Genomic DNA, 1153433 nt, shown 5'->3' with positions numbered 1-1153433 from the left:
ACAGGACACTTATTGCTGATAAATTTTAAATGAAAATGTTTTTAAACTCTTGGAAACACTATATGTATTAATTTCATTATATTGATTTTTATCTGAGGCAGCCAACCTAGAAACAAATTTTTCAGCAGGAACAGACTCAAGTGAATTCATTACTACTACAATGAAAACTGGCATTGATCTGTGAGCAGTACGTGGTAGAGAATAGAGTACATATCACAGCCCCCTAAAGCACTCAGCTCTGCCATCATTCTGGTCTGTGTCTTAAAACTGTAGCACAAAATAATGAGGTGGAAAAAAATATTTTCTTTTAACTTTACGATAGATGTGCTCCCAAAACTATCCCGAACTATTGCATCTTTCTGATCTATTCACACAAGAGATGTTCAGTCGTGATGAGTAAACGTACTTGCTACTGTTTGATACTCGATCCAGCATTGGGGTGCTCGAGCATGGTTGTTACTCGATCGAGTATCGCGGATGCTTGAGCACCATGCTCGAGTCCCCACTCCGCATCTGTTAGCAAATAAACATGCGGGGATTACCTGACATACATGGTAATGGTGAAGCCATGTTGGCTATTGGCATAACTGTGATTGGCTTTTTCCTATTTTGTTACATTAGAACCTGTTTTTAAATATTTTTGATATTACCTGCGTTTATTTGTGAAAAAAACGGAAATTTGGCAAAAATTTGGAAAATTTCGCAATTTTCCAACTTTGAATTTTTATGCCTTTAAATCACAGAGATATGTCACACAAAATACTTAATAAGTAACATTTCCCACATATCTGCTTTACATCAGCACAATTTTGTAAACAAAATTTTTTTTTTTAGGGAGTTATAAGGGTTAAAATTTGACCAGCAATTTCTCATTTTTAAAACGCCATTTTATTTTAGGGACCACGTCACATTTGAAGTCATTTTGAGGGGTCTATATGATAGAAAATACCCAAGTGTGACACCATTCTAAAAACTGCACCCCTCAAGGTGCTCAAAATCACATTCAAGAAGTTTATTAACCCTTCAGGTGTTTCACAGGAATTTTTGGAATGCTTAAAAAAAAAAAAAAGAACATTTAATTTTTTTTCACAAAAAATTATCTTCAGCTCCAATTTGTTTTATTTTACCAACGGCAACAGGAGAAAATGGACCCCAGAAGTTGTTGTACAATTTGTCCTGAGTATCTGGATACCCCATATGTGGGGGGTAAACCACAGTTTGGGCGCATGGCAGAGCTCGGAAGGGAAGGAGCGCCGTTTGACTTTTCAATGCAAAATTGACTGGAATTGAGATGGGACGCCATGTTGCGTTTGGAGAGCCACTAATGTGCCTAAACATTGAAACCCCCCATAAGTGACAACATTTTGGAAAATAGACCCCCTAAGGATCTTATCTAGTTGTGTTATGAGAGCTTTGAACCCCCAAGTGTTTCATTACAGTTTATAATGCAGAGCCGTGAAAATAAAAATTATTTTTTTTTCCACAAAAACTATCTTTTAGCCTCCAGTTTTGTATTTTCCCAAAGGTAACAGGAGAAATTGGACCCCAAAAGTTGTTGTGCAATTTGTCCTGAGTACGCTAATACACCACATGCAGGGGGTAACCACCGTTTGGGCGCATGGCAGAGCTCGGAAGGGAAGGAGCTCCATTTGGAATGCAGACTTAGATGGATTGGTCTGCAGGCATCATGTTGCATTTGCAGAGCCCCTGATGTACCTAAACAGTAGAAACCCCCCACAAGTGACCCCATATTGGAATCTAGACCCCCAAGGAACTTATCTAGATGTGTTGTGAGAACTTTGAACCCCCAAGTATTTCACTACAGTTTATAACACAGAGCCGTGAAAATAAAAAATCATTTTTGTCCCACAAAAATGATTTTTTTAGCCCCCAAAATTTTTATTTTCCCAAGGGTAACAAGAGAAATTGGACCCCAAAAGTTTTTGTCCAATTTGTCCTGAGTATTTTGGGGTAAACCCCTGTTTGGGCGCACGGGAGAGCTCGGAAAGGAAAGAGCACTGTTTTACTTTTTCAACGCAGAATTGGCGGGAATTGAGATCAGACACAATATCGCGTTTGGAGAGCCCCTGATGTGCCTAAACAGTGGAAACCCCCAATTCTAACTGAAATCCTAACCCAAACACACCCCTAATCCCAACCACACCCCTAACCCCAACCCTAACCACACCCCTAACTCCAACACACCCCTAACCCTAATCCCAACCATAACCCTAACCACACCCCTTACCCTGACACACCCCTAACCTTAATCCCGACCTGTAATCCAAACCATAACCCTAGCCCCAACCCTAACCCTAGCCTCAACCCTAACCCTAGCCCCAACCCTAGCCCCAATCCTAACCCTAACCCTAGCCCTAACCCTAATGGGAAAATGGAAATAAATACATTTTTTTTTATTTTTCCCTAACTAAGGGGGTGATGAAGGGGGGTTTGATTTACTTTTATAGCAGGGTTTTAGCGGATTTTTATGATTGGCAGCTGTCACAGACTAAAATACGCATTTTATTGCAAAAAATATTTTTTTGCGATACCACATTTTGAGAGCTATAATTTTTCCATATTTTTGTGAGTTCTTCTTTTTTGCGGGTCGAGTTGACGTATTTATTGGTAACATTTTCGGGTACGTAACATTTTTTGATCGCTTTTTATTCCGATTTTTGTGAGGCAGTATCACCAAAAACCAGCTATTCATGAATTTCTTTGGGGTGGGGGGGCATTTGTAACATTTTCGGGCACGTGACTTTTTTGATCGCTTTCTATTCCGATTTTTGTGAGGCAGTATGACCAAAAACCAGCTATTAATGAATTTCTTTGGGGGGGGGGGGGATGTATACAGTTCTGCGTTTGGTAAAATGGATAAAGCAGTTTTATTCTTCGGGTCAGTACGATTACAGCGATACCTCATTTAGATTTTTTGTGTTTTGGCGCTTTTATACGATAAAAACTATTTTATAGAAAAATGTGGAATAGCACGCGATCAAAAAGACAGATATAAATAACCATGGTACTGCTGAAAACATCATCTTGTCCTGCAAAAAACGAGCCGCAATACAGCATCATCAGTGAAAAAATAAAAAAGTTATAGTCCTCAGAATAAAGCGATGCAAAAATAATTCTTTTTGTTCGGCGGTATGATAATAAAGGGTTGTTTTTTGCCGCGTTTTTTTTTATTTTATTTTTTTACCGTGTTCACTGAAGGGGTTAACTAGTGGGACAGTTTTATAGGTCGGGTCGTTACGGACGCGGAGCTACTAAATATGTGTACATTTATTGTTTTTTTTATTTAGATAAAGGAATGTATTTATTGGAACAATATCTTTATTTTACTTTTTTATTTAGGAATTTTTTTTTTTTTTTTACACATCTGAATATTTTTTTTTTTACTTTTTTCTTTGCCCCGGGGGGGACATCACAGTAAAGTGACAGATCGCTGATCTAACACTTTGCTGTGCACTGTGTCAGATCAGCGATCTGACGTGCACAGCAGGGAGGCTTCCCAGCGCTTCCTCTGAGTGCTTGGAAGCCACCTCCCTGCAGGACCCGGATGCAGCCCTGTGGCCATTTTGGATCTGGGGCCTGCAGGGAGAGGAAGGTAGGAGACCCTCGAAGCAACATGATCACATCGCGTTGCTTCGAGGGTCTCAGGGAAGCCCGCAGGGAGCCCCCTCCCTGCGCGATGCTTCCCTATACCGCCGGAACACTGCGATCATGTTTGATCGCAGTGTGCCGGGGGTTAATGTGTTGGGGCGGTCCGTGACCGCTGCTGGCACATAGTGCCGGATGTCAGCTGCGATAGTCAGCTGACACCTGGCCGCAATCGGCCACGCTCCCCCCCGTGAGCGCGGCCGATCGCTATGACGTACTATCCTGTCCCTGGAATTAAGTCCCAGGTCACCTTGACCGGATAGTATGTCAAATGGGATAAAGGGGTTAACCCCTTCATGACTTTCGCCTTACTAGTACTGCTCTGCGAGAAACTGCATTTCTGCCCAGAGCAGTCCTAGTACGGCGGACGGTATTTTTGGTCATCGAGTGTCATCGCTGCACATCGTTACAGGAAGCTGCACCGCCCCGCCCTGCATCGGCACTCTCTGTGATTGGCCAATCACAGCAATGTGACAATAAAGTTAATTAAAAAAAAGTGACATGCTGTCATCAGTGCTGTGTGACACAGCACCAATCACAGCCATCACAATGGGTGGAGTGATCGCGACGTCACCTCATATGATTAACCCCTTTGGCGCTGATTGGCTGAACAATAGTTTCTGGACAATCAGTGCCAAAGGGGTTAACCTAAAATAGCTATCACCACCCTGCATGCCATCTTTGTCTCAGATTTGGCATGCAGAGCGGTTTTCTAGCCCGTGTCACTTGAGTAAAGAATTCATTGGTGGCCAGTGCGATCCTCCCTGTGATCTGCTGCCTCTGGCTCCAGCGTCATGCTGTGCTGTGTGCTGTGATCTGACTGCTGTGTGCTGTGATCTGCCTGCTGTGTGACTCATTTGTGATCACAGCATCAGCACCTCCCCCATCCCTGTCCCAGCCCCGTCCTTGTTCCTGTACCCTCTCCACTTCCCCTCCTCTTCCAATTGAAATTTTAGCGCAATTTTTTTTGTGTGCGCGGCGTCCTGCGCAGACCATTCTTGCTCTTCCTGTGTCCGCCTCGCTCTGATCAGTATCGATTCTGATCAGAGACTGCGCCATGGGACTCTTTCTTTTTTTTTACCTAGTTAGCGTAGCAGACATTGCAGTCTAAGAGACGTCCAATTTTTTTAGAAAAAAATAATAATAGTAGTTAGCACAGCATAGTTTTAGAGGTAGCAAGGTAGTGTATCCAGCATCACAGTGTTAGTGACAACCGACTGTTTTTTTTAGTAAAAAAAAATAATAGTAGTTAGTACAGCGTAGTTTTAGAAGTAGCGCAGCTGGCGTCAGTGTTAGTGATGAGTCGACTGATCTTCTTTAAGAGAAAAAAACATCGTACAGAGTTTATAGGTAGCATATTAGTATAGCCAGAGTCAGTATTTGGTGATGTCCGATCTTGTTTTAGAGAAAAAAATGTATAGAATGGTTTTATAGGTAGAGAGGTAGCGTCTTTTTTTTTTGCAGAAAAAATACTGCTATCTCCGGGTAATTTCTAGTGCATTAGGAGAGGGTGCGTCACATTATTGGTGATCAGGGCCGGACTGGCCATCTGGCAATTCTGGCAATTGCCAGAAGGTCCTGTCTGTACAAAAGCTGACTTGTCTGATACGCTGTTAACAGCATCGGTGTTCTCAAGACTCCCATACTGTTAAGAGTTGTGACGGAGCACAAAGTCGCTGACTCCATCACTTACCCCAGCAGGCCACCAGGTATCATTAGAAACATTGGTCTTGTAAAAAATCTTCCTTTCCTCCATCCAGGGTAATATTAGTAATATATCCCATCTGGTCCATGGGGACGGGACAGCATGGGCCTGTGTGATTTCAAATGCCAGGGCTGAATTTAAGCCCCAGTCCGTACCTGTTGGTGATGTTCGATTTTCTTTTGTAAAAAAAATAATTAGTTGCATCGAGTAAATTTTCATCAAGTGCATTAGGGGAGCGTATGTCACATTGTTGGTGACGTTCGTTTTTCTTTTGTAAAAAAATAATTAGTTGTGTCGAGTAAATTTTTTAGCAAGTGCATTAGGGGAGCGTATGTCACATTGTTGGTGACGTCCTTTTTTTGTAAATAAGAATTATTTGCGTCAGGTAAATTTATAGGGAGGGCATTAGTGTAGTGAACATCTAATTTTTTTATACAAACTTTTTTTTTTACATCTGATTTTTCTTTTCATTTTTTTCTTTCCTACATTTTATCTCTCTACTTTTTTTCTCTGTTTTAATAAATTGTACCCTATATACAAGCCCCACACATTCCACATGTAAATGCACCACTTACACACATACCCCCGGGATTTGGGAAAAATAAATAAAAATGGCCCATTCGTCAAGAAGATACTATTCACCAGAGGGAGTTTATGCCTCCCTTGTGTCCGACATGGATTCAGGCAGTGATGAAGATTCCACATTCCTCTATTCCTCCTCCACCTCCTGCTCCTCCTCATCTAGTGAAGAAGGACACCCAGCAAGGTGCCCTAGGACCCAGGCATCTCCTGCAGCAATCGATCCTATATGGATTGCACCCCCTGAAAATTATCAGCTCGTCATTCCGGATTTCATCGGCAGCTCGGGAATCCAGTTTGACACCACTGGCCTCACTGAAATTGACATCTTCAAATTATTTTTCAGCAAGGAAATAGCAAATCTTATGGCCGCCCAGACTAACCTGTATGCCCATAAATTTTTCACCCAAAATCCCACATCATCATACGCCAGATGGACCCCTGTAAATGCAGCAGAGATGATGACATTTTGGGGAATTTTGCTACATATGGGCATAATCCGAAAACCAGAGCTTCAGCAATACTGGAGTACTCTACAGTACACCAGTATTCTGCATGGCCACGGCAAGCAAACGATTTGAAGTGATCCATACATTTTTGCATTATAGTGATAATGTGCAATGTCCACCCCGAGACGATCCAAACTTTGATCGTCCATATAAAATTCGGCTACTGCTTGAACACCTCAGCAAAAAATTTGTTGAGGCGTACATGTAACACCCCTGGTTCCTGGTTGTTACAGTGGCATTGCTTTCCTTATGGCAAGAGTAATGTCACGCTTGGAAGCGAGGAAGGATCTCTTTTAGCAGGTAATCACAAGCTTGCAACATGTTCATACTCCAGGCCAGAAGGGGAAGCTCTAATCCAGCTTGTGGGTGGCTCCCCTATATATATTCTGGTCTGGAGTGGAAGTGAGTGGAGTTCAGTGAGTGAGTGCCAGACAGCAGACTGGAGTAGTCTGAGGCAGAGAGGAAAGAGAGGAGCCTTGAAGCCACGAGAGGTGCTGCAGCTCCTGGAAAGAGAGAAAGGAAAGCAGAACAGATTGTAGTGAGTGTGAAGGGGAAGTGAAGCAAAGGAGAGTGAAGAGCTGGGGGGTTAGCTGTGACTGAGCTACCTCCCTACTGAGCGCAGATACCGGTAGCTGGAAGACCGGGGTTGTGAAGTACACTACGTCTCACAGAAGAAACCGGCAGGACAGCTGGATTGCAACTCACCTGTCCACCATTGACACAGTAGCGCATAGAGCCTGGGTCGTGATAGAGACCTTGTAAAAAGGCTCAAGCTCCCTGTCGTATGGGTAGTGTCCTACCAACCTGCAGGACAGAGAGAACGTGAGGACCTTGTGAGAGGCTTAAGGCAGCAAGCAACTACACCACAGCGCTAGAGGGAAGGCTTCTAACCACACCTGGTAAGGGGGAATACAAACTTACTTCCAAGCTGGCCGGACCACACCTGCATCTGTGGTCTGGTTTACTGGACAGTGGCTGCCTGAATTCAACAGTAAAAAGCTAAAGAAACTGCAACCCTGTGTCCTCCACTTATTGCTACATCATTCACCATCTCTATCTATACACCGGGAGCCCTGGGGACCCAGCTTTCACCTGTGGGAAGCCATACCATCCCTGCTGCCACAATATCACACCAGAGGACCCCTTTAAGCAGCGTCGGTCATCTCTGACTGAATACCACAGGTGGCGTCATGAACACAAACTTTATTCAAACCTCTTTAAAGACCTTTCCCTTTTACTTGGGCGCCCAGGGCCACGGACCGGGTCGCCGTCACCGTGACACATTCCCTTTAAGTACCGGACCCGGTACCGAGTACTCCACGGCCCTGGCAGGCATTCCATACACACCCCAAAGAGACATCGCTATTGATAAATCTGTGATTCATTTCAAGGGGAGGCTAAAATTCCGACAACACCTGCCCAGTAAGAGGGCCAGGTACGGAATAAGACTACAAACTGTACAACAGTCCCTGAGGGTACACCCACAGATTTAGGGTCTATGAGGGGAATGACACCCAGATTAATCCCCTTATATGCCCCCCGTCCTGCTTGTGAGTGGAAAAATTGTGTCGGAATTGCTGCACCCACTGCTGGATAAGGGTTATCACCTCTATATTGATAACTTTTACATCAGCATCCTGCTCAAGACCCTCACTGCCAGAGGCACAGCTGCATGTGACACCGTGTAAAAAAATCAGAGAGGCCTCCCAAGGCCGCTAATTGGGCAAACCCTGAGAAAAGTCAAAAGCAGGACTTAATGCAGCGACAACATGATGGTGGTCAAGTATAAGGACAAAGGAATGCCCTTATCTTGACCTCTATACACCGTGACAACAGCTCCCTTGTTACTGTTCGTGGGATCACAACACAAGACTCAAAGCCAGATTGTGCCATGCGAAAAGCCAAAGTATGGTACAAAAAAATGGCCGAGCACTTTCTACAGATGGCACTGTACAATGCTTTTGTGCTGTTCCGATCTGCAGGCAATACGCGAACCTTCCTTCAGTTTCAGGAGGAAGTCATTAAGGCCCTAATGTTTGGCAGTCAGGGAGGTGAGGTTCCCAGTACTTCTGAAACAGATATTGTCGATATTGTCCCAGGTCAACATTTCCCAGGACGAGTTCCCGAAACAGCGAGGACAGGACAATCACAAAAAGGGTGCAGACTATGTTCCAAGAGGGGAATCTGAAAGGACACAACTTACCTGTTACAACTCTGCCGGCATCACTGCATGGCCTCCCATCCCTCACACACCATCTTACTCACTGCTCCATGTCATGTTGTGATCTCTGTCTGCTGCTTGCTCCATGTTCTGTGTCTCTTGCTTTCTGTCTGCTCTTTACATGCTTCCTGGCTGTGTGCATAGGGGGCGGTGCCAGAACTCTCTGGTTCTTATGGAATCAGGGTGCACCTGTCTAATGTGTCCCCGACCAAATATCAAGCGGCCTCTAGTATTTAGGGCAGCTCTACCCTGTGGAACTGGTCTGTGCAATGTCTTAACTCAGTAGTGTCTTGCTACCGGGCTCAAAGGTTTTGGTCTGTGTTCCTCCTTCTCTGGAGGCTCTACTCGTAGCTTTGCTTGGTGATTCTCTGTCTGTATCGGCATACTCAGGAGAAACTGCTGAAATTTAGTGGACCATTTTCTCCTTTTACACTTGTGAAAATAAAAAAAAATGTTGCTAAAAGATTATTTTTGGGTAAAAAATTTGATTTTTTTTTTCACGACTCAACGTTATAATTTTCTGTGAGGCATTTGGAGGTTCACTGTGCTCACTATATATCTAAATAAATTTGTTGGGAGGTCTATTCAAAATGGGGTCACTTGAGGAGATTTGCACTGTTTAGGTATATCAGGGGCACTGCAAACGCAACATGATGCCCACCAGCCATTCCATCAAAGTGGGCAATCCAAAACATGCCTCGTTCCATTCTGAACCCTACCGTGCACCCAAACAGTGGTTTTCCCCACATATGGGGTACCGGCGTACTCAGGAAAAATTGCACAACAACTTTAGTGGTCCATTTTCTCCTTTTTCCTGTGAAAAAAGATCATCTTTGGGGAAAAAAATTGATTTTTTTATTTTCACGGCTCTACGTTTATAAATTTCTGTGAAACACCTGGGGGTTAAAGTGCTCACCACACAGCTACATAAGTTTCTTGAAGGGTCTAGTTTCCAAAATGGGGTTTTCCAATGTTTAGGCACATCAGGGGCTCTTCAAATGCGACATGGCGTACGATCTCAATTCCAGCCAATTTTGCGTTCAAAAAGTCAAAAGGTGCTCCTTCGATTCCGAGCCCTGCCGTGCGCCCAAACAGTGGTTTTCCCTCACATATGGGGTATTGGCATACTTAGGAGATATCGCACAACAACCTTTGCAGACCATTTTCTTTTTTTACCCTTGTGAAAATAAAAATTTGTTGCTAAAAGATCTTTTTTTTTATTAAAAAGTTGCTGTGAAGCACCTGAAGGGTTAATAAACTTCTAGAATGTGGTTTTGAGCACCTTGCGGGGTGCAGTTTTTAGAAAGGTGTCGCTTTGGGTATTTTCTTTCATATAGACCCCTCAAAGTGACTTCAAATGTGATGTGGTCCCTAAAAATAATGGTTTTATAAAATTTGTTGAAAAAATGAAATATCGCTGGTCAACTTTTAACCCTTATAACTTCCTAACAAAAAAACAAATGTTGGTTCCCAAATTGTGCTGATGTAAGGTAGACATATGGAAAATGTTATTTTTTAACTATTTTGTGCGATATGACTCTCTGATTTAACCCCTTTACCCCTATGTATGGTTTGCACGTTAATGACCAGGCCAATTTTTACAATTCTGACCACTGTCCCTTTATGAGGTTATAACTCTAGAACGCTTCAACGGATCCTGGTGATTCTGACATTGTTTTCTCATGACATATTGTACTTCATGTTAGTGGTAAAATGTCCTTGATATTACTTGCGTTTATTTGTGGAAAAAAATGAAATTTGGCGAAAATTTTGAAAATTTCGCAATTTTCAAACTTTGAATTTTCATGCCCATAAATCACAGAGATATGCCACACAAAATACTTAATAAATAATATTTCCCACATATTTTCTTTACATCAGCACAATTTTGGAACAAAAATTTTTTTTGTTAGGAAGTTATAAGGGTTAAAAGTTGACCGGCAATTTCTCATGTTTACAACACCATTTTTTTGGGGACCACATCACATTTGAAGTCACTTTGAGGGGTCTATATGATAGAAAATGTCCAAAAGTGACACCATTCTAAATACTGCACCCCTCAAGGTGCTCAAAACCACATTCAAGAAGTTTATTAACCCTTCAGATGCTTCACAGGAATTTTTGGAATGTTTAAAAAAAATGAACATTTAACTTATTTTCCAAAAAATTTACTTCAGATCCAGTTTACTTTACCAAGGGTAACAGGAGAAATTGGACCCCAAATGTTGTTGTACAATTTGTCCTGAGTATGTAGATACCCTATATGTTGGAGTGAACCACTGTTTGGGCGCGTGGCAAAGCTTGGAAGGGAAGGAGCGCTGTTTGACTTTTCAATGCAAAATTGGCTGGAATTGAGATAGGACGCCATGTCGCGATTGGAGAGCCCCTCATGTGCCTAAACAGTGGAAACTCCCCACAAATGACACCATTTTGGAAATTAGACTCCATAAGGAACTTATCTAGATGTGTGGTGAGCACTTTAAGCCCCCAAGTGCTTCATAGAAGTTAATAATGTAGAGCCATAAAAATAAAAAATCATATTTTTTCACAAAAATGATCTTTTCGCCCCTAATTTTTTATTTTCCCAAGGGTAACAGGAGAAATTGGACCACAAAAGTTGTTGTGCAATTTGTCCTGAGTACGCCGATACCCCATATGTGGGGATAAACCACTGTTTGGGCGCATGGCAGAGCTCGGAAAGGAGCGCCGTTTGGAATGCAGACTTAGATGGAATGGTCTGCAGGAAGGAGCGCCATTTGACTTTTCAATGCAAAATTGGCTGGAATTGAGATAGGGCGACATGTCGCGTTTGGAGAGCCCCTGATGTGCCTAAACAGTGTAAACCCCCCATAAGTGACCCCATATTGGAAACTAGACCCCCCAGGAACTTATCTAGATGTGTTGTAAGAACATTGAACCCCCAAGTGTTTCACTACAGTTTATAATGCAGAGCGGTGAAAATAAAAAATCTTTTTTTTTTCCACAAAAATGATTTTTAGCCTCCAGTTTTGTATTTTCCCAAGGGTAACAGCAGAAATTGGACCCCAAAAGTTGTTGTCCAATTTATCCTGAGTACGCTGATACCCCATATGTGGGGGGAACCACCGTTTGGGCGCATGGCAGAGCTCGGAAGGGAAGGAGCGCCGTTTGGAATGCAGACTTAGATGAAATGGTCTGCGGGCATCACATTACGTTTGCAGAGCTTCTGATATACCTAAACAGTAGAAACACCCCATAGGTGACTCCATATTGGAAACTAGACCCCCAAGGAACTTATCTAGATGTTTTGTAAGGACTTTGAACCCCCAAGTGTTACACTACAGTTTATAATGCAGACCCGTGAAAATAAAAATAATTTTTTTCCACAAAAATGATTTTTTAGCCCCAAAGGGTAAAAGGATAAATTGGACCCCAAAAGTTGTTGTCCAATTTGTCTTGAGTACGCTGATACCTCATATGTGGGGGTAAACTACTGTTTGGGCGCATGGCAGATCTCAGAAGGGAAGGAGCACTGTTTTACTTTTTCAAAGCAGAATTGTCTGGAATTGAGATCGGATGCCATGTTGCGTTTGGAGAGCCCCTGATGTGCCTAAACAGTGGAAATCCCCCAATTCTAACTCAAACCTGAACACACCCCTAACCCCAATCCCAACACCTAACCATAACCCTAACCACACCCTTAATGTGAACACGTCCCTAACCTGAACACACCCCTAAACCTAATCCCAACCATAACCACACCTCTAACCCCAACACACCTCTAACCCCAGCACACCTCTAACCCCAACATGCCCCTAACCCTAATCCCAACCCTAACCACACCCCTAACCCTAATCCCAACCGTAATCCCTACTGTAAACGTAATCCAAACCCTAACCCTATCTCTAGCCCCAGCCCTAACCTTAGCCCCAACCCTAACTTTAGCCCCAACCCTAACTTTAGACCTAACCCTAAACCTAGTCCTAATCCTAGCCCTAACCCTAATGGGAAAATAGAAATAAATACATTTTTTTAATTTTATTATTTTTCCCTAACTAAGTGGGTGATGAAAGGGGGTTTGATTTACTATTTATAGCGGGTTTTTTAGCGGTTTTTGTTTGGCAGCTGTCACACGCTAAAAGACACGTTTTATTGCAAAAAATAGTTTTTGCATCACCACATTTTAAGAGTTATAATTTTCCATATTTTGGTCCACAGAGTCATGTGAGGTCTTGTTTTTTTGTGGGACGAGTTGACGTTTTATTGGTACCATTTTCGGGCACATGACATTTTTTGATCGCTTTTTATTCCGATGTTTGGGAGGCAGAATGAACAAAAACCAGCAATTCATTAATTTCCTTTGGGTGGGGCATTTATACCATTCTGTGTTTGGTAAAATTGATAAAGCAGTTTTATTCTTTGGGTTAGTACGATTACAGCGATATCTCATTTATATAATTTTTTTATGTTTTGGCGCTTTTATACAATAAAAATTATTTGATATAAAAAATAATTGTTTTTGCATCGCTTTATTCTGAGGGCTATAACTTTTTTAATTTTTTGCTGATGACGCTGTATGGCAGCTTGTTTTTTGCGACACAAGATGACGTTTTCAGCGGTACCATGTTTATTTATATCAGTCTTTTTGATCACGTATTATTCCACTTTTTGTTCGGCAGTATGTTAGGAGTCGAGTTTCCTCTGCTGCACAGGGGGAATCTCGATTCGTGTCTGCTGCAGTCTCCTATTCTGCATCGGCCGCAGTGGAGCCTGCTCAGCGGAGACGACGGTCCCAGCGTCTCGCTGGGACTGATACTGTGCAAAGGGTTACTGCTGCCTCTCCAGGCTCTGCTATTGTACCCTGCACTGATCTGAGGCGAGCATGCTTTTCTGGGACTAAATCCTGCTTTGCACACACTGAGCATGCCCAGGGCAAGATCTCTCAGTGGAGATCAAGGGGCACATGCTTAGGTACTGCAGCAACTTCCATTGGTCCTTCTTGGAAGGTCTTGTAGGTGCTAGGACTAAATCCTGCTTTGCACACACTGAGCATGCCCTGGGCAAGATCTCAGTGGAGATCTAGGGTCACATGCTCAGTACTGCAGCAACTTCCATTGGTCCTTCTAGGAAGGTCCTGTACGTGCTGCAACTATTTAAGGCTCACATGGCCGCACGGTCGTGCACTAGTATCTTCCTACGTTATGTGCTTTGCACCAGTGTGGTCATGTGTTTGTATGTGTTCAGGGACCCGGCTGAAATAAGCCCCTAGAATGCTGGCACCTCCGGCGAGGAGATTGTGTTTGTGTGTATTCAGGGACCTGGCTGAAATAAGCCCCTAGAATGCTGGCATCTCGGGCGAGGAGTTTTGTGTGCATGCATGACCACTGACTGCTCTCGTTTGGGTAGTTAGCCTGTGCCTCTGTGAAAGTCTAACAGGGCACAGAGCTTTGTTTTCTTGGCTGCTCTGTGAAGCTAACAGAGCTGGTTCTTACCGCCATATAGTGCCGACATTTACTTAGCAGTAGGTTCTTTCCTGCACGGTGGATCCCGGGTTGTGAACGCACCAATCCCATCTAATAAATATATTCAGTGCGTTCCGCCAACCCTAACACAGTATGATGATAAAGCATTGTTTTCTGCCTTTTTTTTTACGGTGTTCACTGAAGGGGTTAACTAGTGGGACAGTTTTATAGAACGGGTCGTTACAGACGCGGCAATACTAAATATGTGTACTTTTATTGTTATTTTCTTTTTTTTTACTCAAATAAATTTATTTTATTAGAACAATATTTTTTTTCTTTATTTAGGAATTTTTTAAAAATATTTTTACACATGATTTTTTCTTTCTTTTTTTTTTTTACATTTTTACTTAGTCCCAGGGTGAGGCATCACTATATACTGTCAGATCACTGATCTGACACTGTGCACAGCACTGTGTCAGATCAGCGATCTGACAGACAGTACTACAGGCTTACCGGAAGCCACTTCCCTGCAGGACCCGGAAGGACCCCCGTGGCCATCTTGGATCCGGGGCCTGCAGGGAGGAGGAGACAGGAGACCATCTTAACAACGCGATCACATCACATTGTTCTGAGGGTCTCAAGGAAGCACACAGGGAGCCTCCTCCCTGCGCGATGCTTCCCTATGCCGCCAGAACACTGCGATCTTGTTTGATCGCAGTGTTTCGGGGGTTAATGTGCCGGGAGTGGTCCTTGACCAATCCTGGCACATAGTGCTGGATGTCAGCTGTGATAATCAGGTGACACCCGGCTGCAATCGGCCGCGCTCCCCCCGTGAGCGCAACTGATCGCGTATGATACTATTTCGTCCATGGGAATTAGAGCCCGCGTCACATGGACGTAATAGTAGGTCTGATGGCAGAAAGGGGTTAAGGACATAAAAATTAAAAGTTTGAAAATTGCGAAATTTCAGGGGGTTTTTTTACAAATAAATACAAGTCTTATTGCAGAAATTTTACCGCTATTATATAGTACAATATGTCATGAGAAAACAAACTCAGAATCACCAGGATCTGTTGAAGCATTCTAGAGTTATTACCTCATAAAGTGAGAGTGGTCAGAATTGTAAAATTTGGCCTGGTCATTAAGGTGAAAACAGGCTAGGTCTCAAAGGGGTTAACAGTACAAGTCAGGGTTGGGTTATAAAAAGAAATATTTTAATCTCTGATGCTTCCCATCACCATCAAATCCAATATCACCAGTTGGAAGGAACATGGTACCACAACAATCCTGCCAAGAGAGGGCCACCAACCAAAAGTCTCAGCCTGGACAAGAAGGGCATTAATCAAAGAGGCAGCACAGAGACCAAAGGAAATTCTAAAGGAGATGCAGAGTCCGAAGTAGAGGCTGGAGAATCTGTCCATCCATACGAACATAATAAGCCGTATACTCTATAGCGGCGGCCTTTATGGAAAAGTGGACAGAAAAAAGCCTTTAGTTACACACAAAAATGAAGGCTCGTTTTGAATTTGCCAAAAGACATGTCGGAGATTCCCCAAATGTATGGAGGAAGTTGCTGTGGTCAGGTGGGACCAAAGTTGAACTTTTTGGCTGCCAAGGTAAACGCTATGTCTGGTGCCAAACCAACACAGCTCATACCCCAAGAACACCTTCGCTGCAGTGAAACATGGCGGTGGCAGCATCATGCTTTGTGGATGTTTTTCAGCAGCAGGGGAGTCAAGGGGAAGATGGATGGTGTGAAATACAGAGATATTACTGAGCAAAACCTGTTTTAGTCTGTCAGTGATTTGAGACTGGGATGGAGGTTCATCTTTCAACAATGACCCAAAGCATACTGCTAATGCAACACTCAAGCATTTAAGGTGAAATGTGTAAATGTTTTGGAGGAGCCTAGTCAAAGTCGAGGCCTAAATCCAATTGTGAATCTGTGGTCAGACTTGAAGATGTTCACCAGAGGAAACCATCTAACTTGAAGGAGCTGGAACAGTTTTGCGTTGTGGAATGGGCAAAATTCCCAGTGACAAGATGTGGAAAGCTCATTCAGATTTATCCAAAGTGACATGCAGCTGTAATTACCACAAGAACGAAATTTAGGGGATTGAGTAGTTATATACACTGAAGTTTACAGTTATGTTGTCCTATTTGTTGTTTGCTTCGCCATAAAAACAAATGTTCACAGTTCTAGGCATATTCATTACATGAACTAATGCAAACCCTCAAAAAAAGTGAGTCTCGGTTGTGAGGAAGCAAAAAAATGAAAAAAATTCCAAGGGGTGTGAAAACTTTCGCAAGCTACTGTATAAGACCCGTTGATGCTATGCTCGGCACACTGTTCTCTGGGAGCAGTTCAGGGAGAGCTGATCTAGGAGTGAGAGCTTAGATTAGAGCAGGCATAAAGGCAGTGTTTAATTGCAACTGCAATCAGGGTTGTGCTGAAGCACCACGACACCGGACAATTCTCCAGTGGACCCGGGGCCTCAGCGAATCTCAGAGCAGGACGTGGAAGGGGACCCCCTGGTTTCAACTGAATATGCATCTGAGGACTCACATTCAGTTGAAATGTAATGCGGTGCAGAAAATGTGCAACACCACTGTTAACATGGCCGCTGTTGCAGGCAGAGCATGAAAGTGACCTCGGCGAGCGCACTAACCGCTGGCCTGATAGGTTGGTGGCTGTTTTAATGTGACAATGCCGGAAGTGAAGAGAGAGGACACCACACAACGCTAGGAAGGCAGGTAAGAATGATTTTTTTTTCCTTTCTTCTTCACAAGGAACATGGGGCCACTACAAGGGACAAAGAGGCCAACACAAGAGACAATGGGCCAGCACAAGGGCCAGCAAAAGAGATATGGGGCCAGCACAAGGGACATGCAGCCAGCACAAGAGACACTGGGCCAAAACAAGGTACATGGAGCCAGCACAAGGGACACTAGGCCAAAACAAAGGACACGGTGCCAACACATTGGCCAGCACAAGGGACATAGGGGCCAGAACAAGGGACATTAACCCTATCCTCCACTAGTGACGGAGCCACATTTTTAAAATCTGACCAGTGTCACTTTATGTGGTAATAACTCTGGAATGCTTCAACACATTCCAGTGATTCTGTGTTTGTTATTTCGTGACACATTATACTTTATGATAATGGTAAATTTAGGTCGGTATGCTTTGTGTTTATTTATAAAAATATCAGAAATTTGAGAAAAATGTTAAAAAATTTGCAAATGTTAAACTTATTTAAATGATTACGGTATCTCTTTAATCCAGAGTCATACCACAGCAAAACATTAATAAATAACATTTCCCATATGCCTGCTTTACATCAGCACCATTTGTAAACTGTTGTTTTATTTTGTTAGCATGTTAGGAGCTTTTAAAATGTAGCAGTAATTTTTCATTTTTTCAAGGAAATTTACAAAATGTATTTTTTTCAGGGACCTATCCATGTTATAAGTGCCTTTAGGGGTCTCATAAATTGGGAAACCCCCAAAAGTTATACCATTTTAAAAACAGCACTGCCTGGCATATTGAAAACTGCAGTCAGGTAGTTTATTAACCCTCCAGGTGACTTTCAGGAATTAATGCAAAGTGGCATGACAGAAATTAAAATGTGTATTTTTACCACCTAAATGCCTCTAACTTCTGAACAGATTACTATAGCCGGCAGACTCTAAGGCCGCTATTTGGCCGTGACTTGCCATGGCAAACATCAAGACCACACAGTCATGATCTGAGGGCACCAATTGGGATAAATAGGAAGTCCCCACACTCTGTTAACCATTTATACGATGTAGTCACTATTGACAGCAGCATGTAATAAATAATAATAATCTTTATTTTTATATAGCGCTAACATATTCCGCAGAGCATTACAGTTTGCACACATTATCATCACTGTCCCTGACGGGGCTCACAATCTAAATTCCCTATCAGTATGTCTTTGGAATGTGGGAGGAAACCGGAGTACCCAGAGGAAACCCACGCAAACACGGAGAGAACATACAAACTTTTTTCAGATGTTGTCCTTGGTGGGTTTTGAACCCAGGACTCCAGCGCTGCAAGGCTGCAGCGCCACCGTGCTGCCCACGTCCCACCGTCTAAACAGATATGGACGATGCAAACACTGATCGTGGCTGATGCAGCAAGTTGTCAGTTATAGAGTGCAGCCGACAGCTGCTGGATTGTCACCTGTATGGGGATGTCATTCTCTTATATCTCAGGTCAGTTAAAAGATGTATTGGCTGTCATTAAGGGGTTAAGTGTGTATTTTTGTACGATTGGTATTTCCTTTATCTCTCTCGTATTACCTTGTTAGTCTGGTTGGTATATTATGGTACACTACTACACCCATCTTCCCTGTGTGGGGGAAGGGTATAGACTGAGAGTGGATTCAGGCAAGGTACATGGCGCTGGCATCTTCACCATCAGATGTAATACGAGGAACAGGGCGAGCAAGGGCGCCCCTAGCGTTAGGGACAGGGAAGGAGCCCATGGCCCTGGGACACCCGACAACAGAGTCGTGACAACTGCTGTAATATGTAATATCATTTACTTTTTAAAATACTGTTTTCCATGAGGAGAATTGAAGGTCCTGTTACTGTGCAGGACTGCACTATGTCGCCTTTTTTTTGTCATCTGGCGTAGTGTGTAAGTAGGGGAATAAGTGGATAATGTGTTCTTGAAGCAATCAGCCATTGATTTATTTTCTGCCGAGATTGAGTCCTGGCTGGAAGAAGTGATGGTGGTCTGAGCTAGATGAAGAAGAAATGCTAAGATGAGGGACTTCAAATAGAGAAGTCACTGGTAAGTCAGTGTGTTACATGTAAACTTAGACTTACACTATAGACAAAGCTCCTGTGTATAATGTCATTTGTGATCACTGTAATACCTGTACACTATATACAAAGCTCCTGTGTACGTAATTTGTGATCACTGTAATACCTGTACACTATATAGAGAGCTTCTGCATATATTGTCATTGGTAAGTCTGTTGTGAATTCTGTTGCCGGGCTCCCTCCTGTGGTCATGAATGGTACTACGGCTGGTTCTGTCCATGGACTTCCTTTGGTGGGTGTTTCTGAGTTTCACAGGTGACGAGGTTAATTCGTTAGCTGCTGCTCTATTTAACTCCACTTAGATCTTTGCTCCATGCCACCTGTCAATGTTCCAGTATTGGTCTGTTCACTCCTGGATCGTTCTTGTGACCTGTCTTCCCATCAGAAGCTAAGTTCCAGCTTGTATTTCTTTGGTTTGCTATTTTTCTGTCCAGCTTGCTATTTAATTTGTTGTCTTGCTTGCTGGAAGCTCTGGGACGCAGAGGGAGCGCCTCCACACCGTGAGTTGGTGCGGAGGGTCTTTTTGCGCCCTCTGTGTGGTCTTTTTGTAGGTTTTTGTGCTGACCGCAAAGTAACCTTTCCTATCCTCGGTCTGTTCAGTAAGTCGGGCCTCACTTTGCTAAATCTATTTCATCTCTGTGTTTGTATTTTCATCTTTACTCACAGTCATTATATGTGGGGGGCTGCCTTTTCCTTTGGGGAATTTCTCTGAGGCAAGGTAGGCTTTATTTTTCTATCTTCAGGGCTAGCTAGTTTCTTAGGCTGTGCCGAGTTGCATAGGGAGCGTTAGGCGCAATCCACGGCTATTTCTAGTGTGCTTGATAGGTTTAGGGATTGCGGTCAGCAGAGTTCCCACGTCCCAGAGCTCGTCCTTATTATCAGTAACTATCAGGTCATTCCGTGTGCTCTTAACCACCAGGTCCATTATTGTCCTGACCACCAGGTCATAACAGTACATGTGGCCCAAAGTACTAATGCATCTCAATAGAGGGATAAGAGAAGTTCTGAGACCATTTTTTTTTCTTTGCAGTATGTTTTGTCTCTATTTTCCCCTTTACCTCTGGGTGGTTCAGGACACTGGTGTAAACATGGACATTCAAGGTCTGTCCTCTTGGATGGATAATCTCACTACAAGGATACAAAACATTCAAGATTTTGTGGTTCAGAATCCGATGTCAGAGCCTAGGATTCCAATTCCTGATTTGTTTTTTGGTGATAGATCTAAGTTCTTGAATTTCAAAAATAATTGTAAATTGTTTCTTGCCTTGAAACCTCGCTCCTCAGGTGACCCTGTTCAACAAGTAAAGATCATTATTTCTTTGTTACGTGGTGACCCTCAAGACTGGGCATTTTCCCTTGCACCAGGAGATCCGGCATTGCGTGATGTTGATGCGTTTTTTCTGGCGCTTGGATTGCTTTATGACGAACCTAATTCAGTGGATCAGGCAGAGAAAATCTTGCTGGCTCTGTGTCAGGGTCAGGATGAAGCGGAGATATATTGTCAGAAGTTTAGAAAGTGGTCTGTGCTCACTCAGTGGAATGAATGTGCCCTGGCAGCAATCTTCAGAAAGGGTCTCTCTGAAGCCCTTAAGGATGTCATGGTGGGGTTTCCCATGCCTGCTGGTCTGAATGAGTTTATGTCCTTGGCCATTCAGATCGATCGACGCTTGCGTGAGCGTAAAGCTGTGCACCATTTGGCGGTACTATCTGAGCATGGGCCTGAGCCTATGCAATGTGATAGGACTTTGACCAGAGCTGAACGGCAAGAACACAGACGTCGGAATGGGCTATGTTTTTACTGTGGTGATTCCACTCATGCTATCTCCGATTGTCCTAAGCGCACTAAGCGGTTCGCTAGGTCTGCCACCATTGGTACGGTACAGTCTAAATTTCTATTGTCTGTTACTCTGATTTGCTCTTTGTCATCCTATTCTGTTATGGCATTTGTGGATTCAGGCGCTGCCCTCAATTTGATGGACTTGGAGTATGCTAGGCGCTGTGGTTTTTTCTTGGAGCCCTTGCAGTATCCTATTCCATTGAGAGGAATTGATGCTACGCCTTTGGCCAAGAATATGTAAAGAAGCTGCGGAGACACCATCACGTGTTTCTCGACGCAAGGAGTGAATAGCCAGGCCTTTCCCCGGGAAGGAACAACCACGGGAAGGGCAGCATCCTATGAAGGAAAGCCACCTATGCCAAGCATGGTATCCATCCACACACAGCTGTTTCGGGGTTTTTGCCCCTCATCAGTGTGGAGTAGGAATCTGGCTATTAGGAGCAGTGCCTAGTAAAAAGGTTATAAAGGCACAGATGATTGGCCTCGGGGAGACCAAAACATCCAACACCACGGAGACACCATCACGTGTTTCTCAACGCAGTGATTCTAGAACACTGCCCCCATCCCTTATGGGAAATATGCAGATGCATGTAAAGAAGCTGCGGAGACACCATCACGTGTTTCTCGACGGAAGCAGTGAATAGCCAGGCCTTTCCCCGGGAAGGAACAACCACGGGAAGGGCAGCATCCTATGAAGGAAAGCCACCTATGTCAAGCATGGTATCCATCCACAGACAGCTGTTTCGGGGTTTTTGCCCCTCATCAGTGTGGAGTAGGAATCTGGCTATTAGGAGCAGTGCCTAGTGAAAAGGTTATAAAGGCACAGATTATTGGCCTCGGGGAGACCAAAACATCCAACACCGCGGAGACACCATCACGTGTTTCTCAACGCAGTGATTCCAGAACACTGCCCCCATCCCTTATGGGAAATATGCAGATGCATGTAAAGAAGCTGCGAAGACACCATCACGTGTTTCTCGACGCAAGCAGTGAATAGCCAGGCCTTTCCCCGGGAAGGAACAACCACGGGAAGGGCAGCATCCTATGAAGGAAAGCCACCTATGCCAAGCATGGTATCCATCCACAGACAGCTGTTTCGGGGTTTTTGCCCCTCATCAGTGTGGAGTAGGAATCTGGCTATTAGGAGCAGTGCCTAGTGAAAAGCTGTCTGTGGATGGATACCATGCTTGGCATAGGTGGCTTTCCTTCATAGGATGCTGCCCTTCCCGTGGTTGTTCCTTCCCGGGGAAAGGCCTGGCTATTCACTGCTTGCGTCGAGAAACACGTGATGGTGTCTGCGCAGCTTCTTTACATGCATCTGCATATTTCCCATAAGGGATGGGGGCAGTGTTCTGGAATCACTGCGTTGAGAAACACGTGATGTTGTCTCCGCGGTGTTGGATGTTTTGGTCTCCCCGAGGCCAATCATCTGTGCCTTTATAACCTTTTCACTAGGCACTGCTCCTAATAGCCAGATTCCTACTCCACACTGATGAGGGGCAAAAACCCCGAAACAGCTGTCTGTGGATGGATACCATGCTTGGCATAGGTTGTTTTCCTTCATAGGATGCTGCCCTTCCTGTGGTTGTTCCTTCCCGGGGAAAGGCCTGGATATTCACTGCTTGCGTCGAGAAACACGTGATGGTGTCTTCGCAGCTTCTTTACATGCATCTGCATATTTCCCATAAGGGATGGGGGCAGTGTTCTGGAATCACTGCGTTGAGAAACACGTGATGGTGTCTCCGCGGTGTTGGATGTTTTGGTCTCCCCGAGGCCAATCATCTGTGCCTTTATAACCTTTTCACTAGGCACTGCTCCTAATAGCCAGATTCCTACTCCACACTGATGAGGGGCAAAAACCCCGAAACAGCTGTCTGTGGATGGATACCATGCTTGGCATAGGTGGCTTTCCTTCATAGGATGCTGCCCTTCCCATGGTTGTTCCTTCCCGGGGAAAGGCCTGGCTATTCACTGCTTGCGTCGAGAAACACGTGATGGTGTCTCTGCAGCTTCTTTACATGCATCTGCATATTTCCCATAAGGGATGGGGGCAGTGTTCTGGAATCACTGCGTTGAGAAACACGTGATGGTGTCTCCGCGGTGTTGGATGTTTTGGTCTCCCCGAGGCCAATCATCTGTGCCTTTATAACCTTTTCACTAGGCACTGCTCCTAATAGCCAGATTCCTACTCCACACTGATGAGGGGCAAAAACCCCGAAACAGCTGTCTGGAGTGAGGTTTTCTGGAGCAATCCAGACCCTTTTGCAGAGAATTCTGTTTTTTTCTGTGGTCGTTTGTACCGACAGCTTTGAAGATGAGTTATGTGAAGAACACCATCCGAGTGACGTTGGAGCCATCTATCCGGGCAAGGAACAGCGTGGTCTTTATTGTACGTGACCTTATTGAGGAAAAGGCTGGAGGAAAGCGGGAGAACATCTATAGCATCAATGAGTTCCCTAATCAAGGTAACTACGATGTTACTTTTATGTCGGAGCATTATTGCCTGAATGTCTATGAGTGGTTTCGGAATCATGCCGGAGATCCCTGTTTGAAGGGAGTCAAATGTGAACCACTGTTTGGTCTTCAGGAAAGGCAGGTGACTATCACTGTCTATAACCCCTTTACTGAACTTGCATTGTTGGAGAGCTTCCTCTCACAGTATTGTGACTTTGTTTCAAAGGGAGAGAAGCAAGTGAACTGTTTAGGAATCTTCAATTGTCGATACAAATATCGTGTAAAGTTCAGAAGAGATCCTGGCAGTGTGGGTGGGTTCAGACACCCTCCGGCGAACTTCTCTGTGGCAGGGCATAGGGGTTTCCTCACGTACCCTGGGCAGCCTCTGTTTTGCAGGAGATGTTTCTCTTTTGGACATGTCCAGGCAGACTGCCAGAAGGGGCAGTGTTGCCGAAACTGCAAGAAGGAGGGGCATATGGCTGGTGATTGCCCGATGGCTAAGACCTGTGACGTGTGTGGTAGTAGTGACCACATGTATAAGGATTGTCCGTGGAGGGCGCCTAGACGCTCAGAGAGTGAATGGAGAGAGGAGGAGGAGAGAAGGAGGAGGTTGGCGACTATCAGGAAGGAAACTGAAAGAATGGAGAGAGAGGAAAGGAGGGAGAGGGAAAGACGCTCTGTGACTCCAGATGACATTGTGCTAGCACCCCGTGGTACTATGAGTGATGCACAGAAGGAAGATAAGGAGTTTTGGTTGGCGGCAAAAAAAGTAGAGAAGGGGTTTAAGAAGAAGGAAGAAGATCAGGAAGAAGATGAGGAAGAAGATGATGACTCTACTGTGCCTGAAATGTTTTCTCTTGAGGAAGCAATGGATGCAACGGAGGAAGACGTGCGTATTTCTGAAGCTGAGAGCCCTGTGCACCCCTCAGATCCTCAGAATATTAGAGGGCTTTCTTCAGATCAGGACAGGGGTGCGAATAAGTGTCAGAGGGAGGAGGATGGGGAAAGTGATGAGGCATGCAGTAGTATGCCTAAGAGGAAAATTGGGCCAGCTAAAAAAAAATGGAGTGAACACGAAGGGGCTAGTGGTTCAGAGACTTGCTGTTCAGTCCGAATGGCAGAGGAGGACAATGGTGATACTGGGTAAAATGAAAGCTCAGTGGATCTGTTGTTTTTTTTTTTCTCTCCTTTCTGTGAGTCTTGACCTTTGTCAAGGGCTTTTTGTGTAATGTGTGTAGTTTTGTGGTAATTTTTGCATTGTTTTTTGTTTTTATAGTATGGGTTTTTCTATAGTTTCTCAAAATGTGAGAGTTTTTAAGAAAGCGAGGAGGAGAGCAGCAATTTTGGATTTTTTAGCTATGCAGAGTGCATCTATTTTTTGTTTGCAAGAATGTGGGATTGTGGATGGTGTGAAAGGGGATGAGTGGTCTTATGGTGCGTCTGTGTGGTCTGGTAGTGCAAATAATAGAAATGATGGTGTGGGTATTTTAGTTAAGGGGCAGGAGGTGGTTTTGAATAATTATTTGGTGGTGGAGGTGGGGAGGTGTATCTTAGCAAATTTTGAATATAAAAATGCTAAGTTTTGTGTTATCAATATTTATGCGCCAGTAGAAAAAAATGAGCGTAAGTTATTATTTGAAAAAGTGAAGCTTTTTGTTCCAGGAAGAGTGCCTGTGGTGATTGTGGGTGATATGAATTGTGATGTGGGGGGAGTGAATGTGGATGTGTCTGGAAAAGTTTTGCTGGAGTTAGGGTACCGTCACACAGTGCAATTTTGATCGCTACGACGGCACGATTTGTGACGTTCGAGCGATATAGGTACGATATCGCAGCGTGTGACACGCTCCTGCGATCAGGGACCCCGCTGTGAATCGTACGTCGTAGCACATCGTTTGAAACTTTCTTTCGTCGTCTAGTGTCCCGCTGTGGCGGCATGATCGCATGGTGTGACAAAGGTGTGCACGATATTGTATACGATGTAAAGGGCGGAGGAGCTGGCTACGTAGGAGCGCTGAATTCTCCACCTCCCGTGTGCTGATTGGGCGGTACAATACTGTGCGCTCATTCGACAAAGGACTATTGTTCCCAGCGGATAAAACCGGAGCTCTCGAGCGCGCTATTCATTTCTCTCTAGCACGTGCTGTAAACAGAACTAAATTCGCTGGATTCCCTAGACTTTTAACTACTAGACTTTTACCGCTAAAGGTATGTATAACGCTACAGCGTAGCATATGTTGCGCTTCAACGGGGATAAACGTTGGAGTGTGGTTGATTGTTCCTTTGAGTAGGCCTGAGAACCTCAGGTACACAGCTGTAGCGTGGCCCAATTAATTAATCCTTTTACAGATCGAGATGGTTGACTGCCCCATTTAATACCAGTAGTAACATATATAGTTATTAGATCAATGGTCAGAAAATTGTTTTGTAAGCACGTGTATTTATTGTACGTTTGTTTTCTTTTTAGGAACTATGCTCACTTCCGATGAGAGTTCTGTTGTTGCTGCTGCCCTGGTGTTTGAGGCAGCACGTCTCCAAGAGGAGAGACGTCCTAAACGAAAACGTCGCATGTGGACCCGGAGCTGGCTGCAGAAAAGATCCACATTGTCACACATGGGTCTCATAAGAGAGTTACGTGACAATAACCCTCAAGATTTCCGAAACTACCTTCGGATGTCCGAGGAATCCTTCAAAATAATACTGTCTGCTGTTACGCCACTCATACAAAGGTGTGATACGCCGATGCGTGCAGCCGTGCCCATGGAGGAAAGGTTGGCGGTGACACTGCGCTTCCTGGCAACAGGAAGGTCTCTTCAGGATTTGCAGTTTTCCGCAGCTGTTTCCAGACCTTTCCTGAGCGTTGTGATTCCGGAGACATGCGAGGCCATTGTGCAGAGCTTAAGGCATTATATGGAGGTACTACTATATTTTTTTGGCTGCTGTGTTATGTCGATATATTATACTAGCTATTGAACCAGTTCTACGCCCTGATGGCGAGCATTTCTATAGGTATATGTTCTACATCCTATCATGTGCTGCTCCCATCCTGCACCCCCATTCAGACATGTGCTGCTGTGATCCTGCGCCTCCATTCTGACATGTGCTGCTACCATTTTGCGGCTCCATTCTGATATGTGCTGCTCCAACCCTGCGCCACCCTTTTTTATTTGCTGCTCACAACGTAATTTTATTGATTCTATTATTTAGATATATTGTTTAGCACCCCCTCTGAGTCACCGAAGCCATCTGTAAAAAAATGGCTGCCTGCATACTCTGTGTTGTTGACTTTGTTATACTAATCCATACTGCGCCTCAATCACTGTAGGATGTCCACATGAGAGTGTATGTGCATAATATATTTGACCTAATTTGTACATGTTTCCTTCTCATCTTGCAGTTTCCCAAGACGGCGGATGACTGGAAGAGGATTGGTTCCGATTTTGATGAGCTGTGGCAGTTTCCAAACTGCGGTGGTGCATTAGATGGAAAGCATGTGCGCATCACGCAACCAGCCAACTCTGGATCATTTTTTTTCAACTACAAAGGATATTTCAGTGTGATCCTCATGGCCCTTGTCAATGCAAACTATGAGTTTGTCGATGTGGATGTTGGCATGAATGGTCGAGTCTCCGACGGTGGTGTTTTTGAACACACTTCATTTGGGGAAAGCTTGAGGAACAATGAACTGCTGTTGCCACTAAATGAAGACACAAAAGCAAACCTAAATTTTGTCTTCATCGCTGATGAAGCTTTCCCTCTTCATCCACATTTGCTGAAGCCATTTGCACAGAGAACACTCACACCGGAGCGCAGAATCTTTAATTACCGGTTGTCGAGGGCCCGTCGTGTGGTTGAAAATGCCTTTGGGATAATGGCAAATCGGTTTAGAGTGTTCCACACAGCTATCAACTTGAAGCTGCCGTCTATAGACATTGTGGTTTTGGCATGCTGTGTGCTCCATAATTTCCTGAGACGTCATGATACGAACTCCTATTCTCCTCCTTCGTTTATTGATGCAGTGGACGCAAGAACCGGAGATATTGTGCCCGGGGAATGGCGTACACAACCTGAAAATTTTACAGCTCTTCAAGCTCTTGGATCTGGCAGACAGGCAGACGATGCAAGGGACTGTCGCGAAAAATACTGTCAGTACTTTAATGGTTCTGGAGCTGTACCGTGGCAGGATCGCGCCGTATAACATAAAAATTTGTTTTTTTGCTTTGCTGTCATATAAACCTCTCTAAATAACTTTAAATGTGATGCCTATACAATGGTGCTGTTAACCCTTATAGCTTGGTAAACATTAAAGAAAGAATGCGAAGATTTTTGGTTTTTTTTGTACCACTTTCTTGGTTTTAAATTATTTTACAACAAAATATAACATAACCCCCCCACCAAAAAAAATATTATCTCCTGCCCAAGAGGTGTCGCAGCGTCACGCCCTGCTGCTCCACTTGACTCTGGAGGAGCGCTGCTGTCTGCTGCAGGAGCGCTGCTGTCCGCTCCAGTCGCAATTGTCTCGCCAGGAGCTCTCTTACGGTGGCCGTTTCTGTGGATAGAAGAGGTTGGAGAACCAACGTTGATTCCTCTGAAAATACATCTCGACCTCTGGGGCAGGACCTAATTTTCTGTGTTGTAAATTTCTATTTGGTCTGGCACCACAGGGCGATGTAAATTTTATTAAATTTTACAGTTTTGGTTGTCTATGGTGACATCCAGCAGAAAACCACTCGCATTAGCTTGATACTTACGGAGAAGGGACGCCGGTTCCTCATTGCCAGAACCAGAGCTGCTAATGTCCCATCCCAGCGATCTGGCCACTGCTGCAGCACCTAAAAGCAAATAATAACAGATCTGGTTAACTATGGAACACGCCGTTGGGAAGCGCTCGCAGTTTTGGTCACTTACGTATGTTAGCTTCGGGGGAGAATGCCGCGGACCCGGGGGAGGAAGAGGAGTGTCGAAAGGGAGGTGTTGAGGGTGGTGTAGGGGTGCGAGGCCGTCTGCTCTCTGGTGGTGGCGTGGTAGGCCGCTGTGTCATTACTGCGTCTGTAATGTATTCAAATATTTCCGCTACCCTCTTATGTCCCGTATGCAGTTGAAAAACTGTAATCTATGATTGTTAACTTACGTGACGTCACGGACTGTGGGCTCCCGCTGGTGGTGGATGCTGTGGTGCTGCTGGCAATGGCAGGTACCTGTTGCCGCCGCTGTCTCTCTACACAGAAAGTTTACAAACGCAATCTTTAAAAACACATGTAGAGTGCTGCAGATCAAAGCTAACAATATACTGAAACATAAAATTTATATCACACTTCACAGGGGTGCGAGGGTGCATGGTCGCAACAGATGGTGGAGGTGTGGTAGGCCGCTGGGTCATTACTGCGCCGGTAATGTCTTCAAATATTTCAGGTACCCTGTTATGTCCCGTGTGATGTTAAAAAAAATGCAATAAATGATTGTGAACTTACGTGATGTCCCGGACTGTGGGCTCCCACTGGTGCCTGAAGATGGGGTACTGGTGGCAATGGTGTGTCTGACTTGCCGCCGCTGTCTCTCTACACCTAAAGTAAAGAATCACAATGTTTACACACAAATGTTGAGTGCTGCAGAGCAAAGCTTACAATATACTCAAACATAAAATAGAGATCACACTTTACAGGGGTGCGATACTCTGACATGTCTGTGGGCTCTGGGGTTCAATGGTCTTCCTGTCTTTGGAAAACGTATTATTTCATCTGTAGGCCAACCTCCTCCGTTAATATTTATGGGAAATTGAGAAAGTAAAAATTATGGACATCTTAATAATTTCAAGATGGAGGTTGAGATTAGGGAACCCGACAAGTTTTCTCACGGACAACGCATATTCTGCTTGGAGAATAACTAAATTGTACAAAAACGGGGCATGTGTTTTAATGCATTTGAGGTCACGTTGGCAACCATGAGCGCAAGACTCCCTCCCAAACCCCCCCCCCCTCCTGACAGCATGCATCTCCCAATCCCCCCATACTAGTACTTGCCTCGCCTTGCCTCCGCACGCAACTCCGCAAACATTTGTGGCGTTTTATAGCGGAGGTCAGCCCATTTTTTACGCAGCTGAAGCTGACTGCGGCAGACACCAAACCTCCTCTCCATCATTCTTGTTATTTGTCCAAGCACTTCTCGCTTGTGGATGTGTGGGTGGGCAGGGCGGCTCTCCAGACCCTCGTAATCCATGGCATCCATCTGAGAAATAAAAAAAAGGAGTTCTGGCTGCCCCAGAGGAGCAGAACGCATTCTCGCCGCCATTTTAGATGGAATGACCCTGAAGAGCAACGCCCAGAGGAGGAGCTGCGCTCCGCCATCCTGCCGCGCCATTGGCATCGCAATAGCGTTGCCGTTTATGAACAGCGTCACATTTGTGACGACTGAGCGTTAAGAAAGGAACGCACATAGTAAATGCCGTTCGAAGTATCGTTATATAACGCCGGAGCGGCACGTAATGTACGCTCGTGGTCTATGACGGCGTGATGACGTTACAGCGTTCCTGCGTGCCTGCCCTAGCTTGTTTTTGTCCCCTGACATCGTGATAATGGCTGCCAGTCGCCGTGGTCCACCTATGGGCATCCCAGAGCTCAAGTTCCTTATTGGAACAATGGATAGGATGCAGTATGAAACCACAGGGATGGTGCTGCACCGCAACCAGCACAAGGAGGAAGTTGTCCGTGTGGTGTCTGAGGGCCTCAGGAAGCGGTTTGGGATAACTCGGACCAAGGCCCAGATTGTTAAAAAATGGGGCGATCTCAAGTCGAAAAGGCCAGAGCGCCTGCAGGAGCTTCGCCAGGAGATTAGCAGAGGTTAGTACTCAGGTACCCAAAAGTATGTTGGACAGCTATGGGACAGTTTGAACGTTGCAGAGCCACTATGTGCCACAGCTATGGGACAGTTTCTACGTTGCAGAGCCACTATGTGCCACTGCTATGTGACAGTTTGAACGTTGCAGTGCCACAGCTATGGGACAGTTTGAACGTTGCAGAGCCACTATGTGCCACAGCTATGGGACAGTTTGAACGTTGCAGAGCCACTATGTGCCACAGCTATGGGACAGTTTCAATGTTGCAGAGCCACTATGTGCCACAGCTATGGGACAGTTTCTACGTTGCAGAGCCACTATGTGCCACTGCTATGGGACAGTTTGAATGTTGCAGAGCCACTATGTGCCACAGCTATGGGACAGTTTGAACGTTGCAGAGCCACTATGTGCCACAGCTATGGGACAGTTTCAACGTTGCAGTGCCACAGCTATGGGACAGTTTGAACGTTGCAGAGCCACTATGTGCCACAGCTATGGGACAGTTTCAACGTTGCAGAGCCACTATGTGCCACAGCTATGGGACAGTTTCTACGTTGCAGAGCCACTATGTGCCACTGCTATGGGACAGTTTGAACGTTGCAGAGCCACTATGTGCCACAGCTATGGGACAGTTTCAACGTTGCAGTGCCACAGCTATGGGACAGTCTGAACGGTGAAAAGTACTATGTGGCACAGCGAACTGCTGACCTAACTTTTTTTTTTCCTTCACAGAGGCAAAGAGACAGCGCCGCCGCCACGAGGCATCCCGCCCAGCCTCTTCTGGCTCTGTGCCCTCAGGGTCAAATGTCCCGGTGCCCTCCGGGTCAACTCCTCCAGATCCTAGTAGGTTCCCACAATAATGTGATTTGGATTTTGTTTCAGGTCCCCTTCCCCCCCCCGGCAGCCAGTGTTGCCATATATGCTAACAGACCTTTTTTAAAAAAAATTTTTTTTTTTTGTCTTCACAGAGGCAAAGACACAGCACCGCCGCCGCCACGAGGCATCCCGCCCAGCCTCTTCTGGCTCTGTGCCCTCAGGGTCAAATGTCCCGGAGCCCTCCGGGTCAACTCCTCCAGATCCTAGTAGGTTCCCACAATAATGTGATTTGGATTTTGTTTCAGGTCCCCTTCCCCCCCCGGCAGCCAGTGTTGCCATATATGCTAACAGACCTTTTTTAAAAATTTTGTTTTTTTTTTTTTTCTTCACAGAGGCAAAGACACAGCACCGCCGCCGCCACGAGGCATCCCGCCCAGCCTCTTCTGGCTCTGTGCCCTCAGGGTCCAATGTCCCGGAGCCCTCCGGGTCAACTCCTCCAGATCCTAGTAGGTTCCCACAATAATGTGATTTGGATTTTGTTTCAGGTCCCCTTCCCCCCCCGGCAGCCAGTGTTGCCATATATGCTAACAGACCTTTTTAAAAAAATTTTTTTTTTTTTTTTTCTTCACAGAGGCAAAGACACAGCACCGCCGCCGCCACGAGGCATCCCGCCCAGCCTCTTCTGGCTCTGTGCCCTCAGGGTCAAATGTCCCGGAGCCCTCCGGGTCAACTCCTCCAGATCCTAGTAGGTTCCCACAATAATGTGATTTGGATTTTGTTTCAGGTCCCCTTCCCGCCCCGGCAGCCAGTGTTGCCATATATGCTTACCAACCTTTTTTTTTTTTTAATTTTTTTTTTTTTTTTTTTTTCCTTCACAGAGGCAAAGACACAGCACCGCCGCCGCCACGAGGCATCCCGCCCAGCCTCTTCTGGCTCTGTGCCCTCAGGGTCAAATGTCCCGGAGCCCTCCGGGTCAACTCCTCCAGATCCTAGTAGGTTCCCACAATAATGTGATTTGGATTTTGTTTCAGGTCCCCTTCCCCCCCGGCAGCCAGTGTTGCCATATATGCTAACAGACCTTTTTTAAAAATTTTTTTTTTTTTTTTTCTTCACAGAGGCAAAGACACAGCACCGCCGCCGCCACGAGGCATCCCGCCCAGCCTCTTCTGGCTCTGTGCCCTCAGGGTCCAATGTCCCGGAGCCCTCCGGGTCAACTCCTCCAGATCCTAGTAGGTTCCCACAATAATGTGATTTGGATTTTGTTTCAGGTCCCCTTCCCCCCCCCGGCAGCCAGTGTTGCCATATATGCTAACAGACCTTTTTTAAAAAAATTTTATTTTTTTTTTTCTTCACAGAGTCAAAGACACAGCACCACCGCCGCCACGAGGCATCCCGCCCAGCCTCTCCTGGATCTGTGCCCTCCGGGTCAACTCCTCCAGATACTAGTAGGTTCCCACAATTATGTGATTTGGATTAAGTTGCAGGTCCCCTCTTAACACCCCCCCCCCTCCCCCGGCAGCCACTGTTGGCATATATGCTGACAGACCTTTTTTTTTTTTTTTCCTTCACAGAGGCAAAGAGACAGCGCCGCCGCCGACAGCACGAGGCATTCAACAGCGACTCAGATCCCGAAGTGCCCTCCGTGCCTCAACATCCTAGTAGGTTCCCACAATTAAGTTATTTTGATTTTGTTGCAGGCCCACTCTTTCACCCCCAACCCAAATCCCCACCCCCCCCCCTCTTCCCCCCCAAGTCAGTTTTGCTTACTTTTTTTTTTTTTTTCATTCACAGAAGCAAAGACACATCGGGAGACTACTGTGTTATTAATGTTATGTTTTTTGACCCACAGCTGTCGTCACTGTCAACAAGGAGGATATTGAAGCCGGCATAGACAAGTTACTCCACACTATGGCACATATTCAGGAGCAGCACAATGTGGCAATGGAGGAGCTGCAGAAGCTGCGGGACATGTGCCAGCAGTTGTAGGCGGGCCAATAATCCATTTTTTGTTGTTCCAATTAAAAGATTTTGTTAAACTTTCATTCGATTTTTTTTTTTAGTTAACTGTACATGAATTTGTTACGTTAATTTGTTCCCTCATACAGTGCTGTGATTGAGACACACCAATCAAAAAGTAGTGATAGAATTTATAATAAAAGCTTTTATTTGAAACATTATTTTAACAAGACAATAAAAAAAATGGAATGTAAAAGTATTTAGGAAATCACAAATTATGATACGACGATTGTTCCGGCTGAAAATTTTGGTGCCTGATGGGCGAAGCCATATGTAAAGGTATTGGCGTGTAGGAGTTATTAGGGGGTGGCTGGCCGAAGTGGGAAACGTGAGGATTGTGTCGCATCGATGTCTGACCCTGTGACCAACCATTGAAATTTGATGGCTCTGTCCGCTGTATTGGCCGGGAAGAGACCAAACAAGTGTTCTTGTCCAAATCGCCATCAGTACCCTTGTTTACTGCTTCCAGAATCAGACGCTCTGCTAGTATTCTTTGGTTGTCGTCCATTTTGGCCAGTTTGTCAACCACATAGTGTCCAAACCCCTCTAACGCAGGGCTAACATTTCTTGTCAAGACCTTCTTTGCCAGGCTCAATAGTTCATTTGAGGCGTCTGAGGTGGCTTTCCGTTTTCTTGGACCTTGCCTCGATTGAGTCCTGGCAGGTGCAGCCTCCACTAAATCTGTTGTTGTGCAGTCCTGTGAACAGTCTAGTGTACTCTCCTGCGCACTGTCATCCTGGGGGGGGGGAAAAAAAAACAAGTTATGAACCCGGCAACAAAAAGTAGTACCATCATAACCGCATCCAAACTATATATTCGTAGTAGGTAACAAAAAGATTATAATATATTTGATGCTTAGTAATATTCTTTAACCCTCCCTTTTATTGAATACTTTGAACTACACTGTTCTGACTGCTATGGGAACCTGACCAATATTTTATAGTCTAAATAGTCTCAACAAGAGTACATCGGCAGCTTGAAGCGATACTATTTTCTATATTGCTTAGATGGTATGGTTTACATATATCTCCATTTCATACATATTAAGTTCCCCATATAATACTTGACTGCGACAGGGTTACTTATGTGTACATGTTTTTGTAACAACTTCAAACTGATGTGATAATCAGAAGTATAAAACCTAAAATACAGAGAAAAATTATGTAATTATAGGACACATTGGTGAACTTTCGTCCAAAGAGCTACTTACTTGTTGCCCTTGTGACTCCTGCTCGGCGTGGTTCTCCGAAACTATTGGTTCCACAGGTGCCAACAATCGAAGACACGTTGAAGTCCGTGGCACCTCTTGGTCCCTCAGAAAATTAAGATGCTCAAAATACCACAGTTTTGGCACATAAACTTCTTCAGTGGAAGCTCCGGACCTTGTTGTCTGAAGAACCTTGTTCAGCTCCTTCCTCCACACCGTGCGGAGCGCCTGGATTTTCTTTTTAATAACTGCTTCGTTAGCTGCCTCATCTGGTGCCTGACGATTGTAAAGCTCAATGAGCTGTAAGTAACCCTCCCTCCTCTTTTCCCTGTTACAATACTCAGGAGATTTTATTTTCCAGAGGCAGGGAAAAGACTGATAAATCTCGATGAAATCCCTGATGAACTCCACACGATTTGACATCTAAAAAGTAATTATAAAAAAAAATTACATGGTTGACAAAGAGTCCTATTAACAATACTTTTGCCAGTGTGCCAAACGCTTAACAACAGCAGCCACACAAAGCGCTCATGCCTACCATCGCTTCTTCCATCTGCCACGCCATAGGCCACCATAACCCAAAACAGTGTACCGCCCGCTTCCCTACAGCAGCCACACATAGCGCTCATGGTGACCATACATTGTACCATCTGCCACGCTCTAGCTCAACAGACACAACCGGTCATAAGCAGTCACAACAGCGTACCATCCGCATCGTTTCAGCGGCGGAACGAAGCGGTCATGCCGAACAAACTGAGTTCCATCTACCACGCTGTAGCCCACCAGTCACGACCAGTCACGACCAGTCACAACAGCGTACCATCCGCATCGCTTCTTCCATCTGCCGCGCCATAGGCCACCATAACCCAAAACAGTGTACCGCCCGCTTCCCTACAGCAGCCACACAAAGCGCTCATGGTGACCATACATTGTGCCATCTGCCACGCTCTAGCTCAACACACACAACCGGTCAGAAGCAGTCACACCAGCGTACCATCCGCATCGCTTCAGCGGTGGAACGAAGCGGTCATGCCGAACAAACTGAGTTCCATCTACCACGCTGTAGCCCACCAGTCACAACCAAGCACAACAGCGTACCATCTGCCACATTGTAGCCCTCCAGTCACAACAGTGTACCATCCACTTCGCTTCAGCGGTGGAACGAAGCACTCATGCCGTCCATACAGCGTTCCATCCACCACGCCCAAGCGGTTTACATACCTCGAAGCAGCGGTGCAAAGCGTGGTATATTCAGCGAGGTACAAAATTCCGATGTCCAGGTCCACCAAGTGTCCAAGTACGAAGTGAAGAAAGGAAATTTTGAAAGCAGTGAAGTGGCATTGGGAACAATAGCGCTCAGGTGACAAATTTTCCAACCAATTGTGTGCACAGAACCTTTGGCCTATCACCACACTAACTAGTGGCACAACACGCCCCTTGTGAACAACGTCACGCACAGATTATGCAAAATTTGCTCTGAATCGTCGTGTGTGACACGACCGTACGACTGTCCCATACGACTTCTACATCGCAAATACGTCATGAATTTATCGCTTCAGCGTCGTGCATCGTGTAGTGTGACCGCAGTCTACGATGTTTGAAACGATAATTAAGCGACGATGCAACGTCACAAATCGTGCCGTCGTAGCGATCTAAATTGCACTGTGTGACGGTACCATTAGTTACTGACTTTGATTTGAGTGATATGCAGCGTTTGTGTAAGGTTAACCCTTTGTTAGATACCTTTTTTTCTGATAGTGGAAGAGCACAGTCCAGGTTGGATTATTGTTTTATTTCTAAAAATATTATTCCTGTTGGATATAAGCAGGATAGGGTCGTTTTTTCGGACCATGTTTGTGTGTTGTGCGAGTTAGATATTAATGTTAGTGGTGTGTTTGGAAAGGGTTTGTGGAAATTAAATGTGAAATTGTTGGAAAATGAAGCTGTGAGGAAGGAGTATGTGAGAAAGTATGAACAGTGGTGTAAAAGTAAGGAAAGTTTTGGGAATGTTTGTGAGTGGTGGGATTGGGTTAAGAGGCAGACAAAAAAGTTTTTTAAAAGTGTGGGGTATGAATTTGCGGCAATTAAGAGGGAAAAGTTTGTTAAGTTGAATGCCCGTTTATGTTTATTGTATAAATTGAGGGAAGGAGGAATGGAGGTGGAGGAGGGGATAAAAAAGGTTAAAAAAGAAATTAAAGAGTTTTTGGAAGAGAAAGGGAAGAGTATTATTTTTAGGGCAAAAATTGATAGAATGGAGCAAGATGAAAGGTGTTCGAGGTTTTTCTTTAAAAAGGTTTTTGGGAAAAAGCAGAGTATGGGTGTTTTGAATGCAGAGGATGGAAGAGAGGTAAGTGGGGAGGATATGTGTGAACATGTGGCTAAGTTTTATGAGGAGCTGTATGCAGTGAAGTGGAGGGATGAGGCTTTGGAGGAGGATGTACTAAGTGTATTAGGAAATAAATTGAGTGAGATGGAGAGAGAGAGAGTGATGGGTGAGGTGACAGGTGATGAGGTATGGAAGGTAATGAATAGCATGGCGTTAAATAAGACTCCAGGAGAGGATGGTCTTCCTATAGAGTTTTATAGGGTGATGTGGCATGTGATTGGTAAGGATTTTGTGGATGTGTGTAAGTATATGTGGTCTAGTATGGAGGTGGCTGAGAGTATGCGTGCAGGGATGGTTGTGTTAATACCTAAAAAAGGAGATTTGAAGAGTTTAAAAAATTGGAGACCGATAACGTTGTTGAATTGCGATTATAAGATCTATGCGAAAGTAATGGCGAATAGGATGCGTGATGTGATAGAGAGTGTGATTGGGGATGAACAGTGTTGTGCGGTGCCTGGGAGACGTATACATGAGTGTGTGTGTATGTTGAGAGATTGTTTGTGGGACTGTATGAGTCGGAAGAAGAGTGTATTTGTTTTGAGTTTGGACTTTGAAAAGGCGTATGATCAGTTATCACATAGTTTTTTGTTACGGGTATTATTGAGAATGGGGTTTCCGTCTGATTTTGTTTGGAGGGTGAGGAGCTTATATAAAGACATTTATAGTTGTGTTTTGATGAATGGTTCTGTGGGTAGAAGAGTGAATGTTTTTTCAGGTGTGCGACAAGGTTGTCCTTTGTCTCCTGTGGTTTTTATTTGTGCGATTGAACCGTTGCTTTGTATGTTGAGGAAAGATAAAGTGATTAGAGGAGTACAAGTGCCAGGAGGTGGAGGGAGGGAATGGAAGGTTAGTGCTTATATGGATGACGTGTGTGTGTTGTGTGATTCAGAGTATTCTGTGAGGCGGGTGAAGTTATTAGCGTCTATTTTTTGTGGTGCGTCAGCATTTAAGGTGAATTGGGAGAAGATTGAGTGTAAGGTTTTTGGGGGAGGGGTTTTAAGTAAGGATGTAGGAGTGAATGAGGTGACTGGGTCTATTAAGGTTTTGGGGGTGAAATTTTCAGAGAGTTTGGATGGGAAAGAAAGTTGGGATGATGCAAAAGGAAAGGTTGAGCGGAAGTTATGTTTTTGGAAGATGAGAAGTCTTTCGTTTTTTGGAAAAATCTTAGTTATTAAAAGTGTGATTTTGCCTATTTTCTTATATATTGCAGTGGTCTTTCCGCCGGGGTATATGTGTATGAGAGGGTTAAATAGGATTCTGTTTGTGTTTTTGTGGAATTCTAGAATGGAGAGGGCTGGGAGGGAGGTTTTGGTGAAACGTTTAGAAAAAGGTGGGTTGGGTTTTCCAAACCTTGAGGTGTTTCTTGGTGTAAATATTGTGGTTTTTGTGTTGAGGGTGATTAGGATGGATGGCAAGTTTTCTTGTCTGTGTAGGTTTTTGTTTGGGGCGTATTTATTTCGTTTGAAGTGGCGAGAGAGGGATCTGAGGTATCCGGTTGCTTTTGACGTGCCTAGATGGTATGTGTGGGTTTATAAATTTTTGGTGAAGTATGAGTTATGTGATGTGGATGTTAGGTTGTTGAGTAATAAGAAGGCTGTATATAGGATGATTGAATGTAGAGAGACAGAGTGTGGAATAAACATGGTAAGAGGGAATGATATAGAAAAAGTATGGAAGAAAGTGCGGTTAGACGGTATGACGAATAGGCAGAGTGAGATTGTGTGGCAGTCTTTGCATGGAGTGTTACAAGTTAGAGAATTTCAGAAGAATCGTGGGTGGGGAGAAATGATATGTGTCCGAGAGGTGGGTGTGGTGGAAGGGAAAGTGTAATACATGTGTTTTGGAATTGTCATTATGCTAGGGAGGTGATTGGAAGAATGGGACCGTTGTGTAAAGAATTGTGTGGTGTGAGCTTGTTATCATTCGAGTTGTTCATGTTTGGCTTGGGAATGTGTGATGGAGTGAAGGAGAGAGTGTTGTGGTTAATAGTTGCATGTATAAAAGAAGTATTATGGGATGTGAGGAATGTGTATGTTTTTAAGAGAAAGGAAATTGTAGTAAAGAATAGTCTAAAAGTGATTTTGGGGAAGATGTATGTGTGTTTTCTATGGGATAAAAGAATAAGGGGGGAGGTGGATGCCGAAGGGATTTGGAAGGTGAAGAAGTGGAGATACCTTGTAAATATGTCTTGACTTGCTTTTTCTGATGTTGTATTAAACTGAAATTTTCCGATGATGATGGGAACAGCTTTTGTGTTTTGGATTTGACGCAGCTGTTTGGGATTTTTCTTTGGTCTTGGATTTCTGGACCGTGGATTTTCCCATCTGAGGGAAAAAAAAAAAAAAAAAAGAAACAGCTGTCTGTGGATGGATACCATGCTTGGCATAGGTGGCTTTCCTTCATAGGATGCTGCCCTTCCCGTGGTTGTTCCTTCCCGGGGAAAGGCCTGGCTATTCACTGCTTGCATCGAGAAACACGTGATGGTGTCTCCGCAGCTTCTTTACATGCATCTGCATATTTCCCATAAGGGATGGGGGCAGTGTTCTGGAATCACTGCGTTGAGAAACACGTGATGGTGTCTCCGCGGTGTTGGATGTTTTGGTCTCCCCGAGGCCAATCATCTGTGCCTTTATAACCTTTTCACTAGGCACTGCTCCTAATAGCCAGATTCCTACTCCACACTGATGAGGGGCAAAAACCCCGAAACAGCTGTCTGTGGATGGATACCATGCTTGGCATAGGTGGCTTTCCTTCATAGGATGCTGCCCTTCCCGTGGTTGTTCATTCCCGGGGAAAGGCCTGGCTATTCACTGCTTGCATCGAGAAACACGTGATGGTGTCTCCGCAGCTTCTTTACATGCATCTGCATATTTCCCATAAGTGATGGGGGCAGTGTTCTGGAATCACTGCGTTGAGAAACACGTGATGGTGTCTCCGCGGTGTTGGATGTTTTGGTCTCCCCGAGGCCAATCATCTGTGCCTTTATAACCTTTTCACTAGGCACTGCTCCTAATAGCCAGATTCCTACTCCACACTGATGAGGGGCAAAAACCCCGAAACAGCTGTCTGTGGATGGATACCATGCTTGGCATAGGTGGCTTTCCTTCATAGGATGCTGCCCTTCCCGTGGTTGTTCCTTCCCGGGGAAAGGCCTGGCTATTCACTGCTTGCGTCGAGAAACACGTGATGGTGTCTTCGCAGCTTCTTTACATGCATCTGCATATTTCCCATAAGGGATGGGGGCAGTGTTCTGGAATCACTGCGTTGAGAAACACGTGATGGTGTCTCCGCGGTGTTGGATGTTTTGGTCTCCCCGAGGCCAATCATCTGTGCCTTTATAACCTTTTTGGCCAAGAATAAGCCTCAGTATTGGACCCAATTGACCATGTGCATGGCTCCTGCACATCAGGAGGATATCCGCTTTCTGGTGTTGCATAATCTGCATGATGTGGTCGTTTTGGGGTTGCCATGGCTACAGGTTCATAATCCAGTATTGGACTGGAAATCTATGTCTGTGTCCAGCTGGGGTTGCCAGGGGTACATGGTGATGTTCCATTTTTGTCTATTTCGTCTTCCACTCCTTCTGAAGTTCCAGAGTTTTTGTCGGATTATCGGGATGTATTTGATGAACCCAAAGCCAGTGCCCTACCTCCTCATAGGGATTGCGATTATGCAATTAATTTGATTCCTGGTAGTAAGTTTCCTAAGGGCCGATTGTTCAATTTATCTGTGCCAGAACACGCCGCTCTGCGGAGTTATATAAAGGAATCCTTGGAGAAAGGCCATATTCGCCCGTCGTCATCACCGTTAGGAGCAGGGTTCTTTTTTGTGGCCAAGAAGGATGGTTCTTTGAGACCTTGTATTGATTACCGCCTTCTTAATAAAATTACAGTCAAATTTCAGTATCCTTTGCCGTTGCTGTCTGATTTGTTTGCTCGTATTAAAGGGGCTAGTTGGTTCACCAAGATAGATCTTCGAGGGGCGTATAATCTTGTGCGTATTAAACAAGGCGATGAATGGAAAACAGCATTTAATACGCCCGAGGGCCATTTTGAGTACCTGGTTATGCCATTCGGGCTTTCCAATGCTGCATCAGTATTTCAGTCCTTTATGCATGACATCTTCCGAGAGTACCTGGATAAATTCCTGATTGTGTATTTGGATGATATTTTGGTCTTTTCGGATGATTGGGAGTCTCATGTGAAGCAGGTCAGAATGGTGTTCCAGGTCCTTCGTGTGAATTCCTTGTTTGTGAAGGGGTCAAAGTGTCTCTTTGGAGTTCAGAAGGTTTCATTTTTGGGTTTCATTTTTTCCCCTTCTACTATCGAGATGGACCCTGTTAAAGTCCAGGTCATTTACGATTGGACTCAGCCGACATCTGTGAAGAGCCTGCAAAAGTTCCTGGGCTTTGCTAATTTTTATCGGCGATTCATCGCTAATTTTTCTACTGTTGCTAAACCGTTGACTGATTTGACCAAGAAGGGTGCTGATGTGGTCAATTGGTCTTCTGCGGCTGTAGAGGCTTTTCAGGAGTTGAAGCGTCGTTTTTCTTCTGCCCCTGTGTTGTGCCAGGCAGATGTTTTGCTTCCGTTTCAGGTTGAGGTTGATGCTTCTGAGATTGGAGCAGGGGCTGTTTTGTCGCAAAGAAGTTCTGAGGTGATGAAGAAGTTCTGAGGTGATGAAGCCATGTGCTTTCTTTTCTAGAAAGTTTTCGCCAGCTGAGCGTAACTATGATGTTGGTAATCGTGAATTGTTGGCCATGAAGTGGGCATTCGAGGAGTGGCGTCATTGGCTGGAAGGAGCCAAGCATCGCGTGGTGGTCTTGACAGATCACAAGAATTTGACTTATCTTGAGTCTGCCAAACGGTTGAATCCGAGACAGGCTCGATGGTCATTATTTTTCTCCCGTTTTGATTTTGTGGTTTCGTACCTTCCGGGCTCTAAGAATGTGAAGGCTGATGCACTGTCAAGGAGTTTTGTGCCTGACTCTCCGGGTGTTCCTGAGCCGGCGGGTATTCTCAAAGAGGGGGTAATTTTGTCTGCCATCTCCCCTGATTTGCGGCGGGTGCTGCAAAAATTTCAGGCTGATAGACCTGACCGTTGCCCAGCGGAGAAACTGTTTGTCCCTGATAGATGGACTAGTAGAGTTATCTCTGAGATTCATTGTTCAGTGTTGGCTGGGCATCCTGGAATCTTTTGGTACCAGAGATTTGGTGGCTAGATCCTTCTGGTGGCCATCTTTGTCGCGGGATGTGCGTTCTTTTGTGCAGTCCTGTGGGACTTGTGCTCGGGCTAAGCCCTGCTGTTCTCGTGCCAGTGGGTTGCTTTTGCCCTTGCCGGTCCCGAAGAGGCCCTGGACGCATATTTCTATGGATTTTATTTCGGATCTCCCCGTCTCTCAAAAGATGTCGGTCATTTGGGTGGTTTGTGATCGCTTTTCTAAGATGGTCCATTTGGTACCTTTGTCTAAATTGCCTTCCTCCTCTGATTTGGTGCCATTGTTTTTCCAGCATGTGGTTCGTTTACATGGTATCCCGGAGAACATCGTTTCTGACAGAGGTTCCCAGTTTGTTTCAAGGTTTTGGCGATCCTTTTGTGCTAGGATGGGCATTGATTTGTCTTTTTCCTCGGCTTTCCATCCTCAGACAAATGGCCAAACCGAACGAACTAATCAAACTTTGGAAACATATCTGAGATGCTTTGTTTCTGCTGATCAGGATGATTGGGTGTCCTTTTTGCCGTTGGCTGAGTTCGCCCTTAATAATCGGGCCAGCTCGGCTACTTTGGTTTCGCCGTTTTTCTGCAATTCTGGTTTCCATCCTCGTTTCTCTTCAGGGCAGGTTGAGCCTTCAGACTGTCCTGGTGTAGATACTGTGGTGGATAGGTTGCAGCAGATTTGGACTCATGTGGTGGACAATTTGACATTGTCCCAGGAGAAGGCTCAACGTTTCGCTAACCGCCGGCGCTGTGTGGGTCCCCGACTTCGTGTTGGGGATTTAGTTTGGTTGTCGTCTCGTTATGTTCCTTTGAAGGTTTCCTCTCCTAAGTTAAAGCCTCGTTTCATTAGTCCGTATAAGATTTCTGAGGTTATCAATCCTGTGTCATTTCGTTTGGCCCTTCCTGCTTCTTTTGCCATCCATAATGTGTTCCATAGGTCGTTATTGCGGAGATACGTGGTGCCTGTGGTTCCATCCGTTGATCCTCCTGCCCCGGTGTTAGTTGAGGGGGAGTTGCAGTATGTGGTGGAGAAGATTTTGGATTCTCGTGTTTCGAGACGGAAACTCCAGTACCTGGTCAAGTGGAAGGGTTATGGTCAGGAAGATAATTCCTGGGTTTTTGCCTCTGATGTTCATGCTGCCGATCTGGTTCGTGCCTTTCATTTGGCTCATCCTGGTCGGCCTGGGGGCTCTGGTGAGGGTTCGGTGACCCCTCCTCAAGGGGGGGGGGTACTGTTGTGAATTCTGTTGTCGGGCTCCCTCCTGTGGTCATGAATGGTACTTCGGCTGGTTCTGTCCATGGACTTCCTCTGGTGGGTGTTTCTGAGTTTCACAGGTGACGAGGTTAATTCGTTAGCTGCTGCTCTATTTAACTCCACTTAGATCTTTGCTCCATGCCACCTGTCAATGTTCCAGTATTGGTCTGTTCACTCCTGGATCGTTCTTGTGACCTGTCTTCCCATCAGAAGCTAAGTTCCAGCTTGTATTTCTTTGGTTTGCTATTATTCTGTCCAGCTTGCTATTTAATTTGTTGTCTTGCTTGCTGGAAGCTCTGGGACGCAGAGGCAGCGCCTCCGCACCATGAGTCTTTTTGTAGGTTTTTGTGCTGACCGCAAAGTAACCTTTCCTATCCTCAGTCTGTTCAGTAAGTCGGGCCTCACTTTGCTAAATCTATTTCATCTCTGTGTTTGTATTTTCATCTTTACTCACAGTCATTATATGTGGGGGGCTGCCTTTTCCTTTGGGGAATTTCTCTGAGGCAAGGTAGGCTTTATTTTTCTATCTTCAGGGCTAGCTAGTTTCTTAGGCTGTGCCGAGTTGCATAGGGAGCATTAGGCGCAATCCACGGCTATTTCTAGTGTGTTTGATAGGTTTAGGGATTGCGGTCAACAGAGTTCCCACGTCCCAGAGCTCGTCCTTATTATCAGTAACTATCAGGTCATTCCGTGTGCTCTTAACCACCAGGTCCATTATTGTCCTGACCACCAGGTCATAACATAAGTCATTATGTTGCAGTATACGAAAACGTGGAAACTCCAGCTCCAATAAAATGGCGAAAATCTTTATTAGTCCAACTTCATAAAACGGACAATCCTTACAGAGGTAAAAGGACGCGGGTGATTACATGAATATAGGCAACGCGTTTCGATCACACAGGATCTTATTCATGCCCATTCATTCATGATGGGCATGAATAAGATCCTGTGTGATCGAAACGCGTTTTATGAAGTTGGACTAATAAAGATTTTCGCCATTTTATTGGAGCTGGAGTTTCCACGTTTTCGTATACTGCAATTGCTTGGCGTCCAGGTCAGGACGAATCTCCGTGCTCAATTTCCTATGGTCTCGTTGGTGAGCTGGCTGCGGCTTTTAGCCGATTTTCTTCTATTGCAAGTCATTATGTTACCTGTACACTTACACTATACACAGAGCTCCTGTGTATAATGTAATTGATGGTAATAACAGTGTTGTTAGTATTGTGGTTTTTATTAATCATCGGTATTGTAATATTTTGTTACTATGTCATAATATGTGGTCCGGTCATGATGTGGCAGTATTTATCCCTGTATGTGGAATTATTCGATCGCTTTATGCTGGTAATATGCGGTTTGGTCACTGTGTAGTGGTATTTCTCCCTTGTAGTTTGTGGTATTAATCTGTCACTATGTGGTGGTAATATGTAATCTGGTCACGGTGTGGTGGTAGTTCTTTGTGTGTGAAAACATTTGGTCACATTATGCTGATAATATGTGGTATGGTCACCGTGTGGCGGTATTTCTGCCTTGTACGTGGTATTATTGATCTTGGAATAGTGGATTGTGTTGTGCTCTAGGAGCACAACAAAAATGCTCATCCATGAGACCTAGCTTCCTATCTCACTCGGCAGGGGGGCACGGGACACCACTTTTGAAGCCAGAACAGTGCAAACAGGTGGTCAGTTGTATGACAGATAATGCTTTCAGCATGTTTCCCCGCACCACCCTGTCTTTTACATTGTCCAGTATCACTAACCAAGAGTCTGGATCACCTCACCCTGATACTCTTTCCTCCCACCATGGTGAGTTACAGGAGACCATTGAACTTGCACTTGGACACTCTGAGGAGCTCTTTAGGGTATGTGCACACGTTGCAGATTTGCCTGCGGAATTTTCTGCACTGAATCTGCATCTCTTGGCAGAAAATGCAGGTGTGTTTTTGATAGCTAAATAAAGATGCATTATTGAACAAAAAAAAAAGATTTATGTCATTTCTTGTCCAACCTGCTCTCTGTGCTTCAAACAGAACCCTAAGGCTATGCGCACACATTTTTTTGAGGTTTGCGTATTTTTCTGCAGTGTATTTGAGAAATCCGCAGGTAAAAAGCACTGCGTTTTACCTGCGGATTTACCGTGGATTCCTATTATGGAGCAGGTGTAAACCGCTGCGGAATCAGCACAAAGAATAGACATACTGCGGAATGTAAACTGCTGCGTTTCCACACGTTTTTTCCACAGCATGGGCACAGCGGTTTCTGTTTTCCATAGGTTTACAAGGTACTGTAAACCCATGGAAAACTGCTGCGGATCTGCAGCAAAATCCGCAACATGTGCACATATCCTGAGACTATCACAGAGCAGGTGCATTTATACAGAGACTTGATTACACACAGGTGGATTATATTTATCATCATTAGGTATTCAGGACAACATTGGATCATTCAGAGATCCACAATGAACTTCTGGAGTGAGTTTGCTGCACTGAAAGTAAAGGAGCCGAATAATATTGCACGCCCCACTTTTCAGTTTTTGAATTTCCACAAAAATTTTAAATAACCAATTTCGTTCAACTTCACTTCAATTGTGTTCCACTTGTTGTTGATTCTTCACCAAACATTTACATTTGGTATCTTTATGTTTGAAGCATTATATGTGGGAAAAGGTTGACAAGTTCCAAGGGGCAGAATACTTTCGCAAGGCACTGCATATATGATAGATATATCTATAGATATATATCTATCTATAAATATATCTATAGAAAGGGACCCGCAACTGCTGGAGTATCGAAACACGCTTTTATCCAATCTTGAGAGCTTTTCCTCAAGACATCAGTGAAGCACACAGTTTGCATCGCAGATGTAGACTTCCAACCTCCGACCCGTCAATGCCAAAATATTAGTAGCAGCAGGGCTGGCAGTGGAAGAAGAAATTTCTGAGTCCTTTGACACTTTTTTTTTTTTTATAGACAAACTCGTGCACCAGCACAAGAGTCCAAGTCTTACACGTGGTGAACCAATGGAGAGGATGGTGTAGGAGTGTCTGGAACGAAATATCAATAGCATCAGGGAGGGTTTGGACCCTTTCACATTTTGGTCTTCCAAAATGGAGGAGTGGCCTGAGCTCACTTCACATGACATGGAGGTTTTATCGTGCCCAGCATTCTCTCAGAACATGTCTTCAGCGCTGCTGGTGGTGTCCTGATGAATAAGCGCATCTGGCTGAAAGTGTAGACTGCCTAACTTTCATCAAAATGAACAAGTCATGGATCTCCACGGACTTTTGCACGCCAATCGCAGACTGTACAGACTAGGTGATATTGCATTTTTCAGTGTGATGCATTAACCCCTTTCTGCCATTAGACGTACTATTGCGTCCATGTGGGGTGGGCTTTACTTCCCAAGGACGCAATAGTACGTCATATGCGATCGGCAGCGCTCACGGGGGGAGCGCCGCCGATCGCGGCCGGGTGTCAGCTGTTTATCGCAGCTGACATCCGGCACTATGTGCCAGGAGCGGTCACGGACCGCCCCCGGCACATTAACCCCCGGCACACCGCGATCAAAGATGATCGCGATGTGCCGGCGGTACAGGGAAGCACCGCGCAGGGAGGGGGCTCCCTGCGGGCTTCCCTGAGCCCCCCGCAGCAACGCGATGTGATCGCGTTGCTGCGAGGGTCTCACCTCCCTCCCTGCTCCCTCCAGCCCCGGATCCAAGATGGCCGCGGATCCGGGTCCTGCAGGGAGGGAGGTGGCTTCACAGAGCCTGCTCAGAGCAGGCACTGTGAAGGCTGCAGCGCTGCATGTCAGATCAGTGATCTGACAGAGTGCTGTGCAAACTGTCAGATCACTGATCTGTGATGTCCCCCCCCTGGGACAAAGTAAAAAAGTAAAAAAAAAAAATTTCAAATGTGTAAAAAAAATAAAAAAAAATATTCCAAAATAATGAAAAAAAAAAAAAATATTATTCCCATAAATACATTTCTTTATCTAAATAAAAAAAAAAAACAATAAAAGTACACATATTTAGTATCGCCGCGTCCGTAACAGCCCGACCTATAAAACTGGCCCACTAGTTAACCCCTTCAGTAAACACCGTAAGAAAAAAAAAAAAAACGAGGCAAAAAACAACGCTTTATTATCATACCGCCGAACAAAAAGTGGAATAACACGCGATCAAAAAGACAGATATAAATAACCATGGTACTGCTGAAAGCGTCATATTGTCCCGCAAAAAACGAGCCGCCATACAGCATCATCAGCAAAAAAATAAAAAAGTTATAGTCCTGAGAATAAAGTGATGCAAAAATAATTATTTTTTCTATAAAATAGTTTTTATCGTATAAAAGCGCCAAAACATAAAAAAATAATATAAATGAGGTATCGCTGTAATCGTACTGACCCGAAGAATAAAACTGCTTCATCAATTTTACCAAACGCGGAACGGTATAAACGCCTCCCCCAAAAGAAATTCATGAATAGCTGGTTTTTGGTCATTCTGCCTCACGAAAATCGGAATAAAAAGCGATCAAAAAATGTCACGTGCCCGAAAATGTTACCAATAAAAACATCAACTCGTCCCGCAAAAAACAAGACCTCACATGACTCTGTGGACCAAAATATAGAAAAATTATAGCTCTCAAAATGTGGTAACGCAAAAAATATTTTTTGCAATAAAAAGCGTCTTTCAGTGTGTGACGGCTGCCAATCATAAAAATCCGCTAAAAAACCCGCTATAAAAGTAAATCTAACCCCCCTTCATCACCCCCTTAGTTAGGGAAAAATTTTAAAAATGTATTTATTTCCATTTTCCCATTAGGGCTAGGGTTAGAGTTAGGGCTAGGGTTAGGGCTAGGGCTAGGGTTAGGGCTAGGGTTAGGGCTAGGGTTAGGGTTAGGGCTAGGGTTAGGGTTAGGGCTAGGGTTAGGGTTAGGGCTAGGGTTAGGGCTAGGGCTAGGGTTAGGGTTAGGGTTAGGGCTATGGTTAGGGCTAGGGTTAGGATTAGGGTTAGGGCTAGGGTTAGGGCTAGGGCTACAGTTTGGGTTGGGGCTAAAGTTACAGTTAGGGTTTAGATTACATTTACGGTTGGGAATAGGGTTGGGATTAGGGTTAGGGGTGTGTCAGGGTTAGAGGTGTGGTTAGGGTTACTGTTGGGATTAGGGTTAGGGATGTGTTTGGATTAGGGTTTCAGTTATAATTGGGGGGTTTCCACTGTTTAGGCACATCAGGGGCTCTCCAAACGCGACATGGCGTCCGATCTCAATTCCAGCCAATTCTGCGTTGAAAAAGTAAAACAGTGCTTCTTCCCTTCCGAGCTCTCCCGTGTGCCCAAACAGGGGTTTACCCCAACATATGGGGTATCAGCGTACTCAGGACAAATAGGACAACAACTTTTGGGGTCCAATTTCTCCTGTTACCCTTGGGAAAATACAAAACTTGGGGCTAAAACATATTTTTTGTGGGAAAAAAAAAGATTTTTTATTTTCACGGCTCTGCGTTATAAACTGTAGTGAAACACTTGGGGGTTCAAAGTTCTCACAACACATCTAGATTAGTTCCCTGGGGGGTCTAGTTTCCAATATGGGGTCACTTGTGGGGGGTTTCTACTGTTTAGGTACATTAGGGGTTCTGCAAACGCAATGTGACGTCTGCAGACCATTCCATCTAAGTCTGCATTCCAAATGGCGCTCCTTCCCTTCCGAGCTCTGCCATGCGCTCAAACGGTGATTTCCCCCAACATACGGGGTATCAGCGTACTCAGGACAAATTGGACAACAACATTTGGGGTCGAATTTCTCCTCTTACCCTCGGGAAAATACAAAACTGGGGGCTAAAAAATAATTTTGGGGGGAAAGATTTTTTTTTTTAATTTTCACGGCTCTGCGTTACAAACTGTAGTGAAACACTTGGGGGTTCAAAGCTATCACAACACATCTAGATGAGTTCCTTAGGGGGTCTAGTTTCCAAAATGGTGTCACTTGTGGGAGGTTTCTACTGTTTAGGTACATTAGGGGCTCTGCAAATGCAATGTGACACCTGCAGACCATTCCATCTAAGTCCTCATTCCAAATGGAGCTCCTTCCCTTCCGAGCCCTCCCATGCGCCCAAACAGTGGTTCCCCCCCACATATGGGGTATCAGCGCACTCAGGACAAATTGGACAACAAATTGTGGGGTCGAATTTCTCCTGTTACCCTCGGGAAAATACAAAACTGGGGGCTAAAAAATAATTTTTGTGGGAAAAAATTTTTGTTTTATTTTTACGGCTCTCCATTATAAACTTCTGTGAAGCCCTTGGTGGGTCAAAGCGCTCAGCACACATCTAGATAAGTTCCTAAGGGGGTCTACTTTCCAAAATGGTGTCACTTGTGGGGGGTTTCTACTGTTTAGGTACATTAGGGGCTCTGCAAACGCAATGTGACACCTGCAGACCATTCCATCTAAGTCTGCATTCAAATGGCACTCCTTCCCTTCTGAGCCCTCCCATGTGCCCAAACAGTGGTTCCCCCCACATATGGCGTATCATCGCACTCAGGACAAATTGGGCAACAAATTTTGGGGTCCAATTTCTCCTGTTACCCTCAGGAAAATACAAAACTGGGGGCTAAAAAAATAATTTTTGTGGGAAAAAAATTTTGTTTTATTTTTACGGCTCTGCATTATAAACTTCTGTGAAGCACTTGGTGGGTCAAAGTGCTCACCACACCTCTAGATAAGTTCCTTAGGGGGTCTACTTTCCAAAATGGTGTCATTTGTGGGGGGTTTCAATGTTTAGGCACATCAGTGGCTCTTCAAACGCAACATGGCGTCCCATCTCAATTCCTGTCAATTTTGCTTTGAAAAGTCAAACGGCGCTCCTTCCCTTCCGAGCTCTCCCATCCACCCAAACAGTGGTTTACCCCCACATATGGGGTATCAGCGTACTCAGGACAAATTGTACAACAACTTTTGGGGTCCAATTTCTTCTCTTACCCTTGGAAAAATAAAAAATTGGGGGCAAAAAGATAATTTTTGTGAAAAAATATGATTTTTTATTTTTACGGTTCTACATTATAAACTTCTGTGAAGCACTTGGTGGGTCAAAGTGCTCACCACACCTCTAGATAAGTTCCTTAGGGGGTCTACTTTCCAAAATGGTGTCACTTGTGGGGGGTTTCAATGTTTAGGCACATCAGTGGCTCTTCAAACGCAACATGAGGTCCCATCTCAATTCCTGTCAATTTTGCATTGAAAAGTCAAACGGCGCTCCTTCCCTTCCGAGCTCTCCCATCCGCCCAAACAGTGGTTTACCCCCACATATGGGCTATCAGCGTACTCAGGACAAATTGTACAACAACTTTTGGGGTCCAATTTCTTCTCTTACCCTTGGGAAAATAAAAAATTGGGGGCGAAAAGATAATTTTTGTGAAAAAATATGATTTTTTATTTTTACGGTTCTACATTATAAACTTCTGTGAAGCACTTGTTGGGTCAAAGTGCTCACCACACCTCTAGATAAGTTCCTTTAGGGGGTCTACTTTCCAAAATGGTGTCACTTGTGGGGGGTTTCAATGTTTAGCCACATCAGGGGCTCTCCAAACGAAACATGGCGTCCCATCTCAATTCCAGTCAATTTTGCATTGAAAGTCAAATGGCACTCCTTCGCTTCCGAGCTCTGCCATGCGCCCAAACAGTGGTTTACCCCCACATGTGGGGTATTGGCATACTCAGGACAAATTGTACAACAATGTTTGGGGTCCATTTTCTCCTGTTACCCTTGGTAAAATAAAACAAATTGGAGCTGAATTAAATTTTTTGTGAAAAAAAGTTAAATGTTCATTTTTATTTAAACATTCAAAAAATTCCTGTGAAGCACTAGAAGGGTTAATAAACTTCTTGAATATGGTTTTGAGCACCTTGAGGGGTATAGTTTTTAGAATGGTGTCACACTTGGGTATTTTCTATCATATAGACCCCTCAAAATGACTTCAAATGAGATGTGGTCCCTAAAATAAAATGGTGTTGTAGAAATGAGAAATTGCTGGTCAACTTTTAACCCTTATAACTCCCTAACAAAAAAAAATTTTGGTTCCAAAATTGTGCTGATGTAAAGTGGACATGTGGGAAATGTTATTTATTAAGTATTTTGTGTGACATATCTCTGTGATTTAATTGCATAAAAATTCAAAGTTGGAAAATTGCGAAATTTTCATAATTTTCGCCAAATTTCCGTTTTTTTCACAAATAAACGCAGGTACTATCAAATAATTTTTACCATTGTCATGAAGTACAATATGTCACGATAAAACAATGTCAGAATCACCAGGATCCATTGAAGCGTTCCAGAGTTATAACCTCATAAAGGGACAGTGGTCAGAATTGTAAAAATTGGCCCGGTCATTAACGTGCAAACCACCCTTGGGGGTAAAGGGGTTAATGTCACGTAACTGCACTGATATCTTCAGTGTCGCTTCTGTGGCTGCTGTTAACACAAATTTGTGGAAAGGTGAACAGTCATGGTTGGTCTACATCTGCTGGGTAAGCTGTGGTGGAAGACATGTCGGTGCCATTTATACTATTTCTATTCTCATGACAATTATTCCACTTCGGTGGTGTCAGGCCCTCATTTTTTAAAATGTGAATACTCCTGGTTGGGTGTCCATCTGCTGGAGTGGGTGTAGTGAAAGATCTGTCAGCCCCTATTCTACTATTTCTACTGTGGTGAAATTGATGCCACTTTGGTGGTGTCTGCCAATCATTCTTGGAAATGTGAAAACTCCTGGTTGGGTCACTTTCATGCATGTTGCCTGTAGCAGTAGGCCTCCGAGACGGTTTTTCAGACAATGGTAATCTACAAAAATGATTTGAGCCACCTGAGTGTGGCTCAGCATGAAAGCAGGTACAGGTGTTACATGTGGTATCAGGGATCCCAGCAAAGCGGCCTACACCGATCCCTCACCCACCTAGTCTTACTGTGACATTCAATTGAAAGCTGTAAATGCTGTCCCAGACCCAGATACCTCATGCCTGGCTGATTGCTGTAGTGCCATGCTCCAATTTGTACTGTGAGTGAATTGAGGCCACTTTCCTGGTATCTGTCATCATTTGATGTGTTTTGGCAGCATTTGGGGCCATTCTAAGGTGTTGTGCATGCGTTTGTTTTGCCTCCCATTGAGGCGAATGGCGTTCAGTAATGTTCGGCGAATATTCAACGACTTAATCAGCGAATATTGCAAATTTGGCAAATGCAATCCAAACCCAACATTGAAATATTCGCTCATTTCTAGTCCTGATAGGAAAGGGACAAACAATGGAATGGTGGATGAAGGGAATAGGGGCTTTAACCATTTGTCCTGGCATTTTTAGGTCAGTAGTACAATCTTTAATGGGTTGTAGTTATGTAAAACACATTTTCATATCTGAGTGTTCAATACAGTTGCAGTTGTGTATTGGCTAATATCCTACAACTACTCATTACCTAAGGGATTTTTTTTATATATATCACAACTGTTTCCAACATCATTGTAAAGAATTTAAAACTTTATTAGCACAAGAGAAATCACAAACTGCTGCCAAAAGCCTAAAATATGCAAATATAAACCCAGGGCAATGTAGTCATATCAAAGGTGCAACAATAGCAAAATAATCATATCACAGTAAATATAACAATGAACTAGTAAGAATACCAGTCTATACAGATTAATACAGCAGTTAATGCACATTTCCATGCCACACATCCAGCAATAAAGGAGTCAATATATCAACGCAACGTGTGTAGACTACAAGTCCTAAGTACTAAATATCAGCCAGGTCTGTATTAAATGGCCCACCTCTGACATGACAGCATCCATGAGTTTAAGGATTAGCTGACCTAATGTGACTTCATGCCAGGCTGGCTAATCAAAAGCAGAACAGACACCGACATGGTCACAATGGAACATAAACAATCGATTTTTAGCAACTCAACATTAGATACAATTGCCATCACATGCCATTGAAGTAAGCCATATGACAAGTGGTTCACTGACATCGCACAGCAGGTATCGCACTTACTGCCTTTAGGATAAGATTGCTAACACAAATTGCATTGTTATAGGGGATATCTTTATTGTTGATCTATGGCACTGTAATACCCCTCATCTTAAAAGTAATTTTAGAATAGTGTATATTTTGGGGTATGCTTCAGTGGTACATTATTTGTGTTAGTCTGTAGTGGGTTTAGTGGTTTAGTATAGTGTACAGGATGTATCAAAGGCTCAAAAGTAGTTGACCAGTGGCAGAAAAACCTTAGGCGTGAGTATAAGAATTTATCATAAAACTTCATGTACTGTTCAGTCTTTAACCCCTTCACGACCTTGCCCTTTTCCGTTTTTGCGTTCTCGTTTTTCGCTCCCCTCCTTCCCAGAGCCATAGTTTTTATTTTTCCGTCAATATGGCCATGTGAGGGCTTGTTTTTTTGCGGGACAAGTTGCAACTTTTTAATGACATCATTGGTTTTAGCATGTCGTGTACCAGAAAATGGGGAAGAAAAAAAAATTCCAAGTGCAGTGAAATTGCAAAAAAGTGCAATCCCACACTTGTTTATTGTTTGGCTTTTTTGCTAGGTTCACTAAATGGTAAAACTGACCTGCCATTATGATTCTCCAGGTCATTATGAGTTCATAGACACCAAACATGTCTAGATTATGTTTTATTTAAGTGGTAAAAAAAAATTCTAAACTTTGCTAGAAAAAAAAAAAAAAAAGAGCAATTTTCCGTTACCCATAGCGTCTCCATTTTTCGTGATCTGGGGTCAGGTGAGGGCTTATTTTTTGAGTGCTGAGCTGGCATTTTTAATGATACTATATTGGTGCAGATACGTTCTTTTGATCGCCCATTATTACATTTTAATGCAATGTCACGGTGACCAAAAAAAGTAATTCTGGCGTTTTAAATTTTTTTCTCGCTACGCCATTTAGCGATCCTGTTAATCCTTTTTTTTTTTTATTGATAGACCGGGAGATTCTGAACGCAGTGATACCAAATGTGTAGGTTTGATATTTTTTTTTGTTTTATTTTGAATGGGGTGAAAGGGGGTGATTTAAACTTATTTTTTTTATTTTTCTCATTTTTTAAAACAATTATTTCACTTTTGCCATTCTTCAATAGCCTACATGGGAGGTTAGAAGCTGGCACAACTGGATCGGCTCTGCTACATAGCAGCGATTATCAGATTGCTGCTATGTAGCTGAATTGCAGGCTTGCTATGAGCGCCGACCACAGGGTGGCGCTCTCAGCAGGCCGCATCAACAACCATAGAGGTCTCCTTTGGGTGGGGCATTTATACCATTCTGCGTTTGGTAAAATTGATAAAGCAGTTTTATTCTTTGGGTTAGTACGATTACAGCGATATCTCATTTATATAATTTTTTTATGTTTTGGCGCTTTATACAATAAAAATTATTTGATATAAAAAATAATTGTTTTTGCATCGCTTTATTCTGAGGGCTATAACTTTTTTAATTTTTTGCCGATGACGCTGTATGGCGGCTTGTTTTTTGCGGTACCATGTTTATTTATATCAGTCTTTTTGATCACGTATTATTCCACTTTTTGTTCGGCAGTATGTTAGGAGTCAAGTTTCCTCTGCTGCACAGGGGGAATCTCGATCCGTGTCTGCTGCGGTCTCCCATTCTGCATCGGCCGCAGTGGAGCCTGCTCAGCGGAGACGACGGTCCCAGCGTTTCACTGGGACTGATACTGTGCAAAGGGTTACTGCTGCCTCTCCAGGCTCTGCTATTGTACCCTGCACTGATCTGCGGCGAGCAGGCTTTTCTGGGACTAAATCCTGCTTTGCACACACTGAGCATGCCCAGGGCAAGATCTCTCAGTGGAGATCAAGGGGCACATGCTCAGGTACTGCAGCAACTTCCATTGGTCCTTCTTGGAAGGTCCTGTAGGTGCTAGGACTAAGTCCTGCTTTGCACACACTGAGCATGCCCAGGGCAAGATCTCAGTGGAGATCTAGGGTCACATGCTCAGTACTGCAGCAACTTCCATTGGTCCTTTTAGGAAGGTCCTGTACGTGCTGCAACTATTTAAGGCTCACATGGCCGCACGGCCGTGCACTAGTATCTTCCTACGTTATGTGCTTTGCACCAGTTTGGTCATGTGTTTGTATGTGTTCAGGGACCCGGCTGAAATAAGCCCCTAGAATGCTGGCACCTCCGGCGAGGAGATTGTGTTTGTGTGTATTCAGGGACCTGGCTGAAATAAGGCCCTAGAATGCTGGCATCTCCGGCGAGGAGTTTTGTGTGCATGCATGACCACTGACTGCTCTCGTTTGGGTAATTAGCCTGTGCCTCTGTGAAAGTCTAACAGGGCACAGAGCTTTGCTTTCTTGGCTGCTCTATGAAGCTAACAGAGCTTGTTCTTACCGCCATATAGTGCCATTTACTTAGCAGTAGGTTCTTTCCTGCACGGTGGATCCCGGGTTGTGAACGCACCAATCCCATCTAATAAATATATTCGGTGCGTTCTGCCAACCCTAACACAGTATGATGATAAAGCATTGTTTTTTGCCTTTTTTTTTTACGGTGTTCACTGAAGGGGTTAACTAGTGGGACAGTTTTATAGAACGGGTCGTTACAGACGCGGCAATACTAAATATGTGTACTTTTATTGTTATTTTCTTTTTTTTTACTCAAATAAATTTATTTTATTAGAACAATATTTTTTTTCTTTATTTAGGAATTTTTTAAAAATATGTTTACACATGATTTTTTCTTTCTTTTTTTTTTTACATTTTTACTTAGTCCCAGGGTGAAGCATCACTATATACTGTCAGATCACTGATCTGACACTGTGCACAGCACTGTGTCAGATCAGCGATCTGACAGACAGTACTACAGGCTTTCCGGAAGCCACCTCCCTGCAGGACCCGGAAGGACCCCCGTGGCCATCTTGGATCCGGGGCCTGCAGGGAGGAGGAGATAGGAGACCATCTGAACAACGCGATCACATCACATTGTTCTGAGGGTCTCAAGGAAGCACACAGGGAGCCCCCTCCCTGCGCGATGCTTCCCTATGCCGCCAGAACACTGCGATCTTGTTTAATCGCAGTGTTTCGGGGGTTAATGTGCCGGGAGCGGTCCTTGACCAATCCTGGCACATAGTGCTGGATGTCAGCTGTGATAATCAGGTGACACCCGGCTGTGAACGGCCGCGCTCCCCCCGTGAGCGCAACTGATCGCGTATGATACTATTTTGTCCATGGGAATTAGAGCCCGCGTCACATAGACGTAATAGTAAGTCTGATGGCAGAAAGGGGTTAAGGACATAAAAATTAAAAGTTTGAAAATTGCAAAATTTCAGGTTGTTTTTTTTACAAATATTTATTGAAGAAATTTTACCGCTATTATAAAGTACAATATGTCATGAGAAAACAAACTCAGAATCACCAGGATCTGTTGAAGCATTCTAGAGTTATTACCTCATAAAGTGAGAGTGGTCAGAATTGTAAAATTTGGCCTGGTCATTAAGGTGAAAACAGGCTAGGTCTCAAAGGGGTTAACAGTACAAGTCAGGGTTGGGTTATAAAAAGAAATATTTTAATCTCTGATGCTTCCCATCACCATCAAATCCAATATCACCAGTTGGAAGGAACATGGTACCACAACAATCCTGCCAAGAGAGTGCCACCAACCAAAAGTCTCAGCCTGGACAAGAAGGGCATTAATCAAAGAGGCAGCACAGAGACCAAAGGAAATTCTAAAGGAGATGCAGAGTCCGAAGTAGAGGCTGGAGAATCTGTCCATCCATACGAACATAATAAGCCGTATACTCTATAGCGGCGGCCTTTATGGAAAAGTGGACAGAAAAAAGCCTTTAGTTACATACAAAAATGAAGGCTCGTTTTGAATTTGCCAAAAGACATGTCGGAGATTCCCCAAATGTATGGAGGAAGTTGCTGTGGTCAGGTGGGACCAAAGTTGAACTTTTTGGCTGCCAAGGTAAACGCTATGTCTGGTGCCAAACCAACACAGCTCATACCCCAAGAACACCTTCGCTGCAGTGAAACATGGCGGTGGCAGCATCATGCTTTGTGGATGTTTTTCAGCAGCAGGGGAGTCAAGAGGAAGATGGATGGTGTGAAATACAGAGATATTACTGAGCAAAACCTGTTTTAGTCTGTCAGTGATTTGAGACTGGGATGGAGGTTCATCTTTCAACAATGACCCAAAGCATACTGCTAATGCAACACTCAAGCGGTTTAAGGTGACGTGTGTAAATGTTTTGGAGGAGCCTAGTCAAAGCCGAGGCCTAAATCCAATTGTGAATCTGTGGTCAGACTTGAAGATGTTCACCAGAGGAAACCATCTAACTTGAAGGAGCTGGAACTGTTTTGCGTTGTGGAATGGGCAAAATTCCCAGTGACAAGATGTGGAAAGCTCATTCAGATTTATCCAAAGTGACATGCAGCTGTAATTACCACAAGAACGAAATTTAGGGGATTGAGTAGTTATATACACTGAAGTTTACAGTTATGTTGTCCTATTTGTTGTTTGCTTCGCCATAAAAACAAATGTTCACAGTTCTAGGCATATTCATTACATGAACTAATGCAAACCCTCAAAAAAAGTGAAAGTCTAGGTTGTGAGGAAGCAAAACATTGAAAAATATTCCAAGGGGTGTGAAAACTTTCGCAAGCTACTGTATAAGACCCGTTGATGCTATGCTCGGCACACTGTTCTCTGGGAGCAGTTCAGGGAGAGCTGATCTAGGAGTGAGAGCTTAGATTAGAGCAGGCATAAAGGCAGTGTTTAATTGCAACTGCAATCAGGGTTGTGCTGAAGCACCACGACACCGGACAATTCTCCAGTGGACCCGGGGCCTCAGCGAATCTCAGAGCAGGATGTAGAAGGGGACCCCCTGGTTTCAACTGAATATGCATCTGAGGACTCGCATTCAGTTGAAATGTAATGTGGTGCAGAAAATGTGCAACACCACAGTTAACATGGCCGTTGACCTATCAGAGGCCGGCGGCTGAAGTCGGTACGCCTGTTGCAGGCAGAGCATGAAAGTGACCTCGGCGAGCGCACTAACCGCTGGCCTGATAGGTTGGTGGCTGTTTTAATGTGACAATGCTGGAAGTGAAGAGAGAGGACATAGTAACATAGTAACATAGTAACATAGTTAGTAAGGCCGAAAAAAGACATTTGTCCATCCAGTTCAGCCTATATTCCATCATAATAAATCACCAGATCTACGTCCTTCTACAGAACCTAATTGTATGATACAATATTGTTCTGCTCCAGGAAGACATCCAGGCCTCCACACAACGCTAGGAAGGCAGGTAAGAAGAATGATTTTTTTTTCCCTTTCTTCTTCACAAGGAACATGGGGCCACTACAAGGGACATAGAGGCCAACACAAGAGACAATGGGCCAGCACAAGGGCCAGCAAAAGAGATGTGGGGCCAGCACAAGGAACATGCAGCCAGCACAAGAGACACTGGGCCAAAACAAGGTACATGGAGCCAGCACAAGAGACACTGGGCCAAAACAAAGGACACGGTGCCAACACATTGGCCAGCACAAGGGACATAGGGGCCAGAACAAGGGACATTAACCCTATCCTCCACTAGTGACGGAGCCACATTTTTAAAATCTGACCAGTGTCACTTTATGTGGTAATAACTCTGGAATGCTTCAACACATTCCAGTGATTCTGTGTTTGTTATTTCGTGACACATTATACTTTATGATAATGGTAAATTTAGGTCGATATGCTTTGTGTTTATTTATAAAAATATCAGAAATTTTAGAAAAATGTTAAAAAATTTGCAAATTTTAAACTTTGAATGATTATCCCTTTAATCCAGATAGTCATACCACAGCAAAACATTAATAAATAACATTTCCCATATGCCTGCTTTACATCAGCACCATTTGTAAAATGTTGTTTTACTTTGTTAGCATGTTAGGAGGTTTTAAAATGTAGCAGTAATTTTTCATTTTTTCAAGGAAATTTACAAAATGTATTTTTTTTAGGGACCTATCCATGTTATAAGTGCCTTTAGGGGTCCCATATATTGGGAAACCCCAAAAAGTTCTAACATTTTAAAAACAGCACTGCCTGACATATTGAAAACTGCAGTCAGGTAGTTTATTAACCCTTCAGGTGATTTTCAGGAATTAATGCAAAGTGGCATGACAAAAATGAAAATGTGTATTTTTACCACCTAAATGCCTCTAACTTCTGAACAGATTACTATAGCCGGCAGACTCTAAGGCGGCTATTTGGCCGTGACTTGCCATGGCAAACATCAAGACCACACAGTCATGATCTGAGGGCACCAATTGGGATAAAAAGGAAGTCCCCACACTCTGTTAACCATTTATATGATGTAGTCACTATTGACAGCAGCATGTAAGGGGTTAAACAGATATGGACGATGCAAACACTAATAGTGGCTGATGCAGCAAGTTGTCAGCTATAGTGTGCAGCTGACAGCTGCTGGATTGTCACCTGTATGGGGATGCCATTCTCTTATAGGTCAGTTAAAGGACGTATTGGCTGTCATTAAGGGGTTAAGTGTGTATTTTTGTACGATTGGTATTTTCCTTTATCTCTCTCGTATTACCTTGTTAGTCTGGTTGGTATATTATGATACACTACTACACCCCTCTTCCCTGTGTGGGGGAAGGGTACAGAGTGGATTCAGGCAAGGTACATGGCACTGGCATCTTCACCATCAGCTGTAATACGAGGAACAGGGCGAGCAAGGGCGCCCCTAGCGTTAGGGACAGGGAAGGAGCCCCCCCTCATGCGACCCGACAACAGAGTCGTGACAACTGCTGTAATATCATTTACTTTTTAAAATACTGTTTTCCATGAGGAGAATTGAAGGTCCTGTTGCTGTGCAGGACTGCACTATGTCGCCTTTTTTTTGTCATCTGGCGTAGTGTGTAGTGTGTAAGTAGGGGAATAAGTGGATAATGTGTTCTAGAAGCAATCAGCCATTAATTACTGTGTTATTTTCTGCCGAGATTGAGTCCTGGCTGGAAGAAGTGATGGTGGTCTGAGCCAGATGAAGAAGAAAAGCTAAGATGAAGGACTTCAAATAGAGAAGTCACTGGTAAGTCAGTGTGTTACCTGTAAACTTAGACTTACACTGTAGACAAAGCTCCTGTGTATAATGTCATTTGTGATCACTGTAATACCTGTACACTATATAGAGAGCTTCTGCATATATTGTCATTGGTAAGTCATTGTGTTACCTGTACACTTACACTATATACACAGCTCCTGTGTATAATGTAATTGATGGTAATAACAGTGTTGCTTGGCTACTTTCACACTGGCGTTTTTTTTAATACGTTGCAATGCGTCGTTTAGGGGAAAAAACGCATCCTGCAAAGTTGTTTGCAGGATGCGTTTTTGCCCCATAGAGTTACATTACCGACGCATTGCGACGTATTGACACACGTCGCAACCGTCTTGCGACGGTTGTGCCGTGTTGTGGTGGACCGCCGGGAGCAAAAAACGTTAAATGTAACGTTTTTTTGCAGCAGGCGGACCGCTTTTTCCAACCGCACATGTGCGGCCGGAACTCCGCCCCCACCTCCCCACACCTCACAATGGGGCAGCGGATGCGCCGGAGAAATGCATCCGCTGCCCCCGTTGTGCAGCGCATCAAACGCTAGCGTCGGAATCTCGGCCTGACGCAATGCGACGGGGAGATTCCAACGCTAGTGTGAAAGTAGCCTAATACACATCTGTGTTTGATACAACTTAGGCTACATTCCCACGTTGAGCTTTTGGAGCGTTTGACGCTGCATCAAAAACTCTGAATCTTACAGTTCTAGCATAATGGATGTGATTTATAGAAATCATGTCCCCTGTGCTTTTTATGCTGCGTAAACTCACCGGTGGTGCGTTTTTCAAATCCGCGGCATGGCGATTTCTCTTGTGGATACTCAGTTTTCTGTGTGGAATTTCCCAATAGACATGCACTAGGTGTGGAAAATCCACACGCAAAAAAAAAACACATGCGTTTTTAGTGCGTTCCTGAGTAGAAACGTCAGGTAAAACGTAAAAACGCAGAAACGTAAAAAGCATGTAATCCGCACCCAGGTATGTCAAAGTAAATCAGGAAGTATCAAAAACAAAGCAGCTTTATTTACAGCATGACACACAAAACCAACGTTAAAAACATGATAAAAAACTAGTTTGAACGAAAGCAAACATCTGAAGTAAAAAAAAAAAAAAAGTAATCCAATTTAAAATAGTAGGTACAGAAATTCTGCAACATCAAAAACACACCGAAAGCTCGTCGTGGGACCTTAGGCTATGTTCACATTTGCGTTGTGCGCTGTTGCGTCAGCGACGCAACGCACAACGCAAACAAGGACGCACGCTAAAACGCATAGTTTTGCGACGTATGCGTCCTTTTTTGCCGGATTTTGGACACACAAAAAATGCATCTTGCTGCGCCCTAACGCTGCGGCAAAAAAGACGCATGCATCGCAAAACGCATGCAAACGCATGTCCATGCGCCCCCATGTTAAATATAGGGGCGATTGGCGCATGCATCGCCGCGGCTGCTCCCGACGCAGCCCGGCAGAACGCAAATGTGAACGTAGCCTTAGTATTGTTTTTTATTAATCATCGGTATTGTAATATTTTGCTACTATGTCATATGTGGTCCGGTCATGATGTGGCAGTATTTATCCCTGTATGTGAAATTATTTGATCGCTATATGCTGGTAATATGTGGTTTGGTCACTGTGTAGTGGTATTTCTCCCTTGCAGTTTGTGGTATTATTCTGTCACTATGTGGTGGTAATATGTAATCTGGTCACGGTGTGGTGGTAGTTCTTTGTGTGCGGAAACATTTGGTCACATTATGCTGGTAATATGTGGTCTGGTCACCGTGTGGTGGTATTTCTGCCTTGTACGTGGTATTATTGATCTTGGAATAGTGGATTGTGTTGTGCTCTAGGAGCACAACAAAAATGTTCATCCATGAGACCTAGCTTCCTATCTCACTCGGCAGGGGGGCGCGGGACACCACTTTTGAAGCCAGAACAGTGAAAGCAGGTGGTCGGGTGTATGACAATGCTTTCAGCATGATTCCTGGCACCACCCTGTCTTTCACATTGTCCAGTCTCACTAACCAAGAATCTGGATCACCTCACCCTGATACTCTTTCCTCCCACCATGGTGAGTTACAGGAGACCAGTGAACTTGCCCTCGGACACTCTGAGGAGCTCTTTAGGGTATGTGCACACGTTGCAGATTTGCTTGCGGATTTTTCTGCCCTGAATCTGCATCTCTTGGCAGAAAACGCAGGTGTGTTTTTGATGCGTTTTTTGCGCGTTTTTGAAAGCTAAATAAAGATGCATTATTGAACAACAAAAAAAAAAAGATTTGTTATGTAATTTCTTGTCCAACCTGCTCTTTGTGCTTCAAACAGAACCCTAAGGCTATGCGCACATTTTTTTGAGGTTTGCGTATTTTTCCGCAGCGGATTTGAGAAATCCGCAGGTAAAGGGCACTGCTTTTTACCTGCAGATTTACCGTGGATTCCTATTATGGAGCAGGTGTAAACCACTGCGGAATCAGCACAAAGAATTGACATGCTGCGGAATGTAAACTGCTGCGTTTCCATGCGTTTTTTCTGCAGCATGGGCACAGCGGTTTCTGTTTTCCATAAGTTTACAAGGAACTGTAAACCCATGGAAAACTGCTGCGGATCTGCAGCAAAATCCGCAACATGTGCACACAGACTATCACATAGCAGGTGCATTTATACGGAGACTTGATTACACACCAGCGAATTATATTTATCATCATTAGGCATTTAGGACAACATTGGATCATTCAGAGATCCGCAATGAACTTCTGGAGTGAGTTTGCTGCACTGAAAGTAAAGGGGCCGAATAATATTGCACGCCCCACTTTTCAGTTTTTAAATTTCCACAAAAATTTTAAATAACCAATAAATTTCGTTCAACTTCACAATTGTGTTCCACTTGTTGATTCTTCACCAAAAATTTACATTTGGTATTTTTATGTTTGAAGCATTATATGTGGGAAAAGATTGACAAGTTCCAAGGGGCCGAATACTTTCGCAAGGCACTGCATATATGGTAGATAGATACATAGATATATCTATCCATATATCTGTAGATAGATATCTATCTGTAAATATATCTATAGAAAGGGACCCGCAACTGCTGGAGTATCGGAACACGCTTTATGCAATCTTGAGAGCTTTTCCCCAAGACATCAGTGAAGCACACAGTTTGCATCGCAGATGTAGACTTCCAACCTCCGACCCGTCAATGCCAAAATATTAGCAGCAGGGATGGCAGTGGAAGAAGACATTTCTGAGTCCTTTGGCACCCTTTTTTTTTTTTCCTATTTTAGACAAACTCATGCACCAGCACAACAGAGTCAAAGTCTTACACGTGGTGAACCAATGGAGAGGATGGTGTAGGAGTGTCTGGAACGAAATATCAATAGCATCAGGGAGGGTTTGGACCCTTTCACATTTTGGTCTTCCAAAATGGAGGAGTGGCCTGAGCTCACTTCATATGACATGGAGGTTTTATCATGCCCAGCATTCTCTCAGAACATGTCTTCAGCGCTGCTGGTGGTGTCCTGATGAAGGATATAATGGAACTAGAGAGAGTACAAAGGAGGGCAACAAAATTAATAAAGGGGATGGGAGAACTACAATACCCAGATTAGCGAAATTAGGATTATTTAGTCTAGAAAAAAAGACGACCGAGGGGCGATCTAATAACCATGTATAAGTATATAAGGGGACAATACAAATATCTCGCTGAGAATCTGTTTATACCAAGGAAGGTGACGGGCACAAGGGGGCATTATTTGCGTCTGGAGGAGAGAAGGTTTTTCCACCAACATAGAAGAGGATTCTTTACTGTTAGGGCAGTGAGAATCTGGAATTGCTTGCCTGAGGAGGTGGTGATGGCGAACTCAGTCGAGGGGTTCAAGAGAGGCCTGGATGTCTTCCTGGAGCAGAACAATATTGTATCATACAATTATTAGGTTCTGTAGGAGGACGTAGATCTGGGGATTTATTATGATGGAATATAGGCTGAACTGGATGAACAAATGTCTTTTTTCGGCCTTACTAACTATGTTACTATGTAATAAGCGCATCTGGCTGAAAGTGTAGACTGCCTAACTTTCATCAAAATGAACAATTTGCACGCCAATCGCAGACTGTACAGACTAGGTGATATTGCATTTTTCAGTGTGATGCATTAATGTCACGTAACTGCACTGATATCTTCAGTGTTGCTTCTGTGGCTGCTGTTAACACAAAATTGTGGAAATGTGAACAGTCATGGTTGGTCTACATCTGCTGGGTAAGCTGTAGTGGAAGACATGTCGGTGCCAATTATACTATTTCTATTCTCTTGACAATTAGTCCACTTCAGTGGTGTCAGGCCCTCATTTTTTTTTAAAATGTAAACACTCCTGGTTGGGTGTCCATCTGCTGGATTGAATGTACTGAAAGACCTGTCAGCCCCTATTCTACTGTGGTGAAATTGATGCCACTTTGGTGGTGTCTGCCAATCATTTTTGGAAATATGAAAACTCCTGGTTGGGTCTCTTTCATGCATGTTGCCTGTAGCAGTAGGCCTCCGAGATGGTTTTTCAGACAATGGTAATCTACAAAAATGATTTGTTCCACCTGAGTGTGGCTCAGCATGAAAGCAGGTAGAGGTGTTACATGTGGTATCAGGGCTCCCAGCAAAGCGGCCTACACCGATCCCTCACCCACCTCGTCTTACTGTGACATTCAATTGAAAGCTGTAAATGCTGTCCCAGACCCAGATTCCTCATGCCTGGCTGATTGCTGTAGTGCCATGCTCCAATTTGTACTGTGAGTGAATTGAGGCCACTTTCCTGGTATCTGTCATCATTTGATGTGTTTTGGCAGCATTTGGGGCCGTTCTAAGGTGTTGTGCATGCGTTTGTTTTGCCTCCCATTGAGACGTATGGCGTTAAGTAATGTTCGGCGAATATTCAACAAATTAATCAGCGAATATTGCAAATTTGGCAAATGCAATCCAAACCCAACATTGAAATATTCGCTCATTTCTAGTCCTGATAGGAAAGGGACAAACAATGGAATGGTGGATGAAGGGAATAGGGGCTTTAACCATTTGTCCTGGCATTTTTAGGTCAGTAGTACAATCTTTAATGGGTTGTAGTTATGTAAAACACATTTTCATATCTGAGTGTTCAATACAGTTGCAGTTGTGTATTGGCTAATATCCTACAACTACTCATTACCTAAGGGATTTTTTTTATATATATCACAACTGTTTCCAACATCATTGTAAAGAATTTAAAACTTTATTAGCACAAGAGAAATCACAAACTGCTGCCAAAAGCCTAAAATATGCAAATATAAACCCAGGGCAGTGTAGTAATATCAAAGGTGCAATAGCAAAATAATCATATCACAGTAAATATAACAATGAACTAGTAAGAATACCAGTCTATACAGATTAATACAGCAGTTAATGCACATTTCCATGCCACACATCCAGCAATAAAGGAGTCAATATATCAACGCAACGTGTGTAGACTACAAGTCCTAAGTACTAAATATCAGCCAGGTCTGTATTAAATGGCCCACCTCTGACATGACAGCATCCATGAGTTTAAGGATTAGCTGACCTAATGTGACTTCATGCCAGGCTGGCTAATCAAAAGCAGAACAGACACCGACATGGTCACAATGGAACATAAACAATCGATTTTTAGCAACTCAACATTAGATACAATTGCCATCACATGCCATTGAAGTAAGCCATATGACAAGTGGTTCACTGACATCGCATAGCAGGTATCGCACTTACTGCCTTTAGGATAAGATTGCTAACACAAATTGCATTGTTATAGGGGATATCTTTATTGTTGATCTATGGCACTGTAATACCCCTCATCTTAAAAGTAATTTTAGAATAGTGTATATTTTGGGGTATGCTTCAGTGGTACATTATTTGTGTTAGTCTGTAGTGGGTTTAGTGGTTTAGTATAGCGTACAGGATGGATCAAAGGCTCAAAAGTAGTTGACCAGTGGCAGAAAAACCTTAGGCGTGAGTATAAGAATTTATCATAAAACTTCATGTACTGTCCAGTCTTTAACCCCTTCACGACCTTGCCCTTTTCCGTTTTTACGTTCTCATTTTTCACTCCCCTCCTTCCCAGAGCCATAGTTTTTATTTTTCTGTCAATATGGCCATGTGAGGGCTTGTTTTTTGCGGGACAAGTTGCACTTTAACGACATCATTGGTTTTACCATGTCGTGTACTAGAAAATGGGAAAAAAAATTCAAGTGCAGTGAAATTGCAAAAAAAAGTGCAATCGCACACTTGTTTTTTTGTTTGGCTTTTTTGCTAGGTTCACTAAATGCTAATACTGACCTGCCATTATAATTCTCCAGGTCATTACGAGTTCATAGACACCAAACATATCTAGGTTATGTTATATCTAAGTGGTAAAAAAAAATTCCAAACTTTGTTAAAAAAAAACAAATGCGCAATTTTCTGTTACCCGTAGCGTCTCCATTTTTCGTGATCTGGGGTCAGGTGAGGGCTTATTTTTTGCAAGCTGAGCTGGCATTTTTAATGATACCACAATTGTGCAGATACGTTCTTTTGATCGCCCGTTATTACATTTTAATGCAATGTCGCGGCGACCAAAAAAGGTAATTCTGGCGTTTCAAATTTCTTTCTCGCTACACCATTTAGCGATCCGGTTAATCCTTTTTTTTTTTTATTGATAGATCAGGAGATTCTGAACGCGGCGATATTAAATATGTGTAGATTTTTTTTTGTTTTATTTTGAATGGGGTGAAATGTGGCGATTTAAACTATTTTTTATTTTTCTCCTTTTTTTAAAACTTTTTTTTTTACTTTTGCCATGCTTCAATAGCCTACATGGGAGGTTAGAAGCTGGCACAACTGGATCGGTTCAGCTACATAGCAGCGATCATCAGATTGCTGCTATGTAGCTGAATTGCAGGCTTGCTATGAGCGCCGACCACAGAGTGGCGCTCACAGCTACCGGGGATCAGTAACCATAGAGGTCTCAAGGACCTCTATGGTTACAATCGTGACACATCGTCGACCCCCGATCATGTGACGGGGGTTAGCGATGCGATCATTTCAGACCGCACGTCCGGAAGCGCAGGTTAAATGCTGCTGTCAGCGGCATTTAACTGGTTAATAGCGGCGGGTGAAATTGCTATTGCGGGAACATATCAGCTGTTCAAAACAGCTGACATGTCCTGGCTTTGAGGTTGGCTCAGCGCCGGAGCCCACCTCAAAGCAGGGGACCCGACCTCCGCAGTAATAGTACGGCACATGTCAGGAAGGGGTTTTAAAGAGGAGGATGGACAATTTACATTAAAAAAATAGTTCAATAATTAGGGATCAGACCGCTGCCATCCCAACAGATCAGCCATTTTCTACAATACCTGGGAACAGAGCCGTTCTGCTCTGCTGAAAGCCGATCTGGAAGAGTGCCATGTCTATGATCCACATCATCTGATATGAAGGACCGATCCTGAAAATAGGTCATCTGTACACTAAGCCTGGACAACCTCTAAATCGGCTTTTGGTCTACTTAAATTTTTCAGATCACATTTAATATATGCGTGTGGGCAAAGTATGAAGGCATTTACTAGCAATGAAAAACAGAACAGCTTTTGGAGCAATCATAGAAACTAGAGCACAGTGTGCAGATTAGAAAACAAGCAATTACCAATAGAAGACTTTATTAACTTGATACCATTTCAGAGTGACCGTACACATTAAAACAAGGGAATTATAGTACACAAAGCACCTAGCAGTTACATTAAGTTTACTACATCCACTCCTCATATTAATATGTGACATGATTCCATTCAAAATATTATCTCCATAAAGGGGGAAATATAAATTATAAAATAACTATGACTAGACATTTACATATGAGCCAACCCATGATTTGGTTATGAATGGTTTTGTCTATGGATCCATTGATTGCAGCTATTTTTGTGACGTGCGAAAAAAATGAATGAATACTGTGCACAAATCTTAGAAAGTAACAGTACAAAGTGGAGCAAATGTAAGGAGCGCTGTACATGGGAAATGCAGATCTAAAAAAGATTTACTTATGGTTTTTTTTAACACAGATAAATACTACAAACCCAAGTGATATACATCAAACACTGAAATGAAAAATGGCATTTTTCAGCTGACGACATCACCATGAGCCAACTCGCTCTGAGGAACAGTTTTCATTTGCTGACTTCACATTTCAAGGTTGGATCCCATCCTGAATATTTAGAAGAACTCCCCCACATCTGCTCTCTTGTCACGCAGTTTGCTTCTAGCCTTTGTACGAGCTTTGAATGCTGCAGAGTTGTTCATGTGCTTAAATGAAAAATAACTTCAGTCAAAGACAAATTTCACAGTGCACTTATTATCCAAGAAATACAGATGTATATCTTGTGCTCATATGCAAAGGAGGATTCCTTTTAGTGATTACTACTTAAAGGGTTAATGTCATTTTTAATGTTCTGAAGGTCTCAGACCCCTAGTCTGCAGAAGTTCAGATCAGTGGGATGTTGACACCGGAGACAAAATTCAACACCTTTGATATTGTCTAATGGGTCTCATACATAGTGGTTCTGTATACACACTGCTAATATGGCTCCTACGGAATATAGGCCTATACTACAGCTGTGCACACCAGATTTTATTCCTTACAGATAAAAATCAGAGAAACTTCAATTAAATGAGATTAACATTTCACCGTACTATATAAATATACTGCATCTTGAATATGTGTCTTAAACCGTAAAGGTACCGTCACACATAGCGACGCTGCAGCGATACCGACAACGATCGGGATCGCTGCAGCGTCGCTGTTTGGTCGCTGGAGAGCTGTCACACAGACAGCTCTCCAGCGACCAACGATCCCGAGGTCCCCGGTAACCAGGGTAAACATCGGGTAACTAAGCGCAGGGCCGCGCTTAGTAACCCGATGTTTACCCTGGTTACCATCCTAAAAAGTAAAAAAACAAACGCTACATACTTACCTACCGCTGTCTGTCCTCGGCGCTCTGCTTCTCTGGTCTGGCTGTGAGCGCCGGGCAGCCAGAAAGCAGAGCGGTGACGTCACCGCTCTGCTTTCCGGCTTACCGACGCTCACAGCCAGAGCAGGAGGAGAGCAGAGCACAGCGCTGGAGGACAGACGGCTGTAGGCAAGTATGTAGTGTTTGTTTTTTTACTTTTAGGATGGTAACCAGGGTAAACATCGGGTTACTAAGCGCGGCCCTGCGCTTAGTTACCCGATGTTTACCCTGGTTACCAGCAAAGACATCGCTGAATCGGTGTCACACACGCCGATTCAGCGATGTCTACGGGGAGTCCAGCGACGAAACAAAGTTCTGGACTTTCTTCCCCGACCAGCGATCTCCCAGCAGGGGCCTGATCGCTGCTGCCTGTCACACTGGACGATATCGCTAGCGAGGACGCTGCAACGTCACGGATCGCTAGCGATATCGTCTAGTGTGACAGTACCTTAAGTGTTAATGTGCAATCCTGTGATCACTAAACAAACCATGTCACTTCCAAGAATAAACAGGCCACACTTACGACACTCTACTCTTCCAAATAAACTGCTGACCACATAGCCCGTACACATTCCCAATCACACCTTAGACACCTTATGATGGAGTGAATGTTGGAAAGGAACACGAGCCCCGATTAAAAGCTTTTAAGCCAGATAACTGGGGTAGAAAATTAAGTCACAAAACTTTTGAGCAATATGCAAACATCCTGCAACTTTTAGCTTTTTCACATCATAATGGCCCAGCTAAAAAGTAGTATGTGGAGCTAGGGCAGGACAGGCATGGCAACCAACGCTCAAATTGTTGACTTGTAGTTGCATTCTTTAAGCCACAAATATTACTCCTTTCCATAACTGAAGGGTTAGGGCGAGGCGCACACTATTTAGTGCCTCACCAAATTCATTAAGATGTCTCTTAATAAATCAGATGCCTTAAACACTACTCCTCCCTCAAAGAGTGAAAACCACATGATGAATTTGAGCTATAGTTTCCCTTGTGTAAACCAACAATTAGCAAAAGCTGGAAACAAGAAAAATGTACCACATAAAATGGCTTCGACAACTTACCCTTTCATCACGAGAAACCTTCATTGCTTTAAGAGTAGCTGCATCTAAGAGCAAAGGGGGACCAAGCTCAAAAATACTACGGAGAAATCCGTTTGTCTAGGTGATGGGGGGGGAAAAAAAGGTTTATTTTAGAGACCATAATTACAACAGTGATTTTAGAAGGGAAAAAATAAACAGTTCGATTATGGATGCCTTTAAGAAGTATCCTACAACTAATTTTTGAAATGCAGGGATTGCTTGAATAGCAACATAGTCCCAGTCTTCAGTAACACCTGAGACTTTACATCAGATTTCAATCAATACCAAGTAAGACTTCACATCAGTAAAGGCCAATGCGCACTTATAATGCGGTGAACCCAGTGATCATCGCAGATTATAGGAAGATCTTAAAGGGAACCTGTCACCCCCAAAATCGATGGTGAGGTAAGCTCACCGTCATCAGGGGCTTATCTACAGCATTCTAAGATTATACTCACCCAGGGGCAGTCCTGCTCCGATGGGTGTCTGGTCCAGAACAGCGCCTCCCATCTTCATTCCATGATATCCTCTTCTGGTCTTCACGCTGCCGCTCCGGTGCAGGTGTACTTTGTCTGCCCTATTTAGGGCAGAGCAAAGTACTGCAGTGCGCAGGCGCCGGAAAGGTCAGAGGCCCAGCACCTGCGCACTGCAGTACTTTGCTCTGCTCTCAACAGGGCAGACAAAGTACACCTGCGCCAGAGCCACGGCGTGAAGACCAGAAGAGGAAGTCATGGAATGAAGATATGAGGCACCGGAGCAGACCTGAGACACCCATTTGACCGGGCCGCAGTGGGATCGCCCCTGGGTAAGTATAATCTAACCTCTTTCAGGTTACATCAGGGGCTTATCTACAGCATTACAGAATGATGGTGAGCTTACCTCACCATAGATTTTGGGGGTGACAGGTTCCCTTTAAAAAAGGGATGGCCCAAGTTTGGAGTTCAAGTCTGCAGTCACTCACTGCAGACTTGTGAGTCATTACAGATCACACAATGCACTCAGGATTCGCTGGTCCCGGGCGGTCATGTGACTGCAAGTATGCAATTTGCATATTTACAGCCATATTCTATCTTCCATTCACATCCGACCAATCGCCATTCACTTATATTGAGAGGCCGCGTACATTTAGAAAGAACTCTTGCAGTTTTGCACCTGGTCCATTCTCAAGAATCTTGACTGCACACTGAGGATTCACAAACCTGCAGCCAGACATTCAAAACCTCCAAGAAATATTCTAAAGTGACATTTAATTTGAAGTGTTCATTTCCCTTTCCCTGTATGTAGAAGAAGATAGGTGCTTGGAAGCCTCAGACAAGTGGGCATTCACTTTGAAGGAACTAGGATCTAAAACTGCTCATCTCCTAAACTCACCATAAGATGAAACTGCATGCCAGAGCCAAAAAGTTCCTTGAAGACCCCATACGTGAGCCTCTTCACCCAGCAGTCAATGTGCATGCGTTCTCTCCCAAAGCGAATCATCTCGGACTGGAATTCTCCATCCTATGCACAATAAATTAACTGCTGACAATGGAACAGAAGTGGGAAGTCCTTGTGTGATGATCATGGCCATTACTTACCTCTACTGCACTAAGGACATCTCGGAAAACTGATCGCTGTTTCCTCCTATCTACTTTGGCTCTGTGTTTGTTGCAGTCGGTGGCCAAAGCTTTCAATGTTTCAGTTAAAGGTTCAAGTTCTTCATAATAAAAGTCCTACAGTTAAAAGTGGAAGTTAAATTACATATATGTTTTAACACTGAATACTACAGCTTTAAGAACATGTACACTTCTACAATCTTGTTGGCATCTAATATAATTGATAAATGTATGCATACTTTGTAAAAATGCTTAAGTACAAACATACTCCTGCTCACCCAGACTGTAGTTGCCAGCAATCCTTAGCACAGAAATACCACTGCTGCTTAAAATAGTAAGAAGCAGCATATGAGAAGGAGAAATGCAGCAGTTTCCAGATAAATAGGCAAAAACCTTTATCCCAAAATAGTTTTGTAACACTGGGATTTCCGATTTACTCTAAGAACAAACCCTACACGTTTCAGACGGAATTCTAGTCCTTACTCATGGATTCTTCATCAATGTGTAATCCACACGTTTTAGTCTGAACCAAGTAGGATTTCATTTTAACAATTTTGTACTAGCGGGATTGCCTATATTAAAATAAAGTTTTTTGCATATTTTATATGGATGCACCTATTTAAAAATAAGACCCTTGTTACTAGCAACCACGTCTTTCAAAAGTGCTACTACCATTCATGGACACCTGAGTGGAGAAAAAAAAAAAAAAGTTGGGCACAGGGGATAAAGTCTGCTCAACACTCAGCTCCCCTTTAGCTTCTCCCCTCCCAGCTCAGCTGGCTTAACAGGGCTCTTCCTATACAATCATTTCATTAACCCCTTCACGACATATGACGTATATTTACATCATGTGTCGTTTCTTTGACTTTAAATCAGCCGGTGTATTGGAAAAGATGCAATCAGCCATCATGTGCCCTTAACAGCCATGGGTGCCGTGGTGCTCTGCCCATGGCTGGTAACCAGTTAGATCATGTTGTTGATCTTTGACAGTGGGATTTAAAGGGACACTGTCACCTGAATTTGGAGGGAACAATCTTCAGCCATGGAGGCGGGGTTTTTGTGTTTTTGATTCACCCTTTCCTTACCCGCTGGCTGCATGCTGGCTGCAATATTGGATTGAAGTTCATTCTCTGTCCTCCGTAGTACATGCCTGCACAAAGCAATCTTGCCTTGTGCAGGCGTGTCCATTTCATCACGTCTAGCTTAGTAACCGAGAACCGTAGTACATGAATGACTATCTAAAGCAGTGGTCCCCAACTCCAGGCCTCGAGGGCCGCCAACAGTGCAGGTTTTCAGGATTTCCTTAGTATTGCACAGGGGTTGGAATCATCACCTGTGCAGATGATCACATTACCACCGATGCAATACTAAAGAAATCCTGAAAACCTGCACTGTTGGCGCCCCTCGAGGCCTGGAGTTGGGGACCCCTGATCTAAAGGCACGATCAGGGCAAGAGTAGAAATATGTGACCATTACGCACTTACCGCATTGGCTTCTCGTGCAAATTCAAACAAGAGAGCGAGCGTCTCCCCTGCTGCAATCCTCATGTTCACATCATCACATGACAACAGGCGCGGAAGTTTACACAGATGTCTATAAAAGGGGATAAAATATAGATGTAGAATCTGGTATACCAAAATTACACGGTCTCAAAACATTAACTACTAGGCTTATATCCATGCAAAACAAGTGTCAGACTGGATGGGAGGACTGGCAGCTGCACAATGTACACCCCACTGGTGCCAGTAATAACCACTAACTGGTCCAGAAGTGGGCATGGGCTAGTGTGAGCAGCAGCTTGCATCAATGACAAGGAGATCCTCCCTCTGCGCAAGTTAATTATGTAGGGGAATCCAACTAGAAATTATTTAGTGACATGTCTGAGGAAGTAAGATACATTGCCAGGCTTGTTCATCAGTCCACACTCCTGTCCTGGCAAATAGGATCAGTCCCAGACAGCAGGAACAGACATGGGCACTGATGGTTATAGGTTGGCAACTTAGTTGGCTGCTCATGCAAAAAAGATCAGTGCAGAACTAAAGTCAAGAAATGGGTTATCCTATAGAGACAACATTTTGAAAAATTGTGTCACTTCCTGACCACTTTAGGATATTGCTATAAGTAGCTATGGTGGTGAGGCCAGGACGTAACCAATTACATAAGAATCAGTGGATGGTGTAAATAGCTTGCTTACATGTCAATTTTTTTCTTCACCTCGCTGCTATGACATATGGTCAGCAGGAGAGCCCACGAAAGCAGCGCCTGGATGTGGAGTGCCGAGGCATTGTCAGATCCCCCTTCTGAGTGGTACTGCTTGGTAAACAGATTCTCCATACACTCCATTGTCAGGTACAAATCCTGAAAGATTTTTTTTTTTATTAATTAGGACTTCGTTTGGCTTGCACATATTAAATAGAAAGGATAGTAACAGCAAGATTAAAGTCAGAAAATTCAGTCTTACCTCAATGTCATCCGTGGCAATGAAGCAGCAGAGACCCAAATAACCGGCACACTAAAATAACAAAAATGTACATTTACCAACAAATCAAACGTTTTGCCTTGACTTGTGCTTTTAATCTTCTCACTTACAAATATCACCCAAAACCTATAACCTTTATGCAAACCCATGCACAGACCTCTGCTTTAGTGCCAACATTGACACCATCAGGTGTGAACTCCCCTAGAAACCATTAGGGTAGGTGCACAAGTTCATTTGGCGCAGAAATTTCTGCATCTATTGCAGTTTTGGTGCAGATTTTTCCCCACTTAGTATGAGTGAAATCAGCAGAAAAAAAACAAAAAAAAACAAAGAATGGACATGCTGGGAGATATAAATCTGCAAGTCACAAATAAGCAACGTGTGCGTAACACTGCAGGATTCTCATTCACGTCACTGGCACCTGGAAAACTTCTGACCTTTAATAGCTGTTTGTTATCAGGTTTACCTTCCTAATCCAAACATTTCTGCCTGACAAGGTTTCCAGTTGCCTGTGCAGATATCAAATCTGAGTCTATTCTGTTCATTCATTTACCTGTCATAATCTATCACTTATGGCAGCGGAGACGGAGCCTTGCAGAAGACCAGCAGTGAGGTGACAGTACTTGGCTGTCCTGCACCTATACATGTCCATATGACGCAATACTCACAGCCTGGCGAGCCGGCATGCTGGCACTCCGGTCACAGATGATGCTTTTTAAGACAGGAGCTAAGGTTTTGAAGACTTCTTCGCTTTCCATTCCGGAGCCAAGCTGGCAGCACAGGAGACAGGCGAGGGCTGCAGCCACACGCTGCTCTTCACCTTTACCTAGATAAATGTTCGCAGTCATTTAAGGACTGAAAAACGGCATCTCCTGGGAAATCACTCAGAGCATAAGCCTTGACTGGATTACGTACCCTTCTTCAGGCAACGTCCAATACTATCTGTGAGCGTTATCCTTCTTTCTAGGATGAAGTCGGAGAGGATCTTCGATGACAGCCCACTCTTCAGTCCTTCAAGGGCAGCTTGTCTGGTCTTCGCACTGCAGGCCAGAAAAAATTGCCATATGGTTACAGAAATTATTATTGTTTTTACTTAAAAGGTTTCAGTCAAAAATCCAACAAGGGAATGAAATTAAAAGGTTCGTCAGAACAAAAAACCTCCTATCTAACCTTTTCGTGTACAGCAGCTTCATAGATCGGGTCCTTCCTCTTTCCCCTAGAGGTTTTACCTTTATGTATTTTGGATTACAAAGCCTTTCTACAGTTGGGGTTCATTACAAATACTGCAGTTTGGCTTTTACAGGCTTTGCTTCTCTGCATATTCTACTTAATGTGGTCTGTGCATGAAAGCCGAGAGGAGCTCAGAAAAAGAAGGGTTACAAACTTTCTCTGTAGACTGTTATAGGGAACCTGTCACTCCCCCCAGGCATTTGTAACTAAAAGAGCCACCTTGTGCAGCACTAATGCTGCATTCTGACAAGGTGGCTCTTTCTTGTTCCTGCCACTGCTGAAAGAATCATTTATTATATTTGTCCCTCATACCTTGAATTAGTCCAGGGGGCAGGTCTTTCCCCCCCTAACACAGACGCACCACAGCCGTCAGTTACTTCCTCATGTTTACAGGGCGCCGCCTCCTCAGCACTATTGCATTTTCCCAGCGCCTGCGCTGTGATCTTAGGCCTTGGACATGTGCAGTTAGCGCTGCCCGTCCAGTGACATCACTTGAGGTCTTTCTTATTGCGCCTGCATGGACACGTGGCCCGAGATCCCGCTCCGCAGTCTCTTCTGATTTATTCACACTGCGGGGCAGGATCTCGGGCCTTGCGCCCACGGAGGCGCAATAAGACAGGCATCAAGTAATGATCTCACACTTAGTACTGACGACGGGCTGTGTCCTGAGACTGTCTGAAAATTGAGATTTGGGTTTTGGCTTTTATCCAAAGTCAGGTAAGTCAGGCTTGGTTAAAGGTCAATTGACTTAGGATTGCTACTTCCTATAGGTGGCGCTAGAGTTCCAGTCCTCCTCCTCTCTGATAACAGTTTGCATCGGTGCTGAAAATGCCATTTGCTGGCAGGATCACAGGGATTTTTAATCTATGAAATCCTTTAAGTCCACAGACGCTTTTGCACTTTCATTTATTTCTTCCCTAAAGGTACCGTCATACTAGACGATATCGCTAGCGATCCGTGACGTTGCAGCGTCCTCGCTAGCGATATCGTCCAGTGTGACAGGCAGCAGCGATCAGGCCCCTGCTGTGCTGTCGCTGGTCGGGGAAGAAAGTCCAGAACTTTATTTGGTCGCTGGACTCCCCGCAGACATCGCTGAATCGGCGTGTGTGACACCGATTCAGCGATGTCTTCACTGGTAACCAGGGTAAACATCGGGTAACTAAGCGCAGGGCCGCGCTTAGTAACCCGATGTTTACCCTGGTTACCATCCTAAAAGTAAAAAAAACAAACACTACATACTTACCTACAGCCGTCTGTCCTCCGGCGCTCTGCTCTGCAGGACAGACGGCTGTAGGTAAGTATGTAGTGTTTGCTTTTTTTACTTTTAGGATGGTAACCAGGGTAAACATCGGGTTACTAAGCGCAGCCCTGCGCTTAGTTACCCGATGTTTACCCTGGTTACCGGCATCGTTGGTCGCTGGAGAGCGGTCTGTGTGACAGCTCTCCAGCGACCAAACAGCGACGCTGCAGCGATCCGGATCGTTGTCGGTATCGCTGCAGCGTCGCTAAGTGTGACGGTACCTTTACTTTAAGAGCCATAACTTTCCATCGATCTAGCCACTTTTTTGTAGTACAAAGCAGTTCTGAATGTAATCATGCATTGTAACAATGTACTGAAAAGAGAAAAATCCGATTCAAAGTGATGTGAAGTGGTGGGAAAAAATAAGGCCAAGTCCATTGAGTGGTTAAGGAAAGTTTAGAATTTTACATTTAAAAATTTAAAAGATTGCAACGCAATTTTCTGAAACCTGGACCTTTATTTTTCCATACATGGAGGGCTTATTTTTTCGAGTACTGATATATTTCTAACAATATTTTTTTTTTTAGTACATATGACGTAGATTGTTTTTAATTTTATTTTTTGGAGGAAATGTTGCAACTGAAAAACAGCAATTCTAGAGTTCATTTTTTTATTGTTTAGAGGAAAGTTTAAATATTTTTTTTTTACTTTGATGCTACAATGTTAATTTTTATAAACTTTATGCCTTTATTTCTGAAGAGTGAAAGGGCGATTTAAACTTGATTTTTCCAGGGAATTTGAACCTGCCAGCCCTTTGATCACTTATACTAGAATGCCACAGTCTTGAGCATCACAACTACAATGCCAGTTAGGCTACGTTCACATTTGCGTTGTGCGCCGCTGCGTCAGCGACGCAAAACGCAAATAAAACCGCACGTTAAAATGCTGCGTTTTGCGACGCATGCGTCCTTTTTTGTTGAAATTTGGACGCAAAAAAATGCAACTTGTTGCGTTTTCTTTGCCCAACGCTTGCAGCAAAAAAAACGCATGCGTCGCACAACGCATGTCCATGCGCCCCCCCCATGTTAAATATAGGGGCGCATGACGCATGCGGCGCCCAACGCAAACACGCAAAACGCTAATGTGAACGTACACTTATAGGGGGCCTTAAGCATGGCAACACATTGGCTTGCCACGAGTGCCGCTGTCCATTTTTAAATTATTTAAAGACCATGCAAATGGTTAAACTGCATTAAGTGGAGCAAGCGCCAGTTGCTGCAGTTCTGGACGGATGTTGGCTGTCAGAATCTTCCTGGTATGGAAGAGGTTCAGCTCCCGAGCCCGCTTCATACAGCTCTTAGCGACCCATGACAAATGTACAGTAAGTTGTTTGGATGTTAAAATCTACATTGAGCACCTACCTTTTATCCATTGTAAGCTCTATTAATCCCTTCAATTTGAACTCAAAGTCTTCCTGAGCAGCTTCTTCATCAACCTCAGCTCCTTCAAGAAGAAAACACACTTACAGTACACTCCTAAATAAAGAGCACAGCGGAGATGGGCAAGACACAAACACTTACCATCCTCGGCAAAGCTGGCAACATCACTATAGCTACTGCAGTGACTCATGGTTTCAACGGAGGAATCGTCGTCACTAAACGGTTGGATGTTTTTCTGACGGCCACCTAAAAAGCAGTGATCATAAGTGAGACTTCTTCAAATAAAATGCTAAATTACTTATTTTAACCAAATATAATGCTCTGCTCATTTAACACTCAGAGCTCTGTATCAGGAAACAAAGCAGTACCAGATCAATGACATCTACAGATAGCTGCTGTATGTGTGCATGATAGGTAGGCAGTGCCAGACTGGGATGCCAAGGGCCCACAGTAAGGGTATGTGCACACGTACTAGGGTCCACTGCGGATTTTTCTGCAGCAGATTTGATAAATCTGCAGTGGAAAACAGCTGCGGATTTACCGCGGTTTTACAACTACGGATTTCTATTGGAGCAGTTGTAAAACCGCTGTGGAATCTGCAGAAAGAAGTGACATGCTGTGGAATGTAAACCACTGCGTTTCGTGCGTTTTTTTCCCGCAGCATGTGCACAGCGTTTTTGGTTTCCCATGGGTTTACATTGTACTGTAAACTCATGGGAAACTGCTGCAGACCTGCAAATGCGGAAACTCTGCGGATCCGCAGCAAAATCCGCAGCGTGTGCACATTCCCCAAGTCTGGTGGCCCACTGTTCAGCTACATGCAAATATATTGTCCTCACTGACAAATTTGACTATATTTTTATGTAATAAGCGAGGTAGTTCGATAAATGAGTGTTTAGATTATGCCCTTGTCTATACTTGGTGAAACATGTATTATGCCAACTACTTCTCATAAGAGACATGGAGAGCCCATCACTGCATGGGGCCCACCGGAGGACCCTCCTGTAGGCCTGTCCGAGCCTTTGGGTAGGTATTATGTCCCGGTCCTATTCTAAACATCAATTCCTGTGCCACTCACCACTGCATCGGTAGGAGAGTCGACAAGAGCAAGTTAAAAAAAAAAGTGTATAATTTATTTTATTTAGGGTAATATTTACTTATTTTTACACAGGTAAGCCAGTATATTTTTTTTTGGAAAACAAAGCCTTCACATTTTCTTCACCACTTAAACAGTATGCAAATCAAGTTGCCATGTAATTTTTACTGCACACTGAACAGTAAAAAATAACCAAAAATATAATTGTGAAATCGCATTCATTTTTCCCACACTATTTTACGCACTCAGAATTATTTCCAGTTTTTCGCCAAATTTGGTAACTGGATGGCAAAACAAGAATAAGTAAAGCATACATATGAACCCCAGCAGGCTCCTTCACGTGTTACTCCTACTTCTGGCAGGGAGGAGACATTTTCTAGAGCCAGGACAAACAAGGCTGGGTCACAGAACAGGCTGACATGGCTTAGCTTACTGGAGCCGATAACGCATTTATCAGGTATTTACACAGCACGTTAGAATGGAAAGTTAAATATCCACAGATGTGCAAGTGTCAAGTAATTTCAGAAAAGGAGAATGGAGCGGCTGTACAAGGGGTGGGCCGAATTAACTTCATTCCCATCCTATACCCCCATTCAATTCCCTAATCTAAACTATTTAATATTCTTCCTTAACTACACTAACTTTTCATAATGCTTTGTTTGAGAATCCCAGGGCATGCCCCGATATTCAAAGAATCATTAGGGGCAGAGGTTGTGGTCACTGCACAGTGCGCTCTCGCCAGCTCAGATCCGTAGCAACAGAGTGCACTGTCAGTGTGTTGTAAGACGCATAGCATACCTGGCTCGCAGAGATAAATGACCCCTTTCTAGCAATTGACAGCATATGGCACTAGTCTGAGACAGCACTGGTCTCTGCATGTTGGGTTTAGTCTTACAAAAAAGTAGAACAAAAATTTTGAAGAGACAGTAAAGAAAAATTTTTGAAAAAATATATAAGAAAAATCAGAAGAAAAACAAATCTCTATAAAAAGGTAGGGCATTGATGTAGTAAATATCTATCTATATTTTTATTTTTTTTATTTTATTTTTTTAACAAAAGACCCAGAGCTGAGCCCACACCTTTCTTGACACATGACAGCCAACATGTGCCCACAACAGCCGTGTGTGGAATCGTGATCCACCAATGGCTGTTAACTAGTTAAATGCCACTGTCAATCTCTGACAGCGGCATTTAACTGGCGCTTACAGGAAGCGCACTGCTAATCCTGCCCAACGGTGACCCCGTCACATGATCGTGGGTCACCGATGGGTCGGTATGACAACCAGATGTCTGTAGCAGACCTCTATTGTAATTGCCAAATTGCTATGAGCGCCACCCTGTGAGCATTTCTGCTGCACACAAGTGATCTGAACATCGCCTGTATGTAGGAGAAGCGAGCAAAGTACTGCAGCTTCTAATCTCCTATGGAGAATATTGAAGCATGCAAAAAGTTTAAACAAAAAATTTAAAATATTTACATAAAAATCTAAAAGTTCAAATCACACCCCTTTCGCCCCATTGAAAACAAATTAAAAAAAAATAAAAATCAAATATACACATTTGGTATCACCGTATTTAGAGTAGCCTGAACAATATAAAAAAGATAATTAACCTGATCGCTAAATGGAATAACGAGAAAAAAAAAAAAAATTAAAAACACCAGAAATACATTTTTTAGTCGCTGCCACTTTGCAATAAAATGTAATAATGGGCGATCAAAAGAACGTATCTGCACCAAAATGGCGCTTGGCCCTCACCAAACCCAAGAGCACGAAAAATGGAGACGCTACATACAGGTCTCAGAAAATGTTGCACTTTTTTTTTTAAACCAAATTTTGGATTTATTTCACCACTTAAAAAAAGAACCTAGACATGTTTGGTGTCTAAACTCTTAAAGGCCTGGAGAATCATATTGGCAGGTCAGTTTTAGCATTTAGTGAACCTAGTATAATTTACAAAAAAAAAAACGCTGGAATTGCACTTTTTTTGCAATTTCACCGCACTTGGAATTTTTTTCCCCATTTTCGAGTACATGATATGTTGAAACCAATGGTGTCCTTCAGAAGCAGAACTCGTCCCGAAAAAAACAAGCCTTCACAGCCATATCGACGGAAAAATAAAATAAGTTATGGCTGTGGGAAGGAGGGGACTGGAAAAAGGAAATTCAAAAACTGAAATACGCCTGGTCGTTTAGGGACCTCTCCAACATAAACCTCAGCTTCCATCTTGAGCAGGGAGGCAAGACCTTTTCTGGTCAGAGGGCCAATGTCGGAATGAACAAATTCCAGAAGTGACTGACTGCTGTGTAACAGTGTCTGCCCTTTGCAACATACATCGTTACGGTACATGGCTTTGTGTGGTTAAAAACGGTTTGCTATTCATATGAATGAGACCTCTGAGGATACATGTAGAAATGTTAGGTGTTTTTAGTGGCATAATGAGAGATTAAATATTTTTTTTGTATTCCATTTTTTGGGCAAAGTCTTTCAATAATGGTAGGAGAGCTGAAACCCTACAACCTTCCCAAGTGTCCGATTTACGCACGTGACAAATTTGGTGCAGTTAAGCCCAGCCGTTTGGCTGTGAACAAAACAGACAACAGAAATATAAGTCATCATGGTACTCTTACAGTCATTTTATATCAATATACATCCCCCCTTCTGAGCCAACTTCTACAGGACATAAGGGAGGAAGGGTACTTCGGCTCCACACTAAATAGAGCAAGCCTCACCCCCCAATATACACTCCCTTGATGGAGCAGGTTAATGTAAAAAGAGCTTCCCCAAATAGCCAAACTCTATTACCTCATGCCTTCAGACAAGTCATACTGCTGTTATCCACCATTTGCACAGCGATCAGCTGGTGCCTCCTCACCAGCGGCGTTCTGCCTACAACATGCAAGTCACCCATCAGCTGTTTATCTTGCACGCTTCTACAAGAAAGACTTCACAAATAGACTGGTGATTTGCAAAATTCCAGTGCACCGTCACCTTGGGTGAACCCCAACCATTATATCGGGGAAGTGAGAAGTGGAAACTCCCTAATACATATACCCCATCATACATATTCCTTTTTACTGACAAAAAAAAGCAGCCATTCATTTATAGGACTGTGCAAGATAAACCACTCCAGATGGTTTTATTTTACTCCTGGAGTGGCGCCTCTAATCTACTCTTAAGGTACCTTCACACTCAGCGACGCTGCAGCGATACCGACAACAATGTCGATCGCTGCAGCGTCGCTGTTTGGTCGCTGGAGAGCTGTCACACACACAGCTCTCCAGCGACCAACGATGCCGGTAACCAGGGTAAACATCGGGTAACTAAGCGCAGGGCCGCGCTTAGTAACCCGATGTTTACCCTGGTTACCATCGTAAAAGTAAAAAAAAAAAAAACACTACATACTTAGCTTCCGCTGTCTGTCCCCGGCACTGTGCTTTCCTGCACAGACTGAGCACAGCGGCCGGAAAGCAGAGCGGTGACGTCACCGCTGTGCTTTCCGGCTGGCCGGCGCTCACAGCCAGTGCAGAGAAGCAGAGCGCCGGGGACAGACAGTGGAAGGCAAGTATGAAGTGTTTGGTTTTTTACTTTTACGCTGGTAACCAGGGTAAACATCGGGTTACTAAGCGCGGCCCTGCGCTTAGTAACCCGATGTTTACCCTGGTTACCAGTGAAGACATCGCTGAATCTGTGTCACACACGCCGATTCAGCGATGTCTGCAGGGAGTCCAGCGACGAAATAAAGTTCTGGACTTTCTGCAGCGACCAACGACATCACAGCAGGATCCTGATCGCTGCTGCCTGTCAAACTGAACGATATCGCTAGCCAGGACGCTGCAACGTCACGGATCGCTAGCGATATCGTTCAGTGTGACGGTACCTTTACACTCACCAGCCGCTGTCTTCACCGTTCATTACCACTTCAGTCAATCTCCAGCAGTTTGTGACCTGTCCGATCACACCAGTCTCATGGAGCAAGTCAGAGGTCATAACTCAATACAAGTCTATGCTCTCAGACAGACATTGAGAGCTTGTGATGTAATTTCTGACTTCCAGCCAGTCAAAAATCGCAGTCACAACATGGCACCACAGGACCACAGCAGCACCAAAATAAGGTGAAGATGTTAGAGGGTGAGGGAGACTAGTGGCAGGGACTATGGATTAAAGCACCACTGCAGGCTGAGAAACTAAAGATGCTGGAGTGGTGCTTTAATATTACCAAAAGGACACACATGGGAAAAAAAAAAACATTTAATAACAAGCCTACTGGTGCAATGACACTGGACAATCACCGTGAATGAACAGTTCTTCAGGTAACTTGGCAGTGTAAACAGGCGGCAGATGAGCAAAACACAATAAATTAGGCCATTTACCCCCGCTCCTGACCAGGTCCATTTTGTGTCAGATATTTTTTGTTGTTCAGTAGTGATGAGCAAACGTTCTGTGATAACGTTTATCTGGCCGCACTCGGGTGTCCGTATCTTGTAGTGCTCGTATAATATGTTAAGAGTCACTTCGGCTACATGATTTGCAGCTGTTCGACAACCTCAACACACGTGGTGAGCACCTAACAAACAGGCAATCCCCACGTGTTCAGACTAATACACCAGAGCATACTCAGATGAGACTTTATCCGAGCACGGACACTAAAGGTACCGTCACACAACGATTTCTTTAACAAAATCGTTGCTTTTTGTGACGTAGCAACGATATCGTTAACGAAATCGTTATGTGTGACAGCGACCAATGATCAGGCCCCTGCTGGGAGATCGTTGGTCGCTGGGAATGATCAGGACCTTTTTTTGGTTGCTGATCACCCGCTGTCATCGCTGAATCGGCGTGTGTGACGCCGATCCAGCGAGGTGTTCACTGGTAACCAGGGTAAATATCGGGTTACTAAGCGCAGGGCCGCGCTTAGTAACCCGATATTTACCCTGGTTACCATTGTAAATGTAAAAAAAAAAAAAAAAAAACAGTACATACTTACATTCCGGTGTCTGTCACGTCCCTCGCCGTCAGCTTCCCGCACTGACTCAGCGCCGGCCGTAAAGCACAGCGGTGACGTCACCGCTGTACTCTGCTTTACGGCCGGCCCTCAGTGTCAGTGCGGGAAGCTGACGGCGAGGGACGTGACAGACATCAGAATGTAAGTATGTACTGTTTTGTTTGTTTTTTTAAACTGAAGACAGTTTCAACGATGCCGAAGTCTTTCCCCTGATCGTTGGAGAGAGCGGTCTGTGTGACAGCTCTCCAGCGACCACACAACGACTTACCAATGATCACGGCCAGGTCGTATCGCTGGTCGTGATCATTGGTAAGTCGTTTAGTGTAAAGGTACCTGGGAAAGTTATGAAAAGTCCTATAAATGTCTGTTCTGTTACTTATCTAAGGATGTAGGATTTTAGTGGAGATGAATCTGTGCTGCACTTTATGCACATGCTCAGTAGTGAAACTCCTCTACAGATCAGAGGGAAAAAAGGTCACTGGGAAGGAATGTCTGCACAAATCTAAGAAATGCTAGCGTTAACAAGAAATCATTTGATTATTGTATCATAATGGTGATGAAAAGCCTGATGTTACCATTTAAATACAGTAAATTTATCACGTAGGGTATGTTCCCATGGCCAGTAAATGCTGCAGGTTGGACGCTGCATACATCCACAGCATCCAGATGTTACAGCATAGCTGATGGGATTTCAAGAAATCCCATATTAACTATGCGTGCACTGACGCCCACGGCTTACCTGCAGAGACACATGCGGCACATCTTTCCAGACCGCAAAATGTCTATCTTGTGGAGACGCGAGTCTCTACAAGATAACTTTCACCCGTCCAATGTATTGTGCACGGTGATTCTGCACAGTGATTCTGCACGGTTTAATGAACACAGTTCAAAGAAGCTGGCAGTGCTTTGGACGCAGCAGACGTGCTGCTTCCAAAGCGCTGCCCAATACTGAACGTCTGCACATACCCTTAAACGGGAGCCATGTATGAGGGAGACTGGAGTCTCATTGAAGCCACGGAAATTGAAGAGTGAGTGGGAGGTTTGGCTTACATACTCCACAGTCCTAGCAAACAATGTCACATCTGCAGAGCCCCTGAGGGGCCAGGACAGCAGAAACCACCCATAATTTTGAAAACTACACCCTTTACAACCTTGGACCTATAGTTATGTGCAAAGTTGCCTCCCTGTTTAATGCAGGATTTGGTGATGAGCCTGCAGCCTTTCAGGCACATGTGAGACGATTTCATCAGTCGACATGTGCCCACAACAGCCACGGGTGGAATCGTGATCCACCCACAGCTGTTAACATCTTAAATGCCACCGTCAATCTGGCAGCATAATTTAACATGATCGAGCTGGAAGCACGTGACAAACCCCGCCTATAGTCTCAAGCGAAAACAGTCACACTCAAGAGTATCTTTAGAATTTTTGCCAAACAGGTGGTTTTTTATTTTCAAAACACCAACAAAGTATATAGAACAATTCACCGCAGTGTTATAAGGTAACATTTCGACCCGCTGGGTCTTTTTCAAACCTTACTTACAGTGGAGGGAGTAAGAAGAGGGCATAATCCCAGAAGAGGAGCAGGAGTCCCGTTAGGGGCTATATGTATGTAGCGTCAGGCATCTGCGGTGGTGGTGTCACATGACTGCAGTCGCCTGTGGGTTGACATGTCTACCCAGGGAATTAAGGAGACCCCTGTGGTTGTCATCGCCAAACTGCTATGAGCGTCGTCACCCAGTGGTCAGCACTCATAGCAGGTTTGAAGCCCTGATGTGTAGTGTATACATATTTTGTATTACAGTGTTCAGAATTCCCCGATAAATATATAAAAATTAATCCGATCAGTTAACGGAGTAACAAGAAGAAAAAAATCAATACGCCAGAATTATTTTTTGGGATGCTTCAACATTGCATTAGAATGCAGTAACTGGCAATCAAGATCATATCTACACCAAAATGGCATCGATAAAAACGGCACAAAAAAAAAAAAAAGCCCTCACTCAGCCTCTGATCACGAAAAAAATGGAGACGCTACGGATCTCAGAAAAGAGTTTATTTTTAAAACTTTGGCATTTTTCACTATTTACTGTATTTTTCGGACTATAAAACGCACTTTTTTCCTCACAAATTTTGGAGGATAATGGGGGAGGGGTGCATCTTATAGTCCCAACATACCTGCTGTGGATAGGTGGGTGGGAGAGAGCAGCGGCGGACGAGCAGGTCACAGGAGGCAGGAACTGCTGCAGCTAACACTGTCCGCTGTTAAAGAAAATAAATATTCACTGCTCCCTCCACCTATAATCCCACACACTTTGCACTTAAGCTGGCGCCGAGAGGTAGGAGGGATTGGGGCGTGTGGAACAGTGAATATTTCTCTTTAATTGTAGGCACACTCTTAGCCGCAGCCACTGGCTTCCTGCAGCAGATGGGCGATCACATATGCCTGCTATTAAAGAGAATGAATATTCACTGCTCTCCGTTCCCATGGGTGTGGAGAGCAGTAAATATTCATTCTCGAATAGCAAGCACATGATCACCTGGCAGCTGTGGCCAACACCGAATCCACTATGAAACATTATGAATACAGTATTAACTGCTCCACGCGCCAATAGTCACAGGCGTGCAGAGCAGAGAGTATTGCGGCAGCTGATGTTGGCTTGTAAGCAGCGCATGAAGTGACTGCCACGCACGGCTTACAAGCTGAAATCATATGATGGCATCAGGACAAAATGCTACGTGGGAGCGAAGGGTAGGTAAGTAGGATGTTTATGTTTTTATGTGTGCAGCGTGATGGGAGCTGAATGTACACCAGGATGGGGGGGGGGGGGGGGGGGCATATATGTATACTAGTGATGAGCGAATATACTCGTTACTCGAGCATGCTCGGGTGTCCTCCAAGTATTTAGGACTGCTCAGAGATTTAGTTTTCCTTGCAGCAGCTGAATGATTTACAGCTATTAGCCAGCTTGATTACATGTGGGGATTCCCTAGCATCCAGGCAAGCCCCACATGTACTTATTTGGGTCTCTTGGTCGTTTTTCTGGGTCTGTATTGACCCATATTTCTCTTATGCTGGCTAGTAGCTGTAAATCATTCAGCGGAGGCGATGAAAACTAAATATCTGAGCACTTACAAATACTCGAGACGACACCCGAGCGTGCTCGGGAAATCTCAAGTAACGAGTATATTCGCTCAACAAAATTGTATACCAAAATAGGAATGAAAGGGTAATGTCCCCCAATTCTGTACTAATATCCCTCATCCTGGCATATATGATAAGGGGGCTATGTATGTATACCTGGATTGGAGAAATTATAAAATTATAATATTCCCCAATCAAGGTATACACACAGTACATAGCACCCTCATGAATATGCCAGAATGGGGGATATTAGTACAGAATTGGGGGACCATTACCCCTATAAGTGGCAGCAGCAGATCTCTCCACCCCCCTCCTCCATTAAAGGGAACCTGTCACCCCGAAAATCCGGGGTGAGGTAAGCCCACTGGCATCAGGGGCTTATCTACAGCATTCTGTAATGCTGTAGATAAGCCCCCGATGTAACCTGAAAAGGGAGAAAAAGACGTTATATTAAACTCACCCAGGGGCGGTCCCGCTGCTGGTCAGGTCGGATGGGCGTCTCCGGTCCGCTGCGGCGCCTCCTATCTTCTTTCCATGACGTCCTCTTCTGATCTTCAGCCACGGCTCCACAGTACTATTATTGCAAAGGGGTCGGATCCCCTGCTTTGATGTGGGCTCGGGGGTGAGCCCGCATCAAAGCCAGGACATGTCGGCTGTTTTGAACAGCTGACATGTGCCCGCAATAGCGGCGGGTGGAATCGCGATTCACCTGCCACTATTAACTAGTTAAATGCCGCTGTCAAACGCTGACAGCGGCATTTAACTAGCGCTTCCGGCCATCGGGCCAGAAATTAGCACATCGCCGACCCCGTCACATGATCGGGGGTCAGCAATGTGTCAGCATAACAACCAGAGGTCTCCTTGAGACCTCTATGGTTGTTGATGCCGCATTGCTGTGAGCGCCACCCTGTGGTTGGCGCTCATAGCAATGCAGTAAATCTACAACATAGGGAGATCTGACGATCGCTCCTATGTAGCAGAGCCGATCGAGTTGTGCCAGCTTCTAGCCTCCCATGGAGCCTATTGAAGCATGGCAAAAGTAAAAAAAAAAAGTTTTAAAAAATATGAAAAAAATATATAAAAGTTTAAAAAAACCCCCTTTCGCCCCATTCAAAAAAAAAAAAAAAAAAAAAATCAAACCTACACATTTTTGGTATCACCGATAGCGCGATCAATAAAAAAAAAAAAAAAGGATTAACCTGATCGCTAAACGGCGTAGAGAAAAAAAATTCGAAATGCCAGAATTACATTTTTTGGGTCACCACGACATTGCATTAAAATGTCATAACGGGCGATCAAAAGAACGTATCTGCACCAAAATAATTTCCTTAAAAACGTCAGCTCAGCACGCAAAAAATAAGCCCTCACCTGACCCCAGATCACGAAAAGTGGAGACGCTATGGGTATTGGAAATTTGAGCAATTTTTTTTTTCTCTAGCAGAGTTTGGAATTTTTTTTACCACTTATATAAAACGTAACCTAGACATGTTTGGTGTCTATGAACTCGTAATGACCTGGAGAATCATAATGGCAGGGCAGTTTTAGCATTTAGTGAACCTAGCAAAAAAGCCAAACAAAAAAACAAGTGTGGGATTGCACTTTTTTTGCAATTTCATTGCACTTTGAATTTTTTTTCCGGTTTCTAGTACACGACATGGTAAAACCAATGGTGTCGTTTAAAGTACAACTTACCCCGAAAAAAACAAGCCCTCACATGGCCATATTGACGGAAAAATAAAAATGTTATGGCTCTGGGAAGGAGGGGGAAGGGGGGGGGGCCTGCACTTAGTTACCCGATGTTTACCCTGGTTACCGGCATCGTTGGTCGCTGGAGAGCTGTCTGTGTGACAGCTCTCCAGCGACCAAACAGCGACGCTGCAGCGATCCGGATTGTTGTCGGTATCGCTGCAGCGTCGCTTAATGTGAAGGGGCCTTTACTGAGATCTTTGGGAAGCAGAATGAACACATCAACAGCAGGTCAGTTAACTCTTTAAATAGGTTATACACTACTAGGACAACACCTTCTTGATCAAAGTGTTTGCCCCCATAAAATAATAAAGCCTATCCTCCCTGCCCCTCCCATGCCAGCGCTGTCCGCACTATCTCCGATGCAGTTGTTGTGACACATGACGCCAGCACCCAGTCAGCACTGGCATCACTGCTCCCACCGCTGGACATGAATTGCAGGCTGCAGTTGATCTCAGACTTCCTCTTCCTCCTCAATTTCGACAAGGGGCATGGAGTGACACCAGCATCACGTTACAACAAAGCCCCAGGGAGACAGTGCCGACAAAGCAGGACAGCGCCAGCACAGGAGGAGAGTATAAGCTTTATTATTTTATCAGACTCCATCATCTATATTTGTATATATAGATGGCCACGTCCTGAGACCAAGCAGGGAAGCACTACCACTGTCAAGTGACTGAAAGGTTTCAGACAGGTTTCTTTTCACAAGACTGCTTCCTTTGGGCGAGATTAGGGAAACCCCATTTATAGGCGCTTTTACACAAAAAAGGGTTGGCCATTTTAGCAGTTTGTATGGCCGAGTGAGTGAGTTTGTATGGCTGACCATGTCCTCAATTGCTTATGTGAATAATCAGAGTTTGTGGAGCTGGAGTCTACATTTTGCATTTCCCACACCTTGACAAGGCGCTTCCGGGCACCAAACACCCTCAAGATGCAATCGGTGAGCTGGATTTTAGGTTCTTTTTTTATAGTGTTCACTGCAGGGTCTAAATGGCATGACAGGTTGTCAGAACTGGCAATACAATATATGGACTTTAGTTTTGTCTCCCATAAATTCAGATTTCAGGTTTTCCTTCTGTACTTTGATTTTTTCACATCTAACATTTCTTTTTAAACGTTTTAGTCCCCATACAGAACTTGTTTTGTCTTATCACTGGCCTAGTGCATTGTAATACTTAAGCAGTGCACTGCATGAGACTTGTCATTGTCACAGAAGCAGAATGCCTGTTAGACCCTTGCTATGGCAGGGTGCAACAGGCCGCTATAGAGGGTTGACTACGGAGGTCATTATTTGACCTCTGGCTGTCTTAAATGGCGTGAATGCTGTTGATCACAGCGGCCCTGGCTGTCATAGCTCCTGCTGAGCACGGGGCGCTGATTGTGTGGGGGCAAGCTCCTGTGCCTGCAGGATCAACACGATGCACCCACTTGTGGGATCTACCTGCAGAACAGGACGTACTGGTATGTTTAATGTCAGGAAAGCGATATAGGGGTCCTCCATTGAAGTAACAGATTGGTGGGGGTCCGATCAGCAGAAAAGGGCACTATACCCCAAGTAGAACGGAGCAGTAGCGGGCATGTCCAGCCTCTACCATTCATTCTCTATGGGGCTGCCATACAGGGCACAGCAGAGGGTCCTGCTGATCAGTGGGGGTCTACAAGTAACCACCGGTCAGGACAGATGACGTCCCTCCGGATACAGGCAAGTGTGCTAGCTGACTGGATACATATGGCAGCCCCGGGCATAAAGGGGACCAGCACCCAGGAAACAAGCAGTGAGGAGGGGGCAGCAGCTGCCCCAGCGGAGCAGGCCTCACTACTGCCCTGCGGTATCTGCAGCCGCCATACAGTACTGCGGCCGCCACTGTGTACACGTAACCTCGGACGGTCTGACGTCACTCGGTCTTTGGCCGGACACCAGTGACGCAGGCAGGACACGTGACACTTCTGAGCCTTATCGGGCAGCACCCAGCAACCCGGCGAATACCGGCTGCACACGCGCCTGGTAATCTGGGAACTGTAGTCCACGCCCTCTCAATACAGCGTGCAGCCCAGCTTCCCGTACTACAACACCCGGCGTGCACTGCGCCCCTCTCCGCCAGCACTAGGCCTGCAGCCACCCGGCTTACCCGCGGCCCGGTTGCTCCTCTTCTTAGATTTCGGCATATCTGTGGCGCGGTCCCCGGCCCTCGCTTTAGCTCACCGCGTCCGGCTGACTTCTGGTGCCTCGGTGCGATGTGTGGCTTTCAGTAAAAATCAGCCGATGGAAGAGCACTTTTTACTAAAACGTCTCTCAGGAATAAGGTTCGAATCTTCTATCGGCAGATGTGAGAAATGCTTGTAAGAAGAACTGAATGAAACTCCGGTGAAAGCCTGTGAATGAAGACGATACATTTTACCTCTGAACACCTCGGGATAAAGCTCTGCGCGCCGCTGCTCGGCCTTTTATCAGTGCGGCTCTTGACGTCAGAGGGGCTGCCCTTCACTACCGACCAATCGGACGGCAGGAGAGAGCCTCTACGCTGGCAGCTGCCGCCATATTGTGTACTGGCAAACCGCCCTATAGCTGTGCGTGCGGACCAATGAGCTGCTGTGTCACACTCATTAACCCTGCTGTTGTCTTCGGTCAAAAACGACCGACCTTGAACTTCAATATTCTTTAAAATATTCAAGATGCGGCTCTGAAACCCGTGGCCGACCGGCCCATCCTCATTTAAGTCAATCAACCACAAGTTTCAGAACCGCATCTTGAACACCCCAAAAAATACCAACGTTCAAAATAGGTCTCCCCAGACCGAAGACAACAGCAGGGTTAATAAACTGAGGGGAGATCTATAGCAATAGAGCAGAGGTGAAGGCTATCCATAGCGACCAATCAGGGAGCAGCTGTGATTTCCCAATGTCCATACTGTTGACAGACGAAGCACCCCATAATGTCTATAATCAGATAGTGTACAATTCGGGGGGAGTTACCTCACAACATTAGACTGAGGGCAAAAATGGCTACATTATCGGACAGGCCTCTCGGCGTAGCTTTAGCTCCAGAGAACGCAATGAGACGCAGTCTATGGGACAACATATTCAAAGCCCCATGTGTATACTTCCCAAAGGGCCCCCATATGAAGTAAGAACGCCCCGAAGGCAAACACCATCTAAAGCCATAATGGTCCCAGTGCCCCTGATGCCCCACATATTGTACGAATGCCACGAGTGTCCCCATATAAAATAGGAATGTCCCGAGTGCCGCTATCACAAGGAATCACGCCGATGAGTGCCCGCCGTAAAAATTAATGGCAGGAGTGTTCCTTGTACAGTAATAATGCCCCAAGTGCCCCCTTATGTAGTGATTATTCCTCTACATAATAAGTAATAATGTGCCAAATACCCCTGAATAAAGCAATAATGCCCTGATTGTCCTCTTATTTAGTGCTTATCCCTCCACATATAAAGTAATGATGTGCCGAACACCCCTGTCTAAAGTAATATTGCCCCAAGTACCCCCCTATAAAGTAATAACAGCTGGAGTGTCCCTTATAAAGTAATATTGCCCCAAGTGTCCCCTATAAAGTAATAACAGCTGGAGTTCCCCTTATAAAGTAATATTGCCCCAAGTGTCCCCTATAAAGTAATATTCCCTGGAGTGCCCCTTATAAAGTAATATTGCCCCAAGTGCCCCCCTATAAAGTAGTAACAGCTGGAGTGCCCCTTATAAAGTAATATTGCCCCAAGTGTCCCCTATAAAGTAATAACAGCTGGAGTTCCCCTTATAACGTAATATTGCCCCAAGTGTCTCCTATAAAGTAATAACAGCTGGAGTTCCCCTTATAAAATAATATTGCCCCAAGTGCCCCCCTATAAAGTAATAACAGCTGGAGTGTCCCTTATAAGGTATTATTTCCCCAAGTGTCCCCTATAAAGTAATAATGCCTGGAGTGCCCCTTATAAACATTGCCCCAAGTTTCCCCTATAAAGTAATAATCCCTGGAGTGCCCCTTATAAAGTAATATTGCCCCAAGTGCCCCCCTATAAAGTAATAACAGCTGGAGTGCCCCATATAAAGTAATATTGCCCCAAGTGTCTCCTATAAAGTAATAACGGCTAGAGTTCCCCTTATAAAGTAATATAGCCCCAAGTGTCCCCTATAAAGTAATAACAGCTGGAGTGCCTCTTATAAAGTAATATTGCCCCAAGTGTCCCCTATAAAGTCATAACAGCTGGAGTGCCCCTTATAAAGTAATATTGCCCCAAGTGTCCCCTATAAAGTAATAATGCCTGGAGTGCCCCTTATAAAGTAATATTGCCCCAAGTGTTCCCTATAAAGTAATAATGCCTTGAGTGTCCCTTATAAGGTAATATTGCCCCAATGTAATAGGACACCCCTATGCGGTCTCTACTGTACGTCTCTGATTTCTTATGATTTAGTAGCTGTGTAGTGATAATATCTCTGTACATCAGCTGAACATTCTGGTCTGCGGGTCTATACTTAGGAGCCAAATCTGCCTGAGATAGCTGCATATTCATCCTATGCTGTGACGCCTCTTAATTGGCTCTTAAAGCACAGTTTCCCAATCGGGCTCACAGCCCCACAAGGGTGGCTCACTGCAGTCTTTTTAGGCAGGAGCCACTCTCATCTGCATTGGCATCCACATAGGGCATTATCACTTGTTCAGGAAGGCAGTCAGGGTCAATGTTACCTTATAAGGGGACTCCAGGCATTATTACTTTATAGAGAACACTTGGGGCAATGTTACTTTATAAGGGGCACTCCAGGCATTATTCCTTTTTAGGGGACACTTGGGGCAATATTACCTTATAAGGGACACTCCAGGCATTATTACTTAATAGGGGACACTTGGGGCAATGTTCCTTTATAAGGGGCACTCTAGCTTTTATTACTTTATAGGGGACACTTGGGGCAATATTATCTTATAAGGGACACTCCAGGGATTATTACTTTATAGGGGACACTTGGGGAAATATTACCTTATGAGGGACACGCCAGGCATTATTACTTTATAGAGGACACTTGGGGCAACGTTTATAAGGGGCACTCCAGGCATTATTACTTTATAGGGGACACTTGGGGAAATAATACTTTATAAGGGACACTCCAGGCATTATTTCTTTATAGGGGACACTTGGGGCAATATTACCTTGTAAGTGACACTCCAGCTGTTATTACTTTTTAGGGGACACTTGAAGCAATATTACTTTATAAGGGGCACTCCAGGCATTATCACTTTATAGAGGACACTTGGGGCAATATTACCTTGTAAGTGACACTCCAGCTGTTATTACTTTTTAGGGGACACTTGAGGCAATATTACTTTATAAGGGGCACTCCAGCTGTTATTACTTTACGGGAGACACTTGGGACAATATTACTTTATAAGGAGCTCTCCAGCTGTTATTACTTTATAGGGGACAGTTGGGGCAATATTACCTTATAAGGGACACTCCAGGCATTATTACTTTATAGGGGACACTTGAGGCAATATTACCTTATAAGGGACACTCCAGGCATTATTACTTTATAGGGGACACTCGGGGCAATATTACTTTATAAGGGGCACTCCAGTGATTATTACTTTATAGGGGACACTTGGGGAAATAATACCTTATAAGGGACACTCCAGGCATTATTGCTGGAGTGTCCCTTACAAGGTAATATTGCCCCAAGTGTCCCCTACAAAGTAATAATGCCTGGAGTGTCCCTTATAAAGTATTATTTCCCCAAGTGTCCCCTATAAAGTAATAATCCCTGGAGTGGCCCTTATAAAGTAACGTTGCCCCAAGTGTCCCCTATTAAGTAATAATGCCTGGAGTGTCCCTTATAAGGTAATATTGCCCCAAGTGTCCCCTATAAAGTAATAATGCCTGGAGTTCCCCTTACAAAGTAACTGCCCCAAGTGTCCCCTATAAAGAAATAATGCCTGGAGTGTCCCTTATAAGGTATTATTTCCCCAAGTGTCCCCTATAAAGTAATAATGCCTGGAGTGCCCCTTATAAACATTGCCCCAAGTGTCCTCTATAAAGTAATAATGCCTGGCGTGTCCCTCATAAGGTAATATTTCCCCAAGTGTCCCCTAAAAAGTAATAATCCCTGGAGTGTCCCTTATAAGATAATATTGCCCCAAGTGTCCCCTATAAAGTAATAAAAGCTAGAGTGCCCCTTATAAAGGAACATTGCCCCAAGTGTCCCCTATTAAGTAATAATGCCTGGAGTGTCCCTTATAAGGTAATATTGCCACAAGTGTCCCCTAAAAAGTAATAATGCCTGGAGTGCCCCTTATAAAGTAACATTGCCCCAAGTGTTCTCTATAAAGTAATAATGCCTGGAGTGCCCCTTATAAAGTAACATTGCCCCAAGTGTTCTCTATAAAGTAATAATGCCTGGAGTCCCCTTATAAGGTAACATTGACCCTGACTGCCTTCCTGAACAAGTGATAATGCCCTATGTGGATGCCAATGCAGATGAGAGTGGCTCCTGCCTAAAAAGACTGCAGTGAGCCACCCTTGTGGGGCTGTGAGCCCGATTGGGAAACTGTGCTTTAAGAGCCAATTAAGAGGCGTCACAGCATAGGATGAATATGCAGCTATCTCAGGCAGATTTGGCTCCTAAGTATAGACCCGCAGACCAGAATGTTCAGCTGATGTACAGAGATATTATCACTACACAGCTACTAAATCATAAGAAATCAGAGACGTACAGTAGAGACCGCATAGGGGTGTCCTATTACATTCACCTGTGTGTAACCCCAAAGTAATCAGGAGCAGATGCCTTAGATAAGGTCAAATGGAGTGATCACAATGTTTGCTAAATTTTTAACCCCATCCCAACATGTGGCGTGCATACTGTATATTATAATGAACACAGTATATTATATCTGCAGCCGCTTCAGTTATAATACACCATTTGTCAATAAGAGGTTAAGGGATTTCCTGGTAAAATTGCAGAAGTCAGGTAGCCAATGATGCACTAAACGAAAGGCTGGGGCCACAGGGTCAAAGGTTACTATGTGTAGCTGTAACATTGCAGAAAAAGTTTGCAGTGTAGCTCCATTCACTTGTAGTGCTCTGTGCTGCAATATAGTGATCTTTGGCCACACAACCTGCATCACGGACAATGTAGCCCCAGCCTAAGGCCAAGCAGAGCCAGAAGGTCAAGTGATCACAGGTTCAAATCCCTGTATGTGCACACGTTCAGGATTTAACGCGATAAAAACGCATACATATGCATCCTATCATTTAGAATGCATTCCGCAATTTTTGTGCACATGATGAGTTTTTTTCCGCGAAAAAACGCATCGCAGTAAAAAAAGCAGCATGTTCATTAATTTTGCGGATTTTTCGTGTTTTTCCCGCTATTTAATGCATTGGGAAACCTCCGGAAAAAAACGCATGCGGATTTCTGGCAGAAATGTCCGATTTTTGTCAGGAAATTTCTGCAAGAAATCCTGAACGTGTGCACATACCCTAAGGCCATGTTCACACGTTCCTGATTTCCATCCTTTTTTTTCTGCACTAAAAACCGCAGCTCTTGGCAGAAAACGCAGGTCCTTTTTTTGGTGCGTTTTTTGATGCATTTTTTAATGCGTTTTTTAGTGCGTTTTTTTATGCAGTTTTCTATGCAGAGTCTGTGTGTTTTCTAGGGATTTTTTTAGGGTTAAAATGGCTGAAAATACCCTAACCCTACCCCTAACCCTACCCCTAACCCTAACCCTAACCCTATTCTAACCTTAGTGGAAAAAAAAAAAATTCTTTATTTTTTTATTGTCCCTACCTATGGGGGTGACAAAGGGGGGGGGGGTCATTTACTATTTTTTTTATTTTGATCACTGAGATAGGTTATATCTCAGTGATCAAAATGCACTTTGGAACGAATCTGCCGGCCGGCAGATTCGGCGGGAGCACTGCGCACGCGCCCGCCATTTTGGAAGATGGCGGCGCCCAGGGAGAAGACGGACGGACGGACACCGGGAGGCCGGGTAAGTATAAGGGGGGAGATGAGGGCACGGGGGGAGGGGGGGGCGACGGAGCACGGGGGGGTGGCATCGGAGCATGGGGGGGTGGGATTGGGGCACGGGGGGCAGCCACACTGCAGCGGTTCTGCACCACAAACCGCAGTAAAACCCGCAGATATATTTTTCATCTGCGGGTTTTACTGCGGGTTTGACCTCACAATGGAGGTCAATGGGTGCAGAACCGCTGCAGTTTTGCAAAAAGAAGTGACATGGTACTTCTTTTTTACCGCAGCTATTCAGCGCGGCTTTTTTTCCCGATTCCCGCATCATGTGCACAGTGGTTCCTGTTTTCCATAGGGTACAGTGTACTGTACCCTGCATGGAAAACAGCTGCGGAGCCGCAGCGGCAAAATCGCGGCGGTTCCGCAGTAAAAAACGCACTGTGTGAACATGGCCTTAGAGTACTAAACAAAGTTGAAAGGCAGAGTTTAAAGACATTTGTCCATTTTTTCATTAAATAACTCCTTTTTTCCCAGTAATTGCAGTGGTCATGTGTGCTGTCCACCTGATATAATAATAATAATAATAATTTTATTTATATAGCACCAACAAATTCCGCAGCGCTTTACAAATTATAGAGGCGACTTGTACAGACAATAGACATTACAGCATAACAGAAATCACATTTCAAAATAGATACCAAGAGGAATGAGGGTCCTGCTCGCAAGCTTACAAACTATGAGGAAAAGGGGAGACACTAGAGGTGGATGGTAACAATTGCTTTAGTTATTCGGACCAGCCATAGTGTAAGGCTCGGGTGTTCATGCAAAGCTGCATGAACCAGTTAACTGCCTAAGTATGTACCAGTACAGACACAGAGGGCTATTAACTGCATAAAGTGTATGAGAACATGTTGCGAGGAACCTGATTATGTTTTTGCTTTTTTTGAATGGGCCACACAGGGATAGTTAGGTTAATGCGTTGAGGCGGTAGGCCAATCTGAACAAATGAGTTTTTAGGGCACGCTTAAAACTGTGGGGATTGGGGATTAATCTTATTAACCTAGGTAGTGCATTCCAAAGAATCGGCGCAGCACGTGTAAAGTCTTGGAGACGGGAGTAGGAGGTTCTGATTATTGAGGATGCTAACCTGAGGTCATTAGCGGAGCGGAGGGCACGGGTAGGGTGGTAGACTGAGACCAGAGAGGAGATGTAGGGTGGTGTTGAGCCATGGAGTGCTTTGTGGAGGAGGGTAGTAGTTTTGTACTGGATTCTTGAGTGGATGGGTAATCAGTGTAATGACTGGCACAAGGTAGAGGCATCGGTGTAACGGTTGGTGAGGAATATGATCCTGGCTGCAGCATTCAGGACAGATTGGAGAGGGGAAAGTTTGGTAAGAGGGAGGCCAATTAGTAGAGAGTTACAATAGTCCAGACGAGAATGAATAAGTGAAACAGTAAGAGTTTTTGCAGAGTTGAAAGTAAGAAAATGGCGATTTCTAGAAATGTTTTTGAGATGCAGATAAGAAGAGCGAGCCAGTGATCGGATGTGGGGGGTGAATGAAAGCTCGGAATCAAGTATGACCCCAAGGCAGCGGGCATGTTGCTTTGGAGTAATGGTGGAACCACACACGGAGATGGCAATGTCAGGCAAAGGTAGGTTAATAGAGGGAGAAAACACGAGGAGTTAAGTTTTTGACAGGTTCAGTTTCAGATAGAGGGAGGACATGATGTTAGAGACAGCGGTAAGACAATCACTGGTGTTTACTAAAAAGGTCGGCGTGATAACAGGAGAAGAAGTGTATAATTGGGTGTCATCAGCATAGAGATGGTACTGGAAACCAAATCTACTGATTGTTTGTCCAATAGGGGCAGTATACAAAGAAAAAAGGAGGGGGCCTAGGACTGATCCTTGAGGAACCCCAACAGTAAGGGGAAGATGAGAAGAAGAGGAACCAGCAAAAGATACAGTGAAGGAGCGGTTAGAGAGATAAGAGGAGAACCAGGAGAGAACGGTGTCCTTGAGGCCGATGGAGCGGAGCATAGTGAGGAGGAGCTGATGATCCACAGTGTCGAATGCTGCAGAGAGATCCAAGAGAATTAGCATGGAGTAGTGACCATTAGATTTAGCTGTTAGTAGGTCATTAGAGACTTTAGTGAGGGCAGTTTCAGTAGAATGTAAAGAGCGGAAGCCAGATTGAAGAGGGTCGAGAAGACAGTTATCTGAGAGATAGCGGGTAAAACGGGAGTGGACCAGGCGTTCGAGGAGTTTAGAGATGAAGGGAAGATTAAAGGCAGGTCTATAATTAGTGGCACAGTTTTGATCAAGGGATGGTTTTTTAAGTAATGGATGTATGATGGCATGCTTAAATGAGAAAGGAAAAATACCGGAAGTGAGAGAAAGGTTGAATATTTTTGTTAGGTGAGAGGTGACAGCCGAGGAAAGGGACTGGAGGAGATGTGACGGAATGGGGTCACTGGTGCAAGTGGTTGGGCGAGAAGATGCAAGGAGCCTGATTACTTCTTCTGTAACTCCCAGGCTCTTTTAGTTACAAATGCCTGGGGGAAGGGGGGGTGACAGGTTCCCTTTAACCCGTTCATGACCCGAAGTATTTTCTTGTTTTCGTATTTTGGTCCCCTCCTTCCCAGAGCAATAACTTTTTCATTTTTCCATCAATGTGGCCATGTGAGGGCTTATTTTTTTCGGAATGCGCTGTAATTTTGAACGACATCATTGGTTTTATCATGTCGTGTACTAGAAAATGGGAAAAAAATTCCAAGTGTGGTGAAATTGCAAAATAAGTGCAATCCCACACTTGTTTTTTGTTTAGCTTTTTTGCTTCATTAAATGCTAAAACTGATCTGCCATTTTGATTCTCCAGGTCATTACAAGTACATAGACACCAAACATGTCTAGGTTATTTTTTATCTACGGTAAGTGGTGAAAAAAAATTCCAAACTTTAAAATTTGTGCCATTTTCTGATACCCGTAACGTCTCCATTTTTCGTGATCTTGGGTCGGATGACGGCTTATTTTTTGCGCACTGAGCTGACGTTATTAGTGATACCATTTTGGTGCAGATACATTCTTTTGATCGCCTGTTATTGCATTTTAATGAAATGTTGCGGCGACCAAAAAAACGTAATTCTGGCGTTTCAATTTTTTTTTCTCGCTACACCATTTAGCGATCAGGTTAATCCTTTTTTTTATTGATAGATCGGGCAATTCTGAACGTGGCAATACCAAATATGTGTATGTTTGATTTTTTTTTATTGTTTTATTTTGAATGGGGCGAAAGGGCGGTGATTTAAACTTTATTTATTTTTATTTTTTTTTTCAGATTTTTTTAAAACAATTTTTTTTTACTTTTGCCATGCTTCAATAGCCTCCATGGGAGGCTAGAAGCTGGCATAGCCTGATCGGCTCTGTTACATAGGATCGAAGCTCCGATCGCTCCTATGTAGTAGAATTGTTGCATTGCTATGAGCGCCGACCACAGGGCGGCACTCACAGCAATCCGGCATCAACAACCATAGAGGTCTCAAGGAGACCTTTGGTTATCATGCCGATGCATTGCTGACCCCCGATCACGTGACGGGGGTCAGCGATGAGCGCATTTCCAGCCAGATGGCCTGAAGCGCTAGTTAAATCCCGCTGTCAGCGTTTGACAGTGACATTTAACTAGTTATTAGCGGTGGGTGAATCGCGATTCCACTCGCCGCTATTGCAGGCACATGTCAGCTGTTCAAAACAGCTGACATGTCCCGGCTTTGATGCGAGCTCACCATTGGAGCCCGCATCAAAGCAGGGGATCTGACCTTGGACGTACTATCCTGTCCAAGGTCAGAAAGGGGTTAAGCAGAGCACCACATAAAGCCTGAAAACTGAAAATAAAGATTAAACAACAACCATAAGATGGATTTCATCAACCAAGGTATCATTTTAATCAGTATAACGGCGCCGACCTGACATTGTCTGTAGGTTACTCAGCACAGTCCTGCTGATAGATTCCCTGTAACTTTAGGCCTTTTAGGGTACGTACCCAAGTTCAGGAATTGCTGCAAGTTTGATGCTGTATACAGTATTTATGCAGCGTCAAACCTGCAGTGGCTAGATGTTACAGTATAGTGGATGGGATTTCTAGAAATCCCATGTCAACTATGCGACTCTGTGCACCTGCGGATCACTGCGGAAACTGACATAGAATGTATTGAATGCGGTAAATCTGCATGGTTCAGTGTTTTGGATGCAGCGAAAATATGCTGCGTCCAAAGCGCTGCTACATCCGGAACATGAGCACATAATTTCATCTTCAACTTGCTGAACAGTTCACAACAGCAATACCGTACTTTTTACCAGGGTTGCTCAAACTTTTACATTCCACTCTGTGTGTGTATATTATATATATATACATACATACATACATACTGAGGGGTTGACATGCTTAGCTGCTTCTTCAGGTAGACACAGGGACACTTGAATAGTGAAACACCTGCTGGTTTATTAAGGTCAGCATAGACCAAGGCAGGTTCCACGAAAACAAAAGCCAAGCCTTCCTGGCTTAACGGAAAAAGAAAACAAATAAAAGTGTAACAGAGTCCTTTCTCTGCAGGTTCCACCTGCGACACATGGCAATGTACCTGGAGCCACATGGGAGTGTTCCCTCTCCCTAAACATACACACTGTGTCTCATATCCAGATATTTAACCAGGACCATGTGATGATCGTCACATCACCGCAGGTCCTGCTAGTACACATGCCCTCCAACCCTTTGGGTGCTCACATAAAACCAGCCCATTGCAACTTTAAGATTAACCCTCTCAGCACTTAGCATGCTGGAGGCAAAAATAATCTGGTTCTATGCCACTGACTGTAGTATATACAGTGACACGTATCTCCTTTCACACATCGTGCCAGTGACCCTGTCACAATATATTATACATATATGTATACACTGCTCAAAAAAATTAAAGGGAACACTTAAGCAACAGAATATAACTCCAAGTAAATCAAACTTCTGTGAAATCAAACTGTCCACTTAGGAAGCAACACTGTTTGACAATCAATTTCACATGCTGTTGTGCAAATGGAATAGACAACAGATGGAAATTATTGGCAATTATTAAGTCTAAGGGGTAAGGGTTCTCCTTGTGGAGAGTGATATACCAGATCTGGCTTGTCAAGGTAAGGAGGCTTATTCGCAGTGCAATGCTCCTCTGGGAAATTTAATATGCAAATTGCCTCTTCAGAGAAAAAGAGGACTTGAACTCTATAGCGGCACCTGTTGGAAGTAGCGATCCTACAAGTCACAATCAACCCTTTAACGAGTTTTGCAATATGACTTAGGATAAAAGCCAAATCAGTATCTTAATTGGCAGACACGGTGTTTCGGGCTGTTGGCCTTCGTCAGTGCGAAGCGCTATAGCGTTCAAGTCCTCTTTTTCTCTGAAGAGGCAGTTTGCATATGGCAATTATCAAGACACACTCAATAAAGGAGTGGTTCTGCAGGTGGGGACCACAGAACACATCTCAGTACCAATGCTTTCTGGCTGATGTTTTGGTCACTTTTGAATGTTTGTTGTGCTTTCACACTCGTGGTAGCATGAGACGGACTCTACAACCCACACAGTTGTCTCAGGTAGTGAAGCTCATCCAGGATGGCACATCAATGTGAGCTGTGGCAAGAAGGTTTGCTGTGTCTGTCAGCGTAGTGTCCAGAGGCTGGAGGGAAGAGACAGGCCAGTACACCAGGAGATGTGGAGGGGGCCATAGGAGGGCAACAACCCAGCAGCAGGACTGCTACCTTAACCTTTCTGCAAGGAGGAACAGGAGGAGCACTGCCAGAGCCCTGCAAAATTACCTCCAGCAGGCCACAAATGTGCATATGTCTGTACAAACAGTTAGAAACCGACTCCATGAGGATGGTCTGAGTGCCCAATGTCCACAGATGGGGGTTGTGCTCACAGCCCAACACCGTGCAGGACACTTGGCATTTGCCACAGAACAACAGGATTGGTAAATTCGCCACTGGCGCCCTGTGCTCTGCACAGATGAAAGCAGGTTCACACTGAGCACATGTGACAGAGTCTGGAGATGCCATGGAGAGCGATCTGCTGCCTGCAACATCCTTCAGCATGACCGGTTTGGCAGTGGGTCAGTAATGGTGTAGAGTGGCATTTCTTTGGAGGGCTGCACAGCCCTCCATGTGCTCGCCAGAGGTAGCCTGACTGCCTTTGGGTACAGACCCCTTGTGAGACCATATGCTGGTGCGGTTGGCCCTGGGTTCCTCCTAATGCAGGACAATGCCAGACCTCACGTGGCTGGAGGGTGTCAGCAGTTCCTGCAAGATGAAGGCATTGAAGCTATGGACTGGCCCGCCCCTTCCCATACCTGAATCCAATTGAACACATCTGGGACATCATGTCTCGTACCATCCACCAACGTCACACTGCACCACAGACTGTCCAGGAGTTGGCGGATGCTTTAGTCCAGGCCTGGGAGGAGATCCTTCAGGAGAACATCCGCCGCCACATCAGGAGCATGCCCAGGCGTTGTAGGGAGGTTATACAGGCACATGGAGGCACACACACTACTGAGCATCATTTCCTTGTCTTGAGGCATTTCCACTGAAGTTGGATCAGCCTGTAACTTCATTTTCCACCTTTATTTTCAGCATCATTCCAACTCAATACCTTCGTGGGATATTATTTGTGATTTATGTTGATCATCATTAGGTTTTATTGTTCTCAATACATTCCACTATGTAATGAATAAAGATGTACAATTGAAATATTTCATTCTGTGATATCTAGGATGTGGGATTTTAATGTTCCCATTATTTTTCTGAGCAGGGTATGTGTGTGTGTATATATATATATATATATATATATATATATATATATATATATACATACAGTATTGCAATTCTTTTGCTTGCCACAGGGGCTATTTTGGACTTAGGGTACCGTCACACAGTGACATTTTGATCGCTACGACGGCACGATCCGTGATGCTCCAGCGTCGTAACAATATCGCTCCAGCGTCGTAGACTGCTGTCACACTTTGCAATGTATGACGCTGGAGCGATAATTTCATGACGTATGTGCGATGTAGAAGCCGTTGGTTACTATGCGCACATCGTATACAATATCGTGCACACCTTTGTTACACCATGCGATCATGCCGCCACAGCGGGACACTAGACGACGAAAGAAAGTTTCAAACGATCTGCTACGACGTACGATTCTCAGCGGGGTCCCTGATCGCAGGAGCGTGTCAGACACAGCGAGATCGCTGGAACGTCACGGATATATCGCTGGAACGTCACAAATCGTGCCGTCGTAGCGATCAAAATGCCACTGTGTGACGGTACCCTTAGAGCAGAAAGTATTTCACGTAGACTTTTCATCAGGATCATTATCATCGCAGCAGAGATTACAATGACAGGTAGCACATCTATACACAGCTGATAGGAGATGCATCATTCACACCAGGTGAGGTCACAGTTACCTTTGCCCATGTTCATTTGATGCTTCACTAAAATAAAAATAACACTCTGAGTCTGTCTATTGTACATTATTGCTGCTAATGTAAATGTGAATTTCCTGAAAGACCAAGGAGTACCGGTATGTGTAGAATAGCCCAAGTGGCCAGTGTGAAAAATGTATTTTTTTTAAATAAAGATTGTGATATAAGAAATGCTTAACAAAATATTTAACACAAAAACAAACTGTTTTAACCACTTCTCAACATGATGATTTTACAATATTTGCTTTTTTTGTGTTACTCCCTTTTTGCAAGAGTTTTATATTTTTCCATCAGTATATCTGTATGAGGATTTTTTTGTTGTTGGACGAGTTGTACTTTTGAACTAAACCATCCACTTTGCTGTGTGATGTATTGAAAAACATGAAATTGCGAAAAAACCACAACTGTGCAATAGTTTTTAATTTTTGTTTTTACGGCAAAAAGACAAGGCAATATCATTCTCCAGGTCAGTACGATTATGCCAATAACAAATATGCATACTTTTTTTAAGTGGTGAAAAAAAAATCATGAAAACATGTAATCGTGTCGCCATTTCCTGAGACCCATAACGTTTTCTGTTTTTAATCAATGGATCTTTTTTGCACGCTGAGCTGACATTTTTATTGATGGGATTTTTGAATGGATGCAGTGCTTTAGTCGTCCCTTATTGAAGTATTTTGGAGTGTTGCAGCGGCCAAAAAAACACAACTCTGACCTTTTTGATTTGTTTCTCGTTACACCATTTACCAATCTGGTTAAAGGGAACCTGTCACCCCGTTTTTTGAGATTGAGCTATAAGTACTGTTAAATAGGGCCTGCGCTGTGTGTTCCTATAGTGTATGTAGTGTACCCCGATTCCCCATGTATGCTGAGAAATAACTTACCAAAGTCGCCGTTTTCGCCTGTCAATCAGGCTGGTCAGGTCGGGAGGGCGTGGTGACATCGCTGGTTCTTCCTCAGCTTTACGTTGGTGGCGTAGTGGCGTAGTGGTGAACAAGCAGCGCGCGATCTGCGCTGTAATCCCTTGCATCGGTGGGGGCGGCCATCTTCCTGGGGCCGCGCGTGCGCAGATCGAGTGCTCTGCTGCACGGGGCTTCAGGAAAATGGCCGCGGGATGCCGCGCGTGCGCATTAGAGATCGCGGCGGCCATTTTCCCAAAGCCGAGATGCAAACAGCGCAGGCCCTATTTAACAGTATTTATAGCTCAATCTCAAAAAACGAGGTGACAGGTTCCCTTTAATTAATTTTATATTTTGATAATTCAGATTTTTACGGATGTACTGATACCAAATATGTGTATTTTTAATTTTTATGGGGAAGCAAAGTGGGGTGAATTTAACTTTTATATATTTTTTTCATGTTTTTAAAAACTTTTTTTGTTCTACTTTTAACTTTTAATCCTCATCATCAACAAGTTTATACTGTGGTTAGTGCACATAGAAGTCTAATATGTCCAAGAACAATCTATCCATAATTTTTTCAGTGGGCAGTTTCTTGTCATCAGCATTCTGCAAGCATTATAGGCTCTGGAACTTTCTTACCCTTTACCTCACTGTGTCCATTGCACCTGCTTTCATTCAATGACTTGCCTACCCCATCTGAAAGTCACCTCTCTGTTATTCCTGTATATAATTTGAGAGAGAGGAGAACAAAAAGACAAAGGCACATCCATTCCCTACTTCTTGTAGTGTGTCCTGGTGTCTCCACTGCTACAACATAAAAGTCAAGTAGTCTGAGCTTCTTGGTGTGGTATGGTACAACTAGGGAAGATAAAACAAATTGCAGTTTGAAACTGCTCACTTTGCAGGGTTGTCCCGTAAGCTCAACACCAATTATGCACCTCTCTGGATTATCATTAATGCATCCCCACTGCTTGGTCCCAGGGTACAGATCATTCACGATGATGGAAAACACAAACACAGAGGAAAAAAAGCCTTCTTTTGGGTATGCACCAATTTTTTTTATTTCTGACAAGTGTCAGTTTATGTGATAATAACTCAAGAATGCTTTAACATATCCCAGTGATTCTGAAAATGTATTTTCATGAATTGTTGTACTTCATGCAGGGCCGGCTCCAGGTTTTCGAGGGCCCCGGGCGAAAGAGTCTCAGTGGGCCCCCCCCCCCCCCTTTAACACATACCCCGATTTATGATGCACAGATACGGCAGAGAAATGTATAGTAGAATGCCAGATTTCACTTCTTACATGAGTGACAGCTATTGTAAATTCTGCAGTGTATATATACAGGAGGAAAGGTGCTGTGCAGTGTATATATACAGGAGAGGTGCTTTTCTGTTTTGAGTTTTTCTATGAAACGACTTTTCTACATAAACAACGTTTTTTGGTTTTGTGGCCCCAACAGATCTGTGCTACAAAGTAACAGGTGCCTCGGGCATTAATGAGGGACCTGATGCTGAATCCTTTCCACAAACCCTAATGACCCAATTAGTGCCCTGTCATTAGAAGCTCATTAAACGCCTCCCTGTCCCGAGCAGTCATGTACAGTATGGGGGGATCCTGCAGCCCACCCCCTGACTGCTCCATACCATACACTGCCCTCTGTCGCTCTCACTATTATCCTGTGCATTTCTCTGTCATCGTTACCCCATGTTACACTTGTCACCCCCCACTACAGAGTAGCAGGGCAGCCAATGTAACCCCCTCCCGGACCCTAATGGCAGCAGGAAATGTCTGCTCCTCTATTGGGTTGGAACCTGATTTAATCAAGGAACAATGTGGATTTGTTGCCGGTGGCTGCAGGGGAAGGGTTAAGTGATGCCATGTCCTTGGTGGGAGCAGTGGTAGCTGCTGGGACCTGGACAGACACAACCAATGTTGCTGTGACTGCACAGTGTGATGTGGAGGAGAGAAGCTGAGACTCCGGAGCAGAAATCACCCACATGCCAGCACTGGGCAGAGTCCCTCCAGTCACCAGCCTGGGGCCACGGGGCCCCAACGTACAGCCCACAGCCCCGTTTTATCCATGGCAGCAGCTCCCCTTCCTCCTGGCATCTGGTTAACCCCATTTATGCGGGTCGGATTGTTATCTTTAAGGTTCAGCAATAACCTTCATACAGATGGGAAGGGGTTAAGCTTCTTCCTACCCCACTGGTGCAGGTTTGGTGCAGCATGCATGTATTCTGTGTGAGCTGGGCGGCTACAGGCTGCACCCCACCTGCTGCTCCTCCAGACATCACCCACATTTTTAGGCAGCGGAGACAGACAGCAGCAGACTGAGTCACAACTGCAACCACTGCTGGATACCTTTGCACTCACTCAGGCACTGGTAGGACATAGCTCCTCCGGAATCTGCCTGATAAACTTCAGCACTGTCTGCAGCCACCCAGGGGGGAGAGCAGAGAACGTGCTCTCTCCGCCCACAATGTCACACTGGCTGCCTTCTGTTAACCCCTATGTGTGCCTGCCTGGCTGCACTGACTGAGTGAGAAGATGCTTGTGTCAGAGCTGGCACATAGGGGTTAAGAGAACGCAGCCAGCAGTGACATTGTGGGCGGAGAGAGCATGTTATCTCCTGCTCTGCTCTCCCAGCTGTATCTATGACAGCGTGAGTGGGCCCCCCCCTCTCCCCAGGGCCCCGGCATTTGCCCGCTGTGCCGGGTGCTGACGCCGGCCCTGACTTCATGACAATAGTAAATTAAAGTTAATATGATTTGCTTTAATTTATGAGAATATCTAAAGTTTGACAAATTTAGACAGATTCACAATGTTTTTTAATTTTGTATGCCCTCAATACAATAGTCATACAGCACAAATTAATTATAATATTTACCGCTTGTCTCCTTTATGTCATCATCATTTTTTCAACATATTTTCTTTGTTAGGAAGTTAGAAGGGTTAAAAGCTTAGCAGCAAGTTTTTTAAATTTTTCCGATAAAATTGACAAATCCTATTTTTTTTTATCAGGATCATTATTATTAAACAACCTTTTGGTCATTTATAACACAAACAGACATATAAATAACAAGAAAGATGAGTAAAATGCAAAACATATGACTGCCTATAACATATATCAACTATCATCATACCGTATTAATAAAAGGTTACACTACTACAAATTGCCAGTGCCTTTTGTACCTTGAATTAACACTATTAACTATTATCTGATCTTAGAATTATATTTGACTGGGGACAACCGAGGAATAGGGATGAACAGTTGCTCCTAACTGAAGGTTGAAGAAATTAACTTATGAGAATTAAGAACTGATCCATCGCTATATCTTGTTCATTCTATTCTTGAGTTCTCCAATAGTTTGGGGGGGGGGGGCAGCATCCAGCCAGTGATAAGCTAAATATTTCCTTGCTTTGTATATTATAAGTGAGATACCCAGGGCTATTGGATAATTTGGATCCGTCCCTTCTTCCTGAAGACCCAGCACACGTTAATGGATTTGGTTGTATTTGGATGTTATATACTTTCCTCACAAGGTCTAAAATATCCTTCCAATAATTTTCGATGTTCCCAGACTCCCACATCACATGCATAAGATGTGCATCTCTCTGACCGTACCTACGACAGGATGCATCCTGTCTAACCCCTATTTTCGACAACACACTGGCTGTTCTATAGACCTTATGTAGGAGAAAACGCTAAGATAACCTCTTCCCCTCAGAAACAGCGAGCATAGGGGTTTGATGCAGAACATCAACCCATTGGACATCTCTCGGGGCCTAGATCCCTTTCCCATTTAGACCTAACATGCATAGGGAAATTTATCAAGGTATGTTGGAAAAAGTTTCTTATATAACATGGATATGATACTCCTGGAAAATTCAGACGTAAGCAGATTATTGAGGCAATAGTTTCTCTCCATATTAATACTAACCAAATTTGCCTGTTTTCCAAAAGCATGCCTCAATTGGAAGTATTGGTAGCAGGCTGTTAGGGGTCGAGTTCCTGCCTCTGCACAGGGGGAATCTCGATCCGTCTCCGCTGCGGTCTCCCATTCTTCTCCAGCCGCAGTGGAGTCTGCTCAGCAGGGACGTCGATCCCAGCGTCTCGCTCAGTCTGACTCTGTGCGAAGAGTTACTGCTGCTTTTCCTGTTTCTACCATTGAAGCCAGTGCTGGGCAGCGGCGAGTGGGCATTTCTGGATCTAAGTCCTGCTTTTCTCTGTCTGAGCATGCCCAGGGCAGGATCTCCCGTTGGAGATCGAGGGTCACATGCTCAGGTATTGCAGCACATCCCATTGGTCCTCCAGGAAGGTCCTGAAAGGGCAAAACTTCGGTAGCAGCTTCCTGTGCTGCAACTATATAAGCTGCGCATGACCGCACGGCCATGCGCTAGTATTGTCTTTGATATTAGGTGTGTGTGTAGATGGATGTATGTCAAAGGATGAAAGCTCCTAAATATCCCTCCCTAGTGTTGTTGACTGTTTGCGGATGATGGTAGCTATCTAGCGCCCGACTAGCCATCAGCACGAAACACACATAACAGCGTCTAGTTGCTGTGACCGCCTGTACGGCGCCCTGCGCTTACCTGACCCAAGCCTGGGTGGTTAGTGGCGTCCGTCAGTGCGGCACCGCACGCACTCTTGTGCCTTTATATATTATTATTTATCTTTCTCTGACACCCCAGTTGCGGTGTTGAGCGCATGAGGTCTTCTGAACTCAAATCCTCAGTCTCGGGTTTGAGATTAGAGACTTCTAGCTTGCGCTCTATGTGCGGTACCGCGGTCCTGTGACGCAACAGGGTCGCTTCCTTCACACAGGGTGAAGTTAACCCATGTGTGTATTCTTATAGTACCGCCATATAGTCCATCTTTACTAGCAGCAGGGTTTTTACCTGCACGGTGGACCTCGGACTGCGAACGCACCTAGTTTCATATCATCTTATACTTGGTGCGTTCCGCCAGTCCTTAACATAATACTAGCGCCAAGGTCTGGCTAGTAAATGATGGACGATCAGCGTTCACAGCGGTACATCCAGCAGCTGGAGGGAAGGTTGGCGGCTCTTGAGCGTTCAACCTCAGCTGTGGATGTCACTGCTGTCTCTGTTCAGGCTGCTAGTGTTGCTGCAGCCACCTTGTCCACTGCCGCTCCTGTTCCGACTCTAACCCGCCTCCCGCTACCAGAGAAATTCTCTGGTGACAGTAAGTCTTGTAGGGGTTTCGTGAGTCAGTGCTCTATCCATCTCGAGCTTCTGGCCTCTCGTTTCCCTACAGAGCGGGCTAAGGTGGGGTTTATTGTGTCTCTTCTATCGGACAGAGCGTTGCAGTGGGCTACGCCGCTATGGGAGCATGGCGATCATGTGGTGCAGAGTGCTCCGTTGTTTCTGAGCACTCTGAAACAGGTCTTTTTGGAACCTCGTGTCACCCATGATACGGCGCTCCAACTGTTGGCATTGACTCAGGGCTCGTCCTTGGTCAGCCATTTTGCCGTCCGCTTCCGCACCTTAGCTTCTGAGCTGGAGTGGTCGGATAAAGCTCTCATTCCTATATTTTGGAGGGGGCTGGCTGACCACGTTAAGGACGCCCTGGCCACTAGGGAGATTCCCGCCACACTGGAGGAATTAATAACTCTATCCAATCGTATTGATCTCCGTTTTCACGAGCGGAGGTTAGAGCGAGCCCAGTGTAGGCAGAGGTTTTGGCTGGCTCCCACCTTCGCCAGACCTTTGGAATCTCCAGACCAGGCTCCTGAGTCCCATGAGCCTGTGGTAGTGTCACGAGCGGGATCTAAGTCCCGGACCGCTCGTGCACTCCAGATTTGTCATCATTGCCAACAGTCAGGACATCTTGCCTCCAGATGTCCCCAGCGGTCGAGGAAACGTCAGCGTCTAGTGGTAGTTGGTGGAGGTGCACTAGACACAGCGACGTTTGCCTCCAAATTGTCCTTTAAGGGGACAATAACATTAGGCCCGTCCTCCCACTCGGTAGAACTCTGCGTGGATTCTGGGGCGGAGGGCAATTTTATGTCTTCTGCCTTTGCCCAACGTCACGCAATTCCCCTGGTCATGCTACCTCGACCAGTAACGGTACGAGTGGTGAATGGGTCGACACTGCCCGCACAGATTACACATCAGACTATCCCTTTTACTCTGTCCATGTCACCATCTCATCAGGAGATTATATCCCTACTCATCATTCCTGAGGGAATTGATGAGGTTCTCTTGGGGATACCTTGGTTACGGTACCACTCTCCTCACATCGAGTGGTCCTCAGGCAGAATTCTGGGATGGGGTGAATCTTGTGGGAACAGGTGTCATCGAGAGTGCGTTCAGGTTGCTACTACAGAGGTACCCGCAGATCTTTCCTCTCTCCCCAAGCAATATTGGTCTTATGCAGACGTGTTCTCCAAAAAGGCGGCGGAGACCCTTCCGCCCCATTGCCCCTATGACTGTCCTATTGATCTCTTGCCTGGTGCTGAGCCTCCCCGGGGTCGAGTTTATCCACTATCTCTCCCGGAGACGGAGGCAATGTCTCAGTACATTCAAGAGAATCTGGCAAGAGGGTTCATCAGGAAGTCAGTGTCACCTGCTGGGGCAGGGTTCTTTTTCGTGCAGAAGAAGAATGGAGAACTACGTCCATGCATAGACTACAGGGGTCTTAATGCTATCACAGTTAAGAACAAGTACCCTTTGCCTTTGATATCTGAGCTTTTCGATAGGTTTTGGGGAGCTAGAGTGTTTACTAAACTAGATCTGCGGGGTGCTTACAACTTGATTCGCATCCGTGAGGGGGACGAATGGAAAACGGCGTTTAACACCAGAGATGGGCACTATGAGTATCTGGTGATGCCCTTCGGGCTCTGTAATGCCCCAGCCGTTTTCCAAGACTTTGTCAACGACATCTTCCGGGATATGCTTTCCACCTCAGTTGTAGTCTATCTGGATGATATTCTCATCTTTTCTCCAGATATTGACTCCCACCGGAGAGATGTTGGCAGAGTCTTCGACCTCCTACGGACAATCTCTCTTTATGCGAAGTTGGAGAAGTGTATGTTTGAGCAGGAGTCCTTACCTTTCCTGGACTATATCATCTCCGCCCAGGGATTGGCTATGGATCCTGCCAAACTACAGGCTGTGATGGACTGGCAAGAGCCCCATTCTCTTAAAGCGGTGCAGCGCTTTATGGGGTTCATTAACTATTACCGCCAGTTCATTCCCCACTTCTCAACTCTGGTAGCTCCCTTGGTAGCCCCCACCAAGAAGGGAGCGAATCCCAAATTGTGGTCGGAAGAGGTCTCCAAGGCCTTCACTTCTATTAAGTCCCACTTTGCTAGCGCTCCCATCTTACATCGTCCCGATGTGGATAAGCCATTCCTAATGGAGGTGGATGCCTCATCCGTTGGTGCTGGAGCAGTCCTCTATCAAAAGGATGCTCAAGGTCGGAAGCATCCATGCTTCTTCTTCTCTAAGACCTTTACGCCAGCGGAGAGAAACTACTCCATCGAGGATAGGGAGTTGCTAGCCATGAAGTTGGCCTTTTCGGAGTGGAGACACCTTCTGGAGGGTGCGTGGTTTCCCTTCCAAGTTTACACGGACCACAAAAATTTGGTCTATTTGCAAACAGCCCAGCGGCTAAATTCTCGCCAGGCCAGATGGTCCTTGTTCTTCTCCCGGTTCCACTTTTCCCTTCATTTTCTCGCCGGGGAGAAGAATATTCGTGCTGACGCTCTCTCTCGCTCCCTTATTAATTTGCGACTGGAGGTTCTCTCTTGGGCTCATTCGTCCAGGGTGGGTGGACACTTTGGGACAAAGAGGACATCTGAGCTACTGGCGAGGACGTACTGGTGGCCGCATATGGTCCGGGATGTCAGGGATTGTATTCTGGCGTGTGTCTCCTGCGCCAAAAATAAATCTCCGCGTCAAAGACCAGCTGGGTTGCTCTATCCCTTGCCGGTGGCAGATAGGCCCTGGGAGATGGTCGGGATGGACTTTGTCGTGGGTTTACCCAAGTCTCGCGGCTGTACCATCATTTGGGTCATCACCGATCATTTCTCAAAAATGGTGCATTTGGTGCCGCTACCACGGTTACCTTCTGCACGGGCCTTGGCAGCGTTGTTCATTAAACACATCTTCCGCCTACATGGTATGCCTGACAAAATTGTCAGTGACCGGGGTTCCCAGTTTGCGTCTCGGTTCTGGAGAGAGCTTTGTCGTCTTCTCAGTATTGAGTTGAATCTCTCTTCCGCTTATCATCCCGAGACGAATGGGTTGGTAGAGAGGGCCAACCAGACCTTGGTCACATACCTGCGACATTTTGTTTCAGCCAGGCAGGATGACTGGGCATCCTTGCTATCATGGGCAGAGTTTGCGCTGAACAACGCCGTAGCCGACTCCACTGGACAAACCCCATTCCTCCTCAACTATGGTCAGCATCCACGGGTACCTGTGCCTATGCCCGTGTCTTCCGCAGACTCCAGGGTGGCAGACTGGGCTGTGGAGGCACGGGATATTTGGGACCGCACTCAGGATGCCATTCGGGCCTCTAAGGAGAGAATGAGGTCCTCCGCCGATGCTCATTGGCGCCCCGCTCCGACCTTTGCTCCTGGCGACTTGGTGTGGCTCTCCGCCCGTAACATCAGGCTGCGAGTTGAGTCCACTAAATTTGCTCCTCGCTACTTGGGTCCCTTCAAGGTCCTCGAACAGGTTAATCCTGTGGTCTATCGTTTGGCTCTTCCGCCACGCCTGGGTATCACGACACCTTTCATGTGTCCCTCTTGAAACCCGTGTATATGTCCCGGTTTTCCGAGTCATCTGCTGGGACATCGGGTTCGTCTACGGACGATTATGAGGTGAACGCTATTTTGGAGTGCAAGGTGGTACGTGGCAAAAAATTTTATTTGGTGGACTGGAAGGGTTATGGCCCCGAGGACAGGTCCTGGGAGCCTGTTGAGCACATTCGGGCCCCGCAGCTCATTGCTGCCTTCGAACGTAGAGAGGCGGGGGGGCCCTAGGAGGGGGGGTAATGTTAGAGGTCGAGTTCCTGCCTCTGCACAGGGGGAATCTCGATCCGTCTCGGCTGCAGTCTCCCATTCTTCTCCAGCCGCAGTGGAGTCTGCTCAGCAGGGACGTCGATCCCAGCGTTTCGCTCAGTCTGACTCTGTGCGAAGAGTTACTGCTGCTTTTCCTGCTTCTACCATTGAAGCCAGTGCTGGGCAGCGGCGAGTGGGCGTTTCTGGATCTAAGTCCTGCTTTTCTCTGTCTGAGCATGCCCAGGGCAGGATCTCCCGTTGGAGATCGAGGGTCACATGCTCAGGTATTGCAGCACATCCCATTGGTCCTCCAGGAAGGTCCTGAAAGGGCAAAACTTCGGTAGCAGCTTCCTGTGCTGCAACTATATAAGCTGCGCATGACCGCACGGCCATGCGCTAGTATTGTCTTTGATATTATGTGTGTGTGTAGATGGATGTATGTCGAAGGATGAAAGCTCCTAAATATCCCTCCCTAGTGTTGTTGACTGTTTGCGGATGATGGTAGCTATCTAGCGCCCGACTAGCCATCAGCACTAAACACACATAACAGCGTCTAGTTGCTGTGACCGCCTGTACGGCGCCCTGCGCTTACCTGACCCAAGCCTGGGTGGTTAGTGGCGTCCGTCAGTGCGGCACCGCACGCACTCTTGTGCCTTTATATATTATTATTTATCTTTCTCTGACACCCCAGTTGCGGTGTTGAGCGCATGAGGTCTTCTGAACTCAAATCCTCAGTCTCGGGTTTGAGATTAGAGACTTCTTGCTTGTGCTCTATGTGCGGTACCGCGGTCCTGTGACGCAACAGGGTCGCTTCCTTCACACAGGGTGAAGTTAACCCATGTGTGTATTCTTATAGTACCGCCATATAGTCCGTCTTTACTAGCAGCAGGGTTTTTACCTGCACGGTGGACCTCGGACTGCGAACGCACCTAGTTTCATATCATCTTATACTTGTTGCGTTCTGCCAGTCCTTAACACAGGCTATACGTGGGATTCCAAATTCGGGTTGCATTTGATCAAAACTTTTAAATAATTGAGACATCAATTGTATTACCTTATCTTTCCATGTTTTGAAGCCTGTAAGATTCTGTATCTCCATCAACCCTGGATTATGCCAAGGGGGTAGTATTCTGTATACCCTGATAAAAGCAGTAGTTTTTTTTACCTCTATCCCATACCTTGAAGATCATAGCATGCGTTGGATGCTTCACTCTGTTCATTTGCAGACCTTTTACTTCCAGAGATCTCACACGGTTTCTCCATCTTGTGCCGTCTTTTACCAACTGTCCCACTGCATCATATGCCTCATCCACCCTCTACCTTCTAATATGTTGCATTTGGGATGCAATATAGTACACCCACAGATTTGGTATGGACAGACCACTATCTCCCTTTCCCTTTGAAGTATCTCTAATTTAATCCTAGCATTTGGCTTCCTTCAAATAAGTTCCCTAAATAGAGTATTAATCTTATTGAAAATTTGTCTATGTATCCAGACTGGAGCAATATTTAAAAAAGGTAAAGGAGTTGTGGCATCAATACCATTTTAATCAGGTTGTTCTGCCAATGACAGACAGAGGAAGGCAACATCAAGTGTTAACTTAGTTCTTAATTGGGTTAGCAGGGCGTCTAAATTAAGAGACTGGTAATCCATTGGCCTCACACTTACAGTTATCCCCAGATATCAGAACTTATTCACAACTGGGGTCTGTAATTATAAAATAAAAAACTCTGGTGGGAGAAGATCCACTGGCATCAAAGCTGACTTTGACAAGTTTATGAAAAGCCCGTACCACATCCCATACTCCTTAATTATATTCATGGCCGTTATTATAGAGGTTCCAATCTCTCCTAAATATAGAAGTAGGTCATTGGCATTGAGGGATACTCTTTGCTCAATAAGTCCACATTTAAAACCATTAACTTCCCTTGAGGATCGAAACAAAGCTGCTAATGGCTCTATAGCTATAGCAAATAACTGGGAGAGAGGACACCCCTGCCGGATACCTCTTCCCAGGTTAAAGGGCTCAGGGATGCATTCTTGCTCTTGGAAAGGCTTAAAATAGTTTAACCCAACTTATGAATCTAGATCCAAATCCCATTTTAGCCAAGACACTCCATGAATAGTTCCATGCCATGCTGTCAAAATCCTTGGCAGCGTCCAATGACAAAACTGCCCAACTCCTGATCCCCCCAAACTAAGCTGGAGACCCAAAAACAGGAGCTAATATTTATGGATGTAGGTTTATGTGGGATAAATCCAGTTGTTCTTCATGTACTACTGATGTTATCACCCAGGGCAGTCTATAGGCCACTACTTTTGCAAACAATTTGACATCAACTGAGAGGAAGAAATAGGACGATATGACTCTGGTAAAGAATAGTCCTTCCCGGGTTTTAAAATCAGTACTATTATGGCCTCTCTCATGGACATAGAAAGCGAACCCTGCCTCTCTGCATCCTCAATGACACTCAACAAGCGGGGCATCACCAGGGAAGCATAAATCTTAATGAACTCTCCCGGCATTCCATCCACCCTGGGAGCCTTTTCTGTTTGCATTTGACTTAATGCCTCCTCTAGATCTTCCAATAATATATCTATATTTAAAATTTCTCTACCATCATCAGTCTGTCTAGAGTGGGGCATATTTGCAAGATTTTGAGGTATATAGCTTAGCATAATTACATAAAGCCTTTAGGATGTCTTCATTTTCCTTAATCACTTCGTCGCTATCCAACGTCAAACTAGCGATCAGAGAGGTGCCCTCCTGGGCCTTAACAATTGTGACCAAGAGGTGTCCCACAATCTCCCCTCCATGAAGAATCTCTGTTTAATGGAAAAGTGTTTATTAGAAACTAGAGACATCAATTTTAATAATCTTTTAATGACGTCTGTGTCCTCTCAAGGGCCACCTTTGCCTCTTCAGAAGGGTCTGCCACCAGTCTACTTTCTGCCTCGGTAAGGCCCTGTATTAAATTGTTAGTATGCTCTCTGGTCTTAGTTTTCCTAGTGTAGATTTGTCCAATGTATAGCCTTCTTGGCTTCCCATACTATGTGCTTTGGGGATGTATCTTCGCTTATATTAAAACATTCTAGTATGGTCGTATGAAGAGAGCCTCCTATTAGCTGGATCCAGAAGGGGTTTAAGCACCAAGGAGTTCTAATGAATTGGTCTGGATTACCCAGTAAAAGGCGAGGCGATACGAAGAGGTAAGTCATCTGACACACCCCTGTATAAGTAGGTAGTTACGTGTATGTATGGTAGCACTCGTGAGTTGCCAGGAGCCAAATCAATCACTTTTACAGGGAACATCCTGCTGATATAAGATCTTATTCCTTTTTTCTTTTTTACCATGGTGGTAGTTATATGTGTTGTTCGTCTGTTTCTGGGACAGCCTTCAGGTCTCTAAATAGATACGTAAATAAGTGCTTATTCCTGCACTTTTACCATCTTTTTCGCTTTAATTCCCAGTATATCGTCGAATGCTGAAGATCTCTAATGGTGCTGCATTCTCTCTTGCTTTAGTCAGCGCTGGCTTGTCTTGCACACGTGCATAATACTGATATTTCTGACTATGTGACGTTATCTTGTTCAGTCCAACGCCTCTTTTGTGCATGCGCCAGACATTACCGTTCGGCCATCTTGCTCCTCCCGGCAATGATGTACACCCTTTTCCTGCCTATGCCGCATTGCATTCTGGCACTAATGGATTTCCGGGTCCGGGACGCCAGCCCGCACAGCTGCTTGTGGTTCAAGCTACTTAGGTATGCCATTTATATGTGCTGTATCGGCCCACAGCATCACACTCGCCCCTGACGAAGCCACTCTTTTAGTGGCGATACGTGTTGGGCTCCATTGCCCCCGGACTCTTTACCCACACTTCATCTGATCATGCACTTTCAATAAAGGCGGCGTGTTTCTACAACTGATCTGGATCCTACTAATGTGTAAGTGTATATAAGATATGAGCATCTGTGAGTAGGCACACTTGCCCCTGATGAAGCCACCTTGCGTGGTGATACACGTTGGGCTGCATAGCCCCATGGACTCCTTGGTACCTTTATTGATGGGATTGACTGGTGGCCTGACTAGAGACAACTCTACCATATCTGGGGATCCTTTACCCGACTGACATACATGAGTATGGTGTCCTTTGCCTTATATAGGTCCTGGCTGGGACAAACTTGTTGAGCATTTGGTGGTCTATTATGGGCCCTTATGCAACCTCTTGAAGCTCTATATATTAAGGGGTAACTGTATCTTATATTGCTTATACATTGGGTACTATTCCTCTACGTTATAGAGGATTTGGTTATGGTGGTTTCCCCTTATTGGTATGATTATCTTGTTGTATGAATATTACTCAATCATTTAGCTTATTGTAGCTTGATGTGAATGAGGTAACAACAGGGGGATTATGCCTTTGCATGTATGCTAATTGAACTTTTTGTATAATCTGCCCAGCAATAAACTGTGTGCATTATAGGGTAAGGTTCCTTGTTTCTTCATCGGGGTACCTTCTTTTTTCCCCCTTCTCAGGTGCCAAAAACACACGATAGTCTGTGGGGTGTGCAATTTTCCCTTTGTCATTGTGGGCGTTTTGTTCTGCTTTTTAATTGTTTTTAATATTTATGCTTGCTCATTGCTCTCTAATAAAAATCTATATTTGATATTTTTTGTCTTTATCCCGTTGATCTCCATTACAACATGCCTTTTCTATTATTTGGTTTGTGGTCCTTTTTCATGCTGTGGTAGATTCGGGATGTATTACTGAGCGTATTTGATTGATTAGTGGTGGTGCCCTCCATTTGTTCTAGACGACGTGCCCTTTTTCTTGGGTGGTGGGAGGATTTGGATGTGTATAAACATCATTTGTTCATGTCTAAAGTACTCATCTGGTAACGCTATATAGACGACATCCTGTTTGTATGGACTGGAACTTCGGATGAGTGTAAATCTTTTATTGAAGACCTGAATCATAATGCGCTTAACATCAAACTCACATCTATCTTTTTCAGAATCCTCCATTGACTTTTTGGATCTTAGGCTAACCATAGAGGACTCAAGGATTTCCTGCAGTCTCTTTCGTAAAGTCACAGCGACTAACAGTCTCCTCCATTTTACAAGTTTGCATCCGTATCATCTGAAGAAGGGAATCCCAAAGGGACAGTTCCTTCGGCTAAGGAGAAATTGCAGCTCAGAAATAGAATTCCGCAAACAGGCAAGAGATCTCTCTGATCAATTCAAAAAGAGGGGCTACCCACAAAGGACCATTTCTGAAGCTTTCCAATATGCCCTTCAGCAGGATAGAAAAAGTCTTCTCATGAAGAAGGTACATGAATCATCTCGTCCCCTGTCACTTATCACCACATTCAATAACGTGTCATAACCACTATTTACGGCCCAACATCAGACTAAATAGAGGTATCAGGATTTTTGGGTCATACCCATGTGGCATTTGCAACATTTGTCAATTTATGATTGCACAGGATGGTTATTCTATCTCTACGTTATCCTTTCAGATTCGGCCCAAAGAGTTTTTCAATTGTAGATCACGGAACGTGGTATACGGCATCTTTTGCGGCTGTCCGAAAATATACAATGGGCAGACTACGCAGGAAATCAGGAGGAGAATGCAGCAACATTTATCAAATATCTCAACAGCATGTAAAGATTGGGAAAAGAACAAGACTGTATCCTCTGTGGTGGCACACTTCCTGGACTGTCATGATGGTTGACCCACGGGTTTCAAAGGTATGGGACTTGAAAGGGTTTAGATGAATATTAGAGGTGGCAACATTGTGAACTGTCTACTCCGTTGTGAAACCAAGTGGATCTACAACCTAAAATGTTTGGCTCCAAAAGGCCTGAACAAAGAGTATTTTTTACGGGGTACTACAAACAGCTTTAATTGCTCATGGCTAATTTTGGCCACTGTACTTTTGAGTACTATTTTGCCTCAAGGTCTCTTTGATAAAAGCCTGATTGTGGCTTTCTTCTCTCTCCCCAATTCCTCCTAGAGGCTTCAGCATTTATGCCTACTCCGCGGGTTTTTGTTTTTGGGGGGCTCTTGTCCCTCTTTACCTATTGGGACGCATTATAGACATATTATTATTATTATAAAAATACCTCTGCTTATGTACAGAATGTATTATTGTCCCTCTACCTATATTGAGGACCAGAGCTTGCGTGTCTTAACCTCTAAGATGCATTATGGACACTTTAATCTGTGCTTTTTTATAATCTAAGTCCCTAGCACCTGGCCCGTATTTATCCGTATCCTACGCATTGTGCTGCTTTCCTTTGCGGCAAATTTACTCCCCTTCAGACACATGATTCTTCAATCTTTATCATTTGACTAGTTCACTAATATGAGATGGATGAAAAGTGAATTTTGTGGTCTATATAACCTGAATAAACAATAAAGCTTGCTTATGTGTTTGTAATCTATACTCTGTGCCTACATCGTTATTCCTCATGTGGCATACTGCAATATATCTTATGGAACTCTTCTATCACTCATTATATTTAGATATGTATACTTTTTTACTGAGGGTGCTTTTCTTTGGTCTTGGTTTACTTTTCACTTCTTATTCTTTATTTATAAATTTTATCTTTATTTCCATGTTATGACTGCCATTTTCTTCATTATTTTTTCAGCTTTTTCTTTAATAATAATAATAATAATAATCTTTATTTTTATATAGCACTAACATATTCCGCAGCGCTTTACAGTTTGCACAGTTTTCTTTCTTCTTAGATTATTTTTCTTTATTCATATTTTTTATTTTTATTTTTTATCATTGTTATTATTGTTGTGTTTTTTCATATTTTTTCTGCATTATATGCATCATTATTCTTTACATTTTTTTCTTTTCCTATTAATTATTATTATTTTTTATGCTGCCCCTTTTTTTCAGCATGCATACTATATATATATATATATATATATATATATATACATATATATATATATATATATATATATATATATATACTGTATATAAAAAACCTTATGCAGGGAACATCCTGCTGATATAAGATCTTATTCCTTTTTTCTTTTTTACCATGGTGCGCAAGCGTAGTTATATGTGTTGTTCGTCTGTTTGTGGGACAGCCTTCAGGTCTCTAAATACAGTGGGGCAAAAAAGTATTTACCGTATTTTTTGGACTATAAGACGCACCGGACCATAAGACGCACCCCAAATTTGGGGTGAAAATTGCAGAAAAAAAGATTTTTTATAACATGGGGGTCCGTCTTATTGTCCGAATTTACAGTATCTTATGGCGGTGGCAGAGCAGGGTCACAGGAGGCAAGGTGGGGTGATGCTGGGATGAGGAGGTGCTGGGATGAGGAGGTGCTGGGATGAGAAGGTGCTGGGATGAGAAGGTGCTGGGATCAGGAGGTGCTGGGATCAGGAGGTGCTGGGATCAGGAGGTGCTGGGATCAGGAGGTGCTGGGATCAGGAGGTGCTGGGATGAGAAGGTGCTGGGATCAGGAGGTGCTGGGATCAGGAGGTGCTGGGATCAGGAGGTGCTGGGATCAGGAGGTGCAGTGAGAGGTATGGCGTGAGAGGGGTCCCTGGCGTACCATGCAGGCTTACCTAGGTGGCAGAGGTGCGGTGGCAGAGGTCCGGTGGCAGAGGTGCGGTGGCGGGGGTGTGGCAGCAGAGGAGGCGCAGGAAGCGGGGTCCCTTTCCCCGGTATGGTGATGCAGCAGGCCCGGTATGCAGCAGAGCCGGGTGAATCCTCTTGTTATCGGTGGGCGCGGCCATCTTCCTGAGGCCGCGCGTGTGCAGATGAAGCGCTCTGCTCCCGGGGCTTCAGGAAAATGGCCGCGGGAGGCCGCGCGTGCGCAGATGGAGATCGCGGCGGCCATTTTCCTGAAGCCCCGGGAAGCAGAGCGCTCCATCTGCGCACGCGCGGCCTCCGGAAAATGGCCGCCACCACCGATAACAAGAGGATTCACCCGGCTCTGCTGCATACCGGGCCTGCTGCATCACCATACCGGGGAAAGGGACCCCGCTTACTGCGCCTCCTCTGCCGCCACACCCCCGCAACCGCACCTCTGCCACCGGACCTCTGCCACCGCACCTCTGCCACCTAGGTAAGCCTGCATTGCGACTATTAGACGCACCCCCTATTTTCCCCCCTTTTTTGGGGGGGAAAAAGTGCGTCTTTTAGTCCGAAAAATACGGTAGTCAGTCAGCAATAGTGCAAGTTCCACCACTTAAAAAGATGAGAGGCGTCTGTAATTTACATCATAGGTAGACCTCAACTATGGGAGACAAACTGAGAAAAAAAAATCCAGAAAATCACATTGTCTGTTTTTTTAACATTTTATTTGCATATTATGGTGGAAAATAAGTATTTGGTCAGAAACAAAATTTCATCTCAATACTTTGTAATATATCCTTTGTTGGCAATGACAGAGGTCAAACGTTTTCTGTAAGTCTTCACAAGGTTGCCACACACTGTTGTTGGTATGTTGGCCCATTCCTCCATGCAGATCTCCTCTAGAGCAGTGATGTTTTTGGCTTTTCGCTTGGCAACATGGACTTTCAATTCCCTCCAAAGGTTTTCTATAGGGTTGAGATCTGGAGACTGGCTAGGCCACTCCAGGACCTTGAAATGCTTCTTACGAAGCCACTCCTTCGTTGCCCTGGCGGTGTGCTTTGGATCATTGTCATGTTGAAAGACCCAGCCACGTTTAATCTTCAATGCCCTTGCTGATGGAAGGAGGTTTGCACTCAAAATCTCACGATACATGGCCCCATTCATTCTTTCATGTACCCGGATCAGTCGTCCTGGCCCCTTTGCAGAGAAACAGCCCCAAAGCATGATGTTTCCACCACCATGCTTTACAGTAGGTATGGTGTTTGATGGATGCAACTCAGTATTCTTTTTCCTCCAAACACGACAAGTTGTGTTTCTACCAAACAGTTCCAGTTTGGTTTCATCAGACCATAGGACATTCTCCCAAAACTCCTCTGGATCATCCAAATGCTCCCTAGCAAACTTCAGACGGGCCCGGATATGTACTGGCTTAAGCAGTGGGACACGTCTGGCACTGCAGGATCTGAGTCCATGGTGGCGTAGTGTGTTACTTATGGTAGGCCTTGTTACATTGGTCCCAGCTCTCTGCAGTTCATTCACTAGGTCCCCCCGCGTGGTTCTGGGATATTTGCTCACCGTTCTTGTGATCATTCTGACCCCACGGGGTGGGATTTTGCGTGGAGCCCCAGATCGAGAGAGATTATCAGTGGTCTTGTATGTCTTCCATTTTCTAATTATTGCTCCCACTGTTGATTTCTTCACTCCAAGCTGGTTGGCTATTGCAGATTCAGTCTTCCCAGCCTGGTGCAGGGCTACAATTTTGTTTCTGGTGTCCTTTGACAGCTCTTTGGTCTTCACCATAGTGGAGTTTGGAGTCAGACTGTTTGAGGGTGTGCACAGGTGTCTTTTTATACTGATAACAAGTTTAAACAGGTGCCATTACTACAGGTAATGAGTGGAGAAAAGAGGAGACTCTTAAAGAAGAAGTTACAGGTCTGTGAGAGCCAGAAATCTTGATTGTTTGTTTCTGACCAAATACTTATTTTCCACCATAATATGCAAATAAAATGTTAAAAAAAACAGACAATGTGATTTTCTGGATTTTTTTTCTCAGTTTGTCTCCCATAGTTGAGGTCTACCTATGATGTAAATTACAGACGCCTCTCATCTTTTTAAGTGGTGGAACTTGCACTATTGCTGACTGACTAAATACTTTTTTGCCCCACTGTAGATACGTAAATAATTGCTTATTCCTGCGCTTTTACCATCCTTTTTCGCTTTAATTCCCAGTATATCGTTGGATGCTGAAGATCTCTAATGGTGCTGCATATTTCTGACTATGTCACGTTATCTTGTTCAGTCCGACGCCTCTTTTGCGCATGCGCCGGACATTACCGTTCGGCCATCTTGCTCCTCCCGGCAATGATGTACACTCTTTTCCTGCCTATGCCGCATTGCATTCTGGCACTAGTGGATTTCTGGGTCTGGGACGCCGGCCCGCACAGCTGCTCGTGGGTCAAGCTACTTAGGTATGCCATTTATATGTGCTGTATTGGCCCACAGCATCACACTTGCCCCTGACAAAGCCACTCTTTTAGTGGCGATGCGCGTTGGGCTCCATTGCCCCCGGACTCTTTACCCACACTTCATCTGGTCATGCACTTTAAGCATTATTCTCCATCCTTGATGGTAAGCATGTTTTTCAGCCATATTTTAAGCTGTAGACAATCTTTATGGCACTATAAGTTTTACCCTGCAATGTCACATATAAACATGTGAATTGGTTTCAGCCATATCTACCTCCTCTTCAGTGCACGTGACACTTTATATTTTCTGCACCTTAAGCATGAATTTTCCATCCTTTGGGGTAAGCATGTTTTTCAGCCCTATTTAAGGCGGTAGGCAATCCTTTTGGCGCTGTAAAGCCTCCATTCTCTACCTTCCTGTCAGGTCGCTGTTTAACACCACCGCGGCTCCTGCTGTCTGCTGATACTTACGGTTCCTCGGCGTCCCGGCGCGCTCCTGTCCTTCCTCCAGCGCCGTCTCCTCTGATCTCTCCCTCGGTCCCTGCTTCCTGTCGGGCGCGCGCGCACTAGCGTCTCCTGCGCACGCGCACTCTGCCCTTTTCTTTGGACGCTCTTGCCCCTGCTCTCTGTGGTCCTGGAGGACCGTGACCCGGAAGGTACGCTGCCACTCTATATTTAAGGCCGCCTCTTCCTTTTGGCTGTGCCTGTCTGTCATTTGTTTCTTTTGCAAATGCCTCTGGCTCTCTCGCTTCCTAGCATTCTCTGCGTTCTCTCTGCCGCTTGTCTCTGGTCTCTGAGTTTTCGTTTCAGTGTATATTCATAGTCTGTCTCCGTATTTCCCTTGCAGCTCCAGTGCTCCTGTGCCTCCGTCTCCCCGGTGTTCCTGATCCTCTGCCTTGTCCATCCGTCCTCGCCTCCTGCGCTTCCGTGGTCTCGTGCCCTCATACTGTCTTTCGGTTTGTCTTTCATTTTCTGTCTGTCTTGTCTGTTTCCCGTTTACCGTTCCTCCTACTTTGGTACCGGCTGCCGTACAGTAGTCTCCCCTGGGCCTGCTCCTAACGCCCCCTGTATAGGGAGCGGTCCACCTGGTCTACTCGTCCTGGGGAGGTTCGCTGTTTCGGTCCAGTGGGTCCACTTATCTCGCTTTCCTGATCCCTAAGCGTTACACTTCCAAATATCACACACAGACATGTGAACTGTCTTTAGTCATATTTGCTTTTTTCTAGTGTATGTGATACCTTATATTGTCTGCAGTTGATCATCTGTATTTGGCATTTATTTAATTACTAGATGGTGGCCCGATTCTAACGCATCGGGTATTCTAGAATATATATGTATGTGTATATATACAGTTAGGGCCAGAAATATTTGGACAGTGACACAAGTTTTGTTATTTTAGCTGTTTACAAAAACATGTTCAGAAATACAATTATATATATAATATGGGCTGAAAGTGCACACTCCCAGCTGCAATATGATAGTTTCCACATCCAAATCGGAGAAAGGGTTTAGGAATCATAGCTCTGTAATGCATAGCGTCCTCTTTTTCAAGGGACCAAAAGTAATTGGACAATGGACTCTAAGGGCTGCAATTAACTCTGAAGGCGTCTCCCTCGTTAACCTGTAATCAATGAAGTAGTTAAAAGGTCAGGGGTGGATTCCAGGTGTGTGGTTTTGCATTTGGAAGCTGTTGCTGTGAGCAGACAACATGCGGTCAAAGGAACTCAATTGAGGTGAAGCAGAACATCCTGAGGCTGAAAAAAAAGAAAAAATCCATCAGAGAGATAGCAGACATGCTTGGAGTAGCAAAATCAACAGTTGGGTACATTCTGAGAAAAAAGGAATTGACTGGTGAGCTTGGGAACTCAAAAAGGCCTGGGCGTCCACGGATGACAACAGTGGTGGATCATCGCCACATACTTAATTTGGTGAAGAAGAACCCGTTCACAACATCAACTGAAGTCCAGAACACTCTCAGTGAAGTAGGTGTATCTGTCTCTAAGTCAACAATAAAGAGAAGACTCCATGACAGTAAATACAAAGGGTTCACATCTAGATGCAAACCATTCATCAATACCAAAAATAGACAGGCCAGAGTTAAATTTGCAGAAAAACACCTCAAGAAGCCAGCTCAGTTCTGGAAAAGTATTCTATGGACAGATGAGACAAAGATCAACCTGTACCAGAATGATGGGAAGAAAAAAGTTTGGAGAAGAAAGGGAACGGCACATGATCCAAGGCACACCACATCCTCTGTAAAACATGGTGGAGGCAACGTGATGGCATGGGCATGCATGGCTTTCAATGGCACTGGGTCACTTGTGTTTATTGATGACATAAGAGCAGACAAGAGTAGCCGGATGAATTCTGAAGTGTACCGGGATATACTTTCAGCCCAGATTCAGCCAAATGCTGCAAAGTTGATTGGATGGCGCTTCATAGTACAGATGGACAATGACCCCAAGCATACAGCCAAAGCTACCCAGGAGTTCATGAGTGCCAAAAAGTGGAACATTCTGCAATGGCCAAGTCAATCTCCAGATCTAAACCCAATTGAGCATGCATTTCACTTGCTCAAATCCAGACTTAAGACGGAAAGACCCACAAACAAGCAAGACCTGAAGGCTGCGGCTGTAAAGGCCTGGCAAAGCATTAAGAAGGAGGAAACCCAGCGTTTGGTGATGTCCATGGGTTCCAGACTTAAGGCAGTGATTGCCTCCAAAGGATTTGCAACAAAATATTGAAAATAAAAATATTTTGTTTGGGTTATGTTTATTTGTCCAATTACTTTTGACCTCCTAAAATGTGGAGTGTTTGTAAAGAAATGTGTACAATTCCTACATTTTCTATCAGATATTTTTGTTCAACCCTTCAAATTAAACGTTACAATCTGCACTTGAATTCTGTTGTAGAGGTTTCATTTCAAATCCAATGTGGTGGCATGCAGAGCCCAACTCGCGAAAATTGTGTCACTGTCCAAATATTTCTGGCCCTAACTGTATATAGCAGCCACATAGTATATAGCACAGGCCACGTACCAAACAGTATATAACACAGCCCGCGCAGTTTATAACATTGCCCATGTAGTATATAACACTGCCCATGTAGTATATAGCAGCCACGTAGTATTTAGCACAGCTCATGCAGTATATAGCACAGCCCACGCAGTATATAGCACAGACCACGCAGTATATAACACAGGCCACGCAGTATATAACACTGCCTACGTAATATATAACACAGCCCACGCAGTATCTAACACTGGCCACGTAGTATAAAGCAGTGTGGGCACCATATCCCTGTTAAAAAAAATAAAAAAAATAAAGAATAGCTATATACTCACCCTCCGACGTCCAGCGAAGCTGTGTCGATGCGCGCGCGGCTGCCGCCAGCTTCCGTTCCCAGGATGCATTGCGAAATTACCCAGATGACTTAGCGGTCTCGCGAGACCGCTAAGTCTTGTGGGTAATTTCGCAATGCATCTCTGGGAACGGAAGCTGGCGGCAGCCGCGTGCGCCTCGGCCGGCGACGGAAGATGAGAATAGCAGGTTTGGGTTTTTTTTTATTATTTTTAGCATTAGATCTTTTTACTATTGATGCTGCATGGAGGGGAGTATGGAGCAGGCGCCGGGCACTGACAGGAGTAGGAAGGGACTAATTCTCGGCCGGGCTGTGGCCGTCGCTGATTGGTCGCGGCAGCCAGGACAGGCAGCTGGCGAGACCAATTAGCAATGCAGGATTTCCGTGACGGAAGTTGCAGACAGACGGAAGTACCCCTTAGACAATTATATATATAGATAATGTTTTTTTTCTACGTGCTTGGGCTAGCAATGAAATGTGATTATTGAAGATATATTGTTTATGCTATGTATTGATGTCATTTGGGTCTCTGTCCAGTGGTTTTGACCCTATTATGGGGATGTACTGTATCTCAGTTTTTAAATGTTTTTAAAATTTTGGGTGTTTTGTGGCTTTCAATAAACTTTATGTTTTGTGTATTTGAGTGGTCCCGGTTTATAGCATGTCCTCTTTTTTTCTTGTTTATCGCATTACTGTTCTTGTCATGCTTCAGGTAGACCCGTATAACTTATTGTATTTGATAGTGCCCTCCGCATTCTGTTTTCTAGGAGTAGGGGCAAGACTCAATCCTCACCACAAGTAAGAGGAAGAGGAGTCAGGAAAGGGTGGTGGTTCCCTGTGTGTGTAGTGGGGGTATGAGTTTGGTGACACAGGGGGACGCCTCTGTTGTCGGTTGCTCAAAGAGTTCACCATCTTGTGGCAAATGCATGGGTGGAAATAAATATTCAGGTCCTGTGTGTGAATGGGTACGTGTGGATGTCCACCAAAAACATCAGGTGGAAGTATGCTTCTGGGACCTGGAGTTCTAGAGTGATCAGGCCGTATAGAGTGTTGGCCGTTCTGAGCCCAAGGAACTTTCCAGCTGGAGTTACCTCTAGTAATGCATGTACACAACATATTCCACAGGTTGGCGCTCTGGAGATTTGTGGCGCCACCAGAGTCTACCTTATTGCCATCTCCATCAGGCTGTGTTTGTCGTAAGCCTGAGGATCAGGTGACTGCAAAGGTGAACTCTGGTGGATTGAGGCATCCTCAACATACACCATTTCTGGTGTGGTCCAGTGTTGAGGGTCCAGAGACCCCTCATTGCAAGGGGGGTACAGTCATCATCCATTTTTGGATTCGTGGCAGCTCTAGTTCTACTCTGTTTTAAAAGTAGCTTTTTTCCTTTCAGGACCATCGGGGGTTAATGGCAGTTTTTCCCCCCACTGGCAATCTGTTGTAACTGCAGTGCTGCTGGGTCAGCTGATGTGGGTGGTGACCACTCCCACCATCCTTTAAATGGTTACATGATGCATCAGCAGACTTTTGGTGATAGAGTTTCTCTATGTAGACCAGACTTTCAGGAGTAGCTCTCTGGTGTCAGCCACTTCTGGTGATTTGGAGTCCTGTTGCTATGCTATCTGCAGTGTTGAGCTTTTCTTGGATACAGAATACAGCATTTTACCTGTGTGCATGCGCAGTTGTGAGCACTTGCATTTTCATTCAGGACCTTGTGATATCCGGTGGATGTTTGCGGTCCGAAAACTGGACGTATTAGTAACCACAAACCGGAAGTACTACTCCTCCTGAAAGGAAGGCACAATTATAAGGACGGACAGTGTCAAATTGCCTACATATGACGGCAACTTATCTAGTGACATTTGCCCCAAATCACTCCCCTGATGAGCATTGACGAAACGCGTCGGGAGAATGGGGGAGAGTGTCCACTGTTGAACTTAGAAAGAGGAATACAGTAACCACCATGCAACCTCCTTTGAATTGTGTGAGAGCTCTCCTGTTTACATTATTTGCCAAAATGTCGCATTGACCCCTAAGCCTATGGCAGGAAGGAGATTTAATAGGAGGGCCGATCACGGTGTGTTAATGGGAGTGATTGTGAGCAGGTTGCGGGATGCATGGATGGACAGGAGGCAGAGCAAGGGTTAACAATTTTACTTGAACAGGGGGATACTGTACCCAGGGAGGCAAACAGTTTAAACAAGGAAATAAACAGTTAAATGGGAGAATGAACGGTTCAATGGCAAAAGGATATGCAGGGTTGAAAAAACAGATTCAGTAAGGGCAGTTCCTTTATACACTTATCGTGTCAGAAGTTTCACCGACTCTAGTTGCTGCTTGAAAGTCAGTATCGCCCATAAACTGCTGGTGCGGTGTGTTAGGGCTGACGGAATGCACTGAATAAATATAAAGATAGTAATAAGGTGCGTTCGCAGCCCGGGGTCCACCGTACAGAGATGGAACCTGCTGCTATGTAATGGCTGCACTATATGGCGGTACTACACCAGAATAAACATGGGTTCCGTCACCCGGTATGAACTGATGCGAACTCTGTTGCTTCACAGAGTCGCAGGGAAACAAAGGAAACACTGTGCCCTGTTAGCAGGAAAGCGCACTGATTGCGCACGGTGCCGCATTGGCGGTCACTGCTGTTTTGACGCAGTAAGGATCATGCTCTTGTGCTTGGATAGCACTGTCAGGCGCTAGATAGCTCCATCATTCATGAAGATTCAACAACACTAGGAATGGGAATTATTTAGGAGCTTTCCTCAGAAACGCATGCACACGCGCACACACACACACAATTACAGATTTATACTAGTGCATGGCCAAGCGGCCCTGCAAACCTTTTATAGCTGTAGCCTTCCGGGACCTTCCTAGTGATCCAATCAGAGATGCTACAGGACCTGAGCATGTGACCCCCGACCTCCAATGAGAGGTCGTCCCGTGGGCATGCTCAGTAGAAGAAAAGCAGGACTTAGTCCTGGAACGTCTGCTCACCGCTGATCAATGCTGGTTACAAAGGCTGAGCCTGGAAAGGCAGCTGTAACCAAACGCACAGTATCTGCTTGAGCCAGACGCTGGGATCCACTGCGGCTGGAGGAGAATGGGAGACCGCCGCGGACACGGCTCGAGATTCTCCCTGTGAAGTGGCGAGAACTCGACACCTAGCATGGTGCTTATACAAGAAGGTCCTGCTGGTAACGGTTGTCTGTCTTCTGGCCGCAGTGGTCATTGTCCGATACCTTCCATTGGGCTCTTAGTCCATAAAAGGCTGCAGGAAAGGCAGCCTCAGTGGTGTACTGGCTCTTGGGGCACCCCAGCCGTTTGATCTGTCACTTCCATGCCTGTGGACTGCATCCTGCTGGGTACGCCAAGTGTAAGCACGTTGCGGGATGTGGTGACGGACAGGAGGCAGAGAAAGGGTTAGCAATTTTACTTGAACAGGGGGATACTCCACGCAGGGAGGCAAACAGTTTAAGCGGGGAAATAAACAGTTAAATGGCAGAATGCATGGTTCAATGGCAAAAGGATCTGCAGGGTTGAAAAACAGTAGATTCAGTAACGGCAGCTCCTTTTGTACACTTATCGTGTCAGAAGTTTCACCGACTCTAGTTGCTGCTTGAAAGTCAGTATCACACAATATAAAGATCATAGCTTAAATGCACTCAAAATATAACCAGACTAGCTGAAGAGCCCGGCGTTGCCTGGGCATAGTAAATATCTGTGGTTAGTTATAGCACGTCACTTCTCTTATTTTCCCATCACGCCTCTCATTTTCCCCCTCACATCTCTCATTTTCTCCCTCACACCTCTCATTTTCTCCCTCACTCCTCTTATTCCCCCCTAACACTTGTCATTTCGACCTCACATCTGTCATTTTCCGATCACTACACTATTTTCCCTCACTCCTCTCATTTTGCACTCACACCTTTTCATTTTCACCTCACACCTCTCATTTTCACCTCAGTATATACATATTTGTCATCTCCCTTATATATAGTATACACCTGTATGTCATCTCCTGTATATAGTATATACCTGTATGTAATCTCCCCTGTATATAGTATATACCTGCTGTGTGTCATCTCCCCTGTATATAGTATATACCTGTATGTCATCTCCTCCTATATATAGTATATACCTGTATGTCATCTCCTCCTATATATAGTATATACCTGTATGTCATCTCCTTCTATATATAGTATATACCTGTATGTCATCTCCTCCTGTATATAGTATATACCTGTGTGTCATCTCCCCTGTATATAGTATATATCTGTGTGTCATCTCCTCCTGTATATAGTATATACCTGTATGTCATCTTCTATATATAGCATATACCTGTATGTCATCTCCTCCTGTATATAGTATATACCTGTAGGTAATCTGCTCCTGTATATAGTATATACCTGTGTGTCATCTCCTCCTGTATTTAGTATATACCTGTATGTCATCTCTTCCTCTATATAGTATATACCTGTGTGTTATCTCTCCTGTATATAGTATATATCTGTGTGTCATCTCCCCTGTATATAGTATATACCTGTGTGATCTCCTGTATTAGACCTCGTTAACACGTTATTTGCTCAGTATTTTTACCTCAGTATTTGTAAGATAAATTGGCAGCCTGATAAATCCCCAGCCAACAGGAAGCCCTCCCCCTGGCAGTATATATTAGCTCACACATACACATAATAGACAGGTCATGTGACTGACAGCTGCCGTATTTCCTATATGGTACATTTGTTGCTCTTGTAGTTTGTCTGCTTATTAATCAGATTTTTATTTTTGAAGGCTAATACCAGACTTGTGTGTGTTTTAGGGCGAGTTTCGTTTGTCAAGTTGTGTGTGTTGAGTTGTGTGTGGCGACATGCATGTAGCGACTTTTGTGAGATGAGTTTTGTGTGGCAACATGCGTGTAGCAACTTTTTGTGTGTCGAGTTGCATGTAACAGGTTAGTGTAGCAAGTTGTGTGCAGCAAGTTTTGCGCATGGCGAGTTTTGTGCGTGGTGAGTTTTATGTCTGGTGCCTTTTGAGTATGTGCAAGTTTTGTGTGAAGCAACTTTTGCATGTGTTGCAAATTTTGTGCATGTGGCAATTTTTCCGCATGTGCAAGTTTTGCATGTGGCGAGTTTTCCATGAGGTGAGTTTTGCACTTGTGGCGAGTTTTGCGTGAGCCTAGTTTTTGCATGTGGCGAGTTTTGCGCGGCGACTTTTGTGTTTCGACTTTTATGTGGCGAGGTTGGTGTATGTGTGGTGAAATGTGTGCTGAGGGTGGTATATGTGTTCAAGCACGTGGAAGTGTGTGGCGCATTTTGTGTGTGTGTTCATATCCCCATGTGTGGTGAGTATCTCATGTCGGGGCCCCACCTTAGCAACTGATCGGTATATACTCTTTTGCGCCATCGCTCTCACTCTTTAAGTCCCCCTTGTTCATATCTGGCAGCTGTCAATTTGCCTCCAACACTTTTCCTTTCACTTTTCCCCATTATGTAGATAGGGGAAAAATAGTTTGGTGAATTGGAAAGCGCGGAGTTAAAATTTCACCTCACAAGATAGCCTATGACGCTCTCAGGGTCCAGACGTGTGACTGTGCAAAATTTTGTTTCTGTAGCTGCGACGCCTCCAACACTTTTCCTTTCACTTTTTTCCCCATTATGTAGATAGGGGCAAAATTGTTTGGTGAATTGGAAAGCGCGGGTTAAAATTTCACCTCACAACGTAGCCTATGACGCTCTCAGGGTCCAGACGTGTGACTGTGCAAAATTTTGTTGCTGTAGCTGCGACGCTTCCAACACTTTTCCTTTCACTTTTTTCCCCATTATGTAGATAGGGGCAAAATTGTTTGGTGAATTGGAACGCGCGGGGTTAAAATTTCGCCTCACAATATAGCCTATGACGCTCTCGGGGTCCAGACGTGTGACTGTGCAAAATTTTGTGGCTGTAGCTGCGACGGTGCAGATGCCAATCCCGGACATACACACACACATACACACACACACACATTCAGCTTTATATAGTAGATTGGTGCTCTTAAAGGGAACCTGTCACCCCGAAAATCGTGGGTGTGGTAAGCCCACCGGCATCAGGGGCTTATCTGCAGCATTCTGTAATGCTGTAGATAAGCCCCCGATTTAACCTGAAAGAGGAGAAAAAGAGGTTATATTATACTCACCCAGGGGCGGTCCCGCTGCTGGTCAGGTCGGATGGGCGTCTCTGGTCCGCTGCGGCGCCTCCCATCTTCATTACAAGGCGTCCTCTTCTGATCTTCAACCACGGCTCCGACGCAGGCATACTTTGCTCTGCCCTCTTGAGGGCAGAGGATAGTACTGCAGTGCGCAGGTGCCGGAAAGGTCAGAGGCCCGGCGGCTGCGCACTGCAATACTTTGTCTGCCCTCAACAGGGCAGAGCAAAGTACGCCTGCGCAGGAGCCGTGGCTGAAGATCAGAAGAGGACGTCATGGAAAGAAGATAAGAGGCGCCGCAGCGGACCAGAGACGCCCATCCGACCAGACCAGCAGCGGGACCGCCCCTGGGTGAGTATAATCTAACGTCTTTTTCTCCTCTTTCAGGATACATCGGGGGCTTATCTACAGCATTACAGAATGCTGCAGATAAGCCCCTGATGCCGGTGGGCTTACCTCACCCGCGATTTTCGGGGTGACAGGTTCCCTTTAAGGAAAAATAAAGTCACTATAGTTGAGATAACCTTAAGCACTCAAAGTATATCCAAAACGACTAAGTACATGTGATGAAAAAAAAATTTAGTTCATTGTGGTTCACAGCCGAACATTGAATGAAACAAAAATAATATCCTTAACGTTTCGACCTTTATGGCCTTTTTCAAGGTTTTGTTTTTTTTAAATAAAACACAAAGAACTTACCATACAATCAGTATGACAGATGTAGCAAATATATATATATATATATATATATATATATATATATATATATATATATATATACAGTTAGGTCCATATATATTTGGACAGAGACAACATTTTTCTAATTTTGGTTATAGACATTACCACAATGAATTTTAAACAAAACAATTCAGATGCAGTTGAAGTTCAGACTTTCAGCTTTCATTTGAGGGTATCCACATTAAAATTGGATGAAGGGTTTAGGAGTTACAGCTCCTTAACATGTGCCACCCTGTTTTTAAAGGGACCAAAAGTAATTGGACGGATTAAATAATTGTAAATAAAATGTTCATTTCTAGTACTTGGTTGAAAACCCTTTGTTGGCAATGACTGCCTGAAGTCTTGAACTCACGGACATCACCAGACGCTGTGTTTCCTCCTTTTTGATGCTCTGCCAGGCCTTCACTGCGGTGGTTTTCAGTGGCTTTTTGTTTGTGGGACTTTCTGTCTGAAGTTTAGTCTTTAACAAGTGAAATGCATGCTCAATTGGGTTGAGATCAGGTGACTGACTTGGCCATTCAAGAATATTCCACTTCTTTGCTTTAATAAACTCCTGTGTTGCTTTGGCTTTATGTTTTCGGTCATTGTCCATCTGTAGTATGAAACGACGACCAATCAGTTTGGCTGCATTCGGCTGGATCTGAGCACACAGTATGGCTCTGAATACCTCAGAATTCATTTGGCTGCTTCTGTCCTGTGTCACATCAGCAATAAACACTAGCGACCCAGTGCCACTGGCAACCATGCATGCCTAAGCCATCACACTGCCACCGCCGTGTTTTACAGATGATGTGGTATGCTTTGGATCATGAGCCGTACCACGCCTTCGCCATACTTTTCTCTTTCCATCATTCTGGTAGAGGTTGATCTTGGTTTCATCTGTCCAAAAAATGTTCTTCCAGAACTGTGTTGGCCTTTTTAGATGTTTTTTTTAGCAAAGTCCAGTCTAGCCTTTTTATTCTTGATGCTTATGAGTGGCTTGGACCGTGCAGTGAACCCTCTGTATTTACTTTAATGCAGTCTTCTCTTCATGGTAGATTTGGATATTGATACGCCGACCTCCTGGAGAGTGTTGGTCACTTGGTTGGCTGTTGTGAAGGGGTTTCTCTTCACCATAGAGATTGTTCTGCGATCATCCACCATTGTTGTCTTACGTGGGCGCCCAGGTCTTTTTGCATTGATGAGTTCACCAGTGCTTTCTTTCTTTCTCAGGATGTACCAAACTGTAGATTTTGCCACTCCGAATATTGTAGCAATTTCTTGGATGGGTTTTTTCTGTTTTCGCAGCTTAAGGATGGCTTGTTTCCCCTGCATGGAGCGCACCTTTGTCCGCATGTTTATTTCACAGCAAAACCTTCCAAATGCAAGCACCACACCTCAAATCAACTCCAGGCCTTTTATCTGCTTAATTGAGAATGACATAACGAAGGGATTGCCCACACCTGTCCATGAAATAGTCTTGGAGTCAATTGTCCAATTACTTTTGGTCCCTTTAAAAACAGGGTGGCACATGTTAAGGAGCTGAAACTCCTAAACCCTTCATCCAATTTTAATGTGGATACCCTCAAATGAAAGCTGAAAGTCTGAACTTCAACAGCATCTGAATTGTTTTGTTTAAAATTCATTGTGGCAATGTATATAACCAAAATTAGAAAAATGTTGTCTCTGTCCAAATATATGGACCTAACTGTATATGTATACAGTGGGGCAAAAAAGTATTTAGTCAGTCAGCAATAGTGCAAGTTCCACCACTTAAAAAGATGAGAGGCGTCTGTAATTTACATCATAGGTAGACCTCAACTATGGGAGACAAACTGAGAAAAAAAAATCCAGAAAATCACATTGTCTGTTTTTTTATCATTTTATTTGCATATTATGGTGGAAAATAAGTATTTGGTCAGAAACAAACAATCAAGATTTCTGGCTCTCACAGACCTGTAACTTCTTCTTTAAGAGTCTCCTCTTTCCTCCACTCATTACCTGTAGTAATGGCACCTGTTTAAACTTGTTATCAGTATAAAAAGACACCTGTGCACACCCTCAAACAGTCTGACTCCAAACTCCACTATGGTGAAGACCAAAGAGCTGTCAAAGGACACCAGAAACAAAATTGTAGCCCTGCACCAGGCTGGGAAGACTGAATCTGCAATAGCCAACCAGCTTGGAGTGAAGAAATCAACAGTGGGAGCAATAATTAGAAAATGGAAGACATACAAGACCACTGATAATCTCCCTCGATCTGGGGCTCCAGGCAAAATCCCACCCCGTGGGGTCAGAATGATCACAAGAACGGTGAGCAAAAATCCCAGAACCACGCGGGGGGACCTAGTGAATGAACTGCAGAGAGCTGGGACCAATGTAACAAGGCCTACCATAAGTAACACACTACGCCACCATGGACTCAGATCCTGCAGTGCCAGACGTGTCCCACTGCTTAAGCCAGTACATGTCCGGGCCCGTCTGAAGTTTGCTAGAGAGCATTTGGATGATCCAGAGGAGTTTTGGGAGAATGTCCTATGGTCTGATGAAACCAAACTGGAACTGTTTGGTAGAAACACAACTTGTCGTGTTTGGAGGAAAAAGAATACTGAGTTGCATCCATTAAACACCATACCTATTGTAAAGCATGGTGGTGGAAACATCATGCTTTGGGGCTGTTTCTCTGCAAAGGGGCCAGGACGACTGATCCGGGTACATGAAAGAATGAATGGGGCCATGTATCGTGAGATTTTGAGTGCAAACCTCCTTCCATCAGCAAGGGCATTGAAGATGAAACGTGGCTGGGTCTTTCAACATGACAATGATCCAAAGCACACCGCCAGGGCAACGAAGGAGTGGCTTCGTAAGAAGCATTTCAAGGTCCTGGAGTAGCCTAGCCAGTCTCCAGATCTCAACCCTATAGAAAACCTTTGGAGGGAGTTGAAAGTCCATGTTGCCAAGCGAAAAGCCAAAAACATCACTGCTCTAGAGGAGATCTGCATGGAGGAATGGGCCAACATACCAACAACAGTGTGTGGCAACCTTGTGAAGACTTACAGAAAACGTTTGACCTCTGTCATTGCCAACAAAGGATATATTACAAAGTATTGAGATGAAATTTTGTTTCTGACCAAATACTTATTTTCCACCATAATATGCAAATAAAATGATAAAAAACAGACAATGTGATTTTCTGGATTTTTTTTTCTCAGTTTGTCTCCCATAGTTGAGGTCTACCTATGATGTAAATTACAGACGCCTCTCATCTTTTTAAGTGGTGGAACTTGCACTATTGCTGACTGACTAAATACTTTTTTGCCCCACTGTATATATATTTATATATATATATATATATATATATATATATATATTCAAATTTTCATATAAATTATAGACAAATAAATAATTGCCACATATGGTCATAATTTATACATCCTGCAATATACAACGTCATGGTCGATCATACTGAAATCAGAAAATGAGTGAAAGATTTGAATCCACATATAAAAGAAAATAAAGGGAGAGGAAAACACAGGTTCATAAATATGAAGCCAGAATGTGTCCAACGAGATATAATTGTCCCTAGCAACAGCTCAGAGATAGGAATAAAAAATAAAAGAGAAAATATAATCTAATAATATTTCAATACTTTAATATATCTCTCTATTGCTGATGATGTTCTATTGACGCTTACTAATCTCCACGTGTCTCTTCCAAACCTCAATGAGGGCTTTGAGGAGATACGGGGACCTATCTGGATATAAAATCAATTCCAGCAAAACGGAGGCTATGCCGCTGAACATCCCCCCTGAGGTATGGGACCATCTATGCCTGAATTTTAAATTCAGGTGGAAACAGGATGCTGTGAAATATTTGGGAGTGAATATTACGTCCTCATACGAGACCCTCTACAAACTAAATTTCCCCTCCCTCTTTAAAGAATCAAAAGCCCGCCTGACTAAATGGCAATCACTTCCTCTCTCGTGGATGGGTCGGATAGCGGTGGTAAAAATGAGTCTTTTACCCAGATTGATCTACGCCTTTGAGACCCTCCCGGTTGGAGTTCCGGTCTCGGAATTGAAGTCCCTTCAGGTAGCTATTATTAGGTTCATATGGCAACAAAAGCGCCATACAGTGGCTAAGGAGGTTCTCACAGCTCATAAGACCAGGGGAGGGCTTTCTGTGCCAAATATTCTTAAATACTACTGGGCTACACACCTGAGAATCCCCTGCTGGACGTCCCTATGGGCCTACAGCAGGTGGAATGAAATAGAGAAATTATGGCTTGCCCCAATACACCCTAACTCTCTTTTATGGTCGCCAGCACAATGTAAGTCCTTTCCACCCCTTCTGGGCCCCATGCAGTCCACTTGTGACATTTGGAACACCTGCACACGGAGATTCGCTCTCATGTCACCTTGCTCCCCCCTGGTGTCCTTCATCTATCATCCACAGCTCCCAAGCAGTTTAGAATCTCCTATGGTTCACCCTTGGCTTAAAGCGGGCCTATTTAGATTTGCGGACATTATAGATGGGGAGACCATGGAGATTCACTCCTTTGATTATCTTAAGCAACATTTCTCAATTTCCAACAGGGAATTCTTTCAATACCTACAAATTAGAGATTTTGCTAACTCGCTATATGGTAAAGCGGGAGCTTCGATCCCCACGGATTTCGAGAAAAATTTGCAGGAGAGGCGTGAACACCAGGGGTCTGATTTCAGAAATTTACAACATTTTATCGGATCCACAGGATGGGTCTGGTGAATCTTTTCTATATATGCGCAAGTGGGAGGCCGCCTTGGCGTATTTCTCCCCGAGAGTGGTCTGTCATTTGGAGGAATGCCGCAAAATCATCAGTGTGTACTCTCAGTGTGTATCTATAAGATACTAATGCACTGGTTTCACACTCCAGAGTTTCTGCATGGACTGAATCCCTCTATCCCTCCCTCCTGTTGGAGATGTGGGGGAAGCACTGGGTCTCTTGTCCACATATTTTGGTCATGCCCAAAAATTGTGCCCTTTTGGGGTCAGGTTAAGTCCCTCATTGATAAGGTATTGCATGCAGACATAGAACTAAACCCGCTAGTGCTTCTCCTGGGTCACGGGGCGCCGGGTATGGGCAAACTTTCCAATAGATTATTGCAACATATCCTTACGGCGGCCAGATGCCTGATTGCGCGTCTTTGGAGACAGCCAAGTCCTCCTTCGCTTCAGATCCTCCTTGGACGGATCATGGATGTCAGAAGGATGGAACACCTTACAGCCTTACTAAATGACTCGGTGGTGCGCTTCCAGGCTATATGGTCCCCGTGGGATTATTATGCAGTGGGATCCGACCTGTAGTGCGACTGAGTTCGGATTTGATTAATCGATTTAACTGAGGTTTTTCCCTTTTTTTTTTTTCTTCTCTCTTTCCTCCCTTCCCTCTACTCCTTACTGTCTTGTCTTGTCTTTGTCATTTACGTCTTTGTAGAATTAAGGTCATTGATAGCCTTATATCGTCTATATCGTTTATATCGTTTATTGTTCATACATTCTATACAGAAACTAAATACTAAGACCCTGTTTTGTTCTACAATGTTTAATAAAATAAAAAATTTTATGGTTAAAAAAAATATATATATATATATATATATTTATCTAATAGAGAGGTATATGCTAGGTCATGAGAGCGTGAACCAGAGGTATGGAAAGTAAATGGAAAAAATAGAAATAAATGAGAAACATGTGTACATAGACATAAAGGGACAGGTATCACAAGCACAGAAAAAGAAAAGAACCCAATAAAAACCAGTGTACACTAAATGAAGAGTGCATACACACATGCAGAGACAGATGTCAGGGGCACAAAAGAAGGATACCAAATATAAATAATAAATGATTGCAAAGGAATCCAGTAAACCACAGTGCACACTAAATAGAGAGTATAGAGAGTTACACACTTAACAAGCAATGTAAAGCAACTGAGAACAGTAAATATCTCATATAGATGTATGCTGGAGTATATTGCAAAGCTTGCTGAGGAAAGCATGGCAGACCATTCGGCAATAGAAGAATAACAGAGGAGAAAACACACCGAACTAAGAGGTCAAATCAATAACACAAATGTATAGTACAAAAAAATTGTTTATTAATTAAATGAATAAACAAAGTAAAAGAAATTGGCAATGCGGTACTGGTCACACACAGTGTGTATCCGCCTAAAACCCACAAACCAATATACAAAAAATGAACAACTAGACACAATAGTGTATGAACAAATCTATGCAAAAGATGGAAAAAACTTGTCACAGAAAATGTATTAAGTACAACGATGTATGAGCAAATCTATGCAAAGCATGAAGAAAACTTGTCACAAAAAATGCACAATATAGCGGGTGTCAAAATAACTATGTGCTATGTATAAAATAATAAATAACTAAATAAATGTGCACTATGTACCAAAGAGACGAATGTCTTGTGCATAAAAAATATATCCGACACCCATCAATAGATAACATGCAACACTGACACAAAGCACCAAAAATAAAGGTATAGAGCACCAAAAATATAAGTACCAATCTACTGATGATATCAGGTGCACCGTAGGGCAAGTTTAGATAGATATACAGAAAAACAAGTTTGCACAGTAAAATGATAGTACCTAGAATAAGAAGGTATATATATGTATCATGTGTGACAGTTTGTTCAGTAAAAAAGCATGTGCTTAATAGTTACAAACAGGCAACCAATAAGGTCATAGTAACAACTGGGAAAACAAGTGGATGATATAATAATGTAACAAAAATATTAAAGGTGGTGGTTTAAGTAACTGGGGGAAGAAAATAGTATGATAATGTAGCAAGAATGTTAAAAGTAGTTGCTTAAACGTGTAATAAATGGCGCTATATTCAATCTCAGAGATGTCCTAAACACTGCCTGAAGCAGCTCAAGTGTCAGGCAGGAATATCATGCCTATGTGGCCGCTACATTGCAAAGAAACATAAGTACAAAAAAATCTACTATATAATTGTCTAAGGGTCACTTCCGTCTGTCCTTCTGTCTGTCTGTCTGTCTTTCTGTCACGGTTATTCATTCGCTGATTGGTCTCGGCAGCTGCCTGTCATGGCTGCCGCGACCAATCAGCGACGGGCACAGTCCGGAAAAAAATGGCTGCTCCTTAATCCCCGCAGTCAGTGCCTGTCACCCGCATACTCCCCTCCGGTCACCGCTAACACAGGGTTAATGCCGGTGGTAACGGACCGCGTTATGCCGCGGGTAACGCACTCTGTTACCGCCGCTATTAACCCTGTGTGTCCCCAACTTTTTACTATTGATGCTGCCTATGCGGCATCAATATTAAAAAATGTAATGTTAAAAATAATGAAAAAAACAAAAAAAACTGCTATACTCACCCTCCATTGCAGCTCGCGCCGGCCGCCATCTTCCGTTGCAGGTTCCGGTGGCAGAAGGACCTGCCATGACGTCACGGTCATGTGACTGCGACGTCATCACAGGCCATGCGCGCCTGCGCGACAAGGACCTGCCATGACATCACGGTCATGTGACCGCGACGTCATCACAGGCCCTGCGCGCCTGCGCTACAAGGACCTGCCATGACGTCACGGTCATGTGACCGCGACGTCATCACAGGTTCTGCGCTCATACCAACTCTGTGACTGGAAGCTTCCTTGGACTACAACGGGCCCTCGGAAAGTTGAGTATATGTTGTTGTTTTTTTGTTTTTTTTTAAATCTGTGACAAACGTGGCTGGGCAATATACTATGTACCTGAGCAATATACTACGTGACTGGCCAATATACTACGTGGCTGTGTGCTGTATACTACGTCACTGGGCAATATACTATGTAACTGGGCAATATACTACGTGACTGGGCAATATACTACGTGGCTGGGCAATATGCTCTGTGCTGTATACTACGTCGCTGTGCAATATACTACGTGGCTCTGTGCGGTATACTACATCACTGGGCAATATTCTACGAGGCTGCGCAATATTCTACGTCACTGCGCAATATACTACGTAACTAGGCAATATACTACGTGGCTGCGCAATATACTACGTCACTGGGCATTATACTACGTGTCTGGGCAATATACTACGTGTCTGGGCAATATACTACGTGGCTGGGCAATATACTACGTTGCTGGCCAATATACTACGTCACTAGGCAATGTACTACATCACTGGGCAATATACTACGTGGCTGGACAATATAGTACGTGACTGGGCAATATACTACGTGGCTGGGCAATATACTACGTGGACATGCATATTCTAGAATACCCGATGCGTTAGAATCGGGCTACCATCTAGTATATAATAAATAGCCCAGTGACCTAGTGCATGGTCACCTGTGTGGCTCAGTGGATGTAGGCAGACACCCACCCCGACGCGCGTTTCGGAACAAAGTCCTTCATCAAAGAAGAAACGAGATGTGCAGCATCTGAAACAATGGATATTGGAAGCCTGTGCTAGCATTTCTTCTCTGTTGTTGCTATCAGTGTGTCAAGAGTGGGAGAAGAGGGTTGCATTGACAATCCAACACAATGAGCAGCACTTTGAACACATTTTATAAGTGGTCATAAGCTTGTAAATAACTCATGAAAGAATAAAGTTACGTTAAAACCAAGCACACCATTGTTTATCTTGTGAAATTCTCAATAAGTTTGATGTAGTTGGATCCAAAATGGCTGACTTCAAAATGGTCACCACCCATCTTAAAAAGTTTTCCCCCTCCCATATACTAATGTGCCACAAATAGGAAGTTGATAACACCAACCATTCCCATTTTATTTAGGTGTATCCATATATATGGCCCACCCTGTAGTATTGGTCAGCAAAAAGAAAAAGTTTTTGTGCAAAATGAACAGAAGTGAATCCACACAAAATTGAATTTGAGATTGAGTAAAATCAGAATATGTTGTCAAAAATTGATGTACTGCTGCAATGCCCCGAGAATGTTCAATACAAGTATACAAACTATTTACGTCTAAGCTAACAAGTAAACAAGGGGAGGGAATGTTATTCAAAGCTTTCAATTTAGTCAAAAAATCTGTGGTGTCTTTAATGTATGAAGAAATGTGGGTGGAGCAAGGGAGTTAGAATCCGATCCAAAGTCCTGGCCAGTGGTGAAAAAATAGAATTAGTTGATGCCACTATGGGCCTACCTGGGGGGTTCATAAGATCTTTATGAACTTTGGGGAGGATATAAAAAAATGGTGTCACAGGATATAAATTAATCAAAAATTTCCCTAATTTGTTGTCTATCGTCCCCAATTTAGTTTAACGTTCCACCAGATGGCGTATATCTCTTGCTAATTCAAAAGTTGGATCTCTCTCAGTTTTTTCATATGTTGCTCTATCGTCTAGCTGTGATGAAATAATAGAGACATACTGAGACTTATCCATAATTACAATTGCGCCAGTTTTATCGGCAGGTTTCACTATAACCTGTTTGTTTTCTTTCAGTATCGCCAACAACAGCTGGTGTGGTTCTTGACCAAGAAGGTCCTGCTGGTAACAGTGGTCTGTCTTCTGGTGGCAGTGGTCGGTGTCCGGTACCTTCCACTGGGCCCCTAGTCAATAAGCAGCTGCAGCCAATGCAGGCAAGGCTGCAATACTGTCAGGGTCCTGGTCGAATGGTGTGGCAAGTGCGCCACACCATGGTGTGGCAACGACCGGCAGTGTGGTCAGCAACAAACAGTCCTGCACACTGCCCTGGCTCTTAAGATTATGTTCAGTGCTCAGCTGAACAGGGCTCCCGGTTCTCTCCCTATCACTGCGGCAAGCTCCGACAGCATCCTGGCATATAACCAGCCCCGTTTCATCTTGGACCGCCTGTGCACTTCGCGGAGCACACTGCACACACACCTTGCTCCTCTCATGGCTAGCGGGAAAGGTCGAGCGCGGATCCGAGCTATATTGATGCTCGAGGGCTGGAACACTCACGTCCCCCTGCTACACGCTCTGTTCTCTCCAAGTCTATCTCTAGGCCACCTGGTCTGTCTGCTGCAGTCTGTTGTAGCGCCAGAGGGTCAGGTGCAGAGTGCGTTGCCTGCCATGCTGCTCACACGCTGATATCAGGGGCCTCTCTGCAGCTTTGCACGCTTTCTACCTCAGCTTCCGGCTGGATTTTCTCTCTAAACACGCCCCCTCTTCCCGGGTCATGGGGCTTGTCCAGTCCCCTATTCCTTTCCCCAGGAAACAGGGAATGAAGTCTCAGCAGTTCCAGACCTGGCTCAATACAGGTACTTGCAGCCTGGTCTTCCTCCTTACCTGATCAGTGTGTAGTATAAAACGCTTCCCAATACAAGTGAGACCTCCTCGGATTTGCCTGTCTCATATTGCAGCCCTTATACACAATTATAGTGTATGAAGATCCATGAGATATACAGTGGTACCCCTTTTCACTCTTTGTTTCATTGCAGCCATTTGATAAATTCAAAAAAGTTCATTTTTTTCACGTTAATCTATACTCTTCACCCCATCTTGACTGAAACAAACAGAAATGTTGAAATTTTTGCAAATTTAATAAAAAAGAAAAACTGAAATATCACATGGTCATAAGTATTCAGACCCTTTGCTCAGACACTCATATTTAAGTCATATGCTGTCCATTTCCTTGTGATCCTCCTTGAGATGGTTCTACTCCTTCATTGGAGTCCAGCCGTGTTTAATTAAACTGATAGAACTTGATTTGGAAAGGCACACACCTGCCTATAAAAGACCTCACAGCTCACAGTGCATGTCAGACCAAATGAGAATCATAAGGTCAAAGCAACTGGCCAAGGAGCTCAGAGACAGAATTGTGACAAGGCATAGATCTGGCAAAAGTTACAAGAGAATTTCTGCAGTACTCATGGTTCGTGAGAACACAGTGGCCTCCATAAACCTTAAATGGAAGAAGTTTGGGACCACCAGAAGTCTTCCTAGACCTAGCTGTCCAGCCAAACTGAGCAATCGTTGGAGAAGAGCCTTGGTGAGAGAGGTAAAGAAGAACCCCAAGAGCACTGTGGTTGATCTCCACAGATGCAATAGGGAGATGGGAGAAAGTTCCACAAAGTCAACTATCACTACAGCCCTCCACCAGTCAGGCCTTTATGGCAGAGTGGCCCAATGGAAGCCTCTCCTTAGTGCAAGACATATGAAAGCCCGCATAGAGTTTGATAAAAAATACATGAAGGACTCCCAGACTATGAGAAATAAGATTCTCTGGTCTGATGAGACGAAGATAGACCTTTCTGGTGATTATTCTAAGCAGTATTTGTGGAGAAAACCAGGCACTGCTCATCACCTGTCCAATACAATCCCAACAGTGAAACATGGTGGTGGCAGCCAGGGCCACCATCAGGGCATTACTATAGTATGGGGCCCGGTGATGAGGAGCAAAAAGGGGGGCCCGAGCACGCTGGCAGCCCGGTCCATGCTCCGCTTGGGCCCCCTGACATTTTATTCAGGCTGCTGAACGCCAACAACAATGTGGTGTAACAGAGACACACACTGTGCTGTAAATGCAGCGGAAATGAGCACTGAAGCTTTTAGCCACAGCCTGCGGCCCGGGCCCGGTGCATCATGGTCCAGTTCGTGATGTCACACGCTGCCCTGCTCCACTTCCTCATTCCGGAGCAGAGCAGCTTGAGGTGTGCCACGTGGCTGCAGATGGCGGAGCAGAAGAGGCAGCGGGGGATCACCCGGGGGAGGAAGAATGCTGGAGACACGGAGGGGGAGTTGTTATGAACAGGTAATTCAGAACCACAATGGACCTTGAAGTTCAGAGCATACAAAGTGACCTGACATTTACCAAAAACATATGACGAGCTCTGAGACGTGGAAACTCTGCTGACCGCAATCCCTAATCCTATCACACCACACTAGAGGTAGCCGTGGATTGCGCCTAACGCTCCCTATGCAACTCGGCACAGCCTGAGAAACTAACTAGCCCTGAAGATAGAAAAATCTGCCTACCTTGCCTCAGAGAAATTCCCCAAAGGAAAAGGCAGCCCCCCACATATAATGACTGTGAGTAAAGATGAGATACAAACACAGAGATGAAATAGATTTAGCAAAGTGAGACCCGACTTACTGAATAGACCGAGGATAGGAAAGATAGCTTTGCGGTCAACACAAAAACCTACAAACAACCACGCAGAGGGGCAAAAAGACCCTCCGCACCGACTAACGGTATGGAGGTGCTCCCTCTGCGTCTCAGAGCTTCCAGCAAGCAATAAAAACCAATATAGCAAACTGGACAGAAAATATAGCAAACAAAAATAACATAAGCAGAACTTAGCTTATGCAGGATAGACAGGCCACAGGAACGATCCAGGAGGAAGCAAGACCAATACTAGAACATTGACTGGAGGCCAGGATCAAAGCACCAGGTGGAGTTAAATAGAGCAGCACCTAACGACTTAACCTCATCACCTGAGGAAGGAAACTCAGAAGCCGCAGTACCACTCTCATCCACCAAAGGAAGCTTATAGACAGAACCAGCCGCAGTACCACTCACGACCACAGGAGGGAGCTTGGCCACAGAATTCACAACAGTACCCCACCCTTGAGGAGGGGTCACCGAACCCTCACCAGAGCCCCCAGGCCGACCAGGATGAGCCACATGAAAGGCACGAACCAGATCGGCAGCATGGACATCAGAGGCAAAGACCCAGGAATTATCTTCCTGACCATAACCCTTCCACTTAACCAAATACTGTTTCCGTCTCGAAACACGAGCATCCAAAATCTTCTCCACAACATACTCCAATTCCCCTTCAACCAAAACCGGAGCAGGAGGATCAATAGATGGAACCACAGGTGCCACGTATCTCCGCAACAATGACCTATGGAACACGTTATGGATGGAAAAAGAAGCTGGAAGAGTCAAACGAAAAGACACAGGATTGAGAACCTCAGAAATCCTATATGGACCAATGAAACAAGGTTTAAATTTAGGAGAGGAAACCTTCATAGGAATATAACGAGATGACAACCAAACCAAATCCCCAACACAAAGTCGGGGACCCACACAGCGCCTGCGGTTAGCGAAACGTTGAGCCTTCTCCTGGGACAAAGTCAGATTGTCCACTACATGAGTCCAAATCTGCTGCAACCTATCCACCACAGTATCCACACCAGGACAGTCCGAAGACTCAACCTGCCCTGAAGAGAAACGAGGGTGGAACCCAGAATTGCAGAAAAACGGCGAAACCAAAGTAGCCGAGCTGGCCCGATTATTAAGGGCGAACTCAGCCAAAGGCAAAATGGACACCCAATCATCCTGATCAGCAGAAACAAAACATCTCAGATATGTTTCCAAGGTCTGATTGGTTCGTTCAGTCTGGCCATTTGTCTGAGGATGGAAAGCCGAGGAAAAAGACAAATCAATGCCCATCCTAGCACAAAAAGCTCGCCAAAACCTCGAAACAAACTGGGAACCTCTGTCAGAAACGATGTTCTCTGGAATGCCATGTAAACGAACCACATGCTGGAAAAACAACGGCACCAAATCAGAGGAGGAAGGTAATTTAGACAAGGGCACCAAATGGACCATCTTAGAGAAGCGATTACAAACCACCCAAATGACCGACATTCTTTGAGAGACGGGGGGATCCGAAATAAAATCCATAGAGATATGTGTCCAAGGCCTCTTCGGGACCGGCAAGGGCAAAAGCAACCCACTGGCACGAGAACAGCAGGGCTTAGCCCGAGCACAAATCCCACAGGACTGCACAAAATAACGCACATCCCGCGACAGACACGGCCACCAAAAGGATCTAGCCACCAAATCTCTGGTACCAAAGATTCAAGGATGACCAGCCAACACCGAACAATGAACCTCAGAGATAACTTTATTCGTCCACCTATCAGGGACAAACAGTTTCTCCGCTGGGCAACGGTCAGGTCTATTAGCCTGAAATTTTTGCAGCACCCGCCGCAAATCAGGGGAGATGGCAGACAAAATTACCCCCTCTTTGAGAATACCCGCCGGCTCAGACAAACCTGGAGAATCGGGCACAAAACTCCTAGACAGGGCATCCGCCTTCACATTTTTAGAGCCCGGAAGGTACGAAACCACAAAGTTAAAACGGGAGAAAAACAGCAACCAACGAGCCTGTCTAGGATTCAACCGTTTGGCAAACTCGAGATAAGTCAAGTTTTTGTGATCAGTCAAGACCACCACGCGATGCTTAGCTCCTTCAAGCCAATGACGCCACTCCTCGAATGCCCACTTCATGGCTAGCAACTCTCGATTGCCAACATCATAATTTCGCTCAGCAGGTGAAAATTTCCTGGAAAAGAAGGCGCATGGTTTCATCACCGAGCAATCAGAACTTCTCTGCGACAAAACAGCCCCTGCTCCAATTTCGGAAGCATCAACCTCGACCTGGAACGGAAGCGAAACATCTGGTTGGCACAACACAGGGGCAGAAGAAAAACAACGCTTCAACTCCTGAAAAGCTTCCACAGCAGCAGAAGACCAATTGACCACATCAGCACCCTTCTTGGTTAAATCAGTCAACGGTTTAGCAATGCTAGAAAAATTAGCGATGAAGCGACGATAAAAATTAACAAAGCCCAGGAACTTCTGCAGACTCTTCAGAGATGTAGGCTGAGTCCAATCATAAATGGCCTGAACTTTAACAGGGTCCATCTCGATAGTAGAAGGAGAAAAAATGAACCCCAAAAATGAAATCTTCTGAACACCAAAGAGACACTTTGACCCCTTCACAAACAAAGAATTAGCACGCAGGACCTGGAACACCATTCTGACCTGCTTCACATGAGACTCCCAATCATCCGAGAAGACCAAAATATCATCCAAGTATACAATCAGGAATTTATCCAGGTACTCTCGGAAGATGTCATGCATAAAGGACTGAAACACTGATGGAGCATTAGAAAGTCCGAATGGCATAACCAGGTACTCAAAATGGCCTTCGGGCATATTAAATGCTGTTTTCCATTCATCGCCCCGTTTAATACGCACAAGATTATACGCACCACGAAGATCTATCTTGGTGAACCAACTAGCCCCCTTAATCTGAGCAAACAAATCAGACAGCAGCGGCAAGGGGTACTGAAATTTGACCGTAATTTTATTTAGAAGGCGGTAATCAATACAAGGTCTCAGTGAACAATCCTTCTTGGCCACAAAAAAGAACCCCGCTCCCAATGGCGACGATGACGGGCGAATATGACCCTTCTCCAAAGACTCCTTCACGTAACTCCGCATAGCGGCGTGCTCAGGTACAGATAAATTAAACAGTCGACCCTTAGGAAACTTACTACCAGGAATCAAATCGATAGCACAATCACAATCCCTATGTGGAGGTAGGGCATTGGACTTGGGCTCATCGAATACATCCCGGTAATCAGACAAGAACTCTGGGACCTCAGGAGGGGTGGATGATGAGATAGACAGAAATGGAACATCACCATGTACCCCCTGACAACCCCAGCTGTACACAGACATTGATTTCCAATCTAATACTGGGTTATGGACTTGTAGCCATGGCAACCCCAACACGACCACATCATGCAGATTATGCAACACCAGAAAGCGAATATCCTCCTGGTGCGCAGGAGCCATGCACATGGTCAGCTGGGTCCAATACTGAGGCTTATTCTTGGCCAAAGGCGTAGCATCAATTCCTCTCAATGGAATAGGACACTGCAAGGGCTCCAAGACAAACCCACAGCGCCTAGCAAACTCCAAGTCCATCAAATTCAGGGCAGCGCCTGAATCCACAAATGCCATAACAGAATAGGAAGACAAAGAGCAGATCAAAGTAACGGACAAAAGAAATTTCGACTGTACCGTACCAATGGTGGCAGACCTAGCGAACCGCTTAGTGCGCTTAGGACAATCGGAGATAGCATGAGTGGAATCACCACAGTAGAAACACAGCCCATTCTGACGTCTGTGTTCTTGCCTTTCAGCTCTGGTTAAAGTCCTATCGTACTGCATAGGCTCAGGTTTATGCTCAGATAATACCGCCAAATGGTGCACAGATTTACGCTCGCGCAAGCGTCGACCGATCTGAATGGCCAAAGACATAGACTCATTCAGACCAGCAGGCATAGGAAATCCCACCATGACATCCTTAAGGGCTTCAGAGAGACCCTTTCTGAAAATAGCTGCCAGCGCACATTCATTCCATTGAGTGAGCACGGACCACTTTCTAAACTTCTGACAATAAATCTCTATCTCATCCTGACCCTGACACAGAGCCAGCAAATTTTTCTCTGCCTGATCCACTGAATTAGGTTCGTCGTACAGCAATCAGAGCGCCAGAAAAAACGCATCAATATTACATAATGCAGGATCTCCTGGCGCAAGGGAAAATGCCCAGTCTTGAGGGTCGCCACGTAATAAAGAAATAATTATTTTAACTTGTTGAACTGGGTCACCAGAGGAGCGGGGTTTCAAAGCCAGAAATAGTTTACAATTATTTTTAAAATTCAAAAACTTAGCTCTATCTCCAAAAAATAACTCAGGAATAGGAATTTTAGGTTCTAACATAGGATTCTGAACCACTAAATCTTGAATGTTCTGTACTCTTATAGTGAGATTATCCATCAAAGAGGACACACCCTGAATGTCCATGTCCACACCTGTGTTCTGAACCACCCTGATGTATAGGGGAAAAGAAAGACAGAACACAGTGCAAAGAAAAAAAAATGGTCTCAGAACTTTTCTTTTCCCTCTATTGAGAAGCATTAGTACTTTGGGCCTCCAGTACTGTTATGAACAGGTAATTCAGAACCACAATGGACCTTGACGTTCAGAGCATACAAAGTGACCTGACATTTACCAAAAACATATGACGAGCTCTGAGACGTGGAAACTCTGCTGACCGCAATCCCTAATCCTATCACACCACACTAGAGGTAGCCGTGGATTGCGCCTAACGCTCCCTATGCAACTCGGCACAGCCTGAGAAACTAACTAGCCCTGAAGATAGAAAAATCAGCCTACCTTGCCTCAGAGAAATTCCCCAAAGGAAAAGGCAGCCCCCCACATATAATGACTGTGAGTAAAGATGAGATACAAACACAGAGATGAAATAGATTTAGCAAAGTGAGACCCGACTTACTGAATAGACCGAGGATAGGAAAGATAGCTTTGCGGTCAACACAAAAACCTACAAACAACCACGCAGAGGGGCAAAAAGACCCTCCGCACCGACTAACGGTATGGAGGTGCTCCCTCTGCGTCTCAGAGCTTCCAGCAAGCAATAAAAACCAATATAGCAAGCTGGACAGAAAATATAGCAAACAAAAATAACATAAGCAGAACTTAGCTTATGCAGGATAGACAGGCCACAGGAACGATCCAGGAGGAAGCAAGACCAATACTAGAACATTGACTGGAGGCCAGGATCAAAGCACCAGGTGGAGTTAAATAGAGCAGCACCTAACGACTTAACCTCATCACCTGAGGAAGGAAACTCAGAAGCCGCAGTACCACTCTCATCCACCAAAGGAAGCTTATAGACAGAACCAGCCGCAGTACCACTCACGACCACAGGAGGGAGCTTGACCACAGAATTCACTACAGGGAGTATGAGGAAGAATGCTGGAGACACGGAGGGGGGGGGAAGAATGCTGGAGATGCTGGGGGAAGAATCCTGGAGACACTGGGGGAAGAATCCTGGAGACACTGGGGGCAGAATGCTGGAGACACTGGGGACAGAATGCTGGAGACACTGGGGACAGAATGCTGGAGACACTGGGGACAGAATGCTGGAGACACTGGGGGCAGAATCCTGGAGACACTGGGGGCAGAATCCTGGAGACACTGGGGGCAGAATCCTGGAGACACTGTGGGCAGAATCCTGGAGACACTGGGGGCAGAATGCTGGAGACACTGGGGGCAGAATGCTGGGGGCAGAATACTGGAGACGCTGGGGGCAGAATGCTGGAGACACTGGGGGCAGAATGGAGATACGGGCATGATTGGAGATACAGGGCAGAATGGAGATATGGGGCAGGATGAAAGACATGGGGGCATGATTGGAGACACTGGGGGCAGGATTGGAGACAGATCATGCAGGATCATAGGGCAGGATGGATATTATGGAGACAGATGGGGCAGGATGTATACTCATGAGGGCAAGATATGAGAACATATGGCTGGAGCCAGAAATGAGACACACAGGGGCCAGAATGGGGAATATTGTTACCATAGGGGCTAATTAAAGGGATATAATTACTGCAGGGACGTATTTATTTTATTTTTTGAGGATACTGTTTTAACTGGGGGGGGGGCGGTCCTGTTACTGTGTAGAGTGATACTATGTTGCCTTTTTTCCTTCATGTGTAATGTAGAAGTTGGGAAAAATTAAGTAATGTGTTCTGCGGAGCTCGAGATAACTGTGTTATTTTCTGCAGAGACGAGCCCTGGCTGGAAGAAGTGACCGCGGTCTGTGCTGGATGAAAGTTGAAAGATGAAGGACTTCACCTAGAGACGTCACTGGTGAGTCAGTGTGTTACCTATACACTGACACTATACACTGTATACTATATACAGAGTTCCTGTGTATAATGTCACCAGTGATCACTGTATTACCTATACATTATATACAGAGCTCCTGTGTATAATACCACCACCACCAGTGATCACTATTATCTGTACACAGACATTGCATACTAAGTACAGATCTCCTGTGTATAATGGCACTTATGGTGATAGTATTGTGTTGTTGTTTTTTTGTTTTTTATTACTGATCAGTATTGTAGTATTCAGTCACTATGTGGTGGTAATATGTGGTCTGGACATGGTGTTGAGGTATTTGTCCCTTGTATGTAGCACCCTGAATGGTATGCAGTGAATATCCCCAGCTCTCCCTGGATCCTGAATGCTCTGCATTTTGCAATGATTTTCTGTGTGTCAGCTAGCACCCTGAATGATATGCAGTGAATATCCCCAGCTCTCCCTGGATCCTGAATGCTCTGTATTTTGCAATGATTTTCTGTGTGTCAGCTAGCACCCTGAATGGTATGTAGTGAATATCCCCAGCTCTCCCTGGATCCTGAATGCTCTGTATTTTGCAATGATTTTCTGTGTGTCAGCTAGCACCCTGAATGGTATGCAGTGAATATACCCAGCTCTCCCTGGATCCCGAATGCTCTGTATTTTGCAATGATTTTCTGTGTGTCAGCTAGCACCCTGAATGGTAATTTCATGTCATTCAACTCCTGTGCTAGAATTCATCGTCAGTTACATGGTTTTCAGTGCTCACTGTTGTAGCTCCAGGGGGGGTCTCTGTAGATTCTTATCACAGGAGAGGTGTTAAGGTACCGTCACACATAACGATATCGTTAACGATATCGTTGCTTTTTGTGACATAGCAACGATATCGTTAAGGAAATCGTTATGTGTGACAGCGACCAACGATCAGGCCCCTGCTGGGAGATCGTTGGTCGCTGAGGAAAGTCCAGAACTTTATTTCGTCACTGGACTTCCCGCTGACATCGCTGGATCGGAGTGTGTGACACCGATCTAGTGATGTCTTCACTGGTAACCAGGGTAAACATCGGGTTACTAAGCGCAGGGCCGCGCTTAGTAACCCGATGTTTACCCTGGTTACCAGCATAAACGTTAAAAAAACAAACACTACATACTTACCTTCAGCTGTCTGTCCCCGGCGCTCTGCTTCTCTGCACTCCTCCTGCATCCTGTGTCAGCGCCAGCCAGCCGGAAAGCACAGCGGTGACGTTACCGCTCTGCTTTCCGGCTGACCGGCGCTGACAGTGCAGAGGAAAGCAGAGCGCCGGGGGACAGACAGCGGAAGGTAAGTATGTAGTGTTTGTTTTTTTAACGTTTACGCTGGTAACCAGGGTAAACATCGGGTTACTAAGCGCGTCCCTGCGCTTAGGGTGGTTTCACACTTGCGTTTTTGTCTGCAGCGTTTTTTGCAAAAAAAACGCATGCGTTTTTTTTCCTATATTTAACATTGAAAACACATGCGTTTTTTGGTGTACGCGTTTGCATGCATTTTTGAACGCATGTGTTTTTTTACTGCATGCGTTCATTTTCAGAAATGCAACTTGTAGTATTTTTGAGAGGTGTTTTTTGGACCAAAAAAAACGCATGCGTTTTCATGCGTTTTTTTGGGGTCAAAAAATACATTGGAGTCAATGGGGACGCATGCGTTTTTTTGTGCATGCGTTTTTTTGCGTTAAAAACGCATGCGTTTTCTATTAAAAAAACAGAAAACACACTGATATGCCACCCACCAACATAAAGGTGATAAAGGGATCCTAACCCTAACCCTACCCCTAACCCTAACCCTACCCCTAACCTTACCCCTAACCCTAAACCCTAAGGGATCCTAACCCTACCCCTAACCCTACCCCTAACCCTAAGGGATCCTAACCCTACCCCTAACCCTACCCCTAACCCTAACCCTACCCCTAACCCTAATCCTAAGGGATCCTAACCATAACCATAACCCTACCCCTAACCCTAACCCTACCCCTAAGGGATCCTAACCCTACCCCTACCCCTAACCCTAATCCCTTTAGGGTTAGGATTAGGGGTAGGGTTAGGGGTAGGGTTAGGGGTAGGGTTAGGGGTAGGGTTAGGGTTAGGATCCCTTAGGGTTAGAGGTAGGGTTAGGGGTAGGGTTAGGGTTAGGATCCCTTAGGGTTAGAGGTAGGGTTAGGGTTAGGGGTAGGGTTAGGGTTAGGATCCCTTAGGGTTAGGGTTATGATCCCTACCCCTAACCCTACTTCTAACCCTAACCCTATTTCTGTTTATAGTGGGTTTTTTACTTTATTTTGATGATTGGCAGCTGTCACACATTTCTCAGCATGCATTTAAAAAACGCAAACGCATGAAAAAACGCATGTAAACGGGTCAAAACGCCGCTTTTTTTCACCACATGCAAAAACGCATGCGTCAAAAAAACGCAGCGCTTGCATGCGTTTACATGCGTTTTTTCACCATGCGTTTTTGCGTTTTTTACCGCAAAAACGCACCCAAAAAAAACGCAAATGTGAAACCAGCCTTAGTAACCCGATGTTTACCCTGGTTACCGGGGACCTCGGGATCGTTGGTCGCTGGAGAGCTGTCTGTGTGACAGCTCTCCAGCGACCAAACAGCGACGCTGCAGCGATCGACATCGTTGTCGGTATCGCTGCAGCGTCGCTTAGTGTGACGGTACCTTTAGTATAGAGATGTTATCAGGACTGCATCTTTGATCAACTATCCACACCAGGATGTGTTGAGCAGCTGTCCCTAATTTATAACTAACCAGCTCCCATAATCCCGCTGTCCTCTCCCTGCACTGGGGGCCTATAAATTTAGATTTATTCTTAGGGGTGCACGCATGTGTGGGGTTGCATGCATTCAGCAAAGCATCGCATTAGCTAAGCATCAAGTTATAGCAGTTATTCCATGGCAGTTAGTCAAGGCAGGAGTCAGGTAACCCACGCTCTTCTCTCCCTTCTATCCATGTGCTTTATTCCTATCCTCCTATGTTCCCTTGCAATCCACATCCACCGCCCAATCCCCCCTCCATCACAACTCATATACATCAGCCCCTCTATACTTCCCTCTCCCATGTACAGCTCCCATGCACTTCTCACCTTTCTGAAAAACCTCAGTCCATCTTGCCAAAACACACTGCACCAAAAAACTTCTTACAATTCCAAAAACTTCTTGCTTTTTATCTTCCTACTCCTACTGATTGCGGGAGACATCTCCCCCAACCCTGGTCCACCAACCCTCAACCTCAACTGCTAACCTACCTCATATCAAAACCATTCTAACCTTATTAATATTACTTACACTCCCTCATCTCCTTCTTTTAATTGTGCCCTTTGGAATCCACGGTCTGTAAGTAACAAGCTTCCTTTCCTGCACAATTATTTTCTGAACAACTCTCTAAATCTATTGGCCCTCACTGAAACCTGGATCCAGGATTCTGACACGGTCTCCCCTGCTGCCATTTCCCATGGTGGCCTATAATTCTCCCATTCCCCGAGACCCACAAACAGACCTGGTGGTGGAGTCGGCATACTCCTCTCCCCACAATGCACCTTCCAGGTCATCCCACCAACTCCATCACTCTCATTCCCTTCTTTTGAGGTCCACACCATCAGGCTCTTCCGTCCCCTCTCCCTCAGAGTAGCGGTCATATACCGGCCCCCAGGCTCACCCACCCACTTCCTGGACCATTTCTCTGCCTGGCTGCCGCACTTCATGTCCTCAGAACTCCCAACCCTTATCCTGGGAGACTACAACATCCCCATAAACAACCCCACTTCTACATCTGCATCCCAGCTTCTATCACTAACACACTTCGCTCGGCCCCTCACAGCTATCAACCTCTGAGACACATAAGGACGGTAACACCCTTGACCTGGTCATTGTCTGGCTGTGTTCAATCTCCTACCTAAATAACTCACCTCTCTGACCACAACATTCTCTCCTTCATGCTCACAAATCCTCGCTCACCCCAGCACCCTCCTACCTACCATTCAGTCAGAAATCTACAAGCCATTAACCCTCATACACTTTCAGACTCTTTACACTCATCACTGTCCCCAATCTCCTCTTTTTCCTGTCCTGATCTGGCCGTACATCACTACAATGACAATCTTAGAAGCACCCTGGACCAAGTAGCTCCCCTCACCCTCAGAACCTCCAAACACAGAGTAAAACAGCCCTGGCTCACATCACAAACCCGATTTCTCCAGCGATGCTCTAGGAGTGCTGAACGCTTATGGAGGAAAACTCGCACACCAGAAGACTTCATACACTTCAAATTTATGCTAAAAACCTATAACTCTGCACTTCACATCGCCAAACAGACCTACTTCACCTCTCTGATCTCCTCACTATCCAACAACCCCAAGAAAATTTTTGACACCTTTCACTCCCTCCTCAGGCCAAAAGCTCAAGCCCCTATCACAGACATTTGTGCTGATGACCTGGCCTCCCACTTTATAGAGAAAATAGACAATATCCGTCAGGAAATCCGCTCCCAGACACCAAGTTCAGTGACTCCCATTCCTCCATGCATCTCCCCTGGCTCACTCTCCGCATTTGATCCCATCACAGAAGAATAAGTCTCCAGGCTCCTCTCTTCTTCTTGTCCGTGTGGGCGTCAATTATGACACCTATCCATTATTAATCCAATAGTATGAAATGGTTAATAAAACACACACACATTATTACAAAGTATTTTAATGAAATAAATACACAGTTTGTTGTAATATTTTATTATACTGGTAACCCACCTGAAGACCCTTGTCACCTGTAACAAATGTAAAAACACCAAACAACAATATTCCATACCTTCCGATGATCAGTCTCGTCCCACGCTGTAAATCCATCTGAAAGGGTTAACTAATTTTACAAGCAGAAGCCTGCTAATGCAGCCGCCCCTGCCTGTAATAACCCGGTGAATGAATGGAAAGTAGGTGAATGACCTGTAGTTACCTCGAGTTGCGGTGATGCGCCCTCTGCTGGATGTCCTCATATGAACTCGAGCCTGGGAAAATATTCTGAAAAGTTTTTCTCAGTTTGTCTCCCATAGTTGAGGTCTACCTATGATGTAAATTACAGACGCCTCTCATCTTTTTAAGTGGTGGAACTTGCACTATTGCTGACTGACTAAATACTTTTTTGCCCCACTGTATATTTATATGTGTCTCACTGATATATATATATGTATATATATATATATATATATATATCCCTATACTATGTGTAGACATTTATCTTAGCTATTCTATTCTAACCTGTCAGTGTGATTTTACTGTACACCGCACTGAATTACTGGCTTTTCGCTAGAACACCGCTGCGTATTTCTCACAAGTCACACTGTTGGTTCGTGTGTAATCCGTCATTTTCTCGCCCCCATAGATTTATATTGGCGATTTTTTTTTTGCGCAATACGGTGACAAACGCAGCATGCTGCGATTTTCTATGACCGTAGAAGACCGTATAATACGGATCAGTAAAATACAGCAGATAGGAGCTGGGCCATAGAGAATCATTGTACCGTATTTTCTGCACCTCTCATACGTCCGTAAAACTCGCTAGTGTGAGGCCGGCCTTAGACCAGTGATTCGAGCAGGGAAAGCTGATGTCCATACTGATACTAAGTTAAAAAAAAAGTCAAATAAGGTGTGCAAAAATGTGAAAACAAGAGAAAGTAGGAAAAAAAATTGAAAAATGTTTTAAAAGTAAAAACACTATTTTTCTGTAACAACAAAAATAAAGCTAAATTGTATATATATTTAGTATCACCACGTCCGGAACAAACCAATCTATGAAATTGTCATATTACAGTATTTAACCTATTTGGTGAACACTCTAAATAATATATATACAGTGGGGCAAAAAAGTATTTAGTCAGTCAGCAATAGTGCAAGTTCCACCACTTAAAAAGATGAGAGGCGTCTGTAATTTACATCATAGGTAGACCTCAACTATGGGAGACAAACTGAGAAAAAAAAATCCAGAAAATCACATTGTCTGTTTTTTTAACATTTTATTTGCATATTATGGTGGAAAATAAGTATTTGGTCAGAACCAAAATTTCATCTCAATACTTTGTAATATATCCTTTGTTGGCAATGACAGAGGTCAAACGTTTTCTGTAAGTCTTCACAAGGTTGCCACACACTGTTGTTGGTATGTTGGCCCATTCCTCCATGCAGATCTCCTCTAGAGCAGTGATGTTTTTGGCTTTTCGCTTGGCAACACGGACTTTCAACTCCCTCCAAAGGTTTTCTATAGGGTTGAGATCTGGAGACTGGCTAGGCCACTCCAGGACCTTGAAATGCTTCTTACGAAGCCACTCCTTCGTTGCCCTGGCGGTGTGCTTTGGATCATTGTCATGTTGAAAGACCCAGCCACGTTTCATCTTCAATGCCCTTGCTGATGGAAGGAGGTTTGCACTCAAAATCTCACGATACATGGCCCCATTCATTCTTTCATGTACCCGGATCAGTCGTCCTGGCCCCTTTGCAGAGAAACAGCCCCAAAGCATGATGTTTCCACCACCATGCTTTACAGTAGGTATGGTGTTTGATGGATGCAACTCAGTATTCTTTTTCCTCCAAACACGACAAGTTGTGTTTCTACCAAACAGTTCCAGTTTGGTTTCATCAGACCATAGGACATTCTCCCAAAACTCCTCTGGATCATCCAAATGCTCTCTAGCAAACTTCAGACGGGCCCGGACATGTACTGGCTTAAGCAGTGGGACACGTCTGGCACTGCAGGATCTGAGTCCATGGTGGCGTAGTGTGTTACTTATGGTAGGCCTTGTTACATTGGTCCCAGCTCTCTGCAGTTCATTCACTAGGTCCCCCCGCGTGGTTCTGGGATTTTTGCTCACCATTCTTGTGATCATTCTGACCCCACGGGGTGGGATTTTGCGTGGAGCCCCAGATCGAGGGAGATTATCAGTGGTCTTGTATGTCTTCCATTTTCTAATTATTGCTCTCACTGTCGATTTCTTCACTCCAAGCTGGTTGGCTATTGCAGATTCAGTCTTCCCAGCCTGGTGCAGGGCTACAATTTTGTTTCTGGTGTCCTTTGACAGCTCTTTGGTCTTCACCATAGTGGAGTTTGGAGTCAGACTGTTTGAGGGTGTGCACAGGTGTCTTTTTATACTGATAACAAGTTTAAACAGGAGCCATTACTACAGGTAATGAGTGGAGGAAAGAGGAGACTCTTAAAGAAGAAGTTACAGGTCTGTGAGAGCCAGAAATCTTGATTGTTTGTTTCTGACCAAATACTTATTTTCCACCATAATATGCAAATAAAATGATAAAAAAACCGACAATGTGATTTTCTGGATTTTTTTTTCTCAGTTTGTCTCCCATAGTTGAGGTCTACCTATGATGTAAATTACAGACGCTTCTCATCTTTTTAAGTGGTGGAACTTGCACTATTGCTGACTGACTAAATACTTTTTTGCCCCACTGTAAAAACATGCCAAAAATATACAGTAGTTTTTTTTAATTAAAATGACACACAAAACATAGAATAAAAAGTAATTTAAAAAATTACATACAAAAACAATGGTATCAATAAAAATGTAATCTCGTCCAGCAAATAACAAGATCTTATATAACTCTGTCGACGAAAAAAAATAAAAAGTGACAGCTATCAGAATATGACAATGGAAAAAATAAATATATTGTTTGTAAAAAAAAAAAAAACGATTTTAGTGTGCAAAAAAATCAAAGCATAAAAAACCTATATAAATGTGGTATCTCTGTGATCGTACTGACCTGAAGAATAAAGCTGCCTCATCGCTTTTACTGCATGGTAAATGTCGTAAAAAAAAAATAATACAAAGTAATTATGAATTTCTGGTTTTTGTTCACTCAGCTACCCAAAACTCAAAAAAAAAAAAATCGATCAAAAAATCTTATATAGTTCAAAATGGTACCAATAAATACTTCAACTCATCCCCACAAAGCAAGTCCCATACAGTTTATCTCTTGGGCCCCTGTGTGGCTGCACCAATGATTTGTCCACCCTTGCCTGTGTCACAGGTGGGCACCATAGGTTAGTGCAATCTTCTCTATATTTTACTGTCCTGTCCCCCTGAAGGTATAACCTTGAAGTATACAGCCACTATTTTATTTTGGTGATTAGAGAATGAAACATAATATAGCTGTAGGTTGCAAGTGTCTGTTGTCAGCTACACAGCATTTGGGTGGAGCAATAGCTCTACAGCAACCAAGTGGCCCCAGAGACAGTCCAAACATAGCCAGCCTGATAAACAGCAAGATAACAAATCTCACATACCTGTAGTCTCAGTCATTATCATACAATGGAGCATAAAACAACTGAAGTCAGTGGCTGCTGTCCTTATCACATGGATATCTGCATGCAACAACTGCAGGAGACTTCTTGAGTAAGAGATTACTAAGGTAATGTTGTAATGTTTTACGTGTAGCTGATTGTCTTGAATGATGTAATATAATAATACATTCTATTTCTACATCCATATTATCAGTTTAAAACTTATGAGACTGTTAAATATATTGTGTATAGGCTGACTTAGGGTGCTTTCACATTGTGTTCTGTTTCCCCATCAAGGCATACTTCTGAAATCCCTCGCAAAATGGGGTCTGGACGCATGCGCCGACAGGGTCATAGATGGTGACAACAGAACTAACGTAACCTCTGACGTGCACTTTTTTCAGGAGCGTATGCCTACAGGAAGTGGACACTGAGATGGAGTCTACTATTTCTGAGTGCCCACCTCCTGTAGGCGGACACTCACGAAAATGATGTACAGCAGAGCGCATGTTCACTCTGCCATCACCATTACAGTCTATGGCCCCTTTGGCTCATATCTCCAGACCCCTTTTTGCAGGGGATTTCAGACGTATGCCCCGACAGGGACACAGAACGCAATGTAAAAGCACCTTTAAAGATGACCTATTGACTCTCTGTGTCCCTCTGTCTTTTTTAATTAAAAAAAAGGTGGGCATCCACAGACCCGGATTGCCAGCTGTCCAGAAATTCCAAAACAGTCCGTAAAAATAGGTCACTTTTTTAACCTGTCTGTAAAAATTTTTTTAAGGCGTTTGTTATTGTTTTGAAGCTGAAGGAACTTATACAGTTTATTTTCAGTATAATGATTATCAGTTTACAGTGAATACAGCACGTCTTCATATCCAAATTATGGGCTGTAGACTTGAATCACTTAAAATTATAATGGTTTATTTAGGTTTCCAATGTGTCTGTAAAAAAATATAGATTTTTTGATAAGCTGTCCAGAAACAATAAAAAGTCAAGTTGACAACCCTGCCACAGACATAGTATCTCACTATATAACACTACTTAGTAAAATTTCCCAGAACATTCCACAATGTCAGGCTTAATTTTCTTTCAAAAGCCGGGTCCAAACTTCTTGGTTGTGGAATCCCAGCCTGCAGAGTAGGCTCCGTAATTCGCTTCGGCTCTTCGGTATATGCACTTTGAACTTAAACAGCTTCAGCGCATCACTTACTAACTAGTTTAGTTGCATTACTGATCAGTAGCAGCTTAGAAAACGTTGCAGCATTACTGGTTAAGCTTGGTCTTGATCTCACAATAACACGTGAAATCTCATCACAGTGAGAGGGACCATGAAAGATTGTGGAATCCTGCTCTTAAATAAAAAAAGGCTAGCCACTTTGAAGGGATTGTCCAGTACTTTTATATTGATAAACTATCCTTTTATATTGATGCTCTTTGTTGTTCCACCATCATTCTGATACTGATGACTAAGGACGGATGATAAATCTAAAAGTACTGGAAAATCCTTTTAAGCACTTTGATAGGGACTGTATATTTAACACTATAAGTACAATAAATACAATGCAAAAAACAAGCCCATTAAAGGGAATCTGTTACCCCCTGGGATGTGTATAATCTACTATATAATTGTCTAAGGGTCACTTCAGTCTTTCTGTCTTTCCTTCTTTCTGTCACAGATATTCATTGGTCGCGGCCTCTGTCTGTCATGGAAATCCAAGTCGCTGATTGGTCGTGGCAAAACGCCCACGACCACTGCCACGACCAATCAGCGATGGGCGCAGTCCGGCGGCAACATGGCCGCTCCTTCCTCCCTGTAGTCAGTGCCCGCTCCGTACTCCCCTCCAGTCAGCATTCACACAGGGTTAATGGCAGCGCTAATGGACCGCGTTATGCCGTGGTGTAACGCACTCCATTAACGCAGCTATTAACCCTGTGTGACCAACTTTTTTACTATTGAAGCTGCCTATGCAGCCTCAATAGTAAAAGATCTAATGTTAAAAAATAATTTAAAAAAATAAAAAATCATCATATACTCACATTCCGGCGCCTTTCCCACTCCTCGCGACGCTCCGGTGACTGCTCCATGCAAGCGGCAGGTTCCGGTGACAAGGATGGTATGCGACAAGGACCTGCCGTGACGTCACGGTCATGTGACCACGACATCATCACAGGTCCTGCGAGAAAGACCTGCCATGATGTCATGGTCATGTGACCGCGACGTCATCACAGGTCCTGCGCCCATACCAACCCTGGGACCGGAAGCTGCCGCGTGCACCGCACACAGGGCCAGGACTTCAACGGAGGGTGAGTATATGTTTATTTTTTATTTTAAGTCTGTATACTACATGGCTCTGTGCTTTATACTCCGTCACTGTGCAATATACTACGTGGCTGGGCAATATACTACATGGCTGGCAATATACTACGTGACTGGGCAATATACTACGTGGCTGGGCAATATACTACGTGACTGGGCAATATACTACGTGGCTGGGCAATATACTACGTAGCTGGGCAATATACTATGTGGCTGGGCAATATACTACGTGGACATGCATATTCTAGAGTACCCGATGCGTTAGAATCGGGCCACCATCTAGTCTATTAATATGGACATACAGGTGATAGAAATGTTAAGCTAGTCCTACCTATATGCCTCATATTAGTGGTCTTGTTGTTGAAAAAACGTATTGACCCAATATCAACATGGGTTTACGAGGGACCGTAATTAATACAGAGGAGGAAAATTTAATATTACAGGAAGATTTATGTAAACTAGAAGCTTGGGCTGATAAATGGCAAATGAGCTTTAATGGGGATAAATGTAAGGTCATGCACTTGGGCAGAAGAAATAAGATGTATAATTATATGCTTAATTGTAAAACACTGGGCAAAACTGTCACTGAAAAAGACCTGGGTGTATGGGTGGATGACAAACTCACATTTAGTGGCCAGTGTCAGGCAGCTGCTGGAAAGGCAAATAAAATAATGGGATGCATTAAAAGAGGCATAGATGCTCATGATGAGAACATAATTTTACCTCTATACAAGTCACAAGTTCGACCACACTTAGAATACTGTGCACAATTCTGGTCTCCGGTGTATAAGAAATACATAGCTGAACTAAAGCTGGTGCAGCGAAGAGCGACCAAGGTTATTAGAGGACTGGGGGGTCTGCAATACCAAGACAGGTTATTACACTTGGGGTTATGTAGTTTGGAAAAACGAAGGTTAAGGGGTGATCTTATTACAATGTATAAATATATGAGGGGACAGTACAAAGACCTTTCTAATGATCTTTTTACTCTTAGACCTGAGAAGGGGACAAGGGGGCATCCTCTACGTTTGGAGAAAAGAAGGTTTACTTATAATCACAGATGCGGATTCTTTACTGTAAGAGCAGTGAGACTATGGAACACTCTGCTATATGATGTTGTAATGAGTGATTCACTACTAAAATTTAAGAGGGGACTGGATGCCTTTCTTGAAAAGTATAATGCTACAGGTAATAGATATTAGATTCCTTGATAGGGCATTGATCCAGGGAACTAGTCTGATTGTCGTATGTGGAGTCGGGAAGGAATTTTTTTCCCAAATGTGGAGCTTAGTGTTTGCCGCATGGTTTTTTTTTGCCTTCCTCTGGATCATCATTTTCGGCTATGGGTTGATCTGGGGAATATCACAAAGGATGAGATTATATACAGTGGTCTGATCTACATATTGAGATCATATAGATGACTCGGAGCACATGGTCGCGCCTGTATACTGATACATATGTATATTGCCTTTAAAAATAACTTGTACACATGTGGTCAAAATTGTTGATAACCCTCGTTTAATAACAGAAAATCCCACAATGGTCAGAGAAATAACTTGAATCTGACAAAAGTAATAATAAAAGATCTATGAAAATGAATAAATGAAAGTCAAACATTGCTTTTCAACCATGCTTCCACAGAATTTAAAAAAATAAAACTCATGAAATGGGACTGGACAGAAATGATGTTACCCTGAAAATAATGTGACAAAAGTGACAAGTTAAATCAAGGTGTGTCCACTAACTAGCATCACATGTGTCTACAATCTTGGAATCAGTGAGTGGCCTGTATATAGGGCCACAGATACTCACTGTGCTGTTTGGTGACATGGTGTGTATCACACTCAACATGGACCAGAGGAAGCGAAGGAATGAGTCATGTCAGGAGATCAGAAAGAAAATTTTAGACAATCATGTTAAAGGTAAAAGTTATAAGACCATCTCCAAGCAGCTTGATGTTCCTGTGACTACAGTTGCACCTATTATTCAAAAATTTAAGAGCCATGGGATTATAGCCAACCCCCCTGGACGTGGCCACAGGAGGAAAATTGATGACAAATCAGAGACGGTTAATACGAATGGTAACAAAAGAACCCATAAAAACTTCTGAACAGATTAAAGGTGAACTTCAAGCTCAAGGAACATCTGTGTCAGATCGCACCATCCGTCGTTGTTGGAGCCAAAGTGGACTTCATGGGAGACAGCCAAGAAGGACAAAATCATAAAAAAGCCACACTGGAATTTTCTAAACTACATGTTGATAAGCCACAAAGCTTCTGGAAGAAAGTCCTATGGACAGATGAGACAAAAATTGAACTTTTTGGCAAGACACATCAGCTCTATGTTCACAGATGGAAAAATGAAGCATATCAAGAAAAGAATACTGTCCCTACTGTGAAACATGGAGGAGGCTCTGTTATGTTCTGGGGCTGCTTTGCTGCATCTGGCACAGGGTGTCTAGAATCTTTGCAGGGTACAATGAAATCTCAAGACTGTTAAGGAATTCTAGAGAGAAATGTGCTGCCCAATGTCAGAAAGCTTGGTCTCAGTCGCAAGTCATGGGTCTTGCAAAAGGATAATGACCCACGGGTCCCATGGAAACGGGTTAAACGTGAAACTGCCATAGTCCTGTTCTTTTGCCTGCATACCTGCATTTGTCCTGCCCTCAAAAACCTTGTCCATGAAACGTTTTCTTAAATAAAGGACTTTGGTTTTTATGACACGGTAAACAGAGTGTTGCTGCTTTTTTCTCTATTTTGGATTGATACAGCTAAAAACACCCAAGAATGGCTAAGTGGAAAACATTGGACTATTCTGAAGTGGCCTTCCATGAGCCCTGACCTCAATCCTATTGAGCATCTTTGGAAAGAACTGAAACATGCAGTCTGGAAAAGGCAACCTTCAAACCCGAGACAACTGGAGCAGTTTGCTGTTGAAGAGTGGGCTAAAATACCTGTCGAGAGGTGCAGAAGTCTCATTGACAGGTACAGGAATTGTTTGATTGCAGTGATTGCCTCAAAAGGTTGTGCGACAAAATATTATGTTAAGGGTACTATCATTTTTGTCCAGGCCTATTTCTTTAGTTTTATTTTTTTACATTCTGTGGATGCATGGTTGAAAGGTAATGTCTGACTTTCATTTGTTCATTTTCATAGATTTTTAATTTATTATTACTTTTGTCAGATTCAAGTTATTTATGTGACCATTGTGGGTTTTTCTATCATTAAATGAGGGGCACCAACAATTTTGACCGTGTGTGTATTTTAAAAGATATTGACAACAATAGGGACTTTTTATTTCATTCTCGTACTGTGATCCCCTACACAGCCCTCTATACAGTATAATGGGGCTACATAAAGTATAATGGCCTCCACAGTTCCCCACACTATATAATGGCCCCTGTTATGAAAGGAATTCAGTACTACAATGGACATAGCAGTCGGAGCACATACAGTTATCTGACAATAACCCAAAATCATAGAACGAGCTCTGAGACGTGGGAACTCTGCAGACCGCAATCCCTAACCCTCTCCAAACAACACTAGAGGCAGCCGTGGATTGCGCCTAACTCTGCCTATGCAACTCGGCACAGCCTGAGAAACTAACTAGCCTGAAGATAGAAAATAAGCCTACCTTGCCTCAGAGAAATACCCCAAAGGAAAAGGCAGCCCCCCCACATATAATGACTGTGAGTTAAGATGAAAAGACAAACGTAGAGATGAAATAGATTCAGCAAAGTGAGGCCCGACTTTCTTAACAGATCGAGGATAGAAAAGGTAACTTTGCGGTCTACACAAAACCCTAAAGAAAACCACGCAAAGGGGGCAAAAAGACCCTCCGTACCGAACTAACGGCACGGAGGTACACCCTTTGCGTCCCAGAGCTTCCAGCAAAAAATTAGACAAGCTGGACAGAAAAAATAGCAAACAAATAGCAAAGAAGAACTTAGCTATGCAGAGCAGCAGGCCACAGGAATGATCCAGGGAAAAGCAAGTCCAACACTGGAACATTGACAGGAAGCCAGGATCAAAGCATTAGGTGGAGTTAAGTAGAGAAGCACCTAACGACCTCACCAGATCACCTGAGGGAGGAAACTCAGAAGCCGCAGTACCACTTCCCTCCACCAACAGAAGCTCACAGAGAGAATCAGCCGAAGTACCACTTGTGACCACAGGAGGGAGCTCTGCCACAGAATTCACAACAGGCCCCCACTAGCCCTCCAAACAGTATAATGCAAACCCAGTAGTCATCCATATAACATAATGCACACTCTATAGTGCAGCCCACAGTCATCCATATAGTATAATGTATCCCATAGTCATCCATTATAGTATAATGCACCACATAGTCCTCCATACACTATAATGCCCTTGTCATAGTCATCCATATAGTATAATGCACCCAATAGTTATCCATATAGTATAATGCACCCCAGTCATCCATATAGTATAATGCACCCCAAAATCATCCATATAGTATAACGCACTCCATAGTCATCCATATAACATAATGCACCCCATAATTAGTCATATAACATCCCCCATAGTCATCCATATAGTATAATGCACCCCATAGTCATCCATATAGTAAAATGCACCCCATAATCATTCATATAGTATAACGCCCCCCCATAGTTATCCATATAGTATAATGCACCCCATAGTCATCCAAATAATATAATAATCCACATTGTCATCTATATAGTATAATGCACTCCCCATAGTCATCCATACAGTAGAATGCACCCAATAGTCATCCAGATAGTATAATGCACACCCCAAAATCCTCCATTGCTTTGGGCGTATCATGGCATTAATTCTTGTATTTCATACTGTGTCCACCAAACCAGCCCTCCATGTAGTATAATGGGGCTATATACAGTATAAGTCTCCCACAGCGCTCCACACTGTAAAATAACCCCCACTAGCCCTCCAAACAGTATAATGCACACCCCATAGTCATCTATATAGTTTAATGCACTCCCCTATAGTCCTCCACTGTGACCGCAGTGTTCAGATCACAGCAGAGTAATTATCACCCTGCTGTGCCCTGATCAGAAGGAGGCATACACTGCCGTAGCAAAGATGTGTATGTAATGCCATCATATGTGATACGCCCCTCCTAGGCAGCTGCTGTCACTGCACGCACTGAGCAGTGTGGGCAGTGACAGGGGCAAACTGAAGCTCACAGCATAGCTGTGGGTTTCAACAAAATGTCTGCAACAGCTTCCCACAGTTGTGACCTGGACAGCCCAGGTGGAATGCCCAGGTCACAGCTTGAGGACTCCTATGTCCAGAGGCTGCCGTATTTGAGGTGTGTAACTGTAGCTACACACCAGCAAATGCAAATGGCAGCCCCCAGTGGTTGGAAAAAAAATATGAATTTAATATTGCATTAAAATATTTGATTATATATTCAAAAATAAAAATTGCAGCCCCTTTCCTTTAACCCTCAAAAGTACAACTTGTCCTGCAAATAACAAGCTCTATGTCGACAAACGGCAACCCTGAGGAAGAAGGCCGAGTACCTTCGAAACGCGTTGGTTAGTCATTCTCTTTTGGCCCCAACGCCGTTCCGTACCTTCAGTGACGTCACAGTACAGGCACGTGTGAGCCGGCGCTAGCAGCCATCTTTTCCCCTCGCAGTTACCAGGGACGCCTTCGGCCGAGGCTCCCAGGTATCGCGTAGCTGCTATTCATCCCACCGCTCCCTTATCTTCCCCACTCGCCGCACCAGCCTTCAGCGGCGGCCGGACCGGACACCATCCGGATTCCTGCAGTGGGAGTACGCACGTCTCCACAAGTACAGCCATAGCGGGACCATCTATGCACCCACAAGCGCATCTATACATCGTATACTATTACATAGTATTCAGGTGTGTACACACAAGCGCATTTGTTTTCAGTTAGAGCATAGGTCACATCCGCTCCCCAACGAGGGTATATCTGTTGTGAATTCCGCTCTTGGGCTCCCTCTGGTGGTTGTAAGTGGCACTTTTGTGAGTTCTGCTCTTGGGCTCCCTCCGGTGGTTTTAAGTGGAATGGCTGCTCCTTGGATTTAGCAGTCAGCAGCTGCTTCCACTGATTGTCTATTCTGCTCGGCTATTTAGCCTGGCTCTTTCCTTCAGCTTGTGCCACTTGTCAATGGTTCCTGGTTGGATTCACATCTCTTTGGATTTCCCTGTTATCCTGACCAGTTCAGCAAAGTTAAGTCCTTGCTTGCTCTTTTCTGTCCACAGGTTGTGGACTTATCCGTTCTGTGCTTTCTATGTTTGTCCAGCTTGTCAGTATGAATTAATTCAGTGTAGCTGGAAGCTCTGGGAAGCAGATTTACCCTCCACACCTTTAGTCAGGTGTGGAGATTTTTGTAAACTCTGAGTGGATTTTTTGTAGTGTTTTATACTGACCGCACAGTATTCCATCCTGTCCTATCTATCTAGCTAGACTGGCCTCCTGTGCTCATCCTGGTTTCATTCTGCGTATGTCTTTTCCCTCTCCACTCACAGTCATTACTTGTGGGGGGCTATCTATCCTTTGGGGATTTTCTCTGAGGCAAGATAGTTTTCCTGTTTCTATCTTTAGGGGTAGTTAGATCTTAGGCTGTGACGAGGTGCCTAGGGAGTGTCAGGAGCATCCCACGGCTACTTCTAGTGTTGTGTTGAGCTTAGGGACTGCGGTCAGTACAGGTACCACTTCCTTTAGAGCTCGTCCCATGTTGCTCCTAAACCACCAGATCATAACATATATCTGTGGCTACTATCAGGCACCCACCAGTACCCCCTTTTTTTAGGGGCCATACTACGCTGCATCCACCCCTGAGCGCGGCATCACTTTGTTTTGCTTGTGATATATTTTTATTGTTTTCAAGATAGGCACAGATCCTGTTTTGTGATCCCAAGCAGCTAGGGGTGTACAACTTCACTTTCTATTCTCCCTGTCACCTATTTCTTGTCCTCGAGTGTGGTGAGCGCCAGTGTGTGCGTTTTCGCATTTATCCAGTAAAGATGTGTATGTAATGCCATCATATGTGATACGCCCCTCCTAGGCAGCTGCTGTCACTGCACGCACTGAGCAGTGTGGGCAGTGACAGGGGCAAACTGGAGCTCACAGCATAGCTGTGGGTTTCAACAAAATGTCTGCAACAGCTTCCCACAGTTGTGACCTGGACAGCCCAGGTGGAATGCCCAGGTCACAGCTTGAGGACTCCTATGTCCAGGGGCTGCCGTATTTGAGGTGTGTAACTGTAGCTACACACCAGCAAATGCAAATGGCAGCCCCCAGTGGTTGGAAAAAAATATGAATTTAATATTGTATTAAAATATTTGATTATATAATCAAAAATAAAAATTGCAGCCCCTTTCCTTTAACCCTCAAAAGTACAACTTGTCCTGCAAATAACAAGCTCTATGTCGACAAACGATGAGCAAAAACAAAAAATTATGGCTCTTTGAAGAAGAGCTGGAAAAAATGGAAGTGCAAAAAAACAAACAAAAAAAAGAACGTTTTTTATTTCCACAAATACTGGGTTTGCAACGGCGTACAACTGCAATCATTTATTGTGCATAGATTCAGCCATGGTCAATTAATTTCCTGGATATATTACACAATCACTAGCATACATATTACTCACAATTATTGTAGTTTATCGTGTCTATATGTAAGAAATATCATGATTACAAATAATATTGAGATTAGGCGATAAAAATACTGAACAATACAATATCTCCATGTAGACTCTAGGGAACGGTCGATGATGTTAAACAATATTTGTTTGAGGGAGCACCAGGGCCGTAGTCATGGCTGAGAATATCGGATCTTGCGTGCCCCGGTCTCCCTTCACATACAAAGATTGTCCTTTAGTCGGTGTACTTGCCTCTCTGCTCTCTGTACCTTCAGGATCTCCTCTGATTTGCTGAAGGCTTTCTCCATACATTTGTGTGAGTGTGATACAAACAGAGACACAGTCCAAGTGTAATATAAAACTTAGAACTTTACTTTTTCCTCTTCCTTATTAGATACAACATCAGCATAGGGTTCCAAACAGTCCACATTCTCCACTTTCCCTGCACTTCTTCCTACGGCCTTCAGTATGTGCCAGGGTCGTACCGTCTCTTGCGGTACCACAGCGTCCTCCCTGTTCAGACTCACTATGCTCAGGAGTTCCCTCGTCCGTTTCACTATGGACCTGTTGGCAACTGCCCATGCAGTAAGCTCCACATTATAGAGCCACCTGCATCCCCGTACTGTTGTGACCTCCGCTGTAGCCTCTGTTCCACCAATGCTGTCACACTGCTACTAAGGCTGTACTTCAGGCACACTGGGCCCTGGATGGCTGGGTTCCTAGCTTTGAATGTTATGGAGCTACGGTATGGTAGTGCGAGCTCTACAGCCCACCCAAGCTGTCCGGGCTCTCTAGCCCCTCTCCCTCTAACCAGGAAACTGTTCCAGCCTTACCCCAGTTAACTCCTCCTATAATCAACTATGTACGCTATTTATTATACTAAGGTGCCATGCACCCATCTAGTGGCCCAACTAAGGTACTACAATGTCGCTAGACAACCATGGAAAAACTATGCACAGTATTATAAAACATTTATATAGCAGCAAACAGTTGGAAAACACTATATACATAGCAGATTGAAATCACATTTACATAGTGCGGTCACACTTTCACTGCATTAAGAATCGGGACATGCTTAAAGGGGTAGGTGTGTGTACCAGTCTTTGTAACCCCTTACAATTGCACCATAAAAAATAATTACAACATTACATCCAAATAACAAAGATTGCGCCAATTACCACAAATTTGCAGTTATTTCAATATCATAATTATGGAATAGGAGAACTTCATGCACTCAAGTCTATTGTTCTAGACAGCGTCTGATCTTTCAGTTCCCTGATCTTCCAGGTTTCTCCCCTGCAAATGTCCCCTCTGAACCATACTTGGGTCTCTTCTACCCCTAGTGGCTACAGTTGTCTGTTCTCACACAGTCTGATCATCCTGATAAAAGAAATGTCAACATTCAAGTCATACTTTCAGGGTATGTGCACACATTCAGTTTTTTTTTGCGTTTTTTTCGCATTTTTTTGCGCTAAAAACGCTATAAAACTCATTAAAAATGCATACATTATGCATCCTATCATTTAGAATGCATTCTGCATGTTTTGTGCACATGATGTGTTTTTTTCCGCGCAAAAAATGCATCGCGGTAAAAAAAAGCAGCATGTTCATTAATTTTGCAGATTTTCTGCATTTTTCCCGCTATTCTATGCATTTGGAAAAAAAACGCACAAAAAACATGTCAAAAACACATGAAAAAACGAAAAAAAACGCATGCGGATTTCTGGCAGAAATGTCCAGTTTTTGTCAGGAAAATTTCTGCAAGAAATCCTGACGTGTGCACATACCCTCAAGCTCATACAATATCCACAGAAACATGGTTTGTTAATCATTGTGAACAATGGGAATTTGACATACTGTACACTTGCACACAAAGCCATGACTTCCAATCATTAATCATATTGTATGGTTTTCATTATTTAGAAACCTGTATTTCTTACATCTATACAGTACTCTGTGAAATATCTACTAGTTCTATAAATATGCACTGTTCCTTATTCTTCACTCATACAGTAATGTATACAATGATTTTCATACTAGTTTAAATATAGGGATCGACATATTCCAGAAAAGTACCTTTTATACGTTTAAGGGGGGGGGGCTTTTGTTGAAATAGTGTAAAGGGCAATTGTGCATTTCAATACGCGGAGAACCAGAAAAAAAATAACATAGCTGTCAAAATACAGTTAAGGTACCTTCACACTGAGCGACTTAACAACGATATCGCTAGCGATCCGTGACGTTGCAGCGTCCTGGATAGCGATATCGTTGTGTTTGACACGCAGCAGCGATCTGGATCCTGCTGTGACATCTTTGGTCGGAGCAGAAAGGCCAGAACTTTATTTCGTCGCTGGATCTCCCGCAGACATCACTGAATCGGCGTGTGTGACGCCGATTCAGCGATGGCTTCACTGGTAACCAAGGTAAACATCGGGTTACTAAGCGCAGGGCCGCGCTTAGTAACCCGATGTTTACCCTGGTTACCAGTGTAAATGTAAAAAAAAAAAAAAACAGTACATACTTACATTCTGGTGTCTGTCCCCTCGCCGTCAACTTCCCGCACTGACTGTGAGCACCGGCCGGCCGTAAAGCACAGCGGTGACGTCACCGCTGTGCTTTATGGCCGGCCAGCGCTGAGTCAGTGCAGGGAAGCTGAGGCCGGGGGACAGACACCGGAATGTAAGTATGTAGTGTTTGGTTTTTTTTACATTTACAATGGTAACCAGGGTAAACATCGGGTTACTAAGCGCGGCCCTGCGCTTAGTAACCCGATGTTTACCCTGGTTACCAGGGGACTTCGGCATCGTTGGTCGCTGGAGAGCTGTCTGTGTGACAGCTCTCCAGCGACCACACAGAGACGAAACAGCGACGCTGCAGCGATCGGCATCGTTGCCTATATCGCTGCAGCGTCGCTTAATGTGACGGTACCTTTATCAAGTATGCCAGGACTCAGGCTATCCCTGCAGAGAACATTGCCCAAAGCATTGCCCTGCCGTCTGTTGGCTGCCTTTCTCCCATACTGTATCCTCACGATAAGCATCCAGTCATTCACATGATGTAAAAGAGAACTTGAATCATCAGTCTGTTCCAACGTTTCCATTGATCTATGGTTGAGTTCTAATGCTCCCATGCCATTGTAGTCAGATTAATCAGTGGACCAGGATCAACATCTATTCTGCACCTTTATCTGTGTCTATGTAGACCTACACACAGCCAGCTGGGACACACTATGTGTAATCACAGCTTTTTATCATAGCAAATATTAACTTTGCCCTTAATTAATTTCTGTTCTTTTGAATTATTGGAGGACACAGGCTATTCTTTACTCCCTATTCCCATCAATGAGATTTGGCCAACCCATGACCTTGTTGCTGGTTTTCTGGCTGAGTTTCATGTATTATCTTGTGTATGTATTAAACAATTCACATCGCAGAAGAGACCAGAGCTTTACACTAGTACTTCCTTCCAACACATTAACTATAAAAAAGATCTATTATTTACTTCCTTAACTTTTAACCTTTTTTACTTTTCCATTGACGTAGCCATGTGTCGCACACCCGTCCTCATAGGGTGGCATGAGCGAGGGGACTGTGGCCCCACTGTGCCACAAACCAGACTACCCTGGAAGGGACGTGACTAAGCAGCTATCTTGGTGTTCACTGGAACCTCAGATGTTGAGGTCAGGCTTGTACGGCAGGTAGCTGCCAGGTACCACTCCAGGGCGGTGTCTGGCTGTGGCAGCTTAACCCACTGAAGGACAAAACACAAGTCACAGGTGCGAGCAAGTATAGATATGCACGACTGGAACTCTGGCGGGCATGGCTGGCACTCTGACAGGCAGGCTTGCACACTTGGCAGGCAGGCAAGGCTGGCACACTTGGCAGGCATGGCTGTCACTCTAGGAAGGCAGGCGGGCACGGCTGGCACTCTAGGCAGGCGAGTGGGCACTCTAGGCAGGCGGGCATGGCTGGCACTTTAGGCAGGCGGGCATGGCTAGCAGGATGGGAACTGGTTTGGGTAGGACAGGAACATAGGCAGGTACGAGTAGGGAACAGATAGGAACCAGTTCAGACTGGAGGGACAAGGACACACAGGGTGCGGAGCTGGAGCAGAGCAAAGCTGCATGATGCGGAGAGCAGGACAGAGCTGCAGGAGGCAAGACAGAAGTAGAGCAGAACCACAGGAGGCAGAGCAAAGAGCAGAACCACAGGAGGTGGAGCAAAGAGCAGAACCGCAGGAGGCAAAGCAAAGAGCAGAACCACAGTGTTACGGATCTGCAGCTCAGGACTAGGGGGAACAGCTGACCCTGTACTAGGACTAGGCTGAAACAGTACGATGGAGTGGGTGACCTATTCCTTGTAAATAGACCCACCGATGCTTCCTAGGCTAAACTCAAATGAAGACCTACAGGTAAGGGGAAAGGGTGTCCCTGATCGATCTAGGGACTGGGAACAAAAACAGGTAACCTCCTAGTAGGAAAATAGAGGGAGCTACAGAAAAAAATGGAAAACCAAAAACAAAACTGGCAGAATTAGAGATCCCAGAACTGGACAATATCAAACACAGAAAGCTAACAAGACACCAAGCCAAAACACTAGCGGATTAACACTGTTGTCCAGCAAGGACTGGGAGGCAGGTGCTGGGTAATAAAGGGTGATGCAATCACCTGACCTAGGACAAACCCAGCACCAGAGGAAAAAGACCAGCAGCCAGAAAAAGACAACAAGATGGCGGATGGTCAAAATGAAATGGATTGTAAAACACAGAAGGCGGAGCAAAGATCAGAACCATAGGAGGCGGAGCGAAGAGCAGAACCGCAGGAGGCAGAGCGAAGAGCAGAACCTCAGGAGGCAGTGCAAACAGCAGAAGGAGTTCAGACAGGATCAGGAATGGGACAAGGCACAGAAACAAGGATTCAGACCAGGGTATGAAGCCCTCCTAGTTGGCTGAAACAAGAGACACAGAACACAGGTACAGGCCAGGGTACGAAGCCCCCCTAGGTGGCTGACAGGTTAGATAAAGCAAGACAGGACCTGGCAACTCAGCAGCAAGATACTGAGAAAATACATTGCTCAGACATCACCCTAGGGGTGGGAATGCCTTAAGTACCTGATGCCTCTTGGCAATTGGTAGGGGACACCTTAGGAAGGTGCACACAGACTCAATAAGAATCAGGAAGTCCTAGGGCCGCCGCCCTAAGCACACAGCCAGGAAGTATGCAAAGAGCAGGCAGGAGACATGAGGTTCACAACATGGAGCAGACAGAGAGCAGAACTCACAGCATGGCCTGGAGGAGTAAGTAAGATGGTGTGTCTGCCTGCATGGAGATGGAAAGCCATGCAATGATGCCAACAGGGTTGTTACTCCATGTCAGGGCTTGTTTTACCTGGGACAAGTTGTGCTTTTGCCGAAGGCGGCGTGACGAAATGCGCGTTGGGGTGGAAGCCATCCAGGAGCCAGAGAACTGCACTATCACTGTGAGTTACTTCCCATTTTGGATTAACTTGTTTACATTTCCACATGGTTCTCTGCCCCTGTCACCACACATGTACTTTGTGCTGCTACCTGGTGCTTTGACACTAATGTGGCATACACTTTATTCATGGATTATGCTTTTATGGTAACACTCATTTTTGTTAAACTGCACTGGCACTTTAATTATTAGCAATATAAATATTCTGTACGACTTTACCTATTGATCTTTGTTAATGTATATGATATTTCTCGTACTGCATATACCATCGTGACACTCTTTTCACCTAGCTCTATCAGCATTATTATTGCCCTGGGTGCGCTTCCTTTTTTGTCTAATTTTTTTGTCTAATTTTATATTTTACCTTATTCATTGCGGCTTGTCCTGTTATGTTTTTTTTGTAAATTCTTTATTTTTGGTAGTTAAAAGATTACAACCATGTCAAAGTTATAGACATAACCAAAAACAAATATCAATGTAATTGACATGTAAAATGGTGAAATGGAAAAAATGGGGAAAGGAGGGGGAGGAGGAAGGGAAGAGGAGGAAGGAGGACCAGGATTAGAAAAGGATGAGTGGGGGGGAGGAAATAACATCAAATTAAACAATATACAGCACAGGCACACACATTAAAGCCACAATAGTTTGGATAACAAAACAACAGGAACTATATAAACTACAGTATATGTAAGGGCAATTGCATTCAGAGAGACTTATTAATCATTGTCAACCTGTAGGCTCTTCCAGGGCATCCAAGTTTTCAAATAGGAATCATGGTTGTGAATTTCCCAGCTTGAGAGCTCCTCAAGATGAGAAATTTGGTTTATCTTAGAAGTCCATTCACTTAAAGTAGGAGGAGACTCATTTTTCCACCGTAAAGTTATTAAGTGTTTCGCAGCACTGAGCAATAAAGGAAGAAGTCCATGTTTTACTGGTTTGACGTTTTTTGACAGGCATGAAAGAATAGCTTCAGAGGCCTGTAAATCAACCTTAATTAACTTCAGTTTTTTCAAAGCGAGATTAACTTCATTCCAAAAATCTCTTATTATTGGGCATTCCCAAAATATATGTGTATGATGACCTGTTTGGTTATGGCATCTCCAACAAACATTATCATCTGATAACCCCATATGATGTAGTTTTACTGGGGTCATATGCCATCTAGTTAAGATTTTATACGAATTTTCTTGAAGTAAAATACAGCGTGAAAAATCTCTGGCATAAAGCAAAATTTTGCCAATCTGTTCCATAGAGAAATTAACTTTTAATTCTGATTCCCAAGAGTATATGAATGAAGGTTTAAATTTTGGGGGAGGGGCAAAAAAGCGAGAATATAAGCGTGATATGAGTCCTGTTCTAGGAGATGGTAATTTGGTCATGATGTCCAACCAAGACCAAGTAGTTTTAGTTGGGTATTGTTGCCTAAATTTTAATAGAATACGTTCAATATGTTGCTCTTGAAGAAAATTTTTTGGTTGAGACAGTGCATTTCCAGGCCAAACATTATTCTTAAAAATTTTGTTATTATAGAAATTGTTTAACCCCTTAGCGACCGCCGATACGCCTTTTAACGGCGGCCGCTAAGGGTACTTAAACCACAGCGCCGTTAATTAACGGCGCTTTGGAAAAAGTGTATAGCGCCCCCCACAGGCCGATTTTCTCCGGGGTCTCGGCTGCCGAGGGTAGCCGAGACCCCAGAGAACATGATTCGGGGGGTTTTTAACCCTCCCCGCATTTGCGATCGCCGGTAATTAACCGTTTACCGGCGATCGCAAAAAAAAAAAAAAAAAAAAAAAAAAAGCGATCTCTTTTTAATTTCTCTGTCCTCCGATGTGATCGCACATCGGAGGACAGAGAAAAGGGGTCCCAGGTGGCCCCCCAATACTCACCTAGCTCCCCCGATGCTCCTCGTGTCTCCCGGTGGGCGCCGCCATCTTCAAAATGGCGGGCGCATGCGCAGTGCGCCCGCCGGCCGGCACCGGGAGAATCTTTGGGGTCTCGGCTGCCTGGGGTAGCCGAGACCCCAAAGAGCATGATCGGGGGTCGGTTTTAGCGACCCCTGTTTTGCGATCGCCGGTAATTAACTGTTTACCGGCGACCGCAAAAAAAAAAAAAAAAAAAAAAAAAAGTAAAGTGTAATTCTCTGTTCTCTGATGTGATCGCACATCAGAGGACAGAGAAATAGGGGGATTCGGGGACCCTAGCATACTCACCTAGGTCCCTGGATCCTCTTGCTGCTCCTCCTGGCCGCCGGCAGAAGAACATGGCGGACGCATGCCCAGTGCGCCCGCCATCTGTCTCCATCTGCCGGCCGGCAGGAGAACAGCGGTTAGGGCTAAAATTAGGGTTAGGGGTAGGGTTAGGGTTAGGGGTAGGGTTAGGGTTAGGGGTAGGGTTAGGGGTAGGGTTAGGGTTAGGGGTAGGGTTAGGGGTAGGGTTAGGGGTAGGGTTAGGGGTAGGGGTAGGGTAGGGGTAGGGTTAGGGCTAGGGTTAGGTTAGGGTTAGGGGTAGGGTTAGGGGTAGGGGTAGGGTTAGGGCTAGGGTTAGGTTAGGGGTAGGGTTACGGCTAGGGTTAGGTTAGGGGTAGGGTTAGGTTAGGGTTAGGGGTAGGGTTACGGCTAGGGTTAGGTTAGGGGTAGGGTTAGGTTAGGGTTAGGTTAGGGTTAGGGGTAGGGTTAGGGGTAGGGTTAGGTTAGGGGTAGGGTTAGGTTAGGGGTAGGGGTAGGGCTAGGGGTAGGGTTAGGGCTAGGGTTGGGGCTAAATTTAGGGTTAGGGTTGGGGCTAAATTTAGGGTTAGGGTTGGGGCTAAATTTAGGGTTAGGCTTCTTTCACACTTACGTCGGTACGGGGCCGTCGCAATGCGTCGGCCCGACATACCGACGCACGTTGTGAAAATTGTGCACAACGTGGGCAGCAGCTGTAGTTTTTCAACGCATCCGCTGCCCAATCTATGTCCTGGGGAGGAGGGGGCGGAGTTACGGCCACGCATGCGCGGTCAGAAATGGCGGATGCGACGTACAAAAAAACGTTTCATTGAACGTTTTTTTGTGCCGACGCTCCGCCAAAACACAACTGATCCAGTGCACGACGGACGCGACGTGTGGCCATCCGTCACGATCCGTCGGCAATACTATGGGCAAAAAACGCATCTTGCGGGCACATTTGCAGGATCCGTTTCTTGTCCAAAACGACGGATTGCGACGGAATGCCAAACAACGCAAGTGTGAAAGTAGCCTTAGGGCTAGGGTTAGGGTTGGGGCTAAAGTTAGGGCTAGGGTTGGGGCTAAAGTTAGGGTTAGAGCTGGGATTAGGTTTAGGGTTTGGATTAGGGTTGGTATTAGGGTTAGGGTTGGCATTAGGATTACGCTTGGGATTAGGGTTAGGTTTGGGATTAGGGTTAAGGTTAGGGTTGTGATTAGGGGTGTATTGGGATTAGGGTTAGGTTTGAGGTTAGGGTTGAGATTAGGATTAGGGGTGTGTTGGATTTAGGGTTTTGATTAGGGTTATGGTTAGGGTTGACATTAGGGTTGTTTTGGGGTAAGGGTTGTGATTATGGTTAGGGTTAGTGATTAGGATTATGGATCAGGTTGGGATTAGGGTTAGGGGTTGGAGCTAGAATTGGGGGGTTTCCACTGTTTAGGTACATCAGGGGGTCTCCAAACACGACAGCCAATTTTGCGCTCAAAAAGTCAAATGGTGCTCCCTCCCTTCTGAGCTCTGCCGTGCGCCCAAACAGTGGGTTACCCCCACATATGGGGCATCAGCGTACTCGGGATAAATTGGACAACAACTTCTGGGGTCCAATTTCTCTTGTTACCCTTGTGAAAATAAAAACTTGGGGGCTACAAAATCTTTTTTGTGAAAAAAAAAATATTTTTTATTTTCACGACTCTGCATTCTAAACTTCTGTGAAGCACTTGGGCATTCAAAGTTCTCACCACACATCTAGATAAGTTCCTTGGGGGGTCTAGTTTCCAAAATGGGGTCACTTGTGGGGGGTTACTACAGTTTAGGTATATCAGGGGCTCTGCAATCGCAACATAATGCCCACAGACCATTCTATCAAAGTCTGCATTCCAAAAAGGCGCTCCTTCCCTTCCGAGCTCTGCCGTGCGCCCAAACAGTGGTTTACCCCCACATATGGCACATTAGCGTACTCGGGATAAATTGGACAACAACTATTGCAGTCCAATTTCTCCTGTTACCCTTGTGAAAATAAAAACTTGGGGGCTACAAAATCTTTTTTGTGAAAAAAAAAATATTTTTTATTTTCACGACTCTGCATTCTAAACTTCTGTGAAGCACTTGGGCATTCAAAGTTCTCACCACACATCTAGATAAGTTCCTTGGGGGTCTAGTTTCCAAAATGGGGTCACTTGTGGAGGGTTTCTACTGGTTAGGTACATCAGGGGCTCTGCAAATGCAACATAATACCCGCAGACCATTCTATCAAAGTCTGCATTCCAAAACGGCGCTCCTTCCTTCCGAGCTCTGCCGTGCGCCCAAACAGTGGTTTACCCCCACATATGGGGTACCAGCATACTCAAGACAAATTGGACAACAACTTTTGGGGTCCAATTTCTCTTGTTACCCTTGTAAAAATAAAAACTTGGGGGCTACAATATCTTTTTTGTGGAAAAAAAAAATATTTTTTATTTTCACGGATCTGCATTATAAACTTCTGTGAATCACTTGGGCATTCAAGGTTCTCACCACACATCTAGATAAGTTCCATGGGGGGTCTAGTTTCCAAAATGGGGTCACTTGTGGGGGATTTCTACTGTTTAGGCACATCAGGGGCTCTCCAAACGCGACATGGCGTCCGATCTCAATTCCAGCCAATTCTACATTGAAAAAGTAAAACGGCACTCCTTCTCTTCCAAGCTCTGCGGTGCGCCCTAACAGTGGTTTACCCCCACATATTGGGTATCAGCGTACTCAGGAGAAATTGCACAACAACTTTTGTGGTCTAATTTCTCCTGTTACCCTTGTGAAAATAAAAATTTGTGGGCAAAAAGATCATTTTTGTAGAAAAAATGCGATTTTTTTTTTTCACGGCTCTACGTTATAAACTTCTGTGAAGCACATGGGGGTTCAAAGTGCTCGCCACACATCTAGATAAGTTCCTTAAGGGGTCTAGTTTCCAAAATGGTGTCACTTGTGGGGGGTTTCCACTGTTTAGGCACATCAGGGGCTCTCCAAACGCGACATGGCGTCCAATCTCAATTCCAGCCAATTCTACATTGAAAAAGTAAAACGGCGCTCCTTCACTTCCAAGCTCTTCGGTGCGCCCAAACAGTGGTTTACCCTCACATATGGGGTATCGACGTATTCAGGAGAAATCGCACAACAACTTTTGTGGTCTAATTTCTCCTGTTACCCTTGTGAAAATAAGAATTTGTGGGCAAAAAGATCATTTTTGTGTAAACAAAAGCGATTTTTTTATTTTCACGGCTCTACGTTATAAACTTCTGTGAAGCACTTGGGGGTTCAAAGTGCTCACCACACATCTAGATAAGTTCCTTAAGGGGTCTAGTTTCCAAAATGGTGTCACTTGTGGGGGGTTTCCACTGTTTAGGCACATCAGGGGCTCTCCAAACGCGACATGGCATCCAATCTCAATTCCAGCCAATTCAACATTGAAAAAGTAAAACGGCGCTCCTTCACTTCTAAGTTCTGCGGTGCGCCCTAACAGTGGTTTACCCCCACATATGGGGTATTGGAGTATTCAGGAGAAATTGCATAACAAAATTTATGGTTACATTTCTGTTTTTACACTTGTGAAAATAAAAAAAATGGTTCTGAATTAAGATGTTTGCAAAAAAAAGTTAAATGTTCATTTTTTCCTTCCACATTGTTTCAGTTCCTGTGAAGCACGTAAAGGGTTAATAAACTTCTTGAATGTGGTTTTGAGAACCTTGAGGGGTGTAGTTTTTAGAATGGTGTCACACTTCATTATTTTATATCATATAGACCCCTCAAAATGACTTCAAATGTGATGTGGTCCCTAAAAAAAAATGGTGTTGTAAAAATGAGAAATTGCTGGTCAACTTTTAACCCTTATAACTCCCTAACAAAAAAAAATTTTGTTTCCAAAATTGTGCTGATGTAAAGTAGACATGTGGGAAATGTTATTTATTAACTATTTTTCGTGACATATCTCTCTGATTTAAGGGCATAAAAATACAAAGTTTGAAAATTGCAAAATTTTAAAAATTTTCGCCATATTTCCGTTTTTTTCATAAATAATCGCAAGTAATATCGAAGAAATGTTACCACTAACATGAAGTACAATATGTCACGAAAAAACAGTCTCAGAATCAGCGGGATCCGTTGAAGCGTTCCAGAGTTATAACCTCATAAAGTGACAGTGGTCAGAATTGCAAAAATTGGCTCGGTCATTAAGTACCAAATTGGCTCTGTCACTAAGGGGTTAATGTTTCTTTGGGTAGCATTGACCAAAGATTATATGGATCATTGAAACAAGGATCCAGGAGAAACGGCATGGCAGCAACAGGTGTCAATGTGGATGGAAAGGAGTCTGGTGGGGGGTCATTGAGAATTAAACATTTAATTCTTAGGGTGGTCAAAATTACTACATCTAGTCTAAGCGAATCTGGTGGTTTCGTTCGGGACCACAAAAAAGGTATTCCCTTAGGACCTAATAGAGATAAATCTATATTATCTCGATCTACTTTCTCATAACTATACACAATTTTCAGCCATCTACTCAAATGTGTAGCCTTATAATAAATGTATGGGTCAGGAACTCCCAAACCCCCTGAAGAATTAGAATGCGAGAAAAGTTTATTTGGTGACCTTGCTGTTTTCTGTTTGAATATAAATCTAGATATTAAAAATTTTAGATTTTTGAAGAAAGTGAGGGGAAGATTAATGGGGATCATATTCATGCGATATAAAATTACTGGCATTATATAAATTTTCAAAACATTAATGCGACTCATCCAAGATAGAGTGGGTAAATCATATGTCTTCATCAACGATTCAACTTTTTTTTAATAAAGGAGAATAATTAGTCTGAAATAAATCGATAGGGTCTCTAGTGATGCATATACCCAAGTATTTTAGAGATGTTGTAGACCAGGGGAAAGGGGTTAATTTACGTAGGGCGGTAATTTGAGTATTTGACAAGGTTATATTCAGAGCTTCTGATTTTGTGGCGTTGATTTTGAAGTTAGATAATATACTAAATTGATGGAGTATAGCAAGAATGTTGGAAAATGCTCTAAAGGGATTAGTAATGATGAAAAGTAAATCATCTGCAAATGCTAATGTTTTTAGTTCCATCCCTCCTATTTTCAATCTCTCAATGTATTCATCTTGTCTTACCCTTTGATTCAATGTCTCTATGGTTAATATAAAAAGCGACGGGGAAAGTGGGCAACCCTGTCTAGTACTGTTGTTAATGATGAAGCTCTCAAACAGAGTGCCATTGACCCTGACCCTAGCCGTAGGAAGCGAATAAAGAGATAAAATTGCGGAGATAAACTGTGAGGGGAAACCAAATTTAATCAATACTTTTTCCATATATCTCCAACTTACCCTATCAAAGGCTTTCTCAGCATCTGTAGATAGGAGAGTTAGAGGAATGCCTCGAGTCTCAGTGTACATTATGGATTGGATAATTTTTGCTGAATTATCCCTACCCTCTCGCCCCCTCACAAATCCGGCCTGGTCTGTATGAATTAATTTAGGGAGAATATTATTCAGTCTAGCTGCTAAAACTTTAGCCCATAACTTAGTATCCGAATTAAGCAAAGATATCGGCCTATAACTTGCACTGAAATTAGATTCTTTCCCCTCTTTCGGAAGGATTGTAATAAAGGCTTCCAGAGCTTGTTTTGGTAAGGAGTTGCCTTCAAAGTAAGAATTATATAGAGCTACTAGGTGGGGTAACAGTGGTTTAATTAATTTTTTATAGATGATAGGGAGACTATCAGGGCCCGAGGCCTTCCCATTGGGAATAGACGATAGAATATCCATCACCTCTTTGGGGGTAACAGGAGATGTCAGTGACATGTGATCATTCTTAAGTAGCTTAGGAAGCTTTATAGGAGATACAAAATTGTCTATTTTTTCTGCAGCTACTACAGGATCCTTGATGTCTACTGGTGTATCTAAATTATAAAGGCGTTCGTAGAAGCTCTTAAATTCCTTGGCAATATCAGCAGTATCAGATTTATTTAAGCCATCCATGGCTTTTATTTGTGTTTTTTGTTGTGTTTCTTCAGAAGAGAAGTCTTGAGATTACTGCCTCTATTGCCATGAAGATAAAATTTCTGTTTGCTTCTCATGTAGATCTTGGCTGATTGGACATTTAAAAGATCTTTGAAGGTACCGTCACATTAAGCGACGCTGCAGCGATATAGACAACGATGCCGATCGCTGCAGCGTCACTGTTTAGTCGTTGTGTGGTCGCTGGAGAGCTGTCACACAGACAGCTCTCCAGCGACCAACGATGCCGAAGTCCCCGGGTTACCAGGGTAAACATCGGGTTACTAAGCGCAGGGCCGCGCTTAGTAACCCAATGTTTACCCTGGTTACCATTGTAAATGTAAAAAAAAACACTACATACTTACATTCTGGTGTCTGTCGCATCCCCCGACGTCAGCTTCCCTGCACTGTGTAAGCGTCACCGCTGTGCTCTGCTTTACGGCCAGCCGGTGCTGACACAGTGCAGGGAAGCTGACGCCGGGGGACGTGACAGACACCGGAATGTAAGTATGTAGTGTTTTTTGGTTTTTTTACAATTACAATGGTAACCAGGGTAAATATCGGGTTACTAAGCGCGGCCCTGCGCTTAGTAACCCGATGTTTACCCTGGTTACAAGTAAACACATCGCTGGATCGGCGTCAGACACGCCGATTCAGCGATGTCAGCGGGTGATCCAGCGACGAAATAAAGTTCTGGCCTTCTAGCTCCGAACAGCGATGTGACAGCAGGATTCTGATTGCTGCTGCGTGTCAAACACAACGATATCGCTATCCAGGACGCTGCAACGTCACGGATCGCTATCGTTATCGTTCTAAAGTTGCTCAATGTGAAGGTACCTTGAGAGTCTGTCTAAGTGTCACTAACTCTCCCTGAATTTTTTGTGCTTGAGATTGTTTATGTAGTTTTTCACAGGAATTGATCTGGTGTAAAATGGAGATTATCTCTCTTGATCTTTCTTTCTTTAAATATAAGCCTAGAGTTATAAATTCACCTCTCATAACAGCTTTGTGTGTCTCCCAAACCATGGGTGTCGATGGGCCTGAGAGAGAATTTTCTTTGAAGAAAAGATCAAGAGTCCGAAAACTTAGATATAAGTGAACTAGAATCTAATAGCGTTTCATTTAGAGTCCAGGTGCGAGAAGGTAAAGGTAATGATGAGATATTCATTTCTAGAAAAATCGGAGCATGATCTGAGAGGGAGATAACATCTATTGTTGCGAATTTTATAAGATGGAGATGCGAAGCTTGCGTTAAGAGATCTATTCTAAGAGATAGTCTATTCTAAGAGATAATTATTATGGGGGATGAGAAAAATGTATAATTTTTAATTGAGGGGTATAGTGTTCTCCACGGGTCTATTAAATTTAGGGAGTGTAGATTGAGATGTAATTTTCTCAGAGCTTTTTGTGAGATAGAAGATTTGCCTGATGAAGTGTCTATTAGCGGATTGAGTGGGACATTAAAATCCCCTTAAACAAGCGTAGAGTGTGCAAAATTTTACTTAGCCAGCCAATCTGATTATTATTTGGGGCATATAGGTTGCAAAACGTAATTTTTGTGTTGGCTAACAGACCTTTTATCGTAATGTATCTCCCATCTGGGTCAGACAAAGTGTCTTTTAGTGTAAAGGGTACATTTTTTTAATTGCTATACTCACTCCTCTTGAGGCTGTGGTGCCCGTGCTGTGATACCAGATCAGGAAACGTGTCCTGGTCACATCAGGGACCCGGCCTTTCTTAAAATGAGTCTCCTGTAAAAATACAATGCTAGAATTTTTAGAATGCAACAATTTCATCACTTGACCTCGCTTTCTAGGTGAGTGCATGCCCTTCACATTATATGAGGCCACTATTAAAGTGGCTGACTTGGCATCGTTACTAATCATGTCCCCAAAAAAATATAAAAGAGGTGCCATCACGTGTGTACCAAACTAAAAACACATTTGTAACAATAGGAAAAACTAGATAACAATTATAAACAACGTAAATCCCATCCGCGGCTGAGGCAGGGGCTTCCAACATCCTCCCAAGATAGATAGGACAGTCTATCACAGGTGCACAAGTGGCAATCCAAAATTACTAAGAAGTACAACATTCTAAATCAAGAAGAGGAAGAGAAGAAGAAAAAATATATATTTATTCCTTCTCCCTTCTCCTCTCCCTCTCCCATCACCAATCCAAGAAGTAAGCGATAAAAGTGTCATACCCAGAATTTTTACAAATCACAGTCAAACCAGACTACAAATGCCAAGCGCAACTAAGAGCCTCGTGTATGAAGGCCTAATGTCTTGACATGACCGGCCTTCAAGGAGGTGGTTTCTTCTTTGTGCCGGATTTTCCTGGTTTCGGCGATGAGTGCCTCTTTACCGACGACCATTCTCCTTGTCCTGACAGGGAATGTAGAGCAGGAGGGGCACGCAGATCCATGTCTAAAGCCCCCATCACACATAGCGAGATCGCTAGCGAGATCGCTGCTGAGTCACAAGTTTTGTGACGCAACAGCGACCTCAGTAGCGATCTCGCTATGTGTGACACGTACCAGCGACCAGGCCCCTGCTGTGAGATCGCTGGTCTTGTCAGAATGGCCTGGACCATTTTTTGATCGTTGAGGTCCCGCTGGGTAGCACACATCGCTGTGTTTGACACCTTACCAACGACCTCGTTGACAGGACGTCCCATTGAATCATCATGAAATAGCATCGTTGTACAGGTCGCTACAGGTCGCCGCATCGCTGCTGCGTCGTTGGGGAGATCGCACTGTGTGACATCTCACCAGCGACCACTTAGCGACGCAGCAACGATCCCTGACAGGTCGTATCGTTGTCGGGATCGCTTAAGCGTCGCTATGTGTGACGGGGCCTTAAGGGTAGCCAAGAAGAGACCTCTACTGCAGCAATATTAAAAGTTTCCCACACCTTGATAAGGTCTTCTGGGTGTCAAACAATAACTTGTTTTCCTCCGCCATGTATTGCCAGACCGAATGGGAATAGCTATTTGTATAATATTTTGTTTGAGTACATCTAGCAGTGGTTTTAGAATTCTGCACTTTGCTAGAGTTGATGAAGCTAAATCTTGGTATGTTTGTATTGATGATCCTTCATAGGAAATGTTGTTATTGTCTCAAGATGCACTCAAGACGGCCGAAGTGTCAAGGTAGTTCAACATCATGTTGAATGTAAGCCCGCAACAGGGTCCTCGCCCCTCTGTATCAGTCCGTCATTGTTAGTTTGTTTACTGTATGTGATATTTGTAACATGTATGTAACCCCTTCTCATGTACAGCACCATGGAATCAATGGTGCTATATAAATAAATAATAATAATAATAATAACAAGCCACAAATTACATCTCTCGGAGGATCCGTGGATATTGGTCTAGGTCGAAGTGAACGATGTACTCTTTTAATCACAATTTGATCGCATCTCTCCTGTGGTAATATTAACACAAATATCTCTTTAGTTTTTTCAAGTATTTCAGATGAGACACTTTCCGGCATGCCTTTATTTCTGATGTTTTTCCAACGGCTTCGATTTTCTTGGTCTTCTATAGCTAGAGATGGGTTATTCAACTGAGTTCTCTGAAAATCTATATGCTCTTTCATATTATTTGAATAATTTATGAGTGAAGACTGTGTTGTCTCCAAGGATTCCACCCTATTGCCGATTTGTTGTATATCTGCTCTCATACCAGAGACCTCGGCTATCAAGGGCTTCATCTCCTGAACCAGAGCTTTCTTATGAAAAGATTTTGAGATCCCCCCCCGGATTCCAATTGAGGAAGATCGCTACCGGAGGCCTCATCACTTGAGTCAGAATCATCAATATGGTTGTCCGTAGCAGTATTTGAATGAGTATTTTTAAGGGTAGCTCGAGTTGACAAGGATTTGCACTTTAAGTACTTTTCCATTTCACTTTGTTTGTCTTGGTGGAGAACAGTAGAAGAGATTTTTCCGCGCTCCTTATACGATACGATACGATACGATACGATACACTTTATTGATCCCGTGGGAAATTATGGTATCACAGCAGCACAACTTAAATCATAAAAATCATAAAGGAATTACATAGTTGACATGACAGTGGAGGTGACAGAAGAACATTATACATTAGAATAGGACATACACAACAAGTGAACTGAAATGTAGAGAAATAAGTAGACATTCACCTTGGTGGTTTAACCCTAATGTTATTATTGTACATTCCCATGGCAGTTGGCACAAACGATTTCCTATATTTTTCCTTCTTACACCTCAGAAGTATTAGCCGGTTACTGAAGGTGCTCTTCTGTCTCATGAATAGCTCATATAATGGATGTGCATTATTGTTCATAATTGCCATACACTTTTTCAGAGTTCTTCTCTCCACTACACTACAAATATCTCGCTGAGGATCTGTTTATACCAAGGAAGGTGACGGGCACAAGGGGGCATTCTTTGCGTCTGGAGGAGAGAAGGTTTTTCCACCAACATAGAAGAGGATTCTTTACTGTTAGGGCAGTGAGAATCTGGAATTGCTTGCCTGAGGAGGTGGTGATGGCGAACTCAGTCGAGGGGTTCAAGAGAGGCCTGGATGTCTTCCTGGAGCAGAACAATATTGTGTCATACAATTATTAGGTTCTGTAGAAGGACGTAGATCTGGGTATTTATTATGATGGAATATAGGCTGAACTGGATGGACAAATGTCTTTTTTCGGCCTTACTAACTATGTTACTATGTTACTATGTTACCTCCCCAAAAGAGTCCAGCTTGCAGCCCACAGCAGAACTTGCCTTCTTAATAATCTTATTCAGCTTATTAGCATCACAGGCCCGCACACTACTACCCCAGCACGTTTTTGCAAAAAACATGGCACTTGCCACTACAGATTGGTAGAACATTTCTAACATTTTGCTACACACATTAAAAGACCTCAGTTTCCTTAGGAAATACAATCTGCTCATCCCCTTCTTGTAGACAAACTCTGAGTGGCATCTCCAGTCCAGTTTGCTATCCAAATGGACCCCCAAATATTTGTAACTCTCCACCTGCTCTACCTCCTGACCAGCAATAGTGATCGGTAAGCATTCTAACTTAATCCTGCTATAGTTGGCCACCAACTCCTTAGTTTTCTTAACATTTAGTTGTAGATAGTTACCATTGCACCAATCCACGAAATTCGACACCACCCTTCTGTATTCCTCATCCCCCTGATCTCCCCTAATGCATCCCACAACCACAGAGTCATCCGAAAATTTTTGAAGGTGGCAAAGTTCAGATTTATACTGAAAGTCTGAAGTATACAGTGTGAATAGAAAGGGCGCAAGCACCGTTCCCTGGGGGGCACCTACACTGCTCAGTAATCTGCTTGACACCACTGCTACCATCTGTACAAACTGTGGCCGATCTGATAGGTAGTCAGTTATCCAATTTCTCATCCCCTCCTCAACCTTCATATCAGTCATCTTTTTGTGTAGTAAAAGTGGCTGCAGGGAGTTAAATGCACTCGAGTAATCGAAGAACATCGCTCGCACCGTGGTACCATCAGTCTCCAGAAATGAATGTACCCTATGTAACAGAGAAAGAATAGCATCATCCACCCCCAATCTATGTCGGTAGGCAAACTGAAGGGGATCGATAAAAGCATTGACCCTTGGTCTTAAGTGAGCAAGCACTAATCTTTCCAAGGCCTTCATAGCGTGAGATGTTAAGGCTACAGGACGATAGTCATTTAGGGTTGCAGGAGAAGAAGTCTTGGGTACCGGCACCAGACAGGAAGTTTTCCATAACACAGGTACCCTCTGTGTTTGTATACTTCCATTAAATAGGCGTGTAAAGACAGTACACAGCTGGAGTGCACAAACTTTAAGGACACGTGAGCTGAATCCATCAGGTCCTGCAGCTTTACCAATGTTAAGTGACTTAAACTGCCTCCTCACATAATTTTCGGATACTCTAAAATTAGTCTGCTCATCCTCCAATATCGATGTTGCAGAATTTGCACCAAATTCCCATCCACTATCAGTTGGCGGTACACATGTACTGCTAAACCTGTTGAAATACTCATTCATCTCATTAGCCTTGTCTAGATTTCCACCATGATTTTCAGGCCTCAGCTTAAGCCCAGTCAGTAATTTAATTCCTGACCAAACCTCCCTGGTATTATTGTGGGACAGTTTCTTTTCAAGTTTAATTCTGAAGGCTTCCTGGGCCTCCTTTATTTTATGCTTCAATTCATGCTGTATCATTTTAATTTCCTCTTTGTCACCTAGTTTAAATGCCTTTTTTTTTCCTGTTGAGCAAATGCTTCAATTCCTTTGTTATCCATGGCTTGTTGTTTGCAAAACACCTAATCTTTTTAGTCGGCACCAACATATCAGTGCAGAAGTTAATGTAGTCAGTCACTCTACCAACCACTTCATTAACATTTGTATACTCGTCCATTGTCCCAAGCAACACATCCCAGTCTGTAAGATGAAAGCAATCCTGCAAAGCCTGTTCATTTGCTGGACTCCACATTATGAGGTTTGACTATTATATCTATATATAGCGCGTGCTTTAAGGATCACCACTTGTGCTTTAACAGTAAGATTAGATCCACATATTCATTGCTGAAACTCTCCTTCTATTAGCACAGATTGAGCTAAAGAGAGTGTTTCTGATAAAATGTCTAATACAACTGCGTATAAGTGCGGTTGAATAATGTTGCACAATATATCAAATGAGAATTCACTGCTCATAGATACTAAGTCCAATAATTGAGACCCCAAAGGGGTTAAGACAGGCGGGAGAGAAAGTGTAAACCTGCAGCCATTCTCTAAAGTTTCTTCTATTGCACCCTCTGCTTCTAAGATGGCTCCTGCCGCCTGTTAGGACAAGGGGGCGGAGTTAAATCAAAGTCCGGTCTCACCAGTAATGTTCTATCCTGGGACTCTTCTGAGTCACCCCTGGCTTCCAGGCCTGTGTCCTCTTCTCTTTGCCCTGGCCTCTTCCTCTTTTCCTCTCACCGGCGGGACCACATACCTCACACACCGTTCCACGATCAACTGTGCAGTCGCTTTCCGGTAAATATTGCTGAGGAGTTTTCAGGAACCTGGTGAGCTCGTCCTCCTCTTCCGTGTGTGACAAGCCGCTGCACCAAGCCACATGCACCGCAGCTAGGGATATCATGGCAGACCGCATGCGTGGCAAGATGGCACCTGGGACCTCGTCCTCTTCACCTCCACCACTCACCCGACCTCCACCAGTCTCTTGATTGTTTCCAATGCTATCGCACTGTCTTCTAAGGACCCGGTGGCTATTAGCAAACTAAATCTTCTTTCTTTTAGGCACTCAATATGTGAATTAATTGGCCTGAGAGCGGGAGCTGCAATGACTTGCGTCTTCCCTGTTTGAGATTCAGGCCACGCCCCCTTGTCCTGTTATTTTTACCTGATTAATTTAATAAACTGATTGTTCTCTTTACAATATTTTGGACTTTATGGTCAGCTTTTTTTGCTCGTTTTCTTCTTGTAATTTTTCCGACTGTCCACATATCATCACTCATGCCCAGCTTCTTGGTTGCAGAGATTTTTACTTTCATTCGAATCCACACTGTAATTTCACTTACGTACCACAGATACCTACCACTACCACTGAGCATTCCTTTGTTACCTTTATTTGTTATCAAATATGTGTATTTTTTAAATTTTGAATGGGTGAAAAGAGAGATGAATTGAATGTTTATTTTTATTTATTTTTTTCATATTTTTAAAACATTTTACTGTATTTGTTAGTCCCCTTAGGGGACTTGAACCTACAAACATCCAATCCATCCAGTAGGGGGGGAGCAGAGGAGACAGTTGCCCCGGGTTCCTCGCTCTGAGGATGCCCACCTGGAGCTACGTTACTGTAACTGTATCAATGTACACAGCACGCCCATACAGTTACACTCTGTGGCAGAGCAGGGAGACACTATCTCCTTGCACTGCCACCTGGCCGCTATGGAGCCCCTGAGCAGACGGGGAGACCTGGTGGCAGCAGTGGGCCCCCGCTCATCATCACAAGTTTGATTGTATTTGCTAGATACAGCTGACCGCATTGATGAGATTAGTAGCGTTACACTCCCTCTCCCATCATTTCCCCTGCCATCGTCTAATGTGTCTGACACAGACACTGACAGGGGTCACGATTATGTCTCTACTCGGCGCCCGCTCTCCAGGCTCTTAGAGAAGTGGAGGAATGAGGAGGAAAGGTGAGTATTTATTGTTTTTATGGGGGTACATTATACTATAGAGTCTTCCTGTGAGGGAGGCATTTTTACTCTAGAGTCTGCCCATGGGGGTGAATTATACTATATAGAGTCTGCCTGTGGGGGGGAAATTATACAATAGAGTCTGCCTATGGGAGGTGCATTATACTATAGAGTCTGCCTATGTGGGGTTGCATTATACTATAAAGTCTGCCTGTGGGGGGAGGGAATTATACTATACAGTCAGCCTATGTGGAGTACAGTATACTATAGAGTATACCTATGGGGGTACTGTCATGATGCAGACCAGGTTTTGAGTCCTGTCTTCCATTTCCCGGTCTGATCATGTCAGGTATTAACTTTTCTCAGCCTCAGTCTGGTCTCAGGTTTGCTATTTATCTCCGCTGCATCCTGCAGGTGGTGTCAGTTATAGCTTCTGCCTATGGCGTGAGTAGCTGACACTGATTATATCCTTATTTGTCCTGCTGCGATTCCTGACTGTTCCCGTGTCTGTTCATTCCCCTTCCCCCATTCCGACTCAGTGTTTTCCCTTTATGTTTGGACTCTCTGGTAATTGACTCTGCTTTGCCTCTGACCTGGTATTGTGCCTCTACCTTGTCTCTGACTCTGAGTTGATTTTCCCCTTTGTACTATGTTACTCTCCTGGTTTTGAGGCGGCTTATTTGACTACCCTGTTGCCACCTGGTGGTGGCCTCACTGCAGGTCTGCTCTGGCAAGTGTTGCAGTCTTCCCTCCACTCTACTGCCGTCTAGTGGAGCGTGCATCTACCTGCATAGCTGTGGTGTGACAAGTGCATCATACTGTAGAGTCTGCCTATGGGGGGGTGCATTATACTATAAAGTCTGCCTATGGAGAGTGCATTATACTATACAGAGTCTGCCTATGGGTAGTGCATTATGCTAAATAGAGTCTGCCTATGGGGAATGCATTATACTATATAGAGTCTGCCTATTGGGGGTGCATTATACAATATAGTGTTTGCCTATGTGGGGCTGCATTATACAATATAGTGTTTGCCTATGGGGGTGCATTATACAATATAGAGTCTGGCTATGGGGGTGCATTATACTATATAGAGTATACCTATGGGGGTGCATTATACAATATAGAGTCTGGCTATGAGGGGTGCATTATACTATTTAGTATCTGCTTATGGGGGTGCATTATACAATATAGATTCTGCCTATGAGGGTGCATTATACTATATAAAGTGTGCCTATGGGGCATGCAGAATGCTATAGAGTTTGCCTATGAAGGGGTGCATTATACTATACAGAGTCTGCCCATGGGGGTGCATTATACAATATAGATTCTGCCTATGGGGGTGCATTATACTATAGAGTCTGCCTATAGGGGGTGTATTATACTATATAGTCTGCCTATAGGGGGTGTATTATACTATAGAGCCTGAATATGGGGAGTGCAGTATGCTATAGAATTTGCCTATGGAGGGGTGCATTATACTATAGAGTCTGCCTATGAGGGGCGCATTATACTGTAGAATCTGCCTATGGGGAGTGCATTATACTATAGCCTCTGCTTATGGGAGTGCATTATACAATATAGGCTCTGCCTATGGGAAGTGCATTATACTATAGAGTCTGTCTATGGTGGGGTGCATTATACAAAATAAAGTCTGCCTATGGAGAGTGCATTATACTATACAGAGTCTGCCTATGGGTAGTGCATTATGCTAAATAGAGTCTGCCTATGGGGAATGCATTATACTATATAGAGTCTGCCTATTGGGGGTGCATTATACAATATAGTGTTTGCCTATGTGGGGCTGCATTATACAATATCGTGTTTGCCTATGGGGGTGCATTATACAATATAGAGTCTGGCTATGGGGGTGCATTATACTATATAGAGTATACCTATGGGGGTGCATTATACAATATAGAGTCTGGCTATGAGGGGTGCATTATACTATTTAGTATCTGCTTATGGGGGTGCATTATACAATATAGATTCTGCCTATGAGGGTGCATTATACTATATAAAGTGTGCCTATGGGGCATGCAGAATGCTATAGAGTTTGCCTATGAAGGGGTGCATTATACTATACAGAGTCTGCCCATGGGGGTGCATTATACAATATAGATTCTGCCTATGGGGGTGCATTATACTATAGAGTCTGCCTATAGGGGGTGTATTATACTATATAGTCTGCCTATAGGGGGTGTATTATACTATAGAGCCTGAATATGGGGAGTGCAGTATGCTATAGAATTTGCCTATGGAGGGGTGCATTATACCATAGAGTCTGCCTATGAGGGGCGCATTATACTGTAGAGTCTGCCTATGGGGAGTGCATTATACTATAGCCTCTGCTTATGGGAGTGCATTATACAATATAGGCTCTGCCTATGGGAAGTGCATTATACTATAGAGTCTGTCTATGGTGGGGTGCATTATACAAAATAAAGTCTGCCTATGGAGAGTGCATTATCCTATATAGAGTCTGACTATGGGTAGTGTATTATACTAAATAGAGTCTGCCTATGGGGAATGCATTATACTATATAGAGTCTACCTATTGGGAGTGCATTATACAATATAGTACTTGCCTATGGGGGGCTGCATTATACAATATAGAGTCTGGCTATGGGGGTGCATTATACTATATAGAGTCTACTTATGTGGGTGCATTATACAATATAGAGTCTGGCTATGGGGGTGCATTATACAGTATAGATTCTGCCTATGAGGGTGCATTATACTATATAGAGTCTGCCCATGGGGGTGCATTGCACAATATGGAGTCTGCCTATGGGGAGCATTATACTGGGGTCCTGGGTTCAAATCCCACCAAGGACAACATCTGCAAGGAGTTTGTATGTTCTTCCCGTGGGTTTCCCCTGGGTACAATTTAGATTGTGAGCCCCATTGAAGACAGTGATGATGATGTATGTAAAATGCTGCAGGATAAGATAGTGCTATATGAGCAAAGCATAATAATAATAATACTACTATAGAGTGCCTATGGGGGGGTGCTGTTGTGAATTCTGTGGCCAAGCTCCCTCCTGTGGTCGTGAGTGGTACTGTGGCTGGTTCTGTCTATAAGCTTCCTTTGGTGGATGAGAGTGGTACTGCGGCTTCTGAGTTTCCTTCCTCAGGTAATGAGGTTAAGTCGTTAGGTGCTGCTCTATTTAACTCCACCTGGTGCTTTGATCCTGGCCTCCAGTCAATGTTCTAGTATTGGTCTTGCTTCCTCCTGGATCGTTCCTGTGGCCTGTCTATCCTGCATAGCTAAGTTCTGCTTATGTTATTTTTGTTTGCTATATTTTCTGTCCAGCTTGCTATATTGGTTTTTCTTGCTTGCTGGAAGCTCTGAGACGCAGAGGGAGCACCTCCGTACCGTTAGTCGGTGCGGAGGGTCTTTTTGCCCCTCTGCGTGGTTGTTTGTAGGTTTTTGTGTTGACCGCAAAGCTATCTTTCCTATCCTCGGTCTATTCAGCTAGTCGGGCCTCACTTTGCTAAATCTATTTCATCTCTGTGTTTGTATTTCATCTTTACTCACAGTCATTATATGTGGGGGGCTGCCTTTTCCTTTGGGGAATTTCTCTGAGGCAAGGTAGGCTTATTTTTCTATCTTCAGGGCTAGCTAGTTTCTCAGGCTGTGCCGAGTTGCATAGGGAGCGTTAGGCGCAATCCACGGCTACCTCTAGTGTGGTGTGATAGGATTAGGGATTGCGGTCAGCAGAGTTTCCACGTCTCAGAGCTCGTCATATGTTTTTGGTAAATGTCAGGTCACTTTGTATGCTCTGAACTTCAAGGTCCATTGTGGTTCTGAATTACCTGTTCATAACAGGGTGCATTATACAGTTATCTGAAAAAGTTTGGGCACCTCTATTAATCTTAAGCTTAATGTTTTATAAAAATTGTTTTTTTTTAAACAGCTATTTCAGTTTCATATATCTATTTACTGTTGGACACAACTTTTTCATATGACTGTATCTAGAGGGCCATCATATATTGTGGAGATTACAGTGAGGGGACATCATACAGTATTGGAGCCATTAAACAGTTTGGGGGCTATTAAGTGGTTAGTATAATGTGTGGGTGGTACTATACAGCAAGGGGTCATTATACTGTGTATAGGATAGCTGTATAGGGGAGAAACTTGGTACATTATTAAATCTAAAGTGGCCACTTATTGTTTTAAAGGAACTCAGGTTACTATGATTGTCAAAGGGGCACAGAGGGCTAATATTTTTTGCATTTGTGTGTGAAAATATTAAAATATTTAGAATTGAGAGTCCTCAGTGGTTGATACCTTTTAATGGCTAACTGAAAAGATGGTAACAAATTGCAAGCTTTCGAGACTACACAGGTCTCTTCATCAGGCATGAAGAGACCTGTGCAGTCTCGAAAGCGTGCAATTTGTTACCATCTTTTTAGTTAGCCATTAAAAGGTATCAACCACTGAGGACTCTCAATTCTAAATATTTTTCTATCTACTGGCTAACGCGGTACCAAGATATATATCTTTCCTGTGTGAAAATATTGCAATTTTAGTGAAAATTTTGAAAATTGCAATCAGTCTTTATATCCTAAAACCAGTTAGTCATGCCATACAAAATAATTAATAAATAACTGTTCCCATATGCTTTACATCTGCATTATTTTTCAAATGTAATTTTAATTTGTCAGCATGTTAGAGGGGTTAAAAGTTTAGCAGCAATTTCTCATTTTTTCAATAAATTTACAAAACCTTTTTCTTTAGCAAGCAATTAAGATTTAAATGAACTTTGAGGGGCCTATAGATTGGAAACTCCCCAAAAGTGATACCATTTTAAGAACTGCACTCTTCAAATACTTCAAAATGGTTGTCCAGACATTTTTGAACTGTACAGGTACTACACTGAAATTAATACAAAGCGGAATGAAAAAAAAAAAATCTTGCCTCTAAAATGTTGCAATATCATCATTTTTTTCATTTTTATAATAGGTAACACATAAAAATGGACTTCACAGTTTGTTACTGGCTTTCTTATGAGCACAGTGATACCACATACAGTACAGACCAAAAGTTTGGACACACCTCATTTAAAGATTTTTCTCTATTTTCATGACTATGAAAATTGTAAATTCACACTGAATGCATCAAAACTATGAATTATATACTTAACAAAAAAGTGTGAAACAACTGAAAATATGTCTTATATTCTAGCGTCTTCAAACTAGCCACCTTTTGCTTTGATGACTGCTTTGCACACTCTTGGCATTCTTTTGATGAGCTTTAAGAGGTAGTCTCCGGGAATGGTTTTCACTTCACAGGTGTGCCCTGTTAGGTTTAATAAGTGGGATTTCATGCCTTATAAATGGGGTTGGGACCATCAGTTGTGTTGAGCAGAAGTCTGGTGGATACACAGCTGATAGTCCTACTGAATAGACTGTTAGAATTTGTATAATGGCAAGAAAAAAGCAGCTAAGTAAAGAAAAACGAGTGGCCATCATTACGTTAAGAAATGAAGGTCAGTCAGTCCGAAAAATTGGGAAAACTTTGAAAGTGTCCCAAGTGCAGTGGCAAAAACCATCAAGCGCTACAAAGAAACAGGCTCACATGAGGACCGCCCCAGAAAAGGAAGACCAAGAGTCACCTCTGCTTCTGAGGATAAGTTTATCCGAGTCACCAGCCTCAGAAATCGCAGGTTAACAGCAGCTCAGATTAGAGACCAGGCCAATGCCACACAGAGTTCTAGCAGCAGACACATCTCTACAACAACTGTTAAGAGGAGACTTTGTGCAGCAGGCCTTCATGGTAAAATAGCTGCTAGGAAACCACTGCTAAGGACAGGCAACAAGCAGAAGAGACTTGTTTAGGCTAAAGAACACAAGGAATGGACATTAGACCAGTGGAAATCTGTGCTTTGGTCTGATGAGTCCAAATTTGAGATCTTTGGTTCCAACCACCGTGTCTTTGTGCGACACAGAAAAAGTGAACGGATGGACTCTACATGCCTGGTTCCCACCGTGAAGCATGGAGGAGGAGGTGTGGGGGTGTGGGGGTGCTTTGCTGGTGACACTGTTGGGGATTTATTCAAAATTCAAGGCATATTGAACCAGCATGGCTACCACAGCATCTTGCAGTGGCATGCTATTCCATCAGGTTTGCGTTTAGTTGGACCATCGCTTATTTTTCAACAGGACCATGACCCCAAACACACCTCCAGGCTGTGTAAGGGCTATTTGACCTAGAAGGAGACCTGAACCCAATCGAGATGGTTTGGGATGAGCTGGACTGCAGAGTGAAGGCAAAAGGCCCACCAAATGCTAAGCATTTCTGGGAACTCCTTCAAGATTGTTGGAAGACCATTTCCGGTGACTACCTCTTGAAGCTCATCAAGAGAATGAGTGTGCAAAGCAGTCATCAAAGCAAAAGGTGGCTACTTTGAAGAACCTAGAATATAAGACATATTTTCAGTTGTTTCACACTTTTTGCTAAGTATATAATTCCACATGTGTTAATTCATAGTTTTGATGCCTTCAGTGTGAATTTACAATTTTCATAGTCATGAAAATACAGAAAAATCTTTAAATGAGAAGGTGTGTCCAAACTTTTGGTCTGTACTGTATATAGTCAAAAATCTCTGTTTGCATAAACGGCAGGGTCCAGACCGGAAGGAACAGTATTTGAATTTTGGAACACAAATTTACAAGACAGGGATGGCGGGCACCATGTCCCATTTTCAGGGCTCCTAATGTGCCTAAACAGCAGAAACCCCCCACAACTGACCCCATTTTGGAAATTCTACCCCTCAAGAATTTTATTAAGTGGGTAAAGTGAGCATTTAGAACTCACAGGTACTACGGAGAATTTGATAACATTAAGTTGTCATATTGAAAATGCTTATTTTTGTAACAAAAAGCTTGCTTTTGCCCCAAATTTCTCCCTTTTGCGAGAAGTTTTGGAGCGCCCTCGGTAGGGCAGTGGGGGTACTTGGAGCCGGGCCCTTCGGTTCTCAAGGGAGATGTCACGGTGGCTGACCCTGTCCGTGGCCCTAGGGACGTCCGTTGATAAATGGGGGAAAGGTCTTTAAGGGGAAATGTTCGTGACGCCACCTGAGGTATTCGGTCAGGGTGACCGATGCTGCTTAGGGGTCCGCTGGGGTGATGTTATGGCAGCTAGATGGTGTACCTTCCCACTGGTGAAGTATGTCCCCAGGACTTCCCAGAGTGTAGATGGTGATGGTGTGAGGCGCAGTGAAGAACGAGGACAAAAGGTTGCAGTCTCTTTACCTTTTTACTGAAGGTTCAGCATCCACATTCCAGAGCACCAGATCACAGGGCAGGCAGAGTCCCCTTATCCAGGTGGAAATCAGTAGCCTTCCTCTAGCGCCTGGATGTTGTAGTACCTTACTGCTAAGCTTCTCATAAGATCCTCACAACTGTTGTAGATGTTCTAGATGTTATATCTTTCTCTCTGTCCCCTAGATGGATAGGAACAACCCGTATGACTGATGGCCTGAGGCTTTTTACAGGGATTCTAGCACGCCTAAGCCCCCGCAAGTTGCCACCGTGCCTCCTGGGTATAGGTGCAGATAGGTAACTTGGAATTATCTGTCCTGCCAGTCTCTGAAGTAAAGCATAGAGATCCTTACTCCCTCGGTATTCTGGCTACCGGATTCCTGCGCCTCAGAAGGAAGCAGTCTGCTCCTGGCTGGTCTCCCTCTGATATTCCTCTCCTGTGCTCTGCTTTCCTGCACACTCTGTGCAATATGTTCACTTTAGTGTTTTCTTCCAGGAGCTGCAGCACTTCAGGCTCCAGGACTCCTTCCTCTCCCTCTGTTTTCCTGACAGGAACTGAGCTCTGAACTCCTTTTCCCTCCAGATCAGGATGTTTTATAGAGTTCACCTTAAACCGGCTTAGAGTTCCCCCTTCTGGTCTGGAGTGTGAACATGTGGCATGCATTATGTCACCTGATAAAGAGATCTCCTTTATTGCCTTCAGACGTAACATCACTCCCCCTGGTGGAAGAATGAAATTACTGCAACGACCTGGACCCTGGGGTGCTGCACTCACCCTTCTGGTCTGGAGTGTGAACATGTGGCATGCATTATGTCACCTGATAAAGAGATCTCCTTTATTGCCTTCAGACATAACATCACTCCCCCTGGTGGAAGAATGAAATTACTGCAACAACCTGGACCCTGGGGCGCTGCAATCCCCCCCCCCCCCTCCGTTAAATGCAGTCCTGGCCTGGGACACTTGAACGTTGCAAACAATAGCATATTTACATTACTGATAAAGACAATACAGTTGCGCCAACCAACTATGAAAGACTATTACCTGTACAGGTATACTATCTATTACGTGCAAAAGCAAACATTTTTATTTTTATTCAAGTGCAAACAGTTATTCTTTTCTAAGTGCAAACTTTATTAGCTAACTAACTAAGTAACTCACTGTTTAACCCCTCTGGGTTCACTTTATTGAAATGCAGAACAGTTTATCACCGCTTCCTTCCCTTACGGGCTCACTGTATCTTCTTCCAATTTTATTCACAGTTCATCATCTCAGACTATCTAACTTTAATTCTACCATAACGGCTACATACTATCAACTATGTAAACATCATCACTATCTAAACCTACATTTTCAACTTTATTGGCCATATTACTCTATAATATATTAACTCTTTAGCAAAGTGCAACAAATATACATTCCCTTTAAGGGCAAAGTCAAGTCTTTTTGAGGTAGTGCAGACAATCACATCATCAATATTCAAGTCAATTTAAAGGTGACGTGAAGCGAGGGACCCGTGACGAACCCCCAACGTTGGACTTGGGTGGGCTACAAGACGTGTATCATGACCCAGAATTCTGCCACACCAACGGGTTTTTCTTCAGGTCTGAAAAGCAAAGTAATTTCTACAGCAAGATTAACAGCAGTTTCTGTTAGAGGCAGTCTCTGTAAAAGCCTCCTTTGTAAAACTAGTAGGAAGCACCTTTAAGAAGGTGCAAACTATTTACAATGGACAGTTTCTGATCATGCACAGTTCATGATTCTGCAGTTATTGGAAATAAACAACTTGTGCAAAACAGGATCCCTTTAAGCAGGGTACCCATTTAAGAGTTAACCCTAGACGGATTTAAAGTATTTGTAAAGCAAAGAGGACCAGTTAACTATTAACATTCTTTTCAGTTTTTCGAGGCTTATTGCAGTTCTGGAGGTAGCACTGGTGGAGGTAGCCCTTTTGGATACTGACGTGTTATGATCTGGTGGTTTAGGAGCAACATGGAACGAGCTCTGAAGGAAGTGGTATCTGTACTGACCGCAGTCCCTAAGCTCAACACAACACTAGAAGTAGCCGTGGGATGCTCCTAACACTCCCTAGGCACCTCGTCACAGCCTGAGAACTAACTACCCCAAAAGATAGAAACAGGAAAACTATCTTGCCTCAGAGAAAATCCCCAAAGGATAGATAGCCCCCCACAAGTAATGACTGTAAGAGGAGAGGGAAAAGACATACATAGAATGAAACTAGGATGAGCATAGGAGGCCAGTCTAGCTAGATAGATAGGACAGGATGGAATACTGTGCGGTCAGTATAAAACACTACAAAAAATCCACACAGAGTTTACAAAAATCTCCACACCTGACTAAAGGTATGGAGGGTAAATCTGCTTCCCAGAGCTTCCAGCATCACAGAATTAATTCATACTGACAAGCTGGACAAACATAGAAAGCACAGAACGGATAAGTCCACAACCTGTGGACAGAAAAGAGCAAGCAAGGACTTAGCTTTGCTGAACTGGTCAGGATAACAGGGAAATCCAAAGAGATGTGAATCCAACCAGGAACCATTGACAAGTGGCACAAGCTGAAGGAAAGAGCCAGGCTAAATAGCCGAGCAGAAAAGACAATCAGTGGAAGCAGCTGCTGACAGCTAAATCCAAGGAGCAGCCATTCCACTTAAAAACCACCTGAGGGAGCCCAAGAGCAGAACTCACAAAAGTGCCACTTACAACCACCGGAGGGAGCCCAAGAGCGGAATTCACAACAGTACCCCCCCCCCTTGAGGAGGGGTCACCGAACCCTCACCAGAGCCCCCAGGCCGATCAGGACGAGCCAAGTGAAAAGCACGAACCAAATCGGTGGCATGGACATCGGAGGCAACAACCCAAGAATTATCCTCCTGGCCATAACCCTTCCACTTGACAAGATACTGAAGCCTCCGCCTCGAAAAACGAGAATCCAAAATTTTCTCAACCTTATATTCCAACTCTCCCTCAACCAACAGGAGGATCAACTGAGGGAACAACGGGCACCACATATCTCCGCAACAAAGATCTATGGAAAACATTATGAATGGCAAAAGAGGCTGGAAGAGCCAAATGAAAAGACACCGGATTAATAATTTCAGAAATTTTAGGACCAATAAACCGAGGCTTAAACTTAGGGGAAGAAACCTTCATAGGAACATGACGAGAAGACAACCAAACCAAATCCCCCACACAAAGCCGGGGACCAACACACCGACGGCGGTTAGAAAAACGTTGAGCCCTTTCCTGAGATAACGTCAAATTGTCCACCACATGAGTCCAAATCTGCTGCAGCCTGTCCACCACAGCATCCACACCAGGACAATGAGAAGGCTCAACCTGCCCAGAAGAAAAACGAGGATGAAAACCAAAATTACAAAAGAAAGGTGAAACCAAAGTAGCCGAACTAGCCCGATTATTAAGGGCAAACTCGGCCAACGGCAAGAAAGCCACCCAATCATCCTGATCAGCAGACACAAAGCATCTCGAATAGGTCTCCAAGGTCTGATTAGTTCGCTCAGTTTGGCCATTAGTCTGAGGATGAAACGCCGAAGAAAAAGACAAATCAATGCCCATCCTAGCACAAAAGGCCCGCCAAAACCTAGAGACAAACTGAGAACCTCTGTCAGACACAATATTCTCCGGAATGCCATGCAAACGAACCACATGCTGAAAAAACAATGGAACCAAATCTGAGGAGGAAGGCAACTTAGTCAAAGGTACCAGATGGACCATTTTAGAGAACCGGTCACAAACAACCCAGATAACAGACATCTTCTGGGAAACAGGAAGATCCGAAATAAAATCCATGGAAATATGCGTCCAGGGCCTCTCAGGGTCCCGGCAATGGCAAAAGCAACCCACTAGCGCGGGAACAGCAAGGCTTGGCTTGGGCGCAAGTCCCACAGGACTGCGCAAAAGCACGCACATCACGTGACAAGGAAGGCCACCAAAAGGACCTAGCAACCAAATCTCTGGTGCCAAAAATCTCAGGATGACCAGACAACACTGAACAATGAACCTCAGAAATCACCTTACTTGTCCATCCATCAGGAACAAACAGCTTCCCCACTGGACAGCAGTCAGGCCTATCAGCCTGAACTTCCCGAAGCACCCTCCGCAAATCAGGGGAGATGGCAGAAAGAATCACCCCTTCCTTAAGAATGCCAACCGGCTCAAGAACTCCAGGAGAATTATTATTATTATTATTATACATTTTTATAGCGTCATTTATTCCATGGCGCTTTACATGTGAATACGGGCAAATATAGACAAATACATTAAATATGAGCAGATAACAGGCACACGGGTACATAAGGAGGGAGGACCCTGCCCGCGAGGGCTCACAGTCTGCAGGGGGTGGGTGAGGATACACTAGGAGAGGCGAAAAACTCCTAGAGAGGGCATCAGCCTTAACATTCTTAGATCCCGGAAGATACAAGACCACAAAATCAAAACGGGAGAAAAACAGGGACCATCGAGCCTGTCTAGGATTCAGCCGCTTGGCCGACTCGAGGTAAATCAGATTCTTATGATCAGTCAAGACCACAACGCGGTGCTTAGCTCTCTCAAGCCAATGTCACCACTCCTCAAACGCCCACTTCATAGCCAACAACTCCCGATTGCCGACATCATAATTGCGTTCCGCAGGTGAAAACTTTCTGGAAAAAAAAGCACACGGTTTCATCAAAGAACCATCAGAATCCCTCTGAGACAAAACGGCCCCTGCCCCAATCTCAGAAGCGTCAACCTCAACCTGAAAAGGAAGAGAAACATCCGGCTGACGCAACACAGGGGCAGAAGTAAATCGGCGTTTAAGCTCCCGAAAGGCCTCAACAGCCGCAGAGGACCAATTCGTCACATCAGCAACTTTCTTCGTCAAATCAGTAAGGGGCTTAACCACACTGGAAAAGATGGCAATGAAACGGCGATAGAAATTAGCAAAGCCCAAAAATTTTTGAAGGCTCTTCACAGATGTGGGTTGAATCCAGTCATGAATAGCTTGGACCTTAACAGGATCCATTTCCATAGACGAGGGAGAAAAAATAAAACCCAAAAAAGAGACCTTCTGAACTCCGAATAGGCACTTAGACCCCTTCACAAATAAAGCATTATCACGAAGGATCTGGAACACTATCCTGACCTGCTTCACATGAGACTCCCAATCATCGGAAAAAATCAAAATATCATCCAAATATACAACCATGAATTTATCAAGATAATTGCGGAAAATATCATGCATGAAGGATTGGAACACAGATGGAGCATTAGAGAGCCCGAATGGCATCACAAGGTACTCAAAATGGCCTTCGGGCGTATTAAATGCAGTTTTCCATTCGTCACCCTGTTTAATACGAACAAGATTATATGCCCCTCGGAGGTCAATCTTAGTAAACCAACTAGCCCCCTTAATTTGAGCAAACAAATCAGTAAGCAAAGGCAAGGGGTATTGGAATTTGACCGTGATCTTATTAAGAAGACGATAATCTATACAGGGTCTCAAGGAGCCATCCTCCTTAGCAACAAAAAAGAAACCCGCTCCCAATAGTGACGAAGACAGCCGAATATGCCCTCTCTCCAAAGATTCCTTAACATAGCTCCGCATGGCGGCATGCTCTGGCACAGACAGATTGAAAAGTCGGCCCTTAGGGAACTTACAAACAGGAATCAAGTTAATAGCACAATCACAGTCCCTATGTGGAGGAAGGGAACTGGACTTGGGTTCATCAAATACATCCTGGAAATCTGACAAAAACTCAGGGACCTCAGAAGAGGGGGAAGAGGAAATTGACATCAAAGGAACGTCACTATGTACCCCTTGACAACCCCAACTAGTCACAGACATAGTTTTCCAATCCAGCACCGGATTATGTTCCTGTAACCATGGAAAACCCAGTACAACAACATCATGCAGGTTATGCAACACCAGAAAACGGCAATTTTCCTGATGTGCAGGAGCCATGTACATGGTCATCTGCGTCCAGTACTGAGGTTTATCCTTGGCCAATGGAGTAGCATCAATGCCCCTCAAAGGAATAGGGCTCTGCAAAGGCTGCAAGGAAAAACCACAGCGCCTGGCGAATTCTAAGTCCATTAAGTTCAGGGCAGCGCCTGAATCCACAAATGCCATGACAGAAAAGGACGACAATGAGCAAATCAGGGTCACAGATAAAAGAAATTTAGGCTGTACAGTACTAATGGTAACAGACCTAGCGACCCTCCTAGTCCGTTTAGGGCAATCAGAAATAACATGAGCAGAATCACCACAGTAAAAACACAGCCTATTCTGACGTCTGAATTCCTGCCGTTCTGTTCTAGTCAAAATCCTATCACATTGCATAGGTTCAGGACTCTGCTCAGAGGACACTGCCATATGGTGCATAGCTTTGCGCTCGCGCAAACGCCGATCAATCTGAATGGCTAGAGACATAGATTCGCTCAAACCAGTAGGGGTAGGGAAGCCCACCATAACATCTTTAAGGGCTTCAGAAAGACCTTTTCTGAAAATAGCAGCCAGAGCATCCTCATTCCATTTAGTGAGCACAGACCATTTCCTAAATTTCTGGCAGTATAATTCTGCCGCTTCCTGACCTTGACACAAGGCCAACAGGGTTTTTTCTGCATGATCCACAGAATTAGGTTCGTCATACAATAATCCGAGCGCTTGAAAAAATGCGTCTACATTCAGCAATGCCGGATCCCCTGATTCAAGGGAGAATGCCCTGTCCTGAGGGTCACCACGCAGCAAGGATATGATGATTTTAACTTGCTGGATGGGATCACCAGAAGAACGGGGTTTCAAAGCAAAAAACAATTTGCAGTTATTTTTAAAGTTCAAAAACTTGGATCTGTCTCCAAAAAACAAATCAGGAGTAGGAATTCTAGGCTCCAAAGCCAGAGTCTGGACAACATAATCTTGGATACTCTGTACTCTTGCAGCAAGTTGATCCACACGAGAAAACAAAACCTGAACATCCATGCCAGAGCATAAATCCTGAACCACCCAGAGATCAAGAGGAAAAAAAAGACAAAAGAGAGCACAGAAAAAAAATGGCTCAGAATTTTTTCCTTCTTTTGAGATGCATTTAATTCATTTTTGGCCACTTGTACTGTTATGATCTGGTGGTTTAGGAGCAACATGGAACGAGCTCTGAAGGAAGTGGTATCTGTACTGACTGCAGTCCCTAAGCTCAACACAACACTAGAAGTAGCCGTGGGATGCTCCTAACACTCCCTAGGCACCTCGTCACAGCCTGAGAACTAACTACCCCTAAAGATAGAAACAGGAAAACTATCTTGCTTCAGAGAAAATCCCCAAAGGATAGATAGCCCCCCACAAGTAATGACTGTGAGTGGAGAGGGAAAAGGCATACACAGAATGAAACTAGGATGAGCATAGGAGGCCAGTCTAGCTAGATAGATAGGACAGGATGGAATACTGTGCGGTCAGTATAAAACACTACAAAAAAATCCCCACAGAGTTTACAAAAATCTCCACACCTGACTAAAGGTATGGAAGGTAAATCTGCTTCCCAGAGCTTCCAGCATCACAGAATTAATTCATACTGACAAGCTGGACAAACATAGAAAGCACAGAACGGATAAGTCCACAACCTGTGGACAGAAAAGAGCAAGCAAGGACTTAGCTTTGCTGAACTGGTCAGGATAACAGGGAAATCCAAAGAGATGTGAATCCAACCAGGAACCATTGACAAGTGGCACAAGCTGAAGGAAAGAGCCAGGCTAAATAGCCGAGCAGAAAAGACAATCGGTGGAAGCAGCTGCTGACAGCTAAATCCAAGGAGCAGCCATTCCACTTAAAACCATCGGAGGGAGCCCAAGAGCAGAACTCACAAAAGTGCCACTTACAACCACCGGAGGGAGCCCAAGAGCGGAATTCACAACACTGACGGCTACCAGGTGCTACATAGGGGGCTCCCTCACTCCAAATGGGGGTCTAAGTACCCACTGAGTTTTGTTCAGGGGTAGCCTTAGCACAGGCTACCATTGTAGTTGGCTCAGTAGCCACGACAGTTTTGGTAGTTGTTACAGTACATGTAGTGGTCCTAATAACGGTGCATGACGGCGTAATGGTGGTAGTAGTGATAGTTGCAGTGGTCCTAATGCATGGTGGCACTGTTGTTACAGGAGACGGCATAGTTGGGGTTCTGGCATGGTGTGTCATAGTGTCTCTTTGCTTGTGCACATTTAGGGCAAACCAGCCTTTTTCGCCAAAATGCCTGGTGTAGGTGACATTGTCTCCCGGGTATAAGTCTCTGTCTGGATGTCCCTCCCAGAGGTGAGATTCTACATCCCTGCAGTTGACAATTATCTCGGCGTATAGTCCTTTTTCTTTAATAAAGCCCCATCCTCCCTGGAGTTTAAAGGCTACTACTGTGCCCTGCTTATGCCTGGTTAGTGGTGCGGTCCTGGGCTTTGACTGCTGGATCACGCTTATCAAAAGCTTTGCGGTTGGCCTGATGCCTCTCGTCAGTTTCTTCCCACTTGCGGGCAAGCTGGGTCTGGTAGTCCTCCCAACTCAAAACTTCCACAGTCTCGCCTTTCTGTTTGTCTACCCTGGGGAACCTCATAAAGTCTGATCCGGGATTCACCCAGCGGTACACAGTCTGCTCCGAATATACCTCACCCGGCAGGGTGGTGGGCGCGATTGGGGCCTGCATGAACTGCTCCATCCCTGTGGCCCGGTCCCAAGGTTCGAGACGCTGCAGGCGGTGGGTACCGTGAGGAGGTGGTGCTGCTACAGGGCCTATTAGTAGTCCCTCTGTCACTGGGGCAGGGTCGGTGTGCTTACCGGCCGCAGTGGTGTCCTCAATGTTGGCTGGCTCTGGTGGTGATGTCGTCCGCAGTGGTTCTGGCCACGGCCCCGGGAGCGGTGTAGGGAGCGGTGGCGGTGGCGGTGCCGGTGGGTCCTCCGCAGGCATTGTCCGGTATGCGGTCTTGGTGTTCGCCCGGAACTGCAGGAGCTGGTCAATCAGCTATTCCATCCCAGCTTGCAGGAAGTCAGCACTAACTGTGGATGCCTGCTCTCGGTGCCTCTCCAGGTAGCTGGGGGAGTCCTCTGCTCCGACCCCAAGCTCCGGTTCCAGGCGGCTGGCCATGGCGTCCTCCATGTGGCTGGCTCTTTCCTCATCCTTATCCCGCTCTCTTCTCCGGGGGTGGTTTCTTGTTCTCGATCTCCACCCGCCATTGAGGATCAGGAGGCGGATCTCAGCTGCTGACGGACACGTCCTCAAGGTACAGAGATATTTGGACTGGGCGGCCATTATTTTTCACGCTTCTCAGTTCGTTTACGCCCACAACGCCATGCCCTTCTTATTCTCTTGCACTCCTCATGGTGCTGTAATGGCAGCAGTTTTGGCGGGAATTTTGGCAGTAAATGGCAATACACAGTTCTTTCAATAAATCACAGTTCAAATACAATTCTGGCACAGTTCTTAGGCACACATGACCCGATTTTCAGGCTTAAGTAGATCCTGTTCATGACGCCAAGAGATTTGGAGCTCCCCCGGTAGGGCAATGGGGGTACTTGGAGCCGGGCCCTTCGGTTCTCAAGGGGGACGCTGCTTAGGGGTCCGCTGGGGTGATGTTATGGCAGCTAGATGGTGTACCTTCCCACTGGTGAAGTATGTCCCCAGGGCTTCCCAGAGTGTAGATGGTGATGGTGTGAGGCGCAGTGAAGAACGAGGACACAAGGTTGCAGTCTCTTTACCTTTTTACTGAAAGGGAACTGGTCACCCCGAAAATCGCGGGTGAGGTAAGCCCACCGGCATCAGGGGCTTATCTACAGCATTCTGTAATGCTGTAGATAACCCCCCGATGTTACCTGAAAGAGGAGAAAAAGACGTTAGATTATACTCACCCAGGGGCGGTCCCGCTGCTGGTCCGGCCGGATGGGTGTCTCTGGTCCGCTGCGGCGCCTCCCATCTTCATTCCAAGACGTCCTCTTCTGATCTTCAGCCATGGCTCCGGCGCAGGCGTACTTTGTCTGCCCTGTTGAGGGCAGAGCAAACTACTGCAGTGCGCAGGCGCCGGACCTCTCTGACCTTTCCGGTGCCTGCGCACTGCAGTACTTTGTTCTGCCCTCAACAGGGCAGACAAAGTATGCCTGCGCCGGAGCCATGGCTGAAGATCAGAAGAGGACGTCTTGGAATGAAGATGGGAGGCACCGCAGCGGACCAGAGACACCCATCCGACCGGAACAGCAGCGGGACTGCCCCGGGTGAGTATAATCTAACGTCTTTTTCTCCTCTTTCAGGTAACATCGGGGGCTTATCTACAGCATTAAAGAATGCTGTAGATAAGCCCCTGATGCCGGTGGGCTTACCTTACCCGCGATTTTCGGGGTGACAGTTTCCCTTTAAGGTTCAGCATCCACATTCCAGAGCACCAGATCACAGGGCAGGCAGAGTCCGGCAGGTCTGAAGGCAAATCCAGAGTCCCCTTATCCAGGTGGAAATCAGTAGCCTTCCTCTAGCGCCTGGATGTTGTAGTACCTTACTGCTAAGCTTCTCATAAGATCCTCACAACTGTTGTAGATGTTCTAGATGTTACGTCTTTATTTCTGTCCCCCAGACGGATAGGAAAAACCCATATGACTGATGGCCTGAGGCTTTTTACAGGGACTCTAGCACGCCCCAGCCCCCACAAGTTGCCACCGTGCCTCCTGGGTATAGGTGCGGATAGGTAACGTGGAATTATCTGTCCTGCCAGTCTCTGAAGTAAAGCATAGAGATCCTTTCTCCCTCGGTATTCTGGCTACCGGATTCCTGCGTCTCAGAAGGAAGCAGTCTGCTCCTGGCTGGTCTCCCTCTGATATTCCTCTCCTGTGCTCTGCTTTCCTGCACACTCTCTGCAATATGTTCACTTTAGTGTTTTCTTCCAGGAGCTGCAGCACTTCAGGCTCCAGGACTCCTTCCTCTGCCTCTGTCTTCCTGACAGGAACTGAACTCTGAACTCTTTTTCCCTCCAGATCAGGATGTTTTATAGAGTTCACCTTAAACCAGCTTAGAGCTCCCCCTTCTGGTCTGGAGTGTGAACATGTGGCATGCATTATGTTACCTGATAAAGAGATCTCCTTTATTGCCTTCAGATGTAACATCACTCCCCCTGGTGGAAGAATGACATTACTGCAACGACCAGGACCCTGGGGCGCTGCAGTAACACCAAAAAGTGGATGGCACAGTTCGTTACTCACTTTTTACGAGTGTGGCGATAACCCACATGTAGTCAAAAACTTCTGTTTGGACACATGGCATGGCAAGGAAGGGGAAGAGCACCATTTGAATTTTGGAGCACAAATTTGGCTGAAATAGATTGAAGGCACCATGTCGCAGTTGCACTGTCCCTAAGGCACCAAAATAGCAGAAAACCTCAACAAGTGACCCCATTTTGGAAACTACACCCCTCAAGGATTTTGTCCTGAGGTATAATGAGCATTTTGAACTCAAAGGGGCATCACAGAATTTTATGATATTAGGATTTAGAAATATTACATTTTAGTGGTAAAAATAAAATGTTTGTATTTGCTGCAAATTTGTTAGTTACACAAGGGTTAATAGGTGAAACTGGACCCAACAATTTCTCCAGAATGTGGTGATGTGGAGATTTTGTTAGAATAGGTTGCAGGTGACATTAGCGGAGCCCCTAATGTGCTCTCAATGAATTCATCTACGGCTGCAGTGACTATTTTTAACATCCATGCCGTTCTTTATTCTAGAGAATTGCAAATATGCCATTTTAGTGCCCTTGCTTTGTGCATTCCTAACAGTGTAGAGCCCCCATATATTGTAGCGCCCTCACATATTGTGCCCAGCTTGTGCTTCTGGTGACACACACGCCTTGCTTTTCCTGTGGCACTAAAGAGTGTTAGCCTTGTTTTAGCCTAATAAAAATATAATTAAAAAAAACGATATTGATATCCAACAAAGGTAAAGCACATAGCTGTGGGCTGATATTATTGGGCTGGGAAGGTCTCTTAGTTATTGTGCACTACCCAGACTAAAAATACCAGCCCTCAGTCAATTCTGGCGTTTTGTCCAGTTCTTACGAATTGCTCTGATTTGGTGGAAATGGGGGTAATCATACTTGGGGTTGATGTCAGGTATGATTTATCAAAAATTACAGCTGGCATCAAGCCTTGGGGTTTGGTTAGGTCAGTACAATTGCAGCGATACCAAATGTACGGTATATCTTTTTGTTATACTTTGCTTCATTTACAGACTAAAAATGATATTTTACACAAAGGAATTTGTTTTTGCATTGTTATATTCTGAGAGCTGTAACTTTTTAATTGTTTTCCCGAATGAGCCATATTAGAGTTTGTTTTTTGTGAGGCGATTTGGTGGGGATTTTTTACATACAACTTTTTGATTGTCAGTATGATGAAAAAGTGACATTTTTGGTTTGTTTTATACATTTTCTTTTTACAATATACGCTGTATGGAATAAATAACTTGCCAGTTTTATAGAACATGTCGTTCCAGACATGGCAATACCATTTATGTGTACTTTTTTTTTGTTTTTCTTGGATTTATCACAAACACTGAGTTTTGAGTGGCGAAACGACTTTTCGTGATTTTCGTCTGCTTTTTTTTTTTTTTACTTTATTATATATTTTCTCTAACTTTATTCTTACTTTTTCACTGAATCCCACTGTGGGACATGTATATTTTTCACTTTGATTACTTGTCTTATGCATGGAAGTACTCGTGAAACCTGTCTGTGACTAACTGATAGTGTCTGTGAGACCGTGCTTATAGCAGGATCTTACAGGCCACCGGACTGCCATCAGATGACGTCAGGATACCATGATACCGATTGTCACCCACGATTACGATTGTGAGGGGTCGATCCTACCATAGGGGGTCTTTTAAGCCCCGGTTAGTCACTTAGATGCCACGTTCGGAATTGACAGTGGTATTTAAGGGGTTTATTGGCCCTAATCAGCTGTTATCCACTGTAATTTAGGCCACTGGGTGGTTCTATTCTCTTATTCCCGATCACCATTTTAAAAAGGAGATGAGGGAATAAGGCCCATTAACAGTTGCTGTTATTATGCGTATCGGCGGTCATTAAGGGGTTAAGCAAAACTTATGTTTATTTGCGTATGAACAGGATATTTGATGAGAAGGAAAAACTTCCGCAATTGTAGATATTTAAAAAAAAAAATACTAAGGTTGGCCCATGACTTGTCCAAGTTTTTAATTCTGGCCCAAGGTGTACTTCAGTTTGACCTATGCACTTGCACATTAGATGCCTCATTGCAAAATGCAGAGACTGAGTCAGTCTATTACTGCTAATGTACAGATATGGACAATATAGTTGTTATCCTTCTGGTTGTGATTCTGAGTTACTTCTCACTGACAAGCCATGAGGTGGGGAAGTCAATGAGTCCGAGATCAAATGCCAGGAGAGTATGTCAAAGACAAATGGACAAGACAAAGAAATAGTGAAATCCAAAGTCCAGAGTCAGGCATTAAGGTCAGAGTGCGTAAAAGGCTGCATGGACTTCAGTCTGCAGTGTGATCCCTTAGAAGTGTGTCCTTAAAAGTGTGGATTACAGTAGAATTAAAACCTGAATTGAACCTGAAGGTAACTGGCCACAGTCTTTGAAAAGAATGTTTCTGTTTGTTTTCACTTTCACCCCTATAATCCTTCACTTTCTGCTACCTCCCCTAACCCCTACTCCTAGTAAGGAACTGTTCATCTCCTCTTCAATCCTCCCCATCCACCTCACCTCCTCCACAGAACTGTTCCTTAACATACAATCCTCTGTCTCCAAGCACAGACAGCCCCCTCATGCCCTCTCCTGCTCCCACTTGCTAACACTTTCTCTGCTCCTTCTTACTGCTGGTGATATCTCTCCAAATCCTGGTCCTCCTCACCATATTCCCACAATCATTTCTACCTCCCATCCACGCTCTATCACAAACTTCCGTAACCTCTCTAACCTTATACCCATTCGCCCAGCCCCCGCCTCCCCAGTCCCACTAACAGGAGCTCTGTGGAATGCTCGCTCGGTCTGCAACAAGCTCTCCTACATCCAGGATCTCTTTGTTACTACCAAACTTTCCTTCCTCGCCATCACCGAAACCTGGCTCACCCCTTCTGACACAGTCTCCCCTGCTGCACTCTCTTACGGTGGCTTCCACCTTTCCCACACACCCCGCCCCAGCAGCAAGCATGGCGGAGGAGTTGGTTTTCTCCTGTCAGATAACTGCTCCTTCACCCCAATCCCACTGCCACCCTCTGTTACCCTCCCTTCCTTTGAGGTGCACTCTATGCGCATCTACTCCCCCACCAACCTCCAACTGGCTGTCATTTACCACCCCCCAGGGCCAGCCACCACTTTCTTTGACCACTTCACCACCTGGCTACTTCATTTCCTTTCTGCGGACATTCCCACTATCATCATGGGCGACTTCAACATCCCCATTGACACTTCCCTCTCAGCTGCCACTAAACTTCTAACTCTCACTTCCTCCTTCGGCCTCACTCAATGGTCCTCTGCAGCCACTCACAAAGACGGTCACACACTGGACCTCATCTTCACCCGCCTCTGCTCTCTATCTAACCTCTCTAACTCACCTCTTCCACTCTCTGACCACAACTTTCTCACATTCTCATCTCTCTCCACTCCATGTCTACAATCCCCACCCCACAAACTTTCACACCCTCGCAGAAATATTAAACATCTTGACCTACATTCATTCTCTGAATCCCTCCTCCCCCTCACAGGCATAAGTTCCTTACACAATGCGGATGACGCTGCTGCTCTATATTACACCACAATAGCTGCAGCTTTGGAATCTGCTGCCCCACTTACACATACCAAAGCTCGCAAAATCAACAGACAGCCCTGGCACACCAGCCTGACCAAAGAACTGAGGCGAGCTTCCAGGGCTGCTGAGCGCAGATGGAAAAGATCCCATTCCAACGAGCACTTCATCGCATTCAAACAGTCCCTCACTACTTTCAAGACCACACTCGCCACAACTAAACAAACGTACTTCTCATCTCTCATATCCTCTCTCTCTCACAACCCTAAACAGTTATTCAACACCTTCAATTCTCTCCTCCGTCCCCCAGCACCTCCTCCCTCCCCACTTATCTCCGCTGAAGACTTTGCCTCATTTTTCAAGCAGAAGATTGATAGCATTAGAGACAGTTTTGGTCAACAACCCCCAGAGCCCTTCCTCCCGATTTCCCAGCCCTCCACCTCCAAAACCAACTTCTCCACCATTACAGAAGATCGACTCTCCACTCTACTCTCAAGATCGCATCTCACCACCTGTGCACTTGACCCACTCCCATCCCACCTCATCCCAAACCTCACCACAGTCTTCATCCCAACCCTAACCCATCTCTTCAACCTATCACTAACAACTGGTGTTTTCCCCTCAAGCTTTAAACATGCCTCCATCACACCTATCCTCAAAAAGCCCTCTCTTGACCCATCCCCTGTATCTAGCTATCGCCCTATATCACTTCTCCCCTATGCCTCCAAACTACTGGAACAACACATTTACCTTGAACTGTCTTCCCATCTCTCTTCTTGCTCCCTCTTTGACCGCCTACAATCTGGCTTCCGGTCACACCATTCCACCGAAACTGCCCTAACTAAAGTCACCAATGACCTCTTAACCGCCAAGAGCAAGCGACACTACTCTGTCCTCCTCCTCCTCGACCTGTCGGCTGCCTTTGACACAGTGGACCATTCCCTATTATTACAAACCCTCTCATCCCTTGGCATCGCAGACTTGGCCCTATCCTGGATCTCATCATACCTAACAGACAGGACATTCAGCGTCTCCCACTCACACACCACCTCCTCACCTCGCCCCTTATCTGTCGGAGTCCCACAAGGTTCAGTTCTTGGGCCCTTGCTCTTCTCCATTTACACCTTTGGCCTGGGACAGCTCATAGAATCTCATGGCTTTCAGTATCACCTCTACGCTGACGACACACAGATCTACATCTCTGGACCAGATATCATCTCCCTTCTAACCAGAATCCCTCAATGTCTGTCTGCTATTTCATCCTTCTTCTCCACTAGATTTTTAAAACTTAACATGGATAAAACAGAATTCATCATCTTTCCCCCATCTCACGCGACCCCCCCAACGAACCTATCCATTACAGTAAATGGCTGCCTACTCTCCCCAGTCCCACAAGCTCGCTGCCTCGGGGTAATCCTTGACGCTGATCTCTCCTTCAAACCACATATCCAAGCCCTTTCCACTTCCTGCCGCTTTCAACTCAAAAATATTTCACGAATCCGTTCATTCCTCAACCATGAATCTGCAAAAACCCTAGTCCATGCCCTCATCATCTCTCGCCTTGACTACTGCAACCTCCTGCTCTGTGGCCTCCCCTCTAACACTCTCGCACCCCTCCAATCTATTCTAAACTCTGCTGCCCGACTAATCCACCTGTCCCCCCGCTATTTCCCGGCCTCTCCCCTCTGTCAATCCCTTCACTGGCTCCCCATTGTCCAGAGACTCCACTACAAAACCCTTACCATGACGTACAAAGCCATCCACAACCTGTGTCCTCCATACATCTGTGACCTCGTCTCCCGGTACTTACCTACCCGCAACCTCCGATCCTCACAAGATCTCGTTCTCTACTCCCCTCTTATCTCCTCTTCTCACAATCGTATACAAGATTTCTCTCGCGTATCACCCCTACTCTGGAACCCTCTGCCACAACACATCAGACTCTCGCCTACCATCGAAACCTTCAAAAAGAACCTGAAGACCCACCTCTTCAGACAAGCCTACAACCTGCAGTAACCACCGATCGACCAAACCGCTGCATGACCAGCTCTACCCTCACCTACTGTATTCTCACCCATCCCTTGTAGATTGTGAGCCTTCGCGGGCAGGGTCCTCATTCCTCCTGTACCAGTTATGACTTGTATTGTTTAAAATTATTGTACTTGTTTTTATTATGTATACCCCTCCTCACATGTAAAGCGCCATGGAATAAATGGCGCTATAACAATAAATAATAATAATAATAATAAAAGGCAAAAGAAGTAATACAAATGAGTAGTCAAAAGGCAAAATCTGGGATGTGGCAATAAATATAAGAATACTGAGCACAAAGCACACACACTACTGAGTAACAGCTTCAACTGGCAATAGTCTGACCATTGTCAGCCACCTATATAGACAGGTACATCATAGAAATAGATTAGTGGAACTCACGATATGAAGTAAAAACAGTGTTCCTTTACTCAAGTCCTGTGAAAACACATCATAGCATCAGAGAGAGTGGGGAGAGATAAGGTGCAGAGGTGCAGTAAACAGATAATGGCCGTTTCACATCTCGCTGTGCTTCAACAAGTCTGAGAATATAGAACTACAATCACAAGTTTCCATTTGCATTACATTGATAGTGCCCAGCCTATGCTAGATGAACGTGAGACATATAATCCAATACATGTGGTCAATCCTGAGGAAGAAGCAATTTTGTGCCTCGAAACGTACCAAATAAACCACTACCTTCACTTATTTCACTGGATTACATGTCTCAAGTTCATCTAGCACCGCTGCAATCGGACACTGAGGTACCTTGACCTTTGAGTTCACCTCTGATCTTTTTCGAAGTTTTCTGAACTCTTTGAAGAGACGGAAAATCTGAATTGTAACCAGTTTGTCATCAATTTTTACTCTTGCAGCCATGTCCGGGTGGTTGGCTGCAGTCCCATAGACCTTAAACTTCTGAGTAATATGTGCAACTGTTGTAACAGGAACATCAAGCTATTTGGAGGTGGCTTTATAGCCTTTTCCTCTTACATGTTTCTAATCTCCTGAGACAACTCTCTCCTTAGCTTTCTTTTCCATATTCAGTATGGTACACATTATGATACCAACAGCACAGTGACTACTGTTCCCCTGCTAAATGGGCAGACCGGCTGATTACAAGTTTGTAGCCTCCTATTATGCAAGTTAAAAGGCACACCTTAGTTTAACATGTCTGAATGGTACCATTTTTTTCAATCTTTTCTAAGGGTACCATCATTTTTGTCCAAGCCATCTTCATTAATTTTTTTCTGTTGAACCACAATTCAGAAACAATATCTGGTTTTCATTAGCTGATATTAAGTACATGTAAACTGACAATTACACTTGTCAGTTTCAAGTTATTTCAGAGACCATTGTGGGGTCTTATTAATTTGACAGAAGGGTACCAACAGTTTTGTGACTTCCTGAAACTTTTGGAAGTATGTGCCTAGAATTGCCCCACTGATTGTTTACTTGCTGCCTAATATATCCTTCTATTTTGCAGAGGAAATTGGAAATGGAGTTTTATTGACATTGGATATTTTGATAGATTATTTATTTTAAGTTTATTAATTAAAAAATTGTTTTCTTTAATGTATATAGATTTTCATACACCAAAATCAAAGAAAACCTTTATTTGGAAAAATAAATCCGTAATGGGCACTGGAGCATCCACAACCCGTTCGGCAAAGAAAGAAAATGCAGCAGATAATGAGGAAAGAACAATTATGATTCAGAATGCTTCAGCGTCCACTCTGCCAGATAATACTTCCATCAGACAGCAAATGGTACGGGCAAATCCAGAGGATGAAGAAATTTCTGAAGACATTGAGCAAATGGTGCAAATTATGCAGGGACATCAAGAAAGTGAACAGGTATGTTATTCTCTTTTAGCCTTTTAGTACACACCTAGTTACTGTGACACTAATCCCTACTCACGGACAAGCCATAAGACAAAGTAGTCAACTCAAACTTCGATCAGTTACGCCTCTGGTAAGTGAACAGATTCAAGGGGAATGACCAAAACCCCCTGTTGCTCATCACACCTCTCCCGAATCCTACAATACAACCAAATGGCCTGAGTCATGGAGTCACCAAAGGAACAGGGTAGCGTATGTAGAGCCAGAGTGTCTGTAAGTATATCCAAAAGGCCTTGGGAAAACTGACACCTGAGAGCTGCATCATTCCGCAGGACTTCAGTGGACCATTATCTGTACTCTAGTCATCAGCAGTGCGGCCCCTCTGGTTCAGGAAGGGCCATTACTGGTTCAGGAGAAACCAACTGCACATCAGAAGACAAAGGCACTAAGGCTATTGCTGGAAGCGGAGGGCTTTGGAAATCACCCACCACGCTAGAAAACTGACCATGCAATTGGCCTTTTCTATTTTCTGATGTTTCCTGGTCAGATTCTGAAGAAAAAAGTTAAGGCCAGTTGTAATGTGATGCTATGTTGTGCCAGCATCCCTGCATGCTTCCCTCCTCATCCGGCAGATAGACAGACTCACTCACTTCTGCGGCCCCCGACCCGCACTTCCTCCTCCTGCTTCTGCCTGGGATCGGTGCACAGCTTGCAGATCTCTGGGCACTGTGCTTAGGGCTTGCTCCCTCCTTCTCAAAGGGACAGCGCCCTGTCCTAAAGTGTCCCCAGCCAATGACTTGGAGGCCTGAGCAACGTGTTCACTTATTTAGTTTCATGCTTGCTAGTTCTCAGGTCCCATTTTTCTAGTTTATCTTGCAGTACCTACATGTGCCTGCCTGTATATCAGCCGTACTTGCTTAACCTGCCTGTACTTGCCGCGCCCAACTGTATACCAGCTACACCTGCCTGCACCTGCCAGTGCCCACCTGTATACCAGTAGCACTTGCCGTACCTGCCAGTGCCTGCCTGTATATCAGCCTTACCTGGCTGCAGCTGCTGTATCCACCTATATACAAGACGTACCTGCCTGCACCTGTCAGTGCCTGCCCGTATAACAGTTGTTCTTGTCTGCACCTGCTTGTGCATGACTGTATTCCAGCACCTGCTGCTCCTGTTTCCCTGCATGCCTGCCTGTACCAGCTGAACTTTCCCTCCTAGACTGTTTCAACTTCCTGCTCCTTGTAGATCAGCTGACATGCTTCCAAGGTCCGTCCTGGTGTAGCACATGGTGTCCATCTGGAGCGAAGTTTAACCTCATCATCAGGGGCTCTATTGAAGAGTAACGGTGTTCACCTAGTTACACCCCTCCAGTCTCTCTTCTGACCATAGCACAGTGGTTCCACCACCGCGCCCATTACACGTTAGTCACTATTCACGGACAAGCCGTGAGGCAGGGTAATCAAGAGGTCCAGTGTCAGATACCAAGATGTCTCATAATAAAAAAAAGGGGTAAGGCAAAGATGTAGTCAAGTCACAGGCCGAGGTCAGAATTCCAGGAAGGTAGCAGATCAAGACAAAGGGGCAAAGAAAACGGATGTTTAAAGGCAAGGTCAAAGCTTGGGCAACAAAGATCAAATACAGGAACAAACAGTGCAGACCAAATGAACACTACTTGATCTGAGCTACAACTGGCAGTAATTGGAGGCAAAGAGCCAGCTAAATAGCCAGATAATTACTCTAAACAAGAGACACATGGAAGAAGCCCAGCAACACCCCAGGCCTGTTTGGACAGTTGAATTGTCACCCAATACACTAACAGCTCAGCAGAACCCACTTCCGATTAGAAGGCTGACCTGTCCATCACCATACTGACAGCTCAACATGCCCCTGCCCTACATTGGACAGCTGAGCTGTCACTCATTGCGTCCAGAAACACAATAGGTAGAATCATGACAGTGACCTCCAGGGCAAATTACAAAGTTGTCAAATAAAGAGATAGTACTGCAACAATTTCTAGCTAGAAGATAGAATTTTGCAATTAATATAATGTTAAAATAAAAATGTATAAATCATCTATATACATAATTGTCTAAGGGGTACTTCCGCCCGTCTGTCTGTCCTTCTGTCACGGTTATTCGTTCGCTGATTGGTCTCGGCAGCTGCCTGTCATGGCTGCTGCGACCAATCAGCGACGGGCACAGTCCAATTAGTCCCTCCCCTGCTCCCCTGCACTCACTGCCCAGCGGCCGCTCCGTAATCCCCTCCACCCACCGCTCACACAGGGTTAATGGCAGCGGTAACGGCCCGCGGTGTAACGCACTCCGTTACCGCTGCTATTAACCCTGTGTGTCCCCAACTATTTACTATTGATGCTGCCTATGCGGCATCAATAGTAAAAATATGTCATGTTAAAAATAATTAAAAAAAACAAAAAACCTGCTATACTCACCCTCCGCCGCCTTTCCCGCTCCTCGCCACGCTCCCAGGACCGCTCCATTGCAAGCGGCAGCTTCCGGTGAGGTCCCGTCCCAGGACTGGTGTGCGACAAGGACCTGCCGTGACATCACGGTCATGTGACTGCGACGTCATCATAGGTCCTGCTCACACCAGCCCTGGCACCGAAAGCTGCCGCTTGCAATGGAGCGGTCAGGGGAGTGTGGCGAGGAGCGGCAAAGGCGGCGGATGGTAAGTATAGCAGGACTTCAACGGGCTATAGGTGAGTATATGTTTATTTATTTTTTTAAGTCTCTATACTACGTGGCTCTGTGCTGGGCAATACACTACGTGACTGGGCAATATACTACGTGGCTCTGCTATATACTATGTGGCTGGGCAATATACTACGTGACTGGGCAATATACTGTACTACGTGGGCTGTGCTATATACTATGTGGCTGGGCAATACGTGACTGGGCAATATACTACGTGGTTGGGCAATATACTACGTCGCTGCGCAATATACTATGTCGCTGGGCAATATACTACGTCGCTGGACAATATACTACGTGACTGGGCAATATACTACGTGGCTGGGCAATATACTACGTGGCTGGGCAATATACTACGTGACTGGGCAATATACTACGTGGCTGGGCAATATACTACATCGCTGGGCAATATATTACGTGGCTGGGCAATATACTACGTGGCTGGGCAATATTCTACGTGGCTGGGCAATATACTACGTGACTGGGCAATGTACTACATCGCTGGGCAATATACTACGTGGACATGCATATTCTAGAATACCCGATGCGTTAGAATTGGGCCACCATCTAGTTTATTATAATTTTACATTGTATTTGTAAAGGGTTGAAAAAATAATATCAACTATCTTGAACAGACAAATCTCTCTGCTGGAACGCAGAATGCTCTGGAAACAGAAGATGTATCAGTGACGTTTGAAAGCTTCCAGCACCACAGTGGGACTCTCTATACATGTTTCACTCAGAATGGTATCAGAATGTATTTTGACGATGAAAAGGTAAGCAAGCGACATGCTGACAAACAGATCCTTTTGATTTGTACTCTGCTTATGATTATTTGTATTTTCTTCAGGGATGTGTGCCATTCCCACAAGAGCTTTACAGCCAAGGAAAGTTCCTTGATACTTCTGAAAAGGTATTCATTCCATATCGCTATATTTACATTCTGCTACAGCTGACATCTGCATATCATTATATGCGCTGCATTTTGACTTCCAGCATGACCATTTAGTTCTGTAAAACTGTACACAGAGTTCAGCAATAGGCATTTGCTTTAAAGACATTAATTATCAATTGGGATGAGGAAAGCTTGGATGTATTAGTCCACATTCACACATTCTTCATTCATATTTCATGAATGTGAAAATTCTTTGTGTTTTCAAATGTTTTATAAAAAATTATTACATTCATATTTGGGGTGAATTTTCAATGCTATATAATAGGAACCGTAAGCAAGACTGGCTGATTGCATTGATGTGACTTCTCTTCACGCCCAACGTCAGATCTGGTGGGAGATTATGCCTGGACGGCCTCCTAGAAGTAACATGTGGACACAGCGTCCCACGATTCTGTCAGTTTCGACAGGACCCTGGTTATGTATTACAATTTTTAGTGATCTGCTGATCACGCAGGTATAGTGTAGTAGGTCTTTTAAGCACTACTCCAGCATTATTTTATATTTTTATATTTCAGCACTAGAGTGGTTCCCCTAATGTACGTTCCCCACCACTAGTACTATATTCACCAGCTGCTCTTCTTTGAGATGCCCTGGTCCCGATCTGCCATCTCGAGACTGGAACTTTGACCATAAGTCTGAGGTAAGTCCCAAGCTCTCAATGTGAGTCTTATGAAAGCCTCATTCTGGCTCTCATAGATTTACATTGAGTAGTGACTTCTGGATCACCCAGCAAATACTGGAGAGATCTTTAAGATCACAAACTGCAGAATACGCCGCCGATAACAGATGAAGACAGTGGCTGGTAACTATAAGACTATGGGCAGGGAACTTATATTAATGACACCACTCCAGCAGTGCATAAAAAAACAACACTAAAACAGTGGAGTGGTGCTTTAAAGAAACACTGGAATTTTTTGTCTTTGCATTTGTTTGTACAGTAAGTTAAATATTCTGCAGATAGTTCTTTTGATGTATGCTTTAGTCATGTTGTGTCACGTATCCCACATTCTTGATTATTCAGATACTAAACCATATGACGTGTGGACTGAAAGACAGTCTGTCTACAACACAATGATAGCCGTTATATAGAATTAACGGGTTTGAGTAGAAGTTGTCAAAAACATGTCCCACTTTTCTCATCAGCTTTCTGAGGCCTCAGGAACATTATCTCTCCCAACAGAGGTGGACACAGACAGAAGAAACTCCCAGTGCAGTTCAATAGCTTATCACAATGTACCTCTTTACGTGTCTGTGACATAAGCTTGCTGCTTTGGAGGTGGAAGTGGCCCCCTTATATATGTATACGAGGCTTCACAGGTTGCACCAGTGGTTTGTCCATCTCTGCCTCCAAGAGAAGGACAATGACTTCCTACTGTATGGACAGTAATATAAAGCTAATCACGCCACATTTACTAATACTTTTAAATGATTAACTTCTTCACAGTTCCTACGTCAACTTGTTTCTGGGCAAATCGCCACATTGACAAATTGAATCAATTCCAAAGGCTCAACAAAATGTAAAGCGGTATCATGATCTGGCCCATTTTTAAAATTGTAATTTAATGCCATATATGTCAACTATAGTGCATGTAAGTTAGGGTTCGCTCACACTAGCGTATAAAAAATCAGTCATAATCTCATTCAGAAAAGTGTGACCTTTTTTTTCTCACTTGTCATCTGTATGCTGTCCGTATACAATCCATTTTTACTCAGCAGCTATTAATCTTTTACAGCACCATTTACAGTTTCCCATCTTACAGAACTGTAATGTATCCATAACAATCGGATACCGTTCTGATGGTCCATATGGTATCCGATTTTTTTTCTCATACACATCAGATTTCGGAGTGAAATGACAGCATGCAGCAATTTTTTTCACGTGTCATACAGCTAAGAAAAAATACCCAGATCTGCACTGCCTCATTGAATAACATTTGTCAGAGTGCAGTCTGATTTTTTCAACAGATTGCACTCGTCCAATGTACATGCTAGTGTGAGCGAGCCCTTATAATTCTCCCAGCTATCATGAACATGCAGAGTCATTTCTAAATTGTTTGCATCCTAGAAAGAAAGAGACCATGCATGCTGCTCCCTCTACTGTGCCTCCAGTAGAGCCTCATTTGGGATGTCATTAGTTGGGTACTGCAAAGGGAGCTGCCAGCAGCGGATCTTGATGATTTGCATGCTCAAATGCGTTCAGCGGGGTAGAACATTCCTCAGACAATAGTTAATAACCTCATTGACAGCATGCCAGTAGGTGTAGACGTGTGTATTTATGGCTTTGAACTCGTATCTGGTACTGAATAAATTGAGATGTTTTTAAAACATTTTTGCAATTTCAATGTTAAGGAGCGTAGGTTTTAGCATATTTCTTCTTGCTCATGGTGCATCAGTGATAACTAAATACCATTAGACATCCTTTATATTTCTTAAGTGTTTATTTGTTTTTAATTTAAAAATTCGCCATGAACTTTATGCATTTTTACATGCATTTTCTTTTTCTTGTTTGCCAATTTTTACATGCTTTTTTGGGCATTTTTCCCCAAGAGAAGTTTAAGAAAAGAGCTTGGCCTGCTGTGCTTTTGACGGAAAAAAAAATGCCAAAAAAATGAACGAAAAACTAAAACCTGCAATAAAACAAAAAAAAAGCAAACAATGAGATGCAATATTTGTTTGTGTCTTGGAATTCATTAGCTTCTAAAATTTGCCAGCAACATTTAGGTTTAATCCATCTGAAGGTAACATGATAATTTGGATGCAGTGCAATTTATTTGAAAGCAGTTTTCGTGTAAGGCAAGCAATTATGTGCTGTGTTATGTAATATTTAAATGACTCATCACAAGAAGCCATATAAAACGGTTTACATCTATTTTGTGATTGCTAAGATTATGAACGAGCTAAACTTGGTGATTAACTTCTATTTCTCGCCTACTGTACATTTCCAGTCACCAATAAAACATGATGACAGCAGACATAGTAATGGCAATCCAAGCTACTTGGAAAATGATCGCACAAATTCTATTGACATACCTGGAAAAGGAATGGTCATGACATACATATTTGAGGTAATGCTTATCATTAGGAGCTTGACTTGTTTGTGCTTATTGTGTAATATGTCAAAGGTCATGGCAACACAAAACCCATAATTTTAATAAAAGAAAACACAGACACAAATTGTGGATAAATAATGGCCATGGTGCTTTATTCAGGGTAACCATAAACGACTTTGCAATAATTAAATAAACTCATATCAATTTAGCAATAAATTAACCATACGAAACCAATCCACCAAGATAACTTGGCGATTTTCCCTCGAATATAACATCACAACATAAAAAATAAAATTAGGGAGGGAAGGCGGGATCTTCTTTCTTCAAAAGGTGAATGGAGAAAACTAGAGAAATGCAGGGTATTTATAAATAACATTTTCCCGGTCTTTTATGAACGGACCAATCAGATCATTTAAAAAAGCGCAATAAAAAATGGAAAATACTAGAATAAACCAGCTCGTGACCCCACAGCTTTACCAAGGAAGACCTACGACCATATAAGGCCATAACAGGAAGCCATATTAAATTGCATATGACCGATTAATGACTGACAGAAAAATTAGAAAAAAAACAGGGTCTGTGTTCCCATGAGACCTCCCCTACATTAAATTCGGGGAAGAGCTGCCCTTAGTATATTTAACTAATTAAGGTAAAAACATGAAAATTGCAAGGCCACCAATATCTGAATAGTAGTGGGCTGACACCTGGATTAACTAAATCAATGGTATTCCGGTGCTCAATTGACCGTCATGTACCCTTCATTAGCTACCAAGGGACAGTGCTATACATTGTTGTGGCTATGCCTAGAACTGCAAGGTCACTTCCATCACAAAAAGGGAATCTGTCATGAGATTTTTGTTATGTACTCTGAGAGCACTATTATGTAGAATTAGAGTCCCTTATTACAGTGATGTGTCACTAGGCTGTGTTTTGCTATTTCATTACAATCAGTGTTTTATCACCAGAAGATTATCACTACAGGACAACTGGCCTCATGCATCCTACTCCAACCATAACTGATTATCAGCTTTCTGTGACTATACAATGTATACAAAAAGCTGTGGTGTGGGCAAAGTTATACACAGTTCAACATCTCTGATGTCCTAGATCTGCAGCAGGGAAAGCTGTGTCTCTATCATAACTGCTGCACCCAGTAAAGTTAGTGATCACTGGAATCAGGGTCTCTTTCCCTACATCATGGTGCTGTAAGATTACATAGCAAAAACCTGCTAAAAGATTTATTTTAAGATAAACTGAGCTGCCGTGAGCTACAATTCATAGCCATAATCTGATGTACTGTGTCTGGGTAACAAGGAAGGAGACATTTCAGTCACTCTGGCACCATAGCCTCTTCAGTCAGCAAAAACAAAATCTTTTAGTGTGTGATAGTAGCCAAACATAAAAACAATGTAAATGTCACAGTAGGACTGGCGAGTAAACTGGGACCAGGGGCACCTTTCCTGGCCCTAGCACTAGGGGGTGCCCTAGCTCACCCTGTTCCCTGGAATACCTCAGATGGCGAGGATGCCAGAGCCTCCGCCCTTGCCCTGTCTCCTAGATGCAGCCCTGCATCTGTCCCCCTCCCCCACCCAGGGATGAGAGTTGCTACCGTGTACCGCAGTACACCAACCCAACAGACAGGGGAACAAAGACAATGGTAAAAGAAAATTCCACTCACACAAATAATACTCTCTCAAATAACAGAGGTATTCACCAGGGTGTGAAGGACGGGGGAAGAAAATAAGGCAGGTAAAGATGAGGAATTTCCAAAAGTACAAACCAAGTAACAGTAACACAATAGACTCCTCCAGCTCTCCAAACACCAGCTCCTCACTCTACAGATCTATGTAGCAAGTGCTAACTCAGACAATAAGACCTAGCTTTTATAGGAGAGAGGAGTGGCTAACCGATCACAGCTGAAAGAAGGGATTTCCACATGGCTGATTAACCCCTGTCCTGCTGAAAGAAAACAAAACACATTTAATACACCGGAGAAGTGCTTCTTCTCAGCGGCGAAGCAGGAGCCATCAGAAGCTGCGGTCTTCTAGCACTGCTCTGTTGCAGTAACTCCGTGAAAGTAAATCTGGTATTGCTGCTCTGGAACCTCAGGAGTTTTTCCGGGTGGTCATGGAACACGCAAACCATAACAGCAAATTCTGCACTATAATATGGTGCTCCTTTTCTTCTGAACTTTCTACTATGCCTCAAAAGTAGTTCCCGATTACATGTAGGATTGGCGCACTCTGGAGAAATTGCACAACAAACTGTGAAGTCCATTTTTTCCTATTAGCTTTATAAAAATTAAAAATATTACCTCAACAACATTTTAGTCGTAAAAATGTAATTATTCTTTATTCACGGCCCAATGGTATTAAAATTCTGTGACACAATATGATGACTGCACCCGTAGATTAATTTATTAAGAGGTGTAGTTTGTAAAACATGGTCACTTATGGGGGGTTCTGCTGTTCTGGCATCTCATGGAATCTACCAGTGGGTCATGTCACCTGCAAACCATAACGGTGCGTGTCCACGTTCAGGATTACATCCAGATTGGCTGCGGATTGAATGCTGTGTACAACCAGAGCGTTAAACCCGCAGCATCCAGATGTTACAGCATAGTGGAAGGGATTTTATGAAATCCCGTCTCCACTATGTGTGCGAACACGCATCCAGCAGCCCTGCGTTAACGGACATGCGGCACGTCTTTTTAGATCGCAGCATGTCTGTTTACCTTACGGCGATGCTCTGTCGCCGCAAGGTAAAACACAGGGCCCTATGTATGGGGTGCGATGATTCCGGATGTGTTCAGTGAACACATCCGGAATCACCGCGTGCACAGAAGGGGGCGGCGCTTTGGGCGGAGCGGGTTTTCCACTCCGTCCAAAGCGCCGTGATTACGGACCGTGGACACCTACCCTAACAGTAAAGTTTGGCGCTCCTTGCCATCTGAGCTTTGCACTGTGCCTGAAAAATATTTCCCGATTACATGTAGGGTAAAAAATGGACCTCAGTTTGTTGTTAAAAAAAATCCTATTGGCCCTTAGAAAAATTAAAAACTTGGGGCTAAAACAATATTTTAGCTGGAAAATGTAATTTATTCTTTCTTCACCACTCAATGGTATAAAATTCTGTGAGTTACATGTGGTGTCAATATGATCACTGTAGCCATAGATGAATTAATTCGGGAGTGTAGTTTGTACTATTCACATATAGGGGTTTCTGTTGTTCTGGCACCTTAGGAGCTCTGCCAATGTTACATGGCACCCTCAAACCATTCCAGCAAAATCCGAACTTCAATATGGCGCCTCTTCCCTTCTGAGCTTTGCACTATACCTCAAAAGTAGTATTCCCTCACAAATGGGGTGTCATACTCAGGAAAAATTGCACTACAAATTCGATGGTGCAACTTCTCCTGTTACCCCTTATAAAATGCAAAATTTGGGGCTAAAATAACATTTTTGTGTGGAAAATGTGATTTTATTATTTTCATGGCTCAACGTTATAAACATCTGTGAAGCATCTGGAGGTTCAAGGTGCTCACCCCACATCTAAATGCATTCCTTGTGGGGTCTAGTTTCCAAAATAGCGTCACTGGTGGGGATTTTCCACTGTTTAAACACCTTAGGGGCTCTCCAAATGGGACATGACATATGCTATTGATTCCAGGACATTTTATATTCAAAAAGTTAAATGACGCTCCTCTTCCGATCTCTGCCATGCGCCCACACAGTAGTTTTCTCCCTTGTATTGGGTATTGCGTACTAACTGCACAGTGCATTTTCTCCTGTTAGGCTGCAGTCACACTATTAGTATTTGGTCAGTATTTTACATCAGTATTTGGAAGCCAAAACCAGGTGAGGAACAATCAGAGGAAAAGTATCATAGAAACACGTCACCACTTCTGGATTTATCACCCACTCCTGGTTTTGGCTTACAGATACTGATGAGAAATACTGACCAAATACCGATAGTGTGACGGCAGCCTTACCCTTATCAAAATGCAACATTTGGGGATAAAACATATTTGTGGAGAAAATTATAATTTTTTTTATTTTCACAGCTCAATGTTATAAATGTCTGTGAAGCACCTGTGGGTTCAATGTGCTCACCACACATTTAGATCAGTTTCCTGAGGGGTCTAGTTTCCAAAATGGTGTCACTTGTGGAGGATTTTCATTATTTAGGCACATCTGAGGCTCTCCAAGCGCGATATGGCATCCGTCAATTGTTCCAGCAAATTTTACATTAAAAAAGTCAAATGGTTCCTTCCCTTCTCAGCTCTCCTGTGCGCCAAAACAGTGGTTTTCTCCCTCATATGGGGTATCGGCATGGAGAAATTGCACAACAAATTTTGGAGTTAATTTTTTCCTGTTAGGGTATGTGCACACGTTGCTGATTTGCCTGTGGATTTTTCTGCGCAGATTCTGCATCTCTTGGCAAAAAACGCAGGTAAAAATCCGTGCGGATTTGATGCGCTTTTGATGAGTATTTTCATGCGGATTTGTTTGCGTTTTTGTAGGATAAATAAAAATCTATTATTTGACATAAAAAAAGAATTGTGATGTCATTTCCTTGTCCAACCTCTTCTTTTACATACTCCATTGAAGAATAATGTTTACACACACTAGATAGAAAGATAGACATGTAGATAGATAGACCTCTTGATAGATCTATAGATCTATCTATCTATAGATAGATAGATATATCTATCCATAGATCTTTCGATCTATCTATCTATAGATATATCTATCTACAGATAGATATATAGATATACAGTCATTGCCAAAAGTATTGACACCCCTGCAATTCTGTCAGATAATACTCATTGTCTTCCTGAAAATGATTGCAAACACAAATTCTTTGGTATTATTATCTTCATTTAATTTGTCTTAAATGAAAAAACACAAAAGAGAATGAAGCAAAAAGCAAAACATTGATCATTTCACACAAAACTCTAAAAATGGGCCAGACAAAAGTATTGGCACCCTCAGCCTAATACTTGGTTGCACAACCTTTAAGCAAAATAACCAACCGCTTCCGGTAACCATCAATGAGTTTGTTATAATGCTCTGCTGGAATTTTAGACCATTCTTCTTTGGCAAACTGCTCCAGGTCCCTGATATTTGAAGGGTGCCTTCTCCAAACTGCCATTTTTAGATCTCTCCACAGGTGTTCTATAGGATTCAGGTCTGGACTCATTGCTAGCCACCTTAAAAGTCTCCAGTGCTTTCTCTCAAACCATTTTCTAGTGCTTTTTGAAGTGTGTTTTGGGTCATTGTCCTGCTGGAAGACCCATGACCTCTGAGGGAGACCCAGCTTTCTCACACTGGATCCTACATTATGCTGCAAAATTTGTTGGTAGGCTTCAGACTTCATAATGCCATGCATACGGTCAAGCAGTCCAGTGCCAGAGGCAGCAAAGCAACCCCAAAACATCAGGGAACCTCCAGCATGTTTGACTGTAGGGACCGTGTTCTTTTCTTTGAATGCCTCTTTTTTCTCCTGTAAACTCTGTTGATGCCTTTGCCCAAAAAGCTCTACTTTTGTCTCATCTGACCAGAGAACATTCTTCCAAAACGTTTTAGGCTTTTTCAGGTAAGTTTTGGCAAACTCCAGCCTGGCTTTTTTATGTCTCGGGGTAAGAAGTAGGGTCTTCCTGGGTCTCCTACCATACAGTCCCTTTCCATTCAGACGCCGACGGATAGTACGGGTTGACACTGTAGTACCCTCGGACTGCAGGGCAGCTTGAACTTGTTTGGATGTTAGTCGAGGTTCCTTATCCAACATCCGCACAATCTTGCGTTGAAATCTCTTGTCAATTTTTCTTTTCCGTCCATATCTAGGGAGGTAAGCCACAGTGCCATGGGCTTTAAACTTCTTGATGACACTGCGCACGGTAGACACAGGAACATTCAGGTCTCTGGAGATGGACTTGTAGCCTTGAGTTTGCTCACGCTTCCTCACAATTTGGTTTCTCAAGTCCTCAGACAGTTCTTTGGTCTTCTTTATTTCTCCATGCTCAATGTGGTACACACAAGGACACAGGACAGAGGTTGAGTCAACTTTAATCCATGTCAACTGGCTGCAAGTGTGATTTAGTTATTGCCAACACCTGTTAGGTGCCACAGGTAAGTTACAGGTGCTGTTAATTACACAAATTAGAGAAGCATCACATGATTTTTCGAACAGTGCCAATACTTTTGTCCACCCCCTTTTTTATGTTTGGTGTGTAATTATATCCAATTTGGCTTTAGGACAATTCTTTTTGTGTTTTTTCATTTAAGACAAATTAAATGAAGATAATAATACCAAATAATTTGTGTTTGCAATCATTTTCAGGAAGAAAATGAGTATTATTTGACAGAATTGCAGGGGTGTCAATACTTTTGGCCATGACTATCTATAGATAGTAGTATAAAAATGGAACAGCACAAATCCTTTACTGGTTGCTTTCAGTCCATATACTTCACAAAACAGGCAGCACTCCATATTCTTTAAGATAAATAGATATATCTATAGATAGATAAATATGTCTATAGATAGGTAAATCTATAAAGAGATGGATAGCTATATCTATAGATAGATGGATCGATAAATCTATAGATAGATACCGTAGATAGATAATACCAAGCCCGATGTTTGGTAATAAACATAATAAAATGGTACATAAAGAGTTAAAGACGCACAAAATCTGCGTTAGGCCGGGGTAACACTTGCGAGAAACTCGCACGAGTCTCTCGCATCAATACTCGGCACTGCCACCGGCACTTGGGACCGTAGCGTTCAGATGCATAGAAATACATGCAGCCGCACACTCCAGTCCCGAGTGCCAGCGTCAGTGCTGGGTATTGAGGTGCGAGACTCGTGCGTGTTTCTCGCAAGAGTGACCCCAGCTTTAAACGCAGTATCTGTTTAATTTAAAAAAAAGTTTGAAAAAAATGGTGTGGGCTCCTGCGCAATTTTCTGCACCAGAGAGGGAAAGCCAGTGATTGGGGGCGATGTTTATAGCCTAGGAAGGTGTTAATACCCATGGATCTTCCCAGGCTATGAATATCAGCTCGCAGCTGTATGTTTAGCCTTTACTGGCTATTAAAATAGGGGGACCCCCCCGAAAAAGTAATGTGGGGTCCCCCTATAATTAATAGTTAGAAAAGGATATGCAGACAGCTGCAGGCTGATATTCATAGCCTAGGAAGGGGCCATGGATATTGTCCCCCCTGGCTACAAACACCAGCTCACAGCCACCCCAGAAATGGCACATCTCTAAGATGCGCCAATTCCAGCACTTAGCCTCTCTCTTCCCAATGCCCTGTAGCGGTGGCATATGGGATAATATTTGTGGGGTCGATGTCACCTTTGAATTGTAAGGTGACATTAAGCCGGCTTAGTAATGGAGAGTTGTCAATAAGACACCTATCCATTACTAATTTTATAGATGTTAAAGGGTAAAAAAAGAAACAGCCAGAAAAAGTATTTTTAATGAAATAAAACACTAAACACAGTTTCCCATACTTATTGTACTGTTAATCCAAGTGACGCCCTCGATCTCCTGCAAAAAAATAAAATAATAAACCAACACAAATACTTCCTGTTCCGATGTAATCCACTTAATAACGAGTGTCCCAAGACGATCTCCCCTATAGAGCAGTCACATCAGGAGATGTGACTGCTCTATAGGCCTCCCGCGATGCACTGACAGGAGGTAATGGCTCCGCAGTGCATCACTGAAGAGGTTACCTGAGTTCAGGCTCTCACTTTACGGCAATGCTGCTTGAGATTTTCCCACACAGCGATGCAGCAAGTGACAGCGACCTCTGACGGCGGAGTGATACAGTGCATGAGGATACCTGTACACGGGAGATCGTCGTGGGACACTCTTTATTAATTGTATTATGTCAGAACAGGGAGTATACTGTTGGTTTATTATTTTATTTTTTTACAGGTGATCAAGGGCGTCGGGGATTAGCTGCATGGTGAGTATGTACTGTATATGTAAGTACTGTATGTCTATATGTATGTTCTGTATATGTGTGTATGTGTTTTGTTTATTTTTTTTTTACACTTGAACACAGTAGCCGGATGATGGGACTATACTGTCCAGGGCCGTATTTAGAGTTTCTGCTGCCCTAGGCACTCTTAGTGCTGCCTCCCCCATTGGTGAGTATGACACTATCCGCAGTGACTTTGGCAAAAATCGCTGATGTGAAAGTCGCCTTTTGCAGCAGATCGGGCAGTTTTTCTGCATCTGCCACATAACGGATCACTTACGGCAACATTGCGTTTGGTTTCATTCATTCCCTAAGGGATTTGCGGTAATGGCTATGATCTGGGAAATGCGGTACCATACCTCCCAACTTTTGAAGAAGGGAAAAAGGTGCGCCGCAGCAAATTTTAGGCCACGCCTCTGACCACACCCATTTCACAACTAATCACACCCATATCCAAGTCCCAACCACACCCATTTAGCACTGCTGATCACACTGTTTCATATACAATAATTAAAACCAAGAAAATATGGCCACGCAGTGCTCCATACTGTATAATGGCCCCACATGATGCTCAATACTGTATAATGACCTCACATGATGCTCCATAGTGTATAATGACCTCACATGATGCTCCATACTGTATAATGACCACACATGATACTCCATACTGTATAATGACCTCACATGATGCTCAATACTGTATAATGACCGCACATGATGCTCAATACTGTATAATGACCGCACATGATGCTCAATACTGTATAATGGCCATACATGATGCTCCATACTTTATAATGGCCCCACATGATGCTCAATACTGTATAATGACCGCACATGATGCTCCATACTGTATAATGACCTCACATGATGCTCCATACTGTATAATGACTGCACATGATGCTCCATACTGTATAATGACCTCACATGATGCTCAATACTGTATAATGACCGCACATGATGCTCCATACTGTATAATGACCGCACATGATGCTCCATACCGTATAATGACCGCACATGATGCTCAATACTGTATAATGACCGCACATGATGCTCCATACTGTATAATGACTGCACATAATGCTCAATACTGTATAATGACCGCACATGATGCTCAATACTGTATAATGACCTCACATGATGCTCCATACTTTATAATGGCCACACATGATGCTCCATATTGTATAATGGCCATGGCTCATATCCCCCCCCTCCTCCTGTATGCATGGCTTATAATTCCCCCCCCCTGTATGCATGGCTGATGGCTCATAATTCCCCCCCCCCCCCCGGTATGCATGGCTGATGGCTCATAATTCCCCCCCCCTGTATGCATGGCTGATGGCTCATAATTCCCCCCCTGTATGCATGGCTGATGGCTCATAATTCCCCCCCTCTGTATGCATGGCTGATGGCTCACAATTCCCCCCCCCCCCCTTGTATGCATGGCTGATGGCTCATAATTCCCCCCCCCTGTATGCATGGCTGATGGCTCATAATCCCCCCCCTCTATGCATGGCTGATGGCTCATAATCCCCCCCCACCCGTATGCATGGCTGATGGCTCATAATCCCCCCTGTATGCATGGCAGATGGCTCATAATCCCCCCCCTGTATGCATGGCTGATGGCTCATAATTCTCTCCCCTCCCTCCCTCCCTATGCATGGCTGATGGCTCATAATTCCCCCCCCCTCCCTCCCTATGCATGGCTGATGGCTCATAATTCCCCCCCCCCCTCCCTCCCTATGCATGGCTGATGGCTCATAATTCCCCCCCCCTGTATGCATGGCTGATGGCTCATAATTCCCCCCCCCCCTGTATGCATGGCTGATGGCTCATAATTCCCTCCCCCCCCTGTATGCATGGCTGATGGCTCATAATTCCCCCCCCTCCCTCCCTATGCATGGCTGATGGCTCATAATTCCCCCCCCTCCCTATGCATGGCTGATGGCTCATAATTCCCCCCCTCCCTCCCTATGCATGGCTGATGGCTCATAATTCCCCCCCCTCCCTCCCTATGCATGGCTGATGGCTCATAATTCCCCCCCCTCCCTCCCTATGCATGGCTGATGGCTCATAATTCCCCCCTCCCTCCCTATGCATGGCTGATGGCTCATAATTCCCCCCCTCCCTCCCTATGCATGGCTGATGGCTCATAATTCCCCCCCTCCCTCCCTATGCATGGCTGATGGCTCATAATTCCCCCCCTCCCTCCCTATGCATGGCTGATGGCTCATAATTCCCCCCTCCCTCCCTATGCATGGCTGATGGCTCATAATTCCCCCCCTCCCTATGCATGGCTGATGGCTCATAATTCCCCCCCCCCTCCCTCCCTATGCATGGCTGATGGCTCATAATTCCCCCCCTCCCTCCCTATGCATGGCTGATGGCTCATAATTCCCCCCCCCCCTGTATGCATGGCTGATGGCTCATAATTCCCCCCCTCCCTCCCTCCCTATGCATGGCTGATGGCTCTTAATTCCCCCCCCCTCCCTATGCATGGCTGATGGCTCATAATTCCCCCCCCTCCCTCCCTCCCTATGCATGGCTGATGGCTCATAATTCCCCCCCCTCCCTCCCTATGCATGGCTGATGGCTCATAATTCCCCCCCTCCCTATCCCTCCCTCTGCATGGCTCATCTCTCCACCCCCTCCCCCGCTCCTTCTCCCGGGCCATCTTGCATGGCGTGGGTGGCTTACCATCCTCCCCCCGCCCATCATACTCACCTGTCAGCTGCCTGTCCCACACGCCGCGCCGACATCCCTCCGGCTCCGGCTCTGTCCCGCCGCAGCGCCTTCTTCCTGAGTGAGCGGTCATGTGGTACCGCTAATTAAGGTCATGAATATGCGCATATTCATTACCTTAATTAGCGGTACCACCAGACTGCTCACTCAGGATGCGCTACAGACGCTGAGACCAGGCATCGCTGGAGCAGGTGAGTATCGTCTTCAAGGAGGGTGGGTGGGACTCAGAGGCGGGGGGACTCGGAGACTTTGAGGTGGGGGGACTCGGAGGTGGGGGGGACTCGGAGGTGGGGGGGCGGGGCCGTCGGTCGCATTTTTGACCCGGGACTTATTAAAAAAAAAAAAAAAACACCTTGCTCAGGTGCCGCCCCCCGCAATGTCGCCGCCCTAGGCACGTGCCCTCGTGTGCCTAGTAGCAAATATGGCCCTGATACTGTCCCATCATCAGCTAGCTGTCACTGTAGCAGGCATAGCCGGATAGGACTAGTAGTCCCATTGGACGATGTCGGCCTACTACAGACCAGCACACGCGCACACACAGCCCCGCACACACCTGCAGAACCCCGCACACACACAGATACACACAAACATCTGCACACAGACACGCACATCTTCTCCGCACACACAGTCTCCACTCACACATATAGTCTCCGCCCACACACCAGCCACACACTCTTCCTCCTCCCGATCTGCAGCGTTTCTCGCTCCCAACTCCGCAGCAAGACTGCAGATTTTTTAAAACCTGCGTTTATTCTGCGGATTTGACTGAATCAATGGAAGTCAATGGGTGCAGAAACGCTGCAGATATGCAAAAAGAATTGACATGCTGCAGAAAATAAAACGCTGCAAATCCGTGCGTTTTTTTCGGCAGCATGCGCACACCAATTGTCAGTTTTCCGTTGACTAACATTGCTTGTGCACCACACTGCAGATTTGATGCAATTCGGAGCGCCAAAAATGCTGTGGAAACGCATCAAAATCCGCAACGTGTGCACATAGCCTTAGCCTTGTCAAAATAAAAAAAGTTTGGATCTGGCATAATTTTTTTTTTTTTAAAGAAAAAGCTAAATATTAATTTTTTTACACATTCCAAAAATTCCAGTGAAGAATGGTGTCAAGTTTGGGTATTTTCTGTCTTATAAACCCCTCAAAGTGACTTCAAATGTGATGTGGTCCCTAAAAAATGATTTTGGAAATTTTGTTGGAAAATGAAAAAATTGCTGGTCAACTCTTAACCCTTATAACTTCCTAACAAAAAAAATTTGGTTCCAAAATTGTGCTGATGCAAAGTAGACATGTGGAAAATATTATTTATTAACTACTTTGTGTGATTTAAGGGCAGGAAAATAAAAAATTTGAAAATTGCGAAATTTTCAAAATTTGGGGGCAAATTTCCCTTTTTTTCACAAATAAACAAGAGTCATATAGAAAACATTTCACCACTATCACGAAGTACAATATGTTACGAAAAAATAATCTAAAAAAACTCGAAGAAAAATTGGACATCACTTATACTACGACAACCGTTACTCTAACAAGCTAAAAAAGAAGTCCCTTGGCGCAGACTCTGATCAGCATTGATACTGATCAGAGTGCTACGGCCACGGGAAGGGCACATATGCTCAGCGCAAAACGCCATGCAAAAAAATGCCCCAAAAACACAATTGGCAGTGGGAGGGGATTGGGGAGGTAATGGGGGAGAATTGGAACAGGGATTGAGGAACTGCTGCTGTTGTGATCACAGATCTGTCACACAGCAGACAGCACAGATTGCAGGAGACCCAAAAGTAGACAGATCGCATGAAGATCGCATTGGCTACCAATGATTTTTCTCTCTCTCAGGTACACAGAGGGGGTATACAACCACTTTGCATGCCAACTCAGAGGTAAAGATGCAGAGCAGTGATAGTTATTTTAGATTAACCCCTTTGGCGCTGATTGGCTGAACAATAGTTACTGACCAATCAGCACCAAAGGGGTTAATCAGGAGAGTTGACAAGGCGATCACCCCATCCATTGTGACAGCACCAATGACAGCGTTTCACATGGATTTTTTAAATTTTTTTTTTTATTTTATTGTGATATCGCTGTGAATGGCTGGTCAGAATTGATCAGCCCATCACAACAATTGCCAACACAGGAGGGTCGTACAGCCCTCTGTGGTGACGAGTAGGGATGGCCTGCTGTCGGATACAGCAGCCATCTTAACACCGACTCCGTATATATACTTCGCTTTGTGGGAACGCAGCTCTTGCAGAGCAGTATGTATACGGCTCTTGTTGGGAAGGGATTAATGTCTGTAAAGTCTGTGGAATTAATGGCACTATATAAGTGAGTAAAATAAATCAAATAGATTCTCTGTAATCAGGAAACTCTTACAGTTATCTTTCTTTTTTACGTTCATTTTTAAAACATAAACTAAAGAACTGTATGAAAACTTCTGAATACTTAAGTAGTAGTTATCCAGCGAACCTCATAAGCAGAAAAGTCTCATTTTACCCCAGTATTGAAACCTATAACACGAAAGCTAAGTAGTGAATCTTTTGAGGTCCTCATTGCTGACATCCATCTTGTGAACTGTTTTGTCCTTCTCAAGGAAAGAATAAATGTCTGCAAATATTACGACAATGACGCTGATGCATGGCTTATTTTACCATTGCTTTGGGAAATGAATTTGGACTTTATCGTTCATCGTGTGAAGCAAGTAAAGGTAAGTCACAATGACATTTTATGGAACAGGCCTCCAGTAATATAGTTTATGCTGCTAGTATGTTATTATTTCAGGAAGCTCTACCTGCCATCACCGACTTCAAAGAAATCCTGGCTGCTCTTCGGCTATGTAACTATGATCCGGATGAAGTCATTTCAATGTTCTTTGCCATGTTTGGGGACAACCTTCAAAGTAATATAAATGGGCAGCAAAATTTAGAACCAATGGCTCTACAACGGTAAGTGTAATTATAGACAAGTATCTACATCTGTCTTGTGTTAGATATTGAAAACCTGCATATTGTGGTTGTGGACACATTCATCGCTAATAAACAGATCTCCTTGTAAGCAGAATGACAATAAGGCTGGGTTCAGACAAGCATAGGAAAAATCGCTCAGTTTTCAACCAGAAATAACGATTTTCATCTGTATTGTCATCACTGTGTCATCCATAAGTCTGTTTTTCGTATTCGTGTCACCTGTTTTTTTTTATATATTAACGCTCTATAATATTGCTGTGGTAAGTATTGCAATGTATCTCTATAGGATCCGATTTTCTGTAAGATCCCATAGACTTGCATAGGCGATTCTCACTCAATATACAGAAGAGAACAGTGCATGCTGTGACTTTTTTTTTTTTTTTTTTTTACAAACACTCTGTGTGAAAAAAATGCTACATGAACAGCCCAAATTTAAAAAAATGGGATATATGGTATTAATGCATTTTCTTCTAAGAATGGCAAAACCTTGCTTTTATTTTCCTAAATGTTTAGATTTCAGGATTATTAACCTTTTGAATTGACCACCAGCACTGTAGTTCAATAAAATTAATAATCAAAAATACAAATTGCCTAATAATTGTACACACTATGTATATTGTCTTGGCTGAAAAGATTCAGTATATCCTGTGTTTAGTTCATTGAAATTTCTGCACATTCTGGCTTTTCCAGTCAAGTGAGTGGTCCTAATCAGTGACTGAAAGCCTTTCCAGTGTAAGTGTGCTCACAGAAATAGCTGCCAGTCACTGAGAAGGACCAAGAATATATAGCCAAAATATATAAATTCATTAAAACAAGTTATATTTATTTTTCTAACATACGGTAACTATATATCAGTCTTGTCGGCTTTGAATTAATTGCAGATTGGACAACATTTTCAATGTGACAGGTTTATTTTAAACAAGTTGTCCAGGAAATATAAATATATATATAGTCAATCACTGATGAAACTATTTGAAATAAACGGTTTTATTTGGTGGGAAAAATTGATATGTTTCTCAATATTGTTTTTTTTTTTTGTTCACAGTGACATTTCTAAAAAGGATAAAAAAATTGAAGTCTTAAACAAGAAATTACAGGAAAGGGAGAATGAACTAGAAACCATGCGCTTGAAATGCAAATATTTAGAAGAAGAGAAGCGTCACCTTGTTCAACAAGCTGAAAGCTTATATGACAAAGTGGCCGAGTTACAAAGCGAACAGGCAAAATATCTCAATGAAATTTCGGAAATTAAGTGTAAAAATACTCAAATTACTGATAAACTGCAAAAATACTCACCTTTGAAAAAAGACTTACTGATAAAAATGTTACGAGAAGCCCAAGAGCTTAGCATCAGTAATGACAAGTTAAAAGTCCTGGCAACAAGTGGCCTGTCAGAGGTTGGCCTGAGCATGGAGCATATACGGGGCATGGTCGTGAAGCTACACAGCTCCACCAAAGAAATAGAAGAGATTCGTTCTCTCTACCAACGAGAATCCATGGAAAGGAAGTTACTGTATAACCAGCTACAAGAACTAAGAGGAAATATCAGGGTATTTTGTCGATGCCGACTAGATAACTTAAAGGGCGGACATTTAGAATTTCCATCTGATGAAGAGCTTGTTGTGAACTGCAACGGTTCTAAGAAGCGGTTCCGATATGATCAGATGTTTCTGCCACAGTGCACTCAGGTACAGTGCATATGCTCTTTCCTCCTTTTTTTCCTATCAGATCAATGCCAATTCAGTCTTCGTAAAGCCACTTGAGTTGTTGAAAATACACAGCTCAAAAGTTTCTGCCTTTTTGGGTGGGTCTTGCAGCATATCCCTAAAGGTACCTTCACACTGACCAACTTCACAACGATATCGCTAGCGATCCGTGACATTGCAGCGTCCTGGATAGCGATATCGTTGTGTTTGACATGCAGCAGCGATCTGGATCCTGATGTGACATCGTTGGTCAGAGCAGAAAGGCCAGAACTTTATTTTGTCGCTGGATCTCCCGCTGACATCGCTGAATCGGCGTGTGTGACGCCGATTCAGCGATGTCTTCACTGGTAACCAGGGTAAACATCGGGTTACTAAGCGCAGGGCCGCGCTTAGTAACCCGATGTTTACCCTGGTTACCAGTGTAAATGTAAAAAAAAAAAACATTTCATACTTACTTTCCGGTGTCTGTCATGTCCCTCGGCGTTCTGCTTCCCTGCACTATCAGCGCCGGCCAGCCGTAAAGCAGATTACAGCAGTGACGTCAGTCAGTGCAGGAAAGCACAGCGACGGGGGACAGACACCGGAATGTAAGTATGTATTGTTTGTTTTTTTTTTACATTAGCACTGGTAACCAGGGTAAACATCGGGTTACTAAGCGTTGCCCTGCGCTTAGTAACCCGATGTTTACCCTGGTTACCAGGGGACTTCGCATAGTTGGTCGCTGGAGAGCTGTCTGTGTGACAGCTCTCTAGCGACCACACAGCGATCGGGATCGTTGTCTAGATCGCTGCAGCGTTGCTAAATGTGACGGTACCTTACAAGCAATCTTTCTCAGATTGCTTAGGTCTGTAGCTCAGGGATTCCTTGGCAACAGCTTGTATTATATCATGACTAATGATCAAACAAAAAATACATGTAAATTTATAAATAACAGAAAATAACACAGAAAAGGAAAAATATACTGGATAGCTAAATTAATTAGAAATCACTTAGTTGCTCTATTGAATTAGATTGTTGGTCTAAACCAAGACTTCTCATACTTTTCCTTCTGGCGCCTGACCTTCACCAGAGGTCCACAACATGCCAAAAGGTAGACATGTAGATAGTCAGCCGCACAGCTCCCGGTCAGCAAAGTACCAACTCCCTGCTTCTGTCTTCTTTACCGCAAGATGAAAGTTAATGTGAACCTCATCAATCACTCCTTCAGATACGATCAGTCAGGAGGTATTTAGGGAATATAGTGGATGTATGGAAAACTATCCATGCTCAATCATTTGTACAACTCCTAGATAGAAAAACACCATGATAAGAACACCCCAAGTGGGAATATGGTGCTGTAAGTCTCCTGAAGTGACACCAAGTGCTATTGTCTGCAGGTAAGGATCCATCTGAATTTACTGAGCAATAGAGAAACTATGATGCATAAACTTATCCCTGATAAATGGCAGATTACTAGCGCAATTGGGGTTGTCCAGGCAAAAAACAAAAGTTCCCCATGAATTTAGAGCTGCAAAAAAACAAAACTAAGTGATACTTATTACTGACACCCACCTGGATCCAGTCCGCTCCAGGGTCTGTGCTGACACAGGAAGAGGAGATGTTACAGTTTCGATAGCAGGAGGACCACTGTGGTCTGTGATTGGCTGCAGCAATCAGGAGACTTCTGCAGTGCCCTGTAAGGGAATTTGAAAGGCCGAGGTGTCTGTGCTCAGTAGAAGTCGAGCTAGTGATCAGCCTGGATATCATTCATGCGGTTATTATTCACAATCTCTGAAACAGTTTTTATAATATACAGGTCCTTCTCAAAAAATTAGCATATAGTGTTAAATTTCATTATTTACCATAATGTAATGATTACAATTAAACTTTCATATATTATAGATTCATTATCCACCAACTGAAATTTGTCAGGTCTTTTATTGTTTTAATACTGATGATTTTGGCATACAACTCCTGATAACCCAAAAAACCTGTCTCAATAAATTAGCATATCAAGAAAAGGTTCTCTAAACGACCTATTACCCTAATCTTCTGAATCAACTAATTAACTCTAAACACATGCAAAAGATACCTGAGGCTTTAATAAACTCCCTGCCTGGTTCATTACTCAAAACCCCCATCATGGGTAAGACTAGCGACCTGACAGATGTCAAGAAGGCCATCATTGACACCCTCAAGCAAGAGGGTAAGACCCAGAAAGAAATTTCTCAACAAATAGGCTGTTCCCAGAGTGCTGTATCAAGGCACCTCAATGGTTCGTCTGTTGGAAGGAAACAATGTGGCAGAAAACGCTGTACAACGAGAAGAGGAGACCGGACCCTGAGGAAGATTGTGGAGAAGGACCGATTCCAGACCTTGGGGAACCTGAGGAAGCAGTGGACTGAGTCTGGTGTGGAAACATCCAGAGCCACCGTGCACAGGCGTGTGCAGGAAATGGGCTACAGGTGCCGCATTCCCCAGGTAAAGCCACTTTTGAACCATAAACAGAGGCAGAGGCGCCTGACCTGGGCTACAGAGAAGCAGCACTGGACTGTTGCTAAGTGGTCCCAAGTACTTTTTTCTGATGAAAGCAAATTTTGCATGTCATTCGTAAATCAAGGTGCCAGAGTCTGGAGGAAGACTGGGGAGAAGGAAATGCCAAAATGCCTGAAGTCCAGTGTCAAGTACCCACAGTCAGTGATGGTGTGGGGTGCCATGTCAGCTGCTGGTGTTGGTCCACTGTGTTTCATCAAGGGCAGGGTCAATGCAGCTAGCTATCAGGAGATTTTGGAGCACTTCATGCTTCCATCGGCTGAAATGCTTTATGGAGATGAAGATTTCATTTTTCAGCACGACCTGGCACCTGCTCACAGTGCCAAAACCACTGGTAAATGGTTTACTGACCATGGTATTACTGTGCTCAATTGGCCTGCCAACTCTCCTGACCTGAACCCCATAGAGAATCTGTGGGATATTGTGAAGAGAAAGTTGAGAGACGCAAGACCCAACACTCTGGATGAGATTAAGGCCGCTATTGAAGCATCCTGGGCCTCCATAACATCTCAGCAGTGTCACAGGCTGATTGCCTCCATGCCACGCCGCATTGAAGCAGTCATTTCTGCCAAAGGATTCCCGACCAAGTATTGAGTGCATAACTGAACATTATTATTTGTTGGTTTTTTTGTTTGTTATTAAAAAACACTTTTATTTGATTGGATGGGTGAAATATGCTAATTTATTGAGACAGGTTTTTTGGGTTATCAGGTAATCATCAGTATTAAAACAATAAAAGACCTGACAAATTTCAGTTGGTGGATAATGAATCTATAATATATGAAAGTTTAATTGTAATCATTACATTATGGTAAATAATGAAATTTAACACTATATGCAAATTTTTTGAGAAGGACCTGTAATTCTCTCCGATTTGTTTTTATATGTACACCATATTTTTATGATAAATTCTATACTCATATTTCCCTTAACATGTTTTGTAGGAAGATGTTTTTGAAGGAACTTTGCCTATTATCAAGTCTTGTGTGGATGGATACAATGTGTGCATTCTGGCGTATGGACAGACAGGCTCAGGAAAGACCTATACCATGATGGGAACTGAGCAAAAACCAGGCGTAAACATAAGGTGACAATCATTACTGCACATATTTTATACATATACATGTAAGCTTTGCAAGTATCACCAATTGTCACCTCCGAATAAAAGCCGCATTAATCACATGACCATAAATCTAAATGCTATGTAGAAACATGGAGGATCACAGCCTATTCCTGAGTCTCTTCTGTTTGTGTTTCTATAACTGATTAATCTCACAGATGTTAGAATATACAGCTCATGTCATACTATGTTTTTGGCTGCCAGGTTTAAAATCAGATGTGTCGGGAACCTGATTTTGCGGCACTTACTGTTGAATAGGTATGACAGGTTCTTCTCCTGCTCTTGATAGTGCAGCTTTCTTCAAAGACTGCATGGACCGGTCTGGTCACATCCTCGTCCACCAGCAGCCAATTTATGGACTGTAGAGCTGTTCTGGAGGAGAACTCGTCATACCTATATAGTAATAAGTGCCACAGAATCATGCTCCCAACACATCAGATAAAATAAGGATACTATGGCCAATCCTGTTAACTTATTCTGCAGCCAGCCGTAGACAGTGTAATTCAGTGGCTATAGGAGGCAAACAGTGCAAACATATTAATGAAACTCAATTGCAAAAATGATTTTTATCCCTAATTACATATATATAACAAATATATCTCTTAGACCTGATAAAACCTTTTTACTTACCTTAAAAATCTGTCAGAATGGCTGTTTAAAACTTCTGAAAGTTTGAATTCAATCTTCGTCCAACTAACCATGACAGACAGTGTCCCGCCTCTCTGCAGCAGCTGAGATCTCACACTGCTCAGTACAAGCTGCAGCTGTCGGTCAGGCTGGGTGGGCAGAGACTGAATACACTCATGAGCTTTCTTACTTTTTAGCAGGGTAAAATGCTCAGGATTATACACAAATTGTCTCTTCAGAGAGGAAGAGAACTAGAACTCTAGTGCCACCAATTGGAAGTAGCAATCCTAACAGTCAATGCCGACCCTTTACCGAGCCTTGTCACATGACTTAGGATAATAGCCAAACCAGAATCTCAATTTGCAGACACTGTGTTTCGGGGTACTGCCCCTCATCAGTGCAAAGTGGAGATCTGGTTTGGCTGATTGAGAGGCGTCTGACCGGGACCCAAGAAGTATCGTTTCTCTTTGCGGACATGATAAGCATGTCGAGGTGAGGAGACTTAAAGTCGCAATGCTCCTCTGGGAAATATGCAAATTGTCTCTTCAGAGAGGAAGAGAACTAGAACTCTAGTGCCACCTATTGGAAGTAGCAATCCTAACAGTCAATGTCGACCCTTTATACAGTCACTTTATCATGAATTTTCAAAATCGGTACGGTACGGTCATGACTCTGATCGGGATGGTTTCGCCTCCATCCTGGTCAGGTCAGGGTTAATTCAGTCCGCTTCTTTTTGGTTTTGGGGCGGCTATTTAATGTTGGCAGTACCTGCATTTAGGGTCGGTGATAATGTAATGACACCAAAGGTGTCACTGGCGCTGTCGAGGGGGCGCTATCAGGGGGCGCGTGAAATGAGTGCAAGGAGTGCAGACAGAAGGAATGCAATGCACAAGGACCTTAGACTAGTGTAGTGAGCATAGGACCTGGCACTGAGAGATCACCTGACCAGGGGGGCGGAGCCATCGCCCATGAGTGCAGGGAAGGACACTGAGCATGCAGAGCACAGGGCAAAGATAGTAAACGTGGTCAAGGAGAGCCAAGAGTCAGAAGCCAGATGAATGCGCAGTACCTAGGGACAAGAAAAAGAGTAAACGGGGACAACCCAAGGGGGTCAGATAACCAGGAGAGACAAAGCAGTGCAAAAGCAGGATACAGAGGCAAATTTTTTTTCTCTAGCAAGATGGCGCCGCCAGCACCTGAGCAGTAGCATCTAGCGGATCGCCGATAGCTGCTACTGTGCATTCTTAGATGGCGCCATTTTGAGACAGATTTTTTTTCAGAATTTATTTATACCAGTAAATAAAATAATTAAATGCACATTATACGTTAATCAGTTAAATCCCACTTTCATTCACTGACTGGAAGTGCATCATTAATGCCACCCATCAGCGCCTCTGTCATGTGATCACAGAACGCTGATACCTGTCATCATAATCCTCCTGTGTACGCCAGCTCATGAAGCACTGCTATGTATGGCACTGGCGATAAGACAATCGCAGCTCCTAGTTTCTTGGACTATGAAATAAAGAAAAAAAAGTTTTTTTAAATCTGGAAAAAAAAACCCACAAGTTCAAATCACCCCCCTTTTGCCCCATTGAAAAGAAAAATACACATAATTGCTAAGTATAAGGCAAAAATAAACAAAAACACCAGAATAAACTTTTTTTTGGCAACGGAAACATTGCAATAAAATGCAAAACATTGTATCTATCGCAAAATGGTATCAGTAACAGCATGATCTCAAGGTGCAAAAAATCAGCCATGAGCCAGCCCCATGTGCCAAAAAAAATGGAAACCCTACATGCCTCAAAAGTGACAAGAAAAGCAAAAAATGATTTTTACGCATATTTCCCAAAAAAATGTCACCACGTAACTAAAAAATATATATACATGTTTGTTATCTGCGTACTTGCACAGATCTGGAGAATCATATTGCAGGTCAGTTTTACAGTATAGCGAACATGGTAAATAAAAACTCAAAATACAATTGTGGAATTGCAGTTTTTTTGCATTTTCAAAGCACTTGGATTTTATTTTCCTGTTTTCCAGTATGCTATATGGTAAAATCAATGGTTTTATTCAAAAGTACAACTCGTCCCTCAAAAACAGAAGCCCTCACATGGCCATATTAACAGAAAAATAAAAAAGTTATGGCTCTGGGAAATGGGGAGGAAAAAATGGAAAATTGCCCGAGGGTGAAAGGGTTAAGGGACCAGGAAACCTGCCAGGTAGTGAAGCATAGTCATGAGCTCTGTATAACCCCAACTCTACCATGGATTGTCAGCTTTCTTCCTATGTGCAGTAGGTACACAGAAAGCTACCAATCAGTCATGTGGGCGGGCCTATACAGAGCTCAGCATTCAGAGAACTGCAAGATCTGCAGCAGACAAAAAAAAGGTGATTCAAAAAAAAAAAAATATATATATATATATATCTATATATATATATATATAGATATATATATATATATATATATATATATATATATATATATACATATATAAGTTTGGACACACCTTCTCATTTAAAGATTTTTCTGTATTTTCATGACTATGAAAATTGTAAATTCACACTGAAGGCATCAAAACTATGAATTAACACATGTGGAATTATATAGTTAACAAAAAAGTGTGAAACAACTGAAAATGTCTTATATTGTAGGTTCTTCAAAGTAACCGCCTTTTGCTTTGATGACTGCTTTGCACACTCTTGGCATTCTCTTGATGAGCTTCAAGAGGTAGTCACCAGAAATGGTCCTTCAACAATCTTGAAGGAGTTCCCAGAGATGCTTAGCACTTGTTGGCCCTTTTGATTTCACTCTGTGGTCCAGTTCACCCCAAACCATCTCGATTGGGTTCAGGTCATCTGGCGTAGCACCCCATCACTCTCCTTCTTGGTCAAATAGCCCTTACACAGCCTAGAGGTGTGTTTGAGGTCATTGTCCCGTTGAAAAATAAATAATGGTCCAACTAAATGCAAACTGGATGGAATAGCATGCTCTATGTCCATGATTCCCATTTAATCGCTCAGTTTTGTATTGGGTGTGTCAGTTTTTGTTTTGCAAGCTGCAGAGCAGGAGGCTCTGTGCAACGCAGGCCTGTGTGAAGCTAACATAGAGCCAGGGAATTCAAAGCATCTGACTCCCCCAAGAGATAAGGCGGTGTCATTGCCCATGGCAGAGGGTTGGAACACGGACTGTTTTTGAGGACCCAGATGCGAACCAGAGGATTTTGTTTACCTGCATGTGTGAAGTTTCTGGAATAAAGACATTTTATGTTGAAGTTTATGTGATCCCTGCCTATTTGTCACACTGTCTAAACCCCGCTGCACTACAATATATATATATATATATATATATATATATATATATATTGTGTTTCAGGGTCTCTGCCCTTACATGATACTGTTCTCAGATTGGGTAGGGACAAACTGATGACATTTTCCATTTATACGATTGCCCAGAGTTAGAAAAAAATTGCTATCTTCTGGCCCCTATTGACCTCAGATAATATGTGGTATTGCATACAAGTTTTATACCCTTAGCTCCAACTCAAGGACAGCTGTTGTGTTATTTTTGGAAGAAGGCAGCTTTATTTGTCCAGTGCTGGATAGGTATAGGACAGAAATTTCCACTGTACAGTCCCAAGAGCTAGACTTCTCAGTTTCTATGCATAGTGGCCCTTGTATGCAGATATTCCTGACAAATCCTCAGAAGAATGCTGTAAGTCCCTTATTCATGACTCAGCCCAGCACCGCAGATCACATGTAGTTAGATACATCATTTAGACACTCAATAACAATTTAGGCCCCTACTATAGAGAACCAGTATATTAAAAGTGCCATAGGATTCATTATCGCTGCTGTTGCCAAGAACGCCATCTGCTAATTTATTCCCAGTAGTGTGTTTTGTGAGGTCTCACAAGCTCCTTATACTGCAATTGTTATTCAGGGATACGGCTACACACAGAACAGAATAGAAACAAAAGCTTTAACATGCTAATGCACACCGATATGGTTTATGGAGTGACATTAATTACTCATTTAGAGGAAAACTAATCCACACTTCACAGCAGAAGGCATTTTATTGAAGGTCAATGCTGGTTTCCTCAATATTGATTATATGCTGGGAAAAAATGTCACAAAGTACATTAGCGCGTGTTGTCGTAGCGTGTTTAAACAGTCACAATTCATTTCATTGTAGCAATTTGTAACCATCTTCAAAGGAAACTATAGCGATATAGGTAGGAGAGTGGTTGGGGAGAGCGGAAGTTATCCCCTATCCCAAATTTACCAAAACTATAGATTGCTAGTGATAGCCAGATTTTCTTGGTTTCCTTATACCTCACCCAACTTTTCTTGAATGACATATACCTTTCTGGAAACTAGTACTCATATGACTTAATGATCTCCTATCCACAATCGCTCGAGTTCTGTCAGCTGTGGCCCCTGCTGACCCTGAGAACTGGGGCTCTTAATGGGAGCAATGGCCGTTGTCGAGCGCAGCCCTCGGCTGATCTTTGGCGCTACTATTAGAATGAATGGAGAGGCAGTGCGCATGAACAACATCTGCTCCATTCAGCCCCAGTTATTAGCATGGGTGGGGGCCACAGTAGTTGGATCCCCAGCACCTTATCCCATATCCTTTGGATAGGAGATAACTTTCAAACTTGAAAATACCCTTTTAAAGCTGTTCTCGAATGAGTACTAGGCTCCAGGAAGGTATACGTCATCCCTGAACAGTTGAGTGAGGTTTTCTAAGGCTTTTGGCAATTCCTGTTTTCTGGCCTGGACTTTTATGGAATGAAGGGCAGGTTTGGTAGCGCGCCTGTCATTCCTTTCTGTCCTAGTTTTCTCTGTAGCTATCAGTCGGTCAAGGAGTTGGGCTGATTCATTCATGTTTTTTGGCCCGATTTTCTGAAAATCATCACAAAATTACCACAATTTTGGAAAATCAAGGCAAATACTGCATTGCAGTGAGCACATCCTTAATCTCAAGATGTTAGTGTGATGTAATATGTTTTGCTTCTTTTCTGGGTGGGTAGTAGTAGGCCCCCCCATACAGTCAGGGAAGCTGAGCAGGGTGCATTTGTGTTTCGCGCCTGGGTGTAAGGATTTTACATATATTTTGTTCACCAGCAATAAAGAAGAGGAGAAGCGCTGTTTAAACAGAACTCCTGTGCTGCTGTCTCTGACTGCTTTCATACTATTTTTGCCAAGCTTCCATACTACATGAAGAGGTAACAGTAATGGATTGCAAAGAATTGTATGAGAAATCTATAAATTGGCCAAGTACCCCATTGTTAAATGGTAATAGTGATGGCTAAATAAAAATGTCCTGGTTGCCTCACTAACTGAATCAGATAAAAACCCAGGTACCTCATAATATACTCTATTTAATAGAGTATAGTTTCCCCTAGTTAAAAGATAGTAATAGAATAGATTCCCCTAGTTCATGAGGAAAAAAGGCCAATGTAATGGACATTTTACCTATACAACCTCCTCTCCTGTAAAGTTTATTAAACTTTGTTGGTCCAGGTGCTAAAGGTGACCATACACATGAGATAACTGTCTTCTGTCGACAGCTATGTCTGCTGCCTACCTCGTGTACATGAATGCTCAGCTTGTCTGAGCGGCCATGTGTTGTCAACAACTAAAGGGGAGAAAGCAGCAGTCTGATACCTTGGCAGCTTATGTCCCATGAGAATGAAATAACTGGGCCATTTAAATGTACTCTGCCTGATCCTACTTTCGAGAGTCAGGAAACCCCATACGCATGCACAACTGCATTTTCCTGTAGATCTTCACTCATGATGGGCAGGTTCCCTTATACAAAATATAGCAAAGATTGACCAAATAGGGAAGGTCCTTTAAATATAAAATGTTCTTCTCTAGGCTGTATTCATTGATCAGTATAACGTTAAGGGCTGGGACCAGAGCTTTGCTGGTAGTTGATAGAAGTTGAAATTCTCTATAACAAAAATTTTTGAGGCTTTTTGTCTATGGTGATGTTCATATGACTGATGTTCTTAGGTATCTGTAACCATGGATATCTAAAGTCCTGCAATAACTGCACATGAGGAAAGAGACATAGCAAATAAAAAAATTATACTACATTTCTAATTGGGGGCATTTGGTGATATTATTATTATTACACTTACTGCATATTGGGATAGGATCTTGGAGATAGGAATACCCCTTTAAGGCTCTCAGCTGTTCAGAGCTGGCCACTCCCCTCTCGTATTCAAACTGGCCTCTAGCAATCAGAAAATGCTAGCTTTAGCTTCATTGCTGCATGGTTCAGGAGTTTGGAGGAGATTGGTTGTTTGAGGAGTCGTTTGGTAGATTTATCTAGTTACTGTTGCTTGGGTTAGGTTTTCTGCACATCAATTTCTTCTCTTTCTTTGGCTTTTCCCTTCCTTCACTAATGGCGAACCACGAAGCTCAGCAAGGTACGTGGCCCAAGCATCTTCACCATCAGAAGTAAACTAGGTAATAGGGATAGATAGGGCGCCCCTAGCGTTAGGGACAGGATAGGAGCCGCTGACCCCGGGATACCCAACAGAGTCATAACAGTCTTTGTTAAAACCCTGACTGCAATAGAAACCCACTGATACACTGTGATCTCGTCACAAAGATACTGAGAGGATTATAAAGGAGCACTCTTTTTCCCTAAAACCAGTCTGGCTATCTAAAGGATTACATGGCTGCGACCAGAGTTAAATGCCACTACCTGCATCAGCACAACTCCTACAATGAACTGAAAATCTATCACAGAAAAATTTTCTTTAGTGTAAAGATGATCCTCTCACAGAAGTTGTCTTTTGGGAAAATACTGAATTTAACCTCTCGGCACATATAAACATAACTGTGCATCCAAGTGTGCGGAAATCAGCGTACTTTACACATAATCAGCACCTCCCTGTAAGAGAAGAGCAACCCTCCAATCGCTGCTGTTTAACAATTTCGATTCTGCTGTCAGTCACTGGCTGCTGTTGTCACCTAAAAAAATTTGATTACTCTTATGTGCACGGAGCAATTGCGGAACACTGATGGGTTACCATGGTTGTGATCTTTGTACTCTTGTGAAGCCCAGCGATGAGCTGGACTTCATAGAAGATGCTCTTTTATACCATATTTTGCAATAGTTTACTATTACAGCATATACAAGGCTCAACATAAATGACTATGCCCCTTTGAAAAGTTAGATTTTAGTCAATATCTTATCGAACCCAAGAACAATTTCCAAAATTTTGACAAGACTAAGCTTCAAATAATATTTTATAACCAATAACAAAAAAGTAAAGTTATTAACTTTCATTACAAAATCTTCAGTTTTACTCACTTAGTTGATGCAAAAATTAACACACCCCACATCATAAACTGCTACATCTAGTATTTTGTATGGCCTCCATGATTTTTAAGGACAGAGCCAGGTTGGTGACATATTGCAACATCTATCTTTTTTCATTCTCCAAGAACAACCTCTATTAGAGCCTGGATGTTGGATGGAGAGTGATGCTCAACCTGTTCTTTTCAGAATTCCTCATAGATGTACAATTTAATTCTGATTAGGAGACATACTTGGCCACTGAATCATTTTCACACTGTTCTTCAGAAATGCGACAGATGTTGGTAGCATCTTCTCTTTCAATATAGGGCTGTACATCTGTGATTTCATGATGCCATCAATGAAATGTAGCTTTACAACACCGGTAGCACTCATGCAACCCCACATAATGACACAGCCACCACCATGTTTCACTGTAGGTACCATGCATTTTACTTTGTACTCCTCACTATTGTGACACCATATAGTTTTGAAGCCATCAGATCCAAAAACATTTATCTTGGTGTCATCACTCCAGAGTATAGAATCCAGTAGTCTTCATATTTTTCAGCATGGGCCCTGCTAAATTGTTGGGAAGACTTAGGAGACGGTCAAAAATACACCATGTTCCAAATTATTATGCAAATTATATTTTTCTCGGATTTTCCTAAATGATCGGTGCAAATGACAGTCAGTCTAATAAAAGTCATCACCCGTTAGAGTATACATCAAATTTTATTGAAGAAACCTCCAAATGATAACAGTATAATCTCCAAAATGAATAAAAACTCAAAATGCACTGTTCCAAATTATTAGGCACAGTAGAATTTCTAAACATTTGATATGTTTTAAAGAACTGAAAATGCTCATTTGTGGAATTTGCAGCATTAGGAGGACACATTCACTGAACAAAAAAGCTATTTAACTCCAAAACATCCTGAGGCTATGTGCACATGTTGCGGATTAGGCTTAGGAATTTCTACTGCGGATTCTGCCTCTCCTGGCAGAAAATACACCTACGGATTTGTCGCGTTTTTTGTGCGGTACCGCAGCGTTTTGTGGGCGATTTTGCTGCGGTTTTCTTGCGGATTTGATGCATTTTTTTACCCCTGCGGTTTTCTATAATGGAATGGGTACAAAAACGCTGCAGATTCACAAAAAAGAAGTGACATGCTACTTCTTTTAAACCGCAGCGGATTTTCCGCAAAGTGTGCACAGCATTTTTTTTTCTCATTGATTTACATTGTACTGTAAATCAATTGCGGATCTGCAGCGTATCTGCACCACTAAAAACGCTGCGGATCCGCAGAGAATCTGCAAAGTGTGCACATAGCCTAACAGGCCAAGTTAGATGTTAATATAGCAACCCTTCTTTGATATCACCTTCACAATTCTTGCATCCATTGAACTTGTGGGTTTTTGGAGAGTTTCTGCTTGTATTTCTTTGCATGAAGTCAGAGCTGCTGTTTTGATGTGAACTGCCTCCCACCGTCATAGATATTTTGCTTGATGATACTCCAAAGGTTCTCTATAGGGTTGAGGTCAGGGGACGATGGTGGCCACACCATGAGTTTATCTCCTTTTAAGCCCATAGCAGCCAATGACTCAGAGGTATTCTTTGCAGCATGAGATGGTTCATTGTCATGCATGAAGATGATTTTGCTCCTGAAGGCACGTTTCTGCTTTTTATAAAATGGAAGAAAGTTGTCATTCAGAAACTCTATATACTTTGCAGAGGTCATTTTCACACCATCAGGAACCTTAAAGGGTCCTACCAGCTGTTTCCCCATGATTCTGGCCCAAAACATGACTCCTCCACCTCCGTGCTGACGTCGCAGCCTTGTTGGGTCATGGTGGCCATCCACCAACCATCCACTACTCCATCCATCTGGACCATCCAGGGTTGCTCGACCATCATCAGTAAACAAGACTGTTTGAAAATAAGTCTTCATGTATGTCTGGGTCCACTGCAGCCGTTTCTGCTTGTGAACACTCTTTAGGGGTGGCCAAATAGTAGGTTTAGAAACCAAAGCAAGCCTTTGAAGGATCCTACACCTTGAGGTTTGAGGGACTCCAGAGGCACCAGCAGCTTCAAATATCTGTTTGCTGGTTTGTAATGGCTTTTTAGCAGCTGCTCTCTTAATCCGATGAACTTGCCTGGCAGAAACCTTCCTCATTATGCCTTTATCAGCACGAACACATGTGTGCTCAGATTCAGCAACAAATCTCTTAACAGTACGATGATCACGCTTACGTTTTTGTGAAATATCTAATTTTTTCATACCTGGACCAAGGCATTACACTGTTTGATGCTTTTCAGCAGCAGAGAGATCCTTTTTCTTTCCCATGTTACTTGAAAACTGTGGCCTGCTTAATAATGTGGAACATCATTTTTAAGTAGTTTTCCTTTAATTAGAATCACCTAGAAAACTAATTATCACGTGTTTAAGATTGATTTCAGTGATCCATTGATCCCTGAGACACAATACCGTCCATGAATTTATATGAAAAACAAAACAATTAAATCTTTATGACACTTAAATCCAAGTTGCATAATAATTTGGAACATGGTGTAAAAGCTGCAATTCTGTGTTATCGATATTTTACTGGCTACCATTAGATAGGAGCAAAAGCACTGTAATGAGACTGTGACATATTGGGAAATGTAGTTTGCATTTTGGGGAACCAGAGATGAAGAAGGAATCAAGATAACAGACCTATAAATGGCACTTTAAAATAGGTAGACACATTATTCTTTAACCCCTTCACGCCGCAGCCCTTTTTCATTTTTTGCGTTTCTGTTTTTCGTTCCCCTTCTTCCCAGAGTCATAACTTTTTTATTTTTCCGTCAATATGGCCATGTGAGGGCTTGTTTTTTGCAGGACGTGTTGTACTTTTGACCAACACCATTGGTTTTGCTATGTTGTGTACTCAAAAACGAGAACAAAATTCCATGTGTGGTGAAATTGCAAAAAAGTGCATTTCCACAACTGTTTTTTGGATTTTATTTTACAATGTTTACCAAATGCTAAAACCGACCTGTCATTATGATTCTCCAGGTCATTACTTCATAGATACCAAACATGTATAGATTGTTTTTTTTTATTTAAATGGTGAAAAAAATCCAAAGTTTGTTAAAAAAAAAAAAAAAAATTGTGTCACTTTCCGAGACTAGTAGCGTCTCCAATTTTTTCTGATCTGTGAGGGTGACGGCTTATTTTTGCGTACCGACCTGACGTTTTTAATGATACCATTTTGGTGCAGATACGTTCTTCTGATTGTCCTTTATTGCATTTTAATGTAATGTTGGGCATCCAAAAAATATATAAATTTGGCGTTTTGACTTTTTTTTTTTGCTACGCTGTTTACCGATCTGATTAATTCTTTTTATAGCTTGATAGATCGGGCGATTCTAAACACGGTGATCGCAAATATGTGTATATATATATATATATATATATATATATATATATATATATATATATATATATATATATATATATATATTTATTTATTTATTTTTTTTTTTTTTTTTTTAAATGATTTATTTTGAATGGGGTGAATGGCAGTGATTTGAACTTTTATATTTTATTTTTTTTATATTTTTAAAAACATTTTTTACTTTTTGCATGCTTCAATAGTCTCTATGGGAGACTAGAAGCTGCAGTTGTCAGATCGCCTCTGCTACACACAGGCGATGATCAGATTGCCTGTGTGTAACAGAAATGCTCACTTGCTATGAACGCCAACCATAGCAATCTGGCTAGAACAACCATAGAAATCTGCTGGAGACCTCTGGTTTTCATGCCGACCCATCGGTGACCCGCATTCATGTGAAGGGGTCACCAATGGGCGGGATTAGTGATGTGATTCCAGCGCGATCACATTAAATGCCGCTGTCAGATTTAACTGTTGTGTGCACATGTCAGCTGGACATGTGCCGGGAAAGATGTGGGCTTCGGCACTGACAGACAGTGACAGGGACAGACATGACATGCGCTGTACATGTACAGCACATGTCGTGAAAGGGTTAAAGAGGTCCTCTGGGCTACAGTGATTGCAGTCACTCTGTATTTCTCGTGTGGGTGGGCTGTCACGTGACAACATGTATGCCATGTGGTCACCTGCCAACTAGACTCTGGGGCTTCAGCCAATTATCTTCTATTCAGAAAGTCCGGGAGAGACTAGCCTAAGTGCCCACCCACATGGAAAATACAAGGTGACTGCAGACTTTTCATTTCAGCCCAGGCAACCTCTTTAATAATAGTCTGTTTTGCACTATATGAGCAAACAAATATGTTGATGCAATGCTTCTTTAAAAAAAATTTCATAAGATTTTCTATAAACTACTAATCCCCATCTTGTTTCATCCCATGTTAAATAAAGCTCAAAGCAATTATTAGTATAAAAAATATCATATTCTAGTATTTCTTTTCTCACACCAAATCTGCAGGTAAATATGGCATCTGTCTTCATAGAGTGTAGAACTTATAAGGAATAATATCAAGACAATCACAAAAAAACTAAAGTATGAAATGAAATACTTGATGTGAAATTCAATTCTCAATAGAAAATATTTGCCCTCTAAATCTGAGCTGTGTTTTAAGTGTCATTGTATAGAAGATTCTCACTTAGGATATGGAGAATAGTGGGAGCATTCTGTCAGTTACTGACTGCCGTGGCAGATGCCATTATACAGTGTACTGCGCAATAAAACTGACGGATAATGTTATTGTGATGTACGCTGCAGACGTCTGAATTCTCCTTTTAGTCATGTTCAAATTTGACGTTTGTGACGTTCACTAATGCTGATTCTTCACAGACACTCTTAAAGGGATTCTGCCAGCAGGTTTTGCTATGTAATCTGAAGACAGCAGGAGATAGAGGCTGGAACACAGAATTCAGGGATGTGTCACTTGTCAAAAGGTACCGTCACACAGTGGCACTTTGATCGCTAGGACGGCACGATCCATGACGTTCCAGCAATATCGTTACGATCTCGACACGCTACTGCTATCAGGGACCCCGCTGAGAATCGTACGTCGTAGCAGATCGTCTGAAACTTTATTTCGTCGCTGGATCTCCCACTGACATCGCTGAATCGGCGTGTGTGACGCCGATTCAGCGATGTCTTCACTGGTAACCAGGGTAAACATCGGGTTACTAAGCGCAGGGCCGCGCTTAGTAATCCGATGTTTACCCGGGTTACCAGCGTAAACGTAAAAAAACAAACATTACATACTTACCTTCCGTGTCTGTTCTTCGGCGCTGTGCTTCTCTGCACTGGCTGTGAGCGCCGGCCAGCCAGAAAGCACAGCGGTGACGTCACCGCTCTGCTTTACGGCTGACCGGCGCTGACAGTGCAGAGGAAAGCACAGCGCTGGAGGACAGACACGGAAGGTAAGTATGTAATGTTTGTTTTTTTTACGTTTACGCTGGTAACCAGGGTAAACATCGGGTTACTAAGCGCGGCCCTGCGCTTAGTAACCCGATGTTTACCCTGGTTACCAGGGGACTTCGGGATCGTTGGTCGCTGGAGAGCTGTCTGTGTGACAGCTCTCCAGCGACCAAACAGTGACGCTGCAGCGATCGACATCGTTGTCGTATCGCTGCAGCGTCGTTTCAGTGTGACGGTACCCAAAGTCCGGCAACTAATGACAACATGGACATTGTACATACAGAGCCTGGTGTGGGCGGAGTTAGCTTTCTCAGCTCTGCTTCAATCTACATCTAAGAGCTCTGATTGAGTCAGAATGGCTGCACCTAGTAATCTAACTGATACATCATTGGATTCAGAGTCTCTTTGCCTACATCATGCTGCTCTCTAATGAGGTAGCAAAATCCGGCTGACAGATTCCCTTTAACACAAACCAACAGAATATATTATCAAAAAATTACTTTATTTAGAACATAATTAAAAATTACATGTAAGCACATCCAAAGCATGCTATTGCTATATAGTATGTATGTACAGGGAAATTCTATTCCATATAGTGGACACCATTCATATGTATAGATTCCCATACAGTCCCATAGTAAAGTGTGAAAGTCAGCATTAGAGTGCGCTTCTTTCCATTTATATATCAGGGATACTGAATCCTCAACATAGCCCCGAAACACATTTTGTGTAATGTTTCCTCCTGGGAAAGTGAGATAGACTTCTCTGGCTTACCCTTATAAAATGCCACTAAGTGGTGCCAACTAGTAAATATTTAATTTATTGAACAATATTTCAACTAAAGAAAAACTTTATTATAATTATAATAATTAGTATTATTTTACCATTGTGTTTTTTTTGTAAATATATGTACAACATTTGATATAATGTGTGGGGGCTTATTTTTTTGCGGGATGAGAAGTAATTTTTATTGATACCATTTTTGTCATGATTGAGAGCATTTAAAGGGTTACACTGTTGTGATTTGAGCTAGCTCCGATTGCAGCAGTTACTCTTGGGTGCTGGCAATATATAGTGGGCTAAATACCTGGGCCCACTCTATGCAGTGATGGTGTGCTTCTGTTGTACATGTATGGCGGACGTTACTAAGGGGTTAAGGTACTTACCAGAGAAAAATGGCCTAAACAGAAGAAGCACTTGCCCAGGTTTATTCTAGATTCAGTGCTGAACATCATGATGAAATTTCAGCTGGCAAATGGTCCTATTGCTACGTAAATGAGAGCGTGTGTAAACCTGCCATGGCAGGGTGGTGGGCATCCCACGTTATATCGCATGTTACCTGTCTAAAAGACGCTGTGAGCCAGCTATGAGGCGTTCCTGTAGTTACACCATGCATAATTAAGATGGTATTGCACTTTTAAGTAAAACCATGGGTCATATCGGACGATCTTTTCCCATTGTGGATTTTTCTATTGTATAATGCTTTTTACTCTAAAGCACAATTAGAAAAAGTATAATACATTATTGATCGCAAATGGAATTGAAGTTGATATTTTTTGTTCATATCTACAGGTCAATTCGAGAACTCCTGCGCATATGTAGTCAAAAAGAAAGGGTTAAATACATCATAAGGGTAAGTACTTCTGCTATTCTTTAATGTACATTTAGCACAGCCCCAGATATAGTGGAGGTTTACTTTGACAGCAACGAAAAATATAAAAGCAATCTATTGGTTTCCTCCCGGGGCTGGCTATAAACATGTCTGCCAAACAGCCAACATCTTCACCATAAATGTATATTGTGGGGTCAGAAAAACAAGAACGTTATTTCTGTAGTGAGAGCAGAGAAAGTCAGCTGCCACATATATTGGAAGGAAAAAAAGGGTCTGACGGGACAGACAACCAAATGCTACAGACACGACTCTCATGTTTGTCAATTAAGACAAAAACGGCATGGAAAACCACAGTGCTGAAGAGGATTGACCCAGACTAGAATACAAAATCTGAGTGATTCAGATTACAAGTGGTATGTGACTTAAACAGATTTCTGTTATAAAAGTACAGACTACACAGCCTAACTGTCACAGCTCCCGGGTATTAATGCTACAGGGAGAGCTGCACACAGCAGCAAAGGAGCTGAGCTAAACGCCGGATACTAACCTGGTAACCAACAGGACCTTAAACATGTGACAGAGTGAGAGGAGGTCAGGGGGCGGAGCCAGGCGCCTGGGAACAGAGAAGGGATAAATACTAGAGAGTTACCAAACAAGCAAAAATCGGAGCCAGGAGATCACAAGGTACCAAAGGGAGAGACAGGTGATTGTCAGAAGCAAAGCCAGAGATCAGTAATCCAGAAGAACAAACAGAGTAATGCACAGAGAGCAAGATAAACACAATGCAAACCGGGCACACTCTCCAAGGGTCAAGCACACAGACTAAAGCAAAATGTATAGCTGACAGAGAAACCCAATTAGGAGTGAGTATAAATACCCCTCCCATCTTGAAAGAGAGGCCAACAATATTAACCCTGAGAGAACAGGACATTAACCATGTCCTAACCATGACACTGACTACTGTTCTAGAAAAAGGTCCAGACTTCACAGACAGACTTCTACCATAAGAGTGGGCCTAGATTGTAACTACTTGTCCAGACTACTCAACCAGATTACCAGGAAAATAGCAATACAATATTGCCAGACTCCTGGTCAAGAGTATGTCAAGACTGTGGAGCCAGATTTTTGTGATAGCAGGAGGTATAGATCCAGTCAGAATATACGGACTTCTGCCTTAGGAAAAGGTCAAAAAGATATAGGAAGCAGCTCACACTAAGTAGCGATCATGTTGTTATATGAGTCGGTCTTTATTACTCACTAATTGTTAATGTAGTGTCATTCACATACAGTATATCATCAATTTGTTTCATTTTCAGTTATATGTCAGGCTTTACTAATGTACACTGTATGAAAATGTGCTGCATTTTTTAAGACTGGTACTGACACATAAGACATTTGAAATTTAGTCTAAAGACTTAAGATCTAGTGCAGAACCAGTGATTGATGGGTAAGCGAAAGGGCAGATGGTGCAGTTCAGATGCAGTTTTTGCATAAACTAACATGCTGTTCACTGTTTTATGGACTGCATGTTGTTTAGCAAGGCCATTACCACTGCTTTTACACATTTCTTAAAATCACCTATTATACTTGTGTCATGTAGGCACTTATAAATTGTTTCACACCTCTAAAAATGATAACAACACTTACTTTGCACCCACATGTAAAAGCAGCTTATTTTTTTGCCATAACTTGAAAATCGCAGCAAAATATAGCAATCCAAAAAAGGAGGGCAGATCCTGCAAAGTATTGTACTTTATTAGACTTACATAAAATGAGTGCTTCGACCTGCGCCAATCATGATCTTCTCTTTGGAGGTATATTTCTCTTTGTGGACTCTCTTTTTGACACACTGTCCCTGTTACTAATTTTATGGAAGTCTAATAAAGTTCAATACTTTTGAAGTTCTGGACGTGTCCTCCTTTTTTGGATTGCTGCATTTGCTGTGGACTTGGGTTCTTGTGCATGCAATAGGACAAGTGAGTGGTTACCCACTTTACGCTGCTATGGCCACGACATATGTTACATGGCCAAAGATCGTTCTGTTCTGCTGCTACATTGCAATGTAGTGCAGGTGAATGGGGGACCGCAACACGGAAGGAAGTTGGAATCAGTTGGACTTTGCATGTTGTGGCTCCATGACATTGCTGCAAACTCATTCACCTGCATTACACTGCAATGTAGCAGCGGCACAGAGAGATCTTTGGCTTTGTGACCTTTGTTATGACCATTGTCACTGTTAGCCTCAGCCTTCATCAATACAACAAGTGTATAGATTTTCAGAGCAGATCATCAATGATCATTGTCAGTAGGATCTACTCTCCTAAGCCATCTATATGGGCAAGTATGCCATAAAAAGCCAGCTCTGTATGGCCTTACCCTAAATTTATACCTTTCCCATTTTCATCATCCTGCAGAATCATTTTCTGTTTTTCATGTGGTTGTAACTTTTATTGTAGATTCTAATAACACAAGATACATTAAACATACCCTGCCAACTCTATGACTCACGGTTATGATTTTGAGTTATTATTATACATTTTATCATAGCACCATTTATTTCAGTAGTTATTGTTTGTTTATGAAACAAATGGTTTTTGTTAAACTATTCTGTTCATTTACTTTTTTTTATCCATTTTAAATCATAATCATGTTTATGGCCTGCTTCCATTATATTTGTCTTTCATTAGATTTCAATGCTGGAGATATATAATGAAAGCGTGCAGGATCTACTCTCTCAGAATGGAAACAAACAGCTTGAGATCAGGTCGCAGGGAAAAGTAGTCACACTTCCTGGATTAACGGAAATGGAAGTTATGAATGAAGATGAGATCAAAAAAATTATCTCATTTGGAGAGAAAAACAGAACGGTGGCATCTACAAAAATGAACACAGAAAGGTAATATTTACATACGCTGACTATTCATTGTCATCTATTGCTATTTTTCTTTGTAAATATAAGAAATGACACTAAGCAAAAATACAATATACAGTTATATGAAAAAGTTTGGGCACCCCTATTAATCTTAAGCTTAATGTTTTATAAAAATTGTTTGTTTTTTTTCAACAGCTATTTCAGTTTCATATATCTAATAACTGTTGGACACAGTAATGTTTCTGCCTTGAAAATGTGCAATCTGCATTCAAACAAAATTTGACAGGTGCATAAGTATGGGCACCCTTATCATTTTCTTGTGTTAAATACTCCTACCTACTTTTTACTGACTTACTAAAGCACTTTTTTTGGTTTTCTAACCTCATTGAGCTTTGAACTTCATAGCCAGGTGTATGCAATCATGAGAAAAGGTACTTAAAGTGGCCACTTGCAAGTTGTTATCCTGTTTGAATCTCCTCTGAAGAGTGGCATCATGGGCTTCTTAAAACAACTGTCTAATGATCTGAAAACAAAGATTATTCAACATAGTTGTTCAGGGGAAGGATACAAAAAGCTGTTTCAGAGATTTAACCTGTCAATTTCCACTGTGAGGAACATAGTAAGGAAATGGAAAAACACAGGAACAGTTCTTGTTAAGGCCAGAAGTGGCAGGCCAAGAAAAACATCAGAAAGGCAGAGAAGAAGAATGGTGAGATCAGTCAGGGACAATCCTCAGACCACCTCCAGAGAGCTGCAGCATCAACTTACTGCAGATGGTGTCACTGTGCATCGGTCAACTATACAATGCACTTTGCACAAGGAGAAGTTGTATGGGAGAGTGATGCGAAAGAAGCCGTTTCTGCAAGCACGCCACAAACAGAGGCGGCTGAGGTATGCAAAAGCACATTTGGAGAAGCCAATTTCTTTTTGGAAGAAGGTCCTGTGGACTGATGAAACCAAGATTGGGTTGTTTGGTCATACAAAAAGGCGTTATGCATGGTGGCCAAAAAACACAGCATTCCAAGAAAAACACTTGCTACCCACAGTAAAATTTGGTGGAGGTTCCATCATGCTTTGGGGCTGTGTGGTCAATGCCGGCATCGGGAATCTTGTTAAAGTTGAGGGACGCAAGGATTCCTCTCAGTATCAGCAGATTCTTGACAATAATGTTCATGAATCAGTGACAAAGTTGAAGTTACACAGGGGATGGATATTTCAGCAAGACAATGAACCAAAACACCGCTTTAAATCTACTCAGGCATTCATGCAGAGGAACAATTACACTGTTCTGGAATGGCCATCCCAGTTCCCAGACTTGAATATCATTGAACATCTGTGGGATCATTTGAAGAGGGCTGTCCATGCTCGGGGACCATCAAACTTAACTGAACTGGAATTGTTTTGTAAAGAGGAATGGTCAAAATACCTTCATCCAGGATCCAGGAACTCATTAAAAGCTACAGGAAGCGACTAGAGGCTGTTATTTTTGCAAAAGAAGGATTTGCTAAATATTAATGTCACTTTTCTGGTGGGGTGCCTATACTTATGCACCTGTCAAATTTAGTTTGAATGCAGATTGCACATTTTCTGTTAGTACAATAAACCTCATTTCAAGGCAGAAACATTACTGTGTCCAACAGTTATTAGATATATGAAACTGAAATAGCTGTTGCAAAAAAACAATTTTTATAAAACATTAAGCTTAAGATTAATAGGGGTGCCCAAACTTTTTTATATAACTGTATCTTTGAGTTCAACTCATGAAAAATGGGGGCAAAACCAAAAGTGTTGCTTTATATTTTTGATCAGTGAACTTGTGATGGAGCCTCTGTCCTTTAAGGCAGAGGTGCTGTTATGAAAGGTAATTCAGTACCACAATGGACATAGAGGTCAGCGCACATACAGTGACCTGGCAATAACCCAAAAAACAAGAACGAGCTCTGAGACGTGGGAACTCTGTTGACCGCAATCCCTAATCCTCTCCAACCACACTAAAGGCAGCCGTGGATTGCGCCTAACGCTCCCTATGCAACTCGGCACGGCCTGAGAAACTAGCTAGCCTGAAGATAGAAAATAAGCCTACCTTGCCTCAGAGAAATACCCCAAAGGAAAAGGCAGCCCCCACATATAATGACTGTGAGTTAAGATGAAAAGACAAACGTAGAGATGAAATAGATTTAGCAAAGTGAGGCCCAACTTTCTGAACAAAGCGAGGATAGGAAAGGTAACTTTGCGGTCAACACAAAACCCTACAAAAACCACGCAAAGGGGGCAAAAAGACCCTCCGTACCGAACTAACGGCACGGAGGTACACCCTCTGCGTCCCAGAGCTTCCAGCAAGCAGTAAAAAACAAATTGACAAGCTGGACAGAAAAAAACAGCAAACAAATAGCAAAGAGGAACTTAGCTATGCAGAGCAGCAGGCCATAGGAACGATCCAGGAGGAAACAGGTCCAATACTAGAACATTGACTGGAGGCCAGAATCAAAGCACTAGGTGGAGTTACATAGAGCAGCACCTAACGACTTCACCACATCACCTGAGGAAGGAAACTCAGAAGCCGCAGTACCACTTTCCTCCACCAATGGAAGCTCACAGAGAGAACCAGCCGAAGTACCACTTGTGACCACAGGAGGGAGCTCTGCCACAGAATTCACAACAGTACCCCCCCTTGAGGAGGGGTCACCGAACCCTCACCAGAGCTCCCAGGACGACCAGGATGAGCCATATGAAAGGCACGAACAAGATCGGGAGCATGGACATCAGAGGCAAAGACCCAGGAATTATCTTCCTGAGCATAACCCTTCCACTTAACCAGATACTGGAGTTTCCGCCTTGAAACACGAGAATCTAAAATCTTCTCCACAATATACTCCAACTCCCCCTCCACCAAAACCGGGGCAGGAGGATCAACAGATGGAACCATAGGTGCCACGTATCTCCGCAACAATGACCTATGGAATACGTTATGTATGGAAAAAGAATCTGGAAGGGTCAGACGAAAAGACACAGGATTAAGAACCTCAGAAATCCTATAAGGACCAATAAAACGAGGTTTAAACTTAGGAGAGGAAACCTTCATAGGAATATGACGAGAAGATAACCAAACCAAGTCCCCAACCCGAAGTCGGGGACCCACACAGCGTCTGCGATTAGCGAAACGTTGAGCCTTCTCCTGGGACAAAGTCAAATTGTCCACTACATGAGTCCAAATCTGCTGCAACCTGTCCACCACAGTATCCACACCAGGACAGTCCGAAGACTCAACCTGCCCTGAAGAGAAACGAGGATGGAACCCAGAGTTGCAGAAAAATGGTGAAACCAAGGTAGCCGAGCTGGCCCGATTATTAAGGGCGAACTCAGCCAAAGGCAAAAAGGACACCCAGTCATCCTGATCAGCAGAAACAAAGCATCTCAGATATGTTTCCAAGGTCTGATTGGTTCGTTCGGTCTGGCCATTAGTCTGTGGATGGAAAGCCGAGGAAAAAGACAAGTCAATGCCCATCCTACCACAAAAGGCTCGCCAAAACCTCGAAACAAACTGGGAACCTCTGTCAGAAACGATATTCTCTGGAATGCCATGTAAACGAACCACATGCTGGAAAAACAATGGCACCAAATCAGAGGAGGAAGGCAATTTAGACAAGGGTACCAAATGGACCATCTTATAGAAGCGATCACAGACCACCCAAATGACTGACATCTTTTGAGAGACGGGAAGATCTGAAATAAAATCCATAGAGATATGTGTCAAAGGCCTCTTCGGGACCGGCAAGGGCAAAAGCAACCCACTGGCACGAGAACAGCAGGGCTTAGCCCGAGCACAAATCCCACAGGACTGCACAAAAGTACGCACATCCCGCGACAGAGATGGCCACCAAAAGGATCTAGCCACTAACTCTCTGGTACCAAAGATTCCAGGATGACCAGCCAACACCGAACAATGAACCTCAGAGACAACTTTATTCGTCCACCTATCAGGGACAAACAGTTTCTCCGCTGGGCAACGATCAGGTTTATTAGCCTGAAATTTTTGCAGCACCCGCCGCAAATCAGGGGAGATGGCAGACACAATTACTCCCTCTTTGAGGATACCCGCCGGCTCAGATACACCCGGAGAGTCGGGCACAAAACTCCTAGACAGAGCATCCGCCTTCACATTTTTAGAGCCCGGAAGGTATGAAATCACAAAGTCAAAACGGGCAAAAAACAACGACCAACGAGCTTGTCTAGGATTCAACCGCTTGGCGGACTCGAGATAAGTCAAGTTCTTATGATCAGTCAAGACCACCACGCGATGCTTAGCTCCGTCAAGCCAATGACGCCACTCCTCGAATGCCCACTTCATGGCCAGCAACTCTCGATTGCCCACATCATAATTTCGCTCAGCAGGCGAAAACTTCCTGGAAAAGAAGGCGCATGGTTTCATCACCGAGCAATCAGAACTTCTCTGCGACAAAACAGCCCCTGCTCCAATCTCAGAAGCATCAACCTCGACCTGGAACGGAAGCGAAACATCTGGTTGACACAACACAGGGGCAGAAGAAAAACGACGCTTCAACTCTTGGAAAGCTTCCACAGCAGCAGAAGACCAATTGACCAAATCAGCACCTTTCTTGGTCAAATCGGTCAATGGTTTAGCAATACTAGAAAAATTGCAGATGAAGCGACGATAAAAATTAGCAAAGCCCAGGAACTTTTGCAGACTTTTCAGAGATGTCGGCTGAGTCCAATTATGGATGGCTTGGACCTTAACAGGGTCCATCTCGATAGTAGAAGGGGAAAAGATGAACCCCAAAAATGAAACCTTCTGAACACCAAAGAGACACTTTGATCCCTTCACAAACAAAGAATTAGCACGCAGGACCTGAAACACCGTTCTGACCTGCTTCACATGAGACTCCCAATCATCCGAGAAGATCAAAATGTCATCTAAGTACACAATCAGGAATTTATCCAGGTACTCTCGGAAGATGTCATGCATAAAGGACTGAAACAATGATGGAGCATTGGCAAGTCCGAATGGCATTACTAGATACTCAAAATGGCCCTCGGGCGTATTAAATGCAGTTTTCCACTCATCGCCTCGCTTAATACGCACAAGATTATACGCACCACGAAGATCTATCTTGGTGAACCAAGTAGCCCCCTTAATCCGAGCAAACAAATCAGATAACAATGGCAAGGGGTACTGAAATTTAACTGTGATCTTATTTAGAAGGTGGTAATCTATACAAGGTCTCAGTGAACCATCCTTCTTGGCTACAAAAAAGAACCCTGCTCCTAATGGCGACGATGACGGGCGAATATGCCCCTTCTCCAAAGACTCCTTCACATAACTCCGCATAGCGGCGTGCTCAGGCACAGATAAATTAAACAGTCGACCTTTTGGGAATTTACTACCAGGAATCAAATCGATAGCACAATCACAATCCCTATGCGGAGGTAGGGTATCGGACTTGGGCTCATCAAATAAATCCCGGTAATCAGACAAGAACTCAGGAACCTCAGAAGGGGTGGATGACGAAATAGTCAGAAATGGGACATCACCATGTACCCCCTGACAACCCCAGCTGGACACAGACATGGATTTCCAATCTAATACTGGATTATGGACTTGTAGCCATGGCAACCCCAACACGACCACATCATGCAGATTATGCAACACCAGAAAGCGAATAACCTCCTGATGTGCAGGAGCCATGCACATGGTCAGCTGGGTCCAGTACTGAGGCTTATTCTTGGCCAAAGGCGTAGCATCAATTCCTCTCAATGGAATAGGACACTGCAAGGGCTCCAAGAAAAACCCACAACGCCTAGCATACTCCAAGTCCATCAAATTCAGAGCAGCGCCTGAGTCCACAAATGCCATGACAGAATACGATGACAAAGAGCAGATCAAGGTAACAGACAGAAGAAATTTTGACTGTACCGTACCAATGGTGGCAGACCTAGTGAACCGCTTAGTGCGCTTAGGACAATCAGAGATAGCATGAGTGGAATCACCACAGTAGAAACACAGCCCATTCTGACGTCTGTGTTCTTGCCGTTCAACTCTGGTCAAAGTCCTATCGCACTGCATAGGCTCAGGTTTAAGCTCAGGTAATACCGCCAAATGGTGCACAGATTTATGCTCGCGCAAGCGTCGACCGATCTGAATGGCCAAAGACATAGACTCATTCAGACCAGCAGGCATAGGAAATCCCACCATGACATCCTTAAGGGCTTCAGAGAGACCTTTTCTGAAAATAGCTGCGAGCGCACCTTCATTCCACTGAGTGAGTACGGACACAGAGCCAGCAAATTCTTCTCTGCCTGATCCACAGAATTAGGCTCATCGTACAGCAATCCGAGCGCCAGGAAAAATGCATCGATATTACTTAATGCAGGATCTCCTGACGCAAGATAAAATGCCCAGTCCTGAGGGTCGCCACGCAAAAAAGAAATAACGATCCTAACTTGTTGAACTGGGTCACCAGAGGAGCGAGGTTTCAAAGCCAGAAATAGTTTACAATTATTTTTGAAACTCAGAAATTTAGTTCTATCTCCAAAAAACAAATCAGGAATAGGAATTCTCGGTTCTAACATAGAATTCTGAACCACAAAGTCTTGAATACTTTGTACTCTTGCCGTGAGCTGATCCACACATGAAGACAGACCTTTAATGTCCATTGCTACACCTGTGTCCTGAACCACCCAAATGTCTAGGGGAAAAAAAAGGCAAAACACAGTGCAAAGAAAAAAAAATGGTCTCAGAACTTCTTTTTTCCCTCTATTGGGAATCATTAGTACCTTGGCCTCCAGTACTGTTATGAAAGGTAATTCAGTACCACAATGGACATAGAGGTCAGCGCACATACAGTGACCTGGCAATAACCCAAAAAACAAGAACGAGCTCTGAGACGTGGGAACTCTGTTGACCGCAATCCCTAATCCTCTCCAACCACACTTAAGGCAGCCGTGGATTGCGCCTAACGCTCCCTATGCAACTCGGCACAGCCTGAGAAACTAGCTAGCCTGAAGATAGAAAATAAGCCTACCTTGCCTCAGAGAAATACCCCAAAGGAAAAGGCAGCCCCCACATATAATGACTGTGAGTTAAGATGAAAAGACAAACGTAGAGATGAAATAGATTTAGCAAAGTGAGGCCCAACTTTCTGAACAGAGCGAGAATAGGAAAGGTAACTTTGCGGTCAACACAAAACCCTACAAAAACCACGCAAAGGGGGCAAAAAGACCCTCCGTACCGAACTAACGGCACGGAGGTACACCCTCTGCGTCCCAGAGCTTCCAGCAAGCAGTAAAAAACAAATTGACAAGCTGGACAGAAAAAAACAGCAAACAAATAGCAAGTACCACTTTCCTCCACCAATGGAAGCTCACAGAGAGAACCAGCCGAAGTACCACTTGTGACCACAGGAGGGAGCTCTGCCACAGAATTCACAACAAGGTGCGCCATTCTCTGATGCTGCGACATACGTAAGAAGCTGGCCCAGTAATGAGAAGTAAAGCTGCCTATAGAGGTAATATGTGACAAAGCGCTAAGCGAAATGGTGGATAATGAATGCAGCGTACATGACAATTGAAAACACTTTAATTTTTAGGAATTTTACAATCTGATTGAACCACAAGTTATTCAAAATTCAGAAATTGTAAGTGAGCCACATCTGCAAAATTCGCTTAAAAAGAGGCTAGAGAGACATAAAGCACAAAAAATAGTCATATCTGGTATAAAAATAAACATTAAAACACATGTTGTGCTCACTTTATGGAGTTGTGACAGTCGCAACTAGGGTTGAGCGAAACGGATCGGACAAATTAAAAAATCGCCAACTTTCAGCAAAGTTGGGTTTCATGAAACCCGACCCGATCCTAGTGTGGGATCGGCCATGAGGTCAGCGATCTTCGCGCCAAAGTCGCATTTCGTATGACGCTTTCAGCGCCATTTTTCAGCCAATGAAGGAGGACGCAGAGTGTGGGCAGCGTGATGACATAGATCTCGGTCCCCACCATCTTAGAGAAGGGCATGACAGTGATTGGCTTGCTTTCTGCGGCGTCACAGGCGCTATAAAGGGGCGTGCACGCCGACCGCCATCTTACTTCTGCCGATCTGAGCATAGGGAGAGGTTGCCGCAGCTTCATCAGAAGAAGGGATATAGTTAGGGAGGGAAGATTAACCCCCAAACTGCTTGTGCTGTAGCGATTTCCACTGTCCAACACCACCATTTGATCATTTGTTTGCAGGGACATTGGAGGCTATATTTTTGTGCATCAGCTCTGTAGCTTATTAGGCTGCCTTATAAGGCTCCCTGATAGCTGCATTGCTGTTTGTACGCCACTGTGCAAACCAACTGCTTTTTTAAAAGCAAAAATCCTGTTGCTCTTTTCTGCACGGTTATCTTGTTTATTTGTCCACACTTTTGTGTGCAGCAGTCCTTTTTATTGCTGCCATACTTGTCCTGAGATCATTGTAGGGAGATTGAAATTGTACTACAGTCCTTGTATTTTTTCATATATCTTCCAGCCACTTTCTGCCACTTACATTGTGTTGCTGGTTCTCACACGAGCCGTAGGGGGCAACATGGCAGAGGTGTTAGAGGTGCACAAATCCAAAGTAGCGTTGGACAGAGGGGTTTTATGACCAGGTTGTGGAGTGATTTCGCAATGACCGCAGACACAACAGGGAGTGACAGGAGACAGCATTTGTCCAGTATGGTTACGAACTACTTTTCCTCCCTTATCGATGTTCTCCCTCACAGGTTATTCCCCTTTGATTACTGGGCATCTAAACTAGACCAGAAATAAAGAAAAAATTCCAGCTCAACGAGGCGTGAAAAGTAAAAGCTTGGTACTTTATTCACTTCATATAAGAAGCAGAGGATAAGACATCAGCACAATACAATAAAAACACTATCTACGAGTTTCAGGTGACAAGGCACCCTTAATCATGATATCTGGTATGCAGCCTATTCGGTGCTTTTTATACTGACACACGGTAAACACACCGGTGCAATGGCTAATTGAAAACACCTGATAGTGTGAAAAAGCAAACAAAGAGACACACATATAATTTGGCTATATACAAATAAAGGATATGAGACACAACAATATGATTGCCCAATAATGTGAAAAAAAATAGAAAAAAATAATAACTAACAATTAACCCCTTTCTGACATCGGACGTACTATCCCGTCCATGTGGGGTGGGCCCCTATGACCATGGACGGGATAGTACGTCCAGCGCGATCGGCGGCGCTCACGGGGGGAGCGCCGCCGATCGCGGCCGGGTGTCAGCTGCCTATCGCAGCTGACATCCGGCACTATGTGCCAGGAGCGGTCATGGACCGCCCCCGGCACATTAACCCCTGGCACACCGCGATCAAAGATTATCGCAATGTGCCGGCGGTGCAGGGAAGCACCGCGCAGGGAGGGGGCTAAAATAAAAAAAATATTCCAAAATAATGAAAAAAAAAAAAAATATTATTCCCATAAATACATTTCTTTATCTAAATAAAAAAAACAAAACAATAAAAGTACACATATTTAGTATCGCCGCGTCCGTAACGGCCCGACCTATAAAACTGGCCCACTAGTTAACCACTTCAGTAAACACCGTAAGAAAAAAAAAAAAAAACGAGGCAAAAAACAACGCTTTATTATCATACCGCCGAACAAAAAGTGGAATAACACGCGATCAAAAAAACAGATATAAATAACCATGGTACCGCTGAAAACGTCATCTTGTCCCGCAAAAAACGAGCCATGATACAGCATCATCAGCAAAAAAATAAAAAAGTTATAGTCCTGAGAATAAAGCGATGCCAAAATAATTATTTTTTCTATAAAATAGTTTTTATCGTATAAAAGCGCCAAAACATAAAAAAATGATATAAATGAGGTGTCGCTGTAATTGTACTGACCCGAAGAATAAAATTGCTTTATCAATTTTACCAAACGCGGAACGGTATAAACGCCTCCCCCAAAAGAAATTCATGAATAGCTGGTTTTTCGTCATTCTGCCTCATAAAAATCGGAATAAAAAGCGATCAAAAAATGTCACGTGCCCGAAAATGTTACCAATAAAAACGTCAACTCGTCGCGCAAAAAACAAGACCTCACATGACTCTGTGGACCAAAATATAGAAAAATTATAGCTCTCAAAATGTGGTAACGCAAAAAATATTTTTTGCAATAAAAAGCGTCTTTCAGTGTGTGACGGCTGCCAATCATAAAAATCCGCTAAAAAACCCGCTATAAAAGTAAATCAAACCCCCCTTCATCACCCCCTTAGTTAGGGAAAAATTAAAAAAATGTATTTATTTCCATTTTCCCATTAGGGCTAGGGTTAGGGCAAGGGTTAGGGCTAGGGTTAGGGCTAGGGCTAGGGTTAGGGCTAGGGTTAGGGCTAGGGTTAGGGTTAGGGCGAGGGTTAGGGCTAGGGTTAGGGTTAGGGCTAGGGCTAGGGTTAGGGCTAGGGTTAGGGCTAGGGCTAGGGTTAGGGCTAGGGTTAGGGTTAGGGCTAGGGTTAGGGCTAGGGTTAGGGTTAGGGGTAGGGTTAGGGCTAGGGTTAGGGCTAGGGTTAGGGCTAGGGCTACAGTTTGGGTTGGGGCTAAAGTTACAGTTAGGGTTTAGATTACATTTACGGTTGGGAATAGGGTTGGGATTAGGGTTAGGGGTGTGTCTGGGTTAGAGGTGTGGTTAGGGTTACTGTTGGGATTAGGGTTAGGGATGTGTTTGGATTAGGGTTTCAGTTATAATTGTGGGGTTTCCACTGTTTAGGCACATCAGGGGCTCTCCAAACGCGACATGGCGTCCGATCTCAATTCCAGCCAATTCTGCGTTGAAAAAGTAAAACAGTGCTTCTTCCCTTCCGAGCTCTCCCGTGTGCCCAAACAGGGGTTTACCCCAACATATGGGGTATCAGCGTACTCAGGACAAATAGGACAACAACTTTTGGGGTCCAATTTCTCCTGTTACCCTTGGGAAAATACAAAACTCGGGGCTAAAACATATTTTTTGTGGGAAAAAAAAGATTTTTTATTTTCACGGCTCTGCGTTATAAACTGTAGTGAAACACTTGGGGGTTCAAAGTTCTCACAACACATCTAGATTAGTTCCCTGGGGGGTCTAGTTTCCAATATGGGGTCACTTGTGGGGGGTTTCTACTGTTTAGGTACATTAGGGGTTCTGCAAACGCAATGTGACGTCTGCAGACCATTCCATCTAAGTCTGCATTCCAAATGGCGCTCCTTCCCTTCCGAGCTCTGCCATGCGCTCAAACGGTGGTTTCCCTCAACATACGGGGTATCAGTGTACTCAGGACAAATTGGACAACAACTTTTGGGGTCGAATTTCTCCTCTTACCCTCGGGAAAATACAAAACTGGGGGCTAAAAAATAATTTTGGGGGGAAAGATTTTTTTTTTTAATTTTCACGACTCTGCGTTACAAACTGTAGTGAAACACTTGGGGGTTCAAAGCTATCACAACACATCTAGATGAGTTCCTTAGGGGGTCTAGTTTCCAAAATGGTGTCATTTGTGGGAGGTTTCTACTGTTTAGGTACATTAGGGGCTCTGCAAATGCAATGTGACACCTGCAGACCATTCCATCTAAGTCCTCATTCCAAATGGAGCTCCTTCCCTTCCGAGCCCTCCCATGCGCCCAAACAGTGGTTCCCCCCCACATATGGGGTATCAGCGCACTCAGGACAAATTGGACAACAAATTGTGGGGTCGAATTTCTCCTGTTACCCTCGGGAAAATACAAAACTGGGGGCTAAAAAATAATTTTTGTGGGAAAAAATTTTTGTTTTATTTTTACGGCTCTCCATTATAAACTTCTGTGAAGCCCTTGGTGGGTCAAAGCGCTCAGCACACATCTAGATAAGTTCCTAAGGGGGTCTACTTTCCAAAATGGTGTCACTTGTGGGGGGTTTCTACTGTTTAGGTACATTAGGGGCTCTGCAAACGCAATGTGACACCTGCAGACCATTCCATCTAAGTCTGCATTCAAATGGCACTCCTTCCCTTCTGAGCCCTCCCATGTGCCCAAACAGTGGTTCCCCCCACATATGGTGTATCATCGCACTCAGGACAAATTGGGCAACAAATTTTGGGGTCCAATTTCTGCTGTTACCCTCAGGAAAATACAAAACTGGGGGCTAAAAAAATAATTTTTGTGGGAAAAAAATTTTGTTTTATTTTTACGGCTCTGCATTATAAACTTCTGTGAAGCACTTGGTGGGTCAAAGTGCTCACCACACCTCTAGATAAGTTCCTTAGGGGGTCTACTTTCCAAAATGGTGTCATTTGTGGGGGGTTTCAATGTTTAGGCACATCAGTGGCTCTTCAAACGCAACATGGCGTTCTCTCTCAATTCCTGTCAATTTTGCTTTGAAAAGTCAAACGGCGCTCCTTCCCTTCCGAGCTCTCCCATCCGCCCAAACAGTGGTTTACCCCCACATATGGGCTATCAGCGTGCTCAGGACAAATTGTACAACAACTTTTGGGGTCCAATTTCTTCTCTTACCCTTGGGAAAATAAAAAATTGGGGGCAAAAAGATCATGTGGGGTATTGGCATACTCAGGACAAATTGTACAACAATGTTTGGGGTCCATTTTCTCCTGTTACCCTTGTTAAAATAAAACAAATTGGAGCTGAATTAAATTTTTTGTGAAAAAAAGTTAAATGTTCATTTTTATTTAAACATTCAAAAAATTCCTGTGAAGCACCAGAAGGGTTAATAAACTTCTTGAATATGGTTTTGAGCACCTTGAGGGGTGTAGTTTTTAGAATGGTGTCACACTTGGGTATTTTCTATCATATAGACCCCTCAAAATGACTTCAAATGAGATGTGGTCCCTAAAATAAAATGGTGTTGTAGAAATGAGAAATTGCTGGTCAACTTTTAACCCTTATAACTCCCTAACAAAAAAAAATTTTGGTTCCAAAATTGTGCTGATGTAAAGTAGACATGTGGGAAATGTTACTTATTAAGTATTTTGTGTGACATATCTCTGTGATTTAATTGCATAAAAATTCAAAGTTGGAAAATTGCGAAATTTTCATAATTTTCGCCAAATTTCCGTTTTTTTCACAAATAAACGCAGGTACTATCAAAGAATTTTTACCATTGTCATGAAGTACAATATGTCACGAGAAAACAATGTCAGAATCACCAGGATCCATTGAAGCGTTCCAGAGTTATAACCTCATAAAGGGACAGTGGTCAGAATTGTAAAAATTGGCCCGGTCATTAACGTGCAAACCACCCTTGGGGGTAAAGGGGTTAATGACAAAAATATACAAAATAGCATAAACAGAAATGGTATAAGAAAATTTTCTTTTTTTACATTGTATCAGGCTCTTCATGAGATGGTAGAGAAAACTGAAATGAAGCAATACCCACATAGGAAGCCTGGTGAAAAAAAGGGATATATATTTAAAATGTACCATGACATGAGAAAAAGAAGAAACATATAAAAATCTGAAGAATGAAAATAGGATATGAAAAATGATTAAATAACTAGAAAAAATTATTATTTATGGACAAATTAAGTAGAAACTAAACAATAAATATTATGTAAGATAATAAAACAGTTAACTGAGTAGGAAGCTTGTAAGCTGCAATATAGACATTGGACTGAAAAATCCCTCAAGGGGCAATAAACTAGTGGTCCCATGCGCCAAGAAATAAGAATTGATGTTTTTGGCATTAAAATGGTTACTGTAGGTGTTTTTCTGTCCTCCACTCACTGCCGACTTTGATTCCCCATTGACTTGCATTGGGTTTCGTGTTTCGGTCAGCCCCCGACTTTTCGCAATAATTGGCCGATTTCACCCGACCCGATTTTTGACAAACCGAACCGAGTTAACCGCTCTCTGCTGGGGAAGGTGAACAAGAGGTGGCACTCCAAGATGCAGCTTCACCTGATAGACCAGGAGATGCTGTGAGGGTTCGCTTGACCCACGTCTGCCTAGTGCGAGCGCGGCCCCTGCAGGCCTAAGACTCTTGAGAGCCGGAGGATCTCTCTAAGGCAGGCAAATCGCTGTCCCTGACTCCAGCTGGGGTCTGAAGGGACTCGATTGCCTTAGTTAGGGATGCCATGAATTGCGACAAGAGTACAGCAGGCCAAAGCCGGTGCCTGGATTTTTCCTCGGCGAGGAAAAAGGGGGCGGACCCGAAAGATGACACGTCAGAAGGGGCGGGGCTTCCGGCCGTGGCCTACCCCAGTCAGAAGCCGGGGAGTAAATTTAATAATCGCCCCGGAAGTAACGCCGAAATACCAGCCCGCGGCGCCGCACTAGTAAGCCCGCGGCGCCACCTGCAGAAGACACGCCGCGGCGCCTGACACCAGGGAGGTCGCGGGGCCGACAGTAGACGAAAGATTGGGGCGCTGCTGGATGCCGCAAGCTGCCGAGAGGATGCATTGCCCGCAAATCCGTCCTGCCAGGTAAAAGATGCGCTGCCACAGGAGCCCCGTTTAGCCCCCCCCTCTGGATGTTAAGGTCAGGGGCAGGGCCGGCATCAGCACCTGGCGCACCTGGGCAAGTGCCGGGGCAATGGCGAGACTGGGGAGCCCATAACGGTAAGACACTTATTATGCCCGCATTGCCGACACTGATGCGCAGCGCATCATGCACTCCTGGGGGCCCCTGTTATGATGTAGGAACAACATGAGACAAGCTCTGAAGGAGGTGGTATCTGTACTGACCGCAGACCCTGAACCTAGCAGCGCAACTAGAAATAGCCGTGGGGGGTACCTGACGCTCCCTAGACCCCTCGGCACAGCCTAAGATCTAACTTCCCATAAAGATGGAAACAGGAAACCTATCTTGCCTCAGAGAAAATCCCCAAAGGAAAGATAGCCCCCCACAAATATTGATGGTGAGAGGAGGGGAAAATAACATACGCAGAGATGAAATCAGATTTTAGCATAGGAGGCCAGTCTAGCTTGATAGATAGGACAGGAAAGGATACTGTGCGGTCAGTATAAAAACTACAAAACAATCCACACAGAATTTACAAAATCTCCACACCTGACTAAAGGTGTGGAGGGTAAATCTGCTTCCCAGAGCTTCCAGCTAACAGAAAAAATCCATAATGACAAGCTGGACAAAAATAGAATGCACAGAACAATAAGTCCACAACATGTGGACTGAAATGAGCAAAGCCAGAACTTATCTTAGCAGAACTGGTCAGGAAACCAGGAGAATCCAAGCAGAGATGTGAATCCAGCCAGAAAACATTGACAAGTGGCATAGGCTGAAGACTAGAGCCAGGTTAAATAGCAGAGCCAGGAGAGACGATTAGTGAAAGCAGCTGCTAAAGCTAAACCCAAGGAGCAGCAGTTCCACTCAAAACCACCAGAGGGAGCCCAAGGGCAGAATTCACAAAAGTGCCATTTACAACCACCGGAGGGAGCCCAAGAACGGAATTCACAACAGTACCCCCCCCCTTGAGGAGGGGTCACCGAACCCTCACCAGAGCCCCCAGGCCGATCAGGACGAGCCAAGTGAAAAGCACGAACCAAATCGGTAGCATGGACATCGGAGGCAACAACCCAAGAATTATCCTCCTGGCCATAACCCTTCCACTTGACAAGATACTGGAGCCTCCGCCTCGAAAAATGAGAATCCAAAATCTTCTCAACCTCATATTCCAACTCTCCCTCAACCAATACCGGGGCAGGAGGGTCAACCGAGGGAACAACGGGCACCACATATCTCCGCAACAAAGATCTATGGAAAACATTATGAATGGCAAAAGAGGCTGGAAGAGCCAAACGAAAAGAGACCGGATTAATAATTTCAGAAATTTTATAAGGACCAATAAACCGAGGCTTAAACTTAGGAGAAGAAATCTTCATAGGAACATGACGAGAAGACAACCAAACCAAATCCCCCACACGAAGCCGGGGACCAATACGCCTACGGCGGTTAGCAAAACGTTGAGCCCTTTCCTGAGACAACGTCAAATTGTCCACCACATGAGTCCAAATCTGCTGCAGCCTGTCCACCACAGAATCAACACCAGGACAATCAGGAGGCTCAACCTGCCCAGAAGAAAAACGAGGATGAAAACCAAAATTACAAAAGAAAGGTGAAACCAAAGTAGCCGAACTAGCCCGATTATTAAGGGCAAACTCGGCCAATGACAAGAAAGACACCCAATCATCCTGATCAGCAGACACAAAGCATCTCAAATAGGTCTCCAAGGTCTGATTAGTTCGCTCAGTTTGGCCATTAGTCTGAGGATGAAACGCCGAAGAAAAAGACAAATCAATGCCCATCCTAGCACAAAAGGCCCGCCAAAATCTAGAGACAAACTGAGAACCTCTGTCAGACACAATATTCTCCGGAATGCCATGCAAACGAACTACATGCTGAAAAAACAATGGAACCAGATCTGAGGAGGAAGGCAACTTAGGCAAAGGTACCAAATGGACCATTTTAGAGAACCGGTCACAAACAACCCAGATAACAGACATCTTCTGGGAAACAGGAAGATCCGAAATAAAATCCATGGAAATATGCGTCCAGGGCCTCTCAGGGACCAACAAAGGCAAAAGCAACCCACTAGCGCGGGAACAGCAAGGCTTGGCCCGGGCGCAAGTGCCACAGGACTGCGCAAAAGCACGCACATCGCGAGACAAGGAAGGCCACCAAAAGGACCTAGCAACCAAATCTCTGGTACCAAAAATCCCAGGATGACCAGCCAACACTGAACAATGAACCTCAGAAATTACCTTACTTGTCCATCTATCAGGAACAAACAGCTTCCCCACTGGACAGCGGTCAGGCCTATCAGCCTGAAATTCCTGAAGCACCCGGCGCAAATCAGGGGAGATAGCAGAAAGAATCACCCCCTCCTTTAATTATGCCAACCGGCTCAAGGACTCCAGGAGAATCAGGCGAAAAACTCCTAGAGAGGGCATCAGCCTTAACATTCTTAGATCCCGGAAGATACAAGACCACAAAATCAAAACGGGAGAAAAACAGGGACCATCGAGCCTGTCTAGGATTCAGCCGCTTGGCCGACTCGAGGTAAATCAGATTCTTATGATCGGTCAGGACCACAACACGGTGTTTAGCTCCCTCAAGCCAATGTCGCCACTCCTCAAACGCCCACTTCATAGCCAACAACTCCCGATTGCCGACATCATAATTGCGTTCCGCAGGCGAAAACTTTCTGGAAAAAAAAGCACACGGTTTCATCAAAGAACCATTAGACTCCCTCTGAGACAAGACGGCCCCTGCCCCAATCTCAGAAGTGTCGACCTCAACCTGAAAAGGAAGAGAAACATCCGGTTGACGCAACACAGGGGCAGAAGTAAATCGGCGTTTAAGCTCCTGAAAGGCCTCAACAGCCTCAGAGGACCAATTCGTCACATCAGCGCCTTTCTTCGTCAAATCAGTAAGGGGCTTAACCACACTGGAAAAGTTGGCAATGAAACGGTGATAGAAATTAGCAAAGCCCAAAAATTTTTGAAGATCCTTCACAGATGTGGGTTGGATCCAGTCATGAATAGCTTGGACCTTAACAGGATCCATTTCTATAGACGAGGGAGAAAAAACAAAACCCAAAAAAGAGACCTTCTGAACTCCGAATTGGCACTTAGACCCCTTCACAAATAAAGCATTATCACGAAGGATCTGGAACACCATCCTGACCTGCTTCACATGAGACTCCCAATCATTGGAAAAAATCAAAATATCATCCAAATATACGACCATGAATTTATCAAGATAATTGCGGAAAATATCATGCATGAAAGACTGGAGCACAGATGGAGCATTAGAGAGCCCAAATGGCATCACAAGGTATTCAAAATGGCCTTCGGGCGTATTAAATGCAGTGTTCCATTCGTCACCCTGTTTAATACGAACAAGATTATATGCCCCTCGGAGGTCAATCTTAGTAAACCAACTAGCCCCTTTAATCTGAGCAAACAAATCAGTAAGCAAAGGCAAGGGGTATTGGAATTTGACCGTGATCTTATTAAGAAGACGATAATCAATACAGGGTCTCAAGGAGCCATCCTTCTTAGCCACAAAAAAGAAACCCGCTCCCAATGGTGACGAAGAGGGCCGAATATGCCCTTTCTCCAAAGATTCCTTAACATAGCTCCGCATGGAGGCATGCTCTGGCACAGACAGATTGAAAAGTCGGCCCTTAGGGAACTTACAACCAGGAATCAAGTTAATAGCACAATCACAGTCCCTATGTGGAGGAAGGGAACTGGACTTGGGTTCATCAAATACATCCTGGAAATCTGACAAAAACTCAGGGACCTCAGAAGAGGGGGAAGAGGAAATTGACATCAAAGGAACGTCACTATGTACCCCTTGACAACCCCAACTAGTCACAGACATAGTTTTCCAATCCAGCACCGGATTATGTTCCTGTAACCATGGAAATGCCAGCACAACAACATCATGCAGGTTATGCAACACCAGAAAACGGCAATCTTCCTGATGTGCCGGAGCCATGTACATAGTCATCTGTGTCCAGTACTGAGGTTTATCCTTGGCCAAGGGTGTAGCATCAATGCCCCTCAAAGGAATAGGGCTCTGCAAAGGCTGCAAGGAAAAACCACAGCGCCTGGCGAATTCTAAGTCCATTAAGTTCAGGGCAGCGCCTGAATCCACAAATGCCATGACAGAAAAGGACGACAATGAGCAAATCAGGGTCACAGATAAGAGAAATTTAGGCTGTATAGTACTAATGGTAACAGACCTAGCGACTCTCTTAGTACGCTTAGGGCAATCAGAGATAACATGAGCCGAATCACCACAGTAAAAACACAGCCTATTCTGACGTCTGAATTCCTGCCGTTCTATTCTAGTCAAAATCCTATCACATTGCATAGGTTCAGGACTATGCTCAGAGGATACTGCCATATGGTGCACAGCTTTGCGCTCGCGCAGACGCCGATCAATCTGAATGGCTAGAGACATAGATTCGTTCAAACCGACAGGCGTAGGAAAGCCCACCATAACATCTTTAAGGGTTTCAGAAAGACCTTTTCTGAAAATAGCAGCCAGAGCCTCTTCATTCCATTTAGTGAGCACAGACCATTTTCTAAATTTCTGGCAGTATAACTCTGCCGCTTCCTGACCTTGACACAGGGCCAACAGTGTTTTCTCAGCATGCTCTACAGAGTTAGGTTCGTCATATAATAATCCGAGCGCTTGAAAAAATGCGTCTACATTCAATAATGCCGGATCCCCTGTTTCAAGAGAAAAAGCCCAGTCTTGCGGATCACAACGCAGCAAGGATATGATGATTTTCACCTGCTGAATGGGATCACCTGAAGAACGGGGTTTCAAAGCAAAAAACAATTTGCAGTTATTTTTAAAGTTCAAAAACTTTGATCTGTCCCCAAAGAACAAATCCGGAGTAGGAATTTTGGGCTCTAAAGCCGGAGTCTGGACAACATAGTCCTGGATACTCTGTACTCTTGCAGCCAGTTGATCCACACGAGAAAACAAACCCTGAGCATCCATGCCAGAGCATATATCCTGCACCACCCACATATCAAGAGGAAAAAAGAGGTAAACCAGAGCACAGAAAAAAAAATGGTTCAGAACTTTCTTTTCCTTCTTTTGAGATACATTTAATTCATTTTTGGCCACTTGTACTGTTATGATCTGGTGGTTTAGGAACAACAGGAGACCAGCTCTGAAGGAGGTGGTATCTGTACTGACCGCAGATCCTGAACCTAGCAGCGCAACTAGAAATAGCCGTGGGGGGTACCTGACGCTCCCTAGACCCCTCGGCACAGCCTAAGATCTAACTTCCCATAAAGATGGAAACAGGAAACCTATCTTGCCTCAGAGAAAATCCCCAAAGGAAAGATAGCCCCCCACAAATATTGATGGTGAGAGGAGGGGAAAATAACATACGCAGAGATGAAATCAGATTTTAGCATAGGAGGCCAGTCTAGCTTGATTGATAGGACAGGAAAGGATACTATGTGGTCAGTATAAAAACTACAAAACAATCCACACAAAATTTACAAAATCTCCACACCTGACTAAAGGTGCTTCCCAGAGCTTCCAGCTAACAGAAAAAATCCATAATGACAAGCTGGACAAAAATAGAATGCACAGAACAATAAGTCCACAACATGAGGACTGAAATGAGCAAAGCCAGAACTTATCTTAGCAGAACTGGTCAGGAAACCAGGAGAATCCAAGCAGAGATGTGAATCCAGCCAGAAAACATTGACAAGTGGCATAGGCTGAAGACTAGAGCCAGGTTAAATAGCAGAGCCAGGAGAGACGATTAGTGAAAGCAGCTGCTAAAGCTAAACCCAAGGAGCAGCAGTTCCACTCAAAACCACCAGAGGGAGCCCAAGGGCAGAATTCACAAAAGTGCCATTTACAACCACCGGAGGGAGCCCAAGAACGGAATTCACAACAGGCCCCCGAAGCCAGACTACATCATTCCCGAGTCCGACCCAACCTCCCTGTGCTAGTGTGCTGTGTGTGACTCCAGCCAGGACTCGGAGGCGGAGCTCCAGCGGATATATGATTCCCGGCAGCAGGAGACGGGACTCACTGACTGGGACTCAGTGCAGCAGGAATACTCACCAATCACCGTCCATGGGGATAGAAGAGTCACTTCCGGGCCAGCGGTCGTCACTTCCGGGTGAGAGTGAGGAGCTGGTCATCCTAAGAAGAGCAGCGCTGACACACAGATCGCATTGCAACACGGTCCGGGGCCCAGGTCCACCGTCCAGTTCCAGCGCAGCGAGCAGCAGAAGACGAGCAGCATTCATCAGTGCATGTGCGTAAATCCTGTGTCCACAACGGTCGGGGGCGACGGCGATGGCATGGTGGTGGGTGAGCTGGGCTGCCTGTGTTATATACTACGTGGGCTGCCTGTGATATATACCAGGTGGGCTGCCAGTGTTATATACTACGTACGTGGGCTGCCTGTGTTATATGCTACGTGGCTGTGCTATATGCTACGTGTCTGCCTGTGTTATATACTACGTACGTGGGCTGCCTGTGTTATATACTACGTAGGTGCCTGGGCTGCCTGTGTTATATACTACGTGGGCTGCCTGTGTTATATACTACGTACGTGGGCTGCCTGTGTTATATACTACGTGGCTGTGCTATATGCTACGTGGCTGCCTGTGTTATATACTACGTACGTGGGCTGCCTGTGTTATATACTACGTACGTGGGCTGCCTGTGTTATATACTACGTACGTGCCTGGGCTGCCTGTGTTATATACTACGTGGGCTGCCTGTGTTATATACTAAGTATGTGGGCTGCCTGTGTTATATACTACGTGGCTGTGCTATATACTACGTGGCTGGGCAATATATTACGTGGCTGTGCAATATACTATGTGGCTGTGCAATATATTACGTGGCTGGGCAATATACTACGTGGCTGTGCTCTAAACTACGTGGTTGGGCAATATACTACGTGTCTGTTCTATATACTGCGTGGGCTGTGCTATATACTACGTGGCTGTGCTATTTACTACGTGGCTGTGTTATATACTACGTGGGCTGTGCTATATACTACGTGGCTGTGTTATATACTACGTGGGCTGTGCTATACGCTAAGTGGGCTGTGCTATATTTCTCTGCTGTATCTGTGCATCATGAATCATGGTACGTGTTAAAGAGGGGGGCCCACTGAGACTCTTTCGCCTGGGGCCCTCAAAAACCTGGAGCCGGCCCTGGTCAGGGGGTTGTAAAAAAGACAGTGCAGGCACCCTAACTCCATCTTCCTTTCAAAGGATGAGGAGAGGGACTGTCCTCCACCCTTCTATCACCGCTGTCTAGCATTGGTGATGCAGTGGGGCCGCACGGACAATCCACGAGCACCTGTACAGTCTATGGTTCTGTTACCTTAGGGTGATCAGGGCTTAGTCCAGCAATTAATCCTATGTCGCGGGAAAGGATACGTGGAGGAATAATCACACATGCTCGCCCGTTGATGGTTTGGGGAGATCGGACCCCTTGAAAAGGGTCCATCGCTCCTGTCTTACTTCCAAGATGTAGAGAAAAAAGGGGTCCAAAAAGGTCTGGACCCAGACGTGTGCCTCCTTCAGACACTAAGCACGAACTGGGTTCTCCAGTGGCCAGTGTCAGGGTGTATACAATGGAGGAGGAGCTAAACTTTTTTTCATGTTTACTTAGTGTCAGCCTCCTGGTGGCAATAGCATACACCCACAGTCCTGTGTCGCCAATGAGGTGAAGGATAAAAAAATAAATCAAAGATTCACCTATGTGACGATAGTCACAACCCACGGACAGGCTGTGAGTCAGCGAAGTTAGAAGTTGCGGGATCAATACTAAAAGAACATGTAAACCAAGGGAAAATACAAAGTCGTAAGTTAGGCTAGTTTCACATTTGCGTTAAAAAACGCAGCATTTAAAACGCATCCGCAGGTGGTGAAAAAAACGCATGAAAACGCGTACAAATGCTGCGTTTTTTAAAAGCATGCGTTTTTGTAGGGGTTAAAAAAAGCCGTGTTTTTACATGTTTACATGCGTTTTTTACCGCGTTTGCATTTTTTAAAAGCATGACGAGAAATTTCACAAGAGAAAAATCAAGATCCAGACACCGCCAATGGGACTACAGAGGGCGTGTGACATGACTCTGTGGACCAAAATATGGAAAAATTGTAGCTCTCCAAATGTGGTAACGCAAAAAATATTTTTGGGAATAAAAAGCGTCTTTAGTGTGTGACAGAAAACCCACTATAAATAGAAATGGCTAGGGTTAGGGTTAGGATCCGGAGGGTTAGGGTTTGGATCCCTAGGGTTAGGGTTAGGGTTAGGATCCCTAGGGTTAGGGTTTGGATCCCTTTATCACCTTGATGGGTTAGGGTTACGGTTAGGGCTAGGGTTAGGGTTTGTATCCCTTTATCACCTTGATGGTGGGGGATGGCTTATCAGTGTGTAGACTTGTTTTTCTCTATGGAAACGCATGCGTTAAAAAACGCAACCAAACGCATGTGCTTAAAAACGTATGCATTTACATAGACAGCAATAAGTTTTTTTGCCGCAAAAAAAGCATGCGTTTTTTTGCAGCAAAAAAAAAAACGCCTCTAGAAATTACTACATGTTGCATTTCCGCAACAAAACGCATGCGTCGTCAAACGCGGCAAAACGCATACAAAAAAAACGCATGCATTTATGTTAAATATAGGAAAAAAAATGCATGCTTTTTTTGCGTTAAAACGCAGCGGCAAAAAACGCAAATGTGAAACCAACCTTTAGTCACATTTCAGGGTCAGAAAACCAGAGAAATAGTGGATAATATCAGATGCAAAGGGGAAATAACAAACGGGTAGGCTGAACATAGTTCAAAGGTCAGCAGCGAATCAGATGCAAAGGGGCTATAACAAACTGGTAGTCTGAACACAGTCCACAGGTCAGCAGCAGAATATCAAAAGCAAAGGGGCAATAACAAACAAGTAGTCTGAACACAGTCCAAGGGTCAGCAGCAGCAGATCAGATGCAAAGGGGCAATAACAAACAAGTAGTCTGAACACAGTCCAAGGGTCAGCAGCAGCAGATCAGATGCAAAGGGGCAGTAACAAATGGGAAGTCAGAACACGGTCCAAAGGTCAGCAGCAGAACATCAGATGCAAACAAGCAATAACAAACAAGTAGTCTGAATACAGTCCAAAGGTCAGCAGCAGAATATCAGAAGCAAAGGGGTAATAACAAACAGGAAGTCAGAACACGGTACAAAGGTCAGCAGCAGAATATCCGATGCAAAGGAGCAATAACAAGCGAGTAGTCTGAACACAGTCCAAAGGTCAGCAGCAGAATATCAGATGCAAAGGAGCAATAACAAATTGGAAGTCAGAACACGGTCCAAAGGTCAGCAGCAGAACATCAGATGCAAGGAAGCAATAACAAACGAGTAGTCTGAATACAGTCCAAAGGTCAGCAGCAGAATATCAGATGCAAAAGGGAATAAAAAAAGGGAAGTCAGAACACGGTCCAAAGGTAAGCAGGAGAAGATCAGATGCAAATGGGGCAATAACAAAGGGGTAGTCTGAACACAGTCTAAAGGTCAGCAGCAGTAGATCATAACTTACAGCACAGGGATCAGGTGAACACACACCAGCGAGCTCAGGCTTAGACCAAGCTTTTGACTGGCAGTAATTTGGGCCATACAGCTCACCTAAATAGCAGGGCAATTACCAAGAACAGGGAGCACTTGTGGAAATCTCTTCACCTTCCAGTGTCAGATAGGTCAACTGAGCTGTCAATCAAAGCACTGACAGCTCAGCACACCCCAGCACAGAGGAATCGTGACAACCTACCCTTTAAACAGTAAAAAAGGACAGCACTTAGATGACACATAAATGGCAACTGTGTGTTGTTTGATTTTTTTCACAGACCCTTTGATGCGAATGAGACAAGTTTAATCCACAAAACAACTGAAGAACTGTCCTATAGACTATAATAAGTACATGTTCTATCTGTGAAAAACTATAAGAATATACAGTTGATCCTGAAATATTTGGACAGTGACCGAATCTCCATGATTTGGGCTCTGCATGCCATGATTTTGGGTTTAAAATGAAACAACAGCAATGCAATTGACGTGTAGACCTCAGGTTTAATTAAAGGAGTTGAACAAACATTTTCTGTGATACATTTCGGAATTGCAACTATTTTTCTACAAAGCCTCCTCATTTCAGGGGCTCAAAAGTAAAATGTTACCATATATAAAGTTTTCATTTTTAATACTTTATAGAGAATCCTTTGCAGGCAATAACTGTCTGAAGCCTGAAAGCCTTGGTCATCACCAAACTCTGGGTTTCCTCCTTAGTGATGCTTTGCTAGGTCTTTACTGCAACTGACTTTGGTTGCTGCTTGTTTGTAGGTCTTTCTGCCTTAAGTTTAGTCTTCAGCATGTGAAATGCTTGCTCAATGGGATTAAGATCTGATGACTGACTTGGCCGTTGCTGAATATTTCACTTCTTTGCTTTAAAAACTCCTGGATTGCAGCATGTTTTGGGTCATTATCCGTCTGTGTTGTGAAGCGCCGAGCAATCAACCTTGCTGCATTTGGTTGAATCTGAACAGAAACCCTCTGTATACCCTCTGTATTTGCTCGCATGAAGTCTTCTCTGTCCTCCATAGTACACGCCTGTGCAAGGTAAGATTGCCTTGTGCAGGCATATACTACGGAGGACAGAGAATGAACTTCAATCCAATATTGCAGCCAGTATGCAGCCAGCGGGTAAGGAAAGGGTGAATCAAACACCCGAAAACCCCGCCCCTATGGCTGAAGATTGTTCCCTCCAAATTCAGGTGACAGAGTCCCTTTAACCTGCTTCACTAGATTAATGAGGAAATAGCCCATACAGCCCACTAAAAAGCATTTCAAATAATTGTCTGATTACTTTTGGCCCCCTTTAAAAAGAGGCAGCTACACATTAAAGAGCTGTAGTTCCTAAACCTTTACTCCTAATTAAGGTGCGAATGTTCTCAAATTAAAGCTGAGAGCCTGCACTTAAAGCCCAAACGGATTAAATAACTGTATCTGTGTCTAGCTAAATGGCTTAATTACCAAAACTTGTCACTATCTAAGTATTTCTGGACTTAACTGTATCTAAAAAATGTACATCGGAATGAAGCCTAGAGTCAAGTGTCCTCTTGAGCACCCCTAAGTGAAATGTATGCAGCAATTTACATGACATGAAATTGCTCTATCCTCTTTTTCCGTTTATTGGCGAGTAATTGCATATTGGCGTGCAAGAACTTCATAGTCCCAGAACATCCTAACCTCAATCTTCATAATAGGATAACATGAAATGACGGTGCTCAGGTACTCATTGAAATATGTGTTATCATATGGGCATATATACAGAAGAGATATAGTGCAGGGCTGATTTTTGACCACTGCATTGCTGCATAATCAATCCAATGGCAGCACATTGACTTTGATTAAGTTTACTACAAGACAATTTTTAATCTTTGTTGAACAATTATCTCCTGTGAAAATCAGGGCCGCAAATGGACTGAATAGTGTGAAAAAAGAGAATAATTACTTACATTGCACTTAATGGAGGAACTATTATGGCTGAAGTTCATTTTTTTAGCAATTGAGTATAACAAATTAACATTTAAAAGATGGTTTTGGGTGCAGTTGGTGGCGTATAATAAAACCGTAGTAATAGTTTTGAGTGACTAATCTGGTGCACTGTCATCTCAGGTTAGAGGACTGAAACATACAAAATCTTATGTAAATATTTCTTCTTTTTCTTACATTTTATTAAGCCTAGATCAGAATAAATGTATCACCACATAGTATATTGCATTAGATTTGTGTCCGTAGAACTCAAGAGTACTGCTGGGAAATAGGGAGGAGACTAAGGAAGGAGGGGCACAACTAATATAATGAACAGTGTTGGAGGAACAAGGGGGTGGAGCCTGGCCAATTCTACTAGGCATAATACACTAGTAATATGCTACTCATGGACATTAAACACTATGATCTACTAAGGAGAATACACCAGAGTGCAACATAGCTGAGGTAGGCCTAGTAGGCACTACCTATTAGAGGTTTGTTTTTCCGGTTATATGCTTCTAAGTTTAACCCCTTCCCGACCTTTGACGCCACGTAGGCGTCATGAAAGTGGGTGCCAATCCGACCCTGCAGGCCGGGTGAAAGGGTTAACTCCCATTTCACCTGATCTGCAGGGACAGGGGGAGTGGTAGTTTAGCCCAGGGGGGGTGGCTTCACCCCCTCGTGGCTACGATCGCTCTGATTGGCTGTTGAAAGTGAAACTGCCAATCAGAGCGATTTGTAATATTTCACCTATTATAACGGGTGAAATATTACAATCCAGCCATGGCTGATGCTGCAATATCATCGGCCATGGCTGGAAATACTAATGTGCCCCCACCCCACCGATCGCCCCCCCAGCCCCCCGATCTGCCCGGTACACTGCTCCGGCTCCCCTCTGTCCTGTGCTCCGCTCCCCCCGTGCTCTTGTCCGCTCCCCCCGTGCTTCAATCACCCCCCCGTGCTCCGACCACCCCCCCTGCACTCCGATCCACCCCCCTCCGTGCTCCGTTCCACCCCCCGTGCTCCGTTCCACCCCCCCGTGCTCCGTTCTACCCCCCCGTGCTCCGATTCACCTCCCCCATGCTCCGATCCCCCCCCCCCGTGCTCCCCCCCTACCCTATCATACTTACCGATCCTGCCGGGGTCCGTCCGTCTTCTCCCCGGGCGCCGCCATCTTCCAAAATGGCGGGCGCATGCGCAGTGCGCCCGCCGAATCTGCCTGCCGGCAGATTCGTTCCAAAGTGCATTTTGATCACTGAGATATAATCTATCTCAGTGATCAAAATAAAAAAAATAATAAATGACCTTTGTCACCCCCATAGGTAGGGACAATAAAAAAAAATAAAGAATTTTTTTTTTCCCACTAATGTTAGAATAGGGTTAGGGTTAGGGGTAGGGTTAGGGTTAGGGGTAAGGTTAGGGCTAGGGTTAGGGCTAGGGTTAGGGCTAGGGTTAGGGGTAGGGTTAGGGTTAGGGCTAGGGTTAGGGGTAGGGCTAGGGTTAGGGCTAGGGTTAGGGCTAGGGTTAGGGCTAGGGTTAGGGGTAGGGGTAGGGTTAGGGTTTCGGTATGTGCACACGTATTCTGGTCCTCTGCGGATTTTTCTGCTGCGGAATTGATAAATACGCAGTGCTAAACCGCTGCGGATTTATGGCGGATTTACCGCGTTTTTTCTGCGCATTTCACTGTGGTTTTACAGCTGCGATTTTCTATTTGAGCAGTTGTAGAACCGCTGCGGAATCCGCACAAAGAAGTGACATGCTGCGGAATGTAAACCGCTGCGTTTCCGTGCAGTTTTTCCGCAGCGTGTGTACAACGATTTTTGTTTCCCATAGGTTTACATTGAACTGTAAACTCATGGGAAACTGCTGCGGATCCGCAGCGTTTTCCGCAGCGTGTGCACATACCTTTAGAATTAGGCCATGTGCACACGGTGCGGATTTGGCTGCGGATCCGCAGTGGATTGGCCGCTGCGGATTCGCAGCAGTGTTCAATCAGGTGTACAGTACCATGTAAACATATGGAAACCAAATCCGCTGTGCCCATGGTGCGGAAAATACCGCGCGGGAACGCTGCATTGTATTTTCCGCAGCATGTCAATTCTTTGTGCGGATTCCGCAGCGTTTTACACCTGTTCCTCAATAGGAATCCGCAGGTGAAATCCACACAAAAAACACTGGAAATCCGCGGAAAATCTTTTAAAAAATGATGCTGAAAAATCTCACACGAATCCGCAACGTGGGCACATAACCTTAGGGTTAGGGTTGGAATTAGGGTTGTGATTAGGGGTGTGTTGTGGTTAGGGTTGTGATTAGGGTTATGGCTACAGTTGGGATTAGGGTTAGGGGTGTGTTGGGGTTAGGGTTAGGGCTGTGATTAGGGTTATGGCTACAGTTGGGATTAGGGTTAGGGATCTGTTGGAGTTAGGGTTAGGGTTAGGGCTGTGATTAGGGTTATGGCTACAGTTGGAATAAGGGTTGTGGTTAGGGTTAGGGGTGTGTTGGGGTTAGGGTTGTGGTTAGGGGTGTGTTGGGGTTAGGGTTGTGATTAGGGTTATGGCTACAGTTGGAATTAGGGTTAGGGGTGTGTTGGGGTTAGTGTTGGAGGTAGAATTGAGGGGTTACCACTGTTTAGGCACATCAGGGGTCTCCAAACGCAACATGGCGCCACCATTGATTCCAGCCAATCTCGTATTCAAAAAGTCAAATGGTGCTCCCTCAATTCCGAGCCCTGACGTGTGCCCAAACAGTGGTTTACCCCCACATATGGGGTACCAGCATACTCAGGATAAACTGCGCAACAATTACTGGGGTCCAATTTCTCCTGTTACCCTTGTGAAAATAAAAAAATGCTTGCTAAAACATCATTTTTGAGGAAAGAAAAATGATTTATTATTTTCACGGCTCTACGTTGTAAACGTCTGTGAAGCACTTGGGGGTTCAAAGTGCTCACCACATATCTAGATAAGTTCCTTGGGGGGGTCTAGTTTCTAAAATGGGGTCACTTGTGGGGGGTTTCTACTGTTTAGGCACACCAGGGGCTCTGCAAACGCAACGTGACGCCCGCAGACCATACCATCAAAGTCTGCATTTCAAAAGTCACTACTTCCCTTCTGAGCCCCGACGTGTGCCCAAACAGTGGTTTACCTCCACACATGGGGGTATCAGCGTACTCGGGAGAAACTGAACAACAACTTTTGGGGTCCAATTTCTCCTGTAACCCTTGGGAAGATAACAAATTCTGGGCTAAATAATTATTTTTGAGGAAAGAAAACGTATTTATTATTTTCACGGCTCTGCATTATATACTTCTATGAAGCACTTGGGGGTTCAAAGTGCTCACCACACATCTAGATAAGTTCCTTTCGGGGTCTAGTTTCCAAAATGGGGTCACTTGTGGGGGGTTTCTACTGTTTAGCCACATCAGGGGCTCTGCAAACGCAACGTGACGCCCGCAGAGCATTCCATCAAAGTCTGCATTTCAAAACGTCACTACTTCAATTCCGAGCCCCGGCATGTGCCCAAACAGTAGTTTACCCCCACATATGGGGTATCACCGTACTCAGGAGAAACTGGACAACAAATATTGGGGTCAAATTTCTCCTGTTACCCTTGGGAAAATTAAAAAATTCTGGGCTAAATAATTATTTTTGAGGAAAGAAAACGTATTTATTATTTTCACGGCTCTGCATTATAAACTTCTGTGAAGCACTTGGGGGTTCAAAGTGCTCACCACACATCTAGATAAGTTCCTTTCGGGGTCTAGTTTCCAAAATGGGGTCACTTGTGGGGGGTTTCTACTGTTTAGCCACATCAGGGGCTCTGCAAACGCAACGTGACGCCCACAGAGCATTCCATCAAAGTCTGCATTTCAAAACGTCACTACTTCACTTCCGAGCCCCGGCATGTGCCCAAACAGTGGTTTACCCCCACATATGGGGTATCAGCGTACTCAGGAGAAACTGGACAACAACTTTTGGGGTCAAATTTCTCCTGATACCCTTGGGAAAATAAAAAATTGCAGGCTAAAAGATCATTTTTGAGAAAATAATTTTTTTTTTTTATTTTCATGGCTCTGCGTTATAAACTTCTGTGAAGCACTTGGGGGTTCAAAGTCCTCACCACACATCTAGATTAGTTCCTTTGGTGGACTAGTTTCCAAAATGGGGTCATTTCTGGGGGATCTCCAATGTTTAGGCACACAGGGGCTCTCCAAACGTGACATGGTGTCCGCTAATGATTGGAGCTAATTTTCCATTTAAAAAGCCAAATGGCGTCCCTTCCCTTCCGAGCCCTGCCGTGCGCCCAAACAGTGGTTTACCCCCACATATGGGGTATCAGCGTACTCAGGACAAACTGGACAACAACATTTGGGGTCCAATTTCTCCTATTACCCTTGGCAAAATAGGAAATTCCAGGCTAAAAAATCATTTTTGAGGAAAGAAAAATTATTTTTTATTTTCATGGCTCTGCGTTATAAACTTCTGTGAAGCACCTGGGGGTTTAAAGTGCTCAATATGCATCTAGATAAGTTCCTTGGGGGGTCTAGTTTCCAAAATGGGGTCACTTGTGGGGGAGCTCCAATGTTTAGGCACACGGGGGCTCTCCAAACGCGACATGGTGTCCGCTAACAATTGGAGCTAATTTTCCATTCAAAAAGTCAAATGGCGCGCCTTCCCTTCCGAGCCCTGCCGAGTGCCCAAACAGTGGTTTACCCCCACATATGAGGTATCGGTGTACTCAGGAGAAAGTGCCCAACAAATTTTATGATCCATTTTATCCTATTGCCCATGTGAAAATGAAAAAATTGAGGCGAAAAGAAATTTTTTGTGAAAAAAAAGTACTTTTTCATTTTTACAGATCAATTTGTGAAGCACCTGAGGGTTTAAAGTGCTCACTAGGCATCTAAATAAGTTCCTTGGGGGGTCTAGTTTCCAAAATGGGGTCACTTGTGGGGGAGCGCCAATGTTTAGGCACACAGGAGCTTTCCAAACGCGACATGGTGTCCGCTAAAGAGTGGAGCCAATTTTTGATTCAAAAAGTCAAATGGCGCTCCTTCCCTTCCAAGCCCTGCCGTGCGCCCAAACAGTGGTTTACCCCCACATATGAGGTATCAGCGTACTCAGGACAAATTGGACAACAACTTTCGTGGTTCAGTTTCTCCTTCTACCATTGGGAAAATAAAAAAATTGTTGCTAAAAGATAATTTTTGTGACTAAAAAGTTAAATGTTCATTTTTTCCTTCCATGTTGCTTCTGCTGCTGTGAAGCACCTGAAGGGTTAATAAACTTCTTGAATGTGGTTTTGAGTACCTTGAGGGGTGCAGTTTTTAGAATGGTGTCACTTTTGGGTATTTTCAGCCATATAGACCCCTCAAACTGACTTCAAATGTGAGGTGGTCCCTAAAAAAATGGTTTTGTAAATTTCGTTGTAAAAATGAGAAATCGCTGGTCAAATTTTAACCCTTATAACTTCCTAGCAAAAAAAAAATTTTGTTTCCAAAATTGTGCTAATGTAAAGTAAACATGTGGGAAATGTTATTTTTTAACTATTTTGTGTCACATAACTCTCTGGTTTAACAGAATAAAAATTCAAAATGTGAAAATTGCGAAATTTTCAAAATTTTCGCCAAATTTCCGTTTTTATCACAAATAAACGCATAATTTATTGACCTAAATTTACCACTAACATGAAGCCCAATATGTCACGAAAAAACAGTCTCAGAACTGCTAGGATCCGTTGAAGCGTTCCTGAGTTATTACCTCATAAAGGGACACTGGTCAGAATTGCAAAAAACGGCAAGGTCTTTAAGGTCAAAATAGGCTGGGTCATGAAGGGGTTAAGTTTCCATGATGAATTTTTGGTGCTGTATATTTTAGCTGCACAAACAACTTGTTAGGCATCTAGTCAGGTGAATCCTCAAAGCCACAGGTCAGGGTGGACACACGGATCCTGGGCATCACCACAGCATACTGTCAGGCACGTGGTATGATGACAACTTAAATAACTGGCAATGTAAATGGCAGACAAACGGATAATGCAGGACACGCTGGAGGCCACGGAACCAGGACGACAGTAGGAACACGGTAGGTCTGAAGCAGGCACACAAGTCTAGGTAATGCGAACAGTCTCTAATAACAGTTCAAGATGTTCACAGCAGGGAGTGGGTTAAACGGCAGCAGGTGCAGGTATTGCAAACAGACTTCAATAACAGTTCAAGATGTTCACAGCAGGGAGTGGGTTAAACGGCAGCAGGTGCAGGTATTGCAAACAGACTTCAATAATAGTTCAAGAAGCTTAAAGCAAGGTATGAGTTAACCTGCCGGAATGATGAGTGTTCACAGAAGTCTGAGGAGACAACAAGAAATGAGGACTTGGATAGGCAGAGTTCAAACACACGTCTGGTGGACACAGCTCTAGTTTAATGCTTGGACACAGGGGTGTGTCCAATGGGCCATAAAAAGCCTTGGCAGATGATGTCATAGAGGCATACCGGGCCACTTGTAAAATCCGACGTTGAGCACTGCAGAGTTCAGTAGTGTTAGGCTGCCATCACACTAGCAGTATTTGGCCAGTATTTTACATCAGTATTTGTAAGCCAAAACCAGGAGTGGAACAATTAGAGGAAAGGTATAATAGAAACATATGCACCACTTCTGTATATATCACTGACTCCTGGTTTTGGCTTACAAATACTGATGTAAAATACTGACCAAATACTGCTAGTGTGACGGCAGCCTTAAGGGAAGGAGTCGGAGCCTGCTAAGCCAAAACAGGAGCGCAACACAACTCCAGCAAAGTGGATGAGATTAAGAGAAATCTCATGTCGACTGTGCTTGTTATTTACGCTGCATAAACTGACCTGCAGTACGTTTTTCTGCAACATGTAAATTTCTCTTGCGGGTACACTGAATTTTATTTGCAGATTTTCCCTATAGAATTGCATTAGATGTAAAAAAATACATGTACATGTTTATTGCGTTTCTGCAAAAGAATAGAACTAAAAACTCATGTAATCTACACGACTGTGTCAATGAAGTTTTTGTCAAAGCCAAATACCAGAAAGCAAAAAAAAAGCAACTTCATTTAAAGCTTGACATACCAAAAAGAGATGAAAATTTTTAGTGTCAAAAACACCATAAAAACGCATGTAAAAAAACACGCTCAAAAACACAATGAAAAAAAAATGCACGTAATCTAATTTAGTTAATAGGTGCAAAAATGATGCAGAAAATCTGCAACATCAAAAACTAATAAAGGTGGAAATGTAGCCTAAAGTTTAGGGAATGTAGTAGGTTTCAGTATATATATATATATATATATATATATATATATATATATATATATTATTTTTTTACTCTATTAGGTCAGTTTTTGTCAAGGACTGTGACAGCCTGTGTTATCTGGTAGTTTTTTTGAGTCCTCCCTCTCACATCCTGGTGATTACCATACAGAAAAAATCAGTACTGATGAGAGCTCTATACATATGTATGTATGTGACATCCGTGTATCTGTTTGCTGTCCATGTGACACATACCGGAGCCTGGGAAAAGCATTACAGTTCATGCTGATCCTAGGCGCCTCGGTGCTGAAGAAAGCTCTCATTATTGTCGACTGGTCTCTGGGCAGCTCACAGTGAACAGAGTGGGAACGCAGCCTCCGTGACTAGCGGTAACTTCTGTGACATCAGGCCCCAGCAGTGGGCATTCCCTCTGCTGGTTATAAAAATTACATGTGAGCCCACACCATTTTAAAAAAAAAAAAAAAATGTAATTCTTAATTTTACACAGGATGTACAAAGCGGGTGCTGAAAACAGCCCTCAGCAGCCAATGCCTTGGAAGAGTACGCACTGTACCGCTTCTTCCCAGGCGCCATGTCATCCGTGTGTTATCAGTGTGCATGTGAGCAGCATGCATTGTCTGAGCTGCTCAAAAAAACTGACATGTCTGTGGGTTTTTCCAGCAGACACACTGTTTGTGTGATATACCTGACATGTGGGCGCCACCATTGAATGCAATGTATGTCCGTATTTGCAATCCTTAAAAAACGGACGACATACGGACATTAAAAATGGATGAGTGAATGAGGCCTAGTGGTGGGAGTAAAAAAAATATTTGTGCCTGACCAGGACATAGATTCACACCATAAAAATTAAGAAATTTTATGTAATTTTTGCTTAATAGATGTAAGTTTTTTTTTTTTTACAATTTTTAAATTACAAGCTAAAAATAGCACACAGAAAGGTGTTTTTCTGCTATAGATATATTTTTAGATATATGTATGTGATATGCCATAGATGTCTGATATGTGGCAGGCCCATCTTTAAGACATACGCCTTTTGAGAAGTGATACACAGTAATGATCCATCCTTTCCCTTTATATGGAAAAAGATGTGCTTCCAGTAGTTATCTTGCTCTAATGGATGTTCATGTATAAAGTGGCTACTTATACTGCAGTCCACCATTTTTTTCTGAATGCTGAGCAGCTGCTATGATCTAATAAAAGTTTGATAGCATACAGATCTGGTAAAAGGCTGCTGTGATCTGATAAAAGCTTGACAGAACATTCACAAAAACAGGGTGGACAGCAGTGTGAGCAGCCTCTTCTTACCTCAGCGCCTCTGGTATCTTGTGTATTAAATCAGATAGAAGAGGCTGCTTATACTGCTGTCCACCCTGTCTATCTGGTCTAATATACAAAATACAAGGGGTGCTGATATAATAATAATCTTTATTTTTATATAGCGCTAATATATTCCGCAGCGCTTTACAGGTATTATCATCGCTGTCCCCAATGGGGCTCACAATCTAAGTTCTCTATCAGTATGTCTTTGGAGGAAACCCATGCAAACGCAGGGAGAACATACAAACTCCTTGCAGATGTTGTCCTTGGTGGGATTTGAACCCAGGACTCCAGCGCTTCAAGACTGCAGTGCTAACCACTGAGCCACCGTGCTGCCCTATGGCTGTTCACCCTTTCTAACATCAGCGCCCCTGGTATTTTCTATATTAGAGCAGTTAGACAGTGTGGACAGCAGTATGATCAGCCTCTTCTAACATTAGCACCACTGGTATTTTTTATGTTAGATCAGATAGGCAGGGTTGACAGCAGTATGAGCAGCCACTTCTAACCTCAGTACCCGCATGGGGCGCATCCTATATTTGATAAGTTATCTTTCATATTGGTTCCTATTGACTGGATTTAATATAGGATGAGTTTATGTGTTAGTGATAATTTGCATATGCATCTAGTAGTCTGGTAGCATACCCAGCAGATTTATTGAATAAGCAAATTATGCTGCATTAAGGTCAAAGATCATAAAACAGTGTATTGGCCTTGTATTTACCATTTCCTGTGCCATTACAAATTTGGAACAACTGTATACGGTGAAACCCAAAGGTTATTACTCTAATGGGTCTGTTTATTATTTTGGCTTGGATTGTTTATATTTGTTTTTTGGTTGTTTTTTTTTTTTTTTACCATCTTTTTGTTTTTTTCATCTCTGTTATTTATATTATTATATTATTAACATAGGGCGAGATAGGACAGTGAGGGACAGCCTACGTTTGAGTGGAGGCGCCAAAAAATCGTACATTTAGGGTGCCAACCTCCACAGCAAGGCAGGAGATAGATAAGGTCTATCATAGGGTATACGCTAGACCTTGGTCAATACATTTTTGGGCTATATTTTTGCCATAAAACCACTGGGAAGGTGTTTTTTTAAAATATTTGTAAATAAAATTATTTTTATAGGGAATTCATGTTCACCATATTGTTAAAATTCTTGTTCATAAATACAAAAATTAACCTCAGTATCCCCCTGGTATTTTCTATATTCGATCAAATAGACATGGCGAACAGCGGTATGATCAGCTTCTTCTTACCTCAGCACCGCTGGTATTTTCTATATTCGATCAAATAGACATGGCGAACAGCGGTATGATCAGCTTCTTCTTACCTCAGCACCGCTGGTATTTTCTATATTAGATCAGATAGACATGGCGAACAGCGGTATGATCAGCTTCTTCTTACCTCAGCACCGCTGGTATTTTCTATATTAGATCAGATAGACATGGCGAACAGCGGTATGATCAGCTTCTTCTTACCTCAGCACCGCTGGTATTTTCTATATTAGATCAGATAGACATGGCGAATAGCGGTATGATCAGCTTCTTCTTACCTCAGCACCGCTGGTATTTTCTATATTCGATCAAATAGACATGGCGAACAGCGGTATGATCAGCTTCTTCTTACCTCAGCACCGCTGGTATTTTCTATATTCGATCAAATAGACATGGCGAACAGCGGTATGATCAGCTTCTTCTTACCTCAGCACCGCTGGTATTTTCTATATTAGATCAAATAGACATGGCGAACAGCGGTATGATCAGCTTCTTCTTACCTCAGCACCGCTGGTATTTTCTATATTAGATCAGATAGACATGGCGAACAGCGGTATGATCAGCTTCTTCTTACCTCAGCACCGCTGGTATTTTCTATATTAGATCAAATAGACATGGCGAACAGCGGTATGATCAGCTTCTTCTTACCTCAGCACCGCTGGTATTTTCTATATTAGATCAGATAGACATGGTGAACAGCGGTATGATCAGCTTCTTCTTACCTCAGCACCGCTGGTATTTTCTATATTAGATCAAATAGACATGGCGAACAGCGGTATGATCAGCTTCTTCTTACCTCAGCACCGCTGGTATTTTCTATATTAGATCAAATAGACATGGCGAACAGCGGTATGATCAGCTTCTTCTTACCTCAGCACCGCTGGTATTTTCTATATTAGATCAGATAGACATGGCAAACAGCGGTATGATCAGCTTCTTCTTACCTCAGCACCGCTGGTATTTTCTATATTCGATCAAATAGACATGGCGAACAGCGGTATGATCAGCTTCTTCTTACCTCAGCACCGCTGGTATTTTCTATATTAGATCAAATAGACATGGCGAACAGCGGTATGATCGGCTTCTTCTTACCTCAGCACCGCTGGTATTTTCTATATTAGATCAGATAGACATGGCGAACAGCGGTATGATCAGCTTCTTCTTACCTCAGCACCGCTGGTATTTTCTATATTAGATCAGATAGACATGGCAAACAGCGGTATGATCAGCTTCTTCTTACCTCAGCACCGCTGGTATTTTCTATATTCGATCAAATAGACATGGCGAACAGCGGTATGATCAGCTTCTTCTTACCTCAGCACCGCTGGTATTTTCTATATTAGATCAAATAGACATGGCGAACAGCGGTATGATCAGCTTCTTCTTACCTCAGCACCGCTGGTATTTTCTATATTAGATCAGATAGACATGGTGAACAGCGGTATGATCGGCTTCTTCTTACCTCAGCACCGCTGGTATTTTCTATATTCGATCAGATAGACATGGCGAACAGTGGTATGATCAGCTTCTTCTAACCTCAGCAGCCCTGGTATTTTCTATATTAGATCAGATAGACAGGGTGGGCAGCAGTATGAGCAGCTTCTTCTAACTTCAGCAGCCCTGGTATTTTTTATATTACATCAGATAGACAGGGTTGACGGAAATATGAGCAGCCTCTTCTAACCAAAGTACCAATGATATTACCAGTATTAGAAGATCAAGATATCCACTGGGAGCACAGCTTCCTACACATTAAAATTTCTACTGCACATGCTCACAAGCACCTTTGCTATTAACATTTAAAGACTAGTGATGAGCGAATATACTCGTTATTTGAGATTTCCCGAGCACGCTTAGGTGTCCTCTGAGTATTTTTTAGTGCTCAGAGAATTAGTTTTTTTTCGCGGCAGCTGAATGATTTACATCTGTTAGCCAGCATAAGTACATGTGGGGATTCCCTAGCAACCAGGCAACCCCCACATGTACTTATGCTGGCTAACAGATGTAAATCATTCAGCTGCGGCAAGAAAAACTGAATCTCCGAGCACTAAAAATACTCAGAGGACCCCCGAGCGTGCTCGAGAAATCTCGAGTAATGAGTATATTCGCTCATCACTATTAAAGACAGGTTTGTCAGTGTTAAAAACAGCCATTTTGATGCCCTAACGATTTACCTTTATAAAAAAAAGTGATATGCTTATAAAAAAGTCCCCTGTAACAATGGACTTCATGGTAGCAGGCAGTGCACATATGAACCAACCTCTCAATTCAGCTTTTTAAAAATTAAAGACAACATCTAGCATTCCCTTGACACTAATTTTCAAGCATCAAAGAGTTTTGCTCTGGACAGTTAAAGTGAACCTGTCACCTGAATTTGGCGGGACTGGTTTTGGGTCATATGGGCGGAGTTTTTGGGTGTTTGATTCACCCTTTCCTTACCCGCTGTCTGCATGCTGGCTGCAATATTGGATTGAAGTTCACTCTCTGTCCTCCGTAGTACACGCCTGTGCAAGGCAAGATTACCTTGCGCAGGCGTGTACTATGGAGGACAGAGAATGAACTTCAATCTAATATTGCAGCCAGCATGCAGACAGCGGGTAAGGAAAGGGTGAATCAAACACCCAAAAACTCCGCCCATATGACCCAAAACCAGTCCCGCCAATTTCAGGTGACAGAGTCCCTTTAAAAAAAAAAAAAAAGGTGTGTGACAAACTACGGAACAACTAATTTATTATAATATAATTTATTATAATGTATGCCTTCAGTATGCATCACAAGAGCTGCCCTAAGGTGTGCAATTCAGTATTTTTAGTACTAAACATGTAAAGATGGCTGTGGTGCAGGTGGACATCCTAGTACATAGATATTGAGAGTCATCTGTATGTGGTATCAGTGTCTTCTGGCTCCCTATTCTAATTAGGGTAATTTAATATAGCAGTTTAGAAAACCATACAATACAGGATAATAAAAATATAACATTTTTAGGTAAAAAAAATTCTGATTTTATTAACTGTTTCCCCAGCTCCCGCTCTCATCTCATTGTGATTTTTACACTGAATGGCATAGACACCATCTCAGGCGTTGCTTCAAGCTCTACACTTACTCTGTGCGACCTGGCTGGATCTGAACGTATATCGAAGACAGAGGCTACCGGCCAGCGATTGGTGGAGGCGGCTGCGATCAACAAGTCTCTCACCGCACTGGGACAGGTAAAAGTATACACAATTCACGGTGATGAAATGTGCACCCTGCTATGTTCTCTTCGCATCAAGCAGCTGAACGCCTGCTATTGCTTCTCTTACTCTGACAAATAGTGCCACCTAGTCTCAGGCCTGGCCGCCTGCATCTCCTCCAGACGGCGGAGGTGGTGAGGAAATTAATGAGTGACCATGTAAGATTTGACGCCATGTTCCTATATATTCTCATGATCCATCTCTAATCGAGGGAGATTTCTACTGGCTAATGGACAACAAAAGGTTTTCTGCACATTAGCCAACCATTCTCTGATGTGCAATAGAAGGTACATTGTGTTCTTCAGCAGGGTCATAGCAGATATCTAGCCAGCAAATCAAATAGAAAATCCTACGCTCGCTCTCATTGCTTTTTATTATGTCTTCACAAGTCAATTCACTCGGATGAATCATATCAGCCTTTCTGCTCAGGGTTGTCCCAGTCGTGGTTTTCCCTGCCAGAAGGCATTTAACAGCTTCAATTGTTTCAGCACATCAGTGAACTTGGAGAAGCCGTAGCAGTAACATTTCTGCTAGGCTATTGCGGTGGGAATCGGCAAATAAAAATAGAAAAAAAGGAGAAAAATACAGCTATTTAAAATAAGCGGGGGTTATTTTCTGTGTAAGTCTCAGTAAAAGGTTATTCCCATCTCTGCCATTCATGGCCGAGATGGGAATAGTTGCTTCTAGGTCTCAGCTACCAGAGGCGGTGTGTAAAAAAAGCCAATTGTAGCCAGGTTGATTGTGTAACCGCCATAGCAATAAATGGGAGTTAGGGACCCATACGCAATACACAGCTGTGTTGGGTCGGCAGCTATGCCTTTTGACTCCTCCATAACTTAAAGTGCAAAATCTGCCGAGCGTTTCTATGTTCTCTACAAGAGAGCTGTTCCTAGACTTCTAACTGTGGCTTATCTCACCGAAAACAAAAGGATCAGCACTCCCAAGGCGGACATGCCGAATCGTTCTCTCCCCCAACATCATCTATTGGGAACGAGTCTAATTCGTATGGGGGCCTTATGACTATTGGCCGAGACCACTGATATTGCTGGGTATGGCCTACGTCAGTCTAATGTGGATGGAAGTCTTTACAGCAATAGTTTAGCACACGGAGCTGTAAACCACTTCTGTATCTCACCATTTAGATCTATACGATTATATTAACAATGAAGCTGCACTCGGCTGTTTTTATAACCCCAGTTATTCCTATCACAACCATGAAAGTCAGACAGAGATGAGAGAAAACCTTTGAAGACATTGCAAGTAACTAAGCAAGCTTACCTATTATTGTACTGTAGGTTTACCAAACTAGGCCAACTAAAAAGTGTTGTAAATGTAGACTATGCGGATTCACACTCTAAAACATTTTCAGAAAGCATAATCCATCTTTTGCCAGGTCAAACACTTTGCTACAAAGATTACTCCCCTAGATGTTGCTGTTGATAGATACAGCAGCATCTAGATCGGGGTGTCAAACTGCATTCCTCGAGGGCTGCAAACAGGTCATGTTTTCAGGATTTCCTTGTACTGCACAGGTGATAATTTAATCACCAACTCATTATTTGTGTAGGTGATTAAGTTATCACCAAAGGGGATATAATTAAGCACACCAGTAGCGCTTCAGTAACTGTGAATCCTGCAGCGGATACAAGTACAGTGCCACCCTTCTGTATTAGTAGCTATAAACAGGTATATATATAAAAATAATCCGCGCTGGGTTCTCCAGTTTTGTGACCACTAAATACCTCCAAAAAACAATAAATATTTGCACCTTTTATATGACAATAAAAAACTATTAAAAAATAATAAGTTTGTGCTGTGTTTTAAAATAACTCCACCGTGGAGCACAACATTACCATAAGGAAATTCTGTGGATATTATCGACTATACCGCACTAGGTAAAAAATCAATTTATTATCTCGCTCAGAATTTCCTTATGGTAATGTTGTGCTCCACGGTGGAGCTATTTTAAAACACAGCACAAACTTATTATTTTTTAATAGTTTTTTATTGTCATATAAAAGGTGCAAATATTTATTGTTTTTTGGAGGTATTTAGTGGTCACAAAACTGGAGAACCCAGCGCGGATTATTTTTATATATATACCTGATTAAATTATCACCCCTGATCTAGATGGTTATCAAGCGGAAGTTGCTCACTCTTTAACCCCATTGGTATCCCATGATTGCGGCATGACATGAAGGCAATTAATGGCATTGGCCTTGGGATCTGCCAGCTAGGGTGGCCTGTTAGACTTTGCCATGAGCAGGACCTAACATGCTGTTTCTGTGTAACAGACATGGTTAATGCACTGCAGTAGAGATTTCAGACCTCCAATCAAATTGAAAATGCTAAATCAAAAAAATGTTTTGCCACTAAAAAAAGGGGAGTTATGTAAAACCCCCAAAAAATTTAGGCATATCTGGCATCCAGCGGCCAGAGCTGCACATCTCCATTATCTGTATAGTGGCCACAGCTGGGTATTGCATATCCACCCCCTATTCTAATTAATAGTGGACGGATGTGCAGGACCTGGCCATGGCTCTTATTCATTGATGAAGCTTTGCAACGGAGCAGTCACAGCCGACACTGGGGAGGGCTGATAGACAGTAGTTTTGGGTTTCTGGTTTCGCACCCCCACCGATCAGACATCGATGACCTATCCTAAAGGTAGTCCAATGTATATAAAGAGCAGCCGACAGCACATCAATATTCGGATGCACGTTCCAATCCAACGACCCAATTGGAGATAAACAGTCCAGCAGAAAAAAGGAACAGCATCCAGTCCGGGTGATGGAAAAAAAAAAAATCACAATACCTTTATTCTGCCATGATGCAACGTTTTGGCCAAAAAAGGTCTTTTTCAAGCATGCTTGAAAAATACCTTTTTTAATAAGGTAAGGCAACTAAGGATTCTGAGAACCCTCTACGCCTTTGCAACTCCCTCTTAAATTCCATGCCGTCAAGTGGAGACCCTCCACCTGAGGATGACGGAATAGTCCTTGAGAATGAAGCTCCGGGCGCGATGGTAACACCCAAGAGTCGGTCACAGACCGCCTTCAGCCATGAGAACCATGGTCTCCTGGGCTAGAATGCGGCAATTAGTATCACCCTTGCCCCCTCTTCCCTGATCTTCCGGAGGATCAGGGGAATTAGACACATTGGAGGAAATGCGTATGCCAAAGAAAATTCCCCCCGGACCTGGAGGGAATATACTCTCTGGCCGATCCGCTGCCCGCAGACACAAACCTCCTGACCTGCCCGTTGTCTCTTGTGGCGAACAGGCCTACAACCCGGATGCCCCATAAGCGCACTATTTCTTTGAAGACCTGCCTGTCCAGTGGCCATTCCCCCAGTGTAAAGAATGCCGATTGAGGTAATCCGACTGAACATTGTGCTCCCCTCTTATGTGGAAAGGAGGTGAGTTTCGGCTAGGGTTAGTATGTCTTCTGCGGTGGTCATCAGTGAGTACGATCTTGTTCCCCCCAGATTTAAATAAGCTACCACTATTACATTGAGTGCACCCACACATGAGAACCCTGCAGAGATGGTAGAAATTGAAGAAGCACATATTTCACTGCCATAAGTTCTTTTAAATTTGAAGAATTTTGAGCTTCCTTGGTAGACCATCTTCTCTGGTCTACCCTGTCTCCCATATGAGCTCCCCACCCCAGGGGGCTGGTGTCAGTCGTAACTATATTGTCAGGTTTTATTTCCCATGGCTCCCCTTTTGACAAATGAAGTGGGTCCAATCACCAGACTAGACCATCGACCGTGGCGACCAACATCCGTAATTTTGCTCCCAGACGGCCTTGCAGCCTCCTTTCTGCTTCGAGTACTTCTCTTTGCAGAGTCCTTCCTGGTGTGGAACTGAGCACACTGAACTCCTGGCATACAAGACCTCAGGGATCCCAGCTGGTGCATAGTGTCTCTTAATGTCAGAACCGGATTGTTCCTTACTTTTCCAGCCTTGCGCATAATGTTTAGTTATTTGTCCCCTGGCAGAAAACACTGCAGAGTCTCTGAATCCAGGAGTATACCAAGGAATCTTTGACAGGTCGAGAGGAGTAGCCTTGATTCTTCTAATTTATTAGCCACCCGAGATCCTGTAGTGATGATATTATACGATTCAGTCGGGTGTTACACAGACTAGTTGACCCCCCAACTACGAGTAAATCATCTAGGTATGGTATGACCAGGGTATCCTGCTCTCTCAGATGGGCCATAACCTCCGCAATTAGTTTAGTAAAATCCCATGGTGCCATAGAAAGATCGAATGACATAGCAGCAAATTGAAAATGTCTATCCTGGTTGCCCATCTGCACCACTATTCTGAGGTATTGTTGGTGGCTCTGGTAAATAGGCAGATGATTGTAAGCATCCTTTAAATCCAGGACTGCCATGAAACACCTGGGAAATAGAAGTTTAGTTGCAGACTTAATGGATTCCATCTTATAGACAAGATATTGCAGGAATTTATGCAACCTTTGTAGATTTATAATGGTTCTAAAAGAACCATCGGGTTTTGATATTAAATATAAGGGAGAGTAAAACCCTTTCCCTTCCTGGCCCCTTGCAACTTCCACCAGGACTCTTTTTTTCTATTAACTGTAGTATCTCCATTTCTAGAGCCCGCTGTTGATCCGGGGAGCTTCACAAGGTTGTTAACAAGAAGGAATTCAGAGGAATCCTCCGAAACTCCAATTTTAACCCGGATGATACAATACCCAGGATCCAGGTGGTGGATATTATATTAGCCCATTGGTCATAAAAATAACTTAATCTACCTCCCACCGGGAGGACGGGGCTAGCGATAATTGCGTTTCCTTTTGGACGCCGAGGCCCCACTGAAGTAAGCACCTCTCTTCTTCTGCACTGCCGGCTCCCTGTCTCGCTCATTATATCTTTTTCGGAAGGATGACCATCTCCAGAAGGCGTTCCTGAAAGCAGGGTTAAGTCATTTAGGGAAACTCTTGTTCCTATCACCCGCTTTTGTGAGGATGTCATCCAGCCCGGGCCCAAACAGGTATTCACCCCGGCATGGAATGGCACTTAATTTTACTCTAGCATGACCATCGCTTTTCTAGCTCTTCAGTTAGAGTGCCAGATGGGCAGCGTTTGACAGGCCTGCAGATCTAGCTGCCAACCGCAGAGAATCAACCAAAGCATCCACTAGGTAAGCTGCCCTTCCACGGATCTGTAAGAGGGAGTCTAATAATTTGTCTCTGGGAACTTTAGAGCGTAATTGTTCCTCCAGCTGGTCTAACCAGACCATACGGACCTAGCGTTGCAGGTACAAGCAATTGCCGACTTGAAGGCTCCAGCCGATTCCCATACGCGTTTAAGGAGCATATCTGCCTTCCTATCAGATGGATCTTTCAGCAGACCCCCATCTTCCAAGGGCAGTACAGATCCTCTTGACGTGGAGGCTACGGCCGCATCCACCTTAGGAATTTTCACCCATTCTGCTAACACATTATCATCGAATGGGTATCTCCGTTTTGCTGTGGAGGGTAAGACTCCTTTATCCTGCTTATCCCATTCTCGCTTAATGAGGTCTTTAACTGAATTGTTTACAGGAAACGGCTTACGACTCCTTTGACTCAAGCCCACAAACATTAGGTCTTGAACTGACTTGGGCTCTTTATTATCCGTGGCCCCCATGGTGGCTCTCACCGACCTCACCAACATGTCCATATTTTCCACAGGGAAACACAGTTTACCTTCCTCATCCGATGATGATGATATTTCAGCGTACTCCAATTGTTGCTCCCCCACTGACGGACTAGATTCTGAGCTCACTCTTTCTATGTTAGCTCTCCCTTTAAGAGAGTTGTTAATTTCCAGAGGAGGGGATCCCGCACATGACATAGGGGCTCCCGCAGGCAGTCGCCCCCGATCGCCTTTGCCGCCAGTCATTCTGGTCCTGGAACGACCACTGACGCTGCACCTGCTGCCCTCGATCTGCTCAGCTGCCTCAGGTTGGTGCTCCATATCCAGTGAGGACATTGTACTGTGCACAAATGCCACAGCACCATGCTGGTCTAAAAGATTCCGGCCATGCCTCATCCCCGGTCTCCCCCGGAAGTACCTACTTTCACTTCCATTTCACGGGCGCTTTAATACTGCCTCTGGAAGTTAGGTGCCGGCTGGCTCCAAGGATGAATGCAGTGAGCTCCTCTGCTTGCGCTGTGTGACCCAGGGTGGCCTCCCCCGAAACCTAGGATTGCAACATCCATCAGACGAGGGGTCACCGTGCAGAGCACCCCCGACGCTGCTTCCGGTGTCCCAGGCTCTGCCGTTAACTCAGATACCACGCAGAGGCTGCTTGGACCCAGGTGAGTCTTTTCCCGCAGGTTCCTATCAGGACAGAAATCCAACTGAGGAGGCAAGGGGGACTGCCCCTCTTTTAACCTGTAGGTTCCTGTCCTGATGGTGGGTGGTTCCCTCTCGGTGGGTGCTGTCATGGCGATAAGAAAATTCAAAATGCTTGCACCTCTAGATGAATTCTTTGAGTGGTTTAATTTACCAACTGGGGTCATTTGTGAGGGTTTCTGCTGTTTTGGTATCTCTGGGGTCTGGAAATGCAGCATGGTGTCCACAATCTATTTCATTTAACCCCTTTACCACCCAAGGGTGGTTTGCATGTTAATGACCGGGCCAATTTTTACAATTCTGACCACTGTCCCTTTATGAGGTTATAACTCTGGAACGCTTCAACGGATCCCAGTGATTTTGACATTGTTTTCTCATGACATATTGTACTTCATGTTAGTGTTAAAATTTCTTTGATATCACCTGCGTTTATTTGTGAAAAAATGGAAATTTGGCGAACATTTTGAAAATTTTGCAATTTTCCAACTTTGAAATTTTATGCCCTTAAATCAAAGAGATATGTCACACAAAAAATACTTAATAAGTAACATTTCCCACATGTCTACTTTACATCAGCACAATTTTGGAACCAAAATTTTTTTTGTTAGGGAGTTATAAGGGTTAAAAGTTGACCAGCAATTTCTCGTTTTTTACAACACCATTTTAATTAGGGACTACGTCACATTTGAAGTCACTTTGAGGGGTTTATATGATACCCAAGTGTGACACCATTCTAAAAACTGCACTCCTCAAGATGCTCAAAACCACATTCAAGAAGTTTATTAACCCTTCAGGTGTTTCACAGGAATTTTTGGACAAACAAATTTACTTTAGCTCCAATTTGTTTTATTTTACCAAGGGTAACAGGAGACATTGGGCCCCAAAAGTTGTTGTACAATTTGTTCTCAGTACGCTGATAACCCATATGTGGGAGTAAACCACTGTTTGGATGCATGGCAGAGCTCAGAGGGGAAGGAGCGCCATTTGACTTTTCAATGCAAAATTGACTGGAATTGAGATAGGACGCCATGTCACGTTTGGAGAGCCCCTGATGTGCCTAAACCTTGAAACCCCCCCAAAAGTGACACCATTTTGGAAAGTAGACCCCTAAGGAACTTATCTAGATGTGTGGTGAGCACTTTGACCCACTAAGTGCTTCACAGAAGTTGATAATGTAGAGCTGTAAAAATAAAAAATCTTTTATTCACAAAAATGATATTTTTGCCCCCAATTTTTTATTTTCCCAAGAGTAACAGGAGAAATTGGACCCCAAAAGTTGTTGTCCAATTTGTCCTGAGTACACTGATACCCCATATGTGGGGGTAAACCTCTGTTTTGGCGCATGGGAGAGCTCGGATGGGAAGGAGAACTGATTTACTTTTCAAATGCAAAATTGGCTGGAATTGAGATCGGACGCCATGTCGCATTTGGAGAGCCCCTGATGTGCTTAAACAGTGGAAACCCCCCAATTCTAACTGAAACCCTAACCCAAACACACCCCTAACCCCAACCCTAACATGCCCCTAACACTAATCCCAACAACATCCCTATACCCAACACACCCCTAACCCTAATACCAACCATAACCCTAACCACACTCCTAACCCTGAAACACCCCTAACCCTAACCAAAGGTCTCACAACACATCTAGACAAGTTCCTTAGGGGCCAAAAAAGATAAAAAATGAAGATATTTTATCAAATACCCCCACCATGCTCAAACCCCAAAGTAGGGGAGTTGCCCAGGGAGATATTTAACTACTATTTGTCACAATGGACACTCCTCAGAATAGAATACAGCAAAAGAGCAAATGGAGTTCAAGTCCATAGATAAATGTCTTTTATTTCACAAAAATAATGACCATAATAGAAAACATACACAAATAATGGTGTTCTCAAGTAAAACCTTATATAAATAATTGCAAGGAAGGTGAATGGTAGCAGAAGATGGAAAACAGACACCTAGTGGGGTAACCTAATGCCCAGTTATTATCTTTTAAAGTGCATAGTGCTGTAAACATAAAGGGCCAAGGACCAAGAGGTGTCATATATAAATCTGTCAAGCTGATATAAGTAATATAAGTGGTATCAGCCCTGCGCACAGACTGAGTGACCAAAATAAGGTCAGTAATGAACCAGCCAGATAAAGGGAACCGCTATAAATCAGTCAAAAATGATCCTTACCCAGATAAGAGGCAGCTAGGATAACCCACCAGGTGGCCCCAACGCCACCTGACGAAGCTGACGCGAAACGCGCGTTGGGGCCACCTGACCGCACAGAACTCTGTCCTATCTAGCTAGAGTGGCCTCCTGTGCTAAATCCTGTTTTTCTGCCTGTGTATGTTTTTTCCTCTCCGACTCACCGCCAATATTTGTGGGGGGCTGTCTATCCTTTGGGAATCTGCTCTGAGGCAAGATAGTATTCCTATTTCCATCTTTAGGGGTATTTAGTCCTCCGGTTGTGACGAGGTGTCTAGGTGTGTTAGGTACACTCCACGGCTACTTCTAGTTGCGGTGTTAAGTTCAGGATAGTGGCCACCTTCTCCAGTGAAAGTTCTCATGCTGCTCCAAGGTCGCCGGATCATAACACACATCTAGATGAGTTCCTTTGGGGGTCTACTTTCCAAAATGGTGTTACTTGTGGGGGGTTTCAATGTTTAGGCACATCAGTGGCTCTCCAAACGCAACATGGCATCCCATCTCAATTCCAGTCAATTTTGCATTTTAAAGTCAAATGGCGCTCCTTCCCTTCCAAGCTCTGCTAAGCGCCCAAACAGTGGTTTACCGCCACATATGGGGTATCAGCATACTCAGGACAAATTGTACAACAACTTTTGCGGTCCAATTTCTTCTCTTACCCTTGGGAAAATAAAAAATTGTGGGCGAAAAGATCATTTTTGTGAAAAAATGATTTTTTATTTTTACGGCTCTGCATTATAAACTTCTGTGAATCACTTAATGGGTCAAAGTGCTCATCACACATCTAGATAAGATCCTTAGGGGTCTACTTTCCAAAATAGTGTCACGTGGGGGGTTTCAATGTTTAGGCACATCAGGGTCTCTCCAAACGCAACATGGCATCCCATCTCTATTCCAGTCAATTTTGCATTGAAAAGTCAAATGGCGCTCCTTCGCTTCCGAGCATTGCCATGCGCCCAAACAGTGGTTTACCCCCACATATGGGGTATCGGCGTACTCAGGACAAATTGTACAAGAACTTTTGGGGTCCATTTTCTCCTGTTACCCTTGGTAAAATAAAACAAATTGGAGCAGAAGTACATTTTTTTGTGAAAAAAAGTTAAATGTTCATTTTTATTTAAACATTCCAAAAATTCCTGTGAAACACCTGAAGGGTTAATAAACTTCTTGAATGTGGTTTTGAGCACCTTGAGGGGTGTAGTTTTTAGAATGGTGTCACACTTGGTTATTTTCCGTCATATAGAGCCCTCAATATGACTTCAAATGAGATGTGGTCCCTAAAAAAAATGGTGTTGTAAAAATGAGAAATTGCTGGTCAATTTTAACCCTTATAACTCCCAGACAAAAAAATGTTGGTTCCAAATGCTGATGTAAAGTACACATGTGGGAAATATTATTTATTAAATATTTTGTGTGACATATCTCTGTGATTTAAGGGCATAAAAATTCAAAGTTGGAAAAATGCAAAATTTTCACAATTTTTGCCAAATTGCCGTTTTTTTCACAAATAAACGCAGGTAATATCAAATAAATTTTACCACTATCATGAAGTACAATATGTCACGAGAAAAAATGTCAGAATCACCGGGATACGTTGAAGCGTTCCAGAGTTATAACCTCATAAAGGAACAGTGGTCAGAATTGTAAAAATTGGCCCGGTCATTAACGTGCAAACCACCCTTGGGGGTAAAGGGGTTAAGTTTGTTTTCATATGAAAAGTTTCATAGTTATATTTAATAATAAAGAGTGCTCAATTGTAAAAGTTTTTTTAATAAATATCAAGGTTGGTCAGCGACTTTGTCCAAGTTTTTTATTTTAAAATAAACATATCACAAATGGGGCATACTGGAATAATATATGTGTGTAAGAGCAGTAAAAAGCATATGGCTCAATGGCCTGCTTTAGATATATAATAACAAAGGATAAAAAAACCTTGAATTAATAAATAATTCAGATAATAAAGTTTGATGCCAACAAAATTACCCCTAAACACAGCATGATGCCCACAAAGTGAATTTCTCCACATTACCCTCCACATGCATGGTATGTCCCTACTGTACCCCATCCAGTAAAGTATTGTGATCTCAACACATAATATAAGGCCCTTTGATCCCCACACAACCCTCCATAAAGTATAATAGGACCCACAGACTCCTCCATACACTATAATGGGCCTCATAGTCCTCTATACAGTATAAAAGACCCCACATAGTCCTCCCTACAGTATAATAGCTCCACATAGTCCTCCATACAAAAAATGGGCCCCACAGTCCTCCATACAGTACAATGGGCCCCACATAGTCCACCATACAGTATAATGGACCCACATAGTCCTCCAGACAGAAAAATGTGCCCCATATAGTCCTAAATAGATTATACTGGCCCCACATAGTTCTCCATACAGTAAAATATGCCCAGCATAGTCCTCCTTACAGTACAAGAGCTCCACATCGTCCTCCATAACGAATAACGGGCCCCACATAGTCCTGCATACAGTATAATGGCTACACATAGTCCTCCATATAGTATAATGGGCCCCACATTAAAATAACTCGCCTTTCTTCATTCCCCGCAGCTCTGGTCTCCTCAGCGTCTTCTGCAGCTCTGCACAGTGGGCACATTGTAGTGATGTCATCGAGTATGCTGCGCTGAGACATCAGACGCATAGGGAGAATAATGGAAGAGGTAAAGTCAGCTGACGGCAACCAGGATGCCGATACAGTTGAAAGTATGATGTCGGGCAGGGTGGTTGTTGCCGTAATTTGTTTGGTACGACTAGTTTAAGGGTATGAGCACTCATAGATTGAAATCCCTACTTTTCTAAAATTGCCAAATCTCAGATATTTTAATGTAAAAACCCACAAAACATATCAACCTAAATTTACTAATATAATAAGGGCGAGTCACAGAATCACTGCAATATGTTGAAGCATTCCAGAGTTACTGCCACATAAAAATACACATCAGATTTGAAAAATGGGGCATGGTCATTAAAGAGGTTTTCCCATGAACAAAGTACATTTTAATCAATACATCTTGGAATCAAAATAAGTTCCACGATTTGGTAATTACAAAAAAATGTCCCTGTGCTGAGATAAAAATGTAAACGCCGTAATAATTGTTTTTTAGTCACCGCAACATTACCATAACAGGTGATAAAACATTGTATCTACCCCAGAATTGTATTGATAAAAAAAATGCGCTCAGTGCAAAAAATAAGCCCTCACCTAGCCACAGATCACGAAATGGCACCTTTAAAAAAAAAAAAAATTATTGGATTTTATTTCACCACTTAAGTAAAAAAGAACCTAGACATGTTTGGCATCTACAAACTCTTAATGACCCGGAGAATCATAATTGCCAGTTAATTCCTTGTTCACTAGATGCTAAAATTAACAAAAACAAAAAACAATTGTGGAATTGCACTTTGCTTGCAATTTCACCGCACTTGGAATCTTTTCCCTTACACTATATAGTAAAATCAATAGTATAGTTCAAAAGTACAACTCGTCCTGCGTTATCGTTAACGAAATCGTTATGCGTGACAGCGACCAACGATCAGGCCCCTGCTGGGAGATCATTGGTCGCTGGGAATGATCAGGACCTTTTTTTCGTCGTTGATCACCCGCTGTCATCGCTGAATCGGCGTGTGTGACGCGGATCCAGCAATGTGTTCACTGGTAACCAGGGTAAATGTCGGGCTACTAAGCGCAGGGCCGCACTTAGTAACTCGATATTTACCCTGGTTACCATTGTAAAAGTAAAAAAAAAAAACCAGTACATACTCACATTCCAATGTCTGTCACGTCCCCCGGTGTCCGCTTCCCGCACTTACTGTGTCAGGGCCGGCCGTAAAGCAGAGCACAGCGGTGACGTCGTTTTTTTTTTTTACTTTTACAATGGTAACCAGGGTAAATATCGGGTTACTAAGTGCAGGCCCTACGTTTAGTAACCCGATATTTACCCTGGTTACCCGGGGACTTCGGCATCGTTGAAGACAGTTTCAACGATGCCGAAGTCTTTCCCCTGATCGTTGGTCACTGGAGAGAGCTGTCTGTGTGACAGCTCCCCAGCGACCACACAACGACTTACTAACGATCACGGCCAGGTCGTATCGCTGGTCGTGATCGTTGGTAAGTCGTTTAGTGTAACGGTACCTTAAGGGCCTGTGTTCACTGAGTGTGTCAGTCTGATGGATGATGCAGAGTCGAGTGTGCTGCTGCCGAGTAACCAGACAAAATGTGAGCAGTAGCTGATAAAGGTGCTGGGGTCACTCTGTGAGTGGAGACTGCATGGGTCAGCTAGGACAGCTGAGCAGTCTGTGTGTGGGTGTAGAAAACTGTTCCTGGAGTTGAACACTTTTCTTTGGTGCTGGAAGCTGCTGGAGCTTGGGCTGACCGACACCAAGACTAGTGGGCTCATGCCTTTTTTGTGCTTGAATTCTGCTCTGGGATAAAGTACTGTAATCTGTTTGGGTGAGCTTGCACTGACATACATGCCCTGCTAAATTAATTGTTTATTTGATGTTACACCTTTGTGCCTGGAAGAGGCTGTTATTTATTTAATTAATTTCTTGGAGTTTTATGAAAGCAAAAAAATACTGCACATGTTCAGATCAAATCGCATTGCCTGTATGAACGCTACCTAATGCCTACATAAGAGCATAGATCCGTACTATTGGTGAAGTCCCAGATCGCACAGACGATTGCATTTTAACAATGAAGGTCCTGAGTAAAAGCATCAACAGCAATTGGAAGCATGGAGGAGCTGTCCTGCCAAAGGGTGACCTTGCAGTGGTGTCTTGGTGTTGCTGATGCAGGTTTGGGAGAACTATGAGCCGTCGTTTTAATGGAGTTGTGTGGAGGAGACTTGGGGTCCACAAAGCCGGGTGGTGAGGTTCACATAGTACCAAGGTATGGAGAGATGATGGAACTGCCCAAGTCCCAGGACCAGTGAATGGACCTAACTACATTGCGGTAGAACGCTTCCTAATGCCTACATGAGAGAGGGGAACCCTGCAACATATATATTATATACATACACATATTGTATTGTAGATATGTGATAAATATGTAGTCACAGATCTATTGCTAACATCTTGGTCCTAGATACCACAGAACACCTTCAGAAGTGTTTTGGAGATCTTGACTTAACAGATCAGAGTACTTTTGGAGGCACAAGACCTGCACAAAATTAGGCATAAACTTTAAAAGATTTTGACATTTTTTAAAAATGAAATGTTCTACCGTTTTCTTATTATAAATATGAGAACTTTTCTGTCACGGCTTTGTGTGAAGGAGTTGGGTTACTGCTTATTTCAATAGCTAAGCCAGCCCCATTCTCAGCCGTGGATGACGCACACAGAGGGAGGCTGTCTTAGCTATTGAAATAAGAAAATCATTAAAGCCCTTCGTACACAGCTCTGATGAAGAGATGACACAGGACAATTCTGGAGCAAGGTTGTTATCTGAACATAGTGCACATTTAGATATAAAAGTATATACTTGTACGGATTATATATGTAGGAACCCAGAGGAATATATTTTGTGATAACCTGTAACATTATGACTTATTGATGTACATTGTTGCAGTTAGATCAATCTACCCCTTTATGTGCTCACTGCATTTGATAAGGAAATGCATCACCATGTTAGCAGAGCAAGTCTTGCTGTATAAAATAACAAAAGCAAATTAATTTATTACTAATTTACTCATCCCTATATGTTTGTTTTCTGGCATTAAAAATTTGCAATGTTCAAATTAGGCTGGCCTTGCCATTTTTCTAAGATGTTAGACGGCCCAATCGCTACCTGTATGTTCACTATAATTGTGAGTACATAAAAAAACGCTCAAAAAGGCAAACAGACCCATTTAAGCGTTTTTTAAAAGAAATGCTAATATTTTACCTTTTCATTTCGTAAAATAGCATAGACAATTGTAGTAATAGCAATCCACAGAGTACACATCAATATGCTTAAATACTTGCTAGATGAAGATCCTTAAAGGGGTTGTCCGGTATCAGGGTTTAAGTCTGCAGTCACTACAGTCCATTGAAAGAAACCTCAAAATAGTCCAGTGAATAATGATCCACAGTCTCTGGGAATAAATTTGCTATCATTTACAGTAGGTGCTTAAGATTAGATTGTAATGGAAATGTCCTCATTTGTTATCATTCCTCTCTATCTAAGAAATCCTGAATAAAGAAGGTTGCATTTCCCCTCCTTTTCACCATCATGATTCTGGCTTAAGGGTACCGTCACACAGTGCAATTTTCATCGCTACGACGGTACGATCCGTGACGCTCCAGCGTCGTAACAATATCGCTCCAGCGTCGTAGACTGCTGTCACACTTTGCAATCTACGACGCTGGAACGATAATTTCATGACGTATGTGCGATGTAGAAGCCGTTGGTTACTATGCGCACATCGTATACGATATATGTTACACCATGCAATCATGCCGCCACAGCGGGACACTAGACGACGAAAGAAAGTTTCAAACGATCTGCTACGACGTACGATTCTCAGCAGGGTCCCTGATCGCAGGAGCGTGTCAGACATTGCGATATCGCTCGAACGTCACAGATATATCGCTCGAACGTCACGAATCGTGCCGTCGTAGCGATCAAAATTTCACTGTGTGACGGTACCCTAAGACAAGTGTCTGCAGTAGGAGCCTCCCTCAAAGCTCCAAAGTCCCCTCAGTCATTTATCAGGTGCAAATGGAACGGAGGAGCAAGACATTAGCAAGGGTTTTTGTTTAGATTTATACACATCAGTTTGTTTCAAGAGACAAGTTTCTCTTCTGTTTGCTCTTAGAATTTATTTCTCATCATTCCTCATCATCTTCGTAGCGACTAGGCCTTAGGGAGCAATGTAACTATTGTGCATAATTACAGACCTTCCGTTTTTTGTATGAATAATCGTCTATTTCAGTTAAGGTACCTTCACACATAACGATTTCGTTAACGATATCGTTGCTTTTTGTGACGTACCAATGATATTGTTAACTAAATCGTTATGCGTGACAGCGACCAACGATCAGGCCCCTGCTGGGAGATCGTTGGTCGCTGGGAATGATCAGGAACTTTATTTTGGTCGCTGATCACCCGCTGACATCGCTGAATCGGCGTGTGTGACGCCGATCCAGCGATGTGTTCACTGGTAACCAGGGTAAATATCGGGTTACTAAGCGCAGGGCCGCGCTTAGTAACCTGATGTTTACCCTGGTTACCATTGTAAAAGTTAAAAAAACCCAAACACTACATACTTACATTCCGGTGTCTGTCCCCCGCCTTCAGCTTCCCGCACTGACTGTGAGCGCCGGCCGTAAAGCACAGCGGTGACGTCACCGCTGTGCTCTGCTTTACGGGCGGCCGGCGCTGACACAGTGCAGGGAAGCTGACGCCGGGGGACAGACACCAGAATGTAAGTATGTACTATTTGGTTTTTTTAACTTTTACAATGGTAACCAGGGTAAACATCGGGTTACTAAGCGCGGCTCTCCTGACCAATCTCATCAGCCTCATATAGGCCTACGCAGCTGACAAGTTCAAGTTAGGAGACCTGCAGCCGGACGAGGAAAAACACGAATGTGTGATCGAGGCCTTATTGTACATGAGGAACAAACTTTTCTCATTGTTTCCAGGTGTTTACAGCATTAAAGACCAACTCGCTCCATGTACCTTACAGGAACTCTAAACTTACCCATCTCCTGCAACCGTCACTCAGTGGGCAAGCAAAGGTAACGCGTCAAAGTGTGTGATATAACTAATATTGTAATTTCACTGAAATAAGAATCGAGTCAAAATGAACAAAGAGCACCAGGCATTGCCATACTAGCTTTATAAGGGATATCTGAGAATTTAAAATGTATGGTTTCTCTCTAGGATAGGCCACCTATATTAGATTAGTGGGCATCCGACTCTCGTATTAGCGGTCTATTATCATTAACTTATTTTGCTCACTTATATAGCGCAATTAATTCCACATCACTCAACATACAAATCAGCATCACTGTCCCCACTGGGGCCCACAATCTACATCCCCATCAGTATGTCTTTGGAGAGTGGGAGGAAATCCGAGAACCCAGAGGAAAACGACACAAACACGGGGAGAACATACAAACTCCTTGCAGATTATGGTTTAGTAGTTGCTATTACAGCACAAATAAGAGGCACAGCAACTACAGAGCGGTGGTCATTAAACAATACAGGGCGGCCCCACAGTCCTCTCAATTTGCTGATCTGCGGAGGTGCTGACTGTCAGGCTGCTACAATCTAATTTAAGTTCCCTATTCTAAAACTGCATTTACACTGAAAGATAATTCTTTAGTCTAGGTGACAAAAAACAGAACAAAAAACACAGCTTGTACTATTGCAACGTGTGAAGCTGCACACTTGTTTTTAATGATGATCTAGTAGTTTAAACAGGCTGCCCATCACCTGAAGAACGACAAAAAAGCTTCTTCATAGGGTGACAGGATCTTTTGCGGAGCTCCAAAAAAAACCTCCAAAAACATTGTTCTTGACGGGGCTTGGTGCTGTCTAAACAGGACTTGGACTGCTGAGAACCATGGCAGCCTGTGCGCATCGCGTGATTTTGTCTGCCTATGTAAACAGCCATTTAAACGACTACCAATCAGTAATGGTTTATCGAAAAGCAATTGCACTGTGCCGTTGGTCAGTCTGTCTAAACCGACCCTTAGGTATGCCATTAATTTGGTAGTCTTAGTCAGATAACCCCTTCAAACAAAGACATGGTAGTACCCATGGTCCTTTATGAACAGGAAGTCTTGGATCCCTAATGAATATAGAGGGAATATAAGGAAGCGGCAGCATGAGAGCCACATCATCGGTAATATGCCAATCTGATCGTTTACGGGAGATCATTAATCAATGTAAACTGGAGAACATTGCAAAACATTGTGCAGTATGTTGTGCAGTTGTGAAACTGATTGGTTATAGGCTTCTTAAAGGGAAGGTGCCATCAAAAAAATTTTTTTTTCAGAAATTGTAAAAATGTAAAGAATTAATGATTACATTTTCTTAAAAAATATTATCATTTGTTTATAATTTAGTAAAATATGAAAAATAATTTGAAAAGTTTTGGAATTTCCACTTTTCAACACTAGGGGGAGCAGCTGCTGAAATTTCAGAAAAACCTAGTGTACAACTAGCTCACATTACAGCACTGCAGTAATTATGGGCGGAGTCTGCTGACGTGTGTGATGTCACTCCTCTCCTCTCCTTATGGGTGTTTGCTAAGGGATTAGAGAGGATGATATTCAGGAACCCAGTGAGAAGCCATTTTGTTGGTGACTGCAGAGTATGGCTGCCGTCACACTATCAGTATTTGGTCAGTATTTTACCTCAGTATTTGTAAGCCAAAACCAGGAGTGGAACAAATAGAGGAAAAGTATAATAGAAACATATGCACCACTTCTGCATTTATCACCCACTCCTGGTTTTGGCTACAAATACTGAGGTAAAATACTGACCAAATAATGATAGTGTGAAGGCAGCCTTAGGCTGCCGTCACACTAGCAGTATTTGGTCAGTATTTTACATCAGTATTTGTAAGCCAAAACCAGGAGTGGAACAATTAGAGGGAAAGTATAATAGAAACATATGCACCACTTCTGCATTTATCACCCACTCCTGGCTTTGGCTTACAGATACTGATGTAAAATACTGACCAAATACTGATAGTGTGACGGCAGCCTTATACTGAGAAGTAGACAGTCACCGAGGATGGCAGGCAGCAAGGATTCTGGGAGATATGTGGTGGAGGGAGCAGGGTGACAGCAGCACAGAGTATTTCAGGAGAGCAGTGTGCTGGTCTATGGGGGCCCCCTGTTCGGTGTACAGAGCAGCCAGGGATTGTACATAGGGCGCTGTCTTTTATACACATGGATGGACCGTCTGCTCCACAGAAATCTAGGAAACATTTCTGCGGATTGATGGCCTGATCTGATCCAGACTTTGCATGCAGACCCCATTCCCCTCCTCAGATCCTGTCTTCTCCATCCTGTCCTGGCAATATGTGAAAGCGAGGCGACAGGCGCAGTCCGGGGTGACGCTGGGAAGGAAATGTAGCCATATAGTAACGATAAAAATGAGACCCCTCTCTTCAGCTGCCTCACCAGCCCTGACTGCACCTAACTGGAGGTCATGCTGCCCCTCTATTACCCCAGACCCGCGTGCAGGTGCTCAGCCAGAACCACCATAGAATGGGTCCGCTTTCTGAAGATAATACTGCCATAGTGTTCTCACATAATACCGCCATATAGATCACACACAATACTATCAAATAGATCACACAATACTGTCATACAGTTCTCACATAATACCACCATATAGATCACACATAATACCGCCAGTGTTCTCACATACCGCCATATAGATCACACATAATACTGCCATAGTGTTCTCACATAATACCGCCATATAGATCACACACAATACTATCAAATAGATCACACAATACTATCATACAGTTCTCACATAATACCACCATATAGATCACACATAATACCGCCAGTGTTCTCACATACCGCCATATAGATCACACATAATACCGCCAGTGTTCTCACATACCACCATATAGATCACACATAATACTGCCATAGTGTTCTCGCATAATACCGCCATATAGATCACACACAATACTATCAAATAGATCACACAATACTGTCATACAGTTCTCACATAATACCACCATATAGATCACACATAATACCGCCAGTGTTCTCACATACCGCCATATAGATCACACATAATACCGCCAGTGTTCTCACATACCACCATATAGATCACACATAATACCGCCAGTGTTCTCACATACCACCATATGCTTCTCACATAATACCGCCATATAGATCACCCATAATGCCGCCACATAGATCTCACATGTATTGTAAATAAAGACTCGGCCAGAATAAAGTCCTTTATTAATCTTTTTTATACCATACCGAACGCATAATCCTCGACTCCCTCATCTCCCACAACAAAAATAATAAACCACAATGGGGAAAGACACGCAGGGGGAGAGGAGTGCATAGGAGAGGATTAGATACTGACTGCTGAGCCGTGTATCTAATCCTGTCCTGTGTGATACTGTGCTGCGCCGTGTATCTAATCCTATCTTGTGTGATACTGTACACAGGACAGGATTAGCTACACAGGACTAGATTAGCTACACAGGACAGAGGTAGCAGTGGTAGATGGTATATAGAGGCAGGCAGCAGTCGTAGATGGTATATAGAGGCAGGCAGCAGTGGTAGATGGTATATAGAGGCAGGCAGCAGTGGTATATGGGGGCTAGTAGCAGTGGTATATAGGGGCTAGTAGCAGTGGTATATAGGGGCTAGTAGCAGTGGTATATAGGGGCTAGTAGCAGTGGTATATAGGGGCTAGTAGCAGTGGTATATAGGGGCTAGTAGCAGTGGTATATAGGGGCTAGTAGCAGTGGTATATAGGGGCTAGTAGCAGTGGTATATAAGGGCTAGTAGCAGTGGTATATAGTGGCTGGTAGCAGTGGTATATAGGGGCTAGTAGCAGTGGTATATAGGAGCAGGTAGCAGTGGTATATAGGGGCTAGTAGCAATGGTATATAGGGGCTAGTAGCAGTGGTATATAGGGGCTAGTAGCAGTGGTATATAGGGGCTAGTAGCAGTGGTATATAGGGGCTGGTAGCAGTGGTATATAGGAGCAGGTAGCAGTGGTATATAGGGGCTGGTAGCAGTGGTATATAGGAGCAGGTAGCAGTGGTATATAGGGGCAGGTAGCAGTGGTATATAGGGGCTAGTAGCAGTGGTATATAGGGGCAGGTAGCAGTGGTATATAGGGACAGGTAGCAGTGGTATATAAGGGCTGGTAGCAGTGGTATATAGGGACAGGTAGCAGTGGTATATAAGGGCTGGTAGCAGTGGTATATAGGGGCTAGTAGCAGTGGTATATAGGGGCTGGTAGCAGTGGTATATAGGGGCAGGTAGCAGTGGTATATAAGGGCTGGTAGCAGTGGTATATAGGGGCAGGTAGCAGTGGTATATAAGGGCTGGTAGCAGTGGTATATAGGGGCTAGTAGCAGTGGTATATAAGGGCTGGTAGCAGTGGTATATAGGGGCAGGTAGCAGTGGTATATAAGGGCTGGTAGCAGTGGTATATAGGGGCTAGTAGCAGTGGTATATAAGGGCTGGTAGCAGTGGTATATAGGGACAGGTAGCAGTGGTATATAGGGGCTAGTAGCAGTGGTATATAGGGACAGGTAGCAGTGGTATATAGGGGCTAGTAGCAGTGGTATATAGGGACAGGTAGCAGTGGTATATAAGTGCTGGTAGCAGTGGTATATAGGGGCTAGTAGCAGTGGTATATAGGGGCTAGTAGCAGTGGTATATAGGGGCTAGTAGCAGTGGTATATAGGGGCAGGTAGCAGTGGTATATAGGGACAGGTAGCAGTGGTATATAGGGGCTAGTAGCAGTGGTATATAGGGGCAGGTAGCAGTGGTATATAAGTGCTGGTAGCAGTGGTATATAGGGGCTAGTAGCAGTGGTATATAGGGGCTAGTAGCAGTGGTATATAGGGGCTAGTAGCAGTGGTATATAGGGGCAGGTAGCAGTGGTATATAGGGACAGGTAGCAGTGGTATATAGGGGCTAGTAGCAGTGGTATATAGGGGCAGGTAGCAGTGGTATATAGGGACAGGTAGCAGTGGTATATAGGGGCTAGTAGCAGTGGTATATAGGGGCTGGTAGCAGTGGTATATAGGGGCTGGTAGCAGTGGTATATAGGGGCTAGTAGCAGTGGTATATAGGGACAGGTAGCAGTGGTATATAAGGGCTAGTAGCAGTGGTATATAGGGACAGGTAGCAGTGGTAGATGCATAAGAAAATAAAAACTCTGTACTTACCTTCAGTCCTCTTCCAGGAAGTGCTGAATCATGTTCAGGGCAGAGCAGTGTGACGATCTCCCTGCTCTGCTCTGAACAGGTCGGCAGTGAGCAGTGATTGCAGCCTGTGCTGTAATACTAAGTACAGGCTGCAATCACAGCTCCTGGCTGCAGATACTCACCCTGAACCTCGCTCCCAGCAGCAGCTTCTCCCTGGCAGCTCCTGCTATGATTGCACACACTGAGCTGTGTGCGCGATGACAGAGGAAAAAAACAAAATGGCCGTGATCTCCTCTCACAGCTGTGACGTAGCAGCCCAGGGGGCGTGGCCAAGTCACAGCTGAGAGGCAGGAGGAGCGGTCGGAGCCCGACTGTTGGCTCCTATGCCCATGGCTGCCGTAAGTGAGGTGTGCAAGTGTCGTGCCCAGACACTTACACCCACACTAATGAAAATGGCAACCTCCAGTGGCAAAAGTAAAAATGAATAAATAAAAAAGTATTAAAGTACTACATTTACTTTTGTATTAAAAATAATTGATTATATAATCAATAATTATTAATACAAAAACTAAAATCACGGCACCCTCCCTTTAATGCAACAATATTTTCTTATGCAATGTTGGAAGGCTTGTATTACAAGCTAGTTAGGCTTTATTTCAGGTTTGTTCTCAAATAAAGAACAACTAGATAGAAAATATTAGAAGATGCCACATTGTTCCTTTTATCTACTGTTCATAACATTCCTGGATTCTAAATACCGTATTGTTTTTCCACAAAAAAACAAAGATGATTGATTTTTCTACCCACCAAGGTCGCCGTGGCTATATGCATGTATTTACAGAAATAAAGTGGGGCATAGGAACCTAGGAGTGGGCTGTTAACGTTTGGGGGTGGGGGGAGCTGAAGTAAAACTTGGAATTAGGCAACAGCTCACGCCTAGATACCTACATCCCAATTTCCCAACGTCCATTACCTGATTACTCGGTTAACACTACATACACTCCCGCTATTCACAGACGTAATACATCTAAATAAGGAGCCACAATCCACTTTTTGCAACCATGTATTTATGTAGACAGGGAAACAGAATTCGGCTACAATTATGAAGACAGGTCCATGGACACAGCCACTACATCTAGGTCATACACTGCTCCACTGGGTGGGTCTAGAATCAAGGACCTCACAACACCATATAAATATAAAGAAACAAGGCATAATTAGTACTGTTTTATATTCATATATCTTGAAAACAGGACAGTGTCCCTTTAAGTCGTTGAGTGTTTAGCTTGTTGTGTGCTTTTAACGGTTGACTGCTACATTTGCTTCTTTTCTAGGCATGTGTTTTTGTGAACATTAGTCCTGATGTAAAAGACCTTGGAGAAACACTGAGCTCCCTTCAGTTTGGTTCATCCATCCAGCAAATCGCCCTTGGCAAGCCCACTCCTCATTCATGCAATATTAAGCTTGGCCAGTGAAGGCACGAATGTGAAGAAACTAGAATAATTACCGTATATGGTTTTTTATTGTAGATCTTTAGAATTACATTGCAAAATCTGCTAAAAAAATGCACTTATTACTTCTACTCAATGGACTATTTTCAGGACCAGTCGGTATCAGTAGCCTAAACCAATTACTATTCAGAATAAAGAATAATTTAACAAGATCCTTAAGCTTTCAAAAAAATACGTACGTAGGGTTATATAATTGTGCTCGTCATCTAAAAGGGATTTTATGGAGGGCAATAGGTCCTTTTCTGCCATGTATCTTGAAACGAAACCCCCTAGACTAGCAATGCCCTGCATTGTACTAATGAATGAACATGATTAATTCATAAGAACACAGGGCATGCCCTCCGTAGCATTCCTGACACATTCGAAAATTAGAGTCAATTCTTACTAAAAATTAAAATCTGTCGACTGTCATGGCTGTGCAGCAATGCTACAAGAGAATGAGACGACTGAATTCACTGGTTTAATTAGGTGACTAGTAGTGTGGCAGCTATGCAAACTGTATTCCCCTGTGATGTGCCCAAGCCGCGACATCTACACAGCAAGCCGCCTTCATTATACCGGAGGAAGTGAAAGATGGAATAAAGAGACATCTACAGAACGTTCAACACCTGAAATGACTTTTGTTCCATTGTGTAACACAGCATTCCCTTTCTATCCAGATATATGAAAAATGAGAATTCCCAATCATAATCCATAGCTAGTGCCTTAAGGTATGGTCGCGTACAAGCTGGTTTAATATGCTGCCTTTCTTTAATGCTTCAAGTCTTGAGAGATCTTCCCCAATCACCGGGATCTCTTCACTCTGGTCTCGTGCCACCAACTCCTCTTCGCTGTCAGAGAGAGTGCATAGGAGAGAATCATTTTCATAGGTGGGGAAGTAGTACCTACACAATAGGAGAGCAGGTTAGCACCTTACTACACTTTATTATTACACCGAATGCCATTACATATAAGAGAGAGAGAGAGAGCGCGCGCGCATTGGGTACATTGGGCAGTACCTAACAGGTTCATCATTGTGTGGGAACCCACAGGGCACAGATATATATATATATACACACACTATATAATTGTCTAAGGGTCACTTCTGTCTGTCTGTCCTTCTTTCTGTCACGGATATTCATTGGTCGCGGCCTCTGTCTGTCATGGAAATCCAAGTCGCTGATTGGTCGCAGCAAAACAGCCACGACCAATCAGCGACAGGCCGGAAGAAAATGGCCGCTCCTTACTCCCCGCAGTCAGTGCCCGGCGCCCGCATACTCCCCTCCAGTCACCGCTCACACAGGGTTAATGGACCGCGTTATGCCGCGGGTAACACACTCTGTAACCGCTGCTAATAACCCTGTGTGACCAAGTTTTTACTATTGATGCGGCCTATGCGGCATCAATAGTAAAAAGATCTAATGTTAAAAATAATAAAAAAACAAAAAACCTGCTATACTCACCCTCCGTTGTCCGACGATTCGCTCGCGCAGGCTGCCATCTTCCGTTCCCGGCGATGCATTGCGAAATTACCCAGAAGACTTAGCGGTCTCGCGAGACCGCTAAGTCATCTGGGTAATTTCGCAATGTATCCTGGGAACAGAAGATGGCGGCAGCCGCGCGTATCGCCGGAGCTTCGGTGGATCCCGCCGGGTGAGTATATAACTATTTTTTATTTTAATTATTATTATTTTTTTTTTAACAGGGATATGGAGCCCACACTGCTGTGTACTACATGGGCTGTGTTAGATACCGCGTGGCTACTATATACTACATGGGCAGTGTTATATATTACGTGGCCACTGTTATATACTGCAGGGGCAGTGCTATATACTACGTGGCCACTGTTATATACTGCGTGGGCTGTGCTATATATTACGTGGCCAGTGTTATATACTGCGTGGCCTGTGTTATATACTACGTGGCCAGTGTTATATAATGTGTGGCCTGTGTTATATACCACGTCGCCTGTGTTATATACTGCGTGGCTGCTAAATACTGCGTGGGCTGTGTTAGGCTACGTTCACATTAGTGTTTCCCGACGCAGCGTCGGGAATCGCAGCGGCGACGCATGCGTCATGCGCCCCTATATTTAACATGGGAGACACATGGACATGCGTTGTGCTGCATTGTGCGACGCATGCGGTTTTTTTTGCCGCAAGCGTCGGGCAAAGAAAACGCAACAAGTTGCATTTTTTTTTGCGTCGAAATTTTGGCAAAAAACGACGCATGCGTCGCAAAACGCAGCGTTTTTGCGTGCGTTTTTATGTGCGTTGTGTCGCCGACGCAGCGGCGCACAACGCAAATGTGAACGTAGCCTAATATAGTACGTGGCTGTGTTATATACTGCGTGGCTGCTATATACTGCGTGGGCTGTGCTATATATTACGTGGCCAGTGTTATATACTGCGTGGCCTGTGTTCTATATTACGTGGCCAGCGTTATATACTGCGTGGCCTGTTATATATTACGTCGCCTGTGTTATATACTGCGTGGCTGCTATATACTGCGTGGCCACTGTTATATATTGCGTGGCCTGTATTAACGCATCGGGTATTCTACATAGTAACATAGTAACATAGTAACATAGTTAGTAAGGCCGAAAAAAGACATTTGTCCATCCAGTTCAGCCTATATTCCATCATAATAAATACCCAGATCTACGTCCTTCTACAGAACCTAATAATTGTATGATACAATATTGTTCTGCTCCAGGAAGACATCCAGGCCTCTCTTGAACCCCTCGACTGAGTTCGCCATCACCACCTCCTCAGGCAAGCAATTCCAGATTCTCACTGCCCTAACAGTAAAGAATCCTCTTCTATGTTGGTGGAAAAACCTTCTCTCCTCCAGACGCAAAGAATGCCCCCTTGTGCCCGTCACCTTCCTTGGTATAAACAGATCCTCAGCGAGATATTTGTATTGTCCCCTTATATACTTATACATGGTTATTAGATCGCCCCTCAGTCGTCTTTTTTCTAGACTAAATAATCCTAATTTCGCTAATCTATCTGGGTATTGTAGTTCTCCCATCCCCTTTATTAATTTTGTTGCCCTCCTTTGTACTCTCTCTAGTTCCATTATATCCTTCCTGAGCACCGGTGCCCAAAACTGGACACAGTACTCCATGTGCGGTCTAACTAGGGATTTGTACAGAGGCAGTATAATGCTCTCATCATGTGTATCCAGACCTCTTTTAATGCACCCCATGATCCTGTTTGCCTTGGCAGCTGCTGCCTGGCACTGGCTGCTCCAGGTAAGTTTATCATTAACTACAATATGTATCTACAATATGTATGTATATAGCAGCCACATAGTATATAGCACAGGCCACGTAGTATTTGTCTGCTATATACTACATGGCTCCTATATACTATGTGGCCTGTGCTATATACTATGTGGCTGCTATATACATACATGAATACATATTCTAGAATACCCGATGCGTTAGAATCGGGCCACCATCTAGTATATATATATATATATATATATATATATATACATACACATACATCATGGGACTTTAAGATGTTAATTGGTAAAAATAAGCACTCTCTTCAATGTAAAATTGCACTAAAATGCACTACAATCTGCTCTACTTATTGCACAAGAACGTTCCTATTCCAAGGCTGTCTTGCACTGGGGAGCACAGAAGAGGCATTCCAGGTATCCTCAGCCCTTACCTGGTCGACTGACAAGCCCACTCACTAGCCAAGTCACTCTTTATTAGCGGGTGAAGAAGTCCAGTCAAATTGTACACTCAGCCCTCAGGAGGACTGAAGAGAAATAGAGCGGAACAAGATAAAAAGGGAAGAGGCAAGCCAAAAGTGGAGAGAGAAGTCATGGGGTGGAGAAAGCAGTTGGATCAGGAGTAAGAGGTGTATAGAAAGAAAGAAACAAGAACAGGAGATCTGGAGGAGCAGAAAAGAAGGGGAAAGTGGGGTCTGGAATCGGGATTCATTATAATGAGCTATGGTATACACACTATGGCTGGCACGGATTAAACTTTTGTGGCTAGCAATGTACAGTATATTAGGTGTGTATTACTTTATGGCTGGTACTACCATCTGGATAGTGTTGGCACTACAGTGCAAAGTGTGCGCCACTAAAGAAATACTGAGTAATAAGGAAAGGGGGAAGGGCAAATTAGTTATGTGAATATATTAACAGGGCTGTGGAGTCTGAGTCTTGGGGTTGGTGTCCATTTTGGCGAGACGGAGTTGGTATAAAATGGATCAATTCAGGCTCCTAAAATATATCATAGTCCCAGGCCTGGGCAGCAGTGAGTATTCCGGCAGCCGACCTCTGCTTGTAAGCATCGTGTGACGTCACTGGAAAGCGCTGCTTACAAGCTGAAATCAGCTAGGATAGGGATGAGGGGGCCATGCATACCAGGATAGGGATGAGAGGGCCATGCATACCAGGATGGGGATGAGGGTGCCATGTATACCAGGATAGGGATAAAAAGGCCATGCATACCAGGATGGGGATGAAATGGCCATGCATACCAGGATAAGGATGAGGAGGCCATGCATACCAGGATAGGGATCAGATGGCCATGCATACCAGGATCGGGATGGGGGTGTCATGCATACCAGGATGGGGATAAGGGGACCATGCATACCAGGATAGGGATGAGGGTGCCATGCGCATACCAGGATAGGGATGAGGGGGCCATGCATACCAGGATAGGGATGACGGGGCAATGCATACCAGGATAGGGATGAAGGGGCCATGCATACCAGGATAGGGATGAAGGGGCCATGCATACCAGGATAGGGATGAAGAGGCCGTGCGTACCAGGATGGGGATGAGGGTGCCATGCATACCAGGATGGGGATGAAGAAAGGCCATGCATACCAGGATGGGGATGAGGGTGCCATGGATACCAGGATAGGGATGAGGGTGCCATGGATACCAAGATAGGGAAGAGGGGGCCATGTATACCAGGATGGGGATGAGGGGGCCATGGATACCAGGATAGGGATGAGGGGACCATGCATACCAGGATGGGGATGAGGGGGCCATGGATACCAGGATAGGGATGAGGGGACCATGCATACCAGGATGGGGATGAGGAGGCCCATGCACACCAGGATGGGGATGAGGAGGCCCATTCACACCTGATGGAGATAAGCAGGCCATGCATACCAGTATGGGGATGAGGGTGCCATGGATACCAAGATAGGGATGAGGGTGCCATGGATACCAGGGTAGGGATTAGGGTGCCATCAATACCAGGATAGGGATGAGGGGGCCATGCATACCAGGATAGGGATGAGGGGGCCATGCATATCAGGATAGGGATAAGTAGGCCATGCATACCGGGATGGGGATGAGGGGCCATGCATACCAAGATGGGGATGAGGGGGCCATGCATACCAGGATGGGGATGAGGGGGCCATGCATACCAGGATGGGGATGAAGGGGGCCATGGATACCAGGATAGGGATGAGGGAGCCATGCATACCAGGATGGCGACGAGGGTGCCATGCATACCAGGATGGGGATAAGGGGACCATGCATACCAGGATGGGTATGAGAGGGGCATGCATACCAGGATGGGGATGAGAGGGCTATGTATACCAGGATGGGGATGAGGGGGCCATGCATACTAGGATACGGATGAGAGGGCCATGCATACCAGGATGGGGACGAGGGTGCCATGCATACCAGGATGGGGATGAGGGGGCCATGCATACCAGGATGGGGACGAGGGGGCCATGCATACCAGGATGGGGATGAGGGGACCATGCATACCGGGATGGGGACAAGGGTGCCATGCATACTAGGATAGGGATGAGGAGCCATGCATACCAGGATGAGGGTGCCATGCATACCAGGATGGGGATGAGAGGGCCATACATACCAGGATGGGGATGAGGGTGTCATGTATACCAGGATGAGGGATGAGGGGACCATGCATACCAGGATACGGATGAGAAGGCCATGCATACCAGGTTGGGGATGAGTGTGCCATGCATACCAGGATGAGGATGAGGGTGCCATGCAGACCAGGATGGAAATGAGAGGGCCATGCATAACAGGATGGGGATGAGGGGGCCATGCTTACCAGGATGGGGATGAGGGGGCCATGCATAGCAGGATACGGATGAGAGGGCCATGCATACCAGGATGGGGATGAGGAGGCCATTCATATCCTGATGGGGATGAGGGTGCCATGAATACCAGGATATGGATGAGGAGGCTATGCATACCAGGATGGGGATGATGGAGCCATGCATACCAGGATGGGAATGACGGAGCCATGCATACCCGTAAAGGGATGAGGGGGCGATGCACACCAGGATGGGGATGAGTGGGCCGTGCATACCAGGATGGGGATGAGGGGGCCGTGCATACCAGGATGGGGATGAGGGGGCCGTGCATACCAGGATGAGGATGACGGAGCCATGCATACCCGTACAGGGATGAGCGGGCCGTGCATATCAGGATAGGGATGAGGGGACCATGCATACCAGTATATGGATGAGGGGACCATGTATACCCGAATTGGGGACATATATATATATATACACACCAGGATGGGGGACATTAGTACAGAATTAACCACATTATTTGGTTCAATTTTTTTTAAAATTTTCCTACTCTAAAACCTAGGTGCGTCTTATAGTCCGAAGAATACGGTAAGTTAGGACTGGATTAATCACTTTGAATAATATAAATTGTACTAGATGGTGGCCCGATTCTAACGCATCGGATATTCTAGAATATGTATAGTAGTATATAGCACTGCCCACGTAGTATATAGCAGAGCCCACGTAGTATATAGCATAGCCCACGTAGTATATAACACAGAGACGTATGTAACACAGCCCACGTAGTATGGCAGCTTTCTAGAGATCGTCCCCGGCCGTCCGTCCATGAGAGGAGCAGATGTACAGGCGGTAATGAGAGCGGCGGAGGCGCCATCTCTGGCAGTGCAGGAGCAGCACATGGCCCGCGCATAACAATAATAGGACACATGTGTAAATGACGGAGAGGCCGAGGGCCCGGCCGGGAGTGTGGCTCAAACGGGGCTTTCTGCAGGACTCCACAGTGCCGGCACATGGGCTGGCTCCGAAGAGCTGTTCATGTGCGGGGTGATAGTCCGCCCTTCCTGTAGTCCGGCATGCAGGCCATTGCTGGCGGAGGACATCGTTGCTGCTCCCGGTAGTGTGCGGAGCCCCGGGCACAGGTCAGATAATGGCGGCCGCTGTGATCTCCCTGTTGTATTTCCATGTCCCGCATTGTTAGAGCTCGCTGCTTCCTCCCCATTATAACCTGGTGCACCATGTGCGGGACAAGTCATGTGTCAGCAGTGACGCACGCAGGGGGCACTGACGGGGGGAGTAGGGAGGGGCCAATTCGCGCCACTTGTTAGCGGTGACTGGAGGGGAGTATGCGGGCGCCGGGCACTGTAGGGGAGTAGGGAGGGACTAATCGGACTGTGCCCGTCGCTGATTGCCATGACAGGCAGCTGGCGAGACCAATCAGCGACGCGGGATTTCCGTTACGGAAGTTGAGGACAGAAAGACGGAAGTACCCCTTAGACAATTATACTGTATATATAGATTCTGTTATGGGCTATTTGGTTTGCCATTCACAAGTAATTTCAGATGAAGACATCGATCCTAGTGTGGATTGGTAGGGTTTGATGTGAAATAGCACACATGAAATGGCACCATACGCCTTCCATTCCACTACACATGCAATGAGTAAGATCTTCTGACTGAAAAGCATCTACCCAGCATTTTAACCTTATTTAACCTGCGACTTCTTTACGTCTAATGAATTTGTATCAATAAAAATTGGACGTTTAACATTAGATTTTGGATGATGGATTTCTACTAATTAACATACAATCTCCGCACAGATATTTTTCATGGGATTTGAACCCAGGACTCCAGTGCTGCAAAGTAAAAGTGCAAACCACTGAGCCAGAGAATAAACTATATACTATGCTGCCAGTATATAGTTTATACTCTGCTGGGCTATATGTGGGGTATTCAGTACTGGTTTATAGTTATGTATACATATTATTCACTACCAGCATATAGTTTTGCAAACGTTATTTATTGCTGAAGAGGACATTTCAATTTCTGCCTCAGGCAGCTGAAAAGCTAGAAATGCCCCTGCCTTGATCTTAATGGTCAGCAGAGCGCTCATTAGTGTGAAATTTTCTGTTGGGTTGTGTTGAATAGTCTAGTGTGTTTTCACAAAACGCGGTAATGTTATATCATGTAGGGGGAAAAAAAAACAAAACGATAATGACAAAAGTGATGAAGAGAGATGCACTTTGTCAACGGCTTGAGGATTCGTCAACTGAAGTGTGAACCCAGCTCAAAGCAAATAAGATAGTCATGATGAAATGACAGGTCAGCTTTTGTAGAGAACAATACCAAATGTTGGATTCTTACAGAGGTTGATCCCATAATGATCTCTCTGGAACATTGCCGATATGGTTGTCTTTTTCCATGTGAGCTATTAATTCTGCTTTTGACTGAAACTTTTCTTGACAGCCATGACATCGACACTGATGGATTTGCCTTCTAATAAAATTCACTAATTTGACTTGCTGATAAAACTTCAGTCCTGTCAAGCACAAAACAATACAAGTCAGTGAAATCAGGGCTTGTATAGCTAGAAGTCAGTTAAGCATATCAAGAGCAGTCACAAACGATATCAATGTAAATTGCATGCATTCATCACATTGCATTTAGTAGAGCTTGTCAGGTTTTTCAGTTCTCCTTGGGTTCTCCTGCACATTTCCGTTAGAACTTGAGCAATTTTCTTTCTTTCCTTAGGAGTGACTTACTATAATATATGCACTGATTTTCTGTGGACTGGCACTTGCAGCAACTATGAAATATGGTAACAATCTATAACCCTTGCACCCAAACAAAGATTGCAATTTACACACTGCAACCAGTCTGATGACCAGTGGGTGCTTCGTGAAGAGTTAACAAAACTTGTGCAAAAATAAGCTTTTTGGTACTCGCCATAAATCTGTTTTTCGGTAGTCTTCATTGGGGACACAGAGAACCATGGGATAGTCTGCTGCCAATATTATTACATTATGTATGGAAATTGGCTCCTCCCCAGCAGACCTTACCTTGCCTCTTAGCCTCAGTTTTGTGTAGTGTTAGTTGGTAGCAAGGTCTGTCTCAGACCTGTCTTAGGGTACCGTCACATTCAGCAACGCTGCAGCGATATAGACAACGAGCCGATCGCTGCAGCGTCACTGTTTAGGTCGCTGTAGAGACGTCAAACACAGCAACTCCAGAACGATGCAGGAGCGATCCAGTGGCGTAACGGCGACTCACTTATCGTTCTCGCTGGTTGTTAGCTCCATGTAAAACGTTGCTGGCGTCGTTGCTTTTGATGTCAAACATGACGATACACGCCGACCTGGCGACGAAATAAAGTTCTGGATTTCTAGCCCCGACCAGCGATGGCACAGCGGGATCCAGATCCCTGCTGCGTGTCAAACACAACAACATCGCTATGCAGGACGCTGCAACGTCACGGATCGTTGTCGTTCTCGTTGTAAAGTTGTTGAGTGTGACGGTACCTTTAGTTATTAGGCATTAGCGGTCACTTTTTTTTGTTTTTCAGCTAGATTATGTTTAGTGGAACAGGAAGTAATTGTGCGCACCGTTTCACACACGCAGTGACGGAGAGTACAGGCTGTAATGAGGGTTCCTCCTTCACAACTTTTCAGAGGGTTCTACTCAAACCTATTCAACATCCCCAAAAAGGATGGTTCGGTAAGGCTGTCGTCATACTAGCAGTATTTGGTCAGTATTTTACATCAGTATTTGTAAGCTAAAACCAGGAGTGGGTGATAAATACAGAAGTGATGCATATGTTTCTATTATACTTTTCCTCTAATTGTTCCACTCCTGGTTTTGGCTTACAGATACTGATGTAAAATACTGACCAAATACTGCTAGTGTGACGGCAGCCTAACACCCATTCTCGATCTAAGATGGCTAAACAAATGGATGTGGCTGCGTCACTTCAGGATAGAGTCGCTCCAATCAGTCACAACATCCATGGAGGCTGTGGAATTTATGTCCTTGACAGACAACCAGAACGACTATCTTCTTTCTGGATCATCAGTGATTTATTTTCTTTGTAGTCAACCAGGATCACGTTCAGTTCAGGGCCCTTCCCTTTGGGCTGGCAACTGCGCCCAGGGTGTTTACACAGGTTCTGGCCCCTGTTGTGGATTTACTGGGGACCAGGGGGTTTGTGAAAATTCCCTATCTGGATGATATTCTGGTCAAGGCGCCTTCCTTTTCCCAGTATCTGGAGAGTTTACAGATTGTTTTATATTCGCTGGAACAATTTGGATGTATTGTCAACAGGACAAAGTCCACCTTTATTCCAACACAGCGGCTTCAGTTTCTAGGGATGATATTCAACAAATTTCAAATGGCAATCTTCCTTCCAGAAGAGAAAAGGCTAGCGCAGCAATTCTCTGTCCAAATTTTGAAGCAGCCAAAGAGACATTCTCCTCGGTTTTGAATGAGTGTCATGGGGAAGATAATGGCAATGTTCAAGGCAGTCCAGTATGCACAATTTCATTCAAGGCCCCTACAGAACACACTGTTGGCCTGTTGGGACAGGTCGATACAATCTCTAGACCGTCCTGTCCTCCTTCCACTTTGCTGTTGCCAGTCTTTCAAGTGGAGGTTAACGCTGCCCCTATTAATCCAAGGTCGTTCTTTCCACCCCATCCAGTGGCATGTTCAGACCACGGATACCAGCCTTCTTGGATGGGGGGCCATCTTCCGCCATTTGTCGATTCAGAGATCCTGGAACAATCAGGAGAAACTCCTTCCGATCAATGCATTGAAGCTCAGAGATGTCTGTCTGGCTCTTTTACATTGGCAACACCAGGTTCTAGGACTGCCCATAAGGATTTAGTCACACAATGTCACTGCAGTGGCCTATATCAACAGTCAAGGAAGAGCGCTGTGTCTATTCGCCATGTCAAGTGGCTGAGATACTGAATTGGGCAGAGGACAGGGTTCCTCTGATCTTGGCGGTTCATATACCCTGAGTGGACAACCGGGGGACAGTCTTCTTGAGCTGCCGGCAGGTAAATGCAGGAGAATGGGCTCTTCACACAGAAATGTTCAAGCAGATTTGCCATCGGTGGGGCACACCACGTGTAATGTAGATTTGTTGAAATCCAGATTAAACCGCAAGGTACCAAGATTCGTCACAAGATCTCGGGATCCTCAGGCAGTCCCAGAGGATGCATTGGCAATTCCCAAGTTCTCCCTTCCTTTACCTTCTCTGCCTAGACTTCTCAAGAAAGGCAGAGAGGATTTCAGTTTTCCTCATTGCACCAGACAGGCCTTGGAGCGGACGTGATAAACCTTTTGGCGGATGTCTCTTGGACGCTTCTTCACCATCCAGATCTTCTGTCTCAGGGTCCATTCCTCCACCAGAATTTACAGTCGCTCAATTTAATGGTATGGCTGATAAAGCCACAATTCAGAGGGCAGCAGGTTTGTCAGAATCAGTCATCCAAACTATGATTGAGGAACAGAAGCCCTCCTCGCCGCGCATCTATCACCTCACTTGTAAGACCTACTTTAGCTGGTGTGAGTCTTCTGGAATTTCTCCAAAGTCCTGTTCTCTGCCTGTACTGCTCACCTTCTTGCAGTCGGGGTTGGCACTTGGTCCTCTCAAGGGAGATGTGTCTGCCTTAGCTGTTTTAGTTCAGAGAGACAGAGTGGCCTCTAGACCTCAGTTTAGGATATTTCTTCAGGGGGTTGCATGTGCTAGACCACCCTATGCCCCTCCCCCGTGATCCGTGAGACCTTAATCTAGTCTTGGAGGCTCTTCAGTTTTTACCTTTTCAGCCCCTCATATACATTTCTGTACTTCACCTTGCTGAGAGGTAGCTTTACTAATAGCCATCACCTCTATTAGGAGAGTATCAGAGCTTGGGGCTCTTTCTTGTCGAGCTCCTTACCTTACCATGCACAGGGGATAAGGTATTGTTGAGATCTGTTCTGTCCTTCCTCCCTAAGGTGGTTTCGGATTTTCAGATAATGATGACTTTGTGTTGCCTTCCTATTGCACTGCACCATCTCATCCGATCGAGAGGGCTTTGCATATATTAGATGATGTTATTAGGGCTGTACGGTGTTATTGATCAACCAACCCATCTAGAAGGTCTGATTACTTGTTTGTCATACTAGATGGCTCTCACAGTGGCCTGGCAGTCTCTAAGGCAACAATTGCTTGTTGGATTAGAATGGCCATCATTCAGGCTTATTAGACAAAAGGTGAGGGTTCCTCCTATTAGGTTTAATGGGCACTCTATGTGGGCAATGAGGACTTCCTGGGCGGTACACCACCAGGGATCGGTCCTGCAACTCTGTAAAGGAGCTACTTAGTTATTGCTACATTCCTCCTTCAAGTTTTACAGGGTCCACACCTTTGCTTTTTCAGATGCAAGTCTTGGCAGGACAATTTTGCAGGAGGCAGTTGCTCAGGCTTTAGCCTAAGCAAGAGTGGGGAATTTGGTAGTAAATGTATATTTATTTTCTCACTTCAGGAACAGCTTCATGGTTCTCTGGGTCTCCCAATAAATTAACCAATAAATTAAGATTTTTGATACTTGAATTATTTTTTTAAATGATTTAATGTTTCTTTTTTTGCTTTTCCTACTAATTTATCACTAAACTGAGGGAGCCCGAGGCTTTCAGATGAGGTGTAGTCTGCTGTTGAGGAGCCAATTTTCATGTAGAATATAATAATTGTGTCAGCCTCCAGGTGGCAGCAGACTATCCCATGGTTCTCTGTGTCCCCCAATGAAGCTGCTGAGAAATTTTGTTTATCATTTTCTTGTCCCTTTAATTGCCTGCAGATTGGTGGTAGTCTGGTTCTTGAGGCCCCAGTGATCTCTCAAAAGAACCCTGAGAAATGCTCACACCTCCTGCCTGAGTGTACACACAGGAGGTGGTTAGCACTGCAGCCTTGCAGCGCTGGAGTCCTGGGTTCTAATCCCACCTAGGACAACATCTGCAAAGAGTTTGTATGTTCTCTCCGTGTTTGCGTGGGTTTCCTCCGGGTACTCCGGTTTCCTCTCACATTCTAAAGACATACTGATAGGGAATTTAGATTGTGAGCCCCATCAGGGACAGCGATGATAATGTGTGCAAACTGTAAATCGCTGCGGAATATGTTAGCGCTATATAAAAATAAAGATTATTATTATTAAAGATTATTAATTGAGAGTACAAAAACACATAAAAGTTTTACAAACATTCAATTACTCTCCAACTTAAAACTTCCACACCTTGCACCGTAAATGCACTTAGTAAAAATATATAAAAATATATATGGCTAGCAATCCAAAGTCAAAAGCTGGGAACTCAGCAGGACCCAAAAGTACTGGACCAGGATGTGAACATACAACCCCAGGTCTTCTCTTCATTGTGGACCTTGAAGGTGTATTCCCAACTTTGACATGTATATTAGAAGCGACAGCCAGTGGCTGCAAGACGGAGTATGCCTATGTAGATAGAAATATATAAAAAGTTAAAAGGCATCTGTCAGTAGGATGAAGTTTCCTAAGCCACCTATATGGGCATGCAGTCATAGGAAGCTGCATAAATAGCAAGTTAGGCTGGTTTCACATTTGCGTTTTTTGCCACTGCGTTTTAGCTCAAAAAAACGTATGCGTTTTTTTCCTATACTTAACATTAAAAACGCATGTGTTTTTTGCATGCGTTTTGCCGCCGCATGCGTCGTTTCTATGCATGCGTTTTGTTGCAGAAATGCAACATGTAGTAATTTCTAGCAGCGTTTTTTTGCGGCAAAAAAACGCATGCGTTTTTTGCGGCAAAAAAAAACGTATTGCTGTATATGTAAATGCATGCGTTTTTAAGCACATGAGTTTGCATGCGTTTTTAAACGCATGCATTTTAATAGAAAAACACAAGAATACACACTGATAAGCCAACCCCCAACCCTAACCATAAGGGATCCTAACCCTAAGGGTTAGGATCCCTTATGGTTAGGATCCGTTAGGGTTAGGATCCCTTAGGGTTAGGATCCCTAGGGTTACTAGGGATCCTAACCCTAACTATTTCTGTTTATAGTGGGTTTTCTTGTTGATTTTGATGATTGGCAGCTGTCACACACTTCTCATCATGCGTTTTATAAATGCAAACGCAGGAAAAAAACGCATGTAAACGCGTCAAAACGCCGCGTTTGTATTAAAACATGCAAAAACGCATGCGTCTAAAAAACGCAGCGTTTAAATGCGTTTTTTCACCAAATGCGTTTGCGTTTAAAACCCTGCGTTTTTAAACGCAAATGTGAAACCAGCCTTGGGCGGATACCAAGCAGCGTCTCCCCGCCCCATACCATAAATTGACAGGTGTCTCCCCACATGCATGTCTATGCAGACACCGGTCAATCCAGAGCAGTGGAAGGGGAGAAGCCGCTGGGGATCCGCCTGTCTGACTACTATCTAGTGTTCTCGGTTCTTGGCGGTTATTAAAAGTATGTATTTCTTTGAAACGCTAAGGCGTTTCACAGTTATACAAAACTGGCTGAGATTGTACAGCCAGTGCCAGATATATGCTGTCAACAAATTGGGCAGCATGCATCATGTGTTCGACTCACTTTAAGAAGTTAAATCAGTACTCAAATCTTAATTTATTTTAATTAGCGGTTTTATTTTAACCTTAGGCTCACTAGACATAACATTTACAGTCACTCCAAAAGTGTTCGCACCCTTGAAATTGCTCCAGAAAATTATTGCAATTACACAAACTCACTTGTGGCAAGTAACAGGTGTGGGCAATATGAAAATCAAACCTGAAACCAGATAAAAAGGGGAGAAGTTGGCTCAATATTTGCATTGTGTTTCTGTGTGTGCCACACTAAACAGAGAACAGAAAGAGGAGAAGAGAACTGTTTGAGGACTTGAGAACCAAAATTGTTTAACAATATCAATAATCTCAAGGTTACAAGTTCATCTCCAGAGATATTCATGTTCCTTTGTCCATGATGCACAACATAATCAAGAGGTTTGAAACCCATGGCACTGTAGCTAATCTGCCTGGACGTGAACGGCAGAGATTATTTAATGAAAGGTTGCAAAGCAGCATAATCCAGATGGTGGATAAGCAGCCCCAATCAAGTTCCAGAGAAATTCAAGCTGTCTTGCAGGCTCAGGGTGTATCAGTGCGAGTGTGAACTATTCATCGACAATTGAATGAAATGTAACATTATGGTAGGAGACCCAGGAGGACCTCACTGCTGACACAAAGACATAAAAAAGCTAAACTGCAGTTTGCCAAAATGTATGTGAGAAAGCCAAATTCCTTCTGGGAAGGAGTCTTGTGGACCGATGAGACCAAGATACAGCTTTTTGGTAAAGCACATCATTCTATTGTATACCAAAACGGGAAAGAGGCCTATAAAGAAAGGAACACAGTACCTACATTCAAATATGGTGCCTTGACTGGTAAATGAATGAAGATTAACAATGGATTTTGGGTGGCAACGTAGTGCCTAGTGTCAGAAAGCTGGGTATGCGTCCAAGGTCATGGGTCTTCCAGCAGGACAATGACTCCAAACATTCTTCAAGAAATACCCAGAAGTGGATGGAAGCAAAGCACTGGAGAGTTCTGAAATGACCAGGAATGAGTCCGGATCTAAATCCCATTGAACACCTGTGTAGAGATCTTGAAGGGGTTGTCCGGTCCAAATCAATAAGTATGAAGTCACTCTGCAGTGCGTGTGCTGCAGAGATTTGCCAGTTTCTGATCTGGGAACGGAGAGTATATATGCATTATATATACTCCTGGCCAGAGCCCGTTTAGGGAGTGTGGCCTTGCTCCATACACTTGTATTGGGAGAGGCCACATCACGGCCATGGCCAACTAGAGGGCACGGCCTTGCTTCATACAAGCGTATTGAAGTCAGACCTCGTCCACTGGCCGGGAGTATGTATAACACATATATACTATCCCGTCCCAGGTCAGAAACCAGCAAATCCTCCACTTTTGTCAATGACTGAAAATGTTATACCTAGTAAGCGTAAGGTTAAAATAAAACGGCCATGACTGTACCTGTACTCCTTAATATATTTACAAAAATACATACGGTGTGTAATAAACTCTCCTTCATTCATGACTTCTTCCTTTCTAATTCTCTTAATCTCCTGGCTCGTAAAGAAACCTGGATCCAGCATTCAGACACCACCGCTGCTGCTGCTCTTTCATATGGTGGACTACATTTTTCTCATACCCCAAGATCGGACAACAGAGCAGGTGGAGGCGTTGGTCTGCTCCTTTCACCCAAATGTACTTTCCAAGTTATCCCCCAAGTACCCTCACTTGTCTTCCCTTCCTTTGAGGTCCATGTGGTCAGACTCTACGTCCCCTTCTCCATGCGAGTGGCGGTGGTGGATCGTCCTCCCAGCCCCTCTCATCAGTTCCTGGATCACTTTGCCACCTGGCTTCCACACTTTCTCTCCTGTGACACCCCCACCCTTATCATGGGTGATTTCAACATCCCCATTGCCTCTCCCCTCTCCCCATCTGCTTCTCACCTTTTATCTCTATCCTCCTCTTTCGGCCTCTCGCAGCATACTAACTCTCCAACACATGAAGATGGAAACTCCCTTGACTTGGTCTTCTCCCGGCTTTGCTCAGTGGATGATTTCACAAACTCCCCTCTCCCGCTCTCTGACCACAACCTTCTTTCATTCTCTATCAAGAACTGCCATCCCGCTCAGGTCACCCCCACTTTCCACACTTATAGAAACATACAGGCCATTAACACCGAGAAACTTATGAAGAACTTGCAGTCCTCATTGGCCCCAATCTTCTCCATCTCATGTCCTGATTCTGCTCTGAAGCATTACAATGAAACCCTGCAAAGTGCTCTGGATGAAGCTGCTCCTCCTATACATAAAACAACTCGGCACAGACGGCAACAACCGTGGCACACGCTGCAAACACGTTTCCTGCAGCGGTGCTCCAGGTGCGCAGAACGTCTGTGGAGAAAATCTAATCTACCCGAAGATTTCATCCATTGTAAGTTCATGCTAAAGACATACAATTCTGCCCTTCACCTCTCCAAACAAACCTACTTCAACACCCTCATCACCTCCCTGTCCAATAACCCTAAACATCTCTTTGACACGTTCCAGTCCCTACTCAACCCAAGAGAGCAGGCCCCAACCACGGATCTCCGTGCTGACGATCTGGCCAATTACTTCAAAGAAAAAATTGACCACATTCGACAGGAAATCATCTCCCAATCTCTTCATACCATGCACTGTCCTCCCTCACCCACTGCATCTAGTTCACTCTCTGACTTTGAAGCAGTTACAGAAGAAGAAGTAAGCAGGCTCCTTGCATCTTCTCGCCCGACCACTTGCACCAGTGACCCCATTCCGTCACATCTCCTCCAGTCCCTTTCCCCGGCTGTCACCTCTCACCTAACAAAAATATTCAACCTTTCCCTCACTTCCGGTATTTTTCTCTCCTCATTTAAGCATGCCATCATACATCCATTACTTAAAAAACCATCCCTCGATCAAACCTGTGCCGCTAATTATAGACCTGTCTCTAATCTTCCCTTCATCTCTAAACTCCTCGAACGCCTGGTCCACTCCCGTCTTACCCGCTATCTCTCAGATAACTCTCTTCTCGACCCTCTTCAATCTGGCTTCCGCTCTTTACACTCTACTGAAACTGCCCTCACTAAAGTCTCTAATGACCTACTAACAGCTAAATCTAATGGTCACTACTCCATGCTAATTCTCTTGGATCTCTCTGCAGCATTCGATACTGTGGATCATCAGCTCCTCCTCACTATGCTCCGCTCCATCGGCCTCAAGGACACCGTTCTCTCCTGGTTCTCCTCCTATCTCTCTGACCGATCCTTCACTGTATGTTTTGCTGGTTCCTCCTCCTCTCACCTTCCCCTTACTGTTGGGGTTCCTCAAGGATCAGTCCTAGGCCCCCTCCTCTTCTCGTTGTATACTGCCCCTATTGGACAAACAATCAGTAGATTTGGTTTCCAGTACCATCTCTATGCTGACGACACCCAATTATACACCTCTTCTCCTGTTGTCACGCCGACCTTTTTAGAAAACACCAGTGATTGTCTTACCCCTGTCTCTAACATCATGTCCTCCCTCTATCTGAAACTAAACCTGCCAAAAACTGAACTCCTCGTGTTCTCTCCCTCTACTAACCTACCTTTACCTGACATTGCCATCTCCGTGTGCAGTTCCACAATTACTCCAAAGCAACATGCCCGCTGCCTTGGGGTCATCCTTGATTCTGACCTTTCATTCACCCCCCACATCCGATCACTGGCTCGCTCTTCTTACCTGCATCTCAAAAACATTTCTAGAATTCGCCCTTTTCTTACTTTCGACTCTGCAAAAACTCTTACTGTTTCACTTATTCATTCTCGTCTGGACTATTGTAACTCTCTACTAATCGGCCTCCCTCTTACCAAACTCTCCCCGCTCCAATCTGTCCTGAATGCTGCAGCCAGGATCATATTCCTCACCAACCGTTACACCGATGCCTCTACCTTGTGCCAGTCATTACACAGGCTACCCATCCACTCCAGAATCCAGTACAAAACTACTACCCTCACCCACAAAGCACTCCATGGCTCAGCACCACCCTACATCTCCTCTCTGGTCTCAGTCTACCACCCTACCCGTGCCCTCCGCTCCGCTAATGACCTCAGGTTAGCATCCTCAATAATCAGAACCTCCCACTCCCGTCTCCAAGACTTTACACGTGCTGCGCCGATTCTTTGGAATGCACTACCTAGGTTAATACGACTAATCCCCAATCCCCACAGTTTTAAGCGTACCCTAAAAACTCATTTGTTCAGACTGGCCTACCGCCTCAATGCATTAACCTAACGATCCCTGTGTGGCCTATTTAAAAAAAAAAAACAAAAAAAAAAAACAAACAATCAGGTTCCTCGCATCATGTTCTCATTCACTTTATGCAGTTAATAGCCCTCTGTGTCTGTACTGCTACATACTTAGGCAGTTAACTAGTTCATGCAGCTTTACATGAACACCCGAGCCTTACACTATGGCCGGTCCGAATAACTAAAGCAATTGTTACCATCCACCTCTCGTGTCTCCCCTTTTCCTCATAGTTTGTAAGCTTGCGGGCAGGGCCCTCATTCCTCCTGGTATCTGTTTTGAACTGTATTTCTGTTATGCTGTAATGTCTATTATCTGTACAAGTCCCCTCTATAATTTGTAAAGCGCTGCGGAATATGTTGGCGCTATATAAATAAAAATTATTATTATTATTATATTATACGGTAATCCATTTAACTATAAACATATTTTACTTACCTAAGTCTGTTTTTGTTTTGTGAAGATCAAAGTGGTGACAGTCCTAGGCAGAGAGAAAACAGACAATTTAAGTCTTAATTCCCCGAACCTTCATTAATTTAACCTCTTAACGAAGGCTGATATGCCTTTTAATGACGGCAGTTTAGGGTACTTATTCCTCAGCACGGCTTTTTAATGGCGCTAAGAAATAAGGTTATAGCACCCTCCAGCATTGGAAATTTTCCGGGGTCTCAGCTACTAGGTAAAGCTGAGACCCCAGAGAACATGATTCGGGTCGGTTTTTACCGACCCCAGTGTTGCACTCACTGTTGTTCATTGAATAACGGCGAACCCAAATAAAAAAGTGTCAGATTTCGCATTTAATTTTTTTCTCTCCACTAACATGATTTAGCATATTCCAGGAGAGAGAAATGGGGTCCCCTTAGCCCCCCCAGTACCTCCGGTGTCCCTGGACCCTCCTGCTTCCCCCAGTTCTGTCCCTCGGCTGTCGGAGTCTTCTTCCGGGAAGAAAACCGCAGGCGCATGCGCAATGCGCCCGCCGAGATCTGCTGGCTGGCACCTGGCATTAATAGGAAATTTCTCCTATTGGTTCATTTTGATCACTGTGATAGACACTATTGCAGTGATCAAAATAAAAAAATACTAAATCAAACCCCCCTTTATCGTCCCCTTAGTTAGGTAAAAATAATAAATTGTATTTATTTCCATTTTTCCATTAGGGTTAGGGTTGGGCTAGGGCAAGGTTGGGGCTAGAGCTAGGGTTAGCGTTGGGCTAGGGTTAGAGCTGGGGCTAGAGCTAGGATTGGGTTGAAGCTAGGGTTAGGGCTGGGGCTAGGGTTAGAGTTCGGGCTAGGTTTAGACCTGGGGCTAAAGGGTTAGGGTTGAGCTAGGGTTGCGGTTGTGTTAGGGTTGTGGTTAAGGTTATGTTTAGGGTTGGGATTAGAGTTAGAATTGGGTTGTTTCCACTGTTTAGGTACATCAGGGGTCTCCAAACGTGACATGGCACCCACCACTGATTCCAGCCAATTTTACGTTCAAAAAGTCAAACGTGCTCCCTCCATTCTGAGCCCTGCCATGCACCCAAACAGTGGCTTTCCCCCCACATACGGGGTATCGGTATTCTCAGGAGAAATTGTACAACAAATTTTGCGGTCCATTTTCTCCTGATACACTAAAAAATGTTCATTTTTTCCTTCACATTGCTTTAGTTCTCGTGAAGCACCTGAAGGGTTAATAAATTTCTTAAATGTGGTTTTGTGCACCTTGAAGGGTACAGTTTTTAGAATGGAGTCACTTTTAGGTATTTTCTGTTATATTGACCCCCTAAACTCACTTCAAATGTGAGGTCCCTAAAAAAATGGTTTTGTAAATTTTGTTGGTAAAATGAGAAATCACTGGTCAAATTTTAACCCTTATAACATCCTAACAAAAAAAAATTATGTTTCCAAAATTATGTTGATGTAGAGTTGACATGTGGGAAAAAATGTTATGTATTAACTACGGTATTTTGTGTGACACCACTCTCTGATTTAAGGGTACAAAAATTAAAAGTTTGAAAATTGCAACATTTTCAAAATTTTTGCCAAATTTCCATAAATAAGCACAAGTCACATCAAATAAATTTTACCACTAAATTGACGTACAATATGTCACGAAAAAACAGTCTCAGAGTCAGTGGGATATGTTGAAGCATTCCAGAGTTATAGCCAAATAAAGGGACAGTGGCCAGAATTGTAAAAATTGGCTGGGTCATTAAGTACCAAATTGGCTCTGTCACTAAGGGGTTAAAAAGCATCTCTAATTACTGTCTAGAGAAGAAGGGAAACAATCCATGTCAGTACAGGCAGGAGATCATAATTCTGGCTATATTTGCTGTGCTTTACCCCTTAACAACCACAACCCCCCTTGTTTGGGCTTAAAAACAGTAACTGATCGAATTTTTTTTAATTCTTTCATGTTTTACATCTAAAGAGACATAACCTTTTTATTTTCCCATGTATGGGACTTTGTTTTTCTTTTTTCTAAATAAGATGTACTTTTCAATCCAAGCATTGGAGCTTTCATTTAGTGTATTCTTTTTTTCCTCTATTTTGGTATGGTATGTAAATAAAAAAACAACAACACAATTTTACTGGTTTTCTTTTACTATGTGGTAAAAACAAGCTAGAGGGATATTCCCATCTCCAAGATCTTATCCTAATATGTAGAAGGACCAGGTGTAATAATAATAATATTAGCAAATACCTCCAATTAGAAATGTAGTATAGTTTTTCTGATTCACTATGTCTCTTTCCTCATGTGCAGGCATTGCAGGACCTTAGGTATCCATGGTTACGACCGCTGATATAGTGACAGTTAGATAGTTGCTAGTGGTTGTAACCATGGATACCTAAGGTCCTGCAATGCCTGCACATGAGGAAAGAGACATAGAGAATCAGAAAAACTATACTACATTTCTAATTGGAGGTATTTGCTAATATTTTTATTATTACACCGTCTACGTATTTGGGTAGGATTTACGATATGGCTATACCCCCCCTCACCCCCTTTATTGTGTCTTATGGCTTTGGTGCATTGAATTGTTTTATAATGGAAGCAGTTAAACATACCATATACTTGTAAAACAATATACTTCCAGGAAACCTGGTAGGCCAAGCCTTTGGCATAGCCTATCATTGGCAAATACAGATGGCAGGCCTGTGGGTTTTTATTAATCCCAACCTTCCATATTAACCCTCTGTCCTACTCCTTAGGTGTCGCTAACTGGTTCATCTTACAAAACTTCTGCATGTGAGATGTCAAGCACTTCATTAGTAGCATGTAACCTCCACCACATGGTGGGACTGGACTAGGGACCCCATTTTAAGCATAGCTGTATTACTGCCTTACCTTCATGTGTAGAAGAAGTTTCTCAGTTGTGTCAGCATGGTTTTCACAAAACAGGCAAAATGCAGACATAGGGCGCTCCTCCCAGTCAGACCAGTCCCTAAAACAGAACATATATTAGCCTTCAGAAAACCCAGAAGACATCATCAGTGCACTGTAAATGGAGTCATACTCATCATTGCCGTCTCCCAATTCCCGATCATCTTCGGACTGTACTTCCTCCCAACTCTTCCCTAGTTCCTATGAGAGAGGAGAACCATTTGTATCGTCATTATGTTGTGCTGGATCCGATCAGACGTAACATATAGCTAAGAATACGGGAACCCAGGAAAAAACTTCAATGGCCTATGGTTGCATGGAGCTGATCTGTGGATGATGCACAGCCACGTGTAGGATAAACAATGGAAGGACTGCAGAATCTCACCAAGCACTATGGACCCTCAGTTATGCCGATTGGTGAGGGTCCTGTAATAGCGAATAAAAAATATTTTTGAAATTAGAAATGCCTAACGAGATAAGTAGATATTCATTATGTAGGAGTGCCTGGACTCAATGACCATATGATGATTTTTAATAAATCGCTGGAAACAAGACTAATACTATCAGACTTGGACTGGCCCACAGGGGAACAGGTAAATTCCCTGGTGGGCCCCTGTGTAGAAGTGAAACACCCTGCCTTCTAGCAGAGCAGCAGTTGGCACTGGATTTACAGTGTATAGACCAAAGCCAGCATCTCATCATTCATTATATAGAGGGTAATGTAATATTTGTACATAAATGAACAATGGACCCCCATAGTCAATGCTACTGGTGGATCTTGTCCCCTCAGTCTGATACTGAATACAAGAATAGTAGTTGGTATAGCTGCTAGATTTTCTACAGCCACTAAACAATAAATCTTAGAAAAAAAAATCACAACTCCTAGCATCTAGTGATTTTAGTAGAAGGAATAGCTTTATTTTAACCCAACCTGAAACCAACTGAGTATGGTTTTCATGGGAAAATTACGTTCCTATATCATGAATCCCTTCCTATTATATTGGAGGGAAACTGGTAATGAACTCCTGTTGTGGCAGAATTCTCAAACTGGCTATACATTTCTACTGCAGTGGCCACAGGGGGGTTTCCAGCAGGGATTATTATTATTTATTACTATGGCGCCATTTATTCCATGGCGCTTTACCTGTGGGTAGAGGTATACATAAAACAGAGTACAGGAATCTTACACAATACAAGTCACGACTGGTACAGGAGGAGAGAGGACCCTGCCCGCGAGTGTTCACAATCTACAAGAATATGATCTACGAGGTCCTTTAGCCCACAAACAACATACGTAAAGGAAACCCCCTTTAACAATAATTCGCATGAATTACGGTAGATCACTAAACTAGTAAGTGAGAAAAATCAAGAAAACACTGGCACAAGGCAAGACACGGCGTTATATTGTCACATGTTGGCTTTATGATATAAGAGTGTCCCGAAATTAATTTTCAGCACAGACCAGTATGTGTAACTAGCTGCTAGCCGTCCTCTATGAATGACAGGAATCAGTGAAACACGGCTGTTCGGCTTTTCTTATAGAATGGTTATTTTACCAGAATAGCGTTATCTGTGGAAGCCATGGCTGAGGTAATTGGCTGGAGGTTAGAACCCACTCAGTACGACCACGACGGAGATACACAGAAACGCGCTAATGATCACACATCTCCAGACAACTCGCAGCTCCTTTTCTCTGAACAATATTTGTAGACCATGCAAGAATCATCTGTTCGAAGAGAGAAGAATCTCAAACTATGTAATGAGGAACGGCACAATGCCCCGGCACACTTCTCTGCCGCTCATCCTACAGGCTTCGTTCAGATGCCCTGATTAGAGACGGTATAAGGCACAATATTTCCCTACAACTCACTAGGCAATGCTGGTATTTTACTAGTCAGGCGTAGCCAGAGGAGACGTACGCTCTGAAGACCTGCAGACGAACGATACATGAAGAACATCAGCAAAGCCAAAAAGTTATCCTGGGAGGAATACTGGAAACCCTGGAGCAGACACTCACCAAATAGTTTATTATGTAGTAGCGGTCATACTCCTGATTCCTGGGATTCACCTTGCGATGTTGCTTTTTTCTCATGTGATCTTTTAGAGTGTTTTTGTCTCTGAAAGTTTTTTCACAATACAAACACTGCAAGCTTAGGAAATACAAGGTACAAATACCATTAATACAGAAATAAGGCTGATTCAGGTTTTTACATAAGGGCTGTATTACATGAATAGACTAGAACATTACACTATAACATATTATTGACGAATCACTAAAATTACAATTAAAAAGACACACTCATTATGAAATATCCAATACAGCAAGGTATGCGTGTACAATGCTGTAATAAGAAGAATCATTTTACTATGGTCCAAAGGAATGGAATACTTTTCTGATATACACAAGTGAAAGAAATGATTATATGCTTAGTACAAGGGAGGAATAATAGTTACGGCTATGGGGCTCATGGAATAAAGCGGCCTACCCAGCGCACAAAGAAAAAAATGGAGGATGTGCAGCACTATATAAACTGAAGGCAGCGCATCCTCCATGGTCCGAAGTTTCAGGGCCAGAAGAGAAAGAGCGCTCACAGCACAGCAGCAGTGGACATGAACAGCATGGCAGGAGGAGAGAACTGCTAATAGTGCGGTGTCCACCTGGGTCGAACTTCTGGAGCCCACCACAGCTCTCCAGCACTGGCGGAGAGAAGGAGTGACAGATACACCATAGAAGGTTAATTATATGTCGGAGTGTGCATGCAGTGCTCAATTTATGCCCTCGCTGTTTCTTGACCCCTGTAGATCGGCGCTGGACATGGTGCTGACTATGGCGGCATTACACTGGATTTAGAGCTGGGAATCATCTTTTTCTCTCTTTTAAATATTTTATGCTTTATCAATATAACAAAATACAGTGTCTAACTTCAGTAATTTCATGTTATAGTGACTACACACAAGACAATGGCACTTAACATTAATATGGTGGAATTGAAAATAACAAAAAAAGGGGGGCCATAAGGGGAGGTGGGGGGTATATGGACAATAAGAACGTACAAAGGAGAACGAGAAGTTGATAGTACTATGATGTATTATGTTACAATAAGCCTATGGACTAGCCCTGGACAGTTAAGGTTGAGCATGCATTATCCACTAGTCCCAGACTTTCAGAACGCAGCTCCAGTTTTATTCTGGACACTTGTAAGTTGTTTATTCGTCAATAAGTTATATACACAGGTAAAAAAATCCCGGGAATGACATGTGATAATTTTTCCATGCAAGGGCTACTGTTTGCTTTGCCACTAAAGGAGAAGAGAGTGTGGATTTGGTATTGAGAGTAATTAAGTGCAGATGATTTGTGCGGGGTCCGTAGTAAGGGGAGAATGGAAAATAGTTTGGGCCAAGCTATACACGAGGCCAGAAATGCACTAAACATACAATATAATATCTTTAGAGACAATTGGCAGGTTATCAACTGTTAATAAGGGGTTATCCAGTAGTCAAAATCCTATTTACTGTAATCCTTAAGGGGGGATCATTAAAAGGTTTTCTGTGCTTCCTTCCTTTCCTAGTTATGCCACTGGCTTACTATCGGGTAATAGCGGCTTACCATACTTTTAAGTGCAAACATATCTGTGCCACAGGTAGCATAAAAGATATGAATCATCAGAATTTACAGATTATCTTAATTACTTTCTATTATACAACCCCTGGCAAAAATTATGTACTCACCGGCCTTGGAGGATGTTCATTCAGTTGTTTAAATTTGTAGGAAAAAAGCAGATCACAGACATGGCACAGAACTAAAGTCATTTCACATGGCAACTTTCTGGCTTTAAGAAACACTAAAAAATTGTCATTCCCCAAAATAACACCTGCATCAAATTAGATCTGCTCGTTAGTCTGCATCTAAAAAGGAGTGATCACACCTTGGAGAGCTGTTGCACCAAGTGGACTGACATGAATCATGGCTCCAACACAAGAGATGTCAATTGAAACAAAGGAGAGGATTATCAAACTCTTAAAAGAGGGTAAATCATCACGCAATGTTGAAAAAGATGTTGGTTGTTCACAGTCAGCTGTGTCTAAAATCTGCACCAATTACAAACAACATGGGAAGGTTGTTAAAGGCAAACATACTGGAAGACATCAAAGCGTCAAGACCAGAAACTTAAAGCAATATGTCTCCAAAACAGGAAATGCACAACAAAACAAATGAGGAACAAATGGGTGGAAATTGGAGTCAACGTCTGTGACCGAACTGTAAGAAACCGCCTCAAGGAAATGGAATATACATACAGAAAAGCTAAATGAAAGCCATCATTAACACCTAAACATAAAAAAACAAGGTTACAATGAGCTAAGGAAAAGCAATCGTGGACTGTGGATGACTGGATGAAAGTCATATTCAGTGATGAACCGCAAATCTGCATTGGGCAAGGTGATGATGCTGGAACTTTTGTTTGGTGCCGTTCCAATGAGATTTATAAAGATGACTGCCTGAAGAGAACATGCAAATTTCCACAGTCGGTAATGATATGGGGCTGCATGTCAGGTAAAGGCACTGCGGAGATTGCTGTCATTACATCTTCAATAAATGCACAAGTTTATTTTGATATTTTGGACACTTTTCTTATCCCATCAATTGAAAGGATGTTTGGGGATGATTAAATCATTTTTCAAGATGATAATGCATCCTGCCATAGAGCAAAAACTCTGAAAACATTCCTTGAAAAAAGACACATAAGGTCAGTGTCATGGCCTGCAAATAGTACGGATCTCAATCCAATTGAAAATCTTTGGTGGAAGTTGAAGAAAATGGTCCATGACAAGGCTCCAACCTGAAAAGCTGATCTGACAACAGCAATCACAGAAAGTTGGAGCCAGATTGATGAAGAGTTCTGTGTGACACTCATTAAGTCCATGCCTCAGAGACTGCAAGCTGTTATAAAAGCCAGAGGTGGTGCAACAAAATACTAGTGATGTTTTGGAGTGTTTTTTTTGGTTTGTTTGGTTTTCATGATTCCATAATTTTTTCCTCAGAATCGAGTGATTCCATAATTTTTCCCCATGCTTGGTTAAAAAAAGTAACCATTATTGACTACCACATTTTTTTTTTTTAATTTCTTTTAGTGTTTCTTAAAGCCAGAAAGTTGCCATGTGAAATGACTTTAGTTTTGTGCCATGTCTGCGATCTGCTTTTTTTCTACGAAATTAAACAACTGAATAAACATCCTCCAAGGCCGGTGATTCCATAATTTTTGCCAGGGGTTGTATATGGATTTGCCTACACTGACTGAGGCTGATGCATTTTACACAAGTCTATGTAAAAAAACGTGTTTGGCAAAATTTCAATTTACAGCCAACTAATTAAGAAGGCTGCTTTTTTTTCAATTTGAATAGGAATTATAATCAGTATTAAAAACAAATACATAAAAAATAATTATATACCTGTCCAACTTCTTCTGTAATGTGTCCAGAAATTCATTACAATAAACGATATTATCTGGCAGGCCAACATTGAATGAGTGCTCTTCGTTCATGTGATTAAACAAAACCGCTCTGCAAGGAAACAGTTACACAGGTGTATAGAAAAAAGAAAAAAAATCTTGATTAAAAACCTGCGGCTCTAATAAAGCGAGTATGTATGTTCACCGCAGGGCGAGTTCATGATGGAAAATCCTGCAAGTGCTGATAAAGGTCAATGCCATTCTCTCTGTGACGTTCCAGCAGCTCAGATACAGCGCTGACACACATGACTCAGGAAGAAAACAAAGGAACGGCAACACATAATAAAGGTTTTAGACACTTTAGCATCCATTTTTTATTGCTGTAATACATTGGCATTTAAAGACAATCTGACACCATTTTTTGCTACCCCATCCAAGAGCAGCACAATATAGGATCAGAGACCTTGATTCCAGTGATGTATCACTTACCAGGATGCTTGCTGCAGTTTTGATAAAATCACTGTTTTATCTGCTGCTATAAGGTTTCTGAATTCTGAGCTCTGTAAAATCCCGCGCACACCACTGAATAGCTTCGGGCTATGTACACTGTGCATAGGCAGAAAGCTGCCAATCAGTTGTGAAGGAAGAGCTATACAGACCTTATGAATATGGAGGACTACTTGGCAGCAGGTTTTCTAGTCCTCTAATGATAATCTCCTGCTGATAAAACTGTGATTTTTATCACAACTTCAACAAGCAGCCCAGTAAGTGACAAATCACTGGGGAATCAGGGTCTCTGGCTCTACATCATGCTGCTCTCAGATTAGGTAGCAAAAACCTGCCGACAGATTAACTTTAAACAATGTTGCCAATAATCTTAAACATATGTTTCTCCATGGTTACAGACAAGTAAGAAGCGTAACACATGACTACAGCATCAGACAGCATGCATGGTTTGTCATCTGTAACTATGGAAACAGTACAACAGGATATTTTTAATTATGATTATTTGAAAATTTCCTTTGCTTTTAGATGCAATTAAGCAACAAAACAATTGGTACAAGCTCGTGCATAGCCTTTTGCAATTTTTTTTTATTCACAAACACCTCAAATTAGATATGACATTATCATATTTTTAGGAAAATGGGCCCACTATAATGGTCACCAGTGCTATTAGTGAGATCTGAAATGTGACTGCCATACTAAAGGCCCGATGCACGGCAATCTAATGTATATGGGACCTGATAGATGATGTCGGGGGACAGAAGGCTCCGCTGTGTCTGATTTCAGACTGCTGATCCTTTTACTCTCTGCCAGCAGCGTTCTCATAGGGAGCATAAGAGAAGGGAGATAGTGGCCGGCCATTTGGATGTTTTGGGTTGTCATTATGATTTAAGAAGAGAAAACGCAGTAGTTTGACAATAAATGGCTTCACCCAACCACTAACCATCAGTGGAGAAAAAGTTTTGGTGTTATCATTCATATTCTCTGAAAAAAGGCCAAGTAAGCAAAAATTCTGCCGGAGTATGTAAACTTTGGAGCACATCTTTATACCAGAAAAAGGGCCCAGGAAGGAGGACAAATATACCAAAATGGGAGACAAATTTACCAGGAGAGAGGCCATGTTTACCAGGATGGGAGACATATAGTCATGGCCGAAAGTGTTTCAGAAAATGAAATATTTATCTCCAAAAAATTATTGCAATTAGATATGTTCTGTTATACAGAATAAAACAAGGACAGAAACATAATGATTAAATACCATGGAGTAAATAAACAGCATAGTGCATGAAAATAATATATACGGTACTTAGTTAACATGTTTTTTTGATAAAAAAAATGCAAAAGTCATCCCACCTCGTCACAGCAACTGTAAATGGGACAGTCCTAACTCTAATATTAAAAACCTTATCATTTATTAAGTGACAAGCTTTTATGTTTTGTTATACACGTTTATTTCCTTTATGTATATACCAAGATGGGGGCATATATACAAAAAGGGGGCATGTATACCAGTAGTAGGCTCAGGATAGGGACAAACATATATCAGAATGGGGAGATATACATTAGGAAGGGGCCCTGGATGGGGGATATACATACCAGGATATATAGCAAGAAGAGACCCAGGATAGCAGACATTAGTACAGGTTGGGGGACATTACAACACTATGAAATAGGGTGGGGGGGTGAACACATCTGTCTTAAAGGGAAGGTACCGCGTTTGTAGGTCAATAATAAATCACTGTAATGTAGCATAACATGCTGCTATAAGCAAGTTTGAAATGCATGTGAAACAGATTTCATGTGTTATATGAGTTTAAAGAATGCACTGGGGGCTGACATCTTGGTTTTGCAGCAGTAGCAGGGCACTATCAGTGTCAGATTACGGCACCCCATGGACATAGGAGATAATAGACCGGCGCTGACCCTATCTGTAACATTGCAGCAGCATTAGCAGTGAGCTGGGCACGCCTCTGTGGGCTGCACAACTCACTGCTGTAGGTGTGACTAGCTGCCATTTTATTATAGCCCTGTGCTCTCTATCACAGGACAGAAGAAGCGCTCACTGCTCCTCTGTACTCCAAGCAGGCACATCCTCTGCTCCTCACAAGCTGCCCTGTGTGCTTCTCCTGCCATGTCTCCCCTCCCCCTAACACACAGTCCCTGTGATCTCCAGTAAGCTGCACTCACAGCCTGCAGAGAGGAAGGTGACACCTGGAGAGAGAGAGCAGGGCAGCTGACAGCACAGGGATTAAGGTGGGGGAAGGGGGATGGCAAGAATGTTATTCACAAAAAATGCTGCTGAGCCCACTGTGTTCTGCTCCTCTGTAAACACGCTGTGCCTCTGATGCAGTAACTGCTGGTGATAGCAGGTCACAGGGCAGTCACACACAAAATGGTGCTGCCCTGTGATGCTGCTCTTCATTCTGCCCCAGGGATATTAGACCACCCAAAAGGGGAGGGAAATGGTGATGTCAGCAGTTACTGCCCCAATTTTCCAGCAAAGAGTAAAGCTGCTAAATCTTACTATAGCTGCTTGAGGTCTAAAGCGGAAAATGCTCCCCCTAGTGGTAAATATGTATATTTGTAGAAAAATATATAATATTTTTCATATAGAAATGTTTGCAAACAGTGCAAACATTGCATTAATACATTTGAATTACTATTTTAAGCTTAATTTCACAAAAAACAAAATACAAGAAAACTGGTGGCACCATCCCTTTAACAGGATTTAGAAAGCTACAAGAGCCCATACATTTGACCAAAATGCATGGGGGGACAAGGTCTACATTTTTCACCGGGGCCCATATGACTCTAGTTACGCGACTGATGACAACAGCTACAGAATCTTCCTGAAAGTGACCACATCACCATACTCCAGCGCACACAACGCATAACTTCCTAGCACGCAGAGCCTACATTACCTTTACTAACACTTTGTGAGTGTTATGCATTCACAATAAATCACAACAGGACAGCAAATATCTGATGGAGGTCCGAAACTTTATTACCTCTACTGAAAGTGAGTAACCCTGGAGAAAATTAACTTTATGCCTACAGGAAGCCGTTGGCTGTCAGTCATGCAGTTGTGCTGGTGCGGGTTCAGTCATCATTCACTATACTGTGAAGAGTGCCTGGACACACATTCCAGCGCTCATGTCTGCATTCATGCACTGCTGAGCTGGCTGTCAGTCATGCCGGGGTGTGGTTACAGAGCCAGCTGTCAGTCGTGCCGGGGCGTGGTTACAGAGCCGGCTGTCAGTCGTGCCGGGGCGTGGTTACAGAGCCAGCTGTCAGTTGTGCCGGGGCGTGGTTACAGAGCCAGCTGTCAGTCGTGCCGGGGCGTGGTTACAGAGCCAGCTGTCAGTCGTGCCGGGGCGTGGTTACAGAGCCAGCTGTCAGTCGTGCCGGGGCGTGGTTACAGAGCCAGCTGTCAGTCGTGTCGGGGTGTGGCAACAGAGCCGGCTGTCAGTCATGCTGTTACAGCCGCCACTGACATTATAGTGAACGATGACTGAAGCCATATGGCTCCCGGAAGGAATAAAGTCAATTTTCTCCCGGATTCCTCACTTTCAGTATAGTGGCCTGGCACCTTCATAACACTATAAAGCTGCAGATTAACCCTATATCTGCAGCTTAATATCGTTATCTTGCCTGACAGGTTCACTTTAAGGTAACACGAGGTTATACTTTATTTATATGTCTGTTTTCTCTCATTAGTTCCATTCACAAACCAATATCAGATAAAAGTATAGTGAAATATCTACCACTAAATTATTTTTGTGGCTTGTGTGTATTTTTATCTCTAAGTATTACACTTTTATTTTATCTTGAACTTACTTTTTATGGTACACATAAAACTAATCGGTGAGAACTACACACCTATGTCAACATCATATCAAAATATTGTTCCATCTGTGTTTTTATTTTAGAGTCAGAACTGAATGCATATAATTGGTGCAATGCAACAAAGACGAAAAGACAGAATAAAATAACATCAAACCTGTTTCCTTTAAATTCCTCACTGCAAAACATGCACAATCTGTGAAAACTTGTGTCTGATCTCTCCTGCTGCTGCTGTCCCAACATGTTCTTCTGAAAAATTCAACAGTAAAATAAACAAAAGGTGAGACTAGAATTGAAGCACAATATAAAATACAGGTTCTGACTTAACCCCTTTACCCCCAAGGGTGGTTTGCACGTTATGGACTGGGCCAATTTTTACAATTCTGAACACTGTCCCTTTTTGAGGTTACAACTCTGGAATGCTTCAATGGATCCCAGTGATTCTGACAATGTTTTCTCGTGACATATTGTACTTCATGATAGTGGTAAAATTTCTTTGATATTACCTGTGTTTATTTGTGAAAAAAAACGGAAATTTGGCGAAAATTTTGAAAATTTCGCAATTTTCCAACTTTGAATTTTTATACCCTTAAATCACAGAGATATGTCACACAAAATTCTTAATAAGTAACATTTCCCACATGTCTACTTTACATCAGCACAATTTTGGAACCAAAATTTTTTTTTGTTAGGGAGTTATAAGGGTTAAAAGTTGACCAGCAATTTCTCATTTTTACAACACCATTTTTTTTTTAGGGACCACATCTCATTTGAAGTTATTTTGAGGGGTCTATATGATAGAAAATACCCAAGTGTGACACCATTCTAAAAACTGCACCCCTCAAGGTGCTCAAAACCACATTCAAGAAGTTTATTAACCCTTCAGGTGTTTCACAGGAATTTTTGGAATGTTTAAATAAAAATGAACAAAAAATTTACTTCAGCTCCAATTTGTTTTATTTTACCAAGGGTAATAGGAGAAAATGGACCCCAACAGTTGTACAATTTGTCCTGAGTACACCTATACCCCATATGTGGGGGTAAACCACTGTTTGGGCGCATGATAGAGCTCGGAAGCGAAGGAGCGCCATTTGACTTTTCAATGCAAAATTGACTGAAATTGAGATGGGACGCCATGTTATGTTTGGAGAGCCACTGATGTGCATAAACATTGAAACCCCCCCCCCCCCCCCAAGTGAGACCATTTTGGAAAGTAGACCCCCTAAGGAACTTATCTAGAGGTGTGTTGAGCACTTTGACCCACCAAGTGCTTCACAGAAATTTATAATGCAGAACCGTAAAAATAAAAAATCATATTTTTTCACAAAAATTATCTTTCGCCCCCAATTTTTTTTTTTCCCAAGGGTAAGAGAAGACATTGGACCCCAAAAGTTGTTGTACAATTTGTCCTGAGTACGCCGATACCCAATATGTGGGGGTAAACCACTGTTTGGGCGCATGGGAGAGCTTGGAAGGGAAGGAGCGCCGTTTGACTTTTCAATGCAAAATTGACAGGAATGGAGATGGGACGCCACGTTGCGTTTGGAGAGCCAGTAATGTGCCTAAACATTGAAACCCCCCCACAAGTGACACCATTTTGGAAAGTAGACCCCCTAAGGAACTTATCTAGATGTGTGGTGAGCACTTTGACCCACCAAGGGCTTCACAGAAGTTTATAATGCAGAGCCATAAAAATAAAACAAACATTTTTTCCCACAAAAATTATTTTTTAGCCCCCAGTTTTGTATTTTTCTATTGCAGAGCCCCTAATGTACCTAAACAGTAGAAACCCCCCACAAGTGACCCCATATTGGAAACTAGGAACTTATCTAGATGTGTTGTGAGAACTTTGAACCCCCAAGTGTTTCACTACAGTTTATAACGCAGAGCCGTGAAAATAAAAAATCTTTTTTTCCACAAAAATTATTTTTTAGCCCCCAGTTTTGTATTTTCCCAGGGGTAACAGGAGAAATTGGACCCCAAAAGTTGTTGTCCAATGTGTCCTGAGTACGCTGATATCCCATATGTTAGGGTAAACCCCTGTTTGGGCACACGGGAGAGCTCGGAAGGGAAGGAGCACTGTTTTACTTTTTCAAAGCAGAATTAGCTGGAATTGAGATCAGACGCCATGTCGCGTTTTGAGAGCCCCTGATGTGCCTAAACAGTGGAAACCCCCCAATTATAACTGAAACCCTAATCCAACCACACCCCTAACCCTAATCTTAACGGTAACCCTAAACACACCGCTAAACCTGACACACCCCTAACCCTAATCCCAACCCTATTCCCAAATGTAATCCAAACCCTAACCCTAACTTTAGCTCCAACCCTAACTGTAGCCTTAACCCTAGCCCCAACCCTAGCCCTAACCCTAGCTGTAACCCTAGCCCTAACCCTAATGGGAAAATGGAAATAAATACATTTTTTAAATTTTTTTTATTTTTCCTTAACTAAGGGGGTGATGAAGGGGGTTTGATTTACTTTTATAGCGGGTTTTTTAGCGGATTTTTATCCCGTCGGTGGTCATATGGGTCCACCTCACCTCGACGGGATAGTACGTCAGATGTCAGAAACGGGTTAAAGGGGCTGTTCCATGCGTTTTTGTTTTAAAAATGCCCCAGAAATAGTCGATGTAATACTATAGCAAAAGAACTGGTAAATTCCCTAAAGCTCCAAGACCAATACTCCGGTGAGCTTTATTTACCGTACTTATCCTTCAATAATGACATGCCATCAACATGCACATGAGTACTGCAACCACGACCTACGCAGTGATGCCTACATGACCCACGCAGTGATGCCTACTGTTATGACCTGGTGGTCAGGACAACAATGGACCTAGTGGTTAAGAGCACACGGAAAGACCTGATAGTTTCTGATAATAAAGGACGAGCTCTGGGACGTGGGAACTCTGCTGACCGCAATCCCTAATCCTATCAAACACACTAGAAATAGCCGTGAATTGCACCTAACGCTCCCTATGCAACTCGGCACAGCCTAAGGAACTAGCTAGCCCTGAAGATAGAAAAATAAAGCCTACCTTGCCTCAGAGAAATTCCCCAAAGGAAAAGGCAGCCCCCCACATATAATGACTGTGAGTAAAGATGAAAATACAAACATAGAGATGAAATAGATTTAGCAAAGTGAGGCCCGACTTACTGAACAGACCGAGGATAGGAAAGGTTACTTTGCGGTCAGCACAAAAACCTACAAAAAGACCACGCAGAGGGCGCAAAAAGACACTCCCCACCGACTCACGGTGCGGAGGCGCTCCCTCTGCGTCCCAGAGCTTCCAGCAAGCAAGACAACAATAAAAATAGCAAGCTGGACAGAAAAATAGCAAACCAAAGAAATACAAGCTGGAACTTAGCTTCTGCTGGGAAGACAGGTCACAAGAACGATCCAGGAGAGAACTAGACCAATACTGGAACATTGACAGGTGGCATGGAGCAAAGATCTAAGTGGAGTTAAATAGAGCAGCTAGCTAACGAATTAACCTCGTCACCTGTGGAAGGAAACTCAAAAACACCCACCAGAGGAAGTCCATGGACAGAACCAGCCGAAGTACCATTCATGACCACAGGAGGGAGCCCGACAACAGAATTCACAACAGCCTACATGACCCACGCAGTGATGCCTACATGACCCACGCAGTGATGCCTACATGACCAGCACAAGATCACAAAGGCCAACATTTTACTACAGCAGCCACATGCTCATGTATGGGAATCTAGTATTGGGTAGTGTTGGGAGTTAGAAGAAATATATCAACTTCAACCATTAACCGTTTCACCACCTTGCAAGTTTCCGGTTTCGTTTTTTGATCCCCTTCTTCCCAGAGCCATAACTGTTTTATTTTTTCGGCAATATGGTCGGATGGGCTTGTTTTTTGCGGGACAAGTTGCATTTTTGAAGGACACTATATATTTTACCATATAAAGCATGGGAAAAAAATTCCAAGTGCTGTGAAATTGCAAAACAAAAAACAAAAAACGTGCAATTCCACAATTGTTTTTGTATTTTTATTTATCATGTTCACTAAATGCTAAAACTGACCTTCCATTATGATTCTCCAGGTGATTACAAGTTTGCGGACACCAAACATATACAGGTTCTTTTTCATTTAAGTGATGAAATTTTTTTTAAATTTAGTAAGAAAAAAAAGTATGTCGCCATCTTCTGAGACCTGAAGCGTGGCCAGGAGAGCTGTGGTTTATATTGATACCATTTTGGGGTAGATACGATGTTTTGATCACCTGTTATTTAATTTTATTGCAATGTTGCGGAAACAGAAAAAAACCCAATTCTGGTTATTTGATTTTTTTTTCTAGTTACATCGTTTACCGATTGGACCGCGGTAATTTATTTTATATATTTTGATAGACAGAACATTTCTTAACGCAGTAATACCAAACATGTGTATTTTATATTAGACTGAATTGGGCAAAAAGGGGAGTGATGTGAAGTTATGTTTTAATTTTCTTAAAACTTTTTTTTGTTTTACTATTTACTTGCTTCAATAGTTTCCTTAGGAGTCTTGAAGCTGCGAGACTGTGCTACACATAGCAGGGCTTTAGTGCTGCGATGTGTAGCATAAATCATGATCTCCTATGAATGCTGGCCATGGGCCGCTGATAATAGGGAATTTACAGACGCAGGCACAGTGGTCTTTTCCAGACCCCCAGCTGTCATGACAACCCATCGCTGCCACGCGATCACTTGACAGGGGCGCCAATGGGCATGTCTTATGACACGCTTCCAGCTCGTGAGAGTTGAATGCCACTGTCATAGATTGACAACGGCATTTAACATGGTAACTGCTGCGGGTGGATTGTGGGTTCCTCCGGCGAATATGAGAGGCACATGTGCAGGAAAAGATGCGGGTTCAACACTGGAGCCCGCATCAAATACAGGGAGACGACCTTGGAGAGACTGAATACGTCTATATTTGAAACTTTGTTTGCTCTGTATTTTTAATGGAGTAAAAGAGTGTGATTAAAATTTTTAGATTTTTTTTAATATATATTTTTTCTAGATTTGTGAAAACTGATTGGTCAGAGTCATGCAAAGAGAAGTACCAGCCAGCTCTTTATAAAAAAAAAAATTAACTCATTAGGAGCTAAATACTGATTGCTAATATGTTTGCAATAAAGAAGTAAAATAAAGGAAAAAAATGTCTTATTCTGCTCTGTAGCCACTATTAGATCCTGTGTCCAGTTCAATATGAAACATTTGGTGAAAAGTCCTCGTTAAAAGCAAAACAGAAGTCTGAGGCTGGGCTATCGCTGACTTGCTACTCCTTCTGAGCCACTGTAGAAAAAAATAACCCCGAGCAGTTACTAACGAGGACTAGCCAGGCATTAGATCCATGGAAAAAAGCCAATGTGCAAGGTTTTATTTCAGTTCAGTAACCACAAATTATTTGTTTTGCCCAAAATGAAGAACAATGTAGATTCTTAGTGTAGTCAATTACAAAAGAATTGTTAATCCCGTGTTAGCTCTTAGAGCCATTACATACATACGTAGTGGTAAACGAATTTTCTCTGCCGGAAGAGGCATATTGAAAAGCGAGATCTGCATGTGGCAGTTTCAGTGTCTCGGCTAAACATCTGCTGCATCTCACAAACACATGGTGAAGGGATTTAAGGTATTAATATTTAATTGGAAGCTGAAACTGAAATATTGTAAAACTGTAGCACCGAATGTTATACACTTATTGGGAAAGTGTTACAAGACATCAAAAGCGAGGAGCGCTCCGATAAAAAGAGCATCACATTCCAGACTGAATTATTAGGCGGTAATAATACAGGTGGACAGCAGATGGGGTTATCACAACTCCTATAATACCGGATATACGAGATATTAATCTGCACACTGATGGAGGCGGAAAAATATCTTCCACCTTGTTCTTTTTTTTACAGACTATATCAAACATCCTGTGTAGACCACTAGCTATAGTGCCTATACCTAGATATTTAGGGCCAACATTTCAGTGTACACGTCGTTTGTACTGACATGGGGAATAACAATTTCTGGCCACTGTATGACTTGCATCCAGTATTTTTCATCAGTTCATTATTCTGCATGTTCTCTCTGTCCTAAAGGCAGCAGACAAGCTGCCATACACAGTAATAAATGGACTTCTGGGCTACATTTTCTGTATCACACAGAGGCAGCAGCATGGAAGAAATAAGACCGCAGTACTGATCTGTGTGGCTGTGAATCCAGCACTGATGTGAAATACATCTGCTGAAAGCTGCAGACAAATCTACCTCTCTCTCAGCCTGTGTCTGCTTGATCTCACACTGTGCTGAGTGATCCTCACCTCTCCATAGAGAATTATAGTAGGTGTAACCTGGCAATCTATATTGTTGTTACCAAGAGAAAATGGAGTGGTTCATTTTTCATAATGAATGATAAGCTTAAGAGGCAGGTTGGAAGGGGAAGAAGTGGCTCACCAGCAGAGAAAGAAGCAAATTTCTCTGACAAAATATAATACAAAGTTTCTTTCACTTGACCTACTGATTTATGCAAAGTTTGGGAAATGACCATTTAATAAACAGTAGCATATGTAAATCTATGAGACATGTAATCTATATATAAGAGGCATCGTGATTACTCGCTAATCCCGCCCCCCTGTACAGCAGCTCCGCCCCCCACCACATCACCACACATACTCCCTCCCCATCACATCACCACACATACTCCCGCCCCCACCACATCACCACACACAATCCCGCCCCCCCACATTACCACACACAATTCCGCCCCCCACCACATTACCACACACAATCCTGTCCCCACCACATTACCACACACAATCCCGCCCCCCCACCACATTACCACACACAATTCCGCCCCCCCACCACATTACCACACACAATTCCGCCCCCCACCACATTACCACACACAATCCCGCCCCCAACACATCACCACACACAATCCCGCCCCCCAACACCACACATAATCCTGCCCCATTACCACACACAATCCCACCCCTACTACATCACCACAGATAATACCGCCCGCCCACATCACCACACATAATCCCGCCCCCACCACATCACCACACATAATCCCGACCCCAACACCATACATAATCCCGCCCCCCAAACACCACACATAATCCCGCCCCCATTACCACACATAATCCCGCCCCACCACAATACCACACACAATCCCGCCCCCACCACATTACCACACACAATTCCGCCCCCCCAACCCATCACCACACACAATCCCGCCCTCCCACATTATCACACACAATCTGCACATCACCACACACAATCCCGCCCCCACCACATCACCACACATTATCCCGCCCCCCCACATCACCACACATAATCCCGCCCCCACACATCACCACACATAATCCCACCCCCACAAGCCCACAGATAATCCCACCCCCACCACATCACCACAGATAATCCCGCCCCCCCACATCACCACACATAATCCTGCCCCCCACACAATTTTTGCCCCCACACATAATTTTTGCCCCCCAAACACATAACCACACAATCCACCCCCCAACGCCACACATAATCCCACCCCCCCACATCAAAACACATAATCCCACCCCCCCACATCACCACATAATCCCGCCCCCACACCACCACACACAATTCTGCCCCCCCACCACATTACCACACACAATCCCGCCCCCCACCACAATACCACACACAATCCCGCCCCCACCACATTACCACACACAATCCCGCCCCCCACCACATTACCACACACAATCCGCACTACATCACCACACAATCCCGACCCCCACATCACCACATACCGCCCGTGCACCACATAATTCCGCCCGCCCACCACAACACCACACATAATCCCCCCCCACATCACCACACATAATCCCGCCCCCACAACAGCACACATAATCCCGCCCCCATTACCACACATAATCCAACCCCCTACATTACCACACATAATCCCGTCCCCACCACATCACCACAGATAATCCTGCCCCCACCACATCACCACAGATAATCCCGCCCCCCACATCACCACACAATCCCGCCCCCCACCACATCACCACACATAATCCCGCCCCCCCAACACATCACCACACATAATTCACTCCCCAACGCCACACATTATTCCGCCCCCCACCACATCACCACACATAATCCCGCCCCCCACCACATTACCACAGATAATCCCGCCCCACCACATTACCACAGATAATCCTGCCCCACACCCCACCCCATTACCACACATAATCCCGCCCCCCCACCCCATTACCACACATAATGCCGCCCCCCACCACATCACCACACATAATAACGCCCCCCCACCACATTACCACACGAGGCTCCGTCCCCACACATTACCACATGAGGCTCCATCCCCACACATTACCACACGAGGCTCCGTCCACACACATTATCACACGAGGCTCCGTCCACGCACATTACCGCACGAGGCTCCATCCACACACATTACCACACGAGGCTCCGTCCACACACATTACTACACGAGGCTCCGTCCACACACATTACCACACGAGACTCCGTCCCCACACATTACCACACGAGGCTCCGTCCCCACACATTACCACACGAGGCTCTGTCCCCACACATTACCACACGAGGCTCTGTGCCCACACTGTTATTAACTTCATTTTAAGTTAATTTACAACCTGCATAAGCGCTATTGAATGTTGTCATTATTTACTTTAATCACCAGCAGCGTTAATTAGATAGCAATGAGCGTGCCGAGCGTTAGCTGGCTGGAAAAAGCTAGTATCTCATAACAGGGGACAGTGGCATCTATTACCTTTTAGCAGCTTTTACCTCTCCTTTCCTGCAAAACTATGAAAATCTTTTAGAAATCCCAATAGTCACTGGTTTTAGTGGTAAAACATTTTCCTGTATGTTTTTAAACAATGTTTTACCTCAAATAATCATCTGTGACCCCATGCTGTGATGTGTGTATGCTCTATTTTTCTTCTTTCCATGTCTAGGAGCTGTGGTATGATCAGACCATGTCCCTGCAGTAATGTCTGTATTCTCTCTTGCTCCTCCTCTGCCCAGGAGCTGTGGTATGATCAGACCATGTCCCTGCAGTAATGTCTGTATCCTCTCTTGCTCCTCCTCATGCCCAGGAGCAGTGGTATGATCAGACCATGTCCCTGCAGTAATGTCTGTATCCTCTCTCTTGCTCTTCCTCATGCCAAGGAGCTATGGTTGTCAAGCCGTAAGCGGCGTTAAAGGGGCAGGACAGCGTACTGGGACCCGCACCTGTCCCTACCACTCTAATGGGGCCCTGGCTTTCCCTTATCTCGGGGGGTACCTATGATGGTTAGGAGGCCCGAGCCGCCAGCATATCCCTGTCTCCTCTGCAGGCCCTATAAGTGGCCCCCTCTCCCCCCAGGGAGGAGGACTGCACCAGAGTATAAACACAACAATAAACAAGGTATACAGACAAGGTAACTAAAAGTCTCAAACTCACCAAATGCTCACACAACCACAGAGGGTACACAGAGAAGGGAAGAGAAGGAGAAAACTAGGAAGGAAAACAGGTTTAACAATTAACCAAAACAGCAGACACCAATCTCTGTAATAAACCTCCAAGCTCCAAATATCACTCTCCTTCAACCTCCAAGCCAGGCAGCAGAACTGATCACTGACACTAGCTGTAGTCAAGGCTGGGTCTATATAGAGGAGTAGATTACAAAAATCCACTTCAGCTGAGAGACCCAGCTCACAGCAACTTAGCAAATAAGGTTAACTCCTGCACTGCTGGCACAAAGCAGCCAGGTCAAAATACAGGAGAAGAGCTTCTGTTCACTGTGTGTGAACGAGGCCCAGAGCGCTGCGGTTCTCTGGAACCTCTCTGTCGCGGTAGCCCCGTGACAGTTTGCTTCAACTTGGACCTGATTGAAGTTAACCCCTTCCCGACCTTTGACGCCATGTAGGCGTCATCAAAGTCAGTGCCAATCCGGCCAGTGATGCCTATGTGGCGTCATGGAAAGATCGCGTCCCTGCAGATCGGGTGAAAGGGTTAACTTCAATTTCACCCGATCTGCAGGGACAGGGGGAGTGGTACTTTAGCCCAGGGGGGTGGCTTCACCCCCCCGTGGCTACGATCGCTCTGATTGGCTGTTGAAAGTGAAACTGCTAATCAGAGCGATTTGTAATATTTCGCCTAAAAAACTGGTGAAATATTACAATCCAGCCATGGCCGATGCTGCAATATCATCGGCCATGGCTGGAAACACTGATCCACAGCGTTTTCCGCATCGTGTGCACATACCCTGAGAATTAGGCTATGTGCAGACGGTGCGGATTTGGCTGCGGATTCGCAGCGGATTTGGCCGCTACGGATTCGTAGCAGTTTTCCATCAGCTTTACAGTTCCATGTAAACCTATGGAAAACCAAATCCGCTGTGCCCATGGTGCGGAAAATACAGCGCGGGAACGCTGTGTTGTATTTTCCGCAGCATGTCAATTCTTTGTGCGGATTCCGCAGCATTTTACACCTGTTCCTCAATAGGAATCCGCAGGTGAAATCTGCACAAAAAAACACTGGAAATCCACGGTAAATCCGCAGGTAAAACGCAGTGCCTTTTACCCGCGGATTTTTAAAAAATGGTGCGGAAAAATCTCACACGAATCCGCAACGTGGGCACATAGCCTTAGGGTTAGAATTAGAGTTAGGGTTGGAATTAGGGCTAGGGTTGGAAATAGGGTTAAGATTAGGCTTGTGGTTAGGGTTATGGTTGGGGTGTGTTGGGGTTAGGGGTGTGTTGGGGTTAGGGCTGTGGTTAGGGGTGTGTTGGGGTTAGGGTTGTGATTAGGGTTAGGGGTGTGTTGGGGTTAGTGTTGGAGTTAGAATTGAGGGGTTTCCACTGTTTAGGCACCTCAGGGGTCTCCAAACGCAACATGGCGCCACCATTGATTCCAGCCAATCTTACGTTCAAAAAGTCAAATGGTGCTCCCTCCCTTTCGAGCCCCCCGACGTGCGCCAAAACAGTGGTTTACCCCCACATATGGGGTACCAGCATACTCAGGACAAACTGGACAACAACTTTTGGGGTCCAATTTCTCCTGTTACTCTTGTGAAAATAAAAAATTGCGGGCTAAAAAAATAATTTTTGAGGAAAGAAAAATGATTTTTTATTTTCACGGCTCTGCGTTATAAACTTCTGTGAAGCACTTCAGGGTTTAAAGTGGTCACCGCACATCTAGGTTAGTTCCATGGGAGGTCTAGATTCCAAAATGGGGTCACATGTGGGGGAGCTCAAATGTTTAGGCATACAGGGGCTCTCCAAACGCGACATTGCGATTGGAGCTAATTTTTCATTCAAAAAGTCAAATGGCGCTCCTTCCCTTCCAAGCCCAGCCGTGTGCCCAAACAGTGGTTTACCCCCACATGTGAGGTATCACTGTACTCAGGAGAAATTGCCCAATAAATTTTATCCTGTTGCCCATGTGGAAATGAACAAATTGAGGGCAAAATATTTTTTTTGTGAAAAAAAAAGTACTTTTTCATTGTTACGGATCAATTTGTGAAACACCTGGGGGTTCAATGTGCTCACTATGAACCTAGATAAGTTTCTTGGGGGGTCTAGTTCCCAAAATGGGGTCACTTGTGGGGGAGCTCCAATGTTTAGGCACACAGGGGCTCTCCAAACGCGACATGGTGTCCGCTAAAGATTGGAGCCAATTTTTCGTTGAAAAAGTCAAATGGCGCTCCTTCCCTTCCGAGCCCTGTCGTGCACCCAAACAGTAGTTCTCCCCCACATATGGGGTATCAGCGTACTCAGGACAAATTGTACAATAACTTTTGGTGTCCAGTTTCTCTTTTTACCCTTGGGAAAATAAAAAAATTGCTGCTAAAAGATCATTTTTGTGGCTAAAAAGTTAAATGTTCATTTTTTCCTTCCATGTTGCTTCTGCTGCTGTGAAGCACCTGAAGGGTTAATACATTTCTTGAATGTGGTTTTGAGCACCTTGAGGGGTGCAGTTTTTAGAATAGTGTCACTTTTGGGTATTTTCAGCCATACAGACCCCTCAAATTGACTTCAAATGTGAGGTGGTCCCTAAAAAAAATGGTTTTGTAAATTTTGCTGTAAAAATGAGAAATTGCTGGTCAACTTTTAACCCTTATAACTTACTAGCAAAAAAAATTTTGTTTCCAAAATTGCACTGATGTAAAGTAGACATGTGGGTAATGTTATTTATTAACTATTTTGTGTCACATAACTCTCTCGTTTAATAGAAAAATTAAAAATTTGAAAATTGTGAAATTTTCAAAATTTTAGCCAAATTTCCATTTTTTTCACAAATAAACACAAAAATTATCAACCTAAATTTACCACTAACATGAAGCCCAATATGTCACGAAAAACAATCTCAGAACCGCTAGGATTCCTTGAAGCGTTCCTGAGTTATTACCTCATAAAGGGACACTGGTCAGAATTACAAAAAACGGCCAGGTCATTAAGGTCAAAATAGGCTGATTCATGAAGGGGTTAAACAAACAAACAAACAAAAAAAGAGTTAAATGAAACATCTGTGAAGTATGTACACTTGTTTCAAGCCTGCTGTCAGCTCGTCATTGACGGGGACTGAAGGGAGTCACTACTGACCTGTCTTTTTTTTTTACTAGAAAAAATAAGAATTACAGTTAATTCAACAGGAAATGTGCTTCATGGAATATTGTGATAAATTAATTAAAAGAGAGCAAACTTTATAAAAGCAGCTGTAAAGGATCCACAGTAGTAGGTGATGGAAGAAGGACAGAACATTAAGTCCCATGTCCCCGTACACTGCTCCGGTAGGACTGACCAGCACCCACCACCTGCAGGACGGCCTTCATGGAGGCTGGATATAGTCTCTCACCAGGGGTTGTTCCTTACAGCTAGGTTATACTGTAGGTTTTCTGCCATTAGCTTTTAGGGGTTTGCCATCATTTTGCCACCTTTCCCCATGTAGGGCACAGGGCAGAGTCTGCTACTATCCACCTCTGCACTACAATACTATTTATAACCCTATTAAATCCATAGCTTATTGCATTTTAAAAACAGCAGAATTCAGAAAAATAGAAATAGCGCTTACTACAGCATGTTATTTTTCCTCCCAACAGATACTGTAAATGTTCTTGCTGGCTGCTCAAAAACGGAGCTGTCTGTTTCTAATGGAAACCATAATAGACTAGACGGCATCCACTATTCTGACACTGCTGCATTTTAATGAAGAGCTGGGCTATATCTGGAGAACAGACGGCAATCAGGAACCTCAGCCATGCGATGAGATGCAAGTACAATGGGCAGGGAAGGCTGTGCTGCTGGAGACCACTGGCCAGTGTGGCCACATCTCCGCTAGGTAAGAATACCGGCGTGTCGGAGAATTATGCACAGGCCTCCACTTAGCACACAAACAAGGGTGCAGACATGTAATACAGAAGCAATAAGGCAGTGCAAGTGGTGTGTGACAAACTAAACCCATGTGTAAGCAATAAAGGAACATTAGTACCCTTTACCTATTAACCCTACATAATACAGCATGATTAAAAGTTTGGTGTAAAGTTTTGGGCAGATGTGGAAAAATGCTGCAAAGTAAGAATACTTTCGAAAACAGAAGTATCAAAAGTTCTTTTTTATCACTTAAAAAATGTAAAGTGATTGAAGGAAAGAGAACTCTAAATCAAACCAATATTTCAGTGTGACCGTCCGTTGCCTTCATAACATCAGTTCTTCTAAGTACCCAGGAATTGAAGGATCTCAGCAGGGGGTTGTGATGTAAAGGACTATGTGGGGCAGGGATGTCAATCTCAAATACACACAAGGGCCAAAATTAAAAACTTGGACAAAGTCATTGGCCAACCCTGACATTTATTAAAAAATCTCCCTTATCTAATATATAAAGCTGAATGTATGTATGTGTGTATGTCCGGGATTGGCTTCTGCACCGTCGCAGCTACAGCCACAAAATTTTGCACAGTCACACGTCTGGACCCCGAGAGCGTCGTAGGCTATGTTGTGAGGCGAAATTTTAACGCCACGCGTTCCAATTCACCAAGCAATTTTACCCCTATCTACATAATGGGGAAAAAGTGAAAGGAAAAGTGTTGGAGGCGTTGGAGCTACAGCCACAAAATTTTGCACAGTCACACGTCTGGACCCCGAGAGCATCATGGGCTATGTTGTGAGGTGAAATTTTAAGCCCGCGCTTTCTAATTCACCAAACAATTTTGCCCCTATCTACATAATGGGGAAAAAGTGAAAGGAAAAGTGTTGGAGGCAAATTGACAGCTGCCAGATGTGAACAAGGGGGACTTAAAGAATGAGAGCGATGGCGCCAAAGAGTATATACCGTACAGTTGCTAAGGTTGGGCCCCGACATGGGATACTCACCACACACGGGGAAATGAACATGCACACAAAATGTGCCACACACTACCACGTGCTTGAACACATATACCACCCTCAGCACACATTTCACCACACATACACCAACCTCGCCACATAAAAGTCGAAACACAAAAGTCGCCACTCAAAACTCGCCACGCGCAAAACACGCCACGTGCAAAACAAGGCTCACGCAAAACTCGCCACACGTGCAAAACTCACCTCATGGAAAACTCGCCACAGGCGGAAAAATTGCCACATGCACAAAAGTTGCAACACATGCAAAAGTTGCCTCACACAAAACTTGCACATACTCAAAAGGCACCACACATAAAACTTGCCACGCGCAAAACTCGCCATGCGCAAAACTTGCTGCACACAACTTGCTACACTAACCTGTCACATGCAACTCGACACAAAAAGTTGCTACATGCATGTCGCCACATGCAACTCAACACACACAACTTGACACATGAAACTCGCCCTAAAACACACAAGTCTGGCATTATCCTTCAAAAATAAAAATCGGATTAATAAGCAGACAAACTACAAGAGCAATAACTGTACCATATAGGAAATACGGCAGCTGTCAGTCACATGACCTGTCAATTATGTATATGTGTGAGCTAATATATACTGCCAGGGGTGAGGGCTTCCTGTTGGCTGGGGATTTATCAGGCTGACAATTTAGCTTACAAATACTGAGGTAAAAATACTGAGCAAATAACGTGTGAATGAGGTCTAATCCAGGAGGAGATGACACACAGATATATACTATATACAGGAGGAGATGACACACAGGTATATACTTTATACAGGGGAGATGACACACACATATATACTATATACAGGGGAGATGACACACAGGTATATACTATATACAGGAGGAGATGACATACAGGTATATACTATATACAGGAGGAGATGACACACATATATACTATATACAGGAGCAGATGACACAGGTATATACTATATACAGGGGAGATGACACACACAGGTATATACTATATACAGGAGGAGATGACTTACAGGTATATACTATATAAAAGAGGAGAGGACACACAGGTATATAGAGGAGGAGATGACATACAGCAGGTATATACTATATACAGGGGAGATGACATACAGGTATATACTATATACAGGAGATGACATACAGGTATATACTATATATAGGAGGAGATGACATACAGGTATAAGGTATATAGTACAGAAGAGATGACATACAGGTATATACTATATACAGGAGGAGATGACACATAGGTATATACAATATACAGGAGGAGATGACATACAGCAGGTATATACTATTTACAGGGGAGATGACATACAGATATATACTATATATAAGGGAGATGACAAACATGTATATACTGAGAGGAAAATGAGAGGTGTGAGGTGAAAATGAAAAGGTGTGAGTGCAAAATGAGAGGAGGGAAAATAGTGGAGTGATCGGAAAATGACAGATGTGAGGTCGAAATGACAAGTGTTAGTGGGGAATGAGAGGAGTGAGGGGGAAAATGAGAGATGTGAGGGGGAAAATGAGAGGCGTGATGGGAAAAAAAGAGAAGTGAGGTGCTATAACTAACCACAGATATTTACTATGCCCAGGCAACGCCGAGCTCTTCAGCTAGTCAAATATAATGATGAACCTTTTCATATGGAAACAAACCTAAAGGGCTTTTCCCACGAACAAAGTACATTTTAATTAATGGATCGTAGAATAAAATAAACACACAATCACAAATGGAATAATATAATATGTTATGTAAGAAAACAGTCAATACCCAAAAAATGACCATATAATCATGTATAGGGAGACTTCCCAAATCATATACTTATCCGAAGAAAGAGGAAGTACAAAAACCAAATGAAATCAAGAACAGTTTATTGATTTATAAGTTAAATTTTTTTTAATGCATACATGTGTAGAATGGCAAATAGGAACACAAAGCAGAGTGACAGCTGAGCAGGACAATTTCAGGAATAAACCAGAATTATGGCAGGTAAGGCAGATTACACAAATAAATAGCTAAAATATCCATAGTCCGGAGTAAATTTGCTTAAGTGCTAATGCGTGTGTGCAAAATATGGTAGGATACTGTAGGGCCATCATATTGTGCGTGTGAGGAGTGCTGTGGAGGAATTCACTGTATGGGTACCATATTGTGTTAGGGAGACACTTTTGTTGGCATCATAATTTATTATCTGTATTATTTATTATTGAAGGTTTTTTATCCTTTGCTATTACATATTTAAATTAGATTGGACCATAGGCTTTTTACTGCTCTTAAACAACATAACGTATTTATCTGAAGAAAGGGATAGTATAAAAAAACTAATAAAATTAAGACAATTTTATTGATGTATCAGTTAAAAAAATAAATAAATGCATACATATGTAGAATGGCAAATAGGAACACAAAGCAGAGTGACGGCTAAGCAGGACAATTTCACGAATGAACCAGAATTATGGCAGGTAAGGCAGATTACATAAATATATAGCTAATAGCATCCAGAGTCATGGAGTAAATTTGCTAAAGTGCTAATGCATGTGTGCAAAATATGACATGAAATACAGGGGAAAATAAATAATAATTGCTGCTGAAAATGTGGCAACATCAGTGATCTACCCCCCCCCCCCAAGGAAGCAGTGATTGCGAAACGCGCGTCGGGGTTTCTCCTGCCTGAGCAGCCTCACTTTACAGGTATTAGCAGTCTGCATGTTAGCACTGCTTACCAGCCGTCAGTGTATTCTAACCGTAGCCTTCTATAGCTGACTTTATAGCTCTTTCATACATGTGCACTTCAGCACATTTCTCATTTTGTCTTTGTCTCCAGTGTATTTGCATTTATACACTGTGCTGCACATCCTCACAGCCAGGTGACACCTTTACTTCTTGCCTGGCACTTTTACATGAATAACCACTAAACATTATGGTATGTAACTAGAGCTATGTGCATATGTATTTTATTTTAAAAAAATAATTTTCTTTTGGGTTGCCACTTTTTCTGCAACAATTTTTCTTTATTTTCCCCTGTATTTCATGTCCTATTTTGCACACATGCATTAGCACTTTAGCAAATTTACTCCATGACTCTGGATGCTATTAGCTATATATTTATGTAATCTGCCTTACCTGCCATAATTCTGGTTCATTCGTGAAATTGTCCTGCTTAGCCGTCACTCTGCTTTGTGTTCCTATTTGCCATTCTACATATGTATGCATTTATTTATTTTTTTTAACTGATACATCAATAAAATTGTCTTAATTTTATTAGTTTTTTTATACTATCCCTTTCTTCAGATAAATACGGTATGTTATTTAAGAGCAGTAAAAAGCCTATGGTCCAATCTAATTTAAATATGTAATAGCAAAGGATAAAAAACCTTCAATAATAAATAATACAGATAATAAAGTATGGAAACAGGAACACATGGGCTACTTGCACAGTGAACAAGTCTGTATGATCATGTTCACACACCACCAAGAAACCTGAAGACACAAAAGAGAATAGTAAAACCAAAAACACTCAGTTTGAAAAAATGTTGCAGTAATCCGCAAGTGCTAGTAAAAGATGTAAAAAACAGGGTATTTGGTTGATACGTTTTTTGCAAAAAATGTATACTAAGCTGCTCTACCAATCTTCACGGTATACCCTTATCAGAGCAGTCCTAACTAATGTATGCAATCCCTATCTGATGTATTTAAAAACCTGATCATCTGTATATAACCTGTGTGAACAGGGTTCAGAGAGCAAAAATCCATGTGTGCATACAGGGTAGAACAGCTTTTGTGCAGATAGCCCAAGAGGAGTGGTGGAACTCCCCAGTCTTGTAGACACAAGAGAACAATTATGGAAACAGGAACACATGGGCTACTTGCACAGTGAACAAGTCTGTATGATCATGTTCACACACCACCAAGAAACCTGAAGACACAAAAGAGAATAGTAAAACCAAAAACACTCAGTTTGAAAAAATGTTGCAGTAATCCGCAAGTGCTAGTAAAAGATGTAAAAAACAGGGTATTTGGTTGATACGTTTTTTGCAAAAAATGTATCCTAAGCTGCTCTACCAGCTTTTTACATCTTTTACTAGCACTTGCGGATTACTGCAACATTTTTTCAAACTGAGTGTTTTTGGTTTTACTATTCTCTTTTGTGTCTTCAGGTTTCTTGGTGGTGTGTGAACATGATCATACAGACTTGTTCACTGTGCAAGTAGCCCATGTGTTCCTGTTTCCATAATTGTTCTCTTGTGTCTACAAGACTGGGGAGTTCCACCACTCCTCTTGGGCTATCTGCACAAAAGCTGTTCTACCCTGTATGCACACATGGATTTTTCCTCTCTGAACCCTGTTCACACAGGTTATATACAGATGATCAGGTTTTTAAATACATCAGATAGGGATTGCATACATTAGTTAGGACTGCTCTGATAAGGGTATACCGTGAAGATTGGTAGAGCAGCTTAGTATACATTTTTTGCAAAAAACGTATCAACCAAATACCCTGTTTTTTACATCTTTTACTAGCACTTGCGGATTACTGCAACATTTTTTCAAACTGAGTGTTTTTGGTTTTACTATTCTCTTTTGTGTCTTCAGGTTTCTTGGTGGTGTGTGAACATGATCATACAGACTTGTTCACTGTGCAAGTAGCCCATGTGTTCCTGTTTCCATAATTGTTCTCTTGTGTCTACAAGACTGGGGAGTTCCACCACTCCTCTTGGGCTATCAGCACAAAAGCTGTTCTACCCTGTATGCACACATGGATTTTTCCTCTCTGAACCCTGTTCACACAGGTTATATACAGATGATCAGGTTTTTAAATACATCAGATAGGGATTGCATACATTAGTTAGGACTGCTCTGATAAGGGTATACCGTGAAGATTGGTAGAGCAGCTTAGTATACATTTTTTGCAAAAAACGTATCAACCAAATACCCTGTTTTTTACATCTTTTACTAGCACTTGCGGATTACTGCAACATTTTTTCAAACTGAGTGTTTTTGGTTTTACTATTCTCTTTTGTGTCTTCAGGTTTCTTGGTGGTGTGTGAACATGATCATACAGACTTGTTCACTGTGCAAGTAGCCCATGTGTTCCTGTTTCCATAATTGTTCTCTTGTGTCTACAAGACTGGGGAGTTCCACCACTCCTCTTGGGCTATCTGCACAAAAGCTGTTCTACCCTGTATGCACACATGGATTTTTCCTCTCTGAACCCTGTTCACACAGGTTATATACAGATGATCAGGTTTTTAAATACATCAGATAGGGATTGCATACATTAGTTAGGACTGCTCTGATAAGGGTATACCGTGAAGATTGGTAGAGCAGCTTAGTATACATTTTTTGCAAAAAACGTATCAACCAAATACCCTGTTTTTTACATCTTTTACTAGCACTTGCGGATTACTGCAACATTTTTTCAAACTGAGTGTTTTTGGTTTTACTATTCTCTTTTGTGTCTTCAGATAATAAAGTATGATGCCAACAAAAGTGTCTCCCTAACACAATATGGTGCCCGTACAGTGAAATCCTCCACAGCACTCCTCACACGCACAATATGATGGCCCTACAGTATCCTACCAGTAAAGAGTGGTGACCCCCAACACAGTATGATACCCCCAACTGCGATCCCCGTACAGCCACCACACAGTGTAGTGAGCCCCACATAGTAGTCCATACAGTATAGTGAGCCTCACATTTAGAAGAAGAAATACTCACCTCTTCTTGTTAGGAGTGCTTTAACACTGTGTTCAGGCTTCGTCGGGGCTTATGTGAAAAATCCCCACAAAACAGCATTCGAGAGTATGCGCCGACAGGGCCAAAGACTATCATGGTGCCGACTGAGAGAACGTGTGCTCTGACGTGCATTGTTTTCAGGCATGTATCTTTACTGGAGGCGAACACACAGACGCAGGCTACTATGAGATAGCCCTCCCTATACCCAGTGATCTCATAATAGCCGAGTCCTGGGAAAGGAGCACTGACAGTGCCTCCTATTCTGTATACACAGTAAGAAACTGTCCTTGCCTTGATCCCTGATCTCAGTATCATAGAGTCTGTGTAAGATTACATGACCAGAAATAAGAATTGGCACAAGGCTACATCTAGAAAAGATCTGTGGTTAACCCTCTAATGATGATTGGAACAACCTCCTTGCCAAGTTCTTTCATAAAACAGTGTGTAAATGTACCTCCAAGAATTGAGGTGTTAATGCTGTTCTGAGCGTAGGTATGGTCACACCAAATAATGGTTTGATTTTGATTTCTCTTTTGCTCATTCATTTTGCATTTTGTTCATTGATAAAAATAAACTATAAACGCTATTTTTTGAAGCATTCTTACTTTGCAGCATTTTTTCCACAGCTGCCTAAAACTTTCGCACAGTACCCTTGATTAAATATTGCTGTGAAGTTTAAGTGTTATTCTTCATGCTGTCATCACAAAATTATAACTAAAAGTTAGTATAATTATTGCTTATTTGAAATAAGTTACCAAATATAAGATACTAAGGGTATTGTTTGGACATGTAAAGCAATTTTACAATTTGCATGGTTATTAATCATCCTCTCTAACCTCAAGCATGGAGGGATTTTTTTAATTCTATTGTTTAGTGCTTGGTGCCTAGGTTACCAACATAATGCAAAATAATTAGTGGTGCCTGGTCTCCTAGGCACAGACAGCAGCACTTACCAGCTCTTTTCTATAGAGCTTGTAAGTGCTGCTATGGAGTTGGCCATGTCTCTGAATCTGTCCCGTTTCTGCTGCACTCCTCCGATGTTGCAGAGACAACACTGCCTCTGCTAGCAGCACTGACGTGCAACCGTGCCTTAGACCCAAACTAACAATTTTCAGCACACCTTTTCTCCACCCCTGGTATTCAGAAAACTGAAAAATGATCTCATGAAATACCTTTTAACTAAATATTCTTATAAGAGGAGTAAAGATGCAAATGAATGAGTTAACCCCATAGTGACGGAGCCAAATTTTTGAAATCTGACTAGTATCACTTTATGTGGTAACTCTGGAACGCTTCAACAAATCCCAGTGATTCTGAGATTATTTCCTGTCTGGCAGGTCTTTCATTGGTTTCTCTGGCTTAGTGCAGGAAGATCAGACCCTGTCTACAGTCCCATCCTGGAGCACGAGCATCTCATTAACTGAAAACTTCTAACACTGATTACACAAGAACCACAAGACAGATTTCTTCACCCAGGTATAATGTTAATCAGTTTAACAATGCCAACCTGACATTGCCTGTAGTTTACTTAGCAAAATCCTGCTGACAGGTTCGCTTCAAAGAAAAAAAATGGAAAGCAATATGCACTATGTATGGGAATTCTAGGAGTCTTTAGAAACTAATAATCATCTATTTAGTCTGATGTTTACAAGCTGAGCAGCTGGATGCGAGTAGCACCAATGCAATCTGACAGATGTGCTGTAAGGTCCTAGAAAGACCTATGGTCTAATTACACACATTGCCCCTAATTGGAAAATACCAAGAGGGAGACTTAGAAATACTTTTATTGGATGTATCAAATTTAATTGATTAAGAAAATTGGGATAAGCAAATGAAATCTGTCAAAACATACATGGCTGCTCTGAACCACCTGACTAGCTAGCGCTCATAGTCAGAAACACTGCAGTATGAAATGTTACATACCAGAGTTATTTTTGCAAGATTGGCACCAACAACACTGATGGCTTATACTACATATATCAATAAATAATAATTCAAGTGGAAGTCTGACCCTCTGCACATCCACCGATCAGCTTTTTGTGTAGTAGGCACAATTCCACACTCTTGGTAGTGACTGAGCCTGGCATCACAGTTCAGTCCATCTCATTTGAATAAAGGCCACCAGAAACATTCGATGTTTGTCAGTTGACCAACACTTCCACCAATCAATTGGCTGACAGCAATCTTGGTCATCTATCACACACAGAAGCGCTTGTTCGGCCATATGCTTTTTTATGAGAAAGCCGCTGACTGACATCTTTGCCAGTGGTTTATATCCAAGAGAACAAAGCAAATGTCAGTCCACAATAGGACATGCTCCACAGACATCTTCCTCGGCAATGAACTGGCCCGGTGTCCCCATACACCCCTGTGTCAGCCGAACCCCTTGATATTGGTTGCTGTGACTGACATTAGTCTAATGTGTTTGGGGGCTTAACACAAAGTTGTAAGGAGCAGTAATATCAGCTACAGCTTAGTACTTGGCGACTGGCCTGGTTATCAATGACGGGGTAGCAGCTCTTACCTTAGCCCCTTCAAGCAGCTAATACAAGCGCCACATAGTCACAAGATTTCAAACCTGCTGAGGTTGGATCAAGTATCTAAATTGCCCAATAAATGTAGAAAAACATCTTTTACTCTATTATTTTAATCAATCTGCATTAGACTTCTGGCTCTTCTCTTTTTGCAGGGACACCCACTCAATACAATATATAGGAGGAGAGTATACCCAGCACATACATGACCTGCTAGAAAACCGCTACTGTATATGACATACCAATCTTTGCTGCTGGAGTTCCTCCCTTAGAATTCGATCTTCTGGTAGAACGTCACACAATAGGAAGTAGTTTTCTTGCTGGTCTACAGATAAGGAAATAGAATTATTGTATAGCAGCCAAAATAATTTACCTTCTCATTTCTAGAGCTCTTGAAAGCAATGAGAGGCCATTAACATTTTGAAGGATCTATGAAGTAATGATGAGGCGCTCCAGGAGACTTTAATAGGATTATAGTGTGTATGAGTATCAGCAGTTCAATAAATTAGCCGAGGAACCACATTCCCGAGAGGCGTCCATGCTAAATGTGGACACACAAAACTCTGTAATTTATCTGACAGGAGAAAGTGGCATATGAGAACCTTTTTCTCTCTGCCTGAAGTTGCCCTCTAAACACTAAGAAACTCCTTCAGTTACCAGAATGTTTGTCATCAATAATACAGCAAATGATAGGTGGGCCGAACCTGTCATTATCGGTGGATCGGCTTACATTAGTCTAATATGTATGGGGGATTCAGTAAAGAGCAATATATCGTGAGCTCTCAGTTTTACACTGCAAGAGCGGCCGTGGATGGTTGTGGGATCTAGCTTTAAGTGCCAGGATCCCGCAATCTGGAAATTCGGGCCTGACTTTGTTATCTGTTGTTGTCGGCTTCACCTAGCCCCTTCTTGCCAGCGCCCCCTAGCAATTGCAGTTGGTCTGTGGTGTGTATGCCAGTTCTCAAACCTGAAGAGCTGTAGTGTATCTATCAACTCTGTATGATAGAATAAGCTGTAAAGTGAGAAACACAACTCCCTCCTGACGTCACAACTCCCTCCTGACGTCACAACTCCCTCCTGACGTCACAACTCCATCCTGACCTCACAACTCCATCCTGACCTCACAACTCCATCCTGACCTCACAACTCCATCCTGACCTCACAACTCCATCCTGACCTCACAACTCCATCCTGACCTCACAACTCCATCCTGACCTCACAACTCCATCCTGACCTCACAACTCCATCCTGACTTCACATGCTCAGATTGCTGGAAGCTCAGTCCCTTCACCTTGCTTTACACTGCAGCTCTGCCTGCTCAGATTGTGCACAAGCACTGGTCTCACATGTGTCGTACTGAGATTCGGTAGGTAGGAAATTGGAGCCTGAAATATCCTTTCTTTAAAAAAAAAAATGAGTAGAATTTCTGAACAGTGCTCTCCATTACAATTGTACTGACCTTCTGGTGCTTGAGAATTGGTTCTTATAACTGAACAGAAGTCTGTGATGGCTTGTTCTGTAAATCTTTTCTTCCAATATAGAATGTACCTAAACAAAAAGCAAATGTAAGTTTAAGCACATAGTAGGCTCCTGTAAATGTGACTGATGCACACCTATGAATGAGTGCAGACTGGTACTGCAGCTTAGCCACAATTCACTGGACATGGCAATTCCACATAAAACCTGTGGACTATAGGTGCGACAATGTTTTGGAAGAACGCAGTATGCTTAAATGCTGATCCAGAAAGCAGAGAAACACCTCTGTACATTTCTTAGGGCAACAGTACCACGTAGAAATTAGCTGCGTAGAGCAGAATTAACCAAACCACCACTGGTTCTTCAGATGTGAAAGGCTGCAACCCAAGGAACATTCACCAGGGAAATCAGCACATATTCCCAACTACGCCAGAGGCAACACGGCTGTTCTGGGTTTACACTGAAATGCCTGGCATGAAAAGGCTACAATAGACTGCAGGGCAATGGCATATTCTGGTTTTCAGCTATCTGAATTGAACATTTAGGTGGCGGTTGACAGATACATCAGCCCTCCTGACATGCTCATTTCCGTAGATACTGGTCTTTTCCACAAAACAATAATTGTGGAAATGCTCATCACTACACAGAACGTGAGTATACTCGTTGCACGGGTTTTCCAGAACGCGCTCAGGTGGTCTCCGAGTATTTGTTAGTGCTCGAAGATTTAGTTTTCTCGCCTCAACTGCATGATTTATGGCTGCTGGACAGCCTGAACACATGTGGTAATTCCCTAACAAACAGGCATTCCTCAAAAGGTTGAAAAGTTGGGAAAAGGTTGAGAAGTTCCAGGGAACTTTCACAAGGCACTGTATTTAATTACGCTGCCAGTTGAGGACCTGTGAGGCATCGATTTCTCAAGCTACAGACTCTAATGTACTTGTCTTGTTGCTCAGTTGTGCAGCAGGGCCTCCCACTTCTCTTTCTACTCTGGTTAGAGCCTGTTTGTGCTCTCCTCAGAAGGGAGTAGTACACACCGTTGTAGGAAATCTTCAGTTTCTTGGCAGTTTCTCGCATGGAATAGTCTTCAGTTCTAAGAACAAGAATAGACTGTCGAGATTCATAAATGGCCAATTCGTAACAATAAATTTACTGTTGTCAAATATTAACATTGTGCTTATTCAGTTTTTCACAATCATATAAGTAATCAGACCACTTAAGAGCAAAAACTATATTTATTAGAATACAATTATAATATAGGATATAACTTTTATAAACTTTTCTAAACTCTTGTAAGTAAATATGCAATAAACACTGTTATGCAGTGAATAAGAAGAAATCTATAAATTTGTCCTCAAAAAAAGTATTGCCTCTGTCAGATCCTCCTTCATGGATGCCTTCAAATCTGATCTAATTATTTTGAGAGCAGAGAACAACCTCTCTACACTAACTTGGGTTGGTGGCAAAGCAGTAACCACTCGGGCAACATCTCTGACAATGTCAGGATATAGAGGAATCGCTTGTTGCACTGTTATTTTTGATGAACGGTCAAATTTTTCAATTTCTTTTAGTGCACATGAAAAATTCTGCTGAAATGTACTGGCTGTGTTCTTTGATGGGGATGACTCTTCTATGCGGGAAAGCTTTGCACGGTCCTTGTGATCCAAATATTTTTTTAAATTAAATTCTTCATCAGTTGATGAGGGTGAAGATGTGGCAGGACGAACAAATTCTTCTTGTTCCTCCTGACTGTTCTGCAACTCTTTCATCCCTACTGCTATTTCAAACAGAGCTTCTTTTCCTTTAGTTAGCTGTTGATCATCTATAAGAATCCGATGCATTGGGTCTACATAAACAGCTGCCAAAAGAATGTTATTTTGTAATAGTAGCTCCTCTCTCCGTTTCATTGATGTAGCATTGCCACTTGCAATTAACCTTCCTCTTTGGGACAGGCGAAACATCAGGTTCTTCCACTCCTTTAAGAAAATACCTGGAGTTTCATTTAGCGTCAGTTGAGGGTTAGCCATGTCTACAAGAAAGGTTTTCAGTTCAACCAAGCGCTGAAACATTAAGTAAGTACTGCCCCATCGAGTGGCTTGATCAATAATTGCCCCTTTTCAAGCACGTCTCTTCAAAATTGAGTCAACTTTAGGGGTTCTTGCAACAGTAGCCAATTTTCTCACCATGCCAATCAGTGCAGCAGCATGTCCTTCTTGCAGACTGTCTCTTATAGCCAGCTGTTGCGTATGCACAACACAGCGCATGTAATGAATGAAAGAACGTATTGACACAGTTTCAACAAGATCATCTAAACTATCATGTTGCTGTTCATCTGAAGCAACTTCAGTTTGCTCCTCAGTTACAATACGGTGTTCCTCTATTTCAAACATTTCTGTGTCTGTGGACCCAGAATGTTCTTCTAGCTGCTGGTCACCATCATTACTGTCATTCATTAGCTTAATAGTACTTATCATATTTGAAGCATTGTCAGTTACGACAGAAAGAACTTGCTCTCTTTTAAGTTCATAGTCTTGCAGAACCTTTTCCACCAAGACCTGGAGAAACTCACTGGTGTGATGAGCTTTGGTGTCTTTTACTGCCAATGTCTTTTTAACTATTTCATTTTTGTCACAAACAAATCGGACATTGATGGCAAAATAGTTCACTCTGTGACGTTTTTCAGGCATCCATTTTAAGAAACAGAAAGCGTCCCTTGAGAGTTTTTTTTAAGTTCTTCCTTTTGTTTAAAAGCTTCTTTGATTAACATTAATAAAATTGTTTGGACAAAAAAAAAAAAAAAAAAAAAGCTTCTTTGATTACTAATTTTCTAATACTCTCTCCAGAGAAATGCCAAGCTTGCGGGCCATTTCCCCATTCAGACACATAAAAGCTGGTCGTGAAAATAATGAAATAGGCACACTATCCTTTACAACAAGCTCTATGATCTGTTTTTTAAATGTATCTACTGTCATTATCACAGTAACTTTGTCACTGACAAAATATCTTGCAACTGATGGCTGCAAAGTTCTCTGCTCCTTTGTTTGGCTGGAAGAGCTGGGCACTGGTTCATTGGTTTGGATGCAGTCTTTCTCATCCACTGCTTTCAGTACTTCTGGATGAAAGCGCTGTAAATGTCTTTAGATTAGAAGCTCTGGTAGGAGCATTTTTATCTTTGTCTGAATATGCACTGATCTTGGCTTCACAGCATTTGTTTTCGTCTGGATCATTTGTCATACACTGACAGACAATGTTTTCTATCTTGAGTGATGGTGAAATGTTCAAATACAGCTGATTTAATGTGACGCTTCTTTGACATTCTCAGGTTTTTAATTCTGCATTCACAATCCAAATGACAATTGTTTTTCCTAAAAACAATTGTACAAAATTATTGCCAGGTCGTACAACTGATATAGTGGTCAGTAATACTGTTATTCCTCATGTACTCACAGTTAACTGATGCAAAGTTTGTTGAAAGGATAATACTTCTTACAGTCTTCCTCTTCTGAGTAGCAGCTGTGAGATGCTTGGAATCATCTAGTCTAGAGGAGGAGCTTTACTACTAAGAATTTGCAACACATTTTCACTTTCAGTTTCATACATTGTAAGTAGGGGGGTTGGGGCAGCATGAGGTTAACCAAGTATAAGATTAGATAAGGGCAGTGGAGAACAGTGACACACAAGAAGTAAGGCTACCGTCACACAGTGCAATTTTGATCGCTACGACGGCACGATTTGTGACGTTCGAGCGATATAGTTACGATATCGCAGTGTCTGACACGCTCCTGCGATCAGGGACCCCGCTGAGAATCGTACGTCGTAGCAGATCGTTTGAAACTTTCTTTCGTCGTCTAGTGTCCCGCTGTGGCGGCATGATCGCATGGTGTAACATATATCGTATACGATGTGCGCATAGTAACCAACGGCTTCTACATCGCACATACGTCATGAAATTATCGCTCCAGCGTCGTAGATTGCAAAGTGTGACAGCAGTCTACGACGCTGGAGCGATATTGTTACGACGCTGGAGCGTCACGGATCGTACCGTCGTAGCGATGAAAATTGCACTGTGTGACGGTACCCTTAGAAATGTCTCTATCTCCAGCAGAACTGCTTATCACTGTTGTTCATAGTTTGATAGAACATATATATTTGAGTAACATTTATAAAATTCATATGAAAGTTCAATTATGAAATATTAATAATTTTTTTTTTTTTTTTTAAAGCTGGAGTCGGTACATTTCTACCGTATCAGACTCCAACCAAAACTAACTCCGACTCCACAGCCCTGTGAAAGACTGACGCATTTCCGGCACAACAATAACGTTCTTACCTTGAGTGAGGGAGTTATTGTTATGCCAGAAACATATCAGTCTTTCATGGCTATCCTGTGAACCTTTTCACCGCAAAGCGTTTTCATCTCTTAATTATTCAATAAATAAGATCCCATTATTTTTTTTCTTGGATGTGCTGATTTTTCCTCTGTATTTGCTGTATTTGTGTAGTGGACAGTCTGCTGCACCCACACACACTAAGCCAAGGAACTCTGTATGAACTACGGATGTGGGGAGGCTTCATATTAAATCGTTATGCTCTAGGCACTATGATGGATAAAAATCAAAACCTGGCTGCCAAAGGAGAAATTCTAGTCGGCATGGTGTAAAAGGGTGTACAGAGGTGGACATCCACTGTAAGGATACATCTGCAAAACAGATTTTATGATTGCACGCAATGGCAAAAATATCAAAGAAATCCAGGCACCATATGTAAATCATAACCCCCATGTGGTATACACATTCAGATTTCTTGCAGAGACAATTATATAAATACGGTACCTTACCTTCTGAAATTTGCTATTAATTTGACATCAGCAATAACCAATTTATGCTCAATTATCATGTGTTTCAGAAGTCTATCCTTCTCTTCCTCTTCGTAGGACTGTTCACAAAACGCACAAAACAGGGAAACATTTTCCACTTGGTCAGAGAGAGCACTGGGGCTTTCTGGCAACAAGAGAGATTCCAAGATGAGGTCCTTCATATCTAAACAAAAGACAAGACAATATGCATGTCACAATAAGCATTTGATCCATTGCTGATTTTGTAATTTTGCCCACTGACAAAGACATGAACAGCCAAAAATTTTAAGGGTAGGTTAATTTTAACATTGAGAGATACTGTAGATTATCAAAAATAAAATCCAGAAAATCACATTGTATAAATTATATACATTTATTTGCATTTTGCAGAGAGAAATAAGTATTTGATCCCCTACCAACCATTACGGGTATGTGTACATGTTGTCAGATTTTGATGCGTTCCCACAGCGTTTTTGGACGAGCGGAATTGCATCAAATCCGCAGTGTAGTGCCCCATCAATGTTAGTCAATGGGAAATTGACAACTGGTGTGAATATGCTGTGGGGAAAAAAAAACGCGCGTATTTGCAGCATTTTATTTTCCACAGCAAGCCAATTGTTTTTGCAGATCTGCAGCATTTCTGCACACATTGACTTCCATTGATTCCATCAAATCCACAGGTTTAAAAATATCTGCGGTTTTGCTGGGGTTGGGTGCGAGAAACGATAGATTGGGAGGAAGAGAGTATGGGTGGAGACTGTGTGTGGGCGGAGACTGTGTGTGCGGAGAAGATGTGCGTGTGTCTGCGGGTGTTTGTGTGTATCTGTGTGCGGGGGCCTGTGGGACTGTGTGTGTGCGTGTCTGTGCGGGGGTCTGCGTGCGCGGGTCTGTATGTAGGCAGGCATCGTCCGATGAGACTACCAGTCCTATCCGGCTATGCCTGCCACAATGACAGCTAGCCGATGATGGGACAACAGAAGTAGTACTGGCTACTGTGTTCAAGTGTAAAAAAAAAGCCACATACACACCTACAGTACATACATATAGACATACGTACTTACATATACACATACAGTACATACTCCTCACACAGCTAATCCCCAACGCCCTCGATCACCTGTAAAAAAAAATAATAATAAACCAACAGTATATTCCCTGTTCCGATGTAATCCATTTAATAACAAGTGTCCCACGACAATCTCCCATGGAGAGATGTCACATCGGCAGATGTGACCTCTCTCCAGGGGCTTCGGTGATACAATGACAGCAGGTATCCTCCCGCACTGTATCACTCTGCCGTCAGAGGTCGCTGTCACTTGCGGCATCGATGTGTGGGAAAATTCTCACACAGCAGTGCTGTAAAAGTGAGAGCATGAACTCTCAGTGATAACACTGCAGGAGCCACTGCCTCCTGTCAGTGTGTCACAGGAGGCCCTGTAGAGTGGTCACATCTCCTGATGTGACTGCTCTACAGAGGAGATCATCGTGGGACACTGGTTATTAAATGGGACCAGGGAGTATGTGTGTTGGTTTATTTTATTTATTTTTTTGCAGATCGAGGGCGTTGCATGGATTAGCTGTACAATAAATATGGGAAAATGTGTGTAGTGTTTTATTTCATTAAAATACTTTATTCTGGCTGTTAATTTAACCCTTTACCAACTATAGGAATAGAAATGGATAGGTGTCTTATTGACATCTCTCCATTACTAAGCCGGCTTGATGTCACCTTACAATACAAAGATGACATCAACCCCACAAATATTACCTCATATGCCACCGCTACAGGGTAGTGGGAAGAGAGAGGTTAAGTGACGGAATTAACGCATCTTAGAGATGCACCATTTCTGGGGCGGCTATGTGCTGGTGTTTGTAGCCGGGGGGAAAGGGGAGGGCCCCGATAACCATGGTCCCTTCCTAGGCTATGAATATCAGCCTGCAGCTGTCGGCATAGCCTTTTCTGGCTATTAATTATAGGGGGACCCCACGTCGTATTTTTTTTTGGGGGGGCCCTATTTTAATACCCAGTAAAGGCTAAATATACAACTGCAGGCTGATATTCATAGCCTGGAAAGTTCCATGGGTATTAACCCCTTCCTAGGCTATAAACATCGGCCCCCAGTCACTGGCTGTCCCTCACTGGCACAGAGTATTGCGTGGGAGTCCACGCCATTTTTATTATTTTTTTAAATTAAACCTATAAAGCGTTTAAGGCTGGGGTCACACTTGCGAGAAACTCGCACGAGTCTTGCACCTCAATACCCGACACTGCCGCAGGCAGTGTGCGGCTGCATGTATTTCTATGCATGTGAACGCTCCGTTTGCATCTCAACTTCAGGAAAATGGCCGCCGCGATCTCCATCTGCGCACGCGCGGCATCCCACGGCCATTTTCCTGAAGCCCCGGGCAGCAGAGGACTCCATATGCACACGCGCGGCCTCAGGAAGATGGCCGCCCCCACAGATCACCAGGGAAATAGCGCCGATCGCGCGTTTTTACTTCTCCTGCCCAGTGGATTCAGAAGATGGGCATGCGCAAACCACTACGCCACCAACGGAAATATATGCAAGATCTGGGGGAAGAACCAGCGATGTCGCCACGCCCATCTGACCTGACCAGCCTGATTGACAGGCGAAAACGGCGACTTTGGTAAGTTATTTCGGCAGCTTAGGGGTGGAATCAGGGTACACAAAATACACTATAGTAACGCACAGCTCAGGCCCTATTTAACAGTATTTTTATCTCGTACTGAAAAACCAGGGTGACAGGTTCCCTTTAATTAAAAAAATTGAAAAATAAAATGGCTCCCATGCAATTTTCTGTGCCCGAGAGGCACAGAAGTCCATTTTAAGTCCAGTAGTCCATTTAATAACGAGTGTCCCAAGACGATCTCCCCTATAGAGCTGTCACATCAGGAGATGTGACCGCTCTACAGGGCTCCAGTGACACACTGACCGGAGATAACGGGTCCTGCAGTGTTATCACTGAGGGTTCAATGTGTTCATGCTCTCACTTTACGGCACTGCTGCGTGAGAATTTTCCCACGCAAGTAATAGTATGAACTCTGCTGAACTCACAGCGGTGAAGTGCGGAGGATTATCTCCTGTCACTTTATCACCAAAGCCCCTGGAGTGGGGTCACATCTGCCGATGTGACAGCTCTCCAAGGGAGATCATCGTGGGACACTCGTTATTAAATGGATTACATCGGAACAGGGAGTATACTGTTGGTTTATTATTATTATTAATTTTTTTTTAAATTATTATTTATTTATTTTTACAGATGATCGAGGGTGTCGGGGACTAAGTGATTGGTGAGTATGTACTGTATGTGTTTTTTTATTTTTTTTTTACACAATAGCCGGATGATGGGATAACTACTGTCCCATCATCGGCTAGCTGAAACTGTAGCAGGCATAGCCGGATGGGACTAATAGTCCCATCGGACAATGCCTGCTACATACAGCCCCGCACACACACACACACAGATACACACAAACACCCGCACACAGACACGCACATCTTCTCCAGCCACACACTCTTCCTTCATCCCGATCTGCAGTGTTTTTGCTTCTCACAAAATTAGAATATCATCAAAAAGTTAATTTATTTCAGTTCTTCAATACGAAAAGTGAAACTCATATTACATAGTCATTACAAACTGAGTGATCTAGTTCGAGTGTTTATCTTAATGTTGATGATTGTGGCTATATCTACTGTATCTATCTGTATCTACTATATAATTGTCTAAGGGTCACTTCCGTCTGTTTGTCTGTCGGTCACGGATATTCATTGGTCGCAGCCTCTGTCTGTCATGGAATCCAAGTCACTGATTGGTCTCGCCAGCTGCCTGTCATGGCTGCCGCGACCAATCAGCGACGACCACAGTCCGGCGGAAAAATGGTCGCTCCTTCCCGAAGTCAGTGCCCGCTCCGAACTCCCCTCCAGTCAGTCAGCGCTCACACAGGGTTAATGGCAGCGTTGACCGCAGTGTAACGCACTCGGTTAACGCTGCTATTAACCCTGTGTGACCAACTTTTTACTATTCATGCTGCAGGTGGGGACCACAGACCACATCTCAGTACCAATGCTTTCTGGCTGTTTTGGTCACTTTTGAATGTTGGTTGTGCTTCCACACTCGTGGCAGCATGAGACGGACTCTACAACCCAGAAAAGTGGCTCAGGTAGTGCAGCTCATCCAGGATGGCACATCAATGTGAGCTGTGGCAAGAAGGTTTGCTGTGTCTGCCAGCGTAGTGTCCAGAGGCGTGAGGCGCTACCAGGAGACAGGCCAGTACACCAGGAGATGTGGAGGGGGCCATAGGAGGGCAACAACCCAGCAACTGGATCACTACATCAGCCTTTGTGCAAGCAGGAGCAGGAAAAGCACTGACAGAGCCCTGCAAAATGACCTCCAACAGGCCACAAGTGTGCATGTGCCTGCACAAACTGTTAGAAACTGACTCCATGAGGATGGTTTGAGCGCCCGATGTCCACAGATGGGGTTGTGCTCACAGCCCAACACTGTGCAGGACGCTTGGCATTTGCCACAGAACACCAGGATTGGCAAACTCACCACTGGCGCCCTATGCTCTTCACAGATGAAAGCAGGTTCACACTGAGCACATGTGACAGACGTGACAGAGTCTGGAGATGCCATGGAGAGCGATTTGCTGCCTGAGACATCCTTCAGCATGACAGGTTTGGCAGTGGGTCAGTAATGGTGTGGGGTGGCATTTCTTTGGAGGGCCGCGTAGCCTGACTGCCATTAGGTACTGAGATGAGATCCTCAGACTCCTTGAGAGACCATATGCTGGTGCGGTTGGCCCTGGGTTCCTCCTAATGCAAGACAATGCCAGACCTCAGGTGGCTGGAGTGTTCAGCAGTTCCCGCAAGATGAAGGCATTGAAGCTATGGACTGGTCCGCCCATTCAGGCCCCAGACCTGAATCCGATTGAACACATCTGGGACATCAAGTTTCGCACCATCCAACGTCACGTTGCACCACAGACTGTCCGAAAGTTTGTGGATGCTTTAGTCCAGGTCTGGGAGGAGATCCCTCAGGAGACCATCCGCCGCCTCATCAGGAGCATGCCCAGGCGTTGTAGGTAGGTCATACAGGCATGAGGAGGCCACACACACTACTGAGCATCATTTGCTTGTCTTGAGGCATTTCCACTTACTGTAAGTTGGATTAGCCTGTAACTTCATTTTCCACTTTGATTTTGAGCATCATTCCAACTCCAGACCTCCGTTGGATATTAGTTTTTGATTTACGTTGAACATTTTTAGGCTTTATTGTTCTCAACACATTCCACTATGTAATGAATAAAGATTTACACCTGGAATATTTCATTCAGTGATATCTAGGATGTGAGATTTTGGTGTTCCCTTTATTTTTTTGAGCAGTATATCTATATATATAATTGTCTAAGGGTCGCTTCCGTCTGTCTGTCACGGATATTCATTGGTCGCGGCCTCAGTCAGTCATGGAAATCCAAGTCGCTGATTGGTCGTGGCAAAACAGCCACGACCAATCAGCGACGGGCACAGTCCGGAAGAAAATGGCCGCTCCTTCCTCCCCGCAGTCAGCACCCGGCGTCCGCATACTCCCCTCCGGTCACCGCTCACATAAAGTTAATGCCGGCGGTAACGGACCGTGTTATGTCGCGGGTAACTCACTCCGTTACCGCCGCTATTAACCCTGTGTGACCAAGTTTTTACTATTGATGCTGCCTATGCAGCATCAATAGTAAAAAGATCTAATGTTAAAAATAATTAAAAAAAATAAAAAATCATCATATACTCACCATCCGGCGCCTTTCCCGCTCTTCGCCACGTTCCGATGCTAAGGATGGTATGCGACAAGGACCTTCCATGACGTCACAGTCATGTGACCGCGACATCATCACAGGCCCTGCGCTCCTGCGCGAGAAGGACCTGCCATGACGTCACAGTCATGTGACTGTGACGTCATGGCAGGTCCTTCTCGCGCAGGCGCGAAGAAGCTGCGGTACCATGGAACAGGCAGGGACAGCGTCATGAGCAGGTGAGTATTTCATATTCACCTGTCCGTGTTCCATCCGCCGGGTGCCGCTCCGTCTTACCGTCCTCTTCAGTGACTGTTCAGGTCAGAGGGCGCAATGACGTATTAGTGTGCGCGCCGCCCTCTGCCTGAACAGTCAGTGCGGAGAGACGGGACACTGAGGAGCAGCGACGAGAGGGGAGTATGTGAGAGAGGGGAGTATTTTTATTGCAGCAGCATTACATGTGGCATAATGCTGTATGGATCGTCTATGGGGCCATAAAGAACTGCATGGAGCATTATATGGAGCATCTATGGGGCCATAACTGCATGGAGCATTATATGGGGCCATAACTGCATGGAGCATTATATGGGGCCATAACTGCATGGAGCATTATATGGGGCATCTATGGGGTAATAACTGCATGGAGCATTATATGGGGCATCTATGGGGCCATAATGAACTGCATGGAGCATTATATGGGACATTTATGGGGCCATAACTGCATGGAGCATTATATGGGACATTTATGGGGCCATAACTGCATGGAGCATTATATGGGACATTTATGGGGCCATAACTGCATGGAGCATTATATGGGACATTTATGGGGCCATAACTGCATGGAGCATTATATGGGGCATCTATGTGGCCATAATAAACTGCATGGAGCATTATATGGGACATCTATGGGGCCATAACTGCATGGAGCATTATATGGAGCATCTATGGGGCCATAACTGCATGGAGCATTATACTACGTGACTGGGCAATATACTACATGACTGGGCAATATACTACGTGGACATGCATATTCTAGAATACCCAGGCCGCCATCTAGTGTATAGTCATGGGCAAAAGTATTGACACCCCTGCAATTCTGTCAGATAATACTCATTTTCTTCCTGAAAATGATTGCAAACACAAATTCTTTGGTATTATCATAATTTAATTTGTCTTAAATGAAAAAACACAAAAGAGAATGAAGCAAAAAGCAAAACATTGATCATTTCATACAAAACTCCAAAAATGGGCCAGGCAAAAGTATTGGCACCCTCAGCCTAATACTTGGTTGCACAACTTTTAGCCAAAATAACTGCGACCAACCAATTCCGGTAACCATCAATGAGTTTCTTACAATGCTCTGCTGGAATTTTAGACCATTCTTCTTTGGCAAACTGCTCCAGGTCCCTGATATTTGAAGGGTGCCTTCTCCAAACTGCCATTTTTAGATCTCTCCACAGGTGTTCTATGGGATTCAGGTAATTGCTGGCCACCTTAGAAGTCTCCAGTGCTTTCTCTCAAACCATTTTCTAGTGCTTTTTGAAGTGTGTTTTTGGTCATTGTCCTGCTGGAAGACCCATGACCTCTGAGGGAGACCCAGCTTTCTCACACTGGGCCCTACATCATCCTGCAAAATTTGTTGGTAGTCTTCAGACTTCATAATGCCATGCACACGGTCAAGCAGTCCAGTGCCAGAGGCAGCAAAGCAACCCCAAAACATCAGGGAATGCTTCTTTTTTCTCCTGTAAACTCTATGTTGATGCCTTTGCCCAAAAAGCTCTACTTTTGTCTCATCTGACCAAAGAACATTCTTCCAAAATGTTTTAGGCTTTTTTAGATAAGTTTTGGCAAACTCCAGCCTGCCTTTTTTATGTCTCGGGGTAAGAAGTGGGGTCTTCTATCTTCTATCATACAGTCCCTTTTCATTCAGACGCCGACGGATAGTACGGGTTGACACTGTTGTACCCTCGGAGTGCAGGGCAGCTTGAACTTGTTTGGATGTTAGTCGAGGTTCTTTATCCAACATCCGCACAATCTTGCATTGAAATCTCTTGTCAATTTTTCTTTTTCGTCCACATCTAGGGAGGATAGCCACAGTGCCATGGGCTTTAAACTTCTTGATGACACTGCGCACGGTAGACACAGGAACATTCAGGTCTTTGGAGATGGACTTGTAGCCTTGAAATTGCTCATGCTTCCTTACAATTTGGTTTCTCAAGTCCTCAGACAGTTCTTTGGTCTTCCTTCTTTTCTCCATGCTCAATATGGTACACACAAGGACACAGGACAGAGGTTGATTCAACTTTAATCCATGTCAACTGGCTGCAAGTGTGATTTAGTTATTGCCAACACCTGTTAGGTGCCACAGGTAAGTTACAGGTAAGTTACAGTGTTGTTTATTACAGAAATTAGAGAAGCATCACATGATTTTTCAAACAGTGCCAAAACTTTTGTCCACCCCCTTTTTTATGTTTGGTGTGAAATTATATCCAATTTGGCTTTAGGACAATTCTTTTTGTGTTTTTTCATTTAAGACAAATTACCGTAAATGAAGATAATAATACCAAATAATTTGTGTTTGCAATCATTTTCAGGAAGAAAATGAGTATTATCTGACAGAATTGCATGGGTGCATAAGTACATGTGGGGATTCCCTAGCAACCAGGCAACCCCCACATGTACTTATGCTGGCTAACAGATGTAAATCATTCAGCTGCGGCAAGAAAAACTAAATCTCCGAGCACTAAAAAATACTTGGAGGACCCCCGAGCAGATCGGGATATCTCGAGTAATGAGTATATTCGGTCATCACTAGTACCTTGTTAAAACGTGCAAAATCTACAGTGTATCAAATACCGTATTTTTTGGACTATAAGACGCACCGGACTATAAGATAAGACGCACCCAGGTATTAGAGGTGGAAAATAGGGAAAAAAATATTTGAAGCAAAAAAAATGTGGTAAAATATTTAGTAACATAAATAACATACTATTTTATGTGTTGTTATTATATAAATAGTATGTTATTATGTTGGAAGCTGCGGGTAGAAGATGGTGCTGCGGGACCAGTGTGGTGTCTGTAAAGTACTATATGAAGACGCTGGAGGGTGAGTAAGAATGGGGGCACAGGGCTTATATTTAAAGCACCACTCCAGCACTGCAAAATAACACTGGAGTGCTGCTTTAAGAACCCATGGGAGAACTATAACTCCCAGCATGTTCTGCAGAACCTATAGCATGCTGGGAGTTATAGTTCACCACAGGAGTGGCAGAGTGCTTTATTGTGTGTTGTAAAGACTAACCTTTTAATTGTACCAGCCAGCCACTGTGCTGAGGTAAAAAGCTGGAGCATCCCATGACTGCACACACAGACCCCTCCCTCTTGTTGCCTCTCCACAGCACAGGTCATAAGAGGAAGCCAGCAGATTGTAGTGTGGTGTCTTAAGGACCTGTGATGACATCAGAAGAGGGAGGGCTCTGTGCTGTCATGTGATGCTCCAGTCCGCCCTCTTCATGATATCACACAGGTCCTTATGCCACAGCATCCAGCACAGCCAGGCAGGTATGCCCGATCGTGTCCCCTCTGGCCCCTGCTGCTGCCTCCTCCACCAGACACACAGAATTCCCCAGCTGCTGCAGGAATCCAGCGCTGGGGAAACCATGTGGGTCCCTGCTAAAGTGAAGGAGTATTCAATGGCTGCTCCCAGCTCACTGCTCAGCTGACAGGTGGGCGTGGCTAATGAATATTCACTGCACTTTAATCAATCATCGGGACCATGTGGTTTCCCCAGCCTGGATTCTGGCAGCTGGACATTTTTCTGCCTCCTGAAAGTGGGATAACAGTGCGATCCCACTAGCCGCTGCCCCCTCCCCGTGTTACATCCGTACCATAAGACGCACCCACACTTTCCTCCCAAATTTGGAGGAAAAAAAGTGCGTCTTATGGTCGGAAAAATATGGTACTTATTTTCCCCACGGTATATATTTTACACACACATAATATATACACACAAACAATGGGTGATATAGGTACGACCTGGAATCAGCAGGTATAGCATTGTGTTTTTGGGGTGATGTGCTGTGCCTTTTGGGCTCCAAGCATGGTGTGTACAATAGCATCTAAAGAGTTCAATTTTGGTCTTCTCTGACCAGACAGTATCTCCCAGTATTTCACAGGCTTGTCTAAATGTTGTTGAGCAAAATTTAAACGCATTTGAACATATTGTTTGTTCAGCAATGGATTCTTGTGTGGTGAGCATGCATACAAGCCATGGAGATTGAGTGCATTACTTATAATTTTCTTTAAAACAATTGTACCTATCGATTTTAGGTCTTTCTGTAGCTCTTCATATGTGGTCCTTGGCCCTTGAAAAACTCTTCTGATAATTCATTTCATTCCTTTGTGTGAAATCTTGAACTTGGTCATGGCTGGTTTATGGTGAAATTATGTTCTATTTCCGGATTATGGCCCCAGCGGTGCTCACTGGAACCTTCTGTAGTTTGGAAAATGTTTCTGTATCAAATGCCATCAGTATGTTTTACAACAATAAGGTTGTGAAGGTCTTGAGACAGCTTACTGGTTTTACCCATCATGAGATGTTGTCTGGCACCTTGTTAAAGAGACACCTTTTTATAGGTCATCAGTTGAACCAGCTGATATCATTTTTAACTAAGTGGCAAGATTGCTTTCTAATTACTTATAGATTTCAGCTGGTGTTATGACTTTCCATAGCTTTTTGCCCCTCTCTCTCTTCATGCGTTCAATACTTTTTCCCTGTGTCATTTCTCATTATAACACAAATTAATTTATGGACATTTATGGTTTGATTTCTAAGCTGGTGTAGACTGGATGAGTTGTTACCGACAAATGCTGATAATTTCATGTCAAAAGCACCTTTAGAAATATTGTTACTTAGAAAATTGGTGACATGTTTAATACTTCATTCACCCAGTGTATACATGTGTATCTATCTAGATACACACACCTTATTGTTTTTTTTTTTTGTTTTTTTTACCAAGAGTTACACCTTTTTTGTAATAACTACTTTATAGCAATAACATAGAGCTGAGTAAGATGAACTACCCAGCACTAAAAGGCTTAGCAGGACAGGAAACTTCTGGACAGGCAGAATCTGGTACATGTATTACAGTGAATAACATTCCTCCTCCACAGCTGGAAACTTCTTCCACAGATTTATGATTATACAGTCATGGCCAAAAGTATTGACACCCCTGCAATTCTGTCAGATAATACTTATTTTCTTCCTGAAAATGATTGCAACACACATATTCTTTGGTATTATCTTTATTTAATTTGTCTTGAATGAAAAAACACAAAAGAGAATGAAGCAAAAAGCAAATCATTGATCATTTCACACAAAACTCCAAAAATGGGCCAGACAAAAGTATTGGCACCATCAGCCTAATACTTGGTTGCACAACCTTTAGCCAAAATAACTGCGACCAACAGCTTCCGGTAACCATCAATGAGTTTCTTACAATGCTCTGCTGGAATTTTAGACCATTCTCCTTTGGAAAACTGCTCCAGGTCCCTGATATTTGAAGGGTGCCTTCTCCAAACTGCCATTGTTAGATCTCTCCACAGGTGTTTTATGGGATTCAGGTCTGGACTCATTGCTGGCCACCTTAGAGGTCTCCAGTGCTTTCTCTCAAACCATTTTCTAGTGCTTTTTGAAGTGTGTTTTTGGTCATTGTCCTGCTGGAAGACCCATGACCTCTGAGGGAGACCCAGCTTTCTCACACTGGGCCCTACATTATGCTGCAAAATTTGTTGGTAGTCTTCAGACTTCATAATGCCATGCACACGGTCAAGCAGTCCAGTGCCAGAGGCAGCAAAGCAACCCCAAAACATCAGAGAACCTCCGCTATGTTTGACTGTAGGGACCGTGTTCTTTTCTTTGAATGCCTCTTTTTTTCTCCTGTAAACTCTATGTTGATGCCTTTGCCCAAAAAGCTTTACTTTTGTCTCATCCGACCAGAGAAAATTCTTACAAAACGTTTTAGGCTTTTTCAGGTAAGTTTTGGCAAACTCCAGCCTTGCTTTTTTATGTCTCGGGGTAAGAAGTGGGGGTCTTCCTGGGTCTCCTACCATACCGTCTCCTTTCATTCAGACGCCGACGGATAGTATGGGTTGACACTGTTGTACCCTCGGACTGCAGGGCAGCTTGAACTTGTTTGGATGTTAGTCGAGGTTCTTTATCCAACATCCGCACAATCTTGCGTTGAAATCTCTTGTCAATTTTTCTTTTCCGTCCACATCTAGGGAGGTTAGCCACAGTGCCATGGGCTTTAAACTTCCTGATGACACTGCGCACGGTAGACACAGGAACATTCAGGTCTTTGGAGATGGACTTGTTGCCTTGAGATTGCTCATGCTTCTTTCTTTTCTCCATGCTCAATGTGGTACACACAAGGACAGGACAGATGTTGAGTCAACTTTAATCCATGTCAACTGGCTGCAAGTGTGATTTAGTTATTGCCAACACCTGTTAGGTGCCACAGGTAAGTTACAGGTGCTGTTAGTTACACAAATTAGAGAAGCATCACATCAGTTTTCAAACAGTGCCAATACTTTTGTCCACCCCCTTTTTTATGTTTGGTGTGGAATTATATCTAGTTTGGCATTAGGACAATTCTTTTTGTGTTTTTTCATTTAAGACAAATTAAATGAAAATAATAATACCAAATAATTTGTGTTTGCAATCATTTTCAGGAAGAAAATGAGTATTATCTGACAGAATTGCAGGGGTGTCAATACTTTTGGCCATGACTGTAAGTGAAATTGAAGCACACACAAGCTAGCTGGAGCTACAATCGCAGGTCTTTCTTCAATATATTACTGATTATTAGTTGCAAATGGTTAGTATGCAGTTTTATAGCATGAGTAAATAGAATTAAAAATGTCAGATAATTAACTCAGTTCATGAAATTATAGGTACAGAAAAATCAGATAGAACGTATCAAAATGTTTTGTGTGCAATTACACAACAACAAAGAATGAAAAACGCACCTATAAATATTAGGTGTCTCTTGTTAAGGCACGGTTGAGACAACTATATATCACGGTCTTTATATGGACCACAATGCATGGACTGACCATGGGTCTCCCGACCTCAACTTATATTCCCTACATCTGGAGCTCCCTTACAAATATGGGAGAGGATTCATATCCTGGCTAAAAGCAGTATATACTAGCCCCAATGCTAGAACAGGGCCAATGGTAGTTGCTCTGATCATATTTTTAGCAAGTAGCCCAAGGAAGGGTTTCCTGTCACCTCCAATCTTATTTGCCATAGGGATTTAGGCCATGTTCACACGTTGCGGTTTTTACCGCGGATCCGCAGTGTTTTTGACGCTGCGGATCTGCAGCAGTTTCCCATGCGGTTTACAATACCATGTAAAACTATGGAAAACAAAATCAGCAGTGCACATGCTGCACTAAAAAGAAAAAAAAAAACACCCACAAATATATAACAAACAACATATAACATACAACAGAACATACTACATATAACATAATACAACATATAACATATAACATAACAGTACATACAACAAAAATTGGGGGCGAAAAGGTCATTTTTGTGAAAAAATATTTTTTATTTTTACGGCTCTATATAATAAAATTCTGTGAAGCACTTGGTGGGTCAAAGTGCTCACCACACATCTAGATAAGTTCCTTAGGGGGTCTACTTTCCAAAATGGTGTTACTTGTGGGGGGTTTGAATGTTTAGGCACATCAGGTGCTCTCCAAACGCGGCATGGCGTCCCATCTCAATTCCAGTCAATTTTGCATTGAAAAGTCAAACAGTGCTCCATCCCTTCCGAGCTCTACCATGCGACCAAACAGTGGTTTACCCCCACATATGGGGTATCCGCGCAATCAGGACAAATTGCACAACAACTTTTGGTGTCCAATTTCTCCTGTTACCCTGTTTGTGAAGAAAAGTTAATTGTTCATTTTTTGTTAAACATTCCAAAAATTCCTGTGAAACACCTGAAGGGTTAATAATCTTCTTGAATGTGGTTTTGAGCACCTTAAGATGTGCAGTTTTTAGAATGGTGTCGTACTTGGGTATTTTCTATCATATAGACCCTCAAAGTGACTTCAAATCTGATGTGGTCCCTAAAAAAAAATGGTGTTGTAAAAATGAGAAATTGCTGGTCAACTTTTAACCCTTATAACTCCCTAACAAAAAAAATTTTGGTTCCAAAATTGTGCTGATGTAAAGTAGACGTGTGGGAAATGTTACCTATTAAGTATTTTGTGCGACATATCTCTGTGGTATAAGGGCATAAAAATTCAAAGTTGGAAAATTGCGAAATTTTCAAAATTTTCGCCAAATTTCCATTTTTTTCACAAATAACCTCAGCTAATATCAAATAAATTTTACCACTATCATGAAGTATAATATGTCATGAGAAAACGGTGACAGAATCATCAGGATCCGTTGAAGCGTTCCACAGCTATAACCTCATAAAGGAACAGTGGTCAGAATTGTAAAAATTGGCCCGGTCACTAATATGCAAACCACTCTTGAAGGTAAAGGGGTTAATGGTGTTCAAATCAATGGTGTACAATAATTTAAATATGTAGGTATTAATGTCAGTAATAGTTTAAACAAAAAAACAATGCAAGGAACAAAATTATTTCCATCTGTAGTGGGAAGGCTGAGGTTGTCCAATACCTGGAACATACATATTTAAAGATGCACGCCTATCAAGGCTTTTATCCTCTTGACACATTGCAGTCATCATATTATATAGCATTACACACTTACAATTGCTCATTTTTCCTTTCTACCCAGTTATTTTTTCTCTTTTCTCTGCTTTATGTAGAAACAGGAAGTCTCTTGTCCCTACATTTATCATCCCCCTCATCAATTCCTGACCCAGCTGCTCCGCTCTTCCTCCCTGCCATAGACTTTTGCAGTGACTGAGGACTCCTTCAGGAAAAGAAACTACCTGTTTCTATGTAGAACTTAGAAGGATTCCGAGTTTTCAATCATGTGGTGTCACAGACCAAATAGAAAAGAGAAGAATTTGCTGAGCAGAATAGATAATGAGCAATTGCAAGTACACAGTGCTATATAACACGATGACTGCAATATATTAAGAGGATGCAAATTTTGATAGAAGTGCACCACAAAACAACTAAGACGTTTTTCTCACGGTTTACAATTGTTGGGCATGTTACTTTTCCTGGTCCACAGTGAGTGAGCCAAGCCTTACACCAGCTGGTAATGGTAAAGGTATATAGGAGATGGCAATAATTACCGAAAAAAAATCTACTTTGAAAGTAGTCTTGTTTCTAAAAATCCTGTAATTTTTTTGTCTGCAGGTCTTATGAAGAACTATCCATTGTCATGGTTGCAAAAACAAAAAACAAACTCCTGTACAGTATGATCCCATTCTCACTCTTTCTTTGGGTCTGTTGGCAGAGACCAACCGATGGCACTAAACTTTTATGGTTCGGCGGTTGTCCAATAGCGAGTCTACACAGGCAGACCCCAGTGATCCCCTTTTCGGATTCTAACAAGGTTGTAGACCCCCCCTTAAATCCAACTTGGAGAACACCTTAGTTCCCACAACCTGGCTGAACAGATCTGGAATCAGAGGAAGAGGGTATGGATCTCGGACAGCAATTTAATTCCCGGAAATCTAAACAGGAAGTAGACCGCCATCTTTTTTCTTCACGAAGAAGAACCTGCCACCACGGGCGAAGATGAGGGCTTGATGTGTCCCTTCTCCAGACTGAAATCCTTCATGGCTTGTCTCTCAGGACCAGAAAGATTATACAGTCTGGACATTGGTAGTGTAGCCCCGGGGGTCAGATTAATAAGGCAGTCATATTCACGATGAGGGGGCAAATCCTGTCACCCCCTCTCAGAGAAAATGTTCTCAATCAAACCCAGACTAAACTGAAAGTAAAGTTTTGTAAAGACTGTAGTAAATATATAATCAGTTCCCCCGCTCAACAATCTCCCTGGCTTGCCAACCCACCAAACTGATTAAGTTTCACCAACCAGGGAAGATACAATAGAATCCGTCCAGGACATAGCAAGGAATTATTTCAGAATACACCGACCCCACCCTCAGTCTTATATTCTGTACAATATGAGTGAAAGCTTTCTGTGCAAGTAGCGCTAAGTCGATGGCGAAGATGGGAATGGGCTTAGCTAAAGTACAGCAGACCAGCCTGTGAGTCCTGGCAAACTCCGCATGAACCATGCTGACTCCAGCTCCACTGTCAACAAACACAGAAATCTTGGTTTTGCTCTCCTGCACCACCTCTGCTGTCAGGACAAACCGGGAACTGCGCACGTTTGGAGCAACCTGTGAGTGACGAGCAGCGGGCAAGGAGAAGCTACTGGGGACTAAGCTGTGATGTAGACCAGTTGGACAGGCAGGTCCCCGTTGTCTCCTGCCCACCTGCTGCCAGTCACTCACAGGCTTGTCAAATACGTGCATATACGGAGACCATTGTCAGTGCCAGCAGAGACCGGTCAAGCCAAAGTAGCGGGCGTGAGAAAGTGCTGGTGGCTTTTAAAGATATGATTTTCTCTGAAACGCCACAGCATTTCAGAGTCAAACATGCCTGGCTGAGTTCATACAGCCACTGCCTTAATACATGCTGGCAGAGAATCGGGCAGCATGTTTAAGCTATCAAGATCCCTTTAAATATTATAATATATTCATGGTAATGTTTTAAAAATCATAAAAGTCTTGAAAAATACTTTTTTCTCCACTAACGGCTAAAGCGTATACATTTCTACATACACGGTGTATAGTAACAGGTAATATAAAGCGACTTTCCTAGCTATATATAAATGTGATCTAGTGTGTGGGAGGTTGGGTTAATACAGTTTTGTTAGTAATAAGCGTTGCCATGACAAACAGCATAGAAAAATAAAATAAATACATATATCTAGAACTACGTACTTTTTATTCTTTTTTTTTCTAAATCATCCACTTTGAGTATGAACAGGGTGAATAAAATGGACTATACAGTGGAGAACATGAGAATCAGAAACTGTAATGTAAGTTTTGTTTTTCCCACTACAGAAAACTACAGTGTCATGTCAAAGTTTGGGCACCCCTGGTCAAAATTAATGTTATTGTGAACAGTTAAACAAGATGAAATGATCTCTAAAAGGCCTAAAGTTAAAGATTACACTTCTTTTGTATTTTAGGCAAAAAATTATAATTATCTCTTTTACACTGCAAAAATTCCAAAGAGGAAAATAGGCTGATTAAAAAGTTTGGCCACCCTGCATGGTTAGTACCTAGTAGTTCCCCCTTTTGAAGGCATCACAGCTTGTAAACACTTTTTGTAGCCAGCCAAGAGTCTTTCAATTCTTGCTTGAGGGATTTTCCTCCATTCTTCCTTGGAAAATTCTTCCAGTTCTGTGAGATTCCTGGGTGGTTTTGCATGCACTGCTATTTTGAGGTCTAGCCACAGATTTTCAATTATGTTGATATTGGGGTCTGTGAGGGCCATTGTAAAACCTTCAGCTTGTGCCTTTTAAAGTAGTCTGTTCTGGATTTTGATGTATGTTTAGGATCATTATCCATTTGTAGAAGCCATCCTCTTTTCAACTTCAGCTTTTTTTTTTTTTTTTACATGTGGTGCTGAAATTTCGTTGAATCCATTTTTCCTTCCACCCGTGAAATGTTCACTGTACCATAGGGTGCAACACAAGTACACAACCCCAAAGCATGATTGATCCAACCTCAGGCTTAATGGTTGGCGAGATATTCTTTTCCTGAAATTCTGTGAACTTTTTTCGCCACACATACCTTTGATTATTATGGCCATAGAGTTCTATTTTAACATCATCTGTCCACAGGACTGGTTTCCAAAGTGTATCCGGCTTGTTTACATGTTATTTTTCATACTTCTGACGCTAAATTTTATCGTGAAGATGCAGGAGAGGTTTTCTTTTGGTGACTCTTCAATGAAGGCCATATTTGTGCAGGCATCTCTGAACAGTCAGTAGAACAATGTACCACAACTCCAGAGTCTGCTAAATCTTTCTGAAGGTCTTTTACAGTCAAGATGGGGGTTATGAGTTGTTAAAAATGGGGGGACCCTACGATGTTTAAAAAAAAAAAAAAATTAAATTGAAGTGGGGACCCCTCTATTCTTGATAACCAGCCTTGCTGAAGTTTGAATCCCCCCAGCTGTGAGTTTTGCCTGGCTGGTTATCAAAAATACAGGGGAACCCACAGAGGTTTTTTTTTCATTATTATTTATTTACAGCGCAGGCACTCCTGGTCTCACTGTTATTAGTGACAGCAGGTGTCGGCTGATGGGAGCAGTAGTCCCATCAGCTGACACCACCTAAAGTGTCTCCTGATTTCCTCCTTTCACCCATACTAAGGAGTGGGGAAAAATCTGTGCCAGAACTGCAAGTAAAAAAGCAGCAAAAACGCGTGTTTTTGCAGTTGTGTTTTTCCTGCCAAGAGGTAGAGAAATGTTGCAGAAGTTTTTGCACCAAATGCTTAACGTGTGCACATACCCTTACACTTAGAAGATGCTCTGTACTATACAATGTAAATCAATAGGTAAACTTAATAAATACCCAGAGCATGATGATATCAATTTCTATCTTATTCAATGTTGAGAAAAAAATAAACCGGAAAATGACAAAAAAAAAAAGACTTAAAAAACATGGATAAAGCATTAAAAAAACCACTGGTAGCTAAAACTATCAAAAAAAAATGCTCAGGAATCAGCCAAAACAAATGACACCAATGACGCTTCAGAAAAAACACAAAAAAAAACAAAACAAAGCAAAACAACAAACTCCAGCATTTTCTTTTTATAGAGTTTCCTCATCTCAAAGATTCTATAACAATATGTAGAAGGTATAATAATAATAATAATAGTATTAGCAAATACCTCCAATTAGGTGTGTAGTATAGTTCTCTTGATAACCTATGTCGCTTAACTCATGTGCAAGTATTGCAGTAGCTTAGGTATCCATGGTTATGACCACTAGCAACTGACTGTCACTCTATGAGTGGTCATAACCATGGATACCTAAGCTACTACAACGCCTGCACATGAGGTAAGCGATATAGGTTATCAGGAAAACTACTCTACATTTGTAATTGGAGGTATTTGCTAATACTATTATTATTATACCTTCTACATATTGTAGAACCTGCTGACAAGGGAGGTGCAATAGTCATGATGAACACATCAGACTATATGAGGGAAGCAAACAGGAAACTTATGGACACACGCTACTACAAAAAATTGGAGTCGGATCCTTCACAGGACCATTACAAGGAACTAAACAAGTTAGTATCTTGTCTGCCTAACAAATCCACAAGAGCCGATGACCTGATACCAGAAAGTCCAAGAACAGGGACATTCTACATGCTTCCCAGACTCCACAAATCTGGAAACCCAGGAAGACCAATTATTTCATGTGTGGGCACCCTTACTGAGCAGGTATCTGGATGGGTAGAGGGTATTCTTAAACCCCTGGTAAAGGATACACCCAGCTTCAATCAGGACACAACTGACCTATTGAATAAACTATCAGCAATAGGTCCTCTACCATAAGGAACCATCCTGGCCACCATAGATGTGGAATCTTTGTACTCCAATATCCCACACCAGGATGGATTAAATGCCTGCAAATTCTTCCTGGAAAACACAGGACTGATGCAAATTCTGTGGAGAAACTTATAAAATTCATCCTCACCCACAATTACTTTGAATTTGACAAGAAGATCTATCTACAGGAGACTGGCACAGCAATGGGAAGTATGGCCCCACAGTATGCAAATCTTTTCATGGCCAAGCTTGAAAGCGACTTTTTGTCCTCATGTCCCATCAGGTCTCTGGCCTACTACCGCTACATTGATGACATTTTAATTATCTGGACGGGGTCTGAGTCACAGCTAAAGACTTTCCATGAAAGGTTTAATAAATTTCATCCAACCATCAACTTGACACTCAACTACTCCTGCACTGAAATTAACTTTTTGGACACCATCATTAAGCTGCAGAACAATAAAATAGAGACATCCCTGTATCAGAAGCCAATCGACCGTCCAACATACCTTAAATGGAACAGTTTCCATCCAAAACACATAAAAAACTCTATTGTCGGCGCATGCGCGGACTTCGGCCGGAGCAGACATGTCTGGCTGAGCTCCGCTACCCGCACAGCGTAATCAAGCCCTAATTAGCATCCAGAGCCTGCAAAACGCACTGTCACCGGACTCACCTCACCCACGACCGGCATATTATCCGGCGATGCCAAAGAAAGGGACCCCAGCACAGCCGCCGGGACGCACCATCACAGATCTTCTCCTCGGCGGTAACGCTCCCAAGATGGCCGCCGCTGCACCTCTCCCCTCGGCAGCAGCAGGGAGCGTGGGAGGCGACTCTGACCAGGAGGAATCTGCCCTGCGGACGGAGCTAGCAATCTCCACTACAGCCCTCACCAGATCTCTGCAGGAGACTTTCAGGTCAGAGCTGAGCTCGGCCATGCAGAAAATCTCCTCCCAAATCCAGGACATTATGCAGCGCACAGTAGCATTAGAGGAGAAAATGGATGCCGCTGCAGATGCCCTGGAGGAAGACCGAGAGGCACTCAAGACCCACACAGAACGCATCACTGAGCTGGAGCTCCGATGTGAGGACTACAAAAACAGGTCCCGCAGGGGCAATCTGAGGATCAGGGGGCTCCCTGAAAATATAATAGCACTTCAGGACACAGCTTCAGCCCTATTCACCGCGCTACTTCCGGACACAGACCCAGCTTTACTCCATATCACCAGGATCCATAGAGCACTGGGTAAGCCACGCAGCAGCGATATGCCCAGGGATGTGATCTTAAAGTTGCATTATGAGGAAGCGCGTGACTTAATTCTTAAAGCTGCAAGGGATAATCCTATATTACCTGACTTGCCTGCGACGGTACATATCTACGCAGATATCGCGACGGCCACGCTTGCCAGGAGGAGAGCTCTTAGGCCAATTACCGCTGCCCTACAACTGGCGCAAATTAAATACAGATGGGGATTTCCCTTTGCCCTCATTTTTTCACTTAATTCTCAAATACACACCTGTCGTACACTGGAAGAGGGGAAGCAAGTCATGATCAAAGCTGGGATCCCGATTTCCATAGAGACACCAGCCATGCCACAGCGGAAATTACGACCGGCAAGAGAGTGGCACAACACCCCCAAAACGAGGAGCCAGAGTACCAAAATCGCCTGATCTGGCCCATCAATATGAACACTTGTTCAGTTTCCTCAGGAAGGCCATGAGGCGACACAGAACGTCTTGATTGCCCTTGATATTGGGGGGATAGCAGCAACAATTTTTTTTTTTTTTTTTTTGCTGCCCTCCACCGTCCCCGTTTGGGCATTCCAATTATCTATATGACTGCCTAAAAATTCTGTCCGTTTCGGTTTCAGTTTTGGAATTTTACCAGTCACTCTGATTTTCAATTCTATAGTATGGGTTTGGCTGGCGGGTTGGAAACATGCTGCCCGACCCTGATGACACCTAGTTCGGCCGATGATACGGCAAACCAGCTCATCATATTTTCTGGATTTGATATCCGTATGTTAATGTTTTCTGTTATGTTTGTCTTTGTCTTCCCCCAGTTTGTATCTTACCTTTTGTTCTCTTACAGAGGTTACTACTATGAGCTCCAGTTGCGTATGCAGTTATGCGGCAGGGATACGAACCAAAGTATGGCTCCTGACTCCTTAATTCTTAGCGGTAAATATTATCACCACAATGTGTAATGTTATCTCACATAATGTTCGGGGATTTAACTCACCCATAAAACGTAAGAAGGCCTTTCTTGACTATTTAAAATATGCTCCGGACATTATCTGCCTCCAGGAGACCCACTTTTCAAATTCATCCCACCCTAAATATTTTGATATCAATTACTCACAATACTACATGTCGACCTGGGGCAAAAAAAACGAGAGGTGTCATTACCCTTATTAAAAATAGCTTTCCATTTCAACTTATCAACACATATTCCGATCCCGAAGGCAGGTTCGTTATCACCCTCGGTACATCACGAAGCCAAACGATTTGCGTCGTAAATAGTTATTTACCTAGCACATCCCAGACATCGACTTTCCAATTAATCACATCAAAGCTAGCCACCCTTACGTACGACCATCTAATCTGGTGTGGTGACTTTAATTTCACCATCAACCCTAATTTGGACAGTAGCGCCCGGAAACGATCAGATATACCTAATGCGGATAAAAAAAAAATCTTACACTTAATGAAAATTAACTGTCTGGCGGATGTGTGGAGGGAGCTGAATGGTCCAATAAGAGGTTACACATACTTCTCACCTGCACACCAAACCTATTCGCGAATAGATCTCCACCTAACTACAGCTAAAACGCTTGTTTCGGCCCTGTACTCCCGCCACATTCCTTCATCATGGTCCGACCACGATGTGGTACTATCAGCATTCAAATTCGATGTCACCACTTCCAGACTATTTAAATGGAGGTTAAACGAATCCCTGCTCACCGATCCCGTTGTCCTTTCCAAAATTAAAGAAGAATTAGAATTGTACTTCCAGACTAACTCTGGAAAGGAATCTTCCCCCGGAGTTGTGTGGATGGCACACAAAAAATTTATCACTGGATCCATAATCAAAGTCGCATCCACCAAAAAAAAAACAAAGGTCTGAGCTACAGACACGCCTAGAAACCAAACTCGCGAAACTCGAACTTGCCAACCAAAATAATACCTCTCTTTATCTGACCAAACAAATTAATGACACCAAACTACAGCTGGACGTTATCCTGACGAATAGGACAGAGAGAGCCCTAACATGGACCAAGTCCACCTTTTATAAATACGCCAACAAACCGACTGGCATGATGGCACGTAGGCTCAGATGTAAAGAACTCCTAAACAATGTCACTTCCATTAGGGACTCCGGAGGACGTGTCTCAACCCACCCAGATGTTGTCTATGACACGTTTCGGGACTACTATCAAAAGTTGTACACTTCACCACTCCCCCCCCCGCCGTTGCTTCTTTCATCCTTCCTAGATACTCTAAAAATGCCTAAAATCTCCAACACTATAGCAGACCAACTCCAAATACCTATTTCGGCAGACGAAATATCTACTACAATTAAAAATCTTAAAAAACATAAAGCCCCGGGACCTGATGGCCTCACAGCACTCTATTACAAGAAGTTCACGGATACCCTTGCCCCCCACATTAAAAACTACTGCAATGCTTTATTAAATGGAACCCAAATGCCCCTGGAATTCTATTTGGCACACGTGACAGTGATTCCCAAACCCAAAAGGGATCACCTCCTTCCCAAAAACTATAGGCCTATATCACTTTTAAATGTGGACCTCAAAATTTTCACGTCCATCATTACTGCTAGACTTAACAGATTACTACCTGCCCTCATTCATCGTGATCAAGTAGGGTTTATACCCAGTAGACAAGGCCCCGACAATATCAGAAGGAATTTGAACATCATACATACGGCTAATCATCATAAGCAATCCCTACTTCTATTGGCTTTAGACATAGAGAAAGCCTTTGATTCAGTTTCATGGCCCTACTTATTTGAAGTTCTATCTAGATTTGGCATCCCCCACAACTTCATCTCGTGCCTACAACTATTATACGACAGACCCGCAGCATATCTAAAGCTCCCATCCACCCGACCCACTCCTATCAACATCCAAAGGGGGACGAGACAAGGCTGCCCACTTTCACCAGCCTTATTTGCCATGGCTATGGAGCCACTGGCTGAAACCATTCGACTCAACCCGGACATACTCGGCCCTATGGGATTTGATACACAATACAAGGCTAGCTTGTTCGCTGATGATTTGCTGCTGACCCTTTCTAGCCCAATCACCACCCTCCCGAATTTATTTTCGGTCCTCCATACCTTTGAGATGGTCTCAGGCCTCAAAATTAATGTTGATAAATCCGAAGCTCTGTTCCTCAATACCCCCAAAAATTTGCAATCAAATATAATCTCCCAGTTTAAATTTACGAAGAACGAACATTATATAACATACCTCGGAGTCAACCTCACCTCACACCGATCAACTCTGTTTAAGTGGAACTACCTCCCCCTAATAAAGAACCTTCGAGCAGACCTTACCAGGTGGGCCACTATGAAACTATCTTGGCTGGGCAGGTTACACGCAATCAAAATGGTCTCCCTACCCAGATTCCTGTACCTCTTTCGCTCCCTCCCCATTCCGTTGCCCCATAAGACACTTCATGAGATCCACTCTTTGATATCAAAATTTATTTGGCAGGGAAAAAAACCCAGAATCCGGCAAAAAACTATGTTCATACACAGAAAGCTGGGAGGGTTATCCCTACCCAACTTTACCCTGTATTATAAGTCTGCCCAAATAGCTCAATTGTCCAATGCGTGTGCTTCCAACCGCGCTCCCAGATGGGTGGGACTGGAATCATCCCTCCTGCACCCATTTTCCCTATCCAGCCTTATGTAGATCACACATGCCCTCCCAAAGAACCTACACAATATAGCCCCATTCGCAGCGCACTCCCTGATCCTCTGGAGGAAGGAGAGGTTCAAGCTTGGCCTTCAGTCTGTAGACTCTCCGCTGATCCCTATCTTCCGCAATCCTATGTTTGTGCCCGGAATTGACCCTCGCCCATATGCTTGGTGGATAGCCAATGGAATATCCACCTTAAAACAACTCTGTTCACCCTTCAACACACTACTATCCAGACAACAATTCCTCCAAAGATACAATCCCCCCGCCAGGGAGGCCCTGCGCATATGCCAGGTTTTCCACTTCGTGGAACGAATATTACAGCACAGCACCCCATTTCAAGAGACTGGCTTCGAACAAAAGTGTCTGGATGACCCGTTAGGTGGAGGAACTATATCTCTGCTATACTCGTCTCTGAATGTCGCACACGGAACTGACAAATTAAAATACATGAATCAATGGGAGGAAGACCTGGGTGTCCAGCTAACCCTGGAGAGTTGGAGACGATGCTCTGACACACTTTCTAGGGGTAGCCATCAGGCCTCCCTGGCGGAGACATCCATCAAACTCCTGCATAGGACGTATCAGGTCCCAAGCAGACTGCATGCTATATACCCTAATGTAACGGATAAATGTTTTAGGGGATGTGGCGTTGTAGGAGATATGAGGCACATTTGGTGGGAGTGTCCGGCTGTTTCGGCCCTGTGGCGGGAGGTTGGATTGTTGATTGAGCAAATGTCTGGAAGGATGGTGCGACTTGACCCGGCTACCTTTCTCTTGGGCGCCAGGTAACCAGGTTTCTCTAATCGGTTCCACAGGTTGACTAACCAACTATGCATGGCTGCTAAGCTTCATATAGCTACCAAATGGAGGACCCCCCTCCCTCTCTATCCAAACAGTCAGAGATAAGATGAACACAATCCTACTATACGAACGCATCCACGCAACAAGAGATGACCTGTGGGACACCTTTTATCAGGTCTGGAAGCCATGGATGGATCTCAACACGAACTTGAACCTTGATCAGACTCTGCCTCTGTCCATCTGAATTCCTACCAACAGACTCCAGTAACCGAGGGTCCGGGATGGGGAGGCTTGGGGGTTTGCGGTGGAGGGTGAGGGGGAGGAGGAGAAGTCTATAGTTTAGAACAATACTCTGCCTTGCCCTGTGGCTGTAACGTATTTGATTATGAAGATTTGCACAAAACCTAATTTCCCACCCTGAAATCCCTCATGTTTGTCTCCCCTTGTATTTGTCGTGTCATAATCAGTTCTCTGAAGTTATACTTATATCTATATATGTACGTCCTTTTTGCTTGATTTAAATGGAAATTCACTGATTTCCCCAGAGAGGGAATTTGTTGTATAAATGTTATGCTGATGAAAATAAAACTTATTGAAACTAAAAACTCTATTGTCTACAGCCAAGCCATCAGATACAATCGTATATGTTCCAACCCAATGGATAGGGATGAACACCTTGGTCGCCTCAGAAAGACCTTTTTGAATCAGGGCTACCATCCAAGAACAATTGAAAACCAGATTACAAGAGCAACTAGAATCTCAAGGAATCACCTGGTATATTACAAAGCTAAAGAAGAAAATAACCGGGTGCCTCTAGTAGTCACCTACAATCCAAATCTGGAGGTGCTAAGGGGAGCTGCATGGAAATTACAACCTTTACTACAAAAAGATGCCCGCTTACAATCCATTTTTCCAGACCCCCCACTACTGTGTTTTAGGCAGCCCCCAAATCTAAGAAGCATCAATGTCAGAAGCTCCCTGTCCTCTCCAGCAGCTGCAGGTACCTTTCCTTGCAACCAGAAAAAAATGTAAAACCTGTCCGTTTATAATGACCACGTACAATATAAAGATCCCCAATTCACATCAAGACTACAAGATCACAGGTACTTTCAGCTGTAGCACATCTAATGTGGTGTACCTAATTATTTGTACTAAATGTCCAACTGGGGGTCTGTATGTGGGGGAGACAGGGCAGAAACTGAGAACAAGAATGAATTCTCACCGCCACACAATAAGAGAAAAAAGAATGGATCTACCTGTGGCAAAACATTTTTGTATGCCTGAACATAGCACCATGGACCTGAAATTACTTGTATTGAAAGGTAGCTTCAAATCTCAGAGATACAGGAGAATCTGGGAATATAAACTGATGACGACCTTTGACACACTTAGTGCAGGAATGAATGTGTCACATGGGTTTATGTCTTTTTACATCAATTAAGGAAGTTGCCCTTCAGACCATGTGGGGTCATCATAACAGAACCAGACCCCAATCAGAGGACAACAAAACATTCACTCCTAATCGAGGAACTTTCCAATATTTATGGACACAACTGTTTATCACTTATCACTCTCCCATAATCACAGTTCTGTGCTGTGTTGTGCATAAATATGTGATTCTTCAGAATTTGCTTTAGTCTTTGCCTGATGAAGAGACCTGTGTAGTCTCGAAAGCTTGCAATTTGTTACCAACTTTTCAGTTAGCCATTAAAAGGTATCAACCACTGAGGACTCTCAATTCTAAATATTTTTCTATCTACTGGTTAAACGGTACCAAGATATTTATCTTTCCTGTATTCTACATTTCTAACTGGAGGTATTTGCTAACATTATTATTATTACACATACTACATATTGGGATAGGATTTGGAAATGGGAACACACCCTTTAAGTGTCTTCCTTGTTTGCATGAGTTTAAAGAGAACTTGTCATGTCCGATATCGCTATTAGCCAGCAGATACAAGGCTAATCTGCAGATTAATAGCGATATGAAAGTTGCTGGTTGCTTTATTGAAAGTGCAGCACCTGGAAGAAAACAAACTTTATTCCTCTCGGTAGGTGCCTGCTTTCAGTCATACAGACATGCCTGGATCAATTATAGCCATAGTATAGCTATCATAGTTATCATAGTACTGAGAGTGGCGAATGTAAGCACACCCTGGCACTGAAAGCCAGCTCAGCAGTGAATAAGTGCAGAGCGGAGCTGTCAGTCAGTCCCAGGGTGTGCTTACAGTCGCCACGTTCATTGCTGTGGGTGGTGACTGTAAGCACACCCTGGCACTGACTGTCAGCTCAGAAGTGAATCAGTGCAGAGTGCAGCTGTCAGTCAGTCCTGGGGTGTGCTTACAGCCGCGACGCTCATTGCTGTGGGTGGTGACTATACGCGCACCCTGGCACTGACCGAAGGCTCCGTAGTGCATCAGTACAGAGCGGAGCTAGACAGTCAGTAATGGGGTGTGCTTACAGCCGCCGCTCTCATTGCTATGCGTGGTGACTGTAATTGTTCCCAGCATGACAGTGGCTCCTTTTCTCATGGGTGCTGCACTTTCAGTACTGTGCCCGGGCACCTTCATAAGGCCAGGATTACACACAGTGAGATACGGCCGAGTCTCGCAGGTTAAAACCCAGCTCTGGCACCGGCACTCCAGAGCGGAGCATGCGGCCGCACAGCAATACATGGAGCCGCACGCTCCGCTCCGCAGTGCCGGTGCCAGAGCTTGGTTTTAACCTGCGAGACTCGGCCGTATCTCGCTGTAGTGTGACTCCGGCCTTACACTACGAACCTGCAGATTAACCCTATATCTGCAGGTGAGTTGCAGACCTGACATGTTCCCTTTACAATGTCTGTGCACAGCCTAATTAAGTATCACTCAGTTCCGGAGAACGAAGAAGATTTTTAATAAGAGGTAAATTGCAAAGTTGTTTATTTTTTACGCTCACTTTAGTATTTTACCCACTAAAGTTTACATCTATATAATAGTGTATGTCTGTACAGAGGTATACAGAGGTATAAGAAACTGTGGATTGTGTACTTTTTCCAGATTTTCACTCGGACTCGGTGACTAGAACATATAAGAAGCTCATGATTTTCTTCACAATCCTTCCTCATCTCGCACATCAAAGGAAGTTCCTGGTACAGTCAGCAACATAAGTGCTTCTCCTAAGCGGACTGCACGCTGTCATAAAGCCGCCCTGTGCGCCCAGTGCCATGCATGTGTCATGGCTTCCTGTTCTGTTGCACACTATACACCACCACACCTACATAGGCGACACGGACCACGCTGGGGATTTCTGAACATTTGTTGTTACACATCATTTCTAGTTGTGTGTCTTGTAGCATCTGGTGTCTGGGATGTGTGCGAACAGTCCGATCCAGCACATAGAATGGATATGGGAATGGTGTACGTCCGTCAGTCACCGACGTGATGAAACAGGAATGTGTATACCCGATATAAATAGGAGTGGAGTCACCCAGCCTGACTCTGTTATCTAAATGATGTACCGATGAACCAATCCCATTGTGTGGGAATGACGGCCTCATCATTAATCACTGGAGGGCTTCACACCAAGGCCCAGAATACTGGGGGCCCCTGCAGAACGCCGCTCCAGAAATACCAGAGTATGGTGACCACAGTACGAATAGTGCATGTCCTATAGTAATGTGGATGCTATAGTAATGGCAAGCCTTACTGGAGCCACGGCATTGCTTTATTCTGTGTGTCTGCACACATTGCGCTTTGGTCATTTTTTCTGCACAGTTTTGTCACAAAATCTGAAGGATTTCTTAGTCCCAGTGAAGTGAATGAGACTCCTGCAGTGTCACGCACACGTTGCTTATTTGTGACTTGCAGACTTAAATCTCCAGTGTGTCAATTCTTCCAGCAGATTTCACCCATACTAATAGAAAAAAACGCATCAAAAACTCTTGTAAAAAAAAAAAAAAAACACATTAAAACGGCCTGTATTTTATACTGCGTTTTTCTGAACAACACATCTGCGATTGCAGTAGATTTTGTCACGTGAGTAGGTTAGGACATCTACCTATAAAATAGTAGGTTGGCTGGACACATCCTCTTGGGAGTTTAGGGTGCAACCTTTTACAAGCCATATTAGCTAGGAGGCACAAAATAAAGCGTCCATGTATTAACCCTTTCCCGACAATCGCCATACATATACTGCTTTGCAGGAGGTGCGTTCTTACAAAGAGAAGTATATGTACAGCGCTGCAATCACGCGGCCTCACGCTGAGCGCTGCGGCGATCAGGTGCAGGTGTCAGCTGTATGTGACAGCTGACACCCCACAGCAACGCCCACGATCAGTGCTAGCACTAATTACAGGCATTTAACCCCCTGTAATGCTGCTGCCCATAGTGACAGCGGCATAGAGGAGCATCGTACAGGTGTGGGGCTCCCTGCGCTCTTCCATCAGGACAACGTGATGTGATCGCGTTGTCCTGATTGAGGCCCCTGGCCTTCCGGGTCCTGCGGGGAAGGTGGCGCTGGCATGCGTCCTTCTCTGCTGTCAGATCCTGATGTGATGCTCTGCAGTGCAATGTCAGATCAGCGATCTGATGTAACATAGTAATGTCCCATCCTGGGACAAAGTAAAGCTAAAAAACAAAATATTATAAAGTGTAAAAATATATTTTTTTTAAATCCCTAAATAAAAAAATAAACAAATACCATATATACTCGAGTATAAGCCGACCCGAGTATAAGCCGACCCCCCTAATTTTGCCACAAAAAACTGGGAAAACTTAATGACTCGAGTATAAGCCTATGGTGGAAAATGCAGCAGCTACCGGTAAATGTCAAAAATAAAAATAGATATCAATAAAAGTAAAATTAATTGAGACATCAGTAGGTTAAGTGTTTTTGAATATCCATATTGAATCAGGAGCCCCATATAATGCTCCATACAGTTTATGATGGGCCCCATAAGATGCTCTGTTATGATCTGGTGGTTTAGGAGCAACATAGGACGAGCTCTGAAGGAGGTGGTACCTGTACTAACCGCAGTCCCTAAGCTCAACACAACACTAGAAGTAGCCGTGGGATGCTCCTGTCACTCCCTAGGCACCTCGTCACAGCCTGAGAACTAACTACCCCTAATGATAGAAACAGGAAAACTATCTTGCCTCAGAGAAAATCCCCAAAGGATAGATAGCCCCCCACAAGTAATGACTGTAAGTGGAGAGGGAAAAGACATACACAGAATGAAACCAGGATGTAGCACAGGAGGCCAGTCTAGCTAGATAGATTGGACAGGATAGAATACTGTGCGGTCAGTATTAAAAACTACAAAAATCCACACAGAGTTTACAAAAATCTCCACACCTGACTAAAGGTGTGGAGGGTAAATCTGCTTCCCAGAGCTTCCAGCTTAACTGAATTAATCCATACTGGGGCAGCACGGTGGCGCAGTGGTTAGCACTGCAGCCTTGCAGCGCTGGGGTCCTGGGTTCTAATCCCACCCAGGACAACATCTGCAAAGAGTTTGTATGTTCTCTCCGTGTTTGCGTGGGTTTCCTCCGGGCACTCCGGTTTCCTCCCACATTCCAAAGACATACTGATAGGGATTCTAGATTGTGAGCCCCATCAGGGACAGTGATGATAATGTGTGCAAAACTGTAAAGCGCTGCGTAATATGTTAGCGCTATATAAAGATTACTATTATTATTATAATACTGACAAGCTGGACAAAACATAGAATGCACAGAACGAATAAGCCCACAACATGTGGACAGAAAAGAGCAAAGCAAGGACTTATCTTTGCTGAACTGGTCAGGATATCAGGGAAATCCAAGAGAGATGTGAATCCAACCAGGAACCATTGACAAGTGGAACTGGCTGAAGGGAAGAGCCAGGCATAAATAGCCGAGCAGAAAGACCATCAGTGGAAGCAGCTGCAGACTGCTAAATCCAAGGAGCAGCCATACCACTTAAAACCACCGGAGGGAGCCCAAGAGCAGAACTCACAAAAGTGCCACTTACAACCACCGGAGGGAGCCCTAGAGCGGAATTCACAACCATGCTCCATTCAAAATACGCCCCATATAATGCTCCATACAGTTTATGATGGGCCCTATAAGATGCTCAATACAAAATACGCCTCATATACTGCTCCATACAGTTTATGATGGGCCCCATAAGATGCTCCATATTAAAATATGCCCCATATAATGCTGCACAAATGCTGATTATGGCCTCATAAGATGCTCCATAGAGACATTTGCCCCATACAATGCTGCAAAAATGCTGATTATGGCCCTATAAGATGCTCCATATTAAAATATGCCCCATATAATGCTGAACAAATGGTAATTATGACCCCATAAGATGCTCCATAGACACATTTGCCCCATATAATGCTGCACAAATGCTGATTATGGCCCCATAAGATGATCTATAGACACATTTGCCCCATATAATGCTGCACAAAGGCTGATTATGGCCCCATAAGATGCTCCAGAGATATTTGCCCCATATAACGCTGCACATGGCCCCATAAGATGCTCTATAGAGATGATATTTGCCCCGTATAATGCTTCACATGGCCCCATAAGATGCTCCGTAGAGATATTTGCCCCCATATAACACTGCACATGGCCCCTTAAGATGCTCTATAGAGATGATATTTGCCCCCATATAACGCTGCACATGGCCCCATAAGATGCTCTATAGAGATGATATTTGCCCCCATATAACGCTGCACATGGCCCCATAAGATGCTCTATAGAGATGATATTTGCCCCCATATAACGCTGCACATGGCCCCATAAGATGCTCTATAGAGATGATATTTGCCCCGTATAATGCTTCACATGGCCCCATAAGATGCTCTATAGAGATATTTGCCCCCATATAACGCTGCACATGGCCCCATAATATGCTCCATAGAGATGATATTTGCCCCCATATAACGCTGCATAAGGCCCCATAAGATGCTCCATAGAGATATTTGCCCCCCTATAACACTGCACATGGCCCCATAAGATGCTCTATAGAGATGATATTTGCCCCCATATAACGCTGCACATGGCCCCATAAGATGCTCTTTAGAGATGATATTTGCCCCCATATAACGCTGCACATGGTCGCATAAGATGCTCCATAGACATATTTGCCCCCCTATAATGCTGCACATGGCCCCATAAGATGCTCCATAGAGATGATATTTGCCCCCATATAACGCTGCACATAGCCCCATAAGATGCTCCATAGAGATATTCGCCCCATATGTTGTTGCTGCGATAAAAAAAAAAGAAAAATCACTTACTCACCTCTCGTCGCTCAGGCACTTGCTATACTCACCTTTCTCCGTTCCACCGCTGGACGCCACTGTGTCTTCACCGTCCTCTGCACTGACTGTTCAGGCAGAGGGCGGCGCGCACACTAATTGCGTCATCGTGCCTTCTGACCTGAGCATCACTGCAGAGGGCAGAGGACGCAGAAGACGGAGCGGCGCCGACAGTCGAATGTGGGACAGGTGAATATGCCCCCATTATACTCACCTGCTCCTGGCGCGGTCCCTGCAGGTGCCAGGTTCTCTGGGCGCTGACAGCTTCTTCCTGTATTGAGCAGTCACATGGTACCGCTCATTACAGTAATGAATATGCGGCTCCACCCCTATGGGAGTCCATATTCATTACTGTAATGAGCGGTACCATGTGAATACAGAAAGAAGCTATCAGCACCCGGAGAACCAGGTGAGTATTATTAGACAGCTGCCGCTTCCCCTCCCCTGCCGAGAATGACTTAAGTATAAGCCAAGAGGGGCAATTTCAGCCTAAATAAATGGGCTGAAATTCTCGGCTTATCAGTAAATATTTTCCAATAAATACATCTATTTATGTAAATAAAAAAAACAAAAAAGTACACTATAAAACTGTCCTGCTAGTTAACCCCTTCAGTGAACACCATAAAAAACCAAAAACAAAAAAAAGGCAAAAAAATGCTTTATCATCATAACGCCGAGCAAAAAGTGCAATACAACGCGATAAAGACGAATGTAAATAAAAACGGTACAGCTGAAAACTACATCTTGGCCCACAAAAAACAAGCTGCCACACAGCTCCATCAGCAGAAAAATAAAAAAGTTATAGCTCTATAAAGAGGTCTTACCAATTAGCGGAACGGTATAAAAAAAACAAAAACAAAAAGCAATTACTGAATTGATGTTTTTTTTCATTTTGTCTCCCAAAGATCACAATAGAAAGTGATCAAAAAATGTAATGTGCCCAAAAATGGTACCAATAAAAACGTCAGCTCGTCTCGCAAAAAAAAGCCCTCACATGACTCTGTGGGCCAAAATATTGAAAAATTATAACTCTCAAAATATGGTGACTCAAAAACTAGTTTTCGCAATAAAAAGCGTCTTTTATTGTGTGACAGCAGCCAAACATAAAAACCCAACATAAATATGGTATCACTGTAATTGCACCGATCCGAAGGATAAAGTCGCCTAATCACTTATACCGCACGAGGAATGGCGTAAAACATAAATAAAACCAATTCTTCACCTGCTATTGATTTTTTCATACTGACCTCCAAACATCGCAGTAAGGCTCGGCTCACATTTATCCTGTGAGCGCTTAAACTGAGGTTTCCGTGTGAATCTCTGAAATAGGTGATTCAGACAGAATCTCCGGAGGAAAATTCCCTATAATGAGGCAGATGGAGGCACTGTGGATGCCATAGGACCTGTGATCGGGCGGTGTCTGTCTTTTTAGCATTGCATAAAAGTGCCGTCTGCCACAGTTTTGTGCACTTTTGAAAAGAAGGACACAGAGGCCAGACGGAGTCCAGAGTAACTCTGCTGCCTCATTATAGTGAACTAGATGGTGGCCCGATTCTAACGCATCAGGTATTCTAGAATATGTATGTATGTATATAGCAGCCACATGGTATACAGCACAGGCCACGACATATTCTAGAATACCCGATGCGTTAATACAGGCCACGCAGTATATAACAGTGGCCACATTGTTATATACTGCTTGGGCTGTGTTATATACTATGCCCACGTAGTATATAATACTGCCCACATAGTATATAGCAGCCACACAGTATATAACACAGCCCACGTAGTATATAACACAGCCCACGCAGTATATAACATTGCCCACATAGTATATAACACTGCCCCCGTAGTATATAGCAGCCATATGGTATATAACGCAGCCCACGCAGTATATAACACAGCCGCCATAGTATATAACACAGCCCATAGTATATAACACAGCACACGTAGTATACAGCAGCCATGTATTATATAACACTGCCCACGTAGTATATAGCAGCCATGTAGTATATAGCATAGCCACGTAGTATATAACACTGCCCACGTAGTATATAGCAGCCATGTAGTATATAACGCAGCCCACGTAGTATATAACAGAGCCCACGTAGTATTTAGCAGTGTGGGCACCATATCCCTGTTAAAAAAAATTATTAAAATAAAAAATAGTTATATACTCACCCTCCGGCATGCAGCGAAGCTCTGTCGAAGCGCGCGCGGCTACGGCCAGCTTGTTCCCAGGATGCATTGCGAAATTACCCAGATGACTTCGCGATCTCGCGAGACTGCCAAGTCTTCTGGGTAATTTCGCAATGCATCTCTGGGAACGGAAGCTGGCGGCAGCCGCGCGCGCCTCGGTGGACGACGGAAAGTGAGAATAGCAGGTGTTTTTTTTAATTATTTTTAACATTAGATCTTTTTACTATCTTTTTACTATTGATGCTGCAAGGCAGCAGCAATAGTAAAAAGTTGGTCACACAGGGTTAATAGCAGCTTTAACGGAGTGCGTTACCCGCGGCATAACACGGTCCGTTAACGCTGTCATTAACCCTGTGTGAGAGGTGACTGGAGGGGAGTATTGAGCGGGCACCGGACACTGACTGGACGGGAGTAGGGAGGGACTAATTCTCGGCTGGGCTTTGCCCGTCGCTGATTGGTCGCGGTACTGAACAGGCAGCTGGCGAGACTAATCAGCGACGTGGGATTTCCGTGACGGAAGTTGCAGACAGACAGACGGACAGACAGAAAGACGAAAGCACCCCTTAGACAATTATATAGTAGATGGATGCCTCGAGGGTTTCATCTGTCACGTCACTCGGAGATTTAGATGGAAACCCCAAAGCAAGGCCAGGTTCACATTTGCGTTCAGGAGGGCAGCGGATGACGTCGTACTTCCTCCCTTCTTCCTCCCTGAAGCTCCGCCTACTTCTGTATGCATCCTGCGTACTTATCTTTAACATTGGGTACGCAGGGACATGCGTTGTATGCGGATGTGTCCGCATGTGGCGATTTGACATGTGTGGTGACAGCACACTTCAAATCTCCACATGCGGACGCATACAATGCATGTCCCTGTGTACCCAATCTACTATATAATTGTCTAAGGGTCACTTCCGTCTTTCTGTCTGTACGGAAATCCCAAGTTGCTGATTGGTCGCAGCAAAACGGCCACGACCAATCAGCAACGGTCCGCTCCTTACTCCCTGCAGTCAGTGCCCGCTCCATAATCCCCTCCAGTCAGCGCTCACAAAGAGTTAATGGCAGCGTTAACGGACCACGGTGTAGCGCACTCTGTTAACGCTGCTATTAACCCTGTGTGACCAACTTTTTACTATTGATGCTGCCTACGCAGCATCAATAGTAAAACGATCTAATGTTAAAAATAATTAAAAAAAATAAAAAATCATCATATACTCACCTTCCGGTGCCTTTCCCACTCCTCGCAATGCTCCGGTGACCGGTCCATGCATTGCGGTCTCGCGAGATGATGACATAGCGGTCTCGCGAGACCGCTACGTCATCATCTCGCGAGACCGCAATGCACTCTTGGGACCGGAGCGTCGAGAGGAGCATCGGTAAATGCCTCGGCTGGATCCGGGGGGCCAACGGAGGGTGAGTATATAACAATTTATTATTTTAATTATTTTTTTAACAGGGATATGGTGCCCACATTGCTATATACTACGTGGGCTGTGTTAGATACTGCATGGGCTGTGCTATATACTACATCTCTGTGCTGTATACTATGTGGGCTGTGCTATATACTACATGGCTGAGCAATATATTATGTGGCTGGGCAATATACTACATCGGCTGGGTTATATACTACATCTCTGTGCTATATACTACATGGCTGTGCAATATACTACGTGTCTGTGCTATATACTAAGTGGCTGTGCAATATACCACATGGCTGGGCAATATATTACGTGGCTGGGCAATATACTACGTGTCTGTGCTATATACTACGTGTCTGTGCTATATACTACATCGCTGTGCTATATACTACGTGGCCTGTGTTATATACTGCATGGGTTGTGTTATATACTACGTCTCTGTGCTATATACTACGTGGCTGTGCAATATACTACGTGACTGTGGTATATATTACGTGGCTGGGCAATATACTACATTGCTGTGCTATATACTACGTGGCCTGTGTTATATACTGCATGGGTAGTGTTATATACTACGTGGCTGTGCAATATGTTACGTGGCTGGGCAATATGCTACGTGCCTGTGCTATATACTAAGTGGCTGGCCAATATACTACGTGGCAATTTGAACCACGCTTCGCTAATTGCTCGCAGCCGGACGAATCCTGTGTGTAAATTGCATTATTCTGAAAACTTTGTAAATAAACTACATACAGATTCTAGAATACCCGATGCGTTAAAATCGGGCCACCATCTAGTGTTAAAGATAAGCACGCAGGGAAACGCAGGACGCATACAGAAGTAGGTGGAGCGTAGGTGAAGATTCAGGGAGGAAGTACGCAGCCATTCACAGCCCTCCTGAACGCAAATTCGAAACCAGCCTAAGTGCTCAGAGTAGAGTGCCGGATAAATGTGATCCCAAACGTTATGTGAAATGTTCCCAATAAAACCTTCAACTCAATCCACACTCAGATCTGTCATCTGTTAAAGGGAATCTGTCACCCCAAAATTGGCCTATAAGCTAAGGCCACCGGCATCAGGGGCTTTCTGCATTGTTGTAGATAAGCCCCCGATGTAACCTGCAAGATAAGAAAAAGAAGTTAGATTACACTCACCCAGGGGCGGTCCCGTCCGATGGACGTCGCGGTCCGGGTCCGGCGCCTCCCATCTTCATAAGATGATGTCTTCTTCTTTGCTGCCTGCAGCGGCTCCTGCGCAGGCGTACTTTATCTTCCCTGTTGAGGGCAGTGTAAAGTACTGCAGTGCGCGGGCGGCAGGCCTCTCTGACCTTTCCTGGCGCCTGCGCACTGCAGTACTTTGCTCTGCCCTCAACAGGGAAGATCAAGTACGCCTGCACAGGAGCCGCAGCATGAAGACAAGAAGAGGACGTTATCGTATGAAGATGGGAGGCGCTGGACCCGAACCTGTGACGCCCATCGGACCGGACCAGGACCGCCCCTGGGTGGGTATAATCTAACTTGTTTTTCTTATCTTGCAGGTTACATTGGGGGCTTATCTACAGCATTACAGAATGCTGTAGATAATCCCCTGATGCCGGTGGCCTTAGCTTATAGGCCAATTTTGGGGTGACAGATTCGCTTTAAATGAAATATAGGGGGCTTCCACGTTACTGGTAGCACAAAGGCTCTTGAAAAGCGAAATGGCTACTCACGAGCCAAAAGAAATTCAGCAAATTCTCTGCTCCCAAATCCAAATGCCCAACTCCCTTGTGAGCCCCAGTGTGGCTAAACCACATTTAGCGCCCACGTGCTTAGCATTTCTATAGTGATGAGAGGCCACCTAATTTGCAGGTGCGTGTCTCCAGAAGCATGAGCTGGGCATAATGTACTGGTGACTGCAACGTAATGCTCACTACAACGGCAGTTTGCAATTTTCACTCACCAACATCCAATGCTGCTTGTTTCTGGAAAACAATGGAGGCAAAATTGACACTACACCTGTAGATACAATTCCAAAGGGGTGTAGTTTCCAAAATGTGGTGACTTCAGGGGGGGGATTCTGCTTTTCTAGCACTTATGGGTTCTTTTTATGGAATCCGCAAACTATTCTAGTAAAATCAGGGCTCCAGGAGGCAAATAGTGCTCTGTCTCTCCAGAGTCTCTCCGTATGGCAAAGTAGTGCTGTACAGCCACATATGGGGTATTTCTACATTCAGCAGAAATTGTGGGACAAATTTTGGTGCCATTTTTCCCCATTTCCCAGAGCGAAAATGTAAAACTTGGGGCGAATACACAATCTTGGTGGTAAAAATGTAATTATTTTATCTTCACTGCCCAATGGTATAAAAGTTTGTGACACACCTGTGGTGTCAATATAATCACTGCACCCCTAGATGAATTCATTGAGAGGTTTAATTGGTAAAATGGGGTCACTTATGGGGGATTCTACCGTTCTGGCACCTCAGGAGCTCCGCCAATGTGACATGGCACCCTCAAACAAGTGCAGCAAAATTTGTGCTGTAGTATGGTGCAACTTCCCTTCTGAGTTTTGTACTGTGCCTCATAAGTAGTTTTTGACCACATATGGGGTAACGGTGAACTCAGGAGAAATTGCACAACAAACTTTGGGGTCCATTTCCTCCTTTTGCCTGTGTGAAAATACAAAATTTGTAGCTAAAAAAAAGATCTGTGAAAAATGTGATTTTTTTTTTATTCTCACGGTTTAGCGTTATAAACTTCTGTGAAGCACCTGGGGGTTCAAGGTGCTCAACACACATAGATAAGGTCCATAAGGGGTCTAGTTTCCATAAATAATATCACTTGTTGGGGGTTTCCACTGTTTAGACACATCAGGGGCTCTCCAGACATGACATAATGTCTGCTAATTATGACAGCAAAGTTTAATATCAAAAAGTGAAATGGCGCTCCTTCCCTTCCGAGCCCCAAACAGTAGACCTCCCCCACATATGGGGTATCGGCATGCTCAGGAGTAATTGCACAATAAAGTGTATCATCCATTTTTTCTTGTTACCCTTGCGAAAGTAAAAAAAAAAATTGAATTTAACTGAAATTTTTTTTTTAATTAAATGTTTTCCTTCCACATTCCAAAAATTCCTATGAAGCACCTGAAAGGTTAATAAAGTTCATGAATGTGGTTTTGAGCACCTTAAGGGGTGCAGTTTTTAGAATGGTGTCATTTTTTAGTATTTTCTGTCATCTGGGCCCCTCAAAGTCACTTCAAATGTGAGGTGGTCCCTAAAAAATGGTTTTGCAAATTTAGTTGTAAAAATGAGAAAATCGCTGGTCAACTTTTAACCCTCATAACTTCCTAACATAAAAAAATTATGTTTCTAAAATTGTGCTGATGTAACATAGATATGTGGGAAATGGTATTTATTAACTATTATGTGCGATATGACTCTCTGATTGAAGAGTATGAAATTAAAAGTTTGAAAATTGGGACATATTCCAATTTTTCACAAAATTTTTTTTTTTTTTTTTTTTTTCCCACAAATAAACGCAAGTCATATCAAATAAATTTTACCACTACCATAAAGTACAATATGTCATGAGAAAACAATCTCAGAATCACTGGGATCCGTTGAAGCGTTCCAGGTTATGACGTCAAAGTGACAGTGGTCAGAATTGTAAAAATTTGCCTCGTCAGGAAGGTGAAAACAGGCTTCAGGGTGAAGGGGTTAAAGAGGACCTGCCCCGAAGTAAAAAGTGACCATTACAGTAGGTGTTCAAAATAATAGCAGTGTGGTCAAAACATGAGTTAATCACAAAATCTTTACACTAGTTTTCATTCCAATGCACTGGAAACAATTCACACTGTTTTCTAATTCAAAAGACGAATAGAAATGTATAGAATTTTAACTACGGTACTTTACAGAAAATAACACAAAAATGGACATTGGGCTGTTCTATAGAATAGCAGTGCCTGCATTTTTCTTTACAAACTCACAATATGTACTTTTGTGTGGATTTTGCATTCCTGTGAAGCGCTATCCTAATATTTAGTTGTATACCCACAGTTTTTTAGAACGGCTTCACTTCTATGTTGCACAGAGTCAACCAACTTCTGGCACCTGCCACCTGTTATTCCAGCCCAGGATGCTTGCACTACATCCACAATTGTTTGGCATTTGTTGGCTTTGCCTCAGAAACAGCATTTTTAATGTCACAGCACAAGTGTTCTATTGGATTAAGGTCCGGGGTTTGGGCTGGCCACTCCATAACCTCAATTTTGTTGGACTGGAACCAAGATTTTGCTTGTTAGTTTACTGGTGCGTCTAGCGTCATTGTGTAGTTGAAACCCCCATTTCAAGGGCATATCCTCTTGAAAGTAAGGCAACATGACCTCTACAAGTATTTTAATATATGCAAACCGGCCCATGAGCCCAAGTATGTGGTAAATAGGTCCAGCACCATAGTAAGAGAAACATGCCCATGTACTGTGGTTTGAATGCAGTTTGGGGGTCGTCTGACGAACTGTCTGCGGCCCTTGGACCCAAAAAGAACAATTCTACTTTCATCAGTCGACAAAATGTTTCTCCATTTCTCTTTAGGCCAGTTGATGTGTTCTGTGGCAAATTGTATCCGTTGCTGTACGTTTTTTTTTTGTTTTATTAACAGTGGGACTTTGTTGGGACTTGTTGCTTCACAAGATGAGATTAGCTTCACACAGGCGTCTTCTAACTGTCACAGTCCTCACGGGTAACTTGATCATCTTTGATCTGATCATTGGCTGAGCCTTTGCCGTTCTGGCTATTCTTCCATCCATTTGAATGGTCGTCTTCCGTTTTCTTCCACGTCTCTCTGGTTTGTCTTTCCATTATAAAGCATTGGAGACCATTTTAGCTGACCAGCCCATTATTGCCTGCACTTCTTTATACGTTTTACCCTCTCCAATCAACATTTTAATCAAAGTACTGTTCTTCTGAACAATGCCTCGAATGACCCATATTTTTCAGGCTTTTGAGGAGAAATGCATGTACACATGGCCTGGCTTCACCCATAAATAAGGGCCACATGATTCACACCTGTTTCTTCCCAGAATGATTGACCTCACTAATTGAACACCATACTGCTATTATTTTGAACATATCTCCTTTCAATTAATTATTCTAATACACAGACTCAAAAACATGCAGATCATGAATGCCGAGTCTGTTGGTTTTCTTACAATCTACTGCACCAACTGGTAAATTGCTTGACATGTGGTAATATAATTTATACCAAAAACAGTGATTAATCTGGTGAGTCATATTGGACTGCTATTACTTTGAACACTACTGTATATGCTCACTTCTCAACCGACTATCCAATTTTTTGTAATAGATCCCCCATATAGTTTCAGATATATGGGCCTTTTAATAGTGTTAATTTCTATGGTCTTTGACCAAGGGGCGGTGGTCACATGATTCTCTGGGGGCGTGTCTTTAGGCTGCTTTGCAAACTTTTCAAGAAACATGTTTTCAGCAAGTAAAAAAAATTACAAAGAACAAAATGGAAGCTATAAAAAAGCGAGAAAATGAGAACACAATGTCAAGGCTATCTGATACTTAAATTCTGCACTATTTTTGCGGTCAGTAGTGTGATGCAGTGACAGGTGTTATATGCGAGGGTCACTATGTATCCCCCAAAATGCGCACAGAAGAATTTTGAGGCCGCTGGAGTGCCTTGCAGTCACAGGTATAGCTGTGATTGCAGTGAAAAACAAAATAAGTGTGGACCTGGACAAGCTATTTGCCCAAGGCAGATTTAAGAAAACCCAGCATGGGATTTAATTTGTAGAGAAAAGTACAGGATGGTAGTAGGGCAGTTTGCTCCCTCCAGGCTGGGTCTTGCAAGTGGCCCATTGCCACAGATTCCATTTAAAAACTCTGCAGTAAAGGCTTGGGTGTGTCACTCTTTGCAAACTTGCAGAGCAGGTTGCTCTGCAAGTCTCAGCCTGTGTCAAGCGACATGGAGCCAAGCGAAGCCAAAAGGCCTGGCAGCCCTCAGCATAGCACGGTGGTGCAATTGCCCACGGCAACCGGTCTCAGATACAAAATGTCTTGATTCCCGGCTGCGATCCGGAGGATACAGTGTGCTGTTTACTTTACGCTGCACTACAGTAGTTACAGAAACACCAATGTAAGCTCTGAACATTAGGGTGCACAGAGCTTTAAAAGAACAGAATCCAACACAGGATTAATAAATTGCATAGAGAATGACACTACATCCCCAGTATAGTTCTAATAAGGCACCGACGCAGTAATTGTGTGACTAGAATCTAACCATATTCTCATTTAGACACTGACGTCTTGGAGCTTTCTGCCTTGTTACACACGACAGAAGGATTAAGGGGAAAATGATAAAAACAGACAATTTATTTCATAGCCTGTGCAGTAGATCAACTCCCACTCGCAAAATCATTTACAATCCAGATTGCAGTTAAGCATGAGCATACAAGTGTGCCACTTCTGCTCCCCGTCAAGTGGGCATCGAAAGACGCTACTGTGTGAGGCCACTGTGTAGCTTAGGATAGGTTCACATTAATACAGTGCGCTCCATTAGACACTATGTTGGAAGTTTTTGTCAGAATCCCCAGAAAACTGCATGCCAACGAGAATCTCAAAAGAACCATTAACTTGAATGAAGACAGTTGGACTCACTGTGGACACTGTCTGGCATCCATCTTGGCAGTATTTGGCTTTAAAAAAAAAAAAAAGAGCCCCAAAATTTGTTGTGCAGGCAGGGATCCTCGATGTTCCAGGCATACCCGAGGACCCGATGAAAACTCGAGTAGCGAGCACTTGCGCTTAACACTAGCCGTCATAACGCCATCATTTTTTTTTTTACTTTTGAAAACCCCCTAATTCTAACCGGTGGCTCAGAGGTTAGCACTGTTGCTTTGCATTTCTGCTGTCCCAAGGTCAAATCCCACCAAGACAACATCAGCAAGGAGTCTGTATGTTCTCCCCGTGTTTGTGTGGGTTTCCTCTGGGTTCTCAGGTTTCCTCCCACACTACAATTTGATACTTAAAATAGGGAATTTGTGTGGGCAGCGCAGTGGATAGCACAGCAGCTTTGCAGCGCTGGGGTCCTGGGTTCAAGCCCCACTAAGGACAACATCTGCAAAGAGTTAGTATGTTCTCCCCGTGTTTGTGTGGGTTTCCTCAGGGTTCTCAGGTTTCCTCCCACACTACAATTTGATACTTATAGGGAATTTGTGTGGGCAGCACAGTGGTTAGCACAGCAGCTTTGCGGCGCTGGAGTCCTGGGTTCAAGCCCCACTAAGGACAACATCTGCAAAGAGTTAGTATGTTCTCCCCGTGTTTGTGTGGGTTTCCTCTGGGTTCTCAGGTTTCCTCCCACACTACAATTTGATACTTATAGTGAATTTAGATTGCTAGCCCCATTGGGTACAGTGATGATAATGTGTGTAAAGAGTTGTGGATTTTGATAGAGCTATAATAATAATAATAAATTCCCGTAATCTTGCTGCACATGGTACCAATGGCCGTTAGAAGTTACAGCTGCCATGTTGAAGGGTTTTACATGCGGCTGTCACAGCATTTAAATAGGGTAAACTGCATTACAAATCATATACCGTATGTTTTACTCTGAAATGCTGCAACGTTTCACATAAAATCATAGTTGAACATGTGATGAGTAGTCCAGTTTCCACTGGCTTCTAGCAAGAGACCTATCAGTCTGAATGAGCCAGCAGACTAGTAGAAGCCAGAGAGGTCACACCTCTTGGACTAGTCACCTTGTCCACGGAAGTACTTTCAAGTATGTTTTCCTCTGAATTTGCAGCACGACAGTGTAAAATATAAATGTTTGCTGTCCAGGAGCCAATCTTTTGACCTGCTCATGAATCAAACCTACCCATGCAAGTCTAAGGCCCCTTTCACACATCAGTTTTTTGCCGTCAGACGCAAACCGGCAAATTTTGAAAAAAACGGACCCGGCGAATGTTGCCGCCGCATCCGTTTTTTTTCTCATAGACTTGTATTAATGATGGATGGCCTCACGTTTCATCTGTCGTTTGCCGAATCTGTCAAAAATTGTTGATCCGGTGGCCGGAAAAAACGGACATAGTACCGTTTTTTTGTGTCAGTTGAAAAAATGAACAGTGACGGATCTGTCGCCGTCCGTCGTTTGCTAGAATGGAAGCCTATGGCGCCGGATTCATCAAATGACGGAATCCAGTGACAGATTCCTTTTTTTTTTTTTTTTAACTGAGCATGCTCCGATTTTTTTTAGGGTCCACTTAGCTGGATGAGTTAGTCGGATCCGGTGAAAAAATGGATACGTCGCATCAGTTTTTCACAATCTGCGACAGATCCATTTTTTTCAACATTTGACGGATTGTGACTGATGGCAAAAAACTGATGTGTGAAAGCAGCCTAAGGTCCGTGAAAAACTCAGACAGCCCTCAGATGCCATCCTACTTGTATCCAAGTGCTGTTTTTTTGATAGAGAAACCTCCATCAGTAGCTTTTTTCATATACATGAAAAACTGATGAAACTGACAAAAACTGAAGCATAGATCAAACACTGAGGAAAATCAAATCCAACACATTGATAGAATGGAAATCAGCTCATTGCACAGGAGAAAAATCACTGACGTCTCAATGAGCCAATGAACTCCGGTCACCTTACTGACGCCACCACATGTCACTGCAGGCGCAGTCTTGCGTTTCTGCCAGTGTGTCCCGGCTGGTGTGCTGAGAAGTTGCATTACTCATGTCACCACTCAACATACCATCCAGATGTAGCAGAGTTGAAGATCGTTGCAGAACGTGGGATGGACTTTCGGCACACCATTTTGGAATATTTGAGGTTTCAAAGGTAATAAATTGGCAAAAGAGGGTCAGAAAGTGCTTTGCTCAAATAAAGAACTTTTCTCTGTGTGTTTTTTACTTTACACTTATGGCTTTAGTAATGGGGGTGTCTTATAGACGCCTCTAAGTTACTAACCTCTGGGTTTGAAGTCAGCTGACATTACAAAGCTGACATCAACTCCAAAACCATTACCGAGCTTGTCAACACACCAGGGAAAGCAGGAACGGCTGAGGCTAATAGATGCGCCCTTTCTTGGACGGCTGAGAGGTGTGTTATTAGTCTGGGACGAGGCCAATATCCATGGCCCCTTCCCAAGCTATTTAGGGTATGTTCACACGTTCCTGATTTCCATCCTTTTTTTTTCAGGACTGAAACCGCAGCTCTTGGCAGAAAACGCAGGTCCTTTTTTTTGTGCTTTTTTGGTGCGTTTTTTTGATGCGTTTTTTGATCCTTTTTTTTATGCAGTTTTCTATGCAGAGTCTGTGTGGTTTCTAGGAAGTTTTTTAGGGTTAAAATGGCTGAAAATACCCTAACCCTACCCCTACCCCTAACCCTATTCTAACCTTAGTGGAAAAAAAAAAAAAAATTCTTAATTTTTTTATTGTCCCTACCTATGGGGGTGACAAATGGGGGGGTGTCATTTACTATTTTTTTATTTTGATCACTGAGATAGGTTATATCTCAGTGATCAAAATGCACTTTGGAACGAATCTGCCGGCCGGCAGATTCGGCGGGCGCACTGCGTATGCGCCCGCCATTTTGCAAGATGGCGGCGCCCAGGGAGAAGACGGCCGGATGGACACCGGGAGGCCGGGTAAGTATAAGGGGGGGGAGATTAGGGCACGGGGGGGGGCATCGGAGCATGGGGGGGCATCGGAGCACGGGGGGGGGGGCATCGGAGCACGGGGGGGCATCGGAGCACGGGGGGGGGGCATCGGAGCATGGGGGGGTGGGATCGGGGCAGCCACACTCCGCCCACGCACTTCCGCCCGCTCCCCGCACTTCCTGCTGCAGCGGTTCTGCACTACAAACCGCAATAAAACCCGCAGATATATTTTTGATCTGCGGGATTTACTGCGGGTTTGACCTCACAATGGAGGTCTATGGGTGCAGAACCGCTGCGGCTCCGAAAAAAGAAGTGACATGGTACTTCTTTTTTACCGCGGCTATTCAGCGCGGCTTTTTTTCCCGATTCCCGCATCATGTGCACAGTGGTTCCTGTTTTCCATAGGGTACAGTGTACTGTACCCTGCATGGAAAACAGCTGCGGAACCGCAGCGGCAAAAACGCTGCGGTTCCGCAGTAAAAAACGCACTGTGTGAACATGGCCTAATATCAACCCACAGCTGTCTGCTTAGCCTTTGCTTGTTATTAAAAATAAGTTGGACGCCACATCATTTTTGGGCGTCCTCCCTATTTAATAACCAACTGTGAGCTGATATTAATAGCCTGGGAAGCTCCATGTTTATTGCCCCCTTCCCAAGCTACTAAGACCATCTCTCAGCTGTCTGCATTCCATCAGCTAGATAATAAAAATAAGGGGTATCCCACGCCATTTTTTTCTTTTATTTAATTATTAGCTAAATACATGCACAATAAGCTACAAATGCACTTTATTAATTATTTATCTCAATAAGAGTGTGTATGATGTGATGATGAGCCACCCAGGAGACTTGGTTCACCCAGTCTTACCGAGCCAATACCGGGCCCCACGGCCTGGGGAAAAGTGTCCTGTAGTGGCCTCCCCTGTACGAGACTGAGGACCATCGTACACCACAGGGTGGTACAAAGGGGGGAGAAATAGAGATAAATGTTGCTTTCTAAAGTTGTGGCTGCCTGTGGTGACCGCCAGCGGTCTGTCATGTCTGCCCGCTGTCTGTGGTGACCGCCCGCTGCCTGTGGTGTCTGCTGGCTGTCCGTGGTGTCTGCCGGCTTTCAGTGGGGTCGGCTGGCTGTCTGTGGCGTCCGCTGGCTATCTGTGCCATTCGCTGGCTGTCTGATGACCGCCCGCGGTGACTGCCTGCTGTCTGTGATGACTGCCCGCTGTCTGTGGTGACCGCCTGCTGTCTGTGGTGACCGCCTGCTGTCCATGGTATCTGATGGCTGCTAGTGGTGTCTGCTGGATGTTTGTGGTGTGTGGTGTCCGCTGGCTGTTTGTGGTGTGTGGTGTCCGCCGGCTGTCAGTGGTGACCAGTAGAGTGTTTTAGTGTCCGCTGAGTGAGACATCCCATCAGCGTTGGACTGGAGCACCTTGGGCCCACCAGAGAAAATCATTCTTACTACTCTCCTCCAAACGTATCCGTTCCTCACACAACCGCCTCCAAGATTTCTCCCGAATATCCCCCATTGTCTGGAATTCCACGCCTCAACACGTCCGATTATCCGCCACCCTCGGATCCTTCAGACGGAACCTGGAAACCCATCTCTTCAGGAAAGCCTACAGCCTGCAATAACCATTCTGCTGCCTCGCCATCGCCAGAACCACCACCTCGCCATCGCCAGAGCTGCCACACCCCGACCTTTTGTCTCTTCCCCATTATCCCATAGAATGTAAGTCCACAAGGACAGGGTCCTCTCCCCTCTGTACTAGTCTGTCACTGTAAATTTGTTTACTGTTAACGATATCTATAACTCGGCACGTAACCCCTTTCTCATGTACAGCACCATGGAATTAATGGTGCTATGTATAAATAATAATAATATCTCACTGACATCTCTTCTATCTATTCTATTCTGACGGCTCACGCTGTAAATATACTGCACTACTGTACTCGGCTGATGAAATGTTGGGTTTCCTATGAGATGGGTGCATAATAATCACACAGCACATGCATGGTCAGTGTACCTAGCAACTTTTTTTCTCACAGACTTTCACCCATTGACTTGCATTGGTGAGTCTCGGACGTTTTATGTGCCATACGCAGCATGCTGTGATTTTGTTTTTTTTAACTCACCCTAATTCCAAGCAGAGGAAAAACTCACAGATGAACACTGCCTAATGGAATAACACTGTGATGAGTCCAGTGTGATTTTATTCCCTCACATTGCACTCGCCGATTTTATAAGCAGATGTGAGCAAATCCACTCAGCCGATTTGCATGAGAAATTGATGTGCTGCAGATATGAAACACGCAGCACAGGTCAGTTTACGTTGATTATAAAAAATAACAGTGGGCATGAGATTTCTATCTCATCCACTTTGCTGGAACTGTAAGATGCTGAATTTTTGACAACGTGAAAACACAGCATCAAAGAAATCAACAAAAGCTCACCGTGGGAAGACAGCCTTAAGGGACTGCTATCTGCAGATATACCGTAAATGGTTATCTATGTTATGCATCTAGGAACCCTGCAGTGTACAGCCCGGGATCTTTTGATAGGTTTCCTAAAAAGGAGCGCATCATGCAAACAAGGCATAGTGGAGGCTGAAATGCAGAACAGAATGTAAACGGAGGTTATTTCCATAGCTAATAAGAGATCATCAATCTACGACTAGTCACCGAGACTTATAATTAATGGGTTGGTCCATTTCTGCAATCCTTGTTCGGCTGCAGCCTTTCAGTGGCCGCTAATGGGCTGCAGTGACCATGTGACCAACATAAAGTCACGTGACCACCTGGAGTGGTGCCAGGACGAAGAGGGGAAGCAGGTGGCTTTTAATTTTACTTGTGCCACTTTAGCATTTAAGAAGTAGAAGACACTATTTGGAAAAAAGGCCAAGGCGTCCCATTAATACCGTCATTCACAACGTTAATCAATACAGTTCATTTTATCAAGGTAAGAGACTAATTGAGAATCCTCCTATCTTTTCTATTTACTTGCTTTCACAGTCCAAAGTTATTTCTACTTTAACAGTGGGTAAATGATCCTTGAACTGCTTTTATGGAACGCCACGTTGTCACACCATGGCATTTTATGATGCTTTTATCTCCCACTATGGCTAAAAACACTAATGACATATCTTATTACAGTGCAAATCCTGGAGAAAACAAAATAAAAAATTAAATCAAATAGCACAGATTTTACATTGATCCTAGTACATACATAAGGCCACGTGCACACGGTCAGCATTTGGTCAATATTTTACCTCAGTATTTGTAGCCAAAACCAGGAGTGGGTGATAAATACAGAAGTTGTGCATATGTTTCTATTATACTTTTCCTCTATTTGTTCCTCTCCTGGTTTTGGCTTACAGAAACTGACCAAATACTGAACGCAGCCTAAAACGTAATCCCCATTCACCTAAAGGAGGCCTAAGGGTATGTGCATGTATATTGCATGAATGAATCTAGCCATTTAAAAGGGGCTGTGGGGACCGGCTTGTTCCACACAGCTGGCGTGACCTGCACAGGCAGGGTTCTTTCTTCTACGATGGGTCACACCTGGTACGGTGGTCTTATAACTGTGCAGGTAGTAAAGACATTTATCGTCAGATGTTTCAAAGTCTATGGTGCAGAGAATGGTCAAAGTATTTACTGTTTTCAGCCTCATTCACATGTCTATGTATAAATATGTACATGAAGAAGAGAGTCCATTTTTACCATCAGTGTGGTGATAGTTGTTTTTCACAATAAATATATAAAGAAATGACAGACATGTCTCAGTGAGTTTTTCAAGGACACAAAGTCCATAAAAAATACCGATATGTGAACAGGCCTATAGAATATAATGGGTCCGTGCTGTAGCTGAGAAAACAACAGATAGAGCCCTATGCTTGAAACCGCATTAGCGGGGCAGAACCTGGTGCTAAGCCGTGGTAATCCACAGACAGTAAGAGCGTGTGAACACCACGGCATTCTCAGGTGGGCAAACCTGCCAAGGTTTTCAAGAGCAAAGCGCTTTAGGGAACCTTGGCGTTTGTTTCCTGTGGTGTCTTTCTTAGGGCTCATACCCACTTGCTATGAAATCGGAAGAATGCAATCCGATTAAAAATGAGATTGCATTTGGACCAATGTCATTCTATCATTGTGTGTTCATCTGCATTTTTTTTCCATCTCGGATCGGTTCGCAATCGGATTGGAAAATAATGACAGCATGCCGCAATTGTAATCGGAAATCGGATCACATCCCACAATAAAAATCTATGGGTGCAAGAGAAAAAAAAAAAAAAAAATCACATAGCACTCGGACCATGCGAGTGCTGTCCGATTTTTACACACCGATCTCATTTAAAAAGCCGGCAACTCATATGCCGCATACAGTAAAATCACAGAGTGACAGGTTAGAATAGAATAGATATATACACATAGAATAGACATATAGATGTCAGTGACACGTGTATATATATATATATATATATATATATATATATATATACACACATATATATATATATATAATATAAGGCTGGGAGCGTTACTCTGTCCGAAGCCTTTATAGACTGCGCAAGCGCCGGCGCAGTCTGGACCCAACAGAGTGACGCTCCCAGGAGATCGCGGTATGCGTAAGCACTGAACGCACACCGCGATCTCCAACGGATAGCAGGGATGCGCCAGGAGGGTGAGTATGAGCTATATTCACCTGTCCCGTTCCAGCGCTGCCCGCAGCTCTGTCGTCCGGGTCCTCTGCCTGTGACGTTCACAGTTCAGAGGGCGCGAGGACGCGCTTAATGCGTGCCGCCCTCTGACTGAACAGTCACAGTCAGAGGACCCGGAAGAAGTGGCACGCAGCGTTGGATCAGGGCCAGGTGAATATAGCAAGTGTCGGGGGCCTGAACTAACAGCGACTCCGGCACCTGACCCCCACAGCGCGCCGGTGTCCCCGCCTGCTCAGGCCCCCCAGCACTCGGCGCCTAGCGACGATAGGCGAGTATGGTATTTTTTTATATATATATATCGCAGCAACATACGGGGGCATATACTATGGAGCATGTTATGGGGCCATCAACCATAATGGAGCAGTGTACGAGGGCATATACTATGGAGCATCTTATGGGGGCCATAAACCTTTATGGAGCAGTGTACGGGGCATATACTATGGAGCATGTTATGGGGCCATCAACCATAATGGAGCAGTGTACGGGGGCATATACTATGGAGCATCTTATGGGGGCCATAAACCTTTATGGAGCAGTGTACGAGGGCATATGGATGGGAGCAGCAAATTACAGAACGGTGGCGCAGGATGGGAGCAGCACATGACAGAATAGGGCAGCACATGACAGAACGGGGGCGCAGGATGGCAGCAGCACATGACAGAATGGGGGCGCAGTATGGGAGCAGCACATGACAGAACGGGGGCGCAGGATGGGAGCAGCACATGACAGGATGGGGGCGCAGAATGGAAGCAGCAAATGACAGAATGGAGGCACAGAATGGGTGCAGCACATGTCAGAATGGAGGCGCAGGATGGGAGCAGCACATGTCAGAATGGAGGCGCAGGATGGGAGCAGCACATGTCAGAATGGGGGCGCAGGATGAGAGCAGCACATGTCAGAATGGGGGCGCAGGATGGGAGCAGCACATGACAGAATGGGGGAGCAGGATGGAGCAGCACATGTCAGAATGGGGGCGCAGGATGGGAGCAGCACATGACAGAATGGGGGAGCAGGATGGAGCAGCACATGACAGGATGGGGACGCAGGATGGAGCAGCACATGACAGGATGGGGGCACAGGATGGAGCAGCTCATGACAGGATGGGGACGCAGGATGGAGCAGCACATGACAGGATGGGGACGCAGGATGGAGCAGCACACACCAGGATGGAGACCATATACCAATATAAATGCTCCCCACCCGGGCGTAGAACGGGTTCAATAGCTAGTATATATATATATATATATATAAAGCTGAGTGTGTGTGTGTGTGTGTGTGAGTGTGAGTGTGTGTGCGTGCGTATGTCCGGGATTGGCATCTGCACCGTCGCAGTTACAGCCACGAAATTTTGCACAGTCACACGTCTGGACCCGAGAGCGTCATAGGCTTTGTTGTGAGGCGAAATTTTAACCCTGCGCGTTCCAATTCCCCAAACAATTTTGCCCCTATCTACATAATGGGGAAAAAGTGAAAGGAAAAGTGTTGGAGGCAAATTGACAGCTGACAGATGTGAACAAGGGGGACTTAAAGAATGAGAGCAATGGCGCCAAAGAGTATATACCGTACAGTTGCTAAGGTGGGGCTCCGACATGGGATACTCACCAAACACGGGGATATGAAACACACACACAAAATGTGCCACACACTACCACGTGCTTGAACACATATACCACCCTCAGCACACATTTCACCACACATACACCAACCTCGCCACATAAGTCGAAACACAAAAGTCTCCACTCAAAACTCACCACGCGCAAAACTAGCCACACGTGCAAAACTCACCACAGGCAAAACTTGCACATGCGGAAAAATTGCCACAGGCACAAAAGTTGCAACACATGCAAAAGTTGCCTCACACAAAACTTGCACATACTCAAAACGCACCATGCATAAAACTTGCCACGCGCAAAGCTCGCCATGTGCAAAACTTGCTGCACACAACTTGCTACACTAACTTGTCACATGCAACTCGACACACAAAAAGTTGCTACACGCATGTCGCCACACAAAACTCATCTCATAAAAGTCGCTACATGCATGTCGCCACACACAACTTGACACATGAAACTTGCCCTAAAACACACACAAGTCTGGTATTATCCTTCAAAAATAAAAATCTGATTAATAAGCAGACAAACTACAAGAGCAACAAATGTACCATATAGGAAATACGGCAGCTGTCAGTCACATAACCTGTCTATTATGTGTATGTGTGAGCTAATATATACTGCCAGGGGGGAGGGCTTCCTGTTGGCTGGGGATTTAACAGGCTGCCAATAGCAACCAATCACAGCTCAGCTTCTATTTTGCTACAGTTAATTAATCTGAGCTCTGATTGGTTAATATAGGCAACAAAGGATATTCTCAGTATAACAAAGCTTGTACTATATAAAAGAGAAGATGACACACAGGTATATACTATATACAGGGGAGATGACATACAGGTATATACTATATACAGGAGGAGATGACATACAGGTATATATTATATACAGGAGATGACATACAGGTATATACTATATACAGGGGAGATGACATATAGGTATATACTGAGGGAAAAATGAGAGGTGTGAGGTGAACATGAGAGGAGTGAGGTGAAAATGAAAATGTGTGAGTGCAAAATGAGAGGAGTGAGGACAAAGTAGTGGATAGAAAAATGACAGGTGTGAGGTCAAAATGACAGGTGTTGGAGGGGAAATGAGAGATGTGAGAGGGAAAATGAGAGAAGTGAGGTGTTTTAACTAACCACAGTTAGTTACTATGTCCAGGCAACACTGGGCCCTTCAGCTAGTGTATATATGTATATATATGTGTATACACACATACATACACTGCTCAAAGAAAATAAAGGGAACACAAACAACAAAATATAACTCCAAGTAAATCAAACTTCAAGCAAATGTTGTCTGCACGTAACCTAAGACAGATTTACTAGGTAAAAGGTGCCACTGAGATACATGAGATACACATAATATATTAGACATGTTTGCAATTAACTGGACAGTTTCAGAAACAATCTACAAAAAGGAGTTTGGCCAAGAGCTGTCATACAATGTGCGACTTTTAATAACAACATGACATTTTTTTCTGCCGCAAAATCCCAATGTAAAGAAAACCTGACAAGAAAAGTAACATTTCTAGCCCCATTCTGCTCCAGCCTCTATACCGGGGAGCACATGTAGCACTAGACCATACATTTACTGTACAGTATATTGGGAAGGAATTGCCATAAACTGGAAAGTGACCATATATTTGTATAGATCTTCTCCCTGGTGCCCTTTCTCCATGGAGATTGGTGCTCTGGTGTTTCTGGCACCGACCATGCCTCGGCAGCACAGGAAAGGCAGGGAGGTGAGGTTCACATGTAGCACTGTACTCCCACGCCATGGCAGCAGCCATCTTGGATGTCAGAGAACCAGATTTCCTGATTCAGCAGAGGATATCACGGACGGTAACTATACATGACAAATGTTTAGTAAGTTTTCCATGCCAGGGTGGAGACGAGGAGAGTCATTGCTGCAAAGGTAGCGGGATCTTGTTGAGCGAGGCTGCCATACAGTATAATGCAGCCCATAAATAGCTAGTAACTACTCCTCAAAGGAAATTGTCAGCAGGGTTTTGCTAACTAATCTGAGAGCAGCATGATGTACAAGCAGAGACCCCGATTCCAGCAATGTATCACTTCCTGTCCTGCTTTCTGTAGTCTTTATAAAATCACATTTTATCAGCAGCAGATTACTACTAGAGCACTAGTAAACCTGCTGCCATGTAGACCTCCATATTCATGAGCTCTGCACAACCTCACAACTGATTGGTAGCTTTCCGCCTATGCAGTGTACACAGAAAGCTGTCTATCAATGATGAGGGTGGGAATACAGGGGTGTCATACTGGCATGTTACAGGGGTTTTATATCTACAAGTGCTTCTCACTAAATTAGAATATTATCAAAAAGTTCATTTATTTCAGTTCTTCAATACAAAAAGTTAAACTCATTATATAGTCATTACAAACAGTGATCTATTTCAAGTGTTTATTTCTGTTGATGATGATGATTATGGCTTACAGTCAATGAAACCCCATAAGTCATTATCACAGTAAATTAGAATAATTAGCAAAAAACACCTGCAAAGGCTTCCTAAGCATTTAAAAAGGTCCCTTATTCTGTTTCAATTGGCTCCACAATCATGGGGAAGACTGCTGACTTTACAGATGTCCAGAAGGCAGTCATTGACACTCCACAAGGAGGGTAAGCCACAAAAGGTCATTGCTAAAGAAGCTGGCTGCTCACAGAGTGCTGTATCCAAGCATATTAATGGAAAGTTGAGTGGAAGGAAAAAGTGTTGCAGAAAAAGCTGCACAAGCAACTGCGATAACCCCAGCCTTGAAAGGATTGTTAAGAAAAGGTCATCCCAAAATTTGGGGGAGATTCACAAGGAGTGGACTTATACTGGAGTCATTGCTTCAAGAGCCACCACACACAGACATCTCCAAGACATGGGCTGCAAGTGTCACATTCCTCGTGTTAAGCCACTCATGACCAGCAGATAACGACAGAAGTGTCTTACCAGGGAGAAATACAACTGGACTGTTACTCAGTGGTCCGAGGTGTTGTTTTCTGTTGTGAATTCTGTGGCTGAATTCACTCCTGTGGTCACAAGTGGTATTGCAGCCTCTGGGCTTCCTCCCTCAGGTGTTTTGGTGAGCTCGTTGGCTGCCTTGCTATTTAACTCCACCTGAGTCTGTCTTCCTTGCTCCTTGTCAATGTTCCAGTGTTGGATCTGAGCTTCTGCATCTTTCCTGTGGCCTGCTGCTCTGCTAGATAAGTGTTACTTTGTTTTTGTTTCCGTTTTTTCTGTCCAGCTGTGCTATTCTCTTTTGCTGGAAGCTCTGAGACGCAAAGGGTGCACCGCCGTGCCGTTAGTTCGGCACGGTGGGTCTTTTTGCCCCCCTTTGCGTGGTTCTGCTTTAGGGTTTTTTGTAGACTGCAAAGTTCTCTTTGCTATCCTCGCTCTGTCTAGAATATCGGGCCTCACTTTGCTGAATCTATTTCATTCCTACGTTTTGTCTTTTCATCTTGCTAACAGTCATTATATGTGGGGGGCTGCCTATTCCTTTGGGGTATTTCTCTGAGGCAAGTCAGGCTTGTATTTCTATCTTCAGGCTAGTCAGCTCCTCAGGCAGTGCCGAGTTGCATAGGTAGTGTTAGGCGCAATCCACTGCTGCTTTTAGTTGTGTGAGGATAGGTTCAGGTATTGCAGTCTGCAGAGATTCCACGTCTCAGAGCTTGTTCTATTGTTTTTGGGTTATTGCCATATCACTGTATGTGCGCTGATTACTGCACACTGTGTTGCCTGATAGCACAGCATAACAGTACAAGGAGCCAAACCAATGATTCTCAATAGAGGGAAAAAAGAAGTCCTGACATCATTTTTTTTTTCCTCAGCTCTGTCTTCAGTTTTTTTTTTTTTTTTTCCCCCTAGACATTAGAGTGCTTCAGGACACAGCTGTGGACATGGATATTCAGGCTCTGTGCTCCTCAATGGATAATCTCGTTATAAATGTACAAAAGATTCAAGATACAATTGATCAGAAATCTATGCTAGAACCAAGAATTCCTATTCCTGATTTGTTTTTTGGTGACAGAACTAAGTTCCTGAGCTTCAAAAATAATTGTAAGCTATTTCTGGCCTTGAAACCTCATTCTTCTGGTAATCCTATTCAACAGGTTTTGATTATTATTTCTTTTTTGCGCGGCGACCCACAGGACTGGGCGTTTTCTCTTGCGCCAGGAGACCCTGCATTGAGTAATGTTGATGCGTTTTTCCAGGCGCTTGGATTGCTTTACGATGAGCCTAATTCAGTGGATCAGGCTGAGAAAAATTTGCTGGCTTTATGCCAGGGTCAGGATGATGCAGAAGTATATTGTCAGAAATTTAGGAAGTGGTCAGTACTCACTCTGTGGAATGAATCTGCACTGGCGGCTTGGTTCAGAAAGGGTCTCTCTGAAGCTCTTAACCCCTTCCCGACCCATGACGCCACGTAGGAAAGGACAGCAGTATCCAGCCCCCAGATTGTCCACCTGCTCTGGGGGTGAGTGGGAAAATAGTGTGGGATTTGGTTCACCCACTGCTTGATAAAGGTTACCATCTGTACGTTGATAACTTTTATACAAGCATCCCACTCTTTCAGTCCCTCTCTGCCAGAGCTACCGTTGCTTGCGGGGTCTCCCTTTGTCACTAATTGAGCAGGTTCTCCCAAAGGGTGAGAGCCGGGCCCAATGTAGTGGCAACATGCTTGCGGTCAAGTTCAAAGACAAAAGGGACGTCTTTTTCTTGACAACAATCCATGGTCCCGGCACCACGGCCAGCACTGTTCGAGGTACCCCAGCACAGGTCCACAAACCGGACTGTGCCCTGGGGTACAACAAACACATGGGGGGAGTTGATCTTTCTGATCAAGTCCTCCAGCCCTATAGTGCCATGCGGAAAACGAAGGTGTGGTATAAAAAACTGGCTGTGCACATCGTACAAATGGCACTGTATAACGCATACGTGCTATCACGATGTGCAGGCCAGACCAACAACACCTTCCTTCAGTTCCAGGAGGCGGTGATAAAGGCCCTGATGTTTGGAGACGAGGAAGGAGCGGGCCCCAGCACTGCTGGAACTCAAGGTTCCCGTATGGTACCGGTGCAACATTTTCCCTGTGAGGGGAGAGCAAAAAAAAGGTGCCGGGTGTGCTATAAAAGGGGGATAAGAAGGGAAACTCTTTTCCAATGTGAAACGTGTCCCGACAAATCTGGACTGTGTTTGAATGAATGCTTCAGAATTCATCACACGTCCGTGGACTAGCCACATCCTGATATTCCACTACAGAACTCACCCACACCAGGCTGATATACACAACACCACACACACACACACTAACCTGACGTACACTACACCACACCCCAACCTGACATACACTACACCACACACACCAACCTGACGTAGTGTGTCAGATTGGTGTGTGTGGCGTAGTGTACATCAGGTTGGTGTGTTGTGTGGTATAGTGTACGTCAGGTTGGTGTGTGTGTGTGTGGTGTACAGTACACCACATACACCTACCTGACGTACACTACACCACACCCCAACCTGACATACAATACACCACACACACCAACCTGACGTAGTGTGTCAGATTGGTGTGTGTGGCGTAGTGTACATCAGGTTGGTGTGTGGTGTGGTATAGTGTACGTCAGGTTGGTGTGTGTGTGTGGTGTACAGTACACCACACACACCTACCTGACGTACACTACACCACACCCCAACCTGACATACACTACACCACACACACCAACCTGACGTAGTGTGTCAGATTGGTGTGTGTGGCGTTGTGTACATCAGGTTGGTGTGTGGTGTGGTATAGTGTACGTCAGGTTGGTGTGTGTGGTGTACAGTACACCACACACACCTACCTGATGTACACTACACCACACCCCAACCTGACATACACTACACCACACACACCAACCTGACGTAGTGTGTCAGATTGGTGTGTGTGGCGTTGTGTACATCAGGTTGGTGTGTGGTGTGGTATAGTGTACGTCAGGTTGGTGTGTGTGTGTGTGTGGTGTACACTACACCACACACACCTACCTGACGTACACTACACCACACCCCAACCTAACAAACACTACACAACCCAACCTGACGTAGTGTCAGGGTGTGTATGGCGTAGTGTACGTCAGTTTGGTGTGGTGTGGTATAGTGTACGTCAGGTGTGTGTGTGTGTGGTGAATACTACACCACACACACACCAACCTGACATACACTACATACCTTCCATACACAACATAGTGTCCGCTAACGATTGGAGCTAATTTTTCATTCAAAAAGTGAAATGGCGCTCCTTCCCTTCCGAGCCTTGCCGTGCGCCTAAACAGTGGTTTACGCCTACATGTGAGGTATCGGTGTACTCAGGAGATATTGCCCAACAAATTTTAGCATCCATTTTACCCTGATGCCCATGTGAAAATGAAAAAAAATGAGGCTAAAATAAAATTTTTGTGAAAAAAAAGTACTTTTTCATTTTTATGGATCAATTTGTGAAGCACCTGGGGGTTCAAAGTGCTCAATATGCATCTAGATAAGTTCCTTGGGTGGTCTAGTTTCCAAAATGGGGTCATATGTGGGGGAGCTCCAATGTTTAGGCACACGGCGGCTCTCCAAACGTGACATGGTGTCCGCTAAAGATTGGAGCTATTTTTTCATTCAAAAAGTCAAATGGCGCTCCTTCCCTTCCGAGCCTTGCCGTGCGCCTAAACAGTGGTTTACGCCTACATGTGAGGTATCGGTGTACTCAGGAGATAATGCCCAACAAATTTTAGCATCCATTTTACCCTGATGCCCATGTGAAAATGAAAAAAATTGAGGCTAAAATAAAATTTTTGTGGAAAAAAAGTACTTTTTCATTTTTATGGATCAATTTGTGAAGCACCTGGGGGTTCAAAGTGCTCACTAGTCATCTAGATAAGTTCCTTGGGTGGTCTAGTTTCCAAAATGGGGTCACTTGTGGGGGAGCTCCAATGTTTAGGCACACGGGGGCTCTCCAAATGTGACATGGTGTCCGCTAAAGAGTGCAGCCAATTTTTCATTCAAAAAGTCAAATGGCGCTCCTTCCCTTTCAAGCCCTGCCGTGCGCCCAAACAGTGGTTTACCCCCACATATGAGGTATCAGCGTACTCAGGACAAATTGGACAACAACTTTCGTGGTTCAGTTTCTCCTTTTACCATTGGGAAAATAAAAAAATTGTTGCTGAAAGATCATTTTTGTGACTAAAAAGTTAAATGTTCATTTTTTCCTTCCATGTTGCTTCTGCTGCTGTGAAGCACCTGAAGGGTTAATAAACTTCTTGAATGTGGTTTTGAGTACCTTGAGGGGTGCAGTTTTTAGAATGGTGTCACTTTTGGGTATTTTCAGCCATATAGACCCCTCAAACTGACTTCAAATGTGAGGTGGTCCCTAAAAAAAATGGTTTTGTAAATTTCGTTGTAAAAATGAGAAATCGCTGGTCAAATTTTAACCCTTATAACTTCCTAGCAAAAAAAAAAAATTGTTTCCAAAATTGTGCTGATGTAAAGTAGACATGTGGGAAATGTTATTTATTAACTATTTTGTGTCACATATCTCTCTGGTTTAACAGAATAAAAATTCAAAATTTGAAAATTGCGAAATTTTCAAAATTTTCACCAAATTTCCAATTTTTTCACACATAAACGCAAAAATTATCGACCTAAATTTACCACTAACATGAAGCCCAATATGTCACGAGAAAACAATCTCAGAATCGCTAGGATCCGTTGAAGCGTTCCCGAGTTATTACCTCATAAAGGGACACTGGTCAGAATTGCAAAAAATGGCAAGGTCTTTAAGGTCAAAATAGGCTGGGTCATGAAGGGGTTAAGGATGTCATGGTGGGATTTCCTATGCCTGCTGGTTTGAATGAGTCTATGTCCTTGGCCATTCAGATCGGTCGTCGCTTGCGCGAGCGTAAATCTGTGCACCATCTGGCGGTATTGTCTGAGAGTAAACCTGAGCCTATGCAGTGCGACAGGACTATGACTAAAGTTGAACGGCAAGAACACAGACGTCGGAACAGGCTGTGTTTCTACTGTGGTGATTCCACTCATGCTATTTCTAATTGTCCTAAGCGCACTAGGCGGTTCGATAGCTCTGCCGTCATTGGTACTTGGACAGTCCAAATTCCTTCTGTCCATTACCTTGATATGCTCTTTGTCATCGTATTCTGTCATGGCGTTTGTGGATTCAGGCGCTGCCCTGAATCTGATGGATTTGGATTATGCTAAACGTTGTGGATTTTTCTTGGAGCCTTTGCGGTGTCCTATTCCGTTGAGAGGAATTGATGCTACACCTTTGGCCAAGAATAAGCCTCAGTACTGGGCCCAGCTGATCATGTGCATGGCTCCTGCACATCAGGAAGTTATTCGCTTTCTGGTACTGCATAATCTGCATGATGTGGTCGTGTTGGGGTTGCCATGGCTACAAACCCATAATCCAGTATTAGATTGGAACTCTATGTCGGTAACCAGCTGGGGTTGTCAGGGAGTACATGGTGATGTTCCATTTTTGTCTATTTCGTCATCCATTCCTTCTGACATCCCAGAGTTCTTGTCTGACTTTCAGGATGTATTTGAAGAGCCCAAGTCTGATGCCCTACCTCCGCATAGGAATTGTGATTGTGCTATCAATTTGATTCCTGGTAGTAAATTCCCTAAGGGTCGTTTATTTAATTTGTCCGTGCCTGAACACACCGCTATGCGCAGTTATGTGAAAGAATCCCTGGAGAAGGGACATATTCGCCCATCGTCATCACCATTGGGAGCAGGGTTCTTTTTTGTAGCCAAAAAGGATGGTTCGCTAAGACCGTGTATTGATTACCGCCTTCTTAATAAGATCACTGTTAAGTTTCAGTATCCCTTGCCATTGATATCTGACTTGTTTGCTCGGATTAAGGGGGCTAGTTGGTTTACTAAGATTGATCTTCGTGGTGCGTATAATCTGGTGAGAATCAGGCAGGGAGATGAATGGAAAACGGCATTTAATACGCCCGAGGGTCATTTTGAGTATCTGGTGATGCCGTTCGGACTTGCCAATGCTCCATCTGTTTTTCAGTCTTTTATGCATGACATTTTCCGTGAGTATCTGGATAAATTCCTGATTGTTTACTTGGATGACATTTTGATCTTCTCTGATGATTGGGAGTCTCATGTGAAGCAACTCAGAATGGTTTTCCAGGTACTGCGTGCTAATTCCTTGTTCGTGAAGGAATCAAAGTGTCTCTTCGGTGTGCAGAAAGTTTCATTTTTGGGGTTCATCTTTTCCCCTTCTACTATCGAGATGGATCCGGTTAAGGTCCAGGCCATCCAGGATTGGACTCAGCCGACATCTCTGAAAAGTCTGCAGAAATTCCTGGGCTTTGCTAATTTTTATCGTCGCTTCATCTGTAATTTTTCTAGCATTGCCAGACCATTGACCGATTTGACCAAGAAGGGTGCTGATTTGGTTAATTGGTCTTCTGCTGCCGTGGAAGCTTTTCAGGAGTTGAAGCGTCGTTTTTGCTGTGCCCCTGTGTTGTGTCAACCAGATGTTTCTCTTCCGTTCCAGGTCGAGGTTGATGCTTCTGAGATTGGAGCAGGGGCGGTTTTGTCACAGAGAGGTTCTGGTTGCTCAGTGTTGAAACCATGTGCTTTCTTTTCCAGGAAATTTTCTGCTGCTGAGCGTAATTATGATTTGGGCAACCGAGAGTTGCTGGCCATGAAGTGGGCATTCGAGGAGTGGCGTCATTGGCTTGAGGGAGCTAAGCATCGCGTGGTGGTATTGACTGATCATAAGAATCTTACTTATCTCGAGTCTGCCAAGCGCTTGAATCCTAGACAGGCCCGTTGGTCGTTATTTTTTGCTCGTTTTGATTTTGTGATTTCGTACCTTCCGGGCTCTAAAAATGTGAAGGCGGATGCTCTGTCTAGGAGTTTTGTGCCCGACTCTCCGGGGTTATCTGAGCCGGCGAGTATCCTCAAGGAAGGAGTCATTGTGTCTGCCATCTCTCCTGATTTGCGGAGAGTGTTGCAGAAATTTCAGGCTAATAAACCTGATCGTTGTCCGGCCAAGAAACTGTTCGTCCCTGATAGGTGGACTAGTAAAGTTATCTCTGAACTTCATTGTTCGGTGCTGGCTGGTCATCCAGGAATCTTTGGTACCAGAGAGTTAGTGGCTAGATCCTTCTGGTGGCCATCTCTGTCACGGGATGTGCGTGCTTTTGTGCAGTCCTGTGGGATTTGTGCTAGGGCTAAGCCCTGCTGTTCACGTGCCAGTGGGTTGCTTTTGCCCTTGCCGGTCCCGAAGAGGCCTTGGACACATATTTCGATGGATTTCATTTCTGACCTTCCCGTTTCTCAAAAGATGTCGGTCATTTGGGTGGTCTGTGATCGCTTTTCTAAAATGGTCCATCTGGTGCCCTTGGTTAAATTGCCTTCCTCCTCTGATTTGGTGCCTTTGTTCTTCCAGCATGTGGTTCGTTTGCATGGCATTCCTGAGAATATTGTTTCTGACAGAGGTTCCCAGTTTGTCTCGAGGTTCTGGCGAGCCTTTTGTGGTAGGATGGGCATTGACCTATCTTTTTCCTCGGCCTTCCATCCTCAGACTAATGGCCAGACCGAACGAACCAATCAGACCTTGGAAACATATCTGAGATGTTTTGTTTCTGCTGACCAGGATGATTGGGTGTCATTTTTGCCGTTGGCTGAGTTCGCCCTTAATAATCGGGCCAGCTCGGCTACCTTGGTCTCTCCATTTTTCTGCAATTCTGGGTTCCATCCTCGTTTCTCTTCAGGACAGGTTGAGTCTTCGGACTGTCCTGGTGTGGATTCTGTGGTGGACAGGTTGCAGCAGATCTGGACTCAGGTAGTGGACAATTTGACCTTGTCCCAGGAGAAGGCTCAGCTTTTCGCTAATCGTAGACGCCGTGTGGGTCCCCGACTTCGTGTTGGGGATCTGGTTTGGTTATCTTCTCGTCATATTCCTATGAAGGTTTCCTCTCCTAAATTTAAACCTCGTTTTATTGGTCCGTATAGGATTTCTGAGATTCTCAATCCGGTGTCTTTTCGTCTGACCCTCCCAGACTCCTTTTCCATACATAATGTATTCCATAGGTCGTTGTTGAGAAGATACGTGGCACCTATGGTTCCATCTGTGGAGCCTCCTGCCCCTGTTTTGGTGGAGGGGGAATTGGAGTATATTGTGGAGAAAATTTTGGATTCTCGTGTCTCTAGACGGAAACTCCAGTATCTGGTCAAATGGAAGGGTTATGCTCAGGAGGATAATTCCTGGGTTTTTGCCTCTGATGTCCATGCCCCAGATCTTGTTCGTGCCTTTCATGTGGCTCATCCTGGTCGGCCTGGGGGTTCTGGTGAGGGTTCAGTGACCCCTCCTCAAGGGGGGGGTACTGTTGTGAATTCTGTGGCTGAATTCACTCCTGTGGTCACAAGTGGTATTGCAGCCTCTGGGCTTCCTCCCTCAGGTGTTTTGGTGAGCTCGTTGGCTGCCTTGCTATTTAACTCCACCTGAGTCTGTCTTCCTTGCTCCTTGTCAATGTTCCAGTGTTGGATCTGAGCTTCTGCATCTTTCCTGTGGCCTGCTGCTCTGCTAGATAAGTGTTACTTTGTTTTTGTTTCCGTTTTTTCTGTCCAGCTGTGCTATTCTCTTTTGCTGGAAGCTCTGAGACGCAAAGGGTGCACCGCCGTGCCGTTAGTTCGGCACGGTGGGTCTTTTTGCCCCCCTTTGCGTGGTTCTGCTTTAGGGTTTTTTGTAGACTGCATAGTTCTCTTTGCTATCCTCGCTCTGTCTAGAATATCGGGCCTCACTTTGCTGAATCTATTTCATTCCTACGTTTTGTCTTTTCATCTTGCTAACAGTCATTATATGTGGGGGGCTGCCTATTCCTTTGGGGTATTTCTCTGAGGCAAGTCAGGCTTGTATTTCTATCTTCAGGCTAGTCAGCTCCTCAGGCAGTGCCGAGTTGCATAGGTAGTGTTAGGCGCAATCCACTGCTGCTTTTAGTTGTGTGAGGATAGGTTCAGGTATTGCAGTCTGCAGAGATTCCACGTCTCAGAGCTTGTTCTATTGTTTTTGGGTTATTGCCATATCACTGTATGTGCGCTGATTACTGCACACTGTGTTGCCTGATAGCACAGCATAACAGTTTTCAGATGAAAGTAAATTTTGCATTTCATTTGGAAATCAATGTCCCAGAGTCTGGAGGAAGAGTGGAGAGGCCACAATCCAAGCTGCTTGATGTCTACTGTGAAGTCTCCACAATCAGTGATGGTTTGGGGAGCCATGTCATCTGCTGGTGTAGGTCCACTATGTTTTATCAAGACCAAAGTCAGCACAGCCGTCTACCAGGAAATTGTAGAGCTCTTCATGCTTCCCTCTGCAGACAAGGTTTTTGGAGCTGGAAATTTCATTCTCCAGCAGGACTTGGCACCTGTCCACACTGCCAAAAGTACCAATACCTGGTTTAAAAACAACAGTATCACTGTGCTTGATTGGCCAGCAAACTCATCTGACCTTAACCCCATAGAGAATCTATGGGGTATTGTCAAGAGGAAGATGAGAGAGACCAGACCAAACAATGCAGAGGAACTGAAGGCTGCTATCAAAGCAACCTGGGCTTCCATAACACCTCAGCAGTGCCACAGACTGATCACCTCCATGCCAAGCCACATTGATGCAGTAATTGATGCAAAAGGAGTCGGGACCAAGTATTGATTGCACATACTGAACATACATTTCAGTAGGCCAACATTTCGGTTTTTAAAATAATTTTTCAAGCTGGTGATATAAAGTATTCTAATTTACTGAGATAATGACTTTTGGGTTTTCATCGGCTGTAAGCCATAAATATCAAGATTAACAGAAATAAACACTTCAATTAGATCACGCTGTTTGTAATGCCTCTATATAATATACTAGATGGTGGCCCGATTCTAACGCATCGGGTATTCTAGAATATGCATGTCCACGTAGTATATTGCCCAACCACGTAGTATTTTGCCCAGCCACGTAGTATTTTGCCCAGCCACGTAGTATACAGCACAGAGCAGATTGCCCAGCCACGTAGTATATTGCCCAGTTACGTAGTGTATTGCCCAGTTACGTAGTGTATTGCCCAGTCACGTAGTGTATTGCCCAGTCACGTAGTGTATTGCCCAGTCACGTAGTATATTGCCCAGCCACGTACTATATTGCCCAGCCACGTACTATATTGCCCAGCCACGTACTATATTGCCCAGCGACGTAGTATATTGCCCAGACACGTAGTATATTGCACAACCCACGTAGTATACTGCCCACCCACGTAATATATTGCACAGCCACGTAGTATATTGCACAGCCCACGTAGTATATTGCACAGCCCACGTAGTATATTGCACAACCCAAGTAGTATATTGCACAACCCACGTAGTATATTGCCCAGTCACGTAGTATATTGCCCACCCACGTAATATATTGCACAGCCACGTAGTATATTGCACAGCCCACGTAGTATATTGCACAGCCCACGTAGTATATTGCACAACCCAAGTAGTATATTGCACAACCCACGTAGTATATTGCACAGCCCACGTAGTATATTGCACAGCCCAAGTAGTATATTGCACAGCCCAAGTAGTATATTGCACAGCCCACGTAGTATATTGCACAGCCCACGTAGTATATTGCACAGCCCACGTAGTATATTGCACAGCCCACGTAGTATATTGCACAGCCCACGTAGTATATTGCACAGCCCACGTAGTATATTGCACAGCCCACGTACTATATTCCCCAGCTACGTAGTATATTGCCTGTTATGACCTGGTGGTTAGGAGCACCCGACCTGATAGTTAAACTCATACAGGACGAGCTCTGGGAAGTGGGAGCTCTGCTGACCGCAAGCCCTAATCCTATCGCACACACTAGAAATAGCCGTGGAGCGCTCCTGACGCTCCCTAGGCGCCTCGTCACAGCCTAAGAGCTAGCTAGCCCTAGAGAAGAAAATAAAGCCTACCTTGCCTCAGAGAAATTCCCCAAAGGAATAGGCAGCCCCCCACATGTAATGACTGTGAGTAAAGATGAAAGTCACAAACGCAGAAATGAGATAGGTTTCAGCAAAGGGAGGCACGACTTACTAAATAGACAGAGGATAGGAAAGGAATCTTTGCGGTCAGCACAAAAACCTACAAAAGACCACGCAGAGTGTGCAAAAGGGTCCTCCGCACCGACTAACGGTGCGGGGGTGCCAATCTGCATCCCAGAGCTTCCAGCTAGCAAGACATAATCAACATAACCAGCTGGACAAAGAAACAAGAACAATAATAACAATCAGGAACTTAGCTTCTGCAGGAGAAGACAGGACACCAGACAGATCCAGGAGCGAACTGAACCAATGCTAAAACATTGACAGCTGGCATGGAGAAACGATCTGAGTGGACTTAAATAGAGAAGCCAACCAAAGGATAAACCACGTCACCTGTGTAAGGAACCTCAGAAGCAGCAGCTCCACTCACAGCCACCAGAGGGAGCCCACGGACCGAACTCACCGAAGTACCATTCATGACCACAGGAGGGAGCTCGACAACAGAATTCACAACAGTACCCCCCCCTTGAGCAGGGGACACCGAACCCTCACCAGAGCCCCCAGGCCGATCAGGATGAGCCAAATGAAAGGCCCGAACTAGATCGGCAGCATGAACATCAGAGGCAAAAACCCAGGAATTATCCTCCTGACCATAACCCTTCCACTTGACCAGGTACTGGAGTTTCCGTCTCGAAACACGAGAATCCAAGATCTTTTCCACCACATACTCCAACTCCCCCTCAACCAACACCGGGGCAGGAGGATCAACGGAGGGAACCATAGGCGCCACGTATCTCCGCAACAACGACCTATGGAACACATTATGGATGGCAAAAGAAGCTGGAAGGTCCAAACGAAATGACACAGGATTAAGAATTTCAGAAATCTTATATGGCCCAATGAAACGAGGCTTAAACTTAGGAGAGGAAACCTTCATAGGAACATGACGAGATGACAACCAAACCAAATCCCCAACCCGAAGTCGGGGACCAACACAGCGCCGGCGGTTAGCGAAACGTTGAGCCTTCTCCTGGGACAATGTCAAATTGTCCACCACATGAGTCCAAATCTGCTGCAACCTGTCCACCACAGTATCCACACCAGGACAGTCCGAAGGCTCAACCTGCCCTGAAGAGAAATGAGGATGGAAACCAGAATTGCAGAAAAAAGGAGAAACCAAAGTAGCCGAGCTGGCCTGATTCTTAAGGGCGAACTCAGCCAAAGGCAAAAAGGACACCCAATCATCCTGATCAGCAGAAACAAAGCATCTCAGATATGTCTCCAAAGTCTGATTAGTTCATTCGGTTTGGCCATTAGACTGAGGATGGAAAGCCGAAGAAAAAGACAAATCAATGCCCATCTTAGCACAAAAGGACCGCCAAAACCTTGAAACAAACTGGGAACCCCTGTCCGAGACGATGTTCTCCGGAATGCCATGCAAACGAACCACATGCTGGAAAAACAATGGCACCAAATCAGAGGAGGAAGGCAATTTAGACAAGGGTACCAAATGGACCATCTTAGAGAAGCGATCACAAACCACCCAAATGACCGACATCCTTTGAGAAACAGGGAGATCAGAAATAAAATCCATGGAAATATGCGTCCAGGGCCTCTTCGGGACCGGCAAGGGCAAAAGCAACCCACTGGCACGAGAACAGCAGGGCTTAGCCCGAGCACAAGTCCCACAGGACTGCGCAAAAGAACGCACATCCCATGACAAAGAAGGCCACCAAAAGGATCTAGCCACCAAATCTCTGGTACCAAGGATTCCAGGATGACCAGCCAACACCGAACAATGAACCTCAGAGATAACTCTACTAGTCCATCTATCAGGGACAAACAGTTTCTCCGTAGGACAACGGTCAGGTCTATCAGCCTGAAACTTCTGCAGCACGCGCCGCAAATCAGGGGAGATGGCAGACAAAATTACCCCCTCTTTAAGAATACCCGCCGGCTCCGGAACACCCGGAGAGTCAGGCACAAAACTCCTTGACAGGGCATCAGCCTTCACATTCTTAGATCCCGGAAGGTATGAAACCACAAAATCAAAACGGGAGAAAAAGAGCGACCATCGAGCCTGTCTAGGATTCAACCGTTTGGCAGACTCGAGATAAGTCAAATTCTTGTGATCCGTCAAGACCACCACGCGATGTTTAGCTCCTTCAAGCCAATGTCGCCACTCCTCGAATGCCCATTTCATGGCCAACAACTCTTGATTGCCAACATCATAATTGCGCTCAGCAAGCGAGAATTTTCTAGAAAAGAAGGCACATGGTTTCATCACCGAGCCATCAGAACTTCTTTGCGACAAAACAGCCCCTGCTCCAATCTCAGAAGCATCAACCTCGACCTGAAACGGAAGCGAAACATCTGGCTGGCACAGCACAGGGGCAGAAGAAAAACAACGCTTCAACTCCTGAAAAGCCTCTACAGCCGCAGAGGACCAATTGACCACATCAGCACCTTTCTTGGTCAAATCAGTCAACGGTTTAGCAACACTAGAAAAATTAGCGATGAAGCGACGGTAAAAATTAGCAAAGTCCAGGAACTTCTGTAGGCTCTTCACAGATGTCGGCTGAGTCCAATCATAAATGGCCTGGACCTTAACAGGGTCCGTCTCGATAGTAGAAGGGGAAAAAATGAAACCCAAAAATGAAACCTTCTGAACTCCAAAGAGACACTTAGACCCCTTCACAAACAAGGAATTAGCACGAAGAACCTGGAACACTATTCTGACCTGCTTCACATGAGACTCCCAATCATCCGAAAAGACCAAAATGTCATCCAAATATACAATCATGAATCTATCCAGGTACTCTCGGAAGATGTCATGCATAAAGGACTGAAACACAGATGGAGCATTAGAAAGCCCGAATGGCATAACCAGGTACTTAAAATGGCCCTCGGGCGTATTAAATGCTGTTTTCCATTCATCGCCCTGTTTAATTCGCACCAGATTATACGCCCCTCGAAGATCTATCTTGGTGAACCAACTAGCCCCCTTAATTCGAGCAAACCGATCAGACATCAGCGGCAAAGGATACTGAAATTTGACTGTGATCTTATTAAGAAGGCGGTAATCAATACGAGGTCTTAAAGAGCCATCCTTCTTGGCCACAAAAAAGAACCCTGCTCCCAATGGTGACGACGACGGGCGAATATGACCCTTCTCCAAGGATTCCTTTATATAACTCCGCATAGCAGCGTGCTCTGGCACAGATAGATTAAACAGTCGGCCCTTAGGAAACTTACTACCGGGAATCAAATTAATAGCACAATCGCAGTCCCTATTAGGACGTAGGGCACCAGATTTGAGCTCCTCAAATACATCCCGGTAATCTGATAAAAACTCAGGGACTTCAGAAGGAGTGGAAGGCGAAATTGACAACAATGGAACATCACCATGTACCCCTTGACAACCCCAGCTGGACACAGACATAGATTTCCAATCCAACACTGGACTATGGACCTGTAGGCATGGCAACCCCAAAACGACCACATCATGCAGATTATGCAACACCAAAAAGCGAATATCCTCCTGATGTGCAGGAGCCATGCACATGGTCAATTGCGTCCAGTATTGAGGTTTATTCTTGGCCAAAGGCGTAGCATCAATTCCTCTCAATGGAATAGGATGCTGCAAGGGCTCCAAGGAAAAACCACAGCGCCTGGCAAACTCCAAGTCCATCAAATTCAGGGCAGCGCCTGAATCCACAAATGCCATAACAGAATATGACGACAGAGAGCAAATCAGAGTAACGGACAAAAGAAATTTTGACTGTACCGTACCAATGGTGGCAGACCTAGCGAACCGCTTAGTGCGCTTACGACAATCGGAGATAGCATGAGTGGAGTCACCACAGTAAAAACATAGTCCATTCCGACGTCTGTGTTCTTGCCGTTCAGCTCTGGTCAAAGTTCTATCACACTGCATAGGCTCAGTCCTATTCTCAGAGAACACCGCCAAATGGTGCACAGCTTTGCGCTCACGCAAGCGCCGATCGATCTGAATGGCCAATGACATAGACTCATTCAGACCAGCAGGCGTGGGAAATCCCACCATGACATCCTTAAGGGCTTCAGAAAGACCCTTTCTGAAAATTGCCGCCAGGGCACATTCATTCCACTGAGTAAGCACAGACCACTTTCTAAACTTCTGACAGTACACCTCCGCCTCATCCTGACCCTGACACAAAGCCAGCAAGATTTTCTCTGCCTGATCCACGGAATTTGGTTCATCATAAAGCAATCCTAGCGCCAGAAAAAACGCATCAACATCACGCAATGCAGGATCTCCTGGCGCAAGGGAAAATGCCCAGTCTTGAGGGTCACCACGTAATAAATAATGATTTTTACTTGTTGAGCGGGGTCACCAGAGGAGCGTGGTTTCAAAGCTAGAAACAGTTTACAATTATTTTTGAAATTCAGAAACTTAGATCTATTTCCAGAAAATAAATCAGGAGTAGGAATTCTAGGCTCTAACATCGGATTCTGAACCACAAAATCTTGAATGTTTTGTACCCTTGCAGTGAGATGATCCACACAAGAGGACAGACCTTGAATGTCCATCTCTACACCTGTGTCCTGAACCACCCAAAGGTCTAGGGGAAAAGAAAGACAAAACACAGTGCAAAGAAAAAAAAATGGTCTCAGAACTTCTCTTATCCCTCTATTGAGATGCATTAATACTTTGGGCCAGCTGTACTGTTATGACCTGGTGGTTAGGAGCACCCGACCTGATAGTTAAACTCATACAGGATGAGCTCTGGGATGTGGGAGCTCTGCTGACCGCAAGCCCTAATCCTATCGCACACACTAGAAATAGCCGTGGAGCGATCCTGACGCTCCCTAGGCACCTCGTCACAGCCTAAGAGCTAGCTAGCCCTAGAGAAGAAAATAAAGCCTACCTTGCCTCAGAGAAATTCCCCAAAGGAATAGGCAGCCCCCCACATGTAATGACTGTGAGTAAAGATGAAAGTCACAAACGCAGAAATGAGATAGGTTTCAGCAAAGGGAGGCACGACTTACTAAATAGACAGAGGATAGGAAAGGAATCTTTGCGGTCAGCACAAAAACCTACAAAAGACCACGCAGAGTGTGCAAAAGGGTCCTCCGCACCGACTCACGGTGCGGGGGTGCCAATCTGCATCCCAGAGCTTCCAGCTAGCAAGACAAAATCAAGATAACCAGCTGGACAAAGAAACAAGAACAATAATAACAATCAGGAACTTAGCTTCTGCAGGAGAAGAAAGGACACCAGACAGATCCAGGAGCGAACTGAACCAATGCTAAAAATAACCAAAAAATATTATATACAGGGTATAAATAATGTATATGACCTTAAGACTGAAAAAACCCTTTTAAAATGTAACTTTTAATAAATATTGAGTAAAAATACCCATACAAGCGGGTCGGGAGACAGTAACACCTTACTCTATCTTAACACAAATAATAAAAGGATAGACGCCCCCCCCAACGTTTAGTCTCTATCCTTTTATTATTTGTGTTAAGATAGAGTAAGGTGTTACTGTCTCCCGACCCGCTTGTATGGGTATTTTTACTCAATATTTATTAAAAGTTACATTTTAAAAGGGTTTTTTCAGTCTTAAGGTCATATACTGAACCAATGCTAAAATATTGACAGCTGGCATGGAGAAACGATCTGAGTGGAGTTAAATAGAGAAGCCAACCAAAGGATAAACCACTTCACCTGTGTAAGGAACCTCAGAAGCAGCAGCCCCACTCACAGCCACCAGAGGGAGCCCACGGACCGAACTCACCGAAGTACCATTCATGACCACAGGAGGGAGCTCGACAACAGAATTCACAACAATTGCCCAGCCACGTAGTATATAGCCCAGCCACGTAGTATATTGCACAGCCACGTAGTATACAGCACAGAGCCACGTAGTATATTGCCCAGCCACCTATGTCACAGGTTAAAAAATAAAAAATAAACATATACTCACCTTCCGATCCGAGGGCCCCTTGTAGTTCTGTCGCCTTCCATAACGTCACGGTCATGTGACCGCGAAGTCATCACAGGTCCTGCGCGAGAAGGACCTTCCATAACGTCACGGTCATGTGACCGCGACGTCATCACAGGTCCTGCGCGCCTACGCGAGAAGGACCTGCCATGACGTCACGGTCATGTGACCGCGACGTTATGGAAGGTTCTTCTCGCGCAGGACTGTGATGACGTCGCGGTCACATGACCGTGACGTCATGGAAGGTCCTTGTCGCATACCATCCTTAGCACTGGAGCGTCGCGAGGAGCGGGAAAGGCGCCAGAGGGTGAGTATATGATGATTTTTTATTTTTTTAATTATTTTTAACATTAGATCTTTTTACTATTGACGCTGCATAGGCAGCATCAATAGTAAAAACTTGGTCACACAGGGTTAATAGCGGCGGTAACAGAGTGAGTTACCCGCGGCATAACGCGGTCTGTTACCGCTGGTATTAACCCTGTGTGAGCGGTGACTGCGGGGAGTATGGAGCGGGCGCCGACTGCAGGGGAGTAGGGAGGGACTAATCGGACTGTGGCCGTCACTGATTGGTCGCGGCAGCCATGACAGGCAGCTGGCGAGACCAATCAGCGACTTGGATTCCATGACAGACAGAGGCCGTGACCAATGAATATCTGTGACGGAAAGACAGACGTAAGTGACCCTTAGACAATTACGGTATATAGTAGATGAGTTTCACTTTTTGTATTGATGAACTGAAATAAATGAACTTTTTGATGATATTTTAATGTTGTGAGTAGCACCTGTATACTGGCACGTTACAGGGGTATATAGAGGGGTGTTATATTATAGAAAGATAATGGTAGCAACATTATTTAAATCACCTTATTTCTAAGATATATTGTCTAATTCAATTTGCTGTCAATCATAGACATTATATAGACCAGTCGCCTTTTAAGACCAATACAGGGGGTTTGGAAACCACAAATACGACCAAAGCAGTCAAAAAGTACAAAAACGTTTATTTATTGTTACATAGAAAAAACCCAAAATAAAATAAAACAGAACAGATTGGATTTCATTTGAGGCATGAGCAAATGACAGGCACAAAGTGCAATTGTGCAAAAAAGTGTGCTGACCAGGACAAACCACTTTAAGGTCCTTAATGGCTTAAACCATATAGCATGGATTTAACATCACATAATAGTGGATTGTCATTAGAATATATGGTGCTCTGTCGGTAGCCAATACATTATATGTCATAATGATGCTAATATAAGCTTGGTGAGAAATTTGTCTATATGTTATAATGTCCCGTGCTGAAAATTCAGCAACCTGGGAGGGGTATTACCCAGACCTTAACCACTAGTATCACCAGCCTATTTGTATATCCTTAATATCCATAGCATCTATATATCAAGACAATCCCCCAAACAGAATCACCTACAGTGAATATCTCAAGCATCCCTCATATAAGCTAGGCAGAGGATTATTAATGAGGCTGTACATATTACCTCTTAGCCGACACAAGCACCTGTGGGAATCCTCGGTCTACACGTCTGCCCGACGCACGTTTCGGAGACTAGCTCCTTCGTCAGGGGGCGCCCCCTCACCAAGCTTATATTAGCATCATTATGACATATAATGTATCGGCTACCGACAGAGCACCATATATTCTAATGACAATCCACTATTATGTGATGTTAAATCCATGCTATATGGTTTAAGCCATTAAGGACCTTAAAGTGGTTTGTCCTGGTCAGCACACCTTTTTGTACAATTGCACTTTCTGCTTGTCATTTGCTCATGCCTCCCATGAAATCCAATCTGTTCTGTTTTATTTTTTCTATGTAACAATAAACGTTTTTATATTTTTTGACTGCTGTGGTCATATTTGTGGTTTCCACACCCCCTATAGAGGGGTGTTATATGTATACTGGCACGTTACAGGGGTATATAGAGGGGTGTTATATGTATACTGGTACGTTACAGGGGTATATAGAGGGGTGTTATATGTATACTGGCACGTTACAGGGGTATATAGAGGGGTGTTATATGTATACTGGCATGTTACAGGGGTATATAGAGGGGTGTTATACTGGCATTTTTAGTGGTATATAGAGGGGTGTTATATGTATACTGGCATGTTACAGGGGTATATAGAGGGGTGTTATACTGGCATTTTTAGTGGTATATAGAGGGGTGTTATATGTATACTAGCACGTTACAGGGGTATATAGAGGGGTGTTATATGTATACTGGCACGTTACAGGGGTATATAGAGGGGTGTTATATGTATACTGGCATGTTACAGGGTTATATAGAGGGGTGTTATTTGTATACTGGCACGTTACAGGGGTATATAGAGGGGTGTTATATGTATACTGGCATGTTACAGGGTTATATAGAGGGGTGTTATACTGGCATTTTTTAGTGGTATATAGAGGGGTGTTATATGTATACTGGCACGTTACAGGGGTATATAGAGGGGTGTTATATGTATACTGGCACGTTACAGGGGTATATAGAGGGGTGTTATATGTATACTGGCATGTTACAGGGGTATATAGAGGGGTGTTATATGTATACTGGCATGTTACAGGGGTATATAGAGGGGTGTTATATGTATACTGGCATGTTACAGGGGTATATAGAGGGGTGTTATATGTATACTGGCATGTTACAGGGGTATATAGAGGGGTGTTATATGTATACTGGCACGTTACAGGGTTATATAGAGGGGTGTTATATGTATACTGGCATGTTACAGGGGTATATAGAGGGGTGTTATACTGGCATTTTTTAGTGGTATATAGAGGGGTGTTATATGTATACTGGCACGTTACAGGGGTATATAGAGGGGTGTTATATGTATACTGGCACGTTACAGGGGTATATAGAGGGGTGTTATATGTATACTGGCATGTTACAGGGGTATATAGAGGGGTGTTATATGTATACTGGCATGTTACAGGGGTATATAGAGGGGTGTTATATGTATACTGGCATGTTACAGGGGTATATAGAGGGGTGTTATATGTATACTGGCATGTTACAGGGGTATATAGAGGGGTGTTATATGTATACTGGCACGTTACAGGGTTATATAGAGGGGTGTTATATGTATACTGGCATGTTACAGGGGTATATAGAGGGGTGTTATACTGGCATTTTTTAGTGGTATATAGAGGGGTGTTATATGTATACTGGAACGTTACAGGGTTATGTAGAGGGGTGTTATATGATTCAAGATTCAAGATTCAAAGAAGCTTTATTGGCAGGACCAAATACACATCAGTTTTGCCAAAGCAAGTGTATAGAGGCAATAGGGATAGGGACTGAGGGGATGTTGGGTAGGAGCTGTGGGGGGAGGTGGATGGGGCAGATCCAGGGTGGGGGCTATAGTCTATGGCATAGGGGAGATGGATGGGGCAGATCCAGGGTGGGGGCTATAGTCCATGGCATAGGGGAGGTGGATGGGGCAGGTCCAGGTTGGGGGCTATAGTCCATGGCATCATAGTTCTCTTTCTCGTAGTCTATGACATTCGCTCACATACCGCGCTGCTATCTCCACCGCTCTCTCTTCTTCTCCCAGCAAGATATATGTTTTCTCTTCCTCCTTCATGGTGATGAAGTCTGGGAAGAGATGTGAGAGTCTCCTGAAGTGAGTCTCCCTCACTGCTGAGTATTTGGAGCAGTGTAGCAGGAAGTGGGTTTCGTCCTCTATGGCCTCCTGATCACAGTGTTGGCACAGTCTTTCCTCCCTGGGCTTGTAGCTCTGCCTGTGTCGGCCACATTCGATGGCCAGACTGTGGGCACTGAGTCTATATCGGCTCAGGATCTGGCGGTCTCTGGGGTCCGGGAGTTTCTCCAGATATGGGGCCAGTCTGTAGTCTCTCTGTAGGCTCCGGTACATGGTCAGTTTCTGTGAGCTGATGATATCATTCTTCCAGTCACTGACATACCTCTCCTGGCCTTCATCTGCCATCTTCCTAATTCCGGCTTTTGTCAGGTTGTTGTGATTGGTGTTCTGCTCCGGTTGGGTTTGGCTGGGCTGTTCCGGGGGTTCTGGTTTTTCTGTTTTACCTTCATGTATCAGGGCTTTATGGTGGTGGGAGCTTGGATTGCTCCTATGCAGGTGAGCCCGGAATGACAGCGCCCTCTTTAGAACTGTTAGGTGTAGAGGGAATCTGCCCAGCTCGGCCCGACAAGCACTGTTGGAGGTGCTCCGATGGACCTGGAGAAGGTGCTTGCAGAATTCCAGGTGGAATATTTCTGTTGGACTGGAGTCCCACTTTGACCAGTCTGGGTAGGTGTGAGGACCCCAGACTTCGCTGCCATACAGGAGGATTGGGGCGATGATGGAGTCGAAGATTTTTAGCCAGACCCTCACTGGTGGCTTCAGATGGTAGAGTGTCCTTCGGATGGCATAGAAGGTTTTGCAGGCCTTGTCTTTCAGGGTCTCTATGGCTTGTTTGAAGTTCCCTGACCGGTGAATCTCTAGGCCCAGGTAGGTATATTTGTCCGTTCCTGTGAGGTCGCAGTTGTTGAGGATAAATGATGGGTGTTGGTCTGATCTTCTCTTTCTCCTCTGGAACACCATGGTGTTGGTTTTCTTTAGGTTGACCGGTAGGGCCCAGGTGGAGCTGAATTTCTCTAGGATTTTCAGGTTGTCCTGGAGGCCTTTCTCGGTTGGTGACAGCAGCAGCAGGTCATCTGCATACAGCAGGAATTTCACCTGGGCGTCGTGGAGGGTGAGACCTGGTGCTGAGGAGGATTCCAGGGCGGTAGCCAGCTCGTTGATGTAGATGTTGAAGAGCGTTGGGCTTAGGCTGCAGCCTTGTCTTACTCCGCGGCTCTGCTGGAAAAAAGCCGTTCTTTTGCCGCTCACACTCACGCTGCAGCTGTTCTCGGTGTAGGAGCTTTTGATGACATCGTAGGTCTTTCCTCCTATTCCACTCTCCAGCAGTTTCAGGAATAAGCCCGGGTGCCACACTGAATCAAAAGCCTTTTTAAAGTCCACAAAGCAGGCGTATATCTTCCCATTCTTTGTATTGTAGACGTGTCTCTGAATGAGGCTGTGCAGAGTATAGATGTGGTCAGTGGTGCGGTGGTTCGGCATGAACCCTGCTTGGCTCTTGTTGAGGACGTTGTGCTCGGTGAGGAAGGTGAGGATCCTCTTGTTCAGGATACTGTTGAACAGTTTTCCCAGGTTGCTGCTGACGCATATGCCTCTGTAGTTAGCTGGGTCATACCTGTCCCCACTCTTGTGGATGGGTGTGATGAGGCCTTGGTTCCAGGTACGAGGGAAATAGCCGGCACTCAGTACAATATTGAAGAGTTTAACCATTGCAGCCTGTATTTCTGGTGGGCTGTACTTCAGCATTTCTGGTAGGATTCCATCTAGGCCACCGGCTTTTCTACATCTTATGGAGGAGAGTCTCTCGGTTACTTCCTGTAGTGTTATAGGTGTATCCACCGGGTTTTGGAAGTTTTTGATTTTTTCCTCCATTGCTTTTAGTTTCGCCATTATGTTTTCCTGTTCTTGGCTTATTCCTTCCTTTGGAATGTCTTTATAGAGGTCTCTGAAGTATTGGAGCCAGAGGTTGCCATTTTGGATATGGTTGTTGTTTTTCTTGTCTTTGGTGCCCATGTGGTTCCATAGTTCCCAGAAGGAGTTGTCTTGGAGGGCGTCTTGGAGTTGATTGAGCTTGGTAGAGCTGTAACTCTGCTTCTTCCTCCTGAGGATGGTTTTGTACTGCTTTTGTATGGAGTCATAGGCTTCCCTCAGACCCAGGTGGTTGGGGTCTCTGTGTTTCTTGTTGGAGGCTGTTCTCAGGGTCTTCCGTACAGCTTTACATTCTCTGTCAAACCAGCCATTGACCTGTGTTTCTTTTGGTCTCTTGTAGTCGACTTTTTTAAGGTCAGACAGTCTGGCCATTGCGTAGAATATACAGTTAGGGCCAGAAATATTTGGACAGTGACACAAGTTTTGTTATTTTAGCTGTTTACAAAAACATGTTCAGAAATACAATTATATATATAATATGGGCTGAAAGTGCACACTCCCAGCTGCAATATGATAGTTTCCACATCCAAATCGGAGAAAGGGTTTAGGAATCATAGCTCTGTAATGCATAGCGTCCTCTTTTTCAAGGGACCAAAAGTAATTGGACAATGGACTCTAAGGGCTGCAATTAACTCTGAAGGCGTCTCCCTCGTTAACCTGTAATCAATGAAGTAGTTAAAAGGTCAGGGGTGGATTCCAGGTGTGTGGTTTTGCATTTGGAAGCTGTTGCTGTGAGCAGACAACATGCGGTCAAAGGAACTCTCAATTGAGGTGAAGCAGAACATCCTGAGGCTGAAAAAAAAGAAAAAATCCATCAGAGAGATAGCAGACATGCTTGGAGTAGCAAAATCAACAGTTGGGTACATTCTGAGAAAAAAGGAATTGACTGGTGAGCTTGGGAACTCAAAAAGGCCTGGGCGTCCACGGATTCCAACAGTGGTGGATGATCGCCGCATACTTAATTTGGTGAAGAAGAACCCGTTCACAACATCAACTGAAGTCCAGAACACTCTCAGTGAAGTAGGTGTATCTGTCTCTAAGTCAACAGTAAAGAGAAGACTCCATGACAGTAAATACAAAGGGTTCACATCTAGATGCAAACCATTCATCAATACCAAAAATAGACAGGCCAGAGTTAAATTTGCAGAAAAACACCTCAAGAAGCCAGCTCAGTTCTGGAAAAGTATTCTATGGACAGATGAGACAAAGATCAACCTGTACCAGAATGATGGGAAGAAAAAAGTTTGGAGAAGAAAGGGAACGGCACATGATCCAAGGCACACCACATCCTCTGTAAAACATGGTGGAGGCAACGTGATGGCATGGGCATGCATGGCTTTCAATGGCACTGGGTCACTTGTGTTTATTGATGACATAAGAGCAGACAAGAGTAGCCGGATGAATTCTGAAGTGTACCGGGATATACTTTCAGCCCAGATTCAGCCAAATGCTGCAAAGTTGATTGGACGGCGCTTCATAGTACAGATGGACAATGACCCCAAGCATACATCCAAAGCTACCCAGGAGTTCATGAGTGCCAAAAAGTGGAACATTCTGCAATGGCCAAGTCAATCTCCAGATCTAAACCCAATTGAGCATGCATTTCACTTGCTCAAATCCAGACTTAAGACGGAAAGACCCACAAACAAGCAAGACCTGAAGGCTGCGGCTGTAAAGGCCTGGCAAAGCATTAAGAAGGAGGAAACCCAGCGTTTGGTGATGTCCATGGGTTCCAGACTTAAGGCAGTGATTGCCTCCAAAGGATTTGCAACAAAATATTGAAAATAAAAATATTTTGTTTGGGTTATGTTTATTTGTCCAATTACTTTTGACCTCCTAAAATGTGGAGTGTTTGTAAAGAAATGTGTACAATTCCTACATTTTCTATCAGATATTTTTGTTCAACCCTTCAAATTAAACGTTATAATCTGCACTTGAATTCTGTTGTAGAGGTTTCATTTCAAATCCAATGTGGTGGCATGCAGAGCCCAACTCACGAAAATTGTGTCACTGTCCAAATATTTCTGGCCCTAACTGTATTGTTGAGGTCCTTTGCTGCTTGGTTCACTCCCTCTGGGTTTGGCATGTACTCAAGGTTGTAGAAGTGGTGGAGCATCCGCTGTATTTCAGGTCTGCTGGAAGCTTCTTTATATCTTAGTGCCGACATTTTGGACCATTTATAGGATGGAGGCCGGGTGAAGAGGCCGCTCTGCTGTGGCTTCTGAGTGGATGGTTTCTCTGTAGATTTTATGTACAGAAGAAGTTGGCTGTGGTCTGACAGGTGCGTTTGTGGGGTGACTATGAAGGCGCTGACATCTGCCAGGTTCAGGTCTGTAATGGCGTAATCAACTACACTCCTCCCTACATGGGAGTTTAGTGTATACCTTCCTAAGGAGTCACCCTTGCTTCGTCCATTAAGGATATGAAGTCCTAAACTTTTACATACGTTCAGGAGCTTTCTGCCACTTTTGTTGACTGTACTGTCATAGCTGTTTCTCTCAGTGTGTACAGGGTCTTGGCCGTCATTCTCTGCTCCAAGTATGTAGATGTTTCCATCCGTGGTCAGGAAGAATCTCTCTCTCTCCCTGTTCTTGCATTGAGGTCTCCAAAGATGAGAACTTTGCCCAGGGCCTGATAATGGGCGGCTTCTCTTTGTAAGATCTCGAAGCAGTCTGGATTGAAGTAGGGGGACTCTGGCGGTGGTATATAGGTGGCACAGAGGTGGACATCAGACTGGCAGGTGAGGATGGAGCTGCTGATTCTGATCCATATGTGGCTGTCTCCTTTCTTCACCGGTTTGATGTACTGGTGGAGCTCCTCTTTATACCAGATCGCTACTCCTCCTGAGCCCCGGCCCTGTTTGATGTTTTTATTTTTCTGGGCATGGACCAAGAATTCCTTGTATCCAATAGGCACCAGGGATTCGTTTTCGGCTCTGGACCATGTTTCCAGGAGGATCTGAATGTCTATATTTTTCATACTTTGTATAAAATCAGGGTCCTTTGTTTTAGATCCAAAGGTTGAGGCGTTGAGACCCTGGATATTCCAGCTGCTGATTGTAAGTGGAGACATTCTTCTGTGTGGTTTGTGTGTATATATATTGTAATGAGTATGGCTGTGTGGGACAAACTGGATTTCTGACAGTTTTATAGCGGTGCTTGGTTCCATCCAGTCACATTATTATTCTGCGCAGTGCATTGAGCAGGTTTATTATCTCATTCCTATCTCTGCTCTGCATGTATCTGTGTGGGCTTGGTGGTCTCCTCGGTGGAGGTCTCCACCTCCGATGGTCTGACACTGGGTGAAGAGCTTTGTTTCCAGCTTCAGGAGGTAGCCTTGGGGTTTTCTGCTTTATCGTTCTCGGGGGTCTTTCAGTGTGATTATGGCCACTGTTGAATCCAGGCCCGGGGTCTCTGTTTAGCACGATGTCCTTCAGCTCTTTGGCCAGGAGGCTGACCCCTTGTTTGTTGAGGTGTTTATCATCGTGCAGGTGACTGTTGTTTATGGAGAGGTGTTGTGCCAGGGTCACGTTTGGCACAGTTTTGATCTTTTCAGTCAGTTCTGCATTGATGGCTTGGGTGGTTTGCCTGGGTATGTCCTTTCTTGGAAGCAGCGATGACAGAATGATTTTACTGTCCCGGAATTTTAGTTTTGCCATCTTTGCCAGGTTGATCAGTTGTTCTGCGATCTGCTGGTCTGGCCGATTGTTTGTACCCGTGTGTATAATAATGTGCTTTGGGTTGGTAAACCGTGGTCTACTGATGACCTCTGTCACCTGTTCAATACTTGCACAGCGGATTGTACGGACCTGTTTTCCTGGGAATAGCCGCTGTGTATTTAGGTACTTCCCATTTGAGTCCATTATTAGGACAATATCAGGACATGCCAGTATATGTATACTGGCATGTTACAGGGGTATATAGACCGCACCACTGACCACATCTATACTCTGCACAGCCTCATTCAGAGACACGTCTACAATACAAAGAATGGGAAGATATACGCCTGCTTTGTGGACTTTAAAAAGGCTTTTGATTCAGTGTGGCACCCGGGCTTATTCCTGAAACTGCTGGAGAGTGGAATAGGAGGAAAGACCTACGATGTCATCAAAAGCTCCTACACCGAGAACAGCTGCAGCGTGAGTGTGAGCGGCAAAAGAACGGCTTTTTTCCAGCAGAGCCGCGGAGTAAGACAAGGCTGCAGCCTAAGCCCAACGCTCTTCAACATCTACATCAACGAGCTGGCTACCGCCCTGGAATCCTCCTCAGCACCAGGTCTCACCCTCCACGACGCCCAGGTGAAATTCCTGCTGTATGCAGATGACCTGCTGCTGCTGTCACCAACCGAGAAAGGCCTCCAGGACAACCTGAAAATCCTAGAGAAATTCAGCTCCACCTGGGCCCTACCGGTCAACCTAAAGAAAACCAACACCATGGTGTTCCAGAGGAGAAAGAGAAGATCAGACCAACACCCATCATTTATCCTCAACAACTGCGACCTCACAGGAACGGACAAATATACCTACCTGGGCCTAGAGATTCACCGGTCAGGGAACTTCAAACAAGCCATAGAGACCCTGAAAGACAAGGCCTGCAAAACCTTCTATGCCATCCGAAGGACACTCTACCATCTGAAGCCACCAGTGAGGGTCTGGCTAAAAATCTTCGACTCCATCATCGCCCCAATCCTCCTGTATGGCAGCGAAGTCTGGGGTCCTCACACCTACCCAGACTGGTCAAAGTGGGACTCCAGTCCAACAGAAATATTCCACCTGGAATTCTGCAAGCACCTTCTCCAGGTCCATCGGAGCACCTCCAACAGTGCTTGTCGGGCCGAGCTGGGCAGATTCCCTCTACACCTAACAGTTCTAAAGAGGGCGCTGTCATTCCGGGCTCACCTGCATAGGAGCAATCCAAGCTCCCACCACCATAAAGCCCTGATACATGAAGGTGAAACAGAAAAACCAGAACCCCCGGAACAGCCCAGCCAAACCCAACCGGAGCAGAACACCAATCACAACAACCTGACAAAAGCCGGAATTAGGAAGATGGCAGATGAAGGCCAGGAGAGGTATGTCAGTGACTGGAAGAATGATATCATCAGCTCACAGAAACTGACCATGTACCGGAGCCTACAGAGAGACTACAGACTGGCCCCCTATCTGGAGAAACTCCCGGACCCCAGAGACCGCCAGATCCTGAGCCGATATAGACTCAGTGCCCACAGTCTGGCCATCGAATGTGGCCGACACAGGCAGAGCTACAAGCCCAGGGAGGAAAGACTGTGCCAACACTGTGATCAGGAGGCCATAGAGGACGAAACCCACTTCCTGCTACACTGCTCCAAATACTCAGCAGTGAGGGACACTCACTTCAGGAGACTCTCACATCTCTTCCCAGACTTCATCACCATGAAGGAGGAAGAGAAAACCTATATCTTGCTGGGAGAAGAAGAGAGAGCGGTGGAGATAGCAGCGCGGTATGTGAGCGAATGTCATAGACTACGAGAAAGAGAACTATGATGCCATGGACTATAGCCCCCAACCTGGACCTGCCCCATCCACCTCCCCTATGCCATGGACTATAGCCCCCACCCTGGATCTGCTCCATCCACCTCCCCCCACAGCTCCTACCCAACATCCCCTCAGTCCCTATCCCTATTGCCTCTATACACTTGCTTTGGCAAAACTGATGTGTATTTGGTCCTGCCAATAAAGCTTCTTTGAATCTTGAATCTAGAGGGGTGTTATACTGGCATTTTTTAGTGGTATATAGAGGGGTGTTATATGTATACTGGAACGTTACAGGGGTATATAGAGGGGTGTTATATGTATACTGGCATGTTACAGGGTTATATAGAGGGGTGTTATATGTATACTGGCATGTTACAGGGGTATATAGAGGGATCTTATATGTATACTGGCACGTTACAGGGTTATATAGAGGGGTGTTATATGTATACTGGCATGTTACAGGGTTATATAGAGGGGTGTTATATGTATACTGGCACGTTACAGGGGTATATAGAGGGGTGTTATATGTATACTGGCATGTTACAGGGGTATATAGAGGGGTGTTATATGTATACTGGCATGTTACAGGGATATATAGAGGGGTGTTATATGTAAACTGGCATGTTACAGGGGTATATAGAGGGGTGTTATATGTATACTGGCATGTTACAGGGGTATATAGAGGGGTGTTATATGTATACTGGCACGTTACAGGGGTATATAGAGGGGTGTTATATGTATACTGGCATGTTACAGGGGTATATAGAGGGGTGTTATATGTATACTGGCATGTTACAGGGATATATAGAGGGGTGTTATATGTAAACTGGCATGTTACAGGGGTATATAGAGGGGTGTTATATGTATACTGGCATGTTACAGGGGTATATAGAGGGGTGTTATATGTATACTGGCACGTTACAGGGGTATATAGAGGGGTGTTATATGTATACTGGCATGTTACAGGGTTATAGATTCAAGATTCAAAGAAGCTTTATTGGCAGGACCAAATACACATCAGTTTTGCCAAAGCAAGTGTATAGAGGCAATAGGGATAGGGACTGAGGGGATGTTGGGTAGGAGCTGTGGGGGGAGGTGGATGGGGCAGATCCAGGTTGGGGGCTATAGTCCATGGCATAGGGGAGGTGGATGGGGCAGATCCAGGTTGGGGGCTATAGTCCATGGCATAGGGGAGGTGGATGGGGCAGGTTCAGGTTGGGGGCTATAGTCCATGGCATAGGGGAGGTGGATGGGGCAGGTCCATTGTGGGGGCTATAGTCCATGGCATAGGGAAGGTGGATGGGGCAGATCCAGGTTGGGGGCTATAGTCCATGGCATCATAGTTCTCTTTCTCGCAGTCTATGGCATTCGCTCACATACCGCGCTGCTATCTCCACCGCTCTCTCTTCTTCTCCCAGCAAGATATATGTTTTCTCTTCCTCCTTCATGGTGATGAAGTCTGGGAAGAGATGTGAGAGTCTCCTGAAGTGAGTGTCCCTCACTGCTGAGTATTTGGAGCAGTGTAGCAGGAAGTGGGTTTCGTCCTCTATGGCCTCCTGATCACAGTGTTGGCACAGTCTTTCCTCCCTGGGCTTGTAGCTCTGCCTGTGTCGGCCACATTCGATGGCCAGACTGTGGGCGCTGAGTCTATATCGGCTCAGGATCTGGCGGTCTCTGGGGTCCGGGAGTTTCTCCAGATATGGGGCCAGTCTGTAGTCTCTCTGTAGGCTCCGGTACATGGTCAGTTTCTGTGAGCTGATGATATCATTCTTCCAGTCACTGACATACCTCTCCTGGCCTTCATCTGCCATCTTCCTAATTCCGGCTTTTGTCAGGTTGTTGTGATTGGTGTTCTGCTCCGGTTGGGTTTGGCTGGGCTGTTCCGGGGGTTCTGGTTTTTCTGTTTCACCTTCATGTATCAGGGCTTTATGGTGATGGGAGCTTGGATTGCTCCTATGCAGGTGAGCCCGGAATGACAGCGCCCTCTTTAGAACTGTCAGGTGTAGAGGGAATCTGCCCAGCTCGGCCCGACAAGCACTGTTGGAGGTGCTCCGATGGACCTGGAGAAGGTGCTTGCAGAATTCCAGGTGGAATATTTCTGTTGGACTGGAGTCCCACTTTGACCAGTCTGGGTAGGTGTGAGGACCCCAGACTTCGCTGCCATACAGGAGGATTGGGGCGATGATGGAGTCGAAGATTTTTAGCCAGACCCTCACTGGTGGCTTCAGATGGTAGAGTGTCCTTCGGATGGCATAGAAGGTTTTGCAGGCCTTGTCTTTCAGGGTCTCTATGGCTTGTTTGAAGTTCCCTGACCGGTGAATCTCTAGGCCCAGGTAGGTATATTTGTCCGTTCCTGTGAGGTCGCAGTTGTTGAGGATAAATGATGGGTGTTGGTCTGATCTTCTCTTTCTCCTCTGGAACACCATGGTGTTGGTTTTCTTTAGGTTGACCGGTAGGGCCCAGGTGGAGCTGAATTTCTCTAGGATTTTCAGGTTGTCCTGGAGGCCTTTCTCGGTTGGTGACAGCAGCAGCAGGTCATCTGCATACAGCAGGAATTTCACCTGAGCGTCGTGGAGGGTGAGTCCTGGTGCTGAGGAGGATTCCAGGGCGGTAGCCAGCTCGTTGATGTAGATGTTGAAGAGCGTTGGGCTTAGGCTGCAGCCTTGTCTTACTCCGCGGCTCTGCTGGAAAAAAGCCGTTCTTTTGCCGCTCACACTCACGCTGCAGCGGTTCTCGGTGTAGGAGCTTTTGATGACATCGTAGGTCTTTCCTCCTATTCCACTCTCCAGCAGTTTCAGGAATAAGCCCGGGTGCCACACTGAATCAAAGGTAGAGGGGTGTTATACTGGAATTTTTTAGTGGTATATAGAGGGGTGTTATATGTATACTGGAACGTTACAGGGGTATATAGAGGGGTGTTATATGTATACTGGCACGTTACAGGGGCATATAGAGGGGTGTTATATGTATACTGGCATGTTACAGGGTTATATAGAGGGGTGTTATATGTATACTGGCACGTTACAGGGGTATATAGAGGGGTGTTATATGTATACTGGCATGTTACAGGGGTATATAGAGGGGTGTTATATGTATACTGGCATGTTACAGGGATATATAGAGGGGTGTTATATGTATACTGGCATGTTACAGGGATATATAGAGGGGTGTTATATGTATACTGGCACGTTACAGGGGTATATAGAGGGGTGTTATATGTAAACTGGCATGTTACAGGGATATATAGAGGGGTGTTATATGTATACTGGCACGTTACAGGGGTATATAGAGGGGTGTTATATGTAAACTGGCATGTTACAGGGGTATATAGAGGGGTGTTATATGTATACTGGCATGTTACAGGGGTATATAGAGGGGTGTTATATGTATACTGGCATGTTACAGGGTTATATAAAGGGGTGTTATATGTATACTGGCATGTTACAGGGGTATATAGAGGGGTGTTATATGTATACTGGCATGTTACAGGGGTATATAGAGGGGTGTTATATGTATACTGGCATGTTAGAGGGGTATATAGAGGGGTGTTATATGTATACTGGCATGTTACAGGGGTATATAGAGGGGTGTTATATGTATACTGGCACGTTACAGGGTTATACAGAGGGGTGTTATATGTATACTGGCATGTTACAGGGGTATATAGAGGGGTGTTATACTGGCATTTTTTAGTGGTATATAGAGGGGTGTTATATGTATACTGGAACGTTACAGGGGTATATAGAGGGGTGTTATATGTATACTGGCATGTTACAGGGTTATATAGAGGGGTGTTATATGTATACTGGCATGTTACAGGGGTATATAGAGGGGTGTTATACTGGCATTTTTTAGTGGTATATAGAGGGGTGTTATATGTATACTGGAACGTTACAGGGGTATATAGAGGGGTGTTATATGTATACTGGCATGTTACAGGGTTATATAGAGGGGTGTTATATGTATACTGGCATGTTACAGGGGTATATAGAGGGATCTTATATGTATACTGGCACGTTACAGGGTTATATAGAGGGGTGTTATATGTATACTGGCACGTTACAGGGGTATATAGAGGGGTGTTATATGTATACTGGCATGTTACAGGGTTATATAGAGGGGTGTTATATGAGATTCAAGATTCAAAGAAGCTTTATTGGCAGGACCAAATACACATCAGTTTTGCCAAAGCAAGTGTATAGAGGCAATAGGGATAGGGACTGTGGGGATGTTGGGTAGGAGCTGTAGGGGAGGTGGATGGGGCAGATCTAGGGTGGGGGCTATAGTCCATGGCATAGGGGAGGTGGATGGGGCAGATCCAGGTTGGGGGCTATAGTCCATGGCATAGGGGAGGTGGATGGGGCAGGTTCAGGTTGGGGGCTATAGTCCATGGCATAGGGGAGGTGGATGGGGCAGGTCCATTGTGGGGGCTATAGTCCATGGCATAGGGGAGGTGGATGGGGCAGATCCATTGTGGGGGGCTATAGTCCATGGCATCATAGTTCTCTTTCTCGCAGTCTATGACATTCGCTCACATACCGCGCTGCTATCTCCACTGCTCTCTCTTCTTCTCCCAGCAAGATATATGTTTTCTCTTCCTCCTTCATGGTGATGAAGTCTGGGAAGAGATGTGAGAGTCTCCTGAAGTGAGTGTCCCTCACTGCTGAGTATTTGGAGCAGTGTAGCAGGAAGTGGGTTTCGTCCTCTATGGCCTCCTGATCACAGTGTTGGCACAGTCTTTCCTCCCTGGGCTTGTAGCTCTGCCTGTGTCGGCCACATTCGATGGCCAGACTGTGGGCACTGAGTCTATATCGGCTCAGGATCTGGCGGTCTCTGGGGTCCGGGAGTTTCTCCAGATATGGGGCCAGTCTGTAGTCTCTCTGTAGGCTCCGGTACATGGTCAGTTTCTGTGAGCTGATGATATCATTCTTCCAGTCACTGACATACCTCTCCTGGCCTTCATCTGCCATCTTCCTAATTCCGGCTTTTGTCAGGTTGTTGTGATTGGTGTTCTGCTCCGGTTGGGTTTGGCTGGGCTGTTCAGAGGGTTCTGGTTTTTCTGTTTCACCTACATGTATCAGGGCTTTATAGTGATGGGAGCTTGGATTGCTCCTATGCAGGTGAGCCCAGAATGACAGCGCCCTCTTTAGAACTGTTAGGTGTAGAGGGAATCTGCCCAGCTCGGCCCGACAAGCACTGTTGGAGGTGCTCCGATGGACCTGGAGAAGGTGCTTGCAGAATTCCAGGTGGAATATTTCTGTTGGACTGGAATCCCACTTTGACCAGTCTGGGTAGGTGTGAGGACCCCAGACTTCGCTGCCATACAGGAGGATTGGGGCGATGATGGAGTCGAAGATTTTTAGCCAGACCCTCACTGGTGGCTTCAGATGGTAGAGTGTCCTTCGGATGGCATAGAAGGTTTTGCAGGCCTTGTCTTTCAGGGTCTCTATGGCTTGTTTGAAGTTCCCTGACCGGTGAATCTCTAGGCCAAGGTAGGTATATTTGTCCGTTCCTGTGAGGTCGCAGTTGTTGAGGATAAATGATGGGTGTTGGTCTGATCTTCTCTTTCTCCTCTGGAACACCATGGTGTTGGTTTTCTTTAGGTTGACCGGTAGGGCCCAGGTGGAGCTGAATTTCTCTAGGATTTTCAGGTTGTCCTGGAGGCCTTTCTCGGTTGGTGACAGCAGCAGCAGGTCATCTGCATACAGCAGGAATTTCACCTGGGCGTCGTGGAGGGTGAGACCTGGTGCTGAGGAGGATTCCAGGGCGGTAGCCAGCTCGCTGATGTAGATGTTGAAGAGCGTTGGACTTAGGCTGCAGCCTTGTCTTACTCTGCGGCTCTGCTGGAAATAAGCCGTTCTTTTGCCGCTCACACTCACGCTGCAGCGGTTCTCGGTGTAGGAGCTTTTGATGACATCGTAGGTCTTTCCTCCTATTCCACTCTCCAGCAGTTTCAGGAATAAGCCCGGGTGCCACACTGAATCAAAGGCCTTTTTAAAGTCCACAAAGCAGGCGTATATCTTCCCATTCTTTGTATTGTAGACGTGTCTCTGAATGAGGCTGTGCAGAGTATAGATGTGGTCATGTATACTGGCATGTTACAGGGGTATATAGAGGGGTGTTATATGTATACTGGCATGTTACAGGGGTATATAGAGGGGTGTTATATGTATACTGGCATGTTACAGGGTTATATAGAGGGATCTTATATGTATACTGGCACGTTACAGGGTTATATAGAGGGGTGTTATATGTATACTGGCACGTTACAGGGGTATATAGAGGGGTGTTATACTGGCATTTTTTAGTGGTATATAGAGGGGTGTTATATGTATACTGGCACGTTACAGGGTTATATAGAGGGGTGTTATATGTATACTGGCACGTTACAGGGGTATATAGAGGGGTGTTATATGTATACTGGCACGTTACAGGGGTATATAGAGGGGTGTTATATGTATACTGGCACGTTACAGGGGTATATAGAGGGGTGTTATATGTATACTGGCACGTTACAGGGGTATATAGAGGGGTGTTATATGTATACTGGCACGTTACAGGGTTATATAGAGGGGTGTTATATGTATACTGGCACGTTACAGGGTTATATAGAGGGGTGTTATATGTATACTGGCACGTTACAGGGTTATATAGAGGGGTGTTATATGTATACTGGCACGTTACAGGGGTATATAGAGGGTGTTATATGTATACTGGCATGTTACAGGGGTATATAGAGGGGTGTTATATGTATACTGGCATGTTTCAGGGGTATATAGAGGGTGTTATATGTATACTGGCATGTTACAGGGGTATATAGAGGGGTGTTATATGTATACTGGCATGTTTCAGGGGTATATAGAGGGGTGTTATATGTATACTGGCACGTTACAGGGGTATATAGAGGGGTGTTATATGTATACTGGCATGTTTCAGGGGTATATAGAGGGGTGTTATATGTATACTGGCATGTTTCAGGGGTATATAGAGGGGTGTTATATGTATACTGGCACGTTATGGGGTATATAGAGGGGTGTTATATGTATACTGGCACGTTACAGGGGTATATAGAGGGGTGTTATATGTATACTGGCATGTTACAGGGGTATATAGAGGGTGTTATATGATTCAAGATTCAAGATTCAAAGAAGCTTTATTGGCAGGACCAAGTACACATCAGTTTTGCCAAAGCAAGTGTATAGAGGCACTAGGGATAGGGACTGAGGGGATGTTGGGTAGGAGCTGTGGGGGGAGGTGGATGGGGCAGATCCAGGTTGGGGGCTATAGTCCATGGCATAGGGGAGGTGGATGGGGCAGATCCAGGTTGGGGGCTATAGTCCATGGCATAGGGGAGGTGGATGGGGCAGGTTCAGGTTGGGGGCTATAGTCCATGGCATAGGGGAGGTGGATGGGGCAGGTCCATTGTGGGGGCTATAGTCCATGGCATAGGGGAGGTGGATGGGGCAGATCCAGGTTGGGGGCTATAGTCCATGGCATCATAGTTCTCTTTCTCGCAGTCTATGGCATTCGCTCACATACCGCGCTGCTATCTCCACCGCTCTCTCTTCTTCTCCCAGCAAGATATATGTTTTCTCTTCCTCCTTCATGGTGATGAAGTCTGGGAAGAGATGTGAGAGTCTCCTGAAGTGAGTGTCCCTCACTGCTGAGTATTTGGAGCAGTGTAGCAGGAAGTGGGTTTCGTCCTCTATGGCCTCCTGATCACAGTGTTGGCACAGTCTTTCCTCCCTGGGCTTGTAGCTCTGCCTGTGTCGGCCACATTCGATGGCCAGACTGTGGGCACTGAGTCTATATCGGCTCAGGATCTGGCGGTCTCTGGGGTCCGGGAGTTTCTCCAGATAGGGGGCCAGTCTGTAGTCTCTCTGTAGGCTCCGGTACATGGTCAGTTTCTGTGAGCTGATGATATCATTCTTCCAGTCACTGACATACCTCTCCTGGCCTTCATCTGCCATCTTCCTAATTCCGGCTTTTGTCAGGTTGTTGTGATTGGTGTTCTGCTCCGGTTGGGTTTGGCTGGGCTGTTCCGGGGGTTCTGGTTTTTCTGTTTCACCTTCATGTATCAGGGCTTTATGGTGGTGGGAGCTTGGATTGCTCCTATGCAGGTGAGCCCGGAATGACAGCGCCCTCTTTAGAACTGTTAGGTGTAGAGGGAATCTGCCCAGCTCGGCCCGACAAGCACTGTTGGAGGTGCTCCGATGGACCTGGAGAAGGTGCTTGCAGAATTCCAGGTGGAATATTTCTGTTGGACTGGAGTCCCACTTTGACCAGTCTGGGTAGGTGTGAGGACCCCAGACTTCGCTGCCATACAGGAGGATTGGGGCGATGATGGAGTCGAAGATTTTTAGCCAGACCCTCACTGGTGGCTTCAGATGGTAGAGTGTCCTTCGGATGGCATAGAAGGTTTTGCAGGCCTTGTCTTTCAGGGTCTCTATGGCTTGTTTGAAGTTCCCTGACCGGTGAATCTCTAGGCCCAGGTAGGTGTATTTGTCCGTTCCTGTGAGGTCGCAGTTGTTGAGGATAAATGATGGGTGTTGGTCTGATCTTCTCTTTCTCCTCTGGAACACCATGGTGTTGGTTTTCTTTAGGTTGACCGGTAGGGCCCAGGTGGAGCTGAATTTCTCTAGGATTTTCAGGTTGTCCTGGAGGCCTTTCTCGGTTGGTGACAGCAGCAGCAGGTCATCTGCATACAGCAGGAATTTCACCTGGGCGTCGTGGAGGGTGAGACCTGGTGCTGAGGAGGATTCCAGGGCGGTAGCCAGCTCGTTGATGTAGATGTTGAAGAGCGTTGGGCTTAGGCTGCAGCCTTGTCTTACTCCGCGGCTCTAAACTGGCATGTTTCAGGGGTATATAGAGGGTGTTATATGTATACTGGCATGTTACAGGGGTATATAGAGGGGTGTTATATGTATACTGGCATGTTTCAGGGGTATATAGAGGGGTGTTATACTGGCACGTTACAGGGGTATATAGAGGGGTGTTATATGTATACTGGCATGTTACAGGGGTATATAGAGGGTGTTATATGTATACTGGCATGTTACAGGGGTATATAGAGGGTGTTATATGTATACTGGCATGTTACAGGGGTATATAGAGGGGTGTTATATGTATACTGGCATGTTTCAGGGGTATATAGAGGGGTGTTATACTGGCACGTTACAGGGGTATATAGAGGGGTGTTATATGTATACTGGCATGTTACAGGGGTATATAGAGGGTGTTCTATGTATACTGGCATGTTACAGGGGTATATAGAGGGGTGTTATATGTATACTGGCATGTTTCAGGGGTATATAGAGGGGTGTTATACTGGCACGTTACAGGGGTATATAGAGGGGTGTTATATGTATACTGGCATGTTACAGGGGTATATAGAGGGGTGTTATATGTATACTGGCATGTTACAGGGGTATATAGAGGGTGTTATATGTATACTGGCATGTTACAGGGGTATATAGAGGGGTGTTATATGTATACTGGCATGTTACAGGGGTATATAGAGGGGTGTTATATGTATACTGGCACGTTACAGGGGTATATAGAGGGGTGTTATATGTATACTGGCATGTTACAGGGGTATATAGAGGGTGTTATATGTATACTGGCATGTTACAGGGGTATATAGAGGGGTGTTATATGTATACTGGCATGTTTCAGGGGTATATAGAGGGTGTTATATGTATACTGGCATGTTACAGGGTTATATAGAGGGGTGTTATATGTATACTGGCATGTTTCAGGGGTATATAGAGGGGTGTTATACTGGCACGTTACAGGGGTATATAGAGGGGTGTTATATGTATACTGGCATGTTACAGGGGTATATAGAGGGTGTTATATGTATACTGGCATGTTACAGGGGTATATAGAGGGTGTTATATGTATACTGGCATGTTACAGGGGTATATAGAGGGGTGTTATATGTATACTGGCATGTTTCAGGGGTATATAGAGGGGTGTTATACTGGCACGTTACAGGGGTATATAGAGGGGTGTTATATGTATACTGGCATGTTACAGGGGTATATAGAGGGTGTTATATGTATACTGGCATGTTACAGGGGTATATAGAGGGTGTTATATGATTCAAGATTCAAAGAAGCTTTATTGGCAGGACCAAATACACATCAGTTTTGCCAAAGCAAGTGTATAGAGGCAATAGGGATAGGGACTGAGGGATGTTGGGTAGGAGCTGTGGGGGGAGGTGGATGGGGCAGATCCAGGGTGGGGGCTATAGTCCATGGCATAGGGAAGATGGATGGGGCAGATCCAAGGTGGGGGCTATAGTCCATGGCATAGGGGAGGTGGATGGGGCAGATCCATTGTGGGGGCTATAGTCCATGGCATAGGGGAGGTGGATGGGGCAGGTCCAGGTAGGGGGCTATAGTCCATGGCATCATAGTTCTCTTTCTCGCAGTCTATGGCATTCGCTCACATACCGCGCTGCTATCTCCACCGCTCTCTCTTCTTCTCCCAGCAAGATATAGGTTTTCTCTTCCTCCTTCATGGTGATGAAGTCTGGGAAGAGATGTGAGAGTCTCCTGAAGTGAGTGTCCCTCACTGCTGAGTATTTGGAGCAGTGTAGCAGGAAGTGGGTTTCGTCCTCTATGGCCTCCTGATCACAGTGTTGGCACAGTCTTTCCTCCCTGGGCTTGTAGCTCTGCCTGTGTCGGCCACATTCGATGGCCAGACTGTGGGCACTGAGTCTATATCGGCTCAGGATCTGGCGGTCTCTGGGGTCCAGGAGTTTCTCCAGATATGGGGCCAGTCTGTAGTCTCTCTGTAGGCTCCGGTACATGGTCAGTTTCTGTGAGCTGATGATATCATTCTTCCAGTCACTGACATACCTCTCCTGGCCTTCATCTGCCATCTTCCTAATTCCGGCTTTTGTCAGGTTGTTGTGATTGGTGTTCTGGTCCGGTTGGGTTTGGCTGGGCTGTTCCGGTGGTTCTGGTTTTTCTGTTTCACCTTCATGTATCAGGGCTTTATGGTGATGGGAGCTTGGATTGCTCCTATGCAGGTGAGCCCGGAATGACAGCGCCCTCTTTAGAACTGTTAGGTGTAGAGGGAATCTGCCCAGCTCGGCCCGACAAGCACTGTTGGAGGTGCTCCGATGGACCTGGAGAAGGTGCTTGCAGAATTCCAGGTGGAATATTTCTGTTGGACTGGAGTCCCACTTTGACCAGTCTGGGTAGGTGTGAGGACCCCAGACTTCGCTGCCATACAGGAGGATTGGGGTGATGATGGAGTCGAAGATTTTTAGCCAGACCCTCACTGGTGGCTTCAGATGGTAGAGTGTCCTTCGGATGGCATAGAAGGTTTTGCAGGCCTTGTCTTTCAGGGTCTCTATGGCTTGTTTGAAGTTCCCTGACCGGTGAATCTCTAGGCCCAGGTAGGTATATTTGTCCGTTCCTGTGAGGTCGCAGTTGTTGAGGATAAATGATGGGTGTTGGTCTGATCTTCTCTTTCTCCTCTGGAACACCATGGTGTTGGTTTTCTTTAGGTTGACCGGTAGGGCCCAGGTGGAGCTGAATTTCTCTAGGATTTTCAGGTTGTCCTGGAGGCCTTTCTCGGTTGGTGACAGCAGCAGCAGGTCATCTGCATACAGCAGGAATTTCACCTGGGCGTCGTGGAGGGTGAGACCTGGTGCTGAGGAGGATTCCAGGGTGGTAGCCAGCTCGTTGATGTAGATGTTGAAGAGCGTTGGGCTTAGGCTGCAGCCTTGTCTTACTCCGCGGCTCTGCTGGAAAAAAGCCGTTCTTTTGCCGCTCACACTCACGCTGCAGCTGTTCTCGGTGTAGGAGCTTTTGATGACATCGTAGGTCTTTCCTCCTATTCCACTCTCCAGCAGTTTCAGGAATAAGCCCGGGTGCCACACTGAATCAAAGGCCTTTTTAAAGTCCACAAAGCAGGCGTATATCTTCCCATTCTTTGTATTGTAGACGTGTCTCTGAATGAGGCTGTGCAGAGTATAGATGTGGTCAGTGGTGCGGTGGTTCGGCATGAACCCTGCTTGGCTCTTGTTGAGGACGTTGTGCTCGGTGAGGAAGGTGAGGATCCTCTTGTTCAGGATACTGTTGAACAGTTTTCCCAGGTTGCTGCTGACGCATATGCCTCTGTAGTTAGCTGGGTCATACCTGTCCCCACTCTTGTGGATGGGTGTGATGAGGCCTTGGTTCCAGGTACGAGGGAAGTAGCCGGCACTCAGTACAATATTGAAGAGTTTAACCATTGCAGCCTGTATTTCTGGTGGGCTGTACTTCAGCATTTCTGGTAGGATTCCATCTAGGCCACCGGCTTTTCTACATCTTATGGAGGAGAGTCTCTCGGTTACTTCCTGTAGTGTTATAGGTGTATCCACCGGGTTTTGGAAGTTTTTGATTTTTTCCTCCATTGCTTTTAGTTTCGCCATTATGTTTTCCTGTTCTTGGCTTAGTCCTTCCTTTGGAATGTCTTTATAGAGGTCTCTGAAGTATTGGAGCCAGAGGTTGCCATTTTGGATATGGTTGTTGTTTTTCTTGTCTTTGGTGCCCATGTGGTTCCATAGTTCCCAGAAGGAGTTGTCTTGGAGGGCGTCTTGGAGTTGATTGAGCTTGGTAGAGATGTAACTCTGCTTCTTCCTCCTGAGGATGGTTTTGTACTGCTTTTGTATGGAGTCATAGGCTTCCCTCAGACCCAGGTGGTTGGGGTCTCTGTGTTTCTTGTTGGAGGCTGTTCTCAGGGTCTTCCGTACAGCTTTACATTCTCTGTCAAACCAGCCATTGACCTGTGTTTCTTTTGGTCTCTTGTAGTCGACTTTTTTAAGGTCAGACAGTCTGGCCATTGCGTAGAATATATTGTTGAGGTCCTTTGCTGCTTGGTTCACTCCCTCTGGGTTTGGCATGTACTCAAGGTTGTAGAAGTGGTGGAGCATCCGCTGTATTTCAGGTCTGCTGGAAGCTTCTTTATATCTTAGTGCCGACATTTTGGACCATTTATAGGATGGAGGCCGGGTGAAGAGGCCGCTCTGCTGTGGCTTCTGAGTGGATGGTTTCTCTGTAGATTTTATGTACAGAAGAAGTTGGCTGTGGTCTGACAGGTGCGTTTGTGGGGTGACTATGAAGGCGCTGACATCTGCCAGGTTCAGGTCTGTAATGGCGTAATCAACTACACTCCTCCCTACATGGGAGTTTAGTGTATACCTTCCTAAGGAGTCACCCTTGCTTCGTCCATTAAGGATATGAAGTCCTAAACTTTTACATACGTTCAGGAGCTTTCTGCCACTTTTGTTGACTGTACTGTCATAGCTGTTTCTCTCAGTGTGTACAGGGTCTTGGCCGTCATTCTCTGCTCCAAGTATGTAGATGTTTCCATCCGTGGTCAGGAAGTCTCTCTCTCTCCCTGTTCTTGCATTGAGGTCTCCAAAGATGAGAACTTTGCCCAGGGCCTGATAATGGGCGGCTTCTCTTTGTAAGATCTCGAAGCAGTCTGGATTGAAGTAGGGGGACTCTGGCGGTGGTATATAGGTGGCACAGAGGTGGACATCAGACTGACAGGTGAGGATGGAGCTGCTGATTCTGATCCATATGTGGCTGCCTCCTTTCTTCACAGGTTTGATGTACTGGTGGAGCTCCTCTTTATACCAGATCGCTACTCCTCCTGAGCCCCGGCCCTGTTTGATGTTTTTATTTTTCTGGGCATGGACCAAGAATTCCTTGTATCCAATAGGCACCAGGGATTCGTTTTCGGCTCTGGTCCATGTTTCCAGGAGGATCTGAATGTCTATATTTTTCATACTTTGTATAAAATCAGGGTCCTTTGTTTTAGATCCAAAGGTTAAGGCGTTGAGACCCTGGATATTCCAGCTGCTGATTGTAAGTGGAGACATTCTTCTGTGTGGTTTGTGTGTATATATCTTGTAATGAGTATGGCTGTGTGGGACAAACTGGATTTCTGACAGTTTTATAGCGGTGCTTGGTTCCATCCAGTCACATTATTATTCTGCGCAGTGCATTGAGCAGGTTTATTATCTCATTCCTATCTCTGCTCTGCATGTATCTGTGTGGGCTTGGTGGTCTCCTCGGTGGAGGTCTCCACCTCCGATGGTCTGACACTGGGTGAAGAGCTTTGTTTCCAGCTTCAGGAGGTAGCCTTGGGGTTTTCTGCTTTATCGTTCTCGGGGGTCTTTCAGTGTGATTATGGCCACTGTTGAATCCAGGCCCGGGGTCTCTGTTTAGCACGATGTCCTTCAGCTCTTTGGCCAGGAGGCTGACCCCTTGTTTGTTGAGGTGTTTATCATCGTGCAGGTGACTGTTGTTTATGGAGAGGTGTTGTGCCAGGGTCACGTTTGGCACAGTCTTGATCTTTTCAGTCAGTTCTGCATTGATGGCTTGGGTGGTTTGCCTGGGTATGTCCTTTCTTGGAAGCAGCGATGACAGAATGATTTTACTGTCCCGGAATTTTAGTTTTGCCATCTTTGCCAGGTTGATCAGTTGTTCTGCGATCTGCTGGTCTGGCCGATTGTTTGTACCCGTGTGTATAATAATGTGCTTTGGGTTGGTAAACCGTGGTCTACTGATGACCTCTGTCACCTGTTCAATACTTGCACAGCGGATTGTACGGACCTGTTTTCCTGGGAATAGCCGCTGTGTATTTAGGTACTTCCCATTTGAGTCCATTATTAGGACAATATCAGGACTTTGTGATGTCTTGGGTGGGCTACGGTGCTGCTGACGAGGGTCTGTGGTGCTGGCTTTGCTGGTGGCTGGTTCTGTTCTCTCTTCCATCTCTCTGGTTTCAGGATTTGAGTCCATTATTAGGACAGTATCAGGACTTTGTGATGTCTTGGGTGGGCTACGGTGCTGCTGACGAGGGTCTGTGGTGCTGGCTTTGCTGGTGGCTGGTTCTGTTCTCTCTTCCATCTCTCTGGTTTCAGGATTTGAGTCCATTATTAGGACAGTATCAGGACTTTGTGATGTCTTGGGTGGGCTACGGTGCTGCTGATGGGGGTCTGTGGTGCTGGCTTTGCTGGTGGCTGGTTCTTTTCTCTCTTCCATCATATTGTACTGGCATGTTGGCATGGCATACATACTGGCATGTTACAGGGGTATATAGAGGGTGTTATATGTATACTGGCATGTTACAGGGGTATATAGAGGGGTGTTATATGTATACTGGCATGTTTCAGGGGTATATAGAGGGGTGTTATACTGGCACGTTACAGGGGTATATAGAGGGGTGTTATATGTATACTGGCATGTTACAGGGGTATATAGAGGGTGTTCTATGTATACTGGCATGTTACAGGGGTATATAGAGGGGTGTTATATGTATACTGGCATGTTTCAGGGGTATATAGAGGGGTGTTATACTGGCACGTTACAGGGGTATATAGAGGGGTGTTATATGTATACTGGCATGTTACAGGGGTATATAGAGGGGTGTTATATGTATACTGGCATGTTACAGGGGTATATAGAGGGTGTTATATGTATACTGGCATGTTACAGGGGTATATAGAGGGGTGTTATATGTATACTGGCATGTTTCAGGGGTATATAGAGGGTGTTATATGTATACTGGCATGTTACAGGGGTATATAGAGGGGTGTTATATGTATACTGGCATGTTTCAGGGGTATATAGAGGGGTGTTATACTGGCACGTTACAGGGGTATATAGAGGGGTGTTATATGTATACTGGCATGTTACAGGGGTATATAGAGGGTGTTATATGTATACTGGCATGTTACAGGGGTATATAGAGGGTGTTATATGTATACTGGCATGTTACAGGGGTATATAGAGGGGTGTTATATGTATACTGGCATGTTTCAGGGGTATATAGAGGGGTGTTATACTGGCACGTTACAGGGGTATATAGAGGGGTGTTATATGTATACTGGCATGTTACAGGGGTATATAGAGGGTGTTCTATGTATACTGGCATGTTACAGGGGTATATAGAGGGGTGTTATATGTATACTGGCATGTTTCAGGGGTATATAGAGGGGTGTTATATGTATACTGGCACGTTATGGGGTATATATAGAGGGGTGTTATATGTATACTGGCATGTTACAGGGGTATATACAGACAACATCTGCAAAGAGTTTGTATGTTCTCTCCGTGTTTGCGTGGGTTTCCTCCGGGCACTCCGGTTTCCTCCCACATTCGAAAAAACATACTGATAGGGATTCTAGATTGTGAGCCCCATCGGGGACAGTGATGATAATGTGTGCAAACTGTAAAGCGCTGCGGAATATGTTAGCGCTATATAAAAAAAAAAAATAAAGAAGAAAGAGTATATAGAGGGGTGTTATACTGGCACGTTACAGGGGTATATAGAGGGGTGTTATATGTATACTGGCATGTTACAGGGGTATATAGAGGGGTGTTATATGTATACTGGCATGTTACAGGGGTATATAGAGGGTGTTATATGTATACTGGCATGTTACAGGGGTATATAGAGGGGTGTTATATGTATACTGGCATGTTTCAGGGGTATATAGAGGGGTGTTATATGTATACTGGCATGTTACAGGGGTATATAGAGGGGTGTTATATGTATACTGGCATGTTTCAGGGGTATATAGAGGGGTGTTATATGATTCAAGATTCAAGATTCAAAGAAGCTTTATTGGCAGGACCAAATACACATCAGTTTTGCCAAAGCAAGTGTATAGAGGCAATAGGGATAGGGACTGAGGGGATGTTGGGTAGGGGCTGTGGGGGGAGGTGGATGGGGCAGATCCAGGGTGGGGGCTATAGTCCATGGCATAGGGGAGGTGGATGGGGCAGGTTCAGGTTGGGGGCTATAGTCCATGGCATAGGGGAGGTGGATGGGGCAGGTCCATTGTGGGGGCTATAGTCCATGGCATAGGGGAGGTGGATGGGGCAGATCCATTGTGGGGGGCTATAGTCCATGGCATCATAGTTCTCTTTCTCGTAGTCTATGACATTCGCTCACATACCGCGCTGCTATCTCCACTGCTCTCTCTTCTTCTCCCAGCAAGATATATGTTTTCTCTTCCTCCTTCATGGTGATGAAGTCTGGGAAGAGATGTGAGAGTCTCCTGAAGTGAGTGTCCCTCACTGCTGAGTATTTGGAGCAGTGTAGCAGGAAGTGGGTTTCGTCCTCTATGGCCTCCTGATCACAGTGTTGGCACAGTCTTTCCTCCCTGGGCTTGTAGCTCTGCCTGTGTCGGCCACATTCGATGGCCAGACTGTGGGCACTGAGTCTATATCGGCTCAGGATCTGGCGGTCTCTGGGGTCCGGGAGTTTCTCCAGATAGGGGGCCAGTCTGTAGTCTCTCTGTAGGCTCCGGTACATGGTCAGTTTCTGTGAGCTGATGATATCATTCTTCCAGTCACTGACATACCTCTCCTGGCCTTCATCTGCCATCTTCCTAATTCCGGCTTTTGTCAGGTTGTTGTGATTGGTGTTCTGCTCCGGTTGGGTTTGGCTGGGCTGTTCCGGGGGTTCTGGTTTTTCTGTTTCACCTTCATGTATCAGGGCTTTATGGTGGTGGGAGCTTGGATTGCTCCTATGCAGGTGAGCCCGGAATGACAGCGCCCTCTTTAGAACTGTTAGGTGTAGAGGGAATCTGCCCAGCTCGGCCCGACAAGCACTGTTGGAGGTGCTCCGATGGACCTGGAGAAGGTGCTTGCAGAATTCCAGGTGGAATATTTCTGTTGGACTGGAGTCCCACTTTGACCAGTCTGGGTAGGTGTGAGGACCCCAGACTTCGCTGCCATACAGGAGGATTGGGGCGATGATGGAGTCGAAGATTTTTAGCCAGACCCTCACTGGTGGCTTCAGATGGTAGAGTGTCCTTCGGATGGCATAGAAGGTTTTGCAGGCCTTGTCTTTCAGGGTCTCAATGGCTTGTTTGAAGTTCCCTGACCGGTGAATCTCTAGGCCCAGGTAGGTATATTTGTCCGTTCCTGTGAGGTCGCAGTTGTTGAGGATAAATGATGGGTGTTGGTCTGATCTTCTCTTTCTCCTCTGGAACACCATGGTGTTGGTTTTCTTTAGGTTGACCGGTAGGGCCCAGGTGGAGCTGAATTTCTCTAGGATTTTCAGGTTGTCCTGGAGGCCTTTCTCGGTTGGTGACAGCAGCAGCAGGTCATCTGCATACAGCAGGAATTTCACCTGGGCGTCGTGGAGGGTGAGACCTGGTGCTGAGGAGGATTCCAGGGCGGTAGCCAGCTCGTTGATGTAGATGTTGAAGAGCGTTGGGCTTAGGCTGCAGCCTTGTCTTACTCCGCGGCTCTGCTGGAAAAAAGCCGTTCTTTTGCCGCTCACACTCACGCTGCAGCTGTTCTCGGTGTAGGAGCTTTTGATGACATCGTAGGTCTTTCCTCCTATTCCACTCTCCAGCAGTTTCAGGAATAAGCCCGGGTGCCACACTGAATCAAAAGCCTTTTTAAAGTCCACAAAGCAGGCGTATATCTTCCCATTCTTTGTATTGTAGACGTGTCTCTGAATGAGGCTGTGCAGAGTATAGATGTGGTCAGTGGTGCGGTGGTTCGGCATGAACCCTGCTTGGCTCTTGTTGAGGACGTTGTGCTCGGTGAGGAAGGTGAGGATCCTCTTGTTCAGGATACTGTTGAACAGTTTTCCCAGGTTGCTGCTGACGCATATGCCTCTGTAGTTAGCTGGGTCATACCTGTCCCCACTCTTGTGGATGGGTGTGATGAGGCCTTGGTTCCAGGTACGAGGGAAGTAGCCGGCACTCAGTACAATATTGAAGAGTTTAACCATTGCAGCCTGTATTTCTGGTGGGCTGTACTTCAGCATTTCTGGTAGGATTCCATCTAGGCCACCGGCTTTTCTACATCTTATGGAGGAGAGTCTCTCGGTTACTTCCTGTAGTGTTATAGGTGTATCCACCGGGTTTTGGAAGTTTTTGATTTTTTCCTCCATTGCTTTTAGTTTCGCCATTATGTTTTCCTGTTCTTGGCTTAGTCCTTCCTTTGGAATGTCTTTATAGAGGTCTCTGAAGTATTGGAGCCAGAGGTTGCCATTTTGGATATGGTTGTTGTTTTTCTTGTCTTTGGTGCCCATGTGGTTCCATAGTTCCCAGAAGGAGTTGTCTTGGAGGGCGTCTTGGAGTTGATTGAGCTTGGTAGAGATGTAACTCTGCTTCTTCCTCCTGAGGATGGTTTTGTACTGCTTTTGTATGGAGTCATAGGCTTCCCTCAGACCCAGGTGGTTGGGGTCTCTGTGTTTCTTGTTGGAGGCTGTTCTCAGGGTCTTCCGTACAGCTTTACATTCTCTGTCAAACCAGCCATTGACCTGTGTTTCTTTTGGTCTCTTGTAGTCGACTTTTTTAAGGTCAGACAGTCTGGCCATTGCGTAGAATATATTGTTGAGGTCCTTTGCTGCTTGGTTCACTCCCTCTGGGTTTGGCATGTACTCAAGGTTGTAGAAGTGGTGGAGCATCCGCTGTATTTCAGGTCTGCTGGAAGCTTCTTTATATCTTAGTGCCGACATTTTGGACCATTTATAGGATGGAGGCCGGGTGAAGAGGCCGCTCTGCTGTGGCTTCTGAGTGGATGGTTTCTCTGTAGATTTTATGTACAGAAGAAGTTGGCTGTGGTCTGACAGGTGCGTTTGTGGGGTGACTATGAAGGCGCTGACATCTGCCAGGTTCAGGTCTGTAATGGCGTAATCAACTACACTCCTCCCTACATGGGAGTTTAGTGTATACCTTCCTAAGGAGTCACCCTTGCTTCGTCCATTAAGGATATGAAGTCCTAAACTTTTACATACGTTCAGGAGCTTTCTGCCACTTTTGTTGACTGTACTGTCATAGCTGTTTCTCTCAGTGTGTACAGGGTCTTGGCCGTCATTCTCTGCTCCAAGTATGTAGATGTTTCCATCCGTGGTCAGGAAGTCTCTCTCTCTCCCTGTTCTTGCATTGAGGTCTCCAAAGATGAGAACTTTGCCCAGGGCCTGATAATGGGCGGCTTCTCTTTGTAAGATCTCGAAGCAGTCTGGATTGAAGTAGGGGGACTCTGGCGGTGGTATATAGGTGGCACAGAGGTGGACATCAGACTGGCAGGTGAGGATGGAGCTGCTGATTCTGATCCATATGTGGCTGTCTCCTTTCTTCACCGGTTTGATGTACTGGTGGAGCTCCTCTTTATACGTATATGTATACTGGCATGTTACAGGGGTATATAGAGGGGTGTTATATGTATACTGGCACGTTATGGGGTATATATAGAGGGGTGTTATATGTATACTGGCATGTTACAGGGGTATATAGAGGGTGTTATATGTATACTGGCATGTTACAGGGGTATATAGAGGGTGTTATATGTATACTGGCATGTTACAGGGGTATATAGAGGGGTGTTATATGTATACTGGCATGTTACAGGGGTATATAGAGGGGTGTTATATGTATACTGGCATGTTTCAGGGGTATATAGAGGGGTGTTATATGTATACTGGCACGTTACAGGGGTATATAGAGGGGTGTTATATGTATACTGGCATGTTTCAGGGGTATATAGAGGGGTGTTATACTGGCACGTTTCAGGGGTGTTATACTGGCACGTTTCAGGGGTGTTATACTGGCACGTTTCAGGGGTGTTATACTGGCATGCAGTAGTTCAAGCAATACATTCACATCCACTCATCTAAGGCCCTCGGTACATCTAGCGCAGCAGGACGTGGCCACACTCCACAAAGTACCTTCTCTACTCCTGCCGGCCTCCGCCATGCTGCCACGGCTTCCGTGTGTGGGCGGGCGGCACCGTCTACACGGGCACTGACAGAAGCCTGTCACAGGTCCAAGGAGCTGCCATTCACCGTGATGGGCGGGTCAATGCGCTCCCTACCACGTGATCTCTGTAGCTGGGGTTTGTGTACAGCGCTACACCGTAACGTACATGCGGCCGAAGTGGGCGGAGCCAAGCATGACAGCCCCGCCCCCGTTGCTGAGTACACCGGAGTAGACGCTTCCTGTGCATTGCCACTTGCTTGCACTACATTTCCCGGCGTGCACTGCTTTACAGCCTGCAGCGTTGCTTCGCTCCTGGTTACCAGAACAATAAGCCGCCGCTGCCGAGGCTGGCACATAACGGTGTGCATGGCGCATGCTCCTGCCCGGAGCTAAACAGGGCACTGTGTCTGTAACGCTGGCACAGGAATGAGGAGCGCGGGAGGCAGGCGCATCCTCGGAGAGCCGCACAGGTACCCGCACGTCAGTGCAGCTATGCCAGGCATGTGAGGCAGCTGGCACCGCGGAGCAGCATCCCTGGCACCGACACAGGAGCCGCATTGTGTGAGCAGCCTTCCGTCCACTGACAGGAGACAAAGGCAGGAAGCCGGACCGGGGCGCGATGGCCGGCCACTGAGGACCCCCGAGCCGCAGGCATGTGGAGACCCACGGAGCACGAGAAGTACGGCGTCGGTGAGTACTGCTGCCCGTGCGGAGGAATGCGAGGGACAGCAGCGGGCACGGAAGGAGCCCAACTTCACTGGGTGCACACAAAGGCTGGCATTGCCCAGGGCAACAAAGAGGCTGGGCTCTGGGTCTATACCTGGCAGCGAGACCCCCAGAAATGCACTGGTGTGACAAGGATAGAGATGCCCAGAGATGTCCTGGCACTGCCAGGGATACATGTAGACATGATGCCCTGGCACTGTTATGGACACTTATAGAGATGATGCCTTGGCATGGACACGTATAGAGATGATGCCCTGGCATGGGCACATATAGAGATGATGCGCTGTCAGGGATACTTATAGAGATAATGCCCTGGCATGGGCACATATAGAGATGATGTCCTGGCATGGGCACGTATAGAGATGATGCACTGTCAGGGATACTTATAGAGATGATGCCCTGGCATGGACACGTATAGAGATGATGCCCTGGCATGGGCACGTATAGAGATGATGCGCTGTCAGGGCTACTTATAGAGATAATGCCCTGGCATGGGCACGTATAGAGATGATGCGCTGTCAGGGATACTTATAGAGATAATGCATGGCATGTCATAATGGCATGGGCACATATAGAGATGATGTCCTGGCATGGGCACGTATAGAGATGATGCACTGTCAGGGATACTTATAGAGATAATGCCCTGGCATGGGCACATATAGAGATGATGTCCTGGCATGGGCACATATAGAGATGATGTCCTGGCATGGGCACGTATAGAGATGATGCACTGTCAGGGATACTTATAGAGATGATGCCCTGGCATGGACACGTATAGAGATGATGCCCTGGCATGGACACGTATAGAGGTGATGTCCTGGCATGGGCATGTAAAGAGATGATGCCCTGGCATGGGCACGTATAGAGATGATGCACTGTCAGGGATACTTATAGAGATAATGCCCTGGCATGGGCACGTATAGAGATGATGCGCTGTCAGGGATACTTATAGAGATAATGCCCTGGCATGGGCACATATAGAGATGATGTCCTGGCATGGGCATGTATAGAGATGATGCCCTGGCATGGACACGTATAGAGGTGATGTCCTGGCATGGGCATGTAAAGAGATGATGCCCTGGCATGGGCACGTATAGAGATGATGCACTGTCAGGGATACTTATAGAGATAATGCCCTGGCATGGGCACGTATAGAGATGATGCGCTGTCAGGGATACTTATAGAGATAATGCCCTGGCATGGGCACATATAGAGATGATGTCCTGGCATGGGCACGTATAGAGATGATGCACTGTCAGGGATACTTATAGAGATGATGCCCTGGCATGGACACGTATAGAGATGATGCCCTGGCATGGGCACGTATAGAGATGATGCCCTGGCATGGACACGTATAGAGATGATGCCCTGGCATGGACACGTATAGAGATGATGCCCTGGCATGGACACGTATAGAGATGATGCCCTGGCATGGACACGTATAGAGATGATGCCCTGGCATGGACACGTATAGAGATGATGCCCTGGCATGGACACGTATAGAGATGATGCACTGTCAGGGATACTTATAGAGATGATGCCCTGGCATGGGCACGTATAGGGCATGTATAGAGATGATGCTCTGTCGGGGATACTTATAGAGATGATACCCTGGCATGGACACATATAGGGCATGTATATAGATAATGCCCTGGCATGGACATGTATAGAGATGATGCCCTGGCATGGACACGTATAGAAATCTTACCCTGGCGTGGACACGTATAGTGCTGATGCCCTGGCATGGACACTTATAGAGATGATGCCCTGGCGTGGGCACGTATAGAGATCTTCCCCTGGCATGGACACGTATAGAGATGATGCCCTGACATGGACACGTATATAGATGATGCCCTGACATGGACACGTATATAGATGATGCCCTGACATGGACACGTATAGAGATGATGCCCTGGCATGGACACGTATAGAGATGATGCCCTGGCATGGACATGTATAGAGATGATGCCCTGGCATGGACCGGCACAGAGATGATGCCCTGGCATGGACTGGCACAGAGATCTTACCCTGGCATGGGCACATATAGAGATGCCCTGCTTTGTATGAGTGGCTCCTGATCACCCCTCCCTGGTGTTGGGAGCAATGTTATGTAATGTGCTGTGTCTGCAGCTGGTTCTGGCTTTCTCTATTTGTATGCAGGGATTTCCTGCTTGTGCTGGGTATTATTTCGGGCATTACCCTGGTGCCTGCTGGCACCGCTTTTTGTCTCCCTTCTTGTGCGCCGGTGATCCCGGACTTTCTCTTATTGTTCCTCCATGCCTTTTGTTATTGCTTTTGTTTGTTTGTGCTGAGGGTAGTGTTGTGATTGTTGACATGATGTGCGGTCTGTTCTATGGGATGCCATTCCCCAAGTCCCGCCTATCGCTCTCCCAGCAAATGGACCTCTTAGAAAAGCCATCACAGACCTCCTTTGTACTTTGTGGCACATATTATGCCAGTATATGACTGCTTGCTTTGGCCGGGAAACAATAGCGGTATATCAGCTTGCCAGGCCATGGCCCATTAACTTATATGGCATCCCAGCGGTTAATCTTGGTGGTGGGGAATAATACTACGCAGGGTTCTCGTTTGCTATGGACCTGCTGCCATCTGCCCGGCTTCTCCTCCGTTGTGGTCTCGTACCTTTCTGGAGTAAAGCGATCTCCAATAATAGCAGGGATGGCACACGGTTAGCTGTGGTTTTTGTATATACTTTGTCTCGTATTTTGCCTCTAGTTGACCTTGTTTGGTTAGGCTCCTGCCTATGATAATTGCTGGAAGTGAATGTATGGGGTTCCATCTTCTCTTATCCCCCATATTCCGTATTTCTTCTGTATACACGCTCCTTGCACTTGTGATCTCTGTTCATGGTGCTCACAGGCCATATGTTATGGGGCAGCGCAGATAATCGCATCCTCCTGACTTCACCCAATGCTCAGTGCTTATTTAGGGGAGGCCGCCTGATCGTGAACTGGATCTGCTGAGATTATAAGACATTGTGTATGTGGAGGATGAGTCTTTCTGGAGTAGTTCTTGGACGCTTCTTGTTTTCTGATCTAGTCCTACTCCATATTGTGGCATTGAGGAGGGGGCTCCTGGAATCATATGTGGAAGCACTGCAGTTTATTTCAGGCAGCGGATTTCGGAGTCATCCAGGGAGCTGTCTTTGTCTTTGGTGCTGTTCTGTGTGTAGTATTCCGTCCTGTTGTTCCGCATTATGAAAGGGCTGGATTGTAGCGAGCGAAGATTGCTGCATAAGCAGATGATATATGTGTTATTTCAGCTGAATAAAAAGGCTTGCAGAAGTGCTAGTGATAGTAAACCAGTGGTATACACTGCAAAGTTTGTACAGTGTCACAAAGCGCCTGCTGTTACAGTACATAATGCCATACTATTGCTCTCTGCATCTGGATCCCTCTGCTGCTATCAGTCGCTCTTTCTATATTTTTCTTGGTATTTTAGTGTTCCATACAGGCTGCATAATTAGAAAATGCTGCACTTATAATACACAATTATAAGGTACTTTTAGGGTTTGTTCATACAATGAGGATTTACGCCTTTACTTGTCATCACAATTAACAAATAATCTAGACCGAAGCAAAAAAGAATCTGGACGTTACTCCTATAGTATGCCTAGAATATACATGTCAAGCTCTGGCCTGTGGGAGATTATATTTGTCCCTTAACACCAGAACCACCACCCCTATGTAGGGCCATTATTCTGTATGGAGGACTTTGTGGGGCCTCTTATACTGTATGGAAGGCAATGTGGGGCCCATTATACTGTATGGAAGGCAATGTGGGGCCCATTATACTGTATGGAAGGCAATGTGGGGCCCATTATACTGTATGGAAGGCAATGTGGGGCCCATTATACTGTATGGAAGGCAATGTGGGGCCCATTATACTGTATGGAAGGCAATGTGGGGCCCATTATACTGTATGGAAGGCAATGTGGGGCCCATTATACTGTATGGAAGGCAATGTGGGGCCCATTATACTGTATGGAAGGCAATGGGGTGCCCATTATACTGTATGGAAGGCAATGTTGTGCCCATTATACTGTTTGGAGGACTATGTGGGGTCCTTTATACTGTATACTGGTTGGCCTGTGACTTTGTCCAAGGTTTTTCATTTTGGCCTCTCCTTGTGTGAGTTTGACATTCCCGGCCTAGGGGGATGAAGTTCACATTGCCCAATATTCCTGTAATCATTGATTGTGTATGCATATTTTGATAGTACAGTCTGCCCACAATCTCTAGACATGGCCTAGTATGTGTCCATGCTTGTGTGTGTGTTCCTTGGAATAGCACTTATCAATGAGGCAGGCCTCAGCAGTGAGGCTCCCTCGGTGACCAGAGTCTTTTATATAAATCTGATTCAGCATGCTGATGAAAATAGTTCCATTTTTTTTTTTCGCCTATTCAACAAAATTTCAGACGCCTCATAGAAAGCCTTCCCTGACTTGTCCTTCTACCGCTCTACACTGTGCTGAAATGGATGTAAAGGCTCTTGCTAGAGGGGTTATATGACACTATGAAGCATGTAATGTTCCGGTGAGGGAGCTTGGCATCTCTGTTCTAACATGTCAGTGATTTTCAGATTCCTTTATTTCACCTGGTGACTTCTCTGGTTTAAATGTTCAGTTCTTGGAGTTGGCAAAGGCTTGTGCTGTACAAATCTAGATTGCATTTGTCAATGGAGTTTTATTATTTTACACTCTTACAAGCTCATGGTTTGTTGGTGTGGGTCATTTTATTGTATCTTTTTTTTTTGTTGTGCTGAAATTCTGACAGTTTTTTTGATGACATCCCAATTTGATGAGTAAAATACAAGAACACACATGTTTCAACTAGAAAAGCTCTTTTAAAACCCATGGAGACGGACATGCGGCGCGTGTTTCCAGACCGCAGCATGTCTATTTATCTTGTGTAGACACGAGCCTCCGCAAGATAAATTTCACCCATACAATGTATTGGATGCGGTGAGTCCGCACGGTTCAATAAATGCATGTGGATTCACCTGTGTTCACTAGCCGGCAGCGCTTTGGATGTAGCGGACATGTGCTGCATCCAAAGCGCTGCCAATTCCTTAACATGTGCACCTACCCTTAGGGCTCATTCAGACTTCCATGAAACTTGATCCGAGTGCGAACTGCAATCCTCGGGGACTGGCTATGGGTCTCCTGATCAGAACTCTGCAGCTTCATATGCATGTAAAGGCTGCTCAGCTCAGGTTAGTAGACCCATGACCAGTCCGTGGATTGCAGGTCTGTGATCAGACCACGTTTCACGGACATCTGAATGAGCCCTAAGGCTATTTTTCATTGGTGCTGGATTCTACCTGCTCTTTACATTTTAGTGCTGTTGGCATGGGAGAGATATATTGGATAAATATTAGGTTTAGGGTACTTGCATGGAAAGGTACTCTTTGTCATGGCTGGTGGGCTCTCATGAATTGGCCAGCTTATGCACCAAGTACCTTCATTTTAGAGGTATATTCTATGTAGCAGTAATGCAGTGTAGATTTCATATATTCGGTGTTTGCATACATCTCAGTGCTTACAAAGTGCTGCTGTATTCTTTTGTCGTTATATGTGACCCCCATAGCTAGTGGGTAGATAGCCTTATCTTTATGAAAGGGGATGTCCTGGACTTGTACATGGATGACCTCTCTGTGTCTGCTCCAGCAGTGGCCGGATGTAAGCGATGTATGGAGCAGAAGAGTGCAGCTGCTGTTGAGTACTGCAGTTTATCTCCCATTTGTGAATAATTATTATTATTATTATTATAGTGCAATTTATTCCATGGCGCTTTACATGTGAGGAGGGGTATACATAATAAAAGACAAGTACAATAATCTTGAACAATACAAGTCACAACTGGTACAGGAGGAGAGAGGACCCTGCCCGCGAGGGCTCACAATCTACAAGGGATGGGTGAGGATGCAGTATAGCTATTGCCGTCGCAGTGTCGGACCCCATCCAACAATTGTCATATTGTTAGTGCAGGTTGTGATTGTATTGGTTCGGCCTGCTGCAACCTCACATGCCGCAACAAAAAACGTACTGTGGATGACGTCAGGTAAGAGGAGGTTCTCGGGGCTCGTGTCCAGCAGGCACACCTTACTCACGTGGCCCTGCAAACCTATTGGCTCCATCTCTAGATGCCAGTCACCCGACAACCCAGACATTTTTTATTTGATATGCTAAAGTACTACATCTTTTAACAAATGATCTGTGTGATCAGCGTAATCATATATTGGTATATAAAGTACGGTAATCTATAGTGTAATCTCTCCTTCTGGGAGGTCCTTGGATGTAACTGGTGGATAACAGATAGCAACATTCTTTGTATATATCTCCTGACCAGTGAGATTGGAAACCAGTGTGGAATAATAAAATGGTAAAAGCAGCACTTGAATGATTCTATGTCAACATGATGCACGAAAACATCCCACTCTTGGAACAATGTTTGCTGTTTTCCATAAAAAATGATCATGTTCATTACTTCAACTGAAAATAGCATGCACTCATAATCTACAGACAATGTTAAGGATGTAGATTACGCTGTACCGTAAAACCGGCTCTTGGCTCTGATGGACTTCAGAGCGCCATTAATAAGGTTACTTGGACAATAATCTGGACTCCATTTGTGAACATGTTCACACACAGTGCAACATCAACAATCCAAACTTGCAATCTCATAGAGCTCGGACCCCCTCTTCCTTGCACCTATCATTAAAGTGATTTTTGGTATGGATGACCTGTGTTTAGAATAGGTCATCCATATGAGACAATGAAAGAGTGGGAAGGAAGAGATACCCGGCACTTGAAAACGTCAGCTGCCAGCAGTGGTTTGATGTAAGCAGTATGATTGGGCAGAGAAAGTTCTCTGGCACTGTAGATCATCGGCTACATTCATTTGAATGGATACATCATGTTATAATTTAGGAAAAAAAGCCCTTTAATGAAAAATGAATCCATATGAACCCCTCTTGCAAGTGTGAGGTAAGTTTAGTGAGGTTGTTAGTTGATTTACCTGTGTGAGACACGTAGATCAGGAGAGCAGACTGTCAGTCATTACATGTCTCACACTGGTAATGGCTCCTTTCATTTACAAGTATATCTCCAGGCAGATTCTCAGGGAGATCTATGTCCTGCCCATTGATCTTAACAGTTCATTTACATATAAGAAAAAGCTTGAATACCTCTGGAATAAGACCTCAGATTACAGATATCGATGTATCATTTTATTCAGCTTCCTATCACCTACATGGCCATATAGATGGATTAGGAGGGTTAATCATACTTGCAGATTCTCTTTTAAAGTGCGTAATAGTTTATTTAAAGTCATGCAAGAAGATAACAATGGATTTCTCACATAGAGCCTCATTGATGCCTGGAACAAATAAAGTCTCCAACGTTGTACTGGATAAACAAAAAACCCTTTATGGAAAATGTGATTAATAGTGAAGAAGAAATCGGTACTTTAGTTCTATATCTTTACTTTTTGCTAGTCATTGCTTTCCCTGTACTTTGTATAAAAGAAACAGGAAGTATACAGAGTTCACCAGACTAATATATCTTTCTTTGTACTAAGCCTAAAAATGGACATTATTTTATTATTTTTTCTAGCTGCCATCCCAATACCTTGGTCCTTTTTTTGTTAAAAGGAACCTGTCAACAGGATTGTGCACAGTAACCTACAGACAGTGTCTGATCGGCGCTGTTATACTGATTACAATGATACCTGGGTTGATGAAATCCGTCTTGTGGTTGTTGTTTAATCTTTATTTTCAGTTAATGATATGCCCGTGTTCTGCAGCAGCTTGTGGGGGTCTTCATGTGGTGCCCTGCTTAGCTATTGTTCTGTATGGCTTCTGACAGGTCACCGATCCCTCAGTGGCCTGCCCCCTACTTTACTTACTAAAGATAATATGTATAGGAAACCAAAAAAAATCATATTTAACAGGCAGGCGCCTGCGATGCAGCATTATCGGATCTATAATATGCATTAATTTATTTTATTTAGTGATATACATTAATTCTGAAAAAAAAAATTCTGTGTCAAAATGGTGCCGGCCGCGCCTGCGCAGTAGCATCTATCAGTGATTTGATAGATGGTACTGCACAGACGCCGCCGACACCGTCTTGGAAACCAGGTGTACGCTTCCTACCTAAAGCGCATGACTGGGAGCAATCTTCTGAACCTCCGCAGTGCGGCTCTGCAGCTGGGTGTACGCTTCCCGGCTTTACACTGTGCATGACCAGAAGCTAACTGCTAAACTTCCAGACATGCTCAGAGTTCCTCTGAAGTCGGGCAGCGTACACCTAGCTTCAGAGGTCCACTGAGCATGACCGTTAGTTTGGAAGATTGCTTCCGGTCATGCTCAGTGCGTGCCTAGAAAGCCAGGAAGCGCACTGACGCTGCACAAATGAGCGGCGCACAGGCGCTAGATTTGTATAAGTGTCGATGCTGCCACACGTTCACATTATGTTATCACACCCACAGGTCATTTGACCAGAAAAATGTTATAAAGGCTGGTTAGGCAGGGAATTTACTGATAAGTGTATGCCGCTGGGTTTGAGGGCATGGGGGACCTGACAGGTTCCCTTTAAGGAGGTATTCCCATCTCAACAATACCATTAAACTTGTCCCCTGTGTACAGCTTCACATTCGGCAGCACTTCAGAGATACTCCGGGTACTTCTTCTGCGTATCCCGTGTCATCGCTTTTGGGCACCGCTGAGGCCTATAGCAGTGGTTATCTACACCCGTGCCTCTCTATCGTTTCCTGTGTACAGCTATATTCTCCAGAGTCCACAGTGGCTGAATACTTTTTATATCTTTTGATATCCAAAAGCCTGGTCCTTTTTTTTTTTTTTCTTTCTTTTAATAGTGGAGTGGGTTAATAATGCAGAAGTGATGCACATGTTTCTTTTACACTAAGGCTATGTGCCCATGTTGCAGTTCTGAAACTCCCTGGCACAGGTAAAACCCATGCGGAATTTGCATGCGTTTTACCGCAAAACACAAGCGTTTTTAGCTTGCAGAATGCTTGCGCTTTTCCAAGGGATTTGAAGCATCGCTTGGAAAACTGATTGAGAGTTTGGTCACACTTGTCAAGCATAGTGTTTGACAAGTGTGACCAACTTTTTACTATTGATGCTGCCTATAGTAATTATAGTAAAATATAGAATGTTAAAAATAATACAAAAAAAAATAAAAAAATATGGTTATTCTCACCTTCTGACGGCCCCCGATCTCCTCAGCGTCGCTCCCGGTACGTTCCGTTCCCAGGGATGCTTTGCGTGAAGGACCTTTGTGACGTCATTGTCGCGTGACCGCGAGTCATCTTAGGTGATTCGCGCAATGCATCCCTGGGAACAGAAGCCGCCGCGTGCACTGCTGAAAAGCGGGAGGACTCCTGGGACCATCAGAAGGTAAGTATATCCTTACTTTTTATTTTAATTTTTTTTTTTTTTTTTTTACAGCAATATGGTCCTCAGGGGCCTGGAGGAGTCTCCTCTCCTCCAGACCCGGGTACCATCCGCACATGAAGCGCTCACTTTACACATAGTGGGTATAGCCACATGCGTAAAGTGAGCGTTTCAATGCAATCAATGCAATCGCCGCAATTCCGCAGAAATAATGAATATGCTGCGGATTTTACCGGTATGCGATTCCGCAGTGGGAAAATCCGGCGCATGGGTGCAGCAACTGCGGAACCCCATACCATTGCATGGGAATGTGTTTTTAAGCGTTTCCGCTTAGACAGGCTAATCATTGGGAATTAGAGCTTGTAAGAATATTTTGTTCTCGCCTATCAGAGTGTTTATCATGCCTACAATCACCCCCAGAAATGCGGAAAAATGCTCGTTCATCAAGTGCAATGATTTTTAGTTGACTTGTAGCAGCATACTGTCTGTGTAAGCAGGTGATGTGCTGCCGAGAACATTGCATTGGCGATCATTTTGTGCACATAGAGTTCTGGTCAGCATGTATAAACAGGCCACTAAACGACTGCTGAAGAGCATTACTACAGCTGATCAATGGTCAGTATTTTACCTCAGTATTTGTAAGCCAAAACCAGGAGTTGCGACAGTCAGAGGAAAAGTATAATAGAAACATATGCACCACTTCTGTATTTATCACCCACTCGTGCAGTTCTAGCACCCTTCCCGACAACTACGGGCGAATAGGTTTAATCCCATAGAACTCTTTGCTATCAATTCCCAAATCGGCATCCCCCTGGAGTATCTGCCATGCGAAAGGGAAAAAAAGACAGATGGTCACATATGGAAACTAGCAATCTGGCAGCTCTGACATATCCTACATTTTAATTCTAGAAAACTCCTTTGTGAGCGTCATTTGATATGTCCTCTGACTCTCTGTCAGTCTTACTTAGTATGTCTTTCTCTCAGGCTTAGTAGAGCAATTTAATCAGAATGTCTGCTTTTTAAGACATCTTGAAGAAGTTCACTGGAAAATGTTTTTCTCCTTTTCATTCACAGCCAAATTTCCTTACTTTGTCACACGGAAAACACTTGAGCAGCTTGTTTGTAATCTTTTCACATTTCTCTGTTGTTTTTTACTCAGGGATCCAATTGGGAAACAAGGTACACGAGGAAGCCGTGGCACTTCAATTAATCCATCAGGCATTTCAGAAACTTGTTGACGTGATGTGTATTTAAATTTGACTTGTCAGAATCAATGGTTTACCTGCTTAAAGGGACACTGTCACCTGAATTTGGAGGGAACAATCTTCAGCCATGGAGGCGGGGTTTTTGGGTGTTTGATTCACCCTTTCCTTACCCGCTGGCTGCAAACACCCAAAAACCCCGCCTCCATGGCTGAAGATTGTTCCCTCCAAATTCAGGTGACAGTGTCCCTTTAAGTCTGGTGCACTGTATTTCTGTAAGAAGCACTCCTATCAAGGCTTTTATCCTCCTAATATATTGCAATCTCCATATTACCGTATATAGCACTGTGTACTTACAATTGCTCATTTAGCCTTTCTACTCAGCAAATTATTTTTTTTCTTCTGTATGTAGAAACAGGAAGTCTTTTGTCCATGCATTTATTATTCCCCTCTTCCAGCTCCTGACCCAGCTGCTCCCCCCTACCCCAGCCATTGACTTTTGCAGTGACTGATAACTCATACAGGAAAAAGAGACTTCCTGTTTCCACATAGAGCTTTGAAGGATTCAGGTAGTCAGTTTTTAATCATGATAACAGACCTATTAGGAAAAGAGAAGAATTAGCTGGGTAGAAAAGCAAAATGAGCAATTGTAAGTACACAGTGCTATATAATGATTGCAATATATAAAGGGGATACAAATTTTGATCGGAGTGCTTCTTTAAATGAAGATGGGACCTTACAAAATAAAGACCACATATACTCACGGGAGGAGTGATTCTTTAACATGGAAAATCTGGCCTGCTAAGCACTCACATATAATAAGCAGTGCATATTACTCGTAATTTATCTCCTTATACATAGTATAAAAGTAATTTGTCTCTTTATGGATTATTCTTTATTCGTTTTACTAAGACTATGTAGAAAACAAAGGGTCCATTGATGCATAGTAAAGGGTCCAATGATGCATTGTTCTTCTGAACAGGGGCAGTTACTTATCAGTATTTATTCTCACACCAGGGAAATTGCATTTACCTATCAATATTCTTAGCTTTCCAAGACAAGGACGTCTTGGCTTTGCTTCAGGCTCAGTAAAACACTCATGTTGGGTATGCCAAATCTAGGGTAGCTTCTTGTATGTGTCTCTGCAGAGGCTGCTTTGATCCAGATGAATGGAGTTTTACTTGAAATCTAATGTTCTGTTTGGTGCTACATATAATATACTATATTTAGTCCTTAGCACATTAGTTGGCTGTGTGGTCAGCATACATCTCGGCCAGCCCTCTGATATACTGGAATGCCCGTTGTGCTGAGTTCTCTCTGTGAGAGAGCCATAGACAGATGTCTGGCAACGACTTATCTCTGGGGAAACATACCGGTCAGACACCCCAGATCAGCCCCCCCAACCCCACAATAAATTGTCCAGGCCTCCCATACACATTAGACCGCCTGTCGGGCCTGTTGATATTGGCAGGTAGAGCTGACATTGGCCTAATGTGTATTAGGGCATAACAGAACTGGATGCATTCAAGGCGTTATCAACATGCCGAGAAATCTACTCTCTGCACTCAACATCATGGCTTGGTTTTTTTTCTTTTCCACTTGTCTTCCCTAACTGGCAAAATTAAGAGGAACTGATTACTCCATTTAATTCACACATAGCATTTTATAATCTGAATATATAAATATTCAGGGGAGTTTTCAGAGGATTTTTTTTACTTTAAACTAAACTATAAGTAACTGTACAACAGAGAATGTGTGGTGCCAAATTTTTTTTTGTTATGATACTTAATATTATTAAATCTTAAAGGGGTTCTCCCAACAAGGCCAACTCTATTCAAGATGTGGCCTTAGGTGGTCCTCTTTTACCACACACGTATGTTTTCTTTTAACATGAGAGTCCATGGGTGTCAGATGCCCCTCACCTGTGGCATTAGTTTTAGATTATGAGAAAAAGATTTCCGTCTGGAAAACCTCGCAATAAAAACCTTGGATGCAGACTGCTGAATCTGCCCCTGTAATGGACGGAAGCTGGAATTTACCTGAGCAGACGTTGGTTCTCCAGGTTGTGGAGCATGGAGGAGGACACCAAGCATGGGGCAACCCACGGACATACATGTGCTGTTAGAGCAGATCAGCAGAGATCAACTCCTGAAGCTGAAAATTCATACACTCAGGATTGCTGAGGGTCCTAGTGATTAGCCCCCCCCCAGCGATCAGCATGTTTTCCCCCTATGCTATGAATAGGACATGACATGCGACTTTGGGAAATATTAATTCTATTTACAATAATTTAGGCAAGAGTGATGGTTATTACAGTAGAAAGTGTGACCACTAGGTCCGCAGGCTCTTCCCTAGGAATTTTTATTTGCTTACTTCCGACAGCACAGAAAATTTGAATTGTTCAACAGGCATTTATCAAGCTCGAATGAAAGCCACAAAAGATTGAGATGTGTAGAAATCAAGACTTTCTAGAGCTGTAATTCCTGTTACATAACATTCAGAATCCCTATTGTTGTGGCGATGTCCAAGGCATGTATGTAGTTCATGTAGAGGTTATAGAAAGACTCGGCAGGCTTCCTACAGTGTGAGAGAGGGGTAGACGACTTTTCGGAACATTGCTGTTCCCTGGCCAGGAAACGCTGACATCTGACTTTTTTCTCTAGTGTTGCACATTAGTGTGGGCAGGAGATTTGAGCTAGAATACACATTTTTCTTCTGATTGCTACTGAATTAACTGACTTCTGCTATTGTTATACTACTGAAGAGGTAGAAGGGATACAGCGATATCCTCCCTGGATTGGACATTTTAGACATGGCATCACAGCTGTGAAAATGGTTTACTCCCCACCCGATTATTTTTTTTTTTTAATAGTGTAGTGAGTCACGCTCAGCAGTAGGCAGTGTTCACAAAATTCTTGTGTCAAAACAGTGACTGATTTCCACAGGTTGTACAGCACTTAACCATAAGCGCAAAATCCCTATCCTGGTCCAGGCGCTGACTGTTTAAAATAGACCCTGGCTACTCCGACAGTGCTGAGCTAGTCCCAGGTCGGTCAAACAAACGGCTATTATGCAGAGCAACCAATGAAACTTGCCTTTCAGAGAGATTCTGGTGTGTCTCTCCCTACACTTCCCACTCTGCTGGAGAGCGCAAGGTCCTGGTCCTTAGTCACGGCTAGCCAGGCGCATCTAATCAAGACTTGCAGCGCTCCGATTTGAATGAATAACAAAGCACAAGATTACAGATCCATGCTGTTTTATTTCTTATTCCAGGTCTTCTGTCAGTCTCCACGGTTCCTCTTCATCTGTGACGTGCATATGGCTGCTGCATCCAATCCGTGGCCATAGCCGTGTCCAAATTGAATGATGCATCCAATTTGATTTCAGTATAAATTTTTAGGCTACTGTTCACATTGCATTTTTACGTCCCGTTCGATTAATGCATGTGACACAAACTTCAGACACGTGGACATCATATGTGCCCAGCTTATGCCTAAATAATTTCCAATATGTGTAGGCATACCTTTTTTAAACTATTAATCGGCATGGCCTGAATTTACATTACTAAACAGATGGACATTTTCCGCAATTCAATCGTCATCTGATGTGTTATAAAAATAAGTCGTATTAGCTGCGTGTTCTCCAATATACCGTACTTTACTAGAACCAATATCGTGTAGACAGAAGAAAATGTAATGTGAACCAGATGATGGTGATGCTGGATCTCATCCTTTTCTTACTGATTTTAATGCTAAGAGCGTCGGAAATACATTAGATATTCTTTATCTTTTTGAAGAGAGAACTGTATAAAACTCTAAAGTAAGAGATGAGGGGGTTTGTTTAGGAGACCTGAAGAGGCCCGTCAGGACACTACCAGAAATGGTCTATATTAGTCCTACCCTTGGCTCCAGCAGCAGGATCCCCTTGGGGATTTGTCATGCCATAGGCCATGTGTGATGTGCTATAGGGAATGACATGCCGCCATCCTTTGGAGCTGCAGTAAGAAACAGTGTAATTTCTCAAAGCTGGCAAAAAGACTAGTTTCTATTTCTGCTCATACGGCACGGTGCCATGTTGTGTTTTTATTCGACCAGCATTTATCTCCCTGGGAGTTGTCTATTGCAGACGTCCATAGGTTAGGCTGCATACATTGCTTTCATTACAATCCAATGTTTTGCTGCAGGAATAAGCACTCCATTGTTTGCCTGTTTCCTTAGTCCCTCACTTACTTCCTTTTGGCGTGACAGCCATTAATTAATCTTCTCAATCTTCCTTCTGTAGACAAACACAAGAATTGGGTTCATAGCGGGGCTTAGATTGTAATTTGGATGTATGGGACAGATGGAGAAAGTAGTGCAGCACTGCTCTCCGACACCATATGCTGCGGATCCAGGGTGTCTAAGCTCGTCAGTGACATGGCACCCTGAGCACGCTATTGGGCACTCAGGTCTTGGCTACTGAGGAAAACTAGATGATATTGTTCTTAAAGGGACACTGTCACCTGAATTTGGAGGGAACAATCTTCGGCCATGGAGGCGGGGTTTTGGGGTTTTTGATTCACCCTTTCCTTACCCGCTGGCTGCATGCTGGCTGCAATATTGGATTGAAGTTCATTCTCTGCAATCTTGCCTTGCGCAGGCGTGTACTATCGAGGACAGAGAATGAACTTCAATCCAATATTGCAGCCAGCATGCAGCCAGCGGGTAAGGAAAGGGTGAATCAAAAACCCCGCCTCCATGGCTGAAGATTGTTCCCTCCAAATTCAGGTGACAGTGTCCCTTTAAACTAGCTATATACATGCCATGAGTGTAACCATGGGCGGAATAGCCAGAGCTCCCGGCTGTTTCAAAAGCGTGGCCCACCCCTCCCCGTACCCGATGTATCACGTGACATGTCATATGATCCCCTTTAATAGATCATGTGATAGGTCACGCAAGTAGCACACAGGTGCTGTAATGCACATCCCTACACGGAAAATGACAGAGATAGCGGCGCGCGTAGTTTTTCCCTTATGTACAGCACTACACATAACACTATACAAAATAAAATAGGGGTTTTGAGATTACATTTTCCACTGGGCCACATAACAGACTGCTATTGTGGAGGCCGAACCAATAGGTTGAAATTATTTTTTCTTAATATTAATATACTATAAAAAAAAAAGGTGATAATTGTATTACTTAATATTGAGCAGAATTAAATGGATATTTCCATCTCCAAGATCCTATCCCAATATGTAGTAGGTGTAGTAATAATAATAATTAATAATATTAGCAAATACCTCCAATTAGAAATGTAGTATTGTTTTTCTGATTCACTATGTCTCTTTCCTCATGTACAGACATTGCAGGACCTTAGGTATCCATGGTTACGACCACTAGCAACTGAACGGTCACTATATCAGTGGTCGTAACCATGGATACCTAAGGTCCTGCAAATGAGGAAACAGACATATCAAATCAGAAAAACTATACTACATTTCTAATTGGAGGTATATGTGAATATTATTATTACACCTACGAAATATTAGGATAATATCTTGGAGATGGGAATATCCCTTTAATTCTGCTCAATATTAAGTCATGCAATTATTAATATTTTTTTATAGTATATTTAATATTAAGCAAAAATAATTTCAACCTATTGTTCTTGGAGATGGGAACACCCCTTTAAGTATGCTGACATGCCCCTATATACAGTATGACTCGCCACATAGCCCCCTCATTCAACAACCAAAGCGATCAAACTATGCAGCTTTTATACATGTAAAAAAATCTCTTTAGTTAGTTGTCCAATACATGAAGGCATAAATGCTCACACATTTACACAGAAAAAAAGTGATTAAAAAAGAGCAGAAATTAGCAGGACTGTGGAGTCGGAGTTGTGGAGTCATCCATTTTGGAGTGGGAGTTAGAGTCAGTATAAAATGTACTGATTCCAACTCCTAAAAATATAATAAATTAGGTTCGGTAGTTCCGTGCAGGATTTGCTGTGAATGTTTTCATAATTTGGGAAAGTTTATAAAATGTTCTACAAATGTCTGTTCTATTCCTAATCTTAGGATGTCGGCTCTCAGTTGAGATGAATCTGCACTTTATGTACATGCTCAGTAGTCAGGGAAATTAAGGAGTCTGAGTTGGCGGTTTGGCTTACTGACTCCACAGCCCTGGAATTGTGAAGGGCAAAGCATTTCCCCGACAGCTGAGGTTTGAAACGGTATGGCACCTCGTCAATTTCCCATATAGGTGTTTAGATAATATGTGATAAACATATATAAATCTATATAGATATTAGTGGGCTGAGGGGTATATCATCAATATTTTTCAACAATCTGGCAAGGAAAAAAAAAACCTAACACAGTCCCAGTAGAAACATATATGAGGTCATACAAAGAATAACACTTCAGATCATATATAATGGCTCACTCTATCAACATTAACAGAAATAAACACTTGAAATAGATCACTCTGTTTTTAATGACTCTATATAATATATGAGTTTCACTTTTTGAATTAAAGAACTGACATATATTAGATTAACTTACTGCTGATCTGAAGTGCATCCTCGGTTACATCATGCTTGTTCACATTTTCTTTTCCATACTTTTGACTCTGAATTTTATGGTCAGGATACAGAATAGGTTTTCTTCTGATGACTCTTACATGGATTTGTCTCTGTTTTTAATGACTCTATATAATATATGAGTTTCACTTTTTGAATTAAAGAACTGAAATATATTAAATTAACTTACTGCTGATCTGAAGTGCATCCTCGGTTACATCATGCTTGTTCACATTTTCTTTTCCATACTTTTGACTCTGAATTTTATGGTCAGGATACAGAATAGGTTTTCTTCTGATGACTCTTACATGGATTTGTCTTTTTACTATAAAATGCTGTACTTCATTATGTAGGAGTTGTTTTTAGGATCTTTTTGTGTAATTATGAGGCTGTGGAGACTACTGTAATGTCTGTGCTTCGGTGCTTCCACGTTTTTAGAATGCGTGCTGATGTTACTGTCAAGGTTTACTCTGTGTATCTGGGGTATTGCTCAGCTACTTGTTTACTTTTCTACATTTGTCCACTTCTAAAAGGCTTCCCTGGCAACTGTGTGGCCTGCTAAGAAAGGACATTGAAATCCTGATCTGTTCAATACAGCTGGATGAGTGACAGAACCCAAGTATCCACGTTTATTCAAGCTTTCCAGACCCTGCCAAAATCCTGCCAGTGTCCGTCATGTCCACCTACTTTACTTTTTGTTCAACTTTGGTATTTGAATCTATAGCTGCTCAGATTATTAACTACTGCAGTGATTAGTTTTCTCTACTGGTAAAGAGTTAAAATGTACATGTCACATTAAATATGGCATCCTGTGTAATTACAAGTAAATGGTGGGGTTTATCCTTGTGGCGTGTTTTGGAGTAACACTTTGCATGGAACCATACGTTGTGGCGGACACCACCAATAATCCAAAGATCTGGTATGCTATGTGTGGGCCAAGCAGGAAATCACACACACAAAGTAACACACCAGACCATAAATATCCAGAAGAATGGACAGTTTATGCGGTGGTGCTTTTGAATTTTATTTATTAATATTTTTTTTCTATGGCACATTTATCAGGTGGACTTATTTTTTTATTTGTGCTTTTGAATTTTTTTGTACACTTTGCATGGAGGCACATGAACATATTTCTTATATGTTAACTCATGCTGTGATCTATAGGCTTTCTCCTCTAGAAGCATTGACGGTAGGGAATCTAGGGACACAAAGGCGCCCAAAGTCCTCTATGCAAAGCAAAAATCACGTTTTTACAGTGGTGTGATAGTTACAGTTCTGTATGAATACACTAAGATGCTGATTCATCAATACTAGAGCTTTGTATACCAATCTTAATGCAGAGTTTGATTGTTGGTCCACATTAGACCATGCCCCTCCACATAAGCTCCACCTAGCCAGGTGTTGTAGAAACGCTTTTTGTAGAAAAAGTTTTGTGTACCTATGTGTTGTACAAGAAGTATTGTGACGTTTGCAAATTTTTGACCCCAGTTTTCTGCCAGAAATTGTTTGATATAGAGTGCCCTTAGCACTGTGGAAGCAGAATTACTTCTTCATCCTATAAACTTGCCATTGTAATTCAGCATTGTCATGGGGTCCTTCTCCGATACTACACAATCAACAGAGCGAGGGAAGTGTGAACAATCCCAAGACCTTTTATTATAGGCAAAACTAAAAGGTCCATAAACAATCCACCACACTGAGGATACAATAGTCCAGAACATGAATGCAGTTAACTAACAGGTTAAAATGTCCAAGGAGTTGAGCGTCCAATAATCCAGCAGACAGAGGATAAAAAATCCATATACTTCCCTTTCTCTCTGACGTGCTGCGTTCACGCCATCCTCACCATACAGGAACTGACTTCCCCAGCTCCTGTCCTCCCCAGCCCCCTCCTTATCTCCAGGGATAGTCAGACAGGTTGGGGTGGTTTTCAGGCCTCCCAGGCCTGACAAAGGTGCCTCAGGGATTAAGGCACTACAGGGGGTCATCAAGAGGCATAGATACAGTCAGGCTGCAGACAGTAATAATAATAATAATAATAATAATAATCTTTATTTTTATATAGCGCTAACACATTCCGCAGCGCTTTACAGTTTTGCACACATTATCACTGTCCTCAATTGGGCTCACAATCTAGAATTCCTATCAGTATGTCTTTGGAATGTGGGAGGAAACCGGAGTGCCCGGGGGAAACCCACGCAAACACGGAGAGAACATACAAACTCTTTGCAGATGTTGTCCTGGGTGGGACCCCAGGACCCCAGCGCTGCAAGGCTGTAGTGCTAACCACTGCGCCACCGTGCTGCCCCTAAAGGTACCGTCACATTAAGCGACGCTGCAGCGATATAGACAACGATGCCGATCGCTGCCGCGTCGTTGTTTGGTCGCTGGAGAGCTGTCACACAGCATCACACACACAACATTGGATTACTATGCGCAGGGCCGCGCTTATTAACCGATGTTTACCCTGGTTACCATTGTAAATGTAAAAAAAAAAACACTACATACTTACATTCCGGTGTCTGGTCATGTCCCTAGCCTTCAGTTTCCTGCACTGACTGTGAGCGTCGCGCCGGCCGTAAAGCAGAGCGGTGACATCACCGCTGTGCTCTGCTTTACTGCCGGCCGGCGCTCACAGTCAGTGCGGGAAGCTGAAGGCGAGGGACGTGACCAGACACCGGAATGTAAGTATGTAGTGTTTTTTTTTTTTTTTACATTTACAATGGTAACCAGGGTAAACATCGGGTAACTAAGCGCGGCCCTGCGCTTAGTAACCCAATATTTACCCTGGTTACCAGTGAAGACATAGCTGAATCGGCGTCACACACGCCGATTCAGCGATATCAGCGGGATATCAGCCTTTTGGAAGGTAATTGAGACTCAAAACAATATAGGGAATACACAGAATGATATAGGGCAACAAGAGAACACTATGAAAATCAGTAATGTATAAATATACACAAAATGATACCCACATAGCATATCACACCATCACAAGCATTATGGACACAGGTAATATGTACTGGAAACCAGGTAATATGTACTGGAAACCACCAGCTGATTTCGTTTCCAGTAGAATCTCTATGCTGATGACATCCAATTGTATAACTCTTCACCTGACATCACCCCCCACCTGTCACAGTGTTTCTGCGACAGTGTGGAACCAGAAGACCGCAGCGTCTGATTGCTCCTACTCCAGAGCTGAGAAGAAGCACTTTCTCCTTCATTTTAAATGTCTTTATTGCTCGGTGCAAGAAGAGCAAGAAAAAAGAGACTATGCAAACAGGGCACACACCCAAAAAATACTATAAAGTTACAAAAGTACAAAAATTTATTGAGAGCAAGACAGAAAACACAATCGAAATATAAACATGTTAAAATACAACTAACACACCACTGGTCCCATAGTGAATAATCATATAAAGACGGCCCAAATAACAATAATGTATAACACAAGGCAAAAATACACCACTCATAAGTTGTTAATAAGACACCAAGAATACTACACATATATGGGTGAGGTATGGCTAAATTCTTATATAGAAAAGGTATAACCATATATAAATAAACAAATCAAATCTGGGCGTCCCCTGAAAACCATATAATAAATAAAGTGCCCCTATATAAATAAAGAGGCTAATGCTAGCTCTGAGGCCCCAATAAGCCTATTAGAAACAATGAGAGGTGAGTGTAGTACTCCCAAAGAAACAAGTATAGAAAGGAGCATCCGCTAATAAGGAAGCAGTGCTACCAGAACGGCAGAAAAAGTAGCCTATTAAGCAATATAGGAGACATATGGGAATACATGCATCCACATGTGCCAATGGAATAAAGGCCTAAAGCACAAAAATGGGCCCAAGAGCCAAGATATATCACCCAGTTAGTTCGTCCAGTGAGTGGCATCAGCCGTCGGCCGTCAAAAGATCAGTAAAAAGGGAAGATAGTCCCGGGACCCAGAAGGTGTGGGGAGAGCGGATGCTCCTTTCTATACTTGTTTCTTTGGGAGTACTACACTCACCTCTCATTGTTTCTAATAGGCTTATTGGGGCCCCAGAGCTAGCATTATATGGTTTTCTGGTTTTTGTACTTTTGTAACTTTATAGTATTTTTTGAGTGTGCGCCCTGTTTGCATAGTCTCTCTTTTCTTGCTCTTCTTATATGGTTCTTCGCTATGCTTTAAGTGGCACCCCTGAGTTTATTTGTTGCTTTGAGTATTATTGGTTTTTTGCCCAGTTGTGGTGTTCCTTGGCCCAAATCTTTCTCATTTATTGCTCGGTGCCACTCCTTTCCCCTTTATGATCTGGGCTCTGTTACTATTCCTCGCCAGAGCTAGCATTTGCTGCATGGCTAAAGGTGGAAGATGAATACATATGAGAAGGATAGTTGAAGGAGTTATTACTGACTGTTGCTTGGTTTGTATGTGTGGTAATTACTTTTCCTTCTATGTTTTGGTTTATTCCCCTTCCTCCACACCCTGGTACATTCCTCTGTTATATGTGAGTGAATATTTTGTATGCCTGGAGTTTTCTGTTAACCCTTGTTTGTGTTGCCTTGTTTGTTTGGGTTGGTGTACTGCAGTGCACAGTAGTGCCCCCTTCTCCCTGGGTGGGGGAAGAGAACAGACGGAGAGCTAATTAAAGGGAGCATGGCTGAGTGGTCTAAGGTGCTGGATTTAGGCTCCAGTCCATGGACACGTATAGAGATCTTCCCCTGACATGGACACGTATAGAGATGATGCCCTGACATGGACACGTATAGAGATGATGCCCTGACATGGACACGTATAGAGATGATGCCCTGGCATGGACACTTATAGAGATGATGCCCTGGCGTGGGCACGTATAGAGATGATGCTTTGACATGGACACGTATAGAGATGATGCCCTGGCGTGGGCACGTATAGAGATGATGCTTTGACATGGACACGTATAGAGATGATGCCCTGGCATGGACACGTATAGAGACCGCACATGGAGTACTGTGTCCAGTTTTGGGCACCGGTTCTCAGGAAGGATATAATGGAACTAGAGAGAGTACAAAGGAGGGCAACAAAATTAATAAAGGGGATGGGAGAACTACAATACCCAGATAGATTAGCGAAATTAGGATTATTTAGTCTAGAAAAAAGACGACTGAGGGGCGATCTAATAACCATGTATAAGTATATAAGGGGACAATACAAATATCTCGCTGAGGATCTGTTTATACCAAGGAAGGTGACGGGCACAAGGGGGCATTCTTTGCGTCTGGAGGAGAGAAGGTTTTTCCACCAACATAGAAGAGGATTCTTTACTGTTAGGGCAGTGAGAATCTGGAATTGCTTGCCTGAGGAGGTGGTGATGGCGAACTCAGTCGAGGGGTTCAAGAGAGGCCTGGATGTCTTCCTGGAGCAGAACAATATTGTATCATACAATTAGGTTCTGTAGAAGGACGTAGATCTGGGGATTTATTATGATGGAATATAGGCTGAACTGGATGGACAAATGTCTTTTTTCGGCCTTACTAACTATGTTACTATGTTAATTCAGGAGATAAGGAAAGGGTGGAGGCCCTGGCAACTTCGCCATCTGAAGTATTCCAGGGAGCAGCGCGAGCTAGGGTGCCCCCTAGTGTTGTTAGGGACATGGAAGGAGCCCCTAGTCCCAGGTCACCCAACAGCTGTGTTGTGACACCACCTTAATAAAAAAAAAACCCCACGGATTACCTGTCTACGGTCTCTAACAATATTTCCTCCCTGTCTGAAACTGAATCTCCAAAACTGAACTCCTTGTGTTTCCTCCCTATACTAACCTATCTATACCTGATATTGCAACTGCCTTTGGTTGGTCAACAACAACTCAAAAACAGCACGCTTGCTGTCTTGGTGTCATATTTGACATAGAACTTTCCTTTCCTTCCTACAGTGCCTTGCGAAAGTATTCGGCCCCCTGGAACTTTTCAACCTTTTCCCACATATCATGCTTCAAACATAAAGATACCAAATGTAAATTTTTGGTGAAGAATCAACAACAAGTGGAACACAATTGTGAAGTTGAAAGAAATTTATTGGCTTTTTTAAATTTTTGTGGAAATTAAAAAACTGAAAAGCGGGGCATGCAATATTATTCGGCCCCTTTACCTTAATACTCCGTTGCGCCACTTTTTGCTGCAATTACAGCTGCAAGTCGCTTGGGGTATGTCTCTATCAGTTTTGTACATCGAGAGACTGAAATTCTTGCCCATTTTTCCTTGGTAAACAGCTCGAGCTCAGTGAGGTTTGATGGAGATCGTTTGGGAACAGCAGTTTTCAGCTCTTTCCACAGATTCTCGATTGGATTGAGGTCTGGACTTTGACTTGGCCATTCTAACACCTGGATACGTTTATTTGTGAACCAAGCAGGCGTGTACTACGGAGGACATAGAATGAACTTCAATCCAATATTGCGGCCAGCATGCAGCCAGGGGGTAAGGAAAGGGTGAATCAAACACCCAATAACTCCGCCCATATGACCGAAAACCGGTCCCGCCAAATTCAGGTGACAGGTTCCCTTTAATGCTGCACTCAGTAGTGGCTGTAGCTTTAAGGATATGTGCACATGTCAGTATTTTCTAGCAGAAATTTCCTGACAAAAACCGGACATTTCTGCCAGAAATCCGCATGCGTTTTTTTTGCGTTTTTGATGCTTTTTTTTAACGTTTTTTCCAATGCATTATATAGTGGGAAAGACGTGAAAAATCCGCAAAATTAATGAACATGCTGCTTTTTTTTTTTTTACCGCGATGCATTTTTTTGGGCAGAAAAAAACGCATCATGTGCACAAAAATTGCAGAATGCATTCTAAATGATAGGACGCATATGTAGGCGTTTTTAAATGCGTTTTTATCGCGAAAAAAATGGAAAAAAACCTGAACATGTGCTCATACTTTAAAAGAGTTTGACAGATTGAGGAAAGCTCCCTTTGTTGGCTCATAGGCACCTTGCGTTTATAGGCTTTCAGTCCATTGGCACCTCTGTCATAATCACTGGGACAAAAAATAAACGTAAGCTAAAAATCAATAAAGTATCAATAAGACACCCCCAACTCCCCAGAAAAAAATTGCATTCCATATGATTACATACATATTTTTTAGGGCTTGTCATAACAGCATTGTCAAACAGAACAGAAAAATAGATGTAAGAAATAGCAGATTGGCTTTTTTTATTTCTTTCTTTTCCCTTCCCTAAAAAAACCCCCAAAACTCATCAATCATATTTAATCTAATGTTGTATCAATAAAAACTGTAACTGTAAAAATTAAAAGCCCTAACCTTGGGGTTAAAGGGAACCTGTCACCCCGTTTTTTGAGATTGAGCTATAAATACTGTTAAATAGGGCCTGCGCTGTGTGTTCCTATAGTGTATGTAGTGTACCCCGATTCCCCATGTATGCTGAGAAATAACTTACCAAAGTCGCCGTTTTCGCCTGTCAATCAGGCTGGTCAGGTCGGGAGGGCGTGGTGACATCGCTGGTTCTTCCTCAGCTTTACGTTGGTGGCGTAGTGGCGTAGTGGTGAAGACACAGCGCGCGATCTGCGCTGTCATCCCTTTCGTCGGTGGGGGCGGCCATCTTCCTGGGGCCGCGCGTGCGCAGATCGAGTGCTCTGCTGCACGGGGCTTCAGGAAAATGGCCGCGGGATGCCGCGCGTGCGCATTAGAGATCGCGGCGGCCATTTTCCCAAAGCCGAGATGCAAACTCGGCTTTGGGAAAATGGCCGCCGCGATCTCTAATGCGCACGCGCGGCATCCCGCGGCCATTTTCCTGAAGCCCCGTGCAGCAGAGCACTCGATCTGCGCACGCGCGGCCCCAGGAAGATGGCCGCCCCCACCGACGAAAGGGATGACAGCGCAGATCGCGCGCTGTGTCTTCACCACTACGCCACTACGCCACAAACGTAAAGCTGAGGAAGAACCAGCGATGTCACCACGCCCTCCCGACCTGACCAGCCTGATTGACAGGCGAAAACGGCGACTTTGGTAAGTTATTTCTCAGCATACATGGGGAATCGGGGTACACTACATACACTATAGGAACACACAGCGCAGGCCCTATTTAACAGTATTTATAGCTCAATCTCAAAAAACGGGGTGACAGGTTCCCTTTAATATACAGTTATGGCACTCAGAATGCAGCGATACAAAAGCCCCTTTTTCCATAGAGCATGTTTTAATTGTACAAAAGTGATAACAAAATAAAAGAAACCTACAGTGGGGAAAATACGTATTTGATACACTGCTGATTTTGCAAGTTTTCCCACCAACAAAAAAATGAAGAGATCTGAAATTTTTATCGTAGGTGCATGTCAATGGTGAGAGACAGAATCTTGAAAATCCAGAAAATCGCATTGTATGATTTTTTTCATAATTAAATTGCATCTTTTTGCACTCATGCGCTCCACGGCCATGTCACTTCCTGCTCCTGTACATCCGTTCCACTAGTGCGTTCTAGGGACGCGTCACTTCCGATATCAGACTGCCGGCCGGTGCTTCCCTTAGGGCGTTTTCTGCCCACTTCCCCGCGCAGCACAAGCCTTATATTTACTCATGGGTAAGCACTTGGTGTTTTACACAATTTCTACTTCGGCATCTACTTTTTTCATTATGGTATTTACCTCTTTTTCCTCTGGGCTTGTTTCAGGGATTCCTTCATACTACCAGGTATTTTATACTACACATTAACTATTTCTCTACTACTGTATGTCCTTTTCTTTGTTTTCTCATGCTTTATCTTCTTTATAATTTTTAATACTATTATTTATTATTTTAGTTTTTTTCATTCATTTCTTTATTTTTCCATTCATTTATTTCTTCTTAATTTTTATTTTTATTTTTGTTTTATTTGATTTCGTTTATTTTTATTTTCATTTTTATTTTGTATTTTCTATGTTTTCCATGATCATTTTTATTTTCTTTTATTCCTTTTGTTATTCTTTTTATGCAGAATTCTGTTCTTATTTGAGACTAACATCTAGTCGCGGACGCATGTTTTCCCGTACCTTCATACCTCTAGGTATTTTCTATATTTCTACATGTATATCTTTGTTTTTTTTAAACTTTGTATTAGAATATGCAAATTCAGCATTGTATTGCTTATAAGGCTAGGTTCACATTGCGTTAACAGCAGCCCGTTTAACACATGCGTTAACGGGCTGCTGTTAACGCAAGTGTCGGTATGTCGTCGCGCTAGCGCAGATAGAGCTAGCAGATGCTCTATCTGTGCTAGCAGTGATGGACCCGGAAACGCTGCAGCCTGTGACCCAGGGTCCGTCACTCAATGACGGCACATCGCTAGCACACGCCCATTGTGCCTGCAACGCAGTGTGAACCTGGCCTAAGATATACAGTGTACTGCGTTGTTACCACTACAATGTTATCATTATTGTGATTCTGATATAACTTAATGTTATTTTATTTTAATCATGATTGTCAATTTATATTGCTTCTCCATCACTTTTTGTAATTTACATTATTGCTTTTATGGCTTAATGTGTTTTTTCGTATTTATTTTATTCTGTTTTGTTTTTTCTTCCCAGTCTGAGTCAAAGACCAAAATGTCACAAGATACTGGGACTTTCTATATTTAATAAATCAATTTGTATATACTTGTTTTGAGTGCCGGCTCTCTGTATATTTATTGCATGAAATAAGTATTTGATACAATAGAAAACCAGAACTTCTATTTGGTACAGAAATCTTTTTTTGCAATTAGAGGTCATATGTTTCCTGTAGTTCTTGAGTTCTTGACCAAGTTTGCACACACTGCAGCAGGGATTTTGGGCCACTCCTCCATACAGATCTTCTCCAGAGCTTTCAGGTTTCAGGGCTGTTGCTGGGCAACATTGAGTTTCAGCTCCCTCCCAAAAAAATCTATTAGGTTCAGGTCTTCAGAGTGGCTAGGTCACTCCAGGACCTTGAAATGCTTCTCATGGAGCCACTTCTTAGATGCCCTGGCAGTGTGTTTCAGGTCATTGTCATACTGGAAGACCCAGCCTTGACCCATCTTCAATGATCTTATCGAGGGGGAAAAAGGTTGTTGGCCAAAATCTCGCGATACATGACCCCACGCATTCTCCCTTCAATATGGTGCAGTCATCCTGTGCCCTTTGCAGAAAAGCGCCCCCAAAGAATGATGTTTCCCCACAATGTTTCAAGGTTGGGACTGTGTTTTTGGGGTCATACTCGTCCTTCTTCCTCAAAATACGGCAAGTGGAGTTGATAACCAAAAAGTTCTATTTTGGTCTTCTCTGACCACGTGACATTCTCCCATGCCTCCTCTGGATCATCCAGATGTCATTGGCAAGCTTTAAATGGGCCTGAACATGTGCTGGCATGAGCAAGGGGGGGACCTTGTGTGTCCTGTAGGATTTTAATCCATGTCGGTGTAGTGCGTTACTAATAGTAATGTTTGAGACACTGGTCCCAACTCTTTAAAAAGGTCATTGACCAGGTCCTCCCATGTAGTTCTGGGCTTATTGCTGACCTTTCTCCTTAACCCATGAGGCAAGATCTTGCATGGAGCCACAGACTGAGGAAGATTGACAGTCATTTTGTGTTTCTTCCATTTTCTAATAATTGAGCAAACAGTTGTTCTTCTCACCAAGCTGTTTACCTATTGTGATTTAGCCCATCCCCGCCATGTGCAGGTCTACAATTTTGTCCCTTGTGTCCTTAGAGAACTCTTTGGAATTGGCCATGGTGGAGACGTTGGAGTGTGATTGAATGTGTAGACAGCTGTCTTTAATACAGATAACAAGTTCAAACAGGTGCAATTAATGCAGGTAATGAGTGCAGAGTAGGAGGGCTTCTTAAAGAAAAATGAACAGCAGATCTGTGAGACAGAATTCTTGCTGGTTGGTAGGTGATCAAATACTTATTTCATGCAATAAAATTAAGTTTAATCAAAAATCATACATTGTGGTTTTCTGGATTTTATTTTTGATATTCTATCTCTCAATGTTAAAATTAACCTGCCCTTAAAATTATAGACTGTTCATGTATTTGTCTGTGGGCAAAATTACAAAATCAGCAAAGGATCAAATGATTATTTCCTTTACTGTAAATACTGCCTACAGCCAGCGTGCAGCCAGCGGGTAAGGAAAGGGTGAATCAAACACCCAAAAACCCCGCCTCCATGGCTGAAGATTGTTCCCTCCAAATTCAGGTGACAGTGTCCCTTTAAAGGGAACCTGTCAGATTTTTCAAGGACAAGTCCAACAATACCTTGATATGCTGAGTCTATTCCTCTGTAACTGAGACATCAGTGTTTGAGAAATGGGGCTGTATATCTTACGCTTCTGTCACTCCAGCTCTATTCCCAATAAGTGCTACTGCCTCCTGCTTGACTGACAACCACTTTGCCTTAAAGGGAACCTGTCACCCCCCAGGTGTTTGTAACTAAAAGAGCCACCTTGTGCAGCAGTAATGCTGCATTCTGACAAGGTGGCTCTTTTAGTTCGGGTCCCTGGCACTGCTGAAAGAATAGTTATTGAAATTTGTCCCTCATACCGTGAAATCACTACGGGGGCAGGTATTTCCCCCCTAATCCAGACGCACCACAGCCGTTAATCATGGCCTCTGCGCGTCGGGCACCACTTCCTCTTCGTTCATTAGCATCCCTGGCTCCTATGCTGTAAGTTCGAAGGGCAGCGCAACTGCGCATGCCTGAAAAAAAATTAACAGCGCAGGCATCGGGGATGCTAATAAAGGAAGAGGAGGCGGTGCCCGGCGCGCAGAGGCTGTGGTGCGTCTGGATTAGGGGGGAAAGACCTGCCACCAGTCCAACTCAGCTCTTCCAGTTGTTCCTAAAACCTGGACCCAAAACCCAGGTCCATTACAAACCCTCTTAGCATTATTTGTGCTGAAGCCTTATTACCAGGTTTTGTATCTCCGAGGCTAACCACCTCGGTGATACACATCTGCCACACAGGATCTTGCCAGCTGCTTCTTTACAATATAAATTCAAACTCTAATTTGTCAGTAACAGAGAAAAGAACTGGTCTTGGAAAGGTAATGCTGGACTTGTCTTTGAAAGAGCATCGTACACATAACTAGTTTGGGACTGAATTCCTGCTGATAGATTCCCTTTAAGGCCTTTAACCCTTTCCCGACCTGTGACACAGCGTATGCATCATGAAAGTCGGTGCCAATCCGACTTGTGACGCATATGCTGTGTCACAGAATGATCGCGCTCCTGCAGGTCGGGTGAAAGGGTTAACTGTAATTACACCCCACCTTCAGGGACAGGGGGAGTGGTACTTCAGCCCAGGGGAGGTGGCTTTGCCCTCCCCCCCTGTGCCTACGATCGCTCTGATTAGCTGTTGAAAGTGACCGTTTCACTTTCAATCAGAGCGATCGTAATATTTCACCAATGAAAATTGGTGAAATATTACAATCCAGCCATGGCCAGTGCTGCAATATCATCGGCCATGGCTGGAGACCACGATCTGCCCCCGCCACCGATCTCCCCATTGTCCTGTCCTCTACTGTCCTCCCGTCCGCTCCCCCGTGCTCCGATCCCACTCCCCCATACCTACCGAGCTCCGGTGTCCCTTCCGGTGTCTGTCCGTCTTCTCCATGGGTACCACCATCTTCCAAAATGGCGGACTCGTGCGCAGTGCGCCCGCCGAATGTGGTGGCTGGCAGATTCATTCCAGGTACATTTTGATCACTGATAGGTTCTATCACAGTGAACAAAATAAAAAAGTAAATAACCCCCCCCCCCCCCCCCCCCTTTATCACCCTCATAGGTAGGGACAATAATAAAATAAAGAAAAAATATTTACTTTTATTTTTCCACTAGGGTTAGGGTTAGAACTAGGGTTAGGGTTGCAATTAGGGTTAGGGATGCAATTAGGGTTAGGGATGCAGTTAGGGTTAGATATGCAATTAAGGTTAGGGTTGCAATGTGCAGACGGTGCAGATTTGGCTGCGGATTCATTTTAGTTTTCCATCACGTTTACAGTATTATGAAAACCTATGGAAAACCAAATCCGCTGTGCCCATGTGCGGAAAATACCGCAAGGAAACGCGTTGTATTTTCTGCAGCATGTCAATTCTTTGTGTGGATTCCGCAGCGTTTTACACTAGTTCCTCAATAGGAATCTACAGGTGAAATCCGCATAAAAAACACTGGAAATCCGCGGTAAATCCGCAGGTAAAACGCAGTGCCTTTTACCTGCGGATTTTTCAAAAACGGTGCTGAAAAATACTCACGTGGGCACATAGCCTTAGGGTTGGAATTAGAGTTAGGCTTGGAATTAGGGTTAGGGTTTGATATTGGGTTAAGATTAGGGTTAGGGGTGTGCTGGGGTTAGGGTTGAGCTCGTGGTTAGGGTTATAGTTAGAGTTGGGATTAGGGTTAGGGGTGTGTTGGGGTTAGGTTTGTGGTTTGGATTAGGGTTAGGGGTGTGTTGGGGTTAGGGTTGTGGTTAGGGGTGTGTTGGGGTTAGGGTTGTGATTACGGTTATGGTTAGAGTTGGGATTAGGGTTAGGGGTGTGTTTGGGTTAGTCTTGGAGTTAGAATTGAGGGGTTTCCACTGTTTAGGCACATCAGGGGTCTCCATACGCAACATGGCGCCACCATTGATTCCCGCCAATGTTGCGTTCAAAAAAGTCAAATGATGCTCTCTCCCTTCCGAGCCCCGACGTGCGTCCAAACAGTGGTTTACCCAAACATATGGGGCATAAGCGTGCTCAGGAAAAATTGCACAACAACTTTCGGGGTCTAATTTCTCCTGTTACCCTTGGGAAAATAAAAATGGGGGGCCCAAAAATTATTTTTGTGGGAAAAAAAAATTATTTTTTATTTTCACGGCTCTGCGTTATAAAATTCTGTGAAGCACTTGGGGGTGCAAAGTGCTCACCACATATCTAGATAAGTTCTTTCAGGGGTCTAGTTTTCAAAATGGGGTTACTTGTGGAGGGTTTCTACTGTTAAGGCACATCAGGGTCTCTGCAAACGTAACATGATGCCCGAAGACCATTCCATCAAAGTCTGCATTCCAAAACGTCACTACCACTACTTCCCTTCTGAGCCCCGACATGGGCTCAAACAGTGGTTCCCCCCCCCCCCCCCACATTTGAGGTATTAGCGTACTCAGGACAAACTATACAACAACTTTTGGGGTCCAATTTCTCCTGTTACCCTTGTGAAAATAAAAAAATTGCTTGCTAAAAAATAATTTTTGAAGAAAAAGAATTATTTTTTATTTTCACGGCTCTGCGTTATAAACTTCTGGGGGTTCGAAGTGCTCACTATGCATCTAGATAAGCTCCTTGGGGGGGTCTAGTTTCCAAAATGGGGTCACTTGTGGGGAAGCTCCAATGTTTAGGCACACAGGGGCTCTCCAAATGCGACATGGTGTCCGCTAAAGATTGGAGTCAATTTTTCATTGAAAAAGTCAAATGGCGCTCCTTCCCTTCTGAGCCCTGTCGTGCACCAAAACAGTGGTTCCCCCCCACATGTGGGGTATCGGCGTACTCAGGACAAATTGTACAATAACTTTCGGGGTCCAGTTTCTCCTTTTACCCTTGGGAAAATAAAAAAAATTGTTGCTAAAAAATCATTTTTGTGACTAAAAAGTGGTGTCACTTTTGGGTATTTTCAGCCATATAGACCCCTCAAACTGACTTCAAATGTGAGGTTGTCCCTAATAAAATGGTTTTGTACATTTTGTTGTAAAAATGTTGTAAAATGAGAAATCGCTTGTCACATTTTAACCCTTATAAATTCCTAGCAAAAAAAAATATTGTTTCCAAAATTGTGCTGATGTAAAGTAGACATGTGGGTAATGTTATTTATTAACTGTTTTGTGTCACATAACTCTCTCGTTTATCAGAATAAAAATTCAAATTTTGAAAATTGCAAAATTTTCATAATTTTCACTAAATTTCCATTTTTTTTTTAACATAAACGCAAAAATGATCGACCTAAATTCTAAGGTTACTTTCACACTAGCGTCGGAATCTCCCCGTCGCAATGCGTCGGGCAGAGATTCCGACGCTAGCGTTTGATGCACTTCACAACAGGTGCAGCGGATGCATTTTTCCGGCGCATCCGCTGCCCCATTGTGAGGTGGGGGCGGAGTTCCGGCCGCGCATGCGCGGTCGGAAAAAGCGGTCCGTCAGGAGCAAAAAACGTTACATTTAACGTTTGTTGCTCCCGGCGGTCCGACACAACACGGCACAACTGTCGCATGACGGTTGCGACATGTGGAAAAGCGTCGCAATGCGTCGCTAATGTTAATCAATGGGGCAAAAACGCATCCTGCAAACAACTTTGCAGGATGCGTTTTTTGCCATAAACGACCCATTGCGACGTCTGACAAAAAACGCCAGTGTGAAAGTAGCCTAATATGAAGCCCAATATGTCACAAAAATCAGTCCCAGAACCGCTAGGATCCGTTGAAGCGTTCAACAGGTCAAAATAGGCTGGGTCATGAAGGGGTTAATGAGCAATGGGAACTTGTCTTGGCTACCTGTAAGAACCTGGACCAGCAATCATCAACTGATTTGCCATTTCAGCTTCCTTTTGAAAATGGGTTTCTCAAGTTGAATTGTGAGCATAAACATAATTTTTTATAACTGTTATAAGTAGTGCAACACCATTTATGTTGGTGAAATAATGGTTATAAGTGTTTTTGTTTTTTTAATAGGTAAGGGCGGGTGAGGTAGATATTTTTGTGGTAGTGACATGATGAGCTAAGGCTCTAAATATCTACAGAATGCTTTTCATCATCGCATTTTGTGGTTTGGGAGTAACAATAGACATGTTAACACAATCCGCTTTGGTACTGGTGCTATTGGAAAGAAGGAACGCAAATCAATCGTGAATAGAATAAAGTCAACTTCTGATGTGAATTTGTATGTGATCCAGGGGGAACATGGTTGTAATTTGCACACCTCCTGTCATTACTAGCCTGCTTGTGGTATAATAATAATAATAATAATAATCTTTATTTTTATATAGCGCTAACATATTCCGCAGCGCTTTACAGTTTGCACACATTATCATCACTGTCCCCGATGGGGCTCACAATCTAAATTCCCTATCAGTATGTCTTTGGAATGTGGGAGGAAACCGGAGTGCCTGGAGGAAACCCACGCAAACACGGAGAGAACATACAAACTCTTTGCAGATGTTGTCCTGGGTGGGATTAGAACCCAGGACTCCAGCGCTGCAAGGCTGCAGTGCTATCCACTGCGCCACCTTGCTGCCCATATGGTATTCTTGCCAATGGACTGCTTCATAGGAGAACATGGCCAAAATGTTCTCAAATTTCTTAGCGATTATGTATTGCAAAAAAAAAGCAATAACGAAGTATATACTGGCTGACAGCTTTGATAAAGCCCTATAGGTACATATGATGCACGCATTCAAAACATTTCCCATCGCAGATGCCAATCTACTATATAATTGTCTAAGGGTCACTTCCGTCTTTCTGTCTGTCCTTCTGTCTTTCTGTCTGTCCCAGATATTTATTGGTCGTGGCCTCTGTCTGTCATGAAATCCAAGTCGCTGATTGGTCATGGCAAAACGCCCACGACCATTGCCACGACCAATCAGCGACGGGCGCAGTCCGGCGGCAACATGGCCGCTCCGTACTCCCCTCCAGTCAGCGCTCACACAGGGTTAATGGCAGCGCTAATGGACCGCGTTATGCGGCGGTGTAACTCCATTAAGCTGCTATTAACCCTGTGTGACCAACTTTTTTACTATTGAGGCTGCTTATGCAGCCTCAATAGTAAAAAGATCTAATGTTACAAATAATAAAACAAAAATAAAAAATCATCATATACTCACATTCCGGCGCCTTTCCCGCTCCTCGCGACGCTCCGGTAACCGCTCCATGCAAGCGGCAGGTTCCGGTGGCAAAGATGGTATGCGACAAGGACCTGCCATGACGTCACGGTCATGTGACCGCGACATCATCACAGGTCCTGGGACTGGAAGCTGCCGCGTGCACCACACACAGGGCCAGGACTTCAACGGAGGGTGAGTATATGTTTATTTTTTATTTTAAGTCTGTATACTACTTGGCTCTGTGCAATATACTATGTGGTTGGGCAATATACTATGTGGTTGGGCAATATACTACGTGACTGGGCAATATACTACGTGGCTGGGCAATATACTACGTGACTGGGCAATATACTACGTGGCTGGGCAATATACTACGTGGCTGGGCAATATACTACGTGACTGGGCAATATACTACGTGGCTGGGCAATATACTACGTGGCTGGGCAATATACTACGTGGCTGGGCAATATACTACGTGGCTGGGCAATATACTACGTGGCTGGGCAATATACTACGTGGACATGCATATTCTAGAATACCCGATGCGTTAGAATCAGGCCACCATCTAGTCACAGGGTAAGTTTTCACATAGATGGTAAGTTAGAATGGCTACAAAAAGCAGAGATGGTAATGTGAGTTAGTAAATTTAGTGAAGGGGAGGCATTTTAATTAGACTGAACCCTTTCATTCTTCAGTCTAAAGCCATTGTGCAGCCGATGTAAAATGTGCCGCATCTTTGTATAACTGGTAGAATTAGGCGTGGATTTTCCCTACATAACGGTTGTAGTTTAAAAGTGGCAAAAACTGCTAGTGGTAGAAATGTTCTATTTTTACACCACAATGTTCACCTTATTTGCATGATAAAAGAAGCATAAATCCCTTGATAAATTCATTTCCATGTGTTTTACTACCAGATTGTAATAGAACTAATACACAGTTCTTGTAATTTGTAAAAGGAATAAAAGTTCTTACATTTAGTCCTCAGATTTAGATTGCTTGATGTCATCTTTGCACAATAGACAAAATAGAGATGTGAAACTAGCAAAGTGCATGAGTAGCAGTATCCTAGTGAGCTGGGGTTTCTGCTTTGAGGACCTCTAATACATCTGACTATTTACAACATTTGGCATTCTTATTGTGTGCCATACTGAGAGGGTTTACTCTACACCAAGCTCTACGTGCCCATAATGTTTCTTTCACCGGACTAGTGATGTTTATAGCAATCCACACTGCTTTCTTCTAGGCAAGAGCTAAACAGTACAACAGAGCGTGTCGCTGTCCTTAGACTCTTGACAGTTGGCATATAAAGCTGGATACTTATATACAGGAAAGGAATGGATTACATGGTTAGTCAAGTCTATATTATAACAGTAAGCATGCTTAAAGAAGTTGTCCACTACTTGGAAAACGTCTTCTCATACCACACGCTTGGCCCCAATAAAATATAAAAAAAGCTTATACTCCCCTCCCGTGCTGCCGCCTTTCCCGAGGTGTCGGCACTCGCTCTCCCTGGGGCTCCTGTGCTGTTGTTGTGACATGTGACCCCGACACCCAATCAGCGCTGGCACCACTGTCCCCGCCTCCTGTCGAGTTAAACATGAAGAGGAAGTGAGAGAGCAGCGGCAGTGCGAACTTCCTCTTCATGTTCAAAGGCGGGGACTGTGACGCCAGCTCTGATTGGGCACCGTTGTCATGTGTCATAACAACCGCACAAGAGTCCCAGGACCGCAAGTGCTGACACTGCGGCAATGGTGTCTTCATGGGAGGTGAGTAATGAAGTTTTTTTTTTTTGTTTATTTCATCGGCACCAATCCTTTAGATCAAGAAGATGTTCTCCGAGTAGTAGACAACCCCTTTAAACACGCCTGAAGTAAAGTACTAGAGTGTCTGCACATGTTGCATTTGTACCCCACCAATTTGTCACAAAACCTGAAGGGATTCCTTATACCAGCAACGTGAATGAGAATCCTGAAGTGTCATGTACACGCTGCTTATATGTAACTTGCAGATTCAAATTTGCCGCAAGTCAATTATTTCAGCGTTTTTGCAGCATTTTTTCACCCATTGACTTCAGTGATGCGAATAGAAAAAAAAGGCTATGTTCACATGTTGCGTTTTTGTGACTTTTTAATGCACATTTTAAACTGTTTGAACATTACCTGCAATAACAGAGATTTCACATATCTCATGCACACACACATTTTTTTCCTGACTGAATTGGAAAACTGCTGCTTTTTGCATAACTGCAGCATGTCCCTTCTTCCAGCTTTTTTCACTCCTAGAAAGCAATGAGTAAGGCCGGGGTCACACTTACGAGTTCAGTGCGAGAAGTTCGCTCGAGTCTCTCGCATCAAGTCCTGGCACTTGGGACCGGAGCGTGCGGCTGCATAGAATTACACTGCCGGCCGCTGTGCCGGGACTTGATGCGAGAGACTCGCGTGAGCTTCTCGCATTAAACTCGCAAGTGTGACCCCGGCTTAAGTGCAGAAACGCAGGTATCAGGTTTTTCTATGTTTTTAGTGAAAAAAGCAGCTACAGCACTATGTGAACCCAATTAATTTTTTTTTTTTCTTGCAAGTTTAAACCATAATGTCTTGCTTTCCCCACATGAGAAAGGCAGTTTAGGATTAGTAGGGTTGAATTCAATTAGTGATGTGTGCAAACATTGGCTGACCAAGGTGTGAAAATTGAACAATACTTGATCAACTCAAGGGATAGCCAAAGTGTGAAAGTAAACAGTGTCCTACTAACTCAATGCTCTGCCAATGTCTTGTGTAAACTATTCCCAACCAATTCACCACACTGCTCTGCTACATTTGTTATTGTATACTTTTTCATGAAATCGTGAACTTTTTTGTTCAGAATAGTCACTATTTTTCAGATATAAAATGTTTTTCCATTAAATAATTTGATCAATTTGCCCTCTCTTTTTTTTTTTAATGTTTTTTTTTTTTAACATTTGTCTGACATCAGTGATCTATGTTCCTGCTTCTGTGGTGGAAGCAACGCTGATCTATGAGATCCTGAAAAATGCCGTAAAAAATGCTTTTTGTAAGCAGCTTCTTGACTGCCAAGACAGCAGTTTTTGCTTTCAGAAAAAAAATGCAGCAAAAACGCAACCTGTGAACATAGCCTAAAACACAAATATAAAAATGATTGTGGAATTGCTTTGTTTTTGCTCCAAAAAACTATGGGGTGTTAATAAAAGGATGTATTGTCACCAGGAGGCAAAGGAAACTCCACAACTTGTGTGTATATCTGTGTGTGTGTAGACACTAGTTCACACACTGTGCTAAGTTTGTTAATTGAAAACAGGCAATTTATTAAAAGTTAATAAGCTGACAGCGGTAACAAAATATGATGGCCTCTTTCAGATTAACAAAAGATATAACAGAACAAAACGGAAAATAATCAGTCCATATACAGCATATGCTCAGCTGTTTAAACAGGAGTCTTTTTTAATTTTTGTATTTCTTTCAAACTCCAGCAGGGTCTGAGCAGCACTGCAAGGCCTCATCACTTTGCAAAATACACAAAGTGTACCAGCCCTAGCTGCATTAAATCAGTTATTCCAAGACCTGGACTGGAGGAAAGTGAGCAGTTAAACCGCCCCCCCCCCAAAAAAAAAAAAAAAAAACACCCTCAGTTCTTTCAGCTGCTTGTAAAACCCGAACCCATAATACGGGTCAATTAAAATACCTATCGGCACTATGTGTGCCGAAGTCTGTTTTTCCAGGTCCTACGTCACTGAGGCTTTGCACCTCTGGGACACATTACTCTTGGCACCTTGGGGACACACACCTCCCGTCCATGACCTGCCCAGCTATCACCTTATAATATATAGTGTGTATATTTACATATAGATAGCCATCAGAAATATACTATTTCACAACCCTACATCATATTATAAAATTGTACCCTTTACTCCCTTGCATATGGAGCATTTTTGTACTGCTTTGTATTAACCAAATAAATAAACAATTGAATAGAAAAACGTATGCTCCCTCCAATTATTTGTAACCAGCAAAGGTCATTCAGACAGCTGAGAGCGGGTATTATCAGAGTGGGAAGGTCCCTGGTTATCAGGCCCTTCCCGGCCTAAAAAATACCGAGCTGCAGCTGCCCCAGATATGGAGAATCACAGAAGATTCTGCAATTCTGATGCTTCACATTGGCTAATGGTGCTCGGGGTTGATTTCAGCTTGAATTGTCCAAAAACACAGCTGACATCATGCCTTGGTGTCACAAATGGAGAGGTGTCTATCAGACACTCCCATTACAAACCCAGTAACATAAAAAAGCACAGAAAAATACTTTAATGAAATAAACACTCCCCCACACTTTCCCTGATTCACCACTTTATTTATAAGGCCGGCGTCACACTGGCGCTTTAAACGGCCGAGTGCAATGCGATAAAAAAAAATCGCATTGCACTCGGACCAATGTTAAGCTATGGGGAAGCTCCCAGCAGCCAACTTTTTGTTGGCTGTTTTCCTCGGTCTGAGACAATCGCAGCATGCCGAAAACTCTCGGCTCACTCACACCCAAATAAGCCTATGGGTGCGAGTGAGACAGCGCACACCACTCGGATATCATCCGAGTGATGTGTGTTATAAGCGGACCCCAGCAATGGAGGAGATGGAGAAATTCATTTCTCCGCTTCCTCCGCAGCTGTGCTCCGATCCTCTCTGTGCGAGAGAATCGGAGCACAGACGCATGATACTCGACTCCTGCTCTGCTGCGAGCAGGAGCCGAGTGTCATTAGCATATCACATCCGATGATCTCACATCGGATGCAATATGCCAGTGTGACGCCGGCCTAAAAGAAAAAAAAGTCCCACGCATGTCTGAAAGTCCACCGACCCCAACATAGTCCAGCAAATGGAAACCTGACAAGAACATACACAAAGAACTGAAACAAGGACACTTTCCCTCGTTCACCACTTTATTAAAAACAAAAAAATAGTTCTCACGTAGGGCCAGCGTAGTCTGCCGAATACAGCCTACAAAGCCTATGGAGCCTTATTCTGACTCTCCATAGGTGTCTGGTATCCAGAGACTCTGAAGAGCCGTAACATCACCTCTGGAGTCGCCGGGTCTCGAACAGCACAGCGTGACCCGGACATGGCTGTTTGCAAAGTGTTTGGAGTATTAAAATGCACCAAAATCTGCACTTAATTCTGCATTCCCTCCTTCTATGATCTCAGAAGTGTTTGTAAATGGTTCCATTGTCATTTCCAGACTTTTTCCAAAAAGTGTATAATTTAGTGGGTTGTCCAGTACTCTGATACTGATGACCACCTACCCTTAGAAGAAGTCATCCGATTAATAGGGGTCAACACCTGGTATGATCACCTATTAACCATTAGCTGGTCCTCTGAAAGCAGGAAAAACAGCTTATGGAGTCAGAACAGCACAACTCCTAACACAAGTACTGCAGCTCAAATTCCATTCCCTTTAATACATTAATTCCATAATCGAACCACTCCTAAAACATTTGACTTCCTGAGGGGTAAGGGGTGGTCCCTCCAGATTAGTTGACCGCTCAGGCCAGCAGCATTGGATATATATTGGCAGTAAGGCTGACTGAGATCCGTGAACTCTGATGATCCTGGCTAGCCTCATTTCAGTGCTTTACAAGCTCATTATTAAAGAGCTTGTAAGCACTGCACATTTTCAGCCAGATTCCGCAAATGTACCAATTTTAAACGATATGAACTGACCTCCTGTAGCTAAGAATAACCACTATTTTGTGTATTTCCTGCCGCTGTGAGAACTTCTAACAACTAACCGGTGGTGGTGCAAGGTGTTGAAGGCTCACAATCTTGAAGTGATGTCCTATCTACAGATAGGTTCTCAATATCCTAGTTCTGGACAACCTTTTTAATTACCGTATGCATTTTTAGCATGTATTTGCAGTGATAAAACGACAGCTTGGAACCCTTTCCCACCCGCAATAATTATTAAACGTTTCTGTTTTCTTGTGTGTGTGTGGCCTACATTTCATGTGATGTATCAATGCTTCAGTTTATAGGAATCAAGTCTTACAATTTCCCAAATCCATTTTTAAACCAGGTGCTTCGGGCAGAGATATTTTACCTCTGGCAGTTTCCATTGTTCTATTATACTTATGTATTATATGTTGTCATGGTTACAGAACAAGTTAGTGCACTAGTAAAAACTGCCAAAAAATGTCTTGTCTTGTATTTGTTAACAGGCAGATGTTAAGTGGCTGATTAATTCATTCAGTGTATTGTATATTACCCTGCACCTACATAATTTTTCTTTTTCCAAGTTGCTTGACTGCTCTTCTTCTTCTTGGTTGTTTATGACTATCTTACTGAAATTATAATTGTGTCTGAAAGACATTCTTTACCAAATGAACTCCTGACTATTAACCTTGTTGCTTATGTAATTCCTGTCTTTATAACATTTTTATTTCTATATTGTAACAAAGCAAGTAGGAGATGTGGAACCTTTGGGTTGCTACCAAGTTTGGCTTGGGACTAAACCAGGATGCAGAGTCAAAAGACCCACATACAGATTAAAGCCTGCAGAGTCAAAGGGCCCACATACAGATTAAAGCCTGCAAAATCAAAAGGCCTACATACAGATTAAAGCCTGCAGAGTCAAAAGGCCCACATACAGATTAAAGCCCGCGGAGTCAAAAGGCTCACATACAGATTAAAGCCCGCAGAGTCAAAAGGCTCATATACAGATTAAAGCCTGCAGAGACAAAAGGCCCACATACAGATTAAAGCCCGCAGTCAAAAGGCCCACATACAGATTAAAGCCTGCAGAATCAAAAGGCCTACATACAGATTAAAGCCTGCAGAGTCAAAAGGCCCACATATAGATTAAAGCCCGCAGAGTCAAAAGGCCCACATATAGATTAAAGCCCGCCTAACCTGGGGAACTTCAGCATAACTGGCTACTCATCTGATGGTTATGGGACTTCCGACTCTCCCCATGGATCATTTTGGGGAGATGCGCATCGGATTCTTTGACTTTAATCATCCAGTGGTTTTGTTCTCAGGGATAAGCTTTTGTCGAACATGTCTGGCAGCGACTTTTTCCCCTTGCCCCATTGAAAACCCAGTCCGCTGTCAGCCATTAATATCTCTCCTGACTCTCCCATACACGTAAATGTTTCACCCTGATGCCCACCATAGGGGATTGTGATTTTTTTTGTCATCCTTAAACCATGCAAAGAGGTCTAAAAATATCAGTTCACTACCCTTATAATAGTGTCCATTACCAAGAGTTACCTCCTGGATATACACAAGACACCACATAGTACCAAAGCAGCATATAGGAATCTTATCAGATAGAGCATGGGTCAAGCAGGCAGAGTTCATGTGTAAGCGGTAGACTGCAAGAACCTAAAAAAACATACAGCTATGTCACCGAGAACTGTGGAAAGGAGTCTTAAAGTCTTCTGTGGGGAAGATTTGTTTTGGTTGAGGTCAGGCGACCCACAAAAGACTGGCAAATCAGAGAGGCAAGGCGGACATGGGAATGCCAGGAAATAAAAGGAGAGGTGAGAGGTGTCCTTCCCTATAGGCAGAACCCAGGAGGGGGACACAAGGGAAGAGCAGAGGTAAGGCATCACTATTACTCCTGTACTGTCAGTGTGGTGTGTACTTGTAGTTACTAGGTAAGTTCTCCGTAGAAATGGCATATGGGAAGAAGGGAGAAAGAAACCCGAATTTTGCAAACCACTTATGGACAGCCACTGATTTCCATTCATTATGACCGTAACGTATGCTACCATATTATGATAAAACTCTCCTACCTCTACTGTGTACTTTCTATGATTTATGAGTTGTTTACCCATCTTTAGGGCTACGTAATCTATGAATTTGAAAACTAGTGTGCTCTTCCTTGGAAGTGTACACTTTCTCTAAAAAGAAATTTGCTGTTCATGTTGTCGAATACATTTTGAGATAAAATAAAAGTAAAACGTCACAAGAGCCAAGCACAATCGCCAAGCAGCACAGCTAAGAATTGTATTATGTTTTTATTTGACTTATATGTTGTTAATATCGATCTCTACTTTTCTGGAAATCTGCACCGTGTGTCGGGGGAATGACCACCTTATATCCGGTGATAATGTCGCTGCTTCATCCAAGAAGTGTAAATGTCACAAGTGAGCGATTGATATTGTTTAGTCTGCGGTATAAGGTCTGTGCTCTCAAGCTGTGATACCCTGGGGGGCTGCTCCCGCCTCACCTCCTCTCACTATGAATAAAGCATTAGTGTACCAAATCAATCTTTATTCTCTCCGCTGGTATTCATTTCGTTGTCTGCACACGGTTACTTGTGAGGATCTCTTACAAAGGTAGTCACATTAAGTACGTAGCTTGTGTACAATTTATTTTTCATTTTTTTAGCCTGTTTTTAGTATATACACTTTAGTGTTAGCATTTACATACTTTCTTTTATGGTTTTCCATTAATATTTTTTTGTAAAGAGGAGTATTTTTTCCCACAGCTCTTGAGTTCACATCACTGCCACCAACCGCAGTACAGATTTGTGTTTTTTTTCTTCTCCAAATAAAGTGACTTATCTTGGTAAATAAGCCTCAAGTATAAATACATTTTCTTTTTTTATTAAATATGCCTATGAAATGTCACCCCATAACCAAATAAATTAAAGTTTAGGTGCCAAGTGTCTTGCTATGATTCTTTTGGTGACCAGAAAAATGCCCACAGGAAAAATGCCCACAGCAAAATTGCCCACAGTCTCTAATGTGCAGTCATATGCCAAGCAGCCACCCCTGTTATGATAAGGTAATTCAGTACCACAATGGACATAGAGGTCAGAGCACATACAGTGACCTGACAATAACCCAAAAACATAGAACGAGCTCTGAGACGTGGGAACTCTGCTGACCGCAATCCCTAATCCTCTCCAACCACACTAGAGGCAGCCGTGGATTGCGCCTAATGCTCCCTATGCAACTCGGCACAGCCTGAGAAACTAGCTAGCCTGAAGATAGAAAATAAGCCTACCTTGCCTCAGAGAAATACCCCAAAGGAAAAGGCAGCCCCCACATATGACTGTGAGTTAAGATGAAAAGACAAACGTAGAGATGAAATAGATTTAGCAAAGTGAGGCCCGTCTTTCTGAACAGAGCGAGGATAGGAAAGGTAACTTTGCGGTCAACACAAAACCCTACAAAAACCACGCAAAGGGGGCAAAAAGACCCTCCGTACCGAACTAACGGCACGGAGGTACACCCTCTGCGTCCCAGAGCTTCCAGCAAGCAGGAAAAAACAAATAGACAAGCTGGACAGAAAAAAAAACAGCAAACAAAATAGCAAAGCAGAACTTGGCTATGCAGAGCAGCAGGCCACAGGAACGATCCAGGAGGAAACAGGTCCAATACTAGAACATTGACTAGAGGCCAGCATCAAAGCACTAGGTGGAGTTAAATAGAGCAGCACCTAACGACTTCACCACATCACCTGAGGAAGGAAACTCAGAAGCCGCAGTACCACTTTCCTCCACCAACGGAAGCTCACAGAGAGAATCAGCCGAAGTACCACTTGTGACCACAGGAGGGAGCTCTGCCACAGAATTCACAACACACCCCCTCCATTAATTTGGTAGGTTGTGAGTGGCTGCCTCATCGGTATTTCTGCACCTGTGTTGCCGCCATCTTAACCATATGGGTTCACTGCATCCTGATAGTGCATTTGTTTGGAGGCCCAGGCAGGTAAGCATCTCCTGCCCTTATTGCTATTTTTCAGAATTTTTGGAGGATCTCTGAATCCTCTTTTTGTGCTAGCATTGCCCACAGGAAAATTGCCCACATGGAAAATTGCCCACATGGAAAACTGCCCACATGGAAAATTGCCCACACAGAAAATTGCCAATTGCCGCATCACAAAGTTTCAGATCCATGATATTTGAGGTTCAAGGTGAAGAATGCCCACAGGCTGAATTATAGGTTAAATGCTCTGTAGGACAGGGGGATAGTATATGCATGTATACATGAGATGCTCTGCTGGGCAGAAGAATAATGTATAATTATAGGTGAGATGCTCTGCAGGACAGACAATAGCAAAGAGATATAGGTTATGCATGTATACATGAGATGCTCTGCTGGGCAGAAGAATAATGTATAATTATAGGTGAGATGCTCTGCAGGACAGAGAATAGCAAAGAGATATAGGTTGAATGCTCTGCAGGACAGGGGGATAGTATGCAGGTATACGTGCGATGCTCTGCAGAACAGAGAATAGTATAGAATTATAGGTGAGTTTCTCTGCAGGATAGAGAATAGCAAAGATCTATAGGATAAATGCTCTGCAGGATAGAGGGATAGTATGCAGGTATACGTGAGATGCTCTGCAGAACAGAGAATAGTATAGAATTATAGGTGAGATGTTCTGCAGCACAGAAGAATGTCGGCAAAAATTGCCCACATAAAAAAAACTACCGACAAGTTTATTAAGAACAGTTTATTAAGGAGTTCTAATAACAACAATAACTTAGGTTTATTAAACAATCATTGCAAACCTGCAAATAATTAGCTGCCGGGTGATTGTTCTTGACTTCCATGGGCTCCATTGAAATACAATACAGCACAACATAGGCAGCAAACAAAGGCTACGTTCACATTAGCGTCGCGTCGCCGTTGCGTCGGCGACGCACGGAAAAACGCGCGCAAACGCGCGCAAAAACGCGCGCGTTTTGCGACGCGTGCGTCGTTTTTGACGAAAATCGGACGCACAGAAAATGCTACATGTAGCGTTTTCTTGCGTCCGACGCTAGCGTCGGAAATGACGCACGTGGCGAAAAACGCCACCAAAACAACGCACGCGTCCCCTATGTTAAACATAGGGGCGCGTCGCCGCTGCGTCGCCGACGCAACAGCGGCGCAACGCTAATGTGAACGTAGCCAAAATGCAGAATGGATTTCAACAAAGGTCTCTGGGCCCAGTTTACGTCTCCTGGTTCTACAGATTCGGTTCACTCATCCCTAGTCCCAGAGTATGGATTCTGTTCTTGTCATTCCACTGTTCTAACAATAATTCTACTCTCATTGTGGTGTGTCTGGGTGTAGAGACCCTTATTCCACTCTCATTGTGGTGTGTCTGGGCGTAGAGACCCTTATTCCACTCTCATTGTGGTGTGTCTGGGTGTAGAGACCCTTATTCCACTCTCATTGTGGTGTGTCTGGGCGTAGAGACCCTTATTCCACTCTCATTGTGGTGTGTCTGGGCCTAGAGACCCTTATTCCACTCTCATTGTGGTGTGTCTGGGCCTAGAGACCCTTATTCCTCTCTTTGTGGTGTGTCTGGGCCTAGGGACCTTTATTCAAATCCGCTCTACATTTCCTTCCATCCTATGCCTGCCTGCACCTGCAGTATATGTGTATGATACATAGCTAGGTAGGGTCTGTTCACTCTTACTCTTGGTAGTCATAAGTGGACAGGGAAGGAATTGCAGGTGCCAGATTCACTGCCACTGGTCAATGGGAGAGCAGAGCTGCTATGGCACTTCCGCTCCTCTGACAGAATCTCACCTTTCTGCTGTGCCTTCTGGGCTTCCAGGTCCATCTATCTCAGCCAGCAGCACCCTGCTTTTGGTGGGCTCCCACTGAGATGATAATGTAGTAGATCTGACCTGCAGTCCCATGTAACTCCACAGATAATACAGTGATTCTTTTGTGGGTACTGATAGTAGTGATGGCTCCTCTGGATCACACTGCTGCTGGTTCTGCATGTGATGCTGTCCTGGGCTGGTGGGAGGAGTAAGGCAGAGTCAGTGAGAGATGAGAGCAAAAGAGGAAACAAAAAAGCCAGCTCACCGATTGATGTTGGAAGCCCGGGACTCCGTCCTGATGAGACGTAGCAAGTTGCACAGCAAAAAGATGAGAGCAGACTAGATCTATCTATTGCTGAGATTGACAGACTGCTACAAACCACAGATCTTCAGCATGTTTGCAGTTTTGCACTAGGTCAGGTGTAAATCACAAGTTGATCACACATCATGTGAACATCCTCACCTTTCACCTCAAATATCATAGATCTGAAACTTTGTGATGCTGCCATTGGCAATTTTCCAAGTGGGCAAATTTCCGTGTGGGCTATTTTCCGTGCAGGCAAATTTCCATGTGGGCATTTTTCCTGTGGGCAATTTTCCTGTGGGCATTTTTCAGGGAACCCCCACGGCTTAATAATGGAGAGGAATTTATAAGACTCCTCTCCATTACTAATTCTATAATTATATTGTAAATAAACACACACCCAGAAAAAGCCTTTTATTTGAAATAAAAAATACACATTTTATTTTTAAATACAAAAGTAAAACACCGTTATACTCACCTAACGCCCATTCCATTGAAGCCCTCATCTCCTGTAATAAAACAAAAATAAAAAACAACCACATCCCTTACCTGACCATTGTACTGTCCCATGCTGGAATCCATGTCTGGGGATGAGCCAGTTTCAACCTGGACGGTGCCAAGATGCGACCGTCCAGGCTGAAAACCACTGGAGAATGAGCTGCTGCATGTGCTTCCTTAGTGACTAGCGAAAACGTCATCGAGATTACCGCCGGTCACAGAGGTTGAGTTCCCAGCTGGGCCCCTGTACTGTGAGGTCCTCAGTGAGATCATTGCTAGGACACTGAAAAATACTCACGGTGCAGCACTAAGCTCAGAGAGTTCATCTGGAGAAATGAGGAATTTCTCTTGGTGAGTTGAAAGGTTGAAAACGGTTTATCCCCAGAAATTGATTACTGCGTGGGACAGAATGACGGACAGGTGAAAGATATGTTTTTTGTTTTTTTTTATTTTATTTTTGTTTTGTTACAGTAGACGAGGTCTTCAATGGAATGGTTGTTAGGTGAGTATAACTATGCTTTCCTTTTTTATTTAAAAATAAGTGTGTTTTTTATTTCAAATAAAAGACTTTATTTTTGCTGTGTGTTTGTTTACACTATAACTATAGGATTAGTGATAGATAGATGTTTTGCCTGGTTGGTTATCTAAAGTTAAGGTGGAACCCACGCCAGTGTTTTTTTTTTTTTTTAAGGGTATGTGCACACGTTCAGTTTTTTTTCGCGATAAATACGCTATAAAAACTTATTAAAAACGCATACATTATGCATCCTATCATTTAGAATGCATTCTGCAATTTTTGTGCACATGATGCGTTTTTTCCGTGAAAAAAACGCATCGCGGTAAAAAAAGCAGCATGTTCATTAATTTTGCATTTTTTTCGTGTTTTTCCCGCTATTCTATGCATTTGGAAAAAGCGCCAAAAAACCCACATAGAAAACGCATAAAAACCGCGCAAAAACGCAAAAAAAAAGCATGCAGATTTCTGTCAGAAATGTCCGGTTTTTGTCAGGAAAATTTCTGCCAGAAATCCTGACATGTGCACATACCCTAAATGATGGGAGTATTCATCAGCCGCTACCTGCTCTCGCTGTTATTAGTGGCAGCAGGCGACAGCTGATGGGAGCAGTAGTCCCATCAGCCAAATACAGTGACTGGAGGTAAACTTTATACATCTGACCATAGCTGCGGGCTCACGCATTTGACAGCGTGGGAACCGTGGCTGTCTGACCAGCGGTATTGATTTTACCCCCAATCAGAAGCAGTGTTTGCTACGCTGTCATACACATGCCAGCTCGAGAAGCACCCGGTGTTTGGGAGGGCCGAACTGGAACAGTTACATAGATTTCCTGCTGAAGTCTGTGTTCGGTGTCTGTGCTCGAACAGTAAGGGTATGTGCACACGTCCGGAATGCGTGCAGAATTTTCCTGCGATAAACCTGAGGTTTTCCGCAGGAATTCTGCATGCGTTGTTTTTGCGGATTTTGCGTGGTTTTTTTTGCGGATTTTATGCGTTTTTTCCCAGGCACTCCAAAACAATGGGAAATCCGCAAAAAATCTGCAAAAATAGTGAACATGCTGCTTCTTTTTCCGGAATGCGTTTTTTTTTTGCAGAAAAAACGCATCATGTGCACAAAAAATGCGGAATGCATTCTAAATGATAGGATGCATAATGTATGCGTTTTTATAGCGTTTTTTGTCACGAAAATTCCTGAACGTGTGCACATACCCTAAGTGTTCTGTACGGATGCCGAGCTCTACTATTTGGGTTCACCCATCTCTAGTTATAAGTTAACATTTTAGCGGAACAGATAATACTTTTATAATATTTACTTTCCTATTAAGTTTGTGTTCACATTGCAGTACAATTGACAAATTACCTTAGTAAATGGCTGATGGCATCTTCTCTATTAAGGTGCTTTTGGCACTGTACTATCTGTTTTCTTCTTGACTTCAAGAAATGGTTTATTTAACCTTGTTTAGAATCCAACAATGAAGAAATGAAGAGGCAGCACTCACCGATCCTTCCGAGACAGGTATCTTTATTTTCTCACAATAAAATCTTCACGGCCGGGGGTGCAGATGTACAGAGTGCGGCAAGCCTGACGACGGCCGTTTCGCGCCTAACTGGATTAAAATTTATTCTAACACATAACGCATTTACGTTTATGGACCAGTGGTATATTCAGACAGCTGGGACGGCTATGGGGACTCCGGCAGCATGTACATTTGCTAATTTATTTTTAGGCCTGTTTGAAGAGCAGTATGTGTATGCCATGAACAACATATTTCTTAAACACATCAAACTATTGTAGATATGTGGACGATATGTTCTTCGTGTGGGGCGGACCAGAAGACAGCTTCACTCAGTTTGTTGCGTATCTCAATAATAACATGTCAAATATGGCATTTACATCTGTTTTTGGGGGATCACGGTTAGATTTTCTGGATGTAACTGTAGAAGTCAAAGAGGAAGTCCTGTGCATGACTTTGTATAAGAAACCAGTAGCATCCAATTCAGTGCTTCATTACAATAGCTACCACCCACCCCACACTAAACAGTCTTTATCGTATAGCCAACTGTTACGAATACGCAGGGTAAACAGCACACAGGAGGGTTTAGGGTATGTGCACACGTTGCGGTTTTTGCTGCGGATCCGCAGTGGTTTTGACGCTGCGGATTCGCAGCAGTTTTCCATGTGGTGAACAGTACAATGTTAACCTATGGAAAACAAAAACCGCTGTGCGCATGCTGCGGAAAAAAACGCGCGGAAACGCTGCGGTTTATTTTCAGCAGCATGTCAATTCTTTGTGCGGAATCCGCAGCGGTTTGGCACCTGCTCCATATTAAAAATCTGCAGGTGTCTAAAACCGCAGTGGAAACAGCACAAAAAACCGCGATAAATCCGCAGTACTTTTTGCACTGTGGATTTAATCAAATCCGCTGCGGAAAATTCCGCAACGGAATCCGCAGCGTGTGCACATGGCCTTAGAGTCCCAATCAGCGGATCTATGCCATAGGTTAAAAAGAAGGGGGTATCCACCAACAGTACTGCAGGATGCTATGAAAATAACTTATGGATAGTGGAGTACGAGAAGTCAGTAATTCTAGCAAAAAAAGGTTTACGTTTTGTTTTCAGTATAGCCCCATGGATCAGCAAATACGGTCCGAAATTAGGAAAAATTGGCATCTCCTAGAGCAGGATAGAGATTTAGGAGAAATAGTAACTAGAGGTCCGTTAATATCTAATAAACGTAGCACACGACTGAGAGATATATTGGTTCGTAACCGGGTATCCACAGATAAGAATAACTGGCTCGAACAGAGCGCCCCTAAGGGTAATCACCGATATGGACATTGTTCATATTGTAGATACCATATTACAGGACAAAGTTTGAATATATTCCCTATCAAGCACACGGTCAATGAATTCATATCTTGTAACACGAAATACGTAGTGTATGTAGTATACTGTCCATGCGGGAGGTTCTACATAGGCAAAACCATACGGTGCCTCTATGTGCGGTTTCGTGAACATTTTAAATCAGTTGCTACAGGTAAGGGGGTACCCAGACTGATTAGCCACATTCGCGATACCCATGGAGGAGACCCTAAGGTTATGAGATATGCAGGGATTGAGAAAGTGACCTTGCCGAGTCAGGGGGGTGACCTGCTTAACACGTTGTTAAAAAAGGAGGCAAGATGGATCATGCAGACAAGAGCTATGGGCCCATTAGGGTTTAACGATCGGGTCGACATGTCCATTTTTCTTTGAGGCAGTTGTTGTACTGTCGGTAAGTTTGCCTGAAATATCGTTATTCCAAGTTCGTCAGGTTTTGGTTTCGTCATATGTGCGCTCCGTAGTGGGAAGATATTGGACGGAGAGTTGACCCTGCCTTCTCCCTACCAGATGCACTTAAGGGGAGAGGTTTCCAAATAATAGGATTTGGCCTGTTGGCTTTAAGACCTGTTTGTATAAGGAAGATTCGAGTTTGGGGAATGTTTAGTAGCATAAGTCGGATTATTATGGTTTAGTGCACTGGTTGTTATAGCGATTTGTATATGTTGTTGTTTTTAACTTGATTTTATGTATTTTGACTGAGTGGGGCGTTCTGTAGGACGTGAGAGGTGGGTGAGAGGAGGGGCTTCGCCTCTGTGCATCTACTTCCCCCGTCACTTTGAGCGCTCACTCACTGACCCGTAGAAGCGCCAGTTAGGCGCGAAACGGCCGTCGTCAAGCTTGCCGCACTCTGTACATCTGCACCCCTGGCCGTGAAGATTTTATTGTGAGAAAATAAAGATACCTGTCTCGGAAGGATGGGTGAGTGCTGCCTCTTCATTTCTTCGTTGTAGGATTCATCGGCATGTTTTTTCGGTTCAAGCACCCGTGATCCGGCGGCCACACTCCCATTGCAGGTGAGCGGGCTTAGCTATTTTCATAAGCAGTGGTGCGGTCAGCTGTGCCTTCTCATAGATCGACATTTAACCTTGTTTAGCCTATAGAGAAAACTGTCACACCAAGACTCAGAGACTGATTTTTTTTTTTTTCTCTTCATTTTTTTTTTTTTTTGTCTGGACTTGCATAGAAGATTTAAGGAAAACAGAGGTTACTTATTTGTGTTTTCAGCCTTGTTGTAATGATGTAATCAAACTCAGGTTTTATAGGGCTTAATTCTATATTTAAATGGCTTAATATCATGGGGCTCCTCAATTTCTCTGAAAGAATCGATATGCTTTAAAAGACATAGCAGATCTTTAGGGCAGCACGGTGGCTCAATGGTTAACAGTGTTGGTTTTTAGCTCTTGGGTCCTTGGTTCCAACCCCCCCAAGGACCACATCTGTAAGTAGTTTGTATGTTCTTCCAGTGTTTGTGTGGGTTTCCTCCCACTCTCCGAAAACATACCGATATGGAATCTGGAGTGTGAGCCCCAATGGGGACAGTGATGATGATTCGAACATGATGCGCTATATTAACAAAACATTATAAAAAAAATATTTACATTTGAATTCTTCCCAATAGTTGTTTTTTTTTTTATAAACATCATTCTGATTTGCCATACTATAGTCAATAGCAGAGTGCAATTTCTGAGTTAGGTATTTTAATGGAAACCACATGCTGCATGAGCCAGAGCCTGACTGCCAGGTATACTTTATATTTCTTTCTGGAGTATTACAATTAGAAGGTCCAGCTGGGGACCATAGGCAGAGCGTGACTAGTCCTGTGCTGTTCCAGGTGATTGACAGGTATCTCCCATAGCAAGAGACCTGTCAGTTACGTGGAGCAGCGCTGGGAGAAGCTGGCCTGGAGTGGCACTGGGAGAAGCTGGCCTGGAGTGGCACTGGGAGAAGCTGGCCTGGAGTGGCTATGCTCAGCCATGTCTGTAGTCCCCGGAGGGATCCTCTGTGTTGCCTGTAACCTCAGAGCGTTTCAGAGAAACAATGGCTACAATCAAGCCGCCAGGCATCCATGCTGTCTGTGGTTTGGATAGCAGGAATCGGGGGACGGGTTCGGAGACTGCTTTAGAGCTACCGCTATTGAATTTATAGACTAATTCCTGAACAGTAGCGGAACACAACAGTTTTCTGATGGAAGAGATTTATTCTACCAGGACGCCGTGCCGCTTGTCATGTAGCCCTAATTATGTTATTTGTATTTCTTTCCCCTAGACGCCACATCCCCATATATTGTCTGCCTTATTAGCCAACAAAGTGTAGTTTTCTTCCAAGCGTCCCATGGTAGGGACAGTGCTAGGAATGCAGATGAGCGCTCCCCTCCTCCAACTACTGACATGAAAGGAGCATTCACATGAGGCAGAAAGTTTTTCTTGCTTCTGCACACCATACCTCTGCTATTAAAAGACAGGATAATGTCAGTGATAAATATAATGCATCTGGAGAGCAGAAGTGTCATGGCTTTTGTTTTATTGTGGAAAAAAGAAATAACAGGCCTGGCTGTTGGGGTGAAGGGAGCAGACGCGACTCCCACTAAAATGTGGTGCTTATTGGGCCAGTGCCTTTAATGTGAGTTTCTCAGACATGTCTCCTAGTCATGTAGAAGGACAGACTGCGTCAGGTCTGTGAGACTCACCACCTTGAAGAATACAATGTGACTGACTTTACCATGTCCGAAGATAGATAAAGGGAACCTGTCACCATCTGAGAGCAGCATATAATGTAGGGGAAAGAGACCCTGATTCCAACTATGTACAGTGTCAGGTAAAGGTTTGGCCAGCCCTGATCAAAATTACTATTATTGTGAACAGTTAAGCAAGTTGAAGATGAAATGATCTCTAAAAGTCTTAAAGTTAAATATGACACATTTCCATTCTATTTCAGCCCCACCGAAAAAAATATATATTTTTATCGTTTACATTGTAAAAATTGCAAAAAAGAAAATGGACCAATGCAAAAGCTTGGGCAACCCTGCATGTGTTAGTCCCTAGTAGCAACTCATTTTCAAAGTATCACAGCTTGTAAAGGCATTTTTGTAGCCAGCCAAGAGTCTTTAAATTCTTGTTTAGGTATTTTCATCCATTGTTCCTTTGAAAATTTCTCCAGCTCTGTAAGATTACTGGGTCATCTTGCATGCACTATTATTTTGAGGTGTAGCCACAGATTTTCAATGATGTTCAGACCAGAGGACTGTGAGGGCCATTGTAAAGCTTTCAGCTTGTGCCTTTTGAGGTAGTCTATTGTGGTTTTTGATATGAGTTTAGGATCACTATCCATTTGTAGAAGCCATCCTCTTTTCAACATCAGCTTTTTTTTTTTTTTTTTACAGATGGTGTTATGTTTGCATCAATAATTTGTTGAAATTTCATCGAATCCATTCTTCCCTCTACCTGTGAAATGTTCCCTTTGTCATTGTCTTCAACATAACCCTAAAGCATGATTGATCCACCCTCATGGTTAATGGTTGGCGAGATGTTCTTTTCCTGAAATTCTGTACCCATTTTTGTCCACACATACCTTTTTGTGTTCACTGTGGCTAAAGAGATCGATTTATACAAAGCCATCCACAACCTGTCTCCTCCATACATCTGTGACATGGTCTCCCGGTACCTACCTACACGCAACCTCCGATCCTCCCAAGACCTCCTTCTCTACTCCCCTCTCATCTCTTCTTCCCATAACCGCATCCAAGACTTCTCCCGTGCTTCCCCCATACTCTGGAACTCTCTACCCCAACACATCAGACTCGCGCCTACCATAGAAACCTTCAAAAAGACCCTGAAGACTCATCTCTTCCTACAGCCTGCAGTGATCCTCAACCTACTGAACAGCCGCACAGCCAGCTCTTCCCTCTCCTAGTGTATCCTCACCCACCCCCTGCAGACTGTGAGCCCTCGCGGGCAGGGTCCTCCCTCCTTATGTACTCGTGTGCCTTGTTATCTGCTCATGTTTAATGTATTTGTCTATATTTGCCCCGTATTCACATGTAAAGCGCCATGGAATAAATGGCGCTATAAAAATGTATAATAATAATAATAACTTGTTTCTAAAATGCATCGGGCTTGTTTATATGTTCTTTTGCATACTTCTGACTTCTGACGCTGAATTTTATGGTGAGGATGTAGGAGAGGTTTTCTTCTGGTGACTCTTCCATGATGGCCATATTTTTGCAATGTCTCTGAACAGTAGAACAGTGTACCACAACTCCAGCTTCTGCTAAATACTACTGAAGGTGTTTTGAAATCAAGCAGAGGTTCTGTTCTGCTCTCCAGCAATCCTATGAGAAGTTCTCATTGAAATTTTGCTAGGTCTTCCAGACTTTATGTTGACCTCCACTGTTTCTGTTATTAAATGCGATTTCCTATTCAAGTTTTGAAAGGGCAGCTTGAAAACACATTGCTATCTTCTTATTGCCTTCTCCTGCTTTTCATTTTCAGAGTGCTAGGCAACTGCTTAGAAGAACCCATCATTTCTATATTTGGCCCAAGGTTAGAGGAAACTTGGTTTTTATAAAGCTGGGAAATTTCCTAAGATCATAGTGAACAAACCTTAACTCTAACAGGCTAATTATGGTCTGACATCTTGGTCAAAGTTATCTGAGCACAAAAATCTCCAAGTGTGCCCAAACTTTTGCATCAGCCCATTTTCTTTTTTGTAATCTTCAAAATGTGATAGATGAAAATGTATTTGCCTAAAATACAAAGGAAATGTGTCGTCTTCAACTTACGGCCTTTTAGAGATCGTTTCATCTTTAGCTTGCTTAGCTCTTCACAATAACAGTAATTTTCACCAGGAGTGCCCGGATATTTACATGTCACTGTATTACTTAGTTTTCTTGGTGCAGCAATTGTGATACAATCTGAGTGCTTAGATACAGCATGCAGCAGAGATGAAAAGCTGCTTCTGCCCCCACACCAGGCTCTCCATGTACATTGTCTATTGACAGTGAGCTGCTTATCAGAGGAGGAGTGGTCTGACAACTTGGCACTAGGCAGTCAGTCACAGTAATGATAATGTCCCTTTTATATAACCTGAATTGTAAGTTAACAGCACACAGCCTGATAAGTGACACATAACTGTTTTAACCCCTACTTCATGGTGCCCTTAGATTACATAGCAAAAACATCCGAGAATAGATGAGTTATGTAGAAATGGCTGGGGCCCACCACCCACTACTCTTTCCAGTCTTCTTCCCTGCTCCGTGTTCAATATATATTTCCTCTGAAAAAACTGCATCATTACGACGATAACAAACACGTCTACTTCTTTTCATGTATTACTACTTTTGCAGGACTATTTCATCTATAAACGAGCAGCTAAAATGTGTACAAAAAAGGTTGTTTTTTTGTCTGCTTTTTCTTTATAACTTTGTTTATATATGAGTGTCTATTTAAATAAAGTTCACTTAAATTGATAGTACTGTGCAAGCAAATATATAAGTAATTTGTAGTATATTTTATCAGATACATTTTTTTTGTCTCTCTCTACATGTGAACCACTTTGTTTCCTGCCTGCTGAACTTATAATCAATACAAATTACAAAGGATGTTGAAGTCTGTGGGTAGAGTTGGGGGAAGAGTAAGGAATACATGGGAGGCCCCTTCAAGCAAATTATTTTACTCCAGTGCTGGATTCACAGCCACACAGCTCACTATGCCTGATATATTGCGGTAGTATGCAGGTGATCAATTACAACATACTACAAAAACTGAGATACGGTTACATCCATCTACAATATGGGATTAGAGGGCACCACCAATTATATATAAAAAATGATTGTGTAGGACTTGACAAAATTATTATTTTGCTTTAATTCATTAAACTGCACTGCGGACCAGTCAGAGTCAGAGTCCGTGCTTCTGAGTGCAGCAGGTATCCGCTGTGGAATGGAGTGTGATCACTGCAATCATTTTTCTATGTAAACTATTCCTACACTTTTCAATCTGTGATACTGTTTTCCTGTTGGCTGTTGATAGTTTTGTTAACCCCTTCCCGACCTTTGACGCATACGCTGCGTCATGAAAGTCGGTGCCATTCCGACCCATGACGCAGCATATGCGTCATGGAAAGATCGCGTCCCTGCAGGCCGGGTGAAAGGGTTAACTCCCATTTCACCCGATCTGCAGGGACAGGGGGAGTGGTAGTTTAGCCCAGGGGGGGTGGCTTCACCCCCCCGTGGCTACGATCGCTCTGATTGGCTGTTGAAAGTGAAACTGCCAATCAGAGCGATTTGTAATATTTCACCTAAAAAAATGGTGAAATATTACAATCCAGCCATGGCCGATGCTGCAATATCATCGGCCATGGCTGGACACACTAATGTGCACCCACCCCACCCCTCCGATCGCCCCCCCAGCCCCCCGATCTGTGGTCCGCTCCCCTCGGTCCTGTGCTCCGCTCCCCCGTCCTCCTGCCCGCTCCCTCCGTGCTCCAATCACACCCCCCGTGCTCCAATCAAACCCCCCCGCACTCCGATCCCACCCCCGCACAGCGATCCCCCCCCCCGTGCTCCGATCCACCCGCCCGCACAGCGATCCCCCACTCCGTGCTCCAATCCACCCCCCCGTGTTCCGATCCACCCCCCCGTGCTCCGACGCCCCCCCCCCCGTGCCCTGATCTCCCCCCCTTATACTTACCTGGCCTCCCGGGGACCGTCCGTCTTCTTTCCTGGGCGCCGCCATCTTCCAAAATGGCGGGCGCATGTGCAGTGCGCCCGCCGAATCTGCCGGCAGGCAGATTCGTTCCAGAGTGAATTTTGATCACTGAGATAGGTTATATCTCAGTGATCAAAAAAAAAAAAAAGTAAATGACCCCCCCCCCACTTTGTCACCCCCATAGGTAGGGACAATAAAAAAATAATTTTTTTTTTTTTTCCACTAAGGTTGGGGTAAGAACTAGGGGTAGGGTTAGGGGTAGGGTTAGGGTTAGGGGTAGGGTTAGGAATGTGCACACATATTCTGGTCTTCTGCGGATTTTTCCGCTGCGGATTTGATAAATCCGCAGTGCTAAACCGTTGCGGATTTATGGCGGATTTACCATGTTTTTTCTGCGCATTTCAATGCGGTTTTACAACAGCGATTTTCTATTTGAGCAGTTGTAAAACCGCTGCGGAATCCGCAGAAAGAAGTGACGTGCTGCGGAATGTGAACCGCTGCGTTTCCGTGCAGTTTTTCTGCAGCATGTGTACAGCGATTTTTGTTTTCCATAGGTTTGCATTGAACTGTAAACTCATGGGAAACTGCTGCGGATCCGCAGCGTTTTCCGCAGCGTGTGCACATACCTTTAGAATTAGGCTATGTGCACACGGTGCGGATTGGCCGCTGCGGATCCGCAGCAGTGTTCCATCAGGTTTACAGTACCATGTAAACATATGGAAAGCCAAATCCGCTGTGCCCATGGTGCGGAAAATACCGCGCGGGAACGCTGCGTTGTATTTTCCGCAGCATGTCAATTCTTTGTGCGGATTCCGCAGCGTTTTACACCTGTTCCTCAATAGGAATCCGCAGGTGAAATCCGGACAAAAAACACTGGCAATCCGCGGTAAATCCGCAGGTAAAACGCAGTGCCTTTTACCCGCGGATTTTTCAAAAATGGTGCTGAAAAATCTCATACGAATCCGCAACGTTGGCACATAGCCTTAGTGTTAGGGTTGGGTTGGAATTAGGGTTGTGGTTAGGGGTGTGTTGGGGTTACGGGTGTGTTGGGGTTAGGGTTGTGATTAGGGTTACGGCTACAGTTGGGATAAGGGTTAGGGGTGTGTTGGAGTTAGAATTGAGGGGTTTCCACTGTTTAGGCACATCAGGGGGTCTCCAAACGCAACATGGCGCCACCATTGATTCCAGCCAATCTTGTATTCAAAAAGTCAAATGGTGCTCCCTCACTTCCGAGCCCCGACGTGCACCCAAACAGTGGTTTACCCCCACATATGGGGTACCAGCATATTCAGGACAAACTGCGCAACAATTACTGGGGTCCAATTTCTCCTTTTACCCTTGTGAAAATAAAGAAATGCTTGCTAAAACATCATTTTTGAGGAAAGAAAAATGATTTTTTATTTTCACGGCTCTGCGTTGTAAACGTCTGTGAAGCACTTGGGGGTTCAAAGTTCTCACCACATATCTAGATAAGTTCCTTGGGGGGTCTAGTTTCTAAAATGGGGTCACTTGTGGGGGGTTTCTACTGTTTAGGCACACCAGGGGCTCTGCAAACGCAATGTGACGCCCGCAGACCATTCCATCAAAGTCTGCATTTCAAAAGTCACTACTTCCCTTCTGAGCCCCGACGTGTGCCCAAACAGTGGTTTACCCCCACACATGGGGTATCAGCGTACTCAGGAGAAACTGGACAACAACTTTTGGGGTCCAATTTCTCCTGTAACCCTTGGGAAAATAAAAAATTCTGGGCTAAATAATTATTTTTGAGGAAAGAAAACGTATTTATTATTTTCACTGCTCTGCATTATAAACTTCTGTGAAGCACTTGGGGGTTCAAAGTGCTCACCACACATCTAGATAAGTTCCTTTCGGGGTCTAGTTTCCAAAATGGGGTCACTTGTGGGGGGTTTCTACTGTTAAGCCACATCAGGGACTCTGCAAACGCAACGTGACGCCCACAGAGCATTCCATCAAAGTCTGCATTTCAAAACGTCACTACTTCACTTCCGAGCCTCGGCATGTGCCCAAACAGTGGTTTACCCCCACATATGGGGTATCAGCGTACTCAGGAGAAACTGGACAACAACTTTTGGGATCCAATTTCTCCTGTTACCCTTGGGAAAATAAAAAATTCTGGGCTAAATAATTATTTTTGAGGAAAGAAAACGTATTTATTATTTTCACGGCTCTGCATTATAAACTTCTATGAAGCACTTGGGGGTTCAAAGTGCTCACCACACATCTAGATAAGTTCCTTTCGGGGTCTAGTTTCCAAAATGGGGTCACTTGTTGGGGGTTTCTACTGTTAAGCCACATCAGGGGCTCTGCAAACGCAACGTGACGCCCACAGAGCATTCCATCAAAGTCTGCATTTCAAAATGTCACTACTTCACTTCCGAGCCCCGGCATGTGCCCAAACAGTGGTTTACCCCCAAATATGGGGTATCATCGTACTCAGGAGAAACTGGACAACAACTTTTGGGGTCAAATTTCTCCTGTTACCCTTTGTAAAATAAAAAATTGCAGGCTAAAAGATCATTTTTGAGAAAATAATTTTTTTTTTTTATTTTCATGGCTCTGCGTTATAAACTTCTGTGAAGCACTTGGGGGTTCAAAGTCCTCACCACACATCTAGATTAGTTCCTTTGGGGGTCTAGTTTCCAAAATGGGGTCATTTCTGGGGGATCTCCAATGTTTAGGCACACAGGGGCTCTCCAAACGTGACATGGTGTCCGCTAATGATTGGAGCTAATTTTCCATTTAAAAAGCCAAATGGCGTGCCATCCCTTCCGAGCCCTGCCGTGCGCCCAAACAGTGGTTTACCCCCACATATGGGGTATCAGCGTACTCAGGACAAACTGGACAACAATATTTGGGGTCCAATTTCTCCTATTATCCTTGGCAAAATAGGAAATTTCAGGCTAAAAAATCATTTTTGAGGAAAGAAAAATTATTTTTTATTTTCATGGCTCTGCGTTATAAACTTCTGTGAAGCACCTGAGGGTTTAAAGTGCTCACTAGGCATCTAAATAAGTTCCTTGGGGGTCTAGTTTCCAAAATGGGGTCACTTGTGGGGGAGCGCCAATGTTTAGGCACACAGGAGCTCTCCAAACGCGACATGGTGTCCGCTAACGATGGAAATAATTTTTCATTCAAAAAGTCAAATGGCGCTCCTTCCCTTCCGAGCCTTACCATGTGCCCAAACAGTGGTTTACCCCCACATATGAGGTATCAGCGAACTCAGGAGAAATTGCCCAACACATTTTAGGATCCATTTTATCCTGTTGCCTATGTGAAAATGAAAAAATTGAGGCTAAAAGAATTTTTTTGTGAAAAAAAAGTACTTTTTCATTTTTACGGATCAATTTGTGAAGCACCTGGGGGTTCAAAGTGCTCACTATGCATCTAGATAAGTTCCTTGGGGCGTCTAGTTTCCAAAATGGGGTCACTTGTGGGGGAGCTCCAATGTTTAGGCACACAGGGGCTCTCCAAACGTGACATGGTGTCCGCTAAAGAGTGGAGCCAATTTTTGATTCAAAAAGTCAAATGGCGCTCCTTCCCTTCCAAGCCCTGCCGTGCGCCCAAACAGTGGTTTACCCCCACATATGAGGTATCAGCGTACTCAGGACAAATTGGACAACAACTTTCGTGGTTCAGTTTCTCCTTTTACCATTGGGAAAATAAAAAAATTGTTGCTAAAAGATAATTTTTGTGACTAAAAAGTTAAATGTTCATTTTTTCCTTCCATGTTGCTTCTGCTGCTGTGAAGCACCTGAAGGGTTAATAAACTTCTTGAATGTGGTTTTGAGTACCTTGAGGGGTGCAGTTTTTAGAATGGTGTCACTTTTGGGTATTTTCAGCCATATAGACCCCTCAAACTGACTTCAAATGTGAGGTGGTCCCTAAAAAAAATGGTTTTGTAAATTTCGTTGTAAAAATGACAAATCGCTGGTCAAATTTTAACCCTTATAACTTCCTAACAAAAAAAAATTTTGTTTCCAAAATTGTGCTGATGTAAAGTAAACATGTGGGAAATGTTATTTATTAACTATTTTGTGTCACATATCTCTCTGGTTTAACAGAATAAAAATTCAAAATGTGAAAATTGCGAAATTTTCAAAATTTTCGCCAAATTTCCGTTTTTATCACAAATAAACGCAGAATTTATTGACCTAAATTTACCACTAACATGAAGCCCAATATGTCACGAAAAAACAATCTCAGAACCGCTAGGATCCGTTGAAGCGTTCCTGAGTTATTACCTCATAAAGGGACACTGGTCAGAATTGCAAAAAACGGCAAGGTCTTTAAGGTCAAAATAGGCTGGGTCATGAAGGGGTTAATTATTGGTACTTTTTCATTTTATATTGATTTTGCTTGACAACGATGAGAAATCTGTCTCCTGCTCCAAAGGGAAAGCCATGATGTAGAAAGATCCCAGGAGCAGTTTTCTATATGCTCCTACATCTCTGCTCAGACTTCACTGACTCAAAAACAAGCACTGGCTTTCTGTGGCATCAGCCTTCCCAGGATTACTGTAAGCCCATAGCGGTATATCCCATTTGCTAATTTCTGTCTCCTTCTGTTCCTTTGAAGGGCTAAAGAAATAGCCTAATGTTATCACTTACATGTGTCTTGTTCACACGGAGCAGTATAAATCTGATTCCTGTTGTGAAAAAAAATGTGTATGTAACAAAAATATCAATAAAGCCTCATCATAGCCTGGTTTTATCTGTGGTCACCTGGCAGCTCTAAAAATGGCAACCACGGACTGATGTGTGCCGGCTGCCCATCTTTCGAGTCCTGGGGGAGGCTGGCCTTTACTTTTTAACTCCTGTATAGGGAGGTGGACCTGGGCCAAGTCATCAGAGTAGTCACTGGCTGGTGGTGCAGGCTGGCTTGAGTAGTCGGGTCACTGGGTGGGTTACAGGTGGGCAGCAAAGAAAAAAAAATCAGGCAGTAAAAAGAAGTCAGAAAATAGAGCTAACAATGATGTGGAGTCACCCAACAAGTGAAGCGGAAGCCGAGGATAGGTACCGACATAATTGTTAGTGACTTTTTACAGCCTCATAAGGGTACTTTTTGCTTTTTATCCCTATTCATTAGACATTGAATATGATTAATTAAACCATGTATATTGTCTAGTCTTGATACAATGTGGCAAACTCTTAGGGAGAGTTACTACATGGCGCTATAATAATAAATAATAACATTGATGAACCATTTCACGGTATGCTAGTAGAATATTGTGCGCTCCTCAGCATCGAGCATGTTTGATTTTGACGGCCACAACCAGAAAAAGGCCAAGATGTACGTGATGTTCATGTGCAATTTTTTTACGATAAAATTTTACCAATCAAATATCAAGAAAAGAGACAAAATGCAGAAGTAATGACATTCCTAAAACTATAATTTTATATTTCTTAATTGAAATTTTGCAAGCCCATTTAAATAGTATTCCTAAACCCCTTCCTAATATTACTAGCTTCTATATAAATCACCATGTGAGCGAACTGTAGACCATGCCTTTGAGATGTTTAAATGTTTGGGCTCTTGATACATTTTGTGGTGTAACTATTGTGTGCTCCTTACAGATTCACAACCAGTCAGCTGTTTCCCTTCCCTTTTCTATCACTGTGACTCTTTTCCTTCCTTCCTCTCCCTATCCTGACATCTTTTTCTGCAGCTTTATTGCAGCCAGCTGGTTTTACTTCCTTAATTTAATATGTCGGGCACTGAACCCAGCTGCCTATTGATATCCATTCTTTTTATTAAAATGAATGTTTTATACCACAAAACCTTAGTAAAGACTAATTACCATCACTAGTAAGTGATGGATATGTGTTAGGCCGGCGTCACACTAGGCGTAAGTAAATACGGTCCGTTTTTACGCCCGTAATACACAGTAATTGTCCCAAAACACTGTTCCGTATTCAATGCGAGGATGCGATTTTTTTTTTTTTTTTACGCACAAATTTATCCGAATGGCTTCTGTACGGCGATTTTTTTTTTTTCTCGCAGGCTTGCAAAATGGACATATCCTGAATCCATCGGCTCAAATATTCTTAAAAACATATATACAGTGTGTATATATATATATATATATATATATATATATATATATTTATTTAATTCAGCGCTAGATAGCATAAAAACCGGTAATTCAATTGCCGGCTTCTCCTATCTCCTTACATACAGTAAACCATCTCATATCCCTTCTTTTATTACATATTCCGTTTTAGTAATGTAAGAAGTGTCTTTGTGTCAAATTTGGGGTCTCTAGCTATTAAATTGAAGGGTTAAATCCTGGAAAAAAATGGCGTGGGCTCCCATGCAATTTTCTTCGCCAGAATGGTAAAGCTAGTGACTGAGGGCAGATTAATAGCCTGGAGAGGGACCATGGGTATGGGACCCCCCCCACCCCCCCGGCTAAAAACATCTGCCCCCAGCCACCCCAGAAAATTTGCATATTCCAGGGGCCTTCTGGGAAAAGCGAAGAGTCTCCCTCAGCTAGAAGATCGTTGGGTACAGCCGGGACCAGCTGCTTGGAAAGCATCACCAAACCAGGGGTTCAAGCTTCAGGAGGATAATTTGCATATTCCAGTGGCCTTCTGGGAAAAGCGAAGAGTCTCCCTCAGCTAGAAGATCGTTGGGTACAGCCGGGACCAGCTGCTTGGAAAGCATCACCAAACCAGGGATTCAAGCTTCAGGAGGATAATTTGCATATTCCAGGGGCCTTCTGGGAAAAGCGAAGAGTCTCCCTCAGCTAGAAGATCGTTGGGTACAGCCGGGACCAGCTGCTTGGAAAGCATCACCAAACCAGGGATTCAAGCTTCAGGAGGATAATTTGCATATTCCAGGGGCCTTCTGGGAAAAGCGAAGAGTCTTCCTCAGCTAGAAGATCGTTGGGTACAGCCGGGACCAGCTGCTTGGAAAGCATCACCAAACCAGGGATTCAAGCTTCAGGAGGATAATTTGCATATTGCCTGTAGGACATTATTGCAAGAAAGCTTGGCTGAGTAGATTACACAAGAAGGAAAACACACAGCAAGTCAGCAGGATCTAGGAGCAACATGGCAGATGTGACAACCTACATGGTGAGCTGCAGCATGTGCTACATGTTCACAGATCGACCAGAAGAAGAATCGAATTTCACCTGTCAGAAGTGTAGACTAGTGGCCCTTTTAGAAGAAAAGATGCGGAGTCTGGAAGAAAGAATAGCAACTTTGAAACTCATCAAAGAGAATGAAGACTTCCTAGACAGAAGCATCTCTACTGGTCACAGAAGGTGAAAAAAGTGTCAGAGAACCTCCAAAAGCAGATGAGTGGAAGCATGTGACCAAAAGAAGCAAGAAGACCATGGAGAAATCACCAACCACACAACTGAAGAACCGATATCAAATCTTTGTAGAGGATGAAGATGGCACACCTAAGGATGAAGCAATACCAGCAAGCAAAAAAGAAAAGGGCACACAGCAACAAGTGACCGCAAAAAGTACAGCCAAGAAGCAACGAAGAGTGGTGGTGGTGGGAGACTCACTACTGAGAGGCACAGAAGCAGCCATCTGCAGACCGGACATAACTGCAAGAGAAGTATGCTGCCTTCCAGGTGCGATGATCAAGGATGTGACCGAAAGGATACCAAAGCTCTTCAGCTCCAAGGACGTCCACCCATTTCTTCTGATACATGTTGGCACCAATGACACTGCAAGGAAGGACCTACCGACAATCTGCAAGGACTTTGAAGAGTTGGGGAAGAAAGTAAAGGAACTGGATGCACAGGTAGTTTTTTCTTCTATCCTTCCAGTAGACGGGCATAGCACCAGGAGATGGAACAGGATCCTTCATGCGAACAACTGGCTAAGACGATGGTGCAGACAACAAGGATTCGGATTTCTGGACCACGGTGTGAATTACTTGTACGATGGACTCCTCGCCAGAGAGGGACTACACCTCAACAAACCTGGGAAACACACATTCGCCAGAAAACTCGCTACACTCATCAGGAGGGCGTTAAACTAGAAGAAGAGGGGACGGGAAGAAAAACATTAGACTCGAACAAAGAAGACCCAGGAAAACATACTCAGAAGGGAGGTAAGAACATTTCTAAAACAATCCACAGCGAGGAGATTGGAACAAAACAAAATCCTCTAAACTGCATGCTCGCAAACGCCAGAAGCCTGACAAACAAGATGGAAGAACTAGAAGCAGAAATATCTACAGGTAACTTTGACATAGTGGGAATAACCGAGACATGGTTAGATGAAAGCTATGACTGGGCAGTTAACTTACAGGGTTACAGTCTGTTTAGAAAGGATCGTAAAAATCGGAGAGGAGGAGGGGTTTGTCTCTATGTAAAGTCTTGTCTAAAGTCCACTTTAAGGGAGGATATTAGCGAAGGGAATGAGGATGTCGAGTCCATATGGGTTGAAATTCATGGAGGGAAAAATGGTAACAAAATTCTCATTGGGGTCTGTTACAAACCCCCAAATATAACAGAAACCATGGAAAGTCTACTTCTAAAGCAGATAGATGAAGCTGCAACCCATAATGAGGTCCTGGTTATGGGGGACTTTAACTACCCGGATATTAACTGGGAAACAGAAACCTGTGAAACCCATAAAGGCAACAGGTTTCTGCTAATAACCAAGAAAAATTATCTTTCACAATTGGTGCAGAATCCAACCAGAGGAGCAGCACTTTTAGACCTAATACTATCTAATAGACCTGACAGAATAACAAATCTGCATGTGGTCGGGCATCTTGGAAATAGCGACCACAATATTGTACAGTTTCACCTGTCTTTCACTAGGGGGACTTGTCAGGGAGTCACAAAAACACTGAACTTTAGGAAGGCAAAGTTTGACCAGCTTAGAGATGCCCTTAATCTGGTAGACTGGGACAATATCCTCAGAAATAAAAATACAGATAATAAATGGAAAATGTTTAAGGACATCCTAAATAGGCAGTGTAAGCGGTTTATACCTTGTGGGAATAAATGGACTAGAAATGGGAAAAACCCAATGTGGCTAAACAAAGAAGTAAGACAGGCAATTAACAGTAAAAAGAAAGCATTTGCACTACTAAAGCAGGATGGCACCATTGAAGCTCTAAAAAACTATAGGGAGAAAAATACTTTATCTAAAAAACTAATTAAAGCTGCCAGAAAGGAAACAGAGAAGCACATTGCTAAGGAGAGTAAAACTAATCCCAAACTGTTCTTCAACTATATCAATAGTAAAAGAATAAAAACTGAAAATGTAGGCCCCTTAAAAAATAGTGAGGAAAGAATGGTTGTAGATGACGAGGAAAAAGCTAACATATTAAACACCTTCTTCTCCACGGTATTCACGGTGGAAAATGAAATGCTAGATGAAATCCCAAGAAACAATGAAAACCCTATATTAAGGGTCACCAATCTAACCCAAGAAGAGGTGCGAAACCGGCTAAATAAGATCAAAATACATAAATCTCCGGGTCCGGATGGCATACACCCACGAGTACTAAGAGAACTAAGTAATGTAATAGATAAACCATTATTTCTTATTTTTAGGGACTCTATAGCGACGGGGTCTGTTCCGCAGGACTGGCGCATAGCAAATGTGGTGCCAATATTCAAAAAGGGCTCTAAAAGTGAACCTGGAAATTATAGGCCAGTAAGTCTAACCTCTATTGTTGGTAAAATATTTGAAGGGTTTCTGAGGGATGTTATTCTGGATTATCTCAATGAGAATAACTGTTTAACTCCATATCAGCATGGGTTTATGAGAAATCGCTCCTGTCAAACCAATCTAATCAGTTTTTATGAAGAGGTAAGCTATAGGCTGGACCACGGTGAGTCATTGGACGTGGTATATCTCGATTTTTCCAAAGCGTTTGATACCGTGCCGCACAAGAGGTTGGTACACAAAATGAGAATGCTTGGTCTGGGGGAAAATGTGTGTAAATGGGTTAGTAACTGGCTTAGTGATAGAAAGCAGAGGGTGGTTATAAATGGTATAGTCTCTAACTGGGTCGCTGTGACCAGTGGGGTACCGCAGGGGTCAGTATTGGGACCTGTTCTCTTCAACATATTCATTAATGATCTGGTAGAAGGTTTACACAGTAAAATATCGATATTTGCAGATGATACAAAACTATGTAAAGCAGTTAATACAAGAGAAGATAGTATTCTGCTACAGATGGATCTGGATAAGTTGGAAACTTGGGCTGAAAGGTGGCAGATGAGGTTTAACAATGATAAATGTAAGGTTATACACATGGGAAGAAGGAATCAATATCACCATTACACACTGAACGGGAAACCACTGGGTAAATCTGACAGGGAGAAGGACTTGGGGATCCTAGTTAATGATAAACTTACCTGGAGCAGCCAGTGCCAGGCAGCAGCTGCCAAGGCAAACAGGATCATGGGGTGCATTAAAAGAGGTCTGGATACACATGATGAGAGCATTATACTGCCTCTGTACAAATCCCTAGTTAGACCGCACATGGAGTACTGTGTCCAGTTTTGGGCACCGGTGCTCAGGAAGGATATAATGGAACTAGAGAGAGCACAAAGGAGGGCAACAAAATTAATAAAGGGGATGGGAGAACTACAATACCCAGATAGATTAGCGAAATTAGGATTATTTAGTCTAGAAAAAAGACGACTGAGGGGCGATCTAATAACCATGTATAAGTATATAAGGGGACAATACAAATATCTAGCTGAGGATCTGTTTTTTCCTATCGCCACGACAGCACCCACAACGAGAGAGGGGATCCGCCCACCTTCCGGACAGGAATCTACAGGTTAAAAAGGGGCGGTCCCCCTCGCCCTCCAGTTTGGGTTCCTGTCCGGACGGCGGGAGCCTACAGGTCTCGTTCACCTACCCGGGTCCGCCAAGCCTCTTTGCGGTGTCCAGGTGAGAACGGCAGAGTCGGGGGCCCGGAAGCAGCGTCGGGGGAAGTCCTGTGTCCAGCTTCCCCCCTCGTCTGGCAAGGAGCGGCTGAATGCCGAAGTGGCGTTCCCAGGGGAAGGCACGCCGCCCTGGGTCGTCCACTCGCGCACGACGCTGCGGGAGCATTTCGGCGCTTATGACCCGGAAGTGATCGATCGACTTCCGGAGGAGACCGGGAGGAGGAGCGCGGGACTTTTGAAAAAGAGCAGCGCTCAGGTGAGATGTGTGTGCGGCAACATGTCTTCGGCAGGAGACGCTGAACACCGACAGGCAGGAGAGCACAGGTCTCATAGCGGCGAACGTGGGCAGCAGGATCCTGGCAAACCAGCGTCATGTCGCGCCTCACCCCCTCAAAAACCGGTACTCTACATTTTTTCAGCAGTGGTGAGTGTAATATGTAGACCATTGCCTGATACAGCCGTTTTCTGCACTATGCTTTATTATAGGGGAAAAAATTCTCCAAATCCAAGCATAAGCAGTGTGCTGTATGCACAGAGCCTCTACCTGACACCTATGTTAAAAAGTTATGCCAATTATGCATATGTCGTATGTTAGAAGAAGAGGCCCCTCTCCGGGTATCGGATCTGAGGGAAGTAATTAGGGAAGAAATAAAATCATCCCTTAAAACCAGACGGCATGAAAAAAGCAGTGTGGAGTTGGTGTCCGATTCCAGCCCTTCGGTACAAGAAGGCGAGTGTTCGGAAAGTTCTTCGGCATCCTCTTCAGAAGAGGAGGGAAGACCTTGCTTTTCCACGGATGGTATGGAAACCTTAATTAAGGCAGTCCGTGCAACTATGGGGGTTGCAGAGAGTAAAGAACCAAAAACAACCCAGGAGATCATGTTCGCAGGGCTGAGCCAGAGAAGTCGAAAAGCTTTCCCAGTGGTGGATTCTGTTAAAGATCTGGTCAAACGGGAGTGGGATAAGCTGGATAAAGGGTTTTTACCTTCAGCTGCAAAAAGAAGGTACCCCTTTGAAGATGACACTTTATCACAGTGGATGAAGGTTCCTAAAATAGATGCGGCAGTAGCCTCTACTTCAAAAACAGCCTCACTTCCATTAGAAGATGTAGGGCTCCTCAAGGATCCTTCAGACAGAAAGGCTGACATGCTCCTTAAAAAACTATGGGAGTCATCATCTGGAGCCTTTAAGCCTGCTATCGCAGGCACCTGTACGGCCAGATCAATCATGGTCTGGGTGACTCAGCTGGAGGAGCAGCTTAAAGCGAAGGTACCCAGGGATAAGTTGCTGAATTCCCTGTCTCAGGTCAGAGAAGGAGCAGCTTATCTAGCAGACGCCTCAATAGATTCTCTGAAATTGGCCGCAAGATCGGCAGGTCTTTCGAATGCAGCCAGACGGGCTCTATGGCTAAAGACATGGAAGGGGGATGCCCAGGCTAAGGCCAAACTTTGCTCCATTCCATGTAGGGGTGAGTACCTATTCGGCCCGGTGCTGGATGACATCCTTGCAAAGGCAGAAGATAGGAAGAAGGGATTTCCTAAAACGTTTAATCCCACTTTTAGGAACGCCTTCCGAAGACGCATGCCCTTCAGGAGATTCCAGCCAGACCAGCAGGGATATAATCGCGACTGGGAAACATCAGACCATAAGAAGAAAGGTGGATACTATAAGAACTCTTCATCTTTCTCAAGACGTAGGCGTAATTACAGATAAGACAGATCTACCAGTAGGCGGAAGACTAAAGTTCTTCTCAGATAGATGGAAAAAAATTACTTCTAGTGCCTGGATAATGGGGGTGGTTGAGTCCGGATTAAAATTAGAATTTTTGAGAACTCCCCCGGATCAGTTTGTGATAACATCACTGGACACTCCGGCCCAACAACAGGCCTTAGAATTAGAGATTCAACAATTGCTTACAAAGCGAGTTATTGAAGAAGTACCAAAACATCAGGAGAAGACGGGGTTTTATTCTCCGCTATTCTTAATCGCTAAACCTGATGGGTCCTTTAGGACTATCATAAATTTACGTAAATTGAATAAATATCTTCAGTACCACGCTTTTAAGATGGAATCCATTAAGTCAACAACTAAGCTTTTGTTTCCTAGGTGCTACATGTCGGTCTTGGATCTAAAATATGCGTACTACCATCTTCCAGTTCACAGAAATCACCAGCAATTTCTCAGGATGGCAGTATGGGTAAACCATCAAATTAAGCATTTTCAGTTTTTGGCAATGCCCTTTGGCCTGTCCATGGCACCTAGAGTTTTTACTAAGGTTGTTTCAGAAGTAATGGCACATATCAGGGAGAGAGAGACCCTTGTGGTGCCCTATCTAGACGATTTTTTGATAGTAGGAAATTCAATTGATCAGTGTACGTCTAGGGTAAATGCCATAATATCATCCCTACAGGAGCTCGGATGGATTATCAACTGGGAAAGTCAAAACTGGAACCCACAAGACGTCAAATGTTCCTAGGAGTTCTTCTAGACTCAGAAGATCAGTCATCCTTCCTACCAGAAGAGAAGAAGCGGAAGATCGTTCAAAGGATCACGGCTGTAAGGAAAGCTCCAAACTTAAGTCTAAGAGACGCAATGTCGCTTCTAGGATCTTTGACTGCGTGTATATCGGCGGTAAGATGGGCTCAGGCTCATACCCGAATGCTTCAGTACGAAGTTCTTCAAGCAGAAAAAGATCTTCACGGTGCTCTGAGCAGAAGGTTCAAATTATCACCCGCCACTCTTCAGGATCTGAGATGGTGGCTCAATCTAGCACATTTGTCAAAAGGAGTTCTCTGGACCATCACTCCGGACAACATAATTACAACAGATGCCAGTCCGTTCGGTTGGGGAGCCCATATGGGAGACATTCTAACCCAAGGGCGATGGTCGATTCAAGAGTCCCAAAATTCCTCAAATCTAAGAGAGCTTACGGCAGTCAATCAGGCTCTTCTTTCCTTACTACCATCCCTGAGGAATATGCATGTACAGATACAAACAGACAATATGACTGTAGTAGCCTACATCAATCATCAGGGGGGGACAAGATCTCGATCCCTGATGACCACTACAGCACAGATATTGTCTCTGGCCGAGAAACACTTACAATCCCTGTCGGCAGTTCATATAAGAGGGGAACTCCATATAGAGGCGGACTACCTCAGTCGCCATTCCCTTCGTCAGGGAGAGTGGGCCCTGAACCATCAGATATTCGATCAGATAGTCAATCTGTGGGGGTTGCCGACAATAGATCTGTTCGCTACGAGAAAGAACAGGAAGGTCAGAAGGTTCGCATCTTTACAGATAGCAGACCAACCATTTATAGTGGATTCCCTTCGGATCCGTTGGGACTTCCAGCTGGCATATGCCTTTCCCCCAATGTGTCTGATTCCGATAGTTCTCAGGAAAATCCGGGAGGAAAGAGCCAGAGTGATCTTAATTGCCCCTTTCTGGCCCAGGAGGCCTTGGTTCTCTCTCCTCAGGACAATGTCTGTGTCCGATCCCTGGGTGTTGCCAGTGGTTCCGGAACTCCTCTCTCAAGGGCCATTTCGTCATCCAAATTTGGAGACTCTTCACTTAACGGCTTGGAACTTGAGAGGGAGCTTCTGAAGGAGAGGGGGTTCTCTAATGCTTTAATAACCACCTTATTGAAAAGTAGAAAGGAGGTCACTACAAAGATCTACACAAAAATTTGGAAAAAATTCCTTTTGTTTTATCAGCAACCATTAGGAGATAAGGCTCCGATTTCAGCTATTTTAGAATTCCTTCAGAAAGGCTGGGAATTGGGTTTAGCAGTCAACACTCTAAAGGCCCCTTCACATTTAGCGACGCTGCAGCGATACCGACAACGATCCGAATCGCTGCAGCGTCGCTGTTTGGTCGCTGGAGAGCTGTCACACAGACCGCTCTCCAGCGACTAACGATGCCGGTAACCAGGGTAAACATCGGGTAACTAAGCGCAGGGCCGCGCTTAGTAACCCGATGTTTACCCTGGTTACCATGCTAAAAGTAAAAAAAAACAAACAGTACATACTTACCTACAGCTGTCTGTCCTCCAGCGCTGCGCTCTGCTTCTCTGCTCTCCTCCTGTACTGTCTGTGAGCCGGAAAGCAGAGCGGTGACGTCACCGCTCTGCATTCCGGCTCACAGCCAGTACAGGAGGAGTGCAGAGCGCAGCGCCGGAGGACAGACAGCTGTAGGTAAGTATGTACTGTTTGTTTTTTTTTACTTTTAGCATGGTAACCAGGGTAAACATCGGGTTACTAAGCGCGGCCCTGCGCTTAGTTACCCGATGTTTACCCTGGTTACCAGTGAAGACATCGCTGGATCGGTGTCACACACGCCGATCCAGCGATGTCTCCAGGGAGTCCAGCGACGAAATAAAGTTCTGGACTTTATTCAGCGACCAACGATCTCCCAGCAGGGGCCTGATCGTTGGTCGCTGTCACACATAACGATTTCATTAACGATATCGTTGCTACGTCACAAATAGCAACGATATCGTTAACAATATCGTTATGTGTGAAGGTACCTTAAGAGTTCATGTTTCAGCCTTGGGAGCTCTATATAACAGTGATATAGCTGGTAATAGATGGGTTGCTAGATTTATTAAGGCATGTCAGCGGTCTAACCCAATCCATATTGTAAGAATACCCCTTTGGGATTTAAATTTGGTGCTTGAGGCGTTGACTGAACCTCCGTTCGAGCCATTAGACTCTATTTCAATAAAAAATGTAACCTTAAAAACAGCTCTACTCTTAGCATTAACATCTGCCAGGAGGGTCAGTGATATACATGCGTTATCAGTAGATCCTCCCTATCTAATAATTATCCAGGATAAGATTGTCCTAAAACCCGATCCTGCATATTTACCAAAAGTAGCATCTAAATTTCATAGAAGTCAGGAGATTTATTTACCATCTTTCTATGAAAATCCAGGTTCAGAAGAGGAGAAAAAATATCATACTCTAGATGTAAAGAGGGCGATAGTAGAATACCTGGATAGGGCACAAAGCTGGAGACAGAGTAGGGCTCTGTTTATTTCTTTCCAGAATCGGAAAAAGGGTTCTGGTGTCACGAAGAACTCTATCGCTAGATGGATTAGAGAAGCGATATGTCTTGCCTATTCTGCCAGGGGAGTAACACCACCAGAAGGCATCAGGGCGCACTCCACTCGGGCCATGGCATCATCCTGGGCGGAGAAGGCGGATGTCCCCATTGAAATGATATGTAAGGCGGCAACTTGGTCGTCACCTTCCACCTTTTATAAGCACTATCGCCTTGATCTATCTGCTAATTCCAGCTTACAGTTTGGCCGTTCAGTACTTAGTGCTGTGGTCCCTCCCAGTTAAATAGTCTTTGAAAGTCTCTCGTTGTGGGTGCTGTCGTGGCGATAGGAAAACCGGTTTTTATGTACCGGTAATAGGATTTTACAGAGTCCACGACAGCACCCATACATTCCCCCCCGTATTTAGTTACTTATTCCTGCACTCTGTTGGAAGGTGTGCCTTAGAGATCACTCTATAGAGGTGGTGGTATTTAGTAGTGTTTAATATGATATTGTCATGTGCTGATTCATTGGCGGTAACCCTTGTACTCTGGAACACAAACTGGAGGGCGAGGGGGACCGCCCCTTTTTAACCTGTAGGTTCCTGTCCGGAAGGTGGGTGGATCCCCTCTCTCGTTGTGGGTGCTGTCGTGGACTCTGTAAAATCCTATTACCGGTACGTAAAAACCGGTATACCAAGGAAGGTGACGGGCACAAGGGGGCATTCTTTGCGTCTGGAGGAGAGAAGGTTTTTCCACCAACATAGAAGAGGATTCTTTACTGTTAGGGCAGTGAGAATCTGGAATTGCTTGCCTGAGGAGGTGGTGATGGCGAACTCAGTCGAGGGGTTCAAGAGAGGCCTGGATGTCTTCCTGGAGCAGAACAATATTGTATCATACAATTATTAGGTTCTGTAGAAGGACATAGATCTGGGGATTTATTATGATGGAATATAGGCTGAACTGGATGGACAAATGTCTTTTTTCGGCCTTACTAACTATGTTACTATGTTACTATGTAAGATGCGCTTATTCTGGCACTTAGCCACTCTCTTCCCACTCCCCTGTAGCAGTGGGATATGGGGTAACGATAATGTCACCTTGCTATTTTAAGGTGACATTAAGCCAGGTTAATAATGGAGAGTTGTCAATTATGACACCTATCCATTATTAATCCAATAGTACAAAATGGTTAATAAAACACACATTATTAAAAAGTATTTTAATGAAATAAAGACACATGGTGTTTTAATAATTTATTATACTCTTAATCCACCTGAAGACCCTTGTCACCTGAAACAAAGTTAAAAAAACAAACAACAATATTCCATACCTTCCAATGTTCAGTCTTGTCCCATGCTGTAAATCCATCTGAAGGGGTTAAATCATTTTACACCCAGGAGCTCTGCTAATGTAGCTGTGCTCCTGACTGTAAAACTTGGTGAATGAATGGAATGCAGGGGAATGTACTGTAGTTACCTCAAGTCGCGGTGATGCGCCCTCTGCTGGATGAACTCATATGAACTCGAGCGTGGGAAAATATTCTGAAAAGTTCCCAGGCTCGAGTCCATATGCTGCGATTGTCTCGGACCGAGGAAAACTCTTGGCTCACTCGCACCCATATGAGCCTATGGGTGCGAGTGAGACAGCGCACACTACTCGGATATCATCCGAGTGCTGTGCGTTATAAGCTGACCCCAGCAATGGAGGAGATGGAGAAATTCATTTCTCCGCCTCCTCCGCAGCTGTGCTCCCATCCTCTCTGTGCGAGAGAATCGGAGCACAGACGCATGACACTCGGCTCCTGCTCTGCTCTCGCATCGGATGCAATACGCCAGTGTGACGCCGGCCATGCGCTGACAAACACCGCATTCTGCCATTTTCTACGCCCGTAACATACCGTATATTACGGATGTGTAATATACGGCAGATAGGAGCTGCCCCATAGAGAATCATTGGGCCGTGTGCAATGCGTATTTTCTGGACATATTTTCTGCGCTCATACGTCCGTAAAACTCGCTAGTGTGACGCCGGCCTTACAGTTACCGATTTCCGGTCCTTTGCATTGTGTTGGGTGAAATTGAAACTCTGGTTTGTTTCAACGGACATATTGTCAGTCCTGCTATTGTAATGTGCTGCTGGTAGCGAATACAAGCCGTAATCTTCCTGATTTCTGAGGCAGGCTTATTCATCTGTTTAATGGTTTTCTTTACAATATTTACTTAAATAATGTCTTCTTCCTTTGCAGTTTCATTGGGGCACGTATTATTATCAACCGCAGTATATAGACTATGTTCACACTGTGTTTCTTGCCTTGCATTTGGGACTTCCGCATGAGTCCCCCTAAAAACAGGATTCGGATGAACTCCAGATGGGAGGATAGACCGCAGTTATAGAAATGTATTCTTCATATATTGATATATTGGGATACGTGGAAGAAATTGTAACGGATAACACGGTAAAAACAGTTATTGCAGGATTGTTATTCATTGCAAGAAAGTTGATCCTAAATTTTAGATTAGAGAAGAGCCTCCGACAAGGAGAGATTTTCTTAAGCAAACAGATCATATACTTTCATTGGAAAGAAGTATCTACACCAAGAGGAATAAGCTGGACCTCTTCGCAAGTTATGGCAGCCGTGGATTGATTCGATCTAATGTGTGGAATGGGGATGTGTGGAGTTCAGAGTCGTTTAGGAAATACAAGAAACTGCTTATTTTCAGGATGATCGGAACTATGGGGTTCTTCCTGGGGTCTCTGAGGGTTGGGTGGGGAGAGGGGGTTTGGGAACGGGGAGAAAATATTGTCGGATAAAAAAAAAAAAAAGAAATGTATTCATCTGTAAGTCTGTTTTCTGGAAAGACAAAAAAAAATAAAGATTTATTATTTTTTTTAACCTCCATTTGTTAATTGCACTCTATGACCCTGTTGGGGTTTTACCAAGTAGTAGAAAAGACAGCGCCTCAAACGTTGGTGAAAAAAAATCACATTTTATTCTGCCTCCTTTGGCAACGTCTCAAGCACTGAAAGATCTTTTGGATCGAAACGTTGCCACAGGAGGCAGAATAAAATGTGATTTTTCTTTTCACCAATGTTTCAGGCGCTGTCTTTTCTTCTACTTGGTATGGACTTTTTTCCGGGATGAACTCCCTGGTTGTGACGTGCGTCTTAAATAGTGTCCTGTAGGACCCTGGCTATATGAGGAGCGGTTTCACTTATAATTTTTGATTGACCTGTTGAGGTTTTTTCTGAATCCTGTTTTTGGATATATAGAGTCTGAATCACCTTAAAGCAGTGCAGAAATAGTGTGAACAGGTCATAATACCTCAAAATCTGCTGATATTATTTGACTTGCCCATATTCCAGTCTGTATAAAAGTTGCAAATAAACCATGACCTCTGCTCCACATGATGGCTTGTTTCAGAGATCCATGCTTAGGCTCTGAGTATTAAAAAACGACATGGTTCTCTTCACTTGTCCTGTCAAAGGTATAATTGGTAGAGCACCCTTAAGTCAGGTGCAGACGAGAGAATCGGGTCAATTATGCAAATCACACCCTGGTCAAACTCTGACTAGAGTGTGATCAGATTCTCTCCGAAGAGGAGAAGTCTGTGGAAACTATCAGACTGCTCTCGGATGACATCTGAGTTCAGTATGATAGTTTTCACAGACTTGTTGTCTTGCATAGCCGACTGCAAGATCGACTTCTGGCATTTTCGTTCTGAGGAAATCGGATATGTACATGGCCCCTCAGAATAACATTGGTTCAAGTGTGTTCCATCAAAAGAAAGGATAATACCCGTCTGATTATTCCTTTCAGAGGACTAGTTTCATCTTCACACGTTAGTACAGACTTTAACTTTGCATAACAATAATTCTAGAGAGAATTTTGTGAAAACCCTTGCTAGTGCCGTTCCTCTGTTTCTTATGAATAAATTGACTACTGACTATTACCATTCACTTTATCACCGGGATGTCAAACTCAAATACACGAGGACCAAAATTAAAAGCTTGGACTAAGTCACATGCCAACCCTGACATTTATTAAAAAAAATTCTACAATTAAAGAAGTTTCTTCTTATCATCAAATATAACTATGAACTTTTTCATATGTAAACAAACTTAATGGGGTTCTCCCACAAACAAAAGTACAATTTAATTAATAGACATTGTGATAATATAATATGTTATGCAAGAGCAGTAAAAAAATAAAAATATGGCCCAATGGCCTAAACCTTGAATAATATAGTTAATGAAGTATCATGCCAACAAAAGTGCCTCCAAACAAAGTAGGATATCCCCACAGTGAGTTCCGCCACACATACGGTATGATGACCCTACTGTAGCCCCCTCCCTCAAACCCCCGTCAAAGAATGATGACCCCATCACTGTATGATTCTCCTTCTGTAATCCCTCCACAGCCTTCCATACAGTATAATGGTCATAAAAAGTGCTTCATACAGTATAATGGTCCCACATTGTGCTCCATACAGTATAATAAGCCCCACATAGTCCTCCATACAGTATAAGCCCCACATAGTGCTCCATACAGTATAAGCCCCACATAGTGCTCCATACAGTATAAGCCCCACATAGTGCTCCATACAGTATAATAAACCCCACATAGTGCTCCATATAGTATAATAATAGGCCCCACATAATGCTCCATACAGTTTAATGGCCTCACATAGCGCTCAATACAGTAAAAAAGGCGTCACATAGTTCTCAGTACAGTATAATGAACCCCACATAAAAAATTTTTTGTTCACCTCAACCCGTTAGCCCGCTACTTCAGTATCTTCATAGTGTCTTCAGATCCTCTGCACATCTCAATACAGCGACAGTGTTGTAATGACGCAGTTGTGCCCATTACGCTGAGACGTCAGGCGCAGAGGGGGAATGATGGGAAAGGAGCATCAGCTGACACTCCCTCTTCCATCATTGCTTTCAACCGTATCGGTATCCAGAATGCTGATTACAGTTGAAAGTGCGTCGCGGGCCAAATATACTTATCAAATTTGGACTGCGGGCCAGAGTTTTACATATATGTGCTTTAGCAAAAGGGTGTGTCCCTTCAACATCTGAGATCTTTGGCACCGATAGGACATTGTTCAATTATATGGACCCTCCCACAACTAGTAATGCCCATTTGTCATTTTTTTGCCATGTATATCTCGGAGGAATAATAGAGGACCAGCACACAGAGCAATTTCTTAGTGGACCAGTTTTAAGAATAGATGCTTTACAGAATATATTTACTAAAACAAACATGTCTGAAGAGCTGACCGGTATTCAGAGGTCTCTAAAATGTGCAAAACATAAGTGTATTAACCATAATCATAATTTTGGCAACAGAAAAACATAGCTATTAATTGAAACCCCTTGTTAAAAATTCAACTTTTTTTGACTGTGTCTCTAATATTTCTTTGGGAAAGCCTTGTATTTAAGAGCTACGTCTTGTGTTGTAACACTCTTATCTGTTCTGTGAAGTGTAGCAGCTTTAGAGTTGCCATGGCAATAACATATTGGTATGCCGTAGTTTCTTCTACTGATTTGACCTCTCTCTTTTTATAACTGTGTTGTATCCCAGGCAATGGTAATAATAACAGCAAACTAGAATTTTACATGTATGCTACTTCTAATCCTTCTTTTAAACACATACTGTATATACTCAAGTATAAGCAGACCCGAGTATAAGCCGACCCCCCTAATTTTGCCACAAAAAAACTGGGAAAACTTAATGACTCAAGTATAAGCCTAGGGTGGAAAATGCAGCAGCTACCGGTAAATGTCAAAAATAAAAATGGATACCAATAAAAGTAAAATTAATTGAGACATCAGAAGGTTGTGTTTTTGAATATCCATATTGAATCAGGAGCCCCATATAATGCTCTATAAAGTTTATGATGGCCCATAAGATGCTCCATATTAAAATATGCCCCATATAATCCTGCATAAAGGCTAATAATGGCACCATAAGATGCTCCATAGACACATTTGCCCAATATAATGCTGCACAAATGTTGATTATGGCCCCATAAGATGCTCCATAAAGATATTTGCCCCATATAGTGCTGAACAAACCTTGATGATGGCCCCATAAGATGCTCCATACAGACACTTGCCCCATATAGTGCTGCACAAAAGTTGATTATGGCCCCATAAGATGCTCCATACAGACAGTTGCCCCATTTGCTGTTGCCAATCACATACTCATCTCTCAGTCGCTCAGACCCCTGGCACTTTCAATATTCACCTGCTCCTCTTTCCGGCGCCGCTCCATCTTCAGCGTCTTCTCTACTGACGTTCAGGCAGAGGGCACGCACTAACCACATCACCGTGCCCTCTGACCGGAGCGGCACTTCAGAAGACGCTGAAGACGGAAAGGCACCGGAACGAGGAGCAGGTGAATATCGTGCAGCGCTCCCCTCCCCATTATAATCACCTGCTCCTGGCGCGGTGCAGTCCCTGCTTCCCGGCGCCGCAGCTTCTTCCTGTATTGAGCGGTCACCGTTACCGCTCATTACAGTAATGAATATGCGGCTCCACCCCTGTGGGAGGTGGAGCCGCATATTCATTACTGTAATGAGCGGTACCATGTGACCACTCAGTACAGGAAGAAGCTGCGGCGCCGGGGAACCAGGGACCTGTAGGGACCTCGCCAGGAGTAGGTGAGTTTAATTAGACAGCCCTCGCTCCCCCTCCCCTGCCGACCCCTGGGTATGACTCGAGTATAAGCTGAGAGGGGGACTTTCAACCCCCAAAAATGGGCTGAAAATCTCGGCTTATACTCGAGTATATACGGTATATTTATCAATATTAGTTTACATCATTTATTGTTGTGCAATATTGATAGATGGATAGATACATAGATTATAGACAGGCAGATACAGACATAGATTAACAAACAGAGAACATATTTTTAACTTATAACATGACGGTAAGGTTAATAATGTCATTTTCATTAAAACATCTTCAGTTCTACCCAAATTAGTTGATGCAAATGACTACACCCCACATCAAAAACTAACACATCTAATAATTTGTTTGACCTCCGTGATTTTTAAGGACCACTCTAAGCTTTCTAGACATGGAATGAAGAAGTTGGCAATGTATTTCAAGATCTATCTTTTCCATTTTTTCAAGAATTACCTCTTCTAGAGGCTGGATGGAGAGTAATTCTCTACATTCCTCTTCATAACTCCTCATAAGTGTTTAATTAGGTTCACGTCAGGAGACATACAGTACAGACCAAAAGTTTGGACACACCTTCTCATTTAAATCATTTTCTGTATTTTCATGACTATGAAAATTGTAAATTCACATTGAAGGCATCAAAACTATGAATTAACACTTGTGGAATTATATACTTAACAAAAAAAGTGTGAAACAACTGAAATTATGTCCTATATTCTAGGTTCTTCAAAGTAGCCACCTTTGGCTTTGACTGCTTTGCACACTCTTGACATTCTCTTGATGAGCTTCAAGAGGTAGTCACCGGGAATGGTCTTCCAACAATCTTGAAGGAGTTCCCAGAGATGCTTAGCACTTGTGGCCTTTTTGCCTTCACTCTGCGGTCCAGCTCACCCCAAACCATCTCGATTGGGTTCAGGTCTGGTGACTCTGGAGGCCAGGTCATTTGGCGTAGCACCCCATCACTCTCCTTCTTGGTCAAATAGCCCTTACACAGCCTGGAGGTGTGTTTAGGGTCATTATCCTGTTGAAAAACAAATGATGGTCCAACTAAACACAAGCCGGATTGAATAGCATGCCGCTGCAAGATGCTGTGGTAGCCATGCTTTTTCAGTATGTCTCCAATTTTGCCTTCAATTTTGAATAAATCCCCAACAGTGTCACCAGCAAAGCACCCCCACACCATCACACCTCCTCCTCCTTGCTTCACGGTGGGAATCAGGCATGTAGAGTCCATCCGTTCACCTTTTCTGCATCGCACAAATACACGGTGGTTGGAACGAAAGATCTCAAATTTGGACTCATCAGACCAAAGCACAGATTTCCACTAATCTAATGTCCATTCCTTGTGTTCTTTAGCCCAAACAAGTCTCTTCTACTTGTTGCCTGTCATTAGCAGTGGTTTCCTAGCAGCTATTTTACCATGAAGGCCTGCTGCACAAAGTCTCCTCTTTACAGTTATTGTTGAGATGTGTCTGCTGCTAGAACTTTGTGTGGCATTGACTTGGTCTCTAATCTAAGCTGCTGTTAACCTGCGATTTCTGAGGCTGGTGACTCGGATAAACTTATCCTCAGAAGCAGAGGTGACTATTGGTCTTCCTTTCCTGGGGCTGTCCTCATGTGAGCCACTTTCTTTGTAGCGCTTGATGGTTTTTGCAACTGCACTTGGGGACACTTTCAAAGTTTTCCCAATTTTTCAGACTGACTGACCTTCAATACTTAAAGTAATGATGGCCACTCATTTTTCTTTACTTAGCTGCTTTTTTCCTGCCATAGTATAAATTCTAACAGTCTATTCAGTAGGACTATCAGCTGTGTATCCACCAGACTTCTGCAAAACACAACTGATGGTCCCAACCCAATTTATAAGGCAAGAAATCCCACTTATTAAACCTGACAGGGCATACCTGTGAAGTGAAAACAATTTCCGGTGACTACCTCTGGAAGCTCATCAAGAGAATGCCAAGAGTGTCCAAAACAGTCATCAAAGCAAAAGGTGGCTACTTTGAAGAACATAGAATGTAAGACATAATTTCAGTTGTTTCACACTTTTTGATAAGTATATAATTCCACATGTGTTAATTCATAGTTTTGATGCCTTCAGCGTGAATTTACAATTTTCATAGTCATGAAAATACAGAAAAATCTTTAAATGAGAAGATGTGTCCAAACGTTTGGTCTGTACTGTACTTGGCCATTGCATTACTTTCACCCGATTCATCTTCAGAAATGGAACAGTGAACATAGATTTGTATTTTCATTTGATCATTGTTATGTTGGAAAAGTGCACGTCTACCAAAGGTTACGGATCCTCAGCTGATCATTGGGAGCACTCCAGGTATCCTGGTTCCCAAGACCGCTATTCGGTAAGCGCTATAGCTATTGGATCAACACTAGTCCTCACCAATCACACATTCAGTTCCCAAATCACATACATAGCCATCAGCGTTTGTTTTGGCCCTACTCTACTCCAACCTATTAAACATTTGGCTAAAATACCCAATACTCTTTTTAAGTATATTTTTGTTATTGCAGATTATTGTATTCTGTTTTCTGTACGTTTATGGAAACTGACGGTGGATATCGGTCTGCGCTCGGACCGCAGTGCATGGACGGGCCGCGGGTCTCCTGACTTGGACTCAGCAGCCTCACAGCATGTATGAGGATGCAGGCCGGGAGATCGGTGCCCAGTCCATGCACTGCAGTGCGAGCACAGACCAATTTCCCCCTTCCAATAATTATACTGCCATAATAATAAATAAAGATGTTTCCCAATCATATATATCCACTTTTTTTCCCGTCAATATGGCCTTGGGAGGGCTTGTTTTTTGCAGGACGAGTTGTACTTTTAAATGGCATGATTGGTTTCACCAAATATTGTACAGGTAAATGGGAAAAAATTGCGGTGAAATAAAAAAAAAAGTGCAATTGTTTTTTTTTTTTGTTGTTTTTTTTTATATACCATGTTCACCAAATTCTAAAACTGACCTACCATGATTCTCCATGTCATTGCGAGTTTGTAGATACCAAACATGTCTAGGTTCTTTTTCATCTAACTGGTGAAAAAAAAATCCAAATTTGGTAAAAAAAAATAAATAAAAATGAAGTTGCCATTTTCCGATACCCATAGCATCTCCATTTTTCGTGATCTCGGGTTAGTTGAGGGCTTATTTTTTGCACGACGATCTGTCGTTTTTATCAATACCATTTTTGTGTAGATATGATCTTTTTAACACCCAATATTGCATTTTATTGGAATGTTGCTGCAACCAAAACAAGTAATTCTGCTGTTTTTTGATTTTTTTTGCGTTGCACTGTTTACCGATCAAAGTATTTCTTTTTATATATTGATAGATCGGGCAATTCTGAACGCCGCGATGCCAAATATGTGTATTTTTATTTTTATTGTTTTACTTTGAATGGGACAAATGTGGGGTGATTTAAACTTTCATATATATATATATTTTTCTCTTTTAACTTGTTTCAATAGTCTCCATGGGAGACTGACTAGAAGCTGCGATCATCCGATCGCCTGTGCTACACATAGTGGGGCTGCAGCCCTGCTCTATGTAGCAGAAATACTCACTTGCTATGAGCACCGACCACTAGGAGACTCATAGAAGAGCGGCAATGGCAACCACAGGGGTCTGCTGCAGACTCCGAGTTGTCATGCCAACCCATCAGCGACCCAAGGTAATGTAACACGGGCACTGATGGGCATGGTTTGCGATGTGCGTGCATGTTAAGTGCCACTGTCAGACATTGACAGTGGCATTTAACATAGCAGCGGCAGGTGGATCACGATTCCACCCACATCTGTTAGGGGCACATGACAGCTGATCAGATCAGCTGTCATGTGCCGGAAAAGGTGTGTGCTCATGGCCGAAGCCTGCACCCAGACACTGCACGTCATTTGGTGATAAGGGGTTAATAAATGTAAACTGTGCATATTATTGCATGTATATTCACCGATTATACCCTATCAAAAAATATCTTTATTGGTTTTCATTAAAAAGCTATAAATTCTACAATATACTGTAAATACACCCCAAAACATGAGAACTCAAAAAGTGACAATAGAAAAAAAATATCAAGTAGTCAAGCGTAAAGGGGGATCACACGATTTGTCAACTCTTCTTGTTTCTACCTGTCCACAGAGGATGGCATCCTTTTAAAACGAAATTGGCGCCGCTGCTCCTCGTCGACTAGCCCTGGTCGTCCTCACCGCCACCTCCTCAGCCTCACCCTGTTGGAAGCAGGCTTCCCTCAGCAGCTTCCCCCTGCTGGATGCAGACTTCCTTCCGCAGTCTCTCCTCACTCCAGTAAGCAGCCTCCCCTGACTAGCCTACCACAAACACATACAGACTCCCCTCAGCATCCTCCTCTCTCCTCACTCCCCTCAGCAGCCTACCCTCTCCTCAGCAGCCTCCAGACTTCACAGCAGCTTCCAAACTCGGCAGCCTCCCATCTCCTCAGCAGCCTCCCATCTCCTCAGCAGCCTCCCATCTCCTCAGCAGCCTCCCATCTCCTCAGCAGACTTTCATCTCTTCAGCAGACTTTCATCTCTTCAGCAGCCTCCTATGTCCTCAGCAGCCTCCCATCTCCTCAGCAGCCTCCCATCTCCTCAGCAGCCTCCCATCTCCTCAGCAGCCTCCCATCTCCTCAGCAGACTTTCATCTCTTCAGCAGACTTTCATCTCTTCAGCAGCCTCCCATCTCCTCAGCAGCCTCCCATCTCCTCAGCAGCCTCCGATCTCATTTCCCTCTGCAGCCCCTGAGTCCTCACACACTACCCACATCCTCTGCCTGCGCGTTACCAACTTCAATGTCTTCTATCTCTCACGAACGTGCATGCTGCTCTGGAATGAAGAAGAGCTCGCAGCATGTCACATGACCGGCGTCAGGACCAAAGACTTAAATGTACAGCACCGATTTCTTCCCGCCAGATGCATTAACAACACTGTAGGTGTATGTTGAAATCACCGCAGTGTTATGTATCTGGCTTGCTGCGGCCCTGCGCTCCTGGGGCCCGACCAGCATAATCAAGAGATGAGGGCCCAGGCTGCCAGCACGTCCGGTCCCCCTTTTTGCTACTGCTCACCGGGCCCCATGCAGTAGTAAGGGCATTAATGCACTGATGGCGGCCCTGCATGTGGTGCCACTGACAGAATGAATTGGAAAAATTTTTTTTTCTTTGTTGCCCTTTAATAGATAACTGTATGGTGGACACCTGTTTTATGAAGATTTTGACTTGCCTGTGGTTGAATTATAGTTACAATAATTATGGTTTGCAGTCTAAACCTTACCCTTGCTCCCTAAAACTTTAATTGGAGTATACTCATTTCTGCAACATGTTCTTGAATGTATTTGTTAGGAAAGTTAGAAAATCTTCATTCTGAAAGGAATCTAAAGGTTTTCTGAAAAATAATTTGGAGTGAATTAATTTATGCTGTGCACTAACGACATTGTATGTTTGCGGTTGATGTCTTGCTGCAGAATTAATTTGAAGCCAATCGGACCCCTTCCTAATTATATGTCATGAAGAAAAATTATTGGCCTGAAATTCTTGGCATTGAGGACGCCATTATTTCTGATCAAATCCCCAACTCCATTTAGGGTATGTGCACACGTCAGGATTTTTAGCGTTTTATTTGCGGAATTTCGCCATAAAAACGCTATAAATCCGGTAAAAAAAACGCTAACATTATGCATCCTATCATTTAGAATGCATTCCGCATTTTTTGTGCAGATGTTAGCGTTTTTTTTCCGCAAAAAAAACGCATCCCGCAAAAAATCCGGACATGCTCTATCTTTTTCCGGATTTTCTGCGGATTTCCTATCAAAAAGGACATTCCGGAAAATTAAAAAAAAAAATCCGTAAAAAATCCGCGCAAAAAACGCGAAAATTCCGCAAGAAATCCGCGCAAAAAAAGCACGCGGATTTCTGGCAGAAATCTCAGGATTTTGCCAGGAAAAAATCCTGACGTGTGCACATACCCTTAAAGAAATGCAACCTTAAAGAGAATTGGTCACCAGGTTTTTGCAATCCCACCTGAGAACAGCTTAATATATAGGGGCACTTACAGTGCAGCTTGCTGTCATTTTGATAAAATCACTGTTTTATCAGCTACAGATCTATCAGTTATCTGAATGCTGAGCTTTGTATAACCCCGCCCACACCACTGATTGGCAGCTTTCTGCTCATGTATAGTGGAAACAGAAAGCTGTCAATCATTGGTTGGTGTGGGTTTATCCAGAGCGCATGAATATAAAGGACTACTAGGAAGTAAATTTACTAGTTCACTAGAGATCTCTTTCTTGTAAAAGAGTAATTTTATCAAAAGGACTCTAAGCCCAGTAAGTGACACATCACTGGATTCAGGGTCTCTGTCTGTGAATTATGCTGCTCCTAGATCAGGTAATAAAAACCTTTGAGAGACACCCTTTTATGTGCACAGTTGAGTTGTTTGGCATTGTTTCCATGTTGAAAGTATGTTTTTTTGTTTGTTTGTTTCTTCTTTTTTTTGTTTTAATATACATGTTTTTAGTTGCAATTTTCCTATGTAGATGACTTCTGGACAGGCTTTCTTAACAGTATTTGGGTGTAGCTTGGTCCTACTGGTTTCTGCTAGTTTTAAGCTGATGGCACTGCTGGACATCTTATAATTTTGAAGGGAAGTAAGCCTGGTGTGTCTCTTATCTGCTGCGCTAAGCTTCCATGGCCGACCAACCGCAAACAGAAAATCAACTTTGTCCATTTCTTGGTGCAGTTTCTTGTTATAAGGGCTCATACCCATTTGCGAGTAAAAAAGGTCCGATTTCTGGACCGAAAAAACGGAGATAAAACATGCGATTGTCATGCGATGGCAATGCCATTTTTTTTTTTATCGCAACATCCGTTTAAGGCTATGTGCACACGTAGGAAATGTGGTGCAGAATTTTCTGCACTAAATCTGCATCTGCAGATTTGATGCAGTTTCTGTGCAGTTTCTATGCAGTTTCTGCGCAGTTTCTGTGCAGTTTCTATGCAGTTTCTATGCAGTTTCTGTGCAGTTTTTGTGCAGTTTTTGTGCAGTTTCTGTGCAGTTTCTGTGAAGTTTCTATGCAGTTTCTGTGCAGTTTCTATGCAGTTTCTGTGCAGTTTCTGGGCATTACAATGTAAATCAATGTGAAAAGAAAAAAGCTGTGCACATGGTGAAGAAAAATCTGCTGCAGAAACGCTGCAGAACTGCACAAAAGAAGCGACGTGCACTTCTTTGAAATCTGCAGCGTTTCTGCGCAGATTTTTCTGCACCATGTGCACAGCTTTTTTCTTTTCACATTGATTTACATTGTACTGTAAATCACAGTGCAGTTCTGCAGCGTTTCTGCAGCAGAAAAATCTGCTGCAGTTCTGCACCAATTCTGCACTAAATCTGCATCGTGTGCACATACCCTTACATCCATATTACATCCGTATGCAATTCGATTTTAACATGAGATTTTACATACAGCAGTTCTCTGACATTTTACAACGAAATATTCTTCAAAACACGCACATATACACATATATATACACACACACATATATACACTGTATGTGATAGATAGAAAAGCCGGCAATTCCTGTGCTTTTATAATAAAATCACACTGACAGGTTGCAATAGACTAGATAAAATAAATGTGTACACATAGTATAGGTATATATATATATATATATATATATATATATATATATATATATATATATATATATAACATAATGCTGGGAGCGTCACTCTGTCCGAAGCCTTTATAGACTGCGCAGGCGCAAGCGCCGGCGCAGTCTGGGCCTCACAGAGTGACGCTCCCGGGAGATCGCGGTGTGCGTTCACACTGAACGCACACCGCGATCTCCAACAGAGAAGCAGGGACCGCCAGGAGGGTGAGTATCGGCTATATTCACCTGTCCTGCGTTCCACCGCTGAGCGCCACCATCTTCCCGGTCTTCGGCCTGTGACCTTCAGTTCAGAGGGCGCGATGACACGCTTAATGCGCGCCGGCCCCGCCCTCTGACTGAACAGTCACAGCCAGGAGACCGGGAAGATGGCGGCGCCCAGCGGTGGAACGCAGGACAGGTGAATATAGTAAGTGCTGGGGGGCCTGAGCTGGCGGCGATACCGGCACCTGACCCCCACAGCGCGCCGGTGTCCCCGCCTGCTCAGGCCCCCGGATGGGTGCAGCACATGACAGGATGGGGACGCAGGATGGGGACGCAGGATGGGTGCAGCACATGACAGGATGGGGACGCAGGATGGGGACGCAGGATGGGTGCAGCACATACCAGGATGGGGACGCAGGATGGGTGCAGCACATGACAGGATGGGGACGCAGGATGGGGACGCAGGATGGGTGCAGCACATGACAGGATGGGGACGCAGGATGGGGACGCAGGATGGGTGCAGCACATACCAGGATGGGGACGCAGGATGGGTGCAGCACATGACAGGATGGGGACGCAGGATGGGTGCAGCACATGACAGGATGGGGACGCAGGATGGGTGCAGCACATGACAGGATGGGGACGCAGGATGGGTGCAGCACATGCCAGGATGGGTGCAGCACATGACATGATGGGGACGCAGGATGGGTGCAGCACATGACAGGATGGGGACGCAGGATGGGTGCAGCACATGACAGGATGGGGACGCAGGATGGGTGCAGCACATGACAGGATGGGGACGCAGGATGGGTGCAGCACATGACAGGATGGGGACGCAGGATGGGTGCAGCACATGACAGGATGGGGACGCAGGTTGGGTGCAGCACATGACAGGATGGGGACGCAGGATGGGTGCAGCACATGACAGGATGGGGACGCAGGATGGGTGCAGCACATGACAGGATGGGGACGCAGGATGGGTGCAGCACATGACAGGATGGGGACGCAGGATGGGGACGCAGGATGGGTGCAGCACATGACAGGATGGGGACGCAGGATGGGTGCAGCACATGACAGGATGGGGACGCAGGATGGGTGCAGCACATGCCAGGATGGGTGCAGCACATGACATGATGGGGACGCAGGATGGGTGCAGCACATGACAGGATGGGGACGCAGGATGGGTGCAGCACATGACAGGATGGGGACGCAGAATGGGGACGCAGGATGGGTGCAGCACATGACAGGATGGGGACGCAGGATGGGTGCAGCACATGACAGGATCGGGATGCAGGATGGGTGCAGCACATGACAGGATCGGGACGCAGGATGGGTGCAGCACATGACAGGATGGGGACGCAGGATGGGTGCAGCACATGACAGGATGGGGACGCAGGATGGGTGCAGCACATGACAGGATGGGGACGCAGGATGGAGCAGCACATGACAGGATGGAGACCATATACCAATATAAATGCTCGCCACCCGGGCGTAGAACGGGTTCAATAGCTAGTATATATATATATATATATATATATATATATATATATATATATATATATATATGCGGTGTATATATATATATATATATATATATATATATATATATATATATATATATATATATATATATATATATATATATATATATATAGTGGGGCAAAAAAGTATTTAGTCAGTCAGCAATAGTGCAAGTTCCACCACTTAAAAAGATGAGAAGCGTCTGTAATTTACATCATAGGTAGACCTCAACTATGGGAGACAAACTGAGAAAAAAAAATCCAGAAAATCATATTGTCTGTTTTTTTAACAATTTATTTGCATATTATGGTGGAAAATAAGTATTTGGTCAGAAACAAAATTTCATCTCAATACTTTGTAATATATCCTTTGTTGGCAATGACAGAGGTCAAACGTTTTCTGTAAGTCTTCACAAGGTTGCCACACACTGTTGTTGGTATGTTGGCCCATTCCTCCATGCAGATCTCCTCTAGAGCAGTGATGTTTTTGGCTTTTCGCTTGGCAACACGGACTTTCAACTCCCTCCAAAGGTTTTCTATAGGGTCGAGATCTGGCGACTGGCTAGGCCACTCCAGGACCTTGAAATGCTTCTTACGAAGCCACTCCTTCGTTGCCCTGGCGGTGTGCTTTGGATCATTGTCATGTTGAAAGACCCAGCCACGTTTCATCTTCAATGCCCTTGCTGATGGAAGGAGGTTTGCACTCAAAATCTCACGATACATGGCCCCATTCATTCTTTCATGTACCCGGATCAGTCGTCCTGGCCCCTTTGCAGAGAAACAGCCCCAAAGCATGATGTTTCCACCACCATGCTTTACAGTAGGTATGGTGTTTGATGGATGCAACTCAGTATTCTTTTTCCTCCAAACACGACAAGTTGTGTTTCTACCAAACAGTTCCAGTTTGGTTTCATCAGACCATAGGACATTCTCCCAAAACTCCTCTGGATCATCCAAATGCTCTCTAGCAAACTTCAGACGGGCCCAGACATGTACTGGCTTAAGCAGTGGGACACGTCTGGCACTGCAGGATCTGAGTCCATGGTGGCGTAGTGTGTTACTTATGGTAGGCCTTGTTACATTGGTCCCAGCTCTCTGCAGTTCATTCACTAGGTCCCCCCACGTGGTTCTGGGATTTTTGTTCACCGTTCTTGTGATCATTCTGACCCCACGGGGTGGGATTTTGCGTGGAGCCCCAGATCGAGGGAGATTATCAGTGGTCTTGTATGTCTTCCATTTTCTAATTATTGCTCCCACTGTTGATTTCTTCACTCCAAGCTGGTTGGCTATTGCAGATTCAGTCTTCCCAGCCTGGTGCAGGGCTACAATTTTGTTTCTGGTGTCCTTTGACAGCTCTTTGGTCTTCACCATAGTGGAGTTTGGAGTCAGACTGTTTGAGGGTGTGCACAGGTGTCTTTTTATACTGATAACAAGTTTAAACAGGTGCCATTACTACAGGTAATGAGTGGAGGAAAGAGGAGACTCTTAAAGAAGAAGTTACAGGTCTGTGAGAGCCAGAAATCTTGATTGTTTGTTTCTGACCAAATACTTATTTTCCACCATAATATGCAAATAAATTGTTAAAAAAAACAGACAATGTGATTTTCTGGATTTTTTTTTCTCAGTTTGTCTCCCATAGTTGAGGTCTACCTATGATGTAAATTACAGACGCCTCTCATCTTTTTAAGTGGTGGAACTTGCACTATTGCTGACTGACTAAATACTTTTTTGCCCCACTGTATATATATATATATATATATACATACACTAGCTGAAGAGCCCGGCGTTGCCTGGGCATAGTAAATATCTGTGGTTAGTTATAGCACCTCATGTCTCTTATTTTCCCATCATGCCTCTTATTTTCTCCCTTACACCTCTCATTTTCTCCCTTACACCTCTCATTTTCCCCCTCACTTCTCTTATTTTCCCCCTCACTCCTCTCATTCCCCCCTAACACTTGTCATTGCGACCTCACATCTTTCATTTTCCGATCACTCCACTATTTTCCCTCACTCCTCTCATTTTGCACTCACACCTTTTCATTTTCACCTCACACCCCTCATTTTCACCTCAGTATATACATGTTTGTTATCTCCCTTACATATAGTATACACCTGTATGTTTTCTCTTGTATATAGTATATACCTGTATGCCATCTCCCCTGTAAATAGTATATACCTGCTGTTTGTCATCTCCTCCTGTATATTGTATATACCCATGTGTCATCTCCTCCTGTATATATTATATACCTGTATGTCATCTCTTCTGTATATACTATATACCTGTATGTCATCTCCTCCTATATATAGTATATACCTGTATGTCATCTCCTGTATATAGTATATACCTGCTGTATGTCCTCTCCTCCTCTATACCTATGTGTCATCTCTTTTATATAGTATATACCTGTATGTCATCTCCTCCTGTATATAGTATGTACCTGTAAGTCATCTCCTCCTGTATATAGTATATACCTGTGTATCATCTGCTCCAGTATATTGTATATACCTTTGTCATCTCCACCTGTATATAGTATATACCTGTGTCATCTCCACTGTATATAGTATATACCTGTGTCATCGCCCCTGTATATAGTCTGTACCTGTATGTCATCTCCCCTGTATATAGTATATACCAGGATGTCATCTCCTCCTGTATATAGTATATACCTGTATGTCATCTCCTCCTGTATATAGTATATACCTGTGTGTCATCTCCTCCTGTATATAGTATATACCTGTGTCATCTGCTCCTGTATATAGTATATACCTGTGTCATCTGCTCCTGTATATAGTATATACCTGTGTCATCTGCTCCTGTATATAGTACAGTGGGGCAAAAAAGTATTTAGTCAGTCAGCAATAGTGCAAGTTCCACCACTTAAAAAGATGAGAGGCGTCTGTAATTTACATCATAGGTAGACCTCAACTATGGGAGACAAACTGAGAAAAAAAAATCCAGAAAATCACATTGTCTGTTTTTTTAACAATGTATTTGCATATTATGGTGGAAAATAAGTATTTGGTCAGAAACAAAATTTCATCTCAATACTTTGTAATATATCCTTTGTTGGCAATGACAGAGGTCAAACGTTTTCTGTAAGTCTTCACAAGGTTGCCACACACTGTTGTTGGTATGTTGGCCCATTCCTACATGCAGATCTCCTCTAGAGCAGTGATGTTTTTGGCTTTTCGCTTGGCAACACGGACTTTCAACTCCCTCCAAAGGTTTTCTATAGGGTTGAGATCTGGAGACTGGCTAGGCCACTCCAGGACCTTGAAATGCTTCTTACTAAGCCACTCCTTCGTTGCCCTGGCGGTGTGCTTTGGATCATTGTCATGTTGAAAGACCCAGCCACGTTTCATCTTCAATGCCCTTGCTGATGGAAGGAGGTTTGCACTCAAAATCTCACGATACAATGCCCCATTCATTCTTTCATGTACCCGGATCAGTCGTCCTGGCCCCTTTGCAGAGAAACAGCCCCAAAGCATGATGTTTCCACCACCATGCTTTACAGTAGGTATGGTGTTTGATGGATGCAACTCAGTATTCTTTTTCCTCCAAACACGACAAGTTGTGTTTCTACCAAACAGTTCCAGTTTGGTTTCATCAGACCATAGGACATTCTCCCAAAACTCCTCTGGATCATCCAAATGCTCTCTAGCAAACTTCAGACGGGCCCGGACATGTACTGGCTTAAGCAGTGGGACACGTCTGGCACTGCAGGATCTGAGTCCATGGTGGCGTAGTGTGTTACTTATGGTAGGCCTTGTTACATTGGTCCCAGCTCTCTGCAGTTCATTCACTAGGTCCCCCCGCCTGGTTCTGGGATTTTTGCTCACCGTTCTTGTGATCATTCTGACCCCACGGGGTGGGATTTTGCGTGGAGCCCCAGATCGAGGGAGATTATCAGTGGTCTTGTATGTCTTCCATTTTCTAATTATTGCTCCCACTGTTGATTTCTTCACTCCAAGCTGGTTGGCTATTGCAGATTCAGTCTTCCCAGCCTGGTGCAGGGCTACAATTTTGTTTCTGGTGTCCTTTGACAGCTCTTTGGTCTTCACCATAGTGGAGTTTGGAGTCAGACTGTTTGAGGGTGTGCACAGGTGTCTTTTTATACTGATCACAAGTTTAAACAGGTGCCATTACTACAGGTAATGAGTGGAGGAAAGAGGAGACTCTTAAAGAAGACATTACATGTCTGTGAGAGCCAGAAATCTTGATTGTTTGTTTCTGACCAAATACTTATTTTCCACCATAATATGCAAATAAATTGTTAAAAAAACAGACAATGTGATTTTCTGGATTTTTTTTTCTCAGTTTGTCTCCCATAGTTGAGGTCTACGTATGATGTAAATTACAGACGCCTCTCATCTTTTTAAGTGGTGGAACTTGCACTATTGCTGACTGACTAAATACTTTTTTTCCCCACTGTATATACCTGTGTCATCTCCTCCTGTATATAGTATATACGTGTGTCATCTCCTCCTGTATATAGTATATACGTGTGTCATCTCCTCCTGTATATAGTATATACCTGTGTGTCATCTCTCCTGTATATAGTACTAAATTGGCAGCCTGATAAATCCCCAGCCAACAGGAAGCCCTCCCCCCTGGCAGTATATTAGCTCACACATACACATGCAAGTTGTCTGCAGCAAGTTTTGCGCGTGGCGAGTTTTGCACGTGGCGAGTTTTATTTGTGGTGCGTTTTGAGTATGTGCAAGTTTTGAGTGAGGCAACTTTTGCATGTGTTGCATGGGTCATCATTTGGATAAAGCGTATAATAAACTATTACAACACCCTGTGTCTTTATTTCATTAAAATACTTTTTTCCTAATGTGTGTGTGTTTTTTTAACCCTTTATTAATATCGGATTAATAATGGATAGGTGTCTTATTGACACCTCGCCATTACTAACCAGGCTTGATGTCACCTTACATTAGCAAGGTGACATTAACCCTTTATTACCCCACATCTCACCACTACTCGGGAGTGGGAAGAGAGAGGCTAAGTGCCAGAATAGGTGCATCTTACAGATGTGCCTTTCCTGGGGTGGCTGGGGGCAGATGTTTTTACCCGGGGGGGGGGGGGGGGGGTCCTATGACCATGGACCCTCTTTAGGCTATTAATATCTGCCCTCAGTCACTGGCTTTCCCACTCTGGCGGAGAAAATTGCGCGGGAGCCAACGCCATTTGTTTCTGTGAATTAACCTTTTATTTTAACAGCTACAGCTCCCAAATTTTACACACAGATATGTAAAAAAATAAGGGATATGAGATGGTTTACTGTATGTAATCCATGCCTGATATCCTGTTGGGTTTGGGAAGGAGATAGCAAAAGCCGGCAATTGATTTACCGGTATTTATGCTATCCAGTGCTGTATGATATATATATATATATATATATATATATATATATATATATATATATACACACACACACCTAATCTGTGTGTATATATCTATTGTATTCTGACCTGTCAGTGTGATTTTACTGTACACCACGCTCAATTACCGGCTTTTCAAACAACACTGAAGTGTAGAAACGGACAGAACTTGCGTGGTGCGAGTGTTGTGCGATTTTTATTTATTATTTTTTTCTCTCGCACCCATTGACTTACATTGGCGAGTCTCGTCCGAGAATCGCAGCAAATCGCAGCATGCTGCGATTTTTTTTTTTCTCAGTCTGATTTCGGCTGAGAAAAAAATCACAAATGAGATGTCACCTATTGACTAACATTGGTCCAAGTGCAATCTGATTTTTTTATTGGATTGCACTCGTCCGTTTTGCTCGCAAGTGAGTATGAGCCCTAAGACACACACCGTGATAAACTGATTTTCACAACCGCACCTCTGTAGCAGAGTTTGGCTGTTCCTCGCCATTCTGAGCCTCCTACGCTGCTGCTTCTGTAAATGACTGTTTCAACCTACATATGAAAATAATACTGCCTGTTTGGTGTAATTGGTTACTCATACACTCTGACTATAATCCGCAAAATCCCTGAGTTTGTACAAATGTACCTAGAAGAATGAATGCTGTTTTGGAGGCCAATGGTGGAGACACCAAGTATTGATTTGATTTAGATGTCTCCTTTGTTTTTTTTATATAGAAGTGTCAATAGTTTTTTTTATTTCATTTACAAAATGGAAAGCGAATGAAAACGAAAAACTTTTTCACACCAGCTAAAATCTTTTGCACAGTACCGTATATGTATATTCTTATTCAAAAGCTGTCATGTACAGTATGTGTCCGTATGGCCTTGTTCTTGCCCTCTGGTCTTTGTTTAGGCCATATGTATAACATGTATACAAAATATCCTTTTTTAATGCATATCTTTGTATATACCTCTTGTCCCCGGCCTGGCAGCACTCGGATGGAGTGAGTCATGTTCGCGCTCCTGCCACATATTGGGTTGAGCTAGGTAGATACAATCAACTTACGCTACTTTAGGCATTAGTCTAATTTTAGTATTAACTTAACATACTGTGGTAGATCAGCTCACTTGGCTGCTTAATGAGGTAGTCACAGCAATGCTGTCTGTTTACATTTTCAACTGGTTTATTAACCCCTTAGTGACAGCCAATTTTGTACTTAATGACCAGTCCAATTTTTACAATTCTGACCACTGTCACTTTGAAGTTATAGCTCTGGAACGCAACGGATCCCACTTATTCTGAGATTTTTTTTTTTTCTTGACATATTTTATTTCATGCTAGTGGTAAAAATTTCTTCGGTATGACTTGCGTTTATTTATGAAAAAAAAAATGGAAATTTGGCAAAAACTTGCAATTTTTAAACTTTTAATTTTTGTGCCCTAAAGTGAGAGTGGTGTCACACACAATAGTTAATAAATAACATTTATCACATGTCTACTTTACGTCAGAGCAATTTTTGAAACTTCATTTTTTTGTTAGGACGTTATAAGGGTTAAAAGTTGACCAGCGATTTCTCATTTTTCAAACAAAATGTACAAAACCATTTTTGTTTAGGGAGCACCTCACATTTGAAGTAAGTTTGGGGAGTCAATATGACAGAAAATACCCAAATGTGACACCATTCTAAAAACTGTACCCCTCAAGGTGCTCAACAGCACTCTCATGATGTTTGTTAACCCTTCAGGTGCTTCACGAGAACTAAAGCAATGTGGAAGGAAAAAATGAAAATTTTTACTTTTTTCTCAAAAAATTTACCAGTACTTTAGGCCCAAACTTTTATTTTCCCAAGGGTAACAAGAGAAAATGGACCACAAAATTTGCTGTGCAATTTCTCCTGAGTACGTCAATACCCCGTTTGTGGGAAAAAGCCACTGTTTGGGCGCATGGCAGGGCTCAGAAGGTAAGGAGCACAGTTTGACTTTTTGAACGCAAAATTGGCTGGAATCAATGGCAGGCGCCATGTCACGTTTGGAGTCCCCCTGATATAACTAAACAGTGGAATCCCCCAATCCTAACTCCAACCCTAACATAGCCCTAAACCCAACCCTAACCCCAACACACCCCTAATCCCAATCCGAACCACAACCCTAACCACTACCCTAGCCTCAAAACCACAACCCTAACCCCAACACCACAACCCTAACTCTAGACCTAGCCTCAACTCTAACCCTAGCTCTATCCCTAACCCCAGCCCTAACCCTAATGGAAAAGTGAAAAAATACAGTACATCTTATTTTATTATTTTTACCTAACTAAGGCTAAGTTCACATTTGCGTTGTGCGGTGCTGCATCGGTGACACAACGCGCAACGCATGCAAAAACGCATGTATAACGCAGCTTTTTGTGACGCATGCATTCATTTTTGCATGATTTTTGGCGCAGAAAAAAATGCATCATGCAGCGTCCTCTGCGCCCTGATGCTTGCGCCAAAATGACGCATGCGTCACAAAACACAAGACAACGCATGTCCATGCACCCCCCATGTTAAATACAGAAGCGCATGACGCATGCGTCGCCGCGGCTGCGCCCGACGCAACGCTAATGTGAACGTAGCCTAAGGGGGTGATAAAAGGGGGTTTGATTTACTTTTTTTTTATTTTGATCACTGTGATAGACCCTATCACAGTTATCGAAATGAACCAATAGAAAAAATCTATTGTTGCCAGGTGCCGGTCGGCAGATCTCGGTGGGCGCACACTGAACATGCACCCCCCATTTTCTTCCAGGAAGAAGACGCTGGTGGACAGAGCCATAGGGTTCAGGGACACCAGAGGTAACGGGGAGAACTCGGGGGACCCCATTTCTCTCTCCTCTGGTATGCTAGATCATATCAGAGAAGAAAGAAATGAAATAAATTAGAAATCGGACTCTTTTTTTTTTTTTTTTTTTTGCAATCAACGTTATTCTGTGAATAATGGTGATCACGAGACTGAGGACGGTAAAAACCAACCTGAATCATGTTCTCTAGGGAGATTTTCCGACGCTGAGTGGTGCTATAACCTTATTTCTCTGTGCCTTTAAAAAACGGAGCTGAGGAATAAGTATCCTTAACTGCTGCAGTTAAAAGGCGTATCGGTTGTTGTTAAGGGGTTAAATCAAGCTTCATAAACCAGTCCAAACAAAATAAATAGACCTATCCAGTCTTCTCGATATATAAACAAAAAGAAAAGCATTATAGTCCTTATAATTTTGGATTTCAGCTCTGTTTGCTAATACCCCCCTGCTCTGCAGGTCAGCGCCCCTCCAGAGTACACAAAACTCTGTATGAGTACAAAGGCTCCACATTTGGCGTTTAGGCCACACCCTGGGGTGGAGATATAGGGAACAGCCTCCCACCCACTGTTTAGCTGTTCACAAAAATCCAGCCCTTAACACAGCCTATTAACCCCTCTTAGCACTTTGTATGCTGGAACATCTTTCCATTTTTATATCACGGAGACTAACATCCTGGGTCACACATCTCCCCTCCAGTATTTTACCAGTGACCTTCTCACAATACCCACAGCATGTGTGTGAGATTTGTGGATTTTATTCTCAAAACTTGGGTCAGAACTTTTGCAGGTATTCCAGAACATGTGGACAGACCCTATAAAGAATTACTCTATTTGTCCTATGAGCAGTCATTTCCCCTTACCGCCTCACTTACAAAGCAATGCAAAATTGTATTTTTTTCTGTGATCAAACGTCTTTTTGTTTGACCAAAGGACAAATCACTTGAAAGGAGGCTCCATCATCTGTTTGACATATTAGTTTTCATTGTATCTTTTGCCTTCCTTTTACAGACTGTATAACCAGTATTGAACCTAAGTCTGTGGCCTGTTATCAAACTTGGAGCAACCACAGGGAACTTGAGACTCACGGCTGCTGTATTTTTGATCTCTCCCACAGCGTGCTGAAATGATTCCAATAATACCATTATATTCAAGCATGGCTAAATAAATCTGCAGAATAGAAGATAGAACAAATCTGTAAATCTACAGATCAGCGGTGTTATCTTTGAAATACTTTGTTTTGTACAGTATTTACATGTTCTAGTAGCTAAAAGTAACAATTTTAATATGAAGTTTTTGTAATATTTTCAATGATCCATACTAACATACCAACAGTCCCAAATTTTCAGTTACAGCCCTAGCAAATTTGATTTGGGACTATCGCAGGCCAGAAAAGGCATTTGTAATAAAGTTAATGCTGATGTTAGTGGATCGGTTGGGAGTGTTCCCAAGCAGGACTGAGTGTGGGACTTAACCATTCCAGAATGCTGTAGATATAAGCCCCTGATGCCGGTGGGCTTAGCTCATCATCCATTTTGGGGGTGACAGGTTCCCTTAAATGATTATGGCTTACAGCATGCAATTCTATGGAGAATACTTTCACATAAAATTCAGTGTACCTATCAGAGAAATTGGTATGTGGATTTCAAACTCGCATTAGAGGTTAGTTTACACTGTGTGAAGAAATAATTAAAAAAAACCTATTGGGCATGAATTTTTTATAAGTGCCATCCACTTTCCTGGAACTGTAAGACAGTGCATTTCTTGTGCAGCGGAAATATGTGGTGTCAGAATCTCACCATGGGAACGTAACCTAATACACATTGTACTTGACCTACTAGATTGTCGGTTTCTGAAAATCCGATTAAGGTGACAGCCAGGAAGGCTATACTTTGTGTTTAGTAAAGAAAAAACTGAACACAAAAATGTGTGCATGTACCTAAAATTTATGATAGATCAAATGTGTAGGTATATCAAAACCTCAACAAGGACAGGTGCAGGCATTCGTAGGGTTAATTTGAGTCCACAAAAATGCCATTGGTCTTGGAAGCAATAAACCGCTATCGTAATGCTCATGATCTATATGTTAAATAGACGCGGTCTGAGCGATGGATGGCACTTGTAGGTCATGTGACATCCGTGCTGCTGCTTGTGCCCTCTGTGTTTGCTTCGGTATGCAGGCAGCAATACAGTAGCCCTGTTTTACACCTGGTACTTAGGGTTGCGCCATGCCTGAAAGTTTGGGGGTAAATTTGTGACTAGTTAGTGTTTTTCCCTGCTTTTAGCCTTGGATAGGGCTGTTCTCTATATTTAAAGGGAACCTGTCACACCCCCAGGGCGTTTTTAAGTAAAAGAGCCACCTTCAACAGCACCAAGGCTGCATTCTGTGAAGGTGGCTCTTATGTTTCAGATCCCTAGTAACACTGAAATACTGACTTTTATAAATTGCGTCCCATACCTGTATTGAGTCCCAGAGGTATGGTGCCTCCCCCTGTTTCAGCCGCCTCCCAGCCGTCCATCATCCCCCTCTTGCTTCTGTGCGCCGCCTCATGTGTTGCTGTTACATGCCCGGCGCCTGCGCTGTGCCAACAGTTCTTTGGCATGCGCAGTGCATGCTGCCCGGGAACTGACATCAGGCTATCGCGCCTGCGTGTTGCGGAGGCCCCAGATCCCAGACTTGAGAAGTCTCGCGAGACTTCGGCACTATCTTCAATGGAGCAAGGTGACCCGCTCCACTGCGCAGGCGCCAGACTCCCAGCCCCGCAGTGTGAATACATCAGAACACTTCTGGGCGGGATCTGGGGCCTCCACAACATGCAGGTGCGATAGCCTGCTGTCAGTTCCCGGGCAGCGCACACTGTGCATGCCCGAGAACTGTTGGTACGGCGCAGGGCATGTAACAGCAACACAGGAAGCCGCGGACAGACACAAGAGGGGGATGATGGACGGCTGAAAGAGGGGGAGGCACCATACCTCTGGGACTCAACACAGGTATGGGCACAATTTATAAAAGTCAGTATTTCAGTGTTACTATGGATCAGAAACATAAGAGCCACCTTCACAGAATGCAGCCTTAGTGCTGCTGAAGGTGACTCTTTTACTTAAAAACGCCCTGGGGGTGTGACAAGTTCCATTTAAGGTCCTAAAGTAAGTTTCCAGTGCCGTCTAGAGTGAATGCTACTTTGGTTATCGGTACTCTGTTTGCCTTTATTTACTTTGTTTTAACCCCCTGGTATTGGCTGTATTGAACGTTCTTCCTTGCCCCCAGACTGCTCCACTGGCCAGCAGCAAGCTTCATGTCTCCATCCCAGGTGCCTCTATTAAGTCCAAATCTCTGTACATGGGGTTCAAAGGTGAAGGCCAGGGCAACCTCTGGGATCTGGTAGACTAATGCTAAGGCTAGGTTCACATTAGCGTTCCTGTGCGCAGCATATCATCTGCATGTGCAAACACATGCCAAGACGCATGCAGACGCTGCGTTTTTACTCCGCATCATCTTACGCATGACACAAAAAAAAACCCCGCTGTGCGTGCATGTGTTTGAATGCGTTTGGCGTGCGTTTGCGTTGTTTATGCGCATAGTGGAGGTGGTGAAATAATTTCCGGGACATGCGCATTCTGAAGTATGCTTTCCCATAGACAGTAATGCTTTGTTTTGAGGCACTCATCCGAATTCGCAAGCCTGTGCATATTTGAGACATCAAAAACTGCAACATGTTGTGTTTGCCACACACCGTGAAACGACGCGTGCGTACGCATCCGCATGTGAACTGATGCAAACGCATGTCCCTGCGTACACCATGTTAAAGATAGGTACGCAAGACGCATGCGGATCGGTACGCAGATATACGCTGCGCACACATACGCTAATGTGAACCTGGCCTAAGCCTGCCCATGGAAGCCCTGTTTAGAGTTGCCAGGCTGCCATGAACACTGCACTTGTAACAGGTCATGGCTTCCATGTAACGTGTGTGGTGGGAACTTTTCACTGTATATATGTTAAATTGTGACGACACAAACATGAAGTGAATGAGGAATAGTATTTTTCTCTATGTTTAAAATAAGACTGGTGTTTTGTGTTCCACTCTTAATGAAGAAACCGTAAATTTCCAGTGATGACAACCCCTTTTAATAGGGGGGCAACTAAATAACATTTAACAACCGCTTTAATAAATCCCAGCAAATCCCAGCCATCTTCTTAAAGTGAGTGGCGCTGTGGTTTGGACATTTCCACATGACAAATTCATCATAATTTATGCAAGAAAAGTGCTATAAATTATTCTAGGAAAGGTATTCCAGGTCCTGGATGGCATGCATTTATGGCAGAGGTGTACAGCAGTGTGCCAGCTCTAAGATTAATGGTCTGTCCTTAGGATAGGTCATCAAAGTCTGATGGGTCAGGGTGCGACACCTGGCACCCCTGCCCAACAACTGATTCCTGAGCCGGGGTGGACAGAGCTTCATAGTTGGCAAGCGGCACAGCTTAGTCTACTTTATTGTGGCCGTGGTCAGTTACTGCACATTCGCCAACTATACAAATCAATAGGGAACGGATGTGGACTACATGGCTGATGCTACTATTCCGTTGACTGAGCTGGGCAGCTATCAGTGTTAAAGTCCCGGATAACCCCTTTAATTGTATAGGGGAAACCTTTATTTATTGCTGAAGGTTTATCTGCTGGGATCCCCACCGATTCCAAGAATCGGCCTCATCTGAATGAAGTGGAGGTCACACTTGCTAACCTTTTCTCCATTCATTCTCTATGGGTCTGCTGGGGATCGCTGTGTAAACGCATAGTGGAGATCAATATAGAATGTAGTAGATGCGCTCGTACTTGACCTCCACGCCATCCATACAGGGAGCTTGAAAGTCTTGCCCTTGGGAACAGTGGGTCCCAGCAGTTATAAATTCATTACACCCCCTACTATTAATAAGGGATAACTTACTGACTCCGTACAACCTCTAGAATAGTATATAGCCTATTATATTTGTGTTAGGTGAAAATCCTGTTCATATGAGATATCTAGTATTTAGAAAGCTACTGCAGAGGGCGGATAATGCTAAAACTGCCAGAGAGCGGGTATGAACTAGCGGAGTACTTACATGCTGCGGATTGGAAACGCGCAGGTCAGTTACCACAGCATGGTGGGCATGAGATTTCTATAGATCACATACATTTAGCTGGATCGGTAAGATGCTGAGTTATTGCCGCACAGTCTATCCTAATATAATTTTGCCTGGAGTGTTTCTATAAGAGAGATGAACTATTGTCTGCAAATTTTAACAATTGTCAGAAAAATATTTAGAATTGAGAGTCCTCAGTGGTTGATACCTTTTAATGGCCAACTGAAAAGATGGTAACAAATTGCAAGCTTTCCAGACTACATACGTCTCTTCATCAGGCAAAGACTAAAGCAAATTCTGAAGAATCACATATTTATGCACAACATAGTATAGGAAAAAAAAAGGGGGGGAAAAAAACATGGATAAGCCAGGTGACATGAAGCAGAATTACCATGGCTGATAAACAGTTAGGGTACCGTCACACAGTGGCACTTTTGTCGCTACGACGGTACGATTCGTGACGTTCCAGCGATATCCATACGATATCGCTGTGTCTGACACGCTGCAGCGATCAGGGGTCCTGCTGAGAATCGTACGTCGTAGCAGATCGTTTGGAACATTCTTTCGTCGCTGGATCTCCCGCTGTCATCGCTAGATCGGTGTGTGTGTGTGACACCGATCTAGCGATGCTTTCGCTTGTAACCAGGGTAAACATCGGGTTACTAAGCGCAGGGCCGCGCTTAGTAACCCGATGTTTACCCTGGTTACCAGCGTAAAAACCCTGTGCTGATGAGGGCCTAAAGCCCGAAACACGTGTCCACAGGTAGGAATTGGTTGGCTGTGTAAATTTAGAAACTAATCCGCAGCATTGCACGCTTGGCGGTTCCAAGCGCTGTGGATTAGACTGGGGTGGAAAGAGATGATTTGCATAGCTCCGCCTACTGCAAAGGATTCTGGGTAAACCTGCTATTCTTTGTATTATGCTGCTTGCAAGTACTTTCCGTTTCAGGAAAGCATCCACTATGTATTTCCTTTAAGTAGAGGGCTTTTCGGTCTCTTTCGTCCCGCTACATTTAGCCCAACTTGGGTCTCTCCCTAAGGTGGCTAGCATATATGTATCTTTTAGCACAAGTAATTTCATGTCCATAATGTTATGATTCGGGAGACAAAAATGTATTGCCACAGGTATATCCATTTTTTTTTCTCTTAGGCTGGGTTCACATTGCGCTAGGTGTGTCCGTCTAACGGACTCGTTTTTAAGTAGTAAAAACGCAATGTAACGCACATACCAACGCGCCCATAGACTTGCATTGTCTAACGCATCGTGACGCATCCCTAAATTGGTATGCGTTTGTCACATAACGTTTTTTTTCTGACGGACCTTCAACGCGGCTTGCAGCGTTCTCGGGTCCGGCCAAGCTAACGCACTACTAACGGAAGCGTTCATTCTGCCATAGAAGGCTATGGCAAACGCAGTCAGACGCAAATCATGAAAAATTTCCAAATAGGACCACACGTTTTAATAGCGTTTGAGGGTGGTCACATGTGTCATGTGACAGGAAATGTGATTTCGGCCATTAAAGGAGGACTATACCACCCACACATTTACTGCACGTGACAGAGTGTTGCAATAGCTCTCCTGAAATGTAAGTACATTTCTATATATATATATCTCAGTATACATCATGGGAGTCTGTAATGTCCGTCGGATGTGTGTGTACTAAACATGTATTGCTTTGTTGCACACAGATGTCGGATACAGATGTCAGCAGCAGCAGCAGCGTGTCTGCGATTTTTTCGTCACAGTCGGTAGGCTTGCACTTTAAAAAACCACTATAATGTTGTGTGAAACTCCATTGTATTGAGCTAGGCATAACAATCCCGTTTATTGTTTTATTGTGAATAGGAGTCTTCTGAGCCCGAGGCTGCTAGACCACCCCCCAAAAAACATGCTAAAAGCACAAAGGTACATAGCACACATGTTGAATTTTTCATGCATAAATTTATTGATCCAATGAATACATTATTTAATGTTAATTTTTTTTTTTTACATTTTACATACACAATAGGTTGTGGCACACGGAGGACACAAAAGAAAGAAGGTCCCTAGCCGTCTGTCGTCGCCACAACTGCCAGTGGTAAATATAAAATTAGAAATATTCTATCCAATATTTATCAACAATCTATCTATTCACTTTCTATCTACTATACCTATAAACTATCTATCAACTATCTATCGCTCCATCTATTTGTCTATCTATATCTATCTATCTATCTATCTATCTATCTATCTATCTATCTATCTATCTATATCTATATCTATGTATCTATCTATTTATCTATCTATCAATATCTATGTATCTATATATCTATCTATATCTATCTATCTATATTTATGTATCTATCAATCTATCTATATCTATCCATCTATATTTATGTATCTATCTATCTATATCTATCTATATCTATGTATCTATATATCTATATCTATCTATATCTATGTATCTATCTATCTATATCTATGTATCTATATATCTATCTATATCTATGTATCTATCTATTGCTATATGTATGTATCTATCTATCTCTGTATATATGAATATGGCCATCCAGTGAAATTGACACTATCAACATAACTTTTTGTGTTTACATAGTCCAAGTCAGCGGCCAAAAAAAAAAGGATTGTCGTTGACGAAGAGCCATTGACTATCCACAACGAGACACTGATCAACCTTGTGGAAGCCAACCCCTCCATATGGGACCAGAGCGACAGCTCCCACCATGACATCGTGAAGAACCGGAAGTTGTGGGATCAAATAATTTGTCACTTTGATCCCCGATACATGGAGAAGTCGACAACCTCAAAGAAAAAAATTGGTAAATATTGGTGACGTAACATCGGAAAATGTTAACCAAAAAAAAAAATAATAAAAAATTCTATCCTATCAACCTATCCACTTGTTGTCTATCTCTCAATTATCAACTATCTGTACACTATATATCTATCTATCTATACACTATTTCTAAACTATTTCTTAACTATCTATCTACTATTTATATGTCAACTATCCTAGCAAACTATGAAAAATGTTTCGTATATCTTAAAACTATCTATCTACTATTTTTATATATATATTTTTAAATTTAAAGCCGATGCTGTCCATACCCGTTGGAAGTCCATCCGCGATCGCTTTGTCCGTGACTACCGGAACAGTCAGAATGCACCAAGCGGATCCAGTGGTAAACGGGTGACCCCGTATGTGCATTACGACCAACTGCTCTTTCTTCAAAAAACATTGTATCAGCGCTCGTAAGTACAAATAGGTCTGTGTGCGAGACAAAATTGTTTAAAGGAAACTAATTTACTTTTTTTTTTTTTGGGTTACAGCACGATATGCAGTACCGCTGCTCCTAGACCGACAGAGGAACTGGAGCCTTCTCCAGTGGAACCAACGCAACCTGAAGATGTGTCTGGCATCAGCGAGCCACGATCTGCGGATAGAAGCACTGTTGCTGCAGGTGTGAGTGCCCGGTTGCAATCACAGCGTGGACGCAAGCGAGCATCACAAAAAGATGAAGCTGATGCAATTATCGTGGATGGACTCCAACGGGTAGAGGACATGTGTCGCAGTGAGCTCAAAGACCTGAGGCGAGAAATTACCGAGCTGCAAGCACGCGAGTCTGTATACTCTGCTAATGAGTGGAAGCTACTTTTCTTGTCCTATGTGCCTGTAGCACAAAATATCCCGGCAGATAGAAACCTTATGTTTAGACAAAGACTGAACGAGCTTCTAGAGGAATTTGTGGGCCCCCAGGAACCCGCTCCATCGGGAACAAGAAGACTGGACATGCCGTCCTACAACCCTCAATATAGAGGCCGGGGTGAAACGAGCGTGGAACCTCATAGACAATGTAGCAGTCCATCATATAGTTGGGCAGACAATACTCCCGTGCAGTACCAAAGTCTTTAGTACCGTTCACTGTCCCCAGCCAGGTGCAATTACCGCGTTGCAAGTTTTCTTTTTTTTTTTTTTGTAATGTTTTTTGTTGTGAATTTCTATTTTCCTTTTTTTTCATCCCTATGGGATATCATATGTTAAACCTGTGTACCAACAGTTTGTTGGAAAAATCCATAAACATTTAGTAAACTGTTTCAAATTTAAGATTCTTGTATGACTTTAACTTTTAACACAACATAACTTTTTACACGACATAAGGTAACTTTTTACACGACATCAGGTTAAACAACTTTTTACACGACATAAGGTAACTTTTTACACTACGTAACTTTTTACACGACATCAGGTTAAACAACATAACTTTTTACACGACATCAGGAAGACTTTACAATATTTTCACACGTATCTGTCTTGCCATGGAACATGGCCTTCATGTGTGAAATAATGTGCAAATTGATCACGAATCCTCATTATTTGTGCTATTGACCGAACTGCATTCGATTCAATGCTACTGAGGTTCGACTCGCAATCATCGGGGTCTACCACCTGGGGTTCATGTCTCGCCACAAAATTATGCAGACAGATGCACGCCTTCACAACACGGTCCACATTTTCAGGTTGCAGTTGCATGCAGGTTAGTAAAATCCGCCATTTTAATGCCAAAATCCCAAAGGCACACTCCACATAACGTCTGGCCCGGCTCAAGCGATAATTAAAAATGTGCCTGCTGGAGTCTAGACTACGGCTTGAGTAGGGCTTGAGGAGATTTTGTCCTAGTTGGAAGGCCTCGTCACCAACTAAAACATAGGGCAAACTTGGGCCTTCGGTCCCCGGAAGAGGTCGTGATGAGGGTATGTTTAAACGTTGGCTGTACAAACATCGGTCCATGTTGGAGTCTCTGAATACTCTGGAATCGTTAGTCCGGCCATAAGCACCAATATCCACAGCAACAAAACGGTACCTGGCATCCGCAATCGCCATCAATACTATAGAAAAGTATTTCTTATAGTTATAGTAGAGGGAACCACTATGCGCAGGTTTCTGAATCCGAATGTGCTTTCCGTCCACGGCACCAATACAATTGGGGAAATTAGCCACATCCTCAAACTGTTGGGAAATCGCTAGCCACATTTCTGATGTTGGTGTTGGTAGCACAAGTGGTTGCAAGTTGTTCCAAATGGCATCACAAGTTTCCCGAACCAGTTGACAAATTGTTGACTTCCCAAGTCTAAACTGATAATGCAGTGACGCAAAAGTTTCTCCGGTAGCCAGATATCTGTTGACATTCAAAAACAAAAAGCAAAAAAAAATTAGGATTTTAATGATCATCTAATGGCTAGTTACAATAGAATATACAATTGCTAAATGAACATTAGGCCACACGATACCGAGATCTAGTCTTTGTCAATATAATGATAAAAAAAATGTATAATTACCTCACGGTCACTACTAAACGTTGCTCCGCACTGATGCTTTCACGAAAAGTGCTGCGATGATGATGTATCTCATCCTTCACATGCGAGAGCAGAACATCAAAGGTCTCAATGGACATCCGTAGATAGCGTTGGAATTTGAAGGGATGATCCCGAAGCTGCACATACAGGGTGTGAAAGGCACCATATGTACTCCGCAAGAAATTCACTTCGTGGATCCAATATCTCCTTTGCGAACTACGCTTTCTCTGCCGAAGTCGCAACCGCATCAAGCGAAATCTGACGAGCTCAGACACAAACATCTTGCTAGCAGAAGTTCACTCAATGCTTTCAAAATGGAGAATGAGTCTGTGCCCACACCCGACAATGACAAAAGGGAAAAAAAAAAAAGAACAACTTTATTGACAGTGACAAACGCAGACAAACGGATACTTCGTAAACGGACATCAAAATGAAAAAACGCGATCACATGCGTTAACGCTAGCGTTACCGTGACGACGAATTTCACATATTTTTGCTCCTTTTCTGTACATGCGTGTAACGCATCCGTTTAACGCCATGTACTTGACGCAATGTGAACCTAGCCTTATTGTAAGGCGATGGGAATTCATCCTTGTTCTCAGTTTCTGCCCTGTCTCCCCCACATACAGACCCCCAGATGGACATTTAGTCTTATCCATGTTTTTTTTCCCCTTTTTTTTTTCCTATACTATGTTGTGCAGAAATATGTGATTCTTCAGAATGTTTTAGTCTTTGCCTGATGAAGAGATGTATGTAGTCTGGAAAGCTTGCAATTTGTTACCATCTTTTCAGGTAGCCATTAAAAGGTATCAACCACTGAGGACTCTCAATTCTAAATATTTTTCTATCTACTGGCTAACACGGTACCAAGATATATTTCTTTCCTGTATCAACAATTGTCAGAGGATTTTGCACTGTGTACAAGCCCCTCATTTCCTGTCGACTTCCTTTGTAACCTAAAAGTTAAATGGTTATTAAAGTGAAGCCTTAAACAGGCGTAAAAATCCTCGTTTTTGGCAGCACTGCGGCCTGTGCACACAAGACTTGGGCTCTAATAATAGGATGTTTTCTGCTCCTAGAATGCTCTTTATAAATGTATCTAAACGGGTGTGAAATATCCTTTCTGGGATGGCTTGTGTGGGCCACACAATTTTGTTTAAAAATTATGCAGTCATTGGCCCACCGTGATGGGTGGAGACCGACCGCTCTGGCACCACACCATTTGGGCGTACCCTTTCTGTGGAAAGCTTCTGAAGGGCAAGGATAGTCTGCATTTCATGAATATCCAGCTCTTCACGTTACCACATAGGTAACAGATCTCTGAAATCTGAGGGACTGTCATTACTTTTGGCTTAAGACCTCCATATACATTAGGCTAAAGTCAGCCGAACCGCCGATATTTTCAGGATCAGACAACGGTCTAATGTGTACGTGGATCTGTTCCCCAGCACATTCACCTCCATCATACAGCGTTTCCATATGGAGAGATGCCGCTGGCAGGGGAGTCTGGGAGTGGCTCTACTGGGCATTCCGGTGTATGGGGAATTGGCGGAGATAGTGGTCATTGTCTAATGCGTCTTGGGGCTTTATGAGAGGGCACCATGACAGACCTGACAGGTTCCTTTTAAATAAAATAGTCTGGTTAATGTGTATTATAAGGTGTTCACGATACAACATGTTATCAAAATATCCCAGCATAAAGCATTCATCTGTGCCGATGTATTATTCAGTACATGTGTGTCTATCACCCTAGGTACAATATGCACATCTCTCTTTGATAAAGAATAAGGTTATATCTCGCTGTTTGATTGCTCCAGGATTTAATGTTCATTAGAGTTGTAAGAATCTGGGGACCGGGTCCCGCAGCTATTACTCCGCACAGGGGGAAAATAATCTTTTAAGCTTCTCTCTTAAATATTAGGTTGAACCATAAATGTGGCAGTATAGCCTTGTGCGCATATGCTGGTGGGCACCTAATGATCAAAGTGAATTAAGGTGATTATAACCGCGGTTACTCTACAGCTCAGCTTGCACGGGATTCAGTAGCAATGCAATCTCATTTTACTCCCTGCTGTGCAGTAGAAACAGTAGTTGTGTCTTGACTAGATGGCAGATGTCCTTGTCTTGCCTCTCTCCTTTCCGAGGCCACACTGTATAGGATCATGCTTGTAATGAAAGTGTTTGTGAGTCCATAGTAAGAGCACGTAGATTCCCCATGCAGGCATTGAAAAAAACCAAACATTCCACATTGCTTTACCTTTAAATGTGAATGGTTGTCTCATTTCTTCAGCCTTTTAGACTTTGGCTTGGCCTATGACATTCATTCAGAGCAAAGAAACCGTTCACTTGTAGGGTCATCCTGCTAAACCCTCTCGAACCTTGTTCACCAGTAGTCTTCTCTTTGAATTATTAATCGTTTTCCTTCCCTTGTGCATATGAACAAATTATGGCTTCGGAGCTTAGAAGTAACATTAAAGAAGCACACCCATGAAAGATTTTAAGGAATGAAGAAAAAAAGGTACTCCAGTGTAGAAAAATATAAAACTTCGTCAAATAATGGAAAAAAAATCACAAAAACAAGCACAAAGGGGACAACATATAGATCTCAAAGAGCTACCAACCAACGAGTTTCGACACTCTGGTCTTTATCATGGTTATTTTTCAACGCCGGAGGACCTTTTTTTTCTTCATTCTTTGGAACCTGCACGCCCAAGCCCAGGCGGCTCCGTGCGTGGAACTCATTCTTGGAAAGAGACTGCAAATAGTGAGCGGACTTCTCCCGTTCCCTATTCCCCTCGTTTCATGTAAGATTTTATCCTCTTAATATATTGCAGTCTTTATATTATATAGCACTGTGCACTTACACTTGCTCATTTTAGCGCTCCATGGAGTCAATGATGTATTTAATGACCAGTGCAGCAGGGGACAAATGGACCAATATATGTGAGGTCCGAAACGGCCATCTGGAGCAGGAATTCTGACCAATTTGTAACTTTTTTGGAGAGCGTGTGCTTACATAAAGGACTTGCATGCATACACTTTGCAGCAGCAAAACTGGAGAATTTCCTTTTTTTAATAAAGACTACGGCTTTTCATGTGGTCCACGGGAAGGTCCGCCGGAGCCCGCAATGTCCGGGTGGCAGGCGCATGCGGCCGGCCCTTTAACTCAAGTGTAGGGCACACAGCATTCATCACAGAACACTGCCTGCACTGCACATGAATGTCATTAGGGTGGGCGGGGTTAGCTTCGGGTGGGCGCGGTTAGCGCTGAATGCTTTCCCGTCCTCCTGTCCCAGAAGATGAGCTGCTGCCAGAGAGTCCAGAGTGATCTCTGTGCTGGCAGCTCTGTGTCTGCAGGTGATCTGTGTCCCTCAGCTATGTGCCCACTGTGATCTCTGTGCTCCCCACCGCTATGTGCCCCAATATGATCTCTTTGCTCCCCCAACTATGAGCCCCAGCTATGTGCCCCCATGTCATCTCTGTTCTCCTCCTGGGATCCCTGTGCCCCCAGCTATGTGCCCCTTGTGATCTCTGTGCCCACCCGCTATGTGCCCCAATATGATCTCTTTGCTCCCCCAACTATAAGCCCCCTGTGATCTGTGTCCCAGCTATGTGCCTCCATGTCATCTCTGTTCCCCTCCTGTGATCCCTGTGCCCCCCAGCTATGGTGCCCCCTGTGATGTGTCCCCCATTGATTTCTGTTCCCCTTGAGATCTCTCTGCCCCTGCAGCTATATGTCCCTCTGTGATTTGTGCAGTACAGTTATATGCCCCTTTTATCTCTGTGCCCCCCTGTGATCTGTTCCCCATGTGATCTCTCTGGACACTTCAACTATATGCCCACTGTGATCTGTGCCCCCTAATTGTGTACCCCCTGTGATCTCTGTTCCCCCTTTGATTTCTGTTCTCTCCAGCTATATGGCCCCCTGTGATCTCTGTTCCCCCGTGATCTCTCTGCCCCTGCAGCTATATGCCCCTCTGTCATTTCTGTGCCCTCCAGCTATATGCCCCCTGTAATCTCTGTGCCCCAAGCTATGTGCCCCCTGTGATCTCTCTGCCCCTCCAGCTATAAGCCCCCTGTGATCTGTGCCCCCTAGCTGTGTACCCCCCTGTGATCTCTGTTCCCCCCCGTGATTTATTTTTCCTCCAGGTATATGTGATCTCTGTGCCCCCCAGCTATGTGCATCCCTGTGATGTCTGTGGCTCGCCATTTGTGCCCCCTGTGATCTATATGCCCCTGCGATCCCTGTGCCCCCTGCTATGTACCCCCTGCAATATTTGTGCTCCCATGTTATCTCTGCCCCCTGTGATCTCTGTCCCCTCCAGCTATGTGCCCCCCTGTGATTTCTGTGCCCCCCAGCAATGTGCCCTCCTTTGATCTTTGTGCCTCCCTGTGGTTTCTATGCCCCTCTGATCTTCCTGCCTCCCCTGGAAAAGCAGCTGTGAAAAGCAACATGATCAGCATCACCTAACATCACAGCTGCACCAAAGAGAAGCAGCTCCTGCCGTCACATTAAGGGTGAGTTACCGTAATTAATTGTTTGACTAAATATACCGGGGTATCATTTTTATGTGGCCCCCGCATGATGGTAGAAATTTCCAAATGGCCCTCAGCTGGAAAAAGGTTCCCCACCCCGATGTAGAGAGACACATGGCAGTGCACACAAAATTGAGTTTTCGTGCTACTAGTCGCATTTTTTCCCTTATGCCTCATTCAGTAAGTGCACTGTATATGTTCTTTGTAGGAATTTAATGATGTGTGGTAGTTATTTAATCGATGTTTAAGTAGACCTTCTTCAGTAGTTATCTGTAAATTATTTACTGATTAATGTGTAAGCTTTTTAGTATTTAATTTTAAACAGTCATTGCTGCTGTCCAGGTAAATGCAAAAGACGTCAAAAGAATATTTTGTGCTGGAAGAAAGAGCTTGTTTTGGAAATTGTGGTTTATCACATTAAAGTGTTGATTGTGGTTAAGATAATTGCCTGTGCAGTTGGAATCAAAATTATTCAACCCCATTGCAAATTCGCAAAATGTACAACTTTCTGCTATTTGCAATAAACCTATCAAGCAAGAACAATTTTAAATAGCTCAGCACAACTAATATAACAAGTGGTTTCTCCAAACCCAATACGTAGTATCACTTTTATTCTCTACTGCAGTGTAAGAATTATTCATAACCTGATTAAAAAGCATCCCTAGTACTTAGTAGAGCGCCTTTGGCTGTTATGAACTTATGACCTCCTGCAAATGTGATGTATAGCCAGACATCATCTTCTGCCAGCGTTCTGGAGTAATCTTATTCAGCATCTCATGTGCAATCGCTTTCAGTTCACGTACAGTATATGCTTGGGTTTGTGTGCTGCAATTGCCTTTTCCAAATCCACTAAAGACTTTCTTGGTATTCAAGTCCAGCAACTGTTAAGCCCATTCTAGATTCTACTAGGAGTACTCTAAAATCAAGGTTTGGTGGGCTTGAGATATGCTCTGGATCAGGGGTCCCCAACTCCAGGCCTCGAGGGCTGCCAACAGTGCAGGTTTTCAGGATTTCTTTAGTATTGCATCGGTGGTAATGTGATCATCTGCACAGGTGATGATTCCAACCCCTGTGCAATACTAAGGAAATCCTGAAAACCTGCACTGTTGGCGGCCCTCGAGGCCCGGAGTTGGGGACCACTGCTCTGGATTGAAAGATCCAATGGCACTCAATCTTCAGCTTCCTCACAGAAAGCACAACGTTTTCTCCTAGGATTGCCTGATACTTTAATGAATACATCTTAATCTTCACACTCACAAGTTTCAAGAGGCAGAGAAACCAAAGCAACCATAGTGTCACTGGAGACACGGCCATGCTTCACTGTAGGCAGGGTATTCTTTTTACTCTAGGGTTCAGTCACTCATATTGCTGATCCATGGGCACGAAAAGTTTGGTTTGCTTCATCGCTTTACAGAACAGAATCCCAAAACTTATGTGGCTTTTTTATATGACTGTGAGCATATTCTAATGCTTTTGGGTCAGTAAAAGAGTACAGTGGCTTGCAAAAGTATTCACACATTCAAAATTTTTTTTTGCTCCTAACAAAATGGCTCTGCCGCATGTACAGTACCAACTATTGCCAAGCTACACTCTCAATCTGCGTAAGGGCCACCCACCAGTTAGCGGGGCTTGCACAGATTAAGAGCATCACTTGCAGTTAGATGCTATTGCACATGTGCCTCAGCCGGCACTATTTTATTGAAGCAATAAAAAATTTGGCTCCAGCAAAATGGCGGCAGCACATGCACAGTAGCATCTATCGGTAAGCGATAGATGCTACTGTGCATGCGCCTGCGCTATTTTGCTGGAGTTACTTATTTTTTTCATAAAGACCACAATATTAACTGCAAGCGCAATATTTAAAAATTAAAATAGGAGGCAGGTCACTGAATGTTCAGTGACCTGTCATTTAAGCCACAATGATGATGATGAGGCCAGAGTACTAAATATAGACCCGCCCACAGGCCCGCCACGGAGCACGAGCATCTCATTAACTCAAAACTGCAAACACAGATTAAACCAGAACCACAAGTCAGATTTTTTCAACTCAGATATCATTTTAATCAGTGTAACAGCTCCAACCTGACAGTGCCTGTAGTTTACTTAGCAAAATCCTGACGACAGGTTCGCTTTAACTTTTTGGACCACTTTCTTGACAACTCAAGAATATTTTTGAACTAAGGATCATTAACCAGTGGGGGATGAGCTAAGGTTCCTCTGGAAATGCTGCCCAATGCTAGTGCCTGGCCATGCATCATATCTACAGCAAGTCCTAAAATCTGAACTGTGCTGTATTTTGTACTAAAGACCTTTATCATGTAGAGACTTGGATAATTCTGATACTGCAGCAGTCAGCATTTTGTGTGAAATTTTGATAAACCACTTGTTATATTAGTTGTGTTGAGCATTTATATTGCTCTTGTCTGATTGTTTTGTTGAAAACTGCAGAAATGTACACATTTTGCTAATAAACCTTATTTTATATGGGGATTGAATTATTTTGATTGCAGCTGTAAATATCATTATTGCTGAAAAGGATTGTTCCTTTTGTCTTTTCTAAAGTGAAGCTTCAAGCCATGTGTATTATTATACTAATTGGTGGTTTGTTCCATTGGCATTGTACAGTGATGATCGATTTGGCTGAGGAAGGGTTAAAAAGTGTTTGCCTCCTTCCTAATTTCCTATTCTTTTGCATGTTTGGCACACTTAAATGTTTCAGATCAGCTACATTCAGGACACAACTGACCTACTGAATAAACTATCAGCAATAGGTCCTCTACCAAAAGGAACCATCATTGCTACCATGGATGTGAAATGTTTGTATTCTAATATCCCACCCCAGGATGGACTAAATGCCTGCAAATTCTTCCAGGAAAACACAGGGACTGATGCTGATTGTGTGGTGAAACTTATAAAATTCATCCTCACCTGCAATTACTTTGAATTTGACAACAAAACATATCTACAGGAGACTGGTACAGCAATGGGAAGTAAAATGGCCCCACGGTATGCAAATCTTTTCATGGCCAATCTTGAAAGCGACTTTTTGTCCTCAAGTCCCATCAGGCCTTTGGCCTACTACCGCTACATTGATGACATTTTAATCATCTGGACGGAGTCTGAGCAACAGCTAAAGACGTTCCATGAACAGTTTAATCAATTTCGTCCCACCATAAATGTAACACTCAACTACTCCTGCACTGAAATTAACTTTTTGGACACCATCATTAAGCTGCAGAACAATGAAATAGAGACATCCCTGTATCAGAAGGCAATTGACTGTCCAACATACCTTAAATGGAACAGTTTCCATCCAAAACACATAAAAAACTCTATTGTCTACAGCCAAGCCATCAGATACAATCGTATATGTTCCAACCCAATGGATAGGGATGAACACCTTTGTCGCCTCAGAAAGACCTTTTTGAATCCGGGCTACCATCCAAGAACAATTCAAAACCAAATTATAAGAGCAACTAGAATATCAAGGAATCACCTGGTACATTACAAAGCTAAAGAAGAAAATAACCGGGTACCTCTAGTAGTCACCTACAATCCAAATCTAGAAGTGCTAAAGGGAGCTGCATGGAAATTACAACCTTTACTACAAAAAGATGACCGATTACAATCCATTTTTCCAGACCCCCCACTACTGTGTTTTACGCAGCCCCCAAATCTAAGAAGTATTATATTCAGAAGCTCCTGTCCTCTCAAAGAACTGCAGGAATCTTTCCTTGCAACCAGAAAAAATGTAAAACCTGTCCATTCATAATGACCACGGACAAGATAAAGATCCCCAATTCACATCAGGACTACAATATCCCAGGTACTTTCAGCTGCAGCACATCTAATGTGGTGTACCTAATTATTTGTACTAAATGTCCAACTGGGCGTCTGTATGTAGGGGAGACAGGGCAAAAACTGAGAACAAGGATGAACTCTCATCACCACACAATAAGAGGAAAAAGAATAGATATACCTGTGGCAAGACATTTTTGTCTCCCTGATCATAGCATCATAGACATGAGATTACTTGTATCAAAGGGAAATTTCAAATCAGAGAGACAGAAGAGTTTGGGAATATAAACTGATGACGACCTTTGACACACTCAGTGCAGGAATGAATGTGTCGCATGGATTTGTGTCTTTTTACATCAATTAAGGAATTTGCTCCTCAGACCATGGGGGGGGGGGGGGGTCGGCGCATCATAACAACACAGAACCAGACCCATTCCGAGGACCATAAAACATTAAGACTTCCTTATCTATCAACTGTTCCAATATTTATAGACACAACTGTTTATCACTCTGACATAATGGTAGTTCTGCTTCCCGTCGCCTGTCTTATCTCTGATATTATTTCTGGGCTGTATTTTGCATAAATATGTTATTCTTTAGAATTTTAATTAGGCTTAGCCTGATGAAGAGACCTGAGTAGTCTCGAAACCTTGCAATTTGTTACCATCTTTTCAGTTAGCCTTTAAAAGGTATCAACCACTGAGGACTCTCAATTCTAAATATATTTCTATCTACTGGCTAACATTGTACCAAGATATACAGTATATCTTTCTTATATCAGATCAGCAAACTAAATATTAGATAAAGCTAACTCGAGTAACCACAAAATACAGTTTTTGAATGAAGGTATTTATTATTAAGGGAAAAATAAATCCAAACCTATAAGGCCCTGTGTGGAAAAAAATATTGCTCCCTAAACCTAAAAACTGGTTGGGCCACCTGTAGCAGCAACAACTGCAATCAAGCATTTGTGATAACTGACAGAGTCATTTTCAATGCTCTGGAGGAATATTGGCCCACTCATCTTTGCAGACTTGTTGTAATTTAGCCACATTGGAGGGTTTGAGCTTAAAGGCAGTCTGTCACCCCAAAAATCGTACATGAGATAAGGCCACTGGCATCAGGGTCTTATCTACAGCATTCTGTAGACCCCCCCTGGTGAGTATAATCTAACCTGTTCTTCTTTCCTTTCAGAATACATTGGGGGGGGGGGGGTCAAGTGCTTATCTACAGAATTACAGAATGCTGTAGATAAGCCCCTGATGCCGGTGGCCTTGTCTCATATACGATTTTTAGTGTGACAGATTCCCTTTAAATTGCCCTTTGCCTTTTAAGGTCATGCCGCCCCATCTCAATCGGATTAAGTTTGATTATGCCACTCCAAAGTCTTAATATATATATATATATATATATATATATATATATATATATATATATATATATATATATGTGTGTGTATCTATATCTATATATATAATTGTCTAAGGGTTTTTCCGTCTGTCTGTCTGTCTGTCTGTCCTGGAAATCCTGGCTCTCTGATTGGTCGAGGCCGCCAGGCCTAGACCAATCAGCAACGGGCACAGCGACGATGATGTCATAAAGGACGTAGACATCCCGCGTCTGATTGGTCGAGGCCGCCAAGCTCGACCAATCAGCAACGGGCACAGCGACGATGATGTCATAAAGGACGTAGACATCCCACGTCTGATTGGTCGAGGCCGCCAGGCCTCGACTAATCAGCAACGGGCACAGCGACGATGATGTCATAAAGGACGTAGACATCCCGCGTCTGATTGGTCGAGGCCGCCAGGCCTCGACCAATCAGCAACGGGCACAGTGACGATGATGTCATAATGGTTGCCATGGCGACGATGATGTCATAAAGGTTGCCTCGACCAATCAGCGACGGGCACAGTGTGCCGCGAATTCTGGAATCATCATTGTCCATATACTACGGGGACATGCATATTCTAGAATACCCGATGCGTTAGAATCGGGCCACAATCTAGTATATATATAGTTGTCTAAGGGTTTTTCCGTCTGTCTGTCTTTCTTTCTGTCTGTCTGTCTGTCTGTCTTTCTGTCTGTCTGTCCTGGAAATCCCACGTCTCTGATTGGTCGAGGCCTCCAGGCCTCGACCAATCAGCGACGGGCACAGCGACGATGATGTCATAAAGGACGTAGACATCCTGCATCTCTGATTTGTCGAGGCCGCCAGGCCTCGACCAATCAGCGATGGGCACAGCGACGATGATGTCATAAAGGATGTAGAAATCCCACGTTTCTGATTCAGCGACGGGCACAGTATCGACGTAGATGTCATAATGGTTGCCATGGCGACGATGATGTCATAAAGGTTGCCTCGACCAATCAGCGACGGGCACAGTCTGCCGCGAATTCTGGAATCATCATTGTCCATATACTACGGGGACATGCATATTCTAGAATACCCGATGCGTTAGAATCGGGCCACAATCTAGTGTATATATATACATATATATATACATATATATATGTATATTTAAGCCATTCAGAGGTGGACTTACTGTTGTGTTTTGGATCATTGCTGCATAACCCAAGTGAGCTTCAGTTTAGGTCACGAACAGATGGCCGGCTAATTCTCCTTCAGGATTTTTTGCTAGACAGCAGAATTCATGGTTCCATTTATCACAGCAAGTCTTCCATGTTCTGAATCAGCAAAACAGCCCCAGACCGTCACGCTACCACCACCATATTTTACTGTTGATATGATGTTCCTTTTCTGAACTACTGTGTTACTTCTACGCCAGATGTAATGGAACATACACCTTCCAAAAAGTTTAACTTTTGTCTCGTCAGTCCAAAGAGTGTTCTCCCAAAAGTCTCTGGGATCAGATTTTCATTTTGGAACTCTGCCATGCAGGCTAGTTTAGTCTAATGTTTCTGGTGGAGTCATGAACACTGACTTTAACTGAGGCAAGTGAGGCCTGAAGTTCTTTGGATGTTGTTGTGGGATCTTTTGTGACCTGTTGATGAGTCGTCACTGTGCTCTTGGGGTAATTTTGGTCAGCTGGCCACTCCTGGGCGGGTTCACCACTGTTCCATGTTTTCAGCATTTGTGGGTAATGGCTCTCTGTGTTTCACTGGAGTTCAAAATCTTTAGAAATGGCTTTATAACCTTTTCCAGACTGATAGATCTCAATTACTTGGTTTCTCATTTGTTCCAGAAAATGTTGGAGTTGCAGCATGATCTAGCTTATGAGGCTCTTTTGGCCTACTTCCCTTTGTCAGACAGGTCCTAGTTCAGTGATTTTGTGATTTGAGTACAGGATTGGCAGTAATCAGGCCTGGGTGTGGCTATTGAGTGTGAACTCTGCTTCCTGAATACCACAGTTAATTTATATTTTAAGGGGGGGAATCACTTTTTCACATAGGACCTTGTAGGTTTGGTTTTCTTTTTCCCTTAGTAATAAAGATCTTAATTTAAAATCTGCATTTTGTGGTTACTTCTGTTTTTTTTGTAATATTTTAATTTGTTTGGTCATCTGAAACATCTAAGTGTGACAAACATGCAAAAGAATAGAAAATCAGTAAAGGGGCAAACACTTCTTCATACCACTGTACGCCGAAATGCATCTCATTTAATCTAGAAAAAAAAAAACATATTGATATCCTTTATATCCTGGTGCACACAAGTCTCCGCTTTTCCCTATACTATACTCTCCTTGCCATACTACTAGGATGTAGCAAGTAGACCAAAGGAGTCTGCTTGTACTGGAAGTAGTTGCACTCTTGCAAAATTAAACTTGTATGGTGCCTTTGGACAACCAGACCAGGTGCACACCACAGCTTTTCACTGTATTCAACCACCTTACTGTTCTGAGCAAGCATACTGTCCTAAGGTGCACCCTGCTTTCTTCACTTTTTTCTCTACTATATTATGATGAGGATGGTGAGGGGAAAAATGATCGCACTTGCAGAATTTTAGTTGCACAAGCCGTGTGTTCTGGAGAATAAACCTTATCTAGAGCTGTTTGGAGATGACTTTTTTTCCCTCTTCCCATTCCGAACACATGTACTGTACGCTTGCACGTGTATGGGGGAGGTGGGTAGAAGAAAGCTTGTTTTTCGACAACTATCTCAGTGGCTCAGTGCTTAGCACTGGGCTCAAATGGGTTCAAATCCCATCACGGACAACATCTGCAAGGAGTCTGTATGTTCTCCCCGTGTTTGCGTGGGTTTCCTCCGGGTACTCCGGTGTGTGATCTCACCAAATTTTATTTTGGATTTTGGATATGTGGAATTAAAAGCTTGTGCTGAAACAGCAGTGCAAAGGATAAGTGTAAGGATAAGATATAAAATGTATTTATTTCCACAGTTTATGACCTCTAGTCTACTATATGTCAGTAAAACTGTGAATAGTATGATGTTGGAGCTCATTTGTTTCATGCCCATAAAAATTAACAAAAACAAACCATTCTTCAATGTTTTAATTAGAATGGTTGTTACAGTGTTCCTGTTTCTGTCTCACTGGCACATGCTTGTTATGGCACCTCGAGCTCTTCTTTTTATTTGCTATTAAAATGTGCGCCCAATGTGTTCACTGCTGTTGTGCCTGTTCCTATATTCCCTTAGTAGAAAACATATACCCTATATTTATTTCTCTTGTTTATTCTTTGTAATTCAGAATGTCTTATTTTTAATTACTCATCCAAGATTCCATTGGGATAAGCCAGACAACACAGTTGTAGCACGATCATGACCCGTTTGTGCTGTCATAAACCATGTGCAGTTGACTGGAATTTTTGCAGGAACGATCATGCTTGGGCAGTGCTTTTCCTGATTGCATGTTGCTCATCAGGAGCAATGCCACTGGTGTTTCATATCAAGTTGAAGGTATTCTCAGGCCATGTTCACACAGTGCGTTTTTTTCTGCGGAACCGCAGCGTTTTTGCCGCTGCGGTTCCGCAGCTGTTTTCCATGCAGGGTACAGTACACTGTACCCTATGGAAAACAGGAACCACTGTGCACATGATGCGGGAATCGGGAAAAAAAGCCGCGGTAAAAAAGAAGTACCATGTCACTTCTTTTTTCGGAGCCGCAGCGGTTCTGCACCCATAGACCTCCATTGTGAGGTCAAACCCGCAGTAAAACCCGCAGATCAAAAATATATCTGCGGGTTTTATTGCGGTTTGTGGTGCCGAACCGCTGCAGCAGGAAGTGCGGGGAAGCGGGCGGAAGTGCGTGGGCGGAGTGTGGCTGCCCCGATCCCACCCCCCCATGCTCCGATGCCCCCCCGTGCCCTAATCTCCCCTCCTTATACTTACCCGGCCTCCCGGTGTCCGTCCGGCCGTCTTCTCCCTGGGCGCCGCCATCTTGCAAAATGGCGGGCGCATGCGCAGTGCGCCCGCCGAATCTGCCAGCCGGCAGATTCGTTCCAAAGTGCATTTTGATCACTGAGATATAACCTATCTCAGTGATCAAAATAAAAAAAATAGTAAATGACACCCCCCCCCCCTTTGTCACCCCCATAGGTAGGGACAATAAAAAAATTAAGAATTTTTTTTTTTTCCACTAAGGTTAGAATAGGGTTAGGGGTAGGGGTAGGGGTAGGGTTAGGGGTAGGGGTAGGGTTAGGGTATTTTCAGCCATTTTAACCCTAAAAAACTTCCTAGAAAACACACAGACTCTGCATAGAAAACTGCATAAAAAAACGCATCAAAAAACGCACCAAAAAAGCACCAAAAAAGGACTTGCGTTTTCTGCAAAGAGCTGCGGTTTCAGTCCTGAAAAAAAAAGGATGGAAATCAGGAACGTGTGAACATACCCTCAAGTTGTCTTTTGAGCAGTTTAGAGTAATGCAATCTCCATAGAGTTTCTTTACATCCTGATTTCTTGCACGGCGAGTGTTTCTCCTTGAGTTACAGCTCTGGTCAATTGAACTGTAGAACTATTGGGGTATGTGCCCACGGATTTTTCCGCTGCGGATTTCATAAATCCGCAGATAAAAGGCACTGCGTTTTACCTGCGGATTTACAGCGGATTTTATGCAGATTTTGTGCGGATTCCACCTGCGGTATTACACCTGCGGATTCCTATTATGGGCAGGTGTGAACCGCTGCGGGATCCGCACAAAGAATTGGCATGCTGCGGAATGTAAACCGCAGCGTTTCCGCATGTTTTTTTTCCGCAGCATGGGCACTGCGGATTGCGTTTTCCATAGGTTTACGTTATACTATAAACGCATTGAAAGCTGCTGCGGACCCGCAGCAAAATCCGCAATAGCCTTAGGCTATGTGCGCACATTGCGAATTTGCTTGCAAAAATTTCTGCATGGTTTCTGCATCTCTTAGCAGAAAAACTCAGCTGGAAATACACACTTTTTTATGCGTTTTTGCAAATCCATAGAGCTAAATAAAGATATACAGTGGGGCAAAAAAGTATTTAGTCAGTCAGCAATAGTGCAAGTTCCACCACTTAAAAAGATGAGAGGCGTCTGTAATTTACATCATAGGTAGACCTCAACTATGGGAGACAAACTGAGAAAAAAAAATCCAGAAAATCACATTGTCTGTTTTTTTAACATTTTATTTGCATATTATGGTGGAAAATAAGTATTTGGTCAGAAACAAACAATCAAGATTTCTGGCTCTCACAGACCTGTAACTTCTTCTTTAAGAGTCTCCTCTTTCCTCCACTCATTACCTGTAGTAATGGCACCTGTTTAAACTTGTTATCAGTATAAAAAGACACCTGTGCACACCCTCAAACAGTCTGACTCCAAACTCCACTATGGTGAAGACTAGTGTTGAGCGATACCGTCCGATACTTGAAAGTATCGGTATCGGATAGTATCGGCCGATACCCGAAAAATATCGGATATCGCCGATACCGATATCCGATACCAATACAAGTCAATGGGACATCAAGTATCGGAATGTATCCTCATGGATCCCAGGGTCTGAAGGAGAGGAAACTCTCCTTCAGGCCCTGGGATCCATATTAAAGTGTAAAATAAAGAATTAAAATAAAAAATATTGTTATATTCACCTCTCCGGCGGCCCCTGGACATCAGCGGGAGGATCCGGCGTCCGGCACGGCTTCTTTCTTCAAAATGCGCGCCTTCAGGACCTGTGGAATGACGTCCCGGCTTCTGATTGGTCGCGTGCCGCCCATGTGACCGCCACGCGACCAATCAGAAGCCGCGACGTCATTCCTCAGGTCCTAGAAGGCGCTCATTCTAGGACTTTAGCTGAGGAATGACGTCGCGGCTTCTGATTGGTCGCGTGGCGGTCACATGGGCGGCACGCGACCAATCAGAAGCCGGGACGTCATTCCACAGGTCCTGAAGGCGCGCATTTTGAAGAAAGAAGCCGTGCCGGACGCCGGATCCTCCCGCTGATGTCCAGGGGCCGCCGGAGAGGTGAATATAACAATATTTTTTATTTTAATTCTTTATTTTACACTTCCGATACCGATACCCGATATCACAAAAATATCGGATCTCGGTATCGGAATTCCGATACCGCAAGTATCGGCCGATACCCGATACTTGCGGTATCGGAATGCTCAACACTAGTGAAGACCAAAGAGCTGTCAAAGGACACCAGAAACAAAATTGTAGCCCTGCACCAGGCTGGGAAGACTGAATCTGCAATAGCCAACCAGCTTGGAGTGAAGAAATCAACAGTGGGAGCAATAATTAGAAAATGGAAGACATACAAGACCACTGATAATCTCCCTCGATCTGGGGCTCCACGCAAAATCCCACCCCGTGGGGTCAGAATGATCACAAGAACGGTGAGCAAAAATCCCAGAACCACGTGGGGGGACCTAGTGAATGAACTGCAGAGAGCTCGGACCAACGTAACAAGGCCTACCATAAGTAACACACTACGCCACCATGGACTCAGATCCTGCAGTGCCAGACGTGTCCCACTGCTTAAGCCAGTACATGTCCGGGCCCGTCTGAAGTTTGCTAGAGAGCGTTTGGATGATCCAGAGGAGTTTTGGTAGAATGTCCTATGGTCTGATGAAACCAAACTGGAACTGTTTGGTAGAAACACAACTTGTCGTGTTTGGAGGAAAAAGAATACTGAGTTGCATCCATCAAACACCATACCTACTGTAAAGCATGGTGGTGGAAACATCATGCTTTGGGGCTGTTTCTCTGCAAAGGGGCCAGGACGACTGATCCGGGTACATGAAAGAATGAATGGGGCCATGTATCGTGAGATTTTGAGTGCAAACCTCCTTCCATCAGCAAGGGCATTGAAGATGAAACGTGGCTGGGTCTTTCAACATGACAATGATCCAAAGCACACCGCCAGGGCAACGAAGGAGTGGCTTCGTAAGAAGCATTTCAAGGTCCTGGAGTGGCCTAGCCAGTCTCCAGATCTCAACCCTATAGAAAACCTTTGGAGGGAGTTGAAAGTCCGTGTTGCCAAGCGAAAAGCCAAAAACATCACTGCTCTAGAGGAGATCTGCATGGAGGAATGGGCCAACATACCAACAACAGTGTGTGGCAACCTTGTGAAGACTTACAGAAAACGTTTGACCTCTGCCTCTGTCATTGCCAACAAAGGATATATTACAAAGTATTGAGATGAAATTTTGTTTCTGACCAAACACTTATTTTCCACCATAATATGCAAATAAAATGATAAAAAAACAGACAATGTGATTTTCTGGATTTTTTTTTTCTCAGTTTGTCTCCCATAGTTGAGGTCCACCTATGATGTAAATTACAGACGCCTCTCATCTTTTTAAGTGGTGGAACTTGCACTATTGCTGACTGACTAAATACTTTTTTGCCCCACTATGTATATGTATATGTATATATATATATATATATATATATATATATATATATATATATATATATATATATATATATATATATATATCCATCTACTATATAATTGTCTAAGAGTCACTTCCGTCGTTCTATCTGTCCTCCTGTCTGTCTGTCACAGATATTCATTGGTCGCGGCCTCTGTTTGTCATGGAAATCCAAGTCGCTGATTGGTCGCGGCAACATGCCTAGGACCACAACCAATCGGCGACAGGCACAGTCCGCCGGCAAAATGGCCGCTCCTTCCTCCCCGCAGTCAGTGCCCGCTCCATACTCCCCTCCAGTCAGCCCTCATACAGTGTTAATGGCAGCGCTAATGGACCGCCGTGTAACGCACTCCATTAACGCAGCTATTAACCCTGTGTGACCAGCTTTTTACTCTTGATGCTGCGTATGCAGCATCAATAGTAAAAATATCTAATGTTAAAAATAATAATAAAAAAAACGTTATTCTCACCCTCCGCCGTCGCGCCCTGTCCTCGGCAGTGCAAGCAGCAGGTTCCGGTGCCAAGGATGCTATGTGAGAAGGACCTGCCATGATGTCACGGTCATGTGACCGCAACGTCATCATAGGTCCTGCGCTCATACCAATCCTGGGACCGGAAGCTGCCGCGTGCACCGCACACAGCCGCCAGGACTACCAGGGGGCCCTTGGAAGGTGAGTATATGTTTATTTTTTATTTTGAGTTTTTTTAACCTGTTACATACGTGGCTGGGCAATATACTACATGACTGGGCAATATACTACGTGACTGGGCAATATACTACGTGGCTGGGCAATATACTATGTGGCTGGGCAGTATACTATGTGGCTGGGCAGTATACTATGTGGCTGGGCAGTATACTATGTGGTTGGGCAGTATACTATGTGGCTGGGCAGTATACTATGTGGCTGGGCAGTATACTATGTGGCTGAGCAATATACTATGTGGCTGGGCAATATACTATGTGGCTGGGCAATATACTATGTGGCTGGGCAATATACTATGTGGCTGGGCAATATACTATGTAGCTGGGCAATATACTATGTGGCTGGGCAATATACTATGTGGCTGGGCAATATACTATGTGGCTGGGCAATATACTATGTGGCTGGGCAATATACTATGTGGCTGGGCAATATACTATGTGGCTGGGCAATATACTACGTGGCTGGGCAATATACTACGTGGGCTGTGCAATATACTACGTGGACATGCATATTCTAGAATACCCGATGCGTTATGTGCTGTATACTACGTTGCTGTGCAATATACTACGTGACTGGGCAATATACTACGTGGCTGGGCAATATTCTACGTGGCTGGGCAATATACTACGTGGCTGGGCAATATACTACGTGGCTGGGCAATATACTACGTGGCTGGGCAATATACTACGTGGCTGGGCAATATACTACGTGGCTGGGCAATATACTATGTGGCTGGGCAATATACTATGTGGCTGGGCAATATACTATGTGGCTGGGCAATATACTATGTGGCTGGGCAATATACTATGTGGCTGGGCAATATACTATGTGGCTGGGCAATATACTATGTGGCTGGGCAATATACTATGTGGCTGGGTAATATACTATGTGGCTGGGCAATATACTATGTGGCTGGGTAATATACTACGTGGCTGTGCAATATACTACACGGTCGAGCAATATACTACGTGGTTGGGCAATATATTATGTGGCTGTGCAATATACTATGTGGACATGCATATTCTAGAATACCCAGTGCGTTAGAATCACGCCACCATCTAATATATATATATATATATATATATATATATATATATATATATATATATATATATATATATATATACTGAAGAGCCCGGCGTTGCCTGGGCATAGTAAATATCTGTGGTTAGTTATAGCACCTCACTTCTCTTATTTTCCCATCACGCCTCTCATTTTCCCAGTCACATCTTTCATTTTCCCCCTCACATCTCTCATTTTCTCCCTCACACCTCTCATTTTCTCCCTCACTCCTCTCATTCCCCCCTAACACTTGTCATTTCAACCTCACATCTGTCATTTTCTGATCACTCCACTATTTTTCCTCACTCCTCTCATTTTGCACTCACACCTTTTCATTTTCACCTCACACCTCTCATTTTCACCTCATCACCTCAGTATAAACATGTTTGTCATCTCCCTTATATATAGTATACATCTGTATGTCATCTCCTGTATATAGTATATACCTGTATGTCATCTCCCCTGTATATAGTATATACCTGCTGTGTGTCATCTCCCCTATATATAGTATATACCTGGATGTCATCTCCTTCTGTATATAGTATATACCTGTATGTCATCTCCTCCTGTATATAGTATATACCTGTGTGTCATCTCCCCTGTATATAGTATATATCTGTGTGTCATCTCCTCCTGTATATAGTATATACCTGCATGTCATCTTCTATATATAGCATATACCTGTATGTCATCTCCTCCTGTATATAGTATATACCTGTGTGTCATCTCCTCCTGTATATAGTATATACCTGTGTGTCATCTCCTCCTGTATATAGTATGTACCTGTAGGTCATCTGCTCCTGTATACAGTATATACCTGTGTGTCATCTCCTCCTGTATATAGTATATACCTGCATGTCATCTTCTATATATAGCATATACCTGTATGTCATCTCCTCCTGTATATAGTATATACCTGTGTGTCATCTCCTCCTGTATATAGTATATACCTGTGTGTCATCTCCTCCTGTATATAGTATGTACCTGTAGGTCATCTGCTCCTGTATACAGTATATACCTGTGTGTCATCTCCTCCTGTATATAGTATATACCTGTATGTCATCTCCTCCTGTATGTATATGTACCTGTAAGTCATCTCCTCCTCTATATAGTATATACCTGTGTGTCATCTCTCCTGTATATAGTATATATCTGTGTGTCATCTCCCCTGTATATAGTATATACCTGTGTGTCATCTCCTCCTGTATTAGACCTCGTTCACACGTTATTTGCTCAGTATTTTTACCTCAGTATTTGTAAGCTAAATTGGCAGCCTGATAAATCCCCAGCCAACAGGAAGCCCTCCCCCTGGCAGTATATATTAGCTCACACATACACATAATAGACAGGTCATGTGACTGACAGCTGCCGTATTTCCTATATGGTACATTTGTTGTAGTTTGTCTGCTTATTAATCAGATTTTTATTTTTGAAGGATAATACCAGACTTGTGTGTGTTTTAGGGCGAGTTTCGTTTGTCAAGTTGTGTGTGTTGAGTTGCGTGTGGCGACATGCATATAGCGACTTTTGTGAGATGAGTTTTGTGTGGCAACATGCGTGTAGAAACTTTTTGTGTGTCGAGTTGCATGTGATAGGTTAGTGTAGCAAGTTGTGTGCAGCAAGTTTTGCGCATGGCGAGTTTTGCGCGTGGAGAGTTTTATGTGTGGTGCCTTTTGAGTATGTGCAAGTTTTGTGTGAGGCAACTTTTGCATGTGTTGCAACTTTTGTGCATGTGGCAATTTTTCCGCGTGTGCAAGTTTTGCGTGTGGCGAGTTTTCCATGAGGTGAGTTTTGCACTTGTGGCGAGTTTTGCAAGAGCCTAGTTTTTGCATGTGGCGAGTTTTGCGCGTGGCGAGTTTTGAGCGGCGACTTTTGTGTTTTGACTTTTATGTGGCGAGGTTGGTGTATTTGTGGTGAAATGTGTGCTGAGGGTAATATGTGTTCAAGCACGTGGTAGTGTGTGGCGCATTTTGTGTGTGTGTTCATATCCCCGTGTGTGGTGAGTATCCCATGTCGGGGCCCCGCCTTAGCAACTGTACGGTATATACTCTTTGGCGCCATCGCTCTCATTCTTTAAGTCCCCCTTGTTCACATCTGGCAGCTGTCAATTTGCCTCCTACACTTTTCCTTTCATTTTTTCCCTTTATGTAGATAGGGGCAAAATTGTTTGGTGAATTGGAAAGCGCGGGGTTAAAATTTCACCTCACAACATAGCCTATGACGCTCTCGGGGTCCAGACGTGTGACTGTGCAAAATTTTGTGGCTGTAGCTGCGACGCGTCCAACACTTTTCCTTTCGCTTTTTCCCCATTATGTAGATAGGGGCAAAATTGTTTGGTGAATTGGAAAGCGCGGGGTTAAAATTTCACCTCACAACATAGCCTATGACGCTCTCGGGGTCCAGACGTGTGACTGTGCAAAATTTTGTGGCTGTAGCTGTGACGGTGCAGATGCCAATCCCGGACATACACACACACACACACACACACACATACATACACACATTCAGCTTTATATATTAGATATATATATATATATATATATATATATATATATATATATATATATATATATATATATATATATATATATATATATAGTGAATTGTGATGTCATTTCCTTGTTCAACCTCTTCAGCCAGATACCTTATTAATATTAAATAAAGAGACACACACACACCAGCCTATGTAGGAGCATTAACATATTCAACCTGAATATGCTGCAACAAAAATTCGACTGTCAGAAATCTGCATGAAATGCAATATCTGTTTATTTTTCAAAACATTTAAAAAAAAAATGCGTAGGTTCCCACATAATTTTAATAACCAGGAGAGGGAAAGCTGGCAGCTGAGGTCAGATGTTAATATTCTGGGAAGGAGCCAGAATATTACGGGGGTAAGGAGGCTTATTCGCCATGCAATGCTCCTCTGGGAAATATAATATGCAAATTGCCTCTTCTGAGAAAAAGAGGACTTAAACTCTATAAATTAAAAGAAAGTAATTAATATGTACCCATTGAATCCCCCTCTCAAGTCCTGTGGTCACTGATGGTCCTGCAGCATTGATCTCCTATCCAGCATTCATGTGATTGCTGCAGCTAATCAATAGCCTTTATGGTCATGCGGCATACATGAAATCATCACCCCTGAAGCAGTTGATTAGTTGCAGCAGTCAATGTAAATAATGGATAAGACCTCATCTCTGCAGAAATGGTGAGGAGCACCAGGTCAGAAGTGCTGGAGTGTTGAGGGTTTGCATGTGGTAAGTAGCGGTACTTGTTATTTTATTGCATTCCCTACTCCTAGGCAACATTTCTAAGGTAAACTTCTTCAAACTCTCTCTCCATAGTTCAAGGTTGTTTACTTTTACAAAAAAGTCTTTAAACGGATTCTGTCAGTAAGAGGTTCTTCCTCTCCCTTCCCCAAACCGCATATATGTATCGTACATACAGTCATGGCTGAAAGTGTTGGCTCCTTTGAAATTATTCAGAAAATTATTGCAATTACACGTTTTGTTATATACATGTTTATTTACTTTTCGTGTGTTGGAACAACACAACAAACAGAAAAAAAGGCAAATTGGACATAATTTCACATAAAACCTCAAAACTGGCCCAGACAAAATTGTTGGCAACCTCAACTTAATATTTGATCGCACACCCTTTGGAATAAGTAACTGCAATCGCTTCCTATAATCTTCAACAAGCTTCTTACAAGTCTCAAGTTGAATTTTGGACCAATCTTCTCTTGCCAACTACTCTAGGCCTCTCATATTTGAAAGGTGCCATTTCCCAACAGAAATTTTAGGATGTCTCCACAGGTGTTCAATGGGATTTAAATCCGGACTCATTGCTGGCCACTTAAGAACTCCCCAGTGCTTTGTTTCCATCCATTCCTGGGTGCTTCTTGAAGTATGTTTAGGGTGATTATCCTCCTGGAAGACTCATGACCTAGGACACAAATCCAGCTTTCTGACACTGACCACTACATTGCGACCCAAAATCTTTTATTAGACTATGTGCACACGTTGCGGATTGGGGTGCAGAATTTTCCGCACAAAATCCGCATCTCCTGGCAGAAACTGCAGGTGCAGATTTGCCGTGGATTTTGTGCGGTTTTGATGTGGATTTTCTGCGTTTTTTTCCCCTGTGGATTTCTATTATGGAAGGGGTCAGAAACGCTGCAGTTCCGCAGAAAAGAAGTAGCATGCTACTTCTTTTGTTCCGCAGCGGTTTTCATGCAGATTTTTCCGCACCATTAGCACAGCTTTTTTTTTTTCCAATTGATTTACATTGTACTGTAAATCACTGTGCGGAACTGCAGCGTTTCTGCACGGAAAAATCCTCTGCGGATCCGCACAAATTCCGCATCGTGTGCACACAGCCTTAATCTTAATTAAAAGTCAAGGCACCCAGTGCCAGAAGCATCAAAACCACTTCAAAACAACTTTGAACTTCTACCATATTTAACTGTAGGCGCTGTGTTCTTTTCTTTGTTGGTCTCGTTCCATTTTCGGTAAACAGTAGAATGATGTGCTTTACCAAAAAGCTCTGCCTTGGTCTCATGTGTCCACAGGAAGGATTTTGGCTTGCTTTCATTTTGCCAAATTGCAGTCTAGCTTTTTTGTTTCTGTGTCAGCAGTGCAATCCTACTGGCTCTCCTGCCATAGCGTTTCATTTAATTGAAATTACTATGAAGTAACCTGATGCACCCTGAGCATGCAGGACAGCTTGAATGTTTTTGGGAACTTTACTGGGGCTGCTAATCCACCATCCAGACTATCCTGCTTTGCAAACTTTCATCAGTTTTTTCTCTGCCGTCCACATCCAGGGACATTAGCTACAGTGCTATAGGTTGTAACCTTCTTGATTATGTTGCACACTGTGGACAAAGGAATATAAAGATCTCTGGAGATGAACTTGGAACCCTGAGATTGTTGATATTGATCAACAATTTTGGTTCTCAAGTCCTCAGACAGTTCTCTTCTCTTTTTGTTCTCCATGCTTAGTGTGGCACACACAGATACAAATTGCAAAGATTGAATCAATTTCTTCCCTTTTTATCTGGTTTCAGGTGTGATTTTCATATTGCCCACATCTGTTACTTGCCATAGGTGAGTTTGAACAAGCATCACATGCTTGAAACAGTTGTTTACCCACAATTTTGGAAAGGTGTCAACAATTTTGTCCAGCCAATTTTTGAGGATTTGTGTGAAATTATGTCCAACATGTCTTGCTCATTTTTCTGTTCTTCCAATATACACAAAGGAAATAAATGTGCATAATAAAATGTGTAATTTCAATACATTTTTTTGTGGATATACTTCATTTTGTCCAACAATTTCAATGGTGCCAACACTTTCGGCGATGAGTGTATAGGCATGCGGGTCTCTGAAATGAAGGTCCATCAGCACATTTACATCTTATTTCTGTTAGGGTATGTGCACACATCTCAGATTTGACGGTGGAATTTTCTGCATAGATTCTGCATCTCTTGCCAGAAAACGTAGGTAAAAATCCGCGCTGATTTGATGCATTTTTTTTTTAAAGCAAGTACTTTTTATTAAGGCATATATAAAAAATATAATACCGTCTGACACAAACTTCAGACAGAGACCAAAATTACAAAGCAAATTGATACATTTTCATTTAACATGAACTAGCCCCTTTACCCAGTACCCCAGTTTTTTCTGGCTGTCTTTATTTAACTATTTCACTATTATAGGATTAGTAATGGATAGGTGTCTTATTGACGCCTCTCCATTACTAAGTGGGCTTAATGTCGCCTTACAATCAAAGGTGACATTAACCCCTTATTACCTCATATGCCACTGCTACAGGGCAGTGGGAAGTGAAACGCTAAGTGCCTCAATTGGCGTATATTACAGATGCATCATTTCTGGGGTGGCTGGGGGCTGGTATAGGCCAGGGGGGCCAATATCCATGGCCCCTTTCTAGGCTATTAATATCAGCCCACAGCTGTCTGCATAGCCTTTTCTATCAATTATAGGGGAAGAGCCTGGGAAGATCCATGGGTATTAACACATTCCCAGGCTACAATCATCAACCCCCAGCAGTCGGCTTTCCCACTCTTGTGCAGAAAATTATGCGGGAGCCTACGCTATTTTTTTTTTCCTTTTAAATTAAAGATATTGCGTACAGATTTTGTGTGTGTCTTTATTAAACTGTTTGTGTGTCATTTTATTAGGCTCATTACTAAACATCGGCCTTGGTATTATCTATCATCTATTTATTTATCATCTATCTGTCTATTTCTGTCTGTGTATGTGTGTGTAACATTATTCTTCAATGGAGTACGTAAAATAAGAGGTTGGACAAAGAAATGACATCACAACTCTTTTTTTTTTTTTTGTTAAATAGATCTTTATTTAGGTTACAAAAACACAGACAAAACTGCAGGAAAAAACGCATGAAAATCCGCACAAAAAACTCCTCAATCTGCATGGATTTTTACCTGCGTTTTCTGCCAAGAGATGCAGATTCTGCGCAGAAAACTCACCAGCCAAATCTGCATCATGTGCACATACTGCATTTCCCAGAAATCAGCGTTTTAACTCATCGGCAAATGAGGTGTTAAGTGCTCTGGACTTGACAAAGCACTTAACAAGCCTCTGCCTCTCCGACCCTATCCTCTGCTTCGCACAAGAATCTGTATCTTGATTGGTAGCTGTGGCTGATTGTCTGGTTTCCTTGCCTGGCATCTGACTTGTTAGAAAGATCACCCATGAAATGATTTACACTTTAGATTCTCTTCTATGATAACCTAACATTTGGAGTAATTTCTAATGACTACTTTTTTAATTGCTATTCTTTTGTATTAAAGATTAAGACATGAAAACTGTATCCACACATTAACCTGTCAAACATTTGCCAAAAGTCTGATCTTGGTTTCGTCCTAGAGACCTGTGGGAACATGCGTGAGATTTTTCCAGCCTACACTAATTTTGCTATATAATTTTCAGAATTGTGCAGAATGTAAACTTGCTAGAAGACATTTTGTAACCTAAGTGGGTAATAAGTTACTTAGATACGGTCTAACACTTGTTGATATATACTGTTGGTGAAGCTAAGCTTCAATAAGTAGTTCTGTCCCTCGTTCGCTATGTATACGCTAAGCTGAGACATGCAGTAGATAATTCTACATCAGGATTATTGTTTTTCCCTGCAGAATTGAATTTATTCTGGCACAGATCAGTAAACAGCAGCGTGCTTATTCTGTATATGTAATCTTTTTGGTACATTCTCCTTCTGTTGGTCCTGGAATTGCAACTGTTTACAAAGCACAAATGATACTTTTGTGTAAAATTGGCACATGTCTGCAGTGCATGAATTACCAGTTGATACAATTTGCATAACATTAGCCATCACTCCACCGTGCCATCATGCTCTAAGCTCGCCATGACCTATTTTACTGTATATGTGGAAGCCTTTCAACGATGTATGCACTGCATTTCCAATGACGGCTTTAGAAAAGCGCTAGTATTTTTGTTTTCCAGCAGTTTAATGTAGATTGATTTTCATTCTGTTTATTTTGAAATCTGTCTATTACCATGATTTTTTTCTTCTAAACACGCATTGATTGTAAAACTGACATGTAGCATGATGTTTAGCCGTGATGTCTCCTTCAATTGACAGACCTTTATAAGCAGCTACAGATATTCCTTCCAACAAGTTTGGTGGAATATATTAGCTGCCCTTCACACACTGAGTTTTTGGGAAAAACCTGATGTTATATGCTATAACAATGGAGCCATTGGCAACTAGTATCTGCTCTACTCCAGGGCTCACAGGCTTCATGTTGGGTTACTTTCACACATCAGGGTTTTTGTTTCAGGCACAATCCGGCTAATTTTATACAAAACGGATCCATCGCAAATAGTGAGAGAGAGACTTTTTTGAAAAATTCGCCAGATTGTGCCTGATGCAAAAAACCTGATGTGTGAAAGTAGCCTAAGGCCCGCTACATGATGAATTTAGTTTATATGCAAATAATATCCTCCTATATACCTACATATCCTGTCTGATAGCACTGAACACATTATATGAGTTTGGTCTCTTCTCTGGCTAAGACTAACTGGGATCAATCCTGTGTCCTTCCTATCAACTTGACCACCAACTCTAAACTGTATATAACCAATTGCACTTACTCGGGATTTAAGTCTCCAAAAACCTATGAGGCTTTTACTATCTGAGGATATGTGCCCACGATTAGGAACTGCTGCGGGTTTGACACTGCGTTCTTATGCAGTATCAAACCCGCAGCGTCCAGATGTTACAGCATAGTGGGTGCCATGTCCATTATGCATCCACATACGGCTACGGATCACCCGCGGAGACTGACATGTGCGTCTTTCCAGACCGCAGCATGCCAGTTTACATCAACATAATGTATTGGGCACAAAGAATCTGCACAGTTCATTGAACACATGCGGATTTACCCGCATTCAATAGAAGATACAGCAAACATACTCTGTGTCCAAAGCGCTGCTAGTGGGCACCCGGCCTGAATGTCTTTTGTCTCCTATCATTTATTCACACTAAGATAATGGGATGGGAGAAGCTGCCCTTAGCGGCGATGGCTCGCATCAGCACAATTAAAGTACGGTAATCATTATGCCAAAGGTGTTGTATTTTCTCTTATAAATTCCTCTATATACAGTGGGTATGGAAAGTATTCAGACCCCTATAAATTTTTCCCCTCTTTGTTTCATTGCAGCCATTTGGCAAATTCAAGAAAGTTCATTTTTTTCACATTAATGTACACTCTGCACCCCATCTTGACTGAAAAAAAAACTCCAGAAATGTGCCATGTTTGCAAATTTAATAAAGAAAAACTGAAATATCACATGGTCATAAGTATTCAGACCCTTTGCACAGTATTGAGTAGAAGCTCCCTTTTGAGCTAGTACAGCCATGAGTCTTCTTGGGAATGATGCTACCTACAAATACGATATGCCCTTCAGACCATGTACCTGTGTCCACCCGCCCGTGTCCTGTGAGACTTTCCCTTGTCCTAAGTACTACTGGATCAACCTGATCTGGGCATATGTCCTATTTACATTCCCTGTTGCTGGCAGGGAGCGCAAAACCACCACACAACCCGATTTAGATACAAGTGTGGGACCGATAAGCGATGAGTATTGGGAGATCGCCTTGGAAGCCTCTAAATATGTTTCCTCGAACTATTACTCCAGAGCAACACAATGATATATTCTTCACCCCACATACTACATTTCATCCACAATACACAGGGTACAACCTCAATTCTCAGGCGAGCGCCCCAAGTGTGAGGGGCCCAGGAGTGTTTTTTCACATTTTAAGGGATTTCGCAGAGATTAGAGGTTACTGGGTCCAATGTTTCAGTTCCTACACGACCGCATGGGACTCCTTGTCACAGATAAAGCTAAGGGCCCCTTTCCACTTGTGTGAGAAAAAAACGATCCGATTTACGGACCGAAAAAACTGATGTAACGTCTGCGAGTGCCATGCGAGTGTCATGCGAGTGTGATGCGAGTTTTTTATCGCAACATCCGTATGACATCCGTATTGCTGTCCGATTTTTACGCACCCGTGTCCTTAGAAAAGCCGGCAATTCAGCGCAGAGTACAGTAAAATCACACTGACAGGTTAGATTAGAGTAGATATATACACATAGAATAGGTATATATACATATATATATGTCAGGGAGACACCTATATATATATATATATATATATATATATTAATATTTCTTCCAGCGCGAGATAGCTTTAAAGCTGGTAATTCAATTACCGGCTTTTGCTTTCTCCTTCACAAACCCGACATGATATGAGACCTGGTTTACATACAGTAAACCATCTCATATCCCCCTTTTTTTGCATATTCCACACTACTAATGTCAGTAGTGTGTATGTGCAAAATTTGGCTTTAAAGCTGTCTCACGCTGCATTAAATATAAATATATATATATATATATATATATATATATATATATATATATATATATATATATATATATATATATATATATATAAATATATATATAGGTGACTCCCTAACATATATATATGTATATATACCTATTCTATGTGTATATATCTACTCTAATCTAACCTGTCAGTGTGATTTTACTGTACTCTGCGCTGAATTGCCGGCTTTTCTAAGGACACGGGTGCGTAAAAATCGGACAGCACTCGCATGGTGCGAGTGCTGTGCGTTTTTTTTTTCGCACCCATTGACTTGCATTGGCGAGTCTCGTCCGAGAATCGCAGCAATACGCAGCATGCTGCGATTTTTTTCTCAGCCGACACAGATTTTTCTCAGTCCGATTTCGGCTGAGAAAAAAATCGCCAATGGAATGTCACCTATTGATTAACATTGGTCCGAGTGCAATCCGATTTTTTATCGGATTGCACTCGTCCGTTTTCCTTGCAAGTGGAAAGGGGCCCTAAGACTTGGTCTACTATTTGGTAACCCTGAACAATAGCGAAGGACTGTAGCCCCTAAGTGTCTGGCTAAACACTGGACAGAAATTTCAGCGACAACATTTTCAGCGGGAGAAATCACCCTTAGGGTCACTGCATATTCCAGTAGAGGAATAGCGCATGCGGGGGAGAAAAGGTAATCTGTAAATCTTCACAACACATTTCAACTGGGGCAGTCACACAAGTTGGCATGGACTTTGCCACTGCAGACTTGCCGCTGATGGAGTGTGCAACACTGGACTTACCTTTAAAGTGAAATCCACATTGAAAATCTGCAATTGGAGTGTGAAGAATTAAAATCTAAATTTGTTGCAAAATCCTCAGGAAGTTGCGTCATGTTTTACTTTTTTTTGCACTAAACTTTAGCATCATGTGGAGGAGACAAATGTACCTACTAAAAATGCAGCTAAAAAAACCCCTTGACTTTTGTAAGCAGTCTTCTTTGCCTCCAAGAGAGCAGGTTTTGCCTGCAGAAAAAAATGCAGCAAAAACGTAACATGTGAACATAGCTCTGGTACACTGATTTTTTTATTTTTCTTGCTTTGTGACTTAGGCTAGGGTATCGCACTGCAACTTGCGACTGTGGCAGAGAGACACAAATGTTTCCCATTGTCAAGGATTTCCTGTCACTAGTCACACATACCCCATTTGCCATAGAATTCAATGCAAATCGCATGCGACTGCAACTTATTTGCAACTTGGCCATTTTTTTTGTTCAACAGCAAGTCATAGACAAGTTGCACAAATGTGTTGGAAGCAGGAGTTGTCTAAAATTTGCTGATGTGCAGCAAATGTTGCCGTGTAGCCCCATTTGTAATCATGACTGTTATATGTGCCACATACACTGTTTTGCTAAAATGGTAGATTAAGAAATACATATTTTTTCTTTAAAATAAGTCATTCACTTGTGATTGTGGGAACTATTCTTTTAAGTGGATTAGGCATATACATCAGAGTCAATGACGGCACAGTTTTTTCCCCTCTTTACTTTGACGTAAACTTATGATAATACAGCTGCCCCACCTTGCTCATATCTCATAGCTTCCTTTTGAACTTTGTGTGTTAGGCTTGCATGTCCACAATCAGGATTAGTAGCTTTTTAGACGTAGCATATTTTTGCTGCGTCCGAAACGTCTTGTACAGTACAAGCACATGGATGGGATTAATAGAAATCTCATGCCCACTGTGCTTCTCTTTTACACTGCGTAAAATCCCCTGTGGTGCAGGTTTCAGGGCAGCAGCATATCAGTATCTCTTGCAAGAACTCTTTTCTGTGCAGAGTTTCCCTATAGACTTGCATTAGATGCAGTAAATCCACAGTTAAAAAAAAAACAAAAAAAAAACGTGTTGTAAAGTGCGTTTATACAGCGCAAACACACACAAAAATGCATAAATAATTATTTTAAAAAATGATGTAAGGTCACCCTTATTTTTGATAACCTGCTCAGGTAAAGCAGTCAGCTGTGGGCTTAGATTATCAGGGAGTGGTTTCTCCTTTTTATTTATTTAACCCTCTTTTTATGTCTTTAAGGTTCCCACTAATTGTGGGGTGGTTCTGGGCTGGAACTTTTAGGCTTTGAACGGACCAATAAACAGGGACCTTCCCAGTTTCATAATATAAGCATGCAGATGTCTGCTTTAAGTGGGCTGGTTATCAAAAATATGGAGGACCCCCACATTAAAAAAAAATATATATTATGTTAATGCAAGTATGCAAGGCACTAGTTGATCTCAAGAATATCTATCTAATCTATCTATCTATCCATCTATCCTTTACAAAAACGCATGCCTTTTTTCTGCATAGATAAATGCGTTAAAAACACAAGTGAGTTGAGGTGCGGAATTCATGTGGAAATTCACCTGCGTCAAAGCCTGAACAAACACTGATCGACCCTTATCCCCTTTCTGCCATCGGATGTACTATCCTGTCCATGTGACCTGGGACTTAATTCCCATGGACGGGATAGTACGTCATTCACGATCAGCCGCACTCACGGGGGTGATCACGGTCGGGTGTCAGCTGATTATTACAGCTGACTTCCGGCACTATGTGCCAGGAGCTGTTATGGACCGCTCCCAACACATTAAGCCCAGAACACTGTGATCAAACATGATGGCAGCGTTCCAGTGGCATAGGGAAGCATCGCGCAGGGTGGGGGCTCCCTGCGTGCTTCCCTGAGACCCTCAGATCAACGCGATGTGATCGCATTGTTCCGAGGGTCTCATCTGTTCTCCCTGCAGGCCCCGGATCCAACATGGCCGCGGGGGTCCTTCCTGGTCCTGCAGGGAGGTGGCTTGCAAGCGCCTGCTGAGAGCAGGCGCCGGCAAGCCTCCTGCACTGCCTGTCAGATCTGCGATCTGACACAGTGCTGCGCAAAGTGTCAGATCAGCGATCTGACACTATATAGTGATGTCCCACCCTGGGACAATGTAAAAAAGTAAAAAAGAAAAAAATCACGCTGTGTAAAAATATATATTTTTTAAAATCCTAAATAAAGAAAAAAAATATATACAGCATCATCAGCAAAAAAAAAAAATAAGTTATAGCCCTCAGAATAAAGCGATGCAAAAATAATTATTTTTTGTATTAAAGTTTTTATTGTATAAAAGCGCCATAACATAAAAAAAAGATATAAATGAGGTATCACTGTAATCGTACTAACCCAAAGAATAAAACTGCTTTATCAATTTTACCAAACGCGGAACGGTATAAACGCTCCCCCAAAACAAATTCATGAATTGCTGGTTTTGTTCATTCTGCCTAACAAAAATCGAAATAAAAAGCAATAAAAAAGTCAATAAAAAAAAGTGCCCGAAAATGGTACAAATTAAAACGTCAAATCGTCCCACAAAAAACAAGACCTCACATGACTCTGTGGACCAAAATATGGAAAAATTATAGCTCTCAAAATGTTTTGATGCAAAAACTATTTTTTTTTTGCAATAAAAAGTGTCTTTTAGTGTGTGACAGCTAAAAATCATAAAAACCCACTATAAATAGTAAATCAAACCCCCCTTTATCACCGCCTTAGTTATGGAAAAATAAAATAAAATAAATGTATTTATTTCCATTTTCCCATTAGGGTTAGGGTTGGGGCTAAAGGTAGGGTTAGAGTTGGGGTTAGGGTTTGGATTACGTTTACAGTTGGGTTAGGGGTGTGGTTAGGGTTGTAGTTAGGGTTGTGATTAGGGGTTGGATTAGGGTTAGGGGTGTGTTCGGGCTAGGAGTGTGGTTAGGGTTGGGATTAGGGCTAGGGGTGTATTGGAGTTAGAATTGGGAGGTTTCCACTGTTTAACTGTTTAGGCACATCTGCAAATGCAATGTGACGCCTGCAGACCATTCCATCAAAGTCTGCATTCCAAAACACCACTACTTCCCTTCTGAGCCCCGCTGTGCGCCCAAACAGTGGTTTACACCAACATATGGGGTATCAGTGTACTCAGGACAAATTGGACAACAACTTTTGGGGTCCAATTTCCCCAGATACCCTTGGGAAAATAAAAATTGGGGGTGAAAAAAATCATTTTTGTGGATTTTTTTAATTTAATTTTCACAGCTCTATATTATAAACTTTAGTGAAACAATTCGGGGTTAAAAGTGCACACCGCACATTTAGATAAGTTTCTTAGGTGTCTGGTTTCCAAAATGGGGTCACTAGTGGGGGGTTTCCACTGTTTAGGCACATCAGGGGCTCTCCAAACATGACATGGCGTCTGATCTTAATTCCAGCCATTTCAACGTTGAAAAAGTCAAATGGTGCTCCTTCGCTTCCGAGCTCTGCCATGTGCCCAAGCAGTGGTTTACCCCCACATATGGTGTATCGGCATACTTAGGAAAAATTGCACAACAACTTTTGGGGTCCACTTTCTCCTGTTACCCTTGGGAAAATAAAAAAAAGGGCGAAAAATAATTTTTGTGAAAAAACATGATTTTTTTATTTTTACGGCTTTACATCAAAAACTTCTGTGAAGCACTTGGGGGTTCAAAGTGCTCACCACACATCTAGTTCCTAAAGGGTCTACTTTCGAAAATGGTGTCACTTTTATGGGGTTTCAATGTTTAGGCACATCAGGGGCTCTCCAAACGTGACATGGCGTCCTATCTCAATTCCAGCCAATTTTGCATTGAAAAGTCAAATGGCGCTCCCTCCCTTCCGAGCTCTGCCATGCGCCAAAACAGTGGTTTACTCCAACATATGGGGTATCAGCATACTCAGGACAAATTGTACAACAACTTTTGGCATCCAATTTCTCCTATAACCCTTGGTAAAATAAAACAAATTGCATCTGATGTTATTTTTTTGTGAAAAAAAGTTAAATGTTTATTTTTTTTAAACATTCCAAAAATTCCTGTGAAGCAACAGAAGTGTTAATAAACTTTTTAAATGTGGTTTTGAGCACCTTGAGGGGTGCAGTTTTTAGAATGGTGTCACTTTTTGGTATTTTCTATCATTTAGACCCCTCAAAGTGACTTCAAATGTGATGTGGTCCCTAAAAAAAAATGGTGTTGTAAAAATGAGAAATCGCTGGTCAACTTTTAATCCTTATAACTCCCTAACAACAAAAAAATTTGGTTCCACAATTGTGTGGATGTAAAGCAGAGATATAGGAAATGTTACGTATTAAGTATTTTGTGTAACATCTCTGTGATTTAAGGGCATGAAAGTTCAGAGTTGGAAAATTGTGAAATTTTCAAAATTTTCACCAAATTTCCATTTGTTTCACAAATAAACGCAAGTAATTTCAAAGAAATGTTACCACTATCATGAAGTATATGTCACAAGAAAACAATGTCAGAATCACTGGGATCCGTTGAAACATTCCAGCGTTACAACCTCACAAAGGGACAGTGGTCAGAATTGTAAAAATTGGCCCGGTCATTAACGTGCAAACCACCCTTAGGGGTAAAGGGGTTAAAGAGGTATGTGTCAAACTGGAAAAGTTTTTAATAAGATGTTTGTCTTGCTTAGGCTACTTTCACACTAGCGTCGTACTTGGCCCGTCACAGTGCGTCGGGCTGACGTACCGTCGCTTCAGTGAATGCGCCGCACAACAGGGGCAGCGGATGCATTTTTCCAGCGCATCCATTGCCCCATTGTGAGGTTCGGGGAGGTGGGGGAGGAGTTCCGGCCGCACATGCGCGGTCGGAAATGGCAGACCGTCGGCAGCAAAAAACGTTACATGTAACTTTTTTGCTGCCGGCGGTCCGCTACAACACGGCGCAACCGTCGCACAACAGTTGCGACGTTTGTCAATGCGTCGCTAATGTTAGTCTATGGGGAAAAAACGCATCCTCCAGACAACTTTGCAGGATGCGTTTTTTCCCCTAAACGAAGCATTGCGACGTATTGAAACCGACGCTAGTGTGAAAGTAGCCTTGGCTTTCTTCGTATGTGCAGTTGTCATCTATTTGTAATGGGAGCAACATTGCAAAAAAAAAAATTGATCCGCTACAAACGGATCATAAACAAATCCATCCTTTGATTTTTGCTTTGCATCTATTTTTGTTCAATTTGTAACAAATCTATTTTCACTATAATTGTCTCTAGTAACCTCTAGTGTTGTGGGCATGCACTGTACTAAATAAATCGGATCCGTTAACAGATTACATAAGATGCCTATCAGTAGTGACCCATTTCTCATATACTTGTTGAAACAAATGTAAAATAAGAAAAATCTAATGGCTATCGATTTTTTTTTTTTTTTTTTGTAGCCTGACATAAAAGTACACTTTTTGTTCCAGCTAAAGAAAAACAAATTGCAGCTGGACTGCAGCCAAGCGGAAGACATTTTTAGACATTTCTGTTTATCAAATGAATGGGTCCTATACTGGATCGTTTTACTGCTGTTTTGTTATCCCAAAAGCAGATCCAAAAACAGATAAAACTACGCGTGATCATAGTCTAACTGCAAGTTTGCTTTCTAACCTAACATAGTAACATAGTTAGTAAGGCCGAAAAAAGACATTTGTCCATCCAGTTCAGCCTATATTCCATCATAACCTGACCTCATGACACATCTATCTATATACTAGATGGTGGCCCGATTCTAATGCATCGGGTATTCTAGAATATGTATGTATGTATGCACATTGCGCTGTGAGTGGGGGTTAAATTCCGCGCCAATATCTGATTGGTCGCGCCCGTCTGGCCGATCAGCGAAGCGTGGTTCAAATCTGGCACCAATTTGCGGCCGGACTGCGCCTGTCGCTGATTGGTCGCGGCCGGCTGGGCACGACCAATGACCGAAGTGGTGTTTAAATACCACGCCAATATCGCTGATTGGTCGTGGCCGGCCGTGAGCTACCAATCACTGAAACGGTGTTTAAATCCCGTGCCAATACAGCTGATTGGTCGCGGCCGGCCGGGCGTGACGAATCAGCGAAGCGTGGTTTAAATCCCGCTTCAATTCGCAGCTGGACTGCGTCTGTCGCTGATTGGTCGCAGGATGTCGGCGGTTTGGGACGCTGGATGTCGGGGGTTCGAGGTGCAGGATATAGTACAGCCACGCAGTAAATAACACAGCCACGTAGAATATAGCATAGCCATGTAGTATACAGCACAGCCACGTAGTATATAGCACAGCCACGTAGTAAATAGCACAGCCAGGTAATAAATAGCACAGCCACATAGTAAATAGCACAGCCACGTAGTATATAGCACAGCCACGTAGTTTATAGCACAGCCACGTAGTATATAGCACAGCCACGTAGTATATAGCACAGCCACGTAGTATATAGCAGCCACGTAGTATATAGCAGCCACTTAGTATATAGCACAGCCACGTGGTATATAGCAGCCACGTAGTATATAGCAGCCACGTAGTAAATAACACTGCCCACATAGTATATATCAGTCAAGCAGTATATAACAAAGCCCACGTAGTATACAGCAGTGTGGGCACCATATCTCTGTTAAAAAAAAAAAAAAAAAGAAAAAAAAATAGTTATATACTCACCCTCCGGCGTCTACCGATGTGCGCGAGCGGCGAGGCTGCCGCCAGCTTCCTTTCCCAGCGATGCATTGCGAAATTACCCAGATGACTTAGTGGATTGGGATTTCCGAGACAGACAGACAAACAGATTGAAGTGCCCCTTAGACAATTATATATATACTAGATTGTGGCCCGATTCAAAAGCATCGGGTATTCTAGAATATGCATGTCCCCGTAGTATATGGACAATGATGATTCCAGAATTCGCATCAGACTGTGCCCGTCGCTGATTGGTCGAGGCAACCTTTATGACATCATCGTCGCCATGGCAACCATTATGACATCTACGTCGATACTGTGCCCGTCGCTGATTGGTCGAGGCGAATTCGCGGCAGACTGTGCCCGTCGCTGATTGGTCGAGGCAACCTTTATGACATCATCGTCGCCATGTTGTGCCCGTCGCTGATTGGTCGAGGCCTGGCGGCCTCGACCAATCAGAGACGTGGGATTTCCAGGACAGACAGACAGACAGAAAAACCCTTAGACAATTATATATATAGATAGATATAATTGCCTAAGGGGTACTTCCATCTGTCTGTCGTGGAAATCCTGGGTCGTTGATTGGTCGCGGCCGGCTGGCATACACTACAGTTCAGATAGCTCTACATCCTCCTCAGCATCATCCTCCGCATCCTCAGAAAGTGGCCGCAATTGTTTTCCAATTGAAGAAATGGATGCGTTGGTGAAAATGGTTAGAGCGACCATGGGGCTGGCAGACACTCGTTCTAAGAAAACGGCGCAGGACCTGATGTTCAGTAGCCTAGAACAGAGGTCCCCAACTCCAGTCCTCAAGGCCCACCAACATGTCATGTTTTCAGGATTTCCTTAGTCTTGCCCAGGTAATAATTGCATCACCTGTGCAATGCAAAGGAAATCCTGAAAACATGACCTGTTGGTGGGCCTTGAGGACTGGAGTTGGGGACCTCTGGCCTAGAACAAAGGAAACATAGGGTGTTTCCGTTAAATGAAAAAATACAGGCCCTAATAAAGAGGGAGTGGAAGAGGCCGGATAAAAAAGTACTATTAACCCCAAAAAGGAAATATCCATTCGATGACCCAGCTTGTGCTTCATGGGGAAAAGCACCAAAATTAGATGTCGCTATTGCGAAAGCTTCTAAAAAATTCGCTTTACCCTTTGAGGACATGGGAACCCTCAAAGATCCTATGGATAAGAGGGGCGATGCCTTCTTAAAAGGGTCCTGGGATGCCGCCAGCGGGGGATTGAAACCCGGGATAGCCGCTACATGCACGGCCAGAGCGTTAATGGTTTGGCTGGATCACCTGGAGACACAAATAAAAAAAAAAACACCAAGGGAATCTGTATTAGACTCCGTGTCAATTATGAGAGGAGCTGCGGCATATCGTGCAGATGCTTCCATAGACTCAGTAAGGCTTACAGCAAGATCAGCTTCATTTTCAAACGCAGCCAGAAGAGCACTATGGTTAAAATGCTGGCCAGGTGACTTGCAAACTAAGGCAAAACTATGTTCCATACCATGCGAAGGAGAATTTTTATTCGGTCCCACCCTAGATGATATTCTCGAGAAAGCGGTAGATAAGAAAAAAGCTTTTCCGGGATTTCCAAATCAATCCTTTAGGCGGCCCTTTCGAGGGAGGAAATTTATGCGAAGACGTCCCCCAAAAAAACAACAAAAAGAGGGATGGGAAGATAAAAAATTTAAAAGAGGAGGCTTCTTGTTCAACAAGCCAGATAATAAAAAACAACCACAATGAAGGTGCGCCCCAGGTAGGAGGGAGACTGTCTTAGGGTACCGTCACACAGTGCAATTTTCATCGCTACAACGGTACGATCCGTGACGCTCCAGCATCGTAACAATATCGCTCCAGCGTCGTAGACTGCTGTCACACTTTGCAATCTACGACGCTGGAGCGATAATTTCATGACGTATGTGCGATGTAGAAGCCGTTGGTTACTATGCGCACATCGTATACGATATATGTTACACCATGCGATCATGCCGCCACAGCGGGACACTAGACGACGAAAGAAAGTTTCAAACGATCTGCTACGACGTACGATTCTCAGCGGGGTCCCTGATCGCAGGAGCGTGTCAGACACTGCGATATCGTAACTATATCGCTCGAACGTCACGAATCGTGCCGTCGTAGCGATCAAAATTGCACTGTGTGACGGTACCCTTACTTTCTCCAAACCTGGGAAAAAATCTCCGGAAGCACTTGGGTTTTAAATATAATAGAGACGGGCCTGAAGCTGAAGTTTCACACAAGGCCACACCATCAATTTGTAGTGACGCCGCAAAGGAAATCGGAGATAGAACAACTAAGTATCCAGAGAGAAGTCCTCAACCTTCTGGAGAAGAAAGTCCTACAGGAAGTTCCACAACAGGAGGAAGCAACAGGGTTTTACTCTCCGCTTTTTCTTCGGACGAAGCCAGACAGAACTTTCAGAGCAATAATAATCTTGAAGAAATTAAACAAATACCTAGTAACAGAAAAACTCAAGATGGAAACAATAAAATCATGTGTCAGATCCCTTCATCTGTCTTGTTTTATGACCGTCATAGACTTAAAAGACGCATACTATCATGTGCCGATCCATCTAGATTACCAAAAATATCTCAGGGTGACAGTAGTGATACAAGGGAAACTGAAACACTATCAATACAGAGCGCTTCCGTTTGGCCTGGCTATTGCCCCGAGGGTATTTCCAAAACTAATGGCGGAAGTAATGGCCCACATAAGGGAACAGGTTATATTGATTGTCCCTTATCTGGACGACCTCCTAGTGATGGGCAGATCTCCTCTCCATTGCAGCCAGCAACTAGACAGAGTAATGTCAGCCCTATCAAATCTAGGATGGTTATGAATCTGAAAAAATCCAGACTTATCCCAACACAAGTACAACAATACTTAGGGATAGTAATAGACTCAGCAAAACAAGAATGTCATCTTCCAGAAATAAGTGTCCAACATGATACAACTAGTGGACCATTTGAGTCACTCTCCAGTCGTTACTTTAAGAAAAGCAATGTCCATACTAGGGTCAATGACGGCTTGCATCCCAGCAGTCCAATGGGCTCAGGGTCACTCCAGAGATCTCCAGTGAAAAATATTAGAAGCAGAAACCCGCTTAAAAGGAGATTTAGAGAAGCGACTAGAAATATCCTCACGAACAATAGCTTCCCTAGCTTGGTGGACAGACCCGTCCAACCTCAGGAGGGGGGTTCCATGGCCGGATTCTATAATCCTGACCACCGATGCAAGCCCATGGGGGTGGGGGGCCCACCGAAACAGTCAAATTGTCAAGGGAAGAAAAACCCCTCACTTCGAACATGAAAGAGCTTTTAGCAGTAAAATATGCCCTCAATCACTTTTAAGCCTCCCTACGTTCCCACCACGTAAGAGTACTGTCGGACAACAGAGTTGTAGTGGCATATTTAAACCATCAGGGGGGGACAAGGTCTCAACCTCTGATGAAAGTGACGAAATCTATCCTGTCACAAGGAGAAGCCAACCTGTCCTCCCTGACGTCCCTTCACATCAAAGGGTCAGAGAATCAGACGGCGGATTTTTTAAGCAGAATACAGTTAAAACAGGGAGAGTGGGAATTAAACACGGAGATATTCAATCACATAGTGGATCGGTGGGGGGCCCCGGATATAGATCTGTTCACGAACAATCAAAACCGGAAAACTTAGGCATTTTGCTCAAAAGATCCAAGGGGGAGACCAGTGGCTCTAGACGCGTTTTTAATTCCCTGGAATTTCCAACTAGCTAACGCTTTTCCTCCGATAGCTCTAATCCCGTTTGTCCTGAAGAAGATCAGGGAGGAAAGAGCCAGAGTGGTCATGATAGCCCCGTTCTGGCCAAAAAGAATATGGTTTCCATGGCTACGCCTAATGTCCATATCAGATCCTTGGATCCTCCCAGATATCCCAAACCTTCTGCACCAGGGGCCAGTATATCATCTACAAATAAAAAACTTACATATGACGGCCTAGCATTTGAGAGGGAACTTTTAAGAGAGAAGGTTTTCTTCAAATCTAGTTTCAACTCTACTAGCCAGTAGAAAACCAATAACTACAAAAGCATATGGCAAAGTCTGGAAAAAATTCCTCTATAGTTCGGGTGTTAGCCTATCAGGAGAAATTCCAATTCAGGAAGTACTGGAATTCCTACAAAAAGGTTTAGAGAAAGGCTTGGCAACAAGCACTCTAAAAGTTCAAATTGCAGCATTAGGTGCCCTTTATAACCAGGACTTGCAGGAAATCACTGGGTAAAAAGGTTCATTAAAGCTTCAACTAGATCCAGACCAGTCATACATCTCACTGCACCTCCCTGGAATCTAAACCTAGTCCTTTCGGCACTAACTAAAGCACCTTTTGAACCCTTATCGCAGGCTCCCTTAAAAATAATTTCCCTGAAAACCTCTCTGTTGGTAGCCCTAACCTCAGCCCGCAGACTTAGTGATTTGCAGGCCTTGTCAGCTTACCCACCTCTAACCCAAATATTAGAGGACAGAGTGATCCTTAGAACTGATCCATCCTACCTTCCCAAAGTGGCATCAAAATTTCACAGATCCCAAGAAATAGCCTTACCATCCTTTTGCCCAAATCCTAAAAATGAAAAAGAAAAAACTCTGCACACACTAGATGTGAAGAGATGCCTGGCACACTATTTATCAGCAACGAGGGAGTGCAGGAAAGGGAGGGCTCTGTTTGTCTGTTTTCAGGGGCCAAACAAGGGTCATAAAGCATCAAAAGCCACGTTGGCGAGATGGGTAAGAGATGCCATCACCCTGTCATATACCTCATCCAAGGAACCAGTTCCAGACACAATTAAGGCCCATTCAACCAGGTCGGTGGCAACCTCTTGGGCAGAACGAGGTGGAGCATCGATTGACCAGATATGTAGAGCAGTCACTTGGTCTTCTCCCTCTACATTTTTCAAGCACTACCAACTTGACCTATCTCCCTCTTCAGACTTAACCATTGGTAGAAGGGTGCTGGAGGCAGTAATCCCACCCTAAAATACTCATTCTTTGAAATTCTCTCTGTGGTGTCGTCATGGGGTAAGAGAATATCGTAGTTACTCACCGATAACGGTATTTCTCTGATCCCATGACGGCACCCGTATATTCCCTCCCTTTCACGTGTGGGTGTGCACACTACTAATGCTTTAGTCACATGGTGCCGCAAAAAAAAAAAAATGGTGTGTGTGTGTATATATATATATATATATATATATATATATATATATATATATAGGTATAATAATGTTTTGTACATGTAAATAACCAATTAAATTACAGCTGAAGCCCTTACAAGGCTCTGTAAACCAACTGAGGTGGAGGAGAGGTCCCGCCTTCTTAACCTGTGGGTTTCCTGTCACTGAGGGCGGATCCCTCTCTCCGTGGTGCCGTCATGGGATCAGAGAAATACCATTATCGGTGAGTAACTACAATATTTACATCTGAGAATACCCAGGCCGGCTATCCGACCCAGGTAGCGAGGGGGGGTCTCCTACCTCGGGCAGTGCGGTACCTGGAAGCGCCACGGTGGGTCCGGGTAGGGCTCCATGACAGTGAGCGGAGCAGGCGGAGCAGAGTCCGGGAAATACCCATCTCCAGAGACCAGCATCGGTGAGTATTTTCCTCCCCCCTCCCAGGGGTCCGTTTAGCCTTCCTGGTGCCTCGGCAGATCCTGCGGCCATCTGTCGTCCGGTTCGCGTGGCTCGGCGTGGCGGTGTGCGGTGGGATCAGCCGGTGGCACTGGAATCAGTTGCCAGGAGTCGGGCCTTGGCCTCCATACGCGTCCCTGTGCGCTCTTTCCGGCGCCGGAAGTGATGCGGCGGGCGGGGCCTAAACCGTAAGTCGGACGCCGGCCAGCTTCTGCAGCTAGTGTCGCTGTGCTGCAGCCATGTGCAGCGATGGCGGCGTGGTGAGCTGTCGGAGGCTATAGGGGGACTGGCGTCCACACGGGGTGGGGGCGGTACCAATGGCCACACACCTGCTGACAATCCGGATCCGGGGGAAGAGCTATATATAGCCGCACAGAGGGCGGTCCCGTCGGTCTGCTGGAGCAGGAGCAGGACAGAGCCTCTGAAAGGTCCCATGCTAACCCCCAGCAGAAGACCCGCGGACGAAGTGATCAGCCCAGTCGCAGGACTTATTCTAGACTGAAGGATCCGGTTCGTTCCCCCAGTAATCCGGTACCTACCACTGCTGCCTGGGTAAGAGATCTTTGTGAATGTGCCCTGATGCAGTCTTTTCTTATGTTTTTTCCTTAGGGGAAAAAGTGCACTGGTAAAGTAAAGAATAAGGAGTGTGCACTATGTGGTTGCCCTTTGCCAGACGCCTACCCTAAAAGACTATGTCAGTCGTGTGTGCGACAGACGGTAGGGAGTAAAGGAAATATATATATATTGAGATATATATTGTATAGCGGTAGTACTAGTTAAATTACATAGGGTTTTTTCCCGCTCCCATAGGTGGCGGAAGAGTCTCCCGATTTTACTTCAAACCTTAGAGAAATTATCAGGAGAGAAGTAAAAGATTCCTTAAAATCCTTGTCCCAAAGGGAGCCTTCCAAGAGAAGGGAGCCTAGCTTCTCAGATTCAGATTCGTCTACTGCCCCTAGGAAAGAATATGATTCGGAAGCCTCCGTCTCCTCGGCATCCTCTTCAGAGGAGGATGCTAATCGATTCTGTTTCCCGCTAGACCAGATAGACAGACTGGTTAAATCAGTCAGATCCACCATGGGGGTAGCTGATGAAAAACAAGATCTTTCGACGCAAGACCTAATGTTCGGCGGTCTAGACCCAAGAAAACGCAAATAATTTCCGCTTAATGAGAGGGTTCAAAACCTTGTCAAAAGAGAGTGGAAAAAGCCAGAAAAAAAGGGCTCCCTACCACCAGCCTTTAAATGGAGGTATCCCTTTGACGACCCCTTGGTGAACACGTGGGATAAGGCACCAAAATTAGACGCAGCGGTGGCTAAAGCTTCTAAAGGTACCGTCACATTTAGCGACGCTGCAGCGATCTAGACAACGATGCCGATCGCTGCAGCGTCAATGTTTGGTCGCTGGAGAGCTTTCACACACACAGCTCTCCGGCGACCAACGATCCCGAAGTCCCCGGGTAACCAGGGTAAACATCGGGTTACTAAGCGCAGGGCCGCGCTTAGTAACCCGATGTTTACCCTGGTTACCATTGTAAATGTAAAAAAAACAAACACTACATACTTACATTCCGGTGTCTGGTCACGTCCCTCACCTTCAGCTTCCCGCACTGACTGAGCGCCTGCACCTACAAGTGCTAAACGCCTCTAAAAACCCCACCATGTCCCTTAGAAGTGCGATGTCTCTGTTAGGCTCTCTCTCTTCCTGCATTCCAGCGGTCCGATGGGCCCAGTATCATACAAGGATACTTCAGAGCGAGGTGTTATTACAAAAAAAATTGGGGGGGAGGGGGGGTCACCTAGAGAGCCAGCTGACCTTGTCCAAAAACACTATTGTATCCCTCGAATGGTGGCTAGACCGAAATAATTTATCCACGGGATTTCCCTGGGAATACACCCGTATAATCACCACAGATGCTAGTCCTTTTGGTTGGGGGGTTCACATGGGTGAGATTATAATTCAGGGACTTTTGGACCAGCTTCAAACGGAAATGTCCTCTAATTTGAAGGAGTTAATGGCGGTGGAGCAGGCAGTTAAAAAACTCCTTGTCTGTCTACAGGGCCACCACGTGCGGATATTCTCAGACAATCGGGTCTCCGTGGCATATATCAATCATCAAGGCGGAACCCGTTCCAAATCCCTGATGAACATGGCAAATCGTCTATTCCAGCTAGCAGAGCAGCACTTTCTCTCGTTGACAGCTCTTCACATAAGAGGAATAGAAAATACTACGGTGGATTTCTTAAGCCGCAACACCTTGAGGCAGGGAGAATGGTCACTAAACGACGCTATCTTCGATCTTATTGTGGAAAGATGGGGTCAACCGGAGGTAGATCTTTTTGCCACAAAAGAAAACAGAAAAGTGACACAATTCTGCTCTCTGAACCCCGGAGAAAATCCTCTGTCAGTAAATGCCCTCCTCATAGACTGGAACTTCAGGCTAGCTTACGCCTTCCTCCCCTGTCTCTATTTCCTCTGGTGGTGAGGAAAATTATTATTATTATTATTATTATTTATTGTTATAGCGCCATTTATTCCATGGCGCTTTACATGTGAGGAGGGGTATACATAATAAAAACAAGTACTCCGGCGGTGAGCCCACCTCAAAGCCGCGACATGTCAGCTGTTTTGTACAGCTGACATGTGCGCGCAATGAGCGCGAGCGGAATCGCGATCCGCCCGCGCCCATTAACTAGATGACAGCGGCATTTAACTAGCGCTCCCGGCCGCGCGGCTGGGACTGCTCGCGCTGCTGACCCCCGTCACATGATCGGGGGTCAGCAATGCATTGCCATAACAACCATAGGTCTCCTTGAGACCTCTATGGTTATTGATGGCCGATTGCTTTGAGCGCCACCCTGTGGTCGGCGTTCAAAGCAACCCTGCATTTCTGCTACATAGAGGTGATCTGTGCATCACCTCTATGTAGCAGAGGCGATTGAGTTGTACATGCTTCTAGCCTCCTATGGAGGCTATTGAAGCATGCCAAAATAAAAAATAAAAAAGTGATTAAAAATATAAAAAAAATAAAAAATATATAAAAGTTCAATCAAAATAAAACAATTTAAAAAAAAATCAAACATACACATATTTGGTATCGCCGCGTTCAGAATCGCCCGATCTATCAATAAAAACAAAGGATTAACCTGACCGGTAAATGGCGTAGCGAGAAAAAAAACAAAACGCCAAAATTACGTTTTTTTTGGTCGCCGCGACATTGCATTAAAATGCAATAACGGGCGATCAAAAGAACGTATCTACACCAAAACGGTATCAATAAAAACGCCAGCTTGGCACGCAAAAAATAAGCCCTTACCTGACCCCAGATCATGAAAATTGGAGACGCTACGGGTATCGGAAAATCGCGCAATTTTTTTTTTTTAAGCTAACTGTGGAATTTTTTTTCACCACTTAGATAAAAAATAATCTAGACATGTTATGTGTCTATGAACTTGTAATTAACTAGAGAATCAAAATGGCAGGTCAGTTTTAGCATTTGGTGATCCTAGCAAAAAAGCCAAACAAAAAACATGTGTGGGATTGCACTTTTTTTGCAATTTCATCACACTTGGAATTTTTTTCCCGTTTTCTGTTACATGGCATGGTAAAACCAATGGTATCGTTCAAAAGTACATCTCGTCCCGCAAAAAATAAGCCCTCACATGGCCATATTGACGGAAAAATAAAATAGTTATGGCTCTGGGAAGGAGGGGAGCAAAAAACGAAAATGAAAAAGCGGAAAAAGCTCCGGGGGTGAAGGAGTTAAAGTAGGCTTCCTGGTGGCCCTAACGTCAGCTCGTAGGGTAGGCGACATCCAGGCGTTATCCAGGCTTCCCCCTTACATGCAACTTAGAGATGATAGAGTGATACTTTCCCCTGATCCAGCATATCTTCCTAAAGTAGTGTCTAGATTCCATAGAACACAGGAGATAGTTCTTCCATCTTTCCTCCCTAATCCTACTAATGATAAAGAAAGGAAGCTACACACTCTAGATGTAAGAAGATGTATCCTAGAGTATCTAGCAGTGACTGATCTTTGGAAGATAGATAATGCCCTATTCGTGTCCTATCAGGGTAGCAGGAAAGGTCATAGAGTATCAAAATCTACGCTAGCTAGGTGGATCAGGGAGGCTATCTCGCTGGCATACGTCTCAAGGGGCAAGCCGGCGCCTGAAGGTCTAAGAGCGCATTCCACTAGAGCTATGGCTGCCTTGTGGGCGGAGAGGTTAGAGCTGTCGATCGACCAAATATGTAAGGCTGCTACTTGGTCTTCTCCAAACACTTTCTATAGCCGTTATAGACTGAACCTGGGTACTTCCTCTGACCTCTCTTTTGATGTAAGGGTGCTGCAAGCTGTAGTGCCTCCCTAAATAGAATAGAACAACCTCCAGCACACATAAAAAAGGTGAGAAAAGTCTTGTCTTCAATTCACAATGATGCAATTTTATTCATTAATTCTGGGGGTTCACAGCCATGAAACAAAGTATAATGAGAGATTTTCCCAACGTTTCGACCGTAAAAAGGTCTTTATCAAGGGTACAATCTATACAAATAAAAACAAAAAATACAACATAAATAAATTGTATACTATGAAAATACAGATAATAAATCAAGAACTGTTATTACATAACATCAACAAAAATACTGGTAGTCCATATATGTATCTGAACTCTCAAAATCAACACCATGGAAAAAAGTAAATATGATATCCATTTATCAAATTAATCATAAAACCAGGTGTTCACATAATATAGGCCTTGAAGGCAGGACAATAAATGATGCATGGTTCCAAATGAACCTAAAGAGAAAATAATGGGTAAATAAATCAATAAATAACTAAATGTCTATAATCACCCCAATAGAGGTCAGAGCCGTGAAAAAATAAGAATGGGGAGGTACAAATGTATATAGTCGCTCTATAATATACAAATCCTGCACAAAATGTATAGCACATAAGCTATAAGGATATAAATAAACACACGAAAGTTAGTAGCGATGTATCCCCATAATGAGCCAGAGGTCCCCGGGAGAAAAAAAGAAAAAGACCACCAACAATGAACAAATAAACAAGGCTTGTTTATTTGTTCATTGTTGGTGGTTTTTTTCTTTTTTTCTCCCGGGGACCTCTGGCTCATTATGGGGATACATCGCTACTAACTTTCGTGTGTTTATTTATATCCTTATAGCTTATGTGCTATACATTTTGTGCAGGATTTGTATATTATAGAGCGACTATATACATTTGTACCTCCCCATTCTTATTTTTTCACGGCTCTGACCTCTATTGGGGTGATTATAGACATTTAGTTATTTATTGATTTATTTACCCATTATTTTCTCTTTAGGTTCATTTGGAACCATGCATCATTTATTGTCCTGCCTTCAAGGCCTATATTATGTGAACACCTGGTTTTATGATTAATTTGATAAATGGATATCATATTTACTTTTTTCCATGGTGTTGATTTTGAGAGTTCAGATACATATATGGACTACCAGTATTTTTGTTGATGTTATGTAATAACAGTTCTTGATTTATTATCTGTATTTTCATAGTATACAATTTATTTATGTTGTATTTTTTGTTTTTATTTGTATAGATTGTACCCTTGATAAAGACCTTTTTACGGTCGAAACGTTGGGAAAATCTCTCATTATACTTTGTTTCATGGCTGTGAACCCCCAGAATTAATGAATAAAATTGCATCATTGTGAATTGAAGACAAGACTTTTCTCACCTTTTTTATGTGTGCTGGAGGTTGTTCTATTCTATTGACTTTATTTTTTTCCTCCTAAGCACCTACTTGTATTGAGTGCAAAGTGATCCTGATTATTCATATTGCCTCCCTAAATAGTTACTCTCTGTAATTCTCTCCGTGGTGCTGTCATGGACGACCGATAAAGTCTTAGTTACTCACCGGTTAACAGTGTTTTTCGGAGTCCATGACAGCACCCGTACATACCCTCCCGTCTTCTTAAATTCTGGGTGTACACCTCTTCCCTTTTTTTATATAGTCCACTCGTGGTGGATAGTTAAGTTGTAATATTGTTATATATATACATTATGTCATTAACCTTGGTGGTCCTCTTGTGATCTGTAAACCAACTGATGCGTGGTAGATGTGCCGCCCTTATGTATCTATAGGTTTCCTGTTCCTGAAGGGCGGATCCCCTCTCTCCGTGGTGCTGTCATGGACTCCGAAAAACACCGTTAACCGGTGAGTAACTAAGACTATTCTCACCTTCCGGCACCTTTCCCGCTCCTCGAGATGCTCCAGTCCCGAGACTGCATTTCGGCAATGACCGGAGATGACGTAGCAGTCTTGCGAGATCGCTACATCATCAAGTGTTATTGCCGCAATGCATTCTTGGGACCGGAGCGTCGCGAGGAGAATCGCTAAACGCCTGGCCTGGATCCAGGGGCCGACAGAAGGTGAGTATACAACTATTTTTTATTATTTTTTTTAACAGGGATATGGTGCCCACATTGCTATATACTACGTGGGCTGTGTTATATACTGCATGACCTGTGCTGTATATTACTTGGCCTGTGCAATATACTGCATGGCTGTGCTATAAGCTACGTGGCTGTGTTATATATACTACGTCTCTGTTATATACTACGTGGCCTGTGCTATATACTACGTGGCTTTGCAATATACTACGTGGGCTGTGTTATATACTACGTGGGCTGTGTTATATACTACGTGGGCTGTGTTATATACTACGTGGGCTGTGTTATATACTACGTGGCTGGGCAATATACTGCGTGGCTGTGCTATATACTACATGGCTGTGTTATATACTACGTCTCTGTGCTATATACTATGTGACTTTGCAGTATACTGCGTGGCTTTTTAGTATACTGTGTGGGCTGTGCTATATACTGCGTGGGCTGTGCTATATACTGCGTGGGCTGTGCTATATACTGCGTGGGCTGTGCTATATACTACGTGGGCTGTGCTATATACTACTATACATATTCTAGAATACCTGATGCATTAGAATCGGGCCACCATCTAGTTAGCTCTATAATCTTCTAACTCTATTATTGGACCCACCTACAACACACAACTGAATTGTGTTTGTTGCATTATAACTTATTTTTTGGCACACAAATTGCTTTCTGGCGGGGAAAATGTTGTAGAAAATGTTACCATGGTCTTTTGCTACTGGGAGTAGTTAGGTAAAGTGTCCACATTATTTCTATACAGCAGTTTGCTGCCTATGTGCTTCCACCTTCCTCCTCTTCACTCATCTTCTGGTGAGATGCATGTATAAATCAGCAGGTCTCCTAATCATGGCTTTCTGCAATTGCTGTCTGGACCTGTGTGCTTATTCAAGTGCACTGTTATCTCTATGTGTACAAACAGAGATAACACTGTAGACTCCAGAACAAATGACATATAGCTAAATGTGTCACAGCATAACTAGTACTGGGCTTTATAGTTCTACTACTACTACAGCTCTTTTCACCAGAGCTGTCCCTCAAGAGGAGAGCCCGTGGAACGCCCGACAGGACCGTGGGGTACTCGGTACCGGTCCTTAAAGGGATGTGTCATGGCGGCAGCGACCCAGTCCGTGGCCCTGGGCGCCCATGTTAAAGGGAAGGTCTTTAAAGGGGTTTTTGAAATTAGGAAAGTTCGTGACGCCACCTGTGGTATTCGGTTAGGGATGACCAATGCTGCAGAAACAGGTCCTCTGTGGTGAAGTAGGTCCCCAGGGCTCCTGGTGAATAGATGGAAGATGGTGAATAGATGGTAGATGGTGAGTGGTGCAGTAAAGAACGAAGGGCACAGTTGTGCAGTCTTTTTACCTGGTTTACTGATGGTAGCAGGTAGCCACAGTCCAGGGCACCAGATCACATGTACAGGCAAGGTCCGGCCGGCTTGGAAGTGAGTTCAGAGTCCTGCTTAATCAGGTGGAGTTAAAAGCCTTCCTTCTAGTGCTGTGTTATAGTTCCTTACTGCCTATGGCTTTGTAGCAAGGTCCTCTCAGTTATCTCTGTCCTTTGTTGAACTGGGACACAAACCCATATGACAGGTGACGCGAGCCTTTTTACTGGGACACAAACCCGTATGACAGGTGACGTGAGCCTTTTTACAGGGTCTCTATCACGACCCTGGCTCTATGTGTCACTGTGTCTCCTGGGTGTTAGGACAGGTGATGTATCATCCAGCTGTCCTGCTGCTTTCTGCTATGTGTCTTAGAATCCCACTAAAGCCTTGGTCTTCCGGCTACCAGTGTCTGTGCTCAATCAGGGATGCAGCCCAGTCCCAGCTATTGTCCCTTGTTGTCACTCTCCTGTGCTTCGCTCTCTGGCACTTTAGCTAAAGGCTGTTCTTCCTTCTGTATCTCGCTATCTAGGAGCTACAGCACCTCAGGCTGTACGGCCCCTCACCCATCCTTCTGTCTCAGACTGCTCCTGTCTGGCACCAACTGTCTAATTCTTCCAAACTGCCTAGCAACTGCCTAGTAACTAACTCCTCCTCCCGACCAGAGAGAGCAGCTCCCCTGAAGTCAGATGTAGAGCTCCCCCTTCTAGCCTGGAGTCAGAACGGTGTTGTATGTGCTAATTACCTGTTAAAAGGAATCTTCCATCGCTTCCAAGTGTGACATCTCTTTCCCCATGAGGAAAGCAATGCCACTGTGACAACCAGGACTCTGGGGCGTCACACTCGCCCTGATAGAAATCTGGAAGTAAGGGCTCTGAAATGCTCAAGAGACAGATTGAAAATTTTAAGCCTCATTTAGACTTTCGTCTAGCATGGTCTGTGATGCACGGACAGGCCAACGGTCTATTAACCCAAAACTTGACAGCCTCATAGGAATATATGAGGCTGTCAAGTGCCGGTCAGTAGACATGCTGCCAGTCTGTGCATGTACACAGTATGTACTCGGACCATGGTACACAGACATCTGAATTTGACTATGGGGTCACAGTAGACCCTTGTAGATTATTGCATTCTTGAGATTGCCTCTTAATAATGTTGCAGTAAACACAAATATGCTCATTAACTTTTTTGTAAAATGTGTGTGTGACTATTGGACAGCTGCGACAAGGACCACATTAAGGCTATGTGCACACGTTGCGGATTTTGCTGCTGATCCACAGCGGATTTGACGCTGCGGATTCGCAGCTGTTTTCCATGCGCTGTACAGTACCATGTAAATGTTTGGAAAACAAAATCCAGAGTGCACATGCTGCAGAAAAAAAACGCGTGGAAACACAGTTGTGTTTTTTCTGCAGCATGTCAATTCTTTGTGTGGATTCCGCAGCGGTTTACACCTGCTCCTTAATAGGAATCCGCAGGTGTAATACCGGAGGTGGAATCCACACAAAAACCACGGGTAATCCGCAGTGCAGTACCTGCGGATTTTGCAAAAGCAGTGCGGAAAAATCCGCACACCAATCCACAACGTGTGCACATAGCCCAAAGACGGCCTTTCACTCACACAACTTTCTATTGGCGTTTGGGCAATTGGAGGAGCTACTTGTTTTAAATTTAGAGAATCCAGGGAAAGGTCTTCTTCTCTAGCACTTATTTTTTATAAGGATTATTATCTCTATTTTTTTTCTAGCTTTGATTTAAGACCAGAAATGGAGATTGCTTTATGTCACTTTAACCCCATTAATAAATATTTTCCATTGGAAATCTTACAATTAGCAACATAATGATTTTTCTTTTTTTTTTTTTTTTCAATTAATGAGCTTCGGAAATTGCTGCAGAAAATGATTTCTATTTCACTTGTGGAGTGTTCTGTATCATGTTACCAGGCAACAAGAATCACCTTGGTTATGTGATTGTTTTGAGAATTAGCGCTGCATGGAGCCAATGATGTATTTAATGACCAGTGCAGCAGGGGACAAATGGACCAATGTCAAGTTTACCGTTATTGATTTTTTTTTCATGTTAATTAGGACAAGAGCTAAATATATAATAATAGTTTATTATATCCTAGCATGAGTGCAGCTGCTGGAAGATCATGTGTGCAGCCTGATAATGGACCCTGCATGCACAGGAATGTAGAAACTGAAGGAGGAATGATTATTGGCCTTCAGCATCTTTCCATCATCCGTTACAGATCCTGCAGCAGCGCACATGGGTGTGGGTGTCCCGGGCACTGGCTGGCAATCTGTCCGCTCTAGCATCTGCTAGCGGGATTACGTTGTATGGGGTAAAGTGGGCCAGTCTTATGCCAGCAACTGTTGCTAAGCTGATGAGTTGTGCTTTCAACACATGTTATATCACTGCTATTGTAGTGGAGCCAGCAGATACATTTTTTACATTTGGATTGGGTTTACGTAGCATTATTTATTTTTTTAAGGCTTTTTTTTTCTATTTTAACTCATTAACTCAAGGTAATAAAACCAAGCCTTATTATCCTACTATTGATGTAATAAGTATCATAGAAGACAATCTTCATTGAAATCACTTCTATTAGAAAATGAAAGATTTCAACAATTCAAGACCGGAGTATATTAATGTAAATAATTATCATACTTCTGATTCTAGATCAATATTGTGAATAGCACAGAAAAAATTTAACACTAAAAAAAAAAGGAAAAAAATAATCATATAACCACACACAAAACACATAACCTCATACACAACACAAAATCATACCCCCGTCCCCTTGGGCATCCACCCTCCTCCCCGATATGTCAATGCTAATGCAGACATATGATGTCGCTAAAGAGTCAGAGAGCTCTGCTGGGAATCCTGATGGGCAGTGTCTGCTATTGCTAACCACCTTATCCAATTTCTAAGTACATACACTATCTATATATATATAATTGTCTAAGGGTCACTTCCGTCTGTCTGTCTGTCCTTCTGTCACGGTTATTCGTTCGCTGATTGGTCTTGGCAGCTGCCTGTCATGGCTGCCGCATGCCATTGTAAGGTTACGTTCACATTTGCGTCTTTGGGCGCAGCGTTGTCGACGCAACACAAAACGCATGTCAAACGCATACACAACGAAGCGTTTTTTGACGCATGCGTTGTCCTATACAATTGAAGATCAAAAACGCCCCAATAACAATTCATCACTTGCATTTTACTCAAAAGGGGCATGCGTCAAACAACGCGGGTCAACGCAGGCACCTGCGCCCTATGCGTTTTACATAGACACTAATGTGTTTTTTGGCGCATTTACGACGCAAGTGCATTGCATGCGTTTATCGGAAATGTGACGCATGAAAAATGCAACCTGCAGCGTCGTCCGCGCCCTGTCTGGTGCGCCAAAATGACGCATGCGTTGTACAACGCTTGACAACGCATACCGGCGCATGTCCATGCGCCCTCCATGTTAAAGATAGGGGCGCATGACGCATGTGTCGGTATCCGTCGACGACGCTGCGCCCAAAGATGCAAATGTGAATGTAACCTAATGTTTCCTAGCACAGAAAAACAGAAATCTGAAAAGAGTCTATCATAGGACCCTTCAATAAGCTCATCTAGTGTATAATAACCAGCAGGCACACTAGGGAACAACACCCTAGGGAATTCAAAGTATTCGTGAAGAAACAGTAGGGCTATGTTCACACGTTGCTTTTTTTTCTGCAGCCAAAACCTAATCTCTTGGTATAAAAAATTAAAAAAAAAGCTGCAGACTGAAAGCCTTTTTTGCTGGCTTTTTTGCTGCATTTTTCAGGATCTCAAAGTTCAGCTTTTTTTCCTCTATGCAAGCATGAAGAATACAAGGTGTTAGGCCATGAATGCAACATATATATGAAACCAGAAAACATTTTTGGAAAAAGGGCAATTTGATCAAATAATTTAGGGGGAAAAGTTTTTTATGTCTGAAAAAATAGTGTCTTTTCTGAAGACTTTTCATAATAAAGTACACAATTGCAAACGTTAAAACAGCAAGGGCCGTTGAGTTGGTTGGGCATAGTTTACCTTAAGGTACCGTCACACTAAGCGACGCTGCAGCGATACCGACAACGATGTCGATAGCTGCAGCGTCGCTGTTTGGTCGCTGGAGAGCTGTCACACAGACAGCTCTCCAGCTGCCAACGATCCCGAAGTCCCCGGTAACCAGGGTAAACATCGGGTAACTAAGCGCAGGGCCGCGCTTAGTAACCCGATGTTTACCCTGGTTACCAGCGTAAAAGTAAAAAAAAACAAACACTTCATACTTACCTACCGCTGTCTGTCCCCGGCGCTCAGCTTCTCTGCACTCCTCCTGCACTGGCTGTGAGCACAGCGGCCGGAAAGCAGAGCGGTGACGTCACCGCTCTGCTCTCCGGCTGACCGACGCTCACAGCCAGAGCAGAGGAGTGCAGAGAAGCAGAGCGCCGGGGACAGACAGCGGTAGGTAAGTATGTAGTGTTTGTTTTTTTTTACTTTTACGCTGGTAACCAGGGTAAACATCGGGTTACTAAGCGCGGCCCTGCGCTTAGTTACCCGATGTTTACCCTGGTTACCAGTGAAGACATCGCTGGATCGGTGTCACACACGCCGATCCAGCGATGTCAGCGGGAGATCCAGCGACGAAATAAAGTTCTGGACTTTCTTCAGCGACCAACGATCTCCCAGCAGGGGCCTGATCGTTGGTCGCTGTCCCACAGAACGATTTCCTTAACGATATTGTTGCTACGTCACAAAAAGCAACGATATAGTTAACGATATCGTTAAGTGTGACGGTACCTTTAGATATTGGCCCGGCGTGGAGATAGTTGGACATTGTTTACCTTTATACATTGGTCGGCATTGAGATGCTCATCACTTATTTAATTGAACTGTACTAATCCTTAACTGCCAGTCTCAGGTGAGACATTTTGGTTTAAGCTTGAGAAAATCACAAAAATAAATGAGTTTCACATCTTGCTATACCTACGTTTTTTTGTTTATTTTTGTTTTTTTCACTAAAAAGATGCAAAAACTGATGGCAATGTATTTTGCTGCGTTTTTGCACTTACTCATTGCTTTCTATGGGCGAAAAAAACATTGCAAAAACGCTGAAAGAAGTGACATGCTGCTGTTTTCAAAAACTTAGTAGTTTTCCAATTCAGTCAGGAAAATACAAACAAGTGTGCATGAGACTTCTGAAAGCTCATAGCTTTTGCTGGCGCTGTAAAATACAGCTTTTAATTTCCATAAAAAAAACGCATGAAAAAAAATGCAACATGTGAATGTAGCCTAGTGGTTCAGACTGGAATGGAAGAATTTTCGGACAGAACCAAATTGAGTACAGGAAAGAGCCCATCGCGACATGACAATGAAAGCACAAATCATTTGGAGCAATCCCAAACCTCCTCAACCTTTCCGGGGCATTCAAAACTCTGTTCAAAAATGTTGTTTGGATCAAACCAGCACTCACCACTGAGGAATACAATGTATTCTTCACCTCCCGTCATTCCTCTATCGTCAAGTCTCATATATTAAATAGGATTTTAATGTTGGTGATTTCTGACTCCGAAATAACATGTTCAAGAGTCAAAATGACTGAATCTGTAGTCCTTGTAAATGCCTTCTGTGTTTTAGTGAAGGACATCTGACTGGTGTAATAATTTTCCAAAGTCATGCTTGCTTGTCCATTTTTGGCAATCCTATAGCAATGCAGAGAGCCGTGCATAATAAGGAGATGTTCCCTGATACATTTTCTTCCTTAATATTTTTTGCGTGATCAACATGTTGAAAATGGCACTTGTTACACTGGACGGTGTATAAGGTACAGATAAAAGGGGTTGTCACAAAATCAACATTTTTCACCTTTTTCACAAATCCTTGTGGTATTTGACTATTGTCACCCTCATTGATCCCAAGAAAACGTCTAGGCATGTGTCCCTGCCACTCCATTCAGACTTTGCTAACTTTGGTGGTCGTATAGAGCAAGAGTGCTGGACTCCATACAAATGGTGAACTCACTACCCCAGTTATCGTGATTGGTGGGGGTAGATGTGTGTTGAGCTACTTTGGTGATAAGTGTGAATATTTGGCCAACCCCTTAAATGACTTAGCTGGATATTGGTACTGTGCATGACTTGATGAATTTCCGGAAAGCTAGGACACAAATATGAATTCAATGTTTGATACAAATGTGCACTTTTTTGTGGTTGTGTGGTCTTATGGTTCATGTAATTTACACAAACTGATGAATTTGTGTTTACAAATTATTTTTGGTATTGGCTTTACCCCTTGAAATATTGTACTCCTTTACCTAATTGTGCTGCATCATACTACTGAATGATTGACAGTCCATTTACAGTATTAACCTCTGTAGGAAAATATCACGTATCAAAAAGATAGGTGATAACATTTTAATCAAGGTTATTCCACCTTTGGAACAGGTTCAAGCCCGACTAATACTCCATTCTTTCTCTATGGGGTTGCCGGAAAAAGCCGACCATAGCGCTCAGCAGACCGTAAGGAATCAATGGAGTTTCTATCAAGCATATTTACCACCTCTCCATTATAACAGGGATAAAAACGCCTCATTGTGCTACTCTGTATGGGTCCCAGCTGTCAGACCCCACCACTCCATAAGTCACCTATCCTGCTAATAAATGATGACTTGCTTCCACTGAGGAATCCCTTCAATTACTTTCATTTTTTTAGAATGACATGTAGAATATTTAATATATAAATAGTATTATAATAGAAGTAATTTCCATTTATTGCCAAAATAGGATGATTGAAATATTACCTGAACTGTATTGTAGTATTGTATCAATGTCATATTGTATGTGACTCCTGCATTGAGCGGGGGTTGGACGATGACCTTGGAGGACCCTTCCAACTCTTAACTTTCTATGATTCTATTCCTCTTTTATTGGCGTATGTTTGATACTAAACATTCATGCATTACTGGGTGCAGCTGCAAGTCATCTCTGTCTTATTTTATATCTTTCTCATCCAATGCCTTCTGAATATTAATTGCAGATCAGTGTGGTGGCTTCTGACATGTGAGATCAATACCTGCTGTAGGCTTTTATTAGCCAGCGAGTGTAGCATCTGCTGCCCGACCAGTATTCTGCTCTAGCTGGATTTCATCATGTGAGACCTAATAACGGCACGCAGCCCCAGGCCACGTAGTGGAACATCCAGACTCTACGATGCAGCATATGGTTCTGTTGTAGACTTTGGAATAATTAAGAATCCATCTGTATTTAGCTGCCAAAACTCTGGTCTTGCGTCTCTCAGCATTCTTCATGCTTTTAACAGTTGAAGTAACAGTTTGGTGGCTCCTTGCCCTGTGGAAGAATTATCTTCTGACACTGCATAAAGAAGTAACAACAATTTGAGTTTCTCGTGTCCTTTGTGCTAGATTTATATGACACGTTACATATCTTATGTAGGCATCATCTTGATGATTTTAGGATGGAATAAAAAGTTGTATATACTGCGGTATGCTGTTGGATGTAGTAATAAACATAAAAGCTGAAGGGAAGGACCTGGAATCATGGAAATCATGGGATCGATAGACATGTTAATGATATACAAATTCTAAAAATCGAACACAAAACTTTCAAAATAATTTTATATATCTAGGATAGAGTATGAACACCTTGCACAGAAATACAAGCACTTGCATTACTTGGTATGTTGTCAACGAAGTTATTAATGGTGGTCTGTGTAATGTTCTGCCACTCTGAATGCTCTTAGATACACATATAATTAAGATCCGCTCTTGGCAACTCCCTTTGCAGCTGCTGACCAATGACATCGCAGATGTGCGTAATGGGAGACAAGTCCGGAGACTCTTCAGGTCATGGTAGCACTTTTATGTCATTATTGCTTATAGGTATTGTCATGTTGAAAAGCTGGTCCTGTGACCCTTTGGCGAAGTGGCTATACTACTGGTTCCATGACAAAATCAGTGTAACTCTGATCTGTTAGTGTACCTGGAATGAAGACTTAGAAGGGTCCGGCTACCATCAATCATGCCACCTCACACCATAATCTTGGTAGTAGGACCAGCGTGACGTTCCCTCATGAATGCCTCTATATGGCGTTGACAACACAGTCTCCAGATCAATCTCCAGCTATGCTTACGTCCAAGACAATAGCGGGAGTCATCGCCGAAGAGATTAGATCTCCATTACCATCTTGTTTTGCACCATGATAGCTTTTGAGCACGGTGGCGTGAGGTCAAGTGGAACACCTGAAGCTGGACATTACTCATGCTACTGTGAGCAGCCTGCATGGCTTAATTGTGCTGCCATGGCTTATAGCGTCTAGACATTTATCCCATTGGACACATCTGGGACTTCAGTGATCGGCAATTGCAAAAGGCCTGCAGCAGATCTTTCTGATTCACATTCTCAAGTACAATCAGTGTGGCAGAGCATTCCTCGGAGAACCATTAATAAGGCTACGTTCACACTAGCGTTGTGCGCCGCTGCGTCGGCGACGCACAACGCACCGAAAAAAGCGTGCAAACGCACGCAAAAACGCTGCGTTTTTCGACGCGTGCGTCGTTTTTTGACGAAAATCGGGCGCAAGAAAAATGCAACTTGTTGCGTTTTCTTGGTCCGACGCTAGCGTCAAAAAAGACGCACGTGTCGGAAAACGCAACAAGCAAAAACGCATGCGTCCCCCATGTTAAACATAGGGGCGCATGACGCGTGCGTCGCCCGACGCTAGCGCGACGCACACTAGCCGAACGCTAGTGTGAACGTAGCCTAACCTCGCTGATAACATGCCAAGGCTTGTAAGTGTGTGTACTTGTTCATATGCTGCTCATACTCGATACTGGATAAATCGAGATGTTGTTTTATTTTTTATTTTGTTTCTATTTTTTCATCATTTGCATATCATTATCATGTGTATTGATGCAGTGATTTCTACAATTCCAGAACTTTTCCTTCTTGGTGTTGCAATTTCAATACTAAGAAATGCAGGAAGGCTATTTATACTAAAGTACTTTAGTTATTGCCTGCTAGTGATTAACTTAACTGAAACGTACCTTTTTCTTTCTTAGTGGTAGCCGGCTTCCGAGGAACAAATCCACATGGCTTAACATTAGAGATTGGAGACACTGTGCAAATTCTTGAGAAATCGGACGGTAAGATACTATGTAAAGAGTTCATACGTATTAGACAAGTAAGTTTAGGACTCTCCAGCAAATATTCCTTGGATACCCTGCATTACACTATTACAAGGGTTGTCCTCTATTACACAACACTTTCTTAAAGGGAACTTGTCAGCAGGATTGTGCTGAGTAACTTACAGATAATGTCAGGTTGCCACCATTATACTGATTATAATGATACCTTGGTTGATGAGATTCGTCTTGTGGTCACCATCTTGGTGGAGACAATTTTTTTCCTCTAGACCTGCATCGAACGTAACATGTTGCATTTTGTTGCTTTCGGCGCAGCGTGAAAATGACGCATGCGGAGGCATCCGCATACATCAGCATGTCCTGCCTACCCAATGTTAAAGATAGGGTACGCAGGACGCATACTGACGTAGGCGGAGCTGAAGGAAGAGGTGTGGCAGTGGGCGGGGCTTAACGGAGGAACTATGCAGCCCTCCGCAAAGCCCTCGTTCACAAATGTGAAACTAGCCTTACTGATGAATATGTAAGCAGAGCATCACATAAAGACCCACCCACAGGCCACCCCAATGCACGAGAATCTCATTAACTGAATTATACCACAACCACAAGACAGATTTCATCAACCCTGGTATCATTTTAATTAGTATAAGGGCGCCGACCTGACACTGTCTGTAGTTTATTCAGCACAATCCTGCTAAGAGGCTCCCTTTAGTGACTTCACTGCATAACATAAAACTAAACCCTCCATGCTTTCCTCTTGAAGATGCACTGTTTCTCTGATGTCAGCATGGTGTCTCTGCTGTCACTTGAGATTATTATTGCTGCAACCAATCAGTATACAGAAATGACACCAGTCCAGGTAGTACATAGGAAGCACTATAGTTTTATGTTTTACAGTTAAAGCGAATCTGTCAGCAGGATTTTGCTAAAGACACAAAAGAGAATCGTAAAACCAAAAACACTCAGTTTGAAAAAAATCGCAGTAATCCGCAAGTGCTAGTAAAAGATGTAAAAAACAGGGTATTTGGTTGATACGTTTTTTGCAAAAAATGTATGCTAAGCTGCTCTACCAAACTTCACGGTATACCCTTATCAGAGCAGTCCTAACTAATGTATGCAATCCCTATCTGATGTATTTAAAAACCTGATCATCTGTATATTGCCTGTGTGAACAGGGTTCAGAGAGGAAAAATCCATGTGTGCATACAGAGTAGAACAGCTTTTGTGCAGATAGCCCAAGAGGAGTGGTGGATAACTCCCCAGTCTTGTAGACACAAGAGAACAATTATGGAAACAGGAACACATGGGCTACTTGCACAGTGAACAATTCTGTAGGAACATGTTCACACACCACCAAGAAACCTGAAGACACAAAAGAGAATAGTTATCCACCACTCCTCTTGGGCTATCTGCACAAAAGGTGTTCTACTCTGTATGCACACATGGATTTTTCCTCTCTGAACCCTGTTCACACAGGTAATATACAGATGATCAGGTTTTTAAATACATCAGATAGGGATTGCATAAATTAGTTACGACTGCTCTGATATGGGTATACCGTGAAGTTTGGTAGAGCAGCTTAGTATACATTTTTTGCAAAAAGCGTATCAACCAAATACCCTGTTTTTTACATCTTTTACTAGCACATGCAGATTACTGCGATTTTTTTCAAACTGAGTGTTTTTGGTTTTACTATTCTCTTTTGTGTCTTCAGGTTTCTTGGTGGTGTGTGAACATGTTTCTACAGACTTGTTCACTGTGCAAGTAGCCCATGTGTTCCTGTTTCCAGGATTTTGCTAAGTAAACTACAGACACTCTCAGGTTGGCAATGTTAACCTGATTAAAATGATACCTGTGGTGAAGAAATCTGTCGTGTGGTTCATGTGTAATCAGTGTTGGAAGTTTTCAGTTAATGAGATGCTTGTGCTCCGAGGTCGGACTGTAGGCAGTGTTATCTTTCTGCTCTAAGCCAGAGAAACCAAGGAAAGACCTGCCCACAGGCCGCCCTGAAGCACACACATGTTCCTCATCATAGAGACAAACTGTTTGTGCTTTGGGGAGGCCTGTGGGCAGGGTCTTATTTTCCTGCTCTAAGCCAGAGAAACCAAGGAAAGGCCTGCCCACAGACAGTATGATGAGGAACATGTTAGTGCTTTGAGGCGGCATGTGGGCAGGTCTCTTCTTGGTTTCTCTGGCCTAGAGCAGGAAGATAAGACTCTGCCTACAGTGCGGCCTCGGAGCGCGGGCATATCATTAAGTGAAGACTTTTAACACTGATTACACAAGAACCATAAAACTGATTTCTCCACCCCAGGTATAATTTTAATCAGGTTAACACTGCCATCCTGACAATGCCTATGGTTTACTTAGGAAAATCCTGATGACAGGTTCGCTTTGAGCTATGATGAAGTATGGGTTCTTTCACTACTTGATAAATTAAGAATATTAGTATTTTTTTTAATTTGTCAGCCATATACAGTGGGGCAAAAAAGTATTTAGTCAGTCAGCAATAGTGCAAGTTCCACCACTTAAAAAGATGAGAGGCGTCTGTAATTTACATCGTAGGTAGACCTCAACTATGGGAGACAAACTGAGAAAAAAAAATCCAGAAAATCACATTGTCTGATTTTTTATCATTTTTTTTGCATATTATGGTGGAAAATAAGTATTTGGTCAGAAACAAACAATCAAGATTTCTGGCTCTCACAGACCTGTAACTTCTTCTTTAAGAGTCTCCTCTTTCCTCCACTCATTACCTGTAGTAATGGCACCTGTTTAAACTTGTTATCAGTATAAAAAGACACCTGTGCACACCCTCAAACAGTCTGACTCCAAACTCCACTATGGTGAAGACCAAAGAGCTGTCAAAGGACACCAGAAACAAAATTGTAGCCCTGCACCAGGCTGGGAAGACTGATTCTGCAATAGCCAACCAGCTTGGAGTGAAGAAATCAACAGTGGGAGCAATTATTAGAAAATGGAAGACATACAAGACCACTGATAATCTCCCTCGATCTGGGGCTCCACGCAAAATCCCACCCCGTGGGGTCAGAATGATCACAAGAACGGTGAGCAAAAATCCCAGAACCACGCGGGGGGACCTAGTGAATGAACTGCAGAGAGCTGGGACCAATGTAACAAGGCCTACCATAAGTAACACACTACGCCACCATGGACTCAGATCCTGCAGTGCCAGACGTGTCCCACTGCTTAAGCCAGTACATGTCCGGGCCCGTCTGAAGTTTGCTAGAGAGCATTTGGATGATCCAGAGGAGTTTTGGGAGAATGTCCTATGGTCTGATGAAACCAAACTGGAACTGTTTGGTAGAAACACAACTTGTCGTGTTTGGAGGAAAAAGAATACTGAGTTGCATCCATCAAACACCATACCTACTGTAAAGCATGGTGGTGGAAACATCATGCTTTGGGGCTGTTTCTCTGCAAAGGGGCCAGGACGACTGATCCGGGTACATAAAAGAATGAATGGGGCCATGTATCGTGAGATTTTGAGTGCAAACCTCCTTCCATCAGCAAGGGCATTGAAGATGAAACGTGGATGGGTCTTTCAACATGACAATGATCCAAAGCACACTGCCAGGGCAACGAAGGAGTGGCTTCGTAAGAAGCATTTCAAGGTTCTGGAGTGGCCTAGCCAGTCTCCAGATCTCAACCCTATAGAAAACCCTTGGAGGGAGTTGAAAGTCCGTGTTGCCAAGCGAAAAGCCAAAAACATCACTGCTCTAGAGGAGATCTGCATGGAGGAATGGGCCAACATACCAACAACAGTGTGTGGCAACCTTGTGAAGACTTACAGAAAACGTTTGACCTCTGTCATTGCCAACAAAGGATATATTACAAAGTATTGAGATGAAATTTTGTTTCTGACCAAATACTTATTTTCCACCATAATATGCAAATAAAATGTTAAAAAAACAGACAATGTGATTTTCAGGATTTTTTTTTCTCAGTTTGTCTCCCATAGTTGAGGTCTACCTATGATGTAAATTACAGACGCCTCTCATCTTTTTAAGTGGTGGAACTTTCACTATTGCTGACTGACTAAATACTTTTTTGCCCCACTGTAACTACAATATTTAATGGGTTAAAATGCCTTATCAACATACTCTGTAGACATTTTAGATGTGATGTTGAAATTTGTTTCATTTTTTATAGAAATTAATCGTTAGCATTTTTATTTTTGCAGGTTGGTACAGAGGATTTGCCCTGAAGAATCCAAATGCCAAGGTATGGTAGTTGTACTTGTGTGGTTAAGTTAGAATAAGACAACCAACGATTGCAGCACCCTCTTTTCCATATAATTATTATATACAGTACATTATAATAATGCGGTGTAACACTTTTACAAGAGTAATGTAGATGAATCAGTGTTTATAGCTATATGATTCAGATACAAGAATGCCTATAGTGAGAGATAACTAAAAACAAAGGCGTGTTAATATATTGTTCTATGGTTAGTGAATTGATATAATTTTTTAAACTGTGTTCACTATAAATCTACAAACAGTCCTGGTCCATAAACCCATTTTATTTCACTTTTATGGATCCAGTTAAGACCAGTTTCATACATCGGTATTTCACGATCTGAGTATGGCCTGGGATGACCAGACTTGAATTTAACATCCTCATAGGCATATAGTCTGTTGAGTTCAGGTCAGAGGACCCACGGTCTGTCTGTTCATTTATACCATAAAACATGGATGTTGGAATCCTGCCTCAGTCAGCTGTCCGAGGGATTGGACAGCTGAATATCTGATGCTTGGTTGACATAGACTGATGGGCACCCTCAAATCAAAACATAAGCAGTTCTATTCTGTCTCCTCTCCTTCAGATAGATTGTGCTTAATAAATGCTGTATATAAAACAGTCACTGGTCATTTTTGAGTTTTGAACGACACACCATAGAAAAAATGGGCTTAGACCTATTAGGCGTAGACCGATAAGGCAGATACTACGTAGGCTCCTCTTACATGGGTGGATTGACCATCTAGGTTATTGATCAGTGCTCGTTTGCTGTGATTTTCATTGAACAGTAGTCATGAGGGAATTTGTAGGATCGATCCCCTGTTCATCCTCACTTTAATTATTGTCAGCAGCACATCCCTTTTAACATGAGGGTGCATGTGCTGCTGACCAATGATTAGTTTTAGGTTCTCCTAAAAAGTGCCATCAGTTGATAGACATGCACTTTCATATTTGATTACTGATCAGTGGGCAGTGATTCTGAGAAGGTTCTTTCTGCCAGTCCATGTAAAAGTCATGGTATGCCTTATTTACCTTTTAATAAAAACAAGAGATTTAAACACATTTTAGAAGCACAATTAAGAAAAGAAAATATAATACTTATAAATGGCAAATTAGTATTCTCTATGTTTATATTCACAGCAAAAACTGTTCAGCAGCCATAACTGTGTCTTTTATTTGCTACATATTTTATTATTTAATAAAAATGATTACGTTTAGATTGCAGAATTTTGATGTTTGGTTAGTCCCCATTCCCTTAAATATGGTGGGCCTCTACCAACATTCATGAAATCTTTGTTTGGCACTTTGATAAGTCTGTAATTCAGGTTGTATATTTACCTAATAATTCACTTGGGTAAATACTGTTCATAAGGTAACTGTTTCCAACTGGGGATTAATCATTGGGGTTTGGCAGATGGAAGAGTCTGCTTGCGCAGTTTCAAGGGAGACACAATGGACCGATCTCTCACTAAGATGTTATGTACCATAGTTGGATATGTTAAAGGGAATCTGTCAATAGGATCAACCCTCCTAAGCGGTCTATATATGCATGGAGTTTATAGAAAGTTAAATGAAACGAAACCTTGATATCTGTGATCTGATGTTATATTTATGATAGTGATGGTCGCAGCCCCGGTTGTTTGAGTTCAGCCGAACATTTTAAAAAATGTTTGGTTTGGGTACCGGAATGACAGTGCAGCAAACACTGCTTTTGATCGGCGGTAAGATTATTACTGGCAGTCAGAAAGCTGTGGTTCCCACGTTTACCATCAGTCACAGAGGCATTGGCTGATATGAGTGAACTACTGCAATCAGCCTACGCCTGCTGCCGCTTATAACAGCCAGAGCAGGCACAGCTGATAAGAGAATTCGTCAGCCAGCGCCTGCGTTATAAATAAATTATAAATATAAATAAAAAATAATGTGTGGTTTGTTCTATTTTTGATAACCAGCATGGCAAAACTGACAGCTGCGGGCTGTAACTCTCAGCTGTCAGCTTTATTATGGCTGGTTATCAAGAATAGAGAGGTCACCATGCCATTTTTTAACCCTTTAATCCCATATGACGTACTATCCCGTCCAGGTGACCTGGGACTTAATTCCCAGTGACGGGATAGTACGTCATATGCGATCGGCCGCGCTCACGGGGGGAGCGCGGCCGATCGCGGCCGGGTGTCAGCTGCCTATCGCAGCTGACATCCGGCACTATGTGCCAGGAGCGGTCACGGACCGCTCCCGGCACATTAACCCCCGGCACACCGCGATCAAAGATGATCGCGATGTGCCGGCGGTGCAGGGAAGCATCGCGCAGGGAGGGGGCTCCCTGCGGGCTTCCCTGAGACGATCGGTACACGGTGATGTACTCACCGTGTACCGAGCGTCTTCTCCCTGCAGTCCCCGGATCCAAAATGGCCGCGGGGCTGCATCCGGGTCCTGCAGGGAGCACTTCCGGGTCAGGATCAGGCTGCAGCTGCAGCTCTAATCCTGCCCGGCCGTATGTCAGATCACCGATCTGACAGAGTGCTGTGCACACTTTCAGATCGGTGATCTGTGATGTCCCCCCCTGGGACAAAGTGAAAAAGTAAAAAAAAAAAATTTCCACACGTGTCAAAAAAAAAAAAAAAAACCTAAATAAAGAAGAAAAAAAAAAAATATTATTCCCATAAATACATTTCTTTATCTAAAAAAAAACAAACAAAAAAAAAACAATAAAAGTACACATATTTAGTATCGCCGTGTCCGTAACGACCCGACCTATAAAACTGGCCCACTAGTTAACCCCTTCAGTGAACACCGTAAGAAAAAAAAAAAAAAAAACGAGCCAAAAAACAACGCTTTATTATCATAACGCTGAACAAAAAGTGGAATAACACGCGATCAAAAAGACGGATATAAATAACCATGGTACCTCTGAAAACGTCATCTTGTCCCGCAAAAAACGAGCCGCCATATAGCATCATCAGCAAAAAAATAAAAAAGTTATAGTCCTCAGAATAAAGCGATGCCAAAATAATTATTTTTTTTATAAAATAGCTTTTATCGTATAAAAGCGCCAAAACATAAAAAAAATGATATAAATGAGGTATCGCTGTAATTGTACTGACCCGAAGAATAAAACTGCTTCATCAATTTTACCAAACGCGGAACGGTATAAACTCCTCCCCCAAAAGAAATTCATGAATAGCTGGTTTTTGGTCATTCTGCCTCACAAAAAATCGGAATAAAAAGCGATCAAAAACTGTCACGTGTCCGAAAATGTTACCGATAAAAACGTCAACTCGTCCCGCAAAAAGCAAGACCTCACATGACTCTGTGGACCAAAATATGGAAAAATTATAGGTCTCAAAATGTGGAGACGCAAAAACTTTTTTGCTATAAAAAGCGTCTTTTAGTGTGTGACGGCTGCCAATCATAAAAATCCGATATAAAAAACGCTATAAAAGTAAATCAAACCCCCCTTCATCACCCCCTTAGTTAGGCTAGGTTCACATTGCGTTAATGGGTTAACGCTAACGGACAGCGTTGCACGGCGAAAATGTCACAATTAACGCCGTGCAACGGGTTCGTTAGCACACCCATTGACAGCAATGTGATTTTCGGGTGTAGCGCATCGCTAGAGCGTGCCATTTTCGGCTCGCGCTAGCAAGGTGCCGTTCTTTTGTGGCGCGCCTCGGACGCTGCTTGCAGTGTCCGCGGCGCACCCGAGGTCCGATCCCCGATCTTCCAGAGTGGGGACGTTAACGCGACCACTAAACACGACACCTAAAAAGACATTGCGTTAGCGCAATCCGCTAGCGCTAAACGGATTTCCCTAACGCAATGTGAACCTAGCCTTAGGGAAAAATAATAAAATTAAAAAAAAATGTATTTATTTCCATTTTCCCATTAGGGTTAGGGCTAGGGTTAGGGTTGGGGTTAGGGCTAGGGTTAGGGTTAGGGTTTGGATTACATTTACGGTTGGGATTAGGGTTGGGATTAGAATTAGGGGTGTGTCAGGGTTAGGTGTGTGGTTAGGGTTACAGTTGGGATTAGGGTTAGGGGTGCGTTTGGATTAGGGTTTCATTTATAATTGGGGGGTTTCCACTGTTTAGGCACATTAGGGGCTCTCCAAACGCGACATGGCGTCCGATCTCAATTCCAGCCAGTTCTGCATTGAAAAAGTAAAACAGTGCTCCTTCACTTCCGAGCTCTCCCGTGTGCCCAAACAGGGGTTTACCCCAACATATTGGGTATCATCGTACTCGAGACAAATTGGACAACAACTTTTTGGGTCCAAGTTCTCTTGTTATCCTTGGGAAAATAAAATTTTGGGGGGCTAAAAATCATTTTTGTGGGAAAAAAAAAGGATTTTTTATTTTCACGGCTCTGCGTTGTAAACTGTAGTGAAACACTTGGGGGTTCAAAGTTTTCACAACACATCTAGATAAGTTCCGTGGGAGGTCTAGTTTCCAATATGAGGTCACTTGTGGGGGGTTTGCACTGTTTGGGTACATCAGGGGCTCTGCAAATGCAACGTGACGCCTGCAGACCAATCCATCTAAGTCTGCATTCCAAATGGCGCTCCTTCCCTTCCTAGCTCTGCCATGCGCCCAAACAGTGGTTCCCCCCCACATATGAGGTATCAGCGTACTCAGGACAAATTGGACAACAACTTTTGGGGTCCAATTTATTCTGTTACCCTTGTAAAAATACAAAGCTGGGGGCTAAAAAATCATTTTTGTGAAAAAAAAAAAAAGAATTTTTATTTTCACGGCTCTGCGTTATAAACTGTAGTGAAACACTTGGGGGTTCAAAGCTCTCAAAACACATCTAGATAAGTTCCTTAGGGGGTCTAGTTTCCAAAATGGTGTCACTTGTGGGGGGTTTTAATGTTTAGGCACATCAGGGGCTCTCCAAACCAACATGGCGTCCCATCTTAATTCCAGTCAATTTTGCATTGAAAAGTCAAATGGTGATCCTTCCCTTCCGAGCTCTGCTATGCGCCCAAAAAGTGGTTTACCCCTACATATGGGGTATCGTCGCACTCAGGACAATTTGCACAACAACTTTTGTGGTCTAATTTCTTCTCTTACCCTTGGGAAAATAAAAAATTGGGGGCGAAAAGGTCATTTTTGTGAAAAAATATGATTTTTTATTTTTACGGCTCTGCATTATAAACTTCTGTGAAGCAATTGGTGGGTCAAAGTGGTCACCACACATCTAGATAAGTTCCTTAGGGTATCTACTTTCCAAAATGGTGTCACTTGTGGGGGGTTTCAATGTTTAGGCACATGAGGGGCTCTCCAAACGCAATATGGCGTCCCATCTCAATTCCTGTCAATTTTGCATTGAAAAGTCAAATGGCGCTCCTTTCCTTCCGAGCTCTGTCATGCGCCCAAACAGTGGTTTACCCCCACATATGGGGTATCAGCGTACTCAGGACAGATTGTACAACAACGTTTGGCATCCATTTTATCCTGTTACCCTTGGTAAAATAAAACAAATTGGAGCTGAAATAAATTTTGTGTGAAAAAAAGTTAAATATTCATTTTTATTTAAACATTCCAAAAATTCCTGTGAAACCCCTGAACTTCTTGAATGTGGTTTTGAGCACCTTGAGGGGTGCAGTTTTTAGAATGGTGTCACACTTGGGTATTTTCTATCATATAGACCCCTCAAAATGACTTCAAATGAGATGTGGTCCCTAAAAAAAAATGGTGTTGTAAAAATGAGAAATTGCTGGTCAACTTTTAACTCTTATAACTCCCTAACAAAAAAAAATTTTGGTTCCAAAATTGTGCTGATGTAAAGTATACATGTGGGAAATGTTACTTATTAAGTATTTTGCGTGACATATCTCTGTGATTTAAGGGCATAAAAATTTAAAGTTGGAAAATTGCGAAATTTTCTAAATTTTCGCCAAATTTCCGTTTTTTTCACAAATAAACGCAAGTTATATCGAATAAATGTTACCACTAACATAAAGTACAATATGTCACGAGAAAACAATGTCAGAATCGCCAAGATCCGTTGAAGCGTTCCAGAGTTATAACCTCATAAAGGGACAGTGGTCAGAATTGTAAAAATTGGCCCGGTCATTAACGTGCAAACCACCCTCGGGGCTTAAGGGGTTAAAAATGATTTTAATAATTGAAATAAAAGTGGCATGGTGTCCCCCCCTATTTTTGACAACCAGCCAAGCTAAAGCAGACAGCTGGTGGCTGGTATTCTCAGACTGGTAAGGGGCCATGGATATTGCCCCTCCACCCCAACCTAAAAATAGGATCCATCAACCACTCCAGAAAAGGTGCATCTATTAGATGTCCCAATTCTGGCACGTTGCCCAATTCTTCTGATTTGTGCCGGTGGCGAGTGGTGTTCATATTTGGGGTGTTGATGTCACCTTTTTATTTTCAGGTGACATCAAGCCCAACTGTTAGTCAGTGACTAGCAGTGATGTCATTGAGTTTACCGCAAGGCACCGATACTATGTTCCCAGCTCACTTGAGCTGGAACCTTGAATTGCGTTGACCTCAGTGTGATCACCACATTGATGATATGACTATGGGGTTAGTAAAGGACAGGCTTCTTATAGATGCCTTTCCATTATTAACTGCTGGGCTTGATGTTACCTGAAAATACAAAGGTGACATCAACACCATAATATAAAAATATGAACTCCTCTTGCCTCCGCCACAGGGAGAGTGAGAAGAGCCGGGCAAAGCATCAGAATTGGCTCACCTAAAAGGTGTGCCTTTTCTGTTCCTGCTGCATGCTGCTATTTTTATGCTGGAGGGGCAATATCCATGGCCCCTTACCAGCCTGAGAATACCAGCCCCCAGCTTTCTGCTTTAGCTTTGTTGATTGTCAAAAATGACAATTCCCTATCTTTTAAGTTATGTATTTAAATGATTCAAAAAAACGGCATGGGGACCCCCCTCTGTTCTTGAAAAGTAGCCAAGACGAAGCTGACAGCCTGGGCATTTTGCCAAGCTGGTTATCAAAAATAGAACTTATCCCACATCATTTTAAAAAATATATATATTTATTTATAGTGCAGCCACACCTGCTCTCACTATCAGCCACACCTATCAGCTCTCACTGTTATTAGTGTCAGAAGACGTAGGATGATGGGAGCAGTACTTTCTCATCAGCTGACGCCTCTGTGACCGGAGGTAAGCTTTTTGCCATCTGTCACAGCTGCTGGCTGTTAGAGGAACCGCAGCTCTCTGACCAGCGGTAATGATTTTACCGTCGTTGTTCAGAGCCGCCAGTGTTTCTCGCGCTGTCATTTAGTTGGCAGCATGGACAACACCCGATGTTCAGGGTTGCTGTACCCGAACAGTAACACGGACTTCCTGAATAAGTTCCTGTTCGGGGTCTGTGCCCGAACAGAAGGTGTTCGTTACGGGCCCTGAACTTTTCTGTTCGTGTTCGCCCATCCTACTCCATGATTTAAAATAAGCACTGGAGGTAGATTTTCAAAGTGGGCGTTACCAGTGTGAGACATGTAATAACTGATAGTCTTCTCACCTAAAATTTGGACCTGGGGCCACACCTTCTTACTCATCCGATGTATGAGCCCTTGTAGCATTCCAGATCCTGTGAAGGCATAAGTGTTTGCCCTCTAATTTTACGATATCCTCCATCCTGTAATAACGTCCTAGATCCTGGCCTCTTCCTATAATAATATCCCCCATTATGGCCCATTTCTATAATAATGTCCCCCATTCTGATCCCGTTCTAGGTATAATGTCCATCATCTCTGGCCTTTTCTAGGTATAATGTATTACATCCTGAGCCCCTTCCAGTAATAGTGTCCCCAATAATGATATAATGTTTCCTTTTCCTGGGCCTCTTACTGGTATAATGCCCACCATCCTGACCCCTTTCCAGGAATATAATCCCCGCATCTTGGTATAATGTCCCCTTCCTGGCCCCTTTCAGTAATACAGCATATGCCCTCAATCCTGGTATAATGTGCACTATCCTGAGCTTCTTCCAGTAATAATGTCCTTGTTTTGCTGCTCTTTTCCAACAAATATAAAAAAAATAAGGTTCTACTTATCTTTCCCTGCTAGCACAACGTGCGGCGTACTCTTCTATAGCTGTCGCAGAAGCTGGCTACTGACTTCAGCATGCAAATGACAGGCAGTCACTGCCATGCGCCACTATTGACCTGCACGCTGGCGTCAGCTGCGCTGGCCTTTGATTGGCCTGCAGTGTACACTGCAGTGAAGGGCAGGTCTATGCACCAGCAATACATTTCAGCTGACTGTGCATCCTTGGACTCACTGGCCTGTTTGCTGTTACACTCTGCTAGTGCGATTGTTACACCCCTATGCTCTCCTAATCTACAGGTCATATTTAAAATAAGCTCTGGAGGCAGATTCTCAGGGAGAGCCTTGTCTGTCCGATAAATCTTAACATCTCTTTTACATATAAGAAAAATGTGGAGTTCTCTGGAAGACATCAAAGTAGCACAATCAAAGTATATATACACCACTGACATAAGCTTGGCTAATTGAGCATGCCGAAACCCAAAATGCCCTACCCTTTGTAGGTTCATAATAATATTAGAAAATTGGCTGGTGCTGCCATTTCAGCGGTTTTTCTGGCATGAATCTAATATGTTGAAGGACCTTTAATTCTAGACTCAGACTTTTTAGAGCTTCCCACCAGTTTATTAGATAAAATATATGTTTGCGAATAGATAGTGAGGTGCAGGATCATAAGTGCTAATTAGTTAAATGTTCTTTAATTAACCTCACTGTGAGTCACCAGCCCTGATAAATAGATGTTCCCTTTTGAAGTTGCATAGATCAGGCCTAATGATGGGTTTACATGGCACGGTCGTTATTGACAAGCCGATCATATAATGGCCTGATTAGCCAAGCCGACCAGAATTCTATATAGACAGAATGATCATTAATACGATCATACCCCACACGTAGAATATCATGTCACCGGCAATGACGTTTAAACAATCTCAATAGTCATTGTGCCCGACTAACAGTGTTCTGCTTGTTTGACGTTTGTTTACCGGTCTGTTTAGATGGGTTGGTAGTTGGGAACGAGCATTCCTGCAAACAGTGTCCAATATTGGACCGTCTAAAAGGGTCTTTTATCTTCAGATGACACGGTCTACTGAAATAGTGGGCCCCGAAGTTCTGCTCATGGCTATATTGAGAAGTTCTTTACATCCAGAATCAAAATACAAATTCTTGGACACTGGCTTAACCTAAGGATTTATTGTACTTACATGTGGAATAAGCCATGTTATGTCCTGTAACATTAATATTATTCTTCTATTCCATATAAATGTGCACATTTGATGCTCATAGAAATAGATCATATAATACCTTAATTTAAACTGATTTATTTTTAGGTGTTATCATATTAAGGTTTCCCCATTTAGAGTAGTTTAAGTGTGTTATCGGTCTTAGGAAACCCTCCCCTAAGTGTCGTTCTTTTTCATCGCATTCCACAAACAATTCATTGATTTCGTTCTGCGCCATCCAAGATCCCTAGTGGCTGGTGCAGCTGGTTTGTCCCTGCAGATTACAGCTAATTGCTAGGGGTCAGTACATTATATGACCAGCTTATTTTCTTGGGATGCTGCTAACAAAAAGACATTTATTATTATTTATTTATATAGCACCATTAGATAAAGTTTATTTTTTCCTACATGTATTAATGTACGAATATATTTCTAATATATGGATAGCCTGCAATACTGTAAATGGGAGGTCTGCACTCTAAAATTTAGCAGCTCGTATTGTACAGTATATCGATGTTTATTGATTTCCATTGTGCAGGGATTATTATAAACCTTTATGCAGAATACAGCAGCCCCAGCTGTTTGACATATATTATTTTTGTTCTGATTTATTCTTTTTTAATCTTATCCCAGGGTATCTTTCCTTCAAATTATGTACATTTAAAGAATTCTTCTGTGAAAAACAAGGGGTAAGTAATTTTCTGTCTTTTCTAACATTTAATCTCTTGGAATTATTAAACTTTCTGGAAATCTTAGCATCTAGATATTGTGGTTAGTGCAGTGTTTTTGTCTTCCATCCATCCAAGTGGAACATGTCTCAGTCACCCCTGCCCCCGCGTTACTCCAACCTCTCTCCATACAACGTTCATGTTAAGTTTTGTTGTACAGCTGATTTATCTCCTGTAGCTCAGGAAAAATGCACTGTCCACTTTCTGATGCTTATGAAGGCAAGAAGAGACAAAATGTTCCAAAATATTTTTACTACTGAATTGTTTTGTCTTCACACCAGTAGGTATATAAATACGTTATCACAAAAGCTGAAGTTTAAAGGAGTATTCGCATCTCCAAGATCCTATCCCAGCATGAGATAGGTGTAACATTAATATTAGCAAATGCCTCCAATGAGAAATTTAGTAAACCGTATTTTTCTGAGTTTAAGATGCATCAAACCATAAGACGCACCTAGGTTTTATAGAAGGAATTTACAAAAAAAAATTGAACCAAAAAATGTGTTCAATTCTGTACGAATATCCCCTATCCTGGTATATATATCGCCCCAATCCAGGTAAACATGGGCCCCTTATCCCTATACTGGTATGCATGGCCCCGTCATCTCTATCCTGGTATGCATACCCTCCTGATCCCTATCCTGGTATGCATGGCCCCCTCATGTCCATCCTGGTATGCATGGTTCCCTCATCCCCAAACTGGTATGCATGGTCCCCTCATCCTCTTCCTGGTATGCATGGCCTTCTCGTCCCTATCTTGGTATGCATGGCCTCCTCATACCTATCCTGGTGTGCATGGCCGCCTCATACCTATACTATTATGCATGGCCCCCTCATCCTCATCCTGGTATGCATGGCCCCTTCATTACCATCCTGGTATGCATGGCCCCGTCATCCCCATCCTGGTGTGCATGGCCCCCTCATTCCCTATCCTGATATGCATGGCCCCCTCATCCCTATCCTAGTATGCATGACCTCCTCATCCCTATCTTGGTATTCATGGCCCCCTCATACCTCATCCCTATACTAGTATGCATGGCCCCCTCATCCCTGTTCTGGTATGCATAGCCTCCTCATCCCTATCCTGGTATGCATGGCCCTCTCATTCCCATCCTGGTATGCTTGGCCCCCTCATCCCTGTTTTGGTATGCATAGCCTTCTCATCCACATCCTGGTATGCATGGCCTTCTCATCCCCATCCTGTTATGCATGGCCTCCTCATCCCCATTCTGGTATGCATGGCCCCTTCATCCCTATCCTGGTATGCATGGCCCTCTTATCGCCATCCTGGTATGCATGGCCCCTTCATCCCTATCCTGGTATGCATGGCCTTTTCATCCCTATCCTGGTATGCATGGCCCCATCATCTCTATCCTGGTGTGCATGGCCCCCTCATCACTGTTCTGGTATGCATAGCCACCTCATCCCTATCCTGGTATGCATGGGCCCCCATCCCCATCCTGGTATGCATGGTTCCCTCATTCACATCCTGATATGCATGGTTCCCTCATTCTCATCCTGGTATGCATGGTTCCCTCATCCCCATCCTGGTATGCATGGCCTTTTCATCCCTATCCTGGTATGCATGGCCCCCTCATTCCCATCCTGGTATGCACTGCCCCCTCATTCCCTATCCTGGTATGCATGGCCCCATCATCTCTATCCTGGTGTGCATGGCCCCCTCATCACTGTTCTGGTATGCATAGCCACCTCATCCCTATCCTGGTATGCATGGGCCCCCATCCCCATCCTGGTATGCATGGTTCCCTCATTCACATCCTGATATGCATGGTTCCCTCATTCTCATCCTGGTATGCATGTTCCCTCATCCCCATCCTGGTATGCATGGCCTCCTCATCCCCATCCTGGTATGCATGGTTCCTTCATCCCCATCCTGGTATGCATGGCCTCCTCATCCCCATCCTGGTATGCATGGTTCCCTCATCCCCATCCTGGTATGCATGGCCTTCTCATCCCCATCCTGGTATGCACGACCTCCTCATTCCCATCCTGGTATGCATGGTTCCCTCATCCTCATCCTGGTATGCATAGCCTTCTCATCCCCATCCTGGTATGCATGGCCTTTTCATTCCCATCCTGGTATGCATGACCTCCTCATCCCCATTCTGGTATGCATGGCCCCCCTCATCGCCATCCTGGTATGCATGGCCCCTTCATCCTCATCCTGGTATGCATGGCCCTCTCATTCCCATCCTGTTATGTACGGCCCCCTCATTCCCTATCCTGGTTTGCACAGCCCCCTCCTTCCCTATCCTGTTATGCACGGCCCCCTCATTCCCTATCCTGGTATGCATGGCCCCCTTCATCCCTATCCTGGTATGCAGGCCCCCTCATCCCTATCTTGGTATGCAGGACCCCATCTCCATTCTGGTATGCATGGCACCCATCAGAAAAACGTTAAAAAAAAACCAAACATTATACTTGCCTTCCTACGCTGCCTCGCAGCTTCCTGTTCAGATGCCAGCCGCTGATTTAGGCTTGTAAGCAGCGCATGGCAGTGATGTCATGCGCTACCTACAAGCAGAGGACTATAGGCCTGTGGAACAGTGAATATTCACTGATCTTTAATAGCGGGCACAGTGTTAGCCGCAGCCGCCGGGCGTTCAAGTGTACCCGCTACTAAAGGGAATGAATATTCACTGAGGGCAGTGAATTTTCATTCTCTTTAATAGTGGACACACGCCTATGGGAGTGGAGAGCAGTGAATATTAATTTCCTTAAGTAGCGGGCACACTTGAAAACCCAGCAGCTGCATGAAACTGGCTGCTGTGGCTAACAGAGTGTTCGCTATTAAAGAGAAATGAATGGGCGTGGAGTGCAGTGAATATTAATTTTTCTTTAGTAGCGGGCACTGGAGTTAGCCGCAACAGTCGGCTCCTGCCTCCTTTGACCCGTTGCTCTGCCGCTGCCGCCGCCTCACCTTTCAATTCACAGCAGATACATCCGGACTATAAGACGCACCCCCCATTTTCTTCCACATTTATGGAGGGAAAAAGTGCGTCTTATAGTCCGAAAAATACGGTAGTTCTTCAGATTTGCTAAGTTGCTTACCTCATGCAGAACATTGCAGTAGCTCAGGTATTCATGGTTATGGGTACTCATATAGTGACAATTAGACAGCTTTTAGTGGTCATAACCATGGATACTTAAGCTACTGCAATGTCCTACATGAGGTAAGCGAAATAATGAATCTGAATGAATACTACATTTCTAATTGGAGGTATTTTCTAATATTCTTATTATTGCATCTACTTCACATTGGGATAGGATCTTTGAGAGGGTAATACCCCTTTAATGTCATAGCTTATACAAAAACAAAAGTACCACTAGTTATTTTGTCTCACTTGTTAATTACAATATAAAACAAGTAGTACAGCTTGCTCTGCTTTTTTCATAAACTTCACCATCTCTAGTCCCCATGTATAAATGGGGGTATTACCATCTCCGCCATAAGTGGAATGTGCCTGTTAACGGTAATCTGTAGTGATGAGCGAGTATTATTATTATTATTATCGCGCCATTTATTCCATGGCGCTTTACATGTGAGGAAGGGTATACATAATAAAAACAAGTACAATAATCTTAAACAATACAAGTCATGACTGGTACAGGAGGAGAGAGGACCCTGTCCACGAAGGCTCACAATCTACAAGGGATGGGTGAGGATACAGTAGGCGAGGATAGAGCTGGTTGTGCAGCGGTTTGGTCTATCAGTGGTTACTGCAGGTTGTAGGCTTGTCGGAAGAGGTAGGTCTTCAGGTTATTTTTGAAGGTGTCCACGGTAGGTGAGAGTCTGATATGTTGCGGTAGAGAGTTCCAGAGTAAGGGGGATGCGCGGGAGAAATCTTGTATGTGATTGTGGGAAGAGGAGATGAGAGGGGAATATGGAAGGAGATCTTGTGAGGATCGGAGGTTGCGTGCAGGAAAGTACCGGGAGATGAGGTCACAGATGTATGGAGGACACAGGTTGTGGATGGCTTTGTATGTCATGGTTAGGGATTGACAGAGGGGAGAGGCTGGGGAATAGCGGGGGGACAGGTGGATTAGTCGGGCAGCAGAGTTTAGAATGTCTCTGTAGCTTCATGATTTACGGCTGCTGGACAGCCTGAATATATGTTGGGGTTGCCTGGTTGCTAGGGAATCCCCACATGTATTCCAGCTGTCTAGCAGTCACAAATCATGCAGCTGCGTCAACAAAAACTAAATTTCCGAGCACTCACAAATACTCGGAGACCACCCAAGCATGCTCGGGAAAACCCGAGCAACAAGCATACTCGCTCATCACTAGTAAACTGTTAACAAAGCTTTTGTTTCTCAATCTGAGGGTAGCAGAGATCCTGATTCCTCTGTGGTTTCCCTGACTTGGTTTATTCCTGAATACATGACTGTCTTATCTTTGTCTGCTCTGTTAGTCCTCTCAATGATAGGCACTCCCTTCACCATTGATTGACCGCTGTCTTCCTAATTTCTGCAGAAAGCTGCCAATCAATGGTGGGGTGCATGGATAGCTATGGCTCTAACAGCTATTCAGTAGGTGGCGTAACTAGAGCCTGATGGGTACCGATGCAATATTTGGACCAGGGTGCCCCTCCCCCCGCCCTGATGTGCATGTATCTATGTGCCCTCCATCCTACTGGTAAGGATGTCCTTTATCAATGACCCCATTCTGGTATATGTCCCTTACCTTGGGCTTTATCCTGGTATATATTCCCCATCCTGGTATATGTTTCCAGTGCTGCCGCTGTTCTTTAATGTATATAAAAAATAAACCATTAAACTCACCAGGGGCATACATAGAGGTCATGGGGCCCCATAGCAGAAGTAAAATGCACTCCCCATAGTCCTCCATATAGTATAATTCACAGCCCATAGACATCCAAACATTATAATCCACAACTCATAGCACGACTGGCTCCAGGTTTTCGTGGGCCCCGGGCGAAAGAGTCTCAGTGAGCCCCTGTAACAGATACCACAATTTATGATGCACAGATACAGCAGAGAATTATAGGTATAGTACAATGCCAAAGATTTCACTTCATTTTTACATTAGATGAGTGATACCAATAGCTCAGAAATCGAACAGTATAGTCCTCTATACAGTGTTATTGGCACTACATAGTGCTCCATACAGAATAATGAGCCCCATATATTGCTCGCTCCATACAGTATTATGGACACCACATAGTGCTCCATACAGAATAATTAGCCTCATATATTGCTCCATACAGAATAATGGGCCCCATATAATGCTCCATACAGAATTATGAGCCAGATATATTGCTTCTTGCAGAATTATGAGCCCCATATATTTTTCCATATAGAATAATGGACCCCATATAATGTTCCACACAGAATAATGAGCCCCATATATAGCCCATGTAATGCTCCATACAGGAAATGATGGGCCCCATATGATGCTCCATACAGAATGGGCCCCATATAATACATCACACAGAATAGGCCCCTTATAATGCTCCATACAGTATATGATGGGCGTCATATAATGCTCCAATATATGATGGGCCCCATATATTGCTTCAGACAGAATGGGCCCCATATATTGCTTCAGACATAATGTTCCCCATAAGATGTTCCATATATATTGGGCTCCATATACTGCTTCATATGTAATTGGCCCCATAAGATGCTTCATATATAATTGGCCCCATAAGGTGCTTCATATATAATTGGCCCCATATACTGCTCCTTATATAATTGGCCCCATATACTGCTCCTTATATAATTGGCCCCAGCACTTACCCACATGCTGATGCCGGCCCTGACTCATAGTCATACATGTAGTATAATGCACAGCTGATAGTCATAAATGCAGTAGTATGGCCACGGGCACTGTGTACTCACTGATTTAAAACAAAATAAACCATTATACTCGCCTTCTCTCCATTGCCTCTCTGTTCGGCATCTTCTTCTGAAGCCGGTCGCTGACTTCAGCGTGCAGGTGATGGGAGCGCATGACGTCACTGCCACGCACCTCTGGTCACATACACATTGACATCAGCTGCTGGCCTCTGATTGGTCGGCATCGTGCATTGTGGCAAATGGACCAGATGAGTCAGTGCACTGCAATAAACTTCAATTGAATGTGCATCTGAGGACAGCTGAAATATTTCCTGGCGACAGCGGGCCTGCCTCACCCTCTGGGCCCAGTCGCAGTGATGAACGCGGTTGTTGTATCCCTGGCTGCAGCAGGTAAAACAGTAATTGTATCAAAACAGGCAAATACAGTAGACCAATAATTGACATAGTGTAAAAGAAGAAGGGTCTTTGCCCCCACTTTGCACTATTCCTATGAGGCAGCATAAACCTAGTTAAAGGTTCTCTATATATTTCGGATGATGGTATATCTGTGATAGGAAGCTGTATATATACAAGGGAAACACTTATGACATTATTTCATTTTTTGGGTCTTCACTTGCTAATTGAGAAGTTAGTTAAGGATGAACATGTTGTAAACAAAATGTAACAGAGAAACCTGCTGTAAACTCCTTTGGTGTCTTCAATGTTCCAGGGTATGTTTACAGCTGATGTGTAAGTTCTCCTATGCTACCTGAGGGCGGCATATCATAAAAGAGAAGTCGCTGAGCTCAGGAATATAACGGTTCCTAAAATGTGAATTATTATTTCAGTGTAAAAAGTTGATAAAATGCAGCCAGGATGGAAAGAAAAGAGTCTGTGAGCCCACTTTGTGATGTCCACCCTGAATGATTGACAACTTTCTTGTGCAAGTAAATATTTAGAGCCATCAATCACTTGTCAAATACAGGACTTGTAGGCCTTTTCTAGGAGTCTTGGCTTCATTTTACCTTGTGAAGACATTACTGAACGAAATGATAGCAAATAATATCTCTAAGCTCAGCTTCTCCTGCTTTATTCCATACCCCTGTTCGATAGGAAAGCAATGGAGACCCGACGAAGCAGCTTTATGTCTCAGCCATAATATACTGTGTTATTTTCTCAGGCAATTTGAATTGGTCGTTCCTACTGAGGATGCGGTTATTACAGAAATGACTTCTACGTTAAGAGATTGGGGCACAATGTGGAAACAGCTTTACGTGGTAAGACCCTTTTATTTGGGGGGGGGGATGGAGAGGATGAGGATAGTAGATTCTTAAAGAACTTAAGTTTAGAAAACATTTTCCCCCCAATAAATAGCGCCAGTATTATCCATAGACTGAACTGCAACTCAATCAAGTGAGTGAGATTGACTGAAGTAAGCCATTTGTGTGCTTTTCATGCAGAACAAGTTATGCACGAGCCTTTTTAGCTCCCTTTACCCTCTGTACATATTTGACATTCTTTAGAGCAGGGGTGCGGAATCTTTTTTTCGACTAAGGGCCATTTGGATATTTATACCATCCGTTGGGGGCCGTACAAATCGCACGCTAACTCTGCCCACAAATGACATTCTGGCACTGGTGTCAGGGCGTAATCTTTCATTTCACGCTCCTGAGCGTTCAGTGGTGAACCCTGCGCACATGCTCACAGAGCAAGAAGAAATGTAACCTGCCCAAGCACTGCAGTCCCCAGGAATCAACCCAGGGGCCGGATGATAGGCTATCAAAGGCCGTAAATGGCCTGAGGGCCTGAGCTTCCCCACCCCTGCTTTAGAGAAGGGAAGTTTCTAAAAGTATGCCCTTCTCCTTATGAGAATAGTTTCTAGAATAATCCATGCCATTTTCCTTGTAATATATCTCTGTGTGGACGATGGAAAATTCACAATAAATTCTGAACGTAAATTAACTGTACATTATGCAGCTTTCTGCATGTGGACCATAAAATAGACATAACGCCACTCATCATTGCCTTTACGCCTGTATTTTGTTTAGTTTCCCGTGTTTGGTTCCTTTTTTTTCATTACACCCAATGATAAATCAGGGCCAGTATCGTTTATAAGCCAGTGATAAGCAGTTATGTATTTGTGCTGAATATATTATAAAAATAATAAAATTAATATTTCTATTTAAATAAGCCGTCCAAGATTTATTTTTCATTCCTGTAACCATCACCTGATTTTTATCACACTCTACACTTCTGTTATCTATGATATACGGTACTTTCTGTTCCATGATGCATCAGTCCAAGATCACAAAAACAGTCACTGTGATTACCCTCCCCTTTATATACTCTTGATTTAGCTAATATATTGTGAGTGTGCCGTCAGGGAGGCTGAACTGTGATTTCCTACTTTATAATTGTATGACAGAAGCTGTACAGCCACCATCATTATCTGTGATTGGAACTTTGTTGGGTCGTTACTCTAGAGAACTTCAGTGGTACAGTCCATGAAGTTTCGTCATATTGGGAGTTTGAGATGGTGATCCCCTTTGGAACCCATGAGGCCACACAATTCTCAGGAGGTCAACGGTTTCTCAGATGATCTAACTGACAAGAATTATACCAAGAATTTTCAAATAGCGTGGATTAACTATTTAAAGTAATAGTAGCTGAATTATGATTCATCTTTAGTGGGACATGTGACTGGATGAACGAAAAAGAAATCATTGATATATTAACAAATAATTTAATGTGCTACATAGAAAATTTATTCTACATTTAATATTAAATTTTAACCTGACTGAGTTTCAAATCACTTGCCTAAAGTAAAGATTAGTGACAAAATTCTGATTGCCATTGCTATCACTAAGGGGAGATTATAAATTTGTTGGTAAAGGAAGGGTGATGTATTCGGCACATCAACCGATAGTTAAGATCAAAAACTTTATTTGAATGTCAAGCCATATTAAAAAACCACCTGTTTTTTTAATAATTTTTAATATGGCTTGACATTCTAATAAAGTTTTTGATACACACACACACACACACACACACACACACACACACACACACACACACACACACACTCATCTACTGGACCCCAGTGTTCGTCTCTCAGTATTGAAGTGCATGTTCCTGGCTGGATTCCCCTTCCGCATGGGGGTATTATGTACCATCCACTTTGAAAGAAGATGCAAGCAATGCTAGGAAATGGACAAGTGGGTACATGAAATAAATGTGTGGTAGATCATAGAGATGAGCGAATGTTCTCGGTTAAGTTGTTATCCGAGCAAGCTCGTGTGCTATAAGAGTGTCTTCGGCATGCTTGCAAAATTTGTTTGAGTCTAACAAACAGGCAAACCCTGCATGTGTTGTGGCTGTCTAACAGCCGTGAGACATATTTTTTTAGCACGCCAAAGACACTCGGTTAGAACATGAGCATATTCAGATAACACCGTATCCGAGCATGTTTGTTCATCACTAGTAAGACAGCTCATGCAAGTCAATCTAAAAATTTTGAATATCATACTTTTAAGCTACCCATACCGGGAGACATTTTGTTCAATCATTTTAATGCTGTATTTCCACATGGCGTTGGTTTTACTCAGCCTCTCTCCCCCCACCCACCGACTCCCCCAACTTTTGTGTTATACGTCCACTGATCAGCTATTTTCTAACAGTCTTTTAGTAACTTGTTTAGACTGTGAGACTGTATTTACTATGTGGACAGTAGAATCAATAATAGATCATTGGGTGAACATAGACTGCCATTGTTCTTTTCAACACATGTCCTAGGTACAGTCTGCTTTATCATATCACCTGATGAGTGAGCGTTTGGCTTGTTCGTTGGTCGATTGCCAGCAAGCTTAAGGCCAACACACACATTAGACTGCTGAACTCACAGATATTGATGAGTTCAGTTAGCGTTCTAATGTGTTTGGCGGTGCCGGCTAACTGATCATTGCCGGAGATATCAATGACATAACTCATGGCTGATTTCGAACTGCCAGTCACATTTTTCTACCAGTGATAATATGCCTGCCAATGCCAATTAGCAGGTTTCTCATAGAGAGCATGAGAGCACTTGGCTAAACGAGTGCTCCTGTGTATGAGAGAGTCAGCTGAGATGATCATCCAAAGCATCGTTTGGCCTACATCCATCTAATGTGTATGACCACCTTTACTCTCCTCGATTATTGGGAATGCCTCCTTCACAATAATCGTGCAGTGTGAATCCAGCTTTAGACTTTCATATAAGAAAAGCAGAGCTCTGGCACAATAAAGATGTGTTACTGGAGTTGTGACCCTATTCCTGAAACGGTTTCTAAAAGCGTAAATCCCTAATGTAGCATTCGGAAGAAGAGCAACAATAATGATTTAAATCCTGGCAGTTAGCTTAATAAGTTTTGTCTGATTTGCAGTGAAAATTTCTGAGCATATGAGCATATACGTACTGTAAAGCAGGGCCTCTCTATTCTTTTCTAATCAGACAAACCAAATTAACTGCTAGGTCTCCCAAGTCAGATCCAGGTGATGCCATGTATCACGATGTATGATACATTGCCATGCCACATTTTAATATATTGCTTAAAGGGTGGGGGTAGACCATTTCTGGACAACTTCTGCTTAATCAATTGAGGATCCCATTTAGCAATGTTGGCTCCCTGTCAATTAAATCAGCTACAGGGAGAAAGTGAAGTTATGTTCTTCTTGTAGCCGCTTGCTTTCAGTCATTGGGGTGGTGCAAGAGGCTGTAGCACTTCCAATACTCTAGCTTCACAGTATTTAACATTTACCTGCAGATTAACTCAGTATCTGCAGATATATAGTATTTCTGTACATCAGAGGTTCCTCTTAAGGTCATGGTAGTGCAATTTTTAAAAGGGACATGGTTTATTTGGGGTTGTCTGGGTTTTCGGGTTCAGATGTCTAAAACAAGTCTCTCAACTCTGCTACTTAGATGTGTCTCCCAACTTGGAGCCCATTTTGAGTATTGAGAAGCCTGGCTATAAAGTGCTGAAGTTCTCTTATTTTGGAAATAAGTTCTAGTCCTAGATCAACCTTACTGATACCACATTCTGGCAAGCATCCATAACATGTGTTGAGCTGAATAAATAAAACGTCTCTTCTTTTTTTTATTTTTTATTTGCACTACAGAAAAACGAAGGTGATCTCTTTCATCGTCTGGGTCACATAATGAATGAAATCCTTGATCTTCGCAGACAAGTGCTAGTGGGACATCTGACTCATGATCGCATGAAGGATGTGAAGCGGCACATAACGGCTCGTCTGGACTGGGGAAATGAGTGGGTAACAGATAATTATGGTAGCTCGCTGCCATTCATATGCACAGAATGCTTTCACAGTTGTCTTTTGCTACAAGGGTGAGACTTTAGAATGAAATGCTAGCTAGTTTCACAATACTTAATAGGGGTAAGACTGTTTGCGTCCATATTAACTGAGATGGTGCCTACACGTTTCTGAAGCCTCCGATGTAATTTGATAAGTGTTCTACATACTCTCCATTTCTCATTCTCTTTATATGAGACTATTGTTGTTGTTTGAGGGATCATAATGTATGATCTACTATTAGATTTACAAAAAGATCATAAGTTATTGTGGTAGTCTGATGAGTGACACAGTGTCACCTTGAAAGCCTAGAAAATATATTCAGAATTCTTACTAAGTTATGTGCTTTTGTAACTGTCATCTTTATTTTCTGCTTTTGATGGCTCCATTTTCCTGACAAGCATTGTCATTTTTTTTTTCCATTTTTATAAGAACATTGTAAATTTAGAAATGGAAGTCCTTCAGCCCTAAATTCACTGGTGAATTTACAATAGGTTCCTACCAGATGAACCGTATTGCATTGCAGCAGAAAAGGGAATTTCCCATCTGGTAAATTAATGCCCCATTAGTCCAATTATTTCTGCTGCGGTAATACAAACTAAGTGTATACAGAGACGCATCTGATTTTCTGCTTAGCACCCACAATCGAAACTGGTATTTCTACATGTCGTTAGCGAAACCTAACTTTTACCTTGAAAGATAGATATACAGTTATATGAAAAAGTTTGGGCACCCCTATTAATCTTAAAGCGACTCTATCACCCCCTCCAGCCGTTAGAAACTAAAAGAGCCACCTTGTGCAGCAGTAATGCTGCATTCTGACAAGGTGGCTCTTTTAGTTTTGGTGCAGTCAAAGCAGAAATAAAGCGTTTTATAATTTCGCAAAAATACCTGTCTTTAGTCCCGGAGGCAGGTCTTAACCCCCCTGCTGCACACGCCACACTGCCGACACTCAAGGCTTCTACGGCGCCTGGTGCCGCCCCCTCCGCGCTGTTTTCAAATCAAATCCGGCACCTGCGCTGTTTTGTTCTGCCTGGGCGCAGTGAGCGCTGCCCGTCTGACCTCAGATGCAGTCTCGCAGACTGCGCCTGTGCGGCCGCCCTGCTTGTGAATCCCAGCCCCGCATTGTGCATAATGCATAACACACTGCGGGGCTGGGATTCACAAGGTGGATGGCCGCACAGGCGCAGTCTCACCGCATCCAATACATTGTACGGGTAATATTCATCTTGTGGAGACTCGCGTCTCCGAAAGATAAATTGACATGCCGCGGTCTGCAAAGACGCACCGCATGTCTGTCTCTGCAGGTGATCCACAGGCATCTGTGCACGCATATTGGGCATGGGCTTTTTTTGAAATCCCATCCACTATGCTATAACATCTGGACGCTGTGGGTTGGACGCTGCGGAAGTATTCAGCATCCAACTTGCAGCATTTACTGACCGTGGGAACGTACCCTTAGAAGTTTTCATGAAGTTAGATGCTCGTGCCTGGGGCGAGACTGTAGGCAGGGTCTTATCTTCCTGCTCTAAACCAGAGAAACCAAGGAAACACCTGCCCACAGGTTGCCTCGAAGCCCAACGTGTTCTTTATCGTGAAGACAGACTGTTTGTGATTCGGCCATTATTTTAATCAGTATAACAGCAGCAACATGACAGTATCTGTAGTTTACTTAGAAAAATCCTGCTGACAGGTTCTCTTTAAGGATAAACCTTAATTCTCTGTAGTGATGGAGCCTGTCTGTTTTCCTTGCAGTTTGTGGTTAGGGCAGCATGAAACCACTGACTTGTTCCCTTTATCAGTGCCTGCTTGAATAGCTTAAAAGTGATTGTGAAGCAAGGTCTGAAATGTAATGTTAGTGCAATATCTGTTAGCTCTGTACATTTTGTCACAAATTCTCAATATATCGTGATAATAGTCTCCAGCTCTTGTTTATTATTACAGAGCAATATGCACAGATGGAAATGCCGCTATTATCTTTTCCCCAGACTGTATAGTTTTTGTCTCCAAGGCTCATACTGTGTTGTTGCTTCATTTAATACGGCTTCCCCGGGATACGATATGGATTATTAATGTGCAGTTGCAAAACTGAATGCCAGTCTAAAGCATATTCTATTACATATGATAGAAAACACAATTTGCCTGTAATGTTACTGAGTTTTCCTTACTAATTACTGCTTCTTTTACCTGTTTAGTTTTATTTATATAATTGGCAGCAATTTCCACCGTTGTCTTTCATGGCAAATATTTATACTTTCCACATAGGACTGCAGACACAGAAATTATAAAGTCCATAATTATATTTATTCTTTGTGGTTGTAGATATTCATATTAAAGGAAACATTTCAGCAAAATTTACCTTAGCGCTGAATGTATCTTAACGCTGATTCCTATCATGCCCAACGTTTATTTCAAGTTCCCAATATATTTAATACAGTTTTGGCCAAAAGTGTTGGCACCCTTGAAGTTGTTCCAGAAATTGATGTATTTCTCCCAGAAAATTATTGCAGTTACACATGTTTTGTTATACAAGTGTTTATTTCCTTTGTGTGTCTTGGGACAACACTAAAAAACTGAAAAAAAATGTCAAATTGGACATAATTTCACACAAAACCTCAAAAATGGGTTGTACAAAATTGTTGGCACGTTTTCCAAAATTGTAGGTAAACAACTTTGTTTCAAGCAAGTGATGCTCATTCAAACTCACCTGTGGCAAGGAACAGGTGTGGGCAATATGAAAATCACACTGAAGCCAGATAAAAAGGGGAGAAGTGTACTCAATCTTTGCATTACGTGTCTGTGTGTGCTACACTACTGGAGAATAAAAAGAGAGGTAGGGAACTGATTGAGGACTTCAAAATCAAAATTGTTGAAAAATATAAACAATCTCAAGGTTACAAGTCCATCTCCAGAGGTCTTGCTGTTCCATTGTCCACTGTGCTCAAAATTATCAAAAAGTTTACAAGCCATGGCAATATAGCTAATCTCCTTGGATGTTAACAGCAGAAAAAAATTAATGAAGGGTTGCAACACAGGATTGCCCGAATGGTGGATAAGCAGCCCCAATCAAGTTCCAAAGAGATGAAAAGCTTTCTTGCAGGTTCAGGGTGCATCAGTGTAATCGTGAGCTATTTGTCAACATTTGAATGAAATGAAACTCTGTGGCAGGAGACCCAGGAGGACCCCACTGCTGACACAGAGACATAAAAACCTAGACTGCAATTTGCCAAAATGTATTTGAGTAAGCCAAAATACTTCTGGAAAGGCTTATTGTGGACAGATGAGACCAAGATAGAGCTTTTTTTTTTCGAAGCACGTTATTCTACTGTTTACCGAAAACTAAAAGAGGCCTACAAAGAAAAGAACACCATACATGTAGTCAAATATGGCAGATATTCAAAGATGTTTGGGGTTGGTTTGCTGCCTCTGCCACTGAGTGCCTTGTCTGTATGAAAGGAATCATGAAATCTGAAGATTACTAAAGTATTTTGGGTCACAATGTAGTGCTCAGTGTCAGGCTGCCGTCACACTATCAGTATTTGGTCAGTATTTTACCTCAGTATCTGTAAGCCAAAACCAGGAGAGGAACAATTAGAGGAAAAGTATAATAGAAACACGTCACCACTTCTGCATTTATCACCCACTCCTGGCTTTGGCTTACTGAGGTAAAATACTAACCAAATACTGACTGTGTGACGGCAGCCTTAGGCCAGTCTCACACGTCCAGATAATTCTGGTACCGGAAAAATCGGTACCGGAATTATCCGTGTCCATGTGCTTACGTTGAACATCAGTGTGGCACACGTGCGGCAGCCGTGTGCCGACTGAGGACCACACGGACCGTGCAGGAGACAGCGCTAGAGTTAAGCGCTGTCCCCTGCGTGCGGGGCTGAAGCCGGTATTCATCCCTTCTTCCCAGCAGCGTTAGCTGGAAAGAAGGAATGAATAATGAGCGGTCAAGTGGTGCCGCTTATTACATTAATGAATGTGGCTCCACCCCTATGGGAGGTGGAGCCGCATATTCATAACTGTAATGTGCGGCACGACGTGACCGCTCATACAGGACAAGCAGCGACGCTGAGAGGATGTAAGCACCGAGGGAGCTGGGTAAGTATTTTAATGCCAGCGGGGGGGCGCACAGGGGGTGGGAAGGGGCAGATTACTGGCAACTTTATTTTAAAAACAAAAATAAATAAAAAAAAAAAAGATTATTCATTCCTTCTTTCCAGCAAACGCTGCTGGGAAGAAGGGATGAATAGGGCTTCAGCACCACACGCGGGGGGGACAGCGCTTACAGTAGCGCTGTCTCCTGCACTGCACACGGACAACATCCGTGTGCGTTGCGTGTTTTACACGGACCCATTGACTTTAATGGGTCCGTGTGATCCGTGCGCTCCCACGAACACTGACATGTCTCCGTGTTTTCCAAAAAGACACACGGTCCGTGAAAACACGCTGACATGTGCAGAGACACATTGATTTTAACGTGTCTACGTGAGTCAGTGTCTCCGGTACATGAGGAAACTGTCACCTCACGTACCGGAGCCACTGACGTGTGAAACCGGCCTTAGAAAGAGTTTTGAACTAGCCACCAATGAGTCTGGATCTAAATCCCATTGAACACCCGTGGAGAGATTTTAACATTGCTGTTAGGAGAAGGTAACCGTCAATATGAGAAATCTGGAGCAGTTTGCAAAAGAAGAGTGGTCGAAAATTCTAGTTGAGAGATGTAAGATGCTTGTTGATAGGTATAGGAAGCAATTGATTACAGTTATTTATTCCAAAGGGTGTGCAACTAAATATTAAGTTAAGGGTGCCAACAATTTTTTCAAGCCCATTTTTTGGGGTTTTGTGTGAAATAATGTAAAGTTTTATAGGGATGTTTCGTGGAAGTTCGGATTTATCAGGTTCAGCCAAGCCAAACCAAACCAAAGTTCGGTTTGGGTACCAGAACTTGACCCCTTATAAGTCATAGAGGACCCAAACTTTTGTGCTGTAAAATGAGCGTAATAAGGTCTTGGGGACTGCAAAACGAAGCAAAGTGGAGGTAAAAGCAGGACAATTGCCCTACAAACAAATGTGGATAGGAAAATTATTTAAATTAACATAGAATAAAAAATATAAAACATAATAATCTTGAACCAGGAGAGGGAGGTCAAAGTACTGGCCTGGAGCATTGCCTTGCATGTGTAGTTTACTATAAAAGGGGAGAAGCCAGTGCTGCTTGTGGTCAGAACGCAATACAATAGTGCAAATGCACATATTAATTTCTAACTGTATATCAAAATTAGACATTTAGCAAACAATTGATCAATTCTTTGAGCCATCCCGCCACGCCAATTCATTCTCATAATGGGGCAGTTCTACTCTACGATTTTTATATTTGCTGTTCCAATAAAGCCTCCTAAATGTGTTGGAAGCAAGACCACATTAATACCACTTTACATTTTTTTATATTTGCTGTGTCATTACGGCCTCCTAAATGTATTAAAAGCAGGACCATATTGAATGCAAACTGTACCTGTAGCATTTCAGAATCACCCCCATGTCGCCAGAAAGGGTACGTGCAGATAAAGGTCGACCAGGTCCAAACGTAGACATTTCAGATCTGACCTCCACACTGCCTGACCAGCACCACGGATAAAGAGTGAGACAGGCCCAGGCACAGGTGCTCAAATCAAACCGAGCCTGGGGCAGGGCAGGGCTGCTGTATGTGTGTACAGCAGCCTAGATCAATCACAGTGAAAACAGAAAGAATGGCAACAGTGGGGGTCAGCTACAAAGCAATATCAAAATAAAAGAGGAGAAGCCAGCGCTGCTTGTGGTCAGAACGCAATACAAAAGTGCACATGTACATATTAACTTCTAACTGTATATCAAATTGAGACATTTATCAAACAATTGATCAATTCTTTGAGCCACCCCGCCACGTCAAGGCATTCTCATAATGGGGCAATCCTACTCTACGATTTTTATATTTGCTGTGCCATTACGGCCTCCTAAATGTATTGGAAGCAACACCACATTAATCCCACTTTACGTCTTTTACTATACTTGTTAAAAAAAAATTATTTGGGGTCCCCCCTATTTTTAATAGTCAGCTAAGGAAAAGCAGGTCACTCTTTCTCAAGGCTGCATTGGTCACTCGTGATCATGTCTGATGGGCGACGATGTTACTGACGTCATCATCTGTGAGACATGACCGCGAGTAACCTTGCCAGAGAAACCAAGGAAAGATCTGCCCACAGGCCCGCCCCAAGCACAAACAGTCTATCTCTCTCTCTCTCTGTCTCTATGATGATGAATATTTTAGTGCTTTGGGGTGTTTTGTGGGCAGGTCTTTCCTTGGTTTCTCTGGCTTAGAGCAGGAAGATAAGACTCTGCCCACAGGTATCCTCGAAGCACAAGCAGTCTGGCTCTATGATACGTTCAAGACCTTCAGTACAGATGCAGCAAAGCAACCCCCCAGCATTATGTTTCCTTCACCGTGTTTAACTGCTGGTCGAGTGTTCTTTGCCTTATAAGCTTCATTGCACCATCTGTAAACAAACTGTTGATTTAAATTGCCATAAAGCTCTATTTTTGCTTCAGCTGCTGCAGAATATTTTCCCTAAAGATTTGTGGTTTGTCAAGGTACTCTTTGGCAAATATCAATCCTTCCTTTTTATGTCTTTTCTTCAGCAATGGTTTCTTCCTTGGCCTTTGCCAAAGTGTTTTTTTTCCCCCATCATTCGCACAAACCTTCTAAGACATCTCTTGCCAATTTCTTCTTTCCCCTAAACCCAAGGTGGTTCTTGACGGTTACATGCTTTAACTTCTTAACAGCATTGTGCACTGTTGACACTGGGATGCAAAGGTCTTTAGAGATGGCCTCATACACTTTGGAAGTCTTGTGTTTGCTAGTAATAGCAGTTCTGATGTCCTCAGACAGCTCCTTTGTCTTCACCATTTTGACAAAGGAACAGGGCCTACCATGTGGCTTTTTAGAACACTGAAGTCATCGTTCATTGGCTAATTCGACACATGGGCACTGACAATCACAGGTGATTCTCATGTGTAATTTTCCTCAGGCGAGTCAAAATGTGCTTCCATACTAATTTAATGTAAAGGGTGCCAATACCAGTGTCACAGCAAGCTTTTAGGTTTTTCTATTTTTCCCTCCTCTTGTTTTTGTTTTGCAGGAAACCTGTCCCCCCCCCCCCCCCATTTGAAACTAAAAGAGCCACCTTGTGCAGCAGTAATGCTGCCTTCTGACAAGGTGGCTCTTTTAGTTATTGGTGCTGTAAATGCAGAAATAAACCGTTTTGTAATTTGTCCGAAATTCAAATACCTGTCTTCAGTCCTGGAGGCAGGTCTTTCCCCCCCTGCTGCAGACGCCTCACAGCCGTCACTCAAGTCTTCTTGGCGTCGGGCGCCGCCTCCTCAGCGCTGTTTGTTTTGAAATCTGCCGGCGCCAGGGACACTGCGGGACTGGAATTCACAAGCAGGGCGGCCGCACAGGCGCAGTCAGCGAGACTGCATATGAGGACAGACGGGCAGCACTCACTGCTCCTGCCCCAGGCATGACAGAAGAGCGCAGGCGCCGGCAGAATTCAAAACAAACAGCGCTGAGGAGGCGGCGCCCGGCGCCAAGAAGACTTGAGTGACGGCTGTGTGGCGTCTGCAGCAGAGGGGAAAGGCCTGCCTCCAGGACTGAAGACAGGTATTTAGGACAAATTACAAAATGGATTATTTCTGCAGTTACAGCAACAATAACTAAAATTTGTCAGAATGCAGCATTACTGCTGCACAAGGTGGCTCTTTTAGTTTAAAATGCCGGGGGGGGGGGGGAGGAAAGGGTTGAGAGGTTCCCTTTAAATTATTTTTGCGCCAAGAAATGTAGGTTTTTAATTACACTGATGCACAAAAAAACGGAATTAAAAGTGCTAAAAAAAATATATATATAGAATGCCAAAGAATGGGACCTATCAAATACCCATTTTTTTCTACGTGTGACCCATTTACCGGCCATGTTTGTGACTCCTGTTTTAGTATATATTTTCTACTAGTGTATACGAATAGTCAAAGATGAACTTTACCTGTAGTTTTTTTTTTTTATTTAAACTGAGTACCTCCTCCACTTGCTGCTATTAAACTCATTGAAACAGGTTTGTTTTTTTTCTCTGCTCCTCCATTCTAAAGGTATGCCTCACCTCTCAACCCCCTCCCTGGTAATAATGATGCAAATTTTTCATTTTGACCAACTGGGCATATACCGCAGAACTTTTCTGTGGGTGTTTGCTTGTTCTTCTTTATTGCACTTGCCAATCAAAACATGGCTTCATCATAGAGGGGAAAAAAGCAAATGGCCACAGGTGACACCTGCAGACAAGATTTGAGAACTACACAATTGCCGCGTCTCTTCTCACTATTGGAGCGCAGAAAATCAGCAGTCCTGGTGAGTTGGAAGGCAGAAGATATGCAACGCAGTGCATCTCTTGTAATACAGTAAGGTCAGGCGCTCTAGCTCTCCAGCACTGAGTAAGATAAATCTCATCTCAGAAGAACATGGTGCTGTTATTTTCTTTGTGCTTTTGCTTTTTCCCCCCCTATATAATACTGCCGTGATTGGACAGCGTCATAGAATAGTAAAAGCTAACACAAATGGAGAAGTTCTGTGGTATATGCCTAGTTTGTTAAAGGCAAAAATTTACATCTTTATTTTTGGGTACTTAACTTTAAAACAGGGAAGCGATAAAAAAAAAATGAAAACTATTCCAGAGACACTAACACAACAGCAATTGTAGTACGTAGCTTGTTTAACTTAACTCCAGTGGAAGTCTACTATAAAACATATAACGTATACTGAAACTCTAAAATTGTACTCAACATATTGTTTTGTGGAGATCAAACGATTTATGTTAGAATGTCATTTTTCAGTAGTTTTCCATATTTTGTAGGCAGCTGGGTCTTGACTTGGTTCCAAGGAAAGAGTTTGCAATGGTAGATCCAGAAGACGTCAGCGTTACAGAATTATACAGACTAGTAAGTATGATCCCATCATGGAATAAACCTTTATTATATCCATCCATGTGTGCTGGATCCCCTACTACCTTGAGAATAGGATGTATGACAATGGTAGAATTTTGGAATATATGACGTGACCAATAAAATTAATGTGCAGTTTGTAAACCTAAACATGTAAAAATGACCTGTATTTAGGACCTATATGGTAGTAATTTTAGAAATATTGGCCAAAAATGAAAACCATTGCTTTTTACCATGAAAGAAATATCATAGTAACAATATTTTCATGCTTAATATAAAAAAGCATAATGTTGCATGCCATTGTGATTTGTGTGGAAATGGCCTAAAATGTAGTAATTGTTATGCAGAATTATTTAAAATCTTTCACAGCATATACAGTAAGTCTGATTGTTGTGGGCCACTGTTGACTATGGAGAGCAGGAATCCCTCATGTCTGTGTGTACGCTGTATGGCACAGATTGTAGCAGCTAGCCTTCATCCAGTGTTTCAGATACAGCTGAAAGTTAGCGCTATGGACTATAGAGTGGAAATTTGTGAAAAATGCAGTATGCAAATCATATGATGGCTAAATAGTGTTATTCGTGTAAACATGAGAGCTTATTAAAAAAAAAGTCAGTTTAAGACATGTATACTTTTAAAACGTATTTTGTGCATGATGTGCTTACTGAAGGTGTAGCGTGCACCCTGCCACCCTATTTAATTTCTATCATTTCTATCACACTGACTGAAATGACGAAGTACAGAGCTTGACTTGCCCTGTTGACACATTGTCTCCACATATGTCTGAGACACCATTAGATAGGGTACTTCACAATATTATATATAACTAATCCCACACTAATACTGGTGGGAAGAAAGAAGAGATCCCATATTAAATACCAAAGAGAGGTGGTATTACCTTGTGCCAATGGCGTCCCCTCACCCCGACGCGCGTTTCGCCTCCTGCTTCTTCCGGGGGCGTCCGGGCACCTCTCTTTGCAGCTATGGATATTTTCTGGTCAGTCTAGTTACTTCAGTGCGGTCAGCTCAGGATTTTCTATCACCACGGATACTCTATAACAAAGCCACTGTGCTAGTGTTTGTGAGATTGTCTTATGGTGGATAAGTGGGGATCTGGAAGCGGTATTCATATTATATTATACGTTATTTACCACTGCGTGAATATCTTTATTCTAATACTCTAAAGTGTAATACCTACTGGCATTTTTTGAGTGTTTTTTGAGAACGGACCACTTGTGTTTTTCCTTGTCTTTTGGTGTCCCCTACGGTTATTTTGCTTTTTTATTGTTTACTATTTTAAATTTTATTAATAAACATTGGTTTTTAATATGGGATCTCTTCTTTATTCCCACCAGTATTTGTGTGGGATTAGTTATATATACTGTTGACACATTGTACCAACTCCTCATCATACTGATTGTGCAGTAACAGGGTGCAGGGGGCTCAGGTCTCCTAGTCTAGTACACAGTGGGGCTCCCAGGAGGAGACATTTATGACTTATCCTATAAATAGGTGAGAAACGGACACTATGGCAAACTGCATTGTGGTTATAATATGCCATTAATATAAAATGATTGGGGTCCAGCCAATGTAGGTGCTACCTTGCCTTACCTAATTAAGGAGATCTGGCACTTGAGAGAGCCTTATGGTCACGTCAAAAATTCTTCAATGAGCAAAGTCAGATCACCGTTTTTGTTTATTTTTTGCACTTAGATGGAGCACAGACACAGGAAAAAAGACACGCCAGTGCCAGCAAGCAGCCATCACCTATTTGTACAGATGAAGAGCTTGATGTGCTCCAACCTAGGAGAGGAGTTAGAAGTTATATTCTCACTTTATGACAGCAAGGAAAATCGACCAATAAGGTAAGGAGTTTGGTTCACTTGGAAAAAAATGGATACAAATACTTCAGAGTTTTAATAGTATAATAGTTTGTTTTGACTGCCTTGGAGTTAAGCTATAGAGTGACCAGCATCGTACAATAGGGCATTACCCAGCTACTCTAGGCGTTATTACTGCAGTTTTCGCTTTCCTTGCTGCGTTGTGTAAAGCACGACTCTTCTAAAGGCTCGTATAGGTATCCAGCTCCCGCTCCCCACATGTTGGAAAGGTTTCAACGTGACATCGTTTGAAGAAAGGAATCAGTGATCATTGTGGTTGTCCTGGAAACGTCTTTACGACTTTGAAACTCATAGAGAATTAAAACTGCATTATTCTACACCACTATTCTTCCTTGAAATTTATTCCACCAGCATAGCAGGTTTGGTCGATATGAGGTAAGGCCAGTGTAAGGGGTCATAAAAACGGTCTTGTGCCCCAAACACGTCCCAGTTAATTGTATGTATATTGCTGCCTTGTAATGCCATTGAACCGTGTATTTATTGTTGTATATAATTATCTACAGTAATATATAAAGCTGAATGTGTGTGTGTGTGTATGTATGTATGCATGTATTGGCATCTGGGATTGGCATCTGCACCGTCGCAGCTACAGCCACAAAATTTTGCACAGTCACACGTCTGGACCCCGAGAGCGTCATAGTGTCACGGTCAGCTGCAGCCGCAGATGCGGCCCAGCCCATAGACGCCCCCAAACCAACCAAACCCAGAAGGCATGGGGCGCGCGTCCCCCAGGGACGAAACACGGACCCTTTAAACCGCAGAATGGGACCTGGCCTGATTACACCGATACTTCAGGTAAAGAAAGTAAAGTTTACTAAAGTAAAGTCACACAGTACATAAACAAAACATGATGATGTCAGGCTCCCGATTCCACACCTCAAAAGGGTACCACCCAGTGGACCCCAAGGCACCAACGGATCACTGAGGCACAGATAGGCGGGACATCAGGACCCAGGCAGGACATCAGGGTACACGAGGACATCAGGGCTCAGGCAAGACATCAGGTTATAGACAGGACATCAGGACATCTGGACACAAGAAAGACATCAGGACACAGGCAGGGGACCAGGACATCAGGGAACAAACAGGATATCAGGACATCAGGGTCCATGAGGTCATCAAGACACAGGCAGGACATCAGGACATCTGGACCCAGGGTCACCGGCAGACATCAGATAGGAGTCGTTCGGTTCCGGACATCCGACACGACCTACAGGCACCACCAGAGACATCAGGCTCCAAGCTCCAGACAGCCGTCATCAGGTTCCAGACTGCGGTCGACAGGCTCCGGACATATGACCTAGGAAGGAACTCAAGCATGATGGTGCAGACACCGCCGTACTCGACATGAGCCAGACGGGGTTAACACCGCATGGTAGTCAGAGCACAAAGTAGTAGATGCTCAGCAGAAACACCGGTTTCAAGAGACTCAAAGTCACTGGGAGTGATGCTCCAGATGCAGAGGGATTCCAGGAACATAATCACAGCAGACACAGTTCAGACAGGTACAGGACAGGTACAGGATCAAGGATTCGGGCCTGGATATACCGCCTCCAGGACAAGCGCCAGAACAGGACAAAACAGGAATCAAGGCAAGGACTTTGGTACCAAAACATAGACAGGAGAGATTCAGGAACAGAAACACACATAGCAAAGTTAAAGAGCTTTGTGAGTGTAGCTCAGGCCCCGCCCATAGGGCAGGGGAGCTTTATATATGAGCTGCCCCTCAGCAATTGGCTGGAGACAGCATTTGAAGTACACACCCTAACCCTGATAAAAGCAGGGGAGGTGTGGCCGCACACGCCCTAAGCACACACAGAAACCATTACAGCACACACAGTGGAGGATCTAAGGCTCAGGGCACCTGGCTGAGACTGCATGCACTGAGCCACGTGGAAAGTCATGCACCAGCCGCAAATGACCTCACAACCCTCGGACAGCTTCACAGCAGCAACCAAGGACCGCACATGAGGAAGGTATGCAGCAGGGCAAATACCTAAATGCCCATGTATTACTGCGCAGCAGAGCAGGGAACTGAGAAGGCTCCATTAAGGTAACAGCCAGCAGTATCCCAGCTCAAATTAGGGGAAAAGAGTAAGGGGTTAAAGCAAACATATGCATTGTCATGCCAAAAACCAGAAACAGACAGAATGGCATGACACATAGGCTATGTTGTGAGGCAAAATTTTAACCCTGCGCGTTCCAATTCACCAAACAATTTTGCCCCTATCTACAAAATGGGGAAAAAGTGAAAGGAAAAGTGTTGGAGGCAAATTGACAGCTGCCAGATGTGAACAAGGGGGACTTAAAGAATGAGAGCGATGGCGACAAAGAGTATATACCGTACAGTTGCTAAGGTGGGGCCCTGACATGGGATACTCACCACACACGGGGATATGAACACACACACACAAAATGCGCCACACACTACCACGTGCTTGAACACATATACCACCCTCAGCACACATTTCACCACACATACACCAACCTCGCCACATAAAAGTCGAAACACAAAAGTCGCCACTCAAAACTCGCCACATGCAAAACTAGGCTGACGCAAAACTCGCCACACGTGCAAAACTAGCCACAGGTGCAAAACTCACCTCATGGAAAACTCGCCACAAGCAAAACTTGCACACGCGGAAAAATTGCCACATGCACAAAAGTTGCAACACATGCAAAAGTTGCCTCACACAAAACTTGCACATACTCAAAACGCACCACACATAAAACTCGCCACTCTCAAAACTTGCCATGCGCAAAACTTGCTGCACACAACTTGCTGCACTAACCTGTCACATGCAACTCGACACACAAAAAATTGCTACACGCATGTCTCCACACAAAACTTATCTCACAAAAGTCGCTACATGCATGTCTCCACACGCAAATCAACACACAACTTGACACATGAAACTCGCCCTAAAACACACACAAGTCTGGTATTATCCTTCAAAAATAAAAATCTGATTAATAAGCAGACAAACTACAAGAACAACAAATGTACCATATAGGAAATGCGGCAGCTGTCAGTCACATGACCTGTCTATTATGTGTATGTGTGAGCTAATATATACTGCCAGGGGGGAGGGCTTCCTGTTGGCTGGGGATTTATCAGGCTGCCAATAGCAACCAATCACAGCTCAGCTTCTATTTTGCTACAGTTAATTAATCTGAGCTCTGATTGGTTAATATAGGCAAGAAAGGATATTCTCAGTATAACAAAGCTTGTGTGAGGTAATAGCATGTCAGTTATGGCGTGTTGGTGGAAAGGCTGATGTCAGTCACATTACCTCTATGTGAGAGGATATAGAAACTGCCAGATACAGACTATTTTTACCACAATAATGCCTCTTAATGAAAGGAATTCCATGGCACGAATGTCAGCTGATGCGAAAAGAAAAGCTGCATTACGGGCCAATGAAAAATGTGAAGACCGAGAAACAAGGCTGACACACATGAGAACAGCAGCTGCTTCCTCAAGAGCCAATGAACTTTCTGAGCAGAGGGAAGCGAGGCTTGCAGACATGAAAACAAGAGCTGCCTCCTCAAGAGCCAATGAACTTAGTTTTTCCTTTTAATAATTACATTTCTATCTATTTGTTTTGTGGCTTTTGTGTGCAGAATAAATTTTTGTTAAAGAGAACCTGTCACCCCCCTGTGGCCTTTGTAACTAAAAGAGCCACCTTGTGCAGCACTAATGCTGCATTCTGACAAGGTGGCTCTTTTAGTTATGCTCCCTGCACACGCTATAATAAATGCTTATAAAATGTGCCCCCTCATACCGTGAAATCATCCAGGGGGCGGGTCTATCCCCCCCTAATCAGACGCATCACAGCCGTCACTCCGGGCCAGTGCACGCCGGGCGCCGCCTCCTCTTGCTTCATTAGCGTGCCTGGCGCCTGCGCTGTAAGTTCAAAGGGCAGCGCAACTGCGCATGCCCGGAAAAAAAATACTTACAGTGCAGGCACCGGGAACGCTAATGAAGGAAGAGGAGGCGGCGCCCGGCACGCACAGGCCCGGGGTAACGGCTGTGCTGCATCTGATTAGGGGAGAAAGTGGGTACAGCTAATATATATATATATATATAATGTTCCTATGTATATATATTTATATGTTGTGAAGCTAGGGAAAGTACAGTACCTCAAGATTATTATTATTATTATTTATTATTATAGCGCCATTTATTCCATGGCGCTTTACATGTGAGGAGGGGTGTACATAATAAAAACAGGTACAATAAGATGAATACTAGATTGGGTATAACAGTGTATATAGTTGACATAGGAGGAGCCAACCGTGGATAAGATAGAGGGGTTTTCCTGTTTTTAGTCAGTAGGGGCCATAGAGTCGAGTCAGGATGGTCAGCTCCGTAACGTTTTAAGCATAGTGCACAGCTGTCCAGGGCCAATGGGCCAGAAGTGCAGCAGAATAAGTGAGATGGTCGCTCCAAGATGTGGCTGCTTTCTACTTGGGCAGATGCCCTCATGTCTGGCGCGAAATGGACAAAGGAATTCCTGAACGTAGTGAAGGTGAATAGGGAGGACACTGCAGTACCGGTTGAGACCGGATGAACCGGGTACAACCTAAAGGTCATAGGGAAGAGCACAGGGAAAGTGAAGGATGTGAATGGTGCAGTACTCTGTTTTGATGCTGTAACTGCTGTGGACGTGCTGCAATTGAATACGAGTAAAGTTCTATGTTTAAAGATGGAATTGGACTCTGTCTCTCTATGTGCCAGATCAAAGGATGGAGGGTCTCTATGTCTGAGAGGCCTCAGAGAACCAGGCAAGTGAGACAGTGAGACTGTATATATGTGATGCCGGTGGTCAGGGCACGCTAAATCAGACATCTGTGAGGACCATAGTCCTGGCTGCCGCTTACTCCACCACCATTCTATAAAGCTGTGTATCTGCCTTCAACCAAACCTGAAAAGAAGAAAGAGATCTTTTATTATACTCCCATACGGGGTGGTCCGGTCCAAAGGGTGTTGATGTTCTTGGTCCGGCACCTCCCATCTTCTTCCAATCGCCACCCTGCTTCTTGCTTCATGTGGATGACGTTTCACTACATCATCCACACAGTCTCCTCAGCACTGTGCTCCTGCGCAAGCGCACTTTTCTGCCCTGACTAGGCCAGAGTAAAGTACTGCAGTGCGCATGCGCTGGGGCTCTTTGACCTTTCCGGCACCTGCACACTGCAGTGCTTTACTCTGCCCTCAACAGGGCAAAGAAGTGCACCTGCACAAGAGCGTGGTGCCGAGGAGATCAAGTAAGAAGGAGGACTGCATTACAAGAAGAAGAGCAACACCCCTCAGACCGGACCGCCCTGCAGGTGAGTATAATAAAAGCTCTTTTTCTTAGCTTTTGGGTTGGGTTGGGGGCAGAAATACAGCATTATGGAATGATGTATATCAGGCCTGAAAGGTGGTGGCCTTACTTCATATCGGCCAAACCTGGTGATAGCTTCGCTTGAAACCTTTTTAACGTCTTTCAGACTGCCCACTGTAGAAAAATGTCGGCGCTTGCAGGGCCTTGTGCAGCACCAACATTTCTCTTTGTTCGACGGTCTCGCAGTGCTCAGGACCCCCAAGGTCCTGCAAGCACTGCGATTCCTGTGCAGAGCGATAGCTCTGACAAGTAACCTCATCGGAACCTGATTGGATCAGGTCCCAATGATATTAACCCTTTGCTGTGTGCTAGATGCTGTGGTCGTGGCAATTAGAAGTTCATGAGAGAGAGAGCTCTCCTTTACTCACCTCTCTGACGGTCCCCGTGATGTAATGTGATCAAGGGTTTTCATGGCAGCCGTAGGTCACATGATAACTTCCGGGTCTGCCAGCTACGGTGGCCTGTTAGACTAAGGCCGGCTTCACACGTCCTGATATTTCTGGTACCGGAAAACACGTTACCGGAGATATCAGTGTGTGTACTATGCAACACACGTGTGGCAACCGTGTGCCGCATCAGTACCACACAGACAGCCGTTGGGTAAGAAGCGCTACAGCAAGTGCTGTTCCCCTGCGTGTGTTGCTGAAGCCAGCTATCATCCCTTCTCACCTGCTTGGCCGGTGGGCAGGGGACAAAGAATGGAAGACAAAAACAACATGGGGTCCCCTATATTTTTAAACCAACCCAGCAAAAATCGAGGAATCGAGGAAAGCTCCAGAATTGGCGCATCTAATAGATGCGCCTTTTCTGGGCAGCTGCGGGCTGCTGTTTTTAGGTTGGGGTGGCCCATATCCATGGCCCCTTACCAGCCTGAGAATAGCAGCTTGCACCTGTGAGTTTTGCTGGGTTGGTTCAAAAATATATATATGGAGACCCCACGTCGTTCTTTTCTTTCATTCATTCTCTCCTGCTCGCCGGACGAGCAGGGGAGAAGGGATAACAGCCATCTTCAGCACCACACACAGGGGAACAGCAGCTTACAGTAGCGCAGCTTTTCCCGTGGCCATCCGTGCACACGGAGGACAGTGTACACCATTCTCCATGTGCACGTGTGTGGCACGTTTTGCGGCCTGTGTGTCCGGATAAAAACGGACATGTCTGCGTGTTATGCACACAGTCAGTGAAAACACGCTGACATGTGCATAGAGTATTCATTTGAATGGGTCTACGTGTGTCAGTGTCTCCGGTACATGAGAAAATTGTCACTAAATGTATCGGAGGCACCGACATGTGAAACCGGCTTAAGCCAGCAGCTGAGTCTATCAGGCGATCTGCCAGTGTAAAACTGGCTGGTCTCATGCAATGCATGTGTATTGCAATGCATGAGACCAGTAATCAAAAAATAAAAATTGAAGTACCATACAGGGACCAAGTAAAGAAAAAAGAAAAAAAAGTTAAAATATGTTTTAAAACTGAAAAATAAATAATCATAAATTCAAAAAAGAGAAAATATTGAACCAATAAATATGTATATTTATGTAAAAAACAAAAAAAAAAACACATATTTGGTATCTCGGAGTCTGGAACAACCCAACCTAGAAAACAGCCCCACTAGTTTACTTCTTTTGTGCATCCTGTAAAAGAATAACAAAACTTTTGCTTTTTCATTGTAAAAAAGGTACCAATGGAAATGTCATCTTGTCCCGCGAAAAACAAGGCACCATGCAGCTCCATCAGGGGAAAAATAAAAGTTATAGCTCTCATGATAAAGCAATGCGAAAACAATTCTGTTTTCTATAAAGTAGTTTTTAGTGTGTAAAAGTGGCAAAACTTAAAAAAAAAAACCAAAAACTATATAAATGGGATAAGGCTGTAATCGTGCTGACACAATGAATAAAGTTGCCTTACTTTTTTTAATTTATTTTACCACATGCAGAACGACGTTAAAAAACAAAAAAAAACTAATCCTGGCGAAAGATTCCCTATAAAGGATAAGGTCACACAGGGCGTTTTTGCGGCTTTTTTTTTTTCTGCAGCAAAACCTGATCTTCTTGGCAGGAAAGAAGCTGCGCCAAAAACACAGGTTTAGGTGTGTTTTTGTTGCATTTTTTCATGTTTTTTTTTTCTCTTTGTGCATGCCAATAAAGTTGAGTGCACACAGAGAAAAAAAAAAACCGCCTGTAGATTGAGTAAATAGAATGAATAGATAGATTGATAGAATAGATAGAATGAATGTATAGATTGATAGAATAGATAGATACATTACCTGCGGTATCCTCTTCCCTAACATTTTCTCACGGTGCAGGGGTTACCTCAGGTCAGGCTGTGAGGGAGCGCAGGCTCGGTGACGTCACCACTAGTGCGCAGGAGCGGCAGATGAATACTCTCATCCTCCGCTCCTGCTCTCAATGTAATTAGCAGTAGCAGGTGTCAGATGATGGGATCAGTTGTCCCATCACCTGACACCAGTGACCGGAGGTAAACTTTATACCCCCGATCACAGCTGAGCGTTCCCCACTGTCTTCTGATGGCGTGGGAACCGCGTCTCTCTGACCGGTGGGGAGCATCCATTCAAGTCAATGGGTGGAAAATGCTGAAAAAACACTGGAAAACCGCTGAAAGAAGTGACATACTCTATGTCCAAAAAACGCAGCAAAGCACAAAATACTGATCACACAAAAAAACAATGTGTGCGCATCAGATTTCTGACATCTCATAGGCTTTGCTGGTACTGTAAAAAGCAGCTGAAAATTGGCATAAAAAGCAGCAAAAACGCCCTGTGTGAACTTACCCTTATGAGGCAGAAAGAGGCACTGTGGATGCCATAGGACCTGTGATCCGGCGGTGTCGTCTTTTTAGACATGCATAAAAGTGCCGTCTGCCACAGTTTTGTGCACCTCTAAAAAGGACAACGCTGAACATCGGCCAGACGGAGCCCAAAGTAACTCTGCTGCCTCATTATAGTGAATGGATCCCGCGGGATCACATCATGAATCACATCACTCAGAGATTCAGATGGAAACTCGGATGTAAGTGGTCAGCATAAACGTGATCCCAAATGTTACGTAAAATGTTCAACTCAATCTATAAAAAATGCCCCCACTCAGGTCCGTCTTTATTAACTGAAATATAGGGGGCTTCCACGTTAATGGTGGTACAAAGGCCCTGGAAAAACTAAAATTCTCCTCACTACACAAAATAAATTCAGCAAATTCTCCGCTCCCAAATTCCTCCCCCCCCCTCCCTTCTGAGCCCCGCAGTGTGCCTAAACTACATTTGGCAATTCTGTAGTGACGGGAGCCCACCTAATTTACGGGTGCATGTGTCCAGAAGCACGAGCTGGGCATAATATACTGGTTCTGGTTCTCCAAGAGGCAAACGGCACTACATCCCTCCTGAGTCTCGCCGTGTGGCTAGGCAGTACTGTATAGCCACATATGGGGTATTGCCATGTTCAGCAGAAAATGGGGGACACATTTTGGCACCAATTTTACCTATTGTCCATTCGCATCTGCTGGCTGACAAGCTGAGTGGTGGAAGATGGATGCATCGTCCTCCCCCAATGTATTCACCACTGTCTGCATCCAAAAGATGTGATGACAGCCAGCGGCTGCGAATGAGCACTGGGCCGGGGAGGGCACGTGCAGCCCGTGGGCCACTTATTGAGCTTTTTGGCTGTCTGTCCGGGGGCTGGACTGGAACATCTAGAGCAGGGGTCCCCAACTCCAGTCCTCAAGGCCCACCACCAAAAATGATTCCGCTACTATACAGTATAATCTGTTAGAGGTGCTTACTGTCTACTCACAGCACAGACTACCCTCGCTGGGTAGGCTGCTTCTAGGCTACAGCCTTCTGTGCAGGAGCCAAGGATCATAAGGTTTTATAGTGCCTGCTCCCGCATTGAAGACATTAGCGAGGAGTGATAAACAGCTGCTGCCCCCAGCACAGCCCCTGGGAGGTCCATGCTGTGAGATAATAGCAAAAATCTCTATCCGAGTGATTTAGAAAAGGTATTGTACTGCAATGTCCTGCTCTATAGTATAATCATTTTGTTTTGTGTTTTTAAAGAGGTTCAGCACTTTGAAAAGTAAAGCTTCACATTGAAGCCACATGACATGACCAGGTTTTTGTCACCTAATCTAAGAGCAACATAGTGTAGAGACAGAGACCCTGATTCTAGCGATGTGTCACCTACTGGTCTGCTTAGTGTAGATTTGATAAAATCACTGTTTTTTATTTGAAGGAGATTATTATTAGAGGACTAGTAAACCTGCTGCCAGGTAGTCAAATATTTGTGAGCTCTGTATAACCCTGCCTCCATATCATTCTACCTATGCACAGTGCACACAGCTGCCAATCTGTGGTGTGGGCGGCATTATACAAAGCTCAGCTTTCAGAGAACTGCTAGATCTTCAGTGGATAAAACAGTGATTTTATCAAAATGACAGCAAGTAGCCCAGTAAGTGATACATCACTGGATTCAGTGTCTATGCCCCTACATTATGCTTCTCCGATTGGGTAAGGGTACTTTCACACTAGCGTTTTTTTAAATCCGTCACAATGCGTCGTTTTGCAGAAAAAACGCATCCTGCAAAAGTGCTTGCAGGATGCGTTTTTTTCCCCATACACTTCTATTGACGACGCATTTGCGACGGATTTGCACACTTCGCATCCGTCTTGCGACGAATGCGTCGTGCTTTGGCGGACCGTCGGGAGAAAAAAACCCTACATGTAACGTTTTTTTCTCCCGACGGACCCCTTTTCCAACCGCGCATGCGCGGCCGGAACTCCGCCCCCACCTCCCCGCACCTTACAATGGGACGGCGGATGCGCCGGAAAAATGCATCCGCTGCCTCCATTGTGCAATGCAGCAAACGCTAGCGTCGGAATCTCTCCTCGACGCATTGCGACGGGGAGATTCCGACACTAGTGGGAAAGAAGCCTAACACAATCTTAGGGACTGATCACTGTAAAATAATTGGGCAACAATGTTTAATCGTGTAACTTAAGCACTGCTGTAGCTCTTGTCTGTGGCTAATAGAGGGAGCACACAAGGGGCAACCTCCCTCTTTGTCGACTGTGTGCCCTAAGTGAGAGGGATTGCTCTGATGGAGGAGGATGGAGCATGCTGCACCATTCTTTCTGTACCTAGCCATTTGATGTGCAGTTGACTAAAGCCTTTCTTCTTAAAGGAGGCAATGCACAATAGATGTCCGCCCTATGTCAGTGGGAATCTGGCCTAATATACTTTTTACTGGGACTGCTTATACTGTAATTGGGGGCCGCCCAATTGAATTGAGGAAGATGAAAAAACCTAACCTTTATGACATGTGACAATTAGAAATGTAAATGCTCTCTCTCCAAAACAATATCATAGAAGGTAATGTATCCGCTTGTTAGTTACTTGCTTAAAATTAGGTGCATCGAAAATAGTTACCATTTCTAAACAGTTAAATAAGGATTTCTTGTAATTGGTTTCAGGCCACGACTCCTGCAAACTTAAAATATCTTGCATAATAAATTTCAGATGTAAAATATCAAAGCTTTGAACACTCTACACATGAAAGAGAAAAGTTGCCCAAACGCCCAGAATGTATTTTCTTCTCTTTTCTCTTGATAATTCCCAGATTTGGAGGTGATTAACTGTGTTAGTATATCTGCTAATATTCTGCTTTACTATTGGGCCAATAGAAGGGAAAAGTAACGTACAAGTAGAGAACTACTGTAATGTGCGGCCATTGTCTGTAAGTAATCTGATGATTCCACAATATCGAACGTTCTGAACGAGGTAGTGTCGGATATTTTAGTTTCATGGTTATTTAGAGGGGCTATCATGATGTCTGTGACAATATTGCTACGCCCTCTCTGAGCGCCACTTTTCACAGATTTGGAAAGAGGCTGTGTATATTGCTCCACTACGTTTTTTAGTTTGTTTATTCCTTTTGTTACTTGCTGATGATGCGGTACAGTACATGATGTGGGTTGTTTAGTATTACGGTATTTCATATTCACATATTTGATGCACTAAAGCCCAAAGAAACTTTAATTTTTAAGATTCTAAATATTAAAAGTTTACATCAGTGGGCAGAATAGACGGTAGTTGAGAGATGAAAAACTCCATTTGGGTTGGCTGCGGTTTTAATTGGCATCTTTGTCCTGATTTCACTTGCATGTTGAGACTGTCAGTGCATGCGTAGGAAGCTTTGTAGCATAAAAAAATGGCTTCTTAGGAGAAAAAAGGCGCTCTCGGCGAGGTACTAATCATTACTTGTGAGCAACAGTCTTCTCAGATGGAGACATTTCCTTCATTTTAATCACAAACACCCAATTAAAAGGCCTAAGTGGATGTTGCTCATTATGAATACACTTGTTAACATGTTGTGAGAAATATCTACACCAGTTGTTCTTTTTTTATATTTTAATATTGCCCTTCTGCAAATTTCTCACTTTTCTTTACCAACTAGCGAGCTGGGGGGGCTGCTCCTCTGGATGTTTGCTATGCCCACGCTACAATCCAGAAAGACATCAATTCACAATCTAGTACCCGTATTAGAGGATATTCTAAGGTAGGAGGGCAGCTGATAATGTGTGTGTTTGTAGTTCACCAAGATTAATTATTTTATTGGGTTTTCTTTCAACATCTAGTTGTGTAATTGTTACAAACAATTCTGGATTTTTTTCTGGTACAGGTTTTGGCGCTGATCGTATCTTGGCCATGGTTGGTTGCACATGCCCATCCAGGAGCCTCCAGCAAGTGTGTGGTAGTAGAGGATGAGGGAAAAACAAATTAAAGGGAGTCTGTCAACTCTTAAAACTGACTTTAAACTAGTTAAAGATTATTTTCGGGAACTTAACCATTATGTAAAATTATACTGGTACTGTAAAGTTTGGTAATTTGTATTTATTATAAAACAGTTTTATTACGTATATAACTAACAGGGGCTTTTGTGACCCCCTCATTTATTATCCTCTGCCCTTCCCCTTATAGTGATTGAGCAGGCAGCACTCCAAAACAAATTCTTGCAAAGTCCTTAGCCGTGCACATGCTGACTTTGCAGGGCCAAGAGCACACACAGTGTCAGTGTATGTAGGAGCATTCTCCTTTCTTTCCTGTGTGTAGCAGCCGATTGCTGCACACAATCACATAGCAGCGGCCGGCCACTACACGCAGGAGGAATATGACGGTGTACACTTGGAGCGCCCCCAGACACAGGGCCGCGGGGTACTCGGTCCTGGGTTGTCACGGTGGCTAGACCTGGTCCGTGACCCTGCTAAGGGACGTCCAATAAAAGGTGATAGTGCGTAGTGCAGAACGCGAGGAATAACAAGGACACAGGGTTGCAGTTTCTTTACCTTTTTACTGAAGGTTTCAGGATCCGCAATCCAGAGCACTGCTAACAGGGCTGGCTGAGACCGGCCGGTCCGAAGACACATCCAGAGTTCCCTTTGCAGGTGGAAATCAGTGTCTACCTTCTAGCGCCTGTGTGTTGTAGTCCTTCCCTGCTGAGCACCACGGGATAGTCCTCACAACTGTCGTATCTGTCATCTCTCTTCTCTCCGTCCCCCAGTATGATATGGCTAGGATGCACCCGTATGACAGGTAGGCCTGGAGTTATTCTGGAACCCTAGCGATGCCCCTCTCCCACAATTGCCTCCTATGTCCGTTCAGGTGATTTAAGTTAGACAGCCAACCTGTAGTTAACTGTCCTGCCGCTGTTTGAAGTAATGCGTAGAGTCTGTTACTTCCTCGGTGCTCCGGCTACCGGCTACGCGCTTCAGCAGGATGTTGCCGTTCTTGGGTCACGACTCCTACTGGCTAACCGATGTTTACCATGGTTACCAGCGTAAACGTAAAAAAAAAAAAAACACTACATACTTACATTCCGGTGTCTGTCCCCCGGCGCTGTGCTTCTCTGCACTGTGTAAGCGCCGGCCGAAAAGCAGAGCACAAGGGTGACGTCACCGCTGTGCTTTCCGGCTGGCGCTCACAGTCAGTGCAGAGAAGCACAGCGCCGGGGGACAGACACCGGAATGTAAGTATGTAGTGTTTTTTTTTTTTTTTTTACGTGTACGCTGGTAACCAGGGTAAACATCGGGTTACTAAGCGCGGCTTTGTGCTTAGTAACCCGATGTTTACCCTGGTTACCAGGGGACCTTGGCATTGTTGGTCGCTGGAGAGCTGTCTGTGTGACTGCTCTCCAGCGACCACACAGCGATGCTGCAGCGATCGGGATCGTTGTCTAGATCGCTGCAGCGTCGCTAAATGTGACGGTACCCTAAGTCATATTGCACGACTCGTTAAAGGGTTGATTGTGACTTGTAGGATTGCTCTTTTTCTCAGAAGAGGCAATTTGCATATATAAGATCTAGGGATTTTCATCGGGCAGTGCTCCAAAGCGAGCACTGTCAATCAACGTAAGGGAGAGGATTGTAATTGAGCAGGGAGCAACAGTGAACTGAGCGCTTGGCAACACCAAGGGTGCACCTAAGCCCTCTCTTTTACATATATAATATAATTGCATTTATATAAAATTAAACTACTAAATTTAACAGTAACAGTATGATTTATTTTATAGGGACTAATTCCCTTATTGTATTTGAATGTCAAAATATTATATTTCAGTGTTGGGGTGACAGACTGCCTTTAAACTGAGGTCATTGCTTTTTGCCTGGACTGCTAAATCTCTGCATGCAATAGAGAACTTGTGTAGTCGAGAATGGTAGACTATTCAGTTATGTTTAGATCCCAGAGCTAAAGGTTTCTTTTCTGTTTAGTGGTTTTGAAACGCACAGTTGGTAATGCTCTAATAATGCAAAATCAGAAATAGAAGATTGAATATACAGAGCATACATTTATAAATTCTAGAGGTATTATGGCAAATGACTGTTTATAAATCAGTAGAACCCAACTCATCTGCTCTCCAGGTAAGGCCTCTTTCACACTTCCGTCTTTCTTTTTCCGTTACAATGCGTCATTTTGTGAAAAAAAAACTGATCCAGCAAATGTTTCGGCTGGATCCGTTTGTTTCTCATAGACTTGTATTAGCGACGGATTGTTACGGATGGCCTTCTGTTTCATCCGTCATGCACTGGCTCCGTCGTAAAATTGCTGACCGTCGGGTGGAGGCAGCGCACAGAGGAACGTTTTTCTGTACGTCAGAAAATTGCTCAGCGACGGATCCCATGTCGTTGGCTATAATGGAAGCCTATGGACTCGCCACTACGTCATCACAGGTCATTGTCTCGCTAGGCATTCCTGGGAACGGGAGCTGCCGGCAGCATCGCGAGCATCGGGAAGGCTGCGGGGGACGCCGAAAGGTAAGAATATCACGATTTTTAATTGTTTTAATTATTTTTAACCTGGGTTGTGTTGTGTATGCGTTTTTGCAGCGGAAAAACGTGGAGAAGACGCATACACAATGTGTGCACTTAGCCTCGATGGATACGTTAAAAAAAACGGACCCTGTGCATCCGTTTTTTACAATCTGCACAGGATCCGTCTTTTAAACATTTTGACGGATTGTGACTGATTGTAAAAAACGGAAGTGTGAAAGAGGCCTAACAAGCAACAAGGTATATTTACAATGGTCTTTCTGCCAGCGGATTGGTGGAAATCAAAATTAAAATCAGGACATATTGGGAACGCGGTATCTGTCTGATGTTTGCGTTGAGTACATTGTGGGCTATGAGCTGATAGGTGGGGCAGTAGTCAATGGGGTTCTCGAATAATCTGCACTGTTTTGGCCCTGCTCTTCAAGACTTGTCTTCCTATCTCTCTGTTCTGCCACAGCGGTGCACTCTGTCCTTACCTGCAATCCATTGACATCAGTTTTACCTGTAAGTCAAGGGAGGGCCGTTGTAAAAAAAGCTACATTCATTGCTTGACTAGCCTGAAATGCTGCCCTATTTAATACTGCATTGGAAGTGTTCGGACTTCGTAGTATTAATTCCATCCCAGGCTTCCCTACAAACACTCCTTTGTGCACACTGCTTAAATGCAACTTTTGAAAAATGTTTGACAACTAGGGACTAATGGTCACCATAAAGCCATGTCTACTATGTGGAATCCATATAGGTCTGTAAACATCAAGGGATACAAGTGGGAGTCCTCTAGTATTTCTACATAATACTTTACACCATGTGATGTGCATGATGCTATTTTTTTTAACACAAATCAACTATTTCAGTTCCAACTTTAATTTTCTTTGTAAAATGAGAAAAAAATATTTTTGTTACTTTTATGAGGAAAGATAAGGGTTAACCACAGTTCAGGGTGAAGGATCTATTTGCTTGTACAGAAGAATTTTTAGTGGTAAAATCCCATGTTGACCTGCTTAGATTAATCTCTTCAATTTTAGTTATTTTTTAATCTCTCTTCTTCTCAAGACAGCTGAAATGGTAAAGCATTTTTTCATGTGTGCAGGTGCAAAAGCAGTCTGGATTCCCTCCTAGAACTTGTGACACATGGCATTGGAGGGTGGCTGCATTGTACTCTCTGGTGTCCTTTTAGTAAGCATTCAGAATGTCATGCCACATGGTAAATCAAAATACCAGAATCTTATTAACGTGAATTCAGAGTAACTTCAAAGTAGTTCACCATTTTTAATTTTAATATAATTCGATCTAATTTGATATATGGTTCTTTGCTGCTTAGCCCCATTGTCCTATCCAGACAGTGATGAGTATTGATGAATTACCATGCTAAAATAACTGCATGATCGCTTGCATCTGGGCTTCTGAGCCATAAGCAAAATTTCACAATATTAGGATTGTCAAAATAAGATTTTCATTAAAGGAGATCTCCAGGAATAAGGGGCAAAAAGAAAATACATTTCTTTATAAATAAATTCCTTAAATACATTTATGTTGCAAATGATTGTGAAACATTTCAAATGGACGCTGTTCTGTCTGACAATAATAGAAGAGATGCTTGTAAATGTAGTAGAAAGTTTTGCATGGGTGGCCTTGCGATAACCTATACCATGTACTGTGAAGCTATATTTTGGAATGAGCAGCCACTTCTTACATCAGCATCCCTCATATCTACAGTGTTAGATGAGAAAGAAGGTGAACAGCAATGTGAGGAGAGTCTTCCTACCTCAGCACCCCTGATATCTCATAAATTAGATTAGAAAGATGGTGGACACCAGTGTGAGCTGCCACGTCTTGGCTCAGCACTCATGGTATCTCCAGTATGAGATCAGAAAGACAGGATGGACAGCAAAATGACGTATCGACGGACGTCATGAAAATAGGTAAAAACGTGTGCGACGGATCCAGTGTAATGACGGATCCGTTGTACAGAAATTCCGGGAATTTAATGTCCGGGGACGAGAGAGAAAGAGAGCAAAGTACTGCAGTGTGCAGGCACTGGGAAAGGTCAGAGAGGCCCGACGCCTGCGCACTGCAGTACTTTGCTCTGATCTCAACAGGGCAGACAAGGTGCGCCTGTGCCATAACTGCAGCGTGAAGACACGAAGAGGACGTCATCGTAAGAAGATGGGAGGCCCCGGACCGGACGGCAACGCCCATTGGATCGGACTGCAGTGGGAACATCCCTGGGTGAGTATAATCTAACCTCTTTTTCTCATCTTTCAGGATACATCAGGGGCTTATCTACAGCATTACAGAATGCTGTAGATAAGCCCCTGATGCTGGTGGGCTTAGCTCATCTACGATTTTGGGGGTGACACGTTCCCTTTAATGATTTCTTCCAGGCTTCGGGCGTGCAGTGCCTGTAAGAAATATCTGCCTGCTGACTAAATTATAATAGCACCCCCCTCCTACGCACGTACATTGAACAGTGACGTGCAGTTGCGGAGCTGTAATCCCACGCATGCGCCATCCACTTATGCTGTTATGTGAACCTCATCCGCTCTTCTATGGGCAGAGTCTTCATCGATGTTCTGCGCAGGCACCATCGAGTCTCTGTGCACTAGCAAAGACTCTCCTGCGTAGAAGATCGATGAAGACTCTGCCCATAGAAGGGCGGATAAGGTTCACGAAACCGCAAAAGTGGTTGGCGCATGCGCGGGATTACAGCTCCGTAACTGCACGTCACAGGTCAGTGTGATGTGCATAGGAGGGGATGCTATTATAATGAAGCGAGGAGGCATGGAGGAGAAGGCATCTGCCCATACTGCTGCGCGCAGGCAGTGTCAGAGGGCACACGGAAACACGTGGGCTAAGTCCAGACAGGATGCGATCTGGGCAGCAGAGCACTGTCAATCAAAACCAAGGAATGTCCTAATAAAATCAAGGGGGCGTAACAGCGCTCTCAGCCCTTGACCATGACAGGGATGCACAAAGCCCCTAATTTGCATTGTGCCACTACAAAGTACCATGATAGTATGGGCTATGTCTCCTGTATCACTGTACAGCTAGTTCACTATACTTTTTGGGGTGACAGGCTCACGTTAATAAAATTATTGTCACTGTTTTTCCTAGACGCCAGTCAGCAGTGTTGATTTCCGGAAACTTTCCATGATCAGACTAGATAAATAAAGTTGCTGTATCTCATTCTGCTTCTTTTTTTTGGTCTATTTCCCTTACACAATCTTTCAGGCTGTAGCAAAGATCCAGACTGACAGTTTCAGCAATTACCATTGCAAAGCTGACATTTTGTCAGGTTTGTAACACGCATTGAATATTTAATAATTGTTAGGCCCTGACAGACTTTTTTTTTTCTTTTAAACTGAGGTAGGATGGAATTAAGATTATGAGTGAGGAAATGAGCACTCCAAATGTGAATTTCTCTCATTGATTTTTTTTTTTTTTTAAATATATATTTCAGTGAACGTTTTTTTGTAAGATTAAACCGAAATGGGCTGCCAAAATCTCCGGAAAAGACTGAAAGATATAGCTCTGTTTTTGTTGTAAGTATGCAGATTCTGTGATGTACTAAAGTCATGACTTTGCACATGCAATATGATTGATTAGAATATGTAGTTTGATTTTTGTGCTAGAATTCTTAAATGTCTTAGGCTGGTTTCACATTAGCGTTTTAAACGCAAACGCATGTGGTGAAAAAAAGCGTATAAATGCTACGTTTTTTAGACACATGCGTTTTTGCATGTTTTAACACAAACGCGGCGTTTTGACCCGTTTACATGCGTTTTTTCCTGCGTTTGCGTTTTTGAAACGCATGATGAGAAGTGTGACAGCTGCCAATCATCAAAATCAACTAGAAAACCCACTAAAAACAGAAATAACTAGGGTTAGGGTTAGGATCCCTTGTAACCCTAGGGATCCTAACCCTAACCCTAGGGATCCTAACCCTAACCCTAGTGATCCTAACCCTAGGATCCCTAGTAACCCTAGGGATCCTAACCCTACGGATCCTAACCCTAGGATCCCTAGTAACCCTAGGGATCCTAACCCTAACCCTAACACTAGGATCCCTAGTAACCCTAGGGATCCTAACCCTAACCCTAGGGATCCTAACCCTAACCCTAGGGATCCTAACCCTTAGGGTTAGGGTTAGGATCCCTAGGGTTAGGGTTAGGATCCCTAGTAACCCTAGGGATCCTAACCCTAGGGATCCTAACCCTTAGGGTTAAGGTTAGGATCCCTTAGGGTTAGGGTTGGGGGGTGGCTTATCAGTGTGTATTCTTGTGTTTTTCTATTAAAACACATGCGTTTAAAAACGCATGCAAACGCATGTGCTTAAAAATGCATGCGTTTACATAGACATCAATATGTTTTTTTGCCGCAAAAAAACGCCACTAGAAATTACTACATGTTGCATTTCTGCAACAAAACGCATGCATAGAAACGACGCATGCGTCGTCAAAACGCGGCAAAACGCATGCAAAAAAACGCATGCATTTTTAATGTTAAGTATAGAAAAAAAAGCATGCTTTTTTTTTGCGCTAAAACGCAAAAAAAAAAAAAAAAAACGCAAATGTGAAACCAGCCTTAACTGTACGTGGTTTATATGGTTATTTCCATGTTGTAAAATGATGGATATTGCTAGGATATCACTTTATGATCAGTGGGAGTCCGATCTCTGGGATATCTATTGACCCTGAGACTGAAAAGACAGCAGTGCAGGCACGTTCCCATTTGACTCAATGTTTAATATCAGATTGATATATTATATCTTTGCCTTGGTACCTTACAGCGGTAGTACTAATAATCCAGGAAAAAGGAGGTTTAAAGATTTTTAGCTTTTATTTATTTTTTTTAGTTTTTCTCTTTCCCTAAATATTATTTGCCAAAAGCACTTTAAAACATATTTCTAATAGGTTCAAAAATATTGTAAAGAACAAGTATTTGACCCAGCTGAATAGATATTTTATTTTTTATCTATTACCAGTTATAAAATCTTCTTTTGGCATTGGGGCATTTAATCTAGAACAAATGTGCACTCATAAAGTTGATTGCGTTTCATATATATGTTTATTCTAGGACTTGAGTTCAAGTGACCTTCGGAAAGACATTTTCATTACAGTACACATCATCAGAATTGGTAAGAAAGCATGTTGCTGTTTTTGGCTTTTATTTCTGTATATATACCGTATTATAAAATGGCTAATTGTTCCTCTATATTCAAGATTTATGTGCCTAATATTTTTGCATATCCTCTTAGCCATTGTTTTTACTGCTGCTTCAACTCCTTAACAACCGCCGATACGCATTAAAACTGCAGCTACTAAGGGGCCTCATTCCCTCAGCAATAAGGGTATAGCGCCCCAAAGAGTCCGAAAATCTCCGGGGTTTCAGCTAATAGGGATAGCGGAGACCCTGTAGAACACGATTAGGGCCAGATAAATAACGGCAATCAAGTAAAAAAAAAGTGTATCCGCTATAAAAAATAATTTTCCTGAAGCAGAGTGTCGCCGAGATCTCAATCTGCGCACGCATGGCCTCCGGTTACCATTTTCCTGAAGCCTCCAGCAGCCCACAGCTTCAGGAAGATGGCCGCAGGGAAACCAGTAATGCACTTGGCTCTGCTCGCCGTGGACACCGTGCCGCGGCATAGCCATATTTCTGCCGCCGGCATCCTGAGGAAGGGAACCCTGCTCAGGTGCACTCCGCACCACCCACCGCTGCAGCATCTCCACACCTCTACCGCCGCCGCTTCTGCTGCTACATTACTGCCGCAACCCCCGTTAAGCCTGGGTTCACACTATAAAACGCAACCCCCATTTTCCTCCCAAATTTTTTTGGGGAAAAGTGAGTCTTCTAGTCAGAAAAATATAGTAACTTGAGACATACAGTATACTAAGTGTACACTAACGTATATACTAAGTATTTGAATTGGATGGCTTGATGCTACTGATTCTTTCCAGTGCATCAGCAAGTTCCCGCTCTTCAATTCTGTCTGATAACAAATTGTTGTGTTTTTTTAGCTTGATGCTGTGTTTTGCTCACATTAACCTTCAAAATCCATTTGCTTACAAGGTCGTATGGGAGCCGGTGAGAAGAAGAACTCTTCTAATGTGCAATATCGTCGACCCTTTGGTTGTGCCGCTCTAAGCATCGCTGACCTCTTAACAGGAGAATCAAAAGATGACCTCATTTTAAAAGTTTATATGTAAGTTCTTTGTGTTCCTCACTTTTGTGCATTCTTGTCCAGAACCATCTGCATAATCAAATCGAATATATAAAATGACATTTTAAATTCCTCTCTGTTAGAATATTTTTCTAAGATACAAGGTCTAAATATTGTATTCAGTATTGTGTGATGCTGTAACAGTTATTTATGTATCACTTTTCTAGGTGCAACACTGAAAGCGATTGGTATCAAATACATGAAAACATTATCAAGAAAATGAACGCTCGGTACAACCTAACAGGCTCAAATACAGGTTTGTAATAATCCACTAGTACAACAAATACAAAGCCTTACTACTACACCACTGATGTTATTGTCAAATTGCATTCGTAGAGAAAATAATAGAATGGTAGATCTACTTAATGCTACATTGTGGCTGTCATGCATTCCAGGGGTGTACATACTATTGGTACAAGCCATGCAGCTGCATAGGTGCCCAAGAGTAAAGGGGCTAACCTCTATCTCTAAAGCAGGTGGCATTGCGCATTATGACGATCTTTGGGCTGCAAGGGAACCCATTTATTGTTCTTGCACAGTTGTCTGCTTCTAGTTCAGACAATAATGTCTATTTGCCTAAAATGTTGTGATTAGTGTGATGAATCTGCACCATTGCCATCATTTGGTCTACTTTTGTAGTGTCTTTTCAGAGGTAGATGTTAATTTCCTGAAGTGTACCTCCAAAGAATGTCAATGGTCCAAATTCATCACGCAAATGACAACATTTTTTAAAGATGCTATTGACTTGAAATTCTCGCCAAATGTCGGTAACAACCCATCAAATACACACAGGCAAAGAAATCAAGCTGTAGATGTCCATAAATTAATTTATAATGAGAAATCACTCAGGGAAAATGTATTCACTTTATTTCACTTCCTGAAATGTATTCAATACTTTGCACAAACACCTTTGTTGGTGATCACAGCTTGAAGACGTCTCATGTATGGAGAAACTAGTCACATGCATTGCTCAGGTGTGATTTTTTTTTTTGCCCATTCTTTGACACAAACATTCTTCAAATCCTGAAGATTCCATCGACTCCTTATATGAACTTTGAATTTTAGTTCCTTCCATAAATGTTCTATTGGATTCAGCTCAGGTGATTGGCTGTGCCATTCTATCTGCTTCATTTTCTGTCTCTGAAACCAGTTTCAATCGAGAGTTTCCTGGGCTACATGTTTGGAATAATTGTCTTGCTGAAATGTTCAGCCATGTTTCATCTTCATCATTCAGGTATATGTCAGCAGATTTATATCAAGAATGTCACGATACATTTGTCCATTTATCCTTCCTTCAATTACATGAAGTTTGCCAGTGCCATATGCTGAAAAACAGTCCCACACTATGATGTTCTCACCTCCAAACTTTTCTGTTGTTATGGTGTTTTTGCCCCCAAACATGGTGTGTATTACAGCATTCAAAGAGTTCAATTTTTGTCTGATCTCACCAGACTATATTCTCCCAGTATTTCACATGCTTGTCTAAATGTTGTTAAGCAAACTTTAAACATGCTTGAACATGCTTTTTGTTCCGCAATGGAGTCTTGCGTGGTGAGTGTGCATATAGGCCATGGAGGTTGAATGCATTACTTATAATTTTCTGTGAAGCAATTGTACCAGCTGATTCATAGGTGGTCCATTTGCTCTTGGGCAACTGTTCTGATAATTCTTTTCGGTCCACTGTCTCATATGTTGCAGGAAGCACCTGGTCATGACAGATTATGGTGAAATTGTGTTTTTTCCACTTCTGGATTATGGTCTCAACGGTGCTCCCTGGAATCTTCAGTAGTTTAAAAATGTTTCTGTAACCAATGCCCTCAGTATGTTTTGCAACGAAAAGGTTGCAAAGGTCTTGAAACAGCTCATTGGTTTTTCCCATCATGAGATGTTTCTTGTGTGGCACCTTAGTAATGAGACTCCTTTTTATAGGCCATCAGTTGAACTAGCTGATATTATTTTTTACTAAGTGGCAAGATTTCTAATTACTTATAGATTTCAGCTGGTTTCGTTAGTTTCCATGCCTTTTTACAACTCACTTCATATGTTCAATACTTTTTCCCTATGTCATGTCTCATTATTATCAAGCAAATAAAGCAACACTCTGTAGCGCCATAGCTTGCAAATATTAACCCCTTCATGACCCAGCCTATTTTGACCTTAAAGACCTTGCCGTTTTTTGCAATTCTGACCAGTGTCCCTTTATGAGGTAATAACTCAGGAACGCTTCAACGGATCCTAGCGGTTCTGAGATTGTTTTTTCGTGACATATTGGGCTTCATGTTAGTGGTAAATTTAGGTCAATAAATTCTGCGTTTATTTGTGATAAAAACGGAAATTTGGCGAAAATTTTGAAAATTTCGCAATTTTCACATTTTGAATTTTTATTCTGTTAAACCAGAGAGATATGTGACACAAAATAGTTAATAAATAACATTTCCCACATGTTTACTTTACATCAGCACAATTTTGGAAACAAAATTTTTTTTTGTTAGGAAGTTATAAGGGTTAAAATTTGACCAGCGATTTCTCATTTTTACAACGAAATTTACAAAACCATTTTTTTTAGGGACCACCTCACATTTGAAGTCAGTTTGAGGGGTCTATATGGCTGAAAATACCCAAAAGTGACACCATTCTAAAAACTGCACCCCTCAAGGTACTCAAAACCACATTCAAGAAGTTTATTAACCCTTCAGGTGCTTCACAGCAGCAGAAGCAACATGGAAGGAAAAAATGAACATTTAACTTTTTAGTCACAAAAATTATCTTTTAGCAACAATTTTTTTATTTTCCCAATGGTAAAAGGAGAAACTGAACCACGAAAGTTGTTGTCCAATTTGTCATGAGTACGCTGATACCTCATATGTGGGGGTAAACCACTGTTTGGGCGCACGGCAGGGCTTGGAAGGGAAGGAGCGCCATTTGACTTTTTGAATCAAAAATTGGCTCCACTCTTTAGCGGACACCATGTCACGTTTGGAGAGCCCCCGTGTGCCTAAAAATTGGAGCTCCCCCACAAGTGACCCCATTTTGGAAACTAGACGCCCTAAGGAACTTATCTAGATGCATAGTGAGCACTTTGAACCCCCAGGTGCTTCACAAATTGATCCGTAAAAATGAAAAAGTACTTTTTTTTCACAAAAAAATTCTTTTAGCCTCAATTTTTTCATTTTTACATGGGCAACAGGATAAAATGGATCCTAAAATGTGTTGGGCAATTTCTCCTGAGTACGCCGATACCTCATATGTGGGGGTAAACCACTGTTTGGGCACATGGTAAGGCTCGGAAGGGAAGGAGCGCCATTTGACTTTTTGAATGAAAAATAATTTCCATCGTTAGCGGACACCATGTCACGTTTGGAGAGCTCCTGTGTGCCTAAACATTGGCGCTCCCCCACAAGTGACCCCATTTTGGAAACCAGACCCCCCAAGGAACTTATTTAGATACCTAGTGAGCACTTTAAACCCTCAGGTGCTTCACAAATTGATCTGTAAAAATGAAAAAGTACTTTTTTTCACAAAAAAATTCTTTTCGCCTCAATTTTTTCATTTTCACATGGGCAATAGGATAAAATGGATCATAAAATTTGTTGGGCAATTTCTCCCGAGTACGCCCATACCTCATATGTGGGGGTAAACCACTGTTTGGGCACACGGCAGGGCTCGGAAGGGAAGGCGCGCCATTTTGACTTTTTGAATGGAAAATTAGCTCCAATTGTTAGCGGACACCATGTCGCGTTTGGAGAGCCCCTGTGTGCCTATGCATTGGAGCTCCCCCACAAGTGACCCCATTTTGGAAACTAGACCCCCCAAGGAACTTATCTAGATGCATATTGAGCACTTTAATCCCCCAGGTGCTTCACAGAAGTTTATAACGCAGAGCCATGAAAATAAAAAATAATTTTTCTTTCCTCAAAAATGATTTTTTAGCCTGGAATTTCCTATTTTGCCAAGGATAATAGGAGCAATTGGACCCCAAATATTGTTGTCCAGTTTGTCCTGAGTATGCTGATACCCCATATGTGGGGGTAAACCACTGTTTGGGCGCACGGCAGGGCTCGGAAGGGATGGCACGCCATTTGGCTTTTTAAATGGAAAATTAGCTCCAATCATTAGCGGACACCATGTCACGTTTGGAGAGCCCCTGTGTGCCTAAACATTGGAGATCCCCCAGAAATGACCCCATTTTGGAAACTAGACCCCCAAAGGAACTTATCTAGATGTGTGGTGAGGACTTTGAACCCCCAAGTGCTTCACAGAAGTTTATAACGCAGAGCCATGAAAATGAAAATAAAAAATTATTTTCTCAAAAATGATCTTTTAGCCTGCAATTTTTTATTTTACAAAGGGTAACAGGAGAAATTTGACCCCAAAAGTTGTTGTCAAGTTTCTCCTGAGTACGCTGATACCCCATATGTGGGGGTAAACCACTGTTTGGGCACATGCCGGGGCTCGGAAGTGAAGTAGTGACATTTTGAAATGCAGACTTTGATGGAATGCTCTGTGGGCGTCACGTTGCGTTTGCAGAGCCCCTGATGTGGCTTAACAGTAGAAACCCCCCACAAGTGACCCCATTTTGGAAACTAGACCCCGAAAGGAACTTATCTAGATGTGTGGTGAGCACTTTGAACCCCCAAGTGCTTCATAGAAGTTTATAATGCAGAGCCGTGAAAATAATAAATACGTTTTCTTTCCTCAAAAATAATTATTTAGCCCAGAATTTTTTATTTTCCCAAGGGTAACAGGAGAAATTGGATCCCAAAAGTTGTTGTCCAGTTTCTCCTGAGTACGCTGATACCCCATATGTGGGGGTAAACCACTGTTTGGGCACATGCCGAGGCTCGGAAGTGAAGTAGTGACGTTTTGAAATGCAGATTTTGATGGAATGCTCTGTGGGCGCCACGTTGGGTTTGCAGAGCCCCTGATGTGGCTTAACAGTAGAAACCCCCCACAAGTGACCCCATTTTGGAAACTAGACCCCGAAAGGAACTTATCTAGATGTGTGGTGATCACTTTGAACCCCCAAGTGCTTCACAGAAGTTTATAATGCAGAGCCGTGAAAATAATAAATACGTTTTCTTTCCTCAAAAATAATTATTTAGCCCAGAATTTTTTAATTTTCCCAAGGGTAACAGGAGATATTTGACCCCAATATTTGTTGTCCAGTTTCTCCTGAGTACGGTGATACCCCATATGTGGGGGTAAACTACTGTTTGGGCACATGCCGGGGCTCGGAATTGAAGTAGTGACGTTTTGAAATGCAGACTTTGATGGAATGCTCTGCGGGCGTCACGTTGCGTTTGCAGAGCCCCTGATGTGCCTAAACAGTAGAAACCACCCACAAGTGACCCCATTTTGGAAACTAGACCCCGAAAGGAACTTATCTAGATCTGTGGTGAGCACTTTGAACCCCCAAGTGCTTCATAGAAGTTTATAATGCAGAGCCGTGAAAATAATAAATACGTTTTCTTTCCTCAAAAATAATTATTTAGCCCAGAATTTTTTATTTTCCCGAGGGTTACAGGAGAAATTGGACCCCAAAAGTTGTTGTCCAGTTTCTCCTGAGTACGCTGATACCCCATGTGTGGGGGTAAACCACTGTTTGGGCACACGTCGGGGCTCAGAAGGGAAGTAGTGACTTTTGAAATGCAGACTTTGATGGAATGGTCTGCGGGCGTCACATTGCGTTTGCAGAGCCCCTGGTGTGCCTAAACAGTAGAAACCCCCCAAAAGTGACCCCATTTTAGAAACTAGACCCCCCAAGGAACTTATCTAGATATGTGGTGAGCACTTTGAACCCCCAAGTGCTTCACAGACGTTTACAACGCAGAGCCGTGAAAATAAAAAATCATTTTTCTTTTCTCAAAAATGATGTTTTAGCAAGCATTTCTTTATTTTCACAAGGGTAACAGGAGAAATTGGACCCCAGTAATTGTTGCGCAGTTTGTCCTGAGTATGCTGGTACCCCATATGCGGGGGTAAACCACTGTTTGGGCACACGTCGGCGCTCGGAAGTGAGGGAGCACCATTTGACTTTTTGAATACAAGATTGGCTGGAATCAATGGTGGCGCCATGTTGTTGTTTGGAGACCCCCTGATGTGCCTAAACAGTGGAAACCCCTCAATTCTAACTCCAACACACCCCTAACCCTTATCCCAACTGTAGCCCTAACCCTAATCACAACCCTAACCCCAACACACCCCTAACCACAACCCTAATTCCAACCCAACCCTAACCCTAAGGCTATATGCCAACGTTGCGGATTCGTATGAGATTTTTCAGCACCATTTTTGAAAAATCCGCGGGTAAAAGGCACTGCGTTTTACCTGCGGATTTACAGCGGATTTCCAGTGTTTTTTGTCCGGATTTCACCTGCGGATTCCTATTGAGGAACAGGTGTGAAACGCTGCGGAATCCGCACAAATTATTGACATGCTGCGGAAAATACAACGCAGCGTTCCCGCGCGGTATTTTCCGCACCATGGGCACAGTGGATTTGGCTTTCCATATGTTTACATGGTACTGTAAACCTGATGGAACTCTGCTGCGGATCCGCAGCGGCCAATCCGCACCGTGTGCACATAGCCTAATTCTAAAGGTATGTGCACACGCTGCGGAAAATGCTGCGGATCCGCAGCAGTTTCCCATGAGTTTACAGTTCAATGCAAACCTATGGGAAACAAAAATCGCTGTACACATGCTGCAGAAAAACTGCACGGAAACGCAGCGGTTTACATTCCGCAGCATGTCACTTCTTTCTGCGGATTCCGCAGCGGTTTTACAACTGCTCAAATAGAAAATCGCTGTTGTAAAACCGCATTGAAATGCGCAGAAAAAACATGGTAAATCCGCCATAAATCCGCAGCGGTTTAGCACTGAGGATTTATCAAATCCGCAGCGGAAAAATCCGCAGAGGACCAGAATATGTGTGCACATACCGAAACCCTAACCCTACCCCTAACCCTAACCGTACCCCTAACCCTACCCCTAACCCTACCCCTACCCCTAACCCTAACCCTACCCCTAACCCTACCCCTAACCCTAGTTCTTACCCCAACCTTAGTGGAAAAAAAAATATTTTTTTTATTGTCCCTACCTATGGGGGTGACAAAGGGGGGGGGGGGGGTCATTTACTTTTTTTTTTATTTTGATCACTGAGATATAACCTATCTCAGTGATCAAAATACACTCTGGAACGAATCTGCCGGCCGGCAGATTCGGCGGGCGCACTGCACATGCGCCCGCCATTTTGGAAGATGGCGGCGCCCAGGAAAGAAGACGGACGGTCCCCGGGAGGCCAGGTAAGTATAAGGGGGGGGAGATCAGGGCACGGGGGGGCTTCGGAGCACGGGTGGGGGGCGTCGGAGCACGGGGGGGTGGATCGGAACACGGGGGGGTGGATTGGAGCACGGAGTGGGGGATCGCTGTGCGGGCGGGTGGATCGGAGCACGGGGGGGGGATCGCTGTGCGGGGGGGGGGATCGGAGTGCGGGGGGGTTTGATTGGAGCACGGGGGGTGTGATTGGAGCACGGGGGGAGCGGGCAGGAGGACGGGGGAGCGGAGCACAAGACCGAGGGGAGCAGACCGCAGATCGGGGGGCTGGGTGGGCGATCGGAGGAGTGGAGTGGGTGCACATTAGTGTGTCCAGCCATGGCCGATGATATTGCAGCATCGGCCATGGCTGGATTGTAATATTTCACCATTTTTTTAGGTGAAATATTACAAATCGCTCTGATTGGCAGTTTCACTTTCAACAGCCAATCAGAGCGATCGTAGCCACGAGGGGGTGAAGCCACCCCCCCTGGGCTAAACTACCACTCCCCCTGTCCCTGCAGATCGGGTGAAATGGGAGTTAACCCTTTCACCCGATCTGCAGGGACGCGATCTTTCCATGACGCATATGCTGCGTCATGGGTCGGAATGGCACCGACTTTCATGACGCAGCGTATGCGTCAAAGGTCGGGAAGGGGTTAAATATAATAATAATAATTTTTATTTATATAGCGCCAACATATTCCGCAGCACTTTACAATAAGTGGGGACATGTACAGACAATAAATTCAGTACAAGTTAAGACAATTTAAACAGTGACATTAGGATTGAGGTCCCTGCTTGCAAGCTTACAATCTACAAGGAAATGGGGGGACACAATAGGTGAAAAGTGCTTGTTATTTCAGGTCTGGCAATTATAATAAATAGGGATTTTCATATAAAGCTGCATGATCCGGTCATCAGCCCGTGTGTTTAAGTGCAATAGTCAAGTATCGAGTGCAGTTATCATGTGCATGGAGGGTGTGGAGACAGATGAATAGTAGGGTGCAGATTCACATGCAGATAATATTTGGAAGGAGGGAACAGGACAAAGTTAGTTTACTGAGTAGTTGATTTGGTAGGCTTGTTTGAAGAGATGGGTTTTTAAAGCGCGCTTGAATAGGTCGGGGCTAGGTATCAGTCTGATCGTCTGGGGAAGTGCATTCCAGAGAGCTGGCGCAGCACGAGAGAAGTCTTGAAGACGGAGGTGCGAGGTTCGGATTACGGGGGATGTTAGTCTTAGGTCATTTGTAGAACGGAGGGCACGTGTAGGGCGATAGACGGAGATGAGAGAGGAGATATAAGGCGGCGCAGAACTGTGGAGAGCTTTGTGGGTGATAGAGATGAGTTTATACTGGACCATGTAGCGAATGGGTAGCCAGTGTAATGACTGGCACAAGATGGAGGAATCAGTGAAGCGGCTGGACAGAAATATGACCCTGGCTGCTGCATTTAAGATGGATTGGAGAGGAGAAAGTTTAGAAAGAGGGAGACCGATCAGAAGAGAGTTGCAGTAGTCCAGACGAGAATGAATAAGAGCGACAGTAAGAGTCTTAGCAGTTTCAAAGGTCTGAAAAGGTCAGATTCTGGAGATGTTTTTAAGATGCAGGTGACCAGAGCGAGTGAGTGATCGGATATAGAGAGTAAAGGAAAGCTGGGTGTCGAATATGACCCCAAGACTGCGGGCATGCTGCTTGGGAGTTATGGTTGAACCCTCCAGGGTAATTTCGATGTTGGGTAGAGAGAGGTTAGTAGAAGGGAGAAACACAAGTAGTTCAGTTTTGGAGAGATTTAGTTTCAGATAGAGGGAGGACATGATGTTAGAGACAGCAGACAGACAATCCTTGGTATTTTGAATTAGGGTAGGGGTGATGTCGGGGGAAGAAGTGTATAATTGGGTGTCGTCAGCATAGAGATGGTACTGGAACCCAAATCTGCTGATTGTTTGTCCAATAGGGGCAGTGTATAGAGAGAAGAGGAGGGGGCCCAGGACTGAGCCCTGCGGAACCCCGATAGTAAGGGGACGAGGAGAGGAAGAGGAGCCGGCAAAAGAATATGAAAATTGAATTGCATTACTGCATTACAAATATGAAAAATAGAGAATGCTTAGCACATAAATTGGCAATTCATGTGTATCTGGAAGCCACATTAAGGCGTTTCTCATTTCCAGGACCTAACTTAGTGCCAATCCTCTCAGAATAAAGTCCTTATCTGTATGGGAAGTTGGGAACTTAATGTGAATCATCTCTTAGACTGAAGTCTATATCTCTGTAGAGGGGTAGTGGTCCTGCTGTGATTAAAAACGCCTGAGGCTATAGGGTGGAGTGCTCAGTCAGAAGGCTAATGAATACAAATTTAAAAAAACTGACTGCCTCATCCAAACATAAACTTAGTGTGAACAGGTGCTCACCTAGAGTCACCAACGCATATTCAATCACACAAATAAAGCAGCACTCTGTAGCGCCATAGCATGCAAATATGAAAATTTAATTGCATTACTGCACTAGAAATATTTAAAATTGAGAAAGCTTAGCGCATAAATTGGCCAATTGATGTCTACCTGGAAGCCACTTTAAGGCGTTTCTCGTTTCCAGGACCTAACTTACTGCCAATCCTCTCATAGAATAAAGTCTTCATCTGTATTTACTTGTTTGATTGTATATGAGTTGATGACTCACAGCTAGTTTATGTTTGGATGTGACAGTCATTTTTTTTAAATGTCTCATTATTACACATAACTTAATTTATATACATCTATTATTTGATCTCTTTGTCTCTGTGGATTGGATGATTATCGACATCTGGTGAGAAATTCATGTCAATAGCGTGTGTGTGTGTGTGTATAATATATTTAGATACATAACTTACATAAACATGAGTTTGCATTAGTGACATAGTTCTGCAAACAAACAATTAAAGGACAATTATACTAGTGGCCTAATGCCCTCTTGTTGGTATGTGTATATATTAACCCCTTCCCGACCTTTGACGCACCTTATGCGTCATGAAAACCTGTGCCATTCCGACCTGTGACACAGCATATGCCCCCCATGGCTACGATCGCTCTGATTGGCTGTTGAAAGTGAAACTGCCAATCAGAGCGATTTGTAATATTTCACCTAAAAAAACTGGTGAAGTATTACAATCCAGCCATGGCCGATACTGCAATACCATCGGCCATGGCTGGAAACACTGATGTGCCCCCACCCCACCTCATCGATCGCCCCCCCAGCCCCCGATCTGTGGTCCGCTCCCCTCCTTCCTGTGCTCCGCTCCCCCATCCTCCTGTCTGCTCCCCCGTGCTCCAATCCAACCCCCCTGCACTCCGATCCACCCCCCCCCGCACTGCAATCCACCCCCCGTGCTCCGATCCACCCCCCTGTGCTCCGATCCACCCCCCCATGTTCCGATCCACCCCCCGTGTTCCAATCCACCCCCCCATGCTCCGATCCACCCCCCGTGTTCCCCCCCCCCACGCCATCATACTTACCGAGCCTCCCGGGGTCCGTCCGTCTTCTTTCCTGGGCGCCGCCATCTTCAAAAATGCATGCGCCCGCCGAATCTGCCGGCCGGCAAATTCGTTCCAATGTGAATTTTGATCACTGTGATAAAACCTCACAGTGATCAAAATAAAAAAAACAGTAAATGACCCCCCGCCTTTGTCACCCCCATAGGTAGGGACAATAATAAAATAAAGATTTTTTTTTTTCCACTAAGGTTGGAGTTAGAACTAGGGTTAGGGTTAGGGTTTCGGTATGTGCACATGTATTCTGGTCCTCTGCGGATTTTTCCGCAGCGGATTTTGATAAATCCGCAGTGCTAAACCGCTGTGGATTTATCGCGGATTTACCGCGGTTTTTCTGCGCATTTCACTGCGGTTTTACAACTGCGATTTTCTATTGGAGCAGTTGTAAAACCGCTGCGGAATCCGCAGAAAGAAGTGACATGCTGCGGAATGTAAACCGCTGCGTTTCCGTGCAGTTTTTCTGCAGCATGTGTACAGCGATTTTTGTTTCCCATAGGTTTACATTGAACTGTAAACTCATGGGAAACTGCTGCGGATCCGCAGCGTTTTCCGCAGCGTGTGCACATACCTTTAGAATTAGGCTATGTGCACACGGTGCGGATTTGGCTGCGGATTCGCAGCAGTGTTCCATCAGGTTTACAGTACCATGTAAACATATGGAAAACCAAATCCGCTGTGCCCATGGTGCGGAAAATACCGTGCGGAAACGCTGCGTTGTATTTTTCGCAGCATGTCAATTCTTTGTGCGGATTCCGCAGCGTTTTACACCTGTTCCTCAATAGGAATCCGCAGGTGAAATCTGCACAAAAAACACTGGCTATCCGTGGTACATCCGCAGGTAAAACACAGTGCCTTTCTCCTTCGCCTCATTGGGGGACACAGGACTGTGACTGTGGGGTGTATGCTTCTGCCGCCAGGAGGCTGACACTAAGTAAACTTAAAAAAAAAAAAGTTAGCTCCTCCTCCAACGTATACACCCTGACACTGGCTACCAGAGACTCCAGTTTATGCTTAGTGTCTCAAGGAGGCACATCTCTGGGTCCGGGATTTTTTGGACCCGACTTTCAACTTTTGGATTGAGGGGGCGACGGACCTTTTTGAGGGTCCGATCTCCCCAAATCATCAACGGGCAAGCACGTGTGATACTGCTCCACGTTTCCTTTCTCGCTACATGGGATTTTTCACTGGACTTGGCCCTGACCACCCTGAGGTATCTAGACCCCAGGCTGTACAGGTGCTCCTAGACGTCCGTGTGTTCCCCCCTGTTTTCTACACCCCTGCCGGGGGTGTTAGCTGGGGTGGAGGACGGTCCCTCTCCTTATCCTGGGATAATGGAGTTTGGGTGCCTGCACCGTCATTCTTTCCACCCCTCGCTGAGTGTGGTGTGTCAGGGGGGGCTCCTGAGTACCTGTTGCGCTGGCCCTGGGTAGTGCGGTGGTCCGGCTCCGGGTGAGGCTGGCGTCCTTTTTTTGTGGATCGGCGGTGGTCCAGCGCTGAGGCGCCTGCGGCTCTCTGGAGCGGCGCCGCGGCATTCGGTCGGCGGCGCCGCAGCGCTCCGGAGCGCCGCCGCGGTGTAGAGAAGATTGGCGCCGCTGTTCCTCCGGAGGCTGCGGCTTTGCCTGGCTCACGGCAGGCGTGGGGGTGTTCCTGGAGCCCGGGACTTCCGGGCGGCAGACCGCGCTGCGGGGCTCCGCCCCTTCCGGCGCGTCACGTCCGGTTCTGGTTTCTCCGGCCTCTGAGGGGGAAATTTAGGCCGCGGCTTCGGGCCTGCTCTAGGCTGCGGCTTAGTTTGGCGATCCCTCCCCCACTATAGCCTGCTGGACATATAAGGCAGCACGTTTGGAGATAGTGCTGTCAGGATCCATTTCGGTATTCGTGGGGACACAGGACTGGGGTAAGTGCTTCTCTCTCCAGCTGGACTGAAGCATTCCTTTTTTTCCCAGTCTCTGGCCCTGGGTATAGCATTACGGATCATTATGTCTAGAAAGGTTAAGACTCACACGGTTCTTTTTACCGGTTGTGTATCTTGTAATGCCCTTTTTCCGCACGCCCAAAGTAATCGCCTCTGTGAGGCCTGTGACCCTGAACATGTCCAGGAGCCCCCCCCTGCCAGTCCTCCAGTAGTCTCTCCAGCCCCAGTCCTTCAGCCAGATGCTGTGGTAGCTCCACCGGAATGGGTCACGTCCTTGTCACAATCCATGGCGTCCCTTACTGAAGCGATCAAATCACTACAGACCCCGGCGGTCGGGACCGGTAATCCGCCTGTCTCAGAGAGGGCCTCGGGGTCTCAGGAATCTGCGGCCTGCAGGGGGCGCGCTCTCACTCGCCAGACGCATGGAAAGCGGATTCGCAAAGCGTCTCCCAGGCACTCAGGTGCTTCCGCATCCTGGAGTTCCGTATCTCGCTCTCCTTCTCCTGCAGAAAGCGGTGAAGTTGAGACTGACTACGAGTCAGAAGGGTCTCTTAATTTTGATAAACCTGGGTTTCAGGAGTCAGTAGACAGCCTAATTGAAGCTGTCAATCAGTCTTTGGGGATAGAAGACGAGCTCGTCTCTTCCTCTTATCATAAGGTCTCATTTAAGCGGTCTAAACGGGCCCATAGGGTTTTTTCCTCTCATCCTGAGTTCGAGGACCTGATTCGACGCAATAGGGAGCACCCGGACAAACGCTTTTCAGGGCAAAGAGCTCTGAAGGCTAGGTATCCTTTTGCTTCGGAACTTTGTAGTGATTGGGCAGAAAATCCTTCTGTAGATCCTCCAGTGTCCCGTTTAGCCTCTAACACGTTACTATCTCTCCCTAATGGCTCATCGATTAAGGATCCTACGGATCGTCTTATAGAGAGCTTGGCTCGTTCCGTCTTTGAGGCCTCAAGCTCAGCACTTTTTCCTTCTTTTGCGGCAACCTGGGTTGCCAGGGCTATGATATCTTGGTCTGACTCGTTATCTAAGGCTCTCCAGGAAGGTAATGTGTCAGCAGAATTGGCTGAAATGTCTTCTCAGGTAGCTATGGCCGGTAGCTATCTGATTAACGCATCTCTGGATGCGGCAGATTGTGCTTCCTCGGCTGCATCTAATGCTATTGCCATCAGAAGGGCCCTTTGGTTAAGGTCCTGGCGGGCTGATTCTACCTCTAAGAAATCCCTTACATCCCTGCCGTATCAGAGTGGTCGTTTGTTCGGAGAAAAGCTGGATCAGCTCATTTCTGACTCCACAGGAGGGAAAAGTAAGTTCCTTCCTCAGCAGAGGGCCAGACAGCCTTTTCGGCGCCATTTTCAGGCTCGCTTTAGAACCTTTCGCTATGTCAGATGGGCCCCAGCATCAAGTTCTCCTGCGCAGGGTCGGCCCAATCAGGACCGAGACGGTCGGACCCCTTATACGGCCAGCCAGGGGGGAAGAATGCGTCCCCAGTCTTCTAGATCTAGAGGATCTAGGACGCAAAGATTTTCGGCCAAGTGACTGGAGGCCTCTTCCGGGCATCTCCAAAAGGGTAGGCGGACGTCTACTTTTATTTCGCCAGGTCTGGCTTCAGGTAATCCACGACCAGTGGGTGGCAGAGCTCATATCTTCAGGTTACAAAATAGAGCTGGTCGGTCTTCCTCCTCCCCGGTTCTTCCCATCCCGTCTTCCCAAGTGCAAATCTCTTCGCCAAACTTGTTCAATTCCATAGAGTCTCTCCGTATCAGCGGTGTCATTTCTCCTGTTCCAAAGGAAGAAAGATTCCAGGGCTTTTATTCCAATCTTTTTGTAGTGCCCAAAAAGGATGGAGCAGTGAGGCCTATCCTAGATCTCAAACTCTTAAACAAGTTTGTCCGCGTTCGACACTTTCGGATGGAGTCTCTGCGGTCGGTCATCGCCTCTCTGGAAAAGGGAGAATTTTTGGCCTCAGTAGACATTCAGGATGCTTATCTTCATATTCCCATCTTTCCGCTCCATCAAAGATTTCTCCGGTTTGCCGTAAACAATCTACACTTCCAGTTCACGGCATTACCTTTCGGTCTAGCTTCCGCTCCCAGGGTGTTCACAAAAGTCATGTCGACTGTGGTGTCCATTCTGCACTCCCGAGGTATTGTCGTCTTGCCATACCTAGACGATCTGCTGATCAAGGGACCAACATTTCAGTCTTGCAAGGAAAATGTCGACATCACTCTGGACACTCTTTCCCGTCTAGGTTGGTTGGTAAATTTAAGGAAGTCATCTCTACGGCCGTCTCGAAAAATCTCTTTTTTAGGCATGATTTTCGACACCTCTCAAGCCTTAACTATCCTTCCCCAGGACAAGGTCCTAGCCCTTCGGCGGGAAGTGAGGAACCTTCTACAACCATACCCTCATACGATTCGGTCCGGGATGAGGGTGTTAGGAAAGATGGTTGCAACCATAGAGGCGGTTCCGTTTGCACAGTTTCATCTTCGACCCCTCCAACGTGCAATCCTATCAGCATGGAACAAAAATCCTCTCTCTCTCAACCGCAAATTTCGGTTGTCTTTCCAGACCAAACAGGCTCTCGCTTGGTGGCTAAACAGCTCATCTCTACTCAGGGGGAAGCCCTTTCCCCCAACCAATTGGCTAGTGGTCACAACAGATGCCAGTCTCCTGGGTTGGGGAGCAGTGTTCTTCCATCACACAGCTCAGGGACGCTGGTCTCCTCGGGAATCAGAACTCCCCATCAATATCTTAGAGATTCGAGTGGTCAGCCTAGCCTTGTTACGTTTTCACCATCTTCTGGCAGGTCGCCCTGTCCGGATTCAGTCGGACAATGCCACAGCGGTAGCTTATATAAATCACCAGGGGGCACCCGCAGCAAGGCAGCCATGCAGGAGGTAAAACAGATCCTACTCTGGGCGGAGAGAAACCACTCTGTGATCTCAGCGGTCCACATTCCGGGCGAAGAAAACTGGGCGGCAGATTTCCTAAGCCGTCAGGGTCTAGCCTCAGGGGAATGGTCTCTCCACCCCGAGGTATTTTTGCAGATTTGCCATCTTTGGGGAACTCCAGACGTGGATCTAATGGCGTCCAAGGTGAATGCCAAGGTGCCCAGTTTTGTCTCTCGGTACCGAGATCCCCAGGCTATCGCCGTGGATGCGCTGGTACTGTCTTGGAACCAATTTCATCTCTCCTATCTGTTCCCTCCTCTGGCACTGCTCCTGAGAGTAATCAAGAAGATAAAATCAGAGAGAGTGCCGGCCATCCTGATCGCTCCGGATTGGCCACGACGGACCTGGTATGCAGACCTGGTACAACTTCTAGCCGGGGTTCCTTGGCGGCTCCCCGATCGGCCAGATCTTCTATCTCAAGGGCCGATCTACCACCAGAACTCAGAGGTCCTACGTTTGACGGCCTGGCCGTTGAATCTTGGGTTTTAACTCAGGCTGGTTTTTCTCAAGAAGTGGCTGATACCATGATCAGTGCTCGTAAGTCCGTTTCGGCCAGGATTTATTATCACACTTGGAAGGTGTTTCTTTCCTGGTGTAGAGAACGCGGGCTGCCCCCTCTGCGTTTCTCCGTTCCAAACATTCTAGCCTTCCTTCAAGCAGGCCTGGATTCTGGGCTCGCTCCGAGTACCCTTAAAAGGCAGGTTTCGGCTTTATCAGTACTTTTTCAACGCAGGATTGCTCCTAATCGTCAAGTCAGGACTTTTTTCCAGGGAGTCGCTCATAAGGTTCCTCCTTATAAGACTCCTTTGGAAGCTTGGGACCTTAATCTGGTCTTAAGGGCTTTACAGGACGCTCCTTTTGAGCCTCTTCAAGAGGTTTCTTTTATGTTTCTCTCTTGGAAAGTTGTATTTTTAGTGGCCATAACGTCCATAAGACGGGTATCGGAGCTGGCAGCTCTTTCTTGTCGTCCTCCTTTTTTGCGATTTCATCAGGACAAGGTGGTGCTCAGACCAGCACCGTCCTTTTTGCCGAAGGTTGTTTCATCATTTCACATTAATGAAGATATTGTTCTGCCCTCTTTTTGTCCGGCACCTACGCACCGTGTAGAAAAAGCTCTCCATACGTTGGATCTGGTGAGGGCTCTGAGGAGGTACGTTTCCCGTACGGCCCCCTTTCGCCAGACGGATGCTCTGTTTGTCCTTCCGCAGGGTCGCAGGAAGGGATGCGCGGCTTCAAAATCTACCCTGGCCAGATGGATAAGGGCGACCATTCAGGAGGCTTATCGCTCCATGGGCATGACGGTTCCGGCTGGAATCAAGGCTCATTCGACTAGAGCAGTGGGGGCTTCCTGGGCCGTTCGGCACCAGGCCTCAGCAGAACAGGTTTGCAAGGCTGCGACCTGGTCTAGTCTGCATACATTTGTCAAACATTATAATGTCCATTCCCAGACCTCTGCAGATGCAAGTCTGGGTAGAAGAATTCTTCAAGCGGCAGTGGCGCTTTTATAGACAAACATTATCTGGATGTCTTTTTCTGGTGAGTGATTTTTCCCACCCAGGGACTGCTTTAGGACATCCCACAGTCCTGTGTCCCCCAATGAGGCGAAGGAGAAATAGGGATTTTTGGTTACTCACCGTAAAATCCTTTTCTCCAAGACGCTCATTGGGGGACACAGCTCCCTCCCTGGTAGCCTTATGGCTGCTTTGGTTATATCTGATTACATTAGTCAGTAGGATCTTTTCTAGACATAAGGTTTCTGTATTTATGCTGTTATATTATTTTTTGTGTTTTTTTTTTGTTCTCCTACTACTTTCTGCACCAAACTGGAGTCTCTGGTAGCCAGTGTCAGGGTGTATACGTTGGAGGAGGAGCTAACTTTTTTTTTTTAAGTTTACTTAGTGTCAGCCTCCTGGCGGCAGAAGCATACACCCCACAGTCACAGTCCTGTGTCCCCCAATGAGCGTCTTGGAGAAAAGGATTTTACGGTGAGTAACCAAAAATACCTATTTTACCCACGGATTTTTCAAAAATGGTGCTGAAAAATCTCACACGAATCCGCAACGTGGGCACATAGCCTTAGGGTTAGGGTTGGAATTAGGTTTGTGGTTAGGGTTAGGGGTGTGTTGAGGTTAGGGTTGTGGTTAGGGGTGTGTTGGGGTTAGGGTTGTAATTAGGGTTATGGCTACAGTTGGGATTCGGGTTAGGGGTGTGTTGGGGTTAGTGTTGGAGGTAGAATTGAGGGGTTTCCACTGTTTAGGCACATCAGGGGTCTTCAAACGCAACATGGCGCCACCATTGATTCCAGCCAATCTTGTATTCAAAAAGTCAAATGGTGCTCCCTCACTTTCGAGCCCCGACATGTGCCCAAACAGTGGTTTACCCCCACATATGGGGTACCAGCATACTCAGGACAAACTGCACAACAATTATTGGGGTCCAATTTCTCCTGTTACCCTTGAGAAAATAAAAAATTGCTTGCTAAAACATCATTTTTGAGGAAAGAAAAATGATTTTTTATTTTCATGGCTCTGCGTTGTAAACGTCTGTGAAGCACTTGGGGGTTCAAAATGCTCACCACATATCTAGATAAGTTCCTTGGGGGGTCTAGTTTACAAAATGGGGTCACTTTTGGGGGGTTTCTACTGTTTAGGCACACCAGGGGCTCTGCAAACGCAACGTGACGTCCGCAGACCATTCCATCAAAGTCTGCATTTCAAAAGTCACTACTTCCCTTCTGAGCCCCGACGTGTGCCCAAACAGTGGTTTACCCCCACATATGGGGTATCAGCATACTCAGGAGAAACTGGACAACAACTTTTGAGGTCAAATTTCTCCTGTTACCCTTGGGAAAATAAAAAATTGCGGGCTAAAAAATCATTTTTGAGAAAAGAAATATTTTTTTTTATTTTCATGGCTCTGCGTTATATACTTCTGTGAAGCACTTGAGGGTTCAAAGTGCTCACCACACCTCTAGATTAGTTCCTTTGGGAGTCTAGTTTCCAAAATGGGGTCATTTGTGGGGGATCTCCAATGTTTATGCACACAGGGGCTCTCCAAACGCGACATGGTGTCCGCTAATGATTGGAGCTAATTTTCCATTTAAAAAGCCAAATGGCGTGCCTTCCCTTCCGAGCCCTGCCGTGCGCCCAAACAGTGGTTTACCCCCACATATGGGGTATCTGCGTACTCAGGACAAACTGGACAACAACACTTAGGGCCCAATTTCTCCTATTACCCTTGGGAAAATAAGAAATTCCAGGCTAAAAATCATTTTTGAGGAAAGAAAAATTATTTTTTATTTTCATGGCTCTGCGTTATAAACTTCTGTGAAGCACCTGGGGGTTTAAAGTGCTCAGTATGCATCTAGATAAGTTCCTTGGGGGGTCTAGTTTCCAAGATGGGGTCACTTGTTGGGGAGCTCCAATGCTTAGGCACACAGGAGCTCTTCCGAGCACTGCCGTGTGCCCAAACAGTGGTTTACCCCACATGTGAGGTATCGACGTACTCGGGAGAAATTGCCCAACAAATTTTAGGATCCATTTCATCCTATTGCCCATGTGAAAATGAAAAAATTAAGGCGAAAAGAAATTTTTTGTGAAAAAAAGTACTTTTTCATTTTTACGGATCAATTTGTGAAGCAACTGGGGGTTTAAAGTGCTCACTATGCATCTAGATAAGTTCCTTAGGGCGTCTAGTTTCCAAAATGGGGTCACTTGTGGGGGAGCTCCAATTTTTAGGCACACGGGGGCTCTCCAAACGCGACATGGTGTCCGCTAAAGAGTGCAGCCAATTTTTCATTCAAAAAGTCAAATGGCGCTCCTTCCCTTTCAAGCCCTGCCGTGCGCCCAAACAGTGGTTTACCCCCACATATGAAGGATCAGCGTACTCAGGACAAATTGGACAACAACTTTCGTGGTTCAGTTTCTCCTTTTACCATTGGGAAAATAAAAAAATTGTTGCTAAAAGATCATTTTTGTGACTAAAAAGTTAAATGTTCATTTTTTTCCTTCCTTGTTGCTTCTGCTGTTGTGAAGCACCTGAAGGGTTAATAAACTTCTTGAATGTGGTTTTGTGCACCTTGAGGGGTGCAGTTTTTAGAATGGAGTCACTTTTGGGTATTTTCAGCCATATAGACCCCTCAAACTGACTTCAAATGTGAGGTGGTCCCTAAAAAAAATGGCTTTGTAAATTTCGTTGTAAAAATGAGAAATCGCTGGTCAAATTTTAACCCTTATAACTTCCTAGCAAAACAAAATTTTGTTTCCAAAATTGTGCTGATGTAAGGTGCACATGTGGGAAATGTTATTTATTAACTATTTTGTGTCACATAACCCTCTGGTTTAACAGAATAAAAATTCAAAATGTGAAAATTGCGAAATTTTCTAAATTTTCGCCAAATTTCCGTTTTTATCATAAATAAACACAGAATTTATTGACCTAAATTTACCACTAACATGAAGCCCAATATGTCATGAAAAAACATTCTCAGAACCGATAGGATCCATTGAAGGGTTCCTGAGTTATTACCTCATAAAGGGACACTGGTCAGAATTGCAAAAAACGGATAGGTCTTTAAGGTCAAAATAGGCTGGGTCATGAAGGGGTTAAATAGTTCTATAATTGCGTGTTCATTGTGATTTCATTAGTATTATTCCCTTTCAGTGTAAGTTGTGTATGCAGCACTTATGCTATAAGATACGGTACTTGTTTTATTGTCAAGCTAAGAAGGTTCTCAGCAGAAATAAATGCTCAAGGTTATTGCTTACATGTCTCTGTTGAGAATTTAGAAAAGATCAAAACCTGGCAGTATTATAGGTTATCTTGATTCCTTCCCGTGTCTATTTTTCGTTGTGTTTGACAGCTGGCTGCACCTTGTATCTGTTTTATCACTGCTAGGACCATAGTAGCATACAGTGCGGAGTGCTGTGGTTGATGGGTTATTTGTTGGGCCCTTCAGTCTTTTTACCAGCATGTAATTATATTATTGCTGTGCATATATGTGCGTAATGCTCAGTAACACAGCAAGTCACATTAAACGCCCAGCATTTACAAGGATGTAAAGCCTATAATGTTTTAGTACATGAAGTACTATGTAGTACATGAGGGTGGTGTTTTGTGGATTGATGTACACTATTCTTACCAGAATGAAAATAATGTGAATTTACCTATGTAGTAATGATTACTACGTAAAGCATGTTTTTCTTTTTTTTGTTTAGCCTTTTATTGTTTGAATTGCTTTGCCTTATTCTTTTATGTGAGTTCATGCCATGTTTCTGCTTCATTTTCGGAGGGATAATATTTTCCATCAGCAGGAAATGTGTGAACACCCTTGAAGGAGCCGTCTCAAGTTCATAAATGGGAAAAATTGCAAAATGCTTTGCAGTTTACTACTTTATTTAAAATCCTCTCCATTCTCAAGAACAGATGGGCTTTTAATTTTATAGTGTACAGCTCATTGTCTATAGTACCTGCTGTCCGGTAAGGAGACCATGGTGTAACCAGGTTTATTCTTTACAGCCTGCTTTCTCCGTCCCGCAGCTGGTGGGATCAAAAGATCTGGCCAGCTTCAGTCCCTTTGCACTTTTCCCATGCTGCAGACAAAGCTTCCTCTGAGAGCACAGTTCAGACCAGCAGCACAACCATTGCGATGGTCTGAACTGACCATTTGTGTATCTATTTCACAACTCTGATTTTCCTGTAAAAAAAAAAAAACGCTATTTTCCAGTGCTCCTGCATGGTTCCCCTTACCGCTTCATGCAGGGACGCCCGCATACTCACCGCCCAGGCCGTGCGGCTTTGTCCCGAGCATGCTCCCTGCCTCCTTGTGTTGTGTGCGGCTGTGCGCCTAGTGCGCGTGCACAACCCCCGTTTCTTAAAAGGCGCAGAGCGCTCATAGTTCAGTGCCCCCTGCCAACAGTACACATGCAAGATGGCTGTTGGCCAATAGCTGGGAGGCATCTTGTTTTAAAGGCACCTTCCTCAATATGAAGGTGCCAAGCAACCATGTGGTTGTCTACTAATGAGTTGTGACGTTCCCTGGTCCTTGTTCGACCATTGTCCGTACCCCGAAGTCCCTGGTCCTTGTTCGGCCATTGTCCGTACCGCGAAGTCCCTGGTCCATGTTCGGCCATTGTCCGTACCCCGAAGTCCCTGGTCCTTGTTTGGCCATTATCCGTACCCCGAAGTCCCTGGTCATTGTTCGGCCATTGTCCATACCCCGAAGTCCCTGGTTCTTGTTCGACCTTTGTCCATACCCTGAAGTGCCTGGTCCTTGTCCGGCCATTGTCCTTACCCCGAAGTCCCTGGTTCCTTTTTGGCCATTGTTCTTAACCAAAAGTCCCTGGTCCTTGTTTGGCCATTGTCCTTAACCTGAAGTCCCTGGTCCTTGTTCAGTCAGTCCTGAACTCGTATCTGATACCTGTGCGTCCTAACTTGTGCCTATCCGAGTACTCCATGTATCTTCACTGTCCTAACAGTCTCTAAATCAGCCCTGTCTGAGTCTCCGTGTCAGTGGTTGTTCTGCAGAGGATCCTGAACCTAGTAGTCTGAGCGGAGCCCTAGTCCTTTCCATGTCTGCGTACCTGGGATCAGTAGCTGCAGTTCGAGGGACTGCCTATGAGTGGTACCTTGCGGCTACCTGAAGCCAAGCCTTGCAAGGCTTAAAATTCTTCTCACCTTGGCACTCCAGGCTTGGCTTGTTGCTCTCCACATTGAGGAAAAAACATATCTCACACTTTGTACTGACAAGGGGCAGTACCCCGAAACACAGTGTCTGCAAATTGAGATTCAGGTTTGGCTTTTATCCTAAGTCATATGGGAAGGCTCATTAAAAGGTTGACATTGACTTTTAGGATAACTACTTCCAATAGGTGGCGCTAGAGTTCTAGTCCTTTTCCTCTCTATAGAGACAATTTGCATGGTTCATGTAGTTGAATGTTTTTCTTCTTCCATTTGTCCTCTTTCCTACTGTTTGATTCTGCAGTAATTGTTAATGTTTTCTATACTACACACTTATTTTTGTTTTGTAGTCTGTAACCATGGATATGCATTGATCTTCATATGAGCTGTATGCATAAAATAGTAGGATATCTTCAAACTGCACTCTACTCTTAGAATCATAGCCATTATGACCGTGTGTGCATAAGTCTGCAACTAATGTTTATATTGTCAAGTCAGGTGATATTAACCCATACTGCACATGTAAACTTCCTTTGCTTTATTATCTTTGCCCATAAGCCAGAATATAGTGTTTTCTTTCTGCGTGTTTTATATTTCCCACTACATTTATTCATTACTACTCTGAGGAAATAGGTTGCATTCAACTGTTTTCTCATTTTGTCGTTTCACCCTTCAGTAATTACATTACTTTTTTTTTCTTAAATTATTCAAAAGTTTGTTGAAACACAATCTCATTTATGTGAATTGGAAAAACTGTATGTTTGTGATCAACAAAAAAATTTGATTACCTTGATTTTCTCTAAAATGTAGAGTTCAATTATTTTATTACAACTTGTTTCATGTAGTGGAATCATTACAGAATGAATGGGGTACAACAATCTCTTCTTCTAAGTAGTATGTTTTGTCACATAAAAGGGGTTGTCTGGGCTTTCTGTCTAATTTGTGTGTGTACCTAGTCTGCAGAATGCCGTTTGTAATTTACTCCTGTCAGCATTCTGCATGGTGTCCTAAGTATCACACTCGGTGAGCAGCTCTCTCCTGATTGTGGAGGAGCTGCTCCCTTTACCAAATAGAGGTTTCCTGTCTGGCAGAGACTGGTCTTGTACACCCCCAGTCTCTGCCAGACCCTCCCCCTCCTGCTCCAGCCCCCCAGTGCAACACACAGTATGAGGCAGCAGGGGAATGACCCAACTGATTGGAAGTACAGGAAGGAAAAGGCTTCTACAGAGGTGAGTATAGTGTGCTGTGTGCATCCATCCTTCCCTCATCCATCCGTCATCCATCCCTCCCTCATCCACCCAACCAGCTATCCATCCATAAATCCATCCCTACCTTGTCAGTCCATCCCTCTCTCATCCATCTATCTGTCATCCATCCGTCATCCATGCCTCCCTCATCCATCTGTCATCCATCCCTCCCTCATCCATTCGTCATCCATCGCTCCCTCATCATCCCTCCCTCATCCACCCAACCAGCTATCCATCCATAAATCCATCCCTACCTTGTCAGTCCATCCCTCTCTCATCCATCCATCAATCCTTCCCTCATTCATCCATCAATCCATCCCTACCTTGTCAATCCATCATCCATCCATCCCTCCCTCATCCATTCGGCCAGCTATCCCTCCATCCCTCCCTCCTGACGTGAGGACATGTGAATCTCTGTCATCGCTGTGGAGTGATTGTGCTGCTTTCTACAGATGAGGACGCTGTTCTGTTAATACGGGAGTGATGACAGAGGTCAGTGCAGGGCAGATTACTGACAGCCCATGAGTGTGTAGTGGGCGGTGCTGGACACTGAGGCCGGGCGGTGCAAGCTCTGGCTGTGAGGTTAGATAATAAAGCACAGGGAGCTGTCAAGTTTGGTAGAGCCGCAGGTAAACACAGTGGGTGCAGGGAATGAAGTGACATTCAGGAGGAACAAAAGGCAGAAACCAAAAATTTTTTATAGAGCTGTTGTATATCACAATACAGCACAAATGATTTTAAAAAAGTTTTGATTTTTGGGGTGGAACAACTTCTTTAAGTGGTAGAAATTATAGTTTGATAATCTTTTTTTTTGTCCTGCATGAAGTACACTGCGCAAAAAAATAAAGGGAACACTAAAATTCCACATCCTAGATATCACTGAATGAAATATTCCAGTTGCAAATATTCATTCACTACATAGTGGAATGCGTGGAGAACAAAAAAAACATAAAAATGATCAATATACTGTAATTGAAAATTAATATCTCCTGGAGGTCTAGATTTGGAATGATACTCACAATCAAAGTAGAATATGGAAATGCCTGAAGACAAGGAAATGATGCTCAGTAGTCTGTGTGGCCTCCACATGCCTGTATGACCTCCCTACAACACCTGGGCATGCTCCTGATGCGGTGGCGGATGTTCACCTGAGGGATCTCCTCCCAGACCTGGACTAAAGCATCCGCCAACTCCGGGACAGTCTGTGGTGCAACGTGGCTTTGGTGGATGGAATGAGACATGATGTCCCAGATGTGCTCGATTGGATTCAGGTCTGGGGAACAGGCGGGCAAGTCCATCGCTTCAATGCCTTCATCTTGCAGGAACTGCTGACACACTCCAGCCACATGAGGTCTGGCATTGTCCTGCATTAGGAGGAACCCAGGGCCAACTGCACCAGTATATGGTCTCACAAGGGGTCTCAGGATCTCATCCCAGTACCTAATAGCAGTCAGGGTACCTTTGGCTGGCATATGGAGGGCTGCGCGGCCCTCCAAAGAAATGCCACCTCACACAATTACTGACCCACTGCCAAACCAGTCATATAGGAGGATGTTGCAGGCAGCAGATGACTCTCCATGTTGTCACCAGATTTTATCACATCTGTCACAAGTGCTTATTGTGAACCTGCTCTCATCTGTGAACAGCACCAATCTGCCTCATATCACTTTCATGGATTCTGTTTCTGACAGTCTGAGCCACATGGATGTTAGTGGCCTGCTGGAGGTCATTTTGCAGGGCTTTGGCACTGCTCCTCCTGTTCCTCCTTGCACAGAGGAGGAGGTAGTGGTTCTGATGCTGGGTTGTTGCCCTTTTACGGCCATTTCCATGTATCCTGGTGTACTGGCCTGTCTTCTGATATCTTCTCCATTCTCTGGACACTTTGCTGACAGACACAGATATCCTTCTTGCCATAGCTCGCATTTATGTGCCATCATGGATGAGCTGCACTACCTGAGCTACTTCTGTGGGTTGTACTGTAGACACCGCCTCATGCTACTGTACCTCTAAGGCTGAAAGCAATGACAAAATGTAAAAGTGACCAAAACAGCCAGAAAGGATGAGAACAGAGAAATGGTCTGTGGTCACCCCCTGCAGAACTACTCCTTTACAGGTGTTGTCTTGCTAATTGCCTATCATTTCTTCCTGTTGTCTTTTTCATTTGCACAACAGCAGGAGAAATTGATTCACAATCAGTGTTGCTTCATAACTGGACAGGTTGATTTCACAGAAGTGTGATTGACTTGGAGTTACATTATTTTGTTTAACTGTTACCTTTATCTTTTTGAGCAGTGTACGTAGTTGCCAGAGGGATCTGGCAGCGACTTTTCCCACCTCTCTTCTCATACATATATATGCACTCAGGTGACCATGAATGTTTATGGTAGAGATGAGTGAAATAGGTTCTGCTGAGTGAAATAGGTTCTGCCAAACACTTAGCTGATCATCTCAAGCCTGTGGCCAGCTCTCTAAAGTTCGGAACAGAATATCTTGTGTTGTAGTCTTAAATGAGCACTTTATTTTTTTTATTGCCCTGTGTGTGTGGAGGGAGGGAGTGCACACTTGTCAACATTTTGTCATTTCAGATCCCTTTTTTGTATTATTTGTGACCTGCCTGCTCACACAGCATCTTCACAGCGGTGTGGAATTAACATTCTCAATGATCTGAGGCTCATAGGCTTACATTGAGAAAGTAACCTCTGGTCTACACAGAAGACGCTGCGTGAGCTGGCAGGTCACATATGTCACATATGCAGTCACGGGATCCCAGAGAGGACTGGAGCGGCTTTAAAAACAGAAGAAGATGGCAACTGGTAAGTATGTTAATACACTCAGTACATACACACTCGTGATTACCAAAAGACAAAACAATGAAAGAAAAACAACAACAACAAAACTCTAGAGCGCTTCTTTAATTAATATTGCAAATCTATAATACCATTAAGATCAATGCTACATGTTGTGTGGACCAATGGTCTCTGAACCCAAGTAAAGATAGTAACATAGTAACATAGTTAGTAAGGCCGAAAAAAGACATTTGTCCATCCAGTTCAGCCTATATTCCATCATAATAAATCCCCAGATCTACGTCCTTCTACAGAACCTAATAATTGTATGATACAATATTGTTCTGCTCCACGAAGACATCCAGGCCTCTCTTGAACCCCTCGACTGAGTTCGCCATCACCACCTCCTCAGGCAAGCAATTCCAGATTCTCACTGCCCTAACAGTAAAGAATCCTCTTCTATGTTGGTGGAAAAACCTTCTCTCCTCCAGACGCAAAGAATGCCCCCTTGTGCCCGTCACCTTCCTTGGTATAAACAGATCCTCAGCGAGATATTTGTATTGTCCACTTATATACTTATACATGGTTATTAGATCGCCCCTCAGTCGTCTTTTTTCTAGACTAAATAATCCTAATTTCGCTAACCTATCTGGGTATTGTAGTTCTCCCATCCCCTTTATTAATTTTGTTGCCCTCCTTTGTACTCTCTCTAGTTCCATTATATCCTTCCTGAGCACCGGTGCCCAAAACTGCACACAGTACTCCATGTGCGGTCTAACTAGGGATTTGTACAGAGGCAGTATAATGCTCTCATCATGTGTATCCAGACCTCTTTTAATGCACCCCATGATCCTGTTTGCCTTGGCAGCTGCTGCCTGACACTGGCTACTCCAGGTAAGTTTATCATTAACTAGGATCCCCAAGTCCTTCTCCCTGTCAGATTTACCCAGTGGTTTCCCATTCAGTGTGTAATGGTGATATTGATTCCTTCTTCCCATGTGTATAACCTTACATTTATCATTGTTAAACCTCATCTGCCACCTTTCAGCCCAAGTTTCCAACTTATCCAGATCCATCTGTAGCAGAATACTATCTTCTCTTGTATTAACTGCTTTACATAGTTTTGTATCATCTGCAAATATCGATATTTTACTGTGTAAACCTTCTACCAGATCATTAATGAATATGTTGAAGAGAACAGGTCCCAATACCGACCCCTGCGGTACCCCACTGGTCACAGCGACCCAGTTAGAGACTATACCATTTATAACCACCCTCTGCTTTCTATCACTAAGCCAGTTACTAACCCATTTACACACATTTTCCCCCAGACCAAGCATTCTCATTTTGTGTACCAACCTCTTGTGCGGCACGGTATCAAACGCTTTGGAAAAATCGAGATATACCACGTCCAATGACTCACCGTGGTCCAGCCTATAGCTTACCTCTTCATAAAAACTGATTAGATTGGTTTGACAGGAGCGATTTCTCATAAACCCATGCTGATATGGAGTTAAACAGTTATTCTCATTGAGATAATCCAGAATAACATCCCTCAGAAACCCTTCAAATATTTTACCAACAATAGAGGTTAGACTTACTGGCCTATAATTTCCAGGTTCACTTTTAGAGCCCTTTTTGAATATTGGCACCACATTTGCTATGCGCCAGTCCTGCGGAACAGACCCTGTCGCTATAGAGTCCCTAAAAATAAGAAATAATGGTATATCTATTACATTACTTAGTTCTCTTAGTACTCGTGGGTGTATGCCATCCGGACCCGGAGATTTATCTATTTTGATCTTATTTAGCCGGTTTCGCACCTCTTCTTGGGTTAGATTGGTGACCCTTAATATAGGGTTTTCATTGTTTCTTGGGATTTCACCTAGCATTTCATTTTCCACCGTGAATACCGTGGAGAAGAAGGTGTTTAATATGTTAGCTTTTTCCTCGTCATCTACAACCATTCTTTCCTCACTATTTTTTAAGGGGCCTACATTTTCAGTTTTTATTCTTTTACTATTGATATAGTTGAAGAACAGTTTGGGATTAGTTTTACTCTCCTTAGCAATGTGCTTCTCTGTTTCCTTTTTGGCAGCTTTAATTAGTTTTTTAGATAAAGTATTTTTCTCCCTATAGTTTTTTAGAGCTTCAATGGTGCCATCCTGCTTTAGTAGTGCAAATGCTTTCTTTTTACTGTTAATTGCCTGTCTTACTTCTTTGTTTAGCCACATTGGGTTTTTCCTATTTCTAGTCCTTTTATTCCCACAAGGTATAAACCGCTTACAGTGCCTATTTAGGATGTTCTTAAACATTTTCCTTTTTTATATTCCCTAGAGAAACATCTGGATTAAAGGGGGTGTCCAGGACTATTTTATTTACTTATTACTGGCCTATACGCTAAGAGGCAAGTAGTTACTAACTACCGACCTGTTCTACCCGGCTTCAGGACTTAGCAGTCGTTGACTTCTTATGCCAGCGATTCAGCTGTTCAAGGTTAACAGAGCAGCTGTCATGCTGATTGACAGTCGCCTCCCATGAGTTAGGAAACTGGGAGCTGACTGTCAATCAGCATGACGTCAGCAGTCACACCAAGTCAACAAGCAAAGTGTAAAAAAAAACCTCTGCTCGGTCAACGCGACTTCAGCGAAAGCTGCACAATATCTGGCAGGAATGGTTTGCGACCTCTCTGTGCTGGCAGAGTTTGGTACTGGGCACAACGGTTGGGTAGGTAGCAGCTACCTACTTGTTAGTTTAAAAGCCCATGGTAAAAAAAAAAAAGCATAACAAAAACCTGTTCCTAGATAAACCCTTTAAATAAAGAGAATGTAGCCAAGCATGGCTCCCATGTCCGCTCAAGGCCTAAATCAAAAGGGAAAACGTGTTTCTAGTAATCTAGAGCTTGCAGCTTGCAATGTGTTTCTCGGTCAAATCTTGTGTGTGAATTCACGTAAATGGTAACGCAATAGGCCTTAGTGTTACTGTAACATTAAAGGGAACCTGTCACCAGCAAACACACTGAGCCTGCAGGTATGGGGTTAATCTGCAGGTTAATTACTAACCTGCCTGGCTCCTGCATGTAGCCGAACACTGCAGGAGAAAATTAGCTTCTTTCCCCCTCGGCAGCGCTCTGTTTTCAATCAGGGGGCGATGCGGATTCAGTCACCGCTCTGAGTATACAGACCTGCAGTTATAACCATGCCTCCAGTACTGGCTCCACACTGGGGTCAGCTGTCAGTCAGTGTCGGGGGGTAATAACGTTCATTTTCTCCGCGCAGCATTCAGCTACATGCAGGCGCCGGGCTGGTTAGTAACGCTATTAACCTGCAAATTAAGCCCATACCTGCAGGTTAACCCCTTCCCGACCTTTGACGCATACGCTGCGTCATGAAAGTCGGTGCCATTCCGACCCATGACGCAGCATATGCGTCATGGAAAGATCGCGTCCCTGCAGATCGGGTGAAAGGGTTAACTCCCATTTCACCCGATCTGCAGGGACAGGGGGAGTGGTAGTTTAGCCCAGGGGGGGTGGCTTCACCCCCCCCCCCCCCCCGTGGCTACAATCGCTCTGATTGGCTGTTGAAAGTGAAACTGCCAATCAGAGCGATTTGTAATATTTCACCTAAAAAAATAGTGAAATATTACAATCCAACCATTGCCGATGCTGCAATATCATCGGCCATGGCTGGAAACACTTATGTGCACCCACCCCACCCCACCGATCGCCCCCCCAGCCCTCCGATCTGTGGTCCGCTCCCCTCCGTCCTGTGCTCCGCTCCCCCGTCCTCCTGTCCGCTCCCCCCGTGCTCCAATCACACCCCCCGTGCTCCAATCAAACCCCCCGCACTCCGATCCCCCCCGCACAGTGATTCCCCCCCCCCGTGCTCCGATCCACCCACCCGCACAGCGATCCCCCACTCCGTGCTCCAATCCACCCCCCCGTGTTCCGATCCACCCCCCCGTGCTCCGACGCCCCCGTGCCCTGATCTTCCCCCCCTTATACTTACCTGGCCTCCCGGGGTCCGTCCATCTTCTTTCCTGGGCGCCGCCATCTTCCAAAATGGCGGGCGCATGTGCAGTGCGCCCGCCGAATCTGCCGGCCGGCAGATTCGTTCCAGAGTGAATTTTGATCACTGAGATAGGTTATATCTCAGTGATCAAAATAAAAAAAAAGTAAATGACCCCCCCCCCCCCCCTTTGTCACCCCCATAGGTAGGGACAATAAAAAAAATAAATATTTTTTTTTTCCACTAAGGTTGGGGTAAGAATTAGGGTTAGGGGTAGGGTTAGGGTTCGGGATGTGCACACGTATTCTGGTCCTATGCGGATTTTTCCGCAGAGGATTTGATAAATCCGCAGTGCTAAACCGCTGTGGATTTACCGCGGTTTTTCTGTGCATTTCACTGCGGTTTTACAACTGCGATTTTCTATTGGAGCAGTTGTAAAACCGCTGCGTTTCCGTGCAGTTTTTCCGCAGCATGTGTACAGCGATTTTTGTTTCCCATAGGTTTACATTGAACTGTAAACTCATGGGAAACTGCTGCAGATCCGCAGCGTTTTCCGCAGCGTGTGCACATACCTTTAGAATTAGGCTATGTGCACACGGTGCGGATTGGCCGCTGCGGATTCGCAGCAGTGTTCCATCAGGTTTACAGTACCATGTAAACATATGGAAAGCCAAATCCGCTGTGCCCATGGTGCGGAAAATACCGCGCGGGAACGCTGCGTTGTATTTTCCGCAGCATGTCAATTCTTTGTACGTATTCCGCAGCGTTTTACACCTGTTCCTCAATAGGAATCCGCAGGTGAAATCCGCACAAAAAACACTGGCAATCCGCGGTAAATCCGCAGGTAAAACGCAGTGCCTTTTACCCGCGGATTTTTCAAAAATGGTGCTGAAAAATCTCATACGAATCCGCAACGTTGGCACATAGCCTTAGGGTTAGGGTTGGGTTGGAATTAGGGTTGTGGTTAGGGCTAGGGGTGTGTTGGGGTTACGGGTGTGTTGGGGTTAGGGTTGTGATTAGGGTTACGGCTACAGTTGGGATAAGGTTTAGGGGTGTGTTGGAGTTAGAATTGAGGGGTTTCCACTGTTTAGGCACATCAGGGTGTCTCCAAACGCAACATGGCGCCACCATTGATTCCAGCCAATCTTGTATTCAAAAAGTCAAATGGTGCTCCCTCACTTCCGAGCCCCGACGTGTGCCCAAACAGTGGTTTACCCCCACATATGGGGTACCAGCATACTCAGGACAAACTGCGCAACAATTACTGGGGTCCAATTTCTCCTGGTACCCTTGAGAAAATAAAAAATTGCTTGCTAAAACATCATTTTTGAGGAAAGAAAAATTATTTTTTATTTTCATGGCCCTGCATTATAAACTTCTGTGAAGCACCTGGGGGTTTAAAGTGCTCAGTATGCATCTAGATAAGTTCCTTGTGGGGTCTAGTTTCCAAAATGGGGTCACTTGTGGGGGAGCTCCATTGCATAGGCACACAGGGGCTCTCCAAATACGACATGGTGTCCGCTAACAATTGGAGCTAATTTTCCATTCAAAAAGTCAAAAGGCGCGCCTTCCCTTCCGAGCCATGCCGTGTGCCCAAACAGTGGTTTACCCCCACATATGAGGTATCGGCGTACTCGGGAGAAATTGCTCCACAAATTTTATGATCCATTTTATCCTATTGCCCATGTGAAAATGAAAAAATTGAGGCGAAAAGAAATTTTTTGTGAAAAAAAAGTACTTTTTCATTTTTACGGATCAATTTGTGAAGCACCTGAGGGTTTAAAGTGCTCACTAGGCATCTAGATAAGTTCCTTGGGGGGTCCAGTTTCCAAAATGGGGTCACTTGTGGGGGAGCTCTAATGTTTAAGCACACAGGGTCTCTCCAAACGCGACATGGTGTCCGCTAACGATGGAGATAATTTTTCATTCAAAAAGTCAAATGGCGCTCCTTCCCTTCCGAGCCTTACCATGTGCCCAAACAGTGGTTTACCCCCACATGTGAGGTATCGGTGTACTCAGGAGAAATTGCCAAACAAATTTTAGGATCCATTTTATCCTGTTGTCCATGTGAAAATGAAAAAATTGAGGCTAAAAGAAATTTTTTTGTGAAAAAATAGTACTTTTTCATTTTTACGGATCAATTTGTGAAGCACCTGGGGGTTTTAAAGGGCTCACTATGCATCTAGATAAGTTCCTTGGGGCGTCTAGTTTCCAAAATGGGGTCACTTGTGGGGGAGCTCCAATTTTTAGGCACACGGGGGCTCTCCAAACTTGACATGGTGTTCGCTAAAGAGTGCAGCCAATTATTCATTCAAAAAGTCAAATGGCGCTCCTTCCCTTCCAAGCCCTGCCGTGCGCCCAAACAGTGGTTTACCCCCACATATGAGGTATCAGCGTACTCAGGACAAATTGGACAACAACTTTCGTGGTTCAGTTTCTCTTTTTACCATTGGGAAAATAGAAAAATTGTTGCTGAAAAATCATTTTTGTGACTAAAAAGTTAAATGTTCATTTTTTCCTTCCATGTTGCATCTGCTGCTGTGAAGCACCTGAAGGGTTAATAAACTTCTTGAATGTGGTTTTGAGTACCTTGAGGGGTGCAGTTTTTAGAATGGTGTCACTTTTGGGTATTTTCAGCCATATAGACCCCTCAAACTGACTTCAAATGTGAGGTGGTCCCTAAAAAAAATGGTTTTGTAAATTTCGTTGTAAAAATGAGAAATCGCTGGTCAAATTTTAACCCTTATAACTTCCTAGCAAAAAAAAATTTTGTTTCCAAAATTGTGCTGATGTAAAGTAGACGTGTGGGAAATGTTATTTATTAACTATTTTGTGTCACATACCTCTCTGGTTTAACAGAATAAAAATTCAAAATGTGAAAATTGCGAAATTTTCAAAATTTTCGCCAAATTTCCGTTTTTATCACAAATAAACACAGAATTTATTGACCTAAATTTACCACTAACATGAAGCCCAATATGTCACGAAAAAACAATCTCAGAACCGCTAGGATCTATTGAAGCGTTCCTGAGTTATTACCTCATAAAGGGACACTGGTTAGAATTGCAAAAAACGGCAAGGTCTTTAAGGTCAAAATAGGCTGGGTCATGAAGGGGTTAATATAATTTTTGCTGGTGACAGGTCCCCTTTAAAGTAGACATTTCCTTCTATGGTGAACACTTTTATTATTTTTTGTTGTTTGTTCCTTCGTTATGAATGAAGTCCATTATTTGTGGTCACCTATAGTCGTCAGTTGGCATGCGACCATGTTGCTGGGTTGTCACGTTGTCATGATCAGCCAAGACTTCAGCTATGGCCTAGTACAGGATGGTATCTTGTCTTCAGAAGGACATTATTCAAGGGATCACAATTTTCCATTTTTATTAAAGTATGGATTTAAGATTATTCTCCATTTGCGTTTTCTATTGTTTTGAGAATCTAAACACAAAGGTAAAATGCGCAGTAAAATGAGGCACTAATATATAAATTCTGTGCACACAGCTAATGTAAATCAGAAGTAAAATATGTGTGATGTCCGTACTTTAAAGGGAATTCAACAATTCACATGTACAAAAGCAATAGGAAGTAACTTGTAAAAGGAGGGTTTAAGTTGCCTTTTTTGCTCTCTAATTCTAGAGATCTGCACTGATTGTCAGATTGTACTGCCCGTTTGATGCGTTATGCTAAATTTGCAGAGTTCCACACTGAAAGATGTAAATAGCCTCAGAATGTCTCCGGAATGCCTAACTTCTGAGCCATTTTTCTCACTTTTATTCCAGGCCTGGCAGTTTCCCTTCAGCTGCTTCATGGAGACATTGAGCAAATTAGAAGAGATTACTCTTCAGTGTTTACCCGTGGGGTCTCGGTAACAAGAAAGCTCGGTTTCTCAGATGTCATTATGCCTGGTAAGCTTCGGGAAAACAAAAGGTGTATGTTGCAGTAGCTGCAGATACCGTGGTAATTGCTAACATTCCCAAACAGACTTTTTCAGCCGTGATTGTCATATGAGAGGTTTCCTCCATTGCATTAATACAAATGGTATCCATTACTGCTCATTCTTGCTAATACTATTTCTAAAGTTATTACTTTGCTAAACAATTAAATGATCTAGATCTATATAGTTAGTGCTTAGCATAAATGAATACACACCCTTTGAAAAGTAAAATGTTTATCAATTTCTTACTGAATACAAGAAAAAAATTTATTTTGACAAAAGTTTCAACATTTTTCAAGCCATAACATGAAAGCAAAGTTAATTCTAACTTTCATTACAAAATCTTGAGTTTTACTTTAACTTATTTGAAGCATAAATTAATACTTCCGACATCAAAAACCGCTACATCTAGTATTTAGTATGACCGCCATGATTTTTAAGGACAGCTCCAAGTCTTTTAGGCATAGAATGAACAAGTTGCCAACATACTGCAATATCTATCTTTTTCCATTCTTCAAGAACGACATTTTTTTTAGAGCCTGGATACTTGATTGAGAGTGATTCTCAACTTGTCTCTTCAGAATTCCCAGTAGGTACTCAAATGGGTTCAGATCAGAAGATGTGCTTGGCAACTAATTCACGTTCACCCTGTTCTTCAAAAATGCAACAGTGGCCTTTGATGTGTGTTTTGGATCTTTTTGGAGCAGTGCATGTCTACCAAGTGATGGCAGCATCTTCTCTTTAACCCCTTTCTGACCTTGGACAGAATAGTACGTCTGATGGCAGAACCCCCGCTTTGATGCGGGCTCCGGCGGTGAGCCCTCATCAAAGTGAGACATGTCAGCTGTTCAAAACAGCTGACATGTGCCCACAATAGTGGCTGTTGGAATCGCAATTCACCCGCCGCTATTAACTAGTTAAATGCCACTGTCAAACGCTGACAGCGGCATTTAACTAGCGCTTCTGGCCATCCGGCTGGAAATGCGCGCAGCGGTGACCCCTGTCACATGATCAGGGGTCAGCAATGCGTCGGCATAACAACCAGAGGTCTCCTTGAGACCTCTATGGTTGTTGATCCCGGATTGCTATGAGCGCCACCCTGTTGTCGGCGCTCATAGCAAATATGTAATTCTACTACATAGGAGCGATCTGAGCTTCGAGCTTCGCTCCTATGTAGCAGAGGTGATCGAGTTGTGCCAGCTTCTAGCCTCCCATGGAGGCTATTGAAGCATGGCAAAAGAAAAAAATAAAGTTTAAAAAAAATTTTAAAAAAAAGTTTAAATCACCGCCCTTTCGCCCCATTCAAAATAAAGCAATAAATAAAATCAAATATACACATATTTGGTATCGCCGCCTTCAGAATCGCCCGATCTATCAATAAAAAAAAGGATTATCCTGATCGCTAAAAGGCATAGCGAGAAAAAAATTTGAAGCGCCAGAATTACTTTTTTTGGGTCGCCGCGACAGTGCATTAAAATGCAATAATGGGCGATCAAAAGAACGTATCTGCACCAAAATGGTATCATTAAAAATGTCAGATCAGCACGCAAAAAATAAGCCCACATCCGACCCCAGATCACAAAAAATTGAGACGCTACGGGTATTGGAAAATGGCACAATTTTTTTTTTTTTTTTTTTGAGTAAAGTTTGTCATTTTTTTCACCACTTACATAAAAAATAACCTAGACATGTTTGGTGTCTATGAACTCGTAATGACCTGGAGAATCAAAATGGCAGGTCAGTTTTAGCAATTATTGAACCTAACAAAAAAGCCAAGCTAAAAGCAAGTGTGGGATTGCCCTTTTTTTGCAATTTCACCGCACTTGGACATTTTTCCCATTTCAAGTACATGACATGCTAAAACCAATGATGTCCTTCAAAAGTACAGGTCATCCCACAAAAAATAAGCCCTCACATGGCCATATTGACTGAATAATAAAAAAGTTATGGTTTTGGGAAGGAGGGGAGTGAAAAACGAAAAGGAAAAAATGAAAATACCCCGGGTCCTGAAGGGGTTAAAGATGGAGCAGTACATCTGTGAATTCATTATACCATCAATGAAATGTAGCTCCCCAATACCAGCAGCACTCATGCAGCCCCACATGAGGACACTGCCACCACCATGTTTTACTTGTAGGCACCTTGTATTTTTCTTTGCACGCATTACCTTTGCAACTCCATACAGTTTTGAAGCAACCAGTTCGAAAAACATTTATCTTGGTCTCATTACTCTAATGTATACAATCCCAGTAGTGTTCATATTTTTCATCATCGGCCCTGGCAGATTGTATTCCTTTTATTGCATGAGTTTTTGGAGAGGTTTCCTTTGTGGATTACACCCATGCATGCCCTCCTCTGCAGTTTACATTATTGTCACGTGGAATCTCCTGGTTTTGCTTTCTACTTCTTTAGCTAACTGCAGTTAAGTTGCATGTCGATTTCTTCAGCCATTCCCATCAGAAGTCTCTGATATGTCAGATGTCTATGTGATATAGTTGTAGTTCCATCTTTGTTCATTTTTTTGCATCACTTTTTTTACAATATTCTCACTGATATGTAAAGCTTTGCTGATCTTGTTGTAGCTTTCACTTTTCTCACGTAGAGAAATTATGTTCTTTCCCAGGTTTCTGTGACATTTCTCTTCCATGTGGTGCCATTGCTAACAACATGACATGGGAAGGAGTTTTCTTTAAGCAATCCTGTTTTATAATCAGCTGTCATCTGAACACTCGATTCATGAATAATTAGACTTATCTGTGGTTGAATTCTTGTTAATTAGAATTTAGTATTCTAAACTTTACTACGCAACTCCGTTGTTTTCTTTTTGTTTTTGTTTTGAGTGGTGATACTAATCTAACTTCTCTGACCCTAGTATTATACTTACCAGCTGCCATCTTCATCTCTTCCTGGTTCCTTTCCTGTCCCATGCTGCCATCTTGTGACCCCAACTATTTACTGACTGGAAGTAAGAGGTAACGGTCACAAGTTCTCAATGTAAGTCTATGAGATTCTCGTTCTGACTCTCATAGATTTACTGTACATTAAGTTGTGACTTCCGGATTGTTTGGTAAACACTGAAGCGTTCCAGCAGGTCACATACTGCTGGAGACCAATCGGAGTAGTGCCAATAACAGATTAAGGCTATATGCACACACGGCGGATTTTGCTGCGGATCCGCAGCGTTTCCGCAGTTGCGGGTCCGCAGCAGTTTCCCATGAGTTTACAGTACAATGTAAACCTATGAGAAATGCAATCCGCAGTGCACATGCTGCGGGGTAAAAAACACGCGAAACGCAGTGCTTTACATTCCGAAACATGTCAATTCTTTGTGCGGAATCCGCAGCAGTTTTACACCTGCTCCATAATAGAAAACCGCAGGTGTACAACTGCAGTGGAATCCGCACAAAAACCGCGGTAAATCCGCAGGAAAAAAGCAGCGTTTTAGCCCTACGGATTTATTAAATCCGCTGCGGAAAAATCCGCAGAGGACCATTCTACATGTGCACATAACCTGAGGGTATGTGCACACGTTGGGGATTCTTTTTCGTTTTTTGCAGTGCAGAAACGCTGCAGATCCGCTATTGATTTACAGTACAATGTAAATCAATGAGAAAAAAAAATCCTGTGCACACTTTGCGGAAAATCCGCTGTGGAAACGCTGCGGTTTAAAAGAAGTAGCATGTCACTTCTTTTTTGTGAATCTGCAGCGTTTTTGTACCCATTCCATTATAGAAAACCGCAGGGGTAAAAGACACAGCAAATCCGCCAGAAAACCGCAGCAAAAACGCACAAAAAACCGCGACAAATCCGCAGGTGCGTTTTCTGCCAGGAGAGGCAGAATCCGCACCAGAAATTCCTAAGGCTAATCCGCAACGTGTGCACATAGCCTAAGACGGCAGCTGGTAACTATATAAGACTAGGTTGGAACTTTGATTAGTAGCACCACTCCAGCGCTGCAATAAGAAAAAAATGCTGGAGTGGAGCTTTAAGTTTGTTCCTAAAGCTACATTCCCACAATGTTTTTTTGGTGATTTTTTTTTTTTTTATGCTGCATATTTTTTTTAATGGAAATTACTTATTGTATCTTATGGAAATAGTGCATAAAAGCGTCAACATCAAAAGCTCATCGTGGGCTTTCATTTGGGTGTGCTCAGTTTTGCAGCATGGTCTTGGATTCATTTGTTAAGGAAATTATTTTTGGCGGGTATGCAAAATAACAAATCTTGTTTGCAATCAATGGCCCGCGTTTCTGGGAGTATTTTTCAATATGGTATCTAATAGAAAATGTTGATTATTAATGAAACAAAGGTTTTTTGACACATCTGATGGGGTGTACTCATTTATGTTGGATCACTGTACATAATCACAATAATGTGGTTGCATAGTCGGAGTTATAAGTAAAAAAAAAAAAAATGTGTTTAAATAAGGTGAATTTTACAGCTCTTAGCATCCCAGCAATTTAGAATGACTACTTTAATCACTTTATTAAAACGGAAAGATTGTGAAATTTTGAAAAAATTAATATGTCAAAATAGTATATGTAGTAAATGTTTCCAAAATCTTCAGACCTGTCCTTGACATATTATTTTCTTTTTGATAATTGCGTTTGCAAGCTGATGTATAGAATTCTCGTATGAAGCACATTGTATTTATGTATTTTTGCTTCATTATCTTTTTCCTGCAGGTGAAATGAGGAATGACTTGTACATCACTTTAGAAAAAGGAGAATTTGAAAAAGGGGGTAAAACTGTTGCAAGAAACGTACAAATTACAATGATTATTGTGAACAATGAAGGACAAATTCTTAAGGTAAATGAAGTACATAGAGAAAGTTCCTGTTATATTTTTTGTCTGTGACTTGGGCACTAGTCACACTGTGGTTTGTGCTTGTACAGGACAGAGCTACACCCGTTATTATAAACTATAACTTTAATTATAACTTTAATGAAGTCTATTGAGGTTTTGTTATTTTTACTGCATTTTTTTTCTATTTATATCTGCATAATTGAGGAGATGGCTATTGTACATTATTCATTTAGCCCCTTAATAACCCAAAATGCGTTTTTTGTTTTTTTTTGCGGCAGTCATTAAGGGAGTCCTTATTACTCAGCAGCATTTTATGGCAGTCAGAAATAAGGGAATTGTGCCCCCTGATATGCAAAGATGCAGGTGGGTGTAAACTGTATATTCCAACTGATACCCTGCTGCAACAGCCATGATCTCTATTAGCACTGATTGTGGTTATTTAACCCTATAGATGCTGCTGTCAGTAGCAACATTGTTAGCGGATTGAGGGGGCTCACGCTTTCACCACATTGGCACCCCTGGGATGTGATCGCAGTACCAATGGTTTCTTTGGAAACCCTAGCCTATTGGCTTTTGACTTTGGAACTCTTGATTGCCCAGCCTGACATTTTGTCCATAAGTAGTGACTAGCATCACACTTAACTTATCAACTTTGCTACATGGTGAACTTTGGGAAAAAGAAAGCATTTTCTGTTCATTCTTCCTCTAAAAAATCAAAATAAAAGCCATCAAAAAATATTATGAACTCTCAATTTGGTTCCGATAAAAACTTCAAAGCATCCCACACGGAAACCAAGCACTCATTCAACTGACTACAGAACTCCCTTTACGAGATACTTGTTGCCAGAGGCACACAGGTGAAGACGTACCTTTGGTGCACAGGGGCTCAAGAGGTAAGGGGCCTACTCTCACCTCCAAAGCAGGTGGAATTGTTTATTATGATTTATTGGATTTCAAGCGCTCATAAACTGTTCTTGCACAGAAGTCCTTTCCTGTCTGTGTCTACCATTGGAAGTACAATCTGGTCACGATGTATTCTGCATTAAACTGGTATACATGCAATTTTCATTCTGCATTATCTTTTATGTGCTTATTTTTGTAAAGCACCTGTGGGATCAAAATACTTACCAGCACCTGTAGAGATATTCCCTCAGGGATATAATTTTTAAGAAGGTGGTCCCCTTGGAATGTTCTTCCCTGTTCCAACAGGAGCCCTGAAAATTGCATCTTCAAATTATTGCAGCCAAATCTGTGCTCCAAAAGAAAGTTAACATTCCTTCTTTTCTGAGCCCTTCCAAATGCCCAAGCAGTAGCTTCTGACCACATATGGGGTATCACATAATTTTGGAGAAATTGAATAACAAATTTTGGGATCCGTTATCTTCAATAAACATAAAAAATATGGGCTTAAATAACATTATAATCATTTTTTTTTATTTTCACAAACCAGTGTTTAAGTATTCTGTGAGACGTCTGTATTGTCAAAATTCTCAATAAATGCATTATATGAATTAATTGGTAATATGTAGATTCCAAAATGTGGTCATTTTTGGTGGGTTTTTGTTTTTCTAGCGTTTTGGCTGTCCATAATCTATTCCAGTAAAATCTATGTTCCAACAGTCAAATAGCAGTTCTCTTCTGAGCCCAAGCAGTGATGTACAATCACATATGGAATATTGTCGCACTCTGGAGAAATTACATTTTTTTTTTTTTTTTTTATGTTCCAATCTTATAAAATTCTGCAATCAGCTATCCAAGTTTTCAACAATGGTGTCCTTTATGGGGGTTTTGGCTGTGTTGGCTCCTCTGGATCTCAGAAAATGCAATATGCATCTGCCGACTATTGTAGTGAAATGTGCTGCTTCAAAAATTAAGTGCTTCTTCCTTGATGACCCCTATCATGCGTGCACCCAAACAAGTGTTTTTGACCACATATAGGGTATCATCAAAATTGGAAGAAATTGTGTAACAAATTGTGCTGTAAATTTTTTCCTTTTACAAAGTCAAAAGTTGGAGCTGATGTAGCATTTTATTGGAATTTTATTTTTCTACCACTTGTGATAGATAGGCAGGGACCACAGAAAGTTCAACATAAAATGTCTTTATTCTGGAAACTCACATAGCAGGAGTGATATCCTCCAGTTCACAGCCGGGTCCTCAATAAACCAGTGCGTGTTCCAACCCGTTGCCATGGGCGATGGCACCACCATATCTCTTGGGGGCATCATCCGCTTTGATGTCCCTGGCTCAGTGTTAGCTTCACACAGGCCTGCATTGCACAGAGCCTCCTGCTCTGCAGCTTGCAAAACAAAAACTGACACACCCAAGATAAAACTGAGAGATTAAATGAAATTGTGGACATAGAGCCACTCCCAAAACTGGGAGGGGAGGGAAGGATTTGCCCCACTACCAAACCTTCAGATTCCTCCAAAAATATAAGCCCATGTTGTGTTTTCCTAAAATACAGTCATGGCCAAAAGTATTGACACCCTTGCAATTCTGTCAGATAATACTCATTTTCTTCCTGAAAATGATTGCAAGCACAAATTATTTGGTATTATTATGTTCATTTAATTTGTCTTAAATGAAAAAACACAAAAAGAATTGTCCTAAAGCCAAATTGGATATAATTCCACACCAAACATAAAAAAGGGGGTGGGCAAAAGTATTGGCACTGTTCGAAAAATCATGTGATGCTTCTCTAATTTGTGTAATTAACAGCACCTGTAACTTACCTGTGGCACCTAACAGGTGTTGCAGCCAGTTCACATGGATTAAAATTGACTCAACCTCTGTCCTGTGTCCTTGTGTGTACCACATTGAGCATGGAAAAAAGAAAGAAGACCAAAGAACTGTCTGAGGACTTGAGAAACCAAATTGTGAGGAAGCAATCTCAAGGCTACAAGTCCATCTCCAAAGACCTGAATGTTCCTGTGTCTACCGTGCGCAGTGTCATCAAGAAGTTTAAAGCCCATGGCACTGTGGCTAACCTCCCTAGATGTGGACGGAAAAGAAAAATTGACAAGAGATTTCAACACAAGATTGTGCGGATGTTGGATAAAGAACCTCGACTAATATCCAAACAAGTTCAAGCTGCCCTGCAGTCCGAGGGTACAACAGTGTCAACCCGTACTATCCGTCGGCATCTTAATGAAAAGGGACTGTATGGTAGGAGACCCAGGAAGACCCCACTTCTTACCCCGAGACATAAAAAAGCCAGGCTGGAGTTTGCCAAAACTTACCTAAAAAAGCCTAAAACGTTTTGGAAGAATGTTCTCTGGTCAGATGAGACAAAAGTAGAGCTTTTTGGGCAAAGGCATCAACATAGAGTTTACAGGAGAAAAAAGAGGCATTGAAAGAAAAGAACACGGTTCCTACAGTCAAACATGGCGGAGGTTCCCTGATGTTTTGGGGTTGCTTTGCTGCCTCTGGCACTGGACTGCTTGACCGTGTGCATGGCATTATGAAGTCTGAAGACTACCAACAAATTTTGCAGCATAATGTAGGGCCCAGTGTGAGAAAGCTGGGTCTCCCTCAGAAGTCATGGGTCTTCCAGCAGGACAATGACCCAAAACACACTTCAAAAAGCACTGGAAAATGGTTTGAGAGAAAGCACTGGAGACTTCTAAGGTGGCCAGCAATGAGTCCAGAACCGAATCCCATAGAACACCTGTGGAGAGATCTAAAAATGGCAGTTTGGAGAAGGCTCCCTTCAGATACCAGGGACCTGGAGCAGTTTGCCAAAGAAGAATGGTCTAAAATTCCAGCAGAGCATTGTAAGAAACTCATTGATGGTTACTGGAAGCGGTTGGTCACAGTTATTTTGGCTAAAGGTTGTGCAACCAAGTATTAGGCTGAGGGTGCCAATACTTTTGTCTGGCCCATTTTTGGAGTTTTGTGTGAAATGATCAATGTTTTGCTTTTTGCTTCATTCTCTCTTGTGTTTTTTCATTTAAGACGAATTAACCCCTTTTGCCATTGGACGTACTATTCCGTCCATGTGGGGTGGGCCTTACTTTCCAATGACGGAATAGTACGTCCCTCACGGGGGGAGCGCGGCCGGGTGTCAGCTGACATCCGGCACTATGTGCCAGGAGCGCCCCGGCATATTAACCCCCGACACACTGCGATCATGTTTGCGTTATAGGGAAGCATCGCACAGGGAGGGGGCTCCCTGCGTGCTTCCCTGAGACCCTCAGAGCAACGCGATATGATCACGTTGCTGAGGGTCTCCTACCTTCCCCCCTGCAGCAGGCCCGGATCCAAAATGGCCGTGAGGCTGCATCCGGGTCCTGCAGGGAGGTGGCTTACAAGCGCCTGCTCAGAGCAGGCACCTGTAAGCCTGGAGCTGTGCACGTCAGATAGCTGATCTGACACAGTGCACAGCAAAGTGTCAGATCAGCGATCTGTCACTTTACTGTGATGTTCCCCCCGGGGCAAAGTAAAAAAGTTAAAAAAAATTACATGTCTAAAAAAAAAAAAAAAAAAAATCCTAAATAAATAATTAAAAAAAATATATTGTTCCAATAAATACATTCCTTTATCTAAATTAAAAAAAACAAACAATAAAAGTACACATATTTAATATTGCCGCGTCCGTAACGACCCAACCTATAAAACTGTCCCACTCCCATTTTTGGAGTTTTGTGTGAAATGATCAATGTTTTGCTTTTTGCTTCATTCTCTTTTGTGTTTTTTCATTTAAAGGGAACCTGTCACCCCGAAAATCGCGGGTGAGGTAAGCCCACCGGCATCAGGGGCTTATCTACAGCATTCTGTAATGCTGTAGATAAGCCACTGATGTTACCTGAAAGAGGAGAAAAAGACGTTAGATTATACTCACCCAGGGGCGGTCCCGCTGCTGGTCCGGTCGGATGGGTGTCTCTGGTCCGCTGCGGCGCCTCCCATCTTCATTCCAAGACGTCCTCTTCTGATCTTCAGCCACGGCTCCTGCGCAGGCGTACTTTGTCTGCCCTGTTGAGCGCAGAGCAAAGTACTGCAGTGCGCAGGCGCCGGGCCTCTCTGACCTTTCCGGCGCCTGCGCACTGCAGTGATGGAAAACAGTTTGAACTGTTATCACTGCTTAAATAAATGAAAAAAAAAACTATACAAGTTCAGTATCATTGTAATCAAGAGAGACATGTTGCCAGGTAGTTTTTACTTCACAATGAAAACCGTTAAAGAAAACAAGCAAAAAAAGCTATGGTGTAATTGCATTTATTTTTTTTGTTTCCATTTCTTTTTCAGTGCATTATCTGGGGTCAATCAAAACTACAACTTGTCCCACAAAACGACAAGTCTTAATTTGGCTATGAAAAAAAAACTAGTTATAGCTTTTGGAAAATGGGAAGAGAAAAAATAGTGCCCCAAAAAATAGAAAATTTGTCCTATGTTAAAACATTACTCAGGGTTTTTATTCTAGCAATGAATTACATAATTTGATTTTACTCTTTTGCTATTTGGATAGATCTAACATTAGTGTTAAATGGTCTTTTACGTGTCACATGAATTTTTCCGTTTTAAATAGAACCTGTCACCATGAATATCCAGTCCCATCTGCAGCCCCCATGTTATAGCGCAGGGAGCTAGCAGATTGATATATAGTTTTATGGGAAAATATACTGCTTAACCGTTGTTGTATTCATGTAAACCTCTGCTCTTTCTGGGACTGTTAGTCCAGTGGGCGGTCCTATCAGTGACTGACAGCCTTCCATGAATAAGTGACAGCTGTCAGTCAATGATAGGATCCCCCGTCGGACCAAAAGTCCCATTAAAAGAGCAGAGGTTTAAATGAATAAAACTCATGTTATGCAGAATATTTTCCCACAAAACTATCTGCTCAGCTCCCTGCGCTATAACATGGGGCCTGTTAATTGGACGGCATTTTCTCGTGAATATTGTGTCCTAGTGTTTATGTAGGATTTATAGATGTAGTCACATTTCATTATCCTTTCCCTAACTGGTTACATGTCTGGTTTAACATCATCTAGCTCGCCCCGGCATCCTTCTTCATTAATAATAATAATAATAATAATAATAATAATCATCATCATTTTATTAATGAACTCCAGATGGGGAAAATGAAAAGAACAGCACTTTCCCTTTAAACTGTTAAATTGCTAATTATTTCCAGTTAATCGTTTAAGTCTTCAGTTGCAAACAATGAAGCCATGTGGCTTGTATTATGGAGACTAATTTAATTACCAATAAAAGGGGAAAATCACAAGTGAGGAAAACATTGAAGGTTTACCAATTTGTTGCATTGGAAGCTTCTTCTTTTCCCTTGACACAGTCGATGCACGATGCATAACCCCAATTTATTCTATTTCACAAAAAGATTCCCATTATTGGCATGCTAATTAGTCTCATTTACATACTGAATAGCTGACAAGAATGCTAAACATCCCAGCAAACAAAATGTTAACATTAAATTATGCAAATGAAGTTCTTATGCACATAGAAATGTTGTTCAATGAGCCTGTACATCAGCTCGCGGAGTCCCAATGGGTGCAGCAAGTTACATCCATGAAATGCTGTCATTCCCACTGAGAGGGAAATGCAATTCTTTCTCAATACTATATTGATATCCGTATAAAAAATCTTCTGAATGAAATGTTTTGATAATAAAGAAACATTCATATGGCTCTAGTAATACATATGCAGTGGGAAAAATGAGGATGTGATACACTGCTGAATTTGCAAGTTTTCCCACCTACAAAGAATGGAGAGGTCTGTAATTTTTATCGTAGGTACACTTCAACTGAGAGAGACCGAATTTAAAAATAATAAACAGAATATCAAATTGTATGATTTTTAAATAATTAAATTGCATTTTATTGCATGAAAGAAGTATTTGATCACCTACCAACCAGGAAGAATTCTGGCTCTCACAGACCTGCTTTTCTTTAAAAAGCCCTCCTACTCTGCACTCGTTATCTGTATTAATTGCATCTGTTTTAACTCGTTACCTGCATTACCTATCCACACACTCAGGCTGGAGTCACACTAGCGAGTTTTACGGACGTATGAGTGCAGAAAATACATCCGTAAAACACGCCTAACAAACGTCCCAATTATTCTCTATGCCCCTGCTCCTATCTGCCGTATTTTACTGATCAGTATTATACGGCTTTCTGCGGCCGTAGAAAATCGCAGCATGCTGCGTTTCTCACCGTATTGCGCAAAAAAACGCCAATGAAAGTCTATGGAAGCCAGAAAAATACGGATTACACACGGACCAGCAGTGTGACTTGCGAGAAATACGCAGCGGTGTTAGAGAGAAAAGCCGGCAATTCAGTGCGGTGTACAGTAAAATCACACTGACAGCTTACAGTAGAATAGGTAGAATAAATGTGTACACATAGAATAGGTGTGTATATATATATATATATATATATATATATATATCTATATGATGTCAGTGAGACACATATATGTATGTATATCATTACTTCATAAAGCGATAGATAGCTTTAAAGCCGGTAATTCAATTACCGGCTTTTGCTATCTCCTTCCTAAACCCGACATATGAGACATGGTTTACATGCAGTAAACCATGTCATATCCCCATTTTTTTGCATATTCCACACTACTAATGTTAGTAGTGTGTATATGCAAAATTTGGCCGTTCTAGCTATTAAATTAAAGGGTTAAATGGCGGAAAAAATTGGCGTGGGCTCCCGCACAATTTTCTCCGCCAGAGTAGTAAAGCCAGTGACTGAGGGCAGATATTAATAGCCTGGAGAGGGTCCATGATTATTGGTTCCCCCCTGGCTAAAAACACCTGCCCCCAGCCACCCCAGAAAAGGCACATCTGGAAGATGCGCCTATTCTGGAACTTGGCCACTCTCTTCCCATTCCCGTGTAGCGGTGGGATATGGGGTAATGAAGGGTTAATGCCACCTTGCTATTGTAAGGTGACATTAAGCCAAATTAATAATGGAGAGGCGTCAATTATGACACCTATCCATTATTAATCCAATACTAGTAAAGGGTTAAAAAAAAACAACCACATTATTAAAAATTATTTTAATGAAATAAAAACAAAGGTTGTTGTAATATTTTATTCTACGCTCAATCCAATCACTGAAGACCCTCGCTCTGTAAAAAAAAAAATAATAATAAACCAACAATATCCATACCTTCCGCAGATCTGTAACGTCCAACGATGTAAATCCATCTGAAGGGGCTTAAAATATTTTGCAGCCACGAACTCTGCTAATGCAGCGTTGGTCCTGGCTGCAAAACCCCGGGGAATGAAGGTAAAGTAGGTCAATGACCTATATTTACATTCATTTGCGGTGAGGCGCCCTCTGCTGATTGTTCCTAGATCGTGGGAACTTTCCTAGAAAGCTCCCAGGCTCGAGTTCATATGAGGACAACCAGCAGAGGGCGCCTCTTTTGCTTTTCTGCAAAGGGGACAGGATGACTTCACTGTATTGAAGGGAGGATGGATGGGTCATGTATCAAGAGATTTTGGCCAACAGCCTCCTTCCCTCAGTAAGAGCATTGAAGATGGTTCGCGGCTGGGTCTTCCAGCATGACATTGACCCAAAACACACTGCCAGGGCAACTAAGGAGTGGCTTCGTAAGAATCGTTTCAAATTACTGGAGTAGCCTATCCAATCTTTAGACCTGAACCCAATAAAATATCTTTGGAGGGAGCTGAAAGTCAATGTTGCCCTTTGACAGCCCCAAAATCTGAACGATCTGGAGAAGATCTGTATGAAGGAGTGGGCCAAAATCCCTACTGCAGTGTGCGCAAACATGGTCAAGAACTACAGGAAACGTCTGACCTCTGTAATTGCAAACAAAGGTTTCCATAACAAATATTAAGTTCTGTTTTTCTATTGTATCAAATACTTATTTCATGGAATAAAATGCAAATTAATTATGTAAAAATCATACAATGTGATTTTCTGGTTTTATTTTTAGATTCTGTCACAGTTGAAGTGTACCTACGATAAAAATTACAGACCTCTCCATTACTTGTAGGTGGGAAAACGTGCAAAATCGTCAGTGTATCAAATACTTGTTATACCCACTGTACGTTATGCCAAATACCTGGAGTGAGAAGCTTATAGGGGTTTTCACAGAATGCGCCATAAATATCTCGTAGATGTAGTCCTTCTTCTGGAACTAATTCCCATATGAAAGTCCCTGACCTGTTTGAACTATCTCACATGGAAACTCTGGGATCTGGACACCTCCATTACCCATATAAATGCCGGGTACACATTTTAAGACTTTCAACTATGAAAGATTTACAGCATATCTCCTATTTATGACTTAAATGTCTGAGCTAGAAATGCTATAAGAATGAGGGGCATCAGTAATTATGCAGTTCACCACACATTATGTGAGGTAGCACCAAGATATTAATTTATTTTTAATTGGTTGCATTAAAGGGAATCTGTCTGCAGGATCAACCCATCTATATGGGGAATTTAGGTAATAAATGATAGAATGTTTTCTGAGATCTTACTCCAGAGAAATCCACATAATATTTAAATGACCTTTTCAGATCTTGGAGCCTGTTATAGATCTCCCTGAGAATCTGCCTCCAGACCTTATTTTAAATGAAAGATTACCAATGTGAGACATGTAGATCAGAAGAGCAGACTGTCAGTCATTACATGTCTCACACTGATGGCTCGCCCTTTTATTAATAATATGATCTGATTGCAGGGCCTCAGAAATATCTGTTTGTCAGTAGATTGTAACAGCTCATTTACATATTAAGAAAAATGTTGATTGGATTGCAGATATCAAGACATTGGATTGCAGATATCAAGGTCCTATTTTAGTCAATACGGAAGGTTGGTCCTGCGGACAGATTCCCTTTAAATAACCTTATTTGTGAAAGCTTTAAGGAATGTCCATTTTTTTTCAGGATTATATATCTTTTGGTTCAGGAGAACCAGCTTCTCATGAGTATCATTCATTTGTATTATATCACAACAACAGCCCCAGATGGGCCGAATTACTAAAGCTTCCTATACCTGTGGATAAATTTAGAGGATCACATATCCGATTTGAATTCCGACATTGTTCCAGTAAGAAAGATTTATTTTATTGTATAGAATTTACTATTCATGGTAGATATAATTTAGTTAATGAAATCCAAAAATGTATCTTTATTTTACAGTTTATATAATAAGGACTCGTCCCCTTGGATTTTTTTAATAGCTTTTTTTAATGTTTTTTTTCTCCTCTTCATTTTGTCATTAAAAATCTAGTTATTCAAAAACAAAACATGAAAAGTTTATTGGATTACTTGCTTAGGTACTGTATATGTGGCAAATTTTGTCCTATTTTGCTTACTACTGCCATTAATTAAAACAGAAAAAAGTCACTTTTTAAACTAGGAACTTATTTCTTGTGTGTTCCTTCACACATTTTAGCTATATGAAATGTTTAGAGAAGTTGGTATTAAAATATATTTGTTTTGTGTGTTTTTTGTTTTTTTTAGCAAAGGAGAAGGGTGAGAAAAAATTATTTGGCTTTTCATTTATTCCACTAATGCAAGAAGATGGTCGAACTTTTCCAGATGGCACACATGAACTCATCGTACACAAGGTATTATAGCAATGGCTATGATAATACTAAACTAATGAAATGTTATAGCTATAATAGATCCCAACCTGTTAGAATATGTATAATGCAAGCAAAAAAGCTTCATCCTCTCATTCAGATAGATTATTGGAAAATAGTATTATTTCCCATATAGATTACTGGTAATGGGATTGATTAGTATTGATGCAATGTAATGGTCATGCTAATTCCTTCACATCAGGAGCTGCTTCTCCACTGACCCTTCCACTCTAGCCAATAGAGATAACATCTAAAAGGGCGACTCATCCCTGATGATCATATGATTGAGAGAGGTTGTGCTTGCGGGCCAATCCATGTAAAGCTCAATTTGGAGGATATCCTTTTCTGAAAGGACCTGTTAGCTCGGCTGTTTTTCTAGATTTAACATTTCCCCCACTTACAACAATTCTGGAACATCTCTTCTCAGAACTTTGTGCTGCTCCTCTGTTATGAATAAATTGACAACTAGGTGTTACCAGATGGAGGTGTGTCTCTGTACGCTTTGTCACTGTGCTGTCAGACTGCACTTGATGACACCCCTTTGACAGTGAGAATGGCAATGCCCTGCTGTCAATGTGTTAATTTCTAGGGGAAATAAGAGGAAAGTCAAATTGTAGAAGGTGATGACAGCTAGAGTTGTACAAAAAGATTTGCAGAGGACCTTCAGGTCCATCGTTCACAACGGTAGTTTGTGAACCTCCTCTACTTGCCAGCATCTCTGGGGCCTCTTCTGATTTGTAGTCCCACTGCAACATATTATTGCACAGTGATGCATAAATGCAATTCTGCCCTCCTTACTAATAAGAAGAGATGCCCGGACCACCGGCAGGTAAGAGAAGGTTTACAAAACTGCTATAGTCGACCTGCTTTGGACTTGCACTGTGGCTGCTGGAACATGGCCCTGCAAATATTTTTGCCAACGTTTTGTGACATGTCCACTTGAACACCTTCTCGATATTTGTTCTACTTGTGTGGTACATGTTGTGTGTAGGTGTATTTAGCAGATTCAGATGAGCCTGAATGTTACCTGGCATGTGCTGGCTGTGTTACACAGAGAGCTCCCAACTCTCACAGCAGCGACTGCAGTTAGCTCTGATTGCTGCTGTTAATCAATTTAAATGCCACTATTGATTTCTGGCACTTAAGTAAAGGCCCCTTCACATTAAGCGACGCTGCAGCGATACCGACAACGATCCGGATCGCTGCAGCGTCGCTGTTTGGTCGCTGGAGAGCTGTCACACAGACAGCTCTCCAGCGACCAACGATCCTGAAGTCCCCGGGTAACCAGGTAAACATCGGGTTACTAAGCGCAGGGCCGCGCTTACTAACCCGATGTTTACCCTGGTTACCAGCGTAAAAGTTAAAAAAAACAACCACTACATACTTACCTACCGCTGTCTGTCCCTGGCGCTCAGCTTCTCTGCACTCCTCCTGTACTGGCTGTGAGCACAGCGGCTGGAAAGCAGAGCGGTGACGTCACCGCTCTGCTTTCCGGCTGACCGACGCTCACAGCCAGTACAGGAGGAGTGCAGAGCACAGCACCGAGGACAGACAGCGGTAGGTAAGTATGTAGTGTTTGTTTTTTTTTACTTTTACGCTGGTAACCAGGGTAAACATCGGGTTACTAAGCGCGGCCCTGCGCTTAGTTACCCGATGTTTACCCTGGTTACCAGTGAAGACATCGCTGGATCGGTGTCACACACGCCGATCCAGCGATGTCCACGGGAGATCCAGCGACGAAATAAAGTTCTGGACTTTGTTCAGCGACCAACGATCTCCCAGCAGGGGCCTGATTGTTGGTCGCTGTCACACATAACGATTTCCTTAACGATATCGTTGCTACATCACAAAAAGCAACGATATCGTTAACGATATCGTTATGTGTGAAGTTACCTTAAGACGAACCTGTTGGGGCATAGATTCAGTCACATATCACCCCACAATGAGATCTCGAGGTGCTGATGGGTTAATATGACAACTGGTGCATGTAAAGAAGCTGTGGAGACACCATCACGTGTTTCTCGACGCAAGCAGTGAATAGCCAGGCCTTTCCCCGGGAAGGAACAACCACGGGAAGGGCAGCATCCTATGAAGGAAAGCCACCTATGCCAAGCATGGTATCCATCCACAGACAGCTGTTTCGGGGTTTTTGCCCCTCATCAGTGTGGAGTAGGAATCTGGCTATTAGGAGCAGTGCCTAGTAAAAAGGCTATGAAGGCACAGATGACTGGCCTCGGGGAGACCAAAACATCCAACATCGCGGAGACACCATCACGTGTTTCTCAACGCAGTGATTCCAGAACACTGCCCCCATCCCATAAGGGATGGGGGCAGTGTTCTGGAATCACTGCGTTGAGAAACACGTGATGGTGTCTCCGCGGTGTTGGATGTTTTGGTCTCCCCGAGGCCATCATCTGTGCCTTAATATGACAACTGGGGCAGGATTAAGGCTCCCATTACCAACATTGGGCTTCATGGGCAATCATTAAGTTCAATAAATAATGCAATACTGAATTATTACATTATGCAGTACAAGAATAGCAAGATCAGGTCTCTTAGCGGGACTAAAAAAGAAATTAACTGTAAAAGTTGTAGAAATGTTTTTAAAAGCATTTTAAAAAATTGGAATCATCCCCCCTTTTTTCTTCAAAAATAATAAAATTAAGTAAAACAGATAAGCGTACTAGAAACTGCTGAGAAAGAGGCCTAATCCTGTGTGCTTTCATCCCCACCTGCCAGACAGCTAGTGCTGTAATTAGCAAATTGGCAGCATCTGAAAGAGAGATGTGAAATTGCATGCCCATACAGAAGACTGAGGAAATGCCCAGTTAGCCTGCAAACAGAGATTTCACATTACGCGCTCCAAAATCCACAAATGTGAAGATCTCTGCAATAGAATGAGGTAGCTCAAAATGAAAACCGGCGACGGAGTCAGGGGGAGCTCATTTAATTATTTCCTGAGCAAGTGGCAGGTCTTCTTTAAATTATTTTATTACATGACATTACAAAATCCGGTGTAGAAAGTGGTATTACTAAACAGATCTTTAGCAGCATTAGGTGAAATAACAGCCCTGTACATTTCTCAAGCAAAACCTTTCTAGATTTCAGAGATCTAATGTGTCTAGTATTATGGTATTCTGTACCATGATAGACAGAAGCTGAGGGTTTATGAAGCTTCTGCTTACATTACTTTCTAGACACCTAATGAAATGCAGCAACAATGAAGAACAAAATGTAGTGACTATTTCAATCATAAGAACTTTTATTTCCATAGTTTTCCTCATTATAATAGTCATTATTATTGAACATTTCACTTATTAGATTACCGTACTTCTCTATTTTTGTCTGGGTGCGCATATTTACTGTGCCCTGGAGAAGGGCCCTCTGTTTGCATCATTCTGACAGTAGACACAAGGAACAATTGTACTTTGTTGTTGTTTGTTGCAGTGTGAAGAGAACACCGTTTTCCAAGATTCCTGCCGCTACCTCAAACTCCCATATTTGAAAGGAAATCTACATGGAAATAATAATCAAGCTGTTAAAAATACAAAAGAGTCCTTTTGGATAACCTCATTTCTTTGTTCAACCAAGCTAACGCAAAACGGTATGGAATTAGGGAAGCGTTTCATCCAATATTAAGTCTGCTGCTCTGCTAGAGCCGCCGTTATGTCGCTTTGTAGTGTTCTGATCAAGGACTTTCCGGTGCAGACTGAATGTGCCGAGGTGTTTTCCTGTTCCCTTAGTAACAAAGTGAAGTGGTGCTCATGACGGGTACCGCAGCTCCGAGTAAGAGAGTTGTATTGTTCACATGATAGACATTCACTTCATGCTTCCTTCATTTGTAAAGTATTATCAAGAGCATGGATTTTAGATGTTCATCTGTAATCAGCGCAGTGATGTATAACCAAATTAGAAAGCCGTATAAACAAGTTTAGTTATTCGTTCGGGTATAATATCTATCGTTTTTTGGAAACAGAATCCTGCATTCTCATCAGAGAACAAAGCAAAATGGCTACTTGTTATCTGGTAACATACCAGTAACAGATTTAGGGTTTTCATAACGTTCGATGTCAAGAATAGGGCATCATGCAACTTGAAGCAACAAAAGACCATTTTTTGGTAATCAGATCCACCATACCAAAGAAATAAAATTAACATAAGATTGGTACATGAGAGAAAATCCATGTTATTGCTAATATAAACAATATTTCTGAAGGTTGCCAAGCCTCTAACTCCTTATTTAACTACTGATTTCCATTAATCTTTTATGCACAGGTTGGCAGCGTGCATACATTTTAGTATCTATAGAAATGTGCATAGGTATTACCTGTTATCTCACCCATCATCGGTATTGTGGATTTTTTTTAGAGCTTAATGCCCCTTGCAGGTATTAACGATCTGGAAGAAGGTTTACACAGTAAAATATCGATATTTGCAGATGATACAAGAGAAAATAGTATTCTGCTACAGATGGATCTGGATAAGTTGGAATCTTAGGCCGAAAGGTTTCAGATGAGGTTTAACAATGATAAATGTAAGGTTATACACATGGGAAGAAGGAATCAATATCACCATTACACACTGAACGGGAAACCACTGGGTAAATCTGACAGGGAGAAGGACTTGGGGATCCTAGTTAATGATAAACTTACCTGGAGCAGCCAGTGCCAGGCAGCAGCTGCCAAGGCAAACAGGATCATGGGGTGCATTAAAAGAGGTCTGGATCCACATGATGAGAGCATTATACTGCCTCTGTACAAGACCGCACATGGAGTACTGTGTCCAGTTTTGGGCACCTGTGCTCAGGAAGGATATAATGGAACTACAGCGAGTACAAAGGAGGGCAACAAAATTAATAAAGGGAATGGGGAACTACAATTCCCTGAGAGATTAGCAAAATTAGGAATATTTAGTCTAGAAAAAAGATGACCGAGGGGTGATCTAATAACCATGTATAAGTATATAATGGGACGATACAAATATCTCTCCAAGGATCTGTTTACACCAAGGAAGGTGGCGGTCACAAGGGGGCATTCTCTGCATCTGGAGGAGGTTTTTCCACCAACATAGAAGAGGATTCTTTACTGTTAGGGCAGTGAGAATCTGGAATTGCTTGCCTAAGGAGGTGGTGATGGCGAACTCAGTCGAGGGGTTCAAGAGAGACCTGGATTTCTTCCTGAAGCATAACAATATTGTATCTTACAGTTATTAGATTCTTTAGACGGACGCAGATCTGGGGATTTATTCTGACGGAATAAAGGCTGAACTGGATGGACAAATGTCTTTTTTCAGCTTCGCTGATACTGTTTCCACTATGCGGTGCTGGCCATACGGAGCGCTAGTACATGTTAGCAATGATCTGATCGGCACATTCCCCTTTCATTACGGACTGTGTAATGTATTGGAGAGCTGAACATTACACAGAAAGGTTATCCTTGCTGCATCCATGTCACATGTTACCAGGTTATTCAACTTAAACAGAATTTCAAAACTTTTAAAGGTCTTATTCAGGAATTTGCTTATTTTTTCCCTATGGGGCTAAGAACTTACAAGTAGGTAGTTGCTAACTACCTTCCTAGCCTCAATCTTTGCTGGTGATTCTTTAGCTTCCCATGACATCACGCGCAGCTTCTGCTGGGCTGTGTTGATGAGTCGTTACTGCCGATGTCATGCTGATCGACAGCTGCCTGCCTTGTGCCTAACTACGAAGAGCCAACTGTCAATCATTATGACGTTGGCAGTGATGCCCCGTTGACTGAGCGGACCAGAACTCTGTTGAAGTGAGGCAAATGAAGCACCGGAATCGCCGACAGGAGCAGTCCATGAGTCCTCTGAGCCAGCAGAGATTGGTGCTGAGCAGCAGCTACCTGCCTGTAAGTTCATAGCCCAATAGCAAACCACAAGCAAAGTCTCGGATTGCACCTTCAGTGGTATGTGCACACAGCACGTTTTAGATGTGCTCGAACCCTCTTAGTTTTTTAGGAGAAGGACTCTTCAGGACTCGCTGGTGTCTTTTTTTGTTTTTTGTATTGTTTTTTTTAAAACTTGTAATAAATAAACAAGTGATCGACCCAAAGAATGGTCAGGTCACTTTTTTTAAACACGTCTTTGTGAAGCTGAAGCGATTAAAAGAAGCTGAAAAGACTGAACATACGCAGAGCAAGTCGTTTTTACACATAAATGCCTGTGTTCATTCTTTGGGGCATTTATTTTGAGTTTTTTCAGGTGGGTTGTGGAGTTTACAGTTTTGCAAATATGAAAGCAAAGCAAAGTAGAAAATTACAAAGTAGCTGAAATTTAAACACAAACCTAATAAAGGAAGCTTTGGCTGTTGCTCCTAATTCTAATGAACTATTTGGCCAGTTTTTCTGAGGTCTATTAATTGGGAAGGTGAAACTTTCCCTTCCCGCAGACAGCCTTCTATCCAGCGAGTCCGACACCCCCCAAAACGCATATTAAACTACTTAATCATTTACGTGGGGGACTAAGCTTTTATAAAAACATACCAGTAGTATACCGTATATTTTGTTTTTGTTAAAGCAACTTTAATTTCATATGCAAATGAAGGCGCTTTAGTGCACCCTTGATGTGGCTAAGAGCTGGGTGCGCCGTTATGCCCCCCTCTGTGCACTGTCTCCGATACTGAACTTGATGCCGCCTGGCCTCCATCCGTGGTACACGGGCCTGAAGAAGCCCAGTGGGCCCACACTGTGTGAGTGCAGGTGTTGGCACTGTGGATGCCTGCAAACTCTCATCCCTGACTCCTTTCTGCTATTGGCACTCTCTATACTAATACGGCTTAAGTCGTTTCCTATGTATTTTAGGCCCCCTTAATGGCTGACATGTCTGCTGTTATTACAATGCGTGTTATTTTGTTTCTATAATTGTTTCCGCTACTTAGGGGACATGCTGGATCTGCTTAAATGGAGGATGCATCCTGATAAAATCCCAGGCTCCTTATCGAAGTTGAAGGAGATTGACGGGTCTGAGATTGTGAAGGTAAGCTACGTAGTATGAGTATATCATACCTTAAAGTGAACCTGTCAGCGGATACATGCTGCCCAGTCCGTGGGCACTGGCTGTATGATCTCTGCCAGGTATGCCTATAGACACGCCTGTGACGTGATGGCGGGACACCGATGGGTTGCCATTACAGCCATGGGTCTGCTGAAGACCTCTGTGCTTATCATGACAGTTCTCAGTATGTAGCTGGCGTTCATAAGACTCCGTAGTTTTCGCTATACATAGCAGTGCTGTGTATCCACTGTCAGGGTTACGTTAGTTCTAAATTGCTCCGACACGTCCCCTTTCCGTCCACAGTTCCTGCAGGACACACTGGACACCTTGTTTGGCATCCTGAATGAAAGTTCTCAGAAGTACAGCTCTAAAGTCTTCGATTGCTTGGTAAGCTCCATGAGCAGGACTGTCGGAGAGGTTACATAAGACGCAGCTTTCTCAGGAGTTCACGTTTGATGTTTTGTGTCTTCAGGTTCATATAATAAATTTACTACAAGACAGTAAATTCCAGCACTTTAAACCAGTAATGGACACTTACATAGAAGGACATTTCTCCGGTGCCCTTGCTTACAGGTACAATATGATCGTACGTATGTACTTATTCTGGGGAATACATGTAGATGTGTCTTTCACATCGGGAGGTGGCCATTTCTTTTTTTTTTTCCCGTTAAATTTAAAGCACCAAAGAGGAGTAAAAAAAAAAAAGAAAGACTACTAAAATATAATTTTGGATAAAAATATTAAAAGTCATCTTATGAGCCCCATTTTCACAATTGGAACCGAAAACTGTCTTTTACAATGGCAGTGCCGCTGTGTCATTTTGAACTGAATGACCATTTCTGGTTGGTTGTAAATGTCAGTGTTTCCATTACACAGCGCAATGTGTTATTCTGTTTGCCGCCCTCTAAGGGGCGGTCCATGAAATAGAGGTATAACAATACGGGAGAATCTTTTTGTCATTTAACACCCGTCAGGGTTTGTGCTGATGAATAACACACCGTGTATTCGTTTTGGGTTATTTTAAAACGGGAATCTGTCAGCGTTTTTTTTGCCTTTATGTATTGTTGTTTTCAGATGGTTTAGCAAAGACCCTGATTCCAGCAATGTATCACTTACTGGGCTGCTTGCTGCCATTTTGATAAAATCCTGGTTTTATTTGCTGCAGATCTTGCAGCTCTCTGAATGCTGAGCGCTGTATAATCCCACCCACATCATTGATTGGCAGCTTTGTGTGTTCACTGTGCATAGGTAGAAAGGTACCACTCAGGGGTGGTGGGCAGGGCTATATAGAGCTCATGAATATGGTGGACTACATAGCAGCAGGTTTACTAGTCCTTTGCTGAACATCTCCTGCAGATTAAAAAACTGATGTTCTCAAAACTACAGCAAGCAGCCTGGTAAGTGACAAATCACTGAAATCAGGGTCTCTATCTCTATCAGATTAGGCGGCAATAACCTGTAGAAATACTCCCTTTAACTGCAGACTGAACGTGCTGTGAACTTCTCTGTAGTATATGTTGTGTTGAACGTTTATTGTAGCACATTTAAGTAATGTAGTAAAATAGTTTCACCTCAGCTCTACACCTACTATCACCTATAGAGTACCTGTGGTTTGCATTTTTTTTTAATCAAATAGAGTAGGTGAAAATAAGAAACTTTGTAATGTATCTTATTAGAGAAATCTGATTCCTTCACCTCCTGAGCTGACAATTCTTTCTCAAAATTCTCAGATCATAGGTAAAATCTGTCTTCAAGGAATGAGATAGGAGATGACAGTTGGTGCGCATAAGGTTCTATGGAGAACTGTAACTGTGGTTTCTGTAGAACGTGCAGCAGAATGTTTGTATCTGACGCCGTAGAATTTTACAAGCACCAACGGTCATCTCGTATTTCAGTAATGGGAACGTCTGTGTTCACTGAATAAACTTTTTACAGATTTTAGCAATGAAATCTTGAGAGTGGAAGATCAATCCAGGAGGAGAAAGAAGCAGACTTTAGGAAGATATATGACAAAGCTTCTTATTTTCAGATGTACTCTTTAAAACATAGTTTAAGTGATAAAATGTGAGCTATTTTAGGCTTTTCCTGGTTACGCAGAAAAATTAATTGAACTCACCTTGTGACTTTTTAGAGACCTCATAAAAGTGCTGAAATGGTATGTTGACCGGATAATTGAAGCCGAACGGCAGGAGCATATCCAGGAGGTATTAAAGGTAATGATACATGTACTGTTACCCCCTTTACCTGCAGGGTGACTGATTTATGCTGCTTCACTTTGATGTGATGGCAATTGGCCTAGGTGCCAGGACCATAAGAGTCAGTGGGCTCATTATCCTAGATTATCGCTTGTATTGGTAAAACAAGCCTGTGAGAACCTAACATGTAAAGTCATCTGGGTCATTATCCTGTTTCTCTAGAAACACATGTTGCTATCCCATGCCGATCAGTTGGAAAACATGACAATAACGCTGTTTCTTTTTCATTAATATTGTAGGCTCAAGAATATATTTTTAAGTATATTGTTCAATCTCGGAAACTTTTTGCATTTGCAACTGGTGGACAAAATGAAGAAGAATTTCACTGCAGTATTCAGGAACTCATGATGTCAATCCGGTTTTTCCTATCTAAGGAAAGCAAAGGAACAAGTGCTTTGTCTCAGTCACAGGTTGATGATTTTTCTTTAATTCAATTCAAAAAATGCTCATTCAATCATTTTAACTTTATGAACAGGCAATATTAATCATTATCTTTAAGATAATCTGTCACCACATTTTTCCTTACCTCATCTGTCAGTGGACTACATGGTTTCAGGTTTATTAGTCCTCTAGTGATAATCTCCTGCTGAAACCATGATTTAATCAAAACTTCACCAACCAGCCTAGTAAGGGACACATCACTGGAATCAGAGTATCTTTCTACACATTATGATACTCTCAGATTAGGTAACAAAAAACTGGGGACTAATTCTTTTTAAAGGGGTTTTTCATGATTTTTTTCATCTGGCGTGCACACAGCAAAAACAAATTATCTTTATACATCTACTTCCAGTCTAGCGCTGCCTCTTTGCTGCTGTCCCATGTCTTTGTTGGCAGGCTGCTGCTGTGATGTAATGACTACAATGCATAGGACCGCTCCAGGCAAATGCTGGGCTCAATGGTGATGCCGATGTGGTCTGCATGAGAACACAAACCCAGTGATTTCTATAGCATTGATATATTATAATCCGTTTCAATCCATCTTTTCCTTTTGCAAATATATGAAGCATGTTAATAACAAGTTCTGTAGGGTTCTCGAATCAAAAGACCGAACGATGCCAATTTCTTGTGGATTGTGCTGCAGATCTTGTCCTTGATTCATCAGGACCTGTGTTGTTCGCGCTAGTCTTGATGCGCAGGCATGATGGAGTGAAAGGTGCCCCTTATTGAATAATTTGCATCTTAAAAGTGGCATTGCCCCCCTGTGCACCTTGCCACAAATCCTAAGCTAGTCGGAGACTTAAGTAAGATTTGTGGCATATGGTATACCATAATTCTTCATGCATTGGATGAGTAGACCCATTTTAGTGGACCTGGATGAAATTGGCATCAAAATGTAAACAAAACACAAATTTTTTTGCCTTAAAGTTTTGCAACTTTTTAAAGTGTTTTATGCCAGATTTCTGGTTTAAACATTTTGATAAATCGAGGTCTTGTTGCTTTCCTAGCATTTGTACCATAGATTTCGCAATACACTATGCAAATAAGATGTATAACTGTACAAGTGCTTCTCACTAAATTAGAATATCATCAAAAAGTTAGTTTATTTCAGTTTTTCAATACAAAAAGTGAAACTCATATATTATATAGTCATTACAAACAGAGTGATCTATTTCAAGTGTTTATTTCTGTTATTGTTGATGATTATGGTTTATAGTCAATGAAAACCCAAAAGTCATTATCTCAGAAATTTAGAATACTATATAATACCAGCTTGAAAAATTATTTTAAATTCTGAAATATTGGGCTACTGAAAAGTATGTTCAGTAAATGAACTCAATACTTGGTCGGAGCTCCTTTTGCATCAATTACTGCATCAATGCAGAGTGGCATGGAGGCGATCAGCCTGTGGCACTGCTGAGGTGTTATGGAAGCCCAGGTTGCTTTGATAGCAACCTTCAGCTCGTCTGCATTGTTGGGTCTGGTGTCTCTCATCTTCCTCTTGACAATACCCCAAAGATTCTCTATGAGGTTAAGATCAGGTGAGTTTGCTGGCCAATCAAGCACAGTGATACTGTTTTTAAACCAGGTATTGGTACTTTTGGCAGTGTGGACAGGTGCCAAGTCCTGCTGGAGAATGAAATTTCCATCTCCAATAACCTTGTCGGCAGAGGGAAGCATGAAGTGCTCTAAAATTTCCTGGTAGACGGCTGCGCTGACTTTGGTCTTGATAAAACACAGTGGACCTACACCAGAAGATGACATGGCTACCAAAACCATCACTGATTGTGGAAACTTCACACTAGACATCAAGCAGCTTGGATTGTGGCCTCTCCATTCTTCCTCCAGACTCTGGGACCTTGATTTCCAAATGAAATGCCAAATTTACTTTAATCTGAAAACAACACCTTGGACCACTGAGTAACAGTCCAGTTTTTTTCTCCCTGGCCCAGGTAAGAGGCTTCTGGTGATGTCTATTGGTCACGAGTGGTTTGACACAAGGAATGTGACACTTGTATCCCATGTCCTGGATACGTCTGTGTGTGGTGGCTCTTGAAGCAATGACTCCAGCAGCAGTCCACTGCTTGTGAATCTACCCCAAATTTTTGAATGGCGTTTTCTTAATAATCTTTTCAAGGCTCCGGTTATCACGGTTGCTTGTGCACCTTTTTCTACAACACTTTTTCCTTCCACTCAACTTTCCATTAATATGCTTGGATACAGCACTCTGTGAACAGCCAGCTTCTTTAACAATGACCTTTTGTGGCTTACCCTCCTTGTGGAGTGTGTTCTGGACATCTGTCAAGTCAGCAGTCTTCCCCATGATTGTGGAGCCTACTGAAACAGACTAAAGGACCTTTTTAAACCCCTAGGAAGCCTTTGCAGGTGTTTTTTGCTAATTATTCTAATTTACTGAGATGATAACTTTTGGGTTTTTATTGGCTGTAAGCGATAATCATCAACGTTAACAGAAATAAACACTTGAAATAGAAAACTCTGTATGTAATGACTCTTATTTGATATATGAAATTCACTTTTTGAATTAAAGAACTGAAATAAATTAACTTCTTCATGATATTCTAATTTAGCGAGAAGCACTTTTATATGCTGTAGGCTTAAAAAAAATTCACACAGCCTACGGAGGACATTTGGTACTGCAATCTGCAGCATATTTGCCTAACTGTATTTAAGGATATTTGCAGACCTGGAACATCTCCTAAAATAAGAGTAAAGTATCAATGAGCTGGTTATTGTCAGGGACTTAGTGTTTGGACTTGGCATTCATTTTTGGCAATGCCTTTCCCTAAGTGCTTGTGTAGATGACCATATTTTAGTTATTCTCTTGGGCCGTCCACATGTCTCATTTTTTTCATTGGACCGAGCCGGTCCAACAAATAATCTCAGCATTCCCAAGTTTGATCCAATATTCTGATCGCACTCGGCCATGCAAGTCATTGTGGAAAACATTGGACTACACTTGGGTGACATCATGGACTGTCCGAATGGAGAAGTTGGAGGATCTTTCTTTTTCCATCTTCTCCTCATCCAAGAGAATCGTAGCACACCATGTTCACACTCAGTGACTGAATAGCAGGTCAGTATTGGTATTAGTAGGCATATTCGCCTTAAACGCCCACCTTGACACGTCAGCATGGCTTCTGGTCTCCTTTCTGTAAATCACACTGGAGCCCCATGAAATGCGCAACAAGTGAAATGTTATTGATATGTTATTATTGGAGAGTGATGGACTGAAAATGCTGAACACTCCATAGGTTGTGATAAGTATGAGATGGTATCCATTGGTACGTCCTCCGACGATATTCTTGTATTTCCATATTTCTCCAGGCGGTCTTTCTGAATTCTTTCCCAGCCGTTTACTCTGAGCTGCTGAAGCTGTTTGATGTTCGGGAAGTCGCCAGCTTGGTGCATGACACTCTGGGCAGCCTGCCAACGATCATGCACGCGGACGACTCCCTGCAGGAGATTAAACTTCAGTGCATTGCGAAGACGGTGGAGAGCGAGCTCTACAGCAATCCTGGTACGGGGAGCGATACGCATTCATGGAAGTTAACTTTTGCTGCTAAGGCACTTTTCATATTATTGACAAATAAAAAAACAGAACAAAAAAAAGAACAAAACAGTCGTATCCCCCTCCTCTTCCCAGTACTTTACACTCATGGGCACATTCATTAAATTTATATTTGAGTACAACATGTTCTAAAAAGCTTATTCATGGTTATGGCCAAATGTGAAACCCAAGGTAAAGTAAAAGTGAAATGTTCAGAGTTTATGTATGAGACTTGCCTACACGTACCTACGGTAGCATCACAAAACTTTTTTTTTTTTTTTTTTGGATCAGATTTTTTTTATTGAACATTTTCTCATTGAAATACAATTAGAAATAAAAGTATAATAATAAACTCCGCCTCACCCCCAACATAGAATAACAAGTATCAAAGTGTAAAAAATGAACCACTGTTCACTAAAGGAGAAGATAACTTAGTTGGTTATTATTTACTTATTACAACAGCAATTTAGTACACATGAATACAAGTATGTTGGAAAATGTGTCACCAAGAAATGTAATGCATCTGGAATTGATACTGCATAAGAGCTCATTCCCGTGAAATCGGACGAGTGCAGTCGCCCCAATGTCTCTTTATGGTGCAGCTCACTTCTGCAATTATTTTCTCATCCCGACTCAGAATGCAAAAACTATTGCAACATGCTGAGATTGCACCCGAGAATCGGAGGATTGCACGGATACATATAAGTCTAAGGGTGGGGGTGGAAGGGGGGAGGGAAACATGGCACTGCACTCGGATATCACCAGAGTGCAGTGCGATATACGGCGACAGCAGAGGAGATGGAGAAATTACTTTCTCCATCTCCTCCGCTGCTGTGCTGCGATCATCTATTGCAAGAGGATGGGAGCACAGAACACTGACGCTCGGCTTACACTTGCAGCACAGCTGGAACCGAGGGTCATTACGTTATCGCATCCGATGGTCTCGCGTGAGAGAATCGTCAGATGCCATACGTTAATGGGATGCTGGCTTAAGTCTAGTGTTCAAAAGAGACCTAAACGGTTTCTCTAACTCTCTCGATGGCAACCCTGATCCATCCATCCTTTGGACCAGAGCTTTCCAAATTTTGTAATAACATTTCTTTTTAAATAAATGCCCCTTTCCAAATTCAATAACCAGTTGATTTTATTTATAAACTCCGGAATTGTAGGGACCAAATCCGTTATCCAATAGAGAGCTGTCACTTTCCTAGCCATGAACAACATACGAGACACACCTGTCTTGCTGTATTCATCAGTAGTCATTCACAAAATCTTTAATTAGATAGACCAAATGTTATATCTGTTAGGCCTAGTGGCTGGCTTTATTAAAATAGGGACTTAAAGATGACTTGTCACCACCTAAGACATTGTCACCACCTAAGACAAGAACCACGGCTTCAAAAACTCAGTAACAACGTCGCATGTAAAAAAAACACAGTCAAAAAACACAATAAAAAATGCACAAGTAACCTAATTTGGGAATGTAGCCTAAGGCAGAGTGTCGGTGGGAAACTATGTGCAGCATAGTAAACATAGGGGAGATCTGTGCTATTGTCTTCCTGCTGGATGTATTGATATATGAAGGAGTGTAAGATGAATTCCTGAGTGTTATGGAGCCGGAAAAGGGGAAAAAGAAACAGCTGCAGAGGTAAAACCTGTTACAGCCTATTCTCAGTGTGTCCATTGTGGGCTCTGTGTTAATGTATTAGAAGGGGATATGGCTATAACAGCATATATTTCACTGCATAAGTGAGATATATGCTGTAATTGCCATGTCCTCTTCTAACATATTAACCCCTTTCAAGCTGATGTTTCTTCATCTAGAAGATTACCCTTTAGAAGCAGTTATGTCCTCCTCTTGCAGATTAATGCTTTAGAATCAAATGTGTATTCTGACTTTATCAGGGCTTTATGATAGACAGAGATGTTCTATGACATAGCTGATGTGTAATATTATTTTGTAAGTAAAGTTCTGGCTCCTAGACGTGGAGGTGAGAAAAGTGATTTGGGTTTCACCATAAAGATGCAGTGGTGAAATATTGGTAAATTGTTTGTACAATTATATTCTGTGGACCAGAGTGCTGAGTAAATGGCAAAATGGTCGTATTGATGAATTCGCCCCAAATCCTACAAACCTGAGCTCTTCAATTACCATTCAGATTACCATTTGGAGTCATATACTCTCCCCTTCACAGTCTGGTGACAAAGACCATCTCACCACATTTTGAGCTCAGTTTAGTAAAATAAAGTAAAACTTCCCTTGCTTGTAAATAATCTGGAGTTTCAACCATAAAAGTAGGACAATGCACCATGCACTTGCATAGTCTGTAGATAATCCATTTTTTACAGTAGCAGAATTTCAATGTATCCATAAAAATGCTATACTGTGGAATCTGATTTTTTTCTCACACACCCATAGACTTGAATGGGTGAGTCTCATTCGATTAACAAAAGAAACTAGTGCAAACTTTAGGTCAGTGAAAAAAATTGCTCATCTGCACTGCCCCATTGAATATGGTCGAAGTCCTTAGTAAATAGTAATATATTGCGCTTGGGAGATGTGAGAAGGTGCCCAAGTAGGGTTCCCATGATCTGTAATAGCTCATGGATGTCAGACTCCACACTCAGAGGAAGTGTGTAGAGAATCTGAATCTTATTCACAATCCAATGCTCTAGAATAATATAGCAATGATTTGGTCCTTCAGGAGAAAGGGGTGGATTGTTGTGAGTAAGAAGGTAATAAGAAGGTGTTAGGACAGTGGGAAGGCCGACAGCCTTCGTTGTGAGCAATGAGCTACTCCCATAGCATTCTGGATCATTGGATTTTGAATAAAATTCATCTATTCTACACACTTCCGTCGAGTTCTACAGCACTCATTCCGAAAATACGGTCGAGTGAACGAGCCCTAATACACAGAGAAATCATTTGATATGCCAATGAAATGTATTTGAGAATTGTCTTATCATTTCATCTTCATTCACTTTTTTCCCTCCTAATCAACAGGTCCTCTTTAATTGTACAGCATGTTTTTGTTATGTGGTAGCATAGTATGATTTAAAGTCAAATTTGTAGGATCCCAAAAGCTCACAGTCTTATTGTAGTGGTTTCCTGGACTCATTATTGTAATTATGGCTTGTAAAGACGAAATCAGGATTGTATTCACAGTGTAAACCTGTGGTATAACCTTTTTAATTCATTTATGTTGCAGATTATTTTCATTTAAAGGGTTAGTCTATTTCCGCTGTTCTTGATTGAGATTGGAATAACCGCATCTAGGTCCCGGCCAGCAGAGGTGGGGGTTATGAAAACTGCTGAGTGCAGCTGATATACGTGCAAGTCCCCTAGCAATGTATGGATGTTGCCACAACAGCGTAGCTCAGGACTTAGAAGCAGTTATTCCCATTTTAGCCATGAAAGGTAGAGATGACAATAACCCTTTAATGATATGTATTTTTGTTGTTTCTTGCTCTGCGGGAAGATTTTGGTCTATAAGTTTTAACAGCTTTATTTAGTCAACCCCAGAAGAGAGTTGCTTTTCAATTAAATAAAATCATTAATTACGTAGATACTTTGGTGTATGCACTGAGGTGTATTGTAAACCTCAATTTCAAAGCAAAATTAACTTTCAGTCCGTAATCCTTATAGCAACAGTCACCAAGATAATAAAGTGGGAGAAAAAAATCTGAAAATCTCCTAACAAAAACCCCCAATAAAGACTGATGCTATAAAGACAAACCAATAAGAAAACTGTAATAGTAAAGACTAACCAACAATAAGAAGATAGTAACAATAAAGACTAACCAACAATAAGAAGATAGTAACAATAAAGACTAACCAACAATAAGAAGATAGTAACAATAAAGACTAACCAACAATAAGAAGATAGTAACAATAAAGACTAACCAACAATAAGAAAGCAGTAACAATAAAGACTAACCAACAATAAGAAAGCAGTAACAATAAAGATTAACCAACAACAAGAAGATAGTCATTTTGATCCAATGTTTGATCCTTCAAGTATTCTGTTTCCAGACCTACAATAGTATGACAACATGACAGTCTTTTCAGATTAAAGAGTAACTAAACTTTTTTTTTTTTTCCTTTTTCACTTTTAAACTACAACTGTATGTTGAATACAATTTTTGTAATGTGGTTAATTACCCTATTTTTCTGCCTTCAGTCTTAAAATAGGTCCTGAAATGTTCTTTGCTGCATATCAACAGTATAATAGAAAAGGCTACAAATCCAGCAATCCCAAATATAAAAAAATATATTAAAACTTCACACTAGTTATGATTCAGAACCAGTGTGATTCAAAACCGTCACCAATGCATATCGTATAGTTCTCCTTCTTTTCCTCCACCACATTTATCCTCTTTCTGGTTGGATTTTTAAAAAAATATTTTCTATTAAATGTGAAGTTTTAATATTTTTTTTTTATTTGGGATTGCTGGATTTTTTTCACCTTTTCTATTGCACTCCACTGAGTAACCAGCTGGGAATTTGTCATCTGTGCATCACTTCTGAATTTGTGGCTCCATGAGCTGCACTAGACCCTGGCAGAACTGATAAGTATCCTTTTCCTCTTTTGTTATATCAAGAGTATGGCTCTACCAACTGTTTCATGTGGGGTAAAATCAGTCATCACAGTGTACACGCAGTCTCTTTGTATATAGTACTCTCAGTGAGAGGAGCGTAGGAATGGAGTCTGCACAGTGCTTTCACTGTGACCGCAGCGCTTGTCACCAGAGCCACGGACTGCATGTCTGCTTTTCCTACAATTGCTCCAAGATCCTCTCGCCTGCATACCGCTCTCACTGTGACTGCAGCGCTTGTCACCAGAGCCACGAACTGCATGTCTTCTTTTCCTACAATTGCTCCAAGATCCTCTCGACTGCACACCGCTCTCACTGTGACTGCAGCACTTGTCATCAGAGCCACGGACTGCATGTCTGCTTTTCCTACAATTGCTCCAAGATCCTCTCGCCTGCATAGCGCTCTCACTGTGACTGCAGCGCTTGTCACCAGAGCCACGGACTGCATGTCTGCTTTTCCTACAATTGCTCCAAGATCCTCTCGCCTGCATAGCGCTCTCACTGTGACTGCAGCGCTTGTCACCAGAGCCACGGACTGCATGTCTGCTTTTCCTACAATTGCTCCAAGATCCTCTCGCCTGCATAGCGCTCTCACTGTGACTGCAGCACTTGTCATCAGAGCCACGGACTGCATGTCTGCTTTTCCTACAATTGCTCCAAGATCCTCTCGCCTGCATAGCGCTCTCACTGTGACTGCAGCGCTTGTCACCAGAGCCACGGACTGCATGTCTGCTTTTCCTACAATTGCTCCAAGATCCTCTCGCCTGCATAGCGCTCTCACTGTGACTGCAGCGCTTGTCACCAGAGCCACGGACTGCATGTCTGCTTTTCCTACAATTGCTCCAAGATCCTCTCGACTGCACACCGCTCTCACTGTGACTGCAGCACTTGTCATCAGAGCCACGGACTGCATATCTGCTTTTCCTACAATTGCTCCAAGATCCTCTCGCCTGCATAGCGCTCTCACTGTGACTGCAGCGCTTGTCAACAGAGCCACGGACTGCATGTCTGCTTTTCCTACAATTGCTCCAAGATCCTCTCGCCTGCATAGCGCTCTCACTGTGACTGCAGCGCTTGTCACCAGAGCCACGGACTGCATGTCTGCTTTTCCTACAATTGCTCCAAGATCCTCTCGCCTGCATAGCGCTCTCACTGTGACTGCAGCGCTTGTCACCAGAGCCACGGACTGCATGTCTGCTTTTCCTACAATTGCTCCAAGATCCTCTCGACTGCACACCGCTCTCACTGTGACTGCAGCACTTGTCATCAGAGCCACGGACTGCATGTCTGCTTTTCCTACAATTGCTCCAAGATCCTCTCGCCTGCATAGCGCTCTCACTGTGACTGCAGCGCTTGTCAACAGAGCCACGGACTGCATGTCTGCTTTTCCTACAATTGCTCCAAGATCCTCTCGCCTGCATAGCGCTCTCACTGTGACTGCAGCGCTTGTCACCAGAGCCACGGACTGCATGTCTGATTTTCCTACAATTGCTCCAAGATCCTCTCGCCTGCATAGCGCTCTCACTGTGACTGCAGCGCTTGTCACCATGGCCACAGACTGCATGTCTGCTTTCTCTAGAAGTGCTCCATGATCCTCGTGCCTGCAAAGCGCTCTCACTGTGACTGCAGCGCTTGTCACCAGGGCCACGGACTGCATGTCTGCTTTCTCTAGAAGTGCTCCATGATCCTCGTGCCTGCAAAGCATGCTCACTAAGACTGCAGGGCCATGGATTGCATGTCTGCTCTTTCTACAATTGCTCCAAGATCTTCTCACCTGTAGTGCTTGTCACCAGGGCCCGGACCACATGTCTGCTTTCTCTACAATTGCTCCAAGACCCTCGCTCCAGCATGATGCCCTCACTATGGCGGATAAAGGCACACTGAGAGCACTTTGCAGGAGGGAGGGTCTTCTAGTGCTCCTGGGGAAAATAGACAGGCAGTCCTGTGGTCCTTGAGACAAATGCAAAAGTAACGTGTTCTCCTCTATACAAGGGTGTGTGGAGAAGAATACGCTGCAGTCACAGACCTGCTTTGCAGACCCAACTCCTGCACTCCTCTCACCGTGTTTTCTCTACAAGGAGGCTGCATGCACACCGTGAAGACTGCTCTTCCCCGCACTCATAGTTGAGAGATCAGTACTCCAGATGTTGAGTACGGGTCGATGCACTTGGTAAAGTTAAGGACCTATTTTCTGCATGAAGGCTGAAAAAACAGGTAATTAACCCTATTGGAGTATGTGCCCACATCACCTTCTAGACACTGGCTCCACTGCTGGTTTATTTAAGGCAAAGCCGTTTCAAGAAAATGTCAACGTTGGATTTCCAGAAAAGGTTTCACTGTTGTCTTCTACTCTATACTTTCAAGTATAAAGAGCGGGTGACTTCTGCTAGAATGGACAGGTTGCTTCTTTTAACCTCTTCGGTGTTTCTGAACTCCAAAGCAATGAAAATATATGACATAAGACGAAAATGTGCTCAGCAATGTCATTATGACTTTGCTTTGATTCATGTTCATTTCACGGGAGCTTTTGCGGCATTTTTCTGACAGATTCTGCCTGATAAAGACGCTCTGTGTACAAACGCTTACAAAATACATCCAAATTACATTTTTAATCTAAAAATGGGGTAGTATAGTTAAAGTTTAGTTACTGTAATGTGACTTTGAAATCCTTCACGCTCTGACTTCTGCAGGCCCTATTGATTTAGGGAAGCCCGGACACATTGTAGCATCTGATCTGTCTGGGTAAGCGCCGCTTGTTAAGTGCTTGTGGCGACCTGATTCTAATAACATGCAATGTGTTGTCATTTCAGAGTCCAGGTTTATTCTCCTCCCTGTCGTCCTCCACCACCTCCACATGCATCTGCAGGAGCAGAGAGATCTTGTAATGTGCGCACGTATCCTTAGCAACATGTTTTGTCTTAGCAAGAAAAGCAGCTCTGTAAGTAATTGGGAGATGCTTATTATATACATTAACATACAGCATGCTGAACAGTAATCCGGAGCACTGTAAATCATTTCCACAGCGATCTATATATATAGGAGAAGTATCCAGCAGGTGCTTGGCATACAGCTGGAAGGCTCGCATTCTTCCTCTTTGCTAGAAGAATTATCATGCTCTATTGCCAGGCCTCATCTCTAATTACTAATGACAAATTAACTTGCAGGATGTGGAGAATTTTGATTAAATACGGTGACACTGTGACACGAGTAATGCCACTTACCAGGGTAATGGCTGCTATCATCTACGGGGAGCAGAAGGCACTCACAGTAAAATCAGATGATTCCCACTTTAAAGCAGAGTTGAAACTAGGAAAGTATGGTGTTGGCGCACTCCTACCCCAATGCAAGTTATAGGGGGTTTCAGGAAAACCATCTGCTCTACTGACGCTCCCTGGATCCAGCGCTGAGATTCTGCCACTGCCCTCGGTGTCTGCTATTCTGTTACTCCGATACCAAGTCACCGGCACTGCAGTAAATCATTGAGCTCAATGGCTCGTACGGTCAGCTTGGTCCTCAGAACTCAGTCATTGGCCGCAGAGCTGGCGACGTGATGTCTGCGCTACAGACAGCGGGAGCCACTAGGTGCGGCATGTAGACTCTGCTCCAGAACCAGGCAGGGTGAGCAAAGCAGTTTTTTTTTTTTTTAAAACAAACTACAGTCGAAAGGTAGAGGTTTTCCAAAACAAGTCAATCCCTTAAAGCTACTTCTGGTACACATACTAGTCTCATATGTCCAGGAGCTGTCCTGTTTCTGATGCTCAGCTACTTGCAAACTACATTTTTTAGTGAGTCTTTCCCTGGCATCCTGCCAGCATCACAGTTGTTGGAACTTTCTTTCCCTCATTTTTCAGTATGCACTATCCAGTCACTTTCATTCTCTGAACTGAAAGTTTTCATCTGTTATGTCTGTATGACATTTAGATAAAAGATGTAAAAGTGCATTAGGGTCTTATCCAAGTGGAAAGAAGAGCATAAATAGGTAGTTTTGCTCACCTTGTAGGATTGGGTGTAGCACAAGCACTAGAATATCATAGATTCCAACTGCCGCAGTTTCCACTGTACTGAAATATGCCACGGATAATGGAAGTATCCTGTGCTGCTGGATTATTGACACCATGGAATATCAGATGTTGGTTTAATGTCAACGTGTTTTAGAGTACACAATTTCTACCGCTGCTTCCTCCAGAATCCAGCACCTTTTTTGCTCCTCCTCACAGTGACATTCGCTCTTCTGATTGTCCATGTCACATTATTGCTGTCGGTAGAATTTGAGTTCAAGTGTATTAAACTGAGCGCTGCCGGCCTTTCAACTGGACTGCCTGAGTGTCAAGCAGCTCCCACCCCGTGCACTCGGGAGTCTGAGTGACTCTGAAACGCGTTGACATGAAACCAACATTTCATATTCCATCGTGGCTTGTCACTAATGCAGCAGTGCAGGAGACTTCCATTATCCATTGCCTATTTCTGTATGACTTTGACAGACAGGAGAGCAGGAGCAGAGAGACAAAAGACCCTCCTTCACTTAGTGGTATCCATTTTAGTGTCTGTGCTGCCAAAAATAGATTCCCCTTTTCAGCAGGCAGTGGAAAGCAAGTTTGTCAGAAGTAGCGACCTTTTTCCTGATCAAATTCATTGGCCAATGTACACAGAACATAATCTGAATAGATTTTAAGAGTATAGCTTCCACCCTGGACTTCCACACCTAGATCTTGCTGCTCAGCCAAGCGAAGAGCATTAGTGCTAATGTAGAGCTGAAAGAATACGAGCTTTTGGAAGGTTACCAGCCTTATATGACAATGGTGTAAGTTAGAACCTCTACACCAGCAGGGCTATGTACATTGTAGCGTATGTTTAATGCATGTGCTCAAATAGTGTGAACGGCCACCAAAAGACCATTGTATAAAAAACATAGAGCAGTAGCAACTGTAAAGTTTTGTAACTGCTGAACCAAAGACAATTAGACTAGGCCCACAAGGACTATAGATTAGGTCAGCAAACACTGCAAAGTATTCTTAACCTCTGCTTGTAGCATCGTTATGTTTCCCTGGGCATAATGCCTGGGTGCCCTTAAGGAAGCAATAAAGAAGTCTGTTACATGTCATTATGAAGGTCCTCGCATTTCTTCTGTCACAACACACAAACAGGTGTAACGATGTAGTAGACCTATGTGTACCATCTGCTAAGGCAGAATAACAACTGTTCTGGAGCCTGTGGCTGTTGTGCACAGATTAAAATATGAATTGGAAAGATTTATAGCACTTTAAAAACATATATTCTTACTGGTGATTTCAAACATTTGGTATTAAAGTTACCTTATTCTATGGAAATTTTCTTTCTAGAATAATGGTTAACGCCTTAACGACATAATTTCATCATAGGTCGATAAGTGATGATGCGGGCTCATGAGCTGAACTTCCTTCAGACCAGGCAGATGCCAGCTGTGTTACGTAGCCTGCATCTACCTTGGACTGCAGCGACTGGAGCTTGCGCTGATCGCTGTAGTTAACCACTTAAATTTCTGTCTCTTTTAGTAGCATTTATATGATGTCTGCCAGCACACATGCAACGGCGTCTATTGTGGGAAACTATTATGGGAAACAGCATCTATTACAAGTTACGATGGTATCTGGGGTCTGCTGAAAGCCCCCGTTACTGCCATATTGGTCATAGACTGAACTCCATAGGAGTAACATGATTTTGCTACATATTGCAATATACTGTATATTTGAGTGTATGATACAAGCTAGCAAGCAATGTCACATTCAAACCCCATAAAAAGACTAAAGTATACAGTGAATGGTAAAAGAAGTGTTTTTTAAAAATATATAAAAAATTTAATCATCCCTGTTTTCCTCCATTTAAATAATGAAATTAAAATAATAAACATACTTGGTATCACAGTTTCCAAAAAGTTCTATATATTATGATACAAATTTATTTAAACCACACGTTAAATGCAAAAAAAGAAAAATTTAAGTAAAACACGAGAATTGCCCCTTTTGGTGGCTGCATTTCCCACAAGTAAGAGCGAAAATGTCTTATCAAAATGGTATTAATAAAAATGTTGTCTCTGCTTGAAACGAGATAAAATAGTTGTGGGTCTCAAAAAATGGAGACAGGAAGAACATATTTTATTTAATTTTATAAATTTCGGATTATTTTTCACCAGTAAAATAACAAATTAAAATGGACGGGTTTGATATTGCTGTATTTGCATTGACCTTGAGAATATTTTGCCAGGTCATTTTCACCTCACATTGAACATCACAAAAACCAAACTTTAATATTTTTTCCTGACCTCAAATGGCTATGTCAACAGAAAAATATAGAAAAGTTATGGCTTTTGGAACAATGCTAGGAAAATAAAAACAAAAGCATAAAAATATTCATTGGTCATTAAAAGGTTAACTGTGTTTTTGTAAATATTTTGTAGAAAACTCAAAATATAATCTTCTCTTCTAATAGATAATCCATAAGTCTGCAGTCAATCTGTGTGACCAGACTTATGAATCACCATGCGGAATGACTGCAGACTTATCGATTTAAGGCCCCGTCACACATAGCGACGCTTAAGCGATCCCGACAACGATACGGCCTGTCAGGGATCAGCAGCGATGCGGCGACCTGTAGCGACCTGTACAACGATGCTATTTCATGACGATTCAATGGGACGTCCTGTCAACGAGGTCGTTGGTAAGGTGTCAAACACAGCGATGTGTGCTACCCAGCGGGACCTCAACGATCAAAAAACGGTCCAGGCCATTCCGACACGACCAGCGATCTCACCGCAGGGGCCTGGTCGCTGCTACGTGTCACACATAGCGAGATCGCTACTGAGGTCGCTGTTGCGTCACAAAACTTGTGACTCAGCAGCAATCTCGCTATGTGTGACGGGGGCTTTAGACCAGGAATAAGGTGCAATAATAAGGAAACTTCATTAGGTTCTACAATATGGTCACGGGGGTTACTTTCATGTATACCTTTACGTTAAGACTGAGGGGCCTATCTATTAAGACTGACGTTTCATGCAACAGAGTTCAGGAAGGGCACCACTTAATGAATTCAGTACACTTTCTCACTGGCGTGTAAACCGCTTCACCTCATTAGAAAGACTATTGTAGTCAGTGACCAGCATAGTATTTCTGCTCTAACAAGCTCCGGCCTTTTTCCTGAATTTGGTCAGCAGACGTAGCGACACCCTGTCCTGCCCTGGATTCTCCCCAAGAGCCACCCATTTTGGCAGAGCTACTTTAAACTATCGTGAAAATGACAAAAGTCACAACATTTTTTTGCAACTTTATCTTGTGCAAAAATGTGCTAACTTTTCAAAGCATTTTGTGCCAATTTTGTGACATAAGGGCTTTGATGAATCACCCCCATAATGCCATGCAGTGTTTTTCTGAAATAGAATAGCCTACTGACGCATTTTTTAAACGAAGTATTACAATCAATAAAAGGTTACGTATTACAAGTGCTTCTCATTAATTAGAATGTCATCCAAAAGTTAATTTATTTCAGTTCTTCAATACAAAAAGTGAAACTTGTATATTGTATAGAGTCATTACAAACAGAGTGATCTATTTCAAGTGTTTATTTCTGTTAATGTTGATGATTATGGCTTACAGCCGATGAAAACCCCAAAGTCATTATCTCAGTACATTAGAATACTTTATAACACCAGCTTCATAAATGACTTTAAAATCTGAAATGTTGCCTACTGAAATGTATGATCAGTAAATCAAAAAAAGAGGTAGAAAAAACGCAGTAGCACTCACCGATCTGTAGCAGTTCAAACGTCCTTTATTAGAACATACAGTAAGGCATCTTCACGGCTTAGGGGAGGGAGTGAGAACGGGAGTGCGACAGGCAAGACGACGACGGCCGTTTCGCGCTAACACCAAGCGCTTCCACGGGTCCCGTGGAAGCGCTTGGTGTTAGCGCGAAACGGCCGTCGTCGTCTTGCCTTACTGCCTTACTGTATGTTCTAATAAAGGACGTTTGAACTGCTACAGATCGGTGAGTGCTATTGCGTTTTTTCTACCTCTTTTTTTTGTTTACATTGACACTTCGTTTCACGCAAGCACCTCCTTTCACCTGATCGGACTGCCTATTGTTCTGGAACTTGCCACATTGAGCAGATAATCTCTTGAGAGTTGAGCTGTGCCGCTTACTTTTTTTCTTTTTGGTTTGGACATGATCAGTAAATGCACTCAATACTTAGTCAGGGCTTCTTTTGCATCAATTATAAAAATTAAATTAACTTTTTGCTGATATTTTAATTCTGTGAGAAGCACTGGTATGTGAACTGTCAGAGAAGTGTAATGTTTACATATGAGGAAAATACATAATGCACATACATTTTCAGCAAGCCAAAACCTTATAAAAGTTTTTTATGAGATGCAGTACATTGTACAGTTATAAAATACCTTTCTAAAAATCTGTCTTTCTGCTGGAGTGGTGTACTTTGTGGGGGTTGTAGATATGTTTCTGGGCTTTGTTACTTTGGTAGCTTTCATTAAAATGTTTTCTGTTTGGTAATTTTTAGGAAAAGTCTGCCATGAAGGAGATTGATGTGATTGTGAACAGCTTGCTGGATATATTATTAAGAACTATTTTAGAGATCACCAGTAGGCCTCAGCCTTCAGGCTCTGCAATGAGACTTCAGTTCCAGGACGTAACTGTAAGTATTTTGTCTTGCTATGCAGATGAATTACTGCTATTATCGCTTTTATTCACCCTGTATAAACCATTATTACAAACAACCATACATGTATTTCCTGATAGGAGGTGCATGTATGGGATTTGGATGCTGTGTACACAGGATTTGTGCCCGTTTCATTTGCATCGAGACTGGCTGTAATATATAGATGAAGTCCTGCTTCTATGTGGACCTGAGCAAGCTCTGATTCCAGCACTTTTAGCCTTCAAATGCTCCTATCATTAAAGCCGGCGGCATTTAAGGAGCTTGACAGCGAAACAGAGCACCCTGCCTGTACTCAGTAGATTATTTTACATAGAATTAATTTATTATTTCCTTTTCTTGAAGTGTGGTCTTCCCCGGAATGTAAACCATATCATGGCAGACAAAACCTTTACCACTAAGCCACTGGCTGAACTGCTGTATACCCATTGGCTGGGGTCACACTGTGTGGATTCTCTGATGTGAGAGAATTTGGCCAATTATGCTAATGTCACTCAGATCAAACTGTGTCAGACTTTGATCCAAGTGTCACCTTAGTGTAATACAATCCTCTTGCATGTGAAAATTGCAGCACAAGTTCGGAGAAGCCAGAGAACTTAATTTCTCCATCCTCACTGTTCTGTGTCCTCGCTACAGACTGCATTCGAATGGCATCCAAGTGCAGTCCAATGTTTCACACGCACCTATAGACTTGTTATGGGTGCTTGTGATTTGATCATCGGATGCACCCACAGCATTTTGCAATTGTTTTCTCATGCCAAATTGGCCTAAGAAAAAAAGTGAAGATCTGCACTGCCCCATAGTATAACATTGGGTCGAGCGCTATCCAATAAATTGTTGGCTAGCACTCGGCCATGTTATACAGTCATGTGAGGGAGCCCTAAAAATCTAAATAGTGTTGTTCTTCTTCTTTACATGCACATTGTGCTAGTTCACATATACCTGTATATTAGGAGTAAACGTAAAGTTGGTAATTTTTTCCTAGAAAATTGCGAAAAATAATAAAAATTATTTACAATTCTTATTATTTATACCCTTTTTAAAAAAAAGATGTCACAAATAAGTACCTATTTGTTAAATGTGCTTGTAATGGATTAGCATGTACTTACTTTATATATGTTTGCATAATGTGCATATGCATGTAAATGTGCATCTGTATATGCAGGTGGGGCCTGTCGGAGGGGGACGCCCAGAGAGAAGTTCTACACAGGGGCCCTTCACTGTCATTGTTCGTCCCTGTTTGGTATGGCCTCATTTCTAACACCTTGTACTGTAAAGCTTATTTAATTATGTATCTCATATGGTGAATACTGTAAGAAAGAATAACAAATGCCAGAAATTGTAATTTATATTCTTCCCATTTTGGAAAAAAATGTATAAAAAAATGATCAAGTTGTCTCACAATATATAAACCCTAACATGGCATTGTACACAAAAAAAAATAAAAAAAAGTTATGGGTCTCAGAATATAATACCCTGAAGTGTTTTTTTGATTGGCTAAAGTTGTAAAACCTAAATTAAATATATACAGTGTTGCGGTCATGGCTGAGTCAAGCAGACTGCTACGCCCAGCTGCGGCGCACATGGATTTGTGGACAGACTATGCCACATGACCAGGCCTACCCAGGAAGGGGTGTAACTAAGCGGCTACCTTGGTGTTCACTGGAGCCTCTAGTGGTGAGGTCCGGCTTGTGCGGCAGGTAGCTGCCAGGTACCACTCCTGGGCAGAACCCGATACTGCAGCTGCTGACCCCCGGGGTAAGGTAGGCTGACACTACTATAGGGCTTCAGACTCGCCGGTCTAGGATTCAGTGTCAGAGTTAGGTCACTCATGGACCAGGGAATAGTGTTTATGCATTGACCGCTCTGAGACCAAGGTACAGTGTTCAGACGCTGTCCGCTCCGGGACCGGTGGCCAAGTTTCAGGTGCGGGACGCTACGGGACAAGGGGACGAGGTTCAGGCATTGGCAGCTCTGGGACCAAGGGACGTGTTTCAGGCACTCACCACTCCAGGACCAGGGGACAAGATTCAGGGACCTACAAAAACAGGACTGGCCTCAACAAGACCAGTGGACGACGTTCAGGCTCTGACCACACCGGAACAAAGGGACCTCACAACTCACTAGCAGTACACCTTACCAACTAATAATTCACTATGTTGCTTGGCAACTCCCTAGTCCAGAGGGAGTCTTTTATATAAGATGCCTTCCAGCTATTGGCTCGGAGCATCTCGCAGGTGTACTACTTATGATAAATGCCTCTCAGCAACAGGCTGAGAGCATTTAGAACAATGCGCTCGCTGCTTCTTTAAGAACTGTGAAGCGCAGGCATGCATATACTAGGCACGCCCACCCAGAAAGCAGGACATAGCAGAAGGGACCCGCTAAGAGAATGCCGCAGGGCTGGGGCGTCGAGTAAGCTGGCGTTCCTGCATGGAGGGGGAAGGGGGCACCATGCAGGGGCGTTACATAAAGTTGGTATTATTATTATTATTATGTCGACTTGCAGAATAAGATTAACATGTCAGTTATTCTAAATGGGGATTCATTCCATTTCCCAAAAACTGCTAAAAATCACCAACAGATAGTATCAACGAAGAAACCCTATTGTGTAACTCAGTTGACGAAAAATGTAAAACTTATAGTTCTCAGAATATGATGACTCCATTTTTTTTCAATGAATAATATCATGAGAATCATACATTTTCTATTTTTCTGCAAACTGAAAAAAATTATAGAGCGCAAATCAAAATATATAAATTATATGTTACCTTAATTGTCCTGACCCACAGAATAAAGTTAACTTTATTTTTGTAGCACATGATTAATCTAAAATTTAAAATGACAAAACGAACCACAACGAAATCCCTGACTTATTTTTTTTCCATTTCAGTAGAGTGTTAATAATGGTTAGGTAACCTAAAAGTGATGCCTCAGACAAATACAATTCACTAACAAGCCCTCATAAGGCTTCATCGATGAAAAATGCAAGAACTTTGGGTCCAGACATGCAACAAAGAAAATACGGTGATAACGAAGATCAAATTAGGCCTAGCCTTTATAGCCATTATAATCTTCCCCCAGAAAATATGCATTTGATTTTATATTTAATCTAATAACTAAACATATATATATATATATATATATACACCGGTGTGTGTATATATATCTATTTTACTCGATGGTTCTAATGGATGCCATGTGTCAGTCATCGTTCACCCATAGACGCCTGTGTAACATGTTACTGGGTGACTGTGGAAGGTGCTTTTTGAGGATATCATTCTTTTTTTTTACTAGATGAGCAAACTTGGATTACTTAGTATGTTGAGAAAGTTTCTAATTTTATACAGTCCAAGAAAAAATAATGGCAAATGTTTTGTTACATAGGCCTTTCTTGTACAGTTGTCTTTTATGTTATATGTGCTCTAGGACCTCTATGACTTATTAATAGAATGATGACATTTCAAACTTCCAGTTTATTTCTATAAATTGAAACAAGAATCAGACTTTTTTGCATCCTATAATATGGTTTCATTTTACATGAAACATACATCCTTTCAGAGTGGCAACTTAGTAGCCAAGGATGTATAAGATATATCTAAAATGGGTCATGGATCAGTGTTGTAGCTGGGATCCAAGCTGTTAAAATGCCCCTACCCTTATCACCAGCCAGTGTGAAGGAGCAGAATGAGCACTGGGGGAGCTGACCGGCTGCACTAACAGGACGGAGATCTATGATGTGAGATCCTCTTCCTGTCCCTGTGATGAATATAACCATCAGGGGGCGTTAAAGTGACTACTTCCTTTAATTATAGCTGCTTCACTGATTCTCGACTTTTTTTTTTACCTGTTTTGTTTGCCCCCTGTTCTAAAGTCACTCACCCTTGGGAAATAAAGTGCCCAACACATAAATTTTCCTTTTAACCAACTGAGCATATGCCACAGAACTCATCTGTGGACAGTTGTGTTTTCCCCCTGTGACACTGGCCAATCATATTGCCTGCCATTATAGAGGAGAAAAGGTAAATACCCACAGAGAAGGTCACAGCTGCTGCCTTGCTCATCATATTCTCCTAAGATTAGATTTTTCTCACTCGGGGCTGTGACCTTCTCTGTAAGCATTTGCTTTTTCTTTTTTTAGGTATGGATATATTTCATGCTCTAGAAGAGCACATAGGCTAATGGTAATATCTATGGGACTTTAGTCTGTTTATGGTTAATACCCGATATCCCTGAAAGACTTCTCTGCTTCTCTTTTTTATGTAAATTACAATGTTCTGGCTTTTTATTTGATAAAAAAACACACTTATCCTTTTTTATTTAAAAATAACAAACAGAATTGTTCTCGCCTAATACCCATTCCCTTTTCTGGGACAGTTGCAGGCTGCTATTTTTAGGCTGGAGGGGGGGAATCCATTCAAAAAATGGGGGGACCCCACACCTTTAAAAATATATATATATATTTATTACCCGATAGGTGACATCTTCTCTGATTATTCCTACTCCCTTTGTCTCCAAGTAGTACAGATGCCATGATAAGATTTCATGCCCAGAACTCATCTCTGCAAATTTCCCTCTTCTCTGTCTCCAGCAGCACATTCCGACACTGTGCCCTTAAAGGGAACCCATAACCAGAAGAAAACCCCATTAACGTGCAGATATGGGGTTAATCAGCAGTTTAATAGCGTTATCATGCTGGCCGGCTCCTGCTTGTAGCTTGAATGCTGCTTGGAGAAAATGAACTTTATTCTCCCCAGCAGCATTCCTATTTCAGTCACGTGAGTGATGCCAGTGCTAGTTCAGTCACCACTGTGAGACTACAGAACGGTGACTGTAACCGCAAACGCACCCCGTCTCCGAGCCCCAATTCAGTGTCAGTCAGGATCAGGGGCGCAGTTGCAGCCGCCTTTATGTATTCTCAGAGCGGTGCCAGAACACATGATGGCTCCACCTTCCCCGTGATAGAAACTGGAAACCTGCTGGGGAGAAGAAAGTTGCTTTTCTCCCCGCAGCGTTAGGCTATCTGCAGGCGGCAGTATTATATGCTATTAGCCTGCTGATTAACCACATATCTGTAGGTTAGTAGTGTTTTTTTTCTGGTGCTAGATATCCTTTAAAAATAAAAGTATCATTATACTGCCCCATAAATAATGATATTTCCATGCTTCAACACTGAATAAATAATTACCCCTTACAGTGCTTCCTGCACAAAATATCCCTCCCATACTGCCTCTCTCTGTAATATCCTCCCCCCACCACTCCTCTCCATAATATTCCCCCTACACTGCCCTCTCCATAATGTCCCTCCCACACTGCCCTCTCCATAATATTCCCCTCACACTGCACTCTCCATAATATACCTCCCACATTGCTCCTCTCCATAATATTCCCCCACACTGCCCTCTCCATAATATTCCCCCCACACTGCCCTCTCCATAATGTCCCTCCCACACTGCCCTCCATAATTTACCTCCCACACTGCTCCTCTCCATAGTATTCCCCCCACACTGCCCTGTCCATGATGTCCCTCCCACACTGCTCCTCTCCATAATATTCCCCCACACTGCCCTCTCCATAATATTCCCCTCACACTGCACTCTCCATAATGTCCCTCCCACACTGCCCTCTCCATAATGTCCCTCCCACACTGCCCTCTCCATAATATACCTCCCACACTGCTCCTATCCATAATATTCTCCCACACTGCCCTCTCCATAATATTCCCCCCACACAACCCTCTCCACACTGCTCTCTCCATAATGTCCCTCCCACACTGCCTTCTCCATAATATTCCCCTCACACTACTCCTCTCCATAATATTCCCCTCACACTCCCTTCTCCTTAATATTCCCCCCACACTGCCCTCTCCATAATATTCCCTCCACACTGCCCTCTCCATAATGTCCCTCCCACACTGCCCTCTCCATAATATTCCCCTCACACTGCCCTCTCCATAATATTCCCCTCACACTGCCCTCTCCATAATATACCTCCCACACTGCTCCTCTCCATAATATTCCCCCACACTGCCCTCTCCATAATGTCCCTCCCACACTGTCCTCTCCATAATATACCTCCCACACTGCTCCTCTCCATAATATTCCCCCACACTGCCCTCTCCATAATATTCCCCCCACACTGCCCTCTCCACACTGCTCTCTCCATAATGTCCCTCCCACACTGCCCTCTCCATAATATTCCCCTCACACTACTCCTCTCCATAATATTCCCCTCACACTCCCTTCTCCTTAATATTCCCCCCACACTGCCCTCTCCATAATATTCCCTCCCACACTGCCCTCTTCATAATATTCCCCTCACACTGCCCTCTCCATAATATTCCCCTCACACTGCCCTCTCCATAATATACCTCCCACACTGCTCCTCTCCATAATATTCCCCCACATTGCCCTCTCCATAATATTCCCCCCACACTGCCCTCTCCACACTGCCCCTCCCACACTGCCCTCTACATAATGTCCCTCCCACACTGCCTTCTCCATAATATTCCCCTCACACTGCCCTCTCCTTAATATTCCCCCCACACTGACCTCTCCATAATATTCCCCCCACACTGCCTTCTCCATAATGTCCCTCCCACACTGCCCTCTCCATAATATTCCCACCACATTGCCCTCTCCATAATATTCCTCCGACACTGCCATCTCCATAATGTCCATTCCACACTGTTCCTATCCATAATATTCCCCCCACACTGCCCTCTCGATAATATTCCCCTTACCCTGCCCTCTCCATAATATACCTCCCACACTGCTCCTCTTCATAATATTCCCCCACACTGCCCTCTCCATAATATTCCCCCCACACTGCCCTCTACATAATGTCCCTCCCACACTGCCCTCTCCATAATATTCCCCTTCACACTACTCCTCTCCATAATATTCCCCTCACACTGCCCTCTCCTTAATGTTCCCCCCACACTGCCCTCAAATCCATAATATTCCCACCACATTGCCCTCTCCATAATATTCCCCTCACACTGCCCTCTCCATAATATACCTCCCACACTGCTCCTCTCCATAATATTCCCCCCACACTGCCCTCTCCATAATATTCCCTCCCACACTGCCCTCTTCATAATATTCCCCTCACACTGCCCTCTCCATAATATTCCCCTCACACTGCCCTCTCCATAATATACCTCCCACACTGCTCCTCTCCATAATATTCCCCCACATTGCCCTCTCCATAATATTCCCCCCACACTGCCCTCTCCACACTGCCCCTCCCACACTGCCCTCTACATAATGTCCCTCCCACACTGCCTTCTCCATAATATTCCCCTCACACTGCCCTCTCCTTAATATTCCCCCCACACTGACCTCTCCATAATATTCCCCCCACACTGCCTTCTCCATAATGTCCCTCCCACACTGCCCTCTCCATAATATTCCCACCACATTGCCCTCTCCATAATATTCCTCCGACACTGCCATCTCCATAATGTCCATTCCACACTGTTCCTATCCATAATATTCCCCCCACACTGCCCTCTCGATAATATTCCCCTTACCCTGCCCTCTCCATAATATACCTCCCACACTGCTCCTCTTCATAATATTCCCCCACACTGCCCTCTCCATAATATTCCCCCCACACTGCCCTCTACATAATGTCCCTCCCACACTGCCCTCTCCATAATATTCCCCTTCACACTACTCCTCTCCATAATATTCCCCTCACACTGCCCTCTCCTTAATGTTCCCCCCACACTGCCCTCAAATCCATAATATTCCCACCACATTGCCCTCTCCATAATATTCCCCTCACACTGCCCTCTCCATAATATACCTCCCACACTGCTCCTCTCCATAATATTCCCCCACACTGCCCTCTCCATAATGTCCCTCCCACACTGCCCTCTCCATAATATACCTCCCACACTGCTCCTCTCCATAATATTCCCCCACACTGCCCTCTCCATAATATTCCCCCCACACTGCCCTCTCCACACTGCTCTCTCCATAATGTCCCTCCCACACTGCCCTCTCCATAATATTCCCCTCACACTACTCCTCTCCATAATATTCCCCTCACACTCCCTTCTCCTTAATATTCCCCCCACACTGCCCTCTCCATAATATTCCCTCCCACACTGCCCTCTTCATAATATTCCCCTCACACTGCCCTCTCCATAATATTCCCCTCACACTGCCCTCTCCATAATATACCTCCCACACTGCTCCTCTCCATAATATTCCCCCACATTGCCCTCTCCATAATATTCCCCCCACACTGCCCTCTCCACACTGCCCCTCCCACACTGCCCTCTACATAATGTCCCTCCCACACTGCCCTCTCCATAATATTCCCCTCACACTACTCCTCTCCATAATATTCCCCTCACACTGCCTTCTCCATAATATTCCCCTCACACTGCCCTCTCCTTAATATTCCCCCCACACTGACCTCTCCATAATATTCCCCCCACACTGCCTTCTCCATAATGTCCCTCCCACACTGCCCTCTCCATAATATTCCCACCACATTGCCCTCTCCATAATATTCCTCCGACACTGCCATCTCCATAATGTCCATTCCACACTGCCCTCTCCATAATGTCCCTCCCACACTGCTCCTATCCATAATATTCCCCCCACACTGCCCTCTCGATAATATTCCCCTTACCCTGCCCTCTCCATAATATACCTCCCACACTGCTCCTCTTCATAATATTCCCCCACACTGCCCTCTCCATAATATTCCCCCCACACTGCCCTCTACATAATGTCCCTCCCACACTGCCCTCTCCATAATATTCCCCTTCACACTACTCCTCTCCATAATATTCCCCTCACACTGCCCTCTCCTTAATGTTCCCCCCACACTGCCCTCAAATCCATAATATTCCCACCACATTGCCCTCTCCATAATGTCCCTCCCACACTGCCCTCTCCATAATATTCCCACCACACTGCCCTCTCCATAATATTCCCTCCACACTACCCTCTCCTTAACATTCCCCCCACACTGGCCTCTCCATAATATTCCCCCGACACTGCCATCTCCGTAATGTCCCTCCCACACTGCCCTCTCCTTAATATTCCCCCCACACTGCCCTCTCCATAATATTCCCACCATATTCCCCTCTCCATAATGTCCCTCCCACACTGCCCTCTCCATAATATTCCCACCACATTGCCCTCCCCATAATGTCCCTCCCACACTGCCCTCTCCATAATATTCTCACCACATTGCCCTCTCCATAATGTCCCTCCCACACTGCCCTCTCCATAATATTCCCACCACATTGCCCTCTCAATAATGTCCCTCCCACACTGCCCTCTCCATAATATTCCCACCACACTGCCCTCTCCATGATATTCCCTCTCCACTACCCTCTCCTTAATATTCCCCCCACACTGCCCTCTCCATAATATTCCCTCCACACTGCCCTCTCCTTAATATTCCCCCCACACTGGCCTCTCCATAATATTCCCCCGACACTGCCATCTCCATAATGTCCCTCCCACACTGCCCTCTCCTTAATATTCCCCCCACACTGCCCTCTCCATAATGTTCCCACCACATTTTCCTCTCCATAATGTCCCTCCCACACTGCCCTCTCCGTAATATTCCCACCGCATTGCCCTCTCCATAATGTCCCTCCCACACTGCCCTCTCCATAATATTCCCACCACAGTGCCCCCTCCATAATGTCCCTCCCACACTGCCCTCTCCATAATATTCCCACCACTTCCCTCTCCTTAATATTCCCACCACACTGCCCTCTCCATAATGTCCCTCCCACACTGCCCTCTCCTTAATATTCCCCCCTCACTGGCCTCTCCATAATATTCCCCTCACACTGCCCTCTCCATAATATTCCCACCACACTGTTCTCTCCATAATGTCCATCCCACACTGCCAATCTCCGTAATGGTCCCCCACGCTGCCTGTATCCATAATGTCCCCCACACAACTCTATGTAATATTCCCCCCACTCAGCTCTGTTCCGTAATTTCCCATATAGCTCCACTCCATAATATTCCCCCCACACAGATCTTATCCTTAACTTTCCACACACTGCTGCTCTCTGTAATATTCCTCTCCACACAACTCCTCTCTGTAATCCCCCCCCCCCCCCAAATCACATTCAGCAGGCAGGTGACGGCGGCGGTGCCTGCACTACAGCAAATATCGCATGTATAATGTGCATTAAATTGTTTTACTTATAAGTTATATACATTGATTCTGAAGAAAAAAAATCCTCAAAGTGACACCAGACGCGCCTGCGCAGTAGCATCTATCGGCGATCTGACACTTCAGAGGCCTTGCTTATGGTGCCCACAATAGAAAATGTATTTTTTATATTCAAACAAAATGTGCCATCCAAAAGTTAATGGCGCACCTTCCTTTCCCGACCCTATCGGTTGCTTAGACAGTAGTGTACATCCACATATGAGTTACTGCCACATTGAGTAGTAATAGTACAACAAATTATGGCAGCCATTTTCTCCTATTACCCCTTGTAAGAATTAAATATGTTTGGTTAAAGTAACATTTTAGCCAGGGGAAAAATCATTTTCATTTTTTATCTCGATTCCCCGTGGGTTACTTGTGAGGGTTTGCTGCTTTATGGCACCTCGGGGGCTCTGCAAATCATGGCATCTGCAATCTAATCCAGCTAAGTGTGCACGCTAAAATTAAACAGTTTAGATTAAAAAAAAAGTTGCCCCAAAAAATGAATTAAACTTTTTGTTTCAATAAGAAATGTTTTTTCTCCTTTAAAAATTGTTAGCAAACCTGCCAATAATGCACTACTATACTTGTATCAACCCCTATAATAAACCAATGTATTATTTAGATCAATGGCACTAGTCATAACCGCAAAAATGGATTCCTACAACTATTATCCTTCAGGTCGGGTTTGTCGTCTTTATGCCGCAGTCAAAATGTTCAGAATTGCAAAAATGGTTTTTCAAATATATATACCGTATATTATATTTTTTTCATGATGTCAGATCTTATGAAGATCATCTGGTTGCTGATTTTCAGCTATATACTTGGCAGCGCTGCGCAGCTTTGCTGAGTGTTCAGAATTTGTCATGTCCTTCCCCACAGAGCCAATTAAATGTCAGTAAGCTCTTACAGTATGTCCTTGTCATTCTGTGGCATGTATGAGCTTAGTGCAAGCGACATCACTGGTCCCCAATTCTAGCTTCTCATCTGTAAATACAAGGAGCAGTTTTAATAGTTCTATAAATGCAGAACATGCAGGGTCTATATATAAAGTTTTATTTTGCTTTTAAGGTTTACATCTGTGATTGTAGAAAGAGAAAAATGAAATGTCATGCTGGGCACAGATTGGGCGCATGGTGGGCACTTACACTGCTCCACACACCCCACTATTATGGGGTCTTAAATCTTACCAAGAAAGAATAACATAGCATCCTGTGAGATCATTGTTGGGTTAAAAATAGAATCTGTGAAGCAGATGTGAACAGAGTCTAAATCAGGGGTGTCAAACTGCATTCCTCGAGGGCTGCAAACAGGTCATGTTTTCAGGATTTCCTTGTACTGCACATGTGATAATTTAATCACCTACACAAATAATGAGTTGGTGATTAAATTATCACCTGTGCAGTACAAGGAAATCCTGAAAACATGACCTGTTTGCAGCCCTCGAGGAATGCAGTTTGACACTCCTGGTCTAAATGACTTCTACTTTTATAAGGAACTTATTTGTATGATATTCTTATATTGTTTCAGGGTGAATTTGTTGCATCTTTGCTGTCCCTGTTACGACAAATGACGGACAGACATTACCAACAACTTTTAGAAAGCTTCAACACGAAGGATGAACTTCGAGTAAGTCTTTATCACAAAGGTCTTCCTATTTTTCAGTATTTGTGGTGCTTAAATTATATGTCTAGTAGAATTATGATGTATTTTTCTAACTTTCAAAGGTAAACCAGCGTGTACTTTTTAGGCGTCATGTGTAGAAAATGTTAATGGATAGACCAACCACAACAACTAAAACATGAATGGCCGAAAGAGTGTACCCACACAGGAGATCAGTATAAATAGCCTTTATTAAGGAGAGAGTGGCACAATAAAAGTTATATATAAAAAAAAAGTACGCGAATTTATGACAGGAAAATTGGATAAAAAAATCACATATAAAAATATCGCAATAGATATAAATTGGTGACCCCAATGTAGAAAATGCAGACTATATGCCAATATAGTAGATAAATTAAAAAATAATAAAAAATGGGAGAGATAAATATATAATATACAGTGCAAAGGTAGATTCACGCACTAAACAATGAACACCAATAATTGCAACAATAAAAAAATGTGCAAAAAGAAGAACAGTGTATGTGTGGAACCACAGGATAAAAAATCAGACCTGCGGGCACAATAAAAAACACTTGTAAGGTGCAGAGTGCAAAATAGCAAACACCCATAAAAGAGACAATAGTATCTGCAATATACCTTATGAGGGTCACCAAGTCCCGTCACCGCGCACCCCGACGCGCGTTTCGGAAAATCTTCCTTCGTCCTCTCACATTTTTTATTATTTTTTATTTTATCTACTATATTGGCATATAGTGTGCATTTTCTACATTGGGGACACCAATTTATATCTATTGCGTTATTTTTATATGTGATTTTTTATCCAATTTTCCTGTCATAAATTTGCGTACTTTTTTATTTTATATTTAACATTTATTGTGCCACTCTCACCTTAATAAAGGCTATTTATTTTAATTTGGTAAATATATATATTTATTTATTTAACAATCCTTTATTTTTTGGTGTATCTGTGTCTCTAAACGTAAGTTAAAGGGTATTCTCAAGTTAAATTATCCACTATCCATCCGATAGGGCAGGGGTCCTCAACCTGTAGCTCGGGAGCCACATGTGGCTTGCAGTCCCATGAATTGTGGCTCATGGCTGTCTGCCAGCTTGGTGCGTTAGCTCCAGATTTAGTAAACTGGTATGAAGAGCACATCTCAAAATGGTGAACTTTATGAGTAGCCCTGAACAGAAGAGCAAATCTGGGTACACATCTACTGGTCTTGGAGGTTTGGAGATAATTTAAGTGCGGTATGCTGTAGACAGGATGATACTACCGGTCAGAGGAGGTGCTTGAAGATGGATGTGACTGTGTTGGGAGTGCGTGATGGGAGAATGCTGAATGTGGTGGGAACTCCTTGATCTTGGTATACTGCTTTTAGGTGATTTGTGTGGAATTTTGGTTATCATTATACCGTAATGTGGGCTTTGGTTGCCACTACTGTGAGGGGGAAAGGAGCTGGATGTGGCTTGTGATCCTCCTGCAGAGCTGAATGTGGCTCTCACGGTCAGAAAGGTTGTGGACCACTGCAATAGGGGATAGCTTCCTGACTGCTGGGACTCCTTCTGATCCCAAGAACTGGAGGTTCTGACCGGCTGATGGTGGATTATCTGAGTGCTGAATCCCAGCCAAGTGAGGTGCTCAGCTATCTTCAGTGGTATTATTAAGAATGAATGAGTGGTGTGTATAATCGACCACCACTCCATTTACACAGGGTTCTTCAGAGCTGCCTTTCATGGAATCATTGAGAATTCCAGTGGTCAGACCCCAGCAATCGGGAATTATGATCTATCACCATTCCTTGCACATGGGCCCTGGTTCTAAGACTCTGTGGGGGTCCCAGCAAACCACCTAGCTCTGCCCTCTATGCATTAGTTGGAATAAAGATTGAAGAATGTATATCTCTTTCTGAAGAGCCAGGCAGGCCTGAACATTACACAGATAACCCATGATTCTAGTGGTTGGTAGGTAATGCTTCATTTGTCCAGTGATGGTGGTTGTCTCTGCAGATTACAAGTGTTCTCTGTGATGGTGGCTACAATGTCTAACATAAGAAAACAAGTGTTAGTAAGCAGAACTCTCCGTATAAAAGGAATTAATTGTGATATTAATTTACGTAAGAAATTTCAGGCAATAGTACTGTAATATTCCGTTGTGCCCGTCTGGTCTAGGCACTAATGAAAATGAAACGTTACTACTTCCTTACATCGATTTATAATAGCCTTATCCCACCAGTGAGCCAGTCCTCGGTGTCTACCATTTAGATTCTCTGCTACACATCAAAGGACGTCCTATCTCAGCCCTTGTATATGAAGATGGCGTTCATCAAAAATAAATCAAGTCTGCAGCATAAAATATTTGAGAATAATTTCCACAGAGGTCTTTTAAGTGGCCTCCTGAACAGTGCACTTTTTGTTGAGTACTTCATAATTTAGTACCGTACTTAGCTAATGAAGGACATATTTTCATTTATAATTAACTACGAAGTCATACATCTTTTCAGAAAACCCATGTATTTCAATTAGGCAGTGCATTTTGAAGTTTTTTACTTTTATGACTAACTTAAAATTGCAACATTTGAAATAAATTTCTATAACTCTCATCATTGGAACTTAATCCTTATATAAGAGATACTTTTGCGATGTTCAGGATAATGATGCATCATAATGTTTGTCATCCAAGTATGTGGGATAAGCTATCACTGTATGATTAGGGGGGTCTGATTTCTGGGTTTACTACTGAGAATGAAAGGTTAGCACAGCCATAGTAGAGCAGCATTTACTTTACTGTTTTCCCTACACAGCGTTGTCTCACCTGAGCACAGTGCAGTTCGATTCCAGGTAAATAGTAGGATGAAACAAACAATGTAACATAGTCCTAATGCAGCAATTTCTCAGGATTGGTGGGGATCCCAATGGTCAGTCCGACTGACGTGTCATCACTTTTTAAGATAGGTTAACCCATTATCCTGCGGTATTTTAGTATGTCAGTGAGAAACTGTTTATAACAATGTGTAAAAAATATTTTATATACAGTACAGAGCAAAAGTTTGGACACACCTTCTCATTTAAAGATTTTTTTTGTATATTCATGACTATGAAAACTGTAAATTCACACTGAAGTCATCAAAACTATGAATTAACACATGTGGAATTATACACTTAACAAAAAAGTGTGAAACAACTGAAAATATGTCTTATATTCTAGGTTCTTCAAAGTAGCCACCTTTTGCTTTGATAACTGCTTTGTACACTCTTGGCATTCTCTTGATGGGCTTCAAGAGGTAGTCACCGGAAATGGTTTTTACTTCACAGGTGTGCCCTGTCAGGTTTAATAAGTGGGATTTCTTGCCTTATAAATGGGGTTGGGACCATTGTGATGTGCAGAAGTCTGGTGGATACACAGCTGATAGTCCAACTGAATAGACTGTTAGAATTTGTATTATGGAAAGAAAAAAAGCAGCTAAGTAAAGAAAAACAAGTGGCCATCATTACTTTAAGAAATGAAGGTCAGTCAGTCCAAAAAATTGGGAAAACTTTGAAAGTGTCCCCAAGTGCAGTTGCCAAAACCATCAAGCAGTACAAAGAAACTGACTCACATGAGGACTGCCCCAGGAAAGGAAGACCAAGAGTCACCTCTGCTTCTGAGGATAAGTTTATCGGAGTCACCAGCCTCAGGAATTGCAGGTTAAGAGCAGCTCAGATTAGAGACCAGGTCAATGCCACACAGAGTTCTATCAGCAGACACATCTCTACAACAACTGTTAAGAGGAGATTTTGTGCAGCAAGCCTTCATGGTAAAATAGCTGCTAGGAAACCACTGCTAAGGACAGGCAACAAGCAGAAGAGACATGTTTGGGCTTAAGAACGCAAGGAATGGACATTAGACCAGTGGAAATCTGTGCTTTGGTCTGATGAGTCCAAATTTGAGATCTTTGGCTCCAACCACCGTGTCTTTGTGCGACACAGAAAAGGTAAACGGATGGACTCTACATGCCTGGTTCCCACCGTGAAGCATGGAGGAGGAGGTGTGATGGTGTGGGAGTTCTTTGCTGATGACTCTGTTGGGGATTTATTCAATATTGAAGGCATACTGAACCAGCATGGCTACCACAGCATCTTGCAGCGGCATGCTATTCCATCCGGTTTGCGTTTAGTTGGACCATCATTTATTTTTCAACAGGACAATGACCACAAACACACCTACGGGCTGTGTAAGGGCTATTTGACCAAGAAGGAGAGTGATGGAGTGTTACAGTAGATGACCTAGCCTCTACAGTCACCAGACCTGAACCCAATCGAGATGGTTTGGGGTGAGCTGGACCGCAGAGTGATGGCAAAAAGGCCACAAGTGCTAAGTATCTCTGGGAACTCCTTCAAGATTGTTGGAAGACCATTCCCGGTGACTACCACTTGAAGCTCATCAAGAGAATGCCAAGAGTGTGCAAAGCAGTCACCAAAACAAAAGGTGGCTCCTTTGAAGAACCTAGAATATAAGACATATTTTCAGTTGTTTCACACTTTTTTGTTAAGTATATAATTCCACATGTGTTAATTCATAGTTTTGATGCCTTCAGTGTGAATTTACAATTTTCATAGTCATGAAAATACAGAAAAATCTTTAAATGAGAAGGTGTGTCCAAACTTTTGCTCTGTACTGTATATATTAAACCTTGTTAGCGTAGCAAAAAGCTCATATCATCAATTCAAGGAGAGCTTGAAGTAACCTCGTGGTGACCCATACTCAATCTAGTTTGTCTCTTTTGTGGTAGTAATGCTTCCCAAAAGTGCTTCCCATTCCAGTGCAAGATCCAAAAATTAATTTTAATAATCAGATTAGGGATTACATTTCTAGAAAAAGAGGTGGGGTGGTCAGTCTCGAGCCCACTCGGTTAAAATTAGCACTTAATTTCAAATATATAAAACTCCGAGAAGAGTTAAGAAAAGATACTGCATCAACTCGTTTCATGCGCTATATACGTTTTTAATCAAGGTTTAGTACGCATATAGCGTTGAAACACCTTGATGATCAGTATCGTTTCTCAACTCTTCTCTGAATTTTAAATGTTTGAAATAGTGTTAATTTTAAGTCATTTGGATTGAGCTGGACATCCCCACCTGTGTTTTCAATCGACCTTCACCTTGCAAAAGCTTCTGCTCTAGGCACTCCAAAATCCCAAGTTGGAAACATAGTTGAGCTGGTGATTTCCGGTTTTACCCTTTATGTGACATTTGTAAATGGAGAAATGTATGAGAGGTCTTATGTCTCTGTTAATAGAAGATGTCAGGAAAGAACGAAGAATTGGGCATGGTGAGTTTCAACTTACCGCATCCTTTTGTTGACCAGGAAGATAAGCTTCCTGGAGAGTTGTGTAATAGAGGCTTACTCCTATTTTCTGATTGAAAATGCTCACCCAAGGCCAGAGTGCAAGTGTACGAGTTGGTCAGAAAGAATAGTTGTCAGATGAGTGATCTCCTGACAGCTATCGAAAGTATGTCGCCACCCTTTATTTTCCAGTGCGTCTTATATTTAACCATTTAATTGAGCTGGTTTCCTCATAATATGCAAAATGAAAACATTCCGTTCTGTTTTCTGTTGATTAAGCTTTGTGAAATATTAATATGTGCTGACCCTTCTTTGTTCCCATAAATTCCAGATAAAGAGATAAAAAAAACTATGTTTCATTGTATTTTAAAATGTGTGATTTTTATTTACAGGATTTTTTGTTGCAAATTTTTACGGTGTTTCGAATTCTTATCAGGCCGGAAATGTTTCCTAAAGATTGGACTGTTATGCGCTTTGTTGCCAACAAGTAAGTAGCTACAGTGTTTTTTTGTTTTTTTTTTATAAAGTATAACCACAAATGGTTAAAACATTAATTAGAATGTACATTTTTTTAAATTTAATTTGAGTATTTAAAATTAAGTACATGGGGACCTAATGTCGATGTTGCTTTAATGTGTATAAAAATTGATCTAGCTTACTTTGGTGATCTAACGTTAGGCTGACTGTTCCCTAATATCTGCTTCAGAGGGTGTGGCGGATCAGGCATATTGGATTTCAACATACCTTAGTTATTGTTCTCTTAAAAGATATGATGATCAACAGTCTGTGGTAGAGATGTATCTCCTACCTAGCTAGCTAGAATAAAATATATACACTTAGTGTGCATTGTTATCAGGTTGAAAAATGTGTGATGTTTCCAATAGATATTTATCCTGTAGAACTGTGTAGAGAGCTTCTGCAGGTAATGGAGAAACAAATGGGTAAATTCTGCGCTGCCGTGTAGGAACAATGAAGAATGCAAATCCGAGAATAAATGGTTTGGCAACGCGTTTCGCAGTATATAAACTTCTTCCGGACAACTACTATAGAGTGGTCTATCGTAGTTGTCCTAAAGAAAAAGTTTATAAAGTTCGAAACGCGTTGACAAATAAACCACTTCTGCTCAGATTGAAATTCTTCAGCCTTGCTACATGGCAGTTCAGACTTAACCCATTTGTTTCTCCATTACCTGCACTTTTATCCTCTCGTGGGTCTGCAACAGTCTTAAGTGTTACCAGTGTTGGTGTGCACACAACCCGACCAAGGCAGCACCATCATTCTAGTCTTTTGAGATTAAGGGAAAAGGGATTAGTGGACAGACTTCTGTGCCGCCGAAAGGATTGAGATGTACATCCCAGTAGAGCTTAATTAAGGTTGTGGTTTATTCTACGCGTATCAAAGTATAGAGTTACTTCTTCTTCAGGAAAGACCACATGTTCAGTTAGGTCCATATATATTTGGACAGAGACAACATTTTTCTAATTTTGGTTATAGACATTACCACAATGAATTTTAAACAAAACAATTCAGATGCAGTTGAAGTTCAGACTTTCAGCTTTCATTTGAGGGTATCCATATTAAAATTGGATGAAGGGTCTAGGAGTTTCAGCTCCTTAACATGTGCCACCCTGTTTTTAATGGGACCAAATGTAATTGAACAATTGACTCCAAGGCTATTTCATGGACAGGTGTGGGCAATCCCTTCATTATGTCATTCTCAATTAAGCAGATAAAAGGCCTGGAGTTGATTTAAGTGTGTTGCTTGCATTTGGAAGGCTTTGCTGTGAAGTAAACATGCGGTCAAAGGAGCTCTCCATGAAGGTGAAACAAGCCATCCTTAAGCTGCAAAAACAGAAAAAACCCATCAAGAGAGATTGCTACAATATTAGGAGTGGCAAAATCTACAGTTTGGTACATCCTGAGAAAGAAAGAAAGCACTGGTGAACTCATCAATGCAAAAAGACTTGGGCGCCCACGGAAGACAACAGTGGTGGATGATCGCAGAATAATCTCCATGGTGAAGAGAAACCCCTTCACAACAGCCAACCAAGTGAACAACACTCTCCAGGAGGTAGGCGTATCAATATCCAAATCTACTATAAAGAGAAGACTGCATGAAAGTAAATACAGAGGGTTCACTGCATGGTGCAAGCCACTCATAAGCATCAAGAATAAAAAAGGCTAGACTGGACTTTGCTAAAAAAACATCTAAAAAAGCCAGCACAGTTCTGGAAGAACATTCTTTGGACAGATGAAACCAAGATCAACCTCTACCAGAATGATGGAAAGAGAAAAGTATGACGAAGGCGTGGTACAGCTCATGATCCGAAGTATACCACATCATCTGTAAAACACGGCAGAGGCAGTGTGATGGCTTGGGCATGCATGGCTGCCAGTGGCATTTGGTCACTAGTGTTTATTGATGATGTGACACAGGACAGAAGCAGTCGAATGAATTCTGAGGTATTCAAAGACATACTGTGTGCTAAGATCCAGCCAAATGCAGCCAAACTGATTGGTCGTCGTTTCATACTACAGATGGACAATGACCCAAAACATAAAGCCAAAGCAACCCAGGAGTTTATTAAAGCAAAGAAGTGGAATATTCTTGAATGGCCAAGTCAGTCACCTGATCTAAACTCAATTGAGCATGCATTTCAATTGTTAAAGACTAAACTTCAGACAGAAAGGCCCACAAACAAGCAGCAACTGAAAACCACCGCAGTGAAGGCCTGGCAGAGCATCAAAAAGGAGGAAACACAGCGTCTGGTGATGTCCATGAGTTCAAGACTTCAGGCAGTCATTGCCAACAAAGTGTTTTCAACCAAGTACTAAAAATGAACATTTTATTTAAAATTATTGAATCTGTCCAATTACTTTTGGTCCCTTTAAAAACAGGGTGGCACATGTTAAGGAGCTGAAACTCATAAACCCTTCATCCAATTTTAATGTGGATACCCTCAAATGAAAGCTGAAAGTCTGAACTTCAACTGCATCTGAATTGTTTTGTTTAAAATTCCTTGTGGTAATGTCTTTAACCAAAATTAGAAAAATGTTGTCTCTGTCCAAATATAAATGGACTTAACTGTATAATATCTTGTTATGCATGTGGTCTTTCCTGAAGAAGAAGTAACTCTAGAGTAAACCATAAACCATAATTTAAACTCTACTGGGATATATGTGTCAATCCTTTCGGCAGCATGGAAATTTGGCCAATAATCCCTTTTACCTTAATGTCCGATGATCACTTGCTGACCCGTATATCTGCCGCAGCAGACTCTATTATATGCCGTTTTAACAGATTCAACAGGTGAGTTTAATCCTAAGCATGGGACTACTGGATTCCTCAGTTAAGACCCTATTTTGTGCTGATCGCTCCTACAGCTTCTTGGTAGTCTTTTCACATTGCCACCCAGATAAGACCCTATTTTCGCTTTGTGCCTTTCCGGTCTCTTTTCTTTGTATAGAGAGCTTTTGACTTGTTCATTAAAGCTATTATTAGACAAAATTACAACAAAGGAAAGCATACTATACTTTACTGTTAAAGTTTTATCTGTAAGTTTACCATTTTTATGATCTTTTTAATATTTATCCAGTGAAATTACATTTTATTGTTTACATTATGTTTTGTTTTTGTTTTTTTACTTCTGGCTGACTCGCTTTAAAAAATATTTTTCATATTGAGATCATGTCTTAAAGCGGAGTTCATTCTGCAAACCTGCATAACCTACGTGATCTTTTCTGTAAGACATTTCCATTCAAAAAAATATTTTCTTCCTTGAAAGACAAAATGTCAACAGTAAACACGAATATAACACATTCTCTTTAAGAGAAACAGCGAGCCAAGTCCCCTGCCAGGTTGCTTGCTGTGTCTTTTAACCTTTATGGTTTTAAAATGGCATTCTCATTTCTGGGAACAAATAAAATAAAATACCGTAGATTGTTATATAAGAAAAACTAGTATCAGTGTCCAACCAATGAAAGGAAATGTGCCATTAGAAAATGACCTGGTGTTTTAAATGCATTTAAAAAAAAAATTATTAATTTATTGTTTTTCATATAATGATCTGTATTAAAATCGTATTGGAAATGTTGCTATTTTCACACCGGCTACTGGTGTTATTTTACACTCATACTTCCTATTCAGGAAAATTCACATGTACATTAGCAGCAAAAGACTGGCTTCAACTTTATTTTTTGTACTAAAGAATGTATGGAGGTGTTACCTGTAATCTGCCTGTTCTGATTGTGAGACTGCTGAAAACTGTCTGAAGTAACAGGTAGAATAAGTCTAAAATACACCCAAAAGCCCATATGAAAAATTGCAATTTTTTTATTTTTAAATATAGACTGTGGTCTGAAAAGAGTAAATTGAACACAAAAAAACTGATTTAAACAATAGGTCATTTTCTGATTATACATCTCTATTAAAGAGCCTTGAATCATGATTAAAGGGAACTTGTCACCAAGTTTGGCCGATGCGGGTTACGGCCACTGCCTTTCAGGGCTTATATAGTATTCTATAATGTTGTATATAAGCCCCCAACCTGTCCTGGAAGAGAAGAAATTTTTTTTTTTCATTATACTCACCTGCGGGGTGGTCCGGTCCAAGGGGTGTCGCTCTTCTTGTTCCAGCGCCTCCCATCCTCTTGCGATGCCGTCCTTCTTCTTGGTTGGTTGGACGCAGGCGCTGGGCCTCTTTGACCTTTCCCAGCACCTGCGTCCTGCAGGATTTTGTTATAAGTACGCCGGCGCAGGAGTGCGATGCCGAGCAGACTGTGTGGATGATGCAGCGACGTGTCATCCACATGATGCCAGCAGGCGGGTGGCATCACAAGAATATGTGAGGCGCTGGACCAAGAAGAGTGATACCCCTCGGACCAGACCGAGATATTTTTCTTCTCGTACTGGTCGGGTTGGGGGCAGATATACAGCATTATAGCATGCTACATATCATCCCGTAAAGGTGGAGGCTGTAACTTATATATATCACAACTGATGACCGGTTCCCATTAAGGAAATCAGCCAGACCAATGATACCAATTTGTATATTTTTTCTCAGGGTGCATTGCCTGTAAGACATCTTACAACCCGCATGATATCTACAAAAAAAAAAAAAAAACATGAATTACTGTTGACTTTCATGATCACAGCTTGTTATATGCTTGTTTAGAAATCACTTGTAGAGTGTGTGACACTTCTGGGTCTCTGTTGCAGTTTGTTAGGTCTGCGTACTCCAAACTCTGGTTAAGGCCACGTGCACACTATCAGTATTTGGTCAGTATTTTACCTCAGTATTTGTAAGCCAAAACCAGGAGTGGAACAATCAGAGGAAAAGTATAATAGAAACATATGCACCACTTCTGTATTTATCACCCACTCCTGGTTTTGGCTTACAAATATTGAGGTAAAATACTGACCAAATACTGACTGTGTGAACATGGCTTAACAAAACCACACAGAAAAAATAGAATTATTATAAGGGAGCCTAAACAGTTCCTTATAGACTCATTAAAATATAGAATACACAGTGACTTGTGGAAATGTAAAATCTTCCATTACGTGTGTTTATTTTCCTTTATAATAACATTTGCATAACAATTAGTGCAGGTGCCACTCATTACATCTCATGTATGTATACGCATGCAGACATTTTTCATTGCAGTTTATAATGTGAGAGAAGTTATCCGATTTGTATGGACACCAATGGTTTTCTTTTGTGCTGTTTTTTTTTTGCTTGAGATTCATTGTTGCTCAATGGAAGTCTTTTTGTCTGCTGTTGCTGGCTGGTACACCTGTAAGGCTGTGTGCACACGTTGTGGATTTTTCAGGTTTTTTTCCCGATAAAAACGCTATAAAACCGCCAAAAAACACGCATACAATAAGCATCCCATCCTTTAGAATGAATTCCGCATGTTTTGTGCACATGATGCGTTTTTTTCCGCGAAAAAAACGCATTGCGGTAAAAACCGCAGCATGTTCATAAATTTTGCGGGTTTTTTGCGGATTTCCCACTACAAAATGCATTGGGAAATGTCCGGGAAAAAAAAACGCGGCATAAAACGCATGCGGTTTTCTTGCGGATTTCTTGCAGAAAATGTCCGGTTTTTCTCAGGAATTTTCTGAGAGAAATCCTGAACGTGTGCACATAGCCTAACTGTCTCAAGGTGTTTGGGGGATGCATAATGCATGGGTTTTATGAGCACCAACATAAAGGGACAAGATTACTGGATTACTGACCCTGGAACATGCATGCCATTTTTTTGCAATTTTCACCAGGCTTTTGCCACCTAATCTGAAAGCAGCATATTATAAAGACCGCGAACCTGATTCCACCTTTGTGTCACTTATTGGTCTGTTTGCTGTTGTTTTGATAATCTCCTGCTGATCACATAGGACTAGTAAACCTGCTGCCTTGTAGTCCTCCATATTCATAAGCTCTGTATAACCCTACATCATATAATTATTAGGTTCTGTAGAAGGACGTAGATCTGGGGATTTATTATGATGGAATATAGGCTGAACTGGATGGACAAATGTCTTTTTTCGGCCTTACTAACTATGTTACCCTATCCCCATCGTTGATTGGCACCTTTCTGCCTATGCCCAGTGTACACAGAAAGCTACCAATCAGTGATGTGGGCGGAGTTATACAGAGTTCAGCATTTAGAAAGAAATTTTGTAGATCTGTAGCAGAAAAAAACTGAGATATAATTGAAAGTAGAACATGCAGCCCTGGAATTAAGACATCACTGGAATGGTTGTCTCTTTGCCTACATCCGCTGTATTTTGATGGGATAGCAAAAACCTGGTGGCAGATTCCCTGTAACCTGCGCTCATTTTTCTGAATGTTAAGCTTACTGTAGAAATGTACATGTGTATGTTTTTATGTTCTTGAAGAGTGCCTACACATATAACGGTAGATCCAATTCATCTTAACCTCTTTACTTTAATAACATTGGCCTACTAATGTTTAGGGGGCAGATGACAAAGAAAAGAAAGACTGGACTCATTCCTTCATTACCCCAGGAGATGAGTAGCTCCTGAGTCATTTGGCAGCAGCTTATTTCTCACTCTCCGTTCTGAAAAAGAAAACATGCACATTCACCCAAACCATACATGTTAATTAGTCCAAAGAACCAGGTTGGGTTTAAAAGCATGCATGAAAAGTACACTGCAATTAGAAATCTAATAATCATAAGCGAGAAAGTTCTTACGAATCTTCATGCCCAGCTCCAAAAGTTACAAGTAGAGAGAAGAGAGTTACTGTTTGGGCACGGACTTCACCAGGATGTTCGTCTTTATTTTTGGGTTCGGCTCATTCCCCCCCTGAACACCGATGTTTGTTGCGTCAGTCAGACAGCCGCAGTTTCCACGCTGTCAAATTACAGCGTGAGCCCACAGCTGTGATTGGAGGTATAAAGTTTACCTGCGGTCACTGGTGTCGGCTGATGGGACTACTGCTCCCATCAGCCGACGCCTGCTAATAACAGCAAGGACAGGAGGATGTCTGATGGGAGTATTCATCAGCCGGCGCCCTCACTGTAAATAAATAATAATTTTAAAAAAAGCAGCGGGAGTTGCCCTATATTTTTGATGACCAGCCAGGCAAAACTCACAGTTAGGGGCTGCAACTCTCAGCTGTCAGCATTAGCAAGGCTGGTTATCTAGAGTAGAGGGGTCCTCACACTGTTTTTTAAACTGTTTAAATAAATCATAAAAAAACGGCATGAAGTCCCTACATTTTTGATAACCAGCCTTTGTAAAGCAGACAGCTGGGGAAAGGTATTCTCAGGCTAGTAAGGGGTCATGGATATTGGCCCGCCCAAATATCACTATAGAATTAGTAATGGATTGGTGTCTTTTAGATGCCTCTCCATTACTAACCCATGAGCTTGATGTCACTGGACAATACAAAGGTGACATCAACCCCACAAGTATTACCCCACTTGCCACCGCTACAGGGCAAGTGGGAAGAGCCAGACAATGCGCCAGAATTTGCACACCTAATAGATATGCCTATTCTGGGTAACTGCGAGCTGCTATTTTTAGGCTGAGGTGGGGGCAATATCATGGCCCCTTACCAACCTGAGAATATCAACCCACTCCATTTTTTTAATGATATGTTTAAATATTATTTTTAATGATATATTTAAATATTCTTTTTAAATTAGCGCAGGCACCGGCTGATGAATAATCCCATCTGCCGCTCCTGCTCTCACTGTTATTAGTGGCAGCAGATGTTGGCTGCTGGGAGCAATAGCCCCATCAGACGACATCAGTGACCGCAGGTAAAACTTTATACCTCCAATCACAGCTGCAAGGTTACACTGTCACACTGTCATTTGACAGCATGAAAACCGCGGCTGTCTGACCAGCGGTAATGATTTTAACACTTATCAGAAGCGGTGTTTTCCACGCTGTCAACACTGGATGTTCATGCCCCCCATTCAAGTGAATGTTGTCTGTGTACTGTTATGGTACCTGGACCCCCCTGTTTACTGCCAGGCCAGGTCCTCACAACCTTTTATAACATCAAGACACCGCTACCCTCGACTAGCCCTCTTTTTAGTGACTGCAAGGCCTCCACTTCTCTAATGTCCTCATCTCCTACGTATGCCAGATAATAACCCTTTGCTTGCAGAAAGCTAAATAGGTGCAGCTTATTGAAGCTAGTAGCATCTATATATATAATTGTCTAAGGGTTTTTCCGTCTGTCTGTCTGTCTGTCTTGGAAATCCCACGTCACAGCATCGACGTAGAAATCCCGCGTCTCTGATTGGTCGAGGCCGCCAGGCCTCGACAAATCAGCAATGGGCACAGCGACGATGATGTCATAATGGTTGCCATGGCGACGATAATGTCATAAAGGTTGCCTCGACCAATCAGCGACGGGCACAGTCTGCAGCGAATTCTGGAATCATCATTGTCCATATACTACGGGGACATGCATATTCTAGAATTCCCGATGCGTTAGAATTGGGCCACAATCTAGTTCTGTAATAAAATCTTTGATTTACAGATGCAATGCGCGAAGAGCATGGTCGGTCTGCTGCCATTATATGACATGACATTTGCAAAATAATGCAATGCACACAAATTAGGACTTTTCTTTACAGTCCCCTGTTTCTGAGTAGATGGTACTTGTATGATCTCACTCACACCGTCACTCAAGTGTAGATGCAAAACAGGTATCTAGTTTTCCATTAATCCAATTTCATCCAAAAAAGTGTTTGGTTTGAGGTTGATCACCCAACCAAGCCTTTATTGACTTTTATTTGCGGACTAGGACACAGTAAAGTTGAAAGAGGAATTGGCCTTTTCCCTCCCTCACTCCCCAACCCCCAAACATTTCTAACAGCCCCTGAAAAATAACCCTGTAGAAGCATTATCCATCCTAAGTTCAGGAAACTTAAACAGGTTTTCCCACATACAAAGTACATTTTAATTAATTGATCTTGAAATAATAATAAATTCCACAATTGGTTGTTTTGAAAACAAAAATGTGGAAGCATAGGTGAGCATACAGGTGACACAACAGGGGCTCACAGCTGCTGCATTCTGTGAGGTAACACATTTCCTTGTTTGTTTTATCACAAGAGTATTTCTGATGCATCTCCAGTCCTTTGAGCTCATGATAAATTACGTTTGTGATGTAGTAGCTATGGCGGCCTTTGAGCTTGTATGTCATTGACTTGATTTATGAAGCGCTCACATGATTGGTGAAATGTAGAAAAACTCATTCCTGTGATGAAACAAACAAGTAATCAAATGTGTTATCTCACATAAAGCAGAACCTGCCTACCCCTGCTGTGTCTTCTGTATACAAACTTATGCTCCAATCCTTATAATAGTTGGCACAATTAAATATTGCAGGAAATATTTTCCTGGCATTCACCAAACCTATACTCATCCATACTTTCATACAGGTTTTGTCCAGTTTAAAAATGTGTATGGTCGTAGAGTTTCAGGCTTATAAGATTACAATCAAAACTGTTACTCGCACTCCCATTCTTTGTTGGTTAGCTGCATTGGTGTCTTCACATCTACATCGCAAGTCCCCACAGCAGGCAGTCAATGGTCTCAGCGGTTTGTGGGGTCTACATCGGCATCACCGCTGAGGCCAGTTATTGGCTTTATTCAGTGGCATGTAAAAGTTTGCTCATTCCCGGTCAAATTTACTGTTATTGTGGCCAGTTAAGCAAGCTGAAGATGAAATGATCTCTTAAAGGCTTTAAGTTAAAGATGACACATTTCCTTCTGTATTTTAGGAATATGTAATCTTTTACATTTTAAAAAATTACAAAAGGAAGATGGGCTGATGGAAAAGTTTGGGCACCCTGCATGGTTAGTACTTAGTAGGGGAAAAAAAACTATCATCGCTTGTAAATGATTTTTGTAGTCAGACAGATTTTCAATCATGTTCAGATCAGGGGACTGTGAGGGCCATTGTAAAACCTTTGGATGCCCAAACTATTACATGCCACTGTATCTAGATAAGTCAAATATGCTAGTCTTCAACAAAAGCCGCATGGAGTTGATTTGCTGCATTTAATATGAAGCACACTTTGCTATAACCTTTGGTCTGTTTGTGGTTCAGAAAAAAAAATCTAAGCAATTTGAGGTGGCATAGACTTTTCATATAATTTCCAACAGTTTTCTCTTGTAAAAATATGGTATATTTGTCGTTTCACAGTTGATATTTCTCTTGCTTTGTTAAGCACCGCTTACTTTAAAAGTTGGTAAAAGCTGAAGCAAAAAAGGGAAACATTCGCAACATTTTTCACCAACCGTGCAGTGCACCAAATGTTATGACTTTTTTTTAACCTCAGAAAACTGTCGTAGAGGGAATTCATTATTCACTCTAGATCTCCATAAACTTTATGGCATAACGAATAAACAAAGGTTGCCATAAAAGATAAAGGAGGTTCTATATTATGCCTGTAAAATTATGTAGAGCTGATTACTGCAATTACAATCTCAAAATATGACCTCTTAGGGTACTTTCACACTAGCGTTTTTTGTAAATCCGTCACAATGCGTCGTTTTGCAGAAAAAACGCATCCTGCAAAAGTGCTTGCAGGATGCGTTTTTTCCCCATAGACTTCTATTGGCGACGCATTTGCGACGGATTTGCACACTTCGCATCCGTCTTGCGACGGATGCGTCGTGCTTTGGCGGACCGTCGGGGAAAAAAAACCCTACATGTAACGTTTTTTTCTCCCGACGGACCGCTTTTTCCGACCGCGCATGCGCGGCCGGAACTCCGCCCCCACCTCCCCGCACCTTACAATGGGGCAGCGGATGCGCCGGAAAAATGCATCCGCTGCACCCATTGTGCAAAGCGTTAAACGCTAGCGTCGGAATCTCTCCCCGACGCATTGCGACGGGGAGATTCCGACGCTAGTGTGAAAGAAGCCTTAGTGACGAGTAATGAGTCCGTCATAATATTGATCATATCATTATTTGTTTTAGGTATATGGTGATCCCGTGCAGTGTTGAGCAATGCGTTATATATAATGTACACAAATGCAGATTAGCAGAACCGGCAAAGTTTCAAGAGATCTAGCAGGACGTGTGCAAACTGCAGGGATTAGAGAGAGGGAGAGCTTGTTCTGGGTTGTGGTATCGCTGGGACCATACTCCATTACTGGTTTCTATCCATAGTCACTAAGAAGATAAGCACAGGGGGTCGGTAATTTGACCACTTGAAACAAGGATAATGCTTTGCGCACAAGCCGTGCCCCTGAGGAGGAAATGGGTCCTTCTAATTGAATGAAACAATTAATTAGCGTTGCCAGTCATGAAACCAATTAAAAGGCTAATGTCTTAGCTATTCAGCCACATACTGTAGCACTCTAGATCACTTCCAGTTCCTGCAGCTGCTCCTAATCGCTGTGTGCCAGCTATAGCACTCTCACTGCGCAGAGCGAGCAGGAGAGGCCCAGGGGACATGCTTCATTTGATTAAAGACTAAGGAAAACATAAATAGCACATTGTGGTAGTTGAGAGCTCATTAGGGTTCAGTAAATTTCCAAACATGAAATCACACAGGTTCTTATTGATACTGTAAATATTCAGCTGACATGGCTGTTTTTTTTTTCCTTCTGTGTATTATGCGGCACTTCAGATACAGCTGCATACAGATTGCATCCCTTTCTTCTAGGGCTGAACATAATCAAACTTAATTTATGTATATTATTGGTAGCTTTTTAAGATAGAAATGGAAAAAAATATTCTGCCAACTCGCAACTTACCTAGTTTAAATTAGATTTCTATTTTTGGGGGATTGTGTACTGTCTAGGACATTGACTGGTATGACAAAAAATACAAAATAAAAACACAATTATTTCTAATACCTTTCCAAAGAGAAATGTTTTCATTTACAAAGCTGATTTTCAAAAGAACTTACGGTAGTTATGTTTTCAGTGCCCATTAAATAGTATTATTTATAAAAACTTAACTACACTTTACAAGACTATTATATTCTCAAGATTCATAGAAAACTATCACTTTGTAGCAGACACAAACTTGCTGATGTACTCTTTAAAATAGAGACATTCAAGAAAACAGGCAGTGCTGACCATCAGAAGAACGGTGATTGCCCCCAGTTCTATAAACAACTAAACTGTTTGATTTGAGCTTCTATTTCCTCTGAGCTAAAAAAAAAATGAGGTAGTGTATTATAAAAGTTAGCTGCACTTTCGAGCAACTTTCCAGAATAAGCTACCCTGTGTGTACACAAGGAATAACACCATTTATGTCCCCTATATAACTTGAATCCTGCACTTTCAGCAGTTTTCCCCTCTGCAGGTTCTGTCTCTAATTTGTAATCGACTCTGAGCTGCTGGGAGGAGACTAGCTTCTATGAAGTCTTCCACCCATAGAACACCAAGAGATATTCCTGCTTTTCACTCCTTAGCACACAGAAAGAAACAGCTTCCACAAGGAGGAAATTATACAGCAGTACTGAGCTGTGTAGATGTAAATCCAACACCCTCTTTGTATGTCTTCCTCTTCCTGTTTCTTCAGTCTCCTCCTCACCCCTCCTCTGCCTTTCCTCTCCATCTATAATATAACGCTAGGAGCGTCACTCTGTCCGAAGCCTTTATAGACTGCGCAGGCGCAAGCGCGGGCGCAGTCTGGCCCCCACAGAGTGACGCTCCCAGGAGATCGCGGTATGCCTAAGCACTGAATGCATACTGCGATCTCCACCGGAGAGTCAGGGACCGCCAGGAGGGTAAGTATATTCACCTTTCCCCATTCCAGCGCTGCGTGCGGCTCCATCTCCCGGCTCCTCTGCTGTGACAGTTCAGAGGGCACGATGACGCGCTTAATGCGCGCCGGCGCCGCCCTCTGACCAGTCACAGGCAGAGGAGCCGGAGTGTGTCTTCAAGAAAATGGCGCCGGAAAGCGCGGACTGCGCAGGCGCCGATTCCGGCAGCAGGAATCGGCGCATGCGCAGTCCGCGCTTCCCGGCGCCATTATCTTGAAGACACACTCCGGCTCCATTGCAGGTGTGTCTTCAAGAAAATGGCGCCGGAAAGCGCGGACTGCGCAGGCGCCGATTCCTGCTGCCGGAATCGGCGCCTGCGCAGTCCGCGCTTTCCGGCGCCATTTTCTTGAAGACACTCCGGCTCCACTGCAGGTGTGTCTTCAAGAAAATGGCGCCGGAAAGCGCGGACTGCGCAGGCGCCGATTCCGGCAGCAGGAGGACGAAGAAAATGAGCGGAAAGGAATGGCGTAAGTAACAAATTGCTGTGGCATGAAGCTGTGACACTTCATGCCACAGCAATTTGTTATTTACGCCACCTGATTCCTTTCCACCGCCATTTTCTTGGTCCTGCTGCCGGAATCGGTGCCTGCGCAGTCCGCGCTTTCCGGCGCCATTTTCTAGAAGACACACTGCCGGCGCCATTTTCTTGAAGACACACTGCAGGTGTGTCTTCAAGAAAATGGCGCCGGAAAGCGCGGACTGCGCAGGCGCCGATTCCGCCAGCAGGAGGACCAAGAAAATGGCGGCGGAAAGGAATCAGGTGGCGCAAGTAACAAATTGCTGTGGCATGAGGCTGTGGCACTTCATGCCACAGCTATTTGTTACTTACGCCACCTGATACGGGGCATATACTATGGAGCATCTTATGGAGCAGCGTATGGGGCATATGGATGGGAGCAGCAAATTAAAGAACGGTGCCGCAGGATGGGAGCAGCACATGACAGAACGGGGGCGCAGGATGGGAGCAGCACATGACAGGATGGGAGCAGCAAATGACAGAACGGGGGCGCAGGATGGGAGCAGCACATGACAGAACGGGGGCGCAGGATGGGAGCAGCACATGACAGAACGGGGGCGCAGGATGGGAGCAGCACATGACAGAACGGGTGCGCAGGATGGGAGCAGCACATGACAGGATGGGAGCAGCAAATGACAGAATGGAGGCGCAGGATGGGAGCAGCACATGACAGAACGGGGGCGCAGGATGGGAGCAGCACATGACAGAACGGGGGCGCAGGATGGGAGCAGCACATGACAGAACGGGGGCGCAGGATGGGAGCAGCACATGACAGAACGGGGGCGCAGGATGGGAGCAGCACATGACAGGATGGGAGCAGCAAATGACAGAATGGAGGCGCAGGATGGGAGCAGCACATGACAGAACGGGGGCGCAGGATGAGAGCAGCACATGACAGAACGGGGGCGCAGGATGGGAGCAGCACATGACAGGATGGGGATGCAGGATGGAGCAGCACATGACAGAATGGGGGCGCAGGATGGAGCAGCACATGACAGGATGGGGACGCAGGATGGAGCAGCACATAAAAGGATGGGGACGCAGGATGGAGCAGCACATGACAGAACGGGGGCGCAGGATGGGAGCAGTACATGACAGGATGGGAGCAGCAAATGACAGAACGTGGGCGCAGGATGGGAGCAGCACATGACAGAACGGGGGCGCAGGATGGGAGCAGCACATGACAGAACGGGGAGCAGGATGGGAGCAGCACATGACAGAACGGGTGCGCAGGATGGGAGCAGCACATGACAGGATGGGAGCAGCAAATGACAGAATGGAGGCGCAGGATGGGAGCAGCACATGACAGAACGGGGGCGCAGGATGGGAGCAGCACATGACAGAGCGGGGGCGCAGGATGGGATCAGCACATGACAGAACGGGGGCGCAGGATGGGAGCAGCACATGACAGAACGGGGGCGCAGGATTGGAGCAGCACATGACAGAACGGGGGCGCAGGATGGGAGCAGCACATGACAGGATGGGAGCAGCAAATGACAGAATGGAGGCGCAGGATGGGAGCAGCACATGACAGAACGGGGGCGCAGGATGGGAGCAGCACATGACAGAACGGGGGCGCAGGATGGGAGCAGCACATGACAGGATGGGGATGCAGGATGAAGCTGCACATGACAGAATGGGGGTGCAGGATGGAGCAGCACATGACAGGATGGGGACGCAGGATGGAGCAGCACATGAAAGGATGGGGACGCAGGATGGAACAGCACATACCAGGATGGAGACCATATACCAATATAAATGCTTGGCACCCGGGCGTAGAACGGGTCCAATAGCTAGTAGACTATAATATGAGGTGTAACCTGATAACTCACTGCTTTGGCAACTTATCTTGTCTTCAGCAACTTGGAGTTGTACTTTTTTTGCTCATCGTGGAAGTCAGAAGATGGGGAAGGGGTGTAGGGAAGTAAGGGAGAAAGACGCAGAGATAAATCATAAAGTTTTGTATAATGGCCTTTATTATTCATTTATGCATAGTTTGTTGAAAGTACAGTTTCCATTTAAGATAAATGGGAACATGTCAGAAGTTCTCACCAGTGATTGTCCATGTGCTTGAGACTTCCCCATGTTTGGAAACTTCAATTAGTAGCTTCATTTTTAAAGTAAGTGAAAGTAATTTAATAATTTTTCTCTGTGCCTTTGTGTCAGTATAGATGGTAATTATAAAGGGCTCCTGAAAAACGCAGACATTTTGTTGATGTTATGCCGTATATAAAAACCGTAGTAAAAGATATTAATGACTTGTTTAATCACTTTCCATATCAAAGTTTACATGTAATATTTTAATTCTAAATTTGTCCTTTTTCTAGTGTCATTATTACAACTGTACTGTATCTTTCGGATGCTCTTCGTAAGAACTTTTTAAATGAGGGTTTTGATTACAAGGTAAGAAGGACATTGAGGCTGTAAGAATGTGCAGTTTTTTGGTTTGTCATTTTGCTTTTTCAAATACTGCATTAGACCAATTATTAATCCACAATGCCAACTAATGTTAATTTTGTTGTTGAAGGGTTATTCTGGACTTTGGCTACTTTTTCCTATGGGACTAGGAACTGACAGGCAGGTATTGTCAACCACGAGCCATGATATTTGCTGGCTCAGCAGTGACTCTCCTGCTTCATTTCACTTCACGTCAACAGAGCAACACCTTCTCTTCCAGTCCACATTTTTGACAGGGCATGGCTGCCAACTTCATGCTAATTGACAGCTGGCTCCTCAACGGGAGCTAGCTGTTAATCAGCAAGACACACACAGCGACACTCATTCAACAGAACGCAAGAGAAGAAGCTACCCTGTCGACGTGAGGTCACCAGAAGCATGAGAATCATTGGAAGGAACAGTCTGTGAAAACTTTTAACAAACCGAAATCTTTGCCGGATACAATAGGCAACTCCCTGCCTGTACTTTTTTAGCCCCATTGGAAAAATAGGAAAAAATTACCAAGGTCTAAGATAACACCTTCAATATAGTTTAAAGACCATGGTGGCTCATTGGTGAACCAATGTTGCCTTGCATAATTGGGGTCCTATGTTTAGATCTGGGCCCCATCTACATGAAGGTTTTATGTTCTGATGTTTATGTGTTTTTTCCTCTGGGTACTTAGGTTTTCTCTCGCACTCAATTAATATACTAACAGGTTATGTGTGTTATGGAAATTAGATTATTAGCCAAAGCCACAGATGAGTTCATTTGAATAGAGGCCCCAACTCTGCTAGATATAAGTAAAATATTCCTTGGACCCTAGTCCAGCTTCTATGTCAGTAGTCAGAGACCACTAGGCCACATCTCTGGAAACATCTTCCTATTTGCTGTCATTCCTGGTACCTCTTCTGATTAGTTTGCCTGGCACAATGTTATCATTGTGACATAACACTCGCACGACATTGCTGTGCTTGTTAATTGTAAGGAGCGCCATGGATGCCGGCAGGCTGGAGGATGTTAACATGGCTCTGGGCCAGTGACCACATACTACCTATGGTACAGCTGGACAAGGATCCTAAAAGCTAATCATTTTATATTTAAAAAAAGCACCCCTTTCTAAATTTTATCCTCTCAATATATTGCAGTCATCATATTATATGGCACTGTGTACTTACAATTGCTCATTTTGCCTTTCTACCCACTATTTCTTCTGTTTTCTATTAGGTCTATGACATCGCGTGATTAAAAACTGACTAGCTGAATTCTTCTAAACTCTGTATCCAAGAAGTATCGTTTCTCCTTGTGGAGAGTGACATGTTAAGCATGTTGAGATGAGGAGACCTAAAGCCGCAATGCTCCTCTGGGAAATATGCAAATTGTCTCTTCAGAGAGGAAGAGGACTAGAACTCTCGTGCCACCTATTGGAAGTAGCAATCCTAACAGTCAATGTCGACCCTGTAACGAGCCTTGTCACATGACTGAAGATAACTCTATGTAGAAACAGGAAGTAAATTTTCCCTGTATGCAAAAGCGAATGGCATGGGGGGGAGGAGTGGAGCAGCTGGGTCGGAAGTTGAGGAAAGGAATGATTTCTGCAGGCACAAGAAACTTTCTGTTTCTATATAGATCAGAGAAAAGAAAAGTATTAGTGGGTAGAAAGGCAAAATGAGAAATATTAAGTACACATTGCTATATAATATGATAACTGCAATATATTCAGAGGATAAAAACCTTGATGGGAGTGCTTCTTTAAACTCCATTTTGATGGCCCACACAACCTCCCAAATATATGATCCTACTCAGTATGATCCTCTACAGCTTCATATATTCAGAAAGATGACTTTAACTGTATGATCTCCCATAGCACCCAATAAAAAATGGGGGCCCCCACATTATAATCCCTCACAGCCTCAAACATAGAATGAGGACTACTACACTTTCCATTGCTTGGCTTTTTGCTCTGCACATTCAGGCTCCACAGCTGGTGCTTTGCAATTACATCATTGCGCCTTCTGTGCTGAGACAGTCGGTTGGACAGGCTGCATGGTGGTAGACTGATCTGACCGCTCCAACTCCACCATTACATTCACCACTATCTGCATCCTGAGGATGCAGATACTGATAAAATCGATAGGGCGTATGGATGTGCGAAGGATGGGTGAGGCATGTAGCCCACAGTCTACTGCTTCCAGTCCTTTTGCTGTCCCGGTTTGCAGGCTAGGAACAGCCAAAAGCCCAGATGTGGCCCCAAGATCTGGTATAAAGTCATACTTGTAAACTGTAGATGATATCAATTGCTTTGCACATTGTGAATAATTTTTTGTACAGTGCCTTGCGAAAGTATTCGGCTCCCTGGAACTTTTCAACCCTTTCCCACATATCATGCTTCAAACATAAAGATACCAAATGTAAATTTTTGGTGAGGAATCAACAACAAGTGGAACACAATTGTGAAGTTGAACAAAATTTATTGGTAATTTAAAATTTTTGTGGAAATTTAAAAACTGAAAAGTGGGGCGTTCAATATTATTCGACCCCTTTACTTTCAGTGCAGCAAACTCACTCCAGAGGTTCATTGTGGATCCTCTGAATGATCCAATGTTGTCCTAAATGCCTAATTATGATAGATATAATCCACCTGTGTGTAATCAAGTCTCCGTATAAATGCACCTTCTCTGTAATAGTCTCAGGGTTCTGTTTGAAGCACAGAGAGCATCATGAAGACCAAGGAACACAACAGGCAGGTCTGTGATACTGTTGTGGAGAAGTTTAAAGCCCGATTTGGATACAAAATGATTTCCAAAACTTTAAACATCCCAAGGAGCAACTGTGCAAGCAATCATATTGAAATGGAAGGAGTATTATACCACTGAAAATCTACCAAGACCCGGCCGTCCCTCTAAACTTTCATCTCAAACAAGGAGAAGACTGATCAGAGATGCAGCCAAGAGGCCCATGATCACTCTGGATGAACTGCAGAGATCTACAGCTGAGGTGGGACAGTCTGTCCATAGGACAACAATCAGTCGTGCGCTGCACAAATCTGGCCTCTATGGAAGAGTGGCAAGAAGAAAGCCATTTCTCAAAGCTATCCATAAAAAGTGTTGTTTAAAGTTTGCAACAAGCCACCTGGGAGACACACCAAACATGTGGAAGAAGGTGCTCTGGTCAGATGAAACCAAAATCGAACTTTTTGGCAACAATGCCAAACGATATGTTTGGCGTAAAGGCAACACAGCTCATGACCCTGAACACACCATCCCCACTGTCAAACATGGTGGTGGCAGTATCATGGTTTTCGCCTGCTTTTCTTCTGCAAGGACAGGGAAGCTGGTTAAAATTGATGGGAAGATGCATGGAGCCAAATACAGGACCATTCTTGAAGAAAACCTGTTGGGAGTCTGCAAAAGACTTGAGACTGGGACGGAGATTTGTCTTCCAACAAGGCAGTGATCCCAAACATAAAGCAAAATCTACAATGGAATGGTTCAAAAATATCGTATCCAGGTGTTAAAATGGCCAAGTCAAAGACCAGACCTCAATCCAATCGAGAATCTGTGAAAAGAGCTGAAAACTGCTGTTCACAAACGATCTCCATCAAACCTCCCTGAGATCGAGCTGTTTGCAAAGGAAGAATGGGCAAGAATTTCAGTCTCTCAATGTACAAAACTGATAGAGACATACCTCAAGCGACTTGCAGCTGTAATCGCAGCAAAAGGTGGCACAACAAAGTATTAAGTTACAACTTTCTCACATTCTCATCTCTCTCCACTCCATGTCTACAATCCCCACCCCACAAACTTTCACACCCTCGCAGAAATATTAAACATCTTGACCTACATTCATTCTCTGAATCCCTCCTCTCCCTCACAGGCATAAGTTCCATACACAATGCGGATGACGCTGCTGCTCTATATAACACCACAATAGCTGTAGCTTTGGAATCTGCTGCCCCACTTACACATACCAAAGCTCGCAAAATCAACAGACAGCCCTGGCACACCAGCCTGACCAAAGAACTGAGGCGAGCTTCCAGGGCTGCTGAGCGCAGATGGAAAAGATCCCACTCTAACGAGCACTTCATCGCATTCAAACAGTCCCTCACTACTTTCAAGACCACACTCGCCACAGCTAAACAAACCTACTTCTCATCTCTCATATCCTCTCTCTCTCACAACCCTAAACAGTTATTCAACATCTTCAATTCTCTCCTCCGTCCCCCAGCACCTCCTCCCTCCCCACTTATCTCTGCTGAAAACTTTGCCTCATTTTTCAAGCAGAAGATTGATAGCATTAGAGACAGTTTTGGTCAACAACCCCCAGAGCTCTCCCTCCCGATTTCCCAGCCCTCCACCTCCAAAACCAACTTCTCCACCATTACAGAAGATCAACTCTCCACTCTACTCTCAAGATCACATCTCACCACCTGTGCACTTGACCCACTCCCATCCCACCTCATCCCAAACCTCACCACAATCTTCATCCCAACCCTAACCCATCTCTTCAACCTATCACTAACAACTGGTGTTTTCCCCTCAAGCTTTAAACATGCCTCCATCACACCTATCCTCAAAAAGCACTCTCTTGACCCATCCTCTGTATCTAGCTATCGCCCTATATCACTTCTCCCCTATGCCTCAAAACTACTGGAACAACACGTCTACCTTGAACTGTCCTCCCATCTCTCTTCTTGCTCCCTCTTTGACCGCCTACAATCTGGCTTCCGGTCACACCATTCCACCGAAACTGCCCTAACTAAAGTCACCAATGACCTCTTAACCGCCAAGAGCAAGCGACACTACTCTGTCCTCCTCCTCCTCGACCTGTCGGCTGCCTTTGACACAGTGGACCATTCCCTATTATTACAAACCCTCTCATCCCTTGGCATCGCAGACTTGGCCCTATCCTGGATCTCATCATACCTAACAGAACGGACATTCAGCGTCCTCCACTCACACACCACCTCCTCACCTCGCCCCCTATCTGTCGGAGTCCCACAAGGTTCAGTCCTTGGGCCCTTGCTCTTCTCCATTTACACCTTTGGCCTGGGACAGCTCATAGAATCTCATGGCTTTCAGTATCACCTCTATGCTGACGACACACAGATCTACATCTCTGGACCAGATATCGCCTCCCTTCTAACCAGAATCCCTCAATGTCTGTCCACTATTTCATCCTTCTTCTCCGCTAGATTTCTGAAACTTAATATGGACAAAACAGAATTCATCATCTTTCCCCCATCTCACGCGACCCCCCCCAACGAACCTATCCATTACAGTAAATGGCTGCCCACTCTCCCCAGTCCCACAAGCTCGCTGCCTCGGGGTAATCCTTGACGCTGATCTCTCCTTCAAACCACATATCCAAGCCCTTTCCACTTCTTGCCGACTTCAACTCAAAAATATTTCACGAATCCGTTCATTCCTCAACCATGAATCTGCAAAAACCCTAGTCCATGCCCTCATCATCTCTCGCCTTGACTACTGCAACCTCCTGCTCTGTGTCCTCCCCTCTAACACTCTCGCACCCCTCCAATCTATTCTAAACTCTGCTGCCCGACTAATCCACCTGTCCCCACGCTATTCCCCGGCCTCTCCCCTCTGTCAATCCCTTCACTGGCTCCCCATTGCCCAGAGACTCCACTACAAAACCTAACCATGACGTACAAAGCCATCCACAACCTGTCTCCTCCATACATCTGTGACTTCGTCTCCCGGTACTTACCTACCCGCAACCTCCGATCCTCACAAGATCTCCTACTCTGCTCCCCTCTTATCTCCTCTTCCCACAATCGTATAAAAGATTTCTCTCGCGTATCACCCCTACTCTGGAACCCTCTACCACAACACATCAGACTCTCGCCTATCGAAACCTTCAAAAAGAACCTGAAGACCCACCTCTTCAGACAAGCCTACAACCTGCAGTTACCACCGATCGACCAAACCGCTGCATGACCAGCTCTATCCTCACCTACTGTATCCTCACCCATCCCTTGTAGATTGTGAGCCTTCGCGGGCAGAGTCCTCATTCCTCCTGTACCAGTTATGACTTGTATTGTTTAAGATTATTGTACTTGTTTTCATTATGTATACCCCTCCTCACATGTAAAGCGCCATGGAACAAATGGCGCTATAACAATAAATAATAATAATAATAATAATAAGTTAAAGGGGCCGAATAATATTGCATGCCACACTTTTCAGTTTTTGAATTTCCACAAAAATTTAAAATAACCAATAAATTTTGTTCAACTTCACAATTGTGTTCCACTTGTTGTTGATTCTTCACCACAAATTTACATTTGGTATCTTTAGGTTTGAAGCATGACATGTGGGAAAAGGTTGAAAAGTTCCAGGGAGCCGAATACTTTCGCAAGGCACTGTATGTCTTTAATTGTCCAGCAAATTGTCTCTTCAGAGAGGCACAGGACTAGAGCTCTAGCGCCACTTGTAGGAAGTAACAATCCTTAAAGTCAATGTTGACCCTTTAACGAGCCTTGCCACATGACTTAGGATAAAAGGCAAAACCAGAATCTCAATTTGCAGACACTGTGTTTCGGGTACTGCCCCTCGTCAGTGCAAAGTGTGAGATCTGGTTAGGCTGCGGAATAAGAGGTTTCTGACCGTGATCCAAGCACTAACTTTTCTCCTTGCTGAGAGTGACATGTCAATCATGCCAAGATGAGGAGACTTTTAAGCCGCAATGCTCCTCTGGCAAATATGCAAATTGTCTCTTCAGAGTCTTTCATTGTCCAGTTCATTCTGGAGAGAGTCCACTTTGCTGATTATGCCTCACAGTGTTGTAGCTTGTGGTCATAACTGAAAAATATATGTTTTTTTTCATGCACAGCTAAACAGCCAGACAAGTCTGCCTCAAATTTGTCCCTGAGGTAAAATGAGGTGCTTTAGAAGAATTTACACTGTGTTTCCGCTATCTTGAAACTAATATTCTCCACACAGTCACCAAAAAACGGAATACAAAGCAAATATTATTTTATGGGCAAATGACTGTCCTAAATTTGCCACACATGTAAATCGGGCATTTCGGAAAGTTTCTCATTCAGCCATCATGTACCTCTAGCAGCCTCGTGCAGAGCTCTGCTTCGCCCGCAGCTGTTCTCTTGGTTTATGCCACTGTCAATCTCTGACAGCGGCATTTAAAGGGGTTGTCTACTAGTAAGACAGCCCCCTTCTCATTCCACATGTTTGACACCTGTAAAATCACTTTTACTCCCCTCCTGTGCCAGCACCATTCCAGCAGTGTCGGCACTTGCGTTCCCAGGGCCCTTGTGCTGTTGTTATGACACCTAAACCTGGTGCCCAATCACAGCTGGCATCACGGTCTCCTCCTTCGGACATATCCGTAATCAAGAGGGGGTTGGAATTGCAGCTGGCCACTCACTTCTTACTAGTGCTTTTGAAGGCAGGGATAGTGACGCTGGCGCTGATTGGGCTCCAGACTCATGTGTCATGACAACTGTATGTGAGCCCCGGGAACTCGAGTGCTAACACCGCTGGAACAGCGCCTGCGCAGGATTTGAGTATATGTGTTTTTGTTTTATTTGGGAATGGGAAGGGGTTGTCTAAGTAGTGTACAACAACTTTAACACATACCAGAAAGGGGAGGGGTGCATCATTCTATGCCCTCACAGGCATGCTGGTGATGTGACCACTGGGCGCCAATAGTTGATGTGATAGCCAGGGGACAGCTGTGGACTCCCGTGCCTGTCGTTACGGTACTTCTGTAAACTCCAGCCTGTAACTGGCATTCACAGGAGGACATAATATTTTAAAAAATATGGAAATAATAAATATAAAGTTCAAATCACCCCCCTTTTGTCCCCCCAAAAAAAGAAAAAGAAAACACACTTGGTATTGCTGACTTTGAAATAGCCCAATCTATCAAAATATAAAATAAATGTATCCAATTGGTAAGTCGCTTAGTGAGAAGAAAGATGGAAACTCCGGAATTAGATTTTTTTTGGCAACTTTTTAATAATAAACAGTAAGAGGGGATCATAACATCATATCTACCCCAAAATGGTATCAGTAAAAACCTCAGCTCCGGGTGCAAAAAATAAGCTCTCATACAGCTCCATTTGCCAAAAATGGAAAACGTTACGCTCCTCCGGATATTTCAGCACAAGAAAAATCTATATATATTTTTACATTTCCGCATCTTTTTCACCACTTGAATAAAAAAGAAAACAAACTATATGTGTTTGGTGTCTGCGTAATCGTACTGACCTGGAGAATCATATAGACAGGTCAGTTTTACTGTATAGTGAACACAGTAAAAAAAAATAACAAAGAACAACTTTGTAACTGTCCATGACATAACAAAACGAATGGTGTCATCCAAATATGCAATTTGCCTGCAAAGAGCAAGCCCTCATATGGCTAAGTGGGGTGAAAAATCAAAAAAGATATGACTGTTAGAAGTAGTGGAGGGAAAAATGAAAATTAAAAAAAAAAAGAAATTTGCTGCGGCTTGAAGGGGTTAAAAGTGTCTTGCAATAGCGCTCATTTAAGGAAAAAACACCATAGATATAGATATCTATGTTCCTGCTGACTTTTTTAACCATATCAATACTGTAAATACTGTAATGTATATTGATTTCTATAACTGTGTTACTGTTGCAAGGTAAAAGTTAAGTTCACGTGTTTGTACTTTATTCACACAGATATGGGATTCCTACTTTTACCTTGCAGTCATTTTTATAAACCAGTCTTGTTTACAGTTGGAGATATTTGCCCCTTCAAAAATGAAAAAAGTGCTGGAAAGGTAAGAGTTACCTCTTTTTAATATCTCTAGATTATCCAATTTACCATCTCCTGGGGTAGCATGGCAAACAAAATAAAAACAAATTCTCATCACAGGATTAAGTGTTCTTGTCTTTTGTTTCAAACCACACTACACTAGCAGAATCATAAAAAATACCCCAGCCAAAAAAACAATGATGCCTAGATGTCCGAGTTAGAGATGGGAGGACCTCTTGATGTTTGGGTCTGGTGGGTTCGGGACCCGTACTTGTAACCTTTTCACTTGAATAGAGGGCCTGAACATCTTGTGTTTGCCATGCTGTCATGTGCATGTCAGCGCAGTAAACACCGCTTCTGATCAGCAATGAAATCATTACCACCAGTGAGACAGCCGCGGTTCCCACACTGTCAAATGACAGCGTGAGCCCGTAGCTGTGATCGGAGGTAAAAAGTTTACCTCCGGTCACTGTTGTCAGCTGATGGGACTACTGCTCCTATCAGCGGACGCTAATAACAGTGAGTGCAGGCAGCGGGCTGATGAGACTACTTCTCCCGTCAGCTGCTGCCGCTAATAACCGTGAGAGTAGGTGGCGTCTGAAGGGAGTATTCAGTACCCACCGCCTTTGCTCTAAATAAATAATAATTTTTTTAAAAAGCGTGGGTTATTGTTGATGACCAACCAGGCAAAACTGACAGCTTGGGGCTGGTATTCTCAGGCTGGTAAGGGGCCATGGATATTGCGCCCCCGACCCTGCCCCAGAAAAGGAACATCTAATACCAAAAGAGAGAGAGAATGTTTTTAAGGCATTTTTATTTGCAAAGCCAGGTAGCCTAGGGTTAAATCCTGGCTCTACAGCAGGGGTGGGGAATCTTTTTTTCTGCCAAGGGCCACTTGGATGTTTATACCATCCTTGGGGGGCCACACTAACTCTGCCCACAAAGTACATCCTGACTGTGGCACTGGTGTCGGGACATAATCTTTCATTGCATGCCCTTCAGTGTTCAATAGTGGACACTGTGTGTGTGCTAACAGAGCAAGAAGAAATTAATGAGCTTGTGGCAATCAAAATACAGCTCCTTGCCCAAGAATACGGTCCCTGAGAATGTGCTCAGGGGCTTGATAAAAGGTCATCGAAGGCCGTAAATGGCCCTGGGGCCTGAGGTTCCCCACTCCTGTTCTACATGCTCTGGTTAGGTGCATCTGACTGGCTCTACATATAACCAGGCGAGGTGTGCACCTTAGTCAGTCATCTGGGGGAAGCTGACCAGAGTGGATTGTATTGGAGCTCGATAGAGAGCACATATATTTAAACTCACCCACACAAATTATGCATCTTATATATTCAGTACTAATCAATAGTTTAGACACATCTGCCAATTATAATGTTTTTACTTGTTTTTATTTGAATGTGCACTTTGTAGATTCAGACTGAAGACAGCAAAACTTTGAACCCAGAATGTATTTTAAACCTTATATTCCTCAAAGTACCTCTATTGTACTTTAAAATTAATTTTACACCCCTTTAAGCATTCTCTCAAACCGCTTCATTATCTTTCCATACTTGTTCCTTCATGAAAGTTTGTACTATATCTTAAGATAGAAATTTGTCTTTTCTCTGTTGCTTCTTATGAGCTATGTAATAAAGAGAGTCCACTGTAGCTTATATGTATTGTATAAAATATGTCATGTCTAAGGCTACATAACTTCCAGTGACTGCTGATTGTCCAATGATTCCGGTGAAATAGAAATGTCTCCCTCATCCAGCTTATGGGAACACAATTAGCATATTACTTATCGTATTACTCCCACTTCTGACACCTTGCATTAACCTTTATTATGGTAATTCAGAGTGAAATCTTGTGGGAGCATATGACTGCTGTATCAAATGAGCGATATTCTGTGAGTGGAACATCATTCAGTCAAGATTCATATCATCATAGAGTATATCATATACAATAATTAAAGGGGGCAGTGTGCATGTGTAGTGCTTGCATAATGAAGAACCCTCCCCACGGGTGGACCTAGGCAGGAGGAATATTATGTTCCAACCCATCCATAATGATTAATGATGGACTATATATCGTGAATGAATTATTTCCCAGATGTAACACAAGTTGGGGACCCAAGCAATTGTACTTGGACACAAATGCTGACCATGACCCTGGGAACAGAAATTTAACTTTCTTATCGAGGGCTACTAAGTGTAAAAACAATGAGTGAAAAAAACAAGAAAGTTTTATAAGTGTTTTTGCACCTTTTATGTATGTCTATTATTTTCCTATTTTTGATACTTTTTAGTCTCTTGTGTTTGTGGGCTAGTTGAGTTACCTTCTGTTTTCACTTTGTAGACTGAGTAAACAGCAAGAGTGAGATTGGCCTGTGGAGTGACGTGGACACCTTATAGTCACACACCCAGCTGGTGTTAGGGGCAGGCAGCTACCTAGGGCCCACACTCCTCCAGGGGCCCCCAGCATTATACTGTGGGAGGGCTGCATTATACTGAGAGTAAGGGGGCTGCATTATACTTTGTGTGTGTGTTTGGGCTGCATTATACTGTGGGGGGGCTGCATTATATTGTGTGTGGGAGGTTGCATTATATTGCTTGTGGGGAGGCTGCATTATATTGCGTGGGGGGTTGCATTATACTGTGTGTGCATGGGGGCTGCATTATACTGTGGGGGGCTGAATTATACTGTGGGGGGTAGCATACTGTGTGGGGGGCTGCATTATACTATGTGTGTCGGGCTGCATTATACTCTGAGGGTGATGCGTTATACTGTGTGTGTATGTGTGGGGGCTGCATTATACTATGAGGGGGCTACATTATACTGTGTGTGGGCCTGCATTATACGCTATGAGGGGCTGCATTATATTCTGTGAGGGAGCTGAATTATACTGTGTGTGGGGGCTTCATTATACTGTGTGTGGAGGGGAGTTGCATTATCGTGCGTGGGCTGCATTGTACTGTGTGTGGGGGGCTGCTTTATACTGTGCGTGGGGGTTGCATTATACTGTGTGTGGGAGCTACATTATACTGTGTGGGGGCAGCATTATACTGTGTGAGTGGGGGCTGCATTATACTGTATGGGGGGCTGCATTATACTGTATGGGGGGCTGCATTATATTCTAGGGAGCTGCATTATACTGTGTGTGGAGCTGCATTTTACTCTGAGGGGGCTGCATTATTCTCTGAGGGGCTACTTTTATACTGCGTGTGGGGGCTGCTTTATACTGTGTGTGTGGGGCTGCATTATACTGTGTTGAGAGGGGCTGCATTATACTGTGCATTTAGGGGGCTGCATTATACTGTGTGTGGGGGCAGCATTATACTGTGTGTGGAGGGCAGCATTATACTATGTTTGTGTATATGTGTGGGGGCTGCATTATACTCTGAAGGGGCTGCATTATGCTCAATGAGTGGGCTACATAATACTGTGTGTGGGCCTGCATTATACGCTATGAGGGGGCTGCATTATGCTCTATAAGGGAGCTGCATTATACTGTGTGTGGGGGGCTGCATTATACTGTGTATGGAGGGCTGCATTATACTGTGTGAGGGGGCTGCATTATACTGTGTGTGAGGGGGCTGCATTATACTGTGTGTGGAGGGGGTTGCATTATCATGCATGGGCTGCATTATACTGTGTGAGTGGTGCTGCATTGTACTGTGTGAGGGGGCTGCATTATACTGTGTGCGTGGGGCTGCATTATACTGTGTGTGGAGGGGGCTGCATTATACTGTGCGTGGAGAGGGTCTGCATTATACTGTGCATTTAGGGGGGCTGCATTATACTGTGTGTGTGGGGGGGCAGCATTATACTATGTGTGTATGTGTGGGGGTTGCATTATACTCTGAAGTGGCTGCATTATGCTCTATGAGGTAGCTACATTTTATTGTGTGTGGGCCTGCATTATACGCTATGAGGGGGCTGCATTATGCTCTATGAGGGAGCTGCTTTATACTGTGTGTGGGGGGCTGCATTATACTGTGTGTGAGGGGGCTGCATTATACTGTGTGTGGAGGGGGTTGCATTATCATGCATGGGCTGCATTATACTGTGTGAGTGGTGCTGCATTGTACTGTGTGAGGGGGCTGCATTATACTGTGTGCGTGGGGCTGCATTATACTGTGTGTGGAGGGGGCTGCATTATACTGTGCGTGGAGAGGGTCTGCATTATACTGTGCATTTAGGGGGGCTGCATTATACTGTGTGTGTGGGGGGGCAGCATTATACTATGTGTGTATGTGTGGGGGTTGCATTATACTCTGAAGTGGCTGCATTATGCTCTATGAGGTAGCTACATTTTATTGTGTGTGGGCCTGCATTATACGCTATGAGGGGGCTGCATTATGCTCTATGAGGGAGCTGCTTTATACTGTGTGTGGGGGGCTGCATTATACTGTGTGTGGAGGGGGTTGCGTTATCGTGCATGCATGGGCTGCATTATACTGTGTGTGTGGGGCTGCATTATACTGTGTGTGGGGGGCTGCATTATACTGTGTGGGGGCTGCATTATACTGTTTGTGTGGGGGGCAGCATGATACTGTGTGTGTGAGGGGCTGCATTATACTGTGTGAGGGGCTGCATTATATTCTGGGGAGCTGCAGTGTGAGGGACTGCATTTTACTCTGAGGGGGCTGCATTATACTGTATGTGAGGGGGCTGCTTTGTACTGTGTGTGGGGGGGCTGCATTATACTGTGTATGGAGGGGGGCTGCATTGTACTGTGCATTTAGGGGGCTGCATTATACTGTGTGTCAGGGGGCTGCATTATGCTGTGTGGAGGGGCTTCATTATACTGTGTTTGGGACTGCATTATGGTCTATGAGGGGGCTACATCATGCTCTATGAGGGGACTGCATTATGATCTATGAGTGGGCTACAGTATATTCTATGAAGGGGCTACGTTATACTGTGTGTGGGGCGCATTATACGCTATGAGGGGGCTGCATTTTACTCTCTGAGGGGGGCTGCATTATACTGTGTGTGTGGAAGGGCTGCATTATACTGTGTGTGAGTGGGGGGCTGCATTATACTGTGAGTTGGAGGCTGCATTATACTGTGTGGGGGGCTGCATTATACTGTGTGGTGGGCTGCATTATAGGGTGGGGGCTGTATTATACTCTGAGGGGGCTGCATTATTTTCTGTGAGGCTGCATTATGCTCTATGGGGGGGCTGCAGTATTCTCTATGGGGGGCTGCAGTATACTCTGAGGGAGGCTACAGTATACACTTGAGGGGGGCTGCAGTATCCCCTGAGGGGGGCTGCAGTATACTCTGTGAGGGGGCTGCAGTATACTCTGTGAGGGGGCTGCATTATACTCTATCAAGGACCATGGTTAGTGCATTAAACTATTGTACTATACCGAACCTGCAATATACTGTATCGAGGACTATCTGTGCCTATCATTCTTCCTCATCCGGAGTAGAGAGGCTGGGAAACAAGCGTCGAATGACTTCATTATTGTCGATCATGCTCGTTTAACAGTCTGAACTCAGCACATGTAAATACAACAGAAATGTTCGTGTGATGGAGCAATATATGAGCATTTGGGGCCCCTCTTTAAACCTTTGCCCAGAGCCCCACTTTGTCTAAAACTGACCCTGAATGCCCCCCACATCATGGAAGTGGCTGAGTGAGAACCTGGCCATGACCAGCAATTTTTCCTCCCTCTGACTCCCAAACTCCCTTTCCACCCTGAGAAAAAATGGAGCTAAAATCCATGCTGGTCAATACAAGACAGATTGACAGTGAAGTGTGAGGTTGCAGAACATATTGTAATCTATGGAGAGGGGTGAGTAAGGAGCAGCTTAGGAGGAATCAGTCAGACACAGGTAGATCCAACTACACAGCTCTGCATGTACTGTGTTTAGGAGACATAAAAACAACCCTGATGAAGAAGGATGGTGTCCTTTGAAACGCGTTGGTTTTTGGTTCTGTTGCGCACTCGTTTCTGAGTTCTGATGACGTCACCCAGACCGTACCCCCCACCAACCTCGCTACTACACGGCGACACTTCCAGCAGGAGCTCACTGCCGGCTTTCTAACTCTGACACCCGGAGGGCATCTGCTGCTACGGGAGGAAGCTACCCAGGCTTTTTACCCTCCCCAGGCTTATTACCCTCCGCACAGAGCATGTACTACTACTAAACCCTAAACACATGTACCGCGTTCACCACTAGTGCAGTAAGTAGTTCATGATCACCAATAAGTAGGTAATTAAGAGGTAATCGTTTGCACACAGGACAGTCATCATATACCCAAGACTGGAATGTGGCACTATTTTCTTATATTATCACTTTATATGTCCACCCATTTACCCGTGACTATTTTCATACAGGATATATACCTGACACTTAGGGCTTTAGCGCGGTATCTTCTTATTTCATAGACTTCAAAACATCTATGCCCCACCCACTAGCTCAGAGAGAAATGAAATTGAAGATGGAGCCTGCAGAGAGACAAATTAGGGAAAATGCAGGATATAAGTGATATAATGACCAGTATTCGTGTTTTTCCTCATGTACATACACATGAAAGACTATTCTGAAAAATTGAATGATAGAGGAATGCATAAAGAGCCTTTTAATATTGAATGTATTTCAGTTAAAAAAAAAAAAAATCCTAAGTAACTATCTCAATAGATACTGGTTAAAGTGTACATTTCATAATTCTATAATTTTAACTATTACAAATAAGGCCTGTCTATCCAACTGAACATAACTCGGCACATTTATATTATGTGAATGCTCCGCAGGGTATACAGCTCCACAAACAGTATTTGTCTCTTGATTATTGCTTCTGATGCTGCTTTTATGGAATACTTGATGTTTTTCATTTCTTTAGATACGGAGACATGCGTGTGACAATGGGCTGTGAAATCTTCAGCATGTGGCAGAATTTAGGTAGGATTATCCTTCATTTTTATTATTTGGTATTTTATAATGAAACTGCAATAGCTGGCTGTCAAGAGGTTTTTGATCATAAAGTGGGCATACTTCAGTTGCCTGTATGAAAAAATTATACACACTGACTTGCTGGAGCAATAATATGGTGCCTTGATGCATACTTCATTTGCCTTTACGAAAAAACCCACTTGTATTGCTCTGATTTATCGCAGCACTCTTGACAGCTGTAAGTGACTATTACAAGGTTTGGTAACGGATTATCTGCTGCCTACATCTGTTTCTGACTCATTATCTGTGATATTTTATCATTCTGAAATGTGGAAACCTGCAACAGGAAGCTGATAAAATGAGTTAAAGTAGCATATAATCATGACCTAACGGTTTTATCGGAAGCACTCTCCAGGCTACAGATAAGAATTAACCTTGTGGAATATCAAAAGCTTTGACAGATCATAGAGCCTAACTTCAATCATGGAGGAAAGCACTTGCCCCTCCTTCGTTTTAGCGATTGGTCTGGATCTCAGCACCTGAATCCTCCACTTATTACTACTTCTGAAATGTTTTCTGAAAATCTAGTTACCCTTTAATTTCTAACATTAGCCCAGAATGTCTAGAGCTAAAAATGTTTAGATCAACATTTAAAAGAGGCTGTAGGACCTTTTTCCCATCTTCTGTTGTTGTGTTGCTACATGGATTCATGAATGCATATACCGTATATACTCGAGTATAAGCCGACCCAAGTATAAGCAGAGACTCCTAATTTTGACACAAAAAACTGGGAAACCTTAACCCCTTCATGACCCAGCCTATTTTGATCTTAAAGACCTTGCCGTTTTTTGCAATTCTGACCAGTGTCCCTTTATAAATTAATAACTCAGGAACGCTTCAACGGATCCTAGCGGTTCTGAGATTGTTTTTTCGTGACATATTGGGCTTCATGTTAGTGGTAAATTTAGGTCAATAAATTCTGCGTTTATTTGTGATAAAAACAGAAATTTGGTGAAAATTTTGAAAATTTCGCAATTTTCACATTTTGAATTTTTATTCTGTTAAACCAGAGAGTTATGTGACACAAAATAGTTAATAAATAACATTTCCCACATGTTTACTTTACATCAGCACGATTTTGGAAACAAAATTTTTTTTTGCTAGGAAGTTATAAGGGTTAATATTTGACCAGCGATTTCTCATTTTTACAACGAAATTTACAAAACCATTTTTTTAAGAGACCACCTCACATTTGAAGTCAGTTTGAGGGGTCTATATGGCTGAAAATACCCAAAAGTGACACCATTCTAAAAACTGCACCCCTCAAGGTACTCAAAACCACATTCAAGAAGTTTATTAACCCTTCAGGTGCTTCACAGCAGCAGAAGCAACATGGAAGGAAAAAATGAACATTTAACTTTTTAGTCACAAAAATTATCTTTTAGCAACAATTTTTTTATTTTCCCAATGGTAAAAGGAGAAACTGAACCACGAAAGTTGTTGTCCAATTTGTCCTGAGTACGCTGATACCTCATATGTGGGGGTAAACCACTGTTTGGGCGCACGGCAGGGCTTGGAAGGGAAGGAGCGCCATTTGACTTTTTGAATCAAAAATTGGCTCCACTCTTTAGCGGACACCATGTCACGTTTGGAGAGCCCCCGTGTGCCTAAAAATTGGAGCTCCCCCACAAGTGACCCCATTTTGGAAACTAGATGCCCCAAGGAACTTATCTAGATGCATAGTGAACACTTTGAACCCCCAGGTGCTTCACAAATTGATCCATAAAAATGAAAAAGTACTTTTTTTTCACAAAAAAATTCTTTTAGCCTCAATTTTTTCATTTTCACATGGGCAACAGGATAAAATGGAACCACCTAAAATTTGTTGGGCAATTTCTCCTGAGTACACTGATACCTCATATGTGGGGGTAAACCACTGTTTGGGCACATGGTAAGGCTCGGAAGGGAAGGAGCGCCATTTGACTTTTTGAATGAAAAATTATCTCCATCGTTAGCGGACACCATGTCGCGTTTGGAGAGCTCCTGTGTGCCTAAACATTGGAGCTCCCCCACAAGTGACCACATTTTGGAAACTAGACCCCCCAAGGAACTTATCTAAATGCATATTGAGCACTTTAAACCCCCAGGTGCTTCACAGAAGTTTATAACGCAGAGCCATGAAAATAAAAAATAATTTTTCTTTCCTCAAAAATGATTTTTTAGCCTGGAATTTCCTATTTTGCCAAGGGTAATAGGAGAAATTGGACCCCAAATGTTGTTTTCCAGTTTGTCCTGAGTACGCTGATACCCCATATGTGGGGGTAAACCACTGTTTGGGCGCACGACAGGGCTCGGAAAGGAAGGCATGCCATTTGGCTTTTTAAATGGAAAATTAGCTCCAATCATTAGCGGACACCATGTCAGGTTTGGAGAGCCCATGTGTGCCTAAACATTGGAGATCCCCCAGAAATGACCCCATTTTGGAAACTAGACCCCCAAAGGAACTAATCTAGATGTGTGGTGAAGACTTTGAACCCCCAAGTGCTTCACAGAAGTTTATAACGCAGAGCCATGAAAATAAAAAAAAAAAATATTTTCTCAAAAATGATCTTTTAGCCTGCAATTCTTTATTTTCTTAAGGGTAACAGGAGAAATTTGACCCCAAAAGTTGTTGTCCAGTTTCTCCTGAGTACGCTGATACCCCATATGTGGGGATAAACCACTGTTTGGGCAAATGCCGGGGCTCGGAAGTGAAGTAGTGACAATTTGAAATGCAGACTTTAATGGAATGATCTGTGGGCGTCACGTTGCGTTTGCAGAGCCCCTGATGTGGCTTAACAGTAGAAACCCCCCACAAGTGACCCCATTTTGGAAACTAGACCCCGAAAGGAACTTATCTAGATGTGTGGTGAGCACTTTGAACCCCCAAGTGCTTCATAGAAGTTTATAATGCAGAGCCGTGAAAATAATAAATACGTTTTCTTTCCTCAAAAATAATTATTTAGCCCAGAATTTTTTATTTTCCCAAGGGTTACAGGAGAAATTGGACCCCAAAAGTTGTTGTCCAGTTTCTCCTGAGTACGCTGATACCCCATGTGTGGAGGTAAACCACTATTTGGGCACACGTCGGGGCTCAGAAGGGAAGTAGTGACTTTTGAAATGCAGACTTTGATGGAATGGTCTGTGGGCGTCACGTTGCGTTTGCAGAGCCCCTGGTGTGCCTAAACAGTAGAAACCCCCCACAAGTGACCCCACTTTAGAAACTAGACCCCCCAAGGAACTTTTCTAGATATGTGGTGAGCACTTTGAACCCCCAAGTGCTTCACAGACGTTTACAACGCAGAGCCGTGAAAATAAAAAATCATTTTTCTTTCCTCAAAAATGATGTTTTAGCAAGCATTTTTTTATTTTCACAAGGGTAACAGGAGAAATTGGACCCTAGTAATTGTTGCGCAGTTTATCCTGAGTATGCTGGTACCCCATATGTGGGGGTAAACCACTGTTTGGGCACACGTCAGGGCTCGGAATTGAGGGAGCACCATTTGACTTTTTGAATACGAGATTGGCTGGAATCAATGGTGGCGCCATGTTGCGTTTGGAGACCCCTGATGTGCCTAAACAGTGGTAACCCCTCAATTCTACCTCCAACACTAACCCCAACACACCCCTAACTCTAATCCCAACTGTAGCCATAACCCTAATCACAACCCTAACCACAACCCTAATTCCAACCCTAACCCTAAGGCTATGTGCCCACGTTGCGGATTCGTGTGAGATTTTTCAGCATCATTTTTGAAAAATCCGCGGGTAAAAGGCACTGCGTTTTACCTGCGGACTTTCCGCGGATTTCCAGTGTTTTTTGTGCGGATTTCACCTGCGGATTCCTATTGAGGAACAGGTGTAAAACGCTGCGGAATCCGCACAAAGAATTGACATGCTGCGGAAAATACAACGCAGCGTTTCCGCGCTGTATTTTCCGCACCATGGGCACAGCGGATTTGGTTTCCATATGTTTACATGGTACTGCAAACCTGATGGAACACTGCTGCGGATCCGCAGCCAAATCCGCACCGTGTTCACATAGCCTAATTCTAAAGGTATGTGCACACGCTGCGAAAAACGCTGCGGATCCACAGCAGTTTCCCATGAGTTTACAGTTCAATGTAAACCTATGGGAAACAAAAATCGCTGTACACATGTCACTTCTTTGTGCGGATTCCGCAGCGGTTTTACAACTGCTCAAATAGAAAATCGCAGTTGTAAAACCGCAGTGAAATTCCGCAGCGGAAAAATCCGCAGAGGACCAGAATACGTGTGCACATACCGAAACCCTAACCCTAGCCCTAACCCTACCCCTAACCCTACCCCTAACCCTAGCCCTAACCCTAACCCTAGCCCTAACCCTAACCCTATTCTAACATTAGTGGAAAAAAAAAATTCTTTATTTTTTTATTGTCCCTACCTATGGGGGTGACAAAGGGGGGGGGTCATTTATTATTTTTTTTATTTTGATCACTGAGATATAATCTATCTCAGTGATCAAAATGCACTTTGGAACGAATCTGCCGGCCGGCAGATTCGGCGGGCGCACTGCGCATGCGCCCGCCATTTTGGAAGATGGCGGCGCCCGGGAGGAAGACGGACGGACCCCGGCAGGATCGGTAAGTATGATGGGGTGGGGGGGAGCACGGGGGGGGGGGGGTGGGGGGGGATCGGAGCGCGGGAGGGGATCGGAGCGCGGGAGGGGTGGAACGGAGCGCGGGAGGGGTGGAACGGAGCACAGGGGGGTGGAACGGAGCACGGGGGTGGAACGGAGCTCGGAGGGGGGTGGATCGGAGTGCAAGGGGGGTGATTGGAGCACGGGGAGGGTGATTGGAGCATGGGGGGAGCGGACAAGAGCACGGGGGGAGCGGAGCACAGGACGGAGGGGAGCCGGAGCAGTGTACCGGACAGATCGGAGGGCTGGGGGGGGCGATCGGTGGGGTGGGGTGGGGGCACATTAGTGTTTCCAGCCATGGCCGATGATATTGCAGCATCGGCCATGGCTGGATTGTAATATTTCACCAGTTATAATAGGTGAAATATTACAAATCGCTCTGATTGGCAGTTTCACTTTCAACAGCCAATCAGAGCGATCGTAGCCACAGGGGGGTGAAGCCACCCCCCCCCCCCCTGGGCTAAACTACCACTCCCCCTTTCCCTGCAGATCGGGTGAAATGGGAGTTAACCCTTTCACCCGATCTGCAGGGACGCGACCTTTCCATGACGCCACATAGGCGTCATGGGTCGGATTGGCACCGACTTTCATGACGCCTACGTGGCGTCATGGGTCGGGAAGGGGTTAATGACTCGAGTATAAGCCTAGGGAGGAAAATGCAGCTGCTACCGGTAAATTTCAAAAATAAAAATAGGTACCAATAGAAGTAAAATTAATTGAGATATCAGTAATTTAAGTGTTTTTGAATATCCATATTGAATCAGGAGCCCCATATAATGCTCCATATAGTTCATGATGGGCCCCATAAAATGCTTCATACAGTTCATGATGGGCCCCATAAGATGCTCCATACACAATACTCCCAATATAATGCTCCATAATGTTTATGATGGGCCCCATAAGATGCTCCATATTAAAATATGCCCCATATAATGCTGCACAAAGGTTAATAATGGCCCCATAAGATGATCCATAGAGACATTTGCCCCATATAATGCTGAACAAATGTTGATTATGGCCCCATTATGTGCTCCATAAAGATATTTGCCCCATATAATGCTGCATAAAAGTTGATTATTGCCCCATAAGATGCTCCATAGGAAATTTGCCCCATATAATGCTGCATAAAAGTAGATTATGGCCCCATAAAATGCAGTTTATGCTGATATTATTAACTGTACAGTATATCTGCTGCTGCAATAAAAAAAAAAAAAAATGACATACCTCTCATCGCTGCCCGCTGCTCCTCAGCTTCCTCCGCAGTGACTATTCAGGCAGACGGCGGCACGCACACTAACACATCATCGCGCCCTCTGACCTGAACATCACAGACAGAGGACACGGAAGGCGGAGCCCCGCGGTGGAACGAGGAAAGGTGAATATCGCGCAATGCCCCCGTTATGCTCACCTGCTCCTAGCGCGGTCCCTGCACGTCCCTGGATCTCCGGGCGCTGACAGCTTCTTCCAGCATTGAGCGGTCACCAGTACCGCTCATTACAGTAATGAATATGCGGCTCCACCCCTATGGGAATGGAGTCGCGTCCCTTCCCTGCCGACCCCTGGGAATGACTCAAGTATAAGCCAAGATGGGCAATTTCAGCCTAAAAAAATGGGCTGAAATTCTCGGCTTGTACTAGAGTATATACAGTATTTAGTTTTATGCTGCCCTTTCTCAACCAAACTTATGTTGGAGTCAGTATGAAATGTATTTGTTCACACGGAAGATAAGATACCTCTGTCAGCAACCTATTCCTCGCTCCACTTTGAAATAAACTTGTTTGCTTAGTGTAACATGTACGGTATACTTTTGTTTTGCCCTAGAAAAATTATTTTAAGGCCAGTTTTACAAATCCACGATTCAAAGTCCAAGTATATGCTATGATGCACGTACTAGCTGTGGTCCTCTTGACCCAAGCTCTACAGCCTCATGTATGCCACCTATAAAAAGGACTAGCCAGTTCTCCTGATGTGTCTGGTTTAATTAATAATTGTATTCCCCATGTAATATCACAGCTGGATCATCTTTAATTAAATCTCTATAATTCCCAGTTCCTCTATTATTACTAAAGAGCTATGTATAAATTCATAAGTGGGTGTTCCCTAAACATTCAGTACTGTCTGGACAATATAGAAACACACTCCTTATATTCTTCACTGTCCAGCCAGTATGAGGGGTGTGTTTCTACACTGTCCAGTCAGTACAAGGGTGTGTTTCTGCACTGTCCATTCAGTACGAGGGGTGTGTTTCTACATTGTCGAGTCAATACGAGGGGTGTGTTTCCAAATTGTCCAGTCAGTACGAGGGATGTGTTTCTGCACTGTCCATTCAGTACGAGGGGTGTGTATCTATTGTCCAGTCAGTACGAGGGGTGTGTTTCTACACTATCCAGTTAGTACAAGGGGTGTGTTTCTACACTGTCCAGTCAGTACGAGGGGTGTATTTCTACACTGTCCAGCCAGTACGAGGGGTGTGCTTCCACACTGTCCAGTTAGTATGAGGGGTGTGTTTCTACACTGTCCTGTCAGTACGAGGGGTGTGTTTTCACACTGTCCAGTCAGTAAAAGTGGAGTGTTTATACATTGTCCAGTCAGTATGATGGGTGCATTTCTACACAGTTCAGTCAGTACGAGGAGTGTTTCTACCCTGTCCAGTCAGTTCATAGTAACATAGTTAGTAAGGCCGAAAAAAGACATTTGTCCATCCAGTTCAGCCTATATTCCATCATAATAAATCCCCAGATCTACGTCCTTCTACAGAACCTAATAATTGTATGATACAATATTGTTCTGCTCCAGGAAGACATCCAGGCCTCTCTTGAACCCCTCGACTGAGTTCGCCATCACCACCTCCTCAGGCAAGCAATTCCAGATTCTCACTGCCCTAACAGTAAAGATTCCTCTTCTATGTTGGTGGAAAAACCTACTCTCCTCCAGACGTAAAGAATGCCCCCTTGTGCTCGTCACCTTCCTTGGTATAAACAGATCCTCAGCGAGATATTTGTATTGTCCCCTCATATACTTATACATGGTTATTAGATCGCCCCTCAGTCGTCTTTTTTCTAGACTAAATAATCCTAATTTAGCTAATCTATCTGGGTATTGTAGTTCTCCCATCCCCTTTATTAATTTTGTTGCCCTCATTTGTACTCTCTCTAGTTCCATTATATCCTTCCTGAGCACCGGTGCCCAAAACTGGACACAGTACTCCATGTGCGGTCTAACTAGGGATTTGTACAGAGGCAGTATAATGCTCTCATCATGTGTATCCAGACCTCTTTTAATGCACCCCATGATCCTGTTTGCCTTGGCAGCTGCTGCCTGGCACTGGCTGCTCCAGGTAAGTTTATCATTAACTAGGATCCCCAAGTCCTTCTCCCTGTCAGATTTACCCAGTGGTTTCCCATTCAGTGTGTAATGGTGATATTGATTCCTTCTTCCCATGTGTATAACCTTACATTTATCATTGTTAAACCTCATCTGCCACCTTTCAGCCCAAGTTTCCAACTTATCCAGATCCATCTGTAGCAGAATACTATCTTCTCTTGTATTAACTGCTTTACATAGTTTTGTATCATCTGCAAATATCGATATTTTACTGTGTAAACCTTCTACCAGATCATTAATGAATATGTTGAAGAGAACAGGTCCCAATACTGACCCCTGCGGTACCCCACTGGTCACAGCGACCCAGTTAGAGACTATACCATTTATAACCACCCTCTGCTTTCTATCACTAAGCCAGTTACTAACCCATTTACACACATTTTCCCCCAGACCAAGCATTCTCATTTTGTGTACCAACCTCTTGTGCGGCACGGTATCAAACGCTTTGGAAAAATCGAGATATACCACGTCCAATGACTCACCGTGGTCCAGCCTATAGCTTACCTCTTCATAATAACTGATTAGATTGGTTTGACAGGAGCGATTTCTCATAAACCCATGCTGATATGGAGTTAAACAGTTATTCGAGCGTATTGTTTCTACAGTCCAGTCAGTAAAAGTGTTGCATTTCTTCATTGCCCAGTCAGTACGAGGGGTGTGTTTCTACACTGTCCAGTCTTTACAAGCGTTGCGATTCTACAGTCCAGTCAGTACAAGGGGTGCGTTTCTACTCTGTCTAGTCAGTAACACCTTTGCGTATCTACACTGTCTAGTTAGTATGACGGGTGTGTTTCCACACTGTCCAGTCAGTACGAGGGGTGTGTTTCTACACTATCCAGTCAGTACGAGGGGTGTGTTTCTACAACGCCCATTCAGTACCAGGGGTGTGTTTCTACAATGTCCATTCTGTGCAAGGGGTGTGCTTCTACATTATCCAGTCAGTACGAGGGGTGCGTTTCCACACTGTCCAGTTAGTATGAGGGGTGTGTTTCCACACTGTCCAGTTAGTATGAGGGGTGTGTTTCTACACTGTCCAGTCAGTACAAGGGTTGTGTTTCTGCACTGTCCAGTCAGTACGAGGGGTGTGTTTCTGCACTGTCCATTCAGTACGAGGGGTGTGTTTCTACATTGTCGAGTCAGTACAAGGGGTGTGTTTCTGCACTGTCCAGTCAGTACGAGGGGTGTGTTTCTTCACTGTCCAGTCAGTACGAGGGGTGTGTTTCCACACTGTCCAGTGAGTAAGAGGGGTGTATTTCTACACTGTCCAGTCAGTACAAGGGTGTGTTTCTACACTGTCCATTCAGTATGAGGGTTGTGTTTCCACACTGTCCAGTTAGTATGAGCGGTGTGTTTCCACACTGTCCAGTGAGTAAGAGGGGTGTATTTCTACACTGTCCAGTCAGTACAAGGGTGTGTTTCTACACTGTCCATTCAGTATGAGGGTTGTGTTTCCACACTGTCCAGTTAGTATGAGCGGTGTGTTTCCACACTGTCCAGTGAGTAAGAGGGGTGTATTTCTACACTGTCCAGTCAGTACAAGGGTGTGTTTCTGCACTGTCCATTCAGTACGAGGGATGTGTTTCTACGTTGTCGAGTCAGTACGAGGGGTGTGTTACCAAACTGTCCAGTCAGTATGAGGGGTGTGTTTCTACACTATCCAGATAGTACAAGGGGTGTGTTTCTACACTGTACATTCAGTACGAGGGGTGTTTCTACACTGTCCAGTTAGTATGAGGGGTGTGTTTGTACACTGTCCAGTTAGTACGAGGGTTGTGTTTCTACACTGTACATTCAGTACGAGGGGTATGGTTCTATATATTCCAGTCAGTACGAGGGGTTTGTTTACACACTGTCCAGTCAGTACATGTGGTGTGTTTATATATTGCCCAGTCAGTATGATGGGTGTGTTTCTACACAGTCCAGTCAGTACGAGGAGTGTTTCCACACTGTCCAGTCAGTACGAAGGGTGTGTTTCTACACTGTCCAGTCAGTACGAAGGGTGTGTTTCTACACTGTCCAGTCAGTACGAAAGATGTGTTTCTACACTGTCCAGTCAGTACAATGGGTGTGTTTCTATACTGTCCAGTCAGTACGAGGGGTGTGTTTCTACACTGTCCAGTCATTGCGAAAGATGTGTTTCTACACTGTCCAGTCAGTACCATGGGTGTGTTTCTACACTGTCCAGTCAGTACGAAGGGTGTGTTTCTACACTGTCCAGTCAGTACGAAAGATGTGTTTCTACACTGTCCAGTCAGTACCATGGGTGTGTTTCTACACTGTCCAGTCAGTACAAGTGTTGCATTTCTTCATTGCCCAGTAAGTACAAGGGGTGTGTTTCCCCACTGTCCAGTCAGTATGAGGGGTGTGTTTCTTTACTGTCCAGTCAGAACGAGGGGTGTGTTTCTACACTGTCAATTTAGTACGAAGGGTGTGTTTCTGGATTGTCCACTCAGTATGAGGGGTACGTTTCCACACTGTCCAGTCAGTACAACGGGTGTGTTTCTACACTGTCCAGTCTGTACGAGCGTTGCGATTCTACAGTCCAGTCAGTGCGAGGGGTGTGTTTCTACACTGTCCAGTCAGTACAAGGGGTGCGTTTCTACACTGTCCAGTCAGTACAAGGAGTGTGTTTCTACAATGTCCATTCAGTACCAGGGGTGTGTTTCTACAATGTCCATTCTGTGCAAGGGGTGTGCTTCTACATTATCCAGTCAGTACGAGAGGTGCGTTTCCACACTGCCCAGTTAGTACGAGGGGTGTGTTTCTACCTTGTCCAGTCAGTACAAGGGGTGCATTTCTACTCTGTCCAGTCAGTAAGACCTTTGCGTGTCTGCACTGTCCAGTCCGTACTACAGGTGTGTTTCTACACTGTCCAGTCAGTACTACGGGCATGTTTCTACACTGTCCAGTCTGTACGAGCGTTGCGATTCTACAGTCCAGTCAGTACGAGGGGTGTGTTTCTACACTGTCCAGTCAGTACGAGGGGTATGTTTCTACACTGTCCAGTCAGTACGAGGGGTATGTTTCTACACTGTCCAGTCAGTATGAGAGGTGTGTTTCTACACTGTCCATTCAGTACGAGGAGTGTGTTTCTACACTGTCCAGTCAGTAATTAATGTGTAGGGATACACCTCTTTAACAGGAGACATGGTAACATACAGTAATGTCACACATTTTCTAGAGGATTAATAGAGGAACAGCATCGCATAAAGTCATAAGAGATGATGAGCCAGTTAATTAATGATTAATTCGAGCAAAACAAATCTCAAGAGAATGTACCGTTTCTCTTTAAGGTGGTGTATCTGTAGATAGTTTGAGATAATTTTTTTTTTAATTATTTAACGATAAGACCATATCTATCTTTCCCCATAGTTTGTAAGCTTGCGAGCAGGGCCCTCACTCCTCCTGGTATCTGTTTTGAACTGTATTTCTGTTATGCTGTAATGTCTATTGTCTGTACAAGTCCCCTCTATAATTTGTAAAGCGCTGCGGAATATGTTGGCGCTATATAAATAAAAATTATTATTATTATTATTATTATTATTATATCTAAGTCGCAATTTAAATTCCATTCAGAATCATTTTACATTGGCTTATGTTCTTTTTCAATTGCGAAAAACTTTGATACTTGACGAGTGAGCCTAGATCAGCGGTGACTATAACCAGGCTCGGACTGGCCCACAGGGTAACAGGGCAATCCCCCGGTGGGCCCCTGTGCAGATCTGGGCCCCCAGCCACCCTGTATGAGCAGCACTTGGCATTATTATTATTATTATAATTCACTTGATTCTCTCTGTACAGAAAAAGCAGCATCTCATCATTAATTAACTAAACTACCCAGTATATTGTTAAATAGAGATATAGATAAATTTGTGAATGGGGTAATGTAATATTTGTATGTAGGTGAAAAGTGGGCCCCCCAAAGTCAATGTTACTGGTGGGCTCTTCACACCCCAGTCCGACACTGAGTAACACTGTACAATATGGTGTGGGTTCAGGGATGGACCAAACAGAAGAGAGACCCCATGCAAGAACAATATTTGGGCCCTTTGCAGTCTAATAACTCATCATAATGCACAGTTCCACCAGCTTTGGAAGTTTAAGTGGGTCCCCATGTCTCTTAGGTTCCTGTGCAACTGCCCTGCTTGCCACAATGGTATGTCCACCTCTTTCTGAGATTTACAGTTGCTCATTTTCTCTAGTAACTGAAACTGTTATTTTTGCAGGTGAACACAAACTTCATTTTATCCCAGCCTTAATTGGTCCATTCCTAGAGGTTACTTTGATACCCCAGCCTGACTTGAGGAATGTAATGATCCCTATTTTTCATGACATGATGGACTGGGAGCAAAGAAGAAGTGGCAACTTTAAACAGGTACCTAATATATTTATTAAATAAGAAGTATATGCACCTGGCATATCATCAGAGAAAATATTGTACCATACAAGTATTTAGAGTAGCTAATGAACAATAGAGGTTAAGATGGCAAAGCCTGAAATATACTCACTTTATTCAGAGCTTAAAGGGAACCTGTCAGCAGTATTGTGCAGAGTAACCTACAGACAGTGTCAGGTCGGCGCCGTTATACTGATTAATATGATACCTTTGTTGATGAAATCCATCTTGTGGTTGTTGTGTAATATTTATTTTCAGTTTTGAGTTAATGATATGCTTGTGCTACAGGTCGGCCTATGGGGGGTCTTCATGTGGTGCTCTGAGTAGATATTCATAATGCAGCCTGCTGATCAGGGGATCCCTCTGTGACCCGCCCTCTAGTTTATATAATGAACATTATATATACATTATAAAATTAAAAAGAAAAAAACCTTCAGCAGGTTCCAGCCGTGGCACCTGTGCTGCAGCATAATTGCTTGAGTAATGTGCATATAATTATTATGGTAGAGGTTATCCTGATATTTAAAAAAGAAAAAATCAATTTTAAAATGGCTCCCTGCCGGTAGCAGCTTTCGGTGTATATAGAGGTGATCCAATAGCTGCTACTGCGCAGGCGTGGCCGTGCCATCTTGGAGGAGGAAGCAGTAGCAGCTATTGGATCACCTCTATATACACCGAAAGCTGCTACCGGCAGGGAGCCATTTTAAAATTGATTTTTTCTTTTTTAAATATCAGGATAACCTCAACCATAATAATTATATGCACATTACACATGCGATTATGTTGCAGCTCAGGTGCCACAGCTGGAGCCTGCCTGCAGAAGGTTTTTTTTATTTTAGCATGTTTGTATATATAATATTCATTATGTAACCTAGGGGGCAGGTAACTGAGGGATCAGTGACCTGTCAGAAGCTATACAGATGAATATGAAAGCAGAGCACCACATGAACCGTCCGGAGCACGAGCATATCATTAACTCAAAACTGTAAATAAATATTAACCCCTTTATGACATGCGCCGTACTAGTATGGCGCATGTCATGTCCTTCTCTTTGCTGCGGGCTCCGGTGCTGAGCCCACATTTTTCCTGTCACATGTCATCTGTTTTGAACAGCTGACATGTGTCCCAACAGCCGCTGGTGGAATCGCGATCGCTGACAGCAGCATTTAATGTGATCGTGCCGGAATCACATCACTAATCCCGCCATCGGTGGGGGTCACCACTAGGTCAGCATGACAACCAGAGGTCTTCAGCAGACCTCTATGGTTGTCATAACCAGATCGCTATAAGCGCTGCCTGTTGGTCGGCGCTCATAGCAAGTGAGCATTTCTGCTACATACAGGCGACCTGATCATCGCCTGTGTGCAGCTGAGGCGATCAGGTTATCACAGCTTCTAGTCTCCCATAGAGACTATTGAAGCATGCAAAAAGTAAAAAAAAAAAAAAAAAAAAGTTTTTAAACATATTATAAATTTTTTTTAAATAAAAGTTCAAGTCACCCCCATTCAAAAAAATATATATAAAAATACACATATTTGGTATCGCCGCATTCAGAATCGCCCTATCTATCAAGCTTTAAAAAGAATTAATCCAATCTGTAAACGGTGTAGCGAAAAAAAAAAAAAGTCAAAACTCCTGAATTACGGGTTTTATTGTGGCCGCAACATTGCATTACAATGCAATAACTGGCTAACAAAAGATCGTATCCACAACAAAATGGTATCATTAAAAATGTCAGCTCAGTAGGCAGAAAATAAGCCCTCACCCAGCCCCAGATCATGAAAAATGGAGACGCTACTGGTCTGGGAAAAAATATATATTTTTAACAAACTTTGGAATTTTTTAAACCATTTAAATAAAAACAACCTACACATGTTTGGTATCTGTGAACCCATAATGATCTGGAGAATCATATTGACAGGTTAGTTTTAGCATTTGGGGAACATGGTAAAAAAAAATAAAAAAAAACAGTTGTGGACTTGCACTTTTTTTTGCAATTTCTCCACACTTGGAATTTTTCCCTGTTTTGGAGTAGACAACATGGTAAAACCAATGGTGTTGTTCAAAAGTATAACTCAACTGCCAAAAAAAAGCCTTCACATGGCCATATTGATGGAAAAATAAAAAAGCTATGGCTCTCGGAAGAAGGGTAGCGATAAACGGAAATGCAAAAAACGAAAAAGGGCTGCGGTGTGCAGGGATTAAACAACCACAAGATGGATTTAATCAACCAAGGTATCATTTTAATCAGTATAACGACGCCGACCTGACACTGTCTGTAGGTAAGGCTACGTTCACATTAGCGTTGCGCCGCCGTGCGTCGGCGACGCAACGCACGCTAAAACGCGCGCAAAAACGCGCGCGTTTTGCGACGCGTGCGTCGTTTTCCGACGAAAATCGGACGCACAGAAAATGCTACATGTAGCGTTTTCTTGCGTCCGACGCTAGCGTCGGAAACGACGCACGTGGCGAAAAACGCCACCAAAACGACGCACGCGTCCCCTATGTTAAACATAGGGGCGCGTCGCCGCTGCGTCGCCGGCGCAACAGCGACGCACATTGGCGGAACGCCAATGTGAACGTAGCCTTACTGTGAAAAATCATGCTCACAGGTTCCCCTTAAAGCACCAATTTCACAATGCATGCTGCACATGTTTTAGATGTGATGATGTTGTACTTACTTTGAAAATCTATGTGAGAATGGCTCTATAATCCTTTTAAGTTTAAAATCAAGTTCCCCCCTCTTATCCTGATTGACAAACTCCTCAGTGTCCCTCCTCCCTGCTACTGTTGAAATCTCTAATTGCTCAGTGTAAGCTGCAGCTGTAAATCAGATTGGGTGGGTAGAGATTGAGTACACTTGGACTCATGAACTGTCTCACTCTTTAGGCAAATTTATAAAATGCTTATTTTAATGTTCGTATTATTCAGCCATACTGACATGGATTTTCCTAAGTAAGTACATCAGCCTCATGAGACCTAAGGGACCTATTTAATACTGTCTGCAGTTTTTATTGTGAAATATGGTGATAGATTCTCTTTTTAATAGAAAAGCTACTGAGTCTTAAATGTTCTAAGTGTCCAAGGCCCCTGTGCATGGAAGGCCATTAAAAGTTCCTATTAGAAAGACATGCAAGACCGCCCCAATATTTTGTCTGACCTATGTGTACTGTGTTAACCATATTTATTTAGGCCCACAATACAAATTATGCTATAAATGTAAAGCGGGAACTGACACTTTGAGAAATAGCCGCAAACACTACTGATTCCTAGAATGGTGGCACCAACCTAAGCACCAAACTCACTTTTTGGTTTCCAGTAATCAGGGGAATGTTGGATGTGTTCTGCAGACTCCTCTTGCCCAGGAGACTGTAATTACTGTAAGGTCTGCATCATTTTTCATACAGTTTCCTAGAAGGTCATGACAACCACCCTTGAGTATACAGGCAGGCTTCAGCTGTATGCAAGAAGACACTTATGGCTCCCCGATCTTTAGGACTTTGCCTGTGTTTATAGGTTTTGCCTGAAGTATGCCTTTAACTATTACCCGTCAGCGGTTCAGTCTGTTTATAGATTTTCATTTAGCAGTATTTTCTTTGTTAGGTTGTAATGGTATTTTAGTGATCACAGACTTGTATACATTATCAGTATCAGTTTCAAGCACTTTATTGAACAGGAGACATAATCTTGGATCAAAGTGGCCTGTATTTATTTAGGCCAAACAATTTTGACACTCCAGTACGTTTCCTATTTTCCAGCTCAGAGGTTTGCTAAGTGTTCCAAGTACTTTTTCAGCTCCCACTCGATTTTTCTCCTGCTGTCTGAAACCATTTCTTTACACCCACCATCATGCTGCTCCATAGGAACATCGATTTGAAACATTGTTTAACTCGCACACAATAAATGACTTTGATTTCTATGCAGGAGCAATGCTGTTAACCCTTGGGCTGATATCCTCCAGTCCATGGTTATTAGTAGCAATCACTTAGTGGCAAAGTGACTGTGCCTATTGGAAATAAGTGGTATTTACTAATTTAGGGTATGTCTATTTCATTGGTAAATCCTTACCATCCTAGGGAGCTACTCATTAATTCTAACTCTCTTATTTGATATGCGGAGTTAATAATTTCTTCTAATCAATTACTCCATGATTTGTACTCTCCAGGAATACGTGGTTACCTATGAATGTACATGAGCATTTTTTAAGGCTGTGTTCATGTCGGTGTTGCCAAAAAACGCAAACTATTTTCTTTGTTAAATTTACAAAATCCTTATCCAGTTACTGATAGCAGTTACTGATAGTGGTCTATCAGGTGCCATTGGTGGTCTCCATATGACAGATGCACTTCAGAGCCATTGTTTTCTTAAGGCCCCTTTCACATATCAGTTTTTTGCCGTCAGTCATAATCCGATGGCTCGACGGATCCGTCGCAGATTGTGAAAAACTTATGCAACGGATTTGTTTTTTCGACGGATCTGACTAGTGGATCTGGCGAAATAAATCGCCGGGTGAGTATTTTAAGAACAGCGGGCGGGCGCACAGGTGGTGGGAGGGGGGTGGGGACATGGATCTTTATTGTAAACACGAGAAACAAAAAAATAGGAATATTCATATCTTCTCTACAGCAAACGCTGCTGCAGAGAACATATGAATGGAGGCTTCAGCACCAGATGCAGGGGATAGCGCTAAACTTTAGCGCGGTCTCCTGCACGGTGCGTGTGGTACCCAGTGGGCACACAGGCGGCACACGTGTGCCACACTGATGTGCCACAGAAACGCAGGGGCACACGGACACGGATAATTCCGGTACCGATTTTTCCGGTACCGGAATTATTTGGACGTGTGAGACTGTCCTTACAGACTGTTATCTCATTCTGTAGCCAGCAGGAGACATTGAAACTCACAGGTTACAGAAAGCAAAGGGTGCACAATTTTCAATTAAACAAATTAGCAAAAATCATTTTGATCCAAAGCTATCTAAGAAGGTTTTGACCTAAATTGTAAACATGGCCATATACTGGAAAATAAAGTTCTTTTTTTGTTTGCTTGTGGAGGCTATTTAAGCAAAAGTAACAACCAAATGCTCCGCCATATTGATTGTCACTTATGCATTTTCATCTCAGAAATTGAGTGCAAAACTGTCTGACTGTTGTTGGGTAGACCAGCCAGACAAATGACAGCTGGTCATCAGTTTAAGAACCCATATGTCTGCACTTATAGTGTTACAGATTTACTAATGGAAAAGCAGGAAAACGTTTGTCTGATTATCGGCTGAACCTTCCCATACTGAGGGGTACATGTGACCGTCTAATGTGTAGGGGGGTCCCGAAAAAGGACTGCCAGAGGATATAAAAGTTCCGGCATGTCTAATTTCAGACTGCCAATGTTTTAGTTCGCCAGATATGCCTACCAGCAACTCTCTCATAGAGATCACAGGCCCGCTCGGCAGAGCTAGCACTCCTGCATATGGGAGATTCGCGCAAAATTGCTAAAGACCGAACCATCGTTTGACAGACCGCAATCTGGGGTTTATGGGCTGATTCATCAAACAGTTTACACCAGTTTTTTGACATAGAAAATGCACCAGTTTTTTGAAAATTGGTCGCAGCTCAGCGCGTCTAGCAAATTTATTATAATGCACTAGAAAGGTGGCATAAATTGCACCAAATGTATACATGGGCCAACTTTATTAACTGTAATCTGTCAGTAGGATCAACCTTACTAAGCTGTTTATATAGGCATTTGGGTATTAGAAAGTTGAATAAAATTATACATTGATATCTGTGATCTGATGTTTTATTCCAAAGTAATTCACATTTTTCTTAATATATAAATGAGCTGTTAAGATCTATGGGCCGGACATAGATTTCCCTGAGAATTTGTCTCCCTTGCTTATTTTGATCCCTTTCCGACATTGGACGTAATAGTATGCCCATTCAAGGCTCCCCCGTTTGGTAAGGGCTCCAGCACTGAGCCTGCACCTTTCCGAGCACATAACAGCTGATCTATGCAGCTGACATGTGCTCGCAACAGGCACAGGTGGAATCACGATCCACCCGCGGCTTTTAACTAGTTAAATGCCGCTGTTAATCTTTGACAGTGGCATTTAACTTGCGCTTACTGGAAGTGTGTTGCTAATCCTGTCCATAGGTAGCCTCATCACATGATCACAGGTCACCGATGGGTCGGCATGACAACCAGTGATCTCCAGCAGAACTTATGGTTGTCATTGCTGGATTGCTATGAGCACCACCCATAGCAAGTGAGCATTTCTGCTACACACGGGCGATCTGATCATTGCCTGTGTGTAGCAAAAGTGATCAAAGTACTGCAGCTACTAGTCTCCCATAGATACTATTGCAGCTTGCAAAAGCGAAAAAAAAAAGTGTTTTTAAAAATATAAAAAAATACAAATCATCCCCCTTTGGCCTCATGCAAAATATACACATATTTGGTATCACCGCGTTGAGAATCGCTCGATCTATCAATATAAAAAAGATTGCTAAATGGCGTAATGAAAAAAAAATCAAAACGCCAGAATTTTTTGATTGCTGCTACATTGCAACAAAATGCAATAACTAGCAATTAAAAGATCATATCTACACAAAAATGGTATTAATAAAAATGTAAGTGTGGCACGCAAAAAATAAGCTCTCACCCAGCCCCAGATCACGGAAAATGGAGACGCTACGGGTCTCAGAAAATGCCGCAATTTTTTTAAAACAAATTTTGGATGTTTTTTTTTCACCACTTGAGTAACAAAGAACCTAGACATGTTTGGTATCTGTGAAGTTGTAATGACCTGGAGAATCATAATGGCAGGTCAGTAGTAGCATTTAGTGAACATGGTAAAAAAAGAAATGTGGAATTGCGCTTTTTTGCAATTTCACCGCACTTTGGATTTTTTTTTCCTATTTTCCAGTACACAAATGTTAAAACCAGTGGTGTTGTTCAAAAGTACCACTTGTCCTACAAAAAATAAGCCCTCATATGGCCATATTGACGGAAAAATAACAAAGTTATGGCTCTGGGAAGAATACCACTGGTCATTAAGGGGTTAAATTAAAGGAGGCGTTACCAGTGTGAGACATGTAATGACTGACAGTCTGCTTTCCTAACCTACATATCTCACACTGGTGACGCCTCCTTTCATTTAAAATTAGCTTTGGAGGCAGATTTTCAGGGAGATCTATGTCGACACAAAGATTTTAATGGGTCATTTACAGATGAAGAAAAACGTGGATTTGTTGACAATAAAACATCAGACTGCAGATATGAAGGTAGCATTTTATTCAACTTTTTATGACCTACATGCCCATATAGATGGCTCAGGAGGGTTGATCCTACTGACAGATGTCCTTCAAGAGGTGTATGCCTTCTATTGAATTTGGTGCATCTTAGCCTAGTGCACATTTCATCAAGACTGACTTTCAAAATGCTACTCTTGATTTATCTGCTCATAAATTTCTGGAATATGGACACATTTTCATTCCACAAATTGTCAAAATCATCATCTAATGGTGAAGAACTAGCATGCCAAGACATGGCCACTACATCTTTTGTATAGATAAAGACTTGATGTTTGGGCAAAGGGTAGAGTTTGGAAATCACATGAATTGTAAAATGAGAAAACATTTAGTAAACAGACAGATAAATTAGTGAAGATTGCTGAGGAATCCTTTGGATTCTTGTAATATAAAAATACATTTCACTTAACGCATTAGATTGATTGCACAGAATAAGGATAGGTACAGTTGTGCTCAAAAGTTTACATATCCCGACAGAAGTTTTGCTCTCTTGGCCTTTTTTCAGAGAATATGAATGATAACACAAAAATTTGCAATCATCAGCCTGGAAGCTGCGCATGGGACGTACTTGGACGTTTCAACATGACAATGATCCAAAACACAAGGCCAAGTCGACCTGTCATTGGCTACAGCAGAACAAATGAAGGTTCCGGAGTGGCCATCTCAGTCTCCTGACCTCAATATCATTGAGCCACTCTGGGGAGATGTCAGGCGTGCAGTTCATGCTAGACAGCCCAGGAATTTACTGGAACTAGAGGCTTTTTGCCAAGAACAGTGGGCAGCTTTACCATGTGAGGAAAAAAAAAGAACCTCATCCACAACTACCACAAAAGACTTCAAGCTGTCATTGATGTTAGAGGGGGCAATATACAGTATTAAGAAATTGGGTCTGTAAACTTTTGATCAGAGTCATTTGGATGTTTTGGGTTGTCATGATTTAACAAGAGAAAGCACAGTAGTTTGACAATAAATGGCTTCACCCAACCACTAGCCATATCTGGAGAAAATTTTTTGGTGTTATCAGTCATATTCTCAGAATTTTTGCTTTCTTGGTCTTTTTTCAGCCAGGGAATGTAAACTTTTGAGCACAACTGTATACTCATGTAGAGATGAAGACCCTTATTCCAGTAATGTGTGTTATTACTAGAGGACTAGTAAACCTGCTGCTATGTAGTCCTGCTTATTCATGATCTCTACATAACACCACCCCACCACTGACAGCTTTCTGCATATGCACAGTGCACACCGAAAGCTGCCTATCAGTGGTGAGGGCATTCAAAGAATTGCGGATAAGACAGTAATTCTATCAAAGTAGCCCAGTAGGTGCTATGTTGCTGGGCCAACGGTCTGTACATAAGATGGGGTAGCAAAAACCCAGTGACTGATTCCCTTTAAAGGTGAAAAGCTTCAGAAAATTGAACCCTGTAATAAATGCATTTTGGCAATATGATATTTCCTGTATTCTGTAGTCTAGTCAGTTTCTAGAATTTGAATTGTATTGGAAGAGTTGGGAAGCGTGACACCATTTAGTGTGTACACTTCTGTACTCGGGGGCTTTCTCTAGTAGCTTAGCCCTGCTGCAGTGGAACGCTCAGATTTTGGATGGATCGCTCTTCGTATTGCTGGTATATATGGAATCTATGTATATATACCAAATCTGACCTGTGCACCGCAGCCGTAGGTGAAGCCATTTCTGTACTGGACCCTGTTTTTTTGTACTTTTTCTCAATGCCAAGTTCTTCTTACCCATAAGTGTTTTATACAGTTACATGAACCTTTCTTCCTGCATTATTTGACCCTGAGTTCTAAAAAGCTGATGTTCCTTTCCATTAAGTTAAGGGGTGTGAATGAGGAGTAAGAGTACTGTGCGCTGCGTGAGCCGGAGCCCTGCAGGAGCAGGCATCTAGTGCCGGCTGCTCTCCTTTCTGCCAGAATCCATATATAGCTGGCTGCCTTAGCATCAGCATCCTCTGCTGGTACTGTAACGTGCCGAGTAGTGCTGAGAGCGTTCTCAGGGAAGGGTGACAGCTTAGCACCGTAGACAGCTGGATGCTGAGTTTTGATTAAGGGAGCACACCGCGTGCGCTGCGCCCCGGAGACATGCTGGCACAGTAACACAAAGCACCTTTTATGTTTGTCTTTGAGGTTGAAGCAAAGCTAATTGATAAACTGGATAGCCTGATGTCTGAAGGAAGAGGTGACGAAACATACCGGGAGCTCTTCAACAGTATGTAAGTAATACTCCATACAATGCATATCTGACAGATGGGGGGAACCTCTATGGATGTGTAACTAGGACAGTAGTATGGGAGCTACTGTACGGCTGTGTGGGGGCTGAGTTGGAGTATATGACATTTTCTAGGGAAGGTAAAAAAAATAGGATGACTGACAGATGCTTCATTTAATGTGTTGGTTTAAATAGCCAAGAAAATGCGGTTTGTCATCTGTGTGTGTTTTTCCTAATGATTTGTTGCTTTTAGCACTGTCATACTGCATGTGTATATTTCCATATATATGGATATTAGATTCCAACCCCCAGACTGCTTTTCTTGTTGTCGCAGGAGTATTGGTGTAAGCATATGGACAGGCATAGCTCCTGCTATTTGTGTATGGGCATCTGCTTCTGTCCGCTCTCATGTGCCTGCATTGTGTGATCTGTGAGATCGCTCAGTGATCGGCTTTATCTAATGAAATGCCATTAATGTATCACCTCACCGGAATAACCTCTGCTTATATCGTGAGAGCTCCAGGTTTCAGAATCCAAGTGTGGAGCGCAGTACATTGCAGAGGATTTAATTTGACAGCAATGCAACAATGTAACATAGGATTATTTATCTACTTTTTTGTTCTCTAATTTCAGATGAATGTGAACAATATAAAAGGCCAATCCAGGATAAATCCAATTTTAGAGCCATGGCTGAACTAATACAGTGCAGTATTTGAGGTCTATTTAGGAAAACATATCTTTTTCTCGTTATGTGGGCAGCGGTTGGCAGCAACTAATGTAGTGCAGCTGCCACCTGAAACAAATTGTAGTACAGTAAAGAAGAGTCTTTTGAAGTAAGGCGGCAATGCTAGTGGTGCATTCAGTCCTTTCTATCTGAATGCAGAAACAAACATAGAAATCCATGGCTGTGTTACCTACGTTTAATGTAGAACACATAGTTACATGTTAATATGGTGAAAGAAAACAACAAACCCATGTCCATCAAGTAGTGGGAAAGTAGTGCCATGTACAATCCAGTTTAGTTTAGGTTACATAGTTAATACTGTGGGAAAAAAAGATACTGTCACGTGCACAATGCATGATCCAGTCTGTCCCCAAGAGCTTATTCTTCCCACCTGGTCCAATTTGTTCATCTGTTGGACCAAATATTAAAAAAACAACAACTTTTTACACATTTTCATAAGCATTGTTATTTTCTTCTCCATAAGCTTTGTTTCAAACCTTCAACGGTTCCCACTGTGATCAGTTCTTGAGGTTGCCTATTCTGTAGATTCTTTTTGTATAGGCGAATTGTGTACAAGTTACCCATGCCCCCCACTCTCATTTTTACCCAAGACTAAATATAATAATCTTCCTCATAACAAAGATCTTCCATGTAGTGATGAGCGAGTGAGCTCAGATAAAGTGTTAACACGCTGGTGTGCTAATAGAGTACTATTTTCGCGACACCGTGGCTGCATGTCTCGAGGCTGTTCAACAGCTGCAACACATGAAGGGCTTGCCTGTTTGTTACACAATCCCTACATGCGACTGTTGATCAGCCATGAGACCTGCGGCCACGGCAACGCAAAATAGTATTCGAGTACACCAAAGATACTCTTAGCACACGAGCATGCTCAGATGACACCTTATCCAAGCACGCTCGCTCATCACTACTTCCATACCATCAGTTCTGTGGCTCTTCCTTGTATTTTTTTCTAGCTCCAGGACAATTTTTTAATGAAGTGGTGCCCAGAACAAAACTGCATATTAGGTCACACTAAAGTATAAAGTGGTAGTACATCATCTCTGTGTCTTGACTTCATACCTCTTTTAATACATGCCCATATCCTGCTGGCCTGAGGAGCCACTTTATAACATTGCATGATGTTATTCAGTCTATGATCAGCACGTTCTCCCAGATTCTCCTCTACAAGTGGCTCTCCTAGTTTTATTTCATATGATGCCTGCACATTATTAGTGTCTAAATGAACGACTTTACCTTTCTCCACATTGGGCATTCATGTGGGAGATGAAGGCTCAAACACTGTTTGTCCAAGTCAACCTATAACTTTTGAAAGTCTTCCATAGACTGCGCTATACTACATAGTTAGTTGTCAGCTTCAAAAATAAAACTTATTTTTGATCCTGTCTTTTATATAACACTGAACTAACCGGAGACCATTCAGAATAGCAGTTATTCACCACAAGTCTCTGGTTGCAGTCTTGAAGCCACTTTTCAGTCCAATTGTAAACCTTACATTCTGAACTTTACAGACCTTAATGTGTTCATTAGGTGCCTGCATGGACCAGTGTCTACTTCCTTTGCAAATGTAGAGTCCAAAACACCATATTCATAGATACCCCTGTCCAGGTTGCTACTCACCTCTTCAGAAAAAAAACTACTTAGTAAGCTTTGTTTCACTAGAACTGCTAAATGTTTTGCTTTTTCTCCCGTTTTTTTTTATAATCTCATTCATTATGGGCACTAAAGCCCTATTCACCTTTTTAAATTTTGCGAATGTGTTCAAGAAGAGTTTTATCTTTTCTTTGGATAGCACACATACCCCTTATAATATTTAGGTCTTTTCATATGCCTACTTTTTAATGGTCCACAACCCCCCTGGCGGAAACGTGTTTGAAACTTCAAAGATTTTTTTCTCATATGACCACACAGAGGAAGGACAGCTGTAAGGCTATGTGCACACGTTCAGGTTTTTTCGCGGTTAAAATGCTATAAAAACTCATTAAAAAATGCATACATTATGCATCCTATCATTTAGAATGCATTCTGCTTGTTTTGTGCACATGATGCGTTTTTTTCCGCGAAAAAAACGCATCGCGGTAAAAAAAGCAGCTTGTTCATTAATTTTGCGGATTTTCTGCGTTTTTTCCCGCTATTCTATGCATTTGGGAAAAAACGCACCAGAAACGCATGAAAAAACGCGAAAAAAAACGCATGCGGATTTCTGGCAGAAATGTCCGGTTTTTGTCAGGAAAATTTCTGCAAGAAATCCTGACGTGTGCACATAGCCTAAAACTGATCTAGCACACTGATGAAAATAGTTGCATTCTTTGCGTACATGGTCTTTAGTCATTTATTATTTTAGAAGTGTCCTAGTGTAGCACATTTGGGTTACAACTGCATTGTCTGTAATTGTGGGGAAAGTCAATACACGATAACTGATCACCCTCCAAGGTGCAGAATATATATCTATAGATTCTTTTTTTCCTACCCATTTTTTTGTATTGAAAACCTTAACAGAAGTGGGACATTTCTGGATCCCGTGAGATGTATCTGGATCTTGGATTGTTGTTGGATCATAATTTTTCAAAGCGTAGTGACCTACAGAAATGAGAGATTTTGTTTTCATCGCCGCAGCTGAATGATTTACATCTATTAGCCAGCATAAGTACATGTGGGGGTTGCCTGGCTGCTAGGGAATCCCCACATGTAATCAAGCTGGCTAACAGATGTAAATCATTCAGCTGCGGCAAGAAAAACTAAATCTCCGAGCGCTAAAAAATACTCGGAGGACCCCCGAGCATGCTCGAGAAATCTCAAGTAATGAGTAAATTCGCTCATCACTAAATATTATCCCTCTGCCTCTGCTTGCATACAGTGTTAACATTAATTCTGTTTTTTTCGACCACCGGAATAGACAAATGGATTTTCAAAACACAAGTGGAAAACAAGCCTAATCAGCGACCCTTGTATACATACATGGATATTGTTACATATCTGTCTTGATTAGTTTCTACTTGTGTTGACTCTCCGCATGGTTACTCACGGAGGCAGGTCAAGTCACTGCAATTGGAGATTTTGAAGAGATGAAATCTCACCTTGGTCTAGCTAGTTTTTGCTGCAGTTTTTAGCTTTAAGGCTAAGTTCACACTGGGCGTTTTTGCTGCGTTTTTTTTGCTGCTTTTTTATGCTAATTTTCAGCTGCTTTTTACCGTACCAGCAAAACCTATGAGATTTCAGAAATCTCTTGCACACACATTGGTTTTTTGTCATCAGTATTTTGTACGCTACTTGGTTTTTTGGATATAGGGCATGTCACTTCTTTCAGTGTTGTTTTAGCGGTTTTCACCCATTGTCTTGAATGGGTGGTGAAAAATGCACCAAAAACACAGATAGTATGTTTTGCGGCACAAAACAAATCTAGCATGCTAAAACTGCCGCAAAAAAATGCAAGAAAAACCAAAGAAAACATGTTTTTTTCTGCAGCTTCTTTCCTGCCAAGTGATGAGGTTTTTCTGCAGAGAAAAAAAAACAATGGATAAACACCTAGTGTGAACTTTCCCTAAAGCCAGAAGTGGATTCTTGAGGAATAGGAAAAATGAACAAAGGACTTAAATTACATACTAACATAGTAACATAGTTATTAAGGTTGAAAGAAGACTTTAAGTCCATCTAGTTCAACCCATAGCCTAACCTAACATGCCCTAACATGTTGATCCAGAGAAAGGCAAAAAACCATGTGGCAAATAGAAAGCTCCACTTTGGGGAAAAAAATTCCTTCCCGACTCCACATACGACAATCAGACTAGTTCCCTGGATCAACGCCCTATCAAGGAATCTAGTGTATATACCCTGTAACATTATACTTTTCCAGAAAGGCATCCAGTCCCCTCTTAAATTTAAGTAATGAATCACTCATTACAACATCATACGGCAGAGAGTTCCATAGTCTCACTGCTCTTACAGTAAAGAACCCGCGTCTGTTATTATGCTTAAACCTTTTTTCCTCCAGACGTAGAGGATGCCCCCTTGTCCCTGTCTTATGTCTATGATTAAAAAGATCATCAGAAAGGTCTTTGTACTGTCCACTCATATATTTATACATTAAAAAATTAAATTTACTATTCAAGAAACTGTATCAAAAACTGTAGTAGGTTCTCCGAAAGAAAGCTGGTGTAAAACCACCCTTAATGGGAAGAATATGAAACACAATAATCTATTTCCAGTGATGTCCAAGGAATGCCGTAATAGGAACCTGGAAGCATCCGTTGTGCTTTGTGTATTGATCCACCAATATAGATCTTTTAGAGGACAGCCACAGGATGGTTCTGTAACTCCTCACTGACGAGCTAGCCATGTAGCTGCCCGTGACGTGGGGCTAAGATGTATTCACTAGAGATTCTATCAGATTTCCAGGTCTATAGCAAAATGATGGCTCTGTAGAGGTAATGTGTCATAAATTGATTTTTTTAATGCTGTGACTACTAATCTTTGACAGAGAAATATACTCCTAAGTGACAATGATCACTTAACAGGCAAACATAATCAAAGCAAAAGTATAAGGAGCCCTCCAAACAGCCATGCACATCCCACTCTCATGGATACCAGGGGGAGTATGACACTGGGGAACAGATAAGCTACAGTACATTCATTTTGTGTATAGTTGTACATGATGAATGAACTACTGGGCATCCACAGATAGGAAGAAGTCTGTTGCCTCACATGGACATTTCATTGGAGTAGTTATTGATTACGTTGCATCAACTTCAACTAATTGTGCTGGAAGGCAACGTGCCCTCTCATTACATGTAGCACATCTATAACCAATACTCATCCATCAGTGTAGTAAAGTGTGCAGGGATAAAGCTTGGACAATGCGGAATGCACTGTGATTATATGTGTAATTGAAGCTATATTTACTGTAGGTACAAACATGTAGTGTAAGCGCGGAGGTTTATAATAGAGTGCAGAAGACCATCAGATTCTCCCTAATAAACAATGGGTGGTTATATAGAAAGTACACTCAATAAATAAAATTAAATGAGCCGTTTGTAAATACAAGAGCCAACATTGAATATTATTTATTTTATATATATATTAATTTACTTACGGTACTTATTTTTTCATTACTTACTGCACAACGTCCCTCAATTTGGCGTCTAAGCACTTGATTATGTCTGACTATCTTGAGATTACTACAAGGTGTAATCTATATAAAGTTCACTGAGACAGTCTTTAGGAAGTCAGCTGAATATACAGCGTTAACCCAAAATCTGCCAACATAAGTACTACAGACCAACACTACTGCTATAGAGGAATTACCTAACTGGTTCTCGGATGCCTATCAAACATGATTACATTTGAATTCTTTTCTTGAGTTGCTGATTTTTGTTAAATATCCCAATTAAACATTGAGTTCTCTTTATCTTTATCTACCACATGGCTTGTTTAATATTTGTGGATAATCTGAACATTATTTTTATCAATGCTTCCTGGATTAGAATTCCTTTGTTTGGGCCATATCCTAGGTAAGATATTTTCACCAGTATAGTTTTATTTACTGCAGCATGTGGGAAGTCAAAGCCAAAAGGGGACACTCTTATTTTTCTTCAAACCGTCTGGTTGTTCTGCATCAATGGCGCATTATCTCAGTCATCTAGGTAAGGGTCTGCCAGGTGGAGCCCCAACACTATTGCCTCCCCTTATGTACGGTATCTGGTACAGAACAGCTTTGGGTGCACTTAATACGCCGACTCTTCTGTATTCTGTGGAGAGTAACCTCATTATGGCAGCCACAAATATTTTCAAAGTATAAACCACAGCGGAAATGTTTGTGTATTATATCAGTTATATCCCCTGCTACGATGCACAATGGCATATAACTATGGTTCTGACTAGTTTTGAAATTTTAAAGAAATTAAAGCATAATTGATGACTTAAGAATAGGTCATCAGTGTAAAAGGCACAACCACTTTAATAATCTGAATATACAAGCTTCATTCCAACCAAAGTTGGGACAGTGTGTAACATGTTTGGAAAGCGAGAATATAATGAGTTGGAAATCTCCTATATATAGATTTCCAAAACATTGCATTCTTGTTTGTTTGTTTTACATTTTACAGAGCAGCCCACCTTTTTGGGAATTGGGGTAGTATTTGCATTAGTAAACATAATATACATAAGAAGTGAACATTTTTTAACCAAAGTTCTTATCCTGCAGCTTGTTAAAGAAGATTGAACGGGAAACATGGAGAGAAAGCGGCGTATCTTTAATTGCCACTGTGACAAGACTCATGGAGCGATTGTTGGACTACAGGTAAAAGATTTAATCTGTTCTCTGAACTGCCTAATTCACGAAGTGCAATGTCAGCATTTATACTTTCCCTGTAATGGGACACGTTTATATGTATGATCTGGGAATGCCCTCTTACCGAGGCTTATTGAACTGATGTTTAAGACTTTCCTAATAGAAATGTGGGTTCTTGGAGGTGTGCTCTCTGATTAGCAGTTTACTAGATTTAGTAGTCAGAGATGCATTCTAACTTCACCAGAATTCATTATAGTTAAAGGGAACCTGTCACCCCCCAAAATCGAGGGTGAGCTAAGCCCACCAGCATCAGGGGCTTATCTACAGCATTCTGGAATGCTGTAGATAAGCCCCCGATATATCTTGAAAGATGAGAAAAAGAGGTTAGATTATACTCACCCAAGGGCGGTCCCGGTCCGGTTCTGGTCCGATGGGCGTCGCGGTCCGGGGCCTCCCATCTTCTTACGATGACGTCCTCTTCTTGTATTCAAGCCGCGGCTCCGGCGCAGGCGTACTTTGCCCTGTTGAGAGCAGAGCAAAGTACTGCAGTGCACAGGCTCCGGGCCTTTCCCGGTGCCTGCGCACTGCAGTACTTTGCTCTGCCCTCCCTTTAATGTTCTGCATCAGGAAGACTATCTTTCTTAACTGGAGCTTTTCTGTTTCTCTTTGAGCACATTTGTTGGAAATGGTCCTGCCCATGTATAAGCTAACTTAACTTAATAACCTTGAGGGCACATGCAAAGATTGTTACTGATTTTGAATGCTCAAACAGTCTTTGACTCATTGACTGCCCTGCACATCTTAATGAAGTACTTCCATTATTTATTTATTTATTTTTTACCCCCTAAGCCTGTGTAAATGCAAGTGTAGTGTAAGTGTATTAATATCATCGACTGCAATCTCCTCTGGTGTCAAGAGCCATTCTGGTCCTCTTCTGAGTCACATGACTGTTCTTATGACATTCCAGTTTGAACTGGGCTTTCCGTGAGCCAGAAATTACTTTTACAATGTAAGCCTATGGAACGTCTCAATGAGGCACCATAGGCTTACATTGCAAAGGAGACTTCCAAGTCACGCATAGAGTGATCCGGAGAGCCAGAAGAGCTGATATCACTCATAGGAGGACTGGAGTGGTGCTGTACGCCAGAGAAGACAGCAATCAATGATATTAATACATTTACGCTACACTCGCATTTACACAGGCTTGAGGAGAATAAATAAAAAATAACGGGCAGTTGTGGGGGTTTGGGTAATATCTGATCACCTGAATGATTGTCATGGAACTTTAGCATGTGATTTCTTTACGATACTTTGTTAACCCCTTAACAGACATCAATATGCCTTTTAAAAGGCAGCCGTTAAGGGGCCTTAATCCTCAGTGCCACTTTTCACTGCTTTTAAACTAATAGCTCCCCAGCTCTTGAAAATCCCGCAGATGACAGCTTAACACCCTGCTATATCGGCCTGATCGATTTTGGAATCAATCGGGGCCAATTAAGCCCTTAAATTGTGACAGAGGCATTTAAGTCGGTAAAAGCCCCTCTTTGACAACATCGCTCTTTCCCGTAATCGTAATCATGGATGCCATGATACCCCAAGGTCATCTGAAGACCCCACTGTATGGTGGCCAGTTAGATCCTGCTATAAGTAAAAGTGAAAACAAAAAGTGAAATCAAATATGTAGAAATGTAAAAAACACAAAGTGCACAGAAATCACCAAAAAGCCGTTTTGCCACTAAAAATGCAGATTTTGTGTGAATACAAAAATAAACAAAAAAGTACATAGAATTGCAATAGCCACATCTAGAATAACCTGATTTTTTACAGCAGTCATGTTATTTATTCCGCACAGCGAAAATCGTAGAAAAAAATAAAACATGCCAAAATGTTGCTTTTTCATCATACTGACACGCAGAAGAATTTAATAAAAGTGATTAATTAGTGTATGTATGTATCAAAACGCCAAATCCAAATTGCCCCACAAAGAACAAACTCTAGTATGTTGTAATAATAAAAAAGTTAATTCTCTCAGAATGTAGCGATGCAAAAACTATATAAATTTGGTATTGCTATAATTGAACTTACCCGAAGAATACATTTTTTTTTTTTTTTTTTTTGCTGTTCTTGCACTTTAGGGTCTGCACATATGTCACCCGCAAACTATTCTAGCAAAATCTGTGCTCCAAACACCAAGTAGGTCTCCTTCCTACTCAGCTCTGACGTGTGACCTAACAGTAGCTTCCGATGACCTATTGCGTTGTGGGGTCCAGTGTCACCTTTTAACCCTCGTGTAACTGACAAATTTGCTGCTTATAAAAAAAATAAATTTTTACCACTAAAATGTTATATATAAGTCCCAATGTAATAAAATTCTATGAGGCACCTGTGGGTTCAAAATACTCACTACACCCCTGGATGAATTCCTTAAGCAGGGAAGTTTCCAATATGGTGTCAATTGTGGGGGTTTCTGCTGGTCTGGCACTTCACAGGCTCGGCTAATGGAGCCCACAATCTACTCAAACGGAATCTGAATTCTAAAAGCCAAGTAGAGCTCCTTCCTAGTGTAAAGCCACATATGGGATCCTGCCACATTCTGTAAAAATTCCTAACAAATTGTCCTGTCCATTTTCTCCTATTACCCCGCTGTATGAATTAAAACTTTGAGGTTAAAGTAAAATTTTAGCAGAAAAACTGTACGTTTTTCATTTTCTTGGCCCAATCTTATAAAATTCTGTTATGTAGTTTGTGTGTTTAAAATGCTCACCACATCCATAGATAAATTCATTATGGGGTTTAGTTTTCCAAAAGGGGTCACTTGGGAGTGTATCTGCTTTTTTGGCACCTAAGGGGCTCTTCAAATGCAAAGCATTCTTCGCTTTCCGAGTTTTGCCAAAATGGGGTCCATTGTGGGGGTTTCTGCTGTTTTGGTACCGCATGAACTGTGCAAATGAGACATGGTGTCTGAAATGTATTCAAGCCAAATTTACATACCAAATAGCAAATGTTGCTTCTTCCATTCCGAGCCCTGTGGGGTGTTGCCATGCTCAGAAGAAAGTGTTTAACAAAGTGCAAGGTATACTTTTTCATGTTACCTCTTGCAAAAGTGAAATATTTGGGGCTAAAGCAATATTTTTGTGGAAAAAAAAAATTAAAATTAAAATTTTCAATATTGACAACTTAATGTGTACCAAATTCTGTGTAGTACCTGTGGGTTCAAAAAGCTCACTATGCCTCTGGGTAAAATAATTGAGAGATGTAGTTTCCAAAATGGGGTCACTTGTGGGGGTTTCTGCTGTTTAGACACTTTAGGAGCCCTGCCAATGCGACATAGTGGCTGCAATCTATTCCAAATGGTGCTCCTTCTTTTCAGAGTCCTGCCATTTGTCCAAAAATGAGGTTTATGACCACATGCGAAGTATCAGCGCACTCAGAAGAACCTGTGTAACAAATTTTGGGGTCTATTGTCTCATGCTGTCCCTTGTAAAAGTGAAAACATTGAGGCTAAAGCAATATTTTAGAGGAAAATTTAATTTTTCTTTTTTTGTTCATTCCAATAAAATGGTATAAGTTTTGGGGAGTTTGCAATATATAAGGCACTCAAAGTCCATTTAAATCTGAATAGGTCCCTAAAGAAACAGGTTTTGTATATTGAAAAAAATGCAAAATTGCTAACCCCTCTAATATGCTAACAATATAAAATAATGCAGATGTAAAGTAGACATATGGGAAATGCTTATTATTAATTATTTGATACAGCATGACTAACTGGTTTAAGGATATAAAAATTGAAAGTTTGAAATTTGCTAATATTTCAAAATTTTCACCAAAATGATGATATTTTCACAAAAACTGCAAAGCATATCGAACCTAAATGTACTACTAACAAAGTGTCACTAAAAGACATTCACAGAATCACTGGGATACATTGAAGCATTCCAGAGTTCTTATCGCATAAAGTGACAGTGGTCAGATTTAAAAAATTTGGTCTTGTCATTGAGGTCAAAATTGATTTGCTCTGTTAATACATTTTGTTTGTATCCATGTAAACTATTTTGGATACTGATTACCTGAAATGTAGGCGTAATTTTTTTTAATATATTAATAATGTTGAAATTTAAAGATATAAAAACTATTTAAGAAAAAAATGATTCAAATGTCATACTATGTGATATTCTGTAGTTTTTTTATTCTGTTCAGTAGGCCTTCCGGTCTGTAGTTGTCGCCTCCAATGAGACAGCCAGCCAGCCTAATTACCAGTATTCTCTTCATTAAAAGGCCAAAATCATTCTTTATATTAGTCAGAAGAAGAACGCTAAGCATTCTGCCAAACCTAGAATGGAATTCAAATACTGGTATAGCATTAGAAACATCAGCACCCTAAATACAAGAGTGCCCTATGAGAAAGTCATTAACTACAGTTCTATGATATGTGAGATAGCTGAAGATAGAGATTTCGAAGATATATTGACGGTACCATATCTGACCCCCTGCACTAAGCTGGCAAATGGCATCACTGTATATACTAATAAAGCATCTAGGAGACGTAGACGGAAAATTTCCTATGCTGTCATATGCGCTAGTCATGTGTCAGCATAGGAAATGTTGATCTGTGTCAAACACAGTCCTGGGATGTTTTCTTTTCCTAGAAAATGTATTTAAATGGCACTATCCTGCAGCTGGATTATAACTCTGAATTAATATTTGTTACTAATTTTACCAACCTTTAGTCCTTATTAAAGTGACTGAAGTAGTAAAATTGCTAGAACGTTGAATAACTTAATGAGCCAGAGGTTTCTTTTTACCCTCAATATAGATATGTTACTATATTCTATTTTCTTTTTAAAGATAGAATCACTCCAGAATCTGTTAGGATATTTTTACTATATAGACCAATCAAGGCTGTGCATAGACATAATGGGACCCCATAGCAGAGGTACCGATTGGGCCCCCAACTTTACCTCCCAGAAAAAAATAAAATAAATATTCTGCGGGCTCACTGCAATTTGATATAGTCACTGAAAGTCATATCTCCGATGTTTACAGCAAAAGCAAAGCATCACCTTTTGAATGCCCTCCGTTTTACCACCCTCTAAAGTACAGCTTTTATGGCCCCCATAAAATATGCCAACAGTGGTCCGCCCCTGGGTGAGTATAATCTAACGTCTTTTTCTCCTCTTTCAGGTAACATCGGGGGGCTTATCTACAGCATTACAGAATGCTGTAGATAAGCCCCTGATGACGGAGGGCTTACCTCGCCATCGATTTTGGGGGTGACAGGTTCCTTTTAAATGTAATACATGACCCTGTTTTGAAACCTTAGCAAGGACCTTTTATTGGATTTTCTAATTTAAACTGAGTACCTCCTCTAATTTCTGCTTTTCACTGAATGTGCAACAGTTTTTCTTTTTTTTTTCTGTGCACCTTTCAAAAGTTATGCCCTCCTGTAGCAAAGAAGCAAATTTCCCTTTCAACCAAATGAGCGTATACCGCAGAACTCTGTGGACATTTTTTTTCTCCTCTATGACAGAAATTTTGTAGTATGTGCCCAGTTGAGTAAAGAGCAAATTTGCATCTTTATTACAGTGGGTATATCTTTGGAATGGGGCAAAGAAAAAAATAGACATATACACCTTCTGGTGGCGAGCATTAAGACAGCAGGTAGCCAGCCTCAAACTACGCATATCCAGCTGAAAATGATGTATGACAGAGCACACTGTGACTCTGTCTGCAGCATTATTGTCAATTACCTCATCTGCGCAAATGCCCATATCCCATTTTGGGGCGGTTTGGACATAAGCCCCGGTGGAGCCAGTAAACAGGGTACAATGTGATGTGAACATTGCCTAAGTCTAGGATTGCATTGTGTTTCTCGTTGGTAATTCCATCTGACCTTTAATAAAACAGGATTGTAACATGCCACCAGTGGTTATCGAATGGAGTCCATAATAGTAAACTGTGGGCTACATTCAGCGTCGAACTGGGGTGCCAAGGGCCCACCAGTAACCAATTCTATGGTCTCACTTTTCAACTACATGCAAATGTGACCTTATTCTCAATCACAAATATGTATAACAGTGAACTGGGTAGATTGTTACATGAATAAGATGCTTTCTCTATCTGTATGTAGTGATTCATGTACAATATATTGTGCCAAGTACTGCTCAAATAAGAGGGTGGTGGCCCAGTCTGCCCAGGGGCCCACCAGAGGATTCTCTTGTTCTCCTGTGGGTGACTTTTTTCCGTCTTCACATCAGGCTTTGAAGCCAGGAATAATATCACAGTAGACTACTTATTGTTTCCAACTTCAAAGATGGAAACAATATTTTCAAATTTTTTTGGGGGGGGAGTTCAGTCACGAATATGTGACCAAAATGTGATTTTGACATATCTTATATCAGCAGCTCCCTGACTTTCAGTTTCAGTTCTTTAAGTCCACATCGAAGATTCCTGAAACAGCAGATCTCCTGAACTTTCGGTCATCTGGATTTCATTTGTTGCCTTATATTCATAAAGATGCTGTGTTTCTTTTTTGAGCCATTATCTTAAAGCCTTTTTGCCAAGTGTTTCACTTTTTTATTTTAGAGACTGCATGAAAATGGGAGAAGTAGATGGAAAAAAGATTGGGTGCACCGTTAGCCTATTGGTAAGACACTCATTGAGCTTTATGACACATCCTGCTTTAATGTCTAAATGGAGATGTCTCACATTCCGTTCTGCACGTTATTTAATTTCCCATTAAAACCACCTCAGCGGCAGTAAAGCAAATCTATTCAGAGTGTAATGATGTGAAATGAACATTTCTTGCAGGTAACAGAATAGCTCAGCTCATCTGCTTCGTTCTTATAACCCAGGCAATTACTTGTGAAGGCAATATTCAAAAGTAAAGATTTCCAATATGCAGACAATATGTTGTTATACCACTGACTCTGGGGAAAAGCAGACTGATAAGATGTGAACCTTGTCTAAAATAATGAGGTGCAGTTATAACCATCATAGCAGAAACAACGGAGCTTGACATCAGGGCAAGAATTGTTTTATTTAGCAATTACAATGCAGTTGCCATTAATTTAGGTCCTTTAAAGGGAACCTGTCACCCCCCCCAGGCGTTTGTAACTAAAAGAGCCACCTTGTGCAGCACAAATGCTGCATTCTGACAAGGTGGCTCTTTAGTTACAAATGCCTGCACACGCTGAAATAAACACTTATAAAATTTGCCCCCACATACCCTGAATCCGTCCGGGAGGCGGGACTTTCCTTTCCAATGAGACGCAGCACAGCCGTCACTCCTGGCTTGTGCACGCCAGCTCTGTAAGTTTTTTTTTCCGGGCATGCGCAGTTGCGCTGCCCTTCGTACTTACAGTGCAGTCGCCAGGAACTATAATGCAGGAAGAGGAGGCAGTGCCCGGCGCACACAAGCCAGGAGTGACTGCTGTGCTGCGTCTCATTAGAAAGGAAAGTCCCGCCTCCCAGGGTATGTGGGGGCAAATTTTATAAGTGTTTATTTCAGTGTGTGCAAGCATTTGTAATTAAAGAGCCACCTTGTCAGAATGCAGCATTTGTGCTGCACAAGGTGGCTCTTTTAGTTACAAACACCTGAGGGGGGTGACAGGTTCCCTTTAAGGCCTGTCATATATTTTCATTTTAGTTTATTTTCAGTAATTCTTATGTAATAAAAGAGGAAAACAAGATTGAATTTCGACACACAGATATAGATTTTTTGGCTTTACTTGTTTCATATTTTGTTTGATAGGAGGGGAGATCTGAAATACTGCCTTAAAAAAAACTACTTTGTCATCTGTCAAGAAATCCATGGCCCTATTTATCTGACAAATTCCCCAATAGCAGAATTGTTACACATACGTGATAGTAGATCTGTTGGTTGATTTAGTTGATGGGGTGGTCCGATGGTGAAATACATTTTAATATAAAGCCTTCTCTGTTTAGTGCTGTAAACTAAACTACCGGTAAGTTCTAATATGCTTGCATTAAAAAAAACCCCTACTGTTCCCTAACTACAATATCTACCGTAATTGCTTTTGCATTTTTCCCCTACTTCCTGTGTGATGATGCTTTGTTTGAATATGCCAGTGCTTCCTGAGATACTCAAACGAAGCATCATCTCAGATCAGTAGTAATGAGCTTACGACTGAGCTGTGTGCACTGTCAGTGTGCATTGTCAGGATACCCAGCGTTCAAAGACTAGTCACGTCACATTCGGGGGCAGCACTGGTCTCTGAACGCTGGGCATCGTGACAACACACACTGATAATGCACACTACCCTGTTGCTGGTTTATTACTACTTATTTGAGCTGGCAACTCAGAGGGCGCGCTGTGATTGTGCACATCGCACAGTGTACGACGTGCTGGGACAGAGCAGGATCTCAAATAAGCATCACTGTTGACACTTCGTTTAAGGAAGGGTGCTGGGGCTGCGGCAATGACCGCAGCCTCTGGCCCACCATGGCTCTCCATTTGAGTATACTATGATGCACTGGGATATGCCAACGAAGCATCATCACACAGCAAGTAGCGAAAAAAAATGCAATCGCATGGATTGCCTGTTTGTTAGACAATCCCTGCATGAGTTATAGCTGTCTTAAAGTCGTGAGACACGCTTCTTTGGGGACTCAAACATATTATTCGATCACGTCGAAGACACTTGGTTAACATCCGAGCATGCTCGAATAACACTTATGCAAGCTCGTTCACTTATCACTATTAGGTAACTTTTATTGCAAGCAAATTAAAAATTAATTTAGATTACGGCACTAAATAGATAGAGATTTAGATTAAACCACCCCTTTAAATCTGACAGGATGTCTGTAGTTTTCTTGCAACATCTTTTGTTTTCCCTCATTTTAAGTATTGGTGAGGGTCACGACATCACTTCTAGCTGAAAGAAAATATTTTTAAGTTTAATTGGTCTGGTATGGAATAATGAACATAATTCTATTATTTCTTGATGTATTTCTAAGTTCCAGCAGAAAAATAAGGGTAGTATAAGTCATTTTGCTGTGCTGTTGAATTATGGTAACAGCTGATAAGAGATGATTGATTCTTTTAAAATTTGAATTCACCAGGTTTGGCAAATGTTTCCTAAAAATTATTTTCTCGGCTAAGTTGCAGGTGTTCCAATAGAACCGAATACTCTCTAAACTCTCCTACAACAGTATCCAATCCCTTTCAAGCTCTTTAACATAAACACTGGCTTAATTAACGCAAGTTAACCTGATCATAGTAATGGATAGTAACCCAGTGGTGATGAACAGTCCTTCTGTCTCCACATTGCAGTTTTAATGTACGATAATTGTTTGTAAAAAAGAAAAAAATTATCCATCTTTGGAGTCATGCATACGTCCATGAAACTTGGTCTGAGCACGGACCAGAATGCGCGTACTCTCTGTAGTAGGTTTCCTGACCAAAATTCAACAGTTCCATAGGCATATATGAGGCTGTCAAGTTCGGGTCAGAAGACCACGGACCGTCCATACAATGGCAGTTTCACAGAAGTCTGCCATTGTATTATTCATTTTCAGCAAAAAACAAAACAAAAACGCACATCACAGAATTTGTAACCTTATAGTGTCGCTGGCAAAACGCTAAACACTTCTTATAAAATAATTATATTTTAGCAATAGATTAACCCTGCTGTTCTGTTGGTCAAAAATGACCGACTTTGAACTTCAATATTCTTTAAAATATTCAAGATGCGGCTCTGAAACCCGTGGCCGACCGACCCATCCTCATTTAAGTCAATCAACCACAAGTTTCAGAACCGCATCTTGAACACCCCAAAAAATACCAAAGTTCAAAATAGGTCTCCCCAGACCGAACAGAACAGCAGGGTTAATTAAGATCCATAGCAAAAAAGAAAAGTCAATAAACAGACTGACATTGATGATGAATAGAAAGGGATCAATGGTAGGAAGGAGTAAATGGCCTATTGTTATAAACTCTTAAATATTAATTAGTCAAAAGGGTCTTCAATGTGTTTTAAAGAGGACCTGTCCTGAGTGACCAGTGTTTGCTTTTATTATATTCTCGCTGTTATGGTTCCAGATATATGGGTCTTTTTCTTTACTGCAGTTTTATTGGTCATTACCAAAGGAGTGTGGCTTTTATTATTATTATTATTTATTATTATACATTTTTATAGCGCCATTTATTCCATGGCGCTTTACATGTGAATACGGGGCAAATATAGACAAGTACATTAAACATGAGCAAATAAGGCACACGGGTACATAAGGAGGGAGGACCCTGCCCGCGAGGGCTCAGTCTGCAGGGGATGGGTGATGAAACACTAGGAGAGGGTAGGCTTTCAAGTTTCCCTTTAGGCTGCTCTCCATTATTAATTTGTGAGCAATGCCTCCTTAGTAAAGGCCATAAAAATGAGCACTAAATAAAAAGAACAGGACCGACTCCAGGTTTTCGTGGGCCCCAGATGAGAGAGTCTCTGTGGTCCCCTTTAACATTCCACGATTCACAATTCATTGTAAACTAGTTGGCCCGTGCGAAATGTTTGCATATTGCTTGTCGGGGGCGCAGGCAATTTCAGGAAAATCAAGCTGGTCAAATGTTTATGTATTTAATGAGATGATGAACACAGAGAGGTATTTATGTATGTAGATTGGTAATACAATAAATTGGTTTGATAAGTAGAGTCTAAAAAAATGTCTTGAGGTTGTGGTGCCACCTGCAGGTTATTGTTTTTTTTCTGCAGGTTTCTGAAAATGAATGTTTAAACTGTATTTATTGATCACATCTTGAATGTGTGGTTTCTTTGTGTCTTTTCTTGCTGAAGGGGGCAAGTTTACCTTTCAAATGGTGTTTTATATGTGTGTGTGGGCCGAAGTAATCACCGAAAAAGCAGTGCATGTTTACAAATGTGTTTGCATATGTGACTCACCTGCAGTGTAGTGTGCAATCCTCCAATGTGCCTGAAATCGGCTGGGCAAGGAGTTCAGCAAGCTGGAAAGCCCCCAAGGCAAATGTTAGGATTTGTTTGTAATGTCTGTAAGCATCTTTGTGGTAGTGTGCTTTGGGGTAGTGTGGCAACACCTGCAGGCCATTTTTCCTTACTGCAGATTTATACAGGAAAGATAAATATCTTGGTACCTTGTTAGCCAGTAGATAGAAAAATATTTAGAATTGAGAGTCCTCAGTGGTTGATACCTTTTAATGGCTAACTGAAAAGATGGTAACAAATTGCAAGCTTTCGAGACTTCTCAGGTCTCTTCATCAGGCACAGACAGTCTCGAAAGCTTGCAATTTGTTACCATCTTTTCAGTTAGCCATTAAAAGGTATCAACCACTGAGGACTCTCAATTCTAAACATTAATTTTTATAAATCTGCAAAATATTTAGAATTGAGAGTCCTCAGTGGTTGATACCTTTTAATGGCTAACTGAAAAGATGGTAACAAGTTGCAAGCTTTCAAGACTGTCTGTGCCTGATGAAGAGACCTGAGCAGTCTCAAAAGCTTGCAATTTGTTACCATCTTTTCAGATAGCCATTAAAAGGTATCAACCACTGAGGACTCTCAATTCTAAATATTTTGCAGATTTATAAAAATTAATGTTTAAACTGTATTCTGTGATCACATCGTGGATGCGTGGTTTGTTTGGCTATTTTCTTGCTGAAGGGGGCATGTTTACCTTTCAAATGGTGTATCATTTGTGTGGGGGGGGGGGCAGCATGAACGGAGATAGAAAGTAATCACCAAAAAAAGAGTGTTTAGAAATAATATATAAGGATTCTATAATAGTTCAGAAACCAGCAAATCCACACAGGCTGACTGGAGACTTTTCATTTAAGACCGTACAGTATATTAAGGGCACCACACAGTCCTTCATGCAGTTTTATGGGCACCACATAGTCCTTCATACAGTTTTATGGCCACCACATAGTTCTTCTAACATTATTACATTACATTATTTTTTGGTCCCCACGTAGTGCTCCATACAGCATAATGGGTCCCATATATTGCTTCATACAGTATAATGGGTCCCATATATTTCTCCATACAGTATAATGGATCCCATATATTACGCCATACCATATAATGGCCCTACATAGTGCTCCATACAGTTTAAAGGGCCCCATATATTGCACAATACAGTATAATGGACCTCTTATATTGCTCCATAAATTATAATTGCCATAGTGCTACATACAGCATAATGGGCCCCATATAGTGCTCCATACCGCAAAATGGGCCCCATATATTACTCCATACAGTGTAATAGGCCCCATATATTTCCACATACAGTATAATGGACCCACATAATGCTCCATACAGCATAATGGCCCCACATAGTGCTCCATACAGTATAATGGGTCCAATATATTGTTCCATACAGTATAATGGGCACCATGTAGAGCTTCATACAGTATAATATGCACCACTTAGTGCTCCATACAGTATAATGGCTTCACATATTACTCCATACAGTATAATGGGCCCCATATAATGCTCCATACAGTATAATGGCCCCACATAATAATAATAATAATAATAATAATAATAATAATAATAATTTTTATTTATATAGCGCCAACATATTCCGCAGCGCTTTACAAATTATAGAGGGGACTTGTACATACAATAGACATTACAGCATAACAGAAATACAGTTCAAAACAGATACCAAGAGGAGTGAGGGCCCTGCTCGTAAGCTTACAAACTATGAGGAAAAGGGGAGACACGAGAGGTGGATGGTAACAATTGCTATAGTTATTCGGACCAGCCATAGTGTAAGGCTTGGGTGTTCATGTAAAGCTGCATGAACCAGTTAATTTTTTTTTTTTTTTTTTTTTTTTTAATATAGGCCACACAGGGATCGTTAGGTTAATGCATTGAGGCGGTAGGCCAGTCTGAACAAATGAGTTTTTAGGGCACGCTTAAAACTGTGGGGATTGGGGATTAATGCTCCATACAGTATAATGGGCCCAATATATTGTTCCATACAGTATAATGGGCACCATTTAGTGCTCCATACAGTATAATGGGCCCCATATATTGCTCCATACAGTATAATGGCTTCACATATTACTCCATACAGTATAATGGGCCCCATATAATGCTCCAGACAGTATTATGGCCCAATATATTGTTCCATATAGTATAAAGGGCCACATATATTTCTCCATACAGTATAATGGACCCACATAGTCCTCCATACAGTATAATGGACCCATATATTGCTCCATACAGTATAAAAGGCCCCATATATTACTCCATACAATATAATGGCCCACCATAGTGCTACATACAGTAAAATAGGCTACACGCAGGGGGAAAAGGAAGCAATAACTGTTCACGTTTGTCCTATTGACAGGTCCTCTTTAAATAAAAAATAAAGTAACTTAGTCTTTATTAAATTGTCCTCAAAGTTTTGTCTCTGCAACTCTGGTATAGAGCTACGCATCTCCTTGGTAACAGACTTCAAGGAAGAGATTTTTTTTCACTCACTATTAGAGAGTACATCATTGAAGCAGGATGGCTAACAGGAAAACAGAAAAAGGAATGCGGCTCTCTAGTCCCAGTGTGAGGTACTGCAAGTAGTGTTCTACGCCTTATACCAAAGTAAAAAATGCTTGGGACTCTTCGTAAAATTTTAATAGATAATTTTTTTTATTGCGTGACAGTACAAAAATGGGATGATTTGGTCAGATTTTTACAACCTTTCTCAAATATTGGATTACAGGAGCTGATCAGAATGTAGAAGAGCAGCTCAGTGAGTTGCGGTATTAGCACCTCTCACCAGCCGGTCATGCCACCACTCACTGCGCTTCTACATTCTCAGTTCTTCCATATAATCTGATCGAAATACCACATTTTTGGATCGTCACACAATAAACAAAACAGCTATATTTTTCAATTTTTGCCAAGTATAACAAAGCCCAGGTTGAGTATGTCATTGTATTACATCCCCAACTTTATTACAATATTTAAAAAAAAATGTATAACCCCTTTAATAAGAAAATATTTTAACCCTTTTGTTCCAAAAATAAAATACCGAATGCTGCCAAATATTTGTGGTAAATAATGTAATGACTTCGTATTATCTCTTCACAGAATTTTTATAAAACAGAACTGAATAAAGAAGAAATGTATATACGGTATATTCACAAACTTTATGACCTACATATGAAAGCACAAAATTTTACAGGTAATACAGCCCTGTATATGTTTAGCCATTGAGGGTTTCCTTATTTGCCAGATAAAAGTAAAGTAATATGCAAATTGTCAAATATTGTGGCTTTTTAAGTGTTAGTTGTATTGCTTAGTAAGCAGAGGACCAGTGGAAATCTACAGTATATCCATGAAATGGTGAATTTCAGTTAGCTCTTTATTTTCAGCTAGATTTAACTCTACAAGGCCTCCTTTAGATGTCCTTTGTTCTCCTAAGATTGCCATCTATGGTTTTCACAGAGACTGTCACAGCTATGAGTGCTATGAGGCCAATCACCTGTCCGAGTGGTCTGCTGAAAATCACAGAGACCTGTCCAGTTTTGATCCTATGGTCAGATCAAAATTGGCAATGCAAGTCTGAGTCCATGAAGAAAAGTCCAATTTTCACAGACTGTGAGAATTGAGAAGTTGGAGAAACATTTTTTTCTTTTTTCTCCACTTATGAGAAAAACTAATGACACTCGGACCATACTCCGATCAAACTCATTGAGACGTCCGTTTTTCTCGAACTCATACACCTACAATCACATTTACAACATGTACTGTGAACTATAAAATGCTACAATAGCCTGCATCAGTTTGTCCAGATAATCACAGACCCATCTATTTTTTTTATTATGTACACTGACCAAGTTTTCCCATTTTTACTGCCTGCTCAAAGATTTACAAACTGCTGGATTGTTGTTAGTGCCTCTTGCATATGTACCTGGAATAATTGAATACCTATTTCTCACATTGTATCCCATGCAGAGGCTGCCTATACTCTTCTCCTGTATGATGAGTTACTGGAATGGTCTGATCGTCCACTCAGAGAATTTCTCAGCTACCCAATGCAAACAGAGTGGCAACGGAAAGAGTATCTTCATATGACCATTATCCAGAATTTTGACCGTGGGAAAGTAAGACGAATATTTGTCTTAATCTTACTCCTAGTTTATCTTTTGATTTTTGGCAACACATGTTTAGGAAACAAAAAGGAAATTTGGGTGGGGTTAGGGTTGTGTTAGGGTTGTGTTAGGGTTGTGTTAGGGTTGGGGCTAGGGTTGTTTTTTTTTTCAAAAGTTAAAAAAAAAAACTCGAGTCAGAGTCTGCTCATGCCGGAGCTCGAGCCTGAGGCACAAGCAGACTCTGCATCCTGTTCCCTGGTGACCCCACCCACACTTTCCAGATATTGCTTAAAAAGGCAGCTATATGCCAAAATGTCGCTGAATTATATCTATATCCACAAGGGGCGTTATATATGTCTTGATTTTGCCTCTATTTTATGTATAATAAACTTTCAGTTTGAGTTCCGAAGTTTTGCTACTCGAGCACCCGTGATATACAGTGCAAACCCGATCACCCAACGTAAACTGTAATAGCGAGTACTTGCGCTCATCAATAATGACAACAAATACAATGCGACGACCTAATGTTATCAAATTCTGTGTCGTACTTGCGGGTTCAAAATGTTTACTATACCCTAGATAAAATCCTTGGGGGTATGGGTTACAGAATGGGGTGACTTGTGGGGGGTTTCCACTTTTTAGGCACATCGGGGGATCTCCAAACGCGACATAGCGTCCGCTCTCAATTCCAGACAATTTTGGTTTCAAAAAGTCAAACAGTGCTCCTAATCTTCCAAGCTCTGCCATGTGCCCAAACAGTGGTTTACCCCCACAAATGGAGTATCTGCATACTCAGGAGAAATTGCACAACAAAGTCTGTGGTCCATTTTCTCTTGTTACCACTGTGAAAATAAAAAAGTTTGGGTCTAATGTAATTTTTTTGTGAAAAAAAGCTAAATGTTATTTTTTTTCTAGTACAATGCTTCAGTTCTCATGAAGCAACTGAAGGGTTAATAAACTTTTTGAATGTTGTTTTGAACACCTTGAGGAGTGCAGTTTTTAGAATGGTGTCACTGTTAGGTATTTTCTGTCATACAGACACCTTGATGTAATTTCAAATGTGAGGTGGTCCCTAAAAAAAAATGGTTTTGTAAATTTTGTTGGAAAAAATGAGAAATCACTGGTCAACTTTTAAACCTTCTAACTTCCGAACAAAAAAAAAAAAATGTTTCCAAAATTGTGCTGATGTAAACTAGACATGTAGGAAATGTAATTTTTTTACTATTTTGTGTGACATATCTCTCTGATTTAAGGGCGCAAAAATTAAAAGTTTGAACATTGCTAAATTTTCAAAATGTTTGTCAAATTTCCATTTTTGTCATAAACGCATGTCATACCGAAGAACTTTCACCACTGTCATGAAGTACAATATATAACAAAAAAAGATTCTGAGAATCAGTGGGATACGTTAAAGCATTACAGACTTATTACCACATAAAGTTACCCTGGTCAGAATTGAAAATTTGGCTTGGTCACTAAGGGGTTAATCACCATTTGAGATTTTCTGCTTAACAGATTTTGGTGCACAGGGGCGGGACTGTGCACTGGGTCTTCTCCTCCCTGTCTGTGATTCCCCAACCTGTCCACGTGCCTACGGTCTATGAATAACCTGCCCCCTCTGATTGTGATCTCAGCAGTGACCTATCATTCAAAGACTGGAGACAAGCGGAAAAATTCATATGGTGATTAAAGATGAACCATAAAGTGGATTTCTTCACCTAATTTTACCAGTGTAAATGCACAAAAAGACCTGTGATAAAATTATTATTTGTTATGCATCTACAACAATCATGCAAGCCTCTGTACATGTAAAGATGGCTAGTAGCAACATATAAATAATGCATGTTTCTACCAAATGAGGGCAATTGTTAAGGATGATACATCCTACCAATGAGAGAGGAAACTTATCCCAGTCATCTGTTCTGATGATATTGTTTATTTGGAATAACATTTGTTTACACCAACATATTAGGGCATAAGGACATATATGACACACATGAGAGATTCACTTGGGGTAAAAAAGGAGACTCTCATTTTTTTGTGTGTGTCCATACCTGAGATTTTGGAAAGGTGCAAATTGTCGAAGGTAGCATTTTTTAGGATAACCATTTACATAATTAAAACCATCTGCTCATTCTTATTCCGATCTCTTAAAATGGCCATACTCATTAGAATAGTTGGACCTGCTGATTTTGGAGGAATTTACTTGACCCTCTCATGTGTAAAAACTTGTAAGGCGTGTGTTGATGTCCCTATACAGCAGATGTTGGGAGAAAGAAGGGTCAGTCTTGTTGGGTTTCTACATGCCAGACCCTTTTGTTCTCACTGGAGATAAACCACTGCCAGATATTTTTGGCAGCTCTTTACTGCACACTCCCTACTGACAACACATGCACACTCAGCTGAGCCAAGGGAGTGCCGGGAGAGATAGCCATCGGCCAAACATATGTTCTGTCAACAGCCTCTTAGGTGTAGGGCCAGCTATACAGTAAAGAAAAGCCGCCACAGAATATAGTTTAATTGTGAACCGCATTCTTTAGCTCAGCTAACAGCAAAAGAAATATAAAAGTATAATGTGTTATCATATATATTATTATATCAAAAACTCAGCTTAGCTTTATTTTGTTGTGAGCGAGTTGCCAGCCAAGGCTTCCCCTTATGGATTTGAAATGATTTCCAGTGTTTCTAATTAGCTTCTCCGCCTCAGTAATTCCAAGTTCCCTTAGCAGACGTCCTGGCAAGGTTGGCCTTTCTGAAGGTATTCACATCAGGCTATGTATTTCCTGGCAACAGGCAATGTCTTCTGTAACAACATAAATGTTACATTTATCCCCAGTACTGTTAATACACTTTGTAACATAATGCGTCCATTTAGGACAAAGTGATTTGAACAAGATGTATTATGTTTTTCATTGTATAGTTGTCAGAAGTATTTATTATACTTGTAAAATGAATTGTCTTTTCTCCTTCGCCTCATTGGAGGACACAGGACTGTGGGTGTATGCTACTGCCGCCAGGAGGCTGACACTAAGTAAACATAAAAAAAAGGTTTAGCTCCTTCTCCGTCATATACACCCTGACACTGGCCGAAGGCAAACCCAGTTTATGCTTAGTGTCTGAAGGAGGCACAAGTCTGGTTTCCCGACTCTCCATATTTTTCCTCTTCGCATTGGAAATTAGATGGGGTGACGGACCCTTTTGAAGGGGTTCGATCTTCCCAAACCAACAATGGGCGAGCACGTGGAGTGTTGCCTCCACGTATCCTCTTCCGCAGCGTGGGATCTCTTGCCGGACTCGGCCCTGATCACCCTAAAGTAACAAAACCCTAGGCTGTACAGGTGCAAATGGACTGTCCGTGCGGCCTCCACTGCATCACCAATGCTCAGACAGCGGTGATGGATGGAGGTGGACGGTCCCTTTCCTCATCCCCTGAAGGGAAGATGGAGTTGGGGTGCCTGCACCGTCCTTTCAAATAGCCCCCTCTGACCTTAAACTCCATCACATGGTGGGGGCTGGGAGGGTTCCTGCAGCAGCATGCATCCCTGGAACAGCGAGCGCTGTGGTTTTTCCTGCTTTTGCCAGCGCCACTCTGCTTAGATCCCGGCACCTGGTCTGCCCCCCTTCATCCTCGTGCAGGTCCCAGGTAATTTTTTGCTTCCGGCATCTGCTGAGTCAGGATGCAGGTGGAAGTCCCGCCCCTTCCGGTCACGTCATCAGCCGGTGGGTCCCACCTCCCTCTCCCTGGGCGAACGCTGGGGACGGGAGAAAAATCTATGCCCCGTCTTCTGCCATGTTAGGCCACTGGCGGAAGCTCCGCCCCTTCCAGCTGCGTCATCGGCTTCAGGCCCCACCTCCTGCATCCCTGGAGTGAATGTGGGGAAAAATTTAGGCCCCGGCTTCTGCTCCCCATAAGCCGCGGACTGAAAACTGCCATTTCCGACAGGACCACCCACCAAGGAAGCGCCCCTTTTTAAAGGGACAGCGCGGTTGCGTCGCCCTGTGACAGGTTCCCCAGGACGGACGGGGACACAGGACTGGGGTAAGTGCTACTCCCCCCCAACCTGACAGCTGCCATATCTGTTTTCTGCAGCCTATCTAAAACGCTGTTTATAGCATCAACAGGGTCACCATGTCTAGAAGGACCAAGTCTCACACGGTTTTATATACAGCATGTGTAGCCTGTCAGTCCGCTTTTCCGCATGCCCAGAGTAGTTGTCTCTGTGAGGCTTGCGATTCTGAACGCGCTCAGAAACCCTCCCCTGTGACTCAGGCAGAAACTGTAGTTTCTCCCCCAGAATGGGTCATGTCCTTGTCGCAATCTATGGCTTCACTAACCAAGGCAATCGAGTCCCTTCAAACCCCGGCTGGGGCCAGGGACAGCGGTTCTTCTACCTTGGAGAGGTCTTCCAACTCACTGGAGCCTCCGGCCTGCAGGTGCCGTGCGTCTCCCTGTCCATCAAGTGCATCTGCATCCTTGAGTTCCGCCTCTCATTCACCCTCACCAGCGGAGATTAGTGAACATGGTTAAGACTATGATTCAGAAGGGGCCCTCAATTTTGATGCACCTGATTATCAGGAGTCAGTAGACAGCCTAATTGAGGCCGTCAACCAATCCCAGGGTATAGAGGACGAATCTACCTTGACCTCGGGTCATAAGGTATCGTTCAAGAAGATCAAGCAGCCTCATAGGGTGTTTTCCACTCACCCTGAGTTTGAGGACTTAGTCCAACGTCACAGAGCGTCCGGACAGGCGTTTCTCAGGACAAAAGGCTCTAAATACAAGATACCCTTTCGCTCCTGAGCTGCGCAAGAAGTGGGCAGAATCCCCGTCGGTATATCCACCGGTTTCTCGTTTGGCCTCTAACACGCTGTTATCCCTTCCCAACGGCTCCTCTATTAGGGATCCAACTGATCAGCTCATAGAAAGTTTGGCCCATTCAGTTTTTGAGACTTTAGGTTCAGCCCTCTCACCCTCTTTTGTGGCGACTTGGGTAGCTAAGGCCATGATATCTTGGTCAGAATCTTTGTCTAAGGCTCTACAGGAGAGGGACCTACCAGCGGAATTGACGGAGATGTCAAATCAGATAGCTCCAGCTGGGAGCTACCTGATCAATGCATCTTTGGATGCAGTGAACGGTGCCGCATTAGCTGCCGCAAACTCAATTGCCATTAGATAGGCTCTTTGGTTGAGAACATGGCGGGCGGATTCTACCTCGAACAAATCCCTTACAACTCTCCCATATCAGGGTGGTCGATTATTTGGAGAAAAACTGGATCAGCTTATTTCTGATACCACGGGGGGAAAGCAATTTTCTCCTACAGCAAAAGATTAAACAACCCTTTCGTCGCCAGTTTCAGGCTTGTTTCAAATCCTTACGGAACTCCAGGTAGACTCCAGCGTCCAACCCCGCTGGCCCAGGTCAACCTAATCAGGACAGAGATCATCAGGTCTCCTACAGGACCAACCCATTGGGAAGAATGCAGTCTCAGCTGCCAAGGTCAAGGGGATCTAGGTCCCATAGGTTTTCGGCCAAATGACTGGAGGCATTCTCCGATCGCCACCGACAGAGTAGGCGGCCGTCTGCTCTTGTTTCATCAGTCCTGGCTCACGGTGGTTCACGACAGGTAGGTAAGAGAACTAGTGTCCTCAGGGTAGATAGAGTTTGTCAGTCATCCCCCATGCCGGTTCTTTCCCTCCCATCTTCCCAGTTTAGAATCCCGGGTACAAGCCCTGTTCAAAACTGTAGAATCCCTTCGGCTACGCGGGGTCATCACTTCAGTCCCGAAGGAAGAGAGATTTCAAGGGTTTTATTCCAACCTGTTCATAGTTCCCAAAAAAGACGGAACTGTAAGGTTCATTCTGGACCTGAAATGTTTAAACAGGTTCGTCAACATTCGTCACTTTCGAATGGAATCTCTCCGGTCGGTCATTGCGGCAGTGGAAAAGGGAGAATTCTTAGCTTCAATAGATATTCAAGATGCTTATCTTCACATTCCCATATTTCCTTTGCATCAAAAATTTCTATGTTTTGCCGTAGGCAGCCTACATTTTCAGTTCACAGCCTTACCTTTCTGGCTGGCCACCGCACCCAGGGTATTCACAAAAGTCATGGCAGCAGTGGTGTCTATCCTGCATTCCCGGGGCATACTCGTTTTGCCATATCTAGACGACCTCCTTATCAAGGGGCCGCCTTTTAGGGCCTGCGAGGAAAATGTCAGCATTACTCTGGATACTCTTTCTCACCTAGGGTGGCTGGTGAATCTAAAGAAATCGTCCCTTGTACCATCTCGGAAAATCTCTTTTCTAGGGATGATCTTCAACATCTCACAAGGGTTGACAATCCCACCCCGGGACAAGGTCCTGACCCTCCGGCAAGAGGTGAGGGTCCTTTGCCGGCCGATCTACCATACAATCCGGTTCTGCATGAGGGTCTTAGGTAGGATGGTGGCGGCAATAGAGGCAGTGCCATTTGCGCAATTCCATTTCCGTCCTCGCCAACATGTACTTTTGGCAGCATAGGACAAGAATCTGTGCTCTTTCAACCTTAGGTGCCGTCTGTCTCTCCAGGTCAGACAGGCTCTTGCATGGTGGTCAATGAGTCCTTCTCTACGACAGGGGAAGTCCTTTCCCCCAGCCAATTGGCTGGTAGTCACGACAGACGCCAGTCTTCTCGGTTGGGGAGCAGTGTTTTGCCACCACACAGCCCAGGGACGCTGCTCATCGCGGGAGTCAACCCTCCCGATCAATCTGTTGGAGATTCGGGCGATTCGGCTGGCACTGCAGCATTTTCATAATCTTCTAGCAGGCCGCCCTGTCCAGATTCAATCAGACAATGCCACAGCGGTGGCCTACATAAATTATCAAGGGGGTACCCGCTGCAGGGCGGCCATGCACGAGGTAAAACAGGTCCCCTACTGGGCCGAGAAGAACCACTCTGTGATTTCGGCAGTCCACATCCCGGGCGAGGAAAACTGGGCTGCGGATTTCCTCAGTCGTCAGGGCCTTGCATTCGGGGAGTGGTCTCTCCATCCCGAAGTTATTTGGCAAATATGTAATCGCTGGGGAACCCCGGACGTGGACCTGATGGCTTCCGGAATGAATGCCAAAGTACCCAGGTTTGTCGCCCGGTATCGGGATCCACAGGCGATCGCCGTGGATGGGTTAGTTGTACCTTGCAACCAGTTTCTCCTCCCATATCTGTTTCCCCCTCTGGCACTGCTCCCGAAGGTAGTCAAGAAAATGAAGACAGAGGGAGTCCCAGCAATCCTGGTGGCCCCAGATTGGCCTCGACGGTCATGGTACGCAGACCCAGTGCAGCTGCTCGCCGAGGTTCCTTGGCGGCTTCCAGAACACCCAGATCTACTGTCTCAGGGTCCGATCTAACACCAGAACTTAGGGGCCCTGTGTTTAATGGCCTGGCCATTGAATCTTGGATTCTGACGCAGGCCAGGTTCTCCCAAAAGGTTGCCGCTACCATGATTAGCGCCCGGAAATCCGTTTCAGCACGTATTATCACACCTGGAAGGTTTTCCTTTCATGGTGCAGAAAGCGTGGGCTTCCCCCACTACACATCTCCATCCCTAACATTCTTGCTTTTCTCCAAGCCGGCCTTGATTCGGAGCTTGCACCAAGGGCTCTCAGAAGACAGATATCATCCTTGTCGGTTCTTTTTCAGCGCAGGATCGCTGTCAATTTACAAGTGAAAACTTTTCTACAGGGAGTCGCTCACATGGTACCACCTTACAGGGCCCCCCTGGATGCTTGGGACCTTAACCCTTTCACGACATGCGCAGTAATAGTACGGCGCATGTCGTGTCTCCCCCTTTGATGTGGGCTCCGGCGGTGAGCCCACATCAAAGTCGCGACATGTCAGCTGTTTTGTACAGCTGACATGTGCGCGCAATAGCGGCGGGTGAAATCGCTATTCACCCGCCGCTATTAACCTGTTAAATGCCGCTGTCAAACGCAGACAGCGGCATTTAACCGGCGCTTCCGGCCGGGCGGCCGGAAATGATGTCATCGCCGACCCCCGTCACATGATCGGGGGTCGGCGATGCATCAGGAAGGTAACCATAGAGGTCCTTGAGACCTCTATGATTACTGATGCTGGCCTGCTGTGAGCGCCCCCCTGTGGTCGGCGCTCACAGCACGCCTGCATTTCTGCTACATAGCAGCGATCTGATGATCGCTGCTATGTAGCAGAGCCGATCAGGCTATGCCAGCTTCTAGCCTCCCATGGAGGCTATTGAAGCATGGCACAAGTAAAAAAAAAAATGTTTTTAAAAATATGAAAAAAATATAAAAAATATAAAAGTTTAAATCACCCCCCTTTCGCCCCATCCTAAATAAAACAATAATTAAAAAAAAAAACCTACACGTATTTGGTATCGCCGCGTTCAGAATCGCCCGATCTATCATTAAGAAAAAAAGCATTAACCTGATCGCTAAACAGCGTAGCGAGATAAAAATCAGAAACGCCAGAATTACGTTTTTTTGGTCGCCGCGACATTGCATTAAAATGCAATAACGGGCGATCAAAAAAACGTATCTGCACCGAAATGGTATCATTAAAAACGCCAGCTCGGCACGCAAAAAATAAGCCCTCACCTGACCCCCAGATCACGAAAAATGGAGATGCTTCGGGTATCGGAAAATGGCACTTTTTTTTTTTTTTTTTTAAGCAAAGTTTGGAATTTTGTTTCACCACTTGGATAAAAAATAACCTAGACATGTTAGATGTCTATGAACTCGTAATGACCTAGAGAATCACAATGGCAGGTTAGTTTTAGCATTTAATAAACCTAGCAAAAAAGCCAAACAAAAAACAAGTGTGGGATTGCACTTTTTTTGCAATTTCACCGCACTTGGAATTTTTTTCCCGTTTTCTAGTAAAAGACATGGTAAAACCAATGGTGTCGTTCAAAAGTACAACTCGTCCCGCAAAAAATAAGCCCTCAAATGGCCATATTGACGGAAAAATAAAAAAGTTATGGCTCTGGGAAGGAGGGAAGTGAAAAATGAAAACGCAAAAACGAAAAAGGGCCGCGACTTGAAGGGGTTAACCTGGTCTTAAGTGCCTTGCAGGAAGCTCCTTTTGAGCATCTTCAGGACGTCTCTTTGACCTACCTTTCCTGGAAAGTCGTGTTCTTGGTGGCCATAACTTCCATTAGGCGGGTATCAGAGCTGGCGGCTCTATCCTGCCGGGCTCCGTTTCTACAGTTCCTTCAGGATAAGGTTGTGCTCAGGCCAGCACCCTCCTTTTTGCCAAAGGTGGTTTCCTCGTTTCACATTAAGGAGGTGCATTTCACAGATGGCACCTTTTCGGCAGACGGATGCGCTGTTTGTCCTCCCTGAGGGTCGCAAGAAGGGACTCGCTGCTTCAAGATCCACCATGGCCAGGTGGATGCAATAAGCTATTTCAGGAGACCTACCGCGTCGCGGGCATGGTCGTTCCAGCCGGAATCGGGATACACTCCACTTGGGCAGTGGGGGCTTCCTGGGCGCTTCGGCACCAGGCTTCGGCAGAACATGTTTGCAAGGCAGCAACCTGGTCCAGTTTGCATACCTTTTCCAAACACTATAATGTCCAGACGCAGACTTCTGCAGATGTAAGTCTGGGTAGAAGGATTCTTCAGGCAGTGGTAGCGCACTTATAGGTGCAGATGCCTGGTGAGTCAATTTCCCACCCAGGGACTGCAGACTGCTTTAGGACATCCCACAGTCCTGTGTCCCCCAATGAGGTGAAGGAGAAATAGGGATTTTTGTGTTACTCACCGTAAAATCCTTTTCTCCGAGACACTCATTGGGGGACACAGCTCCCTCCCTGTTAGCCTGATGGCTCTTTTTTGTTATTTGACTTTATCAGTCGGTGGGGTCGTGGTTGCTAGACATGTTGTCTCTGTGTTAATGTTGATTTTTTTGTTTGTTTTCCTACTGCTTTTTACACCAAACTGGGTTCACCTTCGACCAGTGTCAGGGTGTATACGACGGAGGAGGAGCTAAACCTTTTTTTATGTTTACTTAGTATCAGCCTCCTGGCGCCAGTAGCATACACCCACAGTCCTGTGTCCCCCAATGAGTGTCTCGGAGAAAAGGATTTTATGGTGAGTAACACAAAAATCCCTATTTTTAGACACATCTGCTAAATATCTGCACATCTCTAAACTTTTGGAGTGCCTAGTCTACTCCCGCCTTATCCATTACCTCTCCACTCACTCACTCCTAGACCCTTGACAGTCCTGTTTCCGCCCCCTATATTCGACAGAAACTTCACTCATCAAAGTGACCAACGAACTTCTAACCGCAAAATGTAACGGTGACCACTCTCTGCTCATTCTTTTCTACCTTTCTGCAGCTCTCGACACTGTTGACCACCCTCTCCTACTCTTTAGGCTCCAGTGACCAGCCATTAAGGACACTGCTCTCTCCTCTTTCTCTTTCTATCTTTCTGACCACTCCTTCAGTGTTCTGTTCGCTGTCTCCACTTCATCTCCTCTTCCTCTCACTGTTGGGGTACCTCAGGGCTCAGTCCTTGGCCCTCTCCTCTTTTCTCTCTACATGGCCCCAATTAGACAGACCATCATCAGATTTGGCTTTCAGTACCATCTTTATGCTTAAGACACACAACTATACACATCATCCTCTGACCTTACCTCCGCTGTACTACAGAACGCCAGTGACTGTCTGTCCGCAGTCTCCAACATCATGTCCACTCTATCTGAAACTCAACCTTTCCAAAACCGAACTTCTTCTACTCCTGCCGTCTACTAACCTCCCTAAACCTGACATTTCCCTCTCCATGGGTGGCACCATAATAATGCCCCGGCAGCATGTACGCTGTTTGGGTGTTATGTTTGACACCAATCTCTCTTTCACCTCCCATATACAATCTTTTGCCGCTTACACCTAAAGAACATCTTCTCTAGAATCCACCCTTTTCTCACCATGGAAACAACAAAAACCCTCATTGTTCCCCTATTCCTCTCCAGCCTGAACTATTGTAGTGCTCTATTAATTGGCCTCCCCCTTACTCGACTTTCCCCTCTCCAGTCCATCCTTAATGCAGCAGCCAGGGACATCCACCTGGCTAATCGTTACTTGGACACGTCCGCTCTTCGCCAGTCATTAGACTGGCTACCCATTCATTATAGGATCCAATTCAAAGTACTTGTTCTCACCCACAAAGCTCTCCACAGTGCGGCACCCCGCTACATCTCCTCCCTCATTTTTGTCTATCGGACTAACCAACCACTGCGTTCTGCACGATTTTCGACTAACCTCTGCACTATTCCATACCTCCGATGCCAAGACTTCTCCCGCGTTGCTCCAATCCTCTGGAATGCTCTACCCCAAGAAATTAGGACCATCCACAACTTGCATAGTTTTAGGCTCTCCCTCAAAACACATTTGTTCAGAGCAGCCTATCACATTCCCTAATCAAAATAATTTTTTGTGTAAGTGTGCGTGTGTAGCCCATTCACTATCTCCACCTATCCCCCACCCCCTGAAGATGGCTGGACCTTCACTGTAAATACATCATTGTACAGTAAATACACACCTGTGCTTTGTAGCGTCCCCACTTCATTGTAGATTGTAAGCTCTCATGAGCAGGGTTGTTTTATTTTGGTTTAATTATTATATTATTGTTAACGCTGTTACTTATGATTGTTGTGTTTGAAACTGTCTAACTGTAAAGTGCTGCGGAATATGTTGGTGCTATATAGATAAAGATTATTATTATTAAATAGGGAAAACTCATTTGAGAATCGGAGTACAAATTTCTTTGCTATTTTATCTAGAAAACATTTAAACTTTTCATTGCATCTGTAATACAATATAAAACCCAACCCCACAGAAACACACAAAAATCAAATATGTGCAGTTATTCTCAATATTTCACTTCTCCTATCCCCACACCAACCTGCTGGGGACAAAGAAGCTGAGGTATATGCAATTTTTTGACAATCTAGAGGTTTTGGTTACTTTCACTGACATCAACGCACCATATTTCTGCTCATATTTATAATATTTAAATTGCTTTTTGTTAATTATTAAACCATATTGGTAAACTTTACAAATGAGGGTGTATACTTTTCTGTAAGAGTAATAAAATAATGGCTTGTTAAGTTTTTTGTCACTTTTTGTTGATTGTCGCTTTTTGTATCTATTTACAGTGTTGGGAGAACGGAATAATACTTTGCAGAAAACTTGCTGAGCAGTATGAAAACTATTATGACTACAGGAATCTAAGCAAAATGAGGGTAACATAAGTGTATTATGATGTTTCTTTACTGTTCCTATAGATTGAAGAACCTTGAAATGTTAATTATTTTTATTTTATGGTTTAGAACCCTCCTGGATATGTTCATTTCTTTCTTTGTGATGTGTTTGGGTTACCCCTATTCATCTGCTCTCTTTAAGGGAAACTTGTCACCTCGTTTTGCCGCTATAAGATACGGCCACTTCCTGTCGGGGCTTATCTACAGCACTCTCTAATGATGTAGAGAAGCCCCCGGTCCAACCTGAAAGAGAAGAAATAAGAAATACAAGTTTTATTATACTCACCCGGGGGGGTCCGATGAGCGTCGCAGGTCCGGGGTCTCCTATCTTCATGCAATGTCGTCATCCTGCTTGCTTCATGCCGTGCTCCTGCGCAAGCGTGCTGATATGCCCTGTTGAGGGCAGAGCAAAGTACTTCAGTGCGCAGGCGCTGGGCCTCTCTGACCCTTCCCACTGCCTGTACACTGCAGTACATTGCTCTGTCCTCAACAGGACAGATCAGTACGCCTGCGCAGGAGCACAAAGCAATCAGGATGACGACGTCGCATGAAGATGGGAGGCACCGGACCCGTGACCTGTGATACCCATCGGACCGGACCGCCCCCAGGTCAGTATAATAAAACTTGTTTTTCCTCTCTTTCAGGTAGGACCGGGGGCTTATCTACAGCATTGCAGAATGCTGTAGATAAGCCCCGAAAGGCAGTGGCCGTATCTTATAGCGGCAAAACGAGGTGACAGGTTCCCTTTAATACAGTAAAAGTGCTGTAATATCGCTGATCCTAGGAATGGATTGAACAGTACAAAAAACTCTTCAAAATTAAATCAATCCAGTTAAACCAGTGACTGGCGACATTCCTTTTCATTATTTTTACCTTAATGCTTTGCTTTTTAAATAAGACTGTTCACTGGATTATTTTTATTGCACTGAATACCTTCTTCAATTTCTGCTCCACTGATTCTAGAACCGTTTTTTTTTTTCTGTGATCGGTTCCAAATTTATGCTTCCTAATAATTAAGAGCACCCAATATGAAATTTTCCCTTCAACAAACTGGGTGTATACCACATAATTTCTCTGAACATTTGCTTTTTATCCTCTATGACTCTAATCAATCAAAACACAGCCTCATCATAGAGCGGAAAAAGCAAACGCCTACCGAGGATGTCCCTGCAGCAGACAACTCTTAATGTTCTTATGAGACGATATCTGTCTCATAACTATGGTGAGACCTCTTCAGTCATCATATCCCTTCCAGCTATGGGCTTGCTAGATCTTACTTGAGCTGGAGAGCTGGGGCACATGAGAGCAGTAGTGCTGGAGAGCTGGAATTCCGAATCCAACTGTTACAGGTAATGCATTGAGTTGCTTTTCTCCTGTGTACTGGCTCCACATGCAGAAAGGGACACGCCAACTGGGTAAAATACAGTTGTGACCTCTTACGTGGGCATTTGTAATTTCCCTCTATGTGGCTGTGTTTGGATCCGCCTGCATCATAGAGAAACTATGTGATACACACCCAGTTGGTTGAAGGGAAATTTGCGTATTTGGTATTACCGGGGGGGGGGTGGGAGGGAGGTAACCTTGAAACGGAGAGGCACAGAAGAAAAAGAAAAACTTTCGGAATCAGTTGAACACTGAGAGTTAGAGGAGGTTACTGTTTAAATTAAAAGCACAGTTTAAATAAAAATCCAGTCAAATGTCATTTTCTAGCAATTTAAAACCCTACTTGCATAAAACAATATATAATTAACTTGACATTTGTTGAGAATTTCTTGTAAAAACAAACTGTTCTATAAATGCCTGTATTAATGACTACTCCATACTGTAGAGCCCTACAATCTCCATTCACTGCCATACAGGCTTTGTGTTTGTGAGACTAAGAGTATGTGCACACGTCAGGATTTCTGGCAGAAATTTTCCTGACATAAACCTGACATTTCTGCCAGAAATCCGCATGCGTTTTTACCGCGTTTTCACGCATTTTTGGGGCGTTTTTCCCCAAATGCATAGAATTGCGGGAAAAACGCAGAAAATCCGCAAAAATAATGAACATGCTCATTTTTTACCGCGATGCGTTTTTTTGGGGGGGAAAAAACGCATCCATGTGCACAAAACATGCAGAATGCATTCTAAATGATAGAATGCATAATGTATACATTTTTAATGAGTTTTTATAGCGTTTTTAGCGCGAAAAAACGCAAAAAAACCTTAACGTGTGCACATAGCCTAACGCAAATAAAGATAATCTCTGAAGGGCATCTGTGGGTAGGATCAACCCTTCAACGCCACTTGGAGCTGTCTTAGCAGCTACTTAAAGGTCAACGACAACCTATATTATACCAATAGGAACCCTTTATGTACTAAAGATAACACAGATAAAATATAGCTTTTAATTAATATACCAATTAAAACCATGCCACAAATACAACCAGATAAACACATAAAACACACAACCGTGCACTCTGGGATAACCCTGCCAAACAATACCTCTTAGTACTGCCTACCTATCAGTGGAGGTTGGCACCCTAAACACAGATACGAGATTGGCGCCCCCACTCACCGTCGGCTGTCCCTATGTCTCCTAGTATGGATCCTAATATAGGTGTCACATACAGACCAGCACTTACACTAGACAGGAAAAAGATAGGCAGACTAACTGGCTGATTGTATATATATATATTTATGAAATAATCATATATATAAACTAGGTTTGTGACAGGGTGAGATACACGGACTAAAGACCAACAATGTGCATAACAAAAAAGTGCTCGTGTATTAAAAATAGGCCTCACTACCTCTGTACCCTACTGCTGTGCAGCCTGCCTGGCTGTGGAGGTTGGCACCCTACTGGTCAGCGGAATGGCGCCCCCACTCAGCGACGACTGGCCCTGGGAAGCCCTAATATTAAATCCCAGCCTGATAATGATCAGACACAGATGTGTAAATACACAAAAATGGCAAGGCACAAAAACATATATAGCTGCAGGGGGAAAAAGGAAAAAAAAAAAAAAAATGCTGGCAGCATCTACATATCAAGGCCTCCTGATGATCCGTTGGGGTGAAACGCGTAGAGGCGTATGAAATATCAACACTGATAAGTATCGGTCTCACCCTCTGTTTACCATGCATATATCTAAGCACTAGGCTATCTTCGGCTGAAGATAAGGTTTATATATATGATTATTTCATAAATATATATATATACAATCAGCCAGTTAGTCTGCCTATCTTTTTCCTGCCTAGTGTAAGTGCTGGTCTGTATGTGACACCTATATTAGGATCCATACTAGGAGACATAGGGACAGCCGACGGTGAGTGGGGGCGCCAATCTCGTATCTGTGTTTAGGGTGCCAACCTCCACTGATAGGTAGGCAGTACTAAGAGGTATTGTTTGGCAGGGTTATCCCAGAGTGCACGGTTGTGTGTTTTATGTGTTTATCTGGTTGTATTTGTGGCATGGTTTTAATTGGTATATTAATTAAAAGCTATATTTTATCTGTGTTATCTTTAGTACATAAAGGGTTCCTATTGGTATAATATAGGATCAACCCTTCTAAGCTGTGTGTATAGGCATGTAGGTCATAGAAACTACATAGAAAAGGATACTTTGATATCAGAGATCTGATGTCTTATTCCAGAGATATCCATGTTTTCTTAATATGTAAATGAACGGTTAAGGATTTTCAGGGAGATCTATATGATTGCAATAGATCTTAACATCTTATTTACATATTAAGAAAAATATGGATTACTCTGCAATAAGGCATCGAATCACAGATGTGCATATACACAGATTAGAAGGGCTGACCCTACTGACAGATTCTCTTTAATGTGTGATATGTTTCATTTGTTGACTAATAAAAGTCGTATTCTTGTGCTTGAACAGATGATGGAAGCATCTCTCTATGATAAAATAATGGACCAACAGCGCTTGGAGCCAGAGTTTTTTCGAGTTGGATTTTATGGAAAGAAATTCCCATTTTTTTTAAGAGTAAGTGTTACAACTGAAAAAAGTGAATATGAACAATTTCGACTTAATGGATACAATTTGTATGTTCTTTTCAAAAACAATTTGTCAGACATATGCCCAAGCAAAGCCTTACTCTATTACATAGTGGAAGTCAACTTTTTTGTTTGATGACTCCTAGAAGAGCACGAGCAGCTTATTCTCTATTCTTCTATTATGATGCTTGTCGTGCTATCATTACCTGAGAATGGATTAGTGCCCTTAAACGTTTTTAAGCAAGATAGAATAATTTAATGTGACACAGGAGCCTCCCTAAACTTACAAAGTATTCAAAAGCTCTGTGTTTTATTTTTTTTTCTGCCTTTTTAATGAATGAAGTTTGCTTTGTACATGCACCGTGCAGACAGGGGTCCTATTGAATTGGTTGCTTCATTCACCACCTCCACAGCAAGCAACTGCTACCCTTAGCAGTCAGCTCGGGCTAGAAAAGGATGACTTATTGTAGTATGTGACAGGAGACAGCTGTGTGGGCAACCTGTAACAGTACATTGCTGAAAGGTTTCTTCCCTGGCCTGCTTCATTGATAAGAAAGCACAAAGGATATGTCCAACTGTATGTTGGAGGCACTTGTGGTGGGAGCTTGAGTGACTCTGAATCCCATGAGCAGCCTGTGCGCTTATACTATTTATAAACTCGTATATTGTGCTGCTATATCTACACCTAAATACTGTTCTTGCCTCTATCAAGCATGGCATGTAGATGTGAAAAGATATACAGGACCAGTATATCTCACTTTTAAAGACACAGTATATAAATGAGTATTAATTTTTGGAGTCTGGATAATTTTTAGGTGCTTGATGGAGGTCTCTGCAGGGCACTATATGTACTAATAATAATTGTGATTGAGCTATTTGGGGATATAACTTATATGAGGAACTGGGGAATATCTTCTCACAGACAACCATAAAGTGAAAAGGACATAAATAGTAGGAGGCAAAACTTGTTACTGTCTTTTTGTACTTACTATGTTTTCTTGTATTGGTAGATGTGTAGATGTTAAGATTGTTAATCAAATTGAAATGGTAATAAAATAACTTCTCTAATTACCAGAACAAAGAATTTGTTTGTCGAGGCCATGACTACGAGAGACTGGAAGCTTTCCAGCAGCGCATGCTTACAGAATTCCCGCATGCCATTGCAATGCAGCACGCCAACCAGCCTGATGAAACGATCTTCCAGGCAGAAGCTCAGTGTATCCTTTGTACATTGTCAGTCTAAAATACATGTCAATAAAGCGCGTGTGCACAGCTGTGAGAGGTGCTAAGGTAGGCTCCCACACCTTTGGAGTATATAAAGAAAAAAACCTTGCACTCAACTTAGATGCTCTGGTGAAATTTTAATGTAGTACTCATAAACGTTTCGGTCCAATATAGCAGGACCTTCATCAGTAACTACAAACCGTGAACACAAAAAAATATAATAACATATAAGTATACAACAAAAAAAAAAAGTTGTATACTTATATGTTATTATATTTTTTTGTGTTCACGGTTTGTAGTTACTGATGAAGGTCCTGCTATATTGGACCGAAACGTTTATGAGTACTACATTAAAATTTCACCAGAGCATCTAAGTTGAGTGCAAGGTTTTTTTCTTTAAAATACATGTCAAACCACATACAAGTTTTTCCATTGTTTTTCATATGTGATTATGACATCTTGTCTATTTAACTTCAATTAATTGCATTAAAAAAAAAACCTCAAAGGAAACCTGTATCTTTGGAGTACCTGAGCAGATTATTGTGTCCATATAATTTGTATTTTATTAATTTAATTCCTGCTTATTCCGAGTTTAGCAATACTGTGCTGTGATAATCAGTGATTCAGTCTTCCGAAGATGTGTGCCTGCAGAATAGATAAATTAGACTACATGTTTACTGTAACAGGTCCCAGTTAAATGTTCCGAGTTGGATTTTTGTTTATTTCATTAAGCACAAACCTAAAATAAAATTCCCAATGTTCTAATATGTTTGTATATATACAGATGCTTCTCACAAAATTAGAATATCATCAAAAAGTTAATGTATTTCATTCAGTTTTTCAATACAAAAAGTGAAACTCCTATATTATATAGAGTCATTACATAGTGATCTATTTCAAGTGTTTATTTCTGTTAATCTTGATGATTATGGCTTACAGCCAATGAAAACCCTAAAGTATTTTTCTCGATAAATTAGAATACTTTATAACACCAGCTTGAATAAGATTTTAAAATCTGATATACTGGCCTACTGAAATATATGTTCAGTAAATGCACTCAATACTTGGTCGGGGCTCCCTTTGCATCAATTACTGCATCAATGCGGTGTGGCATGGAGATGATCAGACTGTGGCACTGCTGAGGTGTTATGGAGCCCAGGTTGCTTGGATAGAACCCTTCAGCTCATCTGCATTGTTGGGTCTGGTGTCTCATCTTCCTCTGGACATGACCAGATTCGGGACCTACAGCTCAGACATGCTGTTTTCTTTTAGTTCGGATCCCCCTCTATAATTTAAGACATTTTCATTTTGCAGGTTCCCAATGATTTTGATTTGTCATTTTAAACATTTTTATCCAATATATTTTAGTTTGTATAGGTGTGTAATATAGATTGCAATAAATTGTCAAGTATTTTATATTAGATTTGCAACTAACATCAGACCCGTGACCCTGCTGAACTTTGACACAGTCATGTGGCCGGTTTGGTGGGTTTTTTCAAACGAGTTCAGTTTAAAAGGACAACCAGTTTGGCAGTCACACCAGGTTTCTGTCCTGATGAACAGGTCCTGCGTGGCCTAGAAACGTGTTGACAGTGCAAACCTATAATAAATCTTATAATCTTCCTTCCGTTTGATGCTTCTTGGATACATCATTAGCAGTACATGAGTGACATCTTCCAGATTCAAACTTCACTATTGGTATACCGTTTTTGGTGTGATAGGCAGTGCCTCTTGCCCTCCAAACATGGTGTATATTATGGCATCCAAAGAGTTCAATTTTGGTCTTATCTGACCAGACTATATGCTGCCATTATTTCACAGGTTTGTCTAAATGCTGTTGAGCAAACTTTAAACTCTCTTGAGCATGTCTTTTGTTCAGCAATGGAGTCTTGCGTGGTGAGCATGCATACGGACCATGGAGGTTGAGTGAATTACTTATAGTTTCCTTTAAAACAATCCTCCTGATTCCAGGTCTTCCTGTAGCTTTCCACAGGTGCTCATTGGCCCTTGGACAACTCTTCTGATAATTCTTTTCACTCATCTGTCTGAAATCTTAAGGGATCACCTGGTTTTGGATGGTTTACGGTGAAATTGTTTTTTCCACTTCTGAATTATGACTCCAACAGTGCTCGCAGGAATCATCAGTAGTTTAGAAATTCTTCTCTAATCCATGCCGTCAGTAAGTTTAGCAACAGTAAGACTAAGTTCACATTAGCGTTTGGGTGCTTCAAGGAGGGCTGCGTACGTCCTCCGCTAAGCCCCTCCTACTTCCGCATACTTCAGCATGCGTCCTGCGTACCTATCTTTAACATTGGGTACGCAGGACATGCGGATGTATGCAGATGTGTTGTTTTGACGCGCCACCAACCGCACTGGAACGCAACAAGTTGCATTTTGCGCGGATGCGTCAAAACGACACATCCGCATACATACATCCGCATGTCCTGTGTAGCCAATGTTAAAGATAGGTACGCAGGACGTATGTGGAAGTAGGTGGGGCTTAGCAGAGGAAGTACGCAGCCCTCCACAAAGCCCCGATACGCAAGTGTGAACCCGGTCTAAGTTTGCGAAGGTGTGGAGACAGCTCACTGGTTTTACCCATCATTAGATGTTTCTTGTTTGGAATGTGGTGATGAGACACCTTTTTATAGGCCATTAGTTGAATCAGCTAATATTATTTTTTCGCTAAATGGCTGGTTGCTTTGTAATTTCTGATAGATTTCAGCTGTTGTCATGGCTTTCCATGGCTTTTTGCACCTCTCTTTCTTCATGTGTTCAATACTGTCTCATTTCTCATTATTACATATAACTTAATTTATGGACATCTATGGTTTGATTTTTTTGCCTGTGTGGATTAGACGGGTTGTGGAGAGAATTTCATGCTAATAGCACGTGTAGAAATATATTTACTTAGAAAATGGTGATGTGTTCAATTCTTATTTTACCCGCAATATGCATTTTAATGGTATGCCCAGTGTATTGGCTTATGGAAGACTTCACCATATTTCCGTGGGATTATATTGTAACTAATCTCTATTATGTGAAAGTTTACTGTACATGATCGACCACCATGTGTTAAGTGTAATAAACTTGAAATCTCACCTCCGTAAAATTATCTACATCTGGTATGCAAAGCCTATTATCCTATAAAAGTTTTCTACACACAAAATAAATGGGTATAGCCCCTGAAATAATTATATAGAACCAAAAAAAGGTTTCTTCAAGACCACCTCTGAGGATGTATAGCAACTGTTAATGCATAAACCTCATTTAGAGGGGTAAATGAAAATACAGCTATGTAGGGCCAGAAAATATAACAAAGAAAGGTTATTACATTAATTATAGTAGCAAATAATTGGTACTGTACAATTAAGAGAAGGAAGAAGTATTGCTAAAAACATACTTGTGGGAGAATAGATTATACATTCCCTAAAATAAGAGGCAAAAAAGCTACCCTATATACAGTATGTGCTCCTAATTGGTAATAATAGTCCTATATAGCATAAGAGAATATTTTGACATTGAACATATACATGATTCAATGTAGTATGAAAAGTATTGGGCAATGCATAGAGATAAATGTGGCAGGGTATGTATAAAGTATAACTTGATGTAGCAAAATATACAGGAACAACATAAAAGCACCTCTTCTGCACATACAATATACAATATAATCAAGTTCAATTTAATATAGCAGAATATGTAGAAACGACATCAGGCACATATCCAGCATATGCACCAGGTCATTAGGGCTCATGCTAACCACGATAAATGCTATGTAAAGTTGGTCAACTTAGTAACATAAACAATAGAGATCAGTTAAGGATAATACCTTGAGACATGGTGCATTTTCACAATCAGTGTTAGAGCTAGCAGAACGCACTAAATAATTAGAGAAAAGGTATAAGGTGCGTTCGCAGCCTGGGGTCCACCGTGCAGAGATGGAACCTGCTGCTAAGCAATGACGGACTATATGGCGGTACAATGAGGATACACACATGGGTTAGTTTCACCCTGTGTGAAAGAAGCGAACCCTGTTGCGTCACAGGGCCGCAGTGCCGCACGTAACAGAAATAATAAAGTAGCACGAGAGTGCATGCGGTGCCACACTGGCGGACACCACTAACCACCCAGACTTGGGTTTGGAAAGCGCGGTGATAGCGCACGGCGCCGCACTGGCGGTCACAGCAATAGACGCTGTTTGTGTACTTGTGTTGGTAACTAGTCGGGAGCTAGATTACAATCATCCTTACGCGAGCATTCAAACACAAGGGAGGGGATGATTAAAGAGCGACTTTCACTCACAACACACACACGTAAACAAGCGTATACTAGTGCATGGCCATGCAAACCTTTTATAGCTGCAGCAAGTTCAGGACCTTCCTAGAGGACCAATGAGAACTGCTACAGTAACTGAGCAACTTCAGGACCTTCCTAGAGGACCAATAGGAGCTACTGCAGTACCTGAGCATGTGACCCCAGACCTCCACTGAGAGGTCTTCCTTTGGGCATGCTCAGAAGGGAAAAAGCATGACTTAGTCCCAGAGACGTCTGCTCGCTGCTGATCAGTACAGGCTACAATGGCAGAGCCTGGAAAGGCAGCAGTAACCCTTTGCACAGAACCAGACTGAGCGAGATGCTGGGACCGACGTCGCCGCTGAGCAGGCTCCTCTGCGGCTGATACAGAATGAGAGACCGCAGCAGAGATGGTTCGAGATTCCCCCTGTGCAGCGGCGGGAACTCGACTCCTAACAATAAGGAGGAGCACAGAGGTGGGTACCTCGTTTCACCACACTGGGCTTCACCAGGAGGTGTAATATGCTGGATATAAGTGCCTGTTACCATGTCTGTATATTCTGCTATTTTGAATTGTGCTTTATACATTAATTGATTATATTGTATACTATCTACATCAGCACAGTCCCCTTGTGTATATGCTGGATAGGTGCTTTTATGCTGTTTTTGTATATTGTGCTGCATGGAGTTATACTTTACACATTATTGAACTATTTGATATATCTTATTATATTTTTCATGTAATCTATATTAATGCAAATCTTTTGGTCATTATATATATCTTGATATTGGTCTTGCGTGCCCTGAGGCATTTATCTCTATGCATTGCACAAACCTTTTTTTTACTGCGGTGAATCATGTATATGTTCAATATCAAAATATTGTCTTATGCTATATAGGATTATTATTACCAATTAGGAACACACATATAGGGGACTTTGTTGTCTCTTGCACAGGTATGCAAAATTTGGGTTTCTGAAGGTTGAATCCCTCCACATTGTAGAAAAGTTGCAGTCATCACTATGATTTTGCGGTTCCCTTCAGATCATAGGCGCTCCAAAATGAAAGCCCTCTTACTACTTCCCTTTAGATCACTGTCATAGTTCTTCTATACAAACGGAACGCGCTACATGTGGAGCCCACAACTTGTCCTGATCACCTAGTTTTACCCCAAAATACGCATAATACACTTTTCTAACAAAGTCCGTAATGTTCCTTCGTTGTTTCTTCACTATAAAACAATCGCAAATGTAGCAAAAGTTGTTGGGTGGATTACAACACCTCTTTGTAGCCATTGTGATCATATTGTTAGAAATCGAAGCTTAATCCACCACAACCACTAAATGCTAAAAGGAATCGAGGTAAACTTGCCACCGCACTGTTATGAATTGTGTCAAAAAGAAAATCTGCATTTGCTCCCCATAACAACCAATCACAGCATAGCTTTCAGTTGTTATACTGCAGAGGTAAAATGAAAGCTGTGCTCTGATTGGTTGCCATGTATACCCCCACACTCTTTAGAAGCTGGGCTAAGAAAATCTTCTTTGCCCTTCGCAGCATAGCTTCAATTAATGTCTAAATCATCCACCAAATGTGTATGCAAATGTGTATGCAAATGTTGTGCAAAGGGGTCAAAGTATGGTGGAAGACAAATCCTATGGAGTCAGAGTTTGTGAAAAAACTGTACGTTATGGAATTTTTTAGATCTTTTTACAGAGGTGAGCGATCGAAAGTGTATAAAAATCACCTCTTCTCAAACTGTTTTATCCTTGCAGACCTGTATTGTTAGGGAATATATATAATCTATCCTCCCTATGTTTGTTTTTAGCCGTACTTCTTCCTTACGTTAATTGTACAGTACCAATTGTTGTTGTTATAATTGATGTAATAAACTTATTTTTGTTAAATTTTCTGGCCCTATGTTGGTGTTTAATTTACCCCTCTAAATGAGGTTTCATATTAATTGTTGGTATACACCTTCAGAGATGGTTTTGGTTCTGTATGCAAAGACTGTTTACCACAGCAGCCAGGCTTTTTAGTTTTGCATACCCCCTAAAATATCACATTTTTATTGTATATTTTTAAAACAGAACAACAAGGCAATCCTTGGGGCATCAGCAACTTATTGATTAAGATAGTTCCTTCTATCTTTGACCATAGTTGTTATGTTTCGTGTATCCCTGTTTTATCAATGGATATTTACTCTGGGGCTGATCAGGGTTTCCTAAGGCCAGCCATTGTTGAGTTGGGGGCACCACATCGCCAACTTTAGCTAGGGTGCCAACCTCCACTGTAAGGCAGGTAATCCGTTTCTAGGAGAATCAATAGGGTTGATTACAGAGGGATTGTTTGGACATTAATAGTGATCTTTATTAAGTCAAGTCCCATTTATGTGGTTTCTTTGACAATTTTCTTGTATTATCTGTATACCCTGGGAATGAATGGGGTATTCTGGGTTTGGCCGCCGTGGAGTAGGGGTATTATATCTCCACTTTGTGGTACCAACCTCCACTATAGGGCAGTTAATCAGCCTCAGATTATTTGGAGGGCTGTCTGTAGCTATCAACTTGAAATATTAGGAACTTAATTGAAATTGTTTTATAGGTTTTGCACATTGTCACTTTATACACTTTTGTCCTTTGGATATCACCTGCATTGATATTTACTGCCTAACCTTGGGTCACTAGTTGTATTACTTAGGGACCTTTAAGGTCAATGAGGGACAGCCGTCATGGAACGGGGGCGCCAAGATTGTTATAGGAACTAGGATGGCAACCTCCGAGGACAGGCAGCTTCAGAATAGGGTATTTATAGGGTGAATATGTCTATAGGCAACATCACCTATTCATGTCCTTCAATAGGGGTGTGACTAATTTGTTTTTTTTCCCCTCGGGTTGATATGTGTTATGCTTTAGAAATAAGCAATAAAAATTTGATATTTTAGGGTGTATGTGACACAATTGAAATCCCTGATTTAACAATAAGTATTGTAAATTGCAAATGTAAATGTTTCCTTAAAGGGGTTGTCCCACGAACAATGTACATTTTAATCAATAGATTTTTGAATAAAAATAAGATCCATGATTGGATGTGTTGAAATGTCTTATAAATGTGCCCCTGCTGTGTACTGTACAATGGCTGTGTCTGACCATGCAGAGCTGCTGCAGTTTATGATCATGGGACATCCCCTTTTTAAGGCTAAGTTCACATTAGCATTCGCTAATCCTTGCGTACCCAATGTTAAAGATAGGTAGGACGCATGCGGAAGTAGGCGGAGCTTAAGGAAAGCAGTCCGCAGCACCACGCTGCGGACTCAAACGCTAATGTGAACTCGGCCTAAGCTTGTTAAATATTTGAATGCATATATGCTATGTTCTATTGAGGAAACCCTAGTTCTTTATAATTAAATAGAGGTCTTCTCATGTATTAGCCTTTACTGTTTGCACAGATTTACAGATTTATGCCGTTACTCCTATTCCTGAAAGCCAAGAGGTACTGCAGAGAGAGGGTATTCCTGATAATATCAAAAGCTTTTACAAAGTAAATCACATTTGGAGATTCCGTTATGACAGACCTTTCCATAAGGGTACAAAGGACAAGGAAAATGAATTCAAGGTAAAGCGCGTTTCTACAAACTATGCTTTAGTCTCTTGGTGCATCCAATCCAGCTGAAAGTGTAATGTCTTTAAGAGTGTGCAGAGTGCAGAGGAGGTCACGTTTTTTCTTTTACACATTTCCTATTTCTGCTATTTAGCACAAGGAATTTTGTGTTAGCAGAAATGACTACTTTGCATTTGAATATTCCCAGCACACAGAAAGCGAGCTTTCAATTACATCTAGACGTTTATCATCCGGATGAAAATGGGGATGTGGATCCCTTGAAAAGACTTTTGTCCTCTAGAGATTTTTCAGAGCTAAAGATAGGTTCCTATTAGACAGGATTATTTCACGGGACTGTTTTAGCAATTTAGTGACGGACTAAAATATTGCACAGTCTAGTTTAAAGCTGATCTATATATTTAATTTGAATGCGTGTGTAATTTTATAGATTTAGCAAACAGTCTTGTATTATCAGACCCTCATGACTTGGTGTTGGTCATTATTTTCATAGAAGATAAAGCTTTTTTTTTGTTCAAAACATTGAATATATGAATTGATGCTCACAAAGTCTCAAATCGACCCTGGCTTTGATGTTTTGGGATAGTGACCGGGCCAATTTTTTTAAAATATGACCAGTGTCACTTTATATGGCAATAACTCTGGAATGCTCCAAAAAATCCCTATGGTTTTGAGATTGTTTTTTGTGGCACATTGTAATTTATGATAATGGTAAATTTAGGTCGATAAGTTTTGTGTTTATTTTTAAAAAAAATCAGAACTTTGAGAAAAATGTTTAAAAAAATTAGCAATTTTCAAACTTTGAATGATTATCCCTTTAATCCAGATAGTCATACCACAGAAATACATTAATAAATAACATTTCCCACATCTCTGCTTTACATCAGCATCATTTGTAAAATGTTATTTTATTTTGTTAGCATTTTAAGAGGTTTAAAATTGTAGCAGGAATTTCATTTTTTCAAGGAAATTTACCAAATTTTTATTTTTGAAGGAAAAGAAAAAGTGTATTTTTACCACCTAAATGTCGCTAACTTCTGAACAGGCCGCTATAGCCGGGAGGCTCTAAGGCCGTTATTTGGCCGTGAATTGCCATTGCAAACATCAGGGCTACGTAATCATGACCTCAGGGTGCCGATGGGGTGAAAGAAGCAGCCCCCAAACTGTGTTAACCATTTAAATGATGTAGTCACTACTGACAGTAGCATCTAAGGGGTTAAACAGATATGGACGGTGCCAACACTGATCGTGGCTGATGCAGCAAGTTGTCAGCTATAGTGTACAGCCGACAACGGCTGGATTGTCACCAGTGGAGGAATGCTATTCTTTTATGTCTCAGGTCAGTAAAAAGATGTATTGGTGGTCATTAAAGGGCCACTGTCACCCCCCTGCAGCCGTTATAAACTAAAAGAGCCACCTTGTGCAGCAGTAATGCTGCATTCTAACAAGGTGGCTCTTTTAGTTTTGTGTTCAGGTATTACTAAAATAAAGCGCTTTGAAACTTTGCAAAAATACCTATCTTTGTCCACGGAGGCGGGTCCTCAATCCCCAGCTTGAACGGTACTCTGCCGTCACTCACATCTTCAGGGGCTTTCGGCGCCGCCCCTTCCGCGCTGTTTTCTCTTCAAATCCAGAGCCTGCGCTGTGTAAATCTTTGTGGGGCAGGCGCTTTAAGCTCTGGCGGTCCGACATCCCAGCCAGGCTTGGAGACTGCGCCTGTGCTGGCAGTGCGGCCACCCACCTCGGTAATCCCTGCCCCGCACTGTGTTATGCATTATGCACAGTGCGGGGCTAGGATTCCTTGGCATGCGCACTGTGTGTGTCAGACTGTCCCCCGCCTTACAGCCTCTGTCTATTCAGCTGATCGTCCTGGCGATTGCTATGAGGAGGAGGAGGCACGATCAGCTGAATAGACAGAGGCTGTAAGGTGGGGGACCTGGGTGACAGTCTGACACACGCAGTGCGCATGCCCAGGAATCCTAGCCCCGCACTGTGCATAATGCATAACACAGTGCGCGGCAGGGATTACCGAGGTGGGTGGCCGCACTGCCAGCACAGGCGCAGTCTCCAAGCCTGGCTGAGACGTCAGACCGCCAGAGCTTACTGCGCCTGCCCCGCAAAGATTTACACAGCGCAGGCGCCGGATTTGAAGAGAAAACAGCGCGGAGGGGGCGGCGCCGAAAGCCCCTGAAGATGTGAGTGACGGCAGTTGGGCGCTTCACAGAGGAGGCTTCAGACCCGCCTCCGTGGACAAAGATAGGTATTTTTGCAAAGGTTCAAAGCGCTTTATTTTAGTAATACCTGAACACAAAACTAAAAGAGCCACCTTGTTAGAATGCAGCATTACTGCTGCACAAGGTGGCTCTTTTAGTTTATAACGGCTGGAGGCGGGTGACAGTGGCCCTTTAAGGGGTTAATATTGGTTTTAGGCCAATCCTACATAGTTATGGCTGTATAATTTCAGTTCCCTTTTTGCTGGAAAGTTAATTATCAAATTCTCTGAAGTGCCTTCAAGTATTTCGGGATCCAATAAAATGGAGGTACGCTTCCATTGAATCATGCCATGGAGCTTCTCCAACAACTCTTGGATACTGCTAGTAAAGTTTTATGCAGAACTCTGCAACAGTTAGAAACAATTTTGCAAGCTGTGTTGATGTGCAAGATCATTGTTTCTGGAGGTCTCTTTCACAAGGCTTGTAGTATTTAAGCTGGTGTAGGATAGGCCATGTTGCTAGTGTTTCATGAATAAAAGAGATGCTTCGAGTGGAAAAGTAAGCTTCTTGTACATCAATCTGAGACTTTATATTAGTGAGGAAGCCCTATATTTTTTTTAAATATGATCTTAAGTTGCTAGTAAGGCCAGAAAGCTGATCTGCAGATGGCTTGTAGAATTGCATTGTGAAGACAGTAGGACAAGGTTATATTTACCTCAATCGGCAAGTTTACGTAGAATAAAGGTCGCCCCGATGACTTGACATAAAGCTTCTGCATCCTGTAGATTTTTAAGATTTCCACATGTTGCGAGGAAATAACAAGCAAGCATATTAGTTTTTCTTGTCTCCAGAAGAGATAAGCTGCTCCAGAAAGGTGTCTGATAGCTGCTTATTTCACTCTATAAAAAAGACATGCAAGCTCTCATGAAGTGTTGACCAACAGTCATTGAAGGTGTATGGACACCTTTAGGGGTGGACTCAGACTCCGTGCAGGCTAACTTTGATTTCAGAAGAAGAAAATCGTTTTGTAACAATAGTAGAAGTGAAATATCTTCATAATTTCAGGGGTGGTGTTAATCTTGACTGTTGTGGTCTCTAAAGTTGGGAAATGAAGGCTTGTTCTTACTGAAGGTTTTTTTTATTTTTAGAGCTGAGATTTTCACATTAATTTAATATACACTAAAATTCATTTTTATCATTATATTTACTAACTATCTCTTTTAGTGAACATACATACTGTGAATACAAAGGAATGTTTCATTCAGTAGATGATGGCTTTTTAAATAGATAGGCTTTGATCAGATCTGTTAGATTTACCGTATGTGAATGGAGAATATGACCGAGAGGAAAATAATGAGCTGTGTGGTATTTAGTGTTTTTTTATATTTCTCTATAAATATAGAGAAAATGTTAAATTGAATCATAGAAAGCGATATATCCAGAAGATCAGCATCTTTTTGCGGATGTAAGGGTATGTGCACACGTTCAGGATTTTTCGAGTTTTTTTTCGCTATGAAAACGTGATAAAAATGCATAAAAACATATGCATCCTATCATTTAGAATGCATTCTGCAATTTTTGTGCACATGATGCGTTTTTTTTTCATGAAAAAAACGCATCGCGGTAAAAAAAAAAAAAAGCAGCATGTTCATTAATTTTGTGGATTTTTTGCGTTTTTCCCGCTATTTAATGCATTGGGAAAGCTCCAGAAAAGAACGCGCAAAAAAACACGGGGAAAAAACGCATGCGGATTTCTGGCAGAAATGTCCGTTTTTTGTCAGGAAATTTCTGCAAGAAATTCTGAACTTGTGCAGATACCCTAAGACATTTCGCATTAAGGTTAAGGCTACTTTCACACTAGCGTCAGATTCGGCCCGTCGCATTGCGTCGGGCCGAGATTCCGACGCTAGCGTTTGATGCGCCGCACAACAGGTGCAGCGGATGCATTTCTCCGGTGCATCCGCTGCCCCATTGCGAGGTGCGGGGAGGTGGGGGCGGAGTTCCGGCCGCGCATGCGCAGTCGGAAAAAGCGGTCCGTCGGCAGCAAAAACGTTACATTTAACGTTTTTTGCTCCCGGTGGTCCGCCACAACACGGCGCAACCGTCGCACGACGGTTGCGAAGTGTGTCAATACGTCGCGATGCGTTGGTAATGTTACTCTATGGGGCAAAAACGCATCCTGCAAACAACTTTGCAGAATGCGGTTTTTCCCCTAAACGACGCATTGCGACTTATTAAAAAAAACGCCAGTCTGAAAGTAGCCTTAACATCTCAGTGTGCAGAGAATAAAAACTACTGGTCATATTAAATATGAATTCACATGAGGGGTCAATTTGACCACCACAAGTCTGCACCTGTTACATGCAGGTTTTGATGTGGATTTGTGTATTTTCTATGGGTTTGCTATGAATTTCAACCTTTTAAAATACACAGGGTAAAATATGCAGCAATTCAGTAAAAAATCCCCATTAAAAGAACCATTGAAGTGGTATCTTCACTATTTATTCGGTGGGCAGACATGATCAGGATTATGGAAACCTCTTAGCTCTAGCTGTGCTGCGCTGTTTCTATAACGTCCATAGAATTGAATGTGGGGTTACAAAAGTGGCAGCGCACTAAGAAATGTACTGTTCCGTAACTCATGAGAATCCATGGTGGTGTATATATATATATATATATATATATATCGCCGGATATCGTCATATGGTGTGTCCGGCGTCCATTGTCAGAAAAGCCGGACGACACCATCAGGCCGGAACAAAGAAACCTTCCTCTAGACGTTTTCTCCGGCTGCCGGACAGGCAATTTGGCGAAAAACGGACGAAACGGAAGGCCATCAGGCGCAATCTGGCGCTAATACAAGTCTATGGGGAAAAAAAGGGCAGCACGGTGGCGCAGTGGTTAGCACAGCAGCCTTGCAGCGCTGGGGTCCTGGGTTCTAATCCCACCCAGGACAACATCTGCAAAGAGTTTGTATGTTCTCTCCGTGTTTGCGTGGGTTTCCTCCGGGTTCTCCGGTTTCCTCCCACATTCCAAAGACATACTGATAGGGATTCTAGATTGTGAGCCCCAACGGGGACAGCGACGATAATGTGTGCACAACTGTAAAGCGCTGCGGAATATGTTAGCGCTATATAAAAATAAAGATTATTATTATTATTATTATTATTATTATTATTATTATTAAAAAAAAACGGATCCGGCGGCATCATTCGTCGTATCTGTTTTTTTTCACAATTCCTGACGGCAAAAAACGGATGTGTTAAAGTAGTCTAAGCCATTCCTAGAAGAAACAGACCCCATGCAATCACCAAAGAATATGTATGATTGAGTGTGCTGTCAATTCCATGGCAAAAAATGTGGAAACGGAGACAAAGCTGTTGTGGAAGTTCTTTTGTGCTTTGTGTTGATTTTTTCCAATTGTTCTTTTAATTTTATTTAAATATGACATGGACCTGTATAAACAGAAACTCTCCTAACATTTCATTACATAATCCCATGGGGGGGTGACCCAAAGGGAGAAATGGGTCCAATGACGCTCCATTATTACATTACTTGGTATGTTATTTTAAGAGAGTAACAGAAATTTACCCTATATACACCGTGAGTGTTGGCTCTTTAAAGAGGTAGATCTGATGAGTAAGAAAAATAGCTATTTGGCCATAAAAACATTCCAACAAATAGCTTGCAGTGTGTTCAAAGGGCCACAGCTGTCATTTGCATTTCACCACAGTACTAAATATGCAATATTGTGTAGATCACTATGAAAATTCATATCAGAATAACTGTATAATTCTTTTGCAAAACGTTCTATTTTGATATTAAAACAAGCATTTTATGATCCCAGCTGGGTTGTGGAAATGGGGGACTAGTTCTGGGGTCTGTATACAGGGAGAGTGTGGTCTGGTGTATGTGTAGAGTCTGGCAGACAGTAGTAGTATACACTTCCATACATTTGCACATTCTGCATCTGTCTGGAGAAAGAAGGCAAATATCTATATACTAGATGGAGGCCTGATGCTATCGCATCGGTAGGGTGGTAAGGTCACAATGGGGGCAGGCTTTGCAGCGTTGAGAATCTCTCCCCCCCATATGCTCACCCACCTATCCTATCTCTCTTTCCCCATGTGCTGACTTCTCCCGTCTGTGCTCAGACAGATAGCAGCGGTCACATTAAAACTGCGCATGCGCTCCTCCTGTACAACGATGGCGGTGGTCAGTGAATCATTTGGCTGATCCCGGTGGAGGCGTCTTTGCGATGGTGTTCTGCTGGTGGTACCTCGCAAGAGGCTGCATACGGCGTATACAGTGTGTGTGTGTTGCGTACGGCGTATAAATTGTGTGTGGTGCTTACAGCACATACAGTGTGTGGTGCGACGGTGTTCTGCTGGTGGTACCGTGCAAGAGGCTGGTACCACCAGCAGTTTCCATGTTGAGACACCCATCACTTGGATGTCCCAATATGGTGGTCAGTGAACTTCCACTGCTTGGAATTCTGGGATCCGGACACATCTGGATGGACAGGATGTGAAGACATTGCGAGGTAAGTATATATTAAGATTTTTCACTCCTAAAGAAAGAAATCTGTGAACTGAATGACAACTTTAATACTTATTTGATGCATCTGTCAGAAGGATATCGATTATGCTGTTATTGTATCAGTTTGGGATAACCTCTTCCATTTGCGTTAGGTTGAATACTGACATGAGTCTGCCCTACTATTATGAAATATTACTATTGCTGACTGATAGAGAAGTCAGAAAATGTTAAGGCATTTAAAATGTTACAGCCAAAAATACCTAAAACTATTTTTACCATTGGTTCCAGTTCATCATAGTGTTTACAACAGAAAACTAGCGGAAAACGCTTTGAAATGTTTAAAAAATAATGTAGGGCAGCTTTGTCAAAATTGCTGTGGCTGAGTAGTCGAGACAGGATAACAAAATGGTTACACTCTCCTGTCAGTCGCTTCTTACGCTAGGAATGTTACTCATTACCCCAACTGGAGTAACGCTTCTAGCAAGTCACATGTCACGATGTGCCAAATTCGTTAAGCGGCGCGCACCTTCCTTTAGTCGATGTATCTTACTCTTGCACGCCCCGCAGTTAGATTTGCATGCAAAGCATCAGTCTTAATGAATTGTGGTTTTTCCTTTTTTTTTTTTAATTAAATTTTTTTAGAAAACCGTAATTTCTAATAAAAGGTTGCCATGTTGAAAAAAAAAAATGGACATTTAGCTGGACGTTTAGCTGTTGATTCTTTCTGTATTGTGGTGAATAGGACTCGCCCAACTGTCAAAAATTCTTCCAGTCCAGTTATATTATTATGTACATGGTGGATTTTAATGACAAATATTTTCTCACTTTTAAGAGCCTCTGGGTTGAGAGAACAGCTCTGACGCTGGTGCAAAGCCTGCCTGGTATCTCCCGATGGTTTGAAGTTGAAAAACGTGAAGTGGTAAGCCAGTGTTCTTTCTTGCATGGTATCTTCTGTTTATCTATAAAGTAGAATAAAATATTACACTTGTGGAAATTGCTTGGTTTTATACTTGAAAAACAGGTGAGTGCATTGTAAGTATATGTTGCTTAGAAACACCGTACTTACAGTACAAATTAAATGACTTGAACTATAGGCGGGTATGGCGGATGCTCGGTCATGCTTCTGTTTTGATGGTTCACTGGAAAAGGCTCCAACACTTCTTTCTCATAATTCGTTGTTTGCGAAGGTTTTGTGGAACATGCATTTCATAGAATGAACTTTGGTTATTTTGTAACGATAAAATACATGATGATGTGTTATAACTTCATGTGCTTTATGTTTCCAAGATGCAAGCAAACTGCCATTCATCTGAGCACTGATATGTGGCGCAGGCTGCCACCGCTTTAGCTTGTATGTCCTAATATCTGGAGCCACATTAAAGTTAAATATCGACATGATCTACATAAAATGTATAAATATGTTACACATCTTCTACCTAGCCTGTGTTAAAGTCTAGAGCTGTATTTCCAATTCTGCAGGCATCAGAGCTGGAATCTCCCAGCATCCATTGCTTCGGTCAGGACAAAGATTTGCTTTCTGGTAATCCCTAGTGCCCCAGCTGCTATATAGTTATCTGAAATAGAAAAAAAATCACCTCTCCAAGCTCAATACCGCTATTCGGCTAGGACACTAGGGATCTATCTGGTAACAGACGTGTTGTCTGGTGCCAGTAGCAACCCAAGGAATTGTGAGAGGCAAGATCTGAGATGCAATGGAACTACCAAATGATTTTCAAAGGTACAGACAGCAACATAAATTAACCATAGAAACCAGTATAATGAGCATCTACCATAGGGTGTATTTCGAAAACGTATATTTGGAATATTATTTTTGTAGCAACATATGCTAAAAATAAATAGCACTTTACAAAACATCTATAAAAATAATATATTGCTAAACTATGAAACCCGTACTCTAGATATACTGAAATTCCAAGTGACACTTTTCCGGCATTCTGAGAATTTCCTATGCCAGTCTTTTTTTCCCCCAAGCCTTTACAAACAAACAAACAAACATACAAACAAAAGCCTAGTGTCTGTGACCTTAATTTGCGAGCTGAATTTCTGGAAGTACACAGTGAGACTTGCTGTTGTTTCCCAGTCTATGGATAGTGATGTATAAGAGCTGTTATTAAACTATCCACTGCCAGCTGCAGGAGATTTAGTTTCCGTCCCCCTTATTTATTGAAAAGGATGTTATTTGGAGCATACATTATGAAAGCAATGCAAGCCTTGTAGTGGTTTTCCTGATCACAAGTCTGTCTATTCCTATACAGTGCTGTGATAAATATGTGCCCCCTTGCAGAAGTCTAGCTTTTGATCTTTAAATTAAAATATAAAATTATGATAAATGGGCAAGTAAACCTGTCATGTAAGAGACGAGGATCAAACACCTGTATTCCAAAAATCTGAAGCACCAGATTATCATTTAAAAACAACAAACCTACCTTTTTTAAAGCTTTTAAATCATCCTTAAAAATACATTGCAACAATTTTGACTGCATATGGCCATTATCATGTACAGAATAACAGAAAAGGTGAAATGTAGCCAATATGTTTAGCATTACATTCTAACAATGCTCCACCTCTTCATCCTCCTATTGTCCCATCCTCATCATCATGGCAACTGTTAAACTATTAGAAGAGAACCAAGGAATTAAAAAACATTATGTACGCAACCGTAAAATGTGCAGAATTGGGTCGTGAACTCATAGCACACCCACATCTTGGTCACAACAGCTTGTTGGAAACACCTGTTAAGTGTTAGGCCTCATACAGAGGTCCATACATGACATAAGCAGATGCTTCCATCGGTGTTCTGGGTCAGATGTTTATCAGCATTTTTTCAGTGTGTCTGTTTTTACCATCAAAAACCGTTGAGGACGAAAGCTCACACACCTAGAGGACTATACCCTGGTAATGAAAGTAAAAGTATGGAGTAGGCGCTCACCTGGTGGTGTTGTGTGAAGGCTCAACACCTGTAGACACGTCTAACTGCTGCTGCGGCCCCATAGCTGGAGAAGGAAAACGTCTTCCTGATGATTAATAATAGAGGAGGGTGATATCACATTGACCGAGCTGGGCTTTGGTAAATGAGAAGCCTTTTGTAACAGCAGGGTTTAAAAGGCCAAAGACTAATTAAGAATGCCCATAGAGGAGAAGGGAATGGTTAGGAATAGTGGATGTGATAGTCAATAAAGTAAGAAAAAAAATATATTCTGATGGCTATAATCTCTGAATTGTGAAGACATAGAACATGCAGCCTACCAAAAATGACTATAGAGATGTTTTAATAGGAAGAGAAGGGCGTCAGATCACCCTCTAGTTATTAATAGGTTTCACAGTCTCCCCATCAAAAGACCATGCTCGTAATATCTTACAATTCTTAACAGGTAACAAGACTTCAAAGTGAATTAAAAAGTGCTGAATACATTTCCTATGATTGCCAATGACGCTTGCATGCAGACCCATCAAAATGCTTGCCCGAATAAAGTCTCTTATGCAGAAATGTTTCAAACTACTAACAAATTCATTATGGGAATATGATGGACATTTTATTGGAAGGATGTTGAGGTTTGATTGTAAATACATGATGATTATTGGCCAAATGAATGCAAATATGCCTGATAGGAACTAGAATTGTGTTTGGAAAATGAAGGCTGAATAAAGTATTAGTTTCTCTTTACACACTTAGGGTAAGTTCACACTGGGCGTTTTTGCTGCGTTTTTCTTCTGCGTTTTCAGCTGCTTTTACAGTACCAGCAAATCCTACGAGATTTCAGAAATCTCATGCACACACATTGCGTTTTTTGTGTGATCAGTATTTTGTGCTTTGCTGCGTTTTTTGGACATAGAGCATGTCACTTCTTTCAGCGTTTTTCCAGCGTTTTCCACCCATTGACTTGAATGGATGGTGAAAAAACACTGCAAATACGTAAGGTTGACTTTTCTTGCAGCATATTTGCTGCAGAAAAGTCAAGGACAGTCGGATGTGATGTCACACTCGGCTCCGCTACATCTAGATGGCAGACTGCATGACGCGTTCATGTAGCCTGTCTTCTAGCAGAGCGGACCCAAACCCCATTCACTTGAATGGGGGTCCAACATTACAGTGTTTGAGACGCTGTCATGCACATGACTGCGCGGCCAGCACCACTTCTGATCGGCGGGGAAATCCTCCTCGCCGGTCAGAGAGCCACGCTGTGATCGGAGGTATAAACTCACCTCCTGTCACTGGTGTCAGCTGATGGGACTACTGATCCCATCATCTGACACCTACAGCCGCTAATTACAGTGAGAGCGGGAGGGGCGGAAGGGAGTATTCATCTGCCGCTCCTGCACTATAAATAAATAATAATAAACAAAAAAAAGGGCGTAGGTTCCCCCCTATTTTTGATAACCAGCCAGACAAAACTCACAGCTGGGGGCTGCAACCCCCAGTTGTCAGCTTCAGCAAGGCTAGTTATCAAGAATAGAGGGGTCCTCACGCTTTTTTTTTAAATTAAATTTAAAAAAAACAGCGTGCGGTCCCCCCCCCCCCCTTTTTGATAACCAGTTTGCTAAAGCTCACAGCTAGCAGCTGGTATTCTCCGGCTGGTAAGGAGCCATTGATATAGGCCCCCCAGCCTAAAAATAGCAGCCCGCAGCTGCCCAGAAAAGGTGCATCTATTAGATGCGCCAATTCTGGTGCTTTACCTGGCTCTTCCCACTTGCCCTGTAGTGGTGTCAAGCAGGGTAATGAGGGGTTAATGTCACCTTCCTATTGAAAGGTGAAATTAAGCCGACTTAGTAATGTAGAGGCGTCAATAAGACACCCATCCATTACTAATCCTATAGTAATTAAAGGGTTAAATAAAGACACACACTTGCAGAAAAAGCTCTTTTAGTGAAATAAAACATCACACAGTTTTACCAATTAATTATTCTGCCATTCCAAGCGAAGCCATCGATCTTCTGAAATAAAAATAAAATAATAAACCAAAAGTATACTCCCTGTTCCATACTATTCCAATATAACGAGTGTCCCACGCAATATCTGGGAGAGATAAAGCTTACAATCGGGAGCGCTGCTAATGCGACCACTTCCGGCTGTAAGCTACTGGGGAATGAATGATACGCAGTGGGTGCAGGCTCAGTAACTAGCGGTGACGTCACCGAGCCTGCACTCCCTCACAGCCTGACCTGAGGTAACCTCTGCACCGTGGGAAAATGCCAGGGAAGAGGATACCGCAGGTAATGTATCTATTCTATCAAACCATATATTCATTTAATCAATCTATGTATTCATTTTATCTATCTATTCATTCTATCCTATCAATCTATCTATTTATTCTATATTCATTCTATCTATCTAGTCATTCTATCTATTCATTCTATCTATTCTATCTATTCATTCTATCTAGCTACTCATTCTATCTATCTACAGGAAGTTGTTGTTTTTTTCTCTGTGTGCAATCAACTTTATTGGCATGCACAAAGAGAAAAAAAATGCATGAAACAAAAGCACCAAAAAACGCACCTAAACCTGCGTTTTTGGCGCAGCTTCTTTCTTGCCAAGATGATCAGGTTTTGCTGCAGAAAAAAATGCCCTGTGTGAACTTACCCTTATTATTTAATGTTCAGAAATATTCAGTACAAGAAGTATACATTAATATTAGCCACCTTCAGCTGATAGGACACCCTTTTAAGGCACTGTCTCCATACTGTATGTTATTCTCTAAAATCAATAAAGTAAGCCCTTTTACAGCTTATTATGAATTTCAGACTTGTTTAGGCATTTAAGCCTCTCTTCACACTGTTAACTAATACCTATAGCTAAATATTATATAAAAATAGTAATATTTAAAGGTAACCTTTCTCCTCCAGAAACACTAATTACCAGCAGACATAATGGTAATCTACAGACCTATTGGTAACTTGCAGGTAAATAGCATTTAAATCATGTGTGGCAGTCTTACTGGAGCAGTGGCTACATGGAGAAAATGAAGTTATATCTTCCCTGCAGCTACTCACTTTCAATCATCAGGATGATACAAGAGTTAGTAATAGTCAATGAAGCATGAAGAGAGATGCGGCACTCACAGAGATCTAGTAAAAACTGAAGTCACCTGGACCCGTTGAAGTGCTTGGTGCGCGAAACGGCCGTCGTCCGTCTTTTCTTCCCCGCATGCCGACACACACCTGCTGTTCCTATGGATCTTGTTTTTTAACCTGATCATGGTAAAATAAAGGACTTTGGTTTTTACTGCATCTGGTTGAGTGCCTCATCTCTCTTCATGCTTCATAGACTGTTTATGCTTTTTTGATGCTGATCACCTTATACCCCCTGCTTTATACCTCATGCTATCGGTTCACATACAGAATCTGTATCGCCATACAAGTGTGCATATTCCCCTGTTGCCATTCATTCTCTGCCTCTCCTTGGAACAGTAGTAATAGTCACCCTCACTATAAAGTGAGCAGACTGAGATTCCCAGCACATTGATTGACATCCCAAATGGTGTGCCCACAGGTGGGAAACTACTGTGCAGATGTGAAAACAACATTGAATGGATTAACCGAAGTCGGATGGCCATCCTTTAGAGCAGAGGTCCCCAACTCCAGTCCTCAAGGCCCACCAACAGGTCATGTTTTCAGGATTTCCGTTGCATTGCACAGGTGATGCAATTATTACCTGGGCAAGACTAAGGAAATCCTGAAAACATGACCTGTTGGTGGGCCTTGAGGACTGGAGTTGGGGACCTCTGCTTTAGAGAGGTTGTGTTAAGTAGAGAATGGTGTGTGGAGTTGAAGCAATGGAAGTCCATGATGAGCACTAGGGTTGAGCGAAACGGATCGTTCATTTTCAAAAGTCGCCGACTTTTGGCAAAGTCGGGTTTCATGAAACCCGACCCGATCCCTGTGTGGGGTCGGCCATGCGGTACGCGACTTTCGCGCCAAAGTCGCGTTTCGTATGACGCGCTTGGCGCCATTTTTTTCAGCCAATGAAGGGGCGTGGGCAGAGTGATGACATAGGCGTCCACGCCCCTAAGACCTATCGCCATGTTGTCGCTTGTGCGCTGTAGCGATTTGCAATGTGTAACACGAGAGAGAGAGAGAGAGAGAGAGAAAAAAAAAAAAAAATCCCATTGGCTTTGCATTGGGTTTCGTGTTTCAGTCGATCCTCGACTTTTCGCCATAATCGGCCGATTTCACTCGACTCGACTTTTGAGATAGTCGGGTTTCGCGAAACCCGGCTCGACCCTAAAAAAGTCAAGGTTGCTCAACCCTAATGAGCACCAATGCTTTTCCAGCCTTAAACGTACAGTGAAGAGCAAAAGGGTAACAATGTTTTGAACATTTTACTTTCAGGCTCCATATCTTACCATCCACTACTGCTTTGATTATAAGACTTCCAGCATTTTATAGACAAACATCTTGGCTATCTCATACATAAATTTGACTTGCAACTATTTAGCATATTATTAGTTATGCAGATTCTTGTCATGTCACTGCATTGTTACTGTTTTGCTCCTTGTGGTAGAAATACTGTATATTTTCCTTCCTGAATACTACAAAATACAGCCTGTTCTCACATTCCCTAATAGCTCAGTGTATTATTAGATTGATTCCCAGGTGAAAGGTCATTGGTTCGAATCAAGAAGCAGCAATGAAGACTATTTCCCAAGAAAAGACAAACCGCATCATCCAGCTCATCGATACCAGTCTCTTGGCCAAGAAAATTGCCAAACTGCATCAGGTGAGGGCCATGACAGTTGGCAGAATATCCATTCAGAAGCCAAAAGGTGGACATTCAGGCAAAATATTGGAGTCAACAAGTCGGCTCATCCCAAGGTCTGGCGCGACAAACACGGCAGTGGAGGTGGCTCGTATGCTTCATAATAGTGAGATCATAGACATCGATGCAAGCACTGTGCGACGCATGTTACACAAGTCTGGAATGGTGGTCCAAAAAAAACGTGAAAAGCCTCAGTTTCAATATTGTCATAATTTCGAGTTTGCAAACAAGCTTGCAAAGTGGATATTTAAAGATTTGAAACTGGTGATTTGGACGATGACACGAAAGTCAATAAACTAGGCTCTGATAGGTCCAAAGACGTCTGAAAGAAACAATGGGAAAGGGGGCTAACAGATTGAGAAATTAAAGGAAATATCACGTCTGGTGGAGGAAGCCTGATGATATGGGGTTGTTTCACAGTCAAAGGCATTGGATACTTGACCAGAATCGATGGTGTTCTCAAGGCTGACCTGTATGTGAATATCCTACAAGATGAGTTACTTTGTACACTCAAGTACTATGGGTTTGAAAAGGACAACATAATGCTTCAACAGAACACCAACATAAAGCATACTTCGAGATTGGCGAAAAAATGGTTCAATGACAATGAAGTAGAGGTGCTGGAATGGCCCCCACAGACCCCAGACCTCAACCCAATCAAACACTTGTGGGTAGAATTGAAGAAAAAACTGTATACATACCCAAGTGAGGCGACCAGTATGCACCGACTTTAGTAAGTGGAGAAGAGACCTGAGATCAAATTTCGGTTGACATGTTTGAATCTGATCGAGAACATGCCCAGAAGAATTCAGGCAGTGTTGAAAGCCAAAGGTGAATTTACAAAATAGTAAAAATTAGAAATTTAGATCTTTAGGAGCAAAACCGTAATTATGCAGTGACATGACAAGAATGAGATATCTAAGATCATTGTCTATAAAATGATGGTAGTCTCAAGTTTAAATAAGAAGTAGATAATGAGATATGGAGCCAGAAAGTCAAAAGGTCAAAACATTGTTACCCTTTTGCTCTTCATTGTATATTACTTTAAAAATTGATTTATCTGCGGTAGAGCAAAGTATGTTTGACCCTCTATTTTAGTAAGGTATACAATAATTTATTTGGTTTGAAGGGATATCGTGATGACGGAATGGCAGGTTACTTTTAAAGCTACTCCACATCTTATAGTTATCATTACCACTACTGTAATTCTACCAATGTGCTAGCAATCTACCAAATATTGGCACAACTCACAAATTACTCTGTGAAAGTATCCAATTATAGATGTTTTTACACTAGACACCAATCACATTTTTCTAGAGATGTTATCATATATAGAGTTTCAGACATTATGAGGATTTTTCTAAGTTAAACGCAAGAGACTCCTAGATCAATTTGTCCCAGAAAAAGAATCATTTTTTGCATCAACTCTATTAAATTATGTGTTTGAGAAATATTTTTTGAGTTATCCTGCCAATGGGCTTAGCAAGACGGGGCATGGCGTTTAAATGTGCTTCAAAATGTTAGCACAAGCTTTTGATACACATTGAGCCAACCAGTAGATAAGTGTCTTGGAGTGCTCCAAATTTATCATCCAAAATGAGCCACTGGGTTAAGTTTGTCGCTTTTTCAGACCTCTGTTTTTGTATTTTTTCCAGACTTACTATTGTGTTTTATTTGCTAAGGTTTTTTCCTATTTTTGTCTTAGGCGGAGATGAGCCCACTTGAAAATGCAATCGAAGTTTTAGAAAATAAGAATCAGCAACTGAGAACTCTAATTAGTCAGTGTCAGACACGGCAGATGCAAAATATAAACCCTCTGACAATGTGCCTGAATGGGGTTATCGATGCTGCAGTTAATGGTGGAGTTTCGAGATATCAAGAGGTAAGATAAAGTAATTTAGTTTGTTTAATTCAATGCCCAAATTTCTCAATTCATTGAATCCTGCATTTCAGAGAATACTTCAAATTTCCTCTTTTATTTAAAGATTCTTTCATGGGTTGTAAACCCATAAACCTTCCTTTTCCAACAACAAGGAGTGGGAATAGCAGTTGACAACAAAGTTTGCATTATAATTAATATATTAACATTCCGGACAAAACAGAGAATGCTAGCAATGGCCATTTGGCCTTTACAAGTGCTGACAAATGAAGCAATATCACAGAAAAACTTGTAATCAGGTATCCTGGGTCCTTTCCATATTGCAAATTTCCGGCAGATATTCACAGTTTCCCAGAACATACCGTAAGTTGCCTGGTCATCACCATGACTTGTGCCTGCTTCGAGGCCGTGACACTTAGGACAACTTCTTTTTCTTATGCTTTGTACAAATGTAGAACACATCATTAGACAACAGTATAAGAACTTGATTGTGTACTTTTCTTTCACACAATTGGCAGATCCAATAAGCAGAGATGAGTTTACATTTATTTGTATTTTGTCAAGTTTTTTCCATCTCAGCCATGGCTACCAAAATTATTTATCTCACTCTGTATCTCACACACTGTTTCTATAATTTTCAGTTACCGAAACAGCTCAGCCAACTTTGTTTTTGTAGCTGTGACCATTTGTGGCAACAGCGTAGACAGACATTTCCATTTGTGGCTGAGATGGGGGTACTCCTTAAATAAAAGCTCCAACTCTTATAAATTAACAACAAAAAAACTTAACAATTTCCATGGTCGATGACCATCTTTGTACAGTGGCTTGCAAAAGTATTCACCTCTTTGAAAGTTTTCATTTTGTGCTACCTCACAACCTGGAATTTCACTGTTTTTTTAGGGTTTGGATAAGTTCATGTAAAGAATATGTCTACAACTGTGAACATGTGGTTTTCTTTTTATTGTGAAACAAACAACAAACAGGACAAACTAACTTAAAACTTTAGTGTGCATAACTGTTCAGCCTCCTTTTGCGGCAATTACAGCCGCAAGTCGCTTTGGATAAGCCTTTTATACAAATGGGATTTTTGTCCATTCCACAAGGCAAAACTGCTCCAGCTCAAGTTAGATAAGTTAGATGTTTTCCTCTGGTGAACCGCAATCTTCAAGTATGACAATAGATTCTCAATTGGATTAAAATCTTGGGTCTGACTAGGCTACTCCAAAACATTTAAACGTTTCCCCTGAACCACTCGAGTTGCTTTAGCATTATGCTATGGGTCATTGTCTTGTTGGAAGGTGAACCTTCGTCCCAGTCTCATATCACTGACAGATTGAAACAAGTTTGGCTCAAGAATATCTCTGTATTTTGCACCTTCCATCCTCCCCTAGACTCTGATCATTTTCCCTGTTAATGCTTCCAAAAAACATCCCCACCGCCTGATCCTGATGTTTCACTATGGGGACGATGTTCTTGGGATCATGAGCTGTGTTTGTTTGGCGCCATACATAGTGTTGACCTTGGTGGCCAAGCAGTTCAATTTTGGTCTTATCTGGCACCAGCATCCTCCATACATTTAGGGAGTCTCCCACATGTCTTTCGGCAAAATCAAAATGAGCCTTACAATTTTTGTGTGTAAGTAAAGGCTTTTTATTTGGTCTCCCATGACAGCACCACGAGAGAGGGGATTCGCCCTTCAGGAACAGGATACCTACAGATACAAAAGGGCGTCACCTCTCCCACACATCAGTTGGTTTCCTGTTCCTGAAGAGGACAGTGTTCCTACAGATACCTGGATAAGGATTCATCGGATCGGTTTAGGTAGGGGGGTCCCCTGCCTCGGCCGGTGCAGGGTCCTAGAAGCACCACGGTGGTACCGGGGAGGATTCCACGGCAGGGAGCGGGCAGGCAGGTGTCAGGAGGATTACCGTCTCCGGGGGGCCAGTGCCAGAAAGCAAGTATCCTTAATGGTCTCCATGCGGTACCCTAGCGGGCACGGACTGGCATGCTGCGGCATCCCTGGTCTGGCGGTGGCTGAGGGCGGGGCCAAGTGACATGGCCGGACTTCCGGGGGCTCAGCTGTGACGCAGCCGGGGTGGTCCTCTGATGTGGCGGCTTCCCAGCTGGGTTGCCGTAGCGGCATTGTGGGTGGAGCCTGGATAGTGCAGATGCTGGGTGCTGACTGGCTTGTTCAAGATAGCGCGGTGGTCACGTGCATCCATCTCCCAGGGCTGCGGCTGGGGTCAGGGTTGCCGGGGCCGGGGGGCATGTTGCTGGGGCGTGTCGGACCAGGGGAGCAAGAGGTGCCTCAGGCCAGAACCTGCTGACCCGGATACTCGGGGGAGAGAGAGACATTTAAAGAAGCAGGCAGAGAGCAACGAGCCTGGGATGACTGCCAAGCCTGTATGGGAGACTACAGCACCAGACAAGACTTGGGATCTATCCCATGCAGCGGAAAAATCCTGGCGCCTAACATCCGCTGTCCACCATTTAAAGCACACTGCTGCACAACAGAAGCCCAGTACTGCCCGGCAAAAGACCCGTGATGGGACGGGTGATGGCCAGGCGAGTGATCAGCCCAGCCGCAGGAGCTCTTCTAAGGTAGACAAGTCAACAGCGTCGGCTGAGATGCGCCTTGTGATCCGGTACCTACTGCAACACTGATAAGAGATCTTCGTGAATGTTCACTCGGTGATGAAGTCTTCCCATTATTTTCCTATCCTGTTAGAGGAAGAAATGTACAGGGAAGTCAGGACACAGGGTGTGTGCCCTCTGTTATCACCTGCCGGTTCTTGCCCCAAAAGGTTATGTCAACCCCGTGTTCAACAGACGTGAGGTTCCGGGGGAGGGAGGACATCAGCCATTAGGGTAGGGTGCAGTGCCTCATGGACCCCCCCCTCTGGTGACGGAGAAGGCGCCAAACTTACTCCACACTTATTCGCTCTTCATCCAGCCGCCTCCAAGACTTCTCCCGAATATCACCCATCCTCTGGAATTCTTTGCGCCAACACGTCCGACTATCAACCACATTCGGATCCTTCAGGCGGAACCTGAAAACCCATCTCTTCAGGAAAGCCTACAGCCTGCACTGACCCCGCTGCCTCCTCATCACTACCGGAGATACTGCCTCACCAACACCGGAGCCCCTGCAACCCTCAACCTATTGTCTCCTTCCCCATAATCCTGTAGAATGTAAGCCCGCAAGGGCAGGGTACTCGCCCCTCTGTATCAGTCTGTCATTGTTAGTTTGTTTACTGTAAGTGATATCTGTAATTTGTATGTAACCCATTCTCATGCACAGCACCATGGATTCAATGGTGCTGTATAAATAAATGATAATAATAACTTCACCGCAAGCCTTAAGGAAGTCCCTATCCCAGGGTGAGAGTTCCAGGAAGTAGGAGAAGGGACATGAAGAAAATTTTCTGATTCAGGCTCCTCTTTCTGATTACATGAAGGATGAGGATTCCTCCGTCTCCTCCTCATCTTCTTCCTCGGAGGAAGACTCTGGCTGTTTCTGCTTCGCCTTAGACCGCTTGAACAAATTAATAGAAGCGGTCAGAGGAACTATGGGGTCAGAATCCAGGCCAGGACGTTCAGTGCAGGACACCATGTTTGGGGGATTGGATCAGAGAGAATGCATATCCTTTTCTCTAAATGAAAAAATTTGGGACCTAGTTCACCGAGAGTGGAAGAGGTCGGAAAAAAGGGTCTTTTTGTCGCCTGCATTTAAAGCAAAGGTACCCTTTCGTGGACCCTGCAGTAAATAAATGGGATAAGGCCCCAAAACTTGATGCGGCGGTGGCCAAGGGTTCAAAAAAGGTCCTCTTTACCCTTTGAGGATCTAGAGACTCTGAAGGACCCTCTAGATAGGAAGGCGGTTCTTTCATTAAAGGGGCAGGGGAGATGTCAGTTGGATCCCTGAGGCCAGCAGTGGCATCCACTTGTACAGCCAGGTCCATGATGGTCTGGCTGAGCCAGCTAGAGACTCAATTGAAAAAGGGAGCCTCTCTTGAGACTATCCTGAGCGACTTGCTGGTGATACAGGGGGCTGCGACATTTTTAGCCGATGCTTCAGTTATTCGGTTAGGATGGCAGCAAAGGGAACATAAAAGATAATCCCAATGACTAGCAATTCCTGTCGGAGTAGATTATCTGCCTTTCACCCAGCCTGGTCTCAGATTACCAATAGTGACTGGGTTCAGAATCTAATATAATCGGGACTCCGATTCGAATTTTCCACTTTTTCATGGGATAGATTCAGGGTAATTTATTTGACCCCATAAATTTAACTTATGCCTATATTTTTGTCACTTTACCAACTTAGACCATTTAGTGCTGATGTATCACATATAAATCGGATTACACAAATATATAAATACAGGTTGTAATGTAACAAAATAAGTAAAAAGCCAAGGTGGTGTGAATACTTTTGCTAGCCACTGAATATATGTGAATATAACTAGAATTTCCTGTATAATGAATACATTCCAAAACTGATTTGCTGTGAAAATGTTATCCTTTTACAAGAGGCTAACTCCAAATTCCTTGAATCGATTAGATATGTTAAAAGAATACGTTTATGTATCTAAGAGCCTATTATTAAAGCCTTGGGTTGATGCTGTTTTGGTAATGTCTACAGCTTTTGACTATAACCTAGGCATTATGTGTTTTTTTGTTTTTTTTTTAACTTTACAGGCATTCTTTGTGAAGGAGTATATCTTCAACCACCCTGAGGATGGAGATAAGATCTCACGCCTGAGAGAACTAATGCTGGAACAGGTAGTGTGCAGAAAGATATTAAAATCAATGTCAGGACAGAAATATAAAATTCAAGGTGGGTGCTTGAAGGGCAAACCATCAAGTCTAACTGTTATTTTATAACCCTTTTTAATGTATTACAGGTGCTACATAGGGTTTCTCATTGGTGGGGGTCAGGGCTTCAGACTTCCACTGATCTGTCAAAACATTGCTGTCTCAGAACGCCCCACCAATCAGAAACACTATGCAGTGTCTTTAATATATTTAAATGGTTATAATTAGTGATGCGTGAACGTGCTCGGATAAGGCGTTTTTGCGAGCATGCTCATGTGCTAACCGAGTGTCTTCGGCGTGCTCGAATGCTATGTTCGAGCCACCGTGGCTGCATGTCTCACGGCTGTTAGACAGCTGCAACACATGCGGTGATTACCTGTTTGTTGGACAATCCTTGCATGTGTTGCAGATGTCGAGCAGCCGTGAGACATGCAATCGCAGGGACTAAAACATATTTTTCGAGTACGCCAAAGACACTCGGTTAGCACATGTATATGATTGGATGACGCCTTATCTGAACACGTTTTCTCATCACTAGTTATAACGTGACAGCTACCCTTTAAGTGTCAATATTTCTTGGCTTCTGCAGTTATAAAGTTGCATTACCTGTTCATGTATAACATATCGGATTGCCTGATATGTCTTGGAGAAGAAATACTTACGTTATAAAGCTTGGCATGGTGAGAAGAAGAAAAATTCTAGTTTCAATAGATTTCTACGTATCTAGAGGAAATGGCATTTTTAGTGTATGGTCTACTAGTACACCAAATTATACTAGTACACCCAAGTATTCTAATTCATTCAGACATAACAAGACTATAAACTGTTCATTGTGCATGTTAATTACACAGTCTTCATATATTTTTCAGGCCCAGATTTTAGAATTCGGGTTAGCTGTCCATGAGAAATTTGTTCCTCAAGATATGAGACCATTGCACAAGAAGATGGTGGACCAATTCTTTGTACTGAAATCAAGTCTGGGAATTCAGGTATAGTAGTGTCCATAATACATAGAGAGATGGTGACATTTGCTTATCCAATGGCTTTCAACGGTGAGACATTAAGCAACAGTGACATCTTTTGGTTAATAGGTTTAATTACCTCAGGCTGAAAAATTCTTACGAGGTGCTAGACAAAGCGTTACTATACTCAAGATGGGAGATCACCATCAATGTTTTAGTGTTTGCTTAATATGCTACTCTTTATGTGTTGCTGGATTTTTTTAAATTATCTTCTATTGAAGATTTTGACTGATAAGGTCATGACTTGGTTGAGCTTCTGAAAGATGCTAACATTTTTTCATTGGAATACCAGGATTTCTCAGCTTGTGTACCACCTAGTCCTGTTAATTTCCACAACGGAAGTCCTCGCATCCCTAGAAACTCAGCACCAGCTATTATGGGCCCAGATGCTGCTCGTGTGGTACCAAGACGAAGGTAATAATAATCTTATATTATTGGATATAGAGTTAGAAATGGTATTTTTTATGAATATCAGTGGAGTCCGTCTATCATGAAAACATATAAATAAAACTGCACACTAATAGTTATATAAACACAATTTCATTTACAATAAAATTTCACAGTACAAGAGGAATATACCGTAGTTTGTTTGGCTCTTCTATGGAGCTACCAAAACCAACTTGTTTGAAATAAGTTTTTTTGGGAGGCTTCACATGTAGGTAATCGAATACAGTCTACAGCTGTCAGGCAATCACTATCGTTAATGTCAATACATTAACAAAAAGAATCTGGTTGGAAATTGCTACAGGATCACTTTTCCCATCATGTTATAGTTTCATAGTTTTAAGGTTAAAATAATACCTAAATCCATGAAGTTACACATCCAACCTACAGTAACATGTTGGTCCAGATGAAAGCAAAAAAAGCACACAAGGCTGATGCTAATTGACCTGCATTAGGTGAAAAAAAAGTCCTTCTTGACTCCACATAATTTTACATTTTATTTCCTCAACCCAAGTGCCTGACCTTGCCTTTATCTACATTAAACCTCAACTGCCATTTCTCCACCAAATATATATATATATATCTATAATATAACGCTGGGAGCGTCACTCTGTCCGAAGTCTTAATAGACTGCGCAGGCGCGACGCTCCTAGCGTTACATTATAGAAAAAATGCCGCCGAGAGCAGAGGGTCGGGAGCACGGGGACGCCGTCTACATATGTGCGCCCTGATTATGCAAATAATCCGCCGCCATAGTAAGTTTTTACTTACGCTATTCGTTTCGGGCGCCATTGTCTTGTTCTTCCTGGTGCCGGAATCGGCGCCTGCGCAGTCCGTGCTTTCCGGCGCCATTTTCTTGAAGACACACTGCTGTGTGTCTTCAAGAAAATGGCGCCGGAAAGCGCAGACTGCGCAGGTGCCGATTCCGGCACCAGGAGCAAGACAATGGCGCCCGAAACGAATAGCGTAAGTAAAAACTTGCTGTGCCGTGAGGCTGTGGCACTTCATGCCACAGCAATTTGTTACTTACGCCATTCCTTTCCGGCGCCATTGTCTTGCTCCTCCCGGTGCCGGAGTCGGCGCCTGCGCAGTCCGCGCTTACCGGCGCCATTTTCTTGAAGACACACAGCAGTGTGTCTTCAAGAAAATGGCGCCGGAAAGCGCGGACTGCGCAGGCGCCGATTCCGGCACCGGGAGGAGCAAGACAGTGGCGCCGGAAAAGAATCAGGTAGCGTAAGTAACAAATTGCTGTGCCATGAGGCTGTGGCACTTCATGCCACAGCTATTTGTTACTTACGCCACCTGATGGGGGTCATAAACCTTTATGGAGCAGCGTATGGGGCATATGGATGGGAGCAGTACATGACAGAACGGGGGCGCAGATTGGGAGCAGCATATGACAGAATAGGGCAGCACATGACAGAACGGGGGTGCAGGATGGCAGCAGCACATGACACAACGGGGGCGCAGGATGGGAGCAGCACATGACAGAATAGGGCAGCACATGACAGGACGGGGGCGCAGGATGGGAGCAGCACATGACAGAACGGGGGAGCAGAATGGCAGTAGCACATGCCAGAACGGGGGTGCAGGATGGAAGCAGCACATGACAGAACGGGGGCGCAGGATGGGAGCAGCACATGACAGAACGGGGGTGCAGGATGGAAGCAGCACATGACAGAACGGGGGCACAGGATGGGAGCAGCACATGACAGGATGGGGACACAGGATGGGAGCAGCCAGTGACAGAATGGAGGTGCAGGATGGGTGCAGCACATGTCAGAATGGAGGCGCAGGATGGGTGCAGCACATGTCAGAATGGAGGCGCAGGATGGGTGCAGCACATGTCAGAATGGCGCAGTATGGGAGCAGCACATGTCAGAATGGGGGCGCAGGATGGGAGCAGCACATGACAGAATGGGGGCGCAGGATGCGTGCAGCACATGACAGGATGGGGACGCAGGATGGAGCAGCACATGACATGATGGGGTCGCAGGATGGGAGCAGCACATGACAGAATGGGGGCGCAGGATGGGTGCAGCACATGACAGGATGGGGACGCAGGGTGGAGCAGTACATGACAGGATGGGGGCGCAGGATGGAGCAGCTCATGACAGGATGGGGACGCAGGATGGAGCAGCACATGACAGGATGGGGACGCAGGATGGAGCAGCACATACCAGGATGGAGACCATATACCAATATAAATGCTCGCCACCCGGGCGTAGAACGGGTTCAATAGCTAGTATATATATATAGTGCCTTTCGAATGTATTCAGCCCCCTTGAACTTTTCAACCTTTTCCCACATATCATGCTTCAAACATTAACCTTCGTCAGGCTGCATAATTTTACAACGTTAACAAGCTGCAGAGATACAATTGTACCTTCATATATATTTTATTGAAATTTGGCCAATATATTCTGGACCAAAACTGCAGAGATGTCACGAAATTTCAGCCCTCTACGGCTTTTCGAAAAAAAAAATTATTGCAATTTTAAAACGGAATAGTTACAATTGTACCTACTCAGCCGGACGAAGGTTAAGATACCAAATGTAAATTTTTGATGAAGAATCAACAAGTGGAACACATTTGTGAAGTTGAATGAAATTTATTGGTTATCTTAAATTTTTGTGGAAATTCAAAAACTGAAAAGTGGGGCGTGCGATATTATTTGGCCCCTTTAACTTAATACTTTTTTGTGCCACCTTTTGCTGTGATTACAGCTGCAAGTCACTTGGGGTATGTCTCTATCAGTATTGTACATCGAGAAACCGAAATTCTTGCCCATTCTTCCTTGGCAAACAGCTCAAGCTCAGTGAGGTTTGATGGAGATCGTTTGTGAACTGCAGTTTTCAGCTCTTTCCACAGATTCTTGATTGGATTTATGTCTGGACTTTGACTTGTCAATTCTATCAACTTGATACGTTTATTTGTGAACCATTCCATTGTTGATTTTGCTTTGTGTTTGGGATCATTGTCTTGTTGGAAGACAAATCTCCGTCCCAGTCTCAGGTCTTTTGCAGACTCCAACAGGTTTTCTTCAAGAATGGTCCTGTATTTGACTCCATCCATCTTCCCATCAATTTTAACCATCTTCCCATGATGCTGCCACCTTCATGTTTGACAGTGGGGATGGTGTGTTCATGGTGATGAGCTGTGTTGCCTTTACGCCAAACATATCGTTTGGCATTGTTGCCAAAAAGTTCGATTTTGGTTTTGTCTACCCAGAGCACCTACTTCCACATGTTTGGTGTGTCTCCCAGGTGGCTTGCAAACTTTAAACAACGCTTTTTATGGATATCTTTGTGAAATGCCTTTCTTCTTGCCACTCTTCCATAAAAGCCAGATTTGTGCAGTGTACGACAGATTGTTGTCCTATGGACAGACTGTCCCACCTCAGCTGTAGATCTCTGCAGTTCATCCAGAGTGATCATGGGCCTCTTGGCTGCATCTCTGATCAGTCTTCTCCTTGTTTGAGATGAAAGTTTAGAGGGACGGCCGGGTCTTGGTAGATTTGCAGTGTTATGATACTCCTTCCATTTCAATATGATCTCTTGCACAGTGCTCCTTGGGATGTTTGAAGTTTTAGAAATCATTTTGCATCCAAATCCAGCTTTAAACTTCTCCACAACAGTATCATGGACCTGCCTGTTGTGTTCCTTGGTCTTCATGATGCTCTTTGTGCTTCAAAGAGAACCCTGAGACTATCACAGAGCAGGTGCATTTATACGGAGACTTGATTACACACAGGTGGATTATATTTATCATCATTAGGCATTTAGGACAACATTGGATCATTCAGAGATCCACAATGAACGTCTGGAGTGAGTTTGCTGCACTGAAAGTAAAGGGGTCGAATAATATTGAACGCCCAACTTTTCAGTTTTTAAATTTCCACAAAAATTTTAAATTACCAATAAATTTTGTTCAACTTCACAATTGTGTTCCACTTGTTGTTGATTCTTCACCAAAAATTTACATTTTGTATGTTTACGTTTGAAGTATGATATGTGGGAAAAGGCTGAAAAGTTCAAGGGGGCCGAATACTTTCGCAAGGCACTGTATATATTAAAAAGAGGGTCCAATACTGACCCCTGCTGTAGCCCACTGATGATTAAACAGTGTGTTCTATTAAAAAACACCCTCTGCCTCCTATCACTTAACTACACATACTTTCCCTTGTCTCCTTTATATACTTGGAGTTTATGTAGCACTGTATCAAATACATTCCAGAAAGAGGACATCCACAACCTTACTCTGATCCAGTTTGAAACTTACCTCCTCATATAAGCAGATTAGTTTGACAGGACAGCTCCCTCTTAAACTCATGTCGATTTCGGATTATGAGGTTATTGAGATACTCCATTATAGCATCTCTTAGAATACCCTTAAAGGGGTTGTCTATGTTTATCAATAAAGTCTACATTCAACTTATGTGACTGCAGACTTGTGAATCCTCACAACACGTGCGTAAATCCAGACCCAATGATTTTTGTGTTTTGAGACGGGGTCGTACTTCCTGTCAGTTTAAGCAGGTGACATTTACTGGAGAATTTATGGTATCCCTAGTCATATCATTGTCTGGGGTTTTATTGTGTAATTACTGTAGAAAAGAAGGTGTTGAGTAACAGTTAGCAAGGCTGAAAAAAAAATTTGTCCATCTAGTTCAGCCTATAGTCCATCAGAATAAATCCCCAGATCTACGTCCTTCTAAAGATCCTAATAACTGTAAGATACAATATTGTTACGCTCCAGGAAGACATCCAGGCCTCTCTTGAACCCCTCGACCGAGTTCGCCATCACCATCTCCTCAGGCAAGCAATTCCAGATTCTCACTGCCCTAACAGTAAAGAATCCTCTTCTATGTTGGTGGAAAAACCTTCTCCTCCAGATGCAGAGAATGCCCCCTTGTACCCGTCACCTTCCTTGGCATAAACAGATCCTCGGAGAGATATTTGTATTGTCCCCTTACATACTTATACATGGTATAGTACTAATAGTTTTAAAACGCTCAATGAGCACACATCTTGCACAGCAGTATGGACCCTCAAACGACTGGCCCAGAATTATGTACATGTGACACTGGATGGCATTATCAATAAAGGAGTTCAGTTTACTCATGGGGAGTGCACAAATAGGAATATATATACAAAATAAATTGATGCAGGACACTTCGTTTTAAAGTTCCTGAATCCAAAGTCTTAAGACAAACAGCACTTTAGACAAAACAGTCACAGGCTCTCTCACACTCATTTTTTCAGATACGGTACTTACTTTCTTAGCTACAACAAACTGCTCAATGGATAATTGCGAGCTTTGTCTACAGGGGATTCAATTTATGTACAAGCCTCAAGTTAAAAGGACAATTGATTTTATTAGGTATCATCACAAACATAAAAAATAATCTAGATCTATCTATATGAAAAGCACGGTGGCTCAGTGATTAGTATGCTTTGCAGCACTGGGGTCCTGGGTTCAAATCCCACCAAGGACAACATCTGTAAGGAGTCTGTATGTTCTCCCCGTGTTTGTATGGGTTTCCTCTGGGTTCTCAGGTTTCCTCCCACATTCCAAAGACATATTGATTCCAGATTGTGAGCCCCAATGGGTACAGGGACGCAGATATCTGTGAAGTGCTGTGTAATTAATGGCGCTATATGTCAATAAATAAAAATAGGTAAATATATAAATACAATGGAATTGGACTCATGGTTTAATTCCATTATCAGCTTCTTACGGGGTCATCACTCACATTTTACTTTTCCTATGCAACCTCGTTTAATCTCTGCAAAATCCAAAATGCTTGGGAATCACAATGTAGTTGACGCCTGAGCAATTATTAGTATACAGTATGACACAACTAGATAATAAACATAATTCAGTCTTTAAAAAAAAATATTCAGGTATCAGTCATTTCATAATAATGTATGTGTGTATTTTAATATATTATATAGTTGTGAAATTTATGGACTTGCTAATTTATAGCACAAATATTGAACCCGGTGATATGTGAATTGTAATGCTTTAAAAGAAAACTTGTCACACGGGCTGACCCTTTCAATATCAATTAAATAAACCCAGTGGGTGTTGCTATTCAGTACTTGTCAAGAAATCACTTTCTTTATATAACATGAACTGCCTGCTCGGCTGGTTGGTTGGCGGTGCCATATGCCCACATCCATAGTATCCTTTTATACTAAAGTGCCATGTACAGTGAAACCGAGATGTGGTCAGAGTCACAGCTATGCCTAAGAAGCACTTAGAACAATATGATTACATTTACATATTCCTTTTATTTACTATTGTTTTACTTTCTGAACAGCCCGTTGAGTTACCCAGCGGTAAACAGATACTCTTCATCCTCCCTCTCCTCTCAAGCTTCGGCTGAAGTTAGTAACTTGACGGGGCAATCAGAAAGTTCTGATGAGGTGTTTCACATGCAGGTAGGTTAAGTCTTGAAGATTATAATTCCTATCTGTACACAGTCTCCAATGCTCAATCGTGTCATCGGGATCTAATGGATTTTACATCCTGTGTAATTCCCATGGATTGTTCTGTAGATGCCAGGTAGTTATTTCATTTATATACGGGGGGGGGGAGTATTCAGACCCCTTTTACATTTTTCACTCTTTGATTCATTGCAGCCATTTGGTAAATTCAAAAAGTACATTTTTTTCTCATTAATGTACGCTCTGCATCCTATCTTGACTGAAAAAAGCAGAAATGTAGTAATTTTTGCAAATTTATTAAAAATGAAAAACTGAAATAGGACATGGTCATAAGTATTCAGACCCTTTGCTCAGTATTGAGTAGAAGCACCCTTTTGAGCTAGTACAGCCATGAGTCATCTTGGGAATGATACAAGTTTTTTACACCTGGATTTGGCGTTCTGTCAGGTTGGATGGTGAACATTGGTGGATAGCCATTTTCAGGTCTCTCCAGAGATGCTCAATTGGGTTTAGGTCAAGAATGGTCACAGAGTTGTTCTGAAGCCATTCCTTTGTTATTTTAGCAGTGTGCTTAGGATCATTGTCTTGTTGCAAGGTGAACTTTTGGCCAAGTCTGAGGTCCAGAGCACTCTGGAAGAGGTTTTCATCCAAGACATCTCTGTACTTGGCCTTCAATGGCAACCAGTCATCCTGTCCCTGCAGCCTAAAAAACCATGATGCTGCCACCATTATGTTTTACTGTTGGGATTGTATTGGACAGGTGATGAGCAGTGCCTGGTTTTCTCCACACATACCGCTTAGAATTATAACCAAAAAGGTCTATCTTCTTCTCATCAGACCAGAGAATCTTATTTCTCATAGTCTGGGAGTCCTTTATGTGTTTTTTAGCAAACTCTATGCAGGCTTTCATATGTCTTGTACCAAGGAGAGGCTTCCGTCGAGCCACTCTGCCATAAAGACCCGACTGGTGGAGGGCTGCAGTGATAGTTAACTTTGTGGAACTTTCTCTCATCTCCCTACTGCATCTCTGGAGATCAGCCACAGTGATCTTGGAGTGGTTCTTTACCTCTCTTACCAAGGCTCTTCTCCCGGCCAGGTCTAGGAAGACTTCTGGTGGTCCCAAACTTCTTCCATTTAAGGATTATGGTGGCCACTGTGCTCTTAGGAACCTTGAGTACTGCAGAAATTCTGTTCCTTTGCCAGATCTGTGCCTTGCCACAATTCTGTCTCTGAGCTCCTTGGCCAGTTCCTTTGACCTCATGATTGTCATTTTGTCTGACATGCACTGTGAGCTGTGAGGTCTTATATAGACAGGTATGTACCTTTCCAAATCAAGTCCTATCAGTTTAATTAAACACAGCTGGACTCCAATGAAGGAGCAGAACCATCTCAAGGAGAATGACAAGGAAATGGACAGCATGTGACTTAAATATGAGTGTCTGAGCAAAGGGTCTGAATACTTATGACCATGTGATATTTCATTTTTTCTTTAATTTGCAAAAAAATCTACATTTCTGTTTTTTTTCAGTCAAGATGGGGTGCAGAGTGTACATTAATTTTTTGAATATATCAAATGGCTGCAATGAAGCAAAGAGTGAAAAATATAAAGGTGTATGAATACTTTCCGTACCCACTGTATATAAAGGAAATAACTAGCTGGCATCTATACAACAATCCATGGGAATTACTCAGGATGTAAACCCTCCTGTTTTGAGTATCACTGAAACTTGTTCCTGGGCTGGTGGGAGGATTGTATTGCCATTTCAGAACTGCATACCAAGTACCTGGCCCATATTGATCTATGGGTCAGGTATATTGATGACATTTTTGTGATATGGAAAGGGACAAAAGAGGAGTTTGGCCAATTTATGGTATCCCTGAACAATAATCATGTCGGTCTCAAATTTACATCTGATATCCAAGAATTTCAACTGCCTTTTCTTGATGTATTAATTACCAAATCGGAGGATGGGGCTCGCCTGGAGAGTACCATTTACAGGAAACCCACTGCAACTAATTCTTTGTTGAGATGGGATAGCAGCCACCCCTACTCTTTAAAGAAGAGTATTCCGAAAGGCCAGTATCTGAGACTCAAACAGAATTGCTCTAACCAAAGGGACTTTAAAGTTATGGCCGACGACCTTAGGTTAAGGTTTTTGGCTAGAGGCTAGCTGTATCGGATTTTGCGAGAAGCATTCCGATATGCCAATAAACAAAAGAGGGAAAACCTCCTCATACCCCATAGGGAGGAGGTGGAATCCTCTAAAGTGACGAGACTTATCTGCACCTATGATAATAGAGCATCATCTGTTAAAAACATCATACGAAAACATTGGGGTGTTCTAAAGATGGACGGAGATTTGAGAGACACTCTGGGAAAGGAACCGGTCATTACCTATCGGAGGGCCAAGACATTAGGTGATAGACTTGTACATAGGCATTTCATTGCACCTAGAGTAACAACATGGCTCCCACAGAGACCGGCAGGTTGTTTTAAATGTGGTGGGTGCATAGCGTGTGAGTCAATATGTACCGGAAAGGAATTCTTCAACGAAAATACACAAGAAACCTTTAGGTTGAAGAAATTTGTAAATTGCAGAAGTACAGGGGTTATTTATAGAGCCACCTGTCAATGTGGTATCACCTATGTCGGGAAGACAATTAGGGAGTTTAGGAGAAGGGTGGGAGAACACCTTGGAGATATATGACACCAAAGAGACACCCCAATCGCCAAACATGTTAACAGTACACATGGGGGTGATACTAGAGTTATACAGTTTATGGGGATTGACAAAATTGACATGCCAAATAGAGGTGGTGATCTGGACAGATTGCTGCTGCAGAGAGGGGCCAGCTGGATCTTCACGCTGGATACTTGCCATCCTCGAGGCCTGAATGACCAGATTAATTTTGGATGTTTCTTGTAACAACAACTCCCCCCTCTAGCCTTTTTCCACCGTGGTCTCTCTAATAAGTATTTATTTGACTAGTCTTGGCATACTTGCCCCTTATATGCATGTCCCATCTAGTGACTCAGACTTTGTTAAAGGACTTTTTTAGCCATGGAGCTAGCCAAAGAAAACAAAAACCGTCATATTGATTTCTATCATGTAGTATAGGAACCACTGTTCCATACCACGTTTATCATCAGCAGCAATACGTAATGGGGATCCCACTAGGAGGTCCAAAATCCATTCCCTAGCCCTGTAAGATAATTCTTTGTTCTTTTTTGGACCTAACTTTTAAATCACTTAGTCTGTCCTTTGTACTGACCCCCTCTTGATTAAGCTGAAGTCTTTTATGTGTATGATATGGGTATGGTCTGTATACTAGGTACATACTGGCGGTTGTTATTAACATTTTTTTGGCCAGTAATTGGTCCATGTTGATTTGTCAACACATTGCCCATGTCCCCCTTTATATGCCACATAGGTATTTACAAGGTATTTCTGTGTGACGTTTTATTGGCTGTTTGCTGGTATTTATGAGCATATAGGATATTCTCCTCTATTGTCCCCTCCTTCTTTCTCTCTCCCCCCCCCCCCTCCCCTTTTTGTTTTGTCGTCCTCTCATTGCCGCTTACTGTTTGAGGCTTATAGAATTTTGCACCTCGTACTGTTCTGACATGTGCATTATGTGTTTTCAGATCGGGTCACTCTGGTACCGATATTTTGGTCCGTATTAACCATCTGCATCCTCTGAATATGGCGTTTGCAAATAATGACACACATGGCACACACATTGTGATGAGGATGTTGTATCACTCGGACTCCTCATTGGTGTCCATAAGCAGTGGCGCTGATATCCTGATATACCTTATGTGTGACGTTCGCGACTAATGGCAAGTGGGGTACACACATTACAACATCGACACCCTGCATGTCCTACCCGGACCCCTTCAATATGGCGTCCGTTACCTATGATAGAAAGGGCATGTACAGTATGGCGCGATTGCCTTATATTATCTATATGAGCGTTCTATCTGGCCCGTGGGGCGGGCAGTCACTACGCACTAGAGGCGGCATGGGAGTGTGGGCGCCTAGGATACGCCTTGTATGGTATGACCGCGGCTAACGGTATATAAGACACATACATTATGGTGGCTCTGACACCCTATATGATCCACCTGGACTCCTTTAACATGGCGTCCGTCATTTATCATAGAAAGGGCACTTATAATATGGCGCGATTGCCCTATATGACTCATATGAGCGTTCTATCTGGCTCGGGGGTGGGCAGTCATTATGCACTAGAGGCGTCGCAGGCATGTCGGCACCTGCGTCCCCCCTGTAGCGGTTGAGGCGGCTGAGGTGTTATACACATTTCCCACTTATCTGCGGGGACGCCGGGCTTCGGCAATATGGTGGGCGGAAGTGACATAGCCAAGATGGCGGCGGTACTTCCGGTTATGCGCGTCCTCGTTGCCTGAATACAATGGCGCGGCTGTACAGCTAGGATCCGATATGTAGCTATGTTTGATCAATTAGGGGGCTAATTACTTCAGCTGAATAATAAGCATTGCCATAAAAGGGGGGTGCTATGGTCAGTACGTCAGGACTTACCTAAGCTGCAGACACAGCAAGCACTCTTGATTTCTTTGGGATTTTCCAGCCACTGCTGGACCCATTTGACACGGACTCATACGGACTTGTATGAACTTTTACGGACTGTCCTGCCTTGGACTACAGAGGGGACCTACTGGGATCTCATTAATTGCATAACTCCCCTGATGATGCTCCCCCATTGGAGTTGAAACGCGTAGGGAGAAGAGAGACAGTTAGGGCTATATTTTGGTTGGTGGGTTCCCATAGCAGGGCTCACTTGGGGCCTGTCCTTGTCAGGACAGGAGCTCTTCAAAGGGTTCACTGGGAAGACAGTGGCAGTGTATCTTTCCCTACCCTTGGCCCATAGCATTTTGGAACCACCACCCTCATGGAATTTGAGGGATTTCCATGTGTCCGTCTAAATTGGTAAGACTGATCCAATTTTTTATCTCGAGCACTGGTTCACCTGAGCACGTGTGTTTTGTCTATATATGTGTTATGTTAGGATCTGAGTTTTTATTTATATTTATTAAAAGTTATGTTTTAATTTAGTGGGTATCCTCCATAGCTATTCCCATATTTATCCTGAGGATATAGACAAGGCAATTTCTTCTCCACGCCTTAGCTATTTTATCACTGAAATTGGCACCCCAAGGCCAGATATATATCCCACCAAAATTACAAAAAAATCACGGACTGTGGTGGAAAATAGTATGTTATAAGGCTTTTCCATGAATTGAAAAGGGATCCCTATTAAATTGTAAATACAGTGCTAATTATTTACATATTAGTTTGTGATGCCCTGTAATAGGGGTCTTATCGGACAGACTGCACACAAGCATGGTGGATTTTAATCATGATTTATTGAAAGTTATGTTTTAGTTTGTAAGCCCTCCTGTTTTGTGAAGCATTTACGGGACAGTCTCCTTAAAATTGAGACTATTAGCCAGCCTTGATCAGTAATCATATTAATATTATTTATTCATGAAACACTAGTCAATCAAAGGAGTCATAAATCTAGAAAACATTGTAAACTCACAATATAATAATAATGTTTTAGCGTTGACTGGCTGCAAGTACTTGATTTTAATCGACACTTTATTTTAGGCTTTGCCTCCTGATGACGCTTTGTTTGTGAATACTAGTATGCCAGCGTGGATTGGCCCATAGGAGAATCCTCCGGAGGGCCCCTGGGCCAGACTGGGCCGCCACCCTCTTATTTGAGCAGTACTTAGCACAATATACATGAATCACTACATACAGATAAAGGCAGCCTCTTTGGCTACTTTCACACTTGCGTTGGTACGGGTCTGTCGCTATGCATTGGGCCGACGTACCGACGCACGTTGTGACATTTGTGCACGACGTGGGCAGCGGATGCAGTTGTTCAACACATCCACTGCCCAGTCTGCAGTCTGGGGAGGAGGCGGCGGAGTTTTGGCCGTGCATGCGCGGTAGAAAATGGCGGACGTGAGGGACAAAAAAAGTTACATTGAACGTTTTTTGTGTGATGATGGTCTGCCAAAACACGACGGAACCGTCGCACGATGGATGCACGTGTGGCCATCCGTCGCGATCCGTCGCTAATACAAGTCTATGTGCAAAAAACGCATCCTGCAAGCACATTTGCAGGATCCGTTTTTTGCCCAAAACGACGAATTGCGACGGATTGCAAAAACGCAAGTGTGAAAGTAGCCTTATTCATGTAACAATCTACCCAGTTCATTGTTATACACATTTGTGGATGAGGATAATGTCATATTTGCATGTAGAGGAAAAGTGAGACCCAGGAGATAGTTACTGGTGGGCCCTTGGCACCCCAGTCCTACACTGTGAGCATGCACTGGGACTCTTAAACCACGCATCATCAAAAAGGAAGTAAGAAAAAAAAAAGATCACTCAGATAGTGTTGTTAGGGAAGGATAGTGAAGTTTTAATGAAAGTACGGTATATTAGAAAATAGTTTATATTATGACACTAAATAGGGATTTAGAATGAAAATGACTTGGCCTTTGGTCCACACCTCTAAGGCTGGTTTCACATTTGCGTTTTTTTGGGTGTGTTTTTGCGGTAAAAAACGCAAAAAAACGCGTGGTGAGAAAACACATGTAAACGCGTGCAAACGCTGCGTTTTTTTGACGCATGCATTTTTGCATGTGGTGAAAAAAATGCGGCGTTTTGACGCGTTTACATACGTTTTTTCATGTGTTTGTGTTATTTAAATGCATGCTGAGAAATGTGTGACAGCTGCCAATCATCAAAATAAAGTAAAAAAACCCACTATAAACAGAAATAGTTAGGGGTAGGGTTAGGGGTAGGGATCCTAACCCTAACCCTACTGCTAACCCTAAAGGGACCCTAACCCTACCTCTAACCCTAAGGGATCCTAACCCTACCCCTAACCCTAACCCTAAAGGGATTAGGGTTAGGGGTAGGGTTATGGTTAGGATCCCTTAGGGGTAGGGTTATGGTTAGGATCCCTTAGGGGTAGGGTTAGGGTTAGGATCCCTTTATCACCTTTATGTTGGGGGGTGGCATATCAGTGTGTTTTCTGGTTTTTTAATATAAAAACGCATGCGTTTTTAACGCAAAAAAACGCATGCGTCCCCATTGACTCCAATGTATTTTTTGACCCAAAAAAAACGCATGAAAACGCATGCTTTTTTTTGGTCAAAAAAACGCCTCTCAAAAATACTACAAGTTGCATTTCTGAAAATGAACGCATGCAGTAAAAAAACGCATGCATTGCAAAACGCGACCAAATGTGTACAAACAAAAACACATGCGTTTTCAATGTTAAATATAGGGAAAAAAAACGCTGCAGACAAAAACGCAAGTGTGAAACCACCCTTAAGTTGTGTGGCAATGCTCTTTGAAGGGTCAATATAAACATCTAGGTTCTAGGATTGCGATCTCCAATAGGTGGCGCTGGAGGCCATTCTCTCGTCCTCTTCAGGTATGAGGACTCCTTGGACTACCTGAATTACGCTGTCAACAATCCTGGTTCACTCTTTTGACACTAATCTTACGTCGGGAGTATTTTCCCCCTTGTCTTTGATCAAATTGTGGCTTTATGATTATATTGTAGACCTCAATTGTTGATATTTTATTGAGATGATAAATGATTTGGTACAGCCGGATCACAATATAAGACGCATAAAGGTTCTTTCTATAAGAAATGTATTTTCATGGATTTTTATTTCTGGAAAACATCTAAATTTGACCACCTTGGATGCCCCCATAGAAACGTTTGCACAGGCTGGGTTTTTATGAGGGCATGTGAGGCAGGGTCTGACATCTGTGTCTGCTTCTGCCGAGTGAACAAAGAGTGCTGCACATCAGATTCCATTATTGACGATCTGACATGACACATTACAACCAATGAACCAGAGGACAGACAGCGAGCAGTCATTTTCAGCTGCTGCTACCTTCTGAAACACAATAATGAAGAGCAGTGTGGACCAAGAGAAGTGTAATACTGCGAGCGCACATTACGTTCAGGGGCAAGAATCCAGCTTCTGCCTCATCCATGTGTTTAGCACATTGCACCTCTTTTATTCCCTTTACCGCAGAGCAGAGAAATAAGAAACACTGTTCCCAAATGGCCTCCATGTTGAAGGTTGCTATAGAAACACAGTCTGCGTCTTCCATCTTGCTTTCATGAATCTCTGAAGACAGTAATCTGCTGAAAAATAGATATACGACAGAGTAAAAGGATAACAATCCGAGCCCATGGGAAAACCTTTCCCCACGTCTCGTGTCCATCCATGCTACTACAAACCTTTATTCCCACCTCAGGTATTCAGTGTCAGGGTGGAATTGTATTTTAAAGGGAACCTGTCCCTTGATTTGCCCTGTGTAAACTGCGGGCAGCATGAATCAGAGGGTGGCTGCCCGTGCTTTGAAGATGGGTATAGATGGGACTAGTCCTGTGCCGCCCCTAGCTGGTTTCCCCCAGCGTCGCAGCAGGTGATTGACAAGTTTCTCACACATGTGTTCAGCGAGAGACCTGTCAGTCATCTAGAGCAGTGATTGGAAAACCCGGCTAAGGGCAATTCTGGACCAGTCTCGTCTCCCCATATGAAACGCTGGAGGGTGTCCGAGAAGGAAGGTGCCTGTCGGCAATTGTGCATCCAGACCCTAACTCATGCCGTCTGTGCATGAATCAAGTGACTGGATCCCTTTAAACAGGTTGTCACACTAACAAAGTTCATTTTACTCAATACATCTTGGAATAATAATAATTTCCACAATTGGGTGTGTTTAAAATAAAATGTTCCTGTGCTGAGCTAATCTTATACATGTGCCCTGCTGTGTAATGTGTAATGGCCGTGTCTGACCGTACAGGAACATGGTCTGATCATACCACAGCTCCTGGGCAGGGGAGAAAAGGAAGATAAACAGACATTACAGCACGGGATCGCAAATAACTCTTCCTGTAAGGTAAAACATTGATTAAACACAGGCAGAGAAATGTTTTACCTCCTAGAAAGTATCAGCTGCGATCCCGTGCTGTAATGTCTGTATATTTTCTCCCCCTAGCTGACATATGACGCTTGGTAGATTAAATGATTAATTACTGTTTGATCAAATGTTTTCCTATTTTAGCAATTTACTAATTTTTCTTGTCTTTCAGCCGAGTCCTTCTACCTCAAGTTTGAGTTCTACACATTCCGCCTCTCCAAATGTGACAAGTTCTGCCCCCTCTAGTGCCAGAGGTATTTTGTACAGAAGAGTTTAAGTCAAACCGCTACATAAGACTAGAATTAACGACATCACAAGTAAACTGTAATTAAGTCATCAAAGGGAATCTGTCACCATGTTTTTGCTATCTAATCTGAGAGTTGCATAGCATAGGTGCAGAGACCCTGATTACAGCTATGTCACTTGCTGGTCTGCTTACGGTCAATTTGATACAGTCACTGCTTTCTCATCTGCAGATCTACCAGTTCTCTGAATGCTGAGCTCTGTATAACCCCGCCCACATCACTGATTGACAGCTTTCTGCGTACATTCTATATCAGTTGTGGGGGCGTGGTTACACAGAGCAGTTGACTAGGAGGCACAAGACACCTAGTCCTGTAGTGATAGTCTCCTGCTGATAAAACACTGATTTTAGTGAAACGGCAACACACAACCTAGTGAGTGACATATTACTAGAATCAGGGTTTATGCTGTTCTTAAATTACATGGCAAAAGCCTGCTGACAAATTCTCTTTAATGAGGTTCTATAGTATTATTGTATTACCTATGCGTAAGTACAAATGTTTTATAGGTAATTCATGAGGTATTACAAACTGTACACATTAGTGTCCTGCATGGAATTTAAGGGAATGAAGCCATGGAGATGGTTTGCAGCATGTTATGGTGAATGGTGATATCCACCATAACTAGTCAGCGAGTGATTGAAGAGAGTGACAGATGAGTGTCAGTATATGGTTATACGTTCCTGGAAGCTGGTAGATCCCTGTGCAGATTTGGATGTGTGCAATTAGTGATTTGTGGTGAAGGTGGGGATGGATATGGGGTTGTACTGCGGGCACTTTGCGGACTGATTTTCTAGCTATGTTAGGTGTGCTGTGTGATGTGCATGGGCAGATACCAGAGATGGCATTTAGGGCAGAAAACCTCGGCTACAAACATGCATAGTAATAAAGATAGTGGGAGTCCCCAGAAATAAATTAGTTACCGAAGCACGGGTATGTACCTTAAGAAGGGTTTATAAAGTAGATCAATCTAAATGAGCTCACTTAATAGCAGCAGAGCCCAGAACTTCTTACATAGCATGCTTCTATAAATGCCATACCAAATACTTGCTTCTTCACTGATTTTCAGATATAACGCCGTTGTCAAGCATTAGACAATATAGCTTTGATAGCACCATCAAGTTTTCAACAGTACCAGACTTAGGCCATTAGTGGCGCTGTTTCTGAAGAACCAGCAGGAATCTTTTTTTTTTTTTTTTTCTTAATGTTTGAAATTCATTAAAAAGTGATTTATTTCTTCTGCAGATTGTCTAGAATTCAGATCTGCCCTGTTATGTAGTTACATGCACTTTGCATAATCGATCAGACTTTCCTTTCAGGCCTTGCTGAGAGCTGGTTGACGATCTTGGTAGGTCTTTCCAGAGCTAGAAGTAGAGATATAACTATTTAAGCACCACTACAGCGTTTTGTTTTGTTTTTTTAAACCAGTGGGGTGGTGTCACCAATGTAAGTCCCCTCCCCTTAGTCTTATACTTCCCAGCCGCCATCTTCATCTGGTACTGGCGTGGCTACAGTCGATCTTCAGCAGGTGGTGACCTGCCAGATCACTCCAGTGTTAGCCGGGCGAGCCAGAAGTGACTTCTCAATGTAAGTCTATGAGAGCCAGAACATAGAGAACTTGTGACAGTTACGTCTGACATTTGGTCAGTCAGAAGTTGCCATCACAAGATGGTGGATCGGGACCGGAGTGGTGCTTGGAAGGAGACAGCAGCTGGTAAGTATTTTACTAGTGTCAGGGAACATACATTAGTGGCACCACTCGAGCGCTGAAATAATAATAATAAATGCTGGTATGGTGCTTTAATAGCATTTTAACAATTTTTACTATTTGACCACTAAGTGAAAAGTTTGTTGTCTTACATTTAGATTGGAATGGTCTAGTTAATATATACTTTCTTATTAAAAAAAAAACTGTAATGGCCATCATTATACAACACTTGTCATATCCTGATGTATACGGTATATAGTTTCTTATACTTCCCAAATTTGATTTCCCAAGCACATGTAAAGTTGATATGAAATATATAGAGTTGCAGACAAAAATTATTCAACCCCCATTACAAATTCGATTTTTTAGCAAACATCATAAACCTTCTGCAAATTTGCAAAAAACCTATGAAATAAGCAATTTAAATGCTCAACACAATTAATATAACTAGTGGTTTCTCCCAATTCAACACAATGTCACTCTTATTGACTACTATAGTCTCAAGATTATTTAACTCCTTCACAACAAACATCTTTACTGCTTAGTCAAGCTCTTTGGCTCTTGTGGCCTCCTGCAAACATAGTGGATCAGTGAGCACCAGTTTCTGTTGAGCGTTACTCAGGAGCCTTATACCATTCCTCATAGGTAATGACCTCTATTTCACTATTATTTTGGGGTTGTGTGCTGCAACCATCTTCTTCAAATCCCGCCAAAGGTTTTTTATGGGGATCAATTTAGGCAACTGTTCTGACCACTCCAGAATTTTGCTGCTGTTTGAGAGATTCTTGGAGTAAACCAGTAGAAAGCCAGCATACAAAATAGTAAAATATTCATAGATGCTTTATTGTGTTTCTTTTAAAAACTTCAACACACAACTGGGGGCAACATTCCATAAGGTTGTCCACAGTTGTGTGTTGACTGAAAATTTTAAAACAAGCACAATAAAGTATCTATGAATTTTACTACTTGGAATGCTTGTTTTCTAATGATTTGATTTCTGCTAAAACCTGCCATCATATCCTAAACACGGGGTGAACTGAACATTTCTTCCTTTCTGTGTTGAAATATGCTTAGGATCAATGACACCTAAGTTTCAGATTACTTACAGACGACATGATGCTTACTCCTAGGATTTCCAGATAATTGATTGAATCCATCTTTCCCTTCATACATTGCAGGTTTCCAGTGCGATAGAAGTGATTCAGCCACATTGCATCACAAAATGACCACCATGTTTCACTGTAGGCAGTCTGTTCTCTTCAGTGCATGTTTAATTCTTTTTGTCCCCCTAGTCATACCACTGATCTTTAGGCCCCAAAAGATCCAGTTTTGTTTCATTGCTCCAGAGAACAAAATCACAAACCTTCTGTTATTTATTTATATGGTTTTAACCATATTGGGAACAACTTTTATTGTATTTTTGGGTCAACAAAGATTTATTACTCGATGTTTAGTCATAGAAACCTTCAGCACTTATTATGTGCTTTACTGTACCAACTGAAACCACAGTGCCTGTTGTCACAAAATCTTGCTACGTGTTTTTTTGTAGTCACTCAAGACTACCTCCTTCCCTAGGAATCTGGTGGCAAATTTTCTGTTAACTTTAAACTTGTGAACTATGCTTCCAACTGTATCTTTAGGAACATTCACTGCCTTTGCTATTTTTGGATCATTTTCCTTAATTCTGCTTGTTGATGAGCTCTCTCTGGACCACTCTTTTCACTTAGCCATATTTTCAACAAGCAGACAACACAGTTAGCATGGGGCAGCACGGTGGCTCAGTGGATAGCATTGCGGTGCTGGAGTCCTGGGTTCCGATCCCACCAAGGATAACATCTGCAAGGAGTTTGTATCTTCTCCCCGTTTTTGCGTGGGTTTCCTCCGGGTTCTCCGGTTTCCTCCAAAGACATACTGATAGGGAATTTAGATTGTGAGCCCCATCGGGGACAGCGATGATAATGTGTGCAAAATGTAAAGCGCTGCGGAATATGTTAGCGCTATATAAAGTTTATTATTATTATTACTCCTAGGCAGTCCAGGTATTTTATGTTTTTTCTAATGATTCCCTTGAATATTACATTAGACCATACCTAGTTTACGTATTAGTGCCTCTTATGATGTATTCTATTCATGGGGTTGAGTAATTCTCAGACTGCAATAGTCAGTAAAAGTGGCATTTTGTGATGAATTTGGAGAAAACACTGGCTATATTAGTTCTTGTTTGGTTTATTGCAAACAGCAGAAAGATTGTAAATTTGTATTAATAAACCTAATTTGTAATGAAGGTTGGCTAATTTTGGTTGCAACTGTTGGTAATTATATCTCCCATCTTATGATTTTTTTCTGTCTAGAGATGTACTCATTACTGTGTCTTCTGTTTTAGCTTCCCCTCTGTTATCTGACAAACACAAGCATTCCAGAGAAAATTCCTGCCTTTCCCCAAGAGAAAGACCCTGCAGTGCCATATTTCCCATCCCAGCAGAACCGCCCCAGGTAGCCAGATTGTCAGCCAGCTGACAGTGTGTGTGTGCTGCTACAGATAATACAGAATAGCATATTTATCTGTGTTTTTTTATTTTTATTAACAGCAGTATATTTATGTAATATACCTACTCTTGGCTTCGTTAACGTTTGATAGAGCACTGCTATTTGCTTTGACTAAAAGGTCAGCACTGCTGAGGTGCAGCGATGTGCTCTTCTTACTAAGTAGCTAATCTTTTGTAGGAAAATCAGCAAGCTATGTTTTTCTCAATACTTTTCTCTTTAAATTGTTTGCTTGGTAGTTGCCTGGTAACCCCTTGCTAAGAAATTAGAAATTTACATTTTTTTCCCCCATTACAATTAGGTTCAAACATTTTGTGACTATAATATTGTTCTAAATAAACATAATTTTTCAGATTTTCAAATAATACTTTAAAATTTAGATACAAAATTTAAAAGTAAGTCTTTCCATTTCGTGCAAATTTAATAGAGGTAACATAAAAAATGTAACACATAGTATTAAAGGGAACCTGTCATGTCCCCAAATGCTATGAATCTGCAGGTTGATAGCGTTCCAATGCTGTCGGACCGCCTTACCAAAAGCACATGCCTAGAGCGGCTTCAGTCACCACTCACAGCTGCGGCTGTAACCCCACATCGGCACTATGAATGACTGCGCAGTCTGCACAAATGCGCTGCAGAGAAAGTTGTCAATCAAAGTGCCGGTGTGTGGCTACAGCTGCCGCTCATTGCCTACTAAGCAGTAACTATAGTATTGCCAGCTTCTCTATGACTACAAGCCGGAGGCTGCAGGGAGGAATAAAATTAATTTTCTCCCAGTACCCACGCTTTCAGTAAGGTGGCCTGACAGCATTGGAGCACTATTATCTTGCAGATTAACTGTACACCTGCAGATTAATAGTGTGGGGAAATGGAAGATGCCCTTTAAATGTGCCTAGTTTTTGCCACATGATCTTCATCATCAGTATCTTTATAAACAGGTAGCTTACTGTGTTTCCGTATAGAAGTTAATGTATCAGACACACTCACTGCACAGTCTTTAACTAAACATTGTGTCGTCTTTGTCGGTTGTTGAGCTTGTTCTTGCGTGGATCACACACCTAAAGAATGACTTTTAAGCTCACATTATAGTACAGCTGGTAAGAACGTCTCCAGAAAACCCAAGAGAATGACAGAGTTTAAAAGTTTATAATAGAAATATAATTTTTTATTTTAGATAAGTGGTTTGATGCTCATTTTGAACTCATACTTTCTGTATCATTCATACCCTGAGGGTATGATCATATGTCTTTGAATAAGCCCAATGTGTGTTTTATAAGAGGATCTGCGGCTTTCAGTGTGGCTCATACGCAGCTTTTCTGTGCGTATTAGAAGGCATGCTGCATATTCCTCGTGGATTGAGCATACTGAAAATACTGTGCAGGTTTTTCCACTGCGTGAAAATGAAGTATAAGCTACAATGTTCATTTGATTGCATGCAAAATGTAAGCAGCTTTGTTAAGAATTACTGCATTACACCGAAATCCTCATCAGATCATGAATATGTAGACACACCTAAATGTCCTATTAATACTGTGCGCCACGTTCGTCCTTACCGTACCACCAATCGGCAAAATGTTTGCTGGTCGGCAGTTGATAAATAGCCTGTTTATATAAACTGATCCCGGTTCAGATGTGAGCAGAATTCTCGGCAGCGCAGGTTCTGTTTACACAGCTTGATGAGCTGCCAAGAATGATGATCTTTTGTGCAAAATTAGATCCTTTCACCTGACGAGCATTTTGCTCATTCATCAGGTGATCAGCAGCCTGTTTAGACTGCAGAATTATGATGAACTCACATTCTGAGGGTTATAGGATGTTTCGTCCCCAGCAGTTCGCCCCCGGGTACATTTCGCCCCCACACATTTCGTCCCCAGGATGATACTTACCTGTCGTAGCTGCAGCTGCTTGGGTCACGGAGTGCAGTCTAGCGGTTCCCCGTGATGTCAGATGGAAACAGTTGATTTAACATGTCACAAAAGTGCAGCACTCTGTACAGTACATTTGTGACATTTGGATTGATGACGGACGGGAATTCATGAACCACAAGGACAAATGGGGGCAAACTGCTGGGGGCGAAATGTACCCGGGGGCGAACTGCTGGGGGCGAAACATCCAAATCCCCATGGATAGTGGGATAATGGAAATAGATGCATCATGGAACAGTCAATTGCTACAATGTAGAAACCATATTGTAACACTAATACAAGAAGCCTGAAGCTTTTACTTAGGAAAATAGAGCTGACCTGCAGAAACTTTTATCTTAAAAGCTTTTGGGGTTTTATATAATGAAATAATATTAATGCATTTTCATTAAGGTCTGTTTATAAATTGTGTTTTTTTGTTGAAAAACTTTAAACATTTTCTAAAACCCCAGCCAATACAACTCCTCACCGCCCCATACGAAATGGATTTCTTGCACACAGACTCTATTTTTAAAGTGCACCGCTGTGTTAGGGACAGTCCAGCAGGAAAAAAGGGCTGTGTAATCTATGCAGGCAAATAAATGATATTCACTAGGGTCTTCAGCGCCAGCTTGCTAACATATACAGTATAATATGCCTGCTGTTAGAGTTGAAGGAATGATGTTTGTATTAGATACAAAACCTAATTACAAAGTCATCCGATGATCCCAGAATGCAAACCGTGCATGGAGGTCACTGGAATGACAACTTTGTCCTGAAAATAATGTAGTCGTGACCACAGTATGACCAAACGAAAACCAAGACATGTCACTGGTTTTGCTAAGTGGAAATGGCAGCGGCGCCTTGTTACCCCTCCGTTAACCCTTTCATCTTCCTTGTTTTAACGTTTCTAGAGGGCACTTTTTAATCACATCGGAGAAAATACTTTACCTCGCAGTGACCCAAACCTCTCGGCTCCAGATAAAGGTATGTTACCTGCACTGAGGATGATCGATACCGCTGTTACACAACTGATAATAATAGGCATAATGCTAGTTGCTCCAGTGTTGGAGATTTCTTTTTTCTAGAATAATCTGCTTGATGAAACTCACGTGGACATCAGTTTTCTCAGCCATGTTTGAGGCTAGTGTAGGTGAAATCCGTTCTGTAAAGTTTCCTTGCAGCGTTGAACTGACTTGTAAATTAAAGCCCGGTTCACATTGCCTTTATGCAGTGTCTGTGCAAAAAAACTGGATTCATTATTGAAAACCCAACAGAGCTATGGCCTACACTGAGGCAAAAGAAGAAGAAGCCTTTTTCCCAAAGCTGTGCCTCCCTTGTCCACAGGTTGTGCGTGCTATAGCAACTCTGCACCATTCACTTAATTGGAGCGGATACCTGACACAATCTGTAGACAGAGGTGGCAGTGTTTTGTTTTTTAATATGGCAGCCAGTAATCTTGGACAACCACCTCAAGCGTGCATCTGACATGTAAAAATGTACCAATGTAGTTTATCACTTGGTGACTACCAAAGAAGCATTTGAAATGGTAGTGTACTTACTTACCAATGTGCCACCTTTACTAATAGTTCAAATACTTCCACCAGAAGCCAATATAAATGTCAGTGTTGGCATCTTCAAGGGAACCTGTCATGTCAAAAAATGTTAATTACCTGCAGATATAGAGTTAATCTGCAGGTAAGTGGTAGGTTTACAGGGAGAAAATGAACCACTCTCTATATACTGTGAGCGTGCTGTAATCCGTTTCCTGCATTGTGATTGATAGCCTAATCTTCAGCGGCTACATGGACAATATCAGTTAATTTTCTCCATGTAGCCGCTGCTCCATTAATGCAGCCTAACATGATTTTACCTGCAGATTAGCCTTTTCCTGGACAGGATCCCCTTAAATTCTGCACAACTCCTCTTTCTCGGTCTCCCATGACAGCACTACGGAGAGAGGGGATCCGCCCTTCAGGGACAGGAAACCTACAGATAAAAGGGCGGTACCTCTCCCTCGCATCAGTTGGTTTCCTGTCCCTGAACAGGGAACCTCTTTCCGGTGGTACCTGTATGAAGACCGATGGACCGGGACCGGGCGGTCGAGTACCGGCAGCGAGGAGGCTCCTGCCGCGGCTTGTCCGGCTCCCGAAGCCGCCACCGCTGGAACCGAGGGGTTCTTCAGGGTGAGCGGAGGGAGAACGCCGCCGAATCTGAGAGAGGAAGGGGCGCTGGATCACCCGGAGCTTCTGTGCCGACAAGCGCACGCTCCGGGTGTACTAAGATGGCCGCCGCTCCGGAAATGCGGCAGGACTTCCGGGTCATCGCCGCGCGCATGCGCGGTAGCTTCTCTTCTCCCTGGACGTGACGCAGGACCGGAAGTGCGGGGGAACGCCGGAGGTGGCGCCAAATACAAATAGGGAGATGGTGCACACACAGTTGTCGCACCATCTCCCTGTAAATCATGGAGGACATTGATCCACAGGAGCTGCAGCCTAGGGACCCTAAGAGCGCTAGGAGTGGGTCTAGCAGCCGTTCTACACAGCGCAGCAGGTCTGCTGCGAAGACTAGTTCACCTCCTCGGGAACCTTCCATTCCAGACCCAGGGCCCCCTCCAGAACCGGTACCTGCCTGCACGTCCGAATGGTGAGTGATCTTCGTGAATGTATATATTATAATAGGGCTCCCTCTTCTCCCTTAATAGGGAAAGAAGAAGCTGGAGAAAAGGAAAAACAAATCCTGCCCCATCTGTGACAAAGCTTTACCAGTAGCCTGGGACAAAAGCTATGTAAATTCTGTATCCAGCGTGTGCTATGTGAGGAGACTCCCGACTTTGCATCAGAGCTAAAAAATATTATTAGATCTGAGGTTCAGAATGCTGTATCTTCCTCCAAAAAAGGAAAAGATAAAGTAAAGGAAACAGTACAATCCCACTCTGTCCGATCCTCATCTGATGACGCAGATTCGGACGACTCTGACTCCTCCCTATCCTCCTCCGAGGAAGATTCAGGCCGACATTGTTTTCCTCTCGAGGAAGTGGATGCCTTAGTAAGAAATGTTAGGGCTACTATGGGGGTGGAGGAGCCTAAACCTGACAAAACAGCCCAAGATGTTATGTTTGGTGGCTTGGGACAAAAAAAACGGAAAACCTTTCCTTTAAATCCCAATGTCCAATCCCTAATTAAAAAAGAATGGGAAAAACCTGATAGGAGAAACTCTTCAGTACCCTCGCTTAAAAGAAAGTATCCCTTCGAAGATGACGCATCCACTTCCTGGGATAAGGCACCAAAGTTGGATGCAGCGGTGGCAAAAGCCTCGAAAAAATTTGCGCTCCCGTTCGAGGACATGGGTACCCTCAGAGACCCTTTAGATAAAAAAGCAGACACATTTCTTAAAGGGGCATGGGAGTCGGCTGGGGGTAGCTTGAGGCCTACTGTTGCGGCTACCTGCACCTCCAGATCTCTGATGGTATGGATCGATCAATTAGAGAGTCAAATTAGAGACGGGCTACCCAGGAATAAATTACTGGATTCTATCCCTGCAATCAGAGCAGCAGCAGCATTCCTGGCGGACTCCTCGGCAGACTCCGTACGGTTAACATCTAAGGCCGCTGCTCTCTCCAATGCAGCCAGAAGAACCTTATGGCTCAAAAGCTGGCCTGGGGATCTCCAGACAAAGCTTAAGCTATGTTCTATTCCGTGTGAAGGAAATTTTCTGTTTGGAGAGACCCTGGATGGCATTCTCCAAAAAGCAGGAGACAAAAAGAAAGGGTTTCCAAATTTGGGCCCAGCCCCATTCAGGCAGTCCTTTCGGAATCGGAGATTTTTCCGCCGCAGACCCCCCAGGGAGCAGAATAAATGGGAAGAAGGCAGGAGAAGGGATAGAGGTTACCTCTTTGGCAACACCTCTCGTGACAAAAAACCCGCCAAATGACATTGTGCCTACGGTAGGGGGAAGACTCACATCTTTCCTTCCCGCTTGGGAGAAAATATCCAACAACACCTGGATTCTAAACATCATACAGTACGGTCTAAAAATAGATTTTATTTCATTTCCTCCCCGGAAGTACATAGAAACGAAAATAAGATCTTCAGTGGCAGAACAAGCAGCTTTAGAGAAAGAAATCATTTCCCTACTGCAAAAATCTGTAATTCAAGAAATCCCTCCTCAGGAAGTAGGAGAAGGGTTTTTCTCCCCTCTTTTTTTAGTACCAAAACCCGACGGGTCCTTTCGGACCATTATAAATCTAAAAAACCTGAACAAATACGTAAAAAATTACAAATTCAAAATGGAAACAATAAAGTCCACCATAAAAATCCTGTTTCCGAATTGCTACATGGTCGTGATAGACCTAACCGATGCATATTATCATGTGCCCATCCACAATCAGTCTCAAAAATTCCTGAGATTGGCAGTTTCCATAAAAGGACAATTAAGATTTTTTCAGTACAGAGCTCTTCCGTTCGGAATCTCTATAGCCCCTCGAATATTCACGAAGGTAATAGCGGAAATGATGGCCCACATAAGGGAACAAAATATATTAATAGTCCCTTACCTAGACGACTTTCTCATCGTAAGCAACTCGGCCCAAAGTTGCAAAGAACAGAGGGACCGGGTAATGACTATCTTGACGGACTTGGGGTGGCTCATAAACTTAAAAAAATCAAAGTTGGAACCCTGTCAAGTACAGGAGTTCCTAGGTCTGACATTAGACTCCCGAGTCCAAGAATGTCGGCTTCCAAACCCCAAAAAAGACAGCATATTAGCTATGATAACGCGAACTTTTCACCATCCTTCCATGACTCTAAGGAGAGCAATGTCGCTACTAGGCTCTCTGTCCTCATGCCTACCAGCGATACCCTTCGCACAGTTCCACACAAGAGAACTTCAGTGGCACGTACTCGAATGGCAGTCAATACTAAAGGACAACTTGGAAGGTCAAATCACCCTGAATTCCTCAGTTATTCATTCCCTTCGTTGGTGGGGGGAAACCCAAAACTTATCAAAGGGAGTTCCTTGGGTGACACAAATATCCCGGGTGATAACAACCGATGCGAGTCCCACAGGGTGGGGGGCTCACATGGGGGACAGAGTTGCTCAGGGAACCTGGTCAGTCCAGGAACTATCAGCATCCTCAAACCAAAAAGAACTTTGGGCAGTACTTCAAGCTCTTCTTTCTTTTCTGACCTATATTCGGGGACATCATGTCCGAATCTTTTCGGACAACAAAGTGACTGTAGCGTATATAAACCACCAGGGAGGAACAAGGTCTCGGGCACTCATGAGTTCTTCAGCCAAAATTTTCAACCTAGCGGAAGAAAATCTACTATCCCTCTCTGCGCTACACATTCAGGGTTCAAACAACGAGAGAGCAGATTACCTGAGTCGGTCTCAGTTAAAACAAGGCGAATGGTCTCTAAACCAATCCATCTACGATCAGATCACAAAAATGTGGGGAGCACCGACAATAGATCTATTCGCCAATCACAAAAACAAAAAAGTGAACAAATTCTGCTCACTGAACCCGGTAGGGAATCCACAGGCTCTAGATGCCTTTATGATTCCGTGGACCCAAAAATTAACGTATGCCTTTCCTCCAACTATTCTGATCCCGGCAGTCATTCGGAAAGTCAGAGAGGACAAAACGAAAATGATCCTCATAGCCCCGTTCTGGCCAAAAAGGACGTGGTTCTCCTGGCTGAGGATGCTTTCGGTCTCGGACCCATGGGTCCTGCCGAATATACCAGACCTTCTACATCAAGGGCCGATCTTCCACCCACAGGAATCGAACTTACATCTGACAGCCTGGTTTTTGAACGGAGACTATTAAAAGAAAGAGGTTTCTCGGATAATTTAGTTACCACGTTGTTAAAAAGTAGAAAACCCATCACTACTAGAATATATGGGAAAACATGGAAAAAATTTCTGTCCGTCTCCAAAGTAAAAGTCCAAGATGGGCCCTCAATTCCTAAAATACTGGAGTTCCTACAAAAAGGTCTGGAACAGGGGTTGTCGGTTAGTACTCTTAAAGTACAAATAGCAGCTCTAGGAGCACTCTATAACCATAATATTGCGGCCAACCCATGGATAATTAGATTTGTTAAGGCGGTGACAAGATCAAAGCCATTAGTCGCTCAGAAAGTGCCCTCATGGGACTTAAATTTAGTCCTCTCGGCGTTAACGGGTCCTCCATTCGAACCCATAGAGACGATTTCCATTAAAACTCTATCACTTAAAACCATTCTCTTGGTAGCGTTAACATCCGCACGCAGAATAAGTGACATTCAAGCCTTATCCTCTAATCCACCCTTCACCAAAATATTAGATGATAGAGTCACTCTTAGACCCGACCCGGGCCTATTTGCCAAAAGTGGCATCAAAATTCCATAGGTCACAAGAAGTCTCCCTGCCATCCTTTTGTCCAAACCCAAAAAATGAGAAAGAGCAGAACTTCCATAATCTAGACGTCAGAAGGTGCCTAATCCAATATTTAGATTCCACCAGAGAGTATAGGAAGGAAGGCTCTCTGTTTGTCTGTTTTCAGGGTCCCAGAAAAGGATTCCGGGCATCCAAGGGTACTTTGGCGAGGTAGATAAAGGAGGCGATAGTCCTGGCATATTCATCCTCGGGGAATGAGATCCCAGATGGTATAAGAGCACATTCCACAAGAGCAGTAGCTACCTCATGGGCTGAGAGGTCAGAGGTATCAATAGAGCAAATCTGTAAAGCGGCCACCTGGTCATCACCATCGACCTTTTTTAGACACTATAGATTAAATCTAGCTTCTGTGTCTGACTTAACCTTCGGACGAAGGGTTCTCGAGGCGGTGGTCCCTCCCTAAGCTTAGTCTCTGCAATTCTCTCCGTAGTGCTGTCATGGGAGACCGAGAAAGTCGTAGTTACTCACCGATAACGGTGTTTCTCGGAGCCCATGACAGCACTCGCTTATTCCCTCCCATCACGTGTGCGGTGAGCACCTTTAATTACATATAATTTATATACTGTATATAGTTTGAGTATAGGCACGGGGTTCCTCTTTTAAGAAATGTTGTAATATGATTTTTTCTCTGTTGTAAACTAACCTGGAGGTCCTCCGATGCTCTGTAAACCAAATGATGCGAGGGAGAGGTACCGCCCTTTTATCTGTAGGTTTCCTGTCCCTGAAGGGCGGATCCCCTCTCTCCGTAGTGCTGTCATGGGCTCCGAGAAACACCGTTATCGGTGAGTAACTACGACTTTCTTTACCATAGTATATATACCTTTTGTATCTAATGCTCAACTGGATTATTTGCGGTGATTTGCCCAATTCAGTGACCAGGCAGTAGCATTCCTATGCCCATTGCTCAGGCATAAAAGCCCCTCCATCACAGTCAGTAGGTAGAAGGGTCTCAGCCCCGCTGGGTATGATATTGATAGTTTGCACATAATTAGGTGCTGCCCAAGAGCTTACCATGTTCACATCAACAGTAGATGTGTTCTCTGTACATGTCTACAAAGCACCTAAACAATATGATTTGTGGGTTAGCATTGCTGGAAATCATCCAAGGTTCCTTATAATATACACACTTGGGTATTATAGGTATTTGAGAAACTTATTTATGGGCTAACCACACCAATGACCTATATACCACAGGTTTTGTGTCTCTTGGCATTTTTATGTGCGGACTTTAATTTCCCATTCATATTTTGCTATTGCACCCAACACCCTTCACACCACCCCCATCAACTGTTCTCTCATTGGAACATTTTATATCAAGATATTGAAATAAAAAAGGAAAGGTAAGTGGCAGTGGAGGCTAATATTGGCGCCAATAATGTCTATCCGTGTGATCCAGAGACCATGAAGTGTATACTTCCTCGTCACATTCTCGCCTGTACATAATTACAAATTGCCGCTGCGAGATTTGTGAATAAGATAGATGGAGGACATTATTTTAGCACAAAATTATCTTAATTGCTAATCATTAAGGCTTGTAATTCACGTTCTGAATAAAGAAAGTGACATAAGATAAAGAGCAGTCAGTGTATTTGGCACGAGCAATGATATTCCTAGAGGTAAATCAGCCATAATTAGACACTTTGATGTATCTGTGTTTCCACCCAATGCTAAATTGTATTAATTGCCTGATGGTAGTTATGAATTAAAGGAATAAAATATATTATCTTTAGTGGCGAAGGTGACAAAGACGTTTAGTGTATATGTGTGGGTGTCTGATGTTTATGGGCATGCTGCTATATCTTGCCTAATTTTACAGAACAGAAGACCAGTGTTCCAATACTAATCGGATCTATAGCCTTGGATAGAAGTGTGCGCTTCTTTGCTAATCTGAGACAGTCAGAGTGCATTATCTTGGGTTCAATAGACTAACTGAAAGTCTTCATTTGCAGTGTTTAATTAATTTGCTACTGATTAACCCATAGAATATGTACTTAAGCCTACATATAGTATTGGCTTTGTCACAGGCCCTCTACTCCCTAAATGAATTTTGCACTTCGCATCATATTCCCGCTCCAACTCCCCCATCCGCCATTATTTGGAATGCCCACATAGCGTGTAATGGGCCTGGACAACATCTAGGTGTCTGCACTTTCTCTCGGTTTCTCTCTCTGTCTGCTCAGCTAATAACGTTGTGTATAATGTAATCATCCCTCTCCATGACTAGATTATTCCTACTTCATTTCCATCTATAAGCAGGCCGCTTAATGTTGTTCTGGCTGCCTCTTTAATGTCTGCGGTGTCTCATACTCCTCTACTTGGCCATAAGTGACGGAGAATAATCAGTAATTTGCAGTGACATTAATGTTGATAAACATCATAATTTATGCTAATGCAGATAATACAAAGATAATGGACAAAGTATTTGAGGCAATTACGAGGTTTTTCTCCAGATGACCTTATAAACATGAGCTAGTGGGATTATTTCCACTCCTCAAACTTCTCAAATAGCTGAATTGAGGAACACAATCTGTCACTGAGCCCTCTGTGATCTCAGCTCTGACCTTCAAAGTGCTCTATGTCCATATAATATATACACACACATATACCTAATATACCTTAGATAGCAGAATGAAAAAGACTTGTTACACAGAGTTATCTCTCTCAACCTCATTATACACATGCACACTCGGGTCTGCCAAGTGTGCATGTGCTTTTATTGGGGCTTGCAGTGGCTTATACCCACTTCTGGAAGTGGCTTGTACCTTAGGGAAACAAAAGGCTGTGTGGTTGTAATTCAACGTGTCCAATAACCTATTGGAGAATGTACAGCAGATCTGTCACCAGGTTCCCCAATATTAAACTTCACACATCCCTTAGACCTGATGAGGCTGGTGTACATACAATATAAGCCTATGTCAGACTGGCTATATTAGAATAGGCAGCTCATGAGTCCAAGGGTATTCAATCTCCACCCTTCCCGACCTGACTGACAGTTGCAGCTTGTACTGAGCAGTGAGAGATCTCAGCAGCATAGAGGTTGGACACTGAGGAGATGTCAATCAGGATAGGTAGCCAAAGATTGAGTATAAACTTTCGTAAAGGAATATAAAGGCATTCTGATATGGATTTTCTCGGTAAGTACAAGGGCCTCATTCGACATAATATGTTTAATACGCAAGTTGTGTTATGAAATATGGTGACAGAGCTGCTTTTAGGTACCCATACACATTAAATAGCTTATCCAGATGAAATTCTGTAGTTTGATCAACAATATTTAATCTTTGGCTACCTATCCTGATTGACATCTGCTCAATGTCCGACCTCTATGCTGCTGCGTTCTCACACTGCTCAGTACAAGCTGCAACTGTCAGTCAGGCTGGGAAGGGTGGACATTGAATACCCTTGGACTCATTAGCTGCTTATTCTAATATCGCTTTTCTGACATGGGCTTATATTATATGTACACCAGCCTCATCAGGTCTAAGACGTGCGAAGTTTTATATTGGGGAACCTGGTGACAGATCTGCTTTAGCTAGCAGGGGCTTCTCAGCTATTTAGCAGCATGCCCAGGTAGAATGAATTGAATGGTAGCCTCTGGCTCCTTTGTATTTGGATTATACAAGTCATTTTACAGTCCACACTGAGCTATCGCTGCTGCATTGAAAGAATCTTCATTTTTATAAGCATTATGTCATTGTAGTAAGATGAACTCTGTCTGCGTCCTTACTAATTCATGAAACCATTGCTAATTTATGTGGTCATTGCTTCCTTCCTCTGTCAGGTAGTCTCCATTGTTGTGCGTCTCTCCACTATGAAATGTGAAGGGCTGCTGTCATTTGCTCTGTACAAAATAACACATTCAAGGTTATTTGTGTCAATTCTGCTCTAATTTTACAGCAGTGAACACAACCCCAAGCAGTTGGAGCCTGGATAGCGGGAAAGAAGCCAAAAACATGTCAGAAAGTGGAAGACTCATAACTCCTCCTGTGCCACCCAGACCCACACAAGCGGGTAGGAGCTCTCTGCCTGGATGCAGCCTTCCATGCATGCTAGTTTTATTGGCCTTTGTTTAACAGGCTTCATTATAGCAAGGATTGTAGTAAAGCACTTAAAGGGGCAGTACACTTTCTGCAAGTAAGGTGCTGTCGCCCCCGGTCCACGGATAGATCCCATAATGTGGCTGTATACACAGTAGCCTTTAATCATTGGTGAAGGAGCTGGGGGAGCTCAGTTCGTGTAAATAAAGCCAGCTCGTAACTATATATATGCTAGTTTTAGCCACTATTAAATGCCCAGTAGTTTTGGTGCCGTTTGGTAAAATAACACGGTGGAGCTGGCGTTTTATCATGCTGCCATTGGGTAGGACATCCTGTACTGATGACAGGTCCATTTTTTGCTCAGAATCCATGTTGTCTTAAATATGCATCAACACATTTGAGGGTCTAACATTGTAGAAAACATCTGCTGTTGCAGTTTCTGTTAGACATATATAAAAGAAACCGTAATGCAGAGTTTGTTTGTGGTGTCAGTGCAGAATGATTTATGGATTAATATCTGTTTAATTTCAGCTTCTCCAGCTAGGAATATCGCTGCAGTGTCCCCTTCTATAATGGGAAGGTCCCCAATGAAGGTAAACGTTTCTGCTTTTTCAGTATGTGAACTGTAGCACACGTTGAACCTCCAGTGGCCAGCAGAGGGCACTCTTGCTCCATAGATTGCTTTTAGGTCTCCTATCTATAACCTGCAAAATATAATTCTTGCTTTGGTCTAAGATAAATTAATAAGTTACATATTCTTGTCTGCTATGAAAACAAAATTGTAAGGGTCACTAAATAAAGATCGCTTTTTTGCCGTGAAATAATCAAAATAAAAAAGCCAGAATGAATATGGCAGTCTGTGTTATACAAGTCTTTATTAAACCCATGGGAGCTGATAATACTGTAGACGCAGTACAGACTGCACATTGCTTAGTAAACATGCACTCACTACTGTCAGATGGAAGAAGGCACGATATACTGCTTTATTGGGTTCTATCGGGACTTGGCTAGACAGCCACAAATCCTCAATGAATAGCAAGCCACATACTGTGCCAGCCACAGGAATCGCCATATGCAACAGTGGCTGCGAAACAGGAGAAAAGTTCCAATGCAACGTAGTGAACCAAGCATCCATGGAAATGATGATAATCTGCTTACATGTGCAAGCATAAGACCCAACTTGAGACTGCGGTTAGTATAAAATACAGCTGGTCTAGCTCCCAGCACACCACCAGCTTGGCCTTCCAACTATGCTCCAGAAAGTCTGTGATCCAAAGGACTTACCTTCTCCACATACAATGTCCGCAGGACTCTTCCACTTTGCCCTGTACAGCATCATACACAGGATATTCCCCCTCTGTGTGTACAGGTTCACAAAGTGTCATTTACAGGATGGTTCCCCTTGTTCCATTCATAGTGTCACTCCCAGGATTCTCCTTTGTATGTAGTGTCACGCCTCAGGCTCCCCCTTTGCACGGCGTCACGCCCCGGGCTCCCTTTGCACGGCGTCACGCCCCGGGCTCCCTTTGCACGGCGTCACTCCCCGGGCTCCCTTTGCACGGCCTCACTCCCCGGGCTCCCTTTGCACAGCCTCACTCCCCGGGCTCCCTGTGCACAGCATCATGCCCTGGGATCCCCGTCTTTAGTTTTGAACAGTTCTAGTTCTAAGTTTGTGGCACGGTGATTACTGTTTGGGTCTCTCTATTGCATGCAAGTTCAACAAAGGGAATCTGTTCTGTTTTACGTCAGTTAATAGTCATGTCAAATCCTTGTTCAGTTTGTTCTGTGATTTTGACACTGTCAGTTCCCCAAACATTACAGACTATTGGAAAATACTTTTTGGTAAGGTGACGAGAACGTCACGGACTATAGGACTATACCTTATGGTAACATGATGGGAATATTATGGACTATAGAACTATAACTTATGGTAACATGATGGGAATATTATGGACTATAACTTATGCTAAAATGATGGGAATATTACGGACTATAACTAATGCTGAAATGATGGGAATATTACGGACTATAGGACTATAACTTATGCTGAAATGATGGGAATATTACGGACTATAGGATTATAATTTATGCTAAGATTATGGGAATATTACAGATTATAGAACTATAATATATGCTAAAATGATGGAAATATTACTGACTATAGGACTATAACTTATGATGTAAGATGATGGGAATATTACAGATTATAGAACTATAATATATGCTAAAATGATGGGAATATTACGGACTATAGGACTCGATGTGAATACTTTTCTGCCCAATGATGACAGAAGTATTCTAGGAGTGATACTTTTATTGGCTAACCAGAAAATAATATGTTTGCAAGCTTACAGAGCACAGAGGCTCCTTCTTCGGGCGGATTACAAATAGATTAATAAGAAACAAGCACAACATTTAAAGAATACTACAGCAGGACATTTGTTCAGGGGGATGGGAAAGTGTGATGCCTCCTAAAGATAAGCCAAGGAAATCAAATTAGGCATTTTCTTACAAATGGAGAGGCAGTGGGAATAATGTTCTTAGTTATCCATCTGGTTGAGGTGTGAATTGTATCCATGTAGTGACTCATAAATCATAAATTGTTGTGCTTGTTTCTTTCTCCTTCGCCTCATTGGGGGACACAGGACTGTGGGTGTATGCTTCTGCCGCCAGGAGGCTGACACTAAGTAGACATAAAAAAAGTTAGCTCCTCCTCCGTCGTATACACCCTGACACTGGCTACCAGAGAATTCAGTTCTTGCTTAGTGTCTGAAGGAGGCACATCTCTGGGTCCCGGATCCTCGGACCCGTATTTCTTTCAAACTTCATATGGATTGAGAGGGGCGACGGATCCTTTTGAGGGTCCGATCTCCCCAAACCAGCAACGGGCAAGCACGTGCGAGTATCTCCACGTATCCTTTCCCGCGATGTGGGATTGCACTCCGGACTTGGCCCTGACCACCCTAAGGTATTTAAGACCATAGGCTGTACAGGTGCCCTCTGATGTCCGTGTGATCCCCCTGATTTCTACACCTAGGTTCTGCTGTGGTGTTAGAGGGGTGGTGGACGGTCCCTCTCCTTTTCCCAAAGGTGGAAAATGGAGCTAGGGTTAACACACAGTCATATTCTCTGCCCTCCCCCGCTAGCCCTCTTTTCTCAGAGGGTTCAGCTTGCAAAAATAGGGGACGGATAGGAAAGGGGCTCCTGATGCAAGCGCTTTTTACCTCCTAGGCAGCTCCGGGCGTCCCTGCGCCGATCGGCGCCAGGTAATGAGCGACTCCGCAGTCTCCCTTCAGCGCTGCGGCTCGTCCGGCGCTAGTCGGCGCCGCAGCCGTACAGTGCGGCCGGCGCCGCGGCCTTTCAGGGGCTCCAGGCTCCGGCCTGGCATCCCGGGTGCTCTTCCGGGTCATTCTGGCCCGGCTTCCACCCAGAACAGACGGCGCTGTGAGGCTCCGCCCCCTCCGGCGCATTTACTTCCGGTCCGCCCTCTCCTCTCCATGCTGGGGAAAATCGAGGTCCCGGCTTCGGCCTACTACAGGCCGCTCCAACGCTGCAATCATGGCGTTTCCGTCCCCTGAAGACAGCTGGGGATAAAGGCGGCTCATTTTGTGTTCGGTTCCACACTGCAACACAGGACTGGGGTAAGTGCTTCCCCCTCCAGCCTGACAGCAGATGCTCTGTTGTTTTCCCAGTCTAAAGCCCTGGGTATAGCTTTTACAGAATCACTATGTCTAGATAGGTCAAGTCTCACACGGTCCTATATCCCGTTTGTGTAGCTTGCCGTGCTGCCCTCCCGTATGCCCAGAGCAATCGTCTCTGTGAGGTCTGCGACTCTGAACGCGCTCAGGAGCCCCCCCCCGCGAGTTCCCCAGCAATCTCTCCAGCTCCTGCCCGTCATGCAAAGGCTGGGGCAGTTCCACCGGGATGGGTCACGTCCTTTTCGCCCTAACTGAAGCAATCAAGTCCGTTCAGCAGGGCCTGCAGCCCATCTGTCTCCGAGAAGGCCTCAGGGTCTCAAAAGCCTTCGGCCTGCAGGGCCGCGCTCAAACTAGACAGACGCGTGGAAAGCGAGTTCGCACAGCGTCGCTCGGGCCGTCTGGGGCTTCGGCATCCTGGAGGTCCGTATCTCGCTCGCCTTCCTCAGTAGAGGCGGAGAAGTTGAGACAGACCATGAGTCAGAAGTTTCCCTTAACTTTGAGGCTCCTGGGTTTCAGGAGTCTGTCGATGGCCTGATTGAGACTGTCAGTCCAGGCCCTGGGGTTAGAAGACGAACTCGCCTTACCCTCTGATCACAAGGTCTCATTTAAGCGGGCCAAACGGTCCCATAGGGTTTTTTCCTCTCTCCCCGAGTTTGAGGACCTGATTCGGAATCGGGAGCTCCCGGACAAGCTTTTTTTCGGAGCAAAAAAAAAAAAAGACCTTGAAGGCTAGGTATCTCTTTGCTACTGAGTTATGTAGTAAATGGGCAGAAAATCCCTCAGTAGATCCCCCGGTGTCTCGTTTAGCCTCTAGCACTTTGCTATCTCTCCCTAATGGCTCGTCCATTAAGGATCCTACGGATCGTCTTATAGAGAGCCTAACTAGTTCCATTTTTTGAGGCTTCAAGTTCAGCATTTTTTCCCTCTTTTGCAGCAACTTGGGTTACTAAGGCTATATTGTCTTGGTCAGAGTCTTTAACAAAGGCTCTTCAAGAAAGGGATTTGCCAGCAGAGCTGTCAGAAATGTTTTTCTCAGATGCTCTTGCAGGTAGCTATCTGATCAATGCATCCTTTGATGCTGCAGACTGTACCTTCTTCTGCTGCGGCTAATGCAATTGCCATTAGAAGGGCGCTCTGGTTAAGTACATGGGCCGATTCTACTTCTAAAAAGTCTCTTTCAACCCTACCCTACCAGGGGGGTGGCTTATTCGGAAAAAAAAAAAAAAAGCTGGATCAGCTTATCTCCAACTCCACAGGAGGGAAGAGCTAGCTTTCTCCTCAGCAGAGGATTAGACAGCCTTTTTCGTCGCCAATTCCAGGCCCGCTTCAGATCCTTTCATAATACTAGATGGGCTCCAGCATCGGGCTCTGCGGAGCAGGGTCGACCCAATCAGGATCGAGACAATCGAGTCTCCTATACGGCCCATCAGGGGGGAAAGATGCTTTCCCAGTCAACTATATCCAGAGGATCTAGGACTCAAAAGTGACTGGAGACCTCTTCGGAGTGCCTCCAACAGAGTAGGCGGACGTCTACTTTTGTTTCACCAGGTCTGGCTTTAAGTTATCCACGACCGGTGGGTGGGGGAGCTCGTATCTTCAGGTTACAAGATAGAGCTAGTCTGTCAGCCTTCTCCCCGGTTCTTCCCAGGTCCGGGTCCCACTGACAAGACCAGTACAATTCCATAGGGTCCCTTCGTCTCTGCGGGGTTATTTCTCCTGTTCCAAGAGAAGAAAGGTTTCAAGAATTTTATTCCAATCTTTTCGTAGTACCCAAAAAGGACGGAATAGTAAGACCCATTTTGGATCTAAAACGCTTAAACAGGTTTGTCCGCGTTCGTCACTTTCGGATGAAATCTCTCTGATCAGTTATTGCCTCAATGGAAAAGGGAGAGTTCTTGGCCTCAATAGACATTCAGGATGTCTGCCTACATATTCCCATTTTTTTTTTTCTTCTCATCAAAGATTTCTCCGGTTCGCCCTAAACAACCTACACTTCTAGTTCACGGCTTTACCCTTCGGGCTGGCCTCCGCTCCCAGGGTGTTCACGAAGGTCATGTTAACTGTGGTGCCCATTCTGCACTCTCGAGGGATAGTAGTCTTGCCTTATCTAGACGATCCTCTGATTAAAGGACCGTCCTTTCAGGCTTGCAAGTAAAAGGCCAGCTTGTTCTAGACTCCCTTTCTCGTCTGGGTTGGCTAGTAAATTTAAGGAAGTCATCCCTAGATCCATCTCGGAGGATTTCATTTCTAGGCATGATTTTCGACTCCTCTCAAGTCCTGTCGATCCTTTCCCAGGACAAGGTCCTAGCCCTTCAGCGGGAGGTGAGGAATCTCCAGCAACCGTACCCTCATACGATCCGATCCTGTATGAGGGTGTTAGGAAGGATGGTTGCAGCTATAGAAGCAGTACCATTTGCACAGCTTCACCTTCGACCTCTCCAGCATGCAATCTTAGCAGTATGGAACAAGAATCAACTCTCTCTCAACCGCAGTTTTCTGTTGTCTCCCCAGGTTAGGCAGTCTCTTTCATGGTGATTAAACAGCTCGTCCCTACCCCCAACCTATTGGCTGGTAAGTCACAACTGACGCCAGTCTCCTCCGTTGGGGAGCAGTGTTTTTTTCACCACACAGCCCAGGGGCGTTGGTCTCCTCAGGAATCAGATCTCCCCATCTATCTCTTAGAGATTCAGGCGTTTCGACTAGCTTTGCATTATTTTTTCTATCTTTTGGCGGGTCGCCCGGTCCGAATTCAATCGGACTATGCCACAGCCGTGGCCTACATAAATCTTCAGGGGGGCACCCGCAGCAAGGCAGCCATGCAGGAGGTAAAGAAATTCTGTTCTGGGCTGAGAGGAATCACTCGGTGATTCCCGCAGTCCACATCCTGGGCGAAGAGAACTGGGCGGCAGATTTTCTCAGCCGTCCGGGCTGGCATCAGGGGAATGGTCTCTCCATCCCGAAGTATTTCAGCAAATATGCCATCTATGGGGGACTCTGGATGTGGATCTAATGGCGTCCAAGTGGAATGCCAAGGTACCCAGACTTGTCTCCCGGTACCGAGATCCACAGGCGATCGCCGTGGATGCGCCAGTACTGACTTGGAACCAGTTTCATCTCTCTTATCTGTCCCTCCTCTGGTGCTGCTCCCGAGGGTAATCAAGAAGATCAAGTCAGAAGGAGCGCCGGCTATTCTGATCGCTCCGGGTTGGCCATGGCGAACCTGGTATGCGGACCTAGTACAGCTTTTCGCCGGAGTTCCGTGGCGGCTCCCCAATTGTCCAGATCTTCTATCTCAAGGGCCGTTTTTACCACCAGAACTCAGGGGTCCTACGTTTGACGGCCTGGCCGTTGAATCTTGGGTTTTTAACTCAGGCAGGGTTCTCCCAAGAGGTATCAGATACCATGATTAATGCATGTAAAACCGTTTCGGCCAGAATTTCTTTACACTTGGAAAGTCTTTCTTTCTTGGTGTAGAGGGCGCTGGCTGCCTCCTGTGCGTTTTTCCGTCCCTAATATTCTAGCCTTTCTCCAAGCAGGACTGGATTCAGGGCTTGCTCCAAGTACTCTTAAAAGGCAAATTTCAGCCTTATCGGTCTTTCTTTTTTTTTTTAGCGTAGGATTGCTACTACCTGTCAGGTCAGGACCTTTTTTTTCAGGGAGTCGTTCATAAGGTCCCTACTTATAAGACTCCTTTGGAAGCTTGGGACCTTAATTTAGTCTTAAGGGCCTTGCAGGAGGCTCCCTTAGAGCCTCTTGAGGATATTTCCTTGACTTTCCTTTCTTGGAAAGTCGTATTTTTAGTGGCCTTAACTTCCATAAGGCGGGTATCAGAACTGTCAGCCCTGTCCTGTCGTACTCCCTTTCTACGTTTTCTTCAGGACAAGGTAGTACTCGGACCAGTACCTTCCTTTTTGCCGAAGGTTGTTTCCTCATTCCATTTTAATGAGGATATAGTTCTTCCTTCTTTTTGCCTGGCGCCTACGCACCGTGTAAAAAAAAAAAAAAAAGAAGCTCTCCATACGTTGGACCTGGTGAGAGCGCTGAGGAGATACATTTCCCGTACGGCTCCTTTCCGTCAGACGGATGCTCTGTTTGTCCTCCCAGAGGGTCGCAGAAAGGGATGCGCTGCCTCAAAATCTACCCTGGCCAGGTGGATACGTGCGGCCATTCTGGAGGCCTATCGCACCAAGGGCATGATGGTTCCGGCTGGAATCAAAGCTCACTCCACTAGAGCAGTGGGGGCTTCCTGGGCGATTCGGCACCAGGCCTCAGCAGAACAGGTTTGCAAAGCTGCAACCTGGTCTAGTTTGCATACCTTTGTCAAACATTATAACGTCCTCTCCCAGATCTCTGCAGATGCAAGTCTGAGTAGAAGGATTCTTCAAGCGGCGGTAACGCTCTTATAGACAACAATGGTCTGGATAATTATTATTGGTGAGTTAATTTCCCTCCCTGGGACTGCTTTAGGACATCCCACAGTCCTGTGTCCCCCAATGAGGCGAAGGAGAAATAGGGATTTTTGTGTTACTCACCGTAAAATCCTTTTCTCCGAGACGCTCATTGGGGGACACAGCTCCCTCCCTGGTGGCTACTGTCTTTTTGTATCTGATATTATCAGAGTGAGGTTTTTTCTAGACTTAAGTTTTCTGTATTGATGCTGATAATATTATTTTTACTTCTCCTACTGCTTTTGCACCAAACTGGATTCTCTGGTAGCCAGTGTCAGGGTGTATACGACGGAGGAGGAGCTAACTTTTTTTATGTCTACTTAGTGTCAGCCTCCTGGCGGCAGAAGCATACACCCACAGTCCTGTGTCCCCCAATGAGCGTCTCGGAGAAAAGGATTTTACGGTGAGTAACACAAAAATCCCTATTTTTAATCTATTTGTAATCCTGCCTGAAGAAGGAGCCACTGTGCTCTGAAAGCTTGCAACCATATTATTTCCTGGTTAGCCAATAAAGGTATCACTCCTAGAATACTTCTGTCATCATTGGGCAGAAAAGTATTCACATTGATTTTTCTGGCTAACACGGTGCCACAATACAATTTGTTATTGTACATCAGGACTATAGGACTATAACTTATGCTAAGGTGACAGGAATTTGAATGAAACCATTAGGGATTACATTTCGCAATGATGTTAAACTGGCCCAGCTCATCTTTTTGTTTAGGATTTCTGTTACTAAGTTTTGCTCCCTGTCTTTCAGGGCTCAGTGCATTCATTTACTCCATCTCCTGTGGATTGCCATCCCTCAAGCATGATGTCGAATTCTCCAGTCTTGTCTGGAAGCTGCAGCAGTGGCATTTCTTCTCTAAGTCGTTGCAGCATTTCAGAAATGTCAGGTTTTGAGAGTCAAATCTTTGAGCAAACTGGATCCTGCTCAAGTTATGCGATATCAGAAGAACCATCAAGAAAGGAGAATAAAACACCACCCCCCTACAGTGTGTATGAACGGACCTTAAGGCGTCCTGTACCCGTACCTCAATGTCTTTCCATTCCAGCTCCAATTGATCCTCCAGCTTTACCACCCAAACCTGGCCCAGCGCGTCCAACAAGTCTGGAGAACAGCAAGAGGACTGATCCATTACCACGGCCCAGACCTTTCCCAAGGAAAGTATCTCAGTTGTAACCGAATTGCTGGATGACCAGTATGACCTTGCAGCACAAGTAACCCCCTGGGGTCCAGTGATAAATGAAGACTGCACAAGGGTTCTAGATGTAATAAGAATAACGGGCACTTTAATTGTTTACTATTCGGTTCTCTTAAAGAAGTGAAGAATTTTGTTATGTATTATTGTTTTGCACATTATTATAGAGATATTAATTCAGGAGTAACTTGACAAGAGGCACTTTGGATCACATACAAAACCACATACGTTCATGGAGTATGTGCTCACTGGATATGAAGTTGATATTATCAATTCGTTATGGGGCTTTTGGGCTCTGTATACACTGTTTAATTATTGGTTTCATAGATAGTTTTTGTGATTTGTTTTTAATTTAAAGCTACTTGATTTATTGCGTTTTAACCATTAAACCAGCCAACAATTCCAAATTTGTAATATGCGCTAATTTCCAACATCTAATATTAATTTGATGACCCTAATAATCTATTACTTTTCTGAATATAATATTCTTCATTTTCTTTAGAGAATAAGGGATTTTACATGTATATATAAATCTCTGCTCAGTGGCGATAAATTATCTTCCGTACTTTGTGCATTTTGTATATGCAGAAACAATTTTAATGTTTTCGTAACTGAAGGGAGGGGAATTCTCCAAACTGCATGTCCTACTAGATTGCTGCAGTGGTCATCACAGAAAAGTAAATGCTGTATGCTACATACATGTCTCTGCTTCCAGCCTCGCTTTTGGCTTTTTATCGGCGTGCATCCACTTGTCAAAGCAATGTGTGAAAGGCAGAGAAACTAGGGTTGTGTTAGTGGTTTAGTAATGCAGAACTTTTCTACAGCTTTGTCTTGTGTGGTTTTTCTATGTCTTTGTATCTAAAAAACGATGGATCTGAGTTAGATTTACACAGTATATAATAATGCCTCTGTTCACATTAGCGCCGTGGGTTTCTTCTTAACCAGCTCTGAAAACAGATTCCAACAAATCCTTTCTTGGCTTATAATGGGCCCATTAGGTTATGTTTGGGATTTGCTTTTTGATGGCAAAAATATTGCTGGAGATTCTACTATTCTCGTCATAAAAAGGAAATGGAGACCCAGTGGAATTAGGAATAGCGGTAATGTGAAAGGAGCATTTGATTGGACAAGGGAACCAAATCGCTTTATGGAGTCAAATACAAAGTGGGCGCACATTGCTTTCTCCAGTAAATTATGTTACCCCCTTTACATTTGCGAATCCACAAAGATATTTTGGTCGAGTCAATGATTCGCTTTCAGTGATATCACTAGTAAAATAATTGACCCTATGTTTAATACACAGAGGAGTCCATTCTCTTACCAGAACGGACACGCTAATTACTACTGGAATTGTAAAGTATCACAGCCCCCCACGATTCTGTTCACGTCTTCACCTCAACATTCTCCTATTTACATGCATCATATTTATAAAAAAAGAAATAAAAATAAAATACCACAATAAAACTCGGACATTTTCATAGCTTATGTCAGGAGGAGTCACTTTCACTGATTTTGTAATGAATTAAGTAAGTGCACGATTGACTCTAAATCAGATCCAATGTTAGAAGTGCCTTGCATCCAACCACTTCTTCCAACCCCAGTGTTCCTACAAGACGTGTATGTTTTCTCTCTGAATCGTTCTGCAGATGCTAGACTATTAATTCTGATTCCGTATATTTGGTTATGCAGTGCACCAAGCAATACAAGGAATATTTTATATAAATATATCAGGCATAATATTTCTTAATGCAGTATTCCTGAACGTTGATCTGATAGAAGTCAAAAAGAAATGTGAAAGGCATAGTCCAATTAGCCTTAGATTAGAAAAAATCCCTTACTGACCCCCCGACTGAAGTTCCAGCGCTGGTTTCTGAAAGCTTGCCCTACCTATGTTCCTGCTTGTCAATCACATTTAATGATCTACTTAGTCAGATGTTGGATGGACCTGCAATGAGCGGAAGATGCGAGCCATTGCGGAGCACACTCGCATCTATGGAAACATCCATTTACGTAGGTCGCTAATGCCGGACACAGTTATAGGTCACCCATGAAAGAATACCAGTTTCTGAAGAATGTGAAAAATAATTAGTAATCGTGTAACAATTACATTTGGCTTTTGGCTTACTTGCTAGAAACTGCAGATAACTATTTATGGTGTGCAATGCGCTTTCTACACTAATCTCATGGATACTTGAAGTGGGGAAACATAGTTAGTAACCTAGTGATGTGAGGTGCCGGTATGTTTCCTATGTAGTCGTAACACTGTTCCAAGTGGATACAGGTGCTGCAGGCTAGTGTGCACACCTACTCAGCTTAGTACTGTAGGATATATATGTATTCTGTATCCACTAGTAAAATAGATTTATCAGAGGTATCTTAGGCGGAGAGCTTGATTTCTCTCCATGTTTCTCAGTAACAGGGAGCGATCCTTTTTGTGTGCACTGCTATGTACAGTAGGATGTCCTGTATAGATGCCAGTACAGCCGTGCCCCCAGTTATCATGGCAGTATGGGATGATGACTTGGAACCTGAAAGCAATAATAGTCTTACCTCTCAGTTCATTGGTTTATTTCGTACCCACATGTATTATTATGTAGTGTGCGTGGATGGCACTAAAAAGCTCATCCACAATATCGTAGATAATAGTGCAGCAGCTCTCGGTCTTGTGCTACTTATTTCTCCCAAGGCACGAAATCTGAATACTTGCAGGTGTCAGGGAACACATTAAGGCTCAGATGAGCGTACCAAAAATCATGCAGAAGATTTGGACGATTTTCATCCATATGTCCCTTTCTAACGTCCGTGTGTGACCAGTTTTCATACATCTACATTCAAAAATGTACATGATCAAATACAGATCCAAGGTTAATAATGGCAATGTATCCATAAAAATCAGATGTCACAAGGTTGTTCTGTCTGGGATTTGATTATTTTTTTTATGCACCTATAGAATTGAATGGGCAAGACTTGGAGCAGAATAGTGTACGCCACAGACACGCAATCTGTGAGAAACCGCACTATCAATTTACATTGGTCAGTGTTCTGTCCAATTTTTCCTCCGGGAGCCCACGTTCGTTTGATACGTTCATCTGAACGAGCCCTTAATCTTTCCCTGTCTAGATGGTAGTTTAGATATGTGGGTTTACAAAGAGCTTTTCCAGAATATTCCATTGAAGGCCTATCCTTAGGTATGTGATTAGTTGTGGTCTATCTATAAAGACCCCACTGATCGGCAGAATGGAGGTGGCACAACACTGTTCAGGTAAATGGGGCTAAGTTGTAGCATCTTATGCAGCTGCACATAGACATGGACAAAACTTTGTGCCCGAATAAACTGTGAAAGGGGTACAAGGCCCATTTCTGCTGATCAGAGGCGAGACCCCACCCGTTACACATTGATGGCTTATTTTTTTTAGAAAAGGTCATAAATATAATGTCCATTAGTTATTATTTCTGCACAGCACACCCCATTATCAAGTATCTTCTCTACCTATGTCCCAGTTATGCTTTATGCACAGATAACGTAGCTGGTAAGTAATGCAATAAACATTTGCATCCATTTTTTCTTATGGTTTCCAAATTAATCCTACAGAACATTCCCAACCAATGCAATGTTCTTCTCCCAAGTATTGTACAGATGTAATGTTGTGCCTTTCTAGCCCGTGTGCTGTCTCATCGTCATTAGTCCTTGAATAATGGCCATTGTTTCTCTGCTGTTTTACTGTATTACCTTTACGTTCCTACCAACAAAACTGCCACCTGTTCTGGCCCATAATTCTGCATTCTCACCTAGAACAGCGCACCTTACACAATTGATTTCATCGCTCTCAATCTTTTATGGCAATTTACGAAATGGTTATGCATTTTAAGCCCTCCTTAAAAAAAAAATAAAGGCATTTCCCTTTTTTTTACTGGGAAGTTGATTTTTAGGAAAAGCGTGTATTTTTCTTTTAAAGACCAGCCTGGTTGAAAGAAAATGTTCACTTTTTTTATATATTTTCCCAAGAAAACTGTTTAGCAGGTGACTAATTACATTTTTAGTAATTATTCGAGTATTTTTGTACATAATTTGTTAACTTTAATAAGAGATTCCACTTAAAAGCAGGCGCGCATATGCAGTATGATTGTGAGAATTATGCCAAATAATTTATGTATTGAAACCGTTTTGTAAATATCTGCTTTTTAAATGATAATTCAGCCATATTGACTTTACAATTTTGAATGTCAGAAGAAAATATATGGTAAAGAATATTTATGTTTTAGTAAAAGATATTAAAGAAGGCTAGATCTTGTAGCTTTGTACCAGGCTATTTTGCAGTTTGGAATTTTTAGAACTGGTTGTGGCTTTGGGATATAACATACAGTGTTGTGTTTTTAACATATTTAACAGATAACGGGGTGAGAAGAATATACGCTTGTTTGTATATCTTTGCATATACAGGATATAGATTTATATAAAGATGCATTGCCGTCAGTTTCAATTTCGACATTATGATATAACAGGCTCCTCTGATTTCTATGTGTAGTACATAGTTGATTTGTTGTACAGTGTTTTACTGCAAGTGTTTTTTTTTTTCTTTTCTGCGGCCATTGTCTGTTTCTGGCAACCAGCAGAAGTGTTACATTTAATATATGCGTGTATTACTGGACTCATTCATGCATAATAATTATTATCATGAACTCTTTACCAGATGTGCATATTAGATGGTGCCGCAATGGAACAAAATCAAATAAAGTTACTTGGATAATAATATATATGCTGTGCTTTTCTTTTCAATTGTTTTTAGTCTGTGGAACGTGTGCAGTGTTTGTAGTTCTTTCAATAGTCCAGTTATCATTCATGTAAAATTAAAGCATCTTTCCAGAGATTTGAACAAAACCTTTCCCGATGTTTGTCTCATGATTTATAATAAAATGTTTACACGTCCTTGTTAAAAATGTTATATCTGACCCGTCATGTCCAAAAGTGCCAGTTATATATTGGACGAGAAGCTAGCTGCTCCTATTTTCTGTGATTTCCGCATTCACCTATACTTCTCGACTTGTTTTTCTGTATAAGGGCTTGTTCACACGCTGTTTTTTTTGCAATGGAAATATAAAAAAAAAATCTGTGTTTACATTATCAAACTGGATGAGATTTCTGAAATCCCCTTGGCCCAGTTCCTTTGACCTCATGATTCTCATTTGGTCTGACGTGAGCTGTGAGGTCTTATATAGACAGGTGTGTGCCTTTCCAAATCAAGTCCTATCAGTTTAATTAAACACAGCTGGACTCCAATGAAGGTGTAGAACCGTCTCAAGGAGGATCACAAGGAAATGAACAGCATGTGACTTAAATATGAGTGTCTGAGCAAAGGGCCTGAATGCTTATGACCATGTGATATCTTAGTTTTTCTTCTTTATGAAATTTGCACAAATTTCTACAATGAAATTAACTTTTTTGAATTTACCAAATGGCTGCAGTGAAAAATGTAAAGGGGTCTGAACACTTTCCGTACCCACTGTATATTATACTGTACTGTATTTTGCGGATTATGAGCTGTACCCCAAAACCTGGGGAGGAAAATGTAAAAATAACATTTTTTTTTTTAATGAATTGGTGGTGCGTCTCATAGACCGCTTTGATGGTAGCTTACTTGGGGGGAGGCTGCGGTGAAGCGGGGGGTCCAAAGAGGCAGGGTTTCTGCTGCAATGAAGCTGGCAGCGGCAGGAGTGGGGTGATGCTGCGGGCTTCGGCTGGGAGGAAGGGTGTGTCCCGCGATTTTGGCGCCTGAGATCTCAATCTCCGCATGTGCTGCCTCGGGGGGACTCCTGACATTTTGGAAAAGCATGGAGCCCGCTACAATCTCTCACTGCCAAAACACCCTCTCCTCCCTGCCTGGGGCCCGCAGCATCACCCCACTGGCTGCTGCCGCCAGCTGTCTGCAGCGGTGACTCTGCCTCCTGGGACCTGCTCCATCACAGCTGCCCCCTGATAAGCTTCGTACAGATTATAAGACGCACCCCCATTTTCCCCCCAAATTTTGGGGAAAAAAGTTGATAATCAGCACAATAGCCCCTTAAGCTCTGTTCACATGTTCATTTATCTTTTCCGTTTGCCTGTTCCATTTAGAACAGACATGGGACAGATAAACAGAATTAGGATCCTGCTCTTTCCTGTTTCTCACTGAAAGCAGAGTGGTCCCATTGAATTATAAGGCGTTTGTCTGGATACTATTGGTTTAGTTTTCAAAGGATGCTAATGCTGGATATCTGTTCGATATGTCCTAAACAGAACAGACAAGTGGATAAGATTAATGGACATGTGAACAGAGCCCAAAGAGGCATTTACACTGCAAGATAATCTTCAAGGAGTATTGTTATCTTGCCTTGTAAACAAGCTGCCGATCACCCAATGGAAAAGCAAAACGCTTGTTCATCGAATGAAATAACCTTTTGGACAACACAAAAGATCTCAGTAATGCTTCATCAGGGGCTGTCTGGAAAATTTTGGCCTGGGGGTCAAGCACACAGCAGTGGCCCATGAGCAGCGGCCCATCCTTTTTGTGTTTTCGTCTGGCTGCTTCATAAAGGGAGGTTATAAGGGTTTATGAGTAACGATGGAATAGCTGTAGGCAAATGCCGACTAGATTCTCATCCACTTCTCTGTGTCTCTGTGTGCTACCTAGAGAGGCGGCTGAGACTAGTCGGCACGACTCCGACTCTGCAAATCACATACTTCTGGACACTATGCCGGGAATACAGAGGAATCATGCCAGCGTGCACATAGCACACTATCACGATTCAGCAATCTGCGCTGACAGAGACTGTAGAAATTTATCTAGAGCCAGGAAAACCCTTTTAATCTAGAGAGGCAGTTACAAATCCTAGCGTACTGCACAAATACAATAACAGAACCAAGTTTACTATCACTGCTTGCTTTACTACTTTTAGATACTGTAACTGAAGCAACAATACTGCAAAGGTTCTTGGAAAGTGTTGGAAAAACAAGTGTGTGGCTGGTAAATTGTATATCATCCTCGTAGATTTCATATAGTCACCTCTGGTGTAAAATAGAGAAAACAGTCGACCTAAACAAGCCGCACAATAACGTTTTTCCTTAAACCCATGTTTATGTGCATGTAGTGACAGTGTGGTAATATAGTCGCTTACGAAGGTCTTCTCCGGGATTCAGACTCTAGGTCACACTGCCCTCGTCAGCCACAAAGGCTCATTTACAATGTAAGTCTATGGAGCGCGAGAACGAGGCTCCACATACTTGCAAAGTAGAAGCCACTTCCAGGTCGCACCTACAGCACAGTGAGACCCGGAGAGTCGGAAGAGCGGTGACATCACTAAGAAGGGGAGAAGAATGGCACTGGACCCTGGAGAAGACGGCAATAGGGGAGTATACTGATACTACATTATACACTGATTTTGTGGCAAAAAAAGTTAACAGGAGGCTTTTTTTTAAAGCAGGATATAAGCGGCATCCAGTTATATCTTTTCTTTGTAGTAGACCTGGTAACATTTAGAAATATGGAGAGAGGATAACGTGGCTGGTATATATTATATCAGTGACATATTATCCTGTACTGCATATACCATCTGATGTCTGTGCACATAGTACATTCTATCCAGTATACAAGAGAATACATGGTTGGTATATATTACAATGTGCCAACAGAACGTCAGATATTATACCAGCCGCATATTATCCTGTGTATAACATTTGATGTCTGTGCACATAGTACATTATATCCAGGAAAAATAGGATAGCGGCACACCACTGATGAAAAAATGAAAAAAATCTTTTATTCAGGCATAGCAAGCCATATTAAAAACATGAAAAGCCTTCCGCGTTTCAGGTGCATTCAGCACCCTTAGGCCGGGATCACACATACGCGAGATACAGCCGAGTCTCGCAGGTGAAAACCCAGCTCTGGCACCGACACTCGAGCGGAGCGTGCAGCCGCACAGCAATACATGGAGCTGCACGCTCCGCTCTGGAGTGCCGGCGCCAGAGCTGGGTTTTCACCTGCGAGACTCGGCCTTATCTCGTGTATGTGTAATCCCGGCCTTAGTCATAGGATATACAATTAAAATCACAGCCAGAATAAATATCAATGAACAGCCAATCACAGATGATAAATAATTACATATGAACAAGATGTGGATGCAAACACCGCAGCGAAGGAGAAAAAAAAAAATCATCAGTAAATATAAAATAAATAGTTTCTTGAGTTCATGCCCATTGGATATCTCGTGTCCAGCTTTAGAATCCAGAATGCCTCCCTTGAAGGCCATAGTTTCTGTTTGTTTCCTCTCCGAATAGGATTACAAATCTTTTTAAATGCATAAAAAGCAAAATTTGTGACGTCTCCTTGGTGAATATTCACAAAGTGTTTTGAGGCTCTGGAGTAAGCCACATTTTTGTTTTGAATGTTGGCTAGATGTTCAGCTATGTGTTTCCTAATTTTCAGTGTAGTGCAACCAATATATTGCAGTTTACACGACAAAGAACAGATGTAGTAAATTACATATTATGTATCACAATTCATAAAAGACGTAATCTTCTGTGAAAAACCTGAAAAAGAACTAATCGATTTAGTTTTATCCAGTGCGTAAACGCACACATTGCAAAGATTACCAGCACATTTGTAAAAACCAGTAGTGGACCACCAGGATATTTAGGAGTAGAATGTTTTTTGAGAACACTAGGAGAAAGCGCATTGCCTAAACTAAAACCTTTCCTTGCTACATATCTGCAGCCATTCCTGGTAATTTGACGTAATTTGTCATCCTGGTTAACTACAGGTAAATATTTTTTCACTATATTTTTTATTAATTGAAATTCTCTGATATCATGATGATTATAACCTTCAGTAACTATATGACTTTCTTGTAAAAAAAAATATCCTGGTTAGAACACAGACGTGTGATTCTGTTAAACTCACCATAAGGGATCACCTTAATAGTATGTTTTGAATGAGAGGAGGAAGAAAGAAGTAGAGAGTTTCCTGAACTACCTTTTCTGCATGCCGAAGTATGAATCTTATGTGAAATGAAATCACCTGTTAACAATGAAAGAATAAAGTTACATTAAAACAAAGCACACCATTGTTTTTCTTGTGAAATTCTCAATAAGATTGATGTGTCACATGACCCTCTTCCCATTGGAAAAAATAAAGTTGGGTCCAAAATGGCTGACTTCAAAATGGCCACCATGGTCACCACCCATCTTGAAACGTTTTCCCCATCCCATATACTAATGATCCACAAACTGGAAGTTGATATCACCAACCATTCCCATTTTATTTAGATGTATCCATATACATGGCCCACCCTGTATAACATGAGATTTCTATGCACATAGTATAATATACACAGGAGAATATGTGACTGATATATGACGTTCTGTAGTCACAGTATAATATATATACATCACATATTATCCTCAAGGTGTAGGATCCAACAGAGGCTTGAAGTTGTGCATAAACCTACTGTTCGGCCATCCCTAATCAGTGTTCTAAAGCAGAAATGGTTGCAGTGGGCCCAGACATACATGAAGACTAAGTTTAAACCAGTCTTCTTTACTGATGAGTGCCCTGCAACCCTGGATGGTCCAGGTGGATGGTTGGTGGATGGCCACCATGTCCCAACAAGGATGCTACATCAGCAAGGAGATGGCTGAGTCATGTTTTGGGGTGGAATCATGGGGAGAGAGCTGGTAGGCCCCTTTAGGATCCGTGATGGTTTGAAAATGGCCTCGGCAAAGTATGTAGAGTTTCTATGGTATAAAAAGAACTTGGTAATCTATAGCAAAATCATTCATACATAACAATACACCATCAAATGCTGCAAAGAATTACTGTGAGTCATTGGTTGCTATTGGCATAAAGGAAAGAAACTCATGATGTGGTCACCATCCTCTCCTGACCTGAACCTTGTTGAGAACCTTTGTAGTATCCTCAAGCAAAAGATCTATGAGGGTGGGAGGCAGTTCACATTAGTACAGCAGCTCTGGGAGGCTATTCTGTCATCCAGCAAAAAAGTTCAAGTAGAAACTAACCAATAACTCTCAATTTCAATGGATGCAAGAATTGTGAAGGTGACATCAAAGAAGGGGTCCTGAAGGTTTTGATTTATACTCCTAACAGTTGACGATTTGAAAACTATTCTGACTCATCTACATTGACCATTTAGAAAAATCTGAGAAAAATAGCATTTACAATATGATTTGGAATACAGTATATGGATTAGTATACAATATATTGTGACTACAGACATCAGATGGTATATAACAATATATGTATTATAACATCTGATGTCTGTATTCCAGTATGTCATATGCCAGTCATATACTAATCTGTATACTTTGTGCACTGTAGGGATTCACTCTCTCTGGTAGGCATTGGGCCTTGGGTAGCGTTCACATATGCATTGCAGTTTTGGTTCAAACACATTCAGTTTTAATTGCTTTCCACAGTTTGCACAGCACCAAAACAAACTCATAAGCATAAATTCTTATCCTTGTCCAGGCGCTAACTAAACAGAACAGACATGGCTGAGCTAGCCCACCTCAGTCAAACAAAGCAGCTGTTGTCCATAGCAATCACTGATACTCGCAGTTCCTTGCACATGGCTGGATGCTGTATTTTGCTGTCTGCAATCACTCTGAGGCTCATTGTGAGTTATTACTACAGATTGATCTTTTCTGCAAATCGGGTAATGATGGAGCGAATCACTCCCACTGATAGCACAAGCTGATCTTTCTGGAGGCTGAACCCTGCCCTAAATCATCAAACAGTGCCTCAGAGAGACCGCTGACATAACACAGGATCAGGCCTAGTCAGAAACCTCCTGCCCCTTCCTTTAATAGTGTCCTCCATCTTGGACCCTTTCCTGTAATAAAGGCCCCAATCCCAGTCACTTTCTGCAATAATATCCCCCAACCTGGACACTATCCTCTAATAATGCTCCCATCCTATCCCCTTTCTACAATAATTTTCCCCATTCTGGGCCAGATTCTATAAAAATGTCCCCCATCCTTGGCCCCTTCTGCAATAATGTTGCTAATCCTAACCCCTTCCTTTTATTATGTCCTCCATCCTGACTCCTTCCAGTAATAATGTCTCCCATCCTGGGCCCCTTTCTGCAATAATGTTACCTATCCTGACACCTTCCAGTAATAATGTTCCCCTTTTGGTATAATATCCCCCATCCTGGACCTTTCCTGTCATAACCCCCCCATCCAAGCCCGTTTCTTCAATAATGTCACACACCCTATGCCCTTTCCTGTAATAATGCTTCCCATCCTAGCCCCTTTCTGCAATAATGTTCCCAATTCTGGGTCATAAAAATGTCCTCCATCCTGGGCCCCTTCTGCGATAGTGTCCCCTATCCTGACACCTTCCTGTAATAATGCTCCACTTCCTAGTCTCTTTCTGGAATAATAGTCGAGATTCTATAAAAATGTCCCGCAGTCTGAACCCCTTTCTGCAATAATGTCCACAATCCTGACCCCTTCCTTTTATTATGTACCCCATCCTGAACCCTTACACTAATAATGTCCCCCATCCTAGCCCCTTCCTGGTATAATGTTTCCCATTCTGAGCCACTTCCTCATATAATGTCCCTCAGCCTAGGGCCCTTCTATTAATGATGTTCTCCGCTAGCCAGCACATTTAAAAAAAAAAAAAAGCGATTATTCTTACCTTCCTCCACTCTCATGACGTGGTGTCCCCTCTTATCACAGGAACAGAGGCTGGTAGCTGATTTTGACATCCCCACTATGTGCAGCATATGCTCGCAGGTGACGAGTATGTCAACGTTCGCTGCCGGCCTCTAATTGGCCGGTGGCGTGTATCGCAGTGAACGGAGCCAGTGGGTCTCTGCTTTACAATACATTTCAGCTGAACGTGCGCACTGATCCGGTCGTTATGTAACCTGCCAGCACAGGGCCATGTGCCCCCCTGGCCCAGTCCGCCCCTGTGCATTATGCTGTGTAAACAGGACTCACAATGCTGCAAACCATGGCATTATATGTGCACTGGACAATCTAATAAAGATCACTCAGTGTGCATCGCTTGCTTTCATCTGCCTGAGCAAACATGCATTCAAACGACCACCAATGCAGAAGTTTACCACAAACGATTAGTCACTGGAACTAAAACTGCAAACATATGCATTAATACGAACACCAGCCATAACATTAAAACCGCTGACAGTTGAAGTGAATAAGTTCTTGAAGTTGATGTGTTGGAAACAGGAACATTTGGCAGTAATTAGGCACTACTATGATGAAATAGGACTGGGACCAGATTGTAATTACCGGACTACTGGGTCAGAGAAATTTCTCCCATAGAATGTATTGGACGAGGTGAATCCGCACGGTTCAGTGAACACATGTGGATTAACTTGCATTCAATAGATGGCAGCTCTTTGGATGTAGTTAACATACGCTGCGTCCAAAGCTGTGCTACTTCTGGATGGCGGGCATCCTGCCTTAAAAGTAAATGCCAGCTCCAATCAAATTTTATAGAAACAAAAATGAGAGTGGCGCAAAGTGCTTCGGTAGCGGCTATAGTACTGCTGCGAATTCAAACAATTACCACAAAAAATTGTAAAAACATAGAAACTTAATTCATATATATATATATACTAGATTGTGGCCCGATTCTAACGCATCGGGTATTCTAGAATATGCATGTCCCCGTAGTATATGGACAATGATGATTCCAGAATTCACGGCAGATTGTGCCCGTCGCTGATTGGTCGAGGCAACCTTTATGACATCATCGTCGCCATGGCAACCATTATGACATCTACGTCGAAACTGTGCCCGTCGCTGAATCAGAGACACGGGATGTCTACGTCCTTTATGACAGCATCGTCGCTGTGCCCATCGCTGATTGGTCGAGCCCTGGCGGCCTCGACCAATCAGAAACGCGGGATTTGCAGGACAGACAGAAAGACAGACAGAAAGACAGACAGACGGAAAACCCTTAGACAATTATATATATCACTAGATTGTGGCCCGATTCTAACGCATCGGGTATTCTAGAATATGCATGTCCCCGTAGTATATGGACAATGATGATTCCAGAATTTGCGGCAGACTGTGCCCGTCGCTGATTGGTCGAGGCAACCTTTATGACATCATCGTCGCCATGGCAACCATTATGACATCTACGTCGATAGTGTGCCCGTCGCTGAATCAGAAACGTGAGATGTCTACGTCCTTTATGACATCATCGTCGCTGTGCCCGTTGCTGATTGGTCGAGGCCTGGCGGCCTCGACCAATCAGAGACGTGGGATTTCTACGACGATGCTGTGCCCGCATCTAGAATATGCATGTCCCCGTAATATATGGACAATGATGATTCCAGAATTCGCGGCAGACTGTGCCCGTCGCTGATTGGTCGAGGCAACCTTTATGACATCATCGTCGCCATGGCAACCATTATGACATCATCGTCGCTGTGCCCGTTGCTGATTGGTCGAGGCCTGGCGGCCTCGACCAATCAGAGACGCGGGATGTCTACGTCCTTTATGACATCATCGTCGCTGTGCCCGTCGCTGATTGGTCAAGGCCTGGCAGCCTCGACCAATCAGAGACGCGGGATTTCTACGTCGATGCTGTGCCGGTCTCTGATTGGTCGAGGCCTGGCGGCCTCGACCAATCAGAGAGCCGGGATTTCCAGGACAGACAGACAGACGGAAAAACCCTTAGACAATTATATATATAGATATATATATATGTAAAAACATATATAAAGAAATTTGCGCTGATAGTAGCCACTGATGGTAATATATGCAAACAGGAGTGACCAGTGTGGGATGGCTAGTGTAGAAGCGATATGGTATACCAGTCAATAATGACCATAAAGGACCCCAGGTAATAGTCCCTAAGAGGCACCGTCAAATAAGTCTTACCCCAATCCAGTGGTTTGAGCAGAAAGTAGTCCACAGTAAGAAGGGTTAAAATCAAGAGGATAGTCCAGGTTATTCAGATAGCTGCCCCGGCCGGTGGCAGCATATCCCTCCAGTGCAAACAGCGTGCGGCAGGGTCCAAATGAACAAGCGTCTCACAATGTGCAAGCGGTGAGAGTGGTGCACACGGAGGACCTGTGTGACGAGGTGAGCAATGTGACCGCACACGTGACCGGAGGGAGTACGGATAGCGGTAAGGACCAAAAAACCGACGCATTTCAGAGACGTCTGTCTCCTTCCTCAGGGAACCCTGAGACGCTCGTTCATTTGGACCCTGCCGCACGCTGTTTGCACTGGAGGGATATGCTGCCACCGGCTGGGGCAGCTATCTGAATAACCTGGACTATCCTCTTGATTTTAACCCTTCTTACTGTGGACTACTTACTGCTCCCACCTCTGGACTGGGGTGAGACTTATTTGACGGTGCCTCTTAGGGACTGTTACCTGGGCCCTTTATGTTCATTATTGACTGGTGTACCATATCGCTTCTGCACTGGCCATCCCACACTGGTCACTCCTGTTTGCATATATTATCATCAGTGGCTACTATCAGCGCAAATTTCTTTATACAGTGGGGCAAAAAAGTATTTAGTCAGTCAGCAATAGTGCAAGTTCCACCACTTAAAAAGATGAGAGGCGTCTGTAATTTACATCATAGGTAGACCTCAACTATGGGAGACAAACTGAGAAAAAAAAATCCAGAAAATCACATTGTCTGTTTTTTTAACATTTTATTTGCATATTATGGTGGAAAATAAGTATTTGGTCAGAAACAAAATTTAATCTCAATACTTTGTAATATATCCTTTGTTGGCAATGACAGAGGTCAAACGTTTTCTGTAAGTCTTCACAAGGTTGCCACACACTGTTGTTGGTATGTTGGCCCATTCCTCCATGCAGATCTCCTCTAGAGCAGTGATGTTTTTGGCTTTTCGCTTGGCAACACGGACTTTCAACTCCCTCCAAAGGTTATCTATAGGGTTGAGATCTGGAGACTGGCTAGGCCACTCCAGGACCTTGAAATGCTTCTTACGAAGCCACTCCTTCGTTGCCCTGGCGGTGTGCTTTGGATCATTGTCATGTTGAAAGACCCAGCCACGTTTCATCTTCAATGCCCTTGTTGATGGAAGGAGGTTTGCACTCAAAATCTCACGATACATGGCCCCATTCATTCTTTCATGTACCCGGATCAGTCGTCCTGACCCCTTTGCAGAGAAACAGCCCCAAAGCATGATGTTTCCACCACCATGCTTTACAGTAGGTATGGTGTTTGATGGATGCAACTCAGTATTCTTTTTCCTCCAAACACGACAAGTTGTGTTTCTACCAAACAGTTCCAGTTTGGTTTCATCAGACCATAGGACATTCTCCCAAAACTCCTCTGGATCATCCAAATGCTCTCTAGCAAACTTCAGACGGGCCCGGACATGTACTGGCTTAAGCAGTGGGACACGTCTGGCACTGCAGGATCTGAGTCCATGGTGGTGTAGTGTGTTACTTATGGTAGGCCTTGTTACATTGGTCCCAGCTCTCTGCAGTTCATTCACTAGGTCCCCCCGCGTGGTTCTGGGATTTTTGCTCACCGTTCTTGTGATCATTCTGACCCCACGGGGTGGGATTTTGCGTGGAGCCCCAGATCGAGGGAGATTATCAGTGGTCTTGTATGTCTTCCATTTTCTAATTATTGCTCCCACTGTTGATTTCTTCACTCCAAGCTGGTTGGCTATTGCAGATTCAGTCTTCCCAGCCTGGTGCAGGGCTACAATTTTGTTTCTGGTGTCCTTTGACGGCTCTTTGGTCTTCACCATAGTGGAGTTTGGAGTCAGACTGTTTGAGGGTGTGCACAGGTGTCTTTTTATACTGATAACAAGTTTAAACAGGTGCCATTACTACAGGTAATGAGTAGAGGAAAGAGGAGACTCTTAAAGAAGAAGTTACAGGTCTGTGAGAGCCAGAAATCTTGATTGTTTGTTTCTGACCAAATACTTATTTTCCACCATAATATGCAAAAAAAATGATAAAAAAACAAACAATGTGATTTTCTGGATTTTTTTTTCTCAGTTTGTCTCCCATAGTTGAGGTCTACCTATGATGTAAATTACAGACGCCTCTCATCTTTTTAAGTGGTGGAACTTGCACTATTGCTGACTGACTAAATACTTTTTTGCCCCACTGTATATGTTTTTACAGATATATATGTGAATTAAGTTCCAATCGAATTTTGTCAAAAATCCAGTGAATTGCAGCCTTTTGGCTATAGAACTGCAGACATGCAGACCAGTAAGAGTACCAATTCTGGCGAGGTTGCTCCAAAATTTTGCAACATTTAGCATTTTCACTCCAGGTTCGGCCAGGTCTTCTAACATGGGCAGAGCAAGACATGGCACGGCGATGCCCGCTCATCAAATTCATGAGGAGTTGTGGCATACAAGAAAGTGAATATGCTTGCTCACTGCAAACAATTAGAGATTGGTGCTCAGAAGAAAAAACTGTCAAGCATAGAGATTACTTCACTTGAAAATCACTTTTATCTTTTATTGTGACTTGAACGACCCATGAAAAACAGACAAATTATCAACGTTTCGTTTTACACCACAAATGTATAGTCCCTAAATGGGGTAAGAATTGTGGCGAGGTTCACACGGAGGCGCATGCCGTCTTAATGGATCAGGTGACTCTGACTCCACAAAGCTTCTTCATCAAAACTGGCGTCAACAGTGCAGGACTCAATGAATGAGGAGCTATAACCTCTATGGGTCAGACAGGACTACTTGACATAAATAGGCTGGCAGGCCGATTCTTCTCAGTCCTATAGGATGCATCACATTGTTTTCACTGTGAAATAAACATTTCTCTTCTAGAATCATCTCACTGTTCTCAAAACCTTCTGAGGTGTTTAAATTTATGTGCTTAGCGAATAAAAGTATAACTTACATGGAAAAAAGTGAACACAAGTACACACTGGAAACTTGGTAATATCCTCCGAGACATAAACCTTCTTCACCAAGGTCTCTCAGCAATGCTGATTAAGTCTGCATGAAAAAATATATATAGTAAAGTTCTGCATCACTGTAAAGGGGAAATTTATGAGGAGAGGAAATCTGTCTGACAACACCTGTGATTACTAAGTGCACAATTAAATGTGACCCTATATGTATCACTCCGGAGCCAGGCAAACTGGTGTGATCACAGGAATAAAGATTCATGCACATATAAACATATACTGTATCTACAACACTGTATAGCATATTACATTATCAATAACAAGACAGGTCTCATTCATTCGTCCTCATTCACATTTCAGTGTTTAAACACTGTATATACTCGAGTATAAGCCGACCCGAGTATAAGCCGAGACCCCTATTTTGCCACAAAAAACTGGGAAAACTTAATGACTCGAGTATAAGCCTAGGGTGGAAAATGCAGCCGCTACTGGTAAATTTCAAAAGTAAAAATAGATACCAATAAAAGTAAAATTAATTGAGACATCAGTAGGTTAAGTGTTTTTGAATATCCATATTGAATCAGGAGCCCCATATAATGCTCCGTACAGCTCATGATGGGCCCCATAAGATGCTCCATATTAAAATATGCCCCATATAATCCTGCATAAAGATTAAAGGGAACCTGTCATCTGAATTTGGCAGGACTGGTTTTGGGTCATATGGTCGGAGTTTTCGGGTATTTGATTCACCCTTTCCTTACCCGCTGGCTGCATGCTGGCCGCGTTATTGGATTGAAGTTCATTCTATGTCCTCTGTAGTACACGCCAAAACCGGTCCCGCCAAATTCAGGTGACAGGTTCCCTTTAATAATGGCCTCATAAGATGCTCCATAGACACATTTGCCCTATATAATGCTGCACAAATGTTGATTATGGCCCCATAAGATGCTCCATGTAGACACTTGCCCCATATGCTGTTGCTGCAATAAAAAAAATCACATACTCACCTCTCGTCGCTCAGGCACTTTCAATATTCACCTCTCCTCATTCCGGGCGTCGCTCCATCTTGAGCGTCTTAGTGCATACGTTATTTATCTTCAGCGTCTTCTGCACTGACGTTCAGGCAGAGGGTGCGCACTAACCACGTCATCGCACCCTCTGACCTGAGCGTCACTGCAGAAGACACTGAAGACGGAGTGGCGCCAAAACGAGGAGCAGGTGAATATGGCGCAGTGCTCCCCCTCCCCATTATACTCACCTGCTCCTGGTGTTGTCCCTGGTTCTCCGGCGGCGCAGCTTCTTCCTCTACTGAGCGGTCACCGTTACCGCTCATTACAGTAATGAATATGTGGCTCCACCCCTATGGGAGTGGAGTCGGGTCCATATTCATTACTGTAATGAGTGGTAACGGTGACCGCTCAGTAGAGGAAGAAGCTGCGGCACCGGGAGAACCAGGGACCGCGTCGGGAGCAGGTGAGTATTATTAGACTCCCCTGCCGACCCCTGGGTATGACTCGAGTATAAGCCAAGAGGGGGACTTTCAGCCCAAAAAAATGGGCTGAAAATTTCGGCTTATACTCGAGTATATACGGTATGTGAAATATGGTACCACTGTCATCAGTGTTTGGTCGATGTGTCCGTTTTTACCATTTTCATTTTTTTATGTACCCCAAAAAATAAAAATTCTGATCCTCTTCCATGAGGATCCTTGAGTGAATACTGATGTAAATGTATATAGTGTAATGCTTTCTGAATAACACTGTTTCAAGCTTCTATGCTAACACATAAAACACAGGTCTACATCTTTCTCCTATACAAGTCATAATTATTTAAGATATTTATATGTAGACTCTTAAAAGCACAGTACTTTTTAAAAAAGACATTCAGAAGTTGGACAAAATGTGCATAAATTAATAGTACAGCTGATAAGAAAGAGGCTCCTCCCTAAAAATAGGGGGAGCCCTAGCTCGCCCTGTTCCCCTGGTTATTTCTGAAGGTGAAGATACAGGGGCCACGTACTTTGCCTTATCTCCTGAATCCGCCCTTCATCTGTACCCATTCCCCACCCAGGGAAGATGGGAGTAGCAATGGACCGTAGTACACCAACCAGACAAACAAGGTAACACGAATAGGGAAAACAGAAAATACCAGGCATACAAATATACACTCACATATAACAGAGGAATGCATCGGCGAGTAGAGAATGGGGTAAAACCAAAGCAGGAGAATAAAGGGAATTATCTCACAAACCCAAGCAACAGTCACTGATAAATCCACCAAACGCCTACTTTAATAACCACCAACTACTATGCTTCCAGCCATGCAGCATAAGCTAGCTCTAATGGTCTGTATTAGTCAGGACCCAGATTATATAGGGAATAGGAATGGCTAACCATGCTCAGCTGAAAGCCCGAACTCCAAGAGAGCGCAGGAGTAGGAGCAATCAGACACTGAGGTCTTCTGGCTCCTCTCTACTGCGGTATCCCCGTAACAGATAATCTCATGCTGATAAAACATTGATTATATTGAAACATCATAGCCCAGGATGTGATAGGTTCTCTTCCCCTATATCCTGTTGCTCTCAAATTACATTGCAAAACCTGGTGACAGATTCCCTTTAATGTGTTTTACCAAATAACTCTGCTTCTTCCTCCACTTTTGAGCTACTTGTTGTTCTACTTGCCTCCTGAACTCACCAATGACCTTGAAAAAAACAGCTAAACTTGGTCTTGCTTAAGACTAGATGGACTGGTGTAAGGTTATACTATACTATATTATACTATATTATATTATATTATACTATACTATATTATACTTCACAGAGAGGAGAGGTGAGGAACAGAGTGAGAAAAGCAAAAACAGACACACAAAGATCATACTGTGCTTTCTATCAAGTCCTTTACCTCCTCCTAGAGCTGGATTCACATCTACACAGATTATTAATGTTGTATATTTTCCTCCACATTACTGCTGCTTCTGTCTGTACCAACAAAAGACAGGTTCCCACATCCCTGCACTGACTGGCCATGAGTCTCCTGACCCAAACCATGAGGTAGTCTGACTCAGTACTTCTGTGTTCTGTGCTGTATTGTGTATCAGAGAGATCATAGAATATAACATGGAGTATTCAAAGTTGTACATACAATTGAATGAACTTCCTGTAAAGGAGTATTGCAACTGGACTTATTGGAACTAATGATTTACTGCCCCCATTGTGTGCATTTAAACTATTTGTTCATTATAAGCAGCCATTTTCTCCTACAGTGAGCAATTTAGCCAAGGATTATCACAAAGCTGATAAATGTTCTTTGATATGCTTGTTATTTTCCTTTTAATCATAGATTGCAGCTAAAGATGGATTAAGCTCCTAAGTACTGTACACTTCTCTAGACAATTGGCCTAGCCTATTTTTCATCACAAGCATTAACACCAGTGTAATGACTCTTATATACCACATCTTACTTTTTGCATATTTGTCATTTTATAAAATACATCAAATACTATGCAAAAATATGATTCCAGATTCAAATTTCTTGCAATATTTTTTAAGCTATTTTCTTCTACTTGTAGCATAATGCATAGAATACTTCCATTAACCCCTTAAAGGGAACCTGTCACCCCCAAAATCGATGGTGAGGTAAGCTCACCGTCATTAGGGGCTTATCTACAGCATTCTGGAATGCTGTAGATAAGCCCCCCGATGTAACCTGAAAGAGGAGAAAAAGAGGTTAGATTATACTCACCCAGGGGCGGTCCCGCTGCGGTCTGGTCTGATGGGTTTCAGGTCCGCTCCGGCGCCTCCTATCTTCATTCCATGACGTCCTCTTCTTGTCTTCACGCCACGGCTCTGGTGCAGGCATACTTTGCCCTGTTGAGGGCAGAGCAAAGTACTGCAGTGCGCAGATGCTGGGCCTCTCTGACCTTTTTGGCGCCTGCACACTGCAGTACTTTGCTCTGCCCTCAACAGGGCAGACAAAGTACGCCTGCTCCGGTGCCGCGGCGTGAAGACCAGAAGAGGACGTCATGGAATGAAGATAGGAGGTGCTGTTCTGGACCTGAGACACCCATCGGAGCAGGACCGCCCCTGGGTGAGTATAATATAACCTCTTTTTCTCCTCTTTCAGGATACATCGGGGCCTTATCTACAGCATTACAAAATGCTGTAGATAAGCCCCTGATGACGGTGAGCTTACCTCACCATCGATTTTTGGGGTGACAGGTCCCCTTTAAAGACTTGGGGTATTTCCATTTTTGCATTTCCATTTTTTGCTCCCCTTCTTCCCAGAGCCATAACTTTTTTATTTTTCCGTCAATATGGCCATATGAGGGCTTGTTTTTCGCAGAACAAGATGTACTTTTGAATGGCACCATTGATTTTACCATATCGTGTACTGGAAAAAGAGAAAAAAAATTCCAAATGCAGTGAAATTGCAAAAAAAAAGTGCAGTTCCACAATACTATAGCAGAGGATGGGTCACAAGGGCCCAGAATAAAAGACCTTCAAGTCCATATGAAACAGTATATACATAACCTTTATTAGTCATTAAAAATACAAAAAATACAAAAAAACAGGTGAGGTATAGTGCCACATGGTGTACACAGACACCGCACAGACGTGTAAGCATACCAGGGGCACACGGAGCCAGAAAGGAAAACACCCGCATCTATCAATTTATCACCAAAGGACTAGCACTCCCTATATATAGGAAAAATGTATAAACAGCAAGAAAAATATATAAATACGCCTTCTATAATAGGGACATAAAGTGCACCACGCTAGATCTGGTATAGGATCATAGTCCAGCATATAGTATAACAAGACAGCATTGTCCCAAGATTTACGGAAAGATATAGGATGTTAGTTACCTCTTAGGCTGCCGTCACACTAGCAGTATTTGGTCAGTATTTTACCTCAGTATCTGTAATCCAAAACCAGGAGTGGAACAATTAGAGGAAAAGTATAATAGAAACATAAGCACCACTTCTGTATTTATCACCCACTCCTGGTTTTGGCTGAGAAATACTGATGTAAAATACTGACCAAATACTGATAGTGTGACGGCAGCCTTAGTAGAGTGCAGGGTATAGAGTTTCCCAGGGTCCGTGCGCCCTTTGTGAAAGAGGCTGAATGGTAACACCAGAAAACAGAGTGTTTACCTTTTTTATTTGCTAATTTCAAGCAAGCATAGAGCCATTGATTTAAATGAACATAATGTAGTATTTTTTCTCTGCAGTGGGTGTAGCAAAGAAGTTGATTGTAAACTAATTAAATTTACAGGTGGCTAAGTAGTAATACACTGTGTGCAGAATTATTAGGCAAGTTGTATTTTGATCTCATGATACTTTTTATACACTTTGTCCTACTCCAAGCTGTTCAGGCTTGAGAGCCAACTACCAATTCAGTAAATCAAGTGATGTGCATTTCTGTAATGAGGAGGGGTGTTGTCTAATGACTTTAACCCCTTCATAACCTTGGGATTTTCCGTTTTTCCGTGTTCGTTTTTCGCTCCCCTCCTTCCCAGAGCCATAACTTTTTTATTTTTCCGTCAATTTGGCCATGTGAGGGCTTATTTTTTGCGGGACGAGTTGTACTTTTGAACAACATCATTGGTTTTACCATGTTGTGTACTAGAAAATGGGAAAAAAATTCCAAGTGCGGTGAAATTGCAAAAAAAGTGCAATCCCACACTTGTTTTTTGCTTGGCTTTTTTGCTAGGTTCACTAAATGCTAAAACTGACCTGCCATTACGATTCTCCAGGTCATTACGAGTCCATAGACACCTAACATGACTAGGTTATTTTTTATCTACCGTATATACTCGAGTATAAGCCGAGATTTTCAGCCCACTTTTTTGGGCTGAAAGTCCCCCTCTCAGCTTATACTCGAGTCATATACCCGGGGGTCGGCAGGTGAGCGGGAGCGGGGGCTGTGTAGTTATACTTACCTGCTGCGGTGCGGTCCCTTCAGTCCCTGGCTTCCCCGGCGCTGCAGATTCTTCCTGTACTGAGTGGTCACATGGCACCGCTCATTACAGTAATGAATAGGCGGCTCCACCTCCCATAGGGGAGGAGCCGCATAATCATTGCTGTAAATGATCGGTAACTGTGACCGCTCAATTACAGGAAGAAGCTGCAGCGCCGGGGAAGCCAGGGACTGCAGGGACCACGCCAGGAGCAGGTAAGTATACGGGGAGCGCAGCGCTGCGCGACATTTACCTGCTCCTCTCTCCGGTGCGGCTCCGTCTGCAGCGTCTCCTGGCAGTGACGCTCAGGTTAGAGGGTGCAGTGACGTAGTCAGTGCGCGCCCTCTGCTGAGCGTCAGTGCTGGAGACGGAGCCGCACGAGGAGCAGGTAAATATTGAAAGCGCCGGCGTCCTGAGCAAGAGAGGTGAGTATGTGATTTTTTTTTTTTATGGCAGCACCAGCAGCATTCTATATGGCACAGCATTATATATGGAGCATCTATGGGGCCATGAAGAACGGTGCAGAACATTATATATGGCACAGCATTATATAAGGAGCATCTATGGGGCCATAAAGAACGGTGCAGAGCATTATATATGGCACAGCATTACATAAGGAGCATCTATGGGGCCAAAAAGTACGGTGCAGAGCATTATATAAGGCACAGCATTATATAAGGAGCATCTATGGGGCCAAAAAGTACGGTGCAGAGCATTATATATGGCACAGCATTATATAAGGAGCATCTATGGGGCCAAAAAGTACGGTGCAGAGCATTATATATGGCACAGCATTATATAAGAAGCATCTATGGGGCCAAAAAGTACAGTGCAGAGCATTATATATGGCACAGCTTTATAAGGAGCATCTATGGGGCCAAAAAGTACAGTGCAGAGCATTATATATGGCACAGCTTTATAAGGAGCATCTATGGGGAAATAATGAACGGTGCAGAGCAATATACCGTATATGGGGCACAGCTTTATAAGGAGCATCTATGGGGCCATAATCAACGGTGCAGAGCAATACAGTGGGGCAAAAAAGTATTTAGTCAGTCAGCAATAGTGCAAGTTCCACCACTTAAAAAGATGAGAGGCATCTGTAATTTACATCATAGGTAGACCTCAACTATGGGAGACAAACTGAGAAAAAAAAATCCAGAAAATCACATTGTCTGTTTTTTTATCATTTTTTTTTGCATATTATGGTGGAAAATAAGTATTTGGTCAGAAACAAAATTTCATCTCAATACTTTGTAATATATCCTTTGTTGGCAATGACAGAGGTCAAACGTTTTCTGTAAGTCTTCACAAGGTTGCCACACACTGTTGTTGGTATGTTGGCCCATTCCTCCATGCAGATCTCCTCTAGAGCAGTGATGTTTTTGACTTTTCGCTTGGCAACACGGACTTTCAACTCCCTCCAAAGGTTTTCTATAGGGTTGAGATCTGGAGACTGGCTAGGCCACTCCAGGACCTTGAAATGCTTCTTTTTTTTTTTCACATTTTTTTTAACTTTTTTTTACTTTTGCCATGCTTCAGTAGCCTCCATAGGAGGCTAGAAGCAGGCACAATGCGATCACCTCTGCTACATAGCAGCGATCTGATGTTCGCTGCTATGTATCAGAAATGCAGGTGTGCTGTGAGCGCCGACCACAGGGTGGCGCTCACAGCTACCGGCGATCAGTAACCATAGAGGTCTCAAGGACCTCTATGGTTACTATTCAGAAGCATCGCCGACCTACGATCATGTGACGGGGGTCGGCGATGCGATCATTTCCGGCCACCCGGCCGGAAGCGGTAGTTAAATGCTGCTGTCTGCGTTTGACAGCGGCATTTAACTAGTTAATAGGCACGGGCAGATCGCGATTCTGCCTGGCGCCTATTGCGGGCACATGTCAGCTGTTCAAAACAGCTGACATGTCCCGGCTTTGATGCGGGCTCACCGCTGGAGCCCGCATCAAAGAGGGGCTTCTGACCTCGGACGTACTATCCCGTCCGAGGTCAGAAAGGGGTTAAAACCCTATATAAGGTGTGCTTAATTACTAGGCAACTTCATTTCCTTTGGCAAAATGGGTGAGAAGAGAGATTTGACGGGCTCTGACAAGTCCAAAATTGTGAGATGTCTTGCAGAGGGATGCAGCAGTCTTGAAATTGACAAACTTTTGAAGCGTCATCACCGAACAATCAAGCGTTTCATGGCAAATACCCAACAGGGTCGCAAGAAGCGTGTTGGGCAAAAAAGGCGCAAAATAACTGCCCATAAATTGAGGAAAATCAAGCGTGAAGCTGCAAAGATGCCATTTGCCACCAGTTTTGCCATATTTCAGAGTTGCAACGTTACTAGAGTGACAAAAAGCACAAGGTGTGCGATACTCAGGAACAGGAACTCAGGAAGGCTGAAAAACGACCATCTTTGAGCAAGAAACATAAGATAAAGCATCAAGACTGGGCCAAGAAATATCTTAAGACTGATTTTTCAAAGGTTTTATGGACTCATGAAATGAGAGTAACTCTTGATGGGCCAGAGGCTGGATCCGTAAAGGGCAGAGAGCTTCACTCCGACTCAGATGCCAGCAAGGTGGAGATGGGGTACTGGTATGGGCTGGTATCATCAAAGATGAACTTGTGGGACCTTTTCGGGTTGAGGATGGAGTGAAGCTTAACTACCAGACCTACTGCCAGTTTCTGGAAGACAACTTCTTCAAGCAGTGGTACAGGAAGAAGTCAGTATCGTTCAAGAAAAACATGATTTTCATGCAGGACAATGCTCTATCACATGCCTCCAACTACTGCACAGCGTGGCTGGCCAGTAAAGGTCTCAAAGAAGAAAAAATAATGATATGGCCCCCTTGTTTACCTGATCTGAATCCCATAGAGAACCTGTGGTCCCTCATAAAATGTGAGATCTACAGGGAGGGAAAACAGTACACCTCTAGGAACAGTGTCTGGGAGGCTGTGGTGGCTGCTGCACACAATGTTGATCGCAAACAGATCAAGCAACTGACAGAATCTATGGATGGAAGGCTGTTGAGTCTCATCATAAAGAAAGGTGGCTTTATTGGTTACTAATTTTTTGGGGTTTTGTTTTTGCATATCAGAAATGTTTATTTCTAAATTTTATGCAGTTATATTGGTTTACCTGGTGAAAATAAAAAAGTGAGATGGGAACATATTTGGTTTTTATTAAGTTGCCTAATAATTCTGCACAGTAATAGTTACCTGCACAAACCGATATCCTCCTAAGATAGCCAAATATAAAAAGAAACACTCCAACTTCCAAAAATATTAAGCTTTGATATTTATGAGTCTTTTGGGTTGATTGAGAACATTGTTGTTGATCAATAATAAAAATAATCCTCTAAAATACAACTTGACTAATAATTCTGCACACAGTGTAAATACACTGTTCTACAGACAAATTCGTTCAAAGATGAAACTGTTGGGGCGTGGCGATGTAGAGGAGCTGAGAGGACGCATCTAGGCAGAACTCCCATAATCCTGACCCAAATCCAGCATTTATATTATCCCAAAAGGACTCACCCCGGTGATACTGTGGATCCCTGGGCTCCTGGGGACATCCGGCTCCTGAAGAGGTGCGGTGTGCGGCTCCGGTCGGATCAGATCCAGCAGAACCCAGGCGGTAGACAAGGCCAGCAAAAGGATGGTGGACGTTTTCTGCTGTGCGCTTCAGCAGTTGGAGGCACATCACGGAAGAATCCACCTCAGGAGCGACTAGCTGGACGGTGCGCCGGACTCACGGAGGTATACAAGGAGGAAGATGCGGTGTGAGCTCTGAGAAATGAGCCCCGTGCTCCCTCATTAAAAACATAGATGGCCTGCTGGTGCACCCTATTACATTTATATTAGTGCTTTCACTATCACCTCCATTGCTCGGAACTGGGACCGCGGTTGCTGTGACAGTCTGCTGACAGTGCAATAAACCAGACCACATGCTGGGGTCTGCTATGGGACTCATATATCTAGCATTACTGCTCAGAAACTGGGATCATAGCTGTATAAGAATTTGCTGGCAGAGCAGTATATGAGATTATATGCTAGAGTCTCTGTAATTTTACTTTCATTTCCCCAGTCCCCTGAGGCTGGTGCCATAGATGACACAGCAGCCTGTTGACAGTACAACATATCATATCTGCAAAAGACCTGCACTGCAGACTAGGCAAGATTGTCTGTACTGCTTCACATTAGTAAACCAGGGAAAACTGTACCTACATCTCATAAAAGTGCTGCTACAGTTGGGAGTAAAGAAAGAAGAGAATATACCTAACCAGCTTGCTGTATCTCATAAATGTTAACTGCTCAAAGGGTTCGGCAGTGGCTGAAAACCTAAAAGAGTTTGCAAGACCTGACCCCCCCGACAATTCATGGTCTCTCAGAAATAACCCATTAAATGTTAAAGCTGCAGACCAACGTAAAAATCACGCTTCTGATAGCGAAGAGAGTGGAGATCAAGAAGATCTAACTCTAAGGCAGGCATCTGAACAATTAATGCAAGCCATATCTCTAACTAGGACATCCCTGACTGGGAAAATAGAGGAGGTGCATTCCAAAGTGGGACGTCTTCGACACGACATGTGGAACTCCCGCTAGGACCATGGGGTACTCGGGCCAGGTCTAGTGGTTCTTAAAGGGGAGGTCACGATTGCGGGGACCCGGTCTGTGGCCCTGGGTGTCCAAGTTAAAGGGAAGGTCTTTAAAGGGGATGGTTTGTAAGAAAATAAAGAATGTTTGTGTTATTCGGTCAGGGATGACCGATGCTGCTAAAGGGGTCCACTGGGGATGATGGTACTGCAGCAGGGATGGTATGGCTTACCACATGTGAAGCCTAGTCCCCAGGGCTCCCGGTGTAGTGGATAAAGATGACAAATGGTGTAGTGCCAGAAAGAATTGGAGGACACAAGGTTGCAGTCTCTTTACCTTTTACTGATGTAGTTCAGGTACCTCGATTACAGGTGGTCTTTGGAATCCAGGCAGCCTGGAAGCGATTTGGGATCCCCTTAGCCAGCTGGGGTTGGAAGCCTTCCTTACTACGCTGTAGTGTGCGTCCCTTGGTGACTGAGGCTTCACACAAGGTCCTCTCTCTCTGTCCTACATGTAAGACAGTACTCGCATGGCATGCAATACAAGCCTTTTTACAGGTGTCCCTACTTACGGCAACTCTGGGCTCTATATGCTGCTGTGCCTTCGGGTGTACTGGTGGGCATGCGACTTGAAATGTCCTGCCCTCTGGTTTCTGCTGTGGGGCATACAGTCCCACACAGCCTCGGACTCCTGGTGTCCAGTTTCGGTGCTTCAGTGTGGAGGGAGCTCAGTTGCAGCTCCCCTCCAGCTCCTCAGTTCACCTATGCTCCTTCTCCCCTCACACTCTCCACAGATCACTGCTCTCTGACTAACTCCTCTCTCTCAGACTACTCTCTGACAGACTAACTAACTCCTCTCCAAGCCAGAATATACACAGTGAAGCTTCCCTGAAACCAGGTCTAGAGCTCCCCCTTTTGGCCTGGAGTCAGAAAGTGTTGAATGTACCGTGTTACCTGTTAAAGGGATCCTCCTCGCTTCCAGGCATGGCATCACCCTCCCCGAGAGGCAGGCAATTGTTATGATCCGGTGACCTTGGAGCAGCATGAAAACTTTCACTGGAGTAGGTGGTAACTATACTGACCGCAAATCCTGATATTAACACCGCAACCTGAAGTAGCCGTGGGGTGTACCCAACAAGCCCTAGACATCTCGTCACAGCCAGAGGACTAAATACCCCTAAAGATGGAAATAGGAATACTATCTTGCCTCAGAGCAGAACCCCAAAGGATAGGCAGCCCCCCACAAATATTGGCTGTGAGTAGGAGAGGAAAGACACACACAGTCAGAAAACAGGATTTAGCACAAGAGGCCGCTCTAGCTAAAATAGGAAAGGATAGGACAGAGTTCTGTGCGGTCAGTATTAAAACCCTTCCAAAAATATCCACAGCAGATTATACAAAAATTCCTCCATCTAACTAAAGACGTGGAACGTATATCTGCAACTCCAGAGACTACTAAACTCAGAACAGGAATATAATCAAAAACAAGCACACAGCTTGTGTGCCATAGAAAAAGAAACAGACACTTATCTTTGCTGAATTGGCAGCTAAGCAGGAGAAGCCAGACAGAGATCAAATCCTTCCCAAGAAACATTGACAACTGGCAAGGACTAATGAGTCCTGCAAACCTAAATACTCCAGTCAGAACTGCAATCAGTAGATACACCTGTCCAGTACTGCAGCCCAGAGACAACTGCATTACCACCTACAACCACCGGAGGGAGCCCAAAAGCAGAATTCACAACAGGCAATACCACGAGAGACAGGCAATATGAAAATAGAATGTGCCAGAACAATATCCGAATCATTGGATTACCAGAACACTCAGAAGGTTAGCGACCTGGGCAATTCTTGGATAGCTGGCTCAAAGACTCTTTAGGGGATGAATTCTCTCCAACATTCTCTGTGGAAAGGGCTCATAGGGTCCCCACAAGACCTCTTCCCCCCGGGCAGTCCACCGCGACCTTTTCTGGCAAGCCTCTTAATTGCTGGAAAGAGACATGGACAGGGCTCAATTTATGGAGATCAAGAAACTCAGAGAAAGGAATATTTTATATTCAATGACCTACCCACCCAGCTCGACTCTGAATTGTTTGGGTTCCTCCATATTTTGTACATCCCCAGCGGAGGCCATGGAATGGCTGCAGTCCGTCCAACGCAGGAGCAAATGGAAAGAAGCCCTGATCTGTCTGCACCATCCCTATATGGGTGCATAGGAAATGGAACTCTCTCAATATTTGTAATGATAGGAGCTCTTCCTGCCTCCTTCTCCTTCTGTGCTCCTTTTTGAATTTTATCTTGTTCTTTCTTGTTTTAGTTTTGTTAGTTAATGTTTATATAGAAACTGCTGCCAAGACACCAATTAAGTTGCCTGCAATATTTAACCTGTGTGACAATGTACATCATATTTAGATAAGGGGACATGGGATCTGAAGTAATATGCATGACCTGGAAAATGAGGGGTCTCAAATCTCCTCTAAAGAGAATTAAGGTTTTTCATCAGATTAAGCGTCATCGTCCCCACATTGTAGCTTTGGTTGAAACGCACCTGACCAGAGATTCGTCCTGCTGTGTGCAGAAACCATGGGTGCAATAGTCCATACATGCTTTTCATACTAGTTACTCTAGAGGGGTGTCCTTGTTAATATATAAGGACGTTAGATGGGAGATCAAGGAGGCTCTGAGAGACCCGGAGGGATGCTTTATTTTTGTACATGCATTGGTAAATTTGAAAGATTACGTCATAACGTGTATCTATAACCCACACCCAGCAAATATGTCAGTTATTAAATAGGCGTAAGCTTTGCTCTAAATTATCCAGATGCACATGTTATGTGCATGGGAGATTTCAACCTTGCCATAGATAATTGTTTTGATAGACTTAGATTGGATGACGGAGCCTCCGGGGTGACCCCCTCTCCATCCCAGTTATCAATGTTCATGGATGACAGTGGTTGGTTGGATCTGTGGAGGGTGTGTCATCCTTGTGTGCGATAATATACTTGCCACTTGTCCATTAGACACACTTTATCCTGTATAGACTACATATTTGGATCCAGTAACCTGGCAATGTGGGTGGTAGATGTGGAACATGGAAGTGGGGGTATTTCAGATCATAGTCCGATAATACTTAAACTCAGGTTTGGCCAAACAAATCATAATTTATTTTCGAAGTTAAACCCATTCTGGCTGAAATTGATAGGCCCCAACGATAGAACTCTAGATGTTGAAATGGGAGAGCGACTGAGAGATTCGGAGCCAACTTATATAGCTAATCAAACTCATGAAAATAAATGGTTAAACTCCCATAGGTTATATACCCAACATATGGATACCAAATCTAAGCGCAAATTATTCTTTACTCGTCAGTCATATTTTGAATTTAGAGACCAATCTAGTAAATTACTGGCATTTATAGTACGCCAGCATAGCACATCTAGTACTATACTTCAAATTCGAAAATCAGATAAGTCGATAGTAACCTCAACATATGATATACTCCAATGTTTTTATGATTACTATAAAACATTATATAGTTCCAAAGGTGGTTTTAACACCTTGGAATGTCTTGAATATTTATCAGACATAAAGTTTCCCATGTTAAGCCCCACTCAACAAGCCTTTTGGACGCTGATTTTACTATAGAGCTAAACTGAATATGGCCTCTGGGAAGGCTATAATAATACTTAAGAAAGAAGGGAAAGATCCCCTCAAATGTGGGTCATACAGTCCCACATCGTTGGTAAATGTGGACTATAAAATTTTCACTAAAATCCTGGCCACTAGATTAAACTTGGTGATACTGGAGATAATACACCCAGACCAGACCGGTTTTATGCCCGGGAAGAGTACGTCTATTAATATCAGGAGAGTTCAATCAGTAGTTCTGGTGCCAGATAATAAATGGGCCCTGGCCTCGCTAGACGCGGCTAAAGCCTTCGACTCCCTTGAGTGGTCCTTTTTAGCTGCATGTTTGCAAAAATATGAATTTGGTGGATTTGTGCAATATATATGAAACCAAAAGCCCGATTAACTATAAACAATTCTATATTGGGGTCGTTCTCTTTGGCAAGGGGAACACGTCAGGGATGTCTCCTCTCTCCGGCCCTTTTTGCTCTTGCGATCGAAGCACTAGCAATACATATAAGATCCACTCCAGCCATTAAGGGTATAAACATAACGGACCATTTAGATACTATTGGCTTATATGCTGACGACATGGTGATATTTATGGATAAAGCATAAGAAACATTACCTCATGTGATTACCACTATAGACAAAGTAAGTAAATATTTGGGATTATACATAAATTTGGATAAATCTGCTTTAATGCCTCTTTCCCTTGATCCAATGGATCACCTTGAAACATTATCCCCACTGCCTATTGTATCTAATTTTAAATATCTAGGAATAAACATACCAAAACACAGCAGACTCGATTTACAATTTAATATTCTCTCGTTGTTAGAACTCGCCAAGCTTAAATTTGCTATCTGGAGTAAATTACCGTTATCTGTCTCCGGACGTATAAACTTGATTAAAAAGATTCTACTTCCAAAGTTCAGTTATTAACTCCAGCATAGTGCAGTTTTGATTCTTAAATCTTTTTTCCCAAGCTTAAATGCATTAATTTTGTCCTTTATATGGGGGAAGACTAGGCCCAAACTCAAACTGTCCACCTTACATAGGTCTAAACAAATGAAAGGAGGGGCACTGCAGGATTTCTTTTTGTTTTATTTGGCCGGGCAAATCAAAGCTTTGAGTAAGTGGATGCCCAATAATTACCTACCTAATTCAGAGAGTCATTTGGCTCATACTGCAAAGATCGACTGCCTGCTGGAGTTTTTTAGAAACAGATAAACCTAATACCCCTAGATTATTACCCTTACTCCCAGGCGCGGACACTGATAGCTTGGGGCCCCTGTGCAAGAAATGTGTCAGGGCCCCTCTCCTTCTATGGCGACAAAGCTACATTATATATACATAGAGAATGAGAAGAACTATACTATATTTCTAATTGGAGGTATTTGCTAATATTTCTGATATTATACCTACTACATATTAGGATAAGATGTTGGAGATGGGAATCTCCCTTTAAGTTACCATCAGTCAAACATTTGTTAGGACCCCAGCTATTCCAATTCTCTACTATATATGAACACTGAGCTGGCCTAGGAACATACACGCTTCCAATAGGAGTGGGGAGTAAGTCATTACCAGACACTGATGGTGGATTATCTCACAGGAGAGGAAGAGTATCAGTAGTGGACGTTCAAAGAGCCTGATCCTTTTCTCCACCTCTGGGAAGATTCGGGAGGTCCGGTTATACATTAATTGTTACCTGTAAAAATGATCAGATTGTGTTGACTTCTCTCTAATGTGCACAAAGGCCTTTAGTGTGAGTCTCATAGCTGGTCCAGTGAGTCTTATTGCCCAAGATTCCAAATACACCAGGAGCTGCCATTGTTGGGGGTAGATAGATAGATAGATAGATAGATAGATAGATAGATAGATGTGAGATAGATACAGGAGATAGATATTAGATAGATAAATAATAGATAGATAATAGATATAGAGATAGATAGATAATAGATGATAGATAGATAGATGATAGATATAGAGATAGATAGATAGATGATAGATACCGTATTTTTCACACTATAAGACGCACCGGACTATAAGACGCACCTAGGTTTTAGAGGAGGAAATTAGGGGAAAAAAAGAAACTGAAGCAAAAAATGTAGTCAATGGTCCCCTCATCCCTATCTTTTTATGCATGGTCCCATTCTTATTCTGATATGATTGATTGGCCCCATCCAGTTCCTGGTATGATTGATTGATTGGCCACATCCAGTTCCTTCCTGGTATGATTGATTGATTGGCCCTCATCCAGTTCCTGGTATACATGGCCCCATCAGAAAAGATTTAAAAAAACATTACTCTTACCTTCCTCCGCTCCCTCGCAGTTGCAATGTCCTGCTCTGGTGCCAGCAGCTGCTTAATGCTTGTAAGCAGCGCATGACAGGGATGTCATGCGCTGCTCACAAACAAAGCCCAGCTGCCAGAATACTCACCAGGACCGTTCAGCGCAGAGAGTGGTAAGTATCTATTCCTCTTCAGTAGCGCGCAGTGTCAGCCGCCTGTTCCCTGCTGCTGCTGTCGGCGGTCACGTGTGCCGATACTTAAGAGAAATGAATATTCTGAATCTCCCTTTAATACGGATCCTCAAATCACAGGGTCCCCAAGGTCTTATTTCCACCTCATATATATACATGTTGTCCATGGGTATTGATTCTGCTTTACTGAAAGTAAGAGAAAAATGGAAACTTCTTATTCCTGATATCCAATATGAAGTTTGGGAGGAGATTCTTGGATCTCCAACCAAGGTGTCTCCATCGGCTAATAATAAAATGACCCAATTATATATAGTACACCAATCATGCCTGACCCCGTTACGGATATTCAGAATAGGATGGTCTCAATCTTCAGAATGATGCAGATTTTATACATATGGTGAGAGGATGCCCAGTTATCCTATCCTTTTGGAGCGAGGTATTAACCTCCCTTATATCTATCTACTCCTGTTCCTCTTAATCCATTAGTATGCTTATTTGGTGTGCTAGAAGAAGAGATATAGGGATACCATGTTAAAATTTTCCTGCGGGAGATGCTTTTCTTAGCTAGGAAAATATTGGCCTTACGCTGGATGGTAATGTACATCCATCTCTTACAGCTTGGATTGAGCTGGTAAATTCAATTATACCTTATGAGCGGACAATGTATCAGAATAGGGACTGCTTGGGTAAGTTCAATAAGATTTGGGATGTGTGGAACTCATCTCACCTTACTATATCAACACGTAGATAATGGTCTGGTCCCATTATAATAGCTGTAGCAAATAATACATTGATTCACACTTTATAGTATCATAATGTTATTAACATTGTGAAAATTGTTCTTGGCAGCAGGGTAGTTGTAGTCTTAGTTTTTCTTTCTTTAAGAATATGATAGATGTGCAAAATGCATTGTATCATTCTGAGTTATGTATAGCCAAACATACATAAATTTGAATAATGAGTCTTCCAATTGCTCCTTAATTGTTCCATAAGCCTCGCAAAAGAATATGGACTTGTGGAATTGAAGTTTGTACAAATAACTCAGTATGAAAACTTGCTGCTTTCTTATAACTATTATGATGAGTGTGTGTACGTTATATTGGTTATATACAGAATGTGTACGTTTGTTTGTTGCTGTTTAATAAACTAATTAAGAAAAAAAGATGAAACTGTTCCATTCAACTAATTTTGTGGTGCTGAAAATGAATAAAACACTGAAATTTGCTGACTGGCTCTAATTTTCAAGATCCAGAGGAGATTGCAATTACTTATGACACCTTTCATGTAGACGTATATAAAAATTGTATCTGTATTATTTCACCATCATTATTGCATTGTTAGTAGCTAGTCTATTACATAATCAATTAGTCCATTGAGCCTTCAGTATTTTATCATCTTAAGATGACTAATCAAAAACCACCAACTCATCTCCCAGGACGTAATCATAATTAAGGTTGCATCACCTACTTTTATGAATGGTCATACCGAGGGGAGACCCCTCCTAATTGCTTTGGTTCTTCAGAGCATACAGAGGGAACATCGGTTTTAGGGAGTACCATGGTGGGTGGAGTCACAATAGGTCTACCCCTGAGGCGTCTATCAATGTGTATGGCCACAGCCATGGCAGACTCCAATGACTCAGGAGCCTCATAAAGCGCTAGTGTGTCTTTTAGTCTTTCAGACAGGCCCTGACAAAACTGACTCCTAAGAGCAGAATCGTTCTACAGGGTATCAGTGCCCATCTTCCGAACTTTGAGCAGAATTTCTCTTCCAGCCAGTCTCCCTGCTAGAGCTTTTATAGCTTAGACTCAGCAATAGAGACCCTGTCCGGATCATTGTACATGAGGCCTAGAGCCTCAAAAAACTCATAAACCGACCGGACAGACAGTGGGTCTGTCGAAAGTGAAAAGGCCCAGAATAGAGGATATCCTTGAAGGAGAGAAAAAGCAATCCCAACCCATTGCTCCTCACTCCCAGATGAACAAGTACGAAGCCTAAAATACAGCTTTCAAGTTTCACGGACCACCAAAAATGTATCCCGTCCCCCAGAAAACCTATCCGGGAGGGCCACCTTAGATTCTGGTTCAGCCTGACTGCCCACAAGCCCAAAAGTCTGCTGCTGAGAGATTCCAAGTGACAGGCCCTGCAACTGTTTGGTAAAGATTATAATGGGATCACAAAGAAAATGGGAGACATTTATTAGCATCCTGGATAGGACCTGTGCACAGTATATACCGTATGGGAATAAACATACTAGGAATAGGAGGAAACCAATATGGCTAAATAGAGCTGTAAGGGGTGCAATAAGTGACAAAAAGAAAGCATTTAGAGAATTAAAAGAAGTAGGTAGTGAGGAGGCATTAAATAAATACAAAAAATTAAATAAATTCTGTAAAAAGCAAATCAAGGCAGCAAAGATTGAGACAGAGAGACTCATTGTCAGAGAGAGTAAAAATAATCCCAAAATATTCTTTAACTACATAAATAGTAAGAAACTAAAAAATGATAGTGTTGGCCCCCTTAAAAATAGTCTGGGTGAAATGGTGGATGAGGATGAGGAAAAAGCCAATATGCTAAATGACTTTTTTCATCAGTATTTACACAAGAAAATCCCATGGCAGACAAATTGACTAGTGCTAAAAATTCCCCATTAAATGTCACCTGCTTAACCCAGCAGGAAGTGTGGCGGCGTCCAAAAATCACTAAAATTGACAAATCTCCAGGCCCGGATGGGATACACCCTCGAGTACTGCAGGAATTAAGTACAGTCATTGATAGACCATTATTTTTAATCTTTAAAGACTCCATAATAACAGGGTCTGTACCACAGGACTGGCGTATAGCAAATGTGGTGCCAATATTCAAAAAGGGGACAAAAACTGAACTCGGAAATTATAGGCCAGTAAGCTTAACCACTACTGTGGGTAAAATCCTGGAGGGCATTCTAAGGGATGCTATACTGGAGTATCTGAATAGGAATAACCTCATGACCCAGTATCAGCACGGGTTTACTAGGGACCATTCATGTCAGACTAATTTGATCAGTTTCTATGAAGTCGTAAGTTCCGGACTGGACCAAGGGAACCCAGTGGATGTAGTGTATATGGACTTTTCAAAAGCTTTTGATACGGTGCCACACAAAAAGTTGATACATAAAATGAGAATAATGGGGATAGAGGAAAATATGTGTAAGTGGGTTGAGAGCTGGTTCAGGGATAGGAAACAAAGGGTGGTTATTAATGGAGCACACTCGGTCTGGGTAGCGGTTAGCAGTGGGGTACCACAGGGGTCAGTATTGGACCCTCTTCTTTTTAACATATTTATTAATGACCTTCATTTATTAATGACATTCAGAGTAGAATTTCAATATTTGCAGATGACACTAAACTCTGCAGGGTAATCAATACAGAGGATTGTATATCCTGTATCATGTATAAATATATGAGGGGACAGTACAAAGACCTTTCTGATGATCTTTTTAATCATAGACCTGAAACAGGGACAAGGGGGCATCCTCTACGTTTGGAGGAAAAAAGGTTTAAGCATAATAACAGATGCAGATTCTTTACTGTAAGAGCAGTGAGACTATGGAACTCTCTGCCGTATGATGTTGTAATGAGTGATTCATCACTTAAATTTAAGAGGGGACTGGATACATTTCTGGAAAAGTATAATGTTGCAGGGTATATATACTAGATTCCTTGATAGGGCGTTGATCCAGGGAACTAGTCTGATTGCCGTATGTGGAGTCGGGAAGGAATTTTTTTCCCCAAGGTGGAGCTTACTCTTTGCCACATGGTTTTTTTTTGCCTTCCTCTGGATCAACATGTTAGGGCATGTTAGGTTAGGCTATGGGTTGAACTAGATGGACTTAAAGTCTTCCTTCAACCTTAATAGCTATGTAACTATGTAACTATGTTGCGACGGTCTTAGGTAGCAACAAGCACCAACCAACAACAGGGAGGAGGATAGGGACAGGGAGAAATAAACTAAAGGGAAAATGGGGGAACAGGAGATAAACACACATACAGCAGAACACCTGTAACAATAACGTCTCTCCAAAACACCTATCTTAAGCACACCGCACAGGAAAATTAATCTTCAAAACAACAACAAATTCCTATTCAGCAAAGAACTTTCTAGGAGCAAGGAAGAAGAGATTTCACTGGCAAGACAGAGAGAGTGTGGCCAGGTTTTATAGGAAGAGTTAACAACCAAATCAGAAGCAGCTGAAATGGAGCTGCATGTTTCTGACCAGCATAGAAAGGGTCATTAACCTCATTAGCACCAAAGGAAACCAAATATGGTATCCCAACACACAAAATCTCCCAGGATGGCATGACACACTCATGACATTGACAGAGTCATGTTTTTTAAGGTGATCTGTACTCAGAAAACCATCAAAGCTGGCATTGTTGCTTGCGTTCCTCCAGAGTTTGCTGCTACCACGTACAAGAAAAAATCTTTTTAGGGCCAGTTCAAATCCCTTCTATATTCTGCAATAATACCCTTCTTATCTGCAATTCTTTTATGGTGAGCTGTCGCAGTAGGGATAGAATATTACAGGCATTTAGTCAGAGATTATTGCCTCATAAATTATAACCCTTGCTGCTGCTATTTTCCATACACTCATTAAAAGATTTGTGGTTTTTTTTTACGGTGATCTGTACTCAGAAATTCGAAAGGCAGACAAAATTAACTGATTTAGGCTATGTGCACACATTAACCATTTGCTTGCATAAATTTCTGCAAGGTATCTGCATCTCTTGGAAGGAAAAACGCTGTGGAAAAAATGAGCGTTTTTGGTCCGTTTTTGCCACATTTGTCACCAGCCTATGTAGGAACTTTAAAAGAATGAACGTACATAGGCTGTAACCAGACAGCAAATGTTAATTTTAAAGAAAAAAGTGAAAAAAAAATTCTGTGGACTCCTGCGTAATTTTAATAACCAGCAGAGGGAAAGCCAATGGCTGAGCACTGATGTTAATATTCTGGTAACGAGCCAATAGCTATAACGGTTCCCAGGCTATTAATATCAGCTCACAGCTGTTTGCTTAGACTTTACTGGCTAGTTTACAGGGGGACCCCAGAAAAAAATTGACATAGGGTCCGCCTATAAAATACAGCTGATATTAATAGCCTAGGAAGGGGGCATGGATATTGGACCCTCTCAGACTAAAAACATCAGCTCTCAGCTGCCTCAGAAAAGGTGCATCTGTAAGATGCGCCAAATCTGGCACTTAGCCTCACTCTTTCCACTTGCCCTGTAGCGGTAGCAAGTGGACTTCATATTTGTGGGGTTGATGTCACCTTTGTATTGTCAGATGACATCAAGCCCACAGATTAGTAATGGAGAGACGTCTATAAGATGCCCCCATTACTAACCCTATTGTCACATTGTATGAAAACACACCTGGAATAAAGTCTTTTATTTGAAACAATGACACAGACTCCTTTAATAATCTTAATTAAACCATACTCACCGAATGCCCACTCAACCGAAGCCCACATCTCCTGAAACAAAAATAAAATAATAAACCACAATATTCCTCACCAGTCCACAGAGAAGATAATCCATAATGTCCCATGATGATCCTCATCACTTTGAGGGCAGTCACATTGGTGGTTATTTTATTTGTAGTCCTCATTCCATTTACAGTAAACAGTAGAATGATGTGCTTTACCAAAAAGCTCTTAGTCTCATCTATCCAAGACGCCTGCTGGCCCTCTATAAATTGTTACTGCCAGCTGCTTGCCCTCTCCAAAACGAGTGAGAGATGCCTGGTGGCCCTCTAGCAATAGTGATGGCTAACTGCTGACCGTCTAACAATAGTAAGGGCCTCCTGATTGCCCTGAAAAAAAACATTGTGACTTTTAGAGTCCCTACTTCATAAATTAAACAGAATATGTCTGATCATTTCTCACACCACATGGTTAGATAAGGTAGCAAAATGTTAAAATTACATTTCCTGGTGAATGTTTTTTTCAACATTGAAAACAATGCAACGTGAAAAAATGCAGCAAATACACTACGGCGCTGTCTGGGTGAGAGGATGAGGCATCTGGAATCCTTGCATTTAATACTTTAGAGGTATTTTAGCATCTTTTACCTTCATCATTTAAACCATTATACACCAACATGACTGTGGCAAAACTTTTATTACAATATATATGGGCCCTTTGTAGTCATGCGGTTTGTTCCTTTTATTTGTTCAGTGATATCCACTTTATACCTTTTCAATTTAATGTGAATATTTATGGTTTCCACTATACACTTTATGGCTCGTTCACTGATGGATTGATATTATTATGGTGTTTGGATACATATATACCATCTTTGATTGAAGGTTGCTATTTCATTTTTTGAGTATTATATTTGCATGCTCTATGCTTTACATTTTGGGGTTCCATGTTTTTCATCCTCTTTTAATAACTATTGCTTGATTCATGCATTTCATTATTTTTTTTTTATTACAGTTCAATAATGACTTATTTTTAAAATTTATATTTTGCAAATTATCATCTTTCCTCATATTGGTCTTTGAGGATGTGTATAGAAAATGCAAATACACTACGTGTGAACATAGAGCAAGGTGTAGGGGCCAATTTTTTTTTTAGACTTATTTATTTTGCCTTATTTAAAATCATTATTTTGGAAAGAATGTTTCTTAACATTTTTTCCAGTAAAATCCATTTTAACTTCAGTTTTGTATGTTTTATTGTCAGTCCATCAGAGATGCTTTCAGAGGTCTTCCCCATGCTGTTCCCATGCCATTCCAGCAATGTTTCCAATGATTACAGCAGTTTTTAGACCTCTCCAGACCTCTGGGGTGGGGGTGGGGGGTGGTCGCCAGAAAAATGCTTGAGATTCCCATTGACTTCCATTATACTCGTTACTTGGGTTGAGCAACCGAGCATTACGATTTTGCTTGAGCATTTTAGTGCTCGTTCAACATACTTATTAACAATTTTATGGTAACATTGTTAATTTGTATTTTTGTTTGTAAATGAGACAATTAGAATTAAACAGTGGGTGATATAAAGAACAGACATGGAAGCACAGTGCAGGGGAAGAGAACCAGAATAAGTAATACTGAAGCTTTAGTTACATATTTCATAATACAGCTGGCTCTTGAATTTGGCGATAGAAGGTAAGATTGACACAACCACCAGTTCTTAGTTCTTTAAAGTAAAGAAGAAAATGTTAAATATTTATACATGACATTTTGTCCTGCCATGGCGGTTAGGGTCAAGTGAGGCTGAATTTAGATGATGTGCGCAAAGAAAAATCTCAACTCTTTCTGCTGATAGTTTCTCCTGTCCATTATTTTGGCTGTAGTTAAACAAAAAGCAAATAAATGCAGAGCAAGGTAACAACATAGACTAAATGATGCACTTCCCATGTAGTGTGCTTTCTTAGTAAATAACCGTATAATATTGCTGTCAACCCAAATAATTCACAGATCATAAAGTAGATTAGGAAAAAAGCTTACTAAATATTTAAATGGGCAAGTTAGTGACACTGCTGTGATTTTAGTGCTTAAGAACAAGAAATGATGTTTTCCTTGGCTGGTGAGAGTGACACTCCAGAGTAGCTACTGAGTCTATTCCTCCCTGCATATATACTGTAGAAGTGATCTCCTAAGAACTTATCGTTTTATTAGTTTTTAACCCCTTAGTGACCAAGCCAGTTTTGACCTTAATGACCAAGCCAAATTTTTCAATTCTGACCACTGTCACTTTATGTGGTTATAACACTGGAACACTTCAACTGATCCCACTGATTCTGCGATTATTTTTTCATGACTTATTGTACTTCATGTTGAATTTCAGTTCTGGTCCATTTGGTTCTAAGGTAGTGTTTGGCACGGATTGATAATTGAGCTGCTTGCCTGTACAGAGGGGCATTACGGAGGATTGTTTGGAGCTGAGCTTTATAGGCACCCTAGCCGACAGCAGCTTTCCTGACCTTGCATCTCATTACATTACAGAGTACAAGATCACTGTAAGGAATAACGAGCACAGAACCTTGTTGCTTTACATTGTCCACTTTTCCTTCTTGTTGCCCCTTTAAAAACATTATTAGTTTCATCTGATATAACAGTAGTCTATAGTTTTTGATTTCTGTGTAATCCCTATTTTTCCTCCCGGTTTGACCATCTCTCTTTTATTACTTTAGATGCCATAAAGAGCCCATCTCTTGTAGGGGTAAGGGAATCAAATAAAGAAAATGCAGTATTGTTGGCTAGGTTTAGTAGAAGAGTCACAAATGATGAGAATTCTGATTAAAATTGTAATACTGGGAAATAACAGAGGCGGTAAAGCTTTGTAAGAAACGTTTTGTCAGCAATCTAAATAGTTCAGTAAGTCCACGGAGGCTGGTAACCCTAAATGTAATTCCGGCATAAATTGCACAGTTTCATTACTACACAGACAGATAAGAGATACACTGGACGTCCAGTTTATAGCTTGCACCCATTCAGCGAGGCCATACAGGTAATGCAATTAACTGATATATATTTGTTAAACAGCAGCATTAAAATTATTTACAGCTTTAATGTTGTCAGAAAAAGAAAGATCACTAAAATAAAGCTCAAGTAAACACAATATATTATTCTCATGTTCAGATCTGTTCTTAAATAATATACTAATGCTTTCCTTATATTAGATTTAAAGCCAATGCATTTAACTTGATTTCAGGTCGTCGCTTGCAAAAAGGTTATTACAATCTGTTTGGCATGTCACACCATTATGTTCTCTCTTTGTACAATAGCAAGTGTTTTCCATTAGCAAGTGCATAAATGTGATAGTGTCCCAAACTATGTTGTCCAGGTGTTGTATGCCGGACAATAGCGTAGCTACCAGGGGGCAGAGGGTGTGGGCGCCCGGGCCCAGTGCTCTGAGGGGGCCCACCCGGAGCTACGCCACTGTAACTGTATTGGTGCGTGCAGTTACATTCTGCGGCAGAGCAGGGAGAATCAATCTCCCTGCTCTGCTGCCAAGAGGCCCCTGAGCAGGCGGGGGGGCGGTGCCAGCAGTGGGCCCCCCCGCCTGTCATCACAGGGTCAGCTGTACCAGCATTTAGCCGATACAGCTGACCACAAGGATGAGGGAAGGAGCGCTGCTTCTGAGAAAAAGAGGACTTAAACTCTACAGCGCCACTTGTGTCACCCCGTGTCTGCGAATTGAGATACTGATTTGGCTTTTATCCTAAGTCATATTGCACGACTCGTTAAAGAGTTGATTGTGTCTTGTAGGATCGCTACTTCCAACAGGTGGCGCTATAGAGTTTAAGTCCTCTTTGTCTCAGAAGAGGCAATTTGCATATTATATTCCCCAGAGGAGCATTGCACGGTGAATTAGCCTCCTTACCTTGACAAGCCAGAGATGGTATGTCACTCTCCATAAGGAGAAACGATACCCCTTAGACCCCAGTCCAGAGCCTCTCACCTAGCTAAATTAGTTCTCATGCTTCGCACTGACGAGGGCCAACAGCGCGAAACACTGTGTCTGCGAATTGAGATACGGATTTGCCTTTTATCCTAAGTCATACTGCACGACTCGTTAAAGAGTTGATTGTGACTTGTAGGATCACTACTTCCAACAGGTGGCGCTATAGAGTTTAAGTCCTCTTTTTCTCAGAAGAGGCAATTTGCATATTATATTTCCCAGAGGAGCATTGCACTGCGAATAAGCCTCCTTACCTTGACAAGCCAGAAATGGTATGTCACTCTCCATAACGAGAAACGATACCCCCTAAAATGTGAAAGCAAATCCAGAAAATTACCTTGTCTGATTTGGCAAGATTTGTTTTGCAAATTATGGTGGAAAATAAGTACTTGGTCATTAACAAAAGTTCATCTCAATATTTTTGGTATTTATTCTTTGTTGCCAAAGACAGAGGTCAAACATTTTCTGTAAGTCTTCACAAGGTTAGCACACACTGTTGGTGGTATGTTGGCCCATTCCTCCATGCAGATCTTCTCTAGAGCAGTGATATTTTGGGCCTGTCGCTGGGCAACACGGACTATCAACTCTCTTCAAAGGTTTTCTATTGGGTTGAGATCTGGAGACTGGCTAGGGCACTCCAGGACCTTCATAGGCTTCTTACGAAGCAACTTCTTAGTTGGTGTTCTTGGGATCATTATCATGCTGAAAGACCCATCCACGTTTCATCTTCAGTGCCCTTGCTGATGGAAGGAGGTTTGCACTCAAAATCTCATGATACATGGCCCCATTCATTTTTTCAGGTACACAGATCAGTCTTCCTGGTCCCTTTGCAGAGAAACAGTTCCAAAGCATGATGTTACCACCCCCATGCTTCACAGTAGGTATCGTATTTTTTGGATGCAACTCAGCATTCTCTCTCCTCCAAACATGATGAGTTTTGTTTCTATCAAACAGTTCTACTTTGGTTTAATCAGACCATATGACATTCTCCTAATACTCTTCTGGATAATCCAATTGCCCTCTAGCAAACTTCAGATGGGCCCGGACATGTACTGGCTTAAGCAGGGGGACACGTCTGGCACTGCAAGATCTGAGTCCCTGGCGACGTAGTGTGTTACTGATGGTAGCCTTTGTTATGGTGGTCCCAGCTATATGCAGGTCATTCACTAGGTCCCCCCGTGAGGTTCTGGTATTTTTACTCTCCGCTCTTGTGATCATTTTGACCCCACAGGGTGAGATCTTGCGTGGAGCCCCAGATTGAGGGAGATTATCAGTGGTCTTGTATGTCTTCCATTTTATTATTAGTGCTCCCACAGTTGGTTTCATCACACAGAGCTGCTTGCCTATTGCAGATTCCGTCTTCCCAGCCTGGTGCAGGGCTACAATTTTGTATCTGGTGTCCTTCAACATCTCTTTGGTCTTCTCCATAGTGGAGTTTGGAGTGTGACTATTTGAGGTTGTGGACAAGTGTCTTTTATACTGATAACAAGTTCAAACAGTTGCCAGTACTGCAGGTAATGAGTGGAGGACAGAGCAGTCTCTTAAAGAAGAAGTTACAGGTCTATGAAAGCAAGAAATCATCCAGGTTTTTAGCTAACCAAATACTTATTTTCCACCATAATTTGCAAAATAAATCTTGTCAAATCAGACAAGGTGATTTTCTGGATTTGTGTTCTCATTTTGACTCATAGTTGTGGTCTACCTATGATGTCAATTACAGGCCTCTCTCATCTTTTTAAGTGGGAGAACTTGCACAATTGGTGGCTGACTAAATACTTTTTTTCCCCACTGTATGTGACTTAGCAGCGATGTAGGATATGTGAATAGTGCAAAGTATAAGGATAGGACAATAAGCTTAGTATATACTGATATAATAAGATATAGTTAATGTTTGGGGCTAGCCAAATGTGCGAGGGGGCTTAATGAGGTTAGAAAAGGGATTCACTTCCCGGTAGTTGTTAGATAGGGAAGTACACTCAAAAGGTCAAGTTCAAGTGCAGTGGACTTAAAGGGCCAGCATGTACCTACCACTTAAGGCAGTAGGAGACTGTATTCGAATGCCGTGTGGGCATTCCAGCAACACCAGGAGATCAAGCCCTGGCATGGAGCTAAGGGGCGCATCATGTCCTCTGTAGCCCAGGGTAAGTTGGATGCGGAACCGTGTTAACTGTGTCAATGTTAAAGTTAACCTTCCTTTAAAGTTATAGACTGTTCATGTCTTTGTCAGTGGGCAAACTTGCAAAATCAGCAAGGGATCAAATACTTATTTCCCCCACTGTATGCTGCTAGACCAATAGGCCACAATTCACTTTTTGGTGAGTCACTTCTAGCACACATTTCAGAGGCTGCCTCTGTCCCCTGAAGAGTGGCCCTGGTCTACTGCGTACCGTACATCTACACCTCACCTCACGGATTTCATGAATATTCTGCTAACACAGCTTGCTCGCCTCCTGTGGCTCTGATCTCGCTCACTTGGTTTTGACTCCATTCACTTAGCACCAGTCTCGGTCCCTCAGTTCTTCACTCAGATTTGGTCATATGATCCTTCACTCGGGTCTGGTCACTCGATTCTTCTCTTAGTTCTGGTTCTGGTCTAGTCACTCGGTTCTCCACTTTGATCTGGTAATGGCAGCTCTAAGTCAACCTCGATGTGTGCATCTGTCCTGCTATAAGTTCAGGTGCCGACTGCACCCTTTCACTGCCCTCCTGGGCCAGCTATCACCTGACTTGGTGTCTGCCTCCTCCAGTCTTTCCCCTCAGGAACCAAGTGCTTTTTATACAGTTCCTGCTGATGCAATTTTTCCACTTTTTCTTGTCCTACAATTTTTGTAGATAACGGCGCTCACTTGCAGACACCCTGTTATGCATTAACTGTGGAAATCTTCTATTGGTCCATCTCCTTACATTTACACACTTTTGAAAGCTATTAGTGACGTTATTAATGGTTGAGAAATGTTGAAAACATTTGAGTATGGAAAACATCAAGATCCATTCTTGACAGCTCCTTTTGCAACTACCAACCAATGACATTGAAGATGCGAATGATGGGGGACAATTCAGGAGATGTTGGAGGCCATGGTAGCATGTTTTGGTCATGCAGGCTGCTCCTTTGCATATTAGACATGCCTATCAATACTATGATTTCCATAATGCCGCTAAATTTCCTTTATGGTGTTGCAATTTTAATGCTGAATACTGTACATATTTTTTTATTTGGGGAAAGCTTATTGATGGAATCAAAACAACACATACTGAGGCATGGAATAAATAAGTGACCTTTGCACATGGACTCCAGGGGAGCGCTTTCTACTTTTTGTTTTTCTGTACTTAGAGGTTTGATGGTGCTTTGACCGGGAGGTTTGCACCAACACTGTATTTGGATTAGTGCTGCTTTATTTATTTTTAATATCTAATATTTATTTTTATTAAAAAAAATAGATTGTAAGCTCTTGTGAGCAATGTCCTGTCTATTCTTGTTTGAATTATGTATTATTCTGTGATGATTGAGATGGTTTGTACATGTTCCCACTGAATTGTAAATTGTTGAAGAATATGTTAGTTCTAAATAAATAATCATTTCTAGTAATTGTTTTATGAGAATTTGCAGTATTGAAAAAAATTGACAGTAATTGGAAATCTTCCTGTTAAGCACTGGAAGGCTTAATAAACTTCCTGAATGTGGTTTTGAGGACTTTGAGGATGAAGTTTTTAGAATGGTGTCACTTTTGGGTACGTTATTAAATATAGGCCTCACAAAGTCACTTGCAAATATGATGTGGTCTCTCAAAAAATGGTTTTGTAAATTTTGTTGGAAAAATGAGAAATTTCTGACCAATTTTTAACCCTTCTAGCTTCCTAATAAAATAAATATATTTTTCAAAAATGATGCAGATGTAAAGTAGACATGTGGGAAATGTTATTTTTTAACACTTTTGTGTGACACAAGTTTCTGAAGTAAGGGCACAAGAATTAAAAGTTTGAAAATGTGCAAAATGTTTTAAATTTTCGCCACATGTCTTCTATGTTCACAAATAAACGCAAATCATTCCGAACAAATGTTACCACATTGTACAATTTGTCACAAGAAAACAAAATCAGTGTCACTGGGATCCGTTAAAGTGTTCCATAAAGTGAGACTGGCCAGATTTCAAAAATTTGGCATGGCCATTAAGGTTCAAATTGGCTCGGTCACTAAGGGATAATAGCAGCTGACTTAAAAACAGCCACTACACAGTGAATGGAACTGTATTCTTCCACGAGCACCTGATTTCATATTAATGATCTATCTTAAAGTCTAGGTCATATATATATTATGCCTAGAAAGTTCCTTTCACCTGCTGTGTGCATGCCAGCCATGTGTAGCAATATATATATATATGGAGAAGCTTGTAATTATGTCACATATCGCTCCCACTGCATCTCTATGACTGACATAGGCATGTAAACAGAAAATTGGTGTGTTTGCCACGTCTGTTGTAATTATATATTCTGTAACCTGGTAACATAGGGTGCCAAGCCTACTGTTGACTAATTGTATACTTAAACAGTCGAAAAGCTTTTAATGAAGTTGATGTTCTTTTTTTCATTTATAAATCCATTACAAACGCATATCCCATATGTTATACACATGTTTCTGGCGCACTGAGCGCTCTTACACATAATTAAGCCTTATAAATGCACAATTTAAGAAAGATTTTATCAAAACATCTTGGCGTGTAACACACTATTGTATTTCCATTCCTATTATAAGTGCTGAATGTAGCTTACTACACAGAAAAATATCAGTAATCGTCACTAATAAATAGACAAAAGATAATCATACCATTTGCTTTTTTGTATCCAATTTTAATATCTACTATGCCTTCCTTAATAGGAGGTTTCTTCGCCAGCTTTCTTCTCTGATGGAGCATATACCATCTTCTATACCATAAACCCCTAAATTGCTAATGCTGCACAGCTTTTCTTTCTACAAGATGCTTTAGCACAGCTGAATGTAAAGTATTTTGTTTTCCATTTTGATATTTGATAACTGTGATACACTGTATGTTACACTATACATTTATTTTGTTTTCTAATAGTACATCCAATGTACTATGTAGCTACAACATGCAATACATTGGATACCCTACTAGAAAACTAAATAACATATCGGAGCATTTATCAAATAATAAGAGAAATAAGACAAAGGAAGAAACCGCATAATAAGAGTTTCTTATGACTGACATAGATTTTTTCTTACAAATTAATGAAGAGAAAACATGCCACCCAACCCTAATTCTGTTATTATGCAACATCATCAATGTGGTGAATTTAATATCCAGTGTGATAGAAGCAGCAAGAAAAATAACAGTGTGAGTCTAACACGGAGTATCCAGGAAATTCTAATTTGGAGTTCTTTTAATGAATTTACCTCTCTCCAAATATAAGATTTCTCCGGTTTTCATTAACTTTACTCAATGTTGACAATCATTATAAGAATATTTAATTTATGTAATCACAAACACAAATATTTGCATCAAAACTACTGAGTTATTTCAAACAGACCTAATAATGAGTCACATAGGGATAAAATTTAAAACAGCAGGCAATTTCCTAAACACATTTGTTTCGAAAAATTACTTTTACTCATTATTAGTCCTTAAAACAAGCTGTTTAATGATCTTTCATACTGGGCATTAATAGTGACCTAAATTTTAGCTAACTGTCTTTACATCTTTCTCTTATATCCATAAATATAAAGTAATAATAGTAATTTAATTTCCATGTAAATCAATAGAATAATAATTCTATTAACCAATACTTAAAAATATACGTATTTAGTTACCGTATATGTTTCATATAATAGATTGTCTAAGTTGAATTTCTGTAGCCTCCTAATAACAAAACCATCTGTCATGACACAGCTGTCGTGTGACCCAGGACCAGGGGCTCCTTTTCTGGCCATAACACTAGGGGGCATCCTAGCTCGCCCTGTTCCCCGGGATACTTCCGATGGCGAAGACGCCGGGGCCTCCACCCTTGCCTTATCTCCTAAATTAGCCCTCCGTCTGTTCTCTTCCCCCCACCCAGGGAGAAGGGGGCACTACTGTGCACCGCAGTACACTAATCTGACAAACTGGGCGACAAAGACAAGGGGTAACTGAAAACGCCACATAAAACACCAAATACTCACATATAACAGAGGAATCTATCGAGGTGTGCCGGAGGAGGAAGAAGCCAAAACAGGAAAGGAAAAGGAATTACCAAGTGTACAAACCAAACAACAGCTGCTTATAACTCCTCCAGCACTCCTTCTCATACCAACTTCTCTCCCTCTTTTAGCCATGCAGCAAAAAGCTAACTCGGATAGGATTAGTAAAAGAGCCCAGAATATATAGGGAAAGGAGTAGCTATCAGAGCACAGCCGAGCATAGGGATTTCCAACATGGCTGATTAACCCTTGCTCTACTAGAAGAAATAAACATGTTTAATAAGCCGGAGAAGTGCTTCTTCTCAGCGCTGGAGTAGGAGCAACCAGACGCTACGCTCCTCTGGCACCAACTGTACGGTAACCCCGTGACAGTACCCCCTCTTCTACACGGGATCTCCAGAACCTTAGGGCCAGGTTTATTAGGGTGTGCCACATGAAAAGCACAAACCAGTCTGGCCACATGAACGTCAGATGCTGGTACCCACATCCTCTCCTCAGGACTGTACCCGCTCCAATGTACCAGATACTGAAGCAACCGACAAATAAAACGAGAGTCCAGGACCTTGGCTATTTGGAACTCCAGATTACCATCGACAATGACAGGAGATGGTGGTAGAGGTGAAGGTACTCCATATGCCACGTATTTCTTGAGAAACAAACAATGAAAAACATTATGGATCCTAAAGGAAGATGGTAACCCCAGGCGGAATGCTACAGGATTGACAATGGCTAAGATCTTATAAGAAACGATAAACCTGGGACCCAGTTTCCAAGATGAAACCTTCAGCTCAATGTTCCTCGAGGACAGCCACACCAAGTCACCAACACACAGGTCCAGACACACGAAATGTCTCCGATCAGCCACACTCTTATATCTGGAACCCATCTTTTACAAAATTATTAGTCACCCCCTGCCATATGGTAGAAATGAAAGATGAAAAACGTTCTCCAGTAATCCAGAAGGGCGATTACCATTAAAAGAATTAAACTCAGGATGGAACCCATATGACCCCAAAAACGGGGACTTACTGGTCGATTCCTGACAGTGATTATTTACCGCGAATTCAGCCAATGGTAAGTAGGTAACCCAATCCTCCTGATTCTCAGACACAAAACATCTGAGATATGTCCATAAATTCTGGTTAACCTGTTTGGTCTGTCCGTTAGACTGCTGGTGAAAAGTAGATGAAATAGACAAATGGATCCCCAGATGGGAGTAAAATGCCCTCCAAAATTTGGAGACAAATAGCACCCCTCGTTCAGAAACAATATCAGTAGGAATCCCATGCAGTCTAATTTTTTCCCTGACGAAAATCTGCGGCAAGAATTTGGCATTAGGCAAAGCAAGTAAAGCAATACAATGAGACATCTTACTGAATCTGTTCACCACCACCACCAGAATTAGTGTTCCCTGCTGACATGGGCAGGTCCATGATAAAATCAATCGACAAATGAGTCCAAGGTCTGCTGAGAATCTCCAATGGTTGGAGAGCTTCTGATGGATGAGTATGCAAGGTCTTAGAACGCGCACAAACACTGCAGGCAGTTACATACTCTCGGACGTCCTTATGAGAATTTGGCCACAAAAAACGCCGAGTAAATAAATCCATGGTGGCTTTATTCTCAGGATGTCCAGCCAACACAGCATCCTGATGTTCACTGAGGACTCTAAAACAGAGATTGACTAGCACAAACAGTTTACCAAGAGGACAGGCAGCAGGGGCGTCCCCGAGTGTCAACAACCTCTTTTTGCAGCTCGGAGAATATAGACACCAGCACCACCCCATTATGAAGAATAGGTACTGGTTCGCATTTATCTCCTCCCCCAGGAAAGCAATGGGATAAGGCATCCGCCTTTATGTCTTTGCTCCCCGGCCTTTATCCCTGCTGTACTGTTCGGGTCAATATTACCCAAAATGATTATTGAGACCCTGTAGATTTTTTTATATGAGGATTTGAAACTAGTGGTATCTTGACTTCTCCTCATTTGTGGAGCTCTCTCTCTCTATATATATATATATTTTTTTTTTGTTTACTTTTTGCTACACGCTGATTGTTACACTTGTACTGTTCGGTCAATATGACCCGATAGCATTTTATACTGTTCTACAGGTCTCTGATTATTTCTGACTGCAAAAGTTATGTTTTTTTTATGTGTACTTCATCTCAAAATGGTGGTGGTTTCACTGTTCTTATCAGTAAACAAGTAATTATCTAGTATTAAGGTACCGTCACACTAAACGATATCGCTAGCGATCCGTGACGTTGCAGCGTCCTGGCTAGCGATATTGTTCAGTTTGACACACAGCAGCGATCAGAATCCTGCTGTGATGTCGTTGGTCGCTGCAGAAAGTCCAGCACTTTATTTCGTCGCTGGACTTCCTGCTGACATCGCTGAATCGGCGTGTGTGACGCCGATTCAGCGATGTCTTTGCTGGTAACCAGGGTAAACATCGGGTTACTAAGCGCAGGGCCACGCTTAGTAACCCGATGTTTACCCTGGTTACCAGCGTAAAAGTAAAAAAAAAAAAAACACTACATACTTACCTTCCGCTGTCTGTCCCTCGGCGCTCTGACGTCACCGCTCTGCTTTCCGGCCGCTGTGCTTACACAGGGCAGAGAAGCAGAGCGCCGAGGGACAGACAGCGGAAGGTAAGTATGTAGTGTTTTTTTTTTTTACTTTTACGCTGGTAACCAGGGTAAACATCGGGTTACTAAGCGCGGCCCTGCGCTTAGTAACCCGATGTTTACCCTGGTTACCGGCATAGTTGGTCGTTGGAGAGCTGTCTGTGTGACAGCTCTCCAGCGACCAAACAGCGACACTGCAGCGATCCGGATCGTTGTCGGGATCGCTGCAGCGTCACTTAGTGTGACGGTACCTTTATCCATTTGCTGTTTGTGAGAGAGGAGACTGGTTGTCTATCATTCAAAGGCTGGGGGTTTCACTGTCATCAGTAATCAAGTATGTTCATATGCTCTAAATGTTCAAGTGTATACAGGAAAAACCCCTGGTGAAAGACCTGAAAAAAATCAGGGTATGCGTGTTGTTCTCGATTTGACTCATGGACTAAAAGGACAAAATGTCACATGTGACAACTTTTTTACATCCTATCAACTAGGCCAGATGTTGAAGAAAACACAACTTACCATGCTGGGTACTATAAGAAAAAACAAACCTGAACTACCGCAAGGTATCCTTAGCAAGAGAGAGGTGTACAGTTCTACTTTTTTTTTTCTGGAAATACAACTGTTGTTTCTTATGTTCCAAAAAAAACCAAGCAGGTAATTCTAATGAGCACAGTGCACCATGACAATGCCGTAAGTGATAGAGAAGACAGAAAGCATGACATTATCTTGGATTATAATGCCACAAAGGGAGCAGTTGATACTTTAGACCTAGTAATATCAACATATACATGCAAACGCAAAACCAATCAGTGGCCAATGATTTAATTTTATAACATACTGGACGTTTCTGCATACAATGCATTTGTCTTATGGAGAGAAATCGACCCCGATTGGAACCGCAATAAGCTGCATAAAAGAAGATTATTTCTTGAGGAATTGGGCAAATCCCTGGTTAGGCCATATATTGAGAGCAGAAAAGTGACCCCCAGAAGTGAAGGAGCAACAGCCATTGTAAAAAGTGTCCAGCATGCTCAAGAAAGAGACTCCACATCCACGGCCTCCACCAGCACAGCTACCAGCAGCACAGCTACCAGCGAAAAAAGGAAGAGATGTAGCTTCTGTCCATCTTCCTGTGACAATAAGACTAATCTGACATGTGCTGGATGTTCAAAATATCTGTGTAAAGGACATGTGTCTTATTATTGTGTTCAGTGTAAAAACGCATGAACATGTTCAGTTTTTCTTTTTTCTTTATAAAAAGGTTGAAGTTTTTATGATTTTTTATTTGTTGATTTATAAATATTGCTTTCAAAAAGTTAAATTTCATGTTTTAGTAATAGTAATGTAAAGCTTCTTTGTTATTTGTGTGCAGAATGCCAACAATCAAAGATAATTGTAAAAAGCCTGTGTAACCTTTTTATGAAAAAAAATAAATTATTAAGTTTAAATATACATTTTTAATTTGTTTATTATCAACCATGTTCACATACAGTGTAATAATAAAAAAGTATTCAAATAAAACAATGAATAGGTCAGGTCATATTGACCCGGGAACAGTACAAGTGTATAGCAAATGCGAACAGAACAGCAGGGTTAAGTAACAAAAAAGTTAAACCTGGTTAAGAATAATGCCCATCTCGCTTGTCATGGTGTAAGACGTTTTGCCGATTCCAAGTATACCAGATTTTCATGATCCGTGATAACCATCACTGGGTGAACGGCTCCCTCCAAAAAAATTACGCCATTCCTCAAACGCCCATTTGATACTTAAGAGTTCCCTGTTCCCATTATCATAATTTCTTTCAGCTGCTGACAGTTTCTTTGAAAAGTAAGCACATGGTTGCCATTTACCAGGAGACGCACCTTGCGTTAATACAGCTCCCACTCCCACCTCAGACGCACCGACCTCCTCAATGAAAGGCTGAGAGATGTCTGGCTGAATAAGAATCAGCGCAGAAGCAAAACACCTTTTCAATGTGTCAAATGCCTCCCTGGCAGGACTGGTCCATCTGGAGAAGTCTGTCCCCTTCTTGGTCATATCTGTAAGAGGTTTGGCTAATACCGAAAAGTTCTTTATAAATTTGCGGCAGTAGTTGTAATGCCTTCAAATCCTCTGGATGATCCCTATCCAATACTGCCTGGACTTTCACTGAATCCATGCGAAAATTGGTGGAAGATAACACATATCCAAGGAATGAGATCTCAACTGAGAACATGCACTTCTCGGGTTTGACATACAATTTATAGTTACGGATTATATACAAGACCTGCCTGACATGTACCTGGTGCGAATCAAGGTCAGGTGAATAAATCAGAATGTCATCCAGATAGATCACAACAAATCTGCCTACCAGGTGACCAAAGATGTAAGTAATAAAGTGCTGAAAGATGTCAGCTACGTTCATCAGCCCAAAAGGCATCACCAGATTCTCATAGTGTCCTTCCGGTATATTGAACGCAGTCTTCCACTCATCCCCCTCTTTAATGCAGATAAGGTTATATGCCCCCTGAGGTCCATCTTAGAGAACCATTTTGGGACTACAACTTGAGTAAAGAGTTCAGGGATGAGGGGGAGCAAATATGCATCACGGACAGTGATCGCATTGAGTTCCCACAATCTAGACAAGGACGTAACCCCCCCACCTTAAGCTGCAAGTCCTGGACCACCTCAATAAAGTGGGGCGGAGTCAATAATGGGTATGGGTCTGGACAGTGTATGTGTGATGAGGCCTTGGTCCCAGGCAAACCTAACGTCGAGCAAATTGAACCCCGCCACACTGTCCAGAAAGGCAGAAACATCCACTTTAATTCCACCCAGGTGTATTATAGCTGGTAAGAAAAACTGTGTCTTACCCACTGAGATGATAAGTACACCCGGGTTGCCAACCTCTCCGCAACCCGGGCTCTCTAGTTTTTCGGCGGTTGTTTATATCAGGAAAGATATGTGCTCAAAAAATGGCCCTTTTAACCACAAAGGAAACACACACCCCCTTATGCCGACCACAGACAATTTGCTTGAATGTTTCGATGCACCCACCTGCATGGGTTCCTCAGCAGGCTCAGTACAGACCACCCTCGACCCCAGATCTCCCGCACCCAGAGGTGACTCCCTATATCTCTGTCATAGATGGTGATCAACTCTGATGACCAGAGACATGGCTGCCTCAAGGGAGTCCGGAGTCTCATGCAGAGCTAAGGCATATGTTTCCCTTATGGTGAGCCCCTCACAGAACTCACTATGGAGTGCAGGGTCATTCCACCTGGTGTCCATGGCCCACCTCCGAAACTCAGAGCAATATTCCTCAGCTAGGCAGTCTCCTTGCTGTAGTTGGTGTAGTGTAGACACAGCTAAGGAGATGTGATAGCGGTCATCATACACAAGGCCCAGTGCCTGAAAAAATCCCTCTACCGTCTGGAGCGACTGTGAATCAGACGGAAGAAAAAATGCCCATGCTTGTGGGTCTCCCTGGAGGAGAGAGATAACAATCCCCACACATTGCTCCTCTGTACCTGAGGATACCGGATGTAACCTGAAGTAAAGTTTACAGATCTCACGGAACACAACAAACTTGTTATGCCCTCTAGAGAACCTGTCCGATAAAGCGACCTTGCACTTCACAATGGTTTGCTTGAAAGATGGGATCTTCACACCAGATGTAATAGGGTGCTGTGAAAGCACCGTGCGTAAATCTGCCACATCCTGTCTGAGCTGCTGCAATTGCTGTGATTGGATCCATCATGGATCAGAGAAAATGATAGTGGGTCAAAGTTAATGTCACAAGACAGCTGTTGGGTGACCCAGAACCAGGGGCTCCTTTTCTAGTACTAACACTAGGGGGCACCTTAGCTCACCGTGTTCTCCAGGATACTTCAGCTGGTAAAGAGGCTGGGGCCTCTGCCCTTGCCTTATTTCCTAAATTAGCCTTCCGTCTGTTCTCTTCCCCCACCCATGGAAAAGGGGAAGCTACTGTGTACCGCAGTACACCAACCCGACAAACAGGGTGACAAAAACAAGGGGTAACTCCACAGGCACCCAATACTCATATATAACAGAGGAATCCACTAGGGTGTGCAGGATGGGGAAGAAACCAAAATAGGAAAGGATGAGGAATTACCAAGCATACAAACCAAACAACAGTCGCTAATACATCCTCCAACTCTTCTCATACCAACTCCTTTCCCTCCTTTAGCCATGCAGCAATAAGGCTAGCACTAACAAGGATTAGTAACAGGACCCAGATTATAAAAGGAAAAGGAGTGGCTAACGAAGCAAATGGACGATTAACCCTTGTTCTGCTAGAAGAAATAAGCATGATTAATAAGCCGGAGAAGTGCTGCTTCTAAGCACCGGAGTAGGAGCAGCCAGATGCTGCGGTCCTCTGGTTCCGCTTCCGTCGCGTTAACCCCGTGACACGAGTCTTACTTACCTCATGCCCCTCTACCACTGCTTCTCTTCTACTCCTCCCTTTGTTGACACTGATGAATCGGTAACCTCCTGTCTACAGCATGTGACTGCATGGGACTGACACAGTCAATCACTGGGTTCATTGGTCATGCCAAGGTAGACGGTCAAGTGAAGGTAGAGGCATTTATTTTTTAACTACAACCCCAATTCCAAACAAATTTGGACGTTGTTAAAAATTTGAATAAAACAAGAATTCAATTATTTGCAAATCTCTTATAGCCATGTCTTATTCACAAGAGGACATATAACACAGATCAGAAGGTGAAAGTTTTCCAATGGACGCGTCACTGTTAGAAATATCATCCACATGCTCTTCCACGCTTTTCCTCATCTCTCTTATAGTCTTTCCTATGTATTCTTTTCCGCAAATGCAAGTAGCCTTATGAATTACAGTCTTGCTTAAGCAATTAAAGGGACTCTGTCACCTGAATTTGGAGGGAACAATCTTCAGCCATAGGGGCGGGGTTTTCGGGTGTTTGATTCACCCTTTCCTTACTCGCCGGCTGCATGCTGGCTGCAATATTAGATTGAAGTTCATTTTCTGTCCTCCGTAGTACATGCCTGCACAAGACAATCTTGCCTTGCGCAGGCGTGTACTATGGAGGACAGAGAATGAACTTCAATCCAATATTGCAGCCAGCATGCAGCCGGCGGGTAAGGAAAGGGTGAATCAAACACCCGAAAATCCCGCCCCTATGGCTAAAGATTGTTCCCTCCAAATTCAGGTGACAGAGTCCCTTTAATGAAATTTCTGATCATAAAGGATTCCCCCTTCACATTATACGTAAAAGACTTTGTTTTTGTCATATTGGGACATGCCACATACCCGCTACATTTAAGACAGCCTTTCCTTCTTTGAGGTCCTACCTGTTCTAAAATATCACCTACGTTGCAACTTGTGTTTATAACCCTCTGGAGTTATAAACACTTGAATGAATTGGACGAGTGCAATAAGATAAAAATGTGAGCGATCCCTCTATCGAACACTTTGCTAGGGTTATAATAAAAGGGTTTTGGGCTTCATAGAACTGGCTTTCAGAAAACAAGTGCAATTGCATTGTCTTAACGTCTAGAGTGCCCACATGGAACAGAAAAATCTAGAAACAATACAAATCTCAGCCTGGAGCTGCTCTGTATTACATTATGCGCTGCACATGTTCTGCCATTAGTGAAATTGGGTCAGATATGTTTCAAATCAGTGTCAGCCTCACTCTCATTTGCATTCAGCAGAGAGAACGCAGACTTCTACATGTTCTTGCATACTTCCACTTGTTTGTGTCCCAGAAGTTCAGCTACATCCCCTCTGTAGCCCAAATAGAAATAATTCATCAGTTTATCCTCAGTGTTCTCTGCACGATTTCAGGAAAATGCACAAGATTCTGCAGGCTGAGGAATCATGCAGATTAGTGGAATTTAATTCTATGTGCCAAGCAAACCAGATACAGACTAATGCAAGTAAATGGGATTTTTTTTTATATATAGGTAAATAAAATCCTGGCATTCACTACTTTGGATCTGTTTTTTAGATCAGACTGCCATTAAACTCTATGAGTGTTTAGAAATCTGATACCATACAGCAATTAACATAGGAAACTGTAATTATCATTGCATAATTTTTAATGTATAATGCAGGGGTGGGCAATTAATTTTCTCAAAGGGCCACATAAGAGACTCTTGTGGAGGGCCAAACCAATATGCGCAAATGAATTCTGCTCAATATTGACATATTCATTATAGTTATTTTATAATAAAAATGTATTGTAACACTTAATAATGAGCAGAATTAAGTATGCTGACATCCCATTATATACCGTATGAGCACACACACAGTCCCCCCACATACAGCATGAGCCCCACACAGCCCCTATACAGCATGAACCCCAACACAGTTCCCTTATATAAAGTATGAGCCCGCACAGTTCCTATATACAGTATGAGCCAACACACAGCCACCCTATATACAGTATAATCACACACACAGCCCACAAATGTACAGTTTGAGAGCACACATAGTCCCTCTATTAACAGTATGAGCCCCCCATATTATATGGTGTGAGCCCATACCCAGCTCCTATGTGCAATATGAGCCCCACATACAGCACACCCTATATAAAGTATGAGCCCACACACAGCCTCCTACATAAGGTATGAGCTCCCACAGCATGTGCCCCCACACAGCCCCTATATACAGTATGAGCCCACACAGACCCCCGTATACAGTTAGAGCCCCCACATAGCCTGCATACACAGTATTAGCCCACACTCAGCACCCTATGTACAATATGAGCTTTTACACAGCACTCCCTATTACAGTTTGAGCCCCTACAACACTCTCTGTATACAGAAAGAGCCAAAACACAGTCCCCCTATATACAGCATGAGATCCCACACAGCCCCTATATACAGTGGGAGCCCACACACAGCACATAGTTTGAGCCCTCACACTGTCCCCTAAATACAGCATGAGATCAGTAAGGAGGCTAAAGGCCGCGTAGTTGATGGGAAGTATGTGTAACCCAGAGTATTTCTTTAGTGCACATAAGCACTAAGAGACGTTTGGTGCTCCTGGGTCTGGGTTGCGGGTAACTATGAGAGATGGGCGGTTCTGGCTACCCACATACCTCACCTCTGGGTGTGGTTAAAGCCTATAAAAAGGAGGTCAATTGCCTCATTCAGTGTCTGTGGCTGGAGGTGTGGAGACCTCCATTGTGTGTGTGCGTGCTAAAGACACTGACCTGTGTGGGCAGACCCGCAGTACTATATGGATTGGTTATTTTTCTGTTTGTTACTTTGTGCGAGAAAAGGCACAAAGTTCATTTGTTTTTTCTAACCAGAGCAGTTTATGAATAAACTTGCTTGGACATTCCAGTGATACCGCTTTCTGTACCTACCTCAACTGCAGCCGATTGGGTACAGATCCCTATAGATCCTACAAAGTCTCCTTGAATTAAAGTATGAGCCGCCACACATCTCCTCTATATACAGAATGAGCCCAGCCACAACACCCCATATATACAGCATGAGCCCCCACATAGCCATTTATTACATGGCACTTTACATGTGGAAGGGGTATACATAAAAAAAACCGAGTACACTAATCTTCAACCGACTGGTACAGGAGGAGAGCGGACCCTTCCAGTGAGGACTCACAGTCTACAAGGAATGGATGAGGATACAGCAGATGAGGGTACAGGTAGTTGTGCAGTGGTATAGTGGAATGAGGGTTACTACAGGTTGTAGGCTTGTCAGAAGAGGTGGGTCTTCAGGTTCCTTTTGAAGGTTTCCATGGTAGGCAAGAGTCTGTGGGTTACTGGTTGCCCATCTGATATAAACTCATCACTCTCACCCAAAAAGCGTTCAACACTTCAGCACCACTCGACATTGTCTCAGTCTACCAGTGTTCCCGTGCCCTCCGTTCTGCTAATGACCTAAGATTACCATCCTCAATAATCCGAACCTCCCATTCCCGTCTCAATGACTTCTTGCGTGCTGCGCCAATTATTTGGAATGCATTACCCAAGACACTTCGATTAACCCCGAAATCCACAGTTTTAAGTGTGCCCTAAAAATTCATTACTTTAGACTGGTCTATTGCCTCAACAATAGGCCCATACAACATTTTCTTCAAAATCAGGACCATCGTATCATCTATTCACACACCCTACATGCACTTAATAGCCCTCTGTGTCCGTACACACACTGGTTGGTGACTGGTTCATGCAGCATTATTATATTGATTAAAAAAAACACCTTTGTATATATCCTATATGGTAGCCATGAGATATAAATAAACACCTACAAATAGAATAAGGCTCCACACAAGAGCAAATGATAATAAAAAATATATTTATTTTTAACCCCTTTACCCCCAAGGGTGGTTTGCACGTTAATGACCAGGCCAATTTTTACAATTCTGACCACTGTCCCTTTATGAGGTTATAACTCCGAAACGCTTCAACGGATCCTGGTGATTCTGACATTGTTTTCTCGTGACATATTGTACTTCATGATAGTGGTAAAATTTCTTTGATAGTACCTGCGTTTATTTGTGAAAAAAACGGAAATTTGGCGAAAATTTTGAAAATTTCGCAATTTTCAAACTTTGAATTTTTATGCAATTAAATCACAGAGATATGTCACACAAAATACTTAATAAGTAACATTTCCCACATGTCTCCTTTACATCAGCATAATTTTGGAACCAATTTTTTTTTTTGTTAGGGAGTTATAAGGGTTAAAAGTTGACCAGCAATTTCTCATTTTTACAACACCATTTTTTTTTAGGGACCACGTCTCATTTGAAGTCATTTTGAGGGGTCTATATGATAGAAAATGCCCAAGTGTGACACCATTCTAAAAACTGCACCCCTCAAGGTGCTCAAAACCACATTCAAGAAGTTTATTAACCCTTCAGGTGTTTAATAGGAATTTTTGGAATGTTTAAATAAAAATGAACATTTAACTTTTTTACACAAAAAATTTACTTCAGCTCCAATTTGTTTTATTTTACCAAGGGTAACAGGAGAAATTGGACCCAAAAAGTTGTTGTCCAATTTGTCCTGAGTACGCTGATACCCCATATGTGGCAGTAAACCACTGTTTGGGCGCATGGGAGAGCTCGGAAGGGAAGGAGCGCTATTTGACTTTTCAATGCAAAATTGACAGGAATTGAGATGGGACGCCATGTTGCGTTTGGAGAGCCACTGATGTGCCTAAACATTGAAACCCCCCACAAGTGACACCATTTTGGAAAGTAGACCCCCTAAGGAACTTATCTGGATGTGTGGTGAGCACTTTGACCCACCAAGTGCTTCACAGAAGTTTATAATGCAGAGCCGTAAAAATAAAAAATCATATTTTTTCACAAAAATTATATTTTTGCCCCCAATTTTTTATTTTTCCAAGGGTAAGAGAAGAAATTGGACCTCAAAAGTTGTTGTCCAATTTGTCCTGAGTACGCTGATACCCCATATGTGGCAGTAAACCACTGTTTGGGCGCATGGGAGAGCTCGGAAGGGAAGGAGCGCAGTTTGACTTTTCAATGCAAAATTGACAGAAATTGAGATGGGACGCCATGTTGCGTTTGGAGAGCCACTGATGTGCCTAAACATTGAAACCCCCCACAAGTGACACCATTTTGGAAAGTAGACCCCCTAAGGAACTTATCTAGAGGTGTGGTGAGCACTTTGACCCACCAAGTGCTTCACAGAAGTTTATAATGCAGAACCGTAAAAATAAAAAATCATATTTTTTCACAAAAATTATATTTTTGCCCCCAATTTTTTATTTTTCCAAGGGTAAGAGAAGAAATTGGACCTCAAAAGTTGTTGTCCAATTTGTCCTGAGTACGCTGATACCCCATATGTGGCAGTAAACCACTGTTTGGGCGCATGGGAGAGCTCGGAAGGGAAGGAGCGCCGTTTGACTTTTCAATGCAAAATTGACAGGAATTGAGATGGGACGCCATGTTGCGTTTGGAGAGCCACTGATGTGCCTAAACATTGAAACCCCCCACAAGTGACACCATTTTGGAAAGTAGACCCCCTAAGGAACTTATCTGGATGTGTGGTGAGCACTTTGACCCACCAAGGGCTTCACAGAAGTTTATAATGCAGAGCCATAAAAATAAAACAAAATTTTTTTCCCACAAAAATTATTTTTTAGCCCCCAGTTTTGTATTTTCCCTAGGGTAACAGGAGAAATTGGACCCCAAAAGTTGTTGTCCAATTTGTCCTGAGTACGCTGATACCCCATATGTGGGGGGGAACCACCGTTTGGGCGCATGGGAGGGTTCGGAAGGGAAGGAGCGCCATTTGGAATGCAGACTTAGATGGAATGGTCTGCAGGCGTCACATTGCGTTTGCAGAGCCCCTAATGTACCTAAACAGTAGAAACCCCCCACAAGTGACACCATTTTGGAAAGTAGACCCCCTAAGGAACTCATCTTGATGTGTTGTAAGAGCTTTGAACCCCCAAGTATTTCACTACAGTTTATAACGCAGAGCCATGCAAATAAAAAATATTTTTTTTTCCACAAAAATTATATTTTAGCCCCCAGTTTTGTATTTTTCCAAGGTTAGCAGGAGAAATTGGACCCTAAATGTTGTTGTCCAATTTGTCCTGAGTACGCTGATACCCGATATGTGGGGGGGAACCACCGTTTGGGCGCATGGGAGGGCTCGGAAGGGAAGGAGCATCATTTGGAATGCAGACTTAGATGGATTGGTCTGCAGGCGTCACATTGCGTTTGCAGAGCCCCTAATGTACCTAAACAGTAGAAACCCCCCACAAGTGACCCCATATTGGAAACTAGACCCCTCAATGAACTTATCTAGATGTGTTGTGAGAACTTTGAACCCCCAAGTGTTTCACTACAGTTTATAATGCAGAGCCGTGAAAATAAAAAATCTTTTTGTTTTCCCACAAAAATTATTTTTTAGCCCCCAGTTTTGTATTTTCCCAAGGGTAACAGGAGAAATTGGTCCACAAAAGTTGTTGTCCAATTTGTCCTGAGTACGCTGATACCCCATATGTTGGGGTAAACCCCTGTTTGGGCACACAGGAGAGCTCGGAAGGGAAGGAGCACTGTTTTACTTTTTCAACGCAGAATTGGCTGGAATTGAGATCAGATGCCATGTCGTGTTTGGAGAGCCCCTGATGTGCCGAAACAGTGGAAACCCCCCAATTATAACTGAAACCCTAATCTAAACACACCCCTAACCCTAATTCCAACGGTAACCCTAACCACACCTCTAACCCTGACACACCCCTAACCCTAATCCCAACCCTATTCCCAACTGTAAATGTAATCTAAACCCTAACCGTAACTTTAGCCCCAACCCTAACTGTAGCCCCAACCCTAACCCTAATCCTAGCCCTAACCCTAGCCCTAACCCTAACCCTAATCCTAGCCCTAGCCCTAACCCTAGCCCTAACCCTAGCCCTAACCCTAGCCCTAACCCTAGCCCTAACCCTAACCCTAGCCCTAACCCTAACCCTAGCCCTAACCCTAGCCCTAACCCTAGCCCTAATGGGAAAATGGAAATAAATACATTTTTTTTTATTTTTCCCTAACTAAGGGGGTGATGAAGGGGGGTTTGATTTACTTTTATAGCGAGTTTTTTAGCGGATTTTTATGATTGGCAGCCGTCACACACTGAAAGACCCTTTTTATTGCAAAAAATATTTTTTGCAATACCACATTTTGAGAGCTATAATTTTTCCATATTTTGGTCCACAGAGTCATGTGAGGTCTTGTTTTTTGCGGGACGAGTTGACGTTTTTATTGAAAACATTTTTGGGCACGTGACATTTTTTTATCGCTTTTTATTCCGATTTTTGTGAGGAAGAATGACCAAAAGCCAGCTATTCATGAATTTCTATTGGGGGAGGCGTTTATACCGTTCCGCGTTTGGTAAAATTGATAAATCAGTTTTATTCTTCGGGTCAGTACGATTACAGCGATACCTCATTTATATCATTTTTTTATGGTTTGGCGCTTTTATACGATAAAAACTATTTTACAGAAAAAATAATTATTTTTGCATCGCTTTATTCTCAGGACTATAACTTTTTTATTTTTTTGCTGATGATGCTGTATGGCGGCTCTTTTTTTGCGGGACAATATGACGCTTTCAGCGGTACCATGGTTATTTATATCTGTCCTTTTGATCGCGTGTTATTCCACTTTTTGTTCGGCGGTATGATAATAAAGCGTTGTTTTTTGCCTCGTTTTTTTTTTTTTTTCTTACGATGTTTACTGAAGGGGTTAACTAGTAGGACAGTTTTATAGGTCGGGTCGTTACGGACGCGGCGATACTAAATATGTGTACTTTTATTGGTTTTTTTTTTTTATTTAGATGAAGAAATGTATTTATGGGAATAATATTTTTTTTTTTTTTTCATTATTTTGGAATATTTTTTTTTAATTTTTTTTACACATTTGGAAAATTTTTTTTTTACTTTTTTACTTTGTCCCAGGGGGGGACATCACAGATCAGTGATCTGACAGTTTGCACAGCACTCTGTCAGATCACTGATCTGACATGCAGCGCTGCAGGCTTCACAGTGCCTGCTCTAAGCAGGCTCTGTGAAGCCACCTCCCTCCCTGCAGGACCCGGATCCGCGGCCATCTTGGATCCGGGGCTCGAGCAGGGAGGGAGGTGAGGAGACCCTCGCAGCAACGCGATCACATCGCGTTGCTGCGGGGGGCTCAGGGAAGCCCGCAGGGAGCCCCTTCCCTGCGCGGTGCTTCCCTGCACCGCCGGCACATCGCGATCATCTTTGATCGCGGTGTGCCAGGGGTTAATGTGCCGGGGGCGGTCCGTGACCGCTCCTGGCACATAGTGCCGGATGTCAGCTGCGATAAGCAGCTGACACCCGGCCGCGATCGGCCGCGCTCCCCCCGTGAGCGCGGCCGATCGGCTATGACGTACTATCCCGTCCAGGGTCAGATAAGCCCAGGGCACCTCGACGGGATAGTACGTCTAAGGTCACAGAGGGGTTAAGACACAATAAAACAATACCAAAAAAGGTCATAAAAAATCAGTATTGATTACAGGTGAGATTCGCATAAACACAGAAAAACAGGTGGACAAACCTTGAAAAATAAGGACAAAAAATCCAAATACCAGTGTATATATCAGGTAATGAATACTGGATAACATATAACTAGTCACACAGTGGCACGATTTACTCAATATAAACCAGCACTATGCTGCAAATTGTAGCAGACAACATATCCAGTATAGCAGGACATACCCATCAAATAAGTCTAAGTGTATATAATGACATTATAAAGGCACACACATTTTTAGAGGAGTAATCAGGTATAAGGCCGATGGGGGATCCAGCACATTTTACTCAGCGATACCTCAGCAGCGTATGAGAGATGCAGCTGCAGGAGCCGGCGTTGGTGGACGAGTGGGAGACACTGGTACACGTGTGTCAGAGCGCGGGGTAGCTACCTGGGGTATCGCTTCTGCTGCAACGCTAACCAGCTGTTCCCAAAACACATTCGTGTCTGCATGCACAACTTTACGGCCACGTGCACATGTTGTGGAAAGTTGTGCGGATTTTCCCGCACTGATTTTGGTAAACCCACAGGTAAACCGCACTGTGGATTCCCGCGAAATTACAGCGGAATTACCGCGATTTTTTTGCAGATTTTGTGCGGATTCCACCTGCGGTTTTACACCTGCGGATTCCTATTATGGAGCAGGTGTAAACCACTGCAGAATCCACACAAAGAATTAACATGCTGCGGAATAAACAACGCAGCGTTTCCACGCGTTTTTTTCCGCACCATGTGCACTGCGGATGTTGTTTTCCATAGGTTTGCATGGTACTGTAAACTCAGGGAAAACTGCTGTGAATCCGCAGCGGCCAATCCGCTGCGGATCTGCAGCAAAATACGCAATGTGTGCACATACCTGTTATGATCTGGTGGCCTTGGAGCAGCATGAGACGTACTCTGGAGAAGGTGGTCCCTGTACTGACCGCAAACCCTGAACCTAGCAGCACAACTAAAAGCAGCCGTGGGGGGTACCTAACACTCCCTAGACCCCTCGGCACAGCCTAAGATCTAACTACCCCTAAAGACAGAAACAGGAAACCTATCTTGCCTCAGAGAAAATCCCCAAAGGATAGATAGCCCCCCACAAATATTGACTGTGATAGGAGATGGAAAAAACATACGCAGATATGAAATCAGATTTTAGCATAGGAGGCCATACTAGCTAAAAAGAAAGAATAGAACAGAGTACTATGCGGTCAGTACAAAAACACTAGAAAATATCCACCGCAGAAAATACGGATCACCACATCTGACTAAAGACATATCTGCATCTCCAGAGAAATAGCTAGGCTGCAAAAAATCCTTCACAGACCAAGCTGGACAAGACAAAAGCATGAAAATGCACAGAAGTATAAGGTCCACTGCAGGTGGACAGAAAAAACAAAGCCAGGACTTATCTTTGTAGAAAAACACAGCAAACTGGAGAGACCAGCAGGGAAGTGAATCCTTCAAGAACAATGGACAACTGGCACTGATTAAAGGATCCTGCAAAGCTATATACCCCAGTCCGTCCTGCAATTAGTAGAAACACATGTCCATTCCTGCAATCCAGACACAACTGCATTACCCTCTACAACCACCGGAGGGAGCCCAAAAGCTGAACTCACAACACATACCCTACCACTTACGGAAAATTTTGTCCATTCACTCTTACTCCAACCATCCATATTGACATTTTGTGTTCTAACCTAGAGAAATTTTTCCAAGGGCGACATTGGGATCAAGGCCATTAACGTTAATTTGCCTGTCAGTTCACCTGCCACCTGTATTAAATTTTTCACTTGAAGAAAAATTCCTCAATTTGTACGAGTGCAGTGATTATATACTCTATTGTTTATGGGACCATCGGCTCCGTTCACTAGCACCATCATATCCATAAGAATCGAGTGCTAGCCTTCTGCCTTTTTACAGTAATCTCATGAAAAGTCAATGGCATTGAATCTACGGCAAGTGAGTCACAAGGGACTTGAATCAAGAAAAGCAAACACATTTGGAAGCATTTGCAACGGTGTATAGTAGTTGCAAGCAAGTGGCTGGAAGTAGCAATGAAACACCACAGGAAGTCATCAGATGCAGGGCTGGTTTTAGACAAAGTGGGACCCTGGCCAATAGTTTAAAGTGGCACCCCAAACGCTCACACATTGCACCATCACACAAAAACATTTTGGTTATATTTACCTGCACTGAGTTCATGCTGTTAAATGAGCGTGATCGACAATATTGCAGCCCCCTCAGAGTATAATGCAGCCCCACACACACAATATAATCTAGTCCCCCAGAGTATAATGCAACCCCTTCAGAGTATAATGCAGCCCACTCAGAGTATAATGCAGCCCCCACACACAATATAATCTAGTCCCCCAGAGTATAATGCAGCCCCTTCAGAGTATAATGCAGCCTCGCTCAGAGTATAATTCAGTCCGCTCAGAGTCTATTGCAGCCCCTTCAGAGTATAATGCAGCCCCTTCAGAGTATAATGCAGCCCCCTAAGTGTATAATGCAGCCCCACACACACAGTATAATGCAGCCCCTTCAGAGTATAATGTACCCCCACACACAGTATAATGCAGCCTCCAGAGTATAATGCAGCTCCCACACACACAGCATAATGCAGCCCCCCAGAGTACAATGCAGCCCGTCAGAGTATAATGCAGCCTGCTCAGAGGATAATGCAGCCAAACACACAATATAATGCAGCCAAACACACAATATAATGCAGCCCACTCAGAGTATAATGCCGTTCCTTCAGAGTATAATTCAGTCTGCTCAGAGTATATTGCAGCCCCCTGAGAGTACAATGCAGCCCCTTCAGAGTATAGTGCATCCCCACACCCAGTATAATCCAACCCCCAGAGTATAATGCACCCCCCTCAGAGTACAATGCAGCCCCTTGAGAGTACAGCACAGCCTGCTCAGAGTATAATGTTGCCCCAAACACACAGTATAATGCAGCCCCCTCAGAGTCTAATGCACCTCCACACACACACACAGTATAATGCAGCACCCAGAGTATAATGCGGCCCCCCTGCACAGCATAATGCAGCCCACTCAGAGTATAATGCAGCCTCCCACACACACAGTATAATGCAGCCTCCCTCAGTGTATAATTCAGTCAGCTCAGAGTCTATTGCAGCCCCTTCAGAGTATAATGCAGCCCCTTAAGAGTATAATGCAGCCCCACACACACAGTATAATGCAGCCCCCTCAAAGTATAATGTACCCCCACACACAGTATAATGCAGCCTCCAGAGTATAATGCAGTCCCCCACACACACACAGCATAATGCAGCCCCCCAGAGTACAATGCAGCCCCATCAGAGTATAATGCAGCCTGCTCAGAGGATAATGCAGCCAAACACACAATATAATGCAGCCCACTCAGAGTATAATGCCGTTCCTTCAGAGTATAATTCAGTCCGCTCAGAGTATAATGCAGCCCCCTGAGAGTACAGCACAGCCTGCTCAGAGTATAATGTGGCCCAAAACACACAGTATAATGCAGCCCCCTCAGAGTCTAATGCACCTCCACACACACAGTATAATGCAGCACCCAGAGTATAATGCAGCCCCCCGCACAGCATAATGCAGCCCACTCAGAGTATAATGCAGCCTCCCACACACAGTATAATTCAGCCTCCCCACAAACACACATAGTATAGTGCAGCCCCCCACAGTATAATGCAGCCCCCACACACAGTATAATGCAGCCCCCCACACAGTGTAATGCAGCCCCCCCACACAGTATAATGCAGCCACCCACCACACACAAAGTATAATACAATCCCCCACACACAGTGTAATGCAGCCCCCCCACATACTATAATGCAGCCCCCACACACAGTGTAATGCAGCTCCCCACACACAGTATAATGCAGCTACCCCCCCCACACAGTATAATGCAGCCACCCACCACACACACATAGTATAATGCAACCCCCACCACATACGCACATAGTATAATGCAGCCCCCCACACTCTATAATGCATATACACACAGTATAATACACACACATTAATGCAGACACACACACATTACTTACCTCTCCTCGTTCCTGGAGCTGCTCCAGGCTCTGCTCCGGTCTCATCGGCTCCACTGCTGGCACAGCGTGGCGCACGATGAAGTGACGTCATTGTGTGCCTGCTGAGTCACAAGCAAAGGGAGAGTGATGGGAGAAGGAGTTTCATCATTCGCATGCGCGATGAGGAAGGGGGCGGTGCCAGGCCCCTCTTACAGGCCCCATAGCGGCCACATGGTGTACTGCTATTAGCGGCACGCGGATGGCTGGGGGCCCATAGAGGAACGGAATCCCTAGAAAGCTGCCTGGTCTGTCTGCCCCTAACCTGGCCCTGATTAGATGTGATGTCGCAATGTAACATCACAATCTGAGTGTCATGGTAGATATGTCAATGTACAGTGTAAGACTTTTCAGAATACAGAATGTAGTGCTATTTCACCCACGTACATTTCAATTTTACCTGCAGACCAGACCATCAACCTGATTGTTTGCATACCCTCCCACTCGACTCAACATCAAGATGGTGAGATGCAACTGTAAGGATGTGACAGGGACTGTCATGTACCTGGCCCTGAAGACAACAATTTGAGTAGTGTGAATATGGACTTACAGTGTTATTCCGTTTTACTGTGTAATGTGAAATGTGTAATGTGATTAATGCAAAGTTTTACTGATGCTGCTGTGCAAGTACTGTAAGGTAATGTCTGATGTAACTCTTGTTGACTCAGCTCAGGGGAAGGGAAAGTATAGAATATAGGCCAGTGCTTAGGTAGTGTTAGATAGGCACATTAGGATAGATAAGGTAGCAGTGGGCCTTATTAGTGTACAAGGATAGGAATAGTGTAAGACAATGGACTGGTTTTGTTAGTTAGAGCAAGTGTGAGGTTCGTATGAAGTTCAGGTTCATATTGCAGTGGGCTGGAGACACGTGGAGCACATATCATTCTGGCAGCAAGAGGTCATACCACATTTCCTGTGGACATTCCTGTAACGTCCTTGGCCTATGGCCTGAACTAGGCACTGAGCAGTGTGCCTATATCCCTTCCATACAGAGGAAACTGAATGGAGTGAGGGAAATGTAATGGATCAAGGGAATGCTGCGATGCCAGACAGGAAATCCCTGTGGCTGACAGGAGGATAAAGTATAGGAATAGGCCGAGCTAATCGTAAGCAAAAGCTTGAAATGTACTGTGTTGATGGAACTGGAAGGTGCTGTGCCCGATACTGCGTGCTAAAGCCTGATGTATTTGAGCTGTCCAGTAAAGCTGAACTTGTTATAATGAAGAAGGCAATATGTGTGTGGCTGGTTCTAGACCTAAGGATGTGGATGCAGCGGAGGCCTCTGGACTGCAAGTGAGTACAATGCAATGTACACAGCACAACACTAATGGACTGGGTCACTGTTTGTTTGTTTGTGAGGTCTCAGGAAGTATATCCTACCTATAAAAGCAAGGAAAGTTTGTAAAATAATTAGCTGAAGATTTCAGGTACCAAAAGCAAGGAAAGTTTGTAAAATAATTAGTTGAAGACTTTAGGTTCCGAAATTCAGACTTGACATTCAGAATTTCAGGGCTAGATTTATGATTCATTCTGGTGGCTTATTATTCAGTATGAGTAGCTAGGATCTGGTTTCCCCTAGCTTCGGTAAATCTGTATGTTACACTGGAATCTTATCCTATAAAATCAATTGCCTTTTCCTCTTGAACAAAACCAAGTTATTTTATCCTGGAAACGTTCCTCTGTTCATCCATATCCCATAAAAATCTCTTCTATTACAAATGACAGAACAGCACTTTCTCACGCTAGCATGTCAGAGTTATATATTTTTCATCAATTTACCCTTACATTGTGTTCATCAGTATTTTCTCTTTATATATGGAATTTAGATGAGCAACTAAATTCTCAAGACCCTGGTCCAGTGGCCACATCAGTGGCTGCTGGATGGGAGCCCTACAAACTGACTCATACCTGCCAGCATCACCGGCTTCTCATTTGACTAATTGGCCTGGCACGTTGTCATCATTGTGTCATGTTGTACACATGACATCACGCCAGGCCAGCTAAAATAAAGGGGAACTGATAATACAGCAGGTAGGAGGCAAGTAGCAGAACTCCTGTACAGTCATGGCCAAAATTTTTGAGAATGACACCAAAATTATATTTTCTTATGATCTGCTGCCCTCTGGTTTTTATTAGTGTTTGTCTGATGTTTATATCTCATACAGAAATATAATTGCAATCATATTATGAGTACCAATAGGTTATATTGACAGTTAGAATGAGTTAATGCAGCAAGTCAATATTTGCAGTGTTGACCCTTCTTCTTCAAGACCTCTGCAATTCTCCCTGGCATGCTCTCAATCAACTTCTGGACCAAATCCTGACTGATAGCAGTCCATTCTTGCATAATCAATGCTTGCATTTTGCCAGAATTTGTTGGTTTTTGTTTGTCCACCCGTCTCTTGATGATTGACCACAAGTTCTCAATGGGATTAAGATCTGGGGAGTTTCCAGGCCATGGACCCAAAATATCTATGTTTTGTTCCATGAGCCATTTAGTTATCACCTTTGCTTTATGGCAAGGTGCTCCATCATGCTGGAAAAGGCATTGTTGGGCGCCAAACTGCTCTTGGACGGTTGGGAGAAGTTGCTCTTGGAGGACATTCTGGTACCATTCTTTATTCATGGCTGTGTTTTCAGGCAAGACTGTGAGTGAGCCGATTCCCTTGGCTGAGATGCAACCCCACACATGAATGGTTTCAGGATGCTTTACAGTTGGCATGAGACAAGACTGGTGGTAGCGCTCACCTCTTCTCCGAATAAGCTGTTTTCCAGATGTCCCAAACAATCAAAAAGGGGATTCATCAGAGAAAATGACTTTGCCCCAGTCCTCCGCAGTCCACTCCCTGTACCTTTTGCAGAATATCAGTCGGTCCCTGATGTTTTTTCTGGAGAGAAGTGGATTCTTTGCTGCCATCCTTGAAACCAGGCCTTGCTCAAAGTGTCTCCGCCTCACAGTGCGTGCAGAAGCACTCACACCAGCCTGCTGCCATTCCTGAGCAAGCTCGGCACTGCTGGTAGTCCGATCCCGCAGCTGAAACAGTTTTAAGATACGGTCCTGGCGCTTGCTGGTCTTTCTTGGGCGCCCTGGAGCCTTTTTGACAACAATGGAAGCTCTCTCCTTGAAGTTCTTGATGATGCGATAGATTGTTGACTGAGGTGCAATCTTTGTAGCTGCGATACTCTTCCCTGTTAGGCCATTTTTGTGCAGTGCAATGATGGCTGCACGTGTTTCTTTAGAGATAACCATGGTTAACTGAAGAGAAACAATGATACCAAGCACCAGCCTCCTTTTAAAGTGTCCAGTGATGTCATTCTTACTTAATCATGACTGATTGATCGCCAGCCCTGTCCTCATCAACACGCACACCTGTGTTAATGGATCAATCACTAAAACGATGTTAGCTGCTCCTTTTAAGGCAGGACTGCAATGATGTTGAAATGTGTTTTGGGGGTTAAAGTTCATTTTCTGGGCAAATATTGACTTTGCAAGTACAGTAATTGCTGTTAAGCTGATCACTTTCACATTCAGGAGTATATGCAAATTGCCATTAGAAAAAATGAAGCAGTAGACTTTGGAAAAATTAATATTTGTCTCATTCTGAAAATTTTTGTCCATGACTGTATGGCGGACACGGAATACTGATGTGGCTGCAGGACCAGGGTCCTGCGAATCCATTTGCTCGTCTCTAATATCGTCAACATTGCCAATAAACTAGCTTTATACATAAATTCAGTGAAGAAAATGAAGCATGTGTAATCTGTTACATCACACATATTCGTATACATCCTTCTTAAAATAAGTATTAATATTTATTAGCATCTGAGGTTCAATTATCATGCAAAATGGAAGACTTTACTAGCTAACATCCTTTCTGCATTTATGTCCCAAGAAACCTATTATTTTTATGTTTGAAATTGATCATGAACTCAGAATTTGTATTATTCTAATAAAATGACTTCTAAACTCGCTGCTGTTCATCTCATAGACTCTCAATTAGCATACCGGTGACAATGATGGCCTAAGGCCAATTAAGACAGGACAATAATTGGGAACGAGTGCTTGTCTAAACAGATAAATGAGTGAAACATTAATTTATTGTGTGAAGTGATTTTAAGCAAGCGTAAAAATCATTGTTCTCAGCCGAATATTGTTCTGTGCAAACAGGACATGTGCTACCGTTAGCAGGATGATATACTGTATATACACAGATCAATCATATTAGCGATAATTCTATGTGCATAAAAGTGTTGTCAGACAATCTAAAAAAAGGCCATTAAACTGCTGACAGTAGGCGAGCTTATAACAGATCAGCTTGTATTCAAAAGTCAAAACAATCAGCCCATGGAAATGGGAGATTACATCTTATTATATGGACAGCTAGATAAAGAACAGTATAACTATCATGACCCCGATTCATTAAGATCAGCAATCATCACATCAGTCTTGGGGGTAGGGTGGAGTGCGAGGCTCCTTATTCATTAAGTAGCATAAATCTCTTAATGAATCGGGGATGTCTGATGAGTGGGGTGCTCCTCAGTATACAACTCGCCACAAATCTTACTTCGGTCCTTGCTGAGGTTAGATTTGTGGAACAGCAAATGCTGTGGCATGAATTTGATGAGTGGCAGTCACCATGCCCCCATCTCACCGCAGATCTAACAACTTTGTTTGAGATGGGCGAAAAAGAGAATGCTTAAAGTCGCAAGCGTGTCGGCACTCACGTTCCTGGGGCTCTTATGCGGTTGTTATGATAAGTGAGCTTGGTGCCCCATCAGTGCTGGTGTGGCACCCCAAGGGTTCAGGTATCACGGTGGTATTGCCTTCCTCTCGGGAAGGGTGATGTCATGCCTGGAAATGAGGAGAATCCCTTTGGCAGTTAAGCTGTACATTCAACACATTCTGACTCAAGGCCAGAAGGGGGAGCTCTGAACCGGTTTTCAGGGGAGCATCCCTAGATAATATACATTCTGGTCTGGAGGAGGAGTTAGGTAGTCTGGTGCAGACAAGGAACAGAGAAGGAGCACAGGAGAAGTCAGGAGCTAGAGAAGAGCTGCGAGTGAGCTCCCTCTAAGCTAGAGCACAGAAACCGGGCACCGGGAGCCCAAGGCTGTGAGGAACTACAAGTCCCACGGCAGAACCAGAGGGCCGGAAACTGAAAGGGACTTGCCCACATTACATCTGAGGTACAGCAACAACCAGAGCCTGGAGTCACCGTGAATAGAGACCCCAAGGAAATGGCTCGATTTGCCTACTGTGCAGGTATTGTCCCAGGACAGGAGAGAAAGAGAGGACCTTGTCAGGAAGCCGCAGGCAGCAAGAGACTAATATTCAGTGCATAGTGAAAGGCTCCCAATCTAACCTGACCAAGGGGGGTTCAATCTGATTCCAGGCCACCTGGACTCCACCGTCACCTGTTTCCAGTACTCTGGACTGAAACTGACTGTCAACAGTAAACCAGGTAAAGACATTGCAACCCCGTGTCCTTTGTTTATTCTGGCACCACACCACTCTGGCCAAACACACCGGGAGCCCTGGGGACCCCGCTTCACCTGTGGGAAGCGACACCATCTTTACTGCAGCACCATCACCCCCAGAGGACTCTTTTAAGCAGCATCGGTCACCTCTGTCAGAGAACCACAGGTGGCATCACAAACGTTTATTATTTTCACATCCCCTTTAAAGACTGTTCCCCTTTTTCTTGGGTTCCCAGGGCCAAGGACCGGGTCACCACCACTGTGACCTCCCCTTTAACAACAACCAGACCCGGTACCAAGTACCCCTAGGCCCTGGCAAGCGACTCACTGGCGTCAAGAACAGGATTTGTGCCCTGGCATCGCCAGGTACTCTGTGCCATAGAATGTGTTAAACTGGAAACTGCCATTGCCGCGCTGCATGGAGTGTGAGAAGAAAGGGGTGTACCTTCGTGGGCGGAGCATGCACAAGAATGCAAAGAGGAAGTGGGCACCCTGCAGGAGAGCTGCAAGTGAGGATGCCAGAAGCCACGGAAGGCGGAGAAGCCCCTTACCGAGTGCAAGAGGAACCGCTGCAGACTCCGGTGGCAAGATGTCAGCTCTGCTTGATGTTAGCACGGGGGGAAGGGACATGTCTGACCCGGGAGGAGATCTGATGGCGGATGCAGCTGCAGGCCCCATGATGCCCCCAGGCCCCGCGGTGCCCGCAGCTCCTGCAAACCGGCGGGACCCCACCGCAGTAACAGCTCCTATAATGCCGCTATCCATGCCCTATATACCAGGAACGGCCTGGCTGCCACAATATTCAGGGAAGTCCAATACGCTTTAAAGAAAGGCTATATGCAGCTTATTTAAAGTATATCCCCTGACAGAACATCAAAAGGTCAACATTCTAAGTGGTCAATTAATTGGCGCAACACAAAAAGAAGTGAAATCCTGGCCAGATATTTAAAAAAGAACGGTTAAGCAGATATTTGCCAAACTTAAAAACATTTTTGACACCCGCACCGCTGCAGAAATCAAAATGAGGTTTTTCGGGTGCAAACAAAGAGCCCAGGATTCCATACAGGACTATGCCCTTAATCTCCAGGATGGACTACGGGCCATTAAACAGGTTGATCCTAACAGCGTGCAGGATGGAGACAAGCTATTAAAGGAGCAGTTCACTGAGGGACTCCTGTCCAGCACCCAGAGGACACAGCTGCACATCCTGGCCTTGCAAAACCCTGACCTGGACTTTGCACAATTTAAAGACACTGCCATCTGGGTGCTGCATGAACCACCGCCCAGCTGCCTAGGCGTCCAGCAATCACTTATCACCAGGAGGCAGCACCCTGTCATCATGGCCCCGGTGAGGCCGATGCACAGATCTTGAACGATGATCTCTCAACGGGACTACGCCTCTAGGTCCAAGAACTGACTAAAAGCGTAGCTGCACTAGCCAGAACCGTGCAGTCCCTGCAGGAATCCCCAAAGGAGAAAATCCAGCTGACTTCCAGTCCAGATGACATCCCTGGGCGACAAGAGAAGAGGATCCCACCGATCAGAGGAAGAGACAACGACCGCTATCATCAGGATGGATGACCCATCTGCCGCCGCTGTAACCAGGCGGGACACATTGCAAGGTTCTGCCATTTAAATGAGCGACCCCTTGAGCAGAGAGCCAACCCCCAGGAGTAGGACCACCAGGAGACCCACAAAACTGGCGAGCCAAGTACGTTGGCTGACGACCGGTACTCCTCATTATGATCGATGGTATCCCGATGAACGCTTTACTGGACAGCAGCTTTCAGGTGACGACTATGCCTTACATTCTCTACAAATGGTACTGGGCTGACTCTGATATTACCCGTGGCCCAGATAGTGATCTGACAATAGTAACCAGTAACGGTCAGCCTTTGCCACAGGTGGGGTACAAGGAGGTAACCATTAAGATAGGGTGGGTAGAATTGAAGGCCCAACGTCTGGTGATTGTTGACATTGACCAGCGAGAATGTAACCCAATGATGACCTTAGGTACTAATGTCATAGATAACTGTCTTACCAAGGTTATCGTCTTGTTACAACATGTGGTCGAAACTCCTGGTTCCAGTGAGCAACATGTCCTGCAGAAAGAAATCAGAGCCCTGATGCAGAGACAACAGGTAGAATTGTCTGGTGGAGAAGTTGGCCGTGTCACAGTGGGTGATCCAATCCCCATTGCAATACCTCCCAGGAGTGAAATGTTAATCTGGTGTCGGGCAGTAATAGGCCTCAGAGGTAAAGATTAAAAGACCCTGGTAGAACCTGTGTATTCAGATAGCAGGCCCACCATCCCGACAGCCAGAGTGGTGGTTGATGTCCGCAAGGGGAGGGTATCAGTAGGTGTCCTTAATTGTGGGAAGAAAGAGGTCCACTTACCCAGATATTCCACACTTGCTAAACAGTTTACTGTTAATGATAATGGAATAAAAGCAACAAAACCCTTGGTCCCGTCCGACCAGGCGGAGAACAATAGCTCTGCAGGACAGTTGGAGGATTGGTGTCAGAAGTTATACATGGGCACTGACTCTACCCCTTCACACCAAAAACAGGGGGCTTAACAGGTGGTCCATGAGTATGAGCGGGTATTGAGCAAACACCCACTAGATTTTGGGTAGGTAAAAGGGGTTCAACATCATATCCCCACTGTAGGTAATCCACCCTTTAAAGAGAGGTACCGGCCTGTACCTCCAGCTCACTACAAATGTGCCAAGAGTATGTTATGAGAGATGAAGGAGGCTGGGGTAATCAGAGACAGTTGTAACCCCTGGGCAGCTCTGGTAGTCTTCGTTAGAAAGAAGGATGGTACAATGAGGATGTGTGTTGATTACAGGCAGATAAACCACATTACATACAAGAATGCCTACCTGTTGCCCAGAATCAAAGAGTCATTAGCTGCTTTAAAATCTGCTAACTATTTCGCCACCTTAGATCTGACTAGTGGGTATTGGTAGGTTCCCATGGCCGAGGCGGATAAGGAAAAGACTGCCTTCACGTCACAGATGGGCCTCTCCAAATTCAACTACATGCCGTTCGGACTTTGCAATGCACCAGGGACATTCCAAAGGATGATGGAGTGCTGTCTCGGGCCCAAGAATTTTGAAACTGTCCTGTTGAACCTGGATGATGTCATCGTCTTCTCTGAGACTTATGAGGACCACCTGAAGCACCTGCCCAAGGTGTTTGAAGCTCTGTCTAACTTTGGCCTGAAGGTAAAGGGGTCCAAGTGCCACCTGTTAAAGCCCATAGTACAGTACCTGGGCTATCTGGTAATCGCTGAACGAGTGGCACCAGACCCTGATAAGGTCACCATGATCAGGGACTGGCTGAAACTCAGCAACATCCAGGAAGTCTGTCAGTTCCTCGGGTTGGTAGGCTACTACCGAAGGTTCATTAAGGACTTCACTAAGATAGCCGCACCAATGCAAGACCTGTTAGTGGGCCAATCCAAGAAGACCAAGAACAAGGGTCCTCTGTTTGAGTGGAACGACAGCCTGGAAGAATCCTTCTGTCAGTTGAAGTTGGCTCTCTGGGAGTTGAGGTACTGGCCTACCCCGACTATGACCAACCATTTGTGCTCTACACAAATGCCAGCAATGTGGGACTGGGAGCAGTGTTGTCCCAGGTGCAGAAAGGCAAAGAAAGAGTAATTGCCTACGCTAGCAAAAAGCTTCGTCCCACTGGAAGAAACCCCAAAAACTACATTTCCTTCAAGCTGGAATTCCTCGCCATAGTCTGGGCGGTAACAGAGCAGTTCAAGCACCACCTGGCCTCAGCAAGATTCACTGTTTTCACGGACAACAATCCGTTAACCCACCTGGAAACTGTAAAACTAGGTGCATTGGAGCAGCGATGGATGGCCCGGTTGTCCAACTACAAATTCACCATCAAGTATCGTGCATGGTACAAGAACGCAAATGCCATTGTGTTGTCCAGGATGCCCAATTTACCATAAGTCGGAGAAGATCCACAAGCGCTCGAGTTGAGATTGAGTTACCAGTAGTGTTGAGCATTCCGATACCGCAAGTATCGGGTATCGGGTATTCCGATACCGAATTCCGATACTTCCCGCGTATCGGATACCGGAATCGGTAGTTCCCAGAATTCAAACTGCATGCAGCAGCCAATGAGGAATGAATGGAAGTGTGGGCACATCCTGTTTAGCATGGTGGGCATGTAACTACTGGCAAGGCTGTGATTGGCTGCTGAACTGATGTCACCATGCACTATAAAAAACGCTGCCGCCATTTTGCGCTCACTCTGCTGTGATTTCAGTTAGGGACAGGACGCTGTGTTCTAACTGAGGGCCAGTTGAGATAGATAATTGCTTTATTTTGCTTTTCCAAGGCTAATTTAGCAAACGCTGTGTGTTCACCTTGCTCTTGCCTTGCAGCGCTGTTTTAACAGCGTTCTGCAAGGTCTCTCTCAGTGTGTGTGTGTGTGCAGCTCACTCTGTAGTCTGTGTGCAGCCATATACCCAGTTGTATTCAGCTCAGGGGGGGTTCACACTGCCTCATACAGTTCTATCCATTGTCCTTTTTTGCTCATAGTGCAGCCTGCTGCACATTTTTTCTAAAATTTCCTATTAGTGTTTTTCCACCCGTCTCCAGCTAAATTGTGGAAAAACACTACATAGGATAACCTAGAGGGGGGTTTTTGGGCCTTGCAGCGCCGTTTACGGCTGTCTGCACGGTCTCCGTGTGAGCGCAGCTCGCCCTGTACAGTCATGGCCAAAATTTTTGAGAATGACACCAAAATTATATTTTCACATGATCTGCTGCCCTCTGGTTTTTATTAGTGTTTGTCTGATGTTTATATCTCATACAGAAATATAATTGCAATCATATTATGAGTACCAATAGGTTATATTGACAGTTAGAATGAGTTAATGCAGCAAGTCAATATTTGCAGTGTTGACCCTTCTTCAAGACCTCTGCAATTCTCCCTGGCATGCTCTCAATCAACTTCTGGACCAAATCCTGACTGATAGCAGTCCATTCTTGCATAATCAATGCTTGCATTTTGCCAGAATTTGTTGGTTTTTGTTTGTCCACCCGTCTCTTGATGATTGACCACAAGTTCTCAATGGGATTAAGATCTGGGGAGTTTCCAGGCCATGGACCCAAAATCTCTGTTTTGTTCCATGAGCCATTTAGTTATCACCTTTGCTTTATGGCAAGGTGCTCCATCATGCTGGAAAAGGCATTGTTGGGCGCCAAACTGCTCTTGGACGGTTGGGAGAAGTTGCTCTTGGAGGACATTCTGGTACCATTCTTAATTCATGGCTGTGTTTTTAGGCAAGACTGTGAGTGAGCCGATTCCCTTGGCTGAGAAGCAACCCCACACATGAATGGTTTCAGGATGCTTAACAGTTGGCATGAGACAAGACTGGTGGTAGCGCTCACCTCTTCTCCGAATAAGCTGTTTTCCAGATGTCCCAAACAATCAAAAAGGGGATTCATCAGAGAAAATGACTTTGCCCCAGTCCTCCGCAGTCCACTCCCTGTACCTTTTGCAGAATATCAGTCGGTCCCTGATGTTTTTTCTGGAGAGAAGTGGATTCTTTGCTGCCATCCTTGAAACCAGGCCTTGCTCAAAGAGTCTCCGCCTCACAGTGCGTGCAAAAGCACTCACACCAGCCTGCTGCCATTCCTGAGCAAGCTCGGCACTGCTGGTAGTCCGATCCCGCAGCTGAAACAGTTTTAAGATACGGTCCTGGCGCTTGCTGGTCTTTCTTGGGCACCCTGGAGCCTTTTTGACAACAATGGAAGCTCTCTCCTTGAAGTTCTTGATGATGCGATAGATTGTTGACTGAGGTGCAATCTTTGTAGCTGCGATACTCTTCCCTGTTAGGCCATTTTTGTGCAGTGCAATTATGGCTGCACGTGTTTCTTTAGAGATAACCATGGTTAACTGAAGAGAAACAATGATACCAAGCACCAGCCTCCTTTTAAAGTGTCCAGTGATGTCATTCTTACTTAATCATGACTGATTGATCGCCAGCCCTGTCCTCATCAACACGCACACCTGTGTTAATGGATCAATCACTAAAACGATGTTAGCTGCTCCTTTTAAGGCAGGACTGCAATGATGTTGAAATGTGTTTTGGGGGTTAAAGTTCATTTTCTGGGCAAATATTGACTTTGCAAGTACAGTACTTGCTGTTAAGCTGATCACTTTGACATTCAGGAGTATATGCAAATTGCCATTAGAAAAAATGAAGCACTAGACTTTGGAAAAATTTATATTTGTCTCATTCTCAAAATTTTTGTCCATGACTGTAGTCTGTGTGCAGCCACTGCCAGTTGTATTCAGCTCAGGGTGCGTCACTGCCTCATACCGTGAAAAAAATTTTCCTTTTTTTCAAATAGTGCAGCCTGCTGAAAATTTTTCCAAAAATTTCCTATTAGTGTCTTTCCACCCGTATCCAGCTAAATAGTGGAAAAACACTACATAGGATAACCTAGAGGAGGGTTTTTGGGCCTTGCAGCGCCGTTTACGGCTGTCTGCACGGTCTCCGTGTGAGCACAGCTCGCCCTGTAGTCTGTGTGCAGCCACAGCCGGTTGTATTCAGCTCAGGGTGCGTTACTGCCTCATACCGTTAAATAATTTGTCCTTTTTTTGAAATAGTGCAGCCTGTTGAAAATTTTTTAAAAAATTTCCTATTAGTGTCTTTCCACCCGTATTCAGCTAAATAGTGGAAAAACACTACATAGGATAACCTAGAGGAGGGTTTTTGGGCCTTGCAGCGCCGTTTACGGCTGTCTGCACGGTCCCCGTGTGAGTTAAAGTCGCTCTGTAGCCCGATCTGCAGAAAAAAAAAGGAAAGTTCACCAAACACCACTTAACACTTGTGTAGGCCACATTTTATCAATAATAAAGTCTAGTCTACACTTTACAACATTAGTGTTTCTTACACCTGTTAGGAGGAGCATTTCAGGAATAAGCACACTAAGGCCTTAGTACTTTTCTGCTTATCTTTATCTGTCAACCAAGATGAAGAGGGCAGGGAGTAAGGCACGTGGGCGCGGAGCAGGGAGAGGAGCAGGGAGAGGACGTGGGGATTCTGTGCCTGCTGCGGGCACCGGTGACTCATCATCACTCAGTTTCAGCAGGGAACAGTCCTTCATGCGTAGATTTGTCGGAGAGCGCCGTGAACCGCTGCTGCGTGAAGATCAAATTGAAGCCGTTGTCGGATGGATGGCAGCTAACGCATCGGCATCGACTTCAATTAGTGCCACATCCTCTCAGGCACAGACCACTGGAGAGCAGCCATCTGTCTCTTCACCACCTGCCAAATTGGCCAGGCAGTCAGAGAGCCCATGACAGGAGCCGTCTCTACTTCTGTTCTCTGAATCTCTTGGCTTGGAAACAGGGGGCCAGCCAAGCAGCATTGGAGAAATGGAAGAAGAGGCAGTGTGCAGTGATGCCCAACAGCTTTGTCTCTCTGACTCTGAAGAGGTGGGTGGGCCAGTGCCTGCGGTGACCACAGCGCAGTACGCATCTGATGATGAAACTCAGGTGCCGCTTTCTGGTGCGTACTGTGCTGCCGAGACTACCCAGGAGGAGCAGTTGGTGGCAGAGGGTAGTGGAGATGATGAGGTCCTTGACCCATCGTAGCGTGAGGAACAGGAAGGTGGTGGGAGCAGCTCTGAGGAAGAGATTCCCGTAACGGGCCAAAGAGGGAGAGGGAGGGGGAAGACTGCGGAGCCTGTAGCCTCCACTTTGGCACCCGTTAGGAGCCTGTCTCTTTCAAAAGCCAAAAAGGGAGCTCCCAAGACTTGCAGTGCCTGGTCCTTTTTTGACACAGTTGCAGATGGCATTTGTTTTGTCAAATGCAAGCTGTGTCGTCAGAAAGTCAAAAGAGGTAAAAGTGTCAGCAACCTCAATACCACAAATATGTGGAAACATGTGCGGACCAGGCACGCGGTGGAGTTACAAAAACACACTGAAGACCTAGGCCAACCAACAGCGGCAGCTACCACCTCTTCAGCTCGTGTTGCCTCTTCCTCCAGCTCACGCACAGCTGGTTTGGCTTCCTCCCAGGATCGCCATGGAAGAACCTCTGGCACTGTTGTCCAGAGACCTAGTGTAATTTCACCCACAGCACCACATTCCCAGTCATCCTCACACTCCCAGTCTACTCTACAGCCATCGGTAGTACAGGCATGGGAGAAAAGGCGGGCATTCTCGGCCAACCACCCCCGAGCACAGGCTCTGAATGCAGGCATTGCCAAACTTCTGTCCCTGGAAATGCTCTCATTCAGGCTGGTGGAGACTGACAGCTTCCGTGACTTGATGGCATTGGCAGTCCCACAGTACAAGGTGCCCAGCCGCTTTTACTTCAGCAGGCAAGCTGTCCCTGCCCTGCACAAGCATGTGGAGGGACACATAAAACACGCGCTACTGAACGCCGTCAGTAGCAAGGTCCACCTCACCACCGATGCGTGGACCAGTCAACATGGACAGGGGCGATACATTTCCCTCACTGCCCATTGGGTTAATTTTGTTGTTGAGCCAGGTACAGATCGTGCGAGTGGCGCAGGACGTGTCCTGCCCACTCCAAGGATTGCAGGAATCCAGTCTGTACGCATTGACTCCTCCTCATACACAAGTTCCTCAGAATCATCGCTGCAGGAGCCGTCACAGTCCACCTCCACATGGACCCGTGAACGTCTACCTGTTACGACCGACATGAGCACAGCCGTGGCCAAACGTCAACAGGCCGTCTTGAAACTAGTTTCTTTGTGGAATTGAAGCCACACAGCGCAGGAGCTCTGGAATGCCATCAAGCAGGAGAGCGATGTGTGGTTAGTGCCAGCGAATCTCCAGCCAGGCATGGTAGTGTGTGACAATGGCCGAAATCTGGTGGCAGCTTTGGCCATTGGCAACCTCACTCACATCCCATGTCTGGCACATGTGCTCAATTTGGTTGTGCAGAGTTTTCTGAGGGACTATCCGGATCTTGATGCACTGCTGCACAAGGTCCGCCTAGAGTGTGCTCACTTGCGGCGTTCCAGCTTGGCAAGATCCCGCATTGCTGCTCTGCAGCGCCGATTCTGCCTTCCGGAACACCGCATCATATGTGACCTACCTACCAGGTGGAATTCCTTGTTACATATGTTGGAGCGGTTGTGTGAGCAACAGCAAGCAGTAATGGAGTACCAGCTGCATCAGGCGCATAAAAGTCGCAGTCAGCGCCGATCAGACTTCACAACCACAGAGTGGGCCACTATGAAGGACGTCTGCCAGGTTTTGTGTCCTTTCGATTATTCCATGCGGATGGCAAGTGCAGATGATGCACTAGTCAGCATGACTGTCCCCCTTATCTGCCTGCTTCAACAAATTTTGCAAGCGTTAAGGGATAATGTTGTGGAAGAGGTGGAGGATGAGGAGTCACCTTTTCCATCAGCTTCTGGAGAGTCAGCGCCACGTGGTTCCTCACAAAGGGGTACGCAGGGGCCACTTTGTGAGGAGGATGAGGAGGAGTCAATGGAGGAGGAAGAGCTCCGCCAGAGGAGGGAGTGACACAATTGTCCAGTGGTCAGTGTGTACAGCGAGGGTGGGGTGATGACGAGCGGGCAGAGATCATGTCTCAAGCAGGGGACAGCGTTTCTGGGGCAGTTGGCAGTCTGCAGCACATGGTGGATTTCATGCTGCAGTGCCTGAGAAACGACCGCCGCATCGACCACATTCTCAACATGCCTGATTATTGGGTGTTCACCCTCCTCGATCCTCGCTACCGGGACAACGTCCAAAACCTCATCCCAGCGTTGACCCGGGAGCGTAAAATGCGGGAGTACCACGACACACTGGTGAATTCCATCATCTTCTCCAGTCCAACTGAGAGGAGTGCTGCTAGTGCTTTACAAAGCAGCTCAGTGCGTCGAGGCAGTGGGGGAGGCTCTGCACAAAGAGGGAGCAGAAGCAGTGCCTCTGCCAAAGGCAAGACCAGTATGGCACAACTGTGGCAAACTTTTGTGTGCCCGCCCCAAATGTCTACACCATCACCGGCGGCTCCAGTCAGCAGGAGGCAACGGTTCCGTCAGATGGTGACAGACTACATGGCTTGCCCTCTTACTGTACTCCCAGACGGCTCTTCCCCGTTCAAGTTTTGGGTCTCTAAGCTGGATACATGGCCAGAGCTAAGCCAGTATGCATTGGAGGTGCTGGCTTGCCCTGCGGCTAGTGTCTTATCGGAACGTGTCTTTAGTGCCGCAGGTGGTGCACTAACAGACCGTCGCATGCGACTATCCTCCGATAACGTTGACTGGCTTACTTTCCTGAAAATGAACCAGGCCTGGATCTCGCAGGAATTTGCCACTCCTCTGCCTGATTAAGTAATTGGGTGTCATCCAGGTATCCTGATGTGTTCATCTTTCTACCACCTGAACTGCTATTCCTGGGCTCCAACACCGCCAGTTGCGGCTCAGAAGTGCAGACTGCACAGTCAAAACATACGACCCAGTGTTATTGGGTTTCAGTAACGTCAGCTGATCCCCAGCTGTGTAGCCGGCAATGTGTCCTGCGACCGCCACGCTGGCACAACAACCTAAATGTAAGGGAACCTGTCCCCCCCCCCCGGCGTTTATTACTGAAAGAGCCATCTTGTGCAGCAGTAATGTTGCACAAGGAAAAGGTAGCTCTTTTAGTTTAGCTCCTTGCACACGCAGAACTTAACACTTATAAAATGTGTTCACTGATACCGTAATACTGTCCCGGAGCTGGGACTTTCCTTCGTAATGTGACGCAGCACAGCCGTCATTCCTACCCCCTTGGTGCCATGCGCTGCCTCCTCAGCGTTGTTTTAAGCTGTCATGGAGCCTGCGCTGTTCTGTTATCCCTTGGCCATGCCCAATTTGCGCTGCCTGTCTTCTGACATAATTTGGTGTCGGGCTGGCTGCGCCTGTGCGCCCGCGCTGCCCGAGAACCCGCCTCGCAGTGTCTTCTGATTGAATCACACTGCGAGCCTGGGATCCATGGGCATGCACAGTGCATATCTTCCCCTCGGGCTCTCGCTCATCTCCCTCCGCCTTCTTTAGACTGTGCGCCGTCAGCTGATCCCTAATAGCATGCCACGGCCGTGACGCCGCACAGTCTGAAGAAGAGGGAAGGAGGGGAGTGAGAGTCGAGGATATGCACTGTGCATGCCCATGGATCCAAGGCCCGCAGTGGGATTACATTAGATGACACTGCGAGGTGGGATCTGGAGCAGCGTGGACGCACAGGCACTGACAGCCTGACACCAAATTATGTCAGAAGACAGGCAGCGCAAATTGGGCATGGCCAAGGGATAACAGAACAGCGCAGACTCCGTGACAGCTTAAAACAACGCTGAGGAGGCAGCGCACGGCACCAAGGGGATAGGAATGACAGCTGTGCTGCGTCCCATTACGAAGGAAATTCCCACCTCCGGGACGGTTTTACGGTATAAGGGGACACATTTTTAGTGTTTACTTCTGTGTTTGCAAGGAGCATAATTAAAAGAGCAACCTTTTCCTTTTGCATCCTTAGTGCTGCACAAGATGGCTCTTTCAGCTACAAACGTCTTGGGGGGGGGGGGTTAAAGGTTCCCTTTCAACTTGCTCCAATCAGGCTTCGGCCTACACTCTGTTCCTCTGCTCCTCCTGCTGTCCCTGGGCTCTAACACCGACAGTTGGTGCCTGGAAGTGCTGTTTGCACAGTCAACAGTCGCTCCTCTGTTATTGGGGTTCAGTAACGTCAGCTGATCCCCAGCTGTGTGTGCGGCAATACCTCCAATCTGCTCCTCCTGCTGTCCCTGGGCTCTAACACCGCCAGTTGGTGCCTGAAAGTGCTGTCTGCACAGTCAACAGTCGCTCCTCTGTTATTGGGGTTCAGTAACGTCAGCTGATCCCCAGCTGTGTGTGCGGCAATACCTCCAATCTGCACCTCCTGCTTTCCCTGGGCTCTAACACCGCCAGTTGGTGCCTGGAAGTGCTGTCTGCACAGTCAACAGTCGCTCCTCTGTTATTGGGGTTCAGTAACGTCAGCTGATCCCCAGCTGTGTGTGCGGCAATACCTCCAATCTGCTCCTCCTGCTGTCCCTGGGCTCTAACACCGCCAGTTGGTGCCTGGAAGTGCTGTCTGCACAGTCAACAGTCGCTCCTCTGTTATTGGGGTTCAGTAATGTCAGCTGATCCCCAGCTGTGTATCCGGCAACGTGTCATGCGACCGCCACGCTGGCACAACAAAAATGTAAGGGAACCTGTCCCCCCCCCCCCTAGGCGTTTGTTACTGAAAGAGCCACCTTGTGCAGCACTAATACTGCACAAGGAAAAGGTCGCTCTTTAAATTATGCTCCTTGGAAACGCTGAACTACACACTCATGTAATGTGTCCCCTCACACCGTCAAACCGTCCCGGAGGTGGGACTTTCCTTTGTAATGTGACGCAGCACAGCCGTCATTCCTACCCCCTTGGCTCCGTGCGCTGCCTCCATAGCGTTGTTTGATTCTGTCATGGACCCTGCGCTGTTATGTTATCCCTTGGCCATGCACAGTTTGCGCTGCCCGTCCTCTGACATCATTTGTTGTCATCCTGGCTGCGCCTGTGCGTCCACGCTGCCCGAAATCCCACCTCGCAGTGTCGTCTAATGTGATCCCACAGTGGGCCTGATATCCATGGCCATGCGCAGTGCATATACTAGCCTCTCACTCCCCTTCTTCACGCTTCTTCAGACTAGGCGGCGTCAGCTGATCCCTAATAGCATGCCACGGCCGTGACGCCGCACAGTCTGAAGAAGCAGGAAGGAGGGGAGTGAGAGGCGATGATATGCACTGCGCATGCCCATGGATCCCAGGCCCGCAGTGGGATTACATTAGATGACACTGCGAGGTTGGATCTCGGGCAGCTTTGACGCACAGGCACTGCCAGCCTGACACCTAAATGATGTCAGAAGACGGGCACCGCTAACTGTGCATGGCCAAGGGATAACATTACAGCGCGGGCTCCGTGACAGAACCAAACAACGTTGAGGAGGTGGCGCACGGCACCAAGGGGGTTGGAATGACGGCTGTGCTGTGTCACATTACAAAGGAAAGTCCCACCTCCGGGACGGTTTAACGGTGTGAGGGGACACATTATATGAGTGTGTACTTCAGCGTTTGCAAGGAGCATAATTTTAGGAGCCACCATTTTCCATGTGCAGTATTACTGCTGTACAAGATGGCTCTTTCAGCAACAAATGCCTGGGGGGGGGGTTAAAGGTTCCCTTTCAACTTGCTCCACTGCAGGCTTCGGCCTACACTCTGCTCCTCTTTGATTCCCTGGGTTTCAACACTGTCAGTTGCCACCTGGAAGTGTTGTCTACACAGAAAAAACACTAGCTGATGTGTCAGTGGGGTTCAGCACCGTCAGCTGTTCCCCTGCTGTGTAGTCGGCAACGTGTCCAGCACAAGGGCTACTTGCACAGTGAACAAGTCTGTATGATCATGTTCACACACCACCAAGAAACCTGAAGACACAAAAGAGAATAGTAAAACCAAAAACACTCAGTTTGAAAAAATGTTGCAGTAATCCGCAAGTGCTAGTAAAAGATGTAAAAAACAGGGTATTTGGTTGATACGTTTTTTGCAAAAAATGTATACTAAGCTGCTCTACCAATCTTCACGGTATACCCTTATCAGAGCAGTCCTAACTAATGTATGCAATCCCCATCTGATGTATTTAAAAACCTGATCATCTGTATATAACCTGTGTGAACAGGGTTCAGAGAGGAAAAATCCATGTGTGCATACAGGGTAGAACAGCTTTTGTGCAGATAGCCCAAGAGGAGTGGTGGAACTCCCCAGTCTTGTAGACACAAGAGAACAATTATGGAAACAGGAACACATGGGCTACTTGCACAGTGATCAAGTCTGTATGATCATGTTCACACACCACCAAGAAACCTGAAGACACAAAAGAGAATAGTAAAACCAAAAACACTCAGTTTGAAAAAATGTTGCAGTAATCCGCAAGTGCTAGTAAAAGATGTAAAAAACAGGGTATTTGGTTGATACGTTTTTTGCAAAAAATGTATACTAAGCTGCTCTACCAATCTTCACGGTATACCCTTATCAGAGCAGTCCTAACTAATGTATGCAATCCCTATCTGATGTATTTGAAAACCTGATCATCTGTATATAACCTGTGTGAACAGGGTTCAGAGAGGAAAAATCCATGTGTGCATACAGGGTAGAACAGCTTTTGTGCAGATAGCCCAAGAGGAGTGGTGGAACTCCCCAGTCTTGTAGACACAAGAGAACAATTATGGAAACAGGAACACATGGGCTACTTGCACAGTGAACAAGTCTGTATGATCATGTTCACACACCACCAAGAAACCTGAAGACACAAAAGAGAATAGTAAAACCAAAAACACTCAGTTTGAAAAAATGTTGCAGTAATCCGCAAGTGCTAGTAAAAGATGTAAAAAACAGGGTATTTGGTTGATACGTTTTTTGCAAAAAATGTATACTAAGCTGCTCTACCAATCTTCACGGTATACCCTTATCAGAGCAGTCCTAACTAATGTATGCAATCCCTATCTGATGTATTTAAAAACCTGATCATCTGTATATAACCTGTGTGAACAGGGTTCAGAGAGGAAAAATCCATGTGTGCATACAGGGTAGAACAGCTTTTGTGCAGATAGCCCAAGAGGAGTGGTGGAACTCCCCAGTCTTGTAGACACAAGAGAACAATTATGGAAACAGGAACACATGGGCTACTTGCACAGTGAACAAGTCTGTATGATCATGTTCACACACCACCAAGAAACCTGAAGACACAAAAGAGAATAGTAAAACCAAAAACACTCAGTTTGAAAAAATGTTGCAGTAATCCGCAAGTGCTAGTAAAAGATGTAAAAAACAGGGTATTTGGTTGATACGTTTTTTGCAAAAAATGTATACTAAGCTGCTCTACCAATCTTCACGGTATACCCTTATCAGACTGCTCTGATAAGGGTATACCGTGAAGATTGGTAGAGCAGCTTAGTATACATTTTTTGCAAAAAACGTATCAACCAAATACCCTGTTTTTTACATCTTTTACTAGCACTTGCGGATTACTGCAACATTTTTTCAAACTGAATGTTTTTGGTTTTACTATTCTCTGAAAAGGGTATACCGTGAAGATTGGTAGAGCAGCTTAGTATACATTTTTTGCAAAAAACGTATCAACCAAATACCCTGTTTTTTACATCTTTTACTAGCACTTGCGGATTACTGCAACATTTTTTCAAACTGAGTGTTTTTGGTTTTACTATTCTCTTTTGTGTCTTCAGGTTTCTTGGTGGTGTGTGAACATGATCATACAGACTTGTTCACTGTGCAAGTAGCCCATGTGTTCCTGTTTCCATAATTGTTCTCTTGTGTCTACAAGACTGGGGAGTTCCACCACTCCTCTTGGGCTATCTGCACAAAAGCTGTTCTACCCTGTATGCACACATGGATTTTTCCTCTCTGAACCCTGTTCACACAGGTTATATACAGATGATCAGGTTTTTAAATACATCAGATAGGGATTGCATACATTAGTTAGGACTGCTCTGATAAGGGTATACCGTGAAGATTGGTAGAGCAGCTTAGTATACATTTTTTGCAAAAAACGTATCAACCAAATACCCTGTTTTTTACATCTTTTACTAGCACTTGCGGATTACTGCAACATTTTTTCAAACTGAGTGTTTTTGGTTTTACTATTCTCTTTTGTGTCTTCAGTGTCCAGCACAAGCCACGTTGGCACAACAGACCAAAAGCTGCCACCAGTGCAGGCTTCGGCCTACACTCTGCTCCTCTCCTCTTCCTGCTGACCCTGGGCTCTAACACCGCCAGTTTTTGCCCGGACGTGCTAGCTGCACAGACAAAACACCAGCCAATGTGTCAGTGGGGTTCAGCACCGCCAGCTGTTCCCCTGCTGTGTAGCTGGCAATGTGTCCTGCAAACGCCATGCAGGCACCTGAACAGAAATTAAAGGGAACCTGCCCCCCCAGGTGTTTCTATGTATAACAGCCACCTTGTACAGCAGTACTGCTGCATTTGTACAAGGTGGCTGACTTTTTCTCCTTGCCCAAGTTGAATTTAACACGTACAAAATGTGTCTCATTACAGACCATTACAATGTCTCTGAGGTGTGACTTTCCTTTTTAATGACACGCAGCACCCCCCTGGGTAGCGCTGCCCGTCTTCTGACATCATTGGTTGGCTGGCTGTGCCTGTGTGTCCGCCCTGCCCGACACAACGCCCCTCGTTGTCTGATCTATTTTGACTGCGAGGGTGTGATTGATGGGCATGTGCAGTGCATATGTTCGCCTGTCTTAACTCATCTCCTTCCGCCTTATTCAGACTGTGCGGCCTCATGGCCGCGGCATGCGATAAGGGATCAGCAGAGGCCACCCAGTCTGAAGCAGGTGTAAGGACATGAGTGAGCGGCAAACATATTTACTGCGCAAGGCCACGAATCTCAGCTCTGCAATGTGACTTTATTAAAAGACACTGCGGGTCTGGGATTCAAGGCCATCGCTAACCGCACCGGCCGACATGAAATGAGGTGAGAAGACAGGCAGCGCTCACAGCGCATGGCCAAGGGATCACAATAGCGCAGACTCCTGTACAGCAAATAACAACTCTCATGAGGCTGCGCCCAGCACCAAGGCGTTATTTCTGTGCACCTGTGCTGCGTCTCCTTAAAAACACAAGTCACGCCTCCAATACAGTCTTACTGTATAATGGGCAAAATTGTGTACGTCTTTCATTCTGCGTGTGCAATGAGCAAAATTCATAGAGCAACCTCTGACTTGTGCAGCATTAGTGCTGCACAAGGTGTGGCTATTGTACTTTGCAACACCTGAGGGGGGGTTAAAGGTTACCTTTGAAATTGGTTCTACTAGGCTTCGGCCTACACTCTCCTCCTCCTGCAGACCCTGGGCTCTAACTACGCCAGTTGGGGCCCGGAAGTGCTAGCTGCACAGAGAAAAACACCCGCCATTGTGTCAGTGGGGTTCAGCACCGCCAGCTGTTCCCCTGCTGTGTAGCCGGCAACGTGTCCAGCACAAGCCACGCTGGCACAACAGACCAAAAGCTGCCACCAGTGCAGGCTTCGGCCTACACTCTGCTCCTCTCCTCCTCCTGCTGTCCCTGGGCTCTAACACCGCCAGTTTTTGCCCGGACGTGCTAGCTGCACAGAGAAAAACACCAGCCAATGTGTCAGTGGGGTTCAGCACCGCCAGCTGTTCCCCTGCTGTGTAGCCGGCAATGTGTCCAGCACAAGCCATGCTGGCACAACAGACCAAAAGCTGCCACCAGCGCAGGCTTCGGCCTACACTCTGCTCCTCTTTGATTCCCTGGGATTCAACACTGTCAGTTGTCACCTGGAAGTGTTGTCTACACAGAAAAAACACTCGCTGATGTGTCAGTGGGGTTCAGCACCGCCAGCTGTTCCCATGCTGTGTAGTCGGCAACGTGTCCAGCACAAGCCACGCTGGCACAACAGAACAAAAGCTGCCACCAGTGCAGGCTTCGGCCTACACTCTGCTCCTCTCCTCCTCCTGCTGTCACTGGGCTCTAACACCGCCAGTTTTTGCCCGGACGTGCTAGCTGCACAGAGAAAAACACCAGCCAATGTGTCAGTGGGGTTCAGCACCGCCAGCTGTTCCCCTGCTGTGTAGCCGGCAACGTGTCCTGCAAACGCCATGCAGGCACCTGAACTGAAATTAAAGGGAACCTGCCCCCCCCCAGGTGTTTCTATGTATAACAGCCACCTTGTACAGCAGTACTGCTGCATTTGTACAAGGTGGCTGACTTTTTCTCCTTGCCCACGTAAAACTCAACAAACACGTACAAAATGTGTCTCATTAGAGACCATTACAGTGTCCCTGAGGTGTGACTTTCCTTTTTAATGACACGCAGCACCCCCCTTGGTAGCGCTGCCCGTCTTCTGACATCATTGGTTGGCTGCCTGTGCCTGTGCGCCCGCCCTGCCCGACACAACGCCCCTCGTTGTCTGATCTATTTTGACTGTGAGGGTGTGATTGATGGGCACGAGCAGTGCATATCTTGGCCTGTCTTCACTCCCCTCCTTCCGCCTTCTTCAGACTGTGCGGCCTCATGGCCGTCGCATGCGATAAGGGATCAGCTGAGGCCGCCCAGTCTGAAGCAGGTGTAAGGACATGTGTGAGCGGTGAAGATATTTACTGCACAAGGCCACGAATCCCAGCCCCGCACTGTGACTTTATGAAAGACACTGTGGGTCTGGGATTCATGGCCATCATTAACCGCACCAGCCAACATGAAATGAGGTCATAAGACTGGCAGCGCTAACTGGGCATGGCCAAGGGCTAACAAGAGCACAGACTCCTGTACAGCAAATAACAACGCTCAGGAGGCTGCGCCCAGCACCAAGGCGTTATTTTTGGACACCTGTGCTGTGTCTCCTTAAAAAGACAAGTCACGCCTCCAATAAAGTTTTACTGTACAATGGGCAAAATTGTGTACGTCTTTCATTCTGCGTGTGCAATGAGCAAAATTTAAAGAGCAACCTTTCACTTGTGTAGCATTACTGCTGCACAAGGTGTGGCTCTTCTACATTGTAACACCTGAGGGTGGGTTAAAGGTTACCTTTGAAATTGGTTCAATTAGGCTTCGGCCTACACTCTGCTCCTCTCCTCCTCCTGCTGACCCTGGGCTCTAACACCGCCAGTTTTTGCCCGGACGTGCTAGCTGCACAGAGAAAAACACCAGCCAATGTGTCAGTGGGGTTCAGCACCGCCAGCTGTTCCCCTGCTGTGTAGCCGGCATCGTGTCCAGCACAAGCAACGCTGGCACAACAGACCAAAAGCTGCCACCAGTGCAGGCTTCGGCCTACACTCTGCTCCTCTACTCCTCCTGCTGACCCTGGGCTCTAACACCGCCAGTTGGGACCCGTATGTGCTAGCTGCACAGAGAAAAACAACAGCCAATGTTTTAGTGGGGTTCAGCACCGCCAGCTGTTCCCCTGCTGTGTAGCCGGCATCATGTCCAGCACAAGCCAAACTGGCACAACAGAACAAAAGCTGCCACCAGTGCAGGCTTTGGCCTACACTCTGCTCCTCTCCTCCTCCTGCTGACCCTGGGCTCTAACACCACCAGTTGGGGCCCGGACGTGCTAGCTGCACAGAGAAAAACACCAGCCAATGTGTTAGTGGGGTTCAGCACCGCCAGCTGTCCCCCTGCTGTGTAGCCGGCAACGTGTCCTGCAAACGCCACGCAGGCACCTGAACTGAAATTAAAGGGACCCTGCCCCCCACCCCCAGGTGTTTCTATGTATAACAGCCACCTTGTACAGCAGTAATGCTGCATTTGTACAAGGTGGCTGACTTTTTCTCCTTGCCCACGTGGAACTCAACATGTACAAAATGTGTCTCATTAGAGACCATTTCACTGCCCCTGAGGTGTGATTCTCCTTTTTAAATGACACGCAGCACCCCCCTTGGTAACGCTGGCCGTCTTCTGACATCATTGGTTGGCTGCCTGTGCCTGTGCATCCGCACTGCCCGACACAACGCCCCTCGTTGTCTCATATATTTTGACTGCGAGGGTGTGATTGATGGGCACGAGCAGTGCATATCTTCGCCTGTCTTCACTCATCTCCTTCCGCCTTCTTCAGACTGTGCGGCCTCATGGCCGCGGCATGCGATAAGGGATCAGCTGAGGCCGCCCAGTCTGAAGCAGGTGTAAGGACATGAGTGAGCAGCAAACATATTTCCTGCGCAAGGTCATGAATCACTTCCCTGCAGTGTGACTTTATGAAAAGACACTGCGGGTCAGGGATTCATGGCCATCGCTAACTGCACCGGCCAACATGAAATGAGGTGAGAAGACAGTCAGCGCTCACAGCGCATGGCCAAGGGCTAACAAGAGTGCAGACTCCTGTACAGCAAATAACAACGCTCAGGAGGCTGCGCACAGCACCAAGGCGTTATTTTTGGACACCTGTGCTGCGTCTCCTTAAAAAGACAAGTCACGCCTCCAATACAGTTCTACTGTACAATGGGCAAAATTGTGTATGTCTTTCATTCTGTGTGCAATGAGCAAAATTTAAAGAGCAACCTTTCACTTGTGGAGCATTACTGCTGTACAAGGTGTGGCTCTTTTTGTCCTTGCCCACGTTGAATTTAACACGTACAAAATGTGTCTCATTACAGACCATTACAATGTCCCTGAGGTGTGACTTTCCTTTTTAATGACACGCAGCACCCCCCTTGGTAGCGCTGCCCGTCTTCTGACATCATTGGTTGGCTGCTTGTGCCTGTGCGTCCGCCCTGCCCGACACAACGCCACTCGTCTCATATATTTTGACTGCGAGGGTGTGATTGATGGGCATGTGCAGTGCATATGTTCGCCTGTCTTCACTCCCCTCCTTCCGCCTTCTTCAGACTGTGCGGCCTCCTGGCCGCGGCATGCGATAAGGGATCAGCTGAGGCCGCCCAGTCTGAAGCAGGTGTAAGGACATTTGTGAGCGGCGAACATGTTTACTGCACAAGGGCTTGAATCCCAGCCCCGCAGTGTGAATTTTTGAAAACACACTGGGGGTCTGGGATTCATGGCCATCGATAACCGCACCGGCCAACATGAAATGAGGTCATAAGACAGGCAGCGCTCACAGCGCATGGCCAAGGGATAACAAGAGCGCAGACTCCTGTACAGCAAATAACGCTCAGGAGCCTGCGCCCAGCACCAAGGCGTTGTTTTTGGACATCTGTGCTGCGTCTCCTTAAAAAGACAAGTCACGCCTCCAATACAGTTTTACTGTACAATGGGCAAAAGTTGTGTACGTCTTTCATTCAGCGTGTGCAATGAGCACAATTTAAAGAGCAACCTTTCACTTGTGGAGCATTACTGCTGCATAAGGTGTGGCTCTTCTACATTGTAACACCTGAGGGTGGGTTAAAGGTTACCTTTGAAATTGGTTCAATTAGGCTTCGGCCTACACTCTGCTCCTCTCCTCCTCCTGCTGACCCTGGGCTCTAACACTGCCAGTTTTTGCCCGGAAGTGCTAGCTGCACAGAGAAAAACACCAGCCAATGTGTCAGTGGGGTTCAGCACCGCCAGCTGTTCCCCTGCTGTGTAGTCGGCAACGTGTCCAGCACAAGCCACGCTGGCACAACAGAACAAAAGCTGCCACCAGTGCAGGCTTCGGCCTACACTCTGCTCCTCTCCTCCTCCTGCTGACCCTGGGCTCTAACACCGCCAGTTTTTGCCCGGACGTGCTAGCTGCACAGAGAAAAACATCAGCCAATGTGTCAGTGGGGTTCAGCACCGCCAGCTGTTCCCCTGCTGTGTAGTCGGCAACGTGTCCAGCACAAGCCACGCTGGCACAACAGAACAAAAGCTGCCACCAGTGCAGGCTTCAGCCTACACTCTGCTCCTCTCCTCCTCCTGCTGACCCTGGGCTCTAACACCGCCAGTTTTTGCCCGGACGTGCTAGCTGCACAGAGAAAAACACCGGCCAATGTGTCAGTGGGATTCAGCACCGCCAGCTGTTCCCCTGCTGTGTAGCCGGCAACGTGTCCTGCAAACGCCACGCAGGCACCAGAACTGAAATTAATGGGACCCTGCCCCCCCCAGGTGTTTCTATGTATAACAGCCACCTTGTACAGCAGTAATGCTGCATTTGTACAAGGTGGCTGACTTTTTCTCCTTGCCCACGTGGAACTCAACACCTACAAAATGTGTCTCATTGGAGACCATTCCACTGTCCCAGAGGTGTGACTTTCCTTGTTAAGGATACGCAGCACCCCCCTTGGTAGCGCTGCCCGTCTTCTGACATCATTGGTTGGCTGCTTGTGCTTGTGCGTCCGCCCTGCCCGACACAACGCCCCTAGTTGTCTCATATATTTTGACTGCGAGGGTGTGATTGATGGGCATATGCAGTGCATATGTTCGCCTGTCTTCACTCATCTCCTTCCGCCTTCTTCAGACTGTGCGGCCTCATGGCCGCGGCATGCGATAAGGGATCAGCTGAGGCCACCCAGTCTGAAGCAGGTGTAAGGACATGTGTGAGCATTAAACATATTTACTGCGCAAGGCCATGAATCCCAGCCCTGCAGTGTGACTTTATGAAAAGACACTGTGGGTATGGGATTCATGGCCATCGATAACCGCACCGGCCAACATGAAATGAGGTCAGAAGACAGGTGTTGTGAATTCTGTTGTCGGGCTCCCTCCTGTGGTCATGAATGGTACTTCGGCTGGTTCTGTCCATGGACTTCCTCTGGTGGGTGTTTCTGAGTTTCACAGGTGACGAGGTTAGTTCGTTAGCTGCTGCTCTATTTAACTCCACTTAGATCTTTGCTCCATGCCACCTGTCAATGTTCCAGTATTGGTCTGTTCACTCCTGGATCGTTCTTGTGACCGGTCTTCCCATCAGAAGCTAAGTTCCAGCTTGTATTTCTTTGGTTTGCTATTTTTCTGTCCAGCTTGCTATTTAATTTGTTGTCTTGCTTGCTGGAAGCTCTGGGACGCAGAGGGAGCGCCTCCGCACCGTGAGTCGGTGCGGAGGGTCTTTTTGCGCCCTCTGCGTGGTCTTTTTGTAGGTTTTTGTGCTGACCGCAAAGTAACCTTTCCTATCCTCGGTCTGTTCAGTAAGTCGGGCCTCACTTTGCTAAATCTATTTCATCTCTGTGTTTGTATTTTCATCTTTACTCACAGTCATTATATGTGGGGGGCTGCCTTTTCCTTTGGGGAATTTCTCTGAGGCAAGGTAGGCTTTATTTTTCTATCTTCAGGGCTAGCTAGTTTCTTAGGCTGTGCTGAGTTGCATAGGGAGCGTTAGGCGCTATCCACGGCTATTTCTAGTGTGTTTGATAGGTTTAGGGATTGCGGTCAGCAGAGTTCCCACGTCCCAGAGCTCGTCCTTATTATCAGTAACTATCAGGTCATTCCGTGTGCTCTTAACCACCAGGTCCATTATTGTCCTGACCACCAGGTCATAACAGTACAGGTGGCCCAAAGTACTAATGCATCTCAATAGAGGGATAAGAGAAGTTCTGAGACCATTTTTTTTTCTTTGCAGTGTGTTTTGTCTCTATTTTCCCCTTTACCTCTGGGTGGTTCAGGACACTGGTGTAAGCATGGACATTCAAGGTCTGTCCTCTTGGATGGATAATCTCACTACAAGGATACAAAACATTCAAGATTTTGTGGTTCAGAATCCGATATCAGAGCCTAGGATTCCAATTCCTGATTTGTTTTTTGGTGATAGATCTAAGTTCTTGAATTTAAAAAATAATTGTAACTTGTTTCTTGCCTTGAAACCTCGCTCCTCAGGTGACCCTGTTCAACAAGTAAAGATCATAATTTCTTTGTTACGTGGTGACCCTCAAGACTGGGCATTTTCCCTTGCGCCAGGAGATCCTGCATTGCGTGATGTAGATGCGTTTTTCCTGGCGCTTGGATTGCTTTATGACGAACCTAATTCAGTGGATTAGGCAGAGAAAATCTTGCTGGCTCTGTGTCAGGGTCAGGATGAAGCGGAGATATATTGTCAGAAGTTTAGAAAGTGGTCTGTGCTCACTCAGTGGAATGAATGTGCCCTGGCAGCAATCTTCAGAAAGGGTCTCTCTGAAGCCCTTAAGGATGTCATGGTGGGGTTTGCCATGCCTGCTGGTCTGAATGAGTCTATGTCCTTGGCCATTCAGATCGATCGATACTTGCGTGAGCGTAAAGCTGTGCACCATTTGGCGGTACTATCTGAGCATGGGCCTGAGCCTATGCAATGTGATAGGACTTTGACCAGAGCTGAACGGCAAGAACATAGACGTCGGAATGGGCTATGTTTTTACTGTGGTGATTCCACTCATGCTATCTCCGATTGTCCTAAGCGCACTAAGCGGTTCGCTAGGTCTGCCACCATTGGTACGGTACAGTCTAAATTTCTATTGTCTGTTACTCTGATTTGCTCTTTGTCATCCCATTCTGTTATGGCATTTGTGGATTCAGGCGCTGCCCTGAATTTGATGGACTTGGAGTATGCTAGGCGCTGTGGTTTTTTCTTGGAGCCCTTGCAGTATCCTATTCCATTGAGAGGAATTGATGCTACGCCTTTGGCCAAGAATAAGCCTCAGTATTGGACCCAATTGACCATGTGCATGGCTCCTGCACATAAGGAGGATATCCGCTTTCTGGTGTTGCATAATCTGCATGATGTGGTCGTTTTGGGGTTGCCATGGCTACAGGTTCATAATCCAGTATTGGACTGGAAATCTATGTCTGTGTCCAGCTGGGGTTGCCAGGGGGTACATGGTGATGTTCCATTTTTGTCTATTTCGTCTTCCACTCCTTCTGAAGTTCCAGAGTTTTTGTCGGATTATCGGGATGTATTTGATGAGCCCAAAGCCAGTGCCCTACCTCCTCATAGGGATTGCGATTGTGCAATTAATTTGATTCCTGGTAGTAAGTTTCCTAAGGGCCGATTGTTCAATTTATCTGTGCCAGAACACGCCGATATGCGGAGTTATATAAAGGAATCCTTGGAGAAAGGCCATATTCGCCCGTCGTCATCACCGTTAGGAGCAGGATTCTTTTTTGTGGCCAAGAAGGATGGTTCTTTGAGACCTTGTATTGATTACCGCCTTCATAATAAAATTACAGTCAAATTTCAGTATCCTTTGCCGTTGCTGTCTGATTTGTTTGCTCGTATTAAAGGGGCTGGTTGGTTCACCAAGATAGATCTTTGAGGGGCGTATAATCTTGTGCGTATTAAACAAGGCGATGAATGACTGATTTGACCAAGAAGGGTGCTGATGTGGTCAATTGGTCTTCTGCGGCTGTAGAGGCTTTTCAGGAGTTGAAGCGTCGTTTTTCTTCTGCCCCTGTGTTGTGCCAGCCAGATATTTCGCTCCCGTTTCAGGTTGAGGTTGATGCTTCTGAGATTGGAGCAGGGGCTGTTTTGTTGCAAAGAAGTTCTGAGGGCTCGGTGATGAAGCCATGTGCTTTCTTTTCTAGAAAGTTTTCGCCTGCTGAGCGTAACTATGATGTTGGTAATCGTGAATTGTTGGCCATGAAGTGGGCATTCGAGGAGTAGCGTCATTGGCTGGAAGGAGCCAAGCATCGCGTGGTGGTCTTGACAGATCACAAGAATTTGACTTATCTTGAGTCTGCCAAACGGTTGAATCCGAGACAGGCTCGATGGTCATTATTTTTCTCCCGTTTTGATTTTGTGATTTCGTACCTTCCGGGCTCTAAGAATGTGAAGGCTGATGCCCTGTCAAGGAGTTTTGTGCCTGACTCTCCGGGTGTTCCTGAGCCAGCGGGTATTCTCAAAGAGGGGGTAATTTTGTCTGCCATCTCCCCTGATTTGCGGCGGGTGCTGCAAAAATTTCAGGCTGATAGACCTGACCGTTGCCCAGCGGAGAAACTGTTTGTCCCTGATAGATGGACTAGTAGAGTTATCTCTGAGATTCATTGTTCAGTGTTGGCTGGGCATCCTGGAATCTTTGGTACCGGAGATTTGGTGGCTAGATCCTTCTGGTGGCCGTCTTTGGATGTGCGTTCTTTTGTGCAGTCCTGTGGGACTTGTGCTCGGGCTAAGCCCTGCTGTTCTCGTGCCAGTGGGTTGCTTTTGCCCTTGCCGGTCCCGAAGAGGCCCTGGACGCATATTTCTATGGATTTTATTTCGGATCTCCCCGTCTCTCAAAAGATGTCGGTCATTTGGGTGGTTTGTGATCGCTTTTCTAAGATGGTCCATTTGGTACCTTTGTCTAAATTGCCTTCCTCCTATGATTTGGTGCCATTATTTTTCCAGCATGTGGTTCGTTTACATGGTATCCCGGAGAACATCGTTTCTGACAGAGGTTCCCAGTTTGTTTCAAGGTTTTGGCGATCCTTTTGTGCTAGGATGGGCATTGATTTGCCTTTTTCCTCGGCTTTCCATCCTCAGACAAATGGCCAAACCGAACGAACTAATCAAACTTTGGAAACATATCTGAGATGCTTTGTTTCTGCTGATCAGGATGATTGGGTGTCCTTTTTGCCATTGGCTGAGTTCGCCCTTAATAATCGGGCCAGCTCGGCTACTTTGGTTTCGCCGTTTTTCTGCAATTCTGGTTTCCATCCTCGTTTCTCTTCAGGGCAGGTTGAGTCTTCAGACTGTCCTGGTGTAGATACTGTGGTGGATAGGTTGCAGCAGATTTGGACTCATGTGGTGGACAATTTGACATTGTCCCAGGAGAAGGCTCAACGTTTCGCTAACCGCCGGCGCTGTGTGGGTCCCCGACTTCGTGTTGGGGATTTGGTTAGGTTGTCGACTCGTTATGTTCCTATGAAGGTTTCCTCTCCTAAGTTTAAGCCTCGTTTCATTGGTCCGTATAAGATTTCTGAGGTTATCAATCCTGTGTCATTTCGTTTGGCCCTTCCTGCTTCTTTTGCCATCCATAATGTGTTCCATAGGTCGTTATTGCGGAGATACGTGGCGCCTGTGGTTCCATCCGTTGATCCTCCTGCCCCGGTGTTAATTGAGGGGGAGTTGGAGTATGTGGTAGAGAAGATTTTGGATTCTCATGTTTCGAGACAGAAACTCCAGTACCTGGTCAAGTGGAAGGTTTATGGTCAAGAAGATAGTTCCTGGGTTTTTGCCTCTGATGTTCATGCTGCCGATTTGGTTTGTACCTTTCATTTGGCTCATCCTGGTCGGCCTGGGGGCTCAGGTGAGGGTTCGGTGACCCCTCCTCAAGGGGGGGTACTGTTGTGAATTCTGTTGTCGGGCTCCCTCCTGTGGTCATGAATGGTACTTCGGCTGGTTCTGTCCATGGACTTCCTCTGGTGGGTGTTTCTGAGTTTCACAGGTGACGAGGTTAGTTCGTTAGCTGCTGCTCTATTTAACTCTACTTAGATCTTTGCTCCATGCCACCTGTCAATGTTCCAGTATTGGTCTGTTCACTCCTGGATTGTTCTTGTGACCTGTCTTCCCATCAGAAGCTAAGTTCCAGCTTGTATTTCTTTGGTTTGCTATTTTTCTGTCCAGCTTGCTATTTAATTTGTTGTCTTGCTTGCTGGAAGCTCTGGGACGCAGAGGGAGCGCCTCCGCACCGTGAGTCGGTGCGGAGGGTCTTTTTGCGCCTTCTGCGTGGTCTTTTTGTAGGTTTTTGTGCTGACCGCAAAGTAACCTTTCCTATCCTCGGTCTGTTCAGTAAGTCGGGCCTCACTTTGCTAAATCTATTTCATCTCAGTGTTTGTATTTTCATCTTTACTCACAGTCATTATATGTGGGGGCTGCCTTTTCCTTTGGGGAATTTCTCTGAGGCAAGGTAGGCTTTATTTTTCTATCTTCAGGGCTAGCTAGTTTCTTAGGCTGTGCCGAGTTGCATAGGGAGCGTTAGGCGCTATCCACGGCTATTTCTAGTGTGTGTGATAGGTTTAGGAATTGCGGTCAGCAGAGTTCCCACGTCCCAGAGCTTGTCCTTATTATCAGTAACTATCAGGTCATTCCGTGTGCTCTTAACCACCAGGTCCATTATTGTCCTGACCACCAGGTCAGAACAGACAGGCAGCGCTCACAGCGCATGGCCAAGGGATAACAAGAGCGCAGACTCCTGTACAGCAAATAACAACGCTCAAGAGGCTGCGCCCAGCACCAAGGCGTTATTTTTGGACACCTGTGCTGCGTCTCCTTAAAAAGACAAGTTACGCCTCCAATACAGTCTTACTGTATAATGGGCAAAATTGTGTACGTGTTTCATTCAGCGTGTCCAATGAGCAAAATTTAAAGAGCAACCTTTCACTTGTGGAGCATTACTGCTGCACAAGGTGTGGCTCTTCTACTTTGTAACACCTGAGGGAGGGTTAAAGGTTACCTTTGAAATTGGTTCTACTAGGCTTCAGCCTACACTCTCCTCCTCTTGCAGACCCTGGGCTCTAACACCACCAGTTTTTGCCCGGAAGTGCTAGCTGCACAGAGAAAAACACCAGCCAATGTGTCAGTGGGGTTCAGCAACGCCAGCTGTTCCCCCGCTGTGTAGCCGGCAACGTGTCCTGCAAACGCAACGCAGACACAAAGCTGCCTCCAGTGCAGGCTTCGGCCTACACTATGCTGCCCCTGCTTACCCTTTGCTCCAACACCGCTAGTTGGTGCTCTAGGAAGACAATCTTGAATAGGCAACGCATCCGTGTTCCAGCACCGCCAGCTGGTTCTCGGCAGTGTTTTTGTCACGGGTACTCCCTCGTGCCCAGCCTGGTTCCAGCACCGTCAGCTGTTTCCGGGTAGTGTCAAGCTCACTGAGACGCCTATGCGTTGCCCCGTCATGTTGCGGTCGGGTTAGCCAACTCCAGGGTGCCTCCAATTTAGGAGCTTCCTATGTGGGCTGCGTGAATTGGCAGTCAAGGCTAATTCTGTAGTGCCAGTAGGCCAAGCTCCCCCTGTAGGACTGTTGGGGTTCAGTAATTGCGGCTGCCTCGCGGCCTAGCTGTTCTCTCCTCTCCTGTGGACCTTCTGGTCCACATCCTGATTCCAGCACCGTCAGCTGGTTCCGGGCAGAGCCTTTGGCTTAGGTGCCTCCTCCTGGGTATCCGAGTTCCGCCAACGTCAGGCGGTCCTTGGTAGTGCTTTTTAGCACGGGTACCTCCTGCTTAGTAACCGGGTTCCAGTAACGTCAGCTGGTCCTCGGTAGTTCCATTGGCTCTTGGACCTTCGGCTACCCATCCGGGTTCCAGTACCGTCAGCTGGTTCTCGGCAGTGTCTTTTGCTCTTGTACCTTCTGCTGCCCATCCTGGTTCCAGTAACGTCAGCTGGTTCCGGGCAGAGCCTTTGGCTTAGGTGCCTCCTTCTGGGTATCCGAGTTCTGCCAACGTCAGGCGGTCCTTGGTAGTGCTTTTTAGCACGGGTACCTCCTGCTTAGTAACCGGGTTCCAGTAACGTCAGCTGGTCCTCGGTAGTTCCATAGGCTCTTGAACCTTCGGGTAGCCATCCGAGTTCCAGTTCCATCAGCTGGTTCTTGGCATTTTCTCAGCCTTCTTGTACCTTCTGCTACATTTCCAAGTTGAAGACCCTAAAGATGACGACCCGGAAGACCACCCCTAAGATGACGACGACACCAGAGATGACAACCAGTGAGATGACGACAACCCTGGAGATGACGACCCTGAAGACCACCCCGATGACGACGACGACCCTGGAGACGACGACCCTGGAGACGACGACATGGAAGACCGAGAAGCAGAACAACAAGAGGCTGCATAACAAAGAGCAGAAGAACATTAAGCATAACACTTAATATCAGAGCAAAAGATATTATCTAAATTATATGCAGAAGAAGACTAAGCAGTGTATGGGGGTGAGTCCGTTCCTCCTCGTGGTGCCCCTGGATAAAGCCTGGTGCTGCAGGCCAAACTGAACGCGGACAAATTTAACTTTTGTGACAGGCAGATCGGAAGGTGTAATCTTCAAACTTTTATAGATAACAACTACGGGAATGCCTGTCACAAATGAGAATATGATGAATAAGTAGAATAGGAAGAATAATAATAGTTGAATAAAATGAATATGTAGAATAGGAAGAATAATAATAGTTGAATAAAATGAATATGAAGAATGTAATAAAAAAAAATGTAGAAGGTGAAGAAGAAGATGAATAAGGTGAAGAAGAAGTTGATGTCAAAGATGCTGATGATGATGAAGATGAAAGTGTGGGAAAAGTAAAAAAAAAGAAGGAAGGGCGTGGAATAGTGAAACATCAATATCTGACAAAATAAAAAAAAATTTACATAGTCAATATCTTTGTCACTCCGAACGTCTTTAAAAAAAAAAAAATCATGCTATTCTATTTGATTGGGCTAAACCTCTATGCCTTTAATGTCTCCGCCTACTCCCCAAATACATCCTGCATTATTCTTAGTTGTTTTCCTTCATGTAGAATGAACCTACAAGGAAAGAAAGGGTTTATTTTAATTCCGATATTTTGGTCCCATTGACTTGCATTGGGATCGGGTATCGGTATCGGCGATATCCGATATTTTTTGAATATCGGCCGATCCAATCCGATACCGATACTTTCCGATATCGGAAGGTATCGCTCAACACTAGTTACCAGCCTTCCACTGCCCAGAAGTGTCCGTCTGGTAAAAGAACTGCTGAGACAAGCCGATTCACACCTTGATCCAGATGCTTCACAAAAGACTCAGCAGTTGTGGAAGAAGAAGAGCAAATCTATGATAGTAAGCTGTGCCAGAGAAATATCGACCCACGCACTCACGAGCTGATCTGGCAGGTGGTAGTCCTGAGACAAGATGCGCCAATGGTCTTGGAAGTGTATCACGATGGAGCAGGACACTTCGCATGGAAGAAGTTAGAGGTCCTACTTCGTGGGAGGTTCTATTGGATTGGCATGAGAAGAGCCATTGAAAAGTAGTGCCGTGAGTGCGGCCCATGCAATCTGCATAGAAAGGACCGTGACAGCCAAAGTGCTCCCCTACAGCCCATAGTCACCAAACAGCCACTTGAACTGGTAGCTTTGGATCATGCGAAGCTAACCCCAAGCCGGTCAGGCTATGTCTATGCTTTGACCATAGTGGACCATTACTCCAGATTCATGCCTGTTATGAGACCAGACAGCAAAGACGACAGCCAAGGCATTCCAACAACACTTTTGTCGACCACATGGTTACCCTGAAAAGGTACTTACTGACCAAGTCCCAGTCTTTGAAGCAGAAGTATTCCAGGAGTTTTGTAACCTGTATGGATGTAAGAAGATCAAAACCACACCGTACCACCCACAGACAAATTACATGTGTGAGAAGATGAATCAGGTGGTAATCGACTTACTGAAGACTTTGCCTTTGGAAGAGAGAAACTTATGGCCAGAGAAGTTGCCGGACTTGGTAGATCTGTACAATCATATCCTGGTGAATTTCACCAACTGCACTCCAGCCAACTTAATGAGAGGAAAACCTAGTACATTACCTGTTGACCTTAATATGGGAGTTCTAACACCAGAAACAACCTCACCAGATGCAGATTGGGATACTGAGCGACAGCAGAAATACCGTCAAGTACAAGAATGTGTGGAAAGAAGCTTGTCCCAGGCACGACAGAGACAAGAAAGAAACTATAATCAAGGAGCCCCTGCAATTCCCTTGTTACCAGGTGAACAAGTTCTAAAGCGGAAAAGGAGAATGCACAAACTTGATGTTCAGTGGGAAGCAGAATCATATACCATCTTACCATCAAACTTTGATAGCACTATAGTGTGTCTCATAAGCAAAGATGGAGGAGAAACCTCGACTGCGGTATCAAGGGATCATCTTAAAGTGTGCCCTAACCAACTGAGAGACAAGTAGAAAGACCCAGGTACTTCTCAACCCACGGAAGAAGAGGAAAAGAGAATCCATACCATTCTAGGAGATTTTCCCAAGTAATGGACTCAGGTAAATCAAGCAATATTGGTGCCTGTTTTGACTTTTCCCCAGTTGGAAATACCAGAAGGAGATGTGACTCAAAACCATCCTGAAACAGAAGAGACTCTACACCAGAGGGCTTAAACAGCAAGCGTCACACCAGCAGTGGAGCAAGAGAATCCACTTCCTGCTATCGGTGAGTCTGTCATGCCCACAGTGAGCAGAAGTACTCTTAGTAGATCAAGTACACCTATGCTACCTAGAATCACCAGTAGCATAGCCATAACAGAGCGCATAACACCAGTGATAGCAAGCCTAGTGAATCTGGTCAGATCACCCTCAGTGCCTGTGCTGCGTATATCTACCCGTAGTACCAGAGGTCAGAGCCCAGCCCGTTACAGGGACTAAAAATGTAAAATGTCAATAATTGGTGTTACCTGTTTAAAAATGTTTGTTCATACTTATTGAACATTTTAGATGAACAATAGGGTAATGGATGGTGAATTGCCCAAATAATTTACCGTAAATAGTTGGCACCTTTAAGGTGCACCTTTGGTTCTACCCACATGGCCAGCATGGGTAGGGCCTTGTTTGTTCCTAAGACCGAAGAAAAACCGTCTGGCCCAGCTGAAGACCAGGTCTGGATGATACGCCTTGTAACCTGCCCAAACCAACATTGGGGGTTTGTGACGAGTCCCCCCGCATCGGTACTGTTGTTTATGAACAATGACACCCTGGTATAAGACCAGTCATACCTATATAAATTCAGTTTTGCAACGTTAAAGTTAAAAGTGCCTCCCGTAAGGGAAGAAAAAGTTTATACCTGTTTACCCTTTTTTCACTGGCCATGCCTTCAGACAAATCAAACATGAAGAGGAAGCTTTTTTATTTTATCAGCTCCTAACATTTTGAATGAGAAGGGGTTGTCCTAGTAGTGGACAACCTCTTTAATTTACACTTCCTAAACAGACTAATAGGAGAATCCCGTTTGTCATGACATTTTGCCCTGTTAGTGGATGAATAGCTGGGAGTTCGAACAAACATTTGCCCTTATTACATAGGGGTCTTCTTTTGGTAACGGACTTTCAAACTTCCATATGTGGCACCTCAGAGTGCGGTTGCCACGATGACATTGCCTCCCTCTAAGGGGTAATGTCATGCCTGGATGAAAGAAGGAAGGTCCCCATGCCAGGTAACACAGTGTACATGTCAATTCCTGCTCCAGGCCAGAAAGGGGAGCTTCCTTATAAATTCTGGCCAGCAGGTAGGGTTAGTGAGTCAGAAAGAAGTCAGCTGAGAGAGTAAACAGGGGAAACAGGAGCCAGCTGGAGCTCCTGACAGGACAGTGAGAGAGGAGAGTTGGCAGTTTGTCTGTGGAGAGGGAAGGGACAGGAGCAGAGACAAGAGCTCAGGGCATAAAAACTGCCTATAGCTAACCCCAGAGTGGAGCACTGACATAAAGGGATGCGAGAGTCATTGACTGGGCGGGTGCTGTACGCCCTGACAGCTGAATCTGAAGGGCAGGGGACTGCAAGTTCCCTGGCCACACAGAACACCTGAAGGCACGGGAGCAGACCAAGAGCCCGGGGCTAACAGTGAAAAGGACAGTGCCCGTGAAATAGGCTCACGCTGTCTGCTATACAGGTTAGAAATAGTTATGAGCAAACGTGCTCGCCACTACTCGGTACTCACCCGAGTGTCACTATGCTCGGTGTACTCGGTGAGCACCGAGTATTTCCGGGATTATTTGGCGGGAAGTTGAGTCTCCTCCTTTTAATTTTGGCACTTTTTAGAGCACCAATCAGCATGAAGGGATTGTCTGCCATGCACTGTAATAGCGCAGCCATCTTTGTTGTGGTAATACAGTGATTGGCTGGCCGCACAGCATCATCAGGTCTATAGGTGACCTGGCGCCGCCCTGCTCGCCGCATTATGCTCTGGACTCAGCTAGTGTAGGGAGAGCTGCTGCTGAGATAGGGTCAGATTTTTACATTTATTAGTTAGTGTGAGTCTACTAATGTTCAATCCACAAGTCCTGATAAACCTAAAATCCTTTTGAGGGCTAATTCGGGGGTACATAGATTGCAGCGCAAGGTAGGCAGGGGAGTCTATGTGCACATATCCACATCAGTTCAAGGCATGCAGGCACTGTATGTGAGTATATAGATCTCACTGCATACCTCCAAAAGCTCCATTCCTGTCTGCTGCTGCTTATTTTATATATACTTAGCTGCAGGTATCCGTGGCAATTTTTTTTTTGCACCTTATACCTGCTAATTTTATTAGAAAGCAATCCATAGCCCCCTTTTTTTTACATTTATTTGCTTGGTCACACTGCAGACTTCAGACTGAAAATCTAACAATTTTAAAAAATATTTTTGTCCCAGGCATCAGATGTGAGTGCGCAGAAAATCTGGCCTTTTTTTTGGTACTGTATTATTTTTTGGAGTGTCTTACAACATTTTTGAACACCATTTTACTGCCCAAAAAATCTGGCCCAAAAATATTTAGCAACATGTCTCATATTTATCACCTTGATTTGTATGCCACACGTATTGCATATCATTGCGCTAAATTTTTAACAATTTTAGTACTCCAATTTTTTTAGTGTCATAGGCTACTTATTGACACAATTCTGGTGGGCCAAAAAAAAATCAAGGCCACATTTTGATCAGTCTGTTATCTCTGTCTGACGCCTGGTCTATCTGTGGACTCCAATTCTTGCTTTTCTGGCATACATTGCATTTTTTTGTCTGCTAGCCATGGTCTATACAGTATTTTGCTGTTAAAAAAAATTTAAAACAAAAAACAGGTCACATAGTGAAACAATCTGTTATCTCCGTCAGACGCCCAGTGTATCTGTGGTGTCATAATCCTCACTTTGCAGGCATACATTGCCTTTTTTTGTCTGCTAGCCTTGGTCTCTACAGTATTTTGTGGTTAAAAAATGTTTAAAACAAAAAACAGGCCACATATTGAAACATTCTGTTATCTCCGTCAGACGCCCGGTGTATCTGTGGTGCCAAATCCTCGCTTGGCAGGCATACATTGCATTTTTTGGTCTGCTAACATTGGTCTATACAGTATTTTGTGGTAAAAAAATTTAAAACAAAAAAACAGGCCACATATTGAAACAGTCTGTTATCTCTGTCAGATGCCTGGTGTATCTGTGGTGTCACAATCCTCGCTTTGCAGGCATACATTGCCGTTTTTTGTCTGCTAACCTTGGTCTATACAGTATTTTATGTTAAAAAAATTTAAAACAAAAAAAAAACAGGCCACATATTGAAACAGTCTGATATCTTACTCAGATGCCTGATCTATCTGTGGTCTCCAAATACTTGCTTTTCAGACAAACTGATCACATATAAGTTTTCTCAAAATTTGTATTGAACTTTTCAAATATTTCAGTAGTCCATTTAAAATGGGCAAGGTGCAAGGGATGGGGAAGTGGACGTGATGCGGATGGTACATGCAGAGGATGAGGCCGTGGCCAAGCTGAAAGTGGGCCACAACAAAGACCCACATCTCCCTCGACCTTCCTGTCCCAGTTTCTAGGGGACTGCAGCACACCACTATTGAAGCCAGAGCAGTGTGAAACAGTTGTTGGTTGGATAGCGGATAATGCTTCCAGTAACTTAGACACCACCACCACGTCTTCCACACAAGTCTGAGTAGCCGTGAGTGTGGACTTCATATTACTCACCCTGATCATCCTTCCTCCCACCATGCCGAGTGCCCTGAGACAAATGATCCAACACTTGGACACTCCGAAGAGCTGTTCAATTTTCCCTTTAAAGACTCCAGACTTTCGGCCGGTGAACTTGAAGTGGGGCAAGATGAGATTGCATGTAGAGATCCCCAAAGATATGAACCGCCACGGTCACATGAAGGCGATGGTGGGAAAGTGTCAGAGGAGGTGGACGATGCAGAGACACAATTGCCAGAAAGTCAGGAGGAGGAGCAGGGTGTGGATGTTGAAGATGAGGTGGTGGATGACATATTAACTGACCCAACCTGGCAGGAGGACATGCAGAGTGAGGACAGCAGCACACAAGGGGAAGGAGGCATAGCACCCCAACAGGCAGGAAGAAGCAGTGTGGTGGCCGCAGACAGAAGACGTGCATCCGTTCCCCGTAACACCAACATGATGGAAGTTGCCATTCCAACTGTTAGATCTTCCCGAGTCTGGTTATTTTTTAAAAATTCTGCAGATAACCCCAAACAGGCAATTTGCAGCACCTGCCATGCCCGCATCAGCAGGAATAGCAAAACTACCAGCCTGACCACCACCACCATGATCAGGCATATGGCAGCAAAGCACCTGACTTTGTTGGTGGAACCCCAGGCTCCAGGAACACTGTCTGCAGATGACACCACTGCTTCTTCCACTGTTTTGCTTAGAAGCCAATCCCCAGTCCACGGTGCATGCGAAGATGCCTTGTGTCCTGAACCTGTTGTTGACCACAGTCAACAAGCACCATCATCAAGCCTGTCCACATCCTTGTCCCAGCACAGTCTTCAGTTGTCTATACCCTAGTTATTGGAACGCAAGCGGAAATACCCCGCCAATGCCCCACAGGCCACCGTACTAAATTCTAACATTTCTCATCTGCTTGTGCTCGAAATGTTGCCTTTTAGGCTCATTGAGACAGAAGCTTGATGGCGGCGGCCATCCCAAGGTACTCGGTCCCCAGTCATCACTATTTCTCCCGGTATGCCATACCGGCATTACACCAGCAAGTGTCCCACAGCATTACCCATGCCCTCAACAATGCTGTTACTGGGAAAGTCCACCTAACCACTGATACGTGGACAAGTTCTTGTGGGCAGGGACGGTACATCTCACTGACGGCGCACTGGGTTAACTGTTGTGAATTCCGTTCTTGGGCTCCCTCTTGTAGTTTCAAGTGGTATGGCTGCTCCTTGGATTTAGCTGTCTTCAGCTGCTTCCACTGATTGTCTTTTCTGCTCGGCTATTTATGCCTGGCTCTTTCTTCAGCCAGTGCCACTTGTAAATGGTTCCTGGTTGGATTCACATCTCTTTGGATTTCCCTGTTATCCTGACCAGTTCAGCAAAGCTAAGTCCTTGCTTGCTCTTTTCTGTCCACAGGTTGTGGACTTATCCATTCTGTGCTTGCTATGTTTGTCCAGCTTGTCAGTATGATTTAATTCTGTTGCTGGAAGCTCTGGGAAGCAGATTTACCCTCCACACCTTTAGTCAGGTGTGGAGATTTTTGTTATCTCTGCGTGGATTTTTGTAGTGTTTTATACTGACCGCACAGTATTCCATCCTGTCCTCTCTATCTAGCTAGACTGGCCTCCCTTGCTCATCCTGGTTTCATTCTGTGTATGTCTTTTTCCCTCTCCTCTCACAGTCATTATTTGTGGGGGGCTAATCTATCCTTTGGGATTTTCTCTGAGGCAAGATAGCTTTCCTGTTTCTATCTTTAGGGGTAGTTAGCTCTTAGGCTGTGACGAGGTGCCTAGGGAGAGTTAGGAGCATCCCACGGCTACTTCTAGTGTTGTGTTGAGCTTAGGGACTGCGGTCAGTACAGATACCACTTCCTTTAGAGCTCGCTCCATGTTGCTCCTAAACCACCAGATCATAACAGTTAACATAGTGGAAGCTGGGACCCAGTCGGACCTTGGGATGGAACACATCCTCTCTATGCCAAGGATTGCGGGCCCTACATCAGGCAGGGTTGCCCCCACAGTCTACAGCTCCTGCACCTCCTGCTCCTCTTCAGCCTCCATCTCTGAAAGGTGCACATCAGTCAAAAACTGGAAGCACTGCAGCACTGTCTCAACCAAGCGGCAACAGGCTGTGCTAAAGCTAATCTGCTTATGTGACAAACCACACAATGCTGAAGAGCTGTGGACAGCACTGAAAGAGCTGTCAGATTCTTGGATGACACCGCTGAACCTACAGCCAGGCATGGTTGTGTGTGACAATTGCCGGAACTTGGTGGCGGCTCTGAGGCAAGGTGAGCTCACACACGTACCTTGCTTGGCCCATGTGCTTAACCTCATCGTTCAACGTTTTCTCAAAAGCTACCTGGAGTTGCCGAATCTGCTAGAGAAAGTACGCCGCTTGTCTGCCCATTTTAGAAAGTCAGCTACAGCTTCAGCCGCGGTTTCCGTGCTTCAGCAGCGTTTGCATCTTCCAGCTCACTGACTGGTGTGTGATGTCCCCACGCGTTGGAACTCTACACTACATATGTTAGAAAGGATTTGTGAGCAGAAGAGGGCAGTTGTTGACTACCAGCATCAACAAGGCCGTCGTTATTCAGTTTAGACTCCACCCATAAGACCTCAGGAGTGGACATGGATATCAGACATATGTACCATCCTAAAAAACTTTGAGGACTGCACCAAGATGGTGAGCGGTTATGACACCATAATTAGCATCACCATCCCACTTCTCTGCATTCTGAAAACCTCTCTGCTCACAATTAAAGAAGATGCATTGCAGGCGGAGCAGGAGGACATGGAGCAAGGAACCATGCAGGGTGATTACACTCAGCCCAGCCTCATGTTGTCCCAACGTGGATTGGTAGACAATGAGGAAGAGGAGGAGGAAGAACAGGAGCTACTTTTATCCGCTATAGATGGTGCAACAAGCACAGCTGTCATACTGACTGTTCAATGTGGATGGCCTGAGGACAGGGAGGAGGAGGAGGACAGCATCGTCAGTTGTCCTGTTGGTGAGGACACAAAAGTCTTACCTGTTAGCAGTCTAGCACGCACGTCTGACTTTATATTGCACTGCGTTTCCCGTGACCCTCGCATTATTAAAATTTTTGGTAACACTCATTACTAGTGTTGAGCATTCCGATACCGCAAGTATCGGGTATCGGCCGATACTTGCGGTATCGGAATTCCGATACCGAGATCCGATATTTTTGTGATATCGGGTATCGGTATCGGAAGTGTAAAATAAAGAATTAAAATAAAAAATATTGTTATATTCACCTCTCCGGCGGCCCCTGGACATCAGCGGGAGGATCCGGCGTCCGGCACGGCTTCTTTCTTCAAAATGCGCGCCTTCAGGACCTGTGGAATGACGTCCCGGCTTCTGATTGGTCGCGTGCCGCCCATGTGACCGCCACGCGACCAATCAGAAGCCGCGACGTCATTCCTCAGCTAAAGTCCTAGAATGAGCGCCTTCTAGGACCTGAGGAATGACGTCGCGGCTTCTGATTGGTCGCGTGGCGGTCACATGGGCGGCACGCGACCAATCAGAAGCCGGGACGTCATTCCACAGGTCCTGAAGGCGCGCATTTTGAAGAAAGAAGCCGTGCCGGACGCCGGATCCTCCCGCTGATGTCCAGGGGCCGCCGGAGAGGTGAATATAACAATATTTTTTATTTTAATTCTTTATTTTACACTTTAATATGGATCCCAGGGCCTGAAGGAGAGTTTCCTCTCCTTCAGACCCTGGGATCCATGAGGATACATTCCGATACTTGATGTCCCATTGACTTGTATTGGTATCGGATATCGGTATCGGCGATATCCGATATTTTTCGGGTATCGGCCGATACTATCCGATACCGATACTTTCAAGTATCGGACGGTATCGCTCAACACTACTCATTACTGGTTGGTGACACTTCTAGACCCACGCTACAAGGAGAACTTTCAATGTCTTCTTCCAGAGACAGACAGGTATACTAAAATCTTGCAGTACCAGAGGGCCCTTGCAACGGAATTAATAAAAAAATTCCCAACTGAGATCACTGGCAGCAGACATCAGAGTTTGTTGTACAACCAAGGAGTCTAAGCGAGAGAGACAGAAGTACAATTCAGCACAGGCAGGGGAACAATGGTAAAGTTCTGGGACAGTTTTCTCAGACCCTCCCATCATGCCGGCACAGAGGCAAGGGGTGCTGTCACAAGAAGTGCAATGTTTGGGAAGATGCTGAGGGAGTACCTTGCTGATCGTACAAACGTCCTCCATGATTCCTCTGTGCCTTTTAATTATTGGGTATCCAAGCTGGACATGAACTGGCTCTCTACACCTTGGTGGTCCTGGTCTGCCCTGCTGCAAGTATAATGTCAGAGCGGGTTTTTAGTGCTGCTGGTGGAATTATAACAGATATGAGCTTCCACCTGTCAACTGAAAATGCAGACAGGCTGATTTCTTATAAAAATGAACAAGGGCTGTATTGGGCAAGATTTCTGTACACCATCGAATGAAAACAGCGAAACATAACCTCAAATACATTGTCTTTTTTGTGGAGGTGTATTCTCATGCACCTCTTCACAACCACACATGGATATACGCTTCCTGATTTTGTCTGTTTGGTGTTATCCTCCTCCTTATCCTCATCCTCATCATCCACAACCACTAGAACACCAGGGTGAATGTATTCCGTGATGCAAAAGTCACTCAATTTTTGTGCAAGTGTGTTTTTATGATGCCTGTTACTAATTTGAAACAAAAACATTTTTTACTTTCCCAGGGGGAAATGTTTGTCAGCACATACACTTAGTGTATGGGCATTACAAGTCTAGGAGACCTGCATAGTTTTTAATGAGGCCTTCATAAACGTCTCATCATTCTTCGCCACTAGATCACCAGGGTTAACGTGTTCCGTGCTGCTACAGCCAGTCAGTTTTTGGGCAAGGGTGTCTATGATGCCCATAAAATATTTTTTAAAAATGTATCCCCCATGGGGAAATGTTTGTCAGCCCATGCACTTAGTGTATGGGCATTATGAGTTTAGGAGACCCGCTCCTTTAAATTGGGCATAGTTTTTTATGAGGCCTTCCTCCATGTCTCATGATTCTCCGCCACTAGATCACCAGAGTTAACGCGTTCCGTGTTGCTACAGCCAGTCAATTTTTTGGCAAGGGCGTTCATGATGCCCAGAAAATATTTTTTAAAGATTGCCTCGTGCAGGCATGTACTACGGAGGACAGAGAATGAACTTCAATCCAATATTGCAGCCAGCATGCAGCCAGCGGGTAAGGAAAGGGTGAATCAAAAACCCCAAAACCCCGCCTCCATGGCTGAAGATTGTTCCCTCCAAATTCAGGTGACAGTGTCCCTTTAAAACAGAGGAGGAAAATTTATGCAAATAGATTACATAATAAAACAATGTGATTTGGTCTTATCAGCATTACCTATAAATATGAATGAAGGACACTTGTTAAATACAAAAATAGGTGATACGCCTCTGTAAAGGTACCGTCACATTAAGCGACGCTGCAGCGATCTAGACAACGATCCCGATCGCTGCAGCGTCGCTGTGTAGTCGCTGGAGAGCTGTCACACAGACAGCTCTCCAGCGACCAACGATGCCGAAGTCCCCTGGTAACCAGGGTAAACATCGGGTTACTAAGCGCAGGGCCGCGCTTAGTAACCCGATGTTTACCCTGGTTACCAGTGTAAACGTAAAAAATACCAAACACTACATACTTAAAATCCGGTGTCTGTCCTCTCCGGCACTCTGCTTCCTGCACTAAGCGCCGGCCGGAAAGCAGAGCACAGCCGAGGAAGTAACTGACTCCAAGCATTACTTCAAACAGCGGCAGGACAGTTGATTACAGGTTGGCTGTCTACCTTAAATCACCTAAGCAGACATAGGGGGCAAACGTGGAGAGGGGCATCTCTAGGGTCCCAGAATAGCTCCGAGCCTACCCATCATATGGGTGCGTCCTAGCCAGATAAACTTGGGGGACAGAGAAGAGAAAGAACTGATACGAGAGTTGTGAGGACTATCCCGTGGTGCTCAGCAAGGAAGGACTACAACACACAGGCGCTGGTTGGTAGGCAACGATTTCCACCTGCAAAGGGAACTCTGGATGTGCCTTCGGACCGGCCGGTCTCAGCCAGCCCTGTTAACAGTGCTCTGTATTGCGGATCCCGAAGCCTTCAGTAAAAAGGTAAAGAGACTGCAACCCTATGTCCTTGTTATTAACCGCACCTTGCATCATCACCACCCACACTACTGGGAAGCCCTGGGGATATACTTCACCTGTGGGAAGGTATACCATCTAGCTGCCATAACACCACCCCAGTTGGCCCCAAGCAGCGTCGGTCACCCTGACCGAATACCACAGGTGGCATCACGAAACCTTGACAAACTTGCATCACCTTTCATTGGACGCCCCTTAGCAGGGTCACGGATCGGGTCCAGCCACCATGACAACCCTAGAACCGAGACAGAGCGGACCGGTACCGAGTACCCCGCGGCCCTGTGTCTGGGGGCGCTCCAGATACGTTTTCTGAAATCAGGTTGGGATCATCCAGTCACCTGGAACCTATGGATACATTTGGAGAAACCAGCTTGGTACCATACGGTCACCTGGCACCGTGGATACATTTGTGAAAGCCAGGATTGAGACCCGCCAGTCGCCTGGCTCCATGGAGATGTTCGGAGAAGTAAGGTTGTGACCTTCTGGTCAACTGACCTTGCACCTGAAAGGACTGTCATCTTCCTAAGCTTGTCATTACCTTCTGTCTGTGTGCGTGCCACAGGAGGGGTAGTCTGCCCTGGAAGATCTGAGGTAACAGCTGCTCCTTTCCCGGCGAGCCTGTGGAAGTGTGAAACTCTGTAATGTTCAGCATCTGGGATATTTTGCTGGGACTGTTCTATGTGCTATCTGCCGGTTTTATGGTTCAAAAAGCATTGCCACACTGATTTATCCTCATCCTGTGTTGTCTGAGTAGTGTTATGCCCATGTTACAAGGAGAGCGGGCGTTCGATTGGACAATCCCTGGTCCATGCGGTTTCGGCCCGCCGACCCCTTGTGTCTGCACACACTACAAACCAATGAAACAAGACAAGATGTTCTCCCCTATGTACCCATCACGTCTATTACAGTGTTATACGTTGGGGTCACGGATGTTATTGTTTTCAATTGGATGCTCAAAACATGGCATTGGTATGAGGTATGCTTTGGAAAGAATTAAACTGAATAAAGCCCTAACATCACAGAGTCTGATGTACAATAATTGCCAATAATAAATGACAATAGTAAAAAGCTCCACTATGCAATTCATGTTTCTTTCACCATTTAAAATATTATCACACATTGCAGTCAAATAAAAGTAACTTTCTTTACACTAGGTTATTTAAAGATTTCTTATGTAATTCCTGAAAATTTAAATTTGCCATTACTCTAAAAGGAGGACATATTGATTAAAAACTAAAAAACACCACAGGCGAAAAGATTTCAGCTAGAACAGTCATTGCACTTTTGCCCTGTATGTGTTTTAAGAGTATAAAAACCATTGATTGGCACTTGGTAACAACCATATGCAAAGGGCTAGAGGTGCTCACAGGCTAGGTATTTATAGATGTCTGTTCAACCTGTGCATATCAATTATGGTTATAAGTACAAAAGACTTAATAAAAAGTAATTCATTTTTACTTTCTGAAAAAGATAATGTAATATTTTTTGCAATGTTGAAGAAAGCGCTAAAAGTGCAAGATGTTCTAAATGGATCCATTAAATTTGTATTATAGAACACAGGATGACTACTAGAGAGCTAACTTCAGCTGTACACAGGTGCCCTGCTGTTCATCAAGGGAGGAAGCCCAGTCTGTACTTCCCTAATTAATGGTTACTTCAGGAAAAGTAACACTAGATAGAGGAAAAGAACTTCAAAAACCCATACAGATAAAGTGGAAAATGAGAGACAGTTAAAAAGAGGAAACAAAATATAGTAAATAAGAGAAATCAGTACAGGTGTTGTCTAATTACATTTTCTTTCAATTTTGTCTTTAAAATAAAATTAAGTCATTTTATCCTTTAAACTGTACTTTTTGTGTCATATTATACAGACTGTAAGGAACAAAAGAGATACTTTAGTTGTTTGTGAATACAAGGGTTATTAAATTAACACATATATGGGCAGCAAAGTGGCTCAGTGGTTAGCATTGCAGCACTAGAGTCCTGACAGCACCAAGGATAACATCTACAAGGAGGTTGTATGTTCTCCCCGTGTTTGCGTGGGTTTCCTCCCACATTCCAAAGACATACTGATAGGTAATTGAAATTGTGAGATTGTGAGCCCCATTGGGGACAGTGATGTTAATGTGTGTAAACTGTAAAGTGCTGCGGAATATCCATGACGCTACTAATTTTACAGGTCAACTTATTAAATAAACTGAGAGTTTTTAGCAGAAAAAAGCAATAATTCTATGTAACATACACACACACAGTTGTGTGAAAAAGTGTTCAACCTTTTCCTGATTTCCTATTCTTTTGCATGTTTGAAGCATGCAAAAAGTAAAAACAATGTTTTTAAAAATATAAAAAACGAAAAAAATAAAAGTTCAAATCACCCCCCTTTCGCCCCATCTAATATGCAAAGCTGAATAACTAAAATATTTGCGCTAAAAACTCAGTTAAGAACATAAATAAATAAGAATATAAGTGAAAACACCATCTTCATCTCACATAAATGTCCAAATAAATGGCTATATGGGATTACCTCAATCCTAAGGATTTTATTCAGATGTTGCCTGTTGCGTCTGAGAAGGTCCTTTTGTTGTAAAATAAGGGGCGTGCGTCTGGATCCTTGTCTGGATTTTCGTTCCAATAATGCCCGATACCAGAGAGCAATAGTGAGTATTGAATGATAATACAGGGGACGCTGTCCCGGCCGGTGACTAGCGTACCCCTTTAGAAGCTCCAAATCTGCCGTGCACTGTCAGTTGCGGATTGGTTAAAGAGTATAGAGTCGGCAAGGTACAGGAGCTTGCGTGATGTCACTGACACGTGATACCTTCACGTGACCAGCTACGAGGCGCACACAGGACCACACTATCCAAATATATAAAGCTGAATGTGAGTGTGTGTGTGTGTGTGTATGTATGTGTGTATGTCCGGGATTGGCATCTGCACCGTCGCAGCTACAGCCACAAAATTTTGCACAGTCACACGTCTGGACCCGAGAGCGTCATAGGCTATGTTGTGAGGTGAATTTTTTACCCCACGCGTTCTAATTCACCAAACAATTCTGCCCCTATCTACATAATGGGGAAAAAGTGAAAAGAAAAAGTTTTGGAGGCAAATTGACAGCTGCCAGATGTGAAACAAGGGGGACTTAAAGAATGAGAGCGATGGCGCCAAAGAGTATATACCGTACAGTTTCTAAGGTGGGGCCCCGACATGGGATACTCATCATACAGGGATATGAACACACACACAAAATGCGCCACACACTACCACGTGCATGAACACATATTCCACCCTCAGCACACATTTCACCACACATACATCAACCTCGCCACATAAAAGTCGAAACACAAAAGTCGCCACGCGCAAAATTCGCCACATGCAAAACTAGGCTCACGCAAAACTCGCTACACGTGCAAAACTCACCTCAGAGAAAACTCGTCACACGCAAAACTTGCACACACAGAAAAATTGCCACATGCACAAAAGTTGCAACACATGCAAAAGTTGCCTCACACAAAACTTGCACATACTCAAAACGCACCACACATAAAACTCACCACGCACAAAACTTGCCATGCGCAAAACTTGCTGCACAAAAATTGCTACACTAACCTGTCACATGCAACTTGACTCACAAAAAGTTGGTACACGCATGTCGCCACACAAAACTCATCTCACAAAAGTCGCTACATGCATGTCGCCACACGCAGCTCAACACACACAACTTGACACATGAAACTCGCCCTAAAACACACACAAGTCTGGTATTATCCTTCAAAAATAAAAATCTGATTAATAAGCAGACAAACTACAAGAACAACAAATGTACCATATAGGAAATATGTCAGCTGTCAGTCACATGACCTGTCTATTATGTGTATTTGTGAGCTAATATATACTGCCAGGGGGGAGGGCTTCCTGTTGGCTGGGGATTTATCAGGCTGCCAACAGCAACCAATCACAGCTCAGCTTCTATTTTGCTACAGTTAATTAATCTGAGCTCTGATTGGTTATTATAGGCAACAAAGGACATTCTCAGTATAACAAAGCTTGTGTGAGGTAATAGCATGTCAGTTAGGGTGTGTTAGGGGAAAGGCTGATGTCAGTCACATTACCTCTATGTGAGAGGATATAGAAACTGCCAGTTACAAACTATTTTTACCACAATAATGCCTCATAAGAAAAGGAATTCCATGGCACGAATGTCAGCTGATGTGAAAAGAAAAGCTGCATTATGGGCCAATGAAAAATGTGAAGACCGAGAAACAAGGCTGACACACATGAGAACAGCAGCTGCTTCCTCAAGAGCCAATGAACTTTCTGAGCAGAGGGAAGCGAGGCTTACAGACAAGAGAACAAGAACTGCTGCCCTTCTACAAGGACTTCCTCCTCACAACCTCTTTCTAAAACCTGGAGCACCTATTCTTCTATTGAGAATTTTGGATCCACCAAAGCTGTGTAATGGAACAAGACTCTTGATTAAGAACCTGTTTCCACATGTAATTGAGGCAACCATTTTGACAGGATGTGCCACAGGAGATGTTTTCATTCCAACAATTCCTCTCATTCCATCTGATTTGCCTTTTAATGTTAAACGCCTCCAGTTTCCTGTTTGACTGGCATTTGCTATGTCCATCAACAAGGCTCAGGGACAGTCCTTGAAAGTAGTTGGAATCGTTTTACAATCTCCATGCTTTTCTCATGGTCAACTTTATGTGGCCTGTTCAAGAGTTGGAACAGCCAAAAATCTGTTCGTCTTTGCACCTGAAGGAAAAACTAAGAATGTTGTTTATCATAAGGCTCTCGAATAAGTAGTAGAAGATTACTTCACATTACTTGGCCAATTTAGTTAAATCTGTGTGGAATATCTCTGGTGTTGAAATATATGTTGTGAAATGTTTCTATTAGCTTAGTTTTTGCCTTTTAATAATTACATTTCTATTTGTTTTGTGGTTTTTGTGTGTAGAATACATTTTTGTTAACCCATTCTATTTTACTAACAGCAGTTATTAACCCAGGCGAAGCCGGGTAGTACAGCTAGTTCAAAATAAAACAATAAAAATAATCAAACATACACATATTTGGTATCTCCACATTCAGAATCACCTGATCAATATTAAAAAAGAATCAAGCCAGTCGCTAAATGGCGTAATGAGAAAAAAAGTAAAAATGCCAGAATTACTTTTTTTGGTCGCCGCAACATTGCCTTAAAATACAATAACGGGTGATCAAAAGATTGTATTTGCACCAAATTAGTATCATTAAACACATCAGCCCACATGAAAAAATAAGCCTTCACCAAGCCCGAGATCATGAAAAATGGTGACGCTACGGATATCGGAAAGTGGAGCAATTTAAAAAAAAAAAAAAAACTTTGGAATTTTTTCCATTACTTAGATGAAAAAGAACCTACACATGCTTGGTGTCTATGAACTTATAATTGCCCAGAGAATCATAATGGCAGTGGGATTGTACTTTTTTCCACCACACTTGGATTTGTTCCCCGTTTTCCAGTGCAGAAAATGTTAAAACCAATGGTGTTTTTCAAAAGTAAAACTTGTCCTGCAAAAAACAAGCCCTCACATGACCATTTGACGAAAAAATAAAAAAGTTATGGCTTTGGGAAGAAGGGGAGCAAAAAATTAAAACGCAAAACCTAAAATACCTCTGGTCATTAAGGGTTAAAAACTAAAAGCTGTAGTTGAGCCTGTAGAGAAGAACTATAATTGAAAGATTTGCATCTCTGAGTTTTTTGGGTGCACTCTTGTTTTGGCTTGCAAATATTGACACAAAATAGTGACCAAAATACATTGAAATTGGTTTCATACTGGAAATAGCGCTTTTGAGATATTTGCCACATGTTCAGCCCCTAGATTTTCCGTCTTCTCTCATGTATTCCATGTGTCATAGTTACACTTTATTGCACGTATGTTTAAAGTTTACAGTAAATGTGACAATCACATCAGCTCAAAAAGTCAAATAGGTGAAGCAAGGTCATACCAGACCAGATAGGCTAAAAGTATAGAAACCAGGAGAAAAAATAGGAGTATACGTCCAAGATTTTTGCATATAAAATTATCTTCAAATTTTATTACATCAAATATATACACAACACGTCACATAACAAAACCAGTACTACATAGTGATCATGAGGGAAAGACTGGAACAACACTGAAAAAACACCCAGGGAGAAGCCCCTGGAAATGTCCGTATTGTCAAATAAAGTGCCACTAGTGCATATCACAAAAATGCGTAAGCAAGAAGTTACTTGGAGAAAGTCAGCATACTGCGCTAAGTAATATGACCCAAATCAGGGGTTACCATCCGATACAGCGCACTCAATGCCCACAATCCCTATCAAGATCTTACCCATTTGCCGGACCACCAGGAGTTTCCACCGGAGCCCCAACGCGCATTTCACGTTGGCTTCGTCGAAACGCGCGTTGGGGCTCCGGTGGAAACTCCTGTTGGTCTGGCAAATGGGTAAGATCTTGATAGGGATTGTGGGAATTGAGTGCGCTGTATCGGATGGTAACCCCTGATTTGGGTCATATTACTTAGCGCAGTATGCTGACTTTCTCCAAGTAACTTCTTGCTTACCCATTTTTGTGATATGCACTAGTGGCACTTTATTTGACAATACGGACATTTCCAGGGGCTTCTCCCCGGGTGTTTTTTCAGTGTTGTTCCAGTCTTTCCCTCATGATCACTATGTAGTACTGGTTTTGTTATGTGATGTGTTGTGTATATATTTGATGTAATAAAATTTGAAGATAATTTTATATGCAAAAATCTTGGACGTATACTCCTATTTTTTCTCCTGGTTTCTATGTCTGTTTCTTGGAGTGTCCGTAGTATTGGCTAGTTATGCAATCTCTGGTTCTCACAGTGTGAACACATGGCTATATGCATGTGTGTGAGATCGCATACGTTTTGGTCCACTGTGGGCTGTTTCTATCAGATAGGCTAAAAGTAGCATATTTGACATTTCTATTTATATTGTGGCATTTAGGAGAGATTTTAGCTCTATAATCTAGTGTTCAACGTCAGTTCTGTGTCAAAGTCATGGTTTTTGTCACATTATTAGAGAATTTGGGGAAAATGTTTACAATTTTTCAAAATGTGTATTAGAGATTTTATTCTACTTGGTAAATCTCAAAATATTAATTAAATGTACCCTTTAGATATGGAGGTAAGCAGGCAACATATTAACAAACAATCCAAGAACACTTTTCAAATAGTCCTAAAGTATTATCACTATGGTAAGGTTGCTAATATTTCACTGTCTGCAGTTTAAAATAGAATTTGAGATGCATTATTTATGTAATGCAATATTATATTGTGTTGAGAAAAGAAATTCCCATTTGAGACTGTCACAGTCTTCCATGGGTCAAAGCAGAGGCATAGGCAGTTTGACAATTTCAAATTGATGTTTGACAACATTGGACAGCATAAATACACCTTGGAGTTATCATTGTACTATAAATTACACAGAATATGGGTTGGATTTATCTAATTTAATTTCTATTTTATAAAAAAAATCATACAGGGAAATAAGGCTTGCCTCTTCGTTATGCTGAGCCTTCTAGTGAGATGAGTGTATCACTATGTTTATTCTGTTCTGTTAATAATATATGTTAATTTATACTGTTATGTGAAAACTGTTTTTCAGTGAGAAAGGGTTGAATGCAGGGCAAGTGATTATGTAGGCCGGAACAAGGAGCCCCTTAATTGAGAGACCCCCGATCCGTATGCCTAGCAGAGTTGTTGAGTGTCCATTGAGGTCTGAGGTGTCACCTATTAGGAGTGTTGTTACCATTCAAGTGTGTAATGGGTTATATATGTGGATATGGTTGGATGTGGGGAGAAAATATATAGAGGCAAGTATGATGATGTAATCTCTTAGCATAAAGAGTGTATTAAAGCACTGTCTTCCCTTTGATATGGGCCAGATGCAGTGGACAGAAAAGCAAACAGGAGCTATTATTCTGCCAGAAAGCAGCCTGCAATGAAGCTGGCTGGAAAGTAGGTATTAGTGGCATATGCAAAGTGATGCTCTACCAAAGGTACTGTATGTATAGAGCTATAGACCAGAAGAAAGAAGCACAAAATCCTGAATCGGTCCCATATGCTGTCCCAAAGGTAGAAAGTCCAGACTACTTGTAAGAGGTAAGAGGTATTGCCACCTGAGTATGGAAGAGGAACAAGGAATTCACAGGGAGGAGATTTACACTTGTAGGAAAGGGTAAAGTGCCATTGAGTATTGAAATTGTGACTGGTTTGAACAATCTTTTTGTGCAGACAGACTGCCTTTAAGATCCAAGTGAAATCAGTAACCTGTTTGACAGCTATATTTCATTATCATCTAATGGAAGTATGTGTCTAGTGGTCTTCAGTGTTTCCTCTAAGCATTGGCCTCTAAGTAGAGTGGCTACAAAGCTCAACAAATCTGCAATTAAACTGCGTCAAAAAGTACATTGATTTCAATCTATTGCATTAGAAAGGATTAAATAGGTTGAAATATGCAGTGAAAAATCATACAATAAGTGTGCTGCACATTGGAGAATCCACTGCATGCGTAACCATGAGTAAGGCTCCCAGGAGCTGAACTGCATAGGTCTGAATCACCATTGGAACCGCCATGTACTTTTAACATACTCTTCTACATTAAACTTGGCTATTATCGCACATACTTGCTGCCACGCTGGATCTTTGTTCCTTTACATTGTGCTGTTATCCTGGATGACAGACTCAGGATAACTGAACAATGATGCCGATTTGTTGATTACACATTGTCCAGGCCAGTTAGCTTGTTGACTTGCAAAACAGAAGAGTAAAAACTAATTGATTAAATAGTCAAGCAATGCAAGTTAATTTCATCACATCTTTCTCTTGACCTCTGGATGCTGACTTCAAGGATAACAGTTGTGAGCTATATAAGTGATATGCCTCTACCAATATTCATCCAGACATCCAAGACATCCAGAGATCCAAAGAACCAGAGACTCTTTACAAGGCACCAGCCAAGACATCATGGCTCCATCACGAGACACAGATATGACATAATACAGTATGTCAGCTTAGGGGACCATGACACCAGCTGAAAGAATGCAGATTTGCTCCAATGAACACCAGTGAACCATAAATACATTTGAGGTAGTCATGATTTGGACCCACCGGTCACTTGATCCCCATGGATACATTTGGGAAGGCCAGAATTGGGACCCACTAGTCACTTAGCTCCATGGAAATGTTCGGAGAAGCCATTATGTGACCCTATTACTCAGATCCTGTGTTGTCTGAGTAGTATTACGCCCACCGTAAAAAGAGAGTGGGCGTTCGGTGAGATGTACCCTGGTCTATTCGGTTTTGGCTAGCAGATTAGAGCACCCAATGACTCCCGTGCCTCCACAATATACGTGTCACTCATACTAGGCACATGGTGTACATTTCACTCATACACTAGATACAGTATGTGTTACAAACCCAAAACTGAAATATTACATTCGAGCTGCACAGAAGTCACTCAAGTAAGACCCTGATATAATCTTGCAGTCAACCTCAAGGCCTATATAATAGGTAGGCTTCACCAATTTCTCCAGTCTTTCCTGACCGCTTTGTCCTCTTCCTTTCTACACAGCAGTCTCGAACTTTCCCATTTCACACCCCTGCTTTCTTACTGCAATTCAATCTTGATCTGCTTCCATCTCTCATTCCTTAGATCTTCTCTGCACCTGTTCTTAAAGGGACCAGGGCCCTCTGCATTTTCTGCTTCATCTACTGGCAGCACTTTTGATTCAGAAACTTGAAAGGTGTTAGTGTTATCTAAAATGTTTTGGGCACAAGTGAGTTCCCATTTTGGATGTACCAGGAAGGTGCTTCTGATGCCTACATAGGCTATGTTGTTGAAGCAAAGGACACACCTTGCACTTTCTCTTGGCACAAGCAAATTATTGGAACATGCATGGAGGAGGGACCAAGAGTACTACATTTAGGATATATTCACATTACATTTACGTTGATAGTGTGTGTAGTTTGACAGTAGGGATAGTGAGAGTTAATGTGAAACCTCAGCATCCACATAATTAGCCTGCAGGCTATCTATGCAGAGAATTAAGCACTGATGAATGACTAATTTCTGGTGTAACATACTACAACACATAGAAAATGAGTAAAACGCAAAGCTACTTCTTGACAGATGGTAGCTGACAGAAATGGGACAACAGAAGAAGACACAAGAAGATATAAATATAAAGATAAAATTGAATAAAAGATTATAGTAAATGGGTTCTCCAAAAATGTGATAACCATGCACCTGTGACACAGTTCCATTTGCAGCAGACCTAATCACATATCATGACAGCTGCATGATGAAGAAACAGAAGTTGGGAGATATCTCAGCTGCCCTCATAAGCACACATATCGTATTTTTCAGACTATAAGACGCACTGGACCATAAGACGCACCTAGGTATTAGAAGACGGAAATTAGAAAAAAATGATTGAAGCCAAAAAAATGGTCAATTCTGTACTTAATGTCCCCTATCCTGGTATATATGGTCCCCTCATCCCCATTCTGATACACAAGCCCCCTCATCCCTATTCTGGTATGCATGGCCCCCTCATCCCTATCCTGGTATACATGGCTCCCTCATCCCTATCCTGGTATGCACAGCCCCATTCAAGTTCTGGTATGATTGATCCCATTATGGTCCTGGTTTGATTGGTCCCATCCTTATTCTGGTATGATTGTCCCCATCAAGGTCCTGGTATAATTGGCCCCATCCTCATTCTGGTATGATTGACCCCAATAAGGTCCTGGTATGATTGGTCTCATCCTTTTTCAATCATATCAGGATGCCAGAAAGAAATGCATATTCATTGTTATCCTCGCCCATGTGCGTGAAATGCAGTGCATATTCATTTCTCTTTAGCAGTGGGCAAAGGAGTTAGCCGGAGCCACCAGCTCCAGCCTCCTGTGACCCGATGTTCCTCCGAAACCACTCCTCCACCTCCCCACCACAGCCAGACCCCATACATCCAGACTATAAGACACACCACCCATTTTCTTTCACATTTTTGGAGGAAAAAATGCGTATTGTAGTCCGAAAAATACGGTACATCTCTCAGCCAAGGAGCAGCACTGTGGACATGAGACAGAGTAAATCTTTTCACTGACTGAAAATGCAAACCTGTTCGGGTATGCACTGAAACTAGAGAAACCCTCCCTCACTGTTGTGCTCATTGAAAACATTTAATACATTTCATGTCCACAGCACTGCTCCTCGGTTGAGACAGGCATGAATGTGATATGGAAATTTGGGTTGGATAAATCTATCCCGTGTGTGCTGCGGCCGTTCCCAATAAGACTGAGTATTTTGAGCGCTCAAGGAATGAGACTGCACACCCTTGTGTCAATAACATTCCATCAATACTGATCCTTTATTTCCTGATACATAGTTTTATAATTGCATATAGAAAGGAGTGGTTAGGGGTGGTTAGTTATTTAACATATTGTCTAGCTCCTCTGTTATTGGTTATCTGAATATATATGGAATATTGTGATACATGCACATATGATTGCTGATTAAGCAACTAAAATGTATCTCTGCATCTAGGACAAAGTTGAGACATCTCATCAGCACTTAAGACATCTGGAGTTCTTCCGCTTTTTTGGGTGGAAATCACCGAACAGTCTGTCTGGCTTATATCAGTTTATGTCAGCCATTTTAAGCAATTGATTATAGTGTATATAGATATATTTGCGTTTATAAGAGTATATATATATAGATTATAGAGGAGAATACATGCAAGTGAGATCTACATGATATAAATATTTCTATCACAAGCCCCCCTTAGATATCACTTGCCCTAAACCTAGCCTCCTGTCCCAAAGCGCTGCAACTCTTTTGTGCTGTTGGTGAACTGACGCAAGCCTAGTGCCCACGTCCCACTCCGTACAGACTTTTCGCAAATGGGCGGTCAGGAGATCTGTCCCTAACAGGGGTTAGTTGCAAACAGTCTCTTAGTCAATAGCATGTGTAGTGTATTCTTTATCAGGTAGGTCATCTATTTGGTCAGGCAGGGCATCCACAACATCGTTCTGGCTTGGGTGTCATCCTCTGGTAGGGGAGATTTCTTTCAAAGCGATGCGTGGATCCAAGTGGGTCTTCCCTCCAGCTTCACAGAGGTTGATGTCATCAGCAGCACTTGGACAGGACCATCAAATCTGGGATCGAATGGTGTTCTCCTTACAAACTTTTTCACCAACACCCAGTCTCCTGGCTTCAAGGAGTGCGTACCGGACACTGAATCTGGATCTGGCAATGAAGAAAAAACTCGAGAATGGATGTTAGCAAGTTTCTTGGTGAGTTCAATTACATAAGCAGACAAAGTATCATATTACATAGTCAGCTGCTGAGGGAAAGAATACCCCTAACCTGGGACTAGACCCAAACAAAATTTCATATGGTGACAGCTTTTCTAGGCCTCTGGGAGTGTGCCTTACACTAAGTAGTGTGATTGGGAGTGTCTCATGCCATGGTTTGCGTGTCTGTTGGGCAACTTTCAACATCCTGTTCTTAAGTGTCCCAATCAGTCTATCCACTTTCTTGCTACTCTTGGGATTGTAGGGAGTGTGTAGGCCTAAGTCTGACCCTACTGCTGACCAGATCTCTCGTGTGAGACTTGCTGTGAATGCGGGTCCCTGGTCACTATCTATCACTTCTGGGACCCTATATCTGTGTATCTCATCTCTGAGGGTAGTCTCTTTGCAGTAGTCATTGCTCTGACTGGTTCCTCACTGGGAAAACTTCTGGCCATCCTGAGAACACGTCCACGACCACAAGGGCATATTCAAATCCTCCACTTGGTGGCATCTGGATGTGGTCTATCTGGATCCTCTGGAAGGGATACAGTTGTCTGGCAAGATGATTTGTGGGAACTTTCTCCATTCCTCCAGGGTTGCACTTGCTGCAGGTCAGACAGCTACTAGTGAATTTGGCTGTTAGGGTGGAAATCCCTGGAGCGAACCAGTAAGCACCAATCAGATCATTCATCTGTGTCTTTGATCTCTGTGTAGGCCCATGTGCCCACTGGACCACCATAGGATACATGCTTCGGGATAAACAGGGTTCGCTGTTGTGAATTCTGTTGTCGGGCTCCCTCCTGTGGTCATGAATGGTACTTCGGCTGGTTCTGTCCATGGACTTCCTCTGGTGGGTGTTTCTGAGTTTCCTTCCACAGGTGACGAGGTTAATTCGTTAGCTGCTGCTCTATTTAACTCCACTTAGATCATTGCCCCATGCCACCTGTCAATGTTCCAGTATTGGTCTAGTTCACTCCTGGATCGTTCTTGTGACCTGTCTTCCCAGCAGAAGCTAAGTTCCAGCTTGTATTTATTTGGTTTGCTATTTTTCTGTCCAGCTTGCTATTTCTATTGTTGTCTTACTTGCTGGAAGCTCTGGGACGCAGAGGGAGCGCCTCCGCACCGTGAGTCGGTGCGGAGGGTCTTTTTGCACCCTCTGCATGGTCTTTTTGTAGGTTTTTGTGCTGACCGCAAAGTAACCTTTCCTATCCTCGGTCTGTTCAGTAAGTCGGGCCTCACTTTGCTAAATCTATTTCATCTCTGTGTTTGTATTTTCATCTTTACTCACAGTCATTATATGTGGGGGGCTGCCTTTTCCTTTGGGGAATTTCTCTGAGGCAAGGTAGGCTTTATTTTTCTACCTTCAGGGCTAGCTAGTTCCTTAGGCTGTGCCGAGTTGCATAGGGAGCGTTAGGCGCAATCCACGGCTATTTCTAGTGTGCTTGATAGCATTAGGGATTGCGGTCAGCAGAGTTCCCACGTCCCAGAGCTCGTCCTTACTATCAGTAACTATCAGGTCATTCCGTGTGCTCTTAACCACCAGGTCCATTATTGTCCTGACCACCAGGTCATAACAGTACAGGTGGCCCAAAGTACTAATGCATCTCAATAGAGGGATAAGAGAAGTTCTGAGACCATTTTTTTTTCTTTGCACTGTGTTTTGTCTCTATTTTCCCCTTTACCTCTGGGTGGTTCAGGACTCAGGTGTAAACATGGACATTCAAGGTCTGTCCTCTTGGATGGATAATCTCACTACAAGGGTACAAAACATTCAAGATTTTGTGGTTCAGAATCCGATGTCAGAGCCTAGGATTCCAATTCCTGATTTGTTTTTTGGTGATAGATCTAAGTTCTTGAATTTCAAAAATAATTGTAAATTTTTTCTTGCCTTGAAACCTCGCTCCTCAGGTGACCCTGTTCAACAAGTAAAGATCATTATTTCTTTGTTACGGGGTGACCCTCAAGACTGGGCATTTTCCCTTGCGCCAGGAGATCCGGCATTGCGTGATGTTGATGCGTTTTTCCTGGCGCTTGGATTGCTTTATGACGAACCTAATTCAGTGGATCAGGCAGAGAAAATCTTGCTGGCTCTGTGTCAGGGTCAGGATTAAGCGGAGATATATTGTCAGAAGTTTAGAAAGTGGTCTGTGCTCACTCAGTGGAATGAATGTGCCCTGGCAGCAATCTTCAGAAAGGGTCTCTCTGAAGCACTTAAGGATGTCATGGTGGGATTTCCCATGCCTGCTGATCTGAATGAGTCTATGTCCTTGGCCATTCAGATCGATCGACGCTTCCGTGAGCGTAAGGCTGTGCACCATTTGGCGGTACTATCTGAGCATGGGCCTGAGTCTATGCAGTGTGATAGGACTTTGACCAGAGCTGAACGGCAAGCACACAGACGTCGGAATGGGCTATGTTTTTACTGTGGTGATTCCACTCATGCTATCTCCGATTGTCCTAAGCGCACTAAGCGGTTCGCTAGGTCTGCCACCATGGGTACGGTACAGTCTAAATTTCTATTGTCCGTTACTCTGATTTGCTCTTTGTCATCCTATTCTGTTATGGCATTTGTGGATTCAGGCGCTGCCCTGAATTTGATGGACTTGGAGTATGCTAGGCGCTGTGGTTTTTTCTTGGAGCCCTTGCAGTATCCTATTCCATTGAGAGGAATTGATGCTACGCCTTTGGCCAAGAATAAGCCTCAGTATTGGACCCAATTGACCATGTGCATGGCTCCTGCACATCAGGAGGTTATCCGCTTTCTGGTGTTGCATAATCTGCATGATGTGGTCGTTTTGGGGTTGCCATGGCTACAGGTTCATAATCCAGTATTGGACTGGAAATCTATGTCTGTGTCCAGCTGGGGTTGCCAGGGGGTACATGGTGATGTTCCATTTTTGTCTATTTCGTCTTCCACTCCTTCTGAAGTTCCAGAGTTTTTGTCGGATTATCGGGATGTATTTGATGAGCCCAAAGCCAGTGCCCTACCTCCTCATAGGGATTGCGATTGTGCAATTAATTTGATTCCTGGTAGTAAGTTTCCTAAGGGCCGATTGTTCAATATATCTGTGCCAGAACACGCCGCTATGCGGAGTTATATAAAGAAATCCTTGGAGAAAGGCCATATTCGCCCATCGTCATCACCGTTAGGAGCAGGGTTCTTTTTTGTGGCCAAGAAGGATGGTTCTTTGAGACCTTGTATTGATTACCGCCTTCTTAATAAAATTACAGTCAAATTTCAGTATCCTTTGCCGTTGCTGTCTGATTTGTTTGCTCGTATTAAAGGGGCTAGTTGGTTCACCAAGATAGATCTTCGAGGGGCGTATAATCTTGTGCGTATTAAACAAGGCGATGAATGGAAAACAGCATTTAATACGCCCGAAGGCCATTTTGAGTACCTGGTTATGCCATTCGGGCTTTCCAATGCTCCATCAGTATTTCAGTCCTTTATGCATGATATCTTCCGAGAGTACCTGGATAAATTCCTGATTGTGTATTTGGATGATATTTTGGTCTTTTCGGATGATTGGGAGTCTCATGTGAAGCAGGTCAGAATGGTGTTCCAGGTCCTTCGTGCGAATTCCTTGTTTGTGAAGGGGTCAAAGTGTCTCTTTGGAGTTCAGAAGGTTTCATTTTTGGGGTTCATTTTTTCCCCTTCTACTATCGAGATGGACCCTGTTAAAGTCCAGACCATTTACGATTGGACTCAGCCGACATCTGTGAAGAGCCTGCAAAAGTTCCTGGGCTTTGCTAATTTTTATCGGCGCTTCATCGCTAATTTTTCTACTGTTGCTAAACCGTTGACTGATTTGACCAAGAAGGGTGCTGATGTGGTCAATTGGTCTTCTGCAGCTGTACAGGCTTTTCAGGAGTTGAAACGTCGTTTTTCTTCTGCCCCTGTGTTGTGCCAGCCAGATGTTTTGCTCCCGTTTCAGGTTGAGGTTGATGCTTCTGAGATTGGAGCAGGGGCTGTTTTGTCGCAAAGAAGTTCTGATGGCTCGGTGATGAAGCCATGTGCTTTCTTTTCTAGAAAGTTTTCGCCTGCTGAGCGTAATTATGATGTTGGTAATCGTGAGTTGTTGGCCATGAAGTGGGCATTCGAGGAGTGGCGTCATTGGCTTGAAGGAGCCAAGCATCGCGTGGTGGTCTTGACAGATCACAAGAATTTGACTTATCTTGAGTCTGCCAAACGGTTGAATCCGAGACAGGCTCGATGGTCGTTATTTTTCTCCCGTTTTGATTTTGTGGTTTCGTACCTTCCGGGCTCTAAGAATGTGAAGGCTGATGCCCTGTCAAGGAGTTTTGTGCCTGACTCTCCGGGTGTTCCTGAGCCGGCGGGTATTCTCAATAAGGGGGTAATTTTGTCTGCCATCTCCCCTGATTTGCGGCGGGTGCTGCAAAAATTTCAGGCTAATAGACCTGACCGTTGCCCAGCGGAGAAACTGTTTGTCCCTGATAGATGGACTAGTAGAGTTATCTCTGAGATTCATTGTTCATTGTTGGCTGGGCATCCTGGAATCTTTGGTACCAGAGATTTGGTGGCTAGATCCTTTTGGTGGCCTTCTTTGTCACGGGATGTGCGTTCTTTTTTGCAGTCCTGTGGGACTTGTGCTCGGGCTAAGCCCTGCTGTTCTCGTACCAGTGGGTTGCCTTTGCCCTTGCCGGTCCCGAAGAGGCCCTGGACGCATATTTTATGGATTTTATTTCGGATCTCCTCGTCTCTCAAAATATGTCGGTCATTTGGGTGGTTTGTGATCGCTTTTCTAAGATGGTCCATTTGGTACCTTTGCCTAAATTGCCTTCCTCCTCTGATTTGGTGCCATTGTTTTTCCAGCATGTGGTTCGTTTACATGGTATCCCGGAGAACATTGTTTCTGACAGAGGTTCCCAGTTTGTTTCGAGGTTTTGGCGATCCTTTTGTGCAAGGATGGGCATTGATTTGTCTTTTTCCTCGGCTTTCCATCCTCAGACAAATGGCCAAACCGAACGAACTAATCAAACTTTGGAAACATATCTGAGATGCTTTGTTTCTGCTGATCAGGATGATTGGGTGTCCTTTTTGCCTTTGGCTGAGTTCGCCCTTAATAATCGGGCCAGCTCGGCTACTTTGGTTTCGCCGTTTTTCTGCAATTCTGGTTTCCATCCTCGTTTCTCTTCAGGGCAAGTTGAGTCTTCGGACTGTCCTGGTGTAGATACTGTGGTGGATAGGTTGCAGCAGATTTGGACTCATGTGGTGGACAATTTGACATTGTCCCAGGAGAAGGCTCAACGTTTCGCTAACCGCCGGCGCTGTGTGGGTCCCCGACTTCGTGTTGGGGATTTGGTTTGGTTGTCGTCTCGTTATGTTCCTATGAAGGTTTCCTCTCCTAAGTTTAAGCCTCGTTTCATTGGTCCGTATAAGATTTCTGAGGTTATCAATCCTGTGTCATTTCGTTTGGCCCTTCCTGCTTCTTTTGCCATCCATAATGTGTTCCATAGGTCGTTATTGCGGAGATACGTGGCGCCTGTGGTTCCATCTGTTGATACTCCTGCCCCGGTGTTGGTTGAGGGAGAGTTGGAGTATGTGGTGGAGAAGATTTTGGATTCTCGTGTTTCGAGACGGAAACTCCAGTACCTGGTCAAGTGGAAGGGTTATGGTCAGGAAGATAATTCCTGGGTTTTTGCCTCTGATGTTCATGCTGCCGATCTGGTTCGTGCCTTTCATTTGGCTCATCCTGGTCGGCCTGGGGGCTCTGGTGAGGGTTCGGTGACCCCTCCTCAAGGGGGGGTACTGTTGTGAATTCTGTTGTCGGGCTCCCTCCTGTGGTCATGAATGGTACTTCGGCTGGTTCTGTCCATGGACTTCCTCTGGTGGGTGTTTCTGAGTTTCCTTCCACAGGTGACGAGGTTAATTCGTTAGCTGCTGCTCTATTTAACTCCACTTAGATCTTTGCTCCATGCCACCTGTCAATGTTCCAGTATTGGTCTAGTTCACTCCTGGATCGTTCTTGTGACCTGTCTTCCCAGCAGAAGCTAAGTTCCAGCTTGTATTTCTTTGGTTTGCTATTTTTCTGTCCAGCTTGCTATTTCTATTGTTGTCTTACTTGCTGGAAGCTCTGGGACGCAGAGGGAGCGCCTCCGCACCGTGAGTCGGTGCGGAGGGTCTTTTTGCGCCCTCTGCGTGGTCTTTTTGTAGGTTTTTGTGCTGACCGCAAAGTAACCTTTCTTATCCTCGGTCTGTTCAGTAAGTCGGGTCTCACTTTGCTAAATCTATTTCATCTCTGTGTTTGTATTTTCATCTTTACTCACAGTCATTATATGTGGGGGGCTGCCTTTTCCTTTGGGGAATTTCTCTGAGGCAAGGTAGGCTTTATTTTTCTACCTTCAGGGCTAGCTAGTTCCTTAGGCTGTGCCGAGTTGCATAGGGAGCGTTAGGCGCAATCCACGGCTATTTCTAGTGTGTTTGATAGGATTAGGGATTGCGGTCAGCAGAGTTCCCACGTCCCAGAGCTCGTCCTTATTATCAGTAACTATCAGGTCATTCCGTGTGCTCTTAACCACCAGGTCCATTATTGTCCTGACCACCAGGTCATAACAGTTCGTAGTCCATTGCGTATACCCTTCCTTCTTCATGTGTTGCTCCCTTCCGCATCCAGCATTCCTTCTTGTCCTTTTTTAGGGCATGCTCTTGCAGCTTTTTGAGCAGATCCCAGGACATCATCTGGTCAGATTTCTTGTCTTCAGTCGTCATGTAGTAGCCGTCCGGCTCTACGACCTCTCCCACTTCTCCATTTTGCCTTCCTTTGGCTGCTATATCCGCCATGTTGTTACCCCGGGCCTCTACTGTGTTTAATTTTACATGTGCTTTGACTTTTAGTACAGCCACCATTTTTTTGGAAGTTGGAGTGCATCCAGCAGGTCCTTGATGGCTCCATGATGCTTCACGGCTGTTCTGCTTGCTGTGATGAAGTCTCTTGCAGTCCAGACGGGTTCAGAGTCATGTGCTATGCCATGCGAGTACCTTGAATCGGTGTATATGTTCGCAGTTTTGCCTTCTGCAATCTGGCAGGCCTTCGTCAGCGCTATCAGTTCTGCTTCCTGAGCTGACAGACTAGGCGGCAGACTTCTGGACCACAGGATCTCTTGATTGCTGGTCACTGCACATCCCGTGTGGAATCTTCCTTCATCATCTGCAAATCTGGAGCCATCCATGTAGAGGATCAACTCTGGTTTGGTCAGTGGCTCTTCTGCCACCTTAGGTAGTCCTGCTGTTTCCTGTTGCATGATGCTGAAGCAATCATGGTCATCCGTCCAGAGCAAATCCAGATCCCTGCGGAAGGTATCATGCAGATTTTGATCAGAATTTTGATCTGAGGGTCCATATCTGTATACCCCTTGGGAGTGGGAGTAGAGTGGACGGGTTGAGTACTGTGCATCTGGAGATGGTGACATTGTCGGGCAGGAGTAGAGAGCACTGGAGGCGAAGATGCCTGGCGGTGGAGAGATGTTTTGGCTGGGTTTGGTTGAGGATTGCTGAGATGTCATGCAAGAGGGGGATTCCCTTGGAACTGGATCCCAGCAAGCTGAAAATTAGCCCAAAGGTCTCGGCTTTCCCCCCTGAAGCTGCGTCAGGACTCCAGTAGCAAGGTCTTCTTTTTCCATTAGGTAGAGACGGAATGGCTTCTCGTAGTCAGGTAAGCCTAGTGCTGGCACTGGTACTACAGAGTCTTTTAACTTCTTGAACGAGCTGAAGGCTGCATCTGTCAGGAGGAACGGGGTTATGTTGACACAGTCATACAGAGGCTGCATTAGGACGGAAGCAATACAGTGTCCCTGGAACGTAACTCGCTTCAGACACCATTTGACATTGTTCTTTGAGACCTTGCAGTGCTGCTTCGCCAGGTAGAGTAGGAGAGACAAGGAATGGGCTTTACACGTGCACAAAGGAGTAGATTGTCCACATATTGTAGCAGGGTTACTTCTGCATGTTCTGTGACCCATTTGGTGAGGACTGTGGACATTGCTTTGCTGAACTGTGAAGGGCTGTTCTGGGCCCGCTGTGGCATCACTGTCCATGTGTGCTGTCCCCCCTGGTGCGTTAAGGCAAACATGTACTGGTCTTCTGGATGAAGTGAACACTGGAGAAAGCATTAGCCAGCTTGGTCACTGTGAACACTTTTGCTGTGGAAGGCACATTTGAGAGCAGAGTGTGCGGATTCGGCACAATTGGAGTTTCAAACACCGTGGCGTCATTCACGTCTCTCAGGTCAATTACCATTTTGAACTTGGCTGGCTCTTCTTTTACAGTCTTTTTCTTGACCGGAAAAAGCGGGGTATTACAAGGCGATGTGCAAGGAACAATGATTCCTATTTCCATGTAGACCTTCAGTTGGTCAGAGGCAGCTTGGCTCTAGGCCTGGCCTGGGCCTTACGAGGGTACGGGGTACCTGGCTTGAGTGACACCCGTACTGGGGCAACTTGAGGTTTTCCCACGTCCTGGGGCCCCTTAGACCATAGACTCTCTGGTACTACGTCCAGTACCTCCTTGGGTAGGCCTTATCGGTTGTTTTGAGGTTCTTGTAGGGCCGCCAGCATGATTCTTCTTGGGTCAGGGATGAAGAAAGTGTCACGGTCCCATCTTCCTGGAACACTGTGGTTGCCTTCAGCTTCTGCAGTAGGTCCGCTCCCAGCAGGTTGAGTGGCAGGTTCTTGACACCACAAACTGGGACAGGATAGAGTGTCCTGGCTGAGTGCACATGCTCAGAGGCTTTGTAAGCTGGGAATGTCTGACTTGACCATCAATGCCCATGCGAGACACAGAGCATTCTGATAGGCAGGTGGGATCAACGAGTTCCACAGGTCTCATCACACTTCTGGCTGCACCAGTGTGCAGAAGAAAAGATCTGACTACGCCATCTACTTTCAGGGCAATTTGAGGTATTGGTCCTGCAGACGGGGTTTTACATGTCAGGAGCGTAGTTTCTTGCAGACCTGGCTTGCTTACCCCTGTCCAATGGACGGGGTACTTCACTGTTTTCTGTACTTCTTCCTTGACCTGTTTCTCTGGACCAACTCTTGGGTTGCATGGGTGCTCTGCACTGGTTCCAGGAATGACCAAACTTGCCACAGTTGCAACACTTGACACGTTTTCTGTCTTTGTAGGGTGGTCGCGCTTCTAGGTCAGTGGTCACCATGAGAGGGGCTGTCTTCTGCACTCCTGGTTGGGACTCAATCCCTTTGGCTAATGTGGACAACGGCATGATGGACACTGTAGCGGCAGCGGGGTCCGGCTTGTGATTTAAGCTGCGGTGGTAAGATGGGGCCTGCAGGTGCGTCCGTTGCGAGGCCCAGGGGTGCCATGAGACCGGCGGCTGCATCTAACCCAAGGTCTTGGGGCATTACAGGGGCTGCAGCTGCATCTGCCATCACTTCTTCTCCCTGCTTTGATATAGCTTCTCCCCTTTGCTAACCTTATTGAGGTCGGTGTCTCCTCTCCGGAGTCTGCAGCGGTTCTTCTGGCGTGTCGCTTGACACTTTGCATCGTCTTCACTTCTGGCTCCCCTTCCGGCATTCTCAGCAGCACTGCATCCGTTTCCTTCTTCGCGCGCTTTGTGGCGCTATAATGGCAGCAGTTTTGGCGACAATTGGCAATAAACAGTCTCCCAGGCGCACATAACTCGTTTTGCTGGGTCAGTCCACTGCTATTGACCTGTTCTCGGGCCTAGCCACTATCAGTGGTTTCCTGATTCGCTGTCTCAGTCCATGCACAAAGGCCTGTGCCAACATTTGCGTGTGTACTAGGAAAAGAAACCCACAGGCACCAAGAATGCAGGGGCAGATAGAGGCACCACCATTACACTATGTGCACTGCACTTCAAGTCAGGTGACAATCTTTCAGACCCAGGGATGCATCCCATGCCATTTTACTGAAGAATGTAGCAGAACCAGCGAACATATATAGCCACCTGGAATGATCTCTGGGCCATAAATGGAAATAAAAGCAGGTGATGCACTCTGGCCAATCATGAAGGAACAATTCAAACTTCCAGCAGAGTTAGATGTACGCGCTTGGGAGTCAGGGCGAGAGCTAATTGAACAGCTCAGAGTGTGAGCCAAAGGCAGATTGGCAGGACAAGCCCTCAGCTTACATGACATGAGCCAAGACAAGACAGAGTCTTTAAAGAAGTTTCATGGCAGAGTAATGCAAGTATTCCAAGACTTGGGATTCACCATTCATGACCAGATACACACGGGATAGATTTATCCCACCCAAATTTCCATATCACATGCTTATAATGGAAGCAAGCTCCTCTAACAGTTGAAATGCATCTTGAGCTATATTTCTTCAGTGTGCAGCTGTCCTTACTTGTGACTAGGATGGCTGTATATTGAATTATGTTACAGGTGTCATGTTAATCATATTTTTGGAGAAACCCTATACTGACACAAGGTGTACAAGCAGCAAAACAGTTGGTACTATTTCCAGAAACTTTAAAACATGAGGTGAAAATACTCCAAGAATACAGGCATTGAGAAAACAAGGAACGTGGAGGGAGAAGCCTTGACACAGTGTAAAGTAAACTGTCACACGGTTGACTGATAGTTGCTCCCGTGACCTGGGTCTCATCCAATGATCCTGAAATTTCCATCAATAGACATTACGCTTTTTCACTGACAATCATCATAAAGTTGCAATAATAACATTTCATACTACCACTTGAAATAGCACACACCACTTCCCATGTAAACCAAAAGCTCTATTTTGGTATAATCCATAAAACATTGTTTTAATAGCCTTCTGACTTGTCCAGGTGATGTTTAGTAAACTGCAAGTGGGCAGCACTATTCTTTTTGAAGAACAGTGGCCTTCTCTATGCATTTTTGGCATACATACCATTGTTGTTCAGTGTCCTTCTGATGATAGACGCAGGAATATTAACAAGATGTTTGCTTATAGGTCACTTTAGGTGCCTTTGTGACACTGTGAAAAATTATACTTGAGAGTGATCTTACATAGTCAGCCACTCCTGAGGAGTGGAGTCTGAATTCTTTAGAGCTAGTTTTCTATCATTTTCCAGTCTGAGTGCATCAACAACTGTTTTTCTGAGGTCCTCAAAAATCATATATGTTCATTGCATGACACAGTTCCACAAACATGTCTTGTCTTGTGAAGATCAGACTTTGAAAGATCCCTAAAGTCGGGGGTCGTCATATATGCTGGGTACGGCGTGTGCAGGTAGCGATCCTGGATGTTCCCAGGGTCTGAAGGACTCTCCTTCAGGCCCTGGGATCCATACTCATGTAAAAAATAAAGAATAAAAATAAAAAATATGGATATACTCACCCCTCCGATGGACCCTGGCTCTCAGCGCTGCTGTCGTCTGCCTCCGTTCCTAAGAATGCAGTGAGTGAAGGACTTTCAATCACGTCGCGGTCAGGTGACCGGTCACCTCACCACTCACGTGACCGCGACGTCATCGAAGGTCCTTCACTCACTGCATTTTTTTATATTTCTTTTGGAGTAATGGCTTCTTCCTGGTAGAGTGGCCTTTCAGCCCATGTTGATACCATACACGTTTCACTGTGGATATTGACACAATCTTACCAGTTTCCACTATTACCTTCACAAGGTCTTTTGCTTTTGTTCTTGGGTTGATATGCACATGTTGGACCAAAGCACGTTGGGACACAGAAACCATCTCTTTCCTAAGTGGTATGATGGCTGGACATTCCCATCTTGTTTGTACTTGCATATAATTGTTTGTGCAAATGAGTGAGGCACCTTCGGTATCTTGAAATTATACCCAAGGATGAGCCAGACTTGTACAAGTCTACAATTCTCTTCCTGATATCTTGGCTGATTTCTTGAGGCTTTCCCATGATGCTACACAAAGAAGTGTGATTGAGGTGTGCATTAAAATACATCCACAAGTATGTCTCAAATTAACTCAGATGTTGCTAAAAAATCAGAAGCTTCCAAACACATGACATCACCACATTGGCAGACCAGAATTGTTTAAATGCATAGCAATCTTAGTGCATGTAAACTTTTGACTTTGAACTAACAAAAAAGCCTTAAAACATTCTTTTTCACTCACATTATTCTGGCATTTGGCAAATATTAATAATTATGGTAATCCTAATTGACCTCAAACAGGGAAGGTTTATTCTGATTTCATGCCAAATATTGACAAAAACATGCATATCTGTATGTATATAGTGTATGTAAACTTCTAGATTTAACTGTATAAATACACACACAAGTTATATAGAAAAATGACTTCACTTAAAATTAACAGCTAGAACATCCAAGGCCTAAACAAATTAGCCTTTGGATGTTAAACAAATGACCCCGACTTTATACAAAGACTGAAAAATATAGACATCCAAATTCTCCAGGAAATATGGACCAGACCTGAAACTGAATCCCTAGTGCCCATTAAATTCATGGGAATCTCTGTACCTGACCTGAAAAATAAAAACATTAAACAGGAGGTATATTGGTCTGGTATAAATCACCAAACCGGTGAAGAGAGGAAGCAGTCACATATGGATCAGAATCAGCTGCTCCATCTTCACCTCTCAGTCTGATTTCTACCTTTGCACCACCTACATACCACCGCCAGAGTCATCCTACTTCAATCAAGACATCTTTGAGATCTTACAAGGAGAAGCCACCCATTATCAGGCCCTGGGAAAAGTTCTCATCTTTGAATACCTCAATGCAAGAACAGGGAGAGAAGAAGACATTCTGACCACAAAAGGATATATATATATATATATATATATATATATATATATAGTATTTGGAGCAGAGACAGATGGCCATGACTGTCATGCTATGACGGTTTTCAGTAAGGAAGGGGGGGGGGGGGCAAATATAAAGAAGTTCTAAATAGACCCAAAATAAAGGCGATGCTCCTCCACTTCAACAACGATGAGTGCAAGTTAAACCCAAAAGGAGTGAGTCTAGCTGCAAAAGGCCTCAATAATATATTCTACACCATGGTTGATTTGTCTGACCTTAAAAAAGTTAACTACAAGAGACCAATAGAAAAATAGATAAACGGTTGGTTTGACAGAATGTAAAGCCACTCGGAAGACTCTGAGGAGAGCCTCAAACAAGAAACACAGAGACCCCAACCCCCTGGATCTGAGGGATGCCTATGACACCATACAAAGGCAATACAAAACCATCCTCAGGAGGAAGAAGCAGCGTTACATCAAACTTAACCAACTCCAAGACAACTCCTTCTGGGAACTATGGAACCACATGGACGCAAAAAGCAAGAAAAGCAACATCCAGATCTAACGGCAACATCTGGCTCCAGTATTTCGGTGACCACTAAAAAAACAATCCAAAGGAAGGACTAAGCCAAGAACAGAAAAAACATCATGACAAAACTATTCTAATGTATAATGTATAATGTTCTTCTGTCAATTCCACTGTCATGTCAACTATGTAATTCCTTTATGATTTTTATGATTTAAGTTGTGCTGCTGTGATACCATAATTTCCCACAGGATCAATAAAGTGTATCGTATCGTATCGTAAAGGCAACGGAGGAAAAAGTCAAACATTTCTACAACCCTCTGGATACACCAATCAAATTACAGGAAGTTACAGAGAGAATATCTTCCATAAAATGTAGAAAAGCCAGTGGCCTAGATGGAATTTCATCAGAAATACAGGCTGCAATGGTTGAACTGTTTAATATTGGGCTCAGTGCTGTCTATTTCCCTCATACCTGGAACCAAGGCCTCATCTCACTCATTCACAAAAGTGGGGACAGGTATGACCCAGCCAACTACAGAGGCATATGTGTCAGCAGCATCCTAGGAAAACTGTTCAACAACATCCTGAACAAGAGGATCCTCAGTTTCCTCAACGAACACAACGTCCTCAGCAAAAGCCAAACAGGGTCATGCCAAACCACCTCACCACATCTACATCCTGCACTGCCTTATTCAGAGCAACTTCCACAACACAAAGTGAGGGAAGATATACGCTTGTTTTGTGGACTTTAAAAAGTACTTCGACTCAATATGGCACCCGAGTCTGTTCCTCAAACTGTTGGAGAGGAAAGACATATGATGTCATCAAAAGCTCCTACACTGAGAACTGCTGCAGTGTGAGGGCAAACGGGAAAAGAACGGCTGATTTCCAGCAGAACGGAGGAGTCAGACAGGGCTGCAGCCCAAGTCTAACGCTTTCAACATCTACGAGCTGGCCACTGCTCTGAAATCCTTTGCGGCACCAGATCCTGCACTCCATGATGTCCAAGTGAAATTCCTGCTGTATGCAGATGACCTACTGCTGATGTCACCAACCGAGAAATGTCTCCAAGACTAGTTGAGAATCTTGGAGAAATTCAGCTCCACATGGGCTCTACCTATCAACCTAAACAAAACCAACATCATGGTGTTTCAGAGGAGAAAGTCAAGATCAGTCCAGCACTCTCTATTTGTGCTATGCAACTGTACTCTTACAGGAATGGAAAAATACACCTACTTGGGCCTAGAAATTCACCTGTCAGGGAGCTTCAAACAAGCCATAGAGACCATGATGAATAAAACATTCAATCCCTTCTATGCCATCTGTACCATCTTAAGCTGCTAGTGAGGGTCTGGCTAAAAATATTCAATGCCACCATTGCCCCAATCCTCTTATATGGCAGTGAAGTCTGGGATCCTCACAGATACCCAAACTGGTCAAGGTGGGATTCCAGCCCAACAGAAATATTCCACCTGAAATTCTGTAAGCACCTCCAGGTCCAAAAGAGCACCACCAACAATGCCTGTCAGGGTGAGCTGGGCAGACTCCCACTGCACCTAGCAGTTTTGAATAGGGTGCTGTCCTTCAAGGCTCACCTACATAGTAGCAATCTGAGCTCCCATCATCATAAAGCCCGGGTACATCTAAGGGGACCAAACAAACCAAGACCCCGAAGCAGCTCATCCAAACCCAACTTGACTGAAAGATCAATCAAAGCAGCCTGGCAAAAGCCAGAGTAAGGGTTCATACTCACTTGCGAGAAAAAAAATGGTCCGTAATCTGGACTGAAAAAATTGGATGCAAACTATGCGATTGCCATGCGATTGTCATGCGAGTTCAATGTAATTTTAATCGCACCATCTGTTTTACATCAGTATGACATCCATATGCAAAGCTCGGAAGGAAGGAGCGCCGTTTTGGAATGCAGACTTTGATAGAATGGTCTGCGGGCGTTATGTTGCGTTTGCAGAGCCCCTGATGTACCTAACCAGTAGAAACCCTCCATAAGTGACCCCATTTTGGAAACTAGACCCCCAAGGAACTTATCTAGATGTGTGGTGAGAACTTTGAATGCCCAAGTGCTTCACAGAAGTTTAGAATGCAGAGTCGTGAAAATAAAAAATATTTTTTTTTCCACAAAAAAGATATTGTAGCCCCCAAGTTTTTATTTTCACAAGGGTAACAGGAGAAATTGGACCACTAAAGTTGTTGATCAATTTATCCTGAGTACGCTGATGCCCCATATGTGGGGGTAAACCACTGTTTGGGCGCACGGCAGAGCTCGGAAGGGAAGGAGCGCCGTTTTGGAATGCAGACTTAGATAGAATGGCTTGTGGGCGTTATGTTGCGATTGCAGAGCCCCTCATGTACCTAAACAGTTTTAACCCCCCACAAGCGACCCCGTTTTGGAAACTAGACCCCCCAAGGATTTTATATAGATGTGTGGTGAGAAATTTGAATTCCCAAGTGCTTCACAGAAGTTTATAATGCAGAGTCATAAAAATAAAAAAATATTTTTTTTTCCCACAATAAAGATTTTGTAGCCCCCAAGTTTTTATTTTCACAAGTGTAACAGGAGAAATTGGACCCCAGAAGTTGTTGTCCAATTTATCCCGAGTACGCTGATGCCCCATATGTGGGGGTAACCCACTGTTTTGGCGCACGGCAGAGCTCAGAAGGGAGGGAGCACCATTTGACTTTTTGAGCGCAAAATTGGCTGTCATGTTTGGAGACCCCATGATGTACCTAAACAATGGAAACCCCCCAATTCTAGCTCCAACCCTAACCCCAACACACCCCTAACCCTAATCCCAAACCGATCCATAATCCTAATCACTAACCTGTTGTGAATTCTGTTTTCGAACTCCCTCCTGTGGTCATGAATGGTACTTCGGCGAGTTCTGTCCATGGACTCCCTCTGGTGGCTGTGAGTGGAGCTGCTGCTTCTGAGGTTCTTGGCTGGCTGTTCTATTTAACTCCACTCAGATCGTTACTCCATGCCAGCTGTCAATGTTCTTGTACTGGTTCAGTTCGCTCTTGGATCTTTCTGGTGACCTGTCTACTCCAGCAGAAGCTAAGTCCCTGCTAGTTAACCCCTTCTCGACCTTTGATGCCACGTAGGCGTCATGAAAGTCGGTGCCAATCCGATCCATGACGCCTATGTGGCGTCATGGAAAGATCGCGTCCCTGCAGATCCGGTGAAAGGGTTAACTCCAATTTCACCCGATCTGCAAGGACAGGGGGAGTGGTAGTTTAGCCCAGGGGGGGTGGCTTCAGCCCCCCGTGGCTACGATCGCTCTGATTGGCTGTTGAAAGTGAAACTGCCAATCAGAGCGATTTGTAATATTTCACCTATTAAAACTGGTGAAATATTACAATCCAGCCATGGCCGATGCTGCAATATCACCGGCCATGGCACAGAAACGCTGCGTTGTATTTTCCGCAGCATGTCAATTCTTTGTGCGGATTCCGCAGTGTTTTACACCTGTTCCTCAATAGGAATCCGCAGGTGAAATCCGCACAAAAAACACTGGAAATCCGCGGAAAATCCGCAGGTAAAATGCAGTGCCTTTTACCCGCAGTTTTTAAAAAATGATGCTGAAAAATCTCACACGAATCCGCAACGTGGGCACATAGCCTTAGGGTTAGGGTTGGAATTAGGGTTGTGGTTAGGGTTGTGATTAGGGTTATGGCTACAGTTGGGATTAGGGTTAGGGGTGTGGGGGGGTTAGTGTTGGAGGTAGAATTGAGGGGTTACCACTGTTTAGGCACATCAGAGGTCTCCAAACGCAACATGGCGCCATCATTGATTCCAGCCAATCTTGTATTCAAAAAGTCAAATGGTGCTCCCTCAATTCCGAGCCCCGACGTGTGCCCAAACAGTGGTTTACCCCCACATATGGGGTATCAGTGTACTCAGGATAAACTGCGCAACAATTACTGGGGTCCAATTTCTCCTGTTACCCTTGTGAAAATTAAAAAATGCTTGCTAAAACATCATTTTTGAGGAAAGAAAAATGATTTTTTATTTTCACGGCTCTGCGTTGTAAACGTCTGTGAAGCACTTGGGGGTTCAAAGTGCTCACCACATATCTAGATACAGTAAGTTCCTTGGGGGGTCTAGTTTCTAAAATGGGGTCACTTGTGGGGGGTTTCTACTGTTTAGGCACACCAGGGGCTCTGCAAACGCAACGCGACACCCGCAGACCATTCCATCAAAGTCTGCATTTCAAAAGTCACTACTTCCCTTCTGAGCCCCGACGTGTGCCCAAACAGTGGTTTACCCCCACACATGGGGTATCAGCGTACTCAGGAGAAACTGGACAACGACTTTTGGGGTCCAATTTCTCCTGTAACCCTTGGGAAAATAAAAAATTCTGGGCTAAATAATTATTTTTGAGGAATGAAAGCGTATTTATTATTTTCACGGCTCTGCATTATAAACTTCTGTGAAGCACTTGGGGGTTCAAAGTGCTCACCACACATCTAGATAAGTTCCTTTCGGGGTTTAGTTTCCAAAATGGGGTCACTTGTGGGGGGTTTCTACTGTTTAGCCACATCAGGGGCTCTGCAAACGCAACGTGATGCCCACAGAGCATTCCATCAAAGTCTGCATTTCAAAACGTCACTACTTCACTTCCGAGCCCTGGCATGTGCCCAAACAGTGGTTTACCCCCACATATGGGGTATCTGCGTACTCAGGAGAAACTGGAAAACAACTTTTGGGGTCAAATTTCTCCTGTTACCCTTGAGAAAATAAAAAATTGCAGGCTAAAAGATCATTTTTGAGAAAATAATTTTTTTTTTAAATTTTCATAGCTCTGCATTATAAACTTCTGTGAAACACTTGGGGGTTCAAAGTCCTCACCACACATCTAGATTAGTTCCTTTGGGCGTCTAGTTTCCAAAATGGGGTCATTTGTGGGGGGATCTCCAATGTTTAGGCACACAGGGGCTCTCCAAACGTGACATGGTGTCCACTAATGATTGGAGCTAATTTTCCATTTAAAAAGCCAAATGGCGTGCCTTCCCTTCCGAGCCCTGCCGTGCGCCCAAACAGTGGTTTACCCCCACATATGGGGTATCAGCGTACTCGGGAGAAATTGCCCAACAAATTTTATGATCCATTTTATCCTATTGCCCATGTGAAAATGAAAAAATTGAGGCAAAAAGAATTTTTATGTGAAAAAAAAGTACTTTTTCATTTTTACAGATCAATTTGTGAAGCACCTGAGGGTTTAAAGTGCTCACTGGACATCTAGATAAGTTCCTTGGGGGGTCTAGTTTCCAAAATGGGGTCACTTGTGGGGGAGCGCCAATGTTTAGGCACACAGGGGCTCTCCAAACGCGACATGGTGTCCGCTAACGATGGAGATAATTTTTCATTCAAAATTTCAAATGGCGCTCCTTCCCTTCCGAGCCTTACCATGTGCCCAAACAGTGGTTTACCCCCACATGTGAGGTATTGGTGTACTCAGGAGAAATTGCCCAACAAATTTTAGGATCCATTTTATCCTGTTGCCCATGTGAAAATGAAAAAATTGAGGCTAAAAGAATTTTTTTGTGAAAAAAAAGTACTTTTTCATTTTTACGGATCAATTTGTGAAGCACCTGGGGGTTCAAAGTGCTCACTATGCATCTACATAAGTTCCTTGGGGCGTCTAGTTTCCAAAATGCGGTCACTTGTGGGGGAGCTCCAATTTTTAGGCACACGGGGGCTCTCCAAATGTGACATGGTATCCGCTAAAGAGTGGAGCCAATTTTTCATTCAAAAAGTCAAATGGCGCTCCTTCCCTTCCAAGCCCTGCCGTGCGCCCAAACAGTAGTTTACCCCCACATATGAGGTATCAGCGTACTCAGGACAAATTGGACAACAAATTTGGAGGTTCAGTTTCTCCTTTTACCATTGGGAAAATAAAAAAATTGTTGCTAAAAGATAATTTTTGTGACTAAAAAGTTAAATGTTCATTTTTTCCTTCCATGTTGCTTCTGCTGCTGTGAAGTACCTGAAGGGTTAATAAACTTCTTGAATGTAGTTTTGAGTACCTTGAGGGGTGCATTTTTTAGAATGGTGTCACTTTTGGGTATTTTCAGCCATATAGACCCCTCAAACTGACTTCAAATGTGAGGTGGTCCCTAAACAAAATGGTTTTGTAAATTTCGTTGTAAAAATGAGAAATCGCTGGTCAAATTTTAACCCTTATAACTTCCTAGCAAAAAAAAATTTTGTTTCCAAAATTGTGCTGTTGTAAAGTATACATGTGGGAAATGTTTTTTATTCACTATTTTGTGTCACATAACTCTCTGGTTTAACAGAATAAAAATTCAAAATGTGAAAATTGCGAAATTTTCAAAATTTTTGCCAAATTTCCGTTTTTATCACAAATAAACGCAGAATTTATTGACCTAAATTTACCACTACCATGAAGCCCAATATGTCACGAAAAAACAATCTCAGAACCGTTAGGATCCGTTGAAGCGTTCCTGAGTTATTACCTCATAAAGGGACACTGGTCAGAATTGCAAAAAACAGCAAGGTCTTTAAGGTCAAAATAGGCTGGGTCATGAAGGGGTTAATTATTTGTTCTTTGTTTCCTTGTCCAGTTGGCTATCATGATTTTGCCTTGCTAGCTGGAAGCTCTGGGATGCAGAGTGGCACCTCCACACTGTGAGTCGGTGCGGAGGTCTTTTTGCACACTCTGCGTGGTCTTTTGTAGTTTTTTGTGCTGACCGCAAAGATACCTTTCCTATCCTCAGTCTGTTTAGTAAGTCTGGCCTCCCTTTGCTGAAACCTGTTTCATTTCTATATTTGTGACTTTCATCTTTACTCACAGTCAATATATGTGGGGGGCTGCCTTTTCCTTTGGGGGATTTCTCTTAGGCAAGGTAGGCTTTATTTTCTATCTTTAGGGCTAGTTAGCTCTTAGGCTGTGAAGAGGCGTCTAGGTCGTGTTAGGTACGCTCCACGGCTATTTCTAGTTGTGTGATAGGATTAGGGGTTGCGGTCAGCAGAGCTCCCACTTCCCAGAGCTTGTCCTGTGTGAGTTTAACCATCAGGTCGTTCCGGGTGCTCCTAACCACCAGGTCCATAACACTAACCCTAACGATAATCACAACCCTTACCCCAAAACAAACCTAATGTCAACCCTAACCATAACCCTAATCAAAACCCTAAATCCAACACACCCCTAATCCTAACCTCAACCCTAACCTCAAACCTAACCCTAATCCCAATACACCCCTAATCCCAACCCTAACCTTAACCCTAATCCCAAACCTAACCCTAATCCCAAGCGTAACCCTAATGCCAACCCTAACCCTAACCCTAATCCCAACTCTAACCCTAACTTTAGCCCCAACCCTAGCCCTAACTTTAGCCCCAACCCTAACCCTAACTTTAGCCCCAACCCTAACCCTAGCCCTAAGGCTACTTTCACACTTGCGTCATTTGGCATCTGTCGCCATCCGTCGTTTTGGACAAGAAACGGATCCTGCAAATGAACCCGCAGGATGCGTTTTTTGCCCATAGACTTGTATTGCCGACGGATCGTGACGGATAGCCACACGTCGCGTCCGTCGTGCACTGGATTAGTGTTTTGGCGGACCTTCAGCACAAAAAAAGTTCAATGTAACGTTTTTTTGTACGTCGCATCCGCCATTTCTGACTGCGCATGCGTGGCCGTAACTCCGCCCCCTCCTCCCCAGGACATAGATTGGGCAGCGGATACATTGAAAAACTACATCCGCTGCCCACGTTGTGCACAATTTTCACAACGTGTGTTATGTTTGCTAATGACAGGTGTTATGAAGGCAATCCAGAAACACAGTGTGCTTAGCGATCAGAGCGCACACAGTGATCTGACAAATACCCAAAAATACAAGAACGAGCTCTGAGACGTGGAAACTCTGTAGACTGCACACCTGATCCTATCCTAAACACAACTAAAAGCGGCTGTGGATTGCGCCTAACAACTACCTAGGCAACTCGGCACAGCCTAAGAAACTAGCTAGCCTGAAGATAGAAAAATAGGCCTGACTTGCCCCAGAGAAATTCCCCAAAGGAAAAGGCAGCCCCCCACATATAATGACTGTGAGTAAGATGAAAAGACAAAACGTAGGGATGAAATAGATTCAGCAAAGTGGGGCCCGATATTCTAGGACAGAGCGAGGACAGTAAAGCGAACTTTGCAGTCTACAAAAAACCCTAAAGCAAAACCACGCAAAGGGGGCAAAAAAAAAACCCACCGTGCCGAACTAACGGCACGGCGGTACACCCTTTGCGTCTCAGAGCTTCCAGCAAAACAAAAGACAAGCTGGACAGAAAAAAAGCAACAAAAAAGCAAAAAGCACTTAGCTATACAGAGCAGCAGGTCACAGGAACAATCAGGAGAAGCTCAGATCAAACACTGAAACATTGACAAGGAGCAAGGATAGCAGCATCAGGCGGAGTTAAGTAATGAAGCAGTTAACGAGCTCACCAGAACACCTGAGGGAGGAGCTCAGAAGCTGCAGTACCACTTGTGACCACAGGAGTGAATTCAGCCACAGAATTCACAACAGTACCCCCCCCTTGAGGAGGGGTCACCGAACCCTCACCAGAGCCCCCAGGCCGACCAGGATGAGCCGCATGAAAGGCACGAACAAGATCGGAAGCATGAACATCAGAGGCAAAAACCCAGGAATTATCTTCCTGAGCATAACCCTTCCATTTAACCAGATACTGGAGTTTCCGTCTAGAAACACGAGAATCCAAAATCTTCTCCACAATATACTCCAATTCCCCCTCCACCAAAACCGGGGCAGGAGGCTCAACAGATGGAACCATAGGTGCCACGTATCTCCGCAACAACGACCTATGGAATACATTATGTATGGAAAAGGAGTCTGGGAGGGTCAAACGAAAAGACACAGGATTGAGAACCTCAGAAATCCTATACGGACCAATAAAACGAGGTTTAAATTTAGGAGAGGAAACCTTCATAGGAATATGACGAGAAGATAACCAAACCAGATCCCCAACACGAAGTCGGGGACCCACACGGCGTCTGCGATTAGCGAAAAGTTGAGCTTTCTCCTGGGACAAGATCAAATTGTCCACTACCTGAGTCCAGATCTGCTGCAACCTATCCACCACAGAATCCACACCAGGACAGTCCGAAGACTCAACCTGTCCTGAAGAGAAACGAGGATGGAACCCAGAATTGCAAAAAAATGGAGAAACCAAGGTAGCCGAGCTGGCCCGATTATTAAGGGCGAACTCAGCCAACGGCAAAAAGGACACCCAATCATCCTGGTCTGCAGAAACAAAACATCTCAGATATGTTTCCAAGGTCTGATTGGTTCGTTCGATCTGGCCATTAGTCTGAGGATGGAAAGCCGAGGAAAAGGATAGGTCAATGCCCATCCTACCACAAAAGGCTCGCCAAAACCTTGAAACAAACTGGGAACCTCTGTCAGAAACAATATTCTCAGGAATGCCATGCAACCGAACCACATGCTGAAAGAACAAAGGTACCAAATCAGAGGAGGAAGGCAATTTAGCCAAGGGCACCAGATGGACCATTTTAGAAAAGCGATCACAGACCACCCAAATGACTGACATCTTTTGAGAAACGGGAAGGTCAGAAATGAAATCCATCGAAATATGTGTCCAAGGCCTCTTTGGGACCGGCAAGGGCAAAAGCAACCCACTGGCACGAGAACAGCAGGGCTTAGCCCTAGCACAAATCCCACAGGACTGCACAAAAGTACGTACATCCCGTGACAGAGATGGCCACCAGAAGGATCTAGCCACTAACTCTCTGGTACCAAAGATTCCAGGATGACCAGCCAACACCGAACAATGAAGTTCAGAGATAAGTTTATTAGTCCACCTATCAGGGACGAACAGTTTCTCTGCTGGACAACGATCAGGTTTATTCGCCTGAAATTTTTGCAGCACCCGCCGCAAATCAGGGGAGATGGCAGACACAATGACTCCTTCCTTGAGGATACCCGCTGGCTCAGATAAACCCGGAGAGTCGGGCACAAAACTCCTAGACAGAGCATCCGCCTTCACATTTTTAGAGCCCGGAAGGTACGAATTCACAAAGTCGAAGCGGGCAAAAAATAACGACCAACGGGCCTGTCTAGGATTCAAGCGCTTGGCAGACTCGAGATAAGTCAAGTTCTTATGATCAGTCAATACCACCACGCGATGCTTAGCTCCTTCAAGCCAATGACGCCACTCCTCGAATGCCAACTTCATGGCCAGCAACTCTCGATTGCCCACATCATAATTACGCTCAGCGGGCGAAAACTTCCTGGAAAAGAAAGCACATGGTTTCATCACTGAGCAATCAGAACCTCTCTGTGACAAAACCGCCCCTGCTCCAATCTCAGAAGCATCAACCTCGACCTGGAACGGAAGAGAAACATCTGGCTGACACAACACAGGGGCAGAACAAAAACGACGCTTCAACTCCTGAAAAGCTTCCACAGCAGCAGAAGACCAATTAACCAAATCAGCACCCTTCTTGGTCAAATCGGTCAATGGTTTGGCAATGCTAGAAAAATTACAGATGAAGCGACGATAAAAATTAGCAAAGCCCAGGAACTTTTGCAGACTTTTCAGAGATGTCGGCTGAATCCAATCCTGGATGGCTTGGACCTTAACTGGATCCATCTCGATAGTAGAAGGGGTAAAGATGAACCCCAAAAATGAAACTTTCTGCACACCGAAGAGACACTTTGATCCCTTCACAAACAAAGAGTTAGCACGCAGGACCTGAAAAACCATTCTGACCTGCTTCACATGAGACTCCCAATCATCTGAGAAGATCAAAATGTCATCCAAGTAAACAATCAGGAATTTATCCAGATACTCACGGAAGATGTCATGCATAAAAGACTGAAACACAGGTGGAGCATTGGCAAGTCCGAACGGCATCACTAGATACTCAAAATGACCCTCGGGCGTATTGAATGCAGTTTTCCATTCATCTCCTTGCCTGATTCTCACCAGATTATACGCACCACGAAGATCTATCTTAGTGAACCAACTAGCCCCCTTAATCCGAGCAAACAAGTCAGATAACAATGGCAAGGGATACTGAAATTTAACAGTGATCTTATTAAGAAGGCGGTAATCAATACACGGTCTCAGCGAACCATCCTTCTTGGCTACAAAGAAGAACCCTGCTCCCAGTGGTGATGACGATGGGCGAATATGTCCCTTCTCCAGGGATTCCTTCACATAACTGCGCATAGCGGCGTGTTCGGGCACGGATAAATTAAATAATCGACCTTTAGGGAATTTACTACCAGGAATCAAATTGATAGCACAATCACAATCCCTATGCGGAGGTAGAGCATCGGACTTGGGCTCTTCAAATACATCCTGATAATCAGACAAGAACTCTGGGACCTCAGAAGGGGTGGATGACGAAATCGACAAAAATGGAACATCACCATGTACCCCCTGACAACCCCAGCTGGATACCGACATGGAATTCCAATCCAATACTGGATTATGGGTTTGTAGCCATGGCAACCCCAACACGACCACATCATGCAGATTATGCAACACCAGAAAGCGAATAACTTCCTGATGTGCAGGAGCCATGCACATGGTCAGCTGGGCCCAGTATTGAGGTTTATTCTTGGCCAAAGGTGTAGCATCAATTCCTCTCAACGGAATAGGACACCGCAAAGGCTCCAAGAAAAACCCACAACGTTTAGCATTATCCAAATCCATCAGATTCAGGGCAGCGCCCGAATCCACAAACGCCATGACAGAAAACGACGACAAAGAGCATATCAAGGTAATGGACAGAAGGAATTTGGACTGTACAGTACCAATGACGGCAGACCTAGCGGACCGCTTAGTGCGCTTAGGACAATCAGAAATAGCATGAGTGGAATCACCACAGTAGAAACACAGACCATTCAGACGTCTGTATTCCTGCCGTTCAACTCTAGTCATAGTCCTATCGCACTGCATAGGCTCAGGTTTAACCTCAGGCAGTACCGCCAAATGGTGCACAGATTTACGCTCGCGCAAGCGTCGACCGATCTGAATGGCCAAAGACAAAGACTCATTCAAACCAGCAGGCATAGGAAATCCCACCATGACATCCTTAAGAGCCTCAGAGAGACCCTTTCTGAACAAAGCTGCCAGCGCAGATTCATTCCACTGAGTGAGTACTGACCATTTCCTAAATTTCTGACAATATACTTCTATATCATCCTGACCCTGGCACAAAGCCAGCAAATTTTTCTCAGCCTGATCCACTGAATTAGGCTCATCGTACAGCAATCCGAGCGCCAGGAAAAACGCATCGACACTACTCAATGCAGGGTCTCCTGGCGCAAGAGAAAATGCCCAGTCTTGAGGGTCGCCGCACAAAAAAGAAATAATAATCAAAACCTGTTGAATAGGATTACCAGAAGAATGAGGTTTCAAGGCCAGAAATAGCTTACAATTATTTTTGAAACTTAGAAACTTAGTTCTATCTCCAAAAAACAAATCAGGAATAGGAATTCTTGGTTCTAACATAGATTTCTGATCAATAGTATCTTGAATTTTTTGTACATTTATAACGAGATTATCCATTGAAGAGCACAGACCCTGAATATCCATGTCCACACCTGTGTCCAGAATCACCCAAATGTCTAGGGGAAAAAAAAAAGTGAACACAGAGCAGAAAAAAAAAAAAAATGATGTCAGAACTTTTTCTTTCCCTCTATTGAGAATCATTAGTTAGGCTCCTTGTACTGTTATGTTTGCTAATGACAGGTGTTATGAAGGCAATCCAGAAACACAGTGTGCTTAGCGATCAGAGCGCACACAGTGATCTGACAAATACCCAAAAATACAAGAACGAGCTCTGAGACGTGGAAACTCTGTAGACTGCACACCTGATCCTATCCTAAACACAACTAAAAGCGGCTGTGGATTGCGCCTAACAACTACCTAGGCAACTCGGCACAGCCTAAGAAACTAGCTAGCCTGAAGATAGAAAAATAGGCCTGACTTGCCCCAGAGAAATTCCCCAAAGGAAAAGGCAGCCCCCCACATATAATGACTGTGAGTAAGATGAAAAGACAAAACGTAGGGATGAAATAGATTCAGCAAAGTGGGGCCCGATATTCTAGGACAGAGCGAGGACAGTAAAGCGAACTTTGCAGTCTACAAAAAACCCTAAAGCAAAACCACGCAAAGGGGGCAAAAAAAAACCCACCGTGCCGAACTAACGGCACGGCGGTACACCCTTTGCGTCTCAGAGCTTAAGCAAAACAAAAGACAAGCTGGACAGAAAAAAAGCAACAAAAAAGCAAAAAGCACTTAGCTATACAGAGCAGCAGGTCACAGGAACAATCAGGAGAAGCTCAGATCAAACACTGAAACATTGACAAGGAGCAAGGATAGCAGCATCAGGCGGAGTTAAGTAATGAAGCAGTTAACGAGCTCACCAGAACACCTGAGGGAGGAGCTCAGAAGCTGCAGTACCACTTGTGACCACAGGAGTGAATTCAGCCACAGAATTCACAACAAACGTGCATCGGTATGTCGGGCCAATGCATTGCGACCGCCCCGTACTGACGTAAGTGTGAAAGAAGCCTAACCCTAAATTTAGCGCCAACCCTAACCCTAAATTTAGCCCCAACCCTAACCCTAAATTTAGCCCCAACCCTAACCCTAAATTTAGCCCTAACCCTAATCCTAGCCCTAACCGTAACCCTAGCCCTAACCCTAGCCCTAACCCTAGCCCTAACCCTAACCCTAATCCTAGCCCTAACCCTAGCCCTAACCCTAGCCCTAACCCTAACCCTAGCCCTAACCCTAGCCCTAACCCTAGCCCTAACCCTAGCCCTAACCCTAATTTTAGCCCCAACTGCTGTTCTCCTGCCGGCCGGCAGATGGAGACAGATGGCGGGCGCACTGCGCATGCGCCTGCCATTTTCTTTTCCCCGGCGGCCAGTAGCAGGAGGACCCAGGGACACCGGTGAGTATGATAGGGTCCCTGAATCCCCCTATTTCTCTGTCCTCTGATGTGCGATCACATCAGAGGACAGAGAATTACACTTTGCTTTTTTTTTTTTTTGCGGTCGCCGGTAAACAGTTAATTACCGGCGATCGCAAAACAGGGGTCGGGAAAACCGACCCCGATCATGCTCTTTGGGGTCTCGGCTACCCCCGGCAGCTGAGACCCCAAAGATTCTCCCGGGGCCGGCCGGCGGGTGCACTGCGCATGCGCCCGCCATTTTGAAGATGGTGGCGCCCGCCGGGCGCCACGAGGAGCACCGGGGGAGACAGGTGAGTATCGGGGGGCGATCGGGGACCCCTTTTCTCTGTACTCTGATGTGCGATCACATCGGAGGACAGAGAAATTAAAAATAAATCGGGTTTTTTTTTTGCGATCGCCGGTAAACGGTTAATTACTGGCGATCGCAAATGCGGGGTCGGTACAAAACCCCCCGAATCATGTTCTCTGGGGTCTCGGCTACCCCCCGCAGCCGAGACCCCAGAGAAAATCCGACTCTGGGGGGCGCTATTTACTTTTTCCACAGCGCCGTTAATTAACGGCGCTGTGGTTTAAGTACCCTTAGCGGCCGCCGTTAAAAGGCGTATCGGTGGTCGCTAAGGGGTTAATAGGGCTCAGAACCTGATGTTACATTTAACCCCTTAACGTCCGCCGATACGCATTTTAACGGCGGCAGTTAAGGGTACTTAAACCACAGCGCTGTTAATTAACGGCGCTGTGGAAAAAGTAAATAGCGCCCCCCAGAGTCCAATTATCTCCGAGGTCTCGGCTGTCGGGAGTAGCCGAGACCCCAGAGAACATGATTCGGGTCGGTTTTTACCGACCCCGCTTTTGCGATCTCCGGTAATTAACCGTTTACCGGCGATCGCAAAAAAAACCCCGCGATTTCCCTTTTAATTTCTCTGTCATCCGATGTGATCACACATCAGAGGACAGAGAAAAGGGGTCCCAGATAGCCCCCGATACTCACCTGTCTCCCCCGGTGCTCCTCGTGGCTCCCGATGGGCGCCGCCATCTTTTTCCGGCAAAAAAATGGCGGGCGCAAGCGCAGTGCACCCGCCGGCTGGCACAGGGAGAATCTTTGGGGTCTCGGCTACCGGGGGTAGCCAAGACCCCAAACAACATGATCGGGGTCGGTTTTACCGACCCCTGTTTTGTGATCGCCGGTAATTAACTGTTTACTGGCGACCGCAAAAAAAAAAAAAGCGATGTGTAATTCTCTGTCCTCTGATGTGATCGCACATCAGAGGACAGAGAAATAGGGGGATTCGGGGACCCTATTATACTTACCGGTGTCCCTGGGTCCTCCTGCATCTTCTCCTGGCCGTCAGCGTCTTCTTTAGGAAACAAAATGGCGGGCGCATGCGCAGTGCGCCCGCCATCTGTCGCCATTTGCCGGCCGGCAGGAGAAAGCAGTAGGGGCTAAAATTAGGGTTAGGGATAGGGCTAGGGTTAGGGTTAGGGCTAGGGTTAGGGCTAAATTTAGGGTTAGGGTTGGGGCTAAATTTAGGGTTAGGGTTGGGGCTAAATTTAGGGTTAGGCTTCTTTCACACTTACGTCGGTACGGGGCCGTCGCAATGCGCCGGCCCGACATACCGACGCATGTTGTGAAAATTGTGCACAACGTGGGCAGCGGATGTAGTTTTTCAACGCATCCGCTGCCCAATCTATGTCCTGGGGAGGAGGGGGCGGCGTTACGGCCACGCATGAGCGGTCGGAAATGGCGGACGTTACATTGAATGTTTTTTGTGCCGACGGTCCGCCAAAACACAACTGATCCAGTGCACGACGGACGCGAAATGTGGCCATCCGTCGGCAATACAAGTCTATGGGCAAAAACGCATCCTGCGGACACATTTGCAGGATCCATTTTTTATCCAAAAGACGGATTGCGACGGATGCCAAACAATGCAAGTGTGAGAGTAGCCTTAGGGCTAGGGTTAGGGTTGGGGCTAAAGTTAGGGCTAGGGTTAGGGTTGGAGCTAAAGTTAGGGCTACGGTTAGGGTTGGGGCTAAATTTAGGGTTAGGGCTAGGGTTGGGGCTAAATTTAGGGTTAGGGCTAGGGTTGGGGCTAAAGTTAAGGCTAGAGTTGCGGCTAAAGTTAGGGTTAGAGTTGGGATTAGGGTTAGGATTAGGGTTGGTATTCGGGTTAGGGTTGGCATTAGGGTTACGCTTGGGATTAGGGTTAGGTTTGGGTTAGGGTTAAGGTTAGGGTTGGGATTAGGGGTGTATTGGGATTAGGGTTAGGTTTGAGGTTAGGGTTGAGATTAGGATTAGGGGTGTGTTGGATTTAGGGTTTTCATTAGGGTTATGGTTAGAGTTGACATTAGGGTTGTTTTGGGGTAAGGGTTGTGATTATCGTTAGGGTTGTGATTAGGATTATGGATCGGGTTGGAATTAGGGTTAGGGGTGTGTTGAGGTTAGGGTTGGAGCTAGAATTGGGGGGTTTCCACTGTTTAGGTACATCAGGGGGTCTCCAAATACGACAGCCAATTTTGCGCTCAAAAAGTCAAATGGTGCTCCCTCCCTTCTGAGCTCTGCCGTGCGCCCAAACAGTGGGTTACCCTCACATATGGGGCATCAGCATACTCGGGATAAATTGGACAACAACTTTTGGGGTCCAATTTCTCCTGTTAGCCTTGTGAAAATAAAAACTTGGGGGCTACAAAATCTTTTTTGTGGGAAAAAAATAGTTTTTATTTTCATGACTCTGCATTATAAACTTCTGTGAAGCACTTGGGCATTCAAAGTTCTCACCACACAACTATATAAGTTCCTTGGGGGGTCTAGTTTCCAAAATGGGGTCACTTGTGGGGGGTTATTACTGTTTAGGTACACCAGGGCTCTGCAAATGCAACATAATGCCCACAGACCATTCTATCTAAATCTGCATTCCAAAACGGCGCTCCTTCCCTTCTAAGCTCTGCCGTGCGCCCAAACAGTGGTTTACCCCCACATATGGCATATCAGCGTACTCAGGATAAATTGGACAACAACTATTGTGGTCCAATTTCTCCTGTTACGCTTGTGAAAATAAAAACTTTGGGGCTACAATATCTTTTTTGTGAAAAAAAAATATTTTTTATTTTCACAACTCTGCATTATAAACTTCTGTGAAGCACTTGGGCATTTAAAGTTCTCACCACACATCTAGATAAGTTCCTTGGGGGGTCTAGTTTCCAAAATGGGGTCACTTGTGGGGGTTTCTACTGTTTAGGTACATAAGGGGCTCTGCAAACGCAACATAACGCCCACAGACCATTCTATCAAAGTCTGCATTCCAAAATGGCGCTCCTTCCTTCCGAGCTCTGCCATGCGCCTAAACAGTGGTTTACCCCCACATATGGGGTACCAGCATACTCAGGACAAATTGGACAACAACTTTTGCGGCCAATTTCTCTTGTTACCCTTGTGAAAATAAAAACTTGGGGGCTAAAAAATCTTTTTTGTGGAAAAAAAAATATTTTTTATTTTCACGACTCTGCATTCTAAACTTCTGTGAAGCACTTGGGCATTCAAAGTTCTCAAAACACATCTAGATAAGTTCCATGGGGGGTCTAGTTTCCAAAATGGGGTCACTTGTGGAGGGTTTCTACTGATTAGGCACATCAGGGGCTCTCCAAACGCGACATGGCGTCCGATCTCAATTCCAGCCAATTGTACATTGAAAAAGTAAAACGGAACTCCTTCTCTTCCAAGCTCTGCGGTGCGCCAAAACAGTGGTTTACCCCCACATATGGGGTATTGACGTACTCAGGAGATATTGCACAACAACTTTTGTGGTCTAATTTCTCCTGTTACCCTTGTGAAAATAAAAATTTGGGGGCAAAAAGATTTTTGTAGAAAAAATTTGATTTTTTATTTTCACGGCTCTACATTATAAACTTCTGTGAAGCACCTGGGGGTTTAAAGTGCTCACCACACATCTAAATAAGTTCCTTAAGGGGTCTAGTTTCCAAAATGGGGTCACTTATGGGGAGTTTCCACTGTTTAGGCACATCAGGGGCTCTCTAAACGTGACATGGTGTCCGATCTCAATTCCAGCCAATTCTGCGTTGAAAAAGTCAAACGGCGCTCCTTCACTTCCAAGTTCTGAGGTGCGCCCAAAAAGTGGTTTACCCCCACATATGGGGTATTGGCGTGTTCAGGAGAAATTGCATAACAAAATTTATGGTTACATTTCTGTTTTTACACATGTGAAAATAAAAAAAATGGTTCTGAATTACAATGTTTGCAAAAAAAAGCTAAATGTTCATTTTTTCCTTCCACATTGTTTCCATTCCTGTGAAGCACTTAAAGGGTTAATAAACTTCTTGAATGTGGTTTTGAGAACCTTGAGGGGTGCAGTTTTTAGAATGGTGTCACACTTCATTATTTTCTATCATATAGACCCCTCAAAATGACTTCAAATGTGATGTGGTCCCTAAAAAAAATGGTGTTGTAAAAATGAGGAATTGCTGGTCAACTTTTAACCCTTATAGCTCCCTAACAAAAAAAAAATGTTTTCCAAAATTGTGCTGATGTAAAGTAGACATGTGGGAAATGTTATTTATTAACTATTTTTCATGACATATCTCTGTGATTTAAGGGCATAAAAATACAAAGTTTAAAAATTGCTAAATTTTAAATTTTTTTTGCCATATTTCCGTTTTTTTCATAAATAATCGCAAGTAATATCGAAGAAATGTTACCACTATCATGAAGTACAATATGTCTTGAAAAAACACTCTCAGAATCAGTGGGATCCGTTGAAGCATTCCAGAGTTATAACCTCATAAAGTGACAGTGGTCAGAATTGGCTCGGTCATTAAGTACCAAATTGGCTCTGTCACTAAGGGGTTAAACATGACTCTTGAGAGTTAAGAAATACAATTGAGACATCTGCCGAAATAGTCTAATTAGCTTTTGTCTAGGTGTACTGCTTGCTGGTTCGGGTGGCAGAAATGCATGAGGCAATTCAGGAACACAGGTGTAAAAGCAGAGTGGATGATTACATTTTGAATGGCTCAGAGAAAATCTGCTTGAATATAGACTTCAAAAGTGTTTCTGAAAATCTGGTAGAAGCACAGCCATTTCTCAGCAAAGAAGTCACATAGGGAATGTGGAAATGCAGTGTGTAGATACAGCTTTTGTTAATTTCACTCTCAATGTGTCAGGTTCATTTGCTGAGGTGAATCCTCTAATCCTCAAATCTGGGTGGGCACATGGACCCCGGGTATTGATGCAGCAAGCAAAAAGGCACGTGGGAAGCGAAGACTTAGCACACCCAGGAACCTCAGGATGGATGAAATAAAACCCAGCAGTGATGGCAGCAAGTAACGCACAGCCCCTGCAGCACACGTTAGGCTATATGCACACGTTGCGGATTTTGATGGGTTTCTGCAGCATTTTTTGGATGCGCGGAATTGCATCAAATCCGCAGTGTAGTGCACAAGCAATGATAGTCAATGGAAAATCTAGAATTGTTGTGCACATGCTGTGGAAAAAAAAATGTGTGGATTTGCTTTGTTTTATTTTCCACAGCATGTCAATTCTTTTTGCGGATCTGCAGCGTTTAAAAAGATCTGCAGTTTTGCTGCTGAGTTGGGTGTGGGAAACGCTGCAGATCGGGAGATGGAAGAGTGTGTGGGCAGAGACTATGTGTGTGGGCGGAGACTGTGTGTGCAGATTAGATGTGCGTGTGTGCAGGTGTTTGTGTGTATCTGTGTGTGTCTGTGTGTGTGTGTGTGTGTGTGTGTGTGTGTGGGATTATGTGGGTGTCTGCGGGGCTGTGTGTGTGGGTCTGTATGTAGGCAGGCATCGTCCGATGGGACTACTAGTACCATCCGTCTATGCCTGCTACACTGATAGCTACCTAATGATGGGACAGCAGTAGTCCCATCATCCGGCTACTGTGTAAAAAAATAAACACATACACACACACATACACATACAGTACATACAACATACAGTACATACTCACCATACAGCTAATCCCTGACTCCCTCGATCACCTGTAAAAAAAAATATAATAAACCAACAGTACACTCCCTAGTCCGATGTAACCCATTTAATAACGATTATCCGACAACTGACCTGATCCTGACCATGACTACTTTCTCTGACGAAGCTGCTGCAGGCAGCGATACGCGTTGGGCTGTGTGGGCATCACGACACTCCATTGGGTAAATATGGCTTATGCATGTTTTTGATCATTATCATGTGAAACTGATGTGAATTGGAGTGCTTTCCTATCCATGTGATACTCACATCTCACTGCTGGGCAGATTTCTACCTTATTAGTTCTCTCATTCTTGCGCGTGATTACATACCGCATTTTTCAGACCATAAGACGCACCGGACTATAAGACGCACCCAGGTTTTAGAGGTGGAAAATAGGGAAAAGATATTTGAAGCAAAAAAGGTGGTAACATATTTAATAACAAACATACTATTATATGTGTTGTTATTATATATAATAGTATGTTATTATGTTAGAAGCTATGGGACCAGTGTGGTGGCTGTAAAGTACTATATGAAGACGCTGGAGGGTGAGTATAAGAATGGGGGCACAGGGCTAATATTTAAAGCACCACTCCAGCACTGAAAAATAACACTGGAGTGCTGCTTTAAGAACCCATGGGAGAACTATAACTCCCAGCATGTCCTACAGATCCTATGGCATGCTGGGAGTTATAGTTCACCACAGGAGTGGCAGAGTGCTTTATTGTGTGTTGTAAAGACTAACCTTTTAATTGTGGCAGCCACACTGTGGTGAGGTAAAATGCTGGAGCATCCCATCCCATGACACCACAGAGCTCTCCCTCTTGTTGCCTCTCCACAGCACAGGAGGAAGCCAGCAGATTGTAGTGTGGTGTCTGAAGGACCTGTGATGACATCAGAAGAGGGAGGGCTCTGTGCTGCCATGTGATGCTCCAGCCCGCCCTCTTCATGACATCACACAGGTCCTTGTGCTGGAGCACTCAGCATCCAGCACAGCCAGGCATGCAACGATCTTGTGTCCCCTCTGGCTACTGCTGCTGCCTCCTCCACCAGACACACAGATCTCCCCAGCTGCTGCAGGAATCCAGCGCTGGGGAAACCATGTGTGTCCCTGTGAAGGAGTATTCATTTGCTGCTTCAGACTCACCACTCAGCTGACAGGTGGGCGGAGAAGCAGCTAATGAATATTCACTGCACTTTAATGATCAGGACCATGTGGTTTCCCCAGCACTGATCCCTGAAGCCCGCAGGGATATTTTTCTGCCTCCTGCCTCCCAGTGCAATCCCACTCGCTGCTGCCCCCTCCCAAGTTACATCCCTACCATAAGACACACCCACACTTCCTCCCAAATTTGGAGGAAAAAAGTGTGTCTTATGGTAAGAAAAATACGGTAATTCGCCATTTTTTATTGTGATCCCTCTGGTGGTGGTCTCTTTATTCAATATCATTATTACATTTTGCATTGCATTGTACATACTGTAGAGAATATTTTTTGCATGTTTTCATACTGTTGTTTTGTCATTAGATGTCTAATTTCCTTGGCAATTGGTTGTCTTAATAAAGCCTCCACTATTGATTAAACATGCTGTGTGTGCACTGTTCTTGTGATCCTTTTCTCTTTGCTTTTTTCACATTGTCTTAGCACATTGGTTGCACCAAGCTATATGAATTGTTTGATATTGAGTGGTGCCCACCATGTTCCATATATCGACTCCCATGGAGAGCTGTCACATTGGCAGATGTGACAGCGCTCCAGGGGCTCCTGTAATGCAATGACAGAAGGTAATCCTCTGCACTTTATCCCTCTGCCGCCATGAGTTCAGCAGAGTTCATACTGTCATTTTCTGCACTGCTGCATGGGAAAATTCTCACGCAACAGTGCCATAAAGTGAGAACATGAACTCATTGAACCCTCAGTGATAACAGTGCAGGAACCATTGTCTCCAGTCAGTGTGTCACTGGAGGCCTATAGAGTGGTCACATCTCCTGATGTGACTGTTTTATAGGGGAGATCATCGTGGGACACTCGTTAGTAAATGGACTACATCGGACCAGGGAGTATTTGTGTTGGTTTATTTATTTATTTTTTTGCAGGAGATCTAGGGAATCACATGGATTGGTAGAACAATAAAGATGGGAAAAATGTGTAGTGTTTTATTTAATTAAGTCTTTATTCTGGCTGTATGTTTATTTAATCCTTTGGCATATATAGGATTAGTAATTGATAGGTGTCTTATTGACACCGCTCATTAATAAGCCAGCTTGATGTCACCTTAAAATACAAAGGTGACATTATTCCCCTATTACTCCATATGCCACCACTACAGGGCAGTGGGAAGAGAGAGGCTAAGTGCCAGAATTGGTGCATCTTACAGATGCACCATTTCTGGGGCGGCTGGGAGCTGGTGCTTGTAGCCGGGGAAAACGCTTCAACGGATCCCAGTGATTCTGACAATGTTTTCTCGAGACATATTGTACTTCATGAGAGTGGTAAAATTTCTTTGATATTACCTGTGTTTATTTGTGAAAAAAATGGAAATTTGGCGAAAATTTCACAATTTTCCAACTTTGAATTTTTATTCCCTTAAATCACAGAGATATGTCACACAAAATACTTTTCCCACATGTCTACTTTACATCAGCACAATTTTGGAACCAAATTTTTTTTGTTAGGAAGTTATAAGGGTTAAAATTTGACCAGCAATTTCTCATTTTTACAACACCATTTTTTTTAGGGACCATGTCACATTTGAAGTCATTTTGAGGGGTCTATATGATAGAAAATACCCAAGTGTGACACCATTCTAAAAACTGCACCCCTCAAGGTGCTCAAACCACTTTCAAGAAGTTTATTAACCCTTCAGGTGTTTCACAGGAATTTTTGGAATGTTTAAAAAAAATGAACATTTAATTTTTTTTCACAAAAAATTTAATTCAGCTCCAATTTGTTTTATTTTACCAAGGGTAAAAGGAGAAAATGGACCCCAAAAGTGGTTGTACAATTGGTCCTGAGCACGCGGATACCCCATATGTGGGGGTAAACCACTGTTTGGGCGCATGGCAGAGCTCGGAAGGGAAGGAGCACCCTTTGACTTTTCAATGCAAAATTGGCTGGAATTGACATGGGACGTCATGTTGTGTTTGGAGAGCCACTGATGTGCCTAAACATTGAAACCCCCCACAAGTGACACCATTATGGAAAGTAGACCCCCCACAGGTGACCCCATATTGGAAAAGTAGACCCCCCACAGGTGACCCCATATTGGAACCTAGACCCCCCAAGGAACTTATCTAGATGTGTTGTGAGAACTTTGAACCCCCAAGTGTTTCACTACAGTTAATAATGCAGAGTAGGGTTGAGCGAAACGGGTCGAACATTTTCAAAAGTCGCCGACTTTTGGCTAAGTCGGGGTTTCATGAAACCCGATCCGACCCCTGTGCGGGGTCGGCCATGCGGTACGCGACTTTCGCGCCAAAGTCGCGTTTCAATGACGCGAAAAGCGCCATTTCTCAGCCAATGAAGGTAAACGCAGAGTGTGGGCAGCGTGATGACATAGGTCCTGGTCCCCACCATCTTAGAGAAGGGCATTGCAGTGATTGGCTTGCTGTCTGCGACGTCACAGGGGCTATAAAGAGGCGTTCCCGCCGACCGCCATCTTACTGCTGCTGATCTGAGCTTAGGGAGAGGTTGCTGCCGCTTTGTCAGAAGCAGGGATAGCGTTAGGCAGGGTCCATTAACCACAAAACCGCTTGTGCTGCAGCGATTTGCACTGTCCAACACCACCCTCGGTGTGCAGGGACAGTGGAAGTTTTTTTTTTTTTTTTTTTTTTCCCCTCAGCGCTGTAGCTCATTGGGCTGCCCTAGAAGGCTCCCTGATAGCTGCATTGCTGTGTGTACGCCGCTGTGCAAACCAACTGCTTTTTTCAAAGCACAAATCCTCTTGTTCCTTCCTTTCTGCACAGCTATCTTTTTTGTTTGTCCACACTTTTTATTTCATTTGTGCATCAGTCCACTCCTTATTGCTGCCTGCCATACCTGGCTGAGATTACTGCAGGCAGGGAGATAGTAGCTGCCTGCCATACCTGGCTGAGATTACTGCAGGCAGGGAGATAGTAATTGTAGGACATTCCCTGTTTTTTTTTTTTTTTTTTTTTTGGTGGGAGATTAAGATTGGCAATTTGGCATTTCTGCTAGAGTGCCATCCCTGTGTGTGCCATCTCTCTCACATAGTGGGCCATAGAAAGCCTTTTCATTTTTCTGTATTTTTTTTTGTGGGGTGTATAAATTCTCCCTGATAAAAATACAGTGGGAGATTAATATTGGCCTTTGGGCTTGTGTGCCAGTCCTGAGTGTGCCATCTCTCTCACAAATAGTGGGCCATAGAAAGCCTATTTTATTTTTTTTGGGGTTTTATAAATTCTCCCTGAAAAAAAGGGAGATTAATATTGGCCTCTGGGCTTGTGTGCCAGTCCTGAGCGTGCCATCTGTGCCAGCCCTGAGCGTGCCATCTCTCTCACAAATAGTGGGCCATAGAAAGCCTATTAATTTTTTTTTTTGGTTTTATAAATTCTCCCTGAAAAAAAGGGAGATTAATATTGGCCTCTGGGCTTGTGTGCCAGTCCTGAGCGTGCCATCTGTGCCAGCCCTGAGCGTGCCATCTCTCTCACAAATAGTGGGCCATAGAAAGCCTATTTAATTTTTTTTTTTGTTTTATAAATTTTCCCTGAAAAAAGGGAGATTAATATTGGCCTCTGGGCTTGTGTGCCAGTTGTGAGCGTGCCATCTGTGCCAGTCCTGAGCGTGCCATCTCTCTCACAAATAGTGGGCCATAGAAAGCCTATTTAAATTTTTTTTTGGTTTTATAAATTCTACCAGAAAAAAAGGGAGATTAATATTGGCCTCTGGGCTTCTGTGCCAGTCCTGAGCGTGCCATCTGTGCCAGTCCTGAGCGTCCCATCTCTCTCACAAATAGTGGGCCATAGAAAGCCTATTTTTTTTTTTTTTTGGGTTTTAGAAATTCTCCCTGGAAAAAAAAAGGGAGATTAATATTGCCCTTTGGGCTTGTGTGCCAGTACTAAGCGTTCCATCTCTCTCTCTCTCTCTCTCAGTCAGTGGGCCATAGAACGCCTATTTTTGGTTTTATTTGTTTTCTAAATTCTCCCTGAAAAAATCATTTTATTTTATTTGGTTTCTAAATTCTTCCTGATAAAATCACATTTTTTTAATTATTTTTTTTTCTAAAGTCTCCCTGAAAAAAAAAAAAAAAACAGTGGGAGATTAATATTGGCCTTTCTGCTTGTGTGCCAGTCTTGACTCCTGGGTGCGTCATCTCTCAGTCAGTGGGCCATAGAACGCCTATTTTTGGTTTTATTTGTTTTATAAATTCTCCCAGAAAAAATCATTTTATTTTATTTGGTTTCTAAATTCTTCCTGATAAAATCACATTTTTTTTATTATTTTTTTTTCTAAAGTCTCCCTGAAAAAAAAAAAAAAAAACAGTGGGAGATTAATATTGGCCTTTCTGCTTGTGTGCCAGTCTTGACTCCTGGGTGCGTCATCTCTCAGTCAGTGGGCCATAGAACGCCTATTTTTGTTTTTATTTGTTTTATAAATTCTCCCTGAAAAAATCATTTTATTTTATTTGGTTTCTAAATTCTTCCTGATAAAATCATATTTTTTTTATTATTTTTTTTTCTAAAGTCTCCCTGAAAAAAAACAAAAAAAAAAAAAAAACAAAAAAAACAGTGGGAGATTAATATTGGCCTTTCTGCTTGTGTGCCAGTCTTGACTCCTGGGTGTGCCATCTCTCTCTCTCTCTCTCTCTCTCTCTCCAATTGTGGTCCATAGAAAGCCTACATTTTTTTTCCTTGATTTGGGTTCCAAAATCTACCAGAGAAAATAACTCCATCAATCATTGGTAGAAAAATATTGGCCTCTGGGCTTGTGTGCCACTCCTGATTCCTGTGTGCGTCATCTCTCACTCAGTGGCCCATAGAAAGCATATAGTTTGTTACATTTGTTTTCTAAATTCTCCCTGCAAAAATCTTTTTTTTTTTTTTTGGGGGGTTTCTAAAGTGTTCCTGAAAAAAATAAAAATAAAAAAAAAATAATAGTGTGACATTAATATTAACATTTGTGCTTCAGTGACAGTCCTGCGTGTGGGGCATCTCTCTAATTTGCAGCCACCAAAAAAAGAGTGTGTAACATTGGGCCTGATTTTCGCTGTGGTCTCACCAACCTGTAAAGGGGTAGCTAAATCATACTGAAGTTATAGCTCACCGTGTAAGTTGTGTGACTGCAACAAATAACGTTAGTTTGGTTACGTTTTTAAAACAATGAGGAAGTCTAGTGGAAGAGGTCGTGGCCGGGGGCGTTCATTGTCAGCTGGTAATGAGGGTAGTGGTAGTGGTGGAGCATCAGGTGGTCGTGGGGGAAAAAATATTGCACCTAAGTCTGGAGCTGTGGAGCCAGGTTCGTCGTCCGGCTACACAAGGCCTCGAACGCTCCCTTTTCTGGGATTAGGAAAACCGCTTTTAAAGCCGGAGCAGCAAGAGCAAGTTTTGGCTTATCTTGCTGACTCAGCCTCTAGCTCTTTTGCCTCATCTCGTGAAACTGGTAAAAGTAAAAGCAGCGCGTCGTTAGTGGATGTTCACGGTCAGGGACAAGTCACTTCCTTGTCCTCTTCAGCAAAAACAACAACAGAGAAGAATGCAGCAGGCGACACAACGGGTTACTCCATGGAGCTCTTTACACATACCGTCCCTGGCTTAGAAAGTGAAGCAGTTAACAGTCCATGCCCATTACAAATTGAATCTGACATGGAGTGCACTGACGCACAGCCACAGCCAGACTACTATGCTGGTCCTTTGACTCAGACCACAACATTGCCCTCGCAGGGTGCTGATCAAGAATCAGACCCTGATGAGACTATGTTGCCCCATCACGAACGCTATACCACCGAACGACACGGTGACACAGACGAAGTTGCGCAGGAGGTACAAGAAGAGTTATTAGATGACCCAGTTCTTGACCCCGATTGGCAGCCATTGGGGGAACAGGGTGCAGGCGGCAGCAGTTCTGAAGCAGAGGAGGAGGAGGGGCCGCAGCAGGCATCAACATCGCCACAGGTTCCATCTGCCGGGCCCGTATCTTGCCCAAAACGCGTGGCAAAGCCAAAACCTGGTGGAGGACAGCGTGGCCATCCGGTTAAAGCTCAGTCTGCAATGCCTGAAAAGGTATCCGATGCTAGAAAGAGTGCAGTCTGGCATTTTTTTAAACAACATCCAATTGATCAGCGCAAAGTCATCTGTCAAAAATGTTCTACTTCCTTAAGCAGAGGTCAGAATCTGAAAAGTCTCAATACTAGTTGCATGCATAGACATTTAACCACCATGCATTTGAAAGCTTGGACTAACTACCAAACGTCCCTTAAGGTTGTTGCACCCTCGGCCAATGAAGCTAGTCATCAACGCAACATCCCTTCCGGCAGTGTAGGACCACCATTTAGCGCACCACCTGCTGTATCTGTGCAGGTATCTTTGCCAGGCCAAAGCAGTCAGGGTCAGGGAATCACCAGTTTCGTAGTAGGAAACACTGCATCTAGGGCACCGGCGGCAACAATACCATCTCCCACCGTCTCTCAGTCTGCCATGTCCACCGGCACCCCCGCTAGTTCCACGATCTCCAGCTCTCCAGTCCAGCTCACCCTACATGAGACTATGGTTAGAAAAAGGAAATACTTAGCCTCGCATCCGCGTACACAGGGTTTGAACGCCCACATAGCTAGACTAATCTCGTTAGAGATGATGCCCTACCGGTTAGTTGAAAGCGAAGCTTTCAAAGACCTGATGGACTACGCTGTACCACGCTACGAGCTACCCAGTCGACACTTTTTTTCCAGAAAAGCCATCCCAGCCCTCCACCAGCATGTTAAAGAGCGCATCGTCCATGCACTCAGGCAATCTGTGAGCACAAAGGTGCACCTGACAACAGATGCATGGACCAGTAGGCATGGCCAGGGACGTTACGTGTCCATTACGGCACACTGGGTAAATGTGGTGGATTCAGGGTCCACAGGGGACACCAAGTTTGGGACAGTTCTGCCTAGCCCACGGTCTAGTAAACAGTTGTCTGTAGCCGTTCGCACCCCCTCCTCCTCCTCCTCCTCGTCCTCCTGCAGAAGCAAGAGCTCGTCCACAGACCGCAGTCGCACAAACACTCCATCCGCACCTGCCACTGTTGCACACCAGGTCTCCCATTATGGGGCAGCTACTGGCATACGTCAGCAGGCTGTATTGGCTATGAAGTGTTTGGGCGACAATAGACACACCGCGGAAGTTCTGTCCGAGTTCTTGCAGCAAGAAACGCAGTCGTGGCTGGGCACTGTAGATCTTGAGGCAGGCAAGGTAGTGAGTGATAACGGAAGGAATTTCATGGCTGCCATCTCCCTTTCCCAACTGAAACACATTCCTTGCCTGGCTCACACCTTAAACCTGGTGGTGCAGTGCTTCCTGAAAAGTTATCCGGGGTTATCCGACCTGCTCCTCAAAGTGCGTGGACTTTGCGCACATATCCGCCGTTCGCCTGTACACTCCAGCCGTATGCAGACCTATCAGCGTTCTTTGAACCTTCCCCAGCATCGCCTAATCATAGACGTTGCAACAAGGTGGAACTCAACACTGCACATGCTTCAGAGACTGTGCGAACAGAGGCGGGCTGTTATGTTTTTGTGGGAGGATACACATACACGGGCAGGCAGTAGGATGGCAGACATGGAGTTGTCAGGTGTGCAGTGGTCGAAGATTCAAGACATGTGTCAAGTCCTTCAGTGTTTTGAGGAATGCACACGGCTGGTTAGTGCAGACAACGCCATAATAAGCATGAGCATCCCCCTAATGCGTCTGCTGATGCAAAGTTTGACGCACATAAAGGATCAGGCGTCTGCACCAGAGGAAGAGGAAAGCCTTGATGACAGTCAGCGATTGTCTGGTCAGGGCAGTGTACATGACGAGGTACCGGGCGAAGAGGAGGTGGAGGATGAGGAGGATGATGGGGATGAGTATATTTTTAATGAGGAAGCTTTCCCGGGGGCACGGGAAATTGGTGGCGTGGCAAGGCCGGGTTCTGGTTTTTTGAGGGACACAAGTGACGTAGATTTGCCTGCAACTGCCCCTCAACCAAGCACAACCGCAGATTTGACAACGGGAACTTTGGCCCACATGGCGGATTATGCCTTGCGTATCCTCAAAAGGGACACACGCATTACAAAAATGATGAACGATGACGATTACTGGTTGGCCTGCCTCCTTGATCCTCGCTATAAAGGCAAATTGCAAAATATTATGCCACATGAGAACTTGGAACTAATATTAGCAACAAAACAATCAACTCTTGTTGACCGTTTGCTTCTGGCATTCCCTGCACACAGCGCCCGTGATCGTTCTCACACGAGCTCCAGGGGCCAGCAGACCAGAGGTGTTAGAGGGGCAGAAATCAGAAGTGGCGTTGGCCAGAGGGGTTTTCTGACCAGGTTGTGGAGTGATTTTTCTATGACCGCAGACAGGACAGGTACTGCAGCATCAATTCAAAGTGACAGGAGACAACATTTGTCCAGTATGGTTACAAACTATTTTTCATCCCTTATCGACGTTCTCCCTCAACCGTCATTCCCATTTGATTACTGGGCATCCAAATTAGACACCTGGCCAGAATTGGCAGAATATGCATTGCAGGAGCTTGCTTGCCCGGCAGCTAGTGTCCTATCAGAAAGAGTATTCAGTGCTGCAGGTTCAATACTAACAGAAAAAAGGACTCGTCTGGCTACCCAAAATGTAGATGATCTAACCTTCATTAAAATGAACCACAACTGGATTTCAAAATCTTTTGCCCCACCCTGCCCGGCTGACACCTAGCTTTCCTATGAAAAGGTCTTGCCTGTGGACTATTCTGAATGACTTTTCCAATCTCGTAATTTTCTTCACCTGATTGTCCAGCATACGACATGTTTCCACCTCACGAAATGGCCAAACTCCCCACACGGGGCCGTGCTATCGCCACTTTGCGCTTGGACCCTTGAGAGTGCTGTTTGTCTGAAGAGGTGGGTGTGGCCGCTTTTGGTCGACGGCACTGCCACTGGGTCCCTCATAGTACAATAAAGTGTCTCTGGCGGTGGTGGTGCGCACCCAACGTCAGACACACCGTTGTAATATGAGGGGCCCTGTGCCTGTAACGCCGGCCACAAGACAGTTCCCCCCCCCAGCTCAAACAGTGCTCTACCACTAGCAAAATTATCTCTCACAGCTTCACCAATGTGTAGTCTAGGCGCTGACATCCTTCAATGCCTGGCACTGACAATACCATTGTTTTGACATTTTTGTTATGTTAGGCCTTCGAAGCCTGTCTGCGGTCCCTTCTTTCTACAACTACTACACTGACCAGGGCACTGCTGGCCGTGTTACCCTGGAACCAATTTAAAAGTGCCTACAGTCAGCCCAATTTTGTTATGTTAGGCCTTCGAAGACTGTCTGCCGTCACTCCTTCCACTAGACTTCCACTGACCATACACTGCTGCCCATGTACCCCTGGAACCAATTTAAAGTGCCTACAGCCAGCCCAATTTTGTTATGTTAGGCCTTGGAAGCCTGTCTGCGGTCACTCCTTCCACTAGACTTCCACTGACCAGACCACTGCTGCCCGTGTACCCCTGGAACCAATTTAAAAGTGCCTACAGCCAGCCCAAGTTTGTTATGTTAGGCCTTGGAAGCCTGTCTGCGGTCACTCCTTCCACTAGGCCTCCACTGACCACACCACTGCTGTCCGTGTACCCCTGGAACCAATTTAAAATTGCCTACAGCCATGTGTTATTATTTTAGGCCTTCGATGCCTGTCTGCGGTCACTCCTTCCACTAGGCCTCCACTGACCACACCACTGCTGTCCGTGTACCCCTGGAACCAATTTAAAATTGCCTACAGCCAGCCCAATTTTTTTATTTTAGGCCTTCGATGCCTGTCTGCGGTCCATTCTTTCAACTACTACTACACTGACCAGGTCACTGCTGCCCGTGTACCCCTGGAACCAATTTAAAATTGCCTACAGCCATGTGTTATTATTTTAGGCCTTCGATGCCTGTCTGCGGTCACTCCTTCCACTAGGCCTCCACTGACCACACCACTGCTGTCCGTGTACCCCTGGAACCAATTTAAAATTGCCTACAGCCAGCCCAATTTTTTTATTTTAGGCCTTCGATGCCTGTCTGCGGTCCATTCTTTCAACTACTACTACACTGACCAGGTCACTGCTGCCCGTGTACCCCTGGAACCAATTTAAAATTGCCTACAGCCATGTGTTATTATTTTAGGCCTTCGATGCCTGTCTGCGGTCACTCCTTCCACTAGGCCTCCACTGACCACACCACTGCTGTCCGTGTACCCCTGGAACCAATTTAAAAGTGCCTACAGCCAGCCCCATTTTTTTATTTTAGGCCTTCGATGCCTGTCTGCGGTCACTCCTTCCACTAGGCCTCCACTGACCACACCACTGCTGTCCGTGTACCCCTGGAACCAATTTAAAATTGCCTACAGCCATGTGTTTTTATTTTAGGCCTTCGATGCCTGTCTGCGGTCCATTCTTTCAACTACTACTACACTGACCAGGGCACTGCTGGCCGTGTTACCCTGGAACCAATTTAAAAGTGCCTACAGTCAGCCCAATTTTGTTATGTTAGGCCTTCGAAGACTGTCTGCCGTCACTCCTTCCACTAGACTTCCACTGACCATACACTGCTGCCCATGTACCCCTGGAACCAATTTAAAGTGCCTACAGCCAGCCCAATTTTGTTATGTTAGGCCTTCGAAGCCTGTCTGCGGTCACTCCTTCCACTAGACTTCCACTGACCAGACCACTGCTGCCCGTGTACCCCTGGAACCAATTTAAAAGTGCCTACAGCCAGCCCAAGTTTGTTATGTTAGGCCTTGGAAGCCTGTCTGCGGTCACTCCTTCCACTAGACTTCCACTGACCAGACCACTGCTGCCCGTGTACCCCTGGAACCAATTTAAAAGTGCCTACAGCCAGCCCAAGTTTGTTATGTTAGGCCTTCGAAGCCTGTCTGCGGTCCATTCTTTCAACTACTACTACACTGACCAGGTCACTGCTGCCCGTGTACCCCTGGAACCAATTTAAAATTGCCTACAGCCATGTGTTATTATTTTAGGCCTTCGATGCCTGTCTGCGGTCACTCCTTCCACTAGGCCTCCACTGACCACACCACTGCTGTCCGTGTACCCCTGGAACCAATTTAAAATTGCCAACAGCCATGTGTTTTTATTTTAGGCCTTCGATGCCTGTCTGCGGTCCATTCTTTCAACTACTACTACACTGACCAGGGCACTGCTGGCCGTGTTACCCTGGAACCAATTTAAAAGTGCCTACAGTCAGCCCAATTTTGTTATGTTAGGCCTTCGAAGACTGTCTGCCGTCACTCCTTCCACTAGACTTCCACTGACCATACACTGCTGCCCATGTACCCCTGGAACCAATTTAAAGTGCCTACAGCCAGCCCAATTTTGTTATGTTAGGCCTTCGAAGCCTGTCTGCGGTCCATTCTTTCAACTACTACTACACTGACCAGGGCACTGCTGGCCGTGTACCCCTGGAACCAACATCAGAAAATATAAAAATAAGTATTTTGCTTATAAAAAAGAAAATACTGGTGAGATATCAAATGCAGACATTTTAACATTAAAAACAAACACACAACTAAAATCTGGTACAGTACTAAAAATGGCCACCAGCTACAATTACTTTCTCCTGCAAGTAGTTAACTGAAAGTTTTTTTAAATTGAAAACACACATATGGCATCCACCGAGTGTTGTCCTGTCGCGTCTTCTTTATATTATTGCCGAGAAGATGCAAAATAATGAAAATAATAAAATCATTAATTACCAAAATAATAGAGAAAGTCAACACCACATTGCAAATAAACATTCATTCCAAATAAAGAAGCAGGGCGCGTCCGAGGGTGAGTATATACCTAATAAGAATCTAATCACCCTCGGACGCGCAATGCTTATTTCCAACAGCCTTCCTTCCTAAGAATCATCCCTTCCGTGGTGTAGAGAGACGTTGTGTTACACTCCAAGGTGTTCCCCAGGTTGCCTTTCCTGAGCTTCGATCTACCGGCTCTCGTTTAGTAGTTGTTGGAAACTACGCTGCATTAGGCCTTCAAATTGGGTATGGGGTGTAGAGAGATGGTGTGTTCCACTCCAAGGTGTTCCCCAGGTTGCCTTTCCTGAGCTTCGATCTTCCGGCTCTCGTTTAGTAGTTCTTGGAAACTACACTGCATTAGGCCTTCAAATTGGGTATGGGGTGTAGAGAGAGGGTGTGTTACACTCCAAGGTGTTCCCCAGGTTGCCTTTCCTGAGCTTCGATATTACGGCTCTCGTTTAGTAGTTGTTGGAAACTACACTGCATTAGGCCTTCAAATTGGGTATGGGGTGTAGAGAGAGGGTGTGTTACACTCCAAGGTGTTCCCCAGGTTGCCTTTCCTGAGCTTCGAAATTCCGGCTCTCGTTTAGTAGTTGTTGGAAACTACACTGCATTAGGCCTACAAATTTGGTATGGGGGAAACATTGGCGCATCTGCGGTCCCTCCTTCCTCTAGGCCTCCACTGACCTGTCTACTGCTGCCCGTGTTCCCCTGGAACCAATTTTAAATTGCCTACAGGCAGCCCAATTTATTATGTTAGGGCTTCGAAGCCTGTCTGCGGTCCCTCCTTCCACTAGGCCTCCACTGACCTGTCTACTGCTGCCCGTGTACCCCTTGAACCAACATCATAAAATAAAAAAAAAAGGATTTTGCTTATAAAAAAGAAAATACTGGTGAGATATCAAATGCAGACATTTTGACATTAAAAACAAACAAACAGCTAAAATCTGGTACAGTACTAAAAATGGCCACCAGCTACAATTACTTTCTCCTGCAAGTAGTTAACTGAAAGGTTTTTTAAATTGAAAACACACATATGGCATCCACCGAGTGTTGTCCTGTCGCGTCTTCTTTATATTATTGCCGATAAGATGCAAAATAATGAAAATAATAAAATCATTAATTACCAAAATAATAGAGAAAGTCAACACCACATTGCAAATAAACATTCATTCCAAATAAAGAAGCAGGGCGCGTCCGAGGGTGAGTATATACCTAATAAGAATCTAATCACCCTCGGACGCGCAATGCTTATTTCCAACAGCCTTCCTTCCTAAGAATCATCCCTTCCGTGGTGTAGAGAGACGTTGTGTTACACTCCAAGGTGTTCCCCAGGTTGCCTTTCCTGAGCTTCGATCTACCGGCTCTCGTTTAGTAGTTGTTGGAAACTACGCTGCATTAGGCCTTCAAATTGGGTATGGGGTGTAGAGAGATGGTGTGTTCCACTCCAAGGTGTTCCCCAGGTTGCCTTTCCTGAGCTTCGATCTTCCGGCTCTCGTTTAGTAGTTCTTGGAAACTACACTGCATTAGGCCTTCAAATTGGGTATGGGGTGTAGAGAGAGGGTGTGTTACACTCCAAGGTGTTCCCCAGGTTGCCTTTCCTGAGCTTCGATATTCCGGCTCTCGTTTAGTAGTTGTCGGAAACTACGCTGCATTAGGCCTACAAATTGGGTATGGGGTGTAGAGAGAGGGTGTGTTACACTCCAAGGTGTTCCCCAGGTTGCCTTTCCTGAGCTTCGATATTCCGGCTCTCGTTTAGTAGTTGTCGGAAACTACGCTGCATTAGGCCTACAAATTGGGTATGGGGTGTAGAGAGAGGGTTTGTTACACTCCAAGGTGTTCCCCAGGTTGCCTTTCCTGAGCTTCGATCTTCCGGCTCTCGTTTAGTAGTTGTTGGAAACTACGCTGCATTAGGCCTTCAAATTGGGTATGGGGTGTAGCGAGAGGGTGTGTTACACTCCAAGGTGTTCCCCAGGTTGCCTTTCCTGAGCTTCGATCTTCCGGCTCTCGTTTAGTAGTTCTTGGAAACTACACTGCATTAGACCTTCAAATTGGGTATGGGGTGTAGAGAGAGGGTGTGTTACACTCTAAGGTGTTCCCCAGGTTTCCTTGCCATTGCTTCGGTCTTCCGACTCTCGTTTAGTAGTTGTAGAAAAGTACACTGCATTAGGCCATACAAAATGGGTATGGGGTGGAGAGAGATGGTGTGTTACACTCCAAGGTGTTCCCCAGGTTGCCTTTCCTGAGCTTCTATCTTCAGGCTCTCATTAAATTGTGGTTAAATGGAACAACTGCATTTGGCGTACTAGTTGGTTTGGGGCCTACTATCGGTGTCTGCCACTCCTTGCTGTTCTCCTCCACTGAACAAAGCTGTGCCGCCTGTTTACTACGGTTGCCAATTTTGAACTGCATTTCGACTACTTACTGATTTGGCCCTACTCTCTGTGTCAGCCTCTCATTCCAGTTGTCCTCCACTGCAATGCCCCCTGGTTATTCCTGTGTTACCAATTTTGAACTGCATTTAGCCCACTTTCTTCTTTGGGCCTATATCTGTGTTTCCACTTCATCGTGCCCATTGCCCAGCCAGTGATAGATGAGTCTGCTGGTACATTGACCCATAACGCAAAATTCCCCGTGCACGCTACACAACAACATTGTGACCCTGCTGAAAGTCAGGTTGCTCTTCCCGCATACCATACCACCTTACACGGGGACAAAGAGGAAGGTGCAGATGAAAGTGCAGGTTCCTTCATCAGGTGGGGGGAGGAATACTAGTTGGCGACGTCACTGGCACAGGGCCTCTCATAGTACGCAAAAGTGTTGCTGCCGGTGGGAGGCGCCCCCGCCGTGCAAACACACCGCTGTACTTTGAGGGGCCCTGTGCCAGTGCCAATGCCAACGAGTGGGCCCCCCCTGCTTGCTCAGGTTCACAGCACTTGCAAAGTTGAAATACTTACCTCTCCCTGCTCCACTGCCGTGACGTGGTCCAGATTTCCTGGGCCCACTAATTACTTGAACCAGCCCTACCCCCCACAACTTTAGCCAAATGACCCCCAATTTCAAATGCCTTCCAATTATTATAAGGTAAATTACGCTTGACAAGCTTCATTAAGAAGAATGGATGGTTTTGACATTAAAATGGGCACTCTAGGTGTTTTCCTGGCCCCCACTCACTGCCGACTATGCTGCCCCATTGACTTGCATTGGGTTTCGTGTTTCGGTCGATCCCGACTTTACGTCATAATCGGCCGATTTCACTCGACCCGACTTTGGACATAGTCGGGTTTCGCAAAACCCGGCTCGACTCTAAAAAGGTCAAGGTCGCTCAACTCTAATGCAGAGCCATGAAAATAAAAATTAATTTTTGTCCCACAAAAATGTTTTTTTAGCCCCCAAATTTTTATTTTCCCAAGGGTAACAAGAGAAATTGGACCCCAGAAGTGGTTGTTCAATTTGTCCTGAGTACGCTGAGACCCCATATGTTGGGGTAAACCCGTTTGGGCGCACGGGAGAGCTTGGAAGGGAAGGAGCACTGTTTTACTTTTTCAGCGCAGAATTGGCTGGAATTGAGATTGGACGCCATGTTGCGTTTGGAGAGCCCTGATGTGCCTAAACAGTGGAAACCCCCAATTCATCTGAAACCCTAACCCAAACACACCCCTAATCCCAACCACATCCCTAACCCCAACCCTAACCACACCCCTAACTCCAACACACCCCTAACCCTAATCCCAACCATAACCCTAACCACACTCCTAACCCTGACACACCCCTAACCCCAACCGTAAATGTAATCCAAACCCTAACCCTAGCCCCAACCCTATCCCTAGCCCCAACCCTAACCCTAGCCCCAACCCTAGCCCCAACCCTAGCCCTAACCCTAACCCTAATGGGAAAATGGAAATAAATGCATTTTTTAAATTTTTTTATTTTTCCTTAACTAAGGGGGCGAAGAAGGGGTGTTTGATTTACTTTTATAGCGGGATTTTTAGCAGATTTTTATGACTGGCAGCTGTCACACACTAAAAGACGCTTTTTATTGCAAACATTTTTTTTTGCGTTCCCACATTTTGAGAGCTATAATTTTTCCATATTTTGGTCCACAGAGTTATGTGAGGTCTTGTTTTTTGTGGGACGAGTTGACGTTTTTATTGGTATCATTTTCGGGCACGTGACATTTTTTGATCGCTTTTTATTCCGCTTTTTGTGAGGCAGTATGACCAAAAACCAGCTGTTCATGAATTTCTTTGGGGGATCGTTTATACCGTTCCGCGTTTGGTAAAATGGATAAAGCAGTTTTATTCTTCAGGTCAGTACGATTACAGCAATACCTCATTTAGATTATTTTTTATGTTTTGGTGCTTTTATATGATAAAACTATTTTATAGAAAAAAGAATTATTTTTGCATCGCTTTATTCTGAGGACTATAACATTTTTATTTTTTCACTGATGATGCTGTATGGCAGCTCGTTTTTTGCGGGGCAAGGTGACGTTTTCAGCGGTACCATGGTTATTTATATCTGTCTTTTTGATTGCGTGCTATTCCACTTTTTGTTCGGCGGTATGATAATAAAAGGTTGTTTTTTGCCTCGTTTTTTATGGTGTTCTCCGAAGGGTTTAACTAGTGGGACAGTTTTATAGGTCGGGTCGTTACGCTGTTACACGGTGATACTGAATATGTATACTTATTGTTTTTTTTTATTTAGATAAAGGAATGTATTTATGGGAACAATAATTTTCTTCTTTATTTCTTTATTTAGGATTTTTTTTTTTTTTTTTACACATGTGAATACTTTTTTTTTTACTTTATAACATTGCCCCAGGGGGGCATCATGTTATAAGGTCAGATTGCTGATCTCACACTTTGCACAGCACTGTGTCAGATCAGCGATTTGACATGCAGGGCTGCAGGCTTACCAGAGCTTGCTCTGAGCAAGCGCTGGTAAGCCACCTCCCTGCAGGACCCGGATGCAGCCCCGCAGCCATTTTGGATCTGGGGCCTGCAGAGAGGAGACGCTCGGTACAAG

The 1153433-nt window shown here is 43.6% G+C and overlaps 6 protein-coding genes across 12 annotated transcripts; 3 read left to right on the top strand and 3 right to left on the bottom strand.

Moving 5' to 3' along the window:
• Positions 1 to 33133: 33133 nt before the first annotated feature.
• Positions 33134 to 35731, bottom strand: LOC138676013 (uncharacterized). Its single transcript, XM_069764805.1, has 3 exons — positions 35356 to 35731; positions 34138 to 34557; positions 33134 to 33663 (listed from the first exon to the last, which is right to left on the bottom strand). Exons 2-3 carry the CDS (start codon positions 34555 to 34557, stop codon positions 33136 to 33138), a joined length of 948 nt encoding a protein of 315 aa, XP_069620906.1. The 5' UTR covers positions 35356 to 35731; the 3' UTR covers positions 33134 to 33135.
• Positions 35732 to 67763: 32032 nt separating this feature from the next.
• IFRD1 (interferon related developmental regulator 1) lies at positions 67764 to 91619 on the bottom strand. The gene is made up of 12 exons (XM_069764804.1): positions 91310 to 91619; positions 78331 to 78435; positions 78172 to 78253; positions 75196 to 75320; positions 74949 to 75106; positions 74263 to 74313; positions 73996 to 74159; positions 73286 to 73394; positions 71784 to 71918; positions 71578 to 71706; positions 70189 to 70284; positions 67764 to 68420 (listed from the first exon to the last, which is right to left on the bottom strand). Exons 1-12 carry the CDS (start codon positions 91344 to 91346, stop codon positions 68331 to 68333), a joined length of 1281 nt encoding a protein of 426 aa, XP_069620905.1. The 5' UTR covers positions 91347 to 91619; the 3' UTR covers positions 67764 to 68330.
• A 127686-nt stretch (positions 91620 to 219305) lies between these two features.
• LOC138676010 (uncharacterized) lies at positions 219306 to 325491 on the top strand. Its single transcript, XM_069764801.1, has 13 exons — positions 219306 to 219573; positions 222902 to 223042; positions 223117 to 223179; positions 226167 to 226286; positions 239598 to 239711; positions 239786 to 239949; positions 241016 to 241658; positions 245153 to 245295; positions 260253 to 260313; positions 262980 to 263188; positions 302160 to 302346; positions 318589 to 318684; positions 325163 to 325491. Exons 1-13 carry the CDS (start codon positions 219355 to 219357, stop codon positions 325301 to 325303), a joined length of 2301 nt encoding a protein of 766 aa, XP_069620902.1. The 5' UTR covers positions 219306 to 219354; the 3' UTR covers positions 325304 to 325491.
• On the bottom strand, positions 325332 to 490526 carry ZNF277 (zinc finger protein 277). The gene is made up of 12 exons (XM_069764803.1): positions 490307 to 490526; positions 386399 to 386600; positions 381548 to 381636; positions 380331 to 380413; positions 357588 to 357679; positions 353085 to 353195; positions 349654 to 349786; positions 347770 to 347837; positions 347601 to 347697; positions 344712 to 344754; positions 333739 to 333913; positions 325332 to 326223 (listed from the first exon to the last, which is right to left on the bottom strand). Exons 1-12 carry the CDS (start codon positions 490332 to 490334, stop codon positions 326037 to 326039), a joined length of 1308 nt encoding a protein of 435 aa, XP_069620904.1. The 5' UTR covers positions 490335 to 490526; the 3' UTR covers positions 325332 to 326036.
• A 132-nt stretch (positions 490527 to 490658) lies between these two features.
• On the top strand, positions 490659 to 978904 carry DOCK4 (dedicator of cytokinesis 4). Of its 7 annotated transcripts, XM_069764794.1 has the most exons (54): positions 490687 to 491027; positions 657277 to 657360; positions 661562 to 661602; positions 671513 to 671568; positions 678608 to 678704; positions 682582 to 682730; positions 691713 to 691797; positions 693514 to 693665; positions 711885 to 711966; positions 713501 to 713561; positions 714497 to 714629; positions 714815 to 714903; positions 748853 to 748978; positions 753692 to 753816; positions 763706 to 763868; positions 764285 to 764391; positions 767854 to 768010; positions 771308 to 771405; positions 771727 to 771810; positions 771896 to 771996; positions 773555 to 773636; positions 773918 to 774088; positions 777465 to 777657; positions 785094 to 785221; positions 790829 to 790963; positions 792150 to 792227; positions 802718 to 802816; positions 808529 to 808623; positions 824257 to 824332; positions 833052 to 833152; positions 839981 to 840039; positions 852358 to 852506; positions 861981 to 862066; positions 868288 to 868314; positions 869007 to 869102; positions 875676 to 875736; positions 883175 to 883268; positions 884042 to 884190; positions 896353 to 896439; positions 900344 to 900448; positions 901535 to 901676; positions 909428 to 909594; positions 917182 to 917268; positions 925832 to 926008; positions 930704 to 930787; positions 931690 to 931809; positions 932135 to 932256; positions 938613 to 938733; positions 947920 to 948001; positions 952141 to 952250; positions 955117 to 955189; positions 964538 to 964651; positions 965209 to 965270; positions 973584 to 978904. In XM_069764794.1, the coding sequence occupies exons 1-54, from the start codon at positions 490991 to 490993 to the stop codon at positions 974004 to 974006; spliced, it is 5982 nt and encodes a 1993-aa protein (XP_069620895.1). In that variant the 5' UTR covers positions 490687 to 490990; the 3' UTR covers positions 974007 to 978904. The 7 variants fall into 7 exon arrangements, with proteins under 7 accessions (XP_069620897.1, XP_069620901.1, XP_069620895.1 ...); XM_069764796.1 differs by lacking the exon at positions 792150 to 792227 and having other exon boundaries at positions 490659 to 491027; XM_069764795.1 differs by lacking the exon at positions 868288 to 868314.
• On the top strand, positions 594551 to 597307 carry LOC138676008 (uncharacterized). Its single transcript, XM_069764793.1, has 5 exons — positions 594551 to 594687; positions 594785 to 594844; positions 594948 to 595016; positions 595533 to 595755; positions 596029 to 597307. The coding sequence occupies exons 1-5, from the start codon at positions 594577 to 594579 to the stop codon at positions 596190 to 596192; spliced, it is 627 nt and encodes a 208-aa protein (XP_069620894.1). The 5' UTR covers positions 594551 to 594576; the 3' UTR covers positions 596193 to 597307.
• Positions 978905 to 1153433: the final 174529 nt, after the last annotated feature.

Source organism: Ranitomeya imitator, chromosome 4, assembly GCF_032444005.1.
Source record: "Ranitomeya imitator isolate aRanImi1 chromosome 4, aRanImi1.pri, whole genome shotgun sequence".
NCBI lineage: Eukaryota > Metazoa > Chordata > Amphibia > Anura > Dendrobatidae > Ranitomeya > Ranitomeya imitator.
Note: the sequence above shows the minus strand (reverse complement) of the source record. Positions and strands in the feature narration are given on the sequence as shown.

Coding starts and splice junctions, on each gene's coding strand:
- LOC138676013 (XM_069764805.1), bottom strand. CDS start 34,557: ATGTCAAATCGTGTGGAGTTCATCAGGGATTTCATCGAGATTTATCAG. Junction 33,664..34,137: donor AGGAGTCACAAGGGCAACAA/GTAAGTAGCTCT, acceptor CCCCCCCCCCAG/GATGACAGTGCGCAGGAGAG.
- DOCK4 (XM_069764794.1), top strand. CDS start 490,991: ATGTGGAGACCCACGGAGCACGAGAAGTACGGCGTCG. Junction 671,569..678,607: donor TCTTCTGTGAAAAACAAGGG/GTAAGTAATTTT, acceptor TTATTTTCTCAG/GCAATTTGAATTGGTCGTTC. Junction 790,964..792,149: donor TTCAGTTCCAGGACGTAACT/GTAAGTATTTTG, acceptor CTGTATATGCAG/GTGGGGCCTGTCGGAGGGGG.
- LOC138676010 (XM_069764801.1), top strand. CDS start 219,355: ATGGGCACTGGAGCATCCACAACCCGTTCGGCAAAGAAAGAAAATGCA. Junction 219,574..222,901: donor GACATCAAGAAAGTGAACAG/GTATGTTATTCT, acceptor TATCTTGAACAG/ACAAATCTCTCTGCTGGAAC. Junction 318,685..325,162: donor CACTCAGTGGGCAAGCAAAG/GTAACGCGTCAA, acceptor CTTCTTTTCTAG/GCATGTGTTTTTGTGAACAT.
- LOC138676008 (XM_069764793.1), top strand. CDS start 594,577: ATGTCCGTCGGATGTGTGTGTACTAAACATGTATTGCTTTGTTGCACA. Junction 595,017..595,532: donor CGTCGCCACAACTGCCAGTG/GTAAATATAAAA, acceptor GTGTTTACATAG/TCCAAGTCAGCGGCCAAAAA. Junction 595,756..596,028: donor AACCTCAAAGAAAAAAATTG/GTAAATATTGGT, acceptor TTAAATTTAAAG/CCGATGCTGTCCATACCCGT.
- IFRD1 (XM_069764804.1), bottom strand. CDS start 91,346: ATGCCGAAATCTAAGAAGAGGAGCAACCGGGCCGCGG. Junction 78,254..78,330: donor TGCCAGCTTTGCCGAGGATG/GTAAGTGTTTGT, acceptor TTCTTCTTGAAG/GAGCTGAGGTTGATGAAGAA. Junction 70,285..71,577: donor GCATGCAGTTTCATCTTATG/GTGAGTTTAGGA, acceptor CCCATCACCTAG/ACAAACGGATTTCTCCGTAG.
- ZNF277 (XM_069764803.1), bottom strand. CDS start 490,334: ATGGCGGAGGCCGGCAGGAGTAGAGAAG. Junction 353,196..357,587: donor GAGGAATTTAAAGGAAACAG/GTTTGATGTTAT, acceptor GTTTCCTTGCAG/AGCGGTTTTGTTTAATCACA. Junction 326,224..333,738: donor TCATTATGGGATCAACCTCT/GTAAGAATCCAA, acceptor CCTATTGTGTAG/GTACTACTTCCCCACCTATG.